Genomic DNA, 1,153,433 nt, shown 5'->3' on the forward strand with positions numbered 1-1,153,433 from the left:
TAAATTACTATTTGACGCCCGCGACTTCGTCCGCGTAGATAAAGGTTTTTTTTTAAATAATAAGCAAGTATGATTATCTCATGTCCTACTCAGGTTCTGGTTCCCGTTTTTGCTCCCGTTCCTCAACATATTATATGAATCTTACTTCGAGGAAGATTGCTATGGCAAACTTAACCAACTATTGGAATATTTATAGCCTATTGTCGTGAATTTCAGTTTTTCATTGATTTATCCGGGATAAAATGTAGCCTTTATCCTATCCTAAGCTTTCATCTATCGCTGTACCAAATTTCATCAAAATCGGTTCATGAGCTCAGGCGTAAAGGCGTAAGAAACAAACTTACATTTACACTTAAAATATTAGTAGGGATTATGAAAAAAATTTCATGTTTTGAATAAGATGGATTTTGAAAAAAAAAGGAAATTTGTCCATTTGAAAAATCAACTATTTCACTTATTTATTCAATTATAATTACGAAATCAACTTCATATCAAAATCAGTTTATTAATTAAGGTCAAAGAAATGAATGACACTTATGATCGTGCCTCGGAAAAGAATGAGCTTTAATAAAAAGAAGTGGCAAGACACTCAATGGCGCATATCTTTTGTCTATGCATATTATATATATAATATGAGATTTCCACCGATGTATTAACTCATCACAATATCTCTGGAACCATAAGACGTACGGACTTGAAATTTGGCAGTAATATTCCTTCCGCTGAGTAAAGGTCAGTTATGAACGGGTTTCACCAAATTCCACCTGCACGAGTTTTTTTTGTTATTATGATCAGAACGCCTGTACGGTCAGCTATCTAATCATAACAAAGTAAAAACCGTACATTTTTTTTAAATAAATACTTGCTATGTGTTTCATAAACAATACCGAAGCCAACAAAGTATTATAGGATTTTTCTATTTCTCTTATTGTAAGTATTATGTCCGAGAAAAGTGCATAAACTACTCAATAGATTAAATTCAAGGGATGCCGACTACTGGTCGATCTACTGGTTTATAGCGTCCGCGCGGACGGCGTCGCGGGCAGCAATAGTTTTAAATACAATCTATGTAAAGTGATGCAAGAGAATACTTAGACATTTCAACTAACTTTAAAGTAAGTTAACAATAATATAAGCACATCTCAAGAGTTGTTGAATACCGTGGATGCATCAATCACTGATGATTTACCTTTTCAATGATAAAAAATGTATTATTCGGAAATTTCAAGCATTAAATTAGTTAAATATAGCTGGTTCTTGATGACATATATTATCCAGCCGCAAGTTGCAATCGTTAATGAACATCCGTCACGCATATTTAGGGAAGTGAATAACATGTGAACTAAACCAAATAACAAGAAAGAGTTAATATTTACACACAGCATAATATTATATGTAAGAATGTATTACTTTGGTATTCATAAGACGTGACATCGTTTTTGACCTACAGGATTTTGATTTTGATTGTATAAAGCTCATGAAGAATCATTACTTACAATAAAATTGAACGATTCCCTGAAATTTGTACATTGAAAGCTCAAAGCCTTAAGGGCAATTTATACCCAAGCTTTCCTTTCATCTAAATAGTCGTTTACATTATAATAGGATTTTACAATAAGTATTCGTTTGATATAAGCTTTGACTTTGATATGATAGTCTAGGAAATAAGACCAAAGGGGTTTTTTATATCAAATCTTATTACTAGAAATTCACAAACAGGCTAACATCTAAATAATTACTGTAAAATTAAATAAAAAAAATGTTACGAAACTTTAAAAGAAATAAACTCTAAACTTTTAAGAAAAAATTGCGAATATTGACCCAATGACTAATATTCGAACAGTAATCGGGCAGAGTAGCGCCCTAACTCGTCAACGGTTGCAGCGAAAGTGTGTCGACGCTAGAGAGACATCGCGTTTTAGATGTCACTGTCAACAATAAATAAACCACCTAGTATTGAGGTCCTTTACCTCATAGAAAGGTAAGTTTCTAGTAAAAACTTACTAACCTAAACTTCTAGTTTTGTAATTTCTCTTCAATAGTACAGTATATAAGTGTTCCAACTTTAAATTTCAAAAATTAGATCGTTTGGGAGTAAAACAGTAAAACAAACGGTTTGCACTCGGGGAGTGCCGGCAGAAGTGGAAAAGTGAACATTAACGTTGTGCATTTTTTAATATTTTAGAATTGTTAGGGAATAATTGCTTTATTTATCAGTATAAAAGTACATTAATGTGGTTACATACGATATCTATTTATTCTGCTTTCGTACACAAAAATGACAAATTATATTATATAAATATGTAACACTTCAGAACTATCACAATTATTTTACATTAAAAAGTTTATCTCTCAAAAAATCAACTATCATCCATAATTTGAACGACTGTCTTACGAATTTAGGATCAGGATACGTGTCCTGACGCGAGTTTAACATTTTATACCCATCCCAAGAAAAGTACTCAACGCCGTCTAAGAAGAAGTAAGAAGAAAGAAGTCTTTACTTCAAAAATGGATCGGAAACTATTTACTTTTGTGTTATATTTTATGAAGAAATATTTTTTTACTCTTGAAACATCTCTGATGTTAAAGCCATACTTGTTAGTATTTTATAAAATAAGCAAAGATAAATTGTATTTACTTTGACTAACGCGAGTATTACACATTTAAAGGATTTAAACGCGTAAGGATTAAATCTGCAGTCCCCCTGAAAAGGAGATCTGGGAAGATCTTGAAACGTCGGGTTAACTAAAATAAAAATGTAACTTTTACGCAAAAATCTAATGTAAAAACAGTTACAATTACAACACGCGTTTTAATCCTATTAAATATTTATAATGTGTTTTATTCAAAGATAAATAAATAATGGAATTTTTGTCAAGTAGCAGAATAAGTAAATACTATATGATTCTCAGCACGATACCTCTATCAAACCAAATTTCTAATATTCCGCTTGAGTCGAGTGAGCTCCAAGTATTATAGAAACCATTACAATAATGAACTGACAACCCTTCAGGACACTAAGCGCTTTCACACTGATTGTACACTTTTTATAACGCCGACATTCTGTGGCACTGAGTTAAAAGGAACGGAAATTAAAAAGAGATCGATTTATTCCGCGAATCGTACTGTGGAAAACCATTAGGCTTAATATAACGAAGTGTTGCTGAATGATTTATTTTTTTGTGAAGGAAAAAATAATTGTAACCTTTTTGAATGAATTTTCGAATTACACGTTGGCTGCTTTTTAACTCTATGTCCGCGCTTTTTTTTAAGTCATATCAACATGGCAACTGCGTAAGAAGCTTTATTTCACAAATTGGTGCCAGGTCAACCCTTAATAGTAAATCATTATCATTACATCATTATGTTTGTTGGACGCGATTACTAATTATGACAGTGTTCACATCTTATTAAAATATACGATAATTTATATTTAAATAGTAAGTCTTCATTAATTTTATGAAATATCTAATATTATTTTAACACGATTCATATATTGGATGCAGCAAACTAATTTTTTATGTATATTACAGCCATCGTAAAATACATTGAAATGAGTGGCCGTTGAGTTTCTTGTATGTTCTTCTTGCGAGCTCTAGTTTTTTCGAACATATGGTAGCTTCAGTAATTTAAAAGAAATATTAAAAGTGACGATTCAAAAATGCTTAGTTAATTGAATAACGTTTATTTGACTGACTTTTGATTTGATTTTAAAATAATAAGGGTTCTGTGACTATTGTGTGTTAAAAATAACGGGAACCTAGTGCTCTGTGAACGGCTGGATCATTTGGCGTTGCGTAGCAACGTCGCTTTATTGCGTGTCTTCTACCGCCTTTATCATGGGGAGTGTTCCGAAGAGCTGTTTCACCTGATTCCTGCCACCAAATTCCATCTTCGCACGACACGCCAAAAGTTAGGATATCATCCCCACCATCGGGATGTGTGGTCGTCCTCCACTGTGCGCTTTTTAAAGAGCTTTCTTCCACGTACGACAAACCTGTAGAATGATTCCTTAAAGGCCGGCAAAGCTCCTGTGATTCCTCCGATATTGCAAGAGAATGTGGGTGCTGGTGATCACTTAACATTAGGTGACCCGTACGCTCGTTTGTCCTGCTTTTCAATAAAAAAAACAAAACGAAATACAAGATATAAATATACTATTTGTGAGTTTTTGAACTGTCTTACGAAATTTTGACATCTTCAGTATGGGATGCCTCATCTATTTAGTACAATTCATATTTGTATGGAAATGCTTCAACACTATTAGGCGACGCTTATAAAAGTCCACCCTTACCTTCATTACAATTCATGTCACGTTTTACGAAAATGTTCAATAAGTTATATTAGTTTTGGACCCGATTAATAGTTTTATGTTCCAAGTTAACTTCCTAACCAGTTTCAATTACCTCTCTATCTCTGTCTCAATTATTCTCAATCAGTTTTATATAGGCCTCCTTTCGATTGCTTCATTTAGACTGGTTTTAATCTACCTCCGCACATTTCGTTCCTGCAGTTTACTTGGCATTATACTTCCATCATTACTGTGGTTGGCTTTTATGTTTCAGTCCAAGGCTATTTCCACTTTAGACTTGCCACTCTTTTATAAGCATGGTTAAATTATTTTACTCTCTAAGCCAGGTCTTCTGGTATCATTCTTGGGGTCTCTCAGCGTTATCCTTACAATGCTAACATTCCTCAGAGCAACATTTTTTTTCTATAATATTATCTTTGTATTCAGGGCTTATAATAACGCCAACTGAAAAACTTTACAAAAAAATAAAATTACTTAATGTTACTCAAACATATATTTATAATACTTGTTTATTAGTAAGAAAAATATTAACGAAAAATATACATACACAAATAAGTTTCACTAAAAAAGTACAAGTTCAAAAAATTATTTTAAGAAATGCACATAATTTAATATGTCGAGCACCAAGATCTAATTACGGTAAGAAAAATATTATGTACGAAGGCGTACAATTATATAATAAGCTCCCCAGTGACATAAAAAATACACAATCTTTACAAACCTATAAAAAACTCCTGAAACATTACATATTGAACAATTATCAAAATAATAAATAATTACTCGTATATTCCACTATATTAGATGTACACCTACATATATTATTAATTAATATGTGTACAATACTATAATACTAATAACAACATTATAATTTAATACTAATAACATACGCAACTATAAAAATAAATTCAAAACTTACCGAAATATACATATATATTTATCATACATATCTACTTTAAATGCTTTAATTAACATAAAATACATACACGTAATTAGTGTCATTCAAAAAAAAAAATATATATATAAAAAAAATTATATCAAACTATCCTTACCCCGACGTGCCATGCCGTATCTAGTAGCTCTTAATGCATGTGTTGATCATAATGTTTACGCGGTTTTTTCATTTCTACCCACTTTGTTTTGTATAGACTCGCAGTACTACGAATAAGATACCTAATGTTTATATTGTTTTCTCATGTAAGTGAATATGTTCTGTTCTTAATGAGAATAAAGTTCTTTAACCATAATAATTTTGACAGCAAAGTTCAGTTTTGAGGAGAAAACCCAGACATATCCGTACATATATTTCGCATTAAACTGATTTTCTTTACCCATATTTATTTCCTCACCCACGTAGAATAATTTCTCTACCTTTTTAGTGACGGTTTAGCTTTTTAATCGTAAGAGTAGTTGTATCAGTGGTTACGACATACGGTTTTATTGAGGTTCATTCGCAATTCTACATTTTCCAGATATTAAAATAAAACACTTTTTAAAGGATTAAAACACGTGTAATTGTATCTGTGTCTTACAATAGATTTTGCGTAAAAGTTACATTTTTATTATTATTTTAGTTATTATATTATTATTTCAATTATATAGTACACAAGTACACAGCCGGTCCGTAGTTCAAGTCTCCTTAAGAGACGCCCCGCGACTGTTGTTGCGTAGTCTTTGCGGCTCCCACGGCCCACGTCCTATGTCGCTGTAAAAGCCTTCAGGGCTGACAGCACAAAGGAGGTTTTAAGTTGGTAGGGGTGTCCGCGTAAGTGAGTCTGACAGATGGGCCCTGTTTCGGGGTCTTCAATACGTAAATGTCATCCTCTGCAAAAAAAAATTAGCTAACCCGACGTTTCGAGACCCTTCCAGATCACGTTTCCAGGGGGACAATAGTTGAAATGGGTCAATATAGTATTTGTCATACTTTTCATTATTAAGATTAGCTCTATTTTTCACCTTGGAGGTGGTATTTGCTGTAGACAGATGGATTTTGGCAGAATTTACTGATAGTGTCCTCTTCTTTTTTGTATTTGTAGATTTGCTTTTTAATTTGTATGTAAAAGTACAGCTACAATAACACGCGTTTTAATCCTTTAAATCGACGCGTTCCGGGCACTCTAAACCTTAAAAAAGTGTTTCATTTAAATGTGTAACACTCGCGTTAATTAAAGAATATACTATTTTTTTAAATAATTTTTTTGGATAGCTAATATAAGGATTCACAACTATCTTTCATTATCCTAAGTCAACTATTTTTTTTTCGTGAAATGATAATAACCAACGGCAATCTTATTTCATTTATTATTTTATTATTTGGTATAATGGAGCCTCCGGTTCGATCCTCGCCGGTCACTTATCAATGTGATTTCGGTTTTAGAATTCTCTGGCGTTTCAAGAGAGTAGGGGCTGCGGTTATCACATACATATTATATATGTATTTCAACCCCACTTACATGAATATCAGTGGTAAGCAAACATTTCGTATGAGTGCGTGAAGTTCGATTGGCAAATCGATTCTCTACATTAATTGTAGTGCCATTTTATGATGTGCATCGAAATCATACATTGAAAAATTAAAATAAAATTTGATGAAGTGAAACTTTTAATACCAGAAGATGAAATGCCTCTGAGTTTTCTGTATACTATGTGATAAGCAGTAATTTCACAAATTACAGGATTCTATAAAACCATACCATGAAACTTAGATCAATTTTGGATCAACCCAAACTCAGCACTTAAAGTATAAAAATATGCCGTTTTAAGGTATAAAATAAAAATAATGAAATTGCTATTTTAATTACTATTAAAAACTTGTTTAAAATACGTATTTAAAGCTGCTATTTTTGTGGCAAGTTAAATAAATCAGCCTTACGTATGAAAATCGTTCCCAGGCTCAACTATGCTAACTTCTTTTTAGAAGACACTTACACTGAACGCGAATATATTACAATTTGGCTACAAACCAAATTGTAAGCCAACGGATTTATGAAACACGAATTTTAACCACTAGAATGGCTAAAGCAATGATAGTTTGGTTAATTAATATCCACTGTAATAGGCTGTTTGTGGTAACACTAGTGTGAATATCTGTTAATGCTCAACTCGAATTTTATTACAGCTTTAATGGTAAATGCATCGGAGAGTAATCCAGCTTTATGACTCTAATTTCCTATTTATGTGCAATTAGGCTTACATCACCGTACTGCGGAAATCAATGTCTGCGCAACCGTATTTGTGAAGTGACTAATTTATAAAATACACTGACCTGTATAAATACCACTGGACAGGTTGTTCCATTAGTTTGACAGCAAATTTTATGACTATTTGAAGCGCCACTTGCGAGCGTCCAGAGAACTTACTTTGGCGTATAATACAAATGGCTGCGAAGGAACGTACAATAGTCTAAAGTATTTTAGCATTTTGAAATAATTTCGTTCGTTTTCCGTGTTATTTATACTTCAACAATCAACGTAATAATTTACACATTTTTAAATTACGCTGCTGAATGCAACTGAATGCGAAAACAATGAAAAAATAGTGGTTAGGAAAATAATTACTGAGAAAATTGCTATTTTCTTTATGTGTACAAATGTGGACATTCGGTTTCAGTGATTGTAGAAAATCATGTATATATGTAATAAAAAACGTATATTATGAAATAATATTTTTATATAAAAGTGTAAAATAAAAACAAAATTCAAGTAATTCTTATTTCTTACTTATTAAATAACATTATAAAAAAAAGTAATCTTCAAACAGAAACCATACATTTTTGGAAGTTTGTTTACGAATGAAAATCTATAAAACAGTTTTTGTCATTAGTGACACACAAGTTCACTTTACATTTCACGCATCGCCCACTAATTTTCAATGTGTTCCAGACCCATCATTGTGGGCAGAAAAATGACTTACACCATCAATGAGCAACTTCAGTAGATGAGTCCACCTCTCCTGGTCTTCTTGGAGTAACTGTTGGTATAGAGCTGTTTCTGTTTGGTCGACCTCGTTTCGAGACATTCATTTTGCTGCACAAAATTAAGAGTAAAAGCCAATTTGTGCAGAAAATGCAGTAGAGAGAGCCTTTTCTCCTTCAGTATTCCGAGCAAGTAGTTGTCTACTTTGTATTCTTGAAAGGCTTGAACGGCTGCCAGATCAGACCCATGAATTGAGTATCATCTACTCAAGGGCCACTTCATTGGTTTGACGAAAGTTCTCGAGAGAAGCGGATAGTTCTCCTAACTCTTTAGGTTCATGAACAAAATCGCTGGTAGACCCACGTTTACCTTCGCTGTCATATTCATTTTCGTCAGGGGAGTCAAGTGTAGGCGTGAACTCCTTTCGGACACCCAACCAAGCACATCTAGTATCTCGGCCATGATTGTTACTAACTACACTTTCATCATCCGAAGACATCACCGAATCTGAGAGGTGACCATTTTGCAGCGCCTTCAATGCATCCCTGAAGAACATATTCAAAGAGTAATTGTCATCTGAAAGAGAATAGAATATGGTAGAATGTTAAAGTTACCTACACACTTCAAAGTCGAACTAGTGGTCCAAATTGCCAAAATACTGCAAACACGTGGCGAGAGCTGGCGGTAGTAGTATAAGATTTTTGTAGTCTGTTGTAATGTTCATAAGCGATTACAGTAGGTTTTACCTACGTAAAATTTAATTTTAATAAGATAGTTCTAAAAATACATTATATCCTCAATTGAGCACGCTTGTTCTGAAAGGGTTAAAAAAAGGTTTTAATTCGACTGTATCTTTTAATGTTTGGTTTTCATAACTCCGCAACCAGTATGTAATAAAAATATAGTAGTAGTTAATATATAACTACTCCCAGATTGGCCTCTTTGCTAAAAATAAGAAATCTTTGACTATGTAAGGGAACTCGTTAAATTCTGTGAATTCAGCATTTTTCTCATCTATTCAAAATAAAAAGAAGTTAAGTATGCCTGAATAGTATTTACTTCCTTAACGTATTTTGTCTACTACCTTATTAAGCCAACAGTATGTAAACAATATGTGACTCGACATAATTTACAACAATCGGTACATCGTAAAAGGTCTAAATACACAAACAATAAAGTTGAATTGAGAAAAAAAGATTTTGAAGTTGATTGAAAATTGAATTTTTCAATTTTCATTTTCATAGAAAAGTACCATTACATAATTTAACATCGGTACATCACAAAAGACCTTAGGTAGGTACTAAATACACAAAAAATAATGTTGAATTGAGAAGTTCCTCATGTTTTTAAGTTGATTGAAAATTGAATTTTTCAATTCAGTCAGTCATGCAAAATATTTTATATCCTTAAACGATCAAATCTTGTATAGGTATATATAATCTGAATCTCGGAAACGGTTACAACGATTTTCATAAAATTTAGTTTACAGTGGATTTCGGGGTTATCATTTTCAATTTAAAAAAAATGTAGTTTTATACGTGTTTTAATGAGAAACAGCTACAACAAAATTAGAATACAAATGTAAATTTAGCCACTATTTTATACAAGACTATAATAGCTCAGATGGGACATTCGGTGATCCGGAGAACAGAAGACCCCGGTTCGAATCCAGATATCCTATTAGTTTCTTTTTGTTCAAGTACATAAGAATGTACATACATTCTTATAAATCCGAGCAAGATTCGGTCGTCCGGATATTATTCTAAAAGTACCAGGCAATCAAAGGTACAAAGAAGATAAACACCTTACAAGTTCTAAAATATTCCAGCGAAGCTCCCGTGTCGTAAAGGTGCCTCAGTTATAATTTTGTGAGATGTACAACCTTCTGAATTTATGCGGAATACGTTATATAAAAGGTTGGGGGGAAGGTTATTTGTATTAAAGTTTAAAGCCGGCAGCTAGCGCTTGTAGCTACATTTTTGTTGAAATTTACATTTTCACGGAAAACTAAATTAACTGTGTAGATTAAAAATAATATTAAGTTAGAAAAAGTTTTTAAGAAGTGATATAAACGCGACGAATTTAAAAGTAATAAAAAGTTCGAATTAAGGTTTCTCGGGTTTGGGCATTATTATTACAATTTAAACAATTTATTATAATAAATCAGTAAACGTTTGTAGAAAAGCATAGCGTGGTTGCACAGAAAATCATGACACAAAGCGATTTATATTTGCTTATTGTTTGAAGAACAAAATTTTTATGAACGGGATTCGAACCCACTATCTCTGGCGTTCCGTGCCAGTGCTCTAACCAACTGAGCTAACTGTTCGAGTGACGTCGTATCGTCATAAAATCTTGTATGCTTTGTTCAACTCTCAGGTTGTGGCTTCAAAGTTGAACAAAGCATACAAGATTTTTATGACGATACGTCACTCGGACGGTTGGTGTTCAGAGTTAGCTCAGTTAGCAGAGCACTGGCACGGAACGGCAGAGGTCATGGGTTCGAGACCCGCATCGTTCATAAAAATTTTGTTTTTCAAATTTTATTTGTGTATTAATCCTAGAAGTGAGGGTTATCACTTTAAAAACATAACAAATTGTTTACTTATTGTCTGCTAGAGATTTATCTAATCACTAGTGACGACCCGGTGTCTCCTACCCGTGTGCATACACGCCTGGTTGATATGCTTAATACTTGCAATAGTACTTAACACTAATTATATGGGAAATGTATGATCCTGCATGTATGAACCTGAAAAGAATATGATCCCAGCCACCTAGAAATAAACTCAACGATTTGAAGCTTTTCTCATCAAGACCTTTGCAATATATTAATAATTAATATATAATGGGTGTTTCTACCTATTGTGGTCCCCTAAGTAATGCCAATGGCGCGCCGTCTTTGTGCTTCATATACATACATAGATAGAATAGAAACAAATCTGTTATCGAATTTATAATATTACTAGCTGTTCCCACCCGCTTCACTAGGTCAATTTTAAAAGGAAATACATTAATGAAGGAACGTTGGAATTCGAAAAATATACGATAGTGGTTTAGGCGTGATGGAGCCTCAAAAAAGACCATATTCATTATATATGGACGCCGGCTATATTATAGGTACCACAACGGTGCCTTTTTCTGCCGTGAAGGAGTAATGTGTAATTTTGTAATAATGTGTAATCATTACTGTGTTTTGGTCAGAAGGGTGCCGTAGATACTGAAATTACTGGGCAAATAAGACTTGACATCTTTTGTCTCAAGGTAACGAGCGCAGTTGTAGTACTCAGAATTTTTGGGTTTTTCAATAATCTTGAGCGGCACTGCTTTGTAATGGGCAGGGCGTATCAATTACCATTAGCTGAACGTCCTGCTCGTCTTGTCCCTTATTTTTACAAAAAAATATTTTCATAATAAAAAACATGAACTTATTCCATATAATTTAATAGCCGTACCGTAATTAATCATTTAGAATATATTTTTGAATAAAAACTTCAAAGACTACATTATATTAAACGATAGTTCTCGGTAATGCCTTAATAATAAATAAATACGACGCTTGAAGTGACATAAAGTGTTAAGATGATAAAAACCAAACGGGAAGGTTTAAAAAGTGGAGTTTTTCGGACGCAGCCGGACGTAAAACTGTCAGTTTCCGGATGAGAGGATTTCCAAATTGAATTATTGTGGTCAATCACGTTTGGGCTTCGAAGGACAATTTTATACCTCTAGGTATTTTAAATTTTGTCAAGCACATTTCTTTACACCTAGTGATTTTATGGGTGTGATACCGAAGTTGCACACTGTTATTTCATACACATATTTCTGTGATCTGCATCTATATATAACATATTATTCAGGATCTTTCGCTTGCTTAAACTATTTATCAAAAATACTCGACATTCGGCTCCTTTGCAGAGGATGCCGGCTAGATTATGGGAACCAAAACGGCGCCTATTTCTGCCGAGAAGCAGTAATGTGTTCGCATTATTGTTATTGGGTAAACGAGACTTAACATCGTATGTCTCAAGGAGAGGAATGTAATTGTGGTCAGCCGATCAGAATTTTTGGGATTTTCAAGAAACCTGAGCGGTACTACATTGTGTATGCAGGGCGTATCAATTACACTCAGATGAACATTCACGCTCGTGACGTATTGTCAATAAAAAAAAAATGTAAAATGTACAATTCAGCAAAATGTACAGTGATTTTATAAGAGCGAAAATTGAATGACAAAGCGTTAATGTCGTTAAGCATTCGTTCCGAGGACTTATTAAATCATTCATTCGTTTTATTACAAAAATCAAAAATTTTTATTCAAATGGAAGATCTTATTGGGTCATTTTCACCTTATTTGACTGTGTTGTAACTTATAGCGATTTAATCTCTTTTCTATTTTAGACATAACGTTTAATTTTATTTCTGCTAGGTCGGCTAAATTTTTAAGTCTATTCTATGTTGTTTGACAGAATACTAATGTTGTGACAGAATAAAAAAAAAAATAATAGCAATATCATTTATTTGCAACGATATAATATTGCTGGGAATTCACAGGGAATAAACTACATTGGCACAAATTTCTTTAAATGATGTTTTAGGGCTGCTTATCAAACAAGGAATGCTCAGATATTTAATGTGTTTTTATATACGTCTATCCGCAGCTCTGCTATGAGGCTATTACTACTAGAAGGCTGTTATTTCGGATAAAACAATATAAATATTTATTTTATATATTATCTTATCAGTGGCAAAATACATATAACATGTATTTACTCAAGCCGCTGTTTTTGTAATCAAGCTCCTCAGCTTGATTACAAAAACAAACAAGCACAAGATCTTGAAAATAATTTCTTCTGCTATTTTTTTCTAATTTATCAGACAGAAAAGACTCCCACGTATTAAATTTTTTCATGAAGACTCAGACGGCGGACGCTATGTTGGTAGATCATTGATCTTATCAAGGTCACTGGAACTGGTTTGATGAGGGCAGCGCAGGACCTATCGTCGTGGAGATCTTTGGCGAAGGCCTTTGTCCAGCAATGGACGTCTTTGGTGATGAGTAAATTTTCTCATGAACCCTATTTTGAATGTGTACCAATTTTTATTGATGTTTTCACAATGCGTTTGTTGAGACGCAGGTGATGCAGCACAGTTACAGGTTTATCAAGGCAGGGCAGTTCAGCCAGATATGGGCTGCGAGCAAATACATCCTTTGCATATTTATAATATTAGTAAGGCTATCTATTTCAAATGTACATAATCTATTATTTTATTATAAAGTTAAAACGCCTCAACTCGGAGCACACAAAGAACGTTCCTCGCTCAATTCAATTCATTCGTTGATGGCGAAAAATTGAATAGCTAAGTATTCCAATAATATAAGTTGTAAATATATTTTTATAAAGGCGGAACAAAGAATGATGTTATTTATATGAATTTATTTATTGCTGGATTGTGCCCACTTCCATCGGAAGGTCCAAATAAAACCTGTCAGTCATGAGACGTTCAGCAGAAGTAAAACACTAAAGCGAATTGTCAAATTTTTCTATACAAAAACTGGTTAATAATTCACTGGTATAGGTAGCTCTGAACTGTATGTACATTGACCGATGCACAATTAGACAAGGTTTATTATGATTAGTGTGTATTTGAAATTCAAAATAGCCTTTGTGCAAAACTGCTATTATAATAGCTTTGAATCTGATTTCAGTTTTTTTTTGGGACCTGGAGTTATATACACTGTGATGATATTTTGTACTACTGCTTCATTGAAAAGATTTTATGTATGTTAAAGAAATTACAAATTACGGAAAAAGCAGTACATGGTTGGGTTCTTATTGCACACTTTTTAAGTTGAAATGGTTTTACAAGCCATGTGACTTCTTGCGGTTCTTCTTTGTCATGAAGTCTCAGCAGTATTTAGTGATAAAAAACACAAGCGCAATCATTCACCTGCGATTATTTTGCGGAATATCTATATATAAACAATCTCTGTAAGTGTATACTTAATAAATACTTAAATAATTCGTATAAAGTGTATGTTACTTTGAATTTTATACGTGCTTTGGAAAGACTCAGGTGATGATGATATGATGACGGTCACTTAAGGTTAAATGTGAATTATTGTATTGCTTATCTACATCTGATTTATATCTTCTAAATTTTAAAAACGTCTACAATTGCTTTATGTTAGATTTATTTATTAACTGGTTGTTTGCTACTAAGTGTAAATTTTTATATTAAGTGTACTTAGTGAAACTGTTTAAGGTGACATCTTTGTGTCCATATTTCTATTTTTACTATACCTATTTTATGTTTAAGGTTTATTAGCTACGATACTAAGTGGTTGTGTGAGGCAAGAAGTTCTTCGAATAACCCGTGGTTTTAGAATGCCAGACGTCTACATGATGCGAATGGAATTTTGCATTTTGACGTCCTAATGTTCTGTAGTAGACTCCGGCTGCTGGCCCGTACAATTCCCCTGAGCATTCACTGTGCGGTATAAGATGAAGAGAAAACCCACATTTTTACGTAACTTATTACATTTATTGCTCAAAATATATTTTCATTAATTTGAAACATTAAAAACATCAATTTTTCTGACCGCACAGCATTAAGCTTGTAATAAAAATAATATCTTTCATCGTGCAGCGGCAGTCGACTGGGACGTTTGACAAATCCTCATAATACCGTAAAACCTGAAACAGGTGCGTTTCTTTGACATTGATAAAGGATTACTTGTTTGGGTAAAGGTGTTTTTAATGCCGGAAAATTTTAATGCGGTTTGTGACAAAATTCAGCTTATCTTGTTTTGCGAATTATGTACAGAATGTTAAAATAAAAACATTTCGACATCTGTGCCCCAGTGAAATATCTGAATAAGTTAATGAGGGATAGATTGATATTTATTTAACCTATTCCTACTGGAAATCGGTAGAAAAAACTTTTGAAAAGCTATAAAGACAGTAATACTCTGTGCAAGTGCACTCACCAAGGGCGTTGGTCTCAAGCTTAGTAAATGTCTACCTTCTAGCCGTATCCGTGCAAGTTGCAAATTTTACTAATTTTCCATATAAAAATAATCTCAATTCGTGGCTTATAATAAATGTGATAGGCGGTGATAATCAGATACCATCAAGAAAGTTAAAGGTTTGTACCTTGATAACAGACAAAAGAATGGTTCATGTCTTCCAAAATGCATCTGTACCACTTAAAATGGGACCAGTGAATATTCCTATTCTAAATATCGTTATTATGGTTTAGCAATGTGTAATCACACAATAAAACTTCTTGAAAAAGCGATTGTTACTTAATTATCTATAACTGTAGGACATGCGTCATTTTTTGCCTCACGCCAGTTATACGGTACAAGGAATAAAATTATTCTCAAACGCAAAGCCGCAGGCGTTGTTATGTGTCTGCCTTGAGAATCAAAGAGAAAAAATTGTTAAGTTCACCATAACTAATAATTTTTTATTAAAAAAGACTATTATTTTAATACAAATACTAGCTGACCCAGCAAACGTTGTATTGCCATATAAAGTATTAAAAAAAAATTTTGGGGTGTAAAAAGTAGATGCAACCGATTCTCAGACCAATTGTTGTAAGTATTCATTGCCATATTGCAACCCTAAAGCGGATTTGTGGATGGAACAGAATAATATAAGAATCCTGATACAAAAATAGGGGTTGATCGTAGAGGGTTGAAAATTTAGGGTTGTATGTATTTTTTAATGCTGTATCATAAAAATATAAAAACAAAAAATTACGTCAAAAAAGATCTGGGGTGGATCCTTAACATTTAGGGGGATGAAAAATAGATAGTAGGCGATTCTCAGACCTACTCAATATGAATATAAAATTTGGTAAGAATCAGTAAAGCCATTTCGGAGGAGTAAGGTAACTAACATTGTCACACGAGAATTTTATATATAAGATTACATTATTTAATGCAGCTCTTTAGAAAGCTTTCTGCACATATATTTATATTATTCCAAGCATGTTTCTGTTTCGAAACGATATAGGTACCTCAAGGGTCGGCTTTTGATCTACACTCAAATTTCAACTCAGACATTATTATATAATTTGATTTACGAAATCGCACACTGAAAATCAGATACATCAATTAAACATTTATTGTCAACAGTTAACTCAAAAGGCTCGTTGATACTTTTAATCTACATAAATGGTCCCAGGTGATAAACATTTAAAACAAGCTTTTAAATAGCAGCTGTAGGTAGAATTTGTCGAGTCAAACCTGCTAAGACTTTGAATGAATCATATTTTCCTGTTCCGGCTTTATCTCACCCAAGGAAAATTGTATACCATGAATAAAGCTGCAGGGCTTAATAATATTATCTTAAGTGGGGGCTTTGCAACTTTTAATAACAACAATATAATTAACATATTTTGCTTTTAAATGTCTGAATTAACGTTTCAAGGTGATAAATTCTAATTAGCAAGTTGAAATAAGCTCTCACGAATGTAAAAACAAACAGTGGGGAAATTCTCCAAGCATTGTGTGAAACTTTTCCCGCTTTACGAATTAAATTGTAAATTTAAATTGTTTTAGGAGCTGCAAATTGTTTTTTAACTGTCGCGAATTTTGTTTTTATGTGAAGTATCGTGGATGTTACAATGTTGTTGACAGTGAAGTAATGAGGTTGCAAGAGTTTTGAGAATTCGACGAAATAATTTTTGGAGAATGTTTTCATGACTGACTGACTGTAATAAGTCATACTGCTAGTTGATTAGACTCGAATTTACCTAAACAAAATTTTTGAACGAGTCAAACTGTAGTTTAATTCGGTATATCTTGTTACTGAACTGTCGACTAGTGTGCGTATTGTAATATTATTAATCGTAAACGTCTTCCGGCTGACGATGACTTGACTGAACACGTAGAGGTAATAAAAATCATTATTTCTTAAAAATTTAATAACCTTACTAATGAAGATATCGCAATAGTTTTTTTTTTTTGGTAAGGGTTAAGTGTCTAAGGTGTAAAACTGAGAAGACTTAATTGAAATCTCTTGAATAGTTTTCCATGATGCGCTCACAAATGAAAACATCTATCATCTTATTCATAAAGATAAATTAAAGAAACCCCCAAAGATATTTATATTTGAAAGGAACATACAAACTCAATCATTCTTCGTGTGTCGATTTTTTGGCCTAACGTATCCACTTTCGTTACAGAAATCTTAACGCCAATTCATGTTCTCATTTAAAATGCGCCTAAAGAAATGTCACCTCATCATTTACACGTTAGTAAAATAAATTGTACGACTTTCTTAGAGGCCGAAAATTAGGAAGGCATTTTTGTACAACCATAAAGCTGGACATTTAAAACTACCAATTTCGAAAACATCATTTATATCTCATTAACGATTCGTCGAACTATTCTAAATGATATTATAGTATTAAAAGAGGTAGATATGTCACTAGCGCGCCGAAAATCAACCGCCTAAATGTAGTCAATTGGTTCCTTTGGTCGTAGTCGCTCTCTCGATACGAAAACGGTACGCACGCGTTTGTTGTTGACAGAATTGCTTACGATTTGATATAGGTACACCATTAAAATGCCGTCTTGTGTTATAGGAAGATGCAGTAATTACGAAAGTAAAAGGAAATCATAGATTTACATACCACAGTTAAGAAATCATGAATTATAAACATTTTATTTGATTTCATTAATTCTCTAACAAAATAAATATGACGGCATGACATCGCCGATCGCCGCCAAGCCGAGTCAAGCCGAATGCCGCAACGTGACTCGAGTCTCGAGTGCGGACATAGATTAACGTACAGAAATGGCGAAATATTGATGCTGTCTGTTTCGGGATGATCGAGGTAGTATATTTTAGGAAATGATGTAAAAAAAGCGTTGTTCTAGTGAAGGTAATAATAAACAAGTGCGAAGCTAGGTAGCTGAAATATCAAACTACAAAAACAAGTTTTAGGGTAGGTAGCGGACGTAGACAGTGAGTGGTATTTGCTCACGTAGAAGTTTTTTTCGGTAGCACTGTCCCTTTCGGTATATCTCTTGCTAACTGCAGAAGAATCAATGGATCATTTTATTCTTCTCCTATTATCTTATTGTAATAAACCCTCAACAAAAAGACATTCATCAATAATATAAGATACAAAAAATAATAATTGTAAACTTAAAACTTTTTGGGAGCCGTTGTTAGTAAAATAATTGTAAAAATGGGACCCTTACTGTACCTAAATAAATTTTGGTTTTATTTTGTTATGTCTGTATGTTATTTATTATTTTATGTACAAATAATTGATATCTTCAAATACTATAATTAATATAAAATTATTTTTTTATAAAATCAATGACACTTTATTTACCAAATTTCAATGCAGTTTTACTACTTTAAAACTTTTACCACATGAACTGATGGATGATTCTGTATTTATCTATTCAAATACGAAGCAATAAGCAAATTAGATTTATCTCTTTTTCGCTTGCGATATTTGCATTTACTATCCTTGTTTGACGTGTAATCGTAATGTGCTATTGCAATGTTAAATTATTCATGTGTGCGTTTGTGTATCATTTATAAACACCGAATGTTGTCTAGCTAACCTATCTATACCTTTAAATATCATTGACTATTCTAAGTAACTCTATCTCGACATTTCCCGTTACTAGTAAAATTCGACATAAAAATGAATTTAAATTGCATTCTAATATTTGTTCTCTAATATTGCTTGTCTCGAAAAAGATCAAATATTCCATCGCGGTCGCCGATGGAATTGAATCATGTTTATGCATAGACCGCATCACTGTATATTAAACTGACCTTTGCTGACCCTTTTCGGGTACCTACCCGAATAACAGAATACCCGAATTGGAATGTTCAAAATACCAATAAAATCGTTATTAAATTATTATGAACATATAAACTAATTACATAGTATATTTTTATTTGTCGGTCTATTGCCACTAATTTAAAAAATTGGTGAACTGATTTTGAAAGGTTTTTCACTGACAAATAGCGCAAATTATGGCGCGTAACAATCGTAGCAAAACACTATACAATGACACGAACGCCAAAGAATTTTTCGCGGGCAAAGTCGCCGCCGGTAGCTAGTTGAAAATTCCAACTGAAATGTGCCTGACCCGCATTAGGAGTTTCATACATTGTATGAAAGTTTAAAATATATTTTCACGATAACAAATATGCTATTTTTTCAATATTGAACGAACTTTCTGTGGTGTTATCAAGTTGTTATCACACGGGTACTATTTTAAATACTTAAGAAAAATAAACAAAGTTACTGCTTAATTGTTATAATAATATTGTGTAAGAATTCCTTTCTTTACAATTCTTCAACCTGGATTTAAAAAATAACAACAGAGAGAAAGATTATAGAGGAAAATTTGAAAAATTGGTTTCTATCATTTGTTTGTGGGGTTTTCTATTAGATCATTCTCAATAGCACCCCAGTGTGTGGAACTCTGCCTAATATACTGGTGAGGTCTCCCTCCATTACGTGGGATCTAGTAATAATTTATTTTATGTATCTTTATTAATTCTTCATTAAGTGATCATTTACTATAATGTACATTCAGATTCTACAACAATAAAATAAAGCAATCTCTAAAGTATGTATTAAGCCAAGGAAATACTATTAAATTATTGCAGACTAGGGTATCATGCAATGCCGAGATCGTCTAGCCTTCATTAGAATTGCTAATGATCGCTTCTAAAATTCCTCGCATATTGCATAGTCGATCTTACAGTGCACTTAATGCAAGTATCTAATTCACGAGAACAATCAAGTTTTATTGTTGTCTGAACAATCACGAAGCCTTGGTACTAAAGACTTTATTCAATTTCAAATTAACATATTTTTATTCAAAATAGGATGTGATATCACTTATTAAAAACCAAAACTACCACCCATTCCAAAAATATTGCCTCAGACCTGAGATGAACGGGCGCATTAAACTCAGCGGGATTTTTTCATAATAAAATATGGTTACAAAGTAATATCGTAAAATTAAACTTATAATTTTATAACCTGAGGACGGTCGCTCCATTCTCAATCTGTGGTGTCATTAAGAAAGTCATTTATGTTATCGCAAACCTTTTCCACGCAAACGTATTTAACAACTCTTTTGAAATTCGTAATACATTTGTTTTAAACATGTTCTGGGATCTTGTTGTAAAAGCATATACGTCGCCCCACAAAAGACTTACTAACTCGACTACGCTGAGTAGTAGGCATTATAAGTTTACGCCTGGTGTTTATATTATAGTTATGACAGTGTCTAGCAAATTGACTTATGTGCCTATGCACATACTTCAATTGCACTACATTATAAAGATTGTTTTGAGAAGCAAAAGTCAAGATGTTAACATCTTTAAATTTTGCCCTCAATGATTCTTTAGGACCAAAGTTATAAATAGCATGAATAGACCTCTTCTGCAGCACAAAGATTGTATTAATATCGGCAGCGTTGCTCCAAAGCAATATACCATAGGACATAATACTATGGAAATAAATAAAGTATACTAGTCGCGCCGCGTCTGTGTCAGTTAATTGTCTAATCTTTTAAACGACGTATACCGCAAAACTAATTTTACTATGACGGTTTAAGATCAGATCACAATTAAATTTGCCGCAGTCTCAAAAGTGTATTGTCTGTTCAAATGATATCGTGTTAATTTCTTACAACCTCAGTGTTCGGGTCGTGACTTCAATTAACTTGAAAATTTTGACCTGGATGAAGGAGCGATGATTGTTATTGTTTTTATTATTTTTGCCCTATATCCTAAGCAGGATTTGGGAGGCTCCTTTGCACAGGATGTGTGAAACAATAGTGTGTAAGCATTACTGTGTTTCGGCCTGAAAGGCGCAGTAGCTAGTGAAATTTCTGGGCAAATGAGACAGCATCTTATGCCGCTCAGAATTTTTGCATGAGTAGTATCAATTATTAGCTGAACGTCCTGATCGTCTCGTCCCTTATTGTCAGAAAAAAGGAACACCACGAATAATAAAAAAGGAGCACATAATTAAAATGAATATTTTTTTGTCATCCAATACAATTGGTTGCTGTTTTGTTTTACAAACATCAAAGTGTTATGCTTTTTGGAGTTTACTCCTTAAGAATCAATTTTCATTTTCTTAGTTTCTGCTGTATGTCTGTTTGTAACCGACTCCATTGGACTTGATTTTATTTAGTACCTGTTCAAAGACAATCGTTCTTGAGGAGCAAACTCCAGTCGTGCATCGGAGCTGGCACGCCAAAGAGACATGACAAAGAGATTTTAATAGATTTCATATCACTGATTCTCCATAATATTTAAAAATTATTTTATACGTTTTATACGGTTTTTGGATTTCAAAAATATTATTTTTCTTTATTTCTTCATTGTTTGCTATGTGGTATTTTAATTTGTAAAGCGCTCTGATCCGTTAAAAGAAAATACAAGTGACTGGGGCATATTTTTTGGTAAAAGATGTCAATATAGGTGTTTCTAGTTACGATTCTTGAGAAATTGATGAAGACTTACCAATGCCATATTTGATTACCAAGAATGATCACTTTAGCAATACTCAGCTAGGAGACATAAATCACTATCTATACACAAGCGTGATTGGAATTTTTCTTTCTGACAAAAAAGAAAGGGCATATCCGGGAAAACGATGGGAGGCTTGTGGTAAATGCTCTTTCATACTAACTGGCTGCGTTGGTTATGTGGGACTCACTCGATGAATCTAAGTGCCTACTCACTACACCACTTGAGGTTGCCTTTGGGCATGCGCCCGCTAAGTTTTCATCGGAGGTGACCTCTCGTGGGAGTATCCGCTGGGAGAAAGTGGACATCAGAAGGATGATCACAAACGGGGGGTAGTCTCAATGAATCTGGATAATTCTGTATGCCAAGAGGCGGTCCATGTCAGATTAATTTTTTTTTGGGGGGATGTTGGAAACACACGCTTCTGGCTTCATAAGAGCTGAAGTATGATCGTCATCTAATACCTATCTATATTATCTGGATTATATTTAAAGATCAGTTACAAAAATAGCATACTCTACTTTGCCCGGTACTTTCCCCGGGGCGTAAAAAGAATAGGGGAGTCCCACGCCCATGGGTATCGTAAGAGGCGACTAAGGGCTTTTTAGAAGTGGGAGAGTCACGCTGCCGTCGTTTGACGTCAGCACAATCGGGCCAGACTCGTCCGGGTTAATTACCACACTCGCACAGAATACCGGCGTGAAGTAGCGGCCTAGTGCCGCTTTGTTTCGCATAGGTTAGTGTTGATCACCGGTGGCTATTCCCCCCCCCCCCCTCCACCCGAAAATGACAGCGGATCTTAAAAAGATTTTACCCCAGGAGGGTACCGGCTCTACCAGAGTCGGAGAATCCCTCCCCGAGCACTCTAGCTCTGGCTGCCCTTCGTATTCTGGGGAGGGCACAGAGCCGCGCATGACCAAGGACAAACGAGGCAGTAACACCACGGTACCCCGCTCCACACAATGTGGACTTTTGCAATATCAGGGGAATTCACTCCAATTTAAACGCCATCCACCACCACCTTGAGACGGCGCAGCCAGCCTTGTGTTTCCTTACGGAGACGCAGATATTTCTACCTAGCGATACGTCATATTTAACGTACCCCGGGTACAAAATTGAGTACAATTTTTTGCCTCATGCCGGGGTATATGTGTACGTTAAGGAGGATATCTGCTGTCGCCGTCTCGGAAATTTTGAGGGTAGGGACCTGTCCGCTCTCTGGCTCCGCGTAGATTTAGAGGACCGCGTCCGCATCTATGCGTGTGTCTACAAGTCCCATAGTGGTAACGCAGAAACCGATCATCTCATGGGCTGCGTTCAAGCGGCAATTGACGACGTGCTTGCAAAGATCCCGTCCGCTGTAATCGTAGTCTTGGGTGATTTCAACGGGCACAATGCCGAATGGCTTGGATCACGTACCACAGACTACGCAGGGCGATCTGTACGTAATTTTGCATTGGTGTATGGTCTGTCCCAATTGGTTGAGTCGCCAATGCGGCTCCCGGATGTGGATAACCACATGCCGTCCTTATTGGATCTTCTGCTGACTACACATCCCGATTGTTACCAGGTCTTTGTCGACGCCCCTCTCGGAACGTCCGACCATTGCCTGGTCAGGAGTGTAGTGCCTATCCGACGCCAACGTCGCAGACCACCAGCGACCCGCCGCGTTTGGCACTACAAGTCAGCAGATTGGAATAGGATGCGTTCCTTTTTTGCATCCTACCCTTGGGGCAAGGTTTTTCCCTTCGGATGATCCTAGTGCATGTGATGTTGCAGTAGCCGATGTGATACTGCAGGCCATGGATATTTTTATACCAAGCTCTGTAGTACCGATCGGTGGCAGATCACAGCCCTAGTTCGATGCGTCAGTTAAAGCAGCATCTGACTGCAAAAAACAGGCGTATCGAACTTGGGTTGCGGCGCTGAGCACAAAGAATCCGAACTGCATAGTTCTTAAGAGGAAATACAACCGTGCCTCCAGATTTTCAGTGATTCTCCAGATTCTCCAGGTGTCAGAGCTCTATGCCTGTAGTACAGTTTAGACAGAAAACTGTTAGGCGAGCTCTGTTTTCGTTGGACGTCAGGAAATCGAGCGGGCCGGGTGGCATTTCTCCAATCGTGCTTAGAACGTGTGCCCCTGAGTTGACGCCGGTGCTAACGCGTTTATTCCAGCACTCTTATTCAAAAGGCGTAGTCCCTGACTCATGGAAGTCAGCCCTTGACCTTTCGATGCAAAAAAAAAGGAGACAGTTCGGATCCGGCAAACTACAGGCCTATTGCTATTACGTCCCTGCTCTCCAAAATAGTGAAGAGCATAATTAGCCGTCAGCTCTTGGTATACCTGGTCACCAGTTGATCAACGACCGACAATACGGGTATACCTAACACATAGATGGGCTGCGGCTATTGAAAGCAAGGGGGAAGGCCTGGCAGTTAGCCTGGATATAGCGAAGGCCTTTGATCGTGTATGGCACAAGGCGCCCCTCTCAAAACTTCCATCATTTGGGCTTCCCGAGAGCTTGTGCATGTGGACCTCCAGCTTCCTCACTGGGCGCAGCATTCAGGTCGTTGTCGACGGATATTGCTCAAACCCGAAGCCCGTGAATGCTGGAGTGCCCCAAGGCTGTGCGCTATCTCCCACGCTGTTTCTTCTGCATATCAATAATATGTTGGACACCTCCAACATTCATTGCTATGCAGACGACAGCACTGGTGATGCCGTATACATGGGCCATGCAGGTCTCTCTCGGGAAATCGTCGACCAGTTCCGGGAGAAACTTGTGTCTTCTATCGAGTCCTCTCTTGAGAAGGTCGCGAAATGGGGTAAATTGAACCTTGTCCAATTTAACCCCCAGAAGACTCAATTCAACTCGTTTGCGCGTTTACCACTAAAAAAACTCCATTTGTCGTATCACCGCTCTTCGACAACACTTCCCTTAAAGCCTCGCCTAGTATCAAAATACTGGGTCTCGAAATCTCGAGCGATTGCCAATTTCGTGGTTATCTGGAGGGCAAAGCCAAATTGGCTTCAAAGAAACTGGGCGTCATTAAAAGAGCATGGCAATACTTCAAGCCAGCCCACATACTAGCGCTCTACAAAGCGCAGGTCCGGCCACACATGGAGTATTGCTGTCATCTCTGGTCTGGCGCACCCCAGTATCAGCTTGATCCATTTGACCGCGTGCAACGCAGAGCAGCTTGAATTGTCGGGGACCCAGTGCTCTGTGAACGGCTGGATCACTTGGCGTTGCGTAGAGACGTCGCTTCATTGTGTGTGTTCTACCGCATTTATCACGGGGGGTGTTCCGAAGAGCTGTTTAATCTGATTCCTGCCGCCGAATTCCACCTTCGCACGACACGCCACAAGTTAGGTTATCATCCTCACCATCTGAATGTGTGGCGGTCCTCCACAGTGCGGTATTCAAGGAGCTTTCTTCCACGTACTACAAAGCTGTGGACTGAACTTCCTTGTGCGGTGTTTCCGGGACGATACGACATGGGTACCTTCAAAAAAAGCGCGTACACCTTCCTCAAAGGCCGGCAACGCTCTTGTGATTCCTCTGGTGTTGCAAGAGATTGTGGGCGGCGGTGATCACTTAACAACAGGTGACCCGTACGCTCGTTTGTCCTCCTATTCAATAAAAAAAAACTAAGCCATCCATAAGCTTGGAAGTGACGAATTAAACCGAGGTGAAAGTGAGTGTTTTAATTGATAACCGGCTTTATTGTTTGGAGATGTTTTTTTATGAATTTCATATTTTGTAACACTACGAAAAAAAGAAAAATCATTTATTAAATTTGATCAAAATGGCCCTTATAAATGCGAAAAAATTTACCAGTATTTCGGAAAAGTTGAACTTCAATGAGAAGAAGTGGCAAGAAACTCTTTGCCACTCTTAATTTATTATACTTACAGTTTCAGTATTTTACATTATAATTTTACACAATGTACGTAAAGCAGTGCATAAACGTTACTCAACGTTTTGATATGCTCGTGTAAGTTAAAAAAAGTAAAAGAAGTGATCAAACATAAATACAAGAGAGTAACCCAAGAGAGTAAAGTGCAGTAGATTTATTGATTGACACCAAACAATGTATTTCATATCAAAGTTTGGTTGTATTTGGAAGTAAGTTCATGGAAACCAAACTGTGGATGAAATATCACACATTCTGATGATAGATGTTCAATTTATATTTAACATAATTAAATACATAATAGCTTTATTCACGAGACAGCGTGAAGAGTATAGCTGGACTGTCACCAGATGGAGTACCGCTCAGGATTCTTTAACGAATTCAAATTCTGAGCAGCATTGCAATTATTGCAATCGTTACTTAGAAACATAAGATGTTGTCTCATAAGCCCAGTAATTTCCCAAGCTCAGGCGTTCTTCAAACAGAATCACAATAATTATTGCACAATACTGCTTCACAGCAGAAAACGGCGCTGCTACATTGCTATTAAGCCTCCCATTGGCAAAAAGCTTGTAAAGAATATAACAAATCGCAGCTTTACTGTCTAGACTTTACATATAGCCCCATTAGATATTTTTATCAAGATTTCTCAGCAGTTTTAAGCTGATTATGAAAAGAATATAATATTATTATACCCACTCAACACGGCAAATTACGACTTAATTGATAGAATGGCGAATTCATCAAATTGAAATACTATTAACTTGGTAAACCCAAGTAAACCCTTTGGACTGCTTATACCAAATGAGCCCACGAGAATCTCTATGGGAAAAATTCAAAGAAAGTCATATTATCCCCATGTATAGCCAATATATTTATAGCAATCTCCTGCACGTACATAAACATTATAATTTATACAGTAAAATAAACGACAACCATAATTTAAACACTAGAAATAACTACAAGCTTATAGTGTCCCCTACTAGGCTCTGTAAAATAAACAATTTTTTTTTCATGCAATGGTATTAAATTTTACAATAAATTACCAAAAAGTGTATCTGAATTATTAATAAATAAATTTAAATCTTTTATTAAACGCAGACTTATGTCGAAGGCTTATTACAGTCTTGAAGATTACGTAACCGATATTTCAATGTGGGATGGAATAGTATAATAGTTGTCATTTATTGTAATAATTTTATGGTTCAGCCTTGTAATGTTTTACTGGATTGCATTAATTTTAACATGTTTAAACTTTTGTGTATTTAGCATGTATTTGAAATGTATTTATGATGATTGGCGTTGACGAGCAATGTGTCAATAAAATAGTCTGTCATTATTTATGTCAATAGTAACGTAATGCATACCTTAAATTTAGATATATAAATATTAACACTTATTTAATGTTTATACTATTCGTATATGTTAAATTATGTATCCAGTTGGTAAGCCATACTAAATAAATAAATATTCGTCTTCTTCCTAAAAATCGCCCCCCCACTGTATTTCCAACCAACGAGTGTCATAGAGTAATTAACACTTAAATAACCTACCATTTAAATCATTATGATTTTCGTTAAATAACTCGTAATTCAATAAATTTACAGTTTTATTCATACTGTACCATTTTTATAAAAGTATTTAAAAAGTATATAGTTTTACACCTTGTACGATGGGCTCCGTATTCTTAGGTGTAAGTTTTACTTGCAATTTACTGCTTATTTTTTAAATGACTGTTCTGTCCAAAGCCACTGGGACTTTAGGACTCAACAGCGTAGAGGTTGTATAAAGTGCTCTCAACGAGTCTCAATGGACCAATGATTGCATGGCATGATTGCATTCAATCTCACTAAGTATGTAGAGTTTATGGTATTTACGAATTTTTGCGCAGATAGGCTGTATTTATTTTACTTTTAAGTAACGAATTGTAAATGTTTTGTAGCTTAATGTGGAGAATATAATGATTTTACGATTATAGTACGAACTATAAATGAACTCTTATAGTTCGATTATGATTTTTAACTTAGTGTTTAATTTCTAAACCAACAGTCATCTAGAAGCTACAGAAGCTATCTGCTATGTCGCGTTTTTGTCTCAGCCAACATCTGGATATGTGGCGTTCCTCGACAGTGCGGTTTTCAAAGAAAATTTTTCCACTTGCAACAAAGCTGTGGATTGATTCCTTGTGGGAGTTTCCGGGACGATATGGTATCGGTACCTCCAAAAATACGCGTGCACCATTCTAAAACGCCAGTGAATGGCCTGGAGTGAAATGTGGGTGGCGGTGATCACTTAACATCTGGTGACACTTACACTCGTTTTTTTCTCCTCTAAAAAAATACTATCAGCATTAAACTATAAAATCAAAATTTTCTAAGGTTTCAAGTTTTTTGCGTTGTATATGTATTTCTTTTGAAAGTTTTTTTCATTCAGTTTAATAACAACGAACCAAATGTAAAATCTTCAGTCATAACATGTTAAAAATGACAATCTTAAGATTCTATAATCTTATAATAAAGGAAGTTATAATCTATATTATAACTTCCTTTATTTACTGACAGTGTGGGTAGATTGATGTCTCTACTATACTCAATAACTTTTTTTTTTATTTTACATTTGTTTGTTACTTACTAAAGTAAGTTCGAACAATTGTGCGTTAGTTACCTCACCGTTACCTTCACCGTTAATGGTCCGATTTGAAACATTGTTGTAAGTATTGAATGGTTTTACGTCAAGATTGATTCCAATTGGTTAAAATAGTACCACCATCGATGGATGGTGATGATGACACACATGATGATGTCAACAACTAGGTACTCAATGTGCCATTTTTATATAGACTTACTCCAAATGAAAAATAGAATTTATACCAGACCAAAACATAACGGGGGAAAATGGGGCGTGATTCAAAGCATGCCTTTGCAATGCATTTTCCTTGTCTTCGTAGCACCCGCCGAGGTCGTTCTTCACAATACTGAAATATCCTGGCATCATCGGAGAACAATACCCTATCCCAGTACTCTTGAGAAGGTCCACACGTAAAGATCTGTAATTTCTCAACGCCTGAATTACCAGAAAACGATCGTCCTGTGGTTCGGTACATAGTTTTCTCCCAGAACCAGGTCTTCTCCTAACAGAACCAGTATCTTGATACCACTGCCAGGTCCTTTGAACTGTCAAACGACTCACATTTTAGCTCCTGAGCCACGAAACATGGGCTGAAATACTCCTCAAGCAACCTAATAATAATAAAGCTAGTTTGTTAGCCAAATAAAGATCGCTTAATAACGATATAGTTCAAATGTCAAGAAAATAAGATTTATCTACAATAATCATGTAATACTTGTTAAGAATTGATAATTGTAACTCTCAGGTTTTCACGCCTACAAATGTAGTAAAAAATACACTTTCTTTAAAAACAAGCCACAATCTTGAATTTTAATTTGGGTCATTTCCAAATTTTTTAAACACTACAATTTTTTATAACCAGCCAGTAACATTTTTGAATGGAAGTTTTTTTCTATTTTACTTTTTTCACACAGGAAATATCAAAACCACCCGCTTTTTTCCAAATGGCTTTATCAAGCATCAAAAAAATAATTGTATAAATCTCACAGATGCTACGATACAAGGATAAAGAAAAATAAAACCTCATTTCCTTTAAAGTTCTTGTAATAGAGTACAAGATCAATCATTGTATCTCCAGAGATTTCTCTTACGCTGCCAGACGGATTGTGAATACTTTAAGTGTTGAGTACAGTTGGACATAGACGGAGCGAATTTTTGATGCACTTTAGGAATAAATATTTAAGAAATGTTAATACTCCTAAGAATGCAGATTAATAAATTAAATATTAATAGAAAAACGCAATTAAACATTACCATATTTGTATACCTACATGATTCTGATCAATAAAAGCTACAATATGTTATTCTTTGGCCTAACATAATATTAGGCAGTATAAATAATCATTTTCAGTCAGGATCTAAATCCGAGCTTGGAAATAATTGTCTTCATGGGTTATTATAATATAGGATTAATGATTTTTTATACCTAATTGTTTAGTATTGTAAATTTGACTTTATAGTTAAGTGTAGTTTTAAAAGTAAATGTTTTAAAACAAATTTTTACGTGAGTGGAATTAAAATAGTTTTATTAGCAAAACAAATAAAGTAAGTGATTAGCTTATTTTTCTTTTCTATAATAATATGAACGTTATCACATACCGAATGACTTGACATTTTTAATTCGGGTTTAAATTGCTACATGTTTAGCTACGTCATTCTAAATCCAATATGGCGGACATATCAAATAAACTTTATTTTTATAGCGAGACGATCAGCTGATGGTAATTGATACGCCCAGCCCTTTTCAATGCAGTGCCCTTCAGGTTTCATGAAACACCCATAAATTCTGAGCAGCACTAAAATTGCGCACGTCACTTTGAGACATAAGATGTTAATATGTAAGAAGTCTACTTCAGACCGAAACACAATAATGGTTGTGGTACCCATCACCTAGCCGGCATCCAGTGCAAAGGAACCTTCCCCCTGGTAAAAAAGGTTCTTTATTATCTATGTTTATACAGGGCACTGGTAAAGAAAACATTAGCTCAAACTAAAACACATCAAATAGAAAAATAAATAAAAATTTTCAATTTAAACCATTACAAGAATAAAACTTTTATGCTTTTGAATATAAAGGGCATTAATTACAAGCAAATTTTGGTTAAAACACAATATTATAATTTCTGGCAACCTCTAAAAAATTTTTTTTATTTATAATTTGTTTAAATCATAATCACGCCGATAAGAGTCCAGTTGGTGAAGTTTGTCTATAGCATTCTTTGGTCTACATTGAGAAATAATAAAATTCTTGGAATCGTTTTGGATAAGTTTTTTTTGGTTTGTTTCTCTTAAATTGGAAAATGTAACAGTATTTTTTTATTTATATCCGTCACGATTTCTCTTTTAAAAGGATTGTATTCAAGATAATACTTATTGTTTATATGTATTTGTGCTGAAACTTCAGCTTTGAATTGAAAAATTAATGGATGAAGAGATTGAATAAGCGTTTGGATTTGCATTCCTGATGATAACGTGATGTCAGATAACTCTGCTTTACTGGCCGTTTAGGTACGTGTTTTTTTAATGTTTCTGGTAGGTATGTATGGGGCAATGTAGCCGATATTAATGCTAATGTTGTTTTGTAGAAGATGGCCATTATATTATACAATATTATTTAACGCATTAAAAATATATCATCAACCGGAAGACGTCCACTGCTGGACAAAGGCCTCCCCTAAAGATCTGCACGACGATCGGTCTGCGCTGCCCTCATCCAACGTATTTCGACGATCTTGACCAGATCTTCGGTCAATCTTGTAGAGGGCCTACCAACACAGTCTCAACCGTTACCTCAGCCTACAAACATCGTCAGCGTCTTCCGGTACGTGGTCGCTATTCGATGACTTTTCTGCCCCACCGGCCATCTGCCACTTCAGTTTCGCAATCATTTGGGCTATGTCGGTGACTGTGAACAAAAAAAAATAAAAGGAAATTCCTTGTTAGACCCCTTCCGAGATAGATTGTGCAAAAACGTTTAAATACCAATTATCATAGAGATTACCTTAAATTGTTTATAAAAAAACCTTCTTACCTTACCCCTGTTTGACCGGGATGTTTGAATGTGCTTTGGGGTTGATATTATGGTTATAAGCTGAAACATGTGTTTCTTTATCATATAAAATCTAAGTGGCAATTTTCAGACTAATCATTAATATTTTAAATTAACGATTTATTTAAAATTGACGACATAGGTACTATGAAGTATTATAGAACCAAGATTCAATAATTTAAATAAAACACTTTTAAAGGATTAAAACGCCTAAAGTGTAACTGTATTTTGACATTTGATTTTTGCGTAAAAGTTACATTTTTATTATTATTTTAGTTAACCCGATATTTCAAGACCTTTCCTAATTTCGTTTTCAGGGGGACTGTTTCAATCATTTTTAAGTTTAATATTTTCACATCTACCTCAAGGTTATCTACTAGGGTTGTATACTATATATATACTAACCAAAAAAAAGAGAATTGAAGTCAATATAATTCTTACAAAGATCAAAATAAAATATCTTAACTTTTCAAAATTTAAGCATTTTAATTAATTCTAATTTAATTTTTAATTCTTTAATTCTCTTGAAAATAATGTATTATATACCTACATGAGTTTTATTATAAGTATCAGTTTCATTATTATTGCTAACTTAAAAGACCGTCTACATTACGCCCATTTTAATTGCCTGATATATTTTGCTTCCAGGAAATTGGAGTAGAGGCACCTTAATTTCCATAATAACTCATAATTGAATTGCTGAACTGGCTGATGGATATTGAAGTCTGTGGTTGATTATGGTATGTATGTAGAATGATGAGAAAATAATTTAAATACTTTAAATACAGGCAATTTAGAATTTTCGCCACATTCCGTTAGGTATTCTTTTCTTAAAATGGTTTTACGTCAGCAATAGATATAATAGACAAAGCTGCCACAGAATATTCTTCGCTATTATTATAAGACCACAACATTACGCTCACTTAAGTATACCTATATAATCCTCATTGCATATTCTTACCGCGGATTCTAAGCGATTTTAAGCTAATTATGATAAGTAGGGCTCCCGAAGGCTCATCATAATCACCTAGATGTTACGCACTCAACACAGAAATGCAGCACAATTTATAGGATGAGGAGATTTATTGAAGATAATTTAAAAATGTCCGGCCCTACAAATAATCTTGGTATAAAACTGTACCTGAGAATAAAGCCACAATTGGCAAAATGTTGACATATACAATAGACATTTTGATTATGATTATTTTATTCAAAGGCATAACGTTTTCCGCGTATATTTGCAAGGCTGCCAGAATTCCGGTAAACTTCAAAATTATCATTATATTGATATGTCAGCGATATACTATATCACAAATTTTTCATATTCTTGGCTTATTCTCAAGTATAATTTTACACCATTTCATTTGTAGAGGCCAATTCTTATGGACAATAGCATAGAAGACAGTATACTAAATGTCATTGCTCCTACATACATCATAAGTCGTGCATTATTGTTGTTTTGGTACGACGCGGAGGAATCGATCTTAATTACATCTAAAATACCGTAAATAAGAACAAAAAACTGATTTATATTTTTAACTTACTCCTGTTAAGTTGAATGAGTATTTGGCATTTGAGTATTTTTGTTTCATTACTTTACATAGATTGTACTTAAAATTATTCGTAATACGTAGTATGGTGAGTTTCTTGCCTCGTCTTCTCATTAAAACTCAACCTTTTCCGAAGTCGTGGGGAATGGTAGAAAGTCTTTCGTAAATGAGAAAAGCAATATTGTATGGTTTGAGACTAGTCAAAGCATTTACACTGCAACAAACTCTTAGAAAAATAGTTATAATTGTTGTAAGAATCGCTGCACACTTAGGCCAAACAAGATTCTCACGAGTGCGAACTCCATGACCAATTAGGTCAAGTGAGCAACTCGTCGCCAAGGCTCCAGGCTAATTTACTTTAAATTATCTCTGCCCACTTGTGCATTGTTGTGCGCAGGAATTTACATAAACACACTGCTTTTAGTCCGGCTAACTATGCTTAGTTTTGGAATCTAATTGGGCCAGTTACCTGCTACGTGGTTTACGATCTAGATAACTGTAGATATTACCGCAGCTTTGCCCTTGTGAATTCTCGTACATTATATTATGAGTTCAGTTATTATTATTATTGTAAAAGAGTGACTGTTAGTGTAGTCCGTATCTGTACTGATTTCTACCGATATTAATACGTTTCTATCGATACATTTCCACCGATATTAATATGTTTCCACTACGTATCATGATTTTACGTCTTAGCAAACGGCCTGTTGCCGATTTATGAATCCTAGAGGTATGGTACGTATATTATTATGTTACAGTCGCGACTCATAATATAGCTAATCGTCAAGCCCTACGTCATCAACGAACCGTAGTATCTCCTTGACGCGAGTATTATAAACATCACTTGGAAGTAAGGTATATTTTCCAGGATGGTTTGGTGACGTTTATGAATTAGTTTGAGATGGATGAGAAGCTAAGTGGTTTCATCGGCTTCAAAACAAAATTTACCAGTTTTTTTGTCTTTTTCTTTTTGTACCCGAAAAATGAGAATCTAGCCATATATATTTTTTCAAATTTTATTTGTGTATTAATCCTAGAAGTGACGGTTATCACTTTAAAAACATAACAAATTGTTTATATTTACAAGACTGACATCTCAAGTCAATTTCCTAATATGCAAATATTGGGGATGAGCAGGTTATCAACTGTAAAGTAGATCCTATAGATGAAGCCATAACCTGAGAGTTGAACAAAGCATACAAGATTTTATGATGATACGTCACTCGAACGGTTAGCTCAGTTGGTTAGAGCACTGGCACGGAACGCCAGAAGTCGTGGGTTCGAGTCAATAAAATTTTGTTTTTCAAATTTTATTTGTGTATTAATCCTAGAAGTGAGGGTTATCACTTTAAAAACATGACGTATATCGTAAGGAAACTCTTCCAAATTATTAATTGGGAATATTACATGTAAGTATTTTTTAACTAAACAGCTGTTTTTTAAAATACAATATAATATGGGAATATTTTCTAATTATGAGATTCTGAATTTAGTTCCAGTGTCGGTGCAGTTTTTTTGTTATATTTTTACATGATTGATGTATCACAATATTTAACTCTCGCATACATTTAACTTGCAAATAACGTCGTCATAGATTTATTTTGCATCTGTTGAATTGCTTAACAACAGCGGCTAATGATTCGGCTTAAATTTAAAATTGTATAAAGTCTGAAAGCGCTTAATCATTTCAATTAAATTTAAATTCGAACTCGGATCTGTATTCACTAAATTAAAATGAACAGGATGAATTGAAATGAACAAACTTATATTTGAATAATCATAACAGCACAAATGAGCTTTGATTATGCAATTCCTAATAACAACCTCATAGATCAAGATGATATTACACAATACAAAAGATTTTTTTTTTCTAAAAAATGATTCCTTTAGAATTATATTTGATGTTACTTGAAACACTACCACCTCAAGGACTAAACAATAAACATTATAAGAAGAAAATTTTTGACCATATAAAATGAAAATTAAACCAAACAGTGGATAAGTTCAAATATGACTTAACATCTAGAGATATATACTTTTTTTAATAGAGGGGACAAACAAGCGCGTACACCTTACTTAAAGGGCGGCAACGCTCCTGCGATTTCTCTGGTGTTGCAACAGAATGTGGGCGGCGGTGAGCACTTTACACCAGGTACGCTCGTTTGTCCTCCTTTTCCATAAAACGTGGCAGTTGCTCACCTGGTGGGAAGTAAAATCCAGGTGCCCATGGACATTCGCTATACCAGACGTCAAGCGTTGCCGGCCTTTGATAAGCGAATATGCTTTATGATTTCTTAGTCATATCGGAACACACTTGGTATATCATTTCACAAAGTGGCTATTCGAGGTAAATATTCTAGTGAGAATACTGACGAAATCTTGCAAGTTTGGTTTTACACTGAAACGTTTGTTATAATGCTTTTGCCTTAATTATGCTGCGAGACTTTGGAATTTTCAAAGTTAAACTTCATTTGGGACAGTCTGTTTGTTTCATTAAAAACGATAGTGAATGAAAAAGTGTCAACTATAATTGTCTTAGCATTTAGGCTGTCAGTGATTAAATTATTTTAGCTTAAACTACCGTATAAATTGAATGGATTGATATAAAAGATACATTTACAAAAGTTTCAAGAGAGCTTTGACATAATTATTTTATAAAATTTCTACTTGCAACCTAAAAATGAAGTTTAAATACATCGTAAATAACACCTGACTTTCATTTTATATTCAGAGGTTCCTAAGCTAACTCCGATACAAAATAACGAACTGAAATTCTAGAAATTTCTGCGAAATGGTTCCTATGAAAAACTTTTAACGAGGCATGTAAATTTTAGTTGTTTTCTAGTGGGTAAAAGTGAAAACAACTATATCGAGTTTGACTATATTTTATTGAGGAGTGAGGAAAACAGTCAATTGGCAAAATATTTCGCACTGTCTATACGTTTAAGGGAAAAATATTCCGAAAGTTAATCAAATCAAAGATAAACTTCTTTCTGTTTTCTGTTTCTGTATTCTGTTTGATAAAAAAATACGCTGATAAAATAGCTGAAATTTACACAAAAAAAAAAGAATATTACATAATATTATTAATTCTCCCACAGAAAATGTACCGAAGAATACGAAAGACAACATATGAAAGGATACAAAGTAAAAATCTCTATTCCTTTAATTTTTTTGCTATGGAGTACAGAATCAATCATTGTATCTTTAGATATTTGTTCGCTTCTAGATGGATTATGAATATTCTAAGTAATAATTACGTGTGTAGTTCTATAGAACAATCTTAAATTGTTTTATTTAGTGAATTCAACTTAAGTATTTTATAAAACTTTTTTATTCATTTCCGATTTATTTGCCTACACTTTACTTTATTAAACTAATACAAGAAATATTCTTACAGAAAGCCAATAATACATTATAAAACACTCCATCTTTCTTCTAACAAATCGCAGTTAGGATTAGCAACAGGTAATGCGTCAGGATTGGCAACAAGTAATGCATTAAACAAGTAATGCGTTAAACAAGTAATGTGTTAGTATTGGCAGCAAGTAATGAATTTAACATGTAATGCCTTAGTATTGGCAGCAAGTAATGCATTTAACAAGTAATATATTCAACAAGTAATGGTGCAAAGCCAAATGATGGCAGGTACCTACACTCGCCACTCGTGACTACGAGCGGGATAGCTTCGTCTTGAACATTTGGTTCAAGCCAACCCATGCGGGCAGGCACTGACTTAAGCCCTATGAATACGTAGCACGTACAAATAATAGTATTTTATTAAGTGTAATATTTGCATTAGAGGTGTATTAATTAAATGTATTTTTAATTTTAATATATACGTCCCAGGTCCAATTAGTGGGTCCAAATGTAATGGGCAGGGCGTATCAATTCCCATTAGTTGAACGTCCTGCTCATCTCGTCCCTTATTCTCATAAAAAAGTGTTCCTTTAAAATTTTCAATAAAAACCCCAGTATTGGTCATTCACCCTTCTCGTTCAAGTTGCTTTTGCTATGAAGTCTGTCTAAATCATTCTTTGGTCTGGATATGGATTTGATAAAATACTTGGAATCATTTTGGATAGTGTTTTTTAGCTTTGTTTTACTTAAATTGGTAAATGTTTGATATTTTTCCATCAATTTCCCTCCCGATTGTTTTTTGAACAGGTTACTTATATTTATAAAATACTTTAGTTATCTGTATTTTTACTAATACTTTTGTTTGGGTATGGTAAAAAAAAATTATGCAATATGAAATCAATTGAAATCTGGTTGTAAATGTTTACAACTACTCATAAAGATTTGCAGTACTATATAATTTGAGAATCAAGCGAGTTTAAAATGGTCATAAGCGCTTTTAATTGCGGTCAATTTTTTTCGTTCATTCATGTAATATCGGTCTGGCTCTCTGAGGCTCTTCCTGAAAGTGATTTATATCAAAGTTTTTACTGAAGGTAGAACTTTTGTAATTTTTTAAGAACCGTACTGTAGATGAACATTGCTAGAATTGAAGTCATATACCTGTGCACATGACGTGAGATATGAGATAATTTGATGCAATCAAGGATGAGACTCAGGTCTTTAGAGATGATGCATTCCTTTGAGTTTTTGAGAACTAGCAGTTCAAAAAAACCTCCCAACTCCTGAGCTTAAATACCATAAAACTAAGTATAGATTATCGCATTTTAAAACAGCAGACATTAAGGTGAAGTTGCATTTAACATAGATTATACAGTACTGGAGGGTTATTCTTATCATTAGACATGTTAACTAAAGTGCTGCTAAATACTCACCAGGTATAGAGAACTCAGAAGTTTTTGAAATACAAACGTTTTGTTTGAAATATGTAATAATACTCGCGTTAATCAATGAAATTACTTAGTAACAATCATATTTAAATAATATTAAAAAAAATTATATAAGGGTTGGGGAGAGGTGAGGCAACCGCCCATTCACATCCGCAACATCAGGTGTTAAGAGATGCGTTGCCGGCCTTTAAGATGGGAATATGCTCTTTTCTTAAAGGTCCCTAAGTCGTATCGGTTTGGGAAAACCGCAGCCGGTAATTGATCTTGGAAAACGCGCGGTTGTGGAATGCCAGACGTCAACGTGATGCGGGTGGTACATTGCACGTTATGTACGGTGGTGGAATTCCGCCGCTGGAATCAACCCGAACATCGTTTAGTTTCGCCTATCAATTAGTAAACATTTTAGCTAGTAATTATAACTACGCAACCATCTTAAAGTTGTACACAACATTACTATATAAAATAAGCAAACAATATAATATTATATTGTAAATAGTATACTAATACACGCAAGTATCCATCCTCACTCGGTGCTAATACTGACCAAACCGTAGCTGTAATAAATTGACGTATTAACTCATTTGAAATAATAAACCACATAAAGCTCGCCGTCTAAATAATATTATAGTCTAATAAAGTAATACTTTTAAATTTTCACATACCTGTTTCCCTAAATATAATGATACCTTTTAAATGACATCATAACAGTTATTATTTCAACAATAATTATGAAGTAAGCGAAATAAGTACCATTAATATAATTTTAGCGAGTAACAGCATCTACTTGATGTCCATCTTAACTGCGCGACACGTTTTCCTTCCGGGAAATTTAAGTAAAAAGCATTCCACCTTAATGTCCATAATTTAACTTAGCTGTGCAATTTTTCTTCTGTGTAATAATGACCTCCTTAACTGTATAATATGGTTTGTGTGCTATAACTGTGCCAAAATAGTATAATATTTTTACCAGTGGGAGGCTCCTTTGCACAGGAAGCCGGCTAGATTATGGGTACCACAACATTACTGTGTTTCGGTCTGCCGTGGCTAGTGAAATTACTGGGCAAATGAGACATATACATAATAGACTTAACATATTCTTAGGTCACATGTTTTTCATACACAAATTTGTATGTTTATTAAAAAACATGGTGAACTTTTTAAACCATCAAAGTACTATTCCATATTAGGATTAAGAGATCCAACTCGCCTTCTGATGCCATACTGTAGAACAGCGCTTAATTAAAATAACGCAAATGTTATGTGTATTAGGATCTATAACCACCTTCCAAAGAATATTAGAGAGATGCCTAAAACATTAATGCATAAAAAATTAAAATTATGGCTAATAGATAAATGCTTTTATAGCTTAAAATAATTCTTTAGCCAAAAATAATAGTATTTAAAAGTAATTTTTTGAGAGGTACCTACAAACTAATGTTTATTTAATATTATATTATTGAATTAAAGCTATGTAATGTGTATTAATGACGTATAAATATAAAAATTCCAATATTGACAATCAAATATTTGTATGCCGATACATTGGCGAATTGTGCTGTACACCAATTAATTGTTACCAACTATGTTACCACTATTCATACAAATAAATCATTTCATTTCATTTCATTTCATTTCATTTCATTTCATTTCATTTCATTTCATTTCATTTCATTTCATTTCATTTCATTTCATCTCATCTCATTTCATTTCATCTCATCTCATCTCATCTCATCTCATCTCATCTCATCTCATCTCATCTCATCTCATCTCATCTCATCTCATCTCATCTCATCTCATCTCATCTCATCTCATCTCATCTCATCTCATCTCATCTCATTTCATCTCATTTCATCTCATTTCATCTCATTTCATCTCATTTCATCTCATTTCATCTCATTTCATCTCATTTCATCTCCTTTCATCTCCTTTCATCTCATTTCATCTCATTTCTTCTCATTTCATCTCATTTCATCTCATTTCATCTCATTTCATCTCATTTCATCTCATTTCATCTCATTTCATCTCATTTCATCTCATTTCACCTCATTTCATCTCATTTCATCTCATTTCATCTCATTTCATTTCATTTCATTTCATTTCATTCACTGCTCGTCTCGTCCCTTATTTTCATAAAAAAAGTATTATACATATAGTTTACATAATATTCTACGTCTCCTCTTTATCCTATCGATCTTCCTAACTACTCTGCCGTCGTTTCTCGTATATGAATACCATACCATAGAGACTACTACATTCAGAATTTACTAGAAATATATGAAGAAGAGAGAGATACTTCCAAAAAACTATTCCAAAATAATAGATATAATATTATATAAAAACAAAATATGCAATATTTTATATAATCTAATTGATCTAATTCTAGTCAAAATAATAATTATTATTTTTGGAATAGGTGTTCTCCCAACGCTGCCCCTCTCTCGCCTCTCGCATCATCACGTCGCGCGTGCGACACAAGCACATCTCCCCTATAAGTATGTATGTAGTTACAAACCTACCTTGGCTGACACCGACTTGGTGTACAAAAATTCTATAGAAAAGTGATTTGAATACAACATTATATTATTGATGTTGATAGTTTTACTACAAAAATTTAAACAGTGTAAATAAATATTCGTATTTATAAGCATTGAATCTAAAATATAATATTCTAACATATTATAAGAAACTGATGTGATACAGTAGGGCTTAAGCTATTTAACATAAAATGTAAAAAAATTATTTAAATTAAATGTTGTCTACATATAAAAACGGAATTCGTTTCATCGATAAGTCTTTTGAACAAAAATTCAGAATCTCAGCTCCTTTCAGTACCACGTATGTAGACAATTAGTCAATGTCACAACCATTTGTGATACGAATACAAAAGGACTACGAAATGTCCTCGGATTCTATTGATATCGTAATGTTATGTTAAATACCGCGTCGCTTTAATACGAAAATAATCTCAATCTTTGTGTTTGATTTATTTACGATTTATGATTAATTGATTGATGATTTCAATCATATTTGCAACAATGTGACCTCTGATTTGCAGCAATCGTCAATCAATGTACATAGGCTTAGGTGAATTTTGTATTTTTAATTATTTATTTATGATGATGAACAAAAAAAGCAAGGTAGCGACACAATACCACGCCCACACACCGCCTATTTCTGCCGTGAAGCAGAAATGTGTAAGGATTATTGTGTCTCAGTCTGAAGGGCGCCGTAACTAGTGAAATTGCTGGGCAAATCAGACTGAACATCGTATGTCTCAAAGTGACGAGCGCAATTGTAGTGCCGATAATTTTTTTTTGGGTTTCTCAATAATCTTGAGCGGTACTGCATTGTAATGGGCAGGGCGTATCAATCATCATCAGCGGAACCTCCTCCTCATCTCATCCTTTACAGTCATAAAAAACACATGCGTGGCGAAACTACTGCCCCATCCTATGGAGTAAAAAACAAAAATCTCCATTTTCATTTTTCAAACAAAATCTAAATTAACATTATACAGTCCAGGTCCTTACCTGAGGTCTATTAAAATTTAAAATTATTTGTCAGAATATTTAAAAGCCGGAACATCATTGATAAATTCATAAACTCTTTACAAAAGCCACTTTTCATAAAAGTCACAATTAAATCCTCCGCGCCACGGTATGCTTCAGATCGGCGTGATTTTGGCGCTCGCGCAGCGTTCTGATATTGCATATTATTTTACATGTAGCAATAGATTGTTTCTAATTAGGATGATTAGATTAAATGAATCTGAAAGTTATTGAAAGAAGCTATAAGACCATGCAAAATAAACCATCTTATAATCAAAATAAGGGTCAAAAGTTGGTGCGGGAATATTGTGCCGTACGGCACTTCCGATTTTGGTGTATCTGAAAAGTCGAGTGCCATGTGGCACTTACCGATTTTGGAAGGTAAATGGACGGAAACGGTTAAGTCCAGGGCAGAAGCGTTAGTGTTTAGTATAGACGGACATAGCTATCGGAACATCAAGTTTGTTATCGACGCACTTTGCATGCATGCTCCGGCTTTAGACTTTACTGATAAATTATTTTATGCATATCAACCTATACCTCATTTTAAATAAGCACATGTTTTTAGCCTAAATCCCATTTTGTTTGTGTGGTGTTAACTGATCACGGCCACCTACATACTCTTGCAACACCAGAGGAATCACAGTAGTGTTTCCTATAAGGAAGGTGTTCGCGCTTTATTTGAAGGTACCCCTGTCGTAACGTCCTGGAAACACCGCACAAGGAAGCTCATTCCGTCGCTTGGAAATTTAATAATTATATTTATTTATTTTCAATAGTTAAAGAACCATTGTTGTTGTAAACTTCATAATTATCCTAACAGTACTAAGAATATTAAAAAGAACTTGTTATTCTCAAACTACCGTATAAAACAGAATCAACTCTGATTTTATTCAAATAGAAACAATCCCTATTATGCATTTTCTATTTTATGAAGAATTTCGAAGGCGAATGTTTCATCTCGTAGCATTCTAGAGCTTAAAACTTGGAATCTTTGTGAACTAAATTGTTCCAGTATGCGAACTAGATACAAGAAGTACTTATTACAAAACTTACTAAGTAAAGTGTGTAAGTTGTACGGGCATAAACAAAGCTAAGTTCCTGAGGCAAATGCACGTCATGTAACCGCGATGAATCAACAAATGAAAATTATACTAACATGAAAGTCAAAGTCAAAATTTTTATTGGCATAGTGGTTGATACTTTGCCTTGATGATTGGTATATTTAGAAGGACATAAAAATACTAATAATAGTGGCGATCCTCTGAAATGTTTTTTGTCTGAGGGGTGGATCTCTAATGAGCTATTTCATATTGTAATATTTTTGGTGGACTGTTTTTTAGTTAGGCTCTAATTCAGCTCAGATCCACACTACGGTATTTGCTTCTAATCTCAAAAACCCCTTTTTATTTCATACGACGTTAACATACAAATCTTATATACATTGGAATATAGCTGTCCACGCACTACCAGGAGAATGAATAATAGGATTGCTTATAGTAGGAAAATTAAGGAACTCAAGTCATGTTTCTTCTTGAAGTATTTGACGTATACGATGCTGCCCAATAGTCCAGAGTCTACTCTACTCCACGCCAATGCACTGATTTTCTTGATGTTCACAAAGATATTACACTGCAGGTCTGCTAAATTTCACTGTATCTGACACACTTTATAATGTTTTAAGTAGAATCGCACTATATTTTTAAGCTTTTACACAAGGTTCAGCGGGATTAATTCGGTTTGATTAAAGGTATCGCGTCACACGAGGGCGGCCATTAAGGTTTTTACAGACACCAAACACAGGTGTTTCAAGCAGCTTACTGATTGTCCATAGGATAGGGATAATGACTCTAGGAAATAAACAAGCGATACACAGACAGCTTTTCAATTGCAATTAATTATCTGTGCTCTCGCGCCAAGCCACAAATTGGCGCGGATTTTGAATGAAACACAACACATAGAAATGTTAGATTGATGTTACATCAATATTATAAAGTACATATTTGCCAAATTTATGACGTGCAAATTAAAAAAAATACATTTCTAAATCATTAGGTACAATAATATAAATTTAACAAAAGATTAGTAGCAGTATTATTTAATTATATTATATTATTAAAAATAAAATTGTCAATTTTTTAATTGAAAATATTCATCTAATGAATATGAGCAGTTTTGACTAAGGTATATTTTTAATTTAGATGAGAAATTCCTATTTGACGATACCTCTCTTATTATATTTGGGATGTGACTATAGATTTGTATGCACATACAAAAACAGTTTCTCTGAAATAATGTAGATCTACAGCAAGGCACTTGTAATTTTGTGGGGTCCTGGATGGGAAAAGAGAAGTGTTTTCATGTTTACTAAATTCGCTAAAAAATTTTTCGAACAAAAGTTTTTTTGAAAAGAAGTGGTAGTGTGGTTTATGAAACCACGAAGCACTTGAAAACTTTTTGAAGTAAAACTTGATAAGTGCGACTTTAGGGTAACTCAGATGTTTTTTCTGATGGAAGTAAAGTTAACTTCCTTCAGAAAAATCTATTGAAATAGTTTTTTAACCCTAAAAAAATTGTTTTAAATAAAAAAAAAATTAATTGCGCGTAAAGCTTAAACGGAAACACTTTTATTTATTCACAAAATAACATATTAATATCAATTATTAATCGAAATAAAAATCTGTCTCGCTCTTTCTCAGAGCTTAGACAACGACAATATCAATTGAAAGCAGTAGTTGAAACTAATGATTCAACCTCACCCATACTCCGCAGCCGGCTGTTATGTGACATGCGATAGATAACAGAACAGAGACGACTTAATAAAAGTTTCATTGCATAATATATTTTATACTCATTTTTTTATAAAGATTCGAATTTTCAGTTATTAATTTTAATATTATATAATTTATATTTCTGTACAATATTTAAATCATATTTTTTAAAAAACAGATCTGTCAAATTAATATAAAATTAATAACTTTAAACGCCTTACAAATATAAGACAAAGGGACAGCTAAATGTAATTCTCCATCCAAAATAAATTTAGTATAATCCCAGTGAAATTGTACAAATATAGAAGGAGTTTTAAAGTAGCCATATTTTATTGAGCAGGAAATATTTTTCCACTATAATAATATCCATAAAATCTCTAAGTTACAAGTGCAGTTTATCTTTCAGTTGCAGAGAGACCGGATTCCGTCGTAGTTCCGCGAAGCTAGCGATATGTGGACATCTGCGCACATTAATATACGTCCACCGGGAACAGAACGGCTGTGGAGTCTTATTAATATCAAATTTACTTACAACTTATAAATTTAATTACAACTTTAAAATTTTATTACCATAATATTTTGAGCAGCTCTTTTTTTCTGAGGTTTTAATGAAAACAATAAATATTGTAAAAATATTTACCAGATTCTAAGAACCAAATTAACTAAAATAAATAAATAACTTAATTTCTTAGATCTTGTGCTTAATTTATATTGAATTAAAAATAGATTATTAAAGAGGTTGAAGCTAAAAATCTGATTAATAATTGTTTCCGTGAAAAGTGTTTCTTTTGTATTTTTTTTATTTTAACATATAATATATTATAATAATACCACTGACACTTCACTCATAAGTAAAAAATATCACAATATTTATTCAAGTTTACTTCTTCTTAGACACACCAACAGTTCTTCCACGTCTTCCAGTAGTTTTAGTGTGCTGACCACGGACACGAAGACCCCAATAATGACGCATACCTCTGTGGGCCCTAATTTTCTTAAGCCGATCTTGAGAGGCTCTTCACGAAGTTTTGAGTCCAAACTTGAAGAGGTGAGTTGACTGTATTTACCATCAACAATATCTTTCTGTCTATTCAAAAACCAGTAAGGGATCTTATATTGTCTGGGATTTGACATAATAGTGACTATTTTTCTACCTCTTCCTCGGTGCATTCTCCAGCACGTTTGTCAAGATCAATATCAGCTTTCTTCAGAACAATGTTCGAATAGCATCTACCGACTCCTTGATGCCAGTCATGGCAAACATAACTTTACGTTTGCCATCAATATTCGTATTCATAATACGAAGAATATGTTGGAACTTATCCGGAATGACGAGGGACATTTTGTTTAATTTTATCGCACCGAACCTAAAAAGGAACAGACTGAATGACGTGAAACAGATAAAGTTTTCATCGAATAAAGGTTCAATATTGTCATATGATGTAATTTTTTTTTAAATATTTCAAACATTTGATTTATATTGTAGTCACTATTTTAAGTTTTTCTTATTTCATTGAGAAATAATCATGTTGAAGATGACTGAGATAAATTGTTAATATTGTGTTAATAATGCAGTTCACATATTGTATTCAAGTTAAAAACCTTCTATAATTTATAACACATATTTTTAAATATTTACCTTAAATTTCTCCATGGAGTTTTTGCTCAGTTCCACTTTTTATTATTGCGTTGGCTTCAAATCTTTTGATGTCTCTCCGCCAACTGCTAACCGAAGTTTAATTTTAACTGTCATGTTCGAGTAATTTGTAGTTCACCAGCCACAAGTGTGGTTTTCATTTTGTTAGCTTAAATCGTCTGTAATATTTATTTTTGTATGATCAATATTTGGTAATGAAAACTCTCAGATGTAACAAAATAGAAATAAATCTCCATTAATCATTATTATTTATTATTATATATAACTCTTGAAATTTCATTGCTAGTAAATGTATTCTGTAAATAAACATTGTTTAGTAAAATAAATAATTCGTTCTGACTGTGTTTATAATATTTCTTATGATGGCGTGAATAAGTTTCTTTAGTTATAAAATTTATAATAGTACAGCTACTTTAAAATCGAAATAAAATATAAATAATCTTAGCCAGTCTCAGCTTAAAATTCGTAAGCCCAAAATACCTAACAATAAATGAATTATATATATTTGTTAAATATTGACCACTGACCATGTATGTATCAAAAAATATATTAATTAGATAAACTATTTATATAATACTTCAGTATATAATATCAATATTCGTATCATCTCCACGCATCTCCTGAAAGTAGTCCGCATGATTGAAATACTAAACATAAAAACAGACTTATTTTTATATAAGAGCTTGATAAACAATCAAAACAATTTGTTATTTTTAAATGATATCCCTCACTTCTGGGATAAGATATACAAATTAAATTTTTTCCAAAATGTATTCGCTAATTACTCGGACGGTTGGCTCAGTTGGTTAAGAGCGCTTGGATGGAACCCGAGAGGCGCGGGCTCAAGTCCCGCAGCGTCCAGTGTTTATCAAACAATTAAAGCCCGCAATATAATGTAACACTAACAGAATTACGAGAGATGTTTCCAGCTTCAAGAGCACCTTGCGTGTCAAATGCGACGTAAATTATATTTAATATTTATAATAAGAAATTGTTTAATAGATTATCTATGTTTTATTTTATATAAAATTATATATTAGTATAATAGTTATCATAAAATGTACACAAGAAACTACATCGTCAATTTATTAATATATATTTATTTTAAACACAAACCAGCGAAATCTAAACAACATTCTATTTTTATTAAATACTAAAAACACACTTAATATCTCTTAATTTAATATCAATTAAGATCAAAGGAAGCACTTAAACGTTTGAATTTTGAGACAAAAATGTCGTTCACATTAATGTTTTACTGTTTATAAATAGTTTCGTGTCAAGTTTAATTTTTCGTTACCATTATGATATATCTATTTTGTTTGTTAAAATATTCAGTATGGAATGAAAGATGTCTATCATTTTTAGCAGCCACTTTAAAAAAAAAATAGAAATTTGAACTGAAAACTTCTTAAACGGCGTGGAGCACTTTTCTTTGGATGGGTATAAAATGTCAAGCTCCCGTCAGGACTCGTGACCTGATCGAAAATTCGTAAGACAGTCGTTAAAATTATGGATGAAAGTTTTATACTTCTAATTAATAACAGTTCAGACCAGTGGTTAAATCATTGTGATTGCGAAGCACCGCGGTGGAGGAATCTAATCTCAGCCGTGAAATATTCTTACAGTTTCATTATTTGGTTTGTCATTAGCGAAGATTAAGGTGATAGTTATGTACAATAATTGTAAAAGTTCTGAAGTATTAATTTTTTTATCGATAGCGCAGTAAATAAATATTTTATATATTTTCAAATCACTTAATGAACGTCAAAACTTTCTTTTCTTGTCAAAATGTCTTCTCGAAATTATAATACACTGTCCTGCAAAAGTAAGTATCACACTTTTCAAATTATTTTTTTTTTCTTAACTATAGAACGTAGAGATTTAAGATTAAAAACGTTTTGTTGCAAATTTTATAGGCTTTAATTCTTAGAAACTAAAATTATAAATTAGTAACATTTTTAACTAAAAAAGATAAAACAATGAAAATAGACATTTTTAGTTTAGTGTAAAAAAATTCAACTAAAATGTTATACATGTTATTTAATTTTTAATAACTGGTATTGGCTCCTCGAGCTCTGATTACAGCTTCGAGCCGGTTTGGCATACTGAACACTAGGTTTCGGAGCCGATGTTGGGGAATATTCTCCCATTCTTCTACCAGGGCCTGCTTTAGTGCCCTGAGGGTAGTAGGTGGTGGTCTGCGATTTCTGACTTGCCTCCCAAGCTCATCCCAGGCATGTTCAATCGGGTTGAGATCAGGACTTCTTGATGGCCAAGCCATCACGCTGATACCGACCTCCTGAATATTCTCTTGTACGATATGAGCCGTGTGTGGCCGGGCATTATCATGCATCAGCATCGATCCATCACCCATATTTGCTAAATACGGCCATGCATACTCATTGAGAATCTCTTGAGCATATCTTTGCCCAGTGAGGGTGCCATTTTCTATGGCTACTAGCTCTGTGCGACCTGCTGAAGATATGCCAGCCCAAACATGTACACTGCCTTCACCGTATTGGACTCTTTCCGAGATGCAGGCTTGAAGGTATCGCTCACCAGGTCGCCTGTAAACACTTCGCCTTCCATCAGAAGTGTAAAGGGAGAATCGAGACTCATCTGCAAACAAAATTCTTGACCATTCTTCCTCATCCCACTGCATGTGTTCACGGGCGTATCGCAGTCTCGCTACTCGATGCTGTCTCTCGAGTTTTGGGCCACTCGCTGGTCTTCGGGGTTTCAAATTAGTTTCAGCAAGTCTTCTTCACACTGTACTGTCACTAATGTAGTCCGGGTCTGAAGTAGCTGTTGCTGCACTTCAACTGCATTTTGGTGGCAATTTCTTAACACAGTGGAAATAATATAACGATCTTCTCGGGCACTGGTATACCTGGGTCTGCCATTACAAGGTCTCCTCAGATGGTGTCCAGTCTCTTCGTACCTTCGCTTTACCTTCTGGACCGTTCGTACCGTCACACCCACCATTCTTGCAGTGCGACGCATGCTGATGCCTAGTTCCAGAAAAGCCATGATCCTAGCACATTCTTCAACTGAAAGAGGCATGATAAATAAATGTTATGTGCTTTTTAGCATAAATTTTTAAAACAAGACCCATCGATCTTGAAAAAATTTAAAACTGTGAATGAAAAAAAAAAATTAAAAGAAAAATGTGAATGGTAAAATTGTAATTCGGAAACGTCCACTTTGAAAAAGGAATGGTTTTGTTTTTGAAGTTTTTTTCAGCCAATTCTTAAAAGAAGGTTACCGACCATAAAGTTTTTATGTACAAAATTAAATTCTCTTTGGAGTCCTTTTTATTTCGAAAGTATATCTTGTGAACTTAAAACGTTATCCCAATTTTAAAAGTGTGATACTTACTTTTGAAGGCCAGTGTATAATACCTTATATATAAGATAATATACCTTAAGCCGTTAGTTTAGGCAGGCCTTATCTCTTAGTCTTAGGAGGTCTCAATATAGATAAATATATTGAGACAATTGGACAATCTTTCAACAAATAACGTATTTTTCAAATAGCTTCATTACCAAACTAATAATCATAATGACAAAATATATATACTTACCAACTTCCTCCTTCCTTTGAGGACAGTTAAAACGCTCACACAAAATAAAATATCTTAGTATACATCATAAATAAGAACATGCAAATATATAATAGTTGAGTTATTTTTGTGTTTAATAGCAAACTGCTACGGAATTTTTAAGCTTCATTTCGGTTTCAGAACTGTAGTCGCTTTATTTAACATAAAGTTTTGTATATGAGCACAAGTATTTGTCAATTTTCGACGTGGCATTGTTAAAGTCATTAGAACAGTAATGTAATAAATCATAGTCATCGCTCTTTCCGACAAATTATTATAAATAACGTGAAGACAACAGATTTCACGGTAATTTAACTCGTTGTTATTTCACGTTTCCAACATGAATAACTTATAATTAATTATTTTTATGACAAAGATTATTACAGGAGTTATTTGTAGACTTAATCATGTTCCCATCGGTAGTGTAAATATTATAATAATAATACATTGGCTCTTTTTATGGCTTACAACTGAATTAGGTTGTCGTTTTTATTTGTGTGCCGGCTAGTAGCTAAAAGAGCTGACGTGTTTACCCGGCTAGTACTACAAAAAGGTTTTTATACTTTTTAATTACGAAACTGAGTTTCGGCGGTGATAAGACAAATTGTCCCTAATTATATGTTAATTCCGATCAGTGTAAGGACTGCTTATGAAAAGGGGTGCACTTAGGGATAAATATATATATCTACCCCTAGGTTGGTATGGTTATTGACAAATGGTTAATGGTAACTAGGGCCGGTCCTAGTTACCATTAACCATTTGTCAATAACCATAACAGGACTGGTCCGAGTAACCATTTTAACCAAGAAATAGTAGATACTCACAAGTAGAACCATTAATTATAGTTATTTAACAAGTGGCATAGATTAATTTAGTACCGTAAGTAAATAAATATTTTTACCATAAAACCAATGTAACCTTATGTTACTCGGACCAGGCCTTTTATGGTTATTGACAAATGGTTAATTGTTACTAGGACCGGCCCGATGAATGTTCACCCGCGTACTGCTTTACTAAAGGCAACACATGGTTTTATTTCAATAAATTTGATCTACTAAGCAATATTTGTAATATCATGCTGTTCGATGGATTTACTTCGAACAGCTTACTTAGATGATTTTGTATGTTTCTGTGTTCTTATCAATAATGCATAATATTATTTTAATGATATGTTTATTGTTTTTGAACATAATATATTCTTTCATTGTTTACACAGTTGCATTCTTTGGAACCATTGTATGAAGTAGTTATGCAACTCATCCTAACGGCTCGCTAATTCTAGCGGTAATGTAATGTCTTGATTCACTGAGTTAGTAAAATGTAATAACATTTTTCTCGTATATAAATGTTCAAAAGGATTCCTATTCCAACAATTGGCCTTTTTTCTTCCTTCCTTAGCCCAAGCCAAGTCTTTCTTTAATCGGAAGCAGCTGCCGTCACTTGTTGACATGTGGTTTTTATGAATAATGGCGACGACCAGACGCAAAGAATTTTCAAGCCTATGTTCATGAGGCCAGTGTCCTCCTCTGTTGAAGTGAAGACCACGAAAAGGGTTCAGGAATGTTGGGAGACAGCCAGCAAGATGGTCGGAGGAATTGACGGCGAGCGGCTGGGAAGGACTGCAGAAAACTCTGGACCGCACAAAATGGTCTATAGTGGAAGAGATCTTTACTCATCATTGGGTAGATCAAGGTTGAAGAAGAAGAAGTGTCCTCGATGTTGTTGAATCCAAACCATAGGATTCCATTAACATTAGATGCCCCGTGAGACTATATTTGTCTACCATCGTTAAGCCCAGTTGACTATAGTCCGACAACTCCGTGCGAAACCATCCCACGGGGTTACAGAGGGTGGCGGGGACGGGTACTTAAGATGTCAGCGGGTGGCGGGTGGTATTGCGGGGAGGGGCAATACGTGAGACTGCCGTAACCCGCTACCCGAGTGAGTACTAACTGAGGTGAGCGGAAGTGGGCTACTAATGATCGTAGTTGGCTAGTTAGTAAAAAATCAAAAGATAAAAATCATCTAAAAGCGTTTGCCCTTTATAAGACAGGCGTCTATCGGTTATAACTTACGACCCCCATAGCCCAGTGGGTTAGTGACCCTGCCTACTGACCTAATGATCCCGGGGTCGAATCGCGGTAAGTGCAATCATTTATATGATGGATATGAATGTTTGTTTCCGAGGTCTTTATGTATGTTTAAGTAAGTATATTGTATTAAATATATCGTTGTCTTGTTGTACCTATAGCTACCTTGCCAAGGCATTGCCTGGGGCAAGATAATTTGTGTAAGAGTGTAAAAAAAACTTATAAGTTAATCCAACCAAAAACTAGAAAAACACTGTCGGACGCAAAAAAGCTGTTTCGATATAACATTTAACATAAAACAGAATGTCTCAAGTAAGAACGAAAGACATGAGGGTAGATACTGTATAATATTTCCATAGACTAGAGATTGTATCACGACTCCTGACTATAATTTATGAACCCAATTCCTCTGTGTGTTGCTGTGGTACCTTCTACGTTTAGATTGCGGAAATATTCCTTTGGTCTGATTTTAGTAATTAGCTTTTACTTAAGTTACTTATAATTATAAGCAAATATATAATAAATTTGTTTATCTTAATTACGATTTATCGGTTTTTTATGATCGACGTTCATAGGGAGTTCTTAAAATATAATAATTAAAATAAAAATTATATTGGTAATCTGAGAAAAAATAGCACTTACATTTGCTAACATGCATGCACACAGTCTGCATGAAACCTACACTATTACACACAAACTCTTACACACAAATCAACACATGCTCTTCATTCTCAATTGGCTGTTTGTAATTGCTAAATTAATTCTACAATCGAAATAAACTCTACTTCGTAATGAGCACGTTATACTTTTAATTGATTTAAATTGGATTGACCACACGCTCCGAAGAGATTCTGAACATAATAATCCTAGATTGGAATGCACGTGGCAATCGCAACCGTGCCCGTAATTGTTTTAAAGATATTTCTGATTTAAGTTTTTTTTTTTGAGAAGACGAGTGACGAGAAGTGAAAGATCGGTCGGACTTCCCTCATGGTGTCAATGTTGATTATATTGCAGTAAAAAAATTTTTAACAAAAAAAACACATCTTTACTACGCACACATTTTCACACGTTTAACTATGTATGTAGTTAGAAACCTATCTTGGCTAACACTGACTGAAGTCGGTTGTTTTTTTGTTAATATTTTTTTTATTTTTTGAATGTGTGTGTGAGTGTTCCGTTTCATTGTCATGGATTCCATAATCGGAACCAAACCAAACTCTCACCAAACTAATTTTGAAGTATATCCTTTCCAATAAGAAAAGATTCATCAAAATCGGTTGACGCGATATTGAGTTATTCGTAAATTTGTCGTCCACATACGTATAGCAAATTAAAGACTTTTATGGTTTTCTCATGGATGCCATTGTCCGTTCTAGACATGTTCAAATAAAAAAATAATTATTAAAATCGGTTCACCCAGTCGAAAGTTTTGAGGTAACAAACATAAAAAAAAACATACCGACGAATTGAGAACCTCCTCCTTTTTTGAAGTCGGTTAAAAATTCTTTTAAACCTCAACACGCTATGGTCATTGCAGGTGTGCGCGTCACATATCGTTTGAGACATAATATGTTAAAACTGATGCACTAATAGTGTTTGGACACCACTTCTTGACGGATACTAGAAAAGGTATCTAATGTTGTGCCCAATCAGCGGCCATCATGTTGTTGTTTTTTTTTTATGAAAATACGGGACGAGACGAACAGGACGCTCAGCTGATGGTAATTGATACGCCCTGCCTATTACAACGCTATGCCGCTCAGGATTCTTGAAAAACCCAATATTCTGAGCGGCATCTCAATTGCGAGCGCCAGTTTGAAGTATATAATTTTTAAGTCTCATTAGCCTTTTCAGACCAAAACATAGTAATACTTGCATATACATACATATAGAAGTATCAATTTGAAAATATATCCAATGCATAAAAGATATTTTGGTAAATAGAGAAGTAAATTACCAGGATTTTAATAACATTTATAGGATATATAACCAGCAATAACATAAACAATTCTCCCATATTAAATGAGAAAAAAGTAACAATAAAAGTGGTCTTAATCCTAACAGACATCGTTAACTGGTTATTTATATTTCTTTCCTTTCATCTGTGAATAAAAGTGGCTTTATAAAATTATTCTAAATTGGATGGAACGGGTGCTATACAATTTTTGTTTATGTAATAATAATACAATATGATTTTTTTATAAAAATAAGGGATAAGACGAGCAGGACGTTCAGCTGATGGTAATGGATACGCCCTGCGCATTACAATGCAGTGCCGCTTATTATTCTTGAAAAACCTCAAAAATTCTGAGCGGCACTACATTTGCGTTCGTCACTTTGAGACGTTAAGTCTCATTTGACCAGTAATTGCACTAGCTACGGTGCCCTTACACAGCACGATAATGTTTACACATTACTGTTTCACGGCAGAAATAGGCGCCGTTGTGGTACCCATAATCTAGCCGGCATCCTGTGTAAAGGAGCCTCGAACTGGTAACAATGATAACAATAAAACAGGAAAACAAAACGCTTTCGCACAGGTAACAATAATTTTCAAATGACTCCTGTTAATTTTTCTGATTCTGTTTGAACTGTTTCCTGTCACTTTTATAAAAATTTATCACCTTATTAGCCACAGAAATTAATATACCGTTAACTGCGTAGCGTTCACAGCATATCTATCAAGCAATTTTCTTCTACTATTATTATTGAACAATTTTGGACCGACTTTCTTTTCGGACGTGTCTGAATATATTTTTTATAATTTAATTAATTACGCAAATAAAATAGAGAGACAAAATAGATTTCATTTCAAAGCATACAAGATTTTATAAACGATACGTCTCTCAAACGGTTGGCTCAGTTGGAAAGAGCGTGCGCACGGAATGCGAGAGCGCGCAGGTTCGAATCCCGCATCGTTCATAAAATTTTGTTTTTAGTTTTATTCGGGTATAATTTTTATATTTATTCTTAATTTATTCATATTATAAACTAAATTACTTACAAAAACGTTTAACTTTATTTCGGAAATGCTCAAAATACGCTTACATAATTTGTAAATACTTTTAAATATTTTAGTTTACGGATCTCACTTATTATGAGAGAAGTCATCGTCAAAGGTTTTACATTTCTCCATTAATGTTGCTGCACTCATTCCGCTGCTTCCTTTGAATTAAGCATCTATCTGTCTAGTGGTGTTCCTTTTGTCATTTTATTTAAGGCCACTCCGTGTGCTGTCGCAGTTTTTGTATACGTCTAAATAATATTCCTTAAATAAATAATCTTAAAGATTATGTGGTATGCACTGCTCCATCAAAAAAAGGTATTGGTTCCAGCTAGCTCAATCCAGAGAAGACTGACAATTCTTGGAGGAGTGACTCGACCCAACTTAACCCGAACGAGCGTTACTAATTATATAATCATACTAGCTGACCCTACAGACGTTGTTCTGTATACCCTATTAATATTATAAATGTGAAAGTTTGTATGTCTGGATGTATGTTTGAACTTCTTTAACGGTAAAAACTACTGAATGGATTTTGATGAAACTTTACTATAATATAGCTTACACACCAGAATAACACATAGGAAATTATTTATAAAACTATCGCGTGAATTATACTTTTTATGGCAAAACAACGTTTGCCGGGTCAGCTAGTAATAAATAAAATAATGTTTTTATGTGACTTTGTCAATAATATATCATAACATCGAAAATTACTTCGTAAAATGACCCTATATATATAATATAATAACCCTATATATACCCTATATAGACCCTATATATATATATAATAACCCTGCTGTCGTAATGAAATTGTTTCACAGCAGAACTGTCAAACCGTGCGTCAATAAATACTCTCATAGAAATTATGTATGGACACATCAAAGGATAAACAAATTTATTGTTTTTATTTAATTTAGCAGTATCTTCCTATTTATTCACCTTTTAAACCTTCTCTGGACCTCCACAAATAATTCAAGACCTAAATTTACCAAATCGCTCCAGCCGTTCTCGAGTTTTAGCGAAACTAACGAACAGCAATTCATTTTTATATAAATAGATTATTAATAACGTCATTAATCTTTCAAACATTACCGTACATATTCTTTGCATGCGTTAACAAATAAAAGCAATGTAATAAAATTACTTCAAATTAGACATCTTTCTCTGTTCTGTGAATTAGACATGATATTTGATTGTATGGAGATGACTGCCACAATCTGTCAGTGAATACAATTTGCTTGAAAGCTGAATTGTTCTATGACATTCATACAATTATTGAGATTCGTGATAATTTACAACCGACCAAGATTATTTTAACATGACGATAGTAGCTCCCGGATGAAATATATTCACTTACTTAATATTAAACATAAACTAAAAGCGCTCAATATTAATATAAACATTTACTCCTTCATATTAAAATAGGTATCGTTTTATTTCATTTCTATAATACACTTCAACTTTACTTTGTTGACCCAAAATGGCCATTGTGTCAGTAAGCAATTTCGGAAATACCGATTACCTGATCGACTGCTTGTGCTTCGAAACGAACTATGTAAGTGTTAAAATATAATATAAGTAAAATTCTACATGCAAGAAAAATAAATTCTAAAAATAAAACATCCCTTCTCGCCGTGATTATGAGTTATTTATGATGGAAACGTGAAACAAGAGGAGTTTAAGTACCGTGAAATCTGTTGTCTTCATGTTATTAATAATAATTTGTCAGAAGCGGCAACGACAATGATTTATTATACTATTATGCTAGTGACATTCACAATGGAAAGTCAGAAATTTACAAAAACTTGGACTCGAGTTCAAAAAGGTTTATGCAACCATAAAGACATTTTAGTTAACTAGACTCATTAAGAACTGTTGGGTAATGTGCTGAATCCTATCCTTTGAACTCAAACTCAGCGGAAATATTTTGCGAGATCGATACAGTTGTAGTCCTTACTGAATAAAATCCAATTTTAAAGTAATTTAAATACTTAAGTTATTTCATAATATTGTGTCTTATGGTATATTGTCATGGGGCAGTGCAGCTGATTTGAATACCAGCTTTGTGGTGCAGAAGAAGGCTATACGTGCAATTCTTTTTATATTCATGCCAATAAGGTAAGAGACGAGCAGGACGTTGAACTGATACGCCCTGCCCATTATAATGCAGTGCCGCTCAAGATTCTTGAAAAACCCAAAAACTCTGAGCGGCACTACAATTACGCTCGTCACCTTGATATATAAGATGTTAAGTCTCATTTGCCCAGTAATTTCACTAGCTACGGCGCCCTAGGAACAAACATAAACTTGTTATGCCTATTACTCAGTTATGTCAATATAGTAATTTTTTGGTGGGTAGATTCCAGAAAATGCACATAACGTTTATGTTGTAAAATTAAAAAGTTCGTGCATTATTATCGAAGTCGTTTTCACTGCTTTCATGAATAAGTCAATGAATATAATTTTATTATTTGACTTTTGCTCTTCTGTTTCGGTAATATAGAGTTCTATTGTTACAAAGCTGCTTATAACACATAATATAGCTTATGTATTTAGCATACACCTCCTTAAATGCAGGCAACGCTCCTGTGATTCCTCTGGTGTTACAAGAGTACGTGGGCTGCGGTGATCACTTAACATCAGATACGCGCGTCTGCCATAACAAACTGCATAATATTAATTAAGATCTTGCAAAATACTATAATCTAATAAAATGTCATCATCCGCTGTACTCAATAACTCTGGTGGCTTTTTAAATTAATTTTTCTTTAATTTTACCATGCTCTTGTTTGTCACGAGCTTTTAATATTTGTGTTGCAACACTCGTAATTGAAATAATTCACGACATAGTGAATTGATTCTGCTGTAAATTTTAATTTAAAAGAGTAACAATGAATTTATTGCCATTGAAGCACAAACTTTCCGAAATGGTAGTAAATGATATCTTTATAACTTTTGACACTTTGTTATGTTTTAAAAGTGATAACCCTAACTTCTGGGCATTTATAACACAAATAAATTAAAATTTATTAAATTAACTACTCAAAACAAAATATTATGAACGATGCGGGACTCGAACCTGTGAACTCTCGCGTTACGTGCGAGCGCTTTTTCCAACTGAGCCAATCGTTCGAATAATAAAATCTTGTATGCCATGTTGTTTTCAGTTTTGTTTGTGTACTCTTGACATTTTTTGACCTAAATGTATACATTGTATTATATTCGAGTAAATTTATCTTACCATTGTAATAGTTATTTATGCAACTGTTGTGTAATAAGGGGTAATAAAACACGAATGTCGAGGTGAAGGTATCACAAGAGGTGAAGCCAAGTGTGATAATAGTATCACATGAGTGTATTAATACCTAATTATCAACAGTTGCATACAAGACTTTATCTGCACCCAGAATATGAATCCTCTAAAAGATTCTGGAACAGTTAGCTTACTGCTAACATTAAAACACCAGTCCTAGTAGTAACCTAATATTCACATTCATTACTGATTATATACAAATAAACTAAGTATTAATGAAACAATTATTTATTTTAGTAGTAATTTACATTTTGTATAGTGCAATAATTAAAATTCAATCAAATATAATGTTATTTTGCATCGTTTAAAATTAATCACTGATTTTTTGTAAACAAACCAATATAAATATCGAAGAAAAATAGCGGGGATTCGAATAACCTACCTTTTTTTTACGGCGCGCGACGTTCTGGTAGTGTGGACGAAAATGTTCTTTTTTTGAAATTCATACAGATACCACGCATCAAGTAATAAGAATGTTGCTGTCTGTTGAAGCTCTTAGCGCATGAAGGGATAAAAAAAAACATTGGAGTGTTGTTATGAAATTCAGTACAACACTCTTTTGGATGATGTAATGGTTATTAGAACATTGGGTGTTTTAATGTTGGCAATAAGCTTACTGTTTCAGAATCTTTAATAGAGGATTTAAAGCATGGATGTAGATAAATATACTAACAACATAATCAAGAGGCGTAATACATAGCATCGTACCATAACTCATCACAGAAATGAAAAGCACATTCTCTCATGTAAGAGCGAAAAACATGAGGGTAGATATGAAACCTGTATAATATTTCCATCGGCAAGAGATTGTATCGTGTCGCCTGATTCATAATTTATGAGGCCAATACCTGTGGGTATTGCCGTTGTACCTTCGATGTTTAGATTTTATAAGCGTTAATTTTCGCTGGATTACTGAACCGGTAATTATCAAGGCAATGTAATTAGCTTCTTTTTTGAAAGTATTGAGATTGTGTTTTTATTATAAAACAAAGGTTTATTATCTTTTCAAGAAATGTTTGTAATTTGTTATCGTGTTTCATTTTTATACGTAAGTATATCTATCCCTTGTCTGCCAGGTTGCGTAGTTAAACTTTGTACAAATATTACTACAATAAATAAGAAAGTCATCAAGATCACATATCATCAGGAAGTATTTTGTATTTTATCAATTTTAATGTAAAATAACACGAAGCGTATGTTACAAAATTTGAAAGATGCCATTGAGTGTCAAGGTTCCACACACAAGCATCTAATAGTTGCCGTAATAGATAGTAGTAGTAATAGAGGTAGTGCGGTATCTAGTTGGAGCGCAGCGGAGACCAGTCATTAATCTAATTAATATGTATGTATATTTAAATAAAATAAATTTTAAAGGATTTAAACGCGTCTAAATGTAGTTGTTTTTATAAGTGTGACTTTTGAGCAAAATTTAGATTTTTATTATTATTTATTTATACAGGGGACATTTGCAGGATTACGTTTTTCGTTGATAGGATTCTAGATAATACTTACTTTAGTTCAGCTCCATTTATTGCCTCGGAAGTAGTTTTTGATGTACACATCGGGTTAAATAAATAATAATAAAAACGGGATGTTTACGCAATAACTGTTTACGTAAAATTACATGAGTCTTAATCCCTTTAAAAAATTCGATTTAAATAAATGTATAATGCCGTTTATCACAGAAAATACGATATCATTTATATACACGCATTGTCAACATAGATTTTAAAGGTGCAACGAAATAATTGTAAAAAGCCAACAAGCAATTACAATGTGCAAATGCATATACGTGTATACGTTTTAACTAAATCCCTACTTAAATCTAAAGCCCGCAGAGCAATCTACATATTCTATACGCGATAAGCATATGCTGCTTAATTTGTAAAGTAAATATCTAGCTTAAGTTCTTGATACAAATTGTTTGGTGTTTTGTTTGTCGATAGCAGTACTATCGATATACATATATGTATATATCTTCTTAATATATATAAATTACGTGACACGTTGTTTGTCCGCGATGGGGATTACTTCATGGAGTGCAGTTTAGTCCATCTTGAGAGATAGGATAGTTTTTATTTCGATTTGGGACCCATGATTATTTTTATTTTCAATATTTGTATTGTATGGACATATTTTCTGTGAGAGAATTTATTGACGCAGGGTTTGACAGTTCTGCTGTGAAACAATTTGATTACAACAACAAGGAGCATAATATGTTACGATATCATTCTTGATGTTATGAAAATATATTGTTGACAAATTCATATAAAACAGAATATTATTTATTATGTACAGATCAACGTCTATCTATATATATAATCAAGATCGCCAAGATATATATATATATATATATATATATCTTGGCGATCTTGACTAGATCGTGGGTCAATCTTGAAGGGGGCTTATTTGCCAGATAAATTCAACATAACAAATAAATTCAAATGGTTTTAATATAATACATTGTTGGAACATTAATTCTCAATACATAACTCATTCACAGGGTACAAGTGCAGCTTATCTTCGAGTTGAAACGAGGTTGAGTTCCGTCGTAGCTCTGCTAAGCAAGCGATATGAGGACATGTTAACACTATCATCTACGCGTGTAGTTTTTATATTAGATCACCCTATTTATAACAAAAAATACTATCTATTAATTTAGAATTACCGCGATTTCAATAAAATTAATAAAATTTTTGTCTCACTTAAAGGAAAAACGGACTGGTCGCTCGCTATAGTATCGGCCGTTTTCAATAATCTATCTCTAGTTACGGATACATTGCTGTCACCGTTTAATGACAAGATCTCATCTATCCATACTCCATTGTGATGTGCAATATACGTAAGCGTAAAAGGATAGATTTGTCTACCTCTAGTAAGTTAAACTAAGGATAAATAGGTCGTATATCTATACGAGAAAGGATAGATCAGGGAAATTTTGCAAATAACTAAAAACAGTTGCAGAAAAAAGGTGGGGTTGACCTATGGTTTTTATGATATAAAACTTTCCATAGAAAATAATTACTTCCATCGAGTGAAACCTGAGTAAGTTTAATCATTATAGGAAAAGCAGAAGAGAGTTGATTTAACATCGAAAAAAAACTATTTCTTACTAGAAGTAACCAACAATACATTGATTCTAATAGGATTTAAGGGCCGTGAATATCAGACATATTGTTAAATAAAGGAAACATTACTAGACTGGAAGCATGTCCACATATTATAGAAATAGAATTATTAACATTAGCTAGAAAACCAAAATAAATTTAAAAAGAATAAGGGATCTTTTGCACTGGCATAGCATAGGATTCATAAATAAAATCTTTTATGGAGATGGGCTGGTCTCCTAATTCGAAGTGAAAAGTTGAAGCAAGCCTAGAATGTTAAGATGTGGTATCCAAAAATAATAAAGACTTTGAAATCCTTCTCAATTTCTGTTTCATTTCGCAGATGGCATGTTGACATTAATTTGGCTGGAGAAACACTATTGCTTTAAGCATCGTACAATTGGGTGGATTGGAAATGTTTGGAGAGGCCTGTACAACAGCACAAGATAGATATATAATGTAAATCTAAGAAGGAATGATAAATGTAGGAAATCCAGAACATAATAAATACAATACAAAAAAGTACACTGATGCCAAAAATATGTAACCTAAAATCCCTCAACTCCAACAGGATTTAGTTGAGTTCAATTCTAGTATTACTTATGGGACATGTTTAATAGCAAAGGAAACCAACATAAAAAATGAGTTTGCGTAATATCAGATTGAAGAAAAAAATAAACTGAATAAAAATAAGTAAACATAACGTCATAGCATAGCCTACACAATTTCTAAACTGAGTTAACAGGCTGGTCACCCAATTCGGAAAAAAAAGATTAAATTTGAAATGGTCGAAAAATATTAAAATGTCGAATACAAACGATTAAAATAAGATAAAGAGGAAGATCAATTTGTAGATGGCACGATGACACTAATCTGGTTGCTTGTCTATGTAATTGTCTATTGTAACATAAAGCAACACAAAATCGGATAGAATGGAGATTTTATACGGATATGTTAGCTGCTAAATATTCAACCGGTTCGAAATAAATATTTTTAAGCTTTTATGATGGATTAATAAAAGTTTTTAAATTTAAAAACTCGGCCTGGATACCACATGAAACGTAAAAATGCGTCAAATGTGCTTGTTATTCCAACAATGTAAATTAAAAAGGCCAGCACACTACTAAACCAATAATAAACCAATGTTAAGGAAAACTATTGCTTAAATATATTATTAACCGTGAAAAAGGAATTAATTGTAATCAAAAACAATTGTCTAAATATATCAGATATTAACCGAAATATAGGCGACATTAAAACAAGTGTTAATACTTATAGACATCATTAACCAAAGTTTTATATTTCTTTCCTGTCTTTCGTGAATAAGACCATTGTAATAAACTTATTACTAATTAGACGGAACGGGCGACATAAAATTTGATTTATGTGTGTGTCCGACACAATCTGTTGGCGGAAATAATTTTCCGGCGAGACAAAATGCGTGATGATTTAACAACCGACTCCGGGAATTCTATATTGTGTCTTCTACGGCATTTCTCCAAGAAATTAGACTCTCTACTCTTTTTTTATAATTTCCCACTGGAGGTGTTAACTAGAAATATGTTAGTTAAATAAGTTAAAATATGTCAACCGCACCTGACCGCGGTGCCTCCTGCTGGAAACGGACGATGCTCTAGCAATATAACCATAAAACCGGTTGGGCAACCAGCTGGATGAGGCGTTAGTGACCTAATAAGCCCTAAAATATCTGGTGCAAATGACAAGGGGAAACCACTGCACTAATTTCCCAAGAAATGCGTATGAAAGAGAACACTATGAAGAGAGTAATTTTAGTGACCAACGCTACGAAAACTTTGAAGTACGGACACGACCTTCAGAAATGAAGAATGCGACCAAGGAGAAGTCAGTAATTTAAATGTTTGTTTTTTTTTTCACAACAATGCAGTGCCGCTCCTGATTATTGATTGAACCCAAAATACTGAGCAGCATTGCAATTTTACTTTTATTTTTATTATAATGAGATACTAAATAATGCTAATGTTTGCACATTACTATTTTACGTCAATAAAGGCACCGGTGTGGTATAAAGATAAAAGAAAAGAACTTGAAAAAATGAAATAAGACTTAATCTAGAACTTCGAAAAAGCTATTGCTTAATACATGCTCATGTGACTATCAATTATTGTATAAAAGAGTTCAAAATCATGTTATTTAAATATTTAAGAATGTCAAAACAAGTCAATACCATTAGCTGACCTGAAAGTATTCTTCTTTATTTCTTCTTATAATAAAATGAAATGGGTTTATGATTTTATTTATAAAAATTGGTTTTCCTCATGATTCATTGGTGTTTGTACCGACTAGTTTCAGACCATTTTAAGGGTCTTCGTCAGAGTGAGTGAAGTGAATTTCCGGAAACAACGTCTCATGAAGAGGTGTATGATTAATTCCCTAGTAAAGAATACAAGAATACTCTCGACTGCCTGCCTAAATAGGCATAGGCATTACGATAAAAAGAGGGACGTTATATTTATTGCAAAGCCTACAGAATTTGTTTCTTTGAGAGCTGTATAAATAACTGACTAACATAACTGTTTAAATATAAATGTTTGTGCTTTTGATGGAAGCTGAGATTTTTAGATTCTTAATAATTAGCCAATAATCATACCTTTTTTTTTAATATGAGAGGGGGCAAACGGGCAAGAGGCTGACGGGATGGGGAGAGGTGAGGCAACCACCCATGGACATCCGCAACAACAGGTGTATCAAGAAATGCGTTGCCGGCCTTTAAGGTGGGAGTATGCTTTTTTCTTGATGGTCCCTAAGTCGTATCTGTTCTGGAAGACCGCCGCCGGTAGTTGATTCCACAAAGTGGCTGTGCGAGGCAAGAAATTTAAAAAAAAACGCGCTGTTGTGGAATGCCAGACGTCTACGTGATGCGGATGGTACTTACACGTACGTGGCACGTAATGTCCGGTGGTGGAATTCGGCCGCTGGAATCAACCCGATAAAAGCTCTGAGCACTCCCCGTGAAAAATGCGGTAGATGATGCAGAGAGAACCCACATCTCTACGCAATGCTTAAGAATCAAGCCGATCGGAGATGACTTAATCGTCGATGATTCGAGCCGCTCTTCGTTGTATGCGGTCAAATGGAAGAAGCGGAGAGCACCCGCCCAGAGGTGAGAACTAGTACTCCATGTGAGGCAGGATTTGCGCCTTATAAAGTTGCAGGTGGTGGCTATTAGTACTGTCTCGCCATACTGAGTACACCAAACTTTTTAGAGGCCAGTTTGGCCTTCTCTTCCAAGTGACCACGGAACTGAACGTCGCTCGATATATCGACGCCAAGTATGCCAATACAGGTTGTGGCAGTTAGAGGAGTGATCTCGAATCCAGGGGATACGACAAAAGGAGACTTTTTAGTGGTAAACGCACAAACTTGTGTCTTCTTGGGGTTGAATTGGACTAAATTTTGGCGGCCCCATTCCGAAACTTTGCAAAGCATAGTCTCGATTTCAGACATGTCATAATATTATTCATTATAATGATATTATTTCTCAATACGTCACACATGCACAAAGTACATCGAATGATGCTCATAGTAGAGTTGAAATGAGATTGAGTTTCTTCGTAGTTAGGTGGGCAAAGCTAGGGATACGACGACATGAGGTGTACGAGTATGTTTATATGAACGTGTATAGTTCTCCTTATTTCAATCAGTAGACAATATTTGAATTTATACATAGATTTTCTCATTATTTATGCTATTGTAGATAAAATTAAACACGAAAATATATCGAAGCTAACAGCCGAGTAAGATGTTAATCAGAAATATGTTAGTCTAGTAAATGAAGTAAAGAAGGCAGTGACTGAAATCATATCTGACAAACAAAACCTTCATCTAGAATTTCTAGTACTACCAGTTGCAGAAAGTAGTAAGACCAAATAACACGAAACGACTGAAATGATATCTAACAACTAATTGCAGAAAGTGAAAAGGTAGAGGTAGGTAGAAAATATATCGAGAAGAATTCAGTATTAGTTAAAAAAAACACCAATTCGACTATTATGATGAAGAAATCTAAAAAGAAATAATTCAATATAAATGACATTCTGGTACTTAGTAGATGTAACCAAAAGTTACACGGAACCCAAATGATTCAAAGGCAACTTTTGGTGATGAAATTATGACTATCCGACATGTTCTTTATTAAGTATAACCCACATAAGCTGGAAGCATGGTAAAATCAAATGGGAACAGGTTAAAGGACAAGGCTACACCATTTAAATACTAATATGGGCATTTTCATTGGCTAGTCAATTTATTTAAATGAAAAGGAGAAGTGGTTAAGATGTGTTATTCCAAAGACGAAGAGCCCTATATTAGACAACAATACAGTCCAACTGGCGCCACATAAATGTTTTAAATTATCTTATCATAAGCCTATTCTCAATAATTAATAGCTTTTGAAAATTGCAACTGAAAAATGAAATAACTAATTACTTTTCCAACCCTGAGGATGGTACGCCTTATTATTCGCATTGCATCAGGTCTCAAACAAAAATGAACGCATCATAATCTATCCAGTTAACACAGATGACACAGAAAAATAGGCATATCAAACTTTAAAACTTTAATAACAAACACTGACTAAATTAAATCCAATTTATCGTAGTTATATTTATTCGATACTATGAGAATTAAACAAGACAACATAACACTATATGCCGCTTCCTAAGCACACAGAGACGAATGAGTCTTAACACTCAGCAATACAAAAAATTGGAATTTCTTCGTACCGCATCAAGAGCAAGGTCAGATCGCAGTAGCGTACTTTGTGTGTCCACCGCATTTCACTTCACCCAAACTGATACTTAAAAACCCAGCATGATAATACAATTTGCACAAAACAAAACATTAACGCTACACAACCTAGAATAAAACAAATGTAATGAAAAACAATCGCCTAAATATATCTGATATTAACCGAGAAAAAGGCAACTATAAAACAAGTCTTAATCCTTACAGACATCGTTTACCGAAGATTTATATTCCTTTCCTGCGATTCGTGAATAAAGCCGATGTAATAAAATTATTCCAAATTAGACGGAACAGGAGACATAAAATTTGATTTATGTGTGTGACCGACACAATTTGTCGGCGGGAATAATTTGCCGGAGAGACAAAATGAGCACGTAATGATTTTACTACCGACTCCTGGAATTCAATATGTGTTTTCTATGGCATTTATCACGCATAGTGTTTCGAAGAAGACAATTAAACCTATATAAAATCAAATCTTATATCATTTATTCAAAAATTATTTTACTATTTACGACTAACTCGAAAAATGTGATCTTTAAATAATGTGAAAAATCAGCTAGGAACTCCTTACATTTAAAAAAATTATCATTACAGTTTTAGTATAGCAAAAAACAATTAAACAATTTCTGCATGAATGCAATGCAAATATTCAAACATTTGACTTACTTGTGCAAGTTAAAATGTAATTACATAATAAGTTCCTCAAAAAAAAAAAAAATTGTACAGCAAGTACAACAACCCAAATAAAACGCAAATAAAGATATTATATAAACACTAGCCATTCCAGTCCGCTTATCATGATGAATTTTAAAAGGAAATAAATTAATGAAGGAACGTTGGGATTCAAAATTAAAGTAGCCATAAACCATCAAGGACAAATTTCGCATCGAATGGTGGTAGTTTCATGTAATATATAAACATTCTAAGATAAATTTCGCATCGAATGGTGGTAGTTTCATGTCGATACGATCAGTGGTTTAGGCGTGAAAGAGCCTCAAACAATGACCATTTTCATTATATACATGTAGATTGTACATCTCAACAGGTATCAACCCTGAAATAACTAATATCAAATTGAAACAGGTTACTAATACAAATAAATAAGTATATTCCAAAAGGTGACACGAAAGTCGTATTTGTCTTCCTTTTCTTATAATAAATGAAAAGGATTTATTTATTTCCAAGTAAAATAAATAAGAATAATCTTGACTGCCTATTCGCAATCCGGTAAGAAATAGTGGCACGTGATCCTATTGCTAAGTCTACGGAGTTTGTTTTTTTATTTTTTCATGCAGCAATTTACAACACTGTTTAAATGATCGTCAACGATCAAAGTTTTCGAGCTGTATTTAATTTATGATGATTTATGAAACATAACAATTTATTTATTACAGTCCGCGGTTGAGAGATTAAGAGATGAAAAAATGCTTTTGGTTTATAATTCATTTTTACAAGTTTAATGGTTGATATAAAATTTTTTAGAGTTTTTATAGTTCCTGTAGTGTTTATGCATAGGTTTTTTATTATTTATTTATTAATAAAAACAAATTTTACATTTACATATTTCAAAGCAATAAAAACCACTGAGGTTTGTACAATTAGTCTACTCCAAAAGAGTTAAATTAACAAAAGAAAAAAAATGTTCACAATCGTTAGAAACTAAGTCAGCTATATAGATAATACTTATAATTTTACAATTAATAAAAGTGAAAGTAAGTAAACTAACCAGCTTCACCAAGATGTGGTGTGTGAGAAGTAATCCTTCTTGCTAAGACTTTGGGTGCGGCTACTACGGTTTTTTTATGAAAATAAGGGATGAGATGATCAGGAGGTTCAGCTGATGGTAATTGATACACCCTGCTCATTACAATGCAGTGCCGCTCAGGATTCTTGAAAACCCCATAAATTCTGAGCGGCACTACAACTGCGCTCGTCACCTTGAGACATAAGATATTAAGTCTCATTTGCCCAATAATTTATCTAGCTACGGCGCCCTACAGACCGAAACACAGTAATGCTTACACATGACTGCTTCACGGCGGAAATAGGCGCCGTTGTGGTACCCATAATCTAGCCGCTATCCTATGAAAAGGAGCCTCCCACTGGTCTTGATAAACTTTTCAACTTCCAACCCTGAGACGTCTCCTCCTCCAGGCTAATAGTCATAATACGCCTTATCGATTATTCCTGTCACTCTGTTCATTGACTACTCGGGTCTTACCCATACACTTATAATATACTCCATAAAGACAAACACAGCATGCAAGAGAGAATTACATCTCTAATGTAGTAAGATAGAAATGGCAAGCGATAATTTTTTCACTGTAACCTATTTTGATTGACAAATCGTTGAAATTGATCACGCATTATTTGGGCTTTAGGCCAAATTTTTGGGTGTATGTGTGTGTGTGTGTGTATAAATGCTTAGGCACTTGTTCGATCGCCGACGATGAACGAGAAGCTATATTAGAGGTAGAAACTAAAGACGACTTCATACGAATAATTAAGACTTACGACTTTGGGGCCTTCATAATTTTTTTATATAATATATTCTGATAAAAAAATTTTTAATTTACATTGCTTTGGGGTGGTCAAGTCCACATCAGTGGTATCTTTAAGATTTTTAGTTAATATTATACCTTTACCATATAAACGTCTTTTAACAATTGAATAATTTAAATAATCACTATGCAAGCAAGGGGTCGTTTTGTGTTATTGATTGAAATCAGTGAACGCGTAATTTGTCAATGTTATGGACTGGGGTGATTTCTTATCCACACGAGAACTCCCCATCTCTATATCCTATTATTTGAGTACCTCATATAAAGGAGTCTACTCATTACATTGTGCCATACTATGACAATTGAGTTTTTTGAAATAAAACTTCTTAAGGCGGGTAGACTACTTTAAGTTTGGTTATTGAATAAGACCGAGATCGACTAGATAACGCTCCGGGTATTTCGAGTTGAGGGTGAGACATTTTAACAACAACAACATCGCCGATCACCGTTTTACTTTAAATAGAAAGATAATTTAATCGAATTAAAATCGTATTCCACTCCCTCAGGAACTCAGGAAGGATTTATTAAGATAAAATGTAACATATTATTATAATGTCCAAAAGTTCAGTAGTTTTTATGTTACTTAGATGTGAAATTGTTACATACAAACTCACATACGTACTTATAATATTATTATAGGTTGGTTTACCTTGGCGTAATCACAAAAAACTAGCTTGGTCCGCTATTTTTGATTAATATAAAAAATAAATTCCAAAATCACCAACTTCAAATATTCGCAATTTGTTTTTTGCGTATAGTATATTTTTACAAGACACCAATTTTCATCAGGATCAATAAAGCCATTTATGAGAAATAAAAGGACATAGAGAACGTGCTTTCATATTAACATACATTACATGTGAACCACAGCGGCGCATCTGCAACGAAAGATTTGAAGGACGCCGTAGCGTAGAAAAAACTTACCTCATGATTCGAGTGTGATAAGAGTTCTGCTCTCAATTTTGTTAGTTTTTTTATAAAAAAAGGTAGATAGATGTGTACGCATCCCTAGACGCCAAACGATCACCGCACTACACTTACTTGCAGCACCAGAGGAATCACTGAAGTGTTGCCGGTCTTTAAGTTGGTTATCAGTTGTAAAGAGCGCTCGAATGAAACCTGAGAGATCGCGGATTGGAGTAACGAGTCGCATCGTTCATAAATACCTATTGGTTACAAATTAAGTTTATGTAATTATTATTTTTTTTAAACAAAATAAGAGACGAGCTAGCAGGATGTTCATCTTATGGTAATTGATACTATCCATTACAATGCAGTGCCGCTCAAGATTATTGAAAATCTGAAGTTCTGAGCGGCACTACGACTGCGCTCGGCACCTTGCGACATAAGACCTTCACGGCAGTAAAATGCGCCTTTGTGGTACCCATAATCTAGCCGGCATTCGGTCCAAAGGAGCCTCCTACTGGTAAAATTAATCCCAGAAGTAAGGTTTATCACTTTTAAATAACAAATTGTTTCGTTATCAAGAATCCAGAGCAGCACAACATCGTGGGCATTTCATATCACTTAGCATTAAATATGAATGTATTGATCGTCTCATTAATTTAAAACATCAATAATTGTCGGTACGATATGCGTTTGGTATAGTATTCCAGTGCTTCTATCCCCATACGCTTCTATTACGGTCATGGCATGACCGTGTTGTGGGTAAGCTCCTTTACATTTTATTTCCTCTGAATATTTTTGTTACCCGCAACGTATTTCATGTAAACATAAGTTCGTTAGCAACATTTACTCGCGCCATGTGACAAAACAATAAAATATATTTGGTTAAATTCTCTCTTAATTCCTCTAGGGATTTGTCGACTTCGAATGCGGGCTTAGCTTTCATTAACATAATATTTATTTTTTTATGGATTAGAGAAACTTATTGCGTAAGTATTCTACCTTTATAAAATATAAATTAATATGATTTTTGATACACAGAAGACAAGGTGATTCTGTAAAGAGTCCTTTTTTATGAAGAGGACAAACTCCTAAGTGATCGGACAGCCTGGGACTAGATTATGATTATTTTATAGCAATAGAAATGAAAATACAATATTGTTTATTTGACTAAAAAGAGCGCAAAAAAAATGCTGGGAGAGTTTATTGCGCCGCATATTCTCTCTCAGAGCGCCATTTGTTTCCGAAGCGGTAGTAGTATCTAGTATGTTATAAATGACATTAAAAAGAATTCTTAAGGAAACAATTTTGAGAAAATAAATACCATTTATGCCTTTTAACGAGAGTAGTACCTAATGTTAAGTGATCACCACCGCTCACAATCTCCTGCAGCACCAGAGGAATCACAGGAGTGTTGCAGGCCAGGCTATTAATATAAGAAGGTTTAAGCGTTTAAATAGCAATGGCAGTATTTCAAATCTAAGCATCCGTTCATTTGCGATACCAATTTCTAATAAATCATAGGCTTAGTATATACTAAGCCTATGATTTATTTTTATTTAGTATATACTAGCGTATACGCGATCTGACAGCCTGATTTTGCATGATCAATTTTATTTGTCAACGTGTGAGTTAACTTGTGGTTTAATATTCAAAATACTAAAGAAGGTTATGCCAAGCGTGAGTGACTGTTTATGATTTGAAAATCAGAATCGTCTACATTAACAATGGATTAGCTTACCTTTCCTATCTTACGGCCGATTTCAATAACTTATCTCTAGTTACGGATAGATTGTTATCACCGTTTAACGACAAGATCGTATCTATCCATAGCTATGTCCAATAATATAGTTATATTATTCGTTAATGCTTATGCTATCTGTCGATAGGTTATTGAAATGTAAGTAAGCGTAAAAGGATAGATTTGTCTACCTCTAGTAAGTTAAACTAAGGATAGATAGGTTATTGAAAACGGCCGTTAGTCTATCTCTATCTTATCTTCGTTAGAGATGATCCTTTGTATCGCACGCTTGTTTATCTACGTTTATACATTGTCATATAGATTATCGATAATCGATATATAAACTACGCTAGTATATTGTAATTCTGTACAATAAATCGTACCACTTCTGAAACCACAAAAAATGTCAGCACAAGAAATATCCAAAATGAACATACCGTGCTGCATAATGTAATATTAACAAGCGTTTAGCAATTTGTGTGGAGCTGATTTAAAATTAAAATAGGCCGAGCGCCCTTATCTTAGGGTGGCTCTATTAATGCTACTTCACCCCAAATATGTATCCCGAATAGCACTGCGAATAATTAATGCAGTGGATGGCGTCCTGCGACGCAGCGTATAATGTTTTGTTTTTGTAGGTATGTATATTGGAATCAATGTTTTGCCGTAACTCTCTATTCACATCTGAATTTCTATTGTTGATATGATATCCTTGTATACAATGTATTTTTTTGTATTTACTTTGTTGTTCTAAAGTTTAAAAATGTTTAATTTTATTATGAAATTTAAATGCTCTTTTATGGTTACCGTATCATTCAAATTCAAATTCAAATATTTTTATTCAAAATAGGATGTGAAATCACTTATTGAAAGTCAAAAAGCTACCACTTATTCCAAAATGAATGCCTCAGGCCTGAGAAGAATGGGCGCAACAAACTCAGCGTGCTTTTTTTTATCAAAAATATGTTTTACAATTAAAGTAACATTTACAAAGTAACAAAGTAACATTGTACAATTAAACTTATTATTTAATAGCCTGAGGGCGGTCGCTCCATTCCCAATCTGTGGTATCATTAAGAAAGTCATTTATGTTATAGTAACCTTTACCACACAAACGTTTTTTAACAATTCTTTTGAATAACGTAATACTTTTGCTTTGAACATTTTCTGGGATCCTGTTGTAAAAGCATATACATCGCCCCACAAAAGACTTACTAAGTCGAGTAGTAGCTTATGTCTGTTCCTGTTACCATTAACCGGTTACTTATAAATAGATTATTTCTGTGCTGATTTTTTGTTTATTTTTATTTCAATTTAAAAATCTATTTTATAAATTATCTTTTTATCAAATTATTGTAAAATCATCAAAACTCAACTACTTGCTAAGGGCGATGCATGTTTTGGGGCAAATTCACGTGGTGGCATGGCAAATTACAGCAGAGATATATATATATATATCATTGGTTTTAGGTAAAATATAATATTCTCGCTGTAGTAAGCGGACACCAGCGCTATGAATCACCTGTTTTATAAACTTGTCAAATAGTCAAAGGAGACTTAGGTACTTGATATAAGAAGACATTTGAAGTTCGACAGAAGAGCGCAGGGAACCTCTGGCGGCTAAAATACTGAATAGAATCTCCGTAAGTGTATTTGTGTGTCATGGTGGTTAATTAGAGAACGTTTAAGCTCTGGAAGTAATTGTATAATTGTGTCCCATGTTGGAGGCGCGATTTTCACAATTTTTATTATAAGAGTCGTGGAACGAGACAGGGGTCCATAATAACTATACGTGTATATTTAAGGGGCTGAGTTAACGTCACTGACTTAGCATAACTTTTTTTAGCCTTAGTAATTTTTACTTTTGGCATCTAACAAACTTCTAAAAATATTATAAATATGATGAGCCGTAGTAGCGAATTTGTAATTACGACTTTAGCCTGTACATAGCATGTGCTAAGCATCTTTCAAACTTCTAAAAATATTATAAATATGATGAGCCGTAGTAGCGAATTTGTAATTACGACTTTAGCCTGTACATAGCATGTGCTAAGCATCTTTCAAACTTCTAAAAATATTACAAAAATGTTGAGGCGTAGCAGTGAAGTTGTAATTTCGACTTTAAGCATCAAACAAAGTTATAAAAATATTATAAATATGTTGAGGCATAGTAGCGAAGTTGTAATTTAGTATTTTGGCATCAAACAAAGTTCTAAAAATATTATAAATATATTGAGATGTAGTAGCGAAGTTTTAATTTCGACTTTTGGCATCAAACAAACTTCAAAAAATATTATTAATACATTGAGCCGTAGTAGCGAAGTTGTAATTTAGTATTTTGGCATCAAACAAAGTTCTAAAAATATTATAAATATATTGAGATGTAGCAGTGAAGTTGTAATTTCGACTTTAAGCATCAAACAAAGTTATAAAAATATTATAAATATGTTGAGGCATAGTAGTGAAGTTGTAATTTCGACTTTAAGCATCAAACAAAGTTATAAAAATATTATAAATATGTTGAGGCATAGTAGTGAAGTTGTGATTTCGACTTTAAGCATCAAACAAAGTTATAAAAATATTATAAATTTGTTGAGGCATAGTAGTGAAGTTGTAATTTCGACTTTAAGCATCAAACAAAGTTATAAAAATATTATAAATATGTTGAGGCATAGTAGCGAAGTTGTAATTTAGTATTTTGGCATCAAACAAAGTTCTAAAAATATTATAAATATATTGAGATGTAGTAGCGAAGTTTTAATTTCGACTTTTGGCATCAAACAAACTTCAAAAAATATTATTAATACATTGAGCCGTAGTAGCGAAGTTGTAATTTAGTATTTTGGCATCAAACAAAGTTCTAAAAATATTATAAATATATTGAGATGTAGCAGTGAAGTTGTAATTTCGACTTTAAGCATCAAACAAAGTTATAAAAATATTATAAATATGTTGAGGCATAGTAGTGAAGTTGTAATTTCGACTTTAAGCATCAAACAAAGTTATAAAAATATTATTAATACATTGAGCCGTAGTAGCGAAGTTGTAATTTAGTATTTTGGCATCAAACAAAGTTCTAAAAATATTATAAATATATTGAGATGTAGCAGTGAAGTTGTAATTTCGACTTTAAGCATCAAACAAAGTTATAAAAATATTATAAATATGTTGAGGCATAGTAGTGAAGTTGTAATTTCGACTTTAAGCATCAAACAAAGTTATAAAAATATTATAAATATGTTGAGGCATAGTAGTGAAGTTGTAATTTCGACTTTAAGCATCAAACAAAGTTATAAAAATATTATAAATATGTTGAGGCATAGTATTGAAGTTGTTATTTCGACTTTCAGAATCAAACAAACTTCAAAAAATATTATTAATACATTGAGGCGTAGTAGCGAAGTTGTAACGCCATTTTATTACATCGATCTACGACCTACGAGGATAACATTGAAGCTGTGTTTGTAGAGAACCATTGTGATATTTAATTTACAAATAAATCTATCAACCACTTTCTGATATTAGTAGCTATAAACCTTTTATATACCTACAAAGATTTTGTGATCATAGACATCTTCATATTGATGAATTATTATCCAACCAATATAAAAATCCTCCACCCAACTGTTTGACGGAATAAATAAACCTATTCTGCGATTAAAAGGCCTGTCTAAAACACAAAATAATTGTAATGATTATATGATAATATAAATGGGAAATTACTATAAATAACAGAGCATTAACGGCTTTGAATCGCCATTTAAGTCAACATGCCATTTGAATTACAATTAATTGCATTTACATAAAGATTTAATATGTTGCAACATTTAAGCATTAATTTATGGAGATATTATAATACAAAATGGAGATATTATACAGCTGGATTTTCACCGTTTGATTATATATGTGATAATGATATTGAAGTTTTGTGGGGGCGTGTTTTATGCTTTACATTAGCATCGCTTGTATTATCTTTAACGTGACTTTTACACACTGATGAATGTGAATTTTGATTAACTTGAAAATTTGCACACGTATTAAACTATATCAGACTCTTTAAGTGTCTCGTTTTTATATTATTCTAGTATTGTGTAGATAGTCTTAGGGTGACCGGCGCAGTTTGATGTTATCGGGGTCATATATACCTTACGTCAGTTTGTCGCTTGACGCAGTTGACGCTTGTCATTATTTTGGATTTATTGGATCATCTTCTCGTAGTCATTTATTGGTATACAAATATACCAATATTATTCCTAGTGGCAAAAAAGTTTACCTAATAAATTCTATCACGGCAACGAACCACCGTACGCATACAATATATCTCGCCGGGAATGTTTAAATAATTAATTTTGACGCAGCAACTAATTTTAAATTTAATTAGTACCAATTTTTGCTCAATAAAAATGAATTAATTTCACAGCTAAAACCATAACGCAAAAATGCGAGATAAACAACTGCTACGTGAAGAAATAAAAATTACACTAAGGTATTAAATACTCTTGAGTATTCGAAAAAGCATAGTTTTTAAAATAAATAATTTTCGAAACGGTTATTCCATATCAAAAACTGTTTACGTTTTAGTATTAGCCACTCTGTATATCTAAGTATACATAATGATATATATAATCTGCGGATCGTGTTGTGGTAGTAGTTACGCTCGTCAGAATTTAATATTAAATAATTATTTTCTCGGGAATATTGATCAAATTGTAAAACGATTTTGTTCGCAAAGGTGTAACTCGTGTGTGTGAATATTATTAGCTCTTTCCGCCTTTTTGCAACAGTGATAATACATAATTAATAAGTGAGATTGTAAGTTACAATTATATTTAAACGTGGGTACCGACAAATATTGTTTGCTACGACAGCGCCAACGTATCATCGGTCAACAAAACGACCATGAGCAAGTGCGGAGCGTGTGGCAAATTCCTCTCCTCGATAGGAGCCGCTAGTTGTACCATCTGCCCCAGTCTTTACCATAAGGGGTGCGTGGGTGTACCGGATACGGCCACTATTATAAAAGACTGGGTTTGCCCAGATTGTAAAAGGAGGACCAAGAAGGGTGACAACAGCACAACCCCTATAAGAGGAATATGCAGCAGTACTCCTAGCACTTCATCACAACACACTACTACTGACATGAGCTCGGAGATTAGAGATATGCGACGCGAGCTTGCGGACTATATGGGAGAGCTTCGCGAACATCGCAAAGAGATGTCTGAACTCCGGAGTACTCTGTTAGGTTTAAATGAGCGCCTCGACTCCGTGGAGCGTAGACTTGATGCAGTTGAGCAGGGTTCCGTGTCGTTGGAGAAGGTGGTGAAGCTGGAGAAGGCGGTAGAGCAGTTAAAGGGGGAGCTCAACGACAGAGACCAGGAGGTCTTATTGACCGACTTAGATATCGGTAACATCCCGGAGCCTGCAGGAGAGAACACAGTTCACACAATCACCGTCCTGGCCTCAAAGCTGGGAGTGACCCTGGCGCCTGCTGATATCGTGTTCGCTGAACGTGTTGGTCGCAACGTGATGGGTAGCGAGATCGCTGTGGACGAGCCAAAGCGGTCGCGGCGCATAGTGGTACGTCTAACTCGCCGCCAGCTACGCGACGAACTGCTGCGCGCGGCGCGAGTCCGCCGCACGCTCTCCAGCACCGATCTCGGGGTGGCTGGTGCACCTCAGCGGGTATACGTCAACGAGCGGTTGACGCGCCATAATCGTCAGCTCTTTCATAGAGTCCGGGAGGAGTGTCGTCGTCTAAACTGGCGATACTCGTGGACCAAAAGAGGTCGTATTTTTGCGCGGCACAATGATGGTAAGCAGGTGCACCTTATTCGGACCACCGATGACATTGAGCGGGTTTTTAAGTACACCACTGTTTGACGATCGTTTTAATTTTATACAATGCTTAAAGCTTCTAGATATAAGTTACATTTTAATTTATTATTTTAGTGTAATTAAGGAGAATATTTGTTACTATTGGTTGCTAATCGAATCACATCTTTTTTATTTCATTCATATTATTCATCATATTAGTTCAGTGATATTTTTCAGGCATAGGCTATATTTTAAATATTATATTAAGATTATGGCAAAATTAATTGATATCCCAAGAAACCACAATTATAATATTTACAATAATCCCTTTTATTCAATTTATTTAAATAGTATCATTTTATATTATTTATGCAACAATAATAATATTGTATACAACATTGATATACACAACTTTATAATTTTATTAGTAAACATCATTCACATATGCTTTTATGACAATTTTCTTTCTCTCAGTTTGGGTCATTGCATGCTTGTATTACTATATATGTCATTAACAAAAAACAAAAATGATTCACAAATCTCTTAAAGTTGGGTTGTATAATGCAGGATCTCTAGGCACAAATCATGATAACATAGTTGCTAAAGTCAATATGCTTGACCTGGATATACTTGCTGTGAATGAGACATGGTTAAGATCAGGGGAAGAACTCCGAGCCCCACATATCATGGGATACAAACTGTGCCACAAGCCACGAATTCAAGATATACGTTCACGTGGTGGAGGAGTTGGATTTTATATTCGTAATGGTATAGTTACAAGCACCCTATCACCATCCATTGGTCCACTTCATAGAGCTGTTGAGCATATGTGGCTCAAGCTATCTATAAACGGCAAGAAATTAGTAATTGGCACAGCGTATCGACCCCCATGGCAGGATATAGACACATTTTTTGACGCTCTTACAGATGTAATTAATGCAATACCCAGTCATGACTATTTAATCTTGACTGGTGATTTTAATATAAATCTTCTTTGTCCTGAACAATCAAACTCAAAGAAACTAATTACTTTTCTAAGGTGCCTAGGCTTAAATCAATTGATTACATCACCAACTCACTTCACAGAAACTGCACAAACTTTGATAGACACTATTAGTTCTAATCTCACAGCAAAAAATATATTTATTGAACATGTTGCTTCATTGTATGGTCATTGTTTGGTTGGATGCGAATTAAATATTAAAAAAGAGAAGACTGAACCTTATACTTATTACATATAGACCTATTAAATTCATTAACATAGACAGCTTTAACACTGACTTACAGGCTATAAACTGGGATAACATATTAACACTACATGATGTCAATGAAATGGTAGGTAATTTTAATTCGCAAATCCTTGCACTTTTTAATCTACATGCACCAATAAGAACAGCTAGAATTAAAAAGAAATCCCACCCTTGGGTCACAGACTCTATTAAATTAATGATGAGACTGCGTGACAGAGCACTAGCGGAGTATCACAGAACAAAACTTGACAGTAAAAAAGAATATTATAAAAGTTTAAAAACATTAGTAAACAAGGCGCTATACAATGAAAAAGTAGCATATTTTAAATTTAATATAAATAGTAAACTCAAACAACCTAAGCAATTATGGAAAAATATAAAAAAAATAATTTTACCTAAAATTGGAAGAGAACTCCCTTTGCACTTTAATGACCCTAATATGATTAACAGGCACTTCTTGAAGACACCATCAGTTCCTAACACACAGCTTTCTTACATTACCTTTTTTGAATACCATAAATTTAATGATGCTATATTTCACCTTGAGACAATATCCACAGACTCTTTGATAAGAATTATAAAATCATTGAAATCCAAAGCTGTAGGATGTGATGGTATCAGCTTAGATATGGTTTTATTGTCTTTACCTAATTCTTTAGACACAATTAAATGTATTATAAATACATCTATAACAACTGGTGTTTATCCTGATTGCTGGAAGCAGGCTGTAGTGAGGCCTCTGTCTAAAGTTCCTAACCCTGCTGAGGTTAAGGATCTCAGACCTATAAGTATCTTGCCATGTCTCTCAAAGGTACTGGAGAAAGTAGTATGCGAGCAGGTTACAGGTTACCTGGAGAAAAATTATATGTTACCAGAGACACAATCAGGTTTTAGGAAATGCCGGAGTACAGTGACCGCATTGCTTGATGTCACTGACAACATACTTAGTTTGCAAGACAGTGGTCATTGTACTCTTCTTGTTCTTTTGGATTTTTCTAGGGCATTTGAAACAATAAATATCGATATAATGCTATCAAAATTAAATTATTATGGATTTGATTTTGCTGCATTAAAATGGTTCAATAGCTACCTATGTGAGCGTCACCAATGTGTACAGCTGTCCCACAACAGTTCTTCCTCCTTGACATCTGACACTTTACCGGTTGTAGAAGGAGTACCGCAAGGTTCTATTTTGGGCCCCATATTATTTATTTTATACACAGCAGACATCAAAAGCTATATCAGACATTGCAAATACCACTTTTATGCTGATGACACCCAAATATATATATCTTGTAAGCCAAGTGAAATAGATAATGCGGTCCAGTTGCTTAATGATGACCTTAATAGTATTATGTTGTGGGCCCAGAAAAACAGTCTATGTCTTAATCCGGTGAAATCAAAATACATAATTTGTGGCACCAACAAACAGCTGAGCAGTTTAAAGTCTTCACATGACATTATCTTGATGGGTGAACCCATTGAACGTACATATGTAGCACGTAATCTTGGTCTTATTCTCGACAGCAAACTGAGATTCCATGATCACATCACTAGCCTAGTCAGTAACTCTTTTTACAGGCTGAAAATATTATATAGGATGAGACCTTATCTGTCAAAGGAGATGCGTATCCGTCTTGTTGAAAGTCTAGTTCTCTCAAAGCTGAATTATACAGATGTTGTCTTTGGCCCACGTTTAGTTTCTGTAACTAAAAAATTGATTCAGAGAGCCCAGAATGCATGTGCCCGTTTTTGTTTCAATATAAAACATAGAGACCATGTCACCCCTTTCTTGAATAAGCATTCAATGTTAAAAATGAAACATCGGCGAAAACTTCATTTAGCTTGTATCCTTTTTGGTGTATTGAAGTTCGAAAAGCCAAAATACCTTTATGACAAACTATCTAGAACGGCTAGTCTTAGGTCGTGTGGGTCACGGCATTGTTCTGTTCAGATGGTTATTGAGAAGCATCGATCGGCGTCATTTAGAGGGAGCTTTCGTTACTCGGCATCCAAATGCTGGAATAACATCCCACCGCCTATTAGAAATTTAAAAAGTCTATCCTTATTTAAAACGAAATTAAGACAATTTCTTTTACAGGAGCAAAGAGCACAAGAGAACTTGGCTCAAGATATGAGTGTAATATAGGTTAGATTCAGATTGCTCTTGTCTCTTTAGTACTATAGGATCTTCCCTCTTAAATTAATAAGTGATTCGATTGGCAACCGAACTAATTATCTATTTTCGTACTCTAATCATAGTTCATTTTAATAATATATTTATCTAGTAGGTACTTATTCTTTGTATGGTGCTAGTATTTTTATTATCATTTTGGTTTTGATTGTATTACACTGCAAAATAATGTCGTAGGTATTTTTTAGTTCAAAATAATTGTAAGCCTAATGCACAATATAAAATGAATAACATATTAGTTGACAATAATTGTTTGTTGATATAATGTGGCTCTAGAAGTCCTGCAATTATTTTGACAGTTGACAGTGTCATCTGTCACCTAGACAGTTGGTTGACGCTTGAAGACCACAGAGCAAGCAACCATCGGTTCGATACTGGTTACACCGAGAAAGTCGCAAATGAAAACGTGTAATTCACAACAAAATTAAAAATTATAAAAATCATAGCGTACATTGTCAGCATATGCCGAGCTTGTGCCTATTTGCAGCTGATGTTTTTTATTTCTATTATGTTTAAGTTTCATTTTAATTTTAAGCTGTAATATATTTTGTTTTGGTAAGTTTACTTTTGTTAATTACACATTTTTTAGCTGCAAATAAAATATTTTATTATTATTATTATTATTAATGTAACGGTCCTAACTCTTTAGTGTAACGCTAAAAAATCTGACGCTTAGGGCAGATTGAGAGCCCGCGCCCTAACGTAGGTATAAAAGCTTCGCTTAAAAAAAACAATAAACAGACACGTGTAGCGATTATATTGAACTTATTTCAAAATAATTTTGATCTATGTTTAAAAACCATGGAGGTAAGACTTGAGAACTTTTGCATTGACTAACTTATAAGACGAAAAGTGAAATATGCTTGTTTTTTATGGAAAAGGAGGAAAAACGAGCCGTCCATAACTCATGCAACACCATAGGAATCACAGGAGCATTGCCGGCTTTTTGGAAGGTGTACGTGCTTTTTTTTAAAGGTATAGTTGAATTAAAAATTTTCTTTGGTATTCGAAAATCTATTAACTTTCGATAAATCGGTTAAAAATAATGGTTGAATTTTAAAATTAACATTAATCAGGAAGCCTTATAGGCAATAGATGACAATTATATAAATAACCAAAAATCTTATTTAGGAAATTGAATAACAGAATAATTTTATCAAATTAATGTATTGTCGTCGGTCCCCGATAAATCTTCGAAGTTTGAACGAAATCTGGCCGTTCAAGTGGGTCAAAATCGCGCCCAAATGAGTGGGTGGTAGGTGGTTTCAAACAAACATACATACAGGTGAAGCTAATAAAAAGCGTTTGAAGAAATGTCAGAAATATAAATTTTAAAAATTCTTTCAAACAACTAGATTATGTGTGCCTAAAGGGATTATTTTAATAGAATTATTCATTACCAAGATTAATAACGCGAACAACACAAAGATACATTTCAAATATTTTCTGCACCATTTATACTTGGCTAATACCCAAAGATATATTAATATTTCAATTTATCTTGTTTATAACACTTTTATGCAAAGTTATACATTAATAAGTAAATGGTAAGGGTCATTTTAGTGCGAGCCACACAAATCTAAAAATACCCTCATAGTTTCTGACAGCTGTATGATAGATCGCATAAGTCGTTGCACCGAAGGGTGTTGGAGTATTCGAAATATTTCTACTCATTTATATTTTATTAAACTCTGACATTTTCGTATTAATATTTAATTTTAAAAGCACTCGAAGAATGTCAAAAATATTTCACGCAAAATAAATAAAAGTGTAAATGTTTATTATACTCTATTTACTCAACTTTTGCTGATAGACAGTTCAATAAGCGCTCTGCCAAATTATATAATTTAATAAATAAAGAATTACAGATATATTCAAAAAACATATATGAATGTAAAAAACTTACATCTAACTGGTTAGAACCCAAATCCTAGTTGTGTATGCTACAAGTATATTTATATAAATACACACACTCGTGCGCACACACGTACACACACACACACAAACACACACACACACACACACACACACACACACACACTTGCACACTAAACACTCATTTCCCTTCTTTCCCCTTTCTCTGATCATATCTATTTTATATATAGTAGTAACGTACTTACTACTTAGTAAGTAGAACTTTCATAAATAGTTTTAAAGTACATATTATTTCATTTGTGTAATTTGCATTGTAAAAAAAAAGGTCAAAATTATATTTTTATTAGTTAACTTTTACATGTATGAATAACTCTTAAGTATAATGTAATTTTGTTTGTTATAAATAAAGGTTAAAGAGCGGTGACTCCAACACAGGCGATAAGCTTAACGGGAGACACCTGCCCCTAGTTTTTAAGTACTTTTTGTTAAAGAAATAAACAATTTATTATTATTATACTTCAGTATTAAATGGGCAAATCTGTGCTAAAATGATAAGTGAAAAGCGATGCAAATTATTGACTTTTGTGAGTGAGTAGAACTGTTTTATTTGAAGTTGTATTGAAGAGTAAAATATTTTAATGAATTTTTTATATACGATTATATTAGTGAATTACTGAAATTTTCTTTATTTTTGATTTATGATATTTCATTCAAAAAACATAGATGTACACTATAAGTGCAATTTGCGATCTTAAATATCTTACTATGAATGAATTGCGAGACTACGCCTAATCTAAAGATGCCTAAAAACTTCTTGCAAATCGGTTCAGGCGTTTTTCGTTCCATATATTATTTATCTAAAATTATAATAATATTAAGTGTTGATGGTATCAAAACCGAAGCCATTAATAAATATTTATCATTGGTCTGTAGATCTTCCACACCGTTTTTATCATATTTCACAGGTTATGTATTAAGTCCTATATAATATTTTACAGAGTACGACATATTGTATGACATGAGAACAACTTCATCCCTGAGTATTGAATAATTAACCGTGGGCCTGAACAAACAAATTACTTCAATATTGACCTAATCTTTCTATTGGTCTCATTAATATAAAGTTAAGCCAAAGGTTAGTTAAAGTCGCTTTCTCTGTCTCCATATCCCTATGTATGCTTAAATCTTTAAAGCTACGCAACGGATTTTGATGCGGTTTTTTTTTATAGATAGAGTGATTGAAGAGGAAGGTTGATATGTATAATAACATCCATTAAATATTGGAGAAATACTGTTATATTTGAGGTTTCTAATATGATGTCCCAAATAATTACATTTTTCCGCTTACATTACTAACGCAGGCTGAACCCTACGAGACTTAGACTTGACTTAGAAATCAAAATAATGTACTAAGTATTGTCCACATTGAAAAGGTCTACAGTACAGATTCTCACTTTAGAACTTTGAATTTAGCAGCGATCGGCCTTGTTTGTTATCGGAGCTCTCTAGCGAGGAAAATAACAATACTTAAGAAAAACATGCTTTTCAGCGCGACAATGTATCAGTAATTATAAGTAAGTTGCGATAAATAATTGTATGATAGTAGTTTTAAAATATAAACGATATTCTATTCTAAGGTTTATTTTTAAATCGCTTTTATAGTAATTATAAGTATATAAGGTTAGATTAGATTACTTTTAGAATGAGTAATAAGTCTCCTGTTTGCTCGGCGTCAACTTTTCAGGAGCGGCGACATTGATAAAACATAATACGATTGATTTAAGTCGGAGAAAAAACGGTCGAACACAATAAATACTTTATATAGCAAAACAACGTTTACGGAATCAGCTAGTTCGAAATAATACCATTAATTATTATTTGTCCAATATTGTCTTATATCAGCACTCCAAGCAATAACTGTATACATTCTATTATGGTTTATTTGGCATCGCATAATATTAATAGTATGATGGTATACGACCTTGAATGTTTTACCCTTAGATAATTTATGCGTCTATATAGACTGTGACAGTTGTGAACACGTCGAAAAAATAGCCGTGAACAGTTAGCCTCTATTTTCAGCAACGCACGCACACTAAAACATAGAGGCAGACGTATCCCAAGTGTATGACGTAGCTGTCATGCACACTAAAGTAATAAACCCGGCCTATTGTAATGCGTTCAGAGTCAAGAGTCAGAATCTCTTTCTAGACGTACCTATACTATTATCTAAGGTTATAACTCTACCCGATAGAGAAAAAAGCAGGTTGAAAGAAGTTTTCACTTCAAAAAATATATAGAATTATAATTATATCCGTATGGAATCGAATGACCTTAATCAGAAAGTAATTCCTTTGAGTCTTGAACTGATAAAAATTACATTCAACATATATTTTAAATTTAAAATGTTAACCCGGTTCAATAAACAAGGCCACGACCTCCCAATTTTTCGTACATTCTCAAACACTTGTACAGATTTTATATTCATGCTTGAATTGCATACAATTTTAATATAAAAGTTTGTTTACATTTCCGCCGCTGGAAATGATTTGTGTGAAGTCTTTGCTGACACAACGCGTTAAATAGTTATTTTAAAAGTTGGCTTGGCTACAACATAATGCGGTAGTCGCATATTTGAATCTACATTTTATTCATTACACATAGATTACTGTTACGTGAACAGTCAGGACCTTAGAGTTAGGAAAATAATTGTATAGATCCGTAAATAATTTATTAGATGATAATAAGGGACGAGACGAACAGGTCATTCAGCTGATGGTAATAGATACGCCCTGCCCCTTAAAATGCAGTGCCGCTCAGGATTCTTAAAAATCCAATAATTCTGAGGGCCACTACTACTGCGCTCGTCACCTTGAGACATAAGATGTTAAGTCTCATTTGCCCAGTAATTTCACTAGCTACGGCGCGCTTCAGACTGTAACACAGTAATGTTTACACATTACTGCTTCACGGCATAAATAGGCGCCATTGTGATTCCCATAATCTAGGGGATGATTTCCTAATTTGTGGCATTCCGTGCAAATGTGGAATTCGGCGGCAGGAATCAGTTGAAACAAATCTTTGGAACACTATCCGTTATAAATGCGGTAAAAGACATACAATGAAGCGACGTCTCTACGCAACGCCAACTGATCCAGAAAGAGAAATTTACCTGAACTTTAGCTGGGTTTACCTTAAATGTCATAATTCACACAGATTTAATATGAAATCTGTAGTCAATAATTTTTAAGAAGTTTTCGATAGTTGAGCCATTATCATAACAATACCGTAATGTGTATACAATGTGGACATTGCAGACACTAATAACAAATAAAAATGCATTGTTTTGCTACTTACAAGATTACCAATATTGTGGCAGGATTCAAAGGGGCGCTGCATAGAATATTGACACAGAGGGGAGACTTAATTAACGGTTTTGTTCAACTAATACAACACATGTTGCAATCTGCTATAATTACATAGCTCCTCGCCTAATTCATATATCGGAAAATTATAAACAACTGATAAAGCAATACTTTAAATTGAAAGTATGAATGATGTTAATAATACAGTATTAATTTTATCAAACAATGATTGAAATATGAATTCTGATCAATCTGAAACAATTTATTTTGTCCAGCTAGCATAGAATGCTATTAAGCATTCTCATATAAACCATTAAATGAGCTCAGTTTCGTGTTAGTGGAACCAATTTTTCTAAATAGAATAAAAAGAGTCTGTCAAATTTGGGTGAGTGATGCCTGTATGATGACATAATGCTGCATAAAGTTTTTACTAATTAAGTAATTATCACCATAGTTTGGTCTTATAAAGTTTCTTATGTTGTTATTTATCTTTCTTCAAACTGGCAATAAATGCCTCTCACCCATATTTTACAGAATTTCAGTTACTAGCATAGAGTGTGATGCTAAAATCATAGTCAGGAATCAACGAAAATGAGGTACAATACACGCAATAAGGCTACTTAGTAAGTCTACGCAACGACAAGCAAACGAATCAAATAGTGAAACTTTAAGGAACGTAAAATGCTATCTAATGCTTGGGTATAAACGACTAGAGGCGAGTAAAATCTGGATATTTAGGTATTGTTAGACCTCTATTGATGAAAACTAGATTAATTAGACTACAATGTACTACACTGTAACGAGGAAAATAGAATATTATTTAAGCATCAGAGAACAACAGAAACTGAATTCAGTTCTTACCCGATTTATTCCTTTTGACCAATGAAATTTTTTAGATAAAACCTTCATCTATGCATACAGCTTTGACTAGAATTTTTGTAGAGTCCAACGTAGGAGTTTCATCAGAAAGTATTTTAAGCAACAGCTTTACAACGACAAACGGAAGTACAAATACTAACATTACGTAATGCAAACCCTTTTCTTTGTCTATGTATCTCTTCAATTGAAAAAGAAACAAAAGTTAATTAGTCGGTAGTGAGTGATACAAATATTACGTTACATTTTATACAATAATAGGGGTATGAAATTACCGTTTTATTCTAATAGGTACTTCGAATTGACGTAGAACCTTCATGGTTTGAGATTTTTCAGTGAAACTATTTCATGTGGACCTACGTAGTTCTTCTTTTAAAAAAATGTGTAACATTCGATTATCGACTGTCAGTTGTTTTTTTTTAATCGGCTTAGATAAGAAAGATGGATACTTCGAAAATTCGAGTGATTTTTGCATACGAGTTCCGACGCGGAATTAACGCGGCAGAAATACTTATACGGACATTCATACTTTAAACCCCTATTGGTTACAGAACCAGTATGCTTAAAACTAGTTTCGAGCTAATTGTTGTGCAGAAAGTAGAAAGTGATTTACAAAAACGATTCTTCTTAATCAAGAGCATGAACCGCTCTGTGTTTTAATTGAGCTACCGTAATTAAGATGCTAAAATTAAAATTTTAAGAAAACGAGCTCCGAATAAGATCAAATTACATTTCTGCTTCTTGAGTAAGCCCGAAAATTTTCTATAATTGTTTCGTCTGATAATCTGTAATACTTCTACTAGTAAGCTGTTAGCTTAGTAGTTTGCTTGTTTGTTTTCGCAAATTTCTGGATTTATCAGTTGAATTTGAATAATTCTTCAGATCACAGTTCAAATAAACTCCACGATACTATATACATATTTGTATAAAAATAAGCATATTTGTATCTCATGACATAACTTTATTAAAATTCAAATTCAAATATTTTTATTCAAAATAGGATGTGACATCACTTAGTGAAAGTCAAAAACTATCATCCATACTAAAATGAATGCCTCACACCCGAGAAGAATGGGCGCAACAAACTCAAAAATTATTTACGTGCATTATTATTAGTAAGACTTTATAAATTTTTACTCCATATCGATGAACATAATATAAGAAATACTTAACAGTGGGAGGCTCCTTTACACAGGATGCCGGCTAGATTATGGGTACCACAACGGCGCCTATTTCTGCCGTGAAGCAGTTTTCTGTAAACATTACTGTGTTTCGGTGTGAAGGGCGCCGTAGCTAGGGAAATTACTGGCCAAATGAGGCTTAACATCTTGTCAAGGTGACGAGCGCAATTGTAGTGCTGTGTAGTATTAATTACCATCAGCTGAACGTTCTGCTCGTCTCGTCCCTTATTTTCATAAAAAAATACAGGCAAAACGTTTGAATCGTTAAATAAGACACAAAGATTACGTCACTCTCTAATAAAATTGGCCGTTCATTATTATTCATTGTGTATCCATCCCTACTCCGTGGTGTTAGTAAATGAGATCGTTTATACGCTGAGGTTCATTAGGAATTCGAGAATAATAATTTAACAACCCACATGAAAAGTTCCATAGCTTACGCCTGTAAAAACAATCGTTTAAATTACACGAAAATTCATTCGCGAAAGATATAACCAGTGAAAACCAGATGAAACTAGTTCTGAATTAATTGTAACACAGAGCGCAGCAAGCGATTTACGAAAACGATTTTTCTTAATCAAGACCAAGCTAATTGAGCAACCTTAATTAAGATGTCGGAATTAAAATTGTAAGAAAGCATAGCTCTGTAATAAGACGACTAATTTTCATTTAAATTTTAGTAAAGTGAGAATTTAACTTTTCTGCCTCTTTACATAAATATATAACGTTTTGGTCGAAGTCTAAAGGTGGAAACTTTTGTAATTTGCTTTTGTTTTTTCATAAATGAATGAGTGTCTTTAATGTATAAGTGTGAGAGATATTTATTTATACGAGGCAACTAGACAATAATTTACATATGAATACATCAATCCTTCCAGTTTTGTGCCATTATTAGCAAAGAGAAAGAATAGATATCAACAGCTATATAGCAATCGAACCAAACGGCATGGCTACGATAAATATTAAAATAAGTATTCCCGTACAAATACTTCATTCGTCATAGCCGTCAAAGCACAAAGAACACAAATGTACTGTGACTCTTCAAGTTTTTGTCTCGAAATATCTCATATCCGACGATATGAATGATAGATGACCAAGGAGTGCCGTTTCCGTACGGACAGCAAAACAAATTCATGATGCTTTATATATTTTATATAAAGTTATATTATTGCTATTAAGGTTGCAACTACATTAAAACTCTGATTTTAAGATAAATTTGAAACAATTTAAAAGACGTCGAATTTCGATTCCAAATAATTATTTTCATAATATTTTCTCCGTAGTAGCTTCATTAATTTTGCTGTTTGTTTTGTAATAGTGACTTGAATAGTTCTAGATTTATATGGCCTATTTGCAAAAAAAAAGTACAAGTTTTAATATATTTTGCATGCTTCATAATTAAAAATGTTGAAATAAGTACATGACAAATAAATATAAAATACAATGAAAACTAATTGTTAAAAGTACGTAACATTACAGATTATAAGTTTAGTAAATTCCAAATTTAAATTCCTTTCGAAAATTATGCAAAATACCCTTTTCACGTACACTTTACAATAAGTGCGACAGTGATCACTGTTATTTTATACATAATATATATCTGTATTTATGATTTATATATAATATAGAAATACCACCCGCATCACGTTGACGTCTGGCATTCCATAACCGCGAGTTTTGCAAAAAATAAGTTGCCTTGCACAGCCACTTTATGGAATCAATTACCGGCTGAGGTCTTCCCGAACCGATACGACTTAGGGACCTTCAAGAAAAGAGCATACTCACACCTAAACGGCCGGCAACGCATCTCTTGACACCTGATGTGCGGATGTCCATGGGCGGTTGCCTCACCTCTGCCCATCCCGTGAGTCTCTTTCACGTTTGCCCCCTCTTGTATAAAAAATATTTGTATATTTCAAGTAGTTGGAATGGATAAGAAATGATTTCAATCAAAGTATTCAATACTATTTTTTTTTATTAATTTATATAACCATGGTGTAGAGTAGAAAATAATGAGCTACCTCAGCATTTCTATTCCATTAAAGGAAAAGTTCACATTATACATTAACAACGCAATAGATGTACGTTTTGACTAACTTAGTACAATAATCTTCTGATCCAACATGATATTTCGAACATCAAGCAACAATAGTAGTTTCAATTCATACTTAGCCTCGCAGTACACGTTCTTTGATTTTGAAATTCTGAGAAATACCTATTAAAAGCAATTGTTTGTTTGCTTAAGTTTAAGCATATCAGACGTATAAGCTAAGTGCTATATTGTATAGTATAAAAAAATATAAAATAATTTTACTGTTATATAAAAAGACTGTACTTGGATTTTCATAATTATTCATAAGTCTTATTCGAATTTATAGTATGTAACTGCATAATTACATACTATAGAGGTAAGTTGTTACCTTTATCAAAGAGGTAAATTTATTATTATTAAAAAACTATAATCCTAATTACGAGATCCTAATGACGGTTTATTGTTAATTTTAAAAGTACATAAAAACATTTCCGCAACTGTAAAATACGATTTTTTTTGCTGTCGGTACCCACAAGTTTTATTTCTTCATATTAAATATTAGTGACCACTTATTTTTATTTAAGAAGAAGGGACACAAAATAAATACGATATAAAATAAAAGATGATTTAAATCTGTCGGAAAATTATATTGACTTGATGGTGAATAAATCATAATCATAAAATCAATCAAAATCATAAATAAATAAAGAAAAACATCAATGTAACATTAATATTATTAAGGAAATAAATTCGCAATACTTTGAACGGCATTTTTTTAATCTTTACTTGGGTTGATTCGAACTGGCAGGCTTCACTGCTCCAATGAAATATTGATGAACTGGTCTGAATTGAAGACCCAATATTGAGCGACAGCGACAAGTACACCCAACTTGATTTCTTCTACGCGACAATCTGACAATTGATTTGGATTGGATTTTTCATAGATTGTTTTTCTGTATAATACTCCTTCTTGTAAAGTGCCAATGTGACAACCGTGCAGTAAGTTATAACATACAAAGTGGTCTAATAATTTGTATTAAAATCCATTTCTAATTTTGTTTAGCGGGCAGAATAGTAGCTAACGAGAAGAACATCTCTGACGAATGTAGGTCCTTACAAAATGGAAAAGAAAAGCGAACCTTCTCGTATATAATTTTTGAATATTAAATTAGCCGTAGATAGATAACATAAACAATAGAAGTGTCACTAAAATGACAATAATAATGTGACAATGACACACAAATTAGATTGGTATTGCGAGCTAGCGAGATACACTACAATATGATACCACGATTTGTGAGATGCTCTGACTATTACAACGCAGGCCGCTTAGGATAAATCTTGCTTCAGTAGCTTTGTAAGATAGTCTTATCAAAAAACGGTCAACATTTTTTAGTGATCTCGTTAAACGATGAACTAGGTCATTCGTGATATAGATAGCATGTTAATGATAAAAAATATTGCGTACGCAAAAAATACATAAGTTATAAGTAACAAATGTTCTGAAAAAATTGAGGGTTTGGTTTTTTGCACCTTTAAGAACTTATATTATAAAGATTTACGAAGCTACTTAGTTTTTGCACTTGCATTAGTTAAAAATAAAACCTAATTTTTACTTTTTCAATCAATATATTCTGACAACATTTCGAGAATTACTCAAAGCAAGGGAAAAGGTCTTAGATTTCTTGTTAAACAATAATTATCTCAAAAGTACTTGATGATTAGACTTAGTTACTAGCTACCAAGCCCTTTAGACCAAAACACAAATTGATCTTCTGTTATATGATAGCAAAACTTATTGAAATAGGCATTGCTTTGCAGAAATCCATAATTATTAAAATGATTTGAGTTTTCTTTCTCTCGCCGAAATCTGGCACGAGACTGACAGCACGTTCTGAGGATGCCTCGTGTAGAGGCGAAACACGTGTCGAATTGTTTAAAGACAAATATTGGCGGAATTGACACTAAAGAAAACTCAAATCGTTTTAATAAAAGCAAAACATAAATTGTTTATGAAATATATTTCTCGCAAAAACGAACAACAAAGGTTTTAAATCTAATTTCGCTTTAAAGCGGCGAAGACAAACAAAGTGGACAAATCCTTCATTCGTTTGTAGGAAGAAGAATCAACATAATTATTCACAGTAAGGAAGAGTTTCCACTATGGCTACGCTGTTTAAAGAATGGCTGAAGAAATTCACCAACAAAGTAACTTTATTTGCTTAGCGTTGTAAAGCAGATCTCTTGAAACGCTTTGGAAAACGAGGTTGCTTATCCATGCAAAGCAAGTGAGACAAGTAGAAGGGATTTGTGATAAATGTTTACAATATTGATCTGTCTAAAATCTGAGCAAGTTTGTACAGCTGAGCAACTTACAATACTACAAATTGAATTTGAAATGAGAAATTATGTTTCAGTATGCTTTTATTTCATTATTGAAACGTTAGTTTAAAAAAAATTGTAATGCCCCTTCTAGTGAGTCTAGTAATAAACAAGCTGCAGGGATAGATTTATCTTACTTGACGTATCTACAGAATGGTTTTTTGAGCAGGTCGGTGATGGCCACTTCGGAAACTACAAGACTTAGAGGAAAGTCGTCAAAGGAGTCATGCCCTCGATTTATAGAAAACCAATAACTGCATAATGTTTAGTTTTAAAAAATTCTTGAACTTTTGACGGAAACCTAAAGATGGATTCTTATCAGTAACAGAGTCCATCAGTTCAATAATACAGGGAGTAATTTTTTTGAAAAATCATTTGGGTTGATTTCCGTCCAAAGTTCAAGGATTTAAAAAAAACTAATTAATTATGCAGTTATTGATTTCTTACAAATCGATGGAATGAATCCTTTCACAACTTTTGTTTAAGTCTCGTAGACTCCGAGTTGGTCATCACCGCCTTTCTCAAAAAACCATCCTGTATACATGTATCACAACTCTATTCGTATATCTAGGAACATTCAATTATTATTGCAATGCTATATATATATTATCCAATTATATATATAATCAAATTCACGGGTATTTGACGTTTCAGTGTGACAACTATGAAGCTGTAAATGTTGTAACTGAAAAGAGTGGCCAAATGAGTTTCATGACTACTTCTGCCCATTAAAGCTTAACCTGTTCCAAAGAGGTGGAAAACGGTATAAGTACAAATTTTGATATTCATAAGTGTCATTTCTGACATAAAAGAATAAAGTGATTTTGATTGTATTTAATAGCATTTTAATACTGAGCTGTGCAATAGCTAAAAGCTAGCCAAGTGGCTATGTAAGGGTTGTTTGGTTCAAATCAGTTACAGTCGATTTCAGGCAGCTTAAAAATTAACCAGAGTAATTTGTATTCAATTCTAATTGTTATTACTGAATTAATGAAGAAAAACCTTGTCTTGATGAAGTTTTCACTTCGGTCATCTGTTGTTAAACACTTTTCGTTTATGACATTTATTTATCTTGGCATTTTATGTCAAAATATTCACAATTTCTTTCACGTCTCTATGCTTTGGTAGATATATATTTTATGCAATTTTATAATCTAAGGCCTGTTCCACATATGAAGTACGCCAGATAACGAAACTCAGATAAAAGTCAGATATTTGTAGGACTTATTCAATTATAATAGTAATAATGGTAAATATAATTTATTTCTTTCACAAACAGCAATTATTTTAATTAATAATGTACTTAAAAGTTAAGCATCCGGAACCGAACTTGGAGGAACCTGTAAAACAATATGCTAGACTTATACAGGCAAGAAGGTATGGGGAACAGACATAAAGACAAGAAAAGCTGTTTTTTTTTAATAAAATACCTACTGGAAAGGTGTGCATTTTGGCAACAATCTCCGAGTACATGGCTGAGCTCTAACTCCTAAGTTTCCCTGTGTTTAGGATATTAGTTATCCCAGTGTATCGGTGAGTTATTGCATAGTTCATAGGAATGTGTGGCCAAAATAGGTTTTAGTGAAATAGGTAGGTATTGTTCGTAAGTACGTACTTTTACTTAGCTTTACAAATATAGCTTTCATTTTTTCAAACGTCTCAGGTGTGCACACACCATAATGTCACAATTCTTATTGCAGTATTTCACATTGTATGAGATTGCATGTGGAAAATATACCCGAATTTATTTCAAAAAACAAACAAGATACCTATCACACGTCTCATCGCATATTTGTGAGTATAATAAGAATTTCTCTGGCAATACTTTATGTATGAGCACCAATTACGAATGATCCGCCTGTGGTTTTCATTTATACACAGATGCGGATCGACTTATGCTGGTTTTCTGATAACTATAACCTTATTTCTCATACCATATGTGTCAGATTTTGTTACCTCGTCGAATGGACATAGATAATTTTTTACGCTATCGTTAAAAGTAATGTTGCTACACGATATGCTGACAGTTTCCTATTTTTTGTTATATTGTATGTATTCGGTTTCGCTTTCCGACTTCGCTCTGAAAAATATGCGTAGAATTATAGTTCAATAGTGCTTTTAAATGATACTTTAGTATTGATAGTTTTAATAGCTCCTGTAGATGAATCCACAACCTGAGAGTAGAACAAAGCATACAAGATTTTATGACGATACGTCACTCGAACGGTAAGCTCAATTGGTTAGAGCACTGGCACGAAACGCTAGATCGTGGGTTCGAGTTCCGCATCGTTCATAAAGTTTTGAATCTCTTGAAAATACATTATTTATAGATCAAAAGATTTTATGAAGATCTTTCATTTATCCGTTTTTTTAAAAGGTCAACCTAAGTGTACATTTTATTTAAAAGAAACAGCAATATATTCATAAATATACTTATGAATTTTTTAGAAGAATAATTTCTCATTGGTATAATTGCTATTGTTATATTAACGCGTTAAAACTGTAAAAAATATCTGTAAGATATAAAAATATAGTTATGTAAATGTAAATTTTGTAAATTCTTATGAGAAATTAATTCTTTATTCTTTATACAGATAGATTTCTAAAAATCGTTAAAAATAAACAACTATATTTTTTTATTCATTCAAACTTCAGAAATGAAAGAATAATAAGCCTATTTTCATTCCCCCATTCACTCCTCTGCAGCAAACAAAAGAATGACTGCGTTATAGTTTTCATCTCAAACAGTCTAACTTTAGCAATAAACCAAGCCTCAACGAATGCATTCAAAAATTAATCGCTTGTAGCTTCCAACAGTTCTCGTTAGACATTCAACAGAGGGTCTGTGATTTCAATTTTACCACAGTTAATGGTCGATAAACCGATTTGTTGCGGGTACAACGAAACAAACCAACAAAACACTAGTGAAAACGACACAGCGCATTATGCTCTTTACTGTATTAGCTAAAAGACCGATGATCGGTTGAAGCAATTTGTGTGTTCATTTATCAGAAGTGCACTCGATCTTTGCAGCGATATTTCACAGTAAATACCCTTAGCGGTAACGCATTCTGAACCCTCACATATTGCATGTACACTTGTATTTATTTTAAGCCTTGTACACGTTGAAATAAGGTCGTTTGTTTGTGAATAATGTTACGTGCGATTTGAGACGCGCTCCTGCGGATTCGTTTCGGATTATCTTTGTGCTGAGTGGACTTGCGTTTTATCTTAGTGTTATAGTTATAATATATTCCATATCCTGTATTTTAAATTAGGTATGACTCTCCATTGCCTATTCGAACAGCTAAACAGGGCACACGTTGCACTGTTGGTGCAGCTTATGAAATCCAAACGACACGTCACACCTTTTTAAATACATTTTTATGAAAAGGAGAACAAAGGGGCGTACGGTCACCTGATTATAGGTGATCACCGCCGTCTAAAAACTTATGAAACTTCTATTATTGAAAGTTACAATATTGGTTTGATAAACCAATATTGTAATTATGATTTACAAATCTATAATAGAATGTTCTAGCTGCCATGTTTTATTCTAATCGAAAATAGCCAATACGCCAAAATGACTATTTCATGCTTAATTACTTAAAATAAGCCACACCACCAGAGGTAAGGATATTAAAGTCTTATACGGCATTACAAATAAACTTATACCTGAAGAGAAACCAAGAATATGCAAAATGTTGTGAACATTGTCAATACAATGGTAATTCTGAACTTTTCCGAATGTCAAGCAGCCTTGCAAATAAACGGGGGAAGCGTTATACGTAGGTAAGAAGTAGAAAGTAATCATTAGCTATGTCTATTTTATTTATTTGCATATTCTTGGTTTATTCTCAGGTATAGCTTTATACCGCGTTTATTTGTAAGGTCGTTAGTGTTTCAATTGAAACATATCACAAATAAATTACGATAGGTCGTTATGAGATGCATTTAAGAACATTTAAATTACGAATTGGATCATTATATATGTTTTATAATGAATATGTGATTCCGTTTAACACCAGATGGGTTATTTACGCGTTGTATCACTAAGCTTGGCTACAGTAAATTATATGTAGATTAATAAATAGAAATGTAAAAAATATTTGAAAATAATATTTTTGTTTATCCTTTAGCGACATAAAGTTACTGTGTAAAGACACTGATTTATTATAATTAAACGATAATTTGTTTTATTTATTATAAATATATATATATACTTTGCCCTGTACTTTCCCCGGGGCGTAAAAAGAATAGGGGAGTCCCAGGCCCATGGGTGTCGTAAGAGGCGACTAAGGGCTTTTAAGAAGTGGGAGAGTCACGCTGCCGTCTTATGACGTCAGCACAATCGGGCCAGACTCGTCCGGGTTAATTACCACACTCGCACAGAATACCGGCGTGAAGTAGCGGCCTAGTGCCATGTTTCGCAAAGGTTAGTGTCGATGACCGGAGGCCATCCCTTACCCCCACCCCCTCCCCCCAACAAAATATGAGAGCGGTCCATAAAGAGATATTACCCCAAGAGGGTACCGGCTCTACCAGAGCCAGAGAATCCCTCCCCGAGCACTCTCGCTCGGGCTGCCCTTCGTATTCTGGGGTGGGCACAAAACCGCGCATGATCGAGGACAAACGAGGCAGAAACACCACGGCACCCCGCTCCACGCTCAACGTGGACTTTTGCAATATCAGGGGAATTCACTGCAATTTAAACGCCGTCCACCACCACCTTCAGACGGCGCAGCCGGCCTTGTGTTTCCTTACGGAGACGCAGATATCTCGACCTAGCGATACGCCATATTTAACGTACCCCGGGTACAAAATTGAGCACAATTTTTTGCCTCATGCCGGGGTATGTGTGTACGTTAGGGAGGATATCTGCTGTCGCCGTCTCGGAAATTTTGAGGATAGGGACCTGTCCACTCTCTGGCTCCGCGTAGATTTAGAGGACCGCTTCCGTATCTATGCGTGTGTCTATAGGTCCCATAGTGGTAACGCAGAAACCGATCATCTCATGGGCTGCGTTCAAGCGGCAATTGACGATTGGCTTGGATCACGTACCACAGACTACGCAGGGCGATCTGTGCATAATTTTGCATTGGCGTATGGTCTGTCCCAATTGGTTGAGTCGCCAACGCGGCTCCCGGATGTGGATAGCCATATGCCGTCCTTATTAGATCTTCTGCTGACTACACTTCCCGATGGTTACCAGGTCTCTGTCGATGCCCCTCTCGGAACGTCCGACCATTGCCTGGTCAGGAGTATAGTGCCTATCCGACGCCAACATCGCAGACCACCAGCGACCCGCCGCGTTTGGCACTACAAGTCAGCAGATTGGGATAGGATGCGTTCCTTTTTTTCATCCTACCCTTGTGGCAGGGTTTGTTTCCCCTCGGATGATCCTAGTGCCTGCGCCATCGCAGTAGCCAATGTGATACTGCAGGGCATGTAAATTTTTATACCAAGCTCTGTAATACCGATCGGTGGCAGATCACAGCTCTGGTTCGATGCGTCAGTTAAAGCAGCATTTGACTGCAAAAAACAGGCGTATCGAACTTGGGTTGCGGCGCTGGGCACAAAGGATCCGAACTGCAAAGTTCTTAAGAGGAAATATAACCGTGCCTCCAGATTTTTTAAGCGGCAAATCGCCCGTGCGAAGTCTAAGCACGTCGTCAAAATCGGCGAGCAGCTTTCCAGTTACCCGACCGGAACACGCAAGTTCTGGTCGTTGTCGAAAGCTGCTCTTGGTAACTTCAACCAGCCGTCCATACCGCCGTTGCACATGAGGAATGACACCCTGGCCCATACGGCAAAAGAGAAAGCCGAGCTCCTGTGCGCTCTTTTCGCCTCCAACTCGACACTTGACGACAACGGAAAAACACCGCCGACTATCCCGCGGTGTCAGAGCTCTATGCCTGAAGTACAGTTCAGACAGAAAACTGTAAGGCGAGTTCTGTTTTCGTTGGATGTCAGGAAGTCGAGCGGGCTGGATGGCATTTCTCCAATCGTGCTTAGAACGTGTGCCCCTGAGTTGACGCCGGTGCTAACGCGTTTATTCCGGCACTCTTATTCCAAAGGCGTAGTCCCTGACTCATGGAAGTCAGCCCTTGTCCATCCGATCCAAAAAAAAGGAGACAGTTCGGATCCGGCGAACTACAGGCCTATTGTTATCACCTCCCTCTCTCTCTCTCTAAAATCATGGAGAGCATAATTAGCCGCCAGCTTTTAGTATACCTAGAGGGTCACCAGTTGATCAACGACCGACAGTACGGCTTTCGCCATGGACAGTCGGCAGGTGATCTTCTAGTATACCTAACACATAGATGGGCGACGGCTATTGAAAGCAAGGGGGAAGGCCTGGCAGTTAGCCTGGATATAGCAAAGGCCTTTGATCGTGTATGGCACAAGGCGCTTCTCTCAAAACTTCCATCATTTGGGCTTCCCGAGAGCTTGTGCAAGTGGACCTCCAGCTTCCTCACCGGGCATACAGGTCGTTGTCGACGGATATTGCTCGAACCCGAAGCCTGTGAATGCTGGAGTGCCCCAAGGCTGTGTGCTATCTCCCACGCTGTTTCTTCTGCATATGAATGATATGTTGGACACCTCCAACATTCATTGCTACGCAGACGACAGCACTGGTGATGCCGTATACACGGGCCATGCAAGTCTCTCTCGGGTAACCGTCGACCAGTGCCGGGAGAAACTTGTGTCTTCTATCGAGTCCTCTCTCGAGAAGGTCGCGGAATGGGGTAAATTGAACCTTGTCCAATTTAACCCTCAGAAGACTCAAGTTTGCGCGTTTACCACTAAAAAAACCCCATTTGTCGTATCACCGCTCTTCGAGAACACTTCTCTTAAAGCCGCGCCTAGTATCGGAATACTGGGTCTCGAAATCTCGAGCGATTGCCAATTCCGTGGCCATCTGGAGGGCAAAGCCAAAGTGGCTTCGAAGAAGCTGGGCGTCATCAATAGAGCACGGCAATACTTCAAGCCGGCCCACATTCTAGCGCTCTACAAAGCGCAGGTCCGGCCACACATGGAGTATTGCTGTCATCTCTGGTCTGGCGCACCCCAGTATCTGCTCGATCCATTTGACCGCGTGCAACGTAGAGCAGCTCGAATTGTCGGGGACTCAGTGCTCTGTGAACGGCTGGATCTCTTGGCGTTGCGTAGAGACGTCGCATCATTGTGTGTCTTCTACCGCATTTATCACGGGGAGTGTTCCGAAGAGCTTTTTAACCTGATTCCTGCCGCCGAATTCCACCTTCGCATGACACGCCACAAGTTAGGATTTCATCCCCACCATCTGGATGTGTGGCGGTCCTCCACAGTGCGGTTTTCAAGGAGCTTTCTCCCTCGTACTACAAAGCTATGGAATGAGCTTCCTTGTGCGGTGTTTCCGGGACAATACGACATGGGTACCTTCAAAAAAAGCACGTACACCTTCCTTAAAGGCCGGCAACGCTCTTGTGATTCCTCTGGTGTTGCAAGAGAATGTGGGCGGCGGTGATCACTTAACACCAGGTGACCCGTACGCTCGTTTGTCCTCCTATTCCATAAAAAAATAAATATATATAGTTTTTATGGTATAATATATATAATACGTAAAATTTTCTTTACTGTCCTGGTTAATCTGATTAGCTTAGATTACATTTAACAAGGCTGTGTATTAAACGTAATGTCAGACGGAAGTATGAAAATTTATAAATAAATCATATGTATTAAAAATAGGCAATTATTATCTTCAAAGCTTCTGTTACATACTTAAATAAAAGCTAGTACAAGGCATTTAAAAATCTTTCAATTTCTTTCGAAAAACTTTTAAATCTGCGCTCAAAATCATTCATCATAACATTACAAAGTTTATCTCTTAGAAAAATCAACTTTCATCCATAACTTCAACGACTGTCTTACGAATTTTCAATCAGGCCACGTGTCCTGACGCGAGTTTAACATTTTATACCCATCCCAAGAAAAGTGCTCGATGCCGCTTAAGAAGTTTTACTCCAAAATACGCACCTAAAAAAAATTGTGTTATGTTGTCGCACTACAGTGTCTACGGTCGCACGTTCACTCGACCCAGCAATAACGAGCTCCTGATAAATTGGGATGTGATGTCATTACGATTTATGATTGTGAAAATGCAAGTGACGTGTTATTCGATATCCGGACACGGGTAACGTTTCGAATCGACTCGTCCGATAGGCGTCTTATCTTTCATTACATTAACCGCCAAAATGATGATTGTGTTTCAGAGAATAGAAAATACTTTCTGAACGGCGAATCTTTTTTGCTTACTGTACTCTACTTAGAGATGAAGTTTTTACAGATTGTATATTAATTATTGTTGCCGCTTTAGTAATAATATAAGCCTTTATTCAGATAGTAAAATTTACATATATTATATCAAGATACTATCCTTAACTAAATATCTATCACTATATGTTTGTCTATTGACAGAGGCCTCTTCCAACTTTTTCAACTCTTTTCTATCTTTAGCTATCCTAGACCATGTCTAGCCTGCTATCATCCTTAGTTCATTTAACCATCTCCTGTATTATCCTCCCCGTTTCATATTTAGTTTCCTGGTATACCAGTGTGTGATGTATTTGCTCCATTTGCTTACACACCGAAGGGCGTGTCCCGTCTAGCAACTTTAAGTTTTCTTATAGCATAGGTGACGTTAGGTATTTTTATTTTCTCTCGATCTCTATGTTGTCTTTATTAATTATTCAACATACTCCTCTCCATGGCTCTTTCATAACAAATCTTTAAAAATAAATACAAAAAGTATATAGTCATATAGTACGATACAATGGACCAATTCATTTGCGTGTCTGATTCGTAATGATGTTACGTACGCATAAATTGGTAAAAACGAGTATGAAATTATGATGCGTCATGCTCGATCTGTCAGAAAGCGTGCAGAACAGCTATTCAAAACCTCTACTCCTGCGGTAGTAATACGCAAAGGCCCTTTTACTAAAGCATTACCAGAGAAGATACATCTCTATATGGGCATATAAAATAAAACACTCTGGTAGTAAGGAGTCTAAGTAATGAAATTTGAAGGACAACCAGAATGTATGGAAAGCGTTATGTATATAGCTCAAAACATAAACTTTGCTTTATCTCAAGTTAATCGCATAAGTAAAAAAATTGTGTAATAGTAATTAAAAAAATGAGTATATGAATAAGAAGCCTTTGACGATCAAAGAAATAAATCTGCATCGAATGGTCATAATCTCATCCCAACACGTTCAGTTAGTTTTATGTAATTTCGCCTCAAAAAAGAAAGATCAAATTTAATAATGAAATTCAAAAATAAATACTTAATATTATTGACTAATAAAAAAAATAAGCTGGCTATAAAAAAAAGTTACCAATAGAATTTATAAGCGAAACTCTTGCGACTCGAATACACAGAATCTAAAACGAAAGCTATAAAAAACTTGCTTCATCTCCTAAAATATCTAGATTTTAGTTATTTCATTGCAAACGAAAATATATACATACAAAAATACAAACGCCTCCACTTTATAATGTAGTCTTCCATATTAATCCGTAGGTTATAGAACCTGTTATGCCATTTTTGTGAAATTTTGTCATAGATAAAAGTTTTATGTATGTATTATTTTATAACTCAAGAACAGCTTAAACGATATGAATGAAAACTAGTGTGTCATGTGATAAAACACAATACCTCAACCCGCAAGTAACAAACTACAACGTTTCCATAGACTATAGAATGAATGGCTTTCACAGGATGAATGCAAACTACGTCTACTGTAGCGAAATAAAAAATGTAGCTGCAAAAAGAATCTACGGGTTTTAATGTTAAAGATCTCAGGATTTTCATTGACAGTTCGAAAATAGGAACTAGGCAGATTCTTAGTATAAGCATAGCCGCAACACTAGGAGCTTATATATTTGTAATAGCATACTTTGACAAAACTCATAACAACTGTCATAGTTCTCTGAAGCATCCACGTAACTCTGCGATGGAGATCACAAGAGGATACTTCAAGAGGATGACGAAAAGATGACAAGAAAGATGCCTCTGATGAATTGGCCAGGCGGGTCTCAGAGTTGATAGCAATTGGACCTGAACCAATAAGGCAGCACACCAAGAAGCAGAACAAACTGAAGTATATCAACATTGAATTGAGCTTCACGTGCGCAGACCCTCCTCCTCGCGTCGTTTTTCTCATTACTGAGGGTCGTGACTTCCCCGCTGCATCAATTTCTCCTGTAGAATTTCCCTCCATCTGCAGCGATCCTTTACCTCATGAAGGGCATTGTGGAAGTTGATGTTTAGAGAAGAACGTATTTGGTCCGACTATCTCTAGAACTGCGTTCAAGATTGTGACTCTCTTTACGAGCGAAGAATTCCAGCACCCTACGAAGGCATATAGTAGAAAGTCTAGTTTTGACATTAAGCTCTCTCAGAATAGAAACTTTGGTGCGAAAGGCGGTCCATGGAATCTGTGGCATTTTCTCCAGCTCAACATTTCAAAGGTGTCTATTCGGTCGACAGACCTACAACGTGCAGGAATTTATCCAAATAAACAGCAAAAATGTGGTATAAAATGACTACGATAATACTAATGGACAAATAAAGCCATCTTGCGTTTATCCTATAGAAAGAAGAAGTAGAGGCCAAAACGAGTATTTGAATAAAAGTATACATATAGATATCAAAACACTAAAAATAATAATTATCCGGTAATACAATCCTGCCCTCTAAAACTAAACAACATAGCAGGCAATTAGAAATAATGTTTAATAACTTCTTCCAGTAAAACTTTCTCCAAAACACCCAAGGAGATTTATTCAAACTTATTAAAAATTGCCAGAAAATATCAAAGGCGCTATCATAATTTCACACTTCCGAAACAGGGAATCCATTAAAAGATTTGAAAAAGTTGAAAATGTGTCGGTGGAGCCATGAGTCATTATACAGAAAACCGTGGTAGCTGTTCTATCGAGGTTCTATCGAGACCTATATATATTATATTACAAACTACAGGCGGACAAAAGCATCATAGGGCTGTCACTGGTAGGTTTTAAATATTGAGTCATTGCACTATTTTATTATATGATGTTCTCTTTGTGACGCCTTTTTTAGCTTCGTCTGCATGTGACACATAAGGACCAATAAAAGTACAATATTTTCAGTATTTTACATCCTAACTAGGATCACCAGTTTAGGGTGGATAGAAAACATTTGGATAAATATGTGATACAAGAAGAAATCGAGCCGTAAAATTATTAGTACTTTCGATGCTACTTTTAATATACAAAAGTAAATTATTGCTAACAAAAGTAAAACGCTGCAGGAAACAAATTTTAAATATCTAAAATATACCTACTACGACGGCGAACTCCAATATGGTCATGTTCGCCCTACGCATCGATGTTATAACCTATAGAAGCATTAAACCTTTGAGATACAACATTAGTAACACAGATTTTATAGAAGTTCATAGTAGCCACTAGAAATTATGCACGATATGTTGTGATAACGTGACCAATTACGATATTATGTTGAAATAATAACCAGATCAATGAGCATTTAGTATCCTGCGCCCATTCACGTCGATTCACTGAATTTATTGCATTGTGAAACTGTGTTGAAACATCCCTGTTTTTATTTGACACGGATATAGTACAACGTGGAGATGCCCAAAAATTTTATGAAAATAAAAACACCTTTGAGTAAACGCAAACCTTTACAACCCCTGACTTATTTATTTTATCAGTAAAAATTCCACCAATTGCGGAAGTTAGAATTATTGTTTTACATGAAATGTATGTAAAACAATAATTCGAAGTTAGAATTATTGTTTTACATACATTTCATCATCATCCATCCGTTAAGTCGCTTTTGGATCAGATGTGCACACTTTACGCTCGTGTCAATTGTGTTATTATCTGTCTTTGTGGGAATGATTGCTTCAAGGCGTCAAGTATTCGAATGCGGAGTATTTCAACATGCTGCTATCTAAATAAATTATTTTTTTTTTTAAATTGATATCCCTCACTTCTGGGATTAATAATAAAAATTAATTTTGTAACCAAACGGACTGGGCGACTCCAACCCACGACCTCTCGGGTTCCGAATGGTCTACTCAGTGTTAAGAGCGCTCGGAAATTTTAATTTGTATGGAGCCATCAGCCTAAGTCGCAAAGATTGTATCTACGCCGCAGTCCGCAGGGAATATGAAGAACGTTTTGCACTTCCACCCGGCTGGAGGTGATGTCGCGCAATGCTTTCCATCGCGCTGACGCAGGCTAGCCACGATCGCTAGACTGCCTGAATGAGGAGGTGCTGGAAATGTTCACCAATGACACGATGAACAGGCTGAATTATTGTGAGCAGTTGTACGAGTTGAGTTTAGCCTTTTTTGTGGGCATATTTTCAACATGGCCCCCGCGATCTGCTCGACACACAAAAGTTGGAGAGAAATTAGAGCCCGGATCGTTACAATTTTTAATAGCATGTTACATAACATAACATAATATAATATAACATAAAATAACCAGTCTAACATGACGATGCTACAAAGGGCCTAATTATGTCGTGAAACTTTGCACAAAATGTATCGAAGTCGGTAGCGGTCACGTTGAGGACAACCAGCGGTTCCTCTCCAGAAAGTCGAATATTTATAACTTAAGTGTTATTATTATTAGTATAAAATTTTAATTGTGAAACGTCAAATAAAACAGGTGATTGGATGCAAAGTATGCGTGGTTGCCACCCGTCTGCCGTTCGGGCGCCCTTCACCGGTAACATGAATTAAATTGGTAGTGGGCGCGGAAAAATCTAATTTTCTGCAGGCAGAGATATCCAAACTCTATCTTCTCTCTTCTTCAAATTTTAAATTTAAATAGCTTGACGGCGGTAACTTCATTCCCAACATGTATTATCATTCATATTTCACCGGGACACCATGGTGGCGTGAACAGTCGCGGCTAAGGCTTATGGCTAAAAGCGTGTCCACAACAAGACTTAAATTATACGGAACGGCCATTGGCAAGTCTTTTAAGCAAGAAATTTTATATATATTAATATCTAATGCTTTGTCTTGTTCAATGCTGTTTCCCTATTTTAAAAGTCCCCAACGTGTCTAAAAAGTTTTCCCTTCAAAAACATACCTAACCTGGTATTGCTTAAAACGTTTTTCTTGCCCAACGAATTAGGAAATAATTTATTGTAAGCAAGGAATATAATTCATTAATATTTATATTGTTTTTTTATCAAACCATGTTACAATTATTGACAACCCTACATATCTTGCGAAGGGACAGCCTATTGTTCCCTTCGTCCATTGTAAGTCCTAAAATTAAGATGTTGGAAAATAATAGAGTTTTCCTCTGTGGAAGGCGGGACATGATCAATGTATTTTTTACCATTATGGTGTCTCCTAACGTGTCTTATTTTCAAAAATACCTGATAATATTGAAAGAAGATTTCTGTCAGCGATAAAAAAGGTTTTATGTTCAAACGAAATCTTTTTATATGGAAATATATTTCTTATTATTCATTGTTCGTATACTTTTAATATTTATAAGTATAGGAGTTGATTGAAACAAACTTTTTTTTTATGTGACAATAAGAGATGAGACGAGAAGGAGGTTCAGTTGATGGTAATTTATACGCCCTGCGAATTACAATGCAGTGCTGCTTAGAATTCTTGAAAATCCCAAAATTTCCGAGCGGTACCACAATTGCGCTCGTCTCCTTCAGAAGAGAAGTTAAATCTCGTTTTTCCAGTTATTTCGCTAGCTACAATGCCTTTGTCATGTAATGCCAATACCTAAACTAGTAAATTGATGTCTAGTTAAAGTAAACAACGAAGTAATATTCAAGATACGATGGAGTAATTTAGGTATTGTTTTCGGCATTTCATATTTCATTTCATACGTGATTATTCTTCAATTGATGGATTGACTTGACAGTTCTGTGTGTTTGTTCTTGTTCAGTTTAACTTAAGAGCCAGATAAAATTCTTGTACATTAGCTCTGATGTTGCAATGAAACATAGGTGACAGAGATCTGTCCATGCATGCGTAATTAAAAAGGAAAAAAATACATTTACTAAAATTTTAACATAAAAACAACCGACTTCAAAAATACCATTCCAATATAATAGATATAATATGCACTAGCACTAAAAAGTATAAAAATAGTAGGGTATTTTTATACAATCTAATTAATGAATCTAATTCTCCAAATGATTTGAGTTTTCTTTAATGTTAATTCCGCCAATATTTGTCTTGTACCGTGCAAAGTAATAAACGTGGAATATTATTATGCTTAATCTGGTCAGAAGTATAGTTAAAATTAAACATGAAAAATAGTTTAACGGTTGCATTGGAACCTGTTATTCACGCCAATCTCTGTTCAATATTCCTGTGACATTCAAATGAAATGGGTGATAAAGGAAACCAAATTCCTGCGATAGCAAGACGCAAAGTAGATTTTAGTGCCAATGTCATTAAACTGATAATGGAGGTGCACTTAGTATTCGTACTATTACGGCTATCAAAGCAGCTAAAGAAAGAATTCAAAAGAAGTCCTTTTCGAAAGCGAAATATACTATCTCAGGAAATTAATAATACACCTACAACCATGTTGCGTATTATAATAGACTATGACTAAAGACTTGTAGGTTAAGTGGTCATTATTAATGACTCAATAATTTAAAAATTAACAAGGTGGTAAAACCAAAAAATAATTACGTTTCAATTGCTAAAACAAAATGATCTTGCCTAGTGTTCGCGTCCGTCTCGCGCCTTACCAAGTGTTACTACTTTAAATGTGCGTATACAATAGACTTTGAACATTACTGCTATGAAATAGGGTCTTATATTGAGTGATTGTTTTAATGTTATCTATATGAGATAGTGTAAACGTATGTACAACGCCACTCGGCCTTTTTTTACGACCTTTTAATATAAGTTATTGGGAGTCTAGTTGTTTATTGTACGTCAAGTTTGAGACAGACTACCTGAAAATACCTTTTTACTTTGGTAAAACAATTAATTTATAACACTAAAGTTATTATAGTACTTCAATAGTATAGATTAATTATTTTAAAGTACCAGCAAACTTGAAACATGAGTAATCTCCTACTCTCTTCATTTTCCGAAATCCTGTGCCGTTCTTTATCATTTATTTGTATCCCTGTATCCTTTTCCACGATTTCCTGAACACCATTCTGTTGATCTACAAATTAAATTGGTAACCATAATTTATGACTCGAACCCGTGCTCTCTCGGGTTCCGTATGAGTGCTCTTATGAACTGAGCCAACTGTTCGAGTGACTCGTGATTCGTAAGTCTCTGTATTTCTTGATCAACTCTCAAGTTGTTTATCAGGTTGGTTACAAATTTAATTTGAATAATTAATCCCAGAAGTGAGAGATAGAACTTACAAAAACAAATTGTGACCGCTTCAAATGCTTTTTATGCGAATTGAGCAGTTTCTGAATGAGAGATAAATGCTTAAGAGATAAATACACTAGAAAGACATTTCACGAAATAGTTGGTCTCGTGGTTGAATCACCTAATTGTTCAGTCACTCAAGCAAACCAAATTACGTCTTCAAAGCAAAATATTGAACGGAGAGCTCCAGTTACATTTGAAAGACGGGTTAAGATAAGTAATTATTATTGGAACAAAAATTTTTATATTTAAATCTTTCAAATAGTCTTAATATAAAATAAAATCCTTTTTATTAAGTAGATTTATGCTTTTCTTCCTTTTGTCGGCAATCCGCAATCTACCAAAAATATATTTTGACAATCTTCACATTAGCCCAATAAGTTATCCTATGATACTTAGTAGCCGTTGAATGGGTATATATTTTTTTGCTTGGGGTAAAGTTACGTAATTATTGTTTAAGTCAAGACCATAAGCCGCAGGGAAAAAACAAGCATTTCTTTTTCAATTTTTAGTTGGTTTCCTGTAGTACAATAACTATTTAAGTGTATTAAAATAATTATGTCTCCTTTGGAGTGCAGGCTTAAGTTAAATACCACTATAGCTCTGCAAAAGCCTGTTGTCACTATTATTTTGTCCATTTAAGTAAGACTGAAGGGCCCTAAGTCACCAATAAAATGCCTGGCATCGGGCCTCCGGGGATTATTAACTGACATCTCCACAGCTGACTTAATCCTCATAACTGTGGTTTCGTGACTCAGGTTTATTGAGACACTAGATTTTGTAGCTGCTACAGTGCCATAGTTTTCATTTATTGCTTAACTTGAATTTTTTTCACACAACAATATCAGAAACAAATTCAAATTTGAGTCCTTATTTATTTTCGTATTCTTAATTTATTTTCGTCTGAAAATATTTGGGTATTCATTCGCAGGGTCCGTGAAAGGATGATATATAAACCAGTCCGGAACCTGACTTCCAGGGAAAGTTGGGTTCTTCTTGCCAGCTGTGATCAGGTGCAGAGAGTGCTGGAAAATCCATGGTACATTTTTAAAATGCGCATTGTAAGAGGTTTTATAACACGAACTAATACAGTCTCTTGTTTGATATTATTGTTTACAAGATTTGAAGTTTTAAAGTTGAAGTTTTATAGTTGTAAAAATATATTTTATATAAACTGTGCTTATAACTGTATTTACAATACTTAATTTCATTTCATTATCACTACAAGGCAGTGTATAAAAAATGCTAGCAGTATTTCTGGGTTGGATAGCTAGGCTGCTCCGTTGGCTGTAATAGCATACAGCTTTTGGATTTTCCCTGTCGAGACGCGTTGATAGTACTTTGCACATTATCCACGCCTCTTCACCGCATAGACCAAGTATCTCGACACCCAGCGGCACAAACAATGACATTGAAGCGAGCATGACAAAATAACTACAACAAAAAAAAAACGATAAAAATAAGTATCTAAATATTGTGCGATATTCACCAAAGACCTCTTACAATTTGTCCATTATTAATATAATATTTTTATTAAAATCAATTAAAGGCTAAAATCCTTTAGGGCAAATCATACACAAGCTTTGTTATCATTTAAATAATCCTTTACATTAATGTAATAATATTTCACTGTAAGTTTTTGTCAAATGTAGGCTTTGAATCTGTTCAGTTATATTTTAGTCACTAAACATATTATATTATTAAAACTTTTTTGATGAATTTAAAATTATTGAATTCTATACATTTTATGGCATAAATTGACAATTTTCGTTTAACCCGACATATGTTGTAGAACTCTTGTTAACACTAAATTTGATATTAAAATTCTGACCTTTAATATCAGAAGTATCCAACGTAATCTCGATAGCTTTTTGGTGACCCTGTCTGGATTTAGTATGCTCTTTGACGTTATAGTATTGACCGAATGCTGGATACATGAGGACTCTACCATACCCCAAATAGAGGGATACAATTTTTTTAGAACTAATAAATACATAAATAGAGCAGGAGGCGTAGTTGCTTATGTAAATGAACGTTGGTCACCGCAAGTTGATGAGCCCGTTTTTGAAGATGCAAATTGCTTAAAAATTACTTTAAAAAATCAACTTGTCGTACTAGCCCTATATCGATCGCCGTCATTTATAAATACATCGCCTTTTCTAGATTCTCTAGCTACAGTAATCCAAGATATTAAAGATGCTCGTTGTGTAATTGTTGCTGGGGATATTAATATTAATATTTGCTCTAATGATGATAGTCAAATGGCTACTTGCGCGAAATATCTGTGTTTGTTAGCAGAGCTAAACCTTCAGCCTATCGTAAATAAACCTACACGGATTAATTCGTGCCTAGATCACATTCACGTAACTTCTAAGTACCACTCGGAGTCAGTTATTTACAAATCAGATATTACAGATCATGATATTGTAATTGCCGGAATAGTAACTAAAGATACCAAACAACATAAAACTTGCAGACTCACAAAGAATTATAATCTAGAGCGCATTGTAGAAGAATTAAGACAGGCTGACTGGACAGAAGTCTATAATAGCATTGATATAAACAAAGCAGTATCTGTTTTTGATACTATTCTAACAAACATTATAAGCAAACATTTAGAAGAGAAACGAATAAGTCGATCCAGAATTACTTTCAAGCCTTGGATGACGCCTGGTCTAATTAGGTGTGCTGGGCACAAAGATCGCTTACATTTACACTTACGTAATAATCCCAACAATAACACGGTCAGGCTCATTTACACACTTTACCGAAATTTTTACTATGATCTTTTGCGAAAACTAAAACACAAACATGAGTCATTTGAATTGGAAAAAAACAAACACGACCCTAAAAAGCTCTGGAAGAGTATAAGAACAATTTCCCACACCAAGAAAATAAATCAAGTACCACTAGAACTCACCAATATTAAAGATACTGTAACGGAATCTCTGGATTATTCCAATGAATATTTTGCAGGCATAGGTAAAGCTCTTGCAAACAAGATACTCACAGCATGCAATGAAACAGAAGTTTCACTCGCTAGTAAGATAATACTCGAAAATACTCCAGCGCAATCATTTTTCTTAGGACCCACTGATGAACGAGAAATTGAATCCTTGATAAGTAACTCTAATCTTGACAGTGCTCCTGGACTGGATGGAATATCAAACCGCCTTTTGAATATTAGCAAAAAATATATTACTCCCCCCCTGACGAGCATATGTAATCTAAGTTTATCTCAAGGCATTTTTCCTACTGCCTGGAAAATGGCTGCAATTGTTCCTATTCATAAGTCGGGTAACAAATTGAATCCTACGAACTATAGACCGATTTCTTTATTAGGATCATTCTCAAAAATTTTGGAAAAACTAGTACACAAGCGATTGACAAGTTTTCTTGACGCACATAAAATAATATCTGACAGACAATTCGGGTTTTGCACTAAAAAATCAACGGAAAACGCTATGACTTAGTAACAAAAATTATGTCTTCCAAACTAGATAAGCAGCAAGCATGTATCGGTGTATTTTTAGACCTCGCGAAGGCTTTTGTTACAGTCTGTATTCCTATACTTTTACGAAAACTTGAGCTCCTAGGTATTCGAGGTAATTGCCTGAACTGGTTCAAAAGCTATTTAATGTGCCGAACTCAGTGTGTTATAGTGGATCATAAGAAAAGCAATCTAAGTACAATAGATTTTGGCGTCCCCCAAGGAAGTATATAAGCCCCACGTTATTCCTTTTGTATATAAATGACATCAAAACTAAAGTATCCAGCTCTGACGTCATCTGTTATGCCGATGATACAGCTCTTTTATTTTACGGGAAAAACTGGGATACTGCACTACACACAGCGGAACAAGGAATGAGGAATATTGCAACTTGGCTACAAAATAATCTTCTCACCTTAAATCTCACTAAAACACAGTACATCTGTTTCCATAAAATGAAAACTTCATCCCCTTCCCACATTTTTGATATCAAAGTCCACACATGTCCTGTTGCTCTATCTGGCCCTTGCTCTTGCAATAGTATAAGTAGAACTACTCATATAAAATACTTAGGAGTCGTCATGGACGAAAACTTAAACTTTAAGCAACATCTTAATACAACAGCGAAAAGAGTCCGCAAGCTGATCTATATTTTTAAGAACTTACGCGCTTCGGCATCTTTAAATCTGCTAAAAACCATTTATTTTGCAATCGGTCAATCTGTATTATCTTATTGTATCACCGTATGGGGAGGGGCGGCTACTTCACACATGATACTCTTAGAAAGAGCACAGAGAGAAGTCCTTAAAGTGATTTTTAAAAAACCTATTAGATACCCAACACATAAACTATATAAAGACTTAGAACTTCTTTCTGTCCGAGGTATATTTATCTTGCGTTTTATGACAAGCATGCATAAGGAGGTCTTGAATTTGCCTAATTATAAAAACCTACTAGATAGCCGTTCGTACAAGATTCCAACACCAATAATAAATACAACATTTGCAAGTAGATTTAGCCCATTCTTACATACATATATATACAACAAGGTAAATTTAAAATGTTTTATTAAAAATTGCTCGGTCCATCAGGTCAAATTTAAAATACAGAGATGGTTACACACACTCACTTATGCAGACATGGAAGCTATTCTTAAGGTGATAGCTTAGCATTCATATAATGTTAATACTTTGTAACATGATTAATCAGATACTCACACTCACTCACACTCACTCTCACACACACACACACACACACATACACACACACCCAGAGACACAACGTGTACACACACACACATATACAGAGTGCACTTTTTGACCTTTCGGTTCATATTGTTAACCTTAGGATGTAAATTGGTTGCCTACAGGACAGGCTACGCCTAGTGTAGGGACCAAATATAATGTAATATTATGTGATAAAGTGTCTGTATATAATAAATAAATAAATAAAATAAAATATCAAAGGCGTTCTATTCATATAGACAATGCACCTCATACAAAATCAAAGACGAAATATGGCACATGCCACAAATGACACCATAATAACCTTCGACTGCTATGTCTATACATTTCTGATTGTGTCCTTTTCTGTCGTTTCAATCGTCTGTCCCATTCTGACAAGCGGGTCTTGTCTGGGGACTTGTCAATAATATTGTACCATATTTAATGAAAATATATTCGTTTTATTAAAAGTGATGTGAAATGATAAGTCACACCATCTTTTTTTTGAGTCGTTAACGTATTATTTAAGCACTTTTTATAGCACACTTAGGACTGTTGATTGACACACAGTTGACACAGGAGTAAGGAGAAAAGTGTGCTTACATTGTCTTTAAGCGCACTTTTGCCGTTCCGTTATCAGATTGCGAATGATATGTCCATATGTATAGAACGTCATTGCTACGTATCATTATTTTTAGGGGAAGTTGGAGGTCAAGTATCACAGGTGACATAAACCAGCGCAACGTGTTTCATAATTTTTTTATTAATAATGCCGACTTCAATTTGCAGAAGAGTTAATAGGTAATTCAATCCCACCAGAAATTTTATATTCTCCTTGTGCAATTTCTATACAATACTAGAAATACTTACAAGTGACAGGCTGCTTTGCACAGTAACCCGGCTAGATTATGGGTACCACAACGGCGCTTATTTCTACCGGGAAGCAGTAATGTGTAAACTGTGTTTCGGTCTGAAGGGCGCCGTAGCTAGTGAAATTACTGGGGAAATGAGACTTGACATCTTATGTCTTAAGGTGATGAGCGCAATTATAGTGCCGCTCAGAATTTTTAGGTTTTGTCATGGTAATGGGTAGGGCGTATCAATTATCATCAGCTGAACGTCCTGCTGGTCTCGTCCCTTATTTTAATAAAAAAAAATATTTCAATCAGTAATAACATTAATACATAAGCTTTCTCTAAGTCCTCGGCCTCTAGGCAGCTGTGAGAATAATGAAAGATAGGGTAAACAGAAACAGTATTTTTGTAGGTATACATTATAATTATATTATATTGAGCAAGGCTCAGAAGAGTAAGAATCATCATCATAATATCAACCGGAAGACGTCCACTGCTGAAGAAAGGCCTGCCCCAAATATCTCCACGACGATCGGTCCTGCGCTGACCTCATCCAGTTTGACCAGATCCTCGCTACATCTTACTTACTTACCAACAATGTGTTTCCTGCGTAAACAATAGGCGCATTGGTCATTATAATTATTAAGTGATGAGTGACGGGTATACAAAGTTTGGAAACCTTTTTAACAGCAGCCTAATTCCACCACCGGACATTACGTCAAAATGCGAAATTCCTCCCGGATTATGTAGACGTCTGGAATTATAAAACCACGCGGTTTGCAAGAACTTTTGCCTCACCTAGCTACTTTATGTGGAATCAATTACCGACTGCAGTCTCGAACCGATACAAATCAGGAACTTCAAGAATAGAGCATACTTCCACCTTAATGTCCAGCAACTCATCTTTTGAGCCCTGGTTTTGCTGATGACTATAAGCGGCCTCAAAACTTCCCATCATGAGGGTCTTTTGCCCCTTCTAGTTAATAAATAATAATCGTTTGCTAATAATTCCCTTCATCGTGACTGAAATTGCATAAGTATATATTGTGGCCAGGAAGCCGGCTAGATTATGGGTAGCACAACGGCGCCTATTTCTGCCGGGAAGCTGTAATGTTTATTACATTACTGTGTTTCGTTCTGAAGGGCGCCGTAGCTAGCGAAATTACTGGGCAAATGTCTCAAGGTGACGAGCGCAATTGCATTGTAATACATGTAGCGTAGGGCGTATCAATTACCATCAGTTGAACTGAAAATATTCTACAATTAAATTTCAAGAGTAGTACTCCACTAACGAATTAAATATCTAACTCAATTATAAGTTTTCTTACAGCAAGAGCGGAGCTAAGGCCAAAAGTATTACGCCGGCCAGTATTACAGAAATCAAGTGAAGCTGGAGTCAGTTAAAATTAATTGTACTTGACAAATATAACTTTACTGCGGATAATATTCACAATTTATGAGGCGACTGCATTTTATAACGACGATTTCGTAAATGGGACGATTTCACGCTTTATGTCCACCATGAGCTCGTAAACCGCGTTATGCTTTATTTTATTGATACTTTTCATTATTGTTCATAGCCCAGGTTCCTGTATTTTGATGCAAACTTTACTACACATTCGAGGTATGGAGTGATCGTTGAGAATACTATAAAAAACGATATGGGTTGTGTCAGCAATAGTATAATATTTATTACCAAAATGTGTTAATAAGCTCTACCAACGCCATCAACTGCCGATATCCCAATTAATAAGAACATTTAAGTACTGACTGTGTTAGTAATGTTATTTTATATAATTATTATTAGAAATAACGATATTAATATTAAAAATAATTATATATAAGTAACATATATATGTTGAAACACTTGGCCCGTGGGGCCCAGAGGCGCGGAGAATGTTCAAAATACAATCTTCGCGCCTTAATAAGGCTACTGGAAACCCAAGCGCTGGCAGCTATCTCGGTCAATGGATCAGCCTAGCTAGCCAACGGAAATGCTGCCAGTATTTTAGGTAAGTGATAGTTTTAATTTTATGTAGTCATAGTATTGTAAATATAGATATAAGATTTGTTCTATTTGGATTAATATGTTTAACTATAATAGCATATAATATTCAGATCTTATGTTAACTTGATTCTTGTATGTTAGTTGGCACAACAGCAGTGCCAACCAACAGTTGGTAGCATCATCACGGTAGACGGTTGTGCCCTATAATGTAAGCCAGAGCGCTAAGTTTGAGTAGACATTACTTATTGTGATTTGTAAGGGGACACTATGCCCGTCACTATAATTGGCAGTAATCATTATAATTCTAAGTGGAAAATTTTAAACACAGATATAACAGTTTTATTATGTGCGTTTAAATTACCAGCCCCTTCTACAAATGATACTATTTTATGTTATACGGATCTTTAAACATTATTTTCAGCAAGAACGTCAACTTGAAATTTTGAGATTAATGGATGGATACGTTATAATTTTATAATGGTTTTCTTTTTTATTAAATTATTTTAACAAGCAGGACGTTCAGCTAATGGAAATTGATACGCCCTGCCCATTACAATGCAGTGCCGCTCAGAATTCTTGAAAATCCCCAAAAAATTCTGAGCGGCACTACAATTGCGCTCGTCACCTTGAGACGTCACATTGATGTTAAGCCTCATTTGCCCACTAATTTTTTTAGCTATGGTGCCCTTCAGACCAACAATAATAACCACAATAATGTTTACACATTGCTTTACGGCAGAAATAGGCGCCGTTGTGGTACCCGTAACCTAGCTGGCATCCTGTGAAAGAGAGCCTCCCACTGGTGACTGATTGTTACAAACCTACAATGGCTGTAACCGATTCCAAAAATAACAATAATTGTAACAAGAATTAGATTAATAAGATTGTATAAAAATACCATTAATGTTTTTACTTTTTGGTGCATATTATATCTATTGTTTTTGATTAGTTTATTTTTGAGGTCGGTTGTTTTTTTGTTAATTTTTTTAACAATTGAGATTCAGATTCAGTATATTTCTTATCCGTAAAATCTTAAGCTTATTAATGACACTATTCCACTGTATACTTAACGAGTCTTTACTCTACACTGGTTCAAAAATTCCCAAAAATAAGCTAGGGACTAGGACGTTATCAGTTCATGTGACTCTGAGCGAACTTATTACACTAATTTGTGATAAAAAAGTGTACTTATAACCAAAATGTTAGCTATATTCTAGGTAAATAAATCTGTGATTGATATATACACACATGTTTATAATCGATTAAGTAACTTTTATAGAGAGTAGTACCTGCTTAGTTTGATTCAATACAGAGGTTCAATGACGTATCCTTAAATAAACACAATTTAAGAACAGCATTGTTATAATTGCTTGATAACATTCAACCTTCAGTAAACAGTAATTGAACCAAACAAAATTAAATAATATATTATATTATTGAAAATGTAATGCTTGTTTTTCAATAATTTTATATTTTAGAATAACGTACAAGTAAATCTTTGTATTCTTTAAATTCAACCATTTTTTTTTTCAAAATAGAATTTTAAATCACTTAGGTATACTGTATGTATTACTGATATCATATATCATTATCATATATCATTAATTCGTTAAAATTTTACTTACAGGAGCCAACTTACAAAACCGTGAAAAGCTTTCTTCTGCAACACAAAAAAAAAATTATAGCAGCTGCTTTGCTACCAAACTATTTGCTTTGAAAAGTATAAAATTTTTTGTTTAACAAACCAGTTTAAATGGTGCTGCAAAAAAACTACGAATTCTTATTTAAAGTTCAAAATGTACATGGCAATATAATTTGATTTTAGACTCTGTTCCATTTCAAACCATTCTTTTAGTCAAGGCCGTAATCCATTATTTCCATAGATAATCTATTGGAAGACTGATAATAAACTTTTGAAGTAACCTCGATCGAATGTAACATCATACCCCCAGACTCTAATCCACATGTTGCATTTTCTGTATAAGCCTTAGGGAAATCGGACTTGCTATATTGTTAAAGCAAAATGTGTATTTTCTGATGAAAGTTAGTCTTTTCTACTTAGAACATTTAAGCTATACTTAGCTGTTGTAAGATAAGAAAACGTCAAACGACCACTAAGCTCAAGGTACAATGAACCTGACTGTAAAGGTAGGAATATGAATATGAATGTTTCATTTCTATTTTGTATTAAAAATGTCATTATATAACATACTTATTATCTCTAGTAAAGTAGTAGCGTTTTTAAAAATTAGAAAGGGGATGTAATTTCTATAGTTCGTAGCATATTATCACCACAGTAGTTTGTATGTGTATTATTTTCAATGTGAGTAAATTAAAAAAAATGCTGCCGAAAGTAATTATTGCCTGCGGACGAAGTCGGGGGTAAATGCTATTAATGTATATGCTGCAAATGTTATTAGTTGTCCTAAATGTTCATTCCACTAAGACATGACTTTTATTTTTATGAAAATAAGGAACGAGACGAGCAGGATGTTCAGCTAATGGTAATTGATACGCCCTACCCATTACAATGCAGTGCGGTTGAGGATTCATGAAAAACCCAAAAATTCTAAGTGGCACTATAATGGCGCTCGTCACCTTGAGACATAAGATGTTAAGTCGCATTTTCTCAGAAATTTCACTCGCTACGGCACCCTTCAGACCGAAAGACAGTAATGATTACACATTACTGCTTCACGGCAGAAATAGGCGCCGTTGTGGTACCCATAATCTAGTCGGTTTCCTGTGCAAAGACTACACTTCGGCCAGTAACTCCCCCAAATTTAATTAGTTTTCATGTAAATGAAAAATCTAAGCTTATTTTCATAAGCTTAATTATTAATTAATTATAAAGGTTTTCACCTTTATTTCAATCTGAAAACAGTTTAATGTAAATGTTAGATTAGTTGGTAAGATTGAGAGAGATTTTAGGTAACAATTAAAAAAAAATCACACAAAATCAGAACCTTCTTGTTTTGAAGTAGATTGAAAATAGAAAATTTTCCCTAGCTGTGTACGATTCAATTCCTTTGTTCGATACGAAGCTGTCTTCACTAGCAATAAATATAGTGTAATCTTTATAATATCGTGTAGGGGAAGGCACTGACGTAGACTTTGTCTGGATTAAGATACGGGGTACGTGAGATGCCTTGAAGATAAATGCTATGTTTTGGTGTTGTTTAGAAATAACCGTTATATCGTTCTTACCGTATATCACAATTGGTATGAATATACCTGAAGAGGTATTCATATACGATTTGTTAGAACAAAATTCATGAAAGTAATATAAATACAGTATTTATTTATGTATAAAGAAGAAATTTTTTTTTTTTATTGACACACTTTATATACAAATTATCTTGCCCCAAGTTAAGGACGCGTTTACGAATCCGACAAAAATAAGATAATTTTCGGTAGAGTTTGTGATGAAATGAAACTAATTCTAACAGAACTGAAAATTGCCACAAATAGATTACTTCTTTATCTCCAATTAGCGGGAAATTTTTGCTTTGAAATTTTGATATTTTATGTCGTAAAAACGGTTATCCGTTACCACTTCACACAAAATTGACGAAATGCGGCTTCATTCAGGATCAGTTTTCTGCTACTACTTACATAATTTTGTCTCTTTAAAATTACGTAAGGAATGCAGATATAATATTTTCAAAAACACGGGAAATAAATTTAATGAATATGTTATAAATAATCTCAGAAAAAAATATAAATGAATCGTCTAAAATTCATATATTTTTCTGAAAAGCATGAGCTTTAAAGTGTGGTATTAAGGGTTATTTTATTTTGTCACTCCGTACGCATTGCACAGAAAGATCTATCGAAACAACGTCAGTCCGCGCTCGGGCGCCGTCGAGGGTAGACACTATGTCAGTTGTAAGCAGCAGCTCGTACTCGAAAAGATCGCTGTACGAACATGAATATTTTGTATAAGCTCTACAATACTGTCTTTGATACTTTACATATTTTGTAGTCAGTCAGAGTATATATATAGTGCAGTCAGATTTTCTAAAAATTATGTTTCTTATTTTTTTGTAGAATTAGTGATTTTTAAGTTCATCCCTAAATATAAGGTCTATATTAAATCGACATCGGGTTAAAATCGAAATCCAAGATGGCGCCTATGAAATTTACCAACTTCACTTCATGGTGTCATTTTCATGGTTTTCGGGGTCAACAATAACGAATATCGGGTCAAAATCCAAATCCAAGATGGCGCCTATGAAATTTACCAACTTCTCTTCATGGGTGTCATTTTCATGGTTTTCGGGGTCAATAATAACGAATATCGGGTCAAAATCCAAATCCAAGATGGCGCCTATGAAATTTACCAACTTCTCTTCATGGGTGTCATTTTATTGGTTTTCGGGGTCAACAATTACGAATATCGGGTCAAAATCGAAATCCAAGATGGCGCCTATGAAATTTACCAACTTCTCTTCATGGGTGTCATTTTCATGGTTTTCGGGGTCAAGAATAACGAATATCGGGTCAAAATCCAAATCCATGATGGCGCATATGAAATCTACAAAATTTTCTTCATTGGTGTCATTTACATCGTCAAAATTTGAATTTATTCATGAACTTAAATTTTATTATAAAAGGCCTGTCTAACAATATCCCACATGCTAATTTAATTCTTCATTCCCTAAATTTATAAATATTTACGTTTCGACTTTTCACCCACAATATTTACAAAACACATTCCGTTACCAATCTAATTAAAAAATCTCAAAATTTTATTTTGAAAGACCTATCTAATGATACCCTATATGCAAAAAAAAAATTTCATCCTCTTTTTAACCACAATAAGCTCTACCCTTCTTATCAATTATTACCACCATATTATGTCAAGAAGAGTTATTTCAATAGATATTGTAATCATAACGTATAAGCTATTACATAAATGTAACGTATATCTTCCTTAATCCCGCATTATTTTCAAAAGACCAAAGGAAATGTCATGTATCAAACCTGAATCTAACTTTCAAAGACCTATCCAGCGATAGGTTAGTCCCCACAAGGTTAGTCTCCAGTATTTTTTTCAACTCCACTTGTAGGGGATGTGTCCTTAGGGAGAAAGCTACGTCCAAAGCTCCAGACGACACAAAAAATGGCGTGCGTATAAATTACACATGTCAGAATTGAAACTTATTTGTGAAAACCAATTTTTAAATCTCGTTTATATATTAATAATTATCCTAATCTATTTTTCTCAATATTAGAAATTATTAGATGTTTTACTTATTATTATTATTCATGAAACCTGCACAATACAAAGCTAGTAGGGAAGATGTTCTACTAACTCGCGGCCGCGCGCTAAGCCTATGATACAACGCTAGTTGTGAATTTGTTTTACTTCATAGCGGTACCGTCTGCTTCATCCTACATTCGCATTTTCTCACTCTATCTCAATCAGACTCAATCTCAATCCCCTCTTCTCGGATAAAAACGTCCTTCGTTTTTGTGACACTTTATTCCGTTTCATCCGTAAAAAATTTACTCTCATGCGGGCAAAGAAGTTTGACTTCAAAAATGATCCCAAAATCGTTCTCTGCACCCTCGATAACCTCGGATCCGATACCCATTTTGTTGAAATCATAATTTGCGCAGCGGCCATCTTGGATTTCAAAAATGATCCCAAAATCGTTCTCTGCACCCTCGTATCCAAATACGATACCCATATTGCTGAAATCATAATTTTTCATGGCGACCATCTTGGATTTAAAAAAAACTGCGTTTACTGCACACGACGTTATGCGACAGAACGGCCATCTAAAGTTTCAATATTTAACTACTAAACGAATACACCAACCAATTACCAAAAATACATATGTATTCAAAAAAAAACAAAATTCAAACTTGCTAAAGTATCAAATTCATTTGATTCCCGCTATTAGCTTTAAGTACGTGTATGTGTTTGAGCGGTGTCAGTGTAGTGGTGCGATTCGATACCTCTCTGTTTTGAGAACGCGTCCTTAAGCATATATAGCCTGTGTTATGAGTTACAAGACAATGAAATATTTAATACAATATACTTACTTAAACATACATAAATTCATATAAACATACATAAATACATTTAAACATCCATGACTCGGAAACATATATCCATATTCATCATATAAATAAATGCTTGCACCTACCGGGATTCGAACCCGGGACCTCTAGCTTAGTGGGTAGGATCGCTAACCACTCGGCTATACAGGTCGTCTAAAAATTGCTTTATTTGGTACGATGAAGTTTACACTTTGGTCATGTGGTGTTAGGCACATGCCGTGTTTTTATTTTTATGGCCCCCCCATATCCTCTTTTGGTATTTTTTCATCTTAGTCTTTTAATGAGCTCTTTTGTAGCATACATTATGTATATCTTTATATATATATTCTTCTGTACGTGTGTTGACAGTGAACTCCTCCTAAACGGCTGGACCGAGTCTAATGAATTTTTTGTGTGTGTTCAAGTGGATTCGAGGATGGTTTAGATTCACAATTGAACTACCTCCTAAACAGCTTTGGACCGACTTTGATGTTTTTTTTGTTTGTTCCAGTGAATTTGAGAATAGTTTAGATTCTGAATTCTGTCTCGTAAATCTCCTGCCCATGTGTATGTTGTCGTTGTTTATTGTATGTTAGTGAGCAACTCCTAACGGTTGGACCGATTTTTCTAATTTAAGACGTGTGTACAGGACAACGTCTGTCGGGTCCACTAGTATATTTATATTTCCACCTATTTATTTACTCATCATAATATTTCTGGAACCGTAAGCTGTAGAGACTTGAAAGTTGGTAGGAATATTCCTTTCGCCGAATAGAGGTCACCTAAGAACGGATTTTACGAAATTCCATTCGCAAGAGTTTTTTTTATAACAGAACAACGTCTGTCGGGTCCGCTAGTAATATATATAGAACTTTGTAAAAAATTAACCCTGTTCCTCATTTTTCACCTCACTTACCAGTCATTTAAACGATTTGAACATTTATGTATGGGTTAGTATTGAATAAGGCTTACCGAAATCTCCTTAGAGTTTTATTAGAATTACAATTAGAATTAAAACTTAACTATATTGTAGTCATAACATGGTTGAAAGCCCATTTGTATATGTTTCAAATTATATTGATGATATTATTTTTTTTAATATTTCAATCACTACTATGATCAGCAGTTATCACTCATCATCCCCCCCTTCCCCTATTAATGCATCAATAATTAGTTCTGTCCTAGTTGTGTTATGATATAGTTTCAAAATATATTTTTCTACGCTGTGACGGGTCGTTATGTTATGATACGACATAAAATGTGTATCTTATCTTTAAACGAGCACTTCTGGTATGTAAATATATATAATCTGAATCTCGGAAACGGCTCCAACGATATTAATGAAATTTAGTATACATGTAGCTTCGGGGGCGAGAAATCGAACTAGCTATGTTTTAATGAGAAACTGCTGCAATAACATTAGTACAAAGGTAAATTTCGCCACTATATACAAGACTATAATAGTTCGGATGGGACATTAGGTGATCCGGAAAGCAGAAGACCCCGGTTCGAATCCTATTAGATTTGTTTTTTCAAGTTTTGTTTCTTCTTAAAAATCCGAGCAGGGCTCGGACCTCCAGGTACTATTGTTATAATATTGCAACAATAGATTCAATAAAATAGGTTACACAATATTTTTCCTAACGGCACCAGCGAATAATATTTGTAATAACGAACTGAAACAAAGGCATGAATACTTTATAATATCTGACCTTTCTTCTCTTTGATGTCAATGTGGACAAAAAACAAAATAATATTTTTTCTGTCCACTTAAAGCCAGTCATTTGATCGTGAATATTCATGAATGGTCTATTTAAATTGAATTTAATCCAGTAACTAGTACTTTTTGTTAACATTAATTCAGTATAATTGATCCTCAATATGACCAAAGATGCTATAAAAGATAATGTAATGAATATATTATTGTCTTAATTGTTAATATATTTTTTTTGTTCCAACCATACATAATTATATTATCATTTCACAAGGAACGATTCCCTATCGAAGAAAGGTCTGCATGAGCCTGTAATACATTTTTCGACTATTTACTATGGAACACTGTTGGAATAATTTAAACATTAATCTATGGCTCGCATAGAATGGGATGTCAATAAGTGACTGAAATTAGACCGGCAGTCAAAGGAAGAACTGCACGAAACAAACACTGCGCAAGGTAAGCGCGAGAAACAGTAAGGGATATTTTTTCATGAAATAGGCGGACAAACGAGCGTACGTGTCAACTGTTGTTAAGTGAACACCTCCGCCCACAATCTCTTGCAACACCAGAAGAATCACAGAACCGTTGCCGGCCTTTAAGGAAGGTATACGCGTTTTTTGTGAAGGTACCCATGTCGTATCGTCCCGGAAACACCGCACAAGGAAGTTCATTTCACAGCTTTGTAGTACGTGGAAGAAATCTCCTTGAATACCGCACTGTGGAGGACAGCCACACATCCAGATGGTGGGGATGATATCCTAACTTGTGGCGTGTCGTGCGAAGGTGGGATTCGGCGGCAGGAATCAGGTTAAACAGCTCTTCGGAACACTCCCCGTGATAAATGCGGTAGAAGACACACGCCAAGTTATCCAGCCGTTCACAGAGCTGATTAAAGGAACTGATTCAATATCGTTATAAAAAAACAGCCTATGAATAGGACAGAGGAAATGGTTATGAAATATTACAAACATAATGTATTAGATTTGTCCAACAGACAGGCTTTAGGTTCTTACTAGATCAGAGTTAATGATTTTTATAGGCTCACCTATGTGGGTGTCTACTCTCCTTCTTCGAAACGTTAACGAATGAAATTTAACCTAAGTTTTGGTAGTGACAGCACTCTATGTTGTTTTGGGACACACCGATGAAGTTCGAAACCAAAGATAATGTTCGTGAACGATTTAAATTTTGACGAAAAAAATTGGAATTCATTCCAATTTGAAGAATACTATTTCATGCCAGCGATGGGTAACTAATTGCAACCAAAAATATCTGTATTACACATTCAATGTAAGTGGGTCAAATACTTCAAATACATAAATAATACAAAAAAGTAGTAACGTTTTTTGGATGAATTTTACAAATAGTTTTAATTTAACATATTTGTTTAGTCAAAATAATTACCATTTTTATCTACACAATGCTGCCATCTAATATCATTTATGTATTTGCAATTGAACTGTAGAGATTCTAAACTAAATTCGACAAAATGTGTGAAAGCATTTTGTACTGCCTCCTGAGAAGAAAACTTTTTATCACGTAGACATTTGTCCAAAACATAAAAAAATGACTAAAAATCCAACGGACTACTACGTTGAAGCAAGGTCTGGCGAATACGGAGGGTGACAAATGGTTTCTAATTGCAGTTCCTCTAGAGTTAAAACGGCTTCTTGAGGTCTCGCGTTATCATGGAGCAACAATGGTAAAGATCGATTCGTGAGTCGGGGCTGTTTCATTGCTAGTTTTGCTATCATTATTCGGAATTCAGTACAGAAGACATCTGCCGTTATTGCTCGACCAGATCGGAGAAAGCCATAGTGAATAACACCATGCTGAGACCACCAAATAGTTACCATTACCTTTTTATTGGAAAGCTTTGCTTTTGGACACTGTTGCGGCGTTTGAACTGGCGTCAGCCATTGCATTTTTCGCTTACGGTTAGTGTAAAGAATCTAATTTTCATCGCATGTCACAATTCTATCCAATACTCCTTCATTTCTGTATCGATTCAACAAGGCAACACAAGTTTCAACACTCGTTTCTTTCTGCAGATCAGTCAAATCATGGGGCACCCATATTTCATATTTTTATTGATTTGACGAAAATGAGTCAATATTGTTGGTAAGGTAACGTAAAACCTGGGTAGCTTGGCTCGGATCGGCTTCCACCATTTCTTTTATTTCATTGTTATTCACCAGTGTAGGCGGTCTTGCATGTGGATCGTTCATCAAATAAAATTTTCCATCACGAAAGCATTTAAACCAAAATTGCACGGTGCGTTCATTAGCAGTCCCCTCTCCAAACGCAACATTGATATTCCGAGCTGTGTCTGCAGAGTAAGTTCCTCCTCGGAACTCGTATTTAAAAGTCACTCGAATTTTTGAAGTATCTTTGTTGTCTTAGCTGAATAAAAAAACAATTGGTAGTTGATAATCGAATTTTGCACATTTAAAAAAAAACTACATAGTTACCATGTGAAAACAGTTTCACTCAAAAATCTCAAACCATGAAGGTTTTATGTCAATTCGAGCTACCTATTGTATTGAATGGTTAACTTCATACCTTTCAAACAGACCTCAATTTGTTATCATTACGAAACCTGATGAAAATAACGAGATGAAGTCATACGCATCTGACCATAAATTAACTAAATACGGGGTTCCTCAGGGAAGTGTTCTTGGCCCGTTTCTATTTCTAATTTATATTAATGACATTATAAACATAACAAAATACAAATATGTCCTCTTTGCAGACGATATTTCCATAGTTGTGGCTTCTGACAAAAATGCCTCCGTAAGTGATCATGAAGCTGACATACACATGACGATGAATTCAATTAGTCAATGGATTAGACATAATAACCTTAAGATAAATCTGGCAAATACAAATTATGTTCAATTTAATGCAACTAAACGCGAAACCCCAATTCTTAATGTTAATTATAATACCACCACTGTAAACACAGCAAATCAAACAAAGTTTTTGGGATTGCTCCTGGATGACACCATTAGATGGGAATCACATATTTCTAACGTTTGTAGCAAGATCAACAAATTTGTTTATGCTCTTCGGCAAATAAAAAAAGTTACTTGTTTACAAACAACTTTATTAGCTTATCACGCTTACATTGAGTCTGTTTTGCGTTACGGACTGTTCTTGTGGGGTAATTGTACAAATATTTCTAGGGTTTTCATATCGCAAAAAAAATGTGTGAGAGCTATTTGCAACGTGCCACCTGATGAGTCTTGCAGACCTCTGTTTGGAAAACTTGGACTATTACCACTTGCTTGTCTTTATATCTATGAACTGTGTGTATTTGTGAAATTTAATAGTGATTTATTCAAGAATGTTTGTGACACTAACCCTCAAAGAAACCGCCGGGATCCAAATAGACTAATTTTCGACGAAATCCCACTGACCTTGCAGTATTACAAGAGTTGTCTTGCTATGAGTGTCAGAATATACAATAAACTGCCCATTAATTTAAAATTATTTAATAAAAGACTTTTTAAGAAAAAACTTAAACACTTTTATACGATAAATGAATTTCTGAACGCGAGTAATGTCATAACATAAAATGTGAAAATTCTTGTTAATAATTAATTAGACAATATTTATTATTATTATGTTAGTCTGTTATTACTTTATTATTATGAGAGTCTGTAGTTCTGTATTATTTTTCAGTATTATGATAATTAATATTTATTGTTTCTGACATGTAGACATATTATATCATCTAATCTTGTTATGTGTTATTTACCTTACTATTTACTGTATTAAATTAATTTGCATGCCTAGTTAAGCCTGGCGCAACATGTGAAACTGTAACATTATACCATCGTAACATACCATGTTTATACGCAAATAAAGAATTTGATTGATTGATTGATTGATTGATATCACAATAAAACTGCAATTTCATACTTTAATACCTATTGTTAAATTAATTAGCATTCCTCTGCCATAAATGTTATTGGTCTTTGGAATGCAAATATCGTGGAATATATTTTTTATAATTTGCTGGGAATTTGATACTCTATTAAAATAACGGTTTATTAACTTATCTAATAATTAATTATTTGTTTACTTAAGAAGTTGTTGAGCTGTATAATTAATTTGACATGATAATGTTTCAATTTTATCTGAAAATATCTGTTTTACGCATGGAGTCGAAATGTCAATTAAAATTCTTGCTATTGATGTTTTTATTTATTTATTTATAGCTTAATTTCCTTACATCTATACATTTTGATATTTACTTGTAAATTGTATTTGTTAGTATGTGTTAGTATTTCACTATTTTAAATAAAAATACCTATTTTATTAATATAATTAGTTATTACTTTCGACATAAGGACCGCCTTGAGCGGTAAAAGCCTCCTCCATTGATTTCCACTTGTTCCTGTCTCTTGCAATTCTTGTTCACATCTTTCCAGCTGTTTCTACTATGTCATCGCTCCATCTCTTATTAGGCCTATCTCGATTTCGTTTCTTATTTATAGGGTACCAGTTTGTTACTACTTTGGACCATCTTTCGTCTTTTGTTCTTTGTATATCTCCAATAAATTTCCATTTTAAACGTAGAACAAATAAGGCTACATCTTTTGTCTTGGTTTTATTTCTTATTGTGATATTTTTATTTTAAATTTTGTAACTTATTCTTAGCCCCATATAACTTCTCTCAATTCCGCTCTGACAAACTTTAATTTTTTCTAAGTTTCTATAGGTAAGACAAGCGTAAGTGTGGCATGGCATTAAACAGGTCTCCATGGATTTTGTTTTAAGCTTCGTCGTCTATTGATATATAATAAGTTTATATATAATATGTTGACTATATTTAGTTTGCTAATGAATTGCCACAATAGTCGAAGACTGTATTACTCGCTCACTAATAGACAAGCTATTATTACCAATAGACCATAAAAAAACTAGGTAGTTATAATTTGACATTGCTATCGCTAATGAAGACACTGTAAAAATATCATAATACATGGGGCACACTAAAAGTTTTCCACTTGCGATGATTATTTATGATTTTAAATGTTCTCTCCCTCCGCAAGACTGTGCCGCTCGTCTTCAAAATGCTTTTGGGAGAGAAGCACCTTGCTTGAGCACCGTGAGGTGATGGTTTGCTGAATTTGACAGAGGCCGGGTTTCTTTACATGACAAATTTCGTAAAGGGCGGCCTTCAACTGCCTTCAACGAAAATAATGTGGCTATTGTTAATCGGCTTATTGAAGAAGACCCTCGGATTACCAATGAGACAATTCGAGGACTATTGGGGATTGGTATGAGCCAAATTCAGAAAATTTTACACGAAGAATTGAAAGTTCGGAAACTTTGTTGTCGTTGGCTCCCTCATGAACTGACAGCGGAGCAGAAGCGCGCTCGCGTGGAATGCTGCTCACAGAAGTTATTGAAGTACGACGACGGACATTTTAATGCTGTTTATGACATTGTCACAGGAGACGAAAAGTGGATTTATTGTTTTGACCCGAAAAAAAACAGCAATATTTTGATAGGTGTTTGGAAATGAGAACAGGCCAACTAAAGTGAGGTACGCGAGAAACGTTGGTAAAAAATGATCACATTTTTTTTCTTAGCTACGTGGTATTTTACCATTTGTTTGCCCAGGATTTTAAACAAAGTTCGCGAAAGACGACCAAAAAGCCGCGCTCTCCTACATAATGCCAACGATTCTTCACACACGGCTAACAAAACTAAGTTATTTTTAGCTTCCGAAAAAGTACAACTCGTCACCCTTCCTGCACATAGCCCTGACAAAGCACCCTGTGATTTCTGTATTTTCTCCAAAATCAAAGATATGATGAGAGGTTTCACTTTTACCAATTCCGAAGAGGCCGTGATAGCGTTCAATCAGCACGTAGAAAACATGCCTTCAGATCTGTGGTCCTCCTGTTGTAAAAATTGGTTTGATCGCGTGAAAAAATATTTAAAATGGTTATTACCTCTTGTTTTTTTAAGCGACGCAAAACTTTTAGTGAGACCTACGTATACCATAATAGCAAATTACTTGAAGAAAACAAATTAAGAGTACAGAACTGTATGTGTGTGTGTATTTTATGTAGTGTCCCACATGAACGGAGTTAAGGCTAAATAGCATAATATGCTTTACTGGATCACAGAGATTCAGTCAACCCCGAGTCAATTAAAATAAATTGTAATTGACAAATATGCCGTTATTGTTCATAATATTCTCAATTTACGAGTCGTCTGCATTATATAATGTCATTTTCGTAAAATGCGATGATTTCACGATTTATATTCACGACGAGCTCGTAAAGTTTGTTGAGTACTTTATTTTATTGGTTCTCGTTGTTATTGTATTATATCGGTTTCTGTACTTTCATTCGAATTTTACGAGAGGAGAAATGAGTAAAGATGACGTTGTACGAGATGTTGTTAACCGCGTTGAACACCTTTTCATGTGCTTTGAAAGGTCTGTCAAGGTGTTAGTGCGTTTTTTTGAAATGTAACTAAGGGACGACACAAGCAGGATGTTCAGCTGATGGTAATTGATACGGCCTACCCATTACAACGCAGTGCCACTCAGGATTATTGATAAGCCCAAAAATCCTTAGCAGTACTACAATTGCGCTCGTCACCTTGAGGCATACCTTCAGACCGAAACACAATAATGTTTCCACATTACTGCTTCACGGCCAAAATAGGCGCCGTGTTTTAGTGTGTTGGTTTAAACACTTACAACATATGGAAGGAACTTTTATAGGGATGTGAAGAGAGAAAGACAGAGGTGACATTTACAATTAGTTATAAAATAGTGTTTTTTTAACTTTGATTATATTAAAGAAGCCCATACGTATAACTCTCTTATGTTTGCGTTATTTGATTTGTTTCTTGGATTTAGTTATTTTCACATTATTACCACCAAATAATCGAATATGTAACAAGGATGTTCGGTAGAGATTGAATCCAATCCGTTTACTTATGCTACTAAATGAAGTGAACGTGAGTTTATGACAAGAGAAAGGAATGGCCAGACAAACTTATTACCTTCTCATCACAAAGAGAAACTAAGTTCCAAAATCTATCAATGAAACTTTTACGAAATTTCTTTTACTTCTCTTACTTACTGTGTAAGTTGTCCTTTTAATGGCGTAACATAGTATTTTACTACTTTATTTTTAATGAAAATAAGTGACGAGACAAGCAGGACGTTTGATACGCCTTGCCCATTACAATGCAGTGCCGCTCAGGATTCTTGAAAACCCAAAAAGTTCTGAGTGGCACTATAATTGCGCTCGTTACCTTGAGACGTAAAATGTTAAGCCTCATGCATTTGCCCATTAATTTCACAAGGTACTGCGCCTTTCAGACCGAAACACAGTAATGTTTATACATTACTGCTTCACGGTAGAAATAGGCGCCGTTGTGGTACCCATAATCTAGCCGGCATCCTGTGCAAAGGAGCCTCCCACTGGTATATTATATCATTATAATAGTACACTCAACAATTTAGCTAGCAGGGCACTAATCGATTCTGTCAAATTTCAGCACTTAAATATTTGGGAAACGAAACTCTGAATCAAATAATGGTCTGTTTTCGTAAACTTTGGAAATGTGTAAGCATTACTGTGTTTCGGTATGAAGGGCGCCGTAGCTAGTGAAATTACTGGGCAAATGAGACTTAACATCTTAAGTCTCAAAGTGTAGAGCGCAATTTTGGTGCCGCTCACAATTTGCACACAGCTGAACGTCCTACTCGTCTCATTTCCTTATTTTTGTAAAAAAAAATACAAATATGGAACCCAAATAGAGTTAATATTATAATTATGCACTTAATAATATTGTATTTGATACTGTAAGTACGATACAGTAACAAAATGAGTACGCAAAAAACCACGACGAATACCTAAAAAGAACTGAGTTAACTCTTATTGAGTCTCCTTTTCCTTTGGTATAATGAACTAATAATATTCACAGGCACAATGAGATTTACAGCACAATAAATCCATCACATATATGAGTGAGATAACTTTTTCTTACAAATCAATACTATGTAAACGAATTCGGCAAAATGCAGAGGAAAATAAAAGAAATCAGAAATCCAATGAACATATTCTCAGGCGAAATAAATTGGGGGAAATATCAAGGGGAGAATTCCCCGCAGGCATATGGGAATCAGAATATTAGATCTTACACTATTTGAAGGGAACTTTATTTACGGCATTTACACTTTTTCACGAATAGCTTTTGCTTCCAACAAATAGTCAAGGATTGGTTGAATATGTTTAAAATCCTCTCTCTTATTGTAATGTAAATAGTATGTCAGTATCCTCGTCCTCTTTAAATGTTTTGTTTTTGATGCTATGTTAGAAAGAAAGGAAGAAAAAATCATTAAGTCCCTTAGGTTTAATTGACACATGAATGTCAAAGAATCTACCACCACTTCAAAAAAGTTGAGCCTTAATGAGAAGAAGTGGCAAGAAATTCATTGCCTTTATTTTAAATGTATTCACAAAATTACGAAATGTTACACTGGCAAGCTGGCTGTTTTCCCGACTAAGGGTTGTTTTAAAAATTCGATTATAAAATTTTATTTCTACTGTCAAAAAATCCTGAATCTGAATTTCAATATTGAAATCTTAATTCTCATGTACTAAAATATTAAATAAAATACTTAAATATAAAATATAAAAAGCACATTCATACACATATCAATAATTAAAAAGTATCAAAACGGCATCCGAAATTAGGCGTGGAAAAATATTTCACCAAAACGTTCCATGGATGTTATTAAAATTCCAAAAGCGCAAAATATATTAAAATATCGACTTCCTGTTGCCATTTTTAGGGTGCGATTGAATATTCAAATAGCCCTTAAGGATTCCATACTAACTTGCAAGAGATCACAGAACAGAAAAAACTAGTAGAAGTGCCATCATGTCATTTTACTATGGAAACCGATGTCGCCAAACTCACACATCTTTATATATATATTTCTTGTGTGCGTGTGTATGTCACTGAACTCCTCCTAGACGGCTGGACCGATTTTGATGAAATTTTTTGTGTGAGTTCAAGGGGATTTGAGGATGGTTTAGATTCACAATTGAACTACCTCCTACGCGGCTGGACCGATTTTGATGAAGTTTTTGGTTGTTCCAGTGAATTTGAGATTGGTGTGTCTTCAGGTGGATTCGAGAATGGTTTAGATTCACTATTGAACTACCTCCTGAACGGCTGGACCGATTTTGATGATTTTTTGTGTGTTCCAGTGGTTTTGAGATTGGTTTAGATTCTCAATTCCGTCCATATAATTGAATTCTCCTGCTCATGCGTATGTTAGTGAACTAGTTATGTGTTATTTAAATTTAAATTTAAATTCAAATTCAATTTTTTTTATTCAAAATCATTTATTTGACGTCAAAAACTACCACCCATTCAAAATACACTGCCTCAGACCTGAGAAGAACAGGCGCAAGAAACACAGTGGGCATTTTTTTAAATAAATATGGATTACAATGTTATATCATACAGTAAACATTTATAATTAAAGAGCCTGAGGGTCTCAATTCCGTATAAATATTATATATATAATTCTCCTGCTCATGTGTATGTTAGTGAACTCCTCCTAACGGCTGGACCAATTTCAAAATTTAAGACGTGTGTACAGGACAACGTCTGTCGGTTCCACTAGTTTATCTATAAAATATGTAATATACACACTTAGTTCCGGCTTTGTGATAGACCTAAATTCACAATCACGAAAAGACATAACTACAAATTTATTTACATCAATTTCGAACTTAATACATTTACGCTGAACTCATATTCTTAAAGTGATTATGACAACCCCAGAACTTTTTCTTAAATTGCGAAAAATAACATATGAAAACTTGAAATATAGGAAATCTGTAACCATAGATTTGACTTCTGTCAAAACACCTAGTGTTGTACGAAAATGAATAAACATATCGATAAGTTAATGAAAACTAGAAAATATGTTAGGTTAATCAGGTTGATAAATTATATTACCGATAAAGTACGTGGTAAGCTAAAATAATAATAGGCCATTATTTTTTCTTAGGTATAGTTTATTTAAGAGGATGGACAATATTGAGCTCAATTCAAACAAAATCATGACAGCGTACACGAATAGTCTTAGAAAGTTACAATATCAATAATATATTATTGATATTGTATTTCATTTATTATACGCATAAAACATAGTTTTTATAAGTATTCATTGTTATTCTGTATAAACCCAGGGGCCAGTAAGACATGAAATTTTATAAACCGCACTGCTTGAATGAGTAATGTGCGTGCTGAAAGAAAATTTCCAAAACAAGCAGTAACGAATGATTAATAAAATGAGAAGCTATATGTAGTGATGAAGTATAATCTTGTTAGTCTTATGATATATGATATTTTATATTATGATAAACATATTCTTCAATGATAGCAAACATTCCCAGAATTCATGGTTAACTATTTTTTAAAATTCTATGGCATATTTCCTCTACTCCATGCTCTTCTACTGCATCTCGACTCAACCTTATCGGTGGAACCTCAATACATGCCAAATATTAAAATTTTGTTTGTCTATATTTAAATCTTACAATATATTTGTTAAATAATAATTAGCTGTACCTAAGATACAATTAAAACTATTAATTTGAATCCATCGTAGTCTCTCTTGTACACAATGACCACAACCATATTATAACATTTTGCATGGAAAAGAGCAATACTTGAATACAATTTATAAAGATAAAATTTGTTTCGATAAAATTATATCGATATGTTGAATAGCAAGATATTTTTATTGTTTACATTAATTATTCTAGCATAAGTCACATCGATTAAACATAAAGGTAAATGAATACGTCGTAATTTTATAGTTCATTTTTAATTGTTTATTGTGCACAACACATACAATTGTATTTAAATTGGGAAATTATGGTGATAGGAAATCCCTTCGTTGGACATATTTTTATTGCGGCTTTTATTTCTACACTCAAAAATGGCACGAAAAGGCGTATTTGTATATTTTTTAAAAGATAATTATGCTTCACTTGATATCAAATGACTGGTCTCACTTGAGCCTCGAGTAGGTACATTTGTACACAATAGTGGCGACAGGGTACGCCCACATGCCACTTCCACTAGTTTTTTCTGTTCCGTGTAAGAGTTATTGTTCATTAATGGACGTAATTCCAGAAAAACGTTCCAAACCACAATCATATCGAAATTGAGTTAAGAACACAAAACTGTTCACGTGATTCATATTAACGGACAGACAAAAAATTGCAGCCCTACTGTCACTCTTTAAATGACATCATGACTTAGTAGCCCGCCCCACATGTATGGAATACATTAATATTTATCAAAATTTAAATACGAATTTCTTAAAATGTGATGTTTTGGCATGGAACGATTTTCAGGAACTACGTCCGTATAAGCTTTATAGTCTAGATAACTAGATATCACAACATAATATTATTTTATCTTTCGTGAAATAGCTATGAATTAACAATCCTTTAACTCTTGAGAGATTTTTTCCTGTTTAATTTTATGATTATGTATTGTTAAACTTTTCATTTACTGTATTGTGTGTTAGTAAGTATGGAAATACAAATAAAGCTTTAGATTATTTTCATTTATAACAGCTTTAAGTGACCATTTAAATATATTTCAGTACTCGTATATAACACTTATTTACAATAGGCACCTCCACATGTAAATGAAAAAGGTCAAAAAAAAGGAACAGACAGAAAACTAAGTGTTCATAAAAAGGATTGAATAATTTATTACAAGATATAGAATCCTCAAAAAACCTTACGAATTTCTAAAGTTTCGGTAGACTTGTTGAAGCTCGTAGAGATAAGATGCTTCCGTAAGGTACTCTGGCCTAGATAATTGTGTTAGAGTACAAAATTCTTCTCTTCATCAATTTTATTTGTGTTATTCACTCTAAATTGGTAAACCTATATATAAAGAACTTTAACTGGGTTTTAATCTGTCTTTAAAGACTCCCCTAATACCAAACAACCAGCTGGTGGGGATGAATTCCTAATTTGGGGTGTTTCATGCGAAGGTGGAATTCAGCGGCAGAAACCAGGTGAAACAGCTCTGCGTAACACTCTCCATTATATGATAGGTTCTATTGATTTTTTTATTAATGAGGAAGATAAACAGTGATCACTACCCCCTACGCTATCCTACAATACAAAAGAAATCACAGGACTGTATGTGTTTTTTGTAAACTGCCCATGTCGAATTGTCATGGAAATACCGTGTAAGGAACATGAAAGTAAGTTTCTTGATAGGTCAAAGAGAGGGAATACGACAAATTGTTTATTTTTAATCGGTATTAGGGGAGTATACTAGGGCTTTAATTGAACAAGTCTTATTTAACCTAATTCAGCGACGTCGTCAAGAGAATACAAGATAGAATACAAAAGTTTCACTAGCCGATGATTTCCGCGCGTGTATAATACGGCATGTCCCAGACTGATATGCATAGTATTGCATGTTGGCGATTCTAACACATCATTTATAAGTAGAAGAATCAATGCCCGAGATTACACGCAGGCTTGGGAAACTCCAGTATTCACGTGCTTCGGATTCGTCATTAACAGGCAGTTTACTGCGCCCACTGAGGAAGCTAGTTGTCCACTTACATAAACTCTTCGGAAGTTCAAATGGTGGATGTTTCAACAGGAGCTGTTTGTGCAATACACGAAGACCTTCGTTATATGCAGTTTAACTGCCTGGCCAACTCCCTTGCTTTTGAAAGCCATGTATTTGTTGGGTATACCAAAAGATCGCTAGCTGACCGATAGTGATGAAAACCATCCCGTCGGTCGTTGATCAACTGGTGACCCTATATATACCACAATTTGGGCTTGATGGTAGGAATTCCATCTGTTGCGCTGGACTTTTTAACGTTCAAGGAAAACATAGCTCGCCTAAAGTTTACTGCCAGCAAAGTGCTCTGCTCTGACCGGAGGATGGTCGGTGATGTCTATCTTAAGAGAGATTTAGAAGCAAAAAGTGAGCCAGAAGATCTACTCTTTTACCGTTTGGTCTAAAGTTTTATTCCCTATATGCACCAGCAGGGAGAATGGCTGGCTAAAGTGACTAAGAGCAGCTTTCAACTTGCATGTTCCGGACAGGTAACTTGAAAGCTTCTCGCTAATTTTGACGACGTACTTAGCTTTAACCGTGTTAACCGTGTTAGGATTTGCTGCTCAAGTAATCTTGAGCTGGTTTAATTTATTATATTGTATTATATTATTTTGTAATTTATATATTGTAACGAAATTTTAGTTAAAACTCTAAAGCCCTTTAAATCTCTTTCCGACGTTCTTCAAGTTCTCAAGTATGAAGCACAAATTCTGATAAGATTATTATTTATTTAACGTGAATGGTTTTGACGTTAAATAAATAATAAACTTATTCTGAATAAACATATAGGTATTTGAAAAAAATGATCTTTTGCCAGACAGCTACGTTAGCCCATTTTTTTATGATAAATAGTATATAAACTTTTCGAATGTCTGAAAATTAATTAATTGTGCACAATGCACATGTGTATAGTTTGTATATATATAGTAAGTTGCTATAAATATTGGTACATATAATATGTACAACACTTACTATACCTTTGTATATTCATAATCTTTGTCATATGAATATAAAAAATCTTTTCATTTTACAGCACTGTAAAAGTGATTTTGAATTCGAAAATGTAACTTGAAACTGACGCCAAGGCCCTGGAGATTCCTTTAATAAAATAGTATAAGATGACATCTAGGTTAGGTAACACGGTTTATAAGTCGAATGTAAAAGAGTTCTCGGCATTGACGAGGGTTGTCTTATCTCGCCATTTTTTACGCGATTCGCCATTTTGTAGTTTTTAGGGAGATGTCGAGGACTACGTAAAAGGAATAGATTTATAAGAGGAAAGATTGAGATAAGCAAAAATGTTTTGAATAAATATAAAATAAGTGTAACCAGGTCAAATATTCTCTCTCTATGCTTTTAGAATATTCGGTCGCATTTTAAAATGCTTACAATAATTTTCTTTGGAGGTGACTTGCATAAAAAGGATGAAGTTAACGAATATTATTCCAAACTGTAACTTATAACACAAAAACAATTTGTTAAAAAATGAAATATCATCCTCATCAAGTTAACGTCTGGTATACACCATAACCACACGTTTTGCAAGAAATTTTTTGCCTGAAACAGCCTCCATATTCAATATGCGATGCGTCTTAACCTTAGACCTGGGATCTTTCAGCTCGGAGAGTAGCCTCACATAAAAGAGCGGTATCATATCACTTCCGACCACATGCCACTTGCCCGTTTGCCTCATTAAAAAAAACAAACAAAATACAGAATTGTTATATAATAAGAAATATTATTCCATCCGTTGATCGAATGGCTTAACTGGTTCCATCTTTTATGATAAGTTATCGTCTTCTGCATGTTTGTAATGGTATTCAATCATTTAATGGTTTTATTATAAGGTATGGAAGTTCGTCATAATTCAAAGTACCATAACTCACAATTATATACTGGGCTCTGGTTAGAAATATAAGTGTACGAATGTTAGTGTTGTTCTTAAATTTTGCAAACATGATTTTTCAGATACACCAAAATCCAGTGTGCCGAACGGCACCCTACTCCCTCACCAAGTTCTGACCCTTATTTTATTTATAAGATGGTTTATTTTGCTTGGTCTTACAGCTTGTTTCAATAGCTGTCTAATACATTCACTCAAATCATACTAATTATAAGCAATCTATTGCTACACGTAAAATAATATGCATTGACAGAACGCTGTGCGAGCAACAAAATCACGACGATCTACATCGGATTAAAGGGCGTCGATTCGCTTAGGTAAAACTGATTTTTTTATTTTTAATATGTTTGCTCTTGATACTCCAAATTTTTTATTATCCGCTAAAGTAGCAATTTTATCCTAAAATAGTAATTGTCGAATATAAAAATATCAGGGAAAATGATTCCTTTTACAAGTTATTCAAGTGCAATGTGTTTAATATAACTTATCTCACATACGAATAACGTCCAATTCGAGTATTCCCCTAGCGGTTTCTCGATCGTTTTTGTCAACAACACTCGAAATAAATGAGGCTATGTATGTTTTGCGGTGAACTGTACAAAAATAGAAGTGGTTAATGTAAACACTTTATAGGACACACATGTTTTAAAGTTTTAGTGATATTTGACTCATTATATGAATATTTACTGCTGTTTAACTTTATGAAAGCGTTTGCGAGTTGAAAACTACTATTTTATTAGAGATTGCCAAGTGTTAAATATGTTTATTTTTTATCATGCTTTGTATAAATATTATTATCACCATTAATAGTTTGAAATGCTCTTTTATTTGTAGACCTATTTATTGTGGGGTTTCTAAGAGATTTATATATTATTGCTAAAAACTACGCAATAAATATAAGTAATGTTATTTAAATTTCATGGTTTTGAAATTTTAAGACTGCCAACCTATAATTGTGATTTGAATACAATTGAATTGTATGACTAAGCGTTGGGCGGACAAAAATCTTTAATAAAGCCAGATTTGAGATTCAGACACTAAAAACAATTGCTTCGATTACCAAACCAATGAAGATAATATTAACCACGTCTAACGTCAATAATTTAACTGCTAACGGGAAATTGGAGAAAATGTTAATCAAATTAATTATAACCACAAAAGAAAACTACATTGATGATTCTTCCTAATCTGTCTTTTTGGCTTTAAACCCTCTTTGCTTATGGCGTGGGAACCCCACAGGGGTTTTTGTTGGGTTGGTGCTTCGCAAATAAATCCATACAAACCACACGGTGTACCATACCGCATCATTTTAGGAGGGGTCCGGGAACGGCGTTATTAATCTACCCGGCATATCTCCTGGCGCCGGCCCGCAAAAATATGGGCACCACCTTGTAGTTAAAAACTATCAGTTAGGTCCAATGCGCTGGTGGCGAATACAGTCCGAGTGGACATTGCCCTCAGATGACATTATCGCATAAAGACGCGACCGCGCTAAAATCCCTGTCGCTACCAGCGACGGAACGTAGCGTAACAACCTAACTCAACCAGCTCTTTTTGGCAGCTATGACGTAACAAGATGGCGATAAAACAATTCTATAGTTATAAGAAATCATATAGCTTACACATGCAGATGAACAATATAGCTATAGTAAACGGGACCATATTTATTTAGAGCTACAGAAGTTTAATAAAAAACTAAAATATTTTTCCCCTAAATACATACGATTCAGTTCGTTTCTTTTCTACCAAGCTGTCTACACTAGGCAATAAATATAGTGTAATCTTATAATATCGTGTAAGGGGAGGCAGTGAAGTAGACTTACTCTGGATTAAGACGCTGGGTACGTGAGATGCCATGGAGATAGATATATTGTTGTTTTGTTTTGGTGTTTCTTAGAAATAACGATTAGATTACTTTTCCTCTACATAGTTATTTACGTTGATAATTTAGAAGAATTATGGATTAAAAGAATTAATTTATTTATTCATTATTCAATACAATTAGAATTGGAAAGAGCTCAAAGATTACTTTTGAAGGTCATGTACTTCAAACCTTTAAGTTTACCAACTGATTCACTTTATTTGACTTGTAATCTTTTGACAATTAGAAAACTTTAAACTTTCTAAATATTTATCCTATAACATAACATCTATGCAGAAATGCTTTAAATCATTGGTTAAATTGTCTTGCTTAAAATGAAGTGGAAAATCTTCTGATCAGACTATAGATGGACCCAATAAAAGGTCCTAACTCAAACCCACATGCACACACTCACTCACACACGCACACACACACATTCATATTTTTACTGCCCAATAATTATTGTAAAATTTGGTTTTTAATCATTTTTGTATATTACTATATTGTATCAATGTAAAATATTATGTATCTGCTAAGAAAGTTGCGAGATATTCCCAATACTGTAATAAGTGTCCTAAGACAACATACTGGGATGTCTCAACCAATAAAAATGTATATGTAATCTTAGAAATTAACGAAATTTAATTATTTTAATTTATTACAATTACAATTGTTTCTTCCTGATGCCTTAAAATCATTTGTACAATGTATTTCCTACAAGTAAAATAAACGAGACACCTTAAATGTATTAAATTCGTCTGGATGGCTCACTAGGAAACCCTGTGCAGAGCCAACTAGTGATTTCCGTCTTCTTGGTAATTTAATATTAATATTGTAATGAAATAAAACTAAACTATATATTATATCTTACTTTTAAACAAATGTTTAAAAGACACTTTATAAAATTATATGAATTACAGACAAAGTAGACAGTTATGTATATATATAATTTTATCATTACTTAACTAAAATAACATAAAATATAACCTTTTAATATAAGGAAACTAATACCTTTAATATAATATTTTTATATAATAAATATATAAATAAGAAATAATAGAAGGAATGGATTCGTTTTATGATTGAAACAAGTATTGAAACATAGTATATAACTTTTGTGAGAAATATAAAATTTTGTTCACGTGTCAGCTGGGATGAGGCTTATTTCATGAGCGATTCACATTCACGCATTACATCAATTTGATTGTTTCAATTAAACAAATAAATGCACTGACTGACTTCCTCATAGCTTCTTAAAACTAAAATACAACGTTCCTGCTAGGTCTCTTCATTCTACGCTCAAAAAGAACTGTCATTATACCACCGTACTATACCAATATAGCGTTTTGCGCTTCTCTATGAAATAGAAGCCAACGTGAGTGTGGACCACCCGATAGTAGGTGATCTTCTCCACATCGTCTTACTCTAACTGAAGTGTTACTGGCCTCATAAATAAGTATATAGATAATATGTTATTAATATAAAATAAAGTTAAAATAAATAATAATATAAATTAACCCAATGGATTTGAAGATGAAAAAAATTTAATTTGTTAGTTACAAAATACCTAGTTAAATTAACTTTATTACTTATCTGTATACTCGAACGGTTGGAAAGAGCGGACGGAACCCTAGAGGTCGCGGGATCTAGTTCCGCAATATTCATTAATTTTGGTCACAAATTTAATTTGTACAACTATCTATATTCCTACTAGAATATTGAAATTTAAAAAACGAACCGCCGCACACAAAGAGTAAGGGCTGTAAACGTCAATCTTATAAGCCAATACCCCCCATACCTTATACATAATGCAAGCAAGTCAGTTTACCAACTGAGGTGAGCGGTCGCGGGTACTGAATGCTCATTGGTCAATTAATGATCACAGCTTGATATTGTTAACACGCTACTAGCTACTGTACATTATATTATTAGGCGTCTATGGAAGGACGATGGCTGTAAACTTCTGATGGTTTCGGCCTTCGAACAGTGTTTACCTAAGTTTATGAATGAATTTAAAATGAATACATAATCGGCGATGATGTATCATTAAATAGGTGACATGATCACATAACAATTTACATAGGAAATTGTTAAGGAGAGTTTAAGCTGAAATACCACCTTCTTCCTCTACTTCCCCAATAGAGCGCTTTAAAAGAACATTTTTTTCATGTAAAACCAAATCGAGGAATAAACATACATCAACGGTATTTGTAGCACACTGGAATCTCTAAATAGAATTTAACAAAAAAACAACCGACTTTAAAAACACTTAACAATAATCGTAATTAGAATTAGATTAATTAATTAGATTGTACGCAATAATACACAAATATTTTTTTACTTTTTAGTGCATATTATAGCTATTGTATTGGAATAGTGTTTTTGAAGTCGGTTGTTTTTATTTTTTGATTTTTAGTGAATTTGATTAGATTAGACAGTTAGAAATCCTGCCACATATCGCACCCTTCGGTTTTTTTCTTTCCTCCTCCTTTTTTGAAGTCGGCTAAAAAACAGAAAGTTAAAAATTAAACGAAAATCACGCTTATAATCCAAGCAAGCCGAACTCAAATTTCGAAAATAAAATAAGATTTAAACACAAGTTCGATTAGAAAGATTCCAAAATTACTGATGATTTTGTAAATTATAATTGTAACTCATAATAATTATATTTTTTTGTTGTCGAACACTTATAATATTTGATTAAATAATTCTTGTTATACTGGGGATCCTGGTAAAAAGTTTATCCGCTAAAATCTCAAGAGGATAGCAGGATAAAGGGTATATGTATATGAGCTAAAGCCATTTTGGCTTTAGCTCACTTAAAAGAAAGCATAGGCCACATTATGTCGTTATCGTTCAATGATTAGGTGATTCATATGCTCGTTTTTCCTATTATTTCATAAAAATATTGCAATATTCAATCAATTTATTTAAGGATATTTTATCTTAAAAAACATATTATATAAATTGGTATTTTTGAGTAGCATCCCTTATGCAGAATTTGATATTTTATAATAATGAGAGAATCACGAACGAGAACGAGTGTGGTCTTGTGGTGCGAGTTTTAATAATGTGCAACGTTTAGGCGTCAGATTACATATTTCCCTAGTGCTGGATTAGAATAAAACGAGGTTGCTTCACGTAAATTACCTGTATCATGTCTCTTAACGCTGTTAAAATTTAAAATTAAGATTGAAATACAATGTAATTTCATCGTGTTAAGAGCGCTTGGGCTGCAATTATTTTGTTTCCTTTACACTCCAGATTAAAAAATTTTATGAAAATCTAGGTTGTACGAAAAACAGTCTAGTGTCGGATTTCGGCGAGTCAACATCTCCTGAGGATGCCTCGTGTAGATAAGAAACACGTGTCAAATTCATCATAGATGGGAATATCATTTTAATACAAGATATAAGAAAAAAATTAATTTTACTAAAGTTATCTCCATAAAGTAAGAGTTATGCTTGTAAGATATATATAATAAATAACTTTTTAAGAAACATGCAAATAAGTCAGCACATCTTATACATTAATCTACATTACATTAATGTTCTTTTTACTCGGATTACAACATTATACTTACTCTTATTATAAAAAATATTAGCAGCAGAAAACTTACCTCTTACAGTGGTTCCATAATGATATGACTTGGGCTCCATCAAATAAGTACTTCAAAGGCACGCAACAATTTTGTGATTTTATTTTTTTTTTTTTTTATGAAAATAAGGGACGAGACGAGCAGGACCTTCAGCTGATGGTTATCATCCCCGCCCATTACAATGCAGTGCTGCTCAGGATTCTTGAAATCCCCAAAAATTCTGAGCGGCAATAAAGCTGCGCTCGTCACCTTGAGACATAAGATGTTAAGTCTCATTTGCCCAGTAATTTCACTAGCTACGGCGCCCTTCAGACCAAAACACAGCAATGCTTACACATTATTGCTTCACGGCAGAAATAGGCGTCGTTGTGGTATCCATAATCTAGCCGGCACCCCGTGCAAAGGAGCCTCCCACTGATTCCTCTGGTCTAGAAAGAGCGTACTAGAGGCTATGAGTTAGAATAAGGTGACCTATACTACTATAATACCAGCAATAGTAACAATCTATGTACAGTATTCGTCCGCGGCTGGTACTGTCTTGAACCTATTTCTGCCGTAAAACTGTGGTGCACATAGGTATCAAAGTTTTGCAATTTGAAATATTGTATTTATGTCTTTGTATTGTCTATAGTTGCAAGGCTATGGGCACAGTGCGATCAACGTTGCCAGAAGGTTACTTTTGTAATATTTTAGGAGATTTTCACTTCATCAGGTTGCTTGTAGGTTACACAACTCAAAAGGTTACTTTAGGTGCCTTGACTCGAATCTTATAGAATTGATTCTTAATCTACACATATAAATAAAATTGTAGTGTCTGCTTGTAATATTGAAAACACCGTTTTTTACTACATGTATATGAATATATATACGGTACATACACCAAAATAACATTTTATACAATTTTTATGTGTGTTTGTTCCGGCTAATCTCTGAAATGCCTAGACCGATTTTGACGGGACTTTTATTGGCAGGTAGCTGATATAATACGGAGTAACTTAGGCTACGTTAATAATGATGCAATGTCAAAAATAAAGTAATGATGCAATGTCCAAGAAACAGTCTAAATCTAAAAGGCAAAAGGAAAATGAAACAAGTCAAAACTTCGTTCGTATTGCAACTCAATAATTATTAAATAAATCGTCTCGTATCTTTTTTTCAATTACAAGTTCTTTTTTTGTTATTAATTTTTTTTATGGAATAGGAGGACAAACGAGCGTACGGGTCACCTGTTGTTAAGTGATCACCGCCGCCCACAATCTCTTGCAACACTAGAGGAATCACAGCAGCGTTGCCGGCCTTTAAGGAAGGTGTACGCGCTTTTTTTGAAGGTACCCATGTCGTACCGTCTCGGAAACACCGCACAAGGCACAGCTTTGTAGTACGTGGAAGAAAGCTCCTTGAAAACTGTGGAGGACCGCCACACGTCCAGATGGTGAGGATGATATCCTAACTTGTGGCGTATCGTGCGAAGGTGGAATTCGGCGGCAGGAATCAGGTTAAACAGCTCTTCGGAACACTCCCCGTGAAAAATGCGGTAGAAGACACACAATGAAGCGACGTCTCTACGCAACGCCAAGTGATCCAGCCGTTCACAGAGCACTGGGTCCCCGACAATTCGAGCTGCTCTGCGTTGCACGCGGTCAAATGGATCGAGCTGATACTGGGGTGCGCCAGACCAGAGATGACAGCAATACTCCATGTGTGGCCAGACCTGCGCTTTGTAGAGCGCTAGTATGTGGGGCGGCTTGAAGTATTGCCGTGCTCTATTAATGACGCCCAGTTTCTTTTTAAACTAAAAGGTTAATTTTTTATTTGTTTCGGGTAACTTTTGACTAGACTTGTCTTGCATCACTGAATGCGATGTAATCAGAATTGTGTCAGAAAAGTATACGCTACGGCATAGATACGTAGTTATGTAATGTATCAAATTGTCAACAAATCTAATACCCCTGCACACAAAACACCTTTAATAGTATTGTAGAATAATAATTATCTAATTTAGTAACTAGAATTCTTAGCTAATTATCTATGCCAAATTCTTATGTGATTGAAATCTATAAATCTGTGTGTGTAAGAGAGATGTAACAATTTTTGTGTAAAAATTAGTGTATTAACATTTAATTCTCGATATTGTGATAACGGGACGTATTAGTAGAACGTAGGAAATGGATACCCCATGGATCACCTCCCGTCAGGTCACTCACTTATCCGTTTATAAATTAAAAAAATTAGGACTCGTATAATAAAACACGACTACCCATTATTAATGATGTTATTACTGTAGGAATGATCACCTACTGCCATGGTTACCCGTTGATGTCAGCCATAAAACATTTTTCTTCTAAAAGTTACAAACTATTACTAAACTAGTGCCAATTCCAATATTTGAAACAAAAGTTAGCACTTGTCATCTTTACCTATTCGAAGGCTGAATTATAATTCACGTTAAGTCTCTTCCGTGTATAGATGATGCCATAATTAAAGTACATATTATTAATTTATAAATGAATACATACTCGGTGTTCTTAAGAGGGCTATAGATTTCACCCTTACGTACAACTGTCTCGCTCACACGTTTGTTCGAGCAAACGCCAGTGCGTTTTGATATCCCCTGTTGGTGGGACGTGTAATGGCGACAGACAACAAACATCGCGAAATTTGAATGTAGAATTCGCGCGGCATGTCTGATTTTGTCGGTTACTTTTTCCTTTTTTTTTTAATGTAAAACATTTCATCGGATATGTTTGTTGACATTTTTTTAATATGGTGTGTGATTTGTGAGTGATGGTACTCTCGATTTAGTGTAGTACTGTGATGAGTGGTGATTTTTAGTTTGTACAGATTTTGTAATTTAAAGGTAAGATTTTTCGTTGTCATGTTTTATTTATTCTTTATAATATCTTCTTTAAATATGATGATTTTGAGAAAGTGTTATAAATGATTTAAAATATACTTATGACGTATCTCACCAGTTATTATTCCTATATCGTACCTTTGTGTAATAGAGAGAAAAGATTATAATTTATTCCCTTCCTCATTCTCAATAAATTCTTAAAGAAGCTATAATACCTTTTATAATAATTGAGTGCATAATTTTATTTATTTATTAGAAAACATACAAAAAAAAACTAAAAAATGTCACCGATGGTTTATTGTATTTTCAAGCTCAAAAGTAATTTCAACCTTAATTTATATATTATGATTTTTTAATGATGCTTAATAATAAATAACTTAAATAATTTGAATTTTATTTTAATTTTAATAAATCTTTAATAATACTCAACTTATCACAGCATTAATTAAAAAATACTATCAGTTATTCACAAACTGCGAATTTAAGTGTGAAAGTCTTCTTAAGTTACAATTAATAATAAAATAATAATACAATTTTTAATACAAGAAAGATAACATCGATCGTAGTTATTAAAGACTATCCGATTGATCCTAAATTATTGTAATTAATAAAAATATAATTTGAATTATTGTTAACTTAAAATTATTTACTCGCAAAGATTATAATGTTACACAAAACAAAAATAATTGTCAGTTAATATGATCCACATGATTCTAAATAACTTTAGTTAATTAAAAAATAATTGTATCTAGTTACAGATACAGAAAATACACATGCTTAGTTTATCGTATTACGCAACCTGTATTGGTTAAAAATTATTCGCTCACTACGAATTTGAATAGTTTTGGTGTGGTACCAGAAGAAAATTATAATACCCAGTTAATTAAATATAATCAACATCGGTCCAAATATTTTTAATTTAAAAAAAAATGTTACATTATATTACAACTACTTTTAAGTAAATTAAACATAATCTTACGCAAATTCTAACAGTATTTATTTAAAATTTAGTTTTTAATATTATTCTCTCGCAAAGAATTCGAATTAATTAAATGTAACAAGAAAATCTTAATATCTCCGCAGTTATTATCCCAGTGACACTCTAAGCTCAAATATTAAATATCAATAGATTCAGCCAATTAGTTATATGAACGCTGGAGTTTTATATAAATATTATAATAAAATAGATAAAACTTATACAGAATCATCAACTAGAAATTAGGATAGATCCTCGCTATATTTATATACATAATATAATACAAGTCCACAAGGTACGCGATTTCCTTTGCGTGGACAGCGGAATTTGGTGTAAAGAAAAATGGTAAATGTACCTATGAATAATAATTAAAAAGCTGTTTAAAAATTCATGACTCGAAAACTAAAACCTACATTGACCATATAAATGTTTGCTACTTCGGGATTCGACCTGCAAGTTAACGTCTACTACTGGGCCATACAATCATAGCTTACTTTTTATTTAAATTCAGTTGTTCATTCAATTTATTTGTTGAGGTTTGCAGTTCTACTGTAATATAGATGGTGATGTTTGAGAATATGGACAGTCGAACCGTTCGCTCTTTTACCCTTCTAAAGCATTAAAAATGTACAAACTGCTATATTAAATCCTTCACACAATGTAAAAAAACCATATATGAGATACATGAAAATTTCGAAGTTTAATATTAAATCAGTGGGAGGCATCTTTGGATAGGATGTCGGCTATGTATGTGGGTTCCACAGCGACGCCATTTTGTGCGGTGAAGCAGTAATGTGCAAATATTATTGTGTTTCGATTGACATTGGCTGAGCTAATGATGCGTAACATCTTATGTCTCAATGTGACGAGCGCAATTACGATGCACTTCATTTTAATGACCAGGCCACTATCAGGTAAATCTCGACACTTTTTCTCATAAAAATGCTGATAAACCTGAACGGTCTCTAAACTTCAACGATTTTTCACTGTCTAATCGCTTCATGAATAGCGTTCCATACCCCCGTCGTTCTCATCTACAAAGTTAGCGGAAATCGCAAGTACCTACGTCATTTGCTGGCATCGAAATAGAAAATCGATATTATTCAATCGATAGCCTACGACTGACTGATTTCATGCTCGCTTTTAGCACACTTTTAGGCACCACTGTATCTAGTATTATCAAAATGTTACTCTAATCAACATTTGGGCATACGACTTTAATCGGCTTCGCCTGAATGTCATTAAGTCGATCTCTCTGCGGAGATAATCGTACGGCTTCTGTTTCCCATGTAATATGTTAAATCCTTAAAAGTTTACGCACACGTCTTAAGTATAAGTATATACTTAAATATTTAGAATTGTTTTTAATCAACATTATTAAATTTTATTTTCACGTTTGTCACATTAAAGGTCTCCAGTAACATTGACACAATACGGTAGTAAAATAGTGGTAGTTTTTTTATCACCGGAACCCATAATATTAATAATAGGTAATTTTTTTAAATGTATAATATTAGTATATTAAATAAAATACTTTCTTAATACTTAATAAACGAGTAAAAGATTATTAAATTTAATTTCCATGTTTGTTCTCAATAAAGTGTTCCAATTAGGGTAGGGGTAAAGTAGTAGTAAATTTCTTACCACTGCAACCCGTTGCTTTATAGAAAGAGTGCCTCGGGGCTATTTCTTTATGCTCTATCGGAAGCTTGGTTCAATAATGAACTGGTGAAGTTCTAAATCTTTCTTAATTGAAGTCAAACAGGATTTATTTGAACCGACTGATCAATTAGGTCACGGAATAAATACAATGTTTCTACCACTAATTATACTACGCAAAGACTATCTGATAGTAGTCATACTAACATAAATTTTGAATGATCTACAATCTATCTTCAACATATTATGTAATTGCTGGGAGTTATGGTTTGATAAATTTTATATTGAATAAAAATTTCGTGTCACGTTGTTTGTCCGCGATGAACTCCTAACTCCTGGACAAAGACCTCCCCCAAAGATTTCGACGACGATCGGTCCTGCGCTGCCCTCATCCAACGTGTTCCGGCGATCTCGACCAGATCGCCGGTCCATCTTGGGGTCTACCAACACTGAGTCTTCCGGTACGTGATCGCCATTCGAGGACTCTTCTGCCCCACCGGCCATCTGTCCGTCGAGCTATGTACCATGCCCACTGCCATTTCAGTTTCGCAATCAATCGGGCTATGTCGGTGACTTTGGTTCTCCTACGGATCTCCTCATTTCTGATTCGATCACTTTCGAGCTTTCTCATCAGGCTCATAGCTAGCGACCACGTCTGCGTAACTCCTGAATTACTGAACCGATTTGAAAAAATATTGCAAATTGCGTGCAGTTTGCTCAATTTTGAGAGATAGGATAGTTTTTATTTCGATTCAAGACCCTAAATAACTTTTATTTCAATTTTTATTTTGTACTAGCTGACCCGACAGACTTGATAATGTTTTTTATATGAATTTGTCAATAATATATCATACCATCAAAAATTACTTCGTAAAATATGCACCCTGCTGTCGTAATGAAATTGTTTGACAGCAGAACTGTCAAACCGTGCGTCAATAAATTCTCTCTTAGAAATTATGTATGGACACATCAAAGGAAAACCAAATTTTGTTTTTTTTATTTAATTTAGCAGTATTTTCCTAATTATTCACCTTTTAAACCTTCTCTGGGCTTGCACAAATAATTCAAGACCAAAATTAGCCCAATTGGTCCAGCCGTTTCGAGTTTTAGCGAGACTAACGAACAGCAATTCATTTATATTTATATAGATGAATATTTCTATGATATGAATTTTTGATGCATGGTTTGACAGTTCTATTGTGACATTGTTGCATTCTAAATACAAAATTAATTTAAACAACACTTCTTTTATTCTTAATTATGAAACAGGCAAGGCACGATACAGCCAGATCTTGAAATGAATATAGTTCTTTTAATAAGTTGTTGGACTTATCCTTCTTATATATATTAAACAAAATCACAAATTAGAAATATCTTATTTCAATTATCAACGTTAATTATCTAAAATAAATAAGATCATTTAGAAATATGTTTATTTTATTTCTTTACTGCTTTATTTGGTTTTTAAAAACAGTTTTTATTTACTTATTATCAACAATACAATGTCTGTTGCATCAGCTAGTATCTTTTAAAGGAGGTTCTCAATTCGATCGGTATTTTTTAATGTATGTATTTGTGTATTACGCTGAGATTTATGATCCGATTTAAATTTTTCTTGCCAAGCCAAATGTAAAAGCAGGTAATTATCTACACTCGCCACGCGTGACTTTGAACAGGATAGCTTCGTCTAGAACAAAACAACCCAAGCGGGGCAGGCACCGAAACGAACCCTATCAATATGTACTATTTTATTAATTTTAAAGATATTTGGTTTGCATAAGACGTGTATTCAATTAAATCTTTATTAAGTATTTTACTTTTCAGTTTTTGAAGCCGGTTTTTTTAAATGTAGTTTTTTTTAAATACTAGAAGTTCACACCATGCTTATCATTTTACCATTAACGGCTATACACAATATGTGCGAACATTTATATCTTACATTACAGGGTTAGGGAAAAAAAGCTAATTAATAATAAAATATCAAATTATTACGGTAAACGTACAGATAGATATATGGTACCCTATGTATTTAATAATATAGACATATTAAGACAGACCCCCAAGATAAAGATTGGATTACTTAAGAAAAAGCTTAAAAAAGTATTATTAGATAATATTAGGTAATAAATATAGAAATATAATATATCATAATTATATAGATATTCGCAGCTTACATTATTATAGAATAATTATTAATTAATATAATTTTAGAACCATTTTATGTTATGTTTGTATATGATTAGGTTATTAGTAGGTTATGTATAAAATTAATGAGCGCATCTCGCCGATAAACGTTATGTTTGGCGAGTAAATAAATGTTAGTAAAATGTAAGTATATATATGAAAATAAATAATAAAAAAAAAAACGAAGTTCCAACACAGTAACGGAACGTCGATTACAAAATAATGTAATGATCCTCGCTCGCCATGTACGTTTTAATTTTTCGAATTCAACTTATGTACGATTACTCGAGTACTCGTCTAGCAATGATCTTGTTATTTCTCTGGTGGTGCAAGGGAATGTGGGCGGTGGTGGTGACTTAACATCAGGTAACCCATACTCTGGTTTGTCCTCCTGATCTCAAAACAGATGTAAAGCGTTGGAGCGCTTTCGCACTACGTCTGATCAGAGTCCGATCCGAATCCGTGAAAACACGGTCCAAAGCAGTCGTAGAATTATTTCTATTGTAATTTACGCACTAGATCCGGCTTCCGTCATCCGATTTCTTTCCGTCAACCGTAGAAATAGTTCGACGACTACTTCGGACCGTATTTTCACGGATACGGATCGGATTAAGGTACAGAGTTTGCGCTTTTCGATTCACTTCTTCTATTTAGTTTTTTTTTCTTTTTATTTACCGAAGTACTAAGTAAGTCAAAACGATTGCCGTTTGTTTTTATTCCTTTCATATCATTAAAAGGTCCAAAACTTAAGATTTTACTTTAACTAAGACGCTAACATAATCATAAATTGATTTTGATTTTTATTATGTGAGAGTATCGCTCAAGTGAGCTTCAAATCCATCGCTGAACATAAAACATGAAATACGAACAATAGTGTACAATGTAAATAGGATGGATACAATGTAGAATCGCCCTCAACATATATAGATCTAACTAAATGATATTAATGCCATTAATAAGATTAATGACGAATACGTCCCCTTGCCACTGTTCTAATAATCTCTCGGATTACGAACAATGTGTACTACATTCGTTTGATTTAATGTACTTGCGGCTATAATGCTGAGTATAGATTTCCTTATTATACGCGTATATATATATATATATATATACTATTTGACGTTTGAGTATGTCTGTTGCATCACTTTACATCATTGTAATGGAAAAGATTTGTAAAACAATGGCAATGAGTTTCTTGCTACTTCTTCTCATTAGCCTTTACGAAGTAGCGGTAGATTCAATAAGATATATTTTTTTTTTGACAATTCCGTGACCTAAATGAATAAATTGATTTTGAACGAACGATTGTGAACGACGTCTCGCGTTCCGTGCGAGCGCTCTTCCACTGAGCCAACCGTTCGAGTGACGTAAAGTTCATAATTCTTGATATGTGGATATACAGTATCTACTTTATTGTTGAAAACCAGCTCAATCCCAATATTTGCATATTAGAAAATTGATTTGAGATGTCGCTCTTTCAAATCTTAACAATTTATTTCTTTCTAAAGTGGTAACCCTTATTTCTGGAATAATTTACACAAATTAAAATTTAAAAAGAATTACAATCTCGCTCCCTACGATAGTAATATTCTGGAAAAAATATTAAAAATCCTACATAAATCCGTCATTAATTACACATAAATAAAAAATAAAAACAAAAAACTTCTACTGTCTGAGTGATAAAATACTTACACACTTACTTAAAGCCACAAACGTTTCTGATCAACTTTTTTTAAAAGTATAGAATTTAGTTTTTTGTGTTTAAGAATAATTCATTGTATATTTGTATTAATTTTTACCGAATTGGATTCTTTTATACCATTCGTCAATTTTTATTTACATGCGCACCCTTAATCATAATATTTCTACTCCCATAGTTTGTTGTTTGTCCAATTAGTGCTTCATCATCATCACCAGCTGGAAGACGTCCACTGCTGGACAAAGGCCTCCCCCAAAGATTTCCACGTCGATCGGTCCTGTGCTGCCCTCATCTAACATATTCCGGCGATCTTGACCAGATCGTCGGTCCACCTTGTGGGTGGGTGGCCTACCAACACTGCGTCTTCCGGTACGTGGTCGCCATTCGAGGACTTTACTGCCCCAACGGCCATCTGTCCGTCGAACTATGTGCCCTGCCCACTGCCACTTTAGTTTCGCAATCATTTGGGCTATGTTGCTGATTTTGGTTCTGCTACGGATCTCCTCATTTCTGATTCGATCTCGCAGAGAAACTCCGAGCGTATCCCTCTCCATTGCCCTCTGAGCGACCATCAGCTTTCTCATAAGGCCCATAGTTAGCGACCACGTCTGCGTACCGTAAGTCATCACTGGCAACACACACTGGTTGAAAACCTTCGTCTTCAGACACTGCGGTAATTAGTGCTTAGGCAAATAATATTTATGAATTCATATCCTTAGTTAAATATTGTCAAGATTCAAGAGTTATATATACAATTTGAATTAATTTTATTAATTTAGTTTACTTGTAAATTTTTGTTAAATATCGGTTTGTGAATTATGCTTCTCGTAAATAATGCACAGAGTTGCTTTGCAATTCAGTACATATCTTCTGAAGCTTGCGGTTTTATAATGTAAGTTTTATAAATTTTTCATTTTTCTGAAATACACTGTATATGAATTATTACAAAATCCATAAAACTGAAAAAAAAAGTATCTTTAATTACAGTAAAATTGGATTTATTCTATTCTATTCTTCCTACTGTTTCTTCTGTTGAATTGAACATTTTAGTGTATATAGGGAATTATCACATGTACACATAGTTGTCATGAACCATCACATAAGCTCCACACTGATCATGAAATCTAAGTAATGAGTCAACACATCATACAAACGTAGTATTCAAATAAACTGTTATTAAAGTGCTGTAACTTCAATACGTACATAAACCTTTTACGTAAATTAAAATCAGTTATCTGTTCTGTCGATCTTTTTGGAGATAAGCGGACTGTTTCATTTCCCGTATAGTTAGTAAACATTTTTTTCTTTATGCTAAACTGGCAGAGTCATAATATAAGTTTCAAAACTTTCAATGTTCTACAATGTTTTAAAAACGATACCGTATTGCTTTTACATGAATAGGTACTAATCTAATCTAATATTATAAAGAGGAAACATTTGTGTTTTTGTATCTATGTTTGTAATGTTTTCACACAAAACTACTGGACCGATTTCAAAAATTATTTCACCATTAGAAAGCTGCATCTTCATTGAGTGTCAAAGGATATATAACGTTTTAAAGAAATTGGAACCCCTAATATAAATGCAATAATATAACCCAAGGTGTAAAAAAATAGTCATAAAAATCTGTCATTGTGTGCGCTGCGGAAATTATTGACGATCGAATAAAAATATGTTGTACAGTATTAAAGAACGTATCAATATCTACAACAAAGGCCGCGATACGAGTACCATATACCGTAGTAATACCACTATAACTATTTTTTAAGATTTTAAATGTTGATAAAAGTGTCGATAATAATCAAACCATATTATTCACGTCTCTGTATTAATCTTTATCCCATTAAATGAGACTTAATTAAAACCCGTTTCGATAACTGTAAAACTCTTATACAAATTATTTAAGTTTTCTTTAGTGTTAATTCCGCCAATATTTGTTTGTAAAACAATTCGACACGTGTTTCGCCTCTACACGAGGCATCCTCAGGATGTGTTGTCTCGTGAGGTCTTGTCAGTCTCATGCCAGATTTTGGCGAGACAACACGTCCTGAGGATGCCTCGTGTAGAGGCGAAACACGTGTCGAATTGTTATAAAAACAAATATTGGCGGAATTAACACTAAAGAAAACTTTAATAATTTGTATAATTATGGATTTCCGCAAAGTAACGCCTAATTCAATATTTTTTTTTTTTGTAAAACTCTTATTTAATTATTAAACTCGGACATACCATTCCAAAGATAACGAATTTAAAAATGTCAATCTAAAGAAAATAATACAATAATAACTTAATGAAATAAAACTATTATGTTAACAAGAATAAATCTACGGTCCGACTTAGTAGACTTCCCACTACCATGAGATACATATAGGCGCGAGTGAAACCGCGGGGCATTGCTAGTGATTAAATATTTACGGCAATGCTTAAGTATGAAGTTATTCTCATAATTTTCACTTTGTCAATAAATATTTAAATGCATTGATCTGTTATGTTGTATATATATATACTGTTGTATATATACAAGTTAGAATATCATCCCCACCATCTGGATGTGTGGCGGTCCTCCACAGTGCGGTTCTCAAAGAAGCTTCTTCTATGTACAACACAGCTGTTTAATAAGCTTCCTTGTGCTGTGTTTCCGGGACGATATGACATGGGTACCTTTAAAAAAAGCGCGTACACCTACCTTAAAGGCCGGCTACGCTCCTGTGATTCTTCTGGTGTTGCAAGAGAATGTGCGTGGCGGTGATCACTTAACACAAGGTGGTAAAGCATACGCTCGTTTGTACTTCTTTTTGTTTTCGTCGCTAGTGTGTAACAGGGGGTAAACACTTTCAGGGACCATATAGATCTTATATAAATCCAAGGTGGCTAGTAGCGATTGCTTACGATTTGTTTTTAATTTTACCCAACCAATTACGATATGTTATGATCACTATCTGACCAATCTGTATTCAGTACCACCGCTAACCTCAGTTAATTGATTTGTTTGCATTACGATTATATAGGTCTGCTCTTGTATAAATTCGCTCTCATTCACCTCTCCACACACATTCGTTTCGCACACACTCTGAGGTAATTCCTCCACTATACTAAGTCGGTTTTTAGGTGATTAGTGCCTCTTATTTTAATTGGAAGAGGAGGTCAAACGAGCGCATGGGTCATCTGATGTGAAGACATAACAGCCACCTACATTCTCCTGTAATACGAGAGGAATCATAGGAGTGTTGCCGGACTTTTGCAAAGAGCTTTTTCTTATATTGTCCTAAAATACCGCACAATGAAGCTCATTCCACCGCTTGGTTTTACGTTGAAGAAAGTTCGTTGAAAACCGCACTGTGGGAGGCTCCTTTGCATCGGATACCGCAAGATTATGGGTACCACAACGGCGCCTATTTCTGCCGTGAGGTAGTAATGTTTAAGTATTGCTGTATTTCGGTCTGAAGGGCGCCGTAGCTAGTGAAATTACTGGGCAAATGAGACTTGACATCATATGTCTTAAATCATCTGAGCGGCACTGCATTGTAATGGGCAGGGCGTATCAATTACCATCAGCTGAACGTCCTGCTCATCTCGTCCCTTATTTTCATAAAAAACAAAAAATATGTCGTGGATGTTGTATAATGTGATCAAGGTATAATTGCATTACGCCTACTCTTAGCTTGTTTTGTTTTGCGTTACTCCTCTGATCATTTTAACACAGTTAATGGCAGATGACCTTCTCCTCTTTTCACAAACCACCGTAACATTGTATTATGTACATAAATTTATAGCGCCCTCTTTTATTCAGTCTGACCAATTAAATCATAAAACAGGTAGAAATGAGAATTCGAATAAATGTTGAACGGAAGAGAAGATATCTCGGTAATACGAATGTAATTCAAATAGACTCGCTGTCCATTTCAACCACATCGAACTGTATTACAATAGAAATAGATTCTCTAGATACATACAAGAGAATTGTTAAATCAGAATTGCAATAATAAAGATTGCCATAAAACATAGGAACAGCCTTATTGATTTATTATTTTATATTCAATTATGTTATACCACATGCGTATTTTTCTCGCAATATTTCTCGGATTTAAACATCCTTAAAGTCATTCCTTTTAGATTTTTAATGAGACACAATTTTTTTGATTAATATTCCGAATGCACTAGATTTTTCAGATACACCAAAATCGAAAGTGCCGTACGGCACAATACACCCTGACCAAGTTCTGACCCTTATTTTGTTTATAAGATAGCTTATTTTGCATGGTCTTACAGCTTGTTTTAATAGCTTTCTAATACATTCAGTGAAATCATCCTATTACAAGCAATCTTTTAATACACGTAAAATAATACGCATTGATAGAGCACTGCACGCACGCCAAAATCACTTGCCGATTTCAGAAGGTTAAATAATGATTTGGCCAAAGCTGTTCTTGTGCCTGCAATAAAATTATATAAATGGAATGTCTAGAAGATGATGTTAAATTAATTATTAACACACACAGCCGCGCTTGAACAACAATACTTCCTTCCATATAAAAATTCCACCCATTGAGCTGCCTAGTTTCGATGGAAAGACAGAAAAATGGCCTGTCTTTTATGAGTCATTTAAAACAAATATTCACGAGAATAAAGAACTGACAGACTCTCACCGTATCCAATATTTAATGGGTAAGTTAACTGATTCCGCTTTAAAAATAACCGCAGGTATAATACCTACAGGTGATTCCTATAAATTTATTTGGAATTCACTACTTAAAAAGTATCAAGATAAACGATCGTTAGGCACACATTACTTAAATAATATCTTAGAATTAAAGGGTTGTTCTCATTCCGCATATAGTTTAAATGCTTTTATAGAAAAATATTCGTCATCACTAGCCGCTTTAAAGCAATTAGATATAAACGATTTAACAGATTTTATTCTATTGCACTGTGCTTTAAGAAAAATAGATTCTCAAACCGCACGTTCATTCGAGTTATCCGTCCGCGATGTTGAAATTCCTTCTTCAAAAGACTTGATAAACTTTATTCAAGATCAAGCTTAGATTTTAGAACGTTCAGACAAAATACGTAATTCTAATATCAACACAGGCTTCGCCCCGGCTGGGAACAAACCTACCGCTGCGACCACGCGTGAATCGCGCGCACGAACCTACAAGTCATTCGTCGCGAGCCACGACTGTACTACTATACCTACTTCTCCCGGTTATTCAAATACACCGCTTGTGTGTGTTTTTTGTTCAGATAATAAGCACACAAAACTTTATAATTGTTCTAAATTTAAAAACGTACCTTCTGTACATGATCGGTTTCCAGGTAACATCGACATTATATTGGGTGCACAGTTATTTCCATACATTTATTTGGGAAATAAATTAGATATTGGATCGCGCGCCCCACCCGCCTCATCTACTGTTTCTGGTTATGTTTTTATGGGTGACTATCCTTCTCAGAAAAATGATAATACCGCGCGTTTGTGTACTAAGACCGCTTCACTTATTGAATCGACCGCTTCCGCTGATTTTAATTGTAATGTCACTACCGCTTCTTTTATCTCGCTGAAATTAAATGATTTAATTCAAAGATTTTGGCAACTTGAAGAATTACCGCAATTTGAATTTTTATCGCCTGAGGAAACGGAATGTGAGAATTTGTATACTTCCACTGTGACTCGGGACGATACCGGCCGTTATGTTGTCTCTCTCCCTTTCTGTAAAGAGCCGTCAGAGCTTGGAAATTCTCGTGCTGTTGCATTGCATCGACTATTGGCCTTGGAGAGGAAATTTCGACAAGATGTTAAGCTAAGAGATAATTATGACAAGGTTATACAAGAATATATAGATAACGGGTATTTGAGTTCGGTCTCGGAGTCCGAAGTTTCGGATACAGGTTATGATATACCGCATCATGCTATCGTTCGTTCCGACAAGCCTATGCCGCGTGTTGTGCTTGACGCTAGCGCGAAAACTCATACGGGATTATCATTAAATGACGTTCTTCATGTTGGTCGTAACATGCAAACCGATTTGTTTCGTTTGTTACTAGAATTTCGATTATTCCCTGTCGCTATGAATGCTGACATTAAACATTTGTACCTCCGCATTGGGGTTTTTAAGGATCAACGCAAATACATACGAATATTATTTAGATTCAATGAAAATGAAAATATCCGCACATTTGAATTTAACTGCGTTCCTTTCGGTCTCAAGTCAAGCCCATTTTTGGCAATGCGCACAGTGAGACAGCTGGCTTTAGACATGAGTTCCCACTTCCCAGAAGCTGCTAAAATTGCAGAATCGAGTCTGTACACAGATGACCTAGTATACTCCGCTCCCAATGTGGAAACTGCCAAGAATTTGGCTCAGGACCTGATTAAAATGTTCGCGTCGGGTTCCTTTGATTTGGTAAAGTGGCGAAGCAATTCGCCAGAGTTAATGAGCAGTCTACCTGATACACACCGTTCCTCTTTACACTTTGACGCTTGTCAAAATGTATCGAAGGTTTTAGGATTATTATGGGAACCTTTGAGTGATACTTTCCGCTTTACTTCCTGTCAAGTTTCTGAGGAATGTACTAAGAGAAAAATATTCTCCGTAGTAACCCGCTTATTTGACGTGCTAGGTCTGGTCGCTCCCGTCATTATGCACGCTAAATTACTCATTAAAGAGCTGTGGCTGAGCAATATTGGCTGGGATGATCCTACTCCATTGCACATCACACAAAAATTTAACGCCCTAATACAGGAATTCCCGCTACTAGATAACTTGCGTATTCCGCGTCATGTAGGTGTTACACTTGAGTGCACTTTAAACCTTGTTGCATTCTGTGACGCAAGTATTCAAGGATATGGTTGTGCGATTTATGCCCACTGTACCTTCCCTTCTGCTGTCAGAGTGACGTTGCTTTGCGCAAAGTCTAAGGTATCACCAACTAAAGTGACAACGTTGGCACGACTCGAGCTATGTGCAGCCGTGCTAATGTCTAAATTAATATTAACTGTGAAGGAGTCTTACTCCAGCCGCTTTCCAATTTCAGAAATTTATGCTTTTTCAGATTCCACGATTGCTCTATCCTGGATTCACTCATCTCCACACCGTTTTTCTGTTTTCGTCAGCAACCGCATCGCCCAGTGTCAAGAAAACTTAAGTCCTGAACATTTCTATCATGTCGCTGGAGTTGAAAATCCCAGTGACTGCCTTTCTCGTGGTTTGCTGCCATCCCAACTTGTATCTCATCTGTTGTGGTGGAATGGCCCCTCTTGGCTGCAGCAACCACCAAATTTCGGGCCCATTCAAAGATTTTCTCCTACGAATTCCGTAGAACTTCCAGAGCATAAAGCTCATGTTTTCACCGCTACCGCTATGACCGAGCCTCCTATATTATGTGAGTTAGCTCATCGTATCTCTTCATGGGATAAATTATTGCGTACAATATGTTATGTACTCCGCTTTATTAAATATAAAAATAATGTAACCGCTAATTTGACTCCTGTTGAAAATATAAATTTGGCGGAACGAGTTATGATCCGCACACTACAATCTGTATATTTTTCACAAGATATCGCTTTGCTTAAAAACTCGAAATTGCCGTCTAAGAAACTTCGACCACTGGCTGTTTTCTTAGATGAAGAAGGTATTTTGAGAGTTGGCGGAAGACTATCCAAGTCAAGTCTTCCCTTTGATGCCACGCATCCCGCTCTTCTTCCAAAGAATAATCACGTGGTTAATTTGATTATTCGACATTACCACGTAATGAATTGTCATACAGGACCAGGACTTCTTGTATCAATTCTTAGACAGCGTTATTGGATATTGTTGGCGCTAAGGCACAATTGGAGAGTTATATACATTTTTATTGACTTCAAAATTTAAGACTTCCCTTTCTCAACAATTTATCTTGCATAAAATTAATTGGAAAATGATACCGCCTAGATCACCACATTTTGGTTCTGTGTGGGAATCAAATATTAAGAGTTTGAAGACACATTTATATAGAGTTATTGGGTTGCAGCTTCTCACTTATGAAGAGCTCCAAACAGTTCTAACCCAAGTTGAATGTATCATGAACTCACGTCCTCTTAATGTGGTATCCTCTGATCCACATCCTGAGGTTATTACTCCCGCTCATTTTTTAATGGCAACACCGCTAAAATATTTACCTGCTCCAGATTTGTCTGATCAACCAGTTAATTTAGTACAGCGTAAACATTTGTTAGACAGCATGGTGCAATCGTTTTGGAAGAAATGACACACTGAATATCTGCATACGCTGCAGATTCGACAAAAGTGGTCTACTCCTGATAAACCAGTGGTGGTTGGAACTGTCGTATTAGTTGGACAGGATGACTCCCCCCGCTAAGTTGGCCAATAGGGATTATTACGGAGGTTTTTCCTGGCACCGATAATATTGTTCGAGTTGCAAAGGTTAAGACTAGATTCGGTATTTTCAAGCGTCCGGTTGTAAAACTTTATCCTATACCAACTCAGTAACTTCTTTATTTTTTCTGTTAGTTTATAAGATTTATCTTAGCGTATTTAAAAAAAAAACTATTAATTAATTGACCACTCTTTGAGCCATTTTGTTTTTACGTTTTTTTGTTTTTTGTCGTAATTCTAAGTTAATCTCCTTTACCGCTTAAATTTATTTCTTATGGGATTAATTGAGATTTTTCACTAGTACTCATGATACCGCTTAGTTAGATAATTGGTTGTACTCTTTTATTTAATTTATTTAATATTACTTCATTCATGTTGAAAGGTCTCCGACCTTCCAAGGCGGGGAGCATGGTGAAGCAGCTCATTGCATAGTGCACTAAAATATTAATGCTTCATTTATGTGCATAAATTATGGCGGCGTCTGATGCATTGGGCCTTCTGCTAACTTGAAATTGTATTTAGTTACGCATGAGAGGTCTAGATTGCGCTAGTTGTCTCGCATGCGCGCTGAATACGTGCGAATAATCGACTCGCGCGCCATAAAACAGTATCAAAGTTGTCTTCGAGTTGTCTGCCTGCCGTGATTGATTCTATAACCTTTTAAGTGTCTTGTGTGCCACGTGTCCGCTACATATATTTTGAAGACTTGCTTGTGACATCAATCTAGTTCCCGAATATACAGTGGATGCTTCCTGATTGCTGTTTTTATCCGCTCTGCTGCGACAACGACAAGCCACGAATCAAGACTGATCTGCGAGTATTCCTCCTTAGGAAACTCTAGTTTCAATACAGGTTAGAGGATTGGTTCTTACATTAGTTGTCGCCATAATTATCCGCTTTCTTTTTTCGAGTTACGTTCCCCGCGGTAGACTGTCTATTTACACGACAGCCTACCAACATTTATGTGTAAGGTTTAAATGCCCTACCAGACGGGTTGAAATAAGGGATAAAAGTTTGCATGGGAATTTGTCATTTTCGGGTATAAAGCCATGAAACTTTGCATTTAGGCACTAAATAAGAAGTTATTTATAAACATTTGTTCGAGCATTTTTGAAACTTAGACCTATATGGGGATGAAATAGGAGATTAAAGTTCACAGGGAAATACTATTAAAGAGACTGTCCACAATGATAAGGGATATCCGCTGTATCGTAGAAGAGCGCCGCGCCGGCAGCGTAATGAGCAGTTTGAGTGTAATACACACTCCTTTTGCAAAGTATCCTAACAAATAAAACATACTGCCCATAGAACTATCACACGCGGACGAAGTCGCGGGTAAAAGATATTAATAACATAAAATAAATACTAGAATTAATCATGTTATAAGATTGTATAATACTTGCCTTAAATAAGCACGTTTGTGACGTTAACCTTCACCTTAAATAGTTTTTACCCCAGAAAGTGCTGAAAGCGCCCTAAGAAATCTTAACTTCAAAAACTATTTGATATATTGCTTAGAGTTCAAAATTCTTCGAATAAAAAGTTTAATATAAAATTTCGCAAGCATGCAGTCACGCCTCACATTTGCTCGGTGCCAAGAAAAACGTTTCAAATTAAAAAAGTTCAAAATCACTGACCCATGATACGATAGCGTAATGGAGGGTAAAAATCGTTTGTCTATTTTTCGCTGAGCGTGCTGTTTGAAGCAATTATTCAAAGCTTTGTTTGAATAGCTTTCATTTGCGGATGTAGACGAAATATTAATTCAGCGTTTGTTATTTTTTGTTAATTTTTTCTGTATTTTTTTCATGTTTACATATTATTATAATATCAACATTACATGATTGTGATAAATCATTCGAGACCCCAGCTAGACAGAAATTCTACAAAAATCTGGTTTTTAAACTTTTTCTGTTACTGTCCTGAATCTACTGTTTTTTTTTGCTCTTTTTCTAAGTTCATTAAAATTCATTTAAAATCTATGTGTACAAAATTCACACTGCGAGAATTTGACCACGTACTTAACAGTCATTTATATGATTGTTAATTTCATTATTTAAAAGTAACAAAATAAATTAACACCAGGTGACCCGTACGCTCGTTTGTCCTCCTATTACATATAAAAAAAAAATTTTGGCCATATATACGGTAAGTCGTATCCAATTATGGGTGATAACCATTATGGTGCCTCTATAAGTAGAATAACTAACTCACTAAAACTACAGAGTAGGGATGGATTAATACTTACGAAAACTAATCAACCAAATATTAGCAGAACGAATTAGAAAATTACCAACTCACAAACGTGTAAAAAAAATGTTAATGTAAAAAATATACATCTTTAGTAATAAAAATAAGAATTGTATTGCTGTTTCGAATATCAAAATGACATAACTACAATACAATTACCGATGATCTATAAATATTATATCTGATTTTACGGACTTTAACTTCCAAGTAGCTGACATAAGAAAGTTGGAATTTATTGAAAGCATAAGGAGAAACTACGGCTACTTTAATATAATTATGCTTATTTTCAATTTTACTTAGTTTTTAATTGGTTTGACATTTATTTTATATAAAATATGTTAATGTTATTAATTATGCGATAATTAAAGCTATTGTATTACATAAAGGTATTTTTGTTGGTTGTTTAGTTTGTATTAGCAGTTTTACGAATCCATGCCAGTTTCAAATAGAATTTTGTTAATTCAAGTGTTTTTGTAAACCTACCTGAATACATTATCGACTTTCATAAATTGAATAGCACAAAGATGGTTATAATTAAAAACGGCTGCACTGCCCCATAACAATATACCATAGGACATAATACTATGCATATAACTAAAGTACACTCGTCTAATGCATAGGCTAGACCTGTGCAACCAAAGCGACCGCGAAGCCGAAACTTCAGCCGCGCGGGCGTCGCCTCCCTTGATAATATTAAAATGGTACCGCACATACTTACGCGACTACAACGCGATTCAACCGCATCTGCACAGTGGGACGCACGCGTCAGTGATCAGTGAGCATATACATATTTTATCCCAGAATCGTGTTGTTCCTGTGGCTTAGTTAACAAACCTAAATCCACGTGAATGGAGTCGCGGGTATAAGGCTATTAAAACAAAATATTTTATAATCTAACTTACCGTGTGGTTTGTACCGCAAGGGCGTACAATAAAAGGTCTATTTCATTTGAAACAGAATCCGATGTTAAGTATAAGAATGACATAACCACAATTTAAATTCCAGTAAAAGACCACCAGTATACCAGTGGGAAGCTCCTTTGCACAGGATGCCGACTAGATTATGGGTACCACAACGCCGCCTATTTTTGCCTTGAATGAACGTATAGATTCGCGCCATGGACGCTCCCACATCGCGTCCCGTTACCAGTTTACTTAACGCGCAAGTGTAATAATTCTATATTCTATTCATATTCCTAATGTTATCCAGAACTGCAAGATATTTCTATTTGCCGATGATTTAAAAATATGCCGAACGATAGTTAGTGAAAATGATTGTATTTTACTACAAGATGACATTAATAACCTTACGAAATGGTGTAAGTATAATAAAATGTATCTTAATACTGACAAATGCTTCTCAATAACATTTTCAAGAAAAAAAAAATATCGACGGAGTTACCAATATAAGATTGACAACATAACTTTAAAAACTACTGCTGAAATCAGAGATTAAGGTATTACAATTGACAAAGATTTACGGTTTGTCTGTCACATGGATAAAATTGCAAATTCTGCACTCAATACACTAGGGTTTGTGATGCGACAAGGAAAGCAATTCAAGAAGCCAGCTACTCTTATCACACTATTTAATAGCCTTGTACGAAGCAAGTATTGTTGTCAAGTCTGGTCCCCGTGCTATAATATCCACATCAAAAGAATAGAAAGTATCCAAAAAAAATCTTACGATATTTAACTTATAAATTTTATACACCCAGAATACTGAACAGCTACTGTAGCAGGCTTGAGTTCTTTAAAATACAGAGTTTGGAAGAGAGGCGTAAATTGTTAGACTTAAAGTTCTTACATAAACTGTTTCACAACTTAATTGATAGCCCAGACTTGCTGACGAAATTCTGTATTTATGTACCTCGAAGTGCCCCTCGAAGCCAACGTCCATTTTTAGCACTAATGAAAGTAAATACAAACCTGGGTAAGAATTCTCCAATCGAGCGAATGGCAAGAGAATATAATGAGTACCTAAATAAAATACCAAACTTGGACATTGGTGCAGATGGGTTTACAACATTTATAAATAAATGTACTAAAATTTATAAGAAGTAAATGCTGTTGTTTTGTATTAGACTTAAAATTAATTTTAACATAGTATTTAGATAAACTGTAATTTTACTAACATAATATTTAACTTTAAACAAGTTGTATAGTATGGTCGGGGAGGTAACAGATAATGAAAGATGTGTAACCCTGTAAGTTATCTGTACACATAGATATATATATTTTTTATTTTTGTATGTAATTTATGTATTAGTGTGCGATTTTTGGGTTTCCGAATAAATAAATAAATAAGTGTGGCCGTAGCTTAAAGATGAGCGAAGTATAGATATATCGGTATTTAAATTTGCGCTGACCTTGTTATTATAGGTAATTGCTCATTGAGAGCTTTATTTATTAAACTTTCATTTGCTTTTTGCTTGATGTAGTCTAAATATTAATTTGAGGATTTGTTACTTTAGGCCGATTTTTCCTCGTGCTCAGTTTTCATCCGTTTTATTAAATTCAAAATAGTAATTTATAGCATCCATGATTAATTGAATTTAAAAGATGATCGTTATTTGAAATAATTTTCCTTTTTGAATTGGTATTATTATATTATTACCTAGTTCCTAAAAAAAATCAGTCCGTGTAGAAATCATTTTTAAAATGACTAAAAATAGTATCGTTTTATTTCGGTTAATAGTTTTTTAGTTTATACATTACAAGCAAACATTTTAAATACAAACGCTTTATGTGGTAGCAATAAAATGCTATCTTATCTTATATATAAAATTCTCATGTCCCGTTGTTTGTTACCAAACTCCACCGAAACGGCCAAACCAATTTGTTTGAAAATTTGTATATCGCGTAGGTCTGTCAATCGACCAACATCTATTTTTCATACCTCTAAATGATGAAGGATCTGCCACCTCTAAATAAAAATTTATTTTTATTTTATTATGATTCAGCATTAAAAAATACATATATTTACAAATATTCACCCGTCTATGATCAACACCTATTTTTGTATCGCGGGTTTAATATTATTCTATTCCATCTACAGATACGCAATAGAGTTGCAAGATGACAATCGAATATAATGAGTACGATATATTTTATGTAAGATATATTTGGTAGGTGTGAGAATCGGTCTTCATCTATTTTTTATACCCCAAAAATTGAATGTTGAAATTTTTTTATTACTTTTTTTTATTATATTAAAGTTATCAATGACGTGTTGATTACGTCATAATTGTTATTAAACATTTCCAAAATCTTAGTCGTACTTAGGTAGGACCTATAAGTTAGTGAGCTAAAACTATGATAGAGTGTATGAAATTGCCGCTTAAGCAACAAAAAAAAACATGTGAATGCTGTAATGACCACTTTGCAAGTATAGTTATAGTAGTAAGTAGACTTATAAGGTATAATGTACATCTGGAAACCAGAGCAGAACCCTTCGTGAGTGAAATTAACTAGCACTCGACCCGTTTTCTATTACCGTTATGAAAGCGATTATGGACTGAAAAGTTTCGTTTGTTCATTTCAATCTAATATTAAAACTTGTATAATTTAAATCATTAAATACCAATAACATCGGAACATTATTTTTTATCAGATTTTCGTTTCTACATATCATAATAATAATAATAATAATATCATCAGAATCGCATATTCCAAAGTGACTAAAGAAAGGTATATAGAAGTTGGGAAGACAACGCACCCGGTGGTACTGATGTTCACCTGCCAAATGTGGATGAGATGTATTATTTTTGGAAAAATATTTGGTCGGTGCCCATCACCCACACTGACAATGAATGGATGAATACCGTTGAGCGCTCGTGTAAACAGTTGCACCTATGGCGCCTGTTGTTATTAGCCCTCTTGATGTCACAAACGCAATTGGTATAACCCACAACTGGAAAAGCCCAGGGCCAGATGGGTTACAAAATTTTTGGTTGAAATGGTTGCGGTCTTCACACGGGTGCTTAGCTAAACAATATCAGGAAGCCATTAAATCGGAATCCCTCCCTTCTTTTATGACAACAGGTATCACCTTTCTGCTCCATAAATCGGGTAGTGCCATGGAACCTAGAAACTTTCGACCAATAACATGCTTAGCCACAATCTATAAGCTCCTTACATCCATATTGACATCAAAATTAAATAAACATTTTTGTGAAAATAAAATTTTAGACCCTGCTCAAAATGGATGTAAGGTTGGGTGCCGTGGTACAAAGGAGCTCCTCCTCATTGACATGGCTGTTAACCAACAGATTCGTCGAAATAAGAAAAACCTCTCTGCCGCTTGGATTGATTATAAGAAGGCCTATGATTCGGTGCCTCATACGTGGTTGAGACGAGTACTGGAACTGTACAAAGTAGATAATGCTCTGTCTGCCTTTCTTGGCTCATGTATGAGGCAGTGGACCACAGCTCTATGTCTCCATGATGCGGCGGGGAACCTTAACATTTCGGAACAGTGATAGTCTAAGTCCTTTGTGGTTTTGCCTAGCTCTGAATCCCTTAGGTGTTCTACTGAGGAATACTAGGTTAGGGTTTCAGTTTCGTAAGCGAGGAGAAATAATTTCTCACCTCTTATATATGGATGATCTAAAGTTATATGCACGGAATAAACAGGACTTGATATCGTTATTAAATGTCACGCAAACATTTAGTCATGACGTCGGAATGGAATTCGGTGTAGATAAATGTGCGACCATACATGTACTCAGAGGCAGGGTTGTAAATAGCGAACATATACAACTCTCAGAGTCAATATTTCTCAAATCACTTGGTGCGACTGAAACCTACAAATACCTTGGTATATCAGAATGCCTCGGATTTTTAGATAGGGACATTCAAGAGCTGGTGACGGTACGTTTCTTTAACCGACTTACTAAAGTTGTAAAAAGTCTCCTGTCTGGTGGAAACAAGGTACGTGCTTTCAACAGCTGGGCCCCTATTAATATACACTTTTGGCATTTTAAAATGGACTCAGACCGAGCAAGACGCCCTAGATAGAAAGGTCCGTAAACTACTGACGACATACCGGATCCACCATCCACGCTCATCTTTGATGAGATTATACATCCCACGGAAATGTGGAGGTCGCGGGTTTCTAAGTGCCAAAAACCTGCATAATCGTGAGCTGTATAATCTCAGGGAATATTTCCTACGTAAAGAATGGGCAGTGCATCGAGAAATTGTGGCAGTAGACAATGGACTTACTCCGCTCTCTTTATCTAAAGAGAATTGGCGAAAACCGGTGATACTCAGTACTCAAGATCGCATGAATGTATGGAGGGGAAAAGAGCTTCATGGACGGTTTTACCGGGCCCTCTACGGACTTGATGTAGACACGATTTCGTCTGTGACCTGGCTACGATTTGGTGACCTCTTTGGGGAAACTGAAGGTTTTGCCTGTGCAATTGCTGATGAAGTTATCAAGACGAATAACTACCGGAAATACATCATGAGGGATGGCACAGTAGACATATGTCGGGCGTGGCGTCATCCTGGTGAGTCTATCAGACATATTATTTCCGGTTGTTCTCGTCTTGCAATGGAGAGTATTTGCACAGACATTACCAAGTAGCCAGGATTATCCATCAGCAACTTGCTCTTCGATACAATCTTGTGCATTTTGAAGTCCCATATTATAAGTATACTCCAGAGCCAGTTCTGGAAAACAGCCGTGTCAAGCTCTACTGGGACCGGGATCTATCATTACGGACAGAACTATCATTGCTAACAAGCCTGATATTGTGTTGGTAGATCGGTTAGAGCGTCGGGCATTTATTGTTGATATCACCATTCCGTGTGATGATAACCTTGTGAAAGCTGAAATAGACAAATTGTCGAAGTACCTAGACTTAGCACACGAGGTTACTGACATGTGGGATGTTGATTCAACAATAATTGTCCTAATAGTCGTTTCCGTTAACGGTCTTATAGCAAAGAGCCTCGACCATCATCTCAAGAGGCTCTCACTTAATAACTGGATAAAAGGTCAGTTACAGAAAGCAGCTGTTTTGGGAACGGCACGCAACGTGCGGAAGTTCCGCAGTCTATCGCCCTAACCACCGGCGGAATTGTCGTGAACTAACGCCGGCAGGACTCTATTATTTATATTTATATTTGTAATATTATTTTTTATAAATATGTTATATATATATATATATAAATGTAGAAAATAAGATTAAATTGTAATAAAGAGAAAAATAATAATGAAAGTTTAATTGAAGAAAAGCTTCTTTAGTCATGTTTTATACTTTTTGATTAAAAGAACATACTGAGCTCGCATGACCATCAAGCCAAAGAGGTCAAACTATGTCTATGATGAAGTATTTTTTTTGTGAAAAATTGGATAGAATCTACTCAATGTATTTGAACTCTTTACGAAAAGGTAAATAAAATTATTGGTTATTGTTATTTTAGTAACTTAAGCCTACATTATCAGTTTTTGTATATGATGATAATAAACATAGTGAAAATAATTTGAGATTCTCTGTTATTATGGATTTGGCTAAGTTTAAAGTCTAGTAATAATTATATTTCATGTAATACAGTAAAATAAATAAAAAAATTATTAGTTTGTAAAATAATGTAGACGAAATTGTGAAGATGAGACGTTTGTACTTCTTCTGTGGCGTGACATAATATTTTGTTCCTTGTGGAATGCAAACAATATTCATCCAGTTTGAATATAAGATAAAAAAGGTAAACATATTTTAACGCATATGTTCAGGGCGTGTGTCGCTACCGGCCAGTTTAAAAGTATGTTAAACTTTAAAATAATTTAAATTTTATTGAAAGAACAGATTTTTCAAATATAATGTACTAGTCGCTTGCCCGGACTTTTTCAGGCTGAATTTGATGGTAGGCATAAGAATTAAAAAATGTAAGGCTTTGCTCTATTCTAGTGCTTCCGACCTATTTTACCTGCCTACCTTACCTATTTTATAAAATGATAAATATTACAATTGACGTAGGAATTAATATTTTTGTATTGAGTTCATAATGTAAAATTGGAGCTTAAGGTTTTATGATTTTACAATATCACATTTATTTATAAATATTTAATTATAGCCATTATAGTTTAAATTACAAGAATATAAATTTCATTGATTTATGTAAGTGTAACAAATAAATGGAATGGATTTGAAATTCGGTAGATTACGTGAATTGTCGTTTTGTTGTTTACGTTAACTGTCTTTAATCAGTTTATATCGAGCATCAGAACCGAGTGGACTTGCAAACATAATAACATTGCTAACGATCGTTGCATTGGAATTTATTTTTAAATATTGCCACTATCTAGAATGTACTCGAACGACATATCCACGCAAAAATGGAACAATGTTGAAAACAATTGTGAAATTGTTGAAAAACCTGAGAGACAATAAATGAGTTACGAACGCTTGATTTCAAAGAAAAATGTTCAAGATTAGTTAAAAATTATTATACGATATAACAAAATTATAATTGGCACTACAGGACAAGTTTCTCCCATATATATTATTCGTTACCAATGAAATTAAATATCATTCAAAGTTCAATAAAAATGAGAGGAGAAACTAAGTTTTTCAGAAAGGCATAATAGCATCAGATATAAACTAACTTATCTTATCGTATCATATTGGTAAATAATATTTTAAGAAGAGCGCCAAGTTAATAATTTTCAATGCAAAATTTTTCTACGGTGCTGGGTGGGTCAGTTTTGAGGGCAGAGACGTAGGATGGATATTGTCAACGCTTGCAAGCTAGGGAGATATGACTATCGGTATAATTGATTAAAGGTATTGGGGCAAATGTCCCGACAACCAACGGCACAAAAATATAATACTCCCTAATCGACATATTTGTAACGTTTGCTGTCATCGGCAATCGATGAAGCAGCCCCAGCACCAATATTTTCTAAATTAAAGGAGGAAAAACCGCCGCTCATATTCCCTTGAGAGGAGAATCGTTGGTCTTTTAAGCACCTTTTTTTCCACCAGCAACACTCTATGAATGGTAACGCACCGTTCTTGAGAAAAACAATTTATTGTAAGCGTACCTCAAAACGCCTTAAAAGGCTTACAAGCCCCAATTCACTGGCTTGTCTATAAATAATAAAACAAACCCCTTCCAACATGACCGACCGAAGCGGGGTGTGTCCTTAGTTTTGAATGGAGTATTACCTCGTGTGCCAACAAAACCATTTGGTTCTAAATTAGCAGGGACATCAATAGCAGCAAATGTCCTGCATTACTGACATAAAATTAAATAATATATTACTCATCGACGTAATAAATGATTAATATTTATTTAAGGATTCCCAAATTACGTTTATGGATAATTAGCGTGACATGGACAATTAATTGTAAAATGGAACACCAGTCCATGCAAAGAATCTGTTAATTATACAAAATGTTGTCTAGAATAGTCCTTTAAATAAAGTAACATATTAAACAGAAACAACTTTAATATACGGGTACCTTTAGATCAAGGGGAGTAGGCTCAGCTTATGCTGCTTGAAAATCTCCCTAAGGTTAGGTGGGATACAAATTAAAGTCATTAGAGGGCAAAATAATAACCATTTTTTTAAATACTGCAACTGGCAATCTCTATATTTTATGAGAGGAGTGTGTATATTATTATGTATTTGTGGGTGTAGTGGAAATATTATCATGAAGCAAAGTTAAAGTTACAGAATAAACACAAAAGCTAATAAACTTTCATTTCGATAGCCTCTTTGTTTAGGTAAATGTAGTAAGTCTAGTCTATCATTCAAAAATCGAAACAGCTCGATCTATCAAACCACGGCAACCGCACAGAAACGTGAGTTCAACTTAATCAATACAAGATCTTGAATCGAATTGCAAACAGCTTTGTAACACGAATATTGTTAGACTGCTCAGAATTTGAAACTCGACGTAACGACCTTTGATGGGCTTAGTGACGTAGTTGTTAGACTCTTAGGTCTGATTACCGATGAGATCTGGATTGTGGAGACATTCATTGTAACTTATGAAAAATTACCTTTATATGATCCCCTCGTTACAGATAACGAGGTAATAACGATTACTTATACAAATGAGAATATGTCAGTCTGTTCATCTTTCATGAATATTTCTCTCAAGAGCGCGTCGAGGTAATAAATTTAAGTTATCTATGGTGAGCCCAATCAGAAGATAATATTATATCACCAGTTGGAGGCTTCTTTCCTAACTAGTGGAAAGTTTCTTTACACAGGATGCCAATTAGATGAGTAAAAATGGTGTCTGCTGTCAAGAATTTATGTCATTTATTACTGGATTCATGAGACTTTTATGTCTCAAAGTTACGAGCGTTTTTGCGATCCTGCTCAGAATTTTGCGTATTTCAAAAATCCTAAGTGACACTGTATTATAATGGGCAGGGCGTATGACTACTTACCATTGGCAAATGTTTTGCTCGTCACTTTTCTATTAAAAAAATAAATTGACACACAAATTGAAAGTTATCAGATTACCTCAAGCTTACCATTGACCAAATTGAACCATTGAAAGAATGAATAAAAGAGGTTTATTTTCTTAATGATTCCTTGAGGATTCTTTTCTATGTACAAAATTTGTATACCAAACATTAAGGACGATACGGTTTCAACCGAGGATTGAACAAAAATACCGAGATATATGAATCATGCGCCAATCGGATGAGCATGTTTATAGTTAGCACGCTACGTAGGTGTGATAAGAGGCGTGAGTTTGAATTAGCAACGTTAGTAAATTTTGGTATAAATAAAATTTGTATATTTAATCACAGAAATGAGGAGAAAATAAAATACGATCTGTTTATTCTTTTTCACGTCAATTAATAACTAATATTATTAATTAGTCATTAATTTTTACACTTATAATACTTTACATGGTGAGCAAAGCGTATGTTTCTTTTCATGATAATTGTATAGTTTAATTATAAGGCTCGACTTTACTTCCCGTAAAATAAAACATTAAAAGTTCAATACTTTCTATCAAAATGTATAAAAACTTCAAACACTGCATTCATAAATAATATTAAAAGAAAAATAAATTAACACTAAAGCATTTCGAAGTTTTTTATCAAATTAGTAGTAGCATTTGTAGTGTAGCGTTTGCTCATAATTTAATATGTAGTAGCTCATACAAGTAGTTATTATAACATGAGGCAATACCATTATAAGCTAATTTACCGAACCATTGAGTTATTCATAAAAACCATTTGCCTTCATTCAATAAAAAAATCAAGAGACTAGTAAAAAGTTCACGCTCCTTTGCCTTATAAAAGACATTAAGCATGGAAGATTGAACGCAAGTAGCAAGTGTTAAAGCTCTATAAATTCTCAAAGATGACAGCGAATCACGGGCAAGCTCAAAGAGTACAAAGGAAATGTAGGTCGAACCATAAGACATTCTAGTCTGGAGGGCTCTTAAGATCAACGTGAATTAAGCCAAGCCAAACCACGGGCTAAGTACAAGTTAAGTGTTTGCAGTAGAGTTATACAATTTTATGTTTTTGGAGATGAGCCAGCCCTAATTTTGGGAAAACATGTTGTTCTGGTGACGTGGAATTCGTTTGCATGTTGTTTTCTTGTTCTAGTATTTGTTTTGAGAATCATTTGAATGTAATTTTTGTGCTAAGTTTGTGTTGTTTTGTTTTTGAATATCGAACGATTAATGACAGTTTAAATTTTTAAAAGGTTATCTACATGTATATGTATAATCATGTACACTTGTGCATTGTATATACTTGACAGTATCATGTGTATGTTTGATTATTAGTATTAAATAATATTTGGAAAGTAATATTTATTAACATTTAACAAATAACTTACCACATGTCATTAGTTTGGGATAAAAAATAGGTACTACTGTCTATTTAATGATTTATTTATATTTAATAAAATATATGTTAGTGGTACTTTAGGTTGCAAAGAAATGTATAACCTCGTTTTGACGAATTAAAAGAAATATAAAAAGAAATATAAAAATAAATATCATAAACAAAATAATAACTTTTTTAAGTGCAAAATAATAAATAAAAATATTTCCATCTGTAATAGGTACTTTAACTTTACAGTTAAAATTGAGCTCAGTAGACTTGTATTATATTGTAGAGACGTGTTAAGGGACTCGTTAGTATAATAATACTTATTTTCTAATAAAAACTGAAAAATAATTATCAAAATGAAACACTCCCTGGAATTTCTCTTAATAATAATTTATAACAGTTAAATGATATCATAACATTTGTAACACAGTAATAACAAGTTAAAAGTAAACGAGCAATATACAGTTTATGTTATAATGGTACACTCATTGTCAGACTCTGAATAATGTAACACCTCTCATTAAAGAATTATAGTCGAAAGTGGATTCAAATTATTTTCATTACATTTTCTCGTTACACAATCTGTGTTTTTTGTTTCCCATACATAATTTATAATTTTTTCGTTTACTTTACGTTAAATTTTTGTTAAAGATAAAAACCAGACGAGTGCCTGAATGGTAATAGGACGATGTTGTATCTCTAAGCATGTGTTCGTTCTGCAATGCCCCACTGGCTAAATATATAAATGAACCCAAAAAAATTTAGTATAAAATATTACATGCAAAAACCAAGAATTTAGATAACTGATGAAAAGGAGACAATTGAAATTTTTATGCTTGTTTATACTAATAAACTGTTTGTCTTTTTTATATTTTTCGTTTCGTATATTGTTAATAAATGCCTTAAGAGATGTGTGAAGTGATTCTTTATGATTTACCCCGGTACAATTATAAATGGTATTTCATTGCTGCACTGGAAATAATCATTATTCTCTTCTGATAGATACGTACCAATGGGCGGCTCCTTTGCCTGTGCAAGCTCAAAGAGTACAAAATAAACTAGCCAGTAAACGGCTAGTTTATGGGTACCACAACACCGCCTATTTCTGCCGTATAGCAGTAATGGGTAAGTAAGCATTACTGTATTTCGGTCTGAAGGGCGCCGTAGCTAGGGAAATTACTGGGCAAATGAGACTGAACATCTTATGTCTCATGGTGATGAGCGCAGTTGTAGTGCCCAGAATTATTGGGTTTTTCAAGAATCCTGAGTGGCACTACATTGTCATGGGCAGGGCGTATCAACTACCATCAGATGAACTTCCTGCTCGTCTCGTCCCTTATAAAAGCGTCCGTCATAAAAAAGAACGTAAGCGAATTTTTCAGAAACTACAATAATGATAATGTTGACACTACAAAACAAACATGACAAACGGTTAAGTTGAGTTAGTCTTTTCTAGGGTGATGTGCTTTTAAAATATGATACCACAAAATGTTCAAAACACATTATGAAATACAAAAGAATTGTTAAAAGACGTTTGTTAAACTATAACATAAATGACTTTCTTATTGATACCGCAAATTGTGAACGGAGCGAGGCTATTTAAATTATAAATTTTGATTGTAAAGAAGTTTTAAAAAAAATGGAATCCGCTGAGTTTCTTGCGCCTGTTTTTCTTATGTCTGAGGCATAAATATGCGAATGGGTGTTAGTTTTTGATGTTTTGACGACCTATTTTGAAGAAACATAATATTTAAATTTTAATATATACCTGTCAAATGTCAAGTTTGTATAATAATATGATGTTTGGGTAATAGGGTTTGTATAATAATATGATGGATAAACAGCGGACAAATTTAAAAAAGCTTCTCATTTAAACGTGGTAGGTAAGGAAACGCATTTATGCTCTCTGTCAAGAAGTCAAGTGTACTCTTGTGCCCTATTTTCCGGTAAAGGACCCTAGCCACTTAAGACCCTCCTGTATCTAGCCTTCTCTAGGCATACTGAAGTAGTATGTTCTAGTTATTTTAACACTAACGGCTGCAAACGGCTTCATGTGTGTGGATTGCAGGACCTGATCCAAGGCAAAATGAAAAAATAAAATAATATAGTAAAAAATTTTCATTAATTCAACATTAAATAGCACGTGAAAAAAGTACTGAAATAATAGTTTTCCAGCAGTCAGTTCAGATTTTAAACTGTCTATCACAAAAATTTGCCAGAAATTTTGTTGTAGGAAACGAAACACTTCAAATTTACTATAAGAAACATAAAAAAAAAACACTTTTTTTTAATTGCTTATATTACCAATTTTATTATAAATTACCCGTGGGAGGCTCCTCTGCACATGCATGCCAGCTAGATCATGGGTACCACAAAGACGTCTATTTCTACCGTGAAGCAGGTATGTGTAAGCATTACTGTGTTTCGGTCTGAAGGGCGCCGTGACGAGCGCAATTGACGTGCCGCTCAGAATTTTCGGGCTTTTTAAGAATCCTGAGAGGCATTGCATTGTAATGGGCAGGGCGTATCAATATCTATCAGCTGAACAGCTAGTCTCGTCCCGTATTTTCATAAAATAAATGATAAAAAAGAAATTTGACTCTTAGTTGAAAATTCAACACGCTCCCTCTCTCGAGAGTGCTTGTTGGGTCTTAATCTCCACATAGTTGATAGAACCTAACTAACTATTATGCGAAACAGCTAAAAACAAAACTTATATCTGGTCGATCCATCGCCTTGTATAATTTCCGTACGACAACTTATCTTCCCAATATAATATATTTTAGTATTGAAGAATTTTGCTGTTTGGTGCTCAACTTCGATATTTCTTTACAGTATCGATATGTTTATGTTATTGCTACATTGTTATTCGTAAATTTGACTCTAGCGACATCAAGATATTATAAGGTTTGTTCTGGCTAAAACAGATAATAATTCACGCTGTATAATGTAAATTATAGTGAAGTGAAACACAGTAATGCTTATACATTACTGCTTTACGGTAGAAATACGCGCCGTTGTGGTACCCATAATCTAGCCGGCATCCGGTGCAAAGGAGCCTCCTACTGGTATGCAGGGTTATTAAGTGGGTAAATATCCCACAATGCCTGTCAAACAGTAGCTGGCCAATGTATGTTGTCTTCTTGAAGATTTTTCTCCTCTATTACTACTACTAGAGTATTCTACTCAGACTTAATAAAACAACCTAGTTTGATGATTTAGCTCAAATGTTCTTTGGTTTTTCAACGCATGTTGATTTTTAATTGCTACTTTATTTCATTATATTTCTACTTTTCGTTTTTAAATTTAACAAAATTTTGCAAATTAAGGAAACTATGTGTAAATTTAACTTATTTGTATAATTTAGTTTAAAAAGTGGAATAGTACTTCTTATTAACCTTAAAAAAGCTAAAAAAAATATTCCCTTGAAAATAATGTAAGGAATTCTCCAACATAATCCTTAAAACAACTTTAATTTTAATACATTTCAATAACAAATGTTTTCAACAAGTTACATTTTATAAATATTATTAAAATATTGTTCCCAAATAATATCACAAGCATTTTGGCACAAATTAGAAGAACATAGTCAATTCAGATTTTCGTTAGACTTATCACTAAATCCTTCTATTTATCACATAGGTGATCTCTCAAGGGATGAACCTTTCAGCCCTTTCACTACTACATCAACTTCAACAGACAGTTCATAAATGCGAAGTATCTAAGGAATACCCAACAAGTTCAGTGTACGACATATCTGTCCGTAACTTATAACTCTGCTGCATTCCGTTAGAATTCTGTCCACTCTCACGGGAAAATGGAACAATTTTCTACTTCTGTAGGTATTTCATATTTATTGTAAAATTGCAGCGGATTTCAAGTTTCATTGCAGATTGTAGAGATGATTGTTTTTCTTAGTATTTACTTGGTCGTCGTTTCGAAATTTTCACAGAAATATACATTTATTAATAGAAGATCTGATGCAATACATGATTAAATAAAACTAATGTAGAAATGGCGAACTTATTTTGTGTATATTTTATACTAAATATACTTACTACTGCAGTAATAAATATATTTTTATAGAAAAAAAGAATCTTGCTAACAATATTTTATGACGAGTACCTGAGTAGATGAGTAGGTGATACCTAAATAATGTAATTAATAAAAAAAAAGCTTTTAACTTTTCAAAATTTAAAATATCTCGTATAGATTAATTTATGTTTAATTTTTACTTAGGAAGTTTTAAAAATATTTTATAATTTAAGATGGAACAGTCAAAAGGGTTAAAAACGACAACTGAATTTTTATTTATTCTGAAATAAGGAATTTAAAAAGAATTTTGAGTTGTCCAAGAATTCTTAGAGGCACTGTAATACCAGGCCCATTATTTATTAAATTAATATTACAGAAATTATTATTTCATTGTGACTTGGACAACTTATAGGAATATTGTATTGCGTACTCTGTGTCAGTTGAACGAAGGATTTGTATTTTTGTATTTTATTATATAATTACCTACTTATCTTTTTTTTAAATCATTTATTTCAGATAAAAAAGTTTCAGTAATTCTCGTGATTCGCATATTATCAAACCAATAATATGTTTTTGTGTGTGACAATTTAGTAGTTCCTACCAATATTTATTATAGACATTGTGCTGATTTTTTGTTTTACAATTCGACAATTGTGACGCTATATGGGTAGTTAATTCATTAATTAATGTAGGTATTACCCACTGCATGGTACGCATACCATACGTAAACCGAATTTAGTAGACATGCACTCTCTTTACTACGAATTTTGTTAAATCTCAATATTGTTCGATTAGCGTTAATAACCTTTCTATCAATTTGAATAATGGTACATAATTTAAACAAGTCTATACGTAATCATTACACCAACGCACGTGAATAAAGTGGTTGAGGAGCACTTCTTATTCAGACTATCGTACACAAAAAAGGTTACATTGAATAACTTATTTACATAATAAATTATTCAAATTTTCATACGGAATAATATTGACTTATCCTCCCTCTTCACAAAACCGGTCAGCGTATAATTTAAATTTCTGATGAAACTACCCTCTCTCCGTAATAAACTCTAAAAGCTTCTAACCCTATTACGGAGAAAATCGTGGACTGAAATTTAACAATGGCGATTTAATAACAAGCTTTCGTCACTGGTTCATATAAAATATACCTTCCTACATCACATAACCGGTGACAAACCAATCTAGCTAAAACATACGCGGAGACGGGTCTTATTAGTAGGATGTTAAGCGCTGGCATGTAAGTGAAAGACGTGAGCGATTTGTAGATTATTTCTATTCTCAGAAATAAAATGTTGCTAGTACTTTTAAAACATATCGAAATTAATTTAAAGTATAATTACTACGAAACTGTCGGTGGAGTAGAGCAGGTAAGGTGTGATATTATATTCTTATATTTCATAATCTAGCCATTGATTATATTTAAAACATCTTCTTTCAGTGTATTGTTTTCGAAATAAATATGAAATTTTTGGGCAATTTTAGTCTTCCCTTGGAGTGAATGATACGGTAAAGGCGTTATAATTATTGTCACATCTCAGTAACAAATACATAAATATAATATTTTCCAGGGTTACTCTTAATTCAGCTAACAGCTTTCATTTTAATTATAATTTACCTATTCTGTTATTCTTGATTAAATTTGAACTAAATATTCTTGTACTTTTTCCATACAATCTTACTGCACTAAATATTTTTCTTGCAAATCCTTCAAAGGAGGAATGTGAGTTAGTCCTTTGTAAGATTCAACGTCTACCTAATTGTTTAAATTATTGTGCTTTTATCTTCGAGATGATAATTTTAGTATAATTCACATTCTTTTGTGAATTGAACCATACGTATGTGAATTTCACCTTCCGTTTATTAGGGCGGGACAAATACAAAATCTCCCATTTTAAATCAGACATCATGTTGACAGGAGCTCTTCAGAATTACTTTGCTCGCTTGTGATTATCCTTTGGCTTTTCCTCTGCTGTTTCAAGATTTTACCATCTGCATAAAGTCATGCTATTATAGATATTTAAACGATGTCTTGGCTCGTAGTACAAAGTACTCGTTGACAAATTTAAGGTATACGACACCTGATAAAGATGCTTCATGAATTTATTTCTATAAAATATTAATATCCGGACGACCTAGCTTTGCTCGGACTTTTAAGAATGTACAAAATTTTAACAAAAAAAACTAATAGGACATCTACAGGATTCGAACCGGGGTCTTTGCTTTCCGGATCACCCAATGTCCCATTTGAGCTATTATAGTCTTGTATATAGTGGCGAAATTTACCTTTGTATTCTAATGTTTTTGTAGCTGTTTCTCATTAAAACACAGATATGTTTTTTAAATTGAAACCTAGCTAGATCGTTTTATCGCCCCCGACATCCCCTGTATACTAAATTTTATGAAAATTGTTGGAGCCGTTTCCAAGATTCAGATTATATATATTTATATATACAAGAATTGCTCGTTTAAAGATATAAGATTTATTCTAAAGTTATAAACTTGTCTACTTATCTTCATGTCATGATCAATTGTTTTTCTCGGTATCAAATTGAACTTTTATTTTAAAGATAATCAATTTTAAGCCTGATTTCTCAATCTCCTCGTTCTAATAGGGTCTTCCTTGCAAAGCAATAAAACCGATTTTATCGAATATATTTTCTACACTTCAATTGTAATTTGATCTCTGAGAGCTGGTCAGTTCCATTGCGTCATGCAGGCACCACATCACCAGTTATTTTTTGTCAAAATATTAGGTACCTAACATTACTTCAAGTGTGTAAATATAATAATATATTATTTAACTAGTTAAATTCTTCAAATGAATTCCTTAAATTAACGCACAATCTTAATAAAATTAATAAACTAAGTAATGCTGAAATTATATCATTATTATGTTTTATCTTAATGTTACGGTATATTTTGTCATTTACTGGCTACTTCTGCGAGCTAAGGTAAAGAATACAAGACAAGGAAAAGGGAACAGACTAGAGATAAAACTTTTGACTTGTAAGTTTCGTTCGTGATACCTTCTGGATTATTTGGTTTTTGTATAGTTGAATACGCTGATGTTTGTATTCAGCGTATTCAAAGCAGCCTATTCAGCGCAAACATCAGCGTAAATGGCACATTCATCGAAAAAGTGTAAAGTATGTGTATCTTGGTCAAGAGGTCGTAATGGGAAAGGACAATCACGCTAACGAAATTGACAGGCGCATAAGACTGTCTTGGGCAGCTTACTCCAAACTCAAGTTCACGTTTAACATGAAAATCAGTGGCCACCAAAAAGCTCGTATTCACGACCAGTGCGTTTTGCTAGTGCTCTCGTATGGGGCTGAGACTTGGGTTTTTACTTAGGAGATCCTCCACAAACTTCAGGTGGCTCAAAGGGCAATTGAGAGAAAACTGGTAGAAGTTACACTGAGAGACCGTAAAAGAAACGAATGGGTCAGAGAGCAGAGCAAAGTGAACAATGTAACCAAACGTGTTGTGAAATAGAAATGGGAGTGGGCTGGCCATGTCGCCCGCAAGCATGGCTCGTGGTGCAAGGCGGTGATAGAATGGAGACCGTGGGGTGAGAAATCCCCGAGAGGAAGACCGCAGATACGTTGGCACGACGATATCAAAAGACTGGCGGGAACAAAGTGGTTGGAAACTGCTCAAGACCGGAAAAATTGCATAAGGTGAAGGAGGCCCTTAGAGGTTGAGAACGGCTAAAGAAGAAGAAGAAGTATAGTTGAAAAAAATGAGTCTTAAATTTTGCACCTTTATAGAAGTCCTGCCAAACAGTGTTGATTGCTGTGTTGAAAAAATCTTAGGTTCAAATTTCGCCCAATTACACATTCATTTTTAAGGCTGGGACTGAGCCAATGGCCTTGAAGAATCTAGCGGAGCTAGGTTACCACTCTCATAGTTTTAATTCAGAATTAGAAGCATTTTTAATTTATTACAAATATAATACGATTTTCTTAAGAAAACTAAGAATAATACTATGTCATGTTTAAGTAGTATTGGGTTACAATTAATAAATTTTCGTAAAAATTTTTTCTAGATTGAATTATTAGCATGGCTCCAACTGTAAAATGTATTTTGGTGATATTTATTCGCACTGTCAAAAAAAAATGGAAATGAGAAAAAAAATGAATTTTCTTCTCATATTCTGTAGATATATATTTTTTTTTGTAAAAATAAAAAGCTTTTATATTAACCGTCAAGGAATGTTTTCAATTATGCGCTATTTTGACGATTTCTTGTGAAAGCGGCCTTAAGAGAGCAAGCAAGGTCTGCTGAAAAATAACTTAACCGAAAAATCTATACAATGCCTTATTTTATTATTTTGTTGACAAGTGTCTTGAGACACTTGTCAACAAAATAATAAAATTGAGATGGGAATACAAAGTGAGAAAAAAATAAGATAAAATTTATATTTTATTCTTTATTGCAGTAAGTCGGTGAAATATCAATCCTATTATATATAGGTTAAGGTTGATTTTAAGGTGTTATAGAATACACGAATTGACTGATTATCTTCCTAATTGTACTGCAAAAAAGTTTAGGAATCATTGCATTTTTTTAAAATCTTAATACTTATGTACTTCACACCAACAATTCACTTATCGTACGTTGTGACAAGAGTATCCCTCTAAGCATAATATAATGCTTGTAATTTTAGGCTATGCCCTTCGTTTACTCAAATAAAATTAACAACATTATTAATAAACGGAATATTGAAATATAATGTGTATTTGTGCACGAGTGTTAGGGTGTAGGTGACATACTCACATAGGTATTGTAGGTGACATAAGCAGTTTTTTTATATCATATTATGTTGCAGAAGAAGTTCTGTCTCGTCGTAATTCAATTTTTGTAACCATTGTGATAGTTTTTTTTTATATCAACCATATTATGCAGCAGTACACTGCATGCTAGCAAACTTTGTCTTCCCTACTAGTAACTTCACTTTGGAATGCTTTTTTCTCTTTGGTATGGCAGCTCTCTAGAGTTTTTGAGTAAAATGTGTAAAATGTACAGTTTTTTACTGATACGGCAGGTTACTATCAAGTAAAGACTCTCTGTAGTAAAAGCAATGTCTATAACTCGAATAAAGTTGACGCTTACATATGTAATGTTTCTATTAAAATTTAATCTTATAATTAAATTTTTATTGTAATAAATGACAGATTAGAATTTAAATAAAACATGCCTACATACGACGTTTAATTCCTTTTCCGAGTTGCTCTATTTAACTCATAAACATAGAATAAATTACAAAGGCTCCTTTGCTATTCAAATTTCTTATGTGGCTTTCATCTCTCTGTGTGCTTGTCCTAATTACTAGCTAAACTCTATGTCGGCTTACTTACTAAACTTAGGCAGTCGAATGTTTTAATATTACTTGTTTCTGCATTTTACGGTGAGCGATCTTTTTTCGTTAATTTTACTTACGTATTAAACTACTGTTATTAAAATTTTGTGGCACGTAACGCCAGAGGTCGTGGTTTCGAGTTACGCATCTTTCATAAAATTTTGTTTTCAAAGTTTATTTGTGTATTAATCCTAGAGGTGAGGGTTATCACTTTAAAAACATTACTAATTAACTCCAAAAGATTTAAAGGTTATTTTTTTATTAGAAGGCCTTAATGCATTGATACATTATTACATTAGTAAACATGAGTACATCTAAGTGAGTCCGTATTATGTTTCGATACAAGCCTCTAATGCCATTGTAACAAACATTTATGCATCGTGAACTGCCAAACGCATTTAGAGCTTAATCAAATCGAGTGCTTCATTCTGTTTCGATACAATCAGCCACTCTAGTGCCAGATATATGCGATTTTCAATTGTAACAGCTATATCCAATTGCTAGTGCTACTAAACCTACATACCTCGGTTTAAGCATTGTGATTGTTGACGGGCACTGTACTGTTTTTGGCGGAGCGTTTTCATACCCTTAAGAGGGGACCCGGGTCAAGCGTAATTTGAAAAATAGGTATTTGAAGAAACTATTGCTGTCGCGCCGCGCCCGAAACACAACGATCTATGTGTGCGTGAATAGCCCGTGTTTTGTGTGAGTAATGCGTATGATGGGGTGCGCGCACGACACAAATCGTTTCATTTATCAACTTACTGTGCTCGCTCATAATTAGTTTTTGACAAATCGACAAGTAAACCCATAGTATCTGGGTGATATTATGTGCATAACTCATAAGTTATACTCCGGACTGGCCAACCAACGCCCCTCACCTCCAGCCCTCCCCCGTAGAGTGCGATAGGAACAAATGCAGCTCAGACCGATTTTACCTATAAAATTTTGAATAAATAGAGGTTTCATATTCTCCTGTTTTTCTCTAGAATATTGAAGCTACCAAAAAAATTTTTGATACAATATTTTCAGGAAGAACAAGTCTGTATCGGTACATTTTCCTTTTTTCTTAAAAACCTTTAAAAATTTTTACGTATTCGTCTGAACCGGGCGGTATTAAAATGGCATTTTTTACGATGTTTGAAGAGTCATATTTTCTTTTGTCGTTAGTTGTAGTTGAATGAAAAAAAAAAACAAAACGTACCGACATAGCTTTAGCATATCTTGACTTTGTGACAAAAAATCTCCTCTTTAGAAGCATTATCCAGGGAGAAAAAAGGGGAATACGTTTGTATGGAATAACGCTGCTAGCGTCTCCTCTTAAGGCGAAGTTTTCCCAACACTTTAGGTGAAAATTGCGCGAACGTTAGATTCGATCGACTCGTTACACTCGAGACCTCGGACACGATATCCAAATTGCTGAAATCATAATTAAGTGCGGCGGCCATCTTGGATTTCAAAAATGATCACACAATCGTTCTCTGCACCCTCGAGAACCTCGGACACGATATCCATATTGCTGAAATCATAATTTTGTGCGGCGGCCATCTTGGATTTCAAAAATGATCCCAAAATCGTTCTCTGCACCCTCGAGAACCTCGGACACGATATCCATATTGCTGCAATCATAATTATGAGCGGCGAACATCTTGGATTTCAAATATGATCACACAATCGTTATCTGCACCCTCGAGAACCTCGGACACGATATCCATATTGCTGAAATCATAATTTTGTGCGGCGGCCATCTTGGATTTCAAAAATGATTACAAAATCGTTATCTGCACCCTCGAGGACCTTGGACACGATATCCATATTGCTGAAATCATAATTTTGTGCGGCGGCCATCTTGGATTTCAAATATGATCACACAATCGTTCTCTGCACCCTCGAGAACCTCGGACACTATGTCCATATTGCTGAAATCATAATTATGAGCGGCGGCCATCTTTGAATTCAAAAATGATCACAGAATCGTTCTCTGCACCCTCGAGAACCTCGGACACGATGTCCATATTGCTGAAATCATAATTATGAGCGGCGGCCATCTTTGAATTCAAAAATGATCACAGAATCGTTCTCTGCACCCTCGAGAACCTCGGACACGATATCCATATTGCTGAAATCATAATTTTGTGCGGCGGCCATCTTGGATTTCAAAAATGATCCCAAAATCGTTCTCTGCACCCTCGAGAACCTCGGACACGATATCCATTTTGCTGTAATCATAATTTTGTGCGACGGCCATCTTGGATTTCAAAAATGATCCCAAAATCGTTCTCTGCACCCTCGAGAACCTCGGACACGATATCCATTTTGCTGTAATCATAATTTTGTGCGGTGGTCATCTTGGATTTATCTAACTTCCCTAAAGTACATATATACAAAAATCCCGCGTGGCATAATATTGAAAATAATGTTACGTAAATTTTATTTTAGTACTTTCCGACTTACATTTACATATATATTTCAACAAATACGCTGTCGCATCATCATTATTTTTTTACTATGATTACCGCTTTGTACTTGTTTGCTAAAATCTTACGTAATGTGAGCCCGAGAGACACGAACACAGTACCTTCTTGACAGTGGTCACGGGCGTACTGCTTGAGCGAGCATGCAACCAAGGCGTCGCGTTTGGTTTATTACGAAAAAAATTAATATAAAATAATTCATAAAGCGTATTGATAAATCCCACAGTGAAAACTTATAAATACTAATAAACTATCGAATAAAATAAGTTTTGTGTTTATAGCTATCATAGTTTTATGATAATTTGATGATGATGATTTTTTTTCGTAATCGTGTTTTCGAAACAGCGATAATTTAGGTAAAGAAATGAAGATAAACATGTCAAAAATTAATGAAGATAAATTGGAACCGTAGTATTTGTAGAAGTATTTTAAGGAGATTTTTAAAAATGTTACCTTTTAGGACTATAGCGCCTTAATCAAGCCTACGAAAAAACACACGGTCGAACGTCTTGTTGATCTTCTCAAGTCTTATCAATTAAAATCTATGCTTAGGACAATAGCCAATTAATGACAATCAGGCAAATTACGCAATTTCCACTAGATACTAGATAAAATTAATCTAGGTTATGTTGGCTGGCTTAAGTGTTCGCATTTCAACGTATTTCATTAATAGTCTATTTCCAGCCATTCATATTCCAGCCAGAAGTACAGACGCCTCTTGAGATCCACAGAACTATAAACAATATAATACTATATAATATGGGCACTGTATGAAATCGCTGCTTTGTACTGAAAAATTAAAATATTTATAAGATAGTGTAAAGTATATCTATATATATATATCTTCTCGTCTTAATAGGGCTACTGGCAAACCAAGCGCTGGCAGCTATTTCGATCAACGGATCAGCCTAGTTATAAGATTTCTTTTGTGTGAGTAAATATAAAGTATTTTTAAGGTTTAATATATTATTAATTTAATCAAAGTATTATCCATACTCAATATTTATCATTTATGAATTTGGTAGAACTCCGAGACCTGGAGTCAACAAACACTTTGAAGGCATTTTGTATTCCTTCTTGAGAAAAATAAAGGTCGGTTGCCAGGTATGGCAAGTACGAATAATGTCAGAGGTTTTGTAGAGGTAGGTGTTATAAAATTATAATGGTCCTTACATCATTTATGTGTCTAGATCACTGACCTGTATAAATACTACTCTATATGTTTGACAGCAAATTTGAAGCGCCACTCGCGAGCGTCCAGAGAACTAATTTTGACGTATAATACAAATGGCTGCAAAAGGAACGTACAATACTCTGAAGTATTTTTGCATTTTGAATTAATTTCGTTCGTTTTCCGTGTTATTTATACTTTAAGAATCAATGTAAGTACACATTTTTTGTAAATAGTTTCCCACCTTCTATCGATGTTTGCTGAGGTTGTCATCACTAGTTTTTGTACCGCAGACTCTCGCTTCATGGCCAACAGCGCCAAAATGGCAAATATCAAACAAGCACTAAAGAACTTTGACAGCCGCCAGTCCTGTGGTATATACCATATAGTAGAGGCTGTGGGTCTAGACAGACTGTGAAACTTGTAAAACTGTTGAAAAAACACACTAACACAAAGTGACTTACAAATCCCGAGTGTATTTCGTAGCTAGTCACGCACAGTAAAGTAATAAACCTGGCCTGTTTTCGTAGGAGGTCTCAAGAGACTCTATTTAGACGTATAAATGATCTAAAGGTTTCTCGAGTATTTTGAGGATTTCGTTAGATCACAAATTATGCAGATTGGTTGATGAGTTGGGGCTATTTCGTCATAAATTTCTGAATAAAATTCTTAACTAAATAAATTTAAATTTTATTAATTTGCGTTGATAGACAACTTAGCAGCAAGAAATGCATTCTTAAGATAACAAATTACTAAACTTGATTAGTATCTAGAAATATGTAATAAATACAAAAAAAATCCGTAAAAAACAATTATTGGACATCTTGCATTTGTAATTCTTGCGCATTTTACTGGTATTTTCTACGATTAAAGGAAATGTTTAGTTTTTTTATAAATCGAGTAGTCAATCAATGCGTTTTAGGTAACTTTGTAGTAGGCTTGAAAAAATGTGAACCAGGTGTCATTCTATTCGGAACATCATCAACATGATTTTTGTAGAAGCATAGCGCTTTAGGATTAGAAACAGTTGTCATTATTTGTCACATGTTCACATATGTCAGATATAAGTTTACGCGGAAAAATAACGACATTACATTGTAGATGTTATCTATTTTACTCAATCTTTTTTTTATGAAAATAAGGGACGAGACGTAACTGATACGCCATACCCGTTACAATGCAGTGCCGTTACGGATTCTTGAAAAACCTAAAAATTTTGACCCTCACTACAATTGTACTCGTCATCTTGAGAAATAAGATGTTTAGTCTCATTTGCCCAGTAATTTCACTAGTTACGGCGCCCTTCCGACCGAAGCACAATAATGTTTACACATTACTACTTTACGGCAGAAATGGTAGTCCCGTAGCGTTTGCCCCCTCACATAAAAAAAATAGGCGCCGTTGTGGTACCCATAATCTAGCCGGCATCCTGTGTGTCCCAATGGTAATATAAGACTTATAAGAAACCTACATAGCTCATATTTTATTACTAATTGTTGTTCAAATCACACTAATTATGTGTCAGTTCGTGCACATTATTCTAGTCGAACATAGCACATAGAACGCCGCAAATTGGGCAATTTTCATACTACCTACATGCTATTTCACTGTGAATTTCATTGCTCCGTGGATGGAAATTAGTGTTCAAAGTCGTGCGTTCCTGTTTGCAGACAATCTATATTAATTATTGGGTACTGTCCCGGAATAAGGAATAATGAGTTTGTGATATAAAAACGACAAGCTTCTGTTTTTTTTCACACCTAGATGAATCGTTGGATTCCGACCACCGCCCACATTCTCTTGCAACACCACTCTTTTGAGGGAATACCCCAATTTCACCCAGCATTATATACAAAAATTATCATTTGAAAATCATAACATGTTTAGATTTGCAAGAGCGAGATCTCAAGTCAATTTCCTGATATGCAAATATTGGGGTTGAGCAGGTCAGCTGTAAAGTGGATCCTGTAGATGAAGCCACAACCTAAGAGTTGAACAAAGCATACAAGATTTATCACCGAGACGTCACTCATACTTTTGGCTCCGTTGGAAGAGCACTCGCACGGAACGCGAGAGGTCGCGGGTTCGAGTCCCGCATTGTTCATAAATTATGTATTCAAGTTTTATGTTTGTAATTAATCCCAGAAGTGAGGGTTATCACTTTAAAAACATAACAAATTGTTTTGTATTAACTATCATATTATGAAAATAAGAGGAAAAGAAACATATGAACAGTAAAAGTGCGTTTATTGATGTAAACTATCTATTGCTAAATCAGAACATGTGCTTATAACTTATGGCCAGTATGGAGCTCTTTTTTATATATATATATATATTTAATATTGTTTTAATGGTTAGTAAGAAAGGGGCAAAACGGCGATCTTATGGGAAATAATACCACTGTAGTGATCGTATAAAGCTCAAGATTCTTGAAAAACAAAATTCTGAATTCATCTTCTTAACTTAATATAACATTGTTATAAGCACCTTCTTGGAATACTTTTTGACGCTTTTGTAGACTTATTATTAATTTAACATATTGTTGGGGTAAAAGGTTCCGATATTATAAAATTTACAAGTGATCTTAATTAAATTATGTCATAAACATTTAAATTTAATTTTCAATATTGAGAATCTGGTGTCTCCTATCGAGTCCTCTCTTGAGAAGGTCGCGTGGGGTAAATTGAACCTTGTCTAATTTAACCCCCAGAAAACTCAAGTTTGCGCGTTTACCACTTAAATAATCCCATTTGTCGTATCACCGCTCTTCGACAGCACTTTCCTTAATGCCTCGCCTAGTATCGGAATACTGAGTCTCTAAATTTCGAGCGACCGCCGTTTCCGCGGCCATCTGGAGGGCAAAGCCAAATTGGCTTCGAAGAAGCTGGGCGTCATAAATAGAGCACGGCAATACTTCAAGCTGGCCCGCATTCTAGCGCTCTACAAAGCGCAGGTCCGGCCACATATGGAGTATTGCTGTCATCTCTGGTCTGGCGCACCCCATTATCAGCTCGATGCATTTGACCGCGTGCAAGGCAGAGCAGCTAAAATTATCGTGGACCGAGTGCTCTGTGAACAGGATCACTTGGCGTTGCGTAGAGACGTCTCTTCATTGTGTGTCTTATACTGCATTTATCACGGGAGTGTTCCGAAAAGCTGTTTCACCTGGTTCTTTGCTGGACACTCCACAAATTAGGATATCATCCCCACCGTTTGGATGTGTGGCGGTCCTCCACAGTGCGGTTTTCAAGGAGCTTTCTTCCACGTACTATAAAGCTGTGGAATGAGCTTCCTTGTGTGGGGTTTCCGGGACGACCGGGTTCCTCATAGGCCAACAATGCTCCTGTGATTCCTCTGGTGTTGCTAGAGAATGAGGGCGGCAGTGATCACTTAACACTAGGTGACCCGTACGCTCGTTTGTCCTCCTATTCTATAAAAAAAATGAATTCAATGAAAGGAATGTAATTATTTACGTAATATGCATGCAGGGTATAAGGCAGGCTTAATCATCAAACATAAATTTGGCCTCATTTTTAAGGAATGAGCGATTTGAGGAAAGAGAGTTTGAATGTAAAAAAAATGGTCTTGGCTTAACAGTCAGTCAGATGTAACAAGTAGATGTTCCTATATTTTTATAATGGCTTGGCCAAAGACAGTAATTATTCATATATTAATATTTTTGTTACCTGCGTAATGCTTAAGTAATTCTTAAATGTAGCCGGAATTCCGTAGATTTCTGTACCGTAGGTAATTTATGACGGTTCTTTTCATACAAATATTTAGCGTGGGGAATACGAGTTTGGCTGTTATTAAATTAATTATTTTACTGATAACATTTGTACACATTAAACATTTTTTATCTTATCTATGTTTGAAAAAATAGTCTTAGTAAAACTAACTTGGTTTAGCTTTTGTCAGGAAAAAAAAAGTGAATATGGCGCTATTTTCTTTCTATGATTTAAATATTATGACTGGTGAGATGCTAAAGATGTTTAAGGAGAGTTTTTAAAGTAAGGAGAGTTTCTAAATTGAGTAGGTACTTGTAGTTTCCAATTAATATATTTTAAGGAACATGAGGTGAGACAAAATGTTAACGACTATATTAAAACAAAATTAATAACAAACAATTAAAGAGTTTTAACATATTAATAATTTAAAGGGTTACCAATCCAAATTACAAAAATAGGTTGACTTTTCAAACATACAGAGGTTTCCCTTATACTAGTTGATTGTGCATGAAAATCATCTCGAATGAATGGTGCACGGGTTTATAGAGACTCCCAGGCGAGAAAAATTGCCTTTTATGTGTAATTTATGCTTATTATTTACTGCCTTGCCCATTACAACGCAATGCCGCTCAGGATTCTTGAAAAATCCAAATATTCTGAGGGGCACTACAAGTGCGCTCGTCTCCTTGAGACATAAGATGTTAAGTCTCGTTTGCCCAGTAATTTCACTATCAACGGCGCCCTTCATACCAAAATACAATAATGTTTACACATTACTGCTAAACGGCAAAAATAGGGGCCGTTGTTTCAACCATAATCTATCCAATATCCTGTGCAAAGGACTTCCCACTGGTAAAGAAATCCAAAAAACACTGCAAGATCGATAAAAGAATGAAAAAATAAATAATACTTTTCATTTGAAGTTTTTCGATAAAAACGGAAGTTTTTGTAATTAAGATTATTGCATCAATTTTGATTTTTATATTTCCATAATATATAATTATTTGCTAATACCACAACTAATACTATATTTGATTGTTATAAGCTGTCCTAAATGATCTGAGTCAAGTTTATGCATAACTTGTTTTGTTTTTGGTATTATGACTGTAAAAATATTGTCGATACAAGCTAGAAGCTGTTACCCTATTCAGGCTCACTAAACAAATATTTAAGATTGTAAGATTGAAAAAGGTTTATTATGTTCTGGCTCAATGCGCACTTTTCCAAAATATTAACATTAACATCCCCACATACAATTATTTTTTTATCTAAATAAGTTTATTTCGCTAATATGACTTCCATACTTGTACCAAATGTTTCAAGTCGATCGAACGAAGGTCGAAGTTGCTTCAATTGTACGGGATCTCTATTGTTTTTACAATAGAAAGCCCAACAATATCTTTGCGATTTTTAAAAGTTAAATCTTTTGTCATTATGATTAATAAACCTCAATGAATAGAGTTTAATCTACTGAAGGAACTTCCTGTTATAAAGTTACTAAAATTATATTAAAATTAAACATACTGAGTTCCTCAGTTTTCAACCAGTGCTCAGAAACACAAAAATATGAATATTTTTACTATTCAAGAACAAATCAATTTCCAAGTTCTTACCTCTCATAGACTGAATATTCCAATGAACTAAATTAATAATACATTTTGCGGCAGTAACTTGTTCAACTGATTTAACTTATTATTATTATCAACTGATTTAACTTATATTATGATCAATATTATTATTTATTATATTAAGCGCATCTATCGGATTGCTAGATGAATACTGTATTGTCTCTGTAATGGGTTTAAAGAGTCTTTACTACTACTCAAGTTTTTTTCAGAATCTTCAAGGAATAAAATAGATAAATAAATATTTGTTTTTTTATAATAATAAGTCACTTGAGTGTGTGCTTAGCACGTATTACGAGTATAACGGACTTTTGTTGTTACTAAAATTGTTTAAATCAATTATTTTAAATTTATTTTTATACATTAAGTAGCTGACCCATCAAACGTTGTATAGCCATATAAAGTAATTAAAAAAATCAACAATTAAAACAAAATGTTCGGTCAATGATTTATTATGACTTTTATTGTTGAGTAACAACAACAAAACTATGATAGGCTGCGATTAGCATTTTTTAATGAAGCCCCATCTCGTGCCACTATTTACAGTTAGTTTAACGAGTTTAAGCGTGGATGTAGCAATCTCGATGATGATCCGCGTGAGGGACGTCCTTTAACAGCGACTACTGAAGATAAAATCAGCGCTGTGTGACGCATGATAGAGGAAGATAAGAAAGTAATCTATCAGCAGATACGGGCAAGCCTAGACATTGGTATGAGTCAAGTTCAAAAAATATTACACGAACATTAAGTCGTCAGAAAGCTTTGTACCAGATGGATTCCCCATACTTTAACCGACGACCAGAAATACCTGCGCATGGACTGGTGTGACGCCAAATGTTAGATAAGTTCAACGGCGGTGACTCAAGTGCTGTATTTGACATCGTCACAGGTGATGAAAGCTGGATATATTGCTACGATCCCGAAACCAAAAGACAATCAGCTCAGTGGGTGTTTCCTTTCGAGGATCGGCCAACTAAGGTAAAGAAAGGAAGAATTCAAGGAAAAAAGAAGATTGCCTCATTCTTTGGTCGGAAAGGTCATTTCGCGACAGACAGACAGATGGAAGGACAGTTACTGCAGACTGGTATGTCAATATTTGTTTTCCTGTTGTCTTGGATAAAAATTGACAGCAGCGTCCTCGAAGCAGGATCCTCCTTCACCACGACAATGCTTCAGCACACTCCGCAAAACACTGTTGAATATTTGACTATGGCTAGTGTCAAGATAATGAGTCATCCGCCATACAGTCCTGACCTGGCACCCTGCGTCTTCAATTTATTCCCGAGAACTAAAGATAAAATGCGAGGTATTCGCTTTACGAGCCCTGAAGATGCGGTGAAAGCTTACGAAAATGCCATAGCAGAGACCCCTAAGGAAGAACCCCTAAGGTTCCATCGAATGCGACGATGTGTAGAGAGGAACTGAGATTACTTCGAAAAATAATAAAAGTATTGGCAACTTTCTACATTGAGCCGTTTTTCATTTTCCAAACATTTTCAGTGTTACCTAGGTACATAGATAAATTATGTAATGTCAAGTTTAGTTTGTACCTAAATTCATTTTCTACGCAAGACCCCTTCATCGCTTAAGGAATCGAATATATTCTTTGCTATCGTTACAGTTTCACTTGTCATGCTGTATAGAATTTCCTAAAGGTTTTTTATCGATACAGAAATATTAAAACCGTTCTGCGAAATGGTTCGCACAATGAATAATGTATTAGCAATTCCTTATAAAAGCTGTTTTTGTTATATTTTAGTATAACCTAAGAAGCAGGCTTATTTGGGATTTAGACGTTTAATTGTGATGTTTTAAATATGAGCTGACAGTTTTGTGAGAACTTTTATTTTTGTCTGGAGAATAATAGGAAGAGGAAACGGTTTATTCGCATTTAACATGAAAACTCAAGACATTTATTTTTTCCAACTGTATTTACATTTAATTTCAGTATTATTTAAGTGACATTTTGTTTTATGACCTTTTTCAACATTTTAGATATTGACATGATTCGATTGCTGTAGAAATTTTGAGACTTCTGATCGAAAATTTGGACAGACAGTTTTGGCAGTTCTCTTTTGATGTTAACCTGACACTTCCCAAAGAATTCTGAAAAGGCAGAAGCAGGTGAAATTCTGAAGGTGCAAATCCAGGCCAAACACTCGTAAGTTATCCGGAGTGGCTATAGATGTGTGGGGTCAGGTGTTTTTGCTACTTTTCTATATAACGACCCATATAGCCGAATGGTAAGTGACCCTGACTACTAAGCTGGAGGTCCCGGGTTCGAATCCCAGTAGGTGCAATCATTTATATGATGAATATGGATGTTTGTTTCCGAGTCATGGATGTTTATATTATGTATTTATATTTTTTTTATGAAAATAAGGGACGAGACAAGCAGGACATTCAGCTGATGGTTATTGATACGCCCTGCCCATTACAATGCAGTGCCGCTCAGGGTTCTTGAAAAGGCCAAATATTTCTGAGCGGCACTACAACTGCGCTCGTGTATGTAAGGTACATAAGATGTTAAGTTTCATTTGCCCAGTAATTGCATTAGCTACGGCGTCCTTCAGACTGAAACACCGTAGGTAATGCTTACACATAACTGCTTCACGGCAGTTATAGGTGCCGTTGTGGTATCCATAATCTAGTCGGCATCCTGTGCAAAATAGCCTCCCACTGGTAAATGGGATACGTATGTTTAAATAAGTATATTGTATTAAATACTAGCTGACCCGACAGACGTTGTTCTGTTCATAATAAAAAAAAACTCTTGCGGATGGAATTTTGGAAAATCCTTAGCTGACCTCTACTTGGTGAAAAGAATATTCCTACCAAATTTCAAGTCTTTAGCTCTAGTGGTTCCAGAGATATCGTGATGAGTGACTATATACGTGGAAATCTCTTATATATATATAAAGATTGAACTTCGCAAATGGATTGTCTTGATTCGCTATTATCATTGCTGCATTGATCTCTTGACATTGATTAAGTTATTTGTCCATGTTGCCCATGAAGTATAATTGTAAAAATTTAAGCTGTGCATCTTCGAGAGGTTGCAGTGATCCAATACGATGGTGAATCTGTCCTTATATCTACAAAATCAAAATCAAAACCCGTATTACTGATTTATAAAAACTTTTTAGAATTAGCATACACAATACATAGGAATAAGTATAGTACGTATGTTAATCTTTTACTGTATTGTGTGTAAGTATGTAAATAAATTTAACCTTGAATGTCGGATTAAATCCTCGTTCTTAGATGTCTGCCCCAAATGAGGTCATTTGGAAACAAAGATTGTATTTTTGAGTGTTTTCTAGAACATAGCAGCACAATTCTTGCGTTTCTCCGCAGAATACTCGCAAACAACGTCCATCGGCCCAATGCGAAAGCTAGTATGCAAGCAGTACTACAGTACACTATAAGTACTGCAATCGTATCGAAACGCTGCTCAATTCAAATCAGTACTTCATAAACTTCTTCTTGTGCGTCGAAAATTATCTATAAGTTGTTGATCTCTGAGGTTTTACTGGACGATTTCGTATTGCCAGCCGATCCGTTTTACGGGCTGCTACGCTTTGCTCTTGTGATTCATAGCACGAAGACGATCATACTAACGCGGTTCTTTTCACCTGCAATTTCTTGTTCTTCTTCAGTCCTTTCATTCACAATATTTCGAATCCTAGTTGCATTACGTCTTTGTCGGGAATAATTTGATCGTCTTGGTCGTGACATTGTTAATGATAATATCGGCACAATAAGCTAATAGAAACTCGAAACAAACACACCAACCAGTCAACTTGAATAACATGACTTGCACTGTCAGTTGTATTTTATAACTCATGTAGCGTGAAACTAACAAAAAACTTTATTGAATTCTTTCTATTCTCGAGATGTCATCAAAATGTCAATCCATACAAAATGTATCAGAAAATATTTTTTTTTATAATAACATTTTTTCGTAATTTTTTGATATTTTATGACTTATTATATCCTATGTCCGTCTCCTGGCTCTAAGCTACCTCCTCACCAATTTTCAGCCATATCGGTAAAGCCGTTCTTGAGTTATAAATAGTGTAACTAACACGACTTTCTTTTATATATATAATTATATAGATATCGTTGTCTTATACCCATAGTACGGCTATGCTTAGTTTGGGGCAAGATAATTTGTGTAAAAGTGTGTCAATATTACTATTTATATTTTTTTTCTATAGATCATCAATCTCGGCTACTTTCTCTCAACTTTTTGCAATAATCTCATCAGTTGTTTGAAGTAGAAATCCGAATCAATACTAAAAGCTTATAATGAACAATTCCTTTCTAATCCCAACATACATATACTATCCAACTTATTTATGTATTAATCTTAAAAGTGAGCGTTATCACTTAAAAAACATAACAAATTGCTTAGATTTGTAAGAGCGATATCTCAAGTCAATTTCCTAATATGCAAATACTGATGTTTAGCAGGTTATCAACTGTAAATTAAATCCTGTAGATGAAGCCACAACCTGAGAGTTGAACAAAGCATACAATATTTTACGATGATATGTCACTCGAACGATTAGCTCAGTTGGGTCGTATGTGTGTCATTAGTCGTGGGTTCGAGTCCCGCATCGTTCAAAATAATTTTGTTTTCAAATGTTATTTGTGTATTAATCCTAGAAATAAGGGTTTACATATGCTATCATTTTATTGCGAGTTAACCCGAGGTTTGCCACAATATTAAAAGCCTGGTCAACTTTTCCGATGTCCATCGGATACATTTTTCATCACCAGTTATAAATCTCTTCAAAAACGGCTCAATTTAATTACTACTCATTAATAAATCGCAAATAAGTATACGGTTCATAAGGCTTCTTTGAGTGCGCTCGTGTGGCATACAAATATCGAGCTTCTTCAAATGTGTCTTAACTGTTTTATGGTCGATTCCCAGTTCTTCAGATATGTCGTAGCTGCTTATATGCAATCGTGCTCTCTTTTATCAAAAATAGCGTCCATTTTATCCGTAACTTATTTTAAAGGCAGGCAACGCATCTCTTCACCCTGGTATGGCAACGTTAGTTAGCGCATTAATTTAAAGTTATTTATGCAACTGTAGTGTAATAAGGGGTATTAACAGATGCATACAAGACTTTATCTACACCCATAATATTCTGAAACAGTTATCTTACTGCTCACATTAAAAAAGCCAGTCTTAGTAACCATAATATAATCAACGTATGGGCATGTAATGCGTAGGGACGAACACCATATGACGAGACGAGTCATGGATATGGATGAGGCAAAGAGAGGCAGAGGCCGCCCACCAACTACCTGGACTGTAACGATGCTAGGCCTAACGCCAGTAATGACCCAAGATCGCAAACAGTGGCGATCTTGTATCAGGAGGGCTGACCCCAAATAGGGAATGTGCTAACCTGGGAATATAGTAACCATAATATCTCATCCAAAGGAGTGTTATTATGAGACGGATGATAGTATAATGTTGTACTGAATTTCATTACATCACTCGTTTGGATGATGTAATGGCTATTAGGACATTGGGTGTTTTAATGTTGGCGTGTTGGGTGTTTTTAGAATCTTTAATAGAGCATTTAAAGCATGGGTGTAGATAAAATATCTTTCTTATGTTACATGAATATTATATTGTGTGAAAATTTCAAAACAATCGGTAAAGAACCAACATAGGGTTTTTTACATTTACATATTATATTGTAAGTACAATTAACAATTTGAAAAGCAAAATCAGGCAAAAGAAAGCATTAGAACAGCACAACCGTCTGAAGTAGGGGCGATCGAACGATCAATAAGTTAAAAATAACGTGCAATTTCGATAGACATTAACATTCATTCAAGTAAATGTACCGTTAGATTCAAATGGAAGTTTAAACAATTCTCTTTTCTTTTTGTCTTTGTTTTCGATTTTTACATGTCTCTTAGAATTATAGAGACCAATTAATTATACGTACGGCACGCTATGATTGCCGTTTTCACGTTTGTCCACTCATGAAGTTTCGTATCTATATATATAAAAGAAAGTCATGTTAGGTACACCATTTATAACTCAAGAACGGCTAGACCATTTTTTCTGTTGTTTGATTTTTTGGGTTACTCTTAGTCCGGAAGAGGATAATAAGTAATAAAATATCGAAAAAATCACAAAAAAATATTATTATAAAAACATTTATTTTCTCATACATTTTGTATGGATTGACATTTTCATGACATCTCGAGAATATAAAGAATTTAATGAAGTTTTTTGTTAGTTTTAGGCTACATGAGTAATAAAATACAACTGACAGTGCACGTCATGTTATTCAAGTTGACTGGTGGGTGCAATGACGTAATATAACATTCTATACATAAGATGTATAGAATGTCATTGAGTGGGTGTGTTTGTTTCGAGTTTCTATTAGCTTATTGTGCCATCTTTCCCGACATAGACGTAATGCAACTAGGATTCGAAATATTGCGAATTGGACTGACGAAGAACAAGAAATTGCAGGTAAAAAGCACCGCGTTAGTATGGGCTCGACGTTGTATTTCTGAATCACAAGAGCAAAGCGAGGCAGCCAGTAGCCTCAGAGATGAACAACTAGATAATTTTCGACGCACAAGAAGAAATTTATGAAGTACTGATTTGAATCGAGCAGCATTTCGAGACGATTGCAGTACTGATTACCGCTTGCATACTAGCGTTCACATTGGGTCGATGGACGTTGTTTGCAAGTATTTTCCGGAGAAACGCCAGGATTGTGCTGCCTTAGTGGGAAACTACCGAATCATGACATTTTCTAGCAAACACTCAAAATACAATGTTTGTTTCCAAATGTCGTCATTTGGGGCAGACATTGTCTAAGAACGACGATTTCATCCGATATCCAGGATATTAATTTATTAATATTCTTACACGCAAACAGTAGAAGAATAACATACCTACTATACTTATTCCTATGTATTATGTATGCTAATTCTTAAAATAAGTGTTTACAAATCAGTAATACAGACTTTGCTTTTGATTTTGTAGATACAAGGACTGGTTCACCATCGAATTGGATCATTGCAATCTCTCGAAGACGCACACCATATATTTTAACAATTATATTTCATGGGCACCATGGAGGAACAACAACATGAAGAGATCAATGCAGCAATGATAATAGCAATTCTTCATGATCTGCAGGAACTACTTCATGAATATTTTGCATGTCGAGTTAGCCCGCAAATCTTTAACTTCCGATCCGGCTTGCATTCTCCACGACCATTAACAAATCTCAAGGCCAATTCTTGAGAGTTTGTGGTCTGAATCTAGAAAAGCCATTTCCCATGGTCAATCTTTATATATAAGATTTCCACGTATATTCCTTTTGTCGAGTAGAGGTCAGCTAAGAACGGATTTTACGAAATTCCATCGGCGAGAGTATTTTTTAACAGAACAACGTCTGTCGGGTCCGCTAGTTAATTAATAATTACATTGAAGGAGCAAATTACTGTTCTTTATTGTCAATAGTGACGTGCAGTTAGTCATAAAAATTTATCGAATGTATAATTTAAGGACACAAAATTTATTTTTTACATTGATTTCTAAACTATGTTAGGGTCCCGCGAACATTTATTTTTTATTTTTATAAGATTCTAATTATTGGTGTACTTATTTACCACAAAATACGACATATGTTTTTCAAAATTTTTAAAAATGAAATCTAATACGATCTTTACATAGGATCGCTGGCCAGCACAACTACAACCTTCGGCAAACTCGCGTCAATGCTCAATGCAAAACAAAGCAGTTTCGACTGGACGTTCCTTCGAAAAGTACAATTGTGAGTGCACTGCGATTGTGATATAGTTTTGACCTGGCTTTGGATTTCGGATATTGATACTGCATTACTGTTGACCCTTGCCCGTTAATAGAGTCGCCGTTGCCGTGCGTTGTGAAAAAGTGTAAAAACGATACTATATAAGTATTTGTGGTCATATATGATTATTTAAGGGAGAACAAATTGTGTAACTAGTATCCCCCGTAACTAGCATAACGGTGCTTCACTTGCTAATATCACGGCGCGGAGTCCTTTTTTTACTAGTCCGTGTATCCGACATATATAATAATCCGTTCGTTGTTTATATCCTAATTTTATAACGGTTTCATTATTTCTTCTTTTATTTTTTTAGGCTTATCAACTGGATGCATTATTTTATATTTACGATATAAGCTTAAAATAAAAACAATTTACATTTAAATAACTAACTTTAAAGTAAAACTAACACAGAATTGCAAATAATCATTTCAGAATATCATCTTCATTAATTTTGAATAATAACTTATTAATTTATAAAATATTATATTTTAATAACACAAAATGTGTAATTATTTCTATAAAATTTGCCAATCATTGGGGAATACCTTTTCGGAAATTAAACACTGGTAAATAAATACCAACATCTTGAAGAAGAAATGATCAAAATCTTGCCCAAACAAAACAGTCAGGCACATAGGATACATATACTATCGTATAGATGACCTGATAACTTGATAATGCATAACCAATTTTGATTTCTCAACGTGTACGTTAGCGAGTGCTTTAATTTTCAAAATACTAAGCAGCCAATAATGCCAATACTAATGCAAAGTGGGGCTGGCTGTTTACGACTTCTCAATCAAAATCGGTTACAGTGACAATAGATTCACTTACTTTTCTCCCTTGCTGTCTCTCCGATAGAGATTTCCTTTTCACTCACACGCTTAGTTTGTCTATACGCTAGTATTTTGTAAGTCTATGGTCAGGTCAGGCAGAAATTAGAGACCTCCATGTACCATGGTCCGGGCTTCTTCCAAGGAGCGTGCATATCATATAGGCATCTAGGCAGTGCCTACCTCGTTATGTACCTAAATAAATATAGTGTTAAAGTTATCTCATCTATGACAAGTTAGACAGTGCTTACCTTCCTAGAAAACGAAAGCACGCCTCTGCTTCTTCCCCTAGCCACAAGCTTGTTTCTTTTGCTTGATACTCTTATCTTCTCTTAGTATTTTCTTTGATTAACACGAGTGGTACACTTTCCCGCAGCGGATTCCCCCTGAAAACGTGCTCTGAAAAGGTTACGAAACCTTGAAAACTAAAATAATAGTAAAAATGTAGCTGTTACGCAAAATCTAATGTTAATTAGTAATTTAATTAATTGATTACATAGTTACAATTACACGCATTTCAATCCTTTAAAAAGTGTTTTATTTAAATCTTGATCCCTTTTTTGTATATAACTCAATGACATATATATCACTGATTTACGGCCGTTTTCAATAACCAATCTACCCTTAGTTTAACTTACTATCTATAGTATATCATAGTTATGTTATTCAAGTGTAAGTAAGCGTAAAAAGATAGATCTGTCTAGTCTAGTAAGTTAATCTAAGGATGGATAGGTTATTGAAAACGGCCGTTAATCGTGAAATATACACCTAAGTTGACCTTTTCCATCACATACCCAACATTCACAGCGCAAATAATATTATATAATGTTTATCAAAAATATAACGTTAACTCTAAATATACATGACACAATTTGTCGATCAAACTAGTTCACAAATATTTATCAACGCTGGAAACACAAACAGTAGTCGTTATCAAGTCTATCGGTGTAAATATTTTACAAACATTGGCTCCAAACGATTACAGGACACATAGAACTATTACGACTGAAACTAAATTTTGATTACACATTGGAGATAGGCGATTTACTGAGTTTAGAAAGCTGTTACGTACGTTGATACGTAGATGCCATTTAATTACATTCAATTATTTGTTTGCAGTGTCTATTGAACCCATAATAGTGATAACTGTATATTCGCGGTCTGCGATTTCTCGGCAAATTAAGATCTTAGTAATAACTAACGTTTTGCGAAGGCAGTTTTACGTTTTAATATAGCAAATACTTGGGTGCAATTTCGTGCGAGAACAGTGAAAGCGGCGGTAGGGCAGTGTTTTCTTAAAATATTACGAAGAATGAATAGTCTGGGTCGTTAGAACGTTGCATTCTGAGGAAAGTAGATTGGTAGGATAAGGGTGTCGCGCAAATTTTAAACCTCATAAGATTGTAATCAATCTGATTTTGTCGTTAGATTATCTCATAATCGAAATCACTTGAGATAAAAAGTATTTTAAAAGAACTTTTTCAAAACTTAATATCAGTTGCAAACAATATCACTTATATATCCTATTTTTTTAAGTACTATAATAATATATACACTAAGTAGATTGTTGGTTTTAGCAACACAAAAACCACTCGAACGTGAGAAGATATAAAAAAATATAAATACACATTTCATAAACCATACAAAGAGTAGTTCTTCGTTTTATGTAATGCCCAACAGCCCAACAAATTACTAGCACAAGAGTTTCTGAGTGCGATCATAACTTTTCAACCTTATTTATCTTTGTTTCAGAATGTTCAGATTACTCCAGCCGAGGTAACACGAAGCAAAATAAAAATGACTATAAACTTAAGTGCGAAGCGTGAACAGATGTAATGTGAGCTTTGTGCCAAAACAATGATTTGTAAAGAACTAAAACTGCTGTATGCCACTGTTGTTCTGTTGCTTGAAGCGGAGTTATTAGTGAACACAAGTGCTATGGAGTCATCGATATTAACAACGCAGAATCCTGATCTGTCTTTGGAGATTTGTACGATGAAGAATCAGCAGAGGCTTGGAAGTGTTTTTGGTAATTTCACGAGACATCACAAAAAAGGTATTAAGTATTTCGTTTAAAATTTTGTTAGTTTATGGTTTTCTTCCAAAAGTAAAAATACATATTTAAATGTAACGAAATGCTATTTATCTAGGGTCGATCCCTCGTGTCTGAGGATCGTGGTCAGCATTAAAGTTGCTTCTGGAGTGGATTTTTAAATCTTGATATAAAAGAGTGGCGCTGAGTTTCTTGCTACTTCTTCTCATTAGCTCAACCCTTCACGAAGTAGCGGTAGATTCAATAAGAATATTTTTTTTTTTGACATTCATAAGTGTGACTTTTACAACCGTGAATAATTAGGATGAAGAGTCTTTAATTTGGTCGGTCCATCTTCGGTAGGTCAACGACGGCGCGATCTTTTGCCTTCCGCAGCCACAGCTACTTTTTCGAAACTTTCGCCACCTCTGCGCATTTTGTGCCCCAAAATACCAAAGTTGTTTGCATAAGGTGGACTAATCGAGTTTTTATTAGGAGCTGGCTCAGGTTCGATGCATTGGTGCATTTCGCCGCTTAAGGTATTCTTAGCAGTCGCCACCAACACCAGATATCGAATACATCAATCCTTTTTGCCTTTCTCAAGCCAAGATTGTCCACATTTCTTCTCCATAAAGGAAGTTAGTGAAAACCAGTGCTTGAATCAAGCTAGTCTCAGGCTGAGATCTTTATAGCGTACTAAGACATTTTGCTCAGACTTCACCTACGTAAAACTTAACTGGGTGTGATAAAACGCGAACTTGACTTTTCCATTGGGCCCTCTTACCATAAGCTCAGCATAATTTCAGCTCAATTTCAAATGATTATAAAAACGAAATGAAGCTTAGTTTTACGTAAGTAAATTCTATGTTCTAGCTCTATAGATATAAGCCTTAGTTATGATACAAATTCCTCTTTTCTTCCAGATGTTGTTTATTCGGGACAAAGCTGCTTTAGTTAATACAAATTTAATACATTTTCCTTATCTATGTTATCTTTGTAAAACTTTCTTAAATTTGTATTACAACACAGGGTACTACGATACTGGCTGCAATTCAATTATTTTTATCGATATAAAAATACATTTTATTAAATCTAGTAAAAAGGTTGTATTAAAACTATATCTGATTGTTTTAATAAAACTCTATTTGATTTATTAAGACAGTGAAGGATTTAATTATAAAAAAATCTATTTATATTTTGCCAAAAGCGTCTTATTATAAAATTTGATTCTACTGCTGTGCTTGTTTATACTTATTGTAGAGAATAATATTTTAAATCGTGCTATATCTATGCAAAATTCATGCATGTAGTTTAAGATCACGGAGAAATATAAAATTCAGTAGAACTATTTGTTACTCTTGGATCGTTAAAGATTAAAAGTGGAGTGTAATCTACCGACTCAGTAGTAAAACATTTGATTTTAATAATTCAACAAAGAATTATTAGTATATATAAAATATACCAGTGGGAGGCTCCTTTACACAGGATGCCGGCTAGATTATGGATACCACAACGGCGCCTATTTCTAGCGTATAGCTGTGAAGCAGTATTAAGTAAACATTGCTGTGTTTCCGTCTGAAGGGCGCCGTAGCTAGTGAAATTATTGCGCAAATGACACTTAACATCTTGTCTCAAGGTGACGAGCGCAAGAGTAGTACCGCTCAGAATGGTTAGGTTTTTTAAGAATACAGAGAGACTCTGCATTGTAATGGGTAGGGCATATCAATTACCATCAGCTGAACCTCCTGCTCGTCTCATCATTTATTGTTATAAAAAAATATTAGATCAGTGAATAGCAGAAGTTACCTACAACAAAGTTAAATTGAATAATACAATACAAAATTAACACATCATAATAATATATGACATAAGTCTTAAATATTATATTATTGTTTCCTTTATACACCAATAATATGAATACACTGATATCTTAGCAGCTTGGCCTAGTTTAACAGAAATAACAATGTATCAAACATTGTTATTTCTATATGTATTTACACTACTAATATTTTCTTAGTATATTTGCTTCACAAATACCAATATTGTGAATGGTTGTTACGTGTAATGATAAAAGCCTTTTTATATTACAGTAGAGTTACAGTGTTAAGTCAATCTATTACATTGATTAATATTGATTATAATAATTTATACTTTGATTTAGAATCAGCGTATTTTCACGAGCGCAGAAATATTTTTAATTTTAATTCTTGTGTCCCGGTGTTTGTTACCAAATTCCTACGAAAAGGCTTAACCGATTTAAATAAAATTTGATGTGCATATTGGGTAGCTTTGAGAATCGGCCAACATCTATTTTTCATACACCTAAATGATAAGTTAACCCTAAATATTTTATTATTTTTATAATTGTTTTGACAATTTTAAAAATTAAAAAAAAAATACATACAACTTCACATTTTCACCCGTCTACGATCAACACCTATTTTTAACCGACTTAAAAAAGGAGGAAGTTCTTAATTCGTCGGTATGTTTATTTTTATGTTTGTTACCTTAAAACTTTCGACTGGATGAACCGATTTTGATAATTCTTTTTTATTTGAAAGCTGGTGCTTTCCGTGTGGTCCCTTTCTAATTTAGTCCAGATCTGACAATGCGATCCACGAGAAAACCATAAAAGTCATAAATTTGCTATACATACGTATAGAAATGTGGATGATAAATTTACAAATAACTCAATATCGCACCAACCGATTTCGATGATTCTTTTTTTACTGGAAATGATATACTTCAAAGATAGTTTGGTGAGAGTTTGGTTAGGTTCTGATTTCCGTAATCAGAACCTAATCCGTAACCAGGATCCATGACAAAGTAATGGAACTCTTCAATTATTAGGAGCAAAGTAACGATACTCGGCCGAATCTTTTTTATGCTATCCGGATATTTAAGTCATCTACCATAACATAATTATGCTCAAGTTATTGTCGTAGTCGAATATGATGATCAGTGGGACTCCTTAACGACTTACAGTAACGGTGCGATGTATGGCAGAATTTCTAACTGTCTGTAGTCAAATTGCAAAGCGCTTACGTCCATTGCTGCATTGAAGAATTTAGTATATCTACACATATTTAGACAAATTGTTTGTTAGTGGATTTCAAATTCACTAAAAATCAGAAAAAAAAATAACAAAAAAACAACCGACTTCGAAAACATTATTTCATAACAATACATTTAATATGCACTAAAAAGTATAAAAATACATGCGTATTTTTATACAATCTAATTAATTTACTAATTCTAGTTACGATTATTGTAATTTTTAGAGTCAGTGTCATCCAAGATAGCTTTGTAACTACATACTCGTACATAGTTGTAGGTGATAATATGTGCTTGAGTTGAGAGGAGGCGAGAGGTTCAATAATCGTAACTAGAATAAGATTAATTAATTGGATTGTATAAAAATACTCAATTATTTTTATACTTTTTAGTGCATATTATATCTATTGTTTTGAAATAGTGTTTTTGGAGTCGGTTATTTTATTGGTAAATTTTTTTTTCCATCGCGATTTTAATATTTACTCTATTCCATCCACAGATACGCAATAGAGTTGCAAAATCTAATGATTATTGTAGTACGATAAATTTTATGTACGAAATATTTGGTAGGTCTGAGAGTCGGTCCTCATCTATTTTTATTCCCCAAAAATTTTAATAATTGAATTTTTATTACGTTATATAGCAATACAACGTTTGCTGGGTCAGCGAGTATTGATTATGATATTTTCACGTCCGTTGAAAATATTTTTATGTTATTTTTTAGCTGCGCGAATATTATAACTGCCTACCTGGCAAATTAATAGAATTACAACTAATATTGATAAAATTGTTACATGTTCGTTATACCCATAATATTTTGCTTCTACGAAAAATATAGAATTGTATGAGAGTAAGGGACGAGACGAGCAGGACGTTTAGCTGATGGTAATTCTCCCTGCCTATTTATGGGAATAAATATTTAATATAATGCAGTGCCGCTCAGGGTTCTTGAAAAACCCAATAATTCTGAGCAGCACTACTCTTGCGTACGTCACCTTGATCTTGAAACATAATGCCGTGAAGTAGCTGCACTACAGCTGTACTGCTTCACGGCAGAATTAGGAGCCGTTGTGGTATCCATAATCTAGTGGGCATTCTGTGCAAAGGAGCCTCCGACTAGTAAGTAGTGTAGCCATATTCTGAATAAATGCAAGATAAAATGGATAAGTTGAAATGCATATTATGATACGTGTATCCAGAAAAAATCTTTGATAAACGTGATTAACTAATATTAATATGTCGGTCTCAGTGTATCTCACATCTTTGTGACGTTTGGTGTCGCGACACTTGGCCCATTTCATACAGTGGCTTTCAAAATTTTAAATAATCAACATCGCAGCGAAAATGCTAAAATGCCAAAAGCGTGGCGTACAGCTTTTATTAAAAATACTTCTATAGAAAAGCTAATTGTATTCGAATTTATAACGTAACTTTTAGGAGTGTAAATATTTTTATAAAATTAACTGTACGTAAGGACATTTCCATAATTTAGATTCCTCGCCATAGAACTGAGAAGAATAAACATTACTTACAGTTTGAAAATTTTTAATCTAAGACGATAGAACACTCACCCCGTTGCTCAAAAGTATTCATATATATTACGTTTTCTTACGAAAGTAACAAGAACCCAAAACAATATTTTGGAAACCAATAATTTTAATGATTTTAATAATATAAACTTTGTATCGGCAGGTCACAGGAGAAGAACGACAACAACAACAAGTACAACAACAGAATCAATCAACTCAACGATCATTGATGATAATGAAAGTTCACTATACACTACTAGTACATATAGCAGCACATATCTTAACCTGCCTAAATCAATACGGCTAACTGCAAAAGAAGACTATGCAGGCAATGTAAATATAGATAATACCATTGAAGATAAATTTGCTGGTGAAGGGCATCACAAATACGATAGAATATTAGATAAAGAAGTCGTTGAAAATATTGATGAAACATCACTATCAAAGTCTATAAGTAAAGTAAAAAAAATGTACAGAGATTCAACTGCTTCGGCAGTAAATAAGTTAAGTAGTAAAGGTAGTAAAAATGGTATATTTTTGACAGAAAATTGTACGACAGTTATAGCGCAAATTGGAACAACAGCGATATTGCATTGCGAAGTTAGTGATATCACAGAAAATACGGTAAGATATTATTTAATGCTATTTTGCATTTAGTTTCTACCTAATTATTCGTTTTAAATTAATGAAAATATTTTGAATGCTTTTATGGTTGTTTAAGTGACAGATTGCTAATGCAGATGATTGACACTTGATGGCTTTAAATATACCCCACAGGTCTAAATTTTACAAGCTATAATACTAAACCTCCAATTCTTCCAAAATCTGCATTGTTCATCACTATAATTCAACTGAAGATATATAATAATAAACAATACATGATTGTTGGTAGCCTGGTAAAAGATTTTGATGTTACTTAATTGTTGGAGATCCAGTGCTCTGTGAACGGCTAGATCACTTGGTGTTGCGTAGAGACACTTCATTGTGTGCCTTCTACCTTTATTTATCTATTCTATTTATCACGGGGAGAGTTTCCAAGTGCTGTTTGAACTGATTCCTGCCGCTGAATTCCACCTTCGCATGACACGTCACGAATTAAGTTATCATACCGGCCGTCTGGATGTGTGGCAATACCTAAAGTGTAGTTTTCCAGGAACTTTCTACGTACAACTAAGCCGTGGAATGAACTTTCTTGTGCGTTGTTGCCAGAACGATACGACATGGGTTCCTTCAAAAAAGCGCATATACCATTTTTATAGGCCGGCAATGCTTCAATGATTACTCTGACGCTTCAGGATAATGTAGGAGGCACTAATCCCTCAACATCAGGTAACCCGAACGCTTTTTTGACCTCCTCTTTCATAAAATAATGACTGTTACGTATAATATGTAATATACATATAATTACACAATTACAATTTTTTGATAGTTTTTTTTGGTAAAGGGCATTAAATAATCCTGGGTATGTTTTTGCCCTATTTATGATCTATCAGGTTGCAATGTTTGCGAAGCTATTTGATTTGATTATGAATATTATATAATAATGTGCAATAATATACAAATGACATCAAAAAGACATAATTATACTAAAGAAATGAAATAGAAAAAATACAGCTAATTTAAGTTTTATGATGTTTAATTACTCAATTTTATTTTAATGTATTTCTTTAAAACTATAACTGTTTTCTTCCGAAAACGAGAAACATAAACAACATAATCGCACTAGACCGATATATTATTATTTAGCGTCGCATATAACTACTATTGCATGAAATATTATGTTTGTCAATAACTGCATTATTTCCTATGAAATAAACCGTACATTTACATTTGTAGGTAACGTGGATAAGAAGAAAAGATTATTCATTGTTGTCCGTTGGGCTTGTAACATACAGCGCGGACAGCAGATTCCTATCCGCTCATGGCCGACATGTAAAGGTATTCAATTTATTATTTTAATTATCTCGCAGGACTCTCTAATTTATACACAACAAAAATGTATATATTTTATACACGTAAATAATAATGTATTTATTATAGTAAAAAAAGAAATTGTATTCTCAAATTAAAGGGAACTTAAAAAATCAACGTCATATTAAAATAATGTATAAAGAAATAACTCAGAAAAGACTCAAATTGTGGTATTCCAATCGTTGAAATAGCAACCGCGAAACTTGCCTTCATTATTTCTCGCAAACGAAAAACTAAAAATTGTTGATAAATATTTAGGTATTAATAAGTAAGACCTTTCGAATGACTATTGCGGAGTGATAGCATTGTCAGTCAGCACAATTATTATTCTTGTTATAATAACATTAAACAAATAATTCCGTCAGTATTTTTCGTCATTATTTAGTCAAGTATAATACTGCCTTTAGGTGGCTCTTTTGGGTACCGTAGCGTTGCAGTGCTTCTGAAAAATTTGCTTGAATGATCGGAATAAGAAAAACGCATAAGGTATAAGTAATATAAAATAACATTAAGTATTTGATTTATGTATGTTTGTACAGATATTTTTGGCAGCCATTTTTAATTGCCGTAAAGCAATGTATCAGAACTATTTATGTTTCGGTTTCGACTTAACTGTCACAGGAGAATAACAACAATAATAAGTACAACAACAGAATCAATCAACTCAACGATCATTAATGATAATGAAAGTTCACTATACACTACTAGTACATATAGCAGCACATATCTTAACCTGCCTAAATCATTACGGCTAGATGCAAAAAAAGATTATGTGGGCAATGTAAATATAACCATTGAAGATAAGTTTGCTCTTGAAAGTCGTCACAAATACGATACAATATTAGATATTTATGTTTCGGTTTGAACTTTCGCTACTAACACTTAACATTTTTATTTAATTATTTAGGTGATGAGCGCTGTCGCGTTGTTATTCACAATTTTCCAATTCAGGCCTTTCAAGACTCCTATCATGTCATTGTTGTGGACAGGGTGTAAGACTTACCATTAGGTAAAAGTTTTTTGTAAAGCCTTATCATAAAAACTAGGTCATACGACACTAAAACCTAATACATTATGAAACCAAGCGGTAACAATTATGGAGATGAAATAAAAAAGTAATGAATCCAACCATAGCAATATATACAATTCAGCGAAATTCGAGTGAACCGATTTGAAACTTCCAAAAAATAAAAAACAATCTCCATGAACATTCTCGAACAAGCTTCAATGATTACTTTGAAAACTGATAATTCTTGTTCATTTCTATTTAATTCCACCGATAGCAACTTGGTTGAGTAGAAGATTAAAATTGGCTATGCTTGCACGAGAATTGGTAGCCGGCCCAGAATTTCTTGACTTACTCTGTGAATATTTTTTTGGTTGTAGGTTAAAGAACTTCAGTACGCATAGAGTTATTTTTTATCTTGTTTAATATTGTTTTTGAATTACATTTGTATCTGATACTAGTGTGTTCCATACTAGGATTATTAAGTGCCTTCTTAATTTAAATATCTAACAATATTTTATGTATCCGCCAAATTATATAATATAGGTGTTTTTATCCCGGTCGTATTGTTGTAATTTTCCTATAAATCTGAAACTTATTTGAATCTAAATCTTTCCGTTCCGTGAAACTGTGATCGCGCGGTATGCCTCAGATCGGCATGATTTTGGCGCTCGCGCAGCATTCAGTCAATGCATATTATTTTACGTGTATTAATAGATTGCTTATAATTAGGATGATTTGAGTGAACATATCTTCAATCACAACCTTGTCAGGAGGGTACTTAGATATCATACAAAAAACAGTTTTCACGCTTAAGTTAGTCAATGTGGTATTAGTAGAAAGACATAGTATTGAAGTTTTAAATATTGCCGATTTGCTTATATGTCTTTCATTTTTACAACATTCATAGTAATGAAAAACGACCTTATAATTTGCTATCACTAAACAAATAAAAGTATGGTTATTTCTAAAGTTGATCCAAAACAAAAATAACAAATAAATAAAATTGTTCAGTACGAAACGAGGACATGAAAACAAAAAGATGAACATGTGAAAATCTTGTACAATGTCCAATAAAGATCTTAGAATCAAGAGAAATTCCAATCGAATGTAATAGAATCGAATAAAGTCTTCTATTTTCTAGGACTGGGCGTTACACATACGATTCGCAACGTCGGCAGATGGCGGCTACTACGAATGTCAGGTGCCAACACATCCTCCAACAAGCATTTTCTTTAAACTAGTTTTAGTTGGTAAGTTGAATATCGTGTAATCTAGTATTACTGGCCATTACTATCGTCTCTGAACAACTCTAGGAGAATGTGCTTTCGTAAGAGATTAAGATACTTTTTAAATAATTCCATAATGATCCCACGATAAAGTATCCGACTAGTGTTTTTTTTATGAAAATACGGGACGAGACGATCAGGATGTTCAGCTGATGGGAATTGACACGCCCTGCCCATTACAATGGAGTACCGCTCAGGATTTTCGAAAAACCCTAAAAATTCTGAGTGGCACTACAATTGCGCTCGTCACCTTGAGACATAAGATGTAAGTCTCATTTGCCCAGTAATTTCACTAGCTACGATGCCCTTCAGATCGAAACACAGCAATGCTTACACATTACTGATTACCCATAATCTAGCCCGCATCCTGTGCAAAGGAGCCTCCCACTGGTGTGTGGCGATACAATGACAATCATAATGTAGTGATACATATAATCTTGTTAAATGCTTAAACTTATTGTAACTTAATAACAATGGATAGAAAAATGCATGTGAAAAGATCGTTTTAAATAAATAATTCTTATTTTTAATAGAACAAAACATTGTTATTTTAACATTTATTACTGGGTTAAATTATAATTATATATTTATACCGAGGTATCGTTATTGTTATTTTAGTATTGTCTAAGTTACGTACTGTCTGTCTTCTCTCATTAGTAACCTGTTCGTTTATTCAATTATTAAGTACAGACAAAAGACATAATTCAACACAATAATTGCAATTTTTTAAATTTCATATTGGATTTTTATGACATGATGGGTGACAAATGCCAAAGGTATCTACCATAAGATGGCCTCCATTAAAGTCAAAGTCAAATAAACTTTATTCAATTAGGCTTAAACTACGCGCTGAATAGTCACTATAAATATTTCTTTTAAATTACTGAATTTACCATATTATGTCCAGAAAAAGTTGAGCTCGTGAGAAGAACATAAAATAAACTCAACGGCCACTCTTTTCAATCAAATACATTTAACAATGCCTGTAATATACATAACAAATTAGTTTGTAAGTTGCCGCATAAGTTATTTCATAAAAATTGTATATTGGATGCATCAACCTTAAGAGCTTGAATTCATTGTTTGTGTGAGGATGCTTCGTGAAAATGATAGTCCTGATTACTGTCATAATAAATAATTGCATAGAACAAATACAATGATCATTTAACTATAACAGGTCGACCTGGTACCACAAACAGCACCCATTCACGACTTGACGCATGGACTAGCCATCGTTCTCTTCGCACATATTTGAGGGAAGGAGATCTGATGGTTTATCATTTGACCAATAAAGTTGTAACCCGTTATTTGGTAGTTTTTTCTTCTATCGCATAAATAAGACTTACATTATCTCTATCTTACCAACAATGACATAATTGGTGATTTAATACATTGGAGACAAAGGCCTCCCCCAAAGATCTCCACGACGCGAATGATCGGTCCTGGGATGCCCTCATTGTTTCATCATCATCATCATAATCATCAGCCGGAAGGCGTCCACTTCTGGAAATAGGTCTCCCCCAAAGATCTCCGCGACGATCGGTCCTGCGCTGTCCTCATCCAACGTATTCCGGCGATCTTGACCAGATCGGCTATTGTCCGTCGAACTATACGCTCTGCCCACTGCCCCTTCAGTTTCGCAATCATTTGGACTATGTCAGTGACTTTGGTTCTCCTACATTGTTGGTAATTTGGTATTAAATACGAGTATGTTGTGTCTCCTGAAAAACCTATTTTCCTTCTGTTATAAATTTGCGGAAGTTGTAATAGCTCTCTTCTTTTGACAGCTGCCTATGCAGAAATTGTTGGTGAATCAGAGAAGATAATTCACGAGGGTTCCATGCTGAAATTAGTGTGTGTTGTGAAGAGATCAACGGAACCACCCTCGTATGTCTTCTGGTACTTCGAGAACAGAATGATCAACTATGATTTAAGTAAGTTCTATTATTAGTATAAAAATGTTTTCATTACTTAATTATAAATTAGTCCATAATAGCATTACTTTCTTTATACAGATAACATTAACAATTTCATTCAAATTTCTTGCCTCGCACAGCCACTTTGTGGAATCAACTACCGGCAGCGGTCTTCCCGAACAGATACGACTTAGGGACCTTCAAGAAAAAAGCAAGGCCGGCAACGCATTTCATGACACACCTGTTGTTGCTGTCCATGTGCGGTTGCCTCACCTCTCCCCATCCCGTGAGCCTCTTGCCTGTTTGCCCCCTCTCATATAAAAAAAAACTCCTTATTTCGTGGCAGTAATGTTCAAAGTCTATTGTATACGCTCATTAGAAGTAAGTACAAAGCAAGAATACTTTGTTTAAGAAATTTAAATGTAATTTTTGCCATTTCTTATGTACAAATTACCAATATGAATGTGAATGAAATTTTCTTAACAGTTAAAAAATTCATAAATGAATTTGTAATAAAATAAACTTATAACCCATTTATTTAAATGTTGACGTAGTATCAAGGCCGCGCATATCAATTAGGCAGTGCCTACCTCGTTATGAAGCTAAATAAATATAGCACTAATGTTAGGGTTTACAACGTTTCATACAACTTATGTCGTACTGTCTGTTTCTAGAAAACCAATGCACGCCCCTGAGTTGTATATAATACTTTCTCTTAAATCTTTTCAATTTCATTATTTAGTTAAAGACTCAAAGTTATAGACAATTCAAGATATTTTTACCGACCTTCTGTCTCGTGCCAATTCTTGCCAGACTTGAGTTTCAAGCAGGTCAGCTTCAACACTATCTCTTCAACGATATCTAAGGTCAATTAATATAAGGCTGTTTTATCAAATATAGGACTTTGGTTGCCTTTATTTATTTATTTACTTACTTTGATTGAACGGTTAACCACACTTATATTAATTACAGACATTTCATTATTAATTCAGAAATTGATCACAGTAGTACGGTACTTCAGGCATTCTGACATTTTTTCCGTCCATTTATCCGCAAACGTGTCACACTCAGGGTTTGTAATAATAATTATAAAAAAATTTACACACTTTTATACAAATTATCTATCCCAAACTAGGCCTATATATATATATGGATACAAGACAACGGTATATGTAATACAATATACTTACTTAAACATACATAAATAAAAATAAATCAATTATATTATTGCACCTACCAGGATTCGAACCTGGGATCTCTAGGTCAGTAGGCAGGGTCACTAACCACTGGGCTATAGGGGTCCTCAAAAAGAGCGTTGAGCGCGGTGAGGGTGCGGGTTATAGGTGACTGTGCATGAGATACTCTGCGCCTCTGCGGAACCGCAAACAGTTCATGCCTACGGTCACGGAGGTATTTGTTCGGAACACAAAACAAACAGCTCCTGCACACGGTCACGGAGCTATTTGTTCGGAACAAAAAAGAAACAGCTCATGCACACGGTCACGGATATATTTGTTCGAAACAAAAAACAAACACTTCATGCACACGGTCACGGAGGTATTTGTTCGGAACAGAAAACAAACAGCTCCTGCACACGGTCACGGAGATATTTGTTCGGAACAAAAAAGAAACAGCTCATGCACACGGTCACGGAGGTATTTGTTCGAAACAAAAAACAAACACTTCATGCACACGGTCACGGAGGTATTTGTTCGGAACAGAAAACAAACAGCTCATGCACACGGTCACGGAGGTATTAATTGTTCGGAACAAAAAAGAAACAGCTCATGCACACGGTCTCGGAGGTATTTGTTCGAAACAAAAAACAAACAGCTCATGCACACGGTCACGGAGGTATTTGTCGGAACAAAAAACTGACACAGCTTATCACTTAACTTGGGAACATCGATTGCCTTGATTTGTTCATGTAGCCAGCAACGTATATCACGGAATCCAATGAAAAAATAGAGTTACATTTGCTATTTATGTGAAAGATAATGAACATACATTTATAAAATGAAATAATATGTAAGAACCCTTTTATTTAAATAATGTACACAATATCCTATTGTTCCATGTATCATGTTGTTTCACTATGATAATATTTTCGTACACAACTCTGTTGTGAATTTAATATTGCCTGCTGCAAACAGATAAAATTATTAAATTTTCCAACAGTATTTCACTTATTTTGTCAAAATAATACCCAATATTATGTCTTTCCACATAAACATAATGTTACGTACCGACATACAACTTCACAATATACATTGGGAAGACTGTCACATTTTTGAATTATCAGGTAGATAAAGCATAATATGAAACTATTGAATACCACCTTAACTAATAAATCATATTCTTTAAAAATTCTTTAAGAATCAAAGATCAAATTGAATAATTTGACAACAATATGAATGATGTGTATACTAAAACGAAAAAAAAAGAAGATAATACTAATAAATTTAGCCTACTTTCTTATAAGTCATAAAGATATATTTAAATTGTATCTAGGTTCCATGGTTATACATTAAACTAAACCGGGCTATATACCAAACGAGCCCACGAGAATATCTAAGGGAAAAATTCATAGAAATTCATAATTATTATGACCATGTTCGGCCAATATATTTATAACAATCTCCTGCACGTGCATAAACATTACAATTTATACAGTAAAATAAGAAGCAAATATAATTTAAACACAAGAAATAACTACAAGCCTATAGTGCCCCCTACTAGGTTCTGTAAAATAAATTATTTTTTGCATGCAATATATTATGTATTAAATTTTATTATAAATTACCCAAAAGTATAACTGAATCATCAATAAATAAATGTTAATCATTTATTAAATGGAGACTGATGTCGAAGGCTTATTACAATATTAATGATTACATAAATTATTTTACAATATCGAATTAAATACTAATAAAGTTGTTTCTTTTTATAAATTTTATGGTTCAAACTTATATTATTTTACTAGATTGCATTATTTTAAATTATATATGTATAATCTTTTGTGAAATTAGAATATATTTAAATTTTATTTTTAGTGATTGACGTTGACGTACAATCTATTGATTTTATGTCAATAAAGTATTCTTGACTTTGACTAAATTAGCCACGGATAGTCGCGATGACTAATTTTAGTGCGCCCGATATTTTGCCTGTGTTACGTGTGTCGTGGTCGAGGTCGAGGTTAGACTGGGAAATGCGCAGGGATGTTGGCTTAATACCAAATAAGAACAAACATTTCTTTCAATTAATGTTCAATTCAAATAAATATATCTACAAAACACATTCATCGTTCGAATCCCGGTAGGTGCACACATTTAAATGATGAATATCAATGTGTGTTTCCGAGTTATGGATGTTTATAAGACGTATTTATGTATGTTTAAGTAATTGTATCAAATATATCGTTGCTTGTACCCATACTACAGGCTATGACTAGTTTGGGGCAAGATAATTTGTGCAAAAATTTTTCCATATATTAAATTTTGTTAATTGATAAGTTACTTACGCTTAGGTGTTTTTAAGAAAAATATTTTTGTTTATTATAAGTGCACTTGTACCATTTCTTAAGTATCATAAATATTACATTTGCACAACATTTGTTTCCTTCTAGATGGTGTGAGCGTCCATAACGGAAGACATACCAGTGAACTGATGATAGACACAGCAGAACCTCGTCATGCTGGTAACTACACCTGTGTACCAGCCAATGCGAAGGCGGCTTCAGTTACTGTCCATGTTATACAAAGTAAGTCTAAAATAAGTACAGTATACCGTTATTATGTTACATCACTAATTTCGCAAAATCGGCGTTATTTAGTTATTCCAACAATTCGTAGGTGACATGGCATATAATAGAGGTTAAAGTATAAAATTGCCGTTTTATAGTAATAGGTACTTCGAATTGACATAGAACTTTTATGGTTTGAGATTTTTGAGTGAAACTTTGGACAATTTTCTATTTATACAAAGTTTTATTCTCAGGAGGCAGTACAAAATTCTTTCACACAGTTTGTCGAATCTAGATCACCACAGTTTTATCGCAATGGTATAAGTCCTTTCTATTAGATGGCAGCAATTCATAGATAGTAATGTTAATTATTTTGATTAAATAAATATGTTAAATTAAAACAAATTCCAATTTTTCAGTACAAATCGGTAATTACGGTTCGAGTCCTGCATCGTTCATAAAATTTTGTTTTTGCAAATTTTATTTGTAAATTATAAATAATTTCGAGGTTGATAACATAAAGATTGTTAATTTATTTAGATTAGATATGTAATGAAAACATCATGAAATTATTTTATTCAGTACTATTGTTCTACACTTCCATCATATATAAAATATTTGTTTTGTTAATAAACATGTACTCTTATACTCTTATCACCCCATAACATTTTTTTATATATAATGCTAAAATTATTTTTAAATCACAAACATACGGCAGTAATTCAATGGTTCAAGAAATGTATAATTACAAATTAAAATTAAAAAAAAAAAACAAACATATTATTCTTAATGTGAGTATAAAACTTCCCAGAGAACATAATACAATGTTTTAAGCTGTATTTTCTTTTCAGGTGAAACACCAGCTGCGATGCAGCACGGTAATAACTCCTCAACAACCTCCAACTGTGTTTATTTCGTGAAGTATTTAATAATATTTTTATCTCTGCGAACAATTTTCGCAGAACTCAAAAATTAAATACGCCTGTTAAATATTTAACTCACAAATTTCACTTGTTGAAGACACTTGCTCATATTATTAGGAACAAAATATATCATATAATGAGTTTCTTGCTACTTCTTCTCATTAGCTTAACCCTTTACGAAGTAGCGGTAGATTCAATAAGAAAAAATTTTATTTTGACATTCATATGTGTCATTTCCGTGACTTACCTGAATAAAGTGATTTTGATTTGATTAATATTGTTTATCTAATTTATGGATTATGTTCTTGCTTATTTAAAAATTGGAGAGGATAAAGGGTCTGTCGAGTTGAAACAAGTTGCTCATATGATAAAATCTAAGATCATTTATGCGTCTAGATAGACTGTTACAGCTGTGAAAATGTATAAAAATGTTGAGGTTGATCGTTAACCTCTATTATGACCAATGCACGCATACTAACACAAAGTGACATACATATCGCGAGTGTAAGACGTAGCTTGTCAAGCACACCAAAATAATAAACCTGGCCTGTTTTCATCAGTTGTCTGGTAGCAAGAGGCTCTTATCTATATCTACATCTGTTGGAAGTCCTATATAGCATTGTTTCACTGACCATGGCTCATACGAATTTGCGATACAATTTCAACGCTCGGATGAATACATATTATTGATAAAACGCTCAAACGGGAACTAGTTAACTATAGTTCTTTATTTAAATCTCGACCGACGCAACGCGATAATCGTTGGTTTGTATTTGCGATGGTTAGTTAAGACGAACACTTAAAAGTTTCGTACCTGATTAATGTTAATAAACAAATTATTACTGCATTAAAATTGTTCAAACTGTCTATATATACTTAAAATGTGGAACTTAAATTGAGAAGAATACTTAAAAAAATACTTATATTCATTAAAACGTAATATTGTTTACATGAGATGTGTCATAAGTGTCATTTTGTCACTTATCTGTCATATTTTTTCTATTCAATTTCCGGTAACATTATTATGTTACCTGCGGCTGCTTATTAGCAGCAGCAATAATAGACAATACATTCAGCTACAGGTGAAACCCGCTCGTAAGTCGAAAGGGGGGGGGGGTGTGCAAATGTCGCTGCAACATTTGAAAGCTACTCATCTGGGTCACACACTTCACTGGTGGATACTTCACACCCGGTACATGTGACAAGGCCTTTAGGGATTCCTTTAACCCCTCAGAAAATGTTCCATGCAAGTACTTGAATCTATGCATGCTCTTACTACGAACATAAATACTGACTGACAAACACCAAACTATGTATACTGTAATTTATTCATAATTATTGATAGAGATATCTTTAAATTGAAATAAGTGTAAATAATTTTCTGCTATCCTTTTCAAGAAATTATTACAATAAACTATCTTAAGCGGGGTTTTCACTATCTGCGTACACTCTGATCGAGTGCACTCGTAAGTGGAAGGCAACATAAAAGTATCCTTCTGATTTACATATACTCGAGTCCAGTGATTGCCTTATTAAACATTATATATGATATAACTAATAGGTGCTAGGTATGTACTTAAGTAGTAACACATAGCTTAATGGCTGAAATATTAAGTTAGTAATAAAATAATTGTTCTACCCGCAGCCACACTAAGTCTTTTGATTGAGTGCTACAAATGATTTCGTCCCTAATAAATGTGGAGGTAAAGGAATTAATTTACATTTTATTTATTAACTTTAAACTCGAGATCAATAAAGTACCTAAAAATACAGATATGACGAAGTAATACCTGTTAGAGCCAAACTAATAGTTCACCACTTTTTCTCAGATGACGCCATTTTGTTTCATTAAAATAATTCGAGTGCACTCGGAATGTAAGAGCCCCGCTATACCACAGAATGTAATAAAAGTAATCAGGTTTCTTCCTTTTTTTTGTAAAATAAATTGTAATTATCCATTTATGAAGATTTGTATATTAAGGAGACAATAACTCTGTTGAATTGCAACTAATATTTTATCCGGTTAAAATAATGGTGTATTAATATAATATCATTAAATGTCGTCCTAATAAAGATAATGTGTTAAGAATATAGATTTATAAAATTGTAAATATAGAATTCTCAATAAAGATGATAATCATATGAATATAATATCAATATATATATTATAGTACCGTCGAAGATTTTATATACCTAATCTATTATATATTTATGCTGTTATTATGTTAATGGAAAAAGTCATGATTGAAAAACAAAATTTATAATTTCGTCATTACTCGAGTTCGTTGACGCGGTTGAAATAAGATTCATTTATTTAATAAAGAAGGTTCATTCAGAAATCGTGAACTCTTTGATTAATTTCATATTTTTTTTAAATGAGAACGAAACTATAAAAGAGTTAAGGATTTCCTGAGCTTTCAAACACAAACATCTATTTTAATGTGAATTATTTTCTTTATAAATAAAGCCAACTGTCAGTATATAATATTATGCTACCAAAGCATGCTATCAGTATATCTTGAAGTAAATTTGTTTTTATGTCTTTTTTATTAAATTTAAAAAGTGTTTTGTTATATTATTGCTACTCTTAGATTGAGGATTGGTCTCCGCTGCGCTCCAACTACATTCCGCACTACCTAAGAACAATAGCTTATTTACTACGGCAACTATTAGATGCTTGTGTGCGTGGCATCTTGACACTCAATGACATCTTTCAATTTTAGTAACAAACGCTTCGAGTTATTTATCATTGAAATTAATAAACTACATACTGATGATAATTAATGTGATCCCAGTGTCTTTCTTATTTATTGTAGTATTATTATTACAAAGATTTCGTATGATTCCCGGCATTTTAGTTTCAATTATTAGCAAAGCTTAACAGAACATGAGGCACGTCAACGTCATACATTGTTCGAGACGGGCACGAGTACTCTGGCACGAGTACTCCCACTTGGGCGTAGTATTAGTTGCCGCACTTTGCGACTACGCCCTGCAGTATTTAATAGGAGCGTAGCGGAGACCAATCCTTAATGTAAGTTAGTACTACTTGTATTATAATATAATTAGTGACAGTCATATTATTTTCATTGTACTAAGCTCTTATATACTGTTAAAATATCAAGTCGACAATAGTGTTCAGTTGTAAAAATCATATTGTATTCTTAATGTAAAGTTGTCTATACCATTATAATAAATGATTTTCAATTAAAGTGCCAATTCCTTGCTTGTTTTATTTAAATATTTTAAAAATTAACAATATTCACTTTTTCCTTTCACGCCGTTTCGCCAAGAGGCAAGAGGCAAGTATGAGTGGAGGTGATCACTTATCAGTAAGTATTCACCTGCAAGCATTTTCGTCGGCATTATCATCATCTTCATCAGCCGCAAGACGTCCACTGCTAGACAAAGGCCTCCCCAAAGATAAGGTTGACCAGATCGTCGGTCCATCTTGTGGGGGCCTACCAACACTGCGTCTGTCGGTACGTGTTCGCCATTCTAGGACTTTACTGCCCCAACGGCGATCTTTCCGTCGAACTATGTGCCCTGCCCACTGCCACTTCAGTTTCGCAATCATGTAGGCAATGTCGGTGACTTTGGTTCTCTTGCGTATCTCCTCATTTCTGATTTCATTTTCATTTCGTCGCTATATAGCCTTTTCTGTATCTAAACCATTACTTTCGCTTTAATTCCTGTCACCAAAAGCAGCGTAAGTATATTTAAAACACAAGAAAACTCATAACAATTGGATAACAACACATATATGTAATAGCTATCCTAGGTCATAAAGAATCATTATAAAATAAAAAAAAAAATAACATTTAGACTGTTGCTTCTCAGTATATTCTTCATAATGTTCTATATGTTCATAAGCACAATGAGGAATTTGCTAGAAACTGTGACAATCATAATGTTAACACGAGGAACAAACATAAGCTTGCTTTGCCTACTACTTGGGACTCGAACCCACGAACTCCGGCGTTACGTGCCGGTGCTCTAACCAACTGAGCTAACCGTTCGAGTGTCGTATCGTTATAAAATCTTGTACGCTTTAATCAACTCTCAGGTAGTGGCTTCATTTACAGGATCTACTTTACAGTTGAAAACCTGCTCAACCCCAATATTTGCATATTAGGAAATAGACTTGAGATGTCGCTCTTGTAAATCTAAACAATTTGTTATGTTTTTAAAGTGATAACCCTCACTTCTAGGATTAATACACAAATAAAATTTGAAAAACAACAAAATTTTAATAACGATGCGGGAGTCGAGCCCACAACCTCCGGCGTTCCGTGACGGTGCTCTAACCAACTGAGCTAACCGTTCGAGTGTCGTATCGTTATAAAATCTTGCATGCTTTGTTTAAATACTACCAATTAATTATCGATCACATTAATACGTGGGTTTATTGTCATAATACGTGGTTAACACTGAAAATGTTTAGAACTGGCCAGTATGAAACATTACTAATGAAAACTTTTATTGAATTTCAATTTTAGAATACTTTGGTAACCAAATGTTGCATTCATTTGTCATTTGTTTTTGTGAATTTTCGGCAATTCTAAAACTCTTGTTACACATGAAAATGAACCTAACGCGAGAAAATTTTCGGTCAATGATTTATTATGACTTTCGTTATGGGCTCAACAACAAAGCTATGATAGGCTGCGATTAGCTTTTCTTAATGAAGCCCCATCTCGTGCCACTATTTACAATTGGTTTAACGAGTTTAAACGTGGATGTAGCAATCTCGATGATCCGCGTGAGGGACGTCCTTTAACACCGACTACTGATGATAACATCAGTGCTGTGCGATGCATGATAGAGGAAGATAAAAAAGTGACCTATCAGCAGATACGGACAAGCCTAGGCATTGGTATGAGTCAAGTTTAAAAAATATTACATGAACATTTAAGCTTCATGAAGCTTTGTACCAGATGGATTCCCCATACCTTAACCAACGACCAGAAACACCTTCGCATGGACAGATGTCGCCAAATGTTAGATAAGTTCAACAGCGGTGACTCAAATGCTTTATTTGACATCGTCACAGGTGATGAAAGCTGGATATGGCTACGAACCCGAAAACAAAAGACAATCAGTTCAGTGGGTGTTTCCTTTCGAGGATCGGCCAACTAAGGTAAAGAAAGCAAGAAGTCAAGGAAAAAAGATGATTGCCTCATTCTTTGGTCGGAAAGGTCATTTCGCGACAGTTGAGCTAAAAGATGGTAGGACAGTTACTGCAGACTGGTATGGCAATCGCTGTTTGCCTGTTGTCTTGTAAAAATTCGACAGCAGCGCCCTCGAAGCAGGATCCTCCTTCACCATGACAATGTTTTAGCGCACTCCGCAAAAATGACTGTTGAATATTTGACTGTGGCAGGTGTCGAGATAATGAGTCATCCGCCATACATTCCTGACCTGGCGCCCTGCGACGTTTATTTATTCCCAAGAACTAAATCTAAAATTCAAGATATTTGCTTTACGAGCCCTTAAGAAGCGGTGAAAGCGTACGAAAATGTCAGAGAAGAGACCCCTGAGGAAGCATGAGCCCATTGCTTTTCCCAGTGGTTCTATCGAAGTGTAGAGAGGAACGGAGATTACTTCGAAAAACAATAAAAGTATTGGCAACTTTCTACATTAAGCCGTTTTTCATTTTCTAAACATTTTCAGTGTTACCTAGTTATAATATATTATGTTAAAACTCTTAGTACTTTTCATATTTTGATTTAATTTCAATCTTTGAATAACTTTTTCAATTTACCTAACTAATTATAGGAACCTACTACTTAATGCTTGGTGGAATAAAAGGGCGCCGTTGTACATCTCGTTGGCCTCTGAGGCAATGGAGCATCTAACTGATAAATCGCTTTTCATAAATCTTAAATACACACGAGATGATGGCCTCTACATTAATAAACAAGTTAATTTATTTGTATGTCTCTTGTTAGCAGTAATTTATAAGTTATGGCATCCCATAACTAACCCATCGGTTACTTATTATTCAAATAATTAACAACTTTATAAGTTTATCTAGAGTTAAATGCGGTTAATTTGAATTGATAACTATACAAATTAATGACGATAAAATATCTATATTTGGATATTTTACAATCGTATTTTTTACCATGAATATTTAATTTCTTGAAGTCTTTCAACATAAACATTTCGAGAAAACATTCGAAATTTTTTGAAAATTTCAAACGACTGTAAATATGACTCAATATGTATTAAAAAAACCATTAGAGGAATTTACTATTTTAAAAGTAATCATTAATAAATATACTAACATCTTAAGATAAAATCAAGGTGCCTGCGAATTTTCAACAACAGAACTTTGGAAGTGTAACTTGAAAGACAATTAAATTACAACGATGGAAAGAAGTGGTGTACTTTTAAATACATACCTAGGTATCAAACTCATTTTTTTTATGACAATAAGGGACGAGACGAGCAGGACGTTCATCAGATGGTAATTGATACACCCTGCCCATTCAAAAGGATTCTTGAAAAAACCAAAAATTCCGAGCGGCACAACAATTGTATCGTCACAGGTGATGAAAGCTGGATATATTGCTACGAACCTGAAACCAAAAGACAATCATCAATCTCAGTGGGTGTTTCCTTTCGAGGATCGGCCAACTAAGGTAAAGAAAGGAAGAAGTCAAGGAAAAAAGATGATTGCCTCATTCTTTGGTCGGAAAGGTCATTTCGAGATAGTTGTGCTAGAAGATGGAAGGACAGTTACTGCAGACAGGTACGTGAATCGCTGTTTACCTGTTGTCTTTGAAAAAATTCGGCAGCAGCGCCCTCGAAGCAGGATCTTCCTTCACCACGACAATGCTTCAGCGTACTCCGCAAAACGGACTGTTGAATATTTGACTATGGCAGGTGTCGAGATAATGAGTCATCCGCCATACAGTCCTGATGTGGCGCCCTGCGACTTTTATTTATTCCCAAGAACTATAGATAAAATTCGAGGTATTACAAACATTTAATCCTTATTGAGCTGTGTACTTCATTGTGTGTCATCGTTATGTAAAATAAAACACTAAAATGTTTTAAGCAGCATTATTATGTATGCAACACTAGTATAATATTATGCTTTAAAAAGTAAAAGGCCAGCTGATATAACCTCAAAAAATATAAATTTAAGTCTAAACTTCATTGTACGGAATACAATTTATTATATTTAAAAATAATAGTTGTTCTTATATATCATATCATCACATTTTGACTTTAATAACTAGTAAAGTATCTGTATTGATCTTGATTGAACAGCATTCGAAACGCTTTGAAGTATACACAAAATTACAGGAAGGTTATCATTGATAGCGATAGTTTAACACGATTTTTATCATAATATGGGCCAACAGGCCTGGTGTTTAGGAAACTGTGATATCTTTTTGCGTCGTGTACAAACTAGCAGCGAATACTATGTCTCGTTTTATAGCAGTCGAAGCTTCCATCATCTTGGCTTGAAGCTAAGGGTCACCTATAGCGACCGCTGCATCCTTCACGTCCACCAACAACTCGTGCAACTGCTGTATACACCTCATAATAATTCCTTCCTGCACATCCGTGAGGTCCATGATCTCTGCGAAGGGTTTCTCCACGGCCCACTCGTATACAACACGAACTAGGCCAAAGTTCAAACCCTCATGCTGGCCTTCTAATTGGGACACACCGTATTTACCTTAAATTTTTGACAACTCATCTTGAATTTCTGCGATAGTCTTCACTCCTTCCACCAGCGCCGCCTTACGAGCCCTGAAGACGCGGTGAAAGCGTACGAAAATGCCATAGAAGAGATCCCTAAGGAAGAATGGGCCCACTGCTTTTCTCAGTGGTTCCATCGAATGCGACGATGTGGAAAGAGGAACGGAGATTGCTTTGAAAAACAATAAAAGTATTGGCAATTTTCTACATTATGCTTTATTTCATTTTCTAAACAGTTCTATTGTTACCTAGGTACATTGTGGCTTGCAATGAACTTTTTTCCACGACAACTTTGGTTTATATTGTTTGGTATGCGGCGAGCTTCCTTGTGCGGTGATCCAGGACGATACGTCATGGTACCTTTAAAAAGTGCGTACACTTTTCTAAAAGGCCGGAAATAGCTTCTGTGATTCCCCAGTGCACACATTTCGTGTGTCACAGCCACTTTTTTCCGAAACCATATTGTTGAAACTTGGAAAGGAAATACAATCTGTGAACCGTCTTCAGATTTTCATACAAAAAATAGAAAGAAAAACAATTTAAAATTTGGGTTCTCCCCATATCTGGATAGGTCTTCAAAAATGATATTGAGTTGTCTAATATCATTTTTTTAAACTGAATAGTTTGCGCGAGAGACACTTCAAAGTGGCAAATTGTGTATAACTTCTAAAATAAGAGAATGATAAAACAAAAAAAATATATGATGTACATCCCACCGAGCAAACTTAAAGGAGTTTTTTTATTACTATTGGCATTGCATATTGGCAATCACCATATTTTACAAGATTATAGCCGTCACCTGTCAATCCCTCAATGACTGCACGATTCATACAATGGAGTGAATGGTTATTTTCTTAGAGAGCTAGGCTGGTGTAGCCGAACACAAAAATATAAAATTTAGTAAATATGTGCGCCTGTTTGCTTTTTTGTACACGATAATTTATGAAACTTGTGGAAAAACTTTCACGAATGCTTTCAGCAAAGCCTGGAGCAAAATTAAGCTGTTTTTGATCAAAATCGGTGTATGGGAAAAAGTTATGTTGATCCAAAGTTGATTAACAAGAGGTGGGGACAACATAAATGCTTCATTTTATGATATACTTAGTCTGGCTTTAAAGACTGTTACAATTAAAATTAAACAAAATATTACATTTATTGTATATAAAACACGTATACGTGTATAAAACACTATATCCAGATAAATTGTAAGAAATTTAAAAAATTAAGAATAAAATGTGTTATCCAGTTATAAAACGAATATCACTTATCATATTAAACACTTCAATTTTTTACAAAACTCACAAAGAACATCAGCAGATTTATTAAAGACGAAATTAAGATTTTGCCTTGTGTATGTTAAAATGAAGAAGATATAGAGAAAGTATATTTAAATGTACTAGCTGACCCTACAGACTTTGTTTTCTATGAATTTGTCATTAATATTTTATAACATCAAGAATTATTTCGTAAAATATGCTCCCTGTTGTTATAATGAAATTGTTTCACACCAGAACTGTCAAACCGAGCGTCAATAAATTCTCTCATAGAAAATATGTCCATCCAAAACAAATATTGGAGATAAAAATAATTATGAGTTCCAAATCGAAACAAAAGCTATTTTATATCTCAAGATGGACTCCACTACACTCCATGAAGTAATTATTACCTATTAAAATTCGTTAATTATTTTAGAAGTTCACTGGAAACAAACATCAGGACACTGGATTTATATAATATATTATGATAATAGAATACTATATTTCTGTTACCGTGAGAAATTATTTCATAAACTTTGCTAAGCACATGCACGCCGAATATAATATCTTCCTATTTTAATAAAACGACCCCCGTCATAAGTCATTCATCACTTCTAACACCGACCAGAAATCATTTAAAATACACAATAATCGCTTTTCATAATTTATCATCCCTTTCAAATAATACAATGGCTCGAATCGGAAGGTGCCGGTAGAGTTTTCAATTTATTGCTTCTCAATTCATTGCGCTTGATCGATCGACTGTTTTATATTTGAACGGTTCTGCTTCTGACTGAAATGTAAAGGTGTTTTCTATTACACGTTCTTAATATTTCAGCTACTTTAGTCAAGTATATAAAACTAGGCCTGTAATTTACATACTATCCGGGTCTGCTTCTAATCAATTTGGTCAGTAAATTATTATATTATAATATTTTTATACATATATACGAGCGTGTTGGATTATTAAGCTTTATTATGATAATTTTAAAATAGAAGTAATTAACACTGAATAAATCCTAATGTAAATAATTCAAACTTAAAAGAGTTATTTTTTAACATCTTAAAACTAAATAGTAGCTTATTTGTATTTTAAAACCAATACAGCCAATTAGAGCTAGTTCCTGATTGGTTCGACTGTTCGAGCTAGGATTGCCAACCTAACTCTATTAAGGTTTCGTTGGTGCAGCGCAGTGGTGATTTGACATTTGGCTCGTAGCTGCTGTACCGAACGGACACGTCATAGTAAAGTACTTATAATTATGATTCATTATTTTCTTTTCTGATATTACTATCCCTTCAGATACTTATTAATAATCTAATAGCATCACCTTGTGAATATTAAATGAGGCTAATAGGTGTTATCTTAGTATTTTCACAAAAGTACAATTTATTAAGGATTCCTCTAAGTAGCTATTCTATCAAGCGCGTGCACAAATGCACACCTACCCACTTACATGCAGTACACTCTTTGACTTCGCGTCCTATTGGTAACCATGGCATATAGACTGGTTGCCTACAAGACAGACTATGCTTAGTGTAGGGTCTAAAATATAATAATAATATAAATATAAATAATAATATAAATAATATACAACCATTGATATAAAATACTGTTTAAATGATTAAAACGTGAGGCAACGAAAAGTGGGGTTGAATACATGACAAAACGTAACATATAATGTAAACAATAATTATAATAATACGGTTTTTATTTATTATAAAAGTAATTTATTCAAACCATACAAATGCGTATCTGTCAGTCGCAACCCACCTCGTGAATAGATATTGAGACGACAATGATTTATTTTTTACATGTAATTTATTATTTTTTACATGTATGGTATATCACAATGGGAGGCTCCTTTGCGCAGGATGCCGGCCCTTTTGTGGTTCTTTGTGCATTCTCCACGCCTCTGGGCCCCACGGCCCAAGTATCTCGACACCAAACGGCACAAAGATGTTTAACTCACTGAGACCGACACATAATTATTAATTAATCACGTGTATCAAATAGAAACAAAACTTACATTTCAACTTATCCATTTTATCTTGCATTTAATCAGAACATGGCTATACTACTTACCAGTGGGAGGCCCTTTTGCAGAGGATGCCGGCTACATTAATAAAATTATATTTTATTATATATATAAATATGTTATTATATAATAAATATATTATTATAATAAATAATTAATAAATATAAATATATATAATAATAAAGCCAACGGTACCCATTTCTGTCGTAAAGCAGTAATGTGTAACCTTGATTGCTTCACGGCACTGTTTTTCAGTTTGTAGGGCGCCCTTGCTAGTGAAATTACCGGGCAAATGAGACTAAACATCTTATGTCTCAAGGTGACAAGCGCAATTGTAGTGCCGCTCGGAATTTTTGGGTTTTTCAAGAATCCTGAGCGGCACTGCATTATTATTATTTTTATATGAGACCGGGGGGGCAAACGGGCAAGAGGCTCACGGGATGGGGAGAGGTGAGGCAACCGCCCATGGACATCCGCAACAACAGGTGTGTCGAGAAATGCGTTGCCGGCCTTTAAGGTGGGAGTATGCTTTTTTCTTGAAGGTCCTTAAGTCGTATCTGTTCGGGAAATCCGCTGCCGGTGGTTGATTCCTCAAAGTCACAGACACTTTGTGGAGTCAGCAACCAAGAAGGAGAGAGGAGAGGCGACAAAGAAATTGCGGACAAAACGCGCGGTTGTGGAATGCCAGACGTCTACGTGATGCGGATGGTACTTTGCACGTAATGTCCGGTAGTGGAATTCAGCCGCTGGAATCAACCCGAACAGCTCCTCTGAACACTCCCCGTGATAAATGCGGTAGAAGATGCAGAGAGAACCCACATCTCTACGCAATGCTAGAGAATCAAGCCGATTGGAGATGACTTGATCGTCGATGATTCGAGCCGCTCTTCGTTGTATGCGGTCAAATGGAAGAAGCTGGTACTGGGGAGCACCCTCCCAGAGGTGAGAACAGTACTCCATGTGAGGCCGAATTTTCGCCTTATAAAGTTGCAGGCGGTGGCTTTTAGTGAAGTACTGTCTCGCCTTACTAAGTACACCAAGCTTTTTTGAGGCCAGTTTGGCCTTCTCTTCCAAGTGACCACGGAACTGAACTTCGCTCGATATATCGACGCCAAGTATGCCAATACAGGCTGTGGCAGTTAGAGGAGTGTTCTCGAATCGAGGGTATACGACAAAGGGAGACTTTTAAGTGGTGAACACACAAACTTGTGTCTTCTTGGGGTTGAATTGGACTAAATTTTGTCGGCCCCATTCCGAGACTTTGCAAAGCATAGTCTTTAGTCTTTTAGTCTTTTAGTCTTCTTCTTAGTCAAACGGCCGGTGTAGGAAGCATACCCTGTGCTGGTGTCCGTAAAGCAATAAATATTGCTGATTTGTAGCATATCATTGATATGCAGAAGAAACAGCGTAGGGGATAGCACGCAGCCTTGCGGGACAGCAGCGTTTATGGGTTTTAAGTCGGAGCATGCACCGTTGATAACAAATTTGATGCTCCGATCAGCCAAAACGCTAGTGACCTATTTGCACAACTTCTCGGCAAGCCCATAGGATGGCAGTTTCGCTATAAGCGCTTTATGCCACACCCGATCGAAGGCCTTCGCTATGTCCAAACTCACCGCCAACACCTCTCCCTTCGACTCAACCGCTTGCGTCCATTTATGGGTGAGGTATGCAAGAAGATCATCAGCTGAGCGACCCTGATGGAAACCGTACTGGCAGTCACTGATCAGCTGGTGCCCCTCTAGGTATCCCAAGAGCTGGCGGTTGATGATCGACTCCATTACTTTGGAGAAAATGGAGGTAATGGCAATGGGGCGGTAGTTGGACGGATCTGAGTGTACACCTTTCTTAGGGATCGGGTGCACTGAAGCCACCTTCCATAATTTCGGGACTACGCCTGATGAGTAGGAGATCCGGAAAAGACGGGTTAGGACCGGCGACAGTTCCGGAGCACGTGTCCGCAGCACTATCGGGGGAATGCCATCAGGCCCACTCGATTTGTGAATGTCCAAGGTGAGAAGCGCCTTAAGCACGGCGCCATGCTGGATTTTTACCTCCGGCATGTATGACTCGCACCGCGAAATATGCGGTGGTGGTGCACCTTGGTCATCCAGAGTCGAGTTGGACGCGAAGAGGGAGCCCAGAAGATCAGCTTTCTAGATTCTAGATCTTCATTCGCGTCATGGGCCAGCGAGTCATCATCCCTGTGCAGTGGCGGAATGGCTGGCTGGCAGAAGTTGGCCGCCTTGGCGAGCGAACAGAACGCACGAGTTCCCGAGGAAAGGCGTGCAAGTCTCTCGCCAATTCTGCCAATGTACTTCGACTTCGTGTCAGTAATAACTCTTTTGAAGGACCGGGAGGCATGAATGAAGTGTTTTTTAAGTTCGCTGGAATTTACATCCTTAGATACCACCGCATTGACCCAAGCCTGATAGCACTCCTGCTTTCGGCGAGAGGCCATTTTGCAGGAGCGGTCAAACCATGGTTGGGACCTGAAGAGAGCAGGGCCGGCTTCGCCGTCTCCAGATGAAAGTGGACGGCATTTAAATTTGAGCGAAGCCCCCTGATGTTGCAAAAGTCCACAGCGAGTGTGGAGGAGGGTGATTTGAGCCTCCTGCTCTGTTTGCCCCGAGTCAGCGCAGATTTGCCCCCTCCAGAAGACTCGGGGCAGCCTGGGCAACCACTATTAGGTACAGACCCTAATTGGGGACGGATTCTCCAGGGCTGCATAGCCTGGTACCGTCCTGGAGTAGTCTATTTTTAGTCCGTGCTGCCATTTGTATTTGGTAGGGGGGGTGTAGGCCTTCAGATACCCCACTCAGCGGACGAAACACAGCGGCATAGCCGCTATTTCACGCCGGTTTCGAGTGGGGGAGTGGTATTTCTCCGGGCATGCCGGCCCAATTCGGTTGTCCGTTTAGTTAGTCCGTGAGGACCCAACATGGCATTACCACTCCTAAAATAATAGGCAGGGTGCATCAAATACCGTCAGCTGAACGTCCTGCTCGTCCCGTCTCTTATATTGTCATAAAAATATATCTATACACATAATAAAATCGTCACGAAGTAAAAAATTCGAGTATGAAGCAATCAAGCGATTTTCAGATTTATTATATCCAATTATTATAAAATTTAGTCCTTGCTAAAAAGCATAAACAGAATTTTATAACTATATCGAAACAAATAAGACCATACCCTAATGTCCTTTACATAACAGCTCCACTGAGGAAACAATGTCATCCAATAAACATTGTCTTGGCGTAATCTGTAGTTTGTTAATTCATTAGTAAAATTAATTTCTGAGCTCCAAGATTTAGTACAATTTAATTAAATGTTACAAATATTTACTTTGGTGAAAGCATTTGTAAATTACTACAGCTTTTAGATTATAACTCTCAAATTAATTACAGTATTGTCTTGCGTCACACATTCAGAAATACTGGATTTGAACGAATGAACGATATTATGCGATTATTTTTACTATCTTGATCCACATAATATAGTGTATGACAATTTCTTGAATAAATTTTATTCAATTTTAGGATTCGGTAGCCAAATGGCAAACAACGGAAGCCATTATATAGATTCGTCATGTCTGTCTGTCCTTGTATGTCACAGCTACTTTTTTTACGAAACTATAAGAACTATGCTGTTGAAATTTGGTAAATAGATGTATTCTGTGAACTGCATTAAGATTTTTACACAAAAATAGAAAAAAAAACAACAAACTTTGGGGGTGCCAGACTTACAACTGAAACACAAATATTATTTTTCATCAAACCCATTCGTGTGAGGACTTCAAAACTGATATTGAGGTTTCTAAACTGAATAGTTTGCGCGAGCGACATTTTCAAGGTCGTAATATGTGTCCTCCTGTCATTTCTAAAATAAGAGAATGATAAAAAAAAATATATCATATGATACATCATCATCATCATCAATGTACACATTACCATACAAACTTCCACCGAAAATTGGTTTGAACGAGATATAGAAAGTAGTGTTTTTAATACGTATGAATGATGAGTGTTCATTTAGACTGTATGATTTTGAGCAAAGATTTTTTGCCTTCTCCATTTAAATTATTTAATATCATTTTCCTTTCCATATAACTTTTATATTATGTTACTACTACGGAACCCTTCATGGGCGAGTCTGACTCGCACCCGGCCGCTTTTTTAATTATGTCATCTGTCATAATTCTTTGGTGACTATCTTTAATGAGTAACCTTACTCATTAACAGTACAAGAGACAACAAATGATAGATTACTTTATCTATTATGATGTGCATATTTTATCATTTTACATTGTGCATATATTTTATCTTTTCTTACTTCTCCATATACATAAATCTTAACACTAAAATAAAATGATTCCTACATTTAAGCTTAGAGTGCTTTATTATTAATCGTAGCCTGCTCCTAAACTTATCATCAAAAAGACCAATAAATGTAAAATTGTTCATTTTATAACACTTCGAAACCTAGTAGATAGATGCTCTTGCTGTTAGGCAAAGCATGACAACAGGACAGGTTTATTCCTTTGGTGTGCATGACTGCTACGTCTCAAACTCGGGATAAAGTCATTTTGATTGCGTGCGTGCGTTGCTGAAAATAGAGGTAAACAGTTCACCGCAATTTTTTTTCGACGTGTTCATAGCTGTTACAGTTTATCTAGTTGTATAAATTATCTAAGTTGGTTTCTTTCAGTTAATCAACTTTATCACTATAATATATTATTGACATTATCTTAGATCTATGTTACTTTTCAAGATCAGAATCACCCATAGCGAAATGCCTCGGACCTGGGTAGAATTCTATTTTCCATATGCAAGTACCAGTGCGAGGCTCCTTTGCACAGAGTGCCAGCTAGATTATGGGTACCCCAAACGGCACCTATCTCTGCCGTGAAGCAGTAATGTCTAAGCAGTACTGTTTCGGTCAGAAGGGCGACGTAGCTATTGAAATTACTGGGCAAACGAGACTTAACATCTTATGTCTCAAGGAGATGAGCGCAATTGTAGTGCTGCTTAGAATTATTGTATTTTTCAAGAATCCTGTGCGGTACTGGCCAGGGCGTATCTATTACCATCAGCTGAACGTTCTGCTCGTCCCGTCTATAATATACCTACTTCATACTCAACAATAAGTGCCATTTTAAACTTACTCCTGAAGTGTTGCATAACAGTTTCACCACCAAGCATATTGTATTCATACTTATAATTACCGGATCAAGTTCCCTAGTCATCGATTCCTCAGAGCTTAGCACTAACACAGAGAGTAGGTATTCAAATCGAGCCACATAGACGTATTATGTATTTGAATTGGATTAAATTGCGAAACCTTCTAACACGGAATAACAAACAGGCCACCTCTTAATATGGATTATTCGCAAGTGTTTGGCATACATCCAGAATAATTTAAGCTGTATATTAATCCGGCCAAAGGAAAATAACTCAATTATTTCATAGATTCTTTTTTAATCTTACTAGATTCATTGCTTGTAAAATTGAATTTGGCCAAGTTTTCGCATGGGAGAGTTTCGTTGCGTGATGTTAATATTAATTGGTTTGCATTATAAAGTTATAGTAAGGGAATATCTTATGGGTCCGCGTGATCAACATGGCCTAAACCCAAACATAAAACTGACGCATACAATAAATAAATAATTAAAAAATAAATATAATATAGTAGAGACTTTTTGGATCGGTGAAATCTCGTGAGTTGACATTCCCGAAATGCTTATATCAGTATATCGGTAGCTCAGCTGACGTCCTAAAATACGTTTAACGTAATTATTACTGTGTATACCTTATAAACAAAATTTAAAGGATTTAGTGAAAATTGTGTATACGTAGGTCACATTAAAAGTTTTGCGTAAAACAAAGTTTCATGCAATATAAACATTTTTTAAAACAGGAGGACCACAGATCCGCATGTTTTTTACGTGCTGATTGGACGCTATCACTGCCTCTTTGGAATTAGTAAATGTGAAATCTCTCATGAAATAATTTTACCACACATTATTTTGGTTGACGGCAGTTGAAGGCCGCCCTTCACGAAATTCTTCATGTATTAATTAATTATTAATTCAGCAAACCATCGCCTCACGGTGCTCAAACAAGGTGCTTCTCTCCTAATAGCATTTTTAAGACGAGCGGTACAGTCTTGTGGAGAGTGAGAACTTTTAAAATCATAAAAAAACATCACTCTTAAATCTTTTCCACTTCCATTTTCGTTGCGTACTGTAGAACTTTGAGGTGTGATAAAAAACAATTGACAAATGGGATATCATTGTTTGCCAATTGTTTTTTTATTACTAAGAAGCAATGTTTGCAACGTTTCAAAAAATATAACATTCGAAATTCAAATAGTTCCAATTACCTAGAAGTGCAAATCTTTTGGTGTGCCCCATGTATACTGTGCATTGTTGAAATAGTATTTTTGTTTGATTAATATATTATTGAAAATAAGTTTAAAAATAAATGCAGAGTGCAGAGAACGAATTTGGGAAATTTTGATATTCCAAGATGGCCGTCCAAAAAATATCAAATTAAAATGACGGTTCAGATAATTTTAATGTCAATTTTTTAAATTGATTTATTCATATTCACTACCACATCTTTAAACACAGTAATTGACGTTCAAATATATATTTGTGGATCAGTCAAGTCATCATTATAAAAGATGAAAAGATATTTTTATGTACATCAAAGCTTCAATTCTATTCCATTTCCCTTCCTTTCATTTTGCAAGTAATTCTCCCACTAGAGCTAGTGATGCGTTTAGTGTCTTACTTTAATAGCAGTTCTAGCATGTTTATTTCTCTCTTTTCATTTAATGAGCTAACTAATTATCACATCAAAGTATTATCGGAAATGTTTATGTTGTGCCTTGTTTGAAAATAAATTATGCGTCCAGCGACAATTTAATGTAAATTAACTAAATAGAGGCCTCGAATAGAAGATTATTTTGATGATATAGCTGCAAATACAGATGACGTGCTTTTGAACAATGAAAATTATATTATCAAATGTAATATACTATGTTATATTATGATGTTAAAGACTTTATGAAATGTATAATAATACGTGAGTATCGATCCCTACTCTGTGGTATAATATACTAGCTGACCCAGCAAACGTTGTAATTGCCATAGAAACTAAAGAAAATGTTTTTCAATGAAAAAAATTTTTGGTGTCTAAAAGTAGATGACGACCTACAAAATTTATCCATCTTGCAACCCTATTGCGTGTGGGTGTCTACGATCAGAGAATTGAAAATTTGAAGTTGTATGTATTTTTCAATACTGAATCATATAAAATATAAATTCAAAAAGTTAAAATAATATTTAAGGGCACCCTTGTCATATAAGGATGTGAAAAATAGATATTGTTCGATTCTCACACCTACAACAACTAACACAAAATTTCATTCAAATCGGTTTAGACACAAGAATTTTAAATATTAGATGACAGATCTATTGAAGTCTGCTTTCATGTAAAATATAATAAAAATCCGATCGGTGTAAAATTTAAAAAAAAAATTATGAATTTCAAATATAGATATATATACACACCGGCACAATTAGCGGAACACAAAAAAAGCAGGATTTTAAAATCTTTTACTTGAGGAACTGGCTAGTTATAATATTTTTTTAATTTATTGTCAAATTTGAAAATAGAAAATTAGATGACATACACTTTTTTCATTCATTTGTTTTATTTTCCCGAACAATACGTTTTGTCAACTTGTTCGAGTAATAACTACGTAATTGTAATTTTTTTGAAAAATTGCACTTAATGGTTTTTTATAAATTTGTTATTCTATAGGCAATTTTATTTATTAAAAGCTCTTTATTATGCCTGACTTAACATCACTGGAAATCATTAGGGCTGATGAAATGAGAAGAAATGGCCATACCTACAGATCGATTGCCTCAAGGCTTCGTCGACCAGGATCAACGATTCATCGCAGCATCCAGCGGTACAGATCAACTTATTCTCTTGTGAGGAGGAGGGGTCAAGGTAGAAAAAGATGTACATCGAGGCGAGATGACAGTTTTTACAACTTGGAGTTCGTAGGAATACGTGATTAACGGCTGTACAAGCTCGAAATGAACTGGAAGACGTTCGAGGAGTACGAGTAAGTGAGCGTACAGTTCGCAGGAGATTTGAAGAAGTTGGTTTAGGGTCGTAAAACTTGAGAGACGTCACCGCGTAAACCGATTAAGCTATGCGCAAGAACATCGTCATTGGGATTTGAACGAATGGCAGCAGGTTCTCTTTACTGATGAGTGCAGAGTTCTTTTAAAACAGATCGATGGGAGACAGCGAATATGGAGACGCAAAGGAGAACGCCACATACAGTCTAATTTTGAACACACAGTGGCTTATGGTGGCGGCTCGATTATGGTTTGGGGAGTGATACGTTTGGGAGCTCGCACGGAGTTAGTGATAGTCACAGGAGGGACCATGACAGCAGTTCGATACATCAGAGACATTTTAGTAGAACATGTTGTACCATTTGCCCCATTTATTGGTGATGACTTTATTCTAATACAAGATAATGCTCGTGCTCATAGTGCACAATCGGTACAGGCATATCTGAGCCACGTAGGTATGCCGGTGATGCAGTGGCCAGCAAATTCCCCCGATATGAATCCGATAGAGCATGTCTGGGACTTTCTAAAAAGAAGGGTTAAATCCAGAATGCCACCCCTCAACAATCTGAATGAACTTGGAAACGAATTACTTGAGGAGTGGGAGCGGTTGCCTCAAGAAATCATCAATAACATAATCTGTAGCATGCCCAGACGAATGGAAACCGTAATCCGAGCAAGAGGGGGAAACAGTCGTTATTAATTTTCCTTTAATTTTATTGTTAAATCAATTAATTTTTACTTTTTTTTATTTATGTGATGGTTCATAATCATCTAAAAATTTCACTTATTTCAAATTTCTTTATTTTTCAATAAAAAATAACGAAGACTTTTCAAAGTCGTTGTTAAAAGATGTTAATCAATTTGTTATTTTGTGTCTGATTACATTTTCGTCAAATATATGCGTTAATATCTCATAGTCTCACTTTTTTTTCTGTTTCGCTAATTGTGCCGGTGTGTATATAATATATTATGATGTTTATGTAACAGGTGGAAAAATGAGGTTTTCGTTACCTCTGTTTTCTCGCAACACTGGAACGGTGTCGGTCTTTAAGGCTCATTTATTTATCCGAAGATTTTAAATTATATCAATATTTGACTTTATTGTTGTAACAATTTTTGATTGATCTAAATCAATTTTGTATTTCTTGTCTCTTAAATCGACCACATGGTTTCTAACCTTTCAACTTTTCTACCCGCTAAATAACGTTAGTTAGTCATTTTCATACAAACCTTCCGCCCGCTTATTTGTAAATGACACACTGTCAACCCCATTGTCACATCAAAACGAAGACACTCTGAGGATGTGTAGTATGAATTTGCTTTTTCTACATCCATATAAAGTCTTAGTTGAATGTAAATAAACAATGCATATTGTGACAGTTAAATCACAATTCAATGTAAATTCGATATCTACTGTGTTGTTTGTCTGTATTATTGCAAACTCGATACCGCACTACCTAAGAACAATAGCTTAATATTACGGCAACAATATTAGATGCTTATGTGCGTGGCATCTTGACACTCAATGGCATCTTTCAAATTTTGTAAAATACGCTTCGTGTTATTTTACATTTAAATTAATAAAGTACAAAATATTTACTGGTGATATGTGATCTTTATCTTTATCTTTATGTATCTTTCTTATCTCTTGTAATATTATTTTTACAAAGTTTTACTACGCAACCCGGCATTTTAGTTTCAAGTAGTAGCAGAGTTTAACAGAACATGTGGCACGTCAACGTCACACATTGTTTGAGACTGGCTCGAGTACGACCACTTGGTTGTAGTATTTACAATTTAGCGACTACCCCTGCGGTATATAGATCTATCCTTAATCTAAGATTGCAGCGAATGTTTGAATAATAATAGCATGCAAAAGGGGACGGAGTTCAGAGCGGCTTCTGAATAAAATATTGTTCTCATTAATATCAGTTAAGTTACTACTAAATAATGTTTTGATTGCTACGTATTTATATATAGGTAATAAAGAATTTTTAAGATACAAAATGTACAAAAGCTAGTTAAAGAAAAACACGTGGATCATTATTATTTCTCCTAAACCTTCAAAAGTTTGTTTGCAATTAAAACAACTTTTTCGTATTCACTCTGAATTCATGTTTTGTATATTTGCTTTGTTATTAATTATTGTAGGTATTAATTTTAGCTTTTAAAGTTGTTTCGCCTATTCAGAGATTTAAATATTTAAAGAATTAAAATTAGCACCATACCTTTACTCATTATTGTATTGTCCTCATGTAGTTCTTTTATCTCAATATATATTTTATTTGTGTATTTTATATTAGCATAATTTCTACGTGAATCAATCTTAAAACATTTTTTATGCCTATTAGATAAGTCGAGTTTATAACATGATGACAAGAAAGGTAAAAAATGAATGTATGTCGAAATTAAAAAATATTTATGTGGCTTGGCAATCGATACAGAATTACTAGCACCAAATTTTAAGGTGCATGAACATGAAGAGACGTCAGAGTACTTACGCATAAAGCACCATAAAATATATCTTATATACTTGATATACAAAATAATAGTTTTATAAATCTGTGTCGCATAAAGTCTTGACCTATTTTGTTGCGGCTTTTAACGCTCGAGACGTGACGTTTTCCTTGTTTTTCAGTTTCTAATTGGACAAGATTTTGTAAAATAATTGCGAGGGCATTCCGCTTTATTTGACGTCAAATATGTACTGTGTCTTGAGTAGTACTTTTGACGTATAAGAGCACTTTTCACCGAGACAATACTTAAATTTATTTATTGCTTGAATTCAACTTCAAATTCATATATATTTTTTTTTTTCAATATCGGATTTTAAATCACTTATTCAACGTCAAAAACTACCTGATCTTTTAAATTTATGTCTCTGACCTGAGAAGAATGGACCTAAGAAACTCACCAGTCACTCACCTAAGTGCACAGGATTCCGGCTAGATTATGGGTACAACAACGGCGCCAATTTCTGCCGTAAAGCAGTATTGTGTAAACATTATTGTGTTTCGGTGTGAAGAGCACTGTAGCTAGTGAAATTACTGGGAATATGAGACTCAACATCTTATATCTCAAGGTGACGAGCGCAATTGTAGTGCTGCTCAGAATTTTTGTGTTTTTCAAGAATCCTGAGCGGCACGGCATTGTAAAGGGCAGGGCGTATCAATTACCATCAAATGCACGTCCTAGTCGCCTCGTCCGTTATTTTCATAAAAAGAACTCAGCGAACTTCTTTTTCTGTTAATTAGATTACAGTACATTATAAAATTTATTATTTAACTAACCTGAGGGCGATCGCACCATTCCCAAAAGTCATTTATGTTATAGCAACCGTTACCACATAAAAGTTCCTTAACTTTTTTTTAAATATCGTAACACTTTTGTTTTGTATATTCTGGGATCATGAATGCTACATTTATTTTGAAATTTTCAGAGAGAAGCAGGTGAAAATTCAGTTCCAATATTTGATCGACACATACTAGCGAAGTAATAATTAGGTATGTTAAAGAAAAAAAAATCAAGGAAAGTATTGACTTTAAAAATACAAATTTGAATGAATGAATAAATTTTACGTGAGTGTCGCGGTACACTCGTTTGGAACGAATTTTCTTTCCTTATATTATGTTATAATAATAATAATTGTTATTATTATTGATAAACGTATTTATTATTGACTAGCTTTTACCCGCGAATTCGTGCGCGTGCAATAGTCACTATGGGTGGTAAGGAAGTGACACAAGATTACTATTTAAAAATGTATTTATTGCTTTTCGAAGTATTCTCCGCGAAATTTGACACATTTTTCATACGATGGAACCAATCATTGAAGCAAATTCCAGTCGGAAGTTGGGGTCTCCAAAATGGCCGTTTTGTAGGCGTCCACAGCTTCTTCAGGTGATGAAAATCGCTGACCACGCAATTTATTCTTTATTTTAGGGAAAGTACAGAAATCATTAGGGCTTAGGTCGGGGCTGTACGGAGGATGGTCTAATAATTCTATGTTTTCTTGCCCTAAAAACTCTTCTGTACTGTGCGCGGTGTGAGAACTCGCATTGTCGTGATGGAGGATGATGCGGCGGTTGCAGTTCTCTTTACCGAGTTCAGAATCGACCTGTGGCAAACAAATGCAAGCATACCATTCAGCATTAACCGTTCATTGTCCCTCAAGAGGAATAGTCACAACATGGCCGGTTTTGGAGACAAACGTGGCCACCATTTTTTTTGCAACATTCCGTGAACGACCAATTTTTGTGAAAACGTTAAAACTCATTTTCGAACACCCAAACTCGTGACTGGTTTTTTGGTTCGGGGTCGTACGTGTATATCCAGGATTCGTCACATCATACGATGTTGTATACAGCATTTGAGGATCCTGCGTGGAATCTTTCGAGAGTTCTGACGCACCAAGTAACGCGAGCCGCTTTTTGCTCTTCACAGAGCAAATGCGGTATCCATCGGGAATACAAATTTTTTACAACTTATTGTTCATGCAAGATTATTTGTATTTGACTCATGCCAATGTCTAAAGTTGCCTGAATTTCGCGGTATGTCACATGTCGATCTTTCTCAATCAGCGTAAGCACAGCATCAACGTTTTCTTTGGTGACTGCAGTTTTTGGACGACCTTGACGGGGATCATCACTGAGCTTGACACGTCCGCATTGAAATTCAGCAAACCAACAATAAATTGTGGTTTTGGATGGGGCGTCATCACCAAATGCAGAAATCATTAGGTCAACACACTGTTTTTCTGTTAAACCACTTCGAAAGTCATAATAAATCATCGCTCTAGAATTTTCTCGAGTCAATTCCATTTTCTCAACGACTAAACAAGTTTGACAAGACCTTGTGACAAGACCGAGAATCTTTTTTAAATAAATAAATGGTATTCGATTTTTAAAACCATGGAGTTTTCAATTTAAAAGATTTTAATATGACAGGAACAGTGGAAATATCCCATTCCCGATACTTTTAGTGCAGCCTATGTATCTAAGAGAATAAATAAGTTCTTATATGCGCTTAAACAAGTCAAAATCATAAATAGCTTGAAAACTGCTATCATGACTTATCACGCACATGTAGAACTGTACTGTACTGTAGCTACTGCGCTACGGGCTTATATTATGAAGACACAGCACAGATATAAACAGAGTATTTATTGCTCAAATAAAGTGTATTAGATCAATGTATGGGATGCATCCTGAGCAATCGTGTCAACCCATATTTAAAAAATTAGGATTGTTACCTTTGCCGTCGCTTTATATATTCGAGATATGTGTGTTTGTAAAAAAAATAAAGAATTGTTTAAATCAGCTAATGATCTAAATCCGCGGAACCGATGTGATGTACAAAGGCTCGTTCATCATGATGTTCCCAAAATTACTAAATATAATAAAAGTTGTGTATATAATTCTGCATGCTAGGAATAGCTAGCAAAACATATAAGCTCATTAGTATTATTACTACTATATTGAACTTTCATACAAACTTCTACCGTCAATTTCAAACCCGCGAAGCCTTTACTCGCGATAAATTAGATATTATAAAAATTAGATAGCCTATCCATTCCCAAGCTGTTGTCTATCTCTATAGTAAATTTCTTCAATGTCGGTTCATTGGTTTTTGCGTGAAAGCGTAAGAAACAAACTTAGATTCACATGTATAATTTTAGTAGGGATTAACAAATAAAATAAACGAACTGTGGTTTTATGAAACCACAATGCAAGTGATATAATTTCCCAAAATAACATTAGCATCAGCATAATAATCGAAAGAAAAAAATATCTATATATTTTTTCCTTATGAATAACATAAATTTAAAATATAATGTAACAAAAGAAACCACAAACAAAGGTAACCAGAGCTTAAATTTGATGGCTTAGAGTACTCTGCCAAGCTGATTTGAAAGCTGCAGTGGTTGCAATTAATGATTCATCTCCGATCCTGTGACGGAAACATCTTACACTTTTTATCGCCTAGCCCCCTATCTGCCAGGCCCGAACTGTGTGATAAGGAACTCGTATAAAACAAAAACAAAATTTCATGCTGCTAAATTTGTATTATCGCTACGCTAAAATCATATTATTGTTATTAAATTTTTACGTAAGTATGTCTCAATCATGCTAGAATAAAAGAGAAACCAAAACATATAGATAGAGAACATATTTTGAGTTTTATACAATCTTAACAATACTTTGAGAAGTATTAGACTAATATTTTTATTTTATTTATTTAATAGGAAGCCCACGTTGTATACAATGTATTACCTTATAGTATATTTACACATTAATTACTTATATTATTTAACATCGTATACCCCATTTACGGGCTAACTCGACATGCAATTAATTACTTAATTAAATTACAAGTACTTAAAAACATTATTAACATAATATGACAATTTCTTCGTTTACTTACTACTTATCTAAATTACTTAATAAATTGGTTACCTAAACAAAAATATAAAAAAACTTATCACTCTAAACAAAAAAAAAACTAAATTTTATATAAACTAAATTTAAAATACAGCAACTATTATTTAATACGAAAAAAAAAACGAATGATATTATTTAATTAAATGATTTTTAATTTTGCGCTTGAAAATCGATGCAGAGTTCCAAAATATGTTCAACTCTGCTATTTTAAATATATTGTTATAGGACATTACAATTCTGTTAATAGGAGCGGTCCTACCTAGGTTACTCTTTGTAATTATTGGCATAAAAGTAATTTTATTTTTAATATGTGACCGTGCATATTGTCTTGGAACTCTGTTTTTTGCTGCTGCAAAGAACAGAGATCTATTGAGATTCTACGATTGCATAGTGATATAGTTTTATAAAGTTTTAAGAGATCGTTGGTATTATTAATTTCTTTTAATATTTTGTCCTTGTCGGCTAAGTGTCGTCTTTATGCACTTGATAGTTAGGATTCTATACAACAGAGCAATATTCAAGTTTACTTCTAATCATTGAATTAAACAGCGTTAATTTTGTGGATGATCTTTTAAATTCTTTTGTACTTCTTATTATGAAACCTAAAAGTTTAAGAGCATTACTCACCAGATTATCAATATGTGGTATGAAACTCAACTTATAATCTAGAATGATCCCGAGATCATTTAATTGATTGACCGTTTCTAATATGTTGCCATTTATACTGTAATCAAAATTAATATTTCTTATTTTTCTGCTGAAGGTGATACTGTAACATTTCAAATGATTTAATTTTAGATTATTTTCATTGCACCAAACCGAAAGTCTATCTAAATCCTGTTGCATATTAATCGAGTCTTCAATATTATTTATTTCACTATACATCTTGAGGTCATCTGCATAAAGATGGAATTGACAAAACTTAAAACATTTGACTATGTCATTAATGAAAATACCAAAGAAAGTGGGGCCCAGATTGGAACCCTGCGGAACACCAGATGTCGCAATAAAAGTATTTGACTGGTACCCTCCAATAACAACACTCATCTCACAGTTTTTTAAAAATGAGCCCATCCATTGAATAAGATTCCCACAAATACCGTATGCCCCAAGTTTTCCCAACAAAATGCGGTGATCAAAAACATCAAATGCTTTTGCTAAATCTGTGTAAACACAGTCAATTGGATTTGAACTATCTATGGCAACTGATAAATCATCGACAAACTATGCTAAATTAGATATAGTAGAAAGAAAGCCATGCTGGTTCTGTATCATTATTGATCTTAAGTGCCATGATAATATCGGACAGATAAATGATTCAAATACCTTTGAAAATACTGATAATATACAAATGGGTCTATACATAGTTATATCTTTTCTGTCACCACTCTTAAACACAGGGACTACTCTAGCCTTTTTCCATATTTTAGGAAATTCGCCTTCTGCTAATGATTTATTAAATATCAACGTTAATGGCCTTGCTAACAGAGCCGCGCATCGCTTTATAAATAAAGTTGGTATATCATCAGGGCCCGGCCCTTTATTTATGTCGAGGCTGCTCAGTTGTTTTTTTACACTTCTTCCTTTATAGCTATACTATCCAAATAACAAATGGGAAAATAATTAATGTTTGTAGTTGTTTGCAATACAGATCTTTGGGGTGATGTATACACACTAGAAAAATGAATACCAAACTGGTTACAAATATCTGAACCATTTGAAAACGAACAATCATTCAGCGTCATTAAAGCTGGATAATCGCATTTCAAATCAAATCAAATCAAATCAAATCAAATATTTATTTATTATTACAACAAAATACAAAATACAATCAGTGTTGGGGTCTCCTTTTAAGCAAAGAGTTGCCTGTAGTAGGAGGCCCCGCTCTTCCATAGCAAAAACATAATAATGAGGTGTAATAATAGATAAGTTGACCTTAACATATACATAATTAATTAACTAAGGGAAAAAAAAATCTACTAACAATAATATACTAAAAATCTATTTATTTGTAATCTAAACTTAATGTGCTGTGTGTGTGTGGGTGTGTGTATGTATGTATGTGATTGTATGTATTGGTGAGTATGTGTGTGTGTGGGTGTGTGTGTTACTTTTAAAGAAAACTTAAAGATTTAGTACGTAACTATAAGTAGGTTTTCTGTGTCTTCGTAATTAAATGACCTTATCCACTCAATTATTATTTTCTTGCATTCATAGTATGATTTTTCATATATATTGTTTAGTTTATTTATTTTATTATACAGTAAGGCCGCACGTTTTTCATACTGTATGCTTGCAAACGATGTTTTGGTGTGAGGTACATGAGCAACAGTGTGTTTAATTCTCTTATTTAGTAATGTACTATTATAAGGAATAGTTTTATGTATTTTTAGTACCGTATGTACTATATACAACTTTCTAACTGTTAATAAGTTACTGTCAGAATAGATGCTGTGCGTGGGATGACGCCGTTTTTTAAAATACATAATTTTAATTAAAGCACGTTGCGCCCTTTCAAGTTCTAAAAATTTGGATTTTGCTGCGCCTCCCCAGATAGGTATACAATATATGAGGATAGACTGGACTAACGCTACATATATTTTATTCAGAAGATGCTTAGGCTTGTTTGCAGAATTTGAAGAATTTTCAGGAACAACGTGTCTTAAACTTCTGAAAATCCAGGTAAGTTTCCGAATTCTCTTAGTAAGTTGCTCAAGATGTGGGTACCAAGATAATCGCTGATCAATCACGATTCCTAAATATTTGGTGCTGGCAACTTTCCTTATAGTGGGGCATTCACAAGTTTTACCATATATTATGTTATCACACTTATGAACTCTAATATCAAAGTTCTTTGGCTGAGAGGGATTAGATATGCTGAAACAGATATAATTAGTCTTAACTGTATTCAGTGTTAATAAATTCATTTGTAACCAATTAGCTACATGTATTATTCCTGATTCAGCTTTTTCTCGAACCTCATTCCAAGAACTTCCGCTAAAGACAATAGCAGTATCATCAGCGTAAGATAGTATACGAGCACCTTCTATATTCATGTTGCAGAGGTCATTTATATAAATTAAAAAAAGGGTAGGACCTAGAACACTGCCTTGAGGAACCCCAAAGGATATTATCGCATCATCGCTTACATTCTCACCAACTCTTTGTGTTCTGTGAGTGAGATAACTTCTAAATAATTTAAGCTGTGTTCCTCTTATTCCGATCTTCTCTAGTTTGTCTATAAGGTTTGGTATTGAGACGGTATCAAAGGATTTTTTAAGGTCTAAGAATACAGAAATACATTTGTTACCTTTGTCTAATTGATCTGTCACTAAAGTTGATAAAGAAGCTACTGCATCCTCTGTCGATTTACCTCGTCTAAACCCAAACTGGAATGGAGATAATATATTAAATTTATTTAAAAATTGTACCAACCTATTATTCAGTAGCTTTTCTATTATCTTTGAGATACACGGTAAAACAGATATAGGTCTATAGTTATTAATATCATCCTTATCCCCCCCTTTATGAATCGGTGTAATTATAGATCGCTTGAGGAGGTCAGGAAAAACACCTTTTTCAAAACATAAGTTAGCTAGATGAGTGATAACATGTACAACTTCATGACGTATGTGTTTCAAATAGCTCGTAGGTATGTTATCCCAACCCGCTGCACTAGACGACTTAAGACCAATTATAATTCTGTTTATCTCCTCTACGTCTGCCTCCAGTAAGATCATAGAATGTGGTATTGATTGATTATTGTCATTCTTTAAGGATTGCACAGAAGGTGGAATTTGTTGAGCCAGTTGTGTACCAATGTTAACAAAATAATCGTTTATGAAATTCACCAACTCTGATGCAGTATTTTTTATGTTGAATAATTCTGAGTTTGAATTATTAGTTTTATTAGAATATGTAATTAATTTAATATTTTTCCACAATAGTTTATTATTGCTTATGGAGTTAGCTAAAAGATCCCTTTCGTATTTCCTTTTAAGTTTTTTTATTAAATTATTACAATAATTTCGGTATCTAGTATAAGTTATTTTAAGTATTACGTTGTGCGGTTCCTGACGAAATTTTTTTTGTAATTTATTTCTATTTTTTATGCAGCGTAATATACCCGAAGTTATCCATGGTTTTAAAGTACGTTTATTGTTTGGGATTCTTGTATTGGTGGTGTTAGTTAAAATTGATTCTGTTAACATATTAATCAGTTTATCAGTCAGTAGGTTTGGATCATGACAGAATAGTAATTGAGGTAAATTTTGATCTATTAGATATTTAAGGGCCTTATCATAATCTATGATTGTTTTGATTTTATGAGCATTATATTTTAATTTAAGTTTAGATAAACGTAAGAAGGTCGTAAAGTGGTCAGTAATAGAAGTATGGAGAATCGCTATATCTGCCGAAACATTCTTTTTATTAATTTTTAACATAAAATGATCTAAGCATGTTTTATCTCTGGTGGGTATTGTGTGTCCTGGGAGAAGCCCATGCGTTGCCAGCATATTAAGGTAGTTCAATCTATTCCTATGCTGTTGGGAAGATTCTGTGTCTTTATAAATAATATTAATATTTATATCGCCAGCTAGTACAATGTTTTTATGAGTTGTTAATGTACCAAGATGGGTACTTAGTGATTCTATAAAGGTATCAGTGTTAGTGTACGATGGGGAGCGATATATACATAAGATTGTATTATTCAATATGTCTACTTGCATACATGATGCTTGAGATAGCATGACTTCCTTGACTTTATGTCTGAGTTCTTCTTTAACATATATCGCTACTCCATCGTTTTGGTATTTCTGCCATGTGGTATGATATGCACAGTAATTAGATATTTGCGGTATTGGTTTATTACTTTTAAGCCTGCATTCTGTCAAAATGATAACGTCAGTTTGAAATTTAAAATCTGCCAAAGTTAGTAGAAAGTCGTCAAAGTTGCAATATATACTACGGATATTCTGTGATATAATAGTCAAATCATTTTTATTAACGTTTAAAATTTTATTTAAATTTGAACTATCACATTCAAAAGTACGCGCCATTTTAATTTTGTCTATTTCCTGTAAAGCTTCAATTATATCAGCCATTTGTAATAAGAAGAAAATAATAAATTTTGTAAATAAAATAAAATGGGTTGTATGTTAATGAATGATGAGGATGTACTAGTATACCAAAGTGATATTTGTACAATCTAAGTGTGCAATATTTATAAGTTTGAGTGCAAGATGTGTGTATGCAATAAATATGATTATAAATAAGAGTGAAAGGTGTATTTATTGTTGTGTTGGGTGTAAGTTTTTTGCGAGTGAACGTGTGTAACAGTTTTATATATGTATAACAAGAATGACTACATTTATGAACTAAACTACTATGACTAAACAGATATCTTATGACTACAAGAACAGATAGTCATTTTCTTAAAAGGAGTTGGTGAACTTGCTCTTCACTTCTGATCCGAATTATTGGGGAGTTCTCGTCCTTCCTCACAAAGACCTTGCCATATGCCGTCCAGCAGAACTTGTACGCCATTGATTTTACCAGATCGCGAGCACGAAAATGTAGCCGTGAGCCCTTCATCGTTAAATGTTCTCCTAAGAAAACCGGTGTGTCTTCTTGGAATTTTAGGCCAAGATGCTTACAACATAACTTATTTTTCTGCCTCACATTAAAAGACTTACCCAGCCTTAGAAAATTGGTTTTTATCAATGTGGAGCCGGTTTCCACAATAATTGGGCTCGGTTTATCATTGTTTTTTCCTCGTACTCTGAATATATCTTTGATGTCGGTTTTACTTATTTTACAATCTATAGTTTGTGAGAGACATAGGGCCATTTCAATAAGATCCTCTTTCGTTTCGTTTTGCTTTTTAGGCACGTTTTTTATCTCAAAGTTAGCTTTGCGGCTTCCCATCTGTAGGTCTTCAATTTTATCCTCTAAAACAGCTATATACTTTTTGTCTTCTCTGGATTGGTTCTCCAACTGTGCTATCTTCTTTTTAAACTCTTCGTTTTGCAGTGTGAGGTATTCCATCGATTTTCCGATACTAAGGTTGGACTCTTGTATATCCTTCAGAGCCGCTGTAACCCGCTTAAGCTCCTGTTCATTTGTATGCGAGCTGCGTGAGATCATTTGACGCATATCATCTCTGAGTTCGTCCAATTGCTTAGTGATTGCGTCATTAAATTCATCTCTAGATCGCTTTAAGCGTGGAAACACATATCTTTGCGGAGTATTAGTAACAATTCCCGTCAGCTGAATATCAGGATCTGACGCGGATTTAGTCATATCCGAATCCATAGTGCTACGGGAGTACAAAAATATGTTTTATAATGTGTGCAAATCTTGTGAATAGAAATGTCAACAAAATGTAAGGAGGCGGGTCACGATCTCACCAATCTTAATGAAGCGAGGCGGGGCTGCGCTCGCGCATTGATTACTGTAACTTACTTGCTTGTAAGTACGCTTCTCGCGACGACGACGTCTTCTTGTCTTATGCGCTCCTGGTAACTCGCGTAATTGATTTAAGAATTTTGAACGATATATTCGTTTATTTTAAACACAAATATAATAAATTTTAACACGTCTGCACCGTGCAACTGGCGTAATTGATTTAATGATTTAGTACGAAATATAATTTAAACAGAAATGTAATAAATGATCTTGTTACACGTCTGCACCGCGCAGTGGTTCGGGGGGAAGAGGATCCGGGGGGAGAGCATTTATTTCTACGCTTTTTTTTTCAAATACGTGAAAAAAAATTTAGGATTAATTTTTATGCTATTCTCCACCTTTTCTAGGTAACTTTTATAGTCCATATTTATAATAATTTCACATCTATCTCTTAATAATTTAAATTCTATTTCATCTAGCGGATTACGGTATTTTTTAAATAATATTCTATATTTGTTCTTTTCTGCCAACCGTTTAATCAAGTTTTTAGAATACCACACTGGATAACGAGTTTTGTTTAGCACCCTTTTTTTTGGAATACACTTTTCAATAACTTTATGTAACTCAGTATAAAATATTTCCGTCAATTCATTTACGTTATCAAAACTACTAAAAAGAATCTCCCATTTGATTTCAGCAAGCTCTCTATTAATAGCCTCATAGTCAGCATTTCTAAAATTGTGTTTCATTATTACATTAGATATAAACAATGAATCTTTATAATCAATTTTAAAGTTAATTTCAAGTGCGGGGGTGATATTTATCTATAGAGCAAGCACTAAAATCACTATTTTCTACAGTAATGTTGTTTAATGTACTAAAAACAAGATCTAGGATTTTGCCATACGCATTACTTATCCCATTAAATTGAGATAAATTAGTCAGTGCCATGAAATCATTTATAAGAACAGCTGCTGGGCCATTATTAATCTGAATATTTCTTTTTTGACAACCTACATTATCCCACTTAATTGATGGTATATTAAAGTCACCAATTACTACAGTTTGTAGTTGCTTATTTACTAATATCGTTTCGACATTCTGTACAAAGCTTAGAAGAGTGTCATACTTAAGTGGCGAGGGAATATATACAGCACATATAGAAATTGTGTTTGAGTTTACTACTAAGTTTACCCAGAGATCTTCAAATTTAGTTTCCCAAGAATGAACTCTGTAACATTTATATTTTTTCAATACCGCAATTAAAACCCCTCCACCATCCAATTTACTTGTAGTGGTGGTGTCACGATCGCAACGAAATACATTATACCTATCGCCAATGAACTCATGATTTGAAACGCCATTGTTGAGCCAGGTTTCAGTAAATATAATGATGTCAAAGTCAGAGTTAAGAATTGCAAGATAAATATCATTCGTTTTTGTACGCACTCCTCTTACATTTTGATAGAATAGTTTTAAATGTTTTACCATGAAAAATAATAGAGTTCCTAGATATCCAATATTGTAAAATAATTCTACAGTTACTACTTATATTGGTGAGTATAGATGTAATGAAAACATTTTTTTTTGTAAAAATAATATTATCTTTTTGGAACATATTTCCACAAAATATACTCCAAGTACAAGTAGACACAACTAATAAGGTATGATATATTATGCAACAACAAACATGGCATTCGTTACGAAGGCATACAATGTCGTTCGCTTAGATTTCCGGAGGCTAATTAATTAGGGGCGCCACAGACTACTCTAATCAGCATCAAATTAAAATTCAAATATTTTTATTCAAAATAGGATGTGACATCACTTATTGAAAGTCAAAAAACCAAAATTATTTTAAATTAGATAGATAAATCCAATCTGAAAGACGCCAGGTGAGAAGATGGTTTTCCAATTACCTTCAGCTGAGTCTCTTGCGCATTTGCTGCCTTTATATTAAAATATTTATCAAACAAATAAATACCATATTATAGCCAAAAAATAAAGAGGTTCATGTGATTATTGAATAACATAAATATGGCTTCAACATACCACAAAATATTATAATTGATTGTCTTTAGTTATGTTATATTTGTTAAAAAAATATGATATATAATGATTACAGAATGTATTGACAGTAATTATTTGGTTTATCTATAAATTTATTAATACCCATGTGTGGTAGAACCCATGTAATTATTCAGGATACATTAACATATTAATTATATGTCTTGTTTATTTATATATTTATCCAATTGTTTATCAAATATTTAATCAGTGCAAACCATGAGGTATATCTGCAATTTCCTGTCTCTTTGAATTGGGGTTTTTCAAGAATCCTGAGCGGCACTGCATTATAATGGGCAGGGCGTATCAATTACCATCAGCTGAACGTCCTGCTCGTCTCGTCCCTTATTGTCATAAAAAAATGTTTGATACCTAGGTACGTATTTAAACATACGCCACTGCTTTCCATCGAATTAAATAAAATAATCAGAAATCACATAAAATAACAAATTTAATTTATTTTCATAAAAAAATTTACATCAGCGTCGATGTAACTTTTGTGTTTCATAAATCAGTATTTTTATGTCGCATAAAAGTAAGAAAATATGTCTCGTTCATTTTTGTAAACAAAACAAAACTTAGTTTGTAGCAAGCCTTCGTTTTTCAAACTTCCTCATACTTTATGAAAGGCACACAATTTGTAAGGCCTCGTCATTCGTCACGATTCTGACGGAGATGGATTTCTTACTCACAAAATTTTATTAACATAGAGTGTTGTTAACAATCTCATGACTTTATATGAAATTTAAATTATTATATCAGCTGTTAATATGAAAAGATAATTTTAGATTTCATTTACCTATTTTTTGTAATTTGTTTTTGCAGCAGCAGCGAGTATTAAGGACTACAAAAATCGCAAACTAATTACAACTTGTATATTGAATATTCATTAAAAGAAATAACTTCACAATGTTCTACAAATAATACCGAAGCCAAAAAAGTAATTTATATTTTTTTGTCTGTTTCTTTCATTCATTTAAATTTTCTTTTGCGTTCGGTCTTGAGTATTTATCTTAATGTTTTTAGTCTGATTATAAAAACGGGCAAAACGCGAATAATACTAAATAAATTTGATATATTATTTTAATTAATATTATTAACAAGAGGTCGGGATAATTTATAGGCTATACATTATCACACTGTATTTTTGCGTCTATAAAATAATATAATATTGACACACTTTTACACAAATTATCTTGCCCCAAACTACCATCCACCATACCGTCTTGTACCCATAGCCTGTACTAGGGGTACAAGACAATGATATATTTAATACAATATACTTACTTAAACATACATAAATACAATCATATAAACATCTATGACTCGAAACAGATATACATATTCATCATATAAATGTTTGCACCTACCGGGATTCGAACCCGGGACCTGTAGCTCAGTAGGCAGGGTCACTAACCACTGGGCTATATGGGTCGTCAAAATACACTATAAGTACATAATTATGTCTACAGTGCTATAAGCGTCCAAGTTGACGAATCGTGTGCGGCAGCTAGTAAGGGTATTTTTCATTTTATAACCAAAGCAAAGTAAGTGCGGGACGCTTTGTGAACTAAAATCTATTATTTTTTGGTCAGATTGCCTCGTAATCGAAACATACGCGGTTAAAGTAGCAAGCGATCTCTCGTATGTGACAGCCTTCCCTAGCTGACCCTTGCCTAATTGTAACTAAAGAAGGGTCGAGGCAAATACTTGAAAATAAACTTTTATGTACCCGTTCATCTAAATATTTATGTACCGTTTTAACCGGACTTTATTTGAGTATCAACTTCTGGTCTAATAAAGGGAAAATGGTTCTCATTACGTTTAAGGTCATTTTATACAACCTTTGTCCGTGCACAAATTTTCAATCGAAATAAATTTTCAAAATTAGTATTGAGACAAAATCATTCATCAAAATTAAGCTTTTTCTGTAGAATCAAAAGCAACATTGACCAAGAAATCAATGGGATATAATACAACCAATTTGCAATATTTTAAATTATTTTTTTAAATAAGTACATATACATATTATTTGCATGACCAACAACAATTTCCAGATCAAATTATAGTAATTTGTATAAAGATATTATGGGTTTTCAATTATTTCCATGTCATTGTTGTTCATTGTTTCGTTTGTGAAGTGAATTTTGGCTGTCAAAACAATTCAATGGCTGTATTCATACGACCTTGTCCCTTACATTTACTATGTTTTTCAAATCGGTAAAATAAAAAGCTTGAATTTGGGTGCCCCATGACTTACCTGACTTATATGAGAGAAGTAATTTTTGAAGTTTGGCTTACGTTGTTGAACTAACAAAGTAATTAAGGGATTTTACGGCAAACATCGCAATGATTGACTTAAGGTCAAATGCCATAAAGCAAAGATTCACCATAGAAAACTGATGATAACGAACTGTTTAATGCATACTTCATTATGTTGGTGGAGTTTAGGCCTCCAGACGTCTACCGCAAGGATATAAATAACCTTTCCATGAGATAACAGAAGTACTAAAGGCTATAGGCTAAATACTAAAAAGATATATATTATATCAAAAACATTTGAAATTATTCAATTTCCAGTAAATCGTATCCTTGATGGTAAGTGACGCCGTACAGTATAATGCATTGGCAAACAGGATTCTTCAAAACCAAAATTATGATCTGGCTTTACAACTGCGCTTATTGTCTTGCGAAATAAGCTGGTAAGTCTAGCCTACTGAGAGCCTAATAAAATAAGAAGCTACAGTGCGCTATAAATCAAAAGAACGCCAGCCATTAATTGAAATAAATCAGAATTCAAAATATAAGTTTGATTTCAGTTAATTAAGTTAATAGATGGCTACTGTAAATTATACATGCAATAAAAAATTGTGTATGTATATATATGTGTAATGTACAGTCTGTCATCGGGCTGTCAAAACAATAACAGTATAGTAGTGTAGCTCCGGTTTTAAATTGTGTTTAAAAATATATAGACATTTAGTTTTTTTAATAAAGTGATATAAATCGAGGTGCAGTAAGTGCCGTAAAACTAGACTTTGCTTCAATTGTTTAAATATTGTTTTACATTTCTCAATCAGTGCAAGAAGTGAGTCGCGTCGAACAGGAGTATTAAAGTGTTAGCATTATATATTCTATTATTCAAGAACTGTGATTGCATGTTACTTTGAAACAAGTTAAACTAATGCTATATTCAAACAAAGGCATATCATATAACACTAACCACTACTTTGAATGTTGTTATTATCACGCCACTACTTATTATGTAGGTAGTGCCAATTCCAATATCTCTAAAATGTAAGTTGACATCAGACAGTGACGGCTACGCTTGCGTCAGCTAACGTCTATCCAGACGGCATACGTCAAACGACCATAGACATTGAAGACAAATCAAACAAGAGTCAGTTTTGCCCACTCAGAAAATAATTAAAATAAAACAGAATGGAAGGACCATTTAAGTTACTTTTTAACGAAATGAAATTACAAATGCAGAAACAAACAAACATTATATTAAAAAAAATGAATCAAAAGTTAGAACCCCTTATAGAAGAAAAGAAAATCATGAAAAACAAAATATAAATTTTGGAAAAGAAGATAAATCACTTAGAAAAAGATAGAAAGAAAAATAACATTATAATATTTGGATTGTCAAAGGAAGAGAAATCGTCATCAGACTTGCTCCAAGAAATTAAAGATACGTTGAAAACAGATCTAAAAATCAATCTGGAAGTCTGGATGTCTCAAAGGTTCATCGTATTGGTCTCTTGAATTGAACAAAATAAGTCAAGAAAGACCCGTTCTGCTTGCGTTTACAAACAGCTGGAAGAGAAGCGAGATACTGAAATCTAAAAAAGGCCTAAAAATATCCAAATTACAGAGGATTTTCCTAAGGAAGTGTTAGAAAGAAGGAAAGAATTGAAACCGAAACTCTTGGAAGAACGTGAAAAAGGAAAGTTTGCATTCATAAAATATCAGTTTGTGATAAAGGACGGAAACCCAAGTAACGAAAAAAGGAAAAGAGACCAATCAACTTCGCCAGGAAACCAGACTAACCCCAAAAAGTTAACAAACGCTTCATTATCAAAAGAAAACAGGAAAAACGCATTCGATACGCTAGCAATGCTCTCCAATTCATAGGATGGTCTCATCTTATAAACAAAACTTCCTTGACATTGATATACTAGAAACAAGAGTGGGTACCTTTAAGAAACTGATATTTAACAAGTTGCATAAAATAATTTCGTAATCTTTGTGACTAATACTGCTATATGATGTGGATAAGTTTTAATGTATATATTTGTATGATTCTATGTATGTGTATATGTATGTATTTAAAAACCTTTGGGATAAGGTGAGTTTAGTGAATTTGTTTCTCCAACACAAATAAGTAATCTATGGATAACGTAGTTGATTACACATGTATTTATATTGTAAGAATTGTAATTATTAAGTAAGATGTCATGGATAGTTGTTTGTTGTTCCCAATAAATAAAATAAAATAAAATAAAATAAGATATTATAAGAGATAAATCAAAATTACAAACTAATACTTCTAACTCATCTCAAACTAAATAGCAATTAAACACTACCAATCGTAGACAGGATAATCCCAACCCGGCTGGTCACCGTGGGATTTTAAGTGACCAAAACCCTCCATCACATAGATCAACCATAAAAAGCCAAAGATCATAAAAAATTTGCACGTATAATGTAAAGTCACTAGCTTCAACTACACGCTTTTGTAGAACTGATCAACGCACTAGAAAATGTAAATCATGATATTATAAATAGGCCTTGCTGAAGTCCGAAGAATAGGATGCGAGATTGAAGAACACACAAATCATATCTTCTGTTTTAAAGGCGAAAGTAAAGGTCTTCACGGTGTGGGCTTCTTAATAAAGAAACATTTAAAACACAATATAGTTAATTTAATGGTATATCCGAAAGAGTAGCCTTACTTCAAATAAGACTCGAGAGCAAAGTATTATCGCTAATACAAGTTTATGCACCTACTGCAAAGGCAAGCAACGATAATATCAGCAAATTCTATAAAAATCTAGAAAAAGCCCACGATCTAGTAGACAAAAATCTGCTAGTTATGGGAGATTTTAATGCAAAGATTGGACACGCTCAGAATCACGATCGCCTAATAATGGGAAAACATGGTTATGGCACCAGAATTGAAAGAGGAGAAAGACTTCTACAATATGCCTATGAGTATAAGCTATCAATAATGAATTCATTCTTTAAAAGAAAGCCTAGCCGCAAATGGACCTGGATTTCTCCAGGAGACAAGATAAAAAATGAAGTAGACTTCATACTGAGCAACAAACCAAAGCATATTACTAACTTAGAAATACTAAGTAAAGTTAACTTCTTATCTGATCATTGACTTGTGCAAGCTTCAGTCACTCTAAAAACACAAAATCTGAGCAGAAAAATCTTCAAACAATTCACAAATCCACTAAAATCTGAAACAGAAACTGTAAACTACTAGAAGAAAACTTATTGAAACAAAAGGAAATATTTGAAGAAAATAACGATGTTCAGAACTACTATAATAAATTGGAAGAAGCAATCATATCTAGTCTTAGAACTACAAAAGAAAAAACAATCAAAGATCATAAAATATTCAAAAATAGTACCTTAGAACTAATAAAGAAGAGAACAGAACTAAAGACGGCTAATATCAAATCAAAAGCATTAAAAGAAGAACTGAAATCGGTATATAAAAGGACCCACAAAGCCATCAGAGAAGACTATCAAAATTACAGACCGACAACCTTAGAGAAAAGTTTACTGAATTATAGGAGTTCTAAAAGAGCCAACAAACAATTAAACTCACATAAAAATTGGATTCAAGATCCCAAACAGATTCAAAAGAAAATTCAAGCAAGACAAGACATAATAAATTGCACAACGTCCTACTACAGAGAACTTTATAAAAAACCACTATATTCTTATATGTTAAATGAAACTAGCAATGAGAGTAAGAACGAAAATAGAACTTCAACTCTAACTGAAGAAAAAACGGAAAAAGAAATATTAAAGCATATTCAAAGATAGGAGCTCCATTGCTTATCACTTTCCTACGAGGCTATTCAATATGGTGGTAGAATCGGGAACAGTTCCATATCAATGGTGTAAGTCAGAAATTATACTGCTCTATAAGAAAGGAGATCCAAGAGACATTGGCAACTATAGGCCAATTAGTCTTCTATCCAGTTTATATAAGCTTTTCTCATCATTGCTTTTGGGCAGAATAACAGAAAAAATAGACAAAATGCAACCAGTAGAACAAGCCGGGTTCCGTTCCAGTTTCTCCACGATGGATCATATTCAAACAATAGAACAACTGATAGAGAAATTCAAAGAATGTAATCAACCACTCTATATAGGGTTTGTAGATTACATTAAAGCATTTGATGGTATTACTCATGGCTCTATATGGGAGGCATTGACATCATGCAATATTTATTGAAAAATTATTGAGTTAGGCGTTACGTTGCGGAAATCCATAATTATACAAATGATATAAGTACTTAAATCATTTGTATAATCATGCAATATAGAATACTGCTTAATACAAGTGATTAAAAACATTTACTTACAAAGTATGAGTACAATACGCCTCGAAACTAGAAGAGAAGAAATAAAAATAGAAAGAGGCGTAAGACAAGGAGACCCTCTTTCACCGAAAGTGTTCATAGCAGTATTGGAGAATGTCTTTAAACAATTGGCATATGGATTGGCAATAAGTACCTAAGTCACTTAAGATTTGCAGATGACATAGCACTCTTTGGTAACTCGGCTTCAGAATTCGAGCAAATGATGCAAGCTTTGAATAATGCTAGCAAAAAAGTTCGCCTACATATGAACACCAGTAAAACAAAAATCTTAACGAATTACCATCATAAGCCTATAGAAATAGACTCAAATCAGCTACAATTTGTAGAAGATTTTGTATATCTTGGGAAGCAAATATCTTCTAACTCTAATAGTAACGAAGAAGAAGTAGAAAGTTACCAGGTCTTTGTCCACGCCCCTCTCGGAACGTCAATGCAAAAAATAGAGAGTTGTGGAAGAAGATGGAGGAGGCATATACCCGGGTGGGATCAAGATTATAGTTTAAGTAATAACATTAGTTTAAGGTATATTTTTAAGTTACTAACACATTAAAATATGTAATCTATAACTCTTGAATAAATATGCTTATTATTATTATATATGTGTACTTTACGCTACACCAAGCTTTTAAATTCTGTAAATCTGAAACAAAAATCTTTTCAATAATTTCACCGCGCAAAATGAATATTATATTCCATTTACAATATTGTAACAATTCAAACCGCGAGCGCGGACAGGAATGATTCATTTTATTAGTTCAAAAACTTATTTATTATCAAACTCTGCGATACAATTGCAATCCGAAAAAGCAATAGGAGTTTTTACGACTTAACTAGCGAAGGTCTGGCTTTATTGGCCGATAAAATTCGGCGCTTGATTGTGATTTGATTGATAATAATAGATATACTATTTAGCTGTGACGTCTGTGTATTATGATGATGGATGAAGGCAAGAAAATTATTTATTGCACTTAAAATAATGGTACAATTTGAACATATGAGTTATGGTAGCACAATAAGGTGACCTCATCGCTACTTACTTACTCAGCGATCTCTGCCACGTAACATTTGGGTTAAAGTTAAGAGAACACACAAGTGTATGGGTCACTTGATGTTAATTGATCATCGATAATAATATCAAAGATCAATAAAAAGAAACTATTTAATCTCCTCCTGATAAAATCGTACTATTCTATAAAAGACTTTTTTCAGATACAACACTCAATTAACATTTTTTTAAATATCATTTTACTTAATTTAATTACTTTTTACTAATTTCAATTATTATATATTATTTCAAAATATTCAATTATTGATATGTATATCAATTAACTGTCATATATATATTTGTTTGACTTGTTAGTAACTACTATTTGTACGCCACAGCATGCGGGCAAGGAATGTAGAACTTTTATTGTGATTTGTAACATCTATGTATACCCATGACTACAAATAAATGATCTTATTTTATCTTATCTTATCGCCGCCCACATTCTCTTGCAACACTAGCGGAATCACAGGATCCTTGCCGGCGTTTTAGAAAGGTGTACGAGGTTTGGTAGAAGGCACCCTTGTCATATCGTGCCGGAAACACCGCTCATTCCACAGCTGTGTTGTACGTGGAAGAAAGCTCCATGCAAACCGTTCTGTAGAGGAACGTCACACATCCATTCGTGCGAAGGTGGAATTCGGTGGCAGGGATTAGGTCAATCAGCTCTTCGGAATTCTCCCCGCGATAAACTGTCAAATAACTTTACGATATAATTTCTAGACTGTCTTAAGAATTTTCGATAAGGTCATGTGTCCTGACGCGAGTTTAACATTTTATACCAATCCCAATTAAACTGCACAAACTACTTAAGAAGTTTTCACTTCAAAAAAACCTTCACAAAACCAGTTAATTTCCATATTATTTATTAATAGAAAATTCTTAAAAAAATTTTTAAACGACGGTATGGAATTCTTCTTATGCCTATCTCACATGCATTATATCAGTGCTTTTTATGTGTATTGATCCAAAACTACTACAACGCTACTATCGAAAGACATTTGTTCATTATATAATCATACAAAAAATACTATAAGATATTATTCAAACTAAATTAAAATATGCTTTATTTCCATAAAAATAAATAAATTCATGTGGACATAATCTATTCAATTATATATAATATGATAGTTAAAAAAGAACAATAAAAATTGTGTATTTAGTCAAAGCGTTCTATTTCAACCTTTGAAAGACTGTTTAAAACAGTACAAAAGAAACTCGTGAGAGGTTTAAAGTCTAAAAAAGGAATAGTCGTCTTAGGCTTTCAGCTCTAGCGGCCTTCGTTCTTTAAACAAAAGGTCCAACCTTTGAAATTTATACGATATTACTTCATCACTATTTATTTTTAATGTTGACTTGCTTCATATGAATGTGGTTTCTTTGTATATTTCGTAATCAGATGGCCTTTTACTTGTCGTATATTCTACTCATAGATTTTATTTTTTACCAAAAAGGTCGGAGAAATTGAGGCAGTCTGTTGTAAATTGAATCATGGCTATAAATAGCAAATTTTATTCAGTCTGTTATTTCAGAGCTTCGTTGTTGGTAACTCTGTTAGTTAGAACGATAATTTAATCACGATATCTCCAGATATTAAATAAACTTTTTTTTTATTGAATAAGTTTCAAGACGACGCATTTTATACATTGAGTTCGCATTTCAGTGAAGAAGAGAAAGAAAAACGCTTAGATACAGGCGATCTTCTGGTATACCTAACACATTGCCTAACACATAGATGAGCGGCTATCGAAATCAAGGGAGAAGGCTTGGCAGTTATCCTGTATATAGCGAAGGTCTTTGATCGTTATAAATAAAGAAATTTCGATTGTTTGGTTTGATTATACGTTTCAGAATCGGGTTCGGTGACATAGTATCACCCTAGCCACGGTGATACGATGAATAAAGGTGATTCTCGTAATCGTTAGCATATCTCTAGGCTTTTGAGAATAAAACGCCCACATTATTCGCTGATGGTGTACCAGCTTTAGGTGGAATGATTTTAAAATTATTTGAGTTTACTGATTACAAACATAATATTTTTATAATATAAGTTTAAATATGAAGTTCGATTCTTAATTCATCTAAGTGGTAATTTGATAAACTTCAAGGAAAATTATATTTTAACTTGAGTTTCATCGTACTTAAGTTTCTCTCTACTTGCGACTCATATTTTTTTCTTAATATTTAAATGCTTCTGCGTTATTTGTTAATTCACAGTGTAATAAATTAAAGTATCCCTTAATCTGATTTAAATATTCAATTTCATGATTTGAATAATCCGAATAATTCTTGGTAGATAAGATCTATCTTTTTTCCTATACATCCTCGTGTGTGTGCATGTGTGTGTGTGTTTGTTATATTATAATCATGCATACTAGCAAATGTGCAAAGTAATGGAAAGGTTTAAGCTGATTTTCAGATAAATTTTAAGCAAAAACCATGCTTATACTTTTATTGTATTGACACCAATTGTATTAAATGAAAACGCTCCAGCGGCATAAAAACGATTGTAGACCTATAAATTTTAGACAGATTGGAGGATGATATGCATTAATGGTAGCCATGAATATACCATATCTTTAATCGACAATTAGTATAAAAATGTACTAATACCCAATAAGACACTACTTACTACCCAGGTACTCGTACTGTTAGGAAGTTTGTTTTAAGCGATATAAAGAAAAATGTATTAAACAGTTCTTACCAAAACACTTTTATTATTTAATATACAAATATATACTTATACCACAATTTTATTTACTATTTATTATTTTTATTTCAGAGGTTATTATTATTAGTTATTATTCATTATATTACGTGTTTTATATTCAATTTTTATTCTATTGATCACTTTATATTAACGAACAGAATGCGACGCAAATAATAGTAGAAGTGCACTTCCTTGAATTACTATTCCTGATCTCTGCAAGTGCCACCGAGTTATGCAGGGTGCAATCGTTAAGTATGACCAGGTAATTATTCCGTAACTATTACAGATATCAAAACACTTTAAACTGATATCGAAAGTACATTAACTAATCAGTAACATCAAAAACTTTTTAAAAATCACACGATTAGTATTCAAAATGTTGATATAAAACACTCCATTCATTTAATAAGGGTTAAGTAGAAAGGTATGGGCCTTATAAGACAGCTCATGGTCGCTCAGAGTTTCCCTGAAGACCCGGAAGACGCAGTGTTGGTAGCGCCCTCACAAGATGAACCGACGAACTGGTCAAGATCGCCGGAATACGTATGATGAGGGCACGCAGGACCGATCGTCGTGGAAATCTTTGGGGGAGGCCTTTGTCCAGCAGTGGACGTCTTTCGACTGATGGTGATGAAAAAGTAGAAAGGTCATAGTATCGCACAACAAGGACATCACTTCAAGTACAAAATTGGACTTACTAAGAAATAAATATTGTTCAATTAAAAGGTATTATGTAACGTTAATAAACTGTTTCCTTATCAGTAATAAGCTAAAAAAAATAAGGTAACTAAAACCTTTTACTTATCTCATACTTAATGTAAGAGAGTGTTTAATACCAAAATTTTGGATACTTATCGTTTGATTTTAAAAAAATTATTAATGTATTTTATTGGTTAGGGATCGTGTCGGTTGATATCAATTTAAAGTTTTTTGATATCTGTAATAGTTACTGAAAAATGCCACGGTAACACTTAATGATTACATTATTATTATCATATTTTATATGCATGTAATGCTGATTGATATTGATTTTACTTTTTTTTAATGAAAATAAGGGATGAGACGAGCAGGACATTTAGCTGATGGTACTTGATACGCCCTACCCATTTACAATGCAGTGCCGCTCAGGAATCTTGAAAAACCCTAAAATTCTGAGCAGCACTACAATTGCACTCGTCACCTCGTCAGATGTTGAGTCTCATTTGCTAAGTAATTTCATTAGCTACGGGGGCAGACCGAAACACAGTAATGTTTACACATTACTGCTTCACAAGCAGAAATAGGCGCCGTTGTAGTACCCATAATTTAGCCGGCTTCCTGTGCAAAGGAGCCTCCCACTGATCGATAACAATTTCAGGGTTCAACTGTATGTTGTAAAGACGTAACGCGTGGAAATATCGCGCACCCTAAGGAAGTATAATAGTTTAAAGATAAATATAGGCTATGATCATGCTATTATCTGAGACTGTGTTCATAATAATATTCATCGATATACTCTGTTGAGTACTAAACTTCAAATGGCGGAGGGAGCCACTTGAATGAATGAATGAATATGCCTTTATTGCAAACAATGTAAGATTCGTACGATATATATAGTCTAATCTAATCTAATATTGTAAACTAAGTAATATTCCAAGCTAAGTAATAATCTAATATAAGTGATATTCTTAATCTTCTACATCGTTCGCTTGTCTTTCGACATAGTCCTCCTCCAGAAATTTCCATTGTGATCTGTCCAGAGCAGATCGTCTCCACGTTGGTCCAGCCACTTTTTTAAAATCATCTTCCCGTCTAATGGTTTGTTTTCCTTGATTTATTTTCCCTTGTCTTGGATGCCAGTCTATAATATTTTTTGTCCATTTATCTATATTGCTTCTCAAGGTGTGTCCTGCCCATCGCCATTTTAATCTTTTTATAGTGTTGTCTATCCTATATAATTTCGTTTTCTTCTTGATTTGTGTTAGTCGTACCTTGACTTTCCTTTTGATCTTTAACATGCTTTTTTAAATGCTTTGTTGACACACTTTCAATTTTTGTATATTATTCTTTGTTAAGGACCATGTTTGGCATCCATATGTCATGCAAGGTGTAATGCACATATTGAAAACTTTGCTCTTAAGTTTCTGCGAGATCTCATTAGTTTTCATTATATTTTTTAAAGACCAGTATCTTCTCCAAGAACTTGCCACTCTTTGCTCTATTTCCTTGTCCATGAGGTTTGTGGGGGATATTATTTGGCCCAAATACGTATATTCTTCATCATATTCGATAGTATTTTGGTCCACTGTTATAAGTTCATGTGATCTGTTAGTCATTATCTTGGTTTTTTCAGTGTTAATATCCAAATCCACTATCTTGCTTTCTTGGGTTAGCCCAAGTAATCCTGTAGCAGGGAGTGAGCCACTTATATACAACTAAAAATTTATTCATTATATTAAATATCTAGTATTCGATATCAATGTTAACACGATAGCAAGTAAAACACGGTTATAATATAATCAGCAAGAAACGTTTCACTTCACAGCTATAATAGATTACGTAATAAGAACGTGGTGTTCGTGGCATGCGCGTGCGGCACAACCGCCTCGCTTGATAGTTCTTCCCTGACTGCCCGCTTAGTGCTCGCCCGGCGCCCGACCGCCCCGATATATACATAGATAGCACTCATACCGCACGCCACCAAGACGAGTAACGAAACTTCTTCGTGCTCGCTTGTGGTTCGGCGTTCCTGACTACGACAAATGTATGATATAATGAAATAATAAATTACTTTTGTTGATTTCTTAAATTATAAGTGTAATCCATAATTTATTATATACTTAATTTTTTTTGATATTAAACTTTAAACCAATAGTATGTCCAAGTAACTATTATCAATAATCATTAAATAAAAAATATTATGTATATTTGTTATTAACAAATAACTATTTATTATTGATATTGTTTATAATATATTTTATTTCTTCATGGAATTGACTATTACATTTACTGCTATTTACATCGATCTATCAATAATTAATATTATTTTATTATTTATATTTTATTGTTATATTTTTGCAATTGCAAATATTAGGGTTGAGCTGGTTGTCAACTGTAAAGTCGATCCTGTAAATGAAGCCACAACCTGAGAGTGGAACAAGACATACATTATTATCAACGATACGTCACTCGACCGGTTGGCTTACTGGAAAGAGCGCACGCACGGAACGCGAGATATCGCGGGTTCGGCGTAAATTTAATTTGTATAATTGATGCATCATTTTGTGTCTTTATATTATTAATTATGTTTCGGTGTTAAGGGCACCGTAGCTAGTCAAATTTCTAGGCTAATTCGATTTAGAGTGCCGAGCTCAAGAAGTGCCCTCGGCACCTGCCCATTACATTGAAGTGTCGGTTAGGAGACACTGCAATTTAATGGGCAGAGCGTATCACTAACCAACAATCTTATTATTTTTTCGTGTCAGTTTTTATCATAAATCGGTTATATTGACAAAATTCTAATTCTAGTTGCGATTATTGTTATTTTTGGAATCGGTGTCCTTCCGCCGCGACCCGTTCTCGCCTCCTGCCTCCTCACGACTCAAGCACATCTCACCTATAAATATGTGTGTAGTTACAAACCTATCTAGGATGACACCGACTCCAAAAATTACAATAACCGTTACTAGAATTAGATTTATTAATTAGATTGTATAAAAATACGCAATTATTTTAATACTTTTTAGTGCATATTATATCTATTGTTTTGGAATAGTGTTTTTGAAGTCGTTTGTTTTTTTGTTAATTTTATTTTTTATTTTTTTATTTTTTTTTATTTTAGTGAATTTGAAGTACACTAAGAATTTTTCTAAATATGTGTAGATATACAAAATTTTTCAATGCAGCAATGAACGTAAGCGCTTAATTGAAGAGTTCCGTTACTTTGCCATGGATTGCGTAATCAGAACCTAACCATACTCTCACTAAACTATCTTTGAAGTATATCCTTTCCAATAAAAAAAGAATAATCGATTGGTGCGATGAGTTATTCGTCCACTTCACGTCATCCACTTTGCTATACGTATGTATGGCAAATTTAAGACTTTTATGGTTTTCTCATGGATGCCATTGTCAGATCTGGACCATTACAATGGGACCACACGGGAAGCACCAGCTTTCAAATAAAAAAAGAATTATCAAAATCGGTTCACCCACTCGAAAGTTTTGAAGTAACAAACATAAAAAAAATACCGACGAATTGAGAACCTCCTCCTTTTTTGAAGTCGGTTAAAAAACATCTATCTTCCGCAAATACCACCTCCGAGGTTGCCTCGGACATAGCGCTAAACTAAATAATGACAACTATGACAAATACTAGCTCGACTCTTTTCAACTGCAGTCCCCCTGATAACGTGCTCTGCAAGAGTCACGAAACATCGGATTAGCTAAAATATCAATATAAATGTAACTTTTAAGCAAACACTTATGTAAAAGCAAAGTTATAATGACATGCAATTTATTCCTATAAAAAGTGTTTTATTTAAAATCGATAGATCCATCAAGAACGGAGTGCCGCCTTAACAAAGTACCTACATGTTTTTAATAAATGTAATGAAAAAAGATTTGCCCATAATGTTGCATAAATGATCCCTAACTTTTTTTATGAAAATAAGGGTCAAGACGAGCAGGACGTTCAGCTGATGGTAATTGATATGCCCTGCCCATCACAATGCAGTGCCACTCAGGATTCTTGGAAAACCCCAAAAATTTTGCTGGCACTTCAACTGCGTTCGTCATTTGAGACATAAGATTTAACATCTTATGCCCAGTAATTTCACTAGCTACGGCGCCCTTCAGACCGAACACAGTAATGCTTAAACATTACTGCTTCTCGGCAGAAATAGGCGCCGTTGTGGTACCCATAAGCTAGCGAGCATCCTGTGCAAAGGAGCCAACCCACTGGTTGTGTACAATTGTTTGTCATTGTGTACAGTCTCTGTCTGTGATTTCATATAGCACAAAATAAATGATACAACATATAGCAGTGTCGACAACAACTTATGGTGAATTTAAAATTCGACATTGTCGGTTCGTTAAAATTATTCGACTGTTACAAAACATTGCTTACATTGTTTGTAAAAATGAAGCGAAAATACCGTGTTATTCTGTATGGAGCGGGAATGGATTTATTCATTTTGTTTATTGTAATGAATTGTGGTATTTTAAATGGATTTGGTTAAATGATGGAATGTTTTTATGGTTGACAGATTAGCTTGAATATTTTTTTAACAGTACATTCTTTTTTTGTGCCATTAATTATATTTAATTTTAACTTTTATAGTATATAGTAATATATAATTTTATATATAGTAATTTTAACTTTTATATATATAATAGGATTCCATAAAACATCGTTGACCAAGCGGTTTAAATCAATTATAAAGTATAGCTCTTTGTGCAGCAAAACATTATTTTCTGAACAATACAGTTTCTTGAAGAACTTGGGAGTGAGGGCATCCATTTAGATTATGTATTTAAATAACTGGATTGAAATTCAATGATCACATTTTTTTTTTCAAGATTACGAGACAGCTGTTAGAAAAAATCGCTGTGATAAACACTATGGAAGGTGCTCGACTTTTTACACCATGGACAGGATTAAGTTAATTTCTTACCGATTTTTAGGTGACCTAATAATTCCATTTTATTTTCCGAAATTACTCAAGTACGAAAAATTTGATATCTAGGAAAAACCAATTATGAGACGAATCTCTAAATACATGAATGAAATGAAGATTAATTTATTTTGGAAGAAAAACCTTACCACACATTCAAACAAAATAAGTAAATGATAACAAAATACAAGCCTAATATTAAATACAAAAGAAAAGGAAAAAAGCAATACGAATTGATCTGTGTGTCTTCCAAAATTGGAGTCTACTCGAAGACAGTTGTGACCATACTTACTTTAATGAGCAACAATAGTGATTTTTAGTGACCCCATTGTGTGACGTTTGGAAGAAATTACAGAATTTTTGTCGATTAGTCAAAAAAAAATGTGTTATGTTTCAAAGTAATTAAATAACCCTCACTTCTGGGATTCAAATTATTAGACAAAAAAAAATTTTAAAACAAAATTTTATGAACGATGCGGGTCTCGAACGCGACCTCTCGCGTTCCGTGCGAGCGCTCTTACCAACTGGGCCAACCGTTCGAGTGATGTAATCGTTGATAAAATATTGTATGCTTTGTTCAACTCTCTGGTTGTGGCTCCATCTACAGGATCCACTTTATAGCTGATAACTTGCTCAACCTCATATTATATTTAACCCCAAGTTCCTAATATGTACATATTAGGAAATTGACTTGAAATATCGCTCTTGCAAATCTAAACAATGTAACGCGAGAGCATGGGACTCGAAGTCCCGCATCGTTAATGAAATTTTATTTTCAACTTGTATTTGTGTAATTTATTATTTTTTATATTATTGTTATTTGTATTTGTGTATATATTAATTAACAAAAATTTGAATCTCAGCCGTCGTCAAAGTTGTTTACATATTGATAATCGATAAACCGTTGCTAAGGCAGTATATTATATTTCATCATAAATTTATTTAAAGTTATATATACTAACAATATGAATAAAAGAAACAGAAAAAATATTATAAATATACCTGCAAAATTTGACAAATTCTTAACTAAAATACATTTGTGTACAACGCTATAAAAGACAGGTAAGCCCTAAATAGCTTTGTTGCGCATCAGTGAAAACGAATTGTCGATAAAGGAAGTTTTATGGCTCCCTTAGCGTTCACGGAGGGAATGGAACTCTCATTCTTATCACTTCGCTATGTATGAAGTTCCGCCATTCGTTAATATTTGATAACCCTTGCGGTTACATATCTAGGGATGCGATAAGAGATTTGAACTATAATAATAGTGGCTGTAGATTAAGGGATCGCACACATTTAGAAGCATTATATTATATTTTCAATTTATTTGCTGATGACGCAAATGAACAAGTTCTCAATTCGTTTTAACACTGATGAAACATATTGTTAGACGAAAAGCGCGGAGACGTTTAGGAGTGGTAGTGCCATATTGGGTCCTCACGGACACAACCGAATTGGGCCCCCACGCCCGAAGAAATACCACTCCCCCACTCGAAACCGGTGTGAAATAGCGGCTATGCCGCTGTGTTTCGTCCGGTGAGTGGGGTATCCGGAGGCCTACACCCCCCCTCCCAAATACAAATGGCAGCACAGACTAAAAAGAGACTACTCCAGGACGGTACCAGGCAATGCAGCCCTGGAGAATCCGTCCCTGGGCGTTCACAATTAGGGCCTGTACCTAACAGTGGTTGCCCAGGCTGCCCCGCGTATTCTGAAGGGGGCAAATCTACGCCGACTCGGGGCAAACTGAGCAGGAGGCTCAAACCACCCTCCTCCACAATCGCTGTGGACTTTTGCAACATCAGGGGGCTTCGATCAAATTTAAATGCCGACGCCTGAGTTTTCTTGAAGGACAGGACCTATCCATCATCTGGCTGCGTGTAGACTGCGATGACCATCCGCGAATCTACGCATGCCTGTATAGATCCCATAGCGGTAACGCAGAGACTGACCGGCTCCTCGAACACATCCAAATGGCTACAGATTCCGTGTTGGAGCAGATCCCCACTACAGAGATCGTGTTTCTTGGCGATTTTAACGCCCACCACGCCGAATGGCTAGGCTCACGTACCACCGCTCATGCAGGGAGATCTGTTCACGACTTCGCCTTAGCATATGGTCTGACGCAACTGGTTATTGCGCCAACGCGAATCCCAAATGTGCAAGATCATACACCTTCACTGTTGGACCTTCTGTTGACCTCACATCCGGACGGCTACCTAGTTTCCGTTGACCCTCCTCTGGGATCGTCGGACCACTGCCTGATCCGGAGCACCGTGCCGATCACGCGCCTAACACGGCCCCGCTTCTTAGGCTGTCGCGTGTGGCACTATAAGTCAGCAGAGTGGGACGAGATGCGGTGCTTTTTTGTATCCTACCCGTGAAGGCAGATCTGTTTTTGATTGATCACAAATCGAGCGGGCCCGAGCCCCGGGCATTTCCCCGATAGTGCTGCGGACATGTGCTCCGGAACTGGCGCCGGTCCTTACCCGTCTTTTCCGGCTCTCTTACCCATCAGGCAAAGTCCCGAAATCATGGAAGGCGGCTTTAGTGCACCCGATCCCTAAGAAAGGTGTACGCTCAGATCCGTCCAACTACTGCCCCATTGCCATTACCTCCATTTTCTCCAAAGTAATGGAGTCGATCATCAACCGCCAGCTCTTGGGGCCTAGAGGGGCACCAGCTGATCAGCGACTGCCAGTACGGTTTCCGTCAGGGTCGCTCAGCTGGTGATCTTCTTGCATACCTCACCCATAAATGGGCGCAAACGGTTGAGTCGAAGGGAGAGGCGTTGGCGGTGAGTTTGGACATAGCGAAGGCCTTCGATCGGGTGTGGCATAAAGCGCTTATAGCGTAACTGCCATCCTATGGGCTTCCCGAGAAGTTGTGCAAATGGGTCACTAGCTTTTTGGCTGATCGGAGCATCAAGGTTGTTATCAACGGTGCATGCTCCGACTTAAAACCCATAAACGCTGGTGTCCCAAGGCAAGGCTGCGTGGTATCCCCTACGCTGTTTCTTCTGCATATCAATGATATGCTGTAAATCAGCAATATTCATTGCTATGCGGACGACAGCACAGGGTATGCTTCCTACACCGGCCGTGCCAACATGTCCCGGGATAGGGTCGACGAGAACCGGAACAAACTTGTGTCTGAAATTGAGACTATGCTTTGCAAAGTCTCGGAATGGGGCCGACATAATTTAGTCCAATTCAACCCCAAGAAGACACAAGTTTGTGCGTTCAGCACTAAAAAGTCTCCCTTTGTCGTATCCCCTCGATTCGGGATCACTCCTCTAACTACCACAGCCTGTATTGGCATACTTGGCGTCGATATATCGAGCGACGTTCAGTTCCGTGGTCACTTGGAAGAGAAGGCCAAACTGGCCTCTAAAAAGCTTGGTGTACTCAGTAAGGCGAGACAGTACTTCACTAAAAGCCACCGCCTGCAACTTTATAAGGCGCAAATTCGGCCTCACATGGAGTACTGTTCTCACCTCTGGGCGGGTGCTCCCCAGTACCAGCTTCTTCCATTTGACCGCATACAACGAAGAGCGGCTCGAATCATCGACGATCAAGTCATCTCCGATCGGCTTGATTCTCTAGCAATGCGTAGAGATGTGGGTTCTCTCTGCATCTTCTACCGCATTTATCACGGGGAGTGCTCAGAGGAGCTGTTCAGGTTGATTCCAGCGGCCGAATTCCACCATCGGACATTACGTGCAAAGTACCATCCGAATCACGTAGACGTCTGGCATTCCACAACCGCGCATTTTGTTCGAGATTTCTTGCCTCGCACAGCTACTTTGTGGAATCAACTACCGGCAGCGGTCTTCCCGAACAGATACGACTTAGGGACCTTCAAGAAAAAAACATACTCCCACCTTAAAGGCCGGCAACGCATTTCTTGACACACCTGTTGTTGCGGATGTCCATGGGCGGTTGCCTCACCTCTCCCCATCCCGTGAGCCTCTTGCCCGTTTGCCCCCTCTCATATAAAATAAAAAAACGTCATCTTGGAACGTATGACAGGAGGCGTCATGGTGGAAGTGGTGACAGGAGATGTCATCTTGGAACGTATGACAGGAGGCGTCATGGTGGAAGTGGTAACAGGAGATATCAACTTGGAACGTATGACAGGAGGCGTCATGGTGGAAGTGGTGACAGGAGATGTCATCTTGGAACGTATGACAGGAGGCGTCATGGTGGAAGTGGTGACAGGAGATGTCATCTTGGAAGCGATGACAAGCATAAATATTATCACTCTAGATGCAAATGATCTGCTGCCTATAGAGTCCACGCGGACGACATCGCAGGCAGGTGCTAGTTACAATTATAAAGTAAGTGAAAATATGGTGTTTTATTTTACTAAAGAGTTTCAATGTCAACTGAAATCAGTTTCACTTTACAAAATAAAATATTTTGCACCACAGTGAACGAAGCATACAAATATGTTTTTTCATGAGCTCTTTACGAATTTTATCATAAGATTTGACGTTTCGACATTAAATAACTGTAAATTAATAAATAAAATATATACACAAATTTAAGAGTTAATTTAACATTTTCATTAAAAATATTTATTTCTATAAAGAAATTATCAATAAAAGTTAAGCATTGATTTCTTGTTAATAAGTTAAAAAGTGAAAACTAACGGCATAATAAGATTTTAACGATATTCCAAGCATGTTAAGCGATATTAATATTTAGTTTTCCTACTGATATAACAAATCAATTTATTCTATATCTGTAGAAAACCTTTTCATTCAACATTGAAGGCTCTAGAAAATGTGACGTCAATACTCACATAGAACAAGGTTTCGCAGCACTTAAAACTAAAACGACTTCTATTGTCATAAACAAACAATGGATGATTTATCATCATGCCTTTCCGTCACCTTGACTTCATAGTAAAAGTCGATAGCTATGATTGTCATAGAGTAAAAATCAGATACTTTAAATACTGTATGATACAAGATGAAGTCTTTTAGTAGCTCTGAGTTATACGGTGGTTGTATAATCTAATCTATTTGAACTCTTTACATGCAATTCCGTTAACTTAGTTGAACAATTATTATGAGGAAGAATTTTCGTGGTGCTTCGACTTTCCGTTAGAGATACTTGTTACAAACCTCTTCCAAGACTCAGAACGCACTGGTCTCAACTCACTTACCTACTTTTGGATTTCAAGTAAATTGAATTTCCTTTAATTTTTTTTATTGTTTATTGAATTAGGCGATATTTTATTGGAATTTATAATTATCCAATTGTTATGATCCTGCTTGGCGAGTCAACATCTCCTGAGGATGCGTCGTGTAGAGGCAAAACACGTGTCGAATTAATTGAAGACGAATCTTAGCGGAATTTACACTCAAAAAGGCTCAGAACGATTGGGTTTAATATTATTAGCAAATTTTCATAAGGAATTTCATTTAATATAATAATTTAATATCGTTATTTGGTTTTTGATTTTAAATGTGAAGCAATTTTTGAATTTTGAATTTGAATTTTATTGATACGTTGAGATTCAACCTCTTGCTGTTAGGAAACTAATGGCAATAGGCCAGGCTTATTACTTTAGCGTGCGCGATTAGCCGTAGCTAAGTAGTACTTACTTAGCTACTAAGTAGTGAGACGTATCTTACAATCGCGATATGTATGTCACTTTTTTTTACAGTCTGTGCGTTGCTGAAAATAGAGGTTAACAGATCGCTGCAATTTTTTTGCGACGCGTTCAAAGCTGTCACAGTCCATCTAGACGTTAAACTAAGCGTGGCACATTCTACGATGATAAATTATAATGTTAAGAGATACGCCCTGCCCATTTCAATGCAGTACCGCTCAGGATTCTTAATTGTACCTAAAATTCTGAGAAGCATTGCGATTGCACTCTAAGACATAAGATATAAAGTCTTATTAGTCCAGTAATTCTAGTTGCTATGGCCCCTTTAAATCAAAATACAACACAGATTGCACATTACTGCTTCACGGCAAAGGCACCGCTGTGGTTGCAGTTGGCAATTTATGCAAAAAAGCCTTCCACTATCACGATATGTACAAATCAGTTACAGACTACAAAATTTATTAAATTTCTAGCATTCAACTTAATGCATACTTAATATACAATGTAAAAATATTTGTCATATCTGTGAACTTTTTCTATGACGCAGAACATGAAGGGGGCTTCTTGTCTTGCACAGGCTTAGTAAGTATTGAAATTATGAACTATTCACCGTTTATTAATTATGAATGTGTTCTAAATATCTATTAGAAATAATGAACACGGCGTGACTCGCCTAGGTCGTGGTTTGAATACTACGTGTCATCACGCCATTGTACCCTAATGAAGAATTATTAAATGGTATGAATTAAATTTGAATTGGCCCCTGATGGCATTAACACTCCAATGTTCAGAATTGATTAAAGCAGTTTAGACCTGATTTAGCTGCGCGGTAATCCCTTTTACCCCAATAGCTGGTTAATGTTAAAGGAGGCTGTATCTCGTACGCAAAAGCGTCAATAGTAGTCCTGGGTAAACGCTATTAAATATTTATTCAATGTATTATATTATTATATACATTTATATAATTTCTTTAAAATTATTTAGAAAAACCCTTCTGAAGTTTAAGGAAGAAAGACATCGTACTAAACAAATATTTTCTTTTTGGTCGCTACATTATTAATAAAGATGTCTGTATATTAATCTAATGAAATAATGATATAATATAACGAAACTGGCCTTTGTTTGAGGCTCAATCACGCCTATATCACTGATTGTATCGACATGAAACTACCACCATTCGAAGCGAAATTAATCTTAAATGGTATTTGGCTATTTTTCGAATTCCAACGTTTCTTCATTAATTTATTATCTTTTAAAATTCGTCCAGCGAAGCGGGTGGGAATGGCTACTAATAATATCTATCTACTATGATATAAGTTCACTATACAGGCTAGGCCTGACATAGACGTTACCACCGTCTTAATTATTCTTTGCTTCGCTTTATTGAGAGGCGCAGATTCGAATCCCGCATCATTCATAAATTTTGTTACAAAATAAAATTTTATTTTTATTCCCAAAGGCATATCATTTTTAAAATATAAATTAATTATTTTGATTGGAAGAAGCTACATTTAAAGTCAATTTCCTAATATGCAATTAATGGGGTTGACCAGGTTATCTATATGAAAAGTAGATCCTGTAGATTGAACCACAAGAGTTGGACAAACATACCAAGATTTACGGATCATGCGGCATGTGGACGGTTTCCTTATTTGGAAGAGCGCTGGGACGTTACGGGAATGCCGTATCGATCATATTTTTATTTAATTTTTATTGTGTTTGTGCTATGGATCAAGTGACTGAAATAAAGAATTATTATTACCTGCCTGTGGTAGGCTCCTTTGCGCCGGCTAGATTATGGGTATCAAATCGAAGCAGTTATGTGTAAGCATTATTGTGTTTCGGAGTGAAAGGCACCGTAGCTAGTGAAGTTACTGCGCAAATGAGACTTACCACCTTATGTCCCAAGGTGACGAGCGCAATTGTAGTGTCGCTAAGCTTTTTTGGGTTTCTCAAGAATCCTGAGCGATACTGCATTGCAGGGCGTATCAATAACCATCAGGTGAACGTCCTGCTCATCTCGTCCCTCACTGTCATAAAAAATATAAAAAAAAATGCATATTCTTGTTTTATTCCCAAGCATAACTTTATACCAAGTTTTTTGTAATGCCGTAAATGTTTAATTAATGTATAAAAATAATTAAAATTTACATTGCTACAATGTCAAATGGGCAATCTTTGCCTATAATTTGATAAACAAAGTACTTTGTTCATAGTTAGAGGGATGAAAAATAGTCAAATGCCGACTTCTGGGTGCGAACTTGATTGAGCTAGTAATTTTGAGTCTGCTTTAAAATAACGAGACCTTGTTAAATATAATTAGGGATTTATTTCATAATACTCCACACTTTCTGTACTGAGGTCATGTCATTAAAACTGAAAAGTCTGCGGGCTTTCATCAATTATAGAAGCTGTATAAAACTTTGTCCATTAATGTGAGTTGACATCCGATCGTTATGTGATGTAATTATTCGAACAAGTAACTTCCCAGTGAGAGTAATCAAGGGTCCAGATAAAGTAAACGGAGCTCGGAATGGGCCGGTTTTGTGCTCAATAATTATTTGAAAGAAAAGATAAAGTGTAAAACATATTTTTGTGAATGCATGCTTAATAAATATACATATTTAATTACTTATATTGAACTATGAAATATGTTTCAAATCTATTAAAAAACATTGAGTTTAGAACTAACCTCTATTTTGAGCAATTCACGTACACTAACGCAAAATGTCATACAAATCCCGAGTGTCGAAAGCTTGTCACGTATCCTAAACTTATATTCCTGGTCTGTTTTTTATCGGCTGTCTAACTCTCTCAACTCTATCTAGACGAATAAATAATCTAAATTTTAAATATTTATTGCAAGGATATAAACTACTAACATATTGCTGATAAGTAATGAGTTCATTAACAATAGAGTCGTACAGAGTATTATTAATTAAAACCATGACAACATGTCCGGTTGGTATGGAACTGGTATAAGAACTTCAATTGATACTTACAATGGATTTGGCTCACCATAATATAATTTACATACCAAGGTTATTTTTTTTTACGAAAATAAGGGACGAGACGAGCACGACGTTCAACTGACGGTAATTGATACGCCCTGCCAATTACAATGGAGTGTCGCTCAGGATTATTGAAAAATAAAAAAAAAATCTGAGAGGCACTACAAATGTGCTCGTCATCTTGAGACATAAGTTGTCAAGTCTCATTTGGCCAATAATTTCACTAGCCACGGCGCCATTCAGAACGAAACACAGTAACGCTTACACATTACTGCTTCACGGTAGAAATAGGCGCCGTTGTGGTACCCATAATCTGGCCGGCATCCAGTGCAAAGGGGCCTCCCACTGGTGAATTTATAATATTGATTCCTAGATATAATCAAATTCTTAATTTAAAAGGTGCACAAACAAACCTGCAGGTAAAAGTGATGTGATCTTAACTGCACTTATTTTGCATCCTCAAAGGAATAAGAACCCAACCTGTATAGAAAATCTGTGGATGATTGCTATACGAGTTTAGCCTTTTTGGTAGAATGTTAGATCGCTTACCTAAATATGTCTTAAAGTACCTATGGAAGAGAAAACCAGCAGACCCGAAAAAACCTTTTATGCCATCCAGAAACAATAACAGCTATTCAAGGAATATGAAGAAAAGCAAAGTACGCAAATAAAACTGATAACAAAATTTTATAAACGATGTGGGACTCGAACCCGCGACATAACGCGTTCCGTGCGAGCGCTCTTTTCAACTAAGCTAACCGTTCGAGTGACGTATCGTTCATAAGATCTTGTATGCTTTGTTCAACTCTCAGGTTGTGGATATGAATCCACAACCTGAGAGTTGTGGATTCATATCCACAACAATCCTGTAAATGATTACAGGATCTACTTTACAGTTACTTTACTTTACAGTTTACAAGCTGATCATCCATTTAATAAAACCAACTCAGCGGCCGTACATATTTAGATATCGAAATTACTTCAATTAACGAACAGACCGCCTTAATCCTGAAACAGTAGGACTTTGATCTTGCATTGAGAAATTAATTTACAATCTAACCCTTATCAATTAGTATATTGTTTCACGTAGATAAGTGTGTATTTTTTTTGATGTACCCAAACCATGCAAACTAACACACCGTTCACTGATATCTTATTAAATACAGCCTTAATGTTACCACAGGCTATGCTGAAGGCGTTCGTGAAAGTTTTATGAATGTATCTTCAGTCTCTAGAAATGAGAACTCGATGGAGAGACTGGTAGTTCAGGGCCAGGTGGAAGGCAAGAGAGCACGCGGTCGATCGCCAACCCGCTGGATAGACGCCATCACAAAGGCTACTGAGTCCACCATAGTCCAGTGTACTCGCAACGCCTCTAACCGTCAGAAATGGAAGCACATCGCCAGGAGATCTACCCTCAGAAAGGATGTTGACCCACCGAACACTCCACCATGTACCTCGTCAGCGCAACCACGACCACTCTGACAAGAGTGTTCGACTAAGAAGAAAGAAGAATCTTCAGTAGTTCCAGAGACTATCGTGTATAATAAATAGACGGACAATTTTTTTTTATTTTTTTTTTCAGCTAAACTGCTTTTATATTTATATATTTTAATACCCATAATCAGTTATTAGGAACAATAATAAAATAAAATAGAAATAAACATTTTAACTGTTGCTACTCAATAATATATTCTTGATAATGTTCTATATGTTCATAAGCACATTGATAAATTTGCTAGAAACTGTGACAATCATAATGTTAACACGAGGAACAAACATAAATTTGTTATGCCTACTACTCGGTTAAGTGGAGTTAGTAAGTATATTATTGGGCGATGTATATTATGCTTTTACAATATAAACACAAAAAAAGGTACAAAACAAATGTGTTACGAAATTTAAAAGAATTGTTAAAAAAGTAAGTGTGGGAAAGGTTACTATAGCATAACCGATTTTCTTAATGATACCTTAAACTGGGAATGAAGCAAACACCCTCAGGCTCTTTGATGATAAATGTTTATTGTACGATATTATATTTTAAATCCATATTTTTATTAAAAAAAGGTCCGCTGAGTTTCTCCCATTCTTCTCAGGCAGTCTATGGGTGGTAGTGTTTAACGTTCAAAAAGTGATTTTGAATCTTATTTTGATTAAAAAAATTTGATTTTGAATTGAATATCCAATGTACCACGTCGACTCACATGTCTTACTATAGTATAGACAGTTTACTCAAATATTAGTACTTCAATTCATAAAAAATAGCTAAGGAGATGTCTAGACTGAAAAAATCTACACAAATATCCAAAGCGAATCAGCGCCTTCTGATCCGTGCGTGTTATGCCTCAGATCGGCGCGATTTTGGCGCTCGCGCAGCGTTCTGTCAATACGTATTATTTTACGTGTACAAATAGATTAATTACAATTACGATGATTAATTGAGTGAATTATTTGAAAGCTATTGATGTTTCAATAGCACAAGCTATAAGACCATGTAAAATAAACCAAATAAGGGTAAGAACTTTGTGAGAGAATAGGGTGCCGTACGGCATTTTGGGTTTGGTGTATCTGAAAAATCTTGTGTCCAGGAGCACTGCCGATTTGGGAAGTTTGCAAATTTCAGTTAAAATTTCGACATAGTAGTTTCTCATAATTATTAATTACATGTTTGGTAACATTTTTATTCTTTTGGACATTACTTTGTAAGTCATGTTCAGCCTAGCGAAACTCTATTAGAAAAAAGAGATTCACTCGATTGTATGAAACGTGCAGTCAATTGATAGATATCGAATATGATCTTTTAAAAAACGGAGATAGCCGAAATTCACTTCTTTTTAAGCAACTGTTCGCTTTCAAACTTAGCCGGATTATACTTCGTCGCCAATCGCCATACTGTAATTATTACTATTTCAAACTTATGTCAAATGACTGTCCGTTTCATACTAAACTAAACTGAAATTTTTACTTAGTCAGTCCCGCTTCTTACGTACGTAGTATTTACATACTCGTTTCTTTATATCAGGTATATCAAGTGCTCCATCCGAAGTTAACGTCCATAAAAGTTCAAGAGATTGAAAATATTTTTTTCTAATCCTTCAGGCCATATGATTAATTAAAACATTCCCAAACCCTCTACTTGTAGTTATATATACTAGACTCCCAAAATTAAACTACATTCTCAATTTTATATTAATATTACATAATACATCTATACAGGCAATTTCTGATATTTTTATACTTAGATTAAAATAACAATATTTTTTTAAGCCAAGCCACGTGTTGTTGGCCTATATACAATACTTTTCTTACTAAGTCGCCGCAACCAAAACAAACGTGATGTAATTGAAATATTTAAATTTGTTCAAATAATTAACATTTAATAAATTGTATATGATAAGCATAGTATCAAAACAGAAATTCACCGAAATAATAACAATATTGCGGTATGTACCTATAATTATATATAATCTCTAGGCATACAACTTTATGACGTCTTTAATAATCTAACTGTAACACATACATCTATACATAACTAGCTGACCCAGTAAGCTTCGTATTGCCATATATGAATTGTTAAAGAAAGTTGCAATTGATAAAAATTAGGGTATGTCAAATAGATGTTGACCGATTCACAGACCTACCCGATATGCACACAAAATTTGAACAAAACACTGCGACACTTGAATTTTATATATTATAATGAAATTGTAACAAAAAAATATAAATGTACATTGATATTTGTTTTTTTTATGGAAAAGGAGGACAAACGATTGTACGGGTCACCTGGTGCTAAGTGATCACCGCCGCCCACACTCTCTTGCAACACCAAAGGAATTACAGGAGCGTTGCCAGCCTTTCAGGAAGTTGAACGCGTTAAATAATACTAAGATTGTATTCTACAAATAGTACCAAATCCATTATAAGACAAACAAGGAATATAAGAAATCTTTATTTAATTGGAACTACAGTATGGGTGAGAGTCGACACATTAGTACAACTAATTTTAACTTCCTCACGTAACTGTAGGCCGGTTTAATTAATATTCAGATTGGTCTAGTCCCGAGTCAATAGTTTTCCCTTAGCAATTAATTCAAAATCAAACCTTTATCAATAAGTTTATCAATGGCTTTATTAATGTATATTTCAGATTTAAATTATTAGATAAAAATTGGTACATTAATTTTATAATTGAATCCCGGTAGGTGAAAACATTTATATGATGAATATGTATGTTTGTTTAGTCATGGATGTTTATAAAAATTCACATATGTTTAAGTAACTATATTGTATTAAATAGACCTTCCCGAGATTTCATCTGCTATCGTAATATTATCGATATACGATATAAGAAAGTTGTTTTTGTTATCTTGCTTATGATATAGGACCAAAAGAAATTTCATTGATCGTTGAAAATATGTGTGTAAGTTTTCGAGTACCCTTACGTCTATATAATATATTTTTCGATTTGAGGTCAGTTGTACAGATTAGTTTCAACAGTAATTGTTTTGCATTATATCATTATCCTAAACAAATTTTGTTATAAAAGAACCACGCAAATAAGTTCTTCCAAGTTGTTTGTCAGGAAAATATTTCCAATGTCAGTTTTACATTAATTGTTGTTCATCGATGATTACATAAAGTTACCGCAGACATTCAATGGAAAATCGGATACAGTTTATTAAATCTGCCCTCCAACTATTATACTTTGTAAATTTAATTTTTATCTTCATTCAGACTTTTTTATTTATTTCTATTTGAGTTATTCAGGCGTTCTAGTTTTAGACCCTAAATGATAGTATGTTGGACAGACATGGCCCGTATACACGGGCCGTGTCTCTCTCGGGAAATACACGACCAGTGCCGGGAAAAACTTGTGTCTTCTATCGAGTCTTCTCTTGAGAAGGTCGCGGAATGGGGTAAAATGAACCTTGTCCAAATTAAGCCCCCATAAGACTCAAGTTTGCGCGTTTATCACAAAAAAATAACCATTTGTCGTAAAAAAGGCATAAAAGGCATTTATTTTCTCAAAATTGATTCCTTTAGAATTCTTTTTGACGTCATTTCTAATATACTAGTGGTAGTACCACTTCGGAAACATCTGAGCGAGAAGAAGCGGCCCAAGAAGCTCTTCCAGCATTTTTTTCCTGCCCTCTTTTTAATCAAATATACAATATAGTATTGCCATTGCCATTGCTATAAAATAATGATAATCCCAGGCTATCGGATCACTTAGATATTCAGCTGTGGAGTAGTAGGATTAACGACAGAGCCATTTTCAATAAAATATATAAATTTATTCATAGATAATGTCCGAACAGTGGCTGGGACTTTATTATAAAAGTGTATACATTTACCCTTACAGCTATTATATATCTAATAAAGCTTGGGTTAGTTACAAGCAATGCCTTATTTCTAGTGTTATAATAATGAAAATTACTACTGATAACCGTAAGTTTTCATAAGGGTAATAATTCATTCATTAATATATTATTGAAGTCAGTAACGAACGAAGATAGTCGATTTGTTACATAGCGGCAAAAAATATCTTCAAAACAGATTAATAGTAATATAGTATTATATTGTTAAATACAAAATGAAATAAACGATCGACCGCAGACTAACGATGAAATTTATAATGTACCTGCCATTACATCGGCACTCGCACCATTCAAACTGCCATACAACTGAAGTCCAATAAGAGTGTAGGTACTGCTGTTTTGCGGTAGAACTACATACAGATATATTTTAATCTGAAAACTTTAAGGTAGAAGGAGGGAAAATACAGTGTTAATATTAAGCCAAAAAATTACCAACTTCTCCTTATTTCTTCCCAAAAATAACTACAATAATAAGCAATTAGCGATTCCTTTCTTCATATTTTATACAGCAAAAATTTTTACAAAAGTCGTGCCATTAAAACTAAGAAGTCTGCAGACTTCCATCCATTTCGGAAGCTATATCAAACTTTGTCCATTAAATCCAGTTGACAACCGATCGTTATGCGACGTCACCATTTAAAGAAGGCACTTCCAACTGAGAATAATCAGGAACCTTTGAATGTTATTAGCCCTCAAAATAATTCAATTTACATATTAAGATGCTTTGATTCTATTATGCATATTGATAGTCATAAATAAAAACTTTTTGAGGTAAATGTTAATAATAATAAATAAATAATATTAATAAAATAATTTTATTGCAGGTCAGGGACCCATAGAAAACATGTTTACATATAAGTAGGTAGTCAAAATACTTTTAAAATTATAAAAAGAATATGTATGAAGATAATTAATTAATATAAAATTAAAGTCACTTCAAAATAAATAAAAATAAATAGTCATTTTACGTTAGGGATCTGGTGTACCCTTAGCCAGTGTTTGTAAAACACATTGTCAAGGGATGCCTCAACGACAACCTTAATCATCTTATTATTAGAATAACGGACGGTTTCCCAGAAACCCGCTATTCTATTCCGTATAACAGCGTAGTAGTCCGGGACTCCAGCGTCGGCGAACATGCCCGACGCGCTACAATACCTCGGCATTTTTAATAAAATGCGAAGGGCATCATTATATTGAACCCTGAGGATGTTAAAGGATCTTTTGGTGTAGTTGATCCATAATTGTGAAGTATAAAAACTCATACAGTACGCATTAAACAACGTAACTTTAACATCCTCAGTGCACCGAGAAAATCGGCGAGCGTTCATGTTGCACCTTATTGCCAGTGACCTTCGCTCTCGCTCTGTGTCAAGGTCGTCGCTGAGGGACCCCGTCGACATGTGTCCGAGATACCTGAACTATTGCACAACCCGAACTGGTGTCCCATCTAATAAAACTGGTGGTATCCTCTCCGGACCTTTACCAGCTCTAAAGATCAACATTTCTGATTTGCGTACATTGTATTTTAATCCATGTCTTAAGGCGTAACTTTCGCAAATCGATACTTATTTACGAAGACCGTTTATTGAGTGGCTAAGAAGCACCATGTCATCAGCGTAGCTTAAGTTGTTAAAACAAACTCCGTCTATATGACAACCAATGTCAGTACCACTCAGCTCCCCAATAAGGTCATTAACGTAAAGATTAAACAGGTCCGGATAGGTTAGCCCCCCCTGACGTACAACACACTCTAATCTAAACTCACTAGAGGCTGTGTCGCCCCAACGCACAATGTTCGTTTGATTCTCGTACCAATATCTCATCAGCACGACAATACCGCTGTGGACGTTTGAGTCACGCATTTTTCTCCATAATATATTATAATTAACAAGATCAAATGCGCGACTCAGATCCATTAAACACGCATAGATTGATGTTTGACGAGTTTTATAATAATTCACGGCATGCTTTAGAGACAGAATTGCCGAGTCTGTAGAGAGACCGGGACGAAAACCAAACTGAGAATCATTAATCCGTACATTCTTTATCAGTTCAGGCTGCAACAACCGCTCAAGTACCTTACCAGCAATTGTCCCTAGTGAAATATGCCTATAGTTAGCTATATTGGACATGTCACCCGTCTTGTTTTTCGGCACAGGAATCACTACTGTCTTTAACATATCTGCAGGAAGACAGCCATATTTAATACACATATTAAATAGCGTTGAGAGGGCCTCATACAATTTGTTTCCAGCGTGGAGCATGTGCTCAACACCCAGACCATCATGGCCTGGTGACTTACCGCATTTCATATCTTTAATCGTTCGGAATATAACTGTTGGACTAAAGTTTACTATTTCAGACGATGGTGTCAATGGCTGGGTGTCAGTCACATGCACCACGTCTAATGGTTTCACGGAGAAATGTTTTGCGAACATGTTGGCTATCTCCGTGCTATCCTGTACGTTACTGACATTTAGTGGCCAACTTTCTTTTTTATTTAATGACTTAGTAGCTTTCCAAAACTGTGTAAAAATTTTGTCAGCTCTATGCGTCGCTAAAATGTCCATTTTTATAGATTCCTCATTATTCAGGCACCACTTTAATTTCTTTTTAAATATAGCGCGGGTCTTCGCCATATCATTATATATTTCTCCACTACTAGGCCTACCACAGTCTACCCAAAACTTAAAAAACAATCTTGCAGTTTGATAACTATCTTTTACGTGATGATTCCAGCCCACTACTTGTTTTTTATGGCGGGATTTGTGCACACCAGATCTCAAATATTTACTATTAATAGCTGCATATTTTAAAAAACCAATTACATCATTGTAAAAATTATTAATAAAATCTAAAATACCCTTAGAGCTACATAAATTGTTTGCATTATAGTGACTAGAGTCAAGTAACTTATTAAGATTTTCAGTACATAGATTAGTATACATATTTATTTCATCTGCATTTCTCTGTCCACATCTGACGTCCTTATTTAAATTATCATTATTACATTCCTTACTATCTACTTTTTTAGTTATAAGCTTAATATCACAGTTAACAAACAGTGGGAAATGATCAGACCAACTAACACTGTTATCCACATACACACATACAACTGTATTTTGTGCAGCAATAGTTGTCAGGCAATGATCCAGCCACTTGGTCGTTCCATAAGACTCACTAAGGAAGGAAAATGTTCCCGAGTCTGCTCCTAATGCATCTATATCCGCACAAACCCATGTTTGCTCCTCACAAAATGACAGCATCTCTCTGCCGAATCTAGCTGAGGGGTGCGCGTTGTAGTCACCGAGCACAAATACGGTCTCAATCCCACATTCTTCAATCACTGAACTCATCCTGCTAAGAATATCCGTTAAATAGTAATAAATGGCGATCCACAGAACTAATTTTGACAGCCGCCAACCTATCACTCTCACAATCCACTACAGTTACATTATTAAAAAGAGACTTACGCCACATGATAGTTAAACCTCCGTAGGGACGTCCACGCAATATCCCAGCTGAGGAGTCCACGGATGACTTCGAGAATGATGCAAAATTATCATCTATCTGATGTATAAAGTCGAGGTCGTGCTGGAGAAGCCATGTCTCCTGAAGCGCTATAATATCAGCGGTTTTACAAATTTTTCTCACAGCATCTATGGAACGCTTAATGCTTTTACAATTAAACGAAACCATACGGATTAAGTTAGTTTGTAGGTAATACTGTACTGACATTATCGATCATATTTAGCGGCGGTCTTCGTATATCGCTCTTTGTACCGTATATATACCAACCCAGCAGGCCAAAACTTCCCATCCAAAAAGATTTCAAGTTTCTGGGTAGGTATCGTGACTTTAAAAGAATTAAAGGATGTTTCATGTCGCTGTATAAGCTGCTCGACGCATATGCATTCTTCACCCATGTCCGCAATGTGGTGTAAAATATGATCTACAGAGACCGATTTCTGGGCACGAGAAATATATATGTAGCAATGGAGGTCCGCTACTTTGATTTTATACTGCGCGTCCGAGGTTCCTGTTCCTCGCATATTTCTCAATTTGCTCAATTTCTTTTTATTTTCTACAACCGTAAATGTCACATTTTTAACATGCGTCATTGTTTCGTTATGACTCGACGCATCGCTCACCACGGCAGGCGCAGCATAAGCTGTTACGCTAGATTGACCCGCACTCACATGTGCCATTCGGGCGCTTCTTGTTTGCCGCGGTCGGGCCGTTTCGAAAACGATATCGCGATAGGTCGGTGTATACGCATTTACATCGCAGGGTGCGTGTGTGTGTGCAGGCGGTGGTACTGTCACAGGCGGAAGCGAATTCGACTGTGATGATAAGTCTGTTCCCTTATGCACGTTTTTACGGTTGGTCGGGGTAATTGAACTCCGTGCTACTCTTGCAGGAGTAGGTTGCAGTGATGGCGGAGTCGCAGCTGTTAATGAAGAATTCCCCTTTTGGGGAGTCGTCACATTAATTTTTTTTTTGTTGAATGGAGTTGCGTATTTCACCAAGTTCCGCACTCATTTTTAACTGAAATTTTACAAGATCGTTTTTCATATTCAACATATCCTTCAAAATTCGTGTAACATCAACATGGTCAAACAAAACCGGTGGCAACCGGTTTAAGTCCTTGGCAAAATAGTTAGGCTGCGCATCGGGGTCTACTTCCTTCAATAACCTAATAACATCCTTGATATTCCGTTTTTTCTTGTCATCTTCTTTACGCTGCACATGTCTCACTTTATCACCACACGATTTATACAGAATACCTTTTCCATCTTCAATTTCTGTGTCTGTAAAATTGGTAGCACAAATCTAGGTGATACTTTGTTCGTCTGGTATATCCAATTTGTTTTGTACAAACGTTAGAAACTCATTAATAATAATTAATTGGCCCGTCATATCTCATGAATTGGGCAAGCGTCTAAGATAACATTATGTACACGGTGAACTAAACTACAGTGCGAAGCTCAAGCGTTACGACGCACGTCCACTCAACAACACGGCCCGATCGGAACTGACGATTAATCAAAGATGAACATGGATTTCATTATTTGGTTCAGGTTGGTAAAAAAAAATCTTCGCATATTTATGTTAAAACTCAAGGATTTCATATTGATTATTTATTCATATTTATTCACGTTACATAAGTATAATTTTGTACAATAACGTTTGCCATCTTATAGGTAGTGATCACGTTGTTGTAGAAATTTTGGGACTACTGATCAACAAACGCGACAAGCAATTTTCGCAGTCCTCTGATCAGATCTGACAACCTGATGCAGCCTACATAGAATAAATAGAGATAGAATTAGAATTCAAATCTATCGCTGCCTTTGTTGTGCCCTCCCCTACCCACTTTTAGTAAAATTTTTGAAAAGTTAATTTTAAATCAATTGCTTCGTCATTTTTTCCATAATAATTTATTGCACTCCAAACAGTTTGGTTTCACCCATGGTCGTTCAACTACCGATGCTGGTATTGACTTGATACATAATATATTTGAAGCCTGGGAGGAGTCTTGTGATGCACTTGGCGTCTTTTGTGACTTATCCAAGGCGTTCGATTATGTTGAACACGAAACATTAGTTAGAAAACTTCACCATTACGGTATTAAAAATAAAGCATTGGACTTAATGACATCCTATTTAAATTGTAGAATACAAAAGGTGGATATCAATGGAAAGAGGTCCTCTGGATCAACAGTTAAAATGGGGGTTCCACAGGGCTCGATTTTAGGACCTTTTCTATTCCTTATTTATATAAATGATCTCCCTTATATTGCAAAGGATAAATATCAAATTGTGTTGTTTGCTGATGATACATCACTCATGTTTAAAATACACCGTTGCATACCTAATTTTGATGTTGTTAACAATGCTTTAACTAAAGTTGTGCATTGGTTTGAAGCTCATAACTTGTTACTTAATACTAATAAAACGAAATGCATTAAATTTACTTAACCTAATGTTAAGCAAGTGTCAATCGATATACAGCTTAAAAACGAGAAATTAGATATAGTTGACACCGCTGTTTTTCTTGGAATAACGCTAGATGCCAAACTCCAATGGGGCCCTCATATAGAAAATTTATCAAGTATATTAAGTTCTGCTGCATACGCAGTAAAAAAAGATTCGTTCCTTAACAGACATTGAAACTGCAAGATTGGTTTATTTTAGTTACTTTCACAGCATTATGTCATATGGCATATTAATATGGGGTAATGCTGCTGATATTGATTCTATTTTCGTGCTGCAGAAAAGAGCTGTTCGGGCTATTTATGGTATGGGACCAAGAGAGTCGCTTGGAACTAAATTTAAAGATTTTAAAGATTTATTGATTAAAGATTTTCACCAAATATAAATGTTACTGCTATAGATAATCATAATATAAAGCTCATAAATATTGTTCACCAGAATATACAAGGTATCTCAAGTAAGGAATTAGAAATTGAACTGTTTTTGAGCTGCTGTAATATAGATATATTATGTATTACAGAACATTGGCGTAAGAGTCATCAGCTCGAGTTTAGTTTTAGAGAACATAAAGTAGTCAGTTCGTTTTGTAGAAGTAGGGCAATACATGGAGGTTCCCCAATTATTATTAATAATAGATTAAAATGTAAAAATAGAAGAGATATTGTTAATCTCTCTATAGAACAACTAATTGAGATAGCTTGTATAGAACTAGAGCAATTTATTATTGTAAGTGTATACCGCCCCCCCACTGCATCATATGAACAATTCCAACATAGAATGGAGGAGGTACTATCAAAATTTTGCAAAACTAGCAAGTCAATTATAGTGTGTGGAGATTTTAATATAAACTTACTTGAACCTTCGGCCAATTGTATTTGCCTTAAAAATTTATTTCAAAGTTTTAATTTGTTCAATGTATTTTGGGAACCTACTAGAATCACTTCTACAACAGCAACCTGTTTAGATAATATTTTTACAGATGTTACTATTACTAGTAAACTCATAATTAATAATCTTCAGTCCGATCATAGTGGGCAACTTATAAAAGTAAATACAAGATTGGACAATGTCAGACCAAAAAAGGTGACGATTATACCAGTTACGGGTAGCCGTCTTGAGAGGTTTAGAAATAATTTGGTGAATACGATACCATTTTTACACTGTGGCGAAACTGCAAATTTTCACTACAACTTAGTCTTCAATTCCTTCTGTGAGGAATTTGACAGGATTTTTACTCCAGTAACGGTGACAGTAAACAACAAACATAGTTTTATTGATTGGGCAACAATGGGTATCCACAAAAGTCGTAAACGCTTATATGACCTTTATTATGAGAAACATTACAATAATAGTGAAGAATTTAAAGTATATGTAAAAAAATACTCCAAGCTCTTTAAAAAAGTTTGTCATGAACGAAAACACGTTTCATTGCAGATAAAATTAAAAACAGTAATAATAAAGTAAAAGCGACTTGGAGTGTAATTAACAATGAAACTGGTAGATCGAGTTGCCGTAACACCTCTATTTGTTTAAATATTAATAATCGCGTTATAAATTCGGAAATAGAAATTGCAAATGAATTTGATAAATACTTCTCCGAAATCCCGATTGTCACGACCAAATACCTTAACTCTTCGCCAAAAGCAGCATATGATATGCTTAAATTACACGTACCAGTATCTTCTATTGATTTGAAATTTAAGTATGTTACAGGTAGCGATATAATAAAAATCTTCAAATTAATTAACCTAAAAAATACAAAAGACCTATGGGGCCATTCGACTAATATTGTATAATACATACCTGACATTATAACACCTGAATTAGCAATAATATTTAATGAATGCATAGATGAGGGTGTGTTCCCTGACCTCATGGAATACAGCAAAGTTATACCTTGGTTTAAATCGGGCAGTTCTTTTGACCCTGCTAATTTCAAACCTATTTCAGTGCTGCCTGTTTTTAGTAAAATTTTTGAAAAACTTTTGCTTCAACAGCTACAAATGAATTTTTGTAAATTAATGAACAAAAATCAGTTTGGTTTCACTAGGGGCTTATTAACAATTAATGCGGGTACTAGACTCATTGAGCACATCTTTGACGCCTGGGAAGAGTCACAGGATGAATTGGGCATTTTTTGTGATTTGTCAAAAGCATTTGACTGCGTCCACCATGAAACTTTACTCCTAAAACTAAAGCATTATGTAGTGAAAAATAGAGCCCTAAATCTGTTGAAATCATATTTAAGCGAAAGAGATCAGATAGTCGATGTAAATGGCAAACGGTCTTCGGGTAAACCTGTGGGAATAGGTATTCCACAGGGTTCTATTCTCAGTCCTTTCTTGTTTCTTATATATATTAACGATCTACCGTTTGTGGTAAATGATAGCCATGAGATTGTATTGTTTGCTGATGATACTTCACTTATTTTTAAAGTGAAGCGACGTGCGGCTATTGATGACGGGGTAAGGAATGCACTCTCAAAGACAGTGCGTTGGTTTGAGACGAATAATCTGCACTTAAACAGTAAAAAACAAAGTGTTTACGGTTCATTACACCAAACACAGCGGAGGTACAAACCAACGTACTTATACATGAACAGAGAATGGAACTTGTGGACACTACGGTCTTCTTGGGTATCACGTTAGATAAAAAGCTTCAGTGGGGTCATATATTACCCATCTAGAAGATAGACTGAGCTCTGCGGCATATGCAGTTAGAAAGATTAGAGAGTACACGAATGTTGCGACCACTAGATTAGTCTACTTTAGTTATTTTCACATAATCATGACGTACGGTATATTACTATGGGGTCATGCTGCTGACATTGATATAGTGTTTGCACTGCAAAAGAGAGCTGTTCGTGCTATATATCAGCTTGGTTATAGACAGTCTCTCAAAGAAAAATTTAAAGAAATAAATATTATGACTGTTTATTGTCAGTACATTTATGAAAATTTAATATATGTTCACAAAAATCGTCACCTTTTTGCTCTTAATAGTGATTTTCATTATTATAACACTAGAAATAAGGGATTGCTTGTAACTAATTCTAGTAGGCTTCATAAGATACATAATAGCTTTAAGGGTAAATGTATACACTTCTACAACAAAGTCCCAGCCACTGTTCAGGCATTATCTATAAATAAATTTAAATGTTTTATAAAAAAATGGCTCTGTCGTAAATCCTATTACTCCACTGCTGAATATCTAAATGATCGGACAGCCTGGGACTAGATTGTGATTATTTTATAGCGACTATACAATATTGTATATTTTTATTGAAAAGAGCGCATAAAAAAAGAATGCTGGGAGAGTTTCTTGCACCGCTTCTTCTCTCTCAGAGCGCCATTTGTTTCCGAAGCGGTAGTAGTATCTAGTAGTATAAGGAATGACATCAAAAAGAATTCTAAAGGAATCAATTTTGAGAAAATAAATGCCTTTTATGCCTTTTTATGCCTTTTTAAAATTATGACTGTTTCTAACCAATATATATATGAAAATATAGTGTATGTTCATAAAAATGGCAATAAATTTCAAAAGGTATATGAAAAACATAATATTAATACTAGAAACAAAAATAAACTGTTAATGCCCACTTCTAGGCTTAGTAAACTCGACAAGTCATTCATCGGTAATTGCGTTAGATTTTATAATAAGCTTCCTGAGAACATAATGGAAATGTGTCTCAACAAGTTCAAAGCCTACATTAAACATAAACTTATGGAAAAATCATATTACAATTTAAAGGATTATTTAGATGATAAGAAAGCATGGGTATGAATTGCTCTAAAAGATTTGAGCTTTAGTTACCCTTAATTAAATATAATAGTATTTATAATTATTAATTATTTTAGAAAAATTGATAATATATACTAAAAGCAAAATGGTCAAATTATAGGTAGAGGTGTTTAGTGAGTGTTGTTGAATATAGTTTAGATGAACATTCTTGTTTTTGGTTATTTGGTTGAGTTCCTGTGACAGTTTTCATCATGCTCGCTTAAATGTCACTACTTGTGGCGGCGACATGGGACGGGTCGTCCTCTTCCCTAAAATATGGTTGAGGGAGGCGATGGCTGGCTCATGCGTCATGCTCGTGAACGGGCGCTGCTTGTGGTGGCGGGATGATCCTGTTGCCGGGGACTCGGTTTCAGATTCTTTAAAGTTATTGTGTATACATATATGTATGGATATTTACATGTTTATTTATTTATAATCGCTTATAAAATGCTCACAGAATACCTTTATTGATTTATGGTGTATGTGGATGATGCAGCTACTGTATTCAATAACTTTTGTATTAATTTAAATTTTTTTTTGACTTACTCGTGTAAGACATTGACTATTTGACGTTTGAGTACATTTGTTGCATCATTTTACATTTTACATATTATATTGTAATTGAAATGATCTGTAAATCTTGATATAAAAGAGTGGCAATGAGTTTCTTGCTACTTCTTCTCATTAGCTCAACCCTTTACGAAGTAGCGGTAGATTCAATCAGAAAAATATTTTATTTCTTTTGACATTCATAAGTGTCATTTTCGTAACCTACTTGAATAAACTGATTTTGATTTGATTTGATTTGAATTAGAAAAGAAGAAGAAGGACCGAAACAGGTGGAAATCTTGAGGTGCAAGATCAGGGCTATGTGGCGTATGCATGAAAACTCAGTTAATTTTGCTGACTGGCAAAAGATGTCCAAAGATGATCATAATAAAAGACCACACCCTTGGCAGAGGATATCCTAATCAAGGGTCTGCCCAGCAATAAAATCTCATCATATTATTGGGAGTTTTCTTGGGTTTTGCGACAGTCCATGAAGCCTGATCGACTTGAATAAGGCTAAACCGATTCCAATAACCTGAATCGCTAGAGAAGAAACGTATTTAAACAACCCAACGGCCCCAACAAAACAAATTTAATATACATTTCTGTTCCGTTATGACGGATTTCTATAGAATTAGTTGCTCAACATCATCAATTGAATTAGGATCATCAATCATCGCTCAATATGTGTTATGAAGTTTCCGATGCATATGAAATAACAGACAAAATCATCTTAAACTGTGAGTTTAATACGATATTATGTCACATTTCGCTAATCGTAACATTATTACAAAAAAGAACAGTAAACTGACTATACCCTGAATATATTATTCTATTGTCAAGTCAACGAAACGTAAGGAGAACATTTTTTACTAATTTTCACCGAAAAGTGATTTAAAAAGTTTAGTTTAAGTAACACGCATTATAGACTTAATGAATATGGAAATATCCGATCCCCCATATTTTTTTCATATTTACTGATAACACGAATGCAGTAAAAACAAGTGTAGAACGCCATTGTTAGGCAATGTTGTGAAAAGCGCCGCGCGTAGTAACAAGTATTTCAGAGATAAAACATTTCCATGGAAGCGTCAGATGTATGAAAGGCGATATAAGAGATTCGTCTGATCCGCCTTTTATGCAACAAGACTTGCATGTTAGTAGCTCTAGTATGTGATTCAATGAAAACAAACACAAAATGTGCTTCTTTATGAAGCTTTGTCCTTTATTCATGACGTTGCCTGCGGACTTAACATAACTTAGTATTGAAGTACTAGGAACTGTACCGCAATCCGTATATGAAAATGAAAAAAAAAATTATGTATTGTATAACTTACAAAAAGCACCTGTAAATAGTCATAAAACGTTCACAAGTGTGCGAAAGCGTCAAAAAGTTAATTACGTAAGTAATTAAAAATATGTCAGTGGATGCTACAGGATCGCAGAGACTCGCGATATGCATGGTACCGTACTTCTTTACCCTCAATATATTCCTTAATATTATAGTAACCTTATCCCATTAACACAGTTTTTATAAATGTCTTGAATGTTTTATCAGGCAATTCTGTTATGGTCGTGCGGAGCTTATTATATAACGTAACAGAATTTCCCAAAAATGACTTATTTGCCTTAGTGGTTCTAAAACTGATGACTTATGTTTATCTCTGGTATGAAAGTTATGCTGTCCACACTTTTTAACATATTTATGCATATTTTTACTAGTACACATAATATTTTGATATATATATTCTGATGGCACTCTAAGTGTATTTATTTCTTTAAACAGATTTCGCAATGAGTCTCGACTTCCAAGACCGTATTTAGCGCGAACAGCTCTCTTCTGTAAAATGAAGATGCTGTCAATATCGGCCGCCGTACCCCAGAGCATGTGGTATATACCTGGAGCGGCTCTAACAATAGGATAAATGAAATCACAAGTGGGAGGTTCCTTTGCACAGGATGCCGGCTAGATTATGGGTACCACAACGGCGCCTATTTCTGCCGTGAAGCAGTAATGTGTAAATATTACTGTATTTCGGTTTGAAGGGCGCTGCTGGTAGTATCTAGTGAAATAGCTGGGCAAACGAGACTTAACATCTTATGTCTCAAAGTGACGAGCGTAGTTGTAGTGCCCAGAATTATTAGGTTTATCATTAATCCTGAGCGGCACTGCATTGTATCAACTACAATCAGCTGAACGTCCTGCTCGTCTCGTTCCATATTGTCATAAAAAAATCAAAGTGTGTATGTATATGGGACATAATTAACTTAACTTGACAATATTAAGTGAATCAAAAGGTAGTAAATATTACCTTAATACCAAAGTATACGTCAACTGTACGTACAAGCGCTCTAGTGCTGCGTTTATATACTGGCTGGTAAGACGACAAATTACTTTTCATCTCTTTATATGTTGAGATATGGATTAGAAATTTATAAAAAAATATTATGGAAAATTTGATTCAGTCTATTGCAAAGCTTTTCTGATTTACATAACAAACGCTATAGTGATTTTATCGAACCTGTTTAAGTTTAAGCTATAATTTGGCGCTATAATGGTGAACCTTGAAACTGAATTATATCGATGTTGGGTCAAATTATTGACGTCATGGGGTTAGATAAATCGTTTCGTCGATTGTTGTGTTATTAGGTTGGCCTTGAGACTATTTATATTAATTTCACCAACAAAGTGTTGTTATGGTGACAGAAAACTGTAGTATTTTATTTCTTTCCTAATAAATTGGCTGTGTAAGTCAGTAACTGCGAAATATTCTTGATAATGTTATGTATGTACATAGAAACATAAATGAATTTGCTACTTGTAGAAACTGTCATAACCATTATATTAACACCAGGAACAGACAAAAACTTATACGACGTTACAAATAAACTTGGTATAAAGTTATACCTGAGAACAAACAAAAAATATTCAAAATGTTGACTACATCGCTGACAAATGTTAATCAGCCTTGCAAATAAACGCGGGAAACGTTATACGTCCAAATAAATCAATCATAGGCAAATGTCTATTTGTAAGCATTTTGCATATTCTTGGATTATGCTCAGGTATAACTTTATGCCAATTTTATTTGTGAGACAGATAAAGTCTACTATTCGGCTTAGTCGAGCTAGTAAGTCTTTTGAGGGGCAATGTATATCCTTTTACAACAAAATCCCAGAAAGTGTTCAAAACAAAATTTTTACGATATTCAAAAGAATTGTTGAAAAACGTTTGTGTGGTAAAGGTTACATAACATAAATGACTTTCTTGATGATACCACAGATTGGGAATGGAGCGACTGTCCTCAGGCTATTAAATAAAAAGTTTAATGGTACAATATTACTTTCTAAATATATTTATTTAATGAAAAAAAAAGCCCGCCGAGTTTGTTACGCCCATTATCAAGTCTGAGGCATACGTTTTGGAAAGGGTAGTTTTTGACTTTCAATAAGTGATTTCACATTTTTTATGATAATAAGGGATGAGACGAGCAGGACGTTCAGCTAATGGTAATTGATACGCTCTGCCTATTACAATGCAGTGCCTTTCAGAATTCTTGAAATTCAATTAAAATCCTACTTTGAATATAAATATTTGAATTTGAATTAAAGCTTAAGTCTTGTCCAGTTACTTACCAGTTGACCAAGATATATTTCACTCTATTCTGAGAGTTTCATAATATTATAGTCCTCGAAATATGGCACAAGTCTATCATTGCACTCAACGATTATTGAACGAGAGGGCAAATCGGTGTATTGTATAACATCCCTACTAATATTGTAAATGAGTGTAAGTTTGTTTGGTACCTTTTCACGCCTAAACGAATGAACCGATTTTGATAAAATTAAGTACAGATATAGACTAGCGCTTGAAAAAGGACATAAGCTGCCTTTTATTGCAAAAAATAAATGGAGGGGTTGAAATAGGGGATGGCAGTTTGTATGGAAATTCGTCATTATCGAAGATAAAACCATAAACTTTGTATTTAGTAATTTGATAAGAAATAATTTTTAAACATTTGTTCAAGCATTTTTGAAACTTTGACCTACACAGGGATGAAATTGGAGATAAAAATTCACAGGGAAATACCATTATAGAGACTGTCCACAATGACAAGGGATATGCGTTGTATCATAGAAGAGTGCTGCTAGCAGCGGAAAGAACAGTTCGTATGTGTATTATTTGAAAAGTATCCAAAAAGAAAAAAAACTGCCCATAGTAACTTTTCAACGCGGACTAAGTCGCGAGTAATAGCTAGTATTATTATATACTAGATCCAACAGGATATCATTTTTGTGTAGAAGATAATAAAGCGACCCAGATATTAAGGTTAAGATTGGGTTCCAAGCAACAACTTTCAACGACTTGTACGCTACATCCAGTAAGGAAAGTGACCTGCTTTTAAAAAGTCTCGGGAACCCCAGTGTCATTTGATCAGCTGATGATTTTCTTACTACTACAATTTTAAAGTATGAATTATAAAGACGACATAGCTAAACGATGAACATCTAGTAAATATCTTCCTCTGTTTGTCTCATGCTAGGTGCAACCTACCCACTCGCTGTTTTGCGCCAAATTATTGACTACTACTGTAGTACCGATCGGTGGCAGATCACAGCCCTGGTTCGACGAGTCAGTTAAAGCAACATCTGACAGCAAAAAACAGGCGTATCGAACTTGGGTTGCGGTGCTGGGCACAAAGGATCCGAACTGCAAAGTTCTTAAGAGGAAATATAACTGTGCCTCCAGATTTTTTAAGCGGCAAATCGCCCTTGCGAAATCATAGCACGTCGTCAAAATCGGCGAGCAGCTTTCCAGTTACCCGACCAGAACCCGCAAGTTCTGGTCGTTGTCGAAAGCTGCTCTCGGTAACTTCAACCAGCCGTCCATGCCGCCGTTGCACATGAGGAATGACACCCTGGCCCATACTGCAAAAGAGAAAGCCGATCTCCTGTGCATCTCCGATCCAAAAAAGGAGACATTTTGGATCCGGCAAAGTACAGGCCTATTGCTATAACCTCCCTGCTCTCCAAAATCATGGAGAGCATTAGAAGCCGCCAACTTTTGGTATACCTAGAGGGTCACCAGTTGATCAACGACCGACAATACGGCTTTCGCCATGGTCGGTCGGCAGGTGATTTTCTGGTATACCTAACACACAGATGGGCGGCGGCTATTGAAAGCAAAGGGGAAGGCCTGGCAGTTAGCCTGGATATAGCGAAGGCCTTTGATCGTGTATGGCACAAGGCGCTACTCTCAAAACTTCCATCATTTGGGCTTCCCGAGAGCTTATGCAAGTGGACCTCCAGCTTCCTCACTGGGCGCAGTATACAAGTCGTTGTCGACGGTTTTTGCTCGAATCCCAAGCCCGTGAAGGCTGGAGTGCCCCAAGGCTGTGTGCTATCTCCCACGCTGTTTCTTCTGCATATCAATGATATGTTGGACACCTCCAAATACATTGCTATGCAGACGACAGCACTGGTGATGCCGTATACACGGGCCATGCAGGTTTCTCTCGGCAAAACGTCGACCAGTGCTGGGAGAAACTTGTGTCTTCTATCGAGTCCTCTCTCGAGAAGGTCGCGGAATGGGGTAAATTGAACCTTGGCCAATTTAACCAGAAGACTCAAGTTTGCGCGTTAACACAAAAAAAAAACCATTTGTCGTATCACCGCTCTTCGATAACACTTCCCTTAAAGCCTCGCCTAGTATTGGAATACTGGGTCTCGAAATCTCGAGCGATTGCCAATTCCGTGGTCATCTGGAGGGCAAAGCTGGGCGTCATCAAAGCACGGCAATACTTCAAGCCGGCCCACATTCTAGCGCTCTACAAAGCGCAGGTCCGGCCACACATGGAGTATTGCTGTCATCTCTGGTCTGGCGCACCTCAGTATTAGCTTGATCCATTTGATCGCCTGCAACGCAGAGCAGTTCGAATTGTCGGGGACCCAGTGCTCTGTGAATGGCTGGATCACTTGGCGTTGCGTAGAGACGTCACTTCATTGTGTGTCTTCTACCGCATTTATCACGGGGAGTGTTCCGAAGAGCTGTTTAACCTGATTCCTGCCGCCAAATTCCACCTTCGCACGACACGCAACAAATTAGGATATCATCCCCACCATCTGGATGTGTGGCGGTCCTCCACAGTGCGGTTTTCAAGGAGCTTTCTTCCGCGTACTACAAAGCCGTCGAATGAACTTCCTTGTGTGGTGTTTCCGGGACGATACGACATGGGTACCTTCAAAAAAAGCGCGTACACCTTCCTTAAAGGCCGACAACGCTCTTGTGATTCCTCTGGTGTTGCAAGAGAGTGTGGGCGGCGGTGATCACTTAACACCAGGTGACCCGTACGCTCGTTTGACCTCCTATTCCATAAAAAAAAAATACTAAACTTCAATGCGTGGTAGAACCATTTAGCCGGTTAGTAATTTTGTTTTTATTCCTTCTACGTGCTCGTCATTTTGACGAATGATTAGCTATGATTATTATATTATAATTTATACTTTTAGACTTTGTTGTTTATGTTGATTATTACATTTTTTCTTAAAACGTTGATAGTGAAGAATGGCCGCGAAGTTGACCAATGTCGACATTGCATTATGTGATGATTATATCCCATCCCTTCAGTGGTAGCCATTATCACTTACATAGAAATGGTCACTGCAGTGAATGAAGTTACCTAAGTTTCAACAGTTATTCCTATAAAAGTTGTAGCTTGGATCCAGCTAGCTACGACCTTTTCATTCCATATTCATGATGAGACATTTTTTTAAACCCTTAATAAGGTTTTAAAATATGTCTCATTTTTTTCTCCCTTTTTTTCCAATGTCTTCTCCCTGGAAGACTAGTTTGCGACTTAGCCAGATCGTACAAAATTTACGTCGCATTATTTTGCAGAGACCGCTGTCGTAGACATTTATTCGCGTCTCAAGGCAGTCCGTAATATACTTCGTAATTAACACAAATACCATGAGGCATAAATTGTTGCCAATCATAATATTACCGGGATATTTGGCATTCTTTGTATCGCATGGTCAAGGTCTATCTTATTCTCAGTGAAGAATAACGAGGCCAGTTGGGCCATTTCCAGATATTGGTCATTGAATTCAACAACTTGTATGACGTCATGATCTTGCAAAAGTCCGCCTATCGGGGTATAGAACTTTGCCCTTTCCAGAAGACGTTGAGAATTCCAAGCGAGAATGTTCAAGGAGGGTTTCTCCAACCTAAGAGACGGTATCTCTCGCAAGACCTTTGTCTTATTTGAGTAGGGATTAGAAAGGAAGGTTCCGGTACTTGATACTAATCACAGCGAAAAAAAGCATTGGGCCGATACGAAGTCGCATTTCAATTTTCCTGTTGTACTAGATCGATTGTGTCACTTGCAGCGTGACTTTACACCGCTCAAGAATGCTGTCTTGACTGATTCCCGATAATTTCTGTAGAGTACCAATAATGAACATTATGTGCAATAATAATAAATCGCTTATAATAATAAAAACTACATCGTAAGCAATAAATTTTATTATCAAATAACTAATTCTTGAATTGGCATACATGAGTCCAAGACAACAATACAAGCAGCTACTTAAGGATGCAAAGTTAAATCCGTGCAAAACTTCATCTAAACATCTTTATCATAAATTATGTCACTCCAGAATCTCAGGGCAACAGGTGAATAATACATTATTCCAAGGTGGCCCCGCCTGTTGCTTAGTATACCAACTTGTGACATCAAATTGCCAATCTCCGCGGCGCAACGTCGTAAAATTTAATATTTGGACGTTAACATGGCTTGCTGCATGTATATTTTTTGTGGATATGGAAATAAATTAGTCTTACTTAAATTAAATGATATACACATATATTGTTTCTTCTTACAAATAATGAATTTGGCTTAAGTAGTGAACTAGACATCATTCAAGCAAACCGAAAAAAATTGTTTTCGCGTTTTTAGGATCAAATTCGTATAATTTTTTTAAGTTTATTATTAACATAATTGTTAACTATAATATTTTACAACAGTATAAGTTTCTCCGGAACACACAAGCTCTCTTATTTATAACATACGTAGATCTATCGCCGTCTCTTTCATGCACAGGCGTGTGATTGGTAGAAATCTGTGATCATCAGGTTTTTTAATAAAGTACTTATTATTAGTACCCATAGGTGACATTATTTTATGGGCAGCTGTCATACGTCACAAAAATTAGTTGTCATCGCTAAAATACCTATATTATCATCATTAATTTAAAATTTTCGGCTCTACTTAATAAAATATGTATTTTTATGTCCCTCGTTTAAACGTACTTTAGAGACTGAGGCTTTTCTAGTAAATAAATAAAATATTACTGCTGATGATGATTCTTGATGAGCATGAGGATCCGTAAGTAAATACTCTTTAATTAAAAGCCAATAATACCTTATTAAATTCCTGACTGAAACAACGCAGATGAAAAAGTATTCCAAAGCTTGTATTCGTTCTAGTAATTAGGACAGCCGTGGTAATATAAAACTAACATGTATTAATAAAAGTCCGTCCGCTTTTGGCAAACAAAGAAAATTTCGTAACAATGACCTTTGTGAAAAACATTTTTATTCGATTATATCTTTCAGGTTATTGTGGAACCGTTTTCATATCGTGTATGATTGACGATGACATCGGAGATTGGACCTTTATTTAAATATTCGTATTATTGCTGTTGCCATCTGAAATTATCTACACACACTTATTTAAGAAAAGTCAATGTTATTAAGAATATAGTAGACCTAGGCAAAATGTTTGTAACTACTAAACTGTAGTTACTGACTATACTTCAATGGAATCTTTAAGACGTTAAATATGCTTTTATTGTAAAACAAGATTTTTCAACGATATGTCATTCGAACGGTTGGCTCGGTGGAAGAGCGCTCGCGCGGAACGCGAGAGGTCGCGGGTTCGAGTACCACATCGTTCATAAAAGTTGTTTACAAATTTAATTTGTGTGATGACACAGTGCAGTACGACTGCCTCAATGGATAAATAAAAGACCTAAACTTTTATATAAAATAGACTTTACACAAACAAAAGGAATCCTTTTTTTATTGAAACAAATAAAAAAAATGCTCGTTAATGAATGAAATTTTATTATTATTTTAAATTTTTCCAGAAATACTGGCTGTTTATAAGGTTTCAATTTGATATTGACAGACACACAGAGATATAATATAGTTTGATAATCAATTTAGTTCGGTCCCGCACACCGTGACACGAGAATTTTATATATTAGATATATAGATATGACTGCAACTTCATATTGTTTGGAAGCCTGTTGCCTTGAAGCAAACAAGCACGACCGCCTAATATATGCAAATATAAACTCTAATATTGATAATATGACAAAAATAAAGACTACAAATTTAATAATATAATAAAACGCTAAAACTATGCTAACAATATTATTACAGGCAGTAATAATAACGCTAACATTTGAACAAATTTCTAACATTAAAGAGGCCCGTAAATCAACGTTTTTGACTTGAAGTCTTCATTTGATCAACATTTTAGATAAGGTCAACATGTTGAGAAGCGGAATAAATGTAGAATAATTTTTGTAAGACGGTGAATCTCCTCACGGAATGTATTCTGAACTCACAACTTTATTCCAAAGTTGTTGTTTCATAGACTGTTCAGCATTATCAAGGAATGCTACAACATGTTTATCTAATTGACATTCCAGTGAGCAGTAGCTGACTTGGGTTAGTTTCTGTATGATTTTCCGCTTCATTATGCTCAACTTCAAAGTACAAAGAGTGGACTGACTAAGTGAGAAATATGATTTTCACAGGCACTATTCAATCACATGACTTCAAATGCTTTACTTAAATTCTTTGTACTTAATTAAAAGAAGCTGCATAAAAGTCGTTGTGGTCTGTTTTGTCATGAAAAGGGATTTATTTACACAAAATTATTTTGTGGGAGCATCAATATTGCTATCAAGATAAAATCTTACAAACATTGATTATGAAAACAGTGTTATTATATGTTGAAACTCTACTTAAAACCCAAAACATTATAACCAGTTTTGTTCATGCAGATTCACGATGAACACTTGCTTGGAGACCTCCAGGCAGAATCAGCTGTCTTATCACACCAAAGCAGGACAGACTTGATGGGGGCGATGAGACATGTTACAAGAAAGTTGTTCGTTGAGCGATATTTTTCAATTTACAAACATTAAATAAGATAATTTATTTCATTTTAAACTGAAGTTAAAAATGTTATTTATCGTTTCAGCCTGAAGACGTCCACTGTTGGATAAAGGCTTCCTCCAAAGATCGGTCCTGCGCTGCCCTCATCCAACCTATTCCGGCGATCTCAAACCGATCATCGGTCTATCTTGTGGGGGCCTACAAGCCTACTAGCACTACGTCTTCCGGTACGTGGTTGCAGTTCGAGGACTTTACTGCCCCAACAGCTATCAGTCCATCGAGCTATGTGCCCTGCCCACTGCCACTTCAGTTTTGCAAGCATTTGGGTTATGACGGTGACTTTTGTTCTACTACGGATCTCCTCATTTCTCCGAGCATAGCCCTCTCCATTACCATCTCTTAGCGACCATTAGCTTCATAATAAGGCCCATACGACCACATCTGCGTTTCATATGGTAATATAATTCACCCCAGTAAAAGCATAAACCATTTGACTTCGTGCAACGTAGAACTGCTTCAATTGTCAAGCATTTAGTACTCTGTGAACCGCTAGATCACAAAGCGTTTGCGTTTCTTCCGTATACATACAAAATAGGTTTATAGCATTTTTGTGCAGTATTTTTAAAGCAACACGCCATGTGTTTTTGATGTGAAACATTTGACATGGCGGGTCAGTTTGACTGTTGGTTTTGGCCATGTGCTTGTTTCTCTGTTACAGAATTGAGCCGAATGTTTTTGTTTTATATGTATTTCATATTTAACACGTTTTTTCAATGAATTCTTATTTTTTTTGTGATTGTATCATATTTTACATTTTATTATTATTTCTGAAATAATGATCTTGTGGTTAAATTCAGTTGAAAATAGTTTTTTTTTCGATTTTCACATAATTGGATTAAGATTGTTCATGATATTCTATGACTAATTTCTAAGTTTGAAGTGGATGTATAGATAATGTAATAATGATAATGTAATATAGAGAGCACTATTTTGTCATTTAACATATTCTTATTCTAATGTTCCATATTAATAATTACAAATTTAAGCAGAATCTAAATCGAAAAACCTTAAAAAATATAATATGATAACTAAAATATATTATTAAAAGAAGTCCCTTTAGGCTAGGTTCCGAAGATACTGGCTGCATTCCCCCTGTGAATAGCTAGACTAATTCTTTATCCGAGGTAGCTGCCAGCTCTTTGGTCTCCTATGATGTCGACTTACCTTTTTGCTATTTTCTTAAAAAGCCTTATAGTGAGACCCACGGGCCAAGGGTCTCGCCACCGAATGGGACAAAATCATATTCGGAGAAGAGACCCCTGTATTTGCATGTTTTAGCTTTTTCAGCCACTTCACAAGCCGCAACAGTTCTGTTGTTGGTTTCATGCAGATGGGAAGGGGCCAGCGTGTCTGAACAGGTTGCATCCCATACCAGCCCCTGGCAGTGACAATGGACCGGCGTATGATATCGTTAAGTGCGGCATGTACTTTTTATAAATTATATGAGAAAAACATGAGAACGATGACCAAGTATTCAAAACAATGTAGTTAATTTCCGCAAGGCTTCTATAATTCAAGCAATCGAATTTAAAATTCACAAACGGGCATTTACTGAACTTTGGTACAACAGATGCAAGGTAAACATTTGAGGCTTGTTGGCATTTCCGAAATATTTCCAATGTCACGGTAAAATCACTATTAATTTTGAAATATAGTTTAGTACTTCTCATTAACTTTCTTCTTAATGCTGACTGATGCAAGAAGTTTCAAATTATTAATAAAATACACTTGACTTGTGCGTCGTTATTTAATATTTTTCTTCGATCTGCAAAATAAAAGAGGAAATCTCAAAGTTTCATGGCTTTATTTATTTACTAGCTGACCCGGCAAAGTTGTTTTGCCATATAAATTATTTTTAGAGTTAGACCGTTTCTTGGACATTGCAACATTACTTTATTTTTCTAAAATAAAATATTTTTTGAAAAATAAACGTAGCCGAAGTTACTCCTTATTACATCAGTTACTTGCCAATAAAAGTCCCGTCAAAATCGGTCCAGCCATTTCAGAGATTAGCCGGATCGGATTTTTTTGTTCCGTCACTTATTTTCAATAAAACTTACCAAGGTAGAGGATACAACGTGAAGTTGTGCCGATGTTCATAAATATTGCTGTATATTTATGCTATTTGGTCAATGGATCAGTCTGATCAGACCTAGCTGTCCAACGCGAATAAATTCTTAGCACACTTCCCCATAACGATAGTCTTAATTAAATTTTATCATAGTTTCGTAAATATAGTTATTATATTTATTTTGTTTGAATAAATACAATTATTAATATAATTTATATCCTTTTCTGTTTGGCACTACGAGCAGAATATAATAACAAAAAGTTCCGATACATGATATAGAACTCTTACCTGTTCTCAAGAAAAATAAAGTAAGAAAGCAAATATGCATCCAGTAAAAAACAAACTCATGTATCCTTCTAGCATTCAAACCCTTCGTACGTGCTTTGCGTAATAAATAATAATATTCACATTACACTTTTCCTGAAATTGTTACCAGAATTTTACGAGGAAAGCAGCTTTCTCATCAATTCAAAAAGGTCAACTTAATATATTTATTTTGTATGATATATTATATGGTCACTATAAGATGTTGTTAGGTTAGCAAACATGTAATAACTTAAGACAGAAGAAACATTAAGTATTAGGGACTAAATAAATTGACTGATTTGGTATTACATGTATCTCAAAACTTTTTACGGTAGAAGAACTGAGTTGAGATATTTAGCTTAACAAAACATTTAAAATTATGTAGGAATAGAACAAAATAGAATAGAAAAAGAAAATAGGAACATATTTTGGCAGTACGGGGCTCATGACTGCCATGACAAGAATTATTATTCATGACATTTCAGAACCATTGTGACATAAATTTAAAAATAACAGATAATTTTATTTATATCGTAGGATGTTCGAAAAGTCAAAACTCCTCATCCTACTTCGTAAAAATGTCATCCCTTGTTTTAACTTGTATACTTGACATTATAGCACCTGAATAAGCAATAATATTTAATGAATAGTATAATTTTATGCATAGATGAGGGTGTGTTCCCTGACCTCATGAAATACAGCAAAGTTATACCTTTGTTTAAATCGGGCAGTTCTTTTGACCCTGCTAATTTCAGACCTATTTCAGTGCTGCCTGTTTTTAGTAAAATTTTTGAAAAACTTTTGCTTCAACAGCTACAAATGTATTTTTGTAAATTAATGAACAAAAATCAGTTTGGTTTCACTAGGGGCTTATCAACAATTAATGCGGGTACTAGACTCATTGAGCACATCTTTGACACCTGGGAAGAGTCACAGGATGCATTGGGCATTTTTTGTGATTTGTCAAAAGCATTTGACTGCGTCCACCATGAAACTTTACTCCTAAAACTAAAGCATTATGGAGTGAAAAATAGAGCCCTAAATCTGTTAAAATCATATTTTAGCGAAAGAGTTCAGATAGTCGATGTAAATGGCAAACGGTCTTCGGGTAAACCTGTGGGAATAGGTATTCCACAGGGTTCTATTCTCGGTCCTTTCTTGTTTCTTATATATATTAACGATCTACCGTTTGAGGTAGATGATAGCCATGAGATTGTATTGTTTGCTGATGATACTTCACTTATTTTTAAAGTGAAGCGACGTGCGGATATTGATGACGAGGTAAGCAATGCACTCTCAAAGATAGTGCCTTGGTTTGAGACGAATAATCTGCACTTAAACAGTAAAAAAACAAAGTGTTTACGGTTCATTACACCAAACACAGCGGAGGTACAAACCAACGTACTTATAAATGACCAGATATTGGAACTTGTGGACACTACGGTCTTCTTGGGTATCACCAAGACCGTAGTGTGTTTAAAATATAAAGAACGTTCAGATATTTTGAGCCTGTCAGTTGAACAAACTATTGAGATAGCCTGTATAGAGCTTGAGCAGCTTGTTGTAATGAGTGTATACAGACAAAAAATTATTGAAAAAATTATGGATGAAGTATTATTTAAAATAAGTAATAAAAATAATAAAAATATTCTTGTTTGTGGAGATTTTAATGTCAATTTATTAGTTGAATCCGGCCTGAGCACTAAGCTAATATCACTATTTCGATGCTATAACCTAGTAAATTTATTTTTAGAGCCAACTAGAATTACAGTGACTACATTAACCTGTCTTGATAATATATTTACCAATATTGTTCCACAGTCAAAGTCAATTATAAATAAATTAGAATCAGACCACTGTGGCCTACTAACCACTTTTAATTTTATTTATAGTAAACCTAAGTACAGTGTTAAATATGTACCTGTGCACACTAGTCGCCTAAAAAATTTTAGATCAAATACTTTAATGAAGTTACCTAATGTAAATTATTATGAGGACCCAAATGAACTATATGGTTCTGTTATCAAAGGTGAATATAATGTTATATTTAAGCCAAAGTATATACAGAAAAATAATTCATTGTCTTTCAGTGATTGGGCAACGGTGGGAATTCATATTAGCAGGAGGAAATTATACTCACTTTATGAGGAAAAATTGTTTAATCACTCAGAAATATTTGCTAACTATGTAAAAAATTATTCAAAGATATTTAAACGCTCATGTACCTTAGCAAAATCAATGTATATAAGTAATAAAATTAAAAATAGTTCAGATAAAATAAAATCAACATGGCAAGTAATAAACAGTGAGACTGGAAGAAACAAACATCGCAACTTAAATTTTAGTTTAAAAATAAATGATAAAATCTTGGATGCAAAACCAAGATGTTGCGAATGCTTTTGAAGGATTTTTTGCTAATATTCCAGTTTCCACCAACAAGGCCCTTATAAAATAAAAAAAAAATAAAATAAAATAAAATAAAATAAAATAAAATAAAATAAAATAAAATGAAATGAAATGAAATGAAATGAAATGAAATGAAATGAAATGAAATGAAATGAAATGAAATGAAATGAAATGAAATGAAATGAAATGAAATGAAATGAAATGAAATGAAATGAAATGAAATGAAATGAAATGAAATGAAATGAAATGAAATGAAATGAAATGAAATGAAATGAAATGAAATGAAATGAAATGAAATGAAATGAAATGAAATGAAATGAAATGAAATGAAATGAAATGAAATGAAATGAAATGAAATGAAATGAAATGAAATGAAATGAAATGAAATGAAATGAAATGAAATGAAATGAAATGAAATGAAATGAAATGAAATGAAATGAAATGAAATGAAATGAAATGAAATGAAATGAAATGAAATGAAATGAAATGAAATGAAATGAAATGAAATGAAATGAAATGAAATGAAATGAAATGAAATGAAATGAAATGAAATGAAATGAAATGAAATGAAATGAAATGAAATGAAATGAAATGAAATGAAATGAAATGAAATGAAATGAAATGAAATGAAATGAAATGAAATGAAATGAAATGAAATGAAATGAAATGAAATGAAATGAAATGAAATGAAATGAAATGAAATGAAATGAAATGAAATGAAATGAAATGAAATGAAATGAAATGAAATGAAATGAAATGAAATGAAATGAAATGAAATGAAATGAAATGAAATGAAATGAAATGAAATGAAATGAAATGAAATGAAATGAAATGAAATGAAATGAAATGAAATGAAATGAAATGAAATGAAATGAAATGAAATGAAATGAAATGAAATGAAATGAAATGAAATGAAATGAAATGAAATGAAATGAAATGAAATGAAATGAAATGAAATGAAATGAAATGAAATGAAATGAAATGAAATGAAATGAAATGAAATGAAATGAAATGAAATGAAATGAAATGAAATGAAATGAAATGAATTGAAATTAAATGAAATGAAATGAAATGAAATGAAATGAAATGAAATGAAATGAAATGAAATGAAATGAAATGAAATGAAATGAAATGAAATGAAATGAAATGAAATGAAATGAAATGAAATGAAATGAAATGAAATGAAATGAAATGAAATGAATTGAAATTAAATGAAATGAAATGAAATGAAATGAAATAAAATAAAATAAAATAAAATAAAATAAAATAAAATAAAATAAAATAAAATAAAATAAAATAAAATAAAATAAAATAAAATAAAATTAAATTAAATTAAATTAAATTAAATTAAATTAAATTAAATTAAATTAAATTAAATTAAATTAAATTAAATTAAATTAAATTAAATTAAATTAAATTAAATTAAATTAAATTAAATTAAATTAAATTAAATTAAATTAAATTAAATTAAATTAAATTAAATTAAATAAAATAATACGAGCCGTAACAACAGGAAGATGTTCCAATTCGTTACATCAAACAAAGGACGCATGCAATAGTGGCTTAACCCAGATTCCCCACTATTTTCTGTCCCTTAAGCTCCGAGATTCATTTATGTTGCGGTCATACTAGTGACTCTGGAACTCTTTACATTCATCCACATTGAACGTTCATAACAGTTATTGGATTTTCTTTTTCTTGATGAATATATACATTATATAAGTGTTCTTTAAATACCAGAATTATAGAATAGCAGAATTGAATACAAACAGCTTTATCGTAACGTTCGTACAAAAACCAACCAGAAGAATTATTTTTTATGATTATGATTTGTGTAATATTCTTCATTATTTATTACAATTAATTGTAAAATTGATGAAAGGATTCAGTGGCTACTCACGTCATCTGTTAAATAGGTCAATATTAACTTGTATGTCTGATATATAAATTAAAATCTTCAATTATTTTAGAGGGAACCTCGTCTTCTCCTGACAAACCTCCAAACTGACTTAGCATTGCCTCTAAAATCTTTAAATGAAACAACACTTTTCCGAAACACAATTTCGAAAATCAAATGTGATGATAATGTGATATGTAACTTTTGAAATAAGCTACTATGTCCATCAAACTTTGTACTCTAGATATTCTTAAGTAAGCCCCACAGTACATTATAAGTTATTTATCATATTGTCTCGTAGCAACGCTTCGACGTACATGATGAGACTTCAAGGCATAGACAATTTCGACAGCTTCGAAGAAGGGAAGAAGAAGTAGTGAAAAGTGGAAAGTGATTCAGGAAAAGAAGAAAATAGAAGAGAACTAGTGTTCAGTGCAGTGTGATTTGCTGAAGACACCGCCATCGACAAGACGAACAGTGGCTGACCGGCGAAGTGCAAGTTTGAAAAGTGAATGCAAATAAAGACGTTCGTTCCTTTAAGCGGAGTATTTATTTCTAATCCCTGACCCACTCTCGTGTCAATATGCATAGTCTGATATAGAGAAGTTAAGTCAAAAATTTTTAAACATTATGAACAGATGTGTAATATTCCACATATTTACATAACAATATGTGCTTCATAGTTTAATTCAAATAAATTCATGTGACAGCGCAGTGTAAGCTGTAAGCCGAGCTTAAGTACAGAAACGTGTGTTGTGTTAGAATATTACAACAGGTTCCTGTGGTGACTTTTTTTATTGTTTCGTTTATTCGTTTTATACTAGAAGAGATAATGAACATGTGTCTCATGATATTAAAATTTTCCACAAACTTATCGTGCCAATAGACATCCTTCCATCGTTGCGGGCCTTTGAACGGAGAGTATGTTGCAAGCTGGAATATCACTTAGTCACATACACGCGTATTTGAATAAAGTTTATTTGACTTTGACTTTGAATATGTGTCCGTTTGAGACAAGAATAAGTCCGTGGTCGTATGCCCCATGTTATTCCGCATTTAAGATTATTTTACAGTAACAATGATCGTTGTTCAAAGGAAGGCTTCCGTTTGCAACTTTTGTTTCGGCTAAAATTCGGCAAAAAGTTTTGGAACTGGCAACTAAAGGATCGCTATCGCCTTAGAATGTAAAGTTTTAGAATAATAATTATTGATGGAAGAAAAAGTGACTATAATCGATACCAAACAATATGTATTAGAAATCGCCTTTTGCAGACATACAATTAAGTGCTATTTAGATCGCACAGCGCTAGAAAACTACATTTTTATTCACCTAGTTGCCTCTCTATCACGTGACTCTTACCTCTTCTGACGACTTAAGGGTTGACTGCTTTACCTAAAACTATACCTACCTCATATAAGATCATCTTACAAAAATAGCTCAGTTTTGTAAGGTAATGTAGAGGCCACGGTGCATACTTACAATTTCGATACCTGCCTACACAAGGAGTGCGACAGGCGTGTTGATTCTTTATAATTTTTTTACAGTTTTATATACATAAACTCCGATAATTCACCGAATTCGACAGCTCATTCCAGTTTTCGTCTTATCAACGACCACACAACTACAGACAACAATCGTTCCTAATAATTAGGTTGTATTAAGATAACTGGCTTACTCAAGCCATTACAATTTTTATTTGTGTGTTGGTTTTCAAAGTCTTTTAGAAATCTTTTTACCTGTGGAGGCTCCTTTGCATAGATTGCCTGCTAGATTATGGGATCCAAAACAGCGCCTATTTCTGCCGTGAAGCAGTAATGTGTAAACATTATTGTGTTTCGATCTGAAGGGCGCCGTAGCTAGTGAAATTACTGGGCAAATGAGACTTAACATTTTATGTCTCAAGGTGACGAGTGCGGTTGTGTGGCGCTAAGAATTTTTGGGTTTATCAAGAATCCTGAGCGGCAATGCATTGCAATAGTAGTCTTCCATATATATAGTTGGTGACGGCACAATTGAAGTGCCAGTCAGAATTGTTGAGTTTTCCAATAATCCTGAGCGGCACTACATTGTATTGGGCAGGGCGTATTAATTACCATCAACTGAACGTCCTGCTCATCTCGTCCCTTATTTTCATTAAAAAGACTTGAATTTCAAAGTATTCAAATACTGGCGCCAATTATTACTACGAGGGCTTCGCAAAATAACTCTTAACGGGAAAATTTCGAGGAAGAAATACAACATTTGTAGGATTTCTAGGTTTATGTTTTTGTATCACCTGATGCAGTTTGTTTGAAGGACCATGAGAATAAAATAATCATACAATATTATGCAATAGAGACCCCAACGCGTCTGTTTTTCTGGTAATCATGAGAAAGGTATTATTTATTGAGGAAAGAAACAGCCCAAAATCTAAACGAAATCTGTTGATTTTGTTTTGAGCGTGTGACTTGCAGTTAGGTAGTTCTGCTAATACAAGTTTCATTAAAACAACTTAAGGTTCAAATTTAATCACTGCATTACTTGTTACTATGATTAAAGAGTCATGGAGTTTCATACGGTCAAACTAAAATATGGTCGATGGCTGGTCCATGCGTCATGCTCGTGAGAAGTCGCTGCTTGTGGTGGCTTGATGATCCCCTCACCGGGAAATCTGAAATACGTTTTTGGTTTATTATTTTTTTTTTTTTTAATTTTTTTTTTAAATAACAAATAAAATGCTCGCATAATGCCTTTATTTTATTAACAGTATGTGTGGATTGATGCATCTACTGTATTGTACTTTAAGTATGTACTCAATAAGTATGTTTTTATTAATTTACATTACAATGTGACTTACTCGTGTAAGGCATTTAGTATTTGACGTATGTGTAATTTGTTGCATCACTTAGCATAATATATTGTAATTGAAATGATTTGTAAATTTAATTAAAAATAAGAATCTGTAATGCCATTCTGTTTTGAAAAGAGCAACCTTGGAGTTTCTTGCTCGTTCTTCTCTAATCTGCCTTCGGAACGAGCTATATGTAAAATGACATATTTCAAGTGTAATGCAATTTACCTACGAAATAAAATATTTTTGATTATTGATTGATTGATTGATAGTAAGAACTATAAGGATATTTCCAATATTCAATAAAGTACTGCTTCATACATTGCAACTAATTTATGCTACTCCTGCAAATATTTCAATATCACATTTGAATGTTGTAGTTATTGTGACGGGTACTCACGATATATTATATTTTATTAATTTTGGTGCCGATATTATATAATTACAATGTTAAAGTACCGCGATCATAAAAGTTTAGAAACATCTATAACATTATAATTAAAATCATTAACAAAAATTATGATACATTGCATACAGCTGAATTAACATCGCTGATTCAATGCAGTATTTCAGCAAATCACATTCACATAATTCGTAATATGGTATTTGGAAAATTGAAAACGGAATAAGCAATAAAAGTTGCACTAAACTTCATATGCAATTCCATTACCGAGTTTGAATGTGCCTTTAGGATCTCAAATATCAACATTTTGCACATAATATCAAGCAGGCAAAGAAATCAGTTTTGTAGAGAACAGAAATAAGGAATTTGCTGGAATAATATAGCATATTAATTGAATTGGTGGACCTACTTTAAGACAAGAGAAATCAAAAGTGCTCCCAGCAAGCCGGTCTTTCAGAGAGACATTTCAATCATCAAGCTTGAAATAGTAAAATCAGGAGGTTTTCCAACACATTGCGTTGTTTGTAATGACATTATTATCAGAGCTTTTTTAATGATAATACTCCTTATGTCTTTAATTTACTTAAATGTTGAAAGAAATCATTGGTAACATAATAACTATTCAACATCGGAAAACTCGAAAGCCCCTAAAAAATGTGAATGTAACTATTATAAACAAAATGGAGATATTCATAAATATCGTTAGAGAAAGTTAAATAACCTTATACTCTATAAGATTGTGAAAAAGAATTTTATAGACAGACAATGTTTCTTAGAATATTTTATTATTATTAACATCTAATTTTCGATATGGTATTCGGAAATTATTTAGAATCGTCAATATCCAATCCTATACATAATTTTCATGCTAAACATTATGAACCGTATACTGGCAGGTTGGTAATTGAACAAATTCTTTATTGGTTGGTAAAGGTGCATTAACATAACTATTAATACATACATACATTGATACATACAGTATGAACACTTTGTTACGTTTTTAAAGTGGTAATCCTCACTTCTAGGATTTATACACAAATAGTATTCAACCTGTAGATGAAGGTACAACCTGAGAGTTGAACAAAGCATACAAGATTTTATAACGATACGCCACTCGAACGGTTAGCTCACCGGCACGGAACGCCAGAGGTCGTGGGTTCGAGTCCCGCATCGTTCATAAAATTTTGCTGTTTTTCAAATTGTGTATGTTTTTTTTTTACTTACGATAGTTTGGGGAAAGGGGAAATCCTAATTCAGAAAACATTCTGGAAAACTGTTTGACGAACCATTTACATTTATTGTGAAAACATTTTTTAGTCTAGTTATTTTTTGTTTAAGTGCGAGTTTTTCATAAAAATAATTCATATTTATGAAAATATTTAATGCAGATCGACTATTAATATCGTGAGAAAATTATTCCTGTCTGTTTTAAGAAATATATCTGACGAGCAAATTTAATAAAATGTTTAAAACCAGAAGCCAGTTAATTCAAAGAGCCTGAATCGCAATCGATACCTATACATACCATAAGTTTTACATATTCAAATATGTAATAATATATCTTTATTATTAGTAATGTGTGTATCTTAAGCAACATTTTCACTGTCCGTGTACACGGAACAGGTCGTGCTTACACTATGCCAGTAGCGTCCAAGTAATCATTGATATTTTACCAGTGGGAGGTTCCTTTGCACAGTATGTCGGCTAGATTATGGGTACCACAAAAGCGCCTATTTCTGCCGTGAAGCAGTTTAGTATAAGCATTATTGTGTTTCGGTCTGAAGGGCGCTGTAGCTAATGAAATTACTGGGCAAATTTGACTTGACATCTTCTGTCTCCAGGTGACGACCGCAGTTGTAGTGACGCTCAGAATTTTTGGGTTGTTGTTATGTAGAAATGTTGACCATTAGAGACATAAATTAATACATATTTTATACTATTTTGAGCCAAGACCTTACATATATTAAGTATATCAGTGATAAGAACTTAGTGATTGTAACAATTAATATAATATAAAACCTTTGCGTAAAGGTTTACCTAACCCTTCAAACCCTTCTTTGTTTTCGATCTTCTACAGCCAGTCTTATTTTGTCTCCAAGCTGTGCTGTAAAATTATCTACACCAATGCTTTAAATCCTCTATTAAAGATTCTAAAACAGCTTATTGCCAACATTAAAACACCCAATGTCCTAATAACCATTACAACATCCAAACGAGTTTTGTAATGAAATTCAGTACAACATCCATCATCCGTTTTCATAATAACACTTCTTTGGATGATATTATGGTTACTAGAACTGGCTTATTAGTTGACTAGGAGAGGATTCATATTATGGGTTTAGATAATGTATTGTATGCAACTGTTGATAATTAGGTATTAAAACACCCATGTGATAGATACTCTTTATCTACACCCATGCTTTAAATCCCCTATTATAGATTCTGATACAGCTTATTGCCAACATTAAAACACCTAATGTCGTAATAACCATTACATTATCCAAACTAGTGCTGTAATGTTATACTGAGTTTCATAACAACACTCCTTTGTTTTTTTTGGATCGCTTTGTTCAGACATTTTTATTGAAAAATTGATTGATCAAGTTTTGATAGCTCACCGCCCGATATTTTAAACGCTGCAAAAGAACATAATATTTAAGTGAATTTTAATAATTGCACTATACAAAATGTAAATTACTACTAAAATAAATAATTATTTCATTAATACTTAGTTTATTTGTATATAATCAGTAATGGATGATATTAGGTAACTACAAGGACTGTGGTATGTGGGTTCCACATTCGTGTTTTAATACCCCTTATTACACAACAGTTGCATAAATAACTAGTTACGATTTTCTTACGAACGCAGTGTATTAAAAGTGCTATTTTCAGTAAACTGCTATTTTCAATAAACTTCTGCAAAAGAACGTAATATTAAAGTGAATTTTAATCACTGCACTATACAAAATGTAAATTACTACTAAAATAAATAATTATTTCATTAATACTTAGTATATTTGTATATAATCAGTAATGGGTGGGTTACTACAAGGACTGGGGTATGTGGGTTCCACATTCGTGTTTTAATAACCCTTATTACATAACAGTTGCATATATAACTAGTAACGATTTTCTTAAGAACGCAGTGTATTAAAAGTTCTATTTTCAGTTACTTCAACTATGGCACTACGCAATATAAGTATATTATTAATATTGACTACTTTGTAACAGAGAGTGAATAAAGTTTTATAGGAGTATGACACGGTAGAGCTACTCTGAAAGTAGCTTCGAACGTTTTCGCTACGGTGATTATGTTATACACACTGGTGACAACGATATTTCAGTTTTGGAGAGCTTATTAAAACAAGATTAATAAAACCGTGTCTCGCATACTCATTTCGCATCTCATACTTAACTTGCCGTGCTATTAAAATAAGTGATTAAATATAATAATGTACACTTTTAGACACTAGGTGCCCCTGTGAATATTTCGCTCGCAATAAACGGTTACACTAAATGAATCTTACAAAACTATACGGGGTAGCACATCCTAAATCGTCAATGCAAGTAATACTTTATTAGCAACATAATAAATTAGCTTATTAACTGATTGCACTGGTTATTCATATTTTATTCGAAAATCAAAAATTACTAACATTCATCTGTTTTCGGCAGCGCTCGGAAAGCACCGTAAAATATTCTCGTCCCAAATACCACAGTGTCTCAAGACACGAGATTTTCAGCCAGTGTGTGTGTTGCCAGTGATGACTTACGGTACACAGACCTGGTCTTATGAGAAAGCTCATGGTCGCTCAGAGGGCAATGGAGAGGGCTGTGCTCGGAGTTTCCCTGCAGAAATGAGGAGATCCGTAGGCGAACCAAAATTACCGACATAGTCCAAATGATTGCCAAACTGAAGTGGTTGACCGACCGATGGACCGACGATTTGGTCAAGATCGCCGGAATATGTTGGATCAGGGCAGCGCAGGACCGATCGTCTTGGAAATCTTATGAGGAGGTCTTTGTCCAGCAGTGGATGTCTTCCGGTTGATGATAATGATGGTGATCTGTTTTTCAACTGTAGAATACGCGTATACGTAAAATACGCCTTAATATGGTATTTTAAATGTCATACAACAAAGATGTTAAAGCGTTCCGACAAATATAATAAATTGCTGGCTGAAAATTTAGCATTCACTACCTTACATATCCAAATATAAATATAAATATAAATATAAATATAAATATAAATATAAATATAAATATAAATATAAATATAAATATAAATATAAATATAAATATAAATATAAATATAAATATAAATATAAATATAAATATAAATATAAATATAAATATAAATATAAATATAAATATAAATATAAATATAAATATAAATATAAATATAAATATAAATATAAATATAAATATAAATATAAATATAAATATAAATATAAATATAAATATAAATATAAATATAAATATAAATATAAATATAAATATAAATATAAATATAAATATAAATATAAATATAAATATAAATATAAATATAAATATAAATATATATATATGTATATATATATATATACATAATATAATATAATATAATATAAATAAGAGTTTCAGCTTTTTCGTATCACTTGTGTAGTGCGTGTTCCTTGTCGCCAAACAGAATAAAACTTCTCGAGTTCACTTACATGGAAACTCGTGAAGTTTTATTTTACTAGACAAGTATGATTAAATATTACACTTGAATTCATGAAATAACATAAATGAAGGTATTAATCAATAGTTAAGTTGACTGTAATCATATGAAATATTGTCTTAATTTGATCGATAATTCCTTTAGATAGTATTTTGTTGTATTAACTTTGTAGATCCTGTGTTTGATAATTGGTGCCGAGTTGTTTGATATTAAGTTTTAAATTTTTTATATATCTTTCAAATTCATATTCGTTTATAAGGGACCTCTTAAGGGAAATTTCAATACTCAATTGCTTTACTTATCTAAACAAAGAAAATAATTCATGTTTATTAAATTGAATGTTTGCTTATGAACTCAGACATGGACACTTATAAATGGGCTTAAAAAGTCATGCATCTATTAACATATTCTTTGTTTACCACTCGGATGCGAGTGGGATAGGGCTATAATAGCGGCATCTTCCATTCGGATTCGAGAAACGCTTTGTAATAGTCAGTAAACTATCGGTGTTTGAGGCGAGTCAACGTTGCTTTGCACGGCCACTCTGGCAGTGTAGTCAACTAACAAAAACGAGAATACATTTATCCATACTTTCAAACATTCATATGTACTTAATCAAAATTCGCCTTAAGAACCTTTGGATTCCAGCTATTATATCTAGATAAAATAAGTAATAACATATTTTATCAATTACGAAAAATGGACTGTATGCTAGTTAAAAATAAGAATAATAAAATAGAGAAGTCTGTAAATTCGCTATCGAAAATTTTCCTATACACTTTTGTGCGTGAAAACTATAATGTGCATAATAACTTATAGACGCGAAACCAGGGCAGGTCACTATGAAGAGTTCCATTGTTATTTTTAAGAGCAGTGTGTCATTTACTAGAATGTTAAAGTAATATTTGGAACGATGACGAAGTAATTTCACAGAAGGGAGATTTTGATTATTTCAAGCCGAGCTAATATTCATGTTAAGAAGTGTATTGTACTGTTTTATTCAGTGTTATTTCAAGATGAATTGTTGTAACTAGACATATTATTGCTGTTTAATACTGATTATTATAATTAAAATGTCTTTCTGCGTTATATTTTAACCTCTTTATTAATGTCTATCTTCGGTTCCTCATATCAGCTTCGTAAATGATAGTATTGGTATTTTAATCAAATCTGAACTACTTCAAAAATTGGCTATGCACAATCAATTGTATTGTTTAAATTGAATAAACACACGTGAAGAAACAAACTTCGTTTTCGTTTATATAATGAATGCTGTCTGTAGAATAAAATAAAGATGTATGCTATGACTCCATAATTGAAATAAATACCGTCAGCCCTTGGTATACTTAAAGTGTCTCTTGATCAAAGATCGACAGTATGACTTTCGCCACGGTCCATCGTAGGGCGATCTCCTAGTATACCTAACACACAGATGGGCGGCTTTTGATAAGGTCGCGGAATGGGGCAAAATGAACATTTCACAATTTGACCACTTAAGGACTCAAGTTTGCGGGTTTCCACAAAAAGATCCAATTGTTTTTGAAAGCGATTGTCAATTCCGCAGTTATCTGGAAGGTAAAGCCAAATTTTTATCGAAGAAGCCGGGTGTAATAAATAGAGCACGGCAATACTTCAAGCCGAATATTGCTGTCATGTCTAGTCTGGCGCACCCCAATATCAGCTTGAACCATTTGACCGCGTGCAACGCAGAGCTGCTCGAATTGCCGGGGATGCACTACTCAAAGAACGGCTAGATCACCTAGCGTTGCGTAGAGACGTCACTTCATTAAGTGTCTTGTATCGCATCTATCACGGGGAGTGATCCGAAGAGCTGTTTGACCCGATCCCTGCCGGTGAATTCTATCTTCGCATGACATGCCACAAATAACAATATCATCCACACCATCTGAATGGACCACAGTGCGGTTGTCAAGGAATTTTCTTCCACGCACAACGAGGCTGTGGAATGAGATCTCTTGTGCGGTGTTACCAGGACGAAACGACATGGGTACCTCCAAAAAAGGAAATAGAATAAAATAAAATAGGAAAGAAATAACTATTTAGGTTCCAAGTGAAATATAATTTATTCAATTAGGCTTAAACTAAGCGCTTTTGAATCGTCACTAAACAATAAAAAAAAACACCATAATATTCGAATTGTTAATGATTTGCAACAAGAAGACTGGGTAAAATACTTCTATAGTCTGTCTACTGGAGTTCATTTCATAGCCCCAAAAGGGACAGGGTTAAAAATCTCTAGCTAATTATCTAAAAAACCCTGAGTTGTGGTCAGAACCTACAACTAATCATTGCTCAGTATTAAAACATAAAATTGCCACTCCACTGTCAAGTGAAATACATTGCCTTCTAGAAGAGGATAAATTAGTGAAAGGGAAATCTCTTCCAACGTTTAAGGAAAAAACAGGAGCGTTGCTGCACTTTTAGGCGGGCGTGCACACTTTGTTTAAAACGTACACAAATCCCTACTAATATTATAAATGTTAATGTGAGTTTGTTTGTTACACTTTCACGCCTACACCACCAAACCGATTTTGATAAAATTAATCACAAAGGTAGACAAGAACCTGAAAAAGGATAAAGGCTACCTTTAATCGTAAAAAAATTAATGGAGGGGCTTGAAATAGGGGATGGAATTTTGTATGGAAATTCGTCATTATCGCAGATAAATCCATGAAATTTTATATTTAGGCACTTGATAAGAAATAATTTATAAACATTTGTTCGAGCATTTTTGAAACTTTGGCCTACATGGGGATGAAATAGGAGATTTAAAAAGTTCACAGGGAAATAATTAAAGAGACCATCTACAATAAAAAGGGATATGCGCTGTATCATAGAAGAGCGATGCCAGATGCGAAAAGAGCAGTTTGTATGTGTATTATTTGAAAAGTATCCTAAAGATAAAAAAAATTGCCCAAAGTAACTATTCAACGCGGACGAAGTCGCGGGTGAAAGCTAGTAATAATTTTTATTTATTTATTTTTATTTTATTTATTTATGATTCCTTACAGCTAACAAAATGAAAAGAGTATATTAAAAATTATACAGAATAGATACGCCAATTAAAAGGAATACTATTAACAGTACAATAAGTATGTGACAAAGTAGTTTAAGACAAAAACGAAAAATACTAGAAAAACTTACAAGAAAAAATTAAATAGAAAGAAAAGAAGAAATCGTATCCATATTGAGTAACTGAAACGGTGAGTAGGTTGTGTGGTGTGAGTAGTGTGAGTGAATGTGAGTAGTGTGAGTGAATGTGAGTGGTGTGAGTGAATGTGAGTGTTCGAATATAATGTTTAAATTACGATGTGAGACTTATAATTTATCCTGACTATACTGATGATTAACTCCTGCAATACAAACAGTTTAATATCAGTTTTTTGAACCTCAGACGTGATAAGTTGAAAATGTCGACGGAAGAAAATTTCTTATTATATATGTGAGGAATTCGAAATAGAGGTGAATATTTAAGATACCTAGTAGAAGCAAAGGGAATGTTAAATAAATTAGTATGCCTAGTACGTAATGTTGGAACCTGGAATGATATTTTATTTAAGATGGACAGTAAACTGGACAGTAAATTTATTATGTAATATATCATAAAGGAGTAACATATCAATTTCATCTCTTCTATCTTCCAAGGTATCGATTTTATGATAATTACAGGCTTCTTTGTAGTCTATAGGAATGAATTGAGATTTGAAATTCAATTTTTTCATAAATATCTTTTGTATTTTTTCAAGGCGGTCAATATAATATTGATATGTGGGCCTCCAGATAGGACTTGCGAATTCAAGGATACTTCGCACGTAAGCATAATATAGCACTTTTAGGCACAAGATGTCATTGAAAGGTTCGCAAGTGCGAAGAATAAACCCAAGATTTTTATAAGCCTTCTGTGTTATTATTTCGATGTGGTTATTATGGGTTAGTTTGCTATCATGGATCACACCTAAATCCCTTATTTGAGTAAAGTATAATCAAATTTTATGTTATTATGCTTTCGTGAAAATTTAATTATTTGACATTTAGCAATATTAACTGTTATTTTATTTATTTTATAATATTGTGACAGTCTATTTAAGTCATCTTGTAACATAAAGCAATCGTCTATTTGTGAAATCTTTTTGTCGTCAGCATACAGCAAGAAGTTTGAATTAGCAAAACAATTACTGATGTCATATAAATATATATTGTATAACAAAGGACCCAGGTGCGATCCCTGAGGTACACCTGAAGTCACCTAAACAAGGTCTGATCTAAAACCACCGAGGACGACGGCCTGACAGCGATTTCTTATATACGATTCTGTCCATCTAAGAAGATTCCCTCTGATTCCAACTGCGTAAAGCTTCTTTAATAGTATACTGGGGTTGACTCTATCAAAAGCCTTTTCAAAATCTGTGTATATTACATCCATTTGTGATCTATCATTCATGTCGCACTTAACGGTATGAGTGAACTCAAGCAAGTTAGTAAGGACACTACGAGACTTAATAAAACCGTGTTGGTTAATAGGGATGCATTGTAGGCAATTTCTATAAATATGATCATATACAATTTTTTCTAACCTTTTACCAAATATATTCAAAATGGAGATACCTCTATAGTTACTAATATTTGTTTTTGATTCCTTTTTATGTATTGGTACTATTCGGGCTTCCTTACAACATCTAGGGAAGGTCCCTTCATTAATAGAGCGCTTAAAGAGTGTTAGTAGCGGAGGTAATAGGCCCGATTCACATTTCTTTATAAAAATAGCTGGTATACCGTCAGTACCGGCGCCCTTCCGGATATCCAATTTACTAAACAACCTCCTAAGTACTCTTTCATCGATCTCAATTGTGTGAAGATTTTCGGAAATATTTGATTCCTCGTTCAGGGTCTCATCATTTAGGTCACTAGGCTGGAATACACTTTGAAAGTATTCATTAAATGCATTGCAGATATCATGTCCATTCGTAAGTAAATTACTTCCGTAGTACATGTTGTGAGGAATACCAGAATCAGTGCGTTTATTTTTAATAAATTTCCAGAATTCTTTAGGCGAAGTTTTGATATTACTCTGACAACAATTCAGATATTTTGTATATGATTCGATTTGCAACCTCTTTACTCGGGCTCTCAGCAAGGAGAACATGGCATAGTCTCCTGGATTTTTAAACTTTTTCCACCTAGTGTGAACATTGTACTTCTCTTTTATTGAATTAATTAGAGCTGGAGTATACCATTTCGGGTATTGATGACGTGAGGAGATTTTTATAAACGGTATATGAGATTCTAAGAGCGAATGAATAATTCTGTAAAAATTATCCACGGCATCTTCAACGGAGCCATTTAGGATGTCGGACCAGTTTGTATTGTTTAATTTTAAATTTATCGTGTCATAGTCACCCTTAAAAAATTTCTTTATCACGCAAAAATGTGGTAGTAGGGCTTTCATAAAAAGGTCTTTTACGACGATAACCAGGGGACTTTGAAAGTGGTCAATATTTACAAGTGAATCGCTACATATGTTACACTGTAAGTAAATATTTGATAAGACAAGATCAAGAATGTTACCACAGCTCTTTTTGTTGAAATTCTATTGTTTTAATCCCATCAGATTGTAAGTATTTAGTAAACTCAATGCCGATTCTAATAATTCTGAGTTACAGTATTTTGTAATGCTGTAACTATTATCATTACCATACCATGAAATGAAAGAAAAATTAAAATCTCCTATTATGAGAAAATTATCATTCGAATGTTTATCGTAAAATGATATTAGGGTTTTATTAAAGTTACGTAATAAATTATTCGCATCCGAGTTAAGGGGGATGTATGCCGCTATAATATGTAAATCCTTGTCACTACGTAGCGAGCGATTGCTTAAATATATACCCTTCGGAATAGTTAGCCATATACATTCTACTTGCTCGCAGTTTGAGTCCTGTGAAATAAACGCAGCAAGTAATTTCTAAATACATATCAAAACGCCCCCGCCCCCTTCTCTTGTGTTTCCTGTCAAATCTGAATACATCATAACGACTGTCACATATTTCCGTGTTTAAAATTCCATCACATAGCCAACTTTCTGTTAAAATAATTATGTCATAATTGCTTGTTTCTATATTATTATAAAGTGAGTGTAATTTCGTGCATAATCCGCGAGTATTTTGATAATAAATTTTGAGATTATTTAAATCCATCATAAAGAAACCTAATTATTATGAAGTAAAAATATTTAAAATATAAGGAAATGTCAAAAAGAACACCGTTACGCAATATAATGTAAATACAATTACATAATTTCTAATATAAAAATTTGTTGCAATAAAAAGCAATTGATAACTTATTAAATGCATGACATGGCTAAAAACAGATAAGAGGGTAGATATAAAATCATTTACTAAAAATTGTACGGCAGTGATGTGAGTACTGAATGTCAGAGGTTTTAAACAATTTAAGTTTATGTTTCATAAGATTAATAATAATGTGTAAGTGTGAATGAATAGTTTGATTTTTTTTGACTGGTAAAAGTGTGAGTGATGAATATGTGTGTGTGTGATGAATATACGTATTTCTAGTACAATGAACTCTAATAATAAAAAATGGTAACTGAGCATTAAACCTGCGAAGTGTCTAAAAATCGTTCAATTTCTCTTCTGACCTGATCGCCTTGGGTGGACATTTTTCATTGCGACGTAAATAATATAAATACTACAACACCACGCAAGGAAATTCATTCCAGTATGTTTGTACGTGGAAGAAAGTTTCGAGTCGAACTGTGGAGGAACCTCATATATTCCTCATAGATTCCGTGATATTAAAGTTTAGATCGTGTACAATGCTGGAATTTGATGGAAGGAATCGTTGTTATTAGTTGCTTACAATAGCTTGTCTGTGATACGAGAGGCATGTACTGTATGTACGGCATGCATTGACTATATATAAGTATAATGATATATAGTCAATATATATATTTTTTATTTATAAAAATAAGGGACGAGACGTTCAGGACGTTCAGCTGATCGTGATTGATACGCTCTGCCCATTACAATGTAGTGCCGCTAAGAATTTTTAAAACCCGTAAATTCTGACCGGCACTACAATTATTGTGCTCGTCACCTAGAGACATAAGATGGTAAGTCTCATTTGCCCAGTAATTTCACTAGCTTCGGCGCTATTCAGAACGAAACACAATAATTTTAACACATAATTGCTTCACGGCAGAAATAGGCGCCGTTGTGGTACCCATAATCTAGCCCGCATCCTGTGCAAAGGAGCCTCCGTCTGGTAAATAGTATAAAAGATGAATATTGACGTATATAGATTATAATAATTTAAAAACATTTATTTCGATCGTAAATTTATTAGAGAAACCACCAAAGTATTACTACACGTAATTTATTTATTTATCACTTTTAATATAACTATTAACAGTCAAATATCAAATAGTGTTTTGCACCCATACATTGGGAAAGGGCTACCCTCCGGGATAACGACTGGATCCCAGGTGGTGAACGATCATGCGTACGCGTACAACGCAGCCTAAATATGTGTTGGTTATATAACCAATTCACGTAAAACCTAAGTGCCTACCCATTAAACACCAACTGAGGTTGGGTTTGGGCAGTACCCTCTAAGCCTTCATCGAAGGCGACCTTTTGGAGAGACAGAAGCGCAGATAACAAATAGATATTTTACTCTGACTTACCATCCAATTTAAAAATGACAAATCCGTGTTTGTTAATATTCTAAGTTTTAACATTTGTACCGTTCATCATGAAATTGTACATACGTCCTAATAACAGAAAAGTAATAAATTCTATAAACGAACAAAATAAGCACATCACATATTTAAACAAAGTTACCAAAAATACTGGTGTAAGTATGTAAAAGTTGTTGAAAGCTAGTGAACCTTGAAAGCCTTCCTATAACAACAAAGCTAAACTAATATATCGCTTTTGGCTCTATTTATGAAGTCTTGTTAGTTCTAATTTACCAACCTTTGATATTAGGCATTCATCAGTAGTTACATATGAATATAGCACATGTAGTTTAGTGAGCTATTTATATCTTACTTATTTATTTCTACTAAACATATTATATGCAAATACACATAATGTACTAATGTGAGGCACCTCTATAAAATGGCAATACGGTGTTATTTTCTATTGCCAAGCAGGATCCGTTTATGACACATTCCACATTAGTCTCAGAGTGACAGACGCAGTCTTATGTGATTGGTGTGGTATTGCTTTATACTACGCCTTAGCTAGTCTTCAGTGTTGAAGCACGGTTTGTGTTCCAGTGTGACGAAGCATTTATGTTTTCGTTAATAATTAAATTAAACTAATAGCCTCAAAGAGGAGGAAATTTCCAATAAAAAGTTCCAATTCCCAAAACTTTATCTTTATTATTTATAATTTCATTTCATAATAAATAAATCCTCACTAACAAAAGTGCTAATTGCGCCAATATAAGTTTTCACCTCTATAGTATATTGATAAAATATGATTTCAGTTCCACCTCTTCCACTCGAAACTATCGTACATTCAATATAAATAAAATAGTGACTGAAACACAATAAACGAACAACAGACTGGTATTGCCAGAAGCAATATTGAGTAAATTGAGTTGCACACTTAAGTTCAAATACGAATTCTATATAGCTTTTTATAGAGATAATAGAGGGCAGCTGGCGTCATTTTAATTTTTCTGGTTTGTTCTGGTTATAATGTATAAAATGTATAGTCTTTTTTCATTGAAAAATAGGATAAGGATTGTTTTTCTGTCATTATAATGACAGAAAAACAATTCTTAATATATATTAAAGTTATTTTATATTAGCAGCTCTCATTGACTTACTTGCCCCGGGGCATAAAAAAATGGAGCAGGCCAGAAGGGTGTCGTAAAAGGCGACTTAGAGCATTTACCAGTGGGAGGCTTCTTTGAACAGGATGCCGGCCTGATTATGGTGGTACCCATTAAACTGTAATGAAACCGTAATATGTTAGCATTATTTTGTTTCGGTCTGAAGGATTCATGAAAAACCCAAATATTCTGAATGGCACTACAATTCCGCTCGTCACCTTGAGACATAAGATGTTAAGTCTCATTTGCCCAGTACTAGCTACGGCGCCCTTCAGAACCAAACACAGTAATTTTTACACATTACTGCTTCACGGCAGAAATGGGCGCCGTTGTGGAACCCATAATCTAGCCGGCTTCCTGTGCAAAGAAGCCTCCCACTAGTATATATTATGTACAATACTATGATTACATTAAATTAAAACCATCATTATGGGGAAGTGTACCAAGAATGCTGGCAGCATTTCCACGTTGGATAGCTAGGTTGTTTGAAGTAGCTGCCAGCGCTTGGGTTTTTCAGTAGCCCTATTGAGGCGCATAATAAGTAAGACTATATTATAAATGACAGCCTCTTGGTTGTATTCAATTTTATTATCAATTTTTTTTTTAAATAGGCTTTTAAAACCACTGTTTGATGCAGTTTTCATTTTTGTCCCGAGACTCCTTTCAGTACTTTTTGCTATTCGTCATATTTTATATAATTTTTAGGTATAAAGAATATCATTAAAAATATTTTTAATTAAAATGGATCGATTGCGTCATTCATTGTATTGTATAGATATATATGTAAGCATCATGGTGATCCTGGTTATGATGAATGGCCAAAATAATGAAAATATTGTAGTGTCATCAGTCCGTGCAACTTGTGCAAATTTTCAAATAAATCAGAAATATTTAAGTTCGAAAATTCAGTAATACACATAGATTTATAATATGTCGTAGTCAAGAACGTCAAGCTAAGAAGCGAGTACGAAGATGATTTGGTATTCGTCTTAGCTCGGGCGTAATCGGCGTGCGGAGCAAATGCAGACGAGAGCGGGAGCCAGGCGAGTGCCAGCCGCTGAGCAGTCATGAGTCAATCAGGGAAGAACTATCGACCGAGGTGGTGGTGTCGCATGCACATGCCGGATACACCACAATCATATTACATAATCACATGAAATAATAACTAGGTGCGCGTGATTCCCTGCTAAAAGGAGCTGACCCAGTTTATTGTTGTGTTAGTGCAGGAGACACCAACACAACACTGGTTTTGGCTCCTCGTGTCATTTGGAGTAGAAAGTTGCTATAGTCTTATAGTCTTGCCATTGTAATTAAATTTGTGTAAATGTAATCAATGATTTGAATTTGTCATTATTTATTTCTAAATTTATAGTGTTAAGGCTTTGTGACGTGTAAGTACCTATCATTAGGATTGTAACGGTTGTTGCTGTCGTCATCAACCCCCCCCCCCCCCCCCCAAACAATGGATAATCTCGAGGATCCTAACTATGTAACAAGCCTTTCCTCCGTTATCTATATACACGTGATGCCCGCTATAAATCATATAAAAACACAACATAGAGTGCATCGTTGCTATAATGTGTGGAGGTGCATATATGCAGTGGAAAAGTTTTACAGCAAAAAATATTGCTTATTAATACATTAACGCTTTAGTTAGTAACTGAATGCGGAGTAATGTTACGTTAAATGGCAAGAAAGATTAAATTCAGAAGTTAAGTTTAATTTGGCTCCAACCTTAAAATGTTTTCAAAATATTTAATTTTACTTTTTAGTTATCATATATATATTATCTGCAAGGCGGTCTTTATTTTTAATATTAAATTGTTGTATAAGTTAAAATTTAAATGATACTTTCTGTATTTAAATGTTATTACGTGCAATGTTTACAAAATTAAAAACATACTTGAGAAATTTCCTCAAATTCTTACCAAAACATTGAATCCAATACTATGAATCAGATTTTTTTATGTTACTTTGATAAATGGCAGATGTCTGAGAAGGTGTGCCGGCAGAAGTGAAAACTTGAACATTAACGTTGTGAATATTTTGAAATGGTTAGGGAATAATTTCGCACGAATTGCTTTATTAATTAGTATTAAAGTACTAATATTTATGTGTTTAAGTACAATATTAATTAATTGCGCTATCGTAAACAAAATTGACAATTTATATTACATAAAAAATTTGCACTTCAGAAGTATTACAATTATTTTATCTCTAGCAAAAACAACTTTTCTCCATAATTTCAACAACTGTCTTACGAATTTTCGATCAGGTCACGTGTCCGACGTTTAACATTTTATATCCATCCCAAGCAAAGTATTCATCGCCGCTACAGAAGTTTTCACTTCAATAGCTACAACCAAATTAAAACCTCTTCGTTTTTTGTAGAATGAGTCGAGAAGAATAAAATAAATTTGGTAGACATTTCTTTGCAATATTACATCCATGATAACTGGGCTTTAGATAACTAACGTTGAATTAAAAGTTTTCTATTCCTGTAAATAAGTTAAGTTAAATATAAAGTAGTGATTTTCCGCGCACTGCATCGGAAAATATTAAAGTACCTCTCAGCAGTTACAGAGATTGCAACGTAGACCCAATAACAAGGTACGTTTTTTCAATAAAGCCTACTTAGTACTTTGTGCTTAAAAGTTTTGCTTTCTTTCTTTATTTCATAAACAGTTGAAAGCTGAACTAACGTGCATTAAGTATGCTGTAGTATTTGAGCACTCTGTGTTTATCTGTCCGTTAAGACTTAGTCAAGTCTCAAATCTTTTTGGAAGCAATCTGATACTTATGTAATATTAATGCTGTTGAAATCCTTAATTTTATTATCTAAATTTTTATCCGCGACATCACAAATAATATCAGTATTGGAAATGGGTAATGTGTAAAGGCCGGCAACGCTCTTGTGATTCCTCGGGTGTTGCAAGAGAATTAGGGAGGCGGAGACAACTTAAAATCAGGTCCCCCCCATTTTCTGTAATACTGCATAATTTGAGTGTATTTTGAGTGACTGCGCGTCATTTCTAATATACTACTACCGCTTCGGAAGCAAATGGCGCTCTGAGAGAAAAGAAGCGGCGCAAGAAACTCTCCCAGCATTCTTTTGCATTTTCATAAATGTATAACTGAAAATGAACAGTCATAATATTTATTTCTTTAAATTTTTCTTTGAGAGACTGTCTATAATCAAGCTGATATATAGCAAGAACAGCTCTCTTTTGCAGAGCAAACACTATATCATTGTCAGCAGAATGAACCCAATAGTAAAATACCGTACGTCATGATTCTGTGAAAATAACTGAAGTACATTAATCTAGCGGTCGCAACATTCGTGTACTCTCTAATCTAACAGAGCTGAGTCTATCTTCTAGATGGGCAATATGTGGACCCCACTGATGCTTTTTATCTAACGTTATACCCAAGAACACCGTAGTGTCGACAAGTTCCAATCTCTGGTCATTTATAATTGCGTTGGTTTGTACCACCGCTGTCTTTGGTATAATGAACCGTAAACACTTTGTTTTTTTCTGTTTAAGTGCAGATTATTCGTCTCAAACCAACGCACTATCTTTGAGAGTGCATTGTTTACCTCGTCATCAATATCTGTACGTCGCTTCACTTTAAAAATAAGTAAAGTATCATGAGCAAACAATACAATCTCATGGCTATCATCTACCACAAATGGTAGATCGTTAATATGTATAAGAAACAAGAAAAGACCGAGAATAGAACCCTGTGGAACACCTTTTCCCACAGGTTTACCCGAAGACCGTTTGCAATGATATTCTAACTTGTGGCGTGTCGTGCGAGGTTGGAATTCGGCGGCAGGAATCAGGCTAAGCAACTCTTCGGAACACTCCCCGTAATAAATGCGGTAGAAGACACACAATGAAGCGACATCTCTACGCAGCGCCAAGTGATCCAGCCGTTCACAGAGCACTGGGTCCGCGAAAATTCGAGCTGCTCTACGTTGCACACGGTCAAATGGATCGAGCTGATACTGGGGTGCGCCAGACTAGAGATGACAGCAATGTTACATGTGTGGCAGGACCGGCGCTTTGTACAGCGCTAGAATGTGGGCCGGCTTGAAGTATTGCCGTGCTCTCTTAATAACGCCCAGTTTTTTCGAAGCCAGATTGACGTTGCCCTCCAGATGGCCACGAAATTGGCAATCGCTCGACATTTTGAAACCCAGTATTCCGATACTAGGCGAGGCTTTAAGGGAAGTGTTGTCGAAGAATGGTGATACGACAAATGGGGTTTTTGTGGTGGTGGTAAACGCGCAAATTGAGTCTTCTTGGGGTTAAATTGGATAAGGTTCAATTTACCCCATTCCGCGACCTTCTCAAGAGAGGACTTGGAAGCCTAAATGATGGAAGTTTTGAGAGGAGCGCCTTATTCCATATACGATCAAAGGCCTTCGCAATATCCAGGCTAACTGCCAGGACTTCCCCTTGCATTCAATAGCCGTCGCCAATCTATGTGTTAGGTATACCAGAAGATCACCTGCTGACCCACCCTGGCGAAAGCAGAACTGTCGGTTGTTGATCAACTGGTTACCCTCTAGGTATACCAAGAGCTGGCGATTGATTATGCTCTACATTATTTTGGAGAGCAGGGAAGTAATAGCAATAGGCCTGTAGTTTGCTGGATCCGAACTGTCTTCTTTTTTTTTGGATCGGATGGACAAGGGCTGACAATGACACGCGTGAGCACCGGCGTTAACTCAGGGGCACACGTTCTAAGTACGTTTGGAGAAATGCCATCTGGCCCGCTCGACGTCCAACGAAAACAGAGCTTGCCTTACAGTTTTCTGTCTGAACTGTATTTCAGGCATCTGAGCTCTGACACCGCGGGATGGTCGGCGGTGTTTTTCCGTTGTTGTCAAGAGTCCAGTTTGAGGCAAAAAGAGCGCACAGGAGATCGGCTTTCTCTTTTGCCGTATGGGCTAGGGTGTCATCCCTCATGTGCAATGGCGGCTGGGACGGCTGTTGAACCGTTGTTACCAAGAGCAGCTTTCGACAAAGACCAGAACTTGCGTGTTCCGGTCGGGTAACTAGAAAGCTGCTTGCCGATTTTGACGCACGTCGTCAATTGCCGCTTGAACGCAGCCCATGAGATGATCGGTTTCTGTGTTACCACTATGGGACCTGTAGACACACGCATTTATTCATTTATTTATACTATTAATCATTTACAGAAAGAATCTTAAAAGCTAACATAGTCCCGCAAAACTGTTTGGACAGTTTGTCTGCAGGATCAAGTCTCTTGTTATACATTAATGCTTATTAGAACATTGATTTTATACAAGTGTCATCAACAAATATTGATAAAAAATATAATAAAAAAATCTAATTTTAATTTTATGGCAGTGTTGACAATAAATATTTCGCATAGATCCGGACATGGTCCTCTACGTGGAGCCAGAGAGTAGACAGGTCCATACACTCAAAATTGCCGAGCCGGCGACAGCAGATATACAGCACCTACACACATACCTCGGCATGAGGCAAAAAATCTCAATTTTGTACCCGGGGTACGTTACATATGACGTATCGCTAGGTCGAGATATCTGCGTCTCCGTAAGGAAACACAATGCCGGCCGTGGACGGCGTTTAAATTGGAGTGAATTCCCCTGATATTGCAAAAGTCCACGTTGAGCGTGGACTGGGCTGCCTCGTTTGTCCTCGGTCATGCGTGGTTCTGTGCCTTCCCTAGAATACGAAGGGCAGCGCGAGCGTGAGTGCTCGAGGAGGGATTCACCGACTCTGGTAGAGCCGGTACCCTCCTGGGGTAAAATCTTTTTTTGATCCGCTGTCATATTCGGGTGGTGAGTGGGGGGTGGGGAATGGCCTCCGGTCCTCGACACTAACCTATGCGAAACATAGCGGCACTAGTCCGCTACTTCACGCCGGTATTCTGTGCGAGTGTGGTAATTAACCCGGACTAGTCTGGCCCGATTGTGCTGACGTCATAAGACGGCAGCGTGACTCTCCTACTTCTAAAAAGCCTTTCGTCGCCTCTTACGATACCCATTGGCCTGCGACTCTCCTCTTCTTTTTACGGCCCGGGGAAAGTACAGGGCAAGACTTTGATTCTCTTACGGATCTTCTCATTTCAAATTCAATCTCGTAGGGAAACTAGCATAGCCCTCTCCATTGCCCTCTGAGCGACAATGAGCTTCTTCATAAGACTCATAGTTAGCGACCATGTATGCGTTCCATATATTGCCATAACCCTCTAACTCCTTAACCCTCTGACCAAACCAATGACCTGCCTTTATGTTGTATGTGGCGGTATGCGGTTGTATTCACACAAGTCTAAGCTTTAGTAAATACATTAACTACCAAATTAAAAATAAAGTTTCTATTTTTGTTTAAAATATTTAATTCACATTATGCAGTTTTTTTTACTATTTAGTTAAATTAAATGTTGACAATTGTGGACTAGTATTAAGTATTAGTTAGTAGTTCATTAAGTATATCCAAAAACTCAAAAGTGCTTGATAAATTACACATGTACTTGAAATTCACCGTTAACAGACTGTATTCTCTTAAACTGTCAGAGCACTCAGTTCTCATTGCCCGTAATTAAATTATTAAAGCACTAATATTGGGTAACCCTAGAATTATGTGCTAGTTGAGACACACCTTCAGTGAACGAAACACATCCCTGTACATTGAAGATAAGGACGTGTTTACATACGACTTAAATACGTATTTTATTTAAGACTTTTATCTTAAAGAAACTTACACATTGATTGATGGATTGAATTAGCATTACCTGACTACCTACCTACTTACCTACATATCTAGCGGTTTCAGAGTTTTGGACACGCCATGCCCTCTGCCACCCCTTCAAAGTTGCTTATTCCCAGCACTAGTGAACCATAATAACTCATTGCCGATGCACGCTTATTATATTTGGAGATATCGCGATTCCAAAATTGTCGAAAGGCTTCTACGAATTAACATACGTCTTCTTGTTGCATGCTTTCATTGATTTGTGTATTATTTTTTATATAAAACATAAATAGGTACTATAAAATCGTATCGTACCATCACTCCTTACATTGATACTCAATATCTTAAATTGTATACAATATAGCAACTACAAATATTACTAAATTTTCACATTTCCAAATTCCATATTATTATGTAAAAATATAATAAAATAATATGTAAGAAGTTAACGGATTACTTAACTTTACATATTTTTTTTAAATTAAATCAAAAAAATCATGTTATATACACTGGCCTTCAAAAGTAAGTATCACACTTTTAAAATTGGGATAACGTTGTACGTTCACAAGATATACTTTCGAAATAAAAAGGACTCCAAAGAGAATTTAATTTTGTACATAAAAACTTTATAGTCGGTAACCTTCTTTTAATAATTGGCTGAAAAAAACTTCAAAAACAAAACCATTCCTTTTTCAAAGTGGACGTTTCCGAATTACAATTTTATCATTCAAATTTTTCTTTCTGTTTTAATTTTTTTTCAATATCGATGGGTCTTGTTTTAAAAATTTATGCTAAAAATCACATAACATTTATTTATCATGCCTCTTTCAGTTGAAGAATGTGCTAGGATCATGGCTTTTCTGGAAGTAGGCATCAGTATGCGTCGCACTGTAAGAATGGTGGGTGTGATGGTACGAACGGTCCAGAAGGTAAAGCGAAGGTACGAAGAGACTGGACACCATCTGAGGAGACCTTGTAATGGCAGACCCAGGTGTAACAGTGCCCGAGAAGATCGTTATATTATTTCCTCTGTGTTAAAAAATCGCCACCAAAATGCAGTTGAAGTCCAGCAACAGCTACTTCAGACCCGGAGGGACTACATTAGTGACAGTACAGTGAGAAGAAGACTTGCTGAAGCAAATTTGAAACCCCGAAGACCAGCGAGTGGCCCAAAACTCGAGAGACAGCATCGAGTAGCGAGACTGCGATACGCCCGTGAACACATGCAGTGGGATGAAGAAGAATGGTCAAGAATTTTGTTTGCAGATGAGTCTCGATTCTCCCTTTACACTTCTGATGGAAGGCGAAGTGTTAACAGGTGACCTGGTGAGCGATACCTTCAAGCCTGCATCTCAGAAAGAGTCCAATAAGGTGGAGGCAGTGTACATGTATGGGCTGGCATATCTTCAGAAGGTCGCACAGAGCTAGTAGCCATAGAAAATGGCACCCTCACTGGGCAAAGATATGCTCAAGAGATTCTCAATGAGTATGCAGGGCCGTATTTAGAAAATATGGGTGATGGATCGATGCTGATGCATGATAATGCCCGGCCACACACGGCTCATATCGTACAAGAGTATATTCAGGAGGTAGGTTTCAGCGTGATGGCTTGGCCATCAAGAAGTCCTGATGTCAACCCGATTGAACAGGCCTGGGATGAGCTTGGGAGGCTAGTCAGAAATCGCAGACCACCACCTACTACCCTCAGGGCACTTAAGCAGGCCCTGGTAGAAGAATGGGAGAATATTCCCCAACATCGGCTCTGAAACCTAGTGTTCAGTATGTCAAACCGGCTCGAAGCTGTAATCAGAGTTCGAGGAGGCAATTCCAGTTATTAAAAATTAAATAACATGTAATACATTTTAGTTGAATTTTTTTACACGAAACTAAAATGTCTATTTTCATTGTCTCATCTTTTTTAAGTTAAAAATTTTACTAATGTATAATTTTAGTTTCTAAGAATTAAAGCCTATAAAATTTTCAACAAAACGTTTTTAATCTTAAATCTCTACCTTCTATAGTTAAGAAAAAAAAATAATTTGAAAAGTGTGATACTTACTTTTGCAGGCCAGTGTATTTATAACAAAAGTAGGGACGTAATTTACATTAATATAATAATTAGAATGAAGAATTTATCAAATTAAATAAATATAAAAAACTTGCAAGATTAAAAAAATATGCGTGAAGTGACAACCATAAAAATTTAGTCTCACTAGTGGTGTCTACCGCCAAACACAGCGGAGTTACAAACCAACGTACTTATAAATGACCAGAGATTGGAACTTGTGGACACTACGGTCTTCTTGGGTATCACGTTAGATAAAAAGCTTCAGTGGGGTCCACATATTGCCCATCTAGCAGATAGACTCAGCTCTGCGGCATATGCAGTTAGAAAGATTAGAGAGTACACGAATGTTGCGACCGCTAGATTAGTGTACTTCAGTTATTTTCACATAATCATGATCAAACGTACGGTATTTTACTATGGGTTTATGCTATTGACATGGATATAGTGTTTGCTCTGCAAAAGAGAGCTGTTCGTGCTATATTTCAGCTTGGTTATAGTCAGTCTCTCAAAGAAAAATTTAAAGAAATAAATATTATGACTGTTTATTGTCAGTACATTTATGAAAATTTAATATACGTTCACAAAAATCGTCACCTTTTTGCTCTTAATAGTGATTTTCATTATTTTAACACTAGAAATAAGGGATTGCTTGTAACTAATTCTAGTAGGCTTCATAAGATATATAATAGCTTTAAGGGTAAATGTATACACTTCTATAATAAAGTCCCAGCCACTGTTCAGGCATTATCTATAAATAAATTTAAATGTTTTATGAAAAAATGGCTCTGTCGTAAATCTTATTACTCCACTGCTGAATATCTAAATGATCAGACAGCCTGGGACTAGATTGTGATTATTTTATAGCGATAGAAATGACTGTACAATATTGTATATTTTTATTGAAAAGAGCGCAAAAAAAGAATGCTGGGAGAGTTTCTTGCGCCGCTTCTTCTCTCTCAGAGCGCAATTTGTTTGCGAAGCGGTAGTAGTATCTAGTAGTTATTAGAAATGACATCAAAAAGAATTCTAAAGGAATCAATTTTGAGAAAATCAATGCCTTTTATGCCACTTTTAATACACGATAAGAGACATTATACACGCAAATTTTATACACGAAAAGGCATATTATACACAAATTTTTAATACACGATATAAGGGGCCTGATGAGAAAGCTCCAGGTTGCCCAGACGGCAATGGTGAGGGCTATTTTCGGAGTTTCCCTGCGAGATCAAATCAGAAATGAGGAGATCCGCAGGAGAACCAAAGTCACCGACATGGCCCAAATGATTGCGAAACTAAAGAGGCAGGGAGTAGGGGCTATAGTTCAACGTACACATGGCCGGTTTGGCAGAAAAAGTTCTCGAATGGTGACCACGTTAAGGAAGACGCAGTGTTGGTAGTCCCCCCCAAGATGGACCGACCATCTAGTCAAGAACGCGGGAAAACGTTACGAAAGAGACCATAGCAAGACTGATCGTCGTGGAGAACTTTGGGGAAGACCTTTGTCCAGCAGTGGGCGTCTTCCGGCTGAAATGATGATGATAAAGGGACATTATTATTAAAATTTTGAAGCTGTAAATCTTATAAATTATATTACTATCTTACTTGCCGTAAAACAAACCCAAAAAAGTGTGTGTGTCAGCTCCGTCGCACGACTGGAGTTTACTCCTCAAGAACTTACTTTACTTTGAACAGGTACTAAACAAAATCAAGTCCAATGGAGTCGATTACAACAAGAAAAGAAAAATAATGTTTGTTAAACGTATCGCTGCAATACAACTAATATAGGGTCCGAGCATCTAGACTGTCACGCCAACTGAAAAGTGAAAGGTGCGCGAGAAATGATGCGCACCAAAAAAGTTACTATTCCTCTCGATGAGTAGGTTTTACTCTCCATATTTCTCTCATACCGGCGCCTTATATGAAAATCCTAGCGGGTTAAAAAAGAGCACTATTTTAAGGGTCATTTATTGGTATGAACGCACCTTTTCTCATTTTCGCCCGTCGAAAACCTTTATGCAATTATTCAACGTGAATCCAGCTAGAAATCTTAAGCACGTATTACTAGCATAACGTTAGAATCCGTGACTTAAGATAAGCTATGCTATTATGGCTTCTATTGTAAACCAGTTTAGGTCCACTATTTAAAATTTTGGTTTATTGTTGGAATCTGTTAAGTCGAACAATTTGTCCATGGCAGAACAAATTCTGAATTTAAGAGTTTAAATCTTGTTTAGAACGATCCAGTATTTATAATATTTATTTCAGACAAACAAGCAAAGAATTACATTTCCAGTCTATAAATAGCAATAGCTCTTTTATAGCAGGTTGGCCCGCGGCGGTAACACTGTATGTTGCATATTTAAAAATAAAAAAATCTATAATTTGGCAGAGATTTGAGATTAAACCAAGAATATGCAAAATGTTGGCTGTATCACTGTCAATAAAATGATAATTTTGAAGTTCTCCGAATGTCAAACAGGATTACAATTAAACGCAAGAAATGTTGTATGTTCGAATAAATCAATTTTATGCAAAATGTGTTTATTTGTAGACATTTTGCATATTTTTGGTTTACTCTCAGTTATAACTTTATACCAAGTTTATTTGTAAGGCCGTAAAAGTTTAATTTAATATTGAGCAAGTGTTAAACTTCTATTTCTTCATTTGATTGTTGCCGGACAATATAGTATGCAACTATTCCATTACATACTAACTTGTTATTTTAGACACGTATGAGTAACTAGCATCTCGACCGCATAAGTTTCGATTAAAAAATACGAAAAAAGTTTCTATCAACCTTAAAATAAAGTGCACAATTCAACCTTCAAGATTAGTTTTAGAACTTTTAATTCATACAGTACCATTCGTTTTTCAGCATAAGCTTGATTTAAGAGATTTAAGAGTTTTATTTGCTTAGACCTTAGGAACAATGCTGTATTTTTGTAATTTATTTCAAGCACGCAAGCAAATACGAGCAAAGTTAAGGCTCTTTTAATCAATGCTGCGTCTTTAAAGTTTATTAACTATCGAGGTTTTAGTTAAAACTCTTTGTTTTGTGGTGAACTAATGCAATATACTTTTTTTTTATGAAGAATATTTATATAATATATAAGTGAATTGTTTGGCAATTAAAAAGCGGTATATCAACGTAAAGTTATAATGCCAATAAAGCTTTCGACAAGGTATGGCATAAGGGCTTAACCTTTAAGCTGTAGGAACTGGGTATGACAGACAGGCTCGTGAGTATGATACTAGCCTACCTTACTGACCGAAGCTTCCGCTATCAAGTAGAGTGCACGCTATCCTCGCTCCGACCTATCAGGTCGGAAGTATCTTAGGGCTCAGTTCTGTCCCCGACCCACTTTACACTCCTCACGAGTGACCTCCCGAAGCCTCAGAAGGTGCAAACTGCACAATACGCGGTCATCCGCGGCTCTTTCGGAGGCACCTCGCGACTCATGTAAGAGTGCTTCAAGCCGCCTTTGATGAACTAGGAGACTGGTTAAGAAAATGGCGGATTGAATACAATCCCTCAAAGGGTGCACCGGTACTATTTGGTAATACTAATAAAAAATAAATTCATTGGTCCCTATTCCTATTGTTAAATTATAAGGGACCCCTATTCCGTGGGCCCAACATTATAAATATTTAGGTGTAACGTTCAAGAGTAACATGAACTTCGCAAAGCATATCGGCACAGTTTGAAATAGAGCCCTGTTTGTCCTTAGCCGTCTGTACTACCGCTCAGACACAAGGTGACATTGTACAAGACCATCGTACATCCCATTTGTTTTAAGCATCATCACCATCAAGCACCCACACGCCGCCGAGCCACTTGCGGCATTCGCAAGTGATTCAGAATTGTATCACGTGCACGGCTACTAGAGCGCCGTGGTTCGTTCGTAACGTAGATCTCCATCGCGATCTTGAGCTGCCGAACATCGCTCAACACTTCAAGTAGATATCGCGACACTACTTTTACAAGGCGGCCTAGCACCCTAATATCTTGGTGAGCGAGTCATGTGCTTACTAACCAATGTGCCCACTAGACCAAAGTCGCAACAATGAAAGGCAACCTCGACACGTACAAGTCGACCATGACGGTATATTATATATCACCATCGCGAACGCGACACCAACACCATCACCGACACCGACACCAAACCAACCACACCGCCCTCGGAGGCATAGGCGCGGCCGTGTACAACACACCGCTACCACTTGTCACTTTGACGATTTCCAGCGGCCGCAACGTGATATAATACAATTCACACACTTTGTTAAAAGCCCGACGAGATAGTCTTCTTCCTGTAATCGTTGAACACCACTCACACTCACATCACAAATTACACACCCGCAATAACACTAAATATAAATAGTCCTGAAGCTGTCCAAATTATCATGGCGTTTAGAACAAGCCAAAATCTCTAAAACTGACCATAAATCATAATCGATCCACTCTGATGAAGTCCGAAACGTTCGTTTCCAACTAAGACTGCGTAGACCGAGCTTTATGACCCGGCGCTGAGTCTTGCTGGAAGGACCATTCTTGGTTATTGAACATGGTGCTGTTAAGGGGCTTTACTACCTTCTCAAGAATGGTATCTTGATAGACTTGTGGCGATGTTTTGATACATTTTTCACAAAAGAATGGCTCAGTCACACCTTCATAGCTAATACCCCACCAAACCATCACTGAAGTTGAATAGTGCCCACGTTGCACTCTGTCGACTGGGAATTGGGAAGTTTCCTTTAGAGCTTTGAGCATAAATACGGTCATTTTGTTTGTTAAAATTTAAATAGTAATATTTTTTTAATAATAATAATTAATTTCGAGTTTACCACCCTATTCTTTTATAAATTATCAGTTATGAAATGAACAGTACGTCTCTTATAGGCTGTGAGACCTAATTCATCTATTAAAATACGCGACATGGTTCTAGGTGCTATCTTCATCTCCCGAGATAAAATATTTTGCTTTCAGACAGGATTTATTTAAATTATTTCCCTTACTGCTTTGAACCGAGCAAACTTATTTTTTTCGTACGCACATTACGTGGATGGCCAGATCTTTTTCTGTCACAAACAGAGGAGGTCTCATTGTACCTTTTAAGAGCCCGGTACACAAACATTTTACTAATACCAAGCGTATTAAGCTCGGAGGGATTTTTAAAATAGAATTTGGCTCCATACGTACCTTTTTGTAATGAAATCACAGCGATTCAGTTCTCTTTATCACCCCACTCGATTTTAATATCGCAAAATATTGTACAATGTATTGGCGCCAAAATGAGAAAACTCAATGAACAATCATATGAAAAATGACAGATTTAAAATTAAAATGTAATATTTTGTTTATTTTAATTGTTACAGTATTTATGGCCAGACAAAGTATATATACGATGTAATATCACTTATTAAAATTCAAAAACTACCACAAATTTGAAAAGGTTTAAACGTTACCAGACAGCATCAGGTCATATCTTATTCAGCTTATTTTAGTTAATTCAGCTTCTTATTTAGCAGATTTTACAACATTTGATAGGGCAAAATTAGTGCAATTAAGTTTTATATTATAATACAACTAACATAAGGTTATTACTAATGAAAAATATTGTTAGTAGATCTGATATAAAGTTGAAATCGAAGTTTAAATGAATTTTCAGAAAATGTAGTAAGGTTTCGTTCATGGTTCTTATTTGATTCTGCGCAGGCCACCTAAAATTGTAATATTATATAAAATAGGCTAAGTTGTTATAAGATGTAAAAGATGAGCTGGGAGTTTCTTATCAGTTCTTCTCCCCATGTCAAAGCCCCTTTACGAACTGATGTTTCATGACGTGTACCAAGTTTTTTTGTAATATGTTATTGTCACTCCCTAAGGTAAATAAATAAAATTTTCTCTACCTATAAAAATATAGTGGATAAAGAAATTCTAATTATTCGTATTGTATAGAATGTATTATTTTCAGTGTTTTTATTATTATCTTTGTCGCAGGTATATCGTCAAAGCCATGATATAACAATTTCCCTAGTGATATTATAATTAAACGGTAGATTGTCAATCGACTTCATTTCTTACAATTCAACGGCCTGCTTTAAGTGACATTGTTTGATCTTATTTGAGTGATTATTTACATTCTTTATTAAAACCCTATATTCTATGTGCATCACAATTGGACTTGTTACATTGACTCATTGTTAGCCCAGCTATTTCACTCATAGCGGTGCCCTTCTAACCAAAACACAATAATTCTTGGACATTACTGATTTATAGTAGATGAAAGTGCTCAAAAAATTATTTTAAATTTCAAAGACAGGTCCAGCTCACATCAAAACCTGCTTCGCTTGTGATGAGTATGAATTCTGAAGAGGTAGGTATTAATTATAAGCAGGAATTAATGAGCAACTGAAGTGCTCTTGAAAATTGGATCGCCGTACGCTCTGTTTGGTACTGTATTGCATCGAGTTGAAAATATGTAAAGAAAGATATCATCTAGAAATGCTAGTTTTCAATTGACTTCAAAGAAGTAGGAGTTATGAAGGGCGCCGTAGCTAGTGAAATTACTGGGCAAATAAGAGCTATCTTCTGTTATCTTGTCTCAAGGTGACGCGCGCAATTGTATTGCCACTCATAATTTTTGATTTTCCAAGAATCCTAAGCGGCACTGCATTGTTATGGGCAGGACGTCTCCATTATCATCAACTGAACGTCCTGCTTGTCTCATCCCTTATTTCCATATTTTCTTTCCTCAACATTGACCAGATCGTCGGTCCATCTTGTGGGGGGCCTACCAACTAATGTAATTCGAAATTGCCTTAGAATATTTGAATAGTAGCAAAAGCGTGTACAGTAACTTTCTTATTATCAAGACATCAGTTTCAAAATCATATAAAAAATATGATTTTAGCTTGTAGAATGTTGAGCAAATTGCCATTTAGGACAAAAGTAATGTTTAGTGTCGTATTTTTCGTGATAATTTGATAGGAATGAATAGTTAAATTATTGAGTTCTAATGTTCACATTTTCAAATTCACCAAAAAACAGTTTCATGGTACCATTTTAAAGTCTGAAAGATGATTCATTAGAATTCTTAGTGATGCTCACTGCTCTAATACCTCTATTATTGTTATGATTGGGAGAAGAGGGAATTTAAATAAAAATGTTCTACAAAAATTATACAATGAGTTAAATAGTTTAAAAATAGAAAATCTTATAATATTCACACTGCCATTCATACAGGATTTGCCACAGGAAAACAAAGCAAGAGACAATTTGAATAATATGTTAACCCTATTGTCTCATTCAAATTATGTGACATATAATGGTAATTTATTATGTAGTAACATACACATAATTGATATTAATAATATAATTAATCATAAATGTAAAATGTTGACATTTGATAGGTAACACCTATCTAATTTTTATGAAAGACAGATAGCTAAATCGCTATCCTTTTATTTATTTTATAACTCAGCCAATTATTTGGCAACCCGGTCCCCTGCTTCTATTGAGCAGGTTAGTAAGTCGATTAGCACTGCTTCTATTGAGCAGTGTAATAGCTTGTTGGACTCTGCTCCTATTGAGCAAAGTAATTATTTGATTAACACTGCTTCTATTGAGCAGTCTTATAGTTTAGTTTCTGGTTTGGAATATGTTCCAAATTATTTAAATTAGTCAATAAGACAAAAGGGGACTCCTCTAGCAATATAAATACACAATGTACAAGTAATAGTAAACATAATAATTGTAAAGTTATAAACCTGATGCACCAAAATATGCAAGGATTGTTAGGTAAAGAACTGGAACTGGAGTTACTTATGAACCATGAAAATATTGATATCTTATGTCTTACTAAACACTGGCTTGTTTAAATCATATAATTTATCAAATATTTTCTACTAGAGTAACCAGCTCCTCTAAAAGCTGTATTGATAATATTTTTACTAATTATAAACCTATTTCTCAATCAATAATTAGTAAACTGAGCTCAGACCACTTTGGTCAATTAGCCTCTTTTAATATTGAAGGAAACAAATGTACTTCAACTAAAAAGTTTATGTTTGTTCCGGTAAACAATAGGCGAATGGAGAAATATAGAGGCAATGTTTCAGAAAAACTCTGAAACTTGTATTTGAATTATAACAGTACTCCAAATGAGATGTATGGTAAGTTATTTAAAATAATTAAAACAGAGTTTGCTTCTATATTTACTTCAAAGACAGTCAACTCGGGTGGTCTCTTGTCATTTAACAACTGGGCAACAGCTGGTATTCATAGGAGCAGACAACGGTTATATGAACTATATAGTGAGAGATCATCATGTAATCATGATGTATCTTTCCTTGTATATGTGAAAAATTATTCAAAATTATTTAAAAAAGTATGTACTATTGCTAAGTCAATGCATATTAGAGAAATAATTAAAAATGCTTCAAAAAAAATAAAAATGACTTGGAAAGTTATTAACTGGGAATCTGGAAGAGCGAAAGACTGCAAGTTTGAATATAATCTAATAATAAACGATACAAAAATCCACACTGAGCAGGAAGTAGCTTCTGCTTTTGAGAAATTTTTTTCTGACATTCCATTTTCCATCTCAAGCACCCTTGTCTCCTCCACCAGTGTTGCCGAGTCACTTCTTTTGGAAAATGTTAAGGAATGTAAACAAAATTTCAAATTCAGTGTCAGCAGAAATAATTCAAACTTTCAGATCCTTAGAAATGAAAAAAACTGCTGATATATGGGGCATATCTGTAAAAATAATAAGTTCTGTTATTGACGTCATAGCACCATATCTAGCACTAGTTTTTAATAGCTGTATTGAACATGGCGTGTTTCCTGACCTTTTGAAGTATAGTAAAATTACACCAATATTTAAATCGGGACATACTTCTGACCCGAATAACTATCGCCCTGTTTCGGTGTTGCCGACCCTTAGTAAAATTTTTGAAAAAAATATTTTAAACCAAATGCTTACTCACTGTAACACTTATAAGTTACTTCATATAAAACAATTTGGCTTTACTAGGGGACGCTCGACTACGGATGCAGGTGTTGAACTCATCAGGAATATTTTTGAGGCCTGGGAGGAATCACAGAATACACTTGGTATCTTCTGTGATTTATCTAAGGCTTTTGATTGTGTTCAACATTCAACGCTGGTCAGGAAGCTATGCCACTATGGTATAAGAGGATCTGCACTCGATCTTCTGATCTCATATTTAAATAATAGGATTCAGAGGGTCGAGGTGAATGGCAGGAGATCTCCTGGGACTCCTCTCGGTATGGGGGTACCACAATAGTCTATTCTTGGACCCTTCCTCTTCCTTATTTATATAAATGATCTACCTAACCTTGTAGAAAAAAAACCCAAGGTGGTATTGGTCAGGAAGCTATGCCACTATGGTATAAGAGGATCTGCACTCGATCGTCTGATCTCATATTTAAATAATAGGATTCAGAGGGTCGAGGTGAATGGCAGGAGATCTCCTGGGACTCCTCTCGGTATGGGGGTACCACAAGGGCCTATCTTGGACCCTTCCTCTTCCTAATTTATATAAATGATCTACCTAACCTTGTAGAAAAAAAAACACAAGGTGGTATTGTTTGCGGATGACACTTCACTTATATTCAAAGTGAAACGAAGCCAAGTTTTATATGACGAAGTAAACAATGCTCTATCTGACATCGTGTACTGGTTTAGCGCCAATAACTTTTTGTTAAATAATCATAAAACCAAATATATTAAATTCACCGCGTCAAATGTCAAAATTGTAGATGCGAATATTTTATTAAATGGAGAGGTGGTAAAACCAGTGGAGTCTGCTATATTTCTTGGCATTACTCTTGATTCCAAATTGCAGTGGGGCCCCCATATTGAAGGATTGGCGAATAGGCTTAGTTCTGCAGCATATGCGGTTAAGAAAATCAGACGGTTAACTGACATAGATACGGCGAGATTAGTATACTTTAGTTATTTTCATAGTATTATGTCCTATGGTATATTGTTATGGGGCAGTGCGGCCGATATTAATACTATCTTTGTGCTGCAGAAGAGGGCTATTCGCGCGATTTATAAACTAGGTCCTAAAGAATCATTAAGAGAAAAAATTTAAAGAAATAAACATTTTGACTGTTGCTTCTCAATACATTTTTGATAATGTTTTGTATGTTCATAAGCACATTGAAGAATTTTCTAGAAACTGTGACATTCATAATTTTAACACGAGGAACAAACATAAACTTGTTATGCCTACTACTCGGTTGGGTCGAGTTAGTAAGTCTTTTGTAGGGCGATGTATATGCTTCTACAATATGATCCCAGAAAATGTACAAAACAAATGTGTTACGAAATTTAAAAGAATTGTTAAAAAACGTTTGTGTGGAAAAGGTTATTATAGCATAAACGATTTTCTTAATGACATCACGGACTGGGATTAAAGCGAACACCCTCAGGCTCTTTAATTATTAATGTTTATTGTACGATATTACATTGTATAAAAAAAAGCCCGCTGAGTTTCTTGCGCCCATTCTTCTCAGGTCTGAGGCAATCTCTTTTGAATGGGTGGTAGATTTTGACGTTCAATAAGTGATTATAAATCCTATTTTGAATAAAAATATTTGAATTTGAATTTGAATTTGAATTAAAGTTAGTTAACTATTGCATTATGAACCTTGAAGTACTTATCATAAAGGAGTCCTGGTGGTCACAAGCGATGTTCTTAATCAATGCCACTTCTTCAAATGATACTTATTGTATGTAATGATAGAATTATTTTTATGAAAAAAAGTGCACGGACAACGAAGACGTTCACCTCGCAGTAAATGATACGCCCTGCCTATTTCAATGTATTGCCACTTACAATTCTTGAAAAAACGCAAAATATGGAGCGGCATCACAATAGCGGTCATCACTTTGATACATAAGAAGCTAAGTCTTATTCTGGTCATCGCGATAACCGCAAGCCATTAGTGAATCGCTAGGCACCGCTCACTACCGCACCGCAAATAACTCGATCATCGACAGCGAGGATCCCCGACCGCGTGGTTAACTCGCTGCACCCCACATTTACTAGTGATCGTATGAGATTTTAATAGTAGTGATACAACCGATATAAAGTTACCTATTCTAAAGTGTAGTCAAAGAATAGTTGCCGGGCAAGAGACGATTGAGACTTCATCTGCGCACGAGCATGCCATCTACAACACCTGTTTACCAGTGGGAGGCTCCTTTGCACAGGATGCCGGCTAGATTATGGGTACCACAACGGCGCCTATTTCTGCCGTGAAGCAGTAATGTATAAACAATACTGTGTTTCGGTCTGAAGGACGCCGTAACTAGTGAAATTACTAGAGACTTGACATCTTATGTCTCAAGGTGAGGAGCGTAGTTGTAGTGCCGTTCATAATTTTTTGGTTTTTCAAGAATCCTGAGCGGTACTGCATTGTAATAGGCAGGACGTATCAATTACCATCAGCTGAACGTCCTGCTCGTCTTACCCCTTATTATCTTTAAAAAAACCTGTGATATTCGAGGGTTGTGCGCTTGTTCCTTTAATCCTCAGAATTATCCGAATTATTGGGTTCTGTAATCATGCTCAACTAGTATATTCATTCATCCGTTGGTAGTACCTCATAGTTGTAGTAGCCGCACCGAGCATTATAATTGACAATATAGAAAATTCCGAAATTAGTACCACGTAAATAAAATATCACTACAAATATATTTTAAAAGAGCATCGGGTGTACGTAAGTTCTATTTGTATTTGACCGATAATTCTTTTTTTTTTATGGCATAGGAGGACATACCAGCGTACGGGTCACCTGGTGTCAAGTGATCACCGCCGCCCACACTCTCTTGCAACACCAGAGGAATCACAAGAGCGTTGCCGGCCTTTAAGGAAGGTGTACGCGCTTTTCTTGAAGGTACCCATGTCGTATCGTCCCATAAACACCGCACAAGGAAGCTCATTCCACAGCTTCGTTGTACGAGGAAGAAAGCTCCTTGAATACCGCACTGTGGAGGACCGCCACACAGATGGTGGGGATGATATCGTAATTTGTGGCGTGTCATGCGAAGGTGAAATTTTTAATGAAATAGCAGGACAAACGAGCATACGGGTCACCTGGTGTTAAGTGATCACCGCCGCCCACATTCCCTTGCAACGCCAGAGGAATCACAAGAGCGTTGCCGGCCTTTAAGGAAGGTGTACGCGCTTTTTTTTGAAGGTACCCATGTCGTATCGTCCCGGAAACACCGCACAAGGAAGCTCATTCCACAGCTTTGTAGTACGTGGAAGAAAGCTCCTTGAAAACCGCAATGTGGAGGACCGCCACACATCCAGATAGTGGGGATGATATCCTAACTTGTGGCGTGTCGTGCGAAGGTGGAATTCGGTGGCAGGAATCAGGTTAAACAGCTCTTCGGAACGCTCCCCGTGATAAATGCGGTAGAAGACACACAATGAAGCAACATCTCTACCCAACGCCAAGTGATCCAGCCGATCACAAAGCGCTAGGTCCCCGACAATTCAAGCTGCTCTGCGTTGCACACGGTCAAATGTATCGAGCTGATACGGGGGTGCGCCAGACCAGAGATGACAGCAATACTCCATGTGAGGCCGGACCTGCGCTTTGTAGAGCGCTAGAATGTGGGCCGGCTTAAAGTATTGCCGTGCTCTATTTATGACGCCCAGTTTCTTCAAAGCCAATTTGGCTTTGCCCTCCAAATGGCCACGGAATTGGCAATCGCTCGAGATTTAGAGACCCATTATTCCGATACTAGGCGAGGCTTTAAGGGAAGTGTCCTCGAAGAGCGATGATACGGCAAATGGGGTTTTTTTAAGGGTAAACTTGAGTCTTCTGGGGGTTGAATTGGACAAGGTTCAACTTACCCCATTCCGCGACCTTCTCAAGAGAGGACTCGATAGAAGACACACGTTTCTCCCGGCACTGGTCGACGTTATCCCGAGAGAGCATGGCCCGTGTATACGGCATCACCAGTGCTGTCGTCTGCATAGCAATGCATGTTGGCGGTGTCCAACATATCATTGATATGCAGAAGAAACATCGTGGGAGATAGCACACAGCCTTGGGGCACTCCAGCGTTCACGGGCATGGGATTCGAGCAATAACCGTCGACAACGACCTGTATGCTGCGCCCAGTGAGGAAGCTGGAGGTCCACTTGCATAAGCTCTCGGGAAGCCCAAATGATGGAAATTTTGCGAGGAGCGCCTTGTACCATACACGATCAAAGGCCTTCGCTAAATCCAGGCTTTCAATAGCCGCCACCCATCTATGTGTTAGGAATACCAAAAGATCGCCAGTCGACCGACCATGGTGAAAGCCGTACTGCCGGTCGTTGATCAACTGGTGACCCTCAAGGTATACCAAGAGCTGACGGTTAGTTATGCTCTCCATGATTTTGGAGAGTAGGGAGGTAATAGCAATGGAGCGACGGGATGGTCGGCGGTGTTTTTCCGTTATCGTCAAGAGTCGAGTTGGAGGCAAAAAGAGTGCACAGAAGATCGGCTTTCTCTTTTGCCGTATGGGCCAGGGTGTCATACCTCATGTGCAACGGCGGCATGGACGGCTGGTTGAAGTTACCAAGAGCAGTTTTCGACAACGACCAGAACTTGCGTGTTCCGGTCGGGTAACTAGAAAGCTGCTCGCCAATTTTGACGACTTGCTTCGATTTCGCACGGGCGATTTGCCGCTTAAAAAATTGCCGCATAAGGAGGCACGGTTATATTTCTCCTTCAGAACTTAGCAGTTCGGATCCTTTGAGCCCAGCGCCGCAACCGAAGTTCGATACGCCTGTTTTTTGCAGTCAGATGCTGCTTTAACTGACGCATCGAACCAGGGCTGTGATATGCCACCAATCCGTACTACAGAGCTTGGTATAAAAATATCCATGCCCTGCAGTATCACATCGGCTACTGCAACCTTAAATCATCCGAAGGGAAACAAACCCTGCCCCAAAGGTAGGATGCAAAAAAGGAACGCATCCTATCCCAATCTGCTAACTTGTAGTGCCAAACGCGGCGGGTCGCTGGTGGTCTGCGACGTTGGCGTCGGATAGGCACTACACTCCTGACCAGGCAATAGTCGGACGTTCCGATAGGGACGTCGACAGCTACCTGGTAACCATCGGGATGTGTAGTCAGCAGAAGATCTAATAAGGACGGCATGTGGCTATCCACATCCGGTAGCCGCGTTGGCGACTCAACCAATTGGGACAGACCAAACGCCAATGCAAAATTATGCACAGATCGCCCTGCGTAGTCTGTAATACGTGATCCAAGCAATTCGGCATTGTGCCAGTTGAAATCACCCAAGACTACGATTTCAGCGGAGGGGATCTGAGCAAGGACGTCATCAAATGCCGCTTGAACGCAGCCCATGATCTGATCCGTTTCTGCGTTACCCCTATGAGATCTGTAGACACACGCATAGATGCGGACGCGGTCCTCTAAATCTACGCGGAGCCAGAGAGTAGACAGGTCCCTACCCTCAAAATTGCAGAGACTGCGACAGCAGATATCCTACCTAACGTACACACATACCCCGGCATGAGGCATGAAATTATGCTCAATTTTGTACCCGGGGACGTTAAATATGACGTATCGCTAGTTCGAGATATCTGCGTCTCCGTAAGGAAACACAAGACCGGCTGCGCCGTCTCAAGGTGTGGCGGACGGCGTTTAAATTGGAGGGAATTCCCCTGATATTACAGAAGTCCACATTAAGCGTGGAGCGGGGTGCCGTGGTGTTGCTGCCCTGTTTGTCCTTAGATAGGCGCGGTACTGTGCCCTCCCCAGAATACGAGGGGCAGCCCGAGCGAGAATGCTCGGGGAGGGATTCTCCGACTCTGGTAGAGCCGGTACCCTCCGGGGGTAATATCTTTTTAAGGACCGCTCTCATATTTTTGTTGGGGGGTGATGGGGAGGGGGAGGGGGGAAGGGATGGCCTCCGATCCTGGACACTAACCTATGCGAAACATAGCGGCACTAGGCCGCTACTTTACGCCGGTATTCTGTGCGAGTGTGGTAAGTAACCCGGACGAGTCTGGCCCGATTGTGCTGACGTCATAAGACGGCAGCGTGACTCTCCCACTTTCAAAAAGCCCGTAGTTGCCTCTTACGACACCCTTGGACCTGGGACTACCCTATTCTTTTAACGCCCCGGGGCAGTACAGGGCATTAACATTAAGAATAAAATATTATGATTTAAAAGCCATGAATATTTTATTGCAAAGCACAAACAGCCTTTGCACGGCTTCGATCTCTATGCACGGAATTAATAATAATTTATAGCTAAATGAATCTGAAGGCATGGTTGTGTCTCTTCTTTAAAACTCAGCAGTTTGGATTCCTGATAGCAAGCAGTGCAGCCCAGGCCTTATACACCTGTTTTTTGCAGTCAACTGCTACTTTAACTGACGCATCAAACCAGGTCTTTGAGCTGCCACTAACTGTTACTACATTTCCTAAGAGTCCTAAGCTAATTTGGAAACATTACCCGGAGATAATCTGGCGAAAGAGACTGTGATTTTTTTTTAAAGAAAGTCATGTGGAAAGCATATCAGGCAAAGCACCATTTTTATTTAATAAGGTACAAGAAGAGGAAGTAAGATCACATTGACCTACAAGAACGGAGAAATCACAGGAGCATTGCTGACCTTTGAAAAGAGTGTACTTATAATTATCGTATCGTTCTGGAAACACCGCACAACGAAGCTCATTCCACAGATTGGCACTATACGTGGAAGCGAGTTCCTCAAAAATGACACCAAAGATACGGTGATATTCAACTTTGCACTGTGTCATGTAAAGGTGTAATTAGGAGGCAGGAATCAGTTTTTCGGAGCACATAAATGCCGCAGAAGACACAAAATCAAGCGCAATGCAATGTTACGTGTACTTTTTGCTGGACAATTTATAGCTAAATGAATCTGAAGGCATGGTTGTGTCTCTTCTTTAAAACTCAGCAGTTTGGATTCCTGATAGCAAGCAGTGCAGCCCAGGCCTTATACACCTGTTTTTTGCAGTCAACTGCTACATCAAACCAGGGCTTTGAGCTGCCATTAACTGTTACTACAACATTTGCCTTGATAATATCCATGCCCTGTATTATATTGGCAACTGTAATTGCAAATATTTTTATTCGTGTTATATAAAATAAATTATTAATATCGATACTTGAACAATCTCTATGGTATTATATATTAATTATCATACTTAACAATAGTTTAAGGTTTCATAATAATAGGTATATATTTTCCTTATTATGGATCCTCATTGCAGCTAAACTTAATTCTGCATAAACAAACTAGTTTCGTGTAACTTGTCACATTTGCTACGAGGCGAATAAAATTTAAATTTATTATAACTTTACGCTGCCAAAGGGCGGTCCGCTAACTGATAAACTAGTTTTGGAGTATCAGTGTATTCCTAGAGGACTGAGTTCGTGAGGCGTCTTCCTAACATACGATGGCGTTGATTGATAACTTCCTTGTTATTACAATGTGACTCTACAATCTAATTAATCATGAATATTACTTAAGCAATTGAACTGTTTATTGCGGACGAGATATTTGAATAGTTTTTATAGAAGGAACCTATCCGCATTCAATTTTTCGAGTTAATATTATATTTCAATTATTTTCGAAAGATTTCGATTACTGTTTTTATATTATGGAATCTTAAACCTAATTCTTTACAAAGATACATAAAATCCGCAATGTCCTTGAACATGCATTAAAAATGAAATGGCAATGGGCAGGACATGTGGCTAGGATCCCAGACCAAAGATGGACTTTAAAAGCGACAAGATGGAGTGGTCCCTCAGGTAACAGATACCGAGGTAGACCCAAAATGATGTGGAGTGATGACTTTCTTACAGTGGCAGGAAAAAACTGGCTGGAGAAAGCAAAAAATAGAGAGTTGTGGAAGAAGATGGAGGAGGCATATACCCGGATGGGATCAAGATTATAGTTTAAGTAATAACATTAGCTTAAGGTATATTTTTTAAGTCACTAACACATTAAATTATGTAATCTATAATTTTTGAAGTTTATATAGCTGCCTGGATTTTCAAAACGCTAATCATTTCTAGATCACTTTTGTATGTTTTCTTTTTTAAACCAGTTGAAATTCTACTTGTAAAGTCAAAGTCAAATAAACGTTAATCAATTAGGCTTAAACTATGCGCTTGAATAAAACATGTTAAAGGATTAAGACGCGTGTAATTGTAATCCGATGTTTCAAGACCTATCCAGATCTCGTTTTCAGGAGGACTGCAGATGAATGAGTCAAAGATACTTAGCAAAGATAGTATTTGTCATAGTTTTCATTATGAAGTTTAGCGCCATTTATTGCCTCAGAGGTAATATTTGTTATAGACACATGGTTTCTGGCGAAAATTACTGACAGTGTCCGTGTTTAGTTGTGAGTTTAAAGTTAGAGATTATTGGATCCCAGGTGTTAGATCATTTAAGACCGATCGAATAGAGATCTATTGAAATTTGGGTGTTTTTTAATTTCAATGGCTTCACGTACCAGTTTTGGGAGAAATCTATTCTCTTTTACCAAAACTTTGGGTTGTTCGAACCAAATGTTTGTGTAGTTTGGACGGTCTAAAAACGAGATCTGGAAAGGTCTTGAAACGTCAGGTTAACTAAAATAAAAAATTTAAATGTTATTTTTACGCAAAAATCTAAAGTCAAAACACAATAACAATTACACGCGTTTTAATCCTTTAAAATGTGTTTTATTTAAATTTACACTCGTTAATAAAAAAAAGTATTAAATAACTCTTTTCTAGCCTGAGTCGAAAAATATAAAAAAACTTTGAAACAAATAAATTTAACCGTCGCAAAAACTGAAAAGAAAAACCTTATAAACTTTAATTACTAAATTATTAAACTAATGTGAGTTCTGACTAAGTACTTTTGTGTCACGCCACGCCGCGCATCACTTTTTACGTAGTCAATTAATTTGCCTTTTTCCTTCCTTGGGATATCTCCTTTCCAACAAAGCGAGAATCATCAAAATCAGTTTATAAACAACGCAGATTTCCGCATATACACAAAAAAATAGATACGGTCGAATCAAGTAACCAAATCCGTTCTTTTTTCGTCGGTCAAAAAAGAAGTGCCACTCTTATTGACTAATATATACTTTTATCAGATTCTAAGTGTTGATATTGTACAAGCATTTTACTTAGTAATACAGAGAGTAAATAACAAACTTGGTATACCACGTATTAAGCGGATAACACGAGCTCAACTCTCATAATTGAGAAACATGTTTTTGGTTTATATGTATTATGTATCCGCCTCATAATAATTTCACAAAAAACCGCATTCGATACGCAGTCGTTTTCCTCAAAACATGTTTAGAATATAATACGTACGGGATACATTTTGATTCGGAAGCGGTATAAAGATAAGAGAAAATGCGAAAATGTGGTTAGAAGGAGGTGGTTTTGTCATGTTATGTAAGTTCTATTTATTTTAAGGATTAACCTTATAAAGGTGTATTTTTTTTATCTTTAAAGTTTGTAAGATTCTTGCAGGTATATAAACTACTTTGAAATAGCTATTATTAGGTATTATAGAAGAGGAGTACAAACAAACGTAAGGGTCACCTGATTGGAAATTATCACCACTGCCTCCGCGCTTTTATGAAGGGTATATTGTATTGTCCTAAGAAAACTGCACTAGGAAGTTTGGTATTACGCGGTAGAAAATTCTGGAGGAACTGTACACAACCAGATGTTGAGTATGATAATTAAGTTTGTAGCGTGTGATCTGAAGGTGGAATGTGGTGGAATAGAACAGCTCTTGGGTCGCTCCCCTTGAAAAATACGGAAGAATACACAATGAAGTGACGTCTCTACGCAATGCCAAGTGATCTCACACAGCACTGGATCTTCCATAATCAGCAGCTCTGAGTTGCACTTGGTGAAATGGTTTGAGCTGATACTGTGGTGCACTAGATGTGACCTGTAATTTTAAGTGCGCTACACTAAGCTTGAAGTGTACCTAGAAGATCAGCCTTTTCCTTTGCCGTACGGCAATAAGCAAGAGGAACTTTTATACAACGCTAAGACCTTACATGTTCATGGTGGATAACTTGAAAACAGCTAACCTATTTTTACGATGGGTATAGATTTCACACGGGTGATTTTCTGCTAGAAGTGTCTGGATGGAGGTTATATTTGCTTATCAGAACTTTGCGATTCAGATCCTATGTTTCTAGACAGACCCACAACCATGGTTCTTTATTTATTTCGTTTGCAGTCAGCTGACTGCTTTAACTGACGTATTTAATCAGGCCTGTATCTGCCACCTATCAGTTCTATAGAGCTTAGTTTGTGTATATCTCTGCTCTGTATGCCTATTCTTCTTAATATCAGTTCCCTTATTAATTGGGAAAATTGGTCGTAATGATTGAAATGTATTTTTATGTAATAAATTTATTAACTGAACGTATTTCTATAAAATTAATCAATTTTGCTGGCTCACTCGTCTTCGAGGCTTATAATTTTGGTTCCAACTAACATTCCATTAGACAGTCTGTAATGGGTTAAGCAATAAATAACATGAACAGTTTTAAAATTTTCTACTCAGTACCAGGTTATATCAATGCCAGCGACGTGTATGAACTCTGAAGAGCCATTTATGATAAGCTGGAATTAATGAGCAATTGTAGTGGTAATCACAATATGCTCATTTTGGTGCTTTTCTGCATCGAGTCGCAAATATAGTAAAGTAAGCAAAGATACCATCAGAAAACAACAGACTTTTAAAAAGTTGTCAATTACTGTGTTTTTATGTTTAATAACTTTTTTATTTACTAACAGTTTTGGTAAATTTCTTAATTGAAACCGACAAGCAAAGCCATGGGGCATTTTCTCTTAAATTAATATGCCGATACATATTTAAGTCCACGCTGATAAACGAATGAGCAGATCTTAATGAGTATAAAATGGTTTAAGGTTTAATCACTGCTAGAATCATGATTGTTAGCGTCTGCAGATGATGACTGTTCGGTACTTATCTTATAATAAAAATATCAATGTTTCGGAAAATATGTTATCACGTTTATACATTTTGTCTACAATTCAATCTGTCTCTAAATTCATGTTTACATAAATATTTCAGTGGGAAAGGCTGACTTACACTAACCTGGCATTCTTTGCAATTTCTTCAAGATCTACTTGAACTATCAATCTCTTAAACAACGGAGCCCACACATTAAAAGTAAAAAAAAACTTTATGGTTATGGTTTTTTTCAATAATTTTATAAAATTTATATTTAGTAAAAAAAAACAACACCACTCAATCAAATTCAAAACCACTATTTCAAAATAATATATACTATATATATAATATGCACTAAAAAAAATAATTGCGTGTTTTTATACAATCTAATTAATTAATCTAATTCTAGTTACGATTATTGTCATTTTTGATTTTTAGTGAATTTGATGTAACTAACTAAGAATTTGTCTAAGCATTAATCATCATATTCGACTACGACAATTACTTGACCATAACTATGTTATGGTAGATGACTTGAGATCCGGATATCATAAAAAAGATTCGGCCGAGTATCGTTAATTTGCTCCTAAGAATTGAAGAGTTCCGTTACTTTGTTATGGATTCCGTAAGCAGAATCTAACTAAACTCTCATCTATCTTTGAATTATAATCTTTCCAATAAAAAATGATCATTGAAATCGGTTGGCGCGATATTGAGTTATTTGTAAATTTATCATCCACTTTACTATACATACGTATATTAAGACTTTTATGGTTTTCTCATTGATGGCATTGTCAGATCTGGACCAAATAATGGGCCCACACGGGAAGCACCAGCTTTGAAATAAAAAAGGATTATCAAAATCGGTTCACTCAGGTGAAAGTTTCGAGGTAACAAACATAAAAAAATACCGACGAATTGAGAACTTCCTCCTTTTTTGAAGTCTGTTAATATTTATAATTGTCAACTACTTAAATCCGCATCATAAGAATAGTTAAATGTAATTTGCAACTTTCACAACGTGGCGAATAAAATTTAAATTTATTATAACTTCATCCTGGCATAGAGTAGACCGCTAACGGATTAACAAGTTTTTGAGTATCAGTTTATTCCTGAGACTGGGTTTATGTGGCGCTTAACTTACATTATGTGGTGTTGACGGATTACTTGTTTTATTTTATGGTAGCAGTTTACCATTTCATTATTTTGAATATTAATTTTAAACGAAAGTTGTTTATTTTGAATATTATTGAGAAATTTATAAAAAAACACTATTTTATTTATTATGTACAGAACAACCTCTGTCGGGTCAGCTAGTATTACGATATTTATTTCGAGCTCATGAAATTGCAACCAATATTAAAACGATACTTTACTACTTTTCACTTATTGAAATTCTTGATTTCAAAATATTCATAGCAATTTATGATCCTGAATGTATAAAATGTTTTGAATACTTTTAGAGAGTGAGTGCATCGTTTGAAAGTTATATATTAAATTCCATAGTAAAGGTATGATTTATTTTGTATAATAGTTTATGTGTGTATATTATTTTTATTTGAATTTCAGTATTAATATTTTTTAAATCTAGCGATAATTTGAAATTGTTGCAGACCTCGTAATCATGATTTATATCAACAAAATTTAAATCACTAGTAATAATATTATAAAATTGGAATAAATAAGTTAGTGTTTCTAACTTACGGATATAATAATAAAAAAAGATTAATTATTATAACCATTGTGCTAGGAGGATTTCCTCTTTCTCTCATCTAGCGAAGTTATTCTGTCGCAAATACAACTACTATTTTCTACAAATCTGGCATATTTAATATGGATGGTTACATCCATCCACATTCTTCAGTTACAACAAAAAAAAATATTCTATGCAATAACTTTAATTTCAGCGTTTTTCTTAAATGTTATAAACTGACTCCACACTTAAATCAATGCCATTTTAAATTAACGCGAATCACCAGCAATAAAGAATTTGACGTTATTTATAATTTGTGTAGTTATATTAACACGATGAATCAGAATTAACATGTATAATATGTATATGACGACCTGTACAGCCGAGTGGTTAGCGATCCTACCTGCTAAAAAACCATTTCAATGATTTCTAGGAAATAAGATCAAAAGGGGTTTTTTTTATAACAATTGACAATTTTTAATTACACCAACTAAAAATGCACAAACAAGCTAACATCTAAATAATTAACTTTTAAATTATACATCAATTTGTTAAGCTTCTAAGAAAAAATTTTAAATATCACAATGACTAACATTCGAAAATAATTGGGCACAGAAAGGACCTAACTAGTCAACGGTTGCAGCGAAAATGTGTAGATGCTAGGGAGACGTCGCCTTTGTCTTCACCCTGTGCACCTGTCACTGTCAACAGATTAATTAGGATTTTGTTTCCGAGTCATGGATGTTTATATGTATTTATGTATGTTTCAGTAAGTATATTGTATTAAATATATAGTTGTCTTGCAACCTATAACACAGGCTATATGCCTAATCCGGGGCAAGATAATTTGGGTAGAAAAGTGTGTCAATATTATTATATGTTTTGACTGCAAAACAACGTTTACCTGGTAATAATAAAGGAAAACTTATGAAATAAGGCTTAAAAACACGGAGTTAAATATTTAACCTGTTTCACATCCGACTGTATCTAGTAAAATATATTTCGTCAATTGAGCCGTAATGGAGGAAGCACACGAGTTTCCGCTTCAGTCAAGCCTCGTTTGCTCGTTAAACACTTTTTGTTGGCCGTTTATATTATGAGAATAGGAAGTTTAACTTACGAGCTATATTTACAAGGTATACTAAATTATTTTGTTTCAACAAATATTATTTATTTTTAGGGTATCGTACACGAGGGGTAACCAATAAAGAAACCTATTTCAAAGTGTGTAAACACTACTGTGTTTCGGTCTGAAGAGCACCGTAGCTAGTGATATTACTGGGCAAATGAGACTTAACATGTCACAAGGTGACGAGCGCAATTGTAGTGCCGCTCAGAATTTTTGGATTTTTCAAGAATAAAATAAAAAAAAGAGTAGGCGGTCTGACTGTCTGTCAGCGTTGTAACTCACAAGCGAAAACAATACCTGAAATTTTAACATAGAGCCGCTATAACATTGTGAAATTCAAAACGGCCTGCACGCAGCATGCAAAGCGCGTGGGTTCAATCCTATTGAAATTCTGTATTCGAAAATGAATGAATAAAATACATAGTCTTATATTTGTACGGTGATGGAATAGATTTTTTCATGAATGAGTTCAATTAGCACTTGAGCTGTTTATCTAATAGGTAGAATCCCAGAAGTGAGAGACATCACTTTAAAAATAACAAATTGTTTAGATTTGAAAGTGCGACATTTCAAGTTAATTTCCTAATATGCAATTATTAGGGTTGAGCAGTTATCATCTGTAAAGTAGACCCACAGATGGAGCCACAACCTAAGAGTAGAACAAGACATACCAAGATTTACGAACCATAAGTCACTGAAACGGTTGGCTCAGTTGGCAGAGCACTCGGATGGAACCCGAGAGTTGGTGTGTGCTAGTCCCGCTTCGTTCATAAATTTTGATTGAATTAATTCTAAAAGTGAGAGTTATCACTAAAAATAACATATTTTTGTATAGTAGTAGTTATCTGTATTTATTTATTTTATTCTATAATTAATTTGAGTTTAGTTTAAAAATTTGGTTAGTATTTATAAATAATTATATTGACACGAGAGTGGGTCAGGGATTGGAAATAATAATTTCGCTTAAAAGAACTAGTCTTTATTTGCGTTCACTTTTAAAACTTGCACTACGCCGGTCTGCCGCTGTTCCTCTTGTCGATGGCTGTGCTTTCAGCAGATCACACCGCACCGAACACTTCTTCTTTCTTCTTAATCACTTTCCACTTTTCACTACTTCTTCTTCTCTTCTTTCTTTTCACTTTTGAGTCTGAACTAGAACTGTCGTAGGCCATGCTCAGTACAGGCCAAGGCATAAGATAGTAATGCTTAGGCACCCATACGTGGGATAAAACAAAGAAAAAGGGAAAAGAGGCCATTTAACATCCCCAGAAAATCAGAATCACGCCAAAAAATCAGTGGTAAAGAATTCAGCAGGAAAAGTGAACAGGTGAAATGCATTTAATTTAACCTACCTAGATTGAACTCGTTTTCTAATTTCCCAAACTAACTGAAGTAACAACTAAATACCAGCAATGATAGTTAGTAGACCCCCCCCCCCCTTAGAATTTTTATATATGTATATTATCGCAATGACGCTCTATATATATAAGAACGTTATTGGTATACCGTGTTAAAAATATCGTCGTCTTGTGTCTGTTGTTGTGTCTTTATGTCTCCTAAAGAGACTCTATTAAAATAAAACTATTTGACTTTGACAGTGACCTTAATCCGAGGACGCTTATACCAATTGACCAATGAACTCGTCATATACAAAATAGTGATAAGATAGGATATAAATAAAAAACCAATTAAATCCAAATGAACAAAGAGGAAGTACCTTGTTCACGGTGATATCGTTAAAATTTATACAGTCATTTCATATCCTGTCCAAAGGGTGACTCTCACAGCTTTCACACACACCAGAAGCTCAGATTTGAGAGCAGACATCTCTTATACTTGTACTTGTAATAGAGATATGGTATCCCTGCTGTTGATCAATTTCTCTTTAGTCAATGCGAAACATCATACAAACCATAGTTGTAATGTAAATTATTTAAAGATAATATTTTTAGGTTTCCCAACCCAATATTTAAAGTAAACCCTTTTAAGATTAAATTTATGATATTAATTATTCTCAATAACAATAATTATTAATAAGGTATCTAATAAAATCCAGCTTTAAGCCGTAGAATAAGGTTAAACCATGGCCAACTTTGATGTTTCACTGACTTAAAAAATCAAAATTGTAGGTATTTCGCACGTTTGGACAATCTAAAATAATATAATAATATACGTGAATAAAATCCGTCACAATAAATGTTTTAGTAACCTTATTAGGTTTCCTAACCAAAACAATAATTAATATACCTAATAAAGCTGGAAAACTCAATTTCCCTTTGAAGCATATCAAACTTCTAAATGGCATAAAGTTTTTATCAGAAAAGCTATTTGGAGCCAAATTTATTTTGTCGAGTTGCTAAAACAAAGATATATTGTTTCATTCGACTGCCAAAGATTAATGTAGGGTACCAGGGGGCAGGGAGAAAGACATAACTTAATCCAGGAGTCTCCTTTGTATTAGAAATTTGCTGGTTCGACGTCTTTTAACAGTACTTTTATGGAAGGACACACGACCGTACGGGTCACCTGATGTTAAGTGAACACCGCCGACCCTTTCTCTTGCAACACCAGAAGAATCACAGGAGGCTTAGAGTTACTAAGTTTATATGCAGAGATTCTTAAAAAATTTAAAGGCAATTTCAAATAAACTTTCTTTAATCAGGCTTAATCGTCGCTATAAAAAATTCTTTTAAATTACTGAATCTATCATATGTTCGGAAAAAGTAGAGCTCGTGAGAATAACATACAAGAAACACAACGACCACTCTTTTCCATCAATAGAGTATCTTACAATGGCTGTCATATACGAAACAAATTAGTTTGTAAGGTGCTGCATCCAATATATGAATAGTGTTAAAATAATATCAAATATTTCATAAAAAGTAATAATGAATAATATAATAATATAATTATCGTATATTGGATGCATCAACCTTTAGAGCTTGAATTTATTGTTTGTGCGATGATGCTTCGTCAACATGATGGTACTACTGTCATACTATCATATATAGTTAGTAATCGCATCCAACAAATACAATGATTTATTAACTATAACTGGTCGACCTGACATACAAGCAGCACCCATTCACGAGTTGACGCATGGACCAGCTATCGTTCCTTACGCACATATTTGAGGAAGGAGACGACCCGGCATACGGCGCAAGCAACGCCATTTTAGTGAGCATGACGAACCGTGTTACAGCATCATCATCAGCCGGAAGACCTCCACTGCTGGACAAAGACTTCTCCCAAAGATCTCCACGACGATCGGTCTCACGCTGCCTTCATACAAAGGATTCCAGCGATCTTGACCAGATCGTCAGTCAATCTTGAGGGTGGCCTACCAACACTTTGCCTCCCGGTACGTGTTCGCCTTTCGAGCACTTCTGCCCCACCGGCCATCATTCCGTCGAACTATGTGCCCCGTTCCACTGCCACTTCAGTTTCGCAATCATTTGGGCTATGTCGGAGACTTTGGTTCTCCTGCGGATCTCCTCATTTTTGGTTTGATCTCGCAGGGAAACTCCAAGCATAGCCCTCTCCATTGCCCTCCGAGCTACCATGAGCTATCTCATCAAGCCCATAGTTATTAGCATACACATGATAAAAGGCTAGCACACTAAGCGATTTTTTTAAGAGCAATTATAGTAGATTTTACAATAAAAACCAAAATAATACAATTATATTTATGTTGCATTCATGAGACTATACTATTCTAATTTATTTGGTGAACCAGGAGCATCTATTTTCCATACATTTTTATCTATGTATAATACAAATTATAATTTTAATCAAAATAGAGCAGAACTGAATTACTAATTTTGAATTATGTATGTTATGGTATAAATTTCACCTTTGAAACACTGACGCAACTCAAAATACTGATTAATTTGTATATATGCGACTCGATGTTCAAATGAATTCCCCTCTATAATTAATTTGAGCACGGTAATGAGACGCTTGTATACGGCTAATTAATTCAATTTAATGCATTGTTTCCTTTGCGTTCATGTTCATGATCTCTGTGCTGCCAATATTAAGGAGTTTGTTCAATGAATAACTTGTGGTTAGTAAAAAAGTTTCACGTGGATTGTACGAATAAGTGATCTGTCTTATAATTTTTTTATGAAAATAAGAGTCGAAATGAATAGGACGTTCAGCTGATGGTAATTGATATGACGTACCCATTACAATACTTATAGCAGTAGATATTTCAACTATCACGTCCGAGGCACACAATTTCAGATGGGCGGTGGTTTTTGACGTTCAATAAGAGATTTTAAATCCTATTTGAATAAAAATATTTGAACTTGAAATTGATATTAAAAAAATGTAAGTGTAAAGGATTTTTAAAATTCTTTACATGAGTATAATATTAAAACATAAATAAATATTATTAAATAGATACTTATTTATCACAATAAATTCTTAACATACATTATATAATTATTTAGGTCATAAAATCTTCGTGTTTTCTAAAAAAAATTATATTACGAGCACGGACTAGTAAAAAAAGAAGCACTCCGCGCTGTGATATTAGCAAGTGAAGCACCTTTATGCTAGTGTGTGTGCGGTTACCAGTTACACAATTTTTTTCTCCTTTAAAAAATCATATATCCAAAAAATACTATTATATTATTGTTTTTACACTTTTTCACAACAAACGACGGCATTTTTTTTTATTGCGACGCAAACTGATCTGTCACAGACGATGGCAAATATCATAATGGCGGCCGATCGGCTTGTATTAGTGTAAGTGCATGCGTGGGGCTATGTATTTACACGTTTACCGGCTTGTTTTGGTGCCTCACTGTTATGTAAGGTGACAAGGAGTCCTTATTTTTTTACTCGTCCGTGATCACGAGCAAATAAAAATAAAAACTGGTCATAACTTTGTATGGTTCTTAAGACATTGGTCTTGTAAAGCAAATATAATATTTTTATTTAAAAATTCTAAGAATAGAGGCATACCGTTAAAGGTCCTTAAATGTATAGGTTCAGATTCAGATACGATTCGATTCGGTTTGAATTTCACAATAAGATTCTGGATTCAGATTCACCACAATCTAGTCATCGAGACAGATACATCATACCGATATCTAATGATACAGCTGTTCCCGTTGGTTAGACTCGTACGGAACCCGAAAAACACCATAATACTTTTTTGCATCGTCATTTACTGTTTTACAAGTTATTTTAATAATATATATTTCAACAAAACATCAAAATATATCTATTTTAAATAAATCACTTTTAAAGGGTTAAAGCGCATGGAATTGTAACTGTGTTTTTACATCAGATTTTTGCGTAAAAGTTACTTTCTTAACACAGTTACTATATTACACGCTTTTTAATCCATTAAAAGTCTTTAATTTAATTATCCCAGTCGGAGAAGAAAAGGAGTGCTAGATTCAATTTTAGAAAAAAACGAGCGGGACGTCTCCTTAATAGTAGTTCTACCTTCATGTATACATACTTATTATTAAAAATATTCACATTATCTAGATATATCCACATGGATGGAGCATAACTCTTATTTTCGGTATGGTGCAAGTTGCAACCCAACATCCATCCAAAGAATTTTACCAAAGGGAGCCTCCTTTGCTCAGAAAGCCGCCTAGATTATGGGAACCACAATGGAGCTTATATCTGCCGTGAAGCAGTAATCTGTATTTGTAATAGTAGTAGTAGTAATTAGTTCGTAATCTGTTTACACATTCCTGTGTTTCGTTCTGAAGGGCGTCGTATCTAGTGAAATTAGTGCCGCTCAGAATTTTTGGGTTTTTCAAGAATCCTGAACGACACTGGATTGTAATGGGTAGGGCATATCAATTACCATCATCTGAACGTACTGCTCGTCTCGTCCGTTATTTTAATAAAAAAAAAATGTTCCTGGCAAACGCGAGCTTTTCGAATTCATACTTGCTCACATTTATATTATGAACTAATTTTCAATAATATCTGGAAGTGAGCATTTACTAGGAATCGTTAGAGAACGAGGTGTCAAGTTATCGCCTCTAGAAATAATTTAATAGAGATGTCCCGATGGCTATTTGAAAACTTTCCATCAGCTCGATTTCACCAAATTAACGTCTGATTTAATTATTACACCCGGCCAAGCTTCACTGTATCTATATAATATAGAAAAAAGGAAAATATTCACGTATGTAAAGATAAAACAATTAGTAGATTCTGTCTTAAGATATTTACGATTTTGAATAAATTAAATAATATGGAAAGCGGCAAAGTTCGAGTTGGACTCGCCCATGAAGGGTTCCGTAGCAGCAAGTAACATAATATAAAAGTAGTTGTTGTTCGTTGTATTTTAACGATATTTCAGTTTACGATACGTATTCAAAAAAACTACTTACTAGATCTCGTTTAAACCCGTTTTCGGTGAAAGATTTCATGATAATGTCCATCATATGTATTTTTTTATTTTCATTTTTCTCTTTTTACCATTTTGGAAGTATCTCTCGCGCAAACTATTAAGATTAGAAAAAAATTATTTTAGAAATTTCGATATCATTTTTGAAGACCTCATATGGGTTTGATGAAAAAAAAAATATAGTTTCCGTAAGTTAAGTACCCCCAAATTCATTGCTTTTTTTCTATGTTTGTGTAAAAATCTTAATGCAGTTCACAGAATACATTTACTTACAAAGTTTCATCAGTATAGTTTTTATAGTTTCGGAAAAAAATGGCAATAACATACGGACGGACAGAGAGACATGACAAATCTATAAGGGTTCCGTTTTTTACCATTTGGCTACGGAACCCAAAAAAACACATTTATATAAATATATAAAAGCATACGGCCATCCAATGTTGTAAGATTGCACAATATCCCTATAATTTTTTTAAGATAACTGAATTTAATAACGTTATTACTCTAGTGAGCTGAATACCTCCTAGAGCGATCCGTTTGTTGATTTATTTGGGTGTTAACGTTATATACAAAATGTACTTAAACGACCGGGTAGATTACTCCAACACTGCCTATCTTGTTGTGACGTCACGCTGGCTAGTAGCGAGTGGCCCAAGTGAAAAGCGTTATATTCTTCTTAATAAAAATATATTTATGAGTATTTTAATAAAAAGATTTATGTGAGTATTTTCCGCTCTTGTAATTATCTGTCTAATAAAGTAATATTATGTTTAACACCAGCAGGCCACTTCAGGAGAAAAAGCAGATTTGTAAAGAAAGAGCGGAAGCTAATCCTTGAACACAACTTTTACGGCTTTCAAAATAAATTTGGTATTTAGTTATACCTGTGAATAAGTCAAGAATATGAAAAATGTTTACTATATCGCTGACAGAACTGTCAATACAATGATAGTTCTGAAGTTTTCAGAATGTCAAGCCTTGCAAATAAAAACTGGAAACGTTTTACGTCCGTATAATAATAGTAGTATAAACCAGTCGTAAGCAAAATGTCTATTTGTAAGCATTTTTCATATTCTTGGTTTATTATTAGGTGTTACTTTATACCAAATTGATTTGTAAGGCCGTTAGAGTTTGACTTATTCTCAAGATTTAAAGCCAACGTTTACGGAATGGTTTATACTACAAAAAGACAAGAACTTACTAAACGCTATCGCTTATAGCTTTCTACGAATATATCACACATGAATGAATCGTGGATTTTCTTTATTATAATTTCTCAGTAGGTTAAAATTAAATAGAGGTGGAACTGTCGACACAAAAGGGTATTATTATTGTAAGCTCGGTTTTACTGCGTTACTGATGTCAAGCTTTTTGTGAGTTTGTCAAGTATGTTATTAATTATATCTGTGTCGCCAGTTTTCCTTTGGCATTTTGATGAAGTTTTATTCATTTTTAGGGGTAATAATTAATAATGATTCAAATAAATTTAAATGACTATTACAAGTACAGCATTAATTAAAATGAGAAAACGTACTAATTTTACGCATATGCCGCCGAAACGTGGATATAAATGATGTGCTGAGAAATAAAATACAGAGGTTCTTGAGATGTTTAACTAAAAGAAGTATGCTTGGAGTATCAATGAAGGACTAAATTTCGTACAAACGTCACGATATTTCAGGAAGTAGGCAGCAAGGAGCGTCTATCAAATTCAAAATCAAATATTTTTATTCAAAATACGATTCAAAATCACATGTTGAACGTCAAAAACTACCACCACCTATTCATAATAGACTTCCTCAGACCTAAGAAAAACGGGCGCAAAAAACTCTGGAAAAAATATGGAATGTAATATCGTACAGTAAACATTTACAATTAAAGAGCCTGAGGTTGTTCGCTTCATCCCCAGTCTGTGGTATCATTAAGAAAATCGTTTATGCTATTCTTTCTTCCTAATCCTTTCCCACAAAAACGTTTTTTAGCAATTCTTTTTCAATTTCGTAACACATTTGTTTTGTACATTTTCTGGGATCATTTTAAAGAAGCATGTTATACATCGCTACCTACACAATATTCATGCATACTCACATTTTTCTGATACGTATTAATGTGTGACAGTCAGTCCATAGAACGTCTTCTTGTACTGGGTAGAAGGCGTGAACGGTCATCGTATGGGTATACGATGGAACGACAAATCAAATCTGCTATGGGCAATCCCGTGTCTGATCTTTAATAAAGAGAGATGGTGAAAAATTGTGAAGCGTATTTCATTTGCCCCTGCTCCATCACGACAGCCTCTTCTGTATACCAGCCTAGCGAAACTCTCTAAGAAAAAAGCGATTCACTAGATTGTATGAAACTTATTGACAGATGACGAATATTATATATATATTATATAACAGTCTTTTATTTTAACGTTACCACTAGATACTAACGTTTAATAGAAGACCAACTATAAAGCCTTAATAAGAAGTCTAATATATTCCTGCATACTTCATTATTATTTGAGTAAGAGTTTTCTCTTTTACGTCGAATACTTTATTCATAAGTCAGCTTGTTTACAAGAGATTTATCTGTTATCAACAATTTCCAACCACGATAAAGCTGTGATTGATGCGTGAGAGGTCACTGTGAATTATAAAAAGATGCCAATCTTTGCGTAATCAGTATTTAGAATGTTAACCTTGACGCACACTAGATTTTATTTTTTCATACCATTTAACCTAATATTTAAAATTTAAAGTATATTCTTAACTTTAGCGAATTGTGATGTGAAGAGCATTTTTTCTGAACCAAGAATAGTATGAGTTTAATTTGTTAGGTATTGATTATTTTACAATTATTAAGCTACGACCAAGTAAGTTCATGGCATCAAATATGTGGCACATTAGGAGAGTAATATCAGCTCAAAAAATCTATGTGAATATCACAAAAAAACTCATATACAAATATTTTTAACCAAAGAGAAGGACAAGCAAGCATACATACGGATCACCGGATGGTGTGTGACCACCGCATCTCATACTCTCTTATAACACCAGAGGAAAAACAAAAGCGTAGCTGACCTTATACAGCGTCGAAAAAACGTGCAAATCAATTCGAAAACGTAAAAGGCATTGGTGAAAGTCGACGCCACCAAAGCTTCATATCCAACCAGACTATTGAAAAATACTTTTGTATCTTAATAAAATATATATTAATACAGAAAAACTTATTAAAAAGAATCAACAAGAAGATGAACAATGGCTCTCTTATTATATTCACAATTAATAACGTATATATTATTATTACATCTGAAAAATTACTCAACCACATAATTTAACATAATCACAAAAATAATATTTAGTGTGCTCTTATCTTTATTTTTTGTAGCTAGATTGCGTTTTATCTCCGTCATTTTAGACTCGAAAGCTGAATTACCCTATTAAATACTGCGTCACTTAAGTTCCGATAAAGGACATAATGAGTAAGGATCATTATTCGTTTATGGCCTTCTTTACGACTTACATTCAAGTAAATTTGTAACCGGTACCAATGTAGGTTGTAATCGAACTGGAAAACAACTGACGCAAGCTAGTCATCTTATTTAAGCTTCCTCTCTTGTAACTTCAGGGAATCACTAGAGCTTTTCTTACTTTTGTTCAGCTAGTTTTCTGTTGCATACAAAAAATAATAATATATATTTTCAAATAGACAGGAATCACAGGAGCGTTGTCAATCTTCTAAAGCGTCGATTTAACGGATATAATGAATTCGAAAACCGAATAGACATTTGTATGTGGCAGGCGAGATCTAATCTGGGGCTCCGTGATGAGAGTCATCGATACAACCTATTGCATCACGAATATTAAAAAAAAACACCGCCTAAAAACGTTCCACAATCAAATCGAAAATGAATCCGTTTCCGTTTACAACCATTCCCGTAAATAGCTGAACTTCACCGATGTTTCTAAATTCTCCTCGCTCTGTTTGTAGTTTAACTTAACAATTAGTAATGTGTAGGTATTCTAGTCTTTTTTGGTAATTATGTATTCTTCTTGTATGGAAGAAAAGTAAAAACAAGTAAGCCGGTAAGTGATCTCCAATGACCGCATTCTCTTGCAAAATCAACAACAACAATAATGGATTGGGAATGGAGCGACCATCCTCAGGCTATTAAATAATAGATTTAATTGCATAAAATTACGTTGTGATAAAACTTTATTAAAAAAAAAGAAGTCCACTAAGTTTCTTGTTCACGTTTTTCTCAGGTCTGAGGAATAAAGTTTTCGAATGGGTGGTAGTTGTTGAGGCTTTATTAGCATTTAGCATTATATACCTTCAATATGAAAAGGAACCGGAAAGAATGGAAGACCTTGCAGAAGGCCATTGTCGAAGCACAGACTGTAAACAGAAAGAGGACACAGACTGTTTAAAAGTTACTGCATATAATTAATAATTAAGTTAATAATACAGGGTGGTTTTTTGAGAAAGGCGGTGATGGCCAAGTCGGAAACTACGAGTCTTAGTGAAAAGTCGAAAAAGGAGTCATGCCCTCGATTTTTAAAGAAACCAATAACTGCAAATTGGTTTTTTAAATATTCTTGAACTTTGAACAGAAATTGAACCGAATGATTTTTCAAAAAAAATCACATGTATTATTTAACCAATGGACTGTGCTGCTGATAAGGATCAAACTTTGGAAAGATATGTGTAACTTAAAATGAAAGGAAATAAAAAAAATTACAAATTGCTTTTCATATCTCATTTTTAGCAAATTATAAATTACTCAAAATGGTTGATTACAGTGCATAAGTTTACACGTCTCTCTAATGACTTTACTGCAAAAATTTGGTATTTCCTTTCATTTTAAGCAATACATTTCTTTGCAAAGATTGATCCCTATCAGCAACAAAGTCCATTGGTCCAAAAAAATAAGATGTAATTTTTTTTTTGAAAATCATTCGGGTTCTAAATCTATTATATTTCATGTATATGTATATCCCATGTTTTAAATAGAGTCCCTTGCAAAAAAAACTTGATTTATTCGAGTACTTAAATATTAACATTTGTAAACGGGATTTGATCATCTCTTTAAACTGTTCTGTGGATTTTGTGCAACAAAATAAAATAAATATTATTTAATGATGTCAAAACACTTTTGTTTGGTAAATTAGTTGATCTTAATTTATTTTTATATTTCGACTTATAGAAGTCTCCTCTCGACAGTCTATACTCTAATATTCACATTTCTAACATCTTCAAGATTTGTTTCTGATGTTTCTTTAGGTAGACTTCCGATTTCGTAAAGCTTGGCTCACAATATATAGTTCGCCCCCTGGGCTCAGTACACCATTTTCTTCCTTTTCAAAAAACCCGTTTCTTGAAACCTAGTCCAGGTTCTCTGAACAGTGGAACGACTGACCAAACCGTTCCGACACATAATATTTAGTACAACATACTTGATTCTTGAAGAAGTGTCGCTATATTACAAGCGATAATTATCTTGTCTGCCATACTGCTGTATAAGATTTGCAACGAAAAACCAATTTAAACCATTTTGCATCAATCGTTTCAGAGTTGTAGAAAATAGTTTTAGGAACCCGTTTTTTTCGACAGATTGTTTTTTTTTACGTTTGTTAAAATATCAGAATTTTTATTAATGTTGGACGAGGTATAGATAGCACTTATTGAAAGACTTTATAATATATACCAACCATTGATAGATATGGTTTAGAGAGATGAGAAGAAAGGGCGCTGAGAATCCTTAATGAGTTTTTTTTTTGGAGAGGAGGAAAACACATTTATGTATTGAAGACCCCAGAGCGGGGCCCATTTGTCGGGCTCGGGTATAAGCACGACCCTACCAACTAAAAACCTTCTCTGTGCTGATAGCCCTAAAGGGATAGATACAGCGAAGACGGGTGGAGTCCTCGGAGGCCGAAAATGTAACTCACAGGCGCGAGGCATCTCGGAAGGAGGGTCGAACCTCGGACCACCTGCTCACTAGACAATAATATGAGTTATAAAAAATCTTTTAAAATGGGTCTTATCAAAAAAGCCCGTAGGCACATCTGTATTGGCCGGTCTTGCTCCTGTGACATCTCAGTCCTGTTGCAACAGAGCAATGATCATTTACTGGTTCAGCAAGTACTGCTCACTTCATCTGGTTCTGCAAGTTAATTAACCCACAGATTCCATGAAGACTAGAATTAAAAATATCGTATTCGCAGACAACGGCGTCTCTAATTGCTTGTTACCGTATCTGTAAGCGATTGAAACTTGATAAATTTGTGATTGTGTCTCCATTTAAATGGAACTCGTGTTCTTGGAGTGCATACTATAATACAGTCCTATCACAGTGCTGGGATTAGATTTAACGTGTTATTTATTTTCATTAGAAGCTCTATTAAGGCTCACTTTGTGATGGAGCTGGCTTTTTCAAATGAGTGTCCGCTGGAGACCTTGTGCAAGTACATTTAATTTACATGGAAATGTAATCGTATAATGGTGTTGTAATTAAATTTCATCATCATCATCATTGGATGAGGGCAGCGCAGAACCGATCGTCGTGAAAATCTTTGGGGGAGGCCTTTGTCCAGCAGTGGACGTCTTCCGGCTAGTGATGATGATAATTTAATTTGTTTTTTCGAATTTGATTTATAAATTAAAATATATTTAGCTTCTCTATATAGCATGAGCTAACTGTAAGCCACACAGTGCGCAGAGGCGATGAAGGTTTGAAATAACTAATTGTGGTTGGAAATACTGAAGGCAAAAGATTGCACGAGCTTTCTTCAACAAGGTGAACCAGCCAAATTAAAGGCTCGTCGCCTAAATTCTCTACAGTTATAAGCACTGGACAGAAAAGGGTGAAGGTAGATCAACCGTTCCAGATGCAACCCTAATGCTGACCATGATCCTCAGATATGAGGGACCGACCACACAGGGAGAGAACTGTCAGTGAATCCCGTCAAAATCAGACCGTTGACGCTCACCACAGTGTTTCACTTCACGTACGGAGTGTTTTTCCGATATTTAAATTCATTATAATATAATAAAGTGTCAAATACTTTATGAGGTAGGCAATCTTGATTTCTTTGGTGTGGCAAGACAGTATTGGTCGCAGTGATCACAAGCCATTTGACGACCTTTTTGTTTTTGTAGGCTCATTATCCTCCTCATCAATAAAATAACAGATAGAAAAATCTACAGGATCCCCATTTAATAATAATATCTTTATTTCTCGCTGACAATCAAAATTACAATACACCGAAAGCTTAAAAAGCATTGAATCCTCGAATTTTTTCTTCCATTATTTTAACAAGCCATACATCTTATTGATTGAGTTGGCAACACAGAATCCTTATCCGTGAAAACTTCTTTGATATGAAAGCCTTCACGATAATTATTAGAGGAATGTTTTAAGAGCACGTCAAATACAAACATTGATTTTTATGTAATATATTTATATACTGTCCAAATTTTTTTTACAAAAAAATTTTTGCCGTTGCATTTCTATCTTTTGATCTAGCCTTCCACGAACGGCAAGTGCCCCCGCGCCGCGGTATTCCATAGCCATAGATCGCCGCCGTTTTGGCGCGCGCGCAGCATCTATTTTGCACATTTATTTTACGTGTATTAATAGATTAATTATTATATATTTTTAATAGGATGGTATGAGTGAATATTATAATTAAACTTTTGGAACAAGCTATAAGACCATGCAAAATAAACTATCTTATAAACAAAATAAGAGTCAGAACTCGGTTAGGGCGTAGTGTGCCCAACGGCACTTCCTATTTTGGTGTATATGAAAGATCTAGTGCCAAATGGCACTGCTCGATGGTCGCTCGCTCTTGGATAAAAATATGAGCATGAAAAAAGTAACACGCTGTACCGATTCATCTTATCATAGTGAAAAGATTCCAAGAGCCATACATCATAATATTCACTGAGTAGAACATGATCCCGAAACTTTTGCTTAGTAATATTGCAAAATAGAGCTTGATATTAAATAATTCCTAAAATAGATATAATAATTCATCATACTAACACCCTTACTTTAATGAATTTCTATGAATAATGAATTCGACGTTAAGGAATTTTATTAAACGCCAGTTCTCAACAGTCTATTGAATTATCTTCCACCATTCATGACGTGGCTGTAAAGGAATTTACTGTAAGGGCAAATATTTTCTTTTTAATATTAATTATATAGTTATCGAAATTACATTTAAAATTACCGAAGAAGTGTTTTGCGTTATAATTTGAAGTTAACTGCGTAAACTTATGGTTGGTAGACTTACTTTGTTTGTACGAAATAAAATTATTACAATTAATAATAAAATAGTCATCATCATCATCAGTCGGAAGACGTCCACTGCTGCACAAAGGCCTTCTCCAAAGATCTCCACGACGATCGGTCCTGCGCTGCGCTCATCCAACGTATTCCGGCGATCTTGACCAGATCGTCGGTCCATCTTGTGGTACTACGTGGGCCTACCACGCAGTGTTGGTACATGGTCGCCATTCGAGGACTTTACTGCTCCAACGGCCATATGTCCGTCGAACTATGTGCCCTGCCCACTGCCACTTCAGTTTCGCAATCATTTGAACTATGTCGGTGACTTTGGTTCTCTTACAGATCTTCTCATTTCTGATTTGATCTCACAGGGAAACTCGCAACCAAGAGCTTTCTCATAAGGCCCATAGCGACTACATCTGCATACCGAATGATGAGTTACGGAATAAAATAGTAAATAATAGAAAAATTAACACAGCGCTTGCAAAAAGATTTGTGATTTGATGCACCACAATTTTTAAGCCTGAAAATTGATATACCGTATAAATCTTCTACCATTATTGTATTATTAATAAGAGCTTAAGAATCAGTAAATTATTTTACGAGCCCGTCGGTCGGTGATGCATGTGTGTGTAACGAACAAGGTTGTGGTTTCGATTCCTGTTTGGAACTTTACTACGTTTCCTTATCTCGGTATATTATAATAAAATAAATACAAAAAATCTTATTGTTATAACTTTATATTTTTAAATTTCATGATATTACTAAGTCCTCGTACTCAATGGTGCAGGCCTCCTCTAGATATTTCTAGGTATCCCTATTCTTTGTAGTCTCCATCCATTGTTCACAAGCCACTTGATGATACCATCAGCCCGGTGGTCTGATGCTTTTTCTGCTGACCTCTCCTTCTAGGGCCTAGTGGCCCTTTCAAACGAGATATCCTGTGAGTCCATATATAAAATGTAGTTCTAACTACGTGACTATCCCATCGTCACTTAAGATTTTTTAACAGGAATACAGAGCATCAATAACTTTTGTGTTATTTCTAACTATTTTATGAGATATTAAATGGATTCTTTTATGAGATTTTAAATGATAAATTCATAGATCACCTCTTAAATAAAAAAAAAATTGATATTAAATGTAATGTGTAAATTAATCTTATATAGCCAATTCGTAAGTCCACATTTTATTTATAAGTTTGCGGTCTGTTTCTATAACTCAACCCATTTACAATCTATTAATACCTATTAAAAAAAAGCCCACTTCAGTTTAAAAAACATTCCAACGTCATTACCATTACATGGTTTTCTTCTTTATTTAAATAAAGAACGATCGAAGAAAGAACGATCCATATAGCTCATTGGTTACCGACTCTGCCTACTGAGCTAGAGGTCCCGGGTTCGAATCCGGGTAGATGCAAACATTTATGCGATGAATATATATGTTTGTTTCCGAGTTTCGGATGTTTATAATATGTATTTATGTATATTTAAGTACCTATATCGTATTAAATATATCGTTGTCTTGTACTCATAGTACAAGCTATGTCTTGTTTGGGACAAGTTATTATTTTGTGTAAAAGTGTGTCAATGTTATATTATATTATAATAAAATATTTAGTCAATAGGACAAAATATTCATATAAATTGCTATAGAAAAATGTAAGCTCATAAAAAGTAATCAGTGTTTAGATAATTGTACATAATTATAACAGTGAACTATTCCAAATATATTTTTGCTAACAGCATCTTTATTATATCTAATGAAAGATAAATAAAATACGTCACAAAGGGTGTTCTTATGAACAAAGTATATAGGTATTTTATCATCACAGATGGCCAACACGAAAGATAGAATAAAGGCATCCAGAAGTTTGAAAGGAGCGTAAATTTATCTCCATCTATTGAGCTGAGAACTCTTCGAGTCTGATCGATTGCCGACTGAAGCAGTAATTTATAATAAAATGGAACGGGCTTTGGCTACGAGTCTTCGTTCCTTGTATTAACATCGATATTTATTTTGCTAAGCCCACTAATTTCTTCACTTTTACCAATTTTTTTTTTTACAATATACAACTAAATTATAATCCAACAACTAAATAATTTAAATGTTATGATATTCAACAACAGTGCAGTTCACAAGGAAACAGTGTGAAACTTTAAAAAAAAGTGGACGACTATAAGAAACTTGCGAACCGAGCTAGGTATAGAATCACTCCGATGATATAATAACAATATAAATTTATTTCAGAAAAAGAATTCCATAATTGTAAGTACAAGTAATGTCCGTAATAAATTTGTTAGAATATAATTATAATTAAAATAGGCACATGAAGCCGCATAAATGCCTTTATAATCGGTGCATCGTAATGGCGCGCGTTCGCAGTACGTCCGATCCATATCTGTGAAAACACGGTCCGAAATAGTCGTAGAATTATTTCTATTGTAGTTTACGCACTAGATCCGGCTTCCGTCTTCTGGTTTCTTTCCGACAACCGTTAGAAATAGTTCTACGACTACACCGGACCGTATTTTCACGGGTACGGATCGGATTCAGATCAGACGTAGTGCGAAAGCGCTCTAACACTGGTTTTGCAGAGTGATGTTAGGGTTACCCCGCAACCTCTTCAGAAACGACGCGATTCTGTATTATCGTTTGGATGGCATGGAAGCCGTCAGCCCTCGCATCCCCGAACGCGAAAGCACTGCAAAACCGGGGTAGCCCCAACATCAACCTGAAACCATTGTTGTACTGAACGCGCAAAGTATAAGAAGTACAAATATATTGTATAAAATAAAATATTTTCACAGTCTATACTTTGTATAAAAGTACCTTGAAGTTATACTGTTAGTTTCTTTTAATTACACGTTTCAATATATTTTGTTATGTATACAACGATTAATGACAATTTTTAAACTTTTTCGTTTTCTTTTGCCGTGAGAACATTTATTCGCAAAATTTCATAATCCTTGTTGGTCAATGAGTAGTACTATATATTTTTTTATTTCTTTGAATTAAAATATGGTACTTAGTTACAGCTTCATTGGTCCGCAAAGATTAAGAGGTCTTTCTAGTATTGTCAAGCAGATAGATGAACAGGCTGAGAATAAGTTATTATTATAACTAGCTGATCCGACAGACACTGTTCTGTCTATAGAAAAAAAAATCTGTAGACTACACACATTTTCACCATTATTTTGTTTTATCCCAAAGGATTTATAGCTCCATGATGGCTTATTTATTCTGACACCTCCAACTAATGTCGTTAATGTATACAAAATCTGAACAAATTATATACTATAACCTTCCGCGAGGATCTGGGTTCTCGCTATCCATTGGTACAAATAGCTGAAAATCGGTGCAGTAGCTTTTGAGTGTATCACACAGGCAGACATACAGACCTCGTGAAGGTCTTTGTTTTATAATATTATATGGTGATGTTATTTTCTTTGAAAACCACCCGCTCCATATATCGCTTCGAATAATTTTGGGAAGTTTCACCAAATAGAATCAGATTGATCATGCCATGAACAATTTCATAGAATGCCCTTTGGCAATTTTTCTGAGACACACTGGTGTATTATTTGACAATCAAGTGAAGATTTAATATACATGAAAGGGTTTATAATCGTGTAATGTACTTCGTGCGCGTGCAATCGTTTTTTTTATTTTTGGTAGTGTTTTTAATATACTCACTTTGCAAATAATACACAACAAACTGCTGTGGTTAAAATATTTTTAACTACCAACTATAGAAATTTCCCCCCTTTTGCATCCCCAGGTCAAAATTTTAAAAGTTCAAAAAAAAATATTTATTTATTTCTTATCAAGTGCCTAAATACAAAGTTTCATGGTGTAATCTTCGATAATGATGGACTTTTATACAAAACTCTCTCCTTCTTTTTGTTTTGGATCACAGTGTATACTGTATATCCTTTTAATTGAGTAGAATAGCAAGTCAATGATAGCATATCTATAGTTTTTAATGCTTTTCCTCGACGTGGAAACATAGATGCCTATCTTAATTTATCGTAAACCACAAAAATTACTCGATTGTTCAACGTTAATATTTTCCCTACAAGTAAGAATATTTTATTAGCTGGCAACCCTTAAACTATACTAAAGAAATAAAACAATTTAGTGAAAATATTTCAAGTTGTACGTAAAAATATAGCATGTTCAATGTTCTATGATACAGTGTGTAGCAATCGAAATGTTTTGGAGAAATATGAGGGTAGAGCACGTAATGTTGATGCCAGCGAAATTTTTCACGACAATAATTTTATAAAAAGATTGATTACGTCTTTCATAGAGTTTCATGTGGCTTTTACCGATACTTTCATATCGTCACCTTTTTATGTCAGGGAGTATTTTTCTGAATTACCATCTGTTGTTACTTTTATTTATTTATTGTCACTAAATCTTATACTGATATTTTTTAAACATTACAAACTACACCATAGTATTGACTTTTTTATTAGATTATTAATCAACAGAAGCACATTGGGTTCACTTGATGGTATACGACCACTTCTAACATGACATAACGAAATTCTCTAACAAATCTTTCCCAACTAACTGGGGGTATTCAATTAGAAATACTGTATACAATAAGTTTTTATCCCTAAAAATATTGTAGGCTAACCCGTTTCGTTTTTACGGAAGTGGACCTTTCATTTGTCAAATATTATGTTACATCAGTGTACATGTCCTGCTTTCTTCCCTGACCTCGCTAAGATTTATTGCACGAACGAAGCCCTCATTTATTGAGTTTATTCACTGGTGTATTTGAGAATCCGTGCTTGCCCTAATTTATAATGGAAAACTGGATTTTTTAAAACGTCCACATGTTGGTCTTAAATAAAGATATTATTTCAACTCGTTTATTACTTATGAGACAAATAAACTGCACTGCTTAATATGAAAGTTATTATAATATACAGTAACTGTTCAACTTTCTACAAGTTATTATACTTGCATCACTAACGGTTTTGGATATATTGTTAGAACCCCTATAATATATAATTAAAAAGTATCTATTTGCAAATATTTTTTAAATTTATACTTTAAAATTACCAAAATATAGACAGAGCAACAATTATAATTAATTACAATAATTACTACAACAATTTAAGTAGTCATAGTATTGTAAATATAGTTATAAGATTTGAATTAGAGCAACTTAACGAAGATCATCAAGGCCATAAATAATAGTAGTAAAAAATTTACCGTCAGAAATTCTCGAGCGCGTCAGTTTAAGGTAGGGTGAGTTAATGACATCCTAAAAAGTGTATATTCCACTAATCTGACAATTTGAGAGTGACGTAAAGAAAGGGGAGGGCAGCAATGTTGTAAAAAAAAACATCATCTCGACATTCTCGAGCGTAGCTAATTTTTTTTTTATTTTGAAGGATTTTTTGAAAATTTGAAGGAAATAATTCAAGAATAATGAAAAATATATAATCTGACGATTTCCGCAAGCCGAAATAACAAAAATTCGTCAATAAAGTTAAGTGCGTGCAGCTGCGTGATGCCTACATTTTCTTCTCCGCGTTTCTATTCCTCTCTCACTCTTTTTATTTCCTGTGAATTTGAACTGATTCTGACCAATAGATTTTGATAAATTTTGTAAAATCTCAAAAGTGTTTTTTTTGGAATAACTATTAAACGGCTGTATCGAACAACTTCAAAAATTAAAATCCGTCTTTGAGCTTAAAAAACCACGTCGATCGCCACCAAGCTGGTCAAAATCGGTTGATTCGTTCGAGAGATATCGTGAACGAAAGAAACCCGAAAAAGTGTTTTTTCGGGATTACTCCGAAATGTTTGGTTCGATCAATTAAAACTAGTTATTGCGGTTTGAAAATTCCAAAAATAGTGTTCTATGAAACTTCTATCAGACTTTCGAGCTGGGAGAGCTCAAATGCATAGACAAATTATTTCTTTTAACTCAGCGAGCTCAAAATATCACATAAATTATATTTTGAGCTCAAAAATGTCATAAGTACAATTTTAAGCGCCTAGGAATGGAATTAGCGAGAAGTTGCAGGGATGGCCTTTAGGGTGACCGTTAGGTCACCCTAAAGGCTAACCTAACCGGTAACCGTTTTTCTAATTTTTTTTTGTCAGATCAGGCGAATCCCTCTAGATAATAGTCAGATTATGAGACAGTACGCTTAGAACATAAAGATGAACCATATATATCTTAATCTGACGCGCTTGAGTATTTCAAAATGGCGAATTTTTTTTTGCACATTATGAAAATGGCCACGAGTTTGCGTCCCATCGAAATCGTCAGATTAGTGAATGAGAGCTTTTTTTTGGTGCACTTAACACTCCCTTAGAAAATCTGACGCGCTCGATTAATTTTTTGTTTTTCATTTTCAACCCTTACATACAACCACCCACATCATGCAAATGATCAGATTAACATACGTGCATTATTAAAAATACGTAGGGCATTGATGCTATCAATATCTGACGCGCTCGAGGATGACCATGCAACAGTTTTTTTTTACATATTTAAAAATCTATAGCCGCTTCCCCCACCGATGAAAAGGTATATATCAAATAACATTTTTTTCTTCTTATCATCTAAGCTTTGCAACCCAATAGGTCTCTACGACGCTCGAGTAAATCCCCATTTAGCATCGTGGGCTCCCCTACTATAAGAAATGACTCAAATACAAATTTAGTATTACCCAGAGCCGTTTAACTTGGGATGCTGGTGTTCACTTAATTAATTGCATATTGCATTTTCTATTCCTTATTTACATTGATGGTTTTTTCTCATCTTGCTAAAGACAAGTATCGAATCGAGTTGCTTGCAGATGATATATCGCTCTCTCTCACACTAAAATTTCAACGTTGTAAACAAATTTGTTACTACTCCAGTGCAGCGGTTTAAAGCCTATAAATTACTACGTGAACCATGCAGCTTGCAAGTTTTTGCGTCAAAGCCAATGATATTTAAAAGTATAGATAGGTTACGTAGACAACATTCGATGTTTGAAAATGATACACTAACGCACACATGAATAATTTAACATTGCAATAGCACACTACATTACGATTACACGTCAAAGAAGGATAGTAAATGCAATTATCGCAAGCAAAAAAGAGATAACTCTAATTTGCTAATTGCTTCGTATTTATATAGAAAAAATACATTTAATTCATCAGATATGATTTTTTACCGTACACGTATATGATTTATGCCTAAATTACGATTCATTGATGAGTTCATGTAGTAAAAGCTTTAAAATAATAAGACTGCATTGAACTTAGGTAGATAATGTGTCATAGATTTTATAAAAAAAAAAATTATTATAATATATAGCCACATTGATGATATCAATTATTTATACATAAAATAATAAAAAACATATAGACACCAAAACATTTAAAAAATTTAAAAATTTATACAATTTTACTAACGACGGCTCCCAAAAAGTTTTAAGTTTACAAATATTATTTTTTGTATCTTATATTATTTATGAATGTCTTTTTGTTGAGGGTTTATTACAATAAGGTAATGGGAGAAAAAGAAAATGATCCATTGATTCTTCTGCAGTTAGCAAGGGATATACTGAAAGGGACAGTGTTACTGAAAAAACTCCTACGTAAACATCGCTCTCACTATCTACATCCGCTACCTACCGTAAAACTTGTTTTAGTAGTTTGATAGATCAGCTATATATATATATATATATATATATATATATATATATATCGATACGCACTTGTTTATTAAAAATTATTACATTTCGTATTACATTCACTGCAACAACGACTTTTTTACATCATTTCCTTAAATATTCTACCTTGATCATCCCGCAACAGACAGCATCAATATTTTGTCATTTTTGTACGTTAATCTATGATCGGCTTGGCGGCGATCGGCGTTGTCATGGCGACATATTTATTTTGTTAGATAAATAATGAAATCAAATAAAATGTTATAATTCATGATTTATTAACTGTGGTATGTAATTCAATGATTTTTTGTTACTTTCGTAATTAGTGCATCTTCCCATAGCACAAGACGGCATTTTAATGTTGTACCTATATCAAATTGTAAGCAATTCTATCAACAACAAATGCGTGTGTACCGTTTTCGTATCGAGAGAGCGACTACGACCAAATGAACCAATTGACTCAATTTAGGCGATTGATTTTCGGCGCGCTAGTGACATATCTACCTCTTTTAATACTATAATATCATTGGTCAAAGCAGTTTGAGAGTTCATACGTTTGACAAGCGAATCAATTTTATTCATGCAGTCGTTGTCTGACTGTACACTGATTCCAACCAAGTTACGCTTGAAACCGTCGCTTGGTTTCAGCGGCGGTACGAAAACGGTCTTACAAAGCGGTTAGGACAAAAAACCCATCGTCTCGGATTTCTACCACTCTGTGGTCTTTGCGTGTAGAGACCGTGTAATTGTAAAGTTTCGTCGTTTCGCTGATACGATGCAAATCTATACATTATATGGTGGAGGCTCTCGTAAACGGTGGACGTCTTCCAGGTCACAGATAGATAAGTAATTAAATTGAGTTGATTGTTAGTAATATCGAAACTACAGGTATCAACAAGAAACCCAAATTTTTAAATTTATGTTTGTCTGGATTGATCGACTCATATCCAATACGTAAAGACCATTTATAGTGACAGTAATTCCACTGGTACCACCACTTACAACAATATTATAGGGGCTACTTTTATTGAAAAAAGAATTATTAACTCACAATAAAAATCATGAAAGTTTGAAAAAAAATCTAATTGAACGCAAATATGAGAACGCAATATAGTCAAAATAATAATAACATCAAAACATAATACAACGTTCCCTTAACTCGAAGTGAGATCAACTTGGACCTTCTAAAAAATTTTCGTAAGATGATAAAATCTCAAAGCCACTTGGATCCCTTTCATTAACACGTTAATCACAATACTCGGGATCTGAAGAAAGTTCGAGAGGATATAATTACATTTTATGGGGCAATCTTACCTACAGTGTGATTTGGGACACACAGACACGATGATTTTACCCATTTAATTTATTGTTCTCGGTATTTCTAATTACGATTTCACTATAGTATTTATTTGTTTATATATCTATCTTGAGCCAATATTATCTGTGTCAAATTATAAGATATTTCCAAGACAGCGTTAACAAGCTATGACACTACCAACCTCATATTGTTAGTATTCATATTTATTACAATTTCATTCATATTACTTTACTAAGGAACGAGCCAATGAATGACCTTTTCTCTAGTCTATTCTCTCATAGAGCACTGGATAAACCGCAATCTCATAGGCCTTTCAGGTGATGTAACGCCCTTTTTTGAAGGTCTACCAAGTTGCAAAATAAAGTTTCTTTCAAGCCACACTGTGGATTTGTTCTTCGTGATTTTTGGATTCGTTCTTACGCAACACATCGAGATGGTGAAATGTTTTATCGAAATTTCTCGCATTTGGTGCGAATGTGAAATACGGCAGCAGAAATCCCTACTTGTAACACTCCGACTTTTAAATGTGAAGACACACAAAGAAATGACGTATCTAAGCAGCGTCAAGTGATCAATCCATTCGCAGAAAACTGCCCAAGATTCAAGAAGCCCTGCGTGATTTGCGGTCGTTTAAGTTGATGCTGAGATCTCGTCCAGAAACAATCCTCACGCCTATGCCTAGAAACATTGATGAAAGCCGATTACTATAAGATAAGATTACTATTGTATAATGCGATTCAGATGACTATGGAATTAGCAATTAAATTTCAAGAGCCAGTACTTCCATACTAGGTGAGGCATTGGGGGATAAGGTGGTGGATGCGGAGGAGCGGTGATATCTGGGTTAGAGACCTGAAAGGCTTATATCAAGTGTATACAATACTGTATCTGTTTAACAATGTATTTTAGAGGAAAAAAAGTACAGATGTAGTATACGCAGTCTTGGGGAACTGCAGCTTCGGATTCAAGGAATATCCGTCGACAACTTTACTGTATATTGCAACTAGTGAGCAAGTATGTGGACCACAGTTGCTCACATGTAACAACTTTTGGCAAGTCCATATTAAGCTGATAGTTTCAAAAAGAAACGCATTCATTAATTACTAACAAAGCTTATAGACCAGAAACCCGAATACATCCTGAAAAATATTGTCTTCCTCACAGAAATACATAATATGGTCCAACTTCAGAGTAATTTTATCGTCATCCTCTCCTTCTAAGGATTGTTGTATGAGAATGTTTAATCTATTTCACATATTTCATTTCACAATAAAGATTAAGTTAACGAATACAATTTGGAAAATCGGAACTCTTAATCAATAACCTTTTCGAAACTCGCCTAGTGAAAAGGGTGGTAAGTCTGCTCTACTTTTCTAGTTTTGATATACAGAGAAATGCTATTTAAAAAACATCTCCTGGTAATACATCTCTATAATATAGATTTACAATAGCATTAGTTGCGGCTTTATGTACGCAGGTCAATATCGAATCTACTTTACAAAGTACCCAATGAACAAACACTAAAACAATGGTGTAAATTGTTAGGCAAACAAAGAAAGCCAGTTTGCCTCACAAGCTGATGAAGAAGCGGGTACAACTAGTACTCTTACTTTTAAAATTTATCATATTGAAATAGAATAAGATAAAATTTGTCATATTAAATCTATTTCAGAAGTTATTTCAGGGCTACTTAATTTTGCATAGCTTGCTATCAATTCCTTAAGTCGCACACCAATAACGGAGGATTATACTGAGCTGAATCAAACTCAAACAAAGCTTCAAGAAATTCAAATCTAATAAGTTTATTAAGTCCCATAATATCTGTGCTGAAATGTTTAAATAGTATGATTAATAAATTTCAAAATGCTTTACAGAATATTCTACTTTTGACTGCTAGGGTACCCTAATCGTATTATATCTAACACAACGGGCATAATAATAATGCACTTGTATAATTGTTGTGGTCTAGAATAAAGATTATTATGAATTGGGTGGTGTTATTAGGGACACATTTTTTTATGAAAATAAGGAACGAGGCGAGCAGGTCGTTCAGCTGATGGTAATTGATACACCCTGCCCATTACAATGCAGTGCCGATCCGGATTATTTGATAAACTCAAAAATTCTGCGCGGCATTACAACTGCGCTCGTCGCCTTGAGACATAAGATGTCAAGTCTCATTTTCCCAATAATTTAAACTAGCTACGGCGCCCTTCAGATCGAAACACAGTAATGCTTACACATTATTGCTTCACTGCAGAAATAGGCGCCGTTGTGGTACCCATAATCTAGCCGGCATCCAGTGCAAAAGAGCCTCCCACTGGTAAGCACATATACATAGGTATTATTCAAGGTCAGCGATGCTTCAGTAGTTAGTTCCTTTGGTATTACACGAAAGTATGGCTGGTGCAAATTACTGACTATCTATCCTTACCCTAAATAATATAGTTCTCTAGTTCCACTTTAAGGCAGATTGGATGCTATGAAGGTTCATGTTGCTATAGTTGGGCAATTTTGAAAGCTAATAATATATTTTTTTTGTTGAAACCTTTGAGTACGATTTTTTCTGTTGAATAAACAAATGTATAATTACTAAACGTTTACAAAAAAAGAACTATTAAAATTCTGGCATGTGGATTTGTTTTATGCTCTTCTTAATGTTTTTACTTTTTCCAAATAGACCGTTAGAATATTGATGGTACTATTTGATGACAATTCAAGTGTTAACTGCTTACTAAAATAGAAATTTAATATATAACCATATTTCTGAAACAGTTAAATATTTTTTGATTCTATGGGCGCCAATTCGAATAACATAAATCTGTACATATAAATAAAATTTGAGTGTCTGTTTGTAATATTGAAATAACCGTTTTTTACAACATGTATATGAATATATTATATACACCAAAATAAAATTTTCTTAAATTTTTTTGTCTGTCTGTCTGTTTTTCCGGCCAATCTCTGAAATGGCTGGACCGATTTTGACGGGACTTCTATTGGCAGGTAGCTGATGTAATAAGAAGAACTTAGGCTACGTTTATATTAGAAAAATCTTTTATTTTAGAAAAATAAAGTAAAGGCAAAACAACGTCTGCCGGGTCAGCTAGTCCATTAATAAATTCAATTCTCCGCTGAACCGAAACAATATAAACCCAATACTTTCTAAAACTCATACCAATAGCGTAGTTTTAACTCTTCACTTGGTACTGGCAAGTTGCCTAATGTCTAAAAAACTGCGAACAGCTGAGATTATGAGTGCCGACTTTGCTTGCGATTTTAAAACAATATTAAAACTTTGAAGGTACTTAAGGCTTAGTAAGAACTAGTCCAAAATTTTTATTCTTTGTACAACATAATATATATATATATAGGCAAGTGTTAGATGACTCTTAATGATTCCTATCTAAACATAATATTATTTCCTTCACTGGCAAAACAAATTCATTAACTGCGGAAATTGTTCTCAGAAAGATATTAGCTTTCAATGACTTCTTCTTGTAGTCGTTCTTATTTGTAACATGAACCATAACGGAACGGGAAGCCGAATGGCACAATAAACAGCAGTCATTGCTGGGCAGTGGCATAATAGTTACTAGTCAATGATTTTTTTATGTTCTAACAGCTGACCCGACAGATGCTGTTAATAGAAAAAAAAGAGGCCAAGTGCGAGTTGGACTCGCCCATAAAGGGTTCCGTAGCAGCAAGTAACATAATATAAAAGTTCTTGTAGTTAGTTGTAACTTTGATGTTTTAATAATAGTGTATTTTTTAATAAAAAAAAACTTCATATGAGATCTCGCTCAAATAAATTTTCGGTGGAAATTTGCTTGGTAATTTACATTAAGTATATTTTTTTAAGTTTTGTCATTCTCTTATTTTAGAAGTTACAGGGGGGACATTTTAACATCTTGGAAGTGTCTTCGCTTAAACTATTCAGTTTAGAAAAAAAATATAATAGAAACCTCAATTTAATGTTTGAAGACCTATCCATAGATGGGATCCACACGAATTGATGAAAAAAAAATTTTGAGTTTCAGTTCTAAGTACGCGAACCCCCAAAATTAATTGTTTTCTTTCTATTTTTGTGTGAAAATCTTTATGAGGTTCACAGAATACATCTACTTACTAAGTTTCAACAGTATAGATGTATACAACTTATAGCTTCGGAAAAAAGTGGCTGTGACATACGCACGGACAAACAGACCGACATGACGAATCTATATGGGTTCCGTTTTGCCATTTGGCTACGGAACCCTAAAAATGTGATGTTAGTATTCGGGAATAATACAGTATAAGGCCATCGGAAATTAGTAATCATTTTTTGGTTAAAAATGAAACAAAAACGAATTTCTGAATAATCATACCCTTCAACTACCATTCCTTGTTCGTATTTAGCAAGACGGTGTGGGGGACGGGTCGTGTCGCATCTAGCAGTTATTTGGTGTAAAAGATTAAAATATCTAACTTATTTAAAATTCTAAGGATTCAAATTCAAATTCAAATATTTTTATTCAAAATAGGATGTGACATCACTTATTGAAAGTCAAAAAACTACCACCCATTCCAAAATGAATGCCTCAGACCTGAGAAGAATAGGCGCAACAAACTCAGCGGCCTTTTTTTTCATCGAATAAATATGTTTACAAAGTAATATTGTACAATTAAACTTATTATTTAATAGCCTGAGGGCGGTCACTCCATTCCCAATCTGTGGTATCATTAAGAAAGTCATTTATGTTATAGTAACCTTTACCACACAAACTTGTTTTAACAATTCTTTTGAATAACGTAATACTTTTGTTTTGAACATTTTCTGAGGTCTTGTTGTAAAAGCATATACATCGCCCCACAAAAGACTTACTAACTCGACTTAGCCGAGTAGTAGGCATCATCAGTTTATGTCTGTTCCTGGTGTTAACATTATAGTTATGACTATGATTAATATCGTATTTGTATGAACAGCTTTTACATTACCGCTTTTTAATTGCCAATATCTTACAGTATTATAATGGATATAGTATGTTATCCTTAAGAGGTAATAATATGATACTGTTATGGATATGTGACATTCCAATTAGTACCAACATTCAGTTATGATAATATTAATAGAATAATTTGTAACCTGTTAATATTAAATTATATTTAGAATATTTTTTGTAATTGTAATATTATATTATCACATGCCAAATCTTAGTGATGTCACTTTATTATGAAATTGGTAGTTTCGTGTTATTAAGATTGGTTGTAGGGTAACTGTTACGAATTGATCTCAGCTATTGGGCACTTCTTGTTGCAGTCGAAAGTTTCGGACGTGCTGACTGCCCTATTGATATAAATCATTTAGTGTTACTTGTATATTATAGTTGTGATTATAGTGAAATAATTGAATATACTCAAGTGGTTCGTAAAAGTGTTTTTATTCTAATACGATATCATGGACTTTTCTGTAAGATACATAAATTCCACTATGCAATATTTTATTATATCTGAAAAGGTACCACGCTGTCCATTGGTGAAAGCGGCAGGAAAATCGGTGCAGTAGTTTTTGAGTTTATCGTGAACAGACAGACAGAGACGCGGCGGATGACTTTGTTTTATAATATGTAGTGATAATACATTACTTGCACTGAATGAATATAGCACAATTAGTCACAAGATCTGATTCTAGTATAGTATAGAAAAGATATAGGTATCCATATGTTTTGAGTTTTCTTGAGTGTTGATTCCGCCAATATTCGACTAGACTTCGATCGAGACTAGTCTCGTGCCAGAGTTTGGCGAGTCAATATCTCCTCAGGATGAGTCGTGTAGAGGCGAAACACGTGTCGAATAGTTTGAAGACGAATATTGGCGGAATTAACACTCAAGAAAACTCAAAACATTTGGATAATTATGAATTTCCGCAAAATAACGCCTCCTTCAATAAATTTTCATAAAGATATAGGTTTTTAGTATCAGTACAACTTCAATAATAAGGGGGGAAGGTAGGAGTCAAGTCTCAGAAAAAGATTTCATTTTGGTGATAAACCTGATACAACCATAGTATATTAATTATAGTCGGTCTATCATAAACATACAATCCACACAAAAATAATTGAGCCTTTGTACATAAAACAGAGTACTTCATTATTTGCTTTATTTTCCACCTTTACGTACATCTGAAAATACACATTTCTCAAAGGTGACATAAAAGCAACATTTTATCACAGCAGTAACTTTGTTATTAAATTTATAAGGTCAAACATAACATACCAAAATGCTCAACCGTAATAAATTATTAGATTACTTCTTGCCACTCCTAACATACTGTTTATTGCCATTTTATTTTGGCAAGATTCGTATTCCGTGTAAGTTGATATTTTTGTGACTACAGATTGTTTTAAAATTGAATAATTTGTTTATTTGTGTACAATATATATCACTTTTATAAGGGTTTTTTCATTTTAATTTCAGAATCTGGAAGACTAAGGAAGTGTGATTCTTTATTTTAAATATTCTGTAATTGTATTAGTATAAAACCTGAGTAGTAAGTCGTTGGTAATAGAATAGTGAGTCAAAATATTAAATGTAAATATTAAATCAAATAGAAAGATAAAGCCATTTATCATTTCTTTTACGAATCTATTCATAAGTCTTACGTCATTATGGATACTTTACTAGAAATATCACAAATTCGTGAAGACATACCCCTTGAAGTTAATAGGTATATAAATTAAGGCTTGACCTTCGTTTCGAAATAGCTCTGCTGAGGCGGGTCGTTACCTTCCTCTAGGTACATGGGAAGCGATAGCTGGTCCATGCGTAATGCTCTATTTTTTAAATAACACAAATAAGTGAAAATGAATGATTAATTTTGGTGCATCAGTTCACACAAAGATTTAAATATGTATATATATATATATATATTTTGGCTCCTATCTGACCGAAACACTACAATGCTTACACATTACTGCTTCAAATAGGCGCCATTGTGGTACACATAATCTCGCCGACATCCTGTGCAAGGGAGCCTCCCACTGGTATTGGTATTGTCCTCCTCATCTCCATAAAATATTTATAGTTCATGATAATAGGGATATACATCGGTTTCTTGGATATAGTAAGCTGAGCTCGATGTTATCCTTATTATAGCTGTATTGAGCTTCAAGACATTGTCTATTGTTTATTCAACTAGCTTTGTATTAAACTAGGATTTGAATTATTTATAAGGCTCAGTTATAATATCAATTTCAAAGGTATATTATAAAGGTTTATAATAACATAATCTTCCAAAGAAATTTTCAGAACTATGAAATCAAGTGGGAATTAAAAATAAATTCATTTAAGTCGATCGCTTAGTCATCACCTGTTTTAATGAAATGTTTTTAGAGTGTTCAAAAATTTTCTCAGATTTTTTAATATTCATTATAATTTCCCCACAGGCAGGTAATATGGTATTTCTTACTACATCAGACGTTTTAAGTAATTCTTCAGTATTCTATTGTGAGCGTTTAGAAATGAGTGTCTAATCATCTTCATTTAAGTTTCTTTATTTTAAATAAATTTTTATATTTTTTTACATTTGATTAAATTTGACTCTGTTTTTCATCGGTTAAGTTATAAAAGACTAATATCAAATTTATTTCTACTAAGCGTGAACTATGTCTAGCTAATTGTGTTTTAATTGATTGTGAAACAACAATATATACAGACCTAGAAATGTCCACTTAATTATGATCTTGTGTTCAGTAATTTTTTTATAGATTGTGCGTGACTGCGATATACTCATTTTGGTGACAGTCTACAGTGCTTCAACATGTCATCTTTCTATCAGCAATATCTACGCTACAACTTCCACAGATAAGTTGCTCCTCATAAAATTATCGTGCACATAGGTTTAAAATTCATAATGAATTCGTATAAATATATAATATATTTTTCTGATAACCGCGAATGCATCTCACAGAAATCAAACCAGAAAAAGGGAAGCACTGCTATAAAGGAGATGGTCAGATGAACTAAGCACTATCCTAGCTGGCAAGACATGGTACACCATGATTTTCAAGATGAGTATAGATAGAAAAGATTGAAAGAAGTTAGAAGAGGCCTTTGTCAAAAAATAAACAGATAGAGTTGTTGATATTTATTTATGGATAGCTGATGAATATACAGTATGGTTTGCAAATATATGAAATAAATGAAAATACAAGTCATACTGGTCCACAGAAGTATAGTAAAATTAATAATTAAATTAAAATCCCCAAATTAAAAAAATGAAATTTTCAAAGAAACTAATTATCAAAATTGAATTAGAAAACAGTCTGTTTAGACTAAGTACTTTGACCCCGAGGAGCAACAACGTAGCTCACGGCGGCGAATTGGCTGTTACTTCTCTTCTTGTAAACAAGCTCTTAACAATAACATAATTATTAGCGAAGCAATGAAAATTGATTTAAACATTTCACTTGAACTTTAAGTAAGTTAAATTAATATATACAGTCAATCACTTGAAACAATCGCGGGCTGCGTAAGGCACTCGCTTGGACACTCCAGACATGGGACACACATTACGAAAGCTCACGTTAAACTGAATCAACAAATTACAAATACTTAAATAAAATGGCGAAAATAAATAAAGGCGTAAATACCCCACAATTCAAGTTTATCGATACTTTATTTACAATAGCCAACAACCTAAACAAGGCATTAAAAACTAGTAGTTTTGTGTTATTCGAATGTTTTAAAATTTTGAACAATTACTAAATTAATTAATGGATAATCTTTGTAAAAAAATAGTTTATTTTTGTAAGTTCAATACTTACGAAACCACTGTTTTCGGAGTGATTTCCTGAGCAGCGAACAAGTAAGTTGGTACGATTTTTGATAGGTTGCTTCAAATTACAAACAAGTTATAAATTGTTATTGCTTAGTTCTTCCTTATTCACAATCATTATCTCTAAACTACTTCATAATTTATAAAAATAAATATTCTGAACCTGTTTAGTTTTAAAAAGCTAGGTAGGTGTAGTATTTTTACAATAATCATTACAGAACAATTTCAAAATAGACTAAAACAGCTTATTGTTTATCGATTACAACTCCCTTTAAAGAAAACTAACTATCGATAGAAGATGTCCTTCCCTACGTCGGACGACGTTGCCTTTGAATAGCACCGCCGTCAAAGAGACACCGCCGGCACGTGTATTTTATAGCCTAAGCACATGGTCGGATTTGTTACGGCCCGACCATAGGACGGTCCGGTGTGGGGTGTGTGTCCGGGCGTGGGTGGACGCCTCGCACCAATTGGTCGCCGCCTTACTCAGTACGGTCCGGACGGTAGTAGAGTGCCCCAAGGCTGTTTGCTATCTCCCATGCTGTTTCTACTGAATATCGATGATATGTTGGTCATCTCCAACATACATTGCTATACAGACGACAGCACTGGTGATGCCGTATACTCGGGCCATGCAGATCTCTCGGGAAATTAAACTTGTGTCGGGTATCGAGTCCTCCCTTGAAAAGGTCGTAGAATGGGGTAAATTGAACCTTGGCCAATTTAATCCCCAGAAGTCCCAAGTTTGCGCATTTACCATTAAAAAACCCTATTTGTTGTATCACCGCTCTTCGACATCACTTCCCTTAAACCCTCGCCTAGTATCGGAATACTTGGTCTCGATATCGCGAGCGATTTCCAGAACGGTGGCCTGGAAAGCAAAGCCAAATTGGCGTCGAAAAAGCTCGGCGTCATTAATAGGACAAGGATAATACTTCAAGCCGGCCCACATTCTAGCGCTCTAAAAAGCGCAGCTCCGGCCATCAAGTATTGCTGTCATCTCAGATCTGGCGCACCCCAGTATCAGCTCGACCCATTTGACCGCGTGCAACGCAGAGCAATCTGAATTGTCGGGGACCCAGTGCTTTGTGAACGGATGGATCACTTGGCGTTGCGTAGAGACGTCGCTTCCTTGTGTGTCTTCTACCGCAATTATCACGAGGAGTGTTCCAAAGAGCTGTTTCACCTGATTCCTGCCGCCGAATTCCATCATCCCCACCATCTGGATGTGTGGCGGTCCAGGCGTGGGCTTTTTTCAAAATTGTTGAATGAACTTCCTTGTGCGGTGTTTCCGAGACTATACGACATGGGTACCTTCAAAAAAAGGGCGTACACGCTCCTTAAAGACCGGCAACGATCTTGTGATTCCAGTGGTGTTGCAAGAGAATGTGGACGGCTGTGATCACTTAACACCAGGTGACCCGTACGCTCGTTTGTCCTCCTTTTCCATAAATAAAAAAAAATGTTCCAGTACCAGACCGCGTCCGATGGTTCAGCCGGGCCAAATCCGACCATGTGTTTAGGCTATAAGATACACGTGCCGGCAGTATCTCTTTGATGGCTGCAGGCGGTGCAATTCAAAGGCAGCTAGGCAAAGCGGCAACGCCGCCTTATGATATTGAAATATTCAAGTTCATTGGATCATTGACCCAGTAACCCAAATCTTACAGTGCGTTTAAATTTGTTCAAAACGAAAAGCCTTCTTTTTGACAAAACCAATGCACGGATTTCGTTTATTTTTGGTATATCGTCAGCTAATATGCTAGCAAGTATGTACCTACATTTATTTCAGATAAGCTATTTCCATACTCTATAAATAATATGTAAACTTTACTATCTAAATAAAACCTTCTCTTATAATTATTTTAATGTGTCTCCCCTGCATTAAGAAAATTTCGCAAAAATATCAATTCAATTGTATTAAAAATAGTCCTACTGATAGATATCTTTCCTTTCTTGGCGTGCGTCCAACTTACTGGCTGACAGGCTAACCCTGCATGTTTCAGTATGACAACTGTCTCTGTTAATGATTATTCTCATATTAAACATTAATTGATATAAAACTTTAGGTGCGAGAATGCAACGGGCAACTACTAGTGTTATTATAATAGGACTGGCGACCGTGACTTTATGAAGCTAATATATTTTCAGTTAATATGTTAGCTGAAAATTAAATGAGATCACCGATTTCAGTTGAAAATTGGTAGTTATAAATTTGCAAAATTTACTTTTCCGATATTAAATCAAATCAAATCAAAATCACTTATTCATATTGTTCAAGGAAATGACACTTATGAATGTCAACTTTTCTTTTCTTTTCACATTTACCGCCTGTTGAGTTTCATTCAAATATCGCGCGAATCATATCGATATCGAAATATCGAGTGAATGAGATGTCTATGCGTCGCTTTTTTGCATTTCCCCTTCCTTTAAACAAGCAATACGTCGCGAGCCGCTAATTACGATACACTTATGTTTTGGTGTCTGTCAAAAACTTAATGGCCGCCCACGTGACGCGATACATACAATCTATCCTAATGAATCCCGCTGATCCCTTGGCTAAATATAGTGCGATAATTTAAAACATTATAAATTGTGTGAGATAACGTGAAATTTAGCATGCCTGCTGTGTAAAGTGGAGCTTTGTGAACCTCGAGGAAATCAGTGCGCTGGCGTGGACTACCCTGGACAATTGGGCTTCATCGTACGTGAGTCCCTTAATTTTTCTAATATAATCAATCAATTTTCATTTTCCTGGCAGTATGCGGACAGCTGTATTCCAGGGTGTGTACATTTTGTATGTGAACGTCGTATAAAATAAAAAGTGTTTTTGATATTAGAAGTAAATACCGTAGTGTGGATCTGAGCTGAATTAGCTCCTAATTAATATACAGTCCATTAATTCCAAAAATATTATCTAAAATATAAAATAGCTCATTAAAGATCAGACACAAACATTTCTGAGGATTGCCACTATTATTATTATTTTTATGCCATCCTAAATATACCAACCATCAAGGCAAATTATCAACAACCGCCTTTATTTAAAAAAAAAAAATTATCATAGTAAATAGGCTATCTTTTGCGCAACAGCACATTATTATAATAAATTAAATTTTAGGATACAGGAACAATTTTTCATAATCAATAACAAATACAAGACAATCCGAAACTGTCGATCACATAAAGATAAATCAATTAAAATCTCTAGATATGTGTTCAGCTAATATTCCCTACGGAATTCCAATGGGTTGAATTTTTATGGAGTCAAGCTAAAGATACTCATGATAATACAATAGAACAACATAAACCTAACAAGAACATAATTAGAGTCGTTCTGGTTTGAAGATAGGAGATAAATATCTAGAGGTTCATTTCATTTTCATTCGGCGGGTTTATTTGTTTAGGACGCAGCATTAACAGAGTCCTAGCTACGGCCCACTGGATTATTTGTAATTACAATAATTATGGTACCGGCAATATGGTTCAGGTTTTCTTCGCAGGCAATATATAGAATACCAGGACCGTCCATGTTATGTATGAAATATATATTTTATGGTGCGTTATGTTTATGATGCAAGTCAGTATATTTTTTATAAATACACGAAATGATTTAGAGATTGGATCATGTATTATGTAATGTTAAGCTAAATTTTGCTGTAAATACATAATGTATGTTTGCTATTTTGAAATATCATTTAAACCTATTTTAATTTTTTTAGGATAAAAGAATGAGGAGAAAAGCGAAAGCAAACGCCAAGCAAATGTGGTTATTTTTTATTCGTTTTAATAAAATAATGACAAATAGGGTTGGCCCAAAATCTTCTCCTTTCTTTGTATCGGAATGATCTGCACTGCAAATGATGATATTTACATTTTACTAGCATTGAAATATTATGTCTACATCTAAAACATGTTTTTCTTAGCCGAAACCGACCTATATATCGATTTACTTGATTAATTTTATATATCTGAGAGCGAGAGAGAATCGATAAAAATTTAAATAACTATTTTAATTCATTACTTGTCGATCATAGACATTACCGACTCTATATTGGGTATTGCATAGTGTACCCATACAAAGTATAAAATTAATTATAATTCAAAGCTTTAAAGCTTATATTTTTTTAAAGCAACAGATTAAAATATATTACCTAGACATTGTATAGAATACCAGATTTTACGTAATGCCGGTAACACTTACAGTTATAACTTTCGTGCGGGAATTAAGTGTCATTTTAGGATATTGTCACATGACTTTTTATAACTTTATTAAACGTGTGAATAAAATTTGAAAAACAACATTTTATAAACGGTGCGGGACTCGGACTCACGACGCTAACTACTAACGCCGGAGTTCCGTGCCGGTGCTGTAGCCAACTTAGCTAACCGTTCGAGTGACGAATCGTCATAAAATCTTGTATGCTTTGTTCAACTCTCAGGTTGTGGCAAATGTTATTTGTGTATTAATCCTAGAAGTGAGGGTTATCACTTCAAAAACATAACAAATTGTTTAAACTTGTGAAGTAAAATATAATTAAAGTCTTAGACTGACTTATTAAAAAATTATCTTTCTGAATTTCATATGTAACACAAACAGTGCCATATTGATGAAAAAACAACAACAAAGTTCTTAAAATACCTTAGAAGTATCTACCTAACGGAAAAAGTAATTGATAATTGCACCTTCCTATTGATAATATATAAGTATTTGGTTACTGATTTTGTTATTCGTGCTGCAATATTTTTTATACATAACAGGTTATAATTTTCTTACAACTCGCTAAATCTCAAAAGAACACCATAGGTTTCTTATAGATTATGATTGAGCTTCTTTTAAGTGGCCATAACTATTGATTGATTTAATTAAAATGTAGAAAGCTATTAGGTTTCCGTACCCAAACAGTATAAAACTGTAACATTAGTTCTAAGACTCTACCGTCTATTACTTACTTAAAAACTATTAAATCAAATTACAAAATAGATGGCGTGCAAATAAAAATAATGTTTCTTTTAAATTAGAATTTTTTTTCATTAGGAGGAAAATATATTTACGTATGTAGACGATTTAATTTGAAACTTGACCCATTATATGTCGGACTCAACCCTCTACTGACTAAAACCTTCCCCTATGCTGGTAGCTCAAAAGATTATCCAGCGACGCCAAGCGTGGGCCGTGCTCACAGGAGCGGGGATGTCTTGGAAGGACTCGAACCTCGGACCGACTGCTCGCTAGGCTGGATGCAGAGAAGATCACAATCGACTTATATGTTTGTTAGTCCAATGGACTCTAGGTTTAAAAGAGCTCGCACTTCACCAGTGTTTGCGGAATGTATGCATGTATATTTGTGATTATGTTTAAATGTATGTATGTGTTTAGGAGTCTGGTATGTGAGAATTTGTGAATTAGTGTGAGTGTGAGTGGCGGTTTAGCGATTACAGGACGTGATCTATCTCTTCGGGCTTCTAGGAAAGTGTTCAAAAATTCATAGTGTTATATATTATTCGATGGTCCTTCGTGTTCGACAAGTTTAAGTTCAACTCGTAATTACCCACTCTTTATTTATTTTAGAAACACAACAGCTGTACAATATTGTTACCTAATAATTTTAACTTTAATTAGTAGTACTCGCTTACTGCTAGTATTAATTCATTGACTAGCAGTTAATTTAAATTATTTTGATTTCATTTACTTCTCAAATCAATCTAGCATTTTATTTTTGTTATATTTATAACTACAAATTAATAAAGTATATTATATTAAAATCCGATTCTGATTCTACTTAACAAGATATTATTTTATTTATTAAATGTATCATTAGTTATGAAAATTTCAATGCGTCATCAGCGTCATGGTTCACTGCGACCCTTAAGTAATTGGAAAATTCCTACGGGACGGAAAAATACCAATTTAAATTTTGCCAACGTGATCTCGATAACATATTTTCACTGATTTAATTTTATTAGATTAATACGAAACATTGTAAACATTATTTTATGCAAGAATACAAAATAATGATCAAGTTATAATGTTAAATTAAGAAATATTAAAAAGGTTCTTTTTTGGCGAAAACACAGTTTTTGATTTATCTGTAAAGAAACTTAAACTACTAATTAAAATTATCAAATTTATTAAAAGTTTTTGTAGTGGCCTGTATCTGAGTGCAGATATAAAAAGACTAAATAGTGATTTTTGCTCTTATTTGTGATTTTCATTATTATAATACTAGAAATAAGGGACTGCTTGTAACTGATTCTAGTAGGCTTCATAAGATACATTATAGCTTGAAGGGTAAATGTATAAACTTTTATAATAAAGTCCCAGCAACTGTTTAGGCATTATCTATAAATAAACTTAAATGTCTCATTAAAAAAATGGCCCTGTCGTAAATCCTACTACACCACAGCTAAATATCTATGTGATCCGACAACCTGGGACTAGATTATGATTATTTTATAGCAATAGCAATAACAAAACAATATTGTATATTTTATTAAAATGAATTTATTTCTCGGAGCATTGTTTCCGAAGCGATAGTAGTATTAGAAATGACATCGAAAATGAAACTCAAACAATCATTATTGAGAAAATAAATTCCTTGAATGCTTTTATACAGTAGAGATTTAATTACAATCTTGCATGGATATTGACAAGTTTCCGGGACAACAAATAGGTTACATATTATTATGCTAGATGCCGACATAGTTTTTTTGCTGCTTAGAGAATCTACGCAGACTAAGTCGCGGGCAACAGCTAGTTCTATAATATAATGAGTACAATACATGAACGGACACTAATTAAAACTTTCAATAAAGTCAACCACACACAACAACAAAAGGCACCAGACCTAATATTGATGCAAATAATTGTGTTTTAGATTAATTTGGTTGATAATTAAATGTTGACCGTATTAACAAAGTTACACGCGGGTTAATTAAACCTTGGCCGTATGTGAAAACTAAAACCCGTTTAACAAACGTTATAAAAGAATATTGCTAATTAGTTTTTGTTTTGTTTTGACGAATTTTATTGAATGAACCCTTTGTAAAATTAAAAAAAAAAAAGAATTTTAAGCTACATGCTTACTTATTTTAATTCCCACAAGCTACTTCATATGAAACAGTTTGCCTTTACTAGGGGACGTTCAACTACGGAGGCAAGTGTTGTGAAAATCAAGAATATGTTTGATACCTTTTTTATGACAATAAGGGACGAGACAAGCAGGACATTCTGATAATTGATACGCCCTGCCCATTACAATGCAATGCCGCTCAGGATTCTTGAATAACCCAAAATTTCTGAGTGGCACTACAACTGCGCTCGTCACCTTGAGACATAAGATGTTTAGTCTCATTTTCCCAGTCATTTCACTAACTACGGCGCCCTTCAGACCGAAACATTATTTACATCCATAATCTAGCCGGCATCATGTGCAAAAGGCTCTGCTATTAAAACTAATCTAATAAATCTTTTTTAAATTTGATTTTATGATAAATATTAATAAAATTTGTATCCACGTGGAATTGGAATATGTAGTGACTATAGAATAGATACAGGTATGGTCCAAAGAAAATTGCAAATCTGAATTTCACACAGCATAATAAATATACTTCAGAGCTGCTTTAAGTGAAACTCACCGCAGAGACATAGACAGTCATGACCTGCATTTAAATAATTTTAATTTAATGGTGTCCAATTCATACGCTTATTGAAAAATAAAATTTATCTATCATAATATTATTATATTCCAACTTTTTTTTAATTTTTTTTTTAGAATAAACGCAGATATTTAATTCCAATACATTTTATGGTGATTTAAAGAGTTTTGATTTTATTAATTAATTATTAAGTATTAGTTGAAAAGTATTAATGACTTAAAAAAAAAGCATTTGACTCGTGACGATTCGGAATGTATTTATCTTGAATTTGAGGGTTTTCATAAAAAGAATACCATCGAACTTATCTGGTACAGCGCTAAAAAAGAAGGTAATTAAACTCTTGAATTTTATTGGAATGTCTTCCTATTATTATTTAAAAATATTCTTAAAACAAGGTTTCTAAGAACTATAGTGATAACTTTATCCGAACCTGAAACAAAAATTCGTAAACGATCTTGAATCTGGTAAAGATCACTTTTTATAAACTAGCTAATTATTAACCTCCATTTATTAAAACCTAACACCCCAATGGAGAGAGATTGGTAATTCACCAACATCAGTGTCATGCCCTAATTGGTCGAAATCCATAGTATATATAGAAATCCATAGACTGGTCATAGAGAGCAAATTTAACTTGCTACCCCAAAACAACTGAGATTGTGAATAATTAATTACTTTTTTGGCAAACATTTAACTATATTGTTAGTGAGGCCCCCAAAGGTTTTATAATGCTTTCGTTGACACGATAATATTAAAATTTGGTATTAATAGTCTGAATGTTATGAAACGTTTGTAGGGTAAGTTACTACAACATAAAAGATTTTCTTAATGAAACCACTGACTGGGAATGGAGCAAACGCCCTCAGGATACTTAATTATGAAATTTATAGTAATATTAGATAATGTAACAAAATTAAAAAATAAGCCCATACTTTTTCGAATGGGTGGTAGCTTTTCACGTTCAACAATTGATTTTAAATCCGATTTTGAATAAAATAATTGAATTTGAACCTTAAAAACTTACCTTGATAAACAAAGTAATATTCTGACTTCTTTAAAAAATTTCTTCAATAAAAACATTCTTATCGATACTTGATAGTATTTAAAATGTAACGAGAGACTAGATATTTGGTGCCAGTAATACTTAGGTATAGTGAAATTATGTTTTAATATATTCTACCCAGGCCATTAAATAATCCAAACGTTTTTTTTATTAGGGTTTCGTAGCCAAATAGCAAAAAGCAGAATCCTTAGAGAATCATCATGTCTGTCTGTCTGTCCGTCCGAATATCACAGCCAGTTTTTTCCGAAACTATAAGAACTATACTGTTGAAACTTCATAAGTAGATAGATGCTGTAAACCACATTAACATTTTCACACAAAAATAGAAAAAAAACAAAAAATTTTGGGGGTTTCCTATACTTCAAATACCTACAGAAACTCAAAATTTTTTTTTTCACCAAATTATTATTATTATTATTATTAGTATAGTTGTGGATAGGTCTACAAAAATTATATTGAGGTTTCTAATATAATTATTTTCTAAACTGAATAGTTTGCGCGAGAGATACTTTCAAAGTGGTAAAATGTGTCACTTCTAAAATAAGAGTATAAAAATATATGATGTACATTACCATGCAACCTTCCACCGAAAATTGGTTTCAACGAGATCTAGTAAGAAGAGTTTTTTAAATTCGTCATAAATCGTGTTATCAAGCTTCGCTTTTTTTAAAGCATTACGGAGGCGTTAAAACGTAGATTTCACAGAGCCTGTTAAGCTTTTACTTTCTATTTGGTTATATATCAAATAAGTGGATATTAATTTTTTTATTCTCTCTCAAAATATTATATTGTGTTTTCTATTATTTTATTATTAATCGTTCATGACTCGGACCACACAATAAAAGGTCAGACCCACTTATCGCATCCTGCGAATACTAGTATCGATTTTAATAGATGTGTATTTTAATTACAACTATTATATTATGTTAAATTTTCATTTTCATTAAAAAATGGCTCTGTCGTAAATCCTACTACTCCACAGCTGAATGAAAGCCTGGGACTAGGTTGTGATTATTTTAGAGCAATAACAATGACAGTACAATATTGAATATATTAATAAAAAGATCGCAAAAAAGAATTATTAAATACACAATACTTACTGATGATATGTGATCCATCCCGGTGTCTAACTCATTTCTTGTAGTATTATTTTTACAAAGGCTTACATCGCAACGCAGCATTTTAGTTTCAATTATTAGTAAAGTTTAACTCAACACTGTTCAGGCATGTCAACGTCACATATTGTTCGAGACTGGCTCGAGTACTCCCGCTTGGGCCTAGTATTAGTTGCTGCACTATCCAACTACGCCTGCGGTATCTAGTAGGATCGCAGCGGTGACCAATCTGAGGTAGTAAGTAGGCTAGGAAGGTGTTTGTGAAGTCGGTTGTTTTTTTTTTTTTTTTTTAATTTTAAGGGTATGAGACGTCTCTTAAATTTTCGTTGTATAGTCTTCTCTTTGCATATTTATATAAACCATATTTAATAAACTAATGCAGTTATAAATAAAACTTTATTATGTTTTCATTTTATAGCATTACATAGTGTTATAATAATTTGTCATCGATAAAATGTATATTAATCATTTAAAAAATTAAATACAACATCAATTATTATTATTTCTCTTCTAATAATAGAGTAGTTTGATAGTATTAATTGAATAATCAAAATGTCTACCAAAATTAATCAAATCAAAAAAACTTTATTCATGTAGGTAACGTAAATGACACTGATAAATGTAAAAAAAAAACTTATTGAATTTACCGCTACTTCGTAAGGGGTTGAGCTAATAGCGAAGAAGTAGCAGGAAACTCATTGCCACTCTATTAAATGAAGATTTACATTTTCATCGTCTTACAAATCATTTCAATTAGAATATTAAATAATATGTTAAGTGATGCAATAAAAGATACTCAAACCACAATGCCCTACTTACGAGTAAGTCAAAAAAGTAAATGTAAATTGAGCACAGTAGCTGCATCATCCACACACCGTAAATAAATAAAGCTATTATGCATGCATTTTATAAGCGATTATAAAAAACATATATACCTATATATATATATATATATATAATCAGGGTCAGCTAGTATATATATATACTACCCAGCAAACGTTGTATTGCCGATATTAAACAGTAACTGTTGATCGTAGATGGGTGAAAATTTGAATGTATATATGTATGTATTTTTTAATGCTGACTCATAATCAAACAAATTTAAAAAAAGGTTAAAAAAATTAAAAAACAAAATTTCGTGTGGACCACCCTTAACATATTTTAGGGGAATGAAAAATATATGTTGTCCGATTCTCAGACCTACCCAATATGCACTCAAAATTTCATGAGAATCGGTCAAGCCGTTTCGGAGGAGTTTAACACCACACATTTTATACATTAGAAAGATAGGTATCCCGGGTTCGAATATACAATGAATGTATAGAAACAATAGCAACACTGAACATTGGTTGTGAGAGGCTCTCACTTTTTCTGAAAAAATGTAGCGACGCTCTCTCCAATTACTTACTGATAAACTTTTTATTATATTATGCAACATTTGTTTTTGTTCAGAAAACATATATTTTATTTATATTGCTTATTTTTAACATACGTAGTTTTTAGTCACCTTAAAGGCATATTACAGTTACTGTTATTGTTATGGAATTATGCGTTCTCCTTTAATAGGTAGTACATACAAATATTAATAGATGTAAGGCATGTGTGAGATGTAAGTTAATATGTACAACTGTTGGAGATCCATACAAATAAATAAACACGACCAAATAACAAAAAAAAGTTCGTCTTATAAAATAAGTACTCGTATATCATCTTCATAAAACAAAATAGATATATTATATGTATATTTACATACAGATATTTTCGTAACGGGTAATGTAGGGATAATTGTATTGAACAGTACTGTTGTAGGTATAAATGGTAATTGCAACCGCAAGCTATTATACAAAGGTCTCGCTCTGACGACTGGAGTGGCTTAGTACAAGACCGAAGTTAAATTGGAATTAATACTGTTCGTGCACGTTACAAATCAATGTACGGGCTGAACGTAGTGTTTAAATTCTCTTTGGGACGGGCAAATATTATACTTTGAAATATGACTGTATTCGCAGAGTAATAATTTTAACTTGTGTTTTTTTTTTAATTTTTTAAGTTTTAGTAATGGTTGATTGAAATGTTTTAAATTGTTATGTAAAATAATGGTCAGGTTTAATTGAAAAGTGTCGGGTTTTCGTATTATTTAAGTAAGGGGGCGTAGGATAGGATTGTAGCTTAAAATATTTTGAAAGAAAACATTGAAATTAGTAAAACATAATATTACAATTGCTATTGCTATTGCTATTGCTATTGCTTTTGCTTTTGCTATTGATATTACTATTGCTATTGCTATTGTTATTGCTATTACCATTACTATTACTATTGCAATTACATAATATTAATATTGCTATTGCAGTAATAACAAAATATTACTTATGCTATAAAGATTTTTTAAGAATTGGATTAAAAGTTTCATAATGCCAGTGTTCTTATTAAAAATTCAAAAATAATTTGTTATTGTAGGTTTATTTAATAGTAACTTTATACGTAAGTAGATCTATCCCTCCTCTGGGGTATAACATTAATTAAACATTTATCGACTGTAGTAGATGCAACTAAAATAACATTTTCCAGTTTTCACCCGAATTAAGAAAGAAGATAGTACTTTATATCGCCTTTTTTATGTTGTATCTTGAATGTTTATAATTATTTATGAAGTATTCGGATCTAAAAAATGACTATCCCGACTCGTTCCTGGCACACTAAGCCTTGAATATGTAAAAATGTCAGTACCTACATGTTACTAATGTTAATGTCAGTACTACATTTTATTAACTATTAAAAAATTCTATTTTTTTTTTAATATTTTATGACATTTTAATATAGTTAAGTAATCTAAATATTGGGTCTGAAAAGTAAATTAAAATACTTTATTATATTATGTTCGTCCTATATACATATATATAGTATGTATTTTGCTTTTATGAACTAAATGTATGTATAGCATTTGCTGACGATATACACAACATGAACGAAATCGGTGCATTAATTAGGCCAAAATGTAGACTTTTAATTTTGAGCCAATATCTACGTGATGTGTAATAATTGTGTCACTGAGGCACTGGTTCAATGAACTTGAATCGATGCACATCAAAATGTGCGATGTTGCCACCCTGCGCGCTACAATTTCAAAGACAGTTTGTCAGACAGAACAGAAGCGATGTTGCCAGTTCGCTTCGCGCGGTAGCTTCAAACGCGTCGGACCGTCTTAAAGCGAAAGAACGAGAACGGGCTTAGGGTAAGGCACAATCTATGGATAAATACCCAATTCAAAAAGCTATTTAACTTTAAATACTTAGCGCACAGTGTTTCTAGAAATATCCTAAAAAACCCTTAAAACACTACGCACTTAGTATTTAAATTATTTTTCTTTTGTTTAAGTAGTAAACAGATAGTAATTATAAACAAAGTAGAAATAAACAACGTGTTTTGATGTCTTACATGTAATTTAATACAAAGTAATCAAATTTTTAAAAACCGTACCAACTTACCCGTTGCTACTCAGGTTTTTTTAAACGGATAAATAAGTGTACTTGAATTAATCTACATCTGGTATTAATTGATCACCGCCGCCCACATTCTCTTACAACACCAAAAGAATCACAGGAGCGTTGTCGGAATTTTAGAAAGGTGTACAGGCTGATTTTAAAGATATCCATGTCAAGGAAGAAAGTTCTTTGAAAAAGGCACTGTAAGGTAATACCTGACATCCTGATGGTGGAAATAATATCTTAATTTGTGGCGAGTCGTGCGAAAGTAGAATTCGGCGGTAGGAATCAGGTCAAGCAGTTGTTCGGAAAAGTCTAAGCAACGCCAAGTGATCTAGACGGAGACTGGATCCCCGACAATTCGAGATTTTTGTGCGAGTGAGCGTACTGTCGTCACAGGACGACACTATGACTCTGCCACATCAAAAAACACTTGTAGTCACTCACAACTCACAAAACAGTAGTTTCGTAAGTTTAATCGTAATAATTGAATTTATAGATTGTTAAAATTATTAAAACATTCGAATAACACAAAAAATGTTGTATCCTAGCCTTGGGTAGGTATTTGGTAATGGTTGCTAAATAAGTGTAAAAAAGTATCGATAAATTATAATTGTGAGGTATTCCCTATTGAAGAGTTATTTTTTTCGTTATATGAATGTTCACTAGTTGTCATCACTCATCAGTGATCAGTGTATCGCGAGTCTTCTGGGCGAATAGATAATGTGTTTGCTTTTCGAAGGAATCAAGCTGAAATGGACACTAACAACTATTTGACTTTACGTACCTACATGCATAAAATGTGTTTTTTAGTTTGTTAATTGTTATTGCGTTTTACGGTGAATTTACATTTAATTTTTCTTTGACGTGCGTATACGGGTGAGTTTTTGTTTTGAAAATAAAACAAGATGCACAATATTGAATTTGAAGTTCAGTTCAATTATATCGAAATAAAAATGATGATTAACATAGTGAATTTTTATTGCGTCGCAAATAATCAAAAATCAAAGGTGAAGCCGACGATCCAGAGGTCAATGTACATTCACTCTACAGTAGTGTTCACTGTTATCACATTTATTTAAATATTTATTTTGTTTGAAAGATTTACTTTTTCAATTTAATGTTTTTAATAAAATAATTAATTTTGAGATAGTTCTGTGGACTAGTATTACTTATATTTTTATTTATTTCATAGATATGCAGTCCACACTGTATATATTATATACGTTCAGTCGTTGTACTCAGTTTTCGTACCTTGGCTAGTGGTCATATGACTTTTTGGTGTCGGTGAAGTTACTTTAATGATACTGTTAGAGCTGATATTGTTACTTAATAAAACTAATATGACGTATTCTATTATTTTTCAAATGCTTAAATAAATTGTAAAGTTACGATGATAATTTATTTTACCAGACGCAGGCTTCTTTACATGTAGACTTTTTCAGCAGTGAAGCAGTAACTTGCAAGCATTATTGTGTGTCAATAATTTAAAGGATTACTTCCAAATACAAAATAATATAGTCCCAATATGATACTATATTTATATCATAGCCATTATTATCATAATCATTTACGATTGAGCTAACTAACTTTTATTATTTTTTATTTTATATCCTATAATTGTTGATTGTCCTCTATGATTAACAACACAATGTTTTACAAAGAAACAGATGTTTAAACTAAATAAGTTTCCGGTTGCATAAAATGATTTGAGTTTTTATTTTTATATACCGGCAAAAACGTTTTTTTTTATCATTTTATTTCTCTGTCAATAATTCCAACTATACAATATTATATCGAATGTATTTCGATATTTGAAAAACGTTTCTGTAGGTCTACTCTTATTCAACGAAAAATGAAGTTTCAATTGTTTCCTACTACGGTTCCATTCATTTCGAAGTTTCGTCCCAAACGTCATCGTTTGACATTACGAATTTCTAAACCTACTTTTATTTAATTTACGTTGCGAACAAAATTTGAATATGGCAGCTGTTTGTTCGGAATTTTAACGACAACTTGACGAAACCAAAGGTTACCTTTTGATTTTCGTTTGTGTGGATTTCGTTGCAAATTTGCTTGAATTGGCGTCAAAAACGCTTTAAATCGAGGCGGCTCTACTAAAAGAACATTTAGAACGTAGAGGGAACCGACGTCGCTTGCAAAAATATTTTAATATTAGTGAAATTCCCAACTTAGAGTTTGTATAAATAATAAATAAATTAAAGCATTTTACATAATTTATGGATAAGTGGTGGTATTGATATTTCCGAGTTGCCTCTGTTTGAACTCCAATCTGAAAGAAGCAGGCGGGTTCCCTCTTAAGCTGCTGCTTCTTCACCTCAAGCTCTACAGGCAGCTCCAAGGGCATGAGCTGCATTAGTACAACTGTTAGAAAGGAGGTCGAACTTTATATTACTTATTTCTTTCTAACAGTAGTGGTATTTCCTATCTTTTTGTTATTTATAAAAGATCTCTTTTTATAAAACTTTTTAAAGAATTCAAACAAAAAAATCTTAAGCCCTAATTTGACATGTTTACATTTCGTTTATAACACAGATATTTTTGGTTGTCATTAGCTACTTCCCATCATTGGCATGAAATAGTCGCCTTCAAATTAGTCGGATACAAATAACATTCATTTCAATCGTTCACCATTCGTTCACGAATATTGTCTATAGTTCCGAAGTTCGTTGATGTGTCCGAAAACAAGATAGTGTATGGTCGCTACCGAAACTTCGTTAAAAATTCATTCGTTTACAAAGTTTCGTTTCGGAGAAAGAGAGTAGACGCCCAAATCTACTCATGCCTGCATTATTTGTTAACCTACTCTCATCCAGTCCATAGCCAAAATGGATTTCGTCATACGTCAACGAAGCATTGATGGTTTAACGTTTATGATAAATTTCTTTGTAATAACTCGCAATATGAAAATCATTTCATAGAACAGCAATTTAAATTTATTTTAAAAACATTTTCCACAAACCGCAGGCTACGGAACAAATGTTATCCAGTTCTTGATTGTTCGCTGAACACAAACGCAATAATAAATGCGCATATTAATGTTAATGATAATCAGAAATTACATTTCGTTTTCGCGAGCTCAATGTAAGAGGTGCATTAGAGTTGGGAGATTTTATATTTTTAAAATACCTATAATCATTAAATGTTAGCCTTATATAGGAATATACACGCTATAAAATTTTTCCATGTTGATTTGTAAATAAAACTATACTTCACTATATAGCTGGAATTTAAATTATTAAACATGCTAAATCTGGAGATCGCTATTAGGGATGATCGATATTCATCGATGTTGAATAAATATCGATGCTTAGCTGGAAATCATCGATGTTTTGATATGGATGTATTGACTTCGATATAATCGACACATCGATTTTATAAGAATAAAATATCGAAACGTCAATTATTCTATATTCTCGCGACTATGATGAACTTGTAATACTCAGGTCAAGGCAAAAAATTGATCAAAAGAAGAGCTTTACAGATTATACATAGCGCATGCAAGATTAAATTCGTAAAGATCCTAAACTCGTTTACTCCTACATAAAATCACTGAAAAATAACAACAATTGGTATCCTGTAAAACTCACGTTGAGACAATCTACATACTCCGATGAAATCTCAGTATGCAATTGGTTTAGTAAATACTTTGAAAGCGTATTCGTAACACGAGCAAATTCAAACGATTTGCCAAGTTTCACAAATATTACACACAACGAAACGATATGCAATATTATTATTCGAGAAGATGAAACTCTCAAATTGCTAAAGTCGTTGGATACAAATAAAGGAGCCGGTAGCGATGGCATTCCCTCAATTTTTCTACATAATTGTGCTTCTTCCGTGGTTAAGCCCCTTTCCATAATCTTTAATCTATCCCTTAACATTTTCTGCGCCTTCCCAGATTGAAAAACTAAAATTGACAACTACCGACCAATATCAATTCTTAATGGGATAAGCAAACTATTTGAGCTAACTATCTGCTAACTCATTACCTCAACAATTGCTAGGTCTATCCCCTTCGAACAACATGGTTTTCATGGATCGTTCCACCGTGATTAACTTGGCGGTATTCACCGTTTACGTATTAAAGTGCATGGATGAGAGGTAGCAGGTAGATGTGATCGAAACAGACTGTGAAAAAGCATTTGATGTGTGGATCACATAATATTACGCCAGAAGTTAAATGCACTCGGAATTTGTGGGAATCTGCACAGATGGTTCACCTCATATATCATGAATCGTATGCAGGCTGCTGTGACGGGTAGCGCCAGAAGCGACTTCGTGTCAATACCATCAGGTATGCCACAAGGCTCTATCCTAGGCCCGATTTTTTATAATGCCTATTTATTCGACATAGGAAGCTGCTTTACTCACAGCCAACATTTAATGTTTGCAGATAACAAAAAATCTTCCTCAAAATACGCTTTACTGAATGCTTTGTCTGAATATTATAGTAGTAATAGGATTGTCGTTAACGTTAAAAAATGCAACTATATAACATTCAACACAAGTTCCAACAGTACAGTTCTTATAATTTTGGAAAAAAGACGAATCTATAATGGATTCGTTTTTTGCCATTTGGCTACGGAACCCTAAAAACACTCGTATCTCCAAATGTTTGAAAGTAATATAGTAATTTTAATGAGTTAGAGGAACGGTTTTGATCATAAAGACCCTAATACTGAGAGTAGTCCCACATGATCTCCTGATATTCATATCCAAATATAATGAAATAATATGCTTTCGAGCACATATCCTGTTATTACTTGGTGGCATAGCTTCATTAGCACACACAATTAGCTCAACATTTGCAGCTTTATTTATATCTGTGTGTATCAAAACCTGTTTTTTAAGCTTCGTTTTAATCCAATTCCAGTCATTTGTATTTTAAACAATTTTTCAGGTCAATAGATTATTTATTCGACCGAAATGACTTGTACTAGATATGAATTTGTACAATGTTTTTCTTTAGAAAATTATTCATTTTTACAAAGTGAAAATTTTCTTTGAAGTAAAGTTTCCCTTTTAAATCTCACACAAACTCCCACAAAATTTTTATATTCAACGCTTTTATCGAAAGCTTTTCCTTATATTTTTAATTTATATTATCCTGTTTATTTTGCTTGCATTATTAGTTAACGGTAATGGTCTGACCAACTATCAATTATTAACATTCTTAAAAATGTAATTAATAATAAAAATATAATAATACTGACACACTCTTACACAAATCGACGCCCCCAAGCAACAACCCGAAAAGATTAGAAAAAGAAAAGACTTACTGATATTATCGAATATCTTTTCAACGAGTAGGACCATTGAAGGCCTTGATGTATCAAATGAAAGCTATTTTTTTGTGAATTCTGACTGTGCCAATATTATGAAATTCATTTTATTCAAAACCCAGTTATTTATAAAACAAATAATACCTAAAATTCTATACATAAAATATTACAGTAATAGTACTGAATCGCTAAACATGCTAACCGATTTGTGATAAAAGCGAAGGACAGTCCATATCATAGCTTAAAAGTTTATGTAAACACAGCAATTGTGAAGCATTTCTACGTATTCGCAGAGATATCATTTGAAATGTATTTAATCTATTCTCATAGCTATCATTACGGCTATATTTATTTACAAAAAACTTAACTTTGAAAGATACTTTTTTTGTACAGATTCTATTCGTGATATATATTTTTTGTGATATGGGCACCAAACGGCTGAGTTTTATTCTAGATTAGATCTGACAACAGAGTTGAAAAGTATCTTGAGTGGTAAAATACTTCTAAAATCTTTCGTATTACGGAAAATAAAACCTAGCATTTTAAAACTCTTACGAACAATGTGATCTATATGTTTGTTGAATCTTAGTTCACTATCTAATATAATGCCTCAATCTTTAAAATCTCTTTTTTCAGCAAAAGACACGTCATTTACCCTGTAAGTAGTTTTAACTTTAATATTTTTCTAGAAAATTTTCAAAAGTTGCATTTGCCTTCGTTCAGTTCCATACTATTATTTTGACACCATAAATAAATATAGTCGATATCATCTTGAAGCATTGTTTGGTCCTCAAAACATTTTACCGTCCTGTATAATTTTAGGTCATCTGCGTATAGTTCATATTCTGATTTTATTAATTTAGTGATATGATTAATTCACTGGAACACAAAAAAAAATCAGGTAAAGCTATTAAAATGCGTGTAAAAAAGAACACACAACTTGAAATGTCACTATCACAAAGGATAGTCGAAGTAAGTTCTCGCTCAAGTAGCGGTAATCGTCACTCACAAAGATAGGATGCACTCTTAGTCTAAGGTATCGATCGACATAGAAGATGGATCGATATCTGTTGGTTGTCAAATATCAAATATTATGGTTAGGTTCAGAAATTTAATGTGTGACAAAACTTATGATTTTCAATCTACATAAAAATAATGTGATAGATAGTTAACAACTGTAATTAATTTACCAACTATAGTTAGCTAAAATTAAGATAAGTTTATTTTTTTACCTCCTGAGAAAGTTACAAAGAATTGTAAAAATTCTAATTAGTTATTCATTTGAAACTATTCCTTAAATTTGATTTCTGAATGACGGGGGACTATTAATTTGTAGTAGACTTCTGAAGAAATAAAGGCTATTATTATTTTTATAACTGTAGTTATAAAGTTACTTTAAATTTATGATTATAATAGTGTGTGTAATGATAGATGTGTTTTACTATTTTGTACTATGTATACCTACATGACTTAAATATAAATCACTTACATAAATAAAATAATATTAAAAATTTTGGTAAGTATCCTGTTTGTCTAAGCATATTTAAATCCATGTGGACTCGTGAAAATAGGTCAAATAATGCCAAAGAATGAAAGAATGTTGTTAAATTTAAAACAGCTTTTATGGAACGTTGAGAATTCAATTTATTATTTATCTTAAAAAAAATTAAAGTCTTTTTGAAGTCGAGAGGACTTATTAGAAGCTTGTAAATATTTTATTAAGTAATAATGGATTTAAAAACCAACTATGTAGGTTATGGTCTATTAATTTTTTTGTAATAACTCCAAGAGTTATTATCAAGATAAATAATAATTTTAATGAAATAAATTTTCATAAAAATCATACAGCTCAACAATGGCTAGTAGACATTGGTCTATATTAATTGAATGAATATAAGAACAAATATAATGTAATAAAATGGTAGCAGGATTAGCTGAAGAAATCCGAGAAATCATTATGTGAAATAATTCAGATAAGCCAATATTCATGTTTCATTTTTCATTATTCCGTATTGTACATATATATAATCTTCATAATATTTGTCATCACGATGTTAAGCTGCCACTGTCCATCTATCAAGACGCTTTTTAAGTAACGCATTGAGTCCTATCAGGTTGAAATAAACATCGAATTAAATAATAAAGGCTGCGTTCAAAGACATTGAAAGAAACTTCTTAAAACTTTATTTACCCTAAAAAAGACATATCATTAAACACGGATCAGATAAGAGTACTAAGCAGAACAACCACTGTCCAATTACTTAATAAACATCTAGATACTATAGCACTCATTAGGTCCCCCAGGGGAACCAGCATTCTTGCATGCATACATAAGTACACACACACTTTTTTTATTATTGTTGGGAAATGAGCACTTAAATCTATAGATTTGCTAGCTCGAAGCCGACAGAACAACGCCCTTCGGGTCATAAATAAAATACTGTTTTTTATGAAATCCATTCATTAGTTTAGGAGTTTACTGAAAACAAACATCAGGACACTGGATTTATATTTATTAAGATTGTGCCCCCTACATGTGCTCGGACGAACGCCCAATGACTATGCTCATTGTAATAAGGTAGTATATTATATAAGGCATATTCGGAGTTCTGATTTTTTATCTTAATCACATCCTCCAGGCCTGTGACCTTTAAGAGGCGCATTACCCTCAGTAGACACATGTGGGGTAGGTCCTCTACCTGGATATTGAATATGATGTAATATGGATGTGCAAAGGATGCAATAGATCACACATACATACAATCAAAACTTATTGGAAACTGAACATTGACAATTGTAATTGTATATTATGTTATATTACATTTTTACATGTTTTTAAAGTGGTAACCCTCACTTCTGGGATTAAAACACACATAAAATTTGAAAACAAAATTTTATGAACGATGCGCACTCGAACCCACGACCTATCACGTTCCATGCTCCATGCTGAGTGCTCTTCGAACTGAGCTAATCGTTCGAGAAATGTATTGTCATAAAATCTTTGTTATGCATGCCTGTATGCTTTGTTAGCTTGGTTAGCTCAAGTGGAAGAACAATCGCATGGAACGCGAGAGGTCGTGGGTTCCAGTGCCGCATCGTTCCTAAAATTTTGTTTTAAAATTTTATTTGTGTATTATATTATATGACTATTTTGTTTAATGTGGTTATCAAAATACAGAATTTTAGCGCATACAATAAATACATCAATAGCTATCTTCGAGCTCATCATATTGTTTTTAATAACTTCATTACATAGAATGCCATACCGCTACTAATTCTAATAGAGTATTGTCTTTTTCACAAAATACTTATCATTTCTTCATCTCAATAATTATTATCGAAGACAGTGAAGTGAAGATGTGCTTGAACCTTCTGAAAGTACTTCATAAAGTAATAAAATCTCAAATCCACTGGAATCGTTTTCATTAGCACTCCCAATTACAATATTCGTGATCCAATGAAAGTCTGAGACTATGATTACGTTTTATCGCGTGATTTCTAAATTCGCGTATTATACAAATATCACTTATTTATAATTGAAGTACTAATTCGTATGATTTGATAAGATTAGTGATTAAAGTGTCAAAATTATATTTACTTCATCCTGATTATGACATCGATGCGTTAAGGATTATGCAAAAAGCTATTATATTATGGATATGAAAATAATTAATATAATGCTGTCATTCAAGTGTTAAATATTTGCGGTGTATTTACTGGAATATTTCAATTGATTGAATATTATATGAATGAATCGAGCCATGCTTTCTGTGGTTAATGTGGAACGAAAAATTCGAAATTTGCTACATTTATTTTCAGTAAGCTTAGTATATTTTTATAATACTCAAATAATACAATCAGTAATCAGGTTTAAACTAAATAATAATAACAAGTTCACTTCAGCACACATGCAGACATAGCTCCCACTTTGTTCATATTGGTAATTCTATAATTATGTCTACATGTGTGCATTCAATCATAGGATTATCTCTATATTTTTACCTTCAACTATCTTCTATAATTTTTACATCTAACAATATAATATTATGATTATTACGGACTGACAACTGCGGGACTGTGATGCGCGATCCGTCGACTAACTATTCAAATTCAAATATTTTTATTCAAAATAGGATTTAAAATCACTTATTGAACGTCAAATTCTACCATCCATTCAAAAGAGACTGCCTCAGACCTGAGAAGAATGGGCGCAAGAAACTCAGCTGTCTTTTTTTAATATAAAATATGTATTACAATGTAATATCGTACAATAAACATTTATAATTAAAGAGCCTGAGGGTGTTCGCTTTATTCCCAGTCCGTGGTGTCATTAAGAAAATCGTTTATGCTATAATAACCTTTCCCACACAAACGTTTTGTAACAATTCTTTTAAATTTCGTAACACATTTGTTTTGTACCTTTTCGGGGATCATATTGTAGAAGCATATACATCGCCCAACAAAAGACTTACTAACTCGACCCAACCGACTAGTAGGCATAACAAGTTTATGTTTGTTCCTCGTGTTAACATTATTTTATTTTATTTTTATTTTATTTATTTATACTTTAATAAAACGGCGTAAGCCAATTACAATATTAAAGTAAGAATTAATTATAAACTAAACAAATTACACAAATAATAGTTAATAAATACAAAGTTTACTGCAAATAACTAACAATTAATTAACATCCAACTACCGTTCATCCATCCGCAAATAAATCACAAGCAGGGTTGGCTTCAAGAAGAGCGTTGAGAGCAGAGAGAGACCTCGGTATAGGTGAGTTGGTGCGAGCCACAGTACAATGTGTCGGACTCGCGAACAATCTATGCCTGCGCCTCGAACAGTAATTGTCCGGTACAAAGATTCTACATAGCTCAACATGCAAACTCGGCGCATCCATATCACCTCTGAGAACTCTGCACTTAACTGTGAGCTGCTGTCGTTTTCGCCTAACCTAGGGAGTTGTAGCCTAATGTACCCAGAAGAAATTTTGTGGGATACATATAGGAGTAGTATCCATGCGTACGTTTGTAAAGGTACCTTAGAAAGCTTTTTGCACCTTTTCGAGAAGGAGTACATAGGTATGGATTCCACACACACATAGCTGTTTCTAGCTTGCTGCGCACTAAAGCACCAAATAAAAGCTTTATGACGTTCAGATGTGAAATCCCCAGAATTCCTCAAAACAAAGCCTAAAATTCTATAGGATTCCTTGGCCAGAGTGGTAATATGATCATGGAAGGTTAACTTTCGATCGAATGTGACACCCAGGTCTTTGATAGTTTCTGGTCGAGACATCGAATCACCACCAATTTTATAATCAAACTCTATTGGGCACCACTTTCGACCGAATGTCATGACATAGCATTTGGACGTATTAAATGCCATACGGTTCCTCAAGCTCCACTGGAACACAGCTTGCACATCATTTTGGAGTGCCATGCAATCTGAATCAGATTTGATTTCTTTGAAGAGTCCTTCAGGTCATCATAAAGGAGACACCGAGAATTATCAAGCACATCTAGAAGATCATTTATCATTAAAAGAAACAGAAGAGGCCCCAGTATCGATCCCTGACTAACCCCAGATCGCGTGTGATAATGATTGGATTCGAACAGACCAAACCGGACATATTGTTGACGGTCACGCAAGTAGTCTGCGATAAGTCGGAGAAGTCTCGGTGCAAAGCCAATAACGCTAAGTTTTTGTAACAATATGTCATTATTGACCCTGTCGAATACTTTCTGGAAGTCAAAGTAGAGCACGTCAACCTGAGAACCACGATCTAGTTTGTCTGAGATAAAATCAACTAGTGACAACAAGTTAGTGTCTACAGATCTTTTCGGTCTAAAACCATGATGTTCGCCACAAATGTATCCACTTGCGCGTAAATGTAGTTGTGAATAATGCTTTCAAATACCTTTGCGGGTGAAGACAACACTGCAATAGGACGGTACTCTTCAACTTTCGATTTATCAGAGCTTTTTGGTATTGGGGTAACTCTCGACAACTTCAATTGGGAAGGATATTCTCCCGATTCCAAGGCAAGATTGAAAATATGACAAAGAGGCATACAAAAGTTCTTTTTTGCCAGCTTTAAAACTGAAGGAGGAATACAATCCGGTCCTACGGAACTGCTCTGCTACAACTTGTTGTATCCACCTATGACATCATAAGGTGTAATATGAAAGATGTTTACATAATTGCTGTCATACGTCCTATCGAAACCATAAGCTTCATCTGTATCGAGTACAGGTGCATCTGGCAAAAAAGTGCTTGAAAAAAAGTTGGCGAAAGCATCTGCAGCAGCAACACCTGAAAAAGTTGTTGAAACCTGAAAAGGTGCGGAGGCTTGAAACGTGACGCCAAAACCCGAGGGTTGGCTTTGATGTTAACTTCAATATACTTAATATAGTCGCAATAGGCAACTCTATTCGGGTTTTAAGATCTGCTCGAAGTTCTGAGAATCTTCTGTATATTTCTGGTGAGTTAGAACATTTCCATAATCTATGCAACTTCATCTTACACTTGATATCTTGGATAATATCACTCGTAAACCAAACGGGGTAACGTTTACTATGGCATGCTTTACGTCGTTTCCCAGGCATGAATTGGTCAAAGATATTATAAACGGATTTATAAAAATTTTAACAATAAAAAAATTTCACAAAAATTTGTTAACATTATGAATGTCACAGTTTCTAGAAAATTCTTCAATGTGCTTATGAACATACAAAACATTATCAAAAATGTATTGAGAAGCAACAGTCAAAATGTTTATTTCTTTAAATTTTTTCCCATAATGATTCTTTAGGACCTAGTTTATAAATCGCGCGAATAGCCCTCTTCTGCAGCACAAAGATAGTATTAATATCGGCCGCACTGCCCCATAACAATATACCATAGGACATAATACTATGAAAATAACTAAAGTATACAAATCTCGCCCTATCTATGTCAGTTAACCGTCTGATTTTCTTAACCGCATATGCTGCAGAACTAAGCCTATTCGCCAATCCTTCAATATGGGGGCCCCACTGCAATTTGAAATCAAGAGTTATGCTAAGAAATATAGCAGATTCCACTGGTTTTACCACCTCTCCATTTAATAAAATATTCGCATCTACATTTTTGACATTTGGCGCGGTGAATTTAATATATTTGGTTTTATGATTATTTAACAATAAATTATTGACGCTAAACCAGTACACGATGTCAGATAGAGCATTGCATACTTCGTCATATAAAACTTGGCTTCGTTTCACTTTGAATATAAGTGAAGTGTCATCCACAAACAATACCACCTTGTGTTTTTTTTTCTACAAGGTTAGGTAGATCATTAATATAAATTAGGAAGAGGAAGGGTCGAAGAAATGACCCTTGTGGTACCCCCATACCGAGAGGAGATCTCCTGTAATTCACTTCGACCCTCTGAATCCTATTTTTTAAATATGAGATCAGAAGATCGACTGCAGATCCTCTTATACCATAGTGGCATAGCTTCCTGACCAGCGTTGAATGTTGAACACGATCAAAAGCCTTAGATAAATCACAGAAGATACCAACTGCATTCTATGATTCCTCCCATGCCTCAAAAATATTCCTGATGAATTCATCACCTGCATCCGTAGTCGAGCGTCCCCTAGTAAAGCCAAATTGTTTTATATGAAGTAACTTATAAGTGTTAAAGTAAGTTAAGTAAGCATTTGGCTTAAAATAATTTTTTCAAAAATTTTACTAAGGGTCGGCAACACCGAAACAGGGCGATAGTTATTCGTGTCAGCAGTGAGTCCCGATTTAAATATTGGTGTAATTTTACTATACTTCAGAAGGTCAGGAAGCACGCCATGTTCAATACAGCTATTAAAAACTAGTGCTAGATATGGTGCTATGACGTCAATAACAGAACTTATTATTTTTACAGATATGCCCCATATATCAGCAGTTTTTTTTCATTTCTAAGGATCCGAAAGTTTTAATTATTTCTGCTGGGCTAACAATACTGAATTTGAAATTTTGTTTACATTCTTTAACATTTTCCAAAAGAAGTGACTCGGCAACACTGGTGGAGGAGACAAGGGTGCTTGAGATGGAAAATGGAAGGTCAGAAAAAAATTCTCAAAAGCAGAAGCTACTTCCTGCTCAGAGTGGATTTTTGTATTGTTTATTATTAGATTATATTCAAACTTGCAGTCTTACGCTCTTCCAGATTCCCAGTTAATAACTTTCCAAGTAATTTTTATTTTATTTGAAGCATTTTTAATTATTCCTCTAATATGCATTGACTTAGCAATAGTACATACTTGCTTAAATAATTTTGAATATTTTTTCACGTATACAAGCAAAGATACATCATGATTACATGATGATCTCTCACTATAAAGTTCATTAACCGTCTGCTCCTATGAATACCAGCTGTTGCCCAGTTGTTAAATGATAAGAGACCACCCGAGTTGACTGTCTTTGAAATAAATATAGAAGCAAACTCTGTTTTAATTATTTTAAAAAACTTACCATTCATCTCATTTGGAGTACTGTTATAATTCAAATACAAGTTTGAGAGTTTTTCTGAAACATTGCCTCTATATTTCTCCATTCGCCTATTGTTTACCGGAACAAACATAAACTTTTTAGTTGAAGTACATTTGTTTCCTTCAATATTAAAAGAGGCTAATTGACCAAAGTGCTCTGAGCTCAGTTTACTAATTATTGATTGAGAAATAGGTTTATAATTAGTAAAAATATTATCAATACAGCTTTTAGAGGTGCTGGTTACTCTAGTAGGTTCTAAGAAAATATTTGATAAATTATTTGATTTAAACAAAGATTTGAATCTAATACTTGTGGTGGATTTTTCTAATAAGTTAATATTAAAGTCACCACAAATCATAATATATTTCTAAGATTCTGATAATTTTGATAGAACCTCCTCCAATACACTCTCAAATAACTCATATAATGCATCGGGGGGTCTGTATATACTTACAACAATGGCACACTCAAGCTCTGTACAGGCTATTTCAATGGTACGTTCAACAGAGAGGCCTACAATATCTTTACGGTCTTTGAATTCAAATGATTTACTTATAAGTATAAGAGAGCCGCCACGTGTTGATTTTCTCTGCTAAACACACATGCTACCCGATGACCACTGGAGTTAAAAATGAGCTCATATTTTCTAAGCCAGTGTTCAGTAAGACATAAGATATCAATATTTTCATGGTTCATTAGTAACTCCAGATCCAGGTCTTTACCTAACAATCAACCACAACAATGAAAATTTAATTTTATTTGACACAAATAAATTCATTAATTATAAACTGAAAATAACCAATGGTAACCTATACCTACCATTTAGAGTTAAGCGACAGCTGGCTACTTTAGTAGCTTATAGTCTTAGTCAACAAACTACTTCCTCTGTAGTATTATTTAATAAACATGCCTCTATTGGGCAAAATTGTAAAATAATCGACATACAAGCCCCTATTGGGGAATGTATTAGTACTAATGTACAAAAATATAACAATGAAGATTTTTCTTCAATTAATTTAAATTAAGTTATTTGACAAGGGAAGACAACTCTTGCAATATCATACAAAATAGGCAACATTCACCAAATATAAATGTTACTGCTATAGATAATCATAATATAAAGCTCGTAAATATTGTTCACCAGAATATACAAGGTATCTCAAGTAAGGAATTAGAAATTGAACTGTTTTTGAGCTGCTGTAATATAGATATATTATGTATTACAGAACATTGGCGTAAGAGTCATCAGCTCCAGTTTAGTTTTAGAGAACATAAAGTAGTCAGTTCGTTTTGTAGAAGTAGGGCAATACATGGAGGTTCCCTAATTATTATTAATAATAGATTAAAATGTAAAAATAGAAGAGATATTGTTAATCTCTCTATAGAACAACTAATTGAGATAGCTTGTATAGAACTAGAGCAATTTATTATTGTAAGTGTATACCGCCCCCCCACTGCATCATATGAACAATTCCAACAAAATGGAGGAGCTACTATCAAAATTTAGCAAAACTAGCAAGTCAATTATAGTGTGTGGAGATTTTAATATAAACTTGCTTGAACCTTCGGCCAATTGTACTAGCCTTAAAAATTTATTTCAAAGTTTTAATTTGTTCAATGTATTTTGGGAACCTACTAGAATCACTTCTACAACAGCAACCTGTTTAGATAATATTTTTACAGATGTTACTATTACTAGTAAACTCATAATTAATAATCTTCAGTCCGACCATAGTGGGCAACTTATAAAAGTAAATACAAGATTGGACAATGTCAGACCAAAAAAGGTGACGATTATACCAGTTACGGGTAGCCGTCTTGAGAGGTTTAGAAATAATTTGGTAAATACGATACCATTTATACACTGTGGCGAAACTGCAAATTCTCACTACAACTTAGTCTTCAATTCCTTCTGTGAGGAATTTGACAGGATTTTTACTCCAGTAACGGTGACAGTAAACAACAAACATAGTTTTAATGATTGGGCAACAATGGGTATCCACAAAAGTCGTAAACGCTTATATGACCTTTATTATGAGAAACATTACAATAATAGTGAAGAATTTAAAATATATGTAAAAAAATACTCCAAGCTCTTTAAAATAGTTTGTCATGAAGCGAAAACACGTTTCATTGCAGATAAAATTAAAAATAGTAATAATAAAGTAAAAGCGACTTGGAGTGTAATTAACAATGAAACTGGTAGATCGAGTTGCCGTAACACCTCTATTTGTTTAAATATTAATAATCGCGTTATAAATTCGGAAATAGAAATTGCAAATGAATTTGATAAATACTTCTCCGAAATCCCGATTGTCACGACCTTAACTCTTCGCCAAAAGCAGCATATGATATGCTTAAATTACACGTACCAGTATCTTCTACTGATTTGAAATTTAAGTATGTTACACCTGTAGCGATATAATAAAAATCTTCAAATTAATTAACCTAAAAAATACAAAAGACCTATGGTGCCATTCGACTGATATTGTATAATACATACTTGACATTATAACACCTGAATTAGCAATAATATTTAATGAATGCATAGATGAAAGGTGTGTTCCCTGACCTCATGAAATACATCAAAGTTATACCTTTCTTTAAATCGGGCAGTTCTTTTGACCCTGCTTATTTCAGACCTATTTCAGTGCTGCCTGTTTTTAGTAAAATTTTTGAAAAACTTTTGCTTCAACAGCTACAAATGCATTTTTGTAAATTAATGAACAAAAATCAGTTTGGTTTCACTAGGGGCTTATCAACAATTAATGCGGGTACTAGACTCATTGAGCACATCTTTGACGCCTGGGAAGAGTCACAGGATGCATTGGGCATTTTTTGTGATTTGTCAAAAGCATTTGACTGCGTCCACCATGAAACTTTACTCCTAAAACTAAAGCATTATGGAGTGAAAAATAGAGCCCTAAATCTGTTGAAATCATATTTAAGCGAAAGAGTTCAGATAGTCGATGTAAATGGCAAACGGTCTTCGGGTAAACCTGTGGGAATAGGTGTTCCACAGGGTTCTATTCTCAGTCCTTTCTTGTTTCTTATATATATTAACGATCTACCGTTTGTGGTAGATGATAGTCATGAGATTGTATTGTTTGCTGATGATACTTCACTTATTTTTAAAGTGAAGCGACGTGCGGATATTGATGACGAGGTAAGCAATGCACTCTCAAAGATAGTGCGTTGGATTGAGACGAATAATCTGCACTTAAACAGTAAAAAAACAAAGTGTTTACGGTTCATTACACCAAACACAGCGGAGGTACAAACCAACGTACTTATAAATGACCAGAGATTGGAACTTGTGGACACTACGGTCTTCTTGGGTATCACGTTAGATAAAAAGCTTCAGTAGGGTCCACATATTACCCATCTAGCAGATAGACTCAGCTCTGCGGCATATGCAGTTAGAAAGATTAGAGAGTACACGAATGTTGCGACCGCTAGATTAGTGTACTTAGGTTATTTTCACAACATCATGACGTACGGTACATTACTATGGGGTCATGCCGCTGACATTGATATAGTGTTTGCACTGCAAAAGAGAGCTGTTCGTGCTATATATCAGCTTGGTTATAGACAGTCTCTCAAAGAAAAATTTAAAGAAATAAATATTATGACTGTTTATTGTCAGTACATTTATGAAATTTAATATATGTTCACAAAAATCGTCACCTTTTTGCTCTTAATAGTGATTTTCATTATTATAACACTAGAAATAAGGGATTGCTTGTAAATAATTCTAGTTGGCTTCATAAGATACATAATAGCTTTAAGGGTAAATGTATACACTTCAACAATAAAGTCCCAGCCACTGTTCAGGCATTATCTATAAATAAATTTAAATGTTTTATAAAGAAATGGCTCTGTCGTAAATCCTATTACTCCACTGCTGAATATCTAAATGATCGGACAGCCTGGGACTAGATTGTGATTATTTTATAGCGACTGTACAATATTGTATATTTTTATTGAAAAGAGCGCATAAAAAAGAATGCTGGGAGAGTTTCTTGCGCCGCTTCTTCTCTCTCAGAGCGCCATTTGTTTCCGAAGCGGTAGTAGTATCTAATAGTATAAGAAATGACATCAAAAAGAATTCTAAAGGAATCAATTTTGAGAAAATAAATGCCTTTATGCCTTTATGTCTTTAATCCTTGCATATTTTGGTGCATCAGGTTTATAACTTTACAAATATTATGTTTACTATTACTTGTACATTGTGTATTTATATTGCTAGAGGAGTCCCCTATTGTCTTATTGACTAATTTAAATAATTTGGAACATATTCCAAACCAGAAACTAAACTATAAGACTCAATAGAAGCAGTGTTAATCAAATAATTACTTTGCTCAATAGGACCAGAGTCCAACAAGCTATTACACTGCTCAGTAGAAGCAGTGCTAATCGACTTACTAACTTAGTATTGTGTGGTATTGTGTTGGCAAAACAAACTTGCATCGAATCTTGTGAGACGTATTATTATCACTAGAGTCTTATAATATACTAGCGTATAGACAAAGAAACATCTTTAACGGAGATACAGCAAAACTTTTTTTTTATGAAAATAAGGGACGAGACAATTAAGACGTTTAGATGATGGTAATTTGATACACTCTGCCCATTACAATGCAGTGCCGCTCAGGATTCTTGAAAAATCCAAAAATTCTGAGTGGCACTACAATTGCGCTCGTTACCTTGAGACATCTCGTAACATGAGAGTCTCATTGGCCCAGTAATTTCACCTGCTACGGCACCCTTCAGACCAAAACACAGTAATATTTACACATTTCTGCTTCACGTCAGAAATAGATGCCGTTGTGGTACCCTTAATATAGCCGGCATCCTGTACAAAGGAGCCTCCTACTTGTTTAAATAGGGAAGGTAAGCGAATCTATTGTTACTGTAACAGACTTTGATTGACTCATTGTGAACAATCAGCCACGCTTGACATTAACTCATTTTTTAATATTGAACCAGAAGCTAACACTCACATTGAAATATAAAATATATTGCGCACTACCTGTTTGTCAGGTGGTAGTCGTTCACTCGAGCATTTTCATTTTTCATTTTTTATTACTTTAATAGGGTACATAATAACAAGATAAAATCGAAACTAGTGATGATTGAAAAAAACCATTTTAAAATGTCGAACTAAAAAATTTTCAAAACTTAATATTATAGTGGTGTACCAAAAACTGTAATAAAATCCTTAAAATATAAATACCTTATATCATGCGGGTGGATTAAGCTTTCAAATTATTCGATATAACTCAAAGTCTATAAAATAAAGTATATTATGTTTATTTTTTATTTTTAATTCCGGGTAATATCCAATAATTGAAGATTAAATAGGTAATTTGGAAAAGCATTAAGTATTAAAACTTATTCAAAATTCACAATTACTTCTTTTAAGAAAATACTAAATGATATCCCTGGCAATGGTGCAAACAAAATGAATGAGGCTATCCTATTTACAAATTAGATATTTAAACATTTATTTAACTGCCCTTTGGATGTTGTAAAAATAATGCTGTTTAAAGAGGCTCTACCTACTTGAAACGTTACGTTATTTATTTAGTAAATGTTTGCATAGGGATAATTTATTAATTTAAAACAGTATTAACACTCGTTTAAACATGATTAAGTCACACACACAGGTATGAAATTGTCATGTCGGCGTTGTCGTAACTTTTGATTTACATAAAATCTCCTTGACGCGAGATTCACAATCATTTCTTTTCATTCCATATACATACAAACATTGGATATTTATTTTTAGATTCATAATAGCTTCCTTTTCCCACTCGATCAACATTTGGCAAACTACTTTCCTCCCTTAGATTAAGGATTGGTCTTCGCAGCGCTCCAACTAGATACCGCACGCGTAGCCGCAAAGTGCGGCAACTAAGATTACGCCCAAGTGGGCGTACTCAAGTCAGTCTCGAATAATGTGTGACGTTGACGTGCCATATGTTATGTTAAACTTTGCTAATAATTGAAACTAAAATGCCGGGTTGCGTAGTAAAACTTTGTAAAAATAATACTACATAGATATAAGAAAGACACTGGGATTACATATCATCAGTAAGTAGTTTTTTTTTAATTTCAGTGTAAAATAACACGAAGCGTATGTTACAAAATTTGAAAGATGTCATTGAGTGTCAAGATGCCACGTACACAAGCAACTATTAGTTGCCGTAATAAAAAACCTATTGTTCTTAGGTAGTGCGGTATCTAGTTGGAGCGCAGCGGGGTTCAAATCTTAATGAAAGTTTTCTACATAAAAGCTGTTTTTTTAATTAGCATATTATTTCAGTTCTTCTCAGTCGTGAACAACTAAGTTATTTTAATGAATTTTCTAAGAAGCCTTTTCCAAGAGGAATAAGAACTATTTACAAGTTTTTAAAGAAATTATTGCCGATGCTTTCATTCAGATGCTTTGTTACCGAAGTTTCAGATGTTTTATTGCCGAAGTGTGTATAAATATATATATGTATATAATAATATCTTTAATACCTTTATACAAACTCACAATACTTGCGTAGCATATTCATTTCATAGAACAGCATTTTAAACATGACTTAAGATATTTTTCAAGAAAGCAGATCACGGAACAAATATTGTCCACCGCTTGATTGTTCGCTGAACGCAAACGCAATAATAAATGCGCATATTAATGTAAACGACAATCAGATATTACGTTTCGTTTCTGCTCAATGTGAAAGGAGCATTTAGAGTTTTATTTTTAGCTATTTTGTATTTTAATCCAATTCAAATATATATTTTTTAAATATCTCTTAATGAACGTCAAAATTTGATAATAAATACATCTAGATAGAGTCTCTTACTATTTAGGTAACCGATATAAACAGGCCAGGTATATTAGTTTAGTGTGCGTGATTTGCTCAAAATAGAGGCTAGTTCCAAAGACAATATTTTTCAACATGACATGTATAAATAAACTAAGAGCGTAAGGTCGCTCCATTCCGAAGGTGGAGTATCATTGAAGTGAGTCATTAATTATGTTTTAGTAACCTAAATGTGTTTCAAACTTATGCAAATCTTTTTTAATAATTCATTTGAGTTTCATACATAACACATATGTTTTGTTAATTTTTGGAATCATGTTGTATAAGCGTATCGCCCAACAAATGACTTACTAACTCTTACTTTCTGACTTTTTTTATATTAGAGGGGGCAAACGGGCAAGAGGCTCACGGGATGGGGAGAGTTGAAGCAACCGCCCATGGACATCAGGTGTCAAGAAATACGTTACCGGCCTTTAAGGTGGGAGTATGCTCTTTTCTTGAAGGTCCCTAAGTCGTATCGGTTCGGGAAAACCGCAGCCGGTAATTGATCCACAAAGTGACTGTGCGGGGCAAGAAATTCTTGCAAAACGCGCGCTTGTGGAATGCCAGACGTGAACGTGATGCGGGTGGTACTTTGCACGTAATGGAATTCGGCCGCAACGCCAAAGACATACGACATGTTAGTCTTATAAGGGTAATAGAAAGTATCTCTCCATTTTGTTTTGTAAATTTAACATTATTTTACCATTAAGTCGGCGTCAAAATCAAGTAAAAGTCAATCTTGTTTTTAAAAGGCTTATTTATTATTTTGAATGTACGCTTCTCTGTACCAATTCATTCCAACATATTTCATGATTTCAAATATTTTGAAGTGCTTTCAGTTTTTCTGTCATCACCCTTTCTATCTCTGGAATGTAGTTTCCCTTCAGTATTGTTTTTATAATCTAAAATTACTCTGTGACATGTCTGGAAATTGATAAAGACGACACAAAAATCACGCGTTAATGATCAGCAGCGATGTAATTTAGTGTTGAAGAATGTTGTATCTCTTATTATTAACATTGAAAAATACATCATCTTTTTGTATTGATTTAATCATCTGAATATTAGTTTGACCAAACAAAATATGTATTTTTACACGCTTTTTATTAGCTTCACCTGTATGTTTGTTTAACAGAGCAATTTTTACCCACTTTAAACGGCCAGATTTCATTACAACTTCGTAGATTTGTCGAGGACCGATGACACTACATCATTTGAAAGAATTATTCTATTTTTAATTTGCAAAATAAGATTTATGTTAATTTATATAATTTTTTCATCTATCGTAGTTAAGGCAGGAACTGGTGTTAATTTTTAATTTCAACCATTTTTTTTTAAGTGTGTTTTTTTAATTTATTTAACTATTTTTATATTATTTATGTATATAATAGCAATACAAAGATCTGCAAGGTCATACATTGAAATAAAGTGTAATATTACAGACTCATTTGTACAACGTTTTATCATATATATCTTGAGTTCATTCATTAAACATTTCTTCGAACTCAAAGTCAAAGTGGTAATTTCGGTTGAGGAAAATTTTTCCTTTTAAATACTGCCACATCATTTATTTATTCGAGGTTGTTCCAGATACACTTTTCGCTGTATTTTTAAATTGTACTTTTTCTTTCTTGATTTAACATCTGAGATAAGTTATTGAAATTGAAATGTGGAGTTGTTAGTAGTATTGCCTGTATGACAACTGAGTTAATAATCTAGGTCTGTTACACCGTAGTATCAGCTCTATTCATTTGGATACGTGCAACGCAGAGAAGTATCTTTTTGTTGTCCTTTACTTTGAGAACATCGTAATAAATAATCTCACGCGGTGCTCCAGCATATAATTAAATTATAATACTTTCCTTTTTTACCAGTGGGAGGCTCCTTTGCACAGGATGCCGGCTAGATTATGGGTACCACGACGGCGCCTATTTCTCCCGTGAAGCAGTAATATGTATACATAACTGTGTTTTGGTCTGAAGGGCGCCGTAGCTAGTCAAATGACTGGGCAAATGAGACTTAACATCTTATATGTGAGCGCAATTGTAGTGCCGCTCAGAATTTTTGGGTTTTTCAAGAATCCTGATCGGCACTGCATTTTAATGGGCGGGGCAATTACTATCAGCTGAGCGTCCTGCTCATCTCGTTCCTTATTTTCATAAAAAAGGAGTACTAAACAGTTTAAATAATTTAAAATTACAAATTACAACAAAGCTTTTCTTTAATTAAGTACTTACTAATTTTAACGCTAGCGCTAGAGTATTAGTTGTGCTGTAAGCTTTAAAAAACTTTAAATAGTTGTAAATGAAGTCATTTAGAAGCTCGCTCACTGTTACAAGCGGCTTCACGCTACGTTGTAAAGCTGAATTACTTGGAAACTGAAAATCCTGAGCGATTGGTATTCTTTTGAAATGAAGTTTGTTTGACGTAGTTTTATTTCGTGTTTAATTTAGTATTGCAATAAGATATAGACGTTTTCATCGTATATAAAATTTAAGGAAACTTTTTCGATTATCATAGAATAGATAGATAGATACCTAACTTTATAAGAATTAAAATTTGTGATGAAAATTGTACTTTCATGACACTAACGAAGTAGTAAATGATGTCATCTTTGTCAATGATAATCCAAGCAAGTCACCCAACTAGCTCTTAAATAATATAACAATAGGTCTGATCTATTTTTGGGTTAAACTCATCCACGAAATTATAGATGATTTACTGTTTTACATCCTGTAAATTCTACATACTTAGTATTATTTTTATCCACAAATCTTATTTGATCTATATATTTAATAAATTGTACTAGCTTTGCACTGTTCTTTCAGTTTTTACTATGTTACTGTCCATTTGACGAACACAGTGTTCCAGATTTTCAGTCGTACAGAAATGAATGTACATTGTTTTAATTACAGTACTTTTTCTGATGAATATTTTGACATGTAACCCAGACTTATAAATTTTCACTCGTGTAGTTCAAATTATTTTTTATTTACTACTTTTATTAAATGTTTATTTTTAAATAAGGTTTCCAGTCTGAATACGAATTTTAAGCGTACCATTGTATTATGAAATGGTATACCGATTAATAATAATAGCGCAAATAGCCCTCTTCTGCAGCACAAATATTATATTAATATCGGCAGCGTTGCCCCGTAGCAATATACAATAGGACATAATACTATGGAAATAACAAAGTCGCGCTGTATCTATGTCAGTTAATTGTCTAATCTTTTTAACCGCGTATGCTGCAGAACTAAGTCTGTTCGCCAATACTTCAATAGTAAAAAAATATTTTTTGACATTCATGTTATACGAGTGGTCGTGTTAACCATAGATTTAGAATATACCTAATGAGTGTACAAACGACCATTCAACCCATAATACCATAATACGTGACGAATTTTGATTTGTCAATCTGTGGTTTAAAAAGGCCCTCCCCGTTGCTGTCTATCGTCAACGAGAACATGACCAAAAAGCATATTGTTTCATCCAACGCATACCGCCTGATGACCACAAGCAAGAGAAAGCATAAATTGAACGTGTGTGAATAAGTGTTTTTGAGTAATCCTTAGAAATTTGTGAAATAAATGTTAATTAAATTATTGTATTGTTAAAAGTCTCAGATAGAATCTCCATTTAATTCTTGAGGTTTTATTTTTTTTACTTTTACAAATTTTGAGTACATTGTGAACGGCCAAAATTCACGTAAAATTTTTCGTAAATAAAGCGGACTTTTGGAGGGTTATACTGAATTTGTTTATTCATATTTGTACTTTTTGCTTCGATAAAAGACTATACACAATGCACAAGATACAAATTAGCGAAATTATTGTTAACATCATTCATTAAAACATCAGTATCACATAAGAGCGTTTGTATGAAAAATGACAGGTTGACCGCTATTACGGCCGTTCCCAATGTACTATCGACAGATAGAGATAAATTACTACCTTCTACTGTCAGTAATTAGCTGTCAATAATCTGAAGCTGTCCCAATATACCCGATAAGTCATTTTTATCGCCTTATATTCGGACGCGTGCATTGTGATTTCCATACAAACTTTATATCGCTGGTAAGCTGTACGTCGTCCCATTGACAGACAGCGTGCAATGATAAGGTGAGTTACCGTCGATAAGTTTATTGGGATGGTTAAGATTTATATCTCAAGTAAGAGATAGACTGAATATGAGGAACCTAGGTACTAAAGAATCATTGAGGGCAAAATTAAATAAAATTATTACATTATGCGCATTGTGCCATACACGATCAAAGGCCTTCGCAATATCCAGTTATGCTCTCCATGATTTTGGAGAGCAGGGAGGTTATAGCAATAGACCTGTAGTTTGCCGGATCCGAACTGTCTCGTTTTTTGGATCGGATGGACAAGGGCTGACTTCCATGAGTCAGGGTCTAGGCCTTTGGAATAAGAGTGCCGGAATAAACGCGTTAGCACCGGCGTCAACTCAGGGGCACACGTACTAAGCACAATTGGAGAAATGCCATCCGGCCCGCTCGACTTCCTGACGTCCAACGAAAACAGAGCTTGCCTAACAGTTTTCTGTCTGAACTGTACTTCAGGCATAGAGCTCTGACACCGCGGGATGGTCGGCGATGCTTTTCCGTTGTCGTCAAGAATCATGTTGGAGGCGAAAAGAGCGCACAGGAGATCGGCTTTCTCTTTTGCCTTATGGGCCAGGGTGTCATTCCTCATGTGCAACTGCGGCATGGATCGACCAGAACTTGCGTGTTCCGGTCGGGTAACTGGAAAGCTGCTCGCCGATTTTGACGACGTGCTTCGACTTCGCACGGGCGATTTGTCGCTTAAGAAATCTGGAGGTACGGTTATATTTCCTCTTAAGAACTTTGCAGTTCGGATCCTTTGTGCCCAGCGCCGCAACCCAATTTCGATACGCCAGTCAGATGCTGCTTTAAATGACGCATCGAACCAGGGCTTTGATCTGTTACCGAACGGTACTACAGAGCTTGGTATAAAAATATCCATGCCCTGCAGTATCACATTGGCTACTGCAACGGCGCAGGCACTAGGATTATCCGAAGGGAAAAAAACCTTGCGCCAAGGGTAGGATGCAAAAAAGGAACGCATCCTATCCCAATCTGCTGACTTGTAGTGCCAAACAAGGGGGGTCGCAGGTGGTCTGCGACGTTGGCGTCGGATGGGCACTACACTCCTGACCAGGCAATGGTCGGACGTTCCGAGAGGAGTGTCGACGGAGACCTGGTAACTATCGGGATGTGTAGTCAGCAGAAGATCTAATAAGGATGGCATGTGGCTATCCACATCCGGGAGCCGCGTTGGCGACTCAACCAATTGGGACAGACCATACGCCAAAGCAAAATTATGCACAGATCGCCCTGCGCAGTCTGTGGTACGTGATCCAAGCCATTCGGCATTGTGCCCGTTGAAATCACTCAAGACTACGATTTTAGCGGAGGGGATCAGTGCAAGCACGTCGTCAATTGCCGCTTGAACGCAGCCCATGAGATGATCGGTTTCTGCGTTACCACTATGGGACCTGTTGACAGACGCATAGATGCGGACGCGGTCCACTAAATCTACGCGGAGCCAGAGAGTAGACAGGTCCCTACCCTCAAAATTGCCGAAACGACGACAGCAGATATCCTCCCTAACGTACACACATACCCCGGCATGAGGCTTAAATTGTGCTCAATTTGAATGGGAATGGCCTCCGGTCCTCGACACTAACCTTTGCGAAACATAGCGGCACTAGGCCGCTACTTCACGCCGGTATTCTGTGCGAGTGTGGTAAGTAAACCGGACGAGTCTGGACCGATTGTGCTGACGTCAAAAGACGGTATCGTGACGCCTCTTACGACACCCTAGGGCCTGGGACTACCCTATTCTTTTTACGCCCCGGGAAAGCACAGGGCAACATTTCATTCATATATACATATTTCATACATATTTTTTATTGGAACAAAATATTATATTAGTTATGAATATGGCAACTCAGATTGTATTATTCTCACTGCAGTTCTGAGCAGCTCATGTCACTTACTATAAGGTATATCATGAGCTAGTTATTACCAATAAAATTGTATGTATTTCATTTTTATTAAAATAAACACTGCTATGTTCTCAATATGTTTTTTATACACAATAGAAATTTAAAACAAAATTTATGAACGATGCGGGACTCGAACCCACGACCTCTCGTGTTCCGTGCGAGCGCTCTTCCACTGAGCCATCCGTTCGAGTGACGTATAGTTCATAAATCTTTGTTCAACTCTCAGGCTCTGGCTCCATCTACACGATCTACTTTACAGTTGATAACCTGCTCAACCCATATACACCCATTTGCATATTAGGAAATTGACTTGAGATGACGCTCTTGCAAATCTAAACAAATAACCACCCTGAAGTGCTGGTTATCACTTTAAAAAAAAGCAAATTGTATATTTTTTTTTTTACTTAAATAACTCAAAGACATTCTTCATCATAAACTCTTTTTTAATTATTTGTCAAAATCAATAGTGACATTCAAAGCCAAAGAAAGCAGTTAGAAATAAAACTAATGTAATTCTGAATGATCCATATACTATCTATTAATTTTAATAATAACCGGTGCCTTCTCTGTCTTCCATTTGATAAATGAAGAAATATCTTATATTTATGATTTGAATTTATCTTACGAAACAATTTCGCAACAGAATAGTCAAACCGTGCATCTAAACTTTATCTCAGAGTAATATAATAAAAATAATTAAGATCTCGAATCGAAAAAAAACTACCCTATCTCTCAAATTTCATTAAGCTGCAGGAGTTCACCGACGACAAACAACATAGTACAACATTTTAATGTACTAAGATATTCAACACGGGGCCTTTAAATTTTAATATTCATCATCATCAGCCGGAAGACGTCCACAGCTGGACAAAGACCTCCCCCAAAGACCTCCACGGCGATCGGTCCTGCGCTGCCTTTAACACAACTAGTAGTAAAATAGAGTGGATACTGATGATAAATTTTGCCAACACCCATCCATCTACAGGAATACCGAGGAAGCAACAGATGGCGGAAAACGATTAATAACTTTGTCAATTATTATTACTGTCTCTACTTCTGTCAAATACAATTACCCATCACCATACTGATTCGGTATTGAGTGAAACTTTGGGATGAATAAATGATACTAATTAATTAAAACAGTTCTCGTCTTTGGCCCGCGTTTAGTTTCTGTAACTAAAGAACTGATACAGAGAGTCCAGAATGCATGCACCCATTTTTGTTTCTATTTGGTATGTTACAATTTGAGAAGCCAAAATACCTTTATGACTAACTATCAAGAACGGCTAGTCTTAGGTACTGTGAGTCACGGCAATGTTCTGTTCAGCGGCCCGATCCACGTAATTTTACATGAGCGATATCGGAGCGACATCTGTCGTTCACCTACGATTCGTATTCACGTGATTTAAATCGCACGTTCGAGAAACGATCCTATCCAAAAATCGCTAAAACGTATTCAAGTCAGCTAGACGGACTTCAATCGTTGCGTCAGTGGTATTCTGATATACTAGATCTGATAGACTTTCATTTAATAAATTATAAAATCATGTGCTTTTTTACATTGTAGGTATTAATAGCACTAGCATTTTATGCTACATGATCTTACCAAACCATTGTTGGTCAGAGTAATTTCAACTCAGTAGGTATCTCAACCTAGTGTCTAGAGCAGTGCGGCAGGTGACTAAAGCACTCAATGATGTTGAGTTATTCAAAAAACATATTTATTTTCCTCTTGCTCAGGATGGAAGAGATAGAATAAAGAGAAGGTATTTATTTACCTTTACCTATGTTATTGGACTAATTAAATACCTACTTAATTATTTATGAAATATTGAAGGTACTTATTTATATAATTATTACTTTTATGAAAAAACTAAAATAGCTCAGTAAGTAATTCAAGCTGACGCAGGGTTACAATCTTCTTCAAGCTCATTTTGTTTAATGGAACAAAACGAGACGAGAAATAGTTACCTACACTTGGGCGAAAATTCAGTTTGTCTTTGATGTACGGCGGTTTTTTTTACTACAACCATTTGCGTACGACTCTTCATTTTCAGCCTATTAATTTCTGTATAAAAATAATTATACCTTACCTTTTTACTACTCTACGGCTTCAAATATTGTTAGGTTGAGTAGTAGTAACTGAGCAAAAGACTCTGATATCATAATAAACATATTTAAAAGAATAAGGTAGAAAATAAAGGAATAGTAGAATTAAACTGGCAATGTCCTATCGCAAGTCGTCGATAAGTCGCTGGGTTTCAGTCCTATTGAGTTGTCGTCCTATCGAATCAGTCGTGAATACCAATTTTGGACCAAGTTTCAATAGGACGACTTCTGAACTACAACGATTTTTGGATCGTTAGAATATACGTGAATCGGCCTACAGATAGTCATTTAGAAACATCGATCGGCGTCATTTAGAGGGAACTTTTGTTACTCGGCATCCAAATGTTGGAGCCCGCCGCCCTTAGACATATAAAAAGTCTGCCTTTCTTTGAAACGAAATTACGACAATTTCTTTTACAAGAGTAAAGAGCACAAGAAAGCTTGGCTCAAGATATTATGAGTGTATTATAGGTTAGGTTCAGGTTTGGTCTTAATATATTTATTAATTAGTGAATCGATTAGCATCTGAACTAGGTAGTTATTTGTAATCATAGTAGTTTTTTATATTTAGTAGGTATTTTCTGTCTAGTCCTATTTAATTTTTCCTTGTTTTAAATTGTAATAATATTCTAATAATTGTAATATGTTGTAGTATATTTTAAATTAAAAAGTTTTTCCTATTACTTATTTACTTACTTAGTGTTGAGACAGTTACGAAGTCACAATGGCTCAAGCGGAAGATCGGCGCTGAGTATGCATAATATTATGTGTGCCAGTGTATGCCGAGCTTGAAATTATTTGCGGCATTTTTAATTTAATTTAAGAATTGCTTTATTTTTTGTGATTTATTTTTTTAGCTGCAAAAGAAATATATTATTATTTTAATTATTAATTGGGTACACGATAATATAATTACGGCCTTACAAATAAACTTGGTATAAAGTAATACCTGAGAATAAGCCAAGAATATGCAAAATGTTGACTATATCTGAATGTCAAGCAGCGTTGTATATAAACGCGGGAAACGTCATAATTGTCCGAATAAACCAATCAAATGAAAAATGTCTATTTGTAAACATTTTGCATATTATTTCTGGTGTGTCTATAACTTAAACTTTCTGGTCTGAGCTATAACTTAAACGAAGTTTGAAGATAAAAACGTTTGAGAATTGAACTTGAAAATTAGTACAGTAAATAAAGAATCTTAAAAGCGTCTTACCTTTAATTGGTTCAAAATCATATCCGTTAGAAGCAATCACAGTGATATTATGTTCATCCACGGACATTTCTATACGACAGTTGTGGAGCTCACACGAAACAGATACCTGTGCCGCTGGGAATAAGAGCGATATTAAAACAGATTAAAGAAATACACTCTGAAAAAGATCTTATTTATTTTAAAATCACATTTGTTTTATTGCACATTCGAGTTGAGAGCATAGTAAGGAAAGCGTCCATAGTATCGCTTACATGTACTTCAAGTACTCAAGTAAGTAGATGTCTTTCTTATGAGAAAAAGTGACGATACCAGAGAAGAAAGATGTTCAAATTGTGGTGAGTGCAGCATTTTCAGCATTCTTTAGTGAGAAGAAGATTTTGAACGGCATCATAATTGCGTTCACGATCAATCAAAAACATACAATTTGACGCTTGTGAAAATATGATATGCTTGCTTGTTACTGCTTCACGAAAGAAAGTGCATTAATAACGCATTTTAGACAAATTATCTATTTTAAATTAGGGCAAAGCATAACGCCTTTATCATGGATGCCAGTCAATTACATTTTACATACAGATAAATAAATACTTTCATGAACATCTATGAAACAAACATTTATGGTTGCCATACAAATGTTTGTTTCATTGCAAATTGCATATTCCAGGATTCGAACCCGGGGCTTTTAGCTTTCTTAAAGTTTATCAAATACTGAGGTTAACGGTCGTTACATTATGTCAATCTTAAACGGAAAGTAGTAGTAGGTCTCTCTGGTAAGTAAGGGGTTACAGCCGAATGTCATACAAATAAAAGCACGTATACCTTTCTTACAGGCCGGCAACACTCCTGTGATCCTCTGGTGTTGCAAAAGAATGTGAGCCGCGGTGACCATTTAACATCAGGTGAACCATACGCTGGTTTGTCCAGCCAAGAAGCGAGTATGTAGATGATTGGGTACTCGTCTTGGGTGTAATTGGCATGCCTTGCGAGCGCGGACGAGAGCGGGCGCTAGGCGAGCGCTGAGCCGGCAGTCAGGGATGAACTTTCGAGCGACTCGGTTGTATCGCAAACGCATGGCGGGAAGAACACGTTCTTATTACATAATCATAAGGCTTTGTGAAGTTTACCTAACATTGCGATTGTAACGTTTGTTGCTAATAATGATTCCTTATTTCTTTGAAATTGTGTGTTTAAAAGACTGTGTTTTACTTGCTATCGTGTTAAATGCCCACAGCCTAAGAAGGGCTGGGGCAAGTAACTCGGCGGATTTCTTTTTTTTAATTTAAATATCGTTACGGTAAAATTTATTATATGAATAGCTTGACTTCGGTTGATGCTTTCTCAAGGTATCTTAATGCAAATTATTTATGCTGTCGTAACCTTTATACGTTTTTCAACGATCGGTTGTAATTCCGCAACACATAGTGTTTCATACATTTTGTAGAGTCATGTTGTATATATATTTCCTAATGAAATATATTCTAAAGTTACCTAGTCGTAGAAAAAATATTATATTCGACGTTGTATAGCTAGTTTATAAAACGCTCGTGGCGTCATTCATTGCGCCACCCACACCACTCACGTTTCTTGACCCTTCTGTACAACTGTTGCATAAAATACTATTCTTGAGTATACTTCAATTTACTACAAAATATGTTCATTATTTGTATCCAACGTATTATTCACAAGCAACAAAACGTTTACTTTTTATAGTAAGTAACGACGGTAACCTCATGGTGTATAGCCCGGCCGGCCGGCGGGGCTTCGACAGGGTCAGTAAATGACTTCGATTTCGAGACAAGTCAGCGCTGACCGAAAAATACCCAATATATACTAATTTGAAGTCAGCACAGCGGCGGGAAGTCAGCGCTGACTTCAATATTCGCAGACGAATATTTTGAGGTCAGTCGGCGCCCCCGCAACCCGTGTTGTCCCGCGCCAGGGGTTTTTACTTTAAAAGGCATTTATTTTCTCAAAATTGATTCCTTTAGAATTCTTTTCGATGTCATTTCTAATAACTACTAGATACTACTAACGCTTCGGAAACAAATGGCGCTCTGAGAGAGAAGAAGCGGCGCAAGAAACTCTCCCAGCATTCTTTCTTTTTGCGCTCTTTTCTATAAAAATATACAATATTGTACAGTCATTTCTATCGCTATAAAATAATCACAATCTAGTCCCAGGCTACCGATCATTTAGATATTCAGCAGTGGAGTAATAGGATTTACGACAGAGCCATTTTATTTATAAAAAAAATGGACTGGGACTTTATTATAGAAGTGTATACATTTACCCTTAAAGCTATTATGTATCTTATGAAGCCTACTAGAATTATTTACAAGCAATACCTTATTTCTAGTGTTATAATAATGAAAATCACTATTAAGAGCAAAAAGGTGACGATTTTTGTGAACGTATATTCAATTTTCATAAATGTACTGACAATGAACAGTCATAATATTTATTTCTTAAAATTTTTCTTTGAGAGACTGTCTATAACCAAGCTGTATATAGCACGAACAGCACTCTTTTGCAGAGCAAACACTATATCAATGTCAGCAGCATGACCTCATAGTAAAATACCGTACGTCATGATTTAAGTAAAATACTTTTTACCCCATGTAAATGGGGAAGTCAGCGCTGGGTCAGTCACTGTCGCTGTGTTGTGGGTTGACTTCGCATTGCGTAGACGCTAAAATGTCTCGTAAACTAAGCGACTGACTTCACAAACGTGTGCTCACCATACCCAGCTTACCACCACTACTGACCCCATGTAAACGAATGAAGTCATGTATGGCGGCAGTGTCGGCGCCGATACTGACTTGTGCACTGACCCTGTCTAAACCCGGCTTTACAATGGAGGGTTGTTACAATTATTGTCAAAAATCTAAATTTTCAACGGAATCGCTTTTGTGCTTTTTTTTTGAGACATAAACAAATTGTACTTGTATAGCACAGTGCTTGGCGGTAGAAAAATTATCCGGTGTGAAACATCTAGCTGGCGTACTGTGCCAATAAAGAGTCTCTTTCTGCTCTCCTTCATTTATTTATAAGGAGTGTGTTTTTGGGTGTGGTTCAATTGATACCTTAATGCAGTTAATTTATAAATATTTAAAACAAATAGCTTTAGTTAAGAAATTATATTACAAACGTTACTTAAAATAAAGGCTAAAGAAAATATTTCGTTGGATCACGAGCAATTAAAAACCAATTTGCAGGATTAAACTTTAGCGAAGTATAAATCCGAAAATAACTGTCTGAAGAATTAAGTCCAAGTACTTTTCACTTAGTATAAGTAATACCGGCTTATATAACACCCCGAGGTCTTCATAACTACAAATTTAATGGTACAATAGCGCAAGGCACTGTTTTATTTGAAATGGATTAAAAGCAATCACTTTGTACAACAAAGGAAACAATACAGGCCGTGAATCAATTCAAGAATCCTGTCCTTTAATGTAGTTCATGTAACTGAAATATATTAACATAGTCTACAGTTGTCTTAGTTATTAATTTAAAATAACTTATTTCGTTTGTATTTTTCAAATGAGTTTGGTTTTTATTATCAATGAGGACCTGGGGACCAAAAAAATACAGAGAGGGGGTATAATTTTATATACTATTAATCTCTCGAGATTGCCTTTGTGTTAATAAAAACGTTGTGTTAATCTTAAAAAACGTAAATGCTAACTTTGACAAACAAAAAGTTTTCAATTTCTGATTTGAAGTTTGCTATAGGCACAACCAAAAAACCTCACCATGTGTCCCAGTAGGTATTTGTCATATTTGCATATATTTGGCTAGAATAAACGTAATTATGCAAAATTACCGCATGCAGAGAACTTACTCTGATAATGTCCGTAAAATCTTCTCGTCCCAAATACCGCAGTGTCTGTAGACGAAGGTTTTCAACCAGTGTGTGTTGCAAGTAATGACTTACGGTACGCAGATAATACTAATGCTATGCGCCTTATGAGGAAGCTCATGGTCGCGTTGTGTGGTCGTTCATGATATGGCTATGCTCAGAGTTTCCCTGCGAGATGGAATCAGAAATTAGGATGCCCAAATTATTGCGAAACTGAAGTGGCAGTGGGCAGGGCATATAGTTTAACGGACAGATGGCCGGTGGGGCAGAAAAGTCCTAGAATGGCGACCACGTACCGGAAGACGAAGTGTTGGTAGGCCCCCCACAAGATGGACCGATGATCTGGTCAAGATCGCCGGAATACGTTGAACGAGGAGATCTTTGGGGAGGCCTTTGTCCCCGGTGCACAGTGGACATCAGGACAGCAGCAATGGACGTCTTTCGGCTGATGATGATGATGAAGTTCTCTGATTGTTTATTTGACTGTAAATAAAAATAATTAATATTCAAATAAACAACAAATTGTGCTATTGTTTAGGTCTCAAGGGTGATCTTCAACAAGGGTGACCGGGTCAATTCGAAGCTACCACGGCAGTCGTGTTTTTTAATGTCGCGAGGGCTTCGACAAGGTATGGCACAGGCATATTCAAGCTGTATCAACTGGGAGTACAAGACAGGTTCGCGCGCACCATACGGCCTACCTTACTGACCGCACCTTCCGATACCGCGTAGAGGGTGCCCTCTATCCTCACCCCGACCCATTCTTGTCTCGGCCCCCGCGCCTGTGCTCACTCCGCTACGCCGCCAAGCTACGCCCAGTGCTACGCTACACAGCTTCGCTATGTGTGGTACAAGGTATACTACGCCAAGTTCGACTGATTACGTCGAATCGTTCCGGCCCGCAACTTGTTTACAGCAATTTTTAATGTAGTAAGTGAGTTGCGTGTCATCGCGGTTGAGCTGAAGGATACTTAACGGTGACAACTAACTCAGCTAACGTTGATCCGGTGCGTTTCTCAGGCCTCCTGGTCTGAGAGAAACCGGACGACCCAATCCCATTGCACTTTGGCTTTCCCAAGGGTGACGGTTTGCGGCTATAACCAATAGGGATAGCCGCGTCATCTCCGACTCCGTTGCTCCCTGCCTTCGGTGGGGAGGTTTCCCTTCAGCATGGATCCATCAGCGGATCCGATGAACGCCCTCTTAGCCCAGGCTTTGGCTTTGTTTGAAGCCGCGAATTTCCCAATCGACGAGTCACAACTCCTCGATACCATCACCTCCTCGATCATCACCCCAAGTCAGCCCCTCGCTGACTCCCCCGCGTCCCCCGACGAGCCCTACGCTCATGCCCTAGTCCCTGCAGACATGGAGCTTTCAGACTCCGCCTCCTGCGGCCGCAAGAGGCCAGTCTATTCCTCCTCGGAGGACTCAGATAATGGAACACTCACTGGTTCAGTCCAGGAAGAAGCGCCAGTCAAAGCGCATCGCATCCGAGAAGATTTCAACCTCCTCTTCCGCCCCAGTACCATTAATGTCCCTTGACATTAGTTTACCCCCGGACTCTGTCCCCTCCTCTTGTCAACCGGCGACACGCTCGCCCGTCCTCACTAATAACAAGCCTTCACCGCCAATCTATCTCCGAGATAAGGCTAAGTGGACGTACGTAGCCCAGCTTTGCACCGATCACAAGGTGCGATAAACCCGTGCCTCAAACACAGGTGAGGCAATACGCATAGTCGTACCGACCACGGATGACTTTCACAACCTCACTCTCCTCCTCTCGCGTAAGAACGTGCCTTATGACACTTATGCGCTCTCGGAAGAGCGCAAGGTCAAGGCTGTCCTCCGTGGCCTCCCGTGCGAGCTCTCTAATAAGCTCATACAGGAGGACCTTGTCAAGAAAGGCTTTCTGGTTGAGGCTGTACATAAAATGTACAGGGAACTTTTCAAAGGAGAGCGCACCGTATGTGGTCCCAATCCCATTTTCTTCATATGATGAATAAAACTTCCGGGCCCCAACTCTCCAGTAATGGAGACAATCAGCCCCTCCCTCTCAGGCATTTAATGCTTACTCCCGCCCCGCTCCGGCCACCTTCAGTGGCCCCAGGCGGGCAGTACCTTCCCAGGCTCAATCACAGGTGCAAAGCCCCGTGAAAGACCTGGAAGAGATCTAAGCCTCACTAGGCGAAGTACAGATCCAAGAAATCTCCGTCCTGGCACGGAAACTCCGGACGGCTAAGTCCTCCAAGGAGCGCCTCTTTACTTGAAATACCTAAAGCGCTTAGCGCTTACCACATAGTGCGGTACAAGTGAAGCCTAGGGGCGTATCACTCGATCTAACCAATCACTACTTTTTCTCATCTTTCAATCTTTCGTCTGACCTGGATTGAAAGGTACCAGATACATGTAGCCTCACATCCCATTTGTGATCATCCTCCTGATTTCGCCAAGTCCCAATTAGATAGCACCTTCTGTGTAATCCCAGCAAACACTCCCAAGGGAGTACCGCTTGCGCCTCTCTTCCCCAAGAAATGGTCGGCTCCGATGAAGGCTTAGAGGGCACACTGCCTAAAGCCAACCTCAGGTGGTGTTTAGTGGGTAGGCACTTAGGTTTTTACCTGAGTACCACATAAGCTTGGTTGGTATGCATGAGCATTCACCATCCCACCACCTCCCTCCCATCGTTATCCCGGAGGGCAACCCTTTCCCATTGTCTGGGCGCAAAAAAAAAACCCCCCGACCCATCAGGTCTGGTGTGCCACAGGGCTCAGTCCTCTCTCTCACACTATTCTCATTATATGGCATTCCCAACTATCAGAGGGTCCAGCTCGCTCAGTACGCTGATGATACGGCACTCTACTTTGCCTGCAACCGCTCAACTACTTGAAGCCGCCGTCGATGAACTAGACTACTGAAAAAGGCAGATTGAAGTGAACTCAGCCAAGAGTGAAGCGGTATTTTTCGGTAACGTGAATAGCATCAGAGCTAAAATACAACCGACCAATTTTATTAAATTGTATGAAAGACCCATACCTCAACCCGGGTGAATACAAATACTTGAGAGTCAGGAGTCAGAGTTTAACAGAAATATGAACTTCAGGAAACATATCAAAACGGTACGCAATAGAGCCCGATTCGTCCTCAGTCACTTGTGTGTGAGGGAAGCAAACTTCTACAACACAAAGTGACGCTGTACACAACAATTAAAGGGCTCATACTGTCATACGCAAGCGTCGTGTTCGACTGACATAGACTACATACACAATCACACCTCACAAATAAACACAAACACGTACATTACATACACACAAACATATACACTTACTTACATACATACAAACAATCATACATATTCGCCGGCGAGTGTGTTATCTCCTTTGTCAAAAGTCCATCGGACTATCAGATCATATTAGATCGTAAACGCCTTCTTGCCTGCGATCTCTTCTTCCCACAAGCACACAGCCGGTCCGATTTATTTTCCTCCTTTGCAAGAAAGAGTGACCTTAAAAAAGGTGTGATAATAGTTATTCCTGGAACATGTTACTGTTACTGCATACAAATACATTGTGTTGTAGATAAAACATTTTTACTTCCTAAAATACAGAGTATAATATCACTTTATCCGTAAAACTTTATGACATTTTGAGATTTAAATGCACAATTAAAAGCACTGACCTTCACAAAGAAGTTTAATCAAAATTAAACTTGTCTTAATGCATCAAAGCGCCTTCGTCGCAGTTCACTTCAAGAATTTCAAATACCAGCATTTACATAATATTGTCGCAACAGCGCGAGCGTCGCAACACTACCAATTAGTCTTGTAACTAGCTCGTAGCATTGCTTCAGTTTATGCGTAGTGTTTATCTGGTTCGTTCTGTAGAGCAATTTATTTAAAAGGTAGTGGTAGGCATGATTTCATAGAATTTCGAAGATCTATCGTATTTAATTTTGAATGTGGAAGTTATGAAATAAAATATTTGCTTAAGTATGTTTGTACGATTATATTATTTTAATTTATCAGCTTATTCAGCAGATTCTTATTATGTTTCATATATTTGACTTAAATTTATGCCATTTTTAATTAAAAAAATTACGTCTTTTTTCAAATCACTAGTTATTTTGTATATCGCTAAGAGTTCAAAGCATAAAATTTTCTCTCTACAAATACTAAAATATGAACTACTAAAATAAATAAATACTAAACTATACTATACTACTAAAATAAATACTAAAATATAACAACGCTCACACCAATATCAACACACACTTATTAAGATTAAATAAACTTTCAAGAATGCACTTACAAAAATTTAATCACATTTGAAAATTCAATTGCAAATTTTAAAGCAATATTTCTCCGAAATATTTCCTTGAACTTGGTCCAAGAAAGTTTATTGCAAAGTTTGGTCAAGTTAAACAAATTTAGTTCTAGACTTACACCGTTTATGGTCACACTTTCAACTGGGTCAACCAGCTGACGCATGGTTAGTTTGCTGTTTTATAATACAGATGTAAATATTATTGATTATTGTAAAATAATGCCGGTGAATTACGACTACACATATCTTGCAAATGACTAAGAGTAGGATGGATGGAGGGTAAGTAATTTTTTTCCACGATTTTAACATTTTATGACTAAAAATAAAAACGCATTAAAAATTATGCATATTTGCTTGATTTTCAATTTTCGCTTGAATATTTTTTTGTTCTCTAATTCCGAAAGAATATGGAAACATAATATACCAAATAAAATAAAAAGCCTTTTATTTCTTGCTTATTCCTAGTAATTTTTTCAATAACAATGTGCGTGCAAAGTAATTCAAATAATAATTTTGTTTTCCTAATTTTAATGCATTTAAAAAAAAATATATAAAATACAAATAATAATATGGTTAAATAGTTTAGTTAATTATATTTCCATTTCAAAGAGTGATTAAAAAATATTAGTAAGTAACACAACGTACATTTAATTATAGTTACATAAATATTTGATATAAAATAAATATTTTAATATTATATAATGATTTAATTAATCTGCTACAGTCATTTTGTTAGCAAGATGGTAGCATGATATTATATTATTAATTATGTACTGATTTTAATAATTCACCAAGACCAACAGTGAATGGCTTTTTTGACAATAGGTACTTCAATAACACTATAACTAATTAAGTCTAAGTTTAAAAAGTTCTATAACAATGGATGAAAGACACGGAAGTGTCACGCAACAAGTTTTCAAGCTTTGACACGGCGGAAATTACTCCTAAACCTTTTACTACTTAATTTTGTTCGTTCATAGTCTTGATCATGCCACTGTAACTGAAAACTAATTCAGAAATTTTAACGGGTATTGAAAATTGTTACTAATTTATTTTTTCGAGTTGATAACCTCTCCTTTTAAAAGTTCCTCAGGTAAAATTGAAAGGTTGAAATATTTTTATTAATTTGTATAACTAAAGTTTAGCACTTGCATACTGCACTTTCCGAACAATGCAACACCAATGATTCTGCCCTTTGTGTACAAATTCCAAAATATTTTCGAAATTTACACAATTTGCATCCACTAAGATTCTTCAGTAAGAAGTCCTTAAACTGCTTTCTCAAGTTTTATATTATAATATGGTAAAATAATTACTAACTTGTCTGGCCAGAACAGTCTGAACTGGGTTTTTACCTGAAGAAGAATATTTTCAACGCTACGCTTTTGGTCGCTAAGTAAGGGCCTGATGAGAAAGCTCATGGTCACTCAGTGGGCAATGGAGATGGCTAAGCTCGGAGTTTTCTTGCGAGCTTCTTTTGTTCGAATCAGAAATTAGGAGATCCGTAGGAGAAATAAAGTCACTGACTGCTACTTTAGTTTCGCAATCATTTGGGCTATGTCAAAAAATAATGAATTAAAAAACAAAATTCTTATTAGTTTATTTTATTCAGAGAGAACAGTCATTGTCAAACTCTGAATAATTAAAAACGTCTCAATAAATAATTCAGGTTGAAAGCAACTTCAATTTATTTTAATTAGATTTTTCTCGTGACACACTCCAGGTGATTCGCTGTGCATATAAATTAAGTTACTATGTACATATTATTATTATTATTATGATTATTGTACACAAAGACGATGTAAATACTACGTAATACGCCTCTAATATGCCTCGGTACAAACTGAAATTTATTTTATTATGAAACGTGCTGTGAGATTTGATATAAGTTTGAAATAGTTAATACAATATGGAGACGAAGTATAAACCGGTTAAGTTTGAAAGCGAACAGTTTCATATAGTCCAGTGCTGAACCCTTTGAAAATGACTAAAAGTGAAAAAAAAATTTAGTAGGATGAAACTTATTGGAAAAGGAAGAGAATTTAACAAATATGAAAGAAAAAATAAATTACGGGCGATCCGAGGTCGGAAAGTGGAAAAGTGTTTTAGGGTTAAAAACGGCTTATCTCGATTTCCGGCAAACCTACAAGTCCTATGGCAAAAAGTTAAATGGCAAAGTTGTAGGTAATAAAAAGAGAAAAAACCCTGGTCTATTAAAACGTAGTGGATTTCAGCTATCTCCGTTTTTTAAAAGATTATAGCCGTCCCCTGTCAACCTAACGTTCACTGTACATTTCATACAATCGATTGAATCGCTTTTTTCTTAAAGAGTTTCTCGAGGCTAATTTTAAATGTTAACTACTAAACGCCGAACACATAATATGATAATTTGAAGATTAAAATTTATTAAAATAAAGTTTAATGTGGATGGGCTCATAAGGGTCATCTACATCCCAAATCATTTTGTAATTCGTTACTTACTAAATGTTAAATAAATTTGTGTTTTATTTTCATATTTATAAAAAATTTTACTATAGACAGACTATTTAAATTAGAGTTATGCAATTCATTTACAATATCGATCAATAATCGTTAGAACATGTGATTATCTAACTATGCAACTTTCATACATTACAATTAAATGTATATGTTCAATCAAATGAAATGTTATTACATTAACTGTTATTATTTTAATTAATTCTCATAAATATAACTAACCAATGTTAATTAGTCAACATGTTGACGTTACTTGAAATGGTTGTTATAAAATGTATTCATTAGCTATCTCGTAGTAATACTCGTATGCCTAATATTATTGATATTATAGCTGGTAACAAATTGGAGTTTTTCTCATTCTTTTTAAGTAAAACTTGCTCTTTTTAGCTCCCTTAAGAGGTTAACATATTATATAAAAAGTATTTTTTCTTTGATCATGATATGCGACCAATTACTTGCCTTTCTACGACAGAACATGCTATCTCCTACGCTGTTTCTCCTGCATATCAACGATATGTTGGACACCTCCAACATACATTGCTATGCAGACGACAGCACTGGTGATGCCGTATACACGGGCCATGCAGGTCTCTCTCGGGAAAACGCCGACCAGTGCCGGGAGAAACTTGTGTCTTCTATCGAGTCCTCTCTCGAGAAGGTCGCGGAATGGGGTAAATTGAACCTTGTCCAATTTAACCCCCAGAAGACTCAAGTTTGTGCGTTTCCCACCAAAAAAACCCCATTTGTCGTATCACCGCTCTTCTATAACACTTCCCTTAAAGCCTCGCCTAGTATCGGAATACTGGGTCTCGAAATCTCGAGTGATTGCCAATTCCGTGGCCATCTGGAGGGCAAATCCAAATTGGCTTCGAAGAAGCTGGGCGTCATCAATAGAGCACGGCAATACTTCAAGCCGGCCCACATTCTAGCGCTCTACAAAGCGCAGTTCCGGCCACACATGGAGTATTGCTGTCATCTCTGGTCTGGCGAACCCCAGTATCAGCTCGATCCATTTGACCGCGTGCAACGCAGAGCAGCTCGAATTGTCGGGGACCCAGTGCTCTGTGAACGGCTGGATCACTTGGCGTTGCATAGAGATATCGCTTCATTGTGTGTCTTCTACCGCATTTATCACGGGGAGTGTTCCGAAGAGCTGCTTAACCTGATTCCTGCCGCCGAATTCCACCTTCGCACGACACGCCACAAGTTAGGATATCATCCCCACTATCAGGATGTGTGGCGGTCCTCCACAATGCGGTTTTCAAGGAGCTTTCTTCCACGTACTACAAAGCTGTGGAATGAACTTCCTTGTGCGGTGTTTCCGGGACGATACGACATGGGTACCTTCAAAAAAAGCGCGTACACCTTCCTTAAAGGCCGGCAACGCTCTTGTGATTCCTCTGGTGTTGCAAGAGAATGTGGGCGGCGGTGATCACTTAACACCAGGTGACCCGTACGCTCGTTTTTCCTGCTATTCCATAAAAAAGAAGAACAGTGTGCCACCATGTATTCGATCGAAGATACGATAGTCGACTTAATTTGCAACCAAACGATAACTCTGACATCAGCGAAGTCAGAGTATATACATACGGATTCAAATCCATACACGATACTGGAGCCGGAGTTTTCACGAATGAACTCTATATAAAAATATAGACAACACTAGCCAACCTAAATACAATATTTCAAACATGAATACTGGAATGACTAGTACTGCTCAGACGGTAGCAGCCAGAGATGTCAGGGACCTTAACATAAAGATAATCTCAGACAGTGCATCCGTACTTCAAGCGCTACAAAACAACACCATTACGTCTGTCCTTATACTGGAATGCCATAATGCACTTCAATCCATCGCAAACCAGAACAGAGTCGCTCTGCAATGGATCAAAGGACACAGCAACTCACTGGGCAATGATGCTGCAGATGAACTAGCCAAAAGAGGAGCCGAAGTTGTAGCATATGGACCGCAGCCACTGCTACCCATACCTCAGGCCCAAATTAAAAAATGGCACAATACTACTTAACAGAATGGAGAAACAGCAAAGGTAGCAGGCAAACAAAGAGCGCGGTTCCGGTGCCCCCAAAGAGGTTCGCCCGTAACCTGATGAGACTACACAGGGACAGGCATCTATCTATCATAGGTGAAACAGACAGCCGTTTTTTCAGAGAATGCATGGAGGCAGAAGAAACGCCAGAACGCGTGCTTATGGAGTACAGGAGGGTGGCCGAACAATGGGCTGAAATACTCCAATCACCATTAATTCTTAAAACTTATAAGAGCCCTGACTATCGACATTTTGTTCAATGCGACTGCCATACAATCTCACGACTTGTCTTTTTACCTTAGAATATGTATTATGATACCAAGATATTTAATAATTGTAATATGTATTACAATGTTATAAATGTTTATTACATCATTCAATTTAAAATCTGCGTAAAAAAGTACAAAGTATTAAGTAAAGACAGTAAAATTAAAACAAACTGTGTTAAAAATTTTTTCATGGCTTATCTGGCCTGTTCGAGACTATTTTTTGTAATTTATTAATAGCATAATTAAACGTTATTAATTGAAACTATGGAGTTTCTGTGATTCGCAATGCTTTCAATATTAAACAGAAAATATATCTCTCGTATAAACAACTCACTTAAAAACAGTGATACAGTCCATACTGTGAATAGTATAAGCTCGACTTAAAATAATCAAAATCTCCGTTCTGTGAAATTACTTCGTCATCGTTCGAAACATTACATTAACATTCCAGTACATGACACACGGCTCTCAAAGATGGAAACGTAATGTTACTTTATATGAGAATAGTGACCCAACCTCACTTTGCCTCGGTAATAAATAGAAGACAGATTTTTTAAGCCCTTGGGTAACATTATTCAACCAGAACTTAGAGTAATTCTTCCATCATATATTTTTTCTTGCTAACTAGCAGGCATTGTTCAGTCTGAATAATTTTAATAATTATCTAATCTATAAAACACTGAAATAAAGTTAATACTATAAGCACTAAATACTGATTTTAAAATAAAAAAGCGTTGAATAAACTTTGATTTGAACTTTAAATCAGACGATACTATATTATCGTTATATCACAGTCAAGGTTCTACAAATTGCGCCACCAACGCGACAGTATACCCTAACTCCAAAGGCAGGTAACGTTCTCATCATGTGCATCACATGCACGATTAAAATAGAATATATATATAATATTGTTGAAATACTCGGCATGCCTTTTAAGTTCTGTCGTTTCTATATTTCCTGGCAATTTTGAATTTGGAACAGCTGTTCTATATTCTAATGTGTTTAAATGTTGAATCTCAAGATCGTTGAAAGTATTAGAATTAATGTTAATGGTTCGTCACAGCGTCGATTGGAATCTGTCAGGTTATGTACGAAAATGAATCTTTCTAAGGAAAATGTTCTTGCAATAATTATCTACAACTTTAGAATAAGCCTGAAACGGCTTCAGTGTTTTGAAGAGCTAACATCTGTGTTTAATGATGAAGCCCTATGTCTGCGAACTGTCGAACGCTGGTATTTAGAATTCCAGCGTGGACTTACTAGTGCTAGTGACAAATCTCGCGAAGAACGCCCAAAATCCGCCTTCACTGAAGATAACATCATTGCTGTGAGACAATTAATTCTCGAATATGTGACATATCGTGAGATAGAGACTCTATTAGGCATCTCAGGGACAACCATTCAGAAGATCTTGCATGAAGTGCTTGGTGTGAGAAAGCTAGTTTGCCAATGGATACCGCATCTGCTTTCCGGCGATGACAAAGCGGCTCGCGTCAGATGGTGTAAGAAAACTCTGCAAAGGTTCAACCGAGGAGAGCGAAATCACGTCTACGACATCATCAGTGATGACGAATCTTGGATCGGATCCTGGTTCCAAATAACAATCTACAATCTGGGTCTTTCAATGCGAGCCAAAGCCGACTAAAGTTGTTCGTTCTCGAAGCATTTCAAAGAAGGTGGTGGCCACGTTCGTTAGAAAAACCGACTATTGCACTTGAAGATCGTAGAACGGTTAACGCATAGTGGTATACCATAGTTTGTTTACCACAAGTCATCGCCGAACTTCGAAAATATGACTCAGAACGACGCATCATCCTGCACCACGACAACTCAAGCTCACACAGCGCTCCTCAAACGATTGAGTATTTTAAGCAGGAAAAAGTAGAAATTCTTGACTATCCTCCATATAGTCCTGACCTAAGCCCTAATGATTTCTTTACATTTCCTAAAATTAAGAACAGTCTTCGTGGTCAAAGTTTCCAGTCCGGTGCGTGAGCAGTCGACGCTTTCAAGTCAGACATTTTGAACACCCCCACTTTAGAGTGGAATAAATGTTATAATAACTTATTTGAGCGAATGGAAAAGTGTATTAAGCTACGTGGTAAATACTTTGAAAAACAATAAAAAGTACTATTAGGGTTCTATTTCTGTTTTTTTCTTCAAACGACTAAACTTATAAGGCATGCCTCGTATTGTGCGTACAGTATAAAAAAATCACCAAAACAATTAAAAAGTTCAACAAAGCAACGTGTTCTACATAATAATCTAACATAACACGCTTGCTTGCTTATATTTGGTTTACGGCTTAAACTAAGCCGTCACGTGAATTTATTTAAATCCACGCGTATGCTATGTATATGTAAGAGACAACACACATCTGTTCATTTATTTATGATTTTTATACTTGTGTTAAATGTGCTGTGAGATAATTTAAGCATAATATGCACTACATAATATGGTTTGATTGCGAGCAAATTTTGTTTTCTTTCCATCCTAACTTCAAATACCTGTAAAAATAGTAGCTTTTTGAAAAAGCTGGTAAACATTGTAGATTGTTTGTAATTGCTCTTTATAAGTAGCAATTGTCGAATTATAAAGATATCAAGTGATAAGCCCTTTAATTTTTCTATTTACAGAGTTTCTATTCACCACCGAAAAATTTCTTCCTTGAATAAATTTCTTTCATTCTTCCTTTATATAAATAAAAAATAACATTACTAAACATTATTAATGTCGATTAATGCAATATAAAAAAAAAAAAATTATTAGTCTTCTAATATAATGTCATGATGGGTTCGTTTCTAATAAGACATCTGTCAATTCTAGTTTCGTTTCATCTTGATATATTTTGAATGAATGCTTATCAAGAAACATAATATATGGTAGTTAAATAAAAAAACAAATGCAATAACTATTAAAAATGTTAACTGTGGATATATGTGAAGAGTACCCGAGTCATTAGTATGACCGCAACATAAATGAATCTCGGAGCTTAAAGGACAGAAAATAGAGGGGGAATCTAGGTTAAGCTACTACTGCATGAATCCTTTACATAATGTGACAAATAAGAACATGTTCCTATTATTATGGCTTATATACCTAGGTAACACAGAAAATGTTTAGAAAATGGAAAACGGCTTAATGCAGAAAGTTGCCAATACTTTTATTGTTTTTCGAAGTAATCTCCGTTCCTCTCGTCACAATCGATATCACACATGATTACACATCGTTGCATTCGATGGAACCACTGAGAAAAGCAGTGGGCCCATTCTTCCTTAGGCGTCTCTTCTATGGCATTTTCGTACGCTTTCACCGTATCTTCAGGGCTTGTAAAGCGAATACCTCGAATTTTTTTATCTTTAGTTCTTGGGAATAAATAAAAGTCACAGGGCACCAGGTCAGGACTGTATTGCGGATGACTTATTATCTCGACACCTGCTATAGTCAAATTCAACAGTCCGTTTTGCGGAGTGCGCTGAAGCATTGTCGTGATGAAGTAGGATCCTGCTTCGAGGGGGCTGCTGTCGAATTTTTTCCAAAACAACAGGAAAACAGCGATTAACATACCAGTCTGCAGTAACTGTCCTTCCATCTTGTAGCGCAACTGTCGCGAAATGACCTTTCTGACTAAATAATGAAGCAATCACCTTTTTTCCTTGACTTCTTCCTTTCTTTACACTAGTTGGCCGATCCTCGAAGGGAAACATCCACTGAGCTGATTGTCTTTTGGTTTCAGGTTCGTAGCAATATATCCAGCTTTCATCACCTGTGACGATGTCAAATACAGCATTTGAGTCACCGCCGTTGAACTTATCTAACATTTGGCGACACCAGTCCATGCGAACGTGTTTCTGGTCGTCGGTTAAAGTACGGGGAATCCATCTGGTAAAAAGCTTCCTGACGCCTAAATGTTCGTGTTATATTTTTTGAACGTGACTCATACCAATGCCTAGGCTGATAGGTGACTCTCTTATCTTCCTCTATCATGCGTCGCACAGCATTATTTACACTCGGCTTATCATTGAGATATGTCCAGCCTTAACCTCGTTAAACCAATTGTAAATAGTGGCACGATATGGGGCTTTATTAAGAAATGCTAATCGCAGCCTATCATAACAGCTTTGTTGTGGAGTAAGCCCACAACGAAAGTCATAATAAATAATAAATAAAAATAAAAATTAATAAATCATTGACAAATAAATGCAATATACTACATTAGGTTACCAAAGAGTTCTAAAGTTGAAATTCATTAAAAGTTTTCATTAGCAATGTTTCTAACTGGCCAGTTCTAAACATTTTCAGTGTTACCCACGTATTACTATTTCGGACTTCAGTAGTTTCTGCATGTGTTCACAAAACTGAGCAAACGCTCATCTCTTATAACAGAGATTTCTTGATAATAAATAAAAATAGAAAAATGATGTAATTACAATAAATGTATCAGAAAAATGTTTCATTGCGCACACTTCAAGAGTATTTTCAAAATTCCTTTTTTAATTTATTCTAAAATTATGGCATTTGAGCCTAGAATATAAGCTAACCATTCGACTCTTTGACCATAATTTTGTAAGAGGTAATTTCATGTAAAGGAAATATGAGATATAAATTAATTATTATTATAAAATAGTTAATATATATTTAATTTTTAAGGACAAACTTCAATTTACAAAAACTGAATCAAGGATTCTTAGTTAGAGGGTTCATCATCTTTTTGTTGGCTGGTTGTAACAGCTTTTCCTTTTCCATATTTAGACATTTGCAGGTTACAGTAGACTTCCAGTAGGACTTCGATATCATATAATCTTTGAAAAACAACGCAAGATAGTTCAATCCATAGTTTGGTTGTACGTGGAAGAAAATTACATGAAATCCAGGAACGCTATATATCTTATGGCTTGTCGTGCGAAAGACGAATTCAACAGCTTTTAGCTGATTGTCTAATTGATACGCCCTGCCCATCACAATGCAGGCCCGCTCAGGATTCTTGAAAAACCCAAATATTCTAAGCGGCTCTACAATTGCGCTCGTCACCTTGAGATATAAGATGTTAAGTGTTATTTGGCCAGTAATTTCTATGGCTACGACGCCCTTCAGACCGAATCACAATAATGTTTGCACATTATTGCTTCACGGCCAAAAATTTCACTAGCTACGGCGCCTTTCAGACCGAAATACAATAATGCTTACATCTACTGAAAAAGGCGCCGTTGTGGTACCCATAATCTAGCCGGCATGCTGTGCAAAAGAACCTCCAACTTGTAAAAGACTGGATTATGGATCATTTTTTTGTATTTTGGGGTAAAGAGCATCGTAGCTATTGAAATTACTGGGATTATCATAGTGAAGGCCTTGCTACTCTTGCTATTATTTCTCGAAATAATAATATTTCAAGACCCAAAAGCCATGAAATTAAAAGCTGTATCACAATATTAAAAATATAATATTCAAACAATGAACAGTTAATCTAACAGGAAGAAATGTCTACTGCATACTAACAAACCATTACAAAAAGATTCATTACTATGGGTTGACCTTTACTAATGAGAGTGTGTTTTTGAAACGCAATCTATCAAGCCTATAGCATAAGAGATGATGAACAAATGAATAATTAATTTTAAGTGGTGACTATTTTCAAGAATGTAAATAAATAATAAAATATTAATGGATATTAAAAAATGTTAAAATGAATTATAAAATTATATGCTCTAATACGGTTTGTAAGTTTTAAAAATTTTTTCACTTTAATAAATCATTATAGTTTGTCTGATATTGTGGCAAAACTAAATTAAATGGTAACTAGATTCATTTATTATATTATGTTTTACAATAAACTTTTGAAAGCCGTGTCTTACAAATTTTAATTATAACTTAACCTATTTGATTGTTTGATTTATACTCGTAACAAGATTTATGAACTGAAACAATGTTAAGTAACAATGTTCAATCTTTTCTGATAAGTCACGTAGCCGCTATTGTTTTAGTAGCAGTGGGGCCGAATTTATCACATCTCTTTCAGAAATAAAACAGCGTCTTATACACTTTTGTGTTCCAGCTTTAAAACATATTCTTATATTAAGTGTAAAGGTGACGGACGAATATTATAATATAATTTGGATTATATTATATCATAACGTTACGACTTAGGTCAGATTATGATGCATTAAGACTTAAATCATATTTTTGATACAACTTTCTGAGTGGCACTACAATTGCGCTCGTCACCTTGAGACATAAGATGTTAAGTCTCAGTTGCCCAGTAATTTCACTAGCTAAGGCGCCCTTCAGACCGAAACACAGTAATGCTTACACTTAACTTCTTGACGGCGCCGTTGTGGATTCCATAATCCAGCCGGCATCCTGTGTAAAGTAGCCTTGCACTGGTAGAGTATTGTAGGTGTATGATTTCACTTAACAGCAGGAGGAATTAGGAAAGATTATTAATTAAGTGTTGTGGGCGAAACCCATAAATATTTAAATGTTTTGAATTAATATAATTAGTGCTAATTTCACAAAATTTTGTTAGTGTACGTGCAGGATGCATAACCGCCCGCCAGCACGGCCTATAGTTAGGGGTTAAACGAGTCCTACGCCGAAGAATTGAAAGAGGTCAGCTGGAACTCTCGACTAAATAAATGTAAAACCAATTCAACACGAACTTCACTACGCCTAAAGTTGTTGACTCGCTTAACTCTGAAATGAGATTAAAAATAGTTCTGACCGGGTGGTGTATCCTGGATAGAACTTAACGGTGCAAAAATATATCAATTCATAATGTTTAAGTAATCATGAGAATTATCCGTTCATTACACGACTCAGCACCATAACTAATTTCAGCATAATAATATGTTATCTACAAGAAAGAGGCACGTTTATACATAAATAAATTCACACTAAATATTGAATTAAAAATATGATTACGTCATATCAGTATGTATATTTTCCATTTTCATAAATAAATCAGCTGTTGTTAGAACACAGTCCCGTCTGAAGTGATGAGATATTGTGAAACTAATATGTATTTCAGAGATTTGATAGATTCATACATTTTAAAAGCAATCAGATATCAATCTATAACGCTTACAAAGGCAGCAAATTGAAATGCTATTGCCGTCTGTGACGTTATAGTATAAATTATAATATGTAAATCCTTATGCATCACTTCGTCTATGTGGATGTCTAAGTTATCCAATACATAAATTTGTATTTACTGATGTAGTACTATCAAACGTTCCCTCATATGATGCAACATTCTTTTATCATAATTTTTTGAAAATTGAATCTATGTGATTGTGATGGGAACTAAGAATTGATAAGTGTGAAACAATTTTAATGCAAATCCGAGGTAACGATCTTTCAAAATACACTAGAATTAAGAACCTCTTCTATTTTAAAGTTTGTTAAAACTGAATAAAGCGTTGATTATTAAAAAGTATTTCAACTCTTGGACTTTCTTTCTTTTGCAACCAAAATTATATACTTAATACGATGAAAATATTAGGTGTTAAAGTATAAAATGTCTTTAAAAAAGTTAAGAAGTTAAAAACTTTGTTTTTGGAAGGGTAAATATATTTATTAATTCGAAGAATATGCTCTCGATATCTATGCGTCATTAATGTCATCTCACGGAAAGGTAATTTGTTCCTTTGTGGTAGAATCTGAGAGCATGGTAAAGGTTGGTTGACAAGTCCGAAGTTCAGTACAATAGACATCTGTTGTTGTTGGTCGATGGGATTGATGGAAGCTGTAGTCAATTATATCATGAATCGATAGCCAAACAGTTACCATCAATTTTTTATGAGTAATGATTAGAGCAGTGTTACGGCGTTTGACCTGGGGACAGCCAAGGTCACTCAGGCACTCTGTGCTGCCCCAGGGCATAATAGGTATAGAGAAATCCATTGCCCAAGGGTGTCGTAAGAGGCGACTAAGGGCGTTTACCAGTGGGAGGTTCCATTTCACAGGATGCCGTCTAGATTATGAGTATCACAACTACGCCTTTTTCTGCCGTGAAGCATTTCGGTGTAAAGGGCGCTGTAGCTAGTGAAATTACAGGGCTAATGTGACTTAACATCTTCGGTCTCAAGGTGATATATAAACCTGAGCGGTACTCCATTATGATGGACAGCGCGTATCAATTACCATCAGCTAAACGTCCTCCTCGCCTCGTCCCGTCGTTTTTATTGTCATAAAAAAGCAGTCTTATGTAAAAAGTTGAATGTTGTGGGTACGCTGACTTCAAACCATGCCAATTATTCTTTGGTAGTTTGATGCGAACGCATTATCGAATTTTACCAAAGTGGCTATAGGTCTTCCTCAACTCGAATTCTCTGCAATGGAAGCGGGTGTTAATTTGCCGTATCCTGTCTCAACATTGCAAACTATAAACTTACTTGATATTTAAATTCATAGCTACAATTAACAAAAAAAACAACCGATATCAAAAGCAAATGATTTAAGTTTTCTTTAGTGTTAATTCCGCCAATATTTGTTTTTAAAACAATTCGACACGTGTTTCGCCTCTACACGAGGCATTCTCAGGACGTGTTGTCTCGCCGTAAGATGCTCTTTTATACCCTCGTCCCATGAAATGACGCGCTGTGATTGGTCGGCTGTTGTGACGTATTACCCCTGGAAGAGACACGTAACAAAGGTGATGGGACTAAATTTGTTTGCTCATTCAACAATGTAAACATATTTTTTTTGTGTTTTATTATTTCTAATTGCTCTAACACATTTAAGCGAAATCCTTTTTCACATGTATGTAAAATATTAAAATTATTATTGTTTCCGAGTGAGTGACCCGTATCAATTAAATGTTTCGCGAAGTGTGATTTTTCGTGATGATTATTCCTAAATGCGGCAATATGTTCCTTTAATCTAATTTTGAAATTTCGACCTGTTTGACCTATATATACCCCGTTACAAGTGTCACAACTTAGTTTATAAACGCCGGATTTTTCGGAATTATTTAATCGATCTGTTGCGTAGCAACGCTGCAACTTAAATGACGAGAGTGTCAAACTTCAAGGCATTGTTAATTTCAACAGCTCCGTCAGCAATACTCGTAGCTCAGCGGAAAAGTGATTACTTTAGACGCTGTAGACCCGGGTTCGATACACCTACCAGTGTATAGAATTTTTTGGGTTTTATTAAGATAATGGAAATTTCTAGTAAGTTCAGGATCAAATCGAACAGAAAAAAAGAGGTATAAAATGTGTAAGCAGGATAAAAAATTAATAGAATTTTCTAGTACAATTTAAATTTAAAGATGGAATGGGGGAATCATTTTGAAAATGGAACAGATCCGGGGGTATATAAGCCGTACTAAGCGTGGCCTACGGCAGTTCTAGTTCTGACTCGAAAGTGTAAAGAAGAAGAAGAGAAGAAGAAGAAGAAAAGAAGAAGTAGTGAAAAGTGGAAGTGTTCCAAGAAGAAGAAGATAGAAGAGACTTAGTGTTCGGTGCAGTGTGACGCGTTAAAGGTACTGCCGCTCACAAGAGGAACAGCGGCAGACCGGCAAGTGTTAGTTCAGAAAAAGTGAACGCAAATAAAGACTCGTTCCTATAAGTGGAGTATCATTTCCAATCCCTGACCCACTCCCGTGTCAGATCGTTGCCATTACATATTCGACTGACATTGTGATTCGTTCGGAAGGACACATTAATATTGTTTTTCCTAAATATTTTAGCTATTTTATATGATATTGGACCAATATATGTCAAACTACCTACATATTTGGTATTTGATTGTGGTGGGACGGGATGAAGTTCAGAATTAATTAAATGTTTTTGTTTATTTTTAATTAATTTGTTCACTAACTGTTTTGTATAGCCGTTGGAAACCGCGATTTGGTATATTGTATTAAGTTCTTTCGCGAAGCTGTCATCGGACAATGGAACTGACATTAATCTGTAAACATAGCAGCGGAAGGCCGCTAGTTTATGTTGTACGGGGTGGCAAGATCACACGACACAATGATATCAAAGCACTATTCTAAAACAATAGATATAATAATATGCTCTAAAAAGTATAAAAATAATTGCTATGTATGTATGTTTATACAATCTAATTAAGTAAACTTATTATAGTAACGATTTTTGTTAATTTTTGAATCGGTGTCCTCCCGCCGCGGCCCCGCTCTCGCCTCTCCCCGCGTGCGACTCAAGCACATTTCACCTGTGTATGTAGTTACAAAACCTACATTGGCCGACACCGACTCCAAAAATAACAATAATCGTTACTAGACTCATGGTTGCCACTGTCGGATCTGGACCAAATTGCAATGGGACCACATGGGAAGCACCAGCTTTCTAAGGAAAAAAGAATTATCAAAATTGGTGGGCGCTAATCATCTACGAGTTCTGAACTGCTACGGTTCGGCGTGGGACCAGTAGTTGTACTACGCTAGCACGTGGCAAGTAGATTACTTTCAGATGGTTCTGAAATGATCTCATGGAAAATTGAACTACTTGCTATTATTATACTATTACTACTACTACTTCCTGGCTGTTTAATAATGGTTGTAAGTTAGCTCAACTTTTAACCTGATTACTATTCACAAACAGGAAGTCTTGGAATTATAAACACAAATTTGTCACACCTTCACTAAATTTGGAAATGATGTGATTTAATGGTACCAACATTTATAGATTTGATTTTTTTATGTTAACAACAGATGAGGCCAAGCAAATTCCTTTTATAGTATGTCATACGGCCTGCCTAATGAAAATGTATGTAAAAATCTTAGAGTATTAAGATTTTGACCTGTTGTATGTGCAATTTAAAATTTTCATCCATATATTAATATCTGATATGTACTGTCGTCCTTAGACTTGTAATTATTACTTTAGGACATACGGACAACAATTAACAAAAGAAAAACAAGGGTTTGATAATTTTCATCATTTGCTTTATAGTGTCGAAATTGAAGCCCTAACATATAAAGACTTCTTTTGCAAGCTTCTTACTCAAAGAATATTATATATAAAGATGCAAGAATAAGAATGCAAAATTGAAATTGAGAGGGCTATTAACATAGCTATAAGGAGAGACAAGTGATTGTAAGCTGGTGGAGGTTTTAATAGTATTAACCGCAGCACTTAGGAGGCGTTGATGGTGTTATTGGTGCTTTGACTGTTAGAACGCTTGGTAGGCACCTATCATAAGTAACAATTTACGGAATTAATAGTTTTCAAATATTTTTAGAAAGGTTTATAAACATGTTTTTAATATATATAGCCTATTGGAATTAAACATTTTTTATCATGGATCATTTATTTGATTTTATTGGATATTTATACCATAAACGTCAGCATGTATGTATATGTCAGACATGTCATAAGTTTTAAGTTTTGAATCGTTATTATACATACTTTATATTACTGAATTTACTATATCTTCGGAAAAAGTAGAGCTTTATTGTGAGAAGAACATTTAAGTAACTCAACGGCCCACTATTTTAAATCATAAGTCGTAAAATACTAACATAACAAATTAGTTTGTAAGGTGCTACACCCCAATTCGAAGTTAAAAACAAAGAGGATGTAAATATTATGTAATAAGAGGCGGACTGCCTCAGTAAAAATTGAGATTTAGTTTAGTTTGAAAGTAAATAATACTACTACTATGTCTACTACTCGGTCAAGTCGAGTGAGTAGGTCCTATATTAGGCGATGTGCATGCTTTTACAATATGATCCCAGATAATGTACAAAACAAATATGTTACGAAATTTAAAAGAATTGTTGAAAAACATTTGTGTGGGAAAGGTTATTATAACATAAACGATTTTCTTGATCATACCACAGACTGGGTGTGAACCGGGCAATCCTTTAGGCTCTTTAATTATAAATGTTTAATGTACGATATTACATTGTAATCCAATATGGAATAATGGTTATAAAAAAAACCCGTTGAGTTTCTTGCGCCCGTTTTTCTCAAGTCTGAGGTAGTCTTTGAATGTTTTTTTATATAATACATATTTATAGTTGTCGATACTCATCTTTTGATGATTACGATTTAAAAATATTTATAAAATTGTTTTGGAACTTGGTAAGAACATAATATTATAATAATTCCTTTCCCACTCTGGAAGACTTATAAGATTAAAAAAATATTCAGTATTTCTAAACTCTGTATACTCTCCGTTTTACTTCCAAAAGTAACGATAAATTTTAACAAAAAATCGGAAACAATTTGTATATCGCAACAAAATTTATAATTCTACCCTCTACCTGATGTTGAAAAGTACCGGTAAATTCCGCTCTTTTGTATTTTTAAATTCATTTATGTTGTAATTATACAGGTGGGTGTTTTGGAAATTTATTAGTTAATTTCGATTTGTTTTACTGAGTTAACTTGTAAGTCTCGCGATGATTTTATTGTATTTTTAAATCTTTTTGGTACTTCGAGACACTTGACGACAATTGGTAAATTAAGCTTTGAAATTTAAGGCTGGAGACCGAGCCAATGGCCTTGAGGAATCGAGTGGAGTTAGGTTACTTCTCTCGCACAAAATCACCATAGTTTTAATTCAGAATTAGATACATTTTACTTTACTTTTTTCTTTACAATACTATCGAAACTTTGTCATGTTAAATAGTATTGGTGTACAATTAATATTTTTAGTACAATTTTTATCGAGATTGAATGATGGCTCCAACTGTAAAATTTTTGGTGATTTTTTTTCGCACTGTCTATAAAAAATAGAAATATAAAGAAAAAAATGAATCTTTTTCGCATCTTCTGTAGATATATAATTATTTTTTTGTAAAAAATAAGCGTTAAATAAACCGTAAAGAAATGATTTCAATTATTCTCTATTTTGACTATTTCTTGAGATAGCGGCCTTAAAAAGAAGATTAGACTTTCCGATGACGTGATATCAACTATTAACGTTTCAATATCCAATCTTGATGGTTCTTCTCTTCAAAGTTTTCAGTTTAATATTCTTTTTTGCCACATATTTTGCAGTTTACCGAAATGTGTAAGCATTACTGTGTTTCGGTCTGAATGGCGCCGTAGCTAGTGAAATTACTGGGCAAATGAGACTTAACATCTTATGTCTCAAGGTGACGAGCGCAGTTGTAGTGCCATTCAGAATTTGTGGGGTTTTTCAAGAATCCTGAGTGGCACTGAATTGTAATGAGCAGAGCGTATCAATTGCCATCAGCTGAACGTCCAGCTCGTCTTGTCCCTTATTTTCATACAAAAAAAAATATTGCTAACTGCACAGAAATTAAAAATAAATAAACAGAGAATATTATAAAGACAGAAAAAGATTAAAGTATTACATTAACAAATTAAGAAAAAAAATTCAACAAAAAAACAACCGACTTCAAAAACACTATCCCAAATCAATAGATACAATATGTACTAAAAAGTATAAAAATAATTGCGTATTTTTATACAATCTAATTAATTAATCTAATTCTAGTTTTATTGTTATTTTTGGAGTCGGTGTCATCTTTGTTGTTGTTTTGTGATTGTTATTTTTTTTATTTTTAGTGAATATGAAGTACACTAACTAACAATTTGTCTTAATATGTAGATATACTAAATTATACAATGGAGCGATGAACGTTAGCGCTTTGCAATTTGATTACAGAACTTATTATAAGTCGTTAAGGAGGACTCCTTATCATAAAATTTGACTACGATAATTACTTGACCATAACTGTGTTATGGTTGATGACTTAAATATCCTAATAGCATAAAAAAGATTCGGCCCAGTATCGTTAATTTGCTCCTAAGAATTGAAGAGTTCCGTTACTTTATCCTGGATCCCATCATCTGAGCCTAACCAGACTCTCACAAAACTAGATTTTGAAGTATAACCCTTCCATTAAAAAAATAATAATCAAATCGGTTGGCGCGATATTGAGTTATTCGTAAATTTGTCATCCACTTTGCTATACGTATGTATAGCAAATTTAAGACTTTTATGGTTTTCTCATCGATGCCATTATCAGATTTTCAAGGGACCACATGGGAAGAAACAGCTTTCATATAAAAAAGAATTATCAAAATCGGTTCACCCAGTCAAAAGTTTTGAGGTAACAAACATAAAAAAAACAAACCGACGAATTGAGAACCTCCTTCTTTTTTGAAGTCGGTTAAATACCTAATTGAAACATTTTTAAGCTCAACAATTTGTAATACATGTGTCAATAAATATTTCGTTATCATTAAAGAGTTTATATGCATGTTCAATTAAAGAATTTGCACCATAAAGTATTCTACTACGCGATATATAAAACAAATTTTTAATGCGACACTAAGGTTCACGCCTGCGAGGCACTATAAATGTATCTTATTTAGTAGTGAGCGGACGTCAACATTAACATTTTTGAATAAAAGGACAAAATATATTATATTAATATATATTATTTAGAATCTCATTAGTCTTGTCCCACATTGTGTGTACATAAAATATCACGATGATTTTGGCTAATTAAGGATTATGGATTCGTCGTAATTATCTATTATCTTTTCTTGTAATTTTGTTTTGGCAAATTATAATGCAGATGATTCCAGTAAAAAAACATAGAGAGATATCATAGACAACATGCATTGTCATCTGAGTGGCTAATGCAAAGCTAGTTGTCTCTTCCGCCGCTTAATAACCAAAATTGTCCGTCAAAAACCGGGCACTTGAACAGTTTGAACGCAATATGCATAACGCAATATAAGCATATAATACGCAATATTTTATACTTCATCAGTGGTCAACGACCTATGTTCCTCGCATCGCTTTATGTTCTATGGGTAACGCAACTCATAAATCTTTCTACCAACGCCGAGAGGAAAGTAACACGCACACTCACACTTTACCACCAGGAGTTCCTAGAGGGTTAGCGGGGGCCCCCAGCTGCAGACCATCTCGCCTCGGAATCTGAGATATGTCGGCCTATTGCTAGCCATAACTGATTAGCAATTTAAATATAATACGTTTTCCTACGCACGGGCTAATACATAAGCTTTTAACTTGTTCCACTACAGTTAAAATTCACTACATCAATCATTATTTTACTGAAATTTTGCAAAGTCAACAATGAGTCTCAGCAGGAAATCGAAAACGATTTGTAAATACCAACCAACCTCACAATTAAGACCCTCTACCTCCTCCTATTGTTACATTTCACCCCTTTGTGAATTTCATTCCCCATTATTTAGTTGTATGCCTTGTAGAAAGTTATCAGATAATTTTGATTTGTTTTACAGAGTGAACGCGTATTACGTTGTATTTTATTATGTTTTATTTAAACTTATATTTAAGGAAGGATGTGTTAAAAACGTAACTGATAAGGAAAAAGATAGAAAAGTCTCATTCTGTACTAAAATAGTTAAAAATGAAGCTGTCTTATTACTATAAATATTCAGTTTTTTTCCTTATTTATTGATCATAATCACGGCTAGACTTTACGAACAATTTTGCGTAGCGTTTTTGAAATGGAGAAATTTCATCGAAATCTTCGTCAGCGAAATCAGCGTGTGTATTAAAAATTTATGTTCAGAAAGCAACTGGGTGAATACCACCACCTTTTTGCAGAATTAAGATTACAACCCATCAAGTTTTTTGAATATTTTAATGAATTCAGTTAATTTGCACTGTATGCGAGAAATCCCTACAAGTACGGACCCAACGGTTGATCGGTCGTTTCGGATATCACCGGACGATGACGATCGTATTGGTGTTCGTTTTCGATCGCCCGAGCAAACTTCGGCTGATGGCGGATTAGGACGAGGTGTACGCGAGCCATTATTGAGGCGCGTAGATAGTACTTTGTATATTATACCTTTGAAGAATAGACCAGGGTCGATTATTTTTGAAACCAAAAAAATTACAGTAGGATGAAACCCATTGGTAAAGGACGAGAATATAACAAAAATTAAGGAAAAAATAAATTACGGGCGATCTGAGGTTGGAAAGTGGAAAAGGGGGGGTGTAAAACACCCCCCCTTTTCCAAAAAAACGGTTATCTCGATTTCCGGCAAAACTACAAGTCCTATGGCAAAAAGTTAATTGGCAAAGTGGTAGGTAATAAAGATATCTACAATTTTTGTAATTACACTTTTTTCACATAATATCACATATCACACCTCAAAATTTAGGTGAAAAATTCAAAAAACCAAGTTTTTGGTTTTTTATTTATATCTTTTTCAAAAAAAAATTTTTTCTACGATTTTGGTGAAAACTTACCTTATTATGTCCCAAATACACTGTAATTTATTTGATTTAAAATATTTATTTTTTCGCCTTATTTTAACTTAATATCAAAAAAGCACCCTAATTTTCAATCGAAAATTCTGACGTCAAAATATCAGCTTTTTTCAAAAAGTTTGGGGGCTTTTTGTTTGTTGAAATATCTACTTTCTGATGGTGTAAAAAAAAATATAAATTACAATTGTAAATGTTCGGAAAATTTAAGACCAACAAAAGGCATTTCATAAAAAATTCATACCTGTTATTGAGTAGCAGCAAAAATATGGATTAGAAAATCAATAAGATTGAAAAAAAAGGTTAATTTAACACTGTTAATACCAGCTGTTGTATCGAAGTAGGTTCATCCTATATAACAGATCACCAGGACCTTACCCCTTGATATAAGGATCAGAAATTATTAAAGCATTACATATCTGTACTAGTAGCTAGAGAAGCATTAAAAATATTAATAGATTACTAGCAAAATAATATTATAATGTGTGTATGTGTGTTTGTTTGTTTGTTTGTATGTGAGTGTATTATACTCTCAGTTACTAGCAGTGCAGAAAGTTTTATATTTATTCTGTAGTTTTTTAAGTGGATATTGTAAACTTTAACTGTATTTTTTTTGAACGACCTTATTGAGTTTCAGAGCCCATTCCATGAATTTTGTTAGGCAAGCAAAGCATGTGAGTGAGATAAACATCTCTAACGGAGATACAGCAAGACCATTCTGTCTTTTAGCGAATAATCAATCGGGCTGTCAGCTCGTCCTTACGCTACTATATTCTAACTCTAAATATATACTGTCTTTTAAAAAAGTGACTGTACATCTATTGTTATCACAAAAATTGACACATTTTAGCTATAAAAGTGATTTTCATTTTTATAACCCTAGAAATAAGGGATTGCTTGTAACTAATTCTTGTAGGCTTCATAAGATACATAATAGCTTTAAGGGTAAATGTATACACTTTTATAATAAAGACCCAGTAACTGTTCAGGCTGTCTGTTAAAAAAGTGACTGTACATCTATTGTTATCACAAAAATTGACACATTTTAGCATTTTAGCTATAAAAGTGATTTTCATTTTTATAACACTTGAAATAAGGGATTGCTTGTAACTAATTCTTGTAGGCTTCATAAGATACATAATAGCTTTAAGGGTAAATGTATACACTTTTATAATAAAGACCCAGTAACTGTTCAGGCATTATCTATAAATAAATTTATTTATTTTTATTTAAAAATGGCTCTGACGTTAACCCTACTACTCCACAGCTGAATATCTAAGTGATCATACAGCCTGGGACTAGATTATGATTATTTTATAGCTATAACAATGACAGTACAATATTGTGTATTTTATTAAAAAGAGCGCAAAGAATGAATGGTGGGAGAGTATCTTGCGAAATTCTTCTCTCTCAGAGCGCCATTTCTTTCCGAAGCTGAGGTAGTCTTAGACATAACATCAAAAAGAATTCTAAAGGAATCAATTTTGAGAAGGTAAATACCTTTTTATGCCTTTTTTATTCCACTATGTCTAAAGTATATACGATAATTTATTTTGACTTTAAATAGTAAAACTTGTAGAGTAAAATAGGTTTCATGCAAGTAAAATCTCACGAAAAACTGTTTATTTGATTGTAATTGTTGTTGTTAATGAAATATATCGTAAATATAGACATGGCAATATTAATAATCCAAATTCATAAATAAGGGTCTACAGTCTTGGATTTCGGTTTGTATAATAAATAACAGCCTATGTATAAAAAAGCTTGTCATAAGAGTCGTCATATATGACTACAAAAACGGGTTCACAAAGCTTGAAAGATATCATTGAATAAAAAAGGTTTATTCACAAAGGTCTTTGTTAACATATTTTCTTTGTTTGTCAAAAGCTGACGGACTTTCATTAAGGCATGTTAGTTCGGTATTCCCACGGCTGCCTTAATTGCTTCAACGAATACAATCTTCCAATTGGTTTTTTTCACCTGCGTTGCTTGTGTAGCGAGTTTAATTCGATATTGTTGGAACAACGTACGATTTAATTTAGTATTATTTATGCAATAGAGAATAAGCGACTAGGGATAGCCTATGTCACTCAAGGTACAGTAAGTTCTACTTTCAAGGAATATTTAGTATGTTCAAAGTAAATCCATCGAACAGCATTATAATACAAATATTGCTTAGTAAATAAAATTAATTATTTATACCATGTGATGCCTTCAAGAAGGCAGTACGCGTTTTACCATTGATCAGGCCGGTCCCAGTTACCATTAACCATTCTTCTATTCACATTACATGGCCGGTCCATTTTAACCATTGTAACCAATTAATAGTAGAGTACTTACAAGTATAACCAATAATTTGTGTTATTTAACGTGTCATAGATTAATAAGTAAATAAATATTTTTGCCATAAAAACCAATATATATATATTTACCCCTAAGTGCACCCCTTTTTATAGTAAATTAACTTTATGTTCTTCTAAAATATTTGAGCTAACAAATTTATTAACATCATTTAACAATGTGTATGTTTATTTAATGTACCGGATAGAAGTGGTAAAACTACACCTTATATTTTCACGAGCAAGGAATTTTTCATCAAGATATAATTTAATAAGTTATTATCATAGATCAGACCAGATCTTTTAATCCATTATTAAATGCAAACGCAATGTTATCAAAAGCCTTTTAGCCTTCATGTGTAAAACCAATAATTTTGATATAAATGTCGGTCGTGAAAAATGTTTCATCGCAAAAATGCCGGAAATTAATAAATCTGAACAAACAATTCCAATAAATTTTCCGTAAAGACGTGATCATTGAAAATAATTTCCAAGGAGATTATTATTATTAAGTTGTTGTAATGTATTTGTAATAGTTTTGGCTTTTCTTCTTCCAGGTTTCAACGTCACCCATTATCAAACAATATATTTTTTTTTAGTTAATTGGCCAATACAGAACAAATACATAACAATTTAATGAAATAAGTACCACGAAAACCTCACGGGTTTATCTGAGTACCTAGAGCCATTCATTTTTTTTTATTTTAATTTTTTTTCAATACCAATTCTTTTTTCAGGAAGTATCTTTTAAAGCGAGTTTTGATTTCCGTGGTATTTATGTACATTTCTTGCAGCTCTTTGTTGGTGTTGTTGGTGAATGTAATCTGGTATAACGTAATTGACAGTTCTCTTTCCATATTTATCATTTTTGGCTAGTAGTATTTGTGAATTTATATCAAGTTGTCGTAAGCCTAAGGGTCTATTTTTTCGTTTAACAGGGTGGGATTATTATTCAGAACCGCTCACTCGTGTCCCCAGCAGGTTCACCGACTCACCGAGTACATTCTCATACGGCGTCAATTTCATGCTACCACGGCAGCCGTGTTTTTCGATGTCGCGAAGGCCTTCGACAAGGTATGGCACAACGGCTTAGTATTCAAGCTGTATCAACTGGAAGTGCCAGACAGGCTCGTGCGCATCATACGAGCCTATCTTTCTGATCGCTCCTTCCGATATCGAGTAGAGGGCACCCTATCCTCACCCAGACCCATCAGGTCTGGCGTGCCACAGGGTTCAGTCATCTCTCCCACTCTTTTCTCGCTCTTCACGAGCGACATTCCCAAGTTTCCGAGTGTCCAGCTCGCTCAGTACGCTGACGATACGGCACTCTACTTTGGCTCCGCTCTTTTGAACCGCTCAACCTTGAGCAAGAACATTAAATTGCTTCAAGCCGCCGTCGATGAACTAGGCAACTGGTTCAGAAAATGGCGGATTGAAGTGAACCCCACCAAGAGTGCAGTGGTACGCATCGGTAACGCGAATAGCATCCGCGCTAAAAAACAACCGACAGATGTTATTAAATTGTATGAAACACCCTACCGTAGGTGAAGAATTACAAATACTTAGGAGTCACGTTCAACAGCAATATGAACTTCAAGAAACATATCGATACGATATGCAATAGAGCCCGATTTGTCCTCAGTCGCCTTTATCCACTTGTGTGTGGGCGAAGCAAACACAAAATGACTCTGTACAAAACCATCGTACGGCCCATACTGTTATACGCAAGCGTCGTGTTCGCGCACACCCGACCGAGTTACTTACGTTGGTTGCAAGTAGTTCAAAATAAATTCACGCGCATGGCAACCGGAGCCCCGTGGTTCATCCGAAACGTAGATCTTCACCGCTATCTAGAGCTTCCGACGATAGCTCAACACTTAAAAGAGATCTCGCGACGCTTCTTTGACAAGGCGCCTAGCCATCCCAACATTTTGGTTAGGAAGGCATGTGGGTCCACCCCCCTTCACCATAGTCTCAACCCAATAAGACGTCCCAGGCACGTCACGATAGACCCTGATAACGACATCACCATCGCGAACGCGGCACCCATACAAACACCGACACAGACACGCACACACCGCCTTCGCAGGCGTAGGCGCGGCCAACCGCCGCAAACCACTGGCACTCGTCACTCTGACGATGGCCAGCAGCCCGCAACCTAGATACACCACACACGGACTTACTGACGGACTGCCATACACCACTCACACAATCACAATCACACTCCACAAACAGACACAAACACAAACATACATGCACACAAACATTTACACTACTTACATACATACAAACATACATACGGAGCAAGCGCGCCGACAGGAGGAGCAGCTGCGAGGCCTGCATGAAGGCCTCTCCAAAGATATTTTATCTGTGGTGAAGGAAAACTCCTTCCACTCTGCTGTGGAAAAGCAGATTGCACGGATTGACAGTGTGGAAAAGAAGATGGACAAAGTTGAAGAAAACTTTCAACGGAAGATAGGAGAGATGGAAGTTACCATTAATCAGCTCAGTGGGAGGGTCGTGTATCCTTCAGCCACAGGAGAGTCACCTGCGGAACCACATCGACCAGAAATTTAAAAGTAACTCCCTACGACGACAAGTCTTCCTGGGCTGCCTTCAAGCTACAATTGGAGACGGTCAGAAGAGCCTGCGGTTGGAATGACCAAGAAGCGCACTCTGCCCTTACACTAGCGCTCCGTGACGATGCACTCTCCGTATTGGAAGTACTCGGCGCTGGGGAGCAGGAAGTGACCTACACGGACCTTCTTGACGCGTTGGAGGCACGTTATTATTATTAAGGTGTTTATCGCCATAACGATACACATGTATCGGGCGCAACTTAAGGACCGCAGTCAAAGGGTCAACGAAACTCTACAGCAGTGGTTCGTGGAAGCTGAGAAGCTTGTGCGTAAAGCATATCAGTCGTCGCCAGCTGCAATAGAAGAAACGTTGCTCCAAGTGTTCATCGATGGAATACGGGACGCCGAAGTAAGAGCAGCCATACGATTGAGTCATCATACTAGCTTGAAGGAAGCGGTGGCACATGCGTTGGAAGTGGAAGCGGTTCGCCACGATTCTCGGGCGTTGAGACTACGCAAAATTGTACCAGCAGATTCCAGCAAGCATATAACCCAGTATGCTATGGGTGTGGGGAGCGAGGTCATATTAGGAGCTCTTGCCACAGGCGTGAGAGCATAACGCAAGGTAGGAAGGATGCGGCGGTCTCAACATCACCGCTGGAGCAGCAGGAAAACTAGAAAAGGCCAGGGCAGTGGGATGGGCGCTGGCGGGTAGAAGCAAAGCCCCAAGGATCTTCGTTAAGCAGTCATGTGACGGAAACACTTTAGTTATAGAAGGAATGATAAATGGAAAATCTTGCCGTTTCACTTTGGATACGGGAGCCTCACGTACAGTCATTAGCCTAGAGAAACTAGAGAGCATCAGAAGGCGATATATGCGAGAAAATGTTAACACTCACAACAGCTACCGGCCAACGCATACCAGTCCAGGGAGAGAAGATCGTGGCCATGAAAATCGGGGATACGTTGTACTGGCAAAAAGTGGTAATCGCAGATATCACAGATGACTGCATCATTGGGTTGGATTTTCTTCGAAATCATCAGTGTACCATTAACATGAAACATGGTGTATTGAAGCATGGAGGTGAAGAAATTCCAATAAAAGGCGGAACTTTTGGGAAAGTGTTGTGCTTAAGAGAAAGGGGTTATGGCAGTTCAAAACAATGCCCTTCGGATTATGCAACGCCCCAGCTACTTTCGAAAGGTTGATGGAGCATGTGCTGGCAGGTATGTTGGGAGAAACCTGCCTTGTCTACTTGGATGACATAATCATTATGGGACGAAGTTTTGAAGATCATCTTAAGAAAAAGTCGAAAAAGTCTTCGCAAAACTGCAGGGTGCCAACTTGAAGTTGATTCCAAAGAAATGTTCCTTCTTTCAACGCCAGGTGAATTACTTGGGGCACGTTATCTCGGAGCAAGGCGTTGTGACGGATCCTGCCAAGATAAGTGCTGTCAAGGACCGGCCGACGCCGACAGAAAAGACACATGTGAGAGCATTTCTATGACTATGCTCTTATTATCGACGCTTTGTGAAAGGGTTTTCCGATGTTGCTAAGCCCTTACATCGACTGACGGAGGACAAAAGAGCCTTTTTCTGGAATGAAGAATGCGAACAAGCTTTCTTAGAGTTGAAGAAAAGACTATGTGAATCACCTTTCCTCGGATATCCTGACACGGAAGGAAGATTCATAGAGGATACTTTAGCAAATCTTTATCAAAGCCAGAGAGAAACTACTGTGTAACTCGTAGGGAGTTTCTGGCCGTGGTGAAGACATTACAACATTTCAAAAAGTACTTGTTGGGTCGCAAATTCCTCGTAAGGACTGATCATGCTGCCTTGAAGTGGTTACTAGAATTCAAGAACCCGGAAGGACAAGTGGCCAAATGGATTGAGCAACTTCAAGAGTATAACTTTGAAATCGAGCATCGAGGAGGAAAAACTCATGGAAACGCAGATGCTTTATCTAGGAGACCTTTTCCGACGGAATGTTAACATTGCATTCGTCAGGAGGAGAAAGAGAATTTTATGATCTGGCTGATCAGAACAGATTCGATCGACGAGAACTGGAGCAACGATGCAATGACGAGAGCTCAAGAGAATAATAAGGATCTTCAACCACTTTTACATTGGCTAGCAAGTGGGTCACTTAAACCAAAATGGTGGCCTACGGCAGTTCTAGTTCTGACTCGAAACTGTAAGGAAGAAGAAAAGAAGAAGAAGTGAAAAGTGGAAGTGTTCCAGGAAGAAGAAGATAGAAGAGACTTAGTGTTCGGTGCGGTGTGACGCGTTAACACCACGCGGTACCACCGCCGACAAGAGTACAGCGGCAGACCGGCGAAGTGCACGTTCAGAAAAGTGAACGCAAATAAAGACTCGTTTCTATAAGCGGAGTATTATTTCCAAATTCTGACCGACTCCCGTGTCAATACTAATTTAATATCTATTGTACAGGCAATTGAAAAATTTTCTTACCAGACAATATACATATGAGATTGGGAATTTTACTTGAAAAAGCTTCAAATGTGAATACTAAACAACAGGCAGGGCTACCTAAGAATAATGTATTATTCACCTGTTGCCTGGAGATTGTGGAGTGATATAATTTATGATGAAGATGTGCAGAAGAAGTTTGAGCAGATTTAAGTTAGAATTCTCAAGTAACTGCTTGTGTTTTTGTTCAAGTTTGGTGTGGAAGCTTTGAATTATTTATTTGATAATAACGTTTATTAACTTTATACCAGTGTTATTTGTTGTTGTTTTACCAGTACGGGAGTAGCTTTGCACTGGATGCCGGCTAGATTATGGGTACCACAAGGGCACCTATTTCTGCCCTGAAGCAGTAATTTATTTATTTATTTTATTAGAAAAACACATACAGAAATACAAATACAAGAGTAGACAATGAGTTCTAAAAATTATAATACGTATTGTATTCTAGACCACGTGTTCAGCAGATTTTTAACAATAATAACGTTATCTACGCTTAATAATATTAGTGCTTAAAAATTAAGTAAAAAAATATTTTTTATGTTTTAGTAATTGTGACATATATACACATAAATGTATATATTATAAGTACTATCTATATCATACACATCTATATAATATAAAAGAGATTTCCACTAGTAATTGACTCATCACGAAAGCTCAGAAACTACAAAGCCTACAAGCTTGGAATTTGGAAGGTAGATTCTTTCTAGGACGTAGGTGTCAGCTAGAAAAGGGTTTGGGAAACTCTTCCTCTAAAGGGGTGAAAGGGGGTGGGGTCGAAGGTTGTATGAAAGTCCTATATTTTTGAAGATACGTGAAAATCGACATTAAGGTTACTAGTTTTAAATAATAAAAATCTTTATAAGTCATTTTGGGAAATCCCCTTTTAAAGGTGGTAAAGTTTGTATAGAGCAGTTCTAACTATTGATATTTCAACTTGAAATTTGACTTGTAGTTTCTTTACACACAAATAAAATTTTATGAACGATGCGGGATTCGAAACCCACGACCTCCGGTGCCGGTGCCGGTGCTCTAAACCACTGAGCTAACCGTTCGATTACCGCCTCGTTATAAAATTCTGTTTGCTTTGTTCAACTCTCAGGTTGTGGCTTCATCTACAGGATCTACTTTACAGTTGATAACCTGCTCAACCCCAATATTTGCATATTGGGAAATTGACATGAGATGTCGCTCTTGTAAATCTAAACAATTTGTTATGTTTTTAAAGTGATAACCCTCACTTCTAGTATTATATAGGATAGGAAAACAACGTTTGCCGGGTCAGCTAGTAAAGTGATATATATTACATTTATATTATTTTATTTGTCACAAATCGGTCATATGTCAGCATAAAACTGATTACTAGCATAACAACCGGTATTCTTTGTTTTTATGAAAATAAGGGACGAGATGAGCAGGACGTTCAGCTGATGTTAATTGATACGCCCTGCCCATTACAATACAGTGCCGCTCAGGATTATTGAAAACCCGAAAATTCTGAGCGGCACTACAACTGTTATGGTCACCTTGAGACATGGTTGTCAAGTCAAGTGCAATTATTTATATTTTGATGAATCGTCACATCCCTTTATTTCACAAAAAAAAATATTGAACAAATATATATATATATATTGTATATAAAAGAAAGTCGTGTTAGTTACACTATTTATAACTCAAGAACGGCTTTACCGATATGGCTGAAAATTGGTGAGGAGGTAGCTTAGAGCCAGGAGACGGACATAGGATATAATAAGACATGAAATATCAAAAAAATTACGAAAAAATTTTATTATAAAAAAACTTTTTTTCTGATACATTTTTTATGGATTGACATTTTGATGACATCTCGAGAATAGAAAAAATTCAATAAAGTTTTTTGTTAGTTTCACGCTACGTGAGTTATAAAATACGACAGTGCTCGTCATGTTATTCAAGTTGACCGGTTGGTGTGTTTGTTTCAAGTTTCTATTAGCTTATTGTGCCGATATTATCATTAACAATGTCACGACCAAGACGATGAAATTATTCCCGACAAAGACGTAATGCAACTAGGATTCGAAATATTGCGAATGAAAGGACTGAAGAAGAACAAGAAATTGCAGGTGAAACGAACCGCGTTAGTATGGACCGTCTTCGTGCTATGAATCCCAAGAGCAAAGCGTAGCAGCCCGTAAAACGGATCGGCTGGCAATACGAAATCGTCCAGTAAAACCCCAGAGATAAACAACTTATAGATAATTTTCGACGCACAAGAAGAAGTTTATGAAGTACTGATTTGAATCGAGCAGCGTTTCGATACGATTGCAGTACTTATAGTGTACTGTAGTACTACTGCTTGCATACTAGCTTTCGCATTGGGCCGATAGACGTTTTTTGCGAGAATTCTGCGGAGAAACGCAAGAATTGTGCTGCCATGTTCTAGAAAACACTCAAAAATACAATGTTTGTTTCCAAATGACCTCATTTGGGGCAGACATCTAAGAACGAGGATTTAATCCGACATTCAAGGTATTTATGTATTTACATACGTAAGTTGTGTGTAAACACAATACAGAAAAAGAATAACATCAAGAATAATAATCCTATGTATTGTGTATGCTAATTCTAAAAAAGTGTTTATAAATCACCATCGTATTGGATCACTGCAACCTCTCGAAGATGCACAGCTTAAATTTTTACAATTATACTTCATGGGCAACGTGGACAGTTCTTCAGATATAAGAGATTTCCACGTATTTCTACTCATCACGATATATCTGGAACCACTAGAGCTAAAGACTTGAAATTTGGTAGGAATATTCTTTTCACCGAGTAGAGGTCAGCTAAGAACGGATTTTCCAAAATTCCATCCGCAAGAGTTTTTTTTTTATTATGAACAGAACAACGTCTGTCGGGTCAGCTAGTATATTGTAACTAGCTGACCCAGCAAATGTTGTGTTGCCGATATTAAAATCGCGATACAAAAGTAACTGTTGATCGTAGATGGGTGAAAATTTGAAGTTGTATGTATTTTTTAATGCTGACTCATAATCAAACAAATAAAAAAAAATGGAAAATTTTTTTTACATTTTTTTTTCAGTTTACCGCTAAATGTTAAGGGTGGTCCACACGAATTTATTTTTTTTAAAAATTAAATTTAATAATAAATTTTAATTTTTTAAAATATTTTTTTTTAATTTAAAAAAAAAAAACGTGTGGACCGCCCTTAACATTTAGGGGTATGAAAAATAGATGTTGGCCGATTCTCAGACCTACTCAATATGCTCACAAAATTTCATGAGAATCGGTCAAGCTGTTTCGGAGGAGTACGGGAACGAACATCGTGACACGAGAATTTTATATATAAGATAACGCTTTAATAAAACTTTAAAAAGTTATATTATAAATATGCTTCTGATAAATGCAATGACAATTCACGTCATACTAAACGAAAGCCGAAATATGGCACATGTATTTACTTGCTTACATTGTCTTTGACCACACTTTTGCCGTTCCGTTATCAGACTGCGAATGATATGTCTATATATATATATAGACCGTCAATGGATAAATGCAAAGTTTTTCTGATTAACAAAATAAAAGCTAAAAGAGCTGATTTTATCGAGCGTTCTTAAGTGTAAGCTGTAATTTGGCGCCATTATGGGTAACCTTGAAACCGAATTAAATCGAAGTTGAGTCAAAGTATTCACGTCACGGGGTTAGATAAACCATTTCGTCGAATATTGTGTGATTAAGGCTGGGCCTAAAGACGATTCATATCAATTTGAATAGACGTCAAACACCAACTTATTATGGTGAAAGAAACTACTTCTATTTTGTTTCATTACTAGTGACTTGCCGCGTTGAATCATAAAAAGTATGAAGTATCTGAAAGCTAAAGTCTTCTAGACTCATTTATCAGCTGATCAAGATTTTTTTAAACAGTATTCTGTGAGCTTGAAAGTGGAGCCATCAACCATTTAACGAAAGAGCAGATCGGTGTATTACAACTATTATATCCAACATTTTTATTTTTATTTATTTTTTTTATTAGAAAAAGCGAACACCTATAACTTACAGAGTAGGTACGTATAGAAATAACATATAAGACTAATAAAATTGTAGTCAGATACGCTATCTACATCTTACGATGTTAAAACTTTGAGGTGTACAATGCTTAGTACATAGAAAAAGTGTTATAAAAATGAATAGAAAAATTATGGCTAGTTGGATTAAATAAAATTTACAACAATTAAACAATTATTAATTAACACAATAAAGAAAACAAAATAAATAATAAGCAACATAAATGTACACTATATTTACAATAATATTATTAACTTAAAGTACTTATGAAATTTAGTAGGTATTTAAGAGTATGTATGTATGTCGCAGGGATATGATAAAACAGTGATTTGGTCAAATCTCGGAAGATGTTAAAATAACAACACGATTTTATCATTTCTCGAAACAAATATTCTAGTGATTTGACCAAATGCCAGAGTTGATTCCGTGAAATGACAAAAAGTATTTTCTTTGGTATTTATAAGGTTTATTTGGTAAGACTTAGACATAATTTGGTAAGAATTTAGTACCGTGTCGGAAGTGGAGGGGGTGAGGGAGGTAGGGGGGAGGGAGATGTCCTCTGTCTCCTGGCTCACTGCCCCACTCCCATGGAACGGACCAGTCTCCTTGAAAATCAAATTAATGTTACCTAACCTCAAAACAGATAAGAGTTTCTTACAATTAAAAAAAACCACTAATGGGTTGGCATGCCCGCACAACATACGCAACTATTCAGGAGAGCAAAAATCTGTTTCGTTTTGCAACAGTCAATTGTTTTTTTATATAGAACATGAGGACAAACGAGCGTACGAGTCACTTAATTTTAACTTGTCACAGAGGGCGACATTATCAGAAATCACAGGAGTATTTCTAGACTTTAAGAAGAGTTTAAGAGCTTTATTTGAAGGTAACCATGTTGTATGGTAAAACTGCGTACTGGAAAAACCGCTTAAGGGTAATTTCATAGTTTGGATGGAAAGTGCGTCATTACAGGAACGCCAAACATACAAACCACAATAATGTTTCCACAATACTTCGAATATAAAATTTAAAAATGAACTATAAGTACATAGAATTCAGGCTCCTAAAATGTGTACAACTTCCTTGCTATATAGGTAAACTAGCAGTTGCCCGCGACTTCGTCTGCGTATAATTTCTACTTTCGAGCCGGCTTCTATTGGACTTTCATACAGCCTTCCAACCCCATTGGGATATAGGATTTTCATAGCATCCTTTTTTCTTGCGCTTGCCCCCTATAAATAAGCTACATTTCATATTTCAAGTTGAAATAAATATAGATACAAATTTTTGACCACTTCCGACACGGTACTAAATTCTTACCAAATTATGTCTAAGTCTTACCAAATAAACCTTATAAATACCAAAGAAAATACTTTTTGTTTGATAAAATCGTGTTGTTATTTTAACATCTTCCGAGATTTGACCAAATCACTGTTTTATCATATCCCTGCGACATACATACATACTCTTAAATACCTACTAAATTTCATAAGTACTTTAAGTTAATAATATTATTGTAAATATAGTGTACATTTATGTTGCTTATTATTTATTTTGTTTTCTTTATTGTGTTAATTAATAATTGTTTAATTGTTGTAAATTTTATTTAATCCAACTAGCCATAATTTTTCTATTCATTTTTATAACACTTTTTCTATGTACTAAGCATTGTACACCTCAAAGTTTTAACATCGTAAGATGTAGATAGCGTATCTGACTACAATTTTATTAGTCTTATATGTTATTTCTATACGTACCTACTCTGTAAGTTATAGGTGTTCGCTTTTTCTAATAAAAAAAATAAATAAAAATAAAAATGTTGGATATAATAGTTGTAATACACTGATCTGCTCTTTCGTTAAATGGTTGATGGCTCCACTTTCAAGCTCACAGAATACTATTTAAAAAAATCTTGATCAGCTGATAAATGAGTCTAGAAGACTTTAGCTTTCAGATACTTCATACTTTTTATGATTCAACGCGGCAAGTCACTAGTAATGAAACAAAATAGAAGTAGTTTCTTTCACCATAATAAGTTGGTGTTTGACGTCTATTCAAATTGATATGAATCGTCTTTAGGCCCAGCCTTAATCACACAATATTCGACGAAATGGTTTATCTAACCCCGTGACGTGAATACTTTGACTCAACTTCGATTTAATTCGGTTTCAAGGTTACCCATAATGGCGCCAAATTACAGCTTACACTTAAGAACGCTCGATAAAATCAGCTCTTTTAGCTTTTATTTTGTTAATCAGAAAAACTTTGCATTTATCCATTGACGGTCTATATATATATAGACATATCATTCGCAGTCTGATAACGGAACGGCAAAAGTGTGGTCAAAGACAATGTAAGCAAGTAAATACATGTGCCATATTTCGGCTTTCGTTTAGTATGACGTGAATTGTCATTGCATTTATCAGAAGCATATTTATAATATAACTTTTTAAAGTTTTATTAAAGCGTTATCTTATATATAAAATTCTCGTGTCACGATGTTCGTTCCCGTACTCCTCCGAAACAGCTTGACCGATTCTCATGAAATTTTGTGAGCATATTGAGTAGGTCTGAGAATCGGCCAACATCTATTTTTCATACCCCTAAATGTTAAGGGCGGTCCACACGTTTTTTTTTTTAAATTAAAAAAAAATATTTTAAAAAATTAAAATTTATTATTAAATTTAATTTTTAAAAAAAATAAATTCGTGTGGACCACCCTTAACATTTAGCGGTAAACTGAAAAAAAAATGTAAAAAAAATTTTCCATTTTTTTTTATTTGTTTGATTATGAGTCAGCATTAAAAAATACATACAACTTCAAATTTTCACCCATCTACGATCAACAGTTACTTTTGTATCGCGATTTTAATATCGGCAACACAACATTTGCTGGGTCAGCTAGTTACAATATACTAGCTGACCCGACAGACGTTGTTCTGTTCATAATAAAAAAAAAACTCTTGCGGATGGAATTTTGGAAAATCCGTTCTTAGCTGACCTCTACTCGGTGAAAAGAATATTCCTACCAAATTTCAAGTCTTTAGCTCTAGTGGTTCCAGATATATCGTGATGAGTAGAAATACGTGGAAATCTCTTATATCTGAAGAACTGTCCACGTTGCCCATGAAGTATAATTGTAAAAATTTAAGCTGTGCATCTTCGAGAGGTTGCAGTGATCCAATACGATGGTGATTTATAAACACTTTTTTAGAATTAGCATACACAATACATAGGATTATTATTCTTGATGTTATTCTTTTTCTGTATTGTGTTTACACACAACTTACGTATGTAAATACATAAATACCTTGAATGTCGGATTAAATCCTCGTTCTTAGATGTCTGCCCCAAATGAGGTCATTTGGAAACAAACATTGTATTTTTGAGTGTTTTCTAGAACATGGCAGCACAATTCTTGCGTTTCTCCGCAGAATTCTCGCAAAAAACGTCTATCGGCCCAATGCGAAAGCTAGTATGCAAGCAGTAGTACTACAGTACACTATAAGTACTGCAATCGTATCGAAACGCTGCTCGATTCAAATCAGTACTTCATAAACTTCTTCTTGTGCGTCGAAAATTATCTATAAGTTGTTTATCTCTGGGGTTTTACTGGACGATTTCGTATTGCCAGCCGATCCGTTTTACGGGCTGCTACGCTTTGCTCTTGGGATTCATAGCACGAAGACGGTCCATACTAACGCGGTTCGTTTCACCTGCAATTTCTTGTTCTTCTTCAGTCCTTTCATTCGCAATATTTCGAATCCTAGTTGCATTACGTCTTTGTCGGGAATAATTTCATCGTCTTGGTCGTGACATTGTTAATGATAATATCGGCACAATAAGCTAATAGAAACTTGAAACAAACACACCAACCGGTCAACTTGAATAACATGACGAGCACTGTCGTATTTTATAACTCATGTAGCGTGAAACTAACAAAAAACTTTATTGAATTTTTTCTATTCTCGAGATGTCATCAAAATGTCAATCCATAAAAAATGTATCAGAAAAAAAGTTTTTTTATAATAATATTTTTTCGTAATTTTTTTGATATTTTATGTCTTATTATATCCTATGTCCGTCTCCTGGCTCTAAGCTACCTCCTCACCAATTTTCAGCCACATCGGTAAAGCCGTTCTTGAGTTATAAATAGTGTAACTAACACGACTTTCTTTTATATATATAATTGTTCAATCATTTTTTTTGTGAAATAAAGGGATGTGACGATTCATCAAAATATAAATAATTGCACTTGACTTGACAACCATGTCTCAAGGTGACCATAAAAGTTGTAGTGCCGCTCAGAATTTCAGAGCGGCACTGTATTGTAATGGGCAGGGCGTATCAATTAACATCAGCTGAACGTCCTGCTCATCTCGTTCCTTATTTTCATAAAAACAAAGATTACCGGTTGTTATGCTAGTAATCAGTTTTATGCTGACATATGACCGATTTGTGACAAATAAAATAATATAAATGTAATATATATCACTATACTAGCTGACCCGGCAAACGTTGTTTTGCCATATAAATTATAATTCACGCGATAGTTTTATAAGTAATAATAAGTAAGTAATTATAGCCTGTACATCATTTTGTTCTATTGTCAATAGTTTTTGCAGCGCACGCAAAAATAGGTTTTCGATCTTACACCTTGTGTTACAAAATAGCAATTTTATTACGGATCCCTAATTTTGAAAAAAAAACATAGCCTATAGCCTTCCTCGATAAATGGACTACCCAACACTGAAAGAATCATTCAAATCGGACTAGTAGTACCAGAGATTAGCGCGTTCAAACAAACAAACACTGCAGCTTTATAATATTATATAGTATAGAAATAGTATAGATTCATTTTATTTCTAATTGTTCCATATTATTATGTAAAATTCTGTGTTTTCTTTCCTTCTCTACTTCAACACCAAGTCATAAAGTCGCAAGAAACATCATGAACAGATGGCAAAGCTTCTTGATTTTGCAAAAAGAAGAGCAATTTTCGTGCCTATTTTTAATGCATCACACACTAGAGCTACTGGCATGCAATTCTTCCTGCATAAAAGTTGGATCAGACGAATCTCTAATATCGCTTTTCATACATCTCACGCTTCCGTGGAAATGTTTTATCTTTGAAATACACGCTTTACACTGCAATGCTTTAACAACGGAGTCTAACATTTGTTTTTGTAAGGACTGTTGAGTCACTGATAATGTTACAATATTCTGCGGAATATTGCACAGTTCCACTTATATAAATCGCAAAGAAAGATATAAGAGAAATGCTTAAAAAGGATTAAATTGCGTGTCATTTTAAGTCAATTTTTAACATTATAAATATATTTATTCAGACAATATAAATCTTATAACTATATTTACAATACTATGACTACATAAAATTAAAACTATCATTACGGGGAAGCGTACCAAGAATACTGGTAGCGTTTCCACGTTGGATAGCTAAGCTACTCTGTTGACCGAAACGGCTTGTAGCTTGAGTGGCCAGTAGCCCTATTGAGGCGAGAAGATAGTACTTTGTACATTCTTCTGGCCTTTGGGCCCCACGGGGCAAGTGTCTCGACACCAAACGGCACAAAGATGTAAGACTCATTGAGACGGATATATTTGCGACGCTTGCTGTCTTGGGCAAGTTTTTTTTTTGTCAGATTCCATTTTAAGCTATTATTTGACAAAAACCATACACTTAGTATATACTATAGTACAGAACTGTACGCATAGATTACCTGACAGCCCAATAATACGTGACTTATTTTGATTTGACAATGTGTGTTTTAGCTAATGGTTTGCTAGTTTAACATTCAAAATACTAAGGAGCCGATTGCAAACGTGGCTGACAGAATACAACTTTTCAATCAAAATCGGTTACAGTTACAATAGATTCACTTTCCTTTTCTATCTTGCTGTATCGCTTTGATTGTCTAAATGTTGTAAAAACAAACATAATATGTTTTTTCGTTGACTTGAGATTATAAAGTGTTCACGATCGACCACATGTTCAGCCTTCTTATTCAAATTTTCAATTTTTGGTTGCGAGTAAAGCGTTTGAAAATATAATAACTATATTAAAGTTCCAAGCAATTGAAAATAAAATGGATTCATTAACAATATTTTTTTATTTCATAGTATAAGTATTAAGTAGTTAAGCATTTTAATATTTTTGTTATTTTAAGTTTAAAATAAATGAATTTAGAATGATTTCATTATCGGTATATATATTGCTATGTTATGTATTTAGAAAATATTACGATAATTTTTTAAGTGTCTAACTATTTTTCGAAAAGCTTTCGTATCGTATTACGTCATATTTAGGTAGCCTTGTGATGTATCTAAGATGATTATAATCTTTGTTTTGATTTTCTGATAATGACATCAAATGGTCCATCTGAAACGTCACCTTCAAGGCGACATTCCAAAAAAAAAGACTATTAATCATCAACATCATCAATCCCACTTTAAATGTCGGGATTGTAATCTATTCAATCCCTTACACACTATGTATATAAAACATTCATCAAAATCGGCAAAGTAGCATCATGAAAGAGTAGATACATACTTAGTTACTTTCACATTTAATAATTCAAGGGGTGTAATATTTGAAAAACAATAAACTCATTGATAAAGCCCAGACTGTAAACGAATTCCTCAATCTAAACTGTTTAATCGGGTTAATAGTGGTCCCTTTATGAACTGTTCTTGTTGTGTAGTGTATATACTTTATTGCTTACGATTTGATAGTTGTGCTAGATACAAAATGATTTGATGATTAGCAAATTTTAGTAGGGATTATGTAGCTATAATCTTGTGCATTGGCTAGTTGAAAATGGTTACAACGACCTATATTTATTACATTCTTCATAATAGTTATAATAATGCCCTGTGCTGCCCGTGGGCGTAAAAAGAATAGGGTAGCCAAGGTAGTAGTAAGAGGCGACTACGGGCTTTTTGAAAGTGGGAGAGTCACGCTGCCGTCTTATGACGTTAGCACAATCGGGCCAGACTCGTCCGGGTTACTTACCACACTCGCACAGAATACCGGCGTGAAGTGGCGGCCTAGTGCCGCTATGTTACGCAAAGGTTAGTGTCGAGGACCGGTGGCCATTCCCCCCCGTCCTTTGACCCCCCCCAACAAAATATGAGAGCGGTATTTCAAGAGAAATTACCCCAGGATTAAATTAAATTGATTAAATTACCGGCTCTTGTAGAGCCCGAGAATCCCTCCCCGAGCATTCGCGCTCAGGCTGCCCCTCGTATTCTGGGGAGGGCACAGTACCGCGTATGTCACAGGACAAACAGGGCAGCAACACCACGGCACCCTGCTCCACGCTTAATGTGGACTTTTGTAACATCCGGGGAATTCACTCCAACTTAAACGCCGTCCATCACCACCTTGAGACGGCGCTACGTTAGGGAGGATATCTGCTGTCGCCGTCTCGGCAATGTTGAGGGTAGGGACCTGTCTACTCTCTGGCTCCGCGTAGATTTAGAGGACCGCGTCCGCATCTATGCGTGTGTCTACAGGTCCCATAGTGGTAACGCAGAAACGGATCACCTCATGGGCTGCGTTCAAGTGGCATTTGATGACGTGCTTGCTCAGATCCCCTCCGCTGAAATCGTAGTCTTGGGTGATTTCAATGGGCACAATGCCGAATGGCTTGGATCACGTACTACAGACTACGCAGGGCGATCTGTGCATAATTTTGCATTGGCGTATGGTTTGTCCCAATTGGTTGAGTCGCCAACGCGGCTCCCGGATGTGGATAGCCATATGCCGTCCTTATTAGATCTTCTGCTGACTACACATCCCGATGGTTACCAGGTCTCTGTCGATGCCCCTCTCGGAACGTCCGACCATTGCCTGGTCAGGAGTATAGTGCCTATCCGACGCCAACATCGCAGACCACCAGCGACCCGCCGCGTTTGGCACTACAAGTCAGCAGATTGGGATAGGATGCGTTCCTTTTTTTTAATCCTACCCTTGTGGCAGGGTTTGTTTCCCGTCGGATGATCCTAGTGCCTGCGCCATCGCAGTAGCCAATGTGATACTGCAGGGCATGGAAATTTTTATACCAAGCTCTGTAATACCGATCGGTGGCAGATCACAGCTCTGGTTCGATGCGTCAGTTAAAGCAGCATTTGACTGCAAAAAAGAGGCGTATCGAACTTGGATTGCGGCGCTGGGCACAAAGGATCCGAACTTCAAAGTTCTGAAGAGGAAATATAACCGTGCCTCCAGATTTTTTAAGCGGCAAATCGCCCGTGTGAAATTGAAGCACGTCGTCAAAATTGGCGAGCAGCTTTCCAGTTACCCGACCGGAACACGCAAGTTCTGGTCGTTGTCGAAAGCTGCTCTTGGAAACTTCAACCAGCCGTCCATGCCGCCGTTGCACATGAGGAATGACACCCTGGCCCATACGACAAAAGAGAAAGCCGAACTCTTGTGCCCTCTTTTTGCCTCCAACTTGACTCTTGACGACAACGGAAAAACACCGCCGACCATCCCGCGGTGTCAGAGCTCCATGCCTGAAGTACAGTTCCGACAGAAAACTGTTAGGCTTGCTCTGTTTTCGTTGGACGTCAGGAAGTCGAGCGGGCCGGATGGCATTTTTCCAATCGTGCTTAGAACGTGTGCCCCTGAGTTGATGTCGGTGCTCACGCGTTTATTCCGGCACTCTTATTCAAAAGGCGTAGTCCCTGATTCATGGAAGTCAGCCCGTGTCCTACCGATCCCAAAAAAAGGAGACAGTTCGGATCCGGCAAACTACAGGCCTATTGCTATTACCTCCCTACTCTCCAAAATCATGGAGAGCATAATTAGCCGTCAGCTCTTGGTATACCTAGAGGGTCACCAGTTGATCAACGACCGGCAATACGGCTTTCGCCATGGTCGGTCGACTGGCGATCTTCTGGTATACCTAACACATAGATGGGCGGCGGCTATTGAAAGTGGCCTGGCAGTTAGCCTGGATAGCGAAGGCCTTTGATCGTGTATGGCACAAGGCGCTCCTCGCAAAACTTCCATCATTTGGGCTTCTCGAGAGCTTATGCAAGTGGACCTCCAGCTTCCTCACTGGGCGCAGCATACAGGTCGTTGTCGACGGTTATTGCTCGAATCCCAAGCCCGTGAACGCTGGAGTGCCCCAAGGCTGTGTGCTCTCTCCCACGCTGTTTCTTCTGCATATCAATGATATGTTGGACACCTCCAACATACATTGCTATGCAGACAACAGCACTGGTCATGCCGTATACACGGGCCATGCAGGTCTCTCTGCAAAACGTCGACCAGTGCCGGGAGAAACTTGTACCTTCTATCGAGTCCTCTCTCGAGAAGGTCGCGGAATGGGGTAAGTTGAACCTCGTCCAAGTTAACCCCCAGAAGACTCAAGTTTGCGCGTTTACCACTAAAAAACCCCATTTGCCGTGTCACCGCTCTTCAAGAACTTTTCTCTTAAAGCCTCGCCTAGTATCGGAATACTGGGTTTCGAAATCTTGAGCGATTGCCAATTCCGTGGCCATCTGGAGGGCAAAGCCAAATTGGCTTCGAAGAAACTGGGCGTCATTAATAGAGCACGGCAATACTTCAAGCCGGCCCACATTCTAGCGCTCTACAAAGCGCAAGTTCGGCCTCACATGGAGTATTTCTGTCATCTCTGGTCTGGCGCACCCCAGTATCACCTCGATCCACTTGACCGCGTGCAACGCAGAGCAGCTCGAATTGCCGGGGACCTAGCGCTCTGTGAACGGCTGGATCACTTGGCGTTGCGTAGAGACGTCGCTTCATTGTGTGTCTTCTACCGTATTTATCACGGGGAGTGTTCCGAAGAGCTGTTTAACCTGATTCCTGCCGCCGAATTCCACCTTCGCACGACACGCCACAAGTTAGGATATCATCCCCACTATCTGGATGTGTGGCGGTCCTCCACAGTGCGGTTTTCAAGGAGCTTTCTTCCACGTACTACAAAGCTGTGGAATGAGCTTCCTTGTGCGGTGTTTCCGGGACGATACGACATGGGTACCTTCAAGAAAAGCGCGTACACCTTCCTTAATGATATGCGTCAAATGATCTCACGCAGCTCGCATACAAATGAACAGGAGCTTAAGCGGGTTACAGCGGCTCTGAAGGATATACAAGAGTCCAACCTTAGTATCGGAAAATCGATGGAATACCTCACACTGCAAAACGAAGAGTTTAAAAAGAAGATAGCACAGTTGGAGAACCAATCCAGAGAAGACAAAAAGTATATAGCTGTTTTAGAGGATAAAATTGAAGACCTACAGATGGGAAGCCGCAAAGCTAACTTTGAGATAAAAAACGTGCCTAAAAAGCAAAACGAAACGAAAGAGGATCTTATTGAAATGGCCCTATGTCTCTCACAAACTATAGATTGTAAAATAAGTAAAACCGACATCAAAGATATATTCAGAGTACGAGGAAAAAACAATGATAAACCGAGCCCAATTATTGTGGAAACCGGCTCCACATTGATAAAAACCAATTTTCTAAGGCTGGGTAAGTCTTTTAATGTGAGGCAGAAAAATAAGTTATGTTGTAAGCATCTTGGCCTAAAATTCCAAGAAGACACACCGGTTTTCTTAGGAGAACATTTAACCATGAAGGGCTCACGGCTACATTTTCGTGCTCGCGATCTGGTAAAATCAATGGCGTACAAGTTCTGCTGGACGGCATATGGCAAGGTCTTTGTGAGGAAGGACGAGAACTCCCCAATAATTCGGATCAGAAGTGAAGAGCAAGTTCACCAACTCCTTTTAAGAAAATGACTATCTGTTCTTGTAGTCATAAGATATCTGGTTAGTCATAGTAGTTTAGTTCATAAATGTAGTCATTCTTGTTATACATATATAAAACTGTTACACACGTTCACTCGCAAAAAACTTACACCCAACACAACAATAAATACACCTTTCACTCTTATTTATAATCATATTTATTGCATACACACATCTTGCACTCAAACTTATAAATATTGCACACTTAGATTGTACAAATATCACTTTGGTATACTAGTACATCCTCATCATTCATTAACATACAACCCATTTTATTTTATTTACAAAATTTATTATTTTCTTCTTATTACAAATGGCTGATATAATTGAAGCTTTACAGGAAATAGACAAAATTAAAATCGCGCGTACTTTTGAATGTGATAGTTCAAATTTAAATAAAATTTTAAACGTTAATAAAAATGATTTGACTATTATATCACAGAATATCCGTTGTATATATTGCAACTTTGACGACTTTCTACTAACTTTGGCAGATTTTAAATTTCAAACTGGCGTTATCATTTTGACAGAATGCAGGCTTAAAAGTAATAAACCAATACCGCAAATATCTAATTACTGTGCATATCATACCACATGGCAGAATAACCAAAACGATGGAGTAGCGATATATGTTAAAGAAGAACTCAGACATAAAGTCAAGGAAGTCATGCTATCTCAAGCATCATGTATGCAAGTAGACATATTGAATAATACAATCTTATGTATATATCGCTCCCCATCGTACACTAACACTGATACCTTTATAGAATCACTAAGTACCCATCTTGGTACATTAACAACTCATAAAAACATTGTACTAGCTGGCGATATAAATATTAATATTATTTATAAAGACACAGAATCTTCCCAACAGCATAGGAATAGATTGAACTACCTTAATATGCTGGCAACGCATGGGCTTCTCCCAGGACACACAATACCCACCAGAGATAAAACATGCTTAGATCATTTTATGTTAAAAATTAATAAAAAGAATGTTTCGGCAGATATAGCGATTCTCCATACTTCTATTACTGACCACTTTACGACCTTCTTACGTTTATCTAAACTTAAATTAAAATATAATGCTCATAAAATCAAAACAATCATAGATTATGATAAGGCCCTTAAATATCTAATAGATCAAAATTTACCTCAATTACTATTCTGTCATGATCCAAACCTACTGACTGATAAACTGATTAATATGTTAACAGAATCAATTTTAATTAACACCACCAATACAAGAATCCCAAACAATAAACGTACTTTAAAACCATGGATAACTTCGGGTATATTACGCTGCATAAAAAATAGAAATAAATTACAAAAAAAACGTCGTCAGGAACCGCACAACGTAATACTTAAAATAACTTATACTAGATACCGAAATTATTGTAATAATTTAATAAAAAAACTTAAAAGGAAATACGAAAGGGATCTTTTAGCTAACTCCATAAGCAATAATAAACTATTGTGGAAAAATATTAAATTAATTACATATTCTAATAAAACTAATAATTCAAACTCAGAATTATTCAACATAAAAAATACTGCATCAGAGTCGGTGAATTTCATAAACGATTACTTTGTTAACATTGGTACACAACTGGCTCAACAAATTCCACCTTCTGTGCAATCCTTAAAGAATGACAATAATCAATCAATACCACATTCTATGATCTTACTGGAGGCAGACGTAGAGGAGATAAACAGAATTATAATTGGTCTTAAGTCGTCTAGTGCAGCGGGTTGGGATAACATACCTACGAGCTATTTGAAACACATACGTCATGAAGTTGTACATGTTATCACTCATCTAGCTAACTTATGTTTTGAAAAAGGTGTTTTTCCTGACCTCCTCAAGCGATCTATAATTACACCGATTCATAAAGGGGGGGATAAGGATGATATTAATAACTATAGACCTATATCTGTTTTACCGTGTATCTCAAAGATAATAGAAAAGCTACTGAATAATAGGTTGGTACAATTTTTAAATAAATTTAATATATTATCTCCATTCCAGTTTGGGTTTAGACGAGGTAAATCGACAGAGGATGCAGTAGCTTCTTTATCAACTTTAGTGACAGATCAATTAGACAAAGGTAACAAATGTATTTCTGTATTCTTAGACCTTAAAAAAGCCTTTGATACCGTCTCAATACCAAACCTTATAGACAAACTAGAGAAGATCGGAATAAGAGGAACACAGCTTAAATTATTTAGAAGTTATCTCACTCACAGAACACAAAGAGTAAGGGTTGGTGAGAATGTAAGCGATGATGCGATAATATCCTTTGGGGTTCCTCAAGGCAGTGTTCTAGGTCCTACCCTTTTTTTAATTTATATAAATGACCTCTGCAACATGAATATAGAAGGTGCTCGTATACTATCTTACGCTGATGATACTGCTATTGTCTTTAGCGGAAGTTCTTGGAATGAGGTTCGAGAAAAAGCTGAATCAGGAATAATACATGTAGCTAATTGGTTACAAATGAATTTATTAACACTGAATACAGTTAAGACTAATTATATCTGTTTCAGCATATCTAATCCCTCTCAGCCAAAGAACTTTGATATTAGAGTTCATAAGTGTGATAACATAATATATGGTAAAACTTGTGAATGCCCCACTATAAGGAAAGTTGCCAGCACCAAATATTTAGGAATCGTGATTGATCAGCGATTATCTTGGTACCCACATCTTGAGCAACTTACTAAGAGAATTCGGAAACTTACCTGGATTTTCAGAAGTTTAAGACACGTTGTTCCTGAAAATTCTTCAAATTCTGCAAACACGCCTAAGCATCTTCTGAATAAAATATATGTAGCGTTAGTCCAGTCTATCCTCATATATTGTATACCTATCTAGGGAGGCGCAGCAAAATCCAAATTTTTAGAACTTGAAAGGGCGCAACGTGCTTTAATTAAAATTATGTATTTTAAAAAACGGCGTCATCCCACGCACAGCATCTATTCTGACAGTAACTTATTAACAGTTAGAAAGTTGTATATAGTACATACGGTACTAAAAATACATAAAACTATTCCTTATAATAGTACATTACTAAATAAGAGAATTAAACACACTGTTGCTCATGTACCTCACACCAAAACATCGTTTGCAAGTATACAGTATGAAAAACGTGCGGCCTTACTGTATAATAAAATAAATAAACTAAACAATATATATGAAAAATCATACTATGAATGCAAGAAAATAATAATTGAGTGGATAAGGTCATTTAATTATGAAGACACAGAAAACCTACTTATAGTTACGTACTAAATCTTTAAGTTTTCTTTCAAAGTAACACACACACCCACACACACACACACTCACCAATACATACAATCACATAAATACATACACACACCCACACACACACAGCACATTAAGTTTAGATTACAAATAAATAGATTTTTAGTATATTATTGTTAGTAGATTTTTTTTTTCCCTTAGTTAATTAATTATGTATATGTTAAGGTCAACTTATCTATTATTACACCTCATTATTATGTTTTTGCTATGGAAGAGCGGGGCCTCCTACTACAGGCAACTCTTTGCTTAAAAGGAGACCCCAACACTGATTGTATTTTGTATTTTGTTGTAATAATAAATAAATATTTGATTTGATTGATTTGATTTAAAGGCCGGCAACGATCTTGTGATTCCTCTGGTGTTGCAAGAGAGTGTGGGCGGCGGTGATCACTTAACACCAGGTGACCCGTACGCTCGTTTGTCCTCCTATTCCATAAAAAAAAAACGGCTTCACTCATGATTTATCGGTGTGGGTACCGACTAGTTTCAGAACATTCGGAGGTCCTTCATCAGGGTGAGTGTAGTGGGTTCTTGATAAAATTCTTTGTGTCTCGCAAGCTTCTGCAAGCCATGGAAACCGACCGTCGACCTTATTTTAATAAAGACAAGGGTATAAGCCACACCGATAAATCTTAGGTAAGGCCGTTTTAATAAATAGCCTCACAATGTGTCACGAAAGTTTTAATAATTTAATTTCTTTAAAATAGTTCACGAATCATAAGAACACATCTCCAGTGAACGCACGCATTTGAAGGTATTACGTACAAATTAACTAAAAAAATGAAGCTGATGACAGGTGATTTCAATCTGGAAATATTCCAGAAAATATCTCGTTCTCATTTTTATATGACAATTAAATGGAATGAAACTTGGAATGTAATGAGAACATATTTTCTTACACAGAATTTGCAGTTAGATAAGGTAAACTTAAAAATTCTTAATGTTTTATATTTAAATACGAATAACTTGTAAAAACAACGCAAAATAAGAAAGAGATGACCATGGTAATAAATATTAACAGCCACTATACACGACCAAGACTGATTAATCAAAAAGAAAAAAATCTATGACATATTATATTATATGTCCTTTCCAAATGATCGCATCCCATTCTGTTATGCGCGCAAACAAATGGAAACAGAAGTATACAAAGTAATCCTTAAGGCCAACCAAAAATCTTACGACTTAAATCTACATTGAACTCACAACCTCCTCACAGCCCTCATTTACAATCCAAATAATAATTACAATGAAAAATCGGACAGAAACGCATACACCTTCCTCTGGTGTTGCAAAAGAGTGAGGACGGCGATGACAACTTAACATGAGGTGACCCGCAGGCTCATTTGTCCTCCTCTGCCATAAAAGAGATCGTTACTGAACGCAAGACGAATGTTTTTTCTCAATAGCTAATTCATAATTGGATAAATAATTTCAAGATAAGATAAGATAAACTTTATTTGCATTGAATAGGTTTCATTACAAGATGGTATAGTACAAATGTTTACAGTTTGCTATTCAGCTCTATACAAAGCATGCAAATGTCAGTGATTTACAATTATTTATATAAATAAGAAATTTAAATATCCATGTGACAATTCAAGAATTCACTTACATTATAATATACTGTTGTAAATAGAATTTTTTTAAGAGTTAATCTACATTTATATTCGGGTAAATTTTGTACATATTCGGGTATTTTATTAAATAATTTAACACACATTCCGTATGCGTTACGTTGAAGCAATGAAGTACGTTGTGGTCTATCCAAAACCAGTGTATGACCATTTCTGGTGCAGCGTGTATGAACCTGTCTAACAGTTTTAAACAAATTTTTATGTTTTTTAACGAACATGCATGCTTCCAATATATACATGCCAATAAGTGTTAATATATTCAGCTTACGAAATAGTGGCCTACAAGATACGTACGGGGGGATACCTAATATAGCCCGAACACATTGTTTTTGTGCTACGAAAGCTCTTTGAAAATGAGTTAATGAGCCCCATAATAATAAACCATATTTAAGATTCGAGGCTACGTAACTATGATATGCCAAAAGAGCTACCTCCACAGATGCAGTTTGGTGTAATCTTGAAAGAACGTAACGGAATTTTATGAATTTATTGCAAATCTTGTCTATATGGTGAGTCCAAGTTAAGTAGGTATCAATGGTTATACCTAAGAATGTGCTGCTTTGTACTTCTTTAATTGATTGTCCTCTGAAATTAATTCTTAAATCTACATCAGATTTGTTTTTTGTTTTAAATCTAATAAAGTTAGTTTTTTCTAAATTAAAATTTAGGTTGTTACATGTCATCCAATTTATTACTAAATCAATTGTTTTATTTACGTCATATTCAGAATTAACAATGTCAGAACTATTTTTAGAATTAACAATAATAGAAATGTCATCAGCAAACATTATGCAACGATGTAATGTCACATTTGGGAGGTCATTAATATATAAGAGAAATAGCAAAGGTCCAAGAAAACTTCCTTGTGGTACGCCACTATTTGTATTCTCGAAGGGTGATCTATATTTAACAATTTCATTTTTCTTATTTACTTTAGTAATTTCAACACACTGCAATCGATTTCTATTCTCTTATTCCAGATTTCTCAAGTTTGCCTAATAAAATATTATGAGAAACAAAGTTAAAGGCTTTTGACATATCAAAAAATAGTACAATTACGTCATTATTAAATTCAATATTTGTTATAATTTCGTCAATTAGATTAAATCCAGCCAATGTCGTGGATTTATTTTTTTGAAATCCGTTTTGATCATTTTTAATTACATTATTCATGGACCAGTATTTATTTATTCTTGTGTACATACATTTCTCAATTATTTTTGAAAGTATTGGTATCAGCTTGATTGGTCTGTTATTAACTATATTTGCTTTGTTGCCTTTTTAAATAGTGGTTTGACTACCAACTTTTTTAATAACTCGGGAAAAGTACCTTGTTCAAAAGATAAGTTGACTAAGTGTAAAATCATTGGGCTAATGTCATCAACGCATTCTTTTAAAACTTTTGTAGAAATTTCGTCATATCCAACAGCATTAGAATTGTTCAACAATTTAATTGTAGACTTAATTTCATTTTCTGTGCATGGCGTAAGAAATAATGAACGTTGGACAGCACAATCGAGACTGTAAGTAAAATTATTTCGGCTTACCTCTTGGTTATTTTTACCTTTCGTAAGGTTAGTAAAGTGATAATTGAAAGTAGTGGCTATATCATCAGGGTTCCTTATAATTTTATCATCAAATCTAATAGCATCAATCTGACCTGTCGTTATAGTACCTGATTCACTTTTTATTATGTTCCATGATGCTTTTGCCACATTTATGTGATTAGAAATATATTTTTTATTACAATTTATTTTTGCACACTGAATACATTTTTTTAGGACTCTTGTGTAGTTTTTGTATTTTATTTTGTGCTTTATACATTTTTTTTTGTAGTAATTTATTCTTAACTTACTTTTAATATTACAGCTATTTTTGATACCCTTAGAGATCCATTTAGGAGTTTGATAACAATTTGTTAATTTAATTTTTAGTATCGGAAAACACAGCTTGTACAGAAGACATAATAAATCGTGAAATATTTTAAATGCTTCATTAACATTATCTTCTTTGTACATATCAGAGAATGAAAGGCATTTAAGATGTTTTTTAAACAAAGTTATATTTTCTTTACTCATATCTCTTTTAAAGATGAATAAAGTTTTGGGGGGGATTCTACTGATGTGTGTTGAAAATTGAATCATTTGTCCCGTTTCGTGATCCGAAAGACCAAGAGGTAATACATACATAGGTAGAGCTTGCCCTTATATTACTTATGATGTGATCAAAACACGAATTTTGTCGCGTCGGTGTGTTTATGTGCATAGTGAGGTTATAGCTAGTCAATAAATCTAGATAATCTGTTGTTTGCCTATTTGATTTTAATGTGTTTATATTGGTATCACCCATAATTAAAATTTTTTTCTGATATTTTTTTGTAAGCTTATGTAAAAGAATATCAAGTTTGTTTAAGAAGGATATCGGGTTAGAGCTAGGTGTTCTATAGATACATACAAGCAATAGGTTACATTCTAGTACTTCCACACCACAACATTCAAAATTTAAGGGTTCAGCTAATTGAGTAATACATTTTATATTATTGTAATTAAATCCGTTTCTAAGTAATATGTATACTCCACCTCGCTTTGTAGTTCTAGAAAAATAGGATACCATATTATAGTTATTTAGTTTTATACTGTTTTCAAGCCCCGCTTTTAAAAAAGGTTCTCAAAGGTTTGCATATATTTATTCCCTTTAAAATAGACGTTTAATATTCACAAATACAATGTTAATATTTTTTTCTCTCTTCAAATTAAAGTCAAATTAACATTGGACACCTTAAAAAGGGTCTTGTATATATATTTATATAATGCATTATTATAAAATCCATGTTTCCCTTTGATTTATATTGCCCACAAAAAGATATTTTTAAGAGCTTCAGCATGCATAATAGATCCACAACATCCAGAGTAAATTGACCCATTTCAAAAGCCCTTAACATCTGCAGGACTCTTGATTATTCTCACTGGGAGGTGCCTTGTTCGAATGGTTACGTCGGATAACGATCGGTTGTCAACTCAATTTAATGGACAAAGTTTGATGTCGCTTCTATAATTGTCAGTCTGCAGACTTTGCAGTTTTAATGGTAGTACTAATTTAATGGTACTTCAGTACATTTTTGTTGAAGCATTAAATAATATAATAAATAAAACGCTAATTGTTTTTGGCATGTCCTAGTCATAACGACGAGTAATTAAGATAATGCGGTGAAACATTACCTTGTTATAATAACAGGGTAGGGCGTATCAATTTCCATCAGCTAAACATCCTGCTCGTATTTATTGTCATAAAAAAAGTGAATGTTTAAATACTTTTATTTTGTTTTCAGTCTTTAAATTTAAAGCATAATACACTGGCCTTCAAAAGTAAGTATCACACTTTAAAATTGGGATAACGTTTTAAGTTCACAAGATATACTTTCGAAATAAAAAGGACTCCAAAGAGAATTTAATTTTGTACATAAAAACTTTATAGTCGGTAACCTTCTTTTAAGAATTGCCTGAAAAAAAACTTCAAAAACAAAACCATTTCTTTTTCAAAGTGGACGTTTCCGAATTACAATTTTACCATTCACATTTTTCTTTCTGTTTTAAATTTTTTTAGATCGATGGGTCTTGTTTTAATAATTTATGCTAAAAATCACATAACATTTATTTATCATGCCTCTTTCAGTTGAAGAATGTGCTAGGATCATGGCTTTTCTGGAACTAGGCATCAGTATGCGTCGCACTGCAAGAATGGTAGGTGTGACGGTACGAACGGTCCAGAAGGTAAAGCGAAGGTACGAAGAGACTGGACACCATCTGGGGAGACCTTGTAATGGCAGGCCAAGATGTACCAGTGCCCGAGAAGATCGTTATATTATTTCCACTGTGTTAAGAAATCGCCACCAAAATGCAGTTGAAGTCCAGCAATAGGTACTTCATACCCGGAGGGACTACATTAGTGACAGTACAGTGAGAAGAAGACTTGCTGAAGCAAATTTGAAACCCCGAAGACCAGCGAGTGGCCTAAAACTCGAGAGACACCATCGAGAAGTGAGACTGCGATACGCCCGTGAACACATGCAGTGGGATGATGAAGAATGGTCAAGAATTTTGTTTGCAGATGAGTCTCGATTCTCCCTTTACACTTCTGATGGAAGGCGAAGTATGTACAGGCGACCTGGTGAGAGAGAGAGCCTGCATCTCAGAAAGAGTCCAATACGGTGGAGGCAGTGTACATGTATGGGCTGGCATATCTACAGAAGGTCGCACAGAGCTAGTAGCCATAGAAAATGGCACCATCACTGGGCAAAGATATGCTCTAGAGATTCTCAATAAGTATGCAGGGCCGTATTTAGCAAATATGGGTGACAGATCGATGCTGATGCATGATAATGCCCGGCCACACACGGCTCATATCGTACAAGAGTATATTCAGGAGGTCGGTATCATGGTGATGGCTTGGCCATCAAGAAGTCCTGATCTCAACCTTATTGAACACACCTGGGATGAGCTTGGGAGGCTAGTCAGAAATCGCAGACCACCACCAATACCCTCAGGGCACTAAAGCAGGCCCTGGTAGAAGAATGGGAGAATATTCCCCAACATCGGCTCCGAAACCCAGTGTTCAGTATGCCGAACCGGCTCGAAGCTGTAATCAGTGTTTTATCTTTTTTTAAGTTAAAAATGTTACTAATGTATAATTTTAGTTTCTAAGAATTAAAGCCTATAAAATTTGCAACAAAACGTTTTTAATCTTAAATCTCAAGTTAAGAAAAAAAATTAATTTCAAAAGTGTGATACTTACTTTTGCAGGCCAGTGTATTATAATATTCTCATACCTATAACATTTATTTCTTAATATATTTATGTAACATTAAGGGACGCTTTAGTGTCGCTTTTTCGTTTCATAGACATTCAAATCACAACGATGCTAAAGAAGTTTTCACTTCAGCTTTGATATTTATGTGGTATCTAATTAGTAATACGTCGTGCGAATGACGTCAGAATATAATAAGATATAATCACGTTATACGTAAAACTACCTCTTCCTTAAATCTCATAAAGTTTTGTGTCTGCCTCTTTTTACTGACACTTTTTCGTTTCATCGACTTTCAAATCATAATGATGCTAAAGAAGTTTTCATTTCAATAAAAATACAGTCAAAACTAAATAAGAAATATTTACTCTTTGTGAAACTGTTATATTTCTTAAGTTTTGGAATAAATAAATTTTGTCCTTAAACTACTACTGTTCATTACATTCAATAATGTAACATATTACATAAAATCCTGTTTCTTATCAGCATAATCAAACGCCAATTCAATTATACTTAAAGAAGCTTCTGAAGAAATGGGATTAATATTGAAGAAAAATCTGAAAGATTGTTGAAATTTTAACTTGTGCCTTCAGAATTCACAATACTGTTCATGATAATATATAATAAAGTTTACGTTTCGCTGCAGTCATATTGCAAATCATAATCGCTGAATGAATCTAGACAATATTAACATATTTTATATTTTAAAATAAGACATGAACGAGGCATAGCCGATGGGCCAGACAACTTACACTCTTATCCAATCTGCAATCAGCCTAGCGAAACACTAAGAAAAAAGCGATTCACTCAATTGTATGTAACGTGCAGTCCTTGATAGATTGACAGATGACGGCTTTAATCTTGTAAAAAACAACTAAAGCAATTTTAAGCAACTGTTCGCTTTCTCACTTAGCCGGATTATACTTCGTCGCCAATCGCCATACTGTAATTACTACTATTTCAAACGACAAGCACAATTGAAATGCCAGTCAGAATTAAGGGTTCAATCAAGAACCCAAGGTGGCACTGCTTTGAAATAGGCAGCTGGTATCTCCTACCATCAGACGAACAAGATTTCACAAAAAACACATAACTAAACACTGTGTAGTTTAGTAGTAACGCATTGTTATCTCAGTTTTTGTCACCTACCATTAAGTGAGGGCCACGCTCATCCATCGGTGATATCTACAAGTTATAAACGCAACGCTTACTACTCTTAAAACTATTTTAAAAATGCTAACTTTAAAAATTCAAAGCGTACCATATGGGCAGATATCCGATCTGTTTGAAAAATAAATATGAAAAGAACTGAAAGATATAAAAATATTTTATCCGAGTAAAACATTTTACAGCTGCAGTTGAGTATTTTTTTTTGATGACAACAGAAAAGTTGTATCAGAAAATAAAATACATTTTTTTCTGAATTTTGTGGAATGCGAGAGAAAATACGCTTGCAAGATGTGGAGTGAAATAATTTGTGAACTGAGTTTGTTATTTATTCCAGGACGGCAATTGAGACATGTTATCCCGAACAGCAAGACAGAGAGACATCAATACAATTCATATTATATGAGCAGCTACAGATTGGGCGTTGTAAAAACAATTGTCGCATTCTCGTTGGTTGTTTAATGCTGGTTGATTGTTTTGCCTCAATGGTTGGTATATTTAGGGGGGCATAAACAATAATAATAATAGTGGGCAATCCTCAGAAATTATTTTGTCTAAGGGGTGGATTTTAATGAGCTATTTTATATTGTAATGTTTTTGGAATTAATGGACTGTATATTATTTTATTTAATTCAAGTTGGTGAGTAAAAACAAGTTTGCATCCAAAGTTAAATTTTTGGTACTGTCACTGATATTCAAAAAGCTGCTTTAATAGATATAGTATAATCTATAATAAAAAATTATAACACTAACATATATAAGACCTTCATTAAAAGGAATTTTAAAGTAAATATCAATTAAAATAAAAGTATAAAAAGGTATATTGAACATTAAATAACAATTTAATTTGGATAAAGAATTATTGATGCTGTAATTATTCGCCTGACCTAACAGTTCTATTACATACTAGCGGACCTGACAGACGTTGTTCTGTTAATAAAAACTCTCGTCGATGGAATTTCGTAAAATCTTTCTTAGCTGACCTCTACTCGTCGAAAGGAATATTCCTACCAAAATTCAAGTCTCTTCGCCTTATGGTTCCAGAGATATCGTGATGAGTGACTATATACGTGGAAATCTGTTATATATATATTGACCATAAGAAATGGATTTTCTAGATTCAGACCACAAACTTTCAAGAATTGGCCTTGAGATTTGTTAATGCTCGTGGCAAATGCAAGACGGATCGGAAATAAAAGATTTGCGGGCTAACTCGATATGCAAAATGTTCATGAAGTAGTTGCTGCAGATCATGAAGAATTGCTATTATCATTGCTGTATTGATTTCTTCATGTAGTTGTTCCTCCATGGTGCCCATGAAATATAATTGTTAAAATTTATGGTGTGCATCTTCGAGAGATTGCAATGATCCAATTCGATGGTGAATCTGTCCTTGTATCTACAAAATCAAAAGCAAAGCCCGTATTACTGATTTGTTAACACTTATTTTTAGATTTAGCATACATAATAGGAATAAGTATAGCAGGTATGTTTTTCTTCTACTGCATTGTGTGTAAGAATATAAATAAATTAATACTCAGAATGTCGGATTAAATCGTCGTTCTTAGATAATGTCTGCCCCAAATGAGGACATTTGGAAACAAACATTGTATTTTTGAGTGTTTGCTAGAAAATGTCGTGATTCGGTAGTTTCCCACTAAGGCAGCACAATCCTGGCGTTTCTCCGGAAAATACTTGCAAACAACGTCCATTGACCCAATGTGAACGCTAGTATGCAAGCGGTAATCAGTACTGCAATCGTATCGAAACGCTGCTCGATTCAAATCAGTACTTCACAAATTTCTTCTTGTGCGTCGAAAATTATCTAGTTGTTGATCTCTGAGTTTTACTGGCTGCCTCGCTTTGCTCTTGTGATTCAGAAACACAACGTCGAGCCCATACTAACGCGGTGATTTTTACCTGCAATTTCTTGTTCTTCGTCAGTCTAATTCGCAATGTTTTGAATCCTAGTTGCATTCCGTCTATGTCGGAAAAGATGGCACAGTAAGCTAATAGGAACTCGAAACAAACGAACCCACCCAATGACATTCTATATATAAGAACGTCATTGCACCCACCAGTCAACTTGAATAACATGACGTGCACTGTCAGTTGTATTTTATTACTCATAATTATAGCGTGAAACTAACAAAAAACTTCATTGAATTCTCGAGATGTCATGAAAATGTCAATCCATACCAAATGTATGAGAAAATAAATATTTTTATAATAATATTTTTTTGTGATTTTTTCTATGTTTTATTACTTATTATCCTATTCCGGACTAAGAGAAACCCGAAAATCTAACAACAGAAAAATTGGTCTAGCCGTTCTTGAGTTATAAATGGTGTAACTAACACGACTTTGTTTTATATATATAGATGTATTGATTGACTGTGTATACTTTTCTTAGATATTTCGCTTGACTTTTAAATATAGCGATTATCTTCGAAAATATCCATCTTACAAAAATCTCATAAATTGGATTTATATTTACTTACAATAATACACACAGATATAAAATGTAGAACTAAGAACTAGGAACCTAAATAACCTTTCCCTACATTATCATATTAATACACAAAAAAGTTAAGTAATAACCTAAGCTTTTCTCAAGTTAAACAATTTTAATATTAAATAGTTGAAAGTTAGCTTAATTTATCACTTCTGAGGACGTCCTGAGACGCACAAGTTTTTTTTTTTTTACAAAAAATACCGTATTCAAATAATATGATAACACGATGTTTTCTTCGAGAACTCTCAAGCTAGATGTTTTTATCTTTCTTCATATTGTTGAGTGAATCTATTTGACTTAAGGTTTCTCCTTCCGTCTTGCCGATGCCTACAACTGTGCGCATGTTTTGTACACAGTTTAATTAATGCCCTCCGTACAATCCCATTGAAGCTCAGTTTCTGTTGGTTAACTTCAATCATAACTTTTGAATTTCTTGACATATTGTGTGTCCATGTTTTCCAGCACAGTTAGAGCTTCGAATAAATATAATAATATGAATGCAGTTACCAAATACATATTATTACGTGCAGTTGATTTCATTGTAATGTAACGGGCAGACATTAAATCAATGAAAAATCAGTCTTTTACAGTCGCTTTACGAAATTTAAATGAACTTTCGCATAGGATTGACTTGTTTGCTTGCTCACTGAACGAGTTTAAAATTAGAGTAGTTATTGTATGTTCTAGTAATATTAATTAGTATAGTAATAATCTAGTATAGAAGGTATAGATTGTTAGTAGTAGCTCTAAGATTTATGTTTATATTAGTTTGAATACTTAAATTTAAGTCAAGCCTCGATCGCAATAGGTCACTCTGTAAGGATAGGGGCTTTATTGGTTAAATAAATAAATAAATAAATGCATTGTAAGTGGAAGGGTTGCTCCCCGCACAGTAAGAAAATGATCAGTACAGAATATGATCAAAATAATAAAAAACATAATCTGTAGATTTAATCTTTAAACGTATTCACAGACTGTATTAGTCGTGAGATGTATAGATTGATAATAGCTAGATCAAATAACACATATTCAATAACATAAGTTAAATTTGGATTAGTGACTATATGTTGATTATACAAATATCGATCAAACTGAAATTAAACTAGTTTGAAACCGATATTTTTATCTAACTAATGACACTAAAGAGAGGTGGACTTTGCGACAAGTCGAGAAAAAGAAAATTGATGCTCTGGAGATGTGATGCAGGTGGAGAATTCTGGGAGTTTGATGGACCGAGTTTCGCACGAACGTCTCCATTATCCAAGAACTTGGCATAAAACAACGCCTTTCGGTGTTAGTACAGAGTCGCTGCTCTGCGTTGTACGCGGTCAAATGGATCGAGCTGAAACTGAGGTGCGCCAGACCAGAGATGACAGCAATACTCCATGTGTGGCCAAACCTGCGCTTTGTAGAGCGCTAGAAGTATTGCCGTGCTCTATTAATGACGTCCAGCTTCTTCGAAGCCAATTTGGCTATACCCTCCAGATGGCCACGGAATTGGCAATCGCTCGAGATTTCGAGACCCAGTATTCTGATACTAGACGAGGCTTTAAGGGAAGTGTTGTCGAAGAGTGGTGAAACGGCAAATGGGTATTTTTAGTGGTAAACGCGAAAACTTGAGTCTTCTGGGGGTTAAATTGGACAAGGTTCCATTCCACGACCTTCTTAAGAGAGGACTCGATAGAAGACACAAGTTTCTCCCGGCACCGGTTGACGATTTCGTGAAAGAGACTTGCATGGCCCGTGTATACGGTATAACCACCAGTGCTGTCGTCCGGATAGCAATGTATGTTGGAGGTGTCCAACATATCATTGATATGCAGAAGAAACAGCGTGGGAGATAGATAGCATACAGCCTTGGGGCACTCCAGTGTTCACGGGGTTTGGATTCGAGCAATAACAGTGAGGAAGCTGCAGGTCCACTTGCATAAGCTCTCGGGACGCCAAAATGATGGAAGTTTTGAGAGGAGCGCCTTGTGCGATACACGATCAAAAAACTTTGCTATATCCAGGCCAACTGCCAGGCCATCCCCCTTGCTTTCAATAGCCGTCGCCCATATATGTTTCAGGTATACCAGAAGATCGCCTGCCGACTGACCATGGCAAAAGCCGTACTCCCGGTTGTTGATCAACTGGTGACCTTCTAGGGCTAAGCTTATTCGTGGTCTCCATTGGCTGCAATACAGTCCTTTAAACGTTGAGGTCAATTATCAATAGAAGCACGCACTCCTTCCATGGGAAAATTGTTCCCTGCTAATCGTACGGATTGTTTTAGGGACTCCAAATCATCGTACTCTCTAAAACTGGCCATAAATCAGAATCCATTGGATTAAGATCGGGACTAGACGACGGCCAATCTTCAGCGCTGTTGAAGTCCGAAACGTTCTTTTCCAACCAAGAATGTGTAGACCGAGCTTTATGACTCGGTGCCAAGTCTTGCTGGAAGGAACATTTTGGTTTTTGAAAAATTGTGCCGAAGTTTTATACTTTTTTCACAAAAGTATGGCTCAGTCACTCCTTCATTGCTAATACGCCAATAAACCATCACTGAAATCGGATAGTCCCATGTTCCACTCTGTTGATTAATTGGGAAGCTTCCTTAGAGCTTTGAGCATAAAAACGGTCATTTTGTTTGTTAAAATGTTGCTCAATTGTTAAAAAAAATCTCATCCTGTTCCGACCTCCCTTTGCGTACCGCTTTAGTAGTTGTTTCGATTTTTCGAACTACCCTATTTTTTATCAGTTAAGATATGACTAGTACGTCTCTTATAGGCCGCAAGTCCTAAGGCATCTTTAAAAATACGCCACATGGTTCTAGGTGCTGTCTTCATCTCCCGAGATAAAATCTTTTGCTTTCGGAAAGGATTTCTTCAAATTCTTTCCCTTACTGCTTTGACCACCTTTTTGTACAAACGCTACGTGGACGGCTAGATCTTTTTCTATCATATTAATAGCCCGGTACACAAACATTTAATAATTCCAAGCATATGGAGAATTTTAAAAATTGCATTTGGGTCCATACCTACTTTGTGTAATGCAATCACAGTGATTCGGTTCTCTTCATCACTCTACTCCATTATAATATTGCAGTATATTGTACAATGTATTGGCGCCAAAATGAGAAATATCAATGAACAATCATATAAAAATGACAGATTCCAAATTCAAATGTAATATTTTGTTTATTTTTAATTGTAACAGTATTAAGGGGCAGACAAAGTATTTGCCAAGGATGCTGTTATGTTATGTTTTTCAAATATTATTCTTTAGAAAATTCTCCTAAAAATGGTGTATAACTGATTCGGGTACAAAATTGACGAGCGCCGTTTACTTTAGCTTAATCCGTTACCCTCACTAGGAGGAGGTTCCTTGATTGAATCAAGTCATGCTTCTGTTATTGAGCTCTGCCTACAGACTCAGTTTTAATGACTCATGACTTCTATAATAATAATATTACAATATTGCACAAAAGTTTCATTTATGATAAATACATACCTTTTTTGATTAATCCTGGAGGCCATAATTGGACGATAATTTACTATTTTTAATATGGCGTAGTACATACTTCGTTTTTTCTTATGATATTTAAAATATTTGGTGGGGGAAAAAAGAACACACAATTTTTTTGCAATTAATCTTCTTCTTGAAGTAGAAAAGGTGTTAGGAATATTATTGTTAAAGAATATTTTGAATTAAATAAATTTTAAATATGATTTCTGAACGACAATTATTTCAGAATTGGTGTGGTTTCTGGATATTTAAATTCTATAATGTAGATTAATATTAGCTTCACTTGTATTTTTGTATGTTTGTAACCGACTTCTTTTCGCGCGATTTTGACCCACTTTAAACGGCTAGATTTCGTCCAAACTTTGTAGATTTATCGAGGACCGATGACATTACACGAATTTGATAAAATTATTCAATTTGTCAATTGCAAAATATGATTTTTCTTAATTTATATAATTTTTAAATAAATAAATCACTAATAAGCGCCATCTAGTAATTTATTGTAAACTACAAAGGAAACGCGCGACATGTCAAGACAGTTCCACAAAATTAAAGTATCTAATTCGTTTAGAAGCGAATAGATGGCGGTGAATTTATATTTCCATTATAAATTATTAATGCGTGATTTAACTGAGCTAATTATTATTAGAGCTAGTTCGGGTATCTCGGGCTAGCTGAACTAAGTCATCATTCAATATAACTAAAATATTTGTATTCGCAAATATTAAAATCCCTTCATTCAATCTAAAAAAATTAACTGAAAAATGAAAAATAAATAACAGTTTAAAAAAAACTAAAGAACACGCTTTATATAAAATTCAACTAAAAATAGAAAATAAATTTTAATTGAAAAAAGTGTAAAAAAAGATTATATATTTCATATATATTATATATTTATAAAAAAAGCGTGGGGTGTAGTTGAATTTTATATAAAGCGTGTTCTTTAGTTTTTTTTTAAACTATTATTTATTGAAAGTAGATTCAGATAGTAACAATCGCATGCTAAGAAATACCTCTATATACGATACGACAATTGTTTTGACAAATAGACTTTTAATCTAATTTAAGTCTAAATTGCTGAGTATGTAGACTGAAGTATTGACATATTGCAATTTGGATGAGATGATTTATAGATTTGCGAATTACAATATCTTAAAATCCACGGATCATATAAAATATGAATATCAGACAAGTACTGTGCCCTGCACATTATGCAAGGCATTCAGGATATTGAGGCATGTTATGGTCTTCATTAAGTCTAACCAACAGGTTGATATCAGACCCGTGGTCTTTTACCCTCTACTTTTCTCGCTACAGCCAGTTTCTCCAGATTATCTGGCAATATAACTCAAATAGCTTTTCACTCGTCACCTTCAGTTGATCGAGATGGGATTTGTTGCTTTCTTTTTGCAGTCATCGATAACGCATAAGCGTTAGTTTTAAAAGCCTCGATCTTCATTTGGTCAGCTTTACGAATTGACAATGATCTAGAATCGTATAATTGAGGATGGTCAGTTTGCAGTCTGGCCTAGTATTCCACGCTTATCCGTTTCGCCAGATTCTGATTAAGTTGCTCATTACTGCTTTGACCATTTTATGTGTTCATCTCCAAATTTTTTCGGTACAGTCTGTCTCAGCTGTCTTTTATATTTTACCAGACGCTGGATGTATTCTTCAAAAAGGAAAAAAAAGCCAGCTATCAAAATGGTTTATGGTTTTTGAAAATTTAAAATAATTCAATGAACATTACCTGACGATGTGTCCTAAAAACTAGAAGTTAGTGAATAGCTATACATACAGTAATTTTTAATTAAGACTCTTGGATGAAGTTCGGAAAAAGTGTTTTCAAAGCAATGTCCTCCTCGATCACAATAATCCGCCCCAATTTTCAGCTAATGGAAATGTATGAAGTGACTTGTCTGATTACGCATTTGCAAAATAGTCCTGAATTATCTTTTTTAAAAATCTTAACTTACTTTTATGATGATATGGGACGAGACGTGGAGGACGTTCAGCTTATGGTAATTGATACACCCTACCCATTGCAGATTCATGAAAAGCCCAAAAATTCTGAGTGGCACTACAATTGCGCTCGTCACCTTGAGACATAAGATGTAAAGTCTCATTTGCCCAGTAATTTCACTAGCTACGGCGCCCTTCAGGCCGAAACACAGTAATGGTTACACATTACTGCTTCACGGCAGAAATAACCGTTGTGGTACCCATAATCTAGCCGGCATCCTGTGGAAAGGAGCCTCACACCTTGTTTCATATAATACTAAGAGTATCTGATTTTTACTCTATGATTATCACAGGTATTGGCTTTTAATACAAAGTCAAGGGCACGAAAAAGTATGATAATAAATCATGCATTGTGTGTTCATGACAATAGAAGTTATTTTACCTTTAAGTGCTGCTAAATCTAGCTTTATTTGCGTTTTGACGTGATGTTTTCTAGAGCTTTCAATGTTGAATGGAAAAGTATTGTGGTAGTCGATAAATTAACGTAAGATTTAATATAAGAATTCAGATATATTTTAAAAAAGCAGTCATACAAATCGTTCATACAAGAGTTTTAGTATTTTCTTTGATTACCGCGAGTGTTATACATTTATTTCAATAAAATACTTTTTAATGAATTAAAACGATATATTGGCTATACTGTTAAACGGGTGCTGCTTGTGGTGCCTCCTGTTATAGTTAATGAATCATTGTATTCGTTGAATGCAATTAATAATTGTGACAGTTATCACGACCATAATGTTCACGAAGCATCCTTACACAAACAATGACTTCAAGCTCTAAATGTTGATGCATCCAATATACGATAATTTATATTTATGCATTTCATTCAATCATTCATTCATTATATATATAATGCCATTGTAAAATACGTGACGATTCCGATTTCTTAATATATTCGAATAAACGACTTTGACTTATTTCTATTATTATACAGGGGACTGCGATTGGGAGTTGAGATAGTACTTTTCATGATTCCTGTATGGTATTTGTCAAGGTAAGCGGAATTTATTGCCTCGGAGTTGGTATTTGCGGGTTTAAAAAGCATTTTATTTAAATAAACACAATAATTTTGATTCTTAGCTATTACAATTCAAAAATCCTTTTAAATTGATTTGATTGGATTGGTTAAGAAATTAAATAAATAAAATCTCATTAACTTGGAATATTTAATAAATATTGTGTTCCTAATAAAACGAGTACCTTTACAGAACCACATAATATGAAGCAAAGTAATTCGGTAGAGGTTCCTTTCTATTAAGCGGTTTGGAACTCTGAGTATAACAATATTTACAAAATTTGCTATGTACATTGTTCAGCTTTGCATCTCCTACATTACAAGCATTTATCTATCCATTGGAAGCTGCCTCAGGCTGCGTTGACATTTTTGGGAATAAATTTGTAAACCAAATGTACGTTGACAGGTAAAAAGGGTCGTCTTAATTCTATAATCACGGTCAACCTTCCGCTTACAAGAAATATAAAGAAACCACAACCGTACGGTACTCCGTCAACATCAAATATAAATAGAGATGATGAAATATTGTATAGCATTCAAAGGGTTGACCTTTCGTTTCCGCAACGAAGGCAAGTGGAGCTAAAAGCTTAAGACGACTATTCCTTTTTTAAACTTTTAATCTTTTACTAGTTTCTTTTGTGCTATTTTGAACGATCTGGCTGTTTTTTTTTCATAACACGCTTTTTATTTGTGTCACCTGAATGTACGTTTGTTTGTAACCCACTCATTTCGGCGCGATTTTTACCCACTTTCAACGTTCAGATTGCGTTTAAACTTCGTAGATTTATCGAGGACGGATGACAATACATTAATTTGATAAAAAATTTCCATTCTTCAATTTTCAAAATAATATGTTAATTTATATAAAATATTTTCATCTATCGTCGATAAGGAATTGATGTTCATTTTGAATATAAATCTTTTCAACCAAAGCGTATTGTTTGGTTTCTTTTAAATATTCTTGTTTTATAAAACTGTCTATCTTTTAATTATAACATTATCAGGGATTCTGTATATTTTTCGAACATAATATTGTTCCTGAAAACTATATTTATATAAAAATTACGTTAGGATTCTTTAAGCTTCAATATGCCAAGAAAAGTGGCAAGGTCGTGCAGGGCAAAGTGGAGGGCACCAGAGGGCGAGGAAGATCGCCAATGCGATGAACCAAATTAAGTCTGTTGTGGGCGGTCCATTGAACGAGTGTACCAGACTGTCGGCCAGTAGGGAATACTGGCGAATGGTCGTGGAGCGAATCACATCTGCCCCAAAAGATTTCACGTGATGACCACGACCGCTCTGTGTAACAAAGAAGAAGAGATGTTAAGAAAAGTTAATGTGTAAGTATCTTACTCTTGGATATTATATTTTATTCAATATATACTAATAATCATGCACAGCACTCTGATACATTAAATGATGTAAAAACGATGGTGTCATAGAAACAAAAAGACTAAACTAGGTGTTGGTTGAGTGAAAGTATGTACAATCGCTAATCACTGTTAAAATTCGTTTCAAATCGCGTGTGTCTCATGCATGCTTCATTTTAAAACTTTAATCTATAGCTGAGTATTTCAATAAAAAATCCAGCTTCTTCCATTTGAGTGCATATAATTAAGGGCAGCCGGAATGATTGACGATCAAGTTATCTTCGATAGGTTTGATTCTTGGGCGTTGAGTAGAGATGTGGGTTCTCTCTGCATCTGCATTACCAGTGGGAGGCTCCTTTGCACAGAATCCCGGCTAGATTATGAGTACCACAATCTAGCCTTCTTATGCCGTGATGCAGTAATGTGTAAGCACTACTGTGTGTGTTTCAATCTGAAGGGCGCCGTAGTTAGTGAAATTACTGGGCAAATGAGACTTAACATCATATGTCTCAAGTTGACAAGCGCAATTGAAAAATATTTTGGGTTTTTCAAGAATCCTGAGTGGCACTGCATTGTAATGGGCAGAGCCTATCAATTACCATCAGCTGAACGTCTTGCTAGTCTCGTCCATTATTTTCATTAAAAAAAATCTTCTACTGAATATGCTACGGAGAGTGCTCAGAGTTCATCGGATTGTCAAAATGCGGAATTCCACCCACATCGTGTTGACATCGCGCTTTCTACATTCGTGAGGAATTAAGTTAGCTAAGTATCAATCAAGACTGCAGTTCTTCTGAATTAATACGACTGAAAGACCTCCAGGCTTAGATTTTGCGGTTGTCCATCACCCGTGACTCGTGCCTGTTTGCACCCTTTTTATATATTAAAACAGCAATTTTTGTCTAAAATATAACAAATACGCTTGATTTCCCAACAAAACATTTGAACTTTTAACTATTGATCATCCTAAGTTTACTCAACCAATCAAAGGTCGCGTGTGCTCACTGCGTTAACAATTTCAATGTTCAGTCAATAGACAAGGAAATTATACGTCTTATTATGTGAGCTTTTATTTATGAAACGAACGTGAATTAGTCGCAAAAGTAAACAGAGCTGATTCGTTATTACAATATATTACTATATGTATTTACTGTTCAATTAATTTTAACGTGAAGTACACGTGAATATAATTATAATATTTCTACATTTTTCTACAGTAGAGTAAATTTAAACTCACTATAAATTGTTTTAAATGTTATCTAAAACGGGCTTTAATTATTTTCAACGAATATGAATATGAACTGATGGTTAGTGAGGACTCACGATCACGTGATAGCATCAAATGATTGAAGTGAAAACTTCTTTTAGCACGGTACGCATATTTTTAGGAGACAAAATCTCTGGACTCGCGACACCGTTACAAGACGCTTCATCGGCTCGCAACAAACAATGGTTGCCATGGTGATATCAGTTATTATTTAAATATGGGACGTTGTTGTCTATTACATTGTACAATTCGTCCAGAACGAAAATATAAAATTATAACACACGTCACAGAATATTGCTATCTCATTTACATACTTTATCCATCTTCGATCTACGGGTGATAGTAATGTACGTAAGTATCTATCCCTTCTCTGTGGTAATTATTGTCTTTCATAGCGGTTGAAATTATGTGTCATCCTTGCAACATGTACCAGGATTTCATATGCAGTTTAGAGGTTCATACATAATGGAGATCTTAAAATTATTATACAAGTGCTTGTTGTTCGTTGGTGTTCTAAAATTGTGGATGAAAGTTGATTTTTCGGAGAGATAAACTTTTTAATGTAAAATAATTGTAATAGTTCTGAATCACGAAATTTTTTATGTAATATAAATTGTCATTTTTGTGTACGCTACGATAGCGTAATAAATGAATATTGTATTTGTCCACATAAATGCTAGTACTTTTTATTCTGATAAATAAAGCAACTCGTGCTAATTTATTACCTAAAAATTTAAAAATGCACAACGTTAATGTTCAAGCTTTCGCTTCTGCCGGCACTCCCGGAGCGCAACCCGTATTTTTTTATAGAAGAGGAGGACAAACATTTCATCATTTTATTCATCATCATTCATTTTATTTACAGTTAGTATGTGATCAATGTGGTCCATGCTCTATTGTAAGACCAGAGATATCACAAGAGCATTGCCGACCTTAGATTGGGGATTGAACTGAGAGTACGGTGATGAGAGCCGACGGCTCTACTTATTGCGGTATGGACAACATTTGTTGAATCAGCTAGATACTTATAAAATTTAAGACATTGGCTTTTAGCGAGTTAGCGAAAAATATTATAAGAGTGAATTTTTAAGATGACACACTGACACCCAAGTCAGACATCCTCACGTTAGTTGGCCAACTAAAACAATTTGTATCACTGGTTGTATTTAAAACTTTCTTTTTTTTTGTGGAATAGGAGGACAAACGAGCGTACGGGTCACCTGTTGTTAAGTGATCACTGCCGCCCACAATCTCTTGCAACACCAGAGGAATCACAAGAGCGTTTCCGGCCGTTAAGAAAGGTGTATGCGCTTTTTTTGAAGGTACCCATGTCGTATCGTCCCGGAAACACCGCACAAGGAAACTCATTCCACAGCTTTGTAGTACGTGGAAGAAAGCTTCTTGAAAGCCGCACTGTGGAGGACCGCCACACATCCAGATGGTGAGGATGATATCCTAACTTGTGGCGTAGGTGGAATTCGGCGGCAGGAATTTCTTTATTACGATTTTGTTCTTTCTACAAACCTAAAATTGTATTACAATGTTTATTTTTTTTTGTTGCTGAAAAAGCCGAAAAGTTGTAGATATTGTCGCGTAGCAACACTTCGACGTATATGGCGAGAGTTGTCAAACTTCAAGACATTGATAATTTCAACAGCTCCGTCAGCAATACTCGTAGGTTTAGCGTAAAAGTGTTTACTTTAGACGCTGTAGACCCGGGTTCGATACACCTACCACACTGTATGGTTTTTTTTGGGTTTTGTAAAGTTAATCGAAATTTCTAGTAAGTTCAGGATCAAATCGAACAGAACAAAAGGGATGGAAAATGTGTAAGCAGGATAAAAATAGTTAAAAGAATTTTCTAGTACAATTTAAATTTAAAGATGGAATGGGAGAATCATTTTGAAAATAGAACGGATCCGGGAGAACATAAGCCGTACTAAGCGTGGCCTACGGCAGTTCTAGTTCTGACTCAAAAGGGTCCTTACCCTTAGTTCTTCCTTAGAAGAAGAAGAAAAGAAGAAATAGTGAAAAGTGGAAAGTGATCCAGGTGAAGAAGAAGCAGAGGATAGAAGAGACTTAGATTTCGGTGTGACGCGTTAAAGGTATCGCCGCCGACAAGAGGACAGCGGCAGACCGGCGAAGTGCACGTTCGGAAAAGTGAACGCAAATAAAGACTCGTTTCTATAAGTGGAGTATTATTTCCAATCCCTGACCCACTCCCGTGTCAATATAATTAGATTTATTATCTGTTTGTCTTTATTTTTACCCGCCTAAATCGCTGAAGCTATTGAATAAATTAATTCAAATTTTGCATGAACAAGAGGTCGGGACAACTATTAATACGATAATTAATGAAACAAAACTTTATTTTTCAGAATGTTTCCAGGAGACCGGAAAAATCATTCTACAAAAGTGTTGAATGGGTTTTAGTTTAGGACTCTTGTTAACAGATGTCACAGTTTACATTTATTAAATATTCAAAAGAAACACATCCGGTGTACACGTACATGCTCATTTTAAATACAAATGTTGAAGTGTAACAACTCGAAATGATATTTATTAATAAATTTGTGTTCTGTAGAATATGTTAAGGTCTAGTTGAGAGGCGAAAGTTTACCTTTAATGTCAATAAATTATCTTTTAATGCACTCAATAGAAAGAAACTTAATACAAAATTATGTTAAAACATTACTGTATAAAACATATTATGTGTCGCTATTATTTATTTTATTTATTATTACAGTCATTAATAATATTAATGTCATATTTTCATAATACTTGCATGCATATGAAGAGACCAACTGCCAGGCATAGTTCGATTCAGGCAGGCAACGCGAGCACACGTGCCACGTTATCTGTCCTCCTTCGAATATTTTTATTACCTGCGTTATCTGCTCAGGCTACCTGGGCTAGCTATTGTTATCGCGCGCTATTGTTCGGGACTCTTTGAGTCTCGCACCTGTTACGTTCCTTCGCGGAACGTAGCTTAGTTATTATCTGTGTTAATTACCCGGTTTTACGATCGTGTTAGTTAGCACCTGTGCTGTGTTTCGCGATTCTGCACGCTAATCGTGTGGGTTTGTGAGTTGCAGTTCGTGCCGTGTGTGTCTTCTCCGCGCGGGCCTGCACAGCGTGCATCGGGGTTCCGGCCCAGCCAATCTACATCCAGCAAAGCTAAGTCTTAGGCTTAATTATTATTATTAATTTCTTTTAATTTTTGCATATTTTATTATTATTAATATTATTTATTAATGTGCAAGTGTACAACTTAACTGTAGTTGTCCACTTAATTATTATATTCCCCCTCTGCCTGACCCGGGCAGCGGGGGTTGTTGCCCGCCCAACCTAGTTAATAAATATGACAACCATGGCTTCACCAATGGTTCCCGACGAGGGCTTCTTCAGCGCTCTCTTAGATAGGTTATTTTTGGAGAAGATCGCTCCGCTAATGAAAGTAACAATCAACGAGACAGTGGATGCCGCTATCAAAGCGAAATCCAACAAATATAACTCATCGTCTGACGTTTCGGGTTCCGACGGGGAATCCGAAATGGAACTAGGTAATGACTCCGACGCAAGCTCCGTGGCCTCGGTCAAACCAAGGAAAGTGATCACCCGATGAGCCCGTCCGCCTGTCCTTCAGGCGTACTTTGACGCGCAGGCGTCCCCTAAGGTCCCCGCGGTCAGTCCTGACCGCACGGAAGCCCCTCAGGCTTCCAGTGCTTCACCGGCCCAGCCGGAAACCGCTCAACCGTCGAGAGCAGAGAGTGTCGCGTCAGATGCTGACGGCTTCATCACCGTCAGTCGCAAGAAGAAGCGCGGTCGCGAATCGCCTTCTCTTGATGGCACACCCGCCAAGAAAGCCGCGGCCACGACTGGCTCCACTCCCGCGCCCGCGCCCGCTAAAGCCCGCGTACCGCCTCCGACCAAGCGCCCGCCTCCTATTTTTATAGGAGACCGAGGCCGCTGGTTGGTTATCAAAAATAGGATCCCGAAGACGCTCTCCTTCCAGGCGAGGGCGTACCAATCTCTCATCAAATTAGAGACCAAAGAGGTAGCGGACCACCGCGCCTTGACATCCCTTCTTAGAGAGCTGAGTGTGGGTTTCCACACGTACGCCCTGCCTGAGGAGAAGCGTCTGAGGGTCGTTATTAGGAACGTCCCCAGAGAGTTAGATGAGGCCGACATTGTGTCGGACCTCAAAGAGCAGGGTTACCCTAAACACGAGGTGCACCGTATGCGCGGAACCACCAACAAACAACCATTTAACATGGTTCTCGTCGTCCTCGACCTCACGCAAGAGGGAAAGGAAATTTTTAACATAAAATCGGTTTGCTCCCTTCAGGGCATCCGGGCCGAAGCTCCTCGCAACCGCGGGGGGCCTGGTCAGTGTCACAGATGCCAGTTATACGGGCACTCGGCACGCAACTGCGATCACACCCCGAGGTGTGTGAAGTGCCTTGGCAAACACGGCACGCCGGAGTGCCCTCGACCAGCGCAATGCGCGGAGCCCCCGGCCTGCGTCTTGTGCGGGGAGAAGGGGCACCCCGCGAGCTATCGCGGGTGTCCCAAGGCACCCAAACACAAGCGTCACCCAGGGCGCCGCCAGCCGCAAGGCAGAGCAAAGAAGGTGGAGTTCACTCCGACCTTCAAACCTGCGCCGCCTCCGAAGGTAAACGCCTGGGCGAGGCCTCCTCCGGCTGCCAACGCTGCCACAGAGGCCACTCTCGCGGCCCCAGCGCCCCACCGGCCACCGCTAGCGTCCCGCCCGGCGGCGTCGGTCCCGCGACCGAGGCCACCGGCGCCCGCGTCCGCGGCAACAGGTCACCAAGGCGGGAGCACCTTTGCCTTCATGTTCGAACTGTCAGAGCTGTTCGACATAGATGAAATCATAGCCCTGGCCAGCAGGCTCGAGGCTGTCCGGGACGACCCCCCGTCGCTCCTGCAAGTTATGGCAGCTAACGGCAAAATATTCCGTGCCCTCACCGATATAGGGCGAAAGTATAAAAAAATTCGCGATGCCTAATTGCGTAAGCGGACGGGTTAAACCACATACGCTCCGTATAGCGTATTTTAACGCCCAAGGCCTTAAGCCTCAACTAGACTTGGTGAAGGAGTTCGCTCACGAACATCAATTAGACCTATTTTTAGTGCAAGAGACATTACTAAAACCACGTATACGCGATCCGCGTATCGCTAATTATAACTTAGTCAGGAATGATCGCACCACCTGTATGGGCGGCACCCTCATTTATTTTAAAAGGTCTCTACACTGTATACCTATAGATCCTCCGGTCCTCACTAACATCGAGGCCTCTGCCATCCGGGTCAGTATGGCGAATTACCAGCCGATCACTGTTATTTCAGCTTATCTTCCGCCCAACAAAAAAGTATTATACACAGATATAGAAGCATTACTCGGCCACGGGGCTGCAGTCATAGTGGGTGGCGATCTTAACGCCAAACACTCCAGCTGGAACAGTAGAGCCACAAATAGAAACGGAATCTTATTAAATTCGCTGACAGACAAGCTGAACTTTTCAGTAATAGCACCCGACGAACCAACACATTATCCGAATAACGTCGCGCACAGACCCGACATTCTAGACGTTGCGTTACTTAAGAACGTAACGCTCAATGTAAATTCAATCGAGGTTTTTCACGAATTAGAGTCAGACCCGGCCCGTCGTCCTAAATCTAGGCCCACCGGTTAACTTTCAACCACCGACGAAAACAGTGATCGACTGGCAACGGCTGGAAAAGGATCTCGAGTCTATCAAGTCCGACGACCTTGACCTTATACCGGACGTCATCGACTCGGTCGACACGGCTCACAGTGCTATCTCTCATGTGACGTCACATATACAGAATAGGATCAAGGCCTGCTCCAGGCAGGTTCCGACGATGCAACCGCATCGCCTAAACCTGCCTCCAGAGGTCAGGAACTTACTCACACCACAGAAGCACAGAGCCACTAGACTTTACGACAGGTATCCGTCGGTCGAGAATAGGCGCCACCTCCGCTACCTACAGCGGGTGGTAAGGGAACGTATCGCGGAACTCCGTGGCGAACGTTGGGACCGCTTGCTCGGCAACCTTAAGCCATCACATGTGGCTTTCTGGAAGCTGCCTCGCGCGTTCAAACAGAAGCCGCCCACTGTCATGCCTCCTTTGGACAGACCGGGACTGCAGCCGGCGCTCGATGACGATGAGAAGGCTGAATGCCTCGCCGATAGTCTCGAGAGTCAGTGCTCTCCAAATGCAGCAGCCGTCCCGACACATGTTGACGAAGTTGATCGTGAAGTTGAACGTCGCTCCGCTCTGAGCCCTTCAGGCGATGTAATAAAACGGTGGGTTTTCTTACGAAGAGGTGAAGCTAATCATTAAGGAGCTTCACTCCAAGAAGGCCCCGGGGCCCGGCACTATAAACAATAGGGTTCTTAAAGTCCTACCCTCGACTCTTATTACTTTATTGGTTACCATTTTTAATATTCTATTGTCTAATAGCGCGTTCCCCGAACAATGGAAAGATTCCATTGTTATCGGTATCCCAAAACCCAATAAACCTAAAGCTAATCCGAGTAGCTATAGACCTATTAGCTTAATTAACTCGATCGGGAAACTTTACGAAAGATTAATTCTCGCGCGTCTTAATCATTACATCGCGGAGCTCAACCTGATACCCGACATACAGTTCGGATTCAGAACCGCTTACTTGTGTCCCCAGCAGGCTCACCGACTCACCGAGTACATTCTCGTACGGCGTCAACTTCAGGCTACCACGGCAGCCGTGTTATGTGTGGGCGAAGCAAACTTCCGCTCAAACACAAAGTGACGCTGTACAAAACCATCGTACGGCCCATACTGTCATACGCAAGCGTCGTTTTCGCGCACACCCGACCGAGCTACTTACGTCGTTTGCAAGTAGTTCAAACTAAATTCACGCGCATGGCAACCGGAGCCCCGTGGTTCATCCGAAACGTTGACCTTCACCGCGACCTAGTGCTTCCGACAATAGCTCAACACTTTAAAGAGATCTCGCGACGCTTCTTTGACAAGGCGCCTAACCATCCCAACATCTTGGTTAGGAAGGCATGCGGGTAAACCACCCTTCACCATAGTCTCAACCCAATAAGACGTCCCAGACACGTAACGGTAGACCCGGATGACGACATCACCATCGCGAACGCGACACCCACACAAACACCGACACGCACACACCGCCTTCGCAGGCGTAGGCGCGGTTAACCACCGCAAACCACTGGCACTCGTCGATCTGACGATGGCCAGCGGCCCGCGCCCTAGATACACCACACATTGTTTTGATACCCGACGAGACGTTAGTCCTCATCCTGTAATCGCTTCACTACACTCACTCACACACGGACTGACTGACGGAATGACATACACCACTCACACAATCACAAACACACTCCACAAACAGACACAAACACAAACATACATGCACACAAACATTTACACTACGTACATACATACAAACACACATACATACAATCATAAACACATACATACACACTTATTCCTTCCCCTCAAAAAAAAAATGCTCCCTTGCTTGCACACTGGCCGCAGCATCCAGGTCGGTGTCGACGGTTCCCCAAGGCTATATCAATGCTATCTCCTACGCTGTTTCTTCTGCATATTAATGATATGTTGGACGCCTCCAACATGCATTGCTATGGAGACGACTGTACGAATGATGCCGTATATACGGGCCATGCAATTCTCTCTCGGGAAATTATCGACTAGTGCCGGGAGAAACTTGTTTCCGAGTTCTCTATATTCTTCTATCGAGAGAAAGTCGCGGAATGGGATGAAATGAATTTTTAAAAAGTTTGTTCGTTTACAACTAAAAAACAACAAAACTTCCCTGAATACCTCACCTATTATCGGAATACTCATGGATTTCGAAATCTCGAGTGATTGCCAATCCCGCAGTCATCTGAAAGGCAAAGCCAATTTAGCTTCGATGAAGGATGAGCTGATCGGATGATGGAACCGGAAGGTGGCCAAAGGGACTCGGGGAGTCTCTAGGGAGTTAAACGACACAACCACATTGAGTTTGGACTCATTTGATCCGTCTTGTAAAGTACTTTGGTGCTAGATGGTAGCCTGGTCTAGGTCTGATGATGGAGCTGGATGGCCATCGGAAGTCGTTAATTAAGCGGTGCAATCGTATCAAATCTGATTCGTTTGGATGGGTGGGCCGTTTTTGAAGGGTTGTGAGTGATGGTAGTTTAATGTACGTTATATGCGACCTCATCTTTGGAAAAATAAGTTCGTTCATTCGTTCGTTTGTTTCATTTGTTATGAATGTGGATTCTGTCGTTGATTAGATGGATTTGAGGGATGACCCAATGTCAAGGTGAGCACGTACCGAGGGCTGAAAGGTATGAGGGTGGACCCTGTGGTACTGAAGCCCTTGTCCCTCTATAATGCACCTCTGGGAGTTGGACCATTTTTGTCCTATACTCGTGGGAAAATCACGAACAAAAAAATAATTACTACATAAAAAGAGAGTTAAGGCTTAAAAAGAGTTAACGTTTTGAGGAAGTGAAATTGAAGTGACTGGATAAAATTAGTAATGAAAGCAATGTGCACTAGCGACAAAATTTGGAAAAAAATAGCAGAAGCTAATCATATAGAAAACTTATCCTTAGAACAAGGAACCACTTGTCTAGATATCGATGGAATACATACACAAGAGAAAAGAGTAAATTAAGCACCTGAACAACGTACTCTCACGAAAGATAACGTAAGAATACTTATACAAGAGAGAAGAATATGAGTCACAAGAAGAAAACTTGGCCTCGAATCGAAAGGAACTGAATGCCCAGGCAAGCGAACTTTTCCCGGGGCGTAAAAAGAATAGGGGAGTCCCAGGCCCATGGGTGTCGTAAGAGGCGTCTTTTTAGAAGTGGGAGAGTCACGCTGCCGTCTTTTGACGTCAGCACAATCGGGCCAGACTTGTCCGGGTTAATTACCACACTCGCACAGAATACCGGCGTGAAGTAGCGGCCTAGTGCCGCTATGATTCGCATAGGTTAGTGTCAAGGACCGGTGGCCATTCCCCCCCCCCCCCTCCACCCGAATATGACAGCGGAACTTAAAAAGATTTTACGCCAGGAGGGTACCGGCTCTACCAGAGTCGGAGAATCCCTCCCCGAGCACTCTAGCTCTGGCTGCCCTTCGTATTCTGGGGAGGGCACAGAACCGCGCATGACCAAGGACAAACGAGTTAGTAACACCACGGCTCCCCGCTCCACACTCAACGTTGACTTTTGCAATATCAGGGGACTTCACTCCAATTTAAACGCCGTCCACCACCACCTTGAGACGGCGCAGCCGGCCTTGTGTTTCCTTACGGAGACGCAGATATCTCGAACTAGCAATACGTCATATTTAACATAACCCGGGTACAAAATTGAGCACAATTTTTTGCCTCATTCCGGGGTATGTGTGTACGTTAGGGAGTCTGGGAACCTGTCCACTCTCTGGCTCCGCGTAGATTTAGAGGACCGCGTCCGCATCTATGCGTGTGTCTACAGGTCCCATAGTGGTAACGCATAAACCGATCATCTCATGTGCTACGTTCAAGCGGCAATTGACGACGTGCTTGCACAGATCCCCTCCGCTGAAATCGTAGTCTTGGGTGATTTCAACGGGCACAATGCCGAATGGCTTGGATCACGTACCACAGGTTACGTAGGGCGATCTGTGCATAATTTTGCGTTGGCGTGTAGTCTGTCCCAATTGGTTGAGTCGCCACGCGGCTCCCGGATGCGCATAGCCACATGCCGTCCGTATTGGATCTTCTGCTGACTACTTTTCTTGAAGGTACCCATGTCGTATCGTCCCGGAAACACCGCACAAGGAAGCTCATTCCACAGCTTCGTAGTGCGAGGAAGAAAGCTCCTTGAAAACCGCACTGTGGAGCACCGCCACACATCCAGATAGTGGGGATGATATCGTAACTTGTGGCGTGTCGTGCGAAGGTGAAATTCGGCGGCAGGAATCAGGTTGAACAGCTCTTCGGAACACTCCCCGTGATAAATGCGGTAGAAGACATACAATGAAGCGACGTCTCTTCGCAACGCCAAGTGATCCAGCCGTTCACAGAGCGCTAGGTCCCCGACAATTCGAGCTGCTCTGCGTTGCACGCGGTCAAATGGATCGAGCTGATACTGGGGTGCACCAGACCAGAGATGACAGCAATACTCCATGTGAGGCCGGACCTGCGCTTTGTAGAGCGCTAGAATGTGGGCCGGCTTGAAGTATTGCCGTGCTCTATTTATGACGCCCAGTTTCTTCGAAGCCAATTTGGCTTTGCCCTCCAGGTGGCCACGGAATTGGCAATCGCTCGAGATTTTGAGACCCAGTATTCCGATACTAGGCGAGGCTTTCAGGGAATTGTTCTCGAAGAGCGGTGATACGGAAAATGGGGTTTTTTTAGTGGTAAACGCGCAAACTTGAGTCTTCTGGGGGTTAAATTGGACAAGGTTCAACTTACCCCATTCCGCGACCTTCTCGAGAGAGGACTCGATAGAAGACACAAGTTTCTCCCGGCACTGCTCGACGTTTTCCTGAGAGAGACCTGCATGGCCCGTGTATACGGCATCACCAGTGCTGTCCTCTGCATAGCAATGCATGTTGGCGGTGTCCAACATATCATTGATATGCAGAAGAAGAAACGTGGGTGATAGCACACAGCCTTGGGGCACTCCAGTGTTCACGGGCTTGGGATTCGACAACGACCTGTATGCTGCGCCCAGTGAGGAAGCTGGAGGTCCACTTGCAGAAGCTCTCGGGAAGCCCAAATGATGGAAGTTTTGCGAGGAGCGCCTTGTGCCATACACGATCAAAGGCCTTCGCTATATCCAGACCAACTGCCAGGCCTTCCCCCTTGCTTTCAATAGCCGCCGCCCATCTATGTGTTCGGTATACCAGAAGATCGCCAGTCGACCGACCATGGCGAAAGCCGTATTGCCGGTCGTTGATCAACTGGAGCTGGTGGTTAATTATGCTCTCCATGATTTTGGAGAGCAGGGAGGTAATAGCAATAGGCCTGTAGTTTGCCGGATGCGAACTGTCTCCTTTTTTTGGATCGGATGGACAAGGGCTGACTTCCATGAGTCAGGGACTACGCCTTTAGAATAAGAGTGCCGGAATAAACGCGTTAGCACCGGCGTCAACTCAGGGGCACACGTTCTAAGCACGATTGGAGAAATGCCATCCGGCCCTCTCGACTTCCTTACGTCCAAGGAAAACAGAGCTCGCCTAACAGTCTTCTGTCGGAACTGTACTTCAGGCATGGAGCTCTGACATCGCGGGATGGTCGGCGGTATTTTTCCGTTGTCGTCAAGAGTCGAGTTGGAGGCAAAAAGAGTGCACAGGAGATCGGCTTTCTCCTTTGCCGTATGGGCCAGGGTGTCATTCCTCATGTGCAACGGCGGCATGCACGGCTGGTTAAAGTTACTGTGCCCTCCCCAGAATACGAGGGGCAGCCCGAGCGTGAATGCTCGGGGAGGGATTCTCCGGCTCTACAAGATCCGGTACCCTCCTGGGGTAGTTTCTCTTTCAATACAGCTCTCATATTTTGTTGGGGGGAATGGCCTCCGGTCCTCGACACTAACCTATGCGAAACATAGCGGCACTAGGCCGCTACTTCACGCTGGTATTCTGTGCGAAATAAAAAACACCTCTCTTCAATACACCAAAAAATTTCACAAAGTCTTCTTACAATCATTACTCTCATAGCAGTTCCAACCTTTAGTTTGTGGAAAACTATTTTCTACTTTTTTCTTGTTAAGTTTGCATTGAAAAGTACTGACATACTATATCTTTTATGACTTAAATTTTACTTTGAACATGACAGTGCCACAATACAGTAATAAAACAGAACTTTAACAATCGTAAGCAATCTTGGGGAGACAAAACTAGTGTGTGCCACACCATACGCCGAGACTGGTCGCTGTCCGAGTTAAATTAGCTGCGCCGCGCTGTCAATTATTTTGTAAGTACCAACCCTAGAGTTCCAGCCAGTCGTAGATATAAATTTCGAGGAGACCGCTGAGTTAGCTCACCAGTGGGAGGCTGCTCTGCACCGGATGCCGGGTAGATTACGGGTAACACAAGGGCGCCTATTTCTGCTGTGAAGTAGTAATGTGTACGCATTACTGTGTTTCGGTCTGAAGGGCGCCGTAGCTAGTGAAATTACTGGGCAAATGAGACTTGACAACTTATGCCTCAAGGTGACGAGCGCCGTTGTAGTGCCACTGAGAATTTTTGGGGTTTTAAATAATCCTGAGCGGTACTGCACTGTAATAGGCAGGGCACTTACCATCAGCTGAACGTCCTGCTCGTCTTGTCCTTTATTTTAATAAAAAAATGCATTACGGTACTATTCTACATTTGAGTAAGAATCACTTTACTTATCAAGAATAAGAAAGAAAGTATCTTACTATCAGAATAGGGATAGAACCAGTTTAAAAATAGCTTCCGATACCTAAGGTCGTAAAATGTAGGTATCACTTAAAGCGATATATTTGCATATAAACGTGAGAAGTAATTTTCTAATCGCATCCTACACCAAATGGATTTATTGTTGTGTCTTCGTTTATAAGACATATAGTTGTATGATTCAACGTCATATAAAATCTTGAACTATTTTTTTGAGGCTTTTAACGCTTGCGACGTGACGTTTTCGTAGTTCTTATTTCAGATTTTAATTGGGCAAGATTTTGTAAAGCATTTGCGGAAACTTTGACATGACAGACTTTTTATTTGTCGTTTATTGCAGTGTTGTCTGTGGTCTTGTGTAAATATAATTTAAGCTAAGATCACTTCAAAATTTAGCGAGATAAAACTACAATTTATAATTTCATTATGGCAAATTATTTCATACAATAATATAAAAATTGGTGACAAGTTACAATTTAAAATAGCCTTCTTAATAATTTGCTATGTTATTCTCATTTCAGGGCTCCATCGAAATAAACTTAGATAATTTATACATAGACTGTCAACATCGCACGACCACTAAAAACAAAGTGGCTTACGTATTGCGAGTGTTAGAAGTAGCTTATATAGTTGCAGGCGGTGACTTATAGTGAAGTACTGTCTCAACTTACTGAGTACACCAAGCTTATAAGACGCTAGTTTGGCCTTCTCTTTCAGTGACCACGAAACTGAACGCCGCTCGATATATCGACACCAACTATGCCGATACAGGCTGTGGCAGTTAGAGGAGTGATCTCGTATCGAGGGGATACGACAAGAGGGAGACGGCTTAGCGGTAAACGCATAAACTTGTGTCTTCTTAGGGTTGCATTGGACTAAACTTTTTGGGCTCGATTCCGAGACTTTGCAAAGCATAGTCTCAATTTCGGACACAAGTTTATTCCGGTTCTCGGCGAAACTTTTCCGGGAACATGTTGGCACAGCCGTTGTATTATATAATTTTATTGTACTATGGATATATGTGTCTGCAATAAAGTAATATTATTATTATAAGTCTGTAAGGTCATCCATATATTAGTATATTTTATGTAAATTTCCTTTTATCAGGAAACTATTAATCGTTAAATTAAGAATAAACTTGTACTTAAAAAGCTGGTACAGCAAAATAATTAACCATTAAAGAGATATTTTAAAATCTTGAACATATTTAACTAAATCCATGAACTTCTCTTTGTAGTCTCAATTTAGTTAATATTATACAAAAATAATCACTCGACGGTTAGTAATTAGATTTTCAAGTCATGGTCCGATTCTAAAACCTTCTATTAATACAAGGTACATAACAATAAAATCCGATAATACTTTGATGTGATAATTACATACCTCATAAAATGAAATCAAGGATATAAATTTGCTGGATCAGCTGTCAAGCACACTAAACAAACCGCTTACTGTTAGTTATTTTAGTTAGTCACTTGTGCTGAAGTTCATGAAAATAGAAAGAATAAAATAGCATCTTTGGTTTGTCCTCCTGTTTCAAAATATAGTAAGATAAATGTGTATGGAATAGACAATCACAACTCAACCATAGATTATAAATTTATTTCAAACTTAATCAACTTACAATATACCAAGTCCTGATTGATAAATTCATAGTACCAATTCGATCAATGAACACAAATATGCATTCTAAATGCAGATATCATTTAATTGCTTCTAAAGATTTTCAATACCACTCTCCATTTATTTTTAGCTATCATTTAACAAAAGTTAGAATGGTTAGTCATGCAATTTTAAAAGCTCAATACCACATCGAGTATAAAGTGAATAAATAGTTTAAAAAGTGAAGATGAAGTTTCTGATGACGTACGGAATCGTATAACGATTTTGTTAACTGTATAATATGTTTAAAGAGAGGGTCAAAAAACACGAGTGGCGTGGGTTGCGATGTGAACCGCAGGCAAACATCACAATGAATTACGCCACGAGCCTTTTTTGACCTACTTATACAACGTGTCGCGTACAATATTTTTTCTACTACTATGTTATTTTAAATGAAACATAAACTAATCAAACAAAATATATCACAAGTTTTCGAGTTGCCGCTTCAATGGGAGGGAAATTTATTGTGTACATACTTATCTCTGGTGAGTGGTTTCATTATTTCTTCAAGGAATGGCAAAGGTACACCCATACATACAGCCATCGCGGGAAAATTGAAAATCACAAAATAATTATAATTATAAAAAAATTATAAAATATAATTGTAGCATCATCTTGGCAAATTATATATACAAGTTTTTTTTGTTATGTAGACATTAAAATGTTAAGTCAATTGATTTAAACATGAAAATATTATGTATGTATACCTAATATCTCTATGAACCTACCATACCCAACGTAGTTTTAGTTGTCTGTGGTACCAAAACAACAATATTCCAATAAGGATTTAATGTCATGTCATTTATTAATATAAATTTAACATTAAGTCGCCCCTGACTATTTTGATTGTTAACGAAAACTCAGGATAAATAGATGACTTTAATTTTTCCAGGTAATAAATGTGGAAATTCAGTTATAAAAACAATCTTTTTAGTTTTCAAAAAGTGTCTTTTTCAAAGAAAGTATTACTTATATTTACTATTAAAACTCTTACGAAAGCACTTTCACATAACGTAGTTGATAGACGATAGTAACAGTCAGTAATACTAGATGAGTCAAAGTCAAAGAAACTTTATTCAATTAGGCTTCAAATAAGCGCTTTAGAATCGTCACTATAAATATTTATTTAAAATAAATGAATCTACCATATTATGTTCGAAAAAAGTAGAGTTCGTGAGAAGAACGTATAAGAACTATAACGTATAAGAAAGAAAATTTAACAATGGCTGTAATATACATAGGCTGCACTAAGAGTATCGGGAATGGAATATTTCCACTGTTCCTGTCATATTAAAATCTTTTTAATTGAAAACTCCTTGGTTTTAAAAATCGAATACCATTTATTTATTAAAAAAAGATTCTCGGTCTTGTCACAAGGTCTTGTCAAACTTGTTTAGTCGCTGAGAAAATGGAATTGACTCGAGAAAATTCTTGAGTGACTTTCGAAGTGGTTTAACACGAAAACAGTGTGTTAACCGGATGATTTCTGCATTTGGTGATGAAGCCCCATCCAAAACCACAATTTATCGCTGGTTTGCTGAATTTCAACGTGGATGTGTCAAGCTCAGTGATAATCCCCGTCAAGGTCGTCCAAAAACTGCAGTCACCAAAGAAAACGTTGATGCTGTGCGTAAGCTGATTAAGGAAGATCGACATGTGACATACCGCGAAATCCAGGCAACTTTATACATTGGCATGAGTCAAATACAAATAATCTTGCAAGAACAATTAGGTGTAAAAAAGTTGTTTTCCCGATGGATACCTTATTTGCTCTGTGAAGAGCAAAAAGCGGCTCGCGTTACTTGGTGCGTCAGAACTCTCGAAATATTCCACGCAGGATCCTCAAATGCTGTATATAACATCGTATCAGGTGATGAATCCTGGATATACGCGTACGAACCCGAAACAAAAAACCAGTCACGAGTTTGGGTGTTCGAAAATGAGTTAAAGCCAACAAAAATTGTTCGTTCACGGAGTGTTGCAAAAAAAATGGTGGCCACGTTTGTCTCCAAATCGGCCCTGTTGCGACTAATCCTCTCAAGAGGATTAGTCAACTCTCAAGGGACAGAGAACGGTTAATGCAGAATGGTATGCTAGTATTTGTTTGCCACAGGTCGTTTCTGAACTCCGTAAAGAGAACTGCAACCGCCGCATCATCCTCCATCACGACAATGCGAGTTCTCACACCGCGCACAGAACAAAAGAGTTTTTAGAGCAAGAAAACATATAAATATTAGACCATCCGCCGTGCAGCCTCGACTTAAGCCCTAATGATTTCTATACTTTCCCTAAAATAAAGAATAAATTGCGTGGTCAGAGATTTTCATCACCTGAAGAAGCTGTGGACGCCAACAAAACGGCCATTTTGGAGACCCCAACGTCCGCATGGAATGGTTGCTTCAATGATTGGTTCCATCGTATGGAAAAATGGGTAAAATTTCGCAGAGAATATTTCGAAAAGCAATAAATACATTTTTAAATAATAATGTTGTGTCACTTCCTTGATTCCCGAAATTTTCAGTGCCGCCCTCGTATATATGAAATTAGTTTGTAACAAAGCTACTAAAACTTGTTAAGAAAATGCTTGCTAGATGTATTAAAAAGGCATAAAAAAAAGACATTTATTTTCTCAAAATTGATTCCTTTAGAATTCTTTTTGATGTCATTTCTTATACTACTAGATACTACTACCGCTTCGGAAACAGATGTCGCTCTGAGAGAGAAGAAGCGGCGCAAGAAACTCTCCCAGCATTCTTTTTTTGCGCTCTTTTCAATAAAAATATACAATATTGTACAGTCATTTCTATCGCTATAAAATAATCACAATCTAGTCCCAGGCTGTCCGATCATTTAGATATTCAGCAGTGGAGTAATAGGACTTACGACAGAGCCATTTTTTATAAAACATTTAAATTTATTTATAGATAATGCCTGAACAGTGGCTGGGACTTTATTATAGTATATATGTATATAATGAAAATCACTATTAAGAGCAAAAAGGTGACGATTTTTGTGAACATATATTAAATTTTCATAAATGTACTGACAATGAACAGTCATAATATTATTATTGGCACCTGACATTCGTTGTAGCCAGTATCTGCAGTGTAACGCCCAGTCCTAGAAAATATAAGACTTCGATTGTATTACATTCGATTCGAAGTTCTCTTGCTTCGACAAGTTTTATTGGACACTGTACAAGATTTTTCACATGTTCGTCTTTTTATTTTTATGTATTCGGTTCATATTTTTTTTTATTTATTCATGTATAGGAAACAAACAGTATTATGATACTTAAATATTAACAAATCTTAAATCTTATTGAACAACTTTAATTTGCAACATGGGGCTTCTACGAGCGAATAGGCGGAAAGACTTTTTAAATTGGCATTTTTGCTTAATTAGTTGAGATTTCTTCGAAATTCACAATAATATATACGAAATATCAAAAAGTTACTCAAACAAGTAATTATTTTGGCGTGCGCTGCGAAGACTTATGATAATAGATAAAATATATAAAATTTTATTTACTTGGTATAAGCAAAGTCAGGTCGGGTCACCTAGTATTATATAAAATTGTTCATGAACAATACTGAACGAGATAAACAGAAGTCGGAGCGAAATATTCTTTAATCCAATCAAACAAGATTCACAGAGCCGTTGTAAATCAAGAAATACTGGGCCGGCTACCAAATCTCGTGCAAGCATAGCCAATTACACAGGCGTACATAAAATCCAATTTTAATCTTCTTCTCGACCAAGTTGCTATCGGTGGAATTAAACAGAAATGAGCAAGCATTTTTAGAGTTTTCAAAGTTATCAATGTAGTTCGTTCGAGAACGTTCACAATGATTTTTTTTTTCAAATGGTGTTTCTCAGTTTTCTTTATTCGAATCTTGCAGATTTTCAGATATTGTTAAGACAGAATTATTTCCTTCTTAATTTAATATCATTATTTTTTTCATTACTTTCCTTTCTTTTTTATAATAAGACGTGATAAAATGAGCAATACTTAAACATAACGGTAAGTGAAACAACCTGTCTGCTATAATTCCTTGCTGATCAGGATTCTTCAAAGCCTAGAATTCTGAATTTAAGAAATACCTACGATAAAAACAGAGATGCAGACCCAATTATAGCCAAACACATCTTACGTTTAAATCGATATCACTACGATACAATAAAATGAGAATAATATTAAGATACCGATACGGATTAAATACCTATTAATGAAATATAAATAAAAATATGGAAGCCTAATAATTATTTGGTAAATCATGAATGTAAATTATTTTTTAATGTAGATAAATAATTTCAAAAAACATTTATACCAGTAGCGTGACAGAGATTTTTGTTGTGTCCACGACACATCCTGGACAGCAAGCCGTTTCGACTCTAAATGGTCCTGGAATTCATTACATAATAGGGCTTATAGTTACTTGACCTATTATCAGGTCTCACAATCATGGGGGATTCATTTTAAACTTGTTTATTTTACCGGTCTAATGCATATGGATCAATGATCGCCGACGAGCGTCCTGAGCCCCTAATAATTCTCAATTTATCGCTAATCGGCTTAATTTGCCGCGGAAGTCAATTACATAATTCAGTTTTACGTACAAAAATCCTAGATGATAACGTCACACACGCAAATACCGAGGGTGGTAATTAAGTTTATGGTGTGACACTTAAGATCTCATCATAACATAGCAACGCAGATAATCGACGTTTTTATGCACCGCACGGGGATAGAGGCGTTCAAAATACAACGTAGAATAAATATAGCGCTACTTTATAGTTCTTGTATGATTTGCGTTTAAGTTTATCCATTAATTATTACCGAAAACCTTTGTGTACTCAATAATGGGAACCCGAACCCTTTTAGTAAATCAATGTTTGAATAGATTGATAGCAACATGACTAGCTAGGTGATAGACTTGCGTCCTGTCTCCCTTTAGAGAACAATGCATATTTCTCCAAGTTTTTTATCAGAAACAGTGCCAAGACGAGCAAGAAGTGTGCATTCAATGGTGAGTGATACCAAAGGATACGCATTACTTATTATAACGCAATTCCGCTCCGGACTCTTGATAGAACCAAATATTTTGAGCTGTATTGCAGTTACGCTCGTCACATTGTGACAAAAGCTGGGCGTCATATATCGAGCATGGCAATACATCAAGCCTGCCATATAAGGAGTATTGCTGTCATCTCTGGTCTGGCAGCATCAGTTCGAACCATTCGACCGCGTGCAAAGCAGAGCAGAGCAGAGCAACGCTCAAATTATCGGGGACCCAGTGCTCTGTTAACGTCTGGATCAATTGTCGTTGGGTAGAGACGTCGCTTCATTGTGCAAGACACGCCACAATAGAATATCATGCCCACCATCTGGATGGAGGCGGTCCTCCTCAGTGCGGTTATCAAGGAACTTTATTCCACGTACTATAATGTAGTGGAATGAGCTTCTTTGTGCAGTGATTCCGGGATATCACGATATGGGTAGCTTCAAAAATCTTCATGCGGCGGTGATCACTTAGCAACAGGTGACCTATACGCTCGTTTGTTTGATATTAAGTCTCATTAGCCCAGCAGTTTCACTGACTACGGCGCTCTTCAAACAAAAAACCAATAATGTTTGAACATTACTGCTTGACAGCAACAGAAATCGCCGCTATGGCGACCCTCTGTGTAAAGTAGCCTACCACTGCTAATGAGAATATTAATGGTGTACTCAACTTTCGTGATGTAATTTCTCTAAAAGCACAAATGAGCCAATCACAACCCATAAGGGGTTTTATTATTTAATTGAATTATTAATAATATGTTAAATAAAAATAAGATAATATAATACATGGCTGGAACACTTGGCGTTGCGTAGAGACGTCGCTTCATTGTGTGTCTTCTACCGTATTTATCATGCGGAGTGTTCCGAAGAGCTGTTTCACCTGATTCCTGCCGCCGAATTCCACCTTCACACGACACACCACAAGTTAGGATATTATCCCCACCATCTGGATGTGTGGTGGTCCTCCACAGTGAGGTTTTCAAGGAGCTTTCTTACTACAAAGCTGAGGAATTAGCTTCCTTGTGCGGTGTTTCCGGGACGATACGATGCCTTCAAAAAAGCACGTACGCCTTCCTTGAAGGCCGCGCTCCTGTGATTCCTCTCGTGTTGCAAGAGAATGTAGGCGGCGGTGATCACTTAACACCAGGTGACCCATACGCTCGTCTGTCCTCAGTTTCCATAAAAATTAAATCAATCCATGAATTAATAAAAAATATTATAATAAATATTTATTTATCACACTAAAATCTCCATTTAATCGAATTCTGAACTTAAGTAGATTATTATGAACCATAATAAATCACTGAATTATTGGAAATAATGAAATTCCGCTTCCATTCTCACTACGTAATTTTATTCAATAATTAATTGTTACTGCGGTGTTTCATCAACTTTATTTATAATTTATCCAATTTCCCTTAAAGGTTTCGTACTTCGAATAAAAATTTTATCCATTAAAATAAGAATTCGTTCACCGTTTGTCAAGACTCTTAGCAGATCTTTAATTTTTTATTTTTTTTTATCACTAGTAAGTAGTAGTAGTAATAGGTTGTTCCGTAAACTACAGTAAATTTTCTTTAGATTACATTAGGTAAACTATAAAATTTCCTTGCTTTTTATGGTAATATATCAATAGTCATTATTTTAGGAAGGTATGGGCAGGCTATCTAAACTATCTATCCTTAACTTTAAACTTTAACATACTAGACGTAGACAAATCTATCATTTTACGTTTATTAACATTTAAATAACATATTGATAAATAGCATTGGACTATAACTATATTGAACGTAGCTGTGGATAGATAAGATCTTGTCATTAAACAGTGACAGCACGGATACATTGCTGTCACTGTTTAAGTAAAACTAAGGGTAGATAGGTTATTGAAAACGGCCGTTAAATAATTTAGATCCCATGATACGAAAGAGATTAGATAGAGGCGAAACTCGTGTCGAATTGTTTTAAAAACAAATATTGGCGGAATTAACACTAAAGAAGACTTAAATCATTTTTAACTTAATCGAACAATTTTAATGTACTAAATAATTGGTCAATGCTACTTTTTAGACCAGGGTCGATAATTTTTGTAACAAAAAAAAATAATAGTAAGATGAAATATATTTTTGCTGCTACGAAATAACATGTATGAATTCTTTATGAAATGCCTTTTGATCAGCTTAAATTTTCAAAACTTTTTTTTTTCACACTATCAAAAAGAAGAGATTTCAACGAACAAAAAACCCACCGAGTTTTTTGAAAGAGCTGATATTTTGACGTGAGAAATTTTGATTGAAAATTAGGGTGCTTTTTTAATATAGACAAAATAAAGTGAAAAAACAAATATTTCAAATAAAATAAATTATGTGTATTTGGGATATTAAAAGGTAACTTCTCACCAAATTTCGTGGAAAAAAGAATTATTTTGTTAATGATAAAAATAAAAAACAAAATGCTTGGTTATTAGAATTTCTCACATAAATTTTGAGGTAATGTGAAAAAAAAATTAAAACAAAAGATTTAAATCTTTTTATTACCTACAACTTTGCTATCTTTTGCTAACTTTTTTTCCATATGACTTGTTACACCGGAGATAGATAGACCGTTTTGTTACCCTTAAACCGTTTCCAAATTCCCGAACTCAGATCGCCTGTAATTTATTTTTCCTTTTATTTTTGTTATATTCTCTACCTTTTCCAATGGGTTTCATCCTATATTTTTTTTTTCACTTTTTATCATTTTCATAAGCTCTGGTCTAGTTAAAAATTGACTCAGCATTAGACTTGACTGACGCACGGCTCAGTTAAATATTGTTTGGTTACATTTTACACGCATAGAACTCATATAATGTAGAATAGTGTTTTATAATGTTCAATAAATTTGATTTTAATAACTATCTAAATTATTATTTTTAGACCCTTAAGTTAACAATTAAACTTATAGATGGATGTTAATACATGGGTAGCTAAAAGTTAAGACAAAATAGTATATAAGCTGTATTGTAAATAAATTTTAATTAATAATTCATTTCTGATTACCCCGTGGCCAAGACAGTTCTCGCAATCTCTGAACAGTTTCGTGAGTCTACGGGACTGACAGTGAGTGAAGCCTTCCCGAACCTGCATAGTAATAAATAACCCAGAATACCTGAATGCCTATCTGTAAGTAGCCTTTAGATGGTAGGTGTAGGTCTGAGTAGGTATTTTTAACTTTTCATACAATATTTTCGTGTACACACACTATTACTACTTTTAAATATAAGGTTAAGTACTTTGTCATAGCTTTATAACTCTTATTGATATTAGGGTTCCAGTGCAAATTGAAGTATTACTTACTGTTCAATGGTTTCTATTATAATATTTTGGCAACAATTTACTTTATAATTACTTTTACTTATTACATGTTACATTGTTCCGCCCATCTGAAATCTGAATTATATAGACTGCCTTAAAACAAACTAGATGGCGTTGTACGTTGTTGAAACGCGCAATCATTATGTTATAGAATAACGTTAGTACTGAAGTACGGATTGACTTCTTCAGACTGAACAAGTAACTGTGTTCACTAGGATATAAGGACATGTTAATTAGTTTCGTAAGCTCGACTGGTTTATTAGTTAATAAGCTTGTACTTGTTTATGTTACTAAATGTTCATTTATCAAACAGATATTTTTGTATATCAAGCTTACAGCTTGATTATCTAATTAATGGCTCTGTGTGATCTGTAATTCTAGAATCATTTCCTGTTGAGAGCTAATTAGATCATTACATTTTAGCACGATCTCCAGACTGCAAAAACTTTCGTAATTCGTTGTAACATGGAAGAGAGAAGAAGAATATAGACTGTGCCTACTTGCTACTGCACGATGGTTTCTTCACCACCCATTATGTCCGAAATGGATCGGGCAATTAGGGACAACTTTATCGATGATCAGCAGTAGTGCTATCCTTTCGAGGTACATTTTGATGTGTGGTGTGGCGACTCTGGGTGTCTGTATGGTATCTAGTTATAGTTATGGTAGTTTACGGACACCACGGTGGCGCGATTGGTTGCGCCGCCTTGGTGTACCGGTGAAAATATATGACCCGCTCGACTTTTTTTATTGTGGATTCCTCAAAGGTAAGGTCTACAATGACCCCATTACCTCAGTAAACCAGCTTCGAGAGCACGTGCAAATGGCTGTACAAAAAATACTGAAATGATACATGCAAACAGAATAAAGTGAGTTTATAAAAAGGTGTAAGACATATATTAGCCACCACTAACTGGTGGCCATTTTGAACCACTTTTGTTAAATTTAATTTAATAAGAAAATATTTCAATATTGTTAATTTCTCTCGTTTTCTTTCATTGCTAAGTTCCGCAGTTATAAAATCAATATTTTTATGTTAATTACAATTAATAAACTAAACTTTTGCACTGTAATAATTGCATTATAATTTAGAATAAAAGCTCTTCACTCAATGCAATATGAATTTACGTTGTATTTAATGCTGGAAATTCAGTGGGTTATCACAATGAATCAGGATTTTTTTTTAATTTGGCGCTTAGGTGACCATATTTTTTTACTCCATTTAAGGTTATCGAAACTTAGGAAAAAAAAGCAAAACATGAAATTTTTTGATACTTTTCAGTTTTTGAGGTGGGTTTTTTAAAAGTTGTTTTTTTTTTACTTTTTAGTGTCAGTTATTAATAATAATATATCATCAACCTGAATGAAAGCTCCTAAAAAAGCCATACACGAAAAACAATAATATCATCCAGGTAGACAAGAATTTCCATTAAGTGAAAACTAATGGGCCAAACAATAAAAAATTTATATGGGACCAAATGGCATCTATTCCATATCGAACTAAAGAATAATTACGTAAATTGGATCATAAATCTCCGAGTAATCGGTGTACACACATAAAAAAAATACCGATCGAATTGAGAACATCCTCCTGTTTGTAGTCGTTTAAAAAAAACTATAAATGCTCCCCAAAAAACAAAATATTGAATACATTAGATAGCGCATCTATCCAGGAATTCTTTCCAAAAAACAAATGAAAATTTTTCATCATATCTGTCTATCTGTCATATAGTCTCTCCCCCAAAAAGAATGGCAATGAGTATTATTTTTTTAAATTTTTCGAAAACGTCGAATATCTCGAATTTTCTGAACCACCACAACATAATCTTATACTTATAATTATAGTATTATTGACAACGTTAATATGGTGGTTCTCCAATTACAGCACTAAAACGCATCATGCGGTATAATGATCAATATTGACTGTTCCAACTATAGCAACGCTTCGCACAATCGAGCACTCTCAAAAGTATTGCTTTCGCGTCATGACTCATGCATGCAATCGACACCAACCCCTTGTGCAAATATATATTTTACAAGTGTTTTTTCTTTAAGTTGGTTGGATCGAAATTTTATTTATACAAGGTGAAACTAAATGGGTATACTATATATTATATATAACCAGACATTCCTAAGGTCATCTCTAATGACTATGTGAAGTCAGAAATGAATTAGCATTATAATTTAATACAATATTTAAAGTGCTAAGTTTTCGCAAAAAGTATGATTCCCTCAACCCTAATCAGCTGTTTTTTTGAACTCTCTTTGACCTTAAACAGATGAAAAATGTAGATGTGACATAATATCAGATAATAGTAAAATGCCTACGATTCATTGCAGCTGTGAAGCAATTTGTGTTCTCGTTTTGCCATGAAGACAAAGTTATTTTCTATGTGCATTTGCTTTGGCTGACATTGAAAATACTTCTAAATTTGTATTTACTGTAGTTATGTATTACCCAATAAAGATTTTTTTAATTCTAATCTTATTATGAAACTATGTTATGTTAGTATTTACTCTGATTTCCGCGAGTGTTACAAATTTAAATAAAACACGTTTAAAAGATAAAAACTAGTGTAATTGTAACGGTGTTTTTATATTTTGTGTTTTTTTAAATATGTTAGGTTGAAAATATCGGCCTATCTGCGTTAATACTCTTTGAATTGTGAAACACGATATTTACTGTTCTGTGTGTGTGTAAATGTCTATTCTAAAGGGATATACACATACTTCAGTGTAGAATTATTTGAAGTTTTCTTCAAGTTACATTGAAAATAATTCCAAATTTGTAATTGTAGATTATGGGTACCACAACGGCACCTTTTTCTGCCGTGAAGAAAAAATGTGTAAGCATTATTATGGTTTGGTCTGAATGGCACTGTAGCTGTTCTTATTACTGGGCAAATGAGTCTAGACATTTTAATTCAAAAATGTTTTATCCAATAAAGATAATTCTAATAGACTTCTATTAAGAAATTGTTCTTCACGGATTTTTTTGTCAAATATGGATATCTTAGACCATCGTCGTATTAATAATATGTACTCGATTCCCGGACCGTGTTTTGTACCCGGCCTGGGTATGGAATGGGGCAGTTATTGAGTTTTTCGTAGGAAATTTCTCACTAGCAGCCAATAGTTCAGAAATGTAGATGCTCGCCCCTATTACGTGGGAATTAAACATAGTGAAACGTGGGTGGAAAAAATACCCCTCTAACCCTTCAGGAATACAGACGTGAAACTGTGTAATGTTATGTAATTTCTTATTTTGTTTATTTGTTTCAATAACAGGAAGTAAAAAATGAATGAATTATAACATAGACACAAGCCACATTTCATGCAGTGTGCATACTCCTTAATCATAGATTATTGTTTATGTTTAAGTGCAAGTGCAAAGTTTTACAATGCAAAAACGAGTTCCCGCGCAACCGTCACCGTCTTACGCGTGTGTGGCAGCGGTGCCGACCAGTAAACCTATCTCTGTCACGCCCGTTCAACGAGTGAATCAAGTAGAAGCGCACGCGTCACCGCCAGCTGATGCGATGATGTCATGTAATGCAATGAATTGCGAACCGAGTGGCGCGGAAACGCAAAATAACAACGAAGGAGAGTGGGTTCGTGTCGTAAGGCGTAAGTCATCGCGATTTAAAGGAACGAGAGGTACAGCGACGGTAGACTCCTCAACAAAACTAAAAGCAGCGGACTTACAAATCCCGTTATATATTTATAATGTTTCGAAGGAAAACACGGAGCGTGATGTCGCGGAATATGTATATGGAAAGACGCAGATAAATATTGTGCCTGAAAAGGTACCTATGAAATCGTCTAGAGATTACAATTCTTTTAAATTTTATATACCTAGAAGTAAATTATTATTATTTACGGACAGTAAATTATGGCCAGAAGGTATATATTTTAGAAGATATATATTATTTAGACATGGAAAAAAGGCCATAGTAAATCCAGAAAAAGTGGACATTAATAATGGATCTAAACAAAATTAGAGGGAACAAACATACACTAAAGCTAGTTAGCTATAACTGTAAGTCCTTGAAGCGGTCGGTGGACAGCGTGAGGAGCCTATGCGGATCTGCGGATGTAGTCGCACTCCAGGAGACCTGGCTGCTGCCGTTTGAACTTACCTACCTTAGCACCATTCACGACGAGTTTGAGTCTACGGGTACATCGGCTGTGGATACGGGAGCCGGCATTCTACGTGGCCGTCCCCACGGAGGAGTCGCGCTGTTATGGCGTAAGAATGTGTTTTCGTCCGTGTCTATAGTGAAGTGCGACAGCGTTAGGTTGTGCGCCCTCAAATGTCAGGTACGTGAGCACTCGATGCTATTTTTTTCTGTGTATATGCCTACAGACTGCCCGGATAATTTAGCGGAATTTACAGAGTGCTTGAGTGAAATTAATGCAATTATTGAAGACTGCGGTATTAGTATGGTTTTTATGTTAGGCGACTTTAACGCACACCCTGGGGAATTATTTTTTAATGAATTGATACAGTTTTGTGGCGAGCAATCATGGGTGTGTGCCGACTACGAACTGTTGTCAAATAAAAGCGATGTATTTACATATACTAGTGATATTCACGGCTGCTCGCGATGGCTAGACCACTGCCTTGTAACGAGTATGGCTAGAAAATACGTTGATCGTATAAACATAGTGAACAATGTGTCGTGGTCTGATCATTATCCTGTAGAGGTTTATTGTAAACTCAATTTATTTCACACTCGTCTAGAAAGCGCGCAATCGACGGCTTTTAATAAAATAAGTTGGGGACGTAGGGACACTGATCAGATTAGTCTGTATACTGAGTTTTGTAACAATAGGTTGAAGATGGTAGACTTTCCCGTAGAGATGGTAGATTGCTGTAATGAACTATGTAACGACCCGGAACATAAACGGATCTTAGAACAATGGTACGAGGATATTACAAGCATACTACAGGATGCGGCAATATATAGTCATAGAGCTACCCAGCGACATAAAAAAAGATATATCACTGGGTGGAACAAGCATGTGAGACCGGCTCATGCGAAGGCTCGTCTCTGTTTTCAGTCATGGGTGTGGGCTGGGAGGCCGTCTTGTGGGGTCTTGTACGACGAGATGCGGGAATCTCGCAAGGTATTTAAAAATAAACTTAAATGGTGCCAGAACAACGAGGAGCAAATCAAAATGGACATGTTAGCCACATCGTACGAGACTAAGCACTTCGGCAAGTTCTGGCAGCACACCAATAGACTGAATGCAAGGGCGAATCTTCCGAGTGAAGTAGGTGGAGTGAGCGGATCTCAAAAGATTGCTAATATGTTTAGGGAGCAATTTAAAGTGGAGCCTCTTAAAATACCCTTTACGAACAACGATGCTGAGGACATCGTGGTTAACAGGGAAGTCTTGGTGCGTTTTACGCTTACTGAAGTCAAGGGAGCACTAAAGAGTATGAAACATGGAAAGTCACCGGGACACGATGGCCTGAGCATCGAGCACCTAAGGTATGCGGGTTCGCACCTTCCCAGAGTCCTCAAATTGCTCTACAACCTATGTATTAACCACAGTTACCTGCCAGAAGCCATGATGAAGACAGTAGTAGTGCCCATTATCAAAAACAGAACAGGTGATGCGGCGGATGGATCCAACTACAGGCCGATATCGCTGGCGACGATAGTGGCTAAGGTGCTGGACAGTTTGATGGATGCACAGCTAAGTAAATCAATTAAAATACACGACGCTCAGTTCGGCTTTCAGCCTGAACTCTCTACGGAAAGCGCAATCCTGTGCCTCAAGCAAACTGTGCGGTACTATACCGACAGGAAAACTCCTGTTTATGCCTGTTTTTTGGATCTATCCAAAGCTTTTGACCTAGTAGCTTACGACGTCTTGTGGCATAAGCTCGAAAAGGAATCAGCTTTGAGACCCGAACTGATTTCATTGTTTAAATACTGGTATGGTAACCAAACTAATGTGGTTAGGTGGGGTAATGAACTTAGTGACCCATATAAAATGGAGTGTGGAGTGAGACAGGGAGGGCTGACGTCCCCTGGGCTGTTTAATTTGTATGTGAACCAGCTGATTGAGGGGCTCGGTGGAGCTGGTGTCGGGTGTTCAATAGATGGCATACGCATGAATAACCTTAGCTACGCCGACGACATGGTTCTACTGAGCCCCTCAGTTGGGGGTCTTAAAAGGTTGCTGCAACTCTGTGAGGAGTATGCCGGGATGAATGGACTCAGTTACAACGCCAAAAAAAGCGAGTTCCTTATTTTCAGGGGAAAGAACAAACTATCCAGCTTTAAACCAAAGATACAATTATGTGGTAATCCCCTGAAGCAAGTGACTGAGTTCAAGTATCTCGGTCATGTAGTAACCGACAGCCTGAGGGATGATAGTGACATGGAACGAGAGCGCCGGGCTCTGTCGGTCCGAGGCAATATGTTGGCCCGCAGATTTGCGCGCTGTACTGGGCAAGTAAAGCTGACCTTATTCAGGGCTTACTGCCAGTCATTTTACACGTGCAGTCTGTGGATGGACTACAGGCAGCGGACCTATGGTGCCTTGCGTGTTCAATATAACAATGTGCTGAGAGCGGTGTTGAGGAAGCCTCGACACTGCAGTGCGTCGGCAATGTTTGCGGATGCTCGCGTGGATGATTTCTACGCGATCATGCGCAAGCGTGCCGCGTCCATGATGCGCAGGCTAATGAGTAGTACCAACACTCTTCTCAGCGCATTGGCCAGGAAACTAGATAGTCCTCTCTGGAGGTGCTGGGGGGGTGCGCACATAGGCGCCAAGAGGCTCCCTCGGGTTTTTTAGTTATAGTTTTTAGTTATAGAATTAGTTGTTAAGCTAGAAATAAGTACCTACTAACATAGTTTTAAGTTATTTGTCATACTAACACAGTTATGGGTCTAATGACCTGAAATAAAAGTTTATTATTATTATTATTATTAAGTCCATAGGTAGGTGACCTCATTCTGTTTATAAACAAAGGCCGCGCCTTAAACTGGCAGTCTCTTTAAATTTAGGCTTGTCTTAGAAAAGAAATTGAAAAATAATATTTTTATTTCGTAGGGAAGTCTTTTTCTTTTTTTTTATTTATTTATTAAAACTTAAACATCACCATACTATTGCATATTACCCAAATAACGTACCATTGAAGGGATGTTATACCCTTTCTGGTTCACGTTGTATAGTAACTTATTGTTTAGTGTTGAAAAAAATTTTAAGCTTTCGCTTCGTCGTATTATTAGGAAATAATTAAAGTTAATTCAGACTGTGTTAATAAATTATATGGATGACGGTACAAATATGACTTTTTTTATATTCCACATTTAAAATGTGAATACAATTTAATTTTACAATTCGAAACTGTAATACAAATTTATTTTTCAGATTTATACTTTTGTCAACATTGCAATGGCGTGTTCTAATTTTTTTCAACAACGAACCTAGCCCTCTCTGTGGTACATTTGAAAACTAATTCGCGTTTCAATTAAGCATCAGCACAATAATTGTGCGCCACTGAGTCGCATTATTCAGTACATATGTAATTTTCGGCACTATAAGTCTTCTTTTTAGTAATTATCTAACATTAAAATTGTAATTTTGTGACTGTTTGATGCCAAAATAAAATAAAATAAGTAAATTATGCTCTGTAATTGGAAAACTACCTATTTAAGTATTGAAATGGTTTTCGTTTATTATGAAGATATAACACAGCAATTAGTGCTGAATCAGACAGAAACAGAAACAAGAAAAAAATAAATTTATTCAACTTCCATTTGAATTTGACGGTACATTTCCTTCAACGAATGTTAATGTCTATGGAAATTGCTCGTTATATTTATCTTATTGATCCTTCAGAGTTGGCCTCAGCGACATGTCCCTTCCTAAGTTCGTTTGTGCTTTTGTAATGTTTTATTTTGAAATTGTTTTTGTTATCTAAGTATGATATAATTAAACTGTTACTAACATCAATAAGTCTGTAACGAGAGAATTTTATGAAGAACTGTTATTGAGAACATTATTTAGTTCAATCATCATCAGCCGGAGGACGTCCACTGCTGGACAAAGGCCTTCTCCAAAGATTTCCACGACGATCGGTCCTATGCTGCCCTCCTCCAACGTAATATAATAATAATAATCTTTATTTGCATTTGAATAAGGTCAGTTTTACAATCGGTCTTATTTTATTTATATTACGTTTCTCTTATTCTACATACAAGGCATGCAAATATAATATGTAGTATAACATTTTATTTCATACAAAATTGAACCTAGCCATTATGTATTATACACTTAGCAATACAATTATAATTCTAATAAAATAGTAATATTCATGTCTGATTTATATTTCAAAATTCCTTAAATTTAAATAGTCATTTATTGAATAAAAACAATTTTTTATTAGCCATGTTGTTAATTTGTTCTTAAGTTGATTACATGTCATGTCTTTTAAATGGTCGGGTAACTTATTATATATTTTTATCGCCATGTAATGAACATTTTCTTGGCAGAGTGTCAATTGACATTTGGGTACAAGTAATTTGTTTGGGTATCGAGTGTTCCTAGAAGAGTGATCTTTCATTTTGGTGAAATATTCCGGGTGTTTATGTACAAATACACACATATCCCTAATATACAAAGAGGGAAGTGTTAATATTTTCTTTTTTATAAAAACTGGCTTGCAGCTATCCATCCAGTGTGCATTGCATATTGCACGGATATATTTTTTTTGAACTCTGAAAGCGCGAATTGCGTCCGAAGAATCTCCCCAAATGATGAGTCCATAGCACAGTACAGATGACACATATCCGTGGTATGCACACCACGCGGCTTGTTCTGATACTGTCTGTCTTATAATCCTTATGGCAAAAATAAACCTATCCAATTTATTACAAATTTCTTCAAAATGTTCTCTCCATTTAAGATTTTTATCAATTATTATACCAAGAAATTTAATATTGTTTATATTTTCAATCATTGTACCATTATATTTTATGTTCAAATAATTATTAAAATTCCTGTTAGTATTAAAATGGATTATTTTAGTTTTTAATATGATTAAATTTATGTTTTTGTTATTAAGCCATCTGGTAATGTCATTAAGTGAATTAATAATTGTATTTTTTAGTGTAATTGTGTCTTTTTCTTTAATAATTAATGTGGTATCATCGGCGAATAGCACACATTGATTAACTGTAGAGTCTGGGAGGTCATTGATATATGATAGAAATAGCAAAGGACCGATAATACTTCCTTGTGGAATGGCGCAACTCTGATTTTCTCTAAATTCCGAAGTGTAAACAATATTTGTGGACTTTTTATTGCATTTAACTATTCTTGATATTTCGGTACGTTGTTGTCGACTTTTTAGGTAACTTTTTATCAAGTTATTCGCATTGCCTCTTATTCCGTATTTTTCGAGCTTACAATAAATTTTCATGTAATACCAAATCATAGGCCTTCGACATATCTAGAAAGATCGTTGTTACGGGTATTCTATTATTTAAGCTTTCGGAAATACTTTTAATAGGGTTAAAGGAAGCTAACGTTGTGGAACTATTTTTTCGAAAGCCAAATTGTTCTTGTCGTAATATATTGTGTTCATTGAAGAAAAATAAGATTCGACTGTTTATCGCTTTCTCTATTACTTTCGAAAATATTGGGATGAGTGTAATGGGCCTGTAATTATTAACATCGCATTTATCACCTTTCTTAAACAAAGGTTTAACCACCAATTTTTTAAGTTTTTCTGGAAAACATCCTTCTTCAAACGCTAAATTAATTATATAAGATAGAAGAAGAAACGAAGAAGAAGCGTACATATAAATTTTGCCCAAAATTTAATAGATTGTGTGTCGATGTCATCATATCCCCACAGATTTGCTATTTTTCAGTCCCATTATTATTTTAAATACCTCAAGAGGGCTCGTTGGTGTGAGGAATATGGTTTTTGGGTTCGTTTGAATATGTTTAATATTACAATTATTTCCATTCCGCTGATCAGCCGTTATGTCTATAAAATAATTATTAAAAATATTCGCATTTTTTTTTGGATCTACGTACTTGTCATTTTTATAATTAATCGTCATAATGTTGCTGTAAGGAGGTTTCGGGTTTGTTTTTTCTTTAATGGTCGCCCTAGTAGGTTTACATTTATTTTTACTGTTTTGTATATATTTGGTGTTTGTTATTTGTCGTGCCTTGCATAAACATTTTTTAAATATTACATTATAGTTTTTATAGTGATATTTATTTTTGTTTCTATTTTCCTTACTAAATTTCATATTGAAGTACAAACGTCGCTTATTGACGTTAGATCTTTTTAGCCCTTTAGTTAACCAATTTTGTTTTTTAGTTTGTGTCATTTTAATTTTTATAAGTGGAAAGCACAAATCATAAAAAAGCTTTAGCGTGTCATGAAATAAGTCAAATGTATTATTTGTATCCACCAGGCTATATATTTCAGAAAATGTCAATGCTGACATACATTCCATAAATTTTTCTCTATTTTCTACACTAAAGTCACGTTTAAAATCATACCAATAGTCAGAACTTTCACATTTCTCTACTGATATATCGATTGATTGAGCTGTTTCATGATCAGACAATCCTAGGTAGTGAATGTGTGAACCTATAATATTAGATATATTACTCACTACTTGATCAAGACAAGCTTTTTGTCTAGTAGGACGGTCGATGTGGAACAATTAATTATTGTTATTTATTATGCTTATTAACTCTTTCGAATGTTTATTATGTTTTAATGTGTCAATATTCCAGTCTCCACAGATAATAATTTTACTTTTTGTTTTTCTGTTCAACGTAAAAAGCAACGTGTTAAGGTTGTGTAAAAATTGGTATATATTATTATTTCGCGTCCTATAAATACAAATTATTATTATTTTGAAATTGGTAAGTTCAATACCGCAGCACTCAAAATCATACAGCCGTGACAAAGTTTTTGCAATGTCAATGGATTTAAAATTTTAATAATTTTTCACCAAAATACAAGAACCACCACGTCTTTCTTTTTCTCTCGAAAAATAATTCGCGAGTTTATAGTTTTGTAAAACTATATTCAATTCTGTACCCCGTTTTATTAATGTCTCAGTAAAACATAAGACGTCTACATTTATATTACAATTTTGTTTAAGCTGTAATAGAGTTGATTCTATAGTGTCAAGTTTATTTAACAGACCCGCTATGTTTTGATGTAGTATACTTAGTTTACTTATATTATGTTTTTCCGCAAAAAAATTGTTTCTTGTCACTAGTTATCTTGAAATAATAAGGGATTGTCCCCTTTTTTGCCGTTTTTCTCTTATTGTATAATGTGTTTTGTGGTGGTGAAGCTATCCTGTCATTTATTAATTTTGAATCGATTTTGTCAAACTGTTTTTTGAAAAAATATGGAATTGTACCTCTACCACTCTGCATATTTTTTCCAATAGTTTGGTTCTTTGGTATAATTTTCAGATTTTTCATATTTTGGCAGAGAAATTGTTCTTCGTAGTCAATTTTTATGTTTAATTTTTTAGTCATCTCTCTTAAATACTCTTGCGATGACGTTGTCCTATTTATTTTTATATATTTACAGTTTTTAAAAGTTCTAACGAGTAGATTGTATCATTTAGTTTATTTTCATGTAGATTGTTGTTGTTTAAAGTTTGAAATATATATACACTGAATTTCTGTAACTTGTTTAGAGCTATAGACATGTTCTGTAATAATAAATAGGGGTTTTTGTCGTTCGATCCTACAGATATAACTACCTTATCGCCTAAATTAAGATTATTACATAAGATTTCGCTGTATGATAACATTTCGGAACTCATCGCATTAGGCTTAACAATAGCACAGACATTGTAAATGTCATTCCATTTATTTTTCCTCGCGTAAGTAAGGGCCGAGGCAAGTTCTTTCACCTGTTGATCTCCTAAGATAAACAATGAACGATTTTTGTTTATAGTAACGTCACCTGACATATGTATTTTCATACCTTCGGTCGAAGCCGCTACGTTTTTATTCTCAGATTTGTGTCGGGCTTGACCTTGTTTTGTACATTCGTTCGTTTGATCTTTTAAAAAAGTCACCGTTGAGTTGTTTTTCGTACATGTCTGGATAGGCGTACTCGTCCGATTGAGTCCTGGAGAACATTCCGAATTAATATTTTGAACCGGAGCAGATTGTCGATGGATTATATCACATTCATCTGTATTCAATGATTCAATTCCGATCTTCATTAATACTTTTATTTTTTGTTCATACTTGGTAATTATTTTGATTTGCTCTTCTTTTTCTGACTCTAGTATTTGGATTTGTTCGTATGCGATGCTTAATTCGTTTTGCAATATCTCTATTTTATTTTGTAGCTCAGGAACTTGTTGATTGTTAACACTACTTACCTGGCTTAATATACTTATATCTGTGAGACTTGACTGTTCACCGTCTAAGCATTCCAGAAAGTAATCAGTTAAGTTCCAATTTTTTCGTTCTTTTTTTCTATAAGTTATATTATCGAAACTCATTTTTAATTTCCAGTAGAATCGCAAAAAAAAAAGTCTATCTAAGTGAAAATCTGTTGGGATTTCAACTCCTGCCTCCTCGATTAACAGTGACCGCGCACTACCGTACAGCCACCAGCCAGATAAGGTTAGGCGTTTATATTCAAGAACCAATTTGTCTTTTTAGTTTTTACCTAATCAGGTAATGTTTGTGTTTCTTCCTTCCTATTGGTCCAAGTTTTGAGTCATAGATCGCTGCACTACACTGGCTTATAATAATGTATTTTGCAAAAAGTTATTATCACTGATATATTCACAGTTTCACTATAATATTTAAAATAATATGTACACTTTGTCACCTGATCAATTAGATTTGATTTGGTACAGTTTTTTCCTAGAATCGGGCACTTTTTTAAAAGAATTTTATTTTTGTTAACGGAGCCAATAAAAAGTTACGCGCTTACTTCGAGCGTTCCCTGCCGTTTTTTTCTTGACCGGCGATCTTGACCAGATCGTCGGTCCATATTGTGGGGGACCTACCGACACTGCATCTTCCGGTACGTGGTCGCCATTCGAGGATTTTACTGCCCCAACAGCCATCTGTCCGTCGAACTATGTGCCCTGCCCACTGCCACTTCATTTTCGCAATCATTTGGGCTATGTCGGTGCTTATTTCTGATTCGATCTCACAGGGAAACTCCGAGCATAGCCCTCGATGGAGATGGATAGCCATTGCCCTCTGAGCGACCATGAGCTTTCTTAAAAGGCCCATCGTTAGCGACCACGTCTGCGTAGTTAGTTTAGTTCAATAAATTAAATTCAATAAATTATGCAAAATCTAAATATTTAATTATTTAATCTGTTTTAATATGTTTTTGCTTTATTACTGGCGGCGATGTGGTTCGCCACCCATCACGTCTCGTTTCTCGCGGGGGCGAAAAGCGGACCTTGGAGAGCCGCTTTGCTACTTTGAATGTAAGAGGAGGAGGATCGTAGCAAGTGGAAAGAAGTGGTCTCTGCCTACCCTTACGGGAAAGATGTATGATTTTATGTATGCATATATGTATGTTGCTTTGTTACGTGGGTAAGACTGAAAATGTTTAGACCTGGCCAGTTAGAAACATTGCTAATGAAAACTTTTTTGAATTTCAATTTTAGAACTCTTTGCTAACCTAATGTTAATGAATATTGTTATACTCATTTGAATGCTAATGTAACTTTTGTACTTCATCCTGACTTGCACTAAATAACTTATAAAATTTTACAGTGAATAAAAATTTTTTTGACTTTGACTTTAATGTTGTATATTGCATTGCTGCGCATAGAAATAGGCGCCGTGGTACCCATAATCTAGCCGGCTTCTGGACTAACTAAAGGACCCTCCCACTTTTTTTTTATGGAATAGGAGGACAAACGAACGTACGGGTCACCTGTTGTTAAGTGATCACCGCCGCCCACAATATCTTGCAACACCAGAGGAATCACAGGAGCGTTGCCGGCCTTTAAGGAAGGTGTACGCGCTTTTTTTGAAGGTACCCATGTCGAGGAAGCTCATTCCACAGCTTTGTAGTACGTGGAAGAAAGCTCCTTGAAAACCGCACTGTGGAGGACCTCCACACATCCAGATGGTGAGGATGATATCCTAACTTGTGGCGTGTCGTGCGAAGGTGGAATTCGGCGGCAGGAATCAGGTTAAACAGCTCTTTGGAACACTCCCCGTGATAAATGCGGTAGGAGACACACAATGAAGCGACGTCTCTACGCAACGCCAAGTGATCCAGCCGTTCACAGAGCACTGTGTCCCCGAGAATTCGAGCTGCTCTGCGTTGCACGCGATCTAATGGATCGAGCTGATACTGGGGTGCGCCAGACCAGAGATGACAGCAATACTCCATGTGTGGCCGGACCTGCGCTTTGTAGAGCGCTAGAATGTGGGCCGGCTTGAAGTATTGCCGTGCTCTATTAATGACGCCCAGTTTCTTTGAAGCCAATTTGGGTTTGCCTTCCAGATGACCACGAAAAAGGCAATCACTCGAGATTTCGAGACCCAGTATTCCGATACTAGGCGAGGCTTTGAGGGAAGTGTTGCCGAAGAGCGGTGATACGACAAATGGGGTTTTTTTAGTGGTAAACGAGCAAACTTGGGTCTTCTGGGGGTTAAATTGGACAAGGTTCAATTTTCCCCATTCCGCGACCTTCTCAAGAGAGGACTCGATAGAAGACACAAGTTACTCCCGGCACTGGTCGACGATTTTCCGAGAGAGACCTGCATGGCCAGTGTATATGGCATCACCAGTGCTGTCGTCTGCATGAATGTTGGAGGTCTCCAACATATCATTGATATGCAGAAGAAACAGCGTGGGAGACAGCACACAGCCTTGGGGCAATCCAGCATTCACGGGCTTCGGGTTCGAGCAATATCCGTCAACAACGACCTGTATGCTGCACCCAGTGAGGAAGCTCGAGGTCTACTTGCACAAGCTCTCGGGAAGCCCAAATTGCCAAAGTGCCATACACGATCAAAGGCCTTCGCTATATCCAGGCTAACTGCCAGGCCTTCCCCCTTGTTTTCAATAGCCGCTGTCCATCTATGTGTTAGGTATACCAGAAGATCACCTGCCGACCGACCATGGCGAAACCAGTATTGTCGGTCGTTAATCAACTGGTGACCCTCTAGATATACCAAGAGCTGACGGCTAATTATGCTCTCCATGATTTTGGAGAGCAGGGAGGTAATAGCAATAGGCCTGTAGTTTGCCGGATCCGAACTGTCTCCTTTTTTTTGGATCGGATGGACAAGGGCTGACTTCCATGAGTCAGGGACTACGCCTTTAGAATAAGAGTGCCGGAATAAACGCGTTAGCACCGGCGTCAACTCAGGGGCACACGTTCTAAGCACGATTGGAGAAATGCCATCCGGCCCGCTCGACTTCCTGACGTCCTACGAAAACAGAGCTCGCCTAACAGTTTTCTGTCTGAACTGTACTTCAGGCATAGAGCTCTGACACCGTGGGATGGTCGACGTTGTTTTTCCGTTGTCGTCAAGAGTCGAGTTGGAGGCGAAAAGAGTGCACAAGAGATCGGCTTTCTCTTTTGCCATATGGGCTAGGGTGTCATTCCTCATGTGCAACGGCGGCATGGACGGCTGGCTGAAGTTACCAAGAGCAGCTTTCGACAACGACCAGAACTTGCATGTTCCGGTCGGGTAACTGGAAAGCTGCTCGCCGATTTTGACGATGTGTTTTGACTTTGCACGGGTGATTTGCCGCTTAAAAAATCTGGAGGCACGGTTGTATTTCCTCTTAAGAACTGTGCAGTTCGGATCCTTTGTGCCCAGCGCCGCAACCCAAGCTCGATACGCCTGTTTTTTGCAGTCAGATGCTGCTTTAACTGACGCATCTAACCAGGGCTGTGATCTGCCACCGATGGGTACTACAGAGTTTGGTATAAAAATATCCATACCCTGTAGTATCACATCGGCTACTGCAACGGCGCAGGCACTAGGATCATCCGAGGGGAAACAAACTCTGCCCCAAGGGTAGCATGCAAAAAAGGAACGCATCCTTTTCCAATCTGCTGACTTGTAGTGCCAAACGCGGCGGGTCGCTGGTAGTCTGCGACGTTGGCGTCGGATAGGCACTACACTCCTGACCAGGCAATGGTCGGACGTTCCGAGAGGGGCGTCAACAAAGACCTGGTAACCATCGGGATGTGTAGTCAGCAGAAGATCCAATAAGGACGGCATGTGACTATCCACATCCGGGCGCCGCGTTTGCGACTCAACCAATTGGGACAGACCATACGCCAATGCAAAATTATGCACAGATCGCCCTGCGTAGTCTGTGGTACGTGATCCAAGCCATTCGGCATTGTGCCCGTTGAAATCACCCAAGACTACGATTTCAGCGGAGGATATCTGTGCAAGCACGTCGTCCATTGCCGCTTGAACGCAGCCCATGAGATGATCGGTTTCTGCGTTACCACTATGGGACCTGTAGACACACGCATAGATGCGGACGTGGTCCTCTAAATTTACGCGGAGCCAGAGAGTGGACAGGTCCCTACCCTCAAAATTGCCGAGACGGCGACAGCAGATATCCTCCCTAACGTACACACATACCCCGGCATGAGGCAAAAAATTGTGCTCAATTTTGTACCCGGGGTACGTTAAATATGACGTATCGCTAGGTCGAGATATCTGCGTCTCCGTAGGGAAACACAAGGCCGGCTGCGCCGTCTCAAGGTGGTGGTGGACGGCGTTTAAATTGGAGTGAATTCCCCTGATATTGCAAAAGACCACGTTGAGTGTGGAGCGGGGAGCCGTGGTGTTACTGCCTCGTTTGTCCTTGGTCATGCGCGGTTCTGTGCCCTCCCCAGAATACGAAGGGCAACCCGAGCTAGAGTGCTCGGGGAGGGATTCTCCGACTCTGGTAGAGCCGGTACCCTCCTGGGGTAAAATCTTTTTAAGTTCCGCTGTCATATTCGGGTGGAGGGGCGGGGGGGATGGCCACCGGTCCTCGACACTAACCTATGCGAAACATAGCGGCACTAGGCCGCTACTTCACGCCGGTATTCTGTGTGAGTGTGGTAATTAACGCGGACGAGTCTGGCCCGATTGTGCTGACGTCAAAAGACGGCATCGTGACTCTCCCACTTCTAAAAAGCCCTTTGTCGCCTCTTACGACACCCATGGGCCTGGGACTACCCTATTCTTTTTACGCCCCGGGAAAAGTACAGGGCGAACACTGCTGTTTTAGTTAACATGCTATACGAAATATTACTAATGCTTCTAATTAACTATCTGCAAATGGTTAGTTTGATACAGCTTGTCTTCAACAAAGACGTGAGCTAGAGATTTTTTTTAAAAAAAAGCGTGTGTGTCAGCTCCGACGCACGATTGGAGTTTACTCCTGAAGAACGATTGTCTTTGAACAGGTACTAAACAAAATCAAGTATAATTGAGTTGGTTACAAATAGACATACGAGTACAGCAGAAGTTAATATAAACGTATTAATTAAAACAAAATGTAATGTTTTTTAAGTGATAACCCACACTTCTAGGAGTAGTACACAAATAAAATTTAAAAACAAAATTTTATGAACGATGCGGGACTCGAACCCACGACCTCCGGCGTTCCGTGCCGGTGCTCTAACCAACTGAGCCAACCGTTCGAGTACCGCCTCGTTACAAAATTCTGTTTGCTTTGTTCAACTCTCAGGTTGTGGCTTCATCTACAGGATCTACTTGTCGCTCTTGTAAATCTAAACAATATGTTATGTTTTTTTAAAGTGATAACCCTCACTTCTAGGAGTAGTACACAAATAAAATTTAAAAACAAAATTTTATGAACGATGCAGGACTCGAACCCACGACCTCCGGCGTTCCGTGCCGGTGCTCTAACCAACTGAGCCAACCGAACATTTGCGTTATTTTGATGAAGCGCTGTTCTACAGTATGGCATCAAAAGGTGAGTTGGATCTCCTAATCCTAATATAGAATAGTCTTTGCTGGTTTAAAAAGTTCACCATGTTTTTTAATGAACATACAAATGTGTTGATATAAATTCTGTTAAAGTTTACAAATTTTAATTTACTGACCTTCTGCATCTAAAACCATGCTGAGCATTATTAAGGAGTTTAGCTACCTGTAAATAAATTTGTCTGTGGAGAACATTTTCAAATATTTTAGCAGGTGAAGATAGAATTGCTATGGGTAGATAACTTTCAACATCGGATTTATCAGAACTCTTCGGTATAGGCGTTACACGCGTTGTTTTCCATTGGAGGGGATAGCAGCTTGTTTGCTAAGATAAATTAAATATATGACATAAAGGGGAGGCAATGCATGTCTTTAAATGCTTGAAGAGAAAAGATGGTAATCTGTCAGGCCCTACTGAACTGGAAGATTTTAATTTATTAATACCATATAGAATATCCTGAGATGTGAATTTATGTATATTTTCATAATTTCTATTATGAGAAGTGTCATTATTATTGGCTTGTGCTGTATTTAGTTGGGGAATATCGGTAGAATACACACTTGGAGCTGCAGCTCCCCTTAATCTGTCACCCTGGAACTTTACCATTGGCTCAAAACCTCCTTTGGAACGAAGACTTGCTATGTGCTTCCAGAATTCAAGCGGATTAGATTTGATATTATTTTCTACGCGTATTAGATATGCTTTATAAGCCTCAGCAGCTCGACGTTTTACTGAACTTCTCATATCCGAAAAGGCCCGGAAGTCATCTAGCCGCTGGGTTTTCCTCCAATTTCTATGTAATTTAAGTTTAAGTTTAGTGTCTTTTATAATATCAACCAATATCAATATAATAAAAAGTTATGTTGTCGTATTACTCGAAAGATTCAGCGTTCGATTTGGAAATACGAAATAGTTTATGAAAGTGACACTAGATGACGTTTAATCTAGTATTATTTGTTTTTAATTTGAACTAAGATGGGGTTCTACGCCATCTAATAAAGTTAAGAAAACTAACTTTCACTAGCCACAACACTTCTTATTGCAAAATAAAATAATTTTCAAAAGTAACGCTAGGTGGCCTGCAGGAAAATATAATGCTAATTGTTGCCTTATTTGTATGCTGACAAAGTCTGTTTTTATTTAAATGAGAAAAACGTTACTATCAAATTTTGATGAGCAGATTTTACTGTCCATATTTTTCTCATACCGGGCGCCTTATATGAAAATCGATTCTAAAGGAGTAAACTCCAAAAAATCTGATTACACGATGCATTTGAAATGAAATCCTGCTCTGTCCGGTCTTTTGTATGAGAGGAGGCAAACGGGCCAAAGGCTCGCGCGATGGACTGTGATGAGGAAACCACTCATGAAAATATGAATTAAAATGACATGCAATACTTTCAAACATTTAAAAGAAATTGCAGGGTTTAATATTAATAAGGCCTTTTTATTTCATATCTTTAATCATATATTAATATTACATTTTCTTAATATCTAGATGGTAGTACGTATTACTTATTTATATGTGTTATTTTTGATATGAGCCCTTCCTGTGGTGAAGGCCTTCTCCAACTTTTTCCACGCACTTCCGGGTTTCTCTTCCGGGAAAATCTGGCAAATAATGGGTAAAGGCACTGTCTTATTATTTGCCAGTCTTTCCCATCTATTTCTATTACTTCAGCAGCCCACCTTCTTTTCAGTCTGCCTACTCGTCGTTTTCCTATAGGTCCCTTCCATCGCGTGGTTCTGAGTTCATATTCATCCACATATATACTATCTTTCAATTTAGTCTCTAAAGGCAACTAAAATGTGAAATACTAAAAGGTTCTTTTACAATTTTACCTACAAAAATATTCAAAGCTAACAAAATATGCCTATGCAGCTTGTGTATTTTGAATAACAAATTTTTATTAACAAAGAATATTAAATAATGTTGGGCTTAAATATAAAGTGAACGAGACACATGACATATGAAAGGGCTGCAAGTCTTAGGACTCCTGTACTTTGGAATTCAGTAATGAACATTATTTAAAATAAAAGGGCTGTTTTTTTATTTTAACTGCTTATTTATGACTGCATAACGTTTTTTATTTAAATTTCACAGATTCGTTTTAGTTTGCTCAGTTTTAGTCAGCGTAGTAGAAACGAATCGTATCATGAGACTTGCTTGTGGCTTCAAATGAGAGAGTATTATTTTTATTGCACACCCATGGGAAACTCTTTCACTTTTTTTTTCATTCATTGTTCAAAACAAAGCGTACAATAAAATTTCTATATCTACATACCACGAAAACCCTCAAAGGGTTTATCTGGGTAAGTTGTTATAAGTAAATAATTAATAAGTTGTAAGTTAATAATTAAATAATCGTATATTAAAATTAACATTAGTCCTCACATAAATGTGGCTGTTGTTCTAATTATTTTTTAAGTACTCCTGTACATTTTCCATTCACTTTATATTATTATAAAAAAAAATTAACAAAAAAACAACCGACTTCAAAAACACTATTCCAAAACAATAGATATAATATGCATTCAAAAGTATAAAAATAATTGCGTATTTTTATACAATCTAATTCTAGTTACTATTATTGTTATTTTTGGAATCGGTGTCCTTCCGCTGCAACCCGCTCTCGCCTCTCACCTCCTCACGACTCAAGCACATCTCACCTATAACTTTGTTTGTAGTTACAAACCTATCTTTGATGACACCGACTCCAAAAATTACAATAATCGTAACTACAATAAGATTAATTATTAATTAGATTGTATAAAAATACGCAATTATTTTTATACGTTTTAGTGCACATTATTTGTTTTTGATTTGGAATAGTGTTTTAGAAGGTGACAGAAATTCTAAATGTCTGTAATCAAATTGTAAAGCACCTACGTTCATTGCTGCATTGAAAATTTTTGTATATCTACACATATTTAGACAAATTGTTAGTGTGTAAAAATACTAAATTTTTCAATGCAGCAATGAACGTAAGTACTTTGCAATTTGATTACAGACACTGTTCCGCTACTTTGTCATGGATTCCGAAATCAATACCTAACCAAAATTTAAGACTTTTATGGTTTTCTCATGGAATTCACATCTGGACAATTCAGATCTGGACCAAATTACAATGGGATCACTCGGGAAGCACCAGCTTTCAAATAAAAAAAGAATTATCAAAATCGGTTCACCCAATCGAAAGTTTTGAGGTAACAAACATAAAAAAAATACTGACGAATTGAGAACCTCCTCCTTTTTTGAAGTTGGTTAATTATATAAATTTTGCAGATTATCTGGCAAATCGCTTAAATTATTAGGTATTAAATTACTTAACATTCTTGTTAAGCCATAACCATAACCATAGATGTTTTTGGTCTTTAGCTTGGCCTTTGATACTCTATTAAAAATGATGTTTCATTAACTTCTGTAAGAATTAAATATTAAACTTTATCATATAGTATAATTATAAATTAATAATTTTGCAATGTTAAAGCAACATTAACAACAACTTGAAAGTCGACTTGCCATTTAAACTACAAAAAATAACAAACAAGCAGAGTTCCTTTCATCATTTTAAAAATACTACATATTGTTATCAAAGACATATTATTTACGAATGTAACTTAGTACGTATTAATAGCCGTACAATTTACATGTAATGGTAGTGACGCCAAATGATGAACATGCTGCATTTTTGAAGTGAAAACTTTTTTAGCGGCGTTGAGGACTTCACTTGGGATGGATATAAAATGTTAAACTCGCGTCAGGACACGTAGCCTGATCGAAAATTCGTAAGACAGTCGTTGAAATTATACATGAAAGATTTATAATTTTAACTATTTCAACTAAATGAACATACGGTCATTAGTCCAGTGAATGAATTATTTTGATTGCGAAACGCCGCGAGGTCGAGGGAACAATTTTCAGCCGTGAAATATTTTACTGTTTATTATAGATGAAAGTGATTTTTCTGAGAGATGACTTTTGATGTAAAATAATTGTTCTGAAGTGTTAATTTTTTGTTATATAAATATTTATGTATATATTTAATCAAAACAAATCTTATAACAATATTTACAATACTACGACTACATAAAATTAAAACTATCATTACGTGGAAGCGTACCAAGAATACTGGCAGCATTACCGCGTTGGATAGCAAGGCTGATCCGTTATTATATTATTATTAAATATTTATTATATTACAATAATAAGCTATAAAATCTAAAACTTTTTAATAGCTACTTGGTATACTTTTTCATGAAGTTATGATATTGGAGCACTTCTAACTGGAGAGAGTGTTAGCTCAAGATGGAAACTCTCTCATATTATTCAGCCCTGGTATGTTTTATATAAATTCTATGGAAATAAACAGAAATGTTAGTAATAACAATAGGTAGTATTTTGGCAAATATTGAGAGGTCACAAATATGCATTCGAATCCACGAGCTCTCGATAGCGGAATAAAAAATGCATTCGTTCATTTGATTTCCTGAATATTTTATTGCAGTACAAGTGATATTGTGACTGGAATAACTAATCTATTTCATGTGATTTTATAGGTGGATCTATTAGAATAAAATAAATACTTAAAGGAAATTTAAACATTTCTATGTATTTATTTGACGAAATGATTTAACTTCAATAAGCCCATACAATTTCAAAGCTCTTATTTGTTGATTGACAAAACAGAATATTTTTTTTAATTTAAGGTTTTAGAAAAAAGATGATATTATCTGAATTCCGGAATCGGCTCAGGTCATTTTCATCAAATTTAGTAAACGAGGTTTTGAGAGACTTAAACTGATCTAACTAGGTTTTACCTCTGGGTATTTATTGTTACCATGAATGACTTCAGAAAATTAACTTTATGATTGTTTCTTTAGAACGTCCGTGACAACGCAAATTTTGTAAATATTGTATAAATAACAATAACTTTGATATAGGTGTTTTAATCCTTTTTGAACTATTTTTAAATTTCATTACAAAATATATACTACCAGTGCGAGGCTCCTTTGCACAGGATACCGGCAAGATTATTGGTACCACAACGGCGCCTATTCCTGCCGTGAAGCAGTGTGTAAGCATTATTTTGTTTCGGTCTGTAGGGCGCCGTAGCTATTGAAATTACTGGGCAAATGAGACTTAACATCTTATGTCTCAAGGAGACGAGCACAATTACGCGGCACTGCATTGTAATGGGCGGGGCGTATCAATTACCATCAGCTGAACGTCCTGTTCGTCGCGTCTCTTATTGTCTTAAAAGAAGTCCATGTTGTTCGAATCACACTTATAATGTGTCAGTTCGTACATATTTATACTGAACACGGTACATATAACGCTTCGAATTGGGCAATTTTCATACTACACATTAGTTCATTGTTAACTCTATTGCTCCGTGAATTGGAAATTAGTGCACAAATATCGTTATTCCTATTTGTAGACAATCTATATTCAACATTGGCTATTGTTATGGAATATTGAATAGAACTATGTTTGTGGCTTAGATAATTTATAGGTCTAGATACAGTCTATTTATCCATAGAGTCTAATTATTGACAGAGTATATTATAACTTTAAAACATAACTTATTGTTTAGATTTACAAGAGAGACATCTCAAGTCAATTTCCTAATATGAAAATATTGGGGTTGAGCAGGTTATCAACTGTAAAGTAGATGCTGTAGATGAAGCCACAGCCTGAGAGTTGTACAAAGCATTCAACATTTTATACGTCATTCGAACGGTTAGCTCAGTTGGGAGGGAACTCGCACGGTACACGAGAGGTCATGGGTTTGAGCCTCGCATCGTTCATAAAATTTTGTTTTCAAAATTTATTTGTGTATTAATCCTAGAAGTGATGGTTATCACTTTAAAACATAACAAATTAATTAAACAGACTCAACTGATCAAAACAGATCAGGTTGTATACTTTAGTGTGCGTGACAAGCTTCGCCTTACACTCGCGATTTGTATGACACTTATTGCTAGTGTGCGTGCCTTACTCAGAATAGAGGTTGGTTCTTAACTTAATTTTTTTGACGTTTTCACAGCTGTCGTAGTCTATCTAGACGTATAAATGAAGTTAGGTTTATGGTATAACGGAGAAAGTGAGTATTTTTATTGATATCAAACATTAAAGGTTTGCAATAAGGCCAATGAAGATCATTTTTTATGAGCTTATATCATAATTAAATGTAAAACTTAAACGACACTACATTAATTAATGTTTTGTATATACAAAACTGGATACATAAACTGTATAAATATGATTTTTGTTCATAAACTTGTTATGCAATCAAAAACATAACTTGAAAAATGGATTTCTCGCAACTTTCTTCTTCTACCGTGTGAAATCCATGTCACAACACCAAGTCAGTTAATTTATTCAGTCCCAACTCAAGGTCCTTCACTCTTAAGTTATTACTTAGGTATAACATAATTAGCTAACCTAGTAACATCTTATACTGACCATAGCTATAGACGCAACATTGTTATAATTATTGTATTGTAATTTGCGTACACCAAGAAAAGAAATAGTATGTTGCCATGTGGAGTCTTCAATTCTCATCATCAGCCCGTGCGCTTGTAGCTCTGCGCCATAGTTCAGCCATCTCAAATTCCTAAAATAAGATAGACTTGTCATTTACTGCATCAAGACTAAACAAAACTTGATCTTCACTTAATTAATTAAGTTACTACAACTGAGAAAATATGTACGTACTTCGAGTACTTTTCGGCATTTTTATGCACTTGTTATTCTTTTTTAGCAATAATTGGCTACCGTTATGTTATTCCCTTACCATTTTTTGAATGATGCACTTAAGAAAAGCTTTCCTAATTAAAAACATTTTTTTATATTTTCTCGAATTTCCCTAGTAGTAAATAAACTCGATTCGTGGCGAGTAAATATTTATGTGACACCATCGGGGTAGCGTTACCACCACTTAAATTTGGCCCCATTTTTGAAGAAAGTGGCGGAATGAGCGGCCTTAGGACCGGGCTACTTACTTCTGTAGGTATATTGTAACTAGCGTGTACACCCATCAAAAATGCTAGCAACTGGGGTTCCTTCAGTATTACAATAGACTATGAGTTGATCAACTGACCAGAACGCTGATTTTTTCTCGTACTCAAAAAAAATATATATTGTTTTTGAGCAGGAGAAAATAATGTTAGGTTACTTTCCGAATAGGTTTTTGACGTTCTATAAGTGATTTCAAATCTTATTTTGAATAAAATTACATGAATTTGAAATATGAATTTAAACAACAAATTGGCTTGATGGACAAATCGGTATATATACAGGCATATCGGTAAACAGATAGAACAACATAATATAGACTGTGAATGTAATTATTATAACGGGTACTCGAGATATAATTATATTTTATTAATTCGGTGCCGATATTTCGATTTAACTGAATGAATCCACGTCGCGGCGGAACTACGGAGGCGGCGAGAAACACTTCACATATTGACACTTGACACTAATAGTACATCAATCTGTCCACGTGGCGCCTATTTGCATGTTAAACTTCCGGGATGTTAAAAGTTTAAAAACATATAAAATGACAAGACTGAATATGGTAGTAAAAAGGAAAATTTTCAAAATGATTGCTTCGGTACCTTAATACCTTTCAAAGGTCAAAAGACATTATAATTCATAAATTAATATTTAGGTTACCTGCGCAATAGTTGAATAAATCATATAAATGCCCGGAATTCCGTAGATTCTTGTAGAGTAATTTATGACGGTTTTCTTCATACAAATATTCAGAGAATAGGAAATACAATTTTGGTAGTAAAAAGAAAAAATTGTTTCTACAATAATTGTGTTGTTACCACTTTAATGTTTATAATTACAAATGTTAATGTAATTGTAAGTCACAAAGTCAATGTTCAAGGTCATATGTTTTTTTTCTTGTTTCTTTATGAAAAATAAAGGGCGAGACTAGCAGGACGTTCAGCTGAGGGTAATTGATACGCCCTGCCTATTTTACAATGCAGGTTTGCGGTTTTTCAAAAATCATGAGCGGCAGTACAACTGCAACTGCGCTCGTCACCTTGAGACATAAGGTGTTAAGTCTCATTTGCCCAGTAATTTCTCTAGCTACGACGCCCTTCAGACCGAAACACAGCAATGCTTACACATCACTGCTTCACGACAGAAATATGCACCTCCTGTGCATAGGAACCTCCCACTGGTAGTTTTAATGCAATATATAATTATAAATTACTGATTCATAGATTGGACGTAAGAAACTCAGTGGACTCATTTTTAATTAAAATTCCAATACAATATTAAATAGTCTGAGGGTGGTCTTTCCATTCCTAAGCTGTAGTATCATGAAGATAGATTTTTATTATAGAAAACCTTTGCAACATAAACGTTTAGTAATAATTATATTTAGTTTCATAACACATGTTTAGAAGTTTAGTTGTATAATAACGTGTTTCAATAATTTTATAATTAATTTTCCCATTTAATCATAAATAAGTAGATACTGACTTATAAGTTTTTGGTGGATTTAAGTGTTTCTGGGACTATGCCATTTTAATCACCAGATAAATATTTCATTTTATAATTAATATAATTTATAACCCATGCTTTAAATCCTCTATTAAAGATTCTGAAACAGTTAGCTTACTGCTAACATTAAAAAAGCCAGTCCTAGTAATCATCATCCAAACGAGTGTTGTAATGTTGTACTAAATTTCATTACAACACCCGTTTGGATGATGTAATGTTTATTAGGACATTAGGTGTTTTGTAATCTTTTGAAGGATTCATATTATGGGTGTGGATAATGTCTTGTATACGTAACTGTTGATACTTAGGTATTAAATCACTCATGTGATATTATTATCATACATTCGTGTTTTTAATACCTCTTATAACACAATAGTTTTTTTTAATTAAATTCGTTATTACTACACTCATGCAACAACACTCATTATATTAACAATTCTAAATTAAATAGTATTGAAGGTTAAGACACCGTTAACAGAGTCTATATAAACATATCAATATAATATGTATTATGATAAAGTTAATTTTGAAATATACCATATTATTATGTATCACACATAAACCTTTCTATTACAGTTAGTTCCTGTTTTTAAATAGCGGAAACTGTGTCAAGGAACTATAGAGCGTTATTTACGTCTGAAAAATAATCTGAGTTACTCTCAAGTCGCGCTTTAGAAGTATTACTTCAAATATTTACGTACAAAAATTGCTTGCTTAGATACAAAGGATATAAAATTACATACTCTGGTATCGTAAATTATAAATAAAGTATAAAATAAATGTAAGACCTTATTTTGATTAAACAGAAGAAGACAAATCTGAGTGCCTCAAGCGTATTAAGTGTCCATCAAGACGAGCTCTGAAATGACAAATACTATTAATAGCTATTGCATGTAGAAATTATAAAATCTATTATTGTGTCTCTAATGAAGGATAAACATTTAAAAATAAAAATTGTTTAAGAAACCTAAAAAACATGCTTTGGTTGAAAATATAATGGTTGAAATTTTAAATAAATATCAATCCCTTTTTGACGATAGATGAAAAAATTACATAAATTAACAAAAATTTTATTTTTCAATCAAATTTAAAAATGGAATAATTTTATCAAATTGATACATTGTTAAAGTCAAAGTCAAAGTTTTTATTTGCATAAACATGTTAGATTGATGTTACATAAATATTATTAAGTACATGTTTGCTACATTTTTGACGTGCAAATTTTATAAAATACATTTCTAAATCATTAGTTACAATAATATAAATTTAAGAAAAGATTAGAAGCAGTATTATATAGTATATAGTCAAGTTTTTAGTTGAAAATATTCGTCTAATGAATATAAGCGGTTTTTACTAAGGTATATTTTCAATTTAGATGAGAAATTCCTATTTGACGATACCTCTCTTATTATTTTGTTGAATTGCTTAAATCGGTTAATCGTTTATACGTTATTTTCTCAACTTAGGGCGCTAAGAATATGGAGGAATTTACCGTATTTATTAATTTGTAGTCTGGTTTTATTCCATTAACATTCTAACTCCCATTTATAAAATAATCATTAAATTCATTTGCAATATAATTTGGGTTTTGTATAGTTTTGCCATTATGTATAATCTTGTCAAAATTTATGGGTGTTATATTTACATCAACTTTATCTTTAATGAGATTCCAGACTGTTTTACCTTTGTTTCTTGAATTCTTTATGTAACGTTCGCTACTATTTGTTTTAGCATTGTTTAGATGCATATCTTAAGAATTTTACTATATTGCTTATAATTGTTTTTATATTTAATCTTTCTAGTATTGGTTTTGTTTATGTAATATTGATGCATAAGTTGACGTTTTGTGTTGCAGGATTTTCCTAATCCCTTAGTTATCCATTTTGGTCTTATATTGCTTATATTTACTTTTATAAGGAAAACACTGCTTAAAAAACATAAGAAACGTGTCTTAAAATATATTAAATGCATCTTCGCAACTGTTCTGAATATATACCTCAGACCAAGATAAGCATGAGATATAATAATGAAATTTTTCCATATTTTCTTGAGAGAAATCTCTCCTAGTGAAATAATAGTGTGATTGAGGTTTAAGGGAAATTTTTTAAGGGATATTTTAATATTTGGCATGTATCACGATCTGAGAGGAACGATGGTAATACTTTACCATATGCCTGTTTTATATGACTAATTATGTGGTCAATGATTTGTCTCGAGTAGGTTTATCAATGTATATTTGCAAGTTGAAGTTGCTTAGAATGTCAATATAATGATTATTATTTTTAGATTTCTTCATAATGTCTATGTCATCGGCCCTCGATAAATTTACAAAGTTTGAACGGAATGTGGCCGTTTAAAGTGGGTCAAAATCGCGCCCAAATAAGTCGGTTACAAACAAACATACATTCAGGTGAAGTTAATAAAAAGCGTGTAAAAATATTCTGTGATCTCACTAGGTTTATACACTGACTTTTGGTCATTAATTTATTACACATTCCAAAAGACCTTCTATTTGTTTTTATTTTTATTTGTTCAAAATAGTAATACGAGTATATAATAATAATTCTGCAACACTGTGGTGTTTACACCACGAAAACTAGAGCGTTTATTTAGCTAAGTTGTTGTTCTATGTTAGAATACAATAATTATAATTATTGAATTATGTTTTAATAATATGCAGGTTAGTCTAAACATATATTTTAGTGTATATTTTCCATGCGATTTATTGTATAATTTTTATAATTGTTATGTATTAAGTTACTTATAAATCTTTGGAATACAAAATCTCTTCTTTTTCCTAATTTATTACGTCTTTGATAGTCTTATAGAGATCTTTAAAAATCGTTTTCAATGTTATTTAAAATAATAATAATAACGAAGATAAACGAAGCGAGTGGTATAAGTTTTTATCTACACCCATGCTTTAAATCCTCTATTAAAGATCCTGAAACAGTTAGCTTATTGCCAACATTAAAACATCCAATGTTCTAATAACCATTACATCATCCAAACGAGTGATGTAATGTTGTACTGAATTTCATAACAACAATCTTATGTTTTTTTTTCGATCCCTTCATGCGCAAAGAGTTTCAACAGACAGCCACATTCTTATTGCTCGATGCGTGGTATCTGTATGAATTTCAAAAAAAGAACATATTAGTTTACGCGCGTTCCACACAACCAGAACGTCACGCGCCGTAAAAAAAAAGTAGGTTATTCGAATCCCCGCCATTTTTCTTCGATATTTTAATTGTTTTGTTTACAAAAAATTAGCGATTCATTTTAAACGCTGCAAAAGAAGATTATATCCGAGTGAATTTTAATCATTGAACTATACAAAATGTAAGTTACTACTAAAATAAATAATTGTTTAATTAATACTTAGTTTATTTGTATATAATCAGTAATGGATGATATAAGGGTAACTACTAGGACTGGTGTTTTAATGTTAGCAGTAAGCTAACTGTTTCAGAATCTTTTACACTCATGTGTTACTATTATCCACATTCGTATTTGAATACCCCTCATTACACAACAGTTGCATAAATAACTATTAAATATACAATTATGTATCTCGTCAGCTCATTTACATCCCCAAGGGCCTACCCAGTATTAGGGTTATGAGAACGATGCGGGACTCGAACCCACGACCTCTGGCGTTCCGTGCCAGTGCTCTGCCAACTGAGCTAACCGTTCGAGTGACGTATCGTCATAAAATTTTGTATACTTTGTTCAACTCTCATAAAATTAGGTTTTCAATTTTGTTTCAGTTTTTATTTGTGTATTAATCCTAGAAGTGAGGGTTATCAATCTTAAAACATAACAAATTGTTTTTGTCTTCTCAGGTTTCTGTGTTGGTTTCCTGATGATGTATTCCATCACTTAATAAGTGTCTATAAAATCCATATGATTTCAAAATGGATAACACTTACTGCAGCCCGCGACGTCATCCGCGTGGACGCTATAAAGCAACAAATATATGTCCGCAGCGTGATAATATGTAACATATTATATGTTGTCCGGACCTCTTCTTAATATTCATGCAAAATTATGAGAATTCAATTTAGTCAGTAGTTTTTGCGTTTTGCCCGGATACACATACACACAAACTGACTAACGAACAAACATATAATTAGCATATATATATAAAGAATTCTACAAACTACTAGTTTGTTTTCGTTTTTTTTATAGACCATACAGAAAGAGTTGAATTAAAAAACTCATTGTATAGATTTTATTATATGTATAGATATTGGTACGTAGTGCTTTGCACAATCAATGCTGCTATGCTAATGCTATCATTCTAGATATAAAATATATGCCCCATCAACAATCTAATACCGTCGAAGATTTAGACGGAGACTTAGAAAAATTTTATGAGATTGTCGGTCTTACATTTTATACACAATATTTCATGAGTTTGGATAATTACCCGGAAAGAAAAAACTTATTTATGTGAGCAGATGTTTTCCGTCATGAAAATAAATAAGAACAAACATCGCACAAGACTTACGAATGAACATCTCCAATCAATAGAAGTATTACTTCAAATATTTACGTACAAAAATTGCTTGCTTAGATACAAAGGATATAAAATTACATACTCTGGTATCGTAAATTATAAATAAAGTATAAAATAAATGTAAGACCTTATTTTGATTAAACAGAAGAAGACAAATCTGAGTGCCTCAAGCGTATTAAGTGTCCATCAAGACGAGCTCTGAAATGACAAATACTATTAATAGCTATTGCATGTAGAAATTATAAAATCTATTATTGTGTCTCTAATGAAGGATAAACATTTAAAAATAAAAATTGTTTAAGAAACCTAAAAAACATGCTTTGGTTGAAAATATAATGGTTGAAATTTTAAATAAATATCAATCCCTTTTTGACGATAGATGAAAAAATTACATAAATTAACAAAAATCTTATTTTTCAATCAAATTTAAAAATGGAATAATTTTATCAAATTGATACATTGTTAAAGTCAAAGTCAAAGTTTTTATTTGCATAAACATGTTAGATTGATGTTACATAAATATTATTAAGTACATGTTTGCTACATTTTTGACGTGCAAATTTTATAAAATACATTTCTAAATCATTAGTTACAATAATATAAATTTAAGAAAAGATTAGGAGCAGTATTATATAGTATATAGTCAAGTTTTTAGTTGAAAATATTCGTCTAATGAATATAAGCGGTTTTTACTAAGGTATATTTTCAATTTAGATGAGAAATTCCTATTTGACGATACCTCTCTTATTATTTTGTTGAATTGCTTAAATCGGTTAATCGTTTATACGTTATTTTCTCAACTTAGGGCGCTAAGAATATGGAGGAATTTACCGTATTTATTAATTTGTAGTCTGGTTTTATTCCATTAACATTCTAACTCCCATTTATAAAATAATCATTAAATTCATTTGCAATATAATTTGGGTTTTGTATAGTTTTGCCATTATGTATAATCTTGTCAAAATTTATGGGTGTTATATTTACATCAACTTTATCTTTAATGAGATTCCAGACTGTTTTACCTTTGTTTCTTGAATTCTTTATGTAACGTTCGCTACTATTTGTTTTAGCATTGTTTAGATGCATATCTTAAGAATTTTACTATATCCATACTAATATTATAAATGCGAAAGTAACTCTGTCTGTCTGTCTGTCTGTCTGTCTGTTCCTCTTTCACGCCTAAACGGCTGAACTGATTTTGATGAAATTTGGTATGGTGATAGATGATAACCTAGAAATGGTCATGGGCTATAAATAACGGCTGAACGGATTTTGATGAAATTTGGTATGGTGATAGATGATAACCTAGAAATGGTCATAGGCTATAAATAATCACGCCATCGTTCTTAGGGGGTAGGCAGTAGGCAGACAGATCTTGATGAAATTTAGTAAGGTAAATACTAATTGATGAAATTTAGCGAGCGAAGAGGCGGTGCGGCGCGAGGGGAGGGCCGTGCCCAACTGTGCCTACCCAAGCGGGCAGACGCACGACGGCAGACGTCGTCGTCGCACGTATGCGAATATTGAAATATTGCGTAACGAAACTCTATTCGTTGCGTATTTTTGGTTAGGTTTGTCAGGTGCATAGTTGTTTAGGTTCAATACGTTATTGATTGATTTAGATATTTAGGTTATAAGTAAAAAGGTTTGCTTTATCGAAGTTTTTATAAAAAATTGTCTTACGTTGTAGTTTTTAAAACTACCGATTTTAAAAATATTTAATTATTGTTTTATTGTTTTCGATATGCTACGCAAACGTAAATCCAATCTAAGCCGTAGTTCTAGCAGAGCTCGAACTGCACAAGTTGCTAGAAGCCAAGAATCTGAAGAGCAGACTCAGACGCGTCAGATGTTAGATTCTCAGCGTCATGCGACTCAAAGAGCTTCTGAGACCTATACGCAGACTCAAACCCGTAGGACCTTAGATGCTGAGCGCCACGCATCTCAAAGGGCCTCTGAGACGTTTACACAGACTCAAGCCCGTCAGGCCCTAGATGCTGAACGCCACGCATCTCAAAGAGCCTCTGAGACGTTTACGCAGACTGAGACCCGTCAGGCCCTGGATGCTGAACGCAACGCATCTCAAAGGGCCTCTGAGACCTATACGCAGACTCAAGCCCGACAAACCTTAGATGCTGAGCGCCACGCATTTCAAAGGGCCTCTGAGACGTTTACGCAGACTCAGGCCCGTCAGACCCTGGATGCTGAACGCCACGCATCTCAAAGAGCTGCTGAGACAGTGGAACAGACTCAGACACGTCGAGTTTTAGATGCCGAACGTCACGCGAAATTGATTGCGGCAGAGACTGACGAAGATTCACAAAGACGACGTCTTTTAAATGCTGAACGGCAGGCAGAAAGAAGACGTACGTTTTCAATGAGTACGTGGGAGGCATTTAATGGTGCCGCTTTTGAGTATGACCCTTTGATCGACTATGTTAATCACCGATTGGTTATCATTGGGAGAATGGATAAAAAATGCAGATATTGTGAAGCACTGAAATGGAAAGAAGAAACTCCAGGTATGTGCTGTTCTGGTGGAAAGGTTAAAATTCCATTACTTGGCGAGCCAGAGGAACCTCTTAAATCTTTACTTTTATACGACAGTAACGAATCGCGCCGGTTTTTAAGCAGGATTAGAAAGTATAATTCTTGCTTTCAGATGACGTCATTTGGTGTAGATAAGGAGGTCGTAATGCCTGGATTTTCACCTACTTTTACCATCCAAGGACAGGTGTATCACAGGATTGGTTCCTTACTTCCCGCAAATAATGAACAACCAAAGTTTTTGCAACTTTATTTCATGGGCGATGAAAAAAACGAAGCTGATCGCAGGTGTCAAAATATACAAGGAATCGAAAGGGATACTGTTTTAAAAATCCAGAGAATGTTGCATGAACATAATCGCCTTATCAATACTTTCAAAACAGCACTAGAAAGAATGCCGGGAGAGGATTATAGGTTGGTGATGCACCCCGATCGCACACCAAGTGGGGAACATGAAAGGCGGTATAATGCACCGTTAATAAATGAAGTCGCAGCCTTGGTTACAGGCGAACAGTTTGCTTTCCGTGATATAGTTTTACAGGCCCGATATGACACATTAACCAGGGTGCCTGATACTCATAAATTTTATGATGCGTTGCAATATCCGATCATATTTAGTAAGGGACAAGAGGGGTACCACTTTCAAGTTCCTCAAATTAATCCTGTAACAGGTCTTCCCTTGCATAACAAAAAGGTTTCATGCATGGATTTTTATGCCTACAACATGATGATACGAGAAAACAACTTTAACATTGTACAAAGATGCAAGCAACTGGCCAATCAGTTTTACGTTGACATGTACGTTAAAGTTGAAAGCGAGAGGTTACGGTACATATCATTAAATCAAACTAAACTAAGAGCAGAGAATTACATCCATCTTCAAGACGCTGTGGCAAATGACGCTAATTTAAATCCAAATAACTTAGGTCGTATGGTCATTTTACCATCTTCATTTGTAAATAGCCCGCGGTACTTACACGAATATACTCAGGACGCGTTTGTTTATGTGCGTACACATGGTCGCCCTGACTTATTCGTCACCTTTACTTGCAACCCAGCCTGGCCCGAAATAGTCAATCAGTTGATGCCGGGGCAAAGCGCAATAGATAGACATGATGTAGTCGCAAGAGTTTTTAGACTAAAAGTTAAAAAACTAATGGATGTGATTAATAAAGGCCGAGTGTTCAGAGAAGCGCGCTGCTTTATGTACTCTGTCGAATGGCAGAAACGTGGACTGCCACATGTCCATATATTATTGTGGTTAAAAGATAAGTTACGACCCGATCAAATAGATAACATAATCAGCGCTGAAATACCGGATCCTAACATTGACAAGACTCTCCATGACATTATTGTAAAAAATATGATTCACGGTCCATGCGGACCCGAAAATCCACAGTGCCACTGCATGAAAGACGGAAAATGCACAAAAATATTTTGAAATTTTAAATAAATATCAATCCCTTTTTGACGATAGATGAAAAAATTACATAAATTAACAAAAATTTTATTTTTCAATCAAATTTAAAAATGGAATAATTTTATCAAATTGATACATTGTTAAAGTCAAAGTCAAAGTTTTTATTTGCATAAACATGTTAGATTGATGTTACATAAATATTATTAAGTACATGTTTGCTACATTTTTGACGTGCAAATTTTATAAAATACATTTCTAAATCATTAGTTACAATAATATAAATTTAAGAAAAGATTAGAAGCAGTATTATATAGTATATAGTCAAGTTTTTAGTTGAAAATATTCGTCTAATGAATATAAGCGGTTTTTACTAAGGTATATTTTCAATTTAGATGAGAAATTCCTATTTGACGATACCTCTCTTATTATTTTGTTGAATTGCTTAAATCGGTTAATCGTTTATACGTTATTTTCTCAACTTAGGGCGCTAAGAATATGGAGGAATTTACCGTATTTATTAATTTGTAGTCTGGTTTTATTCCATTAACATTCTAACTCCCATTTATAAAATAATCATTAAATTCATTTGCAATATAATTTGGGTTTTGTATAGTTTTGCCATTATGTATAATCTTGTCAAAATTTATGGGTGTTATATTTACATCAACTTTATCTTTAATGAGATTCCAGACTGTTTTACCTTTGTTTCTTGAATTCTTTATGTAACGTTCGCTACTATTTGTTTTAGCATTGTTTAGATGCATATCTTAAGAATTTTACTATATTGCTTATAATTGTTTTTATATTTAATCTTTCTAGTATTGGTTTTGTTTATGTAATATTGATGCATAAGTTGACGTTTTGTGTTGCAGGATTTTCCTAATCCCTTAGTTATCCATTTTGGTCTTATATTGCTTATATTTACTTTTATAAGGAAAACACTGCTTAAAAAACATAAGAAACGTGTCTTAAAATATATTAAATGCATCTTCGCAACTGTTCTGAATATATACCTCAGACCAAGATAAGCATGAGATATAATAATGAAATTTTTCCATATTTTCTTGAGAGAAATCTCTCCTAGTGAAATAATAGTGTGATTGAGGTTTAAGGGAAATTTTTTAAGGGATATTTTAATATTTGGCATGTATCACGATCTGAGAGGAACAATGGTAATACTTTACCATATGCCTGTTTTATATGACTAATTATGTGGTCAATGATTTGTCTCGAGTAGGTTTATCAATGTATATTTGCAAGTTGAAGTTGCTTAGAATGTCAATATAATGATTATTATTTTTAGATTTCTTCATAATGTCTATGTCATCGGCCCTCGATAAATTTACAAAGTTTGAACGGAATGTGGCCGTTTAAAGTGGGTCAAAATCGCGCCCAAATAAGTCGGTTACAAACAAACATACATTCAGGTGAAGTTAATAAAAAGCGTGTAAAAATATTCTGTGATCTCACTAGGTTTATACACTGACTTTTGGTCATTAATTTATTACACATTCCAAAAGACCTTCTATTTGTTTTTATTTTTATTTGTTCAAAATAGTAATACGAGTATATAATAATAATTCTGCAACACTGTGGTGTTTACACCACGAAAACTAGAGCGTTTATTTAGCTAAGTTGTTGTTCTATGTTAGAATACAATAATTATAATTATTGAATTATGTTTTAATAATATGCAGGTTAGTCTAAACATATATTTTAGTGTATATTTTCCATGCGATTTATTGTATAATTTTTATAATTGTTATGTATTAAGTTACTTATAAATCTTTGGAATACAAAATCTCTTCTTTTTCCTAATTTATTACGTCTTTGATAGTCTTATAGAGATCTTTAAAAATCGTTTTCAATGTTATTTAAAATAATAATAATAACGAAGATAAACGAAGCGAGTGGTATAAGTTTTTATCTACACCCATGCTTTAAATCCTCTATTAAAGATCCTGAAACAGTTAGCTTATTGCCAACATTAAAACATCCAATGTTCTAATAACCATTACATCATCCAAACGAGTGATGTAATGTTGTACTGAATTTCATAACAACAATCTTATGTTTTTTTTTTCGATCCCTTCATGCGCAAAGAGTTTCAACAGACAGCCACATTCTTATTGCTCGATGCGTGGTATCTGTATGAATTTCAAAAAAAGAACATATTAGTTTACGCGCGTTCCACACAACCAGAACGTCACGCGCCGTAAAAAAAAAGTAGGTTATTCGAATCCCCGCCATTTTTCTTCGATATTTTAATTGTTTTGTTTACAAAAAATTAGCGATTCATTTTAAACGCTGCAAAAGAAGATTATATCCGAGTGAATTTTAATCATTGAACTATACAAAATGTAAGTTACTACTAAAATAAATAATTGTTTAATTAATACTTAGTTTATTTGTATATAATCAGTAATGGATGATATAAGGGTAACTACTAGGACTGGTGTTTTAATGTTAGCAGTAAGCTAACTGTTTCAGAATCTTTTACACTCATGTGTTACTATTATCCACATTCGTATTTGAATACCCCTCATTACACAACAGTTGCATAAATAACTATTAAATATACAATTATGTATCTCGTCAGCTCATTTACATCCCCAAGGGCCTACCCAGTATTAGGGTTATGAGAACGATGCGGGACTCGAACCCACGACCTCTGGCGTTCCGTGCCAGTGCTCTGCCAACTGAGCTAACCGTTCGAGTGACGTATCGTCATAAAATTTTGTATACTTTGTTCAACTCTCATAAAATTAGGTTTTCAATTTTGTTTCAGTTTTTATTTGTGTATTAATCCTAGAAGTGAGGGTTATCAATCTTAAAACATAACAAATTGTTTTTGTCTTCTCAGGTTTCTGTGTTGGTTTCCTGATGATGTATTCCATCACTTAATAAGTGTCTATAAAATCCATATGATTTCAAAATGGATAACACTTACTGCAGCCCGCGACGTCATCCGCGTGGACGCTATAAAGCAACAAATATATGTCCGCAGCGTGATAATATGTAACATATTATATGTTGTCCGGACCTCTTCTTAATATTCATGCAAAATTATGAGAATTCAATTTAGTCAGTAGTTTTTGCGTTTTGCCCGGATACACATACACACAAACTGACTAACGAACAAACATATAATTAGCATATATATATAAAGAATTCTACAAACTACTAGTTTGTTTTCGTTTTTTTTATAGACCATACAGAAAGAGTTGAATTAAAAAACTCATTGTATAGATTTTATTATATGTATAGATATTGGTACGTAGTGCTTTGCACAATCAATGCTGCTATGCTAATGCTATCATTCTAGATATAAAATATATGCCCCATCAACAATCTAATACCGTCGAAGATTTAGACGGAGACTTAGAAAAATTTTATGAGATTGTCGGTCTTACATTTTATACACAATATTTCATGAGTTTGGATAATTACCCGGAAAGAAAAAACTTATTTATGTGAGCAGATGTTTTCCGTCATGAAAATAAATAAGAACAAACATCGCACAAGACTTACGAATGAACATCTCCAATCAATAGAAGTATTACTTCAAATATTTACGTACAAAAATTGCTTGCTTAGATACAAAGGATATAAAATTACATACTCTGGTATCGTAAATTATAAATAAAGTATAAAATAAATGTAAGACCTTATTTTGATTAAACAGAAGAAGACAAATCTGAGTGCCTCAAGCGTATTAAGTGTCCATCAAGACGAGCTCTGAAATGACAAATACTATTAATAGCTATTGCATGTAGAAATTATAAAATCTATTATTGTGTCTCTAATGAAGGATAAACATTTAAAAATAAAAATTGTTTAAGAAACCTAAAAAACATGCTTTGGTTGAAAATATAATGGTTGAAATTTTAAATAAATATCAATCCCTTTTTGACGATAGATGAAAAAATTACATAAATTAACAAAAATCTTATTTTTCAATCAAATTTAAAAATGGAATAATTTTATCAAATTGATACATTGTTAAAGTCAAAGTCAAAGTTTTTATTTGCATAAACATGTTAGATTGATGTTACATAAATATTATTAAGTACATGTTTGCTACATTTTTGACGTGCAAATTTTATAAAATACATTTCTAAATCATTAGTTACAATAATATAAATTTAAGAAAAGATTAGGAGCAGTATTATATAGTATATAGTCAAGTTTTTAGTTGAAAATATTCGTCTAATGAATATAAGCGGTTTTTACTAAGGTATATTTTCAATTTAGATGAGAAATTCCTATTTGACGATACCTCTCTTATTATTTTGTTGAATTGCTTAAATCGGTTAATCGTTTATACGTTATTTTCTCAACTTAGGGCGCTAAGAATATGGAGGAATTTACCGTATTTATTAATTTGTAGTCTGGTTTTATTCCATTAACATTCTAACTCCCATTTATAAAATAATCATTAAATTCATTTGCAATATAATTTGGGTTTTGTATAGTTTTGCCATTATGTATAATCTTGTCAAAATTTATGGGTGTTATATTTACATCAACTTTATCTTTAATGAGATTCCAGACTGTTTTACCTTTGTTTCTTGAATTCTTTATGTAACGTTCGCTACTATTTGTTTTAGCATTGTTTAGATGCATATCTTAAGAATTTTACTATATCCATACTAATATTATAAATGCGAAAGTAACTCTGTCTGTCTGTCTGTCTGTCTGTCTGTTCCTCTTTCACGCCTAAACGGCTGAACTGATTTTGATGAAATTTGGTATGGTGATAGATGATAACCTAGAAATGGTCATGGGCTATAAATAACGGCTGAACGGATTTTGATGAAATTTGGTATGGTGATAGATGATAACCTAGAAATGGTCATAGGCTATAAATAATCACGCCATCGTTCTTAGGGGGTAGGCAGTAGGCAGACAGATCTTGATGAAATTTAGTAAGGTAAATACTAATTGATGAAATTTAGCGAGCGAAGAGGCGGTGCGGCGCGAGGGGAGGGCCGTGCCCAACTGTGCCTACCCAAGCGGGCAGACGCACGACGGCAGACGTCGTCGTCGCACGTATGCGAATATTGAAATATTGCGTTACGAAACTCTATTCGTTGCGTATTTTTGGTTAGGTTTGTCAGGTGCATAGTTGTTTAGGTTCAATACGTTATTGATTGATTTAGATATTTAGGTTATAAGTAAAAAGGTTTGCTTTATCGAAGTTTTTATAAAAAATTGTCTTACGTTGTTGTTTTTAAAACTACCGATTTTAAAAATATTTAATTATTGTTTTATTGTTTTCGATATGCTACGCAAACGTAAATCCAATCTAAGCCGTAGTTCTAGCAGAGCTCGAACTGCACAAGTTGCTAGAAGCCAAGAATCTGAAGAGCAGACTCAGACGCGTCAGATGTTAGATTCTCAGCGTCATGCGACTCAAAGAGCTTCTGAGACCTATACGCAGACTCAAACCCGTAGGACCTTAGATGCTGAGCGCCACGCATCTCAAAGGGCCTCTGAGACGTTTACACAGACTCAAGCCCGTCAGGCCCTAGATGCTGAACGCCACGCATCTCAAAGAGCCTCTGAGACGTTTACGCAGACTGAGACCCGTCAGGCCCTGGATGCTGAACGCAACGCATCTCAAAGGGCCTCTGAGACCTATACGCAGACTCAAGCCCGACAAACCTTAGATGCTGAGCGCCACGCATTTCAAAGGGCCTCTGAGACGTTTACGCAGACTCAGGCCCGTCAGACCCTGGATGCTGAACGCCACGCATCTCAAAGAGCTGCTGAGACAGTGGAACAGACTCAGACACGTCGAGTTTTAGATGCCGAACGTCACGCGAAATTGATTGCGGCAGAGACTGACGAAGATTCACAAAGACGACGTCTTTTAAATGCTGAACGGCAGGCAGAAAGAAGACGTACGTTTTCAATGAGTACGTGGGAGGCATTTAATGGTGCCGCTTTTGAGTATGACCCTTTGATCGACTATGTTAATCACCGATTGGTTATCATTGGGAGAATGGATAAAAAATGCAGATATTGTGAAGCACTGAAATGGAAAGAAGAAACTCCAGGTATGTGCTGTTCTGGTGGAAAGGTTAAAATTCCATTACTTGGCGAGCCAGAGGAACCTCTTAAATCTTTACTTTTATACGACAGTAACGAATCGCGCCGGTTTTTAAGCAGGATTAGAAAGTATAATTCTTGCTTTCAGATGACGTCATTTGGTGTAGATAAGGAGGTCGTAATGCCTGGATTTTCACCTACTTTTACCATCCAAGGACAGGTGTATCACAGGATTGGTTCCTTACTTCCCGCAAATAATGAACAACCAAAGTTTTTGCAACTTTATTTCATGGGCGATGAAAAAAACGAAGCTGATCGCAGGTGTCAAAATATACAAGGAATCGAAAGGGATACTGTTTTAAAAATCCAGAGAATGTTGCATGAACATAATCGCCTTATCAATACTTTCAAAACAGCACTAGAAAGAATGCCGGGAGAGGATTATAGGTTGGTGATGCACCCCGATCGCACACCAAGTGGGGAACATGAAAGGCGGTATAATGCACCGTTAATAAATGAAGTCGCAGCCTTGGTTACAGGCGAACAGTTTGCTTTCCGTGATATAGTTTTACAGGCCCGATATGACACATTAACCAGGGTGCCTGATACTCATAAATTTTATGATGCGTTGCAATATCCGATCATATTTAGTAAGGGACAAGAGGGGTACCACTTTCAAGTTCCTCAAATTAATCCTGTAACAGGTCTTCCCTTGCATAACAAAAAGGTTTCATGCATGGATTTTTATGCCTACAACATGATGATACGAGAAAACAACTTTAACATTGTACAAAGATGCAAGCAACTGGCCAATCAGTTTTACGTTGACATGTACGTTAAAGTTGAAAGCGAGAGGTTACGGTACATATCATTAAATCAAACTAAACTAAGAGCAGAGAATTACATCCATCTTCAAGACGCTGTGGCAAATGACGCTAATTTAAATCCAAATAACTTAGGTCGTATGGTCATTTTACCATCTTCATTTGTAAATAGCCCGCGGTACTTACACGAATATACTCAGGACGCGTTTGTTTATGTGCGTACACATGGTCGCCCTGACTTATTCGTCACCTTTACTTGCAACCCAGCCTGGCCCGAAATAGTCAATCAGTTGATGCCGGGGCAAAGCGCAATAGATAGACATGATGTAGTCGCAAGAGTTTTTAGACTAAAAGTTAAAAAACTAATGGATGTGATTAATAAAGGCCGAGTGTTCAGAGAAGCGCGCTGCTTTATGTACTCTGTCGAATGGCAGAAACGTGGACTGCCACATGTCCATATATTATTGTGGTTAAAAGATAAGTTACGACCCGATCAAATAGATAACATAATCAGCGCTGAAATACCGGATCCTAACATTGACAAGACTCTCCATGACATTATTGTAAAAAATATGATTCACGGTCCATGCGGACCCGAAAATCCACAGTGCCACTGCATGAAAGACGGAAAATGCACAAAAATATTTTCTCGCAAGTTAGTGAAAGAGACCGTTCACAACGACCACGGATACCCGCAGTATCGTAGAAGAGCGCCAGCAGACGGAGGTAGCTACGTTACGGTTGATAATAGTTGGGTAGTCCCCTATTCACCAATTTTATCAAAAATGTTTTACGCCCACATAAATGTTGAGGCATGCAGTTCAGTACGCGCCATCAAATATATTTGCAAATGTATAAACAAGGGTAGTGATCAAGCTATTTTCAATTTTAGAAATACTGATCTTGCGAATCCCGTAGATGAGGTACAAACTTATCAGTCTGGTCGGTATGTCAGCAGCAACGAAGCCGTGTGGCGTCTGTTAGCATTTCCGTTGCACGAAAGGCATCCCACCGTGACACATCTCAGCGTGCATTTAGAAAATGGTGAACGCGTTTATTTTAATGAACACAATTTCCACGAACGAATAACTACTCCGCCAAAAACCACACTCACTGCTTTTTTTGATCTTTGTATCAGAGATGAGTTTGCAAAAACTCTTCTTTATGTCGAGGTGCCGAGGTATTATACTTGGGATGCAAGTAGGAAAACTTGGAAACGCCGCATTCAAGGTACTTCAGTTCACGATTGGCCTGGCGTCAAATCTGGAGATGCTTTAGGACGAGTTTATACAGTTCATGTTAGTAACATGGAATGTTTTTGTCTACGCATGCTTTTACACCATGTGCGCGGACCTACCTCTTTCAATGATCTAAAAAAATACAACACACAAGATTATCCTACATTTCGAGAGGCATGTGAGGCAAGAGGATTACTGGAGAATGACAACCATTGGGATGTGACACTGGAAGAAGCTGCTCAATGTAGATCAGCAGGCAAGATGAGAGAGCTATTTGCTGTATTAGTAGCGACATGTGGTCTTTCAAATCCTCAACAATTGTGGGATAAATACAAAAATGATATGACCGACGATATATTGCACAGATTACAAGAGCAAAATCACGTACAGTGATTTAATTTACAATGAGGGTCTGACAAAAATTGAAGACCAGGTTAAAACAATTTCTGGAAAGGATTTATCAGATTATGGAATGATCAGACCACAGAGAACCGAGGAAATCAGTAGCGATTTAATACGGGAACTAGATTACGATACTGCTTCCTTACAACAACAATTGACAGAGTCTGTTCCACGTTTGATCCCAGAACAAAGGTTAGTATTTGACAATGTTTTCAAAAAAATCAAAGATGGCGAAGGTGGTTTGTTATTTTTGGATGCTCCCGGAGGCACGGGAAAAACCTTTCTTTTAAACTTGCTTTTAGCGCAAATCCGAAAAGATAAAGGAATTGCTGTAGCAGTTGCCTCTTCCGGAATAGCCGCCACTCTGCTCAATGGTGGTCGAACGGCACATTCGGTGCTTAAACTGCCATTAAACTTAGCCCATGAAGAAATGCCAGTCTGTAATATAAGTAAAAACAGCGAGCGTGGACGTATGTTGCAGCAATGTAAATTATTAGTTTGGGATGAGTGTACTATGTCCCATAAAAGAGCAATTGAAGCTCTAGATCGGACTTTGAAAGACATCAAGAGTAATCCAAATATCATGGGGGGGATGTTGGTACTTTTAGCGGGCGATTTTAGACAGACTTTGCCGGTTATCACTAAAGGCTCCCCTGCAGATGAAATAAATGCGTGTTTAAAAGCGTCAACGTTATGGGTGCACGTAAAAACGTTTAGTCTGTCTACAAATATGAGAGTGCAACTACACAATGATGTACAATCTGGACAATATGCTGCTGCTCTTCTTAAAATTGGAGAAGATCGTATGGCAAAGGATGGTAATGGCATGATTACATTGGATCGTGAATTCTGCAATGTTGTGCATAATCCAGATGATCTAAATAACTTCGTCTATAGCGAACTGCTAACTAATATGAGGAATAGAGACTGGTTATGTGAAAGAGCAATTTTAGCGCCGACGAATGAAATGGTGGGACAGATAAACGAGCAAATTATGTCACGCGTGGAAGGTGATATTGTTGAGTTTCTCTCTGTAGACACTGTAATGGATACTGAACAAGTAACATCATACCCTGTAGAATTTCTTAATTCTTTAGAACTGTCGGGAGTACCTTCACACAAACTGAGGCTGAAAGTAGGCGTTCCTGTCCTTTTAATGCGGAATTTAGATGCACCAAGACTGTGTAATGGCAGACGGTTGCAAGTGACACACCTCGGTCGCAATATTGTAAAAGCAATCATTATGACTGGAATGGCAAAAGGAGAGAACGTTTTAATCCCCCGTATACCCATAATTACGACAGATTTGCCATTCCAGTTTAAGAGATTACAGTTTCCGCTGAAAATCGCATTCGCTATGACGATAAATAAAGCTCAGGGGCAAACATTAAAAGTAGCCGGCATTAATTTAGAAAAGAGTTGTTTTTCTCACGGACAATTATACGTGGCTTGCTCACGTGTTTCAAGTCCACAGAATCTCCATGTGTTGGCCAGAGAGGGAAAAACAAAGAACATAGTTTACAAAAATGTACTACAGTAATAAGGCCTCTTATTTTTAGCTTCCTACATTATTATACTACTTACATTAAGTTAGTACTTCCTACGCAGATGATGTTACGGATGTCACACTGTCTAACATCGGGGGTTGGCAGGTAGGTAGTTAGTAGTATTTTAAACCGATTTACATTATTTACTTTTTATATTTACTAAGGAAACATTCGGAGCTATCCATTATGTAGCTTAGGTTGCTTTTGAACAAATTTTGATGTGAAGTTGAGGACTGGAACACGATAGTGGGACATTGTTGCAGGGGGACTTATAGCCGGGAGAAAACAAAAAAACTTATGCGGACGAAGTCGCGGGTAAAAGCTAGTTGCTTATAATTGTTTTTATATTTAATCTTTCTAGTATTGGTTTTGTTTATGTAATATTGATGCATAAGTTGACGTTTTGTGTTGCAGGATTTTCCTAATCCCTTAGTTATCCATTTTGGTCTTATATTGCTTATATTTACTTTTATAAGGAAAACACTGCTTAAAAAACATAAGAAACGTGTCTTAAAATATATTAAATGCATCTTCGCAACTGTTCTGAATATATACCTCAGACCAAGATAAGCATGAGATATAATAATGAAATTTTTCCATATTTTCTTGAGAGAAATCTCTCCTAGTGAAATAATAGTGTGATTGAGGTTTAAGGGAATTTTTTAAGGGATATTTTAATATTTGGCATGTATCACGATCTGAGAGGAACGATGGTAATACTTTACCATATGCCTGTTTTATATGACTAATTATGTGGTCAATGATTTGTCTCGAGTAGGTTTATCAATGTATATTTGCAAGTTGAAGTTGCTTAGAATGTCAATATAATGATTATTATTTTTAGATTTCTTCATAATGTCTATGTCATCGGTCCTCGATAAATTTACAAAGTTTGAACGGAATGTGGCCGTTTAAAGTGGGTCAAAATCGCGCCCAAATAAGTCGGTTACAAACAAACATACATTCAGGTGAAGTTAATAAAAAGCGTGTAAAAATATTCTGTGATCTCACTAGGTTTATACACTGACTTTTGGTCATTAATTTATTACACATTCCAAAAGACCTTCTATTTGTTTTTATTTTTATTTGTTCAAAATAGTAATACGAGTATATAATAATAATTCTGCAACACTGTGGTGTTTACACCACGAAAACTAGAGCGTTTATTTAGCTAAGTTGTTGTTCTATGTTAGAATACAATAATTATAATTATTGAATTATGTTTTAATAATATGCAGGTTAGTCTAAACATATATTTTAGTGTATATTTTCCATGCGATTTATTGTATAATTTTTATAATTGTTATGTATTAAGTTACTTATAAATCTTTGGAATACAAAATCTCTTCTTTTTCCTAATTTATTACGTCTTTGATAGTCTTATAGAGATCTTTAAAAATCGTTTTCAATGTTATTTAAAATAATAATAATAACGAAGATAAACGAAGCGAGTGGTATAAGTTTTTATCTACACCCATGCTTTAAATCCTCTATTAAAGATCCTGAAACAGTTAGCTTATTGCCAACATTAAAACATCCAATGTTCTAATAACCATTACATCATCCAAACGAGTGATGTAATGTTGTACTGAATTTCATAACAACAATCTTATGTTTTTTTTTTCGATCCCTTCATGCGCAAAGAGTTTCAACAGACAGCCACATTCTTATTGCTCGATGCGTGGTATCTGTATGAATTTCAAAAAAAGAACATATTAGTTTACGCGCGTTCCACACAACCAGAACGTCACGCGCCGTAAAAAAAAAGTAGGTTATTCGAATCCCCGCCATTTTTCTTCGATATTTTAATTGTTTTGTTTACAAAAAATTAGCGATTCATTTTAAACGCTGCAAAAGAAGATTATATCCGAGTGAATTTTAATCATTGAACTATACAAAATGTAAGTTACTACTAAAATAAATAATTGTTTAATTAATACTTAGTTTATTTGTATATAATCAGTAATGGATGATATAAGGGTAACTACTAGGACTGGTGTTTTAATGTTAGCAGTAAGCTAACTGTTTCAGAATCTTTTACACTCATGTGTTACTATTATCCACATTCGTATTTGAATACCCCTCATTACACAACAGTTGCATAAATAACTATTAAATATACAATTATGTATCTCGTCAGCTCATTTACATCCCCAAGGGCCTACCCAGTATTAGGGTTATGAGAACGATGCGGGACTCGAACCCACGACCTCTGGCGTTCCGTGCCAGTGCTCTGCCAACTGAGCTAACCGTTCGAGTGACGTATCGTCATAAAATTTTGTATACTTTGTTCAACTCTCATAAAATTAGGTTTTCAATTTTGTTTCAGTTTTTATTTGTGTATTAATCCTAGAAGTGAGGGTTATCAATCTTAAAACATAACAAATTGTTTTTGTCTTCTCAGGTTTCTGTGTTGGTTTCCTGATGATGTATTCCATCACTTAATAAGTGTCTATAAAATCCATATGATTTCAAAATGGATAACACTTACTGCAGCCCGCGACGTCATCCGCGTGGACGCTATAAAGCAACAAATATATGTCCGCAGCGTGATAATATGTAACATATTATATGTTGTCCGGACCTCTTCTTAATATTCATGCAAAATTATGAGAATTCAATTTAGTCAGTAGTTTTTGCGTTTTGCCCGGATACACATACACACAAACTGACTAACGAACAAACATATAATTAGCATATATATATAAAGAATTCTACAAACTACTAGTTTGTTTTCGTTTTTTTTATAGACCATACAGAAAGAGTTGAATTAAAAAACTCATTGTATAGATTTTATTATATGTATAGATATTGGTACGTGGGGCTTTGCACAATCAATGCTGCTATGCTAATGCTATCATTCTAGATATAAAATATATGCCCCATCAACAATCTAATACCGTCGAAGATTTAGACGGAGACTTAGAAAAATTTTATGAGATTGTCGGTCTTACATTTTATACACAATATTTCATGAGTTTGGATAATTACCCGGAAAGAAAAAACTTATTTATGTGAGCAGATGTTTTCCGTCATGAAAATAAATAAGAACAAACATCGCACAAGACTTACGAATGAACATCTCCAAGCAATTCTTAAAATAACTACAATGAATATCATACCTGACATCAATGAGCTTGTCAAAAACAAGAGAAGTCAGGTATCTGGATCCTCGAGCTCATCACAATAACCTACCCTCTTTTATAACTTAGAAATGATTTTATACAACCGTATATTATATATTATAAAATTTAATAAACAAAATGTTATAATAATTCAGTATATGGCCCTCTGCAAAATTGTGTTGGTACCTCTGTTCTAAGTCGTTGTGTGTAAAGCGCTTAGCAATCATTAGCAAAATATGAGATCAGATCTTACAATTGGAAATCGCAAACATCTCTTTTTCAACCGCACGGACATATATTGTCGGGGACCCAGTGCTCTGTGAACGGCTGGATTGTGTGTCATCTACCGCATTTATCACGGGGAGTGTTCCGAAGAGCTGTTTAACCTGATTCCTACCGCCGAATTCCACCTTCGCACGACACGCCACAAGTTAGGATATCATCCCCACAATATGGATGTGTGGCGGTCCTCCACAGTGCGGTTTTCAAGGAGCTTTCGTCCACGTACTGCAAAGCTGTGTAATGAGCTTCCTTGTGCGCTGTTTCCGGGACGATACGACATGGGTACCTTCAAAAAAAGCGTGTACACCTTCCTTAAAGGCCGGTAACGCTCTTGTGATTCCACTGGTGTTGCAAGAGAATGTGGGAGCGGTGATCACTTAACACCAGGTGACCCATGCGCTCGTTTGTCCTCCTATTCCATAAAAATAAAACCGCACTGTAGAGGACCGCCACAAATCCAGATGGTGGTGATGATATCCTAATTTGTGGCGTGTCGTGCGAAAGTGGATTCGCGGCAGGAATCAGGTGAAACAGCTCTTCGGAACACTCCTCGTTATCTGGCATGACATCTGGCATCAAATTGTCTGACTATCAGAATAGAACGGAGCACTACATTTGATTAAGTTCCAAACACATTTGACAGTTCACATTGCATAAATTGTTGTAACGGTATCGAAACATAATATTTGTTTGCATAAATTAAATCAATTTTATGAAAATAATATATTAATGCATTTTCGTCGTCTACTAGAAAACAACAGTTCAATCAGGTTTTTTCAGTTTAAGTTTTTCTATATTTATAATGCAACACCGACAAGCCAAAGACAAAATATAAAAAAAAAATACAGAACACTTCCTATTAAAATAATTGATTGCTTCAAAGATAGACTCAAAGCTAACCTAGTAAGTAGGACAATTAGTATACAGAGAAATGAAAGTGTACAAGCCACATAAGGAATTTGAATATCAAAGGAGTAATTTGTAATTCATCCCATGTTCATGAGTCGAATAAGTCGACCCGGAAACGGAATTTCGGTATGTCGAATGTAGGATTCGTTTTAAACCTATCATTGATCTTAATAAAAAAATTAATACAATTAAAAGGCGTGTGGTGAATTGGGATCATTAATTAATAAATTGCTTACACATTAAGAAATTCAAATGAAACTTCAGTTTTATTTGAGTTTTAAAAGTTTAACTTTAATTCAAGCGTTTTATTGAATTTTCGAAATTGACTTGAGATGTCGCTCTTGTAAATCTAAACAATTTGTTATGAGTTTAAAGTGATAACCCTCAATTCTAGGATTAATACACAAATAAAATTTGAAAACGTCACTCGAACGGTTAGCTCAGTTGGTTAGAGCACCGGCATGGAACGGCGGATATCGTGGGTTCGTTTTTTTTTTTCAAATTTTATTCGTGTATTAATCAATCAAAACAAAATAAGAAAAACATTTATGTTATAGTAACCTTTACCGCCCAAAATATGCTTTTTAACAATTCTTTTGAATGTCTAAAGTTTTGAACATTTTCTGTGATCTTGTTGTAAAAGTATATAATATATCGCCCCACAAAAGACTTAGCAACTCGACTTAGCCGAGTAGTAGGTATATGTAGGTAGTTCATGTCTGTTCCTGGTGCTAACAATATTGATATGACAGTTTCTAGCAAATTTACCTATGTGCTTATGTACGTACATTACATTATCAAAAATGACTTCATCACTAACGGTTACACTTGCAATCAAGACATTGTGACAAGTGACATTAGAGAACTATTGTATATAAGGGTCATTTGATGGTAGACGATCATCGCTATTAACACTGTTTTGCAAACCCATCCTTATCATTAAAGCTTTGCTGAACATTTCTTATGAGTTGGGTACAAACCTAATAATCAATATATATAAAAGAGAATGTATGTTTCTATGTTCCCAAATCACTCCTAAACTATTCCACCGATCTCAATGAAATCTTTTGTAATAGATTCGTTGAAGCTCAAGGAAGGTTTACAAACTATTGTCGTGTCACGATTCCACTCACGCACTTACCCACGCATTTACCATATCTCTCGAACCGTTTATTGACAGAACAACGTATATAATAAAGAAATATATTACAATTTGGATAGGACAACAATCTGTTGGAACTTTTTGTTGGCTAACTATAACAGAATTGAATAGTCACGAGGATGGCGCAGTGATTGCGGCCAAGGCTTCCATAGACAAAACTGCGAGGTTGGATCATATCCATCATAATTAGATGCATAAAAGGCATAAAAGGCATTTATTTTCTCAAAATTGATTCCTTTAGAATTCTTTTTGATGTCATTTCTTATACTACTAGATACTACTACCGCTTCGGAAAGGACATATGAAGAATGATAAGACTGATGATTGTAAAAAAACCATTTCGATTGGCTTCTCAGCTTTAAGAAGAAGAACTTTATAGAACAGTAGTACTTCAACTACAATAGAGGGGAAAATTGTAAATCTAAAAAATACAAGTTATATTCGATACCAGAGGAAAAAATAATTGTTCATGACAGAAAATCAAATATAACAATGAGTTATGGAAGTTATTTACAATAGCTAGGCTTTTGTTCCCTATTTAGAAAGGCGAATAACACAAGGCAAAGCCACAGGATAAGTACAATTAAGCTAAACACTATATATTTCTAAACAGAATTTTATTGAGGAGCTCCTGTCAACATGATGTCTGATTTAAAAATGGAGATTTTGTGTTTGTCGCGTCGTAATAACCTAAAGGTGAAATTTACATGTATGGTACAATTAAAAAAAAATGTGAACGATATATCTTTTTGAAGACTAGAAAAAGATCGAGCAATAAGTAAGATGTCAATTTTGCGCTGGTAGAGGATGCGCCTGGTAATAAAATTATTAACAATAACAAGCCGGGTTTCAAAGATAGGATAAGATATACAATAATAACAAACCAGTAATGGATAACAAGAAAAATATACAGTGCAGTGAAATGATTTTGGTATTACAGAATAAATGAAATAAATTTAAATTTTAGTTTTAATTCTTTTATAAATAATAATTAGAAGTTTGGTCTAATCCTGTATAATGAAATGATGAACCTGTAAACTAACAAAACTGTTTTAAATCAAAAAATTTAGCAGAGGAAGGAGGAAGTTTAGTTTTATATGGTGCTTTTAACACATAAATAGTCACTTAATTTTTGTTAAGTGGAGTACTAATTTTCTATATTCAAGTACTAACTGTAGCTTATGAATGTGTATGTTTATGAAAAATCCTATAACTCGTGATTACTGAAACGATAATGTTATGATGATTTGCAACTGTGTAATCATTGTATCTACATAAATGTTGGTGAAATTTTTTATATGATTTTCCTTACTACTACCATATAAAATTTGTGAGGCTATCTATTATTTTGTTAAATTTTTTAAGCTATTACATAGCTTCTATCGCGGACCTTGAGCGTGGAGACCGAATCCAGAAATTCCGTTACGAAAATAACCTAACACCCCACTTACTAGATGTATATAGATATTTCACCATGTTCGTTACAGTTGCCGCGGAACAGCGGAAGGAAAAAAATACTGCAACAATAAAATAAATAAATAATTATAATAATGCATAAGTTGATAAAAAATGCTATGCAATAGCTTTACCGCGGCAGTCCCCGGATGCCACACGTCTTTTTTCAGATTTTTTGTGAATCTGTATCTCTTTAAACTGTTCTGTGATGTGAACTACACTAGCTAATAATTTGTCTAAATATGTGTAGATCTACTAAATTTTGCAATGCAGCAATGAACATAAGCGCATTGCAATTTGATTACAGACAGTTAGAAATTCTGCCACAGATCGCACCCTTACTGTAAGTCGTTAAGGAGTCCCATTGATCATCATATTTGACTACGACAATTACTTGATCATAATGACGTTGCGGTAGGTGACTCAAATAGCACATAAAAGATTCGGCCTAGTATCGTTAATTTGCTCCTAAGAATTGAAGAGTTCTGTTACTTTGTCATGGATCCCATAATCAGAACCTAACCAAAGTATCTTTGAAGTATATCCTTTCATAATAAAAAAAGAATTACCTAAATCAGTTCACCAAGTCGAAAGTTCTGAGGTAAAAACATAAAAAAAATACCGACGAATTGAGATACTCCTTCTTTTTGAAGTCGGTTTAAAAACAAAACAAAAGTATATAGTTTTTCCGATGCTACTCTTAATAATCATAATCTTTGTTTTTGAAATATACATAAAATATATAAACCGCTAAAGTCTTTCACTTACTCGTCACCTTTTAACATTCAACAAATAGGCTTATGCCCCACGTATGTTTTAGCTAGATTGGTTTGTCACCGGTTATGTGATGTAGCAGGGAGTATTTAATTTACCGTTGACGAAAGCTTCCATTAAATCGCTATTATTAAAATTCGGCCCACGATTTTCTCAATAACAGGTAAGAAGCTTTTAGTATTTATCGCAAAGAGAGGGTAGTTTTTTCAGATAAATTGTATACTACTTTTGAGAAGAGGGACAATGAAGTTATATTACTTATACAAATCATTATTTATATTGCGTACGAAAATTTAAATTAATGATTTAAAAAATATATATATTTCAATTTATTAACGTTATTATAATGGGAGCTCGGATTTGTATTCCAATTAAACTAATTCAACGATGATTTGAGTAATCTGTGACACTCTGTGACCTTCACCGTGCAAGTACAAGTTGGCGCTCAGAAGGAGTGATTCTGAAATGACGTTTTGACGTATTACACTAAATTCATATTAAATTTATAGAAAGAGAGCGCTTCCGCACTACGTCCGATCCGAATCCGATCCGTACCCGTGAAAATACGGTCCGGTGTAGTCGTAAAACTATTTCGAACGGTTGACGGAAAGAAATCGGATGACGGAAGCCTGATCTAGTGCGGAAACTGCCATAGAAATAGTTACTTTAGTTACCTACTACTACTTTGGACAGTATTTTCACGGATACGGATCGAATTCAGACCGGACGTATCGCAAAAGCGCTCTAAAACTATTGTGATTAAATATCTTCGAATAACAGTGCTAGTGTCTTTAACGATGTAACTACATTTATAGCTATAGAGTTTGTTTTGAAGCACTAAGGTCCGACTCTACCAGTTGGCTTATGATATGGTGGCCAGGTTCATGAGGAAAATAAAAGATATATTTCATCAGGCTGCAGCTTCCAGCTAGCCTACTGCTGATTTTTCGATATAAGCATTTTTTTAAGAAAAAAAGGGACGAGGTGAGCTCGACGTTCAGCTGATGGTAATTGATGAGCCCTGCCCATTAAAATGCAGTGCCGCTCAGGTTTCTTGAAAAGCACAAAAATTCTAAGTGGCATTACAATTGCGCTCGTCACCTTGAGATATAAGATGTTAAGTCTCATTTGCCCAGTAATTTCACTAGCTGCGGCGCCCTTCAGACCGAAACAATAGTAAGTATCTACGTGAATCTGCATTATGGTTAACAATTGATACGTAAAAATACAAGAATTTACAAATATTTTGATCCTTAGTTTACAGACAGCTTGACATACCATAACCATATTTCTAATACAAAAGCCATCAAATTTCCGAGCTATAATTATTATGAGCAGCATTAGTAAAGCTCCAAGTCCTAAGTCATCTTTTAAAATTATATAATTTTCTGAGAAAAGTTTTTGCTTTTTTACAGGATTTCTTCGAATCCTTACGTATACTACTTTGATCACCCTTTTTTTCAAATACTACATGGATAGCCAATTATTTTTCTGTCACAAACAGGAAAGGCTATATTGTATCTTTCTATATTACGGTACATAAACATAGTAATACCAATTGGATGATGAGTCCCAAAAATTACAATTGGCTCCAAAAATACTTTCTGAAATGCTATCACAGCTGTTCGGTTATTAACCGACTTCAAAAAGAAGGAGGTTCACCCAGAATAATTATCACATATCACTTCAAAAATGAGAAATCAATGAATATTCCTCTATGAAACAAAATTCAAACATAATATTATTGTTATTTTAATTTTAACAGTACCGCAATATTTCCATAATTTTTAATCTAAGTCTTAATAATCTTTGTAAGTTGAAAAGTAATATCGAGAAAAATAATCACACCTACACATCGCAGTAAAACCTTAGAGCCACTGCAGTCTAACAGTTTAAATGAAATAACTACAAACGTAGAAAATTGGTCCATTTTCCCGAGAGAGTAGACTGATATGTTACTAAATCCAGCACAGCTATAAGTAACGGATGGATATGTCGTACACTGAAATTCTTGGGTATTCCTTAGATACTTCGCATTTATGAAGTGTCTGTGGAAGTTGATGTCGTGGTGAATGTTCATCTCTTAAGGATTCACCTGGCGTGATACAAATAGAAGGATTTAGTAAAAAGTCTAACGACCGTCAAAAGTCAATCTAAGGAGTTTGACTTACTAGACTTAGAAAATCTATCCTTTTACGCTTACCTACATTTCAATAACCTATTGACAGATAGCTTGGGACTATAACTATATTGGACAAAACTATGGATAGATAAGATCTTGTCATTAAACGGTGATAGCAATGTATCCGTAAGTTAAACTAAGGGTAGATAGGTTATTAAGAACGGCCGTAACAGAAATCGGTTTAAACTATGTTCCAGTAATTTGTCTAAAAGCGCTTGTGACATTTCAGGACACAAATTTATTTATGTTTAATATGACTCGATAATTAGTTTTCTATCTAATATTTAAAATTCTCGTGTCATGGTGTTAGACTTTGAACTCCTCCGAAACGGCTTGACCGATTCTCATGAAATTTTGAGTGCATATTGGGTAGGTCTGAGAGTCGGACAACATTTATTTCTCATCCACTTAAATGTTAAGGGTGGTCCACACGAATTTTTTTTTAATTTTTTTTTAAATTAAAAATACATACAACTTCAAATTTTCAGCCATCTACGATCAACAGTTACTTTTGTATCGTGATTTTAATATCGGGAATACAACGTTTGCTGGGTCAGCTAGTAGTATTGAAATATTGTTTTCAAATGAAATTGCTTTTTGAAGTTATACTTCTTTAGGCGCGTTATGAAAAAATTATGAGAGTGAAATATTAAGATGCGCGCGCATCACTGTAATACAAAAGTAACAGGGCGAAGTTGGTCCCTAAATATTTCTGACGTTTGCGACATTCGTTGTTTTTTTTTTTGGTTTCTTCGTCCATTATTAGGCTAGGAAAAGGGTTCAAGCCCGTACAGCCGTATTCGTTAATTAATTGTCAAACCCATCGTTGCAAGATGTATGCAATATTGTACTTTCTACAAAGTTTTGACGTAGAATAGCACGAGGAATATATAATTTTAAGGATTTTTTTTTGTAAGGCCAAAGAAGTATAACTTCAAAAAGCAATTTCATTTGAAAACAATATTTCAATACTACTAGCTGACCCAGCAGTACACACACAATTTTTTTGAAAATGCATGTCTATTTGCGGTCCAACTCAACCTTAGGCATTTAACGCGATATCTGTGAGATCCCGATCCCCGAACCGTTTTCGAGACTTGGCGCGTGTGACATTATAGCGCGACCGAAAAATGTTCATTGTATCTTTACTATTGGAAGTTACGTATATCATATCACTGGCAGATAACGTTTTTGGATAGCTAGGAGTTATGTACTTCAGTATTTAGCGAATAGTACACTACACAAAATAATATAAAGTTAGCAAATGATTAGTATTATATATCACAGGATATAAACAATTTGTTATGTTTTTAAGGCGACACCTCAAGTTCATTTCCTAATATGCAAATATTGGGGTTGAGCAGGTTATCAACTGTAAAGTAGATCCTGTAGGTGAAGCCACAAGAGTTGAACAAAGCATACAAGATTTTATGACTATACGTCACTCGAATAGTTAGCTTAGTTGGTGGAGCACTCGCACGAAACGCAAGAGGTTGTGGGTTCGAGTCCAGCATCGTTCATAAAATTAAGTTTTCAAATTTGTGTGTCATAGGATATGATATTACAGTTATGGTAGTCATAATAATGACATGTTGAAAAGTAAACAACTAGAAGAATTTCTTTACTAATGAAGCAGCCATTATTACAAAGTCTAAAGATATTTTTTATGAGAAAAAGTGACTAGAGGAGCAACAATTCACCTGATGTTAAGGTTCGTTAGGTTCTGAATTAAACTCAGTAATATGAGAGGCATTGCAATTGCGCTCGTCACTTTGAGAAATGTTAGGTCTTAGCGCAGTAATTTCACTAGCTACAGCCCCTTCAAACCAAAACACAATTATTTTTGCACATTACGGTTTTGCGGTACAAAAAGGTACAACTCTGTTACCCACCTTCCAGCCAGCCGACTTCCTGTGCATACAAGCATTGAACTGGTAAATATTAATACTGTAACGTGTGAGCTCTTCCTTCTCACGTGGGATCCTAGTAGAATAAAACAGTCATCTTCTCTTTTAACTTTTTATTTCATTATTTCTATATAATACTTTAATAAAATTTAGGCTGAAGAAGCCCACCGCTCTCACTTCATGATCTAATCGGTCTCTTGATTGCTTTTCGTTCGTGTCATTTTAATTCTACAATTTAAATAAATTTATATTCCGACATTACGGTCAGCCGTATAACAATATGTTCTTATGCACAAATAAGAACTCCTTGTTACAACACTATGAATAAGTTTCCATACTTTTCTTATCTTATATTTTTTTAATATTTTTTTCGAAACTTGCACAAGCCTAACTTACTCACACAAGAATCAATTTAGCGCAGCTTTGCAAACTTATTTCGTTTTGGAAAAATTTCTCAACGGACGCGAAGTAAAAATTCATATTTTCGTCACGTATTAGTACGTGTCAGCCAATAACCATAGCTTCACCGTTTTATAAAACTTTTCACCAACTACGCCGCGGAAGGGTTGATTTTTTTGAATGTAGTTCTTGATTTTGTTCTCAAATCTCTTGCTTGCCTCATTTGAGCCCTAAAATTTTTTCAATAGCCAATTTCAAAGGTTTTATGATTCAATTATTAGAAACGAAAAATGTTTCTCTTATTCGTCGAAATTTTTCTGGGAAGCCTGACCTCTTTTTCCAGCCAGCCAGCATTTTTAAATAGGTATTAGTCATATTGCATATCTTATAATAAATAATTGTAACGCATCCCAAAACGACAGAAATTTTGCCAAAATAGCCAAGTGGTTAGTGATCACGCCTACTTAGCTAGAGGTCCCGGGTACGAATCCCGGCAGATGCAAACATTTATATGATGAATATGTGTGTTTGTTTCACAGTCATGGATGTTTATATGTGTGTTTAAGTAAGTATATTTTATTAAATATATCGTTGTCTAGCACCCATAGGCTATGCCTAGTTTGGGGCAAGATAATTTATAAAAAACGTATTTATAACTATAACAAATTTTTTTTAATATCTTAAATTTAATCCGATAAGAAAAAAATCTTTAAAAAATATTCTAGTAACATTTTCCTTTCTTGGCGTGCGTCCGTGTAGAATGGGATGTTGCTCTACCAACTTAATGGCTGACAGGCTTGTCCTGCATGTTTTAGTATGACAACTCTCTCTGTTATTCCTACTTCAACATTTTATTGAGACAAAATTTTAGTTTAGTTGTTAATGGAACGGGCAACTACTAGTATAATATACAGTCAGACAATACTGTCCTCTTCTAATATCGAATAATGGTGATTGTGCTCTTTTTCAAGGCTAAGCATGTGTCGGTTTTAGCAATACGTTATAATAAACATGCCCCAATCTAGGCAAAGCCTGTACTATGGGTACAAAACAACGATATATTTACTACAATATACATACTTAAACATACATAAATACCAATAAACATCCATGACTTAGAAACAAATATAATATAATATAAAGTAATTGTAATAGAAATTCAAAATATTTGGCTTTCCTACAGAAAAGCAGCCAACCAAATAACCACGCGTCAGCTGCTTGACCAAGTTGAGAGTGTGACTACAAACCGTGCTAGTCTAGAACGAAATCTGTTTAACTTGAACAAAGTCAGCGATAAACTTTCTTGGCGCTGTTCAAGGAAATATTATGGAGAAATATAGCTGTGAAATTTTACCTACTGAATTTCGGGATTTAATTTTTTCAGTGTATTTGTTTCATCTGGATTCCAAATTACAATGGGGCCGCCATATTGAAGGATTGGCTACTAGACGTAGTTCTGCAGCATACGCGGTGAAAAAGATCAGACAATTAACCGACGTAGATACGGCGCGACTAGTTTACTTTAGTTATTTTCATAATATTATGTCCTATGGTGGTAATACCGCCAATATCAATACCATCTTTGTGCTGCAGAAGAGGGCTATTCGCGCTATTTATAACCTAGGTAAATTATCACCGTAGTAAATAAACATCTTGACTATTGCCTCTTAATATATTTTTGATAATGTTATGTATGTACATAGGCACATAAGTGAATTTGCTAGAAACTGTCATAACCATAATGTTAACACACGCATACTCGACGCAGTCGAGTTAGTAAGTCTTTTGAGGGGTGTATATGCTTTTACAATAATCTCCCAGATAATGTTCAAAAGAAATGTATTACGAAATTCAAAAGAATTGATAAAAAAAATTAACAAAAAAACCACCGACTTCAAAAACACTATTCCAAAACAACAGATAATATGCACTAAAAAGTATAAAAATAATTGTGTATTTGTACAATCTAATGAATTAATCGAATCTAGTTATGATTATTGTAATTTTTTGAGTCGTGAATTATCAAAATCAGTTCACCCTCGAAAGTTTTGAGGTAACAAATATAAAAAAAACATACCGACGAAATGAGAACCTCCTCCATTTTTTAAGTCGGTTAAAAAAACGCTTATGTGGTTAAGGTTACTATAAAATAAATGACTTTCTTAAGGATACCACTGATTGAGAATTGAGCGACCGCCCACAGGCTATTAAATCATAAATTTTATTGTAATATTTTGCATTGTAACCGTTGTTGCGCCCGTTCTTCTCGGGTCTGAGGCATACCTTTTGGTAAGGGTGGTAGTTTTTGACTTTGCGATTTGAGTGATTTTATATCCTATTTTGAATAAAAATATTTGAATTTAAATATAAAAGTGTATAGAGCCAGTATAAGTATTTATTTATTTATTTATTTATAGGACAACCAGTAGTTGTTACATTCTAATATGCTTAAAATATATCAAATATTAACAAATAATGAGTTGAATGTACAACAAATTAAGGTGTCACAACATGCACAGAAAACAATTATATAAAATAAAGCAAAAATTATAAAATCAAGATATGAATTTGAAAAGAAGGAAAAAAAAGAAGAAGAAGAATATTAATCATATTTTGGCGCCTAACAATCTCGTAATATTTTTTTTAAAAGCAGGTAAAGAATCTTTAAAAATATCTACTTCACCACAGATGGAGTAATAAGTTCTTGATAGACGTGGTATGGGAGAAAATTGCTTAAGGTTAGTTTTGGCAAATGGCTGATGGAACAGGCCAGCTCCGACCTGCGCACGCCTTGGTACTCGGCGGGGAACTCGTAAGCTGATGGAGTGCACGAGTGATGGACTGTCGAACTGATTTCTAATTATTTTGTATAAAAATATTAGATCTAGCATTTGTCGTCGAACAGAAAGACTTTTCAAGTTAAAGTGTCTCAACTTATCGCAGTACGATGGCAATTGCTTATGTACCCCACAAGAAAAAGCAAGGTGCCATAAGAACCGTTTTTGAATGCGTTCAACTCTTAATTGGTGAATGTTGTATTGAGGAGACCAAACGATGCTACAGTATTCTAGATTACTGCGCACATAAGCATTATACAGGGTTATTTTAGTTGTTGGATTGCGGAATTTTTTACAGTTACGGATGATGAAGCCTAGCATTTTGGAAGATTTATTAATAACATTATCAATATGAGGCAGAAACGTTAATTTGTTATCAAAAAAAACCCCTAAGTCTCTAATATCAGTTTTATCCTCTAGAATTAAACCATTAATGCTATATTGAGTTCTGAGTATATCGCGGTTGCGAGTGAATGTGATAGAGTAACATTTACTTGTGTTCAATATCATTTTATTACTAGTACACCATTTGTATATTGCATTAAGATCTTCTTGTAATAAATCGCAATCTAAAGGGCTTGTTATAGTTCTGCATAACTTCAGGTCATCTGCAAAGAGATAAGTGCTACTGTGTTGGATGTGAAATACAATATCGTTAATAAATAAATTGAACAGCCATGGCCCCAAATGAGAACCCTGAGGTACTCCTGAGATCACTGCGTAATTGTCGGATTTGAAGCCCTCCACCGCTACGTATTGAGTTCTGTTCGATAAGTAGGAATTAAACCATTCCAAAAGCGTCCCGCCTATTCCATATAACTTTATTTTTTGCAATAAAATAATATGGCTAACTCTATCGAAGGCTTTTGCAAAGTCCATGTAAATAGCGCTTACTTGTACACCAGCATCAACTGCATTTACTATTTCATTATGGTATACAACCAAGTTAGTGCTCGTTGAACGGGATTGAGTGAATCCATGTTGCTCATGTACGAGAAGTTGTTTTGTATGGCTCTTTAAATACGGATAGAGTAATACTTCGAATAACTTCGCAAATACGGACAGAATTGAGATGGGCCTATAATTCGAAATAATGTCTTTATCTCCGTTTTTATGGATAGGAGCTACTTTGGCAGTTTTCCATATATCAGGGAATATACCAGTAGAAAGAGACCTATTTATTATAAGAAAAAGTGGAAAACTTAAAGCTAGGCTGCACCTAGACACGAAATACGGTGGAATGCCATCTGGTCCAGCCCCTTTGTGAACATCAAGTTCATTTAACTGTTTTAGGATGCTTTTTCGACCAATATTAATTTTGCCAATAAAGTTAGTATTATGAACAGTTGTACTAATTTGTGTGGTTGGTTGAGCTGAAGTATTATCAAACGTTGAAGAAAAGTAGTTGGCAAACAAGTTACATATGCTCTGCCCATCGGATGCAGTTGTATCATTGAGAGTCATAAACGAGAGTCATCACGAATAAAAATATTTGGGATTAATTCTAATACTATCTTCAGCCCTTTGTATATAATTATTATAGCATGATGTAGCTAGTTGCTTACATCTCTTATTTAAGATTTGAAGCGAAATTTTATCTCACGGGTTTTGATATACCCTGTATTTATGTAAAAGTTTATTTTTCTCTTTTGTTAACTTAGTTAATTGCTTATTGAACCACGGTGGATACTTGTCTTTAGCGACTCTAGTTTTAGGTACAAATTTTTCTATTAGACTGTGTAGTGAAGTGTAAAAATGCAATGACATTTCATTTACACTTTCACACTGAGAAAATTTCTTAGTCCATTCTATTTTATTTAGTTCTATATTAATATTATCATAGTCAGCTCTGTAAAAGTTGTAGCGCAAAATATTATTGGTTTTTAGACAAGTACCATTGAAATAATGTATTGTTATTTCTAAAGGAGGGTGGTGTGTGTCAATGTTGATTAGGGCGTCATCACAAGCTCTGACAACTGTGCCAGATGTATTGCTCAGAACCAAATCTAATACCTTCTGTGTGTTGTTAGTAACATTGTTAAACTGTACGAGATTATTAAGCGCCAAGAAATCCACAAACATTTGACCTAATAAGGAACCGTTATTAATTATTGGAGATGAATTGTTGTTAATGGAAGAAAATGGCCATGAAATAAAGTTCATGTTGAAGTCACCTACTATGTGGATGTTATCTATTTTCTCAGAAACTCGATTAAAATTATCTATAAAGTGCTTAAGCATATTTTTACTTAAGGGAGGTGGGAGGTATACAGCACATAAATAAATAGTTTTACTTTTACTGATATCTATGCTAACAAATATATCCTCACATTGGCTATCCCCTTCCTTATAGTGATTTGAATTAAATTTATTTGATACTGCGATCAGTACTCCACCACCATCCTTGCCTGCATTAAAACCGGAGCTTTGCCTATCTCTCCTGTATATCGTGTAACGGCTGTCAAACAATTCTGCATTATGTATACGATCATTAAGCCAAGTTTCTGTTAAAATTATAATGTCATAGGTTGCACATGTAACTGAGCATAAAAAATCATGTGTTTTAGTGCGTAGGCCTCTTACATTTTGGTAATATACACTTAAACTATTGAATTTTAAAATTATCCGTATTAAGATAGCACAGCAATAACATAAGGAAATTATAGTTTTTTAAGTTTATCTAATGCCTCATAGTTTCGTATGTAGATGGAATCCTCGTTTTCATTCTTCCTCATAAAAACTCGTCCTTGCTTGATCCAGACAAATTTGAATCCCTTATCCTTCGCGATTTGTCTGGCAGCAGCGTGCAGCATTTTGTTCATTGGTGAGAGATGCTCGACAATGTAGATGGGGGTTTTATTACCTCCAATACCTATGTGGCTTGAATTAATTTTATCGCTGGGGTTGGCCTTGTTGAAATTAATAGCTTTTGCTAAAAACTCGTCTCTAAGTTTTGGAGTGGCCAATCTAACAATAATGGAACGTGGTCTCTTGTTATCCTTAGAGTTCTTTGCAACACGAGTGCAGTGATGTATGGCATCTTGTTTCAAATCCATTGCTACCACCTTTGCCAGTTGCGATACAGTAGATATTAAATTTTCCTGTCTATGTTCTGGAACACACTGTATCTCAAGATTGTTGGAGCGGTTGTGCTGCTCCATGACCTGTAGTCTGATTTGTAAATCTTGAACATTATTATTTAGGACCGCATTTTCCTTTTCGAGTTTTCTAACAGTTTCTTCAGATGTGTTAATAATCGTTTTCGTGGTTTCGTAGCTCTCGTTTAGGAACCTCACGCTACTTTCTAAGGAAGAAACTTCACTCTTGATAGAGTGAAGTTCATTTTTGACCATTTGTTTTAACATTTCCTTCAACTCCTGAGCAAGCGATGTTCGCATAAGGTTAAGTTCCTCTCTAATTATTCCGCGAATATCATCCTTGGTGGGAGGCAACAGTGGTTTTAAATTTAAGTCTTCACTATATCCCTGTGTACCTAGCATCTTTTTCCGTTGCGTGATATTATTATCATCTGTAGGCGAAAAATACTGTGATTCTTTTACTTGGTTCGGCGAATCGGTATCAGTTAGGTAGCGGTCACTAGAAGGAAATGGAGTGTCACTGTTGTCTGACTTCGGCTGTTTAGCGCGGCATCCTTGACACTTCCATTTATTTTTTTGTTCGGTGTTCATTATACCGAATCGTTTTCCGAAAATATTAGCGCAAGGGAGATCATATTTTAGTTTGCAAAAAGCACAAGTAAGGTGATCTTTGATATTAATTTTACTGCGGCATCCACCACAAATTGAATTAGACATGATTCATGCAGTTCAAAGCGGAAAAAAAATGAACGATATACAGCGGAAAGCGGTACGTGCAGTGAGGCCTTGTAGGTATAGTTTTCTGTGACTGTCTAAATTTTAATATGTCTTTGTTCATGAGGGCTATTTCTTTAAAAAATAACAAATTGTATACTAATACACAATATTTAATTTTTTAATAAAAGCACTGGCACTCATATGACTATATAATCAAATGCCGTAAGAAAACCAGACACTGAACAATGTTTTCTTTCCAGATATAATAAACTCAAATTTGATCCCAAGCTCCTTCCATAATTAAAACTAACTTGCCTTGCTTCGATTAATACCGATCACCATTTTCATTAAAAAGTTTAACAAAAAACAACCGACTTCAAAAAAAACTATTACGAAACAATAGATATAATATGCACTAAAAAGTAAAAAAAAATGCGTATTTTTAAGCTCTAATTTATCTTATTAATTATTCTAATTCTAATTACAATTATTGTTATTTTTAGAATCGGTGTCCTTCCGCCGCAGCCCTACCCATGAATCCCATAAGCAGAACCGAACCAAACTCTCACCAAACTATCTTTGAAGTATATTCTTTCCAATAACAAAAGAATCATCGAAATCAGTTGGCGCGATATAACAACATTCAGTGTCATCCTTCCATATCCTCTTTTAGGCGTTTAATACTGTTTATTATTAACACAAAGAAATTTCTTAAATTATTAAAATATTTATCTTTAAATTAAATCATATTAAAATATCACTTCAGCCAAGTCAACTGAGTTCAAGACGCAGTATAAATTTCCATTTATCTTCGGTCTTGTAGTACTTGTAAGCCACTCACTGCCTCAGAGCTATATATACTTCATCACCTAAGCTTACGGATACTATTGCCAGTTATACCTATGCCCAACAACAATATAACTTAAATACAATTGTTCCAACGACACATGTAACTAAGACCTCTCTATATGTATATATATTTAGTAAATAACTGAAAATGTAAACCCACGATTATTTTTTCGATGGTCGGCATTTTGAATCATTGCTAGCGACTAACAATATCGTTTCACAATTATCTTCTATATGTCTTTCTATCATCTTCTATATATAATAAAATTGATCATTGTTTGAGGCTCAATTACGCCTAAACCACTGATCGTATCGTCATGAACCTACCACCATTCGATGCGAAATTTATCTTAGATGGTTTATGGCTACTTATTTTATTTTTAAAGATGTAATAAGATGAATAATTTTTTATTTATTCCCTTTTAAAAATCGCCCAGCGAAGCGAGTGGGAACGGCTTGTTATATAATAAAGAAAACGAATGAACAAACGCTTATATAAAAGAATACAAATTCTCGAATAAAGCATATATTTACAAAAAAAAATACTACAATGTACATAAATTGTGCATATTTTAATGTAGGTCATGACTGCCTACGTCTCTGCGGTGAGTTTCACTTAGAGCTACTCTAAAATATATATTATACTGTGTGAAGTTCAGATTTGTATCTATTTAATAGTTAATTAGATAATATAACATTATAACTTATCAAGTACAGGCCCTTGATAAGATCTTTGTATCTTGCAAGCATTATGAAGCTATTTAAATCGACCGACCGACGGCCTAATTTTAATAAAGACAAGGGATGGTCTCTATCTCTAAGAAAAATGGGGTTGAAGATCATATATATAGTGTATATCGTGAGTATATTTTGTGCACCCGTAAACGCCATAAGCGTGTACTCCTACGTGGTCGTCATCACCGCCGGTGTACTCGCACTCCCCGCCTTTCAAGACGCGCACTGCGAGCACAAATTCGCAGTGCTAGACGGGACGCGACAGCGAGCTCACAACACTTACTCTGATAAGACTTCCGGTGCGTCCGAATTTAGTAGGTACCGTCACCGATTAAATAGTAAAGCTGTTAAATAATTTAAATAGTAATAGTAAACCTACACAAACCTATCAGAAGTATATTTTCATGCATTACTTTGCATTAGTAATACGAAAAATAGAAAATACGTTACATTCATAAAAAAATTAAGAATGGACCTTACATCATAAATTCTTTTTTACACTTCTATTACCTAATGTCTACCCTACATTCCATTGTAATTATTTTTTGAAAATTGTTCGCATTGGACTAAGTTTCGCATTTTAAAACCAAGAAACTGAGAAAAATTGTAACATTGATTTTCTTTCCCTACTTGAAAAATTCATGGTGAACAAGTATTTCACAAATAAATTTAGATTTGAGATAAGCAGGGGTTGATCAAAATGGCGATATTCTCCGAAGTTGTAACTGAGATTCGATCGAAGATGTAAGTAATATTCATGGGTTTTAACTTTCTTGATTCTCAAAATTTGATGGAGATTTTCGAATGTTAGTAGGGTAAGACACGCTAGATCTTATGAAAAAAAGCAGTTAGTGATCAGTCAGGTCCATAGACCTATAATATACTAGAGTATAGTTATAGATCTGTTGGTAATTTCCAACAATGAGCAACACTTTTGTCTGCTTGCGCAGGGATATTAAGTTTTATTTGAGAAGGGATTTTAATTGAAAAGTCTTAAACAGTCAGCCACGCTTGGCATTAACTCCTTAGTAACGCACACATTGACATATCAAAATTTATCACTTAGTATCGGCTATATGTCTATACGCTATTATATTACGACCCATATAGCGTAGTGGTTACTGCGCTAGTGATCCCGGTAGGTGCAAACATTTATATGATGAATATGAATATTTGTTTCCGAGTCATCAATACTTGTAAGTATTTATGTATGTTTAAGTAAGTATACACATAGTACAGACTATGCCTAGTTTCGGGCAAGGTAATTTGTGTTAAAGTGTGTCAATATTATAATATTATAATATTATATTCTATTCTACGTCTATAGGCAGGTAAATATACGCTGGACTCTCCAGCGAGACTGTATTTGGTCATAAGAAATACAAAGCTTGGCTGGAAGCCAACTTTCCAGACTATATAAGACCTGAAGACTAGCCTTTATCTAGCTAAGCTCTGAATCCCTGGACTGATTTTACACGTATGGACAACCTTTAATTAATCCGTATGGAGCTTTGTTAATATGGTCAACATTTTAGTGAGCAAATTAATCTAAATGATAATAATTCGCATCAATATTGATTCTGATGCCTTGTTGACTTTATTGAATGTTTTCAATTACGTCACTTAACGTACTGTGCCCATTATATTCATCATTATAATTTTATAGTGTTGTTGTCATTTTGACAGATGTAAGTATGTATGTACTTTACCAATCAGAATATGCCAAAATAACACATTATCTCACGTTTTGTGTCTTGTCATGTCAAACAAAGTTTATATTACATCAATTATTTTATACTTTGTAGTAAAAAACAATGCCAACTTATAAGAAACAAGAATCCTGCCAAAACAAAAAAGGCAATAAACAGTAAGTTACAGGTCGCAAGGAGTAATCTAATAATTTATTACGGTAGACATTTGGTACGTAATGTTAGACCTTATAAATTTAATACTGAAGTTACTACTGTGACAAAATGTTGCTCTTATGTTACCTTTGAGAAATGTTTTTCACGTTCATAAAGGTATAATAAGCACTGTTGTAGAAAATGTAAGATCCAATGTTTTAAAAAAGGCATAAATGGCATTTATTTTCTCAAAATTGATTCCTTTAGATTTCTTCTTGATGTCATTTCTAATATACTAGATACTACTACCGCTTCGGAAACAAATGGCGCTCTAAGAGAGAAGAAGCGGCGCAAGAAACTCTCCCAACATTCTTTTTTAGCGCTCTTTTAAATAAAAATATACAATGTTGTACTGTCATTGCTATTGCTATAAAATAATCATAATCTTGTCCCAGGCTATCCGATCACTTAGATATTCAGCAGTGGAGTAGTGGGATTTACGACAGAGCCATTTTTTTATTAAACCATTTAAATTTATTAATAGATAATGCCTGAACAGTGGCTGAGACTTTATTATAAAAGTGTATACATTCACCCTTAAAGCTATAATTATGTATCTTATAATTTATGCTATCTATTTATTTAATATAGGTCTAATGTAATATGTTGTAACTAGGTTTATTCCCAAAAGTAAAATATTTTTCGGTTTATTATGTGTGGTGAATTATGAATTTCTTTTATTTATAATTTCACCAAAATATTTCATGCTAAGTTGGTGAACAGAGCTCACAAGTCACTCAAAAATTAAATGCGGTTACAAGTATAGCTAAATTCAATCTTTAATACCTGATTCTGTCTTATTTAACATCTTGGTAGTAATAAATATGGATTTGCCATTGAGATGATTCTATGAATGACTTACAATACAACACTTTACGTCTAGCATTTTTTTTAATGAAAATATAGTTATTGATACGCTCTGCCTATTAAAATGCAGTGCCGCTTAGGATTCTTGAAATACCCAAAATTCTGAGCGGCACTACAACTGCACTCGTCACCTTGAGACATAAAATGTCAAGTCTCATTTGCCCAGTAATATTACTAGCTACGGCGCCCTTCGGACCGAAACACAATAATGCTTAATCATTACTGCTTCACGGCAGAAATAGGCGCCGTTGTGGTACCCATAATCTTGCCGGCATCCTGTGCAAAGGAGCCTCCCACTGGAAAACGCGAAGTACTTGGGCAGGTTGCAAGGCAAAAGTAATAATTATAAAATAATAATAATAATAATAGATTGCGCATCTTCTGCTCGGTAGGTATTAATAAATTAACAATACGAAAAATTTGGATGTCAAAATATACCTCTGTTTTTTTTTTATTCCCGGAAAAATTATCATATTAAAGTATTTATCTATTATTATTTGTCAATGGCGAAAAACATAAGCTTCCACAGTTGATCATAAAATCAATTGTGGACGTTATGGCGTTTCCACAAAAATCTCAGTAAGGCGAGACAGTAGTTCACTACAAGCCACCGCCTGCAACTATTTTGTGTGCAAATTTGGCCTCACCTATCAAATAAATCAATCAAATGAGTTTTTTTGCCCCCCTTGCGATAAAAAAAAATAGATTATTTATATGCTGAGTATAATAAATACATCATGTGGTGAGGAGTTTGTATCGCAGGAGTCAATTTCGCAACCGTATCAAATAAAACTCATTACTCTTTGAGGTTTCTATTATGAAGTAGTATTTCAGTTTTATGAGTTACGATAAAAGCAGGCCAACACTCACACCTACACCACTCTAGGGTGTTCTGGAGAGGATTGTAAACTAATTTTATGATCATATTTTCATTTATGGCCGCTAGGTGTGCGTCAGACACATAAAAAGACGCCTTAATATTTTAATTGCAGGCAAGTTATTGCATTAAAACATTAAAATATAGGTAAGTGGGGATAAGTGAAAAAATTGTTAGGGTAACTTGGAAGAATAGGTGAAGTAATTTGAAAACGAACTTTTGAAATTGTATAGTTTTGAATTTTTTCAATTTCTAAATTATTAAATAAAACTTTAAGGATAAGTTGCGGTTAAGGGTAAGTTAGCATTAAGTGTTCTGAAATTTGTAATGTTTTCTTCATAATATCGTTGAATATAACATGTGTGTATGGACTAATAATCATTGAAGAATGTAATATTATTTTCTAATTTATGAGGACTACAAACAAGCTTACGGATCACCTGATGTTAAGTAATAATTAATGACCTCGACGAATAACGCGACCGTAGCCGGTTCATCGAAGAAACGCTAACACAAATAGTTAGTAGTAAATGGGAAAACATTAGCCTTCTAGAGCTTTTTTTAATGGAAAAGGAGGACAAACGAGCGTACGGGTGACCTGGTGTTAAGTGACACCGCCACACATCCAGATGGAGGGGATGATATCCTAACTTTTGGCGTGTCGTGCGAAGGCGGAATTCTGCGAATTAAAGTGAACAAGTTTCATTAAACTTGGAAGGAATTAAACTTAAACTTTCATTAAACCTACTCAAGAGAGGATACGATACGATAAATTTTCTTATTCTTTCTTTTTATGATGCAAATGATGATCGATATAATATAAGATATGAGTAAATAATTAAAATAAAACTTTTGTTTGTTTAAATAGATTAATTTAATTTTGCGTTCGTACAAACCATAACAAATAACCACGACTTAATATTTTACAAATGGACTTTTGTTTTTATATTGAGTTATAATTTAAAATAAGCTGTTTGTATTTAATTTGTACTAAAACTACTTCTGTATAACCACAGTATTCCATAATATTACCTACACATTTTTACTGTTTTAACCGACTTCAAAAAAGGAGGAGGTTCTCAATTCGGTGGTTAATTTTTAAGTTTGTTACCTCAGAAGTTTCGACTGGGTAAACCGATCTTGATTATTCTTTTTTTAGACAATAGATACAATACACTAAAAAGTATAAAAAATCAATCTAAATGATTAATTTAATAATTTAATTATAGTTACGATATTTGTTATTTGTTGGAGTTGGCTGGTTTTTTACTGACACGAAACTATGTTTTGATATTTAAATTCTATCTCGATCACAACTTGGTTGTTATAATCATATTTAAGGCTTATATCAAGAACACTATACAGTGTGCATTATATCATTGTGTTTGTAATATGTCTCAAGTCGCAGCAAAGCCTATATAGTCTGGACCTTCATTTATCTTATATATAAAATTCTCGTGTCCCGGTGTTACCAAACTCCTCTGAAACGAAATCAAAATCCTCAAATTTTCACCAGTCTACGATCAACACCTATTTTTTAATAATATTCCATTCCAACCACAGATAAGCAATAGAGTAGCAAGATGGCAATAGAATATAATAATTATTTTAGCACGATATATTTGGTAGATCTGAGAATTGGTCGTCATCTATTTTCATACCTGAAAATTTTAAATTATTGAATTTTTTTAATTACTTTATATGGCAATACAACGTTGCTGGGTCAGCTAGTAATGTATAAATATCAAAATTGCGTCATAAAATGTAATTATGACCCCTCAGACATTCTTCAGTATTGGGATTAAGAGTGCTAATGAAAACGGTCCAAGTGGCTTTTAGATTTATGATATTATGAAGTACTTTCAAGAGCTTGGAGAACTTTTCACTTCGATGATGATTGAGATAAAAGAATGTCTTAGATATTATTATATATTTGATTATATTTATTACGAACGGCTCCACGCGATTCTATGTTCTAACTGTTAAATATTAAATAAGTAAAATTTACCAGTGGGAGGCTCCTTTGCACAGGATGCCGGCTAGATTGCCTGTGCTTCCCCGGGGCGTAAAAAGAATAGGGTAATCCCAGGCCCAAGGGTGTCGTAAGATGCGACTACGGGCTTATTGAAAGTGGGAGAGTCACGCTACCGTCTTTTGACGTCAGCACAATCGGGCCAGACTCGTCCGGGTTCCTTACCACACTCGCACAGAACACCGGCGTGAAGTAGCGGCTTAATGCCGCTATGTTTCGCATAGGTTAGTGTCGAGGACCGGAGGCCATTACAATGGCCGGGTACAATATTGAGCTCAACTTTTTGCCTCATGCCGGGGTATGTGTGTACGTCAGGGAGGATATCTGTTGTCGCCGTCTCGGCAATTTTGAGGGTAGGGACCTGTCTACTCTCTGGCTCCGCGTAGATTTAGAGTACCGCGTCCGCATCTATGGGTCTGTTTACAGGTCCCATAGTGGTAACGCATAAACCGATCATCTCATGGGCTGCGTTCAAGCGGCAATTGACGACGTGCTTGCACAGATCCCCTCCGCTGAAATAGTAGTCTTGGCTGATTTCAACGGGCACAATGCCGAATGGTTTGGATCACGTACCACAGACTACGCAGGGCGATCTGTGTACAATTTTGCATTGGCGTATGGTCTGTCCCAATTGGTTGAGTCGCCTACTCCCGGATGTGGATAGCCACATGCCGTCCTTATTAGATCTTCTGCTGACTACACATCCCGATAGTTACCAGGTCTCTGTCGACGCCCCTCTCGGAACGTCTGACCATTGCCTGGTCAGGAGTGTAGTGCCCATCCGACGCCAACGTCGCAGACTACCAGCGACCCGCCGCGTTTGGCACTACAAGTCAGCAGATTGGGATAGGATGCGTTCCTTTTTTGCATCCTACCCTTGGGGCAGGGTTTGATTCCCCTCGGATGATCCTAGTGCCTGCGCTGTTGCAGTAGCCAATGTGATACTGCAGGGCATGGATATCTATATACCAAGCTCTGTAGTACCGATCGGTGGCAGATGGTTCATAGGCAGCCCTGGTTCGATGCGTCAGTTAAAGCAGCGTCTGACTGCAAAAAACAGGCGTATCAAACTTGGGTTGCGGCGCTGGGCACAAAGGATTCGAACTGCAAAGTTCTTAAGAGGAAATATAACCGTGCCACCAGATTTTTTAAGCGGCAAATCGCCCTTGCGAAGTTTAAGCACGTCGTCAAAATCGGCGAGCAGCTTTCCAGTTACCCGACCGGAACACGCAAGTTCTGGTCGTTGTCGAAAGCTGCTCTCAGTAACTTCAACCAGCCGTCCATGCCACCATTGCACATGAGGAATGACACCCTGGCCCATACGGCAAAAGAGAAAGCTGATCTACTGTGCGCTCTTTTCGCCTCCAACTCGACTCTTGACGACAACGGAAAAACACCGCCGACCATCCCGCGGTGTCAGAGCTCCATGCCTGAAGTACAGTTCCGACAGAAAACTCTTAGGCGAGCTCTGTTTTCGTTGGACGTCAGGAAGTCGAGCGGGCCGGATGGCATTTCTCCAATAGTGCTTAGAACGTGTGCCCCTGAGGTGACGCCGGTGCTAACGCGTTTATTCCGGCACTCTTATTCCAAAGGCGTAGTCCCTGACTCATGGAAGTCAGCCCTTGTCTATCTGATCCAAAAAAAGGAGACAGTTCGGATCCGGCAAACTACAGGCCTATTGCTATTACCTCCCTGCTCTCCAAAATCATGGAGAGAATAATTAGCCGCCAGCTTTTAATATACCTAGAGGGTCACCAGTTGATCAACAACCGACAATACGGCTTTCGGCATGGTCGGTCGGCTGGTGATCTTCTGGTATACCTATCACATAGATGGGCGGCGGCTATTGAAAGCAAGGGGGAAGGCCTGGCAGTTAGCCTGGATATAGCGAAGGCCTTTGATCGTGTATGGCACAAGGCGCTCCTCTCAAAACTTCCAACATTTGGGCTTCCCGAGAGCTTATGCAAGTGAAGCTTTCTCACTGGGCGTAGCATATAAGTCGTTGTCGACGGTTTTTACTTGAATCCCAAGCCCGTGAACGCTGGAGTGCCCCAAGGCTGTGTGCTATCTCCCACGCTGTTTCTTCTGCATATCAATGATATGTTGGACACCTCCAACATACATTGCTATGCAGACGACAGCACTGGTGATGCCATATACACGGGCCATGCAAGTCTCTCTCGGGAAAACTTCGACCAGTGCCGGGAGAAACTTGTGTCTTCTATCGAGTCCTCTCTCGAGAAGGTCGCGGAATGGGGTAAATTGAACCTTGTCCTATTCAACCCCCAGAAGACTCAAGTTTGCGCTTTTACCACTAAAAAATCCCCATTTGCCGTATCACCGCTCTTCGACAACACTTCCCTAAAAGCCTCACCTAGTATCGGAATACTGGGTCTCGAAATCTCGAGCGATTGCCAATTCTGTGGCCATCTGGAGGGCAAAATCAAATTGGCTTCGAAGAAGCTGGGCGTCATCAAAAGAGCACGGCAATACTTCAAGCCGGCCCACATTCTAGCGCTCTACAAAGCGCAGGTCCGTCCACACATGGAGTATTGCTGTCATCTCTGATCTGGCGCACCCCAGTATCAGATTGATTTGATTAACAGCTCGAATTGTCGGGGACCCAGTGCTCTGTGAACGGCTAGATCACTTGGCGTTGCGTAGAGAAGTCGCTTCATTGTGTGTCTTCTACCGCATTTATCACGGGGAGTGTTCCGAAGAGCTGTTCAACCTGATTCCCGCCGCCGAATTCCACCTTCGCACGACACGCCACAAGTGAGGATATCATCCCCACCATCTGGATGTGTGGCGGTCCTCCACAGTGCGGTTTTCTAGGAGCTTTCTTCCACGTACTACAAAGCTGTGGAATGAGCTTCCTTGTGCGGTGTTTCCGGGACGATACGACATGGGTACCTTCAACGGGGACGATACGACATGGGTAAAAAAAGCGCGTACACCTTCCTTTAAGGCCGGAAATGCTCTTGTGATTCCTCTGGTGTTGCAAGAGAATGTGGGCGGCGGTGATCACTTAACATCAGGTGACCCGAACGCTCGTTTGTCCCCCTATTCCATAAAAAAAAATAGATTCTGGGTACCACAACGACGCCTATTTCTGCCGTGAAGCAGCTTACTGTATTTCGGTCTGAAGGGCGCCGTAACTAATGAAATTACTAGGCAAATGAATCTTATGTCTCAAAGTGACGAGCGCAGTTATAGTTGTTATTAGTTATGCCGCTCAGAATTTTTGGGTTTTTGAAGAATCCTTAGCAGCACTACATTGTAATAGGCAGGACGTATCAATTACCATCAGCTGAACGTTCTGCTCTCGTCCCATATCGTCATAAAAACAAACAATTTTATGCGAAAAACCCCTGACTGGATTTCTGAAATATAACTAGCTGGAGTTGCCTTTCATAATCCTATGGGTGGCAATAACCGCGTTTGTTCCGTATAGTTCGCGAAAATCAGGATTTAATTTCGAATTTTTTTTTGGAAGGGGTGGACGAGCGTCCGGGCCACCTGCTGTTAAGTGATCACCATCGCACACTCTTTCAACACAAGTATCATAGAGGCGTTGCCAGCATTTGAGCTTTATATCGTACAGAAAACACCGCTCAACGGAGTTCGGTCCATTGCTTGGTTATTCGTAGAAGAAAGTTCCATGGAATTCACATATTATAAAGAGTAAGCCACTCATTTCCTGACGATGATTATTAATACGAATATCAAAATTTGTTACGATTGAGGCTGGAGACTAATGAAATTTTATAATGAAAACTAGCTGACCCGGCAAACGTTGTTTTGCCATATAAAGTATAATTCACGCGATAGTTTTATAAGTAATAAATTATAGCCTGTACATCATTTTGTTCTATTGTCAATAGTTTTTGCAGCGCACGCAAAAATAGGTTTTCGATTTTACACCTTGTGTTACAAAATAGCAATTTTATTACGGATCCCTAATTTTGAAAAAAAAAGCCTATAGCCTTCCTCGATAAATGGACTACCCAACTCTGAAAGAATCATTCAAATCGGACCAGTAGTACCAGAGATTAGCGCGTTCAAACAAACAAACAAACAAACACTGCAGCTTTATAATATTAGTATAGATATGGATACTTAGTTTAAGGATTGTTTTCCGCTGGTTGGAGCGTAGCGGAGACCAATCCTCAATATAAGCAGGGATAATTTACAAACACATTCATGCAAGTTATTTTGATTCGCCGCATAAAATCTGACAGTTTCGTCTGACGGATAAAGGTTTTTTTCACCAGTCTAGGAAATTTTTTGATTGAAAATTAGGGATCTCTTTCGATATTTGAGTCAAAACAAGGTAAAAAAATTAATATTTCAAAAAAATACTGTGTATTGAGATACTTAAAAGTTAATTTTTATCCAAATTTCATAGAAAAATAAATATTTTGTAAAAGATAAAAAAAAATATTATTTAAATTTTCAAATACATTTTGAGATTACGTGAAAAAAGTGTGAAAACAAAAGTACTGATCTTTTTATTTACTTTGTTGTTTAACTTTTTTCCATAGGGACTTGTAGTTTTACCGGAAATCGTGTTTTCTTTTCCACTTCCCAACCTCATATCGCCCGTAATTTATTTTTCAATCCTTTAATTTTTTGTTATTTTCTCTTCCTTTTCCAATGGGTTTCATCCTTCTATTATTATTTTTTCACTTTTTATCATTTTCAAGACTTCAGCACTGGTCTGCTAGTGAATCCCGTCATTATATTATGTGTAGTGGCTTCGGAGATTAACCGGAAAATAAATGCAATAGTACATTACGTTACGAGTGCGCAAAGTAGGTAGTTCCCGCACGAGCGATGCGACTGTTGGATAACCTACATGCGTACGAGTATCGTATACTATTTTTCCTATTAAGTTCCGCAAAGTTCGACCACTACAATTTTGATGCGAAGCGACTGATACTTTGACGTTCGTTATCCGTATTAACAAAATGGCAGAATACAAAACACAGAACGCACGTTTTGACAGGTCCAATCCAGACGACAGATGTAAATAGCCGGCGCGAGCAAGAGCGCTCGGGCTCAGGGAGACAGTGTCGCTCGCACGTGTTAATGAGAAGAGAGTGCCAGAGACGGCGCGCACGTATACACCTTGGAATCGCTCGTATACTCTCGCACGCTCAGCTACATTCCCGCACGCTCTTATCAACGTGTGGGAGAGTGGTATTTAGCGAACGCAAATGCATGCGCAAAATTGAACTTTGCACACAATGATAGGAAAAAATATTGTTGTATTAATGTATACGTAGTATTTAAGTAAAATTGCTGACAAAACAAGCACTCTAATTTTATTCGTTTTATGATCAAACACAATATGAGGCAATGTTCATGTGAGCTAGATATACCAAACATAGGGTAGATTATATTACACAAAAAAGTCAAATTAATAGTAATCGTTTATTTTATAATAAAATTAAAATATTGCACATGAATTTTAAGAATGTCAAAGTAAAATACGTCATAATATTACGTCATTCATTATGGCTTCGGAAATGTTGAAAATAAATGCGAATTGCATACCTAATTTAATATTATGTACCTACAAATAACAGCATTCTGAAAAAGTCATCTGTTTAAGTCATGTTGAAGTGATATAGATGAAAAGGACAAATTTGAATAAATGGTACTAATTATATTATTACTATTGAACTAATCTACTAGTGAACGTAGGTTTTTAATAAAATAATATATTGTACCGCTACTGACTCGACAAACCGAATTGAGAACTTCCTCCTTTTTGAAGTCGGTTAAATAAAACTTAGGTACTGATGTAATAGTAAATATTGATTGGTGTAGTTAAAGATGATGTGGAAGAATTTGCGCTGTTAGATATACTGAAATTACATTTTGTTACAGATTTTTTACTATGGAAAAGGATGACAAACAAGCGTACGGGTCACCTGGTGTTAAGTGATCACCGCTGCTCTCATCCTCTTGCAACACTAGAGGAATTACAAGATTGTTCCCGGTCTTTAAGTGTACGCGGTGTATTTGAACGTAGCCATTTCACCGCACATGGATGCTCAGTTCACATCGTTTGTAGTACGTAAAAGAAATAATTATTAAATCTTTATTTGTATAAGTAAGATAGACTCCAAAACCGCTTTTTATTAAAAATGTATTCTTTTGGAAATGTGCACAAAGGCTATCAATTTATTAAGTATAGGTACGTTAAGTTTATAATTTTTTTTTATTAAATTAATTTACTTATTACATTATTATAATTACCACTCACTTTGAAGTTTAAATGAAGTAATGTAATAAAGGAGTTTTGAAGTTTGAATTTATAAAAGTAACGACCACATGTGCGCTTACAAATAAATCGCTTGTACAAGTCGCGTCCAATCTCCCGACGCATTATAAATTAGGACAAGTTCGGATTCTCAGACACACCAGTGAATAAACCCAATTAATGAGGGCCGTATTGGCGCAGTTAATCTTAACGAGGTCAGGAAAGAAAGCAGGATATGAAATACCTACATGTAATGTATCCATGTAATATATAACTATAAGAAACAAGAACATCTCCTTCTATAAAAACGACATGTTAAAGATTAAAGCTTGGACCATAAACCGATACTAATCAGTAGAGCAGAATGTATAATGTATTTATTTATTTGAAATTTATGTATCATCTCATATTAATAAATAATATAAATTCACATAGTAAAATTCATTCATTTGATCACAAATACACTAACTCACACACACTTTACTCATCACTAAAACACATCCAACACACACATATATCTTATTTTTTTTGTACATATGCTTCTAAGTATTTAGAATATACTAGTGATTGTTTGTAGTTAAATTAATATGTATTGTATGCCGATATATTGGCGAATTGTGCTGTACACTAATTAATTGTGAACAACTATGTTACCACGATTCATACAAATAAATCATTTCATTTCATAATAAGTTATGGAAGAGCGGAGTGTTCTAACATAGGTTTAAATGAGGTTCAACATGAATATTGATACATACGTTATAACGAAAATAAACATTTAGATTTCTATTTTTTTCTTTATATACATTTTCTGGAATCATTTTGAAAAAGCATATACATCACCCAGAAAGTACAGTGAGTGGACTAAACCGAGAAATAAATAACAATTTTTTTGTTTAGTTTATGACTGATATATTACGGAATATGGAACATATTATGGAAAATATGTATGGTAGTGTAATAAGTATATTGAAAGAAAGCGCATCTCTAACTTACATAGGTACTGAAAGTAATTGTAAGAAAAGAAAATATAAACCAGGTTGGAACGAGCATGTACGTTGCGCTCACAGGAAAGCTCGAATGCATTATCAAACATGGTTGCTACATGGTAAACCCACATCTGGGTACGTTCACAAAAATATGTGTCCATCTGGAAAGTTTTTCAAAGATAAATTAAAATATTGCCAAGATATGGATGGACATTATAGCCAAAAAGCACTCAGACATGCAGTTTGGAGCATTTTGGAAGTCAACAATTAAATTAAATCCTCGGTCGAGCTTTCCAGTGAGCGTGGCAGGCGTGCGCGAGACAACTGCCATTGCTAACTTATTTAGACTACAGTTCAAGGTGGAGTCGCCTCTCACAAGAACTATGCAAGTGGTCGATGCTGTGGCTACCTCTAGTGATATTACCATGCGATTTACACGTAATGCGCTTTACGATAAGGGAAGTGGCATCTGTAGCTACTTTAATAAAAAGAGCTAAGTCAGTGGCTGTTCACTGTAACATGCTGGCTCGCAGGTTTGCACTAAATCAGTAAACATTACACTTTTTAAGGCATATTGCCAATCTTTCTACACCTGCAGTCTGTGGGTTGACTACACGCAGAGGGGATTCAGTGATCTACGTGTGCAATATAATAATGCACTCTGGGTACTGCTGGGGCTGCCGTGGCGTTGCAGTGCCTCAGGGATGTTCACGGAGGCGTCCATTGATGGATTCGCAGCAGCAGTGTTACACGAAAAAGATGTGCATCTGTGCTCGCTCGAGTCCGTGGCAGCACCAACACTATCTTGAGTATTTTTACAGATCGGTGGGAGTCCCCTAAGTCAAAGGTCCACCTTTGTAAAAGAGGGGTCAAAATTATTTAATATTGGTGTGAACACCAATATTAAATAATTTTGATTTAGGGACCTACTAACATTAGTTTTTACGTTTACTTTACTGGCAGAGATAGTATGTTAAATTTATGTGTCAGGTGAAATGTCGTGTTCGTCAATTTGTAAGAACTTTCTAACGATTCGGCAAGATGGTGGCTTTTTGTAAGGTGATGTAAAGAGATTCCTTTAAATCTAGAAGTTTATGACTATGTAACAGATGGTTTGGGATAACACCTGTGGTGGAAACTATTGGAATTACGTTTACTTTAATTATTATTATTATTACAATAAATATTTTAATATAAGCCATTACTTAAGGAATATATGGTTAAGTTTTTTTAACAAAAAATGAATACTAAAAATAGTATTTATTTATTTATTTTTATGAAGATAAGAGAGACGAGCAGGATGTTCACTTGATGGTAACTGATACGCCTTGCCCATTACAATGCAGTGCCGCTCAAGATTCTTGAAAAATTGTAAAATTTAAAAAGATTAGACAATTAACTGACATAGATACGGCGCGACTAGTATACTTTAGTTATTTCCATAGTATAATGTCCTATGGTATATTGCTATGGGGCAATGCTGCCGATATTATCACAATATTTGTGCTGCAGAAGAGGGCTATTCGCGCTATTTATAACCTAGGTCCTAAAGAATCATTAAGAGCAAAATTCAAAGAAATTAACATCTTGACTGTTGCTTCTTAATATATTCTTGATAATGTAATGTATGTTCATAGGCACATAAGTGAATTTGCCAGAAACTGTCATAACCATAATGTTAACACCAGGAACAGACATAAACTTATGATGCCTACTACTCGGCTAAGTCGAGTTAGTAAGTCTTTTGTGGGGCGATGTATATACTTTTACAACAAGATCCCGGAATATGTTCAAAACAAAAGTATAACGTTATTCAAAGAATTGTTAAAAAACGTTTGTGTGTGTAAAGGTTACTATAACATAAATGACTTTCTTAATGATACCTCAGATTGGGAATGGAGTGACCGCCCTCAGTCTATTAAATAATAAGTTTAATTGTACAATATTACTTTGTAAACATATTTATTCGATGAAAAAACGAAAGCCCGCTGAGTTTGTTGCGCCCATTCTTCTCATGTCTGAGCCATTCATTTTGGAATGGGTGGTACTTTTTTGACTTTCAATAAGTGATGTCACATCCTATTTTGAATAAAAATATTTGAATTTGAATTTGAATATGCGGTTCTGCAGGGTTTTTGTTAGTTATTTTTTTTCTCTTTAGGAGGAAGGTATTGTTGTATAAAAATATGTACTATAAGTGAATTTTTGGTTATAGTTATATCTGGTTAAATTTCTTCACTTCAAAGTTGAAGAAGATTTTTCAATAAAATTAAAGGCTTAAAATATCGATCGAAAATTCATCTTAACTTTAGTTTGTGAAACTAACAAGGCTCTACATTTTTTAATTTGGGTATGTACCTCGTCAAAATTCATTTTTCTTTAATTTTCACCACTCGGAATTGAATACGACTAAAAATTGAATATTACGTATACAACTTGAATACGTAACTTTATTATAATATTTATCGAGACAAAAAAGTATAGAGTGCCCAGCAGAGATCGACTCTGCAACCCTTTAAATTGAATCTTATTTGAATAACTATTATTTATTTGAATAGATTTAGTATAAATATATAATACTAATCAACTTAACACATTAACTTCAAATATTGCATTACATAGTAGTAAATGCTTTAAGCAGTGCCCACTGTTTTATATCGAGAAAATTAATTTTATTCGTATTTCTCTCATGATATTTTGAAAATATAGTCAAAAATATATAAATATATCGGACACCTGAATTGTATAAAACAGTGAATGTACAATATATTAAATGTGATAACTACATAATTAATATTTATGACTATTCTTATTTATCAGCCCTAACTGTAAATTCCATTCTATGGCCACGCCATGAATGGTGGAAGATAATTCAATAGACCGTTGAGAACTGGCGTTTAATAAAATTCCTTAACGTCGAATTCATTATTCATAGAAATTGATTAAAGTGAGGGTGTTAGTATGATGAGTTATTATATCTATTTAGGAATTACTTAATATCAGCTCTATTTTGCAATATTACTAAGCAAAAATTTCCGGATCATGTTGTTTTCAGTGATTACAATATGGCTCATGGAATCTTTTCAATATGATAAGATGGATCGGTACAGCGTTTTTTTTTTGGTTCTTACATTTCTATTCAAATATACAAGATATAGATCAACAGATTTAGGTGCAAAAGCAAAATCTTTCTTGTCAAAAAATCGATATTGGGTATTTGTATTACAAAAAGATCAATGTTTGTACGATATTCGCCCGCCACGTACCGACGTGTTCTAGGTTTTTGAATTCATTATATTTGTGTATTTGATTCTTTATAAAGCGACAAATTTATTGAATTATTGTTAATGAATTTACTAGATCGATTAATATATAATACCTTAGAAAATGTTCCAAAAAAATTAAAACATGAAACAAGTAAGCCTAAAATAAGATATTTATTAAAAAAATGGGTATTTTAAATATTTTTTTTATCGAGTGAAGTATTTCGAATTGTGTATTGAATTCATGATTTCCCTAGATAAAAAGCTCAAGATAACTATATATTTTTTCATTTTGATTACTTTGCGAAATCTTAAAGAAAACTTTAAAATTGAAGAGCTTGCTATAAGTATTTCACGAACCGATAAGGTCTTAAGATCCTAATATTATATTATCACAACATCGGCAACACTTTTATGATTCCTCAGGTTTAAAAATACAATATCGGCTTGGGTGATCACATTCCATCAGGTGACCCTTATGTATGATTGGTTGTTCTCCTCTCCCATATTTTTTCAAAGTCGCATCCTGGTTATTAGCTCGTTAATTATTCTGTTCTTATACTATTTGGATTTCTTCTTCTCCTGTAATGATATTTCTGTATCCTATATCTTTTATCTGGAGGTCTTGCATGTAATGTCGTAATTTCCACCAGGTGTTCTCAGCCATCTGCTCACCTGAGTACTTTTGCTATCAGTCTTCTGATATAGGTATCAATATTTTCTTGTTTCGTATATCTCGCCATTGCTGTGTTTTATCATATCTAGGGCCGCACAACGGCACGCATAGCGAGGCTTTTCTGAGCTTGCAGAAGAAACCGGTTACAAAGACCGTATGTAAGTTTTATAATAAAAAAAATTTGTTAGATTTTTATTTATTTATTTATTAGGATTTCCAACAACAAGTACACTAATACAAAAATAAATACAATACAATTAAATTAATGTTAAGTGTCTTATCACTTACAGGAAATCACAGCATGCACAGAATTTTACTTAATTAAGATAACAACACACTTATTTTTTTATTACATACATAAAATAGTAGAAAAATGAGTAAGCATAGATTTAAGATCCTGTTTGGGTAATATTATTAAAGATATCTCTTTGAAGAATAATTTTCTTAAAGTTTGAGGAAGCGAAAATATCTAAGGAATCCTTGTTATACTTATCATACAGGGTATACATTCGTGACAATGGGCAGAATTTTCTTAGATTAGTGCGACAATTTGGTAATGAAAATAAGATTTGTCGCTGACATGATCTTGGAATTCTATTTGGTATATGAAATCTAACTTTGCTGAGCAAGTCGGGACAATTAATTAGGCCAGTGCATATTTTTTTTAGAAATACTATGTGCAAATAATTTCTTCGTTCTTCTAGGGAGTTCATGTGGAAATATGATAGTCGTTCTTCATATGTTTTAATCTTTTTAAGAACTCCATGACCAAACGCAAGATGCCGTACCATCTTTTCTTGGCCACGCTCAAGTCTAGCAACATTTACTTTATAATGTGGCGACCAAACAACACTGCAGTACTCTAAATGACTTCTCACCAAATAGTTGTACATTATTTTTTTAGTCATTGGGTCTTTAAAATTCTTTGCCTCTCTTAAAACAAAACCTAATAATTTTGAAGCTTTATGTACGATTTTATCTGTATGAGTATTAAAATTCAATTTGGTATCAAAATGAATTCCAAGATCACGTATACACGTGACTTCTTCCAACATGACTCCATTTAAGTGATACGACGTAGGCAGCACATTCTTATTTTTCTTAAATTTAATATGTTTGCATTTTCTTACATTAAGTGACATATCGTTAAGCTCGCACCAATTTTCCAAACTATCAATTTCTTCCTGCAGATGATAGGAATCGTTCAGTGACTTGATAACTTTACAGACCTTGAGAGCGTCAGCAAAAAGATAAACTTTAGAATACTTAAAACACTCAGAGATATCATTAATAAACACATTAAAGAGGTGCGGTCCGAGATGCGATCCCTGTGGGATTCCTGAGGTCGCTATGTATGATTCCGAAGTATACCCATTGATAACCACTCTTAGTTGCCTATTGTAGAGATATGAGCGAAACCAACTCAACAAGGGATCCGACACTCCATACTTCTGCAATTTTTATATTAAAATTTCTTTATTGACGGTGTCGAAAGCCCTGCTGAAGTCGGTGTATACGGCATCAATTTGTGCTTTACCATCGACTGCTTCCACAATTTCTTCTGTATGCTCTACAACATTTGTTGCTGTCGATTTGTTTTTAATGAAACCATGTTGCGGAGTATCAAATAATTGCGATAATTGCCACGTGAGCTTTTCACAAATAAAAGATTCAAATATTTTAGCTAAGATAGATAAAATAGCTTTGGGTCTATAATTCGAAACCAAGGATTTGTCTCCATCCTTATAAACGGGTACTATCTTTGTTTCTTTCCAAACCTTTGGAAAGATCCCGTTTTGAATAGAAGTGTTAAATATTATTTCTAAAGGAACAGATAGTTCAGCAGCTAATTTGATCAAAAACACAGGTGGAATACCATCTGGGCCCGCACCCTTCGCTTTATCGAGTCGTATTACAGCTTTTTCGATTTGGTTGTGAGTGATATGTACAGTACGCAGAACGTTGGCGTGAGCTTCCAGCTTTATTGTTGTCTACGTGTTTCTTGAATCTGAGTCACCGGTCAATTTTAACTACCACTTATTTGGATTCATGCTTCCATGGAAGTTCCTCCAACATCAGTCTCAAGAGGGTTGGTGGTTGTGAGTTACCGGTGATGATCACCTGCATTTTTGCAACATTTACCACCAGCATCCAAATTCAAATTCAAATAGTTTATTTCTCAAAATAGGATAACTGCATCACTTTTTGAAGTCAAGAAAATATACGAATAATAGAATAATACAGTCTTAATGCTTATAAATTAAAACAGTATGCAGACCTTAAAATTATTTACATTGCTTTAATTCCATGCACTTGTATCTGTTATATAATCTTTAATTGTATAATAAGCTTTATTTAAAAGTTTCTGTTTAACAAATATTTTAAACCTTTTTAATTGTAGTTTGCAAATTTCTTCAGGGATTTTATTATCAAAACGGACACATTGTCCCCTGAATGATTTGTCTATTTTCATTAGCCTTGTGTGAATCAGAGCGAGATTATGTTTATTTCTAGTAATACAGTTATGAATGTTTTTAAAACGATCTATATTTTTATGCACAAATATTAGGTTTTCAAATATGTATTGACATTGTACTGTTAATATGTTGATCTCCTTAAATTTATCTCTCAAAGAATAACTTCTGGATAGATTGTAGATTGCTCGAACAGGTCTTGCCTGCAGCACAAAAATCGTTTGAATATCACTAACGTGTCCCCACAGTAATATATCGTAAGACAGTACAGTATGGAAATAACTAAAATATACGACACGTGCCGTGTCATAGTCTATGAATTGAATTATCCATTTAAAACCCACGTCCACGTGACCGTCGAACCGTTGCTGCAGAGTCGACATCGACTAGTTGATTGATCCGTTCATTCAACGCTCGTCGCTATTATTTATCCAGTATTATAATCGGTATAACAATGCATTTTGCAGGTGTTTCAATGCATTGTGGCAATCCGGCATTCACGGACTTAAGGTCATTGAGAATCACCTGCATGCTTCCGCCGAGTTACGATGCTCCCGATTCACCTGAAACAACCCTTGGGAACCCCAGCAGATGAAGTTTTGACAAGTGCCATATGCTACACTTAATCAAAAACCATCGCATTAAGCTAATATCCAACGGCCTTCCTTCTTTACATAGCCGTCTTCCATTAATCAATATTTCACTGGCGATTCTCTAAATATGACCGTCTGTTCGTTCTGGGTAATCTTAATAAAAATCAAAGCTAATCCGATGAAACGGTCAGATTTCCCAGTAAGTTCATGAACTGTACTGGTCACTCACTTAGAACAAGCTCCATCTAAGTGACCCTCAAAAGACCCTTAAATAATTATAATAGATAAAAACATAGTTTATTCTAATCCCATCCCTATGCTAAGAAGCATGGGGATATAGAATAAACTATATATTTTACCACACACAAAGATGGCTTCTATCTAAACAGAGACAGAGTCACAACAATATTAAATTTCAATCACTCTGATAGATACGGTAACAAGCCATTTGTGACGCTGTTACCAGTAAATATAGAAATCATTTTACGGATTAATTTACTTGTCGTTTTAGTATTGAAGTCGTGTTCAATTAATTAGGCAAACGTTATGTTTTATACTGGCTGTGTTTTATTGTGTTGGTAATTTTTTTGATATTTGGTAGATTGTTAACGATATTTAGGGTTTATTAATTCTTGTTTTTATGGAAACTGTAGATTTATGAGCTTGCTGCACCTGATGGTAAGAGGTCTATGTTCTCAATCGCTAAAAAAATAACACCGCTGTTTTTTAAATTTGAATTTTCTTGTAGCAAAAAGATAACCATACAGAGGGAAACAAAATATTCTGGTGTTTACCTAGACCCATCGTTCCACACGTAACAATATCATCTAATATTTTTCTGGCTGATAAAAGATCTTTGCATAATATTTTATAGTTTATTAAATTAATAGCGTTTTTAATCTAATTTTACTTAACTTTTTACACAAATCACCCTCCTACGCCTTGCTTCGATTATAAAATAAAGTGTAGCTTACCATTGGGAGGCTCCTTTGCACAGGATGCCGGCTAGATTATGGGTACCACAACGGTGCCTATTTCTGCCGTGAAGCAGTTTCTTAAATTAGTTTACTTAAATCAATTCTTTTCTATTTATAATATTAATTGTTACGAATTTAGATAATTTCATAAACTTTGTTTATTTCAGGTTTGCTAGTACATACTCTTATTGACACTGTGGGCATACCCATTGCTAGATCACGATTAGTCCAGACTGGACTTAGAGCCAAATTTCTAAGACAAGGGTAGGTAATGCTTATTAATTTCATATGGTAGAGGAGATGCAATACATACGTGCTAACCTGGATCACTAACAAGCGGTATCAGTTTTGAAAGTACAGTATTACAAAAGCGACGATTTATGTATTATTGGCGACTGCATATTTGTTTGTAAACTTTTGTAACTTAAATTATAATCTTTTTCTTTATTAAATTAAACTGACAAACTTGTCAACCTCAATTCAGTTTTAATATTTCGATTTATTTATTTTTTGTTATTATTTTATTTATTTTAGCAATTTAATCTAAATTTGCGTGTGCCAAGTATAATTTGCGTGCGACTAATAAAAAATTTTCGCACTCAAACAACAAGTTCATGTAAACTTTAAACTCACGCGTAATCTTAAAATGGGCAAACGGCTCTTTTTCAAACCGGAACAGCGAGCGCCCAGACACTACTTTTCCTGCATAAGTACAATAAATACAAAAAATTATAAGATTACTATTAAACTGTATTATAGTACCATTTAGAATAAAGGTATTGTAAGAATACGACTAATCAACAGAGTACTAAAAATAGTGAAAGACAGCGATGAAATCGTTTAGTAGATAGAACGCATAAACCCGTGAAATATCGACTTATACCAAGCAAACTACTAGCCCATTCAACTTAGCAGAGCCTTTTATCATACTGAATATGAAGACGCAACGAACGAAAACTATTAAACGTTTTGCTTATATTAGGTTCACGTTTAACATGGACTAAACATATTTTGAAAATCTAAACTATCACACACAAGAAACCCGGCACAACATTTATAAGATTGAAAAGAAGAGCGCCACAAGATCTGATGGACAAGAAGATTATGAATAATATTTGGGCAAATCACTGGATTCTGCTCCAAACACGAACCTTCATACAAATACCTAAAGTCCAGCTAAATGTTAGTATTGACAGATTGCAGGATTAAATAAGAGTTACAAAAATATATTTGATTCAATAATAGTTTTTATATGCTGTACTTGCTAATAGAGAATGGTGTTATACCTAGGTCGTAAATCACCCACAACATTTTTATTTCCTATATACAGCTTAAAGAAACAATGATAATAAATCAATAGACTCTCTCATAGCTGTCAGTATATTCCTGCAGACAAGTCTTGAGCCACACGCTTGTAAACATTGATGTCGCTAAACATAATCTAGTTTACTGCTTTATTTTCAATATTGAACTTCAACATTCTGTTTCAATAATAATATGATGATATATTTTGTAAGTCCCTTCCAAGTTTTACGTATATCCTCCAATTCAATCAATTTTGAAAACGCTTAAATTGGCATGTATCTTAAATAGTCTATCCCATTATCCTTACAATTTTTTTATTCGATTCTTGGTAGTGTATTTGTGACAAATACTAAGTCACCCACGAGCACGCTAAAAAGTCGATTTTTATTGCTACAATATTATTATTATCAAAATTATAAAAAAAAATGTAACTTAATAAAACACTCTTTAATAGAAAATTAAACTTAAAAGTTTAAAATCAACTTTAAAAAAAAAGTCAAAATTAATAAAAGTGTGATAATAAAATGTAATTGTAAAATATTTAAAATTGTGTTTTATTCGTGTTTAAAAAAAAGATAAATGATAAAATAAAGATACATTGGTAACTAGAACAATTTGTGGATACTGGTTCCAGAGTAGAACTAAGATAGAATACACTTATTATAATACGATTTAATAAATATATTGTACCTAAAATGCTAAACTTACCAGTACTATATTGCAATTTCATAAATACCTAAACTCCAAATAATATATTGATAGAAAAAGTGTATAGCTTAATTACATATATCTTTTCTTTATTTCAATCTTTATTCTTGTTACTTCATCAGTATCCTAGGTATCGTGCTTAGCTGTTGCTTTTTCATAGTTCTATGGCTCTAAAACTGGAATTTTTGTATATGTTAAAAAATATTGTATATTAAAAATTTCTTCATTGTTTGCAGGATTGAAACTACAGAAGACCCGGTACAGAAAAGCTGTATATGTTCTCAAATATACGATCCAGTATGCGCGTCGAACAATCAATCTTACAACAATTTGTGCTTAATGGAGTGTCAGAATAAACCAGGAACAGTCTCAATGGTACATGAGGGGAAGTGTATACCATTCAGGCGATATATAGCATTTAGAAAATATCTCCACTAAAGTATTAAGCTGCAAAGTTGTTTCTGTTTTCTGCTCATACTATACACACCTCTAAAGCTTCTAGGACAATTTGAGAGTACTTTTCTATTATAGTTATCTATGCAACTGTTGTGTAATAAGTGTGGACCTCATTTATAACCCACGAATCTGGGTTTTATAATAGTAACAAATAAGTGTTTTAATACCTAATTATCAACAGTTGCATACCTAGGTAACACTGAAAATGTTTAGAAAATGAAAAACTGCTTAATGTAGAAAGTTGCCAATACTTTTAATGTTTTTCGAAGAAATCTCCGTTCCTCTCTTCACATCGTCGCATTCGATGGAACCACTAAGAAAAGCAGTGGGCCCATTCTACCTCAGGGGTCTTTTCTACAGTCTTTTCGAACGCTTTCACCGAATCTTCAGGGCTCGTAAAGCGAATACCTCGAATGTTATCTTTAGTTCTTGGAAATAAATAAAAGTCGCAGAGAGCCACTGGCGGATAACTCATTATCTCGACACCTGCCATAGTCAAATATGCAACAACCGTTTTGCGGAGTATAATTATAAAAACGGATGACATATTGTTGTACTGAATTTCATTACAACACTCGTTTGTATGATGTAATGGTTATTAGGACATTGGGTGTTTTACTGTTGGCAATTCGGTAACTATTTCAGAATCTTTAATAGAGGATATAAGGCATTGGTGTAGATAAAAATATATTACAGAACTTTACTATAGTTAAACAATTTGTTATTTTAAAGTACCCTCGCTTCTGGGATTAATTATACAAATCTGTATATCAAGATTTACGGGGTAAATAATAATGGGACGTAACCTAAGAGGCGCGGTTTGGATTCCCGCATTATCCAAAAATTTTGCTACACAAATTCAATTTGTATTACTACAATTATTTGTCAAATTCTTAGGAAAATCGAGCTGCTGTGCAGTGCACCATGCTGTGATGAAACAAAAGAACGCTAAAGAAAATCGAAGCTATTTTGAGTTCATATTATGTGTTCTTACCGAAAATTTGCGAGAATATCCACAATATGATCGTTCGATCCATATAAAGTTCTACGTGCTAGAGCGGTAGATTATATCTCCATATTATTTCTATTAAAACAAAGTAAGGATTCTTTTATTCCAAATGCTTTCCGAACTTGTACAAAGCTAAAACATTCAACAATTAAAGTTTGTTTTAAGGATGCCATGGTGAGAAATTTTGCTTATTGCAGAACTTTCCATTCATATTTAGCATATTTTTTGTGATGGTTTTGCTTTTTCTGGGCTTTTATACTTAAAAATAACTCATAATGATTTGTCATATTATATTTTACTTTTTACAACGCAATTATTTTTAGACTCATCAACCGGAAACCGCTTTGGATTCTTAAATTTCACAGTGATGAGAAAATCAATAAGATAAATGAATCTTTTTATTTCTATTGAAACTGTATTCAATAAAACAACAAAATATAAGAGACTAACTGTTCTGATAAATAATTAAGATAGAAGTAATTATTCAGTTGCGCTTAAACATAAATATCCGGACGACCGAGCCTTGCTCGGATTTTTCAGGATGTACAAAACTTGAACAAAAAAACTAATAGAACACCTGGATTCGGACCGGGGTCTTCTGCATTCCGGATCACCCAAAGTCCCATCTGAGCTATTATAGTCTTGTATATAGTTTTCACTTCGTGATGACCACGACCGCTCTATCAAGAGTGTAACGACCTTTACCTTTGTATTCTAATGTTATTGTAGCTGTTTTTCATTAAAACACGGATAAAACTACATTTTTTTTAATTGAAACCTAGCTAGATCGATTTATCGCCCCCGAAACTACCTCTATACTAAATTTTATGAAAATCGTTGGAGCCGTTTCCAAGATTCAGATTATATACATATATATATATATAAGAATTGCTCGTTTAATGATATTAGATATAGAGAATGTAGTTAATCGACGGGAAAGATAACACCAACACTGATCTCCTATCTTGTTGTGACGTCACGAATGCTTCCATTGTTAATGGTTTAAGTCAAAATAATCAAGAGTTTTATATTTTTTACTTATTTTTTCGATTATTTATACGTCTAGCTATAAAAACGTCGAAAAAAATAGAATTAAAGAAAATGAATTAACATGAAGTAACAAATCGCGAGTGTAAGACGGAACTTGATCACGTACACTAAGCCAATTCCTAGCCGGTTTTTATCGGCTGTCTAACAGCAAGAGACTATCTAAGCGTATAAATTTTCTAAGATTTTTTAGTAATCCCAGTGATGCATCAGAGGTGAGTTATAAGCATAGGATTGTCTCACTTGATTTGTAGAGAAAACACAATTATGACCAACTACGTAATATACACTGGTCTGCAAAAGTAAGTATCACACTTTTCAAATTAAATTTTTTTCTTAACTATAGAAGGTAGAGATTTAAGGTTAAAAACGTTTTGTTGCAAATTTTATAGGCTTTAATTCTTAGAAATTAAAATTATACATTAGTAACATTTTGAAAAAAGATAAAACAATGAAAATAGACATTTTTAGCTTATTGTAAAAAAATTCAACTAAAATGTTGTTTTTTTTTTTTACTGAACACTAGGTTTCGGAGCCGATGTTGGGGAATATTCTCCCATTCTTCTACCAGGGCCTGCTTTAGTGCCCTGAGGGTAGTAGGTGGTGCAATTTCTGACTAGCCTCCCAAGCTCATCCCAGGCGTGTTCAATCGGGTTGAGATCAGGACTTCTTGATGGCCAAGCCATCACGCTGATACCCACCTCCTGAATATACTCTTGTACGATATGAGCCGTGTGTGGGTGGGCATTATCATGCATCAGCATCGATCCATCACCCATATTTGCTAAATACGGCCCTGCATACTCATTGAGAATCTCTTGAGCATATCTTTGCCCAGTGAGGGTGCCATTTTCTATGGGCTACTAGCTCTGTGCGACCTTCTGAAGATATGCCAGCCCATACATGTACACTGCCTGCACCGTATTGGACTCTTTCTGAGATGCAGGCTTGAAGGTATTGCTCACCAGGTCGCCTGTAAACACTTCGCCTTCCATCAGAAATGTAAAGAGAGAATCGAGACTCATCTGCAAACAAAATTCTTGACCATTCTTCTTCATCCCACTGCATGGGCGTATCGCAGTCTCGCTACTCGATGCTGTCTCTCGAGTTTTGGGCCACTCGCTGGTCTTCGGGGTTTCAAATTTGCTTCAGCAAGTCTTCTTCTCACTGTACTGTCACTAATGTAGTCCCTCCGGGTCTGAAGTAGCTGTTGCTGGACTTCAACTGCATTTTGGTGGCGATTTCTTAACACAGTGGAAATAATATAACGATCTTCTCGGGCACTGGTACACCTGGGTCTGCCATTACAAGGTCTCCTCAGATGGTGTCCAGTCTCTTCGTACCTTCGCTTTACCTTCTGGACCGTTCGTACCATCACACCCACCATTCTTGCAGTGCGACGCATACTGATGCCTAGTTCCAGAAAAGCCATGATCCTAGCACATTCTTCAACTGAAAGAGGCATGATAAATAAATGTTATGTGCTTTTTAGCATAAAATTTTAAAACAAGACCCATCGATCTTGAAAAAAATTTAAAACAGAAAGAAAAATGTGAATGGTAAAATTGTAATTCGGAAACGTCCACTTTGAAAAAGGAATGGTTTTGTTTTTGAAATTTTTTTTCAGCCAATTCTTAAAAGAAGGTTACCGACTATAAAGTTTATATGTACAAAATATAATTCTCTTTGGAGTCCTTTTTATTTCGAAAGTATATCTTGTGAACTTAAAACGTTATCCCAATTTTAAAAGTGTGATACTTACTTTTGGAGGCCAGTGTATTTAACTAACGGCATCACTGACTTTCGATCCGTGTAGGTATTAACTTTTTTTGGACCAATCAGAGGTCCTACAAAAGGGTGAGTGTAATAAGATCGCTTCGCGCCCCTACCACTGCGTATTTGGACTCATGGCAGCGGGAGATAATGATGATAATTATTTCAAAATTTTTAAAAATATATTATTTAAAATCATGATACTCAAATTTGTATGTTTGTATAACTATGTTAATTTTTTTATGAAAATAAGGGACAAGACGAGCAGGAAAATCAGCTGATGGTAATTGATACGCCCTGCCTATTACAATGCAGTGCCGCTCATGATTCTTGAAAAATCCCAAAAATTCTGGATGGCACTACAACTGCGCTCGTCACCTTGAGACATAAGATGTTAAGTCTCATTTGCCCAATAATTAAATTACTTGTATGTTTAAAGAAGCTTTACTTTCGTGAGACCTTTAGAGAACTTTATTGAAGTTATACTTCTTTTGGCGCGATGGAGAAAAATTATGAGAGTGAATTTTTACGATGCGCGCGCACACTTAAACCTGAATTCTACATCGTGAAGTTAGTTCTAGGTGGCATGAAAATCGATAACTATGTTCAAGTAGTATATTCTAGTATTTTTATATTTAGAACACGTGTTTCGTTACAGTACAATTAAACAGTGTGAATAAATAAATATTATTTTGGTGTTTTTATTAAATCAATTTCATATACGACGGAGATAGTATTTACTAATAATGTATTAGTTTATCTATATAATATATTGAATATTAGTGATAAAACTGATTTTAATAAACTGTTATGAGTGCATTTATAGATTTGAGGATAATTGTCGGTATGTATAATTGATTTACATCATTAATTAAAACAAATATCTGAAAAGTATTTTAACAAATTTTATGTATAAATAAAATAAAATTTAATTTTCTATACTTGTTTATATAAACCTTAAATGCTGAGTGTTAATACTATCTTTGACCTTAACTATTTGTTAAAATTTGATTTATTTTTCCATACGCCAAAGAAGTATAACTTCTAACGCGGTTACATAAGTACACACACTCTTTTTTTACTTAAAACGGCTTCTCTCATGGTTCACCTGTGTAGCTATCTACCGACTAGTTTCAGACCATTCAGAGGTCCTTCATCAGGGTGAGTATAGTGGGCTCGCGATAATGTCCCGTCTCATACTGCGTATTTGTGCTTGTAGTGCGTGGCTTCACAGGGCGGGCGGCGCAGGGTGCGGCGGTAGTGATGACGACCACGGTAAAACTGAAACTTTTGTGTCACTATTGGTGTACGTATGTTTTTGTTAACTTTCTGTATGCTTCTGTTTGTGCTTTAACATTACTGAAAGGTACAGAAAAGTGTTCCTTATTAATCGCTATCACTTATAACTTACACCATACACATCATAGCTACATGAATGAACCGTAGATTTGCTTGACTATAATTCCTTTTGTACCCACGTTAGGTTATAATTAAGAAGGGATGGATCTGTCGACATTAAAGGGTATTATTGTAACCTCGGCTTTACTGTGTTACGATTTTCAAGCTTTTTGAGAGGTTTTTTGTATAATTTATTCTATTTCTCGCCAAATTTCAATTGGCATTCAAATTTATTTTATAATTACCAAACTTGGAGTTGTATATATTTATAATATACAACTTACGTACCTACTGCAAAAAAAGGAAATATAGGATATGTATATATATTATAGTAAGTAAATTTATTACTTAGTTTAAATCTCCTACAGCTTTAGGTTATCTGAAAGAAATTACTGATTAGCGATCAGGTTACCTAATTGTGCTCCCGTAACGATTCCCCCTCCCGTAACCCTCTTTTTTTTTTTTTTTTTTTTTTTTTTATGGAATAGGAGGACAAACGAGCGTACGGGTCACCTGGTGTTAAGTGATCACCGCCGCCCACACTCTCCTGCAACACCAGAGGAATCACAAGAGCGTTGCCGGCCTTTAAGGAAGGTGGACGCGCTTTTCTTGAAGGTACCCATGTCGTATCGTCCCGGAAACACCGCACACGGAAGCTCATTCCACAGCTTCGTGGTACGAGGAAGAAAGCTCCTTGAAAACCACACTGTGGAGGACCGCCATACATCCAGATGGTGGGGATGAAATCCTAATTTGTGGCGTGTCGTGCGAAGGTGGAATTCGGCGGCAGGAATCAGGTTGAACAGCTCTTCGGAACACTCCCCGTGATAGATGCGGTAGAAAACACACAATGAAGCGACGTCTCTACGCAACGCCTAATGATCCAGCCGTTCACAGAGTACTGGGTTCCCGACAATTCGAGCTGCTCTGCGTTGCACGCGGTCAAATGGATCGAGCTGATACTGGGGTGCGCCAGACCAGAGATGACAGCAATACTCCATGTGAGGCCGGACCTGCGCTTTGTAGAGCGCTAGAATGTGGGCCGGCTTGAAGTATTGCCGTGCTCTATTTATGACGCCCAGTTTCTTTGAAGCCAGTTTGGCTTTGCCCTCCAGATGGCCACGGAATTGGCAATTGCTCGAGATTTCGAGACCCAGTATTCCGATACTAGGCGAGGCTTTAAGGGAAGTGTTCTCGAAGAGCGGTAAACGCGCAAACTTGAGTCTTCTGGGGGTTAAATTGGACAAGGTTCAACTTACCCCATTCCGCGACCTTCTCGAGAGAGGACTCGATAGAAGACACAAGTTTCTCCCGGCACTGGTCGACGTTTTCCCGAGAGAGACCTGCATGGCCCGTGTATACGGCATCACCAGTGCTGTCGTCTGCATAGCAATGCATGTTGGCGGTGTCCAACATATCATTGATATGCAGAAGAAACAGCGTGGGAGATAGCACACAGCCTTGGGGAACTCCAGCGTTCACGGGCTTGGGATTCGAGCAATAACCGTCGATAACGACCCAATGATGGAAGTTTTGCGAGGAGCGCCTTGTGCCATACACGATCAAAGGCCTTCGCTATATCCAGACCAACTGCCAGGCCTTCCCCCTTGCTTACAAAAGCCGCCGCCCATCTATGTGTTAGGTATACCAGAAGATCGCCAGTCGACCGACCATTGCGAAAGCCGTACTGCCGGTCGTTGATCAACTGGTGACCCCCAAGGTATACCAAGAGCTGGCGGTTAATTATGCTCTCCATGATTTTGGAGAGTAGGGAGGTAATCGCAATAGGCCTGTAGTTTGCCGGATCCGAACTGTCTCCTTTTTTTGGGATCGGATGGACAAGGGCTGACTTCCATGAATCAGGGACTACGCCTTTTGAATAAGAGTGCCGGAATAAACGCGTTAGCACCGGCATCAACTCAGGGGCACACGTTCTAAGCACGATTGGAGAAATGCCATCCGGCCCGCTCGACTTCCTGACGTCCAACAAAAACAGAGCTCGCCTAACAGTTTTCTGTCGGAACTGTACTTCAGGCATGGAGCTCTGACACCGCGGGATGGTCGGCGGTGTTTTTCCGTTGTCGTCAAGAGTCGAGTTGGAGGCAAAAAGAGTGCACAGGAGATCGGCTTTCTCTTTTGCCGTATGGGCCAGGGTGTCATTCCTCATGTGCAACGGCAGCATGGACGGCTGGTTGAAGTTACCAAGAGCAGCTTTCGACAACGACCAGAACTTGCGTGTTCTGGTCGGGTAACTGGAAAGCTGCTCGCCAATTTTGACGACGTGCTTCGATTTCGCACGGGCGATTTGCCGCTTAAAAAATCTGGAGGCACGGTTATATTTCCTCTTCAGAACTTTGCAGTTCGGATCCTTTGAGCCCAGCGCCGCAACCCAAGTTTGATACGCCTGTTTTTTGCAGTCAGACGCTGCTTTAACTGACGCATCGAACCAGGGCTGCCTATGAACCATCTGCCACCGATCGGTACTACAGAGCTTGGTATAAAAATATCCATGCCCTGCAGTATCACATCGGCTACTGCAACGGCGCAGGCACTAGGATCATCCGAAGGGAAACAAACCCTGCCCCAAGGGTAGGATGCAAAAAAGGAACGCATCCTATCCCAATCTGCTGACTTGTAGTGCCAAACGCGGCGGGTCGCTGGTGGTCTGCGACGTTGGCGTCGGATAGGCACTACACTCCTGACCAGGCAATGGTCGGACGTTCCGAGAGGGGCGTCGACAGAGACCTGGTAACCATCGGGATGTGTAGTCAGCAGAAGATCTAATAAGGATGGCATGTGGCTATCCACATCCGGGAGCCGCGTCGGCGACTCAACCAATTGGGACAGACCATACGCCAATGCAAAATTATGCACAGATCGCCCTGCGTAGTCTGTGATACGTGATCCAAGCCATTCGGCATTGTGCCCGTTGAAATCACCCAAGACTACGATTTCAGCGGAGGGGATCTGAGCAAGCACGTCATCAAATGCCGCTTGAACGCAGCCCATGAGGTGATCCGTTTCTGCGTTACCACTATGGGACCTGTAGACACACGCATAGATGCGGACGCGGTCCTCTAAATCTACGCGGAGCTAGAGAGTAGACAGGCCCCTACCCTCAAAATTGCCGAGACGGCGACAGCAGATATCCTCCCTAACATACACACATACCCCGGCATGAGGCATGAAATTATGCTCAATTTTGTGCCCGGGGTACGTTAAATATGACATATCGCTAGGTCGAGATATCTGCGTCTCCGTAAGGAAACACAAGGCCGGCTGCGACGTCTCAAGGTGGTGGTGGACGGCGTTTAAGTTGGAGTGAATTCCCCGGATGTTACAAAAGTCCACATTAAGCGTGGAGCGGGGTGCCGTGGTGTTGCTGCCCTGTTTGTCCTGTGACATACACGGTACTGTGCCCTCCCCAGAATACGAAGGGCAGCCCGAGCGCGAATGCTCGGGGAGGGATTATCTGGCTCTACAAGAGCCGGTACCCTCCTGGGGTAATTTCTCTTTAAATACCAATGCTCTCATATTTTGTTAGGGGGGGGAAGGACGGGGGGGAATGGCCTCCGGTCCTCGACACTAACCTATGCGAAACATAGCGGCACTAGGCCGCTACTTCACGCCGGTATTCTGTGCGAGTGTGGTAAGTAACCCGGACGAGTCTGGCCCGATTGTGCTGACGTCATGAGACAGCAGCGTGACTCTCCCACTTTCAAAAAGCCCGTAGTCGCCTCTTACGACACCCTTGGACCTGGGACTACCCTATTCTTTTTACGCCCCGGGGCAGCACAGGGCAAACCCTGTAGAAATTGTAACATTATTTTTTTCGTGTTACAGAAAATTATCATTTGATTACATTTTAGAACTTACTCCAGGTAACCTTATTAATGCACAATATTTTGTCGCCAAGTTTAAGTTTTAACGGTTTAGGTCTACTTCGAATCTCTACAATGCTCTTCAATGAAACACTAGATCTGTTTATGTTCATTCATCGTCCAAATCCTAGACTGAAATACTGAAGATAGAACGATAATGGCGCCACCTTAAGAAATGACGATGAGCTCTGATTGAGTCCAGTATTACCAAGGTTGGTGGAGAGATTTGGACTCACTGTAGATTGTCTAGAGAACCATGAAACTCTTAAAGATAAGCCTAGATTAAATTTAAATTCAAGCACTATCTGGGTAGAAGGATTTTTTGTAGAGATAATCGCGTTGCACAGATGTAGGTTCTGCATTTTCTATTGTATTTACGGGGAATGCTCAGAAGAGTTGTTCCGGTTAATACCAGTAGCGAAATTGCACCACCGGACGTTTCGTCAATTTGTGAAATTCCATCCGTTGGCGTTTAGCATTCTACAACCGCGGCTATTGCGAGGAACTTTAACCGCTATGTGGAATAAATAACCGGCAATAAAATACGGTTTCCCCTAAGCGTTACATGTTCCACGCTTAGATCAAACCCTTAATTAAAACTACCAGAGGGAGGCTCCTCTGCAAAGGATGCTGGCTAGATTATAGGTACCACAACGGCGCCTATTTCTGCCTATTAGCATTATTATGAATGCTAACACATTACTGCTTCACGGTTTCTGTCTGAAGGGCTTCGTAGCTAGTGAAATAAGTGGGCAAATGAAACTTAACATCTTATGTCTCAAGGAGACAAGCGCAATTGTGGTGCTGTTTAGAATTTTAAGGTTTTTCAAGAATCCTGAGCGGTACTACATTGAAATGGGCAGGGCGTATCAATTACCACAGATGACCGTCATGCTCGTCTCGTCTCTTATTGTTATAAGAAAAAGACTGGCAACACATCTTTGTCACCGTCTATATGTGGTTGCCTCGCCACTTCCCATCACATGAGCCTCTTACACATTTGCCCCCTCTTATATAAAAAAACAAACAAACAGAAAGTATTATTTAATTGTTAATTGTAAAATAATATTTGTTAATCACTAATGGGGCTAAAGCCAACGCAACTCAAATTAGAAATCAATACAGATTCCTCTTCTTGCAACTTTGTGGTTTTTATTTTCACAGTTCATTATGCACACGTTGATAAAGGTAATGTTCGTTGTTGTACACACTGGTAAGTAGACGTTAGGACATTCCTCACAAGGTACAGTTCTGTTCAACGGTGGAAGAATATGTTGAGGCTTGTTTGTTGAGAAAAGTGGCTGTGTTGGTAGCATCACAATGCAATAAGTAAATATTGTTGCAGATAATATCACTGCAAAATTATAAGTAAGACACATTAAATATTTTGTTAATGAATGTGTCCGATTCAGTCTAGTAGAGACCAAATTGTAGTAGTTATGGTTTTGTAGTTTTGTAAATATACTTGCCCGTCCTGCATCTAAGGATGCCATAAGTCTGTTTGAATCCATAAGTCTTATTTGTTAAAGATTATACAACTTGCTTTTCCTGTTATTAACTTTTTTTTAGTTTGTTAAGTTAATAATTTTGTTTTTCTTTTGTTTTGGTTTTAATGTACATAGATTATAATGAAGCTGACATGTACATTCATATAAAAGCCCCAAAATAAATAAAGAAAAAAAATATATCATTTACAAAATTTGTATTTATTTCAGCAAAACTATGGAAACTGAAATATTACAATATAAAAATGTATAAACTTACAGATTTTTGTCAATCAGTTCTAATTGATAGTATACTACGGACTTAGTTCAGTATTATTGTGGTTTTACTTATACAGGTAAGGATGGCTTTAGTTTTGATATATTTTAATTTACTATCTATATATATATATATATATATATACTTACTTACTTTTCACTACTGTGTATATATATATATATATATATATATATATATATAGATAGTAAATTAAAATATATGCCTATTATATTATATTATATTATTATTTTATTATTATATTATAATATTATTCTAGGGGATGTAATTTTATTCATCTAATTCGATTGTATGATCAAATTAGATGTTGCTATAAAAAGTTGGAAGCAAAATAGGATATTATAAAAAAATGCCGCACTTACAGAGCTTGCAGAACATGGCTTTAGAGGAAATTACTTAAACGCAAAAATGTAATTAATCGATGAGGCTATTAGTTCTACTTCATTACTATTTAACTTTTCTTTAACAACCTACGTTTTAGATGTATTTGCTAGTGATTTACGGCTTTCTAATTATGTTTTGGCTGTTTTGATAGTATCTTTATATACATCACATCACCTACTCTTACTTCATGTATCAGGTAGTAATCGAGATTTTGATTGTATAAAATGTAAAAAATTAAGAACAAAAACTAAAAAATGGAACTCCTTCTGGCAACACCCTTTTTCGGCCTTTATTTGATGATTGTTGGCTTATTTGTACAAGTACCTTATTAATATTTTAATTGAATTATATTTATTCCTTAAAAGTATAAAATATATCTATCTAGTGTAGGTCTAAGACAATTCAGCCGGTAGTTAGGACGTCAGACTGAGAAACTTCCGTGCGATGTGTGCTTCTCTCTCTAACCATTAATCCAGTTGTAAAACGAGAATCTCTTGACGGGGAATGTCCATTGTCGAGGACCCAGTGGTCTTTGAACGGCTGGATCATTTGGCGTTGCAGAGAGACGTCGCTTCATTGTTTTTATTCTACCGCATTTATCACGTGGAGTGTTCCGAAGAGCTATTTCACCTGATTCCTGCCGCCGTATTCCAACCTTCGCACGACACGCCACAAATTACGATATCATCCCCACCATCAGTATTTGTGGCGGTCCACCATAGTGCGGTTTTCACGTAGCTTTCTTCCACGTACTACAAAGCTGTGGAATGAGCTTCCTTGTGCGGTGTTTCCGGTTCGATACGACATGGGCACCTTCAAGATAAAACGCGAACACCTTCCTTAAAGGCCGGCAACGCTCCTTTGATTCCTCTGGTATTGCAAGAGAATGTGGGCGGTAGTGAACACTGAACACCAGATGTCCGGTACGCTCGTTCATACCAATGAAAAAAGGCATTACTTTATTTTATTTTTATTTTATTTTATTAAGAAAACCAACAGCATATTACAGATTAGATAAATAACTAATAATATTTTACAATAATAATGCCAATAACAGGTTTCCCTTATATTATATTATATTAAATTACGGTTTCCGAAAAATTTCAAGATGGTGCGATACCTACTAAACAAAAATGAGATTTATCTTGAGATTATATAGGTCGTTTCATTACATAAAAAAAAACTGTTACTAAATATATACATAAAAGGTAATACATAAATATGTATACTATATGTGGTAAAATAAATAAACATATTAATATATTATGTTAGTGCATCAGTTACTTAGATGTATCATTGAAAGTAGCTATGAGTTCTGATTTGAATTTAGATTTATTTATGCTGAAAAGATCTACGTGACTGAAGGTTGTGTTGTAAGTATGTATTGCCCGTGATATGAAAGTGTTTTTGGAATAGTTTGTATAGTGTAGTGGTTCATATAGTAGATTCGTGTGCCTCGTGCGGGTTGACGGTGTCCAGTATGATATTTTAGAGGTCAATTTATCACAGTCAACAAAGCTGTTCACAATATCAAATAGTAGGCTCATATCAAGTAAAATGCGTCTCTGCTCCAACGTTAATAGTTTGTGCGCCTTACAACTGACATAATAAGAGCCGGTGTGTAATTTTTTACGGTAGTTTAGGTGGTTTAAGAATTTTTTCTGTATACGTTCCAAGCGTTCATTGTAAATTATATATTGTGGAGACCATATTGGACAAGCATATTCCAGAATACTCCTGACATATGCATAGTAGATAACTTTAATAGGTTCTATATCAGAAAATGGTTTGCACGTGCGCAGGACAAATCCCAGATTTCTTATGCTTTTTTTTGCTATGTTGTTAATGTGGTCGCAGAGTAACATTTTGTGATCAAAATATACTCCGAGGTCGCGAACAAGTTTGGATTACAGTTGAGGTTCTTTGCTATTAGACCGTCTAACTTTATATACCTCTAACGTCATTAGCCTTACTTAAAATATTATTATTAATTATATCACATCGTAAAAAGTAACTGTTTTTTAGAATTCAAAGTCACTGATAAGATGTTTCACGTCATCATCTCAATAGTTATGAAATTTGAACTTCTCGATAGAATAAGGGGTTTTGAATGTCAGCTAACTAACAAAATCATTGAAAGCAAGGAATCTTCTTCCGTAGGTGCCTCTCCACTATTCGCAGTCAGCTCAGCGTTATAATTTACTTCTTCGTCCAGAGCATCATTTGCCCTCTATTTTGCCCATCATTAAAAGTTCTAGAAGGTCGCATCTCTCTTGATGACGTGGACGTGAACATAGCTCCGTTTGACGGTCTGTAGTAGTAGTTATGGGTTTCTGACTTCATGAAGTATCCTGACATTGCATTTTAGTTGTAGGAGTAAAAAAATGAAATCAATTTATATTTATAAGATTCATACGTCAGTCTATTATTGTAACAGCAGTAAAAAGTAAGTAGATACTAGTTGGCCCTCCAAAACTTAAAGACATTGGATTCAAAACAATGAATACTGCAATCCCTGCTAATATAAATATGAAATTTTATGACAGGTTGATACAAGAATAGGAATTGTTGGGAAACCATATTGGCCACTCAAAGTACTTATGTAAAGTAATGATATAAAAAGGAAACTTTATATATCTTGTATACTTCCTGTACACGTCCTACGGTTATCAGACTTAGTCAAATACGCAAACACAGATAAATATTAAAAGAGAATTGCCAAAGACCCATTGAGAATGAGAGAACAAATAACTAATGTCACTTATACTATAAGATAATGTAAACCGCGCTCAACCCTATCGAGTACATTCAGTACATCCCTTCGAGGTACAGATAGAGTAAATCCATCACAGACTGGTATCCAAGACATCTAAAAATAAAACGGGGAGAACAATACGAGAGAATGATCAGACAAACTTAGAACGACAGCAGGCAAGTCAAGGCTTAGGATATCTAATTATAGAAAAGAGATGAAGGTGTTGAAAGAAGCTTTTGTCAATAGAAAAACAGATTTACCAGTGGTACGCTTGCACGCAATTCCAGCTAAATTATGAGTACCACAACGGCGCCTATTTCTGCCATGAAGCAGTAATGTGTAAGCATTATTGTGTTTCGGTCTGAAGGGCGCCGTAGCTAGTAAAATTGCTGGGCGAATTTTTGGGCTTTTAAAGAATCCTGAGTGGTGCTGCATTGTAATAGGCAGGGCGTATCAATTACCATCAGCTGAACGTCCTGCTCGTCCAGTCTCTTATTGTAATAAAAAATAGATAGAGTCATAGATATTAATTTAAGGAAAGAATGCAAATATATATGTAAAGATCTGAATAAAGACTTATATCTTTTATCTTTTATCGAGAAATACTTATATATATATATATATATATTTTGAATCTCGGAAATGGCTCTAACGATTTTCATAAAATTTAGTATACAGGAGATTTCGGGGGCGCAGAGTCGATCTAGCTTCAATCTAAGAAAATGTAGTTTTATCCGTGTTTTAATGAGATGTTTTAATGACGTGTTTTGATGATGTACAAGACTGTAATAGCTCAGATAGGACATTGGTTGATCCGGGAAGCAGAAGACTCAGGTTCGAATCCAGATAAACAACGAAGAACAAATACATCAGCTGTTTCTGAAGGATTGAGTATATATTATATTCAAAAAGAAGGGTTCGATCAATATACTACATACAATCGATAACTTATGTAAATATTTCCTCATTTTCATTTACGCATTATTATCGTACACACATATTACTCATACAAACATATACCTCATTCACAAAAATTTACAACAAATACAAACTCTAATAAATATTCTCTTTTGTCAATCATTTGCAACGAATTTACCATGCAACTATCGCATCAGTATATACAAGCGTACTATCACACTCCACATCACTCCTCCACAAAACTTTGAAAGTCTGAACCTTCTTGAACAAAAGTTTGTTTATAATTCACCTTATAAATTGCTGCCATTATACAAACAATAAATGATATAGACCACGTAGAAATAGCCCAGACTATTTCATGTAATAGTTCCGATTTAGAAATGTATTGCAATGTAAAAAACATGATCTTACTGTTTTCTCTCAAAATATACGCAGCATATACTGTAATTATGATGATTTCCTAGTAAATTTATCTGGTTTTAAGTTCGAAACAGATATAATAATTCTTACCGAATGCCGATTAAACTCAAAAAAACCGACACCAAAATTAAATAATTATAATTCCTATGAAACAACTAGGCAACTTAATCAAAACGACGGGGTAGTTGTGTATGTAAAAGAAACACTAAAACCAAAAGTCAAGGAAATCAAACTTTCTCAAGCTTCATGTTTGCAGGTGGAAATACTGAATAATACCTTAGTATGTATTTATCGCTCCCCATCATACAGTAATGCAGAAAATTTTATAAACTCACTTTGTACATATCTAAATTGTATAAGTTCGGAAAAAAATATAATCATTGCAGGTGATAATAATATAAATATTAGATCAAAAATTTCCGAAACATCACATGAGTATAATAACAGAATTAATTATCTTAATAAGCTATCAGTCTACGGTATACTTCCAGGTCATACTTTACCAATTAGAGAAAATAGTTGTTTGGATCACTTTATGATTAAAATTAATACAAATGTATCTGCATTTATCGCTGTCTTAAAAACAACTATAACTGATCATTACACCACATTTTTAAAACTTGAAATAGTAAAAAATATCTTCACCCATCAAAATACGACTACAGCTATTAATTTTGAAAATGCACTTAAAGACCTTCTTGATAAAAACATATCTGAGCTTCTTTTTTGTGACGACCCAAACCTAGTAACCGACTGTTTGATTTCCAAACTGATAGAGTCAATAAAAGAAAATACCACTACCAAAAACATTCCAAAAAGCAAACGTATCATTAAACCTTGGATTACTACAGGTATATTAAGGTGCATAAAAAATCGGAACAACCTTCAAAAACAAGTTCAACTCGACCCTCACAACGAAATAAAAAGAATTACATATACCCGTTATAGAAATTATTGTAATAAAATAATCAAGAAACTGAAAAGAAAATATGATAGAAAACTACTTGAAAACTCAATTACAAATAAAAAGTTACTTTGGAAGAATATAAAAAACATTACTTTCACCAGTAATCCTAATCAATTAAATCCCGAACTGACAAATATTAAACCTAATCCTATTGAATCAGCAAACTACATTAATGACTATTTCGCTAGCATAGGGCAGAAACTTGCAAAGGAAATAGTATTAGGCCCATCAAATATTGAACTAAATCAATTTATAAATAACATTCCCAGACAACTTCAATCATTTGTTTTACTTGAAACTGATAGTGATGAAGTGAACCATACCATAACCAATTTAAAAGCAGATAGTGCCGCAGGGTGGGACAATATTTCAACCAAGTTTATAAAATATGTGAAACACGTTATTACCCCAATTATAGTGCACCTAGCTAATCTGTGTTTTAAGACCGGTATTTTTCCTGATTTATTAAAGAAAGCTATGATTACTCCTGTGTACAAGGGTGGGGACAGAGACAATATAACAAATTATAGACCCATATCGGTATTACCTGTTTTATCAAAAATCTTAGAAAAAATGCTAAACACAAGACTATTAAATTACCTAGAAAAATTTAACATAATATCCTCATCTCAATTTGGCTTTAGGAAGAACTTATCAACGGAAGATGCAGTAATATCCTTAACTTCGCTAATTACAGATCACCTTGACAAAAGGAAAAAGTGCTTATCAGTCTTTATTGACCTGAAAAAGGCATTTGATACTGTATCTCTCCCCATCCTTGTGCAAAAACTGAAATCAATTGGCAACAACTTGCTATTTTTAAAAATTATTTATGTAATAGGAAGCAAAAGGTTAAATTGGGCCAGTGGTCAAGTCAGGATGTCAACGTATCATGTGGTGTTCCACAAGGAAGCGTGTTAGGCCCTACTTTATTTTTAACAACGCCAAAATCTTCTCGTATGCCGATGATACGGTGATTGTCTTTGCAGGAGACACCTGGCAAGAAACAAAATGCGCCGCTGAACAAGGGATGGCACTAGTTGCCAATTGGTTGAAATACAATTTACTCACAATTACTACTGCTAAAACAAACTACATTTGCCATACTATCTACAACAACAGTCAACCCACAAATGATTTTGAAATACCTGGGTGTTATGGTCGACCAGTGGCTTTCCTGGTTTCCTCAAATTGAATATGTTAGCGCCAGGATTAGAAAATTTATCTGGATATTTAAGTCTCTTAGGTACATAGCTCCCAAGTATTCACCAAAAAATAAGGGCCCTCAGAGATACTTACTGCATGACATATATATAGCTCTAGTTCAGTCTGTAACTGTATATTGTATCGCAGTATGGGGTGGTGCTAATAAATCAAGATTACTGGAAGTGGAAAGAGCCCAAAGAGCACTTTTAAAGGTTATGCACTTTAAGCGACAACGTTTTTCTACAGAACGCTTGTATCAGCTTTGTAACCTATTAACTGTCAGAAAGTTATATATTGTACAATGTGTTCTAAAATTGCATAAAACAATAACATACGATCCTAATATTGAACACAAACGAAGGAAAGACAAAGTTGCCTTTGTTACACCATTTAGGACGGATTTCTACAGCATGCAGTATAAATGTCGTGCGGCATTTCTTTATAATAAAATAAACAAACAGTTACGTATATATAATAGAAACGCCCATGAATGTAAAACTGCACTGATCGCCTGGATACTACCACTAAATTATGATGATACTGAGTTGCTCTTACAACACATGCGCTAAAACACACATACACCCACACACACACACACACACACACACACACACACACACACACACGCACGCACATTTAAAATATCATTAAGTTCTCTAAACATGTTATTTTAAGGCTAAGAAAGAGCGGAGTCTCCTGGCACAAGCATTCTTTATATGCTTAAAAGGAGGTTCTTGCCACTATTTATTATGGAGAATTTGTTAAAACTAATAAAGAATTTTATTATTATTATTATATTTATTATTTTATGGTATTTGCGATTGTAGAGAGTCCTTTGAGATCTTTTTTAAAACCCAAGATGGTTGTCTCGTTAGTATAATATTATGATAAATTATTATATTAATTAGTAGTGGTAAGGTGATGATATTATGTTTGCATGGCTAATTAATTAAAACTAATAAATTTAAAAGTACAATATATTAGAATAATAAAATACATTTTATTTGAAGTACCTAATATTCAAATGGTGTCAAAAATATTAAACAAGGTCCCATGTAACTCAGACTTACTTGTTTGTACCTTTTAGTATTGACACAATTCATTCTACATAGATTATTGTAAGTACGATTATCGTTTCCGCAGACTGGAATGTAAATTCGTGGGCATTCTTCACAGTCTGATATCTTTTCCAGTAGAGGTAATTTATCTACTACTCTTTGCATGTACCAGTTCTGAAATACGACCGCTTCCTGTTGTGTTAGTTGTGGGTTTATGTCTAGAGACCAGCCCATTTCAACAGCCAGTATTATGAATACTGCTGAAAAATAGTCATAAACATATAACTAATAAATAAATTTAGTTCTACAAATTTAATGTCATGGTAACCTAATCTTTTCCTTGTACGAACATTTGATATACTTAATTGCAATAAAGTGAAAAAATATTATATGCGGGAATATACTAGGCTTAGAAAGCTAAGATCGCTCTCGTGAACCCTTTGGTCTACCTAATCTTCCAATTTGATAAGATACCTTGAAATATTTATAATTAAATGCCCGAGCTATAACTTTACTCGAATGTTAGTCATTAAGAAGGTTATAAACGAATAACGATCCTTATTCCTTGTGTTCTTTATCGAAACTGAAGTGACGCTGTAATTTATAGGGTAATACAGCTTTGAGTCTGAAATAAGGGAGATAAGGCGCAATCTAGCTACAAAATATAAAGAGGAGCACACACTAAGAATTATTACTGCCGTGATCATGATAAATTATATTGGGGAGTTTTTCAAAATTATTATTTATTACTTATTGTGAATAAATGAATTCTAAAAGATTTATCTCAAAATGCTTTCTTTATCGGTGATACACTGAATTGAGAAGAAGTTTTCATAAGCTGAACTGAATAAAGATTTAGACTTTGATCATTGTAAGTGATATTCGTGTGAGTATTTTGAGGTGATATTCCTCTTTTAATACAATTTGTTTGTTAAGAAAACCTAAGTTTATGAGATTAATTGTAAGTCGATATTATACTACGATTGAACGCGAAGTTTATTTAATTTACAGTTAAATACACACATATTTATGATTAACGGGTGCGGGTGGAGAGGCCGTTTGGCTCCAGTTCATCATCTCAACCTCATCACCATCGTAACTGTTACATGCAGCCCGACGTTCGTCAAAGAACGAATGAACGTCAGTACTAGTCGACCAACTATGATGGTTTTATGTAAACAAACACTATCTATTCAGCAGTTTTTGTGTATTTGACGAATATTTTAACTACCTCCTTTTATGGATTGCTTTTGTAGAATACACCCCAAATATTCTTTTAAATTTTATGCAAAATATTCAATGTGCAAATTTAATTTGTTACGATTTTATTACATAAATAGATATATTATATTATAATATGTATTATATGTATTAGGAATGGTGTAAAGCAGGAAACCAAGTGTGCGTTAAGGTTTATATTCTAAAGCCCTTATAACGCAAAGATTGGCATCTTTTATAATTCACAGTGACCTCTCACGCGTAAATCACAACATTATCGTGGCTTAAAATGTGATTGATACAATTGCTTTGCTTTATATTTTAATTGAAGGTTTTTCAACTTTTTGGAAAAAGCTGATATTTTGGCAGGTGAATTTTTGATTGAAAATACGGGTTTTGTAGTGGATCTTATTATATACAACTTTGCGGTTTGAATATTTTCCATGGGACTTGCAGTTTTGCTAAAAATCGAGATGAACCGTTTTTTACCTTAAAACACCCCCCCCCCCTTTTCCACTTCCCGACCACAGATCTCCCGTAATTTATTTTTCCTTTCATTTTTGTTATATTCTCTTCCTTTTCCACTAGGTTTCATTACTATTTTTTTTCTATTTTTTATCATTGACACAGGCTTCAGAACTGGTCTAATTAGATTTAATTCCAAATATTATGCCTAATGGCCTAGATATCCTTTCCTGAGGTTATAATCGCATTCTTCCAATCGTTCCTGAGTGTGTGTGAAAAAGTGACTTAACAGACGTAGAGATGAGCAAAGAAAGTTATCCTATAAAGTTTCCTTTACTGTTCTGAAGTAGGTAAAAGTCAGAATCAGATCTAATTCATTCTCAGAAGTACAAGGATAGTGAATTAGAGTAAACTCTTACTCTACTTTGGGTTTTGATGTCCCAAGCAAGTATTTAAATTAATCCTCTGACTAAACGAGACAGGAAGCCAAATTAATCTGCTTAAGCGGATTTAAAATGTCGGCTGACCTCAAATTTGAGTCCATAGTCTACGCTATTATGTTTGCATAACCAGTTAATTTCTGTTGTATAGGGACAGAGTCTTTTAATTACTTGTTTTTCACTTTATGCAGAGTCATATATTGCGTAATATAAACTTAATGCGTTGTATGAGCATAAGTTGTGTTAATATTCAAATAATGTATAAAGGTTATAGCTTGCTTGTCAACCTTTTTTTTAGGAGAGAGATTTATGATATCTATTTCTCTTAACATGCCAATCGATGGCGCTATATACGCAAGAATATAAATATGATCGGGGCTGGTGGCTTCCCTCCAAACTACAATACAAAAAAAAAAAGAAAATGTTAATATTGTTTGTGAAACTTATTTGCGAACTATCTCCATAATACATTATGAATAAAAATAAGAGCTAGAATGAAATGAAACCTGCTTATAGTAGCTATAAAATGATTTGAACTGTTACTTGTACTATACTGACACTAGTCGTTACACTATGTATATATTACATCTTTAAACATAAACATCATACAGTTTATACCCACACCGTTTACGTCAGAACAGTGCGTCACTGTTTTAAGGTGAACCTAGGTTTTATGTTAGTACTTGCTTGTATGAAGTATGAACACTCCAGGACTCGCAATAGCTGACAAGATAGGTACTTCCAGGATTAATTATTATAATATTTTTTTATTCTAGTACTGTTGAATTTTAGAACAAAATTATTGACTTTAAATTATAAGTTAAAAAAATAGTTGACATTTAGTAAAATACATTATTCACTTCAAGGGACTGCTTCAATACGTTTTATTAAATGGACTAACCATCATAAACAGCTGAGACTATGCAACCAGATCCTCATAAGGCAAAATGTTAATCAAACCTAAGTATTCAATAATCAATAAAAAACCTTATTACGACCCAATTCATTTCGAATTTATTTGCGTTCTTAGGGGTATGCTACAAACGGAGGCGGTAAATAAGTTTAAATAATCCGTATATTAGTTTGATATTTACTTTGTGAACAGTAAATTTATCTGAAATGAGTAGTTTGGTGACGTGACATTAAAGGTCGGAACGCATTACAGCGGCGCTGCGCTGCGCATCGTTACACGTCGCTAGACGGTACCTATCGCACTAGAACTGCAGTAAGCGGCAGCTCGCGTCATTTCTATAGCAGTTTGCGTGCGAGCAACATTACAAGATGAGCGACAGTGGCGAGGGTTAGGTCATAATTTCTTTATTGTGTGCAGAAGAAGAACCTATTAATGGATGAGAGAAAAAAATAAGATTACGAAGTCAAATAAACTTTATTGAATTAGGCTTTAACTTTTGAATCGCCACTATAAATATTTCTTTTAAATTACTGAATTTACCATAATGTTTCAGAAAAAGTAGAGCTCTTCAAAAGAACATACAAGAAACAACGTCCACTCTTTTCAATCAATGGAGTATTTTATAATGGCTGTAATATACAAAATAAATTAGTTTGTAGGGGTATGCATCCAAAATAAATGAATATAATAAAATTATTAATTTGATGATAATTTTAATTTGATGATACATAAAACCTGATGAAAATGATCACCATGGTATTGGTGGCATGGCACGGCCGAATAAGATTATTCAAACGCTAAAGGTTTATTCTTCCACTGTTCCTGATATACAGTTTCTGAGTAAATCGTAATATCTGAAATTTATGAGCTACGACGAAATGATTGACGTACAAAAAAACGCTCATGGGCTTCAGAGGACAAATCATGAATCACACACATAGACCAAAGGCTCATTTTATCAATAACACTTCATAGACTAGAAGTGATCTTACGTTCCATCTTCACTTTTATTTTTAACCTTCTTCAAAAAGGTGGTAGTTCTTAATTAGATTCGTATATTTTTTATGTATGTATACCGATTACACTGAGATTTATAATCCAATTTACGTCTGTTCTTCATTAGTTTGATGCGAAATAGTTGCCATATGGTCCTTAAAATATAAATTAGTTTGGCCCAGGAGTTTTTATTTTATGAACATTTTTGTTTACGTGAACAATTTTAGTTTGAGTGTGACTTTTTTAGGAGTTTTCATTTAGATTGATTAATATATTATTATTAGCCCGTGTCTCGATAAGTAGCTAGGATCCTAGGCTACCTGTCATTCATAGCTAACAAACGTTCTTCATGATATTTCACTGTCCCAAAAGAGTGTCAAAAAGAGTTCCGAACGCAATTTTTCGGAGTAAATTCATTTTTTCCATTCCCGTATTGTTTAAGGCACGCGGCACTTTTCGTAGGCCTTCCCATAGCTACTTAAAAAAATGACTATTTCATATATGATAATAAAAAACAACGAAATGTTACCAGATCTAGACAATTTTTCCGCTACATCTTATAGCTCATGCTATAAACAATTTTAAATTAAATTAATGACTACTCACACAAATACGGCATCTCACTGAAGTGTGGAGAATTCCTCTGAGCTAAGCCAAGATGAAACACCTGTGTAATGTTCTATGATAAGATTTAATTAAAACCGAACGATTAGCTTTGATAAACTGGAGCAATGAAGTATATTTAATGTAGAGACGCGTAGCGGAAAACTATGAAGAACATTATTATGAAAATAGGATTTGTAAAAAAACGTGTACTTCTCAGGACAACCGGGAACAATAAAATTAATTCAAATGGTTGAAAACAGCTAAGTTATTACTTTAATTGTATGTATATTAATATGATAATGTATTCAACATTAATGTTAATAAAATCATTAATTATAAGAAAATATATTTTATTTCCATTCTTGAATGTTATGTATATTAAAATTTTGTGTAAGAAAATTATGAGTATCATTATTTAATCATGTAAGAGTAACATTAGAGTGAGAGAGGAGGAGCTTGCCTAAAAGGAAGCCAGACAGACTGGCGCCGTAACGCGTTTCGTTACGGCGTGGTATGCCCACAAGAAGATTTCGCTTCAAAAATGAGATCTAGTAAGAAGCCTTCCGGGAGGCAAACCAAATGTCCCAGTGTGGTGACGGGTTCAACTGATACACAGTTCTCTTCTCAGTAACGTAACCGAGGTCCCCACCTCGCTTGTCGAATAGGGTAGCGTAACTAATACTCAGTTTTTACTCAACGGTATTCGCTGAAGGTCATTCAGGTTTACGCTCTGACTTTGACACACTCAGACGATGAGGTGGATGCCATGTATGAGGACATCTCAACAGCCATTCACACTCTTAAGACCCACTTCAACGTTGTCATGGGAGACTATAACGTAATACTGGGCAAACGTAACGGTGATGAGTTGAGAGTGTGAATTTGGTTATGGGTGTAGGAACACCCGAGGCCAAGTGCTAGCAGACTTCATGAAGAAGGAGGATCTCTATATGATGAACTCCTTCATCATGAAGCCAGCACAACGCAAATGGACTTGGATCAGCCCCGATGGTGCCACAAAAAATGAGATTGACTTCATCATGTCGACCAAAAGACATATATTCAATGATGTCTCTGAAGTAAACTCAGTTAAAACTGGGAGTGATCACCGCATAGTAATAGGCACATTGAATATCAATTCTCAGGCCTGAGGTATTCATTTTGGAATGGGTTGTAGTTTTTTTTTTTACTTTCAATAAGTGATGTCAAATCCTATTTTTAATAAAAATATTTGAATTTGAATCCAAAACTGGAGCGGTCTCGCCTATTGAAGTCTACGCTCCGACCTGCACCCATCCAGATCCAAAATCTGGAAAAATTTCAACTCGAATTGCAAAACCGCTTCAAATGCCTCGGTGACTGCGTTGATGTGGACGAGTTTAATAACAGGTTCGTGGCAGCTCTTCAAACGGCAGGGTGTAAGTTCTTTAAAACATTCCGTTCGTTCGGGCCGTTCAAAAAGAACCGGAAAAATCTAAGACTCTACCCTCAAATTGATGGATGTAAGACGCCAAAGGGCCCTTCAGTTACCCGACGATGCATGCCAGTATAGGCAGCTAAATAGACAAATCTTCAAGTCATTGACTCGCGATATACGCCGCCATAACACAGATTCTGTGAAAGCGGCTATAGAGCGTAACAAACGCTCCAAAGTATTCGGACGAGATTTGTTTATTTGGCAGAGCAAACTGACTGACCGTTTCGTCTAAGCCCGAACCTGTTACAAATAAGTCTGTAGACCAAAGAGCCAAACTAACCCAACACCGTAGATATCCCAGACGTCATCCTGTACGAGATTTGTATGCCCCTAAAACAGCTTAAAAACAACAAGGCGCCGGGTGTTGGAGTTACAGGCGAGCTTCTAAGAGCTGGTGGTACTCCTGTGCTGAAGATCCTCCAGAAGCTTATCAATTCCGTCATCCTCGGGGGCAAAATGTCACAAGCATGGCACAGAGGTATAGTGGCGCTTTTTTTCAAACAGGGCGATAAAACGCTTTTGAAGAACTATAGGCCCATATCACTTCTGAGCCTCGTGCGCAGGTATGACGACTTCCAGCCTCCCGAACAAGCCGGATTCCGAAAATGATTTAGTACCATAGATAATAATAATACCATCCATTCATAGACCACATATATACGTTGCGGAAGTTTATAAGGAAGACGGAGGAGTATAACCAGCCACTATACTTGGCGTTCGTAGACTATGAGAAAGCAAATAATCCAGTTGGGCAGGTCCAATTTTGGGAAAGAGGTCACCCGTCGAATCCAACTCGGAGGGGCAGCGTTCAGGAAGCTTAGTAAAATCTTCTCGTCCTAAATACCACAGTGTCTGAAGACGAAGGTTTCTATCCAATGTGTGTTATCAGTGATTATACGGAACGCAGACGTGAATGTTCCAAATTCAAAAAACGCTCCTGCAATGGATTTGACTTTCTTTGCCCGAAAATACGATACTTCGCGTGTTCTTTCTTCGAAAATAATGACAATATTTCCATGCATGTTCGAGAAAAATTATTTATAATAAAATAATATAATTTTCTAAAACATTTTTTTTGTTACTACCTACAACACCGTTCATTCTAGAATCAATAAAAATATCCCTTTATATTAAGGGCCACGCAATATCATGGATTTATTTAGTAACTGAGCCATAAAGTGAACAGTCCGGGTGACACGTATACAAGTGATACTTGTGTGTTACTCGTATTGGTGAACAGTATTAATGCTATTGGATACTAGTAAGGTATATATTACTGGCTTCTGCGACGTGGAACACATTAAATGTAATTCTAGTAGGCTTAATTAGGTGCAATATACCCTTAAAGGTAAATGTATACACTTTTATAAGTCCAGGTGTTCAGGCATTATCTATAAATAAATTGAAATGTTTTATTAAAAAAATAGCCCTGTCGCAAATCCTACTACTCCACCGCTGAATATCTAAGTGATTGAACAGTCTTGGACTAGATATTGATTACTTTAAAGCAATAACAATGACAGTACAATATTGTATATTTCTTTAAAAATGGTGCAAAAAAGAACGCTGGGAGAGTTCCATGCGCTGTTTATTCTCTTTCAGAGCTCCAATTGCTTCCGAATCGGTGGTAGTCATAGAAGTGACATCAAAAAGAATTCTAAGGGAATCAATTTTTGAGAACATAAATGCCTTTTTTTTCCTTTATTATTTTTGGAATTATACTCGTATCTCCGAACCCTGTAATCCTGACACGTAACAATATGAATTTTATGTATTAATTAAGAAAATTTATTGAAGTAGGTGTTACTTTGCGGAAATCCGTAACAATCCAAATGCTTTAATTTATCTTAAGTGTTAATTCCGCTAATATATTTTCTCATTAAACAATTCGACACGTGTTTCGCCTCTACACGAGGCATCCTCGACATGTTGACTCGCCAGAGTTTATTTAAGAAACTGTTTACTTAAAATATTTCGTTAATGTATTTATTTGTTTCCAATACTAGTACGTGCGTGCGTGAACTTGAGCACTTGAACAACTCATACTCGTAACATATTTCATAAGTTGTTAAAATGTTTAAATAAATAAACTCAAGTTTGGGAATTAACACACAAATCAAAATTGTCAACGATCAAAGAGGACTGTTGACATTATTTTCATTTTATAATCCAGGTGAAATGAAAAGCCCTTTGCGTTGTAAAAATGAACTTTGAGCCTTCCGTAGGATGAGAGCACTTGCCGACTTTGAGGAAAAGTCATTATAATATTGTGAGTTTCAATTTTATTTCTGAGTAACACATCAAAATTTTATCTTCACACAAAGAATTATTAATAAGGTTTTTAATTTTTTTAAGTGTTTTTCCTCACCGATGGCATTAATGCATCTAAGTGTACCAAAGTTTATAGCCAACGCAGGGTTAAAACTGGCTTCAACCTAACGAGTGACTGCTAAGCTTTGTGACGTAAATATTGGTTTGTTTGATCATTTCTGCAGTTGTGGTGTTATCTACATGATAATCTGGATATATACATAAACTTCTGATGACCTGCTAATCCCCATTAATGCTTACTAGGAATAATAAATTTTGGCAAAGGTATAATTTTAGACAACGAATGAATACATAAGTAGTGTTACTTGCCAGCTTCTCAATATAGCAGACCTATCAATCTGGTTGAGAAAGGTATTATTAACTTACAAAAATGAATAGAGAATAAGTTAGTTTTTATTTGAGTGTTCACGACATGGGCTACCTCATCATGATTGTCATCATTTCAGCTGGAAGACGTCCACTGCTTAACAAAGGCCTCCCCCAAAGATTGCCACGACCATAAGTCCTGCCCTCATCCAACGTTTTCCGGCGATCTTGAACAGATCGTCGGTCCATCTTGTGGGGGCCTACCAACACTACGCCTTCCGGTAGGTGGTCGCCATTTGAGGACCTTACTGCCCCAACGGCCGTATGTGCGTCGAGCTATGCCCTACCCACTGCCACTTCAGTGTCGCAATCATTTGGGCTATGCAGGTGACTTTGATTCTCCTACTGATCTCCTCATTTCTGATTTGATCTCGTTGGGAAATTCCGAGCAAAGCCCTCTCCATTCCTATTAACGACCACGTCTGCGTTCCGTATATAATCACTGACAACACACATTGGATAGAAACCTTCGTCTTCAGACACTGTGGTATTTAGGACGAGAAGATTTTACGAAGCTTCCTGAACGATGCCCCTCCGAGTTGGATACGACGGGTGACCTCTTTCCAAAAATTGGGCCTGCCCAAAGCTATATTAACCATACAATTGATGCATTTATGAAGGTATGTAGCTGATCGTTCTGTGTGGAAAAAGTTCCATATGAAACGAGCTGTGGAGGAAGACTACACATTCAGTTTGTTAGGTTGGTATTTACATTCGTAGAGTGTATTGATTACATTTACGACAAACAAAGTACTCTTTGCACCTATATATTGCTATTCTCAGGACTTTGTACGTTCAAATACCTTGAATATACCAAAGAGAATGCACTGGATCTATTACCCTTAGTCGTGGAGTAAATTTATAACAGAATTAACCAATCTTTATTATTATAATCTGCAGTTTCAGCAAAACGTCTTGATAAATGAATAGTATTAAATGTATGCATTATTGTTATTATAAACGAAGTGATGTACCAAGTAGTTATCAGGCTGATATCTGGTATGAATAAAAATTGCTACTCCGAAAACGTGTAACACAAACGTTTTACTTCATGGATATCGCACCGAATAGAAGTTTTAATTCACTGATTTAGTTGAGCAGGCACCTCTACATCGGGGGTTTGGACAGAGTCAAGCAGGTGAGGAACTTTCAAAACATATACCAATTTTAAAAATGTGTGGTATTTTAGTAAAACCATTAAGTTTGTTTATTATTAAAAATATGATGATTTTTCTTCGTTTTTATTTATTTTTAAGACATTATTTTGGATTTGCAAACTGTACGATTTATAGGATGATTCTTAACATCTTGAACATCAATTCCATAACCATCAGCTGAACGTCCTGATAGTCTCTTCCTTTATTTTCATTAATAAAAAATAAAAATAAATCAGAGATTTAATTATGACTATTCTGAAAGATAACAAACGAATGTATTTATTACACAATTAAGTAGTACTTTCTCGATGTGGCTTTGATTATATTCGTGAAAACAACATAAAACATCTTAACTAACCTCGAGTTATTCATTAAAGAAACACCTTAATATTGGCATCACGGAGATCGTAAACATGAAAGCAAAGGAAACACTGCATTAAATTGAACTAATTAACCGTATACAACCGTCTCATTACCGTGCTCAAATTAATTATAGAGCGGAATTAACTTGAACATTGACTATGTGTGGTAAAGGGAAATTAATCAGTAAATTGTGTTGCGTCAGTAAGTATATTGGGATTAATATTTTTTTAAATTAAAAAAAATATTATTAGGATATTGAGTTTAGTTCTCAATTAGTTTGTTATGCTAACGAAATAGGTAGCTCTCACATAGTATTTTATTTCTATGCTTACCTTGACACAAACTACAAAATGTTTCACATGTGTATTGTGTACGTGAATAACGACGTTAAATTTGCTTCAAAAGTGGGAGGTAATTCGATAAAAGTCATATTACCTAACAAAATCAGGAGACACATTTTAATGTTGTTGTGGTAATATTGATATTGAAGTCTATCATCGACATCCAGAATTTAAATAAACTGCTCAATACCTAAATGGTGGTGACGTTGAGTTTGGTCTATAAATTATTCAGTCAGGTGGAAGCTCCTCAATTTTTATGGTATTTTACTGCATCAGATACTTCATGCAGGTATACAGCGTGGCGCTACGATGGCGACATTAAATGAACACTTCCTTTTTTCGAGAGGAGGAAAATACATTTATGTATTGAAGACCTCGAAACGGGTCCCATTTGTATATGTCGTGTTTGGGTGTAAACACCCCCTAACTACTAAAAACCTCCTCTGTTCTGATAGCCCTAAAGGCTTTTAACAGCGAAGGCAGGCGGGGGCCTTGGAGGCCGAAAATGTAGCTCACAGGCGCGGGGCGTCTCAGAAGGCGACTCAAACCTCGGGCCGCCTGCTTACTAGACTGGATGGAGAGAAGATCACTAACGATCTAATATCTGTTAGTCCAATGGACTCTACGTTTAAAGAGACTTCGCACTCGCCGGCGAATGCGGTGATATGTGTGTGACTATTTGTGTGTAGTCTTATTGCAGGTGTGTGATGTAAGGGAATACTTAACCGTAACCATAAAAGAATAAATCCAAGGCTGGGCTAATCAACTAAATTTAGCAATAACAAATATGTCAAAATACCGGTTAAGCAAAACATTTGTTGCACCATTTGACAATTTTTAAATGACGTCATAACCTTAACTGTTCATCGAAACTGTCCAATCTTCGCCGGTTAATATTAAATAGCTAAAACATAGCGACCTGTCAAAAGTTTCAAATAAATATTCGATATTGACTTGATATTTCACTTTTTAACTTTAACTATGCCAAGGAATACGATGGTTCAACACATTCCGCGGTCTATGTTAAAGTCAGCGATTCTGTTAACGTTTAATTTGACATAAACGTTATCTTTATAAGCTAATATGATGCAATCCAGCCTTAAAATTAAAGTAAAATAAGGAATATTTTTAATTATCGAAGAAACAAGCTTCTTATTTCAAAAGCAAATTTTAAATCAATCAATCAGTCTTACGTGGACGCTACTTAGCTAAGAGTACTGAAAGGATACTGCGTGGGACAAGTAGGCTTGAAGTAGATATTGTCAGTATTTGAATAATTTGAATTCTATAGTCTAACTGTACTTGATTTTATCAATAATACCTCCTTTAACCTTGGGAATGAAGCAGCCGCCCTTAGGCTATTTAAATGATAATTTTTTATTGTAAGAAAATTTTATTTAAAACTATAGGCCCGCTAAGTTTCTTGCGCCCTTAATTCTCAGGTCTGAGGCATAGAATGTCGAAGTATATATATATATATTGTATATATATATATATATATATATACACATATATATATTTGACATAGGAGGGCAACTCTTGCAATATCATACAAAATACTCAACATTCACCAAATATAAATGTTACTGCTATAGATAATCATAATATAAAGCTCATAAATATTGTTCACCAGAATATACAAGGTATCAGATATTGAACTGTTTTTGAGCTGCTGTATATATAGATATATTATGTATTACAGAACATTGGCGTAAGAGTCATCAGCTCCAGTTTAGTATTAGAGAACATAAAGTAGTCAGTTCGTTTTGTAGAAGTAGGGCAATACATGGAGGTTCCCTAATTATTATTAATAATAGATTAAAATGTAAAAAAAGAAGAGATATTGTTAATCTCTCTATAGAACAACTAATTGAGATAGCTTGTATAGAAATAGAGTAATTTATTATTGTAAGTGTAAACCGCCCCCCCACTGCATCATATGAACAGTTCCAACATAGAATGGAGGAGGTACTATCAAAATATAGCAAAACCAGCAAGTCAATTATAGTGTGTAGAGATTTTAATATAAACTTTAATGAACCTTCGGCCAATTGTACTAGCCTTAAATTTTTTTTTCCAAAGTTTTAATTTGTTCAATGTATTTTGGGAACCTACTAGAATCACTTCTACAACAGCAACCTGTTTTAATAATATTTCTACAAATGTTACTATTACTAGGAAACTCATAATTAATAATCTTCAGTCCGACCATAGTGGCCAACTTATAAAAGTAAATACAAGATTGGACAATGTCAGACCAAAAAAGGTGACGATTATACCAGTTACGGGTAACCGTCCTTAGAGGTTTAGAAATAATTTGGTAAATACGATACCATTTTTACACTGTGGTGAAACTGCTAATTTTCACTATAACTTAGTCTTCAATTCCTTCTGTGAGAAATTTCACAGGATTTTTACTCCAGTAACGGTGACAGTAAACAACAAACATTGTTTTAATGATTGGGCAACAATGGGTATCCACAAAAGTCGTAAACGCTTATATGACCTTTATTAAACATTACAATAATAGTGAAGAATTTAAAATATATGTAAAAAAATACTCCAAGCTCTTTAAAGTAGTTTGTCATGAAGCGAAAACACGTTTCATTGCAGATAAAATTAAAAACAGTAATAATAAAGTGAAAGCGACTTGGCGTGTAATTAAACTGGTAGATCGAATTGCCGTAACACCTCTATCTGTTTAAATATTAATAATCGCGTTATAATTCGGAAATAGAAATTGCAAATGAATTTGATAAATACTTCTCCGAAATCCCGATTATCACGACCAAAGACCTTAACTCTTCACCAAAAGCAGAATATGATATGCTTAAATTACACGTACCAGTATCTTCCACTGATTTGAAATTTAAGTATGTTACAGCGATATAACAAAAATCTTCAAATTAATTAACCTAAAAAATACAAAAGACCTTTGGGCCATTCCACTAATATTGTTAAATACGTATTTGACATTATAGCATCTGAATTAGCAATAATATGTAATGAATGCATAGATGAGGGCTGACCTCATGAAATACAGCAAAGTTATACCTTTGTTTAAATCAGGCAGTTCTTTTGACCCTGCTAATTTCACATCTATTTCAGTGCTGCCTGTTTTTAGTAAAATTTTTGAAAAACTTTTGATTCAACAGCTACAAATGCATTTTTGTAAATTAATGAACAAAAATCAATTTGGTTTCACTAGGGGCTTATCAATAATTAATGAAGTACTAGACTCATTGAGCACATCTTTGACGCCTGGGAAGAGTCACAGGATGCTTTGGGCATTTTTTGTGATTTGTCCATAGCATTTGACTGCGTCCACCATGAAACTTTACTCCTAAAACTAAAGCATTATGGAGTGAAAAATAGAGCCCTAAATCTGTTAAAATCATATTTAAGCGAAACAGTTCAGATAGTCGATGTAAATGGCAAACTGTCTTCGGGTAAACCTGTGGGAATAAATAATGGGTGTTCGTCAGGGTTCTATTCTCGGTCCTTTCTTGTTTCTTTATATATATTAACGATCTACCGTTTGTGGTAGATGATAGCCATGAGATTGTATTGTTTGCTGATGATATTTCACTTATTTTTAAAGTGAAACGACGTGCAGATATTGATGACGAGGTAAACAATGCACTCTCAAAGATAGTGCGTTGGTTTGAGACGAATAATCTGCACTTAAACAGTAAAAAATCAAAGTGTTTACGGTTCATTACACCAAACACAGCGGAGGTACAAACCAACGTACTTATAAATGACCAGAGATTGGAAATTGTGGACACTACGGTCTTCTTGGGTATCACGTTAGATAAAAAGCTTCATTAGGGTCCACATTTTGCCCATCTAGCAGATAGACTCAGCTCTGCGGCATATGCAGTTAGGAAAATTAGAGAGTACACGAATGTTGCGACCGCTAGATTGGTTTACTACAGTTATTTTCACAGCATCATGACGTACGGTACTATGGGGTCATGTTGCTGACGTTGATATAGTGTTTGCTCTGCAAAAGAGAGCTGTTCGTGCTATATATCAGCTTGGTTATAGACAGTCTCTCAAAGAAAAATTTAAAGAATTAAATAATATGACTGTTCATTGTCAGTACATTTATGAAAATTTAATATACGTTCACAAAAATCGTCGCCTTTTTGCTCTTAATAGTGATTTTCATTATTATAACACTAGAAATAAGGGATTGCTTGTAACTAATTCTAGTAGGCTTCATAAGATACATAATAGCTTTAAGGGTAAATGTATACACTTCTATAATAAAGTCCTAGCCACTGTTCAGGCATTATCTATAAATAAATTTAAATGTTTTATAAAAAATGGCTGTGTCGTAAATCCTATTAATCCACTGCTGAATATCTAAATGATCGGACAGCCTGGGACTAGATTGTGATTATTTTATAGCGATAGAAATGACTGTACAATATTGTATATTTTTATTGAAAAGAGCGCAAAAAAAGAATGCTGGGAGAGTTTCTTGCGCCGCTTCTTCTCTCTCAGAGCGCCATTTGTTTCCGAAGCGGTAGTAGTATCTAGTAGTTATTAGAAATGACATCAAAAAGAATTCTAAAGGAATCAATTTTGAGAAAATAAATGCCTTTTTATGCCTTTTATGTTCTTTCAACATGATCCTAGAAAATGTACAAAACAAATGTGTTACGAAATTTAAATTGTTAAATAACGTTTGTGTGGTAAAGACTATTGTAACGTAAATCATTTTCTTCACAGACTAGGAATGGAGTGAACACCCTCAGGTTCTTTAATTATAAACGTTTATTGTACGATATTACATTGTTACCATATTTTTATGAAAAAAAAGCCCGCTGAGTTCCTTGCGGCCATTCTTGTCAGGTCTGAGGGACACTATTTCGAACGGATGGTAGTTTTTGACATTCAATAAGTGATTCTAAATCCTATTTTATAAAAAGTATTTGAATTTGATTTCGAAAATGGGTATGAAAATATTTTAGTATGAAGTAATATTTGTTGAAATTTTTCAGTTTGCGTGATTCTTGTTTTGAATTCCGTCAACGTGGTGTCGCAGACCTTCGAAAACTTCTTTAACTTTTTCAATCAGCACGCATGGGACCTTCGTCCTTTATCTATGTAGCGACGGAAAAGTGTACTCTTTGTCCAAGAATATACTACCCGGTCTGTGGCACTGATAACCATACTTACACTAACGAGTGTAAGTTGGAATGTCTCAATACACTGCAGCAGAAAAATCCCAAAGTCAGCGTCTTACGAACTGGGCCATGTTATGTCTTTCCTGAACTATCTTAACATGTTTTTCTGCATTAAATCGATCACTGAATATAAATGTTTTATTATGACCATTCGATAAATGAGTTCGTACAAATTTGATAAAAATGAGTAAATGTTTTTATCTTAGAATGATAAAGAAGAATAGATAGATAGATAGACACTTTATTGCATACCATACAGACTTAAAAATAAAAAAAAATATATAATAAAAAAGATCTTTAGCTAATTACAATAGGTACGCAAGAATGTGTTCAAAACAAATGTATTATGATATTCAAAAGAATTGTTAAAAGAGGTTTATACGGTAAATTTCACTGGTAACGCCAGTTGTCCAAATAATAATAATAAAAAAATTCTTAGTTGCCATACAAATCATTAAAATATAAAATAAAAAATAAAATATAAAATAAACAATTAGGATACGCGATGAAACAAAAGGCAAAAGGAATAGTGTTGAGCGGGAGTGGATGTATTGTGGCTCCCCGATTACCTACTTAAGCTATCTTTTTTTTATAAAATGTAATATTAGAAAAAAAATATTCTGATTACCCTTGCAAGTGTATATAAGTGTGTGTGTGTGTGTGTGTGTGTGTGTGTGTTAATGTGTGTGTGTGTATGTATATGTGTGTTTATGTATGTGCATGAGTGTGAGCGTGTGTTTATGTCCGTACACAGAAAAAATCTTTTAGAGAAAGATATTTCCAGTGGAAGTGGTTCAATTTCTCCGCAGCAAGTTGCTTTTTTAGTAGACCAAAACGGCATTTTTTTTAAAAGACTTGATACTCATTTGTTTCTTTAGAGGAGGAGGTAAGTCATTCCATATTTTTGCTGCAGAGAATCTGAAAGATCCCCTAAACCGAGCTGTTTTGTGCTTAGGGATTATAAGGCCGAGTTGTCTGTTAGCACGCAAGTTGTGTTGTACGTTGAAATCTTTAACCCAACGGAGCTTTTCAAATAAATATACAGGCTTCTTGTTCCAAATAACCTTTTGAGTTAAACAAGTATAGTGAAGTTGTCTTCTTGCACTCATGTTCAGGATGCCCTTGCTATTCAAGTAGGGAGTTATATATGCTTTCCTGGGTATGTTGAAACAAAAGCGTACACATTAGTTTTGCACTCTCTGTATTGCCCTCTCTGCGCTAGCGGTCAACCTCGGCCCATAGACGGAGCTACAGTAATTGAACTGCGATAGTACCACAGTCTCGCACAGAAGTAAACGCAAATCTTCTTTAAGATAGTTTCTAATTTGATACAAGGTCTTTAATTTAAAAAAAACTGTTCTAATTTTAGTATTCACGTGTTCCACAAACTTTTGTTCACCATCCAATAGAAGGTTACGTGCGGACGTTACCCGTTCTAAGACCACGTTGTCAATTTTTATGTCCAGACTAGTTTCCAACACTGCATTAATTTGGGTTTTCTAATATTATTGTGTAGGTCAGCTGTAAATATGGTGAATAAAATAGGGCTTTATAGAGAGCCCTGCGGCACGCCTCTTTCCAGCGGTTGTAAGGTTGAGAAACTCTTATCACCATTTTTTCCTTCAATTACCACCATTTGCTGTCTATCTGTAAGAAATGTTCTAAACCAGTTACACGTGTTCCTTGAAAAACCGTATCGATACAGTTTAGCTAAAAGTAACTCCGGGTGCAAACAGTCAAATGCACGAGAATAATCTAACAACACCATGATACTACTCATCTCCATGTCCGAAGCTTCCGTCAGATCGTCTGTGATATTTAGGAGGGCAGTTTCAGTGCTGTGACCTCTCCTGAAGCCGGATTGATATTTGGGGATTATATTATGCCTCTCGACAAACTGCAAAACTTGATTTAGTTCTACTTTTTCCAGGACTTTAGACAGCACGGGCAGAATTGAAATTGGGCGGAGATCTTTCAGTTCAGTAACACAGTTCTTCTCCGGACATGGTCTTACGATCGCTTTCTTCCAGCAAGATGGAAATGTGCTGGTTTCGATGGACTTATTGATTATTCTTGTTATAATAGGAAGGGTCACATCAAGAGCTAGTTTTAGCATTTCTATATTTAGGCATTCAATACCTGACGCGTTTGACTTTATATTCATAATAGTTTTCTTGATCTCTATTTCTGTCGTTGGTTTCAAATTGAGGGTGTCATTGATGAGTGTTTCATTACTAATTCTGATATCTGCGTATGTTTTAATATTGGCTGGTAGGATCAGAAAATGCTCATTTATTTTGTTTGGATCGTTAGCAGTTTTAGTTTTCAGGAACTATATTTTCTTGTGCGCTACTAAGATGAATAGTAATTTTTTTATTTTTCCACTATAGGGCAGGCTTGTTTAGGTTATAAAAATAACCCATAACCTTTTCCTTAACCCCTTACACCTTTATCCTAGCAACTTAGCCTGTACAACTTAAGAATAAGCCGCGAGCTGCGACATATATGGTCGTATGGCGAAAATACAGATTATGTCAAGTAACCTCATGCGAAGGTTGATTACAGCAACATTTAATTATAAATCCAGGAAATCCTCATATTCTTGTTGATTTCCGCCGCCGTGAGATCATAGTGATTTTTTCGTTAATTATCCCACGCAATATATTAATGTGGTTTGCCAGCACACTCAGGCGAATATAGAAGAACTCTGAATCTTGCAGAAAAGGTGAGTACCGGCTATTTTCTTTATTCCAATGAATGCTTTATAAATAAGTCCACCTTAAATTTCCTGGTGCAACTTGTTACTTTAACATAAATAACTTTCTTTAAAATATCACAGATTGGGAATAGGGCGATCACCATCAGGCTATTTAAATTAAAAATTTGGTTGTATAGATATGTTATTGAAAAAAACGAAGACCGCTGAGTTTCTTGCGCCCATTCTTCTCAAGTCTGAGGTATTAAGTTCCAAATGGATGGTGGTTTTTCACTTTCAATAAGTGATTTCATATTCTAACTAGCTGACCCGACAGACCGACCGTTGTTCTGTCATTAAACGGTTCGAGAGATATGGTAAATGCGTGGGTGAGTGCGTGGGATCGTGACCCAGACGACACTACCGACTGATATGTCGGTTCTTTTTAATGCTAGTTGTAAATGGTATTAGGAGGACAAGGGATACGTGTTACCATTTGGGGTCACCGGATAATTTGTGACCTATGCTATAACTTAATATGAAATGTGATGATTCATTCAGGTGTTTGAAGATAATATTATTTGATGATGATATACCTAGAAAAGATTTTGTACCCCGGTGTAATTATAATAGATTTGTTTAGCTTGAGCTGATTCTGCAGCATTCAGTACTCTAAGGAATACCCACCCGAAACTGTGTGCGTGTTATCTTTACGCGCGATTGAAGTAAAACATCTTTGACGTTTACTTTTAAAACGATTTAACTTAAAATAAATATCATGTCATAATTTAAACAAAGCACTTTTAAAGGATTAAAACGCTTGTAATTGTAACTGTGTATTTTAATTAGATTTTTGCGTAAAAGTTACAATTTTATTATTATTTTAGTAACAATTTCACGCGTTTTAATTCTTTAAAAGTGTTTTAATCAAATGTGATGGACTCGCGTTTTTCAAAGAAAATACTATCATAATTTTACTAAAATAATAAATATTGCATATTTTATAAAAAATGATATAATTTTATACGAGACGTAACTATCTCTCTTTCTATCTTCATCTTGTTTTTGGTTTGCCTCGCCCGATCACACTTTTTGTAACGCCCTCGTCACACATTTACCACCTTACTCCCCAAGTGAAGTATGTGTAAAGAACTTGTTTTATTTCATTAATAAAACTGTTCATTTCAATCATTTATAACTTTGTATATTAAACTTGCTGCATGTTCTAGAAACAAACCCTAATCCAAAAGAGGTCTTTATACGAGTTTTGTCTATTCGTCCGTTTGTATGTATGAATGGGCAAAACACAAAAACTACTGAAAAAAAGTTGTAATTTATGATGAATATTCACAAGAGGTCGGAACAATATATGGGTTATATCACGCTAGATGCAGACATAGTATTTTCAACGATGCAATATAAACACTATTCACTAAATCCATTCAATCTCACTTATAAGATATACGCAGCACTAATGTTGCAGAATACATCAGCTGTATAGCTACAGGTATAGTGCTATATGCATTTCGGTGATGCGAACTCACGAGATTTCACCCATCCAAAAAGTGTCTAACTATTTGATATATTTATTTATTTTTTAATTATTTATTTATCGCGTGCGCCAGTCATGAGCATGTCGGTGACGCGAAACCAAAAAGCGCCCAACGGGGCTCTAGAAGTTATCACATCAAAAATCCTATTGAATGAACTTACAGTTAATAAATACAAAACATTTTAATAAACTGAGATATTCTTCCATTCCAACGGAACGCGTATTAGAATATTCCTCCTGTATGTAATACATGGCCCGTATCTTCTCTTTGTCTGTCCGAAACAGTTCATGATACAAGGATTTGCGTATGTGACGTTGTCGTACGCACACACAGGCCAATACACTCTAGGACACCTACAGTCTGTTATGTGATCCAACTCTTCAGCCCTTGATTGGTTCGGGACCTGAAAGGGCTCGTATAATTTGTAAAGGCTCATCATTTTGGTGTAGTTATAAACCGAATGTGAAGGTTGTATACCTGAAACAGAAGAAAAAAATTTCCATATATATTTTTTTTAATGTCTATGTCAGCGATTACTGGGCTATTTTATCATTTATTAAGTAAGATTTTGTTGCTTGAAAGTTTTGATATAGAAATACCAGAAGTAAGTTCTTGTTTCATTCCTATTTTTTAATTTAAAATATCATACTGAAGTTTTCATTTAAATAAATGATGAAATCATCATCATCATCATATAAGCCGGAAGATGTCCACAGCTGGCCAAAGGCCTTTTCCAAAGATTTTCTTCTTCTTCTTCTACATCGGCCGGAAGACGTCCACTGCTGGACAAATGCCTCCCCCAAAGATTTCCACGACGATCGGTCCTGCGCTTCCCTCATCCAACGTATTCCAGCGACCTTGACCAGATCGTCGGTCCAACTTGTGGGAGGCCTACCAACACCGCGTCTTCCGGTAAGTGGTCACCATTCGAGGACCTTACTGCCCCAACGGCCATCTGTCCGTCGAACTATGTGCCCTGCCAACTGTTACTTCAGTTTCGCAATCATTTGGACTATATCGGTAACTTTGGTTCTCCTACGGATTTCCTCATTTCGTTTTTCATAGATTTATTTTCATTGAAATACACACTTACATTCTAAGACATCGTAACGCGGTAGAGGTGGAACATTTTATGTATTTTAACTAATAAACAAATAAACTTTTAATATGTTTAAATTTTGTAACAAATATTGCTACTCTCGTGAATCACCTAAGTCCGACAGTACAGATGCGTCTGAAAGACTATTTCATTAACATGAAATGCACTCGCGAGCGTTACCTGGTTTAAGAAGTTGGTGCCATCGTTAGATAACACCGGCAGTGCACCTTCCCACTAAAAAGCTGGAATAAAAATGAGTTCATCACTAGGAACCTTAATTCTCACGTAGGCATTTTCGACCAAACCCAAAATAAATAAAGTCTAGTACATAAGCAATTTAAAAGGGTACATTCGAATAAAATAAAAGTAAGTGTAAATTTATTTTGTATACGCTCTAGCATGAGACTATACTTAGCTTGATTAAGAGCCAGACAACGTTGTTATAATCAAAATTGCTTCTAACTGAAGCATTTTATCCATGTTTATTTATAATGATAAACTAACTTAACTAACGTAACTTCTCACTCTCTTTCTCACTTTGTTGGTTTTGTAAGCAATATTAGCAGAAGGTAATTAATGAAGAGCAAGCTCTTCTCAGACGAAACTACCTTTAAAAGATCATTTACCATCAAAATAAGCTTTCAGGGCCTAGATACTGTCATTTAATTTGTAATTTTAATAGATGCCGATTGAATCCAAACTCTGCCAATCTTTCATCATTACATAGCTGTGAACAAAGTTGAATGCTTTTATAAAATCAAAGTAGGCCTCATTGAACTGCACTCCACCGTCAACTTCTTGAACGATATCTTTCATGTGGCTTAATGTATGCTCATGTTTCGTTCTCGTATAAACATATGTTGAGAATTAAAAAACTGAGGCCCTACCCTACCCTAGATATGTTAAAATGCACTTTTAAATTTCATATTTGACATTCTTTGCTTTCAATCCAGTCTTGCGGATTGCGGATGCACGGCAGTAGAGTGGATATATATGTCTATATATATCCACTCTTCTGCCGTGCCTTACTTCAGATACCGAAACCATATGACTTATCTCTCACTACTACAGATATATTCAAATTCAAATATTTTTATTCAAAATTGGATTTAAAGTCACTTATTGAACGTCAAAAACTACCAACCATTCAAAAGAGACTGCCTCAGACCTGAGAAGAATGGGCGCAAGAAACTCAGCGGGCTTTTTTTAAATATTAAAATATGGATGATCAATGTGAAATCGTACAATAAACATCTATAATTAAAGAGCCTGAGGGTGTTCGCTTCAATCCCAGTCCGTGGTGTCATTAAAAAAATGGTTTATGCTATTGTCACCTTTCCCACACAAACGTTTTTTAACAATTCTTTTAAATTTCGTAACACATTTGTTTTGTACATTTTCTATACAATATGATATTGTAGAAGCATATACATCGCCCAACAAAAGACTTACTAACTCGACCCAACCGAGTAGTAGGCATAACAAGTTTATTTTTGTTCCTCGTGTTAACATTATGAATGTATGTATGTAATATATTTATTCATGAAAGTTACAATTTATTTTTCACCATGCCCCGCAATAATGTCACAGTTTCTAGAAAATTCCTCAACGTGTTTATGAATTATACAGAACATTATCAAAAATGTATTGAGAAGCAACAGTCAGAATATTTATTTCTTTAAATTTTTCTCTCTAGGACCTAGGTTATAAATCGCGCGAATAGCCCTCTTCTGCAGCACAAAGATGGTTTTAATGTTGGCCGCACTGCCCACTAACATTATACCATAGGACATAATACTATGAAAATAACTAAAGTATACTAGTCGCGCCGTATCTATGTCAGTTAACTGTCCATATTATTAATAAGAATAATGTGCTACAGCTGTGTAGCGTAGCGTGTACGTGTTTTCAATATTTTACTTGTTAGGCCAGCAATAGATTTCGTGTGCACATCGTAAACTTAATGAGACAGCCTTTCAGATCGATCTTTTTTGTGTCATCAGTGTGAATTTACGAGAGTAGAACTATAAATAAATTTAATGGATTTCGTATGTGTGTAAAAAATATTATACCTCTATTGCATAGCATGTCATTTAATGATAGTGTATATATTTATAAAATAAATAAAAATATAAATATACACACTGTTACTTCCAGACACAAGTTATGGAAAAGAATCTTCGCTCACACATTGGTAATCCTTCAATATATATGACAGTGTACTTACTACAAACAGGGTACAAACCAGCCGATTATCTTACTTAACTTAGGTTGACACAACATATTCTGCACAAGATTAAGCTGTAAAACCCCAATATGAACTCTTGATTCTCCGTTTCTTACAGTGTGCTTCTTGTAATCTCACATGTAAATTAGCTTCTATTGAATATACCTAAACTGATCTACAAACATAGTCAGCAAAATTATCCACGCTTTGCTGTTTCGTCATTACGCTGTTCTTATAACACTTCACTCTTATTCAAAGTGAAATGAAACCTAAATTACAAATTAAACAATATCTATCTTTAATTTTAAATAGTTTGTCACAATTAATAAAATACATACCATAAAAGATAATAGCAGGCACAATTACTACAAACTTTAAAGCAAGAGCTTTGTTCAACACATTTAATTCAATTCTAGTCTTTTTGAACAATTCATTCGTTTTAACGTTCAAACACTCTTTAACCCTCATTTTCCTTTCACGCTGTATTTCAATTTCTATTATTTTCAATCATATACATAATGTATATATATATATATATAAATTAACTTTAATCTACCATTTAAGTAAAATGTTTTATAATTTTATTTATTATTTAATTCATAAAAACTGTTATGTTTCTTTGATAATATATAACTGTTTAATTTACAACATGAAAAATCTGATGTTATTGAAATATTTGAAATCAAATTACAATTTCGATTTTAATTAAATAGTAAACGAATAGCAATAAAACACGACCAAATTTGCAATCGTTAGAAATTTAGATTTAAAAAATGTTCGGTATGAATAATATTCCTTACTGTATGACGTAGTACGGTTACAAATAAAAATCTTTTATAACATATATATCTATGTATCCATTTCTTTCTGCCACTCTATCTATGGCACCTAAGTCAATAAGACATAATCATCATCATCATTTCAGCAGGAAAACGTCCATTGCTGGCCTCCCGCAAGGATCGCCATGACGATTGGTCCAGCGCTGACCTCATCCAATCTTCTGCTTACTTCCGACGATCTTGACCAGATCGTCGATCTCTCTTGTGCAGGGCCTACCAATACTACATCTTCCGGTACGTGGTCGCCATTCGAGGACTCTACTGCCCCAACGGCCATCTGTCCGTGCCCTGTCCACTGCCACTTTAGTTTCGCCATCTGGACTATATCAGTGACTTTGATTCTCCTACGGATCTCCTCATTTCTGATTCGATCTGGCAGGGAAGCTCCGAGCATAGCCCTCTTCATTTGCCTCTGAGCGACAATAATCTTCCTCTTAAGGCCTGCGTACTCTGCGTTCCGTATGTCATCACTGGCAACACACACTGGTTAGTCCCTGAGTTGTATCGGTTTGGGAAAATGCTAGCCTCTAGTTGATTGCACAAAGTGCGAGCCAAGTAATTTAGGCTGTTGAATGTCAGACTACAACATGATTCTGGTGGATACACAGTTAAAAGGCATAAAAGGCATTTATTTTCTCAAAATTGATTCCTTTAGAATTCTTTTTGATGTCATTTCTTATACTACTAGATACTACTACCGTATCGGAAACAAATAGCGCTCTGAGAGAGAAGAAGCGGTGCAAGAAACTCTTTATATTGAATTCACTTTATGAAAATATAAAAAACAGTATTTTTATTCATGGGTAAGTTATCGTAAATAAAGCTTAGATTAACAAAAAAAGGAACAATCCAGCTTCCTTACTCAAAATAATGAGGCAAGTAATTAAGAGACAGGAAAGTTGTATGAAGCGAACCCATTACAGACGCCCGCGAGCACCCTGTTACATCATCTATGGACCTGATGTCGATGACGTCACATCGTCGCTTTGTTATGTTGTGCAAAACAAGCATCACTAGAATATTATCATTAATAAATAAACTACGATTTATTTATCAGTATTATAGATTGATGTAAAGGTATTGTGTTGTAATGGTGATTATTATTATTATCATGATGAAAACTCAATGATAGAATTTGGTTTAAGAGAAAAAAATATTTATTTTCCTGTCAGAACTATTATAGTGACACAGAAGAACTGAAACTACGGAACTATTATCAACAAAAGTCGTTACGAGTCGTCGACGTTACAGTGAAAATTTCAAAAACAATGCAGTGATAGGATGCAAGAAAATATCACGACCTGCATTTAACGGTAAACCGTACTAACTCTACAGGACGACCGCAAGGAGGAAAGAGGAACGGGAGGGGCTTCACGTTCCGGCGAGGTCCTGAGTTCTCTATCGCGATAAAAATGAAGAAGAAGAAGCGTCAAAAATGCTATGTTGAGTAATCAAATGATGCAAATCAATTTGCATCTCAATTCATACAATTCCAAAAAATTTTTTAGAAATTAAGTATTTCCACTCACAAAAGCGCGTTTTATGGAAAACTTGCACCTAAAGCATCATATAAATTTTTATTAACTTGTTCCGTGCTGAAAATTTTCCAATATACTGTCAAACCGCACGTAATTCAAGTTTACCAATTTATCCTTATAACCCTCCGACAATATGAAAAAAACCGTTAATTTTTTAATATACAAAAGTAATTTTAATTTTTTTTTATATTTTCAACACAGCCTTTACCAGCCAGTAATAACTGTTTTGGTTCCAAATATCTCATTCTTGCTTTTCTTTTTACATCCGTCATAAGCATAATTCTTTTAAAAGTCACTGAACCATCAATATTAGATTGATGGTTCAGTTCTATACATTAAACTTTGGTAGGCGAATCAAATATATCATTGCTTTAGCAACTCGACAAAATAAATTTGGCTCCAAAAAGCTTTCCCGATATAAACGGTTAAAAAGTTTAATATGCTTAAAAGAGAAATTGATTTTTTAAATATTGTTTTCCATTAGGTTACGTTAGCGTTTGTTTGAACTTACATAATTATAAAATAAATAATGTAACAAATGGAACTATACTTTTGATTTATTTAATAATTAAACATCAAGAATGGCCATTATTCTTTTTAACATCATCAGAAGGGTTTTTTATTTTATGTTGTACATTTAAAACAAGGCGTCCCTGAGAAAAATAAAACTGTACGTGCTTGGCTATAGGACTGCACTGAAAACTTCATTCAGGCGAGGTTTTGTTCTCTTAAAATTAATACTGAGCGGCACTGCAAGAAATGACAATAGATGAAATTGTGATAGTATATGGTATGATATTAAATTATATTCTTATAACTCTGGTTAACTTTGCTCTGCCTAATCGCGCTCCTTTAGTCTATTAGAGCCGACTTTAACTAGCGCAACAAAGCCGGGCGTGATAGCTCAATCTAATTCAATACCCACAAAGAAGTGAACAAAGCACTCCAATAAATGTAATTAAAATTAAAAATTACAGACTGACAAAAAAGAGTTTCTTAAAAGGGTTTCTAGTCATTCACGTAAATTAAGAAAATACTTGGTGAAATAAACAGCCGGATGTCAGTAGCTCTATGATAAGAATAAGTATTTTAAAAGATGTCTGCTCTCGGGACCGATCCGTCGAAATCTTTTCTTTTCTTTTGATTTATCTTGATTGAAACTTTTCGTGCGTATGCTAGGTTCGCTTATTAGTCACTCGTTCGACAAGATTCGTAATAGCCATTTTATTATTATTTTTAGTGTATCTACAAACTTTTCGCCCGTTGCAAGAAAGGAAAGATGATTTACACAGTTATAGCGCTTTCGCACTACGTCCGATCAGAATCCGATCCGTATCGGTGAAAACACGGTCCGAAGTAGTCGTAGAACTATTTCTACGGTTGACGGAAAGAAATAGGATGACTGAAGCCGGATTTGGTGTTTTCACGGATACGGATCGAACTCTGATCCGACGTAGTGCGAAAGCATTCTTATTGGAGCAATTCTGAGTATTCGGAATGTATAATTAATTAACACTGTTACGAAATATAACGATCGTGTGCTCTGATTTGAATATACTCTATCGGAGAATAATCTTTAACGGAGAACACAAAAGGGTTGAAATATAAACAAAATATACCATACACAAAAGTAAACATAATATTAATTATATTAGTTTTTGTAAACTAAATACATACATGCAGCTTTACCAAAGTTATCGCTAAGAAAATTTTAAACCGTTTTTGTAAAAAAATACTAGGGGTATTGCGCGACTATATTGTGACGACAGATATCCGCGGCCGCGGCGTGCCGCCCGCTAGTAGTGTAATCTTATACAAATACCTAACACCACGCTCACATTTCAAATTCAAATATTCAAAAACAACAGACAATTCAAATTCAAATATTTTTATTCAAAATATGGTGTGACATCACTTATTGAAAGTCAAAAACTACCCCCCATTCGAAAAAGAATGCCTGAGAAGAATGGGCGCAACAAACTCAGCGGGCTTTTATTTTTCATCAAAAAATATGTTTACAAAGTAATATTGTACAATTGAACTTATTATTTATAGCCTGAGGGCGGTTGCTCGATTCCCAATCTGTGGCATCATTAAAAATGTCATTTAAGTATGTTATAGTAACCTTTACCACATAAACATTTCTTAACAATTCTTTTGAATATCGTAATACTTTTGTTTTGAACATTTTCTGGGATCTTGTTGTAAAAGCATATACATCGCTCCACAAAAGACTTAGTAACTCGACTCGACCGAGCAGTAGGTACTTCCTCTGAATCCTGCCGTTGAATTCCAGTAATGTTACGTATTTGAAAGAATACAAGAAGTACAATTTTAACTGGTATTATTTAAAAACTCAAATACAATACTCTTATTATATTTCAAGATCTACCTACTTCTGAATTAAATTAAATTTATTTATTCACTACGCGTTGTATATATAGTAATATATATATATATAAAAATATAATAGTAAAACATCTAAGTACTTTTCAGCAGTTATACAAAACGCAACGGCATCTTAAGAACAAGATAACTTTTTTAATAATGCTGTCCTAGTCGGAGAGGGCGGAGGAGAGTCATTGTTTTGACATCACGCACACCAAGACGTGTAACAATGTCTCTCATCTATTTTGCTCCTCTATCCCAAGGAGCAATCTGGCAAATGGTCATGGGTGGAGTACAAGTTGCAAAGATACTCATGGCAAGTCTACTTAGTTCCCTTCCCGTGGTTGCCGCCTGTTATTGATCTGGTTCCCTATGAAACAGATATAACAAAAACTGAGAAGACGCACTTGACCCTTCTCTCCACAACAATCTCTTCCGTCTCCAATCATTTTTACCATCCCTCCTCTCGGCCGATCTCAAGGCCAGCGGCTCCCCCAGTTTTTGTAGGTTGGGGCTGGGAGACTATCAACGACCTACCTGAGTTTTTGGTCTACGCAGTCGATCGCCGTAAGCTGGGACGAAGGAATCCTGGAGGATTGAGCTGTAGATGAGCAACACGCCTTCTTTGGTCTGGACTTCCATGCGAAACGGTAGCCCCCGCCTAGCCAGCGTGGGGAAATGGTCTTCGGTAGCCTGCCTTCTGCAGATACCTGGCGAAGGGCGGCGGGACTGGTGGCGGTCATGCTGAGGGGGTAAGGATTGCGTGGACCAACTGGGGGTGTTTTGGGAACCTATGCTCCCAGCCACGCTCTTCCAAGCTCCTGATGTCGCACCTAAACCACCAACTCGCTGTACCGACATCCTTTGTGGTAGTCTTAGTGTACCGAATGGGCACTCCCTATTGCGGGCTCCGGGGAGGTTGGGAAACCACGAAGGATGAAATTCTTAAACCTTAACATGGATAATTTTAAGGTCACAAACACAAAAAACACACCCGAGGGGCAACCCGAGGGAAAACCTGAAGGGAAAGCCGCACTGGCCATCCCTTCAACATCTAAAGCAACAGCTGCTACTTCCGCTATGGAGGTGGCGCAAACAGGGTCTATGGAACCCTCCCAAACACAACATAAGTAACTTCGAGCTCAAATGGGCCCAGGAGAACGCGCCAAAAAACAGGGCTGCTACAACCACCCCCAAAGTGGCTCAGCGGCCTAGTGGCTTGGCGAGTGAACCCGGGCTCTCGCGAAAACACAAAAATTTACTCAAAAAAAAGGAGAAGAGGCGAGCAAAACGTGAGTCCCAAACTCAATCACTCACCTCTCCCCCAAAACACAAACTGACAGACGGACCGAAACACCAGGACCGTATACAACAAAAGCCATTTTCCGTAAGACTGTGCTGGAAACCAAGGCGACTGGCCAGTCCAAGAAGGAAAGTGGACAGGACAAAGGCAAAACAAAGAGGGCTAGGCTCGACGAGACCCTGTCTCCTCGAGGCGAGCCCAAGAAGCCTAGACTGACTCCAGCCCAAGACACGAGATCGACGACTTATGCCGAGGCAGCATCTGCAGACAAACCCAAGGCTGAGCTCGTCATCACATCGGCAACGGGCTATATTACTAAAGAGACGGCTGCCATAGTCGAAAAACACCTGGACGATGCGTTCATCGCGACAGCCAGAAAACAAATAGTGACCGTTGAGGGCCCCATCTTCATGCGGAGGCCGACCTACTATGATGGCTCGCTTCGCCTCTACTGTGAAAATCAGGAGGCGGTGGAGTGGACCGTCGGGGTTTGTTCGGAGCTGGATCTGCCAGGGGTGGTCAAACTCACGGTCATAGATGCAAAAGATATACCGAAGATGGTACGCTGCGGCATCCGTCTACCACATGAACACGATGGGGACCAAGTGCTCATTGGTATGTGCCTTAGACTGGGGAACCCATGGGCACAAGTGGAGCGATGGAGTATCCACACCATTATACCGCAGGATAGGCGACATTTGTGGTGGTGAGTATCCCCAACGATATCGTGCAAAGTGTACTGGAGAGGAAGCGCCGCCTCGGCTATCGGCTGGGTGCGGTGTACCTAAAATTCCAGGATGCCAAGGGGAGGTTCGTGGATACCCCTATAGATTATCCGAACGAGTCAGGGGGGATGCGGGTCGCGGCAGCTGCCGCAAAACCTGTAGTCCCACCGTCCTTAAACAAGGAGACCTCACAGGCTGGGTCGAGTCGAGCCGTCGAAGCATCAAGCGACGATGAGCTCCTTGACCTGACCACACTTGGGCTGGGGGAGGAAGAGGATCCCAATGGAGCCCCTTTCCCCCAATAAGCAAATACGGATTTTACAATGCAACCTCCATCATAGCATTACTGCGACGGCTCAACTTCGAAGATGGTTGGAGGTTGCATCTACTACACCAGCCATTGCACTGATCCAAGAGCCGTGGATTAGGGGCGGCAACGTATGCGGACTCTCCAATATTGGTGGTAAGCTCTTCCAAAACAATTTCGAAGAGGTGAGAGCCTGCATTTACGTTAAAGGGAATATTAATATACAGCCTCTTGAGGATTTCTGTTCCAGAGATCTGTGTGCCATAAGGCTGAATTCCAACCAAGACATAAACAACCTCAACATCGTTATTGCATCAGCCTACATGCATGAGGCGGATGCGGTACCACCTGAAGGACTCAACACACTAATCAGATTTTGCGAACAAAATGGATGGGAACTGATTGTGTCAACGGACTCCAATACCCATCATCCGCTATGGGGAATGGAAGCAAGCAACAATAAAGGTAATGATCTAGTTGATTTTCTATTTACTATTATTTAGATATATTAAACAAAGGTAACGAGCCCATAGTTGTGGGTAGGCGGTGCAAAACAATAATTGACTTAACACTGGCAACCCCCAGAGCCGCTGATCTAATAGCGGGCTGGCATGTCTCATCAGAGGCATCATGCTCTGGTCACAGGTGGATTCGCTACGATTTAAAAATTACCAGTATCTCCAAACAACCTACAATGTACCCGAGGAAGACTGACCAGAGACTCTATAGATCTCTAGTAGAACTAGAGCTGGGAAAACAGCCGCCTACACCCGCCTAGGTTAGACAGCATAGAAACAATTGATCAACAGGTAAGTAACTTAAACAGCACCTTAATAAACTGCTTCCATAAAGCCTGTCCTCTAGTAACACCGGTTACTGGGGTCATATCCAAGGGCTGGTGGGGCACAGAACTTAAAAAGCTACGAACAAAAGTAAGGAAAGCCTTCAACAGAGCAATGAATACAGGCGCTGATGTAGACTGGGATGCCTACAAGGAGAACAAAAGTCTATATAAAAACGCATTATATTTTGGAAGTCTCACTCATGGAGAAAATTCTGTGAAGACATTAATTCCACTCCACAAGCAACCCGCATTAGGAAGGTACTGGCCAAACAGGGTCCTTGCGTTGTCGGAAATCTCAGGAAAGCCGATGGCACAATGACCCTGAGCCAGGGGGAGACTAACACGGTACTGCTAGAAACACACTTTCCAGACTGTAAAATAATACAAGAACCAATTTGGACGATACCTAACAGCTTGGTTACAGAAAACTGCTGGCCAACCGCCTATGAGATTGTCAACTACAACAAGGTGAAATGGGCGGTGGACAGCTTCCAGCCTTTCAAGTCAGCGGGCACAGATGGCGTCTTTCCTGCACTGCTACAGTGGGGAGGAGGAAAGTTCATGTACATACTGACTTATATCTATCAGGCCTGTCTGGCCTTTAAAAACACTCCCCTTGCCTGGCGGGAAGTTAGGGTCATCTTCATACCTATGCAAGGTAAGAGTAATTACACTAATCCTTAATCGTTTAGACCTATCAGTCTGTCGTCTTTTCTCTTCAAGACTTTAGAGAGAATATGCGACAGACACCTGAGAGATAATGCATTACGTAACACACCCATACACAGGCATCAGCATGCCTACTGCCAAGGCAGATCAACGGAATCCGCTCTTCACCAGGTAGTAGGAAAAATTGAACATGCCGTACAAAATAAATTAGTCTGTCTAGGTTGCTTCATAGATATAGAGGGAGCCTTTGACAAGACCAACACCAAGACCAACACCTTCACCAGTATCAAAATAGCTCTTCGCAGACACGGAGTATAGACCCTGCTTATTGACTGGATAATTAATATGTTAAGCAATAGAATTATAAGGGTAACAAGGGAAGACACGAAAGCTAGCGTAGCCCGCGGTTGTCCGCAGGGAGGTGTTCTCTCTCCGCTTCTGTGGAATTTAGTAGTGAACGACCTGATCTCCAAACTGAACAACCAATACTTTTACACAATAGGGTATGCCGATGACATCACCATTTTAAACACAGGCAATAATGCCAGCATGGTATGTGATAGGTTACAAGCAGCTCTTCGACTCGTCGAGGAATGGTGTAAAGACCATGAGCTCTCTGTAAACCCACAGAAAACACAGGTAGTACTCTTCACTAACAAAAGATTGGTAGGGAACCACAAACCGCCCACTATCTTTAATACAAGACTTCAGTTATCAAAAGAGGTCATATACTTTGGTGTGATTTTAGACAGCAAACTGAACTGGAGCAGCCACCTTGAATACAAAATCAACTCCGCGAGTATCACCTTATGGCAATGCCGCAAGATGATTGGCAAGAGATGGGATCTCCAACCAAAGCTCACCTTATGGCTTTACACAGCAGTGGTGAGACCAATGCTCACTTATGGCTGTGTAGTGTGGTGGACCAGGACCAGACTTACAACTTGCATCGCTAAATTACAAAAATTTCAAAGGCAAGCATGTTGTGCGGTGACGGGATGCATGAGGACAACCCCTACCGCCGCCTTAGAAATAGCCCTGAGCATCCCTCCGCTACACTTATTCATATATCGGCAATGGCTGCGCTAAGATTAAAACATCTGAAAACACAGAGAATTGACAAAGTAAAGACATCTTAGCATACTTTCAGAAGCATGGTCAGCTATGCCACTTGTGGAAGCAGCTTGTGATAAAATAGAGCGGACTTTCATTTTTGACAAAAAACACAGTATAGAGCTCGAGGAAAGGAACGACAGTGTCCTTACACATTATGAGCTCGACCTCTGCACAGATAGTTTGAAGACGTATTCAGGCACAGGTACGGGATCTTCTCGGAAGATCTAAATATCAGCATATCCGAACCCATGGGTAAGCTTAACACTGAATACCAGGCTGAATACATGGGGATTTTGCTAGCTGCCAATGCTACCTTGGCCAGAGAGGTTCAAGATCACTCCATTAGAATACTCTCTGATAGCAAATCGGTATTACAATCCCTTCAAGGTAAGATAATCAATTCCAGCCTATTACTTGAATGCCACTCAGCATTAAATAAGGTGGCTGGTAAAAACAACAACCTAACACTTCAGTGGATCAAAGGTCACAGTGGGATCAGGGGCAACGAGGCGGCAGATCAACTAGCTAGAAGGGGTTCTGAGACCCAACCGGTTGGACCAGAGCCTTTCCTGCCTCTGCCACATAGTTGGTTCAGGAACCACTTAAATCAAAAGATAAAAGCACTACATCAACAATACTGGGATAGCCTTGAGGAGTGCAGGCAAGCCAAAGCAGCTTAACCTTGCGCCGACTTGCGTTTTACCAGGGAAATCTTAACTTTAACAACTTAATCGGTGTCGACTAAGATTAATATTATGTGCGGCCACAGGTCACGGCAATTTTAACAGGCATCTCTTTAATATAGGTGTCACGGACAGCCCTCTATGCAGAGGTTGCCTGGGGGCAGAGGAAACAGCCGCTCACGTTCTCCTGGAATGCTCACTGCATTCCAGGACAGGACAGGTGGCAAACTACAGGGCGAAGCACCTGGGGTCACCAGGCGCTCTTCGGAAAGTCTTTCGCGACGTTAAGAGGTTGGGTGACTTCTTGGAGGAGCTTGGCTGGTTGGAGTAGCCTCTACCACCCTCGCACGCAAAATAGGCGCATATGACGTCGAGTTGCGGAAAGCGCCCGTATGAAGAAGAAGATAATGCTGTCCTAGTCCTTGCCATTTTTTTATATATGTATTAAGAAGTTTTTTTTGATGATAATAAAATAAGGGGCGAGACGAGTCGTTCAGCTGATGGTAATTGATACGACCTGCCCTTTACAATGCAGTGCCACTCAGGATTCTTGAAAAACACAAAAATTCAGAGCGAACTTTGACGAAGTTCCTTATTATAAAAATACAAATTTTAAGTTTTATTCGAGGTATTAAGAAAATAATTATTCAGGTATACATTTTTTATTATGTTTTTTTTATTGATAAAAAAAACTACTTTAAAAAGTAATCAACTTTATTTTATTAACAATGATTTTTAAAAATATATAAAAATAATATACAAAGAAACAGCTTTTTATATCAATAATAAAAACATTTCACATATAGGTAAGCAACACGTGTTTTTTGTTTGGTTATATGTATGATTACCACGAGTTTTATTTTTGTGTTTGTATGTGTACAATTTATGTACGATTTTTTTGTATAAAATGTATTATTTTATTTGTTATGTAATTTATGTTGCATTAAATAATCAGCAAGATATTGTCGCGTAGCAACGCTTCGACGTACATGAAGAGAGTTGTCGAACTTCATGTCTTATGTTCCGGACATTTTTCCCGGTCAGGGTAACCCTCCGCATCGTCCCATAAGGAACTTCGTTCCTAAAAAACTTTATCATATTGATCAACTCCCGTTAATCACAGAGTTTCTTTATGTTGTCAATTAGTTACATGATGGTTAGTGACTCTGCGTAATGTGCTAGAGGTCCCGGGTTCGAATCAAGGTAGGAGCAATCATTTATATGATGAATATGAATGTTTGTTTCCGAGTCATGCATGCTTATATGTATGCTTAAGTAAGTTTATTGTATTAAATACTATAAATAAGTACAGGCTATGCCTAGTTTGGGGCAAGATAATAATATGTGTAAAAGTGTGTCAGTTACATGAATATCATATTTTATTTATTTTGATACCTTTGCAATACATAATAATATTATTATGCATTGAATTAGGACTTCTGCAGTTCGAGTCTAAAAAAATTTTAACTATGCCAAATTAACACTTTTATGTGAGAAGTTTCCAATAAATATTGTATTAATTAAAACAAATGATCCTACCCGCTCAATATAAATCAAGGAAAAAACATACATAAACATATCTGTTAAAAGTTACATGATATCTTCAGAGCATTGAAACATTAAGCAATTTTTCATTCAAATTACTAAAATCAGATAAAATTAAATAAAATTACTGTCTTAATACAAAAGCGATATTAAAATTTATGTTAAAAAAGACGTGTGGCACTTGGGGACTGCCGCGGTGAAGCTATTTCATAGCATTTTTTATCAACTTATGCAATTATAATTAATTATTTATTTTATTTATGCAGTATTTTTTTTTAATAAAATTAATTTAAAAAAAAGCAAACGGGAACTGAGTAAAATTAAACTTGCAAGATTTGATTACAGACAGACAACGGGACAGGTGAAACTAAATAAAAATGCTTGTCATAATAATAAAAATTAAAAAATCATGATAAAAACGCTTGAACCTGGGACCTTCTGCACAACGAGCATATGTGATAACCCCTGTTCCACGTCAACTGTAAAAGCGTGCCGAAATATCTTTATAAATCTAGTAAGTGTTAGGTTATTTTCGTTACGGGATTTCTGGATTCGGTCCCCACGCTCAAGGCCCGCGATAGACGCTATGCAATAGCTTAAAATAAAAACAAAGGTACTAAATAGTACACGTGCTTGGTTTAATGGTTTCTGTTATATACATAATGAAGAATGAATTTACACATATAAATATATACATACATATTGAGAATCTAAATTGAGAATTTAAACTAAATGTTTATGTGTGTATATAAAAGAGGGCTACTTTTAATATCGCTTATTTTAATATCAAAAATTTTGGTTATCTTTATAGCAGTATTATATATAAATTAACAAAACAAAAAATAATACTGCATTTGTGATAATAATAATAATATGAATGTATATAGAGTACTCACTCATTTTCTTTCACTATTTTTTCGTGACTTTCTTCATTAATAAATGCACTTTGTTTATTCATATTTAAAACACTTGTACACAAATTATACGAGTACAGATATTCACTGTTGTACACAGATGATAAATACCTATACGATATACACCCTTAATGGTCACAAAATTATAATTTTACTCCATCTAAGTTGAATTTAAAAATAAATAGTGTTCGATTATGCGACATCTAGTGTCACTTTCATAAACTATTTCGTATGTTCAAATCGAACGTTGAATCTATCGAGTATAATACAACTTGTCGGTTTCCGATAGATGGCGCTGATCACGGATGATATCTTCTAAATATCTGGAAAATACCGCGTCAATGGTGGTCCCATATTTTGTTGTGGATTCTTGTGGATTCATTTTCAAATTCAATATTTTCGAAAGAAAAGTTGTCAACCGCTCTGATTTTTTATCAGCGAAGTTGATGTTGAAATCGCCAGCCAAAATAAGTGGCAATTTATTACCATTTGTACCAAGTATTTTCGACCCTTCTTCAGTGTAAAGTGCGATGAAAAAAATGCTCTACCTCGTCCAATTTTGGATTCGGAGAGATGTAAATAATAATAAAAATTAAAGAAAATGTAAATAATAATAAAAATTAAACGAGATAAAAAAATTAAAGAAATTAATAACAATCAAGACGTATCCCAGCCTCGAACCTGGGACCTTCTGCACAAAAAGCATACGTGATAACCGCTGTTCCACGGCAAGTAAGTGGTGTATTAGGTTATTTTCGTTACGGAATTTCTAGATTCGGTCCCCACGCTCAAGGCCCGCGATAGAAGCTATGCAATAGCTTAATAAAAGTATAACTTCTAAGAATGTGTGTGTGTGTGTTTAGATATATTATTATGATTTGTATATATTTATTAAGATATTTTATTGTATTAAATTCTCAGTCTCATGGAAATTCAGCCCATATAGCCAGTTTTTGGTTGTTTTCTTGCATTGTAATAAAGTCTGTGGTCATTATATATCTGGTTACTGTAAATATACAATTGTTGTCTAGCCAGCATTAATAATATATGTATATATAACGATAAAGGATTAAAATGCCTGTAATAGTTACATTGTCTTAACTGAAATGGATCGCTATTTTCAATTTATTTAAGCCACTGGCGAACTTGTTTTATATACTTTGCAACTTTTGCAACGTTCCGAATATAATTTAAATTCATTTTAACTTCAGCCTGCCAAAGCGCAGTCCTCTAACTTATTAACAAGTTTTAGGGTATCAGTGTATTCCTAGAGGACTGAATCTATGTGGCGTTTGTTAACTAGTTGTTAACTAACATATCATTCAGCGGCGATGAGTTTCGTCCTCCAAGTTATCGCTTGTTTGTCAATCAACTCATCATTGGCATGGCATTACCATACTTTTCCACTATCTAATGGAGATAACAAACTTATTTTTTAAAAATGGTAAAGAAATTTAGAAAAAATTACGAGATTAATAGTGTTTTTACTATTTCTCTAGCTTTCAAAATGACTGTAAAAATTAAAATCAAATTACGTTATTAATCTATCGATCGAAATTCGAAATTACTACTTATATCTAAACGTACCTACACGGCAAACGGAAAACGTGATATCGTCATAATTCATATAGGTACTAGTCGCTGGGTGCGGGAATTAGTCGTTCTGTAGCTGAAATGTCCATATATTTTTATAAAATATTGAGCCACCATCAAGCAATTGTCCGACTGGCCATTCTGAAATTATTTTTCCATGGTAGTGAATTTATAAGATAACATCAATAACAATAAACAAACTAACTCATACAGGTACTGCTCCTAAGTTTTAATTTTATTTATCTACATACTTATGTATCTCTCACTTCAGCAATTTAATAAATATAATTGTCTCTTGCCTTCAACCAACAACCCCAAAATACCAAAGAATATATTATATTTACCACAACTCAAATGGCTAGTAACATGATAAGTGAAATTGATAACATCTTGAATATAACGTGCCATAAGGTTGAAGGCATAGAATCGTGTAACGCTCTGCTTCAGTTGGGAAAATATAATTTTAAAATTTTAACATTTAATATTCGAAGTCTAAATAAAAACTTTGACCTATTCAGAGCAAATCTGCAACGTTTTGTTATAACTTACGATGTGATTATTTTGACGGAATGTTGGCTTGATGATTATTCAATAGTCATGCAGTTAGATGGATATGATTCGTTTAGAACTTATCGAGCTATAAACCAGTGTAGTGGTGTTGTCGTTTATGTCCTAAACGGAATTTCAGTGTCTGTATGTGAGCCTGAACTGAACGACGCAATTTGTTTACAAATTGATATTTACAAAGGTCCAAAAATCATAGCTATTTACAGATCCCCATCAGTAAAGGACACCACGAATTTTTTAGACGGCCTGGAAAGCCTCCTTACGAAGGAATCCTCAAAAAGCTCACTAATAATTACTGGTGACATGAATATAGATATATGTCCTACAAGTGTGGACCCACGACGTCACGAATACCTGTGCCTGATGGCCGAATTTGGTTTGTTGCCTGTATTTTTAAAACCAACTCACGGCAAAACTTGTTTGGACCACACTTTCATAAAGAACAACATGTCAGCAGAGGGATTCATTTGCAGCGCGGATCTGACTGATCACGATATGACGATTACGTGTTTAAAAACTAAATACCCGGTTGGTCACAAACACTGTAGAACTGTGACAAAAACTGACTATGACGCAGTCACGCGCGATCTACAAAATACTGACTGGACGGCAGTGTATGATACTATGGACGTCTCAAGGTCAGTAGAAATTTTCTCACATACAATTAATACAATTATATCTAGACACAGATCAGAGGTCACGCTCAGTAGGAATAAATTTAACATTAAACCCTGGATTACGCCTGGTTTAATCCGATGTATTCGAAACAGAGACAAACTCCATCAAAAGTACAAAAATAATCCAAACGATGAATTTAAAAAGGTAATTTATATAAAATATAGAAACTTCTGTAATAATCTACTACATCGACTAAAGTACAATTACGAACGCTCACTTTTGACAGAAAGTAAACATGATAAAAAGAAGCTATGGAAGGTGATTGGAGATATTACTCATCATAAACGCTCACAGCAGAATGCTGAAGAATTAATTAAAACGTCTGATGAAGTAGAACATTGTTTAAAGTTGCATAACGAATATTTTGCATCTGTGGGTAGACAACTTACTAAGACAATTCTTGACAACATCAAAAAAACTGAGGAAAATTTAGCATCCGAAATAAAACATATAAACACTCCAATAAGATCATTTTTCATGAAACCAGCTGACGAGACTGAAATAAAACACTGGTTAAACGATCTACGAGTAGATAGTGCTTCAGGAATAGACCAAATAGGAGCAGTACTACTTAAGCAAAACTCGGACCATATTACTTTACCGCTGACTCATATAATAAACTTGAGTATAACTACTGGAGTCTTTCCTGAATCATGGAAGCTAGCAATGGTAATTCCAATATATAAATCAGGATCAAAAGAAGTGCCTGGAAACTATAGACCAATCTCATTGCTCAGTGTAGTATCAAAAGTTTTGGAAAAGGTAGTCAATTCCCGACTCACTTCTTATCTTGAATCTAAGGGCCTACTCTGTGATCGTCAATTTGGTTTTCGTCGAAGAAAATCCGCAGAGGATGCATGTTTACTGGTAGCAGAATTGATCTCACGGTACATGGACAGTGGACATCGATCTATTGGGGTATTCTTGGATCTGTCTAAGGCATTTGATACTGTCTCAGTTCCAATACTTTTGAAGCGACTGGAATGTATGGGCATCAGAGGCCTTCCTTTGAAGTGGTTTGCTAGTTATCTAACTGGCAGGAAACAGTGTCTGCGTGTAGGTAAACACATTAGTGAATTGCAAGAGGTCACAGTGGGTGTTCCACAAGGCTCTATCTTAGGCCCAACCCTGTTTTCAATTTACATGAACTCCCTACTTAAATTGAACATTGAAAACGCGGATATCGTTTGTTATGCTGACGACACCGTAATATTATTTAAAGGTAAGTCATGGGAAGAAGCAAAACACATGTCGGAAAAAGGCCTCTCCGTAGTAGCTAACTGGTTAGATAATAACCTCCTGACTCTTAACCCCGGGAAAACGAATTACCTGTCGTTTCACATAACAAAAGCTAGTGCTCCAACCGACTGCGATTTCATTCAAATACATAGATGTGATAAAGCAGCAGAAGCACCATGCTTTTGTCCAAAGATACAGAGGACGACAGAATTACGGTACCTGGGAGTCCAATTGGATGAAAAACTCACCTTCTTGCCGCACATCTTATCCTTATCTGGAAGAGTTAGAAAACTCATGAATATCATAAGGCTACTCAGGAACTCAGCTGACTGCCAATTGCTTAAATCAATCTATATTGCACTATGTCAATCAATCATTATGTATTGCATAACAGTCTGGGGAGGAGCTGCAAAATCTCATCTAATAATATTAGAGAGAGCTCAACGAGCCTTTCTAAAAGTCATGTGCAGGAAGCCACGACGACACCCTACGGACAGTTTGTATACGGAATGCGGCGTGCTAAGAGTTCGACAATTATTCATATTGGCTAGTGTAATGAAGGAGCACAAAAATGTCCTCAATACTCCTGGTTTTGCCACTAAAAAAATGAAACGCACGTTTAACATAACTCGCCCAAGAATTAATACCAAGTTTTCAGAACGACTGGCACCTTATATATCTAAATATTTATATAATTTTATGCATAAACATGTTGGTATATTAGACTTAAGTACAAAAAATATGAAAATAAAAATCAGTAAATACCTAGGAGAATTAGATTATGAAAAAACTGAAAATATTTTGATCCCTTGTATTTAATTTTGCACACACATACACATAAACACACACACACACACACACACACACACACACACACACACACACACACACACACACACACACACACACACACACAAAGACATGTTGTTACTTTAATTTTATTTTACTTTCTTTTAAATTTAGTATTGAATAATTTGTAGTTTTTTTATTAAATTATTATTTTACAGTTGTATATAGTGTCTTCAAAATTTGTAATAGTAATGCCAATGATGACTACCAAGATAATGGTTTACTGTTAATCATATCTTTATTTGATCCCACGATACAGTCTCCGACTAGTGTGGTGATTCAATGGCAATCATAATTTAGTCATACTTATATATAAGCTTGTAAAATATTTAAAGTTAATGTAATTTATGTAAAAAGATCAATTTAAATAAATTATTCTTATTCTTATTCTTATTCTTACATCCATGCTTTAAATCCTCTATTAAAGATTCTGAAACAGTTAGCTTATTGCTAACATTAAAACACCCAATAACCATTACATCATCCATACGAGTGTTGTAATGTTGTACTGAATTTCATAACAACACTCCTTGGTTTTTTTTCGATCCCTTCATTCGCTTTAGTTTCAACAGACAGCCACATTCTTATTGCTCGATGCGTGGTATCTGTATGAATTTCGAAAAAGAACATTTTCTTTTACGCGCGTTCCACACTAAAAGAACGACGCGCGCCGTAAAAAAAGTAGGTATTAAAAGGCATTAAAGGCATTTAATTTCTCAAAATTGATTCCTTTAGAATTCTTTTTGATGTCATTTCTAATAAATACTAGATACTACTACCGCTTCGGAAACAAATGGCGCTCTGAGAGAGAAGAAGCGGCGCAAGAAACTCTCCCAGCATTCTTTTCTTGCGCTCTTTTCAATAAAAAATTACAATATTGTTCAATCATTTCTATCGCTATAAAATAATCACAATCTAGTCCCAGGCTGTCCGATCATTTAGATATCCAGCAGTGGAGTAATAGGATTTACGGCAGAGCCATTTTTTTATAAAACATTTAAATTTATTTATAGATAATGCCTGAACAGTGGCTGGGACTTTATTATAGAAGTGTATACATTTACCCTTAAAGCTATTATGTATCTTATGAAGCCTACTAGAATTAGTTACAAGCAATCCCTTATTTCTAGTGTTATAATAATGAAAATCACTATTAAGAGCAAAAAGGTGAGGATTCATATTATGGGTGTAGATAAAGTCTTGTATGCAACTGTTGTGTAAAAAGGGGTAACCACGAATGTGGGTTTATCAAAGGAGGCGAAGCCGAATGTGATAATAGTATCACATGAGTGTTTTAATACCAACAGTTATATATGTATTATTAGTTATATATATAATTATCAACATTTTATATATATATTTAGAAGTTTTTTTTGGTGATACGAGACGAGTCGTTCAGCTGATGGTAATTGATACAACCTGCCCTTTACAATGCAGTGCCACTCAGGATTCTTGAAAAACTCAAAAATTCAGAGCGAACTATGACGACAATAAGATTGATTTTTGAATTTGAATTTGAAAATTCATGACTTTTACAATGCGTGACGAACCATATTATAGCATTTGCAATATACTACAAAATTATAAAAATAATGCTCACAAGGAAAGCCCACAAAATTATTTTATATAATGCACTTACAGTGGATTTTACACGAAAAAAATATATATTTATAATATTATACAATCTTAATGTGAAGAATTAATACTAGGTGGACCAGGTCCTCTAAATAGTAGCAAGAAAATTATATTACGTAAAGTAATTCTTACACCCCTTTTTTCCAGTCACTAAACATCGGGATATTTTTATATTGCAGGTGTTCCTGAAATAAATAACAAAACTTATGCATTGTTCTGAAGCAGATAAAAACTCTAAAATCTACAAAATCGAGAAGAAATAGCACGAATTAACAGATTGTAATACTAAACTTGAAAGTTTCAAAGTCAACCTAAAGCAGATTGGAATAGAAACTATAATTGTATAGTTTAACTAAAGTCTTTAACCTTTAGTGGGATTCTAACGTCATGGTAGTAAAACGTGCTTAAAATTTCAAGCTAGTTGCGAGTTGAATAATTGCATTAAGGTTTTCAACGAGCGAAAATGAGAAAAGATACGCTCACACTAATAAATGAACCTTAAAATAGTGGATCCTTTTATTCCACTAGCACTTATCTAGATTACACGCTGTTATTATAAGTAATGTTGTTAGGTAAATAAGATAGTGATACAATTTATAGGACTACATACAGCTTCAGAAAGATAGTAATAAATTTCTATATCATTTATAAAAAAATCTGTATGGAAAACTGTGTTGCAGTTAAATGTATCATATGCATTATATAACTGTATGAAATGAGAAGTAAATAAGTGATTTATTTTAGGGGCTATTTCACAATGCCCAAGTAAAGTTCCTGATAGCTACTTGCTACTTACATATCGAGAATAGCCATCATTTTGTATTTCACAATATATAAATACTGTTATCTAGTAGGTAAGGGCCACTTGAATTATGAGATGTATGAAGTAGCAGTTACCACAGTTGGATCACTGATGGATCGCCTGACACAGTAACAAGTATTTGACAAAATAATGTCATTTTATGTAATGGCATTTACTCGTCGTGGGCACCTATTGGAGGGGGAAGGTTAGATGCTAAAAAGAAAAAAGTTTATATAATGACGTGTTACCTGTCACTGGAGTGGGAAGCGTGTACAACAATGTAAAAAAGCTGTCCCAAAGAAATACTGGAGCACTTCAGATATTGTGTATACGTGGTATTGTAGGGGGACGCCAAACGAAGGTAAAAAGTAGGAAAACTTTCAGACATAGGTTTTTGAACAAATAGGCTTATCTCATAAATGTATAGGCGTGGCAGCGAGAGAATATTCATTTTTTTAACCCTTTCAGACCTGGCGTGCACAATTGAGGACATTATATATTTTTAGAACTATCCTATTAAAATTAAATTTTACCTAGGTAAAACCTTCTGTTATCGCTTATGGACATTACAAGCTATTAAAATATATACTAACATCGCCATCTCTCGCCACGTGTTTGCAGAATTTTGACAGTTTGGCCCAGTATTTCGACGAATTTTGAAGGGTGTAAGGTAAGAGATTTCTTTTATTTTGAGTTATTACGTTAGTTACGCCTGGAAATAAATGTACATTGATAATTTATAGTGTATAAATACAGAAAAACATGAAAAATCTGCAAATATTTAGGTATTTGTCCAATAAAACATGATAATTCGTTATGTCCCCAAAAGAGGACAAGCGGTTTTACCTACATATTTTATTATAATATTTACAGGCTTCAGCGTTGAATACATTTTAGATTCTATAACGCATATTAGTAAGTTGTAGTAATTAATTTTAGGGTATAATTATAATTTTAACATTCTCCCATATTCTATTCTCTTTCAGATGATAATTACTCTTTGAATATATTCTCAGGGGATGCATTGAAGACGCTGCAAAATGATCACCTTTCAGATTCGTTGATGTCTTTGGATGATGAAACTGTATTCAGTAACAGTCATAGCCAAGATACCAGATGTCCTTAGTTGGGTGCCGATGTGATCCGATGAGAGTTCACTTGACTCCCCTTACGAAAATGAATTTGACAGTGAAGGTGATCGTGGGTGTATCTGCGATTTTGATCTTGAACCTGAAGAGTTAGGGGAACTATCCGCTTCTCTCGAGGAGGTCGAAATGAGTTGTTATAGAACTTTCATCACACCAAAGAAGTGGCTCTTGCGTAGCATGTTTCATGCGTCTGATCTGACAGTCATGCAAGCCTTTCGAGACTACGAAATAGACAAGTACTTGCTTGGAATACCGAAGGCGAAGAGGCTCTCTCTTCTGCATTTTCACCGAAAATTGGCCGATACTCTAGATTTTGTGCAGCAAAATGGATGTCGCGAAACGAGCTCGACAAAACAGAAACAGCCCTATAACAACAGTTACTCCAAGAAGACCAGGAGACCCATCTACTTAAGTTGCTCATTTTCCTATGCGTCATGTACCTGCATATTAGTAGGCTACACAGGAAAATGCCGCATCAAATGCTTGAAATGTAAAGTGCATTTGTGTGTCACATGACAAAAGCTGTTTTATTGTTTTTTATTCGTAAACAAAGCTCCAAAGTTTCTAAAATGTATGGCTTTTGTTAGAAGATACCTTTTTTTTCATTTTTTTTACTGTTATTTAATAATCAAGCAGTAAAAATTAAATTGTGTTTTTATTTCACACTTTGATATAAAAAACATAATACCATAATATACCCTTTTTATTACATTATCAAATTCCCCATACATGATTTTTACAATCACTGAAACCGAATGTCCCCATTTGTACACATAAAGAAAATAGCGATTTTCTCAGTAATTATTTTCCTAACTACTATTTTTTATTGTTTTCGCATTCAGTCAGGCATATTTTAATTGAATAAAAATCAACAGTAACATACACTTAAAAATACAAAACCAGGCCTGAAAGGGTTAAATAGAGGTCGACAAGATTCTAGGGGGCCAGCTCCACAAACCGCCCTGATACACTTCTTGTGTACAGTAGCTGGGGCTTTATTATAAAGTGTATACATAAATTCTTACAGCTATTATGTATCTTATGAAGCCTAATAGAATTAGTTACAAGCTATCCCTTATTTCTAGTGTTAATACAATGAAAATAGCTATTAAGAGCAAAAAGGTAACGATTTTTGTGAACGTATTTAAAATTTTCATAAATGTACTGACAATGAACAGTCGTAATTTTTATTTCATTAAATTTTTCTTTGAGTGACTGTCTATAACCAAGCTGATTGAACACTATTTCAATGTCAGCAGCATGACGTCATGATGCTATGTAAATAACTGAAGTTCACTACTAATCTAGAGGTAGCAACATTCGTGTACACTCTAATCTTTCTAACTGCAAATGCCGCAGAGCTGAGTCTATCTGCTAGTTGAGCAATATGTGGACCACCCACCCACTGAAGCATTTATCTACTGTGATACACAAGAAGACCGTAGTGTCCACAAGTTGTTAGAATTTAACTACCTGGATTCAAGTTGTCACCTTTTTTAGGGATCGGATGAACAAGGGCTGACTTCCATAATTCTGTGACCCTGCCTTTTAAGTATTAGCGCCTATATAAACGTGTTGAAAATTCCACAGGTCTGAAGACCGGACGCAACGTTAATGCATGTCCCTCTTGACCACTGGTGATGCGGATATCCATGGGCAACCGTCCACCACTTCACATCGCGTGAGCCTCTTGCCCATTTACCCCATCATGAAAAAAACCTTTTTTTCGAACCAAATGAATAAATGATATTGATTTGATTTGCCACTAAGCCATCCAGGTTTCTTTGACTTTGGTGCCTTTATTAATGGATGCCTACATATATTAAGCCTATATGTATTATGCCTATATAATTATCTTTCTCACGGATATCATTTGAATACTTTAATTTCAAACACAATCATTTTGTTATGGAAGAGGAGGACAGACCAGCATAGCTTAGCCGGCCTTTCGTCAAATGTTTGCTAGAATTCGATAGTTACTCGCCGGCCTAATAAAACGTTGAACTTGTTGTTTACAAAAACAGCGCTTAACGAAAATTTCGATCTATGTACCTACGTTTTCACGTAAATCTGCATCTGAATCGTCAAGCCTCATTTAGAATTTTTTGCTTCAAATTCCTGAAGTTTGAACGAATTTGTGTATTTGTAAGTATAAGATAACTATAAGATAGTGTTATTTATATTTATAATGAAGCGACCGGTTCTAATGAAGATGGTACCATCGAAGTGGTCTTGTGATGAAGCTTGAAGGAGGCATCGGACCTCTTTAAATAAAGAATATTCTTAGCCTAATACATTTCTATAAAACCCCTTTGCATAGTGCTGGACTAGTAAATAATAGCAGCTACATGGTGATCGAAAAATTACATTCAATGTAGTCCTCATTACATTAGGAGAATTTACAAATTGAAGTCAACGCGCCGCCTATTCGTGTATGTACCCGATAGCTTTTACAGTAATGAGTATTGCTTCAGCGGTCTGCCTTTAATGATTACAATGTTTTGCAAACTCACTATTTGCATCAACATTGATTTATCCGTATTTTAGGTTATTATTTTAATAATAATATATGCAAAAATACTTTTCTGAATACAAAACATTTTATTCATTCGTATTCTAATTCTGTTTTACTTCGATTATGTTAAAGCATGTGCATCATGCCTATTCTGTATGAAAACATACTTTTAGAGATTCTATTGCATTTCTGCGAAAAAAACCTGCCTCTGCAACATACTCCTCTCAAATTACTGATGCGTGCGGCTAACATTTTAATTACACGAGCTCTGAGCAGAAGCTTTCAAAAATCAGTTCCATTAACAGAACTATCTGACAAGTATTTATGTAACAAGTTACGCGAATCGAGTTTTTTTGTTTGTTTTTTTTTTCATGTAATGTTTACTTTTAAATGTTATGTACATTTGTTTTGTGTCTTAGTAAGTCCATTGAATTTAAACATTAATCACTTCGTCAAATCAATAAGTATATAATTATAATATATCAAATAGTCTATAAGTCCTTTTTAATCTCTACTCTATTTTTAGTAAAGTTTTTCAATACATTTGAAAATATTTTACACATAGGACACAATACTTTTTAAAATTTAATTTAATACTCGTGAAAAATGTGGATATGTTGGATGTGTTTGTAAATTTTGCTAATAACCCACAGAAAATGTTCATAGTAAATATTAGACACAAACAAACATTTAAAAATATCAGAGACAAAAGATAGCGCTAATAATAACCAGTGGAAGGCTCCCTCATAGGATGCCGGCTAGATTATAGATACCAGGACGCCTATTTCTGCCTTGAAGCAGTATGTGTAAGCATTATTGTGTTTCGGTCTAAAGGGCACCTTAGCTAGTGAAATTACTGGGCAAATGAGAATGACATCTTATGTCTCAAAGCGACCAGCGTAATTGTAGTGCCACTCAAGAGTTATTATGATTTTCAGAAACCTGAGCGGCACTGCATTGTAATGGGTAGGGTATATCAATTACCATCAGCTGAACGTCCAGCTCGTCTCGTCCCTTAAAGTCATAAAATAAAAGCGCTAAACTACTTACAACTTGGACGAGCATGATACAAAAAAAATCTTTACAAGAGTTTGAATCCTTTAGAAAATGTTTCATTTAAATGTGTGATAGTAAAAACATGTGTGCAAATAGAATAGTATATAATAGTATCGAAACCGGCGTGAAATAGCGGCTATGCCGCTGTGTTTCGTCCGGTGAGTGGGGTATCCGGAGGCCTACACCCCCCCTCCCAAATACAAATGGCAGCACAGACTAAAAAGAGACTACTCCAGGACGGTACCAGGCTATGCAGCCCTGGAGAATCCGTCACTGGGCGTCCACAATTCTGTTGACCTTCTGTTGACCTCACATCCGGACGGCTATCTAGTATCCGTTGACCCTCCTCTGGGATCGTCGGACCACTGCCTGATCCGGAGCACCGTGCCGATCACGCCTAACACGCCCCCGCTTCTTAGGCTGTCGCCGCGTGTTGCACTATAGGTCAGCAGAGTGGGACGAGATGCGGTGCTATTTTGCATCCTACCCGTGGAGGCAAATCTGCTGTTGCTGATGTGGTACTGCAAGGTATGGAACTCTTCATTCCATCCTTCTCTGTGCCTATCGGTGGCAAGTCCCAACCATGGTTTGACCGCTCCTGCAAAATGGCCTCTCGCCGAAAGCAGGAGTACTATCAGGCTTGGGTCAATGCGGTGGTATCTAAGGATGTGAATTCCAGCGAACTTAAAAAACACTTCAATCATGCCTCCAGGTCCTTCAAAAGAGTTATTGCTGACGCGAAGTCGAAGCACATTGGCAGAATTGGCGAGAGACTTGCACGCCTTCCCTCGGGAACTCGTGCGTTCTGGTCGCTCGCCAAGGCTGTCCATGGAAACTTCTGCCAGCCAGCCATTCCGCCACTGCACAGGGATGATGACTCGCTGGCCCATGACGCGAAAGAGAAAGCTGATCTCCTGGGCTCCCTTTTCGCGTCCAACTCGACTCTGGATGAACAAGGTGCACCACCACCGCATATTCCGCGGTGTGATTCATATATGCCGGAGGTAAAAATCCGTATAGTGCCGTGCTTAAGGCACTTCTCACCTTGGACATTCACAAATCGAGCGGGCCCGATGGCATTCCCCCGATAGTGATGCGGACATGTGTTCCGGAACTGGCGCCGGTCCTTACCCGTCTTTACCGGCTCTCCTACTCATCAGGCGTAGTACCGAAATTATGGAAGGCGGCTTTAGTGCACCCGAACCCTAAGAAAGGTGTACGCTCAGATCCGTCCAACTACCGCCCCATTGCCATTACCTCCATTTTCTCCAAAGTAATGGAGTCGATCTTCAACCGCCAGCTCTTGGGATACCTAGAGGGGCACCAGCTGATCAGCGACTGCCAGTACGGTTTCCGTCAGGGTCGCTCAGCTGGTGATCTTCTTGCATACCTCACCCATAAATGGGCGCAAGCGGTTGAGTCGAAGGGAGAGGCGTTGGCGGTGAGTTTGGACATAGCAAAGGCCTTCGATCGGGTGTGGCATAAAGCGCTTATAGCGAAACTGCCATCCTATGGGCTTCCCGAGAAGTTGTGCAAATGGGTCACTAGCTTTTTGGCTGATCGGAGCATCAAGGTTGTTATCAACGGTGCATGCTCCGACTTAAAACCCATAAACGCTGGTATCCCGCAAGGCTGCGTGCTATCCCCTGCGCTGTTTCTTCTGCATATCAATGATATGCTGCAAATCAGCAATATTCATTGCTATGCAAACGACAGCACAAGGTATGCTTCCTACACCGCCCGTGCCAACATGTCCCGGGATAGCGTCCACGAGAACCGGAACAAACTTGTGTCTGAAATCGAGACTATGCTTTGCAAAGTCTCGGAATGGGGCCGACATAATTTAGTCCAATTCAACCCCAAGAAGACACAAGTTTGTGCGTTTACCACTAAAAAGTCTCCCTTTGTCGTATCCCCTCGATTCGAGATCACTCCTCTAACTGCCACAGCCTGTATTGGCATACTTGGCGTCGATATATCGAGCGAAGTTCAGTTCCGTGGTCACTTGGAAGAGAAGGCCAAACTGGCCTCTAAAAAGCTTGGTGTACTCAGTAAGGCGAGACAGTACTTCACTAAAAGCCACCGCCTGCAACTTTATAAGACGCAAATTCGGCCTCACATGGAAAACGGTTCTCACCTCTGGGCGGGTGCTCCCCTGTACCATCTTCTTCCATTTGACCGCATACAACGAAGAGCGGCTCGAATCATCGACGATCAAGTCGATGCTAGAGAATCAAGCCGATCAAGTCCGATCGGCTTGATTCTCTAGCATTGCGTAGACATGTGGGTTCTCTCTGCATCTTCTACCGCATTTATCACGGGGAGTGCTCAGAGGAGCTGTTCGGGTTGATTCCAGCGGCCGAATTCCACCATCGGACATTACGTGCAAAGTACCATCCGCATCACGTAGACGTCTGGCATTCCACAACCGCGCGTTTTGTTCGAAATTTCTTGCCTCGCACAGCCACTTTGTGGAATCAACTACCGGCAGCGGTCTTCCCGAACAGATACGACTTAGGGACCTTCAAGAAAAAAGCATACTCCCACCTTAAAGGCCGGCAACGCATTTCTTGACACACCTGTTGTTGCGGATGTCCATGGGCGGTTGCCTCACCTCTCCCCATCCCGTGAGCCTCTTGCCCGTTTGCCCGCTCTCATAAAAAAAAAAAATATATCACCAGCGACTTCTAGTATACGCAGTACGAAATCATTTTACAAATGATTTACATTTTTGGCAAGTTTATCGAAATAGATCACCAAAGTTAATATTTACAATGATGCAATCATTTCAATAACAATTGCTAGAATATTAAAAACAAATATTTTATAAATAATAGTCAACAAATCAGGTTAACGAAAATCTCATTTTATTCATAATATAACCCAAACAGTCCAATGATGTCTTGTTACTCTCTTAAATGTGAGAATATTATATTATAATATTACTGGGTTTCTTGTTCATTCATTACATTACTGGAAATAAGTGTACAATTTGACATGCGAATTTCGTTACAATTTTTGTCGGAATCATTAAATAAGTTACACTAAACATTACTGGCACTAAAACACTTAACATTTTTTTAATGTTTTTACATGCCTTAAGACCAATGCGACGCTTCTTTGCACAGGGTATCCTGTGCAATGCTGGATGGGTACCATAGCAGTGATTTAAAGCAGTAGTGTTCAACCACTATCTATGTTTTGATTTGAAGCGCACCGAGCTAGTGAAGTTACTATACTAATGAAACTTAACATCTTTTGTCTCAAAGTGACAAGTGCATCACTTAGCAGGGCTTATTATTTATCATCAGATGAGCAGTCCTTTTGACAATTAAATCATTTGATGTGCAAAATGCCTTTTATAAAATACAAGTAAGTACAGTCCAAACAACTGGGAAGAATTAAGATAAGTACAAATTGGTATTAGGATAATACAAAATATATTGAAGCGATAGTACTCATAGTTTACGTTCTTAATAAAATCCTTATTAACCAAACATAATATAATACTATCAGAGAAGAACCAAATTTTGTCGCTGACGATGTTAAATTTATATAAACTACTGGCCACCAATGTGATATCAATATAAAATTATCTTCTTTGGGCTTTTCTGTAGTGTGATGTTCCAACATATTATCAGGCATATAGCTACCACATGTTGGAAAATTACGTGGTATAGGAGCAAAATCCTTTTACTCGCTGACTATGAAAACTAGCGCTATACCAACTTCTACATGGAATTCTATATGACAATGGAAAAGCCAATATCCAGGATTAGGACGTAAAAGTTCCTTTTTTATTATTATTTTAGCTAACCCGACATTTCGGGACCTTTTCAGAGCACGATTTCAGGGGGCTACGGTTAACAGTAGTCGAGAAAGCATATTTTGTCATAGTAGTCATTATAAAGCTTCTCGCCAATTTTTGCCTCGGAGTTGAAGGAGATGTAGACAAGAGCGCTAGCATAATCTTGAAACTTTGAAGATTAATATAAATTAATCAAATATATGATTAATCAAAGACACAATTTTTATAAATTGCTAATCTGGTATATTTATTAAAAACATTTTATTTTAACTGATTATGATTAGAGTAGATGAGATTGCGATGGAAATATTATTCTTAAGGCTGTCTTACGATATTATTTAGTATACAACGGCAAATTTGCTCGTTAAGGTCGTAGGTTTAAACTGTAACATTATTTTATTTACACTTACAAAAGCTTATTACAATGGTCAGAGGATTAGTGCCGTTTATCTTAACTATAATATAGAAAAAAAAATGTAAAGCCTCATAGTTAACAGAGAAAATGTTATTATAAACAAACACAGCTAACAATATTTTTGCTGAAGTTTTCTCGCAGGCGTCAAATATTCTTTACACTGTATTTATTATTAATAACATCATAACTTATGCAACAATAAATACGACTGTATTGACTTAATACGTAAAATTTGTTATCGAGTTCCCTTTCGACACCATATGAGAGCAACACGTACACATCTTTTCGCCGTGACGCAGAATACGGAATGCTTAAATACGTAAATGCGTTCTGTATGATAAGATGCTTATACTTACAAGTCCTTCATTATGTGATATCTCCTGGTGGCTCCAGATCCATTGCTCCCTCATAATGAAGCACACCAACATGCTTTGCTTTTGTGAACCTTTCGATATTAAATATTTGTATCTGTGCTTTAGTTATAATTTCTTCAATAGTATCGTAGATTTTAAAATTATATTCTGTGTTTAGAAAATATTTTCATATATTTCATATTGTTGATCCCTTGATCAAATTAAGTGAAAAATCTGTAAGTAGAACATCTTCGCAATAAGCAGACGACAACGACGGAAGAGGCGGTGCGGTTAGGGCAGAGGCTGCTTTCCGGAGATCACAGGCGGCCGTTTTCAATAACCTATCGAACCTTAGTTTAACTTACTAGAGGTAGATAAATCTATCCTTTTACGCTTACTTACATTTCAATAGCCTATCGACGGTGATAGTATAACTAGAGATAAGTTATGGAAAACGGCCGTAGGAGAGTCCCGGCAAAGCAGTCAGGGTAGGTAGCACTTGTGAGGTATTTAAATAATAATAATTTAATAATAAAACAATTTTTTAATTTTCCTTTTAATTTTCTCTGATTAATTATTTTCAAATAGGTGAATAAAATGTCGAATTTATTTTTAATTGTCATTTTTTTCTGTTGTTGAGGTAAGTCAGTCTTCATGTTGAAACTTAATAGGCTTAGACATTTTAATATAACAGTCACAGATTTTACGTCATTTATAGAATAGTTCGTACATGCGATATCGACACCCTACACGCGTCTCGTGCTAATTTGCCTGAACGAACGCTAGTAGGAACGATGTTTTACTTACTCCCGGCCACTCGCCTATATATATCGCCGTATACTTTGCCTAAGCATTAATGAGCAATACATAGATATATATATATCTTTCATTAAGGGCTTCCTATCTTCAAATTTAAATAAAACAAAATTTGTGTTAGATATCATCAACAATTTTTATTCGTTTGAAAGGCCTATCGATGCCATTATGTGTGGAATATAATATCGTTCAAATTTCCGCTCCGGCTTCTCTGGGTGGCGCGCATCCGAAATGTCCAATTTTCCATGACGCTGGTGCATAAATCAGGCTGAATTTGACCGATGGCATGGGTTATGTTGGCTTTGAGGGCCGCTGTGGTTTGTGGCTTATTCGCATAGACTTGCGACTTAAGAAAACCCCACAAGAAATAGTCTAATGGGGTCAAATCGCACGATCTCGGTGGCCAGTTCACATCATCTCCACGTGAGATGACCATGCCATCGAACCGCTCATGCAGAATGTCCAATGTGGCATGAGCTGTGGCACGTAGCGCCGTCCTGTTGAAACCACATGTCGTTGGTGTCCATATCATCCAATTCAGGCCAAAAGAAGTTGGTAATCATCGACCTATAGCGCTCTCCGTTTACGGTGATGGCCTGGCCAACGTCGTTTTCAAAGAAATATAGACCGATGATGCCGTCAGCCCAAAATCCACACCAAACAGTGACTTTTTCGGGATGCATTGGACGCTCTTGGATCTCATGTGGATTTGTATCGGCCCAAATTCGACAATTTTGTTTGTTCACGTACCCATTCATCCAGAAATGGGCCTCATCGCTGAAGATGATTTTTCGATGAAAATTAGGGTCAGTTGCCAACTGCTCCAGAACCCATTCAGCGAACACAAGTCTTTGTCTATGGTCGTTTCCCTTCAGCTCCTGGGTCAGTTGAATTTTGTACGGGTGCAGGCCTAAGTCACGACGCAAAATTCGCCAAGTTGTGGTCTGTGAAAGGCCGAGTTCTTGTGAGCGACCCGAAATCGACTGCCTCGGATTCTCCTGCATGCTCTCACGGACAGCGGCGATGTTTTCGGTAGATCTTGCGTTTCGTCGACGTACGGGTGTTGGTTGATCGTTTATTGAACCTGTGGACTCAAATTTATCCACCACACTGCGAATAGTCCTCTCGGTAGGACGATTATGGCGCCCGTAAAATGGGCGAAGCGCGCGGAACGTTGCCCGAACAGAACACCCATTTTGATAAAACAATTTTATCATTTGCACGTGTTGTTGAACGCTATATCCATCCATGGTGATTTGGCAAAACAGACTGAATAAATGACAGCCAATTTGACAGATGTAGCTTCAACAAGATGGCCGCTATCAACTGTAAAAGTTCGGAAGTCCCTATTGAAAGACCCTATATATATTACATAGACTTTACAGACACATATAGAATTACCTCTCATCGCAGTCCATCAGTCCCCGGAACCGGATCCTGTAATTGTCAATCTCATTATTTGTTTCCACAATGAAGTCATAGCGCTCGCCTGCGTACGTCACGAGGGATGTTGCTGGAAATAATTTTAAATGTTATTGCTTGTGGTGATGTCGTGGTGCGGGTCGTTCCCTTCCGTAAACCTCCGAAGTACAAAATCCCACAATCTTTCCATACTTTTCTGAGTTTTTCTACTCGTATTAACTCTTTCATACTAATATTTTTCTTAGTACTCATTACCTGGTCTCTTTTCATACATCCCCTATCTATATTTAATGAAAATAAGGGACGAGACGAGCAGGACGTTCAGCTGATGGTAATTGACACGCCCTTTATAATGTAGTGCCGCTTAAGATGATTAAAAAACCCAAAAATTCTGATCGGCGCTACAACTATTCTCGTCACCTTGAGACACAAATTGTCAAGTCTCATTTGCCTGTAATTTTACTAGCTACAGCGCCCTTCAGACCGAAATACAGTAATGTTTACACATTACTGCTTAACGGCAGAAATAGACGCCGTTGTGGTACCCATAATCTAGCCGGCTTCCTGTGCCAAGGAGCCTCCCACTGGTAACTGGTATGCAGCATTTCTGTTCACATTCACTATATTAATTTATGCAGACTATCAGCTTTTATTCATCACGTCACTATAACTCTCTACACCCTCAATAACTCTTTTATTTGCAGTACAATACTAGCCTAATTCGTATACAAATCTAACACGAAGCTTAATACGGTAAATAAATAATCTTAGTAGCGTCTTACCTGTAATTGGTTCAAGATCATATCCGTCAGAAGCAATGACAGTGATGTTATGACCGTCCACGGACATTTCTATAGGACAGTTGAGGAACTCGGTGTTAATCACACGAAACCGATACCTGTTGCCCTGGGAATAAGAGCGATATTAAAACAGACGGATGAAAGTAATACACTCTAAAATAGATCTTATTTGTTTTGAAATCTCATTAATTGTTTTATAATGAAATCGGTAGGAAGCAGTTTGTGTTTTTTTTTCATCAGAAGTTATTTTGAAGGATGTTTAATAAATAGTAAGCAATTGGTATATTTTGTATCAATATAACATTATTCAAACGACGTATGCGGGCTAGTTATCGTGTCAGGATAATCCTGTTATCGAGAACTCTGTATAATGTTGTTTTAAAATAGTTATTTTCTAAAATGTTCGCATAATACCTTTATATGAATACAGGATGTATAAATTTTTGCATCCACTATACTCGATATCTCTAAAGTTTCTCTCTATAGATTCTCTAAAGTTTTTACTTACATTTTTATTTTTTCTCTTAGAAAAAAAAATTGAAACTATACTTTGCATCTATAAAATTTAGACAAATTAAATTTCAAGACAAAATTTATCACGGAACGCGAGCGGTAGCGGGTTTGAGTCCCGCATCGTTCATAATTTGTGTGTTAATTAATCCCAGAAGTGAGCGTTATCACTTTAAAAAAATTAGTTATGCATATGAAATATATTTGTTTAAAGAATTTTATTTAATAAACTTTAAAAAAGTCTTAGAAACATTATTCAACCAAAGAAATTGATATTACACTTTAAATTTGGAGTTTTCTTTGAAAAAATCCTGTATTAAACTAATAGATATTTTTTTTAAATACGATTTTAAATCACTTATTGAACGCATATAACTACCAGGTACCAAGTAGTTAGAATAGGCCAGAATGAAAGCAAACCTCAACCTATTACGTATGGAGTCCCTCAGGGTTCGATATTAGGACCTCTTTTCTTTCTAGTTTACATAAATAGCGTTAGTGCTTTAGGTCTAAAAGGAGATCTAAGTCTCTATGCCGACGACACATGTTTATTCTACTTTGGTAATTCTATACAGGAAGTTATCCAAAAAGCACAAACAGATCTCGACCGTCTTAACATGTGGTTTCAAAGTAACCTTCTGACAATTAATGTTGATAAGACAAATTACGTTATCTTTGCGGCCAAAAATAAAAAGGTACCGGATTATGAACCATTATGCATAAATAATCAAGTGATATGCAAGAAATCAAGTAAAAAATATCTCGGTCTCATATTAGATAATCAACTAAACTGGAAGCCACATATTGAGAAGGTCTGTTCTACGATACGATCTCTAACAGGTGCGTTAAATGGCTGTGTTAAATGTCTTCCAACAAACATAAGATACATAATTTACAATTCTCTAGTCAAACCACATCTAGAGTATCTGGTTGAGATCTGGGGGTCAGCCGCAAAAACAAATTTAAAAACCTTGCAAATAAGGCAAAACAAGCTCTTAAAAACATTATTTGGCTTAGACTTCTCAACGGCGACTGACAAAATATATAAAAATACAAAAATATTAAGCGTAAAACAAATATTTATATTCCAGACTTGCTTACTTATAAGAAAAATACTCAATAAAGACATACGCACTCAAATATCTTTCACCAAGAAGATACAAATCCAAAAGAGATGGCTCAGGAGTGCTAATAACCTGGTTCTTAGAGCACCAAGAACGAATTATGGTAAAAATAGCTTAATGTATGAAGGTGCTCATCTCTATAATAATATTCCAAATGACATAAAAGATACCGTCAATAGTTTGCGTTTCAAAAGGCTATTAAAATCATATATAACTAAAAATATTTCGGTCATCTAAATTAGATTAAGTAGATACAAATAAATAATAAGAAAATCACTTATGTCATTCTTAAGTTAAAGGAATTAATTAAGCACAAATTAAAAACATAAAATTAATATCTTTGGGTAAGTACTTTTAATCATTGAAACAGATAATATTATAAATAATTAAAAACATAAAATATCCATAGTAAGTACTTCAATATACTACACAATACTTAAAGTTAAAATTTTTCCAAACTTGTCCTTCCTAATGTCAAGCCATATTCAGTTATCTTATTCTGTGACGCGCGATCCGGTTCTGTTCACTTTGTTCGTGCTGCCATATTTCATTTATTGTTCTAGTGGTTTGTGACTAATTGTAATTGTGACTACTCACCGATTCTCATATTATTAGTGTGTTTTTATATTTTGTTGTACTATTAGATATTAGTAAATCTTTCTTTTGTTACTTTTCATACTCGTTTGCTTTGTACGTAAATTACTTACTTTTTACTTTTAAGATAATTTAAGTTTTCTCAGTAAGTGAATTGTTAATTCTTTTGAGAAATAAAGATTCTTAAACCATATATAACTACCACCCATTAGAAAATCTATAGCTTAGACCTGAGATGAACGGGCGGAAAATATCAGTGGGGTTCTTCTTTTTTATTATAAAATTTCTTTACAATCTATATATATAAAAGAAAGTCGTGTTAGTTACACTATTTATAACTCAAGAACGGCTTTACCGATATGGCTGAAAATTAAACAGGAGACGGACATAGGATATAATAAGTCATAAAATATCAAAAAAAATACGAAAAAATATTATTATAAAAAAAAATATTTTCTGATACATTTTGTATGGATTGACATTTTGATGACATCTCGAGAATAGAAACAATTCAATAAAGTTTTTTGTTAGTTTCACGCTACATGAGTTATAAAATACAACTGACAGTGCACGTCATGTTATTCAAGTTGACCGGTTGTGTGTTTGTTTCGAGTTTCTATTTGCTTATTGTGGCGATATTATCATTAACAATGTCACGACCTCTTGGTCTTGATGGTCTTCCATCAAATTATTCCCGACAAAGACGTAATGTAACTAGGATTCAAAATATTGCGAATGAAAGGACTGAAGAAGAACAAGAAATTTCAGGTGAAAAGAACCGCGTTAGTATGGATCGTCTTCGTGCTATGAATCACAAGAGCAAAGGGTAGCAGCGCGTAAAACGGATCGGCTGGCAATACGAAATCATCCAGTAAAACCTCAAAGATCAACAACTTATAGATAATTTTCGACGCACAAGAAGAAGTTTATGAAGTACTGATTTGAATCGAGCAGCGTTGATACGATTGCAGTACTCATACTGTACTGTAGTACTGCTTGCATACTAGCTTTCGCATTGGGCCAATGGACGTTGCTTGCGAGTGTTTTGCGGAGAAACGCAAGAATTGTGCTGCCATGTTCTAGAAAACACTAAAAAATACAATATTTGTTTCCAAATGACCTCATTTGGGGCAGACATCTAAGAACGAGGATTTAATCCGACATTCACGGTTTTTAGTTATTAACATACTTACACACAATACAGTAAAATAATAACATACGTACTATACTTATTCCTATGTATTGTGTATGCTAATTCTAAAAAAAGTGTTTATAAATCAGTAATACTGGTTTTGCTTTTGATATTGTAGATATAAGGACAGATTCACCATCGTATTGGATCACTGCAACCTCTCGAAGATGCACAGCTTAAATTTTTACAATTATACTTCATGGGCAACATGGACAAATAACTTGATCAAGGTCAAGAGATCAATGCAGCAATGATAATAGCAATTCTTCAGATCTGCAGCAACTACTTAATAAACATTTTGCATGACGAGTTAGCCCGCAAATCTTTAATTTCCGATCCGTCTCGCATTCGCCCTGACCATTCAAATCTTAAGGCCAATCCTTGAAAGTTTGTGGTATGAATCTAGACAATCCATTTCCGAAGTTCAATCTATATATATATATATATATAAGAGATTTCCACGTATATAGTCACTCATCACGATATCTCTGGAACCACTAGAACTAAAGACTTGAATTTTGGTAGGAATATTCTTTTCACCGAGTAGAGGTCAGCTAAGAACGGATTTTCCAAAATTCCATCCGCAAGAGTTTTTTTTTTATTATGAACAGAACAACGTCTGTCGGGTCAGCTAGTATATTTATAAATTCCAACTCGTTGCGATCGTGAGCTTAATTTCTTTCTTCATTTGAGCTTCATTTTTATATTGATTGCGCAAACTTAATTCTTACTAAATCGTGTAGCAATAGTTCCTAATATGTTTTTAACGAAATGATATCTTATTTAACCGTGTTACCAATAATAGCAGTCGTTAACTAACTTTGCTCGTAAATGCTTAACATGCGTTGAAGATAATTTAAAATAAAGAAATAACTGATATTACGTTTGTAAGCTACGGTTGTCTTAATATGTAATCCCTGATTTAGCTTCTGTCACCATCTTCATTACTGATTATATATTGAGACGGCTCCTGGAATACAGGCCTAAGATGTATTAAGCGGGACGTACACCACCCATTTGTTCATTCAGAAACGTATCCCTGAATAAAATACAATTTTGTTTTTTTTAGGATGTGATTTAGATAAAATAAAAATACGCTTGTATTTTATTTTTTCCACATGTCATAATAACAACTATAAGCTGCTTATAATATAACGATTTTACTCAACGTTATATTTCGTTTAAACTTCAGATTGTTGTGTTTTTTTACAGAAACAGAGGAATTTTTTGGAAAACACAAAATGTTTGAGTTTAGATTATATTCTGTTCAAGTATATGCCCATGTTCAAAATCGGCACTTGATTGAGCTGATGGTACTTGATTCGTCCCGCCCATTGCAATGCAGTGCTGCTCAAGATTCTTGAAACACCCGAAAATTCTGAGCGACAGATTTGCCTAGTAAGTTCACTTGCTGCGGCGCCCTAAAGACCGAAATACAGTACCTACCTAATGCTTATACCTTACTGCTTCACGGCAGAAATAGATGCTGTTGTGGTACCCATAACCTAGCCGGCATCCTGTGCAAAGGAGCCACTGCTGATTCTCTGTGAACAGTGAACTTCCAAAAAAAGAATACTCGGTTGCCGAATCAGGCTTTGTTGGAAACGTCACATTAACTTCAGACAAATAAGCAGTGAACGCATATTTTATATGTGTTCACTGTAATTAGGACTTTTAAACCGACTTCTCTCATTTTCAAGTCATACTTACTTACTTCTGAGAGCGGTTAGTTTTTTATTATAATGTTTGCACGGATGGCAGTATTATCTGTTACGGATTACAGTTTTATCGTCGTACGAATATAAAATTATTTCATAATATCAACACAGGGCTCAGCACGAATCTTTAGCATTGATATAATGGCCCCACTTAAAAAATATAATAAGAAACACCCAATAAATTTTATTCCGGCACATTACTACGAACAGTATGACGAATTAATGATTAATCATTAAATTGTGTGGTTTGTTAGATAAAAAGAACTTAATTATAACAAAAAGTTATTAACGTCAACACTCAAGAATGTCATTACTAAACGGATATGAGAAACTGTGATGCCAAAGTCTACAGATTAAACAAAAAATTACATTCTTAATGTTTTTGTTTTATTTTATTAAGAAAACCAACAGCATATTACAGATTAGATAAATAACTAATAATATTTTACAATAATAATGCCAATAACAGGTTTCCCTTATATTATATTATATTAAATTACGGTTTCCGAAAAATTTCAACATGGTGCGATACCTACTAAACAAAAATGAGATTTATCTTGAGATTATATAGGTCGTTTCATTACATAAAAAAAAAACTGTTACTAAATATATACATAAAAGGTAATACATAAATATGTATACTATATGTGGTAAAATAAATAAACATATTAATATATTATGTTAGTGCATCAGTTACTTAGATGTATCATTGAAAGTAGCTATGAGTTCTGATTTGAATTTAGATTTATTTATGCTGAAAAGATCTACGTGACTGAAGGTTGTGTTGTAAGTATGTATTGCCCGTGATATGAAAGTGTTTTTGGAATAGTTTGTATAGTGTAGTGGTTCATATAGTAGATTCGTGTGCCTCGTGCGGGTTGACGGTGTACAGTATGATATTTTAGAGGTCAATTTATCACAGTCAACAAAGCTGTTCACAATATCAAATAGTAGGCTCATATCAAGTAAAATGCGTCTCTGCTCCAACGTTAATAGTTTGTGCGCCTTACAACTGTCATAATAAGAGCCGGTGTGTAATTTTTTACGGTAGTTTAGGTGGTTTAAGAATTTTTTCTGTATACGTTCCAAGCGTTCATTGTAAATTATATATTGTGGAGACCATATTGGACAAGCATATTCCAGAATACTCCTGACATATGCATAGTAGATAACTTTAATAGGTTCTATATCAGAAAATGGTTTGCACGTGCGCAAGACAAATCCCAGATTTCTTATGCTTTTTTTTGCTATGTTGTTAATGTGGTCGCAGAGTAACATTTTGTGATCAAAATATACTCCGAGGTCGCGAATAAGTTTGGATTTCTGTAAAAGTGTGCCATTTAAGGTGTAGTTATAGACAAAGGGCTTTGATTTACGCGTATAACTGATTTGCACGCATTTGAGTATGTTGACTGTAATGTTGTTTCTTTTATAATATTCAAAAAGACAGTCGAGATCCTTTTGCATCAATTGACAATCATTTATAGATTTTATACTACGATATATCTTCTTATCGTCAGCATACATAAGATATTCAGAGTTAGCTAAGCAGGAACCGATATCATAGAGATATGCATTATAAAACAATGGCCCTAAATGCGAACCCTGTGGTACACCGCAGGGAATATCAACGAGATCAGACCTGTAACCACCAATTACAACCGCTTGAGATCTATTTGAAAGATACGACTGTACCCAACGAAGTAAATCTCCATGAATTCCAAGGAGCTGCAGTTTGTGGAGAAGGATGACATGGTCCACACGATCGAAAGCTTTTTCAAAATCAGTGTAGATCACGTCAACCTGACCACCACGTTGCATGTTAGAAAGTACATAATCGGTGAAGCACGCCAGGTTCGTGGAAGTCGATCGCCTCCTGAGAAAACCGTGCTGTTCATGAGGAATGGATTTAGCAATTATATGATAAATTGAATTGTATACGATAAGTTCGAGTAACTTAGCTACAGAGCATAGCATTGAGATACCCCTATAGTTCTCAATCATTGTCCTGCTACCTTTTTTGTGAACAGGCACTATGTATGCTGTTTTCCATCTGTGTGGAAAGATACCTTCACTTAGAGAGCGATTGAATATGATTGATAAGGGCAGGGCAAGACTTTTTGCACACAAGTGCCAGAATGTGGAAGGAATACCGTCGCAACCAACGCCTTTCCTAGTGTTAAGGTTTTGGAGCATCTTAAGAATAATGGTGGGATTTGTTCGTACACATGAGTATGCGTCTAGCCCATGAGAGACGTTTTCTGGAAACTGATCCGTCTTATGGTGATTAACGAAAGCGTTTTTAAAAAATGAGTTAAAACCATCGCAAATCTCTTTCCTATCCACAAATTTGTCGTTGCCTATACTTAAAGACTTAGGGTAACTGGAACCCCCTCGAAGAGCTTTAGCAAAAGTCCAAAATAATTTAGGATTCGATTTGATATTGACCTGGCAGTTTGAAGTAAAGTTATTGAAACATTGTTTTTGTACACGTCGCTCCCTACAGCGAAGCAATGTGAATTCGTCATAGTCTGTTGGGTTACCGTATTTCTTCCATCTTTGGTGAGCTTTGTACTTATCCCTGACAATTTTTATAAGAGAAGAACTGTACCACTTAGGGTACGATCTACTCGGTTTTGATTTACGTAAAGGGACGTACTTATCTACACAAATATACAAAATATCATAAAAAACATTATTTATTAATTAATGTTTGAGAACTAGGCATTCTCGCACTGTTAAAAATAACTTTATTACTATGAAATCAGATATGTAAATTTTAAGGAATATAAGGAAAAAAACCCGAATGTCATGTGCTTAAAAAGTCGTAATACCTACTTCTCTGCTGCACTGCTACTGATTATGATCATTTTAAACCAATAGCAATGACAGTACAATATTGCATATTTTATTAAAAAGAGCGCAAAAAAATGCTGAGAAAGTTTCTTGTGCCGCATCTTCACTCCCAGAGCCCCATTTGTTTCTAAAGCGGTAGTAGTATCTAATATATTAGAAATAACATCAAACTAATTAAAGAAATCAATTTTGAGAAAATAGATGCCTTTTATGCCTTTAGAATGTGCCTTAGATCAAGCTTACGTGTAAGCTTGATCTATAGATCCCCACAGAGGCAAAATTATATACAGATTTCATATTGTTATAGATTATATATACTTTAAAAGCGTAATAGATGTACTTGACAATTCCAATATTGTAGTCCTCGCTGTACCAGAATGGGATGAAATATTGTCAAAGTAACAAAAAAATACAGTTCTAGAGGTGCAGTCTGCTCTTTCAATCGTTCCGTAACATTTCTGTCTCTGTTGCGACTGCATCTACTATTATTTCTGTAGAATCTGTGGTAGCTTCTGTTACAACTGCTTTTGTAATTGTTTTGAATTAAAATAACTACATTATACATTACAATAACAAAGGGCTTAAATTATCAATTAGAATCTTGTTCAGATTTATCAAAATTATAACAACCTCTTTGGTGGTAGGTTGTAGGTCTTTACTTGTGAGGCAACGGGTTACTGGTTCTATTCCAGCTGGGAATATTTCAATTATATTCATTTGTTCTTTAATATTATTCAAGTAGTTTAAGGAATTATCTGTGGATTTTACCTCATTGTACTAATCTACCTATTTATAAAAGAAAATTTTACTTGATTGGCGATAATAGGTGATGGTGATCAAATATCCACAATTACTCTTTCCATCGGATGTCCAATCAAAATCACCAATATAATAAACTATAAGACTCAATTTTATTATTATTTACTGCAAAACTATAAATATTATTATTTACTTAAATAGTAAATTTATCCTGTAAAAGTGTACAAACCTTTTTGGTTAAAAAAAAGAACAAATTTATATGTCGGGGACGTTCTTTTTGATGATGATTTCGAATAATTTTTATCAATCAAAAGATACATAGTTGTTTAGTGTAATTGCCATCTTGATACTTTATAAAAGATGCTGATTTTAGTTAGGATAATATGATATCTCCAAGATTACTTTATATAGCTAAAACTGATAAAAATATTTAAGTTAGATTGTACTCTAGCTATTACAATACAATTTCTGGAAATAATCTACGGACAAGCTGAATAACAGAGATGGTAATCTGAAGAAATAAATCCATGTACTTTTCACTTAATAAAGGCGATACAGGTTTACATTAAACTCCGAGGTCTGTTAAAAGTAGAAATTGAATGGCTCAATAGCAACAAGGCTTATCCGAAATGGATTCAATAAAATAAAGTTCAAGTAGAGGTAAATCCAGAAAGGCTTTATAAGCGATCACTTTGCACAATAAAGGAAACATTTCAGGCCGTGGCGAATCAATTCAATAATCCTGCAATTCAGTGTAGTTCGTTAAGCTGGATCTATTTATTATCTGTGGTTGTTTAAAGAGTTGGTGGACTACAGTTATCTATGTATACATTGCTTGTATTGCTATGTATAATTACAAAAGAACACCAACCGTCTTCAAAAAAGGAGTACTTAGGTTCTCGATTTGTGTACTCCTATGTTACCTGATTTCTTCTAGGCTTCATGGGTAATGCTATGTTTTATTTAACGACATTCGAAATCAGAAAATACATTGGTATGTGGCAGGCGAGGATCGAACCACATGTTTGTCCTCCTCTTCCGTTAAAAAAAACAGTTGTGCCGTGGTGAGAGTTAATGGTGGTGTTGCGGAATTTAGTGGACTGTATGCGCTGGTTCAAATTAAGGAGGTAGGAAATAACTATATACTTAAATTAGGATTATATTGTAATATGGCGGAAGGAAGGCAACGTACCTACCTTGTTTGATGAGCTCGTTCTGTCTCCAGCTGATCTTCAAGTAGGAAACGCTATGACTAAAACTTGACACATACACAGGTATTTAATTAATTTATAAAGTTAGTGCGGTGATTGCGCGAATCTCAATATAATGCGTGCGGCGGCGCAGCGGTGTCACTCAGCGGCACTTCGAAAGCAATAATGATCGTCCTTCGATTCACTTCGCGTAATTAGCGGATTTGAAGGCTTTTGCGAACCACTAGCGCCATCTCTGTGGCCTTGTACGCTGCCATTAGGAAATGGAATATAGAAGCGGTAAAGAGGATACTGAAAGAGGAGTAGGATAATAAGAAATAAATATATATAATATAAATACATATATTCCGCGCAACCATTCCCCCCGGGCTTGAAGCCTTGCCTTCAAAAACTATTATGCGAACAAAAGTAATCGAAATCTTAACCTAATCCTAAACTAAGCGAAAGTAACAAAATTATTTAGGTAGAGGACAAAGACGTACTACAGGACGCAAATATGAACCTATAGCAGTGCGCACGCGAACAATTCGAGTAACATTGTTTGATCCAGGAAATACTTCCTCGACTAGCCCTAATGGCCAGTGAAGCGGCGGTGCGTTATCAACCTTTATAATTACGACATCACCTACCTCGATAGGGTTGGTTGGCTTGTTCCATTTGCTTCGCATTTGAAGGGTATGTAAGTAGTCAGATTTCCATCGCTTCCAGAAAGACTGAACAAGCTTATCAATTAAATCTTGTCTCGAAAGCAAATGTAACGGCCCTTCCTCTATTTCTCTAGCCGGTAGGTAATTTAGAGGCGTAAGCGTTAAAAAGTGCGCCGGTGTTAACGCGAGCGGTTCTGAAGGATCATTAGATAGCGTGCGACACAAAGGCCTAGAGTTCATTACTGCCTCGATTTGGGTAAGTACAGTGCTAAACTCTTCTAACGTTAAAATTTGGTCGCCTACTACGCGATATAAGTGAGTTTTTAGGCTCTTAATATTGGTTTCCCAGTTACCACCAAAGTGACCGGCAGTTGGGACATTTAATGACCAGTGGATGCGATGCTCAGCTAAAACATGACCAAATTCAGTCTTGAAATGTTTTGACATTAAAAAGTCGTGTAATTCTGAAAGAACACGTTTAGCACACACGTAGTTTCCTCCATTATCAGAATAAAGACGCGAAACAAAACCACGGCGTGATAAAAATCGTTTAAAAGCCGCGAGAAAACTGGCGGTGCTTAAATCAGTAGCACATTCGATGTGCACTGCGCGAGTGGTTAAGCATACGAAAAGGCACACGTATGCCTTGGTTGGACGAATTCCACGACCGCGTGACATAGTCACCTTAAAAGGGCCTGCGTAATCCGTTCCCGTATGTACAAAAGGCTTAACAGCTGGCGTAACTCGACAAGAGCGGTGATCTGCCATTTCTGGAAAACTCGGCTTAGCATTGAGTCGAAAGCAGGGTAAACATTTGTGCACCCGACTACGAATCAAATTACGAGCGGATAGAATCCAATATCTTTGGCGTAGTATAGACATCAAAAGATCCGGGCCCGCGTGGCAGTTCAACTTATGATTGTAGTCAACTAAAAGGTTTACAATGTGACCCTTTCGCGGAAGTATGATAGGGTGCTTATTGTCAAAACTTAGATCAGAATTCCTTAAACGACCTCCGACTCTAATGAGTTTATCCTGTGTAAATGGTTTGAGGCGTTGAAACGCCGGACTACAACATTTTCCTTTCTGTAAGTTAGCTATTTCGTTAGGGAAGTGAGCGCGTTGAACTTGACGCCATATTAAATTTTCAGCGTAATTTAAATCTGACGCAACGATAGCTTCACGAAGCGGTAATAACTTTGCAAAACGACATATAAAAACTACACAGCGTAGAAGCTTTGACCAAGATGAAAAGCGATCTGCAAGCGACACGATCAAGTTTTCTTCCATAAATTCAGCGGTGACATGAACATGATTCCTTTCTTCAGGTGGATGCGACACTGTCGATGGGTTAAAAGCGATAACTGGCCAATGATCTGGATTCAATTTAACCCATTCGGGACCACAGAACCAAAGCGGATGATCGATTATTTGTGCGGGGGTGAGCCCTCTAGATAAGCAATCAGCGGGATTATCAATACCTGATACATGATAAAATGTATTCACGGGAAGGTCATTTTGTATTTTAGTTACACGATTAGCCACGAAGGTATCCCAACGATGGGGCGAAGAATGCACCCAACACAAGGCAACCGTTGAGTCCGAAAATGCGAAAATTCTATGAATATTTATGCGATTATTGCAAGCTTCCATTACCTTGGTAATCAAGTTACTTAATACAAGGATTGCACAAAGCTCTAAACGTGCGAGTGATATGACTTTACGAGGCGAAACTTTCGATTTAGCAATTATCAAATGAAATTCATTCTCACGCAGACCGACACTATCTCTAACGTGGAAGTAAACTACGCCACCATAGGCCTTTTCACTTGCATCTGCAAATCCCACTATGTTTATAATGTCACCAGCAAAGATGCCTACATGCCGTGGAATCTTTATTTTGCTAAGTAAAGGAAGTTCCTCTTTGAAACGATACCACTGTTGGAGAATATGTTCAGGTGGTATGTCATCCCAATCACATTCACATAACCAAAGTTGTTTAATGAGAAGTTTTGCGTATAGGACTACAGGAGCTACGAAACCCATAACGTCCCATATTCTAGCAACACAAGACAAAATAGTGCGCTTTGTACAAGACTCTGCGGGTGTACTAATTTTAAGACCAAAGCAGTCTGTAGCGGGAGACCAACATAAGCCTAGTACTTTATGTGGTTCAGAATCATCGAACTCCTTAACTGAAGAGAGACGATGAGACGGCGGAATGGAGTCTAAAACCCTTTGTGAGTTGCATGTCCATTTTACGAGATCAAACTGGCCTGCCTTAAAAAGAGCAATTACTTCGGCTGCGGTACTAATAGCTTCTTCATCACTATCGACACTATACACAAAGTCATCTGTATATAAACCTGTATCGACAGTCTCCTTTGCTCGCGGGAAAGACGCACCTTCGTCCGAAAGTAGCTGCTTAACAGTACGAAGTGCGTGGAATGGACTAGACGTTAATCCGAAGCAAACGCGGTTGAATTCATATGTCTTCAAAGGTTCTTGCGGGGAAAAGCGATATAAAATACGTTGAAATCTGCGATCACATGGCCGAATCCCAATACAAAGGAACATTTGACGTATGTCAGCGGAAAAAGCGATGCGGTATAGGCGGAAATTGACCATAATATTAAATATGTTTCCTTGAAGATTCTGACCACTGTATAAAATATCATTGAGAGATACTTGTGTAGTAGTTTTAGCACTAGCGTCTAAGACAACGCGTAACCTTGACGTAACCTTGTCCTCTCTTATAACTCCATGATGCGAAATGGTATACGACCGTAAGCTCTGTGTTGCGTCCGTATCTGGAAGTACTGGCGAAATATACCCCTTTTCTAAATACTCGAGTATGACACTATCGTAAGCTTCCTTGAGCTTAGGCGAAGATAACATTTTACGTTCTAAGCAATAGAAGCGCGTTGTTGCCTTTTGCAGTGAATCCCCTAATGACAAAACATCTCCTTTGAATGGTAGTGCGACTTCGTAACGACCGTCTGCCTGGCGGGTAGTAGTTTTACTATAAATTTCTTCACATGCCGCGTCATCTGGGCACATTGGATGCGGAGCATCTATCTCTTCTATCTGCCAAAATTTCCGCACGGCAGCATCAAGCGGATCTTCTGAGCAACAATTCGATACTGACAAGCAATTATCAATACAAGCAGGGGCAGAACCGACGATGACATAACCTAGAACTGTTTCTAGAGCGACGGGTGAAGGGGAATCAGGCTGACCTGGAACCTTGTGGGACAAAAGAAGGTGAGGAAAGACTGAAGCTCCAACTAGCAAATCAATGTCTCCTGGAATAGAGTAACTATCGTCAGCCAGAGGTAAATTATTAAAATTAATTAAGGCTAAATTATTAACCGACACGGTAGGTAAGCGTTCAGTTACCTTATCTACTACGAATGAGTTCATATCGAAGCATACACCTAGATTGAACCTGGAAAAGAATTTTATCATGACTGAACTGTCTATCGATTTAGTAAGACCTCCAATTCCCTTGACTACGGAACACCTGGGCTTCTGGTTTGGTTTCAAACCCAATCGTTGACACAAACTGCGACTAATAAAATTGCTTTGTGAAGCACTATCGAGTAAAGCGCGAGCACTATGTTCCCTGCCATGAGAGTCAAATACAACGACGCGTGCGGTAGCTAATAATACTGTACTATGAGTACGCGGAGCGGAATGAACACTATTCAAAAAAGTGCACAATGTCACATCTTTAGCGTTGGAGCGTTGTGTGTTCGATTGGTCGACGCCTAAGTTTGATGACGATGACGCTGTGTGGCTGACTTTCGCGGGAGCTACATAACGATTAGTTTCGAAATGCAACAGCGTGTGGTGTCTTCCTTGACACTTGCGACAGAGCGATCCAGAGTTACATTTCAAAGCGAGGTGACGTGAACTCAAGCAGTTTATACACAAAGAATTTAATTTTACGAATTTAAATCGCTCCGTGGGGTTCATCTCTTGAAACTTAGTACATTTGTACAATTGTTCATGGTACGACTTACACAGTGAACAAGCGCGCGATGAGGAATCACTAGTATTGACATATGTGTGAGTAGTCTTATTTTGTTTTACAGTCGCATCGCTACGCGAGCGATTCTTAATTAATGAATCACTGTTTGAAGTGCGCTGCAATATTTTAGCGTGATCGCGAACAAACGAAACTAAGCTTTCAAACGATGGAATTTCAGATCCACGATGTTGTACCTCGAAAGCGCGGGCGGTCTCCGGATCGAGTCTCTTCAATGCGGTATACAAAAATATAAAATCAGCGAGTTGATTGAACTTCAAGTTATTTAACGCCGAAACAGAAGTAGCGAACTTATCAAGAAATTGTTCAAGACCTGTAATACTAACAGAAGTTAAAGGTTTAAATGCGAATATTTGATCTAAATAAGCGGAAGCGAGCGAACGCTTGTCTTCGTATTTGTCTATTAAAGTTTGTAGAATAATGCCATAATTCTCGGCAGTGGCTGACACACCAGCAAACACCGATAGTACTTTTGAATCTAATCTACCTAACAAGTAATGTAATTTCTCGGAGTCAGTGAGAGTGCGGTTATCATGGACAGTGTTTTTGAAAGCAGAGTAAAATAGTGGCCAATTTTTAACATCACCATTAAACTGACACAACTGAATAGGCGGTAATTTTGGGCGATCGCGACACACTGTCGACAAGTCTTGCATTTCCGATGAAATAATTCTCGCGGTATGCTTGACACGACTATACAAATCTTCGAAAGCACACAATGGTTGTATGTTAATTGTGTACTTGGGGTTTATAGTCATTTCCAATAAATTAATTTCATCTAAAATGTTCTCGAAATCCAATCGCAAACGATCTACGGTTTCAATATCAGCTAAAAAACATTCTTTCGCGGATTGTGCTGATAAATCCTTAGCCCTCTCTGCTAATTGTTGAACTCGAGAAAACATTACATTCTTCTTAGCGTGTAAAAGCAACAATTTATTTTCACTAGCCATTTTAAATTTGTAAGTATATATATGTATACAAATGCGTAAGTGAACAAACTAAATAATATTAAAGTTTAATACAATTTAGTAAACACTATAAATCAATCAATAAAGGATGAGCAATCTATCATAACTCGTTAACTAATATTCAATGTTAACTAAGTACCTACAGTATAAGTCAGAACGAATGACCACTTACAGATGATCTATCGACGTCGCATATCTATACGAAGCTACGGGTCAGTACTAGACTGGTCATGCATTCAACAATCGTAGATTGCTTAGCGATAAGAACATTACGACAATATAATTACCTACAGGCCAACCTACAGGTGTCTTAGCTATGATTTAAACTTAATATTAAAGAATTATTTGTTGAAGCGGAGTGTAGGTAGGTATTTCACAGCGTGTGGCGAGACTTTATACCTACTTCGACAATGCGGTTATATTAAGACGAAAACGATGTCTTAATTAATACTTTTTACATTAAGCGGGTTAAATATTTACTAAGCGAGAAGCGAATTAAATACCTATTGTATTAAAGCGGATTATATTCCTACGAAACGAGAAGCGAATTAAGTATTCGATTATAGCGGGTTTCAACAACTATGTAGGTTAAAATACCGATCACTCGCGAACAATATATTAACCTATTACATTTGAGAATTTAAGTATTTAATAAAGTAACGATCCGGGTCGATTCAGGACCAGAAAAAAAATGGTGTTGCGGAATTTAGTGGACTGTATGCGCTGGTTCAAATTAAGGAGGTAGGAAATAACTATATACTTAAATTAGGATTATATTGTAATATGGCGGAAGGAAGGCAACGTACCTACCTTGTTTGATGAGCTCGTTCTGTCTCCAGCTGATCTTCAAGTAGGAAACGCTATGACTAAAACTTGACACATACACAGGTATTTAATTAATTTATAAAGTTAGTGCGGTGATTGCGCGAATCTCAATATAATGCGTGCGGCGGCGCAGCGGTGTCACTCAGCGGCACTTCGAAAGCAATAATGATCGTCCTTCGATTCACTTCGCGTAATTAGCGGATTTGAAGGCTTTTGCGAACCACTAGCGCCATCTCTGTGGCCTTGTACGCTGCCATTAGGAAATGGAATATAGAAGCGGTAAAGAGGATACTGAAAGAGGAGTAGGATAATAAGAAATAAATATATATAATATAAATACATATATTCCGCGCAACCAAATGGTTCAACTTTTTGCACCACCAATGCTTCACATACACTCATTTTTCTACTACTTAACTACAATTATAATCATGATAATCCGTAAAACATAATACCTATTAAGTTTTAAAAGCACACGCTCTCAGCTCAAACTTGAATAACCATAACTTGAGTAAATTGTTTTAAAGTATCAAAGTGCCTTCGTCGAACTTTGCTACAAGAATTGCAAATACCCGCATTTACATAATATTGTCGCAACAGCGTCACAACACTACCAATCAGTCTTGTAGCTAGCTTGTAGCATTACCCCTCTTAATCGTAGCATTCATCTTGCTCGTTCTATACACCGATTGAATAGTTTTGAATAATATCGAAATAAATATTTTGCTGTACTTTGACCGAGTAACTTTGAATTTTTATAACCATCTGACGTATATAATGTTCAATATTGGAATTGTAAATTCCAGAAATATTATCGTTTCCTAAGTCGTACATATTGCTTGAGTAAGTGTGTACGATTATATTGTTTTAATTTATCAACGAAGTCACTTTATTTCCTTCAAATAAGATGCGATTTAGTCACAAAATAAAGACTTCTATCAAAAGTTTTAGGTACATTTTACAATTCGTTAGAGTTAACCTATAAAATAATATTACTCTAGAAATAAGAATAATATAATATATTAGATTAAGATAGAAGACTTAAATGAATATTGTATACTTAAAACTATTAATGATTCATTCAAAGTGATGCACTTCAAAAAATTAAATCCCATCTGAAAATTCAATCGCCAAGATTTCAAAGCAATATTTATCCGAAATATTTTCTTGAATTTGGTCCAAAAAAGTTGGGCTAAGTAAATCAAAATTTGTTCTAGACTTACACCGTTTGTGGTTACACTCTCAACTGGTTCAAGAACCTGGCGTGTATTTTTTTTTTATGAAAATAAGGGACTAGACGAGCAGGATGTAAAGCTGATGGTAATTGATATGCCCTGCCCATTACAATGCGGTGCCGCTCAGGATTCTTGAACAAACCCAAAAATTCTGAATGGTACTACAACTGCGCTCGTCACCTTGAGACATAAGATGTTAAGTCTTATTTGCCCAATAATTTCACTAGCTACAGCGCCCTTCAGACCGAAACACAATAATGCTTACACATTACTGCTTCACGCAGAAATAGGCGCCGTTGTGGTATCCATAATCTAGCCGGCATCCTGTGCGAAGCACTGATAAATAAAACTGTGTTGCTAGTAATAACTAATATTTTGAGATTCAATTACAAATAAAAATGCAATCATGTTGTAGAATGGAGTAACTAATAACAACAAATAAATTAAAAAAAAATAACAAAGAACTTTAATATTTTCAATCTTTTGCATTCAGTTTCTATATTTTTTTTCTAATGAAATATATATATATATATAAATATAAAGGCCTTTCATCTATCAGATAATTATTTACACCATTGAATTTAGGCAAACATTAGGGGTTTGGTATAATTTCTTAGAAAGGTCCTGCGGTGCCCTTATCCAACGTATTCCGGGGATATTGACTAGATCGTCGGTCCATCTTGTGGAGGCCTACCAACACTACGACTTCGGACTTTACTCTTTGAGGACTTTACTGCTCCAACGGCCATCTGTCCGTCGAACTATGTGCCCTGCCCAATGCAACTTCAGTTTCGCAATCATTTGGACTATGTCATGTTTTGACGATCACAATAAAGGACACTTTAATAGATTATTCGAATTGATGTATTCATTAAAATAATTATCTGCATTCATTAAAAGTATTGTTCTAATATATGTACGTATTCAGTACCTATCTTAATATAAACTAAAGAGTATAATTGGGAATGTAAAAACATTTTTAAATTGCATCTCCAGTCTACCGATAATCATTTCCTGATTTTTTTTTTGTGAAATATTGGATTAGTAAATTTCCAACATTATTGTAAATACGTAACTAGATACACATTGAAGTATTTTTTATATCAAAATAATGAAGCTTCGGCTTAGCTACGGCGCCCTTCAGACCGAAATACAGTAATGCTTACACATCACTGTCTCACGGCACAAATAGGCGCCGTTGTGGTACCCATAATCTAGCCGGTATCCTGTGCTATGAGCCTCCCACTTAGTATCGAAAAATTTGTTAATTTTATAAGAAAAAAACATACCGATGGATTGAGAACCTCCTCCTTTTTTGAAGTCAGTTTAAAAGTTTTATAAAAAAGGAAAACTAAAAGTACTTAGACAATCAAAAACTTATACAGAAACTAACAAGTGATTTGTTTTATTATAACTTTTCAAAACAGAATCCATTCGAGTCAATACATCGCTGCATTCGATGGAACCACCGAGAAGAACACCGGCCAAAATACGACGACTCGCTATCACGGTGTAGATGGATCCTACTGCAAGATCGTTTATCTCCAGACTCTGCAGTAACTGTGTATCAATCCTCTATAACAATTGTCGCGTAACCTTTATTTACTTATTTAATTAAATTGCGTTACGTCGCATACTTTAATATATATAATTAAGTCGCATAGTTAGTTACTAAACAAAATTGTAGTACTAAATAATTATCACATGCACCTCGTAAGGCATAGCAATGAACGACAGAGGCAAACATTCAAATATTTTGTTTCCTCTATATATTTATTAATAGAATAGTAACATTTTTGCAAAAGTAACTTTTTCAAAGAGCTTATGAATTTATTAATATTGGTTTCGGCCTTTAAGTGTTCTGGTAACTTATTATAAATTATAACTGACATTGGGTAGGGACCGGAACTGTGTAATGTTAATTTAGAGTTAGTTTGCAAAAGATTATTTTTATAGCGAGGTGTGTTGTGCCGGGGCACGTCTATGACTTTAGTGTATAGTTTTGGGTGTTTTGACCTGTCCTTCCGAAGAACTACTTCTTCGGAGATCTTGATTCGACCTTGGTCTTCTGGTATCGGGATCATAACAGTAAATCACACATTCGTCACCCATAAGTATTTCACACCAATGAACACGGATTTTGGGCCTTGCTCTAATTAAAATCTATCCATCTGGCATGAAGCTTCCTGACTGCTAAATCTTCATGGAGAATAATGCGCTTGACTCGTACAAATGCCGAATGTCAATTGACGGGAGACAACGGAGCTGCTGTGGTACAAGTAAGTAAAATATCGATATTATCCGTGCCAATAATGAAACGAATTTAGTTTGCGTGACAAGCTACGTCTTACGCTCGCGATTTGTATGACACTTTGTATGCGTGAATTGTTCAAAGTAGAGGTTAGTTCTAAACTCAATTTTTTTCGACGTTTTCACAGCTGTTAATGTCTATCTAGACGTATAAATGATTTAAGGGATAACGTATATAAATACGTCACTCTATATCCGGATAAAGTAATATTATTCAACGATTATTAATGGTTACGTGATCTATATCGATTTATTGTCATTGAATTTAATCCAATCGTGTATAAATTATGTAAATATTTCAATTTGAATATTGTAATAACAGTGCTGTAGTTATTAAGCTAGTCGTGATGAGTTATTTAATTGTAATGTTCTTCAATTAGTTGTAATTTAATATACTTAAGACATCTAGTGACCTGAAGTAGGTGGGTTATAATCCTAACTATTATGTATAATAAAAGGTACATTTTTAATTGATAGTGAATACTCTGATGAGAATAAGTGATGCATGAATTCTTATTTTTTTCAAATTCGTTTTTTTTTTCAAATTTGCTGGGCGAATTTTAAAAGGAAATATATTAATGAAGGAACGTTTTTATTCGAAAAATAAGTGGCCATAAACCATCTAGGATAAATTTCGCATCGAATGGTGGTAGTTTCATGTCGATACGATCAGTGGATGGATCAAACAAAGACAATTTTCATTATCTATATAATAGAACATTGTTAGTGAATTGACATTTTAATTGAATATTTATTTCATGCGATGTGATTCTAAGTATTTCCTTAAACGTTATTTATCAAGTCTACATTAGATCATAAAATATAATCAATATCATATAAAATATGGTTTTTAATATAAGGATGGAATGTATAATTAATCCATGATGCATAAAATATACTTATTACAGTAACTTATATATCAAGTTAGAGTAACGCAGCGCGTGCGTACCGTCACGTTATTCAATCGTATTATTTTAATAAATCAGTAACAGTGTTTAAAGTGGTTTATCAGGAGTGAATTTTTAGTCATATCAATTTTTATGATCATATCTAACAAATAACACTTAAATATTTGCATTAGACCGCCGAATTCCACCTTCGCACGACACGCCACAAGTTAGGATATCATCCTCACCATCTGGATGTGTGGCGGTCCTCCACAGTGCGGTTTACAAGGAGCTTTCTGCCACGTACTACAAAGTTGTGGAATGAACTTCCTTGTGTGGTGTTTACGACATGGGTACCTTCAAAAAAAGCGCGTACACCTTCCTTAAAGGCCGGCAACGCTCCTGTGATTCCTCTCGTGTTGCAAGAGAGTGTGGGCGGCGGTGATCACTTAACAACAGGTGACCCGTACGCTCGTATGTCCTCCTGTTCCAATAAAAAAAAAAAAAAAAAATTCGTTACAGTGACTCGCTAAAATAACAATATTTTGCACATTAAATTCATCGACGAACAGGTTTAGTGAGTGATACAAAGTATTCGCCTGTACTCATAATTCACAGCCCATAGCTAGTGTCTTCATACCTACAATCGGATTCTATAAAATAGATTAAACATGCTGTGTAACAATTGTAATATTGCGTTGATACCTAAAGAACGAATAAAATGTGTGGCCTGCCAGGAAACGTGTCATTACGCATGTTTTGGAATAAAATATACCAATTACAAAAAGATGCTGCCTATGAATAAACTACTGCAAATCAAAAAAAAAGGGAAGTAATTTAATAATAAGTCCTATTACAAGCACCATTCCTGAGAGTAGTTTTCAGTCTATTTCAGCTCAAAACACCGATTTAAAGTCTATGCTTGCTCACTTTGACGATAGATTTAATAGTTTAAATTCTACAATAGAATCATTTAAATGTTTCTTTACTGATGAATTTCGTAAGCTTTCTGAAACAGTAACTTCATGGTCTTCAAAAATTACTACTATGGAGTCATGCATAAATACCATCGTAGACCGTATAAATGATTTAGATAAAGAGGTCTCTAAAGTTAACAGCTATCAAATCGAATTAAATGATTTAAAGCAAAAAATTAATGAACTTCCTTCTGCTATCAGAAGGCACCTTAAGAAACGACCAGTGGGTTCGGCGCTTGAATATTCAGATTAACGGCATCCCACTCAAAAAAAAGCGAAAACTTAATTCAAATTGTTAAAAGTTTAGCGTCAAAAAGTGGTTACTGCTTAAATCCAGATACGGACATAGATTTCGTGACCAGAGTGGCAATTAAGAATGACTCGGTAGAAAATAAACCCCGCCCAATTATATTGAAAATGCAGGCACGATATAAAAAGGATGACTTTCTTTCATCACTAAGGAAAATAAAAAATTTAAAAGCTTCCGACCTTGGATATGCCGGTGTTAATACTCCAATATATGCTAATGATCACCTATCAACCTATATATACATCTCTTCTAAATGAGGCTAGACGAAGAGCGAAGGAGAAAGGCTTCATGTACTGCTGGATCCGTAACTGTACGATCATGGTTCGGAAAACTAGCAGCTCACCGGTTATTCATATAAGTTCTAGTGAATGTTTAAAGAAAATCACATAAGTGCTACCATACTAAACTCATACATGTTTGTCTTTGCTTTGATATTAATGACTTTTAAAATTATTTATAGATATTATAGTTTTAATTGTAGTTGCTGTTTTTGCAAGCTTTATAATGTGGTTGGTTCTATGAGGGAATGTTTCTATAAGCTAGTTATTTTATTATTTATTATAAGTGCTTTTATTTATTGCTATACAATTTTGTGGTGTATGTTTTTAAACTTATTTTGTAGGAAACTGTTTGAACAAATTTTGGATCGAATTATTACTTATGATTACTATTTATTAATGCTTCTTCTAACTTAGTATGGCTCTAACTATATTTTACCAAAACGTTAGGGGATTACGCAACAAAACAAAACAATTTTATTTGAATCTTTTGAATATGAATTATGATATAGTTTGTTTGAGCGAAACATGGTTGTCAGAAGGATTTTTCAAAGAAGAATTTTTTGACTCGCGATATAGTGTATACCGAAATGATCGTGATTACAAGCGTCTAGGAGTGACTATGGGTGAGGGTACACTGATTGCTGTACGTCGTGGTTGTGTTACTGTAGACATGCGTCACTCTTACGTGCCTCCATGTTTGCCTGATGCGGACATTACTTCTCTGGACCTACTTTTGGAAAAGTATACAACCCGAAAAAAGTTAAGGGTTTTCTGCTGTTATTTTCCACAAAACACACAACAAAGTAACTCTCAAGCTACATTTTTTGAATATTTATCTGATCTAGTAATTAAATTCCCAAATGATAAATTCATAGTATTAGGAGACTTCAATGTTAAGGATGCAACATGGCTGCATGTTCCCGAAGGACATATTACCATTGTAAACACTTCTTATAATAATTTAGTTAATCAGCTATTCGCATTTATGACATTTACAGGATTCAATCAGTATAGTAATATTTACAACAATAATAATAGACTATTAGATCTTGTTTTATCTAATACTGTTTGTGTGGTCAATAGAACAAAACCATTAGCATTGCCAGAAGACGGTCATCATCCATCCTTCGTGAAGGTTGAGAGTGAAAAAAATAACATGTACTTACGAGCACCGACTCGTGTTGTTCGTTGTTATCACAACGCCGACTACAATGCAGTTAATGATGAATTATCAAAAATTTACTGGGTTGAAGAGCTCTCATCAGAAGATATAACATGTGCCATAGGAAAATTTTATTTTATACTTAACCATATTATAGATCGAATTGTCCCTACAAAACTAGTGCATGAAAATGATAAGTTTCCGTCGTGGTACTCTAGATCTTTAATAAAGTTAATTAAGAAAAAACTGAAAGCTCATAAAAAATGGAAAATATACGGAAAATCTAGTGACTATGATAGGTTCTCGGAATTACGCCGTGAAACAAAACGTTTAGAAGCAGAATGCTATGATTTATTTATTGATAAGGCCGAAAATAATATTTATAACAATTCTAAAAATTCTGGGCATTTCTAAAATCTAAGCGAAGTAGTAATTGTATTCCAGACTGTATGTACTATGATGATAATACTGAATCAGACGGTCAAATGATAGCTAATATGTTTAACACATTCTTTAGCTCCGTTTTTACAGCCGATTCTAATACTAGATTTAGCCATGATAACTTACTATTAAGCTATACTCAAACTTTTGCGAGAACAATAGACGTTACACGTGAAAAGGTAGAAAAGTACTTGTTAAAACTTGACCCATCCAAAGGAAGTGATCTCGATCATTTACACCCAATTTTACTGAAGGCATGTAGTAGACAAATTTCAATACCTTTAGATATACTCTTTAGGAAATCATTACATTCAGGTAGTTTACCATCAATATGGAAAATGTCTTTAATTGTCCCCATTTTTAAAAGAGGTGACAGACATAATATTAAAAACTATCGTGGGATTTCAAAGATATCGTTCATCCCAAAATTATTTGAAAAAATAATCTATGACACTTTATTTCCTTTATTACGACCACAAATTATTATACAGCAACATGGATTTGTAAATAAACGCTCGACGGAAACTAACCTTTGCGAATTTCTAGATGAAGTAATGGATGCCTTAAACAATGGATTCCAGGTAGACACAATTTATATTCAAAGACGCTCGATAAAATTTCGCATGCTCGACTATTATTTAAACTTGAGCGTATCGGTATTCAAGGAGATCTTCTAAGATGGCTGGAGTCGTATCTCCGTAACAGAACACAAGCGGTAGCTGTTAAAGGATTTATTTCTAGTTTTATCCCTGTTACATCGGGCGTTCCTCAGGGCTCTCACCTTGGCCCATTGTTATTTAACATATTTATTAATGATGTTTTGCAATCTTTTCAAAATTCTAATATTTTACTTTATGCGGATAACACCAAAATATTTAAAATAATAAAAGAAAAAAAGGCCTGTGTTGAACTACAAAGCGATTTAATTGAGTTAGGAAACTATTGTTCCGCTAATGACTTATACCTCAATGTTGACATATGCTGTATGATAACATTTTCGAGGAAAAAAATGCCAAATTTATTCAAATATAAAATAAACAATGAACCCCTTAAAAGGGTGTCAGAAATAAAAGACTTTGGGGTAACGCTAGATTCGGCTCTCTTATTTGAAAATCATATAGACAATATGACAGCAAAAGCTTATAAAATGCTTGGTTTTATATTCAGACAGGGAAATGACTTCAAAAATATTCATACTTTTAATCTTTTATATAATGCTTATGTCAGACCATATTTAGAATATGCCTCGACTGCTTGGAATCCACGTTATACAAAATATATAGATGCTATAGAAAGTGTACAAAATAAATTTATTAAGAGATTAAATTATAAAGTTTCAAAATTGTAATACTCCTAAATTTAATTACCTATCTTTACAACAGCGTAGAGAATACAGAGATCAAGTTTTGCTTTTCAAAATATTACATGACTTAATTGATTCCAATCGTATTTTAAGTAACATTTAACTTAACTGTCCAAAACATTATACACGTTCTATAGATACATTCTTTATCCCTGTTCGTAGAACTAATTATACTAGCAATTGTTTTATTATAAGAGCATGCAACACTTATAATAATAATTATAGTCACTTAGACATTTTTCATAGCAGCTATCCAACTTTTATTAAAAAAATTAAAGAATATCCTAAACATTCTTAAAATATGTCCAACCGATAAATTTGATAAATTTTGTTTCATTTGTATTTTTGTGTACTTTATTGGCTTGTGTAAAATAAATTATGTGTTACAATGTGTTAAGCTGTTTGTTTTCCAATAAATATATAAATAAATAAATAAATAAATAAATAAATAAATAAATAAATAAATAAATAAATAAATAAATAAATAAATAAATAAATAAATAAATAAATAAATAAATAAATAAATAAATAAATAAATAAATAAATAAATAAATAAATAAATAAATAAATAAATAAATAAATAAATAAATAAATAAATAAATAAATAAATAAATAAATAAATAAATAAATAAATAAATAAATAAATAAATAAATAAATAAATAAATAAATAAATAAATAAATAAATAAATAAATAAATAAATAAATAAATAAATAAATAAATAAATAAATAAATAAATAAATAAATAAATAAATAAATAAATAAATAAATAAATAAATAAATAAATAAATAAATAAATAAATAAATAAATAAATAAATAAATAAATAAATAAATAAATAAATAAATAAATAAATAAATAAATAAATAAATAAATAAATAAATAAATAAATAAATAAATAAATAAATAAATAAATAAATAAATAAATAAATAAATAAATAAATAAATAAATAAATAAATAAATAAATAAATAAAGAAATAAATAAATAAATAAATAAATAAATAAATAAATAAATAAATAAATAAATAAATAAATAAATAAATAAATAAATAAATAAATAAATAAATAAATATTAAATAAATAAATAAAACAAAGTCGTGTTAGTTACACCATTTATAACTCAAGAACGGCTAGACCATTTTTTCTGTTGTTTGATTTTTTGGGTTTCTCTTAGTCAGGAATAGGATAATAAGTAATAAAATATTGAAAAAATCACAAAAAATATTATTATAAAAACATTTATTTTCTCATACATTTTCTATGGATTGACATCTTCATGACATCTCGAGACTAGAAAGAAATCAAATAATAAATAAATAAATAAATTCTTTATGTTGCTAGAAAACATGTAACAATGGGTTTAAATAGTTTTAATGTATCAATGTTATCGGCCATTTCTGGCATGCAAAATTATTATTAACAAAATTCTAGTTATTATTATAATTGATTAACAAACTCTATATTTTAAGCACTTAGGTTAATTTAAATTATAATTATTATTTTTAAATGTCATTACTTAAAGACTAGAATTCATATATATTTTAAAGTCAATTTAATTTAACCTAATGTGTCAACATTTCATTTATGGAATAAAAACGTTTATTTATGAGCCATGTAAAAAGATCCTTTTTAAATCGTTGGACGGGTAATACGCGTAAGCTTGGAGGGAGTTTATTAAATATTTTTATACACATGACATAGCTACATTTTCCGTAGGATGCATTATGATATTTGTGTGCAATCACCAGTCTGTCACCGTTTCTTGTATTTCTCGGATAAATATCTCTTGCTTTTGTAAATAAATGGTCATGTTGTTTGACAAAGATACATATTTCGTATATATACATACAGGGAAATGGAAGAATACGTAATTCTTTAAACAGTGGTTCACACGAATCTAAGTAAAAAGCTCCTGTCATAGCTCTTAAGCATCTCTTTTGGGCTATGAAAGCTCTATTAGCCTTGCTAGAGTTTCCCCACAAGATGAGTCCATATCGAAGTACTGATGCGACATAACCATGATAAGCTGCCAGGACTGTACTTGGTAAAGCCGTTTTACGCAATCTATATAACACATAAATATATCTATCAATTTTTTGGCATACCATGTCTATATGCTCTTTCCATTTTAGATTTTTATCAAGAAGTACTCCTAAAAATTTAACATGCAGAGCTTCTTCTATTTGGGTATTTGTATAATTTATCTTAAGGCTATAGTTATTAGAGCGGTTACATAAACTAAATTGCATAAATGAGGTTTTTTTAATATTAACTTGAAGATTATTATCCTCTAGCCAATTTACCACTGTATTAATTTCATAATTAATTTCACTTTCATAAATATCAATCTCATTTTTATTATTACATGTCATAATTATTGATATGTCATCGGCGAATAAATAACAGTCATTTTTTGTCACACTAGGCAGGTCATATATAAATTAAAAATAATAATGGTCCAAGGACGCTTCCTTGCGGAACACCAAATCTATTTAATTTAAAGTTTGATTGTTGGGCAATTATGGTAGCCTTTTCGTCGATAGAATTGATCTCCACACATTGCTTACGGTCTTTTAAGTAGGACTCCATCCAGTTAAGAGCTGGTCCTCTAACGCCATTTTGCTCCAACTTATCCAACAAGATGGTGTGTGATACGAAGTCAAAAGCCTTGCTCATATCAAAAAATATTACACACGTTGGTTTTTTTGAATCTATATTTTCTGCTATTTTGTTAACCAGTTTAAATGCAGCTAATGTTGTCGACTTGTTTTTTTGAAAGCCAAATTGTTGCTTGTTTATTATATTATTTTTTGTAAAAAAATTTGTTAATCGGCCATACATTGCTTTCTCAAAGGCTTTTGAAAAAATAGATACGAGTGCAATTGGGCGGTAGTTATTAAGTTGTTTTTTATCGTCTTTTTTATGTAGTGGCTTGACCACCGATAATTTTAGTGCGTCTGGGAATTCACCAGTTTCAAACGACAAATTGATTAGGTATGTTATAACTGGTACTATTCATCTTTGCATATTTTAATAATTTTTGTGAGAATTTCATCAAAGCCTACTGCTTTAGTATTCCGCAACAATTGTATTATTTTTAATGTTTCGTTTTCCATTACTGGATTGAGAAAAATACTACTTCCAGTTTTATTTTGATTTATACAAGGTTTCAACTTTCGCTTTGTCAGACATTTATCACTGCTGTTAGTCAAATTTATCCAATAATCATTAAAACTGTTTGCTATATGTTTAGTGTTATTAATCTCATTATTATTTACTATTACTGATTCTATACAAGTGTCACTATTGTTACTTTTTGTTTAATTTTTAATAATTCTCCATGTCGCATAGCATATGTTTTTACTGTTTGCTACATAATGGGTATTACTCAATTTTTTTATGTGGCAATACAATATTTAAGTGTTCTTGCATATTTCAAATAATTATTCTTATTGCTATCGTCTTTTTTTATACATTTTCTATATCTTAATACTCTTTTTATTTTACAGCTTATTCGAATACCTTTAGTTATCCATTTGGGCTTTCCATTGAATTCCATATTTTTAATTTTTATTCTCGGAAAATAAAGTCTATATAATAGAGTTACTAAGGAATGAAATTTGCTAAAAGCGTTATTGAAATTTTTTTCTTCATAGACTTCATTGAACGACAAGCTTTTTAAGTAATTTTTGAATATCTCAATATTATAATTACTATAATTATGTTTGTACATAAACATAGATATTTTATTTTTAATGTTAACACTTTCGAAACTTAGAATTTATGCTGTGTTATGGTCAGAAATATCATAATTATGTAAAGAACCTATAGCCCCATCAATATTACTCATTATATGATCAATGCATGTGCTATTTCTCGTTGGTAGATTAATGTGTAATCTAAAGTTAAAGTTTTGCATGATTTGCTGTAACTGTTGAGAGATTTCATTACAATTCAGTGTCTTAATATTAAAATCTCCTGATATAATAATTTTCTTATTCTTTTTACAGTATTTCTGAATAAAAACACGTTATATCTACAAAAATGAAAAATAAGATTCGAACCGTAATCATCAACACGTTAGTCCGATGTCAAACGACAAAGCTATTCAATAATTAATGTGTGAATCTAAGTTCACAAGCCCACGTCAAATATAGGCTCAGACGTCATAAAGATTAAGCACGGATTTTGAACTACAGTCGCAAGTTATTTTACACCAACACAAATTTACTTAGTGTATTTGAGCGCAAAGTCACAATGGTTGAATTTAGTTAAATAATACCGTCACTGTTGGTTCCACGTTGTAATGAATAGCCCTTGTGTTTGTTGTGTTTGTTTAATTATTATGATAGTTATCAATATCACCTTGTTGTAACAGTAATCTAAGGAAACCTAATGAAACGTCGAAGAGTGCACTCGGAATTCAAAGGTATTTAGTGCTGGATGAAACGGTTAATTTCTGTGGAGTAACGCCTGTATTTGAAGCATCGATACTAAACTTCCTTATAAAACTAATGTAAAACAGACTTGATTTATAAGTTTTACTTATCTTTTGACTTCAACTTTTACGGAGACAACCGCTCACTGACACCATGACACTCGAAACACAATATTGAAATATTAATACTAATATTACTCGATGAAATAAGGATTCTATAAACTGGATTGTCAAACACTTTAAATTTAACTTCAAAATTTAGTATTTTACACCGTAAACATCCTCACACTACTCAAAATAATTAAATACAATTATTAAAGTGTTAGGGAGCACTCAAGAAACACGTCACTTTTTATTATAATTATTACTCAAAATGAAGTTTTTTGTTAGTTTCATGAGTAATAAAATACAACTGACAGTGCACGTCATGTTATGATAATGTGGTAAGCACTTACAAGTGAACCATACGCTTATTAACTTCTTATTTAAACAGCTTACTGTAAAACAATTAATGTGGTAGTGGAAAACATAGAAGACAATGACGCTTAGTTAAATTATATTTGTGATGATTTGAAAATAATAACAAATTTTGCTCAGAGATATAAAGCAAAGAGGATTAATGTCTAATTATTTTGTCATTTTGTATGTACACTGCAACCGTTTTCAGATTGACTACCTTATCCCTTGCACAACATATTTTTTAATATTTTACATACACAATACAACAACACAATGTTGGAATGTAAAAGCCCTTAGTGCCAATTTATATTAATAGCATCACAGTATATAGAAGAGAGTTAAATCACTTTTAACTGTTCTGTAGATAGCATAGTGTGAATTGTACTGTTTAATAACTTTTGATTTCATTTTATTTGAAATTGAGAGTCTTTTGTCACTATAATTTCACAAGTGATCGACGAACGCTCGAAGTAAGTGCGTAACTTTTTATTGACTCCGTTAACAAAAATAAAATTATCGTAAAAAAGTGTTCGAATCTGGGAAAAAACTGGACCAAATCAAATCTAATTCATCAAGTGACAAAGTGTACATATTATATTAAATATTATAGTGAAACTGTGAACATATCAGTAATAATAACTTTTTGCAAAATACATTATTATAAGCCAGTGTAGCGCAGCGATCTATGACTCAAAACTTGAACCAATAGGAAGGAAGAAACACAAACAATACCTTATAAGGTCAAAAGACAATTGCGCTCTTGAATATAAACGCCTAAGGTTATCGTTAAATTCGCCATCATACGTAACGATTGCTGTGGCTGTACGGTAGTGAGCGCTCACTGTCATGAGGAGTCATGAGGAGAATGTCATATGAGGAGACATAAGTTAAAATCTCATCAGATTTTAATTTAATTATACTTTTTTTTTTCTGCGAATCTACTGGAAAATTAAAAATGAGTTTCGATAATATAAGTTATAGAAAAAAAGAAAGAAAAAATAGAAACTTAACTGAAAACTTTCTGGACTGTTTAGACAGTGAACAGTCAAGTCTCAGAGACATAAGTTTAACAAGCCAGGCAAGTAGTGTTGACAATCAACAAGTGCCTGAGCTACAACATAAAATAGAGAAATTGCAAAACGAATTAAGCATCGCTTACGAAAAAATCCAAACACTAGAGTCAGAAAAAGAAGAATAAATCAAAATAATTACTAAGTACCAACAAAAAATAGAAGTATTAATGAAGACCGGAATTGAATCATTGAATACAGATAAATGTAATATAATCCATCGACATTTAGCTCCGGTTCAAAAAAATAATTCGGATTGTTCTCCAGGACTCAATCGAACGAGTACGCCTATCCAGACATGTACGAAAAACAACTCAGCTGTTACTTTTTTAAGAGATCAAACGAACGAATGTACAAAACAAGGTCAAGCCCGACACAAATCTGAGAACAAAAACGTAGCGATATCGACCGAAGGTATAAAAAAATATGTGTCAGGTGACGTCACTATAAACAACAATCGTTCATTGTTTATCTTAGGAGATCAACAGGTGAAAGGACTTTCCTCGGCCCTTACACGAGGAAAAATAAATGGAATGACATTTAAAATATATGTGCTATCGTTAAGCCTAACGCGATGAGTTCGGAAGTGTTATCATACAGTGAAATCTTATGTAATAAGCTAAATTTAGGCGATAAGGTAGTTATATCGGTAGGATCGAATGACAAAAACCCCTATTTATTATTACAGAACTTGTCCATAGCTTTAAACAAGTTACAAAAATTCAGTGTATACTATATATTCCAAACTTCAAATAACAGCTATCTTCAGGAAAATAAACTATATGATACAATCTACTCATTAATTAGAACTTTTAAAAACTGTAAATATATAAAAATAAACAGGACAGCGACATCGCAAGAGTATTTAAGAGAGATGACTAAAAAATTAAACATAAAATTGACTGTGATGACTACGAAGAACAATTTCTCTGCCAAAATATGAAAAAGCAAATAATTAAACCAAAGAAACCACCCAAACCAAAGAACGGTAATGGTACAATTCCATATTTTTTCAAAAATAATTTGACAAAATCGATTCCAAATTAATCAATGACATGACTGATCATGAAACAGCTCAATCAATCGAGATATCAGTAGAGAAATGTGAAAGTACTGACTATTGGTATGATTTCAAACGTGACTTTAGTGTTGAAAATAGGGAATAATTCATGGAATGTATATCAGCATTGACATTTTCTGAAATATATAGCCTAGTAGATACAAATAAAACTTTTGACTTATTTCATGACACAATAAAGCTTTTTTATGATCTGTGCTTTCCTCTTATAAAAATTAAAGTTACACAAACAAAAAAACAAAAATGGTTTACTAAAGGGCTCAAAAGATCGAGCGTCAATAAACGACGTTTGTACCTAAAACTGAAATTTAGTAAGGAAAACAAAAACAAAAATAAATATCACTATAAAAACTATAATGCAATATTTAAAAAATGTTTATCCAAGGCACGACAAATCAAAAATACCAAATATATACAAAACAGTAAAAATAAATGTAAAGCTACATGGGCGACCATTAAAGAAGAAACAAACCCGAAACATCCTTACAGCAACATTATGACCATTAACTATAAAAATGACAAGTACATAGACCCAAAAAAATTGCGGGTATTTTTAATAATTATTTTATAGACATAACGGCTGATCAGCGGAACGGAAATAAATGTAATATTAAACATATTCAAACGAACCCAAAAATCATATTCCTTACACCAACGAACCCTCTTGAGGTATTTAGAATAATAATGGGACTGAAAAATAGCAAATCTGTGGGATATGATGACATCGACACACAATCTATTAAATTTTATAGTTGCAAAGTTTATATGTAAGCCATTATCTTATATGATTAATTTAGCGTTTGAAGAAGGATGTTTTCCGGAAAAACTTAAAAAATCGGTAGTTAACCTTTATTTAAGAAAGGTGATAAATGCGATGTAAATAATTACAGGTCCATTACACTTATCCCAATATTTTCAAAAGTAATAGAGAAAGCGATGAACAGTCGAATGTTATCTTTCTTCAATGTAAACAATATATTACGACAAGAACAATTTGGCTTTCGAAAAAATAGTTCCACAACGTTAGCTTCATTTAACGTTATTAAAAGTACCTATTTGCGAAAGCTTAAATAATAGAATACCCGTAACAACGATATTTCTAGATATCTCGAAGGCCTATGATTTGGTATTACATCAAAATTTATTGGATAAACTTGAAAAATACGGTTTAAGAGGCAATGCCAATAACTTGATTAAAAGTTACCTAAGAAGTCGGAAACAACGTACCGAAATATCAAGAATAGTTAAGTGTCATAATAAATCCACAAAGTTGTTTACACTTCGGAATTTAGAGAAAATCAGAGTTGCGCCATTCCACAAGGTAGCATTATCGGCCCTTTGCTATTTCTATCATATATCAATGACCTCCCAGACTCTACAATAAATCAATGTGTGCTATTTGCCGACGACACCACATTAATTATTAAAGAAAAAGATATAATTACACTAAAAAATACAATTATAAATTCACTTAATGACATTACCAGATGGCTTAATAATAATAACTTAAACATATTAAAAACTAAAATAATACATTTTAATACTAACAGAAATTTAAATAATAATTTGAACATAAAATATAATGGTACAATGATTGAACACATAAATAATATTAAATTTCATGGCGATATATTTGATAAAAATCTTAAATGGAGAGAACATATTGAAGACATTTGTAATAAATTGGACAGGTTTATTTTTGCCATAAGGAGAATAAGACAGACAGTATCAGAACAAGCCGCGTGGTGTGCATACCACGGATATGTGTCATCCATTCTGTGCTATGGACTCAACATTTGGGGAAATTCTTCGGACGCAATTCGCGCTTTCAGAGTTCAAAAAAAATGTATTCGTGCAATATGCAATGCACACTGGATAGATAGCTGCAATACACTTTTTATCAAAAAGAAAATATTAACACTTCCCTCTTTGTATATTCGGGATATGTGTGTATTTGTACATAAACACCCGGAATATTTCACCAAAATGAAAGATCACTCGTCTATGAACACTCGATACCCAAACAAATTACTTGTACCCAAATGTCAATTGACACTCTGCCAAGAAAATGTTCATTACATGGCGATAAAAATTTATAATAATTACCCGACCATTTAAAAGACATGCCATGTAATAATCTTAAGAATAGATTAACAACATGGCTAACAAAAAAAAGTTTTTATTCAATAAATGACTATTTAAATGTAACGAAAATTGACACATAAAATTTAACATGAATATTACTGTTTTATTAGAATTATAATTGTATTGCTTAGTTTATAATACTTAATGGTTAGGGTCAATTTCGTGTAAAATAAAAGTTTATACTACATAATATATTTGCATGCCTTGTAGGTAGATAATAAGAGAAACATAATCTAAATAAAATAAGACCGAATGCAAATAAAGATTATTATTATTATTATTGGTCACCTTTAATGTACAATTAACTTTTGCCTACGACCTCGTGACATTTAGAATCTATATTTTTATTTTGTAGAGACTGTTGAAAATTATAATGATAAATTAATAATATATTATAAAATATTTCACATACTATTTTATGCTTATATTTTAAGATAGACCTCTTTCAATACATCGATGAAATTTTTGATGTCTTTGTCGCAATTCTATTAATTATAGGTTTGGCTTTTTTCGATATCTATAATGTACAAACATTATGCCTATTATAATTTTACTATCAAAGTCAACGTCAACTAGACTTAATTCAAATAGGCTTCAACTAAGCCGGTCATAATCAATATTTTATTTAAATTTCAAAATCTACCGAACTTTCGAAAAAATAGAGCGCATGAATAGAACATTCATGAAACTCAACGGTCGCTCTTTTAAATTAAAGATTATTTTATATTTAGTAATTAATGAGTATTTTATACAACGTATAGCTATCCTATATAATTATGTTTTCGTTAGATTGTAAATGAAAATATTTTTTTAAATCTTTCTGCAATTTTATCAGCTGTGTTTTAGTGAACAGTAACAATATTAGAATAACAATCCGTAGAAGAACCAACGTCACCATCATACCTCAGATGGTTGGGAAACTAACTGGCATTGGGCAGGGCACATATTTCGACGGACAGATGGCCGTTGGGGCAGTAAAGTACTCGAATGGCGACCACGTACCGGAAGATGTAGTGTTGGTAGGCTCCCCACAAGATAGACTGAAAATCTGGCCAAGATCGTTGGAATAGATTGGGTGAGGGCAGCGCAGGACCATTCCCGGACTCCTCCTACCAAGGCGCGGTAAGCCTTTTGGTATTAGTCGGTTCGATTCCAACACACCTCCCGACCGAAAACCCCAGTGGGGTGACGGCCCGTGGGGGTTTCCACACGTTTAAAGGAAAAGGGCAACGCAGGACCAATGAACATAATGAGATCCGTCCTCAAGATCCATTTCAAATATTTTTATTTTATTTTCTATTACATCTAATACATACACATAAAAGCCCCATTTGTCGTATCACCGCTCTTCGATAACACTTCCCTTAAAGCCTCGCCTAGTATCGGAATACTGGGTCTCGAAATCTCGAGCGATTGCCAATTTCGTGGTCATTTGGAGGGCAAAGCCAAATTGGCTTCAAAGAAACTGGGCGTCATTAATAGAGCACGGCAATACTTCAAGCCGGCCCACATACTAGCGCTCTACAAAGCGCAGGTCCGGCCACACATGGAGTATTGCTGTCATCTCTGGTCTGGCGCACCCCAGTATCAGCTCGATCCATTTGACCGCGAGCAATGCAGAACAGCTCGAATTGTCGGGGACCCAGTGCTCTGTGAACGGCTGGATCACTTGGCGTTGCGTAGAGACGTCGCTTCATTGTCTGTCTTCTACCGCATTTATCACGGGGAGTGTTCCGAAGAGCTGTTTAACCTGATTCCTTCCGCCGAATTCCACCTTCGCACGACACGCCACAAGTTAGGTTATCATCCTCACCATCTGGATGTGTGGCGGTCCTCCACAGTGCGGTATTCAAGGAGCTTTCTTCCACGTACTACAAAGCTGTTTAATGAACTTCCTTGTGCGGTGTTTCCGGGACGATACGACATGGGTACCTTCAAAACAAGCGCGTACACCTTCCTTAAAGGCCGGCAACGCTCCTGTGATTCCTCTGGTGTTGCAAGAGATTGTGAGCGGCGGTGATCACTTAACAACAGGTGACCCATACGCTCGTTTGTCCTCCTATTCTATAAAAAAAAACTCTATCACCTTATTATTTTACTATAGGATCACCTAATTGACGTTTGAATAGTGGTCTTACACTTGAGAACATATAATTACCACCGAACTTTAAAGTTCATGCCGCTCACTATATACCTGTTCCGAAGCTTGTGAAACTTAAGCTAAGTTAGACACTAAGTATTTATTGAGTTAAGTCACTCCTTCGGTAACTAAGAGCTAACAGTTAATGTTTAGTTTCGCCGGAGTAATTGCATTGTCAGACATATTATTGTTGTTGTTGATGTTATACTGGTCATTATGAAGCGAAGGGCTCACTTCATTGCAGGTTGTTCTATCTAGCTATGGGTAGAGGGTTTGATAATATTCTTAAAGCCATATACCCAAGTTTGTTTCGTGTCGTTCGGTGGCAGGAATTCAAATGAAAGAGCTGTTTGAAATACTCCCCATAAATGCATAAGATTTTTTCGTAACGCCAAATGTTGGTGGTTATAAAGGTCTGGATCCCCTTACATTTTGATCAGTTTGAGCTGTTTCTTCTCTCTCAAAGTGGTAATTTTAATGATAAAGAAATCTAAAGGAATCAATTTTGAGACAGTAAATGCTTTTTATGCCCCTACTATGGTGCACTAGACGAGAAACGAGTAAACTACAGTATTCTGTTTCACAGTCAGGCATTAAGGGAAAGTTAGGGGAAATTACTGGTATATACCAACTATATTCTAACTGATGTTTAGTTTTAAACTTTTTTGAACTTTATGTAATCAATAATACATAATATATACTACTATTGATATGATATGAATTAACATAAGCAACTTCACGTGATAATAATGTTAATTATAATTCAATAATATTTTTATGAACCTGTTTATATAAAAATATTTGTCTTCGACCACAACGTTAGAAAAAAATTGCAATGTAACGTTTAGTTGAGATAAATACAATAACTATTTGTCAATTAAGTTGCGTGAGTTATTTATGTTATAATTAAGTTTTAGACACAAGACTCAAATTTAATACTACATTTATTTTATTCAATTAATAACATTACCACAATTTCCCGAGTTCGTTCCGTGAACAACAAACCTGTCAACTGCCATACCTTCATTCACGATATAATAAGGATATAAATGGTAAAGAAACCTTAAAAGAGTTATAAATAGGGGGACCTGTTGTACCTAGTACAGTTTTTGTAAATATCTTTTTTTTATTTTTATTTGACTATTTGTACTACAACGATTTTTGCATATTTTGAAAGGTCAATTATTTGAGTGTTCACCACCAAAATATAATAACATACTTACAATTTGTGTTTTAATAATGAAAAAAATATATATTTACGTAAACTTACAAAAAGCATCTGTAAATAGTAAATAGTCATAAAATGCATCTAAAAGTAAATTACGTAGATAATAAAAATCGTCTGTGGATGCTACAGGGTCACAGATACTCGCAATATGCATGGTACCGTACTCCAAACTTCTTCATTCTCAATATATTCCTTAATATTATAGTAACCTTTTCCCATTAAAACAGTTTTTATATATGTCTTGAACGTTTCTTTAACATAATTTCCCAAAAATTGCAATTTAGAATCTAGTGTAACTCTTAGGAACACTGTATCAGAAACTAAGTCTAGAGTTACATTATTTAGTTTAACTATTTGTTCAGTATATGTTACATTTAGTAAATCAAATTATAAATACTTTCTTGTTTCCCCAAAAAACTTTTTAACGTCGATAACACCAAACACCGAATTAATGGCGGTCAGTGAATACTTTTAAATTGAATAGTCTGTAGTGACGTACAATATACACTAGACAATAGAACTCAACATCGCGGGAACTTTTGAAACTAGCCTTATGGCCTAGATACACATAGTACCAAGGTACAACAGGTTCCCCTACAGTACATACATCAATCTTTACATATTGGGAGTAAGTTAATTAATTTTGCGAAGATTTCATATGAAATTTTCATGACAGGATTAACCAGTTGCTTTTCTCGTAATATTTATGGAAAGGGAGTGACCCGCCTTACGTCTTCGCCACGAGCAGTACTTATCCATGCAAAATTTAGCTCACGATAGAAACAGTTACGATCCCTGGACGCATCACTGGACTCAACGACGTCATAGTCTGCTAATTACGATACAATAGTTACGGGATCTCGCTTTCGCTTATAGGGGAACATACTGGATGCAACTTTTTATCATGGTAAGTAGATTAATTATACATGAAAATCGAGATAAGTCGAATTTTTTGAATTGCCCTGTACTTTTCCCGGGGCGTAAAAAGAATAGGGGAGTCCCAGGCCCATGGGTGTCGTAAGAGGCGACTAAGGGCTTTTTAGAAATGGGAGAGTCCCGCTGCCGTATTTTACGTCAGCACGATCGGGCCAGACTCGTCCGGGTTAAGTACCTCACCCGCACAGAATACCGGCGTGAAGTAGTGGCCTATTGCCGCTATGTTTTGCATAGGTTAGTGTCGAGGACCGGTGAGAAAGAATCCGAACTGCATAGTTCTGAAGAGGAAATACAACCATGCCTCCAGATGTTTTAAGCGGCAAATCGCCCGTACAAAGTCAAAACACGTCGTCAAAATCGGCGAGCAGCTTTCCAGTTACCCGACCGGAACACGCAAGTTAAGGTCGTTGTCGAAAGCTGCTCTTGGTAACTTCAGCGAGCCGTCCATGCCGCCGTTGCACATGAGGAATGACACCCTGGCCCATACGGCAAAAGAGAAAGCCGATCTCTTGTGCACTCTTTTCGCCTCCAACTCGACTCTTGACGACAACGGAAAAACACCGCCGACCATCCCGCGGTGTCAGAGCTCTATGCCTGAAGTACAGACAGAAAACTGTTAAGCGAGCTCTGTTTTCGTTGAACGTCAGGAAGTCGAGCGGGCCGGATGGCATTTCTCCAATCGTGCTTAGAACGTGTGCCCCTGAGTTGACGCCGGTGCTAACGCGTTTATTCCGGCACTCTTATTCTAAAGGCGTAGTCCCTGACTCATGGATGTCTGCCCTTGTCCATCCGATCCAAAAAAAAGGAGACAGTTCGGATCCGGCAAACTACAGGCCTATTGCTTTTACTTCCCTGCTCTCCAATATAATGGAGAGCATAATTAGCCATCAGCTCTTGGTATACCTTGAGGGTCACCAGTTGATCAACGACCGACAATACGGGTTTCGCCATGGTCGGTCGGCAGGTGATCTTCTGGTATACCTAACTCATAGATGGGCTGCGGCTATTGAAAGTAAGGGGGAAGGCCTGGCGGTTAACCTGGATCCTTTCCATCCTGGATGAAGGCCTTTGACTGTGTATGGCACAAGGCGCTCCTCTCCAAACTTCCATCATTTGGGCTTCCTGAGAGCTTGTGCAAGTGGACCTCCAGCTTCCTCACTGGGCGCAGCATACAGGTCGTTGTCGACGGATATTGCTCGAACCCGAAGCCCGTGAATGCTGGAGTGCCCCAAGGCTGTGTGCTGTCTCCCATGCTGTTTCTTCTGCATATCAATGATATGTTGGACACCTCCAACATTCATTGCTATGCAGACGCCAGCACTGGTGATGCCGTATACACGGGCCATGCAGGTCTCTCTCGGGAAATCGTCGACCAGTGCCAGGAGAAACTTGTGTCTTCTATCGAGTCCTCTCTTGAGAAGGTCGTGGAATGGGGAAAATTGAACCTTGTCCAATTTAACCCCCAGAAGACTCAAATTTGCGCGTTTACCACTAAAAAAAACCCATTTGTCGTATCACCGCTCTTCGACAACACTTCCCTCAAAGCCTCGCCTAGTATCGGAATACTGGGTCTCGAAATCTCGAGCGATTGCCAATTTCGTGGTCATTTGGAGGGCAAAGCCAAATTGGCTTCAAAGAAACTGGGCGTCATTAATAGAGCACAGCAATACTTCAAGCCGGCCCACATACTAGCGCTCTACAAAGCGCAGGTCCGGCCACACATGGAGTATCTGCTGCCATCTCTGGTCTGGCGCACCCCAGTATCAGTTCGATCCATTTGACCGCGTGCAACGCAGAGCAGCTTGAATTGTCGGGGACCCAGTGCTCTGCGAACGGCTGGATCACTTGGCGTTGCGTAGAGACGTCGCTTCATTGTCTGTCTTCTACCGCATTTATCACGGGGAGTGTTCCGAAGAGCTGTTTAACCTGATTCCTGCCGCTCAATTCCAACTTCGCACGACACGCCACAAGTTAGGATATCATCCTCACTATCTGGATGTGTGGTGGTCCTCCACAGTGCGGTTTTCAAGGATCATTTCTTCCACGTAATACAAAGCTGTGGAATGAGCTTCCTTGTGCGGTGTTTCCCGGACGATACGACATGGGTACCTTCAAAAAAAGCTCGTACACCTTCCTTAAAGGCCGGCAACACTCTTGTGATTCCTCTGGTGTTGCAAGAGATTGCGGGCGGCGGTGATCACGTAACAACAGGTGACCCGTACGCTCGTTTGTCCTCCTATTCCATAAAAAAAACAGCATAGTTAAATATACATTACTGCAATACGGACTCGTACGTTTTGGTCACCCGGTCTTTAATACATAAAAACTGACAAAGATACCGCGCAATTAGTTTACTTTAGATATTTTCATAGTATTATATCCTACTGTGTTGTAATATGGGGGAACGCCGCCGATATTAATACCATCTTGGTGCTGCAGAAGAGGGCTTTATTAATTAATATTCGGGCAGGATAAAGTCGGTTGGCTCTGCTTGAGCATTCACTATTCATCATTCATTAATTATTTATACCCATAACCATAAAACATGTGATTTCAACGCTCTCAATAAGTTCACATTACGGGAATGTACCATAACTTGTAAGGTGAGCAATTAAGATTAGCTGTTAATCTTGGACAAGCTCGTCTTTTCATTTGCTTTTCTTTCTTTATTTTGTTTTCTTTAATATCTATACGTATAATAAAAACGTCGTATACGATATTATCTTAACTTTTTCAAAACTATTCTTGTTAGTTCGTACGTTAGTTCATACGTTTGTCCGTTGCTTTTGCGTATGCTAATCTCCAAAACGGCTAAAGCCATTTGAAGATTTTTGCTGGGTTTTTATGGAAAGCTCTCAGTAACATAGATTTTACTTCATTCTGATTGGTTCACGATCAAAACAAAATTGAAATTTTGTATCAATTATACGAATACAAAGCTGCGGGTAGTTTCTAGTATTTCCTATCCTTCTTGGGTTTAATAAATTCCGTTGAAGTTCGTGTCCTTTGAAAAGGCGGCTCCTTTTTTGATGTATATGTAGTGATATTATGTTATATGGTGTTTCCTTCTTTTCGTGACTGAATCTAAATCTGGGAAACCGAGCGGAGCCCCCTACTATATAGTTCCTTATTTAGTCTTGTCACTGTTGACCAGTTATTATTGATCTCATAAATACTCTAATGTGGTATTTGTTTAAAAAGAAAGTCCTCACTTATTAAATATATCAAAGACTGAAAGACGATGGAAGTGTTTGAGAAGGAAGTGTTTTGCATTTCTTTGTCCCTCGCCCTCTCTCAGATTTAAGGGCCCAGTTATATAGTTAAATGTTAATTATGTTTATTACTCGACACCCCACAGAACGGTGTAGGTCTTAAAGGAGGTTTTTTCGGTTCTTTGCTTAGCCAGTGAATAAGCTGTTTCATTGCAGGCTTGTTTTCCGTCAAGATTATTATTATAATTGTGATGGTAGTTTATAAATCAGCAAATCTAAGGTGCCCTCTGGATGTACTTAGTAGTACGCCCTAATAATTAGCACCGTCTGCGAGGGTCGGAAATTATAACAAATTTTTAAAGAAGCTTACCTTTGCTTGACTAGAGTTATAATTTTATCTAAATCACGTCCTCAGGGCATCCTTTAAGAGGCGTAGAATCCTGAGGAGTTTCAAGTAGAGTAGGTCCTCTGACTTGACTGTGAGGGCTTGAGGTACCCCGATCTCACGGTGGCGTACACTCCAGTAGGAAGTAAAAAGGGTCTTCATATGCCTCTTGACAGAATCTGAATTTTTGTATTATTGGAATGTCCGTGGTACAGCGTAGTGGGCAGGCACCTTTAAGAAGCCTCCGCTTAAACTCATTTTGAACTAGATCAGTTTTATTTTATGATCAAATTACAAGCTATTATAATTTAGTAATCAGATCAAATCAATCCTCAACACAAGTACCGTTTTTGTTATTAATATTGAGTTATAATTTGAACATAAACCTAATAGCTGTTGCTATACGAATTTAATTTTATGTAGCTGAATCATATTTATGGCGTTTGGTATTAATTAAATTATGTGTTTGAAAATTAAGAAAACAAGATTGCAATCAGATTGTAGGGTTATCTCTTAATATGTTTTATTATTTTAACCGACTTCAAAAAAGAAAGAGATTCTCAAATCGTCGGTAAGTTTTTTTTATATTCACTCAGAATTTTTAACTGGGTGAACAGATTTTGATGAATATTTTTTATTTGAAAGCTGGTGCTTTCCGTTTGGTTCCATTGCAATTGTTTAAAAAACGCAGCTTGAAAAGTTGCATGTTAATGTTTTTAAACATGGTTCGGAGGGCACAAAAAATTTGAGCATTGGCATTTGAGATCGATAGTGGTGTGAACGATTTTTTGGTACTGGCGAGTATTTTAGTCACGTTATCACTCACTCCACTAGATTACTAGCCTAAGTCCAAACCAGACTTAAATGTACCTAGATCCGGTTAATTTCCCAAGCTAAAGACCCAAGTCAAGACTAATAGGTAGAGATGACGGTAGTGACAGTTCGATTCAGTTTGCTTTAATTCAATTATCTCACCAAGATGTGGTTTGAATACCAACGTTATTTTACCGCTAATAAAATGAATTAATATACTGAAATTAATGTTTAAAAAATTTAATAAAAAATCAACTGACTCCAAAAACGTTATTCCAAAACAATAGATATAGTATGCACTAAGAAGCATAAAAATAATAGCGTATTTTTATACATTCGTATTAATTAATCTAATTCTAATTACGATTACAGTTATTTTTGGAGACTACTGAAGGTTCGAAGACGCTCATTAGATTTCTTTCGTATTCCAAAAGTATAATTATAGCACCATTAACCCACGTTTGTCTTCTATTAGACAAAAACACTTATTAACTTAATCTCAACGAAGTCACGAAGTATTACCTCTAAATCTGAACTAAAGATGAAATTGTTTGTTAGACGATAAACATGTCAGATTTTCTAATAAAAACATAATATTTGTTACGCTGTAATCAAATCTTTATGTTTATATTTTTTTATCTAAATCACCACAAACCATTTTTAATGAAGGCTCACATGCAAAACGTGACCATAAAAACTATTTTAAAATGAGATTTAAAATAATTGCGTGCTCTCTGAATAATATTCGAATAATAACAAGCATTTATTTAATTTTGTGAATAATTATATTATTCGATTGTTTAATTTTGGTGAAGATTTAATAATATATGAACAGAATGCACGTGTTTGCAATTTTGCCATGACTAACTATTAGTTGTCGTCAAAAATGATTTATTTATTTATTGAAAAGACCAACAGCATAAATATTACAAAATAGTCTTAAAAATTAGTGTACATATAATAGCCAATTACAGGTCTCTCTATATAAACAAAAATCAACTAATGAGTTTTCAACTTAAATAACTTTAACTTATAAACAAAAAAATCGACTTAAATGAATTTCAACTTAATTTACTTTAACATAATAATATGTATAGTTTAAACATTAAAAGAATAATATTATGCGTATGAATGTGAATTTAATATTTATATCTATTATTATATTATGTTATAATCGATTATAGTGTTTATTTTATGTTTGGATGTGTATGTGTGCGTGTAGTTTGTGTTTGTGTATATGTGCGTGTGTTAATGTACCTATTTGTTCGTTTTATATTGCTCCAGTAACATTTTTTGTATCTAGTGTATTCATTAATATTTTAATAATTTCTGTTTTGAAGCTATTTTTACTGCGATTATGAATGTCGACATTCGAAAAAACTTCGTTGTAATGCTTACAAATTCTGTTAATGGGAGAATTTTTACCATAGTTCGTAGTGTAAAATGATAATGAAAAAAGAGGCGTATTTCTCTTTCGTTTTAGTGGTACATTGAAGTTAATACTAGCAAGTAATGTTGGGGAGTCCAGAAGATTAGTTATTATATTAAATAAGAACATTGTATCTAATAACGTTCGTCTGTCTACTAGTGAAATTATATTATGATGCATGCAGCCATCTTTGTAGTTGGAAAAAATTTTATGACGAAAGTTAAGGTGCCTTATAAATTTAGCTTGAATCTTTTCAAGTTTTTCAATATATGTTATATAATGGGGCGACCAGATATAACTTGCGTACTCTAAGACACTACGCACGTATGCATAGTAAACAGATTTAATACATGCAAGGTCATTAAAAGGTTTGCAGGTACGTATCACAAAACCTAAGCTCTTGAACGCTTTATTCGCAACGTAATCAATATGCTCAGACATAGTTAGCTTGCTGTCAAAAATAACACCTAAATCCCTAACAATACCTACTTTATTAATAGAATGTCGACATTCGAAAAAACTTCGTTGTAATGCTTACAAATTCTGTTAATGGGAGAATTTTTACCATAGTTCGTAGTGTAAAATGATAATGAAAAAAGAGGCGTATTTCTCGTTCGTTTTAGTGGTACATTGAAGTTAATACTAGCAAGTAATGTTGGGGAGTCCAGAAGATTAGTTATTATATTAAATAAGAACATTGTATCTAATAACGTTCGTCTGTCTACTAGTGAAATTATATTATGATGCATGCAGCCATCTTTGTAGTTGGAAAAAATTTTATGACGAAAGTTAAGGTGCCTTATAAATTTAGCTTGAATCTTTTCAAGTTTTTCAATATATGTTATATAATGGGGCGACCAGATACAACTTGCGTACTCTAAGACACTACGCACGTATGCATAGTAAACAGATTTAATACATGCAAGGTCATTAAAAGGTTTGCAGGTACGTATCACAAAACCTAAGCTCTTGAACGCTTTATTCGCAACGTAATCAATATGCTCAGACATAGTTAGCTTGCTGTCAAAAATAACACCTAAATCCCTAACAATACCTACTTTATTAATAGGAATTCCATTTAGCGAGTATGTAAATTGTATCTTATTAACCTTACGACTAAACGATATCTGTTGACATTTAGGTGCATTAACTGAAATAAAATAGTTTTTATAATACTCAGATAGATTATTAAGAGTAATTTGTAATTCAATGCAGTCATTATGATTGTGTACTTTGTAAAATATTTTTTATCATCTGCGTATAAAAGATGGTTGCATTGTTTAAAATATCTGTATATATCATAAATATATGCGTTGTAAAGCAATGGTCCCAGGTGAGATCCCTGTGGAATACCTGATGGAATTTTCACAAAATCCGATCTGTACCCACCTACTATCACTGCCTGAGATCGATTAGACAGGTATGATTTAATCCATCTTAACAGATCCCCATGTATACCTAGACTTTCTTATTTGGCTAGCAAGATGATGTGGTCTACGCGATCGAAGGCTTTTTCGAAATCAGTGTAAACCACATCAACTTGACCACCATTTTCCATATTTTTAAGGACAAACTGTATAAATTCAGCTTAGTTCGTCAGGGTTGACTTATGTTTAAGAAAACCGTGCTGTGAATGACTTACTCCATTCATAACTGTGGGATAAATTTGATCGTAGACAAGTTTTTCAAATATTTTACTAAATGTATTAAGCATTGAGATAGGTCTATAATTATCAATTTTGGATTTCGAATTTTTTTTATGAATAGGTATGACATTAGCCTCTTTCCATTTAGATGGAAATATGCCCTCTGATAAAGATCTGTCATAAATATATTTGAGAGGTTTAACTAACGCTCTGGCACAATTATGAATAAAGATAGGAGGTATATTATCGGGTCCGCTGGATTTATTAATATTAATCGTTTTGAGTAATCGTAATAATTTATTTTTACAGACGCCAGCCTTACCAATTGCATATGCGTCATTACATTTGGGTAATTGAAGACTGTCAAGGTTATAGTTTGAGGCGGGTTCGACAAAAACACTTTTAAAAAAAGTATTAAAACCATTACATATATCCGGGCCGTTGTTAAAGACTTGGGTGTTCAATGATAATGTCTTCGGGTAATTAGATTTTCGTCTCATGAGTTTCACGTAACGCCGTAACGTTGTTTTTAGGACAAGTTTTAATATTTTTTTGAATTTTAGTTATAAATTTGTTATAAAGTTCACATTCTAAATTTTTCGATCTAGCTCGAAGTAAAGAAAACTCAATATAGTCTAGTGGATTGTTAAATCTTTTCCATTTAGCATGCATTTTAGATTTTTCTCTGATAATTTTATTGAGTGTATTATTGTACCAAATGGGATATAGTGATTGTTCTTATTTATTTTATATTTAGGTACCATCAGGCTGATGCATGTATAAATTTCATCATAAAAATATTTTAATGCGCAATCTACCGTGTCACATGATTCAAAAAGATTATGCCAATTAAGATTGTTTAGGTAACCTATAATTTTATCATAACTACATTTTTTAAAATTATACTTCTCTATTGAATTTTCTTCCATGAAATTAAGTGATATATTTGAAGCATCAATTATTAGACATGGATGCGCTGAATCCTCACTGACTAATGAGATCAACGAACGAGTGGTGGAGGCAGAAAAGTTACTAAATACAAGATCTAAATTATTATTATATGAATTTTTAATAAAGTTTCCTTGTTCTAAAACTAATAAATTAAATTCATCTAGTAATAATTGCCCTGCATTTTGAATTTCTACAGAACCCTTCTTAGTAAAAATTGGCCCTAGACAGTTATCCTAATTAATATACGGCAAGTTGAAATCACCTACAATCAAAAAATTATCATTTTTATGTGAATTCATGACATATGTGATACTGGAAGTAACATTTTCTAAAGTATGAGGTAAGTTATTATTAGGTGGCGCATATATTACTGCGATATGTAAGTTCGCACCAACTGAAGTATTGAATGAACTAGCCGGAATAGTAACCCATATCATTTCGGTTGGTTGCACTACATTGTTGTTAGTCAAAAGAAATGCCCCTAGCTCACTGCGTACAAGTATCATAACTCCACCCCCTCTGGATGTATTCGTAAGAGCTAAATCTCTGTCTATTCGAAACACGTCATATCTAGGATCGCAGAATTCACTATCTAAAATCCCGTCGTGTAACCAAGTCTCTGTGATTAACACTAAGTCAAAATTATGTTTATTTAATTCCCTGTAAAATTCTAAAGTCTTTGTACGTAGGCCCCTAATATTTTGGTAAAAAATAACTAACGATTTATGAGTCATTATAAATAATTTTTTTTACACAATTTGTAATTTTGAACTAAAGTTCAAAATTACAAATTGTGTAAAAAAGATGCAACGAAAAATACAAATAAAAATTACTAGTGTTAGACGCCATTAAATTAATACAGCTATCAAAATTTATAGTAAGTAAGTGTAATAATAAATCAAAAAAAAGTGTAATAATAAAACAAAAACATAATGCGTTATTAAATCGTATGAACAGAGTGCTATATAGCTTTAGCATGATCATTACATTATCTATCAGACATAATCGACAGTAAAAGCATAATAATGTTAAATATTGTATTATGTAATATTTTGTATAAAGTATAATAATTGTGGTAGCAGTATAGTGATAAATAAATTTTGTTGTGTTTGAGTTCCTTGTTACTTGGTGATTATTATAATATGTATTGTTAATATACGAGTAAAAATAGTGTGAATATATATATACATGATAATATGACTGGGTGATTGCGTTGGTGTGTAATGCATGTATACAATAGTTAACTGTAATTATCGCAAAAGTAAATATGCAGATCTGTACGGAAAGTGATGGACAACAAATCACTTTATTTTTGAGAGATCTACCTCTTTGTTTATAGGTATTTTCGGAGATTTGTCGTCCCTTCGCACAAAAATTTGGCAATTTCGAATCCATATATACTTGTATGATTTTGATTTTGTAAGCTCTCGACACTTATAAAACAGACTTTTATTTTCAAGCGTGAGGTGTTCATTGACAAATACGCGCTGGTCGCCCTGTAGTCCCATGTGTTTACGAGTAATACCGCGACAGCGCCGTACGCCCGCTAAAATGTTGTCCTTAATAGCACGGTTTTTGAACTTGACGATAATAGTGCGCGGTACACCGGGCCTCGATTGCTTCGGTTGTATGCGATTTACAAATTCTATATCCTGTGTGGTTAGGGTGACGTCGATAGACTTGGCTAACTGGATAATTAAGCTATTGAGCTGTTCGTTATTGTGTTCTGGAACTCCGATTATTTCTAGATTTAATAGTCTGTCCCACTGTTCTTTATTCTGTATTTGCGCGCTGAGACGAGCGCACTCAGTTTTCAAAATAGTTATATCCTTTTCCTGTTGGCTAATAAGCTCAGACTGTTTTTCTAGGACGGATACTCGAGAGTCCAGTTTGTCCTGACGATCAGCGGCAAAGCAGGCTCCGGACTCGATCTCATTTAATCTAGTCTTAATATCTTTAAGTGAATCTGTCACTTCCGTTTTAAGTAACACGAAGTCAGATGAGAATTGTTCCATTTTTTTTGATATAACGGATTCGACTGAGGACTTTATGATATCAGAGATGGAGTCCATTAGATCTTTTTGGTATTTTAACATGGTAGTTTCACAGTGACATCCGATATCATGCTGTTTTCTTTTACGTAGGTTAACGTTACTTATGTCCATGTTGTGGCGAGCAATGTCAGGGTCCGACCCGTATCTGGATGGCGGTGTACGTTCCATTGTAGCCAAATAAGAAAACTACTCCGACCGTTTGAGAACGCAATACGTTAAAAACCCAACTCAGTGTAGGTAATAGATACACGGTACACACACAATAGCGTGCACACCTTATCACTGATGATGAGTTGAAGTAAGCACCACGTTTATCTTGTTCACTCACCCACGAACGCGTTACTATCAAGTGCGACTGCGATAGACACTTTGTTATCACGCAACACTGGTCACTATAATCTTTGTGTTAAGTTGATAATCCCTTGAGCTAACTTGTAATTAAATTGAAATAATATTAAAACAGAACGGCGCGCACGATCGACCTGAACGAGGCACACGCCGATGATATTTATGTACAGAAGGCGTTATTTTTGCCCGGAAATTATCTGCATGCATATTAAGTCTGAAGACGAAGGTTTTCAACCAACCTAAACGTGGTCGGTAACTATGCGCCTAACGTGGAAGCTCACGGTCACTCAGAGGGCAATGAAGAGGGCTCGGAGTTTCACTGCGAGATCGAATCAGATATGGGGACAACCAAAGTCACTGTTACATAGCCCAAATGATTGTGAAACTGAAGTGGCAATGGGCAGGTTCGACGGACAGATGGTCGGTGAGGCAAAAATGTCTTCAAATGGCAACCACGTACCGGAAGACGCAGTGTTGGTAGGCACACCCCCACAAGATGGACCGACGATCTGGTCAAGATCACCGGAATACGTTGGATGAGGGCAGCACAGGACCGATCTTCATGGAGATCTTGGAGGAGATATATAAGCACTTGCGCTTAAAATATCTTTCATGTACACAGAGATTGAATAGTTATAGTGAAATATCCTAAATTTACAGAAGAAATAAACGAAACTCGAGAACATGATACTGAGCGATCATATTTCAATAAAAAAATAACATTAAAATATTAATTGACTATATATTTATTATTACTATTAGCTACATAAGCTAAACCGAAAGCTAAGTAATTAATTACGCAACGCATAGTCACCGCATAGTACGCAAGGATTACATGATGATCACGGGGTGCGGAAGGACGAAGTGGGAAGGCGGACGTAGGACCTGTTGGCGCTTGCGCTCAATTAACGAAAGTGTCGCGCACTCAGTATGCGTATACGTTGTTTATTTTCGAATTTGTTCAAAAATTAACTACCTTATTTTATTAAATAATTATTACGCGAATCTGGCACCAAATACTCTCACTTATAATAATACCGTTAATGTCTCACCAGTCATATTACATTAACGTACAACCGTATTTATTTAAATTGTATGCAGTGTAAAATGCAAATTCAAAGTATCGTCATTTGTAATTGCCCCTCTGGGAGTTTGCCGGAACTCTTCGGAGATGCGGATTAATTTTTATTTGTAACTAGTTGACCCGACAGACGTTGTTCTGTAAGTTATAAATAAAATGATGTTTTTATATGACTTTGTCAATAATATATCAAAACATCAAAAACTACTACTTACTTCGTAAAATATGCACCCTGCTCTCGTAATGAAATTGTTTCACAGCTGAACTGCCAAACCTTTCTCGGACGACGGGGGACACATCACAGGAAAAACAAAATTGTTGTTTTTATTTAATTCCGAACACTTTCATATTTAATTTACCTTTTAAACCTTCCTTGGACTTCCACAAATAATTCAAGACCAAAATTAGCCAAATCGGTCCAGCTGTTCTCGAGTTTTAGCGAAACTAACGAACAGCAATTCATTTTCATAAATATAGATACAGAATATAGATATATAGATTAGTCGACTTAACTTCCAATTACGGTATTCGTGGTTTCTTGAAAATAGTTTGAATAACGTTTATTAAGTTAAGTTAATCATCTGAGTGACGTACATACCACCCACTTCTTCATATATAAAACAAAAATATTTTTGTATCCATAAATATTAGTCAAATTAGATGTTTTGTACGAAGTGATTGAGATAAAAGACAGCTGCGCGGGTATGCTTAATTTTCGAAAATTTTGTAATAGTTTAAAAGTTATCGGCAGCATTACTATATTACGTATTAAAACTTGAACATTGTCTGTATTATTTACAGAAATAAAAAATTATTTCGATAGAAACAAAACGTATAAGCCTAGATTATATTCTGCTCAAGCGATTAAAATCAAAATATTTTGATACGATTTAGTAGGTGAAGAGAGAATACGTAATGAATTCGCCAACTGGCTGCATCTCTATCGCGTATGTTGAACGCCGAGATAGCACTACGATCCCTAAACATCCCACTGTTTAGTATGTAATAAAAAAAATCGGGGACTACTTTTTCAACTAGTTGTCTAAAGTGCGCCTAACTTGCGAGAAAATACCCTAGATTCAACTATTGCAACTTGTAAGCTCAGCGCCTATTGGTCGATTTTGCACACAGGCTTTGAATATCATCGCACCACAGCCAATACGTATTGCGGGTATAAAATGAATTAATGAGTGATTTATATAAATACGCTAAGCTGACCCAGCAAACGTTGTATTGCCATATAAAGTAATAAAATGAAATTCAATAATAGACCTACCAAATATATCGTTCATAAAATTTATCGTACTACAATAATCATTATATTCGATTGACAACTTGCAACTCTATTGCGTATCTGTGGATGGAATAGATTAATAATAAAATCGCGATACAAAAATATGTATTGATCGTAGACGGGTGAAAATTGTATGTATTTTTAATGCTGAATCATAATAAAATAAAAATAAAAAAATTTGACAAAAAATTTTCATTTAGGAGTTTAAAAAATTGATGGTGGCCGATTCTCAGACCTTCACGACATACACACAAATTTTCAAACAAATTGGTTTAGCTGTTTCGGATAAGTCGAACACCGGGACACGAGAATTATCTTATATATATAAGATTACAAGAACTAATGCGCTCTTTTGTAATTATTATTATGAATAAGTTGAACTAATATTTTTTTAAGGTCCCCATCAAAATTTGTTTAATTTAATAATTAAAATATCATATTGCAAGGAAAATTTTACAAATAATTTTAACAACTTTATTTTATGACTTCAAAAACAAATTATTTTTGTTCCTGTGTATTATACAAGTGTATACCGCGATGCAACCTCGTCATACATCTCATGTAATAACAATATATTTGCCTATTCTTAATCTTTATTCTTGTATTTAAGATATTCAGTATTTACCTCGCCTCTATCCGCAGTCCTTGAAAGATTACTCAATATTTCGTGAGAAACCACCAAGTAAACATTGCAACACGTTGCGTTCGAGATGTGGTCGCTGTTATATAAGTGATTGTTAACTTACGACGACCATAACTAGCTAAATTATTTCAACAAATCAACGTTAGCTAGAGTTAACGTCTCGCTTTGATTCAAATTCAAATTATTTTTTTTTTTATTTTAAATCACTCATTAAACGTCAAAATTATCACCCATTGGAAAAAGTATGCATCAGAACTGAGAAGAACGGGCGCATGAAACTCAGCGGATTTTTTTTTTCATAAAAATGAATGAATGAAATAAATGAATGAATGAATGAAAAATGTTTATTTGAAACGCATAGTACACATTTAAAATTTGTACGATTATTGTCATTTTTGTTTTTTTTTTAAGTTTGTTACCTCATAACTTTCGACTGGGTGAACTGAATTTGATAATACTTTTTTTTATTTGAGATGAGAAAACCATAAAAGTCTTAAATTTCCTATACGTACGTATATCAAAGTGGTTGTTTACGAATAACTCAATATCGCGCTAACCGATTTCGATGATTCCTTTGTTATTGGAAAGGATATACTTCAAAAATAGTTTGGTGAGAGTTTGATTAGGTTCTGTTAACGGAAACCATGACAAAGTAACGTAACTCTTCAATTCTTAGGAGCAAATAAACGATACTCTTTTTTTATGCTATCCGGATATTTAAGTCATCTCCCATAACATAGTTATGGTCAAGTAATTGTTGTAGTCGAATATGATGATCAATGGGACTCCTTAACGACTTACAGTAACGGTGCGATGTATTTGAACAGAATTTCTGTCTGTAATTAAATTGCAAAGCGCTTACGTTCATTGCTGCATTGAAGAATTTAGTATATCTACAAATATTTAGACAAATTGTTAGATAGTGTACTTCAAATTCACTAAAAATAAAAATAAAATATAAAAAAAAACTACTTAAAAAACACTATTTCAAAACAATAGATCTAATATGCACTAAAAAGTTTAAAAATAATTGCGTTTTTTATACAATGTAATTAATTAATCTAATTCTAGTTACGATTATTGTAATTTTTAGAGTCAGTGTCATCCAAGATAGCTTTGTAACTACATACTCGTACATAGTTGTAGGTGAGATGTACTTGAGTCGCGAGGAGGTCAGAGGCGAGAGTGGGTTGCGGCGTAAGGACCAAGACTCCATGAAATAGTGTTTTTGAAGTCGGTTGTTTTATTGTTTTTTTTTTTTGTATCGCGATTTTAATATTAATCTATTCCATCCACAGATACGCAATAGAGTTGCAAGTTGTCAATCGAATATAATGATTATTGTAGTACGATAAATTTTATGTACGATATATTTGTTACGTCTGAGCGTCGGTCGTCATCTATTTTTATTCCCCGAAAATTTTAATAATTGAATTTTTTATTTCTTTATTCCTTTATATAGCAATACAACGTTCGCTGGGTCAGCTAGTATTGATTATGAAAAATTTTCACGTCCGTTGAAAATATTTTATGTTATTTTTAGCTGCGAGAATATTAAAACATAAAAGTTTGTTTCTGCGAAAATATACTTAGTATTTTTTATGACAGTAAGGGAAGAGCCGAGCAGGACGTTATTGCCGATGGTAATTGATACGTCCTGCCTATAATAATGCAGTGCCGCTCAGGATTCAGATTTGAAAAACCCAAAGTTCTGAGCGGCACCACTTTTGCGTTCGTCACTTTGAGACTAATTTCACTAGCTACGGCGCCCTTCAGAGCGAAACACAATGCCGTGAAGCAGTAATGCTAACACATTACTGTTTCACGGCAGAAATTGGCGCCGTTGTGGTACCCATAATCTAGCCGGCATCCTGTGGAAAGGAGCCTTCCTCTGGTAAGTAGTGTAACCATATTCTGAATAAATGCAAGATAAAATGGATAAGTTGAAATGAAAACTATGATACGTGTATCCAGAAAAAGTCTTTGATACACGTGATTAACTGATAATAATATGTCGGTCTCAGTGAGTCTCACATCTTTGTGACGTTTGGTGTCGCGATACTTGGCCTATTTCATACAGTGGCTTTCAAAATTTTAAATAGTCAACCTCGCAGCGAAAATGCTAACATGAATTTGTGGAAAAAATGTAAGCGTTTTATGCCAAAAGCGTCGCGTACAGCTTTTATTAAAAATACTTCTATAGAAAAGCTGATTGTATTCGAATTTATAATGTTAACATTTTTTTTGGAATGTAATATTATTAAAAATTAATGTATTACATAGTCGATATAGAAATTATAGATAAAATTATTGATGAACACTGGTTCATCCCACATCCTGTGCTTCCCGACTGGGGTGGTGATGTTCAAATTATGGTTACCATAACGTCGCCTATTTCTAACGTGAAACAATGTGTAAACATTATTGTGTTTCGGTCTGAAGGGCGCCGTTGCCAGTGAAATTACTAGGCAAATGAGACTTAACATCTTATATCTCAAGGTGACGAGCGCAATTGTAGTGCCGCTCAGAATCTTTGAGGTTTTTCAAGAATCCTGAGCAGCACTGCATTGTAATGGGCATGGCGTATCAATTATCATCAGCAGAACGTCCTGCATATCTCGTCCCTTATTTTCATTAAAATAATCCCTCGCCATAGAACTGAGAAAAATAAACACACTTCTAGTTTGAAAAATTTAATCTTAGTCTATAGAACCCTCACCCCGTTGCTCAAAAGTATTCATATATATTACGTATTCTTACGAAAGTAACAAGAACCCAAAACAATATTTTGAAAACCAATAATTTTAATGATTTTAATAATATAGACTTTGTATCGGCAGGTCACAGGAGACGAACAACAATAATAAGTACAACAACAGAATCAATAAACTCAACGATTATTAATGATAATGAAAGTTCACTATACACTACTTACTAGTATAGCAGCACATACTCGTATCTTAACCTGCCTAAACCATTACGGCTAGATGCAAAAGAAGATTATGCAGGCAATGTAAATAGCTAATACATTTGAAGATAAGTTTGCTGTTGAAATACGATACAATATGAGACAGAGAACAATTAGATATTTATGTTTCGGTTCGCTACTGACAATTAACATTTTAGTTAATTATTTAGCAACGCGATAACGCTCATCATATCACGTTGCTATTCACAATTATCTTAATCAGGCCTTTCAAGACTCCTGAGTATCACGTCATTCTTGCGGACAGGGCGTAAGATTTACGAGAGTAAGTTTCTTTTTGAGATGAAATAAAAAGTTAAAAAGTAATGAATCCAATCATAGCAATATATACAATTCAGCGAAATTCGAGTGAACCGATTTGAAACCCGACTTCGAAAAAATACAAAACAATCTCCATGAACATTCTCGAACAAGCTTCAATGATTACTTTGAAAACTGATAATTCTTGTTCATTTCTATTTAATTCCACCGATAGCAATTTGGTTGAGTAGAAGATTAAAATTAGATTTTATGTAAGCCAGTGTAATTGGCTATGCTTGCACGAGATTTGGTAGCCGGCCCAGTATTTTTTGACTAAGAACGGCTCTGTGAATATTTTTTGGTTGTATTTGAGAACTTCAGTACGCATAGATTTATTTTTATCGTATTCAATATTGTTTATGAATTACATTTGTATCATCATTCCATACTAGAATTTTTAAGTACCTTCTAAATTTAAATACGTAATAATATTTTATGTATCCGCCAAATTATATAATATAAGTGTTTTAATCCCGGTCGTATTGTTGTAATGTTCATAAAAATCTGAAACTTATTTGAGTGTGTGTGTGATCTGTGATCGCGCGGTATGCCTCAGATCGGCGTGATTTTGGCGCTCGCGCAGCATTCTGTCAATGCGTGTTATTTTACGTGTATTAATTATAGATTGCTTATAATTAGGATGATTTGAGTTAACGTATCTGAAAGCTATTGAAGCAAACTATAAGACCAAAATAAGGATCAGAAATTGGTGAGAGAATAGAGTGCCGTACGGCACTCTAGTTATGGTTTATCTGAAATATCTAGTGTCCTGGGGCACTGGCAATTTCAGAAGGCAAGTTATAATTATTATTGCATTTCTTGTAGTTTTGTATACATAAACGGTTTTTAAAATAAGAAAACTTTTTAATTATTTTTTTTCTTTATAATGTTAGCCTACACAAACGCAATTATCTTTTCCTTTGGAATATTCATTTATCTAAAAAATATAAATCGTGTGATTTGTATTAAGAGTATTTAGAAATCGTACAAAAAACAGTTTTCACGCTTAAGTTAGTCAATGTGGTATTAGTAAACAGAGAAATAAGAAGATAAACATGTGAAAATCTTGTACAATGTCCAATAAAGATCGTAGAATCAAGAGAATTGTCAATCGAATGTAATAGAATCGAATAAAGTCTTCTATTTTCTAGGACTGGGCGTTACACATACGATTCGCAACGTCGGCAGATGGCGGCTACTACGAATGTCAGGTGCCAACACATCCTCCGACAAGCATTTTCTTTAAACTAGTTTTAGTTGGTAAGTTGAATATCGTGTAATCTAGTATTACTGGCCATTACTATCGTCTCTGAACAACTCTAGGAGAATGTGCTTTCGTAAGAGATTAAGATACTTCTTAAAAATAATTGTTAATCTTAACTATTTTTGATCCAACAATATAGTATCCGACTAGTGTTTCTTTTTTTATGAAAATAAGGGACGAGACGATCAGGATATTCAGCTGATGGGAATTGACACGCCCTGCCCATTACAATGGAGTGCCGCTCAGGATTTTTGAAAAACCCTAAAAATTCTGAGTGGCACTACAATTGCGCTCGTCACCTTTAGACATAAGATGTAAGTCTCATTTGCCCAGTAATTTCACCAGCTACCGCGCCTTTAACCTTTAAACTTATAATATGTTATTTAAGTTTATGTATTGTATGTCTCTCTCTCATTAGTAACCTGTTCGTATATTCAATTATTAAGTATAGACAAAAGACGAAATTCAACACTAAAATTAACATTGGTTTTTCGCAATCATTTGGTCTATGTCGATGTCTTTGGTTCGCCTACATTGTTGTTTATTTGGTATGATATACTCATCAATAATAAAACATACTCGATGTTGTGTCTCCTGAAAAACCTTTTTTCCTTCTGTTATAAATTTGCGGAAGTTGTAATAGCTCTCTTCTTTTGACAGCTGCCTATGCAGAAATCGTTGGTGAATCAGAGAAGATAATTCACGAGGGTTCCATGCTGAAATTAGGGTGTGTTGTGAAGAGATCAACGGAACCACCCTCGTATGTCTTCTGGTACTTCGAGAACAGAATGATCAACTATGATTTTAGTAAGTTCTATTATTAGTATAAAAATGTTTTCATTACTTAATTTAAAATTAGTCCATAATAGCATTACTTTCTTTATACAGATAACATTAACACTTTCATTCAAATTAACACCTTATTTCGTGGCAGTAATGTTCAAAGTCTATTGCATACGCTCATTAGAACTACAAAGCAAGAATACTTTGTTTAAGAAATTTAAATGTAATTTTTGCCATTTGTAATATATAAATTACTAATATGAATATGAATGCAATTTTCTTAACAGTTAAAAATTGATAAATGAATTTGTAATAAAATAAACTTATAACTTATTTATTTAAATGTTGACGTAGTATCAAGGACGTGCATATCATATAGGCAATAATTAGGCAGTGCCTATCTTGTTATGAAGCTAAATAAATATAGCACTAATATTAAAGTTAACTTATTACTTACGATGGGCAGTCTACAGATTGCATAACCGATGCAAACATACAACGTTTCATACAACTTATGTCGTACTGTCTGTTTCTAGAAAACCAATGCACGCCCCTGAGTTGTATATAATACTTTCTCTTACATCTTTTCAATTTCATTAAAAATATAAATCGTAAATATTACAATGCCACAACATTTGTTTCCTTCTAGATGGTGTGAGCGTCCATAACGGAAGACATACCAGTGAACTGATGATAGACACAGCAGAACCTCGTCATGCTGGTAACTACACCTGTGTACCAGCCAACGCTAAGGCGGCTTCAGTTACTGTCCATGTTATACAAAGTAAGTCTAAAATAAGTACAGATTACCGTTATTATGTTACATCACTAATTTCGCAAAATCGGCAATATTTAGTTATTCCAACAATTCGTATTTGACATGGTATATTGCATATAATAGAGGTTAAAGTAATGAATATGGCATGGCAGCAATATATAGATAATAATCGTAAATTTTGATTAAATAAATATGTCAAATTAAAAAAAAAACGAATTTCAATTTTTCAGTACAAATCGGTAATTACATACTATAACCCCTAATATAATTAATAAAATACACCAATTGGATTTAGTGTTGTAATACATTGTAAAATTTAGAAGAATTTCAAGGTTGATAACAATAAGTTGTTAATTAATTTGGATTAGATATCTAATGAAAACATCATGAAATTATTTTATTCAGTACTGTTGTTCTACACCTTCATCCTATATATATAAAAGAAAGTCGTGTTCGTTACACCATTTATAACTCAAGAACGGCTAGACCATTTTTTCTGTTGTTTGATTTTTGTGTTACTCTTAGTCCGGAATAGGATAATAAGTAATAAAATATAGAAAAAATCAGAAAAAAATATTATTATAAAAACATTTATTTTCTCATACATTTTGTATGGATTGACATTTTGATGACATCTCGAGAATAGAAAGAATTCAATGAAGTTTTTTGTTAGTTTCACGCTACTTGAGTAATAAAATACAACTGACAGTGCACGTCATGTTATTCAAGTTGACTGGTGGGTGCAATGACATAATATAACATTCTATACATAAGATGTATAGAATGTCATTGGGTGAGTGTGTTTGTTTCGAGTTTCTATTAGCTTATTGTGCCATCTTTCCCGACATAGACGTAATGCAACTAGGATTTGAAACATTGCGAATTGGACTGACGAAGAACAAGAAATTGCAGGTAAAAAGCACCGCGTGGGCTCGACGTTGTGTTTCTGAATCACAAGAGCAAAGCGAGGTAGCCAGTAACCTCAGAGATCAACAACTATATAATTTTCGACGCACAAGAAGAAATTTATGAAGTAATGATTTGAATCGAGCAGCGTTTCGATACGATTGCAGTACTGATTACCGCTTGCATATTAGCGTTCACATTGGGTCGATGGACGTTGTTTGCAAGTATTTTCCGGAGAAACGCCAGGATTGTGCTGCCTTAGTGGGAAACTACCGAATCACGACATTTTCTAGCAAACACTCAAAAATACAATGTTGTTTCCAAATGTCCTCATTTGGGGTAGACATTGTCTAAGAACGACGATTTAATTCGATATTCAGGATATAAATTTATTTATATTCTTACACACAATACAGTATAAGAATAACATACCTACTATACTTATTCCTATGTATTATGTATGCAAATTCTAAAAATAAGTGTTTACAAATCAGTAATACGGATTTTGCTTTTGATTTTGTAGATACAAGGACAGATTCACCATCGAATTGGATCATTGCAATCTCTCGAAGATGCACACCATAAATTTTAAGAATTATATTTCATGGGCACCATGGAGGAACAACGACATGAAGAGATGAATACAGCAATGATAATAGCAATTCTTCATGATCTGCAGCAACTACTTCATGAACATTTTGCATGTCGAGTTAGCCCGCAAATCTTTATTATTATTATTATTTCCGATCCGTCTTGCATTCGCCATGACCATTAACAAATCTCAAGGCCAATTCTGGATAGTTTGTGGTCTGATTCTAGAAAATTCATTTCTCATGGTCAATCTATATATATATATATATATATGAGATTTCCACGTATATAGTCACTCATCACGATATCTCTGGAACCATAGGGCGAAGAGACTTGAAATTTGGTAGGAATATTCCTTTCGTCGAGTAGAGGTCAGCTAAGAACGGATTTTACGAACTTCCATCGGCGAGAGTTTTTTTTTAACAGAACAACGTCTGTCGGGTCCGCTAGTCATATTATAAAATATTTGTTTTGTCAATAAACATGTATCCTTATCGTAATCTGTATCATTATTTTTATCTATAATGCTAAAAACATTTTTAAATCACAATCACACGGCAGTAATTCAACAGTTTAAGACATGTATAACTAGAAATTAAAATTAAAAAACCAAACATACCCTTAATAGAGTAATGTGAATACAAAACTTCCCAGAGAACATAATACAATGTTTTAAGCTGTATTTTCTTTTCAGGTGGAACACCAGCTGCGATGCAGCACGGTTAATATCTCCTCAACAACCTCCAACTGTGTTTATTTCGTGAACTATCTAATAATATTGTTATCTCTGCGCACAATTTTCGCAGAAGAACTCAAAAATTAAAAACGCTTGTTAAATAACAAACTGTGCAAACAGTTTTACAGGACTGTATTATTTTAAGAAGAAACTGTATGTTTATAAATAAATAAATAAAATATTCAACTTACAAACTTCACTTTCGAAGACACTTAATGAAGTGTTGCCGGGACTCATTGCACATATTATTAGGAACGAAATATATTATATAATGAGTTTCTTGCTACTTCTTCTTATTAGCTCAACCCTTTCCGAAGTAGCAGTAGATTCAATTAGGAAAACAACTTTCTTTTGACATTCATAAGTGTCATTTCCGTGCCTACATCAATAAAGTGATTTTGATTTGATTTGTATTATTTATCTAATATATAGATTTTGTTCTTGATTTTATAACAAATGAAAGAGGAGAAAGGGTATTCTGTCTAGTTGAAACTAGTTTCTCATATATGATAAGATCTATGATCATATTTTATACGTCTAGATAGACTGTAACAGTTGTGAAAATGTAGAAAAAAGTTGAGGTTGATCGTTAACCTCTATTTTGAGCAATGCACGCACACTAACACAAAGTGACATACAAATTGCGAGTGTAAGACGTAGCTTGTAACGCCCAGTAAAGTAATAAACCTGGCCTGTTTTCATCGGTTGTCTAGTAGCAAGCGACTCTTATCTACATCTAGTACTATATAGGATTATTCCATTGACCATGGCTCATACGAACTTGCGATACAATTTCAACATACGGATAAATAAATATTGTTTTTAAAACGCTCAAACGGGAACTAGTTAACTATTATAGTTCTTTATTTAAATCTCGACCGATGCGATGCGATAATCGCTAGTTTGTACGTGCAATGGTCAGTTAAGACGAACACTCAAAATTTTCGTACCGATTAATGGTAACAAACAAATTATTTATGCATTAGAATTGATCAAACTGTCAATATAAACTTGAAACTTGGACCTTAAATTGAGACAAGTACTTATATTTCATTAAGACATAATATTGTCAACATGAGATGTGTCATAAGTGTCATCTTTTCACATATCTGTCATATTATTTTAATAACAGTAACTCGTAAGTGCCTTTTCATACGTGCCGGTTACCTTGTTGTTCGGTAACATATTAGATTTCCGGTAACATACTAAGCAGCAGCAATAAGAGACAACACATTCAACTACAGGTGAAACCCACTCGTAAGTCGAAACTATTAAAACAAATACACGCAAACCTGCACACGCAAAACATTCACAAAACATGCACCAGCACGTATACATACACACAAATGCACGAGCACGCATTAAAACACACACAAACAGACACACGCATGTACACTCGCACATATTCCCTCTCACATACACACATTAACGCGCTATATGACTACACACACATCGTGAGCGAATGAAAATAACTGTAATGTAACTAGGTGCAAATGAAATCTTGTACGTGTTACATACACGACTATGAGTCTGGTCGCCGGCTATCCGGTAGGAGGCCCGGTCGCTCCGGTTGACCCAGTGAGCACTGTGGTGGGGGGGCAAATGACGCTGCAATATTTGAAAGGTTCTGGGTCAAACTTCACTGGTCAAACTTCACTAGTTCATGTGAATAGACATTTAGGGATTCGCGTAACCTCTTAAAAATGTTCTAAGCAAGTACTTGAATCTATGTAATTTGAATATGTATGCTCTTAATACGATCATAAATACTGACTGACATACACCAAACTATGTATACTGAAATTTATTAATAATTGATAGAGATGCCTTTAAATTGAAATATGTGTAAATAATTTTCTGCTATCCTTTTCAAGAACATATTACAACAAAGTATCTTAAGCGGGGTTTTCACTATCTGCGTAGACTCGGACCGAGTGCACTCATAAGTGTATCCATAATCCACATAAAAGTATCCTTCTGATTTACATATACCCGAGTCCAGCGATTGCCTTATTAAACATTATATATGATATAACTAATAGATGCTAGGTATGTACTTAAGTAGTAACACATAGCTTAATGGCTGAAATATTAAGTTTTTAAAAAAGTAATTATTCTACCCGCAACCACACTAAGTCTTTTGATTGAGTGCTACAAATAATTTCGTCCCTAAAAAATGTGGAGATAAAATAATTAATTTACTTTTAAAAACTCGAGATCAATGAAGTACCTAAAAATACAGATATGATGAAGTAATACCTGTTAGAGTCAAACTAATAGTTCACAACTTTTTCTCAGATGACGCCATTTTGTTTCATTAAAATAATTCGAGTGCACTCGGAATGTAAGAGCCCCGCTTTACCACAGAATGTAATAAAAGTAATCAGGTTTCTTCCGTTTTTTGTAAAATAAATTGTAACTATCCATTTATGAAGATTTGTATATTAAGGAGACAACAACTCTGTTGAATTGCAACTAATATTTTATCCGGTTAAAATAATGGTGTATTAATAAAATATCATTAAATGTCGTCCTAATAAAGATAATATGTTAAGAATATAGATTTATAAAATTGTAAATATAGAATTCTCAATAAAGATGATAATCATATGAATATAATATCAATATATATAATATATATTATAGTATCGTCGAAGATTTTATGTACCTAATCTATTATATATTTATGCTGTTAATGAAAGAAATCATAATTAAAAATGAAAAAATTTATAATTTCGCCTTTACTCGAGTTAAAATAAGATTCGGTTTAAAGACATTTATTCTCATAAGATTTAACATAAAATCACTTACATGAGAATTTTACATAAATATACAATATAATATTACTTTAGGTTTCTATGACTAAGCATGAAAAACAAACAAAGTGAACAATTACAAAAAATTAAGGTACATAAAATTCTCAACAAAAGAACATCAACATATTTTATATTTATCCGAAATAAGAAGGACTGGATGTAGCTAACGACTTATAAAGATAACAGTTGAAGTAAACTAAAATAATACCTACGATTTGAACAATAATACAAATAAGAAAACTTAAAACAAATAGGTACATGTTTATATGAGTCATTGTGCATTCGAGCATTTTTTTTAAATCATATTATTTATTTTATTCGTAACAAAAAAGTTAAGATGAAAAAATACTTAGAATGAAGTATAATTATTACCTATATTAAATAGTGTTGTTTATAATAATATGTGCTTTAAGTTTTTTTTTCAATAATGCCGTACTTTTAATTTCTTATAATTCTTCTATAGTATTTGGAAGTTTGCTATAAATCTGAATTCCCTCGTAAGTTAAGTTCCTTTTACCGTAATTAGTTCTTGGTGGACGTAGCATTAAGTCATTACAACTTCTTAAGTTTTTTTCTTGGGAATACTTCTTTTTTTTAAACTTTAATTCTGTGTGTATTTCGTTAGTAAATATTTTTCGAATAATAATACATGTGTAATATTTATGTTTGTGTTACGTCCATTATTTTAGTTTCTTTATATACTTTGCTCGTTGGTGTCAGAAAATCGTATCTAAATAATACTTTTATAAGTCTATTTTGTGCAGTTTGGATTAAATTTACATAAGTTCTGGCAGCTGAACCCCAGATTTCAACCAAATAATCAATATGTGGTTTTACGAGAGAATTATAAATGATATAACGTACATTTCGGGGGAGACAACGTGCTATACTACGCAGTGTTCCAGTAAGGGATGTCAGCTTAGACTTTACATTATCAATGTGAGGTTTCTATGTTAAATTATTGTCTAATAAAAGGCCTAGATATTTTTCACTATCTGTTCTTTTAATTAATTGGTTATTAATTTTTAATGGTAAATGATAGCGGCAAATATAACATAATGGGTTTTTGATATGTTTATCGTCAGTAAATTACACTGAAACCACACATTGAGCAGGTTTAGGTAATCTTGTGCGTCTTTTATGATTGGCTCAATTTTATGACCAAAATAAAAAAGGCTAGTGTCATCTGCATTAATTTATTTAATAAAGAAAGTTCATTCAGAAATGGTGAACTCTTTGATTAATTTCATATTTTTTTAAATGAGAACGAAGGTATAAGAGAGTTAAGGATTTCCTGAGCTTTCAAACACAAATATCAATTTAAATGGGAATTGTTTTCTTTATAAATACAGCCAACTGTCAGTATATAATAATAAACTACCAAAACATGCTATCAGTATATCTTGAAGTTTAATTTGTTTTATGTCTTTTTTATTAAATTTAAAAGTGTTTTATTTATTTATTTATTGGGAAACAAACAACTAAAGTTATATACACATTGTAACACACAATTTATATTACACAAGCCAGTAAAGTTTCCACTTAAATATAAACAAAGTAGGAGTGAATATAATACAAAATATAACGATTATATATACAATAAACATTAGGCGAAAAAAGTACACAAAAATACAAATGAAACAAAATTTATCAAATTTATCGGTTGGACATATTTTAAGAATGTTTAAGATATTCTTTAATTGTTTTAGTAAAAGTTGGATAGCTGCTATGAAAAATGTCTAAGTGACTATAATTATTATTATAAGTGTTATTATAAAATTATTATTATAAGTGCTCTTCTACTAAAACAATTGCTAGTATAATTAGTTCTACGAACAGGGATAAAGAATGTATCTATAGAACGTGTATAATGTTTTGGACAGTTAAGTTTAATGTTACTTAAAATACGATTGGAATCAATTAAGTCATGTAATATTTTGAAAAGGAAAACTTGATCTCTGTATTCTCTACGCTGTTGTAAAGATAGGTAATAAAATTAAGGAGTATTACAATTTTGAAACTTATAATTTAATCTTTTAATAAATTTATTTTGTACACTTTCTATAGCATCTATATATTTTGTATAACGTGGGTTCCAAGCAGTCGAGGCATATTCTAAATATGGTCTGACATAAGCATTATATAACAGATTAAAAGTATGAATATTTTTGAAGTCATTTCCCTGTCTCAATATAAAACCAAGCATTTTATAAGCTTTTGCTGTCATATTGTCTATATGATTTTCAAATAAGAGAGCCGAATCTAGCGTTATCCCAAGGTCTTTTTTTAAATAATAGTCGGGCATGCGAAATTTTATCGAACGCCTTTGAATAGTCGGTAAATTGTGTCTACATGGAATCCATTGTTTAAGGCATCCAATACTTCATCTAGAAATTCGCAAAGGTTAGTTTCCGTCGAGCGTTTATTTACAAATCCATGTTGCTGTGGAATAATTAGTGGTCGTAATAAAGGAAATAAAGTGTCATAGATTATTTTTTCAAATAATTTTGGGATGACCGATATCTTTGAAATCCCACGATAGTTTTTAATATTATGTCTGTCACCACTTTTAAAAATGGGGACAATTAAAGACATTTTCCATATTGATGGTAAACTACCTGAATGTAATGATTTCCTAAAGAGTATATCTAAAGGTATTGAAATTTGTCTACTACAAGCCTTCAGTAAAATTGGGTGTAAATGATCGGGACCACTTCCTTTTTTTTATTATTATAGGGTTTTCTTATATTATTGCTACTCTTAGATTAAGGATTGGTCTCCGCTGCGCTCTAACTAGATACCGCACTAAGAACTACTAATTACTACACCTAAGCAACTATTAGATGCTTGTGTGTGTGGCGTCTTGACACTCAATGGCATCTTTCAATTTTTGTAACATACGCTTCGTGTTATTTACATTGAAATTAATAAACTACTTACTGATGATAATTAATAACTTCGTATGCTTCCCGGCATTTTAGGTTCAATTATCAGCAAAGCTTAACAGAACATGTGGATCCTCATACATTGTTCGAGACTGGCTCGAGTATGCCCACTTGGGCGTCGTATTAGTTGCCGCACTTTGCGACTACGCCTGCAGTATCTAGTTGGAGCACAGCGGTGACATATCCTTAAGCTAAGTTGCTACTATTTGCATTAGAATATAATTAGTGACACTCATATTATATTCATTGTACTAAGCTCTTACTATACTGTTAAAATATTAATCAAAGTCGACAATAGTACTCAGTTGTAAAAATCATATTGTATTATTAATGTAAAGATGTCTATACCATTATAATAAATGATTTTCAATTAAAGTGCCCAGTCCTTTCTTGTTTTATTTAAATATTTTAAAAATTAACAATATTCACTTTTTCCTTTCACACCGTTTCGCCAAGAGTATGAGCGGAGGTGATCTTATCAGTAAGTATTCACCTGCAAGCATTTTCGTCGGCATTATCATCATCTTCATCATCCGCAAGACGTACACTGCTGGACCAATGCCACCCCAAAGATTTCCACGACGATCGGTCCTGCGCTGCCCTCATTTAAGTGTATACCAGATCGTCGGTCCATATTGTGGGGAGCTTACCAACACTGCGTCTTCTAGTACGTGGTCTCCATTCTAGGACTTTACTGCCCCAACGGCCGTCTGTCCGTCGAACTATGTGAATTGCCCACTGCCACTTCACTTTCGCAATCATTTAGGCTATGTCCGTGACTTTGGTTCTCTTGCGGATCTCCTCGTTTCTGATTTCATTTTCATTTCGTCGCTATATACTATGTTAAAGCCATTTTTGTATCTAAACCATTACATTCGCTTTAATTCCTGTCACTAAAAGTAGCTTTAGTATATTTAACACTCAAGAAAACTCATACCAATTGGACAATTACTATACATATTACAAATCTACGACTAGACTGCTATGGACCGCTTGTAATAAGAAGTGATGCAACGAGCAAAATTTTTAACTGATTTTAAGAGATATGCCCACTGCAATGCAGTGAAGTCCAGGATTCTTGAACACATTGCTGAAACACAAGTATTGTGTTTTTTCGTCCAGGCCAGCCGAGTGATATTACACGCCAGGTGTAATATATTAAGATAATATATTAAGTTACTCTTACTCCATTCTATATTTTGATTTAATATCAATCCTTGAATAACTTTTTCAATTTTCCTCACTAATTATAGGAACCGACTACTTAATGCTTGGTGGAATATCTGTCTCGATCCGAACTCGATGTGACAAAGACGTGTTCGTCAAACAATATTTTACTTTTGTATATAATAATAGTATTAGTAGGTTTTTATTAAGTCTTAACGTTATAGTTTTTTAAGTAGTGCTGATATTTCTTTGATATAATAATAGTATAGAAATCTGATTGAGTGTTATAGTTTTCTGTGTTGTGGTGACTTCTATTTCTACGCATACCGCTGCCTACTGCAGTACAAAGTGACGCGATTAATAACCAGTTCCGTATCAATACATTCCTGAGCACCGGCGTTGACAACCTTCGGCATGGAAGATTTATGCAAGCGTTGCAATGAAAAAGTTCTGGATGGGGCCTCGGGTTCGGGTTGCCGATTAACCTATCACTTCCACTGTGTTAGCTTATCGGAAGTTGGGTGGCGGAGACTGGGATTTGAAACACAGGGCTCGTGGATTTGTCCTGAATGTAGAAAGAGTCCTATCCAAACGAGCTCTGCTTCCAAGAATCTAATTCCGGAGGACGCTTCATACCAGGTGCAACTAACCAGAATTGAGAATATGCTGTCCCCTCTCACTTCACTCCCAGAACATGTCGAAAAATTACGCAATGAAATGTACGAACTAACCTCAAAGATAAATACGAGTGTAATTGAAGATATTAACACGAGGCTGGCAGATATTGATACAAAACTCTCTGTTGTTGAATCTCTAAGTCAAGAACTCGACCGGGTTAAGTCACAGATTCTCAACGTCGAGAATAGATTAAAAAGTTATGATACTGAACTTGCGAAGAAAGATGCTGCTATCTCTAATCTTCAAAAAAATATTGCTGCATTTGATTTAGAAAACAAACGCGAGCAGCAAAAATCCCGCTTCTTAAATATTGAGTTAGTTGGCATACCGGAGAAATCGAAAGAAAATTTGGTTGAATTACTTCTTCTCTTAGCTACGGCTATTGGTTCCGACCTTAGAAGAGACGACATTGAATTTATAACAAGAGTTCACTCAATTCGTCAGAAACAAGGACACCCAAGGAAAATTGTGGCTAAACTTAAGGATAAGAGAGGTAAAGATGAACTCCTAGCTAACTTCAAAAAGCATAATAAACAAAAAGGGATAACCTCACGTGATCTTGGCTTTGATGACAATTCCATGAAAATCTTCATCAACGAACACCTCACAGTTGCTAATAAGATGCTCCTTAATAAGTGCAAACTAAGAGCTAAGGAACGTAATATCAAATTTGTTTGGGTGAAGAACTGCGTAATTTATTTACGTCGCAATGAAAAATGTCCACCCAAGGCGATCAGGTCAGAAGAGGAATTGAACGATTTTTTAGACACTTCGCAGGTTTAATGCTCAGTTACCATTTTTTATTATTAGAGTTCATTGTACCAGAAATACGTATATTCATCACACACACACATATTCATCACACACACTTTTACCACTCAAAAAAAATCAAACTAATTATATTCATTCACACTTACACATTATTATTAATCTTAAGAAACAAAAACTTAAATTATTTAAAACCTCTGACACTCAGTACTCACATCACTGCCGTACAATTTTTAGTAAATGATTTTATATCTACCCTCTTATCTGTTATTGTTTTTAGCCAAGTTATGCATTTAATAAGTTATCAATTGCTTTTTATTGCAACAAATTTTTATATTAGAAATTATGTAATTGTTTTTACATTATATTGCGTAACCGTGTTCTTTTTGACATTTCCTTATATTTTAAATATTTTTACTTCATAATAATTAGGTTTCTTTATGATGGATTTAAATAATCTCAAAATTTATTATCAAAATACTCGCGGGTTACGCACGAAATTACACTCACTTTATAATAATATAGAAACAAGCAATTATGATATAATAATTTTAACAGAAAGTTGGCTATGTGATGGAATTTTAAACACAGAAATATGTGACAGTCGTTATGATGTATTCAGATTTGACAGGAAACACAAGAGAAGGGGCGGGGGCGTTTTGATATGTATTAAGAAATTACTTGCTGCGTTTATTTCACAGGACTCAAACTGCGAGCAAGTAGAATGTATATGGCTAACTATTCCGAAGGGTATATATTTAAGCAATCGTTCGCTACGTAGTGACAAGGATTTACATATTATAGCGGCATACATCCCCCCTAACTCGGATGCGAATAATTTATTACGTAACTTTAATAAGACCCTAATATCATTTTACGATAAACATTCGAATGATAATTTTCTCATAATAGGAGATTTTAATTTTTCTTTCATTTCATGGTATGGTAATGATAATAGTTACAGCATTACAAAATACTGTAACTCAGAATTATTAGAATCGGCATTGAGTTTACTAAATACTTACAATCTGATGGGATTAAAACAATATAATTTCAACAAAAATAGCTGTGGTAACATTCTTGATCTTGTCTTATCAAATATTTACTTACAGTGTAACATATGTAGCGATTCACTTGTAAATATTGACCACTTTCATAGTCCCCTGGTTATCGTCGTAAAAGACCTTTTTATGAAAGCCCTACAACCACATTTTTGCGTGATAAAGAAATTTTTTAAGGGTGACTATGAGACGATAAATTTAAAATTAAAAAATACAAACTGGTCCGACATCCTAAATGGCTCCGTTGAAGAGGCCGTGGATAATTTTTACAGAATTATTCATTCGCTCTTAGAATCTCATATACCTGTTATAAAAATTCCTCACGTCATCAATACCCGAAATGGTATACTCCAGCTCTAATTAATTCAATAAAAGAGAAGTACAACGTTCACACTAGGTGGAAAAAGTTTAAAAATCCAGGAGACTATGCCATGTTCTCCTTGCTGAGAGCCCGAGTAAAGAGGTTGCAAATCGAATCATATACAAAATATATGAATCGTTGTCAGAGTAATATCAAAACTTCGCCTAAAGAATTCTGGAAATTTATTAAAAATAAACGCACTGATTCTGGTATTCCTCACAACATGTACTACGGAAGTAGTTTACTTACGAATGGACATGATATCTGCAATGCATTTAATGAATACTTTCAAAGTGTATTCCAACCTAGTGACCTAAATGATGAGACCCTGAACGAGGAATCAAATATTTCCGAAAATCTTCACACAATTGAGATCGATGAAAGAATACTTAGGAGGTTGTTTAGTAAATTGGATATCCGAAAGGGCGCCGGTACTGACGGTATACCAGCTATTTTTATAAAGAAATGTGAATCGGGCCTATTACCTCCGCTACTAACACTCTTTAAGCGCTCCATTAATGAAGGGACCTTCCCTAGATGTTGGAAGGAAGCCCGAATAGTACCAATACATAAAAAGGAATCAAAAACAAATATTAGTAACTATAGAGGTATCTCCATTTTGAATATATTTGGTAAAATGTTAGAAAAAATTGTATATGATCATATTTATAGAAATTGCCTACAATGCATCCCTATCAACCAACACGGTTTTATTAAATCTCGTAGTGTCCTTACTAACTTGCTTGAGTTCACTCATACCGTTAAGTGCGACATGAATGATAGATCACAAATAGATGTAATATACACAGATTTTGAAAAGGCTTTTGATAGAGTCAACCACAGTATACTATTAAAGAAGCTTTACGCAGTTGGAATCAGAGGGAACCTTCTTAGATGGACAGAATCGTATATAAGAAATCGCTGTCAGGCCGTCGTCCTCGGTGATTTTAGATCAGACTTTGTTGAGGTGACTTCTGGTGTACCTCAGGGATCGCACCTGGGTCCTTTGTTATACAATATATATTTATATGACATCAGTAATTGTTTTGCTAGTTCAAACTTCTTGCTGTATGCTGACGACAAAAAGATTTATAAAAAGATTTCACAAATAGACGATTGCTTTATGTTACAAGATGACTTAAATAGACTGTCACAATATTATAAAATAAATAAAATAACAGTTAATATTGCTAAATGTCAAATTATTACATTTTCACGAAAGCATAATAACATAAAATTTGATTATACTTTAAATAACGAAATTATTCCAAAAATTACTCAAATAAGGGATTTAGTTGTGATCCATGATAGCAAACTAACCCATAATAACCACATCGAAATAATAACACAGAAGGCTTATAAAAATCTAGGGCTTATTCTTCGCACTTGCGAACCTTTCAATGACATCTTGTGCCTAAAAGTGCTATATTATGCTTACGTGCGAAGCATCCTTGAATTCGCAAGTCCTATCTGGAGGCCTACATATCAATGTTATATTGACCGCCTTGAAAAAATACAAAAGATATTTATAAAAAAATTGAATTTTAAATCTCAATTCATTCCTATAGACTACAAAGAAGCCTGTAATTATCATAAAATCGATACCTTGGAAGATAGAAGAGATGTAATTGATATGTTACTCCTTTATGATATATAAATAATAAATTTGACTGTCCAGATATCTTAAATAAAATATCATTCCAGGTACCAACATTACGTACTAGGCATACTAATTTATTTAACATTCCCTTTGCCTCTACTAAGTATCTTAAATATTCACCTCTATTTCGAATTCCTGACATATATAATAAGAAATTTTCTTCCGTCGACATTTTCAACTTATCACGTCTGAGGTTCAAAAAACTGATATTAAACTGTTTAAATTGCAGGAGTTAATCATCAGTATATTCAGGATAAATTATTAGTCTCACATCGTAATTTAAACATTATATTCGAACACTCACATTCACTCACACCACTCACATTCACTCACACCAATCACATTCACTCACACCAATCACATTCACTCACACCAATCACATTCACTCACACTACTCACATTCACTCACACTACTCACACCACACAACCTACTCACCACACACAGTTTCAGTTACTCAATATGGATACGATTTCTTCTTTTCTTTCTATGTAATTTTTTCTTGTAAGTTTTTCTAGTATTTTTCGTTTTTGTCTTAAACTACTTTGTCACATACTTATTGTACTGTTAATAGCATTCCTTTTAATTGGCGTATCTATTCTGTATAATTTTTAATATACTCTTTTCATTTTGTTAGCTGTAAGGAATCATAAAAAAAAATAAAAAAAAAAAAAAAAAATAAATAAAAGGGTGCCGTTGTACATCTAGCCGGCATCTGGGGCAATGGAGCATCTAACAGGTAAATCTCTATATTTTATAAATCTTAGATACACATGAAATGATGTCCTCCTTATTAATTAACGAGTTAATGTATTTTTGTACCTGTCTTGTCAGCAGTAATTTACAATTTATGGGATGGGATACTTGTAGAACTTCAAGTAATAAACAGTTGTAAAATTTAACTAGAGTTGAATGAGGTGACTTTGAATTGATAATTAAACAAATGAGCGACGATAAAATATCTATTTTTGGATATTTTATATTCAAAATTTTTTTACTAAGAATATTTAATTTCTTTAACTTTATTCTACAAGATAAACATTTCGAGAGAATTTTCTTGAAAAGTAAACTTAGTCGTTTTGTAACGACTGTAAATATGACTCAACACGTATTAACAAAGCATTAGAGGAATTTACTATTTTTAAAGTAATCCTTAATAAATATACTCACATCTTAAGATAAAATCAAGGTGCCTGGGAATTTTCAACGAACGTTAAGTGAGCAATAAACCTTTGGAAGTGTAACTTGAAAGACAATTAAATTACAACGATAGAAAGAAGTAGTGTACTTTTAAATACGTACCTAGGTATCAAACACATTTTTTATGACAATAAGGGACGAGACGAGCAGGACGTTCATCTGATGGTAATTGATACGCCCTGCCCATTATGTAGTGCCGCTAAGGATTATTGAAAACCTAAAAATTCTGAGCGGCACTGCAACTGCACTCTTCACCTTGAGATATCTCATTTGTCGATTAATTTCACTAGCTACGGCGCCCTTCAGACCGAAACACAGTAATGCTTACACATTACTGCTTCATGTCAGAAATAGGTGCCGTATATATAGAGGGAGAGATATACTCGTACATGGGGCAGTTCAGTAATATAGCTTGTGTGCAAATAATATTGTTGAACTAAATGAGTGATCTAATACGATTGTTTAATATTATGTTTTATATGATTATTCCTATAGTATGCAAAGTTTTAGCTTATTTTGGGTTCACCCCATATCTGGACAGATCTTTAAAAATTATATTGAGTTTTCTAATATCATTTTCTCTAAACTGAATAGTTTGCGCGAGAGACACTTCCAAAGTGGTAAAATGTGTGTACCCCCCCTGTAACTTCTAAAATAAGACAATGATAAAACAAAAAAAAAAAATATGATGTACATTACCATGCAAACTTTAAGGAGTTTTTTTTATTACTTCATAAATCGTATTATCAATAACTTATTTGAAAAAAAATACGCTAATATTAAAACATCTATTAAAGTTACAACGAACTACAAGAACTTTTGTATTATGTTACTTTCTGCTACGGAACTCTTCATGGGTGAGTCCGACTCGCACTTGGCCACTTTTTAGTGTAGAAGAAAGTATTCCATGTTTAAGATTTGATTGGGGCTGATAGAGATCTCCCTTTAGATTTTATATCTAATACATTCCATTGATCAGAAGTATAAAATTTTGATAGTGTCGGTGAAGAAACTGTATGTCTATTAAAGGAATGTGATATATTTATAAATTTTCTATTAAAGGAATAATGAATAAAATATAAATCATAAATTCATTAATTTACGAAAATTTATTGAAGTAGGCGTTACTTTGCGGAAACACGCCTTGTAGGCCAGAGACTAGTCTCGTGGCAGATTTTTTTAAGCCTTACAAAGGCCGAAGGAGGATATACAGAAACGTTTGCTCGTGTTTTGCAGAAAATGTATTTACTCATCAACTTAATGAGTTAAAAAAAAGAAATTCTAGGGATACTTAGGGAAGCCAGTGCTGCACAAATGGAAAATATAAAGATAATGAGTCAGAACGTTACAACATCCATAACAGAAAAACTGGAAGAAATAAAACTCATGCAGGAATTCTTAATGGAAGAGAATAACAATCTTAAATCGTAAGCTGCGAGCCTAGCTGATACAGTAAGATCCAACAAAGAGATAATAACTTCTCTTATGAAACAAATGCAAATATTATCATCATAATAACTTGAATTTCTGAGCGCCATTGTTTCAACAAAAAAGAACGACGTGAGAGGGACAAGTCTGAAATAGAAAGAATTATAAATATTATTTGTCCGAACTATCCACAAGTTGAAAGACTCATGCGGACTGGTAAATATGATGAAAAGAATACACGTCCGATGAAACTGTATTTTAATTCTCACGAAACAGCCAAAAATATATTACGTAATAAATCCAGCCTTAAAGACTACTCAGTCCGAATATATTATGACCAGACACCATACCAACAAAAATATCTGTTTAATATTAAAAAATAATTAAAAGAGCGCCAAGAGAAAGGAGAACCAAACCTCACAATAAAATACATTAAGGGAATACCAAAAATCGTAACACAGCCATCAAAAAACTTATTACCAAGAAAAGCTCGGATCGTACCACGTGACATGATGATACCCAAGGGAAGGCAAAAGGAAAAGAGGCCGGCCACAGAAACGGTGAGACGATGACTTAAGACAAGTGGCAGGAGTCACATGGAACAGAGTGGCTCAAGAAAGAAAGGAATGGAAAAGGTTGGAGGAGGCCTTTGCCGACTGGCAAACAGATCTAGGAAAGATAACCAAGCAACAAATACTGGTTTAAATTTATTCATATCTATTAAGTTTAAGATTTTAATGCTAGTCCTTTACATAAGATTAAAAATTCATTGTACTAAGAGATCTGAATAAAAGGCTATATTGTTATTATTATTATTATGTGGACCCCACTGAAGCTTTTTATCTAACGTGATACCCAAGAAGACCGTAGTGTCCACAAGTTCCAAACTCTGGTCATTTATAAATACGTTGGTTTGTACCTCCGCTGTGTTTGGTGTAATGAACCGTAAATACTTAGTTTTTTTTTTACTGTTTAAGTGCAGATTATTTGTCTCTAACCAACGCACTATCTTTGCGAGTGCATTATTTACCTCGTCATCAATATCTGCAAGTCGCTTCACTTTAAAAATAAGTGAAGTATCATCAGCAAACAATACAATCTCATGGCTATCATCTACCACAAACGGTAGATCGTTAATATATATCAGAAACAAGAAAGGACCGAGAATACAACCCTGTGGAACACCTATTCCCACAGATTTACCCGAACTGTACATAGATTATACTAAATATGTTGTTAAATGATTTAAAAGATGGGCTGGGAGTTTCCTATCGGTTCTTTCCCCATGTCAAAGCTCCTTTACGAGCGGAATTAGCGTCATGACGTAATAAATATATTTCTAAAATTATGGTGATTTCCTTGAACATAAAGTAATTTTATATTTGCTTTACTTGTAATTTCAAGTCCCTATACTCTATGCTGGGAGCTATTCTACCAAGCGCGTGCACAAATGCACACTTACCCACACATGCAGTGCACTCTTTGACTTAGCGTCCTATTGGTAACCATGGCATATAGACTGGTACAAGACAGACTATGCTTAGTGTAGGGTCTAAAATATGTTCTATAATCTGCGATTATAGAAATAGTTTGTTAATAATATACAACCATTGATATAAAATACTGTTTAAATGATTAAAACGTGAGGCAACGAAAAGTGGGGTTGAATAAATGATAAAACGTAACATATAATGTAAACAATAATTATAATAATACGGTTTTTATTTATTAATTTATTCAAACCATACAAATACGTATCTGTCAGTCGCAACCCACGTCGTGGATAGATATTGAGACGACACTGAATTATTTTTTACATGTACTTTATTATTTTTACATGTATGGTATATCTATACACGTCATGTGGTATATCTTTTACGAGTGGGAGGCTCTTTTGCACAAAATGCCGGCTAGATTATGGTTATCACAACCGTGCCGTTTTCTGTCGTGAAGCAGTAATATGTAAGCATTATTGTGTTACGGTCTAAAGGGCGCCGTAGCTAGTGAAATTACTGGGCAAATGAGACTTACATCTTATGTCTCAAGGTGACGAGCGCAATTGTGGCGCCGAATTTTTGAGTTTTTCAAGAATCATGAGCGGCACTGCATTGTAATGGGCAGTGCGCATCAATTACCGTCAACTGAACGACCTGCTCGTCTCATCCCGTCATAAAAAATATTTATATATAATATAATAAAATCGTCATAAAGTAATAAATCGAGTATAAAGAATAAAGCTTTTGTCAGAATTATTATATCCAATATGTTTGATACTTCCAACATACATTGCTATGCAGACGACATCACTGGTGATGCCGTATACACGGGCCATGCAGGTCTCTCTCGGGAAAACGTCGACCAGTGACGGGAGAAACTTGTGTCTTCTATCGAGTCCTCTCTCGAGAAGGTCGCGGAATGGGGTGAATTGAGCCTTGTCCAAACTGGGGATATTGGGATATTGTCTTCTGGGATTAAATCCCCAAAATCAATAACAAGATAATGGATTTGAACGAATGAACGATTTTTATCTCGATCCAGATATTAAAGTGTTTGACAATATCTGAAACAATTTTTTATTCAGTTTTAGGGTTCCGTATCCAAATGGTAAAAAACGGAACCAATAATATAGATTCGTCACGTCTGTCTGTCCGTGTATGTCACAGCCCTTTTTTTGAAAAGTATTAGAACTATACTGTTGAACTTGGTAAATAGATGTATTCCGTGAACCGCATTAAAATTTTCACACAAAGAAAAAAGAAAATACTTGGAACTGAAACCTAATTTCTTTTTATCAAACCCACACGTGTATCTATGGATAGATCTTCAAAAATGATATTGAGGTTTATGATATATTTTTTTCTAAACTGAATAGTTTGCGCGAGAGACATTTCCAAAGTGGTAAAATGTGTGTACCCCCCCCCTGTAACTTCTAAAATAAGAGAATGATAAAACTAAAAAAATATATGATGTACATTACCATACAAACTTCAACCGAAAATTGGTTTGAACGAAATCTAGTAAGTAGTATTTTTGAATACATATAAATGATGAGAGCTCATTTGCACTGTATGATTTTGAGCAAAGATTTTTTGCCTTTCCTATTTTAATAATTTAATATCATTTTCCTTTCTATATAACTTTTATATTATGTTACTTGCTGCAACAGAGCATGGGCGAGTCCGACTCGCACTTGGCCGCTTTTTAATTATGTCTAACATAAATACATAAAACTTAACACACTTACACAAAATAAAATGGGTCCTAAATTTAAGTTTAACATCATAATTTATATATTTCTTTGCGCCTGTTGTAACTGAACTCCTCCTAAACAGCTTGAACGATTTTAATGAAACTTTCTATGTGTCTTCAGGTAGATTCGAGAAAGGTTTAGATTCACAATTGAACTACCTCCTAAACGGCTGGACCGATTTTCACGATTGTTTGTGTGTTCCAGTAAATTTGAGATTGGTTTAGATTCTCAATTCCGTCCGTATATATAACATAATTCTCCTGCTTATGTGTATGTTAGTAAACGCCTCCTAACGGCTGTACCGATTTTTCAAATTTAAGACGTGTGTTTATGTCTAAACTTATCATCAAAAGACCAATAAATGTAAAATTGTTTATTTTAGAACACTTTGAAACCTAAGATAATTTAAACGACTGGTCTATCTAGTCACTGTTAGGCAACGCATGAAAACAGGCCAGGTTTACTTCAGTGTGCATAACTGCTACGTCTTACACTCGCGATAAAGTCACTATGATTAAGAATGCGTGTGTTGCTGAAAATAGGGGCTGACAGTTCGCAGTTAAATTTTTTTCGACGTGTTTACGTCTGTCATAGTATATCTCGACGTATAAATTATCTAAGTTGGTTGCTATAAGTTAATCAACTTTATCACTATAATATATTATTCACCTTTATCTAAGACCTATGTTATTTTTCAAGATCAGAATCGCCCACAACCAAATGCCTCTCACCTGAGAAGAATCCTATTTTCCATATGTAAGTACCAGTGGGAGGCTCCTTTGCACAGAATGCCGGGTAGATTATGGGTACCACAACGGCACCTATCTCTGGCGTGAAGCAGTAATGTGTAAGAATTACTGTGTTTCGGTCAGAAGCGGCTAGTGAAATTACTAGGCAAACGAGACTTAACTAATCTTATCTCACAAGGACACAATTAAGTTGTTGAGCCAAGGTTTATTTAAAAAAATATATTTATTTCAAAAATTACATTGCAAGTCTATTATACAATAATCTCTCTACTAACTAATTACAATCCATATATACTTATTTTATGCTTACAACTAAATATTCCCTACTCTAATGTTCTACTTAAAGTGCTGAGGTGGAATTGCACCTAAAGCTAATTTGGGTAGGGCTGTCACTCTTAACTCCCCCCTCCTTAAGCGAGAAATTATCGGAAGACTTCTTAGGCTCACGATAATTTCGAAAAAAATTGAATTTATATAAAACAAAAATGACAAATAAGAAAATAATAACATATAAACTTAAAGTCCATACACTAATTTTGTCCATCACCACATATTCTTGAATTTTATTTTCACTAACACTATATTTAGCACTGTTCAAAATTTCATTCACATCACTGAAGTCTACATTTCGAAGATCAAGTTGTTTTTCTCTTGTCTTCAGTATTCCACGTAGATTTGGCATTGATATTATTGAAAGTTTATAGCTTATATCTGTAGAATTCAAAGATGGTTCAATGAAAGTATTGCCAATTTCAGTTTTACAAGATTGATCTGGGGAAATAATATATGTTCCTTGTAATTCATGTCGCTGTACTTCTTCACCACAATACTCTGTAATTACTAAATTTTCTTCTGTATAGAGTAACCAATGATGGCTGTATACCTTTTGTAATTTGGTACTCTCGATTTTAATTAAATGATGAGAACAGTGATTGTATTTCTTTAGCATCATAATTTCTTCTATACAAGTTTCCTCAGGATATGGAACCATATTATCTTCCATGCATAGATATTTTGAGTCTTCTATTTCCTCACATGGTTTTACGACTGGTCTGAACTTCAAACGATTCACCATTATGAATGGATACTTAGGAATGGTTTAGTTAGTGGTAGTTTAATAGTAAGGGTTTCATGTGTTTTGGAATCAAAAATGGGAATAGGAATTATTTTATAAAATATATAATTATCTTTATCTATAAGAGGAATTTCTTTTACAAAAATTAACCTATCACCATTAAAATACGCCTTTAGTATAAGATTATGATCTAACTTCATTAAATTTTCTATTCTAGCTGGATAAATTAATTTAAAGTGCTTCTCTATTTTTGTAAAAATATCTAGTAATTCTGTTGAATTAATGATTGAATGATGCAAGGTATATAGTTTACTAAATGCTATAGCAGTTTCTTCCTCTTGAATGATATCAAATATAGTTCGAAAGTTATTTAGAATACTGTAAAATTTATTCATTAATAGAATATTGTAACTAATTTTACTTCGCATATCTGATGCTAACCCTTTGCTTTGTGACTTGAGAAGTTCAATATTTGAATTGAGACCTTCTGAAACATTGACAAGTTTAGTAAATCTTTTTGCATTAATGATACTCGTTGTTCCACTGAATGTTCTTCATTTTTTAATTTGCTTATTTCAAAATTGTAATATTTAGCATCCTGCTCATCCAAATTGCCTGAAATAACTTTAACTAAGGATCCTAAAGGACTAAAAATAGCTCTTTTTACCATTTCGTATTGTAAAATTTGATTTAATCTATCCTCTGTTAAATGTATCAATTCTAACGTTTGCTCGTCTAATCCTAATAAATCATTCTTAAAATACTCTCCATTATTTAAAACATTGATTAAACTATCAACTAACTACTGCTTATTTTTATATATTTCCGAAGCTAAATTACCTAAATCTAAGCTTTTAAATATTGTCCAATGATTACTCTTCATCACTGCTGTTCCCACTTTCAATGCTGCTATACCTGGACTGTTATTCATATCCTGATGTTCCAGGTTTAGGACTACATGGTTCAGTGCTATCAACACTAACCCTCACGTGTGGAGGACGTTTAATATTTTTAATTGTGACTCTCGTTTTTCTTTTATTTAACTCTACTGGTATAATATTTCTAATGGGTTTGTCTATTACTTTTGCTTTTTCGAATCTAGGCAAAAATTTTGATTTCCTAGTTCTAGTATTTTTCATAAAAATATTATCACCTATTATAATCTCAGGGGCTTCTTCACCCCGTTTCTTATTTCTAACTTTAATTTTATCCTTTTCTAATTTTTCTGCAACATACTCATACAATACCCTCAATCTTTTCCTATGATCTTGTAAAAGCTTTTGTATTAAATTCCGTTCCCGGTCAAAATCAAACACATTTCCTGAATCAGAATGTCCAAAAACTAATTCAAATGGGGTAAAATCGGTTGCCGTATGAATACTATTACTATATGCCATGATGGCATATGTCATGACGGAACAAGCATCTAAATCAGTTTTATCATATTTAGCTAATCTTTAATATTCATTAATTGTTGAATGAAAACGTTCTACGATTGCCATGGAACTTGGATTGTTGGGTGTTCCAATATGAAATTCTATTTTATATAAATTTAGTAACTCTTTTATTAATTCATTATTAAATTCTGTACCGGAGTCACTGTTTATCTTTTTTGGTATGCCATACATGCTAAAATATTTAATTAGTGCCCTAACTACTTCAGGTGTGCTACGATTTGGAATATTAATTGCTTGTCCTAACTTACTAAATGCATCGACTAGTGTTAAATAATAGTTGCCTTTTATAAACAAAAGATCGATGAATATTTCTTGAAAAGGTGAGTTCTGATTTTGCGTTAATTGAATAAGTGGCTTTATTGGTTTTCTTTCATACTTCATTTTCTTACAGTTTTCACAAGCATTTATAATAGCTGTGATAGTTTCTCGCATATTGCACCACCAATAGTGTCGCTTAAGTTTAAGAAAAGTTTCATTGATACCCCTATGACATGTTTTGCCTTCATGATATTTTAACACAATATCTCTTTGATCCTGTTCTGAATCTGTTAAGTTAACTATTCTTTCTGTACATTCTACTAACTTTCCAGTACCTTTCTTAAATAGTTTAATGACAACTTTAGAAAACGTTTTTCTGAAAAGTGGACATTGAAAATAGATAAAATATTTATTTTTTGGATTAATATATTCTTTAAGGAAATCTTTTACTAAATTATCTTTATTTGCTGGTAAATGTACCTCTGAGATGCGTTGTTTGTTATTAGATATATCATTAACTAATATTTCATTTTTAAACCATTGAAAAACTAATATTTGCCTTGGTTTTGAATCTATGGCTTCATTTAATATTGGAATACCATCATGTTCCCTATTTGATACTGAATTTGCGGTAACCCCGTCATCTGAATCCTGATTATCCACAATATTTGGCTCTATATTTTCTTCTAAATCAGAAATGCTCATTTTATCATTATTTTTATCGAGTTCCATGTTTAATTCGTTTACAATGTCCCTAAGATGTACATCATCATTATCAACATTGACTAACATGGATTGTAAATAGTCACCCATAGCATTTAGCCTTATTCGCGATAAATCATCTGCGTAAGAGTTTTGCGATCCTTTCTTATATTCCCTAAAATTTTTTTCTGTACTAATTCTTTCTTCCTCATTCATATCCTCTAAACTAACTTTATTAAAATTATAGTTGAAATTTTTTCCATAAATTCCATTATTTTCAGTGAAATTAACTGTCTCTTTAATATACTTATTCTCTATTGGAGAGGCCAGTATGAAATAATTTTTCGACTAATTGTTAGAAGAGTAACTATCATTATTAAATTGATTACAATTGTTATCATTTTCTGTAAAGTTTATTCGTCGAGAATTCACCGTTCGCATAGTGACATCAGTCTTTGACCTAGTTCCACCGTCAGTAACATGAGGCGGAGCATTGTCCGAACGATGCTGATTCTGCATTTGCATTGTTCGATGCATTGACGACTTGTTGCTAAACGTATGACGATTAAAATTGTTTAAATTGTCCATAGACCTATTACTTCTAGATTGATATGAATTATTATGATTATATGATAGTTTGACCTATTTTGATTATGATAATTTGATTGGTTATTGAAATTTCTGTTAAATCTATTATTACCAGAATTTCTAAACAAATTATTTTTTAAATTATATAAATTTTGAAAATTCTGTTCGTCCAATACTATTTTTAGAGTATCTTCTAATGAAGTAGCGTTACGTAAACGAACAGTTTTTACTAAATAAGGTGGTAAATTAAAAAGAAAAACATTAAGTGACATATTATCATAAATAGCTTGTTAACATTGCCTCAAGTTAGCATCTTCTATTTGTTCATTAATCTTTGAAAATAATATACTACGTAAGTGCTAAATTCTATGACAGAATTCTAAATAACTCTCATTTTTGCTAATTTTTATTGATTCTAATTCATTAGCTATACTATCCTCAGACCTAGCGTTTCCAAAATGTTGAATTAATAGAATTTTTAAATCTGCCCAGGAATTAATTTGGTCTCTTTCACCTACTAAATTCGCGTTAATCTACCCGTTAATCTACCGGTAATCACATGATATAAATATTCATTTTGTACCTGGCTCACTCTATACATATTAAGAATATACTCACAATTTTTTAAGAATAAGGACAATAGCCTTGCATCACCATCGATAAGTTCTTTAGAAAGTTTGTCGATTTAGTTCTCAACCCTTGAGCATTTTGGTAATAAATGTTAAGCATCTTATAAAAAAACTATAGAGATCAATTTAATATACTAAATTAAGTTAAAAGATTTAAGGTTTCGTTGTTCTTAATAAGCAAGGCTTGGCAGTTTTAATTTTTTCTCGTAAAAACGCGCCCATTGCGAATCCATACAAACTTATACTGCATCTGTTTTGCTTTCAAACGGGTAGCCGCGTAAAGAGCATTGGTTAATGGAGTTAGATGTTCGGATACAAATATAGGTTTTTTAGTTCCCCCAATACCAAGATGGCGAGAGTTTAACTTATCTTGCGGATTCTTCTTGTTAAATTTGCTCACAGCAGCCAGAACGACGTCACGTTTGCGCGGGGTACCTAACTTAACTACGACGGATCGAGGTCTATTACTATCATTTGTTAATTTAGCCACTCTTGTCACGTGTTGTACATCATCCTGAGTGAGAGGACAGTCCACAGTCTTGGCAATCTGAATTACAGTTTCAAATAAATTCTCTGATCTATTCTCTGGGATCCCATTAATAAGTATATTGTTCTTCCGTACATGAAGTTCGACGGAGCTTAGCCGGTTCGTTAGATCAGTGACAGTAGATTTTAACCTCTCATTATCTTTTTTTAAATGGACTATGTCAATATTCTTTTGTTCTAGCGATGATTTTATGTCTTCAAATTGTCGGTTCAGGAAGCTGATTATGTCTTGGAACTCGGCTACCTTTTCAGTGAGATTGTTAAGTTCCGACGTAACCAATCGTTTGATTGTCACGGTGAGGACTGAAGATAACTCCTGTTGTAAAATATCTCGCAATTTTTCTTCAGTAACAAATGGTTCTATTTCTGGCAGCTGTGGAGGGGATCTATGTGAGGGCTTTATTCGCTGTGTTATATTATCAGAGCATAAAGGTTCACTTCCGGGGCTTGTTTCTTGAGAGCTCATATCATGGGCGCTTCCATCGGAATTTGCGCGAGCTTGCGATAACGTGTGCATTGTCATCTTTAGGCTGCCTCTCAGAGCATTCAGGACACCTGAATGACGCTTTTTGTCTTGCGACCATATCAATAAAGCGCTTGCGTGGGACATTTGCACAATCTAGATCGTATTTTAGCTTACAGATATGGCAGCACAAATAATCCTTTTTTGGCAACACATTATGGCAGCTAGCACAAATGTTTGAAGGAGCCATTATAAGTTTATATCAGTTATAATAAATTCTAACAAAAAATAATATTAATATTTTTTTAGATATAAACAAATTATAAAATAAAAAAATGCACATAAATTTCTTGGATTGGAACCACGACCCACTGATGTCAACCTGTGCTGACAGTAGTCGTTTATACAGAGCTATGCGAGCAGTTACGATTAAGATTGAAATAATAGTATCTATTCCAGTGACAGCAGTACGTAAATGAAGAGCGGCCACTAAGTAGGTATTTATTCGAGAACACACGAGTCACAACGATGAACAGAACTCGACAAGTGCACTGAATCTACGATTATGATTATAATCACTCTAAAGAAGTATCAGTATAGAAGCATTATTATTCTGTTTCACTTGTGTATAGTTATTTATATTTTATGTAGCACTCTGTTATCGTAATTGTTTGAAATCACCACTGTTTAAAAACACATAATAAATATTCTATTATAATATTATAACTTTATTATATTAACACAGGAACTTGCAAAAGTCACACACTGCACGTATTTGCTTAATTAATTTAAAACAACATATTGTAGATTTTAGTGGAATTACTATTTTTAATTGTTATTTTACACGGGAGCCGGTGTGAACGGCACGCGATGCGCGTTAGTTAGCTACTTAATAAATTTATTTGTTCGGAGGTCCCCGTTTAAACGTTGAAATGTACTTTGTAAACAAAATTTCGTGCCGAAAGAGTTTGATTTCAACACAAAAAAAATTTTCACAATTACAGGGATCCTACCGGCTGCGCCAATTAAGTTGTTGAGCCAAGGTTTATTAAAAAAAAAATATTTATTTCAAAAATTAGATTGCAAGTCTATTATACAATAATCTCTCTACTAACTAATTACAATCCATATATACTTATTTTATGCTTACAACTAAATATTCCCCACTCTAATGTTCTACTTAATGTGCTGAGGTGGAATTGCACCTAAAGCTAATTTGGGTAGGGCTGTCACTCTTAACTAGCGCAATTGTAGTGCCGCTTAGAATTTTTGGATTTTTCAAGAATCGGGAGCGGCACTGTATTTCAATGGGCAGGGCGTATCAATTACCATCAGCTGAACGTGCAGCTCGTCCCGTCTATAAAATAGCTACTTTATACTCAACAATAAGTGCCATTTTAAACTTATTCCTGAAGCTGCATAACAGTTTCACCACCAAGCATATTGTATTCATACTTATAATTATCGGATCAAGTTCCCTAGTCATCGATTCCCCAGAGCTTAGCACTAACACACAGAGTAGGTATTCAAATCGAGCCACATAGACGTATTATGTATTTGAATTGGATTAAATTGCGAAACCTTCTAACACGGAATAACAAACAGGCCACCTCTTAATATGGATTATTCACAAGTGTTTGGCATACATCCAGAATAATTTAAGCTGTATATTAATCCGGCCAAAGGAAAATAACTCAATTACTTCATAGATTCTTTTAATCTTACTAGATTCAATGCTTGTAAAATTGAATTTGGCCAAGTTATCGCATGGGAGCGTTTCATTGCGTGATGTTAATATTAATTGGTTTGCTAAAGCTTTTTAAGGTATAGTAAGGGAATATCTCATGGGTCCACGTTATCGACATGACCTAAACCCAAACATAAAACTGGCGCATACGATAAATAAATAATATAAAAATAAAAATAATATGGTAGACACTTTTTGGATGGGTGAAATCTCGTGAGTTGACGTTCCCGAAATGCTTATAGCAGTATATCTGTAGGTCAGCTGACGTCGTAAGATACGTTTAATATAATTATTACTGTGTATATCTTATAAACAAAATTTAAAGGATTTAGTGAAAAGTGTGTATACGTAGGTCACACTAAAAGTTTTGCGTAAAACAAAGTTTCATGCAATAGAAACATTTTTTAACACAGGAGGACCACAGATCCGCATGTTTTTTACGTGCTGATTGGACGCTATCACTGCCTCTTTGGAATTCCAAATTAGTAATCCGATTACTAATTAGTAAAAGTGAAATCTCACATCAAATCTTTTACCACACATTATTTTCGTTGACGTCAGTTGAAGGCCGCCCTTCACGAAATTCTTCATGTAGTGATTAATTATTAATTTTTTCAAATTCAAATTCAAATTCAAATATTTTTATTCAAAATAAGATTTATAATCACTTATTGAACGTCAAAATCTACCACCCATTCAAAAGAGACTGCCGCAGACCTGAGAAGAATGGGCGCAAGAAACTCAGCGGGCTTTTTTTTTATATAAAATATGGATTACAATGTAATATCGTACAATAAACATTAGTAATTAAAGAGCCTGAGGGTGTTCGCTTTAATCCCAGTCCGTGGTGTCATTAAGAAAATCGTTTATGCTATAATAACCTTTCCCACACAAACGTTTTTTTAACAATTCTTTTAAATTTCGTAACACATTTGTTCCGTACATTTTCTGGGATCATATTGTAGAAGCATATACATCGCCCAACAAAAGACTTACTAACTCGACCCAACCGAGTAGTAGGCATAACAAGTTTATGTTTGTTCCTCGTGTTAACATTATGAATGTCACAGTTTCTAGAAAATTCCTCAATGTGCTTATGAACATACAAAACATTATCAAAAATGTATTGAGAAGCAACAGTCAAAATGTTTATTTCTTTAAATTTTTCTCTTAATGATTCTTTAGGACCTAGGTTATAAATCGCGCGAATAGCCCTCTTCTGCAGCACAAAGATAGTATTAATATCGGCCGCACTGCCCCATAACAATATACCATAGGACATAATACTATGAAAATAACTAAAGTATACTAATCTCGCCGTATCTATGACAGTTAACCGTCTGATTTTCTTAACCGCATATGCTGCAGAACTAAGCCTATTCGCCAATCCTTCAATATGGGGGCCCCACTGCAATTTGGAATCAAGAGTAATGCCAAGAAATATAGCAGATTCCACTGGTTTTACCACCTCTCCATTTAATAAAATATTCGCATCTACATTTTTGACATTTTCAAACCGACAATTCAGCAAACCATCGCCTCACGGTGCTCAAACATAACGGAAGCACCTTCTCTCCTAATAGCATTTTTAAGACGAGCGGTACAGTCTGGCGGAGAGTGAGAACTTTTAAAATCATAAAAAACATCGCTCTTAAATCTTTTCCACTTCCATTTTCGTTGCGTACTGTAGAACTTAGAGGTGTGATAAAAAAACAATTGACAAATGATTTCCCGCCAATTTTTTTTTTATTACTAAGAAGCAATGTTTGCAACGTTTCAAAAATATAACATTCGAAATTCAAATAGTTCCAATTACCTAGAAGTGCAAATCTTTTAGTGTGCCCCATGTATACTGTGCATTGTTGAAATAGTATTTTTATTTGATTAATATAATATTGAAAATAAGTTTAAAAATAAATCGAAATTAATAATTTTATTGCTTCTAAGCGTTCTAAAATTCCAAAATTTAAAACTAAGATTTTTAACTTTTCACTTCTATCGAGAACTTCTACTGAAAATTTGTTAACTGTGATTTAAATAATAGAACTTATACCAAGGGTGGAAATACTGAGCCTGAAGTGAATATATTATTATTACTTAAAGGTATTTTACTGTAACTAATACCTTTGAATATAAAAATATTATATTAACGCGTAAAATTTTATATACTATTACTTTACGTGAATATTCAAATATTATTTAATTAACATGATTGAAATCGCGACATTGTTTCCAATTGGAAACAAGGATGACAATCAACTAAATTAATTTTGTATCAACTATTAATATACATTTTCAAACTGCCTTTATTATTTAGTTGATTATGATGAGAGGTGGTAAAACCAGTGGAAAAAAATAAAAGCCCGCTGAGTTTCTTGCGCCCATTCTTCTCAGGTCTGAGGCAGTCTCTTTTGAATGGGTGGTAGATTTTGACGTTCAATAAGTGATTATAAATCCTATTTTGAATAAAAATATTTGAATTTGAATTTGAATTATAAAAAGGAATAAAAGTTCATATTATACTGGATATAGAATTTGTGGGACTTTTTTTAGAATCTTTGAAATTTGAAACTCTATGAAACGAAAAAGCGAGACGATAGAGATGCCGTTGCAAGCTTTTATTTGTAAAACTACTATTTTCAGTCGCTGCGCCAAATTATGACTTCAAGAATATGGATATCCTATCCGAAGTTCTCGAGGGTGCAGAGAACGAATTTGGGTCTATTTAAATCCAAGATGGCCGTTCAATAAATATAAAATTAAAATGACGGTTTAGATAATTTTAATATCAATTTTTTTTATTGATTCACTCATATTCACCACCACATCTTTAAAAACAGTAATTGATCTTCAAATATATGTTTGTGGATACAAGTCAGCATTATAAAAGATGAAAACATATTTTATGTACATGAAAGCTTCAATTCTTTCCATTTCCCTTCCTTTCATTTCGCAAGTAAGTCTCCCACTAGTGCTAGTAATGTATTTAGTGTCTTACTTTGATAGCGGTTCTAGCATGTTTATTTCTTTCTTTTCATTTAATGAGCTAACTGATTATCACATCAAAGTATTATCGGAAATGTTTATGTTGTGCCTTGTTTGAAAACAAATTATTATTAGCAGCAACAGTTAAATGTAAATTAACTAAATAGAGGCCTCGAATAGAAGATTATTTTGATGATATAGCTGTAAATACAGATGACGTGCTTTTGAACAATGAATATTATATTATCAAATGTAATATACTGCATTATAATTATGATGTTAAAGACTTTATGAAACTACTTACTACTCTGTGTTATAATATACTAGCTGACCCAGCAAACGTTGTATTGCCATAGAAATTAGAAAAAATAGTTTTTCAATAAAAAAATGTTTTGGGGTTTAAAAATTGATGATGACCTACAAAATTTATCTATCTTGCAACTCTATTGCAGCTCCGTGGAAGGAACAAAATATTATTAAAATTGTGATACAAAAATAGGTGTCAACGATCAGAGAATTGAAAATTTTAATTTGTATGTATTTTTCAATGCCGAATCATATAAAATAAAAATAAAAAAAAATCTAAAAAAAAAGTAAATAATATTTAAGGCCACCCTTATCATATCAAAATAGGTATTGTTCGATTCTCAGACTTACAACAACTAACACAAAATTTCATTCAAATCGGTTTAGCCGTTCTGGAGGAGTTTGGTAACAAACACCGTGACACAAGAATTTTATATATTATATGACAGATCTATTGAAGTCTGCTTTCATGCCGATCGTTGTAAAATATAATACAAATTTAATTAATTTCAAATATATATAAGTATATAATACATCATGATATTTATGTAACAGGTGGAAATATGAGGTTTTCGTTATCTATGTTGTCTTGCAACACTGGAACGGTGTCGGTCTTTAAGGCCCATTTGTTTATCCGAAGATTTTAAATTATACCAATTTTGATTTTATTGTTCTAACAATTCTTGATTGTTCCAAATCAATTTTGTATTTCTTGTCGCTTAAATCAATCACATGGTTTCCAACCTTACAACCCGCTAAACTACGTTGATAAATAATTATCGTACAAAGTACAAACTGTCCGCCCGCGTATTTGTAGGTGAACGTGGTAAATGACTCACTGTCAGCCCAGTTGTCACAGTAAAACGAAGCCACTCGGAGGATGTGTAGTTTGAAATAGCTTTTTCTGAATTCTGATCCAGTCTCAGTTGGATGTAAATAAACAATGCATATTGTGACAGATTAATCACAATTGAATTTAAATTCGATATCTACTGTGTTGTTTATCTGTATTATTGCAAACTAGATATATATAGATAACAATAGCTTAATATTACGGCAACAATATAAGATGCTTGTGTGCGTGGCATCTTGACACTCACTGCCATCTTTAACAATTTTTAACATACGCTTAGTGTTATTTTACATTGAAATTAATAAAGTACAAAACACTTACTGGTGATATGTGATCCCAGTTTCTTACTTATCTCTTGTAATATTATTTTTACAAAGTTTTACTACGCAACCCGGCATTTTAGTTTCAAGTAGTAGCAGAGTTTAACAGAACATGTGGCACGTCAACGTCACACATTATTGTAGGTTGTAGTATTTATCAATTAGCGACTACGCCTGCGGTATATAGTCTTATCCTTAATCTAAGATTGCAACGAATGTTTGAATAATAATAGCATGCAAAAGGGGACGGAGTTCAGAGCGGCTTTTGAATAAAATATTGTTCACATTAATATCAGTTACGATACTACTAAATAATGTTTTGATTGCTACGTATTTATATATAGGTAATAAAGAATTTTTAAGATACAAAATGTACAAAAGCTAGTTAAAGAAAAACACGTGGATCATTATTATTTCTCCTAAACCTTCACAAGTTTCTTTCACTGAATTCATGTTTTGTATATTAGCTTTGTTATTAAATATTGTAGGTATTAATTTTGGCTTTTAAAGTTCTTTCGCCTATTCAGAGATTTAAATATTTAAAATTAGCACCATACCCTAACTCATTATTGTATTGTCCTCATTTAGTTCTTTTATCTCAATATATATTTTATTTGTATATTTTATTTTAGCATAATTTCTACGAAATGAATCAATCTTAAAACATTTTTTATGCCTATTAGATAAGTCGAGTTTATAACATGATGACAAGAAAGGTAAAAAATGAATGTATGTCGAAATTAAAAAATATTTATGTGGCTTGGCAATCGATACAGAATTACTTGCACCAAATTATAAGGTGCAAACATGAAGAGACGTCAGAGTACTTACGCATAAAGCACCATAAAATATATCTTATATACTTGATATATAAAATAATAGTTTTATAAATCTGTGTCGCATAAAGTCTTGACCTATTTTGTTGCGGCTTTTATCGCTCGAGACGTGACGTTTTCCTTGTTTTTCAGTTTCTAATTGGACAAGATTTTGTAAAATAATTGCGAGGGCATTCCGCTTTATTTGACGTCAAATATGTACTGTGTCTTGAGTAGTACTTTTGACGTATAAGAGCACTTTTCACCGAGACAATACTTAAATTTATTTATTGCTCGAATTCATCTTCAAATTCATATATTTTTTATTCAATTTCGGATTATAATCACTTATTCAACGTCAAAAACTACCATCTGATCTTTTAAATTTATGCCTCTGACCTGAGAAGAATGGACCTAAGAAACTCACCAGTCACTCACCTAAGTGCACAGGATTCCGGCTAGATTATGTGTACAACAACGGCGCTAATTTCTGCCGTAAAGCAGTATTGTGTTAGCATTATTGTGTTTCGGTGTGAAGAGCACTGTAGCTAGTGAAATTACTGGGAATATGAGACTCCTCTATATCTTATATCTCAAGGTGACCAACGCAATTGTAGTGCTGCTCAGAATTTTTGTGTTTTTCAAGCATCCTGAGCGGCACGGCATTGTAATGGGCAGGGCGTATCAATTACCATCAAATGAACGTCCTAGTCACCTCGTCCGTTATTTTCATAAAAAGAACTCAGCGAACTTCTTCTTTTTCTGTTAATAAGATTACAGTACATTATAAAATTTATTATTTAAATAGCCTGAGGGCGATCGCACCATTCCCAAAAGTCATTTATGTTATTGCAACCGTTACCACATAAAAGTTAATTAACTTTTTTTAAATGTCGTAACACTCTTGTTTTATATATTCTGGGATAATACTACATTTACTACTAACTTTATTTTGTACTACAATAATACTACATTTATTTTGAAATTTTCAGAGAGAAGCAGGTGAATATTCAGTTCCAATATTTGATCGACACATACTAGCGAACCAAATAATTAGGTATGTTCAAGAAAAAAAAACCAAGAAAAGTATTGACTTTGAAAATACAAATTTGAATGAATGAATAAATTTTACGTGAGTGTCGCGGTACACTCGTTTGGAACGAATTTTCTTTCCTTATATTATGTTATAATAATTATTATTAATATTTATTATTGACTAGCTTTTACCCGCGAATTCGTGCGCGTGCAATAGTCACTATGGGTGGTATTTTTTATTTTTAATATACTCACTTTGTAAATAATACACAACAAACTGCTGTGGTTAGTACATTTTTATAAACTACCAACTATAGAACTTACATCCCCCTTATTCATACCCAGGTTTATATTTAAAAAGTGCTAGAACAATTAATATTTATTTATTTCTTATCAAGGGCCTAAATACAAAGTTTCATGATGTTATCTTCGATTATAATTGATAATGTCTAAGGAAATAAATAAGTTCGTATATGCGCTTAAACTAGTCAAAAACATAGATAGCTTAAAAACTGCTATCATGACTTATCACGTACATGTAGAACTGTACTGTACTGTAGCTACTGCGCTACGGGCTTTGTTATTATGAAGACACAGTACAGACATAAACAGAATTTGTATTGCTCAAATAAAGTGTATTAGGGCAATGTACGGGAGGCATCCTGAGCAATCGTGTCAACCCATATTTAAAAAATTAGGATTGTTACCTTTGCCGTCGCTTTATATATTCGCGATATGTATGTTTGTAAAAAAAATAAAGAATTGTTTAAATCATCTAATAATCTAAATCCGCGGAACCGATGTGATGTACAAAGGCTCGTTCATCATGATGTTCCCAAAATTACTAAATATAATAAAAGTTGTGTATATAATTATTGTGCATCCTAGGAATAGTGCTAGAACATATAAGCTCATAAGTATAATATTTTAACACCAAGGTTATTTGCAAATATATTATTATTATTATTACTATATTGAACTTTCATACAAACTTCTACCGCCAATTTCAAGCCCGCCAAGCCTTTACTCGCGATAAATAAGATATTATAAAAATTAAATAGACTATGTCCTTTCACAAGCGCTTCTATCCACATCCGGGAGCCGCGTTGGCGACTCAACCAATTGGGACAGACCATACGCCAATGCAAAATTATGCACAGATCGGCCTGCGTAGTCTGTAGTACGTGATCCAAGCCATTCGGCATTGTGCCCGTTGAAATCACCCAAGACTAGCAGCGTAGGGGATCTGAGCAAGCACGTCATCAATGGCCACCGCTCCTCGACACTAACCTATGCGAAACTTCACGCCGGTATTCTGTGCGAGTGTGGTAATTAACCCGGACGAGTCTGGCCCGATTGTGCTGACGTCATAAGACGGCAGCGTGACTCTCCCACTTCTAAAAAGCCCTTAGTCGCCTCTTACGACACCCATGGGCCTGGGACTCCCCTATTCTTTTTACGCCCCGGGGAAAGTAAGTATATAAACGGGCAAAACGCGAATAAGACTAAATAAATTTGATATATTATTTTTATTAATACTATTTACAAGAGGTAGGGATAATTTATAGGCTATATATTATCACGCTGTATTTTTGCGTCTATAAAATAATATAATATTGACACACTTTTACACAAATTATCTTGCCCCAAACTACCATCCACCATACCGTCTTGTACCCATAGCCTGTACTAGGGCTACAAGACAATAATATATTTAATACAATATACTTACTTAAACATACATAGATACATATAAACATCCATGACACGAAACAGACATACATATTCATCATATAAATGTTTGCACCTACCGGGAGACGAACCCGGGACCTCTAGCTCAGTAGGCAGGGTCACTAACCAATGGGCTATATGGATCGTCAAACTATATATACTATAAGCTTCCACGTTGACGAATCATGTGCGGCAGCTAGTAAGGATATATTTCATTTTATAACCAAAGCAAAGTGAGCGCGGGACACTTCGTGAATTAAAATCGATTGTTGTTTGGTCAGATTGCATCGTTATCGAAACATACGCGGATAAAGTAGCAAGTGATCTCTCGTATGTGACATCCTCCCCTAGTTGACCGTTACCTAATTGTAACTAAAGAAGGGTCGAGACAACTACTTGAAAATAAACTTTTATGTACTCGTTCATCTAAATATTAGTGTACCGTTTTAACCGGACTTTATTTGAGTATCAACTTCGGGTCTAATAAAGGGAAAATGGTTCTCATTACGTTTAAGGTCATTCTAAACAACCTTTGCCCGTGCACAAATTTTCAAACGAAATAAATTTTCAAAATGAGTATTGAGACAAAATCATTTGTCAAAATTAAGCTTTTTCTATAGAATCAACAGCAACTTTGAACAACTACGCCCTGCCCATTAAAATGCCGCTCAAGATTCTTGAAAAACCCAAAAATTCTGAGTGGCACTACAATTGCGCTCCTCACCTTGAGATATAAGTTAGTGAAATTACTGGGCAAATGAGCCCAGTAATTTCACTAGCTACGGAGCCCTTCAGACAAAAAACATTAATGCTTACACATTACTGCTTCATGGCAGAAATAGGCGCCGTTGTGGTACCCATAATCTAGCCGGCATCCTGCACAAAGGAGCCTCCCACCATACAACCTATTTGTGTAATGAAAATTATTAATTAGATTTACATATTATTTGCAAGACCAACAACAATATCCAGATCCAATTATAATAATTTTTATAAAGATATATGGGTTTTCAATAATTTTCATGTCATTGTCATTTTTTTGTTGTTCATTTTTTCATTTGTGGAGAGAATTTAGATTGTCATAACAATTCAATGGCTGTATTCATATACGACATTTACTATATTTTTCAATTCAGAACAATAAAAAGCTTAAATATTTTGAAGTTTGGCTTACATTGTTGAACTACTAAAGAAATTAAGGGATTTTCTGGCAAACATAGCAATAATTATTGAGTCCAGGTCAAATGCCATAAAGCAAAGATTCACCATAGAAAAGTGATGATAACGAACTGTTTAATGCATACTTCATGATGTTTGTGGAGTTTAGGCCTCCAGAGTTCTACCACAAAGATATAAATCGCCGTAATTAAAGGAGCGCGGAATCAGGTAGATATGTATTTAACACACCTCAATACCATACATAAAAATATAAAGTTAACTTGCGAATTAGAGGACAAAGGGAGATTGGCATTCTTGCATGTCGCATTAGAAACTCGCCCTAACGGCACGGTAAGCCAAGGATAACAATTTTTCAACACCTCAAAAAAGTGGTCGCCTACCTACGGGTCTATAAAGTTAACTGCAGCTGCGGAAGCTCTTATATCGGCAAACAAAACGAGCTATTTCTCAACGCGTTAAGGAACACATCAGCGCAGTCAAAAATAACGATCCTAAAAAATCTGCAATAGCCGAACACTGGCTTAAAGCCGGTACCAACCATTGGATGGAGCTGCACAACCCACGAGTGATTTCTGCTGAACGCCAATACATCCCACAGCTTGTTAGAGAAGCTATAGAAATCAAAAAGCATACTAACAATTTTAATAGGGAGGATGGTTTTAGGCTAGCGCAAACATGGAATCCCGTGGTCTCTCTCTGCAGTACGAATGCAACTAAAGGATCTGAAAGTATAGACGTCGCCAGTATTATGTGTCGTGAATTAGGGAACCAAAGACCAAAACGAAGTAGGCGCCAAGTGGACAGATTGATTACTATTAGTGTCATTGTGTCAAGTATTTCTCGCCGCCTCCGCAGTGAATCGTTCGAATTCATGCAATTGGATCGAAATATCGGCATCAAATCAATAAAACATATATCTTGAGTACCAAGTCATAATTATTACAAGGATATAAATTACCTTTCCGTGAGATGGCAGAAATACATACATGCTAAATACTAAAAAGATATATATTATCACAAAAAACATTTGAAATTATTCAATTTCAATCAAAACGTATCGTAGATGGTAGGTGATGCCGTACAGTGTAATGAATTGCCAAAAAGGATTCTTCAAAACCAAAATTATGAACTGGCTTTACAACCTCGCTCATTGCCTTGAGAAATAAGCTGGTAACTCTAGCCTACTGAGAGTGAAATAAAATAAGAAGCTACAGTCTGCTTCAAATCAAAAGAATGTCCGCCAGTAATTGAATTAAATCAGTATTCAAAATATAAGTTTGATTTCAGTAGATGCAATAGATGACTGCTGAAAATTATACACACAATAAAAAATTGTATATATATAATTATATTTACCAGAGGCTCCTTTGCACAGGGTGCCGGCTAATGATGATGTCAAGTCTCATTATGTCTCAAGGTGACGAGAGCAGTTGTAGCGCCGCTCAATTTTTGGATTTTTCAAGAATCCTGAGCTGCACTGCATTGTAAGGGACAAGACGTGTCAATTACCATTAGCTGAAGGTTTTGCTCGTCTAGTCCCTTATTATCATAAAAAATATGTGTAATTTTAGCCACACTAAGCTTTTAAATACTGTAAATCTGAAACTAAAATCTTTTCAATAATTTCACCGCGCAAAATGAATATTATATTCCATTTACAATATTGTAACAATTCAAGCCCCGAGCGTGGACAGGAATGATTCATTTTATTAGTTCAAAAACTTATTTATCATCAAACTCTGCGATACAATTTCAATCCGAAAATGCAATGGGAGTTTTTTATGACTTAACTAGCTTAGGTCTGGCTTTATTGGCCGATAAAATTCGGCTAGTTAGCTGTGACCTCTGTGTATTATGATGAAGGATGAAGGCAAGAATATTCTTTATTGCACTAAAAACATAGTAAAAATTAAACATAAGAGTTATGGTAGCACAATAAGGCGTCCTTGTCGCAACTCAGCGATCTCTTCCACGTAACCTTTGGGTTAAAGTTAAGAGGAGGACAAACCAGCGTACGGGTCACTCAATATTAATTGTGATCAATTGTGAAGAAGTGATGATCGATTGCCCACATTCTGTTACAACAATGGAGGAATCACAGGATCCTTAATTTTAAATATTTTGGAATGTTTAGGGAATAAATTATTTCGCACGAAATGCTTTATATATCAGAATAAAAGTACTAGCATTTATGTGGTTAAATACAATATTCATTTATTGCGCTATCGTACATAAAAATGACAATTTATATTACTTTCATATACATAAAATATTAAACACTTCAGAACTATTACAATGTCTTAAGAATTTTCGATCAGGTCATGTATCCTGACGCAAGTTTAACATTTTAACATTTATATTAGATTCATCCAAAGAAAAGTGCTCAAAGACGCTAAAGAAGTTTTCACTTAGAAAAAACCTTCAAAAAAACAGATAATTTTTATATTATTTATGAATACAAAATTCTTATAAATATTTTTTCAACGATGGTATGGAATTCTTCCAATCTCACACACATTAGATTGGTTTCTTTATGTATATCCAAAACTACTACAACGCTACTATCGAAATACATTTGTTTATTGTCTAATTGTACGAAAAATACTATAAGATATTATTTAAATTAAACCAAAATCAAAAAATGCTTTATTTCCGTATGAATATATAATTTCATGAGGAAATGTTCTATACAATTATATATAAGATAGTTAAAAAATAACAATACAAATTATGTATATAGTCAAAGCGTTCTATTTCAACCTTTGTAAGACTGTTAAAAACAGTACAAAAGAAACTCGTGAGAGTTTCAAAGTCTAAAAAAGGAATAGTCGTCTTAAGCTTTCAGCTCTAGCGGCCTTCGTTCTTTAAACAAATGGTTTTTCGAAACTTAAACCAACCTTTGAAACTTATACGATATTACTTCATCACTATTTATTTTTAATGTTGACTTGCTTCGTATGAATATGGTTTCTTTGTATATTTCGTAAGCAGATGGCCTTTTACGTGTCGTATATTCGGCTCATAGAGTTTATTTTTTTCCAAAAAGGTCGGAGAAATTGAGGCAGTCTGTAGTAAATTGAATCATGGCTATAAATAGCAAGTTTTATTAAGTCTGTTATTTCAGAGCTTCGTTGTTGGTAACTCTGTTAGTTCTTTTTAGGACGATAATTTAATCACAATATCTCCAGATATTAAATAAACATTTTATTTTTTATTGAATAAGTTTCAAGACAACGCAGTTTATACAATGAGTTCGAATTTTGGAAAATAAGAGTAGAAAGAAAAACGCTTAGATACTGGCGATCTTCTGGTATACCTAACACATAGATGGGCGGCTATCGAAAGCAAGGGAGAAGGCCTGGCAGTTAGCCTGGATATAAAGAAGGCCTTTGATTGTCAATGTCACGATATAATTTTCATGATTGGGTATCATTATTTCATGATAGTTTAATTCTTGGTAGATAAGATCTATCATTTTTTCTATACATCCTTGTTATATAATAAAAATACATACAAGCATCTATTCGAAACTGTTATGGGCAAATGAGGGCAGGGTGTTGAATTTTATACAGTACAAGTTAAGTTTTGCTTTTGTTTCTTTTGTATTAAGTAAGTTAAGTATTAGATTAAGCATATATTATTTTGTTCTCATTATTTTTTTTGTGTGAATGTGTCAGTTTTTCTTCCAAAATAAATTCATTTTCATTTCATATCAAATGTGTAAAATAATGGACTGATAATTTTTCAGATAAGTTTTAAACAAAAACCATACTAATATTTTTATTGTATTGACACCAATTGCATTAATTAAAAACGCTGCAAACTGCTTAAAAACGATTGTAGACCTATAAATGTTAGACAGATTGGAGGATTATATGCATTAATGTAAGTAACCCAGGAAGGGTGTTTGTTGAAAAATAAGTAAAATGTGAAAAAAAAACATTTTATCAAAACATTTTTACCACAAAATTTTATTTATTGTTATTTATTATAATGAATTCACATGTTATTATTATTCATTTTAGTAACGCGTTTATTTATTCTACTGTTTACTTACTGATATTAGAAAGAGGTGTACTTGTCTGAATTATTATTGGAAATTAACGAGGTAACGCGTGGAAATATCGCGCTCCCTAAGTAAGTAAGTATAATAGTTTGAAGATAAATATAACCTATGATCATGCTATTATCTCAGACTGCGTTCATAATAATATTCATTGATATACTCTGTTGAGTTGTAAACTTCAAATGGTGGAGGGAGCCACTTATAACTTATAACTAAAAATGTATTCATTATGTAAATCTAGTGTTTGATATCAATGTTGATATAAAAAACAATAAATATATATACATATCTGTCTGACCAAAATATAAAAATATATATCGCTCTCAAGGTAAGAAAAATTTATAGGGTATTTTCTGTTTACTAAAATAAATAAATATAATATGAAGGTGCACGGCCGGTCACATAGTCAAGATCTTCTTGGAAGTCCATTGTTGAAAGCATTTAACACGATACCAAGTAAAACACAGTCATTATATAATCACATAATCAACAAGAAATGTTGACTTCACAGATATAATAGATAACGTAATAAAAACGTGGTCTGCCTGGTATGTGCGTGCGGTACAACCGCCTCCCTTGACAGTTCTTCCCTGACTGGCCTCTCGGCGCTCGCCCGACACCCGATCTAGACCGCACTCGCACCGCACGCCGCCAAGACGTAACGGCTTGAGCAGGTTATCAACTGTAAATTAGATCCAATAGATGAGTCCACAACCTGAGAGTTGAACAAGACATAAGAATTATCAACGATACGTCACTCGAACGGTCCGGCATCGTTCATAAATTTTGCTTTTTAAATTTAATTTGTTTAATAGATGCATCATTTTGTGCCCTAATACATAAATTTCGTTTAGGTTGTAGGGGCACCGTAGCTAGTTAAATTTCTGGGCTAATTAGATTTATAGTGCCGAGCGCAAGAATCCTAACAGACACTGCAATGTAATGGGCAGAGGGTATTACTTACCATGAAATGAAGTCTTGTTTTTCTTGTCACTTATTCTCATAAAAGCGGTAATAGGACAAATTCGATAGTATTTTCTTTACCTTTAAATAAATTTAACCACCTTTAAATAAAATATTTTTTATAGGAGTAAAACTTCTGTAATTGTAACCGTGTTTTTACATTAGTTTTTACGTAAAAGTTACATTTTATTAGTATTTTAGCAAACCCGACGTTTCGTGAAGAAGAAGAGGACACTGTTAGTAAATATTGACAAAACAACATCTGTCTACAGCAAATACTACATCCGAGGCAACAAATAGCGCTAATCTTCATAATGACAACCATGACAAATACTAGCTCGACTCTTGTCAACTGCAGTCCCCTCCAAACGTGCTCTGAAAAGGTCACGAAACATCGGGTTAGCTAAAATTCTAATAAAAGTGTAACTTTTACGCAAAAACTAATGTAAAATTACACGCATTTTAATCCTTTAAAAAGTGTTTTATTTAAAATCGATAAATCCATCAAGAACGGAGTGCTGCTTTAACATGTTTTTATTAAATGTAATGAAAAAAGATTTTCCCATAACGTTGCATAATTTATTCCTAATTATTTGTCATTGTGTACAGTCTCTGTCTGTGATTTCATATAACACAAAATAAATGATACAAAATATACTCGTAGCAGTGTCGACAACAACTTACGGTGAATTTAAAATACGACATTGTCGGTTCATTAAAATTATTCGACTGTTACAAAACATTGCTTACAGTGTTTGTAAAAATGAAGCGAAAATACCGTGTTATTCTGTATGGAGCGGGAATGGATATATTCATTTTGTTTATTGTAATGAATTGTGGTATTTTAAATGGATTTGGTTAAATGATGGAATGTTTTTATGGTTGACAGATTAGCTTGAAAATTTTTGTAACAGTATATTCTTTTTTGTGTGCCATTAATTATATTTAATTTTAACTTTTGCGTAGGAGTCCATAAAACATCGTTCACCAAGCGCTTTAAATCAATTATAAAGTATAGCTCTTTGTGCAGCAAAACATTATTTTCTGAGTACAATACAGTTTCTTGAAGAACTTGGGAGTGACGGCATAGATTTAGATTGTGTCTTTAAATTACTGGATTAAAATACAATGGTATTACAATTTTTTTTCCAGGTATGCGACTCATAGAAATAATCGCTGTGATAAACACTATAGGAGGTGCGCAACTTTTTATACCATGGACAGGATTTAGTTAATTTCTTAACGATTTTTAGGTGACTTAATTATTCCATTTTATTTTCCATAGTTACTCATATACGAAAAATTTTATATCTAGGAAAAAGCAATTATGAGACGATATGAGAGATATTACAGCATTTTTTAATAATTAATTTATTTCAAGTTCCATTTACTAGCAATATGAATAAAAGAAACCGAAAAGATATTGTAAATATTAACTACTAATATATACCTACAAAAATGTGACAAATTCTAAACTAAAATGCATTTGTGTACAACGATATAAAAGACAGGTAAACCCTAAATAGCTTTGTTGCGCATCAGTGAAAACGAATTGTCGATAAAGGAAGTTTTATGGCTCCCTTAGCGTTCACGGAGGGAATGGAACTCTCATTCTTATCACTTCGCTATGTAAGAAGTTCCGCCATTCGTTAATATTTGATAACCCTTGCGGTTACATATCTAGGGATGCGATAAGAGATTTGAACTATAATAATAGTGGGTGTAGATTAAGGGCCCGCACACATTTAGAAGCATTATATTATATTTTCAATTTATTTGCTGAAGACGCAAATGAACAAGTTCTCAATTCGTTGTAACACTGATGAAACATATTGTTAGACGCAAAGCGCGGAGACGTCATCTTGGAACGTATGACAGGAGGCGTCATGGTGGAAGTGGTGACAGGAGATGTCATCTTGGAAGCGATGACAAGCATAAATATTATCACTCTAGATGCAAATGATCTACTGCCTATAGAGTCCATGCGGGCGACATCGCAGGCAGGTGCTAGTTACAATTATAAAGTAAGTGAAAATATGGTGTTTTATTTTACTAAAGAGTTTCAATGTCAACTGAAATCAGTTTCACTTTACAAAATAAAATATTTTGCACCACAGTGATTGATTTGTTTCTGAACATACAAATTTGTTATTTCCTGAGTTCTTTACGAATTTTATCATAAGACGTTTCGACATTAAATAACTGTAAATTAAAATATAAAATAAATACACAAATACAAATTAGGACTTATTTTAACATTTTTATTAAAAGTATTTTTATTGAAAGTCATGGGATACTCATCCCAACTTACCTGTCCGGAAGTTGTGGTATAGTATACGGGTATGCGACCCCGGCTCCCCTAGCTATTACTGTCCTTATCCTTGCCCTCCTGGGCGGTAATATCCTACATTTCCTATTTCCCACTTTAACTTACCAATCTTCCTTTCACACCACCTATCTTTCCCTTTCCCTATTCCTACCCTCTCCGCCAATCCAACGTCTGCGCGGATGGATGCATGGCTAGGGGCAAGCCTAGTCGTTAGCGTGCCTCACTGTCCTGGGACCGGGCGACCCAGAATCAGGCTAGCCTTACCCTGGCATGCGGGGCTCTGCTGGGGTGGACAAACCTTTCCCTTGCTATTCGTGGGAACGCAATGGAGACTAATAAAAATAGGTTATTTCACCAAAATGGCGGCGATGTGGTTCGCCACCCATCACGTCTCGTTTCTCGCGGGGGCGAAAAGCGGCCCATGGAGAGCCGCTTTGCTACGTTGAATGTAAGAGGAGGAGTGGATGATAAGGTAGATGAAGTATGTCAGATTATTGATGAACGATCCATAGATATTCTGTGCGTGAATGAAACGAAGAGGAAAGGATGTGATACCACAGTTCATGGTCCCTACACGGCATACTGGTCCGGAGTCCCCCAAACCAGCCGAGGCTGTCAGGGAGTTGGTGTGATTCTTTCCGCTCGAATAGTAGAATGTGTGATAGAGCATGAATGTGTTAGCCCAAGACTCCTCTGGATTAGGTTAAAAGTCGGACTCACTCGCTTGTTTATCCTTGGGGTCTATGCACCGACGGATCTGTGCGGAGGTGGCTCATTAAAAGCCAAAAAAGAGACAGAGGAATTTTGGGACAGTATGAGAGAGGTCTTGAATAAATGCGGAGAAAATGAACGGATCGTGATGTTAGGGGATTTTAATGGGTGGGTTGGAGTAAAGCGTGATGGGTATGAAGGAGTTCTGGGTACGTTTGGGGACGAGAGAGTGAATGAAAATGGGAAAAGCCTGCTTGAAGTATGCTTGGAATGGAATCTTTGCGTGGGCAACACAATGTTTACCCACAAAAAGATCCATTTGTATACAAGAGATGAGGGTGAGTCTAGAAGTATGATTGATTTTGTAATTGTAGATGAAAGACTGAGAAAGAAAGTATTAGATGCTCGGGCATACCGCGGTGTAGGCCTCGACACAGACCACTTCCTGGTCATAGCCCGAATGCGCGGCCTTTTTAAATGTTGGCGACACCGACGAGCTGAGCCTACGAGTGTTTTGGACAGAGTAAAAGTGGAAAATCTACAAGAAAAAGAAAGGAAAGACGAGTATGTAGAGAAACTGAAAGAAAGTTTTAAAGGCATAGAAGAGATAGGTGTGATTGAAGAATTGTGGGAGACATTTAAGAAAGGGGTCGTGAATGTTGCTGTTGAGGTATGCGGGGTAGCTAAAAGAAGGAAAGGAAGAAATAACTATAATTTGTGGATGGATAAAGAGGTACAAATGGCGGTGCAAGAAAAGAAGAAAGCTTGGTTGGATTGGTTAGCAACAAAAGCTAACCAAAAAGTACAAAAGGCAACGGATGACGAGATAAAGGAAGCAAGAACGAAGTATAAAAGATTGAAATCAGCAGCGAAAGCAGTTGTGTCTAGAAAGAAAGAAGAACGAAAGGATGATTTTGATAGGAGGCTCACTGAAGATTTCCAGTCAAACATCAAGTTCTTCTGGAAATCCATCAAAACAGCCAGAGGAAAAACGTCTACCTCGGAGCTCAGTATAATCAGGAGTCAAGATGAGAACATTATAAGAGGAGAAGAATGTGTGCTAAAGAGATGGAAAGAGTATTTTGAAAGTTTGTTTGAAAGAGAGGAAGTGCATGAACAACATCCGGCAGCTTCTATTGAAACTAATATAAATGTTGATGAAAGTGAGATAAGCATGGATGAAATAGTGAAAGCATTGAAAAGTATGAGATTAGGTAAAGCTGCAGGGTATGACAGGATTACCGTCGAGGTGCTGAGGGCTGGTCAGGGCATAGTGGCTAGCCAGCTGTGCCGCCTCTTCAATTTGTGCTGGCGAAATGGGCAAGTACCAGGAGACTGGTGCAAAGCTGTAATCGTGCCATTGTATAAGGGAAATGGGTCACGACAAGACTGCAGAAATTACCGCGGTATAAGCCTTCTCAGCGTCGTCGGTAAATTGTATGCAAAAGTGTTGATTGAGAGAGTTGTGAATGAAACAGACGAAGAAGTATGGGATGCACAAGCGGGATTTAGAAAGGGAGTGGGATGTACGGATCAGGTCTTTTCCTTGCGGTGCATAGCCGAAAAGTTTTTGGCTAAAAACAAAAAGGTCTATTGTGCGTTCGTGGATCTAGAAAAGGCCTATGATAGAGTGGCGAAGAATGAATTGTGGTCAGCATTGTCCACGAGCGGTGTGAGCAGTGTTCTCATACGAGCATTGCAATCTCTTTATAGAGATTCTAGTGCTTGTGTAAGGATAAACGGGGCATACACTGAATGGTTTAATATCGAAAAAGGTGTTAGGCAGGGATGTGTAGCGTCACCGTGGCTGTTTAATCTGTTCGTGAACAATTGCTTGACAGGTTTAAAAGAGAATGACAGTGGTTTGAGAATGAATGAGTTACTCGTCAAATGTTTTCTCTATGCTGATGACCAAGTATTACTTGCATCTTCAGCCGAGGAGTTGCAAGAGATGGTAATTGCTATGAATGGAGCTTTTTGTAGAAAGGGAATGAAGATGAATGTAAAGAAGACGAAAGTGATGGTGCTTGAAAGAGATGAGGTAGTGACAGACTGCAATATCGTGATTGGAGATGAAAAAATTGAACAGGTGAATGAGTTTGTGTATCTGGGTTCTAAATTTACAAGAGATGGTAAGTATGAGAGTGATATTGAAAGAAGAGTGAATGCAGGAAACATGGTGAATGGAGCTTTGCACTCCTTTATGAACAGTCAGAAGGTGTCTAATAAGGCTCGCTTGGCTGTGCATGAGGGGGTGTTGGTTCCAACACTCATGTACGGAAGTGAAAGTTGGGTATGGCAGAAGAAACATGAAAGCAGAATAAATGCAGTTGAGATGAGAGCGTTGAGAAGTATGATAGGAGTTACACTGAGTGACAGGATAAGAAATAGTGAGCTAAGAAAACGTTGTGGTCTGAAAGAAGATGCTGTGACAAAAATTGAGAAAGGTATGCTGAGATGGTTTGGACATGTCGAGAGAATGAATGAAGAACGATTGACGAAGAAAGTGCATAAGGCCAGTGTGAATGAAAGTGTTGGAAGGGGTAGACCTAGGCGGACGTTTCAAGATCAAATCAAGGACGTCTTGAAAAAAGGCCAGGTCAAGAGTACCCTAAACCGGAGAGCATGTATGAAAGGAATAATGAAAGTGGACGAAGCGAAAGAAGTATGTAAGGATCGTAGCAAGTGGAAAGAAGTGGTCTCTGCCTACCCCTACGGGAAAGAGGCGTGATTTTATGTATGTATGTAATTAAAAGTATTTATTTATTTCTAAGAAATTATCAATAAAAGTTAAGCATTTATTCTTGGTTATTAAGTTAATAAGTGAAAACTAACGACATAATAAGATTTTAAGGATATTCCAAAAATGTTAAGCCACATTTATATTTTGTATTCCGACTGATTAAGCAAATCAAGTTATTCCATACTTGTAGAAAACTTTTTCACTTAACATTGAAGGCTCTAGAAACGTGACGTCAATACTCACATAAAGCAAGGTTTCGCAGCACTTAAAACTAAAACGACTTCTATTGTCATAAACAAACAATGGATGATTTATCATCATGCCTTTCTGTCACCTTGACTTCAAAGTAAAAGTCGATAGCTATGATAGTCATAGAGTAAATAACAGATACTTTAAATACTGTATGATACGAGATGAAGTATTAAATAGCTCCGAGTTATACGTGTTGCATGATCTAATCTATTTGAACCTTTATAAGTAATTCCGTTAACTCAGTTGAATAATATGAGGACGCATTTTCATGGTTAACAATATAGCCTTACCCTTCGTTTACACCAAGAAAGAAGTCAAAAACTTGTTTTATACAAAACTTTTCAAAACATAATTATTTGTATTAAACATGTATTGCATTTGTCTCAAACATATTTTCGTTCACACTGTGTTGCAAACAAGTTTTTGACTGAGACATATAGGTCTGAGAAATGTTTGATACAGTCTGATACATAGACAGCGTTCACACCAACATAAAACAAACGTGTTTTAACAAGTCTTGTTAACTTTATTGAAGTTTAAGTATAGTACTCATTTGAAACAAGTTCTATACTCTATCCACGCTTGTTGGATAACGTTTTATACATTTACCGGACATACTACATTTTTTTTAAATGGAAAAGGAGGATATGGTCAAAGAAACAAATTTTATTAACAATATTTATCTCGGCTTATATTAAGATATTCTTTAAATACTTTTCTAATCGTCTCGCAAGCATCAGTAATGCATTGACTACTTTTTTGCCTTTGACATCTGATGTAAATACAAAGAAGATTGTGAATCAGAAGTAGCTAGAAATCTCAAACAAACGTCTAACAAAAAAAGCGCGTAAATCTTCCTTAAAGGCCGGCAACACTCCTGTCAGTCCTCTGGTGTTGCAAGAGAATGTGTGCGGCGGTAATCAATTATCACCAGATGACCCTTACGCTCGCTTCTCCTCCTTTTCCATAAAAAAAATGCTTTGCTGGAGTGATGCGTTCTACTAACTATGGTGCCCCTTTAGATCAAACTACAGCATAGGTCACACATTATTGCTTATTAACAATAAAGGCACTTCTGTGGTAGCAGTCGGCATTTTATGCAAAAAAGCCTTCCACCATTACGATATGTACAAAACAGTTACGGATCACAATAATTATTATTGAAATTCTATCATTTAACTTAATGCATACTTAGCATACGATGTAAAAACATTTGTCGTATCTGTGAACTTTTTCTATGACGCAGAACATGAAGGGGCTTCTTGTCTTGCAGAGGCTTGGTAAGTGTTGAAATTATGAATTATTCATCGCTTATTAATTATGAATGTATTCTAAATATCTATTAGAAATAATTAACATGGGCGTGACTCGCTTGGGTCGTGGTTTGAATACTACGTGTCATCACGCCATTTCTAATTTCAAATTCAAATATTTTTATTCAAAATAGGATTTAAAATCACTTGTTGAACGTCAAAAACTACCACCCATTCAAAAGAGACTGCCTCAGACCTGAGAAGAATGGGCTCTCAAGAGAAACTCAGCGGGTTTTATTTTTTTTCAAATAAAATATGGATTACAATGTGATATCGTACACTAAACATTTATACTTAAAGAGCCTGAGGGTGTTCGCTTTATTCCCAGTCCGTGGTGTCATTAAGAAAATCGTTTATGCTATAATAACCTTTCCCACACAAACGTTTTTTAAACAATTCCCTTAAATTTCGTAACACATTTGTTTTGTACATTTTCTGGGATCATATTGTGGAAGCATATACATCGCCCAACAAAAGACTTACTAACTCGACCCAACCGAGTAGGCATAACAAGTTTGTGTTTGTTCCTCGTGTTAACATTATGAATGTTTCAGAGTTTCTAGAGAATTCCTCAATGTGCTTATGAACATACAGAACATTATCAAAAATGTATTGAGAAACAATAGTGAAAATGATTACTTCTTTAAATTTTTCTCTAAATGATTCTCTAGGACCTAGGTAATAAATCGCGCGAATAGCCTTCTTCTGCAGCACAAAGATAGTATTAATATCGGCCGCACTGCCCCTTTTTTCTCTGCATTTTGCACTGCTTTTTGCACTGCATCTTTTCTCATTTTCGCCCGTCGAAAACCTTTATGCAATTAGTCAATGTGAATCCAGCTCCTCTGCAGCACAAAGATGGTATTAATATCGGCCGCACTGCCCCATAACAATATACCATAGGACATAATACTATGAAAATAACTAAAGTAAATATAAATCTCGCCGTATCTATGTCAGTTAACCGTCTAATTTTCTTAACCGCATATGCTGCAGAACTAAGCCTATTCGCCAATCCTTCAATTTGGGGGCCCCACTGCAATTTGGAATCAAGAGTAATGCCAAGAAATACAGCAGATTCCACTAGTTTTACCACCTCTCCATATAATAAAATATTTGCATCTACATTTTTGACATTTGGCGCGGAGAATTTAATATATTTGGTTTTATGAATATTTAACAATAAGTTATTGGCACTAAACCAGCACACGATGTCAGATAGAGCATTGTTTACTTCGTCATAAAAAACTTGGCTTCGTTTCACTTTGAATATAAGTGAAGTGTCATAAATACCACAAACAATACCACCTTGTGTTTTTTTTCTACAAGGTTAGGTAGATCATTTATATAAATTAGGAAGAGGAAGGGTCCAAGAATAGACCCTTGTGGTACCCCATACCGAGAGGAGTCCCAAGAGATCTCCTGCCATTCACCTCGACCCTCTGAATCCTATTATTTAAATATGAGATCAGAAGATCGAGTGCAGATCCTCTTATACCATAGTGACATAGCTTCCTGACCAGCGTTGAATGTTGAACACAATCAAAAGCCTTAGATAAATCACAGAAGATACCAAGTGCATTCTGTGATTCCTCCCAGGCCTCTAAAATATTTCTGATGAGTTCAACACCTGCATTTGTAGTCGAGCGTCCCCTAGTAAAGCCAAATTGTTTTATATGAAGTAACTTATAAGTGTTAAAGTGAGTAAGCATTTGATTTAAAATAATTTTTTCAAAAATTTTACGTAGGGTCGGCAACACTAAAACAGGGCGATAGTTAGTCGGGTCAGGAAACACGCCATGTTCAATACAGCTATTAAAAATTAGTGCTAGATATGGTGCTATGACGTCATTAACAGAACTTATTATTTTTACAGATATGCCCCATATATCAGCAGTTTTTTCATTTCTAAGGATCTGAAAGTTTTAATTATTTCTGCTGGGCTTACAACACTGAATTTGAAATTTTGTTTACATTCCTTAACATTTTCCAAAATAAGTCACTCGGCAACACTGGTGGAGGAGATAAGGGTGCTTGAGATGGAAACTGGAATGTCAGAAAAAAATTTCTCAAAAGCAGAAGCTACTTCCTGCTCAGAGTGGATTTTTGTATTGTTTATTATTAGATTATATTCAAACTTGCAGTCTTTCGCTCTTTCAGATTCCCAGTTAATAACTTTCCATTTAATAACATTACTAAGTCATTTTTATTTTATTTGAAGCATTTTTAAATATTTCTCTAATATGCATTGACTTAGCAATAGTACATACTTTCTTAAATAATTTTGAATATTTTTCCACATATAGAAGAAAAGATACATCATGATTACATGATGATCTCTCACCATATAGTTCATATAACCGTTGTCTGCTCCTATGAATACCAGCTGTTGCCCAGTTGTTATATGACAAGAGACCACCCGAGTTGACTGTCTTTGAAGTAAATATAGAATCAAACTCTGTTTTAATGATTTTAAATAACTTACCATACATCTCATTTGGAGTACTGTTATAATTCAAATAAAAGTTTGAGAGTTTTTCCGAAACATTGCCTCTATATTTCTCCATTCGCCTATTATTTACCGGAACAAACAAACTTTTTAGTTGAAGTACATTTGTTTACTTCAATATTAAAAGAGGTTAATTGACCAAAGTGGTCTTAGCTCAGTTTACTAATTATTGATTGAGAAATAGGTTTATAATTAGTTAAAATATTATCAATACAGCTTTTAGAGGTGCTGGTTACTCTTGTAGGTTCTAAGAAAATATTTGATAAATTATATGATTTAAACAAAGATTTGAATGTAATACTTTTGGTGGATTTTTCTAATAAGCTAATATTAAAGTCACCACAAATCATAATATATTTCTTAGATTCTGATAATTTTGATAGAACCTCCTCCAATACACTCTCAAATAACTCATATAATGCATCGGGGGGGTCTGTATATACTTACAACAATGGCACACTCAAGGTCTGCACAGGCTATTTCAATGGTACGTTCAACAGAGAGGCCCACAATATCTTTACGGTCTTTGAATTTAAATGATTTACTTATAAGTATAAGAGAGCCGCCACGTATTGCCTTTTCTCTGCTAAACACACTTGCCACCCTATGACCACTGGAGTTAAAAATGAGCTCATATTTTCTAAGCCAGTGTTCAGTAAGACATAAGATATCAATATTTTCATGGTTCATTAGTAACTCCAGTTCCAGTTCTTTACCTAACAATCCTGGCATATTTTGGTGCATCAGGTTTATCACATTACAATTATTTTGTTTCTTAGTACTTGTACAATGTGTATATATATTGCTAGAGGAGTCCCCTATTGTCTTATTGACTAATTTAAATAATTTGGAACATATTCGTAGCCAGAAACTAAACTATAAGACTGCTCAATAGAAGCAGTGTTTATCAACTTACTAACCTGCTCAATAGAAGCAGGGGACCGGGTTGCCAAATAATTGGCTGTGTTATAAAATAAATAAAAAGATAGCGATTTAGCTATCTGTCTTTTATAAAAATGTAATGTCAACATTTTACATTTATGATTAATTATATTATTAATATCAATTATGTGTATGTTACTACATAATAAATTACCATTATATGTCACATAATTTGAATGAGACAATAGGGTTAACATATTATTCGATTTGTCTCTTGCTTTGTTTTCCTGTGGCAAATCCTGTATGAATGGCAGTGTGAAAATAATAAGATTTTCTTCTTTTAAACTATTTAACTCATTGTATAATTTTTGTTGAACATTTGTATTTAAATTCCCTCTTCTCCCAATCATAACAATAATAGAAGTAGTATCACTAAGAATTCTTTTTATAATTAGATATTAACTTGCCCCTGGCGTGCAAATATTTGATACTAACTGCCCGTTACTAATTTTATGCAAAATCAACCCCATATTTCTTCCCAAGTCATCGCTATAAATCTTAATATGTTTCTTATGTGAAGAAATTGTTTCTGAGAGTCGATTTTTAATACCAGGAGTAGTGAGAGCCCTGACAGATTGAGAAATTGCATTACCGTTACTTTCTTTGCCTGAAGGGCCTGTGGAAAAGTGACAATTACAATTACTGTACATTTAGAAATTGAGTCAAAACGCTCTGTATTATAGTTACTTAGTTCAATCAAACCATCCATAGCCGTGATGTGTTCGGCTATGTCTTTCTGTGCAATCTCGTATTAAAGGCATAAAAAGGCATAAAAGGCATTTATTTTCTCAAAACTGATTCCTTTAGAATTCTTTTTGATGTCATTTCTTATACTACTAGATACTACTACCGCTTCGGAAACAAATGGCGCTCTGAGAGAGAAGAAGCGGCGCAAGAAACTCTCCCAGCATTCTTTTGTTTATTGTTTGGATACATGATCCAGATTTTGATGTAAGTCTAGTAACTTAGCCTGAAGAGAGCTCGCACTTTCCTTACATTGTACCCATTAATGAAGAATTATTAAAAGGTATGAATTTTGTGGCCGATACATACAGTAACACGTACACTATACCTACATACATTTACACAACACATAACTGTTATTACTATCTATTTACTATTTATTATTATCTATAATATATATTGTCTTACACTACAATAACTACAATATTAATATTCACAAACATACAAATTAATATTAACAATAATCCCACATATAATATTCAGTATTGTGCAGTGGAAATCCACCGCTTGTAACCGGTGAATATTGCGCCTGCGCAGAACGAATATCGTTCAACGACCCGCGCCCGCGCCGGTACAGTAGTCGTGTCTTGATCATTCGCCGCGAAGCCCGTGTCGCTTGTCTATAAGATTTACCTACTTTGCAACTGTCGTGTCGTAATATCTGTACCTCTAATTACTGTGTTTCTCCTTCTTTCTATATTGTAATGGTTTAACTTCATGTGTATCAGTCTACTTAATGTGTGTGTGAATTGTTAAAGTATATTAAACTGTCATAGTGTTAGAATTTAATTAGTTTTATTAAATCGCCATCAATACCACCATATCACTACTGATAGCCACTCAACGACCATAACTGGTGACCCCTGAAGAACACAAGTATACCAGATAATCCAGGTACAACTATGAGTGATAGCAGTGAATCTGTAACAGATGTTGGTTCGCGTAAGGACGACAACGTGACAACGCGACGAACTCGACGAGTGCGCGTTTCCACTGAGCGTGAAAATAAAGGAATGCAGATTATAAAAATTAAAGTTCCCCCGTTCTCACCCGAGGATCTGGAATTATGGTTTGCACTTCTAGAAGGTCAGTTTCTAAGCCACTTTATTACTGATGACGTCACAAAATTTTATAATGTGACAAATAATTTAGACGTGCAGTTTGCAAAACATGTGAAGGATGTAATTATTAACCCTCCACCTAACAATAAGTACGACAAGATTAAGACAGAGCTTATTAAGCGCTTATCCGCTTCGCACGAGAAAAAGGTTAAGCAATTGTTGACGCACGAGTAGCTCGGTGATAGAAAACCTTTACAATTTCTGCGACATTTGCAAGACTTGGCTGGCCCTTCTGTACCTGATGACTTTCTTAAATCCATGTGGTCCAACCGACTCCCGCACAATATCCAAACAGTACTGGCGTCACAACAAACCCAATCTCTGGAGCAGCTGGCAGACCTGGCAGACCGTATCCATGAGCTCACGTCACCATGTAACGTCGCCGCTGCTTCCTCAAGCAGGGCATATACATCGAACCAGTCAGATGAGATTGCGGAGTTAAAGAAGATGGTACAGCACCTGACTCTTAAGCTGGAAGAGCACACTAAGACTTTTTGCTATTCTATGGACCGCTCGAGACCACGTGACCGTCGCCGCTCATCATCGCGACACCGGAACCGGTCAGAATCCAGCTATCGCAAGTTCCCTGTGTGCTGGTACCATAGCAAGTTCGGAGCACAGGCGCATAAGTGCCTGAAACCATGCGACTACAACAAGGTGGGAAACGCCGCCGGCAGTCGGTAGTGGCGACAAACGACTGTCCATCGTATAAGGGTCGCCTCTTCATCACCGACCGCAATATGAATGTCCAGTTTCTGGTGGACACCGGCAGTGATCTTTGTGTCTACCCTCTCTCTGCGCTTCGTGAACGTCGAGCCAAAAGTAACTTCGAGCTCACCGTGGCCAACGTCTGTTATAGATACATTTGGTTTTATTGAGCTCAACTTAAATCTAGGCTTACGGCGCAATTTTCCATGGAGATTTATTGTAGCTAATGTAACCAAGCCAATTATAGGCGTTGATTTTCTTGGTTTTTATAATTTAATAGTAGACTGCCGACATCAACGCTTACTAGACAATACTACAACCTTGTCAGCAAATGCTTGTATTGCTAATAATAATGTGTTTTCTGTTAAAGTTCCAACAGGCGACACGCGCTTTCACGCTATTTTGAGTAAGTATCCGGAAATCACACGTCCCGCAGGTACGCCTGCGTCTCCAAAGCACAATACGGTACACCACATTAGGACCACACCCGGCCCTCCTATTTCATGTACCCCTCGCAGACTGGCACCGGATAAACTTAAAATCGCCAAGCAGGAGTTTGAACTCATGCTTAGCAATGGTACAGCGCGTCCCTCTGATAGTCCCTGGTCTTCTCCCTTACACCTTGCACCCAAGAAGGAAAACGGCTGGCGACCTTGTGGTGATTATAGGATGCTTAATTCACGGACCATACCTGACCGTTATCCTATTAAGCACATCCATGACTTCACCCACGCTATTTCTGGATGTACTGTCTTCTCGACAATTGACTTAATGAAGGCCTATAATCAGATTCCCGTTTTTAAGGAGGATATACCGAAAACCGCGATCACTACTCCCTTTGGCTTGTATGAATTTCCCTTTATGACCTTTGGTCTAAGGAATGCTGGTCAAACTTTCCAAAGGTTTGTTGATGAAATGACGAGAGGCCTCGACTTTTGCTACTGTTTCCTTGATGATTACTTAGTCTTTTCAAGGAGCGAAGCCGAGCACGAAGCCCACCTTCATCAGCTTTTCAACCGCATGAAGGAATACGGCGTCCTCGTCAACACGTCAAAATGCGTCTTCGGTGCACCAGAGGTAACGTTTTTAGGTTATCGAATATCTGCATCTAGCATTAAGCCATTAGATTCTAAGGTTCAGGCTATAATAGACTTCCCCATACCTGCGACAGTCAGACAACTCAGGCGATTTTTAGGGATGCTCAACTTCTATAGAAGATTTTTACCCAAGTCAGCTGCCATACAAGCCCCTTTAAACGCTTTACTTACTGGCAACGTCAAAAATTCGCATTCTGTCGACATTACAGGAGAAGCTCTATTAGCTTTCAATGAGTGCAAGCAAAGTCTGGCCAATGCAGCATTGCTAGCGCACCCCGACTGTCAGGCGGATCTTGCTCTTGTAACAGATGCTTCCGACCTGGCGATGGGTGCAGTGTTGCAACAATACAAAAATGACATATGGGAACCTCTCGCATTCTTTTCGAGAAAGCTGAGTCCTTCTCAACAAAAGTACTCGCCATATGACCGGGAGCTATTAGCTATATATGACAGCATTAAATACTTTCGTCATATGCTAGAGGCAAGGCATTTCACAGTGTTTTCTGACCATAAGCCGCTCAGTTACGCTTTCAATGCGATTACATCTCACAGTTCACGACCGATATCAGACACATATCAGGTAAAGACAATGTCGTCGCTGACCCACTGTCGCGTGTCGAAGAACTACAGATGCCAGTAGATTTAAATGTTTTGGCCTCATCGCAAGAGTCAGACGTGGAATTGACTCAACTTTTAAAAGATTCTTCACTTCGTCTGAAAAAGTTGAAGCTTCCAAACTCTCACATGGAGATTTATTCTGACATCAGCACCACAACGCCTAGGCCCTTTGTCACTAAAGACTTGCGGAGACAAATTTTCGATAGTCTTCATAGTCTCAGCCATCCAGGCGCTATCGCAACGGCTAAACTTGTTTCCGAGCGATTCGTTTGGCCTGGAGTACGCAAAGACTGTCGTGAATGGTCTCGTCAATGTGTGCCATGTCAACGGGCAAAGGTGCATCGCCACGTTACTTCTCCATTGGGCAATTTTGATCTTCCCCGCGCTCGATTTGCTTTTGTGCATGTCGACATCATAGGCCCTCTGCCCATTTCACAGGGGTATCGGTACTGCCTAACAGCGGTGGATCGTTTCACTCGCTGGCCTGAAGTAACACCTATGGTGGATATTACCGCTGAAACGGTTGGGAAGGCATTAATATCGTGGATATCCAGGTTTGGATGTCCTACTGATATTGTCACTGATCGTGGTCGACAGTTTGAATCGTCACTTTTCCAATATCTTGGAAAAATGATCGGATTCAAGCATCGCAGAACAACCGCGTATCATCCAGCCTGTAACGGGCTAGTCGAAAGATTCCACCGCCAACTCAAAGCAGCTATAATGTGTCACGCGGATTGTAATTGGGTAGACACATTACCCTTAGTCCTGCTTGGGATAAGGAGTGCATTCAAAGACGATCTTAAGTCATCTTCTGCCGAACTAGTGTATGGTGAGCCACTACGCCTTCCTGGAGAATTTTTCCAGGCTGGTTCTTTTAACAGCACGGATATTTCAGATTTCACCTCTCGTCTTCGCCAATTGACAGCAAAGTTAACACCGATTCCAGCTTCTCGTCACTGTAAAGACAAAATTTTCGTCTACAAAGACCTTATTTCGTGTAGTCATGTATTTTTAAGAGACGACACAGTACGTGGTGCTTTACAGCCGCCTTACACCGGGCCTTATGAAGTTCTGGAACGGGGTGAAAAGACCTATAAAATACAAGTCAAAGGGAAGAGCGTTACGGTATCCATAGACCGACTCAAACCCGCCTATATACTGATGAACCCCTCTAACGAACCTCTTCCTATTCCCACTCCTATCAACAACCACCAACCTAGCCCTGTACTTCACCCTGACCCTATAGAGCAGAGTGCCCCAGCTCAGGGTGACATCAAAAGGACTCGTTCAGGCCGCACAGTCCGATTTCCAGATTATTATCGCCCGTAGTGACGGTCTCTGGGGGGGAGTGATGTGGCCGATACATACAGTAACACGTACACTATACCTACATACATTTACACAACACATAACTGTTATTACTATCTATTTACTATTTATTATTACTAATTATTATTATCTATAATATATATTGTCTTACACTACAATAACTACAATATTAATATTCACAAACATACAAATTAATATTAACAATAATCCCACATATAATATTCAGTATTGTGCAGTGGAAATCCACCGCTTGTAACCGGTGAATATTGCGCCTGCGCAGAACGAATATCGTTCAACGACCCGCGCCCGCGCTGGTACAGTAGTCGTGTCTTGATCATTCGCCGCGAAGCCCGTGTCGCTTGTCTATAAGATTTACCTACTTTGCAACTGTCGTGTCGTAATATCTGTACCTCTAATTACTGTGTTTCTCCTTCTTTCTATATTGTAATGGTTTAACTTCATGTGTATCAGTCTACTTAATGTGTGTGTGAATTGTTAAAGTATATTAAACTGTCATAGTGTTAGAATTGAATTAGTTTTATTAAATCGCCATCAATACCACCATATCACTACTGATAGCCACTCAACGACCATAATTTAATTTGAATTAGCCTCTAATGGCATTAACACTCCAATATTCAGAATTGATTGAAGCGGTATAGACCTGATTTAGTTGCGCGGCGCCCTTTTACCCCAATAGCTGATTAATATTAAAGGAGGCTGTATCTCGTACGCAAAAGCGTCAATAGTAGTCCTGGGTAAACGCTATTAAATATTTATTCAATGTATGATATTATTATATACAATTATATAATTACTTTAAAATTAATTTCGAAAAACTTAAAAAACATCTTCTGAAGTTTTGGTACGACATCGCACTTAACAAATATTTTCTTTTCGGATGCTACATCATTAAAAAAGATATCTGTATAATAAAATTTATTGAAGTTGGCGTTACTTTGCGGAAATCCATAATTATTCGAGTTTTCTTTAGTGTTAAATCCGCCAATATTTGTCTCTAAACAATTCAACACGTGTTTCGCCTCTACACGAGGCATCCTCAGGACATGCACAAACAAATATTGGCGGCAAATATTAGCGGAATTAACACTTATGAAAACTCAAATCATTTGAATCTGTATAGTAATCTATTTTCTATATATATGACGAGGAAAGAACCTCTGCATTGTTTTTAAAAGGTGTGACTTCATAACTGTTGACATCACAATTGCTATCTTGCTGAAGATCACTCATTGGTTATTCCAAAGAAAACTACACGAGTAATTATTTTATTACTTTCGTTTATTCAACGGGCAGCGTTACGACATCCCAGAGAGGTCCGTACCGTACGACAGCCCGAGCACGACTGACTCAAGTGTCTTTTTTTTTTTTTTTTGCGCCCAGACAAAGGGAAAGGGCTACCCTCCGGGATTACGAAGGGAGGGAGGTGGTGAATGCTCATGCATACCAACGCAGCCTTAGGCTGTGTTGGTTATGTGGGACTCACGTAAGAACCTAAGTGCCTACCCACTAAACACCACCTGAGGTTGGCTTTGGGCAGTGTGCCCTCTAAGCCTTCATCGTAGGCGACCATCTCTCGGGGAAGAGAGGCGCAAGCGGCACTCCCTAGGGAGTGTTCGCTGGGAATGCACAGAAGGTGCTGTCTAATAGAGACTTGGCGACATCAGAAGGATGATCACAAACGGGAGGTGAGGCTACATGTATCTGGTACCTGTCAATCCAGGTCAGACGAAAGATTGAGAGAGGAGAAATTTAAAAATAGTGATTTGGTTAGATCGAGTGATCTCGTACCGCACTATGTGGTAAGCGTTAAGCGCTTTAGGTATTACAAGGAGGCCACCAAATGGTGGTGCTGCGCCAGCGCAAAGAGGCGCTCCTTGGAGGACTTAGCCGTCCTGAGTTTCCGTGCCAGGACGGATATTTCTTGAATGTCGACTTCGCCTAGTGAGGCGTAGATCTCTTCCAGGTCTTTCAGGGTGCTTTGCACCTGTGATTGAGCCTGGGGAGGTACTGCCCGCCTGGGGCCACTGAAGGTGGCCGGGGCGGGGCGGGAGTAGACATTGAATGCCTGAGAGGGAGGGGCTGATTGTCTCCATGAGGTGGAGAGTTGGGGCCCGACAGTTTTATTCCTCATATGAGGAAAATGGGATTGGGCGTTAGAGGCCAGAGGTGGCCTTTGTTTTGGCGGCCTGGAAGTCTGCTTATTAGCAGTCTTCGGGGCGGAACGAGGGGCACAAGGGCATCCGCGATAATTCGCGGTGTGGTCCTCCTGCCCGCAGAGCACGCATGCGGGAGGTGTTACCTCGACGCGAGTGCGTTTGCACTCTTTGGTGCTGTGGGGTTCGAGGCACTTTACGCACCTGGGAGGAGCAGAGCAGTTTGCCGCTGCGTGGCCATACATCTGGCAGCGGTGACATTGACCGGGGAACTCCCGCTTGTGTGGGGCTTCCACACGTATGTTGGAGAGCCCACATACGGTGAACTCTCCTTTGAAAAGTTCCCTGGCTTCAGGGACGTTAGTTTGAATGACTAACGCTAACGGGTATTTCTTCCCGGTACGGCTGTACATTTTATGTACAGCCTCGACCGGAAAGCCTTTCTTGACAAGGTCCTCCTGTATGAGCTCCTTAGAGAGCTCGTACGGGAGGCCTCGGAGGACAGCCTTGACCTTGCGCTCTTCCGGGAGCGCATAGGTGTGGTAAGGCACGTTGTTACGCGAGAGGAGGAGGGTGAGGTTGCTAATATGCAATTATTGAGGTTGAGCAGGTTATCCACATGTAAATTAGATACTGTAGATAGAACCACAACCTGAGAGTTGGATAAACATACCAGATTTACGGATCATACGGCACGCGGACGGTTACCTTATGTGTAAGAGCGCTGAGATGTTACCCGAGAGCCGTCGATTTGAATCCCGCATCGACCATATTTTTATTTAATTTTTAATATGTTTCTACTATGGATCAAACAACTGAAATAAAGAATTATTATTTTTATAAATTTTAACCCTGCCGGCCAGGTAGGCTCCTTTGCACAGGTGCCGGCTAGATTATGGGTACCACAACGGCGCCTTTTTCCGCCGTGAAGCAGTAATGTGCAAACACTATGGCTTTCGTTCTGAAAGGCGCCGTAGCTAGTGAAATTATGAATGAGACGTTTTAGTAAAACACTAGCTAAACAATGTTTTTTAATAGAAAAAGATAAACAACTTACCATAGAAACGATTTACTGTATCCTGTTTAAATGGTTAATGGACAAAATTGTTTATATTGTTAAGATTTTTTTAAATTTTAAGTAAACTTTTTGCATGCTTATTTAAATTAGCCGAATAGAAGACACTACAAAAAATTAAAGATCTACTCGTATAATATATACTGTATTCGACGCAATAAATAAAATTTCATTTCAAACTCCATTTTTAGACGTCGTTATTGTTAGGTCACTGATGTTGTCATAGTTAGGTCTCTGTCTAACAAAACACGTATCTAAGCCATGTTAATTTTTTTTTTAGTAATAACCCAGTAAATGTTTAATTAATGTATAAAAATATTTAAGATTCACATTGCTACAATGTCAAATGAGCAATCTTCGCCTATAATGTAATATCTACATATAATACTTTCTTCATAGAGGTATAAAAAATAGTCAAATTCCGGCTCGTGGGTGCGTACTTGATTGAGCTAGTAATTTTGAGTCTGCTTTAAAATAATGAGACCTTGTTAAATATAATTAGGGATTTATTTCATTATACTCCACACTTTCTGTACTGAGGTCATGTCATTAAAACTGAAAAGTCTGCGGGCTTTCATCAATTATAGAAGCTGTATAAAACTTTGTCCATTAATGTGAGTTGACATCCGATCGTTATGTGATGTAATTATTCGAACAAGTAACTTCCCAGTGAGAGTAATCAAGGGTCCAGATAAAGTAAACGGAACTCGGAATGGGCGGTTTTATGCTCCATAATTATTTGAAAGAAAAGGTAAAGTGTAAAACATATTTTAGTGAAAGCATGCATTATATATATTAATAATTATTTACTTATATTAAATTATGAAATATGTTTTAAATCTATAAAAAAAATTAGTTAAGAACTAACCTCTGTTTTGAGCAATTCACGCCCACTAACCCAAGTTGTCATACAAATCGCGAGTGTAAGTCGTAGTTTGTGACGTACACTAAACTTATATTCCTGGCCTGTTTTTTATCGGCTGTCTAACTCTCACAACTCTATCTAGACGAATAAATAATCTAAGTTTTAAATATTTATTGCAAGGATATAAACTACTAACATATTGCTGATAAGTAATGATTTCATTAACAATAGAGCCGTATAGAGTATTATTAATTAAAACTAAGACAACAGATTAAGTTGTACTTTCATGTTCTTTATAGGCAGGGAACGTACTGGTATAAGAACTTCAATTGATACTTACAATGGATTTGGCTCACCATAATATAATTTACATGCCAATGGTATTTTATTTTATGAAAAATAAGGGACGAGACAAGTACGTCGATCAGCTGACGGTAATTAATATGCCCTGCCCATTACAATGCAGTGTCGCTCAGGATTATTAAAAGACAAAAAAAAATCTGAGCGGCACTACAACTGCGCTTTTCACCTTGAGACATAAGTTTTCAAGTCTCATTTGCCCAATAATTTCACTAGCTACGACGCCATTCAGACCGAAACACAGTAACGCTTACACATTACTGCTTCACGGCAGAAATAGGCACCGTTGTGGTACCCATAATCTAGTCGGCATCCAGTGCAAAGGGGCCTCCCACTGGTGAATTTATAATAGTTTCCTAGATATAATCAAATTCTTAATTTACATGGTGCACAAACAAACCTGCAGGTAATAGTGATGTGATCTTAACTGCACTTATTTAGCATCCTCAAAGGAATAAGAAGCCAATCTGTATAGGGTACGCACTTTTTTATCTTTGTAATCTCTCTCTGCGTCGTAATCTATAGTACTGAGGGTCGTGACCACCCTTCTGTATCACTTTATCTCGTATGATCGCTCTCCATCTATTCCTGCCTCTGGCATTAGGAACCGTAGAATCGAGGGCGGAGCGGATCTCGTCGGAACATCGTGTTGGACTGCGTCCACGAGGCCTCTCCTATCTATTTTACCGACCACTATAAGCCTCTCAAAGTTTCCACCGTCATTTATAATAGAAAGTTCTACATAGAAATAGAGCGGTTTGTTCCATATTTTTCCACTTTGGGGAATAAAGTATCTTAATAAGAAATCTGTGGATGATTGCTACAAGGGTTTTGCCTTTTTGGTATAATGCTAGATCGCTTACCTTAATATGTCCATGTAAGTACATGCACCTACGGAAGAGAAAACCAGCTCACCCAAAAAAAAACCTTTTATGCCATCCAGAAACAATAACAGCTATTCAAGGAATATGGCGAAAAGCAAAGTACGCAAATAAAACTGAAAACAAAATTTTATGAACGATGCGGGACTCGAACCAAAAAACAAATTCTCAAAGTGGGCGGTGAGCAAAATAAGGTTGAGAAACTATGATCTATAGCATCAAATTTACAGTTGATAATCTGCTCAACCCCAATATTTGCATATTAAGGAGATTGTCTTTAAAAACATAACAATTAATTTTGAAAGTGTGAATGCATGCATACAAGGATAACATCATAGTCATCAACGACTACACTCTGTAACCGCTGTGAGTACTTCAAGAGTCTTTTACGCTTTTTACGTAATCAAACAAACTTATAAATTTTCATCTGATCATCCATCCACCCATATAACAAAAACCATTTCAGCGGCCGTTCATATTAACATTTAGAAATTACTTCAATTATCGAAGGGGGCGTCCCTTCGATAATTGAATTCTTCCCTAATCCCGAAACAGTAGGACTTTGATCTTGCATTGAGAAATTAATTTACAATCTAACCCTTATCAATTAGTTTATTATTTCACTGAATAAATTATATAATACTAGCTGTGTCCGCGAATTGGTTCACGTAAATTAGTGTGTATTTTTTTTTTGATGTACCCAAACCATGCAAACTAACACACCGTTCACTGATATCTTATTAAATACAGCCTTAATGTTACCACAGGCTATGCTGAAGGCGTTCGTGAAAGTTTTATGAATGTATCTTCAGTAGTTCCAGAGACTATCGTGTATAATAAATAGACGGACAATTTTTTTTATTTTTATTTTCGGCTAAACTGTTTTTATCTTTATATATTTTAATACCCATAATCAGTTATTAGGAACAATAATTAAATAAAATAGAAATAAACATTTTGACTGTTGCTTCTCAATATATTCTTGATAATTCATAAGCACATTAAGAAATTTGCTAGAAACTGTGACAATCATAATATTAACACGAGGAACAAACATAAATTTGTTATGCCTACTACTCGGTTAAGACGAGTTAGTAAGTCTTTTATTGGGCGATGTATATGCTTTTACAATATGATCCCAGAAAATGTACAAAACAAATGTGTTACGAAATTTAAAAGAATTGTTAAAAACGTTAGTGTGGGAAAGGTTACTATAGCATAAACGATTTTCTTAATGATACTACAGACTGGGATGAATGAAGCAAACACCCTCAGGCTCTTTGATTATAAATGTTTATTATACGATATTACATTGTTATCCATATTTTTATTTAAAAAAAGGCTCGCTGAGTTTTTTCCGTTCTTCTCAGGCAGTCTATTTTGGATGGGTAGTTTTTGACGTTCAATAAGTGATGTTGAATCTTATTTTGATTAAAAATATTTGAATTTAATATCCAATGTAGGTACAGGTACGTCAACTCACATGTTTTACTATAGTATAGACAGATTACTCTAAGGAGATGTCTAGACTGAAATTAATGCTCGATCCAGAACTAACGTCCAAAAAAATTATTTAGACCGAAAATATTTATTTCTTATCTTTCAGTCTACATAAAATTAATAATTAATTAAAACATATAAACCCTCAATGTTATATTAATATTTAATGTTATATTTATACAGGCAATTTCTGATATTTTTATATGATATTCTTAGATTAAAATAACAATATTTTTTAAGCCAAGCCACGTGTTGTCTATATACAATAACTTTTCTTACTAAGTCGCCACAACCAAATCAAACGTCATGTAATTGAATAAATTTAAATATTAAATAAATTGTATATGATAAGCATAGTATCAAAACAGAAATTCACCGAAAAAATATCAATATTGCGGTATGTACCTATAATTATATATATATATCAACATAACTAGCTGACCCAGTAAGCATGGTATTGCCATATATGAATTGTTAAAGAATGTTGCAATTGAAAAAATTTAGGGTATGTCAAATGGATGTTGGCCGATTCACAGACCTACCCGATATGCACACAAAATTTGAAACAAACACTACGACACTACAATTTCTATTTATTAGAGGATATTATAATGAAATTGTAACAAAAAAATATAAATGTACATTGATATTTGTTTTATTTTATGGAAAAGAAGGACAAACGAGTGTACGGGTCACCTGGTGTTAAGTGATCACCGCCACCCACATTCTCTTGGAACACGAGAGGAATTACAGGAGCGCTGCCGGCCTTTCAGGAAGTTGAACGCGTCAAAGAATACAAAGCGTGTGTCCCACAAATAATACCAAATCCAATAAAAGACAAACAAGGAATATAAGAAATCTTTATTTAATTGGAACTACAGTATGGGTGAGAGTCGACACATTAGTACAACTAATTTTAACTCTCTCACGTAACTGTAGGCCGGTTTAATTAATATTCAGATTGGTCTAGTCCCGACTCAATAGTTTTCCCTTAGCAATTAATTCAAAATCAAACCTTTATCAATTAATTTATCATTGGCTTCATTAATATATCTTTCAGATTTAAATTATTAGATAAACATGCAGTATTGCTGTCATCTCTGGTCTGGTGCACCCCAGTATCAGCTCAATCCATTTGACCGCGTGCAACGCAGAGCAGCTCGAATTGTCGGGGACCCAGTGCTCTGTGAACGGCTGGTTCACTTGGCGTTGCGTAGAGACGTCGCTTCATTGTGTGTCTTCTACCGCATTTATCACGGGGAGTGTTCCGAAGAGCTGTTTAAGCTAATTCCTGCCGCCGAATTCCACCTTCGCACGACACGCCACAAGTTAGGATATTAGCCTCACCATCTGGATGTGTGGTGGTCCTCCACAGTGCGGTTTACAAGGAGCTTTCTTCCACGTAATACAAAGCTGTGGAATGAACTTCCTTGTGCGGTGTTTCCGGGACGATACGACATGGGTACCTTCAAAAAAAGCGCGTACACCTTCCTTAAAGGCCGGCAACGCTCCTGTGATTCCTCTGGTGTTGCAAGAGATTGTGGGCGGCGGTGATCACTTAACAACAGGTACCGTACGCTCGTTTGTCCTCCTATTCCATAAAAAAAAATTGGTACATTAATTTTATAGAATGTTTCAGACAAAATCAATTACAAATGTTTGGATAGTTATATCGAGTAATTCTACTTATATCAATATATCTTATATCAATATATATGATTTTATTTAAATTATAACTTTATATGATTAAGTAGTTTTCCTAAGTAGGAAGGCAGATTTCCTTAGAGAAGAATGAGCAATAAACTCTAAGGTTGCTCTTTACAAAACAGATTAGGTATTAAAAGTTCTTATTTTTAATGCAACTCACAAATCATTGCAATTACAATATATGCAAAGTGATGCAACAAAAATACCCAAACGTCAAATAATAGCTTATACGAGTAAGTAAAAAAAGTAAATTTATAATTAAGAACACAAGAGTTATTGAGTACAGTAGATACATCAATCCACACATACCATAAATAAATAAAGGACCATCGACCGCATAATAACGATGAAACGTATCATGTACCTGCCGTTACACCGGCACTCCCACCATTCAAACTGCCACACACTGAAGTCCAATAAGAGGGTACTGCTGTTTTGCCGTAAACAGACAGATTTCAAGATATACATTTTAATCTGAAAACTTAAAGGCAAAAGGAGGATCATTACAGTGTTAATATTAAGCTAAAAGTTTACCAACTTCTGTGTATTTCTTCTTAAAATAACTAGAATAATAAGCAATTAGCGATTCATTTCTTCATATTTTATACAGCTAAAATTTTTACATAAGTCGTGCCATTAAAACTAAGAATCAAACTTTCTCCATTAAATTCAGTTGACAACCGATCGTTATGCCACATCACCATTTAAAGAAAGCACTTCCAAATGATAATAATAAAGAACCTTTAAATGTTATCATTTGCCCTCAAAATAAGTCAATTAAGATAAGATGCTATGATTCTATTATGCTCATTGAAAGTCATGTATACTTTTTTGTGTAAATATAAATCAAAGATGAACATGGATTTTATTATTTGGTTCCGGTTGGTAAAAAGATTTCTCGTGGTTTTATTTTAAAAAAAAAAAATTTGGGACCACTGATCAACAAATGCGGCAAGTAATTTTTGCAGTCCTCTGTTGATCTGATAACCTGACACAGCCTAATAATAGAATTAGAATTCGAATTAGGAAAGAAGAAGAAAAGATCGAAACAGATCTGGAGGTACAAGATCAGGGCTATGTGGCGGATGTATAAAAACTCTCTTAATTTTGCTGACTGGCAAAAGATGTCTAGCGTTTTCATGATAAACGACCACACCCCTGGCAGTGGATATCCAAAACAACGGTCTGCCCGACAGTAAAAACTCATCACATTATTGGGAGTTTTGTTGGGTTTTGCGACAGTCCGTGAATATCGACTTGAATAACGTTAAACCGATTCGAATAATGTGAAACCAAACCAAATAACGAAGATCGCCAGAGAAAGGCCTTATTTAAACAACCCAATGGCCCCAACCAAACAAATTTACTATACAAAACTGTTCCGTTATAGAATTCATTGCTCAACATAAAAATTTGAAATAGTTTCATCAATCATCGACCAATATTTCGTATGAAGTTTCCGATGAGGATGAAATCTACGAGTATATATATAAAAATTAATTGCTGTTCGTTAGTCTCGCTAAAATTCGAGAACGGCTATTTTTAGTCTTGAATTATTTGTGGAAGTCGAGAGAAGGCTTAAAAGGTGAATAAATATGAAAATGATCAAAAAAAACAAAAAAACAACAATTTTGTTTTTCCTTTGGTGTGTCCACCGTCGTTCAGAAATCAAATTGAAAGAATAGTTTAAAATGAATAACTAATTAGAATCTTTGTATCTGTTTAACTTTCTCTGGAGTTAAAAAAACAAGCTTAATTTTAGCTACCTATAGTTGGTAGATTAACTACAGTTGTTAACTACGATGGCAATACAAAGTTTGCTGGGTCAGCTAGTCTATATATATAAAAATGCATTGCTGTTCGTTAGTCTCGCTAAAATTCGAGAACGGCTGGACCGATTTGGCTAGTTTTCGTCTTGAATTATTTGTGGAAGTTCAGGGAAGGTTTAAAATGAATAAATATGAAAACACTCGGAATTATACAAATTATTTAAGTTTTCTTTAGTGTTAATTCCGCCAATATTTTTTTTTAAAACAATTCGACACGTGTTTCGCCTCTACACGAGACATCCTCAGGACGTGTTGTCTCGCCAAAATCTGGCACGAGACTGAATCAAATGAGCCGGAAGCCGCTCTTTTATACCCTCGTCCCATGAAATGACGCGCTGTGATTGGTCGGCTGTTGTGACATATTACCCCCGGAAGAGACACGTAACAAAGGTGATGGGACTAAATTTGTTTGTTCATTCAACAATGTAAACATGTTATTTTTTTTAAACATTTTTGAACCAATATGTCGATCGATGTCTTAGCCAGAAAGTGCATCCTTCTATCTTTGTGAGTTACAGTTATCCTTTGTGATAGTGACACCAAGTTATGTGCTTTTTTTTAATGATTTTTGTGATAGTGACACTTTACTGCTAAGTGTGCGAGAACTTTTCTCTCTTTGATTTATTACAATTAACAATTCCGAGGAGAAGACGACCTGACTTAGATCGTCGCACTCAATCAAATGTGCGAAGAGCTACCTCACTTGCTTACCGCAACGATGACCAGAGAGAGACCAAGAAAAAAGTCAAGTGTGTCAGACACAGCAATACAACTTTTTTCTTGACCTGTTGCGTTCTTTTTCTGATCCTGTTGCTGTCATTACGTTCTTTAGTGAGTGACAATGAAGTAACATAGGCTTTGAATGCAACGAGTTCGTGCACATCAAACACAACAACAGCGAGCACGACATAATGAAATTGAGTGATTCCGCAGACGCAGTGCTCCTGTGATTCTGGAACGAGCTGCATTCCACTATGATCCGGCAATATATTATTGTGCCGACAAACCGGTAATAATTGGGGAAATGACAGTCATTTGTAAATATTGTAAGGTGTTAAAATACAATGATGAATCTACTGGACTGTTGTGCTGGAGGCAAAGTGAAATTTCCGCAATTGGTCCCACCGCAAGATCCTTTACGCTCTTGATCGTCGATGATTCGAGCCGCTCTTCGTTGTATGCGGTCAAATGGAAGAAGATGGTACTGGGGAGCACCCGCCCAGAGGTGAGAACAGTACTCCATGTGAGGCCGAATTTGCGCCTTATAAAGTTGCAGGCGGTGGCTTTTAGTGAAGTACTGTCTCGCCTTACTGAGTACACCAAGCTTTTTAGAGGCCAGTTTGGCCTTCTCTTCCAAGTGACCACGGAACTGAACGTCGCTCGATATATCGACGCCAAGTATGCCAATACAGGCTGCGGCAGTTAGAGGAGTGATCTCGAATCGAGGGGATACGACAAAGGGAGACTTTTTAGTGGTGAACGCACAAACTTGTGTCTTCTTGGGGTTGAATTGGACTAAATTTTGTCGGCCCCATTCCGAGACTTTGCAAAGCATAGTCTCGATTTCAGACACAAGTTTGTTCCGGTTCTCGTCGACGCTATCCCGGGACATGTTGGCACGGCCGGTGTAGGAAGCATACCCCGTGCTGTCGTCTGCATAGCAATGAATATTGCTGATTTGCAGCATATCATTGATATGCAGAAGAAACAGCGTAGGGGATAGCACACAGCCTTGCGGGACACCAGAGTTTATGGGTTTTAAGTCGTTTCGTCGATTGTTGTGTTATTAGGTTGGCCTTGAGACTATTTATATTAAATTCACCAACAAAGTGTTGTTATGGTGACAGAAACTGCTCGTATTTTATTTCTGTCCTAGTGAATTGAATGTGTAAGCTTAAGTCTAGTTCAGTGACTTAACGGTTGACTAAGATTTATTTCACACTATTTTGAGAGTTTCTAAATATAGTCCTCGAAATAAAGCACAAGTGTATCATTGTACTCAATTATTATTGAACGTGTGTGTGTGTGTGTTTTGAATTATTGTGTGAGTGTTTGTGTGGGCAAGTCGGTCACGGGAGACCTCGTAGAAAAATTCAACAAAGGAACGGTCCGAAGCACCCGCAACCGCGAGCATGTATGAAAAGAGTAATGAATATTGATGAGGAAGCACGTGAGGCTTGTAAAGATAGAAGCAAGTGGCATTCAATTGTCTTTGCCTACTCCGACGGGAACAAGGCGTGAGTATATATGTGTGTGAGTGATTATTGAACGAGAGGGCAAATCGGTAGTATAACATCCGTACATCATAAATGTGAATGTAAGTTTGTTTGTTACGCTTTCACGCCTAAACCACAGCACTGATTTTGATAAAATTTAGTATAGAGATAGACTAGAGCTTGAAAAAGGCTACCTTTTATTGCAAAACAAATGGAGGGCTTGAAATAGGGGATGGCAGTTTGTATGGAAAACCGTCGTTCATATCGAAGATAAAACATGAAACTTTGAATATAGGAATTTGATAAGTGATAATTTATAAACAATAATTGTTCGAGCATTTTTGAAACTTTGACCTACATGGGGTGAAATAGAAAATTAAAGTTCACAGGGAAATACTAATATAGAGACTGTCCACATTGACAAGGGATATGCGCTGTACCATAGAAGAGCGCTGCCAACAGTGGAAGGAGCAGTTCGTATGTGTATTATTTGAAAAATACCCTAAAAGATAAAAAAATTGCCCATAGTAACTATTCAACGCGGATGAAGTCGCGGGTAAAGGCTAGTATTATTATATACTAGAGGTATCCACAGGATAACATTTTTATGTAGAAGATATTATTATGTGTTATTGTGTGTAATAAGGATAAGGTTGGGTTCCAAGCAACAACTTTCAACAACAACTTGTACGCAATGTCCAGTAAGGCAGGTGACCTGCTTTTGAAAACTGTGGGGAATACCAAAGTCATTCATCAGCTGATGATTTTCTAACTTCTAAAATGTTAAAGTATGAATGTAAAAGACTTAAATGCCCTAGTTAGCTAACGTTCGCCAAAATGACCAACATCTTGTAAATATCTTCGTCTGTCTTTCTCATGGTTGCACCTACATACTCGCTGTTTTGCGCCAACTTATTGACCACTAAACTTCATTGCGTGGTAGAAGCATTTAGCCGGTTTTTGATGATGGTTTTCGTCATTTTGATGAATGATTAGCGAATTCGTTACTTGTAGGCTTGTTCTTTATGTTGATTATTACATTTTTTCTTATAACGTTGATAGTGAAGAATGGCTGTGAAGTTGACCAATGTCGACATTGCGTGTGATGATTATGTCCCATCCCATTAGTGGTAGCCATTATCGCTAACATAAACATGGTCACTGTAGTGAATGACGTTTTCTAGATTAAACAGTTATTCGTATAAAAGTTGCAGCTTGGATCCAGCTAGCTACTTCTTTTTCATTGGTTTTGGTCCAATGTCTTTCTCCTTGGAAGACTAGTTTGCGGTTAAACCAAATCGTAAAAAAATTACGTAACCACATAATTTCGCCATCGTTGACATTTATTTTCGTCTCAAGGTAGTCAGTATCCCTTAAAGATCGCTGAGACATAAACGGCAAGTCCCTAATATACTTCGTAATTAACACAAATATCATGAGGCATACATTTTTCCAATCGTATTACTGGGGTATTTTGCATTCGTTACAACACGATATAATATAGTTATATATCCAGTGCCCTTTCCAGAAGACAATGAGAGTTCCAAACAAGAATGTTTAAGGAGGTTTTCTCCGACTTAAGAGTCAGTATCTCTTACAGGACCTCTGTCTTATTTGAGAAGGGATTCGAAAGTACTTGACACAAATCACCGCGAAACAAAACATTGGGCCGATACGAAGTCGCATTTCCATGTTCCTGTTGTACTAGACCGATTGTGTCACTGGCAGCGTGACGACACCACGCAAGAATGCTACTTTGACTGATACCTGGTAATTTCTGTAGAGTACTAAATTAAAATGGACGTTATCTGCAGAAATAAAAAGATGCTTATAATAATAAAAACTACATCGCTTGCAATAAATTTAATAAACAAATAACTAATTCTTGAATTGGCTTACATGAGTCCAAGACAACAATACAAGCAGCTACTTAAGGATGTAAAGTTAAATCCGTGCAAAACTTCATCTAAACATCTTTATCATAAATTATGTCACTCCAGAATCTCAGGGCAACAGGTGAATAATACATTATTCCAAGGTGGCCCCGCCTGTTGCTTAGTATACCAACTTGTGACATCAAATTGCCAATCTCCGCGGCGCTACGTCGTAATATTTAATATTTGAACGTTAACATGGCTTGCTGCATTTATATTTCTTATGGATATGGAAATAAATAAGTGTGATCTAAATTAGTTTCTGCTTACAAAATATAGTGAATATAGCTTAAGTAATGAACGAGACATCATTCAAGCAAACCGAAAAAAAATGTTTTGTTGATTTTAGGATTAAATTCGATAAAATTTTTAAGTATATTAAGTAACACAATTGTTTACGATAATATTTTTGAAAAGTATAAGTTTGTCCGGCACACACAAGTTCTCTTATTTATAACATACGTAGATCTATCGCCGAAATGAATGAAATGAAAGAGATTTCATGCACAGGCGTGTGATTGGTTGAAACTTGTGATTATCAGGTTTTTTTTAACAAACTACTCATTAGTACCCATAGGTGACATATTTTATTAGCAGCTGTCATACGTCGTACAATTTATTTATTATCGCTTTAATACGTGTATTATCATCATTAATTTAAATTTTTCGGCCCTACTTAATAAAATATGTATTTTTATGTCCCCATTTTAAACTTACTTAAAAGACTGAGGCTTCTCTAGTAAATAAAAAAAATATTACTGCTGATTATGATTCTTGATGAGCATGAGGATCCGTAAGTAAATACTCTTTAATTAAAAGCCAATAATACCTTATTAAATTCCTGACTGAAACAACGCAGATGAAAAAGTATTCCAAAGCTTGTATTCGTTCTAGTTTTTAGGACAGCCCTGGTAATATAAAACTAACATGCATTAATAAAAGTCCGTCCGCTTTTGGCAAACAAAGAAAATTTCTTAACAATGACCTTTGTGAAAAACATTTTTATTCGATTATATCTTTCAGGTTATTGTGGAACCGTTATCATATCGTGTATGATTGACGATGACATCCGAGATTGGACCTGTATACCTAAGTGTATACCTTAATTTAAATATTTGTATTATTGCTGTTGCCATCCCAAATTATAGACACAGACTTATTTAAGTAAAGTCTATGTCAATAAGAGTTATAGTAGACCTAGGCAAAAAGTTTGTAACAAGTATGCTATAGTTTCTGACTATACTTGCTGTGGGCTTTGACATGGCCTTCAGTGGAATCTACATGACGGTAAAAAAAAATATTGTAAAATATAATTGCAAATTTATATTCCATCAAACAGTGACCTGACTCTGGAGAGCCCTGGCGTCTACGAAATTCCACGCGAGTACGGCAAAAGCTACATTGGTGAAACGGGACGCAACATAAAACCAGACTCACCGAGCACATCCGCAGTGTACAAAAATTGGACAGCAAGGCCTCGGCAGAGCACGCCCTAAACTCTGAAACGTCACATTATATTAGGTTCGATAGGGTGAAAGTATTTTCTCGCGAAAAAAAACTTTATGTGTCGCAAGCTGCTGGAAGCCATAGAATTCAACCGTCGACCTAATTTTAATAGAAACAAGGATTCGGCTCTGTCACCTACTTGGAAACCTGTGTCGTTAAACGCATCTCGCAATTAGACCTATATTGCCGATCATCACGTAGTGGTCATTGTGAGTACATTTTGTGCACCCGTGGACGACAAAAGGGACACAGTGTCAGTGATACGTGCTCGTCATCACCACCGGCGCACCCCGCGCCCCCCGTCCTGTCCAGCCACGCACTTCGAGCCCAAGTCCCCAGTAAGAGACGGGACGTTATCGCAAACCCACTACACTCTCTGAACACCCTGATGAAGGACCTCCGAATGGTCCGAAACTAGTCGGTACCCACACCGATAAATCCTAAGTAAAGCCATATTACTAAATAAGTTGATCATGTCTCACGAAATTTTTAATAATTTAATTACAAGTTACATTTTGTAGTACTTTGTTTAAGTTTGCTCTATACTTTCCCCGGGGCGTAAAAAGAATAGGGGAGTCCCAAGCCCATGGGTGTCGTAAGAGGCGACTAGGGCTTTTTAGAAGTCGGAGAGTCACGCTGCCGTCTTTTGACGTCAGCATAATCGGGCCAGACTCGTCCGGGTTAATTACCACACTCGCACAGAATACCGGCGTGAAGTAGCCGCCTATTGCCGCTTTGTTTCGCATAGGTTAGTGTCGAGGACCGGTGGCCATTCCCCCCCCCCCCTCTCCACCCGAATATGACAACGGATCTTCAACAGATTTTACCCCAGATGGGTACCGGCTCTACCAGAGTCGGAAAATCCCTCCCCGAGCCCTCTAGCTCGGGCTGCCCTTCGTATTCTGGGGAGGGCACAGAACCGCGCATGTTTCAGGGACGATACGACATGGGTACCTTCAAAAAAAGCGCGTACACCTTCCTTAAAGGCCGGCAACGCTCCTGTGATTCCTCTGGTGTTGCAAGAGATTGTGGGCGGCAGTGATCACTTAACAACAGGTGATCCGTACGCTCGTTTGTCCTCCTATTCCATAAAAAAAACATGCTAGAATAAAACGCTAATACTATGCTTACAATATTATTACAGGCAGTAATAATAACGCTAACATTTGAACAAACATTCTGACATTAAATAGGCGCGTAAATCAACATTTTTAACTTGAAGTCTTCATTTGATCAACATTTTAGATAAGGTCAACATGTTGAGAAGCGGAATAAATGTAAAATCACTTTTTTAAGACGGTGATCCTCCTCACGGAATGTATTCTGAACTCACAAATTTATTCCAAAGTTGTTGTTACAGAGACTTCAGCATTATCTAGGAATGCTACAACATGTTTATCTAATTGACATTTCAACGAGCAGTAGCTGACTTGGATAAGTTTCTGTATGATTTTCCGCTTCATTATGCACAACTTCAAAGTACAAAGAGTGTACTGACTAAGTGATAAATATGAATTTCACAGGCACTATTCAATCACTTGACTTCAAAAGCTCTAATTTAATTCTCTGTACTTAATTAAAAGAAGCTGCATAAAAGTCGTTGTGGTCTGTTTTGTCATGAAAAGGGATTTATTTACACAAAATATTTTTGTGGGAGCTATATATTGCTATCAAGATAAAATCTTACAAACATTGATTATGAAAACTGTGTTATTATATGTTGAAACTCTACTTCTAACTTCAAATAGATAAAATTGTTTCATCGCAGCCTAATGTAAATGTTATAGGTATACAATTAGAACGGGTAACCGAAGCACGTAATCTAGGAGTGTTAATGGACGATGGCTTAAATTTTGAGAAACATGTGCTCGAATTGAGTCGGAGAGCTTTTTACCGGCTCAAAATATTATATCGTATTCGAGACTTCTTAAGTATAGATCATCGCATTACACTATGTGACTCGATAATCCTATCTTTGTTTAATTACGGTGATACAGTATATGGTTCGCGGTTGCTTGCGCGTACTGAACGAATCGTTCAAAAGGTCCAAAACGCCTGTGCTCGATTCTGCTTTATCTTACCGCCTCGAACTCATATCACTCCACACCTAAACAACGCCGGTATACTTAAGATAACGTTACGTAGGGAGCTTCATTTGGCCACTCTTTTATTCGGTATAATACGCAAAGGTCGCCCGGAATATCTATACGAAAAACTGAAATGGCGCCATGCCTCAGAAACAAGGTATCCTATCAGAACAGGAAGTATTCCAATTACTATTCCTCCTCACCGCACTTCTGCCTTTCGTGGTAGTTTCCGTTACGCTGCCACTAAGTGTTGGAACAATATACCACCACCAGTTAGGAATAGTTGCTCCATATATAGTTTTAAATTAAAATACAAAAACTATTTAGTAAACTATCAAAAAGATTTACAAATAGGTGGCAAAATAGTGCCCACTTATCTTAGGTAAACTGAATATATATATAATATAATATATATATTTTCTGAACTGGCTTTATTTTATTTTATTTTAATTTTATATTGTAATCGCAGCGTTTGTATTTTTTGTTGTGTACTATAGTTTTTTTTTTATCAAGTTTTGCATATTTTGTATCTTTTATATTGGTAATTTTTGTCTTTCTTTATTCTTTAATGTTGGATTTTCTACGTATAAGGTATTTGGGTAGGTTTTCAGTTTTAAGTAAGTATGTGTTATGCTGTAAGTAATTAAAAATTTTAAAACGTTTCTAAACCACAGCGCGAGTTTGTCTCGTAATGGGCTACGCTGAAAACCAGCGCTGTAGCATTTGCTATATATAGCATACGCTGAGCGGTGTCCATTTTCGCATCATTATCGATTCTATTGTAAAATATATAATTATGTTCACAAATATTATTTAACTTTAAGCGTTTATGTTTTACTTTAAGGTGTATAATAAAACTTTGTAAATTAAATTGTATGATGATGATGGGAAATAAAATATGTCTATGTCTATGTCTATGTCTATGTCTAAGTCTATGTCTATGTCTATGTCTATGTCTATGTCTATGTCTATGTCTATGTCTATGTCTATGTCTATGTCTATGTCTATGTCTATGTCTATGTCTATGTCTATGTCTATGTCTATGTCTATGTCTATGTCTATGTCTATGTCTATGTCTATGTCTATGTCTATGTCTATGTCTATGTCTATGTCTATGTCTATGTCTATGTCTATGTCTATGTCTACTCAAAAGCCAAAAATTATAACTAGTTTTGTTCATCTAGATTCACGATGAATAATTGCTTGGTGACCTCCAGGCAGAATCAGCTGTCTTATCACACCACAGCAGGACAGACTTGATGGGGGCGATGAGACATGTTACAAGAAAGTTGTTCGTTGAGCGATAATTTTCTATTTACAAAGATAGAGATAGATTTATAAGATAATTTATTTCATTTTAAATTGCTTAAAAATGTTATTTATCTTTTCAGCCTGAAGACGTCCGCTGTTGGATAAAGGCTTCCCCCAAAGATCGGTCCTGCGCTGCCCTCATCCAACCTATTCCGGCGACCTCAAACCGATAATCGTTTTATGTTGTGGGGGCCTACAAGCCTACTAGCCCACGTCTTCCGGTACGTGGTTGCCATTCGAGGACTTTACTGCCCCAACAGCCATCTGTCCATCGAGCTATGTGCCCTGCCCACTGCCACTTCAGTTTCGCAACCATTTGGGTTATGACGGTGACTTTTGTCCTACTACGGATCTCCTCATTTTTCCGAGCATAGCCCTCTCCATTGCCCTCCTAGCGACCATTAGCTTCCTAATAAGCCTACCTACTTAGCGACCACATCTGCGTTTCATATGGTAATATAATTCACCCCAGTAAAAGACGTCGTCATAGCTTGTCTCGGCCCCCGCGCCGAGCAGACTACTTCACGCGCCTGTGCTCACGCTCCGCTACGCCGCCACGCTACGCCCAGTGCTACGCTACGCAGCTCCGCTACGTGTGGTACGAGTACGTATACTACGCCAAGTTCGACTGGTTACGTCGAATTCGTTCCGGCCCGCAGCTTGCTTACAGCAATTTTTGTTGTAGTAAGTGAGTTGCGTGCCATCGCGGTTGAGCTGAAGGATACCTAACGGTGACAACTAACTCGGCTAACGTTGACCCGGTGCGTTTCTCAGGCCTCCTGACCTGAGAGAAACCGGACGACCCGATCCCATTGCACTTGGGCTTTCCCAAGAGTGACGGTTCGCGGCTATAACCATTAGGGATAGCCGCGCCACCACTTCCAACCCCCGTTGCTCCCTGCCCTCGGCGGGGAGGCTTCTTCAACAGTATGGCTCCATCAACGGACCCTCGCAGCGCCCTTATAGCCCAGATTGCGACTTTGATTAAAGCCGCAAATATCAATATCGACCAGTCGCTGGTCGATAGCATCATCTCCTCCGTGGTCAACACTCCAAGTCAGCCCCTTGCTGACTCTCCCGCGTCCCCCGATGAGCCCTCCGCTCACAAACCCGCGTCCGAGGACATGGAGTTCTCCGACTCCGCCTCCTGCGGCCGAAAGCGGCCAGTCCAGTCCTCCTCTGAGGACTCTGACAACGGAACCGTCACTGGCTCCGTTGTCAACACCTCCCGTTGTCCCTCTGGAGAACCTTTCAAACTGGTTCAATCCAGGAAGAAGCGCCAGTCCAAGCGCTCAGCAACCACGTCGGATAACGTACTCTCCGCGGTAACCCCTGTTCCTCTAATGTCTCTCGACATTAGCTTGCCCGAGGTCTCTGTCACCTCTTCTATGAAGCCAGCCACGCGCTGCACGCCTGTCCTCCCTGCTAATAAGCCCCCACCGCCTATCTTCATACGAGACAAGGCAAAGTGGACTTATGTTACTCAGCTCTGCGCCGACAAAAAGGTGCAATACACCCGAGCCACAAACACGGGTGAAGCCATCCGCGTAGTCGTCCCGAGTACGGAGGACTTCCGAGTCCTCACTCGCCTCCTCACTCATAAGAGTGTCGCTTATCACACATATGCGCTCCCGGAAGAGCGCAAAGTGAAAGCCATCCTACGTGGCGTCCCATATGAACTCCCCAGTGAGATCATCCTAGAGGACCTGACCAAACAAGGGTTCAAGGCCGAGGCTGTACACAAAATGTACAGCCGATCCGGCAGGAAATACCCACTGGCTCTGGTCATCCTCACCAATGTCCCCGAGTCGAGGGAAATCTTCAAGAGAGAGCTCATCGTATGTGGGCTCTCAAACATCCGTGTTGAAGCTCCACACAGACGGGGCTTCCCAGGGCAGTGCCATCGCTGCCAGCTTTATGGCCACGCAGCTGCAAACTGCTCAACCCCGCCTAGGTGCGTCAAGTGCCTAGAGCCACACACAACCAAGGAGTGCAAACGCACCCGCGATGCGGAGACTCCTCCAGCTTGCGTCCTTTGTGGGCAGGAAGGACATCCCGCGAACTACCGCGGATGTCCCCGCGCCCCTCGTCCCTCAACATCGAAGCCTGCTAAGAAGCAGGCTTCTAAACCAGGGCCACCTCCGGCCACTGGCACGAACTTCCCTCAACTGAGGAAGAGGACAACCGGGCCTTTACTCTCCACTTCTTGGAGACAAGCAGCCCCGATCTCCCAGACATCCAATGTCAATTCCCGCCCTGTGCAAGTCACCCCGAGTGGCCGCAGATGGGCAACACCTACCAAACCAGACTCAGGAGTGCAAAACCCCCTGAGTTTCTTGAAGAATGGAGAATTCGATATTAAAGAATTCAACATTCTCGCCAACAAATTTAAATCAGCTAGGTCTCCCGCTGAGCGCCTGGTTGCAATGATAGAGCACCAAGACCTGGTGAATTCTTTGTACTAATGTCCCAATCGCGTAACGCTTCATCATCGAACATGGGGCGAGTGAAGCCTCAGGGCTTATCACTTGTCTCATTCAATACGCGCGGCCTGCGCACCAACCTCCCAGAGATTAAGGAATTTGTTCGCAATAAGGACATCGACCTATTGCTTATCCAAGAAACATTCCTTAAACCTGACGCTTCAAAGGGATTATCGATCCCTTCCTACTCTCTTGTACACAATGGCAGAGCCGACGACCGTCGTGGCGGAGGCACAGCCATTTACTACAAGAAATCCCTTCATTGCTCGCAAATCGCTACTCCAGTGCTTACCAACATGGAAGCAACCGTCTGTCAGTTGGGCATGTCAGGTCATCCGTCTCTGATCATAGCCTCAATCTACCTCCCTACTCTCAAGATCCCTCTCCAGAGCGACCTTGAGACTCTCCTCTCTCTAGGTGACTCAGTCATCTTGTTTGGGGATTTCAACTCCAAACACACTGACTGGAAGTGCCTATCCACAAACGGGAATGGCATCAAGCTCCGCCGTCTAGTTAGGTCTATGGACTTAGACGTCCTAAGTCCCACCTCTCCAACGCACTACCCTGATAACGTAGCACACTCCCCCGATATTTTAGACATCGCCTTGGTCAAGGGTGTCGCTCTTAATTTAAGGGCGATCGAACCACTCGATGACCTGGGCTCCGACCATCGTCCAGTCTCCCTCAAGCTCGGGCCCCATGCCCCCACTCCTACCACCATACACCCTAAAACCCTCACCAACTGGGAGGGTTATAGGGAGTCTCTTGCATCAACTTTTGATGCCCACAATTCACCGTATGCAATCTCGTCCAACTATTTCGATAGTACGGATAAGATTGACATCACGGTAAAAGCACTTACTCAAACAGTGCAGTCCGCTCTCCATGACAACGAGCGGGTGGTTAAGGTTAACAGCCATAAGCTCCCGCTTGATGTCATGAACCTCATTAGAGCCAAGAATGCAGCTCTCAGAAGAGCCGCCAAGTACCCAACGCCCAACTATAGGTCACGCGCTAACTTCCTCCAGAGCCAAGTTAGGTTACGTCTCTCCGAATTGAGGAATTCCAATTGGGATTCACTCATGGAGAACATATCCCCTTCACACCAGGCGTATTACAAAGTGGCGAAAGCCCTTCGTACTGACGCAATATTCCACACTCCGCCTTTGATACGCCCCGACGGCAGTACAGCTTTCGAGGACAGGGATAAAGCGGAGTGTTTTGCTGAAAGCATTGCTTCACAATGCTCACCCAGCACTTCTTCTTTCGAACCCCTCCACGTAGCGTCGGTGGAGAATGAGGTCAGCCGTCTGAACTCAATGCCTCTCACCGACGATCCCATTCCAACTTCTGTAGAGGAGGTTAAATCCATCATCCGTGGATTAAAACCTCGCAAAGCTCCAGGAGCCGACGGTATTTCCAACCTGGCGCTCAAACACTTCCCCGAGCAGGTGATCTTCTTTCTTGTCCTCCTCTTCAACGCCTGCCTCGACCACTGCTTCTTTCCAACCGCTTGGAAAGAGGCCATAGTTATAGGGATCCCTAAACCAGGAAAACCCCTCAATATCCCCTCCAACCATCGCCACATCAGCCTCCTCAAGGCTATGGGGAAAGTCTTTGAACGGGTTATTCTGTTCCGTATGAGAAAGCATCTCTTTCCAACGGACGGCCCTCCCTTAATAATAAATCAACAATTCGGCTTTCGTGCTAAACACTCTTGTCCTCAGCATGTCCACCGCATTGTAGAGTACATCTACAGCGGGTTCTATCCCAAACGTAAGAAGACAATCGCTGTCTTCTTCGACGTCGCCAAGGCTTTTGACAAAGTCTGGCACGAAGGCCTAATATATAAACTCCACGCTCTAGGCCTCCCATCCCGATTAGTCCGCATAGTAGCTTCTTATCTTCACAAACGTTCCTTTCGTTTCAGACACGAAGGTGTCCTCTCCTCCCCTCGCCTGCTCACGGCTGGGGTACCACAGGGCTCAGTGCTCTCACCACTTCTATACATATCGTATACCAACGATATTCCCATCCCTAGAAATGGAGTCCAACTCTCTCTCTTCGCTGACGATACCGCTCTTTACGTCCAGTCCCAACAGATTTCTTCAGTCCTCTCCAGGCTCCAACGCTCAGTTAACGAGCTAGGTGACTGGTTTAGGAAATGGCGTATTGAGGTCAACCCGGATAAAAGCTCCGCAGTCCGTTTTGATTTTAAGCGCAGACGCTTCTGCCGGGATCGACCCATTCATCTATTAGGCTCCCCTATCCCCTTCAGGTCCACAACCAAGTACTTGGGTGTGACCCTCGACTCCCAACTCACCTTCAGGCCTCACGTCAAGAAGGTGACTGGAACCGCCCGCTTCTATCTGTACCGCCTAAACAGTATGTTAGGTAGGCACAGTAAAATGTCTTTTAGGAACAAGCGAACACTCTTCAAGGTTTGCATTCGACCGGTTTTGACTTACGCCGCTCCAGTTTTCGCTCATGCGAAACCCAATATTATAGACAAATTACAAACAGTTCAATCCATTTTCTGCCGTAAGGCTGTCAATGCCCACTGGTGTGTTAGAAACGCAGACCTTCACCGGGACTTAGAGCTCCCCACCATCCAACAACACCTTAAGTGCTTGTCTGAAACTTTCTTTAAGTCCTCAGACAATCACCCAAATCCCTTGATTAAGGAGGCAGCGGATTATACCGCCTCCCCTCCTTCACGTCATCAAGTCAGGAGGCCCAGACACGCCCTCTCCAATCCCCCTAACAAACTCTCGTCTGACCTGGAACGCCTCTTGGCATCCGGGGACAATCAGACGCACTCACCTCTATTTTGTGATCATCCTTCTGATGTGACTAGTCCCAATTAGATAGCACCCTCTGTGCAATATCCCAGCGGAAACTCCATAGGGAGTGCCGCTTGCGCCTCTCTCTCCCCATGAGAAGGTCGCCTTCGATGTAGGCTTAGAGGGCACCTGCCCAAAGCCGACTGCAGGTGGTGTTTAGTGGGTAGGCACCTAGGTTTCACGTGAGTCCCACATAACCAACGCAGACTTAGGCTGCGTTGGTATGCATGAGCATTCACCACCTCCCTCCCGTCGTTATCCCGGAGGGTAGCACATTCCCTTGCTTGGGCGCAAAAAAAAAAAAAAAAAAAAAACCCAGTAAAAGAATAAACCATTTGACTTGGTGCAACGCAGAACTGCTTCAATTGTCAAGCATCCAGTACTCTGTGAACCGCTAGATCACAAAGCGTTTGCGTTTCTTCCGTATACATACAAAATATGTTTACATTTTTGTGCAGTTTTTTTAAAGCAACACGCCATGTGTTTTTGATGTGAAACATTTGATATGGCGGGTCAGTTTGACTGTTGGCTTGAGCCATGTGCTTGTTACTCTGTTACAGAATTGAGCCGAATGTTTTTTTTATATTTATTTCATATTTAACACGTTTTTTTAATGAATTCTTATTTTTTTGTGATTGTATCATATTTTTCATTTCATTATTTTTTCTATAATAATGATCCATTTTGTGGTTCAATTCAGTTGAAAATAGTTTTTTTTTCGCTTTTCACAGTGTAATAATTGGATTAAGATTGTTCATGATATTCTATGACTAATTTCTAAGTTTGAAGTGGATGTTATATTAATAAGATAGAGAGCACTATTTTCATACTATGTATATACTATACTATGTTCCATATATATAAATATATATAATATTAATAGTTCCAAATTAAAGCAGAATCTAAATCTAAAAACCTTAAAAAATATAATATGATAACTAAAATATATTATTAAAAGGAGTCACTTTAGGCAAGGTTCCCAAGATACTGGCAGCGTTCCCCCTTTGAACAGCTAGACTAAGTCTTTGTCCGAGGTAGCTGCCAGCTCTTCGGTCTCCTGTGATGTCGACTTACTGACCAAGAGTCTCGACACCGAATGGGACAAAATCATATTCGGAGACGAGACCACTGTTTTTGTATGTTTTAGCTTTTTCAGCCACTTCACAAGCCACACCAGCTCTGTTTTTGGTTTCATGTAGATGGGAAGGGGCCAGAGTGTCTGAACAGGTTGCCTCCCATACCAGCCCCCGGCCCATCTTCAATGGAATCAAACTCATACCGTCAGTGCTCTTGCCATCGTCTCTTGCAATAGCAGTCGGCTCAAGTACACTTGGCACGTTGACGGTGACAATGGACCGGCGTATGATATCGTTAAGTGCGGCATGTACTTTTTATAAATTATATGAGAAAAAACATGAGAACGATGACCAAGTATTCAAAACAATGTAGTTAATTTCCGCAAGGCTTCTATAATTCAAGCAATCGAATATAAAATTCACAAACAGCCATTTTCTGAACTTTGGTACAACAGATGCAAGGTAAACATTTGAGGCTTGTTGGCATTTCCGAAATATTTCCAATGTCACGGTAAAATCACTATTAATTTTGGAATATAGTTTAGTACTTCTCATTAACTTTCTTCTTAATGCTGACTGATGCAAGAAGTTTCAAATTATTAATAATATACACATGACTTGTGCGTCGTTATTTAATATTTTTCTTCGAGCTGCAAAACATAAGAGGAAACATCAAAGTTTCATGGCTTTATTAATTTACCAGCTGACCCGGTAAACGTTGTTTTGCCATATAAATTATTTTTAGAGTTAGACCGTTTCTTGGACATTACAACATTACTTTATTTTTCTAAAATAAAAGAATTTTTCAAAAATAAACGTAGCCTAAGCTACTCCTTATTATATCAGATACGTGCCAATAAAAGTCCCGCCAAAATAGGTCCAGCCATTTCAGAGATTATCCGGAACCAACAGACAGACAGAAAAAAAATTGTAAGAAATGCTATTTTGGTGTAAGTACCGTAAGTAATATTATATTCATATAAGTACATGTAGTAAAAACAGTTATTTCAATATTACAAACAGACACTCCAATTTTATTTATGTGTATAGATGTATGGTCGTTTGGGACGATGTTGAATGTCATAAAAATAAATTGAAATGAGCATTTTGTAAGAACGGTATTTTGTTTACAATTTACTACAGCGGATATTTTTTTCCTTATTAATATAATAAGCTCAGCCATTTTTAATAAATCAAATCAAAAAACTTCATTAAGTAGGTCACATAAATGACATAAGAATGTCAAAAAAATATTTTATTAAATTTACCGCCACTTCGAATAGGGTTGAGCTAATGAGAAGAAGTAGCAAGAAACTCATTGCCACTTTTAATATTTACACCTTCGTCGTTCTACAAATCATTTCAATTAAATTAAAATATGCAAAGTGATGCAACAAAAACACTCCAACATCAAATAGTCAATGCTTTACACGAGTATGTGTCAACTAGTTATAGTATATAATAATTAGTTAAGTTAAGTTATAGCATATAATAATTTATAAACATTAAAATAATAAGCTTTAATTCACGTGGGAATTGAGAATAAGTTGACTCGGCAATACAGCTCAAAATCATCTCATCAATCTTTACCTGCAGTATAAGTCAAACATAAATTAATACAAAATCACATAGAAGCGAAATCTACCTGAACTTCTGGGATGGAATTATGAGGTTTGTTGTTATTTGCAAATTGTTTTCGATTTCAAGTTGATATCTATCATAAATCAGCATTGGCATAATCAGAGTGGAACAAATGATCCACTGTGTTTTGTAATATCTTATCCGTTTCCTGAAAATATTTATGTTATTTTTAAATCAATAATATAAAAATACATGTACGGGGTTTACTTGTTCATTATATTTATATTGAGAGACAAAATTGTCTAATGACCATCACAGTGTAGTATTTTGAGATTGATACGACACGGGTACCTTAAAACAACTCACAACTCTAACATCTCACATTAAATTAGGTTCGAAAGGGTGAGAGTCTTGGCCCGTGATAAAAACTTTGTGTCTCGCAAGCTTCTGGAAGCCATAGAAATTGACCGTCGACCTAATATTAATAGAGACAACCTATTTAGAAACGCGTGTTGTTAAACGCATCTCGCAATAAGACCCATAGTGCTGATGATCACGCAGTGGACACCAATAGTGACATAGTGTCGGTGTACCACCGGCGTATCCCGCGCCCCCCGCCCTGTCCAGTCGCGCACTACGAGCACAATCCGCAGTATGAGACGGGACGTTATCACGCACCCATTACACTCACCCTAATGACGGACCCCTCAATTGTCCGAATCTAGTCGGTACCCACACTGATAAATCATGATTAAAGCCGTATTAATAATGTCCCACAAAAGTTTTAATAATTTAACTCAGGTACACTTACTTGAAATACCGGCAAAGCTCCTGTTATTCTTCCGATGTTCCAAAATAGTACCGGATGCGGTACTTACCAAAAGTTCACCCATAACCTCGTTTGTCTTCCTATAACATGAACAATTTGATAGTAGTTGATTGGAAGTAATTTGATATTAAAATATTCATGTTTTACGTTAAGCATCTGTATATAATAATAATGAGTGGTGTTGCTCATGGTCTTGGTTATACGTTCAGTTTCATCCGTAGAATTTGAAATATTAAAAGTACTATACTCCGACTGAAGAGACTTTCGCTCATCTCAAATTAAATTGGTGTGTGTAAGAATAATTTATTTATAATTTCCATCAAATAGCTGTGTTTCACACGTTGGCTGTTCGACCATACTAAATACAAATAAACCCACAAGTTTATTTGTGCCAATATTTATTTTATAATGCCATTAACTGATACATTATTAATATTTAATATAACTTGTAAGCTCGACCCGCGTTGGAATAGTGACAGGCCGCCTTTTTGGTGACGTCACGTTTAATCATACACTGGAAATATATGTATCATTGGCCTAACGTTGATAAGTCATACCTACAAAACTAGTACATAATATTATAGTGTGATTAAATGACCCGTGCGAAATATTTTTATTTAAAATTTGAGAATTACCGTGCAGTACAACATTCACAATAATATAAAACACATGTATTTGAATTTGTTCAAAAACTTTATTCTTCATAAATAGTTGTCATTAGAACTCCTGCTGGAGTTTGTTGACATCACATAACATAGCACGTTTTTGGTCTCGACAAAGCCGTATAACAAATACGAGAAGTTCAGGTAAAACAATATTTTGCAGAAACTTGCGATAAAATATTTTTTTGATACAAGCATGAGGATATCGGAATAAAATTCTATTCAGTTTGCGATCCAGTAATTATCTTAGAATGAACAGTTACATTTTCCATTTGAAACAAATTATATAAAAGATAGCGTTAGTTTATTCTAAAGCAAAAATAATTCCAAATTATTTAGCAACACTATCGAATTTGATTCCGTACAGAACTAACGGAGTTGAAAAAAATACAAAGCCCGAATTTGTTGAAGCAATTAAGACAGTCCTGGGAATGTCGAACTAACATGCTTTAATGAAAGTCCACCAGCTTTTACGAAACAAAGAAATGTTAACGAAGACTTTTGTAAACAAAGATTTATATTCTATGATGTCTTTCTGGCTTTGTGGAACCTTTTTGATATTCATAGCTATATGGTTGACGACGGTAAGGACATTATCTTATTTCGATATACATTTACGGTTTTATTTAAAAAAAGTTAAAAATGTGTTAAACACTTGTTTTAAAAAATGTCTTTCTGTTGTTTTTCCTTCAACAATCTTAAGAGATTGCTTATATTTAAACACGACTCTTCACTATGGTGTGTCTAACGGATGGATCAAATTCATTTGGTAGATTTAGATTATATGATGGCAGATAGATGACGGCTGACAAAAACTGTGTTCCGTTCCTTTAATTGTTCCTGAACACTTCTGCTAATGTTGTGCTTAACGACGTTTTAGTTAAACACAAGCTAAACACTGTTTTGTAATAGAAAAAGATAAACTCCATTTTAACCGTCGTTATTGTTACGTCAGTGACGTTGTAAAACACTGTCCTACAAAACACGTGTTAAAGCCATGTTTTAACAAACTTTTTGTAATAATACTGTCTTATTAAACGAAATGTAAAGTTACTTCGAGTTGAAAATTACTGTTCCCTGTCAGGTAATTCTGTAGTGGTAAAGGTATAAACACTAACGGCCCTACAAATATACATTGATATAGTGTTTGCTCTGCAAAAGAGAGCTGTTCGTGCTATATATCAGCTTTGTTATAGCCTCTCAAAGAAAAAATTAATGAAATAAATATTATAACTGTTCATTGTCAGTACATTTATGAAAATTTAATATACGTTCACAAAAATCGTTACCTTTTTGCTCTTAATAGTGATTTTCATTATGATAACACTAGAAATAAAGGATTGCTTGTAACTAATTCTAGTAGGTTTCATAATATACATAATAGCTTTAAGGGTAAATGTATACACTTCTATAGTAAAGTCCCAGCCACTGTTCAGGCATTATCTATAAATAAATTTAAATGTTTTATTAAAAAAATGGCTCTGTCGTAAATCCTATTACTCCACTGCTGAATATCTAAATGATCGTACAGCCTGGGACTAGATTGTAATTATTTTATAGCGATAGAAATGACTGTACAATATTGTATATTTTTATCGAAAAGAGTGCAAAAAATGAATGCTGGGAGAGTTTCTTGCGCCGCTTCTTCTCTCTCAGAGCGCCATTTGTTTCCGAAGCGGTAGTAGTATCTAGTAGTTATTAGAAATGACATCAAAAAGAATTCTATAGGAATCAATTTTGAGAAAATAAATGCCTTTTTTTAAAAGTAATAAAGCTATACCTGAGAATAATGCAAGCATATGCAAAATAGACATTTTGCTCATGAGGGGTTTACGCGGACGTATAACGTTTCCCGCGTTGATTTAAAAGGGTTCCTGACATTCAGAAAACTTACAGAATTATCAGTGTTCTCAGCGAAATGTATTGACCTATTGCATATTCTTGGTTTATTCTCGGGTATAACTTTATACCAAGTTTGTTTGTAAGGCCGAGAAAGTTTTATTTTTGGAATAATTTTACTTGACGTTCATTAATAGCACAGTTACTGCGTGGCTTGTTGTTGTTCACCATTGCGCAACACATCATACTGCACCCGTCATCTTGAAATAAAATTTGTAATATCACTTGTGTGTACTTCAAGACTCTACATCAAATAAATATTTAAGATAGAAATATCCTTTATAATTTGAATATTGAGGTTTTCAGTTCCCTTCTTATGTATGTACTCAAATTATCAATTAAAAATCTCTCTTCTTCGTACAATTACCCGCTACTCTAATATGTCTCCTAAAGTCCTCCTTTCCCATAAAGAAAATAATAACTATTTAGAGACTGAGCGTTTGGCAATCAAATAAAACAACTGCTTGACTGTGAGGAATATGTGGAAGATATGATTTATTATTTCTTTTTTTTTTTTTTGCGCCCAAGCAAGGGAATGGGCTACCCTCCGGAATAACGACGGGAGGGAGGTGGTGAATGCTCATGCATACCAACGCAGCCTAAGTCTACGTTGGTTATGTGGGACTCACGTGAAAACTAGGTGCCTACCCACTAAACACCACCTGCAGTTGGCTTTGGGCAGGTGCCCTCTAAGCCTACATCGAAGGCGACCTTCTCTTGGGGAGAGATAGGCGCAAGCGGCACTCCCTATGAAGTTTCCGCTGGGATATTGCACAGAAGGTGCTATCTAATTGGGACTAGTGACATCAGAAGGATGATCACAAACTAGAGGTGAATCTAAATGCGTCTGATTATCCCCGGATGCCAAGAGGCGTTCCAGGTCAGACGAGAGTTTGTTAGGGGGATCGGAGAGGGCGTGTCTGGGCCTCCTGACTTGATAACGTGAAGGAGGGGGGGCGGTATAATCCGCTGCCTCCTTGATCAGGGGATTTGGGTGATTGTCTGAGGACTTAAAGAAAGTTTCAGACAAGCACTTTAGGTGTTGTTGGATGGTGGGGAGCTCTAAGTCCCGGTGAAGGTCTGCGTTTCTAATGCACCAGTGGGCATTGACAACCTTACGGCAGAAAATGGATTGAACTGTTTGGAGTTTATCTATAATATTGGGTTTCGCATGAGCGAAAACTGGAGCGGCGTAAGTCATAACCGGTCGAATGCAAACTTTGAAGAGTGTTCGCTTGTTCCTAAAATACATTTTACTGTGCCTACCTAACATACTGTTTAGGCGGTACAGATAGAAGCAGGCGGTTCCGGTCACCTTCTGGACGTGAGGCCTGAAGGTGAGTTGGGAGTCGAGGGTCACACCCAAGTACTTGGCTGTGGCCCTGAAGGGGATATAGGAAGGATATAAGAAGCCTAATAGATGGATGGGTCGATCCCGGCAGGAGGACTTTAGGAGACATATTAGAGTAGCGGGTAATTGTACGCAGAAGAGAGATTTTTAATTGATAATTTGAGTACATACATAAGAAGGGAACTGAAAACCTCAATATTCAAATTATAAAGGATATTTCTATGTTAAATATTTATTTGATGTAGAGTCTTGAAGTACACACAAGTGATATTACAAATTTTATTTCAAGATGACGGGTGCAGTATGATGTGTTGCGCAATGGTGAACAACAACAAGCCACGCAGTAACTGTGCTATTAATGAACGTCAAGTAAAATTATTCCAAAAATAAAACTTTCTCGGCCTTACAAACAAACTTGGTATAAAGTTATACCCGAGAATAAACCAAGAATATGCAATAGGTCAATACATTTCGCTGAGAACACTGATAATTCTGTAAGTTTTCTGAATGTCAGGCACCCTTTTAAATCAACGCGGGAAACGTTATACGTCCGCGTAAACCCCTCATGAGCAAAATGTCTATTTTGCATATGCTTGCATTATTCTCAGGTATAGCTTTATTACTTTTAAAAAAAGGCATTTATTTTCACAAAATTGATTCCTATAGAATTCTTTTTGATGTCATTTCTAATAACTACTAGATACTACTACCGCTTCGGAAACAAATGGCGCTCTGAGAGAGAAGAAGCGGCGCAAGAAACTCTCCCAGCATTCATTTTTTGCACTCTTTTCGATAAAAATATACAATATTGTACAGTCATTTCTATCGCTATAAAATAATTACAATCTAGTCCCAGGCTGTACGATCATTTAGATATTCAGCAGTGGAGTAATAGGATTTACGACAGAGCCATTTTTTTAATAAAACATTTAAATTTATTTATAGATAATGCCTGAACAGTGGCTGGGACTTTACTATAGAAGTGTATACATTTACCCTTAAAGCTATTATGTATATTATGAAACCTACTAGAATTAGTTACAAGCAATCCTTTATTTCTAGTGTTATCATAATGAAAATCACTATTAAGAGCAAAAAGGTGACGATTTTTGTGAACGTATATTAAATTTTCATAAATGTACTGACAATGAACAGTTATAATATTTATTTCATTAATTTTTTCTTTGAGAGGCTATAACAAAGCTGATATATAGCACGAACAGCTCTCTTTTGCAGAGCAAACACTATATCAATGTATATTTGTAGGGCCGTTAGTGTTTATACCTTTACCACTACAGAATTACCTGACAGGGAACAGTAATTTTCAACTCGAAGTAACTTTACATTTCGTTTAATAAGACAGTATTATTACAAAAAGTTTGTTAAAACATGGCTTTAACACGTGTTTTGTAGGACAGTGTTTTACAACGTCACTGACGTAACAATAACGACGGTTAAAATGGAGTTTATCTTTTTCTATTACAAAACAGTGTTTAGCTTGTGTTTAACTAAAACGTCGTTAAGCACAACATTAGCAGAAGTGTTCAGGAACAATTAAAGGAACGGAACACAGTTTTTGTCAGCCGTCATCTATCTGCCATCATATAATCTAAATCTACCAAATGAATTTGATCCATCCGTTAGACACACCATAGTGAAGAGTCGTGTTTAAATATAAGCAATCTCTTAAGATTGTTGAAGGAAAAACAACAGAAAGACATTTTTTAAAACAAGTGTTTAACACATTTTTAACTTTTTTTAAATAAAACCGTAAATGTATATCGAAATAAGATAATGTCCTTACCGTCGTCAACCATATAGCTATGAATATCAAAAAGGTTCCACAAAGCCAGAAAGACATCATAGAATATAAATCTTTGTTTACAAAAGTCTTCGTTAACATTTCTTTGTTTCGTAAAAGCTGGTGGACTTTCATTAAAGCATGTTAGTTCGACATTCCCAGGACTGTCTTAATTGCTTCAACAAATTCGGGCTTTGTATTTTTTTCAACTCCGTTAGTTCTGTACGGAATCAAATTCGATAGTGTTGCTAAATAATTTGGAATTATTTTTGCTTTAGAATAAACTAACGCTATCTTTTATATAATTTGTTTCAAATGGAAAATGTAACTGTTCATTCTAAGATAATTACTGGATCGCAAACTGAATAGAATTTTATTCCGATATCCTCATGCTTGTATCAAAAAAATATTTTATCGCAAGTTTCTGCAAAATATTGTTTTACCTGAACTTCTCGTATTTGTTATACGGCTTTGTCGAGACCAAAAACGTGCTATGTTATGTGATGTCAACAAACTCCAGCAGGAGTTCTAATGACAACTATTTATGAAGAATAAAGTTTTTGAACAAATTCAAATACATGTGTTTTATATTATTGTGAATGTTGTACTGCACGGTAATTCTCAAATTTTAAATAAAAATATTTCGCACGGGTCATTTAATCACACTATAATATTATGTACTAGTTTTGTAGGTATGACTTATCAACGTTAGGCCAATGATACATATATTTCCAGTGTATGATTAAACGTGACGTCACCAAAAAGGCGGCCTGTCACTATTCCAACGCGGGTCGAGCTTACAAGTTATATTAAATATTAATAATGTATCAGTTAATGGCATTATAAAATAAATATTGGCACAAATAAACTTGTGGGTTTATTTGTATTTAGTATGGTCGAACAGCCAACGTGTGAAACACAGCTATTTGATGGAAATTATAAATAAATTATTCTTACACACACCAATTTAATTTGAGATGAGCGAAAGTCTCTTCAGTCGGAGTATAGTACTTTTAATATTTCAAATTCTACGGATGAAACTGAACGTATAACCAAGACCATGAGCAACACCACTCATTATTATTATATACAGATGCTTAACGTAAAACATGAATATTTTAATATCAAATTACTTCCAATCAACTACTATCAAATTGTTCATGTTATAGGAAGACAAACGAGGTTATGGGTGAACTTTTGGTAAGTACCGCATCCGGTACTATTTTGGAACATCGGAAGAATAACAGGAGCTTTGCCGGTATTTCAAGTAAGTGTACCTGAGTTAAATTATTAAAACTTTTGTGGGACATTATTAATACGGCTTTAATCATGATTTATCAGTGTGGGTACCGACTAGATTCGGACAATTGAGGGGTCCGTCATTAGGGTGAGTGTAATGGGTGCGTGATAACGTCCCGTCTCGTACTGCGGATTGTGCTCGTAGTGCGCGACTGGACAGGGCGGGGGCGCGGGATACGCCGGTGGTACACCGACACTATGTCACTATTGGTGTCCACTGCGTGATCATCAGCACTATGGGTCTTATTGCGAGATGCGTTTAACAACACGCGTTTCTAAATAGGTTGTCTCTATTAATATTAGGTCGACGGTCAATTTCTATGGCTTCCAGAAGCTTGCGAGACACAAAGTTTTTATCACGGGCCAAGACTCTCACCCTTTCGAACCTAATTTAATGTGAGATGTTAGAGTTGTGAGTTGTTTTAAGGTACCCGTGTCGTATCAATCTCAAAATACTACACTGTGATGGTCATTAGACAATTTTGTCTCTCAATATAAATATAATGAACAAGTAAACCCCGTACATGTATTTTTATATTATTGATTTAAAAATAACATAAATATTTTCAGGAAACGGATAAGATATTACAAAACACAGTGGATCATTTGTTCCACTCTGATTATGCCAATGCTGATTTATGATAGATATCAACTTGAAATCGAAAACAATTTGCAAATAACAACAAACCTCATAATTCCATCCCAGAAGTTCAGGTAGATTTCGCTTCTATGTGATTTTGTATTAATTTATGTTTGACTTATACTGCAGGTAAAGATTGATGAGATGATTTTGAGCTGTATTGCCGAGTCAACTTATTCTCAATTCCCACGTGAATTAAAGCTTATTATTTTAATGTTTATAAATTATTATATGCTATAACTTAACTTAACTAATTATTATATACTATAACTAGTTGACACATACTCGTGTAAAGCATTGACTATTTGATGTTGGAGTGTTTTTGTTGCATCACTTTGCATATTTTAATTTAATTGAAATGATTTGTAGAACGACGAAGGTGTAAATATTAAAAGTGGCAATGAGTTTCTTGCTACTTCTTCTCATTAGCTCAACCCTATTCGAAGTGGCGGTAAATTTAATAAAATATTTTTTTGACATTCTTATGTCATTTATGTGACCTACTTAATGAAGTTTTTTGATTTGATTTATTAAAAATGGCTGAGCTTATTATATTAATAAGGAAAAAAATATCCGCTGTAGTAAATTGTAAACAAAATACCGTTCTTACAAAATGCTCATTTCAATTTATTTTTATGACATTCAACATCGTCCCAAACGACCATACATCTATACACATAAATAAAATTGGAGTGTCTGTTTGTAATATTGAAATAACTGTTTTTACTACATGTACTTATATGAATATAATATTACTTACGGTACTTACACCAAAATAGCATTTCTTACAATTTTTTTTCTGTCTGTCTGTTGGTTCCGGATAATCTCTGAAATGGCTGGACCTATTTTGGCGGGACTTTTATTGGCACGTATCTGATATAATAAGGAGTAGCTTAGGCTACGTTTATTTTTGAAAAATTCTTTTATTTTAGAAAAATAAAGTAATGTTGTAATGTCCAAGAAACGGTCTAACTCTAAAAATAATTTATATGGCAAAACAACGTTTACCGGGTCAGCTGGTAAATTAATAAAGCCATGAAACTTTGATGTTTCCTCTTATGTTTTGCAGCTCGAAGAAAAATATTAAATAACGACGCACAAGTCATGTGTATATTATTAATAATTTGAAACTTCTTGCATCAGTCAGCATTAAGAAGAAAGTTAATGAGAAGTACTAAACTATATTCCAAAATTAATAGTGATTTTACCGTGACATTGGAAATATTTCGGAAATGCCAACAAGCCTCAAATGTTTACCTTGCATCTGTTGTACCAAAGTTCAGAAAATGGCCGTTTGTGAATTTTATATTCGATTGCTTGAATTATAGAAGCCTTGCGGAAATTAACTACATTGTTTTGAATACTTGGTCATCGTTCTCATGTTTTTTCTCATATAATTTATAAAAAGTACATGCCGCACTTAACGATATCATACGCCGGTCCATTGTCACCGTCAACGTGCCAAGTGTACTTGAGCCGACTGCTATTGCAAGAGACGATGGCAAGAGCACTGACGGTATGAGTTTGATTCCATTGAAGATGGGCCGGGGGCTGGTATGGGAGGCAACCTGTTCAGACACTCTGGCCCCTTCCCATCTACATGAAACCAAAAACAGAGCTGGTGTGGCTTGTGAAGTGGCTGAAAAAGCTAAAACATACAAAAACAGTGGTCTCGTCTCCGAATATGATTTTGTCCCATTCGGTGTCGAGACTCTTGGTCAGTAAGTCGACATCACAGGAGACCGAAGAGCTGGCAGCTACCTCGGACAAAGACTTAGTCTAGCTGTTCAAAGGGGGAACGCTGCCAGTATCTTGGGAACCTTGCCTAAAGTGACTCCTTTTAATAATATATTTTAGTTATCATATTATATTTTTTAAGGTTTTTAGATTTAGATTCTGCTTTAATTTGGAACTATTAATATTATATATATTTATATATATGGAACATAGTATAGTATATACATAGTATGAAAATAGTGCTCTCTATCTTATTAATATAACATCCACTTCAAACTTAGAAATTAGTCATAGAATATCATGAACAATCTTAATCCAATTATTACACTGTGAAAAGCGAAAAAAAAACTATTTTCAACTGAATTGAACCACAAAATGGATCATTATTATAGAAAAAATAATGAAATGAAAAATATGATACAATCACAAAAAAATAAGAATTCATTAAAAAAACGTGTTAAATATGAAATAAATATAAAAAAAAACATTCGGCTCAATTCTGTAACAGAGTAACAAGCACATGGCTCAAGCCAACAGTCAAACTGACCCGCCATATCAAATGTTTCACATCAAAAACACATGGCGTGTTGCTTTAAAAAAACTGCACAAAAATGTAAACATATTTTGTATGTATACGGAAGAAACGCAAACGCTTTGTGATCTAGCGGTTCACAGAGTACTGGATGCTTGACAATTGAAGCAGTTCTGCGTTGCACCAAGTCAAATGGTTTATTCTTTTACTGGGGTGAATTATATTACCATATGAAACGCAGATGTGGTCGCTAAGTAGGTAGGCTTATTAGGAAGCTAATGGTCGCTAGGAGGGCAATGGAGAGGGCTATGCTCGGAAAAATGAGGAGATCCGTAGTAGGACAAAAGTCACCGTCATAACCCAAATGGTTGCGAAACTGAAGTGGCAGTGGGCAGGGCACATAGCTCGATGGACAGATGGCTGTTGGGGCAGTAAAGTCCTCGAATGGCAACCACGTACCGGAAGACGTGGGCTAGTAGGCTTGTAGGCCCCCACAACATAGACCGATGATCGGTTTGAGGTGAGATAATAGGTTGGATGAGGGCAGCGCAGGACCGATCTTTGGGGGAAGCCTTTATCCAACAGCGGACGTCTTCAGGCTGAAAAGATAAATAACATTTTTAACATCAATTTAAAATGAAATAAATTATCTTATTTAATCTTTGTAAATTGAAAATTATTGCTCAACGAACAACTTTCTTGTAACATGTCTCATCGCCCCCATCAAGTCTGTCCTGCTGTGGTGTGATAAGACAGCTGATTCTGCCTGGAGGTCACCAAGCAATTATTCATCGTGAATCTAGATGAACAAAACTGGTTATAATTTTTGGCTTTTGAGTAGAGTTTCAACATATAATAACACAGTTTTCATAATCAATGTTTGTAAGATTTTATCTTGATAGCAATATATAGCTCCCACAAAAATATTTTGTGTAAATAAATCCCTTTTCATGACAAAACAGACCACAACGACTTTTATGCAGCTTCTTTTAATTAAGTACAGAGAATTAAAATAGTGCTTTTGAAGTCAAGTGATTGAATAGTGCCTGTGAAATTCATATTTATCACTTAGTCAGTACACTCTTTGTACTTTGAAGTTGTGCATAATGCAGCGGAAAATCATACAGAAACTTATCCAAGTCAGCTACTGCTCGTTGAAATGTCAATTAGATAAACATGTTGTAGCATTCCTAGATAATGCTGAAGTCTCTGTAACAACAACTTTGGAATAAATTTGTGAGTTCAGAATACATTCCGTGAGGAGGATCACCATCTTAAAAAAGTGATTCTACATTTATTCCGCTTCTCAACATGTTGACCTTATCTAAAATGTTGATCAAATGAAGACTTCAAGTTAAAAATGTTGATTTACGCGCCTATTTAATGTCAGAATGTTTGTTCAAATGTTAGCGTTATTATTACTGCCTGTAATAATATTGTAAGCATAGTATTAGCGTTTTATTCTAGCATGTTTTTTTTTTATGGAATAGGAGGACAAACGAGCGTACGGATCACCTGTTGTTAAGTGATCACTGCCGCCCACAATCTCTTGCAACACCAGAGGAATCACAGGAGCGTTGCCGGCCTTTAAGGAAGGTGTACGCGCTTTTTTTGAAGGTACCCATGTCGTATCGTCCCTGAAACATGCGCGGTTCTGTGCCCTCCCCAGAATACGAAGGGCAGCCCGAGCCCGAGGTGTCATATGACACCCATGGGCTTGGGACTCCCCAATTCTTTTTACGCCCCGGGGAAAGTACAGAGCAAACTTAAACAAAGTACTACAAAATGTAATTTGTAATTAAATTATTAAAAATTTCGTGAGACATGATCAACTTATTTAGTAATATGGCTTTACTTAGGATTTATCGGTGTGGGTACCGACTAGTTTCGGACCATTCAGAGGTCCTTCATCAGGGTGTTCAGAGAGTGTGGTGGGTTCACGATAATGTCCCGTCTCTTACTGGGGACTTGGGCTCGAAGTGCGTGGCTGGACAGGACGGGGAGCGCGGGGTGCGCCGGTGGTGATGACGAGCACGTATCACTGACACTGTGTCCCTTTTGTCGTCCACGGGTGCACAAAATGTACTCACAATGACCACTACGTGATGATCGGCAATATAGGTCTAATTGCGAGATGCGTTTAACGACACAGGTTTCCAAGTAGGTGACAGAGCCGAATCCTTGTTTCTATTAAAATTAGGTTGATTTCTATGGCTTCCAGCAGCTTGCGACACATAAAGTTTTTTTTCGCGAGAAAATACTTTCACCCTATCGAACCTAATATAATGTGACGTTTCAGAGTTTAGGGCGTGCTCTGCTGAGGCCTTGCTGTCCAATTTTTGTACACTGCGGATGTGCTCGGTGAGGATTTGCCATTCCCGTTTGTGGATAGGCACTTCCAGTCAGTGTGTTTGGAGTTGAAATCTCGAAACAAGATGACTGAGTCACCTAGTGAGAGAAGAGTCTCAAGGTCGCTCTGGTGAGGGATCTTGAGAGTAGGGAGGTAGATTGAGGCTATGATCAGAGACGGATGTCCTGACATGCCCAACTGACAAACGGTTGCTTCCATGTTGGTAAGCACTGGAGTAGCGATTTGCGAGCAATGAAGGGATCTCTTGTAGTAAATGGCTGTGCCTCCGCCACGACGGTCGTCGGCTCTGCCATTGTGTACAAGAGAGTAGGAAGGGATCGATAATACCTTTGAAGCGTCGGGTTTAAGGAATGTTTCTTGGATAAGCAATAGTTCGATGTCCTTATTGCGAACAAATTCCTTAATCTCTGGGAGGTTGGTGCGCAGGCCACGCGTATTGAATGAGACAAGTGATACGCCCTGAGGCTTCACTCGCCCCATGTTCTGTGATGAAGCGTTACGCGACTGGGACATTAGTACATAGAATTCACCCATGTGGAGACCTAGCTGTTTTGAATTTGTTGGCTAGAATTTTGAATTCTTTAATGTCGAATTCTCCATTCGTCAAGAAACTCAGGGGGTTATGCACTCCTGAGTCTGGTTGAGGAGGTGTTGCCCATCTGCGGCCACTCGGGGTGACTTGCACGGGGCGGGAATTGACATTAGATGTCTGGGAGACCGGGGCTGCTTGTCTCCAAGAAGTGGAGAGTAAAGGCCCGGTTGTCCTGTTCCTCAATTGAGGAAAGTTCGCGCCAGTGGCCGGAGGTGGCCCTGGTTTTGAAGACTGCTTCTTAGCAGTCTTCGTTGTTGAGGGACGAGGGGCGCGGGGACATCCGCGGTAGTTCGCGGGATGTCCTTCCTGCCCACAAAGGACGCAAGCGGGAGGAGTCATCGCGGGTGCGTTTGCGAGGCTCTAGGCACTTGACGCTCCTAGGCGGGGCTGAGCAGTTTGCAGCTGCGTGGCCATAAAGCTGGCAGCGATGGCACTGCCCTGGGAAGCCCCGTCTGTGTGGAGCTTCTACTCGGATGTTTGAGAGCCCACATACGATGAGCTTTCTCTTGAAAATTTCCCTCGACTCGGGGACATTGGTTAGGATAACCAGAGCCAGAGGGTATTTCTTGCCGGATCGGCTGTACATTTTGTGTACAGCCTCGGCCTTGAACCCTTGCATGGTCAGGTCCTCCAGGATGACCTCACTGGGGAGCTCATAAGGGACGCCACGTAGAATGGCTTTCACTTTACGCTCTTCCGGGAGCGCATAAGTGTTGTATGCGACACTTTTATGAGTGAGGAGATGAGTGAGGACTCGGAAGTCCTCCGTAGTCGGGACGACTACGCGGATAGCTTCGCCCGTGTTGGTAGCTCGGGTGTATTGCACCTTTTTGTCGGCGCAGATCTGTGCAACATAAGTCCACTTTGCCTTGTCTCGGATGAAGAAAGGCGGTGGGGGCTTATTTGCAGGGAGGACAAGCGTGCAGCGCGTGGCTGGCTTCATAGATGGAGTTAGTTGTCACCGTTAGGTATTCTTCAGCTCAACCGCGATGACACGCAACTCACTTACTACAATAAAAATTGCTGTAAACAAGCTGCGGGCCGGAACGAATTCGACGTAACCAGTCGAACTTGGCGTAGTATACCTCGTACCACACGTAGCGGAGCTGCGTAGCGTAGCACTGGGCGTAGCTTGGCGGCGTACGTACAGGCGGGTGTGAGTACAGGCGCGTGTAGTAGTCTGCTCGGCGCGGGGGCCGAGACAAGAATGATGATTTATTAAAAAGTTACACGATATATATACAAAATCCTTAAAACTAGTTACCCAATTACAATCGTTACTTAAAAAATATTAACAAGTTCAGAAAATACACACCAATACTAGAGCTTACAGTTTAACCAATAGTAAAACGTTTCATTAGTTGTATTGGTTGTAGGTGCAGCTACAGGAGTCCCCTTCAAGTGAAACGCACCGGCAACTTGATGAGTCGGCCTGTCCTTGACATTTTGATAGGCTGGGACGTCAAGTTGTTCGTAGGGTCCGTTAACGTGGTATTTTGGGTATTGGTGGTATGTTTGTTAGGTATGGTATCGGTAAGGTTTTGGGTAACTTGTACAGGTAAAGGTAATGAATATTATGTAATGTTTTCTTCAGTTTCATTTAATAAATATGCAGGTTTTAAACGGTCGATCGATATGTTTGTTTGTCGACCTGGTAACTGAATGGTATAAACTTTACCGCTTCGTTTGATAACACGGTACGGTCCTTCATATGGTGTTTGTAATGGTGGTTTTACTGAATCTATTCTAATAAACACATGACTGCATGTATGTAAGTCTTGATGAACAAATATGTGTTTGTTATTACGATGTGAAGTAGGTGAGTGTGGTTTATTAGTTGCGATATGGGTACGTAATTTATCAACGTAGGTATGATTCAATGAGGTAGATGATGTATGTGTGTTTATGTCGAAGAAATCACTTGGTAGACGAAGGTTATAGCCGTATGTTAGTTCGGCGGCGCTAACGCCTGTGTCCGATCGTAGAACTGCGCGCAGGCCTAATAATACGGTTGGTAGTTCATTGACCCATGCACAGGTGTTCGTTACCCTTGAACGAAGGGCTGTCTTCAAGCAACGATGAAAGCGTTCTACCTTTCCGTTGCTCTTTGGGTTATAGCTAGTACTTCGTATCCGTTTAACTCCCATAGTTTTCATGAGGTTGGTAAACAGAGAGCTTTCGAATTGTCGACCTTTATCGCTTGTTAGTGTTGCTGGGCATCCAAATCTTGAGATCCAGTGATTGTATATGATATCTGCAATTGTCTCGGCTGTAATATTGTCGCTAGGGATTGCCTCAGGCCAACCAGTATGTCTGTCGATCATTGTTATCAGATAACGATGTCCTTGAGCAGAGGTAGGTAGAGGTCCAACAATATCTATGTGTATATGCTGAAAACGATCGCTTGCGTCAAAACATTGAATTTTGCTGACTGTGTGGCGTTGTATTTTACTTTTCTGACAATTTATACAAGTTTGACTCCACTTCCCGATGTCGATATTCATTTATGGCCAAAATAATTTTTGAGATATTAATTTACGTGATGTTCGTATTCCTGGGTGAGTAATATTATGTACACTATTAAAAATTTGTTTGCAGAATTCTGTAGGTATGTAAGGACGTATATGACTTGTTGATGTTTCGCAATATAATTCTAGGTTCGTGTTAGGTACATTTATTTTCTTGAAGGTTAAGTTTGGTTGTTGAATGAGTTGTGTTATGCTGCTGTCTCTCTCTTGTGCGATTGATAATTCGCTGTAGTCGATCGTAGGTGACACTGTTATTGTTTCTATTCGACTTAATGCGTCGGCAATAATATTGTTTTTTCCACTGATGAGTCGAATATCGGTTGTGAATTCACTGATGAATAATAATTGGCGCGTTCGACGTGGCGTTTCGTTTGCAGTATTTGTTTTATTCATAGCGGATGTGAGGGTTTGTGGTCTGTGAATATAAGTAATTCACGTCCTTCAAACATCTTACGGAAATTTCACTTTTTCACTGACTTATAGACGGCTGAGAGTTCTCTGTCATACGCTGAGTATTTCTTCTCCGCCTCTGAGAATTTCTTTGAGAAGTAACCAAGTGGTTGCCAATTATTTTCGATGTATTGTTGTAGGACTGCACCTACTGCATTGTCAGACGCATCGCAGAATATTGCGATAGGGGCATCATGTGATGGGTGAGCGAGTAAGGTAGCTTTGGATATACTATTCTTGCACTCTTCGAATGATTGTGATGCTTCGTCGGTCCATTCAATTATTGTTTTATCACGTTTCTTGACATGGTGTAGATAAGCGTTTAGCGGAGCTTGTATTGATGCAGCATTCGGTATGTGGTCACGATATAAATTTAACATGCCTAGAAATCGTCTTAAACCTTCTATATTTTTCAGTTTTGAATATTCGGTAATGACTTTAATCTTCTCTTCTGGTGGCTGTATACCGTTTTTCGATACGATGTATCCAAGAAATTTGACTCCGTTTGGCCTAAGTTACACTTCGCGGGGTTGATAGTGATACCGTTTTCTTCCAATCTTCTAAGAACTGTTCTTAGGTGATCGCGATGCTCAGTCTCGTTTGCTGAGGCTATGAGCAAATCGTCGATCAATGGGAAAACGTAGTCTAATCCACGGAGCACTTCGTGAATAAATCGCTGAAATGTTTGTCCCGCATTCTTCAGACCAGGACATGCGAGGAAATTCGAATAAACCCATTGGTGTGATGATAGCTGTCTTCTCTATGTCCTGTTCCCTGGTCTTCAATTGTTGGTAAGCGCGGTTGAGGTCGATTGTGGAGAATATTGTTTTTCCAGACAGATGATGGGTGAAGTCCTTGACTCTCGGCACTGGATAACGATCGGGTTTGGTTATGCTGTTCAATCGTCTATAATCACCACATACCCGTATATCTCCATTCTTTTTAGGTACTATATGGAGTGGTGAAGACCATGGACTTTTACTCGGTCTGCAGAGTCCTTGTTGCATGATGTTTTCGAATTCTTTCTTCACTATTTCATAACTATGAGGTGGAATGGGACGAGCACGGCAATGTAATGGAGGTCCTTGTGTTTCAATATAATGTTCCACGTTAATTTTTGGCGATAATTGCATCGATGTTAATCTCGTGGTACCGGGGAATTCGGCGAGTATCGCATGGTACGGGGCCTGTATATCGATACTTCGTATTGTGGGTGAGGTCGTTGACATTATTGGCGCGTTGATTTTTAAATTTGTGACGGCATCAATTAATCTTCGATTTTTTATGTCTACGATAAGTTGATGGTGGTTGAGAAAATCGGCACCTAATATTGGTTTCGTGACGTCAGCTACAATAAACTTCCACTTGTATGGTCGACGGAGGTTGAGATCGAGTTCTAATGTTTTCTCACGATAAGTTGAAATTGTTATGTTGTTTGCAGCGTACAATTTAAATGGTAGAGGCGTTGCTTTCAGGCCTATTTTTCTTGGTAGGACGGATATATTATTACCGGTATCTACTAAGAATGACATCTTTGTTTTCTTGTCTGTGACAAAAAGGCGGTATGAAGTGTGAAGGACGCCGGGCTCCGCCGCAGCTAGCGTCCGTTCTAGTTTCCTGATGGCTCTATCTTGAAGCTGCAGGGCGTAGTACAACGTCGTGCTTCACTACCAAACCGGCGATGGTAATAGCAGTAATGTGTTGGTGAGCTATTGAGTGTGCGGGAACGGTGTTGTGACGAAGTTCTATTTCGAGATGACGAGCGAAATCGGTGGCGATGATAATGTTGAGATGGCCTTGACTTGAGTTCGGCGACTTCTAGTGATACTTTTCGTATCTCGTTAATAAGGAATTGTGTGTGATCTACCTGATTTAACGTCGATGATTCTAGACCTGGTGCTGGTGGCTGGCTGGAGACTGCTGTTGGCTGGCTGGAGACGGCTGGTGGATGGCTGGAGACGGCTGGTGGATGGCTGGAGACGGCTGGTGGCTGGCTGGAGACGGCTGCTACCTCCTGGATTTGCTCCATCATCGTGTCAGCAAGCAACGCTAGTTCCTCCAGCGTGGACTTCGCGCTGAATGACTCGCTGACGGCGAGCACGGTGCGGACGTGGGCTGGCAGCAGCTTACTCCACATCATGCGGAGGGTGGAGTCGGTAACCTTGTCCCTTGCAAGGTTACGCATGCGTCGCAGTAGCTGTGAAGGCTTCTGGTCTCCAAGCTCCATCTCGGCGAGTAGCTTCTGGAACTTGCGGCTGTCGGATATACACCGATATGAGACGTTCCTTGATTGCTGAATATTGATTTTCTCTCGGTATGTTAAATAGGATGTCGGAGATTTGTTCGATGTCAGCCTTTTCTAGTTAGACGAGCACCATCTGTGTCAGCTGGGCTTGACTCCTCTTGAGATCATCGGTGGCGGCTTCAAAGCTGTGATACCACAATCGCAGATTTTCCCGCCAAAATGGTGGTATGCGCATCGACAGTTAAATGCTGGAGATTTCTGTCGCGGTTGGCGCTGGGAGTGGCTGAGCCTGGTTTGTGTCTTCCATTTCTTCGTCGGGTTGATATTCCTCGAGCAGAGATTCGTCGAACAGGAATTCGTTGTTTCGGCGAGCTGGTGAAGCTGTTCTTCGATGTGTAGCCGGGCAGAGGTTCGGTGTATTCTGTTCTGGCTTCCTTCCGTCGGCGTTCTTGTTCGAGTTCCTTCCGTCGGTGTTCTTGTTAGGGTTCCTTCCGTCGGTGTTCTTGTTCGGGTTCCTTCCGTTGGTGTTCTTGTTCGGGGTCACCACTAAGAGACTGAGCGTTTGGCGATCAAATGAAACAACTGCTTGATTGTGAGGAATATGTGGAAGATATATGGAAGATATGTTTTTTTATTTTTTTTTTTGCGCCCAAGCAAGGGAATAGGCTACCCTCCGGGATAACGACGGGAGGGAGGTGGTGATTGCTCATGCATACCAACGCAGCCTAAGTCTGCGTTGGTTATGTGGGACTCACGTGTAAACCTAGGTGCCTACCCACTAAACACCACCTGCAGTTGGCTTTGGGCAGGTGCCCTCTAAGCCTACATCGAAGGCGACCTTCTCTTGGGGAGAGAGAGGGGCAAGCGGCACTCCCTATGGAGTTTCCGCTGGGATATTGCACAGAAGGTGCTATCTAATTGGGACTAGTGACATCAGAAGGATGATCACAAACAGGAGGTGAATCTAAATGCGTCTGATTATCCCCGGATGCCAAGAGACGTTCCAGGTCAGACGAGAGTTTGTTAGGGGGATCGTAGAGGGCGTGTCTGGGCCTCCTGACTTGATAACGTGAAGGAGGGGGGGCGGTATAATCCGCTGCCTCCTTAATCAGGGAATTTGGGTGATTGTCTGAGGACTTAAAGAAAGTTTCAGACAAGCACTTTATGTGTTGTTGTATGGTGGGGAGTTCTAAGTCCCGGTGAAGGTCTGCATTTCTAACGCACTAGTGGGCATTGACAGCCTTACGGCAGAAAATGGATTGGACTGTTTGGAGTTTATCTATAATATTGGGTTTCGCATGAGCGAAAACTGGAGCGGCGTAAGTCATAACCTTTGTTGGAGCCTGGAGAGGACTGAAGATATTTGTTGGGACTGGACGTAGAGAGCGGTATCGTTGCGAAGAGAGAGAGTTGGACTCCATTTCTAGGGATGGGAATATCGTTGGTATACGATATGTATAGAAGTGGTGAGAGCACTGAGCCCTGTGGTACCCCAGCCGTGAGCAGGCGAGGGGAGGAGAGGACACCTTCGTGTCTGAAACGAAAGGTACGTTTGTGAAGATAAGAAGCCACTAATCGGGATGGGAGGCCTACAGCGTGGAGTTTATATATTAGGCCTTCGTGCCAGACTTTGTCAAAAGCCTTGGCGACGTCGAAGAAGACAACGATTGTCTTCTTACGTTTGGGATAGAACCCGCTGTAGATGTACTCTACAATGCGGTGGACTTTGTTGTATATTATTAAGGAAGGGCCGTCCGTTGGAAAGAGATGCTTTCTCATACGGAACAGAATAACCCGTTCAAAGACTTTCCCCATAGCCTTGAGGAGGCTGATGGGGCGATGGTTGGAGGGGATATTGAGGGGTTTCCCTGGTTAAGGATCCCTATAACTATAGCCTCTTTCCAAGCGGTTGGAAAGAAGCAGTGGTCGAGGCAGGCGTTGAAGAGGAGGACAAGAAAGAAGATCACCTGCTCGGGGAAGTGTTTGAGCGCCAGGTTGGAAATACCGTCGGCTCCTGGAGCTTTGCGAGGTTTTAATCCACGGATGATGGATTTAACTTCCTCTCCTCTCTAATGCCATTCCCGTTTGGGGATAGGCACTTCCAGTCAGTGTGTTTGGAGTTGAAATCTCCAAACAAGATGACTGAGTCACCTAGTGAGAGAAGAGTCTCAAAGTCGATCTTGAGAGTAGGGAGGCAGATTGAGGCTATGATCAGAGACGGATGACCTGACATGCCCAACTGACAGACGGTTGCTTCCATGTTGGTAAGCACTGGAGTAGCGATTTGCGAGCAATGATGGGATCTCTTGTAGTAAATGGCTGTGCCTCCGCCACGACGGTCGTCGGCTCTGCCATTGTGTACAAGAGAGTAGGAAGGGATCGATAATCCCTTTGAAGCGTCGGGTTTAAGGAATGTTTCTTGGATAAGCAATAGGTCGATGTTCTTATTGCGAACAAATTCCTTTATCTCTGAGAGGTTGGTGCGCAGGCCGCGCGTATTGAATGAGACAAGTGATACGCCCTGAGGCTTCACTCGCCCCATGTTCTGTGATGAAGCGTTACGCGATTGGGACATTAGTACATAGAATTCACCCATGTGGAGACCTAGCTGTTTTGAATTTGTTGGCTAGAATGTTGAATTCTTTAATGTCGTATTCTCCATTCGTCAAGAAACTCAGGGGGTTATGCACTCCTGAGTCTGGTTGAGGAGGTGTTGCCCATCTGCGGCCACTCGGGGTGACTTGCACGGGGCGGGAATTGACATTAGATGTCTGGGAGACCGGGGCTGCTTGTTTCCAAGAAGTGGAGAGTAAAGACCCGGTTGTCCTGTTCCTCAGTTGAGGAAAGTTCGCGCCAGTGGCCGGAGGTGGCCCTGGTTTTGAAGACTGCTTCTTAGCAGTCTTCGTTGTTGAGGGACGAGGGGCGCGGGGACATCCGCGGTAGTTCGCGGGATGTCCTTCCCACAAAGGACGCAAGCGGGAGGAGTCATCGCGGGTGCGTTTGCGAGGCTCTAGGCACTTGACGCTCCTAGGCGGGGCTGAGTAGTTTGCAGCTGCGTGGCCATAAAGCTGGCAGCGATGGCACTGCCCTGGGAAGCCCCGTCTGTGTGGAGCTTCTACTCGGATGTTTGAGAGCCCACATACGATGAGCTCTCTCTTGAAAATTTCCCTCGACTCGGGGACATTGGTTAGGATAACCAGAGCCAGAGGGTATTTCTTGCCGGATCGGCTGTACATTTTGTGTACAGCCTCGGCCTTGAACCCTTGCATGGTCAGGTCCTCCAGGATGACCTCACTGGGGAGCTCATAAGGGACGCCACGTAGAATGGCTTTCATTTTGCGCTCTTCCGGGAGCGCATAAGTGTGGTATGCGACACTCTTATGAGTGAGGAGGCGAGTGAGGACTCGGAAGTCCTCCGTAGTCGGGACGACTACGCGAATGGCTTCACCCGTGTTGGTAGCTCGGGTGTATTGCACCTTTTTGTCGGCGCAGATCTGTGCAACATAAGTCCACCTTGCCTTGTCTCGGATGAAGAAAGGCGGTGGGGGCTTATTTGCAGGGAGGACAGGCGTGCAGCGCGTCGCTGGCTTCATAGATGAGGTGATAGAGACCTCGGGCAAGCTAATGTCGAGAGACATTAGAGGGACAGGGGTTGGGGCGGAGAGTACGTTATCCGTGGAGGTGGCTGAGCGCTTGGACTGGCGCTTCTTCCTAGATTGAACCAGTTGGAAAGGTTCTCCAGACGGACGTCGGGAGGTGTCGACAACGGAGCCAGTGACAGTTCCGTTGTCAGAGTCCTCAGAGGAGGACTGGACTGGCCGCTTTCGGCCGCAGGAGGCGGAGTCGGAGAACTCCATATCCTCGGGAGTAGTTTTGTGAGTGGAGGGCTCATCGGGGGTCGCGGGGGAGTCAGCAAGGGGCCGACTTGGAGTGTTGAATACGAAGGAGAGGCTATCGACTAGTGACTGGTCGAAATGGAGATTTGCGGCTTTAAGCAAAGCCACAATCTGGACTACAACGGCGTTGACATGGTCCGCTGATGGAGCCATACTGATGTAGCCTCCCCGCCGAGGGCAGGGAATAACGGGGGTTGGAAGTGGCGCGGCTATCCCTAATGGTTATAGCCGCGAACCGTGACCCTTGGGAAAGCCCAAGTGCAATGGGATCGGGTCGTCCGGTTTCTCTCAGGTCAGGAGGCCTGAGAAACGTACCGGGTCAACGTTAGTCTAGTTAGTTGTTACCGTTAGGTATCCTTCAGCTCAACCGCGATGACACGCAACTCACTTACTACAATAAAAATTGCTGTGAAAATGCTGCTTGCCGGAACGAATTCGACGTAACCAGTCGAACTTGGCGTAGTATACCTCGTACCACACGTAGCGGAGCTGCGTAGCGTAGCACTGGGCGTAGCTTGGCGGCGTAGCTGGACGTGAGCACAGGCGCGTGTAGTAGTCTGCTCGGCGCGGGGGCCGAGACAAGAATGATGATGATTTATTAAAAAGTTACACGATATATATACAAAATCCTTAAAAGTAGTTACCCAATTACAATCGTTACTTAAAAAATATTTACAAGTTCAGAAAATATTCACCAATACTAGAGCTTACATTTTAACCAATAGTAAAACGTTTCATTCAATAAGATTTGAGAATAATATTATGTGTTCTATCACGCTCTAAAACGAATGCTATCGCAGTTTGTGTAAACTCGCGTCGAACTTCGATCATACGATGTCAATGAGCATTCCGCACCTACGGCTGTTGCTCATTGATTAAAATTGCATGAATAGCGATCGACCCCCGAGTCCCGACGCTTCATTCGAGGACGCTCGGCCTTGCTGTGCGGTTGTGTAACGCGGAGCATATGACTGATCACGTGAGTACATCTGCGATCGTCGAGAGAAAATACGATGCTTGAAACTTCACTGAGATGACTAAACTGGTGATCTGTATGATTCTATGAGTTGATGTACAGCATTATGAAATGGTTCTTATCAGAGCTAATATTACGTTATACAAAATAAAATGTTCTTATCAGAGCTAATACTACGTTATATAAAATAAAATGTTCTTGTCAGAACGAATCTTTCGGCATACGCTTATTACAGTTATTATGCACGATTACAATTTTTACGATCTATAATGCTACGTTACAAGTTAGATATTAGACATTTGTGTTAATTGATATTATTGGTTGTAGGTACAGCTACAACTATATACTCACAAGCAGCCCTCAATTATTTTATTTTATTTTATTTATTTTATTTATTATATACAGACACTTTATCACATAATATTACATTATATTTGGTCCCTACACTAGGCGTAGCCTGTCCTGTAGGTAACCAATTTACATCCTAAGGTTAACAATATGAACCGAAAGGTCAAAAAGTGCACTCTGTATATGTGTGTGTGTACACGTGTGTGTCTCTGGGTGTGTGTGTATGTGTGTGTGTGTGTGTGAGGGTGGGTGTGAGTGAGTGTGAGTATCTCATTAATCATGTTACAAAGTATTAACATTATATGAATGCTAAGCTATCACTTTAAGAATAGCTTCCATGTCTGCATAAGTGAGTGTGTGTAACCATCTCTGTATTTTAAATTTGACCTGATGGACCGAGCAATTTTTAATAGAATATTTTAAATTTACCTTGTTGTATATATATGTATGTGAGAATGGGCTAAATCTACTTGCAAATGTTGTATTTATTATTGGTGTTGGAATCTTGTACGAACGGCTATCTAGTAGGTTTTTATAATTAGGCAAATTCAAGACCTCCTTATGCATGCTTGTCATAACACGCAAGATAAATATACCTCGGACAGAAAGAAGTTCTAAGTCTTTATATAGTTTATGTGTTGGGTATCTAATAGGTTTTTTAAAAATCACTTTAAGGACAGCTCTCTGTGCTCTTTCTTACTACATTCCATTACTGCAATCAAATTCATTCCTCAAAATATTATATTACTTGAAGGAAGAATCTCGTAAAGACGTTATTTTCTATTTGTCTATTGATATTCGGTTGAATTTATTAACAGCATTTATTTTGATTTCATTTATCAAAATCTAACAATTTAAAGTAGGCACTACTACACTTTATATATTTAACATGAACATTTACTTATAAGGTACATTTTGTCTCTTACGCTTTCCAATTTTTTTCAACAAGAATCTTTTTCCATAAGCGTTACAAAAGAAACTATGTTATTAGCCATTCTCACGTTGTACAATAAATAAATAAAATCAATATTATACTGAATAATTCAGTAATCATGTTTGCATATAAGTAACTAATTAAGTTTCGTGTCTAAGATGCCAACTCTTAAGCTGATGAGGATAAATTTCGCATTCTTGGGAACTGTATTGTTTCCATATATCATAGGTATAACGTTAATAACAAAATCAAAGTTTTATGTTGTTTGACAAAGTGGTTGACTTCGCTTATGGTATATCTTATTTAATACTTTTTACAAAGCGATACAATCACACCAGGTGTCCATAAACTAACCTAGTCAATAAAGTTTACGCGCTATTTTTAAGGTGTTAATGTAATATCGTCTTGGAAACAGCGAATGCAAGCCCATTCATAGTTTGGTTGTACGTGGAAGAAATATCCAAGAACATTGCAATTTAGAAGAACGATTAACATCCAGTAGGTGAGGATAATATCCAAGTCTTTGTTGTGTCTTGGAAAGTGAAATTATTCTACAGCTACGGCCCAGCTGAGTGACACAAGTGATAAATTCAATTGAAGACGTACAATGAAGCGAGTCCTATGTAACGCCAAGTGATCTGGCTAGATCGGCTGAAGGCCAACGGCTGTTCAGGCAGTACTAGATTTCAGAAAAATCAAGCAGCTCTGCATTACAATCGGACAAATGTTGCGAACCGATAGTAGGATGAATAAAATATAATGATAATTATAATAATTATAAATATAATATTGACACAACCTTACTTTAATTATCTTGTCCCAAACTAGGTATAGCCTGTACTATACAACGATTTATTTAATACAATATACAAGACAACGATTTATTTAATACAATATACTTACTTACTTAAATATACATAAATACATGTAAACATCCATGACACGGAAACAAACATTCATATTCATCATATAAATGATTGCACCTACCGGGATTCGAACACGGGACCTCTAGCTTGAGCTCAAGCTCTAGGCAGGGTCACTAACCACTTGGCTATAGGGGTCGTCATATAGGCTATAGGATACACCCGGAGATGAGTTCTGTCCGGTCGAGTATAGTTCGTTTATGCTGTCTTCATAAAAAGCCCTTAGTCGCCTCTTACGAAACCCTTGGGTCTGTCACCTGACACAACTAAGCTATTCTTTTGATGCCCCATGGAAATACAAGGAAAATATGCTATGATGAACTGGTAATACTGAATAAAGGGATGTTGCGGTAGTAAAAAAAGATTTATGTCAACACGGGATTTGCGTTTACTGTATTCTTAATCACATCAATGAAGTTAATTTTTATCAAGTTTATACAGACGTTAATCACTTCCTGCGCGGCCCCCGTCAAATGCGATGTCGCAACCGCATCATTTATATAGTAGGTATCTACCATGTCAAACAGAATTACAATGCCCGTGGGGTCATATAATATATTAGGCACCACAACGTTAGTATTCCTATTTATACAGAATTCCACGTCACGAAGTAAATAGTGAGAATCACTTCACTAACAGTAGCAATTAGTTGCTGCTGAATTCAATTACGGCGATCACTTGGGTGATCCGTTGATGAACAGTACTGTAACATCACAATGTATTGTAACTCTTACAGCCTCTGTTATAGAAGCGTTAATCGCAAACAACTTCCTAAAAGGAGCTTAATGTTCTTTGAAAGAAATATTAACACTTAAGTCAATACTTAAGTGATATAAATTTTTCGTTCAGTTCAATAGTTTTATAGGTAGGTATAATATAGATATATTAAATTAATACCTGGTTTTGTCTTTTTTTATATTTTGGCTGCATTTACAATTACGATATTAAAAATTATCTTATTATTTTATTATAAGTATATACCTTTTTGATGTGTTAACAAGCGCTACCAACGTCATGAACTGCCTATGATATCTCAATTAATAATTACATTTATTCACCTAACTGATTACTGTGTTAGTAATATCTAATATATAAAAAATATCATGTCGCGGTGTTTGTAGTTAAACTCTTTCGAAACGGCTTGACCGATTCTCATGAAATTTTGAGTGCATATTGGGTAGGTCTGAGAATCGGAAAACATCTATTTTTCATACCCCTAAATGTTAAGGGTGGTCCACGCCAATTTTTTTATTTTTAATTTGATTGTTTATGAGTCAGCGTTAAAAATACATACAACTTCAAATTTTCACCCATCTACGATCAACAGTTACTTTTGTATCGCGATTTTAATATCGGCAGTACAACGTTTGCTGGGTCAGCTAGTTATTTTATATGATTATCACTGATTAGAAATAACTATAATAGCATATAATATTCAGATCTTATGTTAACTTGATTCGTGTAAGTTGGTAACAGTTGGTAGCATCATCACTGTAGACGGTCGTGCCCTATATAAGCCAGAGCGCTAAGTTCGAGTATGCATCACTGATTGTGAATTCTAAGGGGTAACGCTGCCCAAATTGTATTGTCAGGTATTAGTTTATTAATTAAAAGTGGAAACTATAAAATACAGATATTACAATTTTATTAAGTACGTAAATTAACAACCCCTTCTACTTATATAATCAAATTACGTATTACACAAAACGACACATTGTATAGTATGCAAAATCTTTTCGTACCATTGTTTCGGACCATTCGATAGTCCTTCATTAGGGTGAGTATAGCGAGTTCACGGTCACATCCTGTCTAGCACTATGAATTCGTGCTCTTAGTGCGTGGCTTGACAGGACAGGGTGCTGAAGACTGCTTGCGGCAGATCCTACATAATGCCCGAAAATCATCTGATCCTTCATAACAGTTAGTAAATTTATGTATTACTAACTGGCATACTATCTCATTTACCTTCTCTGAACATTAAACATGTTAATTTCAAATCATTAATTTCACTCAAAATCGATTGTGTATTAATTAAACGCAAGCCCGTCTATTACTTTGAAATATTGGTAACAATAAAACTTCGTTAACCCTGATTTTGCGCCATTTGTGTCCGAAGAGGTATTAGAAATGACATCAAAAAGAATTCTAAAAGAACCAATTTTGAGAAAATAAATGCGGTTTATGTGTGTTGTGCATAGTATTAGGTAACATTTTCTAGACTTAGTTAGAGGCTTGAGTTCATCAACTACAATATAATCGTTGATTACGTAACCGATCTATTAAAAGCTAACCAGCAACCAACCCAGCGTTTTTTAATGAATGAGTTACAAATGATCGAATGGTGAAACATAACTGTGTGAAGAGGACACTTTATCAGATGTAATTACCATATTGATCTTATTTGAAAATATTGGTTATCTAGTGTTAAAACCAAGGAAAAATTCAGAAACTTTCATGGAAAAATTATTGCTAGTGTTTCCTAACTCTATATCTCGCTACATACGTAAACTAAGAGGTCATCCTGAATATGTGGTTGCATTTCATGTACAAATTTAATTTGCACCAAAATTCATGGAGCCAACCGTCCGAGTGACTCATCGACTATATCGGTCGATGCGTCACCGGTATGCCGTGTTCAACTCTCAGGCTGTGACTCCATCTACAGGATCAACTTTACAGTCGATAACCTGCTCAACCCCAATAATTGCATATTAGAAAATATACTTGAGATGTCGCTCTTGTAAATCTACACTCGAGTGAAGATCTAAATTTGAGTCCGATTCATGGACGATGCGAGAATCGAATTTCGGTACAAATGAAATTTGTATATTAATTAATCCTAGAAGTGAGGATATCACTTAACATTAACAAACTGCACGTCATCAATTTATATTTAATTTAATGTAATTTTTTCTTTACATATGACCGCCAAATATCATGTTCTCAATTATGATTATTATCTCATCAAACATGCTGTATGTTCACACACGCAATCTGTACTAAATGAATAACATTCGATTGAGAACATGATATTTGGCGGTCATATGTAAAGAAAAAATTACATTAAATTAAATATAAATTGAACACTTAATTTATACGTGTTGTTTAGTCTCCAGTTACATTATTTACGTTCAATAAAGATATCGTTGAATCAAACTTCTTTACACGGCAGTTAAACTCCGATTTGAAATTAGTCCGTGGACAAAGTTTTCAATGCCAGCATAGTTTTAGTAATTTTTATGAAGCTTCTCGTAACGTAATTTAATGCAAAAAACTAGAACTGTAACCTGCCAGAAGATTTACCAGGTTCAATAAATAGCCTAGCCTCGTTTACGTACCACCCAAGGTAACTAAACCTTTTTGAAATATCTTTTTTAAAGTTAAGCCACAACCTGAGAGTTGAACAAAGCATACAAGATTTAATGACGATACGTCACTCGAACGGTTAGCTCAGTGGGTTCGAGTCTCGCATCGTTCATAAAATTTTGTTTTTCAAATTTATTTGTGTATTAATCCTAGAAGTGAGGGTTACCACTTTGAAAACGTAACAAATTATTTTGAAATATGTACAACAATCAGAGGTTTTAGAGATTTTTCCAGCAACTGATTCCCCAAAACTCAATAAGAAGCAAAACAATTTTTGGAATATTGTCAATATGCTAGACTGACAAACAGTCCATATGCTAGACTGCTACATATCATAGTGGCACGGATGAATTCCCATTTTAACTGGATATCTACTGGTAAAACTCGGCTATCTGCGTGAGCCTTAACTACCGAACACTACCCGCGATATATGCGTAACTACGCAATCAAAAATGTATTCAAAGTTAATTGTAGTATTCTAAGTTCGTTGTCTAGAATAATTGTGATTTGTGTTTTCTCTTTGCAACATTTCATTTTTAAATCTCATAGTGACGGTTGTTGTTGTTGGGATGGTATCACGGTCGTATTTTGTTGCTTTACGACTCACAACATATCGTCAATATTAATGATAGGTTGTGTTGTGTAACTAAAGGTGAGCTATGCAAATAAGTCATTGTGAATTTGTTTGTTCTGTCACTTATTTTCAATATAACTTACCATGGTATGGGATATAACGTGAATTTGTACCGATGTTAATATATTTTGCTGTATTATTGATACAAGTTGCTGTTAATTAAAAATTAAAAAAAGATACATGTGCTTTCATGCCTTAACGTCAACAGAATCTATTTATTTTAAACATAAAATATTTTCAATATTGATATGGTCACTATAAGAAATTGTTAAGTTTACAAATTATGTAATAACTTAAGTCAGAAGGAACATTGAGTAAATAAATTGACTAATTTGGTAATGCATGGATCTCAAAACTTTTTGCGGTATAAGAACTGAGCTGCGATACTTGGTTTTTTTACAATTTATGTTTTCGTGACGTCATACATTACAGTATATTATTAGTTTTGCATATCCAATTACTTTAAATAAATTATTTTCACAAAACATCTAAAATATTGTCAAAAAAATTGACATAATCCAAAATGTATAGAACAGAACAGAATAGAATAGGAATAGAAAATAGGAACATATTTTGGGAGAACATGGCTTATGGTTTAAAAATTCATGATATATCAGCAAAGTTTTGACATTATTTAAAAAAAACAGCGATTTATAATATCTATCTCTTAAGATGCATTTGCTATTCGATTAGTCAAAACTCCCCGTCCTATTTCGCTAAAATCTCTTTCTTCCCTTGTTAAAACAATTAAAATTCCATTTGTAAATATTTTATGTAAATATATTACAAAAATAAGATTTAGCTATACGAACCACTTCTAGCACTTACATGAATATGTATCTTTAAATTTTCTTTATTTAAATTAATAGTCTTACTAATATAATATAATAATAAAGTAATAGCATGGGTAGTTTTTCAGAAGTTTTAAAAATTAAACTATTTACACCTTATTAGGTAATTCTATTCTATTGAATAGAATTAGTTAAAACGAAATAACATTATTTCATAAAGCTCATGACGTGTCGATTTTGTTGTTGCTAAGACCCTCTCTCTATATAATAATATTATATTTATAATTCCTATCTCTATAGAGTACACTCACGTGCAGAAATTGTTGAAGTATGACATAGTATTATACGAGCCGTAACAATAGGAAGATGTTCCAATTCGTCACATCAAACAAAGGATGCATGCAATAGTGGCTTAACCCAGATTCCCCCCTATTTTCTGTCCCTTAAGCTCTGAGATTCATTTATGTTGCGGTCATACTAATGACTCGGGGACTCTTTACATTCATCCACATTGAACGTTCATAACTGTTATTGGATTTTCTTTTCCTTGATGAATATTTACATTATATAAGTGTTCTTTAAATATCAGAATTATAGAATAGCAGAATTGAATACAAACACCTTTATCGTAACGTTCATACAAAAACCAACCAGAAGAATTATTTTTTATGATTATGATTTGTGTTATATTCATTAATATTACAATTAATTTTAAAATTTATGAAAGGATTCAGTGGCTAGTCACGTCATCTGTTAAATCGGTCAATATAAACTTGTATGGTATATAAATTAAAATATTTCATTATTTTAGTGATAACCTCGTCTTCACCTGGCAAACCTCCAAACTGACTTAGCATTGCTTATAAAATATTTAAATGAAACAGCACAAATTTCAAAAATCAAATGTGATGATAATGATCATGTAACTTTTGAAATAAGCTACAATGTCCATCAAACTTTATACTCTAGATATTCTCAAGTTAGCCCCACAGCACATTAGAAGTGATTTATCATATTGTCTTGTAGTAACGCTTCGACGTACGTGATGAGACTTCAAGGCGTAGACAATTTCGACAGCTTCGAAGAAGAGAAGAAGAAGTAGTGAAAAGTGGAAAAGAAGAAAATAGAAGAGAACTAGTGTTCAGTGCAGTGTGATTTGCTGAAGACACCGCCATCGACAAGACGAATAGTGGCTGACCGGCGAACGCAAATAAAGACTCGTTCCTTTAAGCGGTTTACAAGAGACGGAAGATATGAAGGTGATATTGAAAGGAGAGTGACTGCGGGAAATTGTGTGAATGGAGCGCTGCATGCCTTTATAAACTTTAAGACTGTGCCAATAGAAGCGCGAATAAGCATAATGGAGTGCTTGTCGCCACGTTAATGTATGGAAGTGAGAGTTGGGTATGGCAGAAGAAGCATAAAAGCAGAATTAACGCAGTTGAGATGCGATCACTGCGTAGTATGTGTGGGGTAAGACTGACTGATAGAATTCTGAATGCGGTAATACGAGCGCGCTGTGGTTTGGAAGAGGATGTTGTGACAAGGACTGAAAAAGGAATGCTTAAATGGTTTGGACACGTGGAGCGAATGAGTGAAGAAAGAATGACGCATCAAATATATAAGGCAAGTGTGTGTGGGCAAGCCGGTCGCGGGAGACCTCGTAGAACATTCGTCCATCAAATTGGGGACATTTGGAGAAAAGGAGAGGTCCGAAGCACCCGCAACCAGCGAGCATGTATGAAAAGAGTAATGAATGTAGAGGAAGCGCGTGAGGTTTGTAAGGATAGAAGCAAAAGGCATTCTATTGTCTCTGCGTACCCCGACGGGAACAAGGCGTGAGTATGTGTGTGTGTGTGTCCTTTAAGCGGAGTATTTATTTCTAATCCCTGACCCACTCTCGTGTCAATATGCATAGTCTGATGCAGAGAAGTTAAGTCAAAAATTTATAAACATTACGAACAGATGTGTAATATCCCACATATTTTCATAACAATATGTGCTTCATAGTTTAATTCAAATAAATTCATGTGACACGGTAGTGTAATCTGTAAGCCCAGTTTAAGTACAGAAACGTGTGTTGTGTTAGAATATTACAACAGGTTCCTGTGTTTAAATTTTTTATTGTTTCGTTTATTTAGAACTTAAGAGGAAATGAACATGTGTCTCATGATATTAAAAGTTTCCACAAACTTATCGCGCCAATAGACATCAGAAATATCACAGATCTTAGTGATGCGTTGCGGGCCTTTGAATTGAGAGTATGCTGCGAGCTGGAATATCACTTAGTCGTATTGGCTTATATGTAATATGTATATTGCCGTCGAAAGACGATTCCACAATTCCGACGTCTTGTGGCTGGGTCGCCTCCTTCCATCAAATATAATACGTGTCTTGAACGATGGGTGGTACCTGGTGGAGCTGTTATAGTTAATCAATCATTATATTTGTTTGATGCAATTATCAATTATGACAGCTCTAAAGGTTGATGCACCCAATATATTACAACTTTTTATGAATATTTTTGATATATCTAACGCTTTTTTACTTTGAACATTATTCATTTAATGGGTGCAGCAACATACAAAATCATTTATTATGTAAGCATATACTAGCTACCGTAAAATACTCATTGATTTAAGAGAGGGGCCTTTGAGTTTCTTTAATGTTCATCTCACGAACTATACTTTTTCCGAACATACTATGATAGATTCAGAATTTAAATGGAATATTTATAACGATGAAAAAGCTCATGGTCATTCAGAGGGCAATAGAGAGGGCTATGCTCGGAGTTTCCCTGGGATACCGAATCAGAAATAAGCAGATTCATAGGGGAACCAAAGTCAACGACATTGCCGAAATGATTGCGAAACTGACGTGGCAGTGGGCAGGGCACATAATTTGATGGAGAGATGGCCGTTGAGGCAGTAAAGTCCTCGAATGACGACCACGTACCAGAAGACGCAGTGTTGGTAGGCCTCCCACAAGGTGGACCGACGATCTGTTCAAGATCGCCGGAATAAGTTGGATGAGGGCAGCGCAGGACCGATTCTCGAGGAAACCTTTGGTGGAAGTCTTCGTCCAGCAGTGGACGTCTTCCGGCTGATGACGTATTTGAATAAAGTTTATTTGACTTAGACTTTGAATTTGCCCCATGTTGTTCCGCATGTTACATTATTTTACAGTAACAATGATCGTTGTTTTTGTTCAATTGATCGTTTTTGTGTATGCATTATTGTGTTTCGGTCTGAAGGGCGAAATATCTATCTCAAGGTGACGGCGCAATTGTCGTGCCGCTCCGGATTTTTGGCTTTTCCAAGAATCATGAGCGGCACTACATTGTAATGGGCAGGGCGTATTAATTACCATCAGCTGAACGTCCTGCCATCTCGTCCCTTATTTTCAATAAAAATATTGAATTTTAATTGAATATTGACGCCAATCATAACTACGAGGACTTTGCAATTTAACTCTTAACGGGAAAATGGCGACGAAGAAATACAACATTTCTATTCTAGGTTTATGTTTTTGAATCACCTGATGCAGTTGTTTGAAGGACCATGAGAATAAAATATTATGCAATAGAGACCCCAACGCGTCTGTTTTTCTAAACGCGATAAGCATAAAAACGAATGGAGGTAATCATGAGAAAGGTATTATTTATTAAGGAAAGAAACATCCCAAGATCTAGAGAACCGAAATCTGTTGATTTCAATAAGCATCCGAGCGTGTGACTTGCAGTTAGGTAGTTCTGCTAATACAAGTTTCATTAAAACAACTTAAGGTTCGAATTTAATCACAGCGTCGTTAACTAAAATTTTGGTACAATCATACAGCTGAATTAACATCGCCGATTCAATGCATCATTTCAGAAAATCATATTCAAATAATTCGTAATAAGGTATTTGGAAAATTTAAAACGGAATAAGCAATAATAGTTTTGCTAAACTTCATATGCAATTCCATTATCGAGTTTGAATGTGCCTTTAGGATATCAAATCTTTTAAATAATGTAAATGACATTGTCTCTCACCTGACTAAAAATAAAAAATTAACCGATATCCATGGATCACTTATAATAATATGGAGATGATTATGAAGTGTCGCGATGAAGCTCATATCTTAGCAAAAAAATCGAAGCTTGACGTGAATGTTGAGAGATACGAACATTTAAAAAAATATGTAACAAAAGCTTTAGAAAGAGAAAAACAAGCGTACTTCAGTACATACATAAACGCTAATTCCCGCAAACCTAAGAAAATGTGGAAACATATAAAGGACCAGGTAAGTTTAAAACCTAAACATGACACTTTACTACCCTCTAACCTCAACAATCCCGAAGACATAAATACCCTTTTTCTTAACATTCCAGGTACTAACAAAATAACGCTTGCAACCCGAACATATTTTGAGTCACATCGTCATGGCACAGCGGTTTTTAAATTTGAACACGTGGATGAAAACATGGTTTTAACAGCAATCAAAGAAATAAAATCACAGGCTGTTGGATTGGATGATGTGTCTCTTGATATGCTAATCCTTACCTAGTCAAATACTCTGCCCATATTAACACATAATATTATTAACACCTCGTTTTAGTCTAGCACCTTTCCTGATCTCTGGCGCCACGCACCAGGACGACCTTTATCTAAAAAAGATAACCCTGAACTGTACACACACCTCCGCTCAATTAGCATACTTCCTTGCCCTGTGCTTCCCCGCGGCGTACGGGCGACAACGGGCTTATTGAAAGTGGGAGAGTCACGCTACCGTCTTTTGACGTCAGCACAATCGGGCCAGACTCGTCCAGGTTACTTACCACACTCGCACAGAATACCGGCGTGAAGTAGCGGCCTAGTGCCGCTATGTTTCGCATAGGTTAGTGTTGAGGACCGGAGGCCCCCCTCCCCTTCCCCCCACCAAAAAATATGAGAGCGGTATCAAAAGATAAATTACCCCAGGAGGGTACCGGCTCAAGCCGGAAGAAGAGCCGGAAAATCCCTCCCCGAGCATTCGCGCTGGGGCTGCCCTCGTATTCTGGGGAGGGCACAGTACGGCGCATGAACAAGGACAAACGAGGCAGTAACACCACGGCACCCCGCTCCACGCTTAATGTGGACTTTTGTAACATCAGAGGAATTCACTCCAACTTAAACGCCGTCCACCACCACCTTGAGACAGCGCAGCCGGCCTTATGTTTCCTTAAGGAGACGCAGATATCTCGACCTAGCGATACGTCATATCTATCGTACCCCGGGTACAAAATTGAGCACAATTTTATGCCTCATGCCGGGGTATGTGTGTACGTTAGGGAGGATATCTGCTGTCGCCGTCTCGGCAATTTTGAGTGAAGGGACCTGTCTACTCTCTGACTCTGCGTAGATTTAGTGGACCGCGACCGCATCTATGCGTGCGTCTACAGGTCCCATAGTGGTAACGCAGAAACCGATCACCTCATGGGCTGCGTTCAAACGGCAATTGACGACGTGCTTGCACAGATCCCCTCCGCAGAAATCGTATTCTTGGGTGATTTCAACGGGCACAATGCCGAATGGCTTGGATCACGTACCACAGACTACGCAGGGCAATCTGTGCATAATTTTGCATTGGCGTATGGTCTGTCCCAATTGGTTGAGTCGCCAACGCGGCTCCCGGATGTGGATAGCCACATGCCGTCCTTATTAGATTTTCTACTGACTACACATCCCGATGGATATCAGATCTTTGTCGATGCCCCTCTCGGAACGTCCGACCATTGCCTGGTCAGGAGTGTAGTGCCCATCCGACGGCAACGTCGCAGACCACCAGCGACCCGCCGCGTTTGGCACTACAAGTCAGCAGATTGGGATAGGTTGCGTTATTTTTTTGCATCCTACCCTTGGGGCACGGTTTGTTTCCCTTCGGATGATCCTAGTGCCTGCGCCGTTGCAGTAGCCGATGTGATACTGCAGGGGATGGATATTTTTATACCAAGCTCTGTAGTACCGATCGGTGGCAGATCACAGCCCTGGTTCGACGTCAGTTAAAGCAGCATCTGACTGCAAAAAACAGGCGTATCGAACTTGGGTTGCGGTGCTAGGCACAAAGGATCCGAACTGCAAAGTTCTTAAGAGGAAATATAACCGTGCCTCCAGATTTTTTAAGCGGCAAATCGCCCGTGCGAAGTCAAAGCACGTCGTCAAAATCGGCGAGCAGCTTTCCAGTTACCCGACCGGAACTTGCAAGTTCTGGTCGTTGTTGAAAGCTGCTCTCAGTAACTTCAACCAGCTGTCAATGCCGCCGTTGCACATGAGGAATGACACCCTGGCCTATACGGCAAAAGAGAAAGCCGATCTCCTGTGCGCTCTTTTCGCCTCCAACTCGACTCTTGACGACAACGGAAAAACACCGCCGACCATCCCGCGGAGTCAGAGCTCTATGCCTGAAGTACAGTTCAGATAGAAAACTGTTAGGCGAGCTCTATTTTCGATGGACGTCAGGAAGTCAAGCGGGCCGGATGGCATTTCTCCAATCGTGCTTAGAATGTGTGCCCCTGAGTTGACGCCGGTGCTAACGCGTTTATTCCAGTACTCTTATTCCAAAAGCGTAGTCCCTGACTCATGGAAGTCAGCCCTTATCCATCCGATCCAAAAAAAAAGGAGATAGTTCGGATCCGGCAAACTACAGGCCTATTGCTATAACCTCCCTGATCTCCAAAATCATGGAGAGCATAATTACCCGTCAACTTCTGGTATACCTAGAGGGTCACCAGTTGATCAACAACCGACAATATGGCTTTCGCCAGGGTCGGTCAGCAGGTGATCTTCTGGTATACCGAACACATAGATGGGCGGCGGCTATTTAAAGCAAGGGGGAAGGCCTGGCAGTTAGCCTGGATATAGCGACGGCCTTTGATCGTGTATGGCACAAGGCGCTCCTCTCAAAACTTCCATCATTTGGGCTTCACGAGAGCTTATGCAAGTGGACCTCCAGCTTCCTCACTGGGCGCAGCATACAAGCCGTTGTCGACGGTTTTTGCTCGAATCCCAAGCCCGTTTACGCTGGAGTGCCCCAAGGCTGTGTGCTATCTCCCACGCTGTTTCTTCTGCATATCAATGATATGTTGGACACCTCCAACATACATTGCTATGCAGACGACAGCACTGGTGATGCCGTATACACGGGCCATGCAGGTCTCTCTCACGAAAACGTCGACCAGTGCTGGGAGAAACTTGTGTCTTCTATCGAGTCCTCTCTCGAGAAGGTCGCGGAATGGGATAAATTGAACCTTGTCCAATTTAACCCCCAGAAGTCTCAAGATTGCGCGTTTACCACTAAAAAAACCCCATTTGTCGTATCACTGCTCTTCGATAAATCTTCACTTAAAGCCTCGCCTAGTATCGAAATACTGGGTTTCGAAATTTTGAGCGATTGCCAATTCCGTGGCCATCTGGAGGGTAAGGCCAAATTGGCTTCGAAGAAGCTGGGCGTCATCAATAGAGCACGGCAATACTTCAAGCCGGCCCATATTCTAGCGCTCTACAAAGCGCCCGTCCGGTCACACATGGAGTATTGCTGTCATCTCTGGTCTGGCGCACCCCAGTATCAGCTCGATCCATTTGACCGCGTGCAACGCAGAGCAGCTCGAATTGTCGGGGACCCAGTGCTCTGTGAACGGCTGGATCTTTAGTCATTCCCTTTGATACCTTTCTACACAAATTAATAACAATGGGAAGACTAATGCAACTGTCTACTCCAAATGTCACGAGGGGCTGCTGAAAACCAGTGTTGTGTTGTTGTCTTCTGCACTGACCAACAATATACTGAGTCAGCTCCTTTTAGCAGGGAATCACGCTCACACTGTTGTTTTTATTACTTTATTTTTAATCTTTATAATATTGTTACGGCATTTAATTTAGTATTTTAAGATTTTAATTAATATTGTAAATTGTTGTGTTTTTGTGTGAGTGTTTTTTGTATGCTAATAAAGTGTTTCTATTTTATTCTAAAAATCAACATTTTGCACATAATATCAAGCAGGCAATGAAATCAGTTTTGTAGAGAACGGAAATAAGAAATTTGCTGGAAAAATATAGCATATTAATTGAATAGGTGGAAAAAAGAGTTTAAAATACATCTGCTGACCTACTTTAAGGCTGCCAGTCCACCAGAGCGGAGCGAGGCAGCGGAGCCGAGAAACGGAGAAATATTAACCAATAGGATTGCACAAAATCTCCGCTCCTCTTAAGTGGACAGGGACTTGCGAGCTAGTTTAAAATTTCATATAAAACCGGTATGCGGAGCGGGGAAACGGAGCGGGGAAACGTGCGGGGATGCGGAGCGGGGAAACGGAGCGGGGAAACGTGCGGGGATGCGGAATCTATAAGAATTTTCGAAAGTTTCTTCATCAGCTGTTTGGAAAAAAGTAAAACATTCACTGTGTTCTGAACGATGTTTGATATGATTTCTTAACCAAAATCTATGTTTCCTCATAGAATTGTTCAAATGGTATATGGTAAGTATTTCGGCTTCTTCTGACTCCAACTCTTCTTCCTCAAGCAATGTAAGGTAATAATGTATCAACTTTTTCGATGGCATGTCTGCTATCACTGACATTTCGCGTAGAATTAAACCAATCGCCCCACGCCGGGAGCTCGAAATCACTCGTCGCGTACTTGCTGCCTAGCTCCGCATATTGAAAAACACAGCAACTCCGCTCCGCATTACTTCCTCACTCCGCTCCGCAGCCTCGCTCCGCTCCGGTGGACAGTCACAGTACGCAACTCCACTCCGCATTAGTCCGTTTCTCGGCTCCGCTGCCTCGCTCCGCTCTGGTGGACTGGCAGCCTAAGACGAGAGAAATCAAAAGTGCTCTCAGCAAGCCGGTCTTTCAGAAAGACATTTCAATCATCAACCTAGAAATACTAAGATCAGGAGCTTTTCCAACACATTGCGTTGTTTGACATGACATGTTAGATGACACTAGCATCAGAGGTTTTTTAATGATAATCCTCCTTATGTCATTTATTTCCGTAGATGTTGAAAGAGATAATTGGTAATATGAAACTATTCATCATTGGAAAACTCGAAAGCTTATTACCCTTTTAATTTAAAAAAAATCCAATACTAAACATAATTATCATGATTTAACATTATGAACCGTATACTGGCAGTACATTTATGTCTACTGTGGCAGGTTGTTAATTTAACATATTATTTATTAATTACCAACCAACTATTACGTTACCAACATATTTATAATGTTATTTTATTTAAATTTTTATTTTTAGTTGATTTTATTTAATTGGCTTAATTTATTTAATGATTATTAATCTCTATGTCTAAATCTTATTAGAAAATTGTAATAATATATAACAATGTAAAGTATAGACAGTCAACTGACAACACCAATATGACGTTGTCAGTTGACCACAAATACAGGCTTTTTTTTGCTGTGGCAACCCTAAGGCATAGTTCCAAATTCAACTTCTCCTAATTAATTTTAATAAATTTAATTGTTAAAGCAAATAATCTAGCGTAAATATTTGTTCAATCTAAGTAAAATATATTGTTAAAACTCAGTGTATATATAAACAAGTGTTATTGTGTATTAATTTGTATAACTTAAGTTTTTGTGCGTCTCCCGTGATCCGTCAGCTGTTTTAAAAATGACCCGAGGAAACAAAGCCCGCCAAACTGAGGAACAGCTCCAACTAACCCTCGTGGAGCTAAGAAAGTACAAGGGACAATACGAACAGCTTCTTAAAGAAAGGGACGACAATGAAATTGAGGTTATTGAGATTGTTAATAAAAATAAAAATTTAAAAACTGAAATATGTCAATTGCACACAGTAAACTCGAAGTTATTAGAAGAAAACAAACACTTGCGTGCAATGGTCAATGGGTTTGAGCAGTATAGAGGAGAATACGAGGAAACTAGATTTAGTGGTAAAACTAAAATCCCAGCTTTATGAAGCTAAGGTTGTTAATAACTCTCTTAAAACATCAGATCAAAGTTCCAAGACTTCTCAAACCCAGTGCCTGTTTAATGAGTTGGTTGGAAAGGCCCCTGATTTAGTGTCACCAGCCCAAATATCCAATAATAAAGCAACTAATGTTAGTGTGGGCTCTGTGGCTTTCCACCCAATTCATATAAGTAAAAATAAATTTAAGAAATATGTTAGATTGCAAAAATTCATTAAAAAACACAATAAGATTGTAAACAAAAATAAAATCTCAAGTGCAATGTTTTCTAAACTATACCGGGAAAGAAATCAGCTAAAATTACAGACTGAAGAACTCTGTGTAGATTTGGAAAACATTAGAAGGGATTATAAGGAAAGTGTGAGCTCTCTACAGTCTGAGCTATTAACATTACAAAAAAACTGGATCATGTATCTCAACAATATGAGATTTCTCAAAAAGACATACAAGATCACATAACAGCTATGGATGAATTGATTGAGTTAAGTACCTATAACACAGAGTGTTTTAAATCAATCTCTAAAATGTATAATAATTGTAACTGTCAGTTTTCTCCAGGCCCTTCTGGCAAAAAGAGTAACAGAAAATCAATTTCTCAGTCTGTGGGGACTCACACTTCGGGTATTGTAAACCAACCTCCACAAATACATTCTTCCCAGAAGAAACTTATAAAGATCTACAGTGATGATCTGGGAAGAAATATGGGGTTGATTTTTCATAAAATAAGTAACGGGCAGTCAGTAACCAATACTTGCATGCCAGGGGCAAATTATTATCAAATTATTAAACGAATTTTAAGTGATACTCACTGCTCTAATACTTCTATTATTGTAATGATTGGGAGAAGAGATAATTTAAATAAAAAGAATCTACAAAAACTATACAGTGAATTAAATAGCTTAAAAATAGCTAATCTTATAATGTACAGATTGCCATATATGCCTGATTTGCCACAGGAAAACAAAATACGATACAATTTAAACAATTTGTTAACCCTATTGTCTAATTCTCATTATTTGACATGTAATAATAATATATTATCTAACAAAATACAGATAATAGACATTAATAACATAATTAATTATAAAAAATGTAAGGTTTTGACATCTGATAGGTTACACCTATCTAATTTCTATAAAAGACAGATAGCAAAATCGCTATCATATTATTTATACTATAACACAGCCAACTATTTGGCAACCCCTGCTTCTTTTGAGCAGTTTAGTTGTAAGTCGATAAGCACTGCTTCTATTGAGCAGTGTGATAACTTTGTGGACTCCGCTTTTATTGAGCAGAGTAATAATTTAATAACCACTGCTTCTATTGAGCAGAGTATTAATTTAATAACCACTGCTTCTATTGAGCAGTGTACTAATTTAAGCAAAGATTTGGAATATTTTCCAAAAAGTTAAACAATAAGACAATAGGGGACTCCTCTAGCAGTGTAAAAACACAATGTAATATAACAAGTACTAGAATAAGTAATAATTGTAAAATTGCAAACCTGATGCACCAAAACATGCAAGGATTATTAGGTAAAGAACTTGAACTGGAGTTATTTATAAATCATAAAGATATACATATTTTATGTTAAACAGAGCACTGGCTCAGAAAATATGAGCTCATCTTTAACTTCAGTGGTCATCAGGTGGCAAGTGTGTTTAGCAGAGAAAAAGCTACATGTGGCGGCTCTCTTATTCTTGTAAGTAAATTATTTAAATTCAAAGAACGAGAAGATATTGTAGGCCTCTCTGTTGAACCTACAATTGAAATAGCCTGTGCAGAGCTCAAGTGCGCCATTGTTGTTAGTGTATACAGACCCCCAGATGCAGTATATGAATTATTTGAAAGTGTATTGGAGGAGGTTTTATTAAAATTATCTGAGTCTAAGAAGTATATCATGATATGTGGTGATTTTAATATCAATTTATTAGAAAAATCCTCAACCAGTATTAGATTCAGATCTTTATTCAAATCATATGATTTAACCAATATTTTCTTAGAGCCTACTAGAGTAACTGGCACCTCCAAAAGCTGTATTGATAACATATTTACCAATTATAAACCCATCTCTCAGGCAATAATTAACAAACTGAGTTCAGACCACTTTGGTCAGTTAGCCTCTTTTAAGATTGAGGTCAATAAATGTACTAAAATTAAAAAGTTTACGTTTGTTCCTGTGAATAATAGGCGAATGGAGAAATATAGAGGCAATGTGTCAGTTAAACTCTCAAATTTGGATTTATTCAAATATAATATTAATCCAAATGAAATGTATGATATGTTATTTAAAATAATTAAAACAGAGTTTGCTTCTATATTTACTTCTAAGACAGTCAAATCAGGTGGTCTCCTGTCATTTAATGACTGGGCAACAGCTGGCATTCATAGGAGCAGACAAAGGCTATATGAACTGTATAGTGAGAGATCATTGTATAATCATGATACATCTTTTCTCGAGTATGTTAAAAAATACTCTAAATTATTTAAAAGTGTCTATTCTATTGCAAAGTCTATGCATATCAGACAAATAATTAAAAATGCGCCAAATAAAATAAAGATGACTTGGAATGTTATTAACTGGGAATCTGGAAGACTGAAAGACCGCAACATTGAATATAATCTATCAATAAACAATACAATAATTCAATCTCAGCAGGAAGTTGCTACTGCTTTTGAGAATTTTTTTTCTGAGATTCCAGTTTCTATCACAAACACTCTTGTCTCCTCCACCAGTGTTGCTGAGTCACTTCTTCTGGAAAATTTTATAGGATGTCAACAAAGTTTCAATTTTAGTTTTGTTAGCCCTGGAGAAACAATTAAAACTTTTAAATCTCTAGACATGAAAAAAACTGCTGATATATGGGGCATTTCTGTTAAAATAATAAGTTCAATAATTGATGTCATAGCACCATATCTTGCAATAGTATTTAATAATTGTATTAATCGTGGCGTGTTTCCTGACCTTCTGAAACATAGTAAAATTACACCAATATTTAAGTCGGGATGCTCTTCTGACCCGAACAACTACCGTCCTGTGTCGGTTTTGCCGACCCTTAGTAAAATTTTTGAAAAAATAATTTTAAGCCAAATGCTTACTTACTTTAACTCTCATAAGTTACTTCATTTGAAACAATTTGGCTTTACTAGGGGACGTTCAACAATGGATGCAGGTGTTGAGCTGATCAAGAATATTTTTGATGCCTGGGAGGAATCGCAGAATGCACTTGACATCTTCTGTGATTTATCTAAGGCTTTTGATTGTGTTCAACATTCAACGCTGGTCAGGAAGCTATACCAATATGGCATAAAAGGAACTTCGCTCGATCTTCTGACTTCATATCTAAACAATAGAATTCAGAGGGTCGACGTGAATGGCAGGAGATCTCCTGGGACTCCTCTCAGTATGGGGGTACCACAAGGGTCTATTCTTGGACCGTTCCTCTTCCTTATCTATATAAATGATCTTCCTAATCTTATAGAGAAAAAACATAAGGTAGTATTGTTTGCGGACGACACTTCACTGATTTTCAAAGTGAAAAGAAACCAAGCTATGTATGACGAAGTGAACGATATTTTATCTGACAACGTGTACTGGTTTAGCGCTAATAACCTATTGTTAAATACCAAGAAAACTAAATTCATTAAATTTACCGTACCAAATGTCAAAAATGTAAATGCAAATGTTTTGTTAAACGGAGAGGTGATAGAACCGGTGGAATCTGCTATATTTCTTGGCATAACTCTAGATTCCAAATTACAATGGGGCCCCTCATATTGAAGGATTGGCGAACAGACTTAGTTCTGCAGCATACGCGGTTAAAAAAATTAGACAATTAACTGACAGATACGGCGCGACTAGTATACTTTAGTTATTTCCTTAGTATTATGTCCTATGGTATATTGGTATGGGGCAACGCTGCTGATATTAATACAATATTTGTGCTGCAGAAGAGGGCTATTCGCGCTATTTATAACCTAGGTCCTAGAGAATCATTGAGAGCAAAATTTAAAGAAATTAACATCTTGACTGTTGCTTCTCAATATATTCTTGATAATGTAATGTATGTTCATAGGCACATAAGTGAATTTGCCAGAAACTGTCATAACGTTAACACTAGGAACAGACAAACTGATGATGCCTACTACTCGGCTTAGTCGAGTTAGTAAGTCTTTTGTGGGGCGATGTATATGCTTTTACAACAAGATCCCAGAAAATGTTCAAAACAAAGGTGTTACGTTATTCAAAGGAATTGTTAAAAAACGTTTGTGTGGTAAAGGTTACTATAACATAAATGACTTTCTTAATGATACCACAGATTGGGAATGGAGCGACCGCCCTCAGGCTATTAAATAATACGTTTAATTGTACAATGTTACTTTGTAAATGTTACTTTAATTGTAAAACATACTTTTGATGAAAAAAAAGCCCGCTGAGTTTGTTGCGCCCATTCTTCTCAGGCCTGAGGCATTCAATTTGGAATGGGTGGTAGTTTTTTTTTTGACTTTCAATAAGTGATTTCACATCCTATTTTGAATAAAAATATTTGAATTTGAAATTCAAGTTGTAACACCGGTACGGGGTGGTCGATTAAATTGTTTTAAATTTTATTATTACAGTAATTTGTTACTAAATATGATCTTTAAAATGATTGTATTTTAACAATTATAATGTTTGATCTCAAAACAGTGAACAGTGCTAATAGATATTATGTTGGTAAAAGTAGATTAACGTAACTATTAATATACAATATGTTTTATTTTAACTTACGACAGTTTGGGGAAACCTTAATCCAGAATACATACAGGAAAATTGTTCGAGCAACCATTTGCTTCTTTTTGTGAAAATAATTTTAGCTTAGTTATTTTTTGTTTAAGTGCCAGTTATTCATAAAAATAAGTCATATTGATGGAAATATTTTAATTCAAATCGACTCAGTTTCATGTAAAAATCATTCACCATTCTATTGGAAGAAAAATATCTGAGCAGCAGAAATTAGTCAAATTTAGTAAAATGTTTAAAACTAAAACCTAGTTAATGCAAAGAACCTAAATCGCAATCGATACCTATACATACAATAAGTTTTACATATTCAAATATATTCCTATAGTTACCTAATGATTCCTTGATAGGCCCAAGGAATACTTAACTTTAAGTATCGCCAGACCTATACAAATTTTTTTAAATAATGTTTTGACGTGTTAATATTGAGATCAACGTATTTATTTTTGTAATAATGAATGCAATATTAATTTAATTTAATTTAAATAATTGATCAGTTATTAGTAACAATAAATATATGTAATTCTTAAAAGAAATGATAGTGCACAAATTTTCTATAGGATGAGGCTGTATGGTAGATACGTCCTTAACTATAGTGAGAAGGCTTCCATTGCTATTTGTGAAAATTACAGATGAGGTAAATCTCCTGTTTTAAACAGACTGCCGTGTTAATTTCCTTATTAACTAACTAACAGTAACTTATTTTTTGTAATGAATTTCACGGATAACATGTTCCCAAACCACAAAATCACAACGACTTTGGATATTGTCACAGTAAAAAATAACAAGTCAGTTTATTTTATTTGTTGTTTTCAGATAATTATGAAGTTTTCTGCTATTAAATACATTTGGAAATCAAAAAAATAAAAAAAATCAAAATTATATTATTTTATTATTTTGAATGCTGGTATCACAAACAATTTATCGATATTGAAAGTCCAGGCTTACTTAAATGTGACCTTAGCAAAGGAAATTAAAAGTGACGTGTCTGGGATAGAACTCTCCTTAGTAGATTAATGTATACTTAGCTTAGTACTCCTTAGCACTAAGATAAGGAACGACTATGAGTGCGGCGGTTAAAGGTTGACCATTAATGACATAAATCAATACATTTTCTTTACTATTTTGAGCCAAGACCTTATAGATATTAAATATATCAGTGTTAAGTACGTGGTGATTGTAACGAATAATATAATATAAAACCTTTACATAAAGTTTCAAAGGGTTACGTAATAACCCTTCAAATTTATTTTCAATTCTTCTACAGTCAGTCTTATTTTGTCTCGAGGCTGTGCTGTAAAATACTGTAACGATTATCTTAAGAATGCATTGTATTAAAAGTGCTACTTTCAGCTTCTTAAAGTGCTTCAAGTATGCACTACGCATATAAATATTGATAACTTCGTAACAGAGAGTGAATAAAGTTTTATAGCAGTATGACACGGTAGAGCTACACGGAAAGTAGCTACGAACGTTTTCGCTACGGTGATTATTTTATACACACTGGTGACAACGATATTTCAGTTTTGGAGGGCTTATTATAACAAGCTTAATAAATCTGTGTCTCGCATACTCACTCCATACTTAACTTGCCGTGCTATTAAAATAAGTGATTAAATATAACAATGTACACTTTTATGTACCACTAGGTGCTCCTGCGCATATTTCGCTCGCAATAAACGGTTACATCCTAAAATCGACAATGCTAGTAATACTTAATTAGCAATATAATAAATTGGCTTATCAACACGGTTATTTTTCTATATTTTGTTCGAAAAATAAAAATTACTAATATTCATCTGTTTTTCGACTGTAGCGCCAAAATAAGCTTTAAAATGTTGTTTTAAATCTTATAAAAAATAAAGAATGTAAAGTATTCCTACAAATATATATATATTAATATAATGAACTAAAATGCTTTAATATATACATTCACTTTTATTACAAAACATAATTTACATGACTATTTTTGTAATAGTAATAGCACACCTAGAGCTAGATCAAAACACACTGTTGCCAATATAAATGTATAATTTGTAACAATATAAACAAATACCTTTGATAAATAATAATATAATATTGCAGGCTGAAAATTTTGAATTCATTCTCTAACAAAACGTAATTAATATAAATGTAAATAAAGAGTTTCAGCTTTTTCCCATCACTTGTGTAGTGCGTGTTCCTTGCTTCTCGTCAAACAGAATAAAACTTCTTGAGTTTACTTTCAGCTACATGGAAACTCGTGAAGTTTTATTTTATTTGACAAATATAAATTTAATTATATAAGACTTGAATTCCCTTATCCTTTGATAAAGTTAGTATAGAAGCTTTTAATTTTAATATGGTGCCAACCTTACCCATCACATGAATGAACTGATACTGCAAGAGTTCGTTATTTAAGAGCTTTAGACAGAATTTAGATCTTTAACTGTAAGGTACAAAATAAGAAAGAATTCCCCAGTACTTAAGTTGACTACGATCTATTGAAATATTGTCTTAAATTTTCAATATTCAATTTATATAGGCCCATGCTTTACTTAGCTAATTTGACTGTATTGAATTGTTTATTTGTGAACTCCGATATGGTCACTTATAAATGGGCTTAAAAAACATGCATCTATTAACACATTCCTTGCTCCACTCGGATCCGAGTGGAGTAGGGCTATAGTAGCGGCACCTTTCACTCGGATTCGAGCAATCTCGGATCGTGTTCATTTTGTAGTAGTCAGTTAACCGCAGGCGTATGAGGCGAGTCAAAGTTGAATTTCGCGGCCACTCTGGCTGTATAGTCAACTAACGAAAACGAGTATACATTTTCTATGCTTTTAAACATCCATAATGTACTTAATCAAAATTCGCATTAAAACGCTTTGGTTCCAAGAGCTATTGTTTTTTATTTATTTTGTAGACAGTGAATCTAGATAAAATAAGTAATAATATATTATATTAATCACGAAAAATGGACTGTATGTTATCTATCTATACATATAAATAAAATTGGAGTGTCTGTTTGTATTATTGAAATAACCGTTTTTTACTACATGTATATGAATATATATATACTTTATAACAAACCATAATAACATTTACAATTTTTTTCTGTCTGTCGGTATGTTAGCTCCGGCTAATCTCTGAAATGGCTGTACCGATTTTGACGGGACCAGACGGGAAGTAGCTGATGTAATAAAGAGTAACTTAGGCTACATTTATTTAAGAAAAATAAAGTAATGTTGCAATTTTCAAGAAACGGTCTTACTCTTAAAGTAATAATTTATGTGGCAAAACAACGTTTGCCGGGTCAGCTAGTTTAAAAATAAAAATAGAGAAGTCTGTAAAATAGCTATTGAAAATTTTCCTATACATATTATATACTTTTGTGCGTGAAAACTATAATGTGCGTAATAACTAATAGACGAGAAACCAGGGCAGGTCACTATTAAGAGTTCCATTGTTATTTTTAAGAGCCGTGTGTCATTTACTAGAATGTTAAAGTAATATTTGGAACGATGACGAAGTAATTTCACAGAAGGGAGATTTTGATTATTTCAAGCCGAGCTAATATTTACGTTAATACACTTCGTATTGTACTGTTTTATTCAGTGTTATTTGGAGATGAATTGTTGTAACTAGACGTATAATTACCGTTTAATACTTATTATTACAACTTTAACGTCTTTCTGCGTTATATTTTAACCTCTTTATTAATGTCTATCTTCACTTCCTCATATCAGCTTCGTAAATAATAGTATTGGTATTTTAATCAAATCTAAACTTCTTCAAAAATTGGCTATGCACATGCATGATAGTATTGTTTAAATTGAATAACCACACGTGCAAAAACAAACTTTATTTTTGTTTATATAATGAATAATGACTATAGAATAAAATAAGATGTTTGTTATGACTCCTTAGTTGAAATAAATACCGTCAGCCCTTGGTATACCTAAAGGGTCAACTGTTGATCAAAGATCGACAGTATGACTTTCGCCACGGTCCATCGTTGGGCGATCTCCTAGTATACCTAACACACAGATGGGCGGCTTTTGATAAGGTCGCGGAATGGGGTAAAATGAACACTTCACAATTTAACCACCTAACTACTCAAGTTTGCGCGTTTACCATAAAAAATCCAATTTTTCTTGAAAGCGATTGCCAATTCCGCAGTTATCTGGAAGGTAAAGCCAATTTTTTTCGAAGAAGCTGGGTGTAATAAATAGAGCACGGAAATACTTCAAGCCGAATATTGCTATTATGTCTAGTCTGGCGCACCCCAATATCAGCTTGAACCATTTGACCGCGTGCAACGCAGAGCTGCTCGAATTGCCGGGGATGCACTACTCAAAGAACGGCTAGATCACCTAGCGTTGCGTAGAGACGTCGCTTCATTAAGTGTCTTGTATCGCATCTATCACGGGGAGTGATCCGAAGAGCTGTTTGACCCGATCCCTGCCGGTGAATTCTATCTTCGCATGACATGCCACAAATAACAATATTATCCACACCATCTGGATGACCACAGTGCGGTTTTTAAGGAATTTTCTTCCACGCACAACAAGGCTGTGGAATGAGATCTCTTGTGCGGTGTTACCAGGACGAAACGACATGGGTACCTCCAAAAAAGCGCGTAAACTTTCCTGAAACGCCGGTAACGCTCGGTGTTGCAAGAGAATGAGTGATCACTTAACACCAGGTGACCCGAACGCTCGTTTTCCTCCTAGTAAAAATAGGAAAGAAATAACTATTTAGGTTCCAAGTGAAATTACACTACTTTATTCAATTAGGCTTAAACTAAGCGCTTTTGAATCTTCACTATAAACAATAAAAAAAAAAACACCATAATATTCGAATTGTTAATGTTTTGCAACAAGAAGACTGGGTAATATACTTCTATAGTCTGTGTACTGAGTTCAATTCATAGCAACAAAAGGGACGGGATTAATAATATCTAGCTTATTATCTAAGAAACCTTGAGTTGTGGTCAGATACTACAAATTATCACTCCTCAGATTATGCTTTGGCAATTTTGTGCTTTAATACTGATTAAAGCATAAAATTGCCACTCCACTGTACAAAATACATTGCCTTCTATAAGATGACAAATCAGTGAAAGGGAAATCTCTTTCAACGTTTAAGGAAAAAAAAGGAGTGTTGCTGCTCTTTTAGGCAGGCGTGCACACTTTGTTTAAACTTCACAAATTCCTACTAATATTATAAATGTGAATGTAAGTTTGTTTGTTACACTTTCACGCCTAAGCCACCGAACCGATTTTGATAAAATTAAGTACAAAGATAGACAAGAACTTGAAAATGGGATATAGGTTACCTTTTTTGGCAAAAAAAAAATTAAGGGTTTTCAAATAGGGGATGGAAGTTTGTATGGAATGGAATTAGTCATTATCGAAGATAAAACCATGAAATTTTGTATTTAGGCACTTGATAAGAAATAATTTAAAAATATTTGTTCGAGCATTTTTGAAACTTTGGCCTACATGGGGATGAAATAGGAGATTTATAAAGTTCAAAGGGACATAATTAAAGAAACCGTCCACAATAAAAAGGGATATCCGCTGTATCATAAAAGAGCGATACCAGCAGCGAAAAGAGCAGTTTGTATGTGTATTATTTGAAAAGTATCATAAAAGATAAAAAAAATGCCCAAAGTAAGTATTCAACGCGGACGAAGTCGCGGGTAAAACCTAGTAATCATATAAATATGGAAACACCACGCAAGGAAAGTCATTCCCGTATGTTTGTACGTGGAAGAAAGTTTCGAGTCGAACTGTGGAGGAACCTCATAAATTTAGATTCCGTAAGTGATATTAAAGTTAAGATCGTGTGCAATGCTGGAATTTGATGGAAGGAATCGTTGTTATTAGTTGCTTACAAAAGCTTGTCTGCAATACGACAGGCATGTACTGTATGTACGGCATGCATTGACTATATATAAGTATAATGATATATAGTCAATATATATTTATTTATTTATGAAAATAAGGGACGAGACGTTTAGGACGTTCAGCTGATCGTAATTGATAAGCCCTGCCCAATGCAATGCAACGAAGGATTTTTAAAAAACCCAAATTTCTGAGCGGCACTAGGTACAATAGCGCTGGTCATCTTGAGACGTAAGGTGTTAAGTCTCATTATCCAGTAATTTCACTAGCTACGGCACCCTTCAGACCGAAACATAATAATGCTTACACAATACTGCAAATAAATAGTATAAAAAATAAATACTGATGAATAAAGACGATAATAATTTAGAAAAAATTATTTTTATCGTAAATTTATTAGAGAAACCACCAAAATATTACTACGTGTAATTTATTTATTTATTACTTTTAATATAACTATTAGCAGTCAAATATAAAATATTTTTTTTGCACCCAGACATTGGGAAAGGGCTGCCTCCCGGATAACGACGGGATCCCAGGTGGTGATCGCTCATGCATACCAACGCAGCCTAAGTATGTGTTGGCTATGTGGGATTCACGTAACACCTAAGTGCCTACCCACTAAACACCAACTGAGGTTGGGTTTGGGCAGTGCCCTCTAAGCCTTCATCGAAGGCGACCTTTTGGGGAGACAGAGGCATAAGGCAAATAGATATTTTACTCTGACTTGCCATCCTATTTTAAAATTACAAATCTGTGTTTGTTAATATTCTAAGTTTTAACATTTGTACTGTTCATGATGAAATTACAAAAATAGAAAAGTAATAAATTCTGTAAAGATTTATACCGATGTTTAGAATTTTCTGGCATACACGAATTCTATACGAACAAAATAAGCACATCAAATATTTAAACAAAGTTACCAAAAATATTGGTGTATGTAAAAGTTGTTGAAAGCTAGTGAACCTCGAAAACCTTCCTGTAACAACAAAGCTAAACTAATATATTATTGCTTTGGGCTCTATTTATGTAGTCTTGTTAGTTCTAATTTCACAACTTTGTAGTTAAATAATAAAATAAAATAAAAAGCCTTTTTATTTGCTCCTATGAACTAAGTAACATTTTGTTTAGTGGATTAGTAATTATAATGAAATAAAGTAATTTTTGTTAGTATTTATTAGTTATTTGATTTCATTCATAGGAACCCCCGTGCGGGTGTAGGCCTCCTCCAGGTTGTGCCATTTAACCCTATCTTGTGCCAATCCGAGCCAGTGTTTGCCTGCGGTCTCGCGTATGTCATCTGACCAGCGTTTGAGCGGACGACCTAGTTTGCGCTTTCCACTTCCTGGTCCTTTCCACTCTGTGACCACTTTTGTCCAACGCCCATCCTCAAGTCTCGCTACATGACCGGCCCACTTCCATTTTAGTCTTCTGATATGTTGTATAGCATCTCTAACTTTGGTACGTTTCCGAATTTCTTCATTTCTGATCCTGTCTTTAAGTTTTATCCCTAGGAGACTTCTCTCCATCGCTCTTTGGCATAGCGACAGTCTATTTCAGGACAGGTCTGGCTACCATAGGTTAGTGTAGGTAGAATGATAGAGTCCATGAGTCTCCGTTTGTGAACAATAGGTAGCTTAGATTTAAGAAGATTTTTCAGGGACCAGTATCGTTTCCATGCCAGCGCCATTCGTCTATCTATTTCCTCCGAGTCAATCTCTCTGAACGAAACCAGTTTGCCTAAATATATGTACTCTTCAACGTACTCTATTACTTCGCCTTCGACGCTGAGAGTAGGTAGGATTTTTGTTTTGTCAAAATTTATTTCAAGACCGACCTTCTCGCTGTGCTGATGTAGTGCTGTCAGCATGTCTTGTAGGTCTCTAGCGGTATTACTTAGAAGAACCAGGTCGTCTGCGAATCTTAAATGGGTTAGCCTTTTATTTCTGATATTGATGCCTCCCCTTTTCCAGTTTATATCGTGAATTATAAGCTCAAGTACTGCTATGAATATTTTTGGCGACAGTGGGTCTCCTTGTCTGGTTCCTCTTTGAATTGCGAAAGGTGGTCCCTTTCTGTCTAACCTTATTCTACTTCGGCACTTACTATAAATATTCATTATTATATTGATGTATGTGTCGTCGATTTCATGGTACTTAAGTGCCTTAACTATAGCGCTGTGGGAGATAGAGTCGAAAGCTTTTTTATAATCAATGAAGGCCAGGTATAGAGGCACATTGAATTCTTTGTATTTCTCTACTACCTGGCATAGCACATGGATGTGATCAATGGTGGAGAATGTTGGTCTGAAGCCAGCCTGCTCTATTGGTTGTTTGACGTCAATTTGTGGACCGATCCTTTTCAGGAGACATTGCGAAAATAGTTTGTAGAGATTCGACATTAAGCTTATTGGTCTGTAGTTTGATACACAAGACGGGTCTCCTTTCTTGTAGAGTAGAATTATTTCCGATTCACTCCATTGAGCTGGAACCGTCTCCTCTCTTAGTATTTCATTAAATAATCTATTTATTAGTCCTAATATTTGTTCTTCTCCTAGTTTTAACGCTTCGTTTGTAATAAAGTCGGGTCCGGGGCTTTTGTTATTTTTTAGATCTCTAATAGATAACTGTATTTCTTTTCCAGTAAAATATTGTGGTTTCTCGTTTTCAGTTTGACGTTTTTTATATCCTGTGATAATTCTTTCGTTTGTTTCTTGTTTTTGTCTGTATAGGTGTTTATAGAAATCAGTGGCCAATTTGTACTAGATCTTTTCTATCTTCTGTAGTTGCTTGTAATGTTTTCAATTTCGGTATCCATGATTTATTATTATGCAATTTTTTATTAATTCTTTTTATTCCGCTAGTTTGCTCTATATATTTCTCATATCGTTTTAACTTGTAATTGTCATAGCCATCTTGTATTATTCTATATAATTCTTTTAACTCTATTTTTTCTTCCATTGTTCTATCTGATTTTTGTTGTAGAGTGTGCCTTTTCGATATGAGTGACTTGATGTTATCAGATAATGTAAAGGTTTCTTTCGGTTTTGATACTTGTGATTCAATTATGCTTTCTGTTAATGATTTTTCTAAGATATCATAGAGTTGTTGTATTGTTAATTTTTCTTTGTCGGTTGATTCATGTTTGTAAAGTTTCTCTTGCAAAATATTCTTATATCTTTTTTGCTCTCTTATTGACTGTAAATTTGGTCTTGGTTGTGTATATTTCTTTCTGTTTTTTCGTCTTTCATTTATTATTACTGTTCCTCTTAGTAATCTATGGTCAGAAGGGAACGCTAGTTTCCTTAGCACCTCTATATTTGTGAAGTAGTATTTTTTGTTTGACAGGATGTAGTCAATTTCATTCTTAGTGTATCCATCTGGCGAAAGCCAGGTCCATCTTTGGTTTTCTTTCTTTTTGTACATTGTATTTAGTATTGTCAACTCTTGGTCTATAGTGAATTGTTTTAGTTTTTCACCACGTTCATTAGAGGCGCCTAATCCGTATCTTCCTATTACTGAACCTATTTGTACGGGTGAAATACCGATCTTCGCATTGAAATCTCCTATTATAATTATATTTTTCGTTGACTTTTCTTTCGCTCTACCTAAATCTACATAAAATTTATCTATTTCTATTTCACTGGACTTCTCCATCGGGGCATAGCTTTGTATGATTGAAATTTGGGTACCTTCAAATTTTATGTTCAAAACTGCGACTCTTTCCGATATTCCATAGAAACCAATTATATTTAATTTGTGATATTTTTTTACTAAGAAGCCCACACCTCTGTGTCCTTTGGTCTCTCCATAGTGGTAAAATATGCACCAATTTAGTTCTTCAATTTTTAAACCTTTTCTCTTCACTTCGGACAGTCCTATTACGTCCCATTTGACCCTTTCAAGGGCATATTCTAGCTGTAACATTCTATTTTCTTTTTTAAGTGATCTCACATTGTAAGTACATATGTAAATTTCTTGTTTAGTATTTGAAGTGTGGTTTGTTGTAACAAATTTTTTTAGAGGGTTTATTTCTGGAGGGTTGTCATACTCTTCCTCGGTGACAAGCCGTGTTGGAAGACGTTCCGGGGGGGCCGCTGATTGCTACTTTTTTGTATGAGTAACGAAATCTTTCATATTTAGTATCTTTTTCGGGTTGTTCTTGTTGTATTCTCTGTTATCATTTTTTGAAAATTCAGGTGAGGTGGACATGTTGCGTTTTTGGTTTATGGTATTCCCACCATCTTGTAGGCTTCTAGACGAACTTGGATTATTTACAGGTGTCGGAACAGAAATCTCACCTATTTTCCCGTCTAGGTATACTAGTTTGTCATATCTGATAACTACTTTTCTTCCCTTCTCTCTTTCTGTTTTAGCAATTTTTTGAAGTTCTTTTCTTTTCGAAAGTATATTTGGAGGGTAGTGTTCTTTAGCATAATGTGTAGTTTTGTTAGTTCTGGACTCTCTCAGAATAGTTAATTTCTTGCCAAATGTAGTCAGAGTATCCACCACAGGATGTGGTTTTTCATTTTTTTTTCCAATTCTGTATATATCCTGTATCTCCATATCTTCACACCTGACCTGAAATTCATCATTTATAATATCTAGTACTTTTTTCTGTAATTCAAAGATTTCGCCTTCTTCTATTCCGAAAAATACTAAGTTACTCTTTCTTAAGCCTTTTTCCATGTAATCTATAGTTCTTTCTTGCTTTTGTATTTTTTCTTCTAATTCTATTTGTTTTTCAGACATTTCCTGAAGCTTTGCATTGACTGTAGAGTCTATTTTCTGTAATATTTCTTCTCTTAATTCTTGGACAGCTATTTTTTGTGTTTTTTGTTCTTCCCTTATTTCTAACAGCAGTGCTCTCATTTCCTCCATTTTTTTTTTCTTTACAGTTGAAATAGAAATAACAAACTGCTGGCGCCCTCAAGCGGTAGTTAGTTGAAATTTAATAATTATTAGTGCCCTCTGTGAGCAAATAGCGAAAACTTCCTACACTTGTTTATCGATTGATGGTTCTTATTTTCATCTCCTAGAGGTTCTCGCATAATCCGTTAGATGTCGCTGAATTTTGGATTCGAATGAACTTTGGACTCGTAATGATAATGCAATTTGAATGATTTGAGGTTATTTAGATGATATTTTTCTTCACAAAGTTCGCACAATGTTCTCAAATTAATTATTTATTTTTCACTTTAATGCACTGTTTGTTTTTTTTGGACGCACAAATTGATCTTTAGCGTAATTATGGAGTTCTCAACACTTTTAGCCGGTAATGTTACTTATCACTTTTTCACTGTTTTTACGCAATGTTTCTCTTGTCCTTTACTTTCACAGGTTCATTACAGTGTTTATCACTCGATTTTAACGACTAATAACTATTTCAACACTTAATTATATTTTTAAACTCGATTTATTGCCACAGTCGATGTAAACAACAGGACACCAGCGCCCCCTCTCTCTTGTAGTTAAATAATATTAATATAATATTATGTATATAGCACATGTAGTAGAGTGAGGTATTCATATCTTACTTACTTATTTGTTTCTACTAAATATATTATTTTATGCAAACACATATACAAATGTGAGGCACCTTAATAAAATGGCAATATGGTATTTTTTTTATATTTCCAAGCAGGATGTGACTCCTGGGAAATAACAAGCACATGACACATTCCACATTAGTCTCAGAGTGACTGGCGCAGTTCTATGTGATTGGTGTGGTATTGCTTTGTACTACACCTTAGCTAGTCTTCTTTAGTCCTTAGCTAGACGTACGTAGAACAACATCAATATCATTCTGTTTTACATCCTCAACAACAGTGTTCAAGCACGGTTTGTGTTTCAGTGTGACGAAGCATTTATTTATTCGTTCATAACTATACTAACTAATAATCTCAAAGTGGAGGAAAATATATATATATATATATATATATATATATATATTCCAATAAAAAGTCAGACTTAAGTGTGAAGAAGCATTTATTTTTTGTTAATAATTAGATTAAGTAACTAACCAGTGGTAGGCTCCTTTGCACAGGATGCTGGCTAGATTATGGGTACCACAACGGTGCCTATTTCTGCCGTGAAGCAGTGATGTGTAAGCATTACTGTGTTTCGGTCTGAAGGGCGCCGTAGCTAGTGAAATCACTGCGTAAATGAGACTTAACATTTTATGTCTCAATGTGACGAGCGCAGTTGTAGTGCCGCTCAGAATTTTTGGGGTTTTTCAAGAATCCTGAGCGGCACTGCATTGTAATGGGCAGGGCGTATCAATTACCATCAGCTGAACGTCCTTCTCGTCCCTTATTTTTATAAAAAATATTTCATAATAACCTCAAAGAGGAGGAAGTTTTCAATAAAAAGTTCCGATTCCGGAAACTTTAACTTTATTATTTTAATTTATAATAAATAAATCCTCACTAACAAAAGTGCTAATTGCGCCAATATAAGTTTTCACCTCTACAGTATATTGATAAAATATGATTTCATTTCCACCTCTTCCACTCGAAACTATCGTACATTCAATATAAATAAAATAGTGACTGAAACACAATAAACGAACAACAGACTGGTATTGCCAGAAGCAATATTGTATAAATTGAGTTGTATACTTAAGTTCAAATACGAATGCTATATAGCTTTATATACAGATAATAGAGGGACGTCATTTTAATTTTTCTGGTTTGTTCCGGTTATAATGTATAAAATGTTTAGTCTTATTTTCATTGAAAAATAGGATAAGGATTGTTTTTCTGTGATTATTTTAAAGTTCTGATCCGTTGATCGATATAGCTGCCAGCGCTTGGGTTTCCAGTGCTATTGAGGCGCATAATAAGTAAGACTATATTATAAATAATAGCCTCTTAGCTGAATGCTGAGCTGATTTTAAAATCACATATTGAACATCAAAATGTAAGAATTCACTCGAAAGATATACCGCAGGGCTAATATATTCAGCCTCTTATTTTGAATGTTTTGAAGGTTGTGGGTCTATGCTAGTTAAACTATTGACCACAATTACGAATGTGAATACTTATAATTAGAAGCAGTTTACTATTATCCAACATTATACTTAATTTTGCCCATGTCATTACTTCCCAGAATTTGATCCTTAATTACATTACTTATATTTTATTTTATATTTCAAACTCAACGGGTACAATTCCTGGCTAGGAATATTGATTTTTTATATTTTGATGCAGTTTTCATTTTTGTCCCGAGACTTCTTTCAGTACTTTTCGCTATTCCTTTTACTTTATATAATTGGTATAAGATATGGTATAGGTATTAAGAATATTATTAAAAATACTCTTAATTAAAATGGCTCGATTGCGTCATTTATTGTATCGTGTCGATATATTTGTAAGCATCATGGTGATTTTGGTTATGATGAATGGTCAAAATAATGAAAATATTATACTGTCATCAGTTCGTACTACGTGTGCAAATTTTCCAATAAATTAGAAATATTTCAGTGGGTCAAGATAACGTTCGAAAATTCAGTAATACACAGATATAATATAATAATATGCTGTAGTCAAGAACGTCAAGCTAAGAAGCGAGTACAAAGATGATTTGTTATTTGTGCCGGGCGAGCGCCGGCCGCGGAGCATTCAATCAGGGAAGAACTATCGAGCGAGGCGGTGCTGTCGCACGCGCATGGCGGAACACAACTTTCTTATTACGTAACTACATAAGGCTTTGTTCGCTTTGCGGAAGTGGGCAGGGCACAGTGTTCTACGGACAGATGGCCGGTGGGGCAGAAAAGTCCTCGTATGACGACCACGTACCGGAAGACGGACGGAAGTGTTGGTAGGAAGATGGACCGACGATCTGGTCAAGATCGCCGGAATACGTTGGATGAGGGCAGCGCCGATCGTCACGAATATCTTTGGGTGAGGCTGTAGGTACACACGTATGCAAATATGCTTAAGGCAGCATTTTGTTAATGTATGCGTGTCCACACTGTGTTCCCATCAATTATATTTTATTTTATATTCAGTAGCGGTCTGTAACTCATGTAGTTCGGTTCACTTATAATAATTAATGCAATGAAGTAATATACATATTGAAGAAGCTATATTGAATTTTATTGAAGACAACACTTCCGCCTGTTAATAGGACCCTACCCTACATTGGTGACCCCGACAAAAGAACACATCTTAGAATAAAAGTGAACACAGTATTTAATAAAAGTGAATTGAAGAAAAATTTAATATGACAACACCTAACCTTGGAGCAATGCCACCCGCGGAAGTCTTCGCGATCACAGTGTCCTCGAGAATCCATGATTTTTGGATGGATCAGCCGAGAGTTTGGTTTTACAGAGTGGAAGCAATTTTGGCTCCACAAAAATTAAGCGATGAGAATAAATTCGATCTCGTCATATCAAAACTACCTAAAGAAGTTATTGTGCAGATAACAGATTTTTTAGAAAAACCGCCGGATACCGAAAAATTCATTAAACTCAAAAATAAATTATTAACATTATTCGAAGATTCAAAATATAGACAAATAGAAAAACTAATAGGAGAGATGGAATTGGGTGACCAGAAACCCTCCCAGCTACTCCATAGAATGCGTGATTTGGCAAGAGATAAAATACCGGACGACACTCTGCGAGTTTTGTGGCAAGGTCATCTGCCACCTACGATTAAGGCCGTACTGGTGGTGGCAGAAACAAAGGACTTAAATAACCTGGCGATGATTGCGGATAATGTTGCGGAAGCCACACGTTCCAGTCAAGTGTCGGAAGTGATATAGAAGAAGACCAGTCATGAGGACGTCGATGTAGCCACACTAACTGCGGAATTGGCAAAAATAAACGCGCGTCTTTCGAATATCGAACGATCCCGATCGAGACATCGGCGACCCAGGTCATTGTCACGTAGTTTTCGTGACTCTTCAAGGTCGTTGTCAAAGCGACGTCGTCCCGGTGCACCCGACTGGTTGTGCAGCTACCACCTCAGGTACCGACAGCGTGCTCATAAGTGCATTCCGCCGTGCGCGTGGAAGAGAAGCCCCAGCCCCAGTGCAGCAGCTACCCAGCCGGAAAACTAGCGCGGGAGGATGAAGGCGGAGGTCTGTACCATTACACCCTGCAGCCGTCTTATGGTAACAGATTTAAATTCTAATTTAAGATTTTTAGTTGATACCGGTGACAATGTGTCTGTCTTACCAGTGTCCAAAAACCCTTTTACTAAATTACTGCAATCAGATTTTAAGTTATATGCTGCTAACGGTACAGAAATTGCAACTTATGGCGTTAAATCTCTAGTATTAAATCTTAATTTAAGAAGACCGTACCGTTGGGAATTTATTTTAGCAGATGTTAAACAGCCAATTTTAGGCGCGGATTTTTTAATGCATCATAAGCTCTTAGTCGATTTGTACAGAAAAAAATTAATAGATCAAACTACTGATTTGTATGTGTTAGCCTCCATAATTAAGTGTACACAACATTCGCTGAATTCTGTTTGTGAAAATCATCCATATTCCAGTTTATTATGTATGTTTCCTAACATTATTAAACCGATGTCCTTTAAGGAAATTACACCGCATAATGTTTTACATTATATCGAGACGAGCGGTCCACCTGTTCATGCTCGAGCTAGACCGTTGCCGACGGATAGATATAAAAAGGTGAAGGAAGAGTTTAGAATAATGCAAGAATTAGGTATCTGTAGGCCGTCTAAAAGCGCTTGGGCCAGTCCCCTTCATGTCGTTGTAAAGAAGAACGGCGAACTTAGGCCATGTGGCGACTATCGACAGCTGAACGCGATTACGAAGCCCGATAGATATCCAGTTCCTCGATTACACGATTTTATTTTTATATTGGCCAATAAGAAAATATTTTCAAAATTAGACGTTAATAGAGCCTACCATTGTATTTCTGTTGCCCCTTGCGATATAGAAAAAACTGCAATTATTACCCCGTTTGGACTTTTCGAATTTCCCCGAATGATTTTTGGATTAAGAAACGCAGCACAAACGTTTCAACGCTTCATGAACAACACGGTTTTACAAGGTTTAGATTTTTTATTTAATTATTTGGATGGCGTAATAATTGCCAGCGAAAATGAGACCTTACATCAAGCACAATTAAAGTTAGTATTCGAACGTTTTAATACCTATGGCATATCTGTAAACTTAAGCAAATGTAGCTTCGGACAGTCGCGTATAGAATTCTTAGGCCACGAAGTAAGTGCAGATGGTATTAAACCGCTTAAAGATAAGGTAGAGGTCATTTTAAATTATCCTAAGCCCGTAACAGTATCAGACTTATGACGTTTTTTGGGGATGATAAATTTTTATAGACCTCATTTACCTCATTTGGCTTCACATCAATGCGAACTCAATAAATATTTAGTAAACGCTAAGAAAAATGATAAATCGAAAATCATTTGGAATGCCGACAGTGATAATGCTTTTGTGCAATGTCAGATAGGTCTTCAAAATGCCGTCACATTGTCATATCCAATCTTAGATGTACCCCTTGCCTTGATGACGGACGCTTCTAATACCTGCATGGGTGCTGTTTTGCAACTGCGAGTTAAAGGTAAGTGGATACCCTTAGGATATTTTTCCAAAAAGTTTTCTCCTACCGAACAAAAATACTCTACATACGATAGGGAGTTGTTAGCGATTTTTCAGGCCATAAAGTATTTTAGAAAATTGTTTGAAGGCCGTCCTTTAACAGTATTTACAGATCATAAGCCCTTGTGTCATGCATTTTCTAAAATAGGTAACGATAGTAAAGAAACGCCTAGACGGACGCGACAATTACTTTTTATAAGTGAATTCACGGTCGACATACAGCATATTAGCGGTAAAGATAATATTGTAGCCGATACCTTATCACGTGTAGAAACAATTGTGTGCCCGACTGTACTCGACTTCGACGAACTTGCTGACGCGCAAGTGAAAGACGAGTACTTGATTAATATGATGCAACGTGGGAATAGCGACGATAATGTGAAGTTTAAGAAAATGTATTTACCCAGTTGTAAAAAAGGAGTTTACTGCGAAGTTTCGAGCAATGTTATTAGGCCTTATATAACTGATCATTTTAGAAAAATTGCTTTTAATAGTGTTCATAGTTTAAGTCATCCAGGTATACGTACGACCCGAAAGATGGTCTCAAAACAATTTTTTTGGCCTGGTATGAATATAGATGTATGGAAATGGACTAAAGCGTGTATTCAATGTCAAAGATCGAAAACTTCTCGTCACGTTGTTTCGGATATCGGAAAATTCCCCGAAGTTTCTCGATTTGAGCACATACATGTGGATTTAGTTGGTCCCTTGCCGACATCTCCACAGGGATACAGATATTTAATCACAATTATAGATAAACGTACACGCTGGCCCGAAGCATTTCCCGTAAAAGAAATTACTGCCGATATAGTTGCTTAGTATATTTATGAAGGTTGGATAGTTAGATATGGTTGTTCCATTCGTATAACTAGTGATCAAGGACGACAGTTCGAATCAAATTTATTTTTAAAGCTAATGTCCTTTTTAGGTATTCATAAGAGCCGTACCACGCCTTACGACCCGCAAAGTAATGGTGCGGTGGAAAGGTGGCATAGATCATTGAAGGCAGCCCTAATGGCACGAATACTTGATAGTAATAGGTCGTGGATTGAAGAGTTGCCCACGGTTATGTTAGGGTTGAGAGCAGCGGTTCGGACTGACAGTGGTGTTAGTGCCGCAGAATTGGCCTTCGGTAAAACTTTACGTTTGCCTGGCGAATTTTACGATGGTTCTACGATAGACCGTGACGTAAGTGATCCTTATAGTTTAGTAAGTAAAATCCGTGAGACTATCTCTCAATATCGCCCGACGAGAGATAAAACTAATACAAAAAAAGTATTCGTATATTCGGATTTACAAAATTGTAGTCACGTTTTTATTAGAGATGACGTAGTACATAGATCACTTAGGCCACCGTACGATGGTCCATATCTAGTTTTAGAACGTAGTCCGAAAGTCTTTAAAATTCAACTTCCAGGTCGAGTCACACGCATTTCAATAGATAGGTTAAAACCAGCGTTTATGATAAATGATGATCCGCAGGTTGACAATCCGATTATTACACATGACACTACTTCAACGAAGTCGATTCAGCTTGCGCCACCCATAAGCGTAACAAGGAGTGGGCGTGTAATTCGACGACCCGTGCGATTCGCGCTGTAGAACGTTCACACAGAATCAGCTATATTCACTGTTGTTTTATTTCTAAGTATTATCACATATTGCATGTCAATTAATTATAATGTCTTAGATTTCAGTTTTGGAGAAAAATTTTAAATGTTAATAATTTCACTTTATGTTTAACATAGAAAAATGATTAATTTTATAATGTACGAATTTTACATATTTTGTTGTTGTGCAAGAGTAGAAACATTATATTGTTTTTTATGCATTAATATCGCAGTAGTTATAATTTAATGTAGGTTAAGTAAATAATTGTAATGTATTGCATTGTGTTATAATTATTGCAACATAGGTATTACGATCACTGAATAAGCATTTTTATACAGTACTTATTAGGACAATTTTTATTATCATTTATTATATTTTAACGTGAAGTAGACAAGGCCAACCAGGCTCGTGCACAGCCTAACGGACAAATTGGCCAGCCTGCGCCGAGTGCTGCAGGATATGTGTAGAATTAGATTTATATTTTGTGATGTTTTTTGTAAAAAATATAATATTTTTAAACTAACCAGTGAATATATCACCTAGTAATAATTGTTTGTAAATGTTACAGCTGAAAATGTATTTTTATCTTTTCGTTTTTTATTTTCATTATTGTATTTGTACCATGAATTACTTACTTACGTACCATGAATTAGTTACTTTGTTTTTTTGTAAAAGGGGGGGGAATAGTGTAGGGACACACGTATGCAAATATGCTTAAGGCAATATTTTGTTTATGTATGCGTGTCCACACTGTGTTCCCATCAATTATATTTTATTTTATATTCAGTAGCGGTCTGTAACTCATGTAGTTCGGTTCACTTATAATAATTAATGCAATGAAGTAATATACATATTGAAGAAGCTGTATTGAATTTTATTGAAGAAAACACTTCTGCCTGTTAATAGGACCCTACCCTACAGAGGCCTTTGCCCATTATGATTGCAACGTTTTTTGCTAATAATGATACCGTGTGATTGTAAGACTGTGGTTTATTTGTTGTCGTGATCAACACGCACAACAATGGACAACCTCGAGGATCCTGACTACGTGACAAGCCTTTCCTCCGTGATATATATACAAGTTATGATAATATTAAGCGTATAAAAACACAACACTCAGTGCATCGTTGCTGTAATGTGCGGAGGTGTATTTAAAACAAACAAACGGAAAAGTTTTACAACAAAAAATATTGCTTATAAATACATTAACGCTTTAGTTAGTATCTGAATGCGGAGTAATGTAATGTTAAATATTAACTTGGGCTTGTAGTTGCAAGTATTTACAATGGCTAGAAAGATTATATTCAGAAGTTAGGTTTCATTTGGCGCCAACCTCAAAATGATTTGAAATTATTTAATTTTACTTTTTAGTTTTCTTTGATATCTGGAAGGCGGTCCTTTTTTATATTAAAGTTAAAATTTTAATGATACGTTCTGTCTGCAAATATTATTATGTGCATGGTTTACAAAATTAAAAAAAACTCTTGAGCAATTTCCTCAAATTTTTACCAAAACATTGAATCCAATACTATGAATCAGATTTTTTTATGTTACTTTGATAAATGGCAGATGTCTGAGAAGGTGTGCCGGCAGAAGTGAAAACTTGAACATTAACGTTGTGAATATTTTGAAATGGTTAGGGAATAATTTCGCGCGAATTGCTTTATTTATTAGTATTAAAGTACTAAAATTTATGTGTTTAAATACAATATTAATTTATTGCGCTATCGTAATCAAAATTGAAGATTTATATTACATAGAAAAATTAACACTTCAGGACTATTACTATTATATTACAATTAATCATAAATCATCATAAATAGTCTATCTCTCAGGAAAAACTCATCTCATCCATAATTTCAACAACTGTCTTACGAATTTTCGATTAGGTCACGTGTGCTGACGCGAGTTTAACATTTTATATCCATTCCAAGAAAAGTACTCATCGCCGCTAAAGAAGTTTTCACTTCAAAAATACAACTAAAATGAAAACCTCTTCCTTTTTTGTAGACTGAGTCGACTTAAAAATAAAATAAATTTGGTAGACATTTCTTTATAATATTACATCCATGATCACTGGGCTTTAGATAACTAACGTTGAATTAAAAGTTTTCTATTCCTGTAAATAAGTTATAAGATAAAGTAGTGATTTTTCCGCGCACTGCATCGGAAAATATTAAAGTACCTCTCAGCAGTTAAAGAGAGTTCAACGTAGACCCAACAACAAGGTAAGTTTTTTTAATAAAGCCTTCTTAGTACTTTGTGCTTATAAGTTTTGCTTTCTTTTTTTATTTCATATACATATTGTATCTTTTATTTTATTTTCAAAATTTTTATCCGCCACTTCACAAATAATAAATAATATAGGTATTTGAAATGGGTTATGTTTAAAGGCCGGCAACGCTCTTGTGTTTCCTCTGTTGTTACAAGAGAATTAGGATGGCGGTGACAACTTAAAATCAGGTGCCCCGTAGCTTACGTTTGTCCTGCTGTTACAAGAAATGTTTATCTCGTCGACAAGCCTTAGTAATTATGTCGGTAATCACATGCTAGTTTCTGCAATACGGTACAAAATTCGTAGACAATGTGAGTGTATTTTGCGTGACTCAGTGGGTGGTTTCTATTGCCATGCATCCATTTCAGCCTGAAGACCTCCACTGCTGGAAAAGGCCCCCCCCACCCAAAAGATTGCCATGACGATCGGTCCTGCGCTGCCTTCATCCAACGTATTCCGGTGATCTCAAACCGATGGTCGATCCAACTTGTGGGGGACTACCTACACTCCGTCTTCCGGTACGTGGTCGCCATTCGAAGACTTTACTGCCACAACAGACATCTGTCTGTCGAGCTATGTGCTCTGCCCTCTGCCACTTCAGTTTCGCAACCACTGAGCTATGTCAATGACTTTAATTCTCTTATGGATCTCCTTATTTCTGATTCGATCTCGCAGGGAAACTCAGAGAAACTCGGGTGTTTTCACACAAGTCTAAGCTTTAGTAAATACATTAACTACCAAATCAAAAACAAAGTTATTATTTTTATTTAAAATATTTAATTCACATTTTACAATTTTTTTTCCACTATTTTACTATTTAGTTGAATTAAATGTTAACAATTGTGGACCAGTATTAAGTATATCAGTTCTTTAAGTATATCCAAAAACTCAACAGTGTTTGATAAATTACTGATGATGTACTTCAAATACACAGTTAACAGACCGTATTTTCTTAAACTGTGAGAGCACTTTCTTGCCCTTCTCATTGCCCTTAATTAAATTATTACAGCAGTAATATTGTGTAACCATAGAATTATGTGCTAGTTGAGACACACCTTCAGTGAATGAAACACATCCCTGTACATTGAAGATAAGGACGTGTTTACATACGACTTAAATATAAAAAAAAATATTTAAGACTTTTATCTTTAAGAAACTAACACATTGATTGATGGATTGAATTAGCATTACCTGACTACCTACCTACTTACCTACATATCTAGCGGTTTCAGAGTTTTGGACACGCCATGACCTCTGCCACCCCTTCAAAGTTGCTTATTCCCAGCACTAGTGAACCATAATAACTCATTGCCGATGCACGCTTATTATATTTGGAGATATCGCGATACCAAAATTGTCGAAAGCCTTCTACGAATTAACATACGTCTTCTTTATGCATGCTTTCATTCATTTGTGAATTATTTTTTATATAAAACATAAATACTATAAAATCGTATCGTATCATCACTCCTTACATTGATACTCAATATATTAAATTGTGTACAATATAGCAACTACAAATATTACAAAATTTTCACATTTCCAAATTCCATATAATTATGTAACAATATAATAAAAAAATATGTAAGAGGCTAACGGATTCCTTAACTTTACATATTTTTTTTTTAATTAAATCATACAAAATCATGTTATATATTTATAACAATTAAAGTAGAGATCTAATTTGCATTAATATAATTAGAATGTAGAATTTATCAATTTAAATGAATATAAAAAAAAACTTGCAAATTTAAAACAATATGCTTGAAGTGACGACCATAAAAATTTAATCTCACTAGTGGTGTCTACACCAAGAACGCTACAAACAAACAAACACACAAACATAAGGCTACTAAATAAAGCAACAAAACGTTTTCACAATTCATTCAGAATGATCAACATTAAAGCGTATATTTTATATACTTTATATTCGATAACGAATATTATACACATTTTTTTTATATACGATAAGGGGCCCGATGAGAAAGCTCTTGATTGCCGAGACGGCAATGATGAGGGCTATTCTCGGAGTTTCCCTGCGAGATCAAATCAGAAATGAGGAGATCCGCAGTAGAACCAAAGTCACCGACATGGCCCAAATGATTGCGAAACTGAAGTGGCAGTGGGTAGGGCATATAGTTCGACGTACACATGGCCGGTGGGGCAGAAGAGTTCTCGAATAGCGACCACGTTAAGGAAGACGCAGTGTTGGTAGCCCAAAGATGGAGCGACGATCTCATCAAGTTCGCCGGAATACGTTGGAAGAGGGCATCGCAGGACCGATCGTCGTAGTGAACTTTGGGGTAGACTGAAATGATGATGACGATAAAGGGAAATTATTACTATAATATTGAAGCTGTAAATATTTTTAATTATATTACTATCTTACTTGCCGTAAAACATAACCAATAATAAAAAGGTTAAAAAAGCGCACTATTGATGGTTTATTTATTTGTGTGAACGCATCAAATTCAAATTCAAATTCAAATATTTTTATTCAAAATAGGATTTATAATCACTTATTGAACGTCAAAATCTACCACCCATTCGAAAGAGACTGCCTCAGAAACTCAGCGGGCTTTTTTTATATATAAAATATGGAATGTAATATCGTACAATAAACATTTATAATTAAAGAGCCTGAGGGTGTTCGCTTTAATCCCAGTCAGTGGTGTCATTAAGAAAATCGTTTATGCTATAATAACCTTTCCCACACAAACGTTTTTTAACAATTATTTTAAATTTCGTAACACATGTGTTTTGTACATTTTCTGGGATCATATTGTTGAAGCATATACATCGCCCAACAAAAGACTTACTAACTCGACCCAACCGAGTAGTAGGCATAACAAGTTTATGTTTTTTCCTTGTGTTAACATTATGAATGTCACAGTTTCTAGAAAATTCCTCAATGTGCTTATGAACATACAAAACATTATCAAAAATGTATTGAGAAGCAACAGTCAAAATGTTTATTTCTTTAAATTTTTCTCTTAATGATTCTTTAGGACCTAGGTTAGAAATCGCGCGAATAGCCTTCTTCTGCAGCACAAAGATAGTACTAATATCGGCTGCACTGCCCCTTTTTTCACTGCTTTTTGCACTGCATCTTTTCTCATTTTCGCCCGTCGAAAACCTTTATGCAATTATTCAATGTGAATCCAGCTAGAAATTTTAAGCACTAAACTAGCATAACGTTAGAATCCGTGACTTAAGATAAGCTATGCTATTATGGCTACTATTCTAATCAACTGTAGGTCCACTATTTAAAATTTTGGTTTAGTGTTGGAATCTGTTAAGTCGAACAATTTGTCCATGGCAGAACAAATTCTGAATTTAAGAGTTTAAATCTGGTTTAGAACGATCCAGTATTTATAATATTTATTTCAGACAAACAAGCAAAAAAATGATATTGGGAGTCTCTAAGAAGCTAAATATATATTGAAAAACTTTTTAAGCAGGTTGGCCCGCAGCGGTAACACTGTATGTTGCATATTTAAAAAATAAAAAAGTCTATAATTTGGTAGAGATTTGAAATTCAACCAAGACTATGCAGAATGTTAACTATATCACTGTCAATAAAATTATAATTTTGAAGTTCTCCGAATGTCAAGCAGGCTTGCAATTAAACGCAGGAAATGTTGTACGTTCAAATAAATCAATTTTATGCAAAATGTGTTTATTTGTAGATATTTTGCATATTTTTGGTTTATTCTCAGTTATAACATTATACCAAGTTTATTTGTAAGGCCATAAAAGTTTAATTTAGTATTGAGCAAGTGTCAGACTTCTATTTCTTCATTTGATTGTTGCCAAATGAAGAGAGTATAGTATGCAACTATGCCATTACATACTAACTTGTTATTTTAGACACGTAACAATGCTGTGTTTTTGTAATTTATTTCAAGCACGCAAGCAAATACGAGCAAAGTTAAGGCTCTTTTAATCAATGCTGCGTCTTTCAAGTTTTTTAACTATCGAGGTTTTAGTTAAAACTCTTTGTTTTGTGGTGAACTAATACAATATACTTTTTTTGTATGAAGGATATCGTAAAGTGAATTGTTTGGCAATTAATCAACGGTATATCAACGTAAAGTTATTATGCTAATAAAATCTTATCCTCATTAATGATTTAACATTTACAAAAGTATGTTGAATTAATTTTCCTATAATTACATATATTGGCTGTACCCCGCTATCACTCGCGTGAAGTAGTATTGAAAAGGATGTTTTTCTTCATAAAATTATGTTCATGACGAAGAAACTTTTGCTTGTAATATTAATTGTATTTTCAATACATCATAATGCTATCCAAACATTCGTTTGTACCAATGTTGTTGAACTAGGAGACTGATTAAGAAAATGGCGGTTTGAAGTCAATCACTCAAAGGGTGCAGCGGTACTATTTGGTAATACTAATAATATAAAATCTTTGGCCCCTATACCTATTGTTAAATTATAAGGGACCCCTATTCTGTGGGCCCAACATTATAATTATTTAGGTGTTACGTTAAACAGCTACATGAACTTTGCAAAACATATCGGCACAGTTTGAAATACAGCCCTTGCACAGTGCAAGCGAAGCAAACTATCGCATAGACACAAGGTGACATTGTACAAGACTATCGTACGTCCCATTTGTCTTACGCAAACATCATGTTTGCTCACACGCCGCCGAGCCACTTGCGGCGTTCGCAACTGATTCAGAAGAGGCGACTAATGGCTTTTTAGAAGTGGGAGAGTCACGCTGCCGTCTTTTGACGTTAGCACAATTGGGCCAGACTCGTCCGGTTGAATTACCATATTTGCACAGAATACCGGCGTGAAGTAGCGGCCTAGTGCTGCTATGTTTCGCATAGGTTAGTGTCTAGGACTGGTGGCCATTAGCCCCCCCTTCCCCACCCGAATATGATAGCGGATCTTCAAAAGATTTTACCCCAGCAGGGTACCGGCTCTACCAGAGTCAGAGAATCCCTCCCCGAGCACTCTAGCTCGGGCTGCCCTTCGTATTCTGGGGAGGGCACAGAACCGCGCATGACCAAAGACAAACGAGGCAGTAACACCAAGGCATCCCGCTCCAAACTCAACGTGGACTTTTGCCGGGTACAAAATTGAGCACAATTTTTTGCCTCATGCCGGGGTGTGTGTGTACTTTAGGGAGGTTATCTGCTGTCGCCGTCTCGGCAATTTTGAGGGTAGGGACCTGTCTACTCTCTGGCTCCGCGTAGATTTAGAGGACCGCGTCCGCATATAGATGTTAAATGGGACATAGTGACATCGGTCCCATAGTGGTAACGCAGAAACTGATCATCTCATGGGCTGCGTTCAAGCGGAAATTGACGACGTGCTTGCACAGATCCCCTCTGCTGAAATGCAGTCTTGGGTGATTTCAACGAACACAATGCCGAATGGCTGGATCACGTACCACACTACGTAGGCCGATCTGTGCATAGTTTCGCATTGGCTTATGGTCTGTCCCTATTGGTTGAGTCACCAACGCGGCTCCCGGATGTGGATAGCCACATGCCGTCCTTATTGGATTTTCTGCTGACTACACATCCCCATGGTTACCAGGTCTTTGTCGACGCCCCTCTCGGAACGTCCGACTATTGCCTGGTCAGGAGTGTAGTGCCTATCCGACGCCAACGTCGCAGACCACCAGCGACCCGCCGCGTATGGCACTACGAGTCAGCAGATTGGGATAGGGTTTGTTTCCCTTCGGATGATCCTAGTGCCTGCGCCGTTGCAGTAGCCGATGTGATACTGCAGGGCATGGATATTTTTATACCAAGCTCTGTAGTACCGATCGGTGGCAGATCACAGCCCTGGTTCGATTCGTCAGTTAGAGCAGCATCTGACTGCAAAAAACAGGCGTATTGAACTTGTGTTGCGGCGCTGGGCACAAAGGATCCGAACTGCATAGTTCTTAACAGGAAATACAACCGTGCCTCTAGATTTTTTAAGCGGCAAATCGCCCGTGCAAAGTCAAAACACGTCGTCAAAATCGTCGAGCAGCTTTCCAGTTACCCGACCGGAACACGCAAGTTCTGGTCGTTGTCGAAAGCTGCTCTTGGTAACTTCAGCCAGCCGTCCATGCCGCCGTTGCACATGAGGAATGACACCCTGGCCCATACGGCAAAAGACAAAGCCGATCTCTTGTGCGCTCTTTTCGCCTCCAACTCGACTCTTGACGACAACGGAAAAACACCACCGACCATCCCGCGGTGTCAGAGCTGAAGTGCAGTTCAGACAGAAAACTGTTAGGCGAGCTCTGTTTTCGTTGGATGTCAGGAAGTCGAGCGGGCCGGATGGCATTTCTCCAATCGTGCTTATAACGTGTGTCCCTGTGTTGACGCCGGTGCTAACGCGCTTATTACGGCACTCTTTTTCAAAAGAAGTAGTCCCTGACTCATGGAAGTCAGCCCTTGTCCATCCGATCCAAAAAAAAGGATACAGTTCGGATCCGACAAACTACAGGCCTATTTCTATTACATACCTACAGGGTCACCAGTTGATCAACGACCAACAATACGGGTTTCGCCATGGTTGGTCGGCAGGTGATCTTCTAGTATACCTAACACATAGATGGGCTGCGGCTATTGAAAGCAAGGGGGAAGGCCTGGCAGTAAGCCTGGATATAGCGAAGGCCTTTGATCGTGTATGGCACAAGGCGCTCCTCTCCAAACTTCCATCATTTGGGCTTCCCGGGAGCTTGTGCAAGTGGACCTCCAGCTTCCTCACTGGGCGCAGTATACAGGTCGTTGTCGACGGATATTGCTCGAACCCGAAGCCCGTGAATGCTGGAGTGCCCCAAGACTGTGTGCTATCTCCCATGCTGTTTCTTCTGCATATCAATGATATGTTGGACGCCTCCAACATTAATTGCTATGCAGACAACAGCACTGGTAATGCCGTATTCATGGGCCATGCAGGTCCCTCTCGGGAAATCGTCGACCAGTGCCGGGAGAAACTTGTGTCTTCTATCGAGTCCTCTCTTGAGAAAGTCGCGGAATGGGGTAAATTTAACCTTGTCCAATCTAACCCCCAGAAGACTCAAGTTTTCGCGTTTACCACTAAAAAAACCCCATTTGTCGTATCACCGCTCTTCGACAACACTTCCCTTATAGCCTAGCCTAGTATCGGAATACTGGGTCTCGAAATCTCGAGCGATTGCCAATTTCGTGGTTCAGCTAGGAGTTATACTTAAATTAATGGTTGAATTAATATTTTGTTGATGAGCTCTAGATACTATTAAAACAATTGTTGTAGGTTAGGACTGCTAAGAAAGTCGTTGATAATCCCGATTTATAAATGACTGCATATTTGTAAAAAGTACTGCTAGTGAATGAACGAAATACAATATTTTACCACTGCAGTATTTCAGAAGGTTCGTTATTGGTGATTAAAATTTATTATCATCAGCACATTTTTTATTATAATTTAAGTCTAACTGGATCTTTAAAATATCAAACAGTAATACAAATATTGCGACAAAATCAATAGACGCAAGCTAAATGAAATTTAAAGAAACTGTACAGAAATATACAACATTTAAAAGTATTTCCAGAGACAATTTCAAATATTTATGTAGTCTTACTTATACTTCACAATAGTCGAATGTTTTCTTGGGAGCCACAATGGCTTTCTTTGTATTACAATAACAATAAAAGTCTGAAAGCGATTCATATTTAATCGAATATACTATTTGTATTAAATCTGCTTCTCTATTTATGGCATTTGAAATAATTATATTGCGTTATCTTTTCAGTCTGGTATAAATGCAGTTCAGGAAGACTGTGACAGAGAAACATGAGACGTCCACATAATATGGTACCCTGAGTTAAACACAATCTGGCAACACAGAAAAGTTACTTTGGTGGTAACGAAGACTAGACTCGCACCAACTATGATATTCTCAATTTTCGTTTCGAATCATGCTCAATTCGTTGTAATGGAGGAGAATTTTTCCACAAGCAATTTCCTAAGAATCCTAAGCTAATTTGGAAACATTACGCAGAGATAGTCTGGCGAAAGAGACTGTAGTTTTTTTTTAAAGAAAGTCCTGATAATTCAGTGGAGGCATTTCAGGCGAAGCACATTTATTTAATAAGGTACACGAAGAGGAAGTAAGATCACATTCATCTGCAAGAACGGACAAATCACAGGAACATTGCTGACTTTCGAAAAAAAAAGAGTGCAGTTATAATTATCGTATCGTTCTGGAAACACCGCACAACGAAGCTCATTCCACAGATTGGCTTTATACGTGGAAGCGAGTTCCTCGAAAATGACACCACAGATATGATGATAATATTCAACTTTGCTTCGTGTCATGCAAAGGTGTAATTCGGAGGTACGAAGCAGTTCTTCGGAGCACATAAATGCCGCAGAAGACACAAAATCAAGCGCAATGCAGTGTCACGTGTACTTTTTGCCGGACAATTTATACCTAAATGAATCTGAAGGAATGGTTGTGTCTCTTCTTTAAAACTCAGCAGCTTCCATTCCTGATAGCAAGCAGTGCAGCCCAGGCCTAATACACCTGTTTTTGCAGTCAACTGCTACTTTAACTGACCAATCAAACCAGAGCTATGAGCTGCCACCAATCGTTACTACAGAATTTGTCTTGATATATTATCAACTCCATGCCCTGTATTATATTGGCCACTGTAATGGCAAATATTTTTATTCGTATTATATAAATTAAATTACTAATATCGAGACTTGATATTGATCAAAATTTAGTTGTTGAGTTTTCTCATTTTGGCGCCAATGCATTGTAGAATATTTAGCGATATTAAAATAGAGAGGGGTGACCAAATCGCTGGGATTGCATTACACAAAGTAGGTATGGAGCCAAAGGCAACTTTTTTAACTTTCCATAAACTTGGTATTAGGAATATGTTTATGTACCGAGCTATTAATAGGTACAGTCGATATTGTACAAGCATTTTACTTCTTTAACTTATTAATACAGAGAGTAAGTAACAAAGGCGCACCACGTATTACAAGCGCATAACACGAGCTCCACTCTCATAATTGAGAAACATGTTTTTGGTTTATATGTATTATGTATTCGCCTCATAATCATTTCACAAAAAATTGCATTCGATACGCAATCGTTTTGCTCAAAACATGTTTAGAATATAATACGTACGGGATATATTTTGATTCGAAATCGGTGTAAAGATATGAGAAAATGCGAAAATGTGGTTAGTAGTAAGTGTTTTTGTCATGTTTTTTTCTATTGATCTTAAAAATTTGAAAGACCCTAGCAGGCATATAACTTACCTTAACAATCAAAATGGGGTCCGCGCGACTCCCACGATACCAGCCACGTAAGTTTTTTTTGCATAGAAATTGTGAAATGTTGATTAGAGATTATAAAACGTTATTTGTATTTTAGTTTACGTATTATAGATTAAGTAAAGTAATGTAAATTTTTATTATTATTTGCAATGATATTTGTAACATAGAAAAAAATATTACCAAAATGTTGACACTATTTTGTGATATCTTCCAGTATTGAAGTAAGATTTATATTAATAAAAACTATTTGATTACATAAAATAAGCCTATTATTTATTATTTCTGACCATTTATTCAAGTAGATAGTTAAAACTTACTTGCTACAAGCAATCATACTATGGGGGTCGCACGGCCCCCACGATACCAGTTACGTATGTCAAAATTACAATACCAGTTAAGGGTTACGTTTGTAGCGTGTGATGTGAAGTGGCATTGGGCGGAAGGGAACAGCTCTTGGGTAGCAATCTTTCTAAGCAACGCATCACAGAGCACTGGATTTTCGACAGATTGATCAGCTCTGTGTTGTACTTGATGAAATGGTTTGAGCTGATACTGGGATGAATTAGATCTAACCTGTGATTTGGAGAGCGCTAAAATACGCTTGAAGTGTACCTAGAAGATCAGCCTTTTCCTTTTCCGTACGGCTATAAGCAAGAGGAGCTTTCTACAACGCCAAGACCTTACGTGTTCATGGTGGATAACTTGAAAGCAGCTAACCTATTTTTACGATGGGCATAGATTTCACACGCGCGATTTTCTGCTAGAAGTGTCTGGATGGAGGTTATATTTGCTATTTAGAACTTTGCAATTCGGATCCTATGTGTCCAGCCAGACCCACAACATAGTTTCATTATTTCCTTAGTTTGCAATCAGGTGCAGCTTTAACTGACGTATTTAACCAGGGCTGTGATCTGCCACCTAATGGTTCTATAGAGCTTAGTATGTGTATATTATCTCTGCTCTGTATATCTATTCTTCTTAATATCAGCTCCTTTAGTAATTGGTTAATGGGTAAAATTGGTCTTATTGGTTAAAATGAATTTTTATGTAATAAATTTACTGACCCAACCTATTAATTCTTAAAAAGGATTCTCAATTTTATGAGCGATGTGGGTGTTAATTCTCACTTCTAGGATTAATACACAAATAAAATTTGAAAACAATATTTTGTGAACGATGCGTTACTCGAACCCACGACCTCTCGTGTTCCGTGCGAGTGCTCTTCCAACTTCAGTTGTTGGAAATATGTAAACTAAGCAAAGATACCATCAGAAAAAAACGTTGCTGCAATAGAATTAAAAAAGAGCTAAAAAGTTGTCAGTTACTGTGTTGTTATGTTTAGTAACTTTTTTATTTTATAACAGCTTTGGTCAATTTTTTAATTAAGACTGACAAGCAAAGGTATGTTGCATTTTCTCTTAAGTTAACATGCCAAGATAGATTTAAGTTCACGCTAATAAACTAATGAGCAGATCTCAATGAGTATAAACTGGTTTAAGGTGTAATCACTGCTAGAATTACGGCAGTTAGCGTCTGCAGATGGTAATCGTGATTTTTGTAAGCATGTACCCGCTTTACATCACATGGACGGTTCGCTACTTATCTAACAATAAAAATATCAATGTTTCGGAGAATATGGTCTCACGTTTAAACATTTTCTCTGCAGTTCAATCTGACTCTTAATTTATGTTTACATAAATATTTCAGTGGGACAGGCTGACTTACACTAACCTGGTATTCTTTGCAAAGCAGGTAGCGCTTGCATCAGCTTCAAGGTCTACTTGAAATATCAATCTTTTATACGAGGTTTTTATACTCCTCCTCCAACAACGGAACCTACCTATTACAAGTTAAAAAACTGTGATAATATGAATTAGCTGTAATATAATTTTAATTACAAGATATATTAAAATAAATTATCATGGTCTAAACTATTACCTAATCAAATTCAAATTCAAAAACGCTTTATTCATGTAGGTCACGGAAATGACACTTATGAATGTCAAAAAAAAAAAATAGTTTCTTATTGAATTTACCGATCAAGGTTGATATTGCATTATTATTTTCAATAATTTAAAGTTCCTTTATGAAAATTATGTTTAGTGAAATGGACCATCATTTTCAACTACTTAAATCCGCATCATAAGAATAGTTAAATGTAATTTGCAACTTTCACAACGTGGCGAATAAAATTTTAATTTATTATAACTTCATCCTGGCATAGAGTAGACCGCTAACGGATTAACAAGTTTTTGAGTATCAGTTTATTCCTAGAGACTGGGTTTGTGTGGCGCCCTGGTTACATTCTGTGGTGTTGACGGATAACTTGTTATATTAAATACTAGCAGTTTACCATTTAATTATTCTGAATATTAATTCTAATATATGGTAAACGAAAGTTGTTTTAAATATCCGCATCCATCCGCAGGGCATTTGCCGCTCTAAAATAGCTGGTATATTGAATACCAGCTGTTTTACTGGGCAGCAAATGAGACTTAATATCCTACGTCTCAAGGTGTCGAGCGCAGTTCTAGTGCCGCTCAGAATTTTTGGGCTTTTCAATAATACTGAGCGGCACTGCATTGTAATGGGCAGGGCGAATCAATTACAGCTGAACGTCCTGTCTCATCCAATACTATCATAAAAAATGGCGGATTTCCGAATGAACAGAAAGTATCATATTGAGTACTAACTCACCAAAGGTTTTTTGGAAAATAAAAATCAATTAAGGTATTAACCAGGTCTTTCTCACGGCTGTAAACAATTTAAAATAAAATTTAATAGTAATTAAAATTTACCAATTAATCTGTGAGCATTTACTAAGCGCACGTTGAAATTAGTTCGAGGCACACCAGGAACGTGACTACGCGCTATTTTTGGAAGTATTCTTTATAGATCGATATATTCTATTAATAAAGAGAAATAATAAACTATATAAACAGCTGTATGGGTTTTATATGATTAAAAATAAATTATACAAATTGTAATTGTAAATTGCAAATTTGTGTTTCTTCCATAGAAACGAGAGAAAGCAATCTACAAATATTGGCACTTTTTGAAGAAAGATCACATCTTATAAGATGTTTGCACGGAACTCTAACTTATAAGTTATTACGCTAAACGAGATAAAGACGATTTCCATCAAACACAAGTAAGTGACGTTCATAAACATGAAAATTGATTATAAATTGAAGTTAATCGAATTTTATTTGGAAAAAAAAATAATAATTTCGTTAAATAGTCAAAAAGTTAAAAAATAATAATAAAAAAAACTTATGAGCTTACTACCTTTTCGATATCCAATAATGAATTATGACAAACAAACTAGAAAATAAATAATAAAAAAGCATGAAATAATGAAAGTGTGATGACCAAAGGTAATGCAAACGGTTTGAGCTACTTTATTGAACTGCCTAAAACGAAATAGCTAGCAACGAAATCGATTCCCACTGCTCAAGGATATATAAATAAAACAAACAATGTAGTTTCGAGTGCCTTTGTATTTACATGACAACTAGTCATGTAAATACGAAGGCACTTTCCAAAAAAAAATAAAAGATGTTGATAAACAAAGCAAGAAAATTGAAGTGGAAGTGTTATGGACATACTATTATGGTTCGTGGCTTAGACAAAAAAGCTAACAGTCTGGCAACCTCGAAATTAGAAAAGAAATATTCATAGCAATTTATGATCCTGAATGTATAAAATGTTTTGAATACTTTTAGAGAGTGAGTGCATCGTTTGAAAATTATATATTAAATTCCATGGTAAAGGTATGATTTAATTTATATAATTTTTTATTTAAGTAACGCGGCAGAAACCAACCAATTACCAACAATATTGACTCAAATGCGCCAAATCAATAAAATAGAAATAAAAATGGATGCCTCATAATTTGACTAATCTGCAGAAAGAATTGCGTGTTGAAACTTGAGTTGCCTTGTTGAATCGATACAGAAATGAAGGAATATTGGATCGAATTGTGACATGCGATGATAAGTGGATTCTTTACGATAACGCCGCAACAGTGTCCTAAAGCAAAGCTTACCAATGAAAAGGTAATTGTAGGTTATAGGTTATAGGTTATCACGGGCAACCGCAACTCGACGACTACAGCGCGCCTATTTTGCGTGGTGAGGAGGGCGGCTAATCCTGCCACCCCAGTTCCTCAAGGTAATGTATCAAACCTCTGATGTCACCCACGACCTCGGGGAGAGTCCTCGGTGACCCCAGGTGTTTGGCCCGGTATGAGGCCACACTCCTACACTCCAAAATGACGTGTGCGGCCGTTTCGTCCGCCTCCGTGCAGGCTCTGCACAGTGGGCTGTCGGTGACACCTATATTGAACAGATGCTTGTTAAAAGGGCCGTGACCCGTTAGTACATGAGTTATTTTCCGTAACCTAGGTCGTGGAAGTTTTACTAGCTTGCGAGAGAGCTTGGGGTCTATTTGAGGTAGAGCTTCTTTTGCTTGTCTACACCCACTTACTTTCATCCAGTACTTATTATGTAATTCCTTGGTGTGTTGGCGTATTACCTTCGTTGGCCAGCTAGGCGGGAGAGGGATAGTTGGTTCTGGTCCTTTTGCTGTCATCGCTGAGCCTCTCCTGGCCAATTCATCAGCGGCATCATTCCCTCGTGAGTTACTGTGACTCTTTATCCATTGAAGAGTTACTTGGTTGTTATTTCCGCATAACTCCCTCAGACATTGGTGACAGTTGTATATTAGCTTAGAGGTGATAGTGTGGCTTTGTAGGGCTTGTAGTACTGATTTGCTATCTGAAAGGATGCGGATGGAGTAGTCTTTTACCTTTCGAGTCAAAGTAGCAGTGACTGCTTCTATGATACCCATACATTCTGCTTGGAAGACAGTGTTATGAGCTCCTAGTGATGCAGCTATTCTTATATTTAGGTCATCCGAGAACACTCCGTATCCCGTGCCCGACCTTGTCTTTGAGCCATCTGTGAAAATCCTAAGGTTTTTTGTACTGAGGTCCTCTTTCAGTTCTTCATACAGCTGTATTTTGTATCTCTTATCGAATATGTATTCCTTTGGAGATCTATCACTTACTGCCAACAGCAGAGGCTCCTCTTCAATCACCTCATTTAGAACCTTTGGGTGTGGGGATTGAGTGGTTTTCCAAAGATTTAATGTCTTCAACCTTACTGCGGCGCAGGCCGCCTCTTGTTTTATATAGAGGTGTAGTGCCGGAAGGTTTAGCATAGCTTCTACAGCCGCGGTAGGTGTGGTTCGCATACATCCTGTGATAGCCATACACGCTAGTCTTTGGAATCGTTGCAGTTTATTACAAGTAGTGTTCAGCTTGGTGCGTGGCCACCATACAACTGCGCCGTAACATATCATAGGTCGTATCACAGCTGTGTAGAGCCATAGTACGATGTTCGGGGCAAGTCCCCATGTCTTTCCTAACATTCTACGGCATTGCCAGAAGGTTACGGTAGCTGTATTTATTTTTGTTTCCAAGTGGGCCGCCCAGTTTAACTTGCTGTCAAGTATAACTCCTAAGTATTTCACTTCGCTGTTTAGTTGGAGTTCGGTGTTAAACAGTTTTGGCAGTTTATAGTTACCCAGAACTCTTTTGTTTGTGAACATTACCAATTCCGTTTTATGTGGGTTGACTGATAGGTCGTTATCTATGCACCATCTTTCCACGATTTTCAATGCTGCATTTGTTACTTCACATATAGTACTGGCAAACTTTCCGCTTATTAATATAGTTAGGTCGTCTGCGTAGCCTACCGTAAAGTAGTGATTTTCGTTTAGAGTGGTAATAAGATCATTTACTACCAAGTTCCATAAAAGAGGTGAGATAACTCCTCCTTTAGCCTTTAGCTACAAATGCTTTCTGTGTCTCACTTTCATTTAGTAATATCACTCTGTGTTTGAGCATGTTTTCAATCCATGATGACAGAGTTGTACATACTCCATGGCGGTGTAATGCTTCTTTTATTTTTGTAAATTTTGTCTTATCGAAGGCTCCTTCAATGTCCACGAAGGTTCCTAGACAAAAGGTTTTTTCCGAAAGTGCGCCCTCTATAACGTTCACTACAGCGTGAAGTGCAGATTCGGTGCTTTTACCCTGACTGTATGCGTGTTGGTTGGGGTGTAGGGGTATGTTCTTAAGGTAATTCTCCCTCAGTTCTCTTTCACACAGCCTTTCTAGGGTCTTCAGGGTAAAAGAGGTAAGACTTATGGGTCTGTAAGATTTAGCGTTAGAATAGGCACTTTTACCTGGTTTAGGTATGAAGATCACTTTAACTTCCCTCCATATCCTAGGGATGTATCTATGCGCTAGACACGCCCTGAAAATGTTGATCAGCCGGTTGTGGAGACCTTCTCCTCCCCATTGCAACAAGGCGGGAAAGATCCCATCCGGTCCTGCTGACTTAAAGGGGTGAAAGGAATTTATAGCCCACTTTATTTTATCGGTTGTCACCAACTTGTGTGCTTGTTGCCAGTCAGATTCCTCAGCGGTTATGTTTTCATTTACCCACTCGATATGCTGCATTATTTTGCATCCTGGAAAGTGAGTTTCCGTCAGGACTCGCTCTGTTTCCTCTGGTGAGTTGGTAAATGTACCGTCAGGTTTCAGCAGGGATCCGAGGATTTGCCTGGGTTGGTTAGAGATTAATTTCCTTGCCCTGTTGGCCTGGTTATGGCATTGGATGCTGCTGCAAAATTTACGCCAGCCTTCTGATCTTCTGTATCTGATGCGTTTCTTGTATTCAGACTTACACTCTTTGTAGATGTCCCAGTCGTATTGATCGCCTGTGTTCATTGCGCGGTTCAGATGTCTCCTCACTTTTTTCCTGAGCCTTTCTAATTCAGGTCCCCACCAGGTCTGGGGTCTTGGTCTGTCTGATTGAGGGCTGGTGAGGGGACATGTAGCATGATAACTGGCAGTCATGAATTCGTATATTTGTGCTATTTGGTTTTCGATGTTATCTACTCCGATTATCCTGGCTGGGAGTGTTTCGTCCTTTAGACGCGATTCCATCAGCAACTTGTACTGAGTAAGATTCGTTCTGCGGGGTTTCCTCTTGGGAGGCGGTGTAGTGATGTTTACCTCCATGTTAAAAAGTATCCATCTGTGGTCTGAGCAGGATGCTTCTTTCGACACATGCCAATTGGATATATAATCAGACATTCCCTCTGTGTCTAAGGTGATGTCTATAATTGTTTTGCTCCTTCTATTTACAAAGGTGGGTTCTGAACCTACATTCAAAATATTAAGGTGAGTAGAAAAAAGGTATTCAGTGAGTTGCTTACCCCTTTTGTTGGTTGTTTGCATGCCCCAGAGCGGGTGATGTGCATTGCAGTCTGCAGCCACAATAAGCTCGCTCTTGGTTGTCTCGCAGTAGTTCACCAGTTTGACAAGTTTTTCCGGCGGTGGGTCTTCCCCGTCAGGCATATAGACGGAGGCGACCACTATCGCTCTCTGGTGAGTTGGAAGGATGTGTCTGTCCAGTATTTTTATTGCGCATAAGTCTCTGTAACAAAAATCTGTTAGGGGTTGCACATGTAGATTATTAGAAATATAGATACAGGCTCTAGGGTGTTCTGGTCCTGAGTAATGTATAAGCTTACCTCCGATATTGGAGAGATGGCATATCCGGCCCCGCCTAACCCACGGCTCCTGGATTAGGGCGAGAGCTGTAGGGTTAACCTCCAACCATTTCCGAAGTTGGGCCGTTGCGGTTTCGCTATGGTGGAGGTTTATTTGGATGGTGCTGCACTTAGAAGGGGATGCCATCTTTGGATAGCACGCCCTCCTCGCCATCCCCGATGCAGAGCTCTTCAATGCCCTTGGTGCAGTCGGCATCGCCTTTGGTGCCCGCCGCCAGAAGCTCTTCGAGCTCCTTTAGGCTGTCAAGCCCTTCCTCCGAGGGAGAGCTAGTGGCGCAGTTGCCGTCTGCTGGGTCAATTGTTTCAGCGTCCATGGGTTCCGGCAGTGCATCACTGTCGTCTATATTATTCCCTGTTGTTGTCAATGCCTCACCGTTTGTATCCTTAGAGGGGGGGGTCTCGGTGTATTTACCTCCTGGCCCCTGGAACTTCAGATATACTGAGCCCAGCATGAATGATAGCCGGCGCTCATGCTCCAAGATTTTGGAGATTTGGTCCTCCGGGATGCTTACCACGATGAAGCTGTGGTCGTTGTGGTGATAAAGGGCGTGTAACAACCAGCTGTCTACTTTGGCCCAAGAGTTTTGGAACCGTAGCATCCCGCCGATTGCTTTGGTGTCCTTCCATTCACCTGGTAGTAGAATGCCACACCTGACGCGGTTGGGAATTTCCCAGATGTTTTTTACTGCCAGGGTGTCACCGTTAGGGAGTTGGATTTCCGGGACAGCTGTTTTCAGCCACTCCAATGTTTTAAGATTAGAGCACCACAGTTTTAGGATGCCCCCATCATAGACGGGTTTGCCCAGAAACGCAGGCCCTTCTCTGTCTTCATTCATAGCGGCCATCATGGCTGTCATGAGCTTATCTTCAAGCTTGCTTTGTGTAAGCTGTGCCATATTCGCGTCAATATGCCCTGTAGTGGTAGATGTTATGGCCAGAACAGGGTCGGTTTTCGCAGCGTTGGCGTATGATGTCGGTTTGGGCCGATTTAGCAATTTGGCCCTCTTGTGGTCACCCCTCGGAGAGTTGGTGTCATCCAAGCGAGTGCGTTTGGTGGATGTCGAGGGTTGGGCTACTCTGCCTGCGTTGTTGGAAGGAGGCCTTCGGTTGTCTGGGGCCTTCCTAGGATCATACCGGGCTTGCTTGACCGGCATATCCGAACCTCGTGAGGTGCTGGGTTGCGGTTCGGGTTCAGAGGAGGGCATTGAGGCGCTAGCTTTCTGAGCGTTGGCCTTGCGAAGGCGAGCTGCTATGCGCCTTTGCCTCCTGTTGGGTCGATGGCGATCTGTGTTGTCATGTGCCGAGTGACTCTCCCCTATTCGGGGTTTGTTTTGGTTACGGCCCTTGTAAGATACGAGGGTCCAACCTGCCTCCAGTCTGCTGACTGATTGGGCAGACACTGCTGATGTGGCGTCTGTGCCCATAGACGGTTCCCTATTAGGCTCCTTGGTCTGTAATTTCTGGGTGCCAGCAGGTGCTGAACACGCTCCAGAGGTCTGTGTGGTTCCGGTGGATTTCTCCGCCGGGGAATTAGTTTGTTTTGGGGTTTTTTTGGATCTAGGGTTGTCCATACTTTACCGGGTAAAAACTTCGTTCCCCTTGCTCCCCACCCTCCACCGAGCCCGCAACTGGGGATGGTTAACTTAACCATCAGGGCTGCAAGGGGAATATAGGTCCAGTTGGTTGGCCTCTTGCGCGTCATCGGGAGCTCGAGATGAGCGGCTGATGGATTCGATCCTATCCATCAGTTCCTCCACCCATTCTTACCCCGTCAGCATGGCTGAGCACCTCCCCTTGCGGGGACCAGCCGAACCTCGCCTGTGGCCCCGCCAAGGCGGGGACACTTGACCATTACCCTCGTGGCGGCTACTCACGGGGCTACCGTTTAGCTTGAAATCAGGACCGAAGGAAGCGTATTACGTTACAGGGGTAACTAATCCCCGACCCCTGTCCCGCTCAACCTCCCAGGACTCCATCATCCCCGCGTACGGCGATCAACTGCGCAGGCCAAAGACGCAGGTGGATGCTGTAAAATCTTCCGGTTGGCACCCACTAACCGCCGGAAGAGTGGAGCAGATATTAGCCACTGGCCAGCAAAGGACTGCCATTACGCAGCGATTAGTGAAAATCGAGCGCAATAACAAATCAGTCACAGGCGCAATGTTTCCAGGGTGCACCGGAGAGGTAGGTGTCACTCTATTCAGAACGCCTAAGAGAGGTTTCATCGTGGATCGACACCACCGCCCACACGTGGAGGTTTCTGCTAAGCACCCCAAGGTAATTGTAATTGTTTGGTGGTCTCAGCATAGTGTTATTCACTATAGCTTTCTCCGATCTGGTCAAGCAATTAAGGCAGAATTTACTGTTCCGAACTCCGAAGAATGATAGCAAAACTAGCAGTGAAACTCATGAATCGATCTTCACCATTGTTGCTCCATGATATAACGCGAGACCTCATACAGAACAAGAACCATTTTCACTCTACAGGAACTGCAATTAGAAACCATTCGTCACCATCCGTATTCGCTAGACCTTGCTTCAATGGACTACCATTATTTTCGACATTTCGACAATTTTCTACGTGACAAAAAGTTTTCTTCTCAGGAGGCAGTATGAAATGCTTTCACTTAGTTGGCGAATCTAGATTACCACAGTTCTATTGCAAAGTCATAAATGATCTTCGTATAAATAATAATAGTAATTATTTTGATTAAATAAATAATAATAATATGTTAAATTAAAAAAAAACGAATTTCAATTTTTCAGTACAGATCGGCATAGTTGATAGAACTAATTTGTTTATTGGTCTTTCAAGGTCTTTTTTCATTACAGTATATTGTATACCTTTCTTACATTTTCGTAAAGTTATACCGCCATTTCTTATACGTCTCTTAATCTCTCTTTAACTTAATAATGATTTAAGTATTTCGTGGCAAAGTGAATTCTCAAATATAGCATATATTAGCTGTAACTTCTTGGTATGATATTATCATCTAATTTACAGTTGTCTCTACGTCTTTATGTTTATTTATTGTTAGTTTTTCTTTATTCATAGTGCGGTATACCCTGTCAATTACTTCTCTAAACTCTTGTAGTACATAAGTGTGATTTTTCCAAACATATCATACTATATCGTCTGCATATCTCAAGTGTTACGTTAATTTCTTTAACTCTAACACGATTCATAAAATTTCTCAGTTTAGTTCACAGAATGCATGCTCTAATGCATGCTAATTTAAAAAATACACTTCAAATACAATTTGATAGAATAAAATACATAGTATTTTTTTATTATATTTAAAAGTCATCTTTTAATAATGTAACTCAAAAACAATCTCGAAATGTTAAATTCTATTTTTAACAAATATAAAAAGTCTTTTATTATATTTACTACTCATTGACGTGGAACTATAAAGTGAGAAATAGTAATACCTTCTCTACTAATTAGCTGATGGTACAATTACCATCAGCTAAACGACAGGGCGTATCTATACGCCTTGCCCATTACAATGCAGTGCCGCTTAGGATTATTGAAAAACTCAAAAATTCTGAGCGGCACTATAACTGCGCTCGTCACCTTGAGACATAAGTTATCAAGTCTCATTTTCCCAGTAATTTCACTAGCTACGGCGCCTTTCAGACCGAAACACAGTAATGCTTACACATTACTGTTTCACGGCAGGCGCCGTTGTGGTACCCATAATACTACAAATACATAAAATACTTTGTACGTGTACACCCCTTGTGTACGATACCCTAAAAATATATAATATTTGTTACTGACAAAATAATTTAGTGTACCTTGTAAATATAGCTCGTAAGTTAAACTTCCTACTCTCATAATATAAACGGCCAACAAAAAGCGTTTAACGAGCAAACGAGGCTTGACTGAAGCGGAAACGCGTGTGGTCCATTATGGCTCAATTGGCGAAATATATTTTTATTGAGATACAGTTGGAAACGAACAGGTTAAACATTTAACTTTAACGCGTTTTTAAGCCTACAATGACGTAAGTGTATTTTGATTTCATAAGTAATCCTTTATTATTGATACTAGCTGACCCGGAAAACGTTGTTTAGTCATATAAATTATTTTTAGAGTTTCTTGGACTTGGATTGCAACATTACTTGATTTTTCTAAAATAACAGATTTTTTCTAAAATAATATCCCGTCAAAATCGGTCCAGCCATATCAGAGATTAGCCGGAACAAACAGACAGTTAAAAATTGTAAAAAATGTTATTTTGGTGTATATATATATATATTCTTAAACATGTAAAAAACCGTTATTTCAATATTACTAACAGACACTCTCATTTTATTTATTACATAGTTTTGATTAAAGTCGTAAGCTGTTTTGCGATTTATGAATATTTTTGCATTTCGGTTCGAATCTAGAAGTTTCAATAATATAACGCAAATGAGACTTAACATCTTATGTCTCAAGGTGACGAGCGCAATTGTAGTGCGGCTCAGAATTTTTGGATTTTTCAAGATTAACATAAAAAAAAGAGTAGGCGGTCTGACTGTCTGTCAGTGTTGTAACTCATAAACGAAAACAATACCTGAAATTTTAACATAGTGCCGCAATAACATTGTGAAATTCAAAATGGCCTGCACGCAGCATGCAAAGCACGTGGGTTCAATCCTATTGAAATTCTATATTCGAAAATGATTGAATAAAATACATAGTCTTATATTTTGTACGGTGATGGAATGATTTTTTCATCGGCGAGTTCAACTTGCACTTGCGCGGCTGTCTATCTAATAGGTAGAATCCCAGAAGTAGCAACAAATTGTTTATATTTGAAAGTGCGACATCACAAGTCAATTTCCTAATATGCAATTATTGGGGTTGATCAGGTTATCATCCGTAAAGTAGACCCAAAGATGGAGCCACAACCTGAGAGTTGAACGAGGCATACCAAGATTTACGAACCATAAGTACCTCAAACGGTTGTCTCAGTTAGAAGAGCGCTCTGATGGAACCCGAGAGGTGGCGAGTGCCAGTCCCGCATCGTTCATAAATTTTGATTACAAATTTAATTTAATTAATTCCAAAAGTGAGAGTTACCACTAAAAATAATATATTTTTGTATACAGTTATCTGTAGCTATTTATTTTGTTACATAATTAATTTGAGTTTAGTTTAAAAATTTGGTTTGTATTTATTAATAATTATATTGACACGAGAGTGGGTCAGGGATTGGAAATAATAACTTCGCTTACAGGAACTAGTCTTTATTTGCGTTCACTTTTAAAATTGCACTTCGCCGGTCTGCCGCTGTTCCACTTGTCGATGGCGTTGCCTTCAACAGATCACACCGCACCGAACACTTCTTCTTTCTTCTTAATCACTTTCCACTTTTCACTAATTCTTCTTCTCTTCTTTCTTTTCCCTTTTCAGTTTTGAGTCTGAACTAGAACTGTCGTAGGCCACGCTTAGTACGGTTTACATATATACATACAATACATCGCTCACCTTTGTCCTTTTCCTTATTTTTGAGGTTGTCCACTGATGCCCTAGCCTTATGTTTAACATACTTCGTTCCATATTGCGTTGACAGACTAAGAGCTTTTGGTTTATTTTTTGCTCGTAACAGGCCAAGGCATAAGTAAGTAATGCTTAGGCACCCATACGAGGGACAAAACAAAGAAAAAAGAAAAAGAGGCCATTTAACATCCCCAGAAAATCAGAATCATGCCAAAAAATCAGTGTTTAAGAATTCAGCAGCAAAAGAGAAAAGGAGAAATGCATTTGATTTGATGAGATCTAGATCAAACTCTTTTTCTAATATCCCAAACCAACTGAAGTAGCAACTAGATATCAGCAATGAGGGGCAGAACAACCCCAACCCGGCTGGCTGTTCCCGTGGGGTTAGTAGACCCCCCCTCCTTAGAATTTTTATATATGTATATTATCGCAATGACGTTCTATATATATAAGAACGTTATTGGGATACCGTGTTAAAAATATCGTCGTCTTGTACCCATAGTACAGGCTCTGCCTTGCCTGGCTATACAATGTATATAAAATTTTGTAATTTTTTATTGAAGCTTTATGTCTTCTAAGGAGAACCTATTAAAAAAAACTATTTAACTTTGACAGTGACCTCAAGCTGAAGACGCTTATACCGCTTGACCAACGAACTCGTCAAATACAAAATAGTGATAAAGTATAAATAAAAAACCAATTAAATCCAAATGAACAAAGAGGAAGTACCTTGTTCACGGTGATATCGTTAAAATTTATACAGTCATTTCATATCCTGTCCAAAGGGTGACTCTTAAATCTTTCACACACACCAGAAGATTCAATCAATATAATTCAAAGGGAAGGAAAGGTTTCAGAGACTCGTCTTTGAGAGCAGACATATTTTAAAAGACTTATTCTTTTAATAGAGCTATGGTATCCCTGCTGTTGATCATTTTCTCTTTAGTCAATTTTAAACATCATACAAACTATAATTAAAGTAATGTAAATTTTTTAAAGATAATATTTTTAGGTTTCCCAACCCAAAGAACGCTTGCCGATTGTAGTAAAGTGAAGACGTGTTTTATTTTACTCCGCAAATAACAAATAAAGAATACTGTACAAAGTGGTTATTAAGTGTAAATGTAACATTACTATAAAGTGTATAGTTAGTTCTATCAGTGTTTGAAAAATCAACTCATATACTCGACGTAAACAAAAGTTATCACAAATATAAAAATTTTATAAGACAACGTTAACAAGTTTTAAACCAGTGACAGTGCTAGAACGTCGCAGTGAGTCATTCGTTCGTGCCTCGCGTCTCGCCGCTCGCTTCTCGCGACCGCGCGCCGTGTTGCGTTTACACCGTACCGTGCTGCGTTTACATCGTGCCGTGCTGCGTTTAAACCTTGCCGTTAGTTTAGTAATCAGTGTTACCAACTACGAAATAAACTTTCAATCTTTCTACCACCTTTACTATTACATTTTAAGATACGCAAACACAACTACATAGCTATACAATGGAAGATCAGTTTCAAATATTATTTGAAAAAATTAAAATTGAGATGCAAAGCCAAACAGCAGAACTGAAGGAATCTATTACAAAAAGTAGTATGGATAAAATGGAAGAGAAATTAATTCCTTTAGTGGAAGAAAATAAAATCTTAAAAATAAAAGTAGAAAAACTAGAAAAAGAAACAGAGTTCCTGAAAAGAGCGGAGAAGAAAAACAATATAATTATATTTGGCCTGGAAGAAAAAGAAACGTCAACCTATGAATTACTGCAAAAATTAAAGGAAAACCTGAAACATGATCTAAATATCAATATAGAAGACTACGAAGTCAACAAAATTTATCGTTTAGGAACTAAGAATAGAGATTACAACAAGCCGCGGCCGGTACTATGTTCGTTTACAAGCAACATGAAAAAGAACGAAATAATTAAAAATAAAAAGAGCTTGAAGTCAATTAACATTAGTGAAGATTACTCAAAGGAAGTTTTGGAAAAGAGAAAAACTTTGCAAGCAGAGCTAGCTAAAGAGAGGAAAAGAGGCAATATAGCATATTTGAAATATGACAAACTAATAGTGAAACAGAACATACATAGCCAAGAGAAACGAAAAAGAGAATTATCTGCTTCACCCGCCGCTTATAATGAAGATTATAAAAAACAACAGTCTACTTCCTCAATCAAGTCAAACAGGACAAATGCCTTTGTTATGATGAGATCGAAATCCAACTTCCTTTCTACTATATCTAACATAAAAAAACAATAACAATTAAAAATCGGCAAACGGAAACCAAAACCAACCAAAAAAACTAACAACAAAACAAAAATTCATCAAACTGCCCCAAGCCGACTGGTCCTCGTGGGGCATAGAGACCACAACCCTCCAACAAAAAGAAATAACAATAAAAATTATAATTACAAAATACACATCGCAGCCCTCAATGTACTTACCTTGAAAAATGAAGAAAATCTCACAGAACTAATGTATGCTTTAAAACCCATCAAATGGGACATTATTGGCCTAAGTGAAGTGAGAAGAATGGGGGAAAATATCATTTCTTACCCTGATTACTTGTTTTACCATATAGGCGAGGCCTTCATGGGGTTGGATTCATAGTAAAAAAGCATATATCAAATTACGTGGAAGGATTTGTAGGTATTTCGGAACGTATTGCCATGCTGAATATAAAATTACCTGGATATATAAAAATCCTTGGTCTATTCTACAAATATAATCTCCAACCGAACAATCTAATCCAGAAACAATAAACACATTCTACCTTGATCTAAATAATGCAATCCAAGAGCATGGCCATAAAAACCTCATAATAATGGGAGACTGTAATGGTCAAATCGGAGATAGGCGCCCAGGAGAAGAATAGGTTCTAGGACCATACAACTACAGTGACAAAACTAGAAGTAGAAATGGAGAACATATCACTTACTTTGCACTACAAAACAACTTAACCATTTTAAATACTCTGTTCAAGAAAAACAATAAAAACATGTGGACCTGGATCTCACCTGATCGTAAAACAAAAAATCAAATTGATTTTATAATGACTAACAGAAATAGCTACTTCACTAACTTCTCCGTGATTAACAAATTGAACTTTAACACTAATCATAGATTAATTAGAACAGAACTGGTAGCAAATCAACCAAAAAGGTCTAGACCAAGACGAGGCCCAGGAAATATAAAGCTCGGGAAATATCAGTTAGAACAAATAACAATTAATCTAAGGGACAAATTCATAGACTTTCAATCTAACGCAAAGGAGATGGGTACGCAAGAAAAATACAACTGGATAGAAAACACCATAAAAACCCAAATACAACTAAATGCAAATACCAAAGATGAACCAAGAAAATGGATGACAAAAAATACCGTAAGACTAATACACAAGATAGAAGAAAACATTTAACGAAGATTAGTAAAGAAATTAAAGATAGCATAAGGAAGGATAAGAAAAAAAGTAGAATGGAAATCATAGAAGCGTATATAAGTAAAACGGGTGGAGTCAAAAAAGCATACAAAGAATTAAAGAATTCAAATGATTGGATCGTTAAAATGAAAGATGATACTGGAAAATGGAATCATCGCCGAACCGACATATTGGGAATTGCAACATCTTATTACAAGAAATTGTACAAAAGCAACCCAACAACATGTGAAAACACTCTGGTGGGTACTTCAAGCGTTTCTAGCATTCTTCAAGCTGAAGTCGAAAAAGCTATGGTCACCCAAAGAGTAGATAAAACACCGGGTCCTGATGGCATAAGCAACGAATTCCTGAGAAATTACAAGGAAGTTACACTATCTTAAACACTGAAATAATACCTCAGCAATGGACAGAGTCTAACATTATTCTGCTCTATAAAAAAGGAGATAAACATGATATTGGTAACTATCGCCCTATCAGCCTAATGTCAAATATTTACAAAATCTTCGCTAAGATCATTTTAAAACGTATTGAAAGGACATTGAACGAACATCAACCGATAGAGCAGGCTGGTTTTCGTAAGGACTCAGTGATTGACCACATCCATGTAGTTCGTCAAGTTTTAGAGAAGTACAATGAATACCAGCTTACATACTATATAGCATTCGTCGACTACAGTAAGGCATTTGACTCCCTAGTACACAATCAACTATACTGATGAATTCATATATCTGCGACAGCTCATAACTCAAAAAGAACCTATGCGCGAGGAAGTAAAGAGAAGAATTACGAACAGCTGGAGAAGATATTGGAGTTTGAGAGAGGTTATGAAAGACGAAAAACTTAATATTAATGTCAAGAGCAAATTGTATAACACCTGTATTTTACCCGTTCTGATGTATGGCTGCCAATCATGGACTTTAACTCATGAAAACTTGCCAATATGCTATGGAGAGAAGTATTCTGAACGTGAAAAGATCAGACAGACTAAAAAACCGCGTCATCAGAAGTAAAACAAAAGTCATTGACGTCAAATCCAAAATTAGAAGACTGAAATGGAGATGGGCTGGGCACATGGTAAGAGGACATGACAAATGGAGTAAGAAAGTGACAAAATGGTATCCCAGGGAAGGGAAAAGGAAAAGAGGTAGACCCCAGAAAAGATGGGAGGACGATATCAGGGAAGTGGCAGGAGTAACTTGGAACAGAGTGGCTCAAGAAAGACACGAATGGAAACGGTTGGAGGAGGCCTTTGCCGATTGGCAAACAGATTCACAAAAAATAAAAAAAATACAAATACTAGAATAAGTTATTTTGTTTCTAATGTTTTATGTTTGAGTATTGTTAGTTATCTATGTTAGTAAGGATCTGAATAAAGGCTATATTATTATTATTATTCCCAACCCAATATATAAAATAAACCCTTTTAAGGTTTTGATTCGTGATGTTTATTTTTCTCAATAACAATAATTATAAATAAGATATCTAATAAAATCCAGCTTAAAGCTGTAAAATAGGGTACAACCATGGCCAACTATGAAGTTTCATTGACTTAAAAAAATCAAACTTGTAGGTATGTAGCCCGTTTGGAAAATATTAAATAGTTTAATAATATACGTGAATTAATATCCGTCAGAATAAATGTTTTGGTAACCTTATTAGGTTTCCTAACCAAAACAATAATTTATTTTAATTATTGTTTTGGTTAGGTATAATAAAGCTGGAAAACTCAATTTCCCTTTGAAGCATATCAAACTTCTAAAATGGCATAAAGTTTTTATCAGAAAAGCTATTTGTAGCCAAATTTATTTTGTCGAGTTGCTAAAACAAAGATATATTATTTCATTCGACTGCCAAAGATTAATGTTGGGTATCAGGGGACAGAGAGAAAGACATAACTTAATCCAGGAGGTAAATTTTTGCTGGTTCGACAACATTTAACAGTATTTTCATGAAAGGACAAGCGAGCGTATGGGTTACCTGATGTTAAGTTATCACCGCCGACCCTTTCTATTGCAACACCAGAAAAATCACAGGAGCGTTAGAGTTACTATAGATATATAATCTAGAGGCAAAGTCAAATAAACTTTATTTAATCGGGCTTAAATTAAGCGCATTTGAATCGTCACTATAAATATTAATTTTAAATTACTGAATCTGCCATATGTTCGGAAAAAGTAGAGCTCGTGAGAATAACATACAAGAAACACAACGGCCACTCTTTTCAATCAATAGAGTATTTTACAATGGCTGTCATATACGAAACAAATTAGTTTGTAAGGTGCTGCATCCAATATATGAATCGTATTTAAATAATATCAAATATTTTATAAAAAGTAATAATGAATTATATAAATATCGTATATTGGATGTGGTAGGGCATTTAAACCCTACACATAAATGTTGGAAGGCTGTCGTGTAAATAGACAGTCTACCGCGGGGAACGTAACTCGAAAAAGAAAGCGGATAATTATGGCGACAACTAATACAAAAAACCAATCCACTTACCTGTATTGAATCTAGGGTTTCCTAAGGAGGAATACTCGCAGATCAGTCTTGATTCGTGGCTTGTCGTTGTCGCAGCAGAGCGGATAAAAACAGCAATCAGGAAGCATCCACGGCATATTCGGGAACTAGATTGATGTCACAAGCAAGACTTCAAAATATATGTAGCGAGCACGTGGCACACAAGACACTTAAAAGGTTATAGAATCAATCACGGCAGGCAGACAACTCGAAGACAACTTTGATACTGTTTTATGGCGCGCGAGTCGATTATTCGCACGTATTCAGCGCGCATGCGAGACAACTAGCGCAATCTAGACCTTTCATGCGTAACTAAATACAATTTCAAGTTAGCAGAAGGCCCAATGCATCAGACGCCGTCATAATTTATCCACATAAAATGAAGCATTAATATTTTAGTGAACTATACAATGAGCTGCTTCACCATGCTCCCCGCCTTGGAAGGTCGGAGACCTTTCAACATGAATGAAGTAATATTAAATAAATTAAATAAAAGAGTACAACCAATTATCAATAGTTACCTCTAACTAAGCGGTATCATGAGTACTAGTGAAAAATCTCAATTAATCCCATAAGAAATAAATTTAAGCGGTAAAGGAGATTAACTTAGAATTACGACAAAAAACAAAAAAACGTAAAAACAAAATGGCTCAAAGAGTGGTCAATTAATTAATAGTTTTTTTTTAAAATAAGCTAAAATAAATCTTATAAACTAACAGAAAAAATAAAGAAGTTACTGAGTTGGTATAGGGTAAAGTTTTACAACCGGACGCTTGAAAATACCGAATCTAGTCTTAACCTTTGCAACTCGAACAATATTATCGGTGCCAGGAAAAACCTCCGTAATAATCCCTATTGGGCAACTTAGCGGGGGGGAGTCATCCTGTCCAACTAATACGACTGTTCCAACCACCACTGGTTTATCAGGAGTAGACCACTTTTGTCGAATCTGCAGCGTATGCAGATATTCAGTGTGCCATTTCTTCCAAAACGATTGCACCATGCAGTCTAACAAATGTTTACGCTGTACTAAATTAACAGGTTGATCAGACAAATCTGGAGCAGGCAAATATTTTAGCGGTGATGCCATTAAAAAATGAGCGGGAGTAATAACCTCAGGATGTGGATCAGAGGATACCACATTAAGAGGACGTGAGTTCATGATACATTCAACTTGGGTTAGAACTGTTTGGAGCTCTTCATAAGTGAGAAGCTGCAACCCAATAACTCTATATATATGTGTCTTCAAACTCTTAATATTTGATTCCCACATAGAACCAAAATGTGGTGATCTAGGCGGTATCATTTTCCAATTAATTTTATGCAAGATAAATTCTCGAGAAAGGGAAGTCTTAAATTTTGAAGTCAATAAAAATGTATATAACTCATCCAATTGTGCCTTAGCGCCAACAAAATTAGTTCCGTTATCGGAATAAAGGCAAGACACAGGCCCCCGACGGGAAATAAAACGCTTGAAAGCGGCTAAGAACGCATCAGTGGTTAAATCAGAAACTAACTCAATGTGGACTGCCTTTGTGACTAAACATACAAATAGACTGATGTATGCCTTTTGAGCATGTTGTCCTCTTCGTCGAGAAAGAGTGATACGAATAGGACCTGCATAGTCTACTCCAGTATGCACAAATGCTTTAGCCTCTGATACACGATACGGAGGAAGGTCTGCCATGAACGGCGTCGGATGATGCGGGTTTAATTTAAAACAACAGTTACATTTTCGAGTAACAGATCTTACGTCAGTTTTCTTCTTCAAAATATATGTAGCGGACACGTGGCACACAAGACACTTAAAAGGTTATAGAATCAATCACGGCAGGCAGACAACTCGAAGACAACTTTGATACTGTTTTATGGCGCGCGAGTCGATTATTCGCACGTATTCAGCGCGCATGCGAGACAACTAGCGCAATCTAACCCTTTCATGCGTAACTAAATACAATTTCTAGTTAGCAGAAGGCCCAATGCATCAGACGCCGTCATAATTTATCCACATAAAATGAAGCATTAATATTTTAGTGAACTATACAATGAGCTGCTTCACCAGGATGCATCAACCTTTAGAGCTTGAATTCATTGTTTGTGTAAGGATGTTCCATGAACATGATGGTACTGTCATACTGTCATACTGTCATAATCAATAATCGCATCCAACAAATACAATGATTTATTAACTATAACTGGTCGACCTGACACTACAAGCAGCACCCGTTCACGAGTTGACGCATGGACCAGCTATCGTTCCCTTCGCACATATTTGAGGAAGGACACGACCCGGCACACGGCGCCGCCGCAAGCAACGCTATTTAAGTGAGCATGACGAACCATGTCATATCATCATCAGCGGGAAGACGTCCACTGCCGGACAAAGACTTCCCCCAAAGATCTCCACGACGATCGGTCCCGCGCTGCCTTCATACAACGGATTCCAGCGATCTTGACCATCGTCCATCTTGAGGGTGGCCTACCAACTCTATGTCTTCCGGTACGTGGTTGCCATTCGAGCAGTTTTCTGCCCCACCGGCCATCTGTCCGTCGAACTATGTGCCCTGCCCACTGCTACTTCAGTTTCGCAATCATTTGGGCTGTCAGAGGTTCTCCTACGGATCTCCTCATTTCTGGTTAGATCTCCCAGGGAAACTCCGAGCATTGCCCTCTCCATTGCCCTCTGAGCTACCTTGAGCTATCTCATCAGGCCCATAGTTATAGCATACACATGATAAAAAGCTAGCCCACTAAGCGATTCGTTAAAAAGCAATTATAGTAGATATTACAATATAAACCAAAATAATACAATTATATTTATGTTACATTCATGAGACTATACTATTCTAATATTACGAAGAATTATTATTTGGTGAACCACGAGCATCTTTTTTCCATACATTTTTATCTATGTATAATATAAATTATAATTTTGAATTATGTATGTTATAAGTTATGGTATAAATTTCACCTTTGAAACACTGACGTAACTCAAATTACTGATTAATTTGTATATATGTGACTCGATGTTCAAATGAATTCCCTCTATAATTAATTTGAGCACGGTAATGAGACGATTGTATACGGCTAATTAGTTCAATTTAATGCATTGTTTCCTTTGCTTTCATGTTTACGATCTCCGTGATGCCAATATTACGGTGTTTGCTCAATGAATAACTTGCGAATAGTAAAAAAGTTTCACGTGGATTGTACGAATTAGTTATCAGTCTTATATTTTTTTTATGAAAATAAGGGACGAGAAGAATAGGACATTCAGCGTACTTGATATGCCCTGCACATTTACAATACTTATAGCAGCAGATGTTTCAACTATCATGTCCGAGGCACCCTTTTTTAGATGGGTGGTGATTTTTGACGTTCAATAAGTGATTTTAAATCCTATTTTCAATAACAATATTTGAACTTGAAATTGATATTTAAAAAAATTAAGTGAAAAAGGATTTTTAAAATGCTTAACATGAGTATAATATTAAAACATAAATAAATATTATTAAATAGATACTTATTTATCACAGTAAATTCTTAACAAACATAATTATATAATTATTTAGATAATAAAATCTTCGTGTTTTCTAATAAAAATTATATTACGAGCAAAAAAAAAAAAAACTGGTCATAACTTTGCATAGTTCGTAAGACATTGGTCTTGTAAAACAAATATAATATTTTGATTTATTAACTTGCTAAGCATAGTGGCCATATGCCGGGAAATGTATAGCTTCAGATTCAGATACGATTCGATTCGGTTTCAATTTCAGAATCAGATTCTGGATTCAGATTCACCAGAATCTAGGCATCGAGACAGAATATACCTCATACTGATATCTAATGATACAGCTGTTCCCGTTCGACCCGTACGGAACCCGAAAAACACCATTATACCTTTTTGCATCGCCATTTACTGTTTTACAAGTAATTTTAACAAAATATATTTTAACAAAACATCAAAATATATTTATTTTAAGTAAATCACTTTTAAAGGATTAAAGCGCATGGAATTGTAACTGTGTTTTTACATTAGATTTTTGCGTAAAAGTTACTTTCTTAAAACAGTTACTATATTAGACGCTTTTTAATCCTTTAAAAGTGTTTAATTTATATGTCACACTCGCGATAGTCAAAGAAAATACTATTTCTATTTTAGTCAACGCCCCAGTCGGAGAAGAAAAGGAGTGATAGATTCAATTTTAGAAAAAAGCGAGCGGAACGTTCTTAATAGTAGTTCTACCTTCATGTATTTGGGTGGAAAACTTGGCAATGATAAACATAATTATTATAAAAAATATTCACATTATCTAGTTACATCCACATGGATGGAGAATAACTCTTGTTTTCGGTATGGTGCAAGTTGCTACCCAACATCCATCCAAAGAATTTTACCAGTGGGACGCTCCTTTGCACAGGAAGCCGGCTAGATTATGGGAACCACAACGGAGCCTATTTCTGCCGTGAAGCAATAATCTGTATGTTTACACATTACTGTGTTTCGTTCTGAAGGGCGTCGTAGCTAGTGAAATTAGTGCCGCTCAGAATTTAATATAATATATATATATATATATAGCGCTTATCAGTAAGCGGACAATAATAACTCTAACTTCAATCACGTCACCGACATTGACGTACACAGTGACAACTTCAAACACACTTTGAAAGATGACGTTCGCCATCAGTTCAGCCCAATACACAGAATAGAATATAATCATACAGGCTATATTACTTTTATATTCTAATTCTCCGACACGGCCATTCTGCAATCCAACGCGCTCTCGCGTTGATTTATCGACGTCAAGTCCAGCCTAGACGCCACAGCGCATAGCACACAAGTAACGCGTTTACAGACAGCTTTCATTCAACCTCCCACAAAGCAAAGCGTAAAAGCTTTCAGCACGTCACAGCTCTGGCGTATAGCAAAGCGTTGGGGCTTTCCGCATTGCTCAGAGGCAGCACTTAAAATACGCTGCAATGCGTTGCAGCTTTCAGCATCAACCTTGGGTGAAGACAGATGAGCCCAACCTTACTGCAAAGCGTGATGGCTTTCAGCAGGACATCAGGACAAAGCGATAAGGCTTTCAATCCACACCCCACCATAGGTGTAGCGCTCTTAGAAGTAAACTTAGACAAAGCGACAGGCTTTCAATCCTAATATGACAAAGCGTAGAAGCTTTCAATCTCGAATGCTACAAAATTATCAATAAAGAAAACCATATTTATTATTGATGCGAGGATAACTTTGTACTGTACCGCAACGGATTAATTAAGGCCTTATCGGCATCGCATCGTACTTTATCTCTTTTTACTAGCTCGTCCATCCTATGTTTTGCTTCTCGTCTTATTTCTATTAAATCCTCTAGCTCTACCATGAGTTAGCAATCGAATTGTGCGTTCACTTACTGCATTCGATAACAAGTAAACCTTGGAACCTTCTTTGCTGACGCTTTTCGTCTTCATTTGATTCCACCGTTAACATATTCCAAGCTAAATAACTTCTGACCGATATTATTTTGAAACAGTATTTCTCGAGAGCATCTGTCAAATAAGTTACTCATGGTACCAATTTTCTATAAAAACCGCTGCAGAACATTATTCGCTTGCAATAATATTTCGATAGGTCTGTTACGTTATGACTCATACTACCAAAATGAGTTCTCCAGGTGACCGATAGAGGCGACGTATAATTTTAGATACAAATCTTTACGAAGTTGCTAGTGAGTAGGATCACTGTAAGCTCATGTTGGATATACTGATTATCGCGAAGAGTTTTATCTAGGTGGTCTCCTATTACAGCCAATTAGCAACTGGATCGGTCTCTTACCAGTACTTCTAGACATTTTGCAATATGAGGCAAGTTGAACCTCAACTAGAACAGATTATAAGTTAAAACCTGCATTATCCGTTATGACGGGCAGGTCCGGTACCCCGATAGGCTCCACTAGCTATTTCATGGAATTCAATGGACCACTCCGTACAATCACCTTGGAACTCTTGACCCGTGAAAGAAGTTCCTTGGTCAGAAATAATGTGCTTGTGTGTACCGAATATGTAAACGAAATTTCGCAATGCTTAGCTAGTGGATCGCGTAGTTAAATCCTTAGCAGCTGTTAAATAGCAGAATTCTGTCTTTGAAGTCTGAAACCTACCTTGGAAGAGCATACGTCAACTACAGAATGCTTCTCATCTGAGCACGAATTTATCCTGAACGTACGATCAATTATCAACCTTCCTTTATTGTAGTTAGTTAGCACAAATCAGCAGTAAGAGAGCGTTATCGCGAGCCCACTATACTCACTCTGATGGAGGACCTCCGAATGGTCTGAAACTAGTCGGTACCCACACCGATAAAACGTGAGTAAAACTGTGCTGATAAATAAGGTTATCTCTGTCTCACGAAAGTATTAATAATTTAATTACCTCTTTGAGATTGAAATAACGAATTTTTACTAAGACCAATACTCAAAACAACAGACAGATGGCCTGGCACAATATAGGTATGTCTTTTTTTTACTTTTTAGTTTTTTCGATTAACAAAACTTTACAAATTCTTTACCAAAATTCATGAACGATGTGAGACCCAAACTTGCGCCTCTCGGGCCCCGCCCGAGCCGCACCCCATTTGAGCCAATCGTCCAAGCGACGCATCGACCGACATTTTAATATGTCTTGTTCAACTTTTTTAAATCCCAAAAGTGAGGGATATTATTTAAAATAACAAACTGTGAACTTAAATTGCGTATCAATTTAAAATCACTTGGCATGGAAATATCAGCTCACGGCGACGCACCACACCTTTTCCGTAACTGTTGCACGTAACGCCGGGTAAAGCTACAAATGCAGGTGCCAGTTAGTGGCACCACTAGCTAGTGACACACAGTTATCCAGGATCCATTACACTAAGTACGTCTCCAACACACATTCCCACTGCACAGACACTGTCCACTGTCCACCACGACATAGGCATCGCTGTGAGTCATCATGAGAATACTGCTCAAGGCCTCACGTGAAAACCTTCCCGTCTTCAAAATCACGCAACTTCAGCATGGTTGTAAATGCGTTCCCGGGCGTCAAATATCCCTGGTATCGTGTAGCAGACGTCCCAGAAAACAGGTCGAATGTTTGAGAAGGCGATCCCACCGCTGCTCTCGGAGATTTATTTGGATTTAAAATCGGGCGTCACCGTGTGGGTATCCACCATGTTGTTTTAAGTCGATCAGTGCGCACAACCGGCGCGGGCGCTAGCTTGATGACGACTGCCACTTCTAAATGCGCGCTCTACTGATGGACAATAATAATTAATTTCAATCACGTCACCGACAGTGACGTACACAGTGACAACTTCAAACACACTTTGAAAGATGACGTTCGCCATCAGTTCAGCCCAATACACAGAGTAGAATATAATCATACAGGCTATATTACTTTTATATTCTAATTCTCCGACATATATAAGGGTTCCGTAGCAGCAAGTAACATAATATAAAAGTTCTTGTAGTTCGTTGTAACTATGTATGTATTAAAAAAACTACTTACTAGATCTCGTTCAAACCAATTTTCGATGGAAGTTTGCATGGTAATGTATATCATATATTTTACACATACACATTTGAAAAAAACGATATTAGAAACCTCAATATCAGTTTGATGACCTATCCATAGATACCTATAATAGAGAAGAAAGGGCGCAAACTCAGCGGGGTTATATTATTATTTAATTGAATTTTATGTTTTTATTTAATTAAAAATTCGTCACATATTTAATATATTTGCACCTACATACACTATACATATTTATATGAAAGTTATTGTTTATGAAGAAGAAGTACCAACAAACTTATTGCCACTCTTATCCACACTTGTTTCACAAACGGTCTAAAAAGTGCAACTTTATCATTATCTTGTATGATAAAGCTTTGCCATCAAAACATGACTTGTAAAAAGTCAAGTCTCACAACATAGTTTTTCTACCGTAAAAAAATGAGAGATCCATGTAATATACCAAGTCAGATTTTTGTGTGTGACCGTGGTGTGACCATATTATCAATATTGAAAATATTTTACTTTTTCAGTAAATTTCATGTAAACTTGCAATAAAAACACCAACTGTATAAAAATAACTTTGTAATATCATATAGTATAAAATCTTGTTATAAAGTTCATTTGCACCTGGTCAAAAGACATGAACTACCCACGTTTAGTAATAATTATGACGGGTACTCAATATAAATAAATCGATTTGTTTATTCCGATTATGATTCATTAAAATCATTTTCTGCTCTTGTAATTACCAGACTCATAAAGCAATATGATGTTTATTACCATCAGGCCATCTCAGGAGAAAAGCATATATGTAAAAAAGGCGCGGAAGAAAATCCTTAAACACAACTTTTCCGGCCTTACAAATAAACTTGTTACTAAGTTATACCTGTGAAAAGATAGTTCTGAAGTTTTCCGAATTTCAAGCCATTCCTTGCAAAAAACGCGGGAAACGTTTTACGTCTGAATAAACCAAACATAAGCAAAATGTTTATTTGTGAGCATTTTTATTCTTAGGTGTAACTTTATACCAAATTTATTTGTAAGGCCGTTAGAGTTTTAATTATTCTCAAGATTTAAGGCCAACGTTTACGGAAAAGTTTATAATACAAAATGACAAGAACTTACCAAACGCTATCGCTTAACACGTAAGTATCCCTCCCTACACGTGTATTATCTATGGTGGTATCGCTTATAGCTTTCTACGAATATATCACACATGAATGAATCGTGGATTTGCTTTATTTTAATTTCTCAGTAGGTTAAAATTAAATAGAGATGGAACTGTCGACAAAAAAGGGTATTATTATTGTAAGCTCGGTTTTACTGCGTTACGGATGTCAAGCTTTTTGTGAGTTTGTCAAGTATGTTGTTAATTATATCTGTCTCGCCAGTTTTCCTTTGGCATTTTGATGAAGTTTCATTCATTTTTAGTGGTAATAATTAATAATGATTGAAATAAGTGTAAATGACTATTTCGAAGACTGCGTTGGATAAAATGAGAAAACGTACGCTAGTTTTACGAATATGCCGCCGAAATATAAATATGTACTGAGAAATAAAATACAGAGGCTCTTGGCATGTTTTACTGGAGAAGGATGCTTGTAGTATCAATGATGGACTAGATTTCGTACAAACGTCACGATATTCCAGGAAGTTGGCAGCAAGGAGCGTCTATCAAAATCAAATTCAAATATTTTTATTCAAAATAGGATTCAAAATTACGTATTGAACGTCAAAAACTACCACCCATTCAAATAGACTGCCTCAGACCTGAGAAGAACGGGCGCAGAAACTCAGCGGGTTTTTTTTTAATAAAAATATGGATTACAATGTAATATCGTACAATAAACATTTATAATAACTAAGCCTGAGGTTGTTCACTTCATTCCCAGTCTGTGGTATCATTAAGAAAATCGTTTATGCTATAGTTTATATGCTTTCCCACACAAACGTTTTTTAGCAATTCTATTAAATTTCGTAACACATTTGTTTTGTACATTTTCTGGGATCATATTGTAGAAGCATTTTATACATCGCTACCTACACAATATTCATGCGTACTCACATTCTTCAGATACGTATAAATGTGCGACAGTCAGTCCATAGAGCGTCTTCTTGTACTGGGTATAACAGAAGGCGTGAACGGTCATCGTATGGGTATACGATGGATGATCTTTAATAAATAGAGACGGCGAAAAATTATAAAGCGTATTTCATTTGCCCCTGCTTCATCACGACAGTCTCTTCTGTTTACCAGCCTAACGAAACTCTAAGAACAAAGCGATTCACTCGATTGTATGAAACTTATTGACAGATGACAGCTATAATCTTGTAAAAAATGGAGATAGCCGAAATCCACATTTTAAGAAACTGTTTGCTTTCATACTAAGCCGGAATATACTTCGTGGCCAATCGCCATACTGTAATTACTACACTAATTTTCAATTTATACTTAGGCAATCCCGCCTCTTATCGTAATATTTACATCCTCTTTGCTGTACACCTTTAATTACTTACGTGGGGGATTTTTAACCCTAGAACGGTTTGACGTGTTATCACTCCGCCATTTTTATTTATTTATGGTGATAATAATGATAAAATAAACTTAACTCATTCAAAAACCAAATTAAGGATGTACGAAATTTTCGAAGAAAAGTGTATCATTTATGCAGTTAGCTAAGTTTTAAAACCGCAATCCAAGAAATCATTCAAGTGAAAACTATTTAAAACAACCGCAAGAAACTTTTTCTCTTTGACTCGACACAATAAAAATTTACTGGTTTCAACTGAACTATGGCTTGAGGTCAGGCGAGATTTTAAATCCGCTTAAGTAGATTAATTTGCCTTCCTTTCTCGCTTGTTCAGAATAGTACAATAAATACTTTCCTACTCTGTGAATTTAGAAGTTTAGTGGAATTCATTAGCCACGCATTTCTGTGAACGAATTAGATGTGATATTGACTTTAACATTTTTGTTCTTTAATGGGACTCTATAAAAAAATAAACGAAAATTGCTATATTTTTAAAACATGAAAAAAAAAATAATTGTTGACACACTTGGCCTGCAATGCCCAGAGGTGCGGAGAATTTACAAAGTACTATCTTCGCGCCTCAAAAAGGCTACTGGAGACCCAAGCGCTTCTATTTCGATCAACGGATCAGCCTAGATATCAGTCGCGGAAATGCTACCAGTATTCTTGGTACGCTTCCCCGTAATGATAGTTTTAATGTAATGTAATTATAGTACTGTAAATATAGTTGTAAGATTTGTTTTGTTAAAATAAATACTATGAAACAAAAATTAGCTCTATGAAGTACATAATATGCAAGAAAATATTTTGTTTATCTAAATAATATTATTTCAAGTTGGATTTTTAATTTTACTGTATTTTTTATGGTGAAAAAAAAACTTCTGAATGTGAGATTTCAACTTAGATTAAGGATTGGTCTCCGCTGCGCTCCAACTAGATACGGCAATACAAAATAACAATAGTTTTTTTATTACGGCAAATATTAGATGCTTGTGTGCGTGGCATCTTGACACTCAATGGCTTGCAACTTGCAAATTTTGTAACATACGCTTCATGTTATTTTATTACATTGAAATTAATAAAATACAATATACTTACTGATGATATGTGATTCCAGTGTCAATATTATTTCTTGTGGTATTATTTTTACAAAGTTTAACTACGCAACCCGGCATTTTAGTTCCAAATACTAGCGAAGTTTAACACATGATGTGGCACGTCAACGTCACACTTCGTTCGAGACTGGTTGGAGTACGCCCGCACGTACTTGGGCGTAGTATTCGTTGCCGCACTTTGCGATTACGCTTGCGGTATTTAGTTGAAGTGCAGCGTAGACCAATCCTTAATCTAAGCATTTGATTATCTTACGTCGAGTTAGCTCGCTAAGTAGTAAATTTAAGTCACTATATAGGGTATTTAACTATCCCGATACTAAAGCAGCATAATTTAAATAAAAAAACAACTTCTAATAAATTTTAAACAAATAAAAAGTACAATATATAAAAGTATATGAATCAGAATTGCATTTTTGTTTTGTCATATGAATCCTCTTAAGAGATAAGAGAAACATTTTTAGGGTGACTTAATTTTTATTTTTTTTCATCATTCACGAAACGATATTATCTCAAGAATGAGTGCATGAATACATTTCTATATGGCATCAAATACTAAATGTTAAAAATCACGCTTCTATTTCAACCGATTTTAAAAATATCCAGGCTCTTTTTACTTAACATTTACCTGGAATGATGAAATTTGACGTACTTTCTAAAACTGACCATAAATCATAATCCAGCGGATTAAGATCGGGACTAGAAGACGGCCAGTCTTCAGCTCTGGTGAAGTCCAAAACGTTCGTTTCTAACCAAGACTGCGTGGACCGAACTTTATGACCCGGAGCCAGGTCTTGCTGGAAGGCTTATTCTTGGCAACAAATCATTTAACAGTCTTTTATTTTAACGTTACCACTAGATACTAACGTTTAATAGAAGACCAACTATAAAGCCTTAGTAAGAAGTCTAATACATTCCTGCATACTTCATTATTCTTTGAGTTAGAGTTTTCTCTTTTACGTTGAATACTTTATTCATAAGACAGCTCGTTTATAAGAGATTTATGTGTTATCAATCATTTCCAATCACGATAACGCTGTGATTGATGCGTGAGAGGTCACTGTGAATTATAAAAAGATACCAATCTTTGCGTAATCAGTATTTAGAATATAAACCTTGACGCACGCTAGATCTTTATTTAATTTTTTCGTACCGTTTAACCTATTATTAAAAAAATTGTGTATATATTTAACTTTTGCGAAGAGTGATGTGAAGAGCTTTTTTTCTGAACCAAGAATATATTTTATAAAGTATGAGTTAATTTGTTAGGTTTTGATTATTTTACAATAATAAAACTACGTCAGGTTATAGCATCAAATATTTGGCACATTAAGAGAGTAATATCAGCTCAAAAAAATCTATGTAAATATCACAAAAATAACATATACAAATATTTCTTACCAAAGAGAAGGATAAATAAGTATAAATACGTTTCACCTGACCTGACGGTGTGTGACCACTGCAGCTCATACCCTCTCATAACACCAGAGGAATCACAAAAGCGTAGCTGACCTTATAAAGCGTCGAAAAAACGTACATATCAATTCGAAAACGTAAAAGGCATTGGTGAAAGTTGACGCCACCAAAGCTTCATATCCAACCAGACTATTGAAAAACACTTTTGTATCGTAATAAAATATATATTAATATAGAAAAACTTATAAAAAAGAATCAACAAGAAGATGAACAATGGCTCTCTTATTATATTCACAATTAATAACGTATATATTATTATTACATCTGAAAAATAACTCAACCACATAATTTAACATAATCACAAAAATAATATTTAATGTGCTCTTACCTTTATTTATTGTAGCTAGATTGCGTTTTATCTCCCTCATTTTAGACTCGAAAGCTGAATTACCCTATTAAATACTGTGTCACTTAAGTTCCGATAAAGGACATAATGAGTAAGGATCATTATTCGTTTATAGCCTTCATTACGACTTACATTCAAGTTAAATTGTAACCTGTCCTAATTTTAGGTCTTATCGAACTGGAAAACAACTACGCAAGCTGGTCATTTTATTTCAGCTTCCTCTGTTGCAACTTCAGAAAATCACGAGAGTATTTCTAACTTTTTCCAGCTAGTTTTCCTTCGCATATAAAAAATGTATCATTTCAAATAGTTGCCGACCTTCGTGAGCTTGTGACCTTCTAAAGCGTCGATTTAACGGATATATGAATTCAAAAACCAAAACGACAAGTATGTGGCGAGCCAGTATTGAAAAACGGGGCTCCGTGATGAGAGTCATCGATTCAACCTATTGCCTCACGAACTTTTAAAAAATCCCCAATCAAATCGAAAAAGAATCCGTTTTCGTTTACAACCATTCCCGTAGATAGCTGAACTTCACCGATTTTTCTAAATTCTACTCGCTCTGTTTGTAGTTTAACTTAACAATGTGAAGGTTTTCTAATCTTTTTAGATAATTTTTTATTATGTATTCCACTTGTATGGAAGACAATAAGTGCACCCCCGGTAAGTGTTCCCCAGCGACCGCACTCTCTTGCAAAATCAATAACAACAGTAATGGATTGGGAATGGAGCGACCGCCCTCGGGCTATTAAATTATATTGTGACGAAAATTTATTTAAAATAAAAGAAGTAGTAGTTATTGAGCCTTCATTAGCATAAGTACCATTTAACATCACATACCTTAAATATGAAGAGGGATGAGAGATATGAGTGATAAAACACCAAAATTGACTAGAGCAATAACTTAATGGTACCCCAGAGGAGATAAGAGGAATAGAGGAAGAATGGGAGGATAAACTGAAACAGATAGGAAGACCACTATGGAGTTGAATAACAAGGAACCGGAAGTTAACAGGGGAACTGAGACTGTTTTAAAGTTACTCCAAATAATTAATAATTAAGTTATACAGTTATGTAAGTTAAGTTAATTAATCAAAATGTTAATACATTGTGTGTATTAGTTAGTAAGTAAATATTATGTTTTGTTAACTGTTATAAAGGCTTTTTTATTATTATTATAATTTTACCTTCATTAAGTTAATTACTTACCTAATGGAGAGGGTTATGCTCGGAGTTTCTCTGCGAGATCTAATCATGCCACATAGCCCAAATGATTGCGAAACTGAAGTGGCAGAGGGCAGGGCACATTGCTCGACGGACAGATGGCCGCTTAGACAGTAAAGTCCTCAAATGGAGACCACGTACCGGAAGACGCAGTGTTGGTAGGCCCACCACAAGATGGACCGACGATCTATTTAAGATCGCCGGAATACGTTGGATAATGGCAGCGCAGGACCGATCGTCGTTGAAATCTTTGGGGGAGGCCTTTGCCCAGCAGTGGACATCTTCCGGCTGATGATGATGAAGTGACTTACTAATATTTACAATAAAAATATTTGAATTTTAATATCAAAGGCAACATGGCAAATCCAAATTTCATCCTCATAGATAATATTTAAGTTAGTAATTTCTCTTTGGGAATCTGATCTTGATGCGGTAAAAGAATCACAATGAAGCGACGCCTCTATACATCAAGATATACTGTACTGAATCCCTGACTAAACGTCACATTCTAAAATCTATTATGTTTTAATGTATCTGCTCCCACGTTTTAAATAAACTCCTCTGCAAAAAAACTAACCTAGTCCTCTGAAGAGTGGAACGACTGACACCAAACCGTTCCGACACATAACATTGAGTACAATCTTCTTAAAGAAGTGTCACTATATTACCAGCGATAATTATCTTGTCTGCCACAGTACGGTATAATTTTTTTTTACGAAAAACCAATTTAAACCATTTTGCATCAACATCAATTCGTTTTAGAGTTGTAGAAAAAAATTTTAGGTACCCGTTTTTTTGACAAATGGGTTTCTTTATATGTTTGTTAAAATATCAGATGTTTTTTATTAGTTTTGGCCAAGGTATAGATATCTCTTATTGAAAGACATTATAATATATACCAACCATTAATAGATATGGTTTAGACGTGAGAAGAAAGGGCGCTGAGAATCGTTAGTATGAGTTTTTTTATCGAGAGGAGAAAAGGAAAATACATTTACGTATTGAAAACCCTGAAGCGGGGCCCATTTGTCGGGCTCGGGTGTAAACACGACCCTACCAACTAAAAACCTCCTCTGTGCTGATAGCCCTAAAGGCTTTTATAGCGAAGATGGGCGGAGTCCTCGCAGGCCGAAAATGTAGCTCACAGGCATCTCGGATGGAGGGTCGAAGCTCGGACCACCTGCTCACTAGGCATTAATATGAGCTATGAAAAAACTTTTAAAATGGGTGTTATCAAAAAAGCCCGTAGGCTGTATTGTAGCTGGTCTTACTCCTGTGACTGCTCAGTCCTCTTACAAGAGAGCACGGTACACAATGATCATTTACTGGTTCAGCAAGTACTGCTCACTTCATCTGATTCTGCTAGTTAATTAACCCACAGATTGCATGAAAACGAGAATTAAAAATATCGTAAACGTCTTCGAAATGACAAAAAAATTTTTAACAAAAAAACAACCGCCTTCTAAAACACTATTCCAAAACAATGGATATAATGTGATCTAAATAGTATAAAAATAATTGCGTATTTTTATACAATCTAATTAATTAATCTTATTCTGTTACGATTATTGTAATTTTTAGATGGCTTGGCAGCAATGAACGTAAGTACTTTGCAATTTGATTACAGACAGTGTTCCGTTACTTTGTTATGGATTCCGTTATCAAAACCTAACCAAACTCTAAAACCAATTATATGCTTTCCAATAAAAGAAGAATCATCGAAATCGGTTGGCGCGATGTTAAGTTATTCGTAAATTTATCATCCACTTTGCTATACGTATGTATACCAAAATTTAAGATTTTTATGGTTTTCTCATGGATTCCACTGTCAGTACTGGGCCAAATTACAATGGGACCACTCGGGAAGCACCAGCTTTCAAATAAAAAATTAATTATTAAAAAATTTAAAATAATAATTATCAAAATCGGTTCACCCAGTCGAAAGTTTTGAGGTAACAAACATAAAAAAAACCGACGAATTGAGAACCTCCTCCTTTTTTGAAGTCAGTTAAAAATGGTACCAACAAAAGAGAAGTCAGCCATTACACTACATATCGTTTATGTATTCAAATGAACAAAAATTCAATAAGTAAAATAAATAAATTGTACAATCACTTCTATATTCGCAGACAACGGCGTCACTAATTGCTTGTTACCGTATCTGTAAGCGATTGAAACTTGATAAATTTGTGATTGTGTCTCCATTTAAATGGAACTCGTGTTCTTGTAGTGCATACTATAATACAGTCCTAGCACAGAGCTGGGATTAGATTAAACGTGGTTATTTATTTTCATTAGAAGCTCTATCTAGGCTCACTTTGTGATGGAGCTGGCTTTTTCAAATGAGTGTCCGCTGGTGACTTTGTGCATACATTAATTTTATATATATCATTAAGTACATTTAATTTACATGGAAATGTAATCGTATTATGTTATTGATTGAGTTGGTAACATAGAATCCTTATACGTGAAAACTTCTTTGATATGAAAGCCTTCACAATAATGATAATTAGAGGAATGTATTAACAGCACGTAAAATACAAACATTGATTTCTATGTAATAAACTTATATACTGTTCAATTTTTTTTCTAGAAAGTTTTTGCCGTTGCGTTCCTATCTTTTGATCTAGTCTTTATCTTGGATAAAAATACGAGCATGAAAAAAGTAACATTGTATACCGATCCATCTTATCATAGTGAAAAGATTCCAAGAGCCATACATCATAATAATCACTGAGTACAACATGATCCGGAAACTTTTGCTTAGTAATATTGCAAAATAGAGCTTGATATTAAATATTTCCTAATATAGATATAATAATTCATCATCAACGCCAGTTCTCAACAGTCTATTGAATTATCTTCCACCTTTAATGGCGTAGCTGTAAAGGAATTTACTGTTAGGGCTAATATTTTGTTGTTAATATTAATGATATAGTTATCGAAATTACATTTAAAATTTTCGAATAAGTGTTTTACGTTATAATTTGAAATTAACTACGTAAGCCCAATGATTGGTAGACTTGCTTTGTTGTACGAAATGAAATTATAAAATTACTAGCTGACCCGGCAAACGTTGTTTTGCCATATAAAGTATAATTCACGCGATAGTTTTATAAGTAATAAAATATTGCCTATATTATAGCCTGTACATCATTTTGTTCTATTGTCAATAGTTTTTGCAGCGCACGCAAAAATAGGTTTTCGATTTTACACCTTGTGTTCCAAAATAGCAATTTTATTACGGATCCCTAATTTTGAAAAAAAAAACATAGCCTATAGCCTTCCTCGATAAATGGACTACCCAACATTGAAAGATACATTCAAATCGGACCAGTAGTACCAGAGATTAGCGCGTTCAAACAAACAAACAAACACTGCAGCTTTATAATATTACTAGTATAGATTACATTTTATCATAAAAATAGTAAATAATATAAAAATGAACACCTGCCCTGCCCTCATTGATCGTATTCCGGCAATCTTGACCAGATCGTCTGTCACTGCGTCTTCCGGTACGTGGTCGCCATTCGAAAACTTTACTGCCCCTACGGCCATCGGTCCTACGAACTATGTGCCCTGCCCACTGCCACTTCAGTTTCGCAATGATTTGAGCTATGTCAGTGACATTGGTTCTCCTACGGATCTCCTCATTTCTGAATCGAACTCGCAGGGAAAACTCCGAGCAGAGCCCTCTTCATTCTTCGAGCAACGATGAGCTTTCTCATAAGGTCCATAGTTAGCGACCACGTCTGCGTACCGTAAGTCATCACTGGCAACACACACTGGTGGAAAACCTTCCTCTTCAGACACTGTATTTGTGAATAAGATCTGGTCTATTGTGAGTAATTGTAATGTCAGTTTGGACAGGGATTTCCCACATTAGTTTGGCTATACTATTTTCTTTTAACATCGGTTGCTTCAGTTCTTCCTGCCACCATAACTTGTTTACATCGATTTCGTTCTTCTTAGCCAAGCACCAAAATACATATTGAACTAAATTATTGTGTCTTTTTACAAAATATCTTCCAGCCAGTTTTTCGCATCCTGCTAAAAGATGTTGTACGGTTTCGTCTTTATTTGCACACAAGCGGCATTTGCCATCTGTATTTATTTTCAATATATCGCGTTCGTGCTGTCGCGTTAGCACTGCCTGATCTTGTATAGCAAATAGAGACGACTCCAATGTTGGCGAAATAGGTTGTTTCTTCAGCCATTTAAATGTAAGCTCTTTGTCCACATTGGCAAGGTCGATGACCTTTTTAGGGAATTGCCCATGCAGGCTCTAGAGCAGAAGAGAGAAACAAGTTTCTCCAGGCTTCATTCTGTTTCTTTATTATGCTATTTTTAATTTCAATTTTGGTGTGATCTTTGCCCGTTGTTAGCTTCAGTTCTTTTTCTATTTCATACGAATCTTTATAAATTGAATGTGTTTCTCTATTCTTATCGTGTTGTGTTATTGCTTCTATGAGTTTATCATTTTTCTGTTCTAAATATTGTTTATATTTCAAAATATGAGCTTTGTATAAGTTTTCTAAATTAATCAATCCTCTGCCACCCATTGCTATGGGTAAATAAATTCTATCCACATCTGCCTTTTGCTGGTGAGCCTTCTTGATCGCTAACAACTTACGCGTCTTCATATCGATCCGTTTTAAGTTGCTATTTTTATAATTTATGACTCCAAATGAGTACATCAGAACAGGTACAGCGTATGTATTAATCCCTTTTATAAGATTTCGTGCATTTAAATAAGAATTTGTAATCTTTTTAACTCTCCTAAAATATTCTTTCGTTAGTTGGTCCCTTATGTCGCTATGATTTATTTTCCCAGATTCGTTAATTCCTAAATATTTGTATGTTTGGTCTTATTTTAATTGCTTAAAGGTATTTCCGTTCAGTAGTATATGTTCATCATGCCATCAGTATGGTTTCTATAGCCAGCGGTTATATGTAGTATATTACATTTATCCAGGCCGAACGACATGCCTATATCTGTAGTGAAAATTTCGACACTATCTAGTAAAATTTTTAGGTTAGTTTTATTGTTTGCATAAACTTTAAGGTCGTCCATATATATTAAGTGATTAATCCATACGCTGTCCTTAAGATGATATCCTTTGTTTTGATATTTCTCTAGAATAGTAGAAATCGGATTAATTGCTAAGCAGAATAACAATGGAGATAACGAATCTCCCTGAAAGATACCCCACCTAACATAAATCGGCTCAGTAGTGTAAGAGTCTGTAGAGCCCTTTGCCGTCAATATAACCTTCCATTTGGGCATTGCCCTTTCAAGGAAACTTTTAATTACCGGCGGGCATCTATAAATGTCCAAGACGCGGAGCAACCACTCATGCGATACACTATCAAACGCCTTCTGATAGTCTATCCATCCCATGCTTAATTTCTTTTGAGCCTCATGTGCATCCTCCAATATTGCCTTGTTTAGCATCAAATGATCTTTGCATCCCCGAGACCCGCGGCGACATCCTCTTTGCTCTGGGGCCATGATATTGTTTGTTAGGCAGTGAGAATACAATTGGTCGGATAATAGCGAAGTTAGGAGTTTGTACATACTCGGTAAACATGCGATTGGGCGCCAGTTCTTTGGATTTTCGGTATCCTTATTCTTCGGTATTAAAATTACTTTGCCTGTTGTTAGCCAATCTTCTAATAATTCTTCCCCTTTCAGAACTCTCGTATATAGCATGGCGAGGTGGTCGTGCGTCTTGGTAAAATATTTAAGGTAGTAGTTCTGAACTTTATCCTGCCCTGGTGCCTTCCAATTTAACATTTTACTTAAAGTGTGTTTAATCTGTTCAGAAGTTATTACATCAGCTGAGCTCGTGATAATATTGTTATTAGATTGTTTCATGTCTAAAATCCATTTTGCTTGATGATTTTACTCAACCGGTTGTGATAAAATGTTTGTCCAAAACTCCTCGGTGATGTGTTTACTCGGTATCATAACATCTATATTTTCGTTATTACTGTCTAAACTTCTATATAACCTATGTTCGTCTTCTGTAAACATTTTATTTTGTCGTTTTCTGCTATTTATTTCTTCATAACGCTTTATTCTGCCTGCCAGAGCTTTTATTCTTTGTTTCAGTATTTCTTCTGTACTTTTTAGTTCTATTTCATTCTTTATCTTATATTTTGCGTATAGTTTATCCCTGATCTTTATCATTTTCCTTGAATTAACTCCTCTTGAAATTTCCACCATCTGTCCTAATTCTTTCCTCAAACGTTCTATCTTTATCTTTATCCTATGTTTCCATGGTGGGTCTCTATGCGGTTTTATTGTGCTGCTAGGCGAGTAAGGGTGTTGGTTGTTGTTGGTAAATAGTTATCGATTATGGTTAAATTTTGCAAAAATTGTCTATTGATTTGAGCTTTCGGCAGGTAATCGCGCTCTTCGATAGGTATTTCTTTTGTTTCAGCTAAACATTGTAGGAATTGGATAACAAGAGGGTCCTGCTCTTCCACATTATCACACGTTACGGGACATTGTGCTATCTCTGAATCAAATCTGTTTCTACTCTGAATATCTAAAGTGTCTTGTTCATTGGTTTCTTCTGTGGTATTATCTAAAACTAAAGTTGACGTTGTGTTTGTGTGTGTGTCTATATCGATGGGACCAGTCTCATACTGGTGCATTTTGTTTTCAGCGTTGTGTTTGATTTGGTTCAGTAGTTTTTGCGAAATAAGGTTATGTTTTAAAATTCGACGTGCTTGATTAGATAACGTATTTCCATTGAATCGGTGTATTTTTGGATTGTCTGGGTTTCTCTGTTTAAATAATTGCTCTAGTTCACTGATATACTCGATTGCCTCATTTTTTGCTTTAAAATAACAAAACATTAGTTCCTCTTTCTCTTGTTGCGTCCATCTTCTTCTCCTATCACCGTAAAATATTTCAGTGTTGTGTGATGTGAGTACTTCATTGTTTTCTGTAATAGGTGTTATAGAATTATGTGTTTGAAGTGGTTCATTTTCTATTGTGTCTAGTGTGTTTTTCGTTAATACATTCTGTTTAATTATCCTACGTGCCTGATTCGAAAGTGTGTTGCCATTAAATTTATGGATTTTAGGGTTATCTGGGTTTCTATTGCAAAAAAGTTGTTGAAGTCTCGCTATGTATCCTGGTCCTTCTAATTTGGCTTTAAAATAACAGTATATTAACTCCTCCATCTCCTCTGTTGACCACTTTCTTTTCTTATCCTCGTTTATATTCGTGGTCGTTACAGATGAGCCGGCAGAGTGTTGTAGAATAAAGGCATCCAGAAGTTTGAAAGCAGCAGTAATTTATAATAAAATGTAACGGGCTTTGGCTACGAGTCTTCGTTTCTTGTATTAACATCGATATTTATTTTGCTAAGCCCACTAATTTCATGCCTTTTACCAACAAACTACAACCAAATTTCATCCTCTCCATTAATTGTTTCAGATTCAAAAACAGATTAGTTCAGGAGGAACCAGTGTGAACCTTTAAAAAAAGTGGATGACTTTAAGTAACTTGTAATCCGAGCTAGGCAGAATGATGTTAGGGTTACCCCACAACCTCTTCAGCAATGACGCGATTCTGGATTGTTGGTTTGATGGCATGGAAGCCGTCAGCCCTCACATCCGCGAACATTGTCGAAGCACTGCAAAAGTGGGGCAGCCCCAACATCAACCTGAAACCATTGTTGTACTGAACGCGCAAGGTATAAGAAGTACAAATAATTTATATAAAATAAAATATTTTCACAGTCATACTTTGTAAAAAAGTATTCCGGTACCTTGGAGTTTATACGTTTTAACTTTCTTTAGTTACACGTTTTAATATAATATTTTGTTATGTATACAATAATTAATGACAATTCTTAAACTTTTTCGTTTTCTTTTGCTGTAAGAACATTTATTCGCCAAATAACAATATTTGTTGTTCAATGAGTACTACTATATATTTCTTTATTTCTTTGAATTAAAATATGGTACTTAGTTACAGCTTCATTGGTCCGCAAAGATAAAGAGGTCTTTCTAGTATTGTCAAGCAGATAGATGGACAGGTTGAAATTAAGTTATTATTATAACTAGCTGACCCGACAGACGCTGTTCTGTCTATAGAAAAAAAATCTGTAGACTTTACACACATTTTCACCATTATTTTGTTTTATCCCAAAGGGTTTAGAGCTCCCAGATGGCTTATTTATTCTGACACCTCCAACTAATATCGTTAATGTATACAAAATCTAAACAAATTATATACTCGTACTAAAACCTTCTTGGAGGATCTAGGTTCTCGCTATCCATTGGTAAAAACAGCTGAAAATCAGTGCAGTAGCAAAAGCTACTGCACTGATTTCAAAAGAGTGTATCACAAACATACAGACAGATAGACCTCGTGAAGGTCTTTGTTTTATATTATTATATAGTGATGTTCTTTTCCTTGAAAACCATCCGCTCCATATATCACTTCAAATAATTTTGGAATAATTTTGGGAAGTTTCACCAATATAGAATCAGATTGATCATGCCACAAACAATTTCATAGAATGCCCTTTGGCAATTTTTCTGAGACACACTGGTGTATTATTTGACAATCAAGTGAAGATTAAATATACATGAAAGAGTTTATAAAATACTAGCTTTTACGCGTACTTCGTGCGCGTGCAATCGTTTATATTTTATTTTTGGTAATATTTTTAATATACTCACTTTTAAAACTAATACACAACAAACTTCTGTGGTTAAAATATTTTTTTAAGCTACCAGCTATAGTACTTTCATCCCCATTTTGGATCCCTTGGTCAAAATTTTTAAAGTTCTAGAAAAAAATATATTTATTTATTTCTTATCAAGTGCCTAAGTGCCACAGTGTATATCCCTTTAATTGAGTAGAATAGCAGGTCCATGATAGCATATCTATAGTTTTTATTGCTTTTCTTCGACGTGGAAACATAGGTAAACTTAATTTATCGTAAACCACAAAAATTACTCGATTGTTCAACGTTAATATTTTTAAGAAGATTTTATTAGCTGGCAACCCTTAAGCTATACTAAAGAAATAAACAATTTAGTGAAAATATTTGAAGTTGTACGTAAAAATATAGCATGTTCAATTTTCTATGATACAGTGTGTAGCAATCGAAATGTTTTGGAGAAATATGAGGGTAGAGCACGTAATGTTGATGCCAGAGAAATTTTTCACGAGAATAATTTTATAAAAAGATTGATTACGTCTTTCATAGAGTTTCATGTGGCTTTTACCGATACTTTCATATCGTCACCTTTTTATGTCACTGACTTATGGGAGTATATTTCTGAATTACCATCTGTTACTTTCATTTATTTATTGTTGTTAAATCTTATACTGATACTTTTTGAACATTACAAACAACACCATAGTATTGACTATTTTATTGCAGAACTATTCGCCTCGAAGTTCAAAATTCACTCGATGCCAGCACAAAGCCCGGAAATGGTAACTTTCCCTGTTGTTCCTGCGAAACCTGTAGTACAGTTCACAGTCGATGATGTAGCCAAAGCAATTCGAGGAATGAAGCGGGGCAAGTCTCCAGCCCATGACGATCTTAGTATAGAGCACATTCTAGAGGTCCTGTGGTCTAAGCCATGTGTGCTTTACAATTTATGTGTGAAGCATGCATACCTACCTGATCCTCTCATGAAAACAGTTGTTGTGCCAATCGTCAAGTGCAAAACAGGAGACTTGGGCTCGTCTAACAGGTATAGGCCTATTTCTCTGGGCACCGTAGTGGGCAAGTTGTTTGAGCGGCTGTTGCAGCCCGAACTTCTGCAAAAAGTGTGTATAGATGAGTTTGGATTCCGTCCCGGCGTCTGAACAGACTCAGCCATCGTCAGCCTCAAGCACACAGTTGACTATTATGTGAGCCGTAACACGACTGTTTATGCTTGCTTTCTGGATCTGAGCCGCACTTTTGATCTAGTGAATTATGAAATCCTCTGGAGAAAATTGCGCACCTCAGGTGTTCCTGAATCAGTGGTAGAAGTGATGAGATACTGGTACGGGGGACAAACGAATCATGTGAGGTGGGGCGACACGACCTCTGATGCCTATAGGTCAGAATGCGGGGTTCGTCAGGGTGGACTAATCTCTCCGGACCTTTTTAACGTGTACGTTAACGACCTGATAGGCGTGAGGAGCACTGGAGTCGGCTGCCATATCGATGGTGTTTGCTTTTACAACCTGAGCTATGCGGACGATATGGTGCTCCTTAGCCCGTCGATCAAAGGACTCAGAAAGTTATTGTCACTCTGTGAGAGTTATGCCAACTCTCACGGAATGAAGTACAATGTCACGAAGACGAAAATGCTTGTTTTCAAAGCGGGAAAGGGTCCGAAGAGAGTTCCCGAAGTGTATTTGAATGGAACAGAGGTTCGGGTTGTTGAACAGTTCAAATACCTTGGACACATTGTCACTGACGATCGCAAGGATGATCTCAACATGGAGCGGGAAAGGCGGTCATTGTCGGTTCGGTGCAACATGCTCGCGCGCAGATTTGCTAAATGCAGTGATGAAGTGAAGGGCACCCTCTTCAGGGCATACTGCCAGTGTTTCTATACCTGCCAGTTATGGTACCGATACAAGAGGGCGTCCTTCAGCACCATAAGGGTGCAATATAATGATGCATATCGCATTCTTATGAAGTTACCGCGGTACTGCAGCGCGGGGCATGTTTGCCGAGGCGGGAATGCCCGATTTCTTTGCTGTCATCAGAGCTCGTATATCTTCCTTCTGGGAAAGATTGCGTAGCTCGTGTAACAGCATCCTCCAGGTGGTGGGCCAGGACCTGCGTAGTCCAATGATAGCCCATTGGCTCTTGACACATCGGGAAGCAAATAGAAAATAGCTTTGGATACAAAGCTGTTTTCTTTTTGCTTTTATCTGACTGAGATAAATAATTAATGAAAATAATTAGAGAATTTGTATACTATTTTATTTGTACGACTCAATATTGTGTATGGGATTTTATGTCTGCAATAAAGAATTATTATTATTATTACATTATTCATTAACAGAAGCACATTGGGTTCATTTGATGGTACACGACCACTTCTACGATGACATAACGAAATTCTCGAACAAATCTTTTATCATCTAACTGGGGAACTAGTATCCAATTAGAAGTACTGTTTGTTCTAAATTTTTAACCAACTTCGAAAAAGGAGGAGGTTCTCAATTCATCTGTATGTTTCTTTATGTTTGTTACCTCAAATGTTTTGACTGGGTGAACCGATTTTGATAATTATTTTTTTATTTGAAGGCTAGTGCTTCCCGTGTTATTTGGTCCAGATCTGATAATGGCATCCACGACGACCAATTTACGAATAACTCAATATCGCGCTCAATATGTTGTAATTTTTGGAGTCGGTGTCAGCCAAGAAAGGTTTGTAGCTTTGTAACATACATAGTTATAGGAGGGTTGTGCTTGAGTCGTGAGGAGGCTAAATGCGAGAGGGGGTCGCGCCGGGAAAATTCCGATTCCAAAAATAACAATCGTAACAAGAATTAGATTCGTTAAAAATACGCAATTATTTTTATAATTTTTAGTGCATATATCTATTGTTTTGGAATAGTGTTTTTGAAGTCGGTTGTTTTTTTGTTATTATCCTTAAAAGTATTGTATGCTAACCCCGTTTCGTTTTTACGGAAGTAGACCATTCATTTGTCAAATATTATGTTAATCATCAGTGTACATGTCCTGCTTTTTTCCCTGACCTCGCATTTATTGCAATCCATTCTGGCTCTAATTTATAATGTGCCGGAAGATTGGAGGCAATTCGGAAAAGTGATTTTTTAATACGTCCACATGTTGGTCTTAATTAATTAAATATATTTTAACTCGTTTATTACTAAGACAGTAACTGTGCAACTTTCCACAAGATATCATACTTTAATCACAAACGGTTTTGAATGTATCGTTAGAACCCCTATATATAATTAAAAAGTATGTATTTCCAAATATGTATTTAATTGATACTCTAAAATAAAAAAAATAAAAAAAGCAACTTAAAAAAGACTCAAATACAAATTTAGTATTACCCAGAGCCGTTTAACTTGCTTGCTTGCTTAATCAATTGCATATTGAATTTTCTATTCCTTATTTACATTGATGATTGACATCTCGCTAAAGACAAGTATTGAATTGTGTTGCTTGCTGTAGCTATAGTCAAAATAATAATCACATCAAAACATAATACAACGTTCCCTTAACTCAATTATCATCGAAGTGAGATCGACTTGGACCTTCTAAAAATTTTTCATAAAATGATAAAATCTCAAAGCCACTTGGATCCCTTTCATTAACACGTTAATCACAATACTCGGGATCTGAAGAAAGTTCGAGAGGATATAATTACATTATATGGGGCAATCTTACCTACAGTGTGATTTGGGACACACAGACACGATGATTTTTACCCATTTAACTTATTGTTGTCGGTATTTCTAATTTTGAATTCACTATAGTATTTATTAAGCTATTGGATAGCTTCTATCGCGGGACTTGAGTATGGGGACCGAATCCAGAAATTCCGTAACGAAAATTACACAACACACCCCACTACAGCGGTTATCACGTATGCTTTTTGTGCAGAAGGTCCCAGGTTCGAGCCTGGGGTACGTCTTGATTTTTTCTGATTTCCTTCTTTTTTTATCACGTTTATTTAATTTTTATTATTATGACAAGCATTTTTTTTAGTTTCACCTGTCCCGTTGTCTGTCTGTCATCAAATCTTGCAAGTTAAATTTTACTCACTTCCCGTTTGCTTTTTTTTAAATTAATTTTATCAAAAATAACCTTAATATTATTACTTTTTTATTTTCATTGTTGTTTTTGAAATATTAATAATATGAATATGTGTCAGTCGACAGTTGTGGTCCATTCAATGGGAAAAGAGTGCCATCTTGTGTTAAAATATAAAACTACGATAAATAAATTTATCAGTTTCTTTTCACTTTTTTGGATCACTTAGTGTATCCAAAAAATAATCCGAGCAACTGGAGTACACTGAAGAATGGTCGAAAATACTTGGTACAAATGGTAATAAATTTCCACTTATTTTGGCTGGCGATTTCAACATCAACAATCAAGAATCCACAACAAAATATGGGACCACCATTGATGCGGTATTTTCCAGATATTTAGAAGATATCAAGTCTAAAACTTATGTGTCTTATTTCAGTTTCAATGATAAATATTCCTGAATAACCAAAATGTATCGTAAGATAATAAAAATGTTTTGAACAAAATTAACTTCTTATTTATTTAATAAATGAAAATAATATTATTTTCTTATCCACGCTCAAAAAGTGTTGAATTAATATCAAAGAAAAAAAAATACTGCATAAATAAAATAAATAAATAATTATAATTGCATAAGTTGATAAAAAATGCTATGCAATAGCTTTACCGCGGCAGTCCCCGAATGCCACACGTCTTTTTTGTTTATATTTCTATCTTGAACCAATATTATCTGTGTCAAATTATAAGATATTTCGAAGACAGCGTTAACAAGCTATGCCCACCTCATATTGTTTTTTATTCATAATTATTTAAATTTCATTCATATTTCTTTATTAAGCCAATGAACGACCTTTTCTCTCGTCTATTCTCTCATAGAGCACTGGATAAACCGCAATCTCGTAGGCCTTTCAGAAGATTTAACGCCCTTTTTTGAAGGTCTACAAAGTTGAAAAAAAAAGTTTCTTTCAAGCCACACTGTGAATTTGATCTTCGTGATTTTTGGATTCGTTCTTACGCAACACATCGAGATGGTGAAATATTTTATCTACATTTATGGCAGTTGGTGCGAATGTGAAATCAGCAGCAGGAATCCCTACTTGCTATACTCCGACTGTTAAATGCGATAAAAGACACACAAACAAACGACGTATCTAAGCAGCGTCAATTGATCAATCCATTCGCAGAAAACTGCCCAAGATTCAAGTAGCATTACGTGATTTGGGGTCAAACCGTTTAAGTTGATGCTGAGATCTCGTCCGGAAACAATCCTCACGCCTATGCCTAATAACTTTGATGAAAGCCTGGATTGTAGCAGTGTTTCTCGCTATTGATGACCAGTTTACAATTGGATTTTGCCTTCCAGATGATCGTGGAATTTGTAATGAAATTTCGAGAACCAATACTTCAATATTAGGCGAGGCATTGGGGGATAAGGTGGTGGATGCCAAGGAGCGGTGATGTCTGCTGTCTTGAAAGAGACCTGAAAGGCTTATATCAGGTATATAATTGTATATACCTGATATATACCTAAACAATGTATTTTAGAGTAATCCGACATATCATTGATATGCAGAAAAAACAGTATAGGTATTATTTAGTTTATTAGTATACTGCAACTAGTGAGGAAGTATGTGGACCACATTTGCTCACTTGTATAAAACTTTTGGGAAGACCATATTATGCTGATGGTTTCAAAAAGAATCGCTTTCATTCATCTCTAAAAAAGCTTTGAAGGTACTTAAGGCTTAGCAAGTACTAGTCCAAAATTTATATTCCTTGTGCAACATAATATTATTTACATATAGACAAGCGTTAGATGACTCTTAATTATTGCTATCACTGGCAAAACAAACTCATTAACTGTGGAAACTGTTCACAATCAGATATTAATAAATAAATAAATTTCGTTTATTTCAAAGTTTACATATACATTTTTTAGTGGTTGAGACTTCCCAGTAAGTTGTCTTAGGATACATGTATTGGGAATATCTTCCTTAGCAGATACATTTTATTTAGTAAACAATATAGAAATAAACAGAAATGATTAAAAACCAAATTTTACAATTTAAAATTAATTGTGTGTGTGTGTGTGTGTGTGTTTTTTTTTGAGGGGTAAAAATACTTTTACGTATCATAAGATCAAGATCGTATTGATCTCGTATATCGGGCTCGGTTTGAAGGCCAATACCGACTAAAAAACCGCCTCTTCTTCTATCTTGCGTGTTGACTCTTTTTCATATGTGCTCGATATAGTCAATACCACCATGTTTTGGTCTGTTACTGTAATATTTAGTAAAGCTACATAAGCCTTATTTTCGTTCTTTTCTAGTTTGAGAATGACATGATCGATGCAGCTATTCTCTCTCGTGGATGTAGTATGGCCCGGTAAGAGACCATAAAAAGATAGTACATTTAAATATTCAAGCCTATTCCTACGTTCATGGCCTTTTTCAGTCTGGTATAACGTCAATACTTATGTCGCCTAGATTAAATATATTTCTATGATGCGTGATAGATTCAAGACATGAATTGAGGGAAGAAATTAAGTTATCAGCTTTGTTGTAGGATGGGGATCGGTAAATTCCAAGTAAAGTATAATAAGAGATCACAATCTGAAGTCCAGTTGCTTCACAAAGAGCTAATTCTAGTATTTGGACCTGCAGGTTACTTTTTACATAAACCACCACTCCATCATTTTGATTAAGTAGTCTTACTGTATGATAGGAAGTATAATTTGTCATAAGAGGGATTGGTTTAGCTAAATTTAGTCTGCATTCAGTTAGGATTAGAATATCAACTTCAAAGCTAAGTTGTGACAACGTTATCTCGATGTCATCAATGTTCTTGTATATACATAAATAATTTTTTTTCGTTAGGAGGAAAATATATTTACGTATTTAGACGATTTAATTTGAAACTTGGCCCATAATATGTCGGACTTAACTCTCTACTGACTTAAACCTTCCCCTTTGCTGGTAGCTCGAAAGATTTTCCAGCGACTGATGCGGGGCGTCTCGGAAGGAAACTTGAACCTCGGAACGACTGCTCGCTAGGCTGGATGGAGAGAAGATAACTAACATTCTAATATGTTTGTTAGTCCAATGGACTCTTGTTTTAAAAGACTTCGCACTTCACCAGGGAGTGCGTTATGCATATGTACTTGTATGTGTTTAGCAAGACTCCTAAACACATATACATACATTCGAACATCACAAATATACACACGATATGTGAGGATTTGTGTATTAGTGTGAGTGTGAGTGGCGGTTTAGCGATCACAGGACGTGGTCTATCTCGCCGGGCTTCTAGCAAAGTGTTTAAAAATTCATAGTGTTATATATTGTTCGATGGTCCTTCGTGTCCGACAAGTTTAAGTTCAATTCGTACTTACCCCATTTTTATTTATTTTAGAAACACAACTGTACAATATTGTTACCTAATAATTTTAACTTTAATTAGTAGTACTTGCTAACTGCATAAAAATAAAAAGCATTTGCATAAAAGGCATTTAATTTCTCAAAATTGATTCCTTTAGAATTCTTTTTGATGTCATTTCTAAGAACTACTAGATACTACTACCGCTTCGGAAACAAATGGCACTCTGAGAGAGAAGAAGCGGCGCAAGAAACTCTCCCAGTATTCTTTTTTTGCACTCTTTTCAATAAAAATATACAATATTGTACAGTCATTTCTATCGCTATAAAATAATCACAATCTAGTCCCAGGCTGTTCGATCAAAAAATGGCGCTGTCGTAAATTCTACTACACCACAGCTAAATATCTATGTGATCCGACAACCTGGGACTAGATTATGATTATTTTATAGCAATGACAAGTACAATATTGTATGTTTGATTAAAACGAATTTCTTTCTCGGAGCATTGTTTCCGAAGCGATAGTAGTATTAGAAATGACATGGAAAATGAAACTAAAACAATCATTATTGAGAAAACAAATGCCTTGAATGCTTTTATACAGATAAGATTTAATTACAATCTTGCATGGATATTGACAAGATTCCAGGACAACATATAGGTTACATATTAGATAGATAGATGCATACATACATACAGACATAGTATTTTTGCTGCTTATAGCGTCTACGCAGACCAAGTCGCGGGCAACAGCTAGTTCTATAATATAATGAGTACAATACATAATAATAATAATATTAATTTAATAATAATAATAATTTATTTCTCTTAAAATCATAGTTTACAGCAGCTAGTGGCCGGAGTCACCTTTTAAGCAAATAATGCCTGTACCAGGTGTCTCCGCTCTTCCAATTCAGCAATGTGTTATATTTAACAAAAGTTTTATTGACATGGTGGTGAAATAATAATAAAGTTATGAAATGAATATAAATTTAAAAAGGTTATGAAATGAATATAAATTAACAATTTAAATATTTGGAAAGTTACTTTTGAACACTTTAACAATTACAGCGACAAAGATTTACAATTACGATTTTTAATTCTTATCGAACATGTAAGTCACTTTTTATTATTATAAACATAAATGATAAATATGTGTAACTATGTGTGAGTGTGTGTGTGCGTGCGATACTGTGTGTTTTTGTGAGTGTTGTGTGCGTGTATATATGTTAAGTGCGTGTGGAATATTTTCTGTCTGATCTATGTAAACATTGGATAAGTTATTTTACTCTGTACATTATTTAAGTTGTTTAAGTAAAATCTCCGTTGCCTCATAGTCGAGAGACTTTAACCACTTCTCTACGATTTTTTTACAATCGTTATATTGTTTTGGGTGGATATGTAGTTTTTTATTTATTTTATTGTAAATTTGAGCTGAGAGACTATTGTATTGTGCGCTAGCAAACTTTGTTTTTGTTCGAGGGACTTTAGTTACGTTAGGTTGCCTCCTACTTTGTTTATTATTTACGAGATATGGTACTTCTTTATGTTTTTTGATTAAAACATATTTCAGAAACAGTTTCCTCACAGAGAGTAAACCGCACTCAAGGTAAAGTTGTTCTGTAGAATATCTGTAACGTTTGAAATACATGGCCTTAATCAATGCTCGTTGCGAGCGCTCAATGTCTAAAAACTTTATTTTTGCAGCACCTCCCCACACTGGAATGCAGTAGGTTAGGATGGATTCAACTAGTGCAGTATATATTCTCTTTAGCAGAGTGTTAGAGGAATCACTATCGTTCTCAGATTTGTCATTCTTTGGGACCACGTACCTCAGCGAGCGAAAAACCCATATTAATTTTCTGACTCTTTCAGCCAGTTGCTCAAGGTGAGGGTACCAGGAGAGCCTGTGATCAAGTATGACTCCTAGATATTTGAAATTTTCTACTTTATTGATTTGGGGACAGTTACAGTTATTATGTTTGCTAAGTTTACAGTTATGAACTTTCAGATTAAAGTTGCCATCGGGCTGATTATTATTATAAATACTGAAGCATATATAATTTGTTTTAGAAGTATTTAATGATAGTAAATTAGACTTCAGCCAAGCAGATATTTGAGCCATTCCTTTTTCAGCGCTATTTTTTACATCTGCCCAGGTACTTCCAGAAAAGACAACGGCTGTATCATCAGCGTACGAAAAAATTTTAGCATTATCGATTGTAAGATTGCACAGTTCGTTTATATATATTAGGAATAAAGTAGGGCCTAATATGCTGCCCTGAGGTACACCATATGTTACCTCTGTAGCTTCGCTGGAATACTGTTCTAATTTTACTTTTTGTTTTCTTTGAGAAATATAATCTTTAAAAAGAGTTAAAGGCATACCTCTGATTCCAATATTTTCCAGCTTGTTCACAAGAATAGGGACAGAAACCGTGTCAAAGGCTTTTTTTAAGTCTAGAAATACTGTTATACACTTTGAATTTTGATCAAGATGTTCGGTTACTAATGAAGATAGCGCAGTTACAGCGTCTTCTGTGGATATACCTTTTCTGAATCCAAATTGCGAGGGAGATATTATATTAAATCTGTTAAGAAAGTTAAGAAGGCGAGAATTTATTAGCTTCTCTAAAATTTTAGAAATGCAAGGCAAGATAGATATAGGTCTGTAATTATTAACGTCATTTCTGTCCCCATTCTTGTATACTGGGGTAATAATTGACTGTTTTAAGGAGGAAGGGAAGATTCCCTTACTAAAGCAAAGATTTGCAAGATGGGTTATAATTGGTACAATATCATTCTTTACATACTTTAAATACTTAGTTGGGATCCCATCCCACCCAGGAGCACTGTTCGTTTTAAGACTCTTTAACACAATATCTACTTCGTTAAGGTCTGTTTCAAGAAGTACGAAAGAGTTTAATTGAGTGACTGTATTATTAATTAGATTATTGAAAATGTGCAATGGCGTAGGATCTATATGTTCTGCAAGTTGCTTACCAATGTCTGCAAAGAACTTGTTTACGAAATTTGCTGATTCATAAGGTGAAGATTTGGTGTTTAGTAACTCTGTGCTCTTAGATTTAGTTTTACTTGAGTATGTGATGTTTTTTATATTTCTCCAGAGTAATTTATTGTTAGCGACAGATTTTGCAATGAGATCTCTTTCGTATTGCCTTTTTAGTTTTTTTATTAAGTTATTTACATAGTTTCTGTATCTACTATATGTTATTTTTAATATTTCGTTATGAGGATCATGTTTTGACTGCATTTGTAATTTATTTCTGTTATTTATACATCTAAGATTACCGGGAGTAATCCACGGCTTAATAATTCGTTTGCTCTTTGGTATTTTTACTGTTACAATATTATTTTTTATAGAATCTGATAATTTTTGCAGTAGCTGCTCACTCAACACATTCGGATCAGTGCAGTTAAATAATTCAAGTAATCCTAAGTCTTGTAAATAATTTCGAGCCTTTTCATAGTCTATTGATTACATGATTACATGAACGGACACTAATTAAAACTTTCAATAAAGTCAACCACACACAACAACAAAAGGCACCAGACCTAATATTGATGCAAATTTTAGATTAATTTGGTTAATTAAACCTTGGCCATACGTGAAAATTAAAACCCGTTTAACAAACATAATAAGAGAATATTGCTAATTAGTTTTAGTTTTGTCTAGACTAATTCTATTCTAGAATTTTGATTTTTGATGTACGGAAGAATTTTATTGAATGAACAATTGATTGCCAACCCTTAGTAAAATTAAAAAAACAAGAATTTTAAGCTAAATGCTTACTTATTTTAACTCCCACAAGCTACTTCATATGAAACAGTACTAGGGGACGTTCAACTACGGATGCAAGTGTTGTGAAAATCATGAATATTTTTGATACCTTTATTCATGACAATAAGGGACGAGAAAAGCAGGACGTTCTGGTTATTGATACGCCCTGACCATTACAATGCAGTGCCGCTCAGGATTCTTGAATAACCCAAAATTTCTGTGTGGCACTACAACTGCGCTCGTCACCTTGAGACATAAGATGTTAAGTCTCATTTGCCCAGTCATTTCACTAACTACGGCGCCCTTCAGACCGAAACACAGTATTGTTTACATCCATAATCTAGCCGGCATCATGTGCAAGAGTCTGCCATTAAAACTAATTTAATTTTTTTTTTAAATTTGATTTTATGATAAATATTATTAAAATTTGAATCCACGTGGACTTGGAATATGTAGTGACTATAGAATAGATACAGGTATGGTCCAAAGAAAATTGCAAATCTGAATTTCACACAGCATAATAAATATACTTCAGAGCTGCTTTAAGTGAAACTCACCGCAGAGACATAGACAGTCATGACCTGCATTTAAAGGTGTCCAATTCATACGCTTATTGAAAAATAAAATTTATCTATCATACTATTATATTCCAATTTTTTTTGAATTTTATTAATTTAATTTTTTAGAATAAACACAGATATAAAACTCCAATACATATTATTATGGTGATTTAAAGAGTTTTGATTTTATTAATTAATTACTAAGAATTAGTTGAAAAGTATTAATGACTTCAAAAATAATTATTTGACTTGCGGCGATTCGGAATGTATTTATCTTGAATTTTAGGGTTTTCATAAAAATAATACCATCGAACAGATAACTATTACAGCGCTAAAAAGAAGGTATTAAAACTCTTCAATGGAACTATGTTAGCAAACCGAACCATATTTGAGTTTATAGGAATGTCTTCCTATTATTATTTAAAAATGTTCTTCAAACAAGGTTTCTCAGAACTATAGTGATTGCTTTATGAAACAAAAATTCGTAAACGATCTTCAATCTGGTAAAGTATACTTTTTATAAACTAGCTAATTATTAACCTCCATTTATTAAAACCTAACACCCCAATGGAGAGAGATTGGTAATTCACCAACATCATTGTCAATGCCCTAATTGGTGGAAATCCATAGTAGACTGGTCATAGACAGCAAATTTAATTGACTACCCCAAAACAACTGAGATTGTGAATTACTAAGTACTTCTTTGGCAAACATTTACCTATATTGTTAGTGAGACCCCCAAAGGTTTTATAATGCTTTCGTTGACACAATAATATTAAAATTTGGTATTAATAGTCTGAATGTTATGAAACGTTTGTAGGGTAAGTTACTACAACATAAAAGATTTTCTTAATGAAACCACTGACTGGGAATGGAGTAAACGCCCTCAGGCTATTTAATTATAAAATATATAGTAATATTAGATAATATAACAAAATTTAAAAAGAAGCCCATACTATTTCGAATGGGTGGTGGTTTTTCACGTTCAACAAGTGATTTTAAATCCTATTTTGAATAAAATAATTGAATTTGAACCTTAAAAACTTACCTTGATAAACAAAGTAATATTCTGACGTCTTTAAAAAATTTCTTCAATAAAAACATTCATATCGATACTTGATAGTATTTAAAATGTAACGAGAGAGTAGATATTTGATGCCAGAAATACTTAGGTATGATGAAATTATGTTTTAATATATTCTACCCAGGCCATTAAATAATCCGAACGTTTTTTTTATTAGGGTTTCGTAGCCCAATAGCAAAAAGCGGAATCCTTACAGATTCATCATGTCTGTCTGTCTGTCCTTCCGAATATCACAGCCACTTTTTTGCGAAACTATAAGAACTATATTGTTGAAACTTCGTAAAATAGTAGATGATAAAAACTGTGCAAGTGCGAGTCTTATTCACAAACGGAGCATTGATTACCAATTAAATAGCATATTAATAAATAAAGTAATATATTGTAATAGACAGTATAATATTGTTATAGATATTCACTTAAAGAAAACTTTAAAGAAATAAATAATATTATGTTCATTGTCAGTACATTTATGAAAATTAAAAAAATTGCCACCTTTTTGCTCTAAATAGTGATGTTCATTATTATAGCACTAGAAATAAGGGATTGCTTGTAACTAATTCTAGTAGGCTTCATAAGATACATAATAGCTTTAAGAGTAAATGTATATACTTTTATAATAAAGTCCGAGCCACTGTTCAGCATTACCTATAAATAAATTTTAATATTTTATTTAAAAAAAGCTCTGTCGTAAATCCTACTAGTCCACAGCTGAATATCTAAGTGAACCGAAAGCCTGGGACTAGATTGTGATTATTTTATAGCAATAACAATGACAGTACAATATATTAATAAAATGAGCGCAAAAAAGAATTATTAAGTACAAAATACTTACTGATGATATGTGATCCATCCCGGTGTCTAAGTCATTTCTTGTAGTATTGTTTTTACAAAGGCTTACAACGCAACCCGGCATTTTAGTTTTAGTTATTAGTAAAGTTTAACTGAACACTGTTAAGGCACGTCAACGTCACATATTGTTCGAGACTGGCTCGAGTACGCCCGCTTGGGCCTAGTATTAGTTGCCGCACTTTGCGACTACGCCTGCGGTATCTAGTTGGATCGCAGCGGTGACCAATATGAGGGAGTAAGTAGGCTAGGAAGGTGTTTGTGAAGTCGGTTGTTTTTTGTTATTTTTTTTTTAAATTTTAAGTGTATGAGACGTCTGTTAAATTTTCGTTGCATAGTTTGTATCCCTTTACATATTTATATATAAACCATATTTAATAAACTACAGCAGTTATAGATAAAACTTCATTATGTTTTCATTTTATAGCATTACATAGTGAAATAATAATTTGCCATCGATAAAATGTATATTAATCATTTAAAAAATTAAATACAATTTCAATTATTATTATTTCTCTTCTAATAATAGAGTAGTTTGATAGAATTAATTGAATAATCAAAATGTCTACCAAAATAAATCAAATCAAAAAATCTTTATTCATGTAGGTAACGTAATTGACACTGATAAATGTCAAAAAAAATGTTTTTCTTATTGAATTTACCGCTACTTCGTAAGGGGTTGAGCTAATGAGAAGAAGTAGCAGGAAACTCATTGCCACTCTTTTAAATGAAGATTTACATTTTCATCGTTTTACAAATCATTTCAATTAGAATATCACTTGTCGTATCACCGCTCTTCGACAACACTTCCCTAAAAGCCTCGCCTAGTATCGGAATACTGGGTCTCGAAATCTCGAGCGATTGCCAATTCCGTGGCCATCTGGAGGGCAAAGCCAAATTGGCTTCAAAGAAACTGGGCGTCATTAATAGAGCACGGCAATACTTCAAGCCGGCCCAAATTCTAGCGCTGTACAAAGCGCAGGTCCGGCCACACATGGAATATTGCTGTCATCTCTGGTCTGGCGCACCCCAGTATCAGCTCGATCCATTTGACAGCGTGGAACGCAGAGCAGCTCGAATTGTCGGGGACCCAGTACTCTGTGAACGGCTGGATCACTTGGCGTTGCGTAGAGACGTCGCTTCATTGTGTGTCTTCTACCGCATTTATCACGGGGAGTGTTCCGAAGAGCTGTTTAACCTAATTCCTGCCGCCGAATTCCACCTTCACACGACACGCCACAAGTTAGGATATCATCCTCACCATCTGGATGTGTGGTGGTCCTCCACAGTGCGATTTACAAGGAGCTTTCTTCCACGTACTACAAAGCTGTGGAATGAACTTCCTTGTGGGGTGTTTCTGGGACGATACGAAATGGTTACCTTCAAAAAAAGCGTGTACACCTTCCTTAAAGGCCGGCAACGCTCCTGTGATGCCTCTGGTGTTGCAAGAGAGTGTGGGCGGGGGTTATCTCTTAACAACAGGTACGCTCGTTTGTCCTCCTTTTCCATAAAAAAAAATATTATAATATGTTAAGTGATGCAATAAGAGATACTCAAACGACAATGCCCTACTTACGAGTAAGTCAAAAAGTAAATGTAAATTAATACAAATCAAAAGTTATTGAGCACAGTAGCTGCATCATCCACACACACCGTAAATAAATTAAGCTATTATGCAAGCATTTTATAAGCGATTATAAAAAACATATATACCTATACTAGCTTCTGCCCGCGACTTCGTTCGCGTGGAACTCGTTTATATCGTAGCTCTTTACAACGATGATACGACTCACTTGACAGACTCTAGCAGGCAGGTTAATGAATAAGCTTTATTCGCTATTTTCGCTATGATGGTAGAATTGTGCTGAAGTTTACCAACAAAGTGATATTACAAATTACAATGCATTATTGTAAATGCATGATATTATTGTTGTTTAATCAACAATATTGTTATTGTTGTTGCATTAGCTATAGTACTTCCTTATTCACTACTTTAGTGGTTCTGCCTTGAGGTGCTAGTATGACCAAACTGCTCGGCGAACTGACTCTAGAACAAGCCACGTAAAGCTGACCGTGTGAGAAGCAGTCCCCCCTTAGGTCAATCCCTGCCGTTTTTAACGACTGACCCTGTGATTTATTAATGGTCATGCAAAACAGACCTTAAGGGGGAACTGTAACCTTTTAAATTCAAACGGATCGGTCAGATGGTATTAGAGGTATGCGTGGTATGCGTGGTACATACATGGATTCTCCTCTAGCGCAACCAGTAATGACAGTGGCCTCTACCACATTGTTATGTAATGCTTTATACGCAACCTGGTCCCATTGTACAACTTGGAAGGGTTCATATTACGCAGTAACATTACTGGAGCACCCACTTTAAGGACAAATTTATGAGTTGGTAGTCCAGGCGGGTTGAGTGCAATCAAGAATTCCACAGGATACTGAACAGCATCATCCGTATTTACTACAGAGTCCACAGAGTTGTATTGAAGTTGTGCGCCTTCGAACGCCTTCAATAAAGTGTCATTAATGACTGAAACTTGGTCGTTCTTAGGACTCAGAATAGCACGTTTACACAACCACTCCATGGGTTTATTGGGCAGGTTTTGGACATCCGGGTAAATTCGGGCTATTAGGTCTTGAACGGTGTGCACAACTGTCGCAAGTTCTGGTGGAATTACAATTTTGCCCTCAGTTATCGGATATCCTCCATTCCCTATTTTAAGCAAAAGATCGGAGAATTCCCCGGCGCACACGTCGCCCTTAAGATGCATTCGCATGTTTTTTGTAATGTTTAGTTTTTTAATAAAGGGCCAAATATTGGACGCCTTAATGCATACTTTGCCTTCATCAGCTCGAGTTCCCCTTCGGCACTACGGGCAGAGTCTGACGAAAGTCTCCAGCTAATTAAACTGTGAAGTTGTTCCCTCGAATGTCTGTTAGGGTTCTATTTAACGCTTCAAAGGCCCTCTTGTGCAACATAGTGCTTTCGTCCAAAACTATAATTTTGCGATCGCGCAACACTAATGCTGCGTTGCTTTGTTTTGGGATATTGGAGTTTCAGTATGATAAAGATTTAATAAAAGGCATAAAAAGGCATTTATTTTCTCAAAATTGATTCCTTTACAATTTTTTTTGATGTCATTTCTTATACTACTAGATGCTACTACCGATTCGGAAACAAATGGCGCTCTGAGAGAGAAAAAGCGGCGCAAGAAACTCTCCCAGTATTCTTTTTTTGCACTCTTTTCAATAAAAATATACAATATTGTAAAGTCATTTCTATCGCTATAAAATAATCACAATCGAGTCCCAGGCTGTTCGATCATGTAGATGTTTTTATAAAACATTTAAATTTATTTAAAGATAATGCCTGAATAGTGGCTGGGACTTTATTATAGAAGTGTATACATTTACCCTTAAAGCTATTATGTATCTTATGAGGCCTACTAGAATTAGTTACAAGCAATCCCTTATTTCTAGTGTTATAATAATGAAAATCACTATTAAGAGCAAAAAGGTGACGATTTTTGTAAAAATATATTAAATTTTCATAAATGTACTGACAACGAACAGTCATAATATTTATTTCTTTAAATTTTTCTTTGAGAGACTGTCTATAACCAAGCACGAACTCTCGTTTCTCGCACGAGCTCTCTTTTGCAGTGCAAACACTATATCAATCTCAGCAGCATGACCCCATAGTAATATACCGTACGTCATGATGCTGTGAAAATAACTACACTAATCTAGCGGTCGGAACATTCGTGTACTCTCTAATCTTTCTAACTGCATATGCCGTAGAGCTGAGTCTATCTGCTAGATGGGTAATATGTGGACCCCACTGAAGCTTTTTATCTAACGTGATACCCAAGAAGACCGTAGTGTCCACAAGTTCCAATCTCTGGTCATTTATAAGTACGTTGGTTTGTACCTCCGCTGTGTTTGGTGTAATGAACCGTAAACACTTTGTTTTTTTACTGTTTAAGTGCAGATTATTCGTCTCAAACCAACGCACTATCTTTGAGAGTGCATTGCTTACCTCGTCATCAATACCCGCACGTCGCTTCACTTTAAAATAAGTGAAGTATCATCAGCAAACAACACAATCTCGTGGCTATCATCTACCACAAACGGTAGATCGTTAATATATATAAGAAACAAGAAAGGACCGAGAATAGAACCCTGTGTAACACCTATTCCCACAGGTTTCCCCGAAGACCGTTTGCCAGTTACATCGACTATCTGAACTCTTTCGCTTAAATATGATTTTAACAGATTTAGGGCTCTATTTTTCACTCCATAATGTTTTAGTTTTAGGAGTAAAGTTTCATGGTGGACGCAGTCAAATGCTTTTGACAAATCACAAAAAATGCCCAATGCATCCCGTGACTCTTCCCAGGCGTCAAAGATGTGCTCAATGAGTCTAGTACCCGCATTAATTGTTGATAAGCCCCTAGTGAAACCAAACTGATTTTTGTTCATTAATTTACAAAAATGCATTTGTAGCTGTTGAAGCAAAAGTTTTTCAAAATTTTTACTAAAAACAGGCAGCACTGAAATAGGTCTGAAATTAGCAGGGTCAAAAGAACTGCCCGATTTAAACAAAGGTATAACTTTGCTGTATTTCATGAGGTCAGGGAACACACCCTGATCTATGCATTCATTAAATATTATTGCTAATTCAGGTGCTATAATGTCAAGTCTGTAAGTAAAGAAAATAATTCAAGAGGCAGCCTAAAAGCCGTGTGAGCAGTTTTGCCTCCCCTCACTACTGTGACAGCCATTCCTGATGACGCGACAGCCAAAGCGATACCCCGGTTATTTCTTACTTTTGCTAATATTAAATTTATAAGAAAAGTTTTTCCAGTGCCACCACGAGCATCTAAGAAAAAAATGTCCCCAATCTCTCTTTCAATGCTGGCTAGAATTTGTTGATAAACATTTGCCTGTTTGTCTGTCATTCCTCGTGAAGCGATACTACCGCTCCCAGGGTGCAAAGGTCATAATTTGTCTCTCGTAGATATTCGCGATTATCCAGGTTTACTGCGGATCTTTTTGGTTTAGGTAAGCAAATTGATCCAAATGTTTTCCAGCTTGTGCTAAAACTACGTCTTCGATCAACATCAAGCATCTGTTAAACACCTCATTCATGAAAAACTCCGCACCATTTTGCAATTCTCTTTCAAGTTGCCGTTTATTGTCGTCCGAAAAACTGTCCCTATATTTTTCCCAAAGGCTTAAGGGATCAGTAAGTTGACAAAAACCTACCATTATTGTGAACATTTCGCGCAGCTTGATAGGAGAATCGCACAATGCAGCTTTTTCTAAAGTTGTATTCCAATGTTTATCGTCCTCTAGCTGTCCAAGGGTGTTACGCTAATTGAAATGTTGGATGGAGGATAGCGTTGACAGTTTTTAAACTGACAGCGGAGTCTTAGTAATACTAACACGTTTTTGCCCTTTGGGTACGAACCCTAAAAAATTGCGGTGGGCACTCCATACCATACATGTAACCAAATGTCAATAAAATCTATTTAACCCCCTATTTTTATAGCTCAAAAAAAGAGTTTCCCCATACACACTTTGCACCCCTATTTAGCTTCTGCCTGCGACTCCGTCCGCGTGGGTCTAGTTTAAATATTCTAGCGCCATACAAAGCTCCCCACCCCCCATTTCATCCCCTTAGGGGATGATTTCCCGGATAAAAACTATCCTATGTCCTTCCCCGGGTCTCAAACTATCTCCATACCAATTTTCATCTAAATCGGTTTATACAAACTTTGGACCCCTTTTTAACCACTTTAGGGGTGAATTTATTCAAAACGCTGAAAGTCATTTTCTTGTATTGTAATAAGGAGTTCATACGCAAAGTTTCAAGTCTTTTAATTATAATTTTACTCCAGCCCCATACAAATTTGCACCCCTTTTTAACCCCTTTAGGGGTGAATTTTTTCAAAACGCTGAAAGTTATTTTCTTGTATTGTAATAAGGAGTCCATACGCAAAGTTTCAAGTCTCTTAATTATAATTTTTCTCCATCTCCATACAAACTTTGCACCCCTTTTCAAAGGGATTACCCTTTAGTGGTGAATTTTTTCAAAATGCTGAAATGGATTTTCATTTATTGTAATAAGGAGTCTATACGCAAAGTTTCAAGTCTCATCATCATCATATGTATTTATGTAAGTATATTGTATTAAATATATCGTTGTCTTGTACCCATAGTACAGGCTATGCCTAATTTGGGGCAAGATAATTTGTGTAAGAGTGTGTCAATATTATATACATATATATATATATATATATATATATAGAATCTGAAGCAGAGCTGTTCACGAGCATGACGCATGCCTCCCTCGACCATATTTTAGGGACCCGTTCCACGTGGCCGCTACAAGCAGTGACATTTAAGCGAGCATGATGAAAACTGTCATGAGAACCGTATGACACGCGTATACAACGAATGTGTAAAAACTAAAAACCATAGCAACACTGGGCCTTGGTTGTGAGAGGCTCTTACTTTTTCTGAAAAAATGTAGCGACGCTCTCTCCAATTACTTACTGATAAACTTTTTATTATATTATGCAACATTTGTTTTTGTTCAGAAAACATATATTTTATTTATATAGCTTATTTTTAACATACGTAGTTTTTAGTCACCTTAAAGGCATATTACAGTTACTGTTATTGTTATGGAATTATGCGTTCTCCTTTAATAGGTAGTACATACAAATATTAATAGATGTAAGGCATGTGTAAGATGTAAGTTAATATGTACAACTGTTGGAGATCCATACACATAAATAAATAAACACATTCAAATAACAAAAAAAAAGAAAGTTCATCTTATAATATAAGTATATCATCTTCATAAAACAAAATAGATTGTCTTATTCGTCAACCTAAGTTGTTATTTATTACATATTTACATACAGATATTTTCGTAACGGGTAATGTAGGGATAATTGTATTGAACAATACTGTTGTAGGTATAAATGGTAATTGCAACCGCAAGCTATTATACAAAGGTCTCGCTCTGACGACTGGAGTGGCTTAGTACAAGACCGAAGTTAAATTGGAATTAATACTGTTGGTGTACGTTACAAATCAATGAACGAGCGAAATTACGGGCTGAACGTAGTGTTTAAATTCTCTTTGGGATGGGCAAATATTAAACTTTGAAATATAGGCTGTATTCGCAGAGTAATAATTTAAACTTGTGTTTTTTTTTTAAGTTTGTACAGTCCAGCGGTTAATACGCCAAAATGGCGGCACCGTGCCGGTAAGCGGCTTTACTTGGTTCCAGGTAAATAAAACCAGATTCGCTTACCGAGCAAGTTATTGTCAAATTTTGCCGCGGCTGGCTTGTGGCACACAAATTTATAAATATGGTCGTGAGTAGGGCCTTAATATCTGCATTTTCTCTTGGCTTGTGAGTACTCCCCTGTGTGTATGGCCGAAGATGTTGGGATGGCCCGGGTCGGAGAAAGGGGGCACACCACACGTGGTCAGCTACCGAAGCCGCGTTCAAGCTGCTTCTATCGGGATAAAGTTGCCGTAACTTGAGCTCCGTAACGTTACTCGAACGGTGTATTTTAGTACGTATTATACTTCGTAGTTTATTTCATATATTACTGCATATTTTACTCCCTAATACGAGAGAAAACATACACTAATTGAGAAAAGAAAGAATTAGTTTTATATAATTTGATATTAATACTACTGTGGCTAAGTGGCTAGTGTACACGTGGCTAAGTCAGTCGCGTAAAAAGACCAGTCAGTAGCAACACTTCCAAATATAAAGCACCAACCAACACCTATAAAAATTAATAATGACAAACTTGATGTAGCAGAAACGACAACATTCCTAGGCATTACATTAGATTTTAAAAAATAAATTAACATCTAAGGCCTATTATAATGTGAAATATTATTTGAATGATAAAGATAGTTTGAATTAATGTTCTAAATTTTGTTAATGAATATTGTTAAACTCATTCGAATGCTATTGTAACTTTTGTACTTCATCCTGACTTGCACTAAATAACTTATAAAGTTTAACAGTGAATAAAGATTTTTTGACTTTACTTCATATATTACTGCATATTTTACTCCCTAATACGGGAGAAAACACACACTAATTGAGAAAAGAAAGAATTAGTTTTATATAATTTGATATTAATACTACTGTGGCTAAATGGCTAGTGTACACGTGGCTAAGTCAGTCGCGTAAAAAGACCAGTCAGTAGCAATGCTGTGACTCTCATCTAAAGCGATTCGAACACGACTCGCGACTCAAGGTGACCCGGGCGGGGCCGTTCGGACAACTTCGGTTACACGCTCGTTTGATGAAATATAATCTGTGGCGTCTCCGTCGCTGCACCTATCGCTTGTGCCTAGCGGTAATCTTGACACTTGACACTTAAGGTGTGTTGCTATTTGAGATAGGAAGGTTGTATAATATTTTATAAATCACAATTCATAAGCTAATAAAATATAACTAATTAATAAAAAACGATATATATATATAATCTTATAAATAGACAATGTGTAACGCATCGTTACATTACCCCCCGTCCCACATAAGGATTTTATTTAAAAATAAAATCCGCTTTAATTATTAGTCTCAATTTCTTGCAATTACCATTCATTCAACCTTTCTTAAATCCATTCATACGTACCTCTTATATTGATATCTCAGAACAACGGCGTAATGAGACGTTTCCTTTTATAAAGAAAATCATATTCCAAAAACTTTATGGCTAATGACTTTTTGCTACAAATGTTTAGGTTGTAAATTTTCGTGGAAGAGGTAACGAAACTGCGTTCTATATAATATGTTTTATGTAGTCTTGTCTAGGTAGGGGGAACCACAAATAATTACTTCCCGGCCGAAAACAAGTAATGACGGTGTAAATGCTGTAGCCTCATTAACTGAGTTGTTAATGGCAAATTGAACAGCTGGAATAAACGTATCCCAAGAACGATGATCCTTGTCAACGAAAGTAGAAAGACATGTTATAATTGTTTTGTTATACCATTCCACTGTATTTACTTGGGGGGTATATTTAGGTGTATAAAATACGTTAGGGACATTATATTTCTTAAAAGATTGTTAATAGCAATACTAACGAACTGAGGACCGTTGTCCAAAAATACGGTCTGACAGACGCCGTGAACGAGAAATATATGTTCTTCTAAAATTTTAATTATTATTTCTGAAATAGGTTTTTTTAATGCAAATATGTGGCAATATTTAAAAAAACAACAAGTTATTACTAAAATATAACAATTTTGTTTACGAGTCACTGGAATAGGATTTATCGTCCATTTAATCGATGGATATCATCTTATATGGTCGAGAGCATTGCTTAGGGCCTACCCATTTCTCTGAGCGTAGCGAGGTTTTGGGCTTTATACTGTAAACAAGTTGGACATGTACCTACATAACTTGCCACATCCCGGTACATACCTGGCCAAAAGTATCTAAGAGCAATGCGACGATATGTTTTAAAAATACCTAAGTGACCAGCGGTTGGTTCGTTATGGTTTTCAGTTATTACTTTTTCACGTAGTTCATGCGGAACCACTTCTTTCCATGAAAATTCGTTGGTGAGTTGACGTTTATTTTTCATTAGCCGAAAGAGAGAATCATTTTAAAGTTGGTAATTTGGAAAATTTTCTAGTTTCATGCCACAGTTATTAAAAATATTTTTATACCAATCGTTACTAGTAGTCATGACGGATTTGGCAGTGATAACAGCAGAAACAGCTACAGCTCGAGATAACGCGCCTGGAATTACATTCTCGACACCACGTCGGTGTTTTATCTCAAAGTTAAATGACGACAAGCGTAAACCCTATCGTGCAAGCCTACCCGTTGGATTGTTTAATGAAAGAAACCATTTTAAAGAGCTATGGTCAGTATAAACGCTGAAAGGTTTCCCGTTTTCCACATAACAACGCCAATGCTCTAACGCAGTAAGAACATCTAAAGTTTCGCGTTCAGTAACGCTGTAGTTTTTCTCAGCTGCCATTAAGGATCGACTCATGTACGCAATACTGCTGCTGATGCTCTTCGCCATTTATAGTTTGCGTTAGTATACCACCTACTCCATAATTGCTCGCATCCGTGTGAACCTCGAACGGCAGATCATAATTCGGGCAAGAAAGTACAGGGGCGGAAACCAGACGTTGTTTGAGCTTCTTAAAAGCAGCGTCAGCTTCATCAGACTAATTAAAGGGTGGAGCATTATTTTTATTAGATGTCAGCTTGTTAAGCGGTCCTGCGATTGTGCTGATATTTGGCACAAACCGACGATACCAGGTAGCAGTGTCTATAAACCGCTTAAGCTCCTTACGATTTGTAAGAGTAGCGTAATTAAGTATGGCTTCTACTTTATCTGGGTCGGTACATAATCCATTCGCATCAAGCACATAACCTAAATACTTGAGCTGATTCCTGAATAACTCACACTTTTCTAGATTTATGGTCAAGTTTGCCTTGCGCAACATTTCCAGGACACGAAGCAGGAGAGATACGTGCCCATCGAAAGAGCTGCTGGCAATGATAATGTCATCCAAGTAACAAAAGATACGATGATCAACGTCACCTAATAGGGCATCAACTAAACGTTGTTGCGTAGCGGAATCATTCGTTAAGCCAAACGGAGTATTCTTGAAACGAAAAGTACCTCGACCTGGAACATAAATCGCCATCTTATCTCTATCTTCCTCAGCGATGGGGATTTGCCAGAAAGCTTTAGACAAATCTAAACTAGTAAGAAACCTAGCATCGCGTAAGTTATCTAATATTTCCGAGATATAAGGTAAGTTATGGGCATCTTTCTTTGTGACTGAATTAAGTTTCCTGTTGTCAAGGCAGAAGCGAGGATGTCCGTTCTTTTTGGTGACTGGGAGCACTGGAGATTGCCATGCACTCTCACAAGGCTCAACCACATCTAACCGTAGCATCTCATCTACCTGTTCGACAAGGATACTCTGTTTATCAGGAGAAAGGCGGTAGTATCTCTGCCTAATGGGTGGAGAATCACCGGTATCGATACGGTGAGTAATTAAATGTGTTCGACCTTGTCCACGATGCTCAAAAGAAATGTCATTAAATTGTTTGATAACATTATCAGCAATAGCCTTTTGAGAATTATCCAAATTTTCATACGAATTTATAAAATTTCCTGAATTAATGCTAGCATTTAAGTCCTTAAGCGGTGCAACTGATAAGTAAAGTGAACCTAAATATTTTGGGCATAAGTGAAAAGCTCGCCAGAAATCAATGCCTAAAATTAGCGACATTTTAATTCCTGGGAGAACGAGTGATCTTATAATACGAAATTTGCCTTCAAAATGTATAGGTAAATTGATATAACCTATACTGCTAAATGAATTTCCCCCTGCTGCGACAGTTGATAACTCATCGTTTTTAATCAACTTAAGGCCACGCTGAAGTAAAACTTCATGAGCACCATTGCCAATAATTGTAATTGTCGCTCCAGAGTCCAGCAGATCCGATGTCTCAATATCATTAATTTTAATATTTACATGAGGATGAGTATCATCCAACGGTTTGTCATGCAGAATTGTAGCAATTTTGTAGCACGCGAAAAATTTTCGTACAGTTTCCAGCCAATCATCCCAATCTTCCTTATCGTGGTGACCTTTAACTGCAGTTAAACTGTTACAATTCTGCGATACTAGTTTTCTTGAATTAGGATTACAATTGAGACAGTCAGGCTTTTTCACTCCCTTGGCTCCGCATTTAAAACAAATTACTTCTGGATTTTGACAGTCTCGGAAGCTATGCGTTTTGATTCGGCAACGAGGACAGTATAGATTATTAGTAGGGTTAGTTTTAGTAATCGCATGTAAATACTGCTTATTAAAATTATTATTATTAGAAGTGTTAGGCTTAGGATAAAATGATTGCTTATTATAATTATTATTTTTATTGTTATTTGAATTATAATGATTTTTGTTGCCTGTATCTTGTTTGTATGCGAAGTCTGGTGCTAAGGTATCTGAAGTGGCAGCCAACGGTTCGTGAAATTGGGACAAACGTGATTTCACATTCTCATAATTCCTACACAATAATCTCAGTTGTTCTATTGAATCGATTTCGACAGACGATGCTAACGTACTCGCATAGCAAGGTCGAATATTGTGCATTACTATTTCGAGCTTGTCCTCCTCTGACAACGGCCTCGACAGGTGGGAAAACATGCCCTATAAAATCGATAGATAAATTGTTATATTTTCACCCTTACCTTGAGTCCTATCGCGAATCTCAAACATCAGGCGATAATCGTAATCGGATCTGTCAAAATCCTGTTTTAATAGAGTATTCAGCTCGTCCCAAGTTGAAACCTGTTCCTGAACACCGCGATACCAGTGTAGAGCATCCTCAATAAAAATTTCCGTAGCATAAGCAAGCAGCTTTGTGCCAGATATATTGCGAGCTAAACTAAATTCGTTTGCTTGTTGGATAAAGGAATATACATATGTTCTGCCATTAAATTTTAATTTTCCTAACTCAGATGAAATTCGGTTACTGCCATCACATGTGACGTTTACATTTATTGGCGTGAGACGAATTGGAGTATCACAGCTTGGTCCTGCTACCGACAGAGGATCATAACTTTTCTTTTTTAAATTTAAAAGTTTTTCATAAAGTTCCTTGAACAACAGATTGCACTGTAATTTAATGTCCATGGTACTTTTGTCTGATTCAATTCTTTTAATTCGATGGTATAGATGGTGCAAAAAATTCTCATAGCGAGCAAGTGTATTTCTATCGCCAACGTCAGCAGAAAATGAAGCGTTTATTTTATTAAGCCAAGTCCTCTTCAGGTTCAAGGTGTGAACACAAAATATCATCAGATGGGTACAACTGACCTTGTTTATTAATTTGTTTACGGAGATCCGCAACTGTAGTTGCGGATGTTTAACCTCTAACCGCAACTTCATACTCTAATTCCGATTTCTGAAGTGAAAAGAATTTAATTGGTTACGACATGATAAAAAATCTAAGATTTATAAAAAAAATATCTTTAACCGTAACTAGAAATAGCCAAAAAACTAAAAAAAATAATTAAATCGTCTGTTGTGAATGGCACATACAAAAATAAATATAGAATAAAAATATTCCGTTCTGTCACAATCAATTTAACAGAACGCTTTGGTTTGATGAATATGAATGAAATGAAATGCAACAAAAAAAAACACAAAAAAATGATCAAGTAAAATAAATTGTAACTGGTGTGAACGCAGCTTTATAATTATAAAAGTAACTTATACTTATTACTTCTACAATTAAACTAAAAAATTTTTTTTTGCTAACCGTACAAAATAAAATATAGCTTCTTAATAATGATGAACGTAACTAAAACTATACTTCTAGAAATAAAATAAAAAAGTTAAAAAATTTATTTTTATGACTACAAAAAAAATATGACGACAAAAATAAATTCTTTTTTTTTTTTTATAATAATTATAAAAGTTACGAAAACACAACAACTAGAAATAAAAAATAATAAGTTATTTTTTTGTGCTGACTGTACCAAAAACCAAAGCTGTAAAAAGCTTTTTTAATTATAAAAGCTATTAATAAGTACAGCTTCAATAAATAAAAGAAATAATAAAAAAAATATAAGTATATTTTTTTTGCTGGCCCTACAAAACCGTTGAAAACAATTTTACAAATAAATTTAAGTACAAAACAAAGAAATGAAACAAAAACACTAAGTTCATCTCTGTTACTGCAAACCAAAGAAATAAAATAAAAGCGTTTTACAAAAAAAAATCCACACACCACGTGTAACTGAACTATGATGTTACCAAAAGTAAAAGCAGTTAAACCACGATCAGGGCGCCAGTGTACCGTCCAGCGGCTAATACGCCAAAATGGCGGCAGCGTGCCGGTAAGCGGCTTTACTTGGTTCCAGGTAAATAAAACCAGATTCACTTACCGAGCAATTTATTCTCAAATTTTGCCGCGGCTGGCTTGTGTCACTTAAATTTATATATATGGTCGTGAGTAGGGCCTTAATATCTGCTTTTACTCTTGGCTTGTGAGTACTCCCCTGTGTGTATGGCCGAAGATGTTGAGATGGCCCGGGTCGGAGAAAGGGGTCACGCAGTGGACGCCACACGTGGTCAGCTACCGAAGCCGCGTTCTATCGGGATGAAGTTGCCGTAACTTGAGCTCCGTAACGTTACTCGTACGGTGTATTTTAGTACGTATTATTTTCAAAAAAAATATGTTAACGCAATTAATTAACCATTTTTATAATAATAACCTCGTGCATAATAAACAATATGGTTTTACTCAAGGTCTTTCAACCACAGATGCTAGTATCGAGTTAATAAGAAATATTTTTAATGCTTGAGAGGATTCATGTGATGCGTTAGGAGTGTTTTATGATTTATCCAAGATATTCGACTGCGTCCATCATGAAACCTTACTTCAAAAATTTCACCTTTTTTGGTTCTGGTTTCCGTCAATGATTTACCATACGTTATTCAAAATAAACATGATAGTATACTGTTTGCTGACGATACATCTTTGTTATTTAAAATAAAACACCAGCAAAAAACTTTCTATCAGGTTGACGACAACATTGCTGAAGTAGTAAATTGGTTTAATGTTAATAACTTACTTTTAAACAAAAGGAAAACAAAATGTGTAAGGTTTACACTTCTTAATTTGATATTAATACTACTGTGGCTAAATGGCTAGTGTACACGTGGCTAAGTCAGTCGCGTAAAAAGACCAGTCAGTAGCAATGCTGTGACTCTCATCTAAAGCGATTCAAACACGACTCGCGACTCAAGGTGACGCGGGCGGGGCCGTTCGGACAACTTCGGTTACACGCTCGTTTGATTACATATAATCTGTGGCGTCTCCGTCGCTGCACCTATCGCTTGCGCCTAACGGTATTCTTTAGCAATGACACTTAAGGTGTGTTGCTATTGGAGATAGGAAGGTTGTATAATATTTTATAAATCACAATTCATAAGCTAATAAAATATAACTTATTAATAAAAAAACGGTAATATATATATATATAATATTTTAAATAGACAATGTGTAACGCATCGTTACAAGTTTTAGAAATTTAAAATCAAAACCTTGTTTATTTTTATTGTATCTGTTGATTGGTTGAAATGTTTTAAATTGTTATGTAAAATAATGGTCAGGTTTAATTGAAAAGTCGGGTTTTCGTATTATTTAAGTAAGGGGGCTTACGGATAGGATTGTAGCTTAAAATATTTTGAAAGAAAACATTGCAATTAGTAAAACATAATATTACAATTGCTATTGCTTTTGCAATTGCTGTTGCTGTTGCTGTTGTTATTGCTATTACCATTACTATAGTTATTGCAATTACATAACATTACTATTGCAATTGCAGTTACTAAATATTACGTATTGCTATAAACATTTTTATGATTCGGATTAAAAGTTTCATAATGCCAGTGTTCTTATTAAAAATTCAAATATAATTTGTTATTGTAGCTTTATTTAATAGTAAGTAGATGTATCCCTCCTCTGGGGTAAACATTAATTTAACATTTATCGACTGTAGTAGATGCAACTAAAATAACATTGTCCAGTTTTCACCCGAATTAGGAAAGAAGGTAGTTTTTTATTTCGCGTTTTTTATATGTTGTATCTTGAATGTTTATAATTATTTAAGAAGTATTATGATCTAAAAAATGACTACCCCGACGCGTTCCTGGCACTCTAAGCCTTGAATATGTAAAAATGTCAGTACCTACATGTTACTAATGTTAACGTCAGTACTACATTTTATTAACTAAAAAAAATCAAAATATTTATTTATTTATTTTCTAAATATTTGAAGACATTTGAACATTTCAATATAGTTATAGTAATCTAAATATTGGGTCTATATATATATATATATATAAAGTATTTTAATTTAGTTTGCAGACCCAATATTTAGATTCTGTCTATAGTCTGCTGGTTTTCGTGCGGTTTGCCCCAAGGACTATTATACCTAAGCTCTTCAGACATATTTCTATGTCCACGGGGTGCTTAACATAATATATGTTTTGGTGCTGGAGTGCGTCAAAACGTATCAAAGGTCTGAGGCATACTTTTGAAATGGCTAGTAGTTTTTGACTTTCAATAAGTGATATCAAATCCTATTTTGAATAAAAATATTTGAATTTTAGTTTGAACGCGTCTCCGGTCTATCTCCTTCAGATTCGACGACCCTGCGCCATCCTGAAAGGATGCCATGGAAAGACTAGTTATCTATAAAATAATATTATTGTTTAATGAATTCTATTATATTTACAAAATTTTCCGCACGCTATCATCAAAATATAATGAAAACTAAAATAGATTCAAGAAAGTGCACTCTATGCGAGTTATCAAATAAATTAATAACTCCAACGTACTGAACGTTGGAGTTATTAATTTATTGTACTCAGTTTTCGTACCTTGGTTAGTGGTTATATGACTTTTTGGTGTCGTTGAAGTTATTTTAATGATACTGTTAGAGTTAAAATTGTTGCTTAATGAACTAATATGACGCAAGTTACGCAGGCCCAACACGGCTAAACCTGCATACGTTGCCACCCCGTACCCCGACATAGTGCTGATCGAGCACCCATTGTCTTTTAGATTTCTATAGTTTTATTAAAATATTGTTTAATCAGTCAAATATTGTTAAATAAATTGCTTTTTAAAAACTTAAATTCCCGACGCCCGATACATAACTCGCATTCTATTTTTTTTTCAAATGCTTAAATAAATTGCAAAGTTACGATGATAATTTATTTCACCAGATGCAGGCTTCTTTCCATGTAGACTTTTTCAGCAGTGAAGCAGTAACTTGCAAGCATTATTGTGTGTTAATTTAAAGGATTTCTTCCAAATACAAAATAATATAGTCCCAATATCAAACTACATTCATATCATAGCCATTATTATCATAATCATTATACGATTGAGGCTAACATTTTTTTTTATTTTATATCCTATAATTGTTGATTGTCCTCTATGATTAACAACACAACATTTTACAAAGAAACAGGAGGAATATTTAAACTAAATAAGTTTCCGGTTGCATTAAATGATTTGAGTTTATTTATATATTCCGTCAAAAACGTTTTAATTTTTTTTTTCATTTTTTTTCTCTGTCAATAATTCCAACTATACAACATATCGAATGTATTTCGATATTTGAATAACGTTTCAGTAGGTCTACTCTTATTCAATGAAAAACGAAGTTTCGATTGTTTCCTACTACGGTTCTATTCATTTCCAAGTTATAATTAATTCATTTACATTGCGAACAAAAATTTGAATATAACAGCTGTTTGTTCGGAATTTTATCGTCAACTTGACGAAACCAAAGGTTACCTTTTGATTTTCGTTTGTATTTATTTCGTTGCAATTTGCTTGAATTGGCGTCAAAAACGCTTTAAATCGAGGCTGCTCTACTAGAAGAACATTTAGAACGTAGAGGGAACCGACGTCGCTTGCACAAATATTTTAATATTAGTGAAATTCCCCTTCTTAGAGTTTGTATTAATAATAAATAAATTATAGCCTGCTGTGTTTTACATAATTTATATAAAAGTGGTGGTATTGATATTTCCGAGTTGCCTTTGTTTGAACTCCTATCTGAAAGAAGCAGGCGGGTTCCCTCTTAAGCAGCTGCTTCTTTTTTTTATGGATTAGGAGGACAAACGAGCGTACGGGTCACCTGTTATTAAGTGATCACCGCCGCCCACAATCTCTTGCAACACCAGAGGAATCACAGGAGCGTTGCCGGCCTTTAAGGAAGGTGTACGCGCTTTTTTTGAAGGTACCCATGTCGTATCGTCCCGGAAACACCGCACAAGGAAGTTCATTCCACAGCTTTGTAGTACGTGGAAGAAAGCTCCATGTAAACCGCACTGTTGAGGACCGCCACACATCCAGATGGTGGGGATGAAATATCCTAACTTGTGCTGTGTCGTGCGAAGGTGGAATTCGGTGGCAGGAATCAGGTTAAACAGCTCTTCGGAACACTCCCCGTGATAAATGCGATAGTAGACACACAATGAAGCGACATCTCTACGCAACGCCAAGTGATCCAGCTGTTCACAGAGCACTGGGTCCCCGACAATTCGAGCTGCTCTACGTTGCACGCGGTCAAATGGATCGAGCTGATACTGGGGTGCGCCAGACCAGAGATGACAGCAATACTCCATGTGTGACCGGACCTGCGCTTTGTAGAGCGCTAGAATATCTAGCCGACTTGAAATATTGCCGTGCGTGAATGACGCTCAGTTTCAGACTGAGCCGAACAAGCGGAGCGGACGGACGTGTTTAACGATATAGTCATAGATTTATTTTTTACTTATTTCCAACTTTAAACCTAACTACTATTCACAAACAGTGCATTTTTAATTACTCGAAGAGATAACTCAGTTTTGTTTGTTGCGCACGCGTAACTCGAAGTCGAAACTTGTTTTCTTGGTGAAGTATAAGGGTGCGTACATACCGACGATAAATATTATTACAATCTGTCTTTTAAGATTACATAACAAAAATGAATATCATCCGTTCTCCTGATAAAAAGTCAACTAAGACAAAAAATATATCAGCTGGAAGGAGCAGTAATTCCCAACCAGATCTCTCGAACGTTAGCGAATTGGAATCAGACACGGACAGCGTCTCCTCACAAAAAAGGAAAACACCAGAAAGTGATTTTACATACCAACTTGATCAATTTAAAAACGATATCATGGAACTACTATGGAATCTAGCAGAAACCAGGCTGAAACCATAAACACTATAAATGAGAATATATCTTCCATGAATGAAAAACTACAAGAAGTAAACACTACTTTGATTTTTTAATGGCTGAGAATAAAAATATTAAGGAACAGATTGTAGCGTTATCAGACATTGTAACAATAAATAAAGGGAGCATTAAATCTCTCCAAAAGAACCTCGCCCAGATTAAAATTAATACTAACTTATCATCAACGTCTACATTTGCATCGCAAGCTACTTATGATAACTTAATGTACAAATTTAATGAACGCATTGAAAGGAAAAAAAATGTTGTTATAGCATATATACCCAGGTTGCCCAAAAGCTGTCAGAGTACAGAGGCTTGGAAAATATAATGCCACTAAAGCACGCCCTTTAAAAATATGTTTTTTCACATCAGAAACAGCAATAGCTATATTGCGTAATAAAAATAATATTAAAATAGATGGTGTTCGAATTTACTCTGACCAGACTATACAACAACAGAAAGAAATGAAAAACCTTGTATTAGAATTGAAAAATAGACAAGAAAAAGGCGAAGAATACCTGATTATAAAGTATATTAAAGGGTCCCCGAAAAGAATAGAACAGAAGGCAAAAAACTAAATTATAGAGAAAATACATTAAATAGTACGACTAAAATAACACATGAAGTAACAAATAACTATAAAGATATTACAACTACAACAAAATCAATATCGTTTCTTTATGCTAATATTCGAAGTATTGCGAAACCCGGCAAACTTGATGAGTTGAGATGCATTATAGAAACATTTAAAACAAATGTACATATCATAGTGTTGACATACGCAAGCCATTTATCCAAAAGAAAACGTATCATTGTATTCGGAGATTTTAATTTAGACTTGCTCAGCAAAGAAAAAATTATCAATGAGTATAAGCATGTCCTAAAAGAGAATGCCTTGAGGATACTTAACAAAACAGATAAAGAGCACAGTACCCGAATTACGAAAAATTCCAAGACTATACTAGATCACGTATGTACAAGTCTTAAAGAAAACACCTTCCATATGGCTCTCATAGAAAGCTCTATGTCAGATCATAAGCAGATATATTTAGAGGTAAAAAGAATCACACCTGAGCGGCATTCACGGACAAAGTACGAAGCAATTGATTTTACTAACTAATACAAAACTGTTAAAACCAATATCACCATCAACTTAAGTAATGAATATTCTTTATTGGAAACCATCCTGTTGCAAGCTATTACTGAAAACAAACAAATAAAGACCAAAGTGATGAATCCCCTGAGCAAAGATTGGATCAACAGAAAACTGATTGAGTCAATAAACAAAAGGAATTTTATGCCTTTTTATGCCTTTATGCCTTTTAAAGAGTCTAGTCCATAAAAATATTCAACAAACTAAAAGTCAATATTATTTAAAAGCTTTTAAGAAATGTGAGAAAAACTCCATGAAAATGTGGCAACTGATAAATAGTTTGGCTAATAACAAGATTCAAAAATATATTCCTTTAAAATTAAACACATCTTCAGGTCAAATCAATGAATCAAAAGAAATATGTGAATGCTTTAATTCATTTTTCTCTAATATAGGCATTGAACTTGCCAATAAAATTCTAAACTCTAAACAATGTAAAGAACCTATGATTTTCTTAAACAATGCACAAGAATATAAAATTAGACTATCTTACTTGAATCCTGCCACTACAGAAGAAGTAGTCAAAATTATTGACAACCTTGATACAAACACTAGCACTGGCATAGACGGCATGAATACAAAAGTGATTAAATGTGTCGAAAGACGTTATAACTGAAAAACTAACTCACTACATCAATAGATGCTTAAATGAAGGGAAATTTCCAGATTCCCTTAAAATAGCAAAAGTGATTCCTATTTACAAGTCCGGTGATAAAATGGATCCCAGTAATTACCGTCCAATATCTGTGCTTCCTATCTTATCAAAAATATTTGAGAAAATATTACATAATCGACTCAATGAATTTCTTACATCTACAAATTTTCTTTTCAAAAAACAATATGGATTTCGTTGTAATTCTAATACTCTTGCAGCAACAATTGACTTAGTAACAAAAATTAAACTTGGCATTGATCAAAAGAAAATATCATTAGGAATATTCATTGACTTAAAAAAAGCATTTGACACAGTAAGCCACGAAATCATGCTAACAAAATTAAAAAACATTGGTGTTTCTGGTTCTGCATTTAAAATGTTCAAATCATATCTGACAAACCGATATCAAATAGTTAAAATTAATGGAGTTGAGAGTTTACCCCAACTCATCACATGTGGCGTTCCTTAAGGCTCTATTCTCGGCCCATTATTATTTCTAGTCTATATAAATGATATACATAAAATCGGCTTAATGGAGATATCACGCTGTATGCTGATGATACAAGTCTATTTTAGTTTGGAAATACTATAACAACAATAATAGAACAAGCACAACATGATTTGGATCTACTACACACCTGGCTACAATGTTATTTACTTACTTTAAATACATCTGAAACAAACTACAGATTTATTCACAGCAAAAAACAAAAAAATTGGAAGCCATAATAACTTAATCATCAATGGTGAAATAATAAACAAAATAAATAAAGAAAAATATCTCGGTCTGATACTTGATAGCAAACTCACATGGAAACCGCATATAGAATATATCCGTAAAAAGTTAACATCACTTACTGGTGCAGTACGTAGCAATGTGCGATGCTTCCTAAGGCAAGTGCACTTCACTATTTATAATTCTATGGTCAAGTCTCACTTAGATTATTTAATTGAAGTTTGGGGAACTGCGCCAAAAAGACTAATTTACAACCGCTACAGATAGCACAAAATAAAATTATTAAATCACTGTTCCGATATAATTTCTTAACACCATCCGCAAAAATTTACCAAGATACTGAAATCATGAATATTTCTCAACTCTATAAGTATAAAACGTGCGTTCTTATTAGGAAAATTCTATCTAAAGAGATACATTCCCAAGTGACATTTACAAAAACATTCCAAATACAAAAAAGGATAACTCGACAAGCAAATAATATTTATATAAAAACACCTAGAACTAATTACGGAAAAAAGAATATCATGTTTGAAGGGGCGAAACTTTACAACAGCCTCCCCAAAGACATTAAAGAAATGAAAAGCTTAAATACTTTTAAAAAATATTAAAAGAAAACATTTAAAAATATAATATTTAAAAATATAAATAAAAAATTGTTACGGTTTAAAAATAAGTAGATGAATAATTGTTGCTGCAGTGTAGTCACAGATTTATAATATTTACAAATTGCGAATGACGGTCTGCGCATGCGCATCGCGCCGCTCGATCGCGTAATTCACTAAAGTTCTTGTATTATTGTATTCAGTATTGTGTCTTTAGTTGATATTCATTAGTGTAGTGTAGGTAACTTATTTATGAATGTTCTTTAGATTATAATTTGTATAGTTATTTCTTTTTAAGTGTTTCATCTAGTGTGTGTTTACTGTTTTTTTTTTCCACTTTACCTACTCTGTTAATATTTATAGTTAAAGAAGAAAAAATAATCGATATATTATAGATATTGTTATATTCTCACGGCTCACATATTATATTATATAGTAATTAGAATATATTTTCTCTATAAGTTAATATTGTAATATTTTTCTGAGAAATAAAGTTCTTAAATCGTAAATCGTAGTTTCTTCACCTCAAGCTCTACAGGCAGCTCGAATGGCATGAGCTGCATTAGTACAACTGTTAGAAAGGATAAAGGTCGAACTTTATCTTACTTATTCCTTTCTGACTGAAGTGGTATTCCTATCCTTAGTGAATATTAAAATTATTTTCCTTTTTTGTTGGTAATAAACGATCTCATTTTAAAAACTTTTTAAAGATTCAAACAAAAAAATCTTAAACACACACTGTAACACTGATATTTTTGGTTGTCATTAGTTACTACCCATCGTTGGCATAAAATAGTACTCTTCAAATTAGTCGGATACAAATAACATTCATTTCAATCGTTCACCATTCGTTCGGTTCCGAAGTTTCGTTTCGGAGAAAGAGAATAGACGCCCAAATCCACTCTTGCTTACATTATTCGTTAACCTACTCTTATCCAGTCCATAGCCACAATGGATTTCGTCACACGTCAACAAAGTATTGATGGTTGAACGTTCATGATAAATTTCATTGTAACAACTTGCAATACCAAATTCATTTCATAGAACAGCAATTTAAATTTATTTTAAAAATATTTTCCACAAACCGCAGGCTATGGAACAAATGTTATCCAGGTCTTGATTGTTCGCCGAACGCATACGCAATAATAAATGCGCATATTAATGTTAATGATAATCAGAAATTACACTTCGTTGTCGCGAGCTCAATGTAAGAGGTGAATTAGAGTTGGAGATTTTATATTTTTACAATACCTTTTATCATTAAATGTTAGCCTTATATAGAAAAATACACGCCATTCGTTTGATGCGCGCGCGCGCTACTACCTCAATTTATAAACTTTTTTTTTAATACTTTGAGCTCTCTTCACACATTTCGATTCAGGCAGGCAACGCGAGCACACGTGCCGCGCTATCTGTCCTCCTTCGAATATTTTTATTACCTGCGTTATCGCACTATCTGCTCAGGCCACCTAAGCTAGCTATTGTTATCGCGCGCTATTGTTCGGGACTCTTTGAGTCTCGCACCTGTTACGTTCCTTCGCGGAACGTAGCTTAGTTATTATCAGTGTTAATTACCCGGTTTTACGATCGTGTTAGTTAGCACCTGTGCTGTGTTTCGCGATTCTGCACGCTAATCGTGTGTGTTTGTGAGTTGCAGTTCGTGCCGTGTGTGTCTTCTCCGCGGGGGCCTGCACAGCGTGCATCGGGGTTCCGGCCCAGCCAGTCTACATCCAGCAAAGCTAAGTCTTAGGCTTAATTATTATTATTAATTTCTTTTAATTTTTGCATATTTTATTATTATTAATATTATTTATTAATGTGCAATTGTACAACTTAACTATAGTTGTCCACTTAATTATTATATTCCCCCTCTGCCTGACTCGGGCAGCGGGGGTTGTTGCCCGCTCAACCTAGTTAATAAATATGACAACCATGGCTTCACCAATGGTTGCCGACGAGGGCCATCTAAGCGCCCTACTAGATAGGTTATTCACGGAGAAGATCGCTCCGCTAACGAAAGAAACAATCAACGAGACAGTGGATGCCGCTATTAAAGCGAGACCTGCATGAGGAGAAGCGTCTGAGGGTCGTTATCAGGAACGTCCCGAGAGAGATAGACGAGGCCGACATTCTGTCGGACCTCAAAGAGCAGGGTTACCCTGCACACGAGGTGCACCGTATGGGCGGCACCAACAACAAACAACCATTTAACATGGTTCTCGTCGTCCTCGACCTCACGCAAGGGAAAGGAAATTTTTAATATAAAATCGGTTTGCTCCCTTCAGGGCATCCGGGCCGAAGCTCCTCACAGCCGCGGGGGGCCCGGTCAGTGTCACAGATGCCAGTTATACGGGTACTCGGCACGCAACTGTGAACACACCCCGAGGTGTGTGAAGTGCCTCGGCAAACATGGCACGCCGGAGTGCCTTCGACCAGCGCAATGCGCGGAGCCCCCGGCCTGCGTCTTGTGCGGGGAGAAGGGGCACCCAGCGAGCTATCGCGGGTGTCCCATGGTACCCAAACACAAGCGTCACCCAGGGCGCCGCCAGCCGCAAGGCAGAACAGAGAAGGTGGAGTTCACTCCGACCTTCAAACCTGCGCCGCCTCCTAAGATAAACGCCTGGGCGAGGTCTCTTCCGGCTGCCAAAGCTGCCACAGAGGCCACTCTCGCGGCCCCCGCTCCCCTCCGGCCACCGCTAGCGTCCTGCCCGGCGGAGTCGGTCCCGCGACCGAGGCCACCGGCGCCCGCGTCCGCGTCAACAAGCAACCAAGGCGGCAGCGCCTTTGCCTTCATGTTTGAGCTTTCAGAGCTGTTCGACATTGATGAAATCACAGCCCTGGCCAGCAGGCTCGAGGCTGTCCGGGACGACCCGCCGTCGCTCCTGCAAGTTATGGCAGACAACGCCAAAATATTCCGTGCCCTCACCGATATAGGGCGAAAGTATAAAAACATTCGCGATGCCTAATTACGCAAGCGGACGGGTTAAACCACATACGCTCCGTATAGCGTATTTTAACGCCCAAGGCCTTAAGCCACAACTAGACTTGGTGAAGGAGTTCGCTCACGAACATCAATTAGACCTATTCTTAGTGCAAGAGACATTTCTAAAACCACGTATACGCGATCCGCGTATCGCTAATTATAACTTAGTCAGGAATGATCGCACCACCCGTATGGGGGGTACCCTCATATATTTTAAAAAGTCTCTACACTGCATACCTATAGATCCTCCGGTCCTCCTAACATCGAGGCCTCTGCCATCCGAGTCAGTATGGCGAATCACCAGCCGATTACTGTTATTTCAGCTTATCTTCCGCCTAACAAAAAAGTATTAGACACAGATATAGAAGCATTACTCGGCCACGGGGCCGCAGTCATAGTGGGCGGCGATCTTAAGGCCAAACACTCCTGCTGGAACAGTAGAGCCACAAATAGAAACGGAATCTTATTAGATTCGCTGATAAACACGCTGAACTTTTCAGTAATAGCACCCGACGAACCAACACATTATCCGGATAGCGTCGCGCACCGACCCGACATTCTAGACGTTGCGTTACTTAAAAACGTACCGCTCAATGTAAATTCAATCGAGGTTTTTCACGAATTAGAGTCAGATCACCGGCCCGTCGTCCTAAATCTAGGCCCACCGGTTAACTTTCAACCACCGACGAAAACAGTGATCGACTGGCAACGGCTGGAAAAGGATCTCGAGTCTATCAAGTCCGACGACCTTGACCTTATACCGGACGTCATCGACTCGGTCAACACGGCTCACAGTGCTATCTCTCATGTGACGTCACATATACAGAATAGGATCAAGGCCTGCTCCAGGCAGGTTCCGACGATGCAACCGCATCGCCTAAACCTGCCTCCAGAGGACAGGAACCTACTCACACAGAAGCACAGAGCCACTAGACTTTACGATAGGTATCCGTCGGTCGAGAATAGGCGCCACCTCCGCTACCTACAGCGGGTGGTACGGGAACGTGCAACCTTAAGCCATTACATGTGGCTTTCTGGAAGCTGCCTCGCGCGTTCAAACAGGAGCTGCCCACTGTCATGCCGCCTTTGGACAGACCGGGACTGCAGCCGGCGCTCGATGACGATGAGAAGGATGAATGCCTCGCCGACAGTCTCGAGAGTCAGTGCTCTCCAAATGCAGCAGCCGACCCGACACACGTTGACGAAGTTGATCGTGAAGTTGAACGTCGCTCCGCTCTGAGCCCTTCAGGCGATGTAATAAAACCCACCTCTTACGAAGAGGTGAAGCTAATCATTAAGGAGCTTCACTCCAAGAAGGCCCCGGGGCCCGACACTATAAACAATAGGGTTCTTAAAATCCTACACTCGACTCTTATTACTTTATTGGTTACCATTTTTAATATTCTATTGTCTAACAGCGCGTTCCCCGAACAATGGAAGGATTCCATTGTTATCGGTATCCCAAAACCCAATAAACCTAAAGCTAATCCGAGTAGCTATAGGCCAATAGGCCTATAGCTACTCGATCGAGTTAATTAAGCTAATAAGCTTAATTAACTCGATCGGGAAACTTTACGAAAGATTAATCCTCACGCGTCTTAATCATTACATCGCGGAGCTCAACCTGATACCCAACATACAGTTCGGATTCAGAACCGCTCACTTGTGTCCCCAGCAGGCTCACCGACTCACCGAGTACATTCTCGTACGGCGTCAACTTCACGCTACCACGGCAGCCGTGTTTTTCCATGTCGCGAAGGCATTCGACAAGGTATGGCACAACGGCTAAGTATTCAAGCTGTATCAACTGGGAGTGCCAGACAGGCTCGTGCGCATCATACGAGCCTACCTTACTGATCGCTCCTTCCGATATCGAGTAGAGGGCACCCTATCCTCACCCAGACCCATCAGGTCTGGCGTGCCAAAGGGTTCAGTCCTCTCTCCCACTCTTTTCTCGCTCTTCACGAGCGACATTCCTAAGTTTCCGAGTGTCCAGCTCGCTCAGTACGCTGACGATACGGCACTCTACTTTGGCTCCGCTCTATTTAACCGCTCAACCTTGAGCAGGAACAATAAAGTGCTTCAAGCCGCCGTCGATGAACTAGGCAACTGGTTCATAAAATGGCGGATTGAAGTGAACCCCACCAAGAGTGCAGCGGTACTCTTCGGTAACGCGAATAGCATCCGCGCTAAAAAACGACCGACCGACGTCATTAAATTGTATGAAACACCCATACCGTGGGTGAAGGATTACAAATACTTAGGAGTCACGTTCAACAGCAATATGAACTTCAAGAAACATATTGATACGGTATGCAATAGAGCCTGATTTGTCCTCAGTCGCCTTTATCTACTTGTGTGTGGGCGAAGCAAACTTCCGCTCAAACACAAAGTGACGCTGTACAAAACCATCGTACGGCCCATACTGTCATACGCAAGCGTCGTTTTCGCGCACACCCAACCGAGCTACTTAAGTCGTTTGCAAGTAGTTTAAAATAAATTCACGCGCATAGCAACCGGAGCCCCGTGGTTCATCCGAAACGTTGACCTTCACCGCGACCTAGAGCTTCCGACGATAGCTCAACACTTTAAAGAGATCTCGCGAAGCTTCTTTGACAAGGCGCCTAACCATCCCAACATCTTGGTTAGGAAGGCATGCGGGTACACCCTCTTCACCATAGTCTCAACCCAATAAGACGTCCCAGACACGTAACGGTAGACCCGGATGACGACATCACCATCGCGAACGCGACACCAACACAAACACCGACACAGACACGCACACGACTTCGCAGGCGTAGGCGCGGTCAACCACCGCAAACCACTGGCACTCGTCGCTCTGACGATGGCCAGCGGCCCGCACCCTAGATACACCACACATTGTTTTGATACCCGACGAGATGTTAGTCCTCGTCCTGTAATCGCTTCACTACACTCACTCACACACGGACTGACTGACGGACTGACATACACCACTTACACAATCACAAACACACTCCACAAACAGACACAAACACAAACATACATGCACACAAACATTTACACTACGTACATACATACAAACACACAGACATACAATCATAAACACATACATATACACTTACATACATTACACAAAACATCACCACACTCGCCGGCGAGTGTGTTCTTATCACCTTTTCATCTATCATCTTCATTTGATCTTCATTTTCATTCTCTCTCCTTTCCACAACTTCGAGTCTCCTTAGGAGACGCCCCGCGACTGTTGTTGCGTAGTCTTTGCGGCCTCCACGGCCCACGTCCTACTTCGCTGTGAAAACCAGGGCTGCTAACAGCACAGAGGAGATTTTAGTCGGTATGGGGTGTCCGCTTACGCGGACACTCGAGTCCGACATATTACGCCCCGTTCCGGGGCGTAAATACGTAACCGTATTTCCTCCTCTCAAAAAAAAAAAAACTTTGAGCTCTCGTTACCGGGGCCCCATCGGTGTGAAAGAGCTGAGTGGCAGATTGAACAAGTGAATAAATGCTGACGCTGAACTTCGATTGTCTATAATTTAATATTTTTATAATTCACTTTCGCTCCAGTCTTGTTATAAGTAACACGTCATATTTTAATATCATTGTAATTAGTTTTGTGTAATAAATAATAATTTTTAAAAAGACCTTTTATGATCGTCCGAACATAACTGGCGCAGTCGGTAGGATCGCGGCACTTTCAAAATCAAGTGAACGGTTCTAATCGTAATAACCGCGATCGGGATATAAGAACCTAAAAGGACGATTTACGGGAATTTCGGAAAATTGAAAATCCTGTCCTGGGGCAAAGTCCGGCGGGAGATGCAGAGATTTCGGTAAGTACTCTTTTGCTTCCAAGTTCCTTTGCTCTATTTCCTGTCGTTAATTTTTTTTTAGATGTTATTTTAATCATTACTTCAAAGTGGAAAAATAATTTGAATTTTATATGAACATATATTTTATTGTGTTGTCGTTAGGCTAAAATCGCCACGGATTTCACACGGATATAGGTTACTTCGTAGAATTATTGCATTGTTAAGTAAGGCTAGGGTACAGTGAAAGCTATAATGTCTCTTAAAGATTGCGATAGTGTTATTAAGACTATGGGTGATTTAATTCCGAGATATAACGGTAACCCCAAAACATTAAATTATTATATACGAGAAGTAGAGAGCGTTATTAGTTTAATAGAGCCTGGCTGGCAAGCGCACCCCGTGTTAATAAGTTTAATTAAGAGTAGGCTTAGTGGCGCAGCTATAGATGCTATAGCGTACGAAAACTCACTGGACTCGTGGCCGGAGGTTAAACATGCGTTATTAAGACGTTTAGGAGAAACGAGAAACGAGATCCAAGTAATGCAGGAACTTACTCGAATGCGTCGCCTTAAATCGGAGGACGCCGAAACATTTGGAAAACGACTTAGGGACATATTAGACACATTATTTACAGTCGGAAAACATACCGATAAAAGTTATTATGAAAGTATGGTAATAGAACATTATATAAGTCAGTAAGAATTTAACGTAGGAATAGGTGTTAGGATTATGAAACCCACGTCGTTAGAGCTTACGATTGTTGCGGCTAGACAGGAGGAAGCTAAACTAATTTATTATAGGCAAGCAAATCCTGGTACAAATACTGCATCTACTTCGCAAATAAGACAGAAAACAGATCATTCTAGATTATTCCCACAAAATAATTATTTGCGTTCTATTAATAATAACCCTCCACGATTATTCAATCCTTATTTTGTACCCCAACAAAATAATATGAATTCACAACAACGACAGCAGTGGATACAGTCCAGCCTGCCTTGGAAGAATTCTCACCAAGGTCACAAGACTTCAGGTAATGTACGTAATAATTTTGGACATCAACCCAATATGCCTCAACAAAATACAAATCCGACTCAAAAAGTATCAGATGTAAGTATGAGGTCCGTCAATAAGCCAGAGAAGCCACAATTTGCTTTCGAAGAGTTGTTCTACATCCCGAACGACTACTCTCAGGTAAGTAACCCAATTGGTTATGATCACCACCAGTATTTTGAGGAGCAGCCACCTTCTGAAGAAATTCATGAACAAATTATTGGGGAAAATCAGACAATTACCTCATGTGATGAACTGGATTTTCGGGATGGCAACAACACAGACAACCAGAGCTAGTAAAACTGAATCATCACTATAAAGATCATTTGCCCTATATCGAGATACCTGAATATAAAGGTAAGTTTTTAATAGATACAGGAGCCTCGCGATCGATGATATCACCCGACGCTATAATCGGTACAATTTTTGAACATTGTATAGATCATGAACCTTTTGAAGTTAAAACTGCGCATGGTGTTACTAGACATGACTTAGTAGCTCACCTTCCATTACCACCGGTTTTTAATAATGAATTATTCCACAAATGTCTAATCTTTGACTTTGATCCTAAATATAAAGGTCTAATAGGGCTAGATTTGCTTAAGATCTTATGCAGTAATATAGATATAAAAAATAAAGTATTATGTACGTCAGGCGCAACTATACCTATTAATTTCGATTACCCAAAAAAAATATTAGTATTGAACCAAGATGTCAAAAATTAATAAAGGTTAAAACAAATTATGTAGACGGCCAATATTTGCACGAAGATTACTTTTGGAATAATGGTGTAATTTCTCCTGCTGCAATTATTAAAGTAGAGAATGGTTATTTTTGGACGTCTGTACTAAATTTCAATACTCAAAAAGGGTTTATAAAATCAACAGCTCCGTTCGTTTTAAAGCATAATATATAATAATAATAGTACGAAAACTTCTTGTGAGCTTCATTCAATTACTACTAGATCAGAGATAGAGAGAGAACTTTGCAAAAACTTAGAGAAAAAAACTTAGAACACATCACATGAACGAAGAGGAAAAGCGAGAAATATCACGTTTATGTTATCAGTACAGGGAATTATTTCACTCTGAAAATATTCCATTAACATTTAACCATTCAGTGAAGCATAAACTTAGGCTTACGGATGAAACACCTGTATATGTTAGAAGTTATAGGCAGTCTCCGCAACAACGCCAAGAGATTCGTAATCAAATAGATAATCTCCTTAAACAAGGAATAATTAGAGAAAGCATTTCTCCATGGTCATGTCCTGTGCATATTGTACCAAAAAAACCAGATGCATCAGGAAAAATAAAATGGAGGCTTGTAATAGATTATAGAAGACTCAATGACCGTATAATTGAAGATAAATATCCACTTCCAAATATTTATGATATTTTAGATAGGGTAGGTAGAGCACAATATTTCACAACCCTTGATTTAGCTAGCGGATACCATCAGGTGGAAATGGACCCAAGTGACGTAGAAAAAACAGCATTTTCAACAGAAAGAGGTCATTGTGAGTTCCTTAGGATGCCATTCGGTTTAAAGAATGCGCCTAGTACTTTTCAGCGTCTTATGGACCATATTTTACGAGGTGTAGAAAATGTATTTACTTACCTCGATGACGTAATTATAATTTCTACATCATTACAAGAACACATACATAAGCTAACACACGTTTTTAAATGCATAATCTCAAGATACAGCTAGATAAGTCAGAGTTTCTCCAAAAACAAGTAACATTTTTAGGCCATGAACTTACAGACCAAGGCTTAAAGCCGAATAGGGACAAAATTAAAGCAGTGCTAGACTTTCCACTTCCAAAAATGCAGAAGGAAGTCAAAAGTTTTCTAGGTTTGGTTGGATACTATCGAAAATTTATAAAAGACTTTGCAAAACTCACGAAACCTATGACCATATGTCTCAAGAAAAATCATTCAGTAATTCATTCACCTGAGTTCATCGATGCGTTTAACAAATGTAAACAAATATTAACAAATGCGCCTCTATTACAATATCCAAATTTTGATGAACCATTTATCCTTACGACAGATGCATCAGAAGTAGCAATTGGTGCAGTACTGTCCCAAGGACGTGTGGCTTCAGATAAACCAGTCGCGTACGCGTCTAGAACTCTATCTGAAACGGAAAATAGATATTCTACCATAGAGAAAGAGCTGTTAGCGATCATATGGGCAGTAAAATATTTTAGGCCGTATTTGTATGGTAGGAAGTTTACTATATACACCGACCACCGTCCGTTAACTTGGTTAATGTCACTTAAAGATCCAAACTCAAAATTAACACGCTGGCGCTTAAAGTTGGCAGAATATGATTATCAAGTAGTTTACAAGAAGGGTCGGCAAAACACTAACGCAGACGCATTGTCAAGGGCAAAAATTTTTCATAATAGTATAGATTCGTTAGCAGTCAACTTCGATGATAATGATGATGATGAAATAATAAATAGAATATTTGAACATTCACGTAGGAAACAGGCAGGCGAACTGCAAACGGACAACCTTGAAGTAAACGAAAACGTCACACCATCAATTATAGTCACAGAAGGAGATAATATAACGGTAGCAAATGACCCTGAACAACTCGTATCCACTAATCACACACAGCCAGATAATGAGAACAGAAAATGAGAACCTATAATATCTGACGCTATAGATAGACAACAAAAACAATTTCATATTAGGTCGACCCCAGGATCAACTTACCGCATAGAAAATAGGTCAACAAGCTCTAGGCAAGTAATTAAAGATGTGTTTATCCCTGTAAATAATACAGAAGAGCAAATAATTAAATTCTTAAAGGAACATACTGTAGCAGATCGAGTATTTCATTGTTTTTTTTATAATGAAGAGTTATACCTTGCATTTTCACGTGTGTATACAACAGCATTTAACGACAGAGGTCCAAAATTATTTAAGTGCACATCACGGGTAACCTTAGTGGAAAATAAAACTGAACAGGAGGATTTAATAAAACAACATCATATAGGAAAAACAATTCATAGGGGAATACAAGAGACATATAAACAACTCCGTAGAAAGTATCATTGGCAAAATATGTTACTTAGCATTCAAAAATACATCAATCAATGCGATGTTTGTTTGCGAGCTAAATATGAAAGAAACCCACTGAGACCACCTTTGGCTTTAACGGACACGCCTACAAAACCTATGGAGCATCTCTTTATGGACTTATACTCCACAGGTGGGGCAACTTTTTTAACAGTTATAGATAATTTCTCAAAATTTGCACAAGCCATCAACCTAACTGCATCAAGTAGCGTTCACGTAGCAGATGCACTATTACAAATATTTTCTGTTTTCGGTTTACCCATGAAAATCACTACAGATTCGGATTCGAAATTTGAAAATGATTTAATAAAAGAGATCTTTGCATTACATGATATTAACATACATTTCACAACCCCTTACAACCCTAACTCAAATTCTCCCATAGAACGATTCCATTCCACTATTGCTGAAATAATAAGAATTCAGAGAATGACAAATAAAGACGATCCTATGCCTTTATTAATGAAATATGCATTTATCGCCTATAATAATTCAATTCACTCCAGTACTGGGTATACACCACATGAATTAATGTTTGGACATACAGCATCTAGGAATCCACTTGAACTGTATTACCCGAAGGAATTCTATCAAAATTATGTTCTAAAACATAAAAATAACGCAGAAGCTGTACAAGAGTGCGTTACAGCATACATGTCTAAAAATAAGGAGCAGATAATTAGCAAGAGGAACGAGGCAGCACAAGAAGCGGCTTTCAAGGTAGGTGAAACTGTTTACAAACAGGTGGCAAAAACGGCGCGAGACGACAAAACGAAGCCTACTTATAAAGGTCCGTATAAAATAATTCACTTGCATCCTAATAATATAGCCGAAATTATTGGTAGTCATACGAAGGCCAAATCGATAAGAGTTCATTACAAGCTGCTCAGACGGCCTCATCTTGTTACAGGATCTTCATCTCAAGAGCCTTCATGCTCTACGCAGGAGCCCTCGTACTCTACGCATCAGTTGACGTAGTTATAGACTCAATAGATAATACAAATGGCATTGTACTTCTTAAAGAAGGGCAAGTATTTAAGCAGATCGATTCCTTCAGCCTAGTATGTGTATACAATATTACAGCACTTCAATCTTCGTCACTGAAATTACTTTCACTTTTTATGATAACAAAGTCTTTAGAAGTAAATACAGTATCCGGAGATTCGCATAAAACATACAAGGATCAGTTAAATTACACTTTTACTTTGGTAGATAAGAAACTTAGCTTATTTAGATCTTATTCTAATAATTATAGAGTTAAGCGAGGATTAGTAAACGGGCTTGGCTCAATAGTCAAAGCAATAACTGGAAATTTGGACAATAATGACGCAGAAAAAATAGAACAAGAAATTAGTTCTATACAGAATACCGTTAATAATATTAAAAACAAGCAACAAAAATCATTTTTTTTGGCTGAAAATACTATTAAAGAATTTACCTCAGAATTAGAAAAGATTAATAAGAATCAGAATAAACTAGCCTTGATAGTTAACAATGTTTCTAATAGTTCTAATTTAGTTTATAATCAATTACATTTTCTAGATATATACGTCCAATTAAGTTTTAGTTTACAATTAATTTTAAATAAGCTAATGATATTAGTAAATGCAATTACGCTTGCCCGAATGGAAGTCATGCATCCTAGTATAATTAATCCTCATAATTTAATTAATGAGTTACTATGTATCAAGGAAAACTATTTTCTCAACCCAATCTCGGAAATAGGTATACGTACAATAGATGATATAGAGAAATCTGTGGTGGTTAAAGCTTATAAAACAATGCACACACCAAATTTTATATTAGAAATCCCCTCGGTTGACCTCCAGATTTATGACCTTATTCACATGTACTCCATCCCCGATAAACAAAACCTTACGATAATCCCAAAATCCAAATACCTTGCACTTGGAAGTGAGGGGTACGCTTACCTTGATGACGGATGCCGGCATATCTCCGAGACTACACTTCTATGCAGCCAACTAAATGAATTGTCTATAAAGAAATATGAAGACTGCATCATCGCATTGGTGCAACACAAACCTGCCAGTTGCACACTAGCTAAAATGGTTCAGAAAATTCAGAAGATCAACGACAACAGCTGGATTGTTATTCCAACAATGGAAGAGCTAGTGAGGAAAATGTGTGATGGAAGGACTCATTACGAAAAAATAAAGTGACCCCAAATCATTACTATTTCAGAAGGATGCGTGATTCAAATAATGAATAGAACACTTCAAGCTCATAGATTTTTTTAAAATATGAATGAAATTATACCATTGCCACTTCAACAAGACTATTCATATAAGTCACCAGCTGATTTCACTTTGCACATCGAGGATATATCATTAGACAACATCCGTGGTCTTATTAACCAGGCACGAGAGGTGAAAGATCCAGATGAAGTTAATCTACCCCTCATCATGGCGACTCCGAGTTGGACTACAGTAATATTATACTTCATAGGCTTCGTGATAATATCCAAAAAGATCTATTAATGGTTTAAGAGCAAGCGGATGAAGCCTAACCCAAGAGCCAATGAAGAAGCCAGCGAGGACGCTGGAGGAAGCTGCAAGTTGCGCTTCCATCTTGAAGGGGGAGGCGTTACCGGGAAAAATTGTTCAAAAGAAGTGCTTTATAGATTATACACAGCGCATGCAAGATTATATTCGTGAAAAATCCTAAACTCGTTTACTCCTACATAAAATCACTGAAAAATAACAACAATGGGTATCCTGTAGAACTCACGTTGGGACAATCTACATACTCCGATGAAATCTCAGTATGCAATGGCCTAAGTAAATACTTTGAAAGCGTATTCGTAAAACCAGCAAATTCAAACGATATGCCAAGTTTCACAAATATTACATACAGCGAAACGATATGCAATATTATTATTCGAGAAGATGAAACTCTCAAATTGCTAAAGTCGTTGGATACTAATAAAGGAGCCGGTAGCGATTGCTTTCCCTAAATTTTTCTACATAATTGTGTTTCTTCCTTGGCTAAGCCTTTTTCTGTAATCTTTAATCTATACCTTAACGTCTTCTGCGCCTTGTTCTTGCGCCAGATAAATGGAAAGAAGCTTTAATAGTTCTCATTCATAAAAGTGGATCAAAAACTGAAATTGAGAACTACCGGCCAATATTAATTCTTACTGGGTTAAGTAAACTATTTGAGATCTGCTAACACATTACCCCAACAATTTCTAGGTCTATCCCCTTCGAACAACATGGTTTTATGAAGGATCGTTCCACCGTGACTTACTTGGCAGTATTCACCGTTTATGTATTAAAGTGCATGGATGAGAGGTATCAGGTAGATAGGTGATCTACACAGACTTTGAAAAAGCATTTGATGTGTGGATATATAACTTTAGTTTATAAGTTTAGTTTATAATATTATAACTTTAGTTTTAGACACATTATATAATAATCCATGTTTTTCCGCATATTTTTCACAAATGTCAATAAGGCTACGCAAGCCGCAGATCGAGGGACTGAGCAGAGCCATGTGATTGCTCAGATTGTTAACGCTGACGCCTCCAATCTGGCAGCCTGCCCTAGCACTGCTCAGTTCCCCGATCAGTTCATTTACATAGAGGTTAAATAGAATCGGTGACGTCAGACCACCCTGCCTAACGCCGCAATTTAACCGATAGGTATCGGAAAAATCATTTTGCCATTTTACTTGGTTAATTTGGTTTGTATACCAAAACTGTAACAAATCCACTATCCTACTAGGTACTTTGGTAGCTCGCAGTTTATTCCACAAAATATTGTAATTAATAGTATCGAATGCTTTGCTCAGATACAGGAAACATCCATATACGGATGTTTCCCGAGTGAGATAATAGTTAACAGTACTTTTAAGGCAAAATAATAAAAGTACTTTTTAAGGCAATACCATCAGGTGTGCCACAAGGCTCTATCGTAGGCCCGATTTTGTATAATGCCTATTTATTCGACATAGGAAGCTGCTTTACTCACACCCAACATTTAATGTTTGCAGATAACAAAAAATCTTCCTCAAAATACGCTTTACTGAATGCTTTGTCTGAATATTATAGTAGTAATAGGATTGTCGTTAACGTTAAAAAATGCCACTACATAACATTCAACACAAGTTCCAACAGTACAGTTTTTATAATTTTGGAAAAAAGACGAATCTATATCGGTTCCGTTTTTTGCCCTTTGGCTACGAAACCCTAAAAACACTCGTATTTCCAAATGTTTGAAAGTAATATAATAATTTTAATGAGTTAGAGGAACAGTTTTGATCGTAAAAACCCTAATTCTGAGAGTAGTCCCACATGATCTCCTGACATTCATATCCAAATATAATGAAATAATATGCTTTCGAGCACATAACCTGTTATTACTTGATGGCATAGCTTCATTAGCACACACAATTAGCTTCAACACTTGCAGCTGTATTTATATCTGTGTGTCAAAACCTGTTTTTTAAGCTTCGTATTAATCCATTTCCAGTAAATGTAATGCATTTTAAACTATTTTTCAGGTCAATAGATTATTCATTCAACCGAAATGACTTGTACTACATATGAATTTGTACAATGTTTTTCTTTAGAAAATTATTCATTTTTACAAAGTGAAAATTTTCTTTTAAGTAAAGTTTCCCTTTTAATTATTCCCACAAAATTTTTATATTTAACGCTTTTGTCGAAAGCTTTTCGTTATATTTTTAATTTGTATTATCCTGTTTATTTTGCTTACATTATTAGTTAACGCTAGAATGGTCTGACCAACTATCAATTATTAACATTCTTAAAAATGTAATATTAATAATAATATAATAATACTGACACACTCTTACACAAATCGACGCCCCAAAGCAATAACCCGGTAATCGGAAAATCAAAATTTTACAGGGGAAAAGATTTACTGATATTATCGAATATCTTCTCAACGAGTAGGACCATTGAAGGCCTTGATGTATCAAATGAAAGCTATTTTTTGTGAATTCTACACACACGAACACACACACTCACGCCTTGTTCCCGTCGGGGTAGGCAGAGACAATAGAATGCCATTTGCTTCTATCCTTACAAACCTCACGCGCTTCCTCTACATTCATTACTCATTTCATACATGCTCGACGGTTGCGGGTGCTTCGGACCTCTCCTTTTCTCAAAACTTCCCCAATTTGGTCGACGAATGTTCTACAAGGTCTCCCGCGACCGACTTGCCCACACACACTTGCCTTATATATTTGATGCGTCATTCTTTCTTCACTCATTCGCTCCATGTGTCCAAACCATTTCAGCATTCCTTTTTCAGTCCTTGTCACAACATCCTCTTTCAAAGCACAGCGCGCTCGTATTACCGCATTCGGAATTCAATCAGTCAGTCTTACCCCACACACATTACGCAGTGATCGCATCTCAACTGCGTTAATTCTGCTTTTATGCTTCTTCTGCCATACCCAACTCTCACTTCTTGTGGTGACAAGCACTCCATTATGCACAGCCATTCGCTCTTCTATTGGCACAGTCTGACCATTTATAAAGGCATGCAGCGCTCTATTCACACAATTTCCCGCAGTCACTCTCCTTTTAATATCACCTTCATATCTTCCTTCTCTTGTAAACATGCTACCCAAAGAAACGAATTCTGTAACTTGTTCTACCCTTTCATCTTCAATCGTGATAGTACACTCAGTCAACCTTTCATCCTTCTCAAATACCATCACTTTCGTCTTTCTTGCATTTACTTTCAAACCTCTCTCTTAAAAGCTCAGGTGTAAAGCTCTGTAAAGCTGTGAATTCTAGCTGTGCCAATAACATGAAATTCATTTTATTCAAAACCCAGTTATATATAAATACAAATAATACCTAAAATTCTATACATAAGATCCTTCAGTACTTGAGTAGAGTGACATCCTTCTATTGAGGTAGCAAACATTTATGAATGAAAAATAGAAAAACTATATAATATATATATACTAAACTATATATATATATACCTACGTAGGCCTTTCTGTTAAATAATCTGACATGACAGCTTACTAGGGTTGACAAAATTTTTTGGCTTTGATAATTTATTAATTATTATTTGATATTTTTACGGGGTATTTACGTTGTATAAATGTTTTATGTTGAAATTGGAACCTCTAGTTAACAAAGTTGCATGTTTTTTAATTATACAGGGTGGACCAAAAGTCTGTTTATAAATGGAATGATGATTAAAAACAAACTAATTACAGTAGATCAAAACTGTTTATTGTTTTCGATAGTAAACAAAAGGGGAATTTATTTCTTAAAAATCCCATCATCCATATGTAATCCTTCATTATTCTGGCATTGCTGCAATCTAGAGCGGAAATTTTCGATGACAGCTTTACATGTTTCTGTTGAGATGTTTTGGATTTCTGTGCGAATACGATCCTTTAATTCGTCAAGAGTTGTCAACTAACTGGGTTGGTTGGCTGGAATGCAGGGGTTTTTGATCACCATGACATAGTGTCACTCCAATAACGACAATTTTGTCTATTAACATGCCCATTTAGGTGGAAGTGTGCCTTGTTGAGAAAAAAATGTTTGTAAAACTGGTGAATCGCTCTACCATTTCGTTCGCAAACTGCAACCTAGTGGCATGGTCCTGAGGCCTTAATTCCTGCACCATTTGGATTTTATAGGAATGTTAACTTAAATCTTTCTTGAGAATGCGGTTTAATACATCATTATCTTGGCACGTTAAGGACAGCAGACCGCTTTCGAGTTGATAGTCCAGGTTGGTCACGAACAGACGATTTTACTCGCTCCACGTTTTCGGGGTCCCTCGACGTTCTAGGCCGGCCAGATCGACGTAAATCCATTGTTGAACCCGTCTCAAACTTGAGCACCCATTTTTTAATTAACACACCTGATGGAGGTTGATTTTTGTGTCGTATCTTGTAATGATTGCAAAACTTTCGTTTAGCGTTTCGCAGAATCGTTGTTTCGATAGTACTCGCGTACACAAAATACACGTTGACTACCGCTAAACGACACCATGGTACTAAATTCCCATTGGCCGCTCTTGCAATGCGTAATCCTTCCACCCCCTTCCGCGGCCGCTGCTAGACGCAGCAACCGATTCAAATGTAAACGGACTTTTGGTCCATCCTGTATAAGTTAGGGTAATTTGTAGTAGACTTGTGAAGAAATAAAGGCTATTTTTATTTTTATAACTGTTCTTATACAGTTACTTTAAATTTATGATTATAATAGTGTGTGTATTGATAGTTATGTTTAACTATTCTGTACTATGTATACCTACAGGACTTAAATATAAATCACTTACATAAATAAAAATATATTAAAAATTTTGCTAAGTATCCCGTTTGTTTAAGCATATTTAAATCCATGTGGACTCGTGACAATAGGTCAAATAATGCCAAAGAATGAAAGAATGTTGTTCAATTTAAAACAGCTTTTATGAAACGTTAAGATTTCCATTTATTATTTATCTTAAAAAAAATTTAAAGTATTATTGAATTCGAGAGGACTTATTAGAAGCTTGTAAATATTTTATTAAGTAATAAAAGATTTTAAAACCGACTATGTAGGTTATGGTCTATTCATTTTATTGTCATAACTCCAAGAGTTATTATCAAGATAAATAATCATTCCAATGACATAAAATTTTCATAAAAATCATGCAACTCAACAATGGCTAGTAGACATTGGTCTATATTAATTGAATGAAAATTAGTATATAAGAACATATAATGTAATAAAATGGTAGCAGGATTAGCATTAGGTCCCCTAGGGGAACCAGCATGAAGAACCAGTATTCTTGCATGCATACATAAGTACACACACACTTTTTTATTATTGTTGGGAAATGAGCACTTAAATCTATAGTTTTGCTAGCTTGAAGCCGACAGAACAACGCCTGTCGGGTCATAAATAAAGTACTATTTTATATGAAATCTATTCATTAGTTTAGGAGTTCACTGAAAACAAACATCAGGACACTGGATTTATATATATTTAGATTGTGCCCTCTACATGTGCTCGGACGAACGCCCAATGACAATCCTCATTGTGATAAGGTAGTTGGTGAACGTTTAGAGATTTCCTTTGCATATTCGGAGTTCTGATTTTTCTTTAGTAGACACATGTGGGGTAGGTCCTTTGCCTGGATATTGAATATGCTGTAATATGGATGCGCAAAGGATGCAATAGATCAAACATACATACAATCAAAACTTATTGGAAACTAATCATTTACAATTGTAATTGTATATTATGTTATACTACATTTTCACATTTATTTATAAAAAAACTTAAACTCACATAAGGCACCTGGTCTGGATGGTATCAAGGTATCAATATTAAATTAATTGGAAGAGATGTCTCCACGGCTATTGCAAACTTAATAAATTGCAGTGTAAGCAAAAATCATTACCCAAATGAATTAAAAGAAGGCTGTGTGAGGCCTATATTTAAAAAAGGTAAACATAGTGATTATGATAACTTTCGACCCATAACAATACTATCATCGATTGATAAAATAGTTGAAAAGTTTATATGCGAACAAATACATGGTTTTTACAGGAAACATGAAGTACTACAACAAAATCAATTTGGATTCCAGGCTGGTAAGAGTACTTCAAACCTTTTTTTCCAAATTTACTGACTAAGTGAATAGTCACTTAAATCTTAAAAAACACGTTTTAGTATTATTTATAGACTTCTCTCGCGCCTTTGATACTTTGTTGCATAATCAACTTATTCAGGAGTTAGACTTTTGTGGAGTCCGTGGTCCATTACTGGAATGGTGCTGTGACTATCTAAAAAATCAGACATACAAAGTGAAAATAGACAATACGTTGAGTAAGCCAGTCATGGTGAGAAAGGGCACCGCTCAAGGTTCAGTATTACGGCCGCTTCACTTTCTTTCATACGTCAATAACATCAAAGATTGTATAAAAAACTGCACTTGTTTCCAGTTTGCGGACGACTCTTGTCTCGTAATCGCGGACAAAGATCCAATAAAGGCTTGTGATTTTATGCAACAGGACCCCAATAACCTTACCCGGTGGTGTCATGATGTAGGCCATGTTCTTAATCCAAATAAAACTAAGCTCTTATTGATAAAATCACCGTTTATTAAGAAATTACCAATCAAAAACATAACAGCTCACGAACATGTCTGCCTACATAAAAACTATCACTCATGTAAATGCACACCCTTGGAAATGGTTAGATCTCACACATATCTTGGGTTAATAATAGATGATAAATTTAAATGGAGTATTCATGTGGACTATGTATGCAACAAACTTAGACAATTCCTTGCAAGTATCTCAATTCTTAAAAATCGCATACCCTATAAAGTCAAAATAATGCTCTATAACGCGTTAGCCGAATCGTACGTTCAGTATGGACTGAGCAGTTACGGTTGTACTTACGATTCGCACCTTGACAAAATTAATAAAATTCAAATTCAAATCAAAAAAAGAAAGCGGGCTATTTAAGCATTGTCAAGTGTTGTCAATATTTTAGCAAATTGAATATGCAATACTAAATGAAAATTATTTTAATAATAAATTAAAAACAGCCATTGATCACCCCGTATATACGCGCGCTGTTAGTCTAAACCGGCTGCACATGCCTCGGGCATCCAATGCGTTCGTTGAAAGAACAACAGCTTAAATAGTACCTAGACTGATTAATAAACTGCTACGTGACTTGACCAACTCGTTGACTGAGACTAATTTAAAACAGAATTTAAAAAAATACTTTTTAAGACTTGACTGACCACCGATCAACTTATCGTGCTTAACTATTAATTGTATCAAGTACTTTTACTTTTATTTGTATAATTATAATGTATAGCTAAGTGATTGTGAACTATTTTTTCTTTTATTAATTTAACTCTGTTGGTGTAGACTTAATTTAGCAATTGTACAAACCTCAGTGGTTTTTATTGCTTTGAAACCGCAATGTAAAATTTGTTTTTTATTAATAAATATATATAAAAAAAAAACATATTTTAAAATTGATAACCCTCACTTCTGGGATTAAAACACAAATAAAATTTGAAAACAAAATTTTATGAACGATGCGGCACTCGAACCCACAACCTATCACGTTCCATGCGAGTGCTCTTCCAACTTAGCTAATCGTTCGAGAAACGTATTGTCATAAAATCTTGTATGCTTTTTTAGCTTGGTTAGCTCAAGTGGAAGAACAATCGCATGGAACGCTAGAGGTCGTGGGTTCCAGTGCCGCATCGTTCATAAAATTTTGTTTTCAAATTTTATTTGTGTATTATATTATATGACTAGGTTGTTTAGTGCGATTATCAAATTACAGAATTTTAGAGCATACAATAAATACATCAATAGCTATCTTCGAGCTCATCATATTGTTTTTAATAACTTCATTACATAGAATGCCATACCGCTACTAATTCTAATAGAGTATTGTCTTTTTCATAAAAGACTTATCATTTCTTCATCTCAATAATTATTATCGAAGACAGTGAAGTGAAGATGTGCTTGAACCTCCTGAAAGTACTTCATAAAGTAATAAAATCTCAAATCCACTGGAATCGTTTTCATTAGCACTCCCAATTACAATATTCGTGATCTAATGAAAGTCTGAGACTATGATTACGTTTTATCGCGTGATTTCTAAATTCACGTAATATACAAATATCACTTATTTATAATTGAAGTACTAATTCGTATGATTTGATAAGATTAGTGATTAAGGTGTCAAAATTATATTTACTTCATCCTGATTATGACATCGATGCGTTAAGGATTATGCAAAAAGCTATTATATTATGGATATGAAAATAATTAATATAATGCTGTCATTCAAGCGTTAAATTTTTGCGGTGTATATACTGGAATATTTCATTTATTCAATATTATATGAATGAATCGAGCCACGTTTTCTGTGGTTAATGTGGAACGAAAAATTCGAAATTTGCTACATTTATTTTAGTCAGTTATAATATATTTTTATAATACTCAGATAATACAATAAGTAGTCAGGTTTAAACTAAATAATAATTACAAGTTCACTTCAGCACACATGCAGGTATAGCTCCCACTTTGTTCATATTGGTAATTCTATGATTCTCTCTAGATTTTTACATCTAACAATGTAATATTACGCAATATACTGTTATGATTATTACGGACTGACAACTGCGGAACTGTGATGCGCGATCCGTCGACTAACTATTGTGTCCTATTGTGTTGGAATCTTGTGAGACGTATTAATTATTATTATCACTAGAGTCTTATAATATACTAGCGTATAGACAAAGAAACATCTTTAACGGAGATACAGCAAAACTTCTTTTTTATGAAAATAAGGAACTAGACAATCAAGACGTTCAGCTGATGGTAATTTGATACGCCCTGCCCATTACAATGCAGTGCCACTCAGGATTCTTGAAAAATGCAAAACTTCTGAGCGGCACTACAATTGCGCTCGTCACCTTGAGACATAAAATGTAAAGTCTCATTGGCCCAGTAATTTCACTAGCTACGGCGCCCTTCAGACCAAAACACAGTAATATTTACACATTTCTGCTTCACGTCAGAAATAGGCGCCGTTGTGGTACCCATAATATAGCCGGTATCCTGTACAAAGGAGCCTCCTACTTGTTAAAATAGTTAAGGTAAGCGAATCTATTGTTACTGTAACAGACTTTGATTGAGACATTGTGAACAATCAGCTACGCTTGACATTAACTCATTTTTTTAATATTGAACCAGTAGCTAACACTCACATTGAAATATCAAAATATATTGCGCACTATCTGTTTGTCAGGTGGTAGTCGTTCACTCGAGCATTTTCATTTTTTATTACTTTAATAGGGTACATAATAACAAGATAAAATCGAAACTAGTGATGATTGAAAAAAAAACTTACGTTATAGTAGCTTACCTTTCCTTTTCCCACTCGATCAACTTTTGGCAAACTTCTTTCCTCTCTTAGATTAAGAATTCGTCTTCACTGCGCTCCAACTAAATACCGCAGGCGTAGACACAAAGTGCGGCAACTAATATTACGCCCAAGTGGGCGTAGTCGAGCCAGTCTCGAACAATGTGTGATGTTGTCGTGCCACATGTTCTGTTAATATTTGCTAATAATTGAAACTAAAATGAAAGGATACGTAGTAAAACTTTGTCAAAATGAACATGTATTAAGAAAGACAATGGGATCACATATCATCAGTAAGTATTTTTTTTATTAATTTTAATATAAAATAACACGAAGTGTATGTTATAAAATACGAAAGATCCCATTGAGTGTCAAGATGCCACGCACACAAGCATCTAATAGTTGCCGTAATAAAAAAGCTATTGTTCTTAGGTAGTGCAGTATCTAGTTGGAGCGCAGCGGAGACCAAACCTGTTAGCTTATATGGGTAATAGAAAGTATCTCTCCGTTTTGTTTTGTCAATTTTATTTTATTTTACTATTCAGCGTGGTCAAAATCATAAATACTTAACGTTACCTAAATTCAACTAAGTCATCCTTGATTTTAAAAAGTTTACTTATTCTTTGGATCTACGCTTCTCGATACCAATTCATTCCAACATATTTCATGATTAGAAATATTTTAAGTGCTTTCAGTTTGTCTGTCATGGCCCTTTCTATCTACGGAATGTAGTTTCCCTTCAGTACGGAATTTATATTTTAAATTTACTCTGTGCCACGTCTGGAAATTGATATAGCGAGGTGACAAAAATCACTCATCAATGATTAACATAGCAGCGATGTAATCAATTATTATATTAGCAGCGATGTTATTTAATATTGAAGAACAATTTTTCTTGTGTCTCTTCATAATAACCTTTAAAATTCATCATCTTTTTGTAGTGATTTAATCATCCAAACATTAGTTTGACTTACCAATTTTTTTTTTATGTATATAACAGCAATACAAAAGTCTACAGGCTTATAGATTGAACTAAAGTGAAACATACTACAGACCCATTTGTACAATATTCTTTTTAGGGTTCCGTAGCCAAATGACAAAAAAAGGAACCCTTATAGTTTCGTCATGTCTGTCTGTCTGTCCGTCCGTATGTCACAGCTACTTTTTTCCGAAACTATAAGAACTTTACTGTTAAAACTTGGAAAGTAATAATAATAATAATCATTATTAAAATATGAAAACATCCATTATACAGCTTCTTAATCTATACAATTAACTAAATACAATATAACTAATTATTATTCAAATTTAACTTTCATTAGTATAGGTAACTTAGTGGCTGTCATTAAACTATTAACCCTATCGTTTCGTACTAGTAAAAAATGTATTACTAAAGGATAGTATTCATCGTCCTTAGATCAGCGATACTTAGGTGCGTGTACTTGAAATTAGCAAACATATACAAACTAGGTATTTGATTGTGTTCAAAATTGATCAAGTGTTATATTATATTTATCTACACCCCTGCTTTAAATCCTCTATTAAATATTCTGAAACAGTTAGCTTATTACCAACATTAAAACACCCAGTGTCGTAATAACCATTACATCATCCTTCGTTTTTTTTCGATCCCTTCATGCACCAAGAGTTTCAACAAACAGCCACATACTTATTGCTCGATGCGTGATATCTGTATGAATTTAAAAAAAGAACATTTTTGTTTACGCGCGTTCCACACTGCCAGAACGGGGCGCGCCGTAAAAAAAAAGTAGGTTATTCGAAACCCCGCCATTTTTCTTGAAAAAATGAGCGATAGTTTTGACAGCACACCGCCGGATATTTTAAACGCTGCAAAAGACATAATATTCAAGTGAATTTTAATAATTGCACTATACAAAATGTAAATAACTACTAAAATAAATAGTTCTTTCATTAATTCATAGTTTATTTGTATATAATCAGTAATGGATGATAATAGGTTACTACTAGGACTCGCTGTTTTAATGTTAGCAGTAAGCTAACTATATCAGAATCTTTTAGAGCATTCATATTGTGGGTGTAGATAAAGTCTTGTATGCCACTGTTGATAATTAGGTATTAGAACACTCATGTGATACTATTATCACACCCATTATAAAACCCACATTCGTGTTTTAATACCCCTCATTACACAACAGTTGCATAATAGTTATTTATGGAAATTAATCGCTCATTTTTTGTAAACAAAACAATAAAAATATCGAAGAAATATGGCGGGGATTCGATTAACATACTTTTTTTTACGGCGCGCGACGTTCTGGTGGTGTGGAACGCGCGTAAACCAAAATGTTCTTTTTTTGAAATTCATACAGATGCCATGCATCGAGCAATAAGAATGTGGCTGTCAGTTAAAACTCTTTGAGCATGAAGGGAATGAAAAAAAAATAGGAGTGTTGTTATGAAATTCAGTACAACATTACAACACTCTTTTGGGTGATGTAATGGTTATTAGAACATTGGGTGTTTTAATGTTGGCAATAAGCTAACTGTTTCAGAATCTTTAATATAGGATTTATAGCATGGGTGTAGATAAATAACTATTACGTTATGACTGTTATGTGTGTATGGTGAATGTGTGTATGTGTGAAGGGTGATGTGTGTACTGTATTTGTGTACCCGAGGGGTGGAAATGCCGTTGTGCCTACTGGTCAAATAAGATTTTTTAGTAAATTTTCGGTCTCATTGTAGCCCAATGACTTCAGATATTTATCAATTGTGGTTTTGCATGATGTATGATTAAGATTTTTAATTTTTAACATTTTATTTAGTTTGTTGTAAAGGTAGGGACCAAGATAACCATGATATCTTTGAGCAAAGGATGTCCTAAATTTAAATATTTTATAGACTGCATCTGTTCTACGTCTCGTAGTGAAGTAAGGTTTAACTCTGTGTTGTACCAGGATCTCCCATTTAATAAATAATTTACGTACCGTAAGCACTCCCAATTCCGAGTATAGCAAGCTTGTTGGATATGTATATTTTTTATGTGTAATGTAAGCTTCAGCGTCTGGCCCAAAACGTTATTATATTGAGGTTTCTAATATCCTTTTTTTCTAAACACAAGAGATACCTCCAAAGTGGTAAAATGTGTACCCCTCCTGTAACTTCTAAAATAAGAGGATGATAAAACTAAAAAAATATACATTCTGTTACTTGCTGCTACGGAATCCTTCATGGGCGAGTCCGACTCGCACTTGGCCGCTTTTTTATTTTAGATAATTTATGAGTTCATTCATCAAACATTTTTTCAAACTCAAAGACAAAGTGGAAATTTCTGTAGAGGTAAATTTTTCCTTTTAAATACTGCCACATAATTTATTAATTCTAGGTTGTTCCAGAAACACTTTTCGCTGTATTTTTAAGTGTCCTTTTTTCTTTCTTGAACTTATATCTGAGATACTAGTCGTTATTTAAATTAAAATGTGGAGTTGTTAGTAGTATTGTCAGTATGAAAGCTGAGTTGATAATCTAGGTCTGTTACACCGTAGTATCAGCTCTATTCATTTGGATACGTGCAACGCAGAGAAGTATCTTTTTGTTGTTCTGTACTTTGAGAGCGTCGTAATAAATTATCTCATGCGGTGCTCCAGCATATAATTAATTTATAATACTTTCCTTTTTGACCAGTGGGAGGCTCCTTTGCACAGGATGCCGGCTAGATTATGAGTACGGCGCCTATTTCTCCCGTGAAGCAGTAATATGTATACATTACTCTGTTTTGGTCTGAAGGGAGCCGTAGCTAGTCAAATGACCGGGCAAAAGAGACTTAACATCTTATGTCTCAAGGTGATGAGCGCAATTGTGGTGCCCTTCAGTATTTTTGGGGTTTTCAAGAATCCTGAGCAGCACTACATTGTAATGGGCAGAGCGCATCAATTACCTTCAGCTGAACGTCCTGCTCGTCTAATCCCTTATTTTCATAAATAAAGGAGTACTAAAAAGTTTTATTTATATTAAATTACGAATTACAACAAAGCTTTTCTTTAATTTATTACTTACCATTTTTAACGCTAGCGCTAGAGTATTAGTTGTGCTGTAAGCTTTAAAAACTTTAAATAGTTGTAAATGAAGTCATTTAGAAGCTCGCTCACTGTGTTGGCTTCACGCTACGTTGTAAAGCTGAATTATTTGGAAACTGAAAATTTAAAGCGATTGGTTTTCTTTTGAAATAAAGTTTGTTTAACGTAGTTTTCTTAAGTGTTTAATTATTTAGTATTGCAATAAGGTATAGACGATTTCATCGATTATAAAATTTAAGGAATCTTTTTCGATAAATAACAACTGTGCATAAAAGAGTGTACACTCAACTTCATATATCAGATAGATAGATCTAGTTTTATAAGAATCATCTCTACCACTGGACTTTATATCAAAATGCAAAATACCAACCGCATCACTTTGACGTTTGGTATTACATAACTGCGCGTTCTTCAAGAAATTTCTTGCCTCGCACAGCCACTTTATGGAATCAATTACCGGCTCTTTTCCCAACCGATACGACTTAGGAACCTTTAAAAAAAGAGCATACATACATCAGGAACTATAGAATTTTTAAGCTTATGTCCTCACCAGTGCAGCGCTATTGATATAAGATAGATTGAATCATAAATATGTATAAAGCCAGTCGCTTCATTTACTATCTACATTAGCTTCTATTGATATACTTATACCTTAAAGGCCGGCAATGCACCTCCTGACACCTGTTGTTGCGGATGTCCATGGGCGGTTGCCTCACCCATGCCGTGAGCCTCTTGTCCGTTGCCATCTATTATATAAAAATATTAAATTGTTTGTGTGTCCATTATTGTTTCCAGGCAATTTATACTTTAGTTTGTATCATCCTATCTTAAGGTCTATAATAACAATCTTAAGGCATAGGTGTAAATGTATATAGTTTTCTTTTTGGTCAATATTGTACGAGTGAAAATTTTTGATGAAAATTGTACTTTCATGACACTAACGAAGTAGTTAGTGATGTCATCTTTGTCAATGATAATCCAAGCAAGTCACCCAACTAGCTCTTAAATAATATTACAATAGGTCTGATCTATTTTTGAGTTAAACTCATCCACGAAATTATAGATGATTTACTGTTTTACATCCTGTAAATGCTACATACTTAGTATTATTTTTAAACATAAATCTTATTTGATCCATTTTTTTAATAAATTGTACTAGTTTTGCACTGTTCTTTCAGTTTTTACTATCTCACTGTCCACTTGACGAAGATGACACAAACTAGGTTAATACACTTGCAGGCTACCTTAGTTATTAAATAATTATACCTTAGATATGAAACCATATCATTAAAGACCTTCATTTATTGGCCAGTTCGTATTTAAATATAAGAAATAATACTAAATCCTCGAACTGCGCGAAATTCAAGTACCAGATGCAACACAAAACGTAATAATAAGCTTCATGGTTACGACTGTATCTACAGGCAAAACATCAGGAACTATAGAATTTTTAAGCTTATGTCCTCACCAGTGCAGCGCTATTGATATAAGATAGATTGAATCATAAATATGTATAAAGCCAGTCGCTTCATTTACTATCTACATTAGCTTCTATTGATATACTTATCATAGTCTCGTTTGCTAAATCATACTTTCTGTTTGCAAATACATGATTTGTTGTTGAATACTCCTTTGCACAGGATGCCGGCTAGATTATGGGTACCACAACCGCGCCTATTTCTGACGTGAAGAAGAAGTGTGTAAGCATTATTGTGTTTCGGTCTAAAGAGCGCCGTAGATAGTGAGTGAAATTATTGGGCAAATGAGACTAAACAACTTATGTCTCAAGGTGACGAGCCAAATTGTACTATCGTTAAGGTTTCTCAAGAATCCTGATAGGCACTGCATTGTTATGGGCAGGGCGTATCAATTACCATCAGCTGAACGTCCTACTTGTCTCGGCCCTTACTGTCATAAAAAAAGAATTGTATTTTTTAAGTGATCAATCTTCCTGGAATTCCATTAAAACCTGGTAAATTTTTAATGTCCCGAGGCAAATATATAAATATAAAAACACATGAAGTGGGAACCTCCTTAGTAACAAATACTACATTTTTGCATGGTTTGCTATCTCTGTTCCCATTATAATATTCACTATTTTTTTCATTCTTAAGGTCTATTATTATAATTTTAATTCAAAAATATTTAATGCAAATACAAAACATTTCATTCATCTTTATTTTAATTACTTAGTGTATGTTAATGCATTAACACAATGCCTTTTGTCTATCAAAATATAAATTTAGACATTCTTTAGATAGGCAAATCTTTTGTACTAAATCTAAGTCCCTGCAACACAGTGTTCCAGATTTTCAGTCGTACAGAAATGAATGTACATTGTTTTAATTACAGTACTTCACATCTTTAGAATTAACAAAATATAAGGCCACATTTTTTCTGATGAATATTTTGACATATAACCCAGACTTCGCATAAATTTTCACTCGTGTAGTTCAATTTATTTTTCATGTACTACTTTATTAAATATTTATTTTTAAATTAGGTTTCCAGTCTGGATACGAATTTCGAGCGTACCATTGTATAATGAAATGGTATACCCATTATGGCTCGATGGGTAGCAACTATGTGGCACAAGACCTCGCAAATTGGCAATGGGTGCGGTCGCCATCTAATTGACTCCAAAAAAAAAGACTGACGCTTCAAATTTCATAAAAGTTGTTTAATATTGTGTGCGAATTCACAACTTTACTTTCAAATAGTTAAAATGTTTTTTCGTACATTTTAGTTATTGTTTTGGCACGTTAGGGAAAAATTATCAGAGTGAATTTTTACAATTTCAATTTACATTCAAGTTTAATAATTAAAATATAAGTTTTATCTAATTAGATAATATAAATATAATATATTAATAATATAATTATATAAAAATTGTGATAAATAAAAAAAATTATTATTAATGATATTTAAGTAAATTATGCGGTACTATAATATTTTCATCGGTTGTATTTTATACCTTCTTTATTATAATATTGTTTTTCTACAAATGTAAGGTGGCAGTAGGCATATTTTTTATGGACTTTTGTTTTATTACGCAAAAGAGAATCTTCTTGCTTGCGTATAAAAGTACACACACTCTTTTTTATCTTCTTTAATAATTAAACCTCGTTGGTGTTATTACTACTAACAGCCGTTCCCAATATTCAGTCTATCTCTTACTTGACATATCACATATCGTTGACTTTTCTATCCCAATAAACTTATCAACGGTAACTCACCGTATCTGTGCACGCTGTCTGTCAATGGGACGACGTACAGCTTACCAGCGATATTAGATAGCTTAAATTTTGTATGGAAATTTCAATTCACGTGTCCCAATATAAGGCGATAAAAATTACTTATCGGGTATATTGGGACAGCTTCAGATTATTTACAGCTAACTACTGACAGTAGAAGGTAGTAATTTATCTCTATCCGTAGATAGTATATTGGGAACGGCCGTAAGAGCGGTCAACCCGTCATATTTTTCATACAAACGCTCTTATGTGATACTGATGTCTTAATGAATGTTGTTAATAATAATTTTGCTAATTTGTATCTTGTACATTGTGTCTAGTCTTTTATCGAAGCAAAAAGTACAAATTTGAAAAAACAAATTCAGTATAACCCTCCAAAAATTTACTTCTCATTATATTCTTGATAATGTAATGTATGTGTATGTGTATAATGTATGTTCACAGGCACATAAGTGAATTTGCTGGAAACTGTCATAACTATAATGTTAACACCAGGAACAGACATAGACTTATAATGTCTACTTCTCGGCTAAGTCGAGATAGTAAGTCTTTTGTGGGGCGATATATTATATGCTTTTACAACAAGATCCCAGAAAATGTTCAAAACAAAAGTATTGCGCTATTCAAAAAAATTGTTAAAAAACGTTTGTGTGGTAAAAGTTAATGATACCACAGATTGGAAATAGAGCGATCGCCCTCAGGCTATTAAATAATAAGTTTAATTGTACAATATTAATTAATATAACAAAGTTTTCGAGGAAGGACGATTCCCAGACTCACTTAAGGTAGCCAAAGTCAGTCCCATTCACAAATCTGGCTTCAAAACTGATCCCGGCAACTATAGACCAATCTCTGTGCTCCCAGTACTATCTAAAGTAGTAGAAAAAATATTGCACAACCGTCTTGAATCTTATATGGAATCAATACAATACATTACAGAGCGCCAATTCGGTTTCAGACCAAAAAGTAATACTGTAGCTGCGACCGTTGACTTAGTGACAAAAGTGAGACAAAATATTGACAGTAAAAACATTGTGTTGGGCATATTTGTTGATTTAAAGAAGGCGTTTGACACAGTAAGTCATTCAATCCTTGTAGCTAAACAGTCAACAGAAAATCAGAACATAGGAATAACAGGCAATGCATTTAAAGTTTTCCAATCGTACCTCAGTCATCGACAACAGATTGTAAAAATTGGCGACTACAAAAGTGAACCCCTTCCAGTTAGTTTTGGTGTACCACAGGGATCAATCCTGGGGCCCCTACTCTTCTCAATTTATATAAATGATATCGTTAATTTAGGATTACATGGTCATATAACCTTGTATGCAGATGACACCTATCTTTTCTATTTTGGGGCTTCCATCAATGACATTACCCAACATGCGCAAAAGGATCTTAATGTTCTTTCCAATTGGTTACAATCAAATCTACTTACAATTAATGGTACAAAGACTTCTTATATTATCTTTAGTGCGAAGAACAAACCAATACCTCCCTATAAACCCTTAAAAGTAAATGATGTTCCCTTAACAGAAAAGCACGTTGAGAAATATTTGGGATTACTATTGGACAGTAAACTGACATGGGGCGCCCATATTGAATATGTTAAAAAGAAACTCTCTTCTCTGCTGGGTTCACTTCGTGGCAGAGTTCGTTCGATACCCCGCAAAGTTAGAATACTTATCTATAATTCATTAGTTAAATCACACCTTACATATCTAATTGAAATATGGGGCAGTGCTCAAACAACCAAGTTAGCTGAATTGCAAACAATACAAAATAGACTCATAAAAATGTTATTCCATTTCGCTTATTTAACACCTACTTCTAAAATATACAAACAAACTAACCTCATGAACATAAAACAACTTTATACATACCATACATGTATACTGATACAAAAAATTCTACATAATTCCATCCATACATCAATCTTACTCACCCAAACTAAACATGCGTCTAAACGCAGCACGAGACGAGTCAGCTACTTGATACTACCTAAGACAAGAACAAATTATAGCAAGCGTATGTTTATTTACGAGGGCGCACAACTTTTTAATAGTCTACCTTCATCTCTCAAGAAGATTAGGTCACTAAAAACATTTAAACGTGAGCTATCAGACTATATTGTTTCAAAGTTTTTATAAAACACATGTCTGAAATTGTTTGTTATGTGACAGTGCCCTGTAAAAGTGTGTAATCTTAAATTTTGTGAAGAAGAATAAGTACTATAATGTGTAATATGTATGTACTGAACATCTAAAGAACAGCGGATAAATTATTACATCATATTTTATGTTCTCATGTAAGTGACAATATTATGTTTTTAATGAGAAATAAATATCTTTAAACGTATATTACTTTGTTAACATATTTTTTCGAGAAAAAAAGGCCGCTCAGTTTGTTCCGCCCATTATTCTCACGTCTGAGGCATTCGTTTTGGAATGGGTGGTAGTTTTTGACTTTCAATAAGTTATATCACATCTTATTATGAATAAAAATATTTGAATATTGGATCCTTTATTTAATTTATTTCATTCATATATACATATTTCATACATATTTTTATTGAAACAAAATTTTATATTAGTTATGTTTATCAAAATCTTAGTCATTCGGAGTGTTTTTAATGTATTTAGTTGCAGTGTGTCTCGACCTACCGGTGAAGATGCATGTTTTTGACATATACTCAGATCATATTATTGTCACTGCAGTTCTGAGCAGCTCATGTAACTTACTATAACGTATATCATGAGCCAGTTATTACACATAAAATCGTGTGTATTTTATTTTTATTTAAATATGCTATGTTCTCAATATGATTTTTATACACAAAATAAATTGAAAACAAAATTTATGAACGATGCAGGACTCGAACCCACAACCTCTCGCGTTTCTAGCGAGCACTCTTCCACTGAGTCCACCGTTCGAGTGACGTAAAGTTCATAAATCTTTTTTCAACTCTCAGGTTGTGGCGAGATCTACAGGATCTACTTTACTGTTGATAACCTGCTCAACCCCAATATTTGCATATTATAAATTGACTTGAGATAACGCTCTTGCAAATCTAAAGAAGACGTCCACAGCTGGACAAAGGCCTCCCCCAAAGACCTCCACGACGATCGGTCCTGCGCTGCCCTCATCCAACGTATTCCGGCCATCTTTAAGAACTTTAACACAACTAATAGTAAAATAGAGTGGATACTGATGATAAATTTTGCCAACACCCATCCATCTACAGGAATACCGAGGAAGCAACAGATGGCGGAAAACGATTAATAACTTTGTCAATTATTATTACTGTCTCTACTTCTGTCAAATACAATTACCCATCACCATACTGATTCGGTATTGAGTGAAACTTTGGGATGAATAAAATATGATACTAATTAATTAATACAGTTCTCGTCTTTGGCCCGCGTTTAGTTTCTGTAACTAAAAAACTGATACAGAGAGTCCAGAATGCATGCACCCATTTTTGTTTCAATATACCACATAGTTACCCCTTTCTTGAATGAGTATTCAATGTTAAGAATGAAACACTGGCGAAAACTTTATTTGTCTTGCCTTCTATTTGGTATCTTACAATTTGAGAAGCCAAAATACCTTTATGACAAACTATCAAGAACGGCTAGTCTTAGGTACTGTGAGTCACGGCAATGTTCTATTCAGCGGCCCGATTCACGTAATTTTACATGAGCGATATCGGAGCGACATCTGTCGTTCACCTACGATTCGTATTCACGTGATTTAAATCGCACGTTCGAGAAACGATCCTATCCAAAAATCGCTAAAGGGTATTCACGTCAGCTAGACGGACTTCAATCGTTGTGTCAGTGGTATTCTGCTATCTTTTTACAATCGGTTACAAACGATTAAATGTCAAATCGAACGTCTGAGAAGTCGCTGAACTGAAGTTAGTAATTTGCAGGTGTTGGCTGTTGAAAGTTTTTTCATAAACATGAATATCAGCTTGTCTTGGCTACTTTTGGATCTTTCCGAAAGGGAAGACCGGCGAAGAGAACGTCGATGCCGAAATAATATGAGGATCAACAAATATTTTGCTTTCGAAATGACAGATACAGAGTTCGTGAAAACATTACGCTTTACCAAGGATTTAGTCCTTGGTCTTATTGAAGACCTCGTTCCTCTAATTCCATGAGAGCGTAATACTATACTTAGTTTGCTATTTAGGTTGGTAGTTACTAAAAAGATCTGAGTAGGTTACCTACTTATTTGACTAGATATTTACTATATTTAAGACTTACATTTAATAAATTACAAAATCATGTGCTTTTTTTACATTGTAGGTATTAATAGCACGAGCATTTTATGCTACATGATCTTACCAAACCATTGTTGGTCAGAGTAATTTCAACTCAGTAGGTATCTCATCCTACAGTATCTAGAGCAGTGCGACAGTTGACTAAAGCACTCAATGATGTTGAGTTATTCAAAAACATATTTATTTTCCTCTTACTCAGGATGGAAGAGATAGAATAAAGAGAAGGTATTTATTTACCTTTACCTATGTTATTGGACTAATTAAATACCTACTTAATTATTTATGAAATATTGAAGGTACTTATTACAGCTTTTATGAAAAAACTAAAATAGCTCAGTAAGTAATTCAAGCTGACGCACGGTTACAATCTTCTTCGAGCTCATTTTGTTTAATGGAACAAAACGAGACGAGACAGAGTTACCTACACTTGGGCGAAAATCCAGTTTGACTTTGATGTACGGCAGTTTTTTTTATTACAACCATTTGCGTACGACTTTTCATTTTCAGCCTATTAATTTCTGTATAAATATAATTATACCTTACCTTTTTACTACTCTACGGCTTCAAATATTGTTAGGTTGAGTAGTAGTAACTGAACAAAAGTCTCTGATATCATAATAAACATATTTAAAAGAATAAGGTAGATAATAAAGGAATAGTAGAATTAGACTGGCAATGTCCTATCGCAAGTCGTCGATAAGTCGCTGAGTTTCAGTCCTATTGAGTTGTCAACCTATCGAATCAGTACGTGAACACCAATTTTGGACCACGTTTCAATAGGACGACTTCTGAACTCCTACGATTTTTGGATCGTTAGAATATACGTGAATCGGCCTACAGACGTCATGCCTCCGACGTTATCCAAGCGCGCTAAAATTGCGATTGTTGTTGCGGCAACAGTAATGCCGCCACAAATATCACGAAAAAAAAGAAAGGAGTGGGCAAAAACATATTTAAAAAACCGTGATGAATTTAGTCACATGAAGTTAATCAAATCGCTCAATTGCGAAGACTTCCGTATATACTTGCGACTAGATCACGAAACCTTTGAGGAACTCTTAAATTTGGTTAAACCTCTAATCACGAAAACTGATACTGTGATGAGGAAAGCTGTTACTGCTGAAGAGCGACTTATTGCAACGTTAAAATATCTTGCATCAGGAAGAGAATTTAGAGAGCTGAAATTCAGTACTGGTATATCGTCACAATTACTCTCCGAAATAATACCAGAAACTTGCGATGCAATCTACAACGTACTTAAAGATTACATTAAGGTATGTACCTACACATCAACTTACAAATTTCGTTAAAGAGGTTGAATAAAAAAAAATTAAGAAAATATTTATCTTTATTAAAAATATATTAGTTATTACTAAAGCGGTTTCTTAAAAATCAAAATATCTTTGAGATCTTTACATTCGCCTCTTACCACATAATTATCAGTAGTATCAATTGACGCATTAGTCAAATCTAAATAAAAATCAAGGGACTGATTCTGAGATGACCGAGAGTGTGAGAGCGAGTGTGGAGTTTGAGCTTGGTGAAGAGGTGACTGCGAGTGTGAGTTTGGAGACTGAACTTGGTGAAGAGGTGACTGTGAGTGTGAGTTTGGAGACTGAACTTGGTGAAGTGGTGCCTGCGAGTGTGAGTTTGGAGACTGAACTTGGTGAAGAGGTGACTGTGAGTGTGAGTGTGGAGCTTGAACTTGGTAGAGAGGTGACGGCGAGTTTGAGTTTGAGTGTGGAGATTGGATTTGATGGCGAGCACACTGCCAATGTGAGTTTGGAGACTGATCTTGTTGTAGAGGTGACAGCGAGTGTGAGAATGAATGTGTATATTAGACTACGTCCCGACGTGATTGTGAGTATGGCTGAATCATCGAATGTGAAGATGGGTACAGAGATGATGAACGTGGAAAACCTGTTTGAGACTGACCTAGACGTAAATCTAAATTAATTACAGTATTTATATTTAGCTCACTTAATTTGGCATAAAATAAAATTTCCTCTATTAATTTCTCTGCTAAACAGCGCTGCAATGTATTTGGGATCTCTTTTAGTTGAGAGCTAACAGAACGTCCAAAAGTATCAGCTGAACTTTCTGCATCAGAATCATTTAGTAAAGTTTTTGCCGCATCAAGCACTTGTACTTGTTTTTGAAGGATTTCATTTGCTTATCAAAAAAAAAACAAGAAACTCAAACAAACGGTTTGAGTTTCTTGTTTTTTTTTTCAGGTTCCTGCAACAGAAGATGAATGGTTGGATTCAGTGAGATTATTTGAACAAAAATGGCAATTTGATCATTGTTTGGGTGCACACATTGGGTGGGTAAACACATTATTATTGAGAAACCGCCCCATAGTGGATCTTTGTATTATAATTACAAGGGATCTTTTAGTATAGTTTTGCTTGCAATTGTCAATGCAAATTATGAATTCTTGTACGTACATGCAGGCATAAATGGTAGTAATTCCGACGGTGGAGCACTTAAACATACACAATTTTATGATAAACTACTATCCAATGAGCTGCATATACCACCATCATCAAATTTTTCAAGATCGAATACCATGGCTCCGTATTGTTTTGTTGGAGACAGTGCTTTTGCGATGAGTGAACATCTTTTAAAGCCATACCCACAGAGAAATTTGACACATGACAGGAGAATTTTCAATTACAGGCTTTCTTGGGCCAGACGAATTGTCGAAAATGCATTTGGTATTTTAGCTGAACGATTTAGAGTATTCAAAAAGCCAATTACGATTAGCGTAAAAAATGTGCAAAAAAGTAATGGCTTCGTGTGCCCTGCACAACTTTCTAAGAAAAAAGAGTCGCCCCTATATGACTAGAAATTGTGTTGATTTTGAAGATGTCGAACAACACACCTTCCGACCAGGAGATTGGCGACAAAACGATATCTCCATCGGGCTTCGTAGTGAAAGGGAGCGCACAGAAGTTGGGAGACAAGTTCGGCAAATATTTACTGATCACTTTAATAGCGAAGGTCGTGTTGATTTTCAAGAAAGGATGATAAATGTGTTGAATATTTAAAAACTTACAATTCTCTCGCTGCCACTGTCACAGTCGTCATAATTGTCTACTCCTTGTACCGCTGGATTCTGTTTTTCGTGTAAAAACGTAAAATATTGATAATACCACAAGGATGGTGTGTAAATGTCTTCTGTCCCGGCACCACTAGATTTACTCTTCTCTACCTGGAATTAAAAAAACACAAATCTTAATTTTTGTACCTACTGTCATAATATAAATAATAAATGAAAAATACTAAAATGAAAGACTGATTTTAACTAACCTTTTTCCTCTCTCGTCTGTACGCGGCTCTCATATTCTCTATTTTCTTTTTCACATCATTTACAGTGATACTTCTATCAAACCTTGAATGACAATCCCGAAGAATCTGTAGAGCTTGATTACGAGCATCTCTGTTGCAATACAATTCATGTGATGTATCCCACAAGCACGGAAAGTCTTTATACAGTGCCAAAACATCGACAAGGACTTCGCGTTCTGTTAAAATCTCCGCCATAGTGCGAACATGCCCTGACGCACGTGCTACCTCCAGAATGTTTCAAACGTGACTGCCGTGCGTTTGTCCGGTCCGAGTGTACAGACTCGCGGATTTGGTACGGAGCGGACCAAATTCGATGTGCAAACCATCGGACCGAGCGAACACGAAATAATAATAATAATGTTCGGCAGACAACTCTCCAGACGAACGGATATGGTATGGAGCGTACGGAATCCGCTGTCGGGCCCGTACCAAGTTCGATCGTCTGTTAATTCTGTGAAAATTATGCATATTTGCTTGATTTTAAATTTTCGCTTGAATATTTTTTTTTCTCTAATTTTGAACGAATATGGTAACATAATATACCTAATAAAATAAAAAGCCTTTTATTTCTTGCTTATTCCTATTAAAATTTTCAATAACAATGTGCGTGCAAAGTATCACAGAATAATTTTGTTTTCCTAATTTTAATGCATTTAAAAAAAATATAAAACACAAATAATAATAATATGGTTAAATAGTTTAGTTAATTATATTTCCATTTCAAAGAGTGATTAAAAAATATTAGTCGAGTAAGTAACACAACGTACATTTAATTATAGTTACATAAATATTTGATATAAAATAAATATTTTAATATTATATAATGATTTAATTAATCTGCTTTAGTCATTTTGTTAGCAAGATGGTAAGTAAGGTAACATAATATTATATTATTAATTATGAAATAATTTAAACAATTCACCAAGACCAATGGTGAACGGCTTTTGTGACAATAGGTACTTCAATAACACTATAACTAATTAAGGCGCTATAGTCCTAAAAAGTAACATTTTTAAAAATCTACTTAAAATACTTCTACAAATACTACGGTTCCAATTTTTTGACATATTTATCTTCATTTCTTATTTCTTATTATATTATGTATTTACAAGAGCCAGTTCACGTGCCAATTTAAAAAAAATCTGGATAATTTCTGATTTCTATACATACATACTATGATAGATCTAGCTACTGGTAACGCTGACGTACGCTCCGTACTAGTCTTGAATTTTATTATTAAACCGCGGTATATCTTCTTATTTAGTTTAATAAAATTATTGTAATTTGTTTATAAAGATTATATTTCCGATAGTTAAGTGTTTGGATTAATTGCGAATCAGTTTAAGTGTTAAATTAAGTGAATTAAGAGCAACATTGTGCAACGAGAATTTTATAATTGACGGTGATCTGTAAAAAAGTGCGAACGATTGCGTGCAATAATAGCGCTTATAGGTCACTGACAACGACGTGTTTTGTGTTGGGGTCGGCGAATTAAAAAGTGCAACCTTTTTAAGTATACACAAAAACAGAAAGCAATATATGCAAAGATGGCTGGAGAGTCCGATAACAGTAACATTAACACGAAACGCGGCGGTGATTCACGTTCTAACAAGGTGACAGGGCCCGTTGAGGTAAGCTCCGCGTCCGCAGACCCTTTGCATATCGATATCTCTCAGCAGTTTTTGGACTTACGGAATTACTTTGACTCTAAACTGGACAATATGGAGAAGGAATTATTAAAGGATTTAGCTTCTAAAGTAAGTTGTTTCGAGGAGTCAGTGAAGTTAATAAAAAAACAGCAGGAGCACTTGCACACGGAAGTGACCACCCTACAAACAAAGGTCACAGATTTAGAATGTGAAAACCACAAACTTAAAACTAAATTGACCGAATTTGATTCTCTGCAACGCATAGTAAACGACGGTGAGCAACGGGCTCGTCTCTCGAACCTCGAGATATTCGGAATACCAGAGAGCAAAACGGAAACTTTAGCGCCGATGATCTGCACTCTCGCGGCGGCGCTCGGGGTGGCAACGACCGCTGAAGACATTGAGTTAGCGACTCGACTCCCTTCTCGTAACAGAACCCAGGAGCTGCCGAGAACCACCGTCGTTAAATTTAAATCAACTCAGCTAAGAGATAGTATATTAAGCGCTGCTCGGAGAAAACGCGGTCTTATGTCCTCTGATATGAAAATCCCTGGTGAAAGTAAACCTATATTTGTCAACGAGCATCTTACTGTTAGGAAAAATGATAGGAATAAAAACACTGCGATGAGATTACACTTGATTTTAATACTATGAGCGATAACAAACAAGACAAGTACGTACATTACTGATGACCATTAGCAGAGAACAGGAAGTTAAAGGGCTGACGTCTATTTGACATTACATATGTCACACTGAGCACAGACAAAATAAACTTTTAGGTTGCGTTTACATTTAAGCAATAGCTTCAACACTGGCCCTTAAACGCAAGCTAAACATAAACTACAACTTAACAAAGTTACATTCTAACTTAGTTCAGTTAAAACACAAACATTATAAGTTAACCTATGAACTTGTTAGCAACTGACTTGTGAAATAATTATGCTTTTCTTTACAAAGTGCTTTAGTTAATATGTCTGCTAACATATTTGCAGTTGACAAGTATTTTATTTCAACAACACCTTTATTAACAATTTCTTTAATAAAATGATGACGTATATCAATGTGCTTTGTTCTGGAATGAAATACAAAACTTTTACATAACTTAATAGCAGATTGATTGTCATTATAAATCGTGATTTTAGCCATGGTACCAAAGACTTCAAATAAAAATTTTCTAATAAATAAAGCTTCCTTACATGTGTCTGACAACGCCATGTACTCTGCTTCAGTGCTTGACAGAGCAACAGTGCGCTGCTTGCGGCTCTCCCAAGCAACAACGGACTTGCCCACGGTAAAAATGAAGCCAGTAAACGATTTACGGTCGATGTTGTCTGACGCCCAGTCAGCATCTGCGTAGGCTGAAATGTTCAAACCTGATTTGGAAAATACAAGGTTAAAATTAATTGTACCTTTCAAATAACGTAGTATTCTTTTGGCAGCTTTCCAGTGAGTTTCGCCGAAACAATCATTGAATTGACTGAGGTAGCTAACTGCATGACTGATGTCAGGTCTGGTGCAAACTGCCACATACATCAAAGAACCAATCAAACCTCTGTAGTCGTAGGTCTCGTACTGCTTGGGTTCTTTGGTAAGTTTAAGACCTGTCTCCATGGGTGTTGCAGCTGGTTTGCAGTCCTCCATGCGAAACTTTTTCAGTACCTTCTGGATGTAGTTCGACTGATTTAGGTAAATTTTGTTATCTTCCCTCATCAGCTTCATGCCAAGTACATGCTGAGCTGGCCCTAGATCAGTGATTTCGAATTCCTCCTGTAGTTCCTTCTTTATTTTATCCTTTCCTTGAAAATCTGGTGATGAAAATACAATCAAGTCGTCCACATACAACGCTATGATCATCATTGATCCATTTTCACACTTAAAGAATACGCATGGCTCAGAAGTCAAGCGGCAGAACTTTAATTTGTCACAGAGCACCTTAGTAATTTTATCGTACCAAGACTTGGAAGCTTGTTTAAGGCCGTACACAGCCTTGTCAAGCTTATATACCATATCTTCGCTCCCTTTAACCTTGAAACACTCTGGTTGCTCCATGTATACTGTTTCCTCAAGATCTCCATTGAGAAAAGCAGTTTTCACATCAAGATGTTCCAAATCCAAGTTGTATTCTGCTGCTAGAGCAAGAAGCATTCTTATTGTGGAGTACCTTACTACAGGTGAAAAAGTATCCTGGTAATCTATACCATATTTCTGGGTATAACCTTTGGCAACCAAACGAGCTTTAAATTTTATGAGCTCACCATTAGCACCATATTTCCTTTTAAAAATCCATTTACATTGAACGGGCTTATGGCCAGGTTTACGTTTTGTCAAAGTCCAACATTTGTTCTTAATGAATGAATTATACTCATCTGTCATTGCCCTCCGCCAACTGTCTGAATCCGGTCCCTTCAGTGCTTCGGTTGCAGTCTGCGGATCATCAGGGTAACCATCAGCCAGTGCCACAAAATTAGCAATTAGGCAGGACCCATCAGCTTCTTCGTAGGAGGTGTCTTCCTGCTCTGCTTGAGCCAGCGTGTCATCTCCTGGAACGTAAGTATAATCCAAACAGTTCTCCGTTTCAGAACTTGTGTTATCGCTCTCAGAATCATACAGTGTGATCATGCTGATCCTCTGTTCCGCTCTCTGTGATAATCTCATGTCATCAGATTGATCAGAACTCACAGTGGATGATTCTGATTGCTGAATTTCATTAGAAATCAGACTGTTGATGTCAACAATAGGATGTTGCTTGAAACTATCATCATGTGACATGTCTTTGTTCCAAAATTTATTTTCTATGAACACAACATTGCGAGAATTGACACAGTTTCTGTGGTTCTCAGTATCTATTAGTCGGTAGCCTTTCGACTCTTCATTGTATCCCACAAAAATATATGGTTTGCTTTTAGGATCAAGTTTCCTCCTATTCTTTACCATAGAATAAGCTACACAACCAAAAATTCTTAAATGGTTTAGATTTACCTTCTTGTTTGTCCACTTCTCCTCGGGGGTTTCACCAGGAACGGCCTTGGTAGGACTGCGGTTCTTTAAGTAGACTGCTGTGTTCACTGCCTCTGCCCAGAATTTCTTTTCCAGTCCAGCGTCACGCAGCATGCATCTAACCTTCTCCATCACCGTCCTATTGGCCCGTTCCGCGACGCCATTTTGTTGTGGGCAGTCGGGGATGGTCTTCTGGTGTTTGATCCCGCAGGTCTTTAGGTATTCCTTAAATTTAGAACTCATATATTCTCCGCCTCTATCACTTCTAAGAACTTTTAACTTCTTCCCAGTTTCATTCTCCACAAGGGCTTTGAATTTTTTGAAATTAGCAAAAGTTTCATTTTTTGATTTCAAAAAATAGACAAACTGCTTTCTTGTGTAGTCATCGATGAAACTAAGTATGTACCTAGCACCACTTATAGAGGGAACCTGTATGGGACCACATAAGTCTGTATGTATTAAACCCAGCACTTCTGTCGCTCTACTACTTGATTTCTTAGGAAAAGGGAGTCTACTTTGCTTTCCTTCAACACAAGACACACATTGCTGAAAATCAGAAGTATTAAAATGAACGCCAATTGCCATACCTTTTTGCAAAAGTTGCATACTTCTTAGATTAAGGTGACCGAGCCGCTTGTGCCACACTTCCTGGGATTTCAAGTCTGCCGCAGCTGATGCCATCATACTGCACTCCTGTTCCTCTGCAGTACAAACGCTATCAGACACAGTATCTAGCTGATAGACACCATTGACATGGGTACCTGTAGCTAAAATCTCGTTATTATCATAGATAGTACATGATGTACTATCAAAAGTAACAATATAACCTTTTTTGGTCATGGCACTGACTGACAACAAATTAGTACTTAAATTAGGAACATAATAAGTATCACTTATTGTCCTTACACAGTCTTTCAGCTGCACTTTTACTTGACCTAACCCCGCAGTGGATAGCTTTGCACCGTTTGCAATGCACACATCCACTGTTTTTTTCGGATCACATCCTACCATCACTTTTGCACTGTTACACATGATTAGTGGCTCCGGAATCAATGTACCACTTGTTACTATTCACATTCACAGAGAGAGCCGTCACAAGCGCCTTGTTTTTAACAGGAACCTTCTTCTGCGAGCTCCTCGGTGGATGCCTCGTTCCCAGGCTGCTACTGTAGTTGCTTGCAGTTGCAATCTTTCTCTCCGGACAGTTCCGAGAAAGGTGTCCTTTGCCGTTGCACTTAAAACATTTGAATTGTTTCTGTGTGTGTGTGGTGACTAAGGCTGTACCACCTTCGTTCTTGTCTTCACGCCTTTGTACCTCTTGTAATAGTTTAGAGGAGATGGTATCGGTCGTCAACTTGGAACTAGAATTCTCAATTGCCATGATGAGCGGGTCGTAGTCTTCTGTGAGTCCACTCAACATTATCACTGCAACAAATTCATCATCCAGAGGTGATTCTATTTCCTCCAGTTGGTGAGAAATCTCCTTAATTTTGTGTAGGTATGACTCCATCGAGGGATTTTCACTCAACTTGGTGCTGAAAAGACTCCGCAGCAGGCCCAATCTTCTGCTCAGACCACGTCCTTCATAAGCCTTTTTCAGTATGTTCCACGCCTCAAACGCGGTTTTGGCAGAACGGATGTACGGTATTACCGTCGGTGCCACAGAGAGCGCGATCCTCGCCAACGCTTTCTCACCTTTATTTTTGTCGCTTTCGTTATTGGTTTCAACGAAGTCCCACAATTCCTCGTGAATTAATAGCATGCGCATAGTAAACTTCCAAGTGGAGTAGTTTTCTGCCCCTTTTAGTTTCTCCATACCTTGTGCAAGCGGGGACGCCATGTTGTTCACCGAAGCAACGAAGTAACGCGTGCGTGATGAAAAATTGGTACGCGTAATCTCGCCGAAATAAATATTTTTTCCTATTCTCCCAACCACGCTCTGCTACCATGTTAGGAAAAATGATAGGAATAAAAACACTGCGATGAGATTACACTTGATTTTAATACTATGAGCGATAACAAACAAGACAAGTACGTACATTACTGATGACCATTAGCAGAGAACAGGAAGTTAAAGGGCTGACGTCTATTTGACATTACATATGTCACACTGAGCACAGACAAAATAAACTTTTAGGTTGCGTTTACATTTAAGCAATAGCTTCAACACTTACCCCCATGAATAAAGCACTGCTTAAGGCCACTAGAAACAAATGTAAGGAATTGGGGTTTCAGTACAGAGATACCTAGATACAGAGGTAAGTGATAACCGGTATGACGTGCACAGGCGTGACCGGCCAGTGGTAGGCGGCACCGTACGGCGCGGCCGCGGCACCCGAGTGGTCGGCGGCGGCGTCATGCTACTGACGCGCCGCGAGCTCGCCGCACGTCCTCTGCCCGCACCCGCTCCGTCTGATGCTGCCTATGATCTGATGCACGTAGTGCTGCCGACCCGCGCTCTCTGTGCCGCGTGCGATTTGCATGTCATCTGTGCCTATCTGACTGGCTCACTGGAGGTTCACGATGCTCAAGTTAAACACCTAACGACATACTTATGCAATTTTATAGAAACAAATCATGCGGATGACTATATTGTTTTAGGAGATTTTAATTTCCATGAAATTACTTGGATAGATAATCCGGACAGACCCTTCCGTTTGCCTCTAAATGTATCCAATGAGCTGCAGCAAATTTTGTTGAATTCTCTCTCTAAACTTGGTTTGGATCAATATAACACGATTATAAATGGTAACAATAGATTCCTCGATCTTATTTATTGCACTTTGGAAGTACTATGCACTCGTTGCGACCTCCCTATGACGCGTGAGGATATGCCACATCACCCCGCATTAGACTTAGAAATACCTAACTTACTAAACAAAAATATATTAAAGGATCCAGTTTATAAAATTTACAACTTTAAGAAGGCTAATTATGACGTCATTAAATCTCGGTTATGTTCTATAGATTGGTCCTTTTTATTTAAATGCACCAATATTAACGACATGGTGACAAGCTTTTATGAGGTATTACAGAACATAATTGATGACGAGGTTCCACAAGCAATGTCTAATGACCGCCGTTACCCGGTTTGGTTTAGTAAACCCCTAATCAAAATTATTACAAAAAAAGCTAAATATCATCGCCTATGGAAAAGATTTAGTAATAAGTTAGATTATGATTCATTTGCCGTACTTAGAAAACGACAAAATTATATTTAAAAACAATGCTGGACTCGATACATTGAAAAATGTGAAAATTCAATTAAAAGTATTCCTAAGTTTTTTTGGTCGTACACTAACGCTTTGCGCAATAATAAGGGGTTGCCCGCCCAGGTATCATATGGCGATATTGTGGCTGATGGTGGCCAAGAGGTCTGTAAAAGCTTTTCGGAATATTTTCTCTCAGTGTACAATCAACCTCATAACTCCAACAATTATAATATTAACTTTCCTACTTTGCAGACAAATTTTACTAACACAATTAATTCCATAGAAATTTCTAAAAATATAGTTCTTAAATATATGTGTAATTTAAATATTAACAAAGGGGTTGGAAGTGACGGTATTCCTCCTTTATTTGTAAAATCATGTACAGAGGTACTTGCAATACCTCTTGCTATAATTTTTAGGCAATCCGTTAATACAGGCGTCTTTCCCGATAAATGCAAAGGAGCTTATATTCTTCCTATTTACAAGAGTGGCTCACGTCAAAAAGTTGAAAATTATAGACCTATATCAATATCCGTAGTCCATGACCAGCTGTATTCAGCTGTCGCAGCTTATATTCCATCCTCTCAACACGGCTTTATGCGGAAGAGATCAACCGTCACCAACCTCGGTGCATTCACAGACTGCGTAACTAAATACATGGATGGGGGCTCTCAGGTTGACATTGTGTACACCGATTATTCTAAATGTTTTGACCGTATTGACCATGGTATCTTAATATCGAAATTAATGGGTGTAGGTGTACATGGTGACCTTCTGAGATGGTTTATCTCTTATCTAAAGGACAGATTACAAGCAGTTAGGATTGGAATCATTAAATCAAACTTTGATCGCATACCCTCTGGCGTACCACAGGGATCTCACTTGGGGCCCCTGCTTTTCAATATTTATCTGTATGATGTTAAGACGTGCTTCATCTACTCCAAAATTTTAATGTTCGCCGATGATCAAAAAATATTTTTTCCCATTAATAGTTTGGCTGATTGCGACAAACTTCAATCAGACCTTCATAGACTCTCAGATTACTGTAGAATTAATCGACTGGAGTTAAATGTCAATAAATGCCAAACTATCACTTATACCCGAAAACGCAATTTTATCACTCACAACTATTCTCTTAATGGTACCACTATTTCCAGAGTTGAGCACGTCCGTGATCTTGGAGTAATGATGGATAGTAAGCTTTTGTACACTTGTAACTATGATTACATAACACAAAAAGCTTATAGAATGCTTGGATTTTTACATAGAAATGTTAAAAGTTTTAAAAAAATTGCCTCCCATAAAATTTTGTATTTCGCTTATGTTCGTAGCATTATGGAGTACGCCTACCTACATATCTCAATTAGAGTCTATTCAGCGATCCTTTACACGTCGCCTAAATTATGTTCTTCGAAGAAAGGACGAATACGAGGATAGACTTATATGTTTTAGTCTACTTACCCTTGAAGTTAGACGGAAAGTAGCAGACATGAAATTATTATTTGATGTGGCTAACTCTGCAATAGATTGTTCGCTTCTGACCGGACGGATCGGAGTATGGGCCAGTACAGCGCATACACGGAGTAGACGTCTTTTCGACGTTGGCCAACCGCGTACTAATTATGGCAGACATTCTGTTTTGCACAGGATAGTAAATTTATACGAAAAAAAATTTAAAGATATTGACATTTTTTTCATCAGCCGTAATAAATTTATTAACTCAGTGATCGGGCACATGTCCCAAGCCCATTAATTAGACTGAACACTACACACTACTCACAACTCATAACCTCTCACATATTCATACACACTATACACATATCTATTTAATAATCATGTATCACAAGCACACACTATTCAGGACTTTTTCTTCTTTATTTTATATAATTACCTACCATTTATTTGTCAGCGTTATTATTTCATTATAATTTAATCTGCCAAACTTTGTTAAAGGCAATACATGTATATAGTTTATAGAATTAATCTGTAGAATAGAAATGCTGTAAAGTTTGCTTAAAATAAATAAATAAATAAAATAAAAATAAATAAATAGTTTCAAATATCTACTAAAAATCATAAGTACTTTATGTTAATATCATTGTAAATATAATTTAGTGTAATTTTTTGTAGATATTATTTATTTTGTTTTCTTTATTGTGTTAATTGTTGTTGTAAACTTGTTGTAAATTAAATTTACTCCAACAAACCATAATTTAGAACATTATTTATTTCTCTTTAATTTCAATTAGTATCATGTGGATAGCGTGTCTGACTACAATTTTATTAGTCTTATAATAGATAATTTCTTCACGAACCTACTGTGTCAGTTGTAGTTGTTTGCTTTTCCTAACAAAAAATTATCTGCTGTTTTTTTATTTGGTTGATGTCTTCACTTTCAAGCTCACATAACACTATTTTAAAACATCTTGATCAGCTGATAAGGCACTCTAGAAGACTTTCGCTTTCAGATACTTCATACATTTTATGATTCAACGCGGCAAGTAATGAAACCTAATCGTAGCAGTTTCTTTCACCATAATAAGTTGGTGTTTAACGTCTATTCAAATTGATATTAATAGTCTCAACGCCCAGCCCTAATAACACAATATTCGACGAAATGGTTTATCTAACCCCATGACGTCAATACTTTGAATCAACTTCGATTTAATTCGGTTTCAAGGTTCCCCATAATAGCGTCAAATAACAGCTTACACTTAAGAGGTTCGATAAAATCAGCTCTTTTAGCTTTTATTTTGTTAATCAGAAAAACTTTGCAGTTGTCTGAAGCATATTTTTATACATTTTAAAGTTCTATTAAAGCCTAATTATATATATATATTTGGTTTAGAAATGTAAGGGGCTATCCTAATCACAGGATCTCTGAATACTCAGTCAGCAGGGTCACTGACCACTGAGCTATATGGGTCTTCGTATTTAATACACATATTAGAATAACTTGTATAATATATAATAGTATAATATATATACTTAACCAAATTCTCTTTAATTTTCATTTTCTGATAGAAACTAAACAAAATTATTATCGTGCGATACCTATAGAATCCGTGTGTGGCTTCAAATCTTGGTCTCACTGGAAGATCAGCGGTTGTTACGCTAGTACTCAGTATTATGCTGATGTGTGACTGATTTTAGACAAATAAGTGATCGGACGGCCTGGGACTAGATTATGATTATTTTATAGCAATAGCAATAGCAATGATAGTACAATATTGTATATTTCATGAAAAAGAGCACAAAAAAGAATGCTGGGAGAGTTTCTTGCACCGCTTCTTCTCTCTCAGAGCGCCATTTGTTCGTATGGACACGGAATGCAAAAATATATGTAAGGCCACACGACAAGGCTCCCGCTACTCGAGTCTTCAATTTGGAGCAATTGCTCAGGCTAAAGAAGAGTCACTAGAAAATGTTTACAACGGATACTTTGTCCTTCAAATAATATTTATCCTTTTTTTTAAATGTACACATTTATCTGTCCTGTATGATACTTGCATTGTAACCTCAGCACATACACACACACTAAACTTACGACACAACACAACACAACACACACTTACACTTGTTCAGTCTAATTTTTTATTTAATTTAATTGCAACCCGCACAAAATGCTACGGTAGTTATTTCTTTCTATATTTATTTTTACCATTATACTACGATAACCTTTAAGTTATATTTTCAAAACTCACGTAGCATTCGCGGCAAACTCACAGAGTTTAAACACGGGCTACTTCTTCACGACTATCACGTGGTCGCTATTTGTGAAACTTGGCTATTGGATAGCATCCTAGATACAGAGGTAAGTGATAACCGGTATGACGTGCACAGGCGTGACCGGCCAGTGGTAGGCGGCACCGTACGGCGCGGCCGCGGCACCCGAGTGGTCGGCGGCGGCGTCATGCTACTGACGCGCCGCGAGCTCGCCGCACGTCCTCTGCCCGCACCCGCTCCGTCTGATGCTGCCTATGATCTGATGCACGTAGTGCTGCCGACCCGCGCTCTCTGTGCCGCGTGCGATTTGCATGTCATCTGTGCCTATCTGACTGGCTCACTGGAGGTTCACGATGCTCAAGTTAAACACCTAACGACATACTTATGCAATTTTATAGAAACAAATCATGCGGATGACTATATTGTTTTAGGAGATTTTAATTTCCATGAAATTACTTGGATAGATAATCCGGACAGACCCTTCCGTTTGCCTCTAAATGTATCCAATGAGCTGCAGCAAATTTTGTTGAATTCTCTCTCTAAACTTGGTTTGGATCAATATAACACGATTATAAATGGTAACAATAGATTCCTCGATCTTATTTATTGCACTTTGGAAGTACTATGCACTCGTTGCGACCTCCCTATGACGCGTGAGGATATGCCACATCACCCCGCATTAGACTTAGAAATACCTAACTTACTAAACAAAAATATATTAAAGGATCCAGTTTATAAAATTTACAACTTTAAGAAGGCTAATTATGACGTCATTAAATCTCGGTTATGTTCTATAGATTGGTCCTTTTTATTTAAATGCACCAATATTAACGACATGGTGACAAGCTTTTATGAGGTATTACAGAACATAATTGATGACGAGGTTCCACAAGCAATGTCTAATGACCGCCGTTACCCGGTTTGGTTTAGTAAACCCCTAATCAAAATTATTACAAAAAAAGCTAAATATCATCGCCTATGGAAAAGATTTAGTAATAAGTTAGATTATGATTCATTTGCCGTACTTAGAAAACGACAAAATTATATTTAAAAACAATGCTGGACTCGATACATTGAAAAATGTGAAAATTCAATTAAAAGTATTCCTAAGTTTTTTTGGTCGTACACTAACGCTTTGCGCAATAATAAGGGGTTGCCCGCCCAGGTATCATATGGCGATATTGTGGCTGATGGTGGCCAAGAGGTCTGTAAAAGCTTTTCGGAATATTTTCTCTCAGTGTACAATCAACCTCATAACTCCAACAATTATAATATTAACTTTCCTACTTTGCAGACAAATTTTACTAACACAATTAATTCCATAGAAATTTCTAAAAATATAGTTCTTAAATATATGTGTAATTTAAATATTAACAAAGGGGTTGGAAGTGACGGTATTCCTCCTTTATTTGTAAAATCATGTACAGAGGTACTTGCAATACCTCTTGCTATAATTTTTAGGCAATCCGTTAATACAGGCGTCTTTCCCGATAAATGCAAAGGAGCTTATATTATTCCTATTTACAAGAGTGGCTCACGTCAAAAAGTTGAAAATTATAGACCTATATCAATATCCGTAGTCCATGACCAGCTGTATTCAGCTGTCGCAGCTTATATTCCATCCTCTCAACACGGCTTTATGCGGAAGAGATCAACCGTCACCAACCTCGGTGCATTCACAGACTGCGTAACTAAATACATGGATGGGGGCTCTCAGGTTGACATTGTGTACACCGATTATTCTAAATGTTTTGACCGTATTGACCATGGTATCTTAATATCGAAATTAATGGGTGTAGGTGTACATGGTGACCTTCTGAGATGGTTTATCTCTTATCTAAAGGACAGATTACAAGCAGTTAGGATTGGAATCATTAAATCAAACTTTGATCGCATACCCTCTGGCGTACCACAGGGATCTCACTTGGGGCCCCTGCTTTTCAATATTTATCTGTATGATGTTAAGACGTGCTTCATCTACTCCAAAATTTTAATGTTCGCCGATGATCAAAAAATATTTTTTCCCATTAATAGTTTGGCTGATTGCGACAAACTTCAATCAGACCTTCATAGACTCTCAGATTACTGTAGAATTAATCGACTGGAGTTAAATGTCAATAAATGCCAAACTATCACTTATACCCGAAAACGCAATTTTATCACTCACAACTATTCTCTTAATGGTACCACTATTTCCAGAGTTGAGCACGTCCGTGATCTTGGAGTAATGATGGATAGTAAGCTTTTGTACACTTGTAACTATGATTACATAACACAAAAAGCTTATAGAATGCTTGGATTTTTACATAGAAATGTTAAAAGTTTTAAAAAAATTGCCTCCCATAAAATTTTGTATTTCGCTTATGTTCGTAGCATTATGGAGTACGCCTACCTACATATCTCAATTAGAGTCTATTCAGCGATCCTTTACACGTCGCCTAAATTATGTTCTTCGAAGAAAGGACGAATACGAGGATAGACTTATATGTTTTAGTCTACTTACCCTTGAAGTTAGACGGAAAGTAGCAGACATGAAATTATTATTTGATGTGGCTAACTCTGCAATAGATTGTTCGCTTCTGACCGGACGGATCGGAGTATGGGCCAGTACAGCGCATACACGGAGTAGACGTCTTTTCGACGTTGGCCAACCGCGTACTAATTATGGCAGACATTCTGTTTTGCACAGGATAGTAAATTTATACGAAAAAAAATTTAAAGATATTGACATTTTTTTCATCAGCCGTAATAAATTTATTAACTCAGTGATCGGGCACATGTCCCAAGCCCATTAATTAGACTGAACACTACACACTACTCACAACTCATAACCTCTCACATATTCATACACACTATACACATATCTATTTAATAATCATGTATCACAAGCACACACTATTCAGGACTTTTTCTTCTTTATTTTATATAATTACCTACCATTTATTTGTCAGCGTTATTATTTCATTATAATTTAATCTGCCAAACTTTGTTAAAGGCAATACATGTATATAGTTTATAGAATTAATCTGTAGAATAGAAATGCTGTAAAGTTTGCTTAAAATAAATAAATAAATAAAATAAAAATAAATAAATAGTTTCAAATATCTACTAAAAATCATAAGTACTTTATGTTAATATCATTGTACATATAATTTAGTGTAATTTTTTGTAGATATTATTTATTTTGTTTTCTTTATTGTGTTAATTGTTGTTGTAAACTTGTTGTAAATTAAATTTACTCCAACAAACCATAATTTAGAACATTATTTATTTCTCTTTAATTTCAATTAGTATCATGTGGATAGCGTGTCTGACTACAATTTTATTAGTCTTATAATAGATAATTTCTTCACGAACCTACTCTGTCAGTTGTAGTTGTTTGCTTTTCCTAACAAAAAATTATCTGCTGTTTTTTTATTTGGTTGATGTCTTCACTTTCAAGCTCACATAACACTATTTTAAAACATCTTGATCAGCTGATAAGGCACTCTAGAAGACTTTCGCTTTCAGATACTTCATACATTTTATGATTCAACGCGGCAAGTAATGAAACAAAATCGTAGCAGTTTCTTTCACCATAATAAATTGGTGTTTAACGTCTATTCAAATTGATATTAATAGTCTCAACGCCCAGCCCTAATAACACAATATTCGATGAAATGGTTTATCTAACCCCATGACGTCAATACTTTGAATCAACTTCGATTTAATTCGGTTTCAAGGTTCCCCATAATAGCGTCAAATAACAGCTTACACTTAAGAGGTTCGATAAAATCAGCTCTTTTAGCTTTTATTTTGTTAATCAGAAAAACTTTGCAGTTGTCTGAAGCATATTTTTATACATTTTAAAGTTCTATTAAAGCCTAATTATATATATATATTTGGTTTAGAAATGTAAGGGGCTATCCTAATCACAGGATCTCTGAATACTCAGTCAGCAGGGTCACTGACCACTGCGCTATATGGGTCTTCGTATTTAATACACATATTAGAATAACTTGTATAATATATAATAGTATAATATATATATTACTTAACCAAATTCTCTTTAATTTTCATTTTCTGATAGAAACTAAACAAAATTATTATCGTGCGATACCTATAGAATCCGTGTGTGGCTTCAAATCTTGGTCTCACTGGAAGATCAGCGGTTGTTACGCTAGTACTCAGTATTATGCTGATGTGTGACTGATTTTAGACAAATAAGTGATCGGACGGCCTGGGACTAGATTATGATTATTTTATAGCAATAGCAATAGCAATGATAGTACAATATTGTATATTTCATGAAAAAGAGCACAAAAAAGAATGCTGGGAGAGTTTCTTGCACCGCTTCTTCTCTCTCAGAGCGCCATTTGTTCCCGAAGCGAAAGTAGTATCTAGTATATTAGAAATGACATCAAAATGAATTCTAAAGGAATCAATTTTGAGAAAGTAAAATGCCTTTTATGACTTTTATTATGTAAATTACAGTGTCTCTACTTGAACACCAAAAGGCGCAAGAAACATCATGCAAAGCTTTTTGATTTTGCAAAAAGAAAAGCAATTTTGTGCCTATTTGTAATAAAAAACAAAATAAAAAAAAAAACAATAAATCTGTTTATTTCAGACTGTTGGCCAATAAGTGTTAGTATTTCTTAGAAACTATGTTAGTACATAATATTTAACATTGCATAATTTAATTTTAAATTTAATTTAATCCAATTTAATTAATATTATAAAATTTAATTTAATTTAATTAATATAATAAAACTTAATTCAATTTAATTTTGATTTGATTTAATTTAATTTCTTCAATTTAGTTTAATTTAAATACTTGCCACGACATACTGAGGCACTAGCTATGTATACATGTGTGTGTATCCAATGCCTCAGTATTGGGCAGTCAGTCTTATCAACAACAACAATCAACGTGGTGTTGGCGCTCCCCCGCACCCTGCGCATGAGTGATGCGACTCGTTTCCGCATGTCTGCATAAAAGTCGTCTGTATGTGCGTTCGCAAACATCGCTGATGCGCTACAATGACGGGAGACATCACCCTGAATGCGTTATTTTATTGGATTCAGAGAGCATTGTACGTCTTCTGCGTATATTTAACCCACAGGCTGCACGTGTATAGCGTTTGAGAAAACGCCTTTAAAAGTGTGACTTTAACGTTTAATGTACATCGCGCGAACCTGCGAGCCAACATATTACATCGGACCGCAAGGGCTCTCCTTTCCCTCTCTATGTCTAGGTCGTCCTTCAAATCCTCGGTAACAATATGGCCAAGGTATTTGAATTGTGACACTCTTTTTAGTTCCACTCCTTCCAGTGTCACTAGCGGAACATGAGCTGGTTTTTGTGAGTTCGCCCGAAACACAAGGAGTTCACTCTTCTTCACATTATGTAATAGACCGTGCCTCTGTGCATAAGACTCACAAATTGCCAGAAGCCTTCAAAGTGCACTAATTGATGGACTCAACAGCACCATGTCATCTGCATAACTAATGCTTTTTAAACAATGTCCGTCAATCGAGCAGTCGACCATGGTAGCGCCGAGCTCCACGATGAGCTGATTGATGTAAAGATTGAAGAGCGCCGGAGAGGTCAAACCGCCTGGACGCACACCGCACTTCAATCCATACTCATCAGAAAGCGCATTTTTCATTTGACCTGGTTAGCCTGATGTTCATACCAATACTTAAAAATATTAATTAATTCCTGTGCTACGCCAGCCTCACTTAATTTAGACCATAGGATGTCGTATCTAACCAGGTCAAATGCCTTCGACAGATCAAGGAAAGCCGCGTACACCGGGGTACTTCTGTCTGTGTAGTAACTGACGGTATGTTTGAGCGCCAGGATCGCACTTTCAGTAGATAGACCCGGGCAAAACCCATATTGTGAATCATGAAAAGTGAGTTGTTTAGAAGCTATAATGTCCATTTTTATTGCTTCTTGATTATTCTGACAATATTTCAGAATTTTCTTAAATTTTTTTCTAAAATCACACATAGCCTCGTATATATGACCTTACCTCGGTTTTCCGAACTGAACCCAATTTAGAAATTTTTGCCTAGCATCACAGTGAGCGTTGCGTACGTGTTTATTCCACCATAATATGCATCGCCTACCACTACTCTTCCTCGGCTGACAATAATTAAGTTCATGACTGTAAGAGGCCGCTTCTGTTAAACAATTAACAATGCTCTGGTATAGATTATATATAATGGTCCTGTGTTCTAAACTATAATTTTAACACATATTATCACAGCATTGACTAAATTCTTGAGGAAAGTCTATTTTTTCAAGCTTTTCATTACAGTATTTACTATATGTTTCAATTTGACTTACTGACCGTTCGCCCCATATAACCCTGTTGATAGGAGCTCACGGCGTTTCGGTTTTTGGCTTGACCTCCAAAATGTTACACTGCACCTCCAGCGGAAAATGATCGGACCAGTACACGTCATGAAGTACTCTTATCGATTTTATTGACCGCCAGGCGGCCTCAGTTACTAAACAGTGATCCAGCCAACGATGACAGCCATGCGCTTTGCTGATAAAAGTGTATGTGTCTGAACTCTCACCAAACTTCTGTATGTCCGCACACAACCAATTTTGATCAGAGCAGAAATTCATCATTTCTCTCCCAAAAGGTCCACCCGGGTGCGAATTAAAATCGCCCAAAACAAATACTGATTCGACATTACTATTTTCAACAATAGCTGCTATTTCACTTAAACAATTAATATACTCTAATAAGTTTTCAGACAAATCCACAGGCATATACACACAACATACCAGTATACACCGGCCCGACGCACTCAGGTTTACCGCTACAATGCCATCACTGTTACACGGGATCACTGACGCCCTATCGAATCTATTATTGTCCCATAATAGTGCAACTCCTCCATACGGGCGGCCACGTAATATACCTTTGCTTGTATTCATCGCCGACTTTCCAAAGAAACCAAAATCTTGGTTTATATTACCTAACTCAAGAATTTCATCTTCTCTCAACCAATGTTCTTGAAGAGCTGAGGACCTGGGCACTTAAGCTGAGATGCCGAACACATTCAATAGATCTCTTAAGAGACTTACTGTTGAAACTAATTTATTTATTTATTTATACAAGGTCCACCAACACAGAATACACAAGACAATTCATAAGATTGTAACATAAGTTTCAAAAATCGTGTTCCTGCAATTACAGGTGAACACATCATGCACATTAACATACAAACAATTTAGTTGTTAATTATATAAAAGTAAATTGAAGTCCTATAACGCTAACATGTTAAAACAATATAAAAAGATAAATTAATTCTACAAATCATTACAAGCTAAAATACAGTCACTTCAATATAATCACTAAAATATTATAGTATAGGTACAATATATCTTGTCTATGCGTTTTTTATTATAAATTAGGTCATTACATTTTACTAATCAGAGTGTCAGGTTTCTCTTAAATTGTGCTACTGTATCTCCAAAAACATCTATAGATCGCTTGTTTGAAATTATGGTGTTGTATTGACGCAACAGCCTATTCAGTGGGGAGTTAAATCCGAGATTAGAGTTTGCTCGATCAGGTAAAAACGGTTTTTATTTTGCCAGTTGAGGTGCTCTAGTTGGCATGTGAATATTTATCTTGCTCAATAGCTGCGGGCAATCCAACATCCCATTAATGATTTTATATAAAAATATCTGTTCATGGATTTGCCTACGATCCTCCAAGGATATCATTTTATAATTTGCTAGCCTGCTACTATAGCTGTCGAGATGTCTCGTTTTTAGGCGAAAGCTAATAATTTTTAGAATTTTTTTTTGGATACTCTCAACGCGTTGTATATATTTGTTATAATAAGGGTTCCAAACAACAGAACAATACTCAAGACAACTTCTCACCAGCGCATTATATAGTACAATCATTGTTTCAGAATTTTTAAATTCCTTGGTATTCCGCAGAACAAACCCGAGCATTTTAAAAGCCTTGGAAGTAATGTTATTAATGTGTTGGTCAAATCTTAGGTTGCTATCCAAAATCACTCCAAGATCCCAAATCTGCTCAACTTGCTTAAGAGGTGTATCATTTATTTTGAATACTATATCTTTACAGCTGTTTAGCCTTTTTCTGGAAAATCTCACATGAAAACATTTAATACCATAAGGTTACATTTACACCAGTAAGCTAATCTATTTAAATCCTCCTGAAGCTTTTCAGAGTCGCTTATAGAATTCACACATCTGGCAATTTTTAAATCGTCCGCAAATAAATAACATTCTGAATGATGGGATATTTGTACATAAGTCATTAATAAACAAATTAAATAAAATAGGACCGAGATGGGAGCCTTTTGGTACACCAGTTGTCATTGAATATGTGAATGATTTGAATCCATCTACTGCCACTATACCAGATCTATTTCCAAGGTATGAACTGAACCATCTAAGAAGGCTATTTCCGATTCCCGACGCAGCAAGTTTTTCGGTTAAGATTGAATGGTTAACTCGATCGAACGCCTTGCTGAAATCAGTGTATATGACATCCACAGAAGATCTAGAGTCTACGGTTTTAGAAATGCTTTCAACAAAAGATACCAAATTAGTAGCGGTAGACTTATTCGCTAAGAAACCGTGCTGATGAGTAGTTATAATATGTCTTAAATGCCATGTGAGTACTTTGCAAACTAATTTTTCAAATACCTTGCCTAATATCGGTAATATTGAGATTGGCCTATAGTTACTTACCATTTCCCTGCCAACTGATTTGTAGATTGGTACTACGCGGGCTTGCTTCCATCGTAATGGGAAGACACCGCAAGTTAAGGATTTATTATAGATCTTTTCCAGTGGATATGATAAGGGTTCTGCACACTTGACAATGAATAATGCTGGTATGTTATCACAGCCTGCTCCTTTGTATATATTTAATCCCTTTAAAAGCTTAGTGATATCTTCACGGGAAATTTCACATGATAATAAAGTATTACAATTAACTGCATTGTCCCGCCTAGGATAACTTTAGCTAGCTTTACCATTAGAAGCTGATTTATCATTCAAAAACATTTCGCTGGGATACGCATTTTTATTTTTATTTCTAGTTTTGACGTGTGACCAAAAGATTTTTGGATTGTACTTCAAAGATTCCTCAAGCCTTACTATGTATGATTTGTAACAGATATTCTGAAGCTTAGAGGAACGATTTTTTAATAAATTAAATGTGATTTATCGAGTGGATTTTTGTATTTTTTAACTTTAAGATGCCAGGTATACTTCTCTTTTAATAGCCGTATTAAGTCTTTAGAAAACCAAGGCGGATAAAATTTATGCGGCGAATTTTTATAACATGATCTTGATATTGGGACATATTGACGTATCAGATTGTCTACTATACCATAAAAAATATCTAGCATTTCATCCACTGATAAATTACCACTAAATTTGTTATTCCAATCTATCATATTAAGTTCATTAATAATTCTTATATAATCTGCTTTAAAAAAATTCGTTCTAGTATGTACTGGTGCTGACACTCTTTCTCTTGAAATTTTAATGGAAAACTCTAATGGCGGATGGAACGGATCAATATTGGTTAAAACATTAGGGTTATCAGACATGTCGCTAGTAGATACGTTGCTCAATACGAGATCTAAGATTCTTGACTTACTGTTGACAATATTATTACATTGCTTAAGGTCATGCAAGTGCGCAAAGTCGAGTAACATATGGCACAGAATTGAGCTTGAAAAAGGGGGCGATAAATTGTCATTCCATTTTATTCCACTTAAATTAAAGTCCCCCAATATTAACTTGTGCTTAGTATCATCAAGCGACTTATTCGCATTTGTAATAAAAATAAAATTTTAAATTGCCTTGAGTTGATACTTTTGTTAATTGCTATGAGAACACCGCCTCCGCCCTTGTGCTTATGAAAACCAGATGTAAAGCGATCCCGCCTGTAGACAACGTACCTATCGTCAAAGAGTTCTGTGCTAAAAACTCCATCATGGAGCCATGTCTCAGTGAGTACAATAACATCATAATCGTTAATGCTTACATTATTATAAAATTCAGTTACTTTTGTATTAAGACCCCTGACATTCTGATAATATATGCTAACGGAAGATACAATGCTTGAATTATTATTGAGAATTATCCTAACTACAATTAACAAAATAATAAGAAAAAAATATTAAAACTAGATTCAAAAGATATTAAATTAACTGAATAAAAAAAACACAAACAAATACAGTAACGATCAAATTATTATTTTAAGCTATCTAATTTTTCAATACTTTTTATCTGTATGCGTTCTGAGATGTCAGTTTTTCTCATGAAAATTTGGCCGCTGCGAACCCACACGTATTTATAATTAAGTTCCCTAGCTTTCCTTCTGGAGGCTGCGTGTATACTTTTGTTTGTTGGTGAAAGATGTTCTGCAACAAATACTGGGGTATGCTTATTGTTAGAGACCCCAAGATGACCCGAGTGTAATTTTTGTTTTGAGTTTACTTTGTTGAACTTGATACATGCAGCTAAAAGCGTATCTCTTATTCGTTGGGAACTAAACTTAACAACAATTGACCTTGGACGTGTTGATTTTGGGTCTCGTTTTGCAACACGGGTGCAGTTAATAATTTCTTTTTCATGTACGTCAAGTTTAACTGTTGAGCACAGCTGCATTACAATTGTGGTTAAGTTTTCCGTTTTTTTTTCAGGAACGCACTGATTTTCCAAGTTACTTAAACGGGTCTGCTGTTGTATTTGATTTATTTCTTGGCTTAAATCAGCTATGTTTCTGCGCAAACCTAAACTTTCTTCCTCTAATCGTTTAATTGTTACGTCCTTGTTTTTGATTTCCTCTCGAATTTGATCTAGTTGTATGATGAGTGTTGCAACACAGCTCTTGAATTCATTAATTTCAGAGCTAATTTGTTTCAAGTTTGTACTTATTGGGAAAATAAAGTTTTCGATTGATTGTTTAAGAGCTGAGTTAATTTCTTCCCTTATAATACTCCTGATGTCGTTTGGATCAACACGATTCTCGCCTTCACATACGTTCTTCTTTTCACGCCGTTCTCTTGTTCGTTTGGTAACGTTATCACTGGGTGATATTGCTTTTGAGTCAATAATAAACGTTTGGCGCACAGGGGTATTCGTGTTATCGGTACGAGGCACCTTATTGCGGCAAGAGAGGCAGGCCCATAAGTTTTTTTGTTGTTTTGAGAGTAGGTTGAATGTAGCCTCCGTGATGCCAGCACACGCAATGTCATACTGCAGTTTACATGTGCAGCATTTTATGTAGTGTGTTTGATTCACAGGAGCTTTACATCCCGGGCATAAATCATCTTTTCCCATATTATCTTTATATTTTGAGAAATTCTAATAACACTGTGTCACAAGAGATATAAAAAAAAACCCTATAGTTTTGTGTGAACCGAACTCACTCTGACACGGGATAGGAGTACCATTAAAATGTATAACGCCACGGACACTTAAGTTATAGATTCAAAAGTAGTGTATTCGTCTCAGTAATGTATATAAGTTAGGTATCTTACCAGTATTAACGCCACAGTCTTGCCGATAATCAAATAGAATTATGAAATAAATTTTACAGTACCGTCAATATTTCTCCACGTTAGTATGTTTCTAATAAAGTTTCACTATATTTACGTTGTGTATTTAAATTTTACAATTGTCATTACAGTAATTGTAGTTGATTGATGATTGAATAAACTTTGTTACACTATCAGCTGTCATAACGTTTCAGTAGTCGAAAGATTACTCGCTTAATGCATCACACACTAGAGTTACTAGCATGCAAGTCTTCCTGCGTAAAAGTTGGATCAGACGAATCTCTAATATCGCTTTTCATACATCTCACGCTTCCGTGGAAATGTTTTATCTGTTTGTGTTTTTGTAAGGACTGTTGCGTCACTGATAATATTCTTATATTCTACGGAATATTGCACAGTTCCACTTTAATAAATGAAATGCTTGAAAAGGGTTAAATTACGTGCAATTTTAAACTTTATATATACATATTTTATTCAAGCAAAAGAAATCTTATAACTATATTTACAATACTATGATTACATAAAATGATTTGATTCGATTGATTTGGATAGCTAGGCTGATCCGTTGACGGAAATAGCTGTCAGCGTTTGGGTGGCCAGTAGCCCTATCGAGGCGAGAAGATAGTACTTTGTAGATTCTGTACGCCTCTGGGCCCCACGGGCCAAGTGACTCGTCACCAAACGGCACAAAGATGTGAGACTCATTGAGACCGACATATTTGCGCTTGCTGCCTTCGGAAATTTCTTTTTGTCAGCATGCATTTTCAACTATTATTCGACATAAACCATAGACTTATATCATAGGACAGAATTATACGAATAGATGACCTGACGGTCCAATAATACGTGACTTATTTTGATATGTCAATATGTGCTTTAGCTAATGGTTAGCTAGTTTAACATTCAAAATACTTAGGAGCTGATTGCAAGCGTGGCTGACTGCTTATGAATCAAAATCGGTTACAATTACAATTGATTCACTTTCCTTTTCTATCTTGTTGTATCTCTGTTAGGTGATTTTTTCTCTCTTGTACGCTTTGATTGTCTAAATGTTGTAAAAACAAACATCATAATTATGTTTTTTTCGTTGACTTGAGATTGTAATGTGTTCACGATCGACTACAATATGTTCAATCTTCTAATTTAAAGTTTAAATTTTTTGTTGCTAAGTAAAGTGTTTGAAAATATTACAGCTGTATTTAAGTTCCAAATAATTGAAAATAAAATGGATTCATTAACAATATTTCTTTTATCTCTTAGTTTAAGTACTTAGTAGATAAGCATTTTAGAATTTTTGTAGTTACTATAGTATTCTCTTATTTTAAGTTTGAAATAAATTAATTTCATTACCGGTATTTCTGTCGCTATGTATTTAGAGAATATTACGATTTTTTTTTATTTTTTTTTAAGTTTCTAACTATTTTTCCAAAAGATTTCGTATCGTATTACGTCATGCTTAAGTAGTCTTTTGATGTACCTTAGATCATTATAATCTCTGTTTTGAGTAGATGATGCCATTTGACATCAGATGGTCCATCTGAAACGTCACCTAGAAGGCGACATTCCAAAAAAGAAAGACTTTTAGTCATCAACATCATCAATCCCACTTTAAATGTCGGGATTGTAATCTATTCAATCCCTTACACACTATGTATATAAAACAATCATCAAAATCGGCAAAGTAGCATAGTGAAAGAGTAGAAACATACAGAGTTACTTTCACATTCAATAATTCAAGGGGTGTGATATTTGTAAAACAATAAACTCATTGATAAAACCCAGACTGTAAACTAATTCCTCAATATAAACTGTTTAATCGGGTTAATAGCGGTACCTTTATGACCCTGTTCTTGTTGTGTAATGTGTATATTTTATTGCTTACGATTTGATAGTGGTCCTAAATACGATAGAATTTGATAATTTGCAAAATTTTTGTAGGAATTAGGTAGCTATAATATTGTGCATTGGCTGGTTGGTTACAACGACCATTATTTACTAAATTTTTTTAAATATTTCCAAAGACTATATACCTAATAGTACAAGTATGGAAGTCTCACTCCCAAAATCAGTTTAAGACATAGGGACTTTTGCAGTCATACACTACTAACTTACATTTTTATTTACCTAGTTGCCTCTCTTTCTATCGCGTGACTCTTACCCAGGGTAGATTTATTTACCTAAAACTATACCTACATAGTATAAGATCATCTTATAAAAAAAGTTCAGTTTTTCTATACTATAAATAGGTAATTTTAAATCAATATTCTTTCGTTGCCAAACCTACATTCGTTGCAGATATATAGATAGTAAGCGTTGGAAGACCACGACATAGTAAAACCTACTTAGTATATACGAAATAAATAGGTATCAATCGTGACTGGTAATTTCATTATATAATTAGGTACTTTAAATTTGATTATTTCAGCGTTTTTAGGCAGCTTAAATTATTTTAGTCACTGCTCGCTCGTGAGTCTGTACTCGGTGGCCTATTCTACTACGCGCGTACTTACTTTTTCAATACCTACACGGGAAGCCAGGCCGGTAGTTCACGAATCATAAGAAGGTCTCCAGTGAACGCTCGTATTTGAAGATGACAGGCTATATCAACCTGGAAATATTCCAGAAGATATCTCGTTCTCATTTTTTTTATGACAGTAAAACTTGGAATGTAATGAGACCATATTTTCTGTGACAGAATTTGCAGCTTTACTTATAAGGCATAAAAGGAATTTATTTTCTCAAAATTGATTCCTTTAGAATTCTTTTTGATGTCATTTCTAATATACTAGATACTTATTTACTATCGCTCCGGAAACAAATGGCGCTCTGGGAGAGAAGTAGCGGCGCAAGAAACTCTCCCAGCATTCTGTTTTTGCGCTCTTTAAAAAAAAATACAATATTGTGCTGTCATTGCTATAAAATAATCATAATTTTGCCCTAGGCTGACCAATCACTTAGATATTCAGCTGTGGAGTAGTAGGATTTAAATACAAATTACTTGTTTAAGCCGCGCAAAATAAGAAATAGATCAAGCATCATTGTAGAGAAGTCTGATAAATTAAAAAAACTCAATAACATAATATTATGTATTATATACTTTCCAAAAGGTCGTATCCCATTCCATTATGCGCAGAAACTAATGGAAACAGAAGCATACAAAGTAATCTTACGGATTACCAAAATTCTTTTGACTTAAAACGGGATTGAACTTACAACCTCCTCAGTCCTCATTTACAATCCAAATATAATGAAAAAACAAACAGAAACGCAAACACCTTCCTTAAAGGCTGACAACGCTCCTGTGATTCCTCTGGTGTTGCAGAAAAGCGAGGACGGCGGTGGTGCCTTTACATCACGGTAACCCTTACGTGCATTTTGTTATTCCATAAAAAAAGATCGTTACTGAACGCAAACCGAACGTTTTTTTCTTGAAAAGCTAATTCATATAAATAATTTCAAGGGTTTGCAAATATATTTTTAATACAGTTGCTCATAAAGTGGCGTATTGCAGGGATGTATAGTGTTCGGGATGTGGGCTATTACATACTCGAGCTTTTCTTTACTTTTTCCGAACACTTGCATTCTCTTTCCCAAATGTCAAAATAATGTCTATTAAAAAGAAAAAACCCACCACGAAGTTTTTACAAAAAAAATCATAGAAGTTTTTATGATTCATGCAAATATTTCTATAAAGAATTTATTGCGTGGAGAGAAGAGAAAAAAGCAAATAATTCTATTAAATTGCTTCATTTTTTCGCAACAGTAGTAAAAATAGTTGTCATTGCAACTTGTTCCGACTGTCAACCCTCACCTTCGGCTGCGCCTCGGCTCGGGTAGACATTTGTCGGAACTCTTCGCAATGACAGGCTTTCCGCACTCGTAATGAAATATACTATTTTAACCTCTAAAATAGAATTAAAATTAATATTCACAAATTCAATGTTATTAGTTTTTTCTGCCTTCAAAAAATGTTAATTAAAGTCAAATTAAGATTGGACACCTTAAAAATGGTCTATGTATAATGCATTATTATGAAATCCATGATTCCCTTTGATTTATATTGCCCACAAAAATATGTTTTTAAGAGCTTCAGTGTGCATAATAGATCCACAACATCCAGAGTAAATTGACCCATTACAAAAGCCCTTAACATCTGCAGGACTCTTGAATATTCTCACTGGGAGGTGCCTTGTTCGAATGGTTATGTTACGGATAACGATCGGTTGTCAACTCAATTTAATGGACAAAGTTTGATGTCGCTTCTATAATTGATGACAGTCTACAGACTTTGCAGTTTTAATGGCATGACTTTAGTACATTTTTGTTGGGAAGCATTAAATAATATGATAAAATAAAACGCTGATTGTTTTTGGTATGTCCTAGTCATTACGAGGAGTTATTAAGATAATGCGGTGAAACACTACCTTGTTATTTTGGGTAGGGCGTATCAATTACCATCAGCTGAACGTCCTGCTCGTCTCGTCCCTTATTGTCATAAAAAAAGTTCCTGTTTAGATATTCTTATTTGGTTTTCAGTCTTTAGATTTTAAGAATATGTTATTCTCATACCAGAAATTAATTTTAATATATTATATTATACATACATGTCCGGCCCATTTCCATTTTAGTTATTGATAATGTTCCAAAGCATCTATTACATTTGTTATTTTTCTGATATCGGAGTTTCGCATTCTGTCACTCTTTTTTATATTTAAAATTCTACGTTCCATTGCCTTTTGGGTAACTTATTTTTTGTTTTATTGTTGTTTATGCAGGTTTGGCTACCATATGAAATACATGTAAGTAAGCATGAGTAGAGCACTTTTTGTCAACTGTCAGAAATGTCACAACTGTCATGAAATGACCTTTCCTACCAAAGAATGCGGCAGTCATCTTTTTTCCTAGACTTCTGCCGATCCTCGAAATGAAACACCCACTGAGCTGATTGTCTTTTGGTTTTGGGTTCGTAGCAATATATCCAACTTATTGACTTTGGATTAACAAAATCTTTACACGTCCGCTTCAAAAATCCTAGGAGTTGCCATGACTTGGTAGCAATATTATCGATATGTTCAACAAAGCTTAAGTTTTTGTCCAGTAGAACTCTTAAATCCTTCACCAGTTGACAGCTTTCTAGTGGTATATTCGATATGCTGTATTTGAAGGGAATAATTTTCTTTTTATTTCTTGTAAATTGTATTGAAAAACATTTCTTTACATTAAAGTTCATTTTGTTAATGAAACACCATCTATTTATACAATCCAAATCAGACTGAAGAAGTGAAGCATCAAAAGGCGATTTAATTGTTCGATATATTTTTAAGTCGTCAACAAATATTAAATGGTTACGATTTTTTATATAATCTGATAAATCGTTTATAAAAGCAAGAAATAAAATAGGACCTAGATGAGATCCCTGAGGAACGCCGGATGTTAGGGAAAAAGTTTCGGATGTAAACCCTAATGTGGTTACACGATGGGTCCTATTGCATAAATATGAACCGAGCCATTTTTGTAAATTTCCAGTGATTCCATAATGTTCTAATTTTTGTAATAAAATATTATGGCATACTTTGTCGAAAACACTACTGAAATCTGTGTAGATCATGTCAATTTGTACCTTTTTGTCAACGTTTTCAGTAAGATCTGTTGTGAATGTTAAAATATTGCTTGTAGTTGATTTATTTGAAGTAAAACCATGCTGGGAATCGGATAAGATAGTCAGAAAATTATTGTTTATGGTATACAAATTTTTTAAATATTTTAGAAAAGTGACTTAAAATAGAGATCAGTCGGTAATTTATAACATTCTCTTTGGCTCCTTTTTTATGTATAGGATCTACATTTGCTTGTTTTCAAATGGTGGGGAACGTAAAAGACTGTAATGATTTTGTAAATAAAATTTTAAGGGAAGGGTTAATTGCTTAGATGTTTTTAGAAGGAATACCATCAGGACCTGCACTTTTGCTTTCATCTAAACATTTCAAGGTATTAAAAACATCCTGTTCTCTTATTTCGACAGTTGTCAATAAACATTGAGGACAGTAAAATTTTTGGTACAGAAAGAAAGAAAAAAAGTTTATTCATGACGATATAGTACAATAAAACATAAAAATAATATATTTATATAATAATTGAAAACCAGCGCTGGTCTTCCGTTGGGCCATTTGGTGACGTCGCCTTAAAGATAATTATATAGTAACAAATGCGTGGACTGAGTAAACAAGATAATGTATTAGCTTGTCAATTTCTGAAGTTTCTAAAGTTCTGACTGACAAGTTGACAACTCTGTCAAATGTCAATGTGAGTTCTAAACATTAAAGTAATAATATGTGATCACAGATCAGTTTACAATTTACATTATTTATTCATTATTGTTTGTTTTTAAGTGAAACAAAAAAATATACATAAAAATATTAACTAATTAAAAGTAACCAGCTGTATATAAGTAAAAACGACTAAAGTACGGTATCTACTCATAATTGCACTACTTAAATATGGGTTAATGTTAATGGACAGAGATATAAAATAAAACTTTACCTGACATAGATAATGGAGAAGACACTCTTGGTGAGTATGCTTGCACTTTGTATTTTATTATTAAACAGAAAATACTCAGCAATATACTTTTATAAAATACTGGTTTCATGTCTCAGTGTTACCTTCTTTTTTTGATGATCTAGCATAAACTGTTTGATTTTTAATTTAAAACTGTATTTCTTGCACTTCAGGCTCCTCAGTGGCGGTGGAATATTGTTCCAACACTTAGAAGCAGCACAGCTAAAACTTCCTCGAAAGGCTGCTGATCTGTGTTGTGGTATTGTGATTTGCATCACAGCCTTTCGAGTATCACAGGACCTATTACTGGAAAACCAGGAGAGCTTTTTATATAAATAAGTAGGAACCTTGTACTTTATTACATCAAAGAGCAGGCAAGCTAAGTGAAGCTTACGCCTGTGTCTCAATTTTAGGATACAGTGTTTATTAAGGTATGGTGTCACATGGGCCCTTAATGGAACGTTAAAGCAAAAACGCATAAAGCATAAGCACACGCATTTTGAACACGTTGGATAAGATTTTGGGTTTTTCCTAATAGATGGGGTCCAACTACTGTGTCCATGTAGTTGAGTTTTGAGAGTATTAGTGACTCAGCTAATTGAACACGCAGTCTTTTAGTTACAAAGGGTCTTAATCGGTACAAAATTTTCAGCCTATAGAAGCAGTTCTGAACTGATTGTGCAACATGCTTCTCAAATCGCAAATCAGTGTCCATTATCAGCCCTAAATTTCTTACTTCATATATTTGCTCAATTAATTCACCATTATATTGCTATCCTAGCTAGATCTTCATTAAGTTTTTTAATGGTTTGATCAATGTCGGAAGGCAAGCAAGAGATATACAGGTGTATATCTCTTGCTTGCCTTCTGCATCTGCATCTGCATAAATGTGAAAATTAGAGTACTGAATATGGCTTTTAATATCGACAGCATTTAGAATGAAGAGAATCGGACCCAATATAGAATCCTGAGGTACTCCTCGATTTAAACTAACCTTATTTGATAATATTGTAGTCCATCATTTTTCTGTAATTTCACATATTGGGAGCGATTGCTCAAGTAACTGTTAAACCATTTCAAAGCACTGTTATCAACTCCATAGTATCTAAGTTTGGAAAGCAGCAAAGTGGTATTTATTGAGTCAAATGCCCTTGAGAAATCTCACAACACTAGAAGTGTACACATCCTATCGTCTTGTGCATGGAGTATATTGTCAGTAACATCAAGCAAAGCTGTTACTGTACTTCGACCTTTTCTGAATCCTGACTGTACTTCAGGTAAAATATTATTATTTTCAAGATATTTCGTTAATTGTGTACAAACAGCTTTCTCCAACACCTTTGATAAACATGGCAATATACTTATAGGCCTAAGATCTTTTAACTCACATGGTTTTGGATTTTTTGGAATAGGCGCCACAATTGCAGTTTTCCATATATCTGGGCAAGTGGATTGCGATACTTCATTAGGTGAATAGACTGACGAAAAATGCGATGCAAATAGGTTGCATATTTCTAAGCCAGTATTTGCAACTTTGTAATAGAGATAAACTTTACCAGGGATGCTAGAAATATTTCCTCGTTGTTGTTTTACGAAGGACCAAAAAACTTTCGGTGATTTTTTTAATGATGTTTCAACATTATTCATATAGTAAGAATAACATGATTTAGTTAATAATTTAATACGTTAATTGGCCAAGGTTAACTCTCGGTGGTCTCGCGGGTTTTTATATATTTTGAACTTTCTTAAAATTTTAGCCCTTTCTTTTATAAGACCTATGAGATTTCGTGAAAACCAGGTGGGATACTTTGCGTTACCGGGCCTAGCTTTAGGTATAGTGAGATCGATAATACTTCTTAACAGCTCATAAAATTTGTCAATAGCACTATTAATATCCTCCGACGATGAAAGTTCCCTTAGCCAGTCGATTTTACTTAGCTCATCATTAACTATGAAATAATCGGCCTTATAAAAATTATGAGTGGCAATCGGATTCTTATTAGCTATGGAATATTTATTTGCTTTATTATTGATACTTATTTCAATAGCTGGATGATGTTTATCAAGTTTACATAAAGGGTCTATACATTCTTCTACAACAACATCCTTAAAGTTACAAAGTATTAAGTCTAGGATGTGATGATAAGCATTTTGTAAATGGTTATACTGAGGCATATTATTAAGTTCCATAAAATCGACAAACATATATCCAAAGTTAGAATTGTTGTTTACAGGCGACAGATTGGGTTCATTCGGTTAAAGTATGGGGAATCCATCTGGTACAAAGCTTCCTGACGCCTAAATGTTCGTGTTATATTTTTTGAACTTGATCAATGCCTAACTTAATTTCCTTATATGATGATAGGTCACTTCTTATCTTCCTCTATCATACGTCGCACAGCACTGATGTTATCTTCGGCCAGTTCTAAACATTTTCAGTGCTACCCACGTATGACTTTACAAATGCCTTCAGAATTCACAATACTGTTCATGATATATTAAAATAAAGTTTATATCTCTCTGCAGTCATACTGTATCATCACAATCGCTGAACGAATCTAGACACTATTAATTATATTTTATTTTTAAAAATAAGACTTGAAATAGGCATAGCCAATGGCCCAGACAACTTATACTCTTTTCCAATACGGCAATCAGCCTAGCAAAACTTTAAGAAAATAGCGATGCACTCGATTTTATAAAACGTGCAGTCATTGATAGATTGACAGATGGCGGCTATAATCTTGTAAAAAACGGAATTAGGTGAAATCCACTACAGGCCTCAAACTATCAGCCTCGAGGTCACGATCTAAGCCAAGCAAGTAGTGTAGAACTGTCTTTTATGTGTAATATATGTTTTTTTTTATGGAATAGGAGGACAAACGAGCTTACGGGTCACCTGTTGTTAAGTGATCACCGCCGCCCACAATCTCTTGCAACACCAGAGGAATCACAGGAGCGTTGCCGGCCTTTAAGGAAGGTGTACGCGCTTTGAAGGTCATGTCGTGTCGTCCCGGAAACACCGCACAAGGAAGCTCATTCCACAGCTTTGTAGTACGTGGAAGAAGGCTCCTTGAAAACCGCACTGTGGAGGACCACCACACATTCAGATGGTGAGGATGATATCCTAACTTGTGGCGTGTCGTGCGAAGGTGGAATTCGGCGGCAGGAATCAGGTTAAACAGCTCTTTGGAACACTTCCCGTGATAAATGCGGTAGAAGACACACAATGAAGCGACGTCTTTACGCAACGCCAAGTGATCCAGCCGTTTACAGAGCACTGGGTCCCCGACAATTCGAGCTGCTCTGCGTTGCACGCGGTCAAATGGATCGAGCTGATACTGGGGTGCGCCAGACCAGAGATGACAGCAATACTCCATGTGTGGCCGGACCTGCGCTTTGTAGAGCCCTAGTATGTGGGCCGGCTTGAAGTATTGCCGTGCTCTATTAATGACGCCCAGTTTCTTTGAAGCCCATTTGGCTTTGCCTTCCAGATGACCAAGAAATTGGCAATCGCTCGAGATTTCGAGACCCAGTATTCCGATACTAGGCTAGGCTTTGAGGGAAGTGTTGTCAAAGAGCGGTGATACGATAAATGGGGTTTTTTTAGTGGTAGACGCGCAAACTTGAGTCTTCTGGGGTTAAATTGGACAAGGTTCAATTTTCCCCATTCCGCGACCTTCTCAAGAGAGGATTCGATACAAGACACAAGTTTCTCCCGGCGATTTCCCGAGAGAGACCTGCATGGCCCGTGTATACGGCATCACCAGTGCTGTCGTCTGCATAGCAATGAATGTTGGAGGTGTCCAACATATCATTGATATGCAGAAGAAACAGCGTGGGAGACAGCACACAGCCTTGGGGCACTCTAGCATTCACGGGCTTCGGGTTCGAGCAATATCCGTCGACAACGACCTGTATGCTGCGCCCAGTGAGGAAGCTGGAGGTCCACTTGCACAAGCGCTCGGGAAGCCCAAAGGATGGAAGTTTGGAGAGAAGCGCCTTGTGCCATACACGATCAAAGGCCTTCGCTATATCCAGGCTAACTGCCAGGCCTTCCCCCCTTGCTTTCAATAGCCGCAGCCCATCTATGTGTTAGGTATACCACCATCAGATCACCAGCCGACCGACGATGGCGAAACCCGTATTGTCGGTCGTTGATCAACTGGTGACCCTCTAGGTATACCAAGATCTGACGGCTAATTATGCTCTCCATGATTTTGGAGAGCAGATCGGATGGACAAGGGCTGACTTCCGTGAGTCAGAGACTACGCCTTTAGAATAAGAGTGCCGGAATAAACGCGTAAGCACCGGCGTCAACTCAGGGGCACACGTTCCAAGCACGATTGGAGAAATTCCATCCGGCCCGCTCGACTTCCTTTCGTCCAACGAAAACAGAGCTCGCCTAACAGTTTTCTGTCTGAACTGTACTTCAGGCATAGAGCTCTGACACCGCGGGATGGTCGGCGGTGTTTTTCCGTTGTCGTCAAGAGTCGAGTTGGAGGCGAAAAGAGTGCACAAGAGATCGGCTTTCTCTTTCGCCGTATGGGCCAGGGTGTCATTCCTCATGTGCAACGGCGGCATGGACGACAACGACCAGAACTTGCGTGTTCCGGTCGGGTAACTGGAAGGCTGCTCGCCGATTTTGACGACGTGTTTCGACTTTGCACGGGCGATTTGCCGCTTAAAAAATCTGGAGGCACGGTTGTATTTCCTCTTGAGAACTGTGCAGTTCGGATCCTTTGTGCCCAGCGCCGCAACCCAAGCTCGATACGCCTGTTTTTTGCAGACAGATGCTGCTTTAACTGACGCATCGAACCAGGGCTGTGATCTGCCACCGATGGGTACTACAGAGTTTGGTATAAAAATATCCATACCCTGTAGTATCACATCGGCTACTGCAACGGCACAGGCACGAGGATCATCCGAAGGGAAACAAACCCTGCCCCAAGGGTAGGATGCAAAAAGGAACGCATCCTATCCCAATCTGCTGACTTGTAGTGCAAAACGCGGCGGGTCGCTGGTGATCTGCGACGTTGGCGTCGGATATGCTCTACACTCCTGACCAGGCAATGGTCGGACGTCGCGAGAGGGGCGTCAACAAGGACCTGGTAACCATCGGGATGTGTAGTCAGCAGAAGATCCAATAAGTACGGCATGTGGCTATCCACATCCGCGAGCCGCGTTGGCGACTCAACCAATTGGGACAGACCATACGCCATGTCTGTTATTAAAGCGTCTAGGTAAATACCATAGTGGTGCTTTTTTCTGCAGAGTAACAGTAATGAACTTCAGTTTTAAAGGGCGCCGTAGATAGACAAGTTACTGGGCTAAGAAGACTTGTTACGTGTATGTCTCAACACGACAAGCGCAATTGAAATGCAACTCAGAATCTAGGATTCAATCAATAATCCTAGACGGACTGCATGGAAATAGGCAGTTGGTATCACATACCATTAGACGAAACTCACATGTCTGAAGACTGTGTAGTTTAGTAATAACGCACTTTATCTCAGTTTTTTGTCACCCAACATCAAGTGAGGGCCACGCTCATCCATCGGTTATATCAACAAGTAATAAACGTAACGTTTGGTACTCTCAGAACTATTTTAAAAATACTGACTTTGAAAATTCAAAGCGTACCATATGGGCAGATTTCCGATCTGTTTGCAAAATAAATATAAAAAGAATTGAAAGATATAAAAACATTTAATCCGAGTAAAACTTTTTACAGCTGCAGTTGAATATTTTTTTTTGACAACAAAAAAGTTGTATCAAATAAAATACATTTTTTCTGAATTTTTTGGAATACGAGAAAAATACTTTGCAAGATGTGGAGTGAAATAATTGGTGAACTGAGTTTGTTACTTATTCCAGGATGGCAATTGAGACATGTTATCCCTTGATCCATGATTAAGACAGGTAAATTTGTATGTCATCGGCAAACATATGAAATTTACAATATGTAATATGTTGAACCACGTCCGCTGTGTACAGAGTAAATAATAAGGGACCTAGGATAGACCACTGAGGTACCCCTTTTTTAATTGGGAGAGGCCGCGAAGTGGTCACATTTCCGTCATGGTTAGTAATTTCAACGAATTGATGTCTGTCACGTAAGTAGCTCGAAAACCACCGCAAAGTTCTTTCTTGTACGCCGTAGAATCGCAATTTAGATAATAGAAGATCGAAATTAATGGAATCAAATGCTTTAGAAAAATCTAATAGAACCATAACAGTAGCTTCCCCTGCATCTTGTGAAGAAAGTATATCGTCTATTACATTTATTAGGGCTGTAGTTGTGCTGTGTTGTTTCCTAAAACCTGACTGTAATGTAGGTAGAATATTGTTTTTTTCTAAATGGGTCAGAAGTTGACTATGTACAATCTTCTCCAAAATTTTGGAAGCACAAGGCAAAATACTAATGGATCGTGATTTGTTAATTTCGTGCGGGTCGTATTTTTTGGGGATAGGCCTTACTAGTGCATTACGCCAAATATCCGGAAATATAACTGAAGCAATTGATTTATTAATTAATTTGGTAAGTGGACTTAGTGTATAAGGAAGAGATAACAGACAGCAGCATATTCAGTGAGACTCCATCGGGACCAATTGCGTTTGAATGCAATTTTCGTAAGGTATTAGCAACTTCAACGATAAGATCCGAATCTGTTCATATTGAACGAATTTATGTATGTCCGAGTTATACCTAGATATGATATATATATATGATACTACCCCTATATGTATCCCACAAAATTTCTTCTGGGTACATTAGGCTACAACACCCTCGAGGTTAGGCGAAAACGACAGCAGCTCACAGTTATGTGCAGAGTTCTCAGAGGTGATATAGATGCGCCGAGTTTGCATGTTGAGCTGTGTAGAATCTTTGTACCGGACAATTGCTGTTCGAGGCGCAAGCATAGATTGTTCTCAAGTCCGACACATCGTACTGTGGCTCGCACCAACTCACCTATACCGAGGTCTCTCTTTGCTCTCAACGCTCTTCTCGAAGCCAACCCTGCTTGTGATTTATTTGCGGATGGATGGCAGACGATTTTAACAGAGTGCTTGCGTTTTTGTGAGAGGAATGGATGAACGGTATTTGGATGTTAATTAATTGTTAGTTATTTACAGTAAACTTTGTATTTATTAACTATTATTTGTGTAATATGTCTAGTTTGTAATTAATTCTTACTTTAATATTGTAATTGGCTTACGCCGTTTTATTAAAGTATAAATAAATAAATAAATACCCTCTCCTCCCGGTACGTTTAAAAAATATTGGTTTATAGCCTCCGGGTCACATAAGTTGGGGGAAAGAATTTCGTCGTGTTTACTCTCAAACATCACGTTTTGTTTAATGTGTTTCCACATAGTTTTGAGGTTATTTATGTGAATGCTTATATGTGAATTAAAATATGCCGGTTTTTCTGATATTAATGCGTTCGATACAACTTTCTTTAGATCCTTATAGTACAGCAAATGACCAGAATGCTTCATCAATAAACGTATGTTATATGTGACCCAGGGGTAGCTATATTCCTTAATTCTAGCTATTTTAATTGGTGCAATAGAATTAAAAACGTGAAACAGACTTAAGGTAATAACGAAAGCAAACTCATTTACACCAGACGCACGTCCTCATCCCAGTTAATAGATGACATGCAGCTATGCAACTGAGCTGGATCTATATCTTTGATGGGTCTATACTTAAAAAGTTTAGTTTTACGTTTAGGTTTAGGCACACCAAGTTCGCACGCAACAAATGCATGAGAACTGAGAGAAGGAATGTGATCGACCCAAACCTGTGATACATTCGCATCTGTACAGATAAGATCTAATAGGATATCACTGTGGGTAGTGAAGTGAGTGGGCTCAGTAACATACTGTTGAAGAGAAAAGCTGGCCAAGAGGTCACGCAGAGCCAGAAGTTTTGCCTCTATTACTTTTAGAAAATCAATATTAAAATCGTCGAGTAGAACAATGTAGTCATACTGTGATAGAGTTGAGATGGTATCACATAGGGCATTTATAAATGTATAGGCACACAACCAGGGTGGGCGATAAGCTGTACCGATGGCTATTTTCCTGGAGTTAAGGCGAACGCATATCCACATTTGCTCAACTGAAGCTACAACAGGATGCTTAATAACATGTGCCTTAATTTCCCGGCGAATATAAAATCCAACTCCACCACCCCGACTGCGAACCTCTGAAGGACGAGGAATGTGACGAAGGTGATATCCAGATAAACGTGGGGCTCGCACGTCCTCTCCTATTCCTAACCAAGTCTCGTTAACAGCCAATACGTGTAAATCATTATGTAGTTACCCAGCCACAAAGTCTTCATGTCCTGTACTCAGTGAACAAGGATTGATTAGACCAACCTTCATTCTCTTAGGACCCATTTATATAATGAAAATATATACCCACTGCAATACATATATGACCGAAACGATGTAATGGTACAAAATGGCAATATAAAATAAAAATAAAATAAATCACAATACTTAAGTAAGAGACAAGACGTGTAACATATATGATAGGCAAATGACTATTTCCCTTTTGTGTTAGTTTATACGACTTAATAATTAACTCAATTTGATTAATTAATAAACTAAATAAATTTAATTTAAACCAATGAATATTTCTTTTGCGGAGCGCGCTGCTGTCATAGTTCGAAATGATTTCATTTTCATTTCGTAAACATAACATACGATGTTCTATACAATAAACGAGGACTACTACTACATTATATTTACATATTAAGGTAGAAGGTGAAGTATTTAGGGAATATTTTTTGTAATTTTTATGTTCACCATAATTGTCGTATGCTTTAGAACTACTAATTGTAACATTAGATTAAGAAAATTGTACTGTATATGATGTGGTGTGCTTTAATAAATAAATAAATATTAATAACCTAAACGAATTGTAGTTAATGCAATAATAAGTGAAGAAAATTAACTCAAATACAGAACAGAGATTTAAAATAAGAAACAATATAAAATAGTATCTAAATGTTACAATTATTGAAGCTCAAAATTTTTGCGTTATAATTATGAAATACGAATAAAAATAACAAAAAATGTATTTATTTTTCAATATATAAACAGCGTATTTATAGAATAAAGTACTATAATATGTGTAATGTATACAAATTTATAAAATGTATATTATATACTATTGTAAAACCATACAAAAACGTTTTTAAAAATAATTTATGACACAGTATGAAAACCAATAAATTTTTCAGAAAAAATCCTTTTTTAAGTCCTGTTCCGAACGGATTTGGTAGGATTTGGAACTACTGTTTCTTCTAGCAAAAATTCGTCCGCCTTTAGTCCAGACGAAACACCAGTTTTTATTACGGCCAAGCTGCTCACGAGCAAGATGGAATAGTTTCCGGTTTTCGTACGTTAGATGTTCGTTGATATAGAAACGTCGCGCCTGGTCTCCTATTGCAGTCCCGCTATTGTCAGCTCCCCTCCTAAACCGCGCAGCCTGAAGTAATTCGTCACGTAAGTGTCGTCGTGTCAGGCAGACCACAAGCGGACGAGACCGTGCAATCCCCCCCTCTTCCACCGGACGCTTTGGACCGCGCAGCGCCGCATGAACAATATCGCGATCGTTAATGACTAGGCCGACCTTTTGAGCCAGGGTAATTGCTATGTGCGTCAAATTTTCATTGCCGGTCTCAGGTATTCCTGTAATGTCCACGTCATTCAATAATTTTTCCTGCTCTGAATCATTCAATTTCTTTTTTAATTCATTTATGGTACAAGTAAGCTCTTGATTTTGCACACTACAATCATCTACCTATATTGCTGCGGAATTCACCTCTAGCTGAGAAAGTCGCGTCTCGATACTGTATTTAATTAAAATAATATAAAGTACGGAACAAAATTCGTAAACAGTTAGTTAGCGTTGTAACTTTCAAACCTTGAAGGTAGTTCCATCAGCTGATTGATTGCCGGATTCTTTAATCACTTTTTTACACACAAACAAACACTATTTCAAATAGGTAACATCTACAGTTGTAATTATAATATAAATTTACACTTTACACTAGTTCTTTTTATATTTAGTTACTTAAATAATTCAAATTACAATGACAACACAATAGCAACGTTACTGCTTGACAGCCGACACGGAAAAAAAAATATTGACAGGTGTGTTGCGGTTTTCATAAGATGTTTTCCTGCACCGTTCGAGCTTCGAATAAACATAATAATATGAATGCAGAAAGCAAATACACATTATTACGTGGTGTTGATTGTAATGTAACGGGCACACATTATATAAATGAAAAATCAGTCTTATCTATTGTACGTGAATGGGTTGCTCCCTGCACAGTAAGTAAATGATCAGTACAGAATATGATCAAAATAATAAAAATGTAGATTTATTCTATAAACGTATTCACATAATTTATTAGTCGTGAGGTGAAAAGATTGATAATAGCAAAATATAAGATCAAATAACACACATTCATTAATATTGAAATTGAAATCTCTATGCATGAAACGGAGCAACGATCTAGGATGAACAATATAGAAATAAAGGGTGTCCCTATGCGTCCATCTGAAAATCTCTTTGAGGTCTTTGACAAACTAGGGAGCCATATTGGATGCATCATCCCCAATGAGCAAATAAACTACATTTCAAGAGTCCCTATGCGCAATGACAAGCATAATAAGAACATTATAGTTTCGGTGCATAACAGATACCTAAAAGATGACTTCGTTGCTGCAGCAAAGAAGCGTACATTGATACCCACCGACCTGGGCCTACAGGGTGTAAACAGGGTTTACGTGAACGATCACCTCACGTATACAAATAAGATGCTCTTAAATAAAGCAAAGAGGCTAGGTAAGGAGCGGGATTTTTCCTACATCTGGGTCAAGGGGTGCAAAATATTTGCTCGAAAAAACCCTACTTCTCATATTATATCAATTGCATCAGAATCAGATCTCAAAAAGATTTCATAATAAAATTAGTTGTAAGCTATAGTTTTATAAAGTTTCAGCTTGTGATTTTTTCTACTAATAATCCCTTTTATCGTATTGTAAGTTTCAGAAGGGCCGATTTGCCAGCAGTACATTACTATGCTTACTTACGTGCCATGCGCACGTGCAGATTTTCCCTCAAATTGCAAATAATATCGTATTTTTTTGGTCGGCCAGCCTTACATCTCTGCTTTTCTCCCATTGTGCCTATAGTAGACACTAATGATTTAATTAAATTAGTTTCTTTATTTTATTACTTATATTTTTGTGGTTTTATGGACTGTTTCTTGCGCTTTATTCTGTCATTTAATTTTCTAACTATTCTGTACCTATGCAATATTTGTTATAATGATGGTCAAAATCTACTATCAAAACGTACGTGGTTTACGTACTAAAACATCGGCTTTCTATCGAAACATTTGCTTAAATACTTATGATATTGTGTGTTTGACAGAAACTTGGTTAATTGATGGAGTGCATGACAGTGAACTCTTTGATGATCGCTACGTTGTTTATAGACGTGACCGTAACTATGGTAAGACCAAGCAAACTTTGGGGGGTGGGGTATTAATCGCGGTAATAAGAGAGCTGGCTTCCGAATGTCGCAGTGACTGGTGCTCGAATGTTGAGGATATATGGGTGACGCTGACATTGCAATGCCGTAAGCCTGTAATTAAGTATAAATTGCATTTATGTACTGCTTATTTTTGTAACCAAATTTCAGGTAACTCATTACCTGTACAATTAATATCCTTTTCGGAACACCTTACCGATCTTGTTTTAAATAACCCATACAATAAGTTTATATTACTAGGAGATTTCAATATGCCGAACCTAAGGTGGAATCAATGTAATGAAAATTCGTCCTATACTGTTTTTAATGTACAAGGCCCACACCAAGTAGAATTTTTTGATAATATTAATTTAAGTAACTTATCGCAATATAACCACATACCTAACGTAAATGACAGAATATTAGATTTAATTTTTTGTAATAGTGAAGTATTTGTCTCGTCCTGTCCTAACCCCCTAGTACCTGAAGACCAGCATCACCCAGCTCTCTGCATTTTAGCCGAGTTTGTGCAGCTTCATACTTTAAGACCTCGACCCTATACAAAGTTTTTATATAATTCGGGTGATTATGACTCAATTATATCAAAGCTGAGTGTAATTGATTGGCATCTCGAACTATCCCATTCCTATAGATCCCTTGAACAAGCGGTGACCTTTTTCTATGGCATCTTAAACGACTTAAAAAATCAGTATATACCCTCAAAAATAATTACCCCGTCACGTAAATATCCTCCTTGGTATAAAAAGCCACTCATTAAAATTCTAAAAGAGAAATACAAATTCACATTAACTCGATCATATGTAAGGCATCGAAATCCTTAGGTTTTATCTTACGTATGTCTTCAGAATTTAAATCCATTAAAGCCATAAAAATATTATACTGTGCATATGTTAGAAGTCACTTAGAATACGCCTCACAAGTGTGGAACCCCGTCTACAATATATACAATAGACGTATTGAAGCGTTACAAAAACGGTTTCTGCGTCATCTTCAATTTAAAATAAAAGCATATCTTCCGAACTACAATCAGCGCTGTCAAAAATTCCATATTCTGCCATTGGAAGAGAGGAGACGTATAGCCGATCTCATTTACTTAATTAATATAGCGAGGGGTTCGGTCGACTGTCCTGAACTGCTCGCGCGCATTGGTCTTCAGGTTCCGTTTGCTTCACTCCGGAGACCATGCTGCCTGCATGTTCCCGGAGCTAGAACTAATTATAGACAAAATAGTTATCTACTGCGGGCTGGTCGGTCTTTCAACGACTTGTCTAAGATATTAGACCTGGATTTGTTCACCACTCCAATTAAGCAGGTAAAACAGCTCCTTACCGAGAACTTTTTCAATCAGGTGTAATTGTAAATTTGAGTTATTTTGTTAATTTATTTTTGTCTCTTTATCATTTTATATAATTTTCGTATTTGTTGTCCACTTAACTCTTACATCATATATCGATTTCTATCCGTGAAAACTTTTAATTGTCCTTCTGTAATTATGTATGTAACTTATATTTTTTAACCTAGCTGTAAGTTTTCCAAAAAATGTAAAATAAATAAATAAATAAATAAATATTACCTTCGGATAAGTGACCATATTTTGATTATGCAACTGTCGATATAACTGAAATTAACCTAGTCAATAACTGATATTTTTATCGAACTTATGACACTAACGAGAAGTGGACTTTGCGACGAGTCGAGAAAAAGAAAATTGATGCTCTGGAGATGTGATGCTGGAGGAGAATGCTGGGGTTTCATGGGCCGAGTTTCGCACCAACGTCTCCATTATCCAAGAACTTGGCATAAAACAACGACTTTCGGTGTTAGTACATAGTCGCATTCTTAAGTTCTACGGACACGTCTCCCGGCGCGGGAGTGAGTCCATTGAGCGCCTTGTCGTGCATGTCAAAGTGGAGGGCATCAGAGGGTGAGGAAGGTCGCCCATGCGATGAATGCCATTGAACGAGTGTACCAGACTTTCGCCCAGCAGGGAAAAGTGGCGAATGCCCCAAAAGATGTCATTTATTGATGACCATGACTGCTTTGCCAAGAGTGTAACGAAGAAGAAGAAGAATGACACTATTTTTTAGACTAAAATCAAATTGGAAAATCAGATAAAATCTAATTACACATAGCATTTAGTATTTAGACCCGCAATAATCTAATCCCTTTTCTTATTGTGCATGCCAAGACAATACATTTCACAGAATATGGATTGATACTTACATACATTATAGAGCTTTTTAGGCAATTTTTCAATTTACAGGCTAAAATTTGAGTATCTAATAATAGATATATTATTATTCAGTGAAACAATAAACAAATTGATAAGGGTTTTGATTGTTAATTAATTTCTCAATGCTGGAACAAAATCCTACTGTGTTTGTATTATGGCGGACTCTCAATTGATTGAGGAAGTTTCAGAATGTAAATATTATACGGCCACAGAGTTGTTATTCGAAGTGGTCAACATTGGCTGCAATACAGTCCATTAAACGTTGAGGCCAGCTATCAAAAGAAGCACGCACTCTTTCCATGGGAAAATTGTTCCCTGCCAATCATACGCATTGTTTTAGGGATTCCAAATTATCATGGCTTTAAGAGCAAGCCCCCTCTAAACTGACCATAAATAAAAACATAAATAATAAATCATAATCCAACGGATTAAGATCGGGACTAGACGACGACCAGTCTTCTGCGCTGATGAAGTCCAAACGTTCGTTTCCAACCAGGACTGCGTAGACCGAGCTTTATGACCCGAGTCTTGCTGGACAGACCATTCCTTGTTATTTAACATGGTGTTTTTAAGGGACTTCACTACTTCTTCAAGAATGGTATCTTAAAACACTCGTGCCTATGTTTTGTTACCTTCTTCACAAAATTATGGCTCAGGCACTCCTTCACAGCTAATACCCCACCAAACCACCACTGAAGTCGGATAGTGCCCATGTTGCACTCTGTCGACTGATTGGGAAGCTTCCTTAGAGCTTAGCGCATAAATACAGTCGTTTTGTTTGTTAAAATGTTGCTGAATTGTATAAAAAATTTTCATCCGCCATCCGTCTCTTGTAGGCTGCAAGTCCTAAGTTATCTCTTAAAATACGCGACATGCATCATCAGTCATTGTGCTATATTCATCTCCCGAGATAATATCTGTCCGAAAGACAGGATTTCTTCCAATTCTTTGCCTTACTGCTTTGATCACCTTTTTCGTACGAACATTGCGTGGACGGCCAGATCTTTTTCTGTCACAAACAGAGGAGGTCTCATGGTACATATTAATAGCCCGATACACAAAAATTTTTCTAATACTAAGCGTATGTAGCGTTTTAAACATTGCATTTGGCTCCATACCTACTTTGTGTAATGCCATCACAGAGATTCAGTTCTCTTTATCACCCCACTCCATTTTAATTTCGCAAAATATTGTACAATATTTTGGCGCATTTAAAAATGACAGTTTCCAAATTCAAATATAATATTTTGTTTATTTTTAATTGTATTTTTAGGATGCCGTAGTACACAGTACGTTGTATTTTCCTATGATATTTAAAATAATTGGTGGCAATTGTCAATTTAAAATTTTAAGAACGTTTATAATATTTTTGTAATCAGTTCAAATTACTATTTTTTTTAAATGTAATATGTATATTGATGGTTTAGTTTGCGGATATTTAAGTTGACGAAAGTACGTTTTTGAAAGTAGATTATGATAGTAGCAATCGCACGCGAAGAAACACGTCTCTTGTACTGCGTCATAGAATAGTTTACAGATACGACAATTGTTTTAATAACACAAATGAATAAGTTGAATAATAGACTTTGAATACATATACGTGGCTATTGAGTCTATATCATAATGTTTGAGTATTGACAGGTTGCAATTGGGATCAATGATTTATATATTTGCGAATTACGGTAACTTAAAATCTGCGGATCATGAAAAAAATGATTGTCTGACAAGTAAGATTTAATAAAAAAAATTTTTACTCTTTCCTTGAATGATATATATCCAACAAAATTTATGCTTTAACTTTTGCTTGTAGTATCAATGGTAACCACTCACAAGACGCTACTATGCTTACGATATATTAACTTGTAGGGTTAATCATTTACCTTATTTAATAGCCCCCGAAACCCTATGACAACTTCTACAAGGCCTTCGCTGATTTTATCAGCAAGCTGCCTCTGTATCACTTTGTGCTTAACATTATGCATGGCATACAGGATATTGAGTAATTTTATTGTCTTCATTAAGTCCAACCAACACGTTGGTATCAGGCCTGTGGTTTTTGCCCTCCACTTTCCTCGATACAACTAGTTTCTCCAGATTATCTGGCTGTCTCCTGGTACTTAAATAGCTTGTAAAGTGTTGTTAACAGATGGCGCATAGTTTGATCGTGACCTTCAGTTGATCGAGATGGGATTTGTTGCTTTCTTTTTGCAGTCATTGATAACGCATAAGCGTAACTTTTAAAAGTCTCGATCTTCATTCGGCTAGCCTTGCGAATTGGGGTGCGCCAAAGTTCACCTAAAATTTCAACTCCAGTTAATTGGAAATCTGAAAATGTTCTTCCTAACATTTTTCATCCTAACAATCACAATTCCTAATGTTAATTGTTCTAATGTTAATAATTCCGAAGCATCAACTTCATAATGTCAGTAGCAACATTCATCTATTATACTTTTATTTGTTTTCCTATATTTTCTCAACATAACCATCGTTTATACTATTATTCAAAGTCATATCTTTTTTGTTAAGATTTCTTTTTATTCATAATAATCAATATTATATACATTAATTTTGCGTAACACATATACTGAACAAGATAAACAGAAGTCGGAGCGGACTGTTCTTTAATCCAATCAAACAAGATTCACAGAGCCGTTGTAAATCAAGAAATACTAGACCGGCTACCAAATCTCGTGCAAGCATAGCCAATTACGCTGGCGTACATATAATCCAATTTTAATCTTCTTCTCGACCAAGTTGCTATCGGTGGAATTAAACAGAAATGAGGAAGTATTATCAGAGTTTTCAAAGATATCAATGTAGTTCGTATGAGAATGTTCGTATGAAAATTTATTTTTTGAAATGATGTTATTAATTTTTTTTATTCGAATTTTGCAAATTTACAGATATTGTTAAGATTGAATTAATGCCTTCTTTATTTAAAATCATTATTTTTTTGTTACTTTCTCTGAATTCTGAGCAGCACCGTGATAACGCTTTTGAATTATTTAATATTATTGTATAAAAAATTGAGTGAAAATTAGTTTTGAATTTAGATAAAAAATATAGCGCTACTTTATAGTTCTTGTATGATTTGCATTTAAGTTTATCCATTAATTATAACTGAAAAGCTTTGTGTACTCAATAATGGGAACCCGAACCCTTCTAGTAAATCAATGTTTGAATAGATTGATAGCAACATGACTCTAGCTAGGTGATATAGTGGCTTGCATACTGTCTCCGTTTAAAGAACAATGCATATTCCTCCAAGTTTTTATGAGAAACAGTGGCAAGTCGAGGAAGAAGTGTGCATCTCAGGTAAAAATTTCCTACAACACATACAAACACACACCAAGTTACTACAGGCATACGCACAAACATACACACCTACACATAACCATCACCCACACTAACACAAATTCTGTGTTTTAAAACACATTTTGATAGGGTATATTATGTCTGGTTTGTATTTCCTAACACGGAAAATGTTTTCTCTCAATTACTTTCTTTATCTAAATAAGTTTTCATTAATTAATTAGGTCTTATTGTAATACAATTATTTTTTGTATATCCGTTACATCATAACCGTGTGCTTTGGGACCCCGGTGACTTGTAGCACAGGTATTCGTTACCTATTTCAAGCACCAGTCTCTCACAATTAAAACAATGTATAAATATAGATTTTAATAAACTGTGTATACTAAGCTTTTATTGTGAGAGAAAATATATTTATTTTGAATTTTGAATTGAATTGAATCTGATGGTGAGTGATACGAGGGCGGCACTGAAAATTTCGGGAATCAAGGAAGTGACACAACATTACTATTTAAAAATGTATTTATTGCTTTTCGAAGTATTCTCCGCAAATTTTGACACATTTTTCCATACGATGGAACCAATCATTGAAGCAACTATTACATTCGGAAGTTGGGTCTCCAAAATGGCCGTTTTGTACGCGTCCACAGCTTTTTCAGGTGATGGAAATGTCTGACCACGCAATTTATTCTTTATTTTTGGGAAAGTATAGAAATCATTAGGGCCTAGGTCGGGGCTGTACGGCGGATGGTCTAATAATTCTATGTTCTCTTGCTCTAAAAACTCTTTTGTTCTGTGCGCGGTGTGAGAACTCGCATTGTCGTGCTGGAGGATGATGCGGCGGTTGCAGTTCTCTTTACGGAGTTCAGAACCGACCTGTGGCAAACAAATGCTAGCATACCATTCTGCATTAACAGTTCTTTGTCCCTCAAGAGGAATAGTCGCAACATTGCCGGTTTTGGAGACAAACATGGCCACCATTTTTTTTGAAACACTCCGTGAACGAACAATTTTTGTTGGCTTAAACTCATTTTGGAACATCCAAACTCGTGACTTGATTTTTGTTTCGGGTTCGTACGTGTTTATCCAGGATTCGTCACCTGATACGATATTGTATACAGCATTTGAGGATCCTGTGTGGAATCTTTCGAGAGCTTTGACGCACCAAGTAACGCGAGCCGCTTTTTGCTCTTCACAGAGCAAGTGCGGTATCCATCAGGAAAACAACTTTTTTACACCTAATTGTTCAAGCAAGATTATTTGTATTTGACTCATGCCAATGTTTAAAGTTGCTTGAATTTCGCGGTATGTCACATGTCAATCTTCCTCAATCAGCTAACGCACAGCATCAACGTTTTCTTTGGTAACTGCAGTTTTTGGACGACCTTGACGGGGATCATCACTGAGCTTGACACGTCCACGTTGAAATTCAGAAAACCAGCGATAAATTGTGGTTTTGGATGGGGCTTTATTACCAAATACAGAAATCATCCGGTCAACACACTGTTTTTGTGTTAAACCACTTCGAAAGTCATAATGAATCATCGCTCTAGAATTTTCTCGAGTCAATTCCAGTTTCTCAACGACTGAACAAGTTTGACAAGACCTTGTGACAAGACCGAGAATCTTTTTTTAAATAAATAAATGGTATTCGATTTTTAAAACCATGGAGTATTTAATTAAAATGATTTTAATATGACAGGAACAGTGGAAATATTCCATTCCCGATACTGCAGCCTATGTACCACAGGCTACACATTACTTATTATAACACAACTCCGCTCAGGACTCTTGATAGACCCTGATATTTTGAGTTGTATTACTATTGCGCCCGTCACTTTGAGACAAAAGCTATGCGTCATAAACAGAGCATGGCAATACTTCAAGTCGGCCCACATTCTTGCGCCCAAAAAGCACAATTCCGGCCATATAAGGAGTATTGCTGTCATCTCTGGTATGGCGCACCACAGTATCTGGTCAAACTATTTGACCGCGTGCAACGCAGAGCAGAGTAGAGCAACGCTCCAATTATCTGGGACACAGTGCTCTGTGAACGTCTGGATCAATTGTCGTTGCGTAGAGACATCGCCTTATTGTGTGTCTTCTACCGCATTTATCACGTGGAGTGTTCCGAAGAGCTGTTTCATCTGATTTCTGCCGCCGAATTCCACCTTCACACAACATAGCACAAGTAAGGATATCATTCCCACCATCTGGATGTGTGGCGGTCCTCCACAGCGAAATTTTCAAGGAGCTTTCTTACTACAAAGCTGTGGAATTAGCTTCCTTGTGTGGTGTTTCCAGAACGAAACGACATGGTTGCCTTCAAAAAAAGCACGTACGCCTTCCTTAAAGGCTGGCAAGGCTGTTCAGATTCCTCTGGTGTTGCAAGAGAATGTGGGCGGCGGTGATCACTTAGCACCAGTTGACCCACTATAATCTCCATTTAATCGAATTCTGAACTTAAGTAGATTATTATGAACCATAATAAATCACCGAATTATTATGAAAGAAAGAAAGGTTTATAATACGTGTATCTTACCTTGCTTGACCTATAGTTGTCAGACATGGGCTCTAACCGAACAATTATCAAATAAAATAAATGTCTGTCAAAACAGTATAGAAAGAAGCGTAGGTAAAAGAAGTTAAAAGAAGAGATAAAGTTAAATTGATAGATATAAAAAGTAGAGCTAAATTCAAATACGCAAAATCGATATGCAGAACACTAAAGTGGCGATGGATAGGACATATGTTAAGAGAAAAACAAGAAAAATGGACCAAAAAAATAACCGACTGGTATCCAAGAGATGGTAGTAGAAGAATAGGGCGAAAAACTAAACGCTGGGAAGATGAAGTAAAAAGAGTAGCTGGACCTAAATGGATTCAAATAGCGAAAGACAGAGAGACGTGGAAATCTTAAGAGGAGGCCTTTGTCGAAAGACAAGCTGTTTAACCTAATATATAATTTAGATTTAAGTTTATTTATTTATATTGTTGGATAATCTACAGCTGAATACTTTACAATAGTCACGTGATAAAATAACAGAAAGCCATTCACAGATTCCCACGAGTAGCTATCTAAAATATAAATTTAAAACAAAGTGAGAGTTACGTATACAAATCAAAAGCAACAGCTCGACCACCAAATTGACCAAAGAACTCATTTCCTAATTGACGCTTAATGGAATCAGAGCTGCTACAGATTAAGTCAAGATCTAATTGTTTTGATAATTTGTTGAAGTTATTGCTGACACGTACGATGAATGAATTTTGACGATAGTTAGTGCTAACGGGGGATATAAAGATAGGAGCATATTTACGAGCTAAAATTAAAGGTGTGTAAAAGGTATTTTCGATAAGAGATCTGGACAATCTATTTTATTAGTTGTAATGGCTATAAGCAACAAAATATCCGCAATTTCACGGCGGTATGATAGAGGTAAGAAGTGAAATTTTTTGCAGACATCTAAATAATCTTCAGATTTATAAGGGACATGTAATCGGTTGCATAAGAATTTTAAAAATTTCATTTGTATTCGTTCTATTCTGTATATATATATGTAAATGAAGCTCCTTTGGCTCTACATTTAATTTAAATTTCCCACACATTAACTTTGATTTTAAATGTCAAAGTTTTACATGTCTATTTATTCTATGGTGACAGCACTTTGCACTATGTTCCTTCTTTAACGGTATTCACTCTGGTTTTATGTAATTGAAAATTAACTAGTATTATTTGTAAAGAAATACTATTAATCATTTTAGATTATTAAAATATAAATTGGAGCAATAGCTTTTAATGTTGTTTCTCTTTACAGGTTTGTAAATATTATTGTAATGTTTGAAAGTGTAAAAGTTAGTAAGTTTTATAACTAAATAAATTTCTCTTTACAGAGCAACAATTAAATAGTTTTTGTTTCATTATAAAACATAATACAAAACAACATTAAACATAGCTGTTGGAAACAATGGAAAAGCTAAAATTTGAATTTGTTGTGAAATCGAGTGAACCAAAACACGAAAACGAACCCAAAAACAAATGTCATGTGCATTACCTCAATTATGGATGCTGATAAAAATGTGTTCTTAATTCCGGAACAATTACAACCGGTGAGACTGCATGATACAATAATAAAGACTCAAACTTTTCAAAAAAGTTAAAGCTACTCTGCAAAGAAGACACGAAAAAAGACAAGTATGGATAACAGTTACACCAGAATTACGTAATACTTATGTGGATGAAGATGGAAATATGCAGTTCAAGGGATATATATTAGAGGAGATTACGTCTAAAACACAACAGGGGGCTTTAGCGAACGAAACGTCAACAGAAACTCTCACAAGAATCCTGGAAAATTTTGCTGAATTTAAGAAGGAATCTAAACAGTTTAAATTGAAGAAATTATCAGAAAAGTTCGTCATCGAAAAATTTACAAGAAAAACATCAAGTGTAACACAGTGGATGATAATCTTCGAATCTGAATGTAATCGTTTAGGTATAAAAGAAGATATTCAACGGATCCAAGTATTAAGTTTATTTTGGATGATTCTTATCAGGATTGGTATAATTCTATGCTTATAAAATGTAATTTAAAATCAGAATGGTGTATGTGGAAAAAAAATTTTTGTGAAACATATGTGAACAAAGGCTGGACACCAATAAGGTATGCTATTTTGTTTAAATACAGGCAGGGCTCATTAAAGGAATATGCTTTAAAGAAAGAGAGGCTTTTATTAGAGATAAATAAATTAATAGATAAACCTACTTTAATTGATTTAATTGTAACTGGGCTACCTAATTTCATAGCAGATGAAATTGATAGAAATAAATTAAAAGAGACTGAGGATTAATTTAGTAGTATTCGGGGCTTAGAACATTTAATGATTAAAAAGATTGAGGAAAAAAAGGCAGTAGAATCAGAAAGTAAAATAATAGGAAAAAATTTTGAAGACCAGCCATGCAGAATCTGTGAAAAAGAAAAGAAAGGGTCTCGGTATCATTCAGAATCTTTATGTTGGTTCAAAATAAAGATAGTGATCGTTCTAAGAAAGAGCCAATTAGGAGTGTTAATAATTCACAATTAGAGATGAGCTTAAATGAAATAGATCCAAAAAACTAATAATTCCATCATTAATTAAAGTTAAGTTAATAATAAATGATTCAATAGAAACGTTGGGGGTTTATGATTCAGGATCAAATGTTAGTCTAATTAATTCAAAATTACTATCCTTAAAAAATTACCCAAACGACTCTAAGAATAAACAACCAAATTTGAAAACGATTAATGGTGTAAAAAAGTCTATTGGAATTGTTACATTAAAGATAAAGATTTTTCAAGTAGAAAAAGATGTGAATGTTTTTGTAATTGATGAACAAAATTTTGATTATGATTTTTTGATTGGATTGGATTGTATAAAATCTTTTCAACTGGTTCAAAATGAAAACTTAGAAATCATACAAAATTTGAAGAAAGAAGTTTAACAAAATAATAAGTATATTCCTGGCTTTACAGGTGACAAAATTCAAAACAAAACATCTAATGATAGGGAAGTATCGGTGAAAAGCAATTTTTGTATTAATGATAGGAATACGATAAACTTTAATGAACACATAGAAGTTGCAAATTACAATATTTCAGTAAACCATTTAGACACTCAGCAACAATCAAAAATAGAGGAATTAATTAACAACTATAAATCACTATTTGCGAAAGATAAATATGATGTGGGTTTAGTGAAAGGCTATGAAGCACATATAGACTTACTAGTAGATACATACTGTAGCAAACGACCATATAGGTGCAATTTTGAAGATAAAAAAGAAATAGAAAACCAAGTTTCAAAATTATTACAAAAAAAATTAATTGAAGAATCTTATAGTCCTTTTGCAGCACCTGTAACATTAGCTTTTAAAAAAGAAGAAGGAAGAAAGTCTAGACTATGTATAGATTTTCGTGATTTGAATAAAATAGTGGTGCCTCAGTCGCAACCATTTCCACTTATAGAGGATTTAATGGTAAAAACAAGAAATTGTAAATTTTTCTCAACATTAGACATAAATTCAGCGTTCTGGTCTATTCCTTTAAAAGTAGAAGATAGGAAGAAGACAGCATTTGTTACTCAAGAAAATCATTTTCAGTGGACATGTTTACCATTTGGCTTAAAAACTTCACCTGCAATTTTTCAAAGAATACTAACTAGCATTATTAGAAAACACAAACTATCAGATTTTACAGTAAATTTCATTGATGACATTTTAGTATTTTCTCGGACATTCACTGAACACATTAACCACTTATCAATCTTATTAGAAGCACTTTCAAAGGAGGGTTTTAGACTGAAATTATCTAAATGTAACTTTGCTCAGGATTCTGTAAAATACTTAGGCCACATCATAAAAAATAATACAGTCACTTCACTAAAGGATAACTTAATAGCAATAAAAGATTTTCCTGTGCCAAAAACAAAGAAAAATATTCGACAGTTTCTCGTTAAAATAAATTTCTATGGAAAATATATACCAAATGTATCAATCATATTAGATCCTTTACATAATTTGTTAAAAAAAGATCAAAAATTTAATTGGACAGAAAATTGTCAAGAATCTTTTGACACAATTAAGAAACTGCTTTGTTTTAAACCTATTTTAGAAATCTTTGATCCAGATTTAGCAATACACATTTATACTGATGCTAGTATACAGGGTATAGGGGCTATTTTGAAACAGCCACAAGAAAATGGAGATGAAAAGCCATGTGCGTATTTCTCAAGGAAATTAAATGATAGTCAGAAGCGAAAAAAAGCCATTTATCTAGAATGCTTAGCGATAAAAGAAGCTGTAAAATTTTGGCAACATTGGCTCATAGGAAAAAAATTTAAAGTATTTTCAGACCACAAACCTTTAGAAAAACTAAATATTAAGGCAAGAACAGACGAAGAACTAGGAGACCTCACATATTACTTATCACAATTTAATTTTGAAGTGATATATCTCCAGGAAAGGACAACTTAGAAGCAGACAGTTTAAGTAGGAACCCTGTATTAGAATCACATGTTAGTCAGGAAGAAGTTTTGAAAATTGTGAATTTTATTTAACTAGAAGACATCCAAAACGATCAAGAGAAAAATAATGACATAAAACTGTATAAAAATAAACTAATATTCAAAGATAAAATATACTTCAAAAGGATAGGGAAAAAAGAAAAAATTATACTCACTGAGGAATTCAGTAAAAAAATAATAAAATATGTCCATTATACATACTGTCATATAGGAATGAAACAAACAGAAAATAAAATAAAACCATACTATACAGCAAACAATTTAACACATAATATTAAAGAAATCTGTAATAATTGTGAAATATGCATAAAAAATAATTCGAGAACTAAATTTAAATATGGATTGATGTCTCACCTGGGTCCAGCTACTTACCCTTTTGAAATAGTCTCTATAGACACAATTGGTGGATTTGGGGGCTCCCGTTCTACAAAAACATATCTACATCTTCTGGTAGACCATTTTACCAGATATGCGCACATTATAACATCAAAGACTCAAAACGCAAATGATTTTATAAAACTTGTAAAAAAAGTTATTCCAGATAATAAAATTCGATTGATTCTATCTGATCAATACCCAGGCATAAATTCAAAAGAATTCAAAAGTTTTTTGGAAAAAGAGAACATACCTATTATCTTCACTGCAGTAAATGCACCTTTTTCAAATGGTTTAAATGAAAGATTAAACCAAACATTAGTTAACAAAATAAGATGTAAAATTAATGAAAACAATGATAAAATTGCATGGACAACTGTCGCTCATGAATGTACCCAGAAATATAATGATACTGAAACACAGTGACAGGATTTTCTCCAACTTATTTAATGGATGGGAAAATTATTAATATCTTACCAGATGAATTTAAAAAACATAAAACACAAAATAATTTATTACTAGATAGAATTTCTCTTTACAGAGCAACAATTAAATACTTTTTGTTTCATTATAAAACATATTACATATATTTATCATAACGTGGATTCCATATTTGTGATGCATATTCTAAGATTCTGCGTACAGCGAAATCAGCGGAAATTTATAGTATAAAGCCTAAAGCTATAGAAGCCTTAGTTAGAATAAAATCAATATGTTTATCAAACATGAGTTTTTGATCATGTATCACTCCTAAATCTTTTATGACAGGACTCCTTTCAAGGTCTTGGTTTTTTAAGTGCTAGTTATAATTTAGTGTTTGTTTTTTACGACTAAATGAGACAAATCTAATTTATTTTGAATACAATACGAGTCTAAGTTATTAAGGTTATCTTGAAGCATAGCAGCGTCAGCAGATGATTTAACGGTCATAAATATCTTCATGTCATTGGCAAAGCAGAGGAGATTAGAATATCTGATGCAACCTGGGATATCATTTATAAATATGCAAAACAGGAGAGGACCTAAAAGGGAGCCCTGTGGGACTCCACTTGGTATTACAACCCAACTGGATATATAGTTGCTTATAACAACCGCTTGCGATCGATTGTCTATATACGAAGAAAACCATCTTAGTAAATTTCCTCTAACGCCCATTTTATATAATTTTTGCAAGAGAATCTTGTGGTCTATTCGGTCAAAACATTTAATGTAATCAGTGTATATTACGTCTACCTGATGTCCTGACTCCATAGCATGTGTGACATAATCATTCAGAAGTACCAAGTTAGTCGCCGTCGGAACTTTCAAGAAACCATGCTGACAGCTCATAAAGGAGTTTTTAAATGCTGTATAAACTTGTTCGTATACTAATCTTTTGAAGACCTTGGCTATGATACATAACTTTGGTATAGGTCTGTAGTTTAAGACTTCTGAAGTAGAACCTTTCTTGTGAACAGGTGTTACAAATGCTTTTTTCCACATTGACGGGAATTCCATACAACTTAGCGATTTTTTAAACAGATAGGCTAGTGGAATGGCTATTGATTCGGACCATTTAATAAGAAGCAGTGGACTGATTCCATCAGGACCAGCAGACTTTGAGGGATCTAGTTGAGATAATATCCTTGTTATCATTTTTAAATCAATATTTAAAGAATAAAGATCAAAATTTGATTCAAAATTACTTAATTCCAGTTCAGATACATAATTGAATAAGTTCTCTTCAGTTTTGTCTAGAAATGTAGTGTAAAAATATTCTGAAAATGCATTACAAATGTTGTCGCCAGATGAGATTATTTTGTTATTAAATTTAACATTGCTAGGTGAACCATTCGATTTTGATCTAGATTTGAAAAAGACCAGAAGTATTTCGGATTCTGCTCAATGGAGTTTTCTACAGACTCGATATATTTTTGGTAACACTCGTTTTCTACAGTCTTGACACGATCTCTTAATAGTTTATATGATTCTAGACTACTAAGGTTTCTGTAAATTTTGTATTTTCGGAAATATTAAAATTTTTCTTTTATAATCTTTTTTAAAGCCAGTGAATACCAGATAGGAAATTTATTGTTATCTACTGTTTTACTTGGGATGTATGTGTGTATTAGATTATTAATAACAGAATAAAAATAATTCACGTTTTCATCGATGGAACGATTCCTATTAAACTCTTGTGGCCAATTTATTTTAAGTAGTTCTGCATTTATTGAGTCGTAATCCCCTTTATTATATAAGATTTTTTTGCGAGTATTTGATTTTAAGTACGATATGTGAACAAGTTCTACATCTATAATGAGCGCTTTGTGATGAGGATTCGGTTGTTAAAATTTTGTATACAATTGTACTGTTGCAATCCATGAGTGTATAATTCGTCAATAAAAAGGCACTCGAGTAGTTCGAGGGAAGTAGAACACCATCAGAATTTATTGTCCAAGATATGCTACTCATGTTAAAGTATACACTTTAATTATTTTATCCGACGTATGATTAAGAATTATATTATTCAATGCAAATATAAAGTTATGTAGTTGTTCAGAAAATGATCTGCCAAAATTTTGTTTACAAAGGTACAATACACATGTGTGTATATTAATGTATTTGTCATTGTGTTTAACGCGCAAAGTCAACCAAAGGTCCTCGGCATTTGTCATGGTGTTTAACGCGCAAAGTCAACCAAAGGTCCTCGACAGATGACTGAAATTGTTCCTGTGACGTCACGATTAATTCATTGCGGGCCGCAATAAGCACTCCTCCGCCCCACGTTTGTCCCGTCGCGTCGCCTCATAATTCCGATCTCTTCGCCACACTATATAGTGATCATTGAAATATTCCGAATCCCTTATGCCATCCACAAGCCACGTTTCCGTTAACAATATAATATCGTACGAGCTTAAACACAAATTACGAAAAAATTATAATGACTTTGTCCTTAATCCTCTAACATTTTGATAATAAATTGACAATTTTATGTTTCCATTAGTCATTTCAACATTTTTGTATTCAATAATAGTATAAGAATCATATCATAATCAAATAGTTTCATTAAAAAATTCAGTCCCCGTACGTGAAATTGAATAATAAAATTATTACTATGATATTTATTAAAACGAATATTACACAATTTTTATTGAAGCCAGCACTAACTCCAGTCAGGTAGGCGAATATTGATATTAATAATATGAGCATAAGTGTCACATTTGTGTATTGTATATAAAATTGAATTACACTCAAAAGAAAGAAATACTGATGAAGTCCGTTTGTAGCTATATCGGTGATAGGTATGTTAAACCTTTTATGCAATTCGGTGGTCGAGGTGAAATATATTTTTAACAACAATAATTTAGGCAGTGCAAGTAAGTAATGAAGTAATAAACAATAATAGACACAGTTTAAGATATTTTGTTTAAATCACTTTTTTTAGTAATAATTAGTGGAAGTGGAAGGTATTATTTTTCCGAACGTGGATTTTTCCGTGTTTAACCCAGGTATATTGATAGCCTTTTTCACTAGCCAATAATTTAGCACTATTGAGAAGCAACTTCATGTTTGAGCTGAGATTGTCGTTTATGTACAATCTATGGGACGAGTCCTTAAAACCAATGTCCGACGCGGATAAATTCTTGCTTGCGCGCCCTGCAGCTACAAAACCTTCTTTAATGTATCTATTCAAAAGACTAACAAAAATCGATTTTTCCTTTGAATGACTCTGGATCCTGTAAATGTAGTTTATTTGATTTCTGTCCAACTTGATATTTATTGACTTGCTGATTGTATCTAAAACAGAAAAAAATTTGCCGTCTTTTTGACAGGCACTCCCTTGATCTCAATGTTATTGAGCCTAGATCTGTTGTCGTTATCCTGCGCCTGTGATTTTAAAATTGATATCTTTTCCTCAAGGGTACGAACAGTTCCATTCATTTGCTCCAATTTAAAAAGACGTTCTTCGAAGTTAGTAATTTTGGCTGAGAAGTCTTCCAATCTGCCTCCTAAAAATTCACAGCTTGCTTTTATTTCTGACAATTCCACTTTGATATCCTTAAAATTTTCGAATAGGTTAGGTAATCCCATAAGTTGATTCTTCATATAACGTATCTCTCTCATTATGGACTCAAAAGAGACAGCTTCGGGTTGTGAAGAGGTACTACCGAGAGTAGTTTTGCAGGATGTACATTTCCACTCTGCCCTCCGGTCTGCTCTCAATTTGCGCCATCCAGTTTCAGTAATTTGGGCACACCCAAAGTCAAAATATCTTTTACAAGTGCCGCAGAGGACACCATCATTAAATAAGGCATTGCACATACAACACTCCATCATAATAATTTTACTTGCACTTTCGAACTAAATGTTCACGACCGCCGATTAGTAATTAGACAGACTCGAGTTAATACGCGACCGCTCACAATTGTTGCGCGAAGCAAACGTCTAGAAGCACACGTTGCGACTGCGATTGACTGTTTATATTTAGTTAAGTATCATTTATAAAATTTGTGAACAGCAATAAAGGCTTATTTTATTTTATTTCTTTTATTATTGTAAGGATATGGGGTAACTGTGTGTTGTAATATAATATCACGTCTGAATACAATTAAAATACAAAGTGAACCTTCATATATATTTTTAACACCATCAAAAAGTAAAAAGAGAGTTCAATGAACATAAGGCCCACCGACTTTATTGAAGGAATTGATATTTTGACGTGAGAATTTTCGATTGAAAATTATTGGGGTTCTTTTTCGATATTAAGTCAAAATAAGGTGAAAAAATAAATATTTCAAATCAAAAAAATTACAATGTTTTTGGGATTTAAAACGGTAAATTTAATTCAAACGTGGATTTTTTTTTGTAAAAGAGGAAAAATAAATAATAAAAAACTTGCTTATTTGAAATTTTCACATAAATTTTAAGCTGTGTTAAAAGAGTGTAATAACAAAAGGTGTAGATCTTTTTAACCGACTTCAAAAAGGAGGAGGTTATCAATTCGATCGGTTTTTATTTTATGTATGTACACCGATTACTCTGAGATTTATGATCCGATTTACGTTATTCTTCTTTTGTTGGATGCGAAATAGATGAAAATTTGGTCCCATAAATTTTTACATAGTTTGTTCTAGTAGTTTTCATTTAATGAACATTTATATGAAAATTTTCGTCTACCTGGATGACATAATTGTTTTCTGTGTACGGCTTTTTTTTGGAGTTTTCATTCAGGTTGATTAAATATTATTATTAACTGACACTAAAACGTAAAAAATAAAAAAAAAAACTACGTTTAAAAAATCTGACTTCAAAAACTGCAAAGTATCAAATAACTAAAAATTTAATTTAATACACCACTTATGCAAACCCTTACCTTTAATATTAATAAAATACTATTATTTGTATGTGCTCCATATTGATAGGTTTGAAGTCGGTGCCAAGCCAAATGTAATAAAGGTACCTACACTCGCCACGCGTGACTTTGAGCGGGATAGCTTCGTCTAGAACAAAACTAATTACAGTAAGAAAGCTGTTTATAATATTAAGTTTTATTTTGTTTAGGGCTTGGCACTGACTTAAATCCTATCAATATGTAGCACATACAAATATTAGTATTTTATTGATATTAAGGGTTTGCATAAGTGGTGTATTAAATTAAATTTTTAGTTATTTAGCGTAGTTTTGGCTCCAGTCTCTCGCAATTACCTTTATATCATTTTACATTAGTATAAGTTTGCTTGAATTGTATTTAACCAATTTGTAATTATGTTGAGAAAAAAACTTATTATTATTAAAAAAACTTTGTGCGTGTGATATTAATCCGCGATTGAAGCAATACTAAATAATAATTAACTCTAGGAATAATTAACAGATACATAAATATATTATAATTTTTTACATTAATTAAAGCCGTGTTATCTACCTGAGTGGTACCTAAAATTTGGAAAACGGCTTACATTACTCCGATACACAAAAAAGGCCCTAAAGATATTGTTACAAATTATAGACCTATATCTAAATTATGCTTATTTGCCAAAATGTATGAGAGTTGTTTATAAGCAATTATATGATTGCTTAAAAATACACTTTTAGCTCAGAGCAACATGGTTTCTTAAAAGGACGATCCACTGTTTCAAACCGTATTATTTGTAGCGACTATCTGGCTGTCCATATGTCAGAACCTTCACAAGTTGATGTCATATATACGGATTACAGTAAATGTTTCGATAGAATTGACCACTTACTATTATTGCGTAAGATGCAGTCTGTTGGTATACGTGGTAATCTGTTCAGATGGTTTACATCATATGTACAAAACAGGTGCCAGACCGTTGTACTACAAGGCTACGCATCGTCAACAATCCTGATCCCATCAGGAGTTCCTCAAGGATCACTTCTAGGTCCCCTTCTTTTTAATATATTTATGAACGATATTTCTTCATGCTTTCTTAATTCAAAAATATTATTATATGCTGACGATATGAAGATACTATCTCTAAAAAGAGTTTCTAAAAAGAGTCCACTCGATTCGCGACCTAGGAATTGTATTTGATAATAAATTAATTTTTGACGATCACATTAACTCGGTCATAAGTAAGGCATCGAAATCCTTAGGTCTTATCTTACGTATGTCTTCAGAATTTAAATCCACCAATCTTAAATGACTGAAGTATTTATCTTTAAATTAAATCGTATTAAGATATCACTTTAGCCAAGTCAACTGAGTTTAATACGCAGTGTAAATTTCCATTTAGCTTCGGTCTTGTATTAAGCCACTCACTGCCTCAGAGCGATACTTCATCACGTAAGCTTTCGATTACTATTCTCAGTTATAGCTACGCCCAACAGCAATATATCTTTTCATTACAATTATATGTACGGCACATGTAACTAAAATCTCTCTCTAGTATATATTTTACCAGTGGGAGGCTCCCCTGCACAAGCTGCCGGCTAGATTATGGTTTTTTTTTATGGAATAGGAGGACAAACGAGCGTACGGGTCACCTGGTGTTATGTGATTACCGCCGCCCACATTCTCTTGCAACACTAGAGGAATCACAAGAGCGTTGCCGGCTTTTAAGGAAGGATACCACAATGGCGCCTATTTCTGCCGTGAAGAAGTAATTTGTAAGTATTATTGTGTTTTTGTCTGAAGGGCGCCGCAGCTAGTGAAATTACTTGGCAAATGTGACTTAATATCTTATGTCTCAAGGTGACGAGCGCAATCTTAGGGTCGTTCAGAATTTTTGGGGTTTTTAAGAATTCTGAGCGGCACTGCATTGTAATGGGCAGGGCGTATCAATAATCATCAGCTGAATGTCCTGCTCGTCTCGTCCCTTATTTTCATAAAAAAATATACATATATTTTGTAAATAATCCAAGAATAGCCCACAATATTTTTCGTTGGTCGGTATTTTGAATCATTGCTAGCGACAGACAGTATTATTTTAGAATTATAATTATGTAATACAAAAAAAAAACAAATATACGAACGTATATATAAAAGAATACAAGCTCTTGAAAATAGCATATATTTTCTAATAAGTTTTCACAAAAAAAAAATTACTACAATGTAAATAAATTGGGCATATTTTAATGTAGGTCATGACTGTCTGCGTCTCTGCGGTGAGTTTCACTTAGAGCTACTCTAATATATATTATGCTGTGTGAAGTTTAGATTTGTATCTATAATAAATAAATAAAAAATAAAAATGCCTTATATTTCTTACTAAATTAAATAATTTGTACATATTCCTTAAATATTAACTATATACAAAATAAACTTATTTCTATAACTTTTAATTCAAATATAAATTGTTATAGTAAGAACCCCTCGATCTCAAAGGTGAAGGCCTCCTCTAGAGATTTCCAACTATCCCTGTTCCTTGCAGTCTCCATCCACTGTTCACCGGCCACTTCATCAGACCACCGGGTAGATGGTCGACCTCTACTTTTTTCCAACGTGATATCTTGTGACTCCATCTATTGTCTGCAAGTCGAGCTACGTGACCAGCCCATCGCCACTTAAGTTTTCTACAGTAAGACAGAGCATCAATAATGTTTGTCTTATTTCTTATAATTTTGTGAGATATTTTATGGATTCTTTTAATTTTCAGGATGCTTCGCTCCATTCCTCTTTGACATGACCGCATTTTTGATTTATTCCTATTAGTGAACTTCCAAGTTTGACTTGCATAGGTTAATGATGGTAATATACAGGTATCCATAACTTTTTGTTTAATTTTAATCGACATGTCACTTTTCATAACTTCTTTTAAGCTCCAAAACTTCTTCCAAGCATTTGAGATTCGCCTTTCTATTTCATGTTCGTTTCTTTGTTTATTGCACGATATTTGCTTACCCAAGTATATGTATTTGTCGACATACTCCAGCATTTAATTTTCAAGGTATACAGGATTTTTTTTGGAGTTCATCATAATGTTTGTTTTATTGCGGTTAATTTCAAGGCCTACCTATTGACTTGCCGCATGGAGGTCATTTATCATTGACTGCATTTCAGTGGTATTTTCAGACAGCAAAACAATGTCATCAGCGAATCTTAGGTGGCTTAAATAGTGATTGTTTATTTTTAAACTAACCTTTTTCCAGTTTAATTGTCCGATGAGTTGTTGTAACACTGCTATAAATATTGTTGGAGAGATGACATCCCCTTGCCTTACTCCTCTTTTGATGGGTAAAGAAGGTCCGGTTGTCTCCAATCTAATTCTGCTGTTACAATTTTGATACAGATATTGTAAAACTTTAAGATACACTGGTTCTACATTTTGGGATTGGAATCTGCCATATTGAATGATGGTACAAAGCATCAAAAGCTTTTCGATAATCGATAAATACAAGATAGAGTGGCCTGTTAAACTCTAGATATTTATCTATAAGTATTTCGATAGAGTATATATGATCGACAGTAGAGAAACCTCTCCTGAATCCTGCCTGCTCTACGGGTTGGTGCTCTTCGATAGTTTTTCTTATTCTCTTTTCTAGAATTGATGAAAATAGCTTATATATTGTATTGTAATAGGCTTATCGGTCGGTAATTACTAAGATTATTTGGATCTCCCTTTTTATACAATAGGATAATATTCGACTCAGTCCATTATTTTGGTGTAGTTGCTGTTTTCAATACCAAGTTAAAGAGATGTTGCAAAGGGCTCACTAAAAGAGTACCACCTATTTTCAGGGCTTCGTTGGTTATTTTGTCAGGTCCTGGGCATTTTTCTGACTTCAATTTTTTAATTCCTTGTATCACCTCTTCCTCGTCTATATCGAATACATCAGACGGTGTTTCACTTGGTAATGTATAAAGTGGTAATGATAGAGGTAACTCCTGATTTTAAAAACTATACAATTTTTTGTAGAAATTGGTTGCAACTTGAAGTATTTAGTAGTAGTAATTTTTGTAAGATTTCAGTCCTTCTATCCAAGTCTTATGTGATGTCAATTCTTTGTTTGCTCTCTTTAAGTTGCCAGATTGTAGTATATGCTTTTCAATTATTTTTTACGATGGGACTGGTAATCATGTTGAATATTGTTTACTGATAAGTTTGTAGAGAGCCTTCAGTTCATTTTTCATAGTTCGTGTTTTCGGGTTTATTTTTTGGAGTTGTTGCCGTCTGCATATTAGTGTTTTAGTTTTCTCTGATATAATAGAAGATGTACTTTTATATTTACAAGGTTCACGAGCTTTTCTGAGACTACTGTCTATTGCAGCAACGATTTTATCATTGAGCTCTTGCCCTGTATAATTGTAAGCTGTATGCATATGTAGGTTTTCTAAACTCTTTTGAAGTGATTCTAAGTATATATGTATTTCTTGTTCGTTTTTCAAGGCACTTTTTACATTATTTCCATAGGTTTTCCTACTTTTCTTTGATTACTGTAGCTTAAATGTCGCTTTTAACAATCTATGATCACTAGGAAATTGAGGACTGATCACTTGCATGTCCTGAACGCATTTTGGAATATTAGTTAGTATGTTAGTATCTAATTCGTTTTTAATCTTACCATTTGGAGATATCCATGTCCATCTTTTGCTGCTTTTCTTTTTAAAAAAGGTATTTAAAATTGCGAACTTATTTTCAAATGCAGATTGTATAAGTCTGTTACCTCTACTATTTCTGTTTCCATACCCATGGTTTCTCATTATTAAACTTTCTTCATGTTTCGGTTGTCCTATTTTTGCATTAAAATCACCCATTACAGTTACATTTTCCCGCGTCATACTTAGAGCTTTGTTCACAGAATTGAGAAAAAAAGTTCAGTTTCCATTTCGCTTGCTGATTCTGTTGGAGCATAAATATTAAGCTGGAGTAAAGTAACTCTTTCTGAAAGCCCTTTGAAACATATTTTATTTTATTTTATTTTATTTTATTTTATTTTATTTTATTTTATTTTATTTTATTTTATTTTATTTTATTTTATTTTATTTTATTTTATTTTATTTTATTTTATTTTATTTTATTTTATTTTATTTTATTTTATTTTATTTTATTTTATTTTATTTTATTTTATTTTATTTTATTTTATTTTATTTTATTTTATTTTATTTTATTTTATTTTATTTTATTTTATTTTATTTTATTTTATTTTATTTTATTTTATTTTATTTTATTTTATTTTATTTTATTTTATTAAGAAAACCAACAGCATATTACAGATTAGATAAATAACTAATAATATTTTACAATAATAATGCCAATAACAGGTTTCCCTTATATTATATTATATTAAATTACGGTTTCCGAAAAATTTCAACATGTGCGATACCTACTAAACAAAAATGAGATTTATCTTGAGATTATATAGGTCGTTTCATTACATAAAAAAAACTGTTTCTAAATATATACATAAAAGGTAATACATAAATATGTATACTATATGTGGTAAAATAAATAAACACATTAATATATTATGTTAGTGCATCAGTTACTTAGATGTATCATTGAAAGTAGCTATGAGTTCTGATTTGAATTTAGATTTATTTATGCTGAAAAGATCTACGTGACTGAAGGTTGTGTTGTAAGTATGTATTGCCCGTGATATGAAAGTGTTTTTGGAATAGTTTGTATAGTGTAGTGGTTCATATAGTAGATTCGTGTGCCTCGTGCGGGTTGACGGTGTACAGTATGATATTTTAGAGGTCAATTTATCACAGTCAACAAAGCTGTTCACAATATCAAATTGTAGGCTCATATCAAGTAAAATGCGTCTCTGCTCCAACGTTAATAGTTTGTGCGCCTTACAACTGTCATAATAAGAGCCGGTGTGTAATTTTTTACGGTAGTTTAGGTGGTTTAAGAATTTTTTCTGTATACGTTCCAAGCGTTCATTGTAAATTATATATTGTGGAGACCATATTGGACAAGCATATTCCAGAATACTCCTGACATATGCATAGTAGATAACTTTAATAGGTTCTATATCAGAAAATGGTTTGCACGTGCGCAAGACAAATCCCAGATTTCTTATGCTTTTTTTTGCTTGTGTTAATGTGGTCGCAGAGTAACATTTTGTGATCAAAATATACTCCGAGGTCGCGAACAAGTTTGGATTTCTGTAAAAGTGTGCCATTTAAGGTGTAGTTATAGACAAAGGGCTTTGATTTACGCGTATAACTGATTTGCACGCATTTGAGTATGTTGACTGTAATGTTGTTCCTTTTATAATATTCAAAAAGATCGAGATCTTTTTGCATCAACTGACAATCATTTATAGATTTTATACTACGATATATCTTCTTATCGTCAGCATACATAAGATATTCAGAGTTAGCTAAGCAGGAACCGATATCATAGAGATATGCATTATAAAACAATGGCCCTAAATGCGAACCCTGTGGTACACCGCAGGGAATATCAACGAGATCAGACCTGTAACCACCAATTACAACCGCTTGAGATCTATTTGAAAGATACGACTGTACCCAACGAAGTAAATCTCCATGAATTCCAAGGAGCTGCAGTTTGTGGAGAAGGATGACATGGTCCACACGATCGAAAGCTTTTTCAAAATCAGTGTAGATCACGTCAACCTGACCACCACGTTGCATGTTAGAAAGTACATAATCGGTGAAGCACGCCAGGTTCGTGGAAGTCGATCGCCTCCTGAGAAAACCGTGCTGTTCATGAGGAATGGATTTAGCAATTATATGATAAATTGAATTGTATACGATAAGTTCGAGTAACTTAGCTACAGTGCATAGCATTGAGATACCCCTATAGTTCTCAATCATTGTCCTGCTACCTTTTTTGTGAACAGGCACTATGTATGCTGTTTTCCATCTCTGTGGAAAGATACCTTCACTTAGAGAGCGATTGAATATGATTGATAAGGGCAGGGCAAGACTTTTTGCACACAAGTGCCAGAATGTGGAAGGAATAACGTCGCAACCAACGCCTTTCCTAATGTTAAGGTTTTGGAGCATCTTAAGAATAATGGTGGGATTTGTTCGTACACATGAGTATGCGTCTAGCCCATGAGAGACGTTTTCTGGAAACTGATCCGTCTTATGGTGATTAACGAAAGTGTTTTTAAAAAATGAGTTAAAACCATCGCAAATCTCTTTCCCATCCACAAATTTGTCGTTGCCCATACTTAAAGACTTAGGGTAACTGGAACCCCCTCTAAGAGCTTTAGCAAAAGTCCAAAATAATTTAGGATTCGATTTGATATTGACCTGGCAGTTTGAAGTAAAGTTATTGAAACATTGTTTTTGTATACGTCGCTCCCTACAGCGAAGCAATGTGAATTCGTCATAGTCTGTTGGGTTACCGTATTTCTTCCATCTTTGGTGAGCTTTGTACTTCTCCCTGACAATTTTTATAAGGGAAGAACTGTACCACTTAGGGTACGATCTACTCGATTTTGATTTACGTAAAGGGACGTACTTATCTACACAAATATACAAAATATCATAAAAAACATCAACCGCCTCATCGATAGTGCCTGTTCGCAATAAGCTAGGCCAGTCATGTGCGCTCAAATTTTCACTAATACTGGCGTAATCAGCTTTATAAAAATTTCTCCTAGGAATAAAAGATTCACGTAGTGGCTGTATGTTTAAGTCTGTTATGTTAATTGTAAAAGGAGGATGAGCACGATCTACGTTAACCAGCGGAGTATGGTTATGACATATTAGAAGTGGTAGGTTTGAAAAACATAAATCTAAAGTATTGCCTGCGTAGTTTTTAAGAAAGTTAAATTGTTTTAAATTTATAAATTCTAACTCCTCCAGTAAGTGCATGCCAGCAGCCTGCACTACTTTGGGGCCTTTTATTAAGAATAAAGGACAATCGTTTTCCCAGGAAATACAGCTTAAATTAAAATCTCCAATGACTAGATAATTAGAATTAGTATGTAAATTATTAACAAACAAGACTTGTTCTACTAAAGCATTTATATTATCGGACATTAATCGTGGTTCAGGTGGTATATAAACAGCGCAAATAATTAAATCCGAATGAGAACCGCAAACACGCATAGACAACGAAACCCATATTAACTCGACAGCGATAGGCTTAGTAGACGCGCTCGAGTCGAGTTTCAACAGTGTGACACCTAAAGTTCTTCGCGTTAATATCATGACGCCGCCCCCAGTGCTCTTGCCAGTAGAAGCTAGGTCGCGGTCCGCTCGGAACACGTCGTACCGGTCGTCGCAAATCTCGGCGTCAAATATTCCGTCATGCAGCCATGTCTCTGTAACTATGATAATGTCGAAATCGTTACATAAAATACTTTGCCGCAGTTCTAAGCACTTCGTCCTAAGTCCGCGTACGTTTTGGTAGTACACGGTTAAGTCCTTACTGTTCATTATGACGACGTAAAACGACTAAATTGTATAACTATTACAATTTGAAAACGTTAAAGGATAGACGTGTCTGTAAAAAGCATATATACCGATTTCTAAAATATATCTATGAATCATGTTTCCGTTTTGGTTAATGTTAAAAAACAATTTCATATATTTTTTTAACATACGCTTAAGTGAGAGATTTTTCATAATTTGATCTGCAACAAATTCATAAAATAAAGTCAGATAGCTTTGTAATATTAGGCAGTTTTTCAAGATAAACATAATTAATATAGTAATAATTATATGTAATATTTGGTCTTGTATAATACCAAATTCTATAATTATTAATCTTAAAGCATTCATAGTAACTTCAACCAGGCCCGGAAACAACAGGAGTGTGTAATTTACTACATACAATAAAGTCAAGTTCATTAAACTTTTTAAACAGTACATACTCAAATAATTCTCCACAATATACGCAAGTGGTATGCGACAAAAATTCGAAATACCTACAAAGATATATACAAAGGCACGTAAACGATAATAGTATTTACGTGTGTTACTATAATAATCAAAAGAGTATACAGATGATCGCAATGTTTTAGCAGAATCAGGTAGGTAGAACAACAAAATAGTCAGAAATATATTTAGTGAATAAATTAATAGTATTATACTCCGCTCACTAAATAATGGTGCGAGATTGTTATGTGTTATAGGTAGTAATTTGTGTTTAAAAATATTTAATGTATAAATAGTTGATTTCATAAAAATAGACTTTGATAAACAGTTCAATTGTAAATTTTGTTGCATATTAAGAAGGAGAAAATAAAAAATATAAACTATATTCCAAATATTTATCCTATGTACCAATATAACCATGTGAGAAATATGCCATGTCACAAGAAATCTGGTGCTGCAATAATTATTGTGTAAAATCAAAGATCGCACCAATACAAAGCGCGTGAACCATAACTTGTTTATGCACTTAATATAATACCTTCTGGTCAGTGACGTCAAAGAGTAGTAATTATAAATAGAGAGGCGACAGAATTTTGAGTGGTTAGTTGTACATCGAAACACATAAATTGTATAAAGGTGTATGGATAATAGAGAGATAACTTTGATAACATATAAATGTATAAAATAAAAGTATATGTTTGAATTATAAAAACGACCTATACAAAGTGAAAAAATAACCTGGGTGATCCTGTTATTATGCATTAGGAATTTACAATTTTCTTCAGATCCTCTTCGTCCACTATTTGTATAGCATGAGTGGTGTCGTTTTTTCTGGTATAAATCCTTCCATTTTTTGTCCAAACAAATTGATACAGCCTCTGTTTCGCTAGATCTCTGCATTTCTTGTATAGTTGTTTATTATACGGGGTTAGGTGTTCGTTAAAGAAAATCGGTTTTGTGTCTATAGGCAGGTCTATGTCCTTGGTTGTCAGTCGAAGTTTCCTGAGTTTCGATAATAATACATCTCGTAGTAAGCGGGAACTGACCTTTGCTACGATGTTGTTGTGTCGTCCTTGTATTTTAACTTTGGGTGTAACTCGGTTTATATGAACGATATTTTTCTCGTCGAGAGCGACTCCAGTGACCGCAGCTATTTTCAGAAAGATGCTCATCAAATTTTCGTTCTTGAATTCGGGTAATCCGACTATTTCTAAATTACAGTTCCTGTCTTGTTGTTCTTTATTATTAATGTCGTTTCTCAGGTGTCGGTTTTGCTCTTTTATATCCGATATTTCATTTTCCAAGTTGATAATTTTCTTAGATTCTTTACTTAAGTTTTGTATTTTAATCTCAAAATCATCAACTTTATTGCACGTAAACTGCACTGAATTTTGAATTTCATCTATCTTGGACTGCATTGATCGATGCTGACCTTCTAATTCACGTATAGAGACTGACATACCTTTACATTCTTTTTTCATTTCTGTGATGTTAGAGCTTAAATTCTGTAAGTCAGTTTTGATGACAGAGTTAAGATTGTTGTTAATTTCTGAGATTTCTTTTTGTATTTCCTGCTTGAAGACTTTGAAATTATTCATTAATTCCACACTGAACTGCTTGAAAATTACTGTGAAGTCATCCCCGTGTTTTCGCTTTCTCATTAAACTGCACACAGGATCATCCGTTTTCACTTTCGACAGATCTGAATCTGAGTTATAATGATGAGGCGGTGATCGCATCGTCGACATGTTGATTCTGTGTATTTTCCGTTGTTCTGTGATCACAGTGCCAAGAGATACTGGGCGAGCGTGAGATTCAAATTGCAAACTATATTACACAATTTTGTGACTTATATAATATCTTTTTTATGAATCTTTTTTACAATGAATCCTACTCCATACAAGCCTCATGTCTGTCCAATATAATCCTATTAATATTATAAATGTGAAAGTTTGTATGTCTGGATGTATGTTTGAACTTCTTTAACGCAAAAACTACTGAATAGATGTTGATGAAACTTTACAATAATATAGCTTACACATCAGAAAAACACATAGCCTATTATTTATAAAACTATCGCGTGAATTATACTTTATATGGCAAAACATCGTTTGCCGGGTCAGCTAGTAGAGTATAAAGTCTTCATATTCATCTATGGAATTACCAAATCTTCTTATTTCAGAAAGACCAACAACGTCGTATTTAAAATTTGCCAGAGCTTTACTAATAATAATAATTATAAATTTATTTATTTCAGGCAGCATTGCCCATATATTGTTAGTATTAACTTATTCTAGGATTAGTAATATTACAAAGATTTATTTTTAGATTTAAGAATAATATTCCATTTTCTATTAATAAAATTATGTACATTATTTAAGACTTAAAATACTATTTTCATTTTTATTAATTCTATCCCTAATTGAAAAAATCTTTTTCCTCAGAATAGCTTTAAAATCATCTACTCTGTATAAGGCAAACATATGAGATGCACTACAAAAACGTGGTAATCCCAAGAACATCCTAAAAGCATTATTATATTGAACTCTAAAAATGTTCATAGTTTTACGTGCATGCTTCACCCACAAGTTACTTGTATAAAAGGACTTACAGTAGGTGGTGAACAGTAGCTTTTTGACATTCCTACTGCACTTCTGAAATTTTCTAATTATCATGTTCGCCCTAACTGACAAAGTTCTTCTCTCTCTCTCTATATCATCATCATCACTCAGAGTGCTGGTAACAAAATGGCCTAAATATTTAAATTGATTTACATTTACTAACTCTTTTCTATTAAGATATATTGGAGGGACGCAGTCAGGACCTCGCCCCGACCAAAACACTAAAACATTAGGTACTTTTTTTTTCATTATAAAGTAAACCATGTTTACTTGCCTATTTTTGACAGATTCCCACCATCACTCTGAGTCCTCTGATTGAGGGACTGAGGAGAACCATGTCATCTGCGTAACTCAGGTTATTAACATTAAATCCTCCTATATGACATCCAACATGAGTCTCACTCAGTTCATCAATCAAGTCATTAACATACAGATTAAACAACAATGGAGAAGTTAAACCACCCTGTCTTACTCCACAGTTTAGAACGTAAGGATCTGAATATGAACTTTGCCATTTTACTACATTTTGTTGATTTTGATACCAATACCTCAAAATGCGGATAATGCCGTCTGGCACGCCAGCCCTTTCTAACTTACCCCATAACTTATCGTACACCACACGGTCAAAAGCTTTGCTTAAATCAAGAAAACAGAGATATACTGATGTTTTTCTTTCTGTGTAATAAGCAATACAATTTTTTAAAGAAAATATAGCTAGATCAGTTGAAAGGTTAGGCCTAAATCCAAACTGTCGCTCATTAAGTTTTATTGTATTCTCCAATAATGGTAACAAAATCTGTTCAAAAACTTTAGAAAGTACAGTTGATAAAGATACTGGTCTATAATTATTGACATCAGAAAGATCAACCATTCTGTTTTTGGTTACAGGGACAACTGTAGTCCTCATAAAATCCAATGGCAATATGTTATGCTTTATGAAATAATTAAACAAAGCAGTTAACACTGTGATTAGAGAGGGTACAGCATACACTAAATATTTAATTTATCGTGGCCCGAGGATTTACCTCTTTTAACACTTTTAAAAGATCTAACTACATCAGAATCCTTAATTACAAAATCTACCTGCTTACAAAAATCAGTTTCATAATATACATTGTTCACCGCTAAAGAATCAACATGAAAATGCATTTTAAAGTTTTTCGCGATATTTGTATAATCATTTTCACAACCAATAGTATTAGGTATTGACCTAGGCCCTTTACAAGAATTTGTGATACGCCAAAATTTAACAAAATTTTTATTAGTGTGATATTTAGCCAATAAATCATATTTGAATTGTTCTTGACCCATTTGACACTTTCTTAATGCGGATCGAAAGCTATTCCTTGACGACCGGATCAATTCATATAGTGTACCACTACGAGGCTTATTAGCTATAACCCATAATTTAAAATACGTCCTTGCTTCATAATGGTATTTCTTGACATGAATATTACACTTAAAAATACACTTATTCCTTTTTTGTTTCTTATTAATTTTTTTTTTATGGAATAGGAGGACAAACGAGCGTACGGGTCACCTGGTGTTAAGTGATCACCGCCGCCCACATTCTCTTGCAACACCAGAGGAATCACAAGAGCGTTGCCGGCCTTTAAGGAAGGTGTACGCGCTTTTTTTGAAGGTACCCATGTCGTATTATCCCGGAAACACCGCACAAGGAAGCTCATTCCATAGCTTTGTAGTACGAGGGAGAAAGCTCCTTGAAAACCGCACTGTAGAGGACCGCCACATGATGGTGGGCATGACGCCCAGCTTCTTCGAAGCCAATTTGGCTTTGCCCTCCAGATGGCCACGGAATTGGCAATCGCTCGAGATTTCGAGACCCAGTAATCCGATACTAGGCGCGGCTTTAAGAGAAGTGTTCTCGAAGAGCGGTGATACGACAAATGGGGTTTTTTTAGTGGTAAACGCGCAAACTTGAGTCTTCTGGGGGTTAAATTGGACAAGGTTCAATTTACCCCAATCCGCGACCTTCTCGAGAGAGGACTCGATAGAAGACACAAGATTCTCCCGGCACTGGTCGACGATTTCCCGAGAGAGACCTGCATGGCCCGTGTATACGGCATCACCAGTGCTGTCGTCCGCATAGCAATGTATGTTGGAGGTGTCCAACATATCATTGATATGCAGAAGAAACAGCGTAGGAGATAGCACACAGCCTTGGGGCACTCCAGCATTCACGGGCTTCGGGTTCGAGCAATGTCCGTCGACAACGACCTGTATGCTACGCCCAGTGAGGAAGCTGGAGGTCCACTTGCACAAGCTCTCGGGAAGCCCAAATGATGGAAGTTTTGAGAGGAGCGCCTTGTGCCATACACGATCAATGGCCTTCGCTATATCTAGGCTAACTGCCAGGCCTTCCCCCTTGCTTTCAATAGCCGCCGCCTATCTATGTGTTAGGTATACCAGAAGATCACCTGCCGACCGTCCATGGCGAAAGCCGTACTGTCAGTCGTTGATCAACTGGTGACCCTCTAGGTATACTAAAAGCTGGCCGCTAATTATGCTCTCCATGATTTTAGAGAGCAGGGAGTGATAGCAATAGGCCTGTAGTTCGCCGGATCCGAACTGTCTCCTTTTTTTTGGATCGGATGAACAAGGGCTGACTTCCATGAGTCAGGGACTACGCCTTTGGAATAAGAGTGCCGGAATAAACGCGTTAGCACAGGCGTCAACTCAGGGGCACACATTCTAAGCACGATTGGAGAAATGCCATCCGGCTCGCTCGACTTCCTGACGTCCAACGAAAACAGAGCTCGCCTAACAGTTTTCCTTCTGAACTATACTTCAGGCATAGAGCTCTGACACCGCGGGATGGTTGGCGGTGTATTTCCGTTGTCGTCAAGAGTCGAGTTGGAGGCGAAAAGAGCGCACAGGAGCTCGGCTTTCTCTTTTGCCGTATGGGCCAGGGTGTCATTCCTCATGTGCAACGGCAGCATGGACGGCTGGTTGAGGTTACCAAGAGCAGCTTTCGACAACGACCAGAACTTGCGTGTTCCGGTCGGGTAACTGGAAAGCTGCTCGCCGATTTTGACGACGTGCTTAGACTACGCACGGGCGATTTGCCGCTTAAAAAATCTGGAGGCACGGTTATATTTCCTCTTAAGAACTTTGCAGTTCGGATCCTTTGTGCCCAGCGCCGCAACCCAAGTTCGATACGCCTGTTTTTTGCAGTCAGATGCTGCTTTAACTGACGCATTGAACCAGGGCTGTGAACTGCCACCGATCGGTACTACAGAGCTTCGTATAAAAATATCCATGCCCTGCAGTATCACATCGGCTACTGCAACGGCGCAGGCACTAGGATCATCCGAAGGGAAACAACCTTGCCCCAAGGGTAGGATGCAAAAATGGAACGCATCCTATCCCAATCTGCTGACTTGTAGTGCCAAACGCGGCGGGTCGCTGGTGGTCTGCGACGTTGGCGTCGGATAGGCACTACACTCCTGACCAGGCAATGGTCGGACGTTCCGCGAGATGGGCGTCGACAAAAACCATCGGGATGTGTAGTCAGCAGAAGATCTAATAACGACGGCATGTGGCTATCCACATCCGGGAGCCACGTTGGCGACTCAACCAATTGGGACAGACCATACGCCAATGCAAAATTATGCACAGATCGCCCTGCGTAGTCTGTGGTACGTGATCCAAGCCATTCGGCATTGTGCCCGTTGAAACCACCCAAGACTACGATTTCAGCGGAGGGAATCTGTGCAAGCACGTCGTCAATTGCCGCTTGAAATAATATATGAATATATGACGCCTTGCTGCAAAATGTTAATTATTCTATTATATTCTGATATAATAAGACTTAAATGCGTTTTACTTAAACAATACGAGCTACAATTTTGGCAATCAAGTTTTAATTCCGTATTTTTTAATTTACTTTCACAAAATTCAGTATATGATTTAATTTGCTGTAAAGATCTATTGCCCCAATGTATTTTATTAAGCGCATAATTATCACTTATAACGATTTTGAGTGGCGGAATATTCATGTCAAACTTACAGCACAACCGTAAAGGTAAATGGTCAGACCATGATACATCATAAAGGATTTCACATTTTACAATTGTGCGTAAGGCTGATATTGTACAAACACAGTGATCTAACCACTTCTTTGACCCATGCGCGTAAGTTCCCTCCCAAACAAAGAGTCTGGATGAGCATTGTAATCGCCTAACATATACACCATTTGCACGTCACAACTTTCGACGACAGCGCTCATTGCGCCTAGCGTACTTGTAAACTCCGGTAGTTTTCACTACAATCACAAGGCATGTACACACTCATCGCAATAAATAATAAATTATTTATTTTAAACTTTATTGCCACTACACGGGAACTTTCATCATTTGTAGTAATTATATTTGTTTGTTGAAAGAGATTCCTCCTCCACAAAAGAGCCACGCCACCATATGGTCTTCCCCTTAAAATGCCTTCGGAAGCATTTACACTTGAGATCCCATAATAAAGGAAATTTTCGTCAATTTCAGATAAAAAGGCCAGGTCATGTGGCATAAGCCAAGTTTCTTGAAGAGCGACAATATCCGAGAGTTGACATAGCTGACGAATATGCTCTATAGATCTCTTTGCAGACTTACAATTGAAAGATGATATTCTTATGTTATTAGCCATTTTTGTTGGTTAGTTGAGTTCGGTTATTAATTCCGTGATATTTATTTTTATAGATAAATTTTCTATAAACTATGCCAGGCGGCCAAAATTCCTCGTTTAAAAAGATATTTAATTTATGCGCTTCTATAGTTACCACAAATGTATTAAAATTGGTTTGATTATTAAATGATTGTAAATAATCAATTTCTATCACATTCTCTCCCTTTTTTCTTATATATTCCTCTAGTTTGTCTGCGGAAATATCGCATCGAACACGAGATATAATGCCGACGTAGCGGGAACAGCTTCTAATAAGTCGTCAGCGTGTCCCTTAATACGCCTATTTCTTTGAATATGTTTTTTCCTTTTAGTAACTAATAGAAACCCATCACTAAGCTCCAACAGTCGGGAATAAGTTGACAGCGTTCTGAAATTATATGTTGCTATATAGAGTTCTTGTTGCTCAATTTGGTTGCCTGCATATGTTTTCTCTAGAGGGTTTTAGTCTACATCTCCCGCGGTGAACGGCCGTATTGGGAGAGGTGAAGGTGGAGGGGCGTAGCTTAGTTTTTTTGAAGTTTTTGTTTATCCTGACTTGTGGAGGCTTTAGGCGTGGTATTGAATTGTGATGAATTCAAGAAATTTCTTATATTTTGAGCTTTATTTTTCTTATGTGCTTGTTTCGCTTGATCTTCCTTATTTAATGTTTTTCCCTTATTTTCAGCTTCTCGACATTCAGACAACAATCTTTTTTTTGAGACATAAGTATGTTGCTTTTGAGGGTTCAACTCAACTATTTTGTCGTAGCGAAGCATCACCTTTTTTCCAGATAAGCGTTTTAATTGGAGCTCTTCCTGGAGTTGTTTGCGTTTCTGTAAAACAGCTGGTGTGTAATCCTCTTTTATGTAAATGCCAGTGTTTTCTAATGTTTTCTTCTTTTTAAAAAGCTGTATTTTTCTACTTGTTGTTGTAGTAGTAACTATGACTGGTCTTACTCTACCATTATATTTTCCTAGCCTTTTCACTGTTTCAATTTCCCACTTTGGGCACAAGATATCCATTTTATTGTTTATGACGTCAACGATTATAGTAACTAATTCTTCGTTACTTTTTTCTGATTCTCGAACACCAAAGAAAATTATATTTTTCTTCCTCATATGTTGATCTAAAAAATCAATAGTTTTTGTTGGGCCTCAATTTTAAGCTTAAGCTGATTTAGTGTTATTTCCATTTGGTTGAATTTTTCATCAATATTTTAATTTATTGTTTCCTTTATATTTTCCTCCATGTCTTCCATATCTCGTTTCTGTTGTGCTAAGTCATTTTGTATATTTTGTAGAACTTTCATTATCTCTTCCGTAGTGGATTTTTAGTGTCAGCGCTCTCTAGTGACAGAAGTAGCAGCAGCAAAAATTGCAACGATATAGTTCTCGAATAAAGTACACTGCTAATTCAAAGATGGCACTGGTTGTTTCCAATATGCAAAATATCTCAAATGACTTGCAGTTTTCAAGGTTATATTTTAGGAAATAGTAAAAATTACACTGTCACTGATTATCTCAATTGTATATTTACTTGGACTAACCTTCTGACTACACTGTTGTAGAATTCTGCTTCGCCTTTTGTACGTAGTTCGATTTTTCTTGTGTTATGCGTGAGTTGTTATTTTACACGTTTTTTGTTGGAAGATCGAAGTTTTCCAACTCACAAACTGTTGTCTTGGTATAACGAACTTTCCTTCACAATATTACACTGTTTTTGATAGGCAAAATCACTTTTTCATATTTTTAATTACAAAAATAACACAGAGCTGATGTCAACAATAGCACAGCAGCGCCACCTTCTATATAATAGTCCTCTGTATCTATATAATAGTTAATTAGATAATATAACATTATAACTTATCAAGTGCAGGCTCGTGATAAGAACTTTGTATCTCGCTCGACCGACCGACGGCCTAATTTTAATAGAGACAAGGGATGGTCTCTACCATCTACTTGGAAACCCGTGTAATAGAACTCATCTCGGAATAAGAAAAATGGGGTTGAAGATCATATATATAGTGTATATCGTGAGTATATTTTGTGCACCCGTAAACGCCATAAGCGTGTACTCCTACGCGGTCGTCATCACCGCCGGTGTACTCGCACTCCCCGCCCTCTCAAGACGCGGTCTGCGAGCGCAAATTTGCAGTGCTAGACGGGACGCGACCGTGAGCTCACAGCACTTTGATGAGACATCCGATTGGTCCGAATATAGTAGGTACCGTCACCGATTAAATAGTAAAGCCGATTTAAATAAGTATAACTTAACAAGAGTTTTTTTGTAGATACCTACACAAACGTATCACAAGAATATTTTCATGCACTATTTTGCATTATTAATATGGAAAATCGAAAATATCTTGCATCCATAAAAAAGCAAACAAGTTCGAGTCGGACTCGCCCATGAAGGGTTCCGTAGCAGCAAGTAACATAATATAAAAATGTAGTTCATTCTAACTTTGATCGATGTTTAAATAATAGTGTATTTTTACTAACTTAAGTTATTGATAAGTAAACATTATAATTACCTAATTATACATGATGAGATTTATATTTATTTCCGAAAAGATTATCAATTTCTGTGCCTCCTCGCGTAGTTGCACTTGGTGATATTAACGTCCTGTATCCAGTGTTCTAGGTTCCAAAAGTAAATTCCGGCTTACCATTTATGACGTATTAAAAAAACTAATAACTAGATCTCGTTCAAGCTAATTTTCGGTGGAAGTTTGCATAGTAATGTACATCATATATTTTTTTTATGATTCTCTTATTTTAGAAGTTACAGGGGAGGGGGGGGTGCATGTTTGCGGCAGTATAGGTATTGTATTAAACATATCGTTGTCTTGTACCCATAGTACAGGCAATGCCTGGTTTGGGGCAAAATAATTTGTGTAAGATTGTGTCAATATTAACCGTAGTAGTAGTAACAGTAGTGATAACACCAATTAGAGATCAAAAAAAATTGTTCTCTTTTAAAAACAAACTAAAATCTTATCTACTACACAAACAAAAAGGAACAGAGACATAAAAAAAAGAGAAAATATGTTATTTTTAAAAAAAACTTTTAAAACTCTAATAAAATGCAAACATTTTTTTTTCTTCTCTTTTTCAACTATTTTTCAGTCGTTCACGTTTAAGACAGTGTTGGGATTGGTGTGGAGTTATCCCAATCTGAATTCCAAAAATGCTGAGTGGGTATCCTTTTCGTGAAATCTTATTTTTATTTTGTTAATTTTACTATGTACTAGTTTTTATTTTTTAGTATACTTTTCAAATAATTCACATACAAACTGATCTTTCCGCTGCTGGCAGCGCTCTTCTATGGTACAGCGCATATCCGTTGTCATTGTGGACAGTCTCTTTCATAGTGTTTCCCTGTAAACTTTAATCTCCTATGGAGTTAAAAGTTTCAAAAATGCTCCAACAAATGTTTATAAATTATTTCTTATCAAGTGCCTTATGAAACCTACATAACATATATCCCTACTTAATAATACGAGGGCGGCACTGAAAATTTCGGGAATCAAGGAATTGACACAACATTACTATTTAAAAATGTATTTATTGCTTTTCGAAGTATTCTTCGCGAAATTTGACACATTTTTCTATACGATTTCGGATGTTGGGGTCGCCAAAATGGCCGTTTTGTAGGCGTCCACAGCTTCTTCAGGTGATGAATCAAAATCTCTGACCCCGCAATTTTTTTTTTATGGAATAGGAAGACAAACGAGCGTACGGGTCACCTGTTTTTAAGTGATCACCGTCGCCCACATTCTCTTGCAACACCAGAGGAATTACAGGAGCGTTGCCGGCCTTTAATTTATTCTTTATTTTAGGGATAGTATAGAAATCATTAGGGCTATGGTCTAATAATTCTATGTTTTCTTGCTCTAAAAATTCTTTTGTTCTGTGCGCGGTGTGAGAACTCGCATTGTCGTGATGGAGGATGATGCGGCGGTTGCAGTTCTCTTTACGGAGTTCAGAAACGACCTGCGGCAAACAAATTCTAGCATACCCTTCTGCTTTAACCGTTCTTTGTCCCTCAAGAGGAATAGTCGCAACATGGCCAGTTTTGGAGACAAACGTGGCCACCATTTTTTTTGCAACACTCCGTGAACGAACAATTTTTGTTGGTTTTAACTCATTTTCGAACACCCAAACTCGTGACTGGTTTTTTGTTTCGGGTTCGTACGCGTATATCCGGATTCGTCACCTAATACGATGTTGTATACAGCATTTGAGGATCCTGCGTAGAATCTCTCGAGAGTTCTGACGCACCAAGTAACGCGAGCCGCTTTTTGCTCTTCACAGAGCAAATGCAGTATCCATCGGGAAAACAACTTTTTTACACCTAATTGTTCATGCAAGATTATTTGTATTTGACTCATGCCAATGTCTAAAGTTGCCTTAATTTCGCGGTATGTCACATGTCGATGTTCCTCAATCAGCTTACGCACAGCATCAACGTTTTCTTTGGTGACTGCAGTTTTTGGACGACCTTGACGGGGATCATCACTGAGCTTGACACGTCCACGTTGAAATTCAGCAAACCAGCGATAAATTGTGGTTTTGGATGGGGTTTCATCACCAAATGCAGAAATCATCAGGTCAACACTCTGTTTTTGTATTAAACCACTTCGAAAGTCGTAATAAATCATCGCTCTAGAATTTTCTCGAGTCAATTCCGTTTTCTCAACGAATAAACAAGTTTGACAAGACCTTGTGACAAGACCGAGAATCTTTTTTAAATTAATAAATGGTATTCGATTTTTAAAACCAAGGAGTTTTTAATTAAAAAGATTTTAATATGACAGGAACAGTGGAAATATTCCATTCCCGATACTTTTAGTGCAGCCTATGTTATATTATAAATGTGAATGTAAGTTTGTTGTACGCTTTCACGCCTAAACCACAGAACCGATTTTGATAAAACTTAGTGCAGAGATAGACTAGAGATTGATAAAGGATATAGGTAACCTTTTTTCGAAAAAAATAAATGTAGGGGTTGAAATAGGGGATGGCACTTTGTATGGAAATACGTCACTATCGAAGATAAAGCAATGAAACTTTTTATATTAGAATACTTATAGAATATAGAATAGTATTGTAAAACCTCTCAGCAATTCATAAACATACTTTTAAAATATACGCTGGACTCTCCAACGAGACTGCATTTGGTCATAAGGCACAAAATACAAAAGCTTGGCTGGAAGCCAACATCCCAGACTATATAAGACCTGAAGACTAGCCTTTATCTAGCTAAGCTCTGAATCCCTGAACTGATTTTACACGTATGGACAACCTTTAATTAATCCGTATGGAGCTTTGTAAATATTGCCAACATTTTAGTGAGCAAATTAATCTAAGTGATAATTATTCGCATCAATATTGAGTCTAATGCCTTGTTGACTTTATTGAATGTTTTCAATTACGTCATTTAATGTACTGGGCCCATTATATTTAACATTTTAATTTTATAGTTTTATTGTCATTTTTATCTCCACCCACCCATGCTTTAAATCCTCTATTAAAGATTCTAGAACAGTTAGCTTATTGCCAACATTAAAACACCCAATCTCCTAATAACCATTACATCATCCAAACGAGTGTTGTAATCAAATTCAGTACAACATTACATCATCCGCTTTCATAATAACACTTCGTTGGATGATATTATAATTACTAGGACTCGCTTTTTTAATGTTAGCAGTAAGTAAGTTTCAAAATCTTTTATCATGGGTGTAGATGAAGTCTTGGATATAACTTTTGATAATTAGTATTAAAATAAAAAAAAATAATAATAATAATAACAATAAAAGCCTTTATTCACTGACCATGCATTTATAGTTATTTATGCAACTGTTGTGTAATAAGGTGTATTAAAACACGAATGTGGATTTATCGCACGAGGCGAAGCCGAGTGTGATAATAGTATCACATGAGTGTTTTAATACCTAATTATCGATAGTTGCATACAAGACTTTATCTACACCCAAAATATGAATCCTCTAAAAGATTCTGAAACAGTTAGCTTACTGCTAACATTAAAACAGCCAGTCCTAGTAGTAACCTAATATCATCCATTATAATATTATACAAATAAACTAAGTATTAATTAAAGTATTATTTATTTTAGTAGTTTAGTTTACATTTTGTATAGTGCAATAATTAAAATTCACTTGAATATTATGTTCTTTTCGAAATGAATCGCTCATTGTTTGTAAACAAAACAATAAAAATATCGAAGCAAAATGGCGGGGATTCGAATAACCTACTTTATTTTTAAGGCGCGCGACGTTCTGGTAGTGTGGAACGCGCGTAAACCAAAATGTTCTTTGTTTGAAATTCATACAGATGCCACGCATCAAGCAATAAGAATGTGGCTGTCTGTTAAAACTCTTTGAGCATGAAGGGAATGAAAAAAAAATACAAGTGTTGTTATGAAATTCAGTACAACATTACAACACTCTTTTGGGTGATGTAATGCTTATTAGAAGCTTGGGTGTTTTAATGTTGGCAATAAGGTAACTGTTTTAGAATCTTTAATAGAGGATTCAAAGCATGGGTGTAGATAAAACTTATTTACTACTTATTAAACATGTTTTCTTAAATCTATTAAAAAGTAAAATAAAATTATGTTAATGTACAGCAACCACTTTATTGGTCAGGATGTCTTTCAACATAGGGCTCCCCCAGTTTCTTCCACTTATCTCTATCTCGCGCTAAACTTCTCCATCCTATTGATAAATCGTCCTCCCATCTTTTAATTTGACGTCCTCTTTGTCGTTTCCCATTTCTAGGGTACCACTCTAATACATCCTTTGTCCATTTTCCTTTGTCCGACCTCATTATATGTCCAGTCCAATTCCATTTGAGTTTTTAGACTAAAATAAAAAATTTAAATAATAATAATAATATATTATAATATAGTGTTGCTGTCATTTTTACAGATGTATAAAGACTAAGGCCTTGGCCACACTAGACGGAAATTCCGTTGCCGAACTTTCGCGGCGGTCAATCCGTTCTATGCGATACCAGCCACACTGTATTTCAGAGGCAGATCATCAGTCGGCTGCCTGCGCTTATACGGTGTGGTCGTAATTCGTGATGGATCCGATAGAAGTGATAGCTATTTATGAGGCATTAGAAGAAGAAAGAAGAAGAAACCGTAAATATTGGGTTCATCCCCTAAATACTCTTCGACTAGAAATTGGGCAATTTCATAACCTGTATATGCAACTACGACTTAATCCAGATAAAGCATTCGAATATTATCGTATGTCCATAAATAAATAAATAACGCCCGATTTCTGAATTGAGTATTCCAGCTGAGAACAACTTAAGTATCGTTCTGTCGCATTGAAATCTTAACAACTGAATGAGACAAAACGATACTTAAGTCGTTCTCAGCTTGAATACTCAATTCAGAAATCGGGCGTAAGTATATGAAATGAAACAAATTATTGATTAACTACTTAACTTTTTATTGAATAAAATTTCAACTTTAAATTTTTTATTGAATTAAATTGCCGCAACATGTCCTGTATTATCTTAATTAAGTGAACCTTTTCTGAAATAGTTCATCTAATTCCTCCATTGAGTGTGCTGTTTCAGTTTCAGCTGATTCAATTTGACGTACTTGGATTTGGTCTGGTGGAGGAGGTGACTGTATGGTCGAATAGGAGCTTGCACTGTTTGTATTCGAAGTATATCCTTGTACTATAGCCAGGATGGTTGTAAGAATACGTTTCATTATGTGACATGTTAAATGAGTTACGATATTTGACTTTATAAATCAAATTCATCACTTCGATTCTGAACTCAAAATTTTGTCTTTCATTTAAGCTCTTAATTTGAGGAAGTAAAGAAAGTAAAAATTTCGTATCGGCATCTTCTTCTGCTGCTTTAGGTGATTGTTGCTTTTTATTCATTGCTGTAATTAAACTCTGTTGAAAGGCTGTCATTTTAGATTTTTTTTTTCATTTGAGAGGTCCCTGAAACTTCAGTTTGAGGTGGAACAAAATTCTCAGTTACAGTTTCTTGTGCGTTTGCATTTCTTGGTTGAGTGTTTGTATTAGTTGATATTTCATCACAAGAATTTTCATTTTGGTCATCATCACCTGCCAGAGCGCTTATGTTCCCCGATGACGCCCGAGAGTCTTTCACCACATCCAAAAATCGCAGCAATTCAAGTTACGAGTTTTTACGTTTCTTAGGTGCTGCACTATGTAATACAAGTATCAACAAAATATCGAAATAACTTAGCTTAGGGTGATATAGCTCCGATAGTGGCGCCCCTAATATAAAATAATTAATTATAAGTACAATTACTATATCAATACCACATAATATGGAAAATCCGCTTCGTTGACCCCCTCAATACTATATTTAACTATGTTTTCACATAGTGTATTAGCCACTTTTCTGTTTATACGCCGAAGGTGAAAGTTGGCATCATTAGTAAATTATGTGAATCGATGCGAAACATAGTCAAATGTAGTCTTTAGGAATTGACCGAAGCAAATTTTTCATAATTTTGTATATAAATGTTTATTAATTATTTTAGATTGGGGGAGCCACTGGGGAGAAAACGTGATGATGCTGAACGGCTTTTTTGTTTCAGGTATTTGTCTACCGGAATGAATTTTAAAAGTTTATCTCACGATTTTTTGATGGGACGATCGACTATTGCAGAAATAAGAAAAGAAACTTGTGAAGTAATTTGGAAAGTACTGCAACCACTTGAAATGTCTGAGCCAAATAAGGAATCGTGGTTAAAAGTGGCAGAAGAATTCCGTAAATACGCAAATTTTCCAAACTGTTTAGGAGCCGTGGATGGTAAACATATAAGAATAATTAATCCTGACAACAGCGGATCTACCTATTTAAAGTATAAAAAGTTTTTTTCAATTGTTCTTATGGCAGCCGCAGATTCTAATTATTGCTTCATTTTTATCGATGTTGGATCTTTTGGAAAAGAAGCTGATAGTAATGTATTTAGAAGTTCAAATTTCGGACAGAAACTTTACCATGACATGTTAGACCTACCCGAGGATAAAATACTCCCCGGTACTACCAGCCCAGCACTACCATTTGTACTGGTAGCTGACGAGGCTTTCGCTTTACATAAACATGTTATGCGACCCTACCCCAATAAAACATTAGACATAGAAAAACGTACGTTTAACTACCGCCTATCTCGTGCAAGGCGTTATGTGGAATGTGCTTTCGGCATATTGAGCAACAAGTGGAGAGTTCTTCACACGGCCATACTTGTTAACCCAGATTTTGCTACAAAGATAGTAAAAACAACATGTGTTCTTCACAACTTTGTACGGAGACGAGACGGTTTGAAGTACAATGACGAATTGTTAACTTGTGATCTACCTACATTACCCAACTGTAATACATCTAGACCCTGTAATGCCTATGTAAGAAACTGATACGAACTGGTAGTTTATTCTTTGAATATTTCACATATATATATATATAAATGATGTAATCATTATGGTTTGAAAATACGTCGTAAGCTAAAATAATAACAGGTCAATATTTTTCTTAGGTTTAGTTTTATTAAATAGGATGGGCAATATTTAGCTCAATTCAAATGAAATCAAGACAGCGTACACGAATAGTCTTGGAAAGTTACAATATCAATAATTATATTATATTATTATAATATTTTCCTGAGAAGCAATACACGCATAAAACATAGTTTTTTTTTATAAGTATTCATCGTTATTCTGTATAAACCCAGAGGTCAGTAATATATGAGATTTTATATACCCTACTGCTTCCATACGTAATGCGCGTGCGGAAAGAATTCCAAAACAAGCAGTAACGAATGATTTATAAAAAGAGAAGCTATATGTACTAATGAAGTATTAATAATTTTGTAAGTCTTATGATATATTATATTTTATATTATGATGTACATAATATACTACAATGATGGCAAACATTCCCAGAATTCATCATGGTTTTCGATCTATTTTTAAAATTCTGTGATGTATTTCCTCTACTCCATGATGTGATTAATTGTTCTTCTGCTCCACCTCGACTCAACCATATCGGTGGAACCTCAATATATGCCAAATATTAAAATTTAACTAAATTAATTTGTCTTTATATATTTAAAATATTTGCTTATTTTATTTTACTGGAATCTTACACATATTTATTAAATAATAATTAGCTGTACCTAAAAGAATATTTAAACTATTAATTTGAATTCATCGTTATAAACAATTACCACAACCATATTATAACATTTTGCTTACTTACACGCTTATCACATGATGCATGGAAAAGAGCAATATTTGAATACAATTTATAAAGATAAAATTTATTTCGATAAAATTATATCAATATGTTTTTTGTTTATTGTTTACATTAATTATTCTAACATAAGTTACATCGTATAAACGTAAAGGTAAATTAATCATACGTCATAATTTAATGGTTCATTTTTAATTGTATATTTTGCACAACACATAAAAATATTAATTGTATTTAAATTGGAAAATTATGATTACCGATCATAGGAAATCCCTTTGTTGGACATATTTTTATTGCGGCTATGATTTCTACAGTAAAAAATGGCACAATAAGGCATATTAGTATTTTTTAAAAGATATTTATGCTTCACTTCACATCAAATGACTGGTCTCACTTGAGCCTCGAGTCACACCCACATGCCACTTCCACTAGTTTTTTCTGTTCCGTGGTTACATCAATAATTTTATACGTTATAGTAACAAACAATGTCAACTTATAAGAAACAAGAATCCTGCCAAAACAAAAAAAGGCAATAAACAGTTAGTTACAGGTCGCAAGGAGTAATCTAATAAAATTATTTATACCGTAATATTTATTACGGTATAATTAGACATTTGGTACGCAATGTTAGAACTTATAAATTTAATACTGAAGTTACTACTGTGACAAAATGTTGCTTTTATGTTACCTTTGAGAAATGTTTTTCACGTTCATAAAGGTAAGGTAAGATATTGGATCTTTTAAAAAAGGCATAAAAGGCATTCATTTTCTCAAAATTGAGTCCTTAAGAATTCTTTTTGATGTCATTTCTAATATACTAGATACTACTACTGCTTCGGAAACAAATGGCGCTCTGAGAGAGAAGAAGCGGCGCAAGAAACTCTCCCAGCATTCTTTTTTTGCGCACTTTGTAACTGATTTCAAAAAAGGAGGAGGTTCTCAATTCGTCGGTATTTTTTTTTCTTTGTTTGTTACCTCAAAACTTTCGACTGGGTTCACCAATTTCGATAATTCTTTTTTTATTTGAAAGCTGGTGCTTCCCGTGTGGTCCCATTGTAATTTGGTCCAAATCTGACAGTTGACAGACTGATCCATGAGAAAACCATAAAAGTCTTAAATTTGCTATACATACGTATAGCAAAGTGGATGATAAATTTACGAATAACTCAATATCGCGCCAACCGATTTTGATGATTCTTTTTTTAATGGAAAGGATATACTTCAAAGATAGGTTGGTGAGAGTTTGGTTAGGTTATGATTACGGATACCATGACAAAGTAACGGAACTCTTCAATTCTTAGGAGCAAATTAACGGATATTTAAGTCATCTACCATAACATAGTTATGGTCAAGTAATTGTCGTAGTCAAATATGATGATCAATGGGACTCCTTAACGACTTACAGTAAGGGTTCGATCTGTGGCAGAATATCAAACTGTCTGTAATCAAATTGCAATATGCTTACGATATTATATCTGTTGTATTGATATAGAGTTTTTTAAGTCGGTTGTTCTTTTTGTTAAATTTAAATAAAATATATATACAATATCGTACTGTCTTTGCTATTGCTATAAAATAATCATAATCTAGTTCCAGGCCGTCTGATCACTTAGATATTCAGCTGTGGAGTAAAAGGATTTACGACTGAGCCAGTTTTTACTAAAACATTTAAATTTATTTATAGATAATGCCTGAACAGTGGCTGGGACTTCATTATAAAAGTGTATACATTTACCCTTAAAGCTATAATTATGGATCTTATGATTTATTCTATCTATTTATTTAATATAGGTCTAATGTAATATGTTGTAACAATTCCAAATTCGCACGACACGCCACAAGTTAGGATATCATCCCCACCACCTGGATGTGTGGCGGTCCTCCATAGTGCGTTTTTCAAAGAGCTTTCTTCCACGTTCTACAAAGCTGTTGAATAAACTCCCTTGTGCGTTGTTTCCGGGACGATACGACACGGGTACCTTCAAAAAAAGCGCGTACACCTTCCTTAAAGGCCGGCAACGCTCCTGTGATTCCTCTGGTGTTGCAAGAGAATGTGGGCAGCGGTAATCACTTAACACTAGGTGACCAGTATGCTCGTTTGTCCTCCTTTTCGATAAAAAAAATTAGGTTTATCCCCTAAAGTTAAATATTTTTCGTTATATTATTTGTTGCGAATTATGTATTTCTTTATTTATAATGTCACCTAAATATTTCATGCTAAGTTGGTGAACAGAACTCACAAGTTTATAATCAGATCAAAAATTATATGCGGTTACTAGTATAGCGAAATTCAATCTTTAATCCCTGATTTTGTCTTATTTAACATCTTAGTGGTAATAAATATGGACTTGCCATTGAGATGATTCTATGCACGACTAATTATACAACACTTTACCTCTAGCTTTTATTTAATGAAAATATAGTAATTGATACGCCCTGCCCATTACAATGCCATTACCCATAAAATTCTGAGCGAAACTACAACTGCGCTCGTCACCTTGAGACATAAAATGTCAAGTCTCATTTGCCCAGTAATTTCACTAGCTACGGCGCCCGACCGAAACACAATAATGCTTAAGGATTACTGCTTCACGGCAGAAATAGGCGCCGTTGTGGTACCCATAATCTTGCCGGCATCCTGTGCAAAGGAGCCTCCCACTGGAAAATGCTAAGTACTTGGGCAGATTCCAAGGCAAAAGTTACATTTATAAAAAAAAAACTTATCAAATCTATAATAGATTGCGCATCTTCAGCTCGCTAGGTATTAATAAATTAAAAATACAAAAAATTAGGATGTCAAAATATACCACTGTTATTTTTTTAAATTCCCGGAAAAAATATAGCATTAAAGAACTTATCTTTTATTATTTCGCAATGGCGAAAAACATAAGCTTCCACAATTGATCATAAAATCAATTGTGGAAGTTATGGCATTTCCACAAAAATCTCAATAAGGCCAGACAGTACTTCACTACAAGCCACCGCCCGCAACTATTATTATAGGCGCAAATTTGGCCTCATATAGAGTACTGTTCTTACAACTGGGCGGGCGCTCCCCAGTACCTGCTTCTCTCATTTGGCCACATACAACGAATAGCGGCTCGAATTATCATTATCATTCCTCCCCCAAAGATCTCCATGACAATCGGTCCTGCGTTGCCCTCATCCAACGTTATCGAACGCGATATATTACGCGAGTCATTAACGATTAAGTTATCTCCGATCGACTTGATTCTTCGGCGTTGCGTAGAGATGTGTATTCTCGCGTCTACTGCATACATCAGGGGAGTAGCCAAATTCGACCACCGGACATAACGTCAATGTACAATTTTTTTGCCTCGCACAGCCACTCTGTGGAATCAATTACCGGCTGCAGTTTTCCCTAACCGATACAACTTGGGGATCTTCAATCTTAGAGCACCCTGCTTAAAGCCCGGCAACACGTCTGCTGATCCCTGGTGATGCAGATGTCCAGGGGCGGTTGCGTCACCACTTCCGATCACGTGAGCCTCTTGCCTGTTTACTCCCTCTTAGATATAAAAAACCTTTGAGAAATAATATATAGTGGGTGTGTGGGTGAGTAAAGATTTACAGGGACGGAGGAAACTGATCTAATAAATGCCGGTACTCCTCTTCAGCCCCTGGCGGAGACAATTGGCCTTTATATAAATCCTTTCATCTTTGTTTAGTTCGTGTTTGGTGGTTAGGTCACTTAGTCACTGATGAGATTAGGTGGCGCGTCCGCCATTAAATTACGAGAATACGCGGGTCGTAGAACACTGAACAAACGTGTCAGCGCGTGATCCACCGACGAGAGAGTGTAGAGCGAGGCAAGGGTAGAGGGAACGGGGTGTAGAAGGAGGGATGAGGAAGCGGCTAGTGAAAACGAGAACTTGACAACTTACATTGACACTGACAGTTACAAGTTCGTTCCGAAATGAAAAAAGGAAATATGGCCCAAACATATAGAGATAGCAAAAAAGCCTATTATCTGATAAGATTGACTGATCCACCAACCAAGTCATATTAACGATCGTTCAATATTGTAACTGACAAAATATGTAAGAACAGAGTTAATATTGTGTAGTAAGTTTTACTATTGCAGTTTTTGTATTGTTTTAGAATCAGAAGCGAAGTGGGCACAAGTGGGAACTCATAGCCACAGTTGTTGGCATTTTTTTAAGCGTTAGGCAACATGCCAGTGCCAATTGAAGTGTTACACTATGCGATGAAGTTTTAGAAATATATCTTTTGTATAGTTTCAGCTTAGAGGATAATTGAATTTTATAAATTAAACTATAGATTATCATAAAATTAAATCATTTTAATGAACAAACTGATGATCAGGTGAAGAAACCGTTTGAATTTCGTAATAAAATTATTTGATTTTTTTAACATATTTTTTACATAACCATTTAAATTAAGAAAGAAAGATATTTATTTGCAACAAACACAATATTAACATTATAAAATAGAACAAATATATACAAAACAAATTACATGTTACAGAGTTTGTCACAAATTGGTTACATTTCCGCATAATTATAGTATAATTCAGCATTTAAATTAATTTTAAGGTTCCGTGGCATACAAGCAACGCTTGCAGTTTCACCATGTCCGTCCGTTTTTCGCGGACTTCCTCTTAGAACTTTACTAGTAATCTGTAATTCAGATACCTTACCTAAGTCAAATGGGGATGAAGATCTTCTACCCTATTCCTAACGTTAACCTTACTACAGTTTTCCCAAACCGATACCACTAAGGGGCCTTGACTACGAGTGTTGCAGATGTCCATGAACACTTACTCAAATACCAATTCAGAACTTGATATATGCGGTAGCGGGCTGGTCAGATTCAAAGAAAGTGTTGTTAAACACTTAGCTGGTACTCAATCTGCATGAGTCAAAGTAGTAGTTTTTCATTTATTTTCGTTTCCATTCTTTAAATTTATAAGTTAAATTTAAAATTTGTACATTCATTTCTTATTTTGTTTTTATTGTAGCGATAGTATTAGATCTATTTTTCAGTACTTATTAGGGAGTATTTTTTGTAATTTTTATGTTCACCATAATTGTCCTATACTTTAGAACTACTAGTTGTAACATGAGATTAAGAAAATTATATTGTATATAATGGGGTGTGCTTTAGTCAATAAATAAATAAACAAACAAAGGGGGCAAGCAACTTATTTGCCCCCTTTTCGATAAAAAAAAAATTCATTATTCACAATATGGTGGGTTGTAGCGCCATCTAGTTAAATAAATGCGAACAAAATATTCGAGAATCTTCCGTAGTCCAAGACACCTTCCCTATCCCTCCCTCATCCTTTACCCCCCTGCGAAGCCGTCAATTGTAGCTGCAGCCGAAGAAGACCGACGCACGAGTCGACGGCGTCAGTCAGTCGTAAATCGCGAACCAGGCAGCAACAGTAATTAATACGTATATTAATAAGTGTCCAGTCTTTTTACTTCACCGCGTCAGTACCGGGCTAATAAAATCCACGCGAGAACTAAGTGGAAGGGATCGCGGGCCCGCAGATCATTGTGTAGTGCCGCAACAAGATTTCCGCTAAAGATTACTTCAGCTCCTTGGAGTGGCATTCAAGACCAGGTTAAACGGGAGAAGGCAGCCACGTCCTGGCGTCAACGCAACGTTACGACAGGTACCCCTCAAACTTCCTTTTCCTGTTCTCACATTATTAATTATTATTAAATTTTAAATACAAGTAACATAATTTACAACGCTCTTAAAGAAGTGGCGCGTCCATTTCTTTAGTGGTCCTTCGGATCGCGTATGTGAACCCTCCTTTATAAATTATAATATTATATTAGCCACTAAATTCGTAATATACAATATCGTATTAAATAATATTTTAAAAACCACGCGTTATCTCACCCGCCATCGCCATATTATTAATCGCGTCGTACCTTTTTTTTTTAATATATATTTATTAATAAAAAACAAATTTTACATTGCGGTTTCAAAGCAATAAAAAGCACTGAGGTTTGTACAATTGCTAAATTAAGTCTACACCAACAGAGTTAAATTAATAAAAGAAAAAATAGTTCACAATCACTTAGCTATACATTATAATTATACAAATAAAAGTAAAAGTACTTGATACAATTAATAGTTAAGCACGATAAGTTGATCGGTGGTCAGTCAAGTCTTAAAAAGTATTTTTTTAAATTCTGTTTTAAATTTATCTTATTCAACGAGTCGGTCAAGTCACGTGGCAGTTTATTAATCAGTCTAGGTACTATGTAAGCTGTTGTTGCAGCCGGCTTAGACTAACAGCGCGCGTATACACGGGGTGATCAATAGCTGTTTTTAATTTATTATTAAAATAATTTTCTTTTAGTATTGCATATTCAATTTGCTTAAATATTGACAACACTTGACAATGCTTAAATAGCCCGCTTTCGTTACCCTGAAATTTACGTTTAATTTGATTTGATACTAATTTTTTAAGAATTTGAATTTGAATTTTATTAAATTTGTCAAGGTACGAATTGTAAGTACGACCGTAACTGCTCCATCCATACTGAACGTACGATTCGGCTAACGCGTTATAGAGCATTATTTTGACTTTATAGGGTATGCGATTTTTAAGAATTGAGATACTTGCAAGGAATTGTCTAAGTTTGTTGCATACATAGTCCACATGATTACTCCATTTAAATTTATCGTCTATTATTAACCCAAGATATGTGTGAGATCTAACTATTTCCAAGGGTGTGCATTTACATGAGTGATAGTTTTTATGTAGGCAGACATATTCGTGAGCTGTTATGTTTTTGATTGGTAATTTCTTAATAAACGGTGATTTTATCAATAAGAGCTTAGTTTTATTTGGATTAAGAACAAGGCCTACATCATGACACCACCGGGTAAGGTTATTGAGGTCCTGTTGCATAAAATTACAAGCCTTTATTGGATCTTTGTCCGCAATTACGAGACAAGTGTTGTCCGCAAACTGGAAACAAGTGCAGTTTTTTATACAATCTTTGATGTTATTGACGTATGAAAGAAAGTGAAGCGGCCCTAATACTGAACCTTGAGCGGTGCCCTTTCTCACCATGACTGGCTTACTCAACGTGTTGTCTATTTTCACTTTGTATGTCCGATTTTTTAGATAGTCACTGCACCATTCCAGTATTGGACCACGGACTCCACAAAAGTCTAACTCCTGAATAAGTTGATTATGCAACAAAGTATCAAAGGCGCGAGAGAAGTCTATAAATAATACTAAAACGTGTTTTTTAAGATTTAAGTGACTATTCACTTCGTCAGTAAATTTTGATAAAAGGTTTGAAGTACTCTTACCAGCCTATAACCTATAATTAATAGTTCTTGTCTCGCTTGTTATTTCATTGTGATATCATGCACATAAGTTAAACCTACGCATTTATTTACACCACGTTTACTAATAATAAAACGCGTTCATATTCGTATACCTACGCGAGTTTTAGTACGCACGCAAGCATCACGCTTGCTTTGTCCGCCATTGCTGTTGGTCGCTCGCCATACCTAACCAAATTTGTAAAATCGAGTATTGGCTATATTACTATCGCTAGATTGCCGCCCGTGTCGCTAATTCGTTTTCTTTTGCATTGTAATTACTCTTATTTAGTGTTCTGCGCTCCATCATTAATATGGACAATTTAGAGGATCCCGAACTCGCCCTGTTAAAGGCGAAGCGAGAAGCCATGTTTGAATTTTTGCATTATTGTCAAGATTTGTCTAAGGCCGTTGTACCGAGCGACAAGGAGACCTTAGATGCATTTTTAGATGCGTGTGCGAACATTGAGGTAGTTCGGACGGAATTTCAGACCTCAGTCGATTCCTATAATAGACGCCTGCTCGAAATGGAGGCTACCGCGATCCCGTTTAATAATCAAAAATCAATCAAAATCAAAACGTTTATTGAACTCATAACATTGATTTATAATGGCTTAAGTTCAGTCATACACTAAATTTCATAATAATAAATAAATAATATCAAACAGATAAAATTAAAATCAAATAAGTAATATAAATCACATAAAACATCAAACAATTAAAATCACATAAAACAAATCACACTTAAGTAGATCAATTCAATTCCAGACTGCTTTATCATTTAAATAATCTTGGATATTGTAATAGCCTTTGCTGCTTAATTTACTTTTTGTGAAGGCTTTGAATTTGTTTATAGACATATTTGCTATATGTTCGGGGAGTTTATTATAGAAGCGAACACCCTGACACCTCAAAGAATTACTGACTTTATGTAGTCTTGTGTCTTATTTCTAGTATTAATACTATGTAAGTCACTTAGTTTTGTGAACTTATTTTTATTCTTTTGCACAAACATCAAATTCTCGTAAATGTATTGTGAGGCCACTGTCATAATACCTATTTCTTTAAACTCATTCTTTAACGAAATTCTAGATCCCATGTTACAAATGGCTCTAAAGGCTCTCTTCTGCAGCACAAATATCGTATTGATCTCAGCAGCATTACCCCATAACAGGATACCATAGCTCATAATGCTGTGGAATTAACTAAAATATACTATTCTGGCCGTATCTATGTCAGTCAATTCTCTTATCTTCTTAACCGCATATGCTGCAGAGCTTAATCTGTTTGCTAAGGCAGATAATGTTTCACGTTAACACGAGAATGTTTCACTTACGGAGTCTGAGAAGTTATATTATTTGTTAGGTAAAATTACCGGTAAGGCGCGAATCGCCTGCGCGGGCATAACGCCTTGCGCAGAAAATTATAAATTAATATTTCAAAAGCTTGTCGATAAATACGAAGATAAAATAATGTTCGCCTCCGCTCATATGAATCAAATATTAGATTGCAAACCCATCGCAAACGCTTCCGCCGCTAACTTTGATTTATTCGCGGAAAATTTCATAAGCGCAGTGAGCGCACTCAAAAATTTGAAGTTACCGGAATTAATGGATTTGTTCATTTTACATATCGCGCTTAAGAAACTCGACTCGGGAACGGTCTGCGCCTTCGAGTCTCAAAGCGACCCCAAGGCGACACCCACGTTTGACAATTTGGTTGTGTATATTAAAAATCAATGTAAAAATATCACTAGTCGCTTACCGTCGCGGATTAGATAAGACGCTCTTTCGGTATCTCCTAATTTAAATTATTAATAAGTGGTTTCAAATGTTTTGTTGTGGTCAAATTGTACACAGTTCAATTGTTAATTAGTGAATAAAATTAATTATAGATAATACAATTCAAACAATGATGTTGTAATAAATAAACAATAGCAAAGTTTTGTGAATATAAGAATCATTGTGTGAATAGCAGTGAGCACGTTGCGCATTAGCGGACAAACCGGTTGATGCCTACCGTCAGTTTTTTAATACTGCTTACTGCACTTGATTTCTATTGAAATGTCTAATTGCAACGCATGTAAAAAATCAGTGCGCCAATCTGAGAAAATCATCTGCTGTCGTCCTAATTGTACGAGATCTTATCACTACCAATGCGTTGGATCGAGTTTAGACAATGCTAAGAAAATACCTTCGTGGACATGTCCATTATGTGTCAGCAAACTGCCCAGAGCTGGTCCAACACAGATACCCCGGTAAAATGTCTCGAGAATGTATCATATATCACAACCAGGAAGGCTAATCCATCAACTGCTCAGTCCACGGAATACAGTTTGGGCAGCCCGAGTGCGCTAAAAGACGACCTACCTTTATTAATTTCTAATGCTATAAAAAGTGAACTGTCGTCGGTTAAAAGCCAAATTTCATCTATAGAATCAACTCTCACTTACATAAGTAATCAATATGACGATTTGATAAAAAATCTGACCACCACTTCTGCCGAATTAAAACGCCTGAGAGAAGAGAACGAACGGCTACGAGCAGATGTCGACACGCATACCTCGCGTATAAAACGTTTGGAGGAAGAAAATGCAAGCCAACAACAGTGGAGTCGTTTGCAGAATATTGAGGTGGTGGGTTTACCAGAATCGAAAGATGAAGATACTACTGACATAGTGCTTAAACTGGCTGAAACGATAGGTATTAGCATTCAGAGTGATGATGTGGAATTTGCGCACCGAGTCCAGGCCCGTCGAACAAGTAGTGCCGCTAAGGGTCGCACCATCATTGCTCGTTTCCGTCATCGTCGTACTAAGGACGCGATCATAGCAGCATCCCGTAAAAACCGGAATGTTAAACCATCTGATGTTGGAATACGTGGCGAGGTTAGTACATTAGATAATACCAAAATTTACATAAATGAACATCTTACTAAGAATAAACGTACACTGTTCAGAGAATACAAACAAAAATGTAAAGATATGAATTTTAAATTTATTTGGACAAAAAACTGCCGAATTTTTGTACGTCGCAACGAAACCTCGCCACCTATCTCTATTATTACCTCGGGGGATTTAATCAAAATATGCTAATTAGTTTATATGTACAGTTGTTTAGTTTTAATTTGTAACTCGTTTTTATCACTTGTTGTAATTTAATATGCATCACACCATACACGTTATACAACAACAACACATACAATAACTATACGAAAGAATACCTACACAACTTAGTAATAACTCACATTCACACTAAAAAACTGTTTTACACACATAATACATAACAACTCTTTCACAAAACAATTTATTTTACAGTAATTTCAAAAATAATAATGTATTACCAAACACTTGCAAAAAGTTTTGTATCTATATTTTTTATACTTATTTTCCTGATAGTAGATACTGTATATATATTATATTCCCGTCACATATTAGTTAGTGCTGATAACTCTCGGTTACAATCAACTAATAATTATATAAAATTATAAATAAAATTTAAATCATTATTTTCTATTCAATTTATCATTAACTTTTACGTGACAATGCTTAAAATTATTACTTATTTATTTATTCATTATGTCTTCCACACTGAGTAGCCAAAATATAGGATTAAACTTAATCTATCAAAATGTAAGAGGACTGCGGACAAAGACAAACATATTTTTGAATAACCTATTAATATCACAAATAGATATAGCACTTATTACTGAGTCGTGGTTATGTCCTAGTATTTAAGACTCGGAAATGTGCGATTCTGCGCGATTCCACGTATTTCGTCGTGACCGTACCACGAGTGGTGATGCGTTTGGTGGGGGAGTATTAATTGCTTGTGCGAAGCGATTCGGTGCTCGCCGGCGCTTTGACCTTGAACACGATGATCTGGAATGTATGTGCATATGTATACCTGCCCGCACTCTAGGCTCACTATGTGACTTAAATATCATTTGTGCTTATATTTCTCCTAACCAGATACTTCCATCACGGATACAGAAACTCTGCGAGATATTATCGCAATTATTTAATTCTCACCCTGATGATCATTTTATTCTGGCAGGGGATTTTAATTTGCCATGTATTGATTGGAAACAGGGGCATCCTATTGTACTAAAAATAGGAAGCATCGTTATCCAGAATACTGCCACGGAGTTATTAAACTTAACAGCATTTCTTGGGTTAATTCAATATAATTTCTTTTTTAATACTCATAACAACCTACTAGACTTAATTTATTCCAATACATCTTTAATTACCAAAAAATCAAAATCACCTTTAGTTAAAGAGGATATTTTCCACCCTGCAATTGATATTTGTGCTATTGATATCGTATTACCGTCAATAAAACGTACTAATACGAAACGTTATTTATATAATAAGGTAGATTATAATGCTGTAAATTACTTTTTTTCTAATTACGATTGGACTTCGCTTGAATGCTTACCACTACATGACGTGATCGATAAATTTTACTCCATATTGTATGAATCGATATCGCAATTTGTACCTCATAAAACTGTTTCGCACACTTACACATATCCTATGTGGTACACTAAGGCTCTCATAAATATAATAAAAGAGAAAGCAAAATATCATCATCTATGGAAAAAATACAATAATCCGAACGACTATGCTTCCTTTTCTAAATTACGTCGGCGTGTTAAAAACGTTGAAAAAAGTTGCTATTCAGAATATATTAGGAACTCTGAGGATAAAATAAAATCTACACCTAAATTAATCTGGACTTATGTTAAATCCAAAAGAAATAATAAATCTGCTTACCCTGGCGTGATGCTTTATAAAGATGAGACTATCTCAAATCAATATGATATTTGTAATACTTTTAATGATTTCTTCTTCAAAAATTTTATTTCACCTGCATCGCAATATAAAGTTTTTTCAGAGGAACGGTCTATTTGTCATGATACAATCAGCAATATTCAACTTACGATTGACGAGGTAAAAAAATTACTAAAAACTAAAAAAATTCCACCAAGCTTTCTGGTCACTTGTTCTGCATCACTATCAGCGCCTATAACACAAATTTTTAATCGCTGCTTTCTTGAAGGATATTTCCCAAAAATATGGAAAACTGCTAATATTGTACCAATACATAAAAAAGGGTCTAAAGCATCTGTTGAAAATTATAGGCCTATATCAATACTTAATACGTTAGGTAAATTAATAGAAAGGGTAGCACCTGTACCCCATAATCATTCGTCACTTACCTCTAGAGCAGCATGGTTTCATACATGGTCGCTCCACTAATACCAAACTTGCTGTTTTTACTAATTACGTTCAGCGTGGAATGGATGATGGTTATCAAATTGACGTTATTTATACTGATTTTGAGAAGGCGTTTGATCGAGTCGACCATATTATACTTTTACGCAAGTTGCAGGAACTAGGGATTCGTGGTGATCTTCTTCGTTGGATGGAGTCTTACCTGTACAATCGTTCGCAAGCTGTGGTTGGGCATCGTTTTGACATTGTGGATGTTCCTTCTGGAGTTCCGCAAGGGTCAATTTTGGGACCATTACTATATTTATCTTATTTATATGATATTGGCGACTGTTTCCAATTTGCTAAATTTCTTATGTATGCTGACGACACTAAAATTTACGCTCGCATTAAGACTGAAATAGATTCAATAAACCTTCAGAGTGATTTAATCAGACTGTGTGACTATTATCATGACAACCGTATTGGAGTCAATGTAACTAAATGTTTTCAAATCACCTTTACGCGAAAAAGAAATAAATTAGAATACCAATATACATTACTTGATGTTCCTTTAACACGAACGAATAGCATTAGGGACTTAGGAATAGTGTTTGATACAAAAATGTCAATGTCGGATCACATTGCTGCAATAACTGAAAAAGCTTACAGGAATCTAGGTTTCGTTATACGTGTAAGTCAACCTTTTTCAGGTTTAGAGTGTATAAAAGTTCTTTATTTCTCATATGTTCGTAGCGTCTTAGAATACTGCTGTAATATCTGGAACCCATAGTATAGGATATATATCGATGAAATAGAGAATATACAATCAAAATTTGTAAAGGTATTAGAATATCGCCTTCAGCATTACGGTTCTAGTTATGAGGAATCCTGTAGCCACCATAAATTAATGCAATTAAAAGACCGGCGAACTTTACTAGATATGTTATTTCTGTATGACGTGTGCAACAACAAATTTGACTGTACCGAACTGACATCTTCATTCATGCAATTTAGAATCCCGAATAAGCGTACAAGGCATACCACCCTTTTTAATGTCCCAATTACTCACTCTATTTATGCACAGAATTCGGTGGTCTGCCGTACCCTTAGCTGCTATAATAAACATTTCTTACCAACAGATATATTCGTCCATACTAAAAGCTCTTTCAAAAAGGAAATCATTTTATGTATACTGTAATCGAAGAGTTGAAAACGACTTAAGACATACGGACATACACTCATACGCACATACACTCATACAAATATACACACATACACTCATACACACCTTTATATTTATTAGTTAATTATTTTTTATTTTGATTTAATCATAGTTTAATTAGAGCGTTAAATGTTATACCATAAATAATGTGAACCTGTAATTGGCAGTCGGCCATCGCATAATATTTTTGTTATTAGTTTAATTTTTGTGTGCTGTTGGTTCAATAATAAAAAAAAAAAAAATGTAAAATACTTCAGCGTGTCACTGACGCGCCTCCCCCCGCCCCGCGCGCTAGTACACGTGCTACGCCGTACACGAAAGCGCCCCGCGCCCCGCCTCCGCCAAATTATCAGACTTATGTAGTTAGTGACGGTAACGTAGCAGGTAACTTTATAAGTGAAATAACAGGAAATCTTTATAAGTGTGGTGCTTTCACTAGGATGCTACCGAAGGAACGTTTTCGAGCGGCAAAGGAACACAATGTTTGCATCAACTGCTTGAGCGTTAATCACAAGGTTTCGCGTTGTAACTCGAATCTAGTGTGTCGTATTTGTAACTCGCGACATCATACTTCGCTTCATTTCGAACGGGAGTTGAACGGCGACTGTCAGCCGGCGCGGGCGCTGCACAGCAACAGTCGCGTTACCTCGGTGACCGCGACCGCCCTAGCGCCGCCGCCGCCCGCCGCCACCATCGCCCCGTCACACACCTGCGTAGCACTTTGCGCTACGTCAGCCGGGCATCGAACTCGACCATCGCTACGCCGCAACTACGCGCAATCAGTGATACCATGCTTCTAGCCACGGCACAGGTCCATACTTTCGACTCACGCGGTGTCCGACAGACGGTCCGCGCTCTTTTGGATTCCGCGTCGCAAAGCAACTTTATTACGAAGGGGTGTTGCGATCTCCTCGGTATTAAAGGCCGCACTACGAGACACGCAGTCATCAGGGGTTTCGCGGGCTGTGAAAGCGTAGTGAACGGTTCAATAAGTTTCGAATTCGCATCCCGCCATAACCGTAATATTAAATACGAAATCAGCTGTTTAGTAGTGAACCAAATTACGGACAGTTTGCCTATAGCTATCATAGAAAAATCCGCGTTCTCATATTTAAATGACATACCACTGGCAGACGCATCGTTCGCGATTCCCGGTAAAATTTATGTCTTGATAGGCGCGTCGCTGTTTCCTCATCAACTGCTACCAGACGTGGTTCGTAGTACTCGGATACATAATTATGGGTTCCGTACCTACCGCACTGCCTCGCGCGACGTGCCTTACGGTTTGTTGCGCCACAGAACTTACCTCTGTGGACACTTTAGTTAAACGATTCTGGCAGCTCGAAGAAGTGCCCGGCCCGCCCGTTCAGCGTCCCGACGACGTTGAATGTGAACATTTCTACTGCTTAACTACCGAGCGAGACCCTATAAACGCGTCGGTATATCGTCGGCTTACCCTTCCGAGAAGAAGTTTATACGTTATGTGGTTCGCATGAAATCGCGCGCAAACGTTTTTTATGTTTAGAACGTAAATTAGAAGCATCTCCTTAATTTCGCCTCGCTTATTATTCTGTAATCAAAGAGTACATAAGCAAGGACTATTTATCCCCCACCCCCGCGCTTAGAGACGAGCCCGCGCTCCCGTTTTACGTCATTCCGCACCACGGTGTCGTCCGCTACGATAAACCGCTACGCCCAGTGTTAGACGCGAGTTGTAAGACCACGTCTAAATTGTCTCTTAATGACATATTGCACAGTGGACCTAATTTACAGGGTGACTTATTTCAAATAATTTTAAATTTTCGACTACACGCTGTAGCCATGACCGCCGACTGCCGTCAAATGTTTCTACAAATTATAGTACGAAGCCAAGACCGCCGCTATCAACAGATATATTATCGTTTTAATTCTCAAGAACCGCTCAAGCTTTATCAATTCAACCGCGTGTGTTTCGGTTTGAAATCCAGTCCATATCACGCACTGCGTACGGTGCAGCAGCTGATCGCCGACGACGGGCATAAATACCCACTCGCGAGCGCAGTAGCTTCCACGTCCTTATACACTGACGATCTGGCCTTCTCTACGCCTACGCGAATAATAGATTTGTTTAAGGGAGCTAAGTGGGAACTAGTCAAGTGGGATATCAACTCACAGATTGTTTTAGATAACGTGCCCGCGACACATAGACGCGTTTCTGGAGTGGAATTTGATAAAAATACACAACATAAAATATTAGGTTTACACACCGACTCCGACGAGTTTTTTTTTAAAATGTCGCCGCCAGATGTCGTTTGCACTAAGCGCTCGATATTGTCGACTGTCGCTAGCCTTTGGGATCCCATGGGGTTTGTCGCCCCCACTATTCTTTGTGCTAAATTGCTCATAAAGGATCTGTGGAAGGCACAGATTGATTGGGATGACACGCCGCCGGCCCATATCGTGAAGTTGTGGCAGCTAGCAAATACTGGGCGGAGCTGCCAGCGCTTAGTGAATTTCGAATCCCGCGTCACTTAGGTTTCACTGATGATTCGGTCGTGTCACTCGTGGGATTTTCGGAAGCCAGTGAGAAGGCGTACGGAGGTGTCGTCTACCTCCACGTTGTCTCCGACAACGGAACGACCACTCGCATTGTTTGCGCTAAGTCGAAAGTGGCGCCCTCGACGCCACACACCATCGCACGGTTGGAACTTTGTTCTATCGTGTTACTCTCGAAATTAATTCGGGGCCTTTTAAATAATTACGGTGCCCGCCTTAATATGAATGTTAACGCTTTTACGGACTTAAAGTCGCGCTTTATTGGATAACGAGCTTGCCTCACCGCTGGCGAACCTTTGTCGCCAACCGCGTCGTACAGGTGACAGAGAACATAGCGTCGGAACATTTTTATCACGTGTCCGGATGTGAGAACCCTGCAGACTGTCTATCCCGCGGCGTTACTCTGAATAAATTAATTAATCACCCGCATTGGTTGACCGGGCCTGCGTGGATGTCTCATGCGCCCTCGCAGTGGCCCATCAGTACTGATGATAGGGCGCCAGCCGATGTGCCGGAGGAAAAGCTCGTTGCACACCCCGTCGTATCATCCGTCTTCGATTGCGATTCGTATATCTACGACTTAGCTCTTCGCATGTCGTCGTGGAGTAAGTTGTTACACGTCATGGTTTACGTTTGTAGATTCGCTAAATTATTGCCGCGCTGAGAATCCGTTTTAATCACTCTCGCGGACTTTGACTTTGCGGAACTTAAAATAATTCGATTCGTACAACGCAAGTACTTCGCTAACGAGTACGCTCACATTGAAAGGGGCAAAGGTTGCGCGCCCGCGTTCCATCGACTATCACCTTTCATTCACGATGGGGTGATTAGAGTTGGCGGTCGTCTCGCTAACTCCGAGCTTGGTTACGACCAAAGGCACCCGGTGGTGCTGCCGCGCCGCAAAAAAACCCGCGATTTTCTATTAGTTTTCCCCGCTTTTCCCGATTTCGAGAAGTGAGTGTACGCGTTCGTTCTTGATTTAATATTATTTAGTAATAACCGCGCCACGAGTTAAATTGGAGTTAACTTTCGCGATTTTTATAATTATTGTACCGCGTTGTGTTGTTTTATTAATTTGTTTTATCCGCGTATTTTAAGCCCGCGTTATAGAGGTGACCTTTTAAGGGGGGGGGGGGGGGTGAAAATGGTAGCGCCATCTAGTCACTCACACTCACACCACTCAAGAGGTTCTGGAGAGGATCGTAAACAAATTGTATGATCAGATTTTCATTTATGGCCGCTAGGTGTGCGTCAGAGACATAAAAAGACGCCTTAATATTTTAATTTCGGGCATGTTATTGCATTTAAACATAAAAATATAAGTAATAATATAAGGATTAATGAAAAATTAATGTTAGGGTAACTTGGAAAAATAGATATGAAGTAATTAGAAAATTAAGTTGCCGGTTCACCGGAGAAAGGGTAATAGGACAAATCAAATCAAAACAGTTTATTGAAAGTAGGTATTTCAAAATACACTTTTTCAGGTCAAATAATTACAATAATAATTTATACGTCATTATTCACACACACACTCACACATAGTTACACATATTTATCATTTATGTTTATAATAATAAAAAGTGACTTACATGTTCGATAAGAATTAAAAATCGTAATTGTAAATCTTTGTCGCTGTAATTGTTAAGGTGTTCAAAAGTAACTTTCCAAATATTTAAATTGTTAATTTATATTCATTTCATAACCTTTTTAAATTTATATTCATTTCATAGCTTTATTATTATTTCACCACCATGTCAATAAAACTTTTGTTAAATATAACACATTGCTGAATTGGAAGAGCGGAGACACCTGGTACAGGCATTATTTGCTTAAAAGGTGACTCCGGCCACTAGCTGCTGTAAACTATGATTTTAAGAGAAATAAATTATTATTATTATTATATTATTATTAAAAAATACAAATAATATGTATATAAAATATAGGAATGTCATTCATTACAAATTAAATTAAAATTTATACAATATCGATACAGACTACAGCTCATTAATGTCAAACAATGATTAATATGTATTAAAAACTAATCAAGGGCACTTGAGAGCAATATAGGTATGATATTTTTAGGACCAAGCATTCTTGTCATTAATATAATCAACTACCTTATAATAAGCTTTCTCAATTAGTTCACTTTTAACATGAAATTTAAATCTATTTAGCGTTAAGCAAGTTACGTCATCAGGAATTTTATTGAAAAATCGTATGCAGTTCCCCATAAACGAGTTGTTCACTTTTGTTAATCTAAAACAGGGATTAACTAATTTTTGCTTACTTCTTATATTTACATTATGTACATCACTTTTCTTTTCAAATTTTTAATATTTTTATATACGAACATAATATTTGAATAGATATATTGTGAGGCTACTGTGATTACATTAATTTCTTTAAATTTCTGTCTAAGAGAGTCTTTGGAACCCAACAGAAAAATTGAGCGGATCGCCCTTTTTTGTAACACAAATACATATATTGTTTATATTAGACAAATAGTTAGTTGTACCTAAATGGGAAAAAATTAGCCTTCTTGGGCTTTTTTTATGGAAAAAGAGGACAAACGAGCGTCCGAGTCACGTAGTGTTAAGTGATCTCCGCCGCCCACATTCTCTTGCAACACCAGAGGAATCACAGGAGGTTTAAGGAAGGTGTAAGCGCTTTTCTTGAAGGTACCCATGTCGTAGCGTTTCGGACATACTGCATAAGAAGCTCATTCCACAGCTTTGTAGTACGTGGAAGAAAGCTCCTTAAAAACCGCACTGTGGAGGACCGCCACACATGCGTGTGGAATTCAGCAGCTTAAATTGAACAAGTTTTAATTTTATTCTATTCCGTGACCTTCCCAAGAAAGAATACGATAGAAGAAGAAGCTGCAAATGATGATCGATATTTAAAACATAAATAAATAGTTAAAAATAAAACTATTGTTTGTTTAAACAGATTTTGTTTTTAAACTTTATGATTACAGGTATACTTTCATAAACAACACATATAAGTGATTTGGTAATTTTGCGGTCGTATAAACCGTAACAGAAAACCAACTTAATATCAATTTACATCAGTGTATGCAACCGCATTTGTTGTGCTAATTGGAAATAACCACGACTTAATATTATACAAATGGACTTTTATTTTTATATAGAGTTATAATTTAAAATAAGTTGTTGTACTATACTTCTTCTGTATGACCGCAGTATTCGATAATATTATATAGTACCTACTCATTTTTATTTTTTTAACCGACTTCAAAAAAGGAAAAGATTCTCAATTTGACGGTATTTTTTATGTTTGTTACCTCAGATGTTTTGACTGGGTGAACCGATCTTTATGATTCTTTTTTTGGTTGAAAGCTGGTGCTTCTTGTGTGGCCACATTGTAATTTGTTTTTTTAAAAACCATAAAAATCTTAAATTTTCATTAAGTGACGTCGCGACAAATGGACGAATACCTCAATATCATGCCAACTAATTTAGATTATTCTTTTTTATTGGAAAGGATGTCCTTTAAGGTCAGTTTCAATAGAGTTTGTGGACTTTGTGATCCATGACAAAGTAATGGAACTCTTCAATTCTTAGGAACAAATTAACGATACTCAGCCGAACCTTTTATATGCTATCTGGATACTTGAGTCACTTACCGTAAAGTCGTCATGGTCAAGTAATGGTCGTAGTCGAATATGATGATCAATGGAACTCCTTAACGACTTACAGTAAGGGTTCGATCTGTGGCAGAATATCAAACTGTCTGTAATCAAATTGCAATATGCTTACGTTCATTGCTGTATTACAAAATTTAGTAGCTATACATATTCAGACAAATTAGTTCGTGTACTTCAGATTCACTCAAAAATAAAATAAAATAAAAAAAGTTATTCCAAAACAATAGATACAATACACTAAAAAGAATAAAAAATTAATCAAATTCTAGTTTCGATTTTTGTTATTTATTGGAGTTGGCTGGTTTTTTTTAATGACATGAAACTTGATATATAAATATTATCTCGATCGTAACTTGGTTGTTATAATCATATTTAAGGCTTATATCAAGAACACTATACAATGTGTATAATATCAATGTGTATGTAATGTGTCTCAAGTAAAGCTCTCGCAGCAAAGCCGATATAGTCTTGACCTTCATTTATCTTATATAATACTAGCTGATACCCCGCGATATCATTCGCGTACGTATATTAACAGCCAGGGTTACCTTACTGGACTTTTAGTAGGGATCCCTATTTAGCTTAATATAGGCTATAACACACAGGGATACTGCAGCTTCCCAACAGTGAAAGCATTATTCAAATCGGTTCAGTAGTTGCGGAGCGTATTCAATGGAAATAAACAAACAATCAAATCTTTCCTCTTTATAATATTAGTATAGATAAGATTCTCGTGTCCCGGTGTTTGTTACCAAACTGCTCTGAAACGGCTAAACCAATTAGTTTTAAAATTTGTATGTACTTCGGGTAGGTCTGAGGATCGGCCAACATCTCTTTTTCATACCCCAAAATATTTTTTTTAGTTTATTTTATTTTATTATCATTAAACTGTTAAATATAAATAATATTTCGTAAGTAAAATTTACCAGCCTATTTCTGCCGTGAAGCAGTAATGTGTAAGCATTACTGTTTCGGTCTGAAGGGCGCCGTAATTACTGGCAAAATGAGACTTAGCATCTTATGTCTGGAGTTGATGAGCGCAGTTGTAGACCCGCTCATAATTTTTGAGATTTTCAAGAATCCTGAGCGGCTTTGCATTGTAATGGGCAGGGCGTATTAATAACCATCAGCTGAACCTTCTGCTCGTCTCGTACCTTATTGTCATAAAAAAACAATTTTTATATGAAAAGCCTTGACTGACTTTCTGAAATAAAAGTAGCTGGAGTTACTTTCCGTTAGTTCCGTTTAGTTCGCGTAAATCAGGATTTGATTTCGAATATTTTTTTGAAGAGGAGGACTAGCGAGCGTCCGGGCCATCTGGTGGTAATTGATTACCACCGTACACTCTTGCAACACTACCTGTGTATAGCAGAATTTGAGCTTTGTATCGTCCTGAAAACATCGCGTAACGGAGTTCGGTCAATTGCTTGGTTGTTTGTGGAAGAAAGTTCCTTGGAATTCACACAAAAGAGAAAGTCACTCATATCCTAATGATGATAATGATTATTTATACGAACATACAAATTCCTCACGATTTAGGCTGGAGACTAAAGAAAAAATGGAGCGCAGCGCACCAAACCTTAATATAAGCATGGATAATTACAAATACATTATTGTAAGTTATTTTGATTCACCTTATAAAATCTGAAATTTTCGTCTGATGGATCAAAGTTTTTTTCACCTAAGTTAAGGTATTATTGTATTGAACTATGTACATTTCACTAGGGTCGATTATTTTTGAAACCAAAAAAAAAAATAGTAGGATGAAACCCACTGGAAAAGGAAGAGAATATAAGAAAAATTAAAGGAAAAATAAATTATGGGCGATCTGAGGTTGGAAAATGGAAAAGAAAACATAGATTTCCGGCGTAACTATAAGTCCTATGAAAAAAAGTTAAACAGCGAAGTTGTAGGTAATAAAATGATCTGAAACTTTAAGCACTGGTCTACTCACAGGGTCTCATAGTGAATCCCGTCATTATATATGTAGAGATTTTGGAGACTAAACGGAAAATAAAGGCAAAAAATTGTTTCACTTTTTATTCGTTTTATATAGATGTGTGTGATGATTAAACACAATATGAAGCAATGTTCATGTAAGCTAGATAAAAGCGTCGACCTACAAACATAGGGTAAATTAGATATATTACACAAATGTCAAATTAAAAAAATCATTTATTTTATAATAAAACTAGCCGTTCCCGCCCGCTTCGCTGGGCGAATTTTAAAAGGAAATAAATTAAACAATAAACAAATAAGTAGTTTTAAGTGGTATTTTGTGGATTTCACACCGGCTTCCCATAAACCACCGAAGTTAGGAGCTCCTGGAGGTATGTATTTCCATCTCGTTCCTCTGCTATCTAAAATTTTATGAAATTCTGTGGGAAGTTCATTTCTTCCTTGTCTCCGCATTTCCAATAGTGCTTTCTCTGAAGCTACAAAAGTTGTACCATGATCGCTCCACAGTTCCTTGCAATGACCTCGTCTCGAAACAAATCTTTTGAATGAAGCAATAAAGGCGTCCGTAGTCATGTCGCTAACCAGTTCCAAATGAATGGCTTTAATTGCCATACAGATGAAAAGGCAGATGTATGTTTTCGCTCCTCGACCTTTACTTATTCTTGACGAAATGGGCCCTGCAAAATCGACACCACTAATGGAAAAAGGACGCGATGGATTCACTCGGACATCTGGTAAATCTCCCATCATTTGTGTACCGGATGTAGCATTGTATCTAGCACACAATTTACATTGTCTGTAGTATCTTTTAATACTTTTTCCTCCTTTAATGATCCAATATTTACTTTGTAGGTAAGTGGTCATCAATTGGGGACCACCGTGTAAAGTTATAAAATGAGCTTCGCGCAGTAACAGGGGTAAGAGGACATTATCTTTTGTAAGTATAATGGGATGTTTTCTATTAAATTTTAGATTTGCCTGCTTCAATCTACCTCCTACTCGTACTACTCCATTATCATCAAGGTAAGGGTTTAATGGTAATAATCTACTGGTCGCATTAATAGCCATTCCTTTCTTCAGGTGAAGTATGTCATCAGGGAATTCTATCTCCTGCGCCATCTTTAAACATATGGAAAGTACTTCTTCACTTTCTATACATGTAATATGATTAGGTAATTTTTCTTTTCCTTTAAGGTTCTTCCATCTTCGACAGTATGCGACTACATTTAGCAGTTTCTCTAAGGACGAAAATTTCTTCAGCAAGGTAAGTTTTGATTCCATTTCATTTGTCACTGCACATTTTTCTGAAATACGTTTTTCTTCTTCTGTTTCAGGCATGACTTCTGTAGACAGTGGCACACAATTGCCTTTTAGAAACTGTGGTCCTTGCCACCACAATTCAGAAGCCTTCAATTTACTTGGGCATATGCCTCTAGAGGCGGGATTATCCTTTCTGTTGACATATGACCAGTGGGTATCGAGTTCATTACGTATTTGAATCACTCTATTTTTCACAAAAGGAGACCATCTGTTTGGGTCACCTTGAATCCATGCAAGTACTATTTTAGAATCAGTCCAAGCATATGTTCTATTTAACTCAATTCGAAGAGTCTTCATAACATGCTTTACTAATTTTGCTAGCAATGCGGCTCCACATAATTCCAATCGTGGTAGTGTTAGGGCTTTGACAGGAGCAACTTTAGTCTTCGCAGCTATTAGTGAGATCTTTTTCGGTATACCATCTGAACTTAGAATTCTTAGGTATACAACTGCAGCATACCCAGCCAAGGATGCGTCTGAAAACCCATGTAGTTCAACTGAACAGTTGTTAAAGTAACCATATCCTCTAGGAATTCTAATATCAGAGAGATAAGGTAAGTTAGTTAATTTTGATATGTGATCCATTCATTTTTTAGATCATCTGGCAGTTCTTCGTTCCAGTCTAACTTTCTTAGCCATAGCTTTTGCATAAATATTTTTGCTGTAATAATTGCAGGTGCCTACCCATAGGATCAAACAGAGAAGCTATATGACTCAATACATTTCTTTTTGTAAAAATTTCAGTGAAAAAAATCTTTTGTGGTATTTTTAAGTTATCTTCATGAATTTCCCAAATTATTCCCAGTGTTTTTATACTTGCTTTCCTATTCATATCTACTTCTTGCAACTTAGCTCTTTTTTCTGGCTCGAGTGTTTCCAGAAATCTTTCACTATTCGAAGACCATTTCTGTAACTCAAAACCTCCTAATGTTAGTAATTTTGTGAGTTGTTTCTGCATTTGTATTGCTGTTTCAACGTCATTACTACCCGATAAAACATCATCCATGTAAAAATCATTTAACACAATTTTCTTAGCCAGGGGAAATCTGCCATCTTGCGATTCATCTTTTGCAACTTGTTTTAAGGTCTTCATTGCTAGATATGGCGCACAAGCTGTACCGAACGTCACGGTTAGTAATCTATAATCTTGCACTTCATCTTCTGGGTTAAATCTATATAATATACGCAGAAAGTCTCTGTCCTCAGGGCGTATCCGTATTTGGCGATACATTTTGACAATGTCTGCCACAAAGCATATTTTGTGTGTTCTCCATCGCATGATTTTATTTCTTAATTCCTCTTGTAGCGAGGGCCCGATCAATAATTCTTCATTTAGTGAAATTAAATTACTACCTCAACAAGAAGCATCAAACACGATCCTAACTTTACTCGTTTCTTTATCTTCTCTTATCACTGGGTGATGAGGAAGGTAGACTGATTTATTTTCTATCTGTTCTGTTGTTACAACTTCCATATGATTTAATGTTAAATACTCTTCAAAAACCTTGTTATATTCTTCTCTAAGTGACTTATTGCTGTTTAATCTCTTCTCTAAGCTCTTGAATCTCTTAAGTACAATTGCTCTGGAATCTTTTGGTAAACTTGGGTTGTCTGTACGAAATGGTAAACTAACAATGTATCTTCCATCTTCTTGTCTAGCAAACGTTTTCTCATAAATCTCCTCAGCTCTTACTTCAAGTGGAGTAAGGGCATCTTTGCTAGTCTCCAAAGTCTCTGATTCCCAGAATCGTTGCAGCATGTGTTCTAAATTCACATTTAAGTGCAAGCTGACGATACCACGGCTCATAGAATTTTCCGATTTTGCTCCTCCAGAAATTATCCACCCAAGTTGTGTTTCTTGAGCGACCGCACTCAGTACTCCTGATTTATCTTTAATAATGCCGTTCATCAAAATCTCAGTATATACATTGACTCCGAGTTATACATCAATGGGCCCTGGAGTGTTGTAATTTGGATCTGCAAGACGTAGTCCCGTTAAATGAACCCATTTTTGATTATTTATTTTCGTAGCTGGCATTATTTCAGTCACTTGTTTTAAAACAAATGCGGTACATCTCAATCTAAATTCATGGTTAAGTCTTGATGTGATTTCTAGCTCCACCGCATGCTTAATAGAAGTAGACATTTTAACAACTCCAGTGACTTGTCCTTCCACTTCTCTCTTTCTCAATTGTAATCGTTGGGCTGTTGACTCTGATATAAACGATTCTTGAGAACATGGATATATAAGAGCTCTGACTGTTTGTTCTCCTCTGCTTGTATGAATGTTAACTAAGGCTGTAGCTAACAATGTTACATTGCTCTGTGTAGATACATGGGATAAAATGTTCGGAGTACTAGTTGTGTTCTCTTTCGTTTCTCTTTTTTCAGTATCGGTTTGGTCTGTATTCTTTGGCTTTTTTGTGTGTAGCAATGTGTGGTGTTTCCTTCGACACTTATGGCAGGTAGTATTTCTTCTGCAGTAGCTAACGCTATGTCCTGGCCATAAGCAATTAAAGCATAATCCCTCTTTCCCCACAAACTCCGATCTCGTAGTTGGGTCTAATCGTATAAACTCATCGCATTTGTAAATAATATGATTCCCCTTGCAATAAGCGCAAGAAGTTTCTGAAGAACTTGTTTCTGGTGCAGAGGTGTGAAAAGTTTTTGTTCTTATATTAGGCCTTACCTTAGACTGTGTTGGTTGTATCATCTCTAATACTCTGAATTTTCCTCCAAGGAAGTCTTGAAACTTCTTCCATGTTGGAAGTTCTTGTACGGGTAGGTTTTTCAACTCTTCTTCCCATTCCTTGTGTGATTCTGGATCTAATTTATTCACAATAATATGTATCATTATTGGATCCCAATTATCTATATTAACATCATTGTTTTTTAGGTTGTTGAGACATTGAGTTGTGGTATCCAACAAATCTTTAATTCCTTTGGCGCTTGCATTGATAAGTTTTCTTTGTGATAGTAATCTATTGAATATGGTATTGACAATAACTCTTCTATTGTTGTATCTTTCTTTCAGAGTGTCCCATGCGACTTCATAATTTTTATCTGTAATGGATATGTGCTTTAGAAGTTGTTCAGCTTCCCCGGATAAGCTGGTTTTTAAATAATGCATTTTCTGTATGTCACTAAGTGATGTGTTGGAATGTATAAGCGACATATACAAATCTTGGAATGTATTCCATTCATTATAATTTCCATTTAATTGTGGAATGCTTACTTTGGGCAACTTCACTTCTTGAGTGCTCTTTCCATTGTTTGGATTTTGGGACACGTCAGTTAACTCACATTTAGCCATAATATACTCTTCTTCGCCTTTAGAAAAAAAATCATCATCGAAATATTCATGCCTTCTCCGTTGTTCTAACGTTGCAACCTTTAGAATTTCATTATGTGTTTCTCGAAACGTTTCCCAATATTTTTCCAAGCTCTCAAGTCAAATTTTCACATAGTTGGCATTTAATCTTGCTTTTGGTGTCTTCTTAAAATTGATTAATGTTTTCGAAATAGTCGACAAGTTGTTCCCTTGCCAAAGTGTCCATTCTTACTTATAATATCAACACTTTAACCCCAAAATATATAAAGTCCAAAAGAAAGTTAAATTTTAATGAATATGTTCTATGTTAATGTATACTACAAAATTATTAGGTCCACATTTCATCAAAAATATTCTAAGTTAATGGAAACACTGGTTGCACTGTGTCCCAAATTTGCATTAATTTTCTAAGTCCAAAGATTTTATTTTAAAACGTAAAATTTCAAGTGTTCAAATTATTCAAAATTTATTGAAGTTTGAAAAGCACAAAATTCATAAAGAAAAGATCTTAAAATTTGACAAAGTTCAAATTCACCAAAAAATTATTTTTTCTAAGTCTAATAAACTAGTGTTCCACTATTTACGAAAAATTAGTCTTTCATATTAACTGACTCAAAAGTACAAAGTTCAACCAATAACAAAGCCCACAAAAGCAAGCGTGCATCATACCCATCCAAAAGCAATCCAATATATTTGCCACTTCACTATACCACTCCCTATACTACTTTCACTTCACTATCACCACCAACACACTGCGTGGTGCTCCAAAAACAGAGTCTCGGCCTAAATCCGGCTCGAAGGACAAATGTTGTACCCAGCACCAGGGAACTCTAATTTTCACGGAGACACTTCACTACTACACTTAAAATAAAACCGAACTGATATTCACTGTATTTTTGTTTTGAACTGACTACTACAAATGATTGACAAATAATACGATTATCTAAATAAACATTAATAGCGCAAGGTAAAATAATTGCTTCTATATTTATAGCGCCATCTATTGGAATCCAATCAAAACCACACATCAAATCAACTTGAACAACACCCAACACACACTTACATCTTATTTGCATGAATATTGATACATATGTTACAAGTAAAATAAACATTTTGTATTTTTTTTTTAATATTTTGTTTGTCCCAGTATCATTCCTACTCCTTTGTTTTGAACAACTGTTTTGAATTTCATAACATACTTTTAATACATTTTCTGGCATCATTTTGAAAAAGCATAATATACATCGCCCACAAAAGACAGTGAGTGGACTAAACTGAGAATAAAACAAAATTGTTTTTGTTTATTTTACGACTGACATATTACAATAAATATTTTAATATACGCCATTAAGAAAAAATAAACACTAAAAATTGTATTTATTTTTTTATTATTATGAAAATAAGGGACGAGACGAACAGGATGTTCACTTGATGGTAACTGATACGTCTTGCCCATTACAATGCAGTGTCGCTCAAGATTCTCGCAAAAAACCCTGAGTGGCACTACAATTACGCTCCTCACCTTAAGACATAAGTAAAACAAAGCTGAGTGTAGGCTAAGCATAATCTTTGATTTCGTTTTTATAGCCATTTGAGAACCGAAATTATGTTCAACTGCGCTCGTCACCTTGAGACATAAGATGTTGTCTCATTTGCCCGGTAATTTCACTAGTTACGGCGCCCTCCTGACCGAAACACAGTAATGTTTACACATTATTATGATTATTACATTTCGTAACAGAGGTTATTTGAAAAAATACTCCCATTAGTCAGTGACATGAAAAGGTGACGATATCAAAGTATAGGTAAAAGCCATATGAACCTATAAAGACATAATCAATCTTTTTATAAAATTATTCTCGTGAAAAATTGTGCTGGAATCAACACTACGTGCCCTACCCTCATTTTATTTCTTCAATATATTTCCTTCGCTACACACTGTCATATAAAAATTATTTTAGAATTTATTATAATAAGTGAAATAAAACCATATGAAATAATTACTATCATATTTTTTTACAAGGCCAAGCCAATGTGTCTTTAGGGCTATTTTTTAGGCCCTTTTTTTACCCTACTTATAATCTCTGGCAATATTATATATAATTCGAGACGAGCAGGGCGTTCAGCTGATGGTAATTGATACACCCTGCCCGTTACATGCAGAGCCGCTCAGGATTTTGGAAAAACCCAAAAATTCTGAGCGGTACTACACCGCACTACTGCGGTCGTCGTATCAAACATGTTAAAGTAAGCAGACCAAACCAGTTAAGCAAAAAATGTGTTGCACCATTTGAGGATTTTAAGATGACGACATGACTTATAACTGTTGACCGTAACCGACAATACTTCGCCGGTTAAAGCTATTGTTAACGTAAAATAGCTAAATAGCGAACTGTCAAAAGTTTCAAATAAATATTCAATATGGACTTATTATTTCATTTTTTATTAAATTTAAGTTTAACTATGCCAAGGAATACGATAGTGAAACACATTCCGCAGTCTGTGTTAAAGTCAGCGTTAGTGTTAATGTTAAATTTGACTTGAGCCTTAATAATAACAGCTGATATTATAGAATAGGCAGAATAACGCACCGTTGTGGTACCCATAATCTGGCCGGAATCCTGTGCAAAGAATCCAATCCCACATAGAATCCCACATCTAATTAGTATATTACGAGTTCTGTTTTTAGCAACTGAAGCTTCAAATGAATACAAAATTTACAGTAAATATACTCGTACATACTCGATGATGTCGATCGACATAAAAGTGTGTCTAATAAATAGATATTGGCAAAGGGTATTTTTATGAAATAATTCGCAGTGTGATCAATCTGTGTCCATACATGTATCCGGTGAAGCCTTCCAAAATTATGTCAATAGAATGAGAGGTGATTTGCGGATCTGCAGGGTATATGTAAGCCTCTAGATAATCCTTTCCTATAATAATATAAGCCTTTATTCAGATAAGTTATACAATGTGTTTTACTTAACCTAGAATATTTAAAATGAAATTTAAACTCCCTCAACAACCTTGTCTGTTTGCCTATTGTTCGCAAAGACCTCCTCCAATTTCTTTTCATGTGACCTGTGTACCAATTCATTAATGTTTTACTCCATTTTGCCTGTCCTCTGATTGTATGCCCTGCCCACTTCCATTTATGTTTCTTAATGGTTATAGATACGTCTTTCGTTCCTGTGTCCTTTTTTATGCTTGATATTTTTAATCAATCTAAAAGTTTCTTCCCCATCATGCTTCTATTTATTGCATTATGACATGTTTGAAGTTTTTTGATTTGTGCTTTTATTAGGGACCAAGTTTGGCAGCCATATGTCAATACAGACCGAATACTGGTATTGAAGAGTTTTCTTTTGATTTGATTTATATAATTTAAATATTACTATTGTTTCTGTTTTTTAATCAATTTTAATAATCATTATCATGAGTTATGTAATTTGAAACAAAATTGTAAGTAGAGGCATTTAGTAAGTATTGCATAATATGTAGATGAACTTGAATTGTTTTGTTATTCGGTAGATTTCTCGTGGCAGATATCGTCATGCTCGCTTAAATGCCTCTGCTTGTGGCAGCGACGTGGGGCGGGTCGTTCCCTTCCCTAAAATATGGTCGAGGGAGGCGATGGCTGGTCCATGCGTCATGCTCGTGAACGGGTGCTACTCGTGGGGGCTGGATGATCTTGTTACCGGGGGGTCTGCTTGATGTGTTTTTTTATTATTATTATTTCCTTTAAAGTTAAAGTTATTATATATTTTATTTTATGAAATGCTCACATAATGCCTCTATTTATTTACGGTATGTGTGGATTGATGCATCTACTATACTCAATAACTCTTGTGTTTATAAGTATTAATTTACTTTTTTTTCTTTTTTTGACTTACTCATGTAAGACTTTCAGTTTTTGACTTTTGAGTATTTTTGTTACGTCACTTTGCATATATTGTAATTGAAATGATTTGTAAAACAACTAAAATGTAAATCTTGACTTAAAAGAGTGGCAATGAGTTTCTTGCTACTTCTTCTCATTAGCTCAACCCTTTACGGAGTAGCGGTAAATTCAATAAGAAACAATATTTATATATTTTTTTTGACATTCATAAGTGTCATTTTTGTGACCTACATGAATAAAGTGTTTTTGAATTTGAATTTGAATTTGATGGCCATACTAGTTTGTTTATTCTTGAATATATCTTTCAAACTCCAGAATCTTTTCCATGCACTTCCAATACGTCCTTCTATTTCTTTAGTTGCTAGATCTTTTGTTGATATTATTTGGCCCAGATATACATATTCACCAACATACTCAATTCTATTTTCCTTGATGTATATAGGTTCTTTTCTTCCATTTGTCATGATTTTGGTTTTCTGGGTGTTCATTTCTAATCCTGCTTTTTTGCTATCAGTCTCCAGCTCATTTATCATTATGTCAATCTCATGTTTTATTTGCGAGAATATTACGATGTCATCTGCAAATCTTAAATGTGACAAATTATCCCCATTTATTTTCAAACCACATTGTTCCCAGTTTAAATTGCGGAAAATCTCTTCAAGAACAGCAGTGAATAATTTTGGTGATAATGGGTCACCCTGACGGACTTCTCCCTAGCTTTATTTCTTTACCTTCTCTCTCTAGTTTGATCTTTGCTTTGCTATTACCATACATGTTTCTTAATATTCTAATGTATTTCTTTTGAACTCCCTGAGTTTTCAGTGCTCTCCATATCGTCTCATGTTCTAGAGAGTCAAAAGCCTTACTGTAATCAATAAAGCAGCAGTAGAAGGTAGTGTTGTATTCCTTACTTTTTTTAAAAATTTGCTTGACTACATAGATATGATCTAAAGTTGAATAGCCACTCCTAAATCCGGCCTGTTCTCTCGGTTGAATTTCATCGAGTGTCTAACATAAACGGTTAAGCAAAACTATCGCAAAAACTTTGTAGATGTTGCTCAGAAGACTAATGGGTCTATAATTTTTTATATCATCTTTGCTTCCTTTCTTATGCAGTAAGACTATTGTTGATGTTGTCCATTGTTCTGGGATCATCTCGCTCTTTAAAACATCATTAAATATGTATGTAAGAATGGGTGCGATGACATCAGTAGTATCTGTAAGGAATTCATTTGCAAGGAGGTCTGAACCAGGAGCTGTGTCTTGCTTTTGTGATGCTATTGCCGTTTCTACATCAATGAGCAATATGTCTGGTACTATTTCATCTCCTTCTAGATCTGTTGGCAGAATATTGTAATATTGACTTGAATACAAATTTTTAAAGAAATTTGTTGTTAATTTCTAAATGTCTGGTCTTCTGGTCAAGTTTTTGCCACATAAGGTTTTCATTTTAGGTATCCAGTCTCGCTTTCTATAAGGTGTTTGGTGGCGTTCTTATTTCTTCCTGTTTTCTGAATACATGTCTCTAACTTTTCTAATCTGGATTTTTCTCTATCTTTTCGTTTGTTTATATTTATTTTTTTACTAGTTTTGGTTATGTTCCTTCAAATTTTTTTAGTCTTGTTTGGCCTGCTAAATAGTTCTTTCCTGATTGCTAAAAGGCTCTTTGTTGCTTCTGACAGCCATGGTAATATTTTGTCTGGTTTTTCTGATGTTTTTTTGGTTGACTTTGATTCCAAAATTTCTACAAATTTGTTGTATTTATCCTGAGTGTTAAGTTCTTTGGTAATGTGTATGAAGTTTGTTGCTTTTGCCTTTAATTCTTTGGTGTGTATGTATCTGTCTTTATTTTTCAACTTAATTTTAAATGGCCTTTGCTTGATTGCCTTTACTTCTAGTTTTGCTCTGAATGCTCTATGATTGCTGTTGAAGTTAAAGTTATTTATTACTCTACAATCACTAAAAGTTAGACTTCTATTCGAGAGAATGTAATCTATCTCATTTTTGTAACTCCCATCTGGAGATTCCCAGGTCCATCTGTACCTTTTACGGTTTTTGTATTGGCTGTTTAGTATTTTTAAATTATATTCATAAGCAAATTGAATTAGTTTCTCTCCATTTCTTGTCCTTTTACCGGAGGTATAAGAGCCTAAAACTATTTCCTCCCCCTCTCTTTTGTTTCCAAGCTGCGCATTAAAATCTCCCATGACTATCAAGTTTTTATAAGCATGATTTTTATTGCATCTGTAAGAGTAGAGTAGAAAGAGTCAATTTCTGTCTGAGTCGATTGCTCCGTTGGTGAGTACTCTTGAACAATGGACCACATTTCTCGTAATGGTGGCTTTATGTTTAGTATTGCAATACGCTCTGATATACCTATGAGTTCAATAATGTTATCCTTTAATTCCTTTCGTATTAAGAAGCTTACTCCGTGTTTACCTGGCGTATCTCCTTTAAAGTAAAAAATGAATTCTTTGTGGTCTTCTAAACTTTCTCCTAGACGTCTTACTTCACTCAGTCCTATGATGGACCAGTTAATATATTCCAGGGCCATTATGAGTTCTGATAATTTTTCTTCTGTTCTTAATGAGAGTGTATTGTATGTAATTATGTGTAGCATATTTTTGTGTCTCCTAGGCGTGTGATTTTTAATATTTATATTTGGAGTGTAGTAGTCGGCTTCCCCCACGGTGACGAGCCGGCTTGGGGTACATTTTTTCTGTTTTGGTGTTATTATAGAGTTAGCTTTAATTTTGATTTTATTCCGGCTGACGAGGGTAGTTAATTGTTTTTTGGTAACTCTGAAAGTGAGCTAGACCTTCCCCTTCCTACATAATTTAATAAATTATGTTTTACTACATTCTTTGTTTTTTTTCCAGTTGGCAGGCTATTTTTGTTTGGTATTGACCTCTTTTGTGTAGGTGAGTTTGGCGAGCCAAACTGTTCACGCTTCCTTTTTTCACGGCCTGTGTGATTTGTTTTTCTTTATTGATTTAGGGCTTTTATACGTATGTACATGTCAGCCCCATTATAATCTAAGTACATTAAAAAGACAAAAGAAAAACAAAATTTTTAGCTTAACAAACTAAAAAAAAAATTAATAAAACCAAAAGCAAATTATATCTATAGTGTTCAAACAATAAGACTAATGGATTCAAACAGACTTATGGCATCCTTAGATGCAGGGCGGGCAAGTATATTTACAAACATGCCCGTATCAAATCTGTTCAAACACATAAGTCCTACAATTTTGTCTCTAGTAGACTGAAATCGGACACATTCCTTTAACAAGTACTCAACATCCTCAATTGTTCTACATAACTCACATAGAGGTGACTCCGCAATTTTCATCAAAAATTTAAACTTATTCAAAGGCGTGTGTCCGGATCTCAGTCTGTGAGCAATAACAATCAACCTCCTTTTAATCTTTACATTAAAAAACCATTGTATATGAGGAGGCTGAGACTGAAAAGTTCTATACCAAATTCCTTTTTCTAAAGATCTACGATCAAAGTACTCTCCCCATAAATCCTGACATTTCCTTTTATATTTTGGTAAGAATTCAGTAAAATCCGGTTTAATTTTTTTTTTGCTTTTGTTTGCTTTTTACCCTTCAGTGTTGCTTGCTTAGCCAGTCTGTCCACCTCCTCATTGTCCTTAAACCAATATGCGATGGAACCCATTGCAATCTAAGTTCTTTTTTATTTCTATTAAAGTCCAAAATCTTTGAGAGTACAACATAAGCTATCGAGACACCTCTGCGGCCAGAGGCGCATCGAGCTATATGCTGTAATGCACTCTTACTATCAGTGCAGATTAAGACCTTTTTATATGGCAGATTTTGTACATACTTAAGTGCTTCAGAGATTGCAATTAGTTCCAAGGACATGATTGATACATTAGTGTTCACCTTAAAACAATTATTGAAATAGTCATCTACAAGAGGATCCATAAAAAGCTGCACCATTACCATCTTTACACTTTTGGATCCATCAGTAAACAAGGTGTACCATCCATGATATTTGTCTGAAATTTCTTTGATTTCATTGAATTTAAGATATCTACTTTTAAACTACTCAAAATAACACATATAATATCAGCCAGGTCAATACCGCTGACCCAAGAATTTAAGTTAAACATTTCTAATGGACGTGACGAAGCAATATCATCCGTACTTATCTCAATTCTTGTTGTAATCAATAATGGTATCTTTTTATTAGTCCAATATCGGTTGTTACACAACTCTCTCAATTCATCAAGTAAGGGTTTTGACATTGTTTGACGATGATGCTGACTTTAGGTTACCACCAATAATTCGCATTGATTGATTTTGTATTTTATCTAACTTATAAACATTAGTATTAGCACTACTATCAAAAAGAAAACTTCCATAATCTAACTTACTTCTGATCATAGCTAAATACATCCGTCGTAGGTGAGTCGGATGTAGACCCCAAGACGAAATAGCCAGGTTTCTAAACAGAATTTGTAATCCTTGAACTTTTTCAACAGTCTCTTTTATGTGTTTATGCCAACGCAGAGATTTATCTAGCCATATTCCCAGGTATTTATATGAAGCCACATAACTAAACTGATTGTAATTGATTCTTAAATTTATATGTAGATTACGATTTCCTCTACTATACACACAATATTTGGATTTTGTTTCTGAAAGCTTAAGACCAAGTCTATCAAGAAGTATAATGAAAGTATCCAAAGCTTGCTGAATTTTATATGCACTTTCAAATATATTTCTATGAACAGAATATAAAACGAAATCGTCACCGTACTCACAAATTGAAATACTAGTGACACTCTGACACAATTCATACGTTGCAATATTAAATAGCAGTGGTGATAAAGGATCACCCTGTGCCAATCCTTTACGTGTATATCTTACTAAAATGGGGTTATTATTAAATTCATGTTTCATTTGTAAATGTCTTTCTGTTAAAGAATTCCAAACATATAAGCAAATACTTTTACCCACCTTCAATTGATCCAGAATGGTAACTAATTTATCAATTAATATGTTATTATATGCATTTTCAATATCTAAATAACATGCCAAGTTAGGAACGTTCTTAGAAAAGCCAATTTGTATATTTGTAACTAATCGTGTAAGGCAATCCATGGTCGATTGTCCTCGTCTAAATCCTGAAGTACATGCCGATAAAATGTTATTTTTCTCGACAAACCATCCTAAGGGTTTTGCTATCATAACGTGAAAAATTTTACTAAGGCAAGACAATAATGAAATCGGACGTAACTTTGATGTATTGATGGAATGACATAATCAGGGGCTAGTTCACAAAACAACTCAAACTTTCGTTCTTCAGATACAGAGAGTCTAGCTGTTTTCAATCCTTTCATCCACCTTATTCGGCACCACATACTCGATGAAGTAGTTGCTCCATCGATACTATCACAAAATTCAAGCCAGTCTTGTGCCCTTGCTTTATAGATTGCTGACCTTGCTTCTGAATGCTTTTTCTCCAATACATTCAAACTATTTGGAATAGGATTTCTCCTAAATTCACGGTGTGCTAATCTACGTTGAGCCACTTTATGAGATAGTGAAGGACTCCAATAAGATCTTGGAATAAATTTACCAGTTGGATTCTGTGGTACTTTAATCATCGGAATACTCACATTTGCCGCCTTATTGATTAAGTTTATTAAACTATCATAAAATACCTGTGGATTTTCCACATTTTCTAAATTCCGGAATTGATTTTTAATATAATCTTTATACTTCTGCCAATTTGCACATTTAATATTGCGCGTTTCAAAAATTTTTTTCTCATCACTACAATTAAACAGTCTCGCGTGAACACTCGCTAAGCTTACACATACCGCCTGTTACCGTCCTTCCAACATACCGGCGGAATAACATATATTTTCAACCTTTGGTTCAAAATTTTGCAACTGCAATATGTCTGAGTGTGCAATTTGCAATGAAAAGTTTAATGATGGGGTACAGTGTTCTCTTTGCCATAACCTACTATGCTTTGGGTGTGCTAACATATCAGAAACCACATGGAGGCGCTATGGATCAGAAAAAAGATCACAATGGAAATGTGCAACGTGTCGCGGGCTATCATCCACCACGCCGGTGCCCACCGAACCTGCTTCTCTTAAAACTATCATGAAGGAGCTCCGTGATATGAAGCGCCAGCTGTCCAGCGTGCTTGCGTTGAGAGAAGATATACGAACCATCAAAAAGGAACTGTCCGATCTTAATGACACGTGTGTACACGAGCCAAAAAGTAGACGACCTGAGTGGTAGAATAACGAGCGTTGAATTCAGAGTCAGTAGTGTTGAAAAATTACAGGATACGGTAATATGCCTTCAGAGTGAGTTGTCTAAGACGAAGCTCGCACTATCTTCGATGGAACAAAGATCGCGTCTTAATAATGTGGAAATCAAGGGTATCCCTATCAAAAAAGATCAATCATGTTGTGCCAAGGGCTCAAATCAACTATATATCTAGGGTTCCTATGCACAATTCAAAGGAAAAGCTGATAATCGTCAGCTTTTTAAACAGATAAGTAAAAGAAGACTTCATCGCAGCGGCTAGGGCGGAAAAGGTGACCACGGATATTGGCTTCACAGGATCAATAAAGAAAATATATATTAATGACCACCTCAGTATGGACCTTAAGAAGCTTTAAACATCTGCCAAAAACGTTGCTCATGAGAAGAATTATAAATTTGTGTGGGTTAAACATAGTAAAATTCATGTGCGCCGTGATGAGACATCGAGAGTGTTTGTTATACGCCAAGAAAATGATTTAAACAATATTGTTTAAAATGTGGACATCCCCATTACCTAAGTGTAACCTTTATCATTAATAATTTATCGTTTGTGTATAATATTTCAGGATTGATAAGTTATAAATTGTTTTGCACCCCTGACTTGCTTATAACCGGTCACTTTTACAACTTTGTTACTTTGTTCATTTCGATAACTAAAACGTACAATATGTTTGTCTCGCTTACCCTTATGAGTTTCATCTTCATCGTATGCGTCACTGTTCTTACTCAGACACAGTATTTAGAATCTACCCGCAATTTCTTAAAATTACGTATTTATCTAATAAATGCACGAGTAAAACAACACCGCATACCTTTAAAATTATTATTAAAATGATTCGTATTATGTTTTTAAGTAATAGTATTGATAATGTCT

At 35.5% G+C, this 1,153,433-nt stretch overlaps 2 protein-coding genes, 2 long non-coding RNA genes and 1 pseudogene across 6 annotated transcripts; 3 read left to right on the forward strand and 2 right to left on the reverse strand.

The window, feature by feature from the left end:
* Positions 1-44,901: 44,901 nt before the first annotated feature.
* On the reverse strand, positions 44,902-45,415 carry LOC126973122 (40S ribosomal protein S18-like; annotated as a pseudogene).
* Positions 45,416-75,715: 30,300 nt separating this feature from the next.
* LOC126973072 (uncharacterized) lies at positions 75,716-76,696 on the forward strand. The gene has a single exon (XM_050820186.1). The coding sequence runs from the start codon at positions 75,716-75,718 to the stop codon at positions 76,694-76,696; it is 981 nt and encodes a 326-aa protein (XP_050676143.1).
* A 332-nt stretch (positions 76,697-77,028) lies between these two features.
* On the reverse strand, positions 77,029-79,117 carry LOC126973123 (uncharacterized). Its single transcript, XR_007731262.1, has 2 exons — positions 78,971-79,117; positions 77,029-78,730 (listed from the first exon to the last, which is right to left on the reverse strand). It is a non-coding gene; the product is annotated as an uncharacterized LOC126973123 (long non-coding RNA).
* Positions 79,118-145,221: 66,104 nt separating this feature from the next.
* Positions 145,222-755,478, forward strand: LOC126973119 (uncharacterized). 3 transcript variants are annotated; one of them, XM_050820264.1, is made up of 9 exons: positions 145,222-145,468; positions 193,843-194,008; positions 202,301-202,604; positions 207,327-207,787; positions 209,000-209,101; positions 211,285-211,393; positions 213,217-213,363; positions 216,974-217,108; positions 217,942-221,235. In XM_050820264.1, exons 3-9 carry the CDS (start codon positions 202,406-202,408, stop codon positions 218,064-218,066), a joined length of 1,278 nt encoding a protein of 425 aa, XP_050676221.1. In that variant the 5' UTR covers positions 145,222-145,468; positions 193,843-194,008; positions 202,301-202,405; the 3' UTR covers positions 218,067-221,235. The 3 variants fall into 3 exon arrangements, with proteins under 3 accessions (XP_050676221.1, XP_050676222.1, XP_050676220.1); XM_050820265.1 differs by lacking the exons at positions 193,843-194,008; positions 216,974-217,108; positions 217,942-221,235 and adding exons at positions 752,791-752,925; positions 755,111-755,478; XM_050820263.1 differs by lacking the exon at positions 193,843-194,008.
* LOC126973127 (uncharacterized) lies at positions 616,538-619,236 on the forward strand. Its single transcript, XR_007731265.1, has 3 exons — positions 616,538-616,660; positions 617,127-617,223; positions 619,209-619,236. It is a non-coding gene; the product is annotated as an uncharacterized LOC126973127 (long non-coding RNA).
* Positions 755,479-1,153,433: the final 397,955 nt, after the last annotated feature.

This window comes from Leptidea sinapis, chromosome 28, assembly GCF_905404315.1.
Source record: "Leptidea sinapis chromosome 28, ilLepSina1.1, whole genome shotgun sequence".
In the NCBI taxonomy this organism is placed as follows: domain Eukaryota; kingdom Metazoa; phylum Arthropoda; class Insecta; order Lepidoptera; family Pieridae; genus Leptidea; species Leptidea sinapis.

Coding starts and splice junctions, on each gene's coding strand:
- LOC126973072 (XM_050820186.1), top strand. CDS start 75,716: ATGAGCAAGTGCGGAGCGTGTGGCAAATTCCTCTCCTCGATAGGAGCC.
- LOC126973119 (XM_050820264.1), top strand. CDS start 202,406: ATGATTTGTAAAGAACTAAAACTGCTGTATGCCACTGTTGTTCTGTTG. Junction 202,605..207,326: donor CACGAGACATCACAAAAAAG/GTATTAAGTATT, acceptor TTGTATCGGCAG/GTCACAGGAGAAGAACGACA. Junction 207,788..208,999: donor GTGATATCACAGAAAATACG/GTAAGATATTAT, acceptor TTACATTTGTAG/GTAACGTGGATAAGAAGAAA.